Raw genomic sequence first — 1,153,433 nt, 5'->3', positions numbered from 1 at the left:
TGCCAGAATGCTCTGTTTAGGGTGATCTGGATCTTCCTCACGTGAGTCAAAGACATAATTTGCAAGTTCCTTAATTCTATCTACTGAGAGATTTCTCCAGTCTGGACATTGTTTCAGAAAGTATCTGCGTATTTCTGGCAGTGAATTATAAACAAATGTGTTGAGGATGATACAGGAATCTCTTAAATCTACTGGATCCAATCTGGTGTACTGTCTAGCGGCCTCACAAAGTCTATCATAAAATCTGTTTGGTCTTTCATTAGCCTCCTGAGGTAGGCTTAAAAATTTCTGCCAGTTTTCCGGTTTTCTAGAGCAAGATTCCATTCCCTTCAGAAGTGTTTCTCTAGCATCTTTTAATCTTTGGAAATCCCTATCATCATTATAATTCCACTCTGGATCCTTTAGAGGCCATTCCACATCGGCCTTACCTTTCGCAACAAGGGCATTTCCTGCTGAGATAATATCTGTAATCTCAGTTGGGGACAGTAAAGTTTCCAAAAGGCAAGTAACATCAGCCCAACTGGGTTGATATGCATTAAATATAGTCCTTAACTGTGAAATTACAGTGTTTGGATTTTTCTCAAAACTAGGGATGATTGATTTCCATGCGCTCAAGTCACTTGGTCTAAAGGGGCTATATTTTCTGACTTGAATTGGCACTCCCTTCTTACTATGTTCTATAGCTTCCTGCAGAGGGAGTAGTTTCTGCTGATCTGATTCTGAACTTGGATCATCTCTAGTAGAAACAGCCATTTTGAGGTCTCTCTCCATATGTGAGAGTTTCCCCCACATCATAACAATGATAATAACAAAAACAATGATAATAACAAAAACAAAAAAAAAACAACAAAAAAAAATAAAATCCTTAGTCGTATGAACTATGGATGTGGTATTAAAAGGTATTTCAATTGCAGGCATAAAATTTCTACTTATATTAAACGTATTTTCCCAAAGATTCTCACGTATACTATTATACAAAAAACTTTTTGCTGCCTGAATGAGGAAAAAACCAATAATGTTATGAAGGACCATTGAGTAAACTATTCCTCTAAGTCGGGATGTTATGCTGTCCCAATACATTCCGATGAGAAAAATCAAAGGGATGGTAGAATATTCGAGCATCTTGCCCTTTAAACTGGGCTGGCTTTTCTGTTTAAAGCAAGACTTTTAGAGGCTTAAAGTCTTTAAGGGAGATTAGACAAAGGGAAAGTCCGCGGGGGGGGGGGGGGGGGGGTATTTGGAAAATCCACCGAATTAGCCGGCTTATGGCCAAACTAGGGAGGGTGGGAGGGTCCTTAAGGTCCCTTCGGGGTCGCCAAACTGTGAGATTTAAAATTGGATATTAGATCATAAATCTCCCCTACTTAACCCTTCCCTTAATTCATCTCCCAGACTAGTAAATGGAAGAAGCTTCTGGTTTTCTAGATAGAGCCTTTATTGTATATAAGGTGTTGTTGATTAGAAGGATAGGAAAACAGAAATACAGTACAAATCGTCTTAAATCTAGGCTGTCTATATTCCTTATAAAAAACTCACCAAACCGATTTAGGCCACCTTTGGAGTGAGTCAGACCGTCTGTGCCGCGCCGCCCGGAGTCCCGCCAAGCCGGCAAAAAAGGCTACTCCCGTTCTCTCCACCCCGGAAGTCAAAAAAACCCGGCAGGCAGTCTGACATGCGCAGCAGGCGCACTGTACCTGGCAGGCAGTCTGACATGCGCAGCAGGCGGACTGTACCCGGCAGGCAGTCTGACATGCGCAGCAGGCAGACTGTTCATCTCCTCCCCAAAAGGGTGGTCCTTGAAAAACTGGCGTCTTTCACTTATCCTAACCGACTGTTAAAAACTTTCATATTTTACCACAGTGGGCATAATCTAGGCACTTTTCTTATAAATTCTGTAACACCTTTCCCACTTCTAAAGGCATCGTTGGGTAATTTAGTGTTTTATAGTTGTGTAGATGTTAAATTCACAAAGCAAAACTAATTAGACTCTCTGCAACGCTACATATGTTTTTACATATATATGCTTACATATGAGTATTGTTGTTGTTCAGTAATGTCCAACTCTTCATGATCCCATGGACCGTTATCTATGACGTTTTCTTGGGAAAGATACTGGAATGGTTTGCAATTTCCTTCTCCACTGGATTAAAGCAGAGATTAAGTGTCTTACTCCAAGTCATATGACTAGTAAGTGTATGAGGCCAGATTTGAATTAGGGTCTTCTTGATTCCAGGCCCAGTGTTCTACCCATTGAGCCAGCTAGCTTCCTCCAGTATAGCTACAGCTATAACTATATCTCTGTGCATGTGTGAATTTATCTATGTTTCTTTTTCTTTCTGTCTCTGGCTATATAGGTATTTTTATACATGTGTATATATACACAAACACATACACATACATATACATATATGTCTATCTGTCCATCTGTCTGTCTCTATCTCTGTCTCTATATGTATTTGTATGTGTGTATATCTGTCTTTCTGTCCATTTGTCTATCTGTCCATCTGTCTGTCTTTTTATATAACCCTTTGAGATAAATAGAACCATTCTTGGATTTCAAGAAGGAGGAGGAGGAGAAGGAGGAGAAGGAGGAGGAGAAGGAGGAGAAGGAGGAGGAGAAGAAGGAGAAGAAGGAGGAGGAGGAGAAGAAGAAGAAGGAGAAGAAGAAGAAGAAGAAGAAGAAGAAGAAGAAGAAGAAGAAGAAGAAGAAGAAGAATTCTGATCTGTGACAATTATCTGAGTGGCACTCAATTATTCCACAACATTCAGCATGCCAACAAACATTTACTAAATATCCACCATGTGCAAGTCTAGTATGTAGACATACTAGCTATGTGACCCTGGGCAAGTCACTTAACCCTAATTGCCTCACTAAAAAAAAAAAAAAAAAGGGAGCAGATAGGTGGCACAATGGGTAGAGTTCCAGGTCTGCAGTCAGGATTATTCATTTCACACACACACACACACACACACACACACACACACACACACACACGTGCAATGTATTGGGGATACAAAGAGAAAGAATGCCACCATGTTTACACGTAAGACTTTCACTATAATGGTCCAGAGTTCTATGATTCATTTCTTTCTTTCTTTCTTTTTTGCAGGGAAATGAGGGCTAAGAGACTTGCCCAAGGTCATGAACAGCTAGTATCAAGTGTCTGATCTGGATTTGAATTCAGGTCCTCCTGAATCCAGGGCCAGTGCTTTATCCACTGCACCACCTAGCTGCCCCTATGATTCATTTTTTGGGAAATCACAGGGGAGTCACAGAACCTTTCTGATTTCCAGGTTTTTGATATGTAAAATAAGGGTGTTGTACTTGAGTTACCTTCTAACTACTTTTTTTTTTCCCCTGTCTGTGTAGTTGTAGACATATTATTGAATGCCTTGAATGGTGCTGCCTGTAGAAGCTGTAGAAATGGAAGAAATCTTAGACAATCTCTAGTCCAACCTCTTACATTTTTAGCATTTGTAGTCATTTATTTTTTGTTTTGTTTTGTTTTGTTTTTGCAGGGCAATGGGGTTTAAGTGACTTGCCCAGGGTCACACAGCTAGTAAGTGTCTGAGGCTGGGTTTGAACTCAGGTCCTCCTGAATCCAAGGCTAGTGCCTTATCCATTGCGCCACCTATCTGCCCCTGTAGTCATTTTTATAGGTAATGGGGAGTCACTGAAAAGTTTTTAGGAAGATCTGTTACATGGTGAGTCCCATACCTTTGAAAGATGACTGATGGCTTTTTGAAGAATGTACTAGAGGAGGGAGGGACTGGAGATGTGGATACCACATAAGGACAGAACTGAGGAATTGAAAGAGACCCCATAAGCTATGTACTGAATCCAACCTCCATCTCAGCAATGAGCCCTTCTAACATTCACAGAAGATGGTCATCCAATGTTTATGTAAAGAATCCTAAGGAAAAGCATCCCACTATCTCACCAGGCAGTCCATCCCAGTTTGGAACTAAAATGAATAATTCTTATCATAGGGAAGTGTTTTCCTTACATTGAACTTGTCTTTCATTAGTTTCCATTTATTGCTGCTACATTTGTCTTCTGGATTCAAGGAGACAAGTATAGTCTCCCTCTGACATGATGTATCCCTTGAAATATTTGAAGAGTGTGAAATCTCTTATCCAAATAGATCTTTCAAGGGATCATCCACTGGCAAGTTCCCCAGTCTTCTCACCACCTCTCACCCAGTAGTAATAACTTTTATCTAGCAGTTTATTTCTAGACCTTTTTGCAGTGTTCCTGAACCATTTCACATATAATTCTCCTTGATTTTAGGATTCTATTTCTGGAGCTTGAAAGAAGCCAGACCTTTCATTTTACAGGTGATGGAATTGAAATCCAGGGAGGTTAAGTGACCTGTCCAAGGTCAGGGATGTAGGTTTTTACTTTCCTGGTCCTCTTTTGGAGTCACTAAAGCTTATATTTATCCTTCGAAAAAATCAGTGCCCCAAATTAAGCATATTACCTTGAATAGAGTATAACTGGGGCAAAGAATAAAACTATTAGTAATTCTGTTGTTCTGGACACTTCACCCTGGTATAGCATTCTTTCTTTGGCTACAGAAAACAAGTAAACAAAAATCTGTTGTCTCATGTTGAACCTAAAGGTCACTAAACCCTCAAAACCTGTTGCACAGGAATTGTTTTCTTGCCTGTGACCTTAATTTTTTTGTACCCAAGTTAGGAAGATGTACAAAAGTCCAGGCAGAAATAAGGAGGATCTTGACTATTATTGTATAGTGTCAGTGGGAATAGGGGAGGAAAGAGGTGACAGAAATACAATGAACAAGAATTGGTAACTTATTGGATATAGGAGAAGAGGGAGAGAAAAGTCAAATGGTGTGTGTGTGTGTGCGTGTGTGTGTGCGCGTGTGCGTGTGCGTGTGCATGTGCATGCATGAAAGGGACAGAGATGGAGATAGAGAGACAGAGGTAGAGATGTTTTGGATGGATGACTGGAAAATTATCTTATTCCTTGAACTTTTGTTAGATATTAATTAGAGTTTTACCCCTTGTTATCAGGGCCAACTCTAAGCAAATCTGTGAAACAAGAAAACACATCTTTTGTCTTTCCTAGCTTTTGGTATATTATCCTTCTCCCTATTCCACACCCTAAACACACTCATATAACTTGCTCCTCAACCCTACTTCACATTCGCTGTCAGCTAGCTGTCACTTAATCCCTGAAAAATTCTAGTTGATTATGGCTTAAGGCATTTCCCCTTCTAGGAATATTCTTGTATTTTAATAAGACCCAAATAAATGAGTCTCTAATGGTGAAACTTCAAGTACCAGAACAGCTGGTGTGGATGATATTTTAGACATGAAGAAGTTACTAACCAAACACTCCATTCTACTCAAGGATGATGCCTGCCTTCTTTGCCTATCCGTAAGACCATCTTTGTATATAAGCTAACAGATTCAATAATAGATTTAAAACCTACTTGAGATCTCCTGAGCCACAAGCAGTGACTATAATTTTTAGTATAAATTTTCTCTCAAATTAACAATTTTCTTTTGTGTTTCTTTCCCCCTTTTGATTCTTGATCCTTCCTTGTTTTACCTTTCATTCATCCTTTTCTGCATTTTCCTTTCACTCTCTCCCTTTGTCTTGAATTTTTTATCTCTTTCCTAACATTTTGATTATTCTGGGAATCCTTGGTTTCTACCATGAACCAGGAATATCATGTTGCCTAACCCACAAGCAACTTAGTAATGTGGTACACAGAATGGAACTCTGGACTTGCAGTCAGGAAAATCTGAATTTAAATCCAACCTCAGACACCTACAACCAGTGTGATCTGAGGTAGGCTGCGTAATCTGTCTCTGCCTTAATTTCCTCATCTGAAAAATGGGGATAATAATATCTCTCAGGGTTGTTATGAGGATCAAAAGAGAATACTTGTATTGCTTTGGAAACCTTAAAGCACTCTATAAGTGGTTGCTATTATTATTGTTATTAATGGGTAGAAACACAATACATTAGTTAAGGTGAAAATTTAATGTTTTCTAATATTTTCTTTCCATTGCCCTTCTCTCTTTTCCTTTGTATCAAATAATAAAAAGCAGACAATGTTTTCTTCCCCTGCCCCATTTTTGGTGTTTTTTTTTTTCATTTGATAAAGATTGAGGTTTTGAGGCAGTATTGTATAAGGGAGGGAAAAATCCCAGATACACATACACACACACACACACACACACACACACACACACACACACACACACATATATATATAAACAGAGAATCTAGCTTCTCATCCTGGCTCTGGTGATTAAGAACTATATTACTTTGGTTATCTTACTTAAATGTTCTGAATTTCTATTTGCTCATCAGTATAAGTAGTGTGTTGGATTAGATTACCTTTAAAGTTCTTTCCAGTTCTATATCCATGACCCCATGTTGATGAAGATTGATGATATGATTAAAAGAAAGCATTTGCATGATAGAAGTAGTTAGAATAATCTTGGTGCATCTAAGAATCATAGACTTATGCTCTATGACACATCTTGCTTCCATTTCACTCTCACTAGTCCTACAGCTACCATTCTCATTCAGGCCTCCATCATTCCTCAAGTGGACTATTGTAATAATGTTCTCTTCGCTTTCCCCATCTCAGGTTTCTCCCTGACTCGAGTCCATTCTTCGAACAGCTGTCAAAGTGATTTTCTTAAAATGTAGGTCTGAATATGCCACCTTCCAACTTAGTAAAGCCCAGTGTCTCTCTATGACTTCTAGGATTCCATATAAATACATTTCTTTGGCATATAAGCAAAGCTTCTTAAATTTTGCATTGCAACTTCATATGGGGTCACATAACTGAATGTGGGGGTTGCATAAACTTTGGCAGTATATGTTTGATTTGTATCCCTATTTAACATGCTCATATACCCAGGGTTGTGTAAAATTTCTTGGGCAAAAAGGGGTTGCAAGTGGAAAAAGTTTAAGAAGCCCTGATCAAAAGCACTTGACGTGGCTCTATCATACTTTATCAATGAAAACGCACATTACTCCTCTACCTTACTAGGTTTCTTGCTATTCCTCAAAAATGCTAGTCCATCTTCCATCTTCATGTCTTTGCCCTGGCTCCATACCTGGATTGTTTTCTATCCTCACATCTGTTTTTGAATACTTAGTTTCATTCAAAACTATGATCAAGTGAGACCTTTTGCACCAGATCTTTTCTGGTGTCCTCCCCCCACCATTGTTTCATTGTTTTTCCCCCTACAAAGTTATTGCATATGTGTTTTGGATGTGTTGATGTGTTCTCTCTCTCTCTCTCTCTCTCTCTCTCTCTCTCTCTCTCTCTCTCACTCCCCTCCTCCTCCTCCTCCTCCTCCTCCTCCTCCTCCTCCTCCTCCTCCTCCTCCTCCTCCTCCTTTCTCCCTACTATCTATGAAATTAGTTCATGGACCCCAGGTTAAAAATCTCTAATCTAAATTCTCTTTCAGTTCCAATATTCTAGAATTTTTATGATGTTATATTACATGTGTCAAGTGCTACATGAAGATTGTCACCATTTGTAAAACATCTGCCCATCCTCCCAATATTCAGTCTGTGAAAAGTAACAACAAAATATTGCCCAAGGATATTTGCAGAGATGGATGCCAAATACTAGGAAAAATACTATACAGAATTAGATACTTCTTTTTCTCTTGTGCAATTCCATTGAAGCATTACCCTTAATAGTCCTGTATATTTATATATTTATTTAGCATCTCTATTGAATATAGCAGAGCATGTTGTTATTGTTGTTGTTGTTGGGTAGGGTGGTGGGAGACAGAGCAGAGTGAAGGCTAGTTTCCTTTTGTTGGATTACTCTGAAAGGTAATGAATAGGGTACCTTGTACTATTATTCCCCCACATTCATTTTATTTTTTCTTAGTCCCTCTATTTGGCAGTTGAGTGGGCTGTTCTTGTATAAGATTTACAGGAAATGTTGCTTCCTCAGCTAAAGAAATATTTAGACAGTGGCAGAGACAGACGTGTTGTACCCCTCCACCCACTATAGACCTTCTGGTTTGTTCTTGTCTTTCATGTTAGAGATAAGGCAGGAAGAATTTCTTGGGTTTTTTATTCTCATTTTCTTTTCTTTTTTTAAATAATAGGAACCAGTATGACCCCTATTCTGCTCCTGTCTTTCTGGATATTTGTTTTTCCCTTTACTAATTTAGGTTTGCTTAAAATCTGATACCTAATCTTTTTTTTCCCCAATCAGCAGGGACTTTTAATTTTAGCTTATGATATAGTGGTCTATAAGGGATGATAGCAAAAGGACAGCTCATAGATAATACTACCTAACCAGAGAGTTGGAAAGGGGCGTGCATGCATGCGTGTGTGCATGTGTGTGTATGTGCGTAAAGCATAGCAGGAAATAAAGAACTAGAAACAGATGAGATCACTGATAGAGAAGAGAAAGAATAAAATAGAAGACAGAACCAAAATCTGTCCCTTCCTCTTTACTCTCACTGATATCAACCTTATTCAGGACCGCATTACCTCTTACTTGGCCTATCCTCATGGCTTCCTACCTGCTTTCTATGACTCCATTTTCTTTCTTCCCCAAACCCTCATCCTACAACTACCAAAATAATCTTTCAAATTCAATCAATCAGCAAGCTGTATGTATGTCAGGCATTGTGGTAGGTACTAGTGATACAAGTACAAAGAATAACACACTATTCATAAAGAGGTTACATTCTAAAGGACAAGACAAGAACATATATAAATATTTTGTTGTGGTGCTTCAGTCATTTTAGTCATGTCTGCCTCTTTGTGATCCATTTGGGGTTTTCCTGGCAAAGATACTGGAGTGGTTTGACTTTTCCTTCTCCAGCTCATTTTATAGGTGAGAAAACTGAGGCAAACAGGGCTAAGTAACCTGCCCAGGTTCATACAGTTAGTAAGTATCTCGAACTCAGGAAGATAAGTATTCCTGATTCCAGGCCCAGCACTCTATCCACTTTGCCACCTATCTGCACATATATGTGTAAGTATGTATGTATGCATGCACGTACATATGTGTATGAATGTATATATGTACGTATGTGTATGCATTATTATTATTAAAGATATACAAATACATATATAAAAGTATGCAGCATAGACAAAGAAGGAATAAATACAAATATATGCAAAATACTCAAAATTTTTCTCACTAGATTGGCCATGCCCCTCACCTGCTCAAAACCTTCAGTGCTCATTACACTTTTTTCCCCACCAGGGTGGGGTGGGAAGTGAGGATGAAGAATACTCCTTGCATTTACATAGAAAATTCTCCACAATCTGACTTTGTCTTTTTTCCCCATTACTCCCTTTAATGCCTTCTGCATTCCCACCAATCTAGAATGCTGTTCCCTAATCTTGTATTAAATTCCTCTGCCTCCATGCTTAGAATGCACCCCTTCTAGCTGTTGAAATATTTCTCCTCCTTGAAGGCCTAGCTCAGAACTCACTTCATCTATGAAACCTTTCCTGAAACACATAGTTATAGGGATCTCTTCCCCAAGCTAGCTGTCATAGAGCATTAGGTTGGATTTCTCCTTTGCCCTTAATATATAAAAACATATTCTACTTGCTCATGTACCTATAGTATTCCTCCTTTTAGACTGTGAACCCATTTTAGCAACTCCTAGAATATTGTTTTCTATTCATTAGATGGTTAATAGTTGTTTTTTTTAAAAATAAGCTCATTGTATGTATTCCTCCTGGCCATGACTTCCTTTTTATAATAATAATGGTAATGATACTTTTAATAATAACATATTAATTATCAATTATATATTATTATCAATTATGAATTATATATTGTCTATTATGAGCCAAGGATATACTTAAACACATTATAAATACTTTTTTTTTTTTAGTGAGGCAGTTGGGGTTAAGTGACTTGCCCAAGGTCACACAACTAGTAAGGGTTAAGTGTCTGAGGCTGGATTTGAACTCAGGTACTCCTGACTCCAGGGCCAGTGCTCTATCCACTGTGCCATCTAGCTTCCCCAATATTTTATTATTTGATCCTAACAATTACCCTTGGAAATTGTTACTATTATTGTCCTCATTTTACAGTTGAGGAAACTGAGGCAAGAGCCAGTTAAGTGACTTGTCCAAGGTAATATAGCTGGGAAGTGTCTGAAGCTGGATTTGAACTCAGATCTTTCTGACTGCAGGTCTAGTGCTCTATCCACTGTACAAACTAGCTCCCTCCTCTTTCCTCTTTGTCTGCATCTGCCTCTTTCTTTAAACGCAATAGGGCTATAGTTTCCTATCATATTTTCTAGTTCTTGGATTCAATCTGATTGTTGGGAATAAATTGATTCATTCTGCTGAGAGGCTGAATATTTAGCTACATATTTAGAACACAATTCTGCATTTGGACTGGCCATCTCTAGAGGCTCTGGTTGTGCATGCTGTTGGGCTGTGTATGGTTAATGTGATTTCTTTTCTTGAAAGGCAAAAATTAGATCAGAGCTTCCTCATTTCCCTGAGTTTAGGAGTAATACATGCCAGGATTAATAGGTATCAATTTTTCAGAAATATTAAAATGTGTTCACCATTGTCAGAACAATAAATCATTTATCTTCTCTGTTATTTTTACTGTACAATAGCCAAGCAATTACTGACCCTAAGCACAAAATTAAGCCTTTGAAATAATATTGGTTGATATTAAATATTACATTCTTCATCTGAAACTATCACTCTTTTCTTTGCCAGTCAATTTGTGTATGATGAAGGATCTCAGCAATCCAGTGCTAAATGTGTTGGTGCTGTGTGTCCTAAAGCCCAATTTACTGTTAGAAAGGTATCAAGAAAAATCCATATGCTTAACTCCTCTCTCCCCCACCCATACTTCCCTCCCAGTATTCATTTTTTAAAGGAGGAGCATTTTTTATTCTTTTTTTCTTTTTTAGTATTTTATTTTTCCCAAAATTACATGTAAAATCAATTTCTACCATTCATTTTTAAAACTTTGAGTTCCAAATGATCTCCCTCCCCCCTCCTTTGAGAAGGCAAGCAATTCAGTATAGGTTATACATGTGTAGTCATGCAAAACATATTTCCATATTAGTCATGTTGTGAAAAAAACAGACAAAAGAAACCCCAAGAAAAATAAAATTAAAAAATTATGCTTCAATCTGTATTCAGACATCATCAGTTCTTTCTCTGGGAATGGATAGTATTTTCTGTCATAAGTCCTTCAGAGTTGTCTTGGATTATTGTATTGCTAATAGCCAAGTCATTCACAGCTGATCATCTTACAATGTTGTTGTTACTTTGTACACAATACATTTCACTTTGTATCAGCTCATGTAAGTCTTTCCAGGTTTTTCTGAGAGCATCCTGCTCGTCATTTCTCATAACACAATAGTATTCCATCAAAATCACATATCACAAATTGTTCAGCCATTCTCCAACTGATAGGTATCCCCTCAATTTCCAATTCTTTGCCACCAAAAAGAGCTGCTATAAATATTCTTGTATATATAGGTCCTTTTCCCTTTTGTTTGTTATATCTTTTTGGATACAGGCCTAGTAGCGGTATTGCTAAGGTTCCTTCCCAGTTTTCTAATAGATGGGGCAGCTAGATGACATAGTAGATAGAGTGCCAGGCCTGAAGTTAGAAACTCATCTTCCTGATTTCAAAACCTGCCTCAGACTAGCAGTGTCAATTAACCCTGTTTGCCTCAGTTCCTTATCTGTAAAATAAGATGGAGAAGGAAATAACAAACCACTCCAGGATCTTTGCCAAGAAAACCCCAAATAGAGTCATGAAGAGTTGGACATGACTGAAACATGACTGAACATTCTCTGATTCTGTACCTCTTATATAATGAACTATACAGTTAAAAATAACTACAATATACCCTTCTTGATATCCCAGGGTAGGACTTACTGCAGTCATTCTAGAATATTATTCTCTACCTTCATAACACTTGGCCCTTATCAATGAGTTGAATTATGATTAGTACCACAAATGTATTTCTTTATGCCTAAGCCAAAGTGTGTAAAGCACACCTTCAATTAGTAACTGAGGTAGGAAGGTAACCTATTGAATGGCTAAAGATAGTGATAGAGACCAATGACACTTGTAGCAGATGAGAAATTGCTGCTGGAATAAGTGTGTGTATGTTGGTGGAGGGGGAGTGTGGAGAACTTCACTGCTACTAATTCTTGCTAATTTGGTTTTTCTAGATGCTGAAAGATTGAAAATACTATTTGTGGCCTCTATCAAGGATCCTTAACCTTTAGGCTATTGACATTTTTTCCTGTATTTAGATAACTATATTACAATATAATTGGTTTACTTTTTAATCCCTATGTATTTTTATTTTGTGCATTTAAAAGCATTATCCTAAGAAGAAGTCTACTGGATTCATAAGATTACCTATGACAAAAAAAGTCAAGGCTTTCTCCTATAAATTCAATGCCTTCTAAATTTTGTGCCCTAAAGCAAAGTACCAGCTGCCTTCCCCTAGATTCCTGAGGATCTTACCCCAATTTCATATTAGAATATGAAAATTTTCATTTACTCTTTTTCTTCTCAGAGTAAACAACCAAAGTGAGGTATGTTCTCTGTCTAATTGGAGTATGGAAGATAGGAAGAGTAGATAAATCAAGTTAAACCAAAAATCTATGTTGTTTGTGTCTCATTTCCCTGTTGAGGAATTAAAAATTCTTTCACTGGCTCATGTACAGTGCTGTGATAGAGTCAGCTGTAGCATGTCTAATTTGGGTGGTTTTACCTCTTAGTAATATTTGCATAGGATTTAATGAAACCTGTGGCAATTTGATTCAGTTAAGACAGTCAAAAATACCCATGGAATCCATGCTGCTAGCCATGCACAAAGCTTGGCACATAGTTGTTGTTCAATAGATAGTTGTTGATTGATCCTTTTGGACTTCTAGACAGAGCCTTAGGAAGCCCAGTCTATTCAGCTGTCAGAAGCTAAAATCAGAGCAACAGAATTTCAAGGAGGACTCCTTTCTTCTCCTTGGATGTTGAGGAAGTTGTATAATGCCAGAAGAGAAACTGAAACATCAATGCTTCTTTAATCTATATCTGAGAGATGTGCCTTTGCCTAGGGCTATGCTGATTGACCTTCTGGGTAATTTCAAACTCCTAGCTCAAAATCGGAATTAGAATCTTCAAGAAAATGTACGGCTTCCTTGCGAAGAAGACATTCAATACAGTTCAACAAGTGACTGCTGCATGCCCAGCATGATGCTAAGGGGTGTGAGAGAGAGGAATAAAAGATGGGATCACTGCTATTCTTTTCCTTATGATCTGTTTGGGAAGACAACATGTGCACATGTTTTTAAGGCAAAAGGCAAGGAGCAAGTATGAAAGTGGCATGTGTTAAACTGGGGTTGGACTAAATATACTCTGAGCTTCCTTCCATCTCTAAATTTCTATCTAGAAATAATCACATAGTAGAATTATGTGAGTGACTTTACCCAGTCTCTGGTGATTAGAAACTGGTCAGTGATATAGGAAGAAGAAAGGCACTGATGCTCTAAGAAAATTTCTTTGCTCAGTGGGTCCATGATCTCATTGACATGGGTACTCCCTCTAACAACAGAATGTCAAACCATCCTTGCCTTTTCTTCTCTTCTGATTTGTGCCCATGTCATCCCTTAAGTCCCATATAGAAGTACTAGGTGAGATCTTCCTCTGGGTCTTTTAACATCCCATAGCTATTATTGTACCACTCCATCTCTAAGGCCTTCTCCCTCTCCCTACATCACCAGCCCACCTCTTTTTTCCAGTATTACATTTCTTTTATGATATATTATATGCCACTTCTTGTGAACTAGTCATTGTTAGTAATAATTTGTAGTCTAATTACACCCACTATTCCTCTTTTCATTGTTCTTTGGGTCACCAATAATTTTGGTCCTAGAGTAATTACAGTATGAATGTGTGTATATATTTGTGTGGGTTTATGTATATGTAATAAGCTGGTAATTTTGGAAAGAGCTACATAATTTCCCCTCATATAATCTACCACTTTCTTTCTATTCAATTTCAAACCAAATTCATTATTCATCAAAAGAACATACTCAAAATATATGACTTGATGGTCAAACTTAGTGGGCCCTTCTTCCAACAACATATCATAATGTAGACAATAGGTATTTTTGCTTCCTCCCCGCCCCCCTATATTGTTAAGCCAATTGCTCTTAGTTTAAAAGGCCAATTTCAGGGGCTAGAGTGATCTACCTCTCTTGTTTATTACTCCAAAAAAAGTAACAATAAATGTTCTTTATATTGATGGTTATGTGCTGGGTGTCAGCACTGTGACTCTAAAAAATGAAAGCAGAGACTAATACAAAACTTTTGCATCCATGTAGAGTTTATTGAAAGCTATAGTATGGTTAGCCAGGCCCCTCAGTGACTGAGAAGGCCACAGGAATGTAACTGCTACTGATGTTCTCCCACTCCTGTGATGGTTCACACATCTCTACCACAATGATGAGCTCCCACTTCTGCAGAATTTAGGAAATTGTGACTCTTTGGTGGCAGAATGATTGGAGACCAAGTTTAATTAGACACAAAGCTTCACTTCTGATGTAGTTTATTAAGAAAGAGCTGTATTTGATCTGTCCTTTATGGTTGTGTGTGGAGCATTGATTAGACAGAAGGACAGCCAGGTGACAGTTTTACTGAAAGTGTGATTGGTCTTTTGGGTTATTTTGGCCTTGATACTTATTCAACATACTCAGTAGCCTTAGACACAGGTGAATGGTATCTGGATGGGAAACCTATACTAGAAATTTTCTCATAACTAACCTAAGCGTAATTGTGAAAAGATCATTTCTACTTTGGGGCACAGTAAGGCTTCTCACAAAATTATAATGGCTGGGAAGGAGCACCATCAAACTTTTGATAAGCAAAATAAGATATACATGCCTGTCTGAAAGTCTATTGGTATCCATCTCTTGGTTGAGCTGAGTTATGTCACTTCCAATGGGAGAGCTCCTTCGTTCTGTATTGTCTTTTCTCTTACGAATGCCATCTCTGATTTCTTTGTTGTTATGATTTGGATAAATGAGCTTCTTTCCTCTTTTTCCTATATGTGTTCATTGTGGCATTGGTATTATTTGGGGAAGAGGTCAAGCTTTAGATATAGAGGTTGTGGTCCCCTCTACCCTGGGAATGACAAGGAGATTAGAAGTTAGCTCCAACTCAATCATATCCCCTAGACTAAGAATATTTAAGGGAGCAGATAAATATAATTTTAGCTTGGTACCCTCTTTCTCTGAGGAGAGCAGAATGGCTTTGGCTCTCAATCTCCTGCTTCCCTTCCTGGCTGGAAAAGTCTCCTTTGGAGAAGGGTGGGGAGAGAAGAGGTGAGAAATGTCAGTTCAGCCTCCCTCAAGCGACACACAATTACACCATCTTTGCTGCACTTGGAGCCTCATTATGCAGGCAGGGCCCACTCTCACTTATCCCTATACTTATGTTATGACATACTTCAAAGAAAGTATGTAGACAGAAAAAGTTATAATATATTGATTTAGGAAATGAATGTCTCAAAATAAGATTACAATGGTAATTTAAATATACAATAAGAGATAAATGGATTCATGCACAAACAGGGGCTTGGTCCATCACTTAGCCTTCCTTCTACAGGAAGAAATTAACATGTTAGTGGCATCTCTGATCTCTGATCAGTGGTGTGAGGTAGCAGTCTCATAAGGCCAAGAAAAAAGCCACCTGTGACACTAATCTCTTTAGTCAATGATGTCTTTGAGAATGTTCTGTAGTATTCTGGAACTTGATACAGTCAATTAGTAATTTTTAGGGAATTCCTCATCCATTTTAACCCTGTTTGTGGCATCCTCTATGACACTGGTAGGCTCCTTCAACAGCACACATCATCCAGTTTTATATTTCATTTGATTTTTTTGAAACTCTGTCTCTCTATGTCACCCAGGCTAGAGGTACAGAAGTGACTCAAGGAACTGATTTTACTACTGACCAAAACAGAAGCTTTGGTTCACCCCACCTGAGGCAGCATGGTATTTGCCCATTCTAAGGAGGGAACTCCCCATCCAGGTGCCAGACAGTACATATACTAAATAAGCTTACTCCTTTCCCAACTCAGAATTCCTGAGTTTTAGCAAAGCACCAAACTTAGCACCCCTTTAGCTGGGATCACAGGTTATACCACCCTCCTCCCCGCACCTCTCAATTGATATTGAGGAAAGACTTTTTGAAAATCTCTTAGGTGTTTGCCATATCTAGTTCCTTTTGGTTCTCATAACCTCACTTAACCTCTGCTGCCTCATTTTCCTCAACTATAAAAAAAATCTTTTATAATAATAGCAACAATAATATTAATAATAATAGTAACTGCCTTCCAAGTTGTTGTGAAGATCAAATGAGATTATTTTCATAAAGCGCTTAGTGTGGTGTCTGATCCATGCACTCAATAAACTATTACTTCCTTCCTTCTTGTTTCATTTATAACAAGAAGGTTAATATTAATAAGCTCCATTTCCTCCAATAGTAGCAAACATTTATTGGACAAATATCTCACATGTGGTGTGTCAACAGGCAAATTAATGTCTGTAGATGTGTAAAAGGGAGCAGATAGTGGGCAGCTAGGTGGTGCAGTGGATAGAGCACCGGCCCTGGATTCAAGAGTACCTGAGTTCAAATCCAGCCTCAGACACTTAACACTTACTAGCTGTGTGACCCTGGGCAAGTCACTTAACCCCAATTGCCTCACAAAAAAAAAGGGGGGAGCAGATAGGTAGCACAATGGGTAGAGTTCCAGGCCTGCAGTCAGGAATATTCATTTCCGGGGCTGTTAGGTAGCACAGTGGATAGGGCACCTGCCCTGGAGTCAGGAGGACCTGAGTTCAAATCCGACCTCAGACACTTGACACTTACTAGCTGTGTGACCCTCGGCAGGTCATTTAACTCCAATTACCTTACACACACACACACACACACACACACACACACACACACACACACACACACACAAAGGAATATTCATCTCCATGAGTTCAAAGGTGGTGTCAAACACTTATTAGCTATGTGACGCTAGGGAAGTTACTTAACCCTGTTTGCCTCAGTTTCCTCATCTATAAAATGAGCTGGAGAAGGAAATGGTAAACCACTCCAGTATTTTTGCCAAGAAAACCCCAAATGGGGTCACAAAGAACCAGACATGACTGAAACAACAGAACAAAAAAAAATAAAGACTGTGATTTTCCATTTTGCCCCTATGAATTCAGAGATACAAAGGAGCTCTGTAAAGCTTAAGGTCATTTTGAATTTTCATGGCTTATCATGGCCAAACAATTCATCAACTTGTGTTGTGAACCTCTCTGTTGTTTAGTCAAGTTGGTCCTTCCTCAGACATCAGAACCAGCCTCTCACTAGGACCATAGTCAAGGCCTTTTTAGCCAGATAGAACCTATCAGAACTTGTCATCCACTGGAATAATTTTCAAGATGCCAGAGTTCATCTCTACATGATTCTATGAAACATTAGAATATGACTTATGAGGGTTCTATGCTCTGAAATCTTATATTAATTAATCTAATCAGACCTTAAACAACTACCCACTCCCATTATCTCTTAGTGTACTTTCCTCCCCCCGCCCCACCATTCACCACCCACATAATTGCCCCACTATCTAAGATTTCCCTTTTGTGACATTTGTGCCTGTTCAAGGTTAACCTTATTTCTTTTAATGTGATAATCACCTGTTAAGCTGCAAATGTATAGGTGCAATGTGTTATTGGTTGGGAACACCACTTAGGGAAGAATTAAATTGGTTAAAGAATATATCTTCCTATGTGCTTAAATATCAAGGTCAAACCCAGGCCCCTACTATTCAAAGTCAGCTTCCTCAGAAATTATTTTTGATACAAATGTGAGCACATGAGAAAACAGCAACAAAGCACAACATTTTAGTCTGTTTGCCTTTAGATAGTAGTCATTTTCAGGAAAGTTAATGACTTTCTGGATGCTTCATTACCATCCAATTTGCAGACTACAGAGAACCCCTACCAGATGGACTCCAAGCAGATCCAACACAGTTGTTAAATCTACGGGGTACCTGACTCAGTACTGGTAATATCTGGGTTCCAGTTCTACCTCTTAGCACTCACTTCCTTACAAAGCTGTATGACCAGAAGCAAGTTATTTATGCCTCAATTTCCTCATCTATAAAATGGGGAGAGAAATCCCTGTGGTGTATATTTCACAGGGTTGCTCTAGGGCTTAAATGAAATAATGTATGTGCAGTGCTTTGCCTACCCTAACGTATTAAATAAATGTTAGCTATTATTATAGTCTTCATGGCCTGAAGTTCAATTTGAAGACTGACATATTCCAGCATTTGTGAATTTCCATTTTCTCTCTAAGATCACACATTGTTTTGCTTAGCTTTAAATACAGCTTTGTTTTAGCATGGCTGAGAGCTCCCAAGTGGCTGCCTAACACCTTCATCTCCTTGCCTGATAGACAGTTGCTAGTCACTTAGAAAATTGTTTAATATTTCTTCTGTGTTCCCAGGAGAGCTGGTGGCCCTCCCAGTCCCCATTCATCAGTCCCTCTCTGCTTCCTCCCTGGAAATTGGTGTGTCCTTTGTATGTCTAAATCCAATGCCTTTTCCTTCTCCATTTGACAAAAGGAATCAGCATTTAATAAGATCCAGTGAAATATCGGTGCTAATCCTGCTGCCCTCAGGGGAGTGGTGTGAGGATTCTTGAAGCTCTTTTATCAGCTCAAAACTGTATTTCTCTAACTAGAACCCTCCTCATATCATAAATACTTGTCACACAGGTGTCTTCAGCTGACAAGATAATGCCTTATCAATCATAAATTTCTCAAGTTATGCAGAAGCCCATTTCCATTCTGTTTGTTTTGTCATTCTTGGATGGTACAAAAGAGAAGTTGGAGGCATCGGAGAAGAGCACAAAGTCACTATCTCCCACCCCCTTTCATTTGAAAAGTCAAATGACACATTTTTCCCTCACTGCAAGCAACAGATTGTCATTCATGCAAAAGCAGTTTTTACTAATTAGACCATCATTTTGTTCTAGGGTGTTGGTAAGAAAAAAAAATGACATGAACGTTGTCTTTTGGCAAACTCAAGTTGCAAATTGTTTAGCGAATTTCATATTTCTGGAATGACTAAAATCCTAAGGTTATTAGCCTGGGTTGCCAATTATGTCAGGGACATCTCAAAATTTGATTAAGAATATGAGGGCAAACATTATTAGTATATATAAGAAAATTCTACAAGGCCTTTGAAATCTATTCAGTCCTCAAGCAATTGGAAAGGTGCACACCCACCTACTGTGAGCTACCTCGTAATCAAAGCACATCCTCTGGAAGATGACAGGTTGACTTGACCCAGGCTGGATTTGAAGCTGAGGTCCCAGATACTACAGAGATAAATTTGAGATCACTAAGTAATCCCCACTGGCACATCTCCTCTGCTTAGACGCTGCCATTTTTTTAATATAAGTACTTGGATTGCATTTTTTTAAAAAGTGTTCCTCAATAAATAAGGTGAATGTGACACTTCTCATACATTTACAAGACCTGTGAGTCATTCCTACCTCATTTAATTGAAAGAGGAACTGAGATGATTTGAGACTAGTAATGTGCATTTTCTCTGTCTGAACCCCACGCCTGGAATATTGTTCCTCCTTTGCTCTGACTATTGACCACTCTGGTTTCCTTTAAGTCCCAACTAAAATCTCACATTGTACAGGAAGCTTTCCCCAACCCTTGTTAATTCCAGTGACTTCCTCTTTTAATTATTTCTTGTTGAAGCTGTATATAGTTTGCTTTACATATATTTTTTTGTATGTTGTCTTTGTCATTAGATTGTAAGCTACTGGAGGGCAGGAACTGTCTTTTTCCTCTTTTTGTATCCATAGTGCTTAGCACAGTGCTTAGAATACAGTAGGTACTTAATAAATATTGATGATATTGTTGTTATATAATCCAGTTCAATCAGATTCATCAATTAAGTACTTTGTGCAAATCACTGTGCTAAATATTGTTGTGGTTTGTCTGTCATTCTCAAAGAGGACCGACATCAGAGAAGTGATGTCATGACTTGCAGAGAATTGGATTTTGGTGAAGAAGGGCTGTGCAAAGTCACCAGCCTCACTCTCTCCTCTGGAGCGATCTGAGTCTAGTGGCAAGATATGCATTCAGGATGATTGGAGATGGCCCTGGCTAAATAGCAGGGATATGTGTATATATATATATATATATATATATATATATATATATATATATATATATATATATATATATATTTAAGTAAGATAGTCCCTGCTTTCAAGGAGCAAACATTCTCATGGGCTGGAGACAATGGAAAAGTCTCATGGTCCTCAGGGTACAGAGGAAATACAGATGGTAATGCTTCTTCTATAATGTTATTTCCACTGATAAAAATATATTAGTTTCTTATGTCAAACAATTTGACAGTGCCAAGCACTTTGGTGTCAAGAACTTTCTTTTTTGGGTCTTCTGTAGCTGTGAATGAAGCACCCACATAAGCAAACATCAAGCCATTTATCTGTGGGAGTTGTTTTCCAGGATGACAGCAGTGAAAACTGGGCTCAAAACAGAGTCTGTAGTGATGGATGTGCCTCCATGCCCAAGGCTCTCAGGCTCACCTCCCCATCAGTGGCACTGGGACAGAAGTTGCTATTGGTAATGAAGAAGTGAGACCCTTGTCCATAGTAATCTCTCCTTTCCATAATATCTAAAGGGCCTGGTCTGGAAGCAGGACTAGTGGATTGGAGGATACTGCTATTCCAAAGGCTCAGTGGTTTAGTTTCCTGGGATACCTCCATTAGGATTTCAAGCGAAGTGGCTTTTGAAATGTTGTTAGTGGTTTGACTTACCTGGCACATGCCACCTCCTACCTTTCCCTCGGGGTGTGTTTGTTTCTCACAGAGGCTGGCTTACCTGCCAAACAGGTGGCAGTTGATTGGCAGTTAGTGAGAAAGATATCCCTTTGTTGATAGTTATTTCCCCAAGTGATAGCAGAGGTTGGGCCAGAAGTAAAATCAGTTGTCTAGAAAGCACTATTATTCTCAAGGCTCTTGGTTTTAGGGTCCTAGGGTTATCTCCTTTGGGTTTCACAGTAGGCATAGGTCAAAGTAGTGGTGATTTGACTTACCCAATATATACCACATCTTTTCTATATCACACAGTGTCTTCTGTTTTAGGATTTAAACTGGTGAAGATAATATCAGTACACATTCCAAGAATAGCATATGGTTTATATCTGGTGTTCCTAGTTTTATTTTTTTCTCCATATACTCTTTTAGCAATCTGGTAAAGCCTATAAACCTTTTCTTGGAAGAATGATCTTGTAACGATTGAAATGACACCACCTGCTGGAGACTTACTGTAGAAGAGTTCTGCCCATGAAGTGAAGGTCTTTGAGGGCAAGACCAGAAGTCTTTTCTTTGGCGTCAGGAAGTGACGCGGGCTAGTGGGAGGAGGAAGGAAGAGACTGGCGGTTGCTCTCGCTCTCTTTCCTGAGAACACTGGTGGAGAGGGGAGCTAGAAATGTGCTCTCCCTTTAATAGATAGGAATCTAGGCCTTTTCTTCTCTCTTTACCAAACTCTTATTCTACTTAATAAATGCTTAAAAGTCTAACTCTTGCTAAAGCTTATAATTTATTGGCGACCACTCATTAGATATTTTAGACAGTTTAGCTAGAATTTTAGCCCTTAACAATCTTAAATATATAACATAAAATACAGGGGCAGTTAGTTGGCACAGTGGATAAAGCACAGGCCCTGGATTCAGAAGGGCCTGAGTTCAAATCCAGCCTCAGACACTTGACACTTACTAGCTGTGTGACCTTGGGCAAGTCACTTAACCCTCATTGCCCCACCAAAAATGAAACAAAAAAACATAAAATACAGAAGATTACAAAGGAAACCAATTATGTTGAAATAAAGTAGTATTTTTTTCTCATCCAAGGTGATGAACCCATGAAATCTATACTTAGACTCCTTGGAGGTTTCATAAACTCCAACTTTAGAATTCTTGGTAAATATGAATATATGGAGGTAAGGCAATGCATGGCAGAAGTGGGGAATGCTTAGTAATCAAGATTGGCTAGATTTTAGAATATATGAAGGAAAGGTATATGAAAATAGACTGAGAGGTAGGGAGGAGGATCTTCAATGTGATACTTAGGAGTTTGTAATTTATTGTATATGCCATAAGAAGCTACTCATGGTTTTTGAGGAGAATGAGATGATTGCGTCACTGTCTATCCTTCCTGCTGCCTCTTCAGTGATTCTTCCCTGTGCCCCACTTATACCAGACCTTTATTCTGCTCAACACCTGACAACAGGCAATGGTGTAGAACCCAAACAAAAATGGGTGCAACTAAAATAATCTTACAAAAAGAATCTGTAGCTTCACATTCACTTATATCTGTTTTATTTTATTTGTACTAATTTTGTTATATATTTTACAGTTACATATTTCATCTGGTTGCCCCTAAGTCAGGAGTCTTGCCAAACACTAGTTGCCCTTAAAGCTACATGTTTGATGAGGCAGCTAGGTGGCACAGTGGATAAAGCACTGGCTCTGTATTCAGGAGGACTTGAGTTCAAATCCAGCTTCAGACACTTGACATTTACTAGCTGTGTAACCCTGGGCAAGTCACTTAACCCTCATTGCCCCACAAAAAAAGCGCTACATGTTTGATGCCTGTGGGTATTGAAATCTCAGGAAAAGGGAGAGGGTAGTTAAATCTCATGCACTTTTTCAAGACCTCAGCAAGTTGCTAGTACCTAATGATTTCTCCCTAAATCTCCCTAAAATATAGGCACTCTTGCATGAGAAAACCTTAGAATGTCCTCCATAAACTTGGAGGTATCAGAAATAATATAAATGGGTAGTCCTCTTTTTGTCTCAAGTAAAGAGCCAGAATCTTAAATTGTGCTGAAAGCAAGAAGAATGCTATTAGGTCACATGACCAACAAAATGACCAAACAGTTCTTTTGCTGGACATATTTTACTCTTTAGGTCTCAAAAAATGGAATTATTCCCTAGATGTAGAACAATGACAGTTGAATCCACAGAACAAAAAGCAAGATCTCCAACAAAATCTTCATTTTGTTGGAGATAATTTAATACCAGCACCATCCCTAATTGTTAAATTAGTTAGCCTGCAACATCTACCCCTGACTACTAGCTTCCATGATCCTGTCAGGGACACAGGCTGAGTCATAGACTGGGGACTGTTTTAGAATTCCTCTATTGCTGATAATTTGTGATGGCCCACATAGACCCCCAACAACCCTCCACCAAATCCGTGGGTGAACAACAAAGCAATGGTAATTTCTATGCTCTCCTGGCAAGAAACTGGGGGATTCAGGTGAAGAGGAAAGTCAGTAGATGGGACTGATTTAGTCTAGGGGATTGAATGTGGATTCTCAACCAACAGGATAGGAAGTTCCCCTTGAAGAGAACTCCAATGGGAGAAGACTTGTGTCCCTTCCTTGGTAACCTCATGATGGGTTTAATCTGGATATTGTTGAAGAATTGAAAGGCGAACTTCTCTTAGAGAGTATTGTGCCTCTATGCCTAGAATCCTAGCCCGGGAAAAGGGATGTGTGAGCCTCTACAGGGAGCTAATACTCAGAAGCCTGGAAAGGGGATATGGACACAGAAGGGAATTAACATAGTTTCCATGAAGCAGAATGATGATGATGAAGTTAGGTTGTAGAATCAGACTGTATGATTTGGGCTACAAAGTAATTTATCCCATATAGCACTGCTTTTATCCCAAATTACTTCCCTCATTAATGGGAGCTTCAAAGAGTGAGGCACAGCAGAAGGAAGGGATGATCAGGCAAGATATATAAAAGTAATAAGAGAAATTGGGAAACAGAGAGTATAAACATGGTGCTTCATAAGCGTTAACCCCATGAGGGACACAAAGAGATTAAAAAATCAGAGAACAAAAATTCAGTATAGATTGGAAGGGAAAAAGTATTAATCAAGAGATCATAGCAAAGAAAACTTCTTAGAAAAAATACAGTAAGAAAAATTTAACAAACATAAGAAATTACAGGAGGAGATTCTGAACCAAATAAATGAGTGGAAAAGTAACTGACAAAAGGAAAAAAAAAATAGATGACCCACTAAATAAATAAATGTAATAAAAAGAAATTAACGAGTTTACTAAAACTGCAAAAAGGGAAAGAGTGGGCAAACAGTACTGGGAGGAGGTATCAGAAAAGAGATTTTGTGTAACAGTTACATCAAAGTGTCAAAAATGTCATTTAAACAAAATTAATTACACACAAGGGTGGCTAGGTGGCACAGTGGATAGATTGCTGGGCCTGGAGTCAGAAAGACTCATTTTCCTGAGTTCAAATCTTGCCTCAGACACTTACTAGCTGTGTGACTCTGGGAAAGTCACTTTACTCTTTTCCCCTAAGTTTCATGATCTATAAAATGAGCTAGAGAAGGAAATGGCAAACCGCTCCATTATCTTTGCCAAGAAAACACCAAATGGGGTCACAAAGAATCATTCCATGACTAAACAACAAAAAATTCATAGACAAAATATTGATTTAAAGGAGGAATGAAATAAGAAAAAAAACACTAAAGAACATATGGAAGAAAATATAAATCTAAATTTTAATTGTGAGCAAACTAACCAATTAAGACAAGAGATTAATGCAGGACTAAAAAAGAAACAAAGCATGACAATTTGTTGCTTATAAGAAACATGTCTAAAAAAGCAAAGATAAACATCATCAAAATGAGTCTTTAACAAAATTTACGATGCAATAGATGGACCCCAAAGAGCATGGGTTGTAGTCATTCTATCTTCAAAGTGAAAATAAAAATTCACATTTTTTGATGTTTTTATGCTTTAATACATAACCAATCTTCATAAGCTACAATGCAAGGTAATAAATACGTATATTTTTCTCTTCTCATTCAGTCATTTCCAGAGATCTACCAAATATTAAATTTATAAAATTCATGATTAGTCCTTAAATTGCATCTTATTTATCTTTTGTTTAGATTTAACTAGATTTGAGAAGGATATATTGAGATCCCCAATGAATATAGTTTTACTGTCTATTTCTTCTTATAAACAGAATAACTTTAAATATTTAATGCTTAACCATTTGGAGAAAATATTTTAAATATTGATATAAATTCATTGTTAATGGTGCTTTGAAAGATAATGTAAACATAAATTCTTATTTATTAGTTTTAATCAAGTTTACATTTATTGTTGCCTTGTTTAAGATCATGATTGCTACCCTTGACTTTTTAAATTCACAACAAGCATAAGTGATTTTGCTTCAGCTCCTTATTTTAATTCTGTGTGAATCTTTCTGCCATGTGTAATTCTTGTAAAAAACACACATTGTTAGAGTCTGCTTTGTTCCATGCTATTACCAGCATATTTTTTTTTATGGGTGAGTTAATCCCATTCACAGTTTTAATTGCTAATAGTATATTTGGCTCCATTTGATCCTTTTTCCTCTCTTTCCCTCTACCCCTACTCTTACTACTCTTTACAAAGAATGTGTTAAGAGAGAAGTGTGCTTAACACTACCAATCTATATTTGATATAAAATGTGTTTTTTTTTTTCCATTTGCTCTTCTTTTCACCTCATGTAGGCCTGCACCACAGATTCTTCCCCTTACTTTCCTTTCCACCTTTCAAAGATGAAATGTGTTCCCTCTATGGTTAGTACTCCCTTTCCCTCCTCTATAATATCTCCTCATGACATCCCACATACCAATTTCCTTTTTTTTGTTGTTTTTTTTTAGTCTGATGTATTTCTTCATCAAACTCCTCATGTTTGGGTGTATTTGTGTATAATTCAGATGAAAGTGAAGTTCATGGATAGATCACTTCCCCATCTCTTCCTCTGTGTTTTAAGTCTTCTTTTCCATCCACCCTGCTAAGAGTTAAACCCCTTCTCTTTGCTTTATTCCCTAAATTATTCCTTTTTCTTTCATTTTTTCTCTTAAGATTATCAAGATAGAATGAATTGCTCCCAGTATTTCCTTCTTATTTCCTCTCTCAACACTTTTTATTAGAATACAATCATTTCGTCATTGTATTTCTTTGTTTTTCAGTCATTTCATCTTGTCTGACTCTTCATGACCCCATTTAGAGTTTTCTTGGCAAAAACACTGGCGTGGTTTGCCATTTCCTATTCCAGCTCATTTTACAGATGAGAAAAACTGAGGCAAACAGGGTTAAGTGTCGCACAGATAGTAAGTGTCTGAGATCAGATTTGTACTCATGGAGATGAGTCTTTCTGAATTCAGGCCCTGCACTTTATCTACTGAATCACCTAGCTATTCTTCATCATTGTATAGTTGCTCAAATGTATCAACATTTGTATGTTTCTCTTGACTCTACTGTGGCCTTTAAAAGTATCTACTCAGTTCTGGTCTCTTCACCAAGAATATTTGAAAACACTATTTCTTTCATGAAAGGCTCAATTTCCCCTCTAATACTCAGTTTTGCCAAGTAAGTTATTGATGGTGATAAGCTTTTACCTTTCACCCTCTAGAATATTGTATTCCATGCTCTCTCTTTTCAACTTACTGGATAGTTGTTAGACTTTGTATAATCCTGATGGTAGTTTCTTGGTGCTTGAACTCTTTCTTTATGGATGCTTGAAGTGTTTTGTTTTGTTTTTCTTAGCCCTTCCTGGGAGATTTAATGTCAGGGTTTCTTTCAGGGAGTAACCATTGAATTACTTTACTTTATCTGATCATTCTAATGCATAGTATTGTTCACATTTTAAAAAATATTGTGTAGAATTTTTTTATGGTTGAGATTTTTCTGGTAGCATAATGATTCCTCTGTTATATTATATTATCTCCTTTTGTCAGTTTTCCAGGTCAGTTATCTTTTGGTTTATGTTTCATGTTATTTTTCAATCCTTTTATTTTTTCTAAATATTTCAAGTCATCTCATCAAGTCATTGATTTCTATCTGGTTCAATCTAATCTTGAGGGAGACTGTTACTTGACTAAGATTTCCCTTTTCTTGTACTAATCAGTTTGTGTTTGTTTTTAATCCTATTATTTTCTTGAAATCCTTCATGTTTTTTCTCATTCTTTCCTCTAGAATTCACATTTAAATTGTCTAATCATTAAAAAAAAAACAATAGCTCCATTTCTTCCTAAATTCCCCCAGAGCTTTGAGCAAATTCTTATTCCCATTTTTGGTTGTAAATGAGGTAGGGTTTTTTTCTTTTGAGTTTGCCTTGAGTGTGTCCCTGGCTTCTTCATATTTCTGATTCATTGATGTTTTATTATATTAATTAGCTTTTCCAGTCTTCCTGCATTGGGAATTTCTGTTAGGACCAGTCTCTGTATACTTGTAGAGAGAATGGTGAAGTCTTTTTTTTATTACTAATTTATATTACTTAGTGTTTTGGTAAAGGAATTTTTTTCTTTTCCAAGTGCCTCGGGAGTATCTAGGCAGATCTCCATTCCAGGATAGTGTTTATAGAACCAGGATGGGGCATATGTCGTACCTAGGTTGATTTATTAGTGGTGGCCAGGACTGGAGCTAGTCTATGTTGTTCATGACTCCATGTCCCTCTCTCTATCCACCATGCTACCAATTGTCTATATTTACAGGGTGGCCCAAAAGTCACAAAGGAGTTTCAATATTTAGCAACTCCTTTATTTTTTTTAAATTTATAATACCATAGCATCATATACAGTATTTATAAGAAATGAATTTATATTATGTGTGAAAAATCAAATCTCATAAATGGTGAAAAATAAAGAAAAAAATTTTCAAAAAGTTATTAAAGCATCATGACTTTTGGCCCACCCTATATAAACACATATAATTTATATATACATACATTTATAGTATGCCTATAAGAAAAAAAGTAGTTAAATTATATGAAACAACAGTTTTTAAAAGACTTGTAAGATTTTTTAAAATTATATGAAGGAAATGTTCTGAATTACAAAGAGAGAGTGAGAGAGAGAGATGGAAAGAGAGAGACGGAGAAAGAGAAGGAAGGAGAGTGTGTGAGAAAAAAGACTGATTAGAACAGGAGGAGGGAAGGAGAGAGAAAAGGAGAGCAAGAGTGAGAGCAAGAGCAAGAGTGAGAGCAAGAGCGAGAGCGAGAGTGAGAGCAAGAGAGAGAGAGAGAGAGAGATGACAGCAACTATGGGGTTTGACCTGACATTCAACAAATTATCAAAAAACGAAAGACCAAAATTGTCAATATTGTAGGGTTTGTGGAAAGACAGGGCCTTTAGTGGATTTTTGGAGGAGCTCTGTATTGGTCTAAATGTTGTGGAAAGCAATATGGAATTAGTTAAGAAAGTGACTGAGATTCTGCTATTTAAAGAATTCAACAATATAAGAATGACCCATGCATGCACAGCAAAATATTTATAGCAGAATTTTTCAGAATTGGAAACAAAGTAGATGCCAATTGATTAGGGAATGAATAAGCAAGCCCTAGGACAGGAATGTAATAGAATATTACCATTAAGAAATAATGAATAGGGGCAGCTAGGTGGCACAGTGGATAGAGCACTGGCCCTGGAGTCAGCAGTACCTGAGTTCAAATCCGGCCTCAGACACTTAACACACACTTACTAGCTGTGTGACCCTGGGCAAGTCACTTAACCCCAATTGCCTCACTAAAAAAACAAACAAACAAACAAACCAAGAAATAATGAATAAGGGGCAGCTAGATGGTGCAGTGGATAGAGCACCGGCCCTAGATTCAGGAGGACCTGAGTTCAAATCCGGCCTCAGACACTTAACACTTACTAGCTGTGTGACCCTGGGCAAGTCACTTAACCCCAACTGCCCCGCAAAAAAAAAAAAAGAAAGAAAGAATGAATACAAGGAGATGAATATGAACAATTGAAATATAACATAAGCAAAACCAGAAAGGCCTCAAAACATAGTGATTACAGTAGTGCAAATAGGAATATTGATTGGTAATATATTACCATGTTTATTTTGGCACCAAAAAACTTTAGAAAGAATCTCCTGCTTCTTATTTTATAGACCTAGGGGACTAGGCATGTGGAACATTATAACTAATATATGACTTTTTTATATATTGGTTAGTTTTCTTGACTATTTTTCCTACTTTTGTTATTCTTTGTTGTAAGCAATGAGCTTCTTAGAGGATGACACAATGGAAAATGCTGATAACATATGAACAAAAAGATAAAACACAGTATTATTTTAATTTTTAAAAAGTGAATGGCCTGGACAAATACGGTCAGGTCGAAAGCATCTTGATTGTTATAGGATGTTAACATAAGAAGTTAGGTTTAATAATAATACCAAATGATACCAATTTAAATTCAGTGCTTCCACTCCTGAATTGTTTATTTCTTGTTTAGAAATCCATAGGAATAAAATAAAAGCCACATCCATTGATTTGTGTTTTCACAGAATTTATGAAATAATTGATAGGTTGTCATTTTGAGTTGACTGGCTTCTTTGCAAATTCCCTCTATTAAATCTACTGTCATATATGATTTGCTTGCATTCTCAAAATGCCTCACACTTGTTTGATGACCTTAAAGTCAAGAAAGATTGGCTTCTAGTGATGACATAGCCAAGAAATATGACCTTTATCACTTAACATTGGGAATATTTCTACATCTTTTTAGCTGGAAGTAGAGATTCTGGATTAACATTGGCTACAGATAGAATTCTTTTGATTAGTAGAATCAATCATGAGGGATCTTCAAGGATTTCAAACAATCTGCCGCTTCTTTTGGTTTTGCATATAAATAACCAGCTTGAAAGCATGCCTTTGAGAGTACAGTGAAGAGAAGTAACAAGAAATAGCTTACTTTTGTTTACTTTGCTGTTCTTTTAAGTTATGAAAACCCTGGATACCGTTTTGAAAGCTGCCCCTATTAATGATGGCTAGCTAACCTCTTCATAGAAACAGAACTTTTAGAGGAAGCCCAGGAAGAAATTAGTAGCAGTATTAATTACACAGAACTGACTAATTAAATATATATACATATATGTGATGTATGTATACATATATGTGTTTATGTGTCTATATATTTCTATATATACATATTGTGTACACGCGCATATTTGTTTATGTGTGTATATACATATATACATATATGTATATATGTGTGTGTCTGTGTATACAGAGAGAGAGAGAGAGAATGATTTGTCCACAGCTGCATTAAAAACAGGGTTTTTGACAACTGACTTTAGAAGTTGGCAGAATAGGTGTGATCATTCCCCGTCTGTTTTGCTGAAGTCTGAAATTCCACAAATAAAAATTCATTCCTTTCCTAAATAATCCCAGGAAGAGGTAAGAGAAAAAGCCACAATTTCAAATGTAGAATCCATGAATTTATCAGTATTATTTCTTTGATTATTTTGAGGGAGAAAAAGAGGTGGGAAGGGAGAAGCAACTACTACTTTGAGTAGAGGGATGTAGTAGTTCCATGAATTCATAATGTAGGGAGTCAGGTTCCAAAGAGTGTAGATTCTCAGAATTTGAGGGAAAGCTTATAAAATTTCACATTATGAAACTAAAGTTAATGAGAATTTCGTTAAGTAAATGGGAATAGCCACATGGATAAAGCTTCTCAGACAATATCCTTCCCTAAGACATAGTTTGCAAACTACATATGTAGTAACACTAAGGTGTCTGCCAACTCTCAACAAGAAGTCTAAATATCCCCTTAAATATGATCAGGAACACATCAATCTAAAATATAACAGGATATAAACTAATTTTTTTCCATGTCAGTATGAAATCTTAGAGGTGAAATCAACTCAAGATCATCTAGACCTCCACCCTAAACTTGGAGTGGAGAAGACTGAGGCACCAAGATATTAAATGGTTTCCTCATGATCACACAGTTAATAAGTGATAAAATCATAAATTAATTTCAAAGCTCCTGAGTCCAATACAAGTGCTATTTTGTCCTTCAAATAATCTTTATATTATATAGTTCTGAGTCTCCTAACCACCCTGGTTGTCCTGCTCTTAATGCATGACAGTCTCCTTCTTGAAATATAGTGCCTAGAAAAGAACACAGTAACTTAAATATGGTCTGACCAGAGAAGGGTTTACTGTGGATCTAGATCCTTCGTTTTTAGTGGCATTTTACATCTATTAATTCATTTTAAAATTACATTAGCATTTCTTGCTGATCATATTATACTTTTGATTCATATTGAATTTTTGATCCACTAAAACCCTAAGTTCATTTTTAACACATATTGTTTGTTATTTACCCATATTTCCCACCATCCTCTGTTTGTACACTCAATCTTTCAAACTGGAGTATAGACCTATGCAATTATCCTTATTTGATTTTGTATTATTATATTTTATTCACCATTTTGACCTGTCAGGATTCTTTTGGGTCCCATTCAACCACTCTATCCATAGTAACATCACCCCAACTTTGTGTTATTTATTCATTTATAAGCATTTATAAGTCTATATCATCTCTCTATATATAATGTTGAACAGAACATGATTAAGAATAGATCCCTGTTATACACAGCTAGTTGGCATTGATCCATTAAATATCACTTCCCCTATCCCCCCGCAGGGCAATGAGGGTTAAGTGACTTGCCCAGGGTCACACAGCTAGTAAATGTCAAGTGTCTGAGTCCAGATTTGAACTCAGGTCCTCCTGAATCCAGGGCCAGTGCTCTATCCACTGAGCCACCTAGCTGCCCCTAAATATCACTTCTTGAGACAATTAATTCACTGAGTTCAGAACCCATGCAATGCCCTCTCATCCAGCTCATGTGTCTTCATCTCACCCATAAGAATATCATATGATACAGATATGTCTATAGTATTCCACTGATCTACCAGTCCAGTAACTGTATTTCTTTTTTTTTTTTTTTTGGAGAGGCATTTGGGGTTAAGTGACTTGCCCAGGGTCACACTTCTAGTAAGTATCAAGTGTCTGAGGTCACATTTGAACTCAGGTTCTCCTGAATCCAAGGCCGGTACTTTATCCACTGCACCACCTAGCTGCCCCCAGTAACTGTATTTCAAAAAGGATTATGCTATCATGACACTTTTCTTGTTTGCTGCTCTAGGGGAACAGGTTCCCTGAGAAGTAAATAGAATCCCTGACCAATTGGCATGTATCTCTTTGTAGATAAGTATAACAGGTAGAGTGTAGTCAAATGGAAGAAATCAATATATAGAACAACAATATTATAAAGATGGGTTTGAAAGACTTAAGCACTCAATTTCAGAGGACCAATTAGAGATAGCAAGGTAGTGCACTGGAAAGAGCTTTGGGTCATTAAGATCTGAGTTCGAATCTGTCTCAGATACTTAATAGTTGTGTGATCCTGGGCAAATTATTTCACTTCTGTTTCCTCAGTTTCCTCAGATGTAAAAAGGAATTGGGTAATAATATCACCTAACTTGCAGGTTTGTTTTAAGTCTCATATGAGATAATATTTGCAAAAAAAAGGGTGCCTGGCATATTAGGTATTATGTAAAATGCTTATTTTCTATCATGAGGGAAATTGGTGGTGGGGGTCCCTAGGTATTCCTCTTTAAAGAATTACACCCTCTGGCACACAAATCCAATTAGAATAAAATAATCTTTTATATGGGTGCTAGAGAAAGGAGACCTTGAGAGAAGTCTTGAGGGGAGATAGTTCCAGAGACATGGTTCTCTGAGATACCGATATCCTTAAGCAGGAGAAAGGCAAAAACTTTTATAGATGGAAGATGGGGTGATCACCACCTGACAATGGAAAGTTCCCTTTGTGGGTGGGGGAAGACTTAGTGAGGAGGTAGTCCTGACGGCTGGAGTTATCAGTCCCCTTGGCACCACTCAGAAAGCAGCCATGCCTAATGGCTTTATCTTTCTTGCTTCTCAAGGTGTGTCTATCGTTCAGTTTAGCTGGCCAGTTTTAAACTTTAATCCTAACTGCATAGCATTTCCTTTTCCTTTCCCTTCCCAATAAGGGATCTTGTTTTGTACTTTCGAACAGAGAGATACAAAGAACTCAGGATGCAGAATTTTTTTGGATGTGAGAAATACAGGGATTTGTTTTGGATGTCTATGCACATATAAGCTTTTTTTCTGACTGTAGATTTTTGTTAATTAAAAAAAATAATTGAATGGTTTAAAAAAAAAAAGATAGATACATCAGGATATCAGAGCTTGATGCCATGGTTTCTATTGAGATCATCTTAGTTTCATCATTTAAAAAAATTACAGACCAGATGGTTCAGTAGAAAGACATTGGATTTGGAGTGAATAAATCTACATTTGAATAACAGTGACTTCATTTACTAGCAGTCTGATCTTAGACACATTATACATCTTTTCTGGACCTCAGCTTTCTCACCTGTTGAATGGGAGAGAGGGTTGGGCTATGTGACCCCTTTGGTCCCATCTATTTCTCAGGCTATGAGTCTATAATCCTATGTAATTGATTCCTTTACTCAGCAAAGCAAACTCTTTATTTTAATTGGATTTCCCAAATATGCTTATTTTCTTCTGGGAAAAGAATGTGCTGACAAGCCTAGTACAAGTGTCCCAATCCACTGGGCTGTGATGTTTCTTAGTGTAAATTAATAAAATCACATGCTAGTTAATAGTACATCTCCTGTGAGTTTGGCTAGTGTGAATTAGTAACCTTCTTGCCCTTGAGTGAAATGATAAGACCAAGTTTCTAAGTCCCCAGTGCTTAGGGCCAAATGTTTGGTCTAGAGTAATCCCCAGGGGGCAGCTAGATGGCGCAGTGGATAGAGCACCGGCCCTGGAGTCAGTGGTACCTGAGTTCGGATCCGGCCTCAGACACTTCACACTTACTAGCTGTGTGACCCTGGGCAAGTCACTTGACCCCCATTGCCTCACTAAAAAAAAAAAATTAATAATAGAGTAATCCCCAGAAATTTGGGGGGCTTCCCTTCCTCTGTCTCCCTGGGGATTCACATGCAGAGTCAAAGGGCATTGAACAGTATAGACATAGAAATAGGAATGTAGCTGGTAAGTTGTTCTTCAGTTATGTCCAACTCTTCATTACCCCCTTTGGGGTTTTCTTGGCAAAGATCCTAGAGTGGTTTTTCATTTTCTTCTCCACAAATAAGGAAACTGAGGCAACCAGAGTAAAGTGACTTGGACAGAGTCACACAGCTAGTAAATGTCTGAGGCTAGTTTGAATTTAGAAAGATGAGTCTTCCTGACTCCAGCCCCAGCACTTTATTCACTTTGCCACTTAGCTGCCTCAATAGTAAGTATAGTCTCCTTGTACAAAGTGCAAAGTAAGTATAAAGTCTGTTTCAGCCTTTTATACTGTTCAACCCATACCAGATCTGACCTGCACCCTCAGGGCTATATAGTAAGAGAAGACAACCTGAGGAAAATCCACCAACCCTTTATTCATAACAGTGTCAAACAGCATCCCCAGGCCTGCAATTCTGAAAGAACCACATATTAACAAAACCCTGAATTCTTCAGGCCACCAGTTTTGATAATTAGAGCAAAATACCCTTTCCCTTACCTCCTTCACTTGCCTTTTTCTTTCATAAACCTGAATTTCATCTTGCTCCTTTCCTTCTGATTATTCTCTGACTTTTGGACAATCTTATTCTTTCCTTCTTTTAGAGGAGTTTGAGTTTTGCTCCCTCCTTCTTTCCTCTTCATTTCCACATGGTCACCTCCTCAACTTTACTAGAAATTTCTACTCAAACTATATTCTATGGACTGCATAAAAAGACATGAATGCTGTTAATATAGACACCCATGAGGCTTAGCCTAAATCACCCTTTGGCCCTCCTTTCTCCCATCTTAACTACATGGCTACTGGCAGGGAGATGGTGATTCAAGGAGTCTTTAAATTAAGGGTTTCTACCCTTTTTTTTTCATATGATGCATCCCTTCAGCAGTCTGATGAAGCCATGAGATCGATTCTCCAAACAATTCTTTTTTTTTTCTTTTTTCTTGGTAAAGCAATTGGGGTTAAGTGACTTGCCCAGGGCCATACAGCTGGTAAGTGTTAAGTGTCTGAGGTCGGATTGGAACTCAGGTCCTCCTGAATCCAGGGCCAGTGCGGTGCTCTATCCACTGTGCCACCTAGCTGCCCCAAAACAATTCTTTTTAGTGCATTAAATAAAATAAAAGAATTGCAAAAGCAAACCATTTTAGTGAAAAACATTTTTTTTTTTTTACAAAAAAATTCACTAGGTTAAGAACCCCTGCTCTGAATTCTTTCTTCACCTGCTCCTCAATCTGGCCAGGTGGCCATGTTTGTGAGTTGTCGAAATATGATATTTCACATTGAAGTCATTTGTATACAAAAGACTGAATGCAGACTAATGTCGGTAGCAGAGAACAATTAGCAAATTAATGAATTGTGCCAAATTTTATGATCCTCTTCACAAAGGTAATTGTTGATTTAAGAAATGTATTTTGCCTTAATGTTAGTACATTTGTAAAAGAAAATGTCTTTGCAGCTATTTTGCTGGCAAGCTAGAACTTCAAAAGTGAATTAGCATTTCACAACAGGGAAGAGAGTTCAGTCAACCTTTCCTTTACTAGAACAGTAATGAAGTCATAAAGCTTTCCTTAAACAAGCAGTTACCAGTGGGAGGTGAAGTGTTAACTTAAGCTCGACTAAGGAATTTATCAATCTTTCTTTCCCAGTGCAGATACTAGTCTTAAAGCAGGGCTTCTTAAATTGGTGTCTCTAAGTTTCATTTAAAAAAAGATTTCAATCATGGTATTTCAATATAATTGGTTTCCTTTACAATCCTATGCATTTTAAATTATTATTCTGAGGCAGAATGCATAGGCTTCAGAAGAATACCAAAGGGGACCCTATCACACAAAATTAAGAATCTTGATCATAAAGTCTTTTTTTTAGGGGGGTGGGGCAATGAGGGTTAAGTGACTTGTCCAGGGTCACACAGCTAGTAAGTGGTCAAGTGTCTGAGGCTGGATCTGAACTCAGGTCCTTCTGAATCCGGTGCCAGTACTTTATTCACTTCACCACCTAGCTGCCCCCATCAACAAACATACATACCAGTTTTTTTTGTTTGTTTGATTGCTTATTTTCGATTATTCCTGTGATTTTATTAGTGAAGTACATTCCTATCATGTAAATCTCCTTTACCAAGGCAAATCTATACCTCGTCTGTAACTGTGTTCCAAGAGTGTTTTCTCAGGGACACTAAGAGGTTAAAATACTTGCCCAGGGTCACACAGCCAGCATTTATCTGAGGAAGGACAAGAACCTAGGTCTTCCTCTGAGGCTGGGAATTATCCACTATGTCACTCTGCTTCTTAGAAAGTTAAGCACTTCAAATGTTCATTTGTGCTAATCATTTGCATTCAAAACTGTTTTTTTTTCTTTTTAACATTAGATTAGATTTCTGGGCTGGAAAGTCAGTGGCTTGTCCCTTTTTGACCAGGACACTGATGAGCCCCATGAATTTAAATTTATGGATTCCCTTGTTACTGATATGCCACCTGGCTCCTTTGAATTATTGCAGTCACCAAATGAATTTTATAGTCCATTGGGGGCTGTCCATGCTTGTTAAGGTGATATTTCTATCGCTGGCGTAGCATGGAATCTCATCTCCTTCCTGGTGATCATTTTCCCCAATCAGCTGACTCTTATTTTCTTCTTGAAAGAGCCTCTAAACTATGTGGCTTGTATTTCTTATCAGCCCAGCCAAAATATGTCATTTGAATAAAAATTTCCATAACTGTATGTTATCCTTCTGGGGATAATGTGCATTGTAGATAACACATCTCTAAAGACATGATAAAGCCATGGGATCCCATGATGTATGACTTGCACCTTCTTACTCTACTCTCCTGATCTTGTGGGCTATACTGCCTGGGTGAACTTGAGGCTGTCTGGGTGAACTTGAGGTTTCCCCTTCACTTCCCTTGGTTCTAGTGGCATTTTCAAGAAAACTCTGCTTGGTTTTTTCTCTTCCTCTATTGTCCAGCCTGACATAAAAGTCTACCTGCCGCATGTGTGTGTCAAGGGTCAGGGAGGGAAGACCATGGATTTCCTAAGCATTCTTCCAAACCCTAGCCCAATTATTTTTTAAGAGCCTCTAGATAATTTGTCATCAGAACAAATAACAGAGCTTAAAATATTTCCTTAGGAGTCTCTAACATTCACCTCAGTTTAGCTCAGCCTCCCTGTCTTCTCCCCAAGCTAAAAATCTGCTCCCCCACCCCAAACTGGGCAAATATTGCGTACCTTCTCAGCAATCTCCTTATTATCCTCTTTGTAGGCAGAGAATTGGAATGGGGTTATTTAAAGGGCAGTAATCAAAGAGGATAAAGAAAAAAAAAAGACTGAATTTACTACCCTCCCTTCCAATTTAAAAAAATCTTGCTTGTCATTTTCTTCAAACCCACTGCTTCTCTTGCTATTTGATCTCCATTTCTGGGACTCAAACAATGCTGTTTTTGGTGCAGCAAGGAGGAAAGACCTATGCTAATTATCTACTATCTCCCTGCTATTAGCACAAATAATCATAACTTAATATAGTTTTTTTTAAAAAGTACATGTATACATTCAAATCAAGCAAAATATGGGAAGGACTTTTAGTGAAAGGCAGCCTGGTTCTTTGCTATAAACCTAAATGATCCACAACCTTGACTTTCCTGGATTCTTGGCATGCATCAAGGGATCAAAAATTGTAAACTGAAAGGGACCTTCAAGGTCCTCCAGTACAGAAGTATCAAACACAAGGCCAATGCCAACATGGAGCCCATGACATGCCATAGTACAGCATGAACCATATTGAAATGTAATTGGGAGGAATTTAACAAAATTTTGAAAAATAGATAATATTAACATATAGTTTTCTAAGTTATTATTAACCAGCAGGGGTTCTTATATACAGTTTAGTGTCCCCTGTTTCTATTTGAGTTTGACACCACTGATCCAATACAGCCTTCTTTTATATATGAAGGAATTTGTGGTGGTGATTCTGGGGCTTGGGGTACACCCCAAGATGTTAAGTGATTTGCCACGAGCTGCATAGGTAGTAAATATCAGAGCAGAAATTTGAAAGCAGAACCTCTGATCACAAATCCAACACAGTGTCCACTGCAAAAATACTTCTATTTTTCTTCTATGTAGAATGCCCATTGATTTACCAAATAGAGTAGTATAATAATGGTGCTAGATCTGTGCCAAGATAATCAAGGTACTATGTTTACTCCCATCAAGAAAAACTGAGGGGGACAGCTAGGTGGCGCAGTGGATAGAGCAACGGCCCTGGATTCAGGAGGACCTGAGTTCAAATGTGGCCTCAGACACTTAACACTTTCTAGCTGTGTGACCCTGGGCAAGTCACTTAACCCCAATTGCCTCACAAAAAAAAAAAAAGGAGAAACTGAGGCTCTCTAATCTTATTGGAAATAAGAAAATAATACTCCAATGGTCCTGCACTGCAGAACATGATCCTAATTATTACTTTTGGTTGGTAGCAATCCTTTGGGATTAGAAACAGCTCTGTATGTGTTAGGAAGATGTGATGGGAACTGAGGCCACTAGGGGAAAAGAGCCAAATGGTCTCTAATGTCCCTTTCAGCTCTTAAGCTGTGATCCTATGATCAAATATGACTTCCCTTTGCTCCTTTGCTTAGACCAACCAGGGACATTTGGAAGTCTGTCTATTAAGGAGGCCAGAGGGTTCAGAGAGGTTGGCAACTCCCTAATGAAAAATTCTATCCTCTTTCTCTCCATTCTATCTTTCTCAATTGACCTACTGGCTTTTCCCTTGTGATCACCAGCCCAAGGGGCTTCCTCTTCCTAATATGTTGTATCTTTTGGGGCAGCTAGGTGGTGCAGTGGATAAAGCACTGACCCTGAAGTTGGGAGGACCAAAGCTCAAATCTCACCTCAGACACTTAGCAGCTGTGTGACCCTGGGCAAGTCACTTAACCCCAAGTGTCTTAAACATCTGGGGCCATGTCTAGTCATCCTGATAATATAGCTTGTCACAGCCCTTCCTGACTTAAAAAAAGAAAATCCAGTTCAATGCAAGTCATGACAACTAACAAGGTCCTCTTCAAGAGTGAAGGACAAACAACAACATCTTGGATCTGTTAGCAGCATCAATCAACTTCCACGAGGGTTCTTTTCTCTTCCAGTACCTCATATGTTACTCTCTTTCCTGTTGACCCTAGATGTCAAGAAATAGCAGACTTCCCGACCATTTTCCCAGTGACCACTGAAATCACACGGTTACATTAATGAATGTCTCTATTAAGGATTTGGAGTCCTTCAGTGTTTCCTAAGAAAGTGAATCTATGTGACACCACTTAGTGTCACGATCCCTCTAGGCATTCTACCACTATGCCCTGAGGAAGAATCCAAGTTCAATGATGCTCCTTTGGTCCAGAGTGAGTTCTTTATATTGCTCAATGGTACCTACCCTCCTAAGACTGCCAGTAGATTGTGTTCTAAATTCAGATGAGAATTGCTGTGTTATAATCAATAGAGCACTAGAGACCTGGGTTAGAATTTTATTTTAGAGACTTACTAGTTGTGTGATCTCAGGCAAGTCGTTTGACCTCTCTGAGCATCAACTTTCTAAGCTATAAAATGGAGAAAATAATAGCACCAGGAAGGTGCCATTAAGGGTTGTTGCAAAGATCAAATGTGATAATGTAAGCCAAGTACTTTGCAAATCTTAATGCACTGTATAAATTCAAGGACCCAGCAATAATTCTAGTCATATGTATAAACCTCCAAAAGGCAGGAGAGAAACTGAGAGGACAAGAGTCTGAGCCTTGAATTATCCTAGAAAAAGCCTAGAAATAGCCCTGAGTATATTATACTTAAACATAAATACATAGTTTACCAAATCAAATCAGTAAACATTTCTTAAATTCCTACTATGTACCAGGCTCTATGCTAAGTGCCAGGGATACAAAAGGAGGTAAAAGACAGTCCCTGCCTTCAAGAATCTTACAATCTAATGTTGGAGACAGCATGCCAATAAATAACTATAAAACAAGGTATATATAGGTTATTTCAAGCTTTGATAGCTTAAAATTGCACAGAAACTTTGGGAACGCCCTACCTATAAACTTATTTTAAAAAAGAAGCCAGGTCTTACATGTACAATGAAAAGAATAGTAGCAAAATTTGATTTTTAATCTTCTATTGTACTCAGACAATGGTGGTGAAGATTATTTCTGTCTCATGGGGATTACAAAGCACTTTCCATGCATTAACTCATTTGTTCCTCACAATAATCTTCCCTGGCAAGTTATTATCTCCATTTTACAAATGAGGAAACTGAGGCTGGGAGATATTAAGTAGTTTATGCAGGAGCACACAATTAGTAATTTCTTGAGGCAGAATTTGAAACCAAGTTTCTCTTGAATCCAAATCTAGAATATATCCCATGCTAGGAGGTGAAAGGTGCAGTGGGTAGAGTTCCAGCCCTGGAGTTCAAATCTGGCCTCAGATGCTTACTAGCTGTGTGACCCTGGACAAGTCACTTAACCCTGTTTGTCTTAGTGCATCATCCATAAAATGAGGTGAAGAAGAAATGGCAAAACCACCTTAGTATCTTTGCCAAGAAAACCCCAAATGGGGATGAAGAATCAGACAAGACTGAAAAACAACTGAACAATGACAGCAAGTAGTCATTCACTTATTAAAGTAACTTCCTGTCACTTAAAGTTTCGTTTAAACATCCAGACTTCCATGGGGCTTGACAACTTCGCGAATTTCAATTTGTCTTTCATTTCTCCTGTTAAGTTCAGTTAAGAAACCTGTTCACATTTCCCACCTTTCTCTGAGACCTCCATGAAATATTAAAATGATCTCCTTTGTGGAGAATCTGTCCAAAGATGTGGACAAAGATGGGAAAGGAATGTGAGCCACAGGAGTGGAGGGAGATCCCTCACGATGTCATAACCCATACCTGTTATCCACCTTCCTCTCCTAAACTGTGTCTAGAGCTTCATAGCATAGGTGAGCAAAGAGGGGACCCAACAGTCCATGGCTACATCAAGGCAGGTTCAGGAAAAGCATAGTGTCTTCAAAAGAGAGAAAAGCTCTGGGGAGTCACACAAGCTGTGGATCCCCCTGCAGAAGTGTGATGCACATTGATGGAAGTGGGGGCAGCATTGGAGCCAACGTCAGACTCTAAACAAGGCAGTAACCCAGAAGCCAGGCTATGTCAGGAACCGGGGGAGACAGTAGAAAGCAGCCATTCAGGGCTGCCACAGAGCTTCCAAGTAAGAAAATCAAGCACAAAAATCAAAATGGATGCTCCCAACAATGTCCACTAAGGGATTGCTTGGCAGATATAACCCTTCCTCCTGAAGGGTTCTTCAGCCTATGGTAACAAGGAGCAGTCCTCTGCCTGTCTCGTTCTGATGCATTCCCACTATGTCCCCTTCCATGCTAATGCTATACAGAGCAGTCTCTGGGCACTAGGACTCTCAATTTCCAATTCTCTTAAGAACAAGAGAATGTGAAGAGAGAAAAAGAATTATGGAAAGGAAAGAAATAGGGAAGTCACAGACCATCTGTCACTGGCAAAGCAATGTAGAGGCATATAGGGATTAGGGAATTTTTCTCAGCTTCCTTCTCAGAGCACCATGGGCCATGGATGTAGGTTTTTAGTCTCAGAGAACAGCTGAAAGTCCTTGGCTTGGTTTAGGAAAAAAATTACCCCAGAGAGAATTTCCAGTCATTGTGGAGGCTAAGTGACTAGTTGTTGGGAATATTTAAAGGAAATTCAAGCCTAAGGACAGGGGTTTGTATTTGATGCAGTTGGGAGGACTTGCAACCTGGATGAGGGTGGGGCTAGCTCACCCAATGAATTGGAGACTTATCATGAATCTTATAAAAAAAAAAGAGAGAGAGATTTGTTAGGAGAGAGGAATATACCAGCTGGGGGACAGAATCACTAAGGAAAACTGTCCATACTGAGTGAGAGGAGACCTGGTCTTTCGTATGTTTACAAAACAAAGAAAGGGGGGGAAATTACCAAGCAAGAAGAAATACAAAAACTGGGAAGGGGAAGATAACTGGGAGGTGATCTTTGAACAATGGGGGTCTCAGTAGAATATGCAGAATCCATCCATATCTTGCATATCATCTTGCAGACCTTGATATTGCTTATCAGCTTGCTGGGGTCCAGTTTGGCAACACCCATTCCTTGAGGTGGGGGCAAAGCTGCTTTTCCCTTGGGAAAGTTTAAGGATTCCTTGGGGGATCTTTAGGTTTCTTGGGGTGTCATGGGGGAAATGTAACTCATAGGATTTAATAATAACTAATAGTTATAAAGCCATTTAAGTTTTACAAAGAGCTTTATGTCTATCTCATGTGAGCCTCACAAGCAATCTGGCCATGTGCTGCTATTATTATACCCATTTTCCAGATGAGGAAACTGAGAGCGGCTAATAGAAATTAAAGGGGTCACCTTCTAGCTTATACCCTTAGTATGGGTATTATGTCTGTCACTGGGAGACAGGATTTGAGTTTGACTCTGGATGATTCCTAGCTCAGCACTGTGTTCACCATGCCCCCAGTCTTCCAAGATCAAATTCAAAGTGATAAGAGGCTGTAGATAGCATCTGGCCCAACCTCCTCATTTTATAGATGAGGAAAGTGATTAATTTAATCATCATTGCCCATGTCTTCTTACTGCAAATTCAGTGTTCTTTTCATACTTCTTAAAGTATCTTATTTCCTCCTGGCTTGATAAGTATTTTCTTAGGGTAAAAATGTTAAGATTAATCCATTCATTATGTAAAGATATTGGTACTAATTCTTTGACTTTATAACACTTAACCCTGAACCACTGATTGCAGGAGACTAACAAGTTGCACTGGGAAAACTGGATAGATCCCTGGGCCTGGAGTCTGGAAGACCTGAGTTCAAGTCTAGCCTCTGATACTTTAAGGAGTTGCATGTGACTCTGGAGCAGTCTTTGGTTACCCCATAAAACCCCGTCCTGGGTTCCCATCTTTGGTTATTCCTAGCTTCTTGCTTTGCTATACCATGAGCTATAGTTCCTCTGCCCTGATTAAAGACCTTATTTTCTCCTATATTGATTGTTTCCTTAATTTACAGGTTAACAGACCCTGAGTGAGTCACTTAACCCTGTTTACCTCAGTTCCCTCATCTGTAAAAATCGGCTAGAGAAGGAAATGGCAAACCACTCCAGTATCTTTGCCAAGAAAATCCCAAATGGTGTCATGAAGAGTCAGATATGACTGAAAAACAATAACAACTAGTTGCATGAGAGATAAGTCTGGAGAAAATAGCAAGTGGCATTCATTGCTCAGTGTTGTCACTGAATTGCTTTCCCAGTGGAGCCATGTTATTATTCACTACATATTAGCATTTTACTTGGTGCTATACTTAATGAAAATAAATACATTCATATGCTTGCTGAGGGGGCTTATAGTTTAAAGAGAAGGCCTGTCCGTACTGGGGATACAGCTGTTTGGGAGAAATCATAAAGCCCCGGTCCAGAGCAGCTTGTCAGCATTAAAGATCATAAGCAGAAATTTCTAGGGTTTTACTATTTGGCCTTCTGGCCAATTCACTTGCAAGCAATTACATTCTACTTCACTGAATTCCCCCTACCACTTCATTTGAATATAGCTTTCTTCTTTAGTCCCATGTGGGGGGAGAGTTAAACATCTGCTATAGTTTACCTAACCTTTTGAGTGTATTGGGGCTGGGGTGGTGGAGGTGGTGAACTGATCCCTAGCCATTCTCCACTTACCTCATCAGAGCTTTCTATGTGCAACTTCAGTAATTAATGCTTGGAAAGGTGCTATGAAGTACTTGTCTGAAAGTCAGGAGAGAAATATGCAATTTTTGCTATTTTGTTCCCATGAATCATTTAGCTTTGCCATGGAGCAGCAGGGAGATTCAGGGAGAATTCCACCTTGGCTCACTGGATAAAATCATTGTCTTAACTGAAAAAAATAAGGACTTCAGTATCATTTTAGTTCTGACTTTCCCTTTTTTGGAAATAGCTAGGTGACACAGTACATAGAGAACCTGGCCTGAAGTCAGGAAGCTTCTTCCTGCATTCAAATCCAGCCTCAGATACTTACTAGCTGTGTGACCCTGGGCAAGTCACTTAACCTTGTTTGCATCAGTTTTCTCATCTGTAAAACAATCTAAAGAAGGAAATGACAAATTACTTCAGCATCTTTGCCAAGAAAACCCCAAATACTATCATGAAGAGTGAAACACAATTGAAAACAACAAAATATCTTGTTTTTGTTTTTTAAATATTTTAATTTAAAGTTTTGAGTTCCAAATTCTATCTCTCTCTTCCTTCCCTCCCCTCCCTCTTCCCTGAGGCAGTAAGCAATCAGATACAGATTATACATGTACTATTATGTAAAACATTTCCATATTAGTCATTAACAAAATCTCTTTCTGATATGCCTCATAATGGTATGGAGTTGATGCTGAGTTCTTCCCAGCTTGTGGAGCACACATTTTTGTCAGAATTGACCAAGATAAGAAGGCTTTGACTATAAGTGCAGAGAAGGACTTTGTGTTTCTTGTCATCCAAGCAGCAACTTATCAAATTAGAGCTGATCATTATCAGAAGGGTGGACAATAGGAGATAATTTTTCTTTCAGTTTTTCAGCTACTCAAGGAAACTATCAACTAAAGTGTGATAAGTTAGGAACTGCCTTGGGGGCTCAGCCACACTTGATGAAATCATGGACCCTTGAAATATTGAAGTTAGATACAAATGGGAGAGAGAAAACTCAGCTTAATTAACTTTTTCCAAAAATATCATACCTTATAACCATTCTGAGTTTCCATTCCTCCAACCTATGCATCCATTCTTTCTCATATTTTTATCCTCAAGTCATGCTACTGTTTACCATATTGTCTCACCTCATTTACTTAAAAGATATAATATTTTCCACCTTTTTTCAATCTTGACACATCAGTTTATGACTAGCACAATCATTTACACACTTTAAAAAATCTATCAATCAGTTTGTAAAATATCAAAATCCCAAAGCATTTGACAGAAGGGCCTAAGAACTGGCTGAGGATTTTGAGAGAAAGCAAATCCAAGTGCATTTTCTTCCACGTTCAGCAATACTAGGACATAACCAACACAATATCATTATCACTAACACCAATAATATAAAAATAATCACAAATGATCATTTCTTGCTAGAAGGACAGTGCCTGAGCATCAGATAGGTGATATTTGTCCTGCTAGTTATAATTTGCCTCCGTTTCTGAGGCATGGACCATTATATATTGTGATTTCTTGTGGTTTCTAAGGGGTCTCGCAACTATTAAATTCTCATTCTGGGTTGAGTGACAGGACTATAGGAGCTTCTATGGACTAACTCCAAAATCAAAATTCTTATAAAAGTTTCTTGAGTTTGTAAAAATAAATTGGGCCCTAAGACGTATCAAGTACCATTGTAGAGTTATGCAAGAGCCAGCTGGTATCATGATCTGGTTGTTAAATTTTTATTATTCTGAATTATTACAAATATTATTTCATTATTCTGAAATAATATTATTCATTATTGTGAATATGTATACCTTGAAAATCAAGAGATGCTGTAAATCAGAGCTTGTTTTATTGTTTTGCTGATTATCTGGAATTAAGAAAATGGTGAAGAATATGTTAGTAATACAGATTAAATGTGTTTCATACGCGTGCATTAATTAAGGAGTTCTCATCTTCTAGGCACTGCACTAAGCACCGGGGATATAGAGAAAAACCAAAAAAGTCACTGTCCGCATATAGTCTACATTCCGATGAAGGAAACAACAAGTACATATGGAGGTATATCCAATAGATACAGAGTAGAAGGAAATTAACCTTAAAAAAAGAAGCCACTTGGCAGCTAATGAGATAAGAAAGAGTTTGAGTTGAATCTTGGATTATGTTGGAGGTCAGGAGGGAGGACATTTTCTTCATGGAGGATAGTCAGTGCAAAGGCACAGAGATCTAGATAGAACATCATGTGTAAATTATGACAAGGAGAGCAATATAGGCTTCCCCTGGAAACATCAGAATGTACATCCTTACTTATTCTTGTCTATGGCAAGTTGCTCCTTTTACCAGCAGTGCAGAGCTAACAAGGCATGGGGCATAATACATGATCCCATAGACCATAGCTTCTTATTAACCTGTTTTGGGTGTCATGGACTCCTTTGACAGTCTGTTGAAGACTATATATCCTTTTTCAGAATGTTCTTAAAAGCATAAAGCAAAATATAACGAGTTTTGGAAAAAAATTCTATTGAAATAAAGATGTATTTTTTTATCCATTCAATTTTATGAATCCTTGGGAATCCATGGACCCCAGTTTAAAAATTCCTATCGTATATAGTCCAGAATATTTTCTCCTTTCTTGGTCACTACTTCTTCCCAGGGATATAAATATTATGAACCTTTTGGTTCAGCCTCACCCCTTCACTGCCCTCTGTTCTCAGTATTCCTTCCTTCCTTTCCTTCCTTTCTTTCTTCTTTTCTTCTTTTCTTCCTTTCTTCCATCCTTTGAGAAGAACAAACTCTTGGAATTTCTACAAAATATATAAATCAATCCTTACTTTCCTTAGGGATATATATATATATATATATATATATATATATATATATATATATATATATATATATACATATATACATATATATAACAACTACATAGATAAAGAATTTCCCCATGACTGTGCTTCTCTCTTCCACTCCTGGCATGGAAAGTGTTCCAAGTTGTTAGAGAGTTCTTCCTGTCATGGGGCGCAGAGCACCCCAGAATTTCTCTGGGGCACACCGAGGAATCTTCTCCTTGAGAAACTAAACCAGAGGACAGATAACACCTAGAGGAACCAAATCGGACTGAGCTAGCTTGGGATTCCTACCCTTCATTCTGGTCTCCCTTACCCTGGGGAGATAAGTTTGGGTGTGGCTGCAACCTTTGTGTCCTGAAGAGGGATCCGTAGCCACCCCTCACCCAATTCCTCTAGTCACTACCAGTGGGGGATGGTCCTCCACTCCTCACCCAATTCCCCCAGCTACCACCAGTGGGGGATGGTCCTCTCTCACTAAAGGAACTTTTCACGGGCAGATGGGCCACCCCCATCAGTCCCCTATAAAAGTACTTTCCAGTCTCCTGTTCGAGGAGATTTGGTACCTCTGAGCCATGTGCTTTATGCCAAATCTCCCCATGAAAAGTCCAAGGATTTCTTTCATGGTTTCCCTCCCCCCCACCCTTCCCTTCCCTTACTCCTAAATAAACTATCACCTTGTTCTAACTAAGTTTTGTGTGCAAGAGGGTATAATTCTTTAAAGAGGAATTCCTAAGAACCCCAACTCCCACCAACCCGTACCCCATTTCCCCCTTATCATCCCCCTCCTCCAGACTTGCATAATCTACATATTTTAGTATCAGGAAAGCATAAGTTCTCTTGATTATGGCTCTAAGTCTTACTGCTCTTGGTGCTCTTTGTTTCCAGCCTCAACCCTGGCCTGAAGTTCCCTGTCATATGGATCGCTCTTCCCTGTTCAGTGTTCCATCCCTCTTCTAGTTACACAATTTCTCATTTTCTCTTCTCATATGTCATACAGTTCAGTATCACCTGGTGTTCACTTCCTCCTGTCAAGGGTTGAATATCACGTTGCTAAAATGCTCCTACCCTTATTCAGCAAAGGGTTACATTCCTCTGGGAAATGCTTTAGGTGTAATCACCACATTTCTAGGTCTTTTGTTAGACTTATGATCTCACCTGTATTACATCCAAAGGGCCTCGGTCAGCTAGGTACAGACATCTCTGAAGACCAGTGACATTATTTTCTCAATGGTCTCTAGGCCTGGCTTCTAGGGCAAGTAGAGTGACTACATTCCATTTATCTCTAACTCAGGATGTAAGTAGGGTAACCCTCAAATGGTCAGAATCTCCTTCTAAACCCTTTGAACTTCAGAATAAATTCACACCCTTTTTCATTCATTTGTCCAACTCTTGTCATACATCTTTCTCCTCTTCCAATCTCTCCCTTCCCCAACTATGTTACTAAGTCATGAAAATAACAATCTAAAAGAAACCTCAGTTACATACTAGAGACACAAAGGACTGTGAGAAACAGGTGCAGACCACCTTCTCAAAATAAGTTCTTTCAGAGGCAGCTTTGGCATGACAAAAGCCTTTATTGCATTCTCATGAGAATGGGGCACCCACAGTAAAGCCAGTCAATGAGGATCAATGCTGAGAGGGCTCAGCCCATATTCATCCTCAGCCAGTCCCTAACCTAAGCTAGGCACTATAGGTAGCTAGCCTCAGGTTCACAATCTTCCCAGAAGAGTTCTAACTTAATCCTCTGTGATATGTTACCCCTCCCATATACACACACCTTCATGCAACCCATGATAGAAAATGGGGTGGAGATTTTAGGCCTGGGAGGAGAAGTTAATATTCATAAGTCTATTAAGCAAACTTAGTAGTGTCTAGGGTTGAAATTTTACCTACTTTTACTAGATCACCTGTGAGAATTAGCTCAAACTGGTTTCCATCTCTAGCCCTGAAAAACTTACTTTTCTCTTTCTTGAGTTGGCACAATTCACTAGTTAATATTGTCCTGCTGTTTCCAGTATGGGCATGCTTTCCTTGAGAAGATTCCACCATGTATCAAACTATTACTGTTTCTCATGGGTGAAGAGACAAAGCTGATGAACACTGCTAAACACAGGGGGTTTTGTTTTGTTTTGTTTTGTTTTGTGTTGTTTTGTGGTTGGTTTTTTTTTTTTTGTGGGGCAATGGGGGTTAAGTGACTTGCCCAGGGTCACACAGCTAGTAAGTGTCAAGTGTTTGAGGCCAGATTTGAACTCAGGTCCTCCTGAATCCAGGGCTGGTGCTTTATCCACTGCACCACCTAGCCACCCCTTAAACACAGTTTTATTCCATATTCCTGTTCCATTTTATTTGATAATCAGAGTCCTGAGAGGAGGGAGGTTAAATCATACTAACCAAACCCACAAGAATCAAGCTACTGCCTTCTTCAACCCTTGCTACTAATTTGTCTTTTTCTTCTTAAACATTTAGAACATTTAACATCTCTACAAGATAATTTAGCACTTACCCGTCCACTATTAGTAAATGTATATGGACATATATATATATACACACACATATATATGTGTGTGTGTGTATGTGTATATATATATATATATATATATATATATATATATACATCCATATATTTATGTATGTTTATGTGTGTGTATTTGAACTTTATAATTGTCCTGGGAAGTAGTCAAGGTATGTATAAATTATCCTCTTCATCTAGATAAGGAGACTGAGGTTGAAAAAATTTGTCCAGATTCTCCTAAGTATGTGGTAGAACAGAGATATTGCCTTTTTTTGTTTTTGCAGGGCAATGGGGGTTAAGCGACTTGCCCAGGGCCACATAGCCAGCAAGTGTCAAGTGTCTGAGGCCAGAGAGATATTGCTTTTTGAGAGGCAGCATAGTACCATGGCTAATGTATAGATCTTGACAACAAGGAGATTTGGGTTCAAAACTCTGCTCAGTCATCCACTAACTTGTCAAGTCACTTAACTTCTTTGAGGCTAAGTTTCATCATCTTTATAATGAGGAAGTTGAACTTTCTGTCCTGTAAGGTCTTTTCTAGCTCTATGTCTATGATTCTTTTTTTTTTTTTTTTTGGCGGGGCAATGAGGGTTAAGTGACTTCCCCAGGGTCATATAGCCAGTAAGTGTCAAGTGTCTGAGACTGCATTTGAACTCAGGTCCTCCTGAATCCATGGCTGATGCTTTATCTACTGCATCACCTAGCTGTCCCTATGTCTGTTTCTTGTCCAATATTTTAATCAAGTTAATTATATCCTTCCTCATTAAACAAAAATCCATGTTGTTTTGTTGGTCAGTTGTGTCCAACTTTTCATGACCCCATGGACCATATCATACTAATGCTGTCCATGGGGTTTTCTTGGCACAGATACTGAACTGATTTGCCATTTCCTTCTCCAGTAGCTTAAGCCAAGCTACTAAGTTTTTGAGGTTGCATTTGAACTCTTGTCTTCCTAACTCCAGGCTCTATCTACTTTATCACTTAGTTTCCTTCATGTAGCTGGCATAATTTTGAATTCTTAGCAAGTTCTGATTTAGAGAAGAATGCTAACATTGTAGTACATCATGCCTCTGCACCAGCATGGCCCTCTTGCTACCCCATAGCATAGAAATGACCCTTGTTCTCAAAAACCTAAATTGGAATATAAACTCTGGTAGGTCCTACCAAGATAGAAGGGTTTCTAGACAGTCAAAATATATTGAAACCTTTGGTAATTCTTCACCTATCTGATACATTTTCACAGGAACATATATTCTTCAATTTATGGGTGTTAACATTCACCAAAATCTATACATGAAATCATGTTTTTGCTTTGATATGTGTATAATATATGCATATCTTTAAGATTCATTTTAATGGGAAAAAATATGGCCCCAAGACATAATAAAATCATTTTTGAAGAATGCAGAGAGACTGTTTAAATCACATGTATAAAGAAAAAATGATGTTTTTTTTCTGATAAAAGAATAATAGTGATCTAAATAACTTCCAAAAATAACACACTAGCAATACGAGGTTAAGATAATAATCCTGAACACATAATGAAATATGCTGAAGAAAAGAGAAATGGATATGCTACAGAAACCTCCACAATCCCATGTGGTACACCAAGGGTTCAGTATTGGTCCCCCAGGAAATGCAGTCAGTGGACAGCAAGCTGTGGCTCTCATTCTTGACCTCTCATTGGACTAGTTGTCTTCTGAGGTGCTCCAATGTTGAGATTCTAAGATTCTGTGTCCACATTTATTCCTTTTTATTTGGAGGGATTTTCTGTTATTTTTGTTTTTTAAACTTTTAATTTTTTTTTTGCTTTAAAGATGAATTTATTTCCATTTCTTATTAAGTACATTTCCCCCCCTCATATGTGTTTCCCTCCCTAACAGGCACTTCTCACTTTGTTTCGTCTTCTTTTTACAAAATCAGCTTTTATTAATTTCAAAGTAAAAAGCATTTATTAAATACCTGGCCTATTTCTAGCTTTTGAAAGATCTATGGAACACAGAAGGAAGGAAGACAGGGAGATAGGTTTAGAGATACAGAGACAGAGACAAAAACAAGGGGAGACAGAGAGACAGTCAGAGAGAGACACACAGAGATTAGAGAGGATTATAAAAATGCTGTATTATAATAAAATCAAATGTCAGTTGAGGCATTAAATAAGATACAAACTAAACACAATTAATGATGCATTAAATCTTTTTGGTTACCAAGACATCAACTCAAAATGATACTACTACTACTTACAATACTTCAATACACCAAGAATCTGTGATTTCACCATTGTGGCTATCCCTTCCATCAACTTAGATTACAACCCTGCTATGATTTAATATAAGGTCTGTGCCACATATTTAAGTTGCCACGGACAAATGAAAAAGTATGATATTATGATGGAATTTTGCTGTAATGTCTTTAAGATATTATACTTAAGTGACTTTAGTTGGGGTAGTCTTATTCTGGTTATGCCCTATGATAATTTACATTTTACCATGAAATAGTACATGTATGGGACATTCCAAAGTCTTAGTATGGGTTAAAGCTTTAATAACTTAAAATCACAGGATTTCCTGTATCATCTCATTTCATAGTATCATAGTAGGAGAGTTCAAAAAGGAAAATCAGGAATCATGTTGTCCAATTTTTCATTTTAATCTTCCCAGCAACTCTGAGGGATAGGCAGAAGAAATGCTGCTGGCTTTTGTAGATGAGGAAAATAAGGCTCAAGAAAGTGAGGCTTACTAAGGCTCACATGGTTCATAAGCAGCAGGTTTTTGCTTTCTAGCTGATGATATACTACATGTTCTGGTAATATCCATGTAGCTTCTTAAACTGTTAACACATTAGGGTTAGTGACTAGAAGCAGATTCTGTGCCATTTAGGTTGGGACAGTTTTTTTTGTTTGTCTCTGTTTTTAAAGTGAGAATTATTCTGCTGAAGAGAACTCATGAAAGCTGATTTATATGGTCTGTCATAAGCACTCAAGGAAATTAGTACACCTCTACTATGAAATCTGATCTCAATTGGGATATTTAATCTCACTGAGTTTGACTTGAGTTCTAGTGTGGCATGGTGTATAGAAAGCTGAAGTTGTCTGACAGTCCTGGGTTCAAATCTCACTTCTGATACTTACTACAGACAAGGTCACAGGCCAATCACTTAGTCTCTCTGAACCTTAATTTCCACATATTGTGTCATGGGATGATAAGATCTCTAGTAGTCATGACAGTCAAATGATATCCTGTATGTGAATTACTTAGCAAGCTTTAAAACATATCACTATCTGCTATTGTTGCTGCTGTGCTATTTTTGGAAAAAAAATAATGCTATATATTTTTTAAAATTTACATCATTGAAAGATTAAACTTATTTTATTTTAGACACTCTTCCTCTTTATTTTTCTTGGCTTCAGTTCCCTAATCTATAAAATGAAAGGGTTGACTGGGGTTATCTATGAGGCCCCTTGTAATTCTGACATTCTATGGTTTTAGGACCAAGCCCCCATCATTCTTTTAGTAGCATGCATGGCAGAGATTCTTAGGTAATTGTTGCTCTCTAAGAAATGCTTTTAGATGATTATGGTGCTTAGGGCAGATTTTCATTTTACTTAAAGTGAAAAAATAGTTGCTCTGTTTCTATTTATTATGTTATGAGACCCCATTCCCCATTTCTAGATCACTACTTCCATCTCTATGTTCCTTAATTATTCTGGAAGATTGGGAGGGGAGGGGAGAATGTTTTGGCTTCTCTCTTCTCTTTTCCCTCTCTGCAGTCCTCATTAAGTCTTCCTTTTATTTATTTTTTTTATCTCTGTGTCTTCCCTCCTACTCTGTCACCAAAAAAAAAAAAATCCTTTTAATATGTTAAAAAAAATCTTTGAAAATGATACCGTCTCTGTCACTTCTCTCTCTCTTTTTAAATTATAAACTAAAATAAAAATTGGCGTATTGATAAAAGCCTCCGAGGCTGCTGCCTGCTGCTTCCTGGTGATTAGGTGTGAGAAGGTGGCCTTTCTCAGTTCCGATAGAAAATATGCAAATGATGATATTTAAACCAAAATGACAGCTTAGTAGAGGAGGAGCAGGAGGTGCATTTGTTTTCTCCCTCCCTCATTGACTCTTTTTTGTATAGCTGTCCAGGGAACAGCTCAGACCTCCTTGGACAAAGAATTGAAGATTAAAGAGAGGATCATGCACAACCACACGCTAATATTCCTACTTGGGAAGAACATATTCTTGGCCTCAGTTCAAGAATTATAAAATTTTCCATTCTTGTATCAAATGCCAGCATTCCATTTTCAGACTAATTTTACTTGTCCAGTGTTCTCTATTCCCTATAGACTTCTTCAGTGGAAAAAATGAAATTTATAATAGATAGGTCCATATCTGATATTCCTAAGTGGAAACAAGAGTAGGCTTCTGAATCCTGATCTTTCCTAAGCATTTAAGTAGCCACTTTGTATTTTAATCTATTTACCTTAATAAGAGATGCAAAGAAGTACATTGATAGGGTATGTGGAATTGATGATTTGATATGCATATGAACTCTGTACAATTTAAAAGGGAAAGGGAATTGAAAATGAATAGAATGTTTGTAAGTTTTGGGGTCCATATATCAGTGATCTGAGATTCCAACTGGTGTGCGATGTCTACCAATGCAAATCTACGTTTTTGTTGGTATAAGAGCTCTACCAATAAAGTTTCTAGCCTATCTAAACTGAACTCCTTGAAATAATGGATGGTTTTGTTCTTTTTATGTGTATCCCCAATACCAAGTACATGGTAGGCGTTTAATAAGAGATTATTTGATTGATTAATTAGTTGAGAAGTCTTACACTTTTCTGAGGCTCAAAGATCTTAAAGTGGCTTAATGATCCCATGACTTATGTCTGGATTTTAATCCAGCTCTTTCTGATTCTGAATCCTCTATCTACTATGTCACACTGGTTTGGGGTACTTGTGTTAACAGTAGCTAGCATTAGGGGACAGCTAGGTGGTACAGTAGATAAAGCACCAGCCCTGGATTCAGGAGGACCTGAGTTCAAATCTAGCCTCAGATACTTGACACTTACTAGCTGTGTGACCCTGGGCAAGTTACTCAACCCCCATGGACTCACAAAAAAAAAAAAGCTAGCATTTATATAGCATTTTAATATTTACAAAATACCATTTCATGCCAATGCCATGAAAAAGAGTACCATTTCATAGGCCCAAGAATCAGAGAGGATACACAACTGGCAAAATATCAGACCTGAGATGAAAGCCTAGGGCTTTTGATTTTCAGGCCAGTAAGGGCTCTTTATACTGTAACCTGCTGCTAATGAAAATGGTGTGGAGATTATGATGGTGGTGGTTGTTATGGTGATGGTAATGATGGTGATGGTGATGATGATGATGGTGGTAGTGGTGGTTGTTATGGTGATGGTAATGATGGTGATGGTGATAGTGGTGGTGGTGATGATGGTGATAGTGGTGGTGGTGGTTGTTATGGTGATGGTAATGATGGTGATGGTGATGATGGTGATAGTGGTGGTGGTGGTTGTTATGGTGATGGTAATGATGGTGATGGTGATAGTGGTGGTGGTGATGATGGTGATAGTGGTGGTGGTGGTTGTTATGGTGATGGTAATGATGGTGATGGTGATAGTGGTGGTGGTGATGATGGTGATGGTGATAGTGGTGGTGATGATGGTGATGGTGATAGTGATAGTGATGATGGTGATAGTGGTGATGGTGATGATGGTGATGGTGATGATGATGGTAACTGTCTCAAGGTCACATAAGAGATAAGATTCAAGCCCACGTCTTCTGACATGAAACCCAGTGCTCTTTCTGCTCTATTTTATCCATGTGTGTATTGGAGTATTCTAGAAAGAATGTTCATAAGTACGTATTCAGGCTGAAATTAGAACTAAGAGTAATAATGGGGTGAATATTTTTCCAATGATAACAGTGAACATTAGCTGAATTAATAGGACTATTCTCTCCCACAATTTCTTTTATAGACCTTAAGAATACACCTGGTATATTTGATCACGTTATTTAAAAGTCTGGAATTATAATTTCATTGGAGTAAGGAACTGTTCCAAGAAAACTCCTTGTAAGGATGCCATCAGCACCTGCTCTGTGACTTATACTCTTGAAAGTTTTCTGTGGCACTGACAGGTTGAGTGACTTGTCCAGAGGTACACAGCCAGTATTTGTCAGAATTGGACTTGCACCATGACTCCAAGGCCAGGCATACCTCATCATCTCCAATATTTTGGTCCTTAATTTGAACTAAATAGAACTCGAAGGGATTTTTTTTAGCCTTTAGTATGCAAGCATTACAACTGAAAGGCTCTAAAGAAATTGGGCAGCCGTTGCTCAGTATTGCAATGAAGGAGAAGAATGAACCCCAACAGGAAACCTCTGAGAACGTGATCTGAGACCACATTTTTCAAGCTCCTGGAAGGAGATCAATTAAACATTAAAATATTTGATTAAAACATAACAAAAAGAGAGAAAAAGAAGGCCGTGTGTTTTAAGTCTCAGGATCTGGTGTGTGTTCCCCCTGGCATATGGTGTGCCAGCCGTTGTCCTCTCTGTACCAGTGCAACACTGTCACTTCTGAGAAAGTTGAAAGGGCCACATGCGCCTTTCATTTCTTGTGGTGGTGTTATTAAACAGTGTCTGTGGAAACGGACCTTTGGGATCCTCTTCTCAAAAAAGATTTGTGACTTAAAATGGATATAGGGGGAAGGGGGTAGTGGTCTGATAGTGCATTTCAAAATCTTTGAAGGTGGTTATGATAGATATGTGCATGAAGAAAGGGCCCTCCTTATAACGTTTTAGCCACAGAACTAGAAAACCTGGGAAAAGGAGGGTATGAATAGTTCACAGTTGCCTATTGAGCTCTCTTGTTTCTCCCCTAGATAGAGCAGATCTCTTGATTTTTTTTTTCTGCCAAAAAGAATTCATCCTACTGGAAATCTAAATTCCTTAAATGAGAAAGAGGAGGGGAGGAAGAGGCTTGAGCATCTTTCTTTCTCTCTGCCCTCATTATTATTGAAGATATCATCCTTTTGAGATATGGGTAACATGAGACAAGAGCCCAGTAATACTGTGTCTACATGCTTCTTTTACTTCTATATCTGCCCATGTTGAGATGGGGAGAGAGAGATAGAGGATCTATGAACTTGGGGTATGAAGCACTGGATTTGCTGAGGCAGTTGAAATGGGTGGAAGCTTTAGTGTTACATGACAATTTCTATTTGCTGTATAGTATGGAAAGATGACTTGGAATAAGGTTCATCACAAAAACTATTGGGTGCATTTCTGAGTCCTATTCTAAAAGAGATAGCTATATTTATCATCCTAGGGACAAGTGGAATTCTAGTAAGATGTCAGAATGAAAGTCAATAAAAGAATACAGTGACTCAAATGTACCACTCCAAAACCCATCACACAATCTCTTAAAAAAAAAATTTTATTGATTTTAAAATTTTATATCACTTAAATTTCCCCCATATCACTTCCCTTCTCCACTGCCAGAAAGTCATCTCACATAGCAAAGCTTGTTTTAAAGAAGAGAAAATAAATAATAAAACTGATTAGTACATTGAATAAATTTGACATTGTATGCAATATCTCACATCTGTTTACCCCCAAATCCACCTAAGTATGGGTAGAAGTGTCTTCTAATTTCTCTTCTTTGGAACAAAGCTTGTTCTTTTGCATTTTAGAAAATCTATTTTTTATTGTTTTGAGGTGGTTATTCTTCCCCTTATTTTATTGTATTTATTGTTCATATTTTTTGTTGGCTCTACTTACTTTGCATCATTTCATGTAAATCTTTACATGCTTCTTTGTCTTCATCGGATTTGTCATTTCTTCCAGCACTGTCCTACAATCTCTTAAATACACATAAATGCACACACACAACCTAAATGATTGGAAATGGAAAGCATAAATAAATAAATAAATGTGATCATAAGGGGAAATATGATACATGACATTTATGCCAGTGTTTCCCTGCTTCATGTTTCACTTGTCTTAGCTACAGCAGCTAAATGCCTAACAAAAATTATAGCTTTTCCTCCAAACCAACCTTGAAAATATCTACTAGCCTACAAGACTTTTGCAATTTGCCTTCCTTCCAGAATGTTCAGGTAGTGAAATTTAAAAGAAAATCAGCTTTTTTGGGGGAAATGTATTTTAAATATTATATTCTAAATTCATTAACTCAGCTTTTTTTGGGGGGGGCAGCAAGGAGGGTTAAGTGACTTGCCCAGGGTCACACAGCCAGTAGGTGTCAAGTGTCTGAGGCCGAATTTGAACTCAAGTCCTCCTGAATCCAGGGCCGGTGCATTATCTACTGTGCCACCTAGTTGTCCAGATGTGATTTAAAAAAAAAAAAAAGATTTGATCAGGTAAAGAAATTTTGGAAGTTTTAGATAGGGAAATGGAATATATGTGCTTGATGGCAAGATTGAAGTGATGACCAACCATATATGGTGCTAAGATAAAGTGGAGAGTAGGTTATCAGATGTGGAAAGATCTATCTGGAGACCCTGGGCAAATCACTTAAACCTGCTTGCTTCAGTTTCTTCATTTGTAAAATGAGCCAGAGAGGGAAATAGCAAACCACTTTAGTATCTTTGCCAAGAAAACCCTGAATGGAGGGTCATGAAGAGTCAAACACAACTAAAAATGAATAAACAATAACCATAAGAAGTTAGGGTATTTGAAGAAACATCAACAAGTGGTCATTCAATCCCTTCTGGAAGACTTCAAGTGAACAATCCTCTATCTTTGCCCAAATGTCATATTAGTGCTGCAAAGCATTAGGATGTTTCATTAGCTATCTCAGCTATCATCATTAGTAGCTGTGATAGCCTGTAAGTGCCATTCATTATAGTTCATTGATCCTTATCTAGGTCACCAGATCCTCAAAGGGAAGAGAAACTTAACTTGCTCTAAGTAGACCTATCTTGTCTGAATGATAGAAACCATTTCACACTGCTAAACAGCAAAAGATGGTAATGAGCCAATCCTGATATACACTTGCATGAGCATATGCAGTCACATATTGATGTCCATGGAGGCTTCCAGGCTCTCTTGCAATTAAATGAAGATACAGTCAATTATTGTGGCATGTCCTCAAGTCCTGTCTTCTGGCATGAAACTCATCTACCTGCAGACTCTTGAGTTCTTTTCCTTCTCATTTATATTTTTACTGTCTTTTCTATACCCCAGATGTGATGCCTCATTTTTATTAAAGTATATTAGAAATAGGATGCTTTAACTTAATTAAAACTGAGAAAGTAGAAAAAATGAAGATGAGAATATACTCCAAACTCACTCAGGTATTCTATTATTAAATTTTTTTCCTCCCAAGAATGTCAGATGTCAGATTAAAAAAAAAAACATCAACTAAACTGTTTGTCATCGGAGCTATAGGTGAAATTGCTTTCTTCCCACTAGAGATCATTAGGGAGCTCAGTCGGGTCGTGACAGATCTATGCTATACTATGCTACCCTGGGCCACTCGCTGATAAGCCAACCTGGATTGAGGAAGAAGCTTCTCCTCTTTGTCTTTTGTGTGTGTGTGTGTGTGAGGCAATTGAGGTTAAGTGACTTGCCTAGGGTCACACAGCTAATAAGTGTTAGGTGTCTGAGGTCAGATTTGAACTCAGGTCTTCCTGACTGCAGGGCCGGTGCTCTATCCACTGCACCACCTAGCTCCCCCTCTCCCCTTTGTCTTTAAGTTCTTTCCCAATGTCTATCACTTTCTACGTTTTCAGAAAAGATTAAAAAACAAGTCTGGTTTATTGAGTGGTGTATTCCTGAAAGGGTCATAGCCCTGGGCAGGAGATAAACCTACCACACATCTGGTCTCTGCTTCCTCATCATCTCCCCTATGGGTTATGAGTTGGTTGGAAGCTAGGAAACAGGAACCGCTACTTACCCTTGATAGACCATAATCAGGAAGCAAAGGAAATTAAGAATTTTGTCATGTACAGACCCTAGGCAAGAGCCCCGTCACACCAAGTCCTTATTTAGTTATGTCATAACTGGTGGTTCTAGTTTGTTTGTTTGTTTGTTTGTTTGTTTTGCAGGGCAATGGGGGTTAAGTGATTTGCCCAGGGTCACACAGCTAGTAAGTGTCAAGTGTCTGAGGCCGGATTTGAACTCAGGTACTCCTGAATCCAGGGCCTGTGCTTTATCCACTGTGCCACCTAGCTGCCCCCCCCCTTTTTTTTTTTGCAGGGTTCTAGTTTGTTTTTAGAGGAGGCTACTTGGCTGCTTAAAGAAGTCCTACATTTGTGAAACATTAGGGATGGAAGAGAATTGAGAGAATTTTATCTAGGGGTACTTGCTATTTTTAGCATGATGGATGCCTCTGGAAATCTGGTGAAGCTGATATACCCATTCTCAGAATAAGGTATTTAAATGCATAAAGTGAATTACATAGAATTAGGAAGGAAACCAATTACATAGAAATATAGTAATTGAAGTAGTAAAAAAAAAAATCGGAGACCTATGGTTAAAAACTCCTTGATTGTCCAATCTCCTTATTTTACAAATGAGGAAGCTGAGGACCAGGGAAAAGAAATGACTTACCCAATGTCACAAAGGCATTTAAGGTCAAACCAGGGTTGCTTTTTTAACCAAATGCTCCTAATTTGGACTTCAGCATTCTGCATCCCTGGATCACACTCATAGTCCTGAAGGCTATATCATACATACCATTATCAAATAGACCACTAACTGGACTGGACTGTGAGTGGTAAGAAGTCCTATGAGAATTAAGTCCAAATTCTTACCCACCCACCCACACCAACTATTTTTTTCCTTTATTTTTTAAAAATTGTATTTTATTTAAATTTTTTAAATTATATTTAAAGATTTTTTTTGAGTTCCAAATTTTTCTCCCAGCCTTGCTTCCCTCCCCTCTCCCAATGCCAGAAAACAATCTGGTATAGATTATACATTGCAGTCATGTTAAACATATTTCCAATTAGTCATGTTGTAAGAGAAGAAACAGAACAAAAGGGGAAAATGCAAGAATAAACAAGAGCAAGAAAAAAAAAGCAACAACAAAAGTGAAAATAGCATGCTTCAATCTGCATTCAGACTCCATAATTCTTTTTCTGAATTTGGAGAACATTTTCCATCCTTAAGTCTTTTGGCATTGACTTGGATCATTTTATTTCTGAGAAGAATTAAGTCTATCACAGTTGATCATCACACAATGTTTTTGATACTGTGTACAATGTTCTCTTGGTTCTGCTCATTTCACTCAGCATCAATTCATGTAAATCTTTCCACACACCAACTCTTTAAAAAAAGAACTGGAAAGAAACAAAGAAAGTAAAGGAGAAGGATAAATATTTGGGACCTGATAGAAATTAAATGGTAAGAAAGTCCTGAAAAAGATTTGAGATATCATTCCTGACCCTTCTACTTTCTTGACACTTTCTTCTCCATGTACTTGAAAGAACTGTGACTTTTCCACCAAAGAAGCCATGTCTTTTGGTCATCTTGAGCTGGAAGCTAACAATAGGGAAGGAAAGCTTTTAATGTGATAAAAGAACATGACCTTTTATCATACTCAAACTTAGGAAGAGTGAGAGAATTACCAATTATAAAGCTGGAAAACTGAGGCAGAGCTATCTAATTTTTCTGTTATCAGCAGGTTCCACTTGAGAAACCAGGTCTAGTGTCTTGTATATGATACCATCCACATTATAAAATACTCTACTATCTGTGTCCATATCTTCCTGCACATCATCCAGCAGGATTACATCCAATGTGATCAAATCCTTCCACTTGTTCTATTGACACTTCATGAACATCAGTGGAAAATAGAGGCTTTACATTGGTTGTCCAATCATAATTAGGCAAATATAGATGAAACTTCCAACACAGGAAATTCCTTGCCCAGTGGCCAAAGATCAGTAATAAATAAAATAAGAAATTATTTAATTAGAACAGAATCCAAAGTAAATACATAGGAAAAATAAAGCAGTAGAATAATGTTCAGTACTTTCCATTCCTACCGATATAAAAAGGGTTTAACTTAATGTAGACTCCTTTGTTGACAGGATGAAGATCACTCATGGTTCTTTGTAAGAAGGGGCTGTTATAGATTGATTCTTTCTCAGGATTCCATCACCTGACAACCAGGAGTGTTTTTCTACCTTTTGGTTCCACCTTTCAAAGGTCCTTTTGCATGTTCCTGTAAAGCCTTTTGACATGTGGCTCCATGTAGCCTTCCCAGCTTCCTGTCCCCTCCACTTTTATGCCAACATTATGTGAAGCTCTCTTCTGCTTCTGCAGATGTTATTTTTGGCTTCTCCAACTCTCTTATTAAGGTGATATTTTGGAGTTATCATGTGCTTTTGGGACATCTTCTGAGGTTGGTAGTGCAGAAGAATGTTGTCTCTTTTTTGGTAACTGCTGGGTGGCAAGAAACTTTTTTTTTAAAGGATTTTTTTAGCTCTTTTATTAGTCAGACCCTTGTCACACTACCCAGTTCACAAAAGGGCTCACACAGGCATCTCTCAAGACTTTTATATTAATATCTCCCACCCTCCTCCTCAACCTCAGAGAGTAGAAAGTCCCTCAGCTCTTATTCCTTTCTGGATTAGGGTAAGTCATTTCAACTACTGTGATATCTCTGGCAGCTAGATACATGGTCCATGTAAATTCCTTGGAAGTTTCAATATGCCTGTTGACTTGTCTGAGGAGGGGAAAGAGGAGACGAGCTGGTCACCTATGTCCTGCATTCTTGCTGTCAAAGTTCCAAGTCTCCTTTACATCTATTTCTTAGAGTTATGGAATTTGAACGGTTTTTATGTTTAGTGTTTTTATGCCACAGTAAGAATTTTTATTCTTTTCCTATATATTACCATTTAGAGTATGGGTTCTCCTAGGCTTCTTTTGGTTAAGTATTCTCTTTTTTTCTCCAACATATCTTCTGGCTTTTTGCTCTCCAGGACTTCCAGGCTCCAACAGGATCTTTGCCCTTTATCTCTCCTTCTGTCCTCCCCAGGGAGTACAATCAGTGGGTTACGACCTTTCATGTTAACTTTGCAGGAGCTAATTTCCTGAGCTACTCTAGCTTTGTTTGGCACAGGCTCATTGGGACTTCTGGCCCAGGCACCCCAAAAGATTCATTAGAATCCTTGGAACAATGCATTTCTCTTCTTATGTGAGTACTTGTCAAATACAATGGGTAGGATTCTATGTTGGAGATATAATTCCTAATGGAAAGACATTATTTGTTAGTAGTAATACTAACTCATGATTGTATTAAACCTTACCGCTTATAATTTAACTTAATAAGCATTTATGTTCCAGGGACTATGCTATTATAGGAGTTACAAAACCAAAAATGAAACAATTCATTCCTTCAAGGATCTTATATTCTATTAAAAGAAACAACATAAACACAAGGAAATAGAAAACATAGACAAAGTCATTTCTGTGGGTGTCAATAATAGAAAAGACTAATACTTGGGGGGATCAGGAAGTGTTTTAGGTAGGAATTAGAACTTTATTTTTATTTATTTGTTTGTTTTGGTGAGGAAGTTGGGATTAAGTGACTTGCCCAGGGTCACACAGCTAGTAAGTGTCAAGTGTCTGAGGCTGGATTTGAACTCAGGTCCTCCTGACTCTGGGGCTGGTGTTCTAACCACTGCGCCACCTGGCTGCCCCAGGAGTTAGAACTTTAGCTTATCCTTGGACTGATCCGGGGATTCCAAGAGATGGAAGTAAGGAGGGAGGACATTGTAGGCAAAGAAAAACTATTTCCTCATAACAACCCTGATTTTGCATGTTTACTTTTAAGTTAAAATGTCACCAAAGTAAATGAATTTTTGTCATGTGTATTCAATAACTAGATAGCTATGTTTTCAAAGAAAAATCTCTTGGGATGTAATTTATTAGATTCCATCTGCATGTCTTCTTATAGTCAATTGTTCAAACATGTTGAGGTTTTCAGGCCTAGCTCTGGTAGGGAATTTGGGGATCAGTTTGGTTTTTTTTTTTTAATAATGATTCTTGTAGGGAGTTAGAATAATAATGGCCAACATTTATGTAGTGTTTTTGCAAAACACTACATATATCACCTCATTTGAGTCTCTCAACACCCCTTCGAGGAAAGTGCCCCATTTTAGAGATGAGGAAACTAAGACTGAGAAAGTTACTTGCTGCTGTTCACATAGCTAGTAAGTGGTGGGCTTCAGGACAAAGTCTGTCCACATGCTAAATCCAACTGTCTTTTTCACTGTAACATGTTATGATGTCAGGGTACTCTTGGCAGAAAGGAAGCAGGTTTGGCAATGCTTTTTGTGTTTTTAGAATCCTGTCTTTATGGACACCCTTTCTAAAAACTAGCTCAAAACCAATACGATTAGACATTGACTTCCCGAAGGATTTGTTTACTTCTTAATATTGTTGCCATGTATCTCCTCCCATCAAAAAATCAATCAGTCATTCAATCAATCCTTCTTTTCCTTATCTGTCAAGTCTGACCATGCAAGGCCTTGAGTATATTATGAGATCACATAAGCACAGTGAAAACAAATCCTAATTCCATGGAGAGAATTTATATAGGAAATCATAGACACTTCTGTGTGACTCACTAGGAATTGAAACCAAACTTATAGATTCCTCATGTCACCCTCCTTGTCCTTCCCTGATGCTATTCTTCTGAGATGTTTGTGAGAAGGCCATGGTACAATGTCAAACTGGTTTTGTCAAGTATGGAAAACTCTATTAGCCATTAAGCAAGGCAAAACTCACTCCGGCCACATGTATATTAGCCTGTAGAAACTTCATAATATATTAGGCATCAACAAAAATGTGTTTATATAGTCATCTTGGAAATTGTCAGACAATATATCATTTGATAGCTGTCACATAAAGTAAAGCATTAAGAAGAATGCTTATGGAGATTTTTATGTTGTTCTAGAAATTCAATCCCAAGAAATCATTTTTCAAAATGGGGCCCTCTTTCTACCTTACTACAATAGATATTGTGCAAAATAACATTTGGGTTGGTTTATGGAATACTTGAACTATAGGCTGATGACCCAGCTGACATAATAAAGTATGTTACTTATCTTTTCAGTTAACATGCTTTCTGATGGTAGGCATAATAGCAAATAATTGATGCCAACTGTGAGAATAAAATTGGATATTAGATCATAAATCTCCCCTACTTAACTTTTCCCTAATTTATCTCCCAGACTAGTAAATGGAAGAAGCTTCTGGTTTTCTAGATAGAGCCTTTATTGTATGGTAGTCACAAGGTGATGTTGATTAGAAGGATAGGAAAATAGAAATACAATACAAATCGTCTTAAGTCTAGGCTTAGTCTATATTCCTTATAAAAACTCACCAAACCGAAAAGGCCAACTTTGGAGAGAGAGAGAGACCGTCTGTGCCGCGCCGTCAGGAGTCCCGCCAAGCAGGCAAAAAGGCCTACTCCCGTTCTCTCCACCCCGGAAGTCAAAAACCCCGGCAGGCAGTCTGACATGCGCAGCAGGCGGACTGTTCATCTCCTCCCCAAAAGGGTGGTCCTTGAAAAATTGGCGTCTTTCAGTTATCCTAACCAACTGTTAAAAACTTTCATATTTTACCACACTACCAAGTAATTACACATATTTGCAAGTACTGAAAAGAGCATAGAATTTGGAGTCAGAAAGAAGATGGTTTGAATCCCACAAATGAAATTTACTAGTCATTTAACTCTCGTATCTCTCATCTGTTAGTTAAGTCATATGTCGAATGAGGATAATAACTGAGAGGCTATATGATATAGTACAGTCCTGGGCTTGGAGTTAAGAAGATCTGGGTTCAAATCCTTCCCCTGACATTTACTAGCTCTCTGGTCCTTGGCAAGCCACTTAACTGCTCTGAAACTCAGTTCCTTCATCTGTAAAATGAGGGAGTTTGGGTAAATGACTTCTGAGGTCTGTTTCCAAGTTAAACCAATAGAATTTGCCTGCCATGATTGTTATAAGGATCAATTGATGAACATTTATTAAGCACCTAATATGTACCAGGGACTCTGCTAAGTACAGGGGATACAAAAAGAGATGAAGGACAGTCCCTTCCCTCAAGAGGCTTATAATCTAATGAGACAATTTGTGTAAAACAATGCAAAACTTAAAGTACTATATCAATGTAGACTATAGATATTATTCTCTTTATGATCTTTGTTGCATGATTCAACCTTGAGACATTCCAGTGGGATGCAAAGAGGAATCCATGTCCTAGTATGTTCAAATTCTTAGTCCCTTGTCCTCATTACAAAATGTCTCTCTCACGCTATCCTTTCCCACTAATTCAACCATGTTCTGACACAAATTAGGAGCCTGGCGAAGTACAGTGTTGTGATGATCCCTCTGGAAATATATGTTTGAAATTTAGTTTGGTTTCATCTTTTACCCAGTAAAACAAGGCTAAGAACCATGAAATAACACTTTCTCCCCCTCTCTCTTCTTTAGCTCCTAAAGGTAAATTTAGTTAAATCACTTTATTTTTTTTCTCAGCTCTCATTTTCTTTTTATTATTTCCTAATTAGATTTCTAGAATAGGTGCTTATAGGGGTGGAGTTATGTTGAGGGGAAAAGGTCCACTCTCATTTCTTTTCCAGTTATCTTCTCCTATTGCATATGGGCTTTTGATTTACTAGGGTGGGAGCGCGCGCACACACACACACACACACACACACACATACACACATTCCTTGCATGAAATTAAAACCAGTTAGTTTAAAGAAGACATGAGTATAATGCAGAAAACAATCTGATCCCCCCTCAAAAGCAGCCATGGAAAATGAAAATTAAAAAGATATCAAGCAGGAAGCTGGCACCTTGACAGTGTACTGACATGGAGCAGTTAGAGACATCACACTAACAGTTTGGATTTCAACGTTGTTGTTAAATAAATAGTCTATCTTACTGCAAGCAACTGGAGACCACTCTAACAGTCTCCAGTGTGGGCTGATTTCCTGTGTCAGTCTCCAGCATACGTCCCTGTCCCAGTTGAAGGAAGATGAAATGAAAGGTCAGTAGATCTCACTCAGCCAAGCCCCACATTTAGGAAGGGAATAAAACAGTGAGTGGTATGTCTGGTTGCAATTTGTAGCAGTCAGTTGAGGCAAGTAGTATTGGCCATATTACTATTTACCAACCTTTCTAATATATTCTTCCCCCTCCCACCATTCACCATAACTAAAGTGGTTGTTATGAAGAAATTGCTTTGTAAACCTTATAGCTTTCTACGAATGTTAGTTTTTATTGTTACTAAGTCCAGATTTATTTTTTAAATTGGTAATATACAAGGTGTCCTGAAGCTCTTTTAATCTATTTAAGCTTAAAATTGCATTAAGACTTTTGGGATAGTGTATATGTATCCATCTAAAGAAGTTTTATTGGGACATTTTAAAAGCACTGTAGTGATTTATGGAATTACTTCATCTTCCCTCTCCACCTCCATATTGAACTATCATTTATTTTTTTTAAAAAAAGGGGGGGGGGATTAAGCAAAAGCAAAAAAAAAAGCTTGAGTTTGACTATCAGTGTACCATTCTCTTCTATTACTTCATTGCCTCTCTCCCAGAGACATGCTTCATCATCCGTTCTCTAAATGAATGATGGTTTTTCATTTCTTCAAAATTCAGCTTATTTTTATTATGATATTCACTGTTCTTTTGGTTCTTCATATTGGATTCTGCATCTGTTCATTTGAGTCTTCCCAAATTTCACTGACTTATTCCTATTGGCATTTTTGATATTGCATCCCATTCCACAATATCCCATTATTTGATGTCATATTTTTTAAAAATCTCCATAATATTTGTGAGATAATTGCTGGACATGTAGTCATATAATTATAGAATTTAGAACTAGAAAGGAATTTAATGATTAACCCCCTTAATTTTACATTCCAGGAAATCAGTGGGATTCAAGGCCAGGCATTATTATCCCATATCTTTTGACTCTTTCAGTTGAGGGTATTAGAGAATTCACTGTTTAGAAGAAAAGGAAGAGAATTTGGATTTAGGTTCTGGAATGTAATTAATATTCAGTTTATATCTTCACAGTGGGGAACCTTGGCTAAAATGACAAGCAGGTGTGCAGGACAGCTCCATATTCAGGCAGAGTTCTAGCTAGGTCCCCACCTTTATTTGTATTTCATCTGTGCATATACTGTGATTTGTATACATGATATGTGGTAGAAGAGAAAATCATTTACCTGATCCTTATTTGTTGTTTATTTGTTCATTTATCTGCCTCTCTATTTATCTGTCTGTCTGTATATTTGTTTTGCTATAGGGTTCATTCTTTGTGCTCAAATGGAGACAGATTGTTTCTGAAAGGATTCTAGGAATCTAAAAAATAATCAATAAGTCAAGGATAGCAGTTTGGTTAAAACAAAAATAAAAATACTCCAATAATTCTACCTCAAAACCAAAAAGGGGAAAAAAATAAAAAGTATGTGTAAATAAATGACAGTTGGTATGGGCTAGGTATGTACTGGATAGTGCAACTGGAGGCACACTCATCCACACTTGGTGCAATGTTCTGCTTTGTGTGAACTATAAAGATGTAGGCTATCGGTTAATTAATTAATTAACCAACTAAAGGAGGTAGTATATATTTTGGCACTACACTTAGGTCAATAGTGGTTAGGTCAGAGGGTGTTAAGTGCCTAAGTGAGAGCTATTCTAAATGCTACTCTAGCTATCACTCACAGGATGCTGTTTATCTGAAAGTTTTCGGATATGGAAACCCCTCCAAATGCCCTGAGCTCTCCTAGCCTCATGAGAAGTCACAGTCAGGGGCAGCTAGGTGGCACAGTGGATAGAGCACCGGCCCTGGAGTCAGGAGTACCTGAGTTCAAATCCGGCCTCAGACACATAACACTTACTAGCTGTGTGACCCTGGGCAAGTCACTTAACCCCAATTGCCTCACTAAAAAAAAAAAAAAAAAAAAGAAGTCATAGTCAGAGGGCTTTATGTAGATTGAGGAGGATGACCCAGATTATGCTAAAAAAAAAACACACACACAATAAAACCAGAAAATCTGTTATCCTTGATCTAAACACCCACCCCCCTTTTGAGAGTTTTTTTTTTCAATTTTACAAGATCTATGTTTTATAACCTTTCACAGATACTCCATACCCTAGCAATAGACATTTTATTATGCAAACATTTCAGGACTCAGATTCCTTATCTATAAAATAAACAAGTTGGACTAAATTATTTCCAATGTCCATTCTAGCTGTAAAAATCATAGGAAGTCATAGGATTACATTTGTATGTGACCTTAGAGATGGTTTACTCCAACTGTCATTGAGTCTACCCCTGGTTTAAGAATTCTGCCACTGAAACTGATTTCATGAGTTTAGGGAACTCCCTAGTGTTGATGATTTAGCAAACAAATCCTAAGAGATTAGTAACTTTCCCAGGGGCTTTGAACCTATATCTTCCTGGAACCAAACCTAAAACTCTCTCAACTATACTAAGTTGCATCTCTGAATACACAGCATCTTTTAAAACTCCACAGCCCAGTAGCATTGTGAGAGCCAAATTCCATATTTAAATGGATGAAATGTACCAATTAGCTTATAATTTTCAGATGTGAACATGATTTGCATTGCATGGAAAGTAATGTACGTGTTTGAAAATTATAGGTTAATGGGTACACTTGTCCAATTTGAATATATGCTTTAGATTTCAGTGTGCTTTAGAATTGCACACTAAAAGAGTACATCATACATTCAGTAATGGTTTTATCAGACCATGTCAAAAATTTGGGTAAATTGATATTAATGCCATATATACCCACACATTCCTCAACAAGTAAATATCTTTGTTATTCTGTGTATGTAACAGAAAGTCTACATATATTATTTGAAATAATGGTATAAATCAGAATTTACACAAATTTATGTAGTGTTACTATATAAATAGTAAATTTACTATACAATAGTAAATTTATATAGTGCTTGCTACATATGCAAATGAAACACAAATGCCATTGGAAACCAGGAGCAGTTGCCTAGTGATGAAAGCAGAAGACTAGCAGTCATAAGCCATGGATTTGATTCTTAACCACTATTACAAACTTAATCTGGAAATAAAGTCCCTTAACCTTTGTGGTTTTCTTTTATCCTATTTGTAAGGTGACAAGTGGTAATGTCACTGGAGTCTGAAAAAGTCTCTGCTTCAGCCTATGACTGGAATTTTCTTCTGCACTGTGTTCTTGTCTTCGGAACCCAGGAAAGACATGGGAAGTGCTTCATTGATCACCCCAAGCAGAGCTAACTTACCATGGCATGATTGTTAAATGGGGAGTGGAGTAGCTTCATTCATATCCCCCTCTCTCAGGGCCTTACTCTTCTAACCATTTTGGTTTCTAGAATTTGACCTGAACTATAGGCTCAGCAGCTGGTCACTCTTTCAGCCTGATCACCTTTGACATAGGGAAAAGAGTGTGAAGGAAGCTTCCTTGATGAAGACATTAAGAAGCAGCTTCCCGGGGGCAGCTAGGTGGCACAGTAGATAGAGCACAGGCCCTGCATTCAGGAGGACCTGAGTTCAAATCCAGCCTCAGACACTTAACAATTACTAGCTGTGTTACCCTAGGCAAGTCAGCAAAAAAAGAAAAAAAGGGCTGCTAGGTGGCATAGTGGATAAAGCACCAGCCCTGGATTCAGGAGGACCTGAGTTCAAATCCTGACTCAGACACTTGACACTTACTAGCTGTGTGACTCTGGGCAAGTCAGTTCACCCCCATTACCCTGAAAACAAACAAACAAATAAACAAAAACAAAAAACAAAGAAGCAGCTTCCTTACATGGGTGGCTAGAGTCTATTTATTTATTTATTTATTTTGCCCAGGGTCACACAGCTAGTAAGTGTCAAGTGTCTGAGGCAGGATTTGAACTCAGGTTCTATTCACTTCAGGGCTGGTGCTTTATCCACTGCACCACCTAGCTGCCCCAGGGAGCTGGAGTTTGAAGATAATATTGCCATCAATTGATGGTGGTACCCAGTCAAAAGACATTTGGGTGTATCTGTGGAAACCAGGAAAATAGCTCAGATTAACTATTCCTGCTAACCCAGAATACCCTTTTAAAACTACAGCTTGTGAATGAACCATACTATTTCTTTTGTTTTTAGTGCTGTTGTTTTTTCTATTTTGAGGTTTTTCATCATTGCTCTGATTCTTCTCTTATAACATGACTAATGCAGAAATAGGATTAATGTTATTATGTGTATATATGTGTATATATATATATATATAGATCTATATCTATATCTATATCTATATATAGATATAGATATATAAACGATATCAGATTACCTGCTGTCTAGGGGAGGGGAGAGGGATGAGAGGGAGGGAGAAAAATCTGAAACTGGAAAGCCTGTATAAACAAAAGTTGAGAACTATCTTTACATGTAACGGGAAAAAAATAAAATACTTTATTAATTTAAAAAAACTACAGCTTGTTCTTTTAAATTTTGCCTCAGGAAATTAATTTAACCTACATGCTTAATATTTAATATTTATTTGGATCCCTCAAAGAAGGAAAAATAAAATAAGGTTCAAATGAGATAGGGTCAAAAATCAACCAGGATAGGGGCAGCTAGGTGGCATAGTGGATAAAGCACTGGCCCTGAAGTCAGGAGGACCTGAGTTCAAGTCCGACCTCAGACACTTGACACTTACTAGCTGTGTGACCCTGGGCAAGTCACTTAACCCTCATTGCCCTGCAAAACAAAACAAAATCAACCAGGATAGTTCTGTACCATGGTTAGAATTACCACATAGCTATTGATGAGACATGAATCTAGAAAAGTCTCATAATGATTGTGATCTGATCATGTCCAGTTAGTCCTGAGCTGATAGCTATGAGTAGAGATGTTATTTACCATCAGCACACAGCATATAAAGTGAAATGATTTTTCCCTTCTTGTTCTTCTTGTTGTTCTTGTGATGATTTATTTAGGAAGTCAGCGACCAGACAGTTATTAATTAATAGCTATATTCCAGACACTGTGCTAAGCACTGGGGATAGGAAGAAAGGAGGAATAAGTGTCTGTCTTGAAGAAGCTAACATTCTACTGGGGGAGACAATAGGCAGGCCACTCTGTACAGGCTGGCTAAATTGGAGGTAATCTCAGAGGGAAGGAAGGAAACACACATTTATTAAGTGCCTAATATGTGAAAGGTGGGGCATCTAGGTAGTACAGTGAATAGAACACTAGACTTGAAATTGTTATGGGGAAAATAGTGGGGGTTTGGGGTAGGGGTTCTTAGGAATTCCTCTTTAAAGAATTACACCCTCTTGCACACAAATCCAATTAGAATAAAATAATAATTTATTTAGGTTCTAGGGAAATCCTTGGATTTCTTTTCATGGGGAGAAGGCACGGCACAGAGCTTGGCTCTCTGAGATACCTTTCTCCTAGAGCAGAAGACAGGCAGATACTTTTATAGAGGACAGATGGTGTTCCAACGAGGTGATCATCTGACTGTGGAAAGTTCCCTTATTGGGGGAGTACCATCCCTCACTGGTGGTAGCTGGAAGAAGTTGGGTGAGGGGCGGCTCCGGATTTCTCAAGCCATCTCTCTCCCCCTCACACCACAAAGGCAGCAGCCACACCTGATCCTGTCTCCCCAAGGGGTGGGGGAGACTGGTTAGGTGCGTCTGTCCTTTGGTTTAGTTTCTCAGGGAGAAAGTTCTTTTGATTTACCCCAGAAAATTTCTGGGGTACAGGCCCATAACAAAATAAAAAAGATTTACCTGAGTTCAAATCTGGCCTCAAACACTTATTAGCTGTGTGACCCTGGGCAAGTTTAGTTTCTTCTTCTGTAAAGTAAGCTGGAGAAGGAAATGGCAAAACACTGCAGTATTTTTGCCAAGAAAATCCCAAATGGGGTAATGAATAGTCAGACATGACTGAACAACAACAAATTATATGAAAAGTATTGTGCTAAGTATAAATATTATCTCATTTGATAAAGACTTTATCAGTAAAAGAGGCCTGGAAAGGCTTCTTGCACAGGTAGGATTTTAGCTGAGTCTTGAAGGAATAGATATATTAAAAGTGAGATGTGAGGAAGAGAGAAGAGTAAAAGGTGATAATAATGAGGTTTCAAACATAAGAGACTGGGTGCCGCAGACAGAAATTTTAAACTCAGAAGGAGGATGAAATTGAGTGAAAAATATTCAGCTCAGTTTTTGGCATATTAAACCTGAAGTGCTATTTGGGTTCTGTAGGCAATTGGAAATGTGAGTCTGGTTCTTAGAAGGACTAAGAGTAAGATATAGACTTGGAAGTCATCTACATAGAGGGGGTTGTTGGGGCTGTGATGGAAAGAAAGGGCCCAGGAGAGCATCTACATTAAGGGGCTGGGAAGAAAATAAAGAAACAGCAGTGAAGTAATGATTAGCGCAATAGGAAGAGAATTAATTGGAATTTATTCTAACTCCTCTGCCTAGCATTTAAGGCCCTTAACAACCAGGTTCCTCACTATCTTTCTAAGCTTATTTTAAATTATGCTCCCTTAATGCACTCTACTCTCTAGCCAAACTAGATAAGTCTCTGCTCCACCCCAACAACAACCACAACAATAACAACAACATATGCTCAATACTATCTCCTCTCCATAGGAGAGCTCAAGCTGTTCCCTAAGCCTAGAGTATTCTCTCTCTCACTCAGCCTATTTAATTCTTACCTATCTTTTACAGCCCAACTCAAATGATATCTCCTCTAAGAAATACATCCATTTGATAAAAGCTTCCTTCTAGGGGCAGCTAGGTAGTTCAGTGGATAGAGCACTGGCCCTGAATTCAGGAGGACCTGAGTTCAAATCTGGCCTCAGATATTTAACACTTACTAGCTGTGTGACCCTGGGCAAGTCATTTAACCCCAACTGCCTCACCAAAAAAAAAAAAGCTTCCTTCTACATCTTGCAATATATTTTGTTTTGTAGTAACTTAAAGACATTTATTATTTTTATTCTATTATTATTATTATCTGTATTTGTATCTTATTCCTTGCTAAACTAGAAATTCCAAGGGGTTAGGAACGATTTCTTTTCTAAACTTTAATTTCTCTCAGTACCTGGCAACACTGTCAACTCCCAGCTATTTCTTTCTTTCTTTCTTTCTTTCTTTCTTTCTTTCTTTCTTTCTTTCTTTCTTTCTTTCTTTCTTTCTTTCTTTCTTTCTTTTTTCTTTTGGGCAATGAGGGTTAAGTGACTTGCCCAGGGTCACACAGTTAGTAAGTGTCAAGTGTCTGAGTTCAGATTTGAACTCAGGTCCTCCTAAATCCAGGGCCTGTGTTTTATCCACTCCAGTTATTTTTTTTTCTTTTTTTCTTTAGTGAGGCAATTGGGGTTAAGTGACTTGCCCAGGGTCACACAGCTAGTAAGTGTTAAGTGTCTGAGGCCGGATTTGAACTCAGGGACTCCTGACTCCAGGGCCAATGCTCTATCCACTGAGCCACCTAGCCGCTCCCAGTTATTTCTTAATAAATGTTTGTTGAAAGAATGAAGAGGGGAAGAAAGGAAGAGACAAACAAAGCAATAAGGAAGGTAGGAAGGAAAGAGTGAAAGAAGGAAAGAAAGAATGAAAGGGAAAGAATTATCACATGGAAGAGGCAAGATGTTGACCAATTTCCATGACCACTCAGTATGGCACCCCATTCATCAAAACTTCCCTTTTCAGTTTCCCCTTCTGTCAAGGCCTTGCTCTTGATTAGTTAATGTAATAAACTTACAGGCTCAAAAATTTTTTTATTGGCTTCCAAATAAATTTTATACTCCTTAGTCTGGCCTTCTATACTCAACAAAATGGATCCACCCTATCTTTGCTGCCTTAACTTACATAATATCCTTAATTCACTTTATCCCCCAGCCACACAAGATCATTCCCAGTTAGTCAACTCTATACCTCCCATATCTGTCAGAAAATATCTTCTCTCTTCAGAATTCTTATAACACTTTGTAGTCCTCATGTTAACCTTCGATCTTTTATATCCTACTTTATTAGCATATTGCTGTATATGTAAACCAGATAAAGGTAGATTTCTCTTTCTTATTTTTTTATCTATTCTACAATCTAGCATAATGCTTCATATGGAATAAGTGCTTGATTTATGTATGTTGAATATTTAATGCTAATGCCATTCCCTGAATCCTAATAGGTTAATGTGTTTGCTATCCTAAGTCATACATTCAAATATTAAAGGCTTTCTATACCCTCATGCAAACTATTGTCTCTCATTGTAAGAATTTCAGGTCTTGTGACAGGCTCTTGACAGAAATGCTTTTTGCCAACACCCAACTTAAGTTATACTGCATAGACATCTTCTAATCACTATTAACTACTAGAACCAAACTGTGCTGACTGATGACGATAGCTTGCTGGAACAGCTCTTGGTCTAGCACTTTGGGGAAGAGACTATCTGGTGAGTGGGATTCTTAATAAATTCAATCATTCTCATCTGGCAGCAAGATTGGGATGACAGTTTGGAGGGCTTGTACTGCAGTCCTATTACAAAAAGTACCGTGCTGTCTTGTTAAATAAAATAGTAGGTACTAATTTGCATATAATCTGCATAAGATTTAAAGGGAATTCAGTTCATGTGAAAATGTACAGAAATCAACTTTCCTCCTTTTTCCTTCATCCCCACACCCAGCCTTATCCTATATGATATTTGCTTATCGTCACTGAAAAAAATATATAGTTTGATTTTCTGTTCCAAGGTATTTTGTTACCTTAAAACAAACAAACCAACATCAACAACAACAAAAAACTTTTGTCACTGTCCTATAGCAGTTTCTAAGAGAAACTGCCTAAATCTGGTATAAATCAATAACCTCAGAGTTTTCTCCTTTCTGGAAATGCAGCGGTACCACATCCTTTCAAGGTAGGATATAATACAGAGCAGGAACACACTAGACAAATGACTCAGGACAAAGATGAGATATTCTAGTTGAAAGCTATGGAAGCAAAAGACCCACGATTGTGTGACAAACATCAGAGAAAAGGAATTCTTTCAGAAGGAACCACTGCACTCTGATAGAGAGCAGGGATTTCAGATTGAGTCAAGTCAATGATGGCATACAGTATAAAGAGAAAAGCTTTCTCTACAGAAGAACTGGAGACTCAGACAAGAAAACTTGACTTGGATGTTTTCTAGTCCAGGTTGATAGTTTACTGTTGAGGAAGGTACCATCTTTGATAGCAGAATACATCCAGTGAGCAATTTGTAAATGCTTATTGATAGATTGATTAAAGATGTATTTCTCATCCTTTCTTTCATCAATGTTGTTACTCCTGTCCCAGATCATTCCTTCTTCATACAAATCTGTCTATATATCTGTATCTGCATTTATATTGTCTCTCTGTGTATATTCCTATGCATACATATCTAAAGCTAAAGCTAGAAATAGATATAAACACAGATATTGATATAAATATGTTATAAATCCTTCTGGATCCATCAGTGCTATCATGTCCCTTTTGAGATCTCCACGATGCTACCCTCTTGGGGTCAGTCTCACAAACTTGGAGAGTAGGTGCCCTTTATTTCCCCAGCAATAGGATCCCTGCCCTATTCTTCTATGAAGAAAAATGCCTTTGCATAACTGAAAAAACACCCTTTGCCCATATTCTCATATCCTTTTACCTCTTCCTCTTTTTTTCACTCATCCCTAGCACAGTTCAGAAAGAACCTTTCCTAGCTTTTCCTACCCTGATACTGCTTCAACAACAGTCCAGCCATAATCCAAATTAAAAGTACTGACTGAGAAATGGAAAATACTCATAACAAAGATTCAGGCAAATTCATCATTAACTTAGTGGGCCTGTTTTTAATGCTTATCTAAATAGAAATGTTCCTGCAAGTCCCAAACCAGAAGAGAAGCAAACACCTCCATTCTGTTTTTCTCATCATCCTCTCCTCTTGCCCCCCTTCAACCTTTCTGCTTTCCTCTTTATTTTCAATTCTGTGTCAAATATCTTTCTGTGCATTACCCTCTCATCTCCAAAGCCCTGCCTCTCTTTGGACCTTTGGTTTTAGACACACAAACACATATATATGCAATTAAATGCAGGCTTTGACTTTTCGCCTGGGAAACTGGAGGGATAAGGTGAGCTAAGCTTTTAATTACAAGTACCCATTCTGGGAGGCAGGGAATTTGAGCTGCAGGCAAACCACTGCTGCTCTGCTTAATCCCATCTTTCAGGGAAGCAAAATAAAAAAAAAAATCCATCTATGAAAAGGTTGACTTAATATATTGGACATTATTCTTTTTTAGATTTTCTGAATAGGTGGTGTTTTTAAAACCATGTGAAATTATTATCGTTTGTTATTAAGGTGACATCCTAATGTGTCTATAGTCCTTTGATCCCTTTTACTTTATTCCATTATTGTTCTAGCTCTTTTGTCAAAAGTTGTCTCTTGATAAACTGGGATGTTAACATTATGCACTTTTGTAACCCCTTTCATCCAGAATCTCAAATCACTTTGCAAATAGTAATTATTGTAATTGAATGTCATGGGTAAATTGTTTAGTATAGTTAAGCAGTTTCACTCCCAATTTACAGATTGAAGTCTAGAATACAGAGAACCTAGCTAGATTTGAGAGATTCAACCACCTTTTGGTGGAGCAACTGGATATGGCATCTGTCAACCCTATCTCCTAGGCATTCTTTCAATGTATTTGTTAGATAATAATCCATCTCTGAATTATAATCCAAGTGAGGAGATACTGTCACAAGACTATCACTGAGGATTCAAACACAGAACATTCTTGAAAGAAGCACTGAAATATCATTTCCAGCTTTTTCAATCAACCAAACATTGAGCTAGCATTTATTGATCCCCTGCTATCTTCCAGGGGCTATGTTAGGTGCAAGGATTTAAAGATAAAAAAGAAACAGTTCCTGCCTTCAAGAAGTCCCATTCATTTTATCTGAGGAAATAGCATATTTAAGTTTATACATGCTGTGTAACTATATGAAATATGTATTCAAAATAAATACAAGGTAATTGCGAGCAGGAAAACTAGTAGCTAAGGGCAGGGCTTTGCTGGAGATAGCTCTGACTGACTCAAAAGTTAACTCTTAAATTTTTACTCTGAACATTTTTACCTCAGAATAGGAGATCACTACAAATTAGAACTTAATTTGGTATTTTCTTAATTGTCTAGATGTGAAAAAAAGTTAATAATGCAGATTAAATTTAAAAGTATGTGTATGTACATACATTCTACCCACCAGTAGATTGTTAAAAATTTACCAGCACACCCCTGGATGGTATGGGAGGAGCATCAAGAAAGCTTTCATGTGGAAGGTGGCACCTGAACTGTGCTTTCAAAGAAATTAGGCGTTCAGATAGTTGGAGGTGAGGGGACTACATATCAAGCACAGAGCAGAAGATATAGAGTGTTATAGGTAATGAAGTCCCCTTCTTCTGTTTGTGTAGAGTGATTAAGGAAGAATAATGTGAAATAAACCTGAAAATGTTAGGCTAAAACCAGGTGAGGAAGGGCTAGATATGCCAAAGAGAGTGTATGTTTGATCCTGGAGATAATGGGAATGCAATGGAGTTTATTGGAGAGTGGAAACTGACATACACCTATAATTTATGAATGTTACTTTGGTAGTGTAAGGGCCAAATTTAGTATGGGAAGAGTTAATTGGGCGGCTCACCTTAGTATTGCGGTAAGAAAGGAAATTAACAGTCTCTTTCAAAAAAATAACAAAACAGGTTTATTAATAGGAAAAAGTTCAAAACACAAGTGAGGTTAATAGAGCTAGGGACAATGAGAAAGAATCTAAATCTCTGGGGTAAAAAAGGCCCCAGACCCCCCCCCCCCGAAACTGCCTCCAGCCCAGCTAGCTCCAAAGAGCTATCTTTGCCTCAAAAATACAAACTCACCACCACCCGAAATCTGTAGCTCTAAGGAGAATTAGCTTGCAGTCTCTTCTGTTTTGGTCAGAAGGTCAAACACCAACAGCTCCGCTAACTGTCTCTACTTTCCTTCCCTGTTCTCAAAGTAAAAAACTCTCCTCTCCCTCCAACTGCCTCTAACTGTCTCCCCCATAGGAAGGGGTAGTTCTTAGTCATACTGAGTCTCCAACTGCCTCAGCACACCCACATGGGCTGTCCCCATTATAATCTGGCCAGGCCCATGTAGGTGTGGGGGAGCTATTAGGGAAGGCTTAGTTACTTAATTTGATACTTTGATTCAATAAATGTTCCTTGTGGTCAGAGTTCCTCTTGTTTGTTCAATTATCTCTCAAAGTACACATCCATCTTCTCTTAGGCTTTTAAGCTTACATTTTTTTCAGTCTGACCATAATGAAGCAAAGATAGGGTTATGAAACCCCCAAATCACAATTAATTCCTTACATTAGCCATATGGAAGATGGATTACATGGGGAGGGGAAGACAATCATGCAAAGAGATCATTTAGAAGTCAAGGGATATTAAGGTCAAAACAAGGATGGTAGTCAAATGAATGAACAGAAGGATTTAGATGCAAGAGATATTGTGCAAGTTATATATATAAAATATCATGTTATATAACATAAAATAACAATATATTTTATATAACATTATACATTATTATGATAATATAATATCTCTCTCACACACATATACATACATATACACATACACATACATATATGTGGGTATATATTACATATATTTTATATACACACATTTATATGCATATACATTTATGTCCATATATATGGAAATATAAATATAGATAGAATATATATATGTATATATATATGACTTGGAAACTGGATGTCTGACGTGAGAGAAAAGAAAAGCTCAATGATGCCCGAGGTTGTGAATCTGGAAGGACGGTGGTACCCTCAATAGAAATCAGGGTATCATACATTAAAATGTGTATTCACTTCATTACTAAACTACAAATAAAGAATATAAGCACCAGAATGCCTACGTGATTTACCCATGGTCATACTAGTAGTTGGTAGCAAACTCTCTATCTCTCTCTTTTTCTTTCTCTCATCTATCTATGAATGAACAAAGCATTTATTTAGTGCTTAATATGTACAGCCCCTGCTGTCAAGGTGTTCACATTCTAATGAGGGAGACAATACCAATAGAAAGATTCAACTGCAACACAGATGTCAAGGTCCCATGGTGTGTAAGCATCAGCAGTACAGCTGCTTTTTTTTTTTTTTGGCAGGGCAATGAGGGTTAAGTGACTTGCCCAGGGTCACATAGCTAGTAAGTGTCAAGTGCCTGAGGTCAGATTTGAACTCAGGTACTCCTGAATCCAGGGCTGGTGCTTTATCCACTGCACCACCTAGCTGCCTTCTTTAATGTTGTTCCCCCTGATGATATAGCATTGGTTTCCCATGTTGAAGCATTTGGCAGGGCTAAGGACTCTGATGACCATAACCTTTTCTGAGCCTTTAGTCACTGTGGCTTTAGAACCTTAGAAGTAGTTGCCAGGCTACATCTGCACAGGCGTTGATTCCCAGGATGAGGGCACTGGGGTGGAAGTGGGGCTATTACTAAGTTAGGTCCAGGGCTGTGGAGTGTTTGCATCAGGGTCAGAATTGAGTTGGGGGTTAAGGTGATGGTGGTTTGACCTGACAGACATGAAACCTCCTATCTTTCCTTCAGGTGCTATGCTGCTTCAACTAGATTGGCTTTCCTGTCCTTTGCGGGGCAGTTGGGAAGCAGTTTGTGGGGATGGTGACCCCTTCTCCACAGGAGTGCCTTCTTCAACTGATGGTTATGAAGCAAGGGCTTAAGGCAGGTCTGCGGGTTTGGGAAGTGTTATCCTTTCCGGGCTCTAGGTGACAAAGTCAAGGTCAAAAGTTTTTCAGGGACATTGACATCTCTGATGTAACAGGCAGGGAAAGGTCAAGATTGTCTGGCTATGAAGTCATGGGTATATGAGTCCCAAGTAGTTCAGAGAAAAGGCCAATGAATATTGGGTCCAAGGCAGAGAGAGAGCTTGACACAAAAGAAGTAAAGACCAGAATGCCAGAATCCATTTTTTAAATGGACTAACACTAAATAGTAAGAATTATTCCCAATTTCAGAACAAGAGATGAGGTTCAGGTGGAACAGAGACTTTGGTGTGTGGATACCTCTTGAAACTGTTTTTGCATCAAGACCTCAACCAGGAATGTAGAGGAACTATCCATCATCTTTTGTGACTATTCATTAATCCTCTACCATGTGAACTCTCTTCTCACAAGACCCATTCACCTCCCCTCTCTAGTCACAGTGGCTGAAGGTGCCCTAGAGAACAAACCAAGCTATTTAATTTATGGGGCTAGAATAACCTGTATGTATAGGAAAGTAACTATAGAGAAAGAGGCCTTTTACCACAAGTAATAGGTGGCCTGAGTCTCTCCTGGACTTTAAGATTCTAGGTAAACTAACATGACATTAAGAAATATCAAGTCCTTTTTGTTTCCAGGTAGATATTTAGAGGCTGACAGTAAGCATATGCAGTGTGGTCTCTTGCCTAGAGTCAGGGGAAATTAAAAGGCTCACTTTGGCCTGAATGAATTTTTATCAGAACTGCAAAGCCTTCCCAGCAAAATGAGCAAGTGTGTTGCTTCATTTCCTCCTGGGCTAAGTTTCACAGAGAATTTGACCCATTGTGTCTTAACCTAGGGGAAATTCATTTCTTGGCTCCCATATGAATCAGGTGCATTTATTACATGAATCTTTCAGAAGTGTTGGATTGTATATGGAAGAAGGAAAGGGAGCTGGTAAATGAATGGGACGATAATAGGTTAATAAAAAGCTTCAATCAGTAGCAATGTATTACAGGCATCTTCATTCTTGACACACAATTTCTTTAATTTGCTTCCCACTTGTGGCCAGGTGATTGTTAGTAACTTTGTTTAGAGGCATCTTTATGTGTAAAACCTTTCACAAAACTGACCCACAGATTATAACTAGCACCTAATTTTTGCAGCCTACTGAAGTTAATTTCATTAAATTTCTCTTTCTCATTCTCCCCTCTTCCCTCCACTATTATAGAGTGAACAGTTATTAGTTTGAATCATTCTAAATGTAACAGTGTTTATGCGTGGTGAGAGTGGGGAGGAATGTAAGAATATCTGCTTGGAAGTTGGTATGATGCCAGCCCAGGATCTGGATTCAAAAAGTTCCCATAAGCACTCTGTTCTCTTTTCCATATCCTTCACCCTGGGGAGACTTATAGGGACTCTTGGGTCTTAGATCTATGATCAGGTCATACATCTGTGGGATCAAGCTACAGTTGTTCAGTAAGGTAAATCAGGCTGACCTATAAGACCTAAGGACCAAGAACAGAAAAAAGGTTTTAGCTATATCCAGAGATCATTACTTTAAGAAAAAAAATCTACCACTAATTGTGATTAATATTCATGAATAACTTCTTAAATATAGAAGAGGCTACAGAGAAGGAGAATGAGCAGCCCTTAAATTCTTTTTATTGTTGATGTTGTCATTTTAAAACATTTATAAAGTCTGTAATGAAATAGATTTTCTCTCAAGAGGCACATTTTTCTGAGTTGGAGATAAAGAGTATTTCAGATTTGTTTCGGAAGCAAAAAAAAAATCTATCTACATCCGATACATTTGTTGAATTATAAATGATAATAAAAAGGAAAGTCTAAACATTCCTATTTCTAAGTACTAATCATGTCTGACCTTAGCTTTAAAAAAAAGCAACCAAGGGAAAAAAAATCCCTCCTCATAATTCCATCGCTTATGCTTACACATATATCATCTCAAAGAGCATTACAGAAGCCAAAGCATTTGGGGTTAGAATTATAGTTGAGATTAGCAAGATCCTATTCCAAGAATATCTTTAATGGTGATCACTTGTCACTTGTCATTACCCATAAATCCTATTGGTCTTTTTTCCTCAGTTTCAGCTTGGGCTTAACTTACACTTGAAACATCACTCTTTATCTCCATCCTCTCCTCTTCTAGACCATGGGAGTCAGTTTATTCATCTGACTGGCTGCCAATTTACCTTAATTTTGCTGTTAACAACACCATCCAATTTCCCTGTTTATTCCTCTTAGCTTGAGTCATGAAAGGAAGTTTTCATTTATTTATCAGTGACTGAAAATACACATGTGTTGAGAAGTATGTTGAAAACATTGATAAGTTCTAATAAGTGATTCAAGGCAGCTCACACTGGGTAGCATTAATCTGGGGCCTTTGGGGGAAACAAAAAACAGTTTTCTTGGAATTGGGAGAGTTGGGTTCAAGTTCAGACTCTGCCACTTATTTGTTGTATTTTTTGTTGTTGTTCAGTCTTTTCAGTCATGTCTGACTCTTCATGACCCCATTTGGTGTTTTCTTGGCAGAGATACTTAGAGTGGTTTTCCATTTCCTTCTCCAGCTTATTTTACAGATAAGGAAACTGAGGCAAATGAGTTTAAGGTATTTGCCATGGGTCATACAGCTAGTAAGTGTCAGAGGCCAGATTTGAACTCAGGAAAATGAGTCTTTTTGACTCCAAGCATGGTACTCTATGCTGGTTGGTTGGTTGGTTGGTTGGTTGGTTGGTTGTGGTCTTTCATTCTCGAAGAGGGACCAAAATAACATCACTCTGTTAGAGTCAAGTAACAGTGTGTCTGACTGTGGCTGAGCAGACCAATATAAGCTTGGAATGCTCTACCACAGGTCAGGCACAAATAATCCATGTGAACAGTTGGGCTGGATTCTTTAAATTTGTGCATCTCACATTTCTCTTGAGCTACTTAAATTCTACTTTGCTCCTAGAGCATAGCACCTTCTCTGATGAGAGAACACCATACTGGCTGGTCCTGTGTCAGTTTCTTCCATGCCATGCAATCAGTTCCAAAGTTCTTGAGAGATCTTGAGAGTGTCCTTATATCACTTTTATGACCACAATGTGAGCTCTTGCCCTGAGTATATTGTCCATAAAATAGTCTTTTAGGTATTTACATTTGGCGTTCGAACCATGTGGCCAGCCCATTGGAGTTGTGCTCTCTGCAGTAGAGTTTGAATGCTTGGCAGTTTAGTTCTAGACAAGACATCAGTGTTTGGGACCTTATGCTTCCAGGATGTCTTCACAATCTTCCTAAGGTGGGGCAGTGAGGTGGTGCAGTGGATAAAGCACCGGCCTTGGATTCAGGAGGACCTGAGTTCAAATCCGGCCTCAGACACTTGACACTAGGTGTGTGACCCTGGGGAAGTCACTTAACCCCCATTGCCCCCCCACAAAAAAATAATAATAATCTTCCTAAGGCAATTCAAATGGAAGTGATTCTGTTTCTTGGCATGGCACTATCCAGGTACTCTATGCACTATATCACTAAGCTGCCCATAGTTTGTTGTATGGCCTTAATTAAATCACTTTACCTCTTGGGCTTCAGTTTCTTCATATTCAAAAAGAAGAGCTGGACTTGAAGTACGGGAAAACCAATGGATTTGAAGTCAGAGCACCTGGAATCAAATCCAGGCTCTTTAAAAATCCTATATGACTGACTATGTTGCCTTGAATAAAACAGTATAATTTCTCATTTACTCTGCATCAGACTGAAATAAGCAAAGTCTATTTGAAGGTATATTGTTTATAAATACTTGGCAGATTCTATTTTTTCTTTTTGTATTAAAATTCAAAATATGGATATATATGAAACAAAAAAAATGAAGATAGTTTTTCTCCCACAAAATATTCTGTATGACCTTGAGTAAATCATAGATTAATAAAACTAGCAATAGCTAGCATTTATATAGCACTTTAGGGTTTACAAAGTACTTTACATAATGGCACCTTGTTTGATCATCACAAAAAATCTTAGAAGATAAGTAAGTGCTACTATTATCTCCAATTTACAGATGAGAAAACTGAGGCAGACAGGTTAAATGACTTTCCTAGGGTCACAAAGCTAGTAAGTGTCTGAGACAGAGTTTTAGCCACCTAATGCTCTATCCACTATGCCAGCTAATTGTCACTTATTATCTCTGAACTTCAGTTTCATAATTTATATAATGAAGGAATTTGACTGGGTGACCAGTTAAAGTTCCTTTTAGCCCCAAATCTATGATCTAATGATGACTAAATTTCATTTTAGCTCCAGCATTTCGGATTCTCTGTATTACAGGGATAAAATGTAGTTGGCATAATAGGATGTCTTATGATGGTGCAATAGAAAAAATGTACAAATAAAGGTTTTTTTGTTTGTTTTTTGTTTTGTTTTGTTTTTTGGTGAGACAATTGGGGTTAAGTGTCTTGCCCAGGGTCACAAAGCTAGTAAGTGTCAAGTGTTTGAGGTCGGATTTGAACTCAGGTCCTCCTGAATCCAGGGCTGGTTCTTTATCCACTGTGCCACCTAGCTGCCCCCTACAAATAAAGTTTTGAAAAGATCTCCACTTCTAGCTGTGTGACCAAATCACTTAACCCTCATTGCCCCACCAAAACAAACAAACAAACAAAAAAACTCAACAACAACAACAACAAACCCTCCATTTCAAATATATAAGTATTTGGGAATCAAACTCTGTTAAGAATGATGATAGTACATTTTTTCTAGATATACTAATATTTTATTTTATTATTTTTTATGAGACAATAGAGATTTGGAAATGATCTGAGCTGGTATAGGATAGAGGAAAGCCTTGTTTTCAGAGAAACTGAGGTTTTCCATTTTGAGTCTCCAAAGTTCAGATGCTTTAATGTGGGTCATGATGCTTCTTGGAGCAGCTATTTTAGGAATCTATAAAAGTTGAAGCAGCTCAGAGGTATTGACCCCAGTCATTGAGAGCCCAGGAGAGGAAAGATGAATCTACCTATGCTGCTAAATTCCATTTTGGTTAGATATGAGGATGATAGGTTTAAGGAAGAAGCCTGGGGGTGGACCTAGGCATGAAGAGGAAAATTAATAAATATACAAATAAACCACACTTCCTATGTGGCTAGAATAGCTGGTATTTATACAGCATTTTGAAGGGTTACAAAGTGCTTTACATACATTTTCTCATTTGATCTTCAATCAATAAAGTCCTATGAGAGATCACTGTGGTTTAAATTGGGAAGTAGAGCTCTAATAGTTCTAAGGGCCTGAATAATCTCCATACCTGCTACTTGCTCATTTTGTATATATTATGGAATGTAAATTCCTTGAGAACAGGAATTTTTTTTTCTTTGTATCTAACACTAGCTGGGAGAATACCTAGAATATAATAAGGCAATAAGTCAACAGATATTTATTTAGCACCTACCCTGTACCAGACATTCTGCTGTACTCTGGGGATACAAAGAAAGTCAAAATACAATCCCTGCCTTTAAAGAACTCACAATTTAATGAAATAGATGCATAGTCTTTCTTGATTGGGGCAGTAAGGTGGCCCAGTGGTTAGAGTGTTAGGCTGTCAAATGAACTGGAGAAGGAAATGGCAAACCACTCCAGTATCTTTGTCAAGAAAACCTCATGTGTTGGTGTGCTATGATCCATGGGGTCATGAAGAGTCAGACATGACCAAACAACTGAAGAAATTCCTGAATCCCAGCAGACTCTCAATCCAATACGTCATGCCATGCTGGTTCTCCTGATTAACCACACTGCATTTTAAATACTCTTAATTTAATGGGCGGACTTAATACGCAATTATTTATAAAGCAGGATTCCCATGAGGGCTGAGTATATTTTCTAATAAAATACACATGGTTCATTTTAACATAAAATTAATGAGTATTTATTGAACTAACCATATTAACACATGACTCAGACATCTATGGAGTCAAAAACACTCCTTCATCATCCCCCAAGCCTCATTAGGAAACAATTCACTGGTCAGTGGTGATTATCAACTCACTTTCAAACAAAATGACAAATCTATAGTAGCTTTGAGTAGGCGTTTAGTTCAAGTTCAGTCATTTTTCACTCCTGTCTGACTTTTCTTGATCCAATTTGGGGTTTTCTTTGCAAAGATACTGGAGTTATTTGCCATTTCCTTCTCCAGCTAATTACAGATGAGGACACTGAGGCAAACAGGGTTAAGAATTCACTCAAAAGTCAAACAGCTAGTAAGTGTATGAGGCTGGATTTGAACTCAGGTCTCCTTGACTCCAGGCCTGGCGCTCTATCCAGTCTGCCACCAAAACTAGCCTATGACTATGGCTTCAACTGCCTTCCTCAGCATACTTTAACAAAGCTTGATATGGCCTCTTCATCAGCCCTCACTTTCTCTCCTGCTTCCTTCATTCCAGTTTCCTCCTTCTAGGTTCAATACTTTATCTTTTGGGGCCTGCACAACATATTTTGGAGTGTAATTAATGTAGTGAGTGACAATCTCCATTTCACAGCTCAGTACTCCTAGGCATTTCTAGTTTCTTTTCTCCAATTTCTTTTGTAAACACTAAGCTTGACCCTTAGCAAATATTACCAGTACACCACCCAGGGTTTTTTGGATGCCATAGCGTGTTTGAATGGATTTCCTTGGATTCTTGAATAGATTAAATACAAGGACCTGAATAGTTTACCCCATATCACTTACCATGCATCCTCTTTCCTCTTCCAAGTCCCTCTTAAAAACTAATTTCTTCTGTACTCCAAAAACATTGCAAGCAGGGCCACGGGATCACATGGACTCCAGTAGTAATTAGTTTACTTTCGAAGTTGTTGTTGTTGTTGTTTTTCCCCAAAGAAGGATAAAAACAAAATGATGTTTCACTCAGGTGAATTAGCCTCTTTCTCAGCTGGAGTATTTTATATTTGTACTGCCAGTCATCTTTGTTTTTAGGGTTTTGAAGTCCTTCCTGTCTTTACATATTCTGCCCAATGCTAAGTATATATAAAGAATTCACTAGACACTGACACTCACTTCCTTCCTTGTATTTACCGGCCAGCCGCTGGAAGGTAACAAGAGGATGTGTGGAGAAGTGGAAAAATTTTGTCTTTTTCCCTTTTTTGTGAGAAAAAAAAAATCAGCATTTGTTTCCTTTCCTTCTTAATTCAATTTGACTCAATTAGATATGAATGTATGATGCTTAATTACAATAACTATTCTTTATATAGTGCTTTAAAATATTTTCATTGTGTAAGGGCTAAAATTCTAGCTATACTGTCTAAAATATCTAATGAATGGTCGCCAATAAATTATAAGCTTTAACTTTTAAGCATTTATTAAGGAGAATAAGAATTTGGTAAAGAGAGAGAGAGGCCTAGATTCATCTATCTATCAAAGGGAGAGAGCATTCCTAGCTCCGCTCTCCACCAGAGTCCACACAAAAGAAAGTGAGTCAGAGCACCAGCCTCCCCCTTCTTCCTCCCACAAGCAAACGTCACTTCCTGACACCAAAGAAAAGATGCATGGTCCTGCCCTCAGAGGCCCTCTCCTCATGTTGGAGCTTTCCTACAGTAAGTCTCCAGCAGGTGGCATCATTCCAATCTTTACAATTGTTATTGTCCAGCCATTTTTGAGTCATGTTTGACTGTTCCATGACCCCATTTGGGGTTTCCCTGGCAAAGATACTGGAATGGTTTGCATTTCCTTCACCTGCTCATTTTACAGATGAGGAAACTGAGGCAAACAGGATTAGGTGACTTGCCTAAGGTCACACAACTAGTAAGTGTCTGAGGCAGGATTTGAACACAGGAAGATGATTTTTTACAATTTTATTTTAAGTTTAAGGAATAAAACAAGCATTTCTGTAACAGCACAACAAAAAGATGATTTCACATGAAACTGCAAATCTACTATGTACAACTTGCTGTTCCTTTAAAATATATGACAAAATTTTATGTAAATTTATTTTTTTTTCTTTTTCCCCTCCCCTCCCCACAAATGGCTACCATTAGACACAAATATACATATATACATACACACACACACACACACACACACACACACACATATATATACACTAGTGTAAAATTATTCTATATATACTTGTATTTAGCAGTTCTTTCTCTGACTCCAGACCCAGCATTCTATCCACTGTGCCACCTAACTACATTAATAAACATAACCTGAATATTATTTTTATTTTAAAGATGAGGGAAAAGAGACAGGCAGAGGTAAAATGACTTGGCCAGGGTCACACAACTTGTGTGTCAGGAAAGATTTGAACTCAGGGCTTCCTGACTCCAGGACCAGCTCTCTACTCACTGTACCACCCAGCTGCCTTTTAAATATATAATTTGCTGATGAGGGCACAGAATCAATGGGGGCAGAGAAAACTAAGGTCGAGAAAAGTTAAGGGACTTGCCTAAGGTGACATTGGTAGTGCCAGAGATGGGATATATGTCTAGGAATTTTGATTCCAGAACTTCATCTCTTTCTCTTGTTCCTTGTTTACTCTTTTTTTTTTAATTTTAATTTTATTTTTCTTCATAGTCCTCTACTGTCAGGCACCAACCTACTTTCTTTTTTTCTTTTCTTTTCTCTTCTTTTCTTTTCTTTTCTTTTCTTTTCTTTTTTCTTTTTTCTTTTTTCTTTTTTTTTTTTTGGTGAGGCAATTGGGGTTAAGTGACTTGCCCAGGGTCACACAGCTAGTAAGTGTAAAGTGTCTGAGGCCGGATTTGAACTCAGGTCCTCCTGACTCCAGGCCACTGTGCCACCTAGCTGCCCCACCAACCTACTTTCTAAACTTTATTTTCCAATGTATTCTACTCACTGCCCCCAAATCAACTAATAAAGCAACATTTATTAAGTATCTACTAGGTGCCAGACACTGTGCTGAGCACTGGGGGTACCAAAAAAGTGAATAGACAGTCCTTGACCTCAAGGAGCTTCCAGTTTAACATACACACTGGTCCTTTCTAGTCTCCCAGTTTTTGTTTGTTTGTTTAATGGCATTCATTCTTTGGACTTATTTCCAAATATATCATACTACCAACTCTTCTGTGAGCTTTTCCCTAAATAGCCAGTAAATAATGAATCATTATTGATTCTTTATTCTTCTTAATGTCTCTCCAATTCTTGCATTCCTTTCCATTCCCATTTCTACCATTTGAATCCATAATTTAAATTTCATTATGATTATAACAGTTTCCTAATCACTACTTCTGGCTCTAATCTCCTCCTTCCAATTTAAACTAAACACCATTTCAAATTACCCTTCCCCAAATCGGGCTTCATGGAATTGAAAGCAAATCTAAACTCTGTTCTTTCATGTGTTTGTAAAACTTGTAATCCTTGGGTCAAAATGGCAAAAGATCTTGGTTGGCAGTAGTATGAAAATAAGCAAGTATATTATTAGAATCGAGCAAATTTTTAAATATTTGAGTGTGAAAATCTACTTTTTGGATTATAGAGGTACATTTTTATTTTGATGTTGATTTCTTTTTATCACATATTCCTGGACTACTTCTTATGCATACATGTTCACACTCAGGTTTACAAAATGATTTTAATCTCAGAGCAATCAAAATATACTTCAGAAATTACTAGTGATCTTTATTTTGTCTGGCAGTCCATTCTGAAAATCATCTCTTCAACCACATCTTATTTTCCCATGAGAACAGTGTTCTGTTTGAGGTTTGCATTTCTGGCCAAGGACTTTGCATCAAATAGACACATTTCAAGCCATTATGAAGAACAGGTGACCTTGAACAAGTAATTTTTCCTCAGTGGCCTTGGGTGCCTCATTTCTACACTGAAGAGGTCAGTTTGGATGAGGGGTTCTTAACTTCTGGGGGTGTTATAGACTGCTTTTTTTGTATCATGGACTGCTTTGGCAGTCTGCTAAGGACTTTGGAAATCTTCTCATACTAATAGTAAAAACAAAATAAAACAAAATAAAATATATAGGATTTTTAATAAAGGAAAAAATTGTATTGAAGTCATTATTAATTTTTTTTAAATCAAAAAAAGTTCGCTCACCCCAGGTTGAGATTTCCTGGTAGATGAATTCTGAGAGCCCTTTAGGTTCCAAAATCTGTGATCATATTATCTCAAGGTGAATTAATCCAAACTTCTTAGTCTGACATTCACAGCCTTCCACATTCTGGGCCTTAGCTCTAATCTAATCTAACCTCACCTCTCTGATTAACTATACTGTATGCATTTTGTCTACACAATAATTTGGTTTTTTTTTTTCCTTCCCCCTCCCCAGTTGGTCTATGAGTTTCATTGAGGCCAAGTACTGTGTTTGATTTTGTTTGGGGATATGTGGTCTGGCACATAGTAAATAAGTGCTTAGTAAATGCCTGTTGACTGACCACTATTCCATATGAAATCTTTACTCCAGCCAAATTGAACCATTCATAGTTCTCTGCACACAAAACACTCATTTCTTCTGTTCTCATTGTCTCTTCCTGTAATGTCCCTCACTTCCTTTCCACTTCTGTAAGTTCTGTCTTTTTTTGACATCTCAAGGTCCTCAAGTCCTTGGTTAGCATCCCAGCTCTTGATGATGATTCCCTTTGGGGAACTCATATCGGGTCTGCTCCATTCACCCAGTACAGCAAGCTATGCTATCTCTCATTGTCCTTTGTTCTATTAAGCATATAACTCAACTTCCCTACTAAGTTAGAAATCCCAGGAAGGCAGGGACCATCATTTTACTCTTTGTATCTTCAGTATTGTTTCTTTAAGTTACTTGTGCTTAGGGGGTAATAAAAGCATTTATTGGGTAGCCACAGACTACACACTGAGGACTTTGGAAAAAGTGAGACAATATAATTCCTTCTCCTTTTCTTTTTCTCTTCCCATCTGACCACTCTTTCTTCCTACTTATTTTCCCTTTTTTCATGTTTATAATTATAATATTATAACTAGATGAGGTATTAGAGATATTCTAATCTAACGCCCCCTCATTTTATTGATGGGATGAAGCAAATTGCCCTGACTCACACTGTCAATCAGTTTCAAAGCTGAGACATGAGCTGGGTTCAGTGTTCTTTCTCCTATACTTGCCTAGCAGCTGGACATATGGTCCATTTAGCCTGGGCCGGTTCAATTCCACTTGGCCCCTATGCCAGTTACATAGTAGCCAGGATTATGACCTCTATGGTCATTACAATATTCTCCAACTTCATAGATACAGTTGCTTCACCTTACATCATCCAATAGCAAGATGGGAGGCTCTTCTGAGTTTCAAAAAACACATGGGTAATATTTCCTTAGTTTTAAGGAGGGGAAGTAAACCACAGAAATAGTCTTCTATCCGTATTCCCAGAAAGCTCTGTTTTCCAGCCAGACCTAGCAGGAAGGTTGTCTTTTGGAAGTTTACACCTCTCTATCCCCAGCCTCCAAAGAAATAGCAAGGTATGGTGATTGATAGGGCAAGAAATAAAACAAGCAAGAATGGCAAAAAAATAAAATAGAGGGGTAAAGGAACACTGGATTTGGAATTGAACAACAAAGGTTCAAATTGAAAAACAGGGGTTTCAGTTAGTTGCTTATCTGTGTGACTTTGGGCAAATCACTTCAATCTTTGTAGTCCTCAGTTTCCTCAAATGTAAAGTGTGGTTGCTGGGCTAAATGACATTTCAGTACCTTCAATCTATAACTTTATTCTTAGGATAATAACATGGAATCTTTAAGCTTTATTAATAGATTTATGAAAATATATATGCAATTTGGGCTATTAAAATAGTATGACAATGATCCAACACAATGCCAAAAGACTCATGGTGGAAAATGCTCTATACATTCAGGAAAAGAACTATAGAGTCTGAATACAGATTGAAGCATACTATTTTCATTTTTGTTGTTGCTTTGTTATTGTTGTTGTTTATTCTTTCTTGCATTTTTTTCTTTTTGTTCTGATTCTTCTCTTACAACGTGAACAATGTGGAAATCTATTTAACATTATCATAATGTATAATCTATATCACATTGTTTACTGACTTTGGAAGGGGGAAGGGAAGGGAGAGTGGGAGAATAATTTGAAACTCAAAAAAATCTTGCATATAATTGGAAAATTTTATTTTAAAAATTAAAAAAATATATTTTTCTTTGCGATCCAGAGCTCTCCCCCAGATTAGAATGCAGCATTCCTGGAGTTTTGGAAATAGAATCCACAGCCATAGTGATAGAAGTAAGAAAAATCACATTATCCCCACTGGAGCATGCCAATTCAAAGGCTGATTCACATTCCAAACCAAGTTGTTTTGCCTTTCTTAGCTGGTTTTTGAATCTGTTTCCAAGTAATAATCTTCAGACAACTGCTCGCCCACATACCTGTAGTTAGGGCATTGTGAGACAGCTTCCCTTTTATTCCTCGTTAAATGCAAAAATTACTTTAATGCAGCACTGAAGTTAAAAAAAAAAGTGCAGGCATGCTACAAGGTAGAAATTTCACAGTTAATGGTTATGCACTAGCAAAAGCTCTAGCACACTGTGTACCCTGTGTCTGTCACAGTGCACATCTAACATAAATAAGATAAACTACTTTTACTTAATTTATAGTGATCCAGGATAAAGAAAACATACCCAAATCCTGGCCTAGTTCTCCCTTCCTCCTTCCACCTTTCCCACTCCTGTAGGTTTCTTGGGATAGGGCCTAATCAGTCTTTGCTCCCTAGGTAGTACGATCACACTGAGAATAGGAAAGAGAGAGAGAATTAGTCTATAAATGGGTGGCAGAAATGAATCTAATCCTCCCCTTGTAGTCATATGACTATCCATTGATACTGAAACTTAACACTCATTCAACTGAGAGACAGCATCATCTAGTAGACTGAGTGCTAGACAAGAAGATACAGGTTCAAATCCCATCACAGTTATTTACTAGATATGTGACTCTTCCTCTCAGCCTACGTACTCATTTGTAAAATAAAGCAGTTAGAATTGATTGCTTCTAGCTCTACTTGTATAATCCTATAATTAGAATGCAAAGGGACTTCAGAATTCATCTACTCCAGTCCTCTCCTCTTATGCAAGGAGGAACTAAGGATGAGAATGTTGAATGAAATGGTTTACCCAAGATCTCATGAGGAATAAGGTATCTGTATTTCTGAAAATGGGCAGCTAAGTGTCACAGTGGATAGAGCACATGGTCTTGGAGTCACAAAGACTTACTTTCATGAGTTCAAATCCAGCCTCAGACACTTACCAGCTGTGTGATCCTAGGCAAGTCACTTATCCCTGTTTGCCTCAGTTTCCTCATCTGTAAAATGAACTGGAGAATGAAATGGCAAACCACTGCAGTATTTTTGCCAAGAAAACCTGAGATGGGGTCATGAAGAATCATATATGACTGAAAAAAAAGTTTCTTATAGTATCATTATATATATAGAAAATATTTACTGAAAACCCTGGATGTTTAAATAGTTCTATGTCTGTTGGAGTTCTGGCCTATAAAAATGGATGGAGCCAATATATGATGATATCTGAGTACAATAACAGAACTAGAAGGAAAGACCTTCCCTGAGGAAAAGAATGTATGATCTGAATCAAGATGTAGGAAAAAAATCCAAAACTGTGCAGGGTAAATCTAGGAATGTCTAACTGGAGCACCAAATTCAGATGGATGAGGCCAGAAATGTAGTTCATGGAAATAGTTCCCAAATTGGGAAGTCAGCATGGACTATGTCTGGGTGAAAGCACTACAGAGGGAAACAAAATGGCAAACCACTCCAGCATCTTTGCCAAGACAACCCAAATGGGGTCACAAAGGGTTAGACACAACTGAAAATGATGGAACAAAGGGGAAAGGTAGGCCTCATTAAGTGATAGATTATTATTGAGCAATTTCCTCACCCAAGACAGAATTTTTGTTTGTTTTTATAGCAGTGGTATAATCTCTTTTCTTCAGAGTATCATTATTTTTGTGGAACTGTACAATAAAAGTATGTAGTAGGAAAAAGCTTACAATGTACATAGGGGCATAAAACAAATATGCCAAAAAGTTAAGTAAAAATACAAGGCAGTCTAACATTAAATGATATGTGAATGATGCAACAAATATTATAAAAATTGGGAGAAAACAAACTGTGGATTGCTATGCTTAGGAAAACTTCGTGGAAAGAATGAAGGGAAAGGGAAGAGAGGGGAATACGTTACAGAAAGGTGTATTGGAATGAAGAAAAGGAGAGACATGAGCAAGATATGTGGTCAAGGAGGATAAACAGATATGTATGCCTTCTTTATCCTTACTTTCAACCCCACATTTCAGATTTCTTTTATGTTTTGATTTTTCCTAGTAGAGTAGAAGCCTATTAAGGGCAGAGACTGTCTTTCTTTTTGCTTGTATTCCCAGAACTAACCACAATACCTGGCATATAACTGTTAATAAATAAATGCTTTATTTCCCTTTCAGTATTAAGCTCATTTTTCCTTTGGAGAAACAGTGAGAGGTATGTTGGACAAATACATCACTATGGGCCTTGAAGGGCTAGTGAACTTATATTTTATATAGTAATGAGGAGGGGGCCTTTGAAGATTTTTGAGCAGGGGAAGTGAGATGATGAAAACTATTTTAGGGAGATTAAACAGGATATGGGTTGCTGAATAGCTTGGAGGAAGTAGAGTTGGAGGAAGCAGGTTTATTAGGATGATAATGCAATAATAAATATGTGAAAAATAAGGGAACAAATTAGGGTTAGTGTTAGTGAAAATGGAAAAAAAAAAGGAGACATTCAAGAGATATTATAAAAGGGAGAATGGGAGAGAGCATAACATTGTAGAAAGAGCAAGAGGAAGGAAAACTGAGTTTTATACCTGGCTCTTCTATTAATGATGTCTCTGAGGGTCAAAGAGGTGACTTCCTCAAACTATTGATGACATTAGGACATTGGACTAGATAATTCAGTGTTCTATTCTACCCCTGGTATTTAATAATCTATGGTTATAGCTTCAATATAGGTGATAAAGAATAGGAAGGCATGAAAGCTATCCAGAAGTTTCAAGTCTGAGAGACCAAGAGAATGGTTTTTTTCGTTTTAAACATACTGATTTTGCATCATTAAAAGTCCAGCTAGATGGGGCAGTGGTTAAAGCACCGGCCCTGAATTCAGGAGTACCTGAGTTCAAATCCGGCCTCAGACACTTGACACTTACTAGCTGTGTGACCCTGGGCAAGTCACTTAACCCCCATTGCCTGCAAAAAAAAAAAAAAAAAAAAAAGTCCATCAGGGGCAGCTAGGTGGCGCAGTGGATAAAGCACTGGCCCTGGAGTCAGGAGTACCTGGGTTGGAATCCGGCCTCAGACACTTAACACTTACTAGCTGTGTGACCCTGGGCAAGTCACTTGACCCCAATTGCCTCACTAAAAAAAAAAAAAAGTCCATCAAAATATAAATAGGCCCATTTAGCAGATTCACATGTAGGATAAGAGTTTGAGATAAAGGCCTTGTCATAACATAGGGATTTAGGAGTCAGATACAGAAGACCATAATTAAAACTATAATAGAGTATGCCTTCTTTGAGGAAATGACTATAGAGAAAGAAAGAGTGCTAAATCTGTGTCAGGCTGCCACACAGATCGTTGTTGCTGTTTATCCTTCTTTCATAAAAAAGACCATAAAATAAAGTGATGTCTTGACTTGCAGATAATCATATTTAAGTGAGGGAGGGCTGTGTAAAGTCACCAACCTCACTCTTTCCTCTAGAGCCATATGGGTCCAGTGGCAAGATACACATCAGGATGAGCAGAGATAGCCCTGATTATTTAAGGCAAGTGGGGTTAAGTGACTTGCCCAGGGCCAAAAAGCTAGTGTCTAAGATTAGATTTGAACTCAGATCCTCCCAACTTCAGGGCCAGTGTAGCTACCCACCACACGAATAGGGAGAAGGAAGAAGAGAAATCAAAAGGGGGCAATTGGGTATGTAGAGAACCAGGAAGATGATAAGGTCATGGTGCCTGAAACCTAAAAGGAACTTAATAAATGCTAGTTTTAGTAGAGTAGGGAATGAGGAAAGTTGAATAATGTCAAATACCACAAGAGGTCAAGATGAGTGAAAACTGAAAAATATAATTGGATTTGAAACATTTTCATAGAAGTGGTTGTTGCTCTACTTTGGCATTGATAATAAAGGCTGGATTTCTAGTGATCCTTGCCCCTGCTCTAGGATGAGGCTGAGTCATAAAGGCAGATGACACAGGTTAGAGTCAGCAATTCTGTGTGAACAACATTCTATGTGATCTCTTCCCATGGGCCAAACTTAACAACCCTATAAACTCACTTTCTCCACTAAGCTTTCTCAAAGTTGCTCTGACTTGTGACAAGACAATTGGATTGAATAATTTAGTGGTGACTGTTGTTCTTTTAGAAGGCAGGTTTTCCAAAGGAATCAACATTGTTATTTCTGGTTTGAGATAATTTTTTAAATGTTTTAAGTGGTACAATTATCTATCATATTAAGTCAGCTCTTATTATGCATTCTTTTTTTTTGCACAAGGGTATACTCTCTTTATAAGGCAGGTTTTTGATTTGTACAGTTAGCTGCAGATATGATTTCTTTGCAGTGATTTCTGTATATTCAAGGTAGGGGTTCTTAACCTCTTTGCATCATATAGGTCTTTGGCATTCTAGTGAAGACTATGGATCCCTTCTCAGAATATCTTCAAATACATAAGATAAAGTAAAATGGATTAAAAAACAAAATATATTTAAATAGTTGTCAAAATATTGAAAAAAATAAGTTCATGGACCTCAGGTTAAAAATCCCTGATATTATCAGTTGTATTAAAATAAATAGAAGACACAAAGTTTCTTTAATGAGTTAATAGTCTGATTGGGAAACAAGAGGAAATGAACAGCATACAAATAAAGATCAACAAAGGAACAAGATAGAAAAATGAAATATTACAAAGTGATAACTATAAGAATCATAGAATTTTTAGAGGGGAGTAGGGTCAGTCTGAAAAGGCTCTATGGAAGTAAGACATTAGTAGTACGAAGGTAGCAGAGAAGTGAGTAATTTAGGGAAGAAAACAAAGAAACCATAGAAGATAGAAAAACAACATTTTTGATTATGCAAAGAGCTAAATAACCTATACATGAGAGAAAATTCACTATAAACAGAACTGCATGGCTAGAGAAAAGGTCATAAGCTATGGTGGACAAGAGGTGAAGGTAGTTAGGTAAGAGAAGGGCAGATGGTTGAAGGCTTTAAAGCCTATGATCAGATTTTTTACTTAATTCAAATAATAATTAGGAACCACTATATGTGCTTCTGACAGAGAGTGTGGCAGGGTCAGAATAATCAGATGACACTGTCTGGCCAAAGCGCAGATTGAGACAATTACTACAATAATTAAAGATAAGCAAGGAAAAAAATGTTCTGTCTGAAATGATGCTTTAAAAAGCAAATACATCCAAACACATTCCATTATTAGAGATCTTTCTTTCTTAGCAGTAGTTATAATTAAAACAGTCAGATCTTGAATGTATAATAATATTGTTGTCCAGAATTTTACAATGTTGCTTCATTTTCATAAATCAACAGCAGAGGTGGCTTCTATAATTTGGGTTCTGTGAACTCTAATGAAGTGATGCCTGAGAGTCTAAGAAATGTCTCAGAAGGTGTTGTCAAGTATGTTATTGACCTTGTCGTAGAATTATTATAACCAAATGCTTCCATATTCCCATGTTCAAGACCTTGGAGAGCTCACAATACTGCATGCTACACAGTATTTCCCCAGGGCTGGACTCAAACCAGGGAAACACAGAAGAAATACACAGGAAAAAGGCCCCTAGAAACACATTATTCTACTGAAGCCTCTATATTCAGCCTTTCCTCCTTTCTCCCCTTCCCTCCCCTCCCTTCCTTTCCACCCTTCTTTTCTACTCTCCTCTTCTTTCTGTCTATCCTTCTCTGTCTCTTTCTGTTGGCATCTGGCTGGCTCTGTCTTTGCCTCTCTTTCTGTATCTCTGTTTCTATCCCTCTCTTTCTCTATATCTCTCACTGTCTGTCTCTCTCTACACTGTCTCTGCTTCTGTCCCTGTCTCTTTGTCTCTGTCTCCCTCTGTTTCTCTGTGTCTCTCTGTCTCTCCCTTTCTTCTCACTCTTCTATCTCTCTCACTCTCTCACCTTTTCTTTCTCTCCACTCTTCCTCTCTTTTCCTTTCCATGTCCCCTCCTTTCTCTTTTCCTCCCTTAACCTATCCTTTCTTCTGTCTCTTCCTGTTCTCTCTTTCTTTCTCTTCCTCTCTCTCTTCCTCTCCTCTCCCCCTTCTCCCTAATCAAACCTCTGCTTCCCTTTCTTCTCTCTCCTCTCCTGTTTGTTCTCTGTCTCTATCTCTCTGTGTCTCTGTGTCTGTCTCTGTCCGTCTGTCTCTCTCTCTCTCTCTCTCTCTGTTGTACCTGCTCCATTCTTCACCCTCTTTACCCTCCATGGTAGACAACCATTTCTGTAAAAAGTAATGGAATACTAGAACATCAGTCCAGATATTTGGGCTCACCCTACTTTTTCCTAGTGTCCACAAGCAGCCTCAAAATTTAAAAAAACCGTCTACAATTTTGACTGGGACTTTTGCCAACATCTATAGTTAACTGGCCCTCAAAGTGCAACTGCTCCTCCTTCCTTGACTGTGGTAACATTTTGGATCAATTTTGCAAATGACCTCAGTGTCCATGTGGAGACAAAGTAATGATAGTCTTGCAACTTGAAGCTATGTTTTCAAGGTGCAATCATTTCAAAACGAGAACTTCAAGTATACACATCTTGTAAAATCAACAATTATTTAGAAAGATTTTTGGCATTATCAATTTAAAGTACTGCTGTCCTAATGTATTTTCCATGCTTTCAGTTAAAAATTAAATCACATAAGTTAAAAGTGTCATAATCATGTTAGGTTATTTAATTTGACAAGCTGCATTGTCATAGAATTGATACAAACTAATCAATGGCTAATCAGTTTGAACAGCAATCATTACTGAAAGTATTTATGAGAACTTAATTACTGCACAGTGGTGTCATGGAAAGTTGAGAGAACTATTAAAAATACTAAAATGTGTCAAAAGGCAATGTTAGAAAGCTCAGTGGACTATGAACCTATTAAGCTTTTAGATTTAAAGTATTTTTACTTAGACATATCATCAAATCCTAGTGATAACTTGCAAAATATGTTAATTAGTATTATTGTACTTCCAAACAAAGAAAATCACATTCTTGGCTTGTTTGAATATTTTATGTAGCTTGCATACAACACAGGGGTCACAAATTTCCTAGTCTTGCTGCTAAAGAATCTTGATGTCAGTGATAGGGGATGTTGACAATTTAGGAGACTCTAGTTCTATTTAGTAATTAAATGAATGAATGGGCCTATTTCTTCATCTATCATATGATGAGATTGGTCTAGATGATCCTGAAGATCCTTTCCTCTTCTGTGATTCTTTATATAAGAAGAGTAGATAGATTCTTACACATGGCCCTCCACATCTGTCTTCTTGGAGTGCCATAATGTCTTAAATCCTCACCATAAGACATAGGTTAAGAAATTGTGTCTCTAAGAGGCTCCAATAAAAAACAAATTTGTCAACTGCTAAGGACACCCATTAACACATTAGCAACAATAATATTTTAGTCCAGTTTCCTTTATGGAAGCTAGTTGTCTCATAAAAAAGGACTTGAGGTGAGTTTTCATGCAGAGGAGAGTGTCAGAAGGGTCTGTAGTAAAATCTGTTGCTGGGAATAAGTGAGACAGTGGAGGATCTTGGGATAGGGAAGAATATTTATTTATTTTGCTATAGGAGAGGTATGTGTGTGGGGTATAGGTATCATGGAGATAGTATGGTACAGTATGACTGGCACTAGATTTGAAATCAAAAGACTTGGGTTTGATTCTCAGAGCTCTGTCCCTTACCAGTTGTGTGACTAGTCAGATTTACTTTACCACTCAGAAACTTCAGTCTTCTCCTCTATACAATGGGAATAATTATACTTCCCCCTACAAAATCCAATCAAAAGCAAGTACTTTATAAACTCTTTAAATGCTATGTGAGTGGGAGAAATCATTATGCTTATTTGTTGTTGCTAAGTTGTTTAAATGAAATCAGACTCTTCATAACCCCATTTGAGGTTTTCTCGGCAAAGGTATTAGAGTAGTTTTTCATTTTCTTCTCCAGTTCATTTTATAGATAAGAAAACTGAAGCAAAGAGGGTTAAATGACTTGCCCAGGGTCACACAGCTAATAAGCGTCTGAGGTCATATTTGCACTCAGGTTTTCTTGACTCCAGGCCCAGAACTCTAACCATTGGGCAACCTGTCCCTATTATGCTTGTAAGAACTTTTAAATTTTAAATAAAGTTTTGTCTCAATTCAGCCCTCTTAAAACCCCAGTTATGCATGCACCAGTATACAAATTCATAGCCTCCAGAATATAGAAGATTGCTAACACATATTATATATAATATTCTTTAGCTCTGTTTCCTGTCAGGGTCAGAAAATAAATGATTTGAAAGTCCCCCTTAGATTCCTTCATGACAGTAAATGCTCAAACTCTCTTTGTTGCTTCTATTGTTGTTTTACTTGGCTTCATCTCTGTCATTGATTCTAGCATCGGTTTGGCACAAGGAATTCTACTGCCAGCAGTCAAGGCCCTTCTTCTCCTTAGTTGAAATTGAGGTAAAAAAAAATAGGGAACAGCCCATTCCTCTAAGCAATGTGTGTGTGTGTGTGTGTGAGAGAGAGAGAGAGAAAGAGAGAGAGAGAGCGAGAGAGCGAGAGAGCGAGAGAGCGAGAGCGAGAGCGAGAGAGCGAGAGAGCGAGAGAGAGAGAGAGAGAGAGAGAGAGATATTCTGCAGCTTATTGGCAAGTACACCAGTGTCTTTAGGGCTTTTTACTTTGCATTTGCTGCATTCTTTTTTATCATTGATGAAAGGTGAGATTTGTATATTTTTTCCCCATTCTTCCCTAATCAGTGTGTAGGAAAAAGGAGGAGAGGGATGATGTGCTGGAATGCTGATCTCAAATACAGGAATTCAAGAAATTAAGGGAAGGAAATAGCATAAGGAAGAGAGATTAGTGAATGAGACATTTACTAAATCAAAATTGAGTGTGGCAAGCATACCGAGAGAGGGCAAAAGAAGAAAAAAACACACAAAGCCAGAGCATCTGCTACAAGGAAGGAGGGTGAGTACTCCAGTAGGGGAGAAAGAAATGAAATTCACAGAGATGTCCATTAGTCCCCAAGCTATATCAGGAAAGCTGCAGGAGGAGGGTATTTTTGCCTGCATGTTTATACTGACCTTGCATTCACTCTGTCACTTCCACATCCATTCTGTTCCCCTAAAGAAAAAAGTAATCTCCCCATTGGGGTGATTGATGTGACAATTGCACCCCAAACACACAGCTCCTATTTGCAAAGTCAGATTCCCTGAGGGCCCTCAAAATGCAGGTGGGTTGGTAGGTGAAGGCTCTCAGTTGAAGTCAAACACTCTCTGCCTAAGGAAAAAAAAAATTGAAATTTCAACTAATCCTTTGAGAAGAGATGAAGGAGTTTGTATTTGTGTGATCACATCACCTGTAATTTTCACGACCCCAGAGTATGCCATCTAAGACCTTCTCAAGAATTAGACTTAAAGAGATTCAGTCATGAAGACCTGCATATGAGAAAATCCCACCAACGACTTTGCAAAAATAAGGGAGAAACAGTTAGCTAGTGTGATCACACTAGTCTGGCAGCGTGAAGGATCTTGATTTTTATTGCTGTTAGCCAAGCAGAGGAGTAGTGACATGAAAACAAAACTTATAAAAGAAATTGGACACTGTCTAACCCTTCAGGCTAATGCATATAAGAGTGTCTATTATTACTGTAAGAATATGTGAATAGATAGACAAGGAGAAAAGGAAATGTATTTCCCTAAGTGCAGAGAAAATGAGCTCTAGAAAACAGAGGGGATTAATTGATACTACAGTTTCTATACAGGGAAAGAGAAACGGAGAGCTGAACTAATTATTTAGGTAATTGATGTTGTTGATCAAAAACTCCTTATTTGGTGGGCTGAATTATCAAGATTAACTCTTCACATAAGTCAGTCCCCCCCCCCCAAAAAAAAGAGATGTTCACCAACATTTTCTTCACTTTTCCTGTATAGATGTTGACCAAAAATATACACCTAACAAAACAGGATTCTCAAAATGGAGAGAAGCTTCCCTTCTACCAAAAATAAAGGAAGATGACCTTAAAAGTCTAGGCTTTAGGGATCAATATTTACAGAGAAGAGCTATTGCTATTTCTTGGACAGCCAGTGGAACATGAAATCTATACCAGTTCATTAAAAACCTAGACTTCTCGAGGCCCATCTGTAATAATGACAAGCAGTGATCAATTTTTATTGCAGGATATACCTATATGCATGTATATGCATACTCGTGTATGTAGTATGCTGTGGAGATATCTGAATGATTTCAATAGCTCTTCTACTCTCTCAAGATTTCCAGAAGATTCATGGCATCTTTCAAACTATTTTGTTGAAATGGGTGAATAGCTGAATAGAAGAGACACAGTTACTAGATTTATAGAATGATGGAGCAGGAAGGAATCACAGATTTATATACTTCAGAGAATGAGTCTATCTCATTTTATAGATAAGGAAACAGAGGCACACGAATAAAGTCATTTACCTCAGGTCACATGGTTCTACCAGCTCATCTTGGCCCACTTCCTCATTATATAGCTAAGGTGAAATGAAATAATTATCCATAGAGAACCGGCCCTGGATTCAGGAGGACCTGAGTTCAAATCCGTCCTCAGACCCTTGACACTTACTAGCTGTGTGACCCTGGGTAAGTCACTTAACCCCAACTGCCTTACTAAAAAAAACAATAAAAAACCCAGAAATAACTATTCAACTTCATTGGGGTATGAAGTGTCAGTGCCCAAATTCAAACACAGGGCTTCTGATTCTGTTTCCTAGAGCTCTTTCCATTACACTATGTTTGTGTTACAGGAATCAAACTGTAACGAGTGAGATATGAAGCCATCCCTCCTGAGGAATAGTGCAACCTCAACATAGAGCCTTAGGTTACCAGCTATCTATCCCCTTTTGGCTAAAATGCCTTGCTCTTATGTTGTGGCCTGATCGAGTTTGCCCATCCCAGTGATGGGCAAATGTGATGCCCAGATGTACTAAGCATAAGTCATAATGCTATACAACAATGGTATCCAGAGAGGATACAGCTAGCAGAGGTTGCCTTCTGGGAAGACTCTGAGGCTCCCAATTACTATAAATCAAGAGAGAAGTCAGTCAGGCTTGAAGTAAGGGCCTTGCATTCAAAATCAGCAAAGAGAGAAAAGTTTGATGAACAGATGAAGTTTCTTGACTTGTCAGAACTGTTGAAAACTGTTACTGTCAAATGTAGCACATCCCTTCTTTCCCCTTTAGTTATTGATGGGATACACTAGCAAATCTGCTTTTCTTTCTCTTGCTGAAAGAAAACCCAGCTTCTCAGTGCCATCCTGTCACTTTAAGCCAGAGTTTAAAAGCGGATTTTTTGACTCATGGAATCTGGAGAAACCCTCACTCAACTTCTGCTCAGTCAGACTCAACCCAGGACCATAAGTGGCTTCTTAGTAAAGAGACGGGAAGTGTGTCCTACTGGAGTCACTGTCCTCGACCTTAATGGGAGATTGTAAGTACCATATCCTCTTTAATTGAACTCCAGCTTGTTTCACACGTAGAAGTCAAGATTGTCACAAGGGAATTACAGCAAAAGGTATTGCCCTTCACGGCTTTGGAAGCAAATGGTATAGAAAGTATGAAACCCATTACTCATGGAGATTGTCCAGGGCTCCTTGAGAGAGAGAGAGAGAGAGAGAGAGAGAGAGAGAGAGAGAGAGAGAGAGAGAGAGTGTGTGTGTCAGGAGGCCAGGGTCCTTGAGCAGGCTGAAATTAGGCCCTTATTTCCATGATTCATTGGCAGTCTACCCCAGCAGCACTGGTTCTGTGAATCTGTTTCAGCTGTAGTGACATTCAGAAACAGTGCGGATTTCACATGTTCCCCCCAACCCCCCCTCCCTTGTGAATGAAGATCATATGTTGCTACTGACCCTTCCTGTCGATTGAGTTATTTTAGCTCCAGTCACTTTATTGTTGATTCAGATTATTACTTTATAGTCATGAAGTATTTATCCAGCACCACCATGTGTTTAGAACTTCTGTACTAGGTGCTAAGCACAGATCAATCTGAAAATGCACGTTGGGATTCACTTAAGGGTTATGGAAATCTTCGGGAAAATTACAAGGACTGAACTAGAGCATCAAATAGTGTGTTGTGGCAAAAAAAAAAAAATAGCTGTATGAAAAAGGCAAGCCTCCCTCAATTTCCTTGGTTCTTTCTAGACTTTAAGAGTAAGACTTCTTCTTCTTCTTCTTCTTCTTCTTCTTCTTCTTCTTCTTCTTCTTCTTCTTCTTCTTCATCTTCTTCTTCTTCTTCTTTTTTTTTTGTGAGGCAATGGAGGTTAAGTGACTTGCCCAGAGTCACACAGCTAGTTAAGTGTCAAGTGTCTGAGACTGAATTTGAACTCAGGTCCTCCTGAATCCAGGCTTGGTGCTTTATCCACTGCACCACCTAGCTGCCCCCTAAGAGTAAGGCTTTTAATGAGCTCATTGTTTTGTTGATTGTGCTTCTCTAACCATCCAGTATTACCAATAACTCTTATCACACTGGATCTGTGATCACCTCCCTGTGGCCCTCCCTAGTGATTGGTGAGGTCCTGGTCTTGTATTAGCATTTCATGAATTACTCAGGCAGTGCTCAGTTCACTCCCATCCCTAATCTTGTCTCTCCACAGTTCTCCACATTCTTGCCAGAAACCTTGCCTCTGCCAGGCTATTCTCCTCACTCCCATCTTTCCAACTACGATTTCTGTGCTGTCTTCCACATTAGAAGTATGCTCCTTGAGAGTAGGAACCATTACATGTGCTTGTATTTTTTTTTTTTAGTATTTTAAGTATTTATTTATTTTTAACATTCTTTTATTTTTTAATTTTGAGTTCCAAATTCTTTGCCTTCCTCTCATTTCTTCCCTTACCCACTGAGAAGGCAAGCAATATGACATTATTATTACATGGAAATCATGCAAAACCTATTTCCATATTAGCCATATTTCCAAAAAAGCAAGGAAAGTAAAGTGAGAGAATTATACTTCAATTTACACTCGAAATTTATCAGTTTTCTCTCTGGTGGTAGATAGTACCTTTCATCATGGTTTTTTTGAATTTTCTTGGATCACTTCATCAGGGTCACCAAGTCTTTCATAGATGATCATCATTGAAACATCACTGCTGCTGTGCACAATGATTTCCCAGTTTCTCTCATTTCATTTTGCATCAGTTCATATACACACAGCCATGTTTTTCTGAAACCACTTCCCTCATCATTTCTTATCACACAGTAGTTTTTGATCACATATTTCACAACTTGCTCAGCCATTTTCCAATTGATGAACATCCCCTCAGTTTTCAATTCTTTGCCTCAGCAAAAAAGCAGCTATAAATATTTGTGTCCGCAAAGGCCCTTCTTTTCCTTTTTCTTTGATCTCTTTGGAATACAGACCTGGTATTGGTATTATTGGATCAAAGGGTATGCACAGTTTTATAGCCCTTTGGGCATAGTTACAAATTGCTCTCCAGAATGGTTGGACCATTTCACTTACTCCACCAACAATTCATTAGTGTACCTATTTTTCATCGTCCCTTCCAGTATTTTCATTTCTGATAGGTGTGAGGTGGTACTTCAAAGTTGTTTTAGTTTGTATTTTTCTCATTAATCGTGATTTAAATCATTTTTTCATATTACTTTATATAGAGAAATATAGATCTATCTATCATATCAGTCTGTCTATCTATCTCATCAATATGGGTATTCCCTGAAAAAATACAAATCACAGACAACTATTCATATTCTTCAATCCTTGTCTATTTCCTCCCATATATTCATACTGGGGATCTTTCTTATATTGATATTTCATTGAGTTTCAAATTGCTCCAAAAGTTTCTCAGAATTTGGGCAATTATCTGACCTTTTATAGATGTACACCCTTGATTGCTTACCACCTCAGGGGTGGGGAGGGGAGGGAGAGAGGGAAGGAGGATTAGAATTTGGAACTCAAAACTTTAAATAAAAATGTTTATTAAAAACTTAGTGAAAAAGACTAAACTTAAAAAAAGGAATGTGACCTACTTGAAAATAGAGACTAATTCTTTGTCTTTGTAACCCTAGTGACTAGTACATAGTAGGTGCTTAATGTTTGTTGATTCATTGTAAAAAACAAACAACAACAAAAAACAAACAAAAACCCAAATGTACACACTTCTGAAGGTGATGTGCAATGTACCCTAATTACTATCCTAGAAGGTCTGATGTGCTGACTGCCCAGAGTTGAATGAATAGAATAAGCATTTATTAAGTACCTACTATGTTCTGTGAACTGTTTTAAGCAGTTAAAATATTACTTTATTTGATACTCAAAACAACTTTAGGAGGTATTGTTATCCCAAATTTATGGTTGAGGAAACTGAGACAGGTGGTATTTTAGTGACTTGCCCAAGTTCCCTCCCACAGCTAGTAAAATTATCTAAGGCCACATTTGAAGTCAGATCTTCTTGATTCTAGGTCTAGCACTCTATCCACTGCACAATCTTTGCTTCTAGGTTAGTTCAAATCCTTGCTCTGCTTCTGAGTTTCTTTTATTCCCTGTGTTACCTCAAACACATAATTTATTCTATTTAGGCCTCAGTTCTTCACCTGTAAAACAAAGGGATTGAACTAGATGATCACTAAGGTTGCTTCCAGTTCTAAATCAATAAGCCTATGATCATTGAGGATTCAAGTTAAGCATTTCTTTTTATTTTTCCTTTTTCTTTTTTTGGAGGGCATGGGATGGTGAAGTGTGCACAGGCAGTTAATTGCATTTTTTTTTTTTTGCATTGAGTGATTATTCACTTGTTTACTATTACTGCCAGCCTCAGCACAGCACAAAGCATCTCTTCCCCCCCCCCTCCCTTTTCATTTTGTTTCTTTGCCTGAATGATGGACTTGGTTGGAAAATGGATGGAGGCGACTCCAAATACACTGGATTATTTATCTTTTCATTTAGTAATTACTGCATTGCAGCAAACAGAGGTGGCTCTGAGTGAATGTTGACATCTAATTTTCAGGTTCTGTGTTGCTCTGATAAAGGTAGATCTCTCTGGTTTTCATCCACAAACTTTCGCTGAGGTAATTATGTTCAGCACAGTGCGCTATTGAACAGGGTTTAACACTGCCATGTCACAGTGAGTCCAGAAAGGGGACCATGCTTCTAGTTTAGTTGAAGGGCCAAAAGATGATGTCATTTAATAGGCACACAAAGGCAATAAATTGCATTCTTGAAATCTCTCTCTATTGGTAAATTATGTCCCCTTTGCTTCTCCTAGGCCTTTCAAAAACCATAAATATCCAGAAAGAAAAGTCTCCCCCAACTTTTCAGTGCCTGCATGTGCTATACTGTGTCTGTGGGAAAAATATTGTCTTCTGCGTAGACTGTGCTATGAAGATGTTCTAGTTATGGTAAGGAGGCTTCTAATAGAGTGCTAAGATTTGATGACTAAAGGCTCAACTAGGACAAGAGTGGTCATTAAGCCGATTGACCTGAAGTGCCTGGCTGAACAATAGACAAGGACCTTCGGACCTTGACTTCATGAGCAGCTTGTGGTTGTTGTGATTTAATCATTTCAGTCATGTCTGACTCTTCATGACATCATTTTGGGTTTTCCTGGCTGGAGCAATTTGCCATTTCCTTCTCCAGCTCATTTTACAGATGAGGAAACTGAGACAAACATGGTTAAGTGACTTCCTCAGGGTCACACAGCCAGTAAATGTCTGAGGTCAGATTTGAGCTCAGAAGGGGAAATCTTCCTAACTCCAGCCCAGCACTGTGCCACTTCATCGCCTCTCATGAGGGAGGGAAGTTAAAAATTCACTGGGCAAAATGATTAAAGTGATAGTGTAGAAAAGTTACCTAGAGTCAGTGCTGATGCTTGGGGGACCACTAAACCTTGCTGACTGGCTCATGGGATGATAGTTTGGAAGAGATATTAGAGACCATTTATTCAAACTCCCTCACTTTATAGATAAAGAAGCCGAGGCCCAGAAAGGTTACATGATTTGGTCAGTCACACAGGTAGTAAGAGGAATCCTCTGACTCTGAATCCCTTGCTTTTTTTTTTAAACTATACCATAGGTTTTCTTTCTCTGATAACAAATTCTCAACACTCAGGATCCCTCCTGCCAAACTCTCCTTAAACCATTTATGTCTTTCTTGTTCTTTGGAGATCCTTCAATTCCGTATTTATCCCAAGATGCCCCTAGAGGTGCCTGGGGTGATGTTCCCCCACCAATTTCCAGGACTTATCAATCAACCTGGCAACAAGATGATACTTATTGAAATTAGCACAGCCACTCCTCCAATGATAGGCATACTGTCCATCAACAGGCCTTATATTCTATCCTTTTCAGCTTGGTAAGATATGTCAAAATTTCTGCTCCAGCGCTATAGTTTTCAAGAAGCTAGGCTCACCTCCACACCTAAGTTAGTAGTGAGACTTCCATCAAATTAGGTCCTTATTTTATTGTGGTTCACCCCTGTGATTTAATTGGTGAAGGAAACTCTTAGTGAGAAAATCAGTCAATCAAAAAATAACAATAATCAGTAACTTAACAAGCATTTATTAGGCACCTGCTACGGGCCAGACACTATGCTAGCTTCTGGTAATATAAAGGCAAAAGCAAGACATTCCTTATTCTCTGGGTGTTTGATCTTCAGAAGAAAAGGCATGTATATAAAATATATACAAAACATATATGCCATAACAATTGGGGGGGGGTGAGAGAGAGAGAGAGAGAGAAAGCACTAACAGCACTTTCTTTATGGTGTGTTATTTCTCTGCCCATAGCGATTCCAATCCCCCTTAATAAATAGTATTAATGAATTATGTCCAAAATATTAATCAGTTTTAAAAATGTTCCTTTATGTTTCTCGCATATTAAATTAAATTAAAATGCATACTAGGTGTCAAGTGCTATGCTCAGGGGCTTCATAATCTAGAAAACTTAAATAAGACACAGTCATGGAAGTAACTTTTAGTCTCACAGGGAGATAGATGACCCTTACAACATAATACTAACATACACCTCAATACATAATTAGCTCCCCAGAAAGGTTCAGCAGCAGGTGCTAAGACCAGGGGTTCATTAAAATGTGGGACTATTCTTGGGAAGCGTTCAGAGATTTCTCAATGTAAACCATGTTCTTTGAGCGCCATCAGGGATTTGGTGTATTCAGACCTGGAAGAGAACTTGCAAGTTTCCTGGTCCATTCCTTTGCCTTGAGGCAAGATCTCAATGAAACTGAACCCAAAGATAAGAATCTCATATCTTTAAGAACTATTGGAGTAAAAGGGAACAAAAAAAAAAAAAGCAGTGCAGGTGATCATTATACTCCTTCCTGTGCAAAATGTGTGCATTGAAACGTTTTTCTGAATATATGTGTGCATTAATAGGAGCATTATAAGATCAGAGATTGTGTGCTAGAAGGGATATTACAGATGCCCTTGTTATGCACCATCATCTTACAGATGACCCAGATGAGGCTCAGAGAGGTTATATGACTTGCCCAGGTCACACAGATAGGCAGTAGCAGAGCTGGGATGTGAACCCTGACTACACACCCAATTTTTAATGATATTTCCTTGCCTTGTCACTATCCCATCCAAGCACCTCCATTCAGTTTATCTTCCCCTCCTTCATGCTGACCTTCTTCATCTGTATTGACTTTTCTTTCCCCTTGCCTGCTTTTATCCTTCTCTGTTGTTTCTTTACCCTCCCTCTTCCTCTTTCAACATTTTCATCTCTACATTGTCTTTCATTAAGAGCCCATAGATGTGGTCTGTTTTCTGGGGTCTGTTGAGTTAGTTTTCTTGCTCCTTCAGGATCTAGAACCTTGCCACCCCCACTTCCCCTGGGCCCCAGAGATTTCCTTCCACTCTCTAGTGGAAAAAAACAAATGCTAAAAAGGATGACATTTTTTGAACCAGATCTGTTATGTTGTTAGCACAGGAATCTCTCATTGACCAGTGCAGACACAAACCTGTCTTAGGAGGCAGCTAGATGGCACAATGGATAAAGTGCCAAGGCTAAAGTCAAGAAGACTCATCTGTTTGAGTTCAAATCTGGCCTCAGACACTTAAAATTTGTGTGACTCTGGACAAGTCACTGAACCCTGTTTGCCTCAGTTTCCTTGTCTATAAAATGATCTGAAGAATTTAAGGGCAAACCATTCCAATATCTCTGACAAGAAAACCCCAAATGTGGTAATGTAGTATCAGACACAACTAATTGACTAAACAACAATTGTTTTAATTTTTCCTGTGCTGAGTGTAGCAATTTTGTACTGATAAGACCTCAAACTATTTATTGGACATATAAAAACACAGGGATAAAAAGATACCCCTTCCCTCTTTCTACCAATGCTCTGATATGTCATTCAGCACTAGTCCAGTCAGGGTGGATTTAATTGGTTGGTTCATTTTTGACAACTAGATTGATGCCAATTAACACTTCAGCTAGCCAATGACAGAGGATTCAGAAACTACAATTTGTTTTCCTTCTTTCTTTCTTCTCTATCAATTCAGTAGAAGGAGAAAGTCGAAGGTAGTCATTTAAACATATGCAGTGACTGACGCCATTCAAGTCATACTTGAACAATAGGAGACATTAACAAACCTTCACAGTGTTTCTTAGTGTCTTTCTTGATCATTCATAAGAAATATATTAGAGAGTAAGGGAATTAGAGTTGGGCTTTTGTCATCCTCCAATATCCCCATGTGTTTATCTTCCAAATTGGGCTTGAATTTTTCATCATCTAGATTCTTGGGATACAAAGACAAAAGCAAAATGTTTGTTTTCCCTGACCTGATTACAATTGAGCTAGGGGAGACAGCGTGCATCTACATTAGTACATACACTATAGATTCAAAGTGATTTGGCAAATGTATTCCAAGTGTGCCCTTGGTACTTATTGGGTGTCATGACATCCCATTTTCCAAAATAGTTCATATTCTGCATTATCTAATTAGGTTGTTTTTTTTTTTAAAAGACTTCTTATTAAGATTCTTATTACTTCTGTGACATCACCTAATATTCTGTCACCTATTGGATAATGATGTTTGGCCTATGGCTCCATAGTTTCAACAGCCAGAGTTCCCACAGGCATAGAAAACTAAAAGAGATTTTAGCACCATTTTTCCATTTAATTATGCATTGGATGGCATATCACGTATGGCCACAATGTCATTTGAATGTGACGTTGGGAAAATATCCATTTGAGAATGCTTGGAAGCTTGGCTTTTTATGTGAATTAGCTGCCGAGTTGGTGTTGGCTTGTTGATTTTGGATCTAAGACAAGCTGATAGACTGGGCTAGGGGTGGTAACTGAAGACAGTCAGTGGCCTAGAATAATAGATTCTCCCTTTAGCCTTGGTACGTTTTGCTCCTTTGCTCAGTTCATCGAATGGCTTCTTGCAAAATAGATTAAATGTTTCAGCAAGTGATGAATTGCGGTTGTTGGTGGGCCGTTCAGTTGCATTTTTTCAGTGATTGCTGATTGGTAGGGGATGTTATATGACAAATGCCAAGCCATAGACAAGTTTTGGATCAATCGATGGAGGCCCATGTGTTTCCTCTGACTTCTGTGTTTATGGTCTCTGACTTGAAGAAGTGAATAGTACTCAGGCCATCTATTAGTTTTCATACAGGACGGAATGGCTTTGGCTACAGCATCCATGTTAAAGCCTTTTTTTTTTTTTTTACTGTTTTTTGGGCCTGGACAGAAAAGAGTCTAATTTAAAAACATTACCATCAACTTTGCATTTTTTATGCTAATGAAGGGGAGCAGTGGTACATGGATAATCCAAAACATTGGATAATCAAAATATCATTTACATTTGGCTCTGTGCTACATCATATCAATTTGGCAGCAGCAAGCTTGCCTCTTTAATTATGTTTAGCTGAGGCTGGTATTAAGATGAATTTTCATTCCTTGAGCACAAACCAAATTATGGAGCTTTGTAGAATACTCAGAGGCATATCTAGGTAGCTAGGGGAGTTAGGTCAGGGTTTAAAAAAATAACAAGAATAATAGGAGTAGAAGTAATAGCTAGTAGAAGTAGCTAGGGAGAACAGTGGTAACTCATTGGGCCTGGAGTTAGAAAAGTCTGAGTTCAAATTTGGACTCAGATACTTAATAAGCTGTGTCACCCTGGGCAACTCAATTACCTTCTGTCTGCCTCAGTTTCTTAAGTGTCCTGTTATATGGGCATAATAAAAGAACTTACTGTGCAGGGTGGTTGTGAAGATCAAATGTGATAATATTTTTAAAGTGTTTATCACAGTTCCTGGCACATCATAGGCTCTGTTGTTGTTATTCAGTCATTTCAGTTGTGTCAGACTCTTGGTGATCCCATTTGGGGTTTTCTTGGCAGAGATACCAGAATGGTTTGCCATTTCCTTCTTCAGCTCATTTTACAGATGAGGAAACTGAGGTCAACAGGGGTAAGTGATTTGCCAAGGGTGACACAGCTAGTAAATATCTGAGGTTGAATTTGAACTCAGGAAGATGAGTCTTCCTGACTCCATGCCTTGCACTCTATTCACTGTACCACCTACCTGAACTGATAGGTTCTATATAAACGCTTATTCTCTTTCCTTCTCCTGATCCATACTAGATAGAGAACTTCAATAAATATCTTAAAAACTCATTTGACGTGGAAAGAGTTATGGATTTGGAGCCTGAGGACCTTCATTTGAATTCTAGTTCTGCTACTAGTTCTAGTATTATGTCTAGTATCTATATCTAATTCTAGTTCTGCTGCATGTCCTTGCTTAAGTTGCAGTCCTTTCCAGGGCCTGAGTTTCCAAATTTGTAAGAGGGAAATGGATTAGCAGCCACATCTGTTGGAAAAGGTTTTAAAGTTCAAGTCAGAGAATTTAAGTTTAATTTCACTATTTTTTTTTGGTTTTGATTTTTTTTTTTTTGGCGGGGCAATGAGGGTTAAGTGACTTACCCAGGGTCACACAGCTAATAAGTGTCAAGTGTCTGAGTTCAGATTTGAACTCGGGTCCTCTTGAATTCAGGGCTGGTGCTTTATCCACTGCGCCACCTAACTGCCCCTGATTTTACTTTTTTTAAACTTACTAAATGTTTGTGTCACAGTTTCTGTGAGTCTCAGTTTCCTTATCTGTAAAATAGGAGTAGTGTGAATTAGATTATTTAATCTGTGTGCCAACCAGCTCTAGAGCCCTCATACATCAGAATGGACATAAGAATGGACTTGTTTCTGGTTTAGCCAATCATTTGTGGAATACCCTTTGTCCTTCTAGAGGAATCACAACATAGATTCAGAAGCCAAACCTGTGCTAAATTCCATCCACAGAGCATTTGTTGAGTGGAGCAGAAGGTTTTTCATTCCCTCCATTTTTTTTTTTTTTTGCGGGGCAGTGGGGGTTAAGTGACTTGCCCAGGGTCACACAGCTAGTAAGTGTCAAGTGTCTGAGGCCGGATTTGAACTCAGGTACTCCTGAATCCAGGGCCGGTGCTTTATCTACTGTGCCACCTAGCCGCCCCCCCCTCCATTTTCTTTTAATGTTAGTTTCATTCTAATGGAACCATTTTTAGTAAACAGCAAGATGCCTCATTAACAGGTATGCAACTGCAAAAACCATCCATACAATGGGGCAGCTAGGTGGCGCAGTGGATAGTGCACTGGTCCTGGATTCAAGAGGATCTGAGTTCAAATCTGGCCTCAGACACTTAACTCTTACTAGCTGTGTGACCCTGGGCAAGTCACTTAACCCCAATTACCTCACAAAAATAAACAAACAACAAAAACAAAACAAAACAAAACAAAAAAATCATCCATACAAGAAAGGAACGCTACCGCTGTGGCTAAACCCAAATGTGAGGGAGAGTCATGGTGGTATCACCATTATTAATACATAGTTGACAAGCTCTAACAGTGTGTACATGTATAGCCCTACCACCTAGACCTAGCCTTCTGTTACCACAGTCAGGGAGGGAGTCAAGGCAGCTGTATCATGAGGACATCAAGGGAGTCAACAATGAGCTCAATGAGGGCCCCAACTTCTCTTCAATTCAGAGGCTACCTGTGAGCAATATAAAAAAGAGAAGAGCTAGAGCCACGGGCTCCTGTGGTAGTCCTGCCTATTATGCCACAGTCTAAGAACTGTGTGTGTTGGAAAGAGTAAAACCAAGAAAGTCCATCAAAGCCTCTTTGTGCCAAAACAATACAGTTTGGGCCAGGGGCAAGGAGCTTCCTGTTGGTCCTGCGTGGTTTACCCGTATGTTCTTTTGCATGGTTTCTGTCTTTGGGACATTTATTTGTATCAGACTGTGCCAAAAATTGCCTGAATTGAGAGGGCATGGTTTAATGAAAAGGAAAGACATTTTGAAGTCAGAAAATCATCAGTTTAAAGCTAGACAAGACCACTAAGATCACTAAATGTAACCTCCTTATTTTGCAGGTTGGGAAAGTGAAGCACAGAAAGGTTAAGTGATTTGCCCAGGGTCACACAGCTAGGTGCTATGAAGTAGGATTCAAATCCACATCCTCTGACTCTGAATCTAGGACTATTTACAGTTCACCACACCACCTTGAGATTTTGGTTATAATCAGAGTGCTATCATTTAAAAGGTATTTTTCTTTGGGAAAAGTCACTTTATAGTTCTCAACCTCAGTTTCCTTATATATAAAATGGGAGAGTAGAAATAGATAAGCTTTCATGTCCCTTCTAGCCCTAATGCCAAATGACTATGAATAATTAGCCCTTGGTTATAGGGAAAACCAAAGTCCTGGGTAATGATAAACCTGTGTCACAAGGTCAAAGATGGCTGTGTCTTTGACGCTCCGAAAGTAGCCTGGTACAGAAGAAAGACCACGGGTTCTAAAGTTAGAGGGCTTGGATTTAAATCCCACCTCTGAGTCTTACTCTCCAAATGACCTCGAGAAAGTCAATTCACCTCTGTAGGCCTTGTTTTTTCATTTGTAAAATTAGGGTGTTGGACTAGAGGCCCTGATCTAAATTCCCCTCCAGTTCTGGGTCCAATAATGTGTGATTTCATGAATACTTCCTTCTCTATTTGCTCAGGTATTCTTGTGTCTGATCTCAAGGGTCCATTTCAGTAAGACGTCATGGGAACAAGGGCAGCTAGATGGCACAGTGGATATAGAGCACTGGCCCTGGAGTCAGGAGGACCTGAGTTCAAATCCGGCCTCAGACACTTAACACTTACTAGCTTTGTGACCCTGGGCAAGTCACTTAACCCTAATTGCCTCACTAAAAAAAAAAAAAAAGAAGAAGAAGAAGTCATGGGAACCAAAACAGCTTTCTCCTTTCAAATGGCAACCATAGGAGGACAGGTCCAGAGTTCTGTAGATCAAGAATGAAGCAAAGTAAAATAAGAGCAAAAGGTTTACTCTAAAGATAACTTCTTATTCACGGGTATACACTAGTTTTCCACTTATCACATCTAGACAGCTTTTTCATGATCCTCAAGGAAGGTGCATCTAAGTCATAAGGTAGCCCCCGAGATGGCCTTGCTATTTACAGCTCTTGAATGGTAACTAGAGCAAGATGGTCCCAATGGAGAGATTTCTTGCTGACTAAGCAATACCAGGAAAAAATAAAAGGGAAGAGCTACTCTTTCTTAGGTAAAATGCTGCATTTGGGTCAGTGGTAAAAGCTGCCTTCTTGCTGTTTCCTACCCAGGTCTAGCCCTAAGTAAAACAAAGTTTGCTTGAGGTTCAGCTTTCTTTATATATATATATATATATATATATATATATATATATATATATATATATATATATATATATATATATTGCCCTTCCTATACCCTCATTCAGTGCTTGAAAGTCCCTCTTACTGGCATTTCCTAGCAGTGTGAAAATTATTTGTAATGGGGGATCAAAGGTGAATGACACACAGGTTTTCCTCTTTTGGAGCTTATTCCATCCAAAAGGAATGATTGTGTATCAGTGAAATTTTAAGGGCTGTGACTCCTTGGTTGGTGGAGGAGGATAATTTTGGATACAGAGACTTTCCTTAAATCACACCGTGCAGGTGACTGCTTATTCTAAGTATTAAAAGAAGTGTAGTTCTTAACTATCATGCTGATTAACCTGAGACTTTTAAACACATAACTATAGGATGGAGTTTCCTTTTTCAGTTGTTTAGAGTAAGCGGTATCTGAATTCTAATGTCATTACAGACCAACCTTTATAATAAATTTGGTTTCAGACACTTACTAGCTGTGTGACCCTGGGCAAATCACTTAATCCTATTTGCCTCAGTTTCCTCATCTGTAAAATAAGCTGGAAAAGGAAATGGCAAACTACACCAATATATTTGCCAAGAAAACCCCAAATAGGGTCACAGAGTTGGTTGGACAGGACTGAAAATGACTGAAAAAACAAGAAGCAGCCCTCAACTCAGAAACATGTATGAGGCATAAATATAGTTCATGAGACACTGAAGGGAAAAGAGAGAATCCATATAAACAACCATTGCTCCCTAGCTACCTTTCCAAATAGGTCTTATATTTAAAAAGTACAAAGAACATCCATTAAAGGGAGGCATTCAGATGATCCTCACAAGCTTCAGACAGAGTCAAAACTAGGCATTTTGGTGCTCAGCAGCATACATCATTTTCAAATCAGCTTTTTGCTTTCCCCTCTATAGTTATCTTTCACTTGCTCAGTGTACATCTTGTAGGCACCTGCTCATATGCATGGTGTCTTTTCTATTTTAATGTAAGCTCTTTGAAGGCAGGGAGTGTTTTTGCTTATTTTTATATTGTCAATATTTAGTAAAATGTCTGTCATATGGAAATTGTGGTTTTTTTAAATGCTTGCTTATTGATTGAAATACAGTTAGAAAGGAGAGAAGAAAACTTAGGTCATGGTCCTATCGGGGAAAAGATGCTAGGAAATCAGCCCCCTATAGATGAAGATACTGAGACACTGCCTGAGGAGTGAGGATGGAAAGAGGGAATGAGGTTGAGTCTAAGCAGAGGATGGAGTTCTCCCAAGTTTCATCTTAGGTTGAGAGGGGAGCAATTGTTCCATTTGGATGCTTCCAACCTTAATTATTCTTGCTAATTAGGTACAATGTTCAGTTGATTCTACCTCATTAAAGGAGTGTAAGTGCTCTTAGCACCCTCTTTGAGTTGATGTCCTGGGATAAAGCCCCAGTTGTCTCACCCTCATTATAGTTCTGATTATAGCTGTACCTTCCATGAATACCAAAAGTTTACCTGGGTCTTTCATTACAAAATCAGTCTTGCCTCTGAACTTGGATGTCTCTGGAGGAGAGGGTGAGGGTGATGACATTGCAACTCCACCTCACATATATCCAACTCAAATGCAAGTCATTACCCTCTTGATGTCATTGGTCCCAACAACAACAACAGTTCCTCCCAAAGGCATCAAGACCTGAGCTAATCTTCTTTCAATGGCAACTGCCTTTCCCTCTTACATCTCCTTAGATGTTCTAGCTAGTTGCCCCTCTGGACATTTGACTGGTCACTAAATTAATCTTCTTTCAATAGCAACTACCTTTCCCTCTTACATCTTAGATGTTCTAGCTAGTTGCCCCTCTGGACATTTGACTGGTCACTAAATTACTTACCAAATAATTGTACCTGCTCTTCTCCATTCCCTGCCTCAGCTGGTTCCCATAGTTATAATGATAATCCACTCTCTGTTTCAAATGAAGGCTAGGTACTTGGATAGAAGAAAGTGGATTCTAGGGGACCTGCTGATTTCTCCTTGATACTTCATTTGGTTTTAAATGATTGCAAAAAACAGGCTCCGATATTTGGATAAGATGTTATAACCATTTGTAGATAGGCTCTTTCTAAATGTACCATCCATGTGGTACATTCTATTGTTGAATTTTAAGCAAGCTTTTATTTTACTGAAGTCTGAGCACTCTCTCTTTTTTATAAACCAGGGAATGCCAAGTTCAGATGTCACTGGGCCTTAGAAGATGACTTTGTTTCTACTTTCTGCACAGAGGCCCACGTACATTCAAACTGCTTGATTAATATGTATATTTAACACTCTCTCTATATATGTATGTGTATATGTATATATGTACATACACACACATATATACATATACACACATACACACATATACATATATGTATTTTTATATATTTGTATACACATATTGTGTATGTATGTATGTATTCTTTCATTATGGCAATGGTTCTTATCAGGTCCCAGTTGCTAGAAAATGACATCAAGCACAGCCTTTCCTGCCATAGGTTCTGGGAAATTTTAGTAAGCTGAAGAGATAGCATCACATAGTAGAAAATATGCAGGCTCTGGAGAGAGAGGATCTAGGTTCCAGTCTTACCTTTCCTTTGATAACTTGAGTGAGTCATTTAACACCTTTGCACCTAAGTTTCCTCACACATAAAATGAATGGGTTTACAAAATGTCCCCTAAGGTCTCCTTCGGCTCTAAATCTTCAACTTCATGATGGTGTTATACAATTATACATTGTATTTATACAAGTCATCTCCCTCAATACTCTCCCCACCCACTGTGAAATAGTTTAATTACCAACCACAATCATAAGGAAGGGCAGATGGAGAGAGAAAATGAAAAAATATGGATGTTATTTTCAGCCCAAGTTCTAAATGAGATGGAGAGTCAATGGTGTGATTCATGCTGCTCCAATGAGCAGGAGCATCACAGAAAATTCTCATGCCAGAAGCTGTCATGCTATTGGATAGATAAAAATAATGACACCCAGATACCCAGAAAGTAGAATGACAACTTCAAGGATGGACAGCAGAGGTTCGTAGCAAAGGGTCTTCGGCCTCCGATTCTTCTCATTGGCAAAGCTTTCACACAGAGCATTAAGCATACAATTAAAAATGATCAAGCAGAAATAAAAAAAAATTAATAAAAAAATGATCAAGCAGGATATTGCTTCACCCTCCATTATCCAAGACATGGAATATATATATTTTTCATTACTTTTTCTGCATCTTGCATCCTTGGTAAAGAGAACACCTTATGTAGCCATGTGAACATCCTAAAAACATGACTTAACTGGAATGAAATTGAATGTTAGTAAATATAAACACACACACAATAGAATATCTTGCATGGAGGTGGGGTTTGTTCAGGAAACAGAGATTTGAATTTATGTCCTCTCCTGCCATGGGGAGGAGTGGCACCAATACTCAAATACTCTAAAAGATCTGTGATCTCATCAATGTGGTTATTCCCTGATTATTCTGTGATTATTCACAAAGCAAATGTGTGTCTTCCCTCAGAGGCAGTGTGGTATAATGGAGAGTCAGGAAGACCTGAGTTTGAATACTGCCTCGGACACCTATTAACTGTGTAACTCTCAGTAAGTCAGTTAACTTTTCTGGTTATCAAAGGGGTTTACCCAATGTTCTGGGACCTTTCTTTTTTGTGACCTCCTGATTTGACATCATAGCTTCATGACATATACTTATGAAGCTTATTGGTTGTACATAAGTTATCCTTCACTCTTACTAAGAAAAAAGACCATAGGGATATACATCCATCCATACATATGTATGTATGTCTGTGTGTATAAAGCCATGAGTCTGTGTATAGCCTTTTTTCCTAAACCATCACCTTCATTTTATGGCTATAACCCATTTAATTTTCCACTGTCATCAGCATAGTACAATGAACACTCAATATTTCCTTATGAACCAGATGTACCTATATGCAATGGACAGCCAGGCTTGTCATATCCCCATTCTTCTCATTACTTTCTCTAATTGGGAAGAACTGAGTTTCTTGGAACCCACACCGTCAAAACTGTTTTTCTGATGTGTCTGTAACTATAGTGATCTGCAAGCAGTGGGAGCCAGATCAGCGAGGTACTGACTTGTGCTCGAGACTAAGTTTACCAACAGTAGCTAATTAGTGGTTGTATTTGGATGAATTATAACTGATGGAAACACTGCAAATTAGAAGCTGTGACTCCTATACCAAAAGTTGATCTTTGTTGCATTCATAAACACAGGAAGCATCAGCCTTGTGTTCCTTCTAGTTATGTGTGGAGAGCAAAATGTATCTCAAGATGATAAGAACTTAAAAGCTCAGCATCATAAGACTTACTTTCTTTGAAGGTCTAAAGAAATAAGACTTTAGAGATGAGGCAGGAATGAATTCAGTTATATTTGCTTTGTAATAGGTTTTTAGAGCTTTTTATGCGTACAAAACATTTTAAGTATATTCTTATCTGCTCTTCAACAGAACCCTATGAGGTAGAGAAAGTAGATTATTATCCCCATTTTACAGATGAAGGCATTGAGGTTCAGAGATGTAAAGTCATTTTCCAAGATAGCATAGATATGTATAGACAGAATTAAAAACCAGGTCAACTGACTCAAAGTCCCATTCCCTGTTCACTTTCCCAAGGTCCCACAGTTAGACATGGTTTAAGACAGTTTCTAATTCTCAAAATCACATTTCCTAGAGGGCAGCTAGGTGGCAAAGTGGATAAAGCACCATACCTGGATTCAGGAGGACAGGAGTTCAAATCTGGCCTCAGCCACTTGAACACTAGCTGTGTGATCCTGGGCAAGTCACTTAACCCTCATTGCCCCACAAAATAAATAAATAAATAAATAAATAAATAAATAAATAAATAAATAAATAAATAAATAAATAAAAATTAAAAATCACATTTCCTTTCTCTGCTTTTTTATTCAACCTAATAAAGACACATGCTGCATGTTATGCTGCCTTTACTTGATTATTTGATAGTTTCAACAATATGAACAGGCAAAAGTAACATTGCATGCACAGTTGGGATGAAGGATGTGTCCCATAAAGATTATGCTTTAGATTGAACCACAAGACATGGGCTCCAAGAAACATATCACATGTATAAGTAAGGCTCACCTATACAGAAAAATAAACTGTAAATATGATTAGATAGTGGAACATATGTAGAGTTGTGCTCTGAATGAATGAAAATAATTTGTTGTGTTTACTATGTGCAAATCATGGGGCCAAGTGTTGTGGATGTTAACAGAAATGCAAAACAATTAGTGCTTTCAAGAAGCTCATCTTCTTATAGCAGAAGATAATGCGTATGGAATCTTCATTCTTAGAGATACATTTTTAAATAGTATAGAGGATTTTCTGTTTTTAATATTTGTAATCACCGGACTGGAGATTGGACTAATCAACTGTTCATAACTATAATTTATGCAAGTTCAAGGATTTATTTTATTTTTTTTTTTTGGTGAAGCAATTGGGGTTAAGTGACTTGCCCAGGATCACACAGCTTGTAAGTGTTAAGTGTCTGAGGTCGGACTTGAACTCAGGTCCTTCTGAATCCAGGACCGGTGCTTTATCCACTGCGCCACCTAGCTGACCCTCAAGGATTTATTAATAATTGAATTAAAATTAATTAATTTTTTTTACAAAAAAATTAGTATTATCAATGGTCACATCTATATCAACATTCAATTTTTTTTCTAGTAGAATCCTAGAATGGTAGTCCAACCCCCAAATTTTATAAAGGAAAAAAAATTCATTGAAGAGAAGCCACTTGTCTAAATGTATGCAACTAATTAGTTACTAAATCTGGGACTATCATCCAGGGTCCCTGACTCCCAACGGAATGCTTCCAGTGTCTCATTGCTTCTGTTCTTGGCACCCAAATGAAAGCTAATAGGTCTGTTACCAAATGAGTGATGTGTGTATGTGTGTTCATTGATCAAATATATTACTACAGGATGTACAGAAGGCATAATGCTTGTCATAATCCTCCCAGGGTTGGCTAGCATTATTAGCTGATCATTGTCAGAACAGCAGAATCAAAAATCACACTGAGTCAAAGTTGGAAGAGACCCTGTAAGAGTAATGGCTGGCTCCCTCATTATACGTATGTGAAAATTGAAGCCAAGAGAAGCAAAGTTGTATTTGCTAGATTGCACAGGTAGCTGAGTAGCAACATTTTAGATTATAGTAGGGTTTTATTTTCCATATAATTGATACAGCAGAAGAGAAGAGGAATGCATTTTGTGGCTTCAGAGGAAGAGCTTCATCAGGAGACCTGACAGTAGCAGTGCACAAGTAAGGATGGCTGCCCAGAAAAATTCTCAAAGCCTACATGTGGGTAGCATGGCTGGTCATGTAAGAGCTGTCCAACCCATTCCCCATCACCAGCAAAATGAAGCAGGTTCTATAGTACGTACATCCATTAGTATCCCACTTAGTCCAGACCATTGCCTTCCATGACTTAAGGAGTCTGAAAGCTGATGTTAGACTCTGTTCCCACTCCTCTAGGAAACTCTTTCAGCTCAACAGGCTCCAAACATCATCAAAAATCCTTGAGACAGTCCTCTGGGAGCTGCTGTATACCAAAGACTGTACTCTCTAAGCACACAAGTGGTTTGACGCGAAAACAACCAGAGCTACTTGTGCAGTCAGTGCAGACTAAAGCCAGATAACAAGCCCGAAGAATGCCGAGGTTAGAGACTGGCCTGCTTCTGCAACCACTTCTACCACATTCCCAATTTTCATAGGAAAAAAACTGATGTGAAAACTCTATTGTCCTGCAGAGCACCCTCCAGCGCAGTACAAATGACAGAATGATTAACAAATAAGCAGAAAAAAATGAAATGGATAAGGCCTGTATGTCTGTTTCCACAGTTTTATAAACTGAAACAAAGCACGCAATCATCAAGCTACACTGATCTAGTTTAAGAAGGATGTGGGCTCCAGGAAATGCATTACTGTTTCATACGAAGGGTAAAAGTATAGTGATTGTGTCTAAGTATTTATGTGGCTATGTCACCTAGGCCTGTTGTACCCATCACATCTGCTCTATTGAAAAACTTCATCTGTGCTACTAATAATTCATATCCTTGAGATACAGTATGGAATAATGAAAAGATTAATGATCTGGACTCAGGAGATACAGGTTCAAATCCAACCATTGCCACTCACTGTCTAAATGACCTTGAAAGGGATAGTTAACCCCTCTCAGCCTCACTTTCCCCATCTGAAAAAACAGGTATTTGGACTAGGTGACCAACAAAGTTGTTTCTAGTTCTAAGTGATTCATTGGATAGTTCAAATCTTATCTCAGGCATTTCCTAGCTATGTGACCTTGGGCGAGCCAATTAACCTCTCTTTGCCTCAGTTTCTTCATCTGTAAACTGGGTAGTAAGGATCAGATAAGTTAACAGATGCAAAGGCTCCCTGCTACCCTTCCAGTCTTCTTACTTTATTCATCTTCACACACTCTGTGATCCAGTCCCAATGGCATTATTTCTGTTCCTTGCAAAAGACATTCTATCTCCTGACTCCATCCTGACATTTTAAAAAACTGGTCCCTGTGCTTGAAATTCCCTCTACTCTGTTGATTTTCCTCCATATCTTCCTTGTACATTCTCAATTTCATTTTGTCCTCCCCCCTCCATTATATTGTGAGCTCCTGGCCAACAGGGAGCACACAGAAAGGATGATGTCTTTTGCCTTTGTTTCTATTCCTTGCTCTTATCACAAGTATGGCACATAGTAGGCTCTTGATGATTGCTTGTTGACTTGTTGACTAACATGATACTGACTTGTCAGGCAAAAACACCTGTGTTGAATTAACAAATCCTTCAGAGGCATTAAATTCAGTGTAAATAACCTACTTAATGCAGTTGGAAAGCAATAGAGAGCCTCAACAAATTGGATGAAATGAAGTGATGTTACACAAGAAGTGAATTGGGATTGCTTGATGGAACAGTCATACACTGTGGAGCTTGGATTAGAAAAAAACAAGCCAGGTAAGATTTAGCATTCTAGTATATGGCCACACTAGTGGTAGACAAATACAGAGAAATGTGCCTGAGAGGAAATTGCTTAGGGGATGTGTGGGAAGGAAACTCTATTCCCTCCTTTCCTCACTCCTCACAGTAGATGAGTATATAAACTTGAAAATAAGAAAATATTGGGTTTCCTATTCACCTCTTAGCAATGCTTCAGGAAGACCATAGGCTGATGGTAGTGTCCATACTGGAGACAGAAAATAAACTAGAAACACTGAGGGAAGAGAGCTTCAGGACTCAGGAAGGCAGCAGATAGATACACCATGAGCAAGAGGAGACTCATGGGGACTCCACAAAAGGAGAAAGACTTCTAGCAAGGAGGAGTTGTGAATTCTCTAAGTTTGAGCCCATGTTCTCTTGGACTCTTTCTAGATATGTAATGGAGTGTGTCCTAGACTTTTGAGGGAAAAGTTGTATACCAATTCTTGTTACTGTGCACATCATTGGAGTAAATACCCCAACTCAAAGCTTCTTCTATTAAATGAGGGCTAGCTAATTCCCAAAGACTTTGCTGGTTCTGAAATACTGTGATTTGTATATTTTTTCAGTGGTGTCTAAGAAGAATTTCTTTGCAGAGTTTAGCTTGGGGGCCTGGAATTAAAACTAACATCAAACCTATCTATCCTATGCCCACCTCCATACCCAGCCCTGGCTCTAGGAACAACCACTTATGTATAGATATCATGAGCTACGTGGGGACCCTGCATTAATAAATCTAAAGAAAAGCTGTAGAAAGGGGGATAAAAATGGAGAGAAAGGAAGAGTGTCTTTGGACACAGAGATAACTATCAATGGTTATTTGTCAGCCATCTGACAAAAGGCACAGGAGAGAGGCTAGAGTGAAATCATAGATCAGAGGTTAAAAACTTCTCCATTTCTGCTTTCCTTTGACACGGAACAACTTTGCTTACATTAAGCCAGTGTTTTCTTCCTTAATAGACATGTTGGTAAACTTATCTGTGGACCAGGGTCCATGTAACTCTTTGGCTTTTTAACATGGTCCATTGAGGGAGTTCATCCCTGATACTTTCTAGTTCTTAACCTCAGAGGGTTGGGTGGATTTAACTAAGTGCATTCCCTGCCGATATTTCTTTCACATACATAATGCAAGATACAAGCTCCCTATTTTAACCAGGTAATTCAGAATCCCAACGCATATATTGCGTGTGAGAATCCAGCTCTTGCCTTCTGCTTTTTTTTTTTTTTAACCCGCTGTGGTTTTAACACACAAATCAAATGCTTTAAATTGGGAACAGCCTCCAGTGCATTTGCCTTCCACGTGAATGGCCCCTGGGTAATTTATTGATTGGCTACAGCTGGGCCCTGAGAAAGACTGTTGTGGCTATCCTAGTTGCTATATTAATAAGCTCACATCGTAGGAGGGCAGTCTGTGGTGTTCAGTGCCACAGAATGAATACAATCAGAATACTCGCTAGTTTAAGGGGAAAATGATAGGTCATCTTTAGCCATTTCTGGGGCTGTCAAATAATAGCTAACATTTTTACAGTGCCTGCTATATTTCAGGCACCATGCTAAGAACTTTACATTTAATCCTCACAACAAGCCTGGGAGGTAGGTGCTACCATTATCCCCATTTTACAGATGAGGAAACTGAGGCAAACAGAGGTTAACTGATTCCCCCAGAGTCATATCACTTGCAAGTGTTTGAGTCCAGATTTGATCTCAGTCTTTCTCACTCCACGCCTGGCAATGCTCTATCTACCTCACTGCTCATATCTTTAGTTCTGCAGGCTAAGGAGGTCTATGAGAATGTTCACATATACTAAACATACACAAAAAAGAATAGAGGGTTGGGGGGATGATTTTAATAATCAATAAGTATTTATTGAATGCTTACTGTGTGTTAAGGCATGGCTTTAACAATGTTATTTTGAAGGGCCAAAGCATTTTCAACATTCAATATAGCCAGAGGGTCAATGAACAGTTTATAAATCAGACAATACATTACATAAAGTAGATTTCATGCTTTAGGGCATAACCTGATTAGCTGTAGGAGTCAGTAAAGATTTGTGTAGCTTCTTCTTTGCTTCACATTGGTTAGACTTGAACCTGCTGGGTACAACCTGTGACTCTTGCCAGTACATTGATTCCATGGGTCGAACTGGACTCGGAAGATTTCTGAGCCACAAGGCTGTTCCCGTGAGGCAACAAGCCCAGAGTGCCAGGTTCTCAGCCCCGGACCTCAACCCACAGGAGACTCAAAGCACTTGGGGAAAGAAAGAGCCCCACATGCTTTTAGTTTAGCGGAATAACTCCAGGGATTTGGAGCAGTCTTTAAAAGGGTCCTGTTCAGCCCTTGCTTCCTTAGTACATCACCAGGATTCATCTCAAATGAGGCCTGCAAACAAGCAACCCAAATGGAGAATGAACTCCCTATAGCACATGAGCTGGAATAACATTCTTAGGCTTAACTAACAAAGAATATGCAGAGAAATAAGATACTTCAGATGACAAAGCCCTAATCTTTGGCTCATAAACTGATAGATTTAGATCTAGAAACAACTTCAGGTGCCATTTATCCCAAACCTGGTATTTTATACATGAAGAAAGTGAAGCCCAGAGAAGTTTAAAAAAAAAACTTGCCCAAAGTCAAAGAGGTGACAGATGGAAGACTCCACCAACCTACATTAGAAAATGTTTCCTCGTCTCACAATGAAATCATAGATCCAGTCCCTATCTCTACACTCACAATATTTCAGGAGTGGCAATTGTGAAATGAGTGAAATTTGTTTTCCCATGCTCTTCTGACTCTTTTTGAAATGTCATTTTTAATTCTGTTTTCTGCCCCCTTTTCATGTTCTAATACTGGTCCATGAGTGCCCACATGGTTCCACTATAATGTTCTCTACTAAGCAGTGCTCCAAGTTCTAGACTTTCCTGCCTCTTCCACTAAACCATTTTCCTCTTTCCCACAAAGCCCTGAACTCTATTTAATCTGCTATGCATCTTTCACTTCAATGTGTTAAAGAGTACTGATAGGCTAAATCTGATACTCCTAACATATATCTCTCATTAGCATTTTTCTTTTCCAGAGCAACTCTGTAGTTATGGTGCCTTAACCAAAATAATGGTTTTTTAGATTGGGAGCCTGAGGGCCAGTGGCAGACCAGTCTGACTTTTCACATCCTTCAAAATCTACCATTAGGCCATTGTCTTCTATATCTGCTAGCTCTTATCTGAAATCAAAAGCCAATGTTGGTACCGTTTAGGGATTGCAAATGACTTTAAAGTCAGCATGGAATTAGAAAACTGTTTAAAATGTTGCATGAAACAAGAGGATAGGGTAAGTAACTGAGGGAAATGAATCATCTTTGAAGTAAAATACCAGGTGAAATGACATCCTATCTGCTATCCAGAAGGGTATCCCTTCCTGTTAGGCAGACCCACTTCACGATTTCCAGTGTTTTAGTTAATTTCCTTTCCCTTGATGATCATTTGGAGGCTTTGGGGGTTGGGGTTCTTAAGTGTCTTTTATGGGCATTTGGCAAGTGGAAATAAGTCTATTTCTTCTGTCAGAAAATGTGAATACAAAGGTTCAGAGACTAAGGCATTTAAAGCTGCCTACATCTCCTCCCCAAATCAGAGAATGGAACAATCAGCACTTCCTCTTAATTCTGCAAGAGACCTATAACTTAAGACTTTGAACAAAGAAGGAAAGGAGGCATGGGGAAGCCCCCCCCCCCAATATTACAAAGCTATAAAGAACTGATTTTCAGTAGACCTGGAGGGAAGGAAAAGTTGACCAACATAGGACACCTAGCTACACTGACCCTCGAGCAGCCAGAAATTGACCTCTCACTTCTAGGTGCTAGAAGTGTAAATGTTAGAAAGAAAGGATAGGAGCTTGAAGAATTGGGTGGGTGTAGGTGTGCTAATATATTCCCCCAAAGGGAAATGAGACATTCTGGAATTGCCTTGAAAGTGCTATTTTTTAGTGGGAGTGGTTTCCCTTTAAGGGCTGTTGAAACAAGAAAAAAATAGAGAGAGATGATAGTGACATTCCAAAGCACTGTGATTCCCAGGGGTCTGTCAGTCATTATATTCCATGCCCATTCTATCCCAGCTGAATAAATTGGCCCCAGGGTATAGTATTTGACATAGAGAGGCTCAGTCTCAGAATACTTCTCTCAACCCAATTTTCCTTCAAATTGGTCTGGCTATTAAGCTAGAAGACAGAAAATATAACCTTAGTAAGGCAGATGCATTCATAGGGACACCTGCCATTCAAAATGACTGCACTTCCACAGGGAAGTGTATATGTCAAAGAGCAAGAAATGCCACTGTACATGAAGGAGGAACATCTCAAATATCAGATTTCAGGAATTGCCGGCAAGTGAGCACAGGGACTTTGCTAGGGGTGGGTTTGTTTGAGCAAATGGAGAACTTTCCCACCCACTGACTTTAAAAGTTTTCATTGCACTCCGAGAGAGTCATTTTTCAATACTCTTGCTATGCTAACTAAATTATTTATTAAAGCAGGCTTACTACAAAATCCCCTTAAAATGCCATAAAATATAAATATCATAAAATATTTCACACCTTTTGGAATGGTAAATCTTTACATCAACTTGACTGGTTTTCAGCTAATGGATGTACTTGGGCAGCTGCAACTCTTCAGTCTCATTTTGCTTGTGAGTTTGCAGGACTTCGGTTACCCAAGGATTTGTGCACATTGAAGAGCCCAAAAGTCCCCAAATGAAGGGGAGGAGACTGAACCCAAATGCCCAAAGTCTATGAAATCCTGACTGAAATGTTTCCTTGGAAGATTAGTAGGGTTGCTCCTTGGCATCCTCTTCTGCCCTGTGAACCTCACAGAGCATTCACATTTGACAATAAATAACAGTCTCAGTAATAACAAACACAACTTGAGAGATACCTCAGAATGATTGATAGAGAGATAGCTCCTCAGAGCCTGGAAGACATGGGTGCAGGCCCTCCCACTGGCACGTATGAACCATGTGACCCCATGTGATTTACTTAACTTTTCAATATTTTAAATCTCTAAAAAGTTGCTGAAAAAGGGCAGTCCTGCATTGGTAGATGGAATTTCCTCATCTAGGAACTCACTCCCCACAGCAATGAAATCATTCCTTCAGTTCTTATTCCTTTCCTAATAATATATTGGATTTCTATAATACTTTGAAAAGTAATGAAGTTATTTAGGTATGTGGGATTGTATCAAGAAAGATAGGTTGGGGGGGGGAGGCGGTGGCTAGGTGGCACAGTGGATAGAGCACTGGCCCTGGAGTCAGGAGTACCTGAGTTCAAATCCGGCCTCAGACACTTAACACTTACTAGCTATGTGACCCTGGGCAAGTCACTTAACCCCAATTGCCTCACTAAAAAAAAAAAAACAAACCAAAAAAAAACCAGAAAGATGGGTCGGGAGCAGCTAGGTGGCGCAGTGAATAAAGCACTGGCCCTGGATTCAGGAGGACCTGAGTTCAAATCCAGCCTCAGACACTTGACACTTACTAGCTGTGTGACCTTGGGCAACTCACTTAACCCTCATTGCCCTGCCGCCCCCCCCCCAAAAGAAAGATAGGTTAGCTGAGTTGTTTCAGTTCAATTAAAAAAAAAAAAACAACTTTATAACAATTGGAGCTATCGCTGATTACTTACCCTCTCAGGAAAAGGAAAGGAGAGGGATAAAATGTGGAACTCAAAACTTTTTTTTTAAAGTTCAAAAATAAAATGTTAAATAAGAAAAAATAGATGTAATTGGGAAATGTTTATTAAAAGTATAGATCTGTAAACAAATGCTGAAAACTATCTCTATATGTAACTGGAAAATAATAAAATACTTTTATTTTTTTAAAAGTATAGATCTGCCTCTCTATATAAAACATCTATACAATATACACATGTATATACACAGAATACACATACATGCATGCATAGATTTATATACATACATGTGTGTGTGTACATACATGTGCATGTGTGTGTGTGTGTACACACACAATTGGAGCTATCCAAAAATTGAATGGGTTGTCTTGCAAGGCACTGAGCTCTCAATCACTGGAGGTCTTAAAGCAGATATGGCCTAAGTAACTCCAGTTGTAGAAGGAATTCTTGTATCAGGGAGAGCCTGGAAGGGAAGATATTTGCTATCCTCTCCACCACTCAATTCCATTATTCTGTGTTACCAAATGTCCTTGAAGCCTATGGGATTTTTCTTTAAGAATCTCCTGGGATTGTATGCAATGATATCCACTGAGAACTCTGGAAATATTTGTTGAAATTAATTCAGTCAAACCAAGAAACACTGATTAAGCACCTCTGATATGGCAGATATTGTGCTAGGGATATAAAAACAAAAATCAAATGACCTTCTCTCGAATATATACAACATCAAACTAAAATTATTGAATTTCTTTGAACTCAGGGTAGATATTTACTAAAGTACAGCAGAGTGTAACCCTCTTAAGGGCAGGTACAATGTTACTTTGTCTTTGTATCTACAATTTCTTCAACAGAATAGGAGCCTTAATAAATGATTGTTGATTGAATAATTGACCCTCTTTTTTTTCCTGAATCTGCCATTTTTTCTTATTCTGCATCTCTCTATGCCCTACTTCAACTGTCTTCTTGTCACCAAATTTCTGCCCTCCTCTTTAACTTGCCATGCCCCCTCCCCACTTCCCTACCACCTCTTTTTTTTTTTTCCTGAATGTATTTCTATGGCACCTGTATCCATGGTACCCAGGTGTTCAATGTAGCTGTTACTTGGTGGGCTTTGCTGAGCATTCATCAGTGTTTCCATCAAAGGACCAATTAACTCCCTGCCGCCCCTCACCAACCTGTAGCATAGACCCATGCTGTTCCTGGTTAGTTTAAGGCAGCAGGGAGCTAATTGTTCCATTCCTCAGTATGGTATAAACTCCCTTTTATGATGTTCACAGGTACACACCCTACTTTAAAAAGAACCTATTTTTACTAACTTCTTGGCTGATTACCACCCTGCCTGTAATCTATCCTTATGGTAGGAAAGGTGCTGTCAAGGCAGCTCTAGGCAAAATGGGATAATACTGTATTTCCTGACACCTTTCAGTGTGAGTTTAGGCTTCCTTAAGCTATGGAGACAGCCTGCATCATTATTTCTATGGAGAAAGATGTCGCTGTGTGGCTGAGTTTGTGTTCACTAATATACAAATTTGGGAGACCATCATTTTCTCTTTACTAAGTGATGCATTTTCAAGAGATGAATGCAGCAAAGGGAGTCATGCAACAAATTCAACACTAGTGGGGTTCATAATTTGGACTTGACCCGATTGAACTCTTCCTTCTTTCATTCATAGAATCCTTGCTCTAGAATTAGAAGGGACCTGAGAGGCTATCTAGGATTAAAGATAAGGCAACTGAAGGGGCAGCTAGATGGCGCAGTGCATAGAGCACCGGCCCTGGATTCAGGAGGACCTGAGTTCAAATCTGGCCTCAGACACTTAACACTTACTAGCTGTGTGACCCTGGGCAAATCACTTAACCCCAATTGCCTTACTAAAAAAAAAAAAGATAAGGCAACTGAGGTCCAAGGAGACTAAGGTACTTAACTATATCCACAGGTAGTATGCATTAGAGGCAGGATTTGAATTCAGGTCACCTAACTCCAAAGCCAGTGCTTTCCCCACTATACCATGATGCTAACGGCAATGTTTTACAAAACATTGCATTGACATTAAACGTGTAAATTTTATCTCTCAATCAATGAGTATTTATTAAGTACCTACTGTCACATATGAAAACAAGTGACCCCCAAACTCACAAAAGTTATGTAATTGCTGTTAACTCTAAGAATACTAAAGAATTCACACAGGTCATCATAACCACAGTTAACTCTAAGAAACAAAATTTTAAAAAACAGCATCAGCAGCAGTCATAAGCAAAAAGGGAAACTAGACATGTGCTGGGGTCTCCTCTAAGAGAAGGCCTGCTTTAGTGAACCCAAATCTTAATATATACAGCAACAGCTGCGTAGTGAGCTGTAGCCCTGACAATGAGGGGTAGAAGCAACAGTTTGATTCCTAGCAGGGCTTTATCACTATAGTGAACATGGGTACTACAGGTGCTCGTCCAAGCTCAGTGACCACCTGGTGCTGATGTGAAACAATTCTGGAGTTTTGCTGTGGCAGAGTTCATCCAGGGAGTGAGTACAAATGATTGTTGTTAGGCCAAGCTCAGGGCACAGCTTGCTTGCTGAGCCATAACTCTGGAACACAGTGTATTTCCTAATTTATGATTACTAAGAGAGGTGTAAAAAGAGAAAACTGGTCTTGGCATAGGGATCATGACACTACTATGTTCCAGGCACTATGCTAGGCACCAGAAACATATGATGTTTGAATAAAACCATCACTACTTGTAATACACATACAGTCCAACAGGGAGACAACAGGCACAAATAAAATATGCACAGCATAAATATAAATTTGAAAATATATATATATGAGAGAGATGCATCCCTCTCCCTTTCCTTCTCCCTCTCCTTTACCCTGCGAAAAAGTCAAATACAAAAATAAAAAGTGCTATGGGCAGGTGGGCACTAGCAGACTAGCAGTTGGAGCTCAAGAAAGGCTTCGTGCAGAAGGTGGTCTCTGATCATAATCTTAAAGGAAGAAAACTATTTTATGAGATAGAGGTACAGAGGTAGCACATTTTAGGCATCAGGGCCAACTAGGGCAAAAGCATGGATGAAGGCACAGAAGATGGGGATGTTGAGATTGCAGAACATAGAAGGCCAAGAGGGTCAGATAGCAGAGTGTGGGAAAGGGAGTAATGTCCAGTGAAGCTGAAATGACAGGTTGAGACCAGGTTGCACAGGAATTTAAAAGCTAGGCAGAGGAGTTGATATTTTATTCTAAAGGTAATAGAAAGCCACTGGAATTGGTTGAGTTCTAGAAGAGTCAGATGATTACATCTACTCTTAAGAAAAATTACTTTGGCAGCAACATAGAGCATGGACAGGAGTAATGAGCAACTTGTGGCTGAGAGACCAATTAGCATGCTTTTGCTATGATAGAGGCAAGAGGTGATGAAACCCTGAACTAAGGTGGTAACTGTGTGAATAAAGAAAATGTTTCAGATGAGAGAAATATTGTGAAAGTAGAAAAGGCAAGACTTTGCAACTGATTGGAAATCTGGGTTGCCAGAGAGCAAGGAATCAGGGATAATATTAAAATTATGTACCTAAAAGTGTGTTGGTGCTTTCCCACAGAAATAGGGACATTTGGAGGAGGAGAAAGTTTAAGCAGAAAGAGGAGTTCAGTTTTTGTTTTTGTTTTTTTGTAGGGCAATGGGGGTTAAGTGACTTGCCCAGGGTCACACAGCTAGTAAGTGTCAAGTGTCTGAGGCCGCATTTGAACTCAGGTACTCCTGAATCCAGGGCCAGTGCTTTAACCATTGTGCCATCTAGCTGCCCCAGGAGTTCAGTTTTTGATATAAGTTTTGGATGTGCCCAGAACTTAGTAGCTCTAATGAACTCCCTATATACATTGTGAAAGAGTATTAGAAATATTTAAAAGAATTGTGAATATTTCATGAAAAATGTGCATATTGTTTTACACCTCCATTCCATCAACCCTGCACCAAGATTTCAGAAGCATGCTTTGTAATCAGTCTTCTGGAGTTATAAGTGACCATTGAATTGATTGATGTTCTCCTTCAAAATTGGTTTCCATAACAATATTGTGACCATTGTAGTCAGTCAGTTAGGCTGAATACTAGAAATAAGTTCTTGATCATTGAGAGTTTAAAATCTAACGGGAGAAGATGATACACACAAGGAAGCTGAAAAACAGTTTGGGTGGAGGAGGAAAAGGTACCTGACATGGTGGAGTTCAATCTGAGTGGTGTATATTATGAGAAATAAAGAGATGGTTTGCCTGGGATCCTTCTTGAAATGGAAATTTTGAGAGGAATTCTTTACTCCAAACTCCAACCCTCCAATTAAATTTGCAGAGAGTACTGATAATGTACCAAAGATGCACCAAAGATGATACAGTCTTGCAAGATGATGAGTTTCCTGGTGATGAAATTTCTCTGGGACATGATCATTATGGAGCCCAGTTCAAAGAGTGAAAGTTATTATGAGGGTATAAGTATTGCAAAAGGTTCTTCTCTTTCTACTCACTGTACTTTTTATGACTAGTCCTTTCAAGTTTCCCTGAATCTATTCCTTCCCTCATTTCTTACAGAGTAATAATACTGAATTATATTTATCATATACAATAATTTATTCAGTAATTCCTCAAATGATGAGTCAATTAATTTCTGTTTTTCTTCCATAAAAAGGTGTTTCACTGTCATTGATGTTGAAAACAGATCATTGTAGAAATATTTGCAGATCTTTTCAATTTTATATACATTTGTTTTTCCCCTAGTTTCATTTTCAAATGCTTTGGGGAAGCTGATATGGTTAAGATAGATCTCATGTCTAGCTCTTGATAGCTAAAAATTCTCCTTAATGACATTTTGTAAGGTGAAACTTCTACTCTTAATCATTCTCTTCTTTATTTTAAAACAACCAGTACAACTAGTGTTGTCTTTGCATGTTAGATTTCTCCTTTGGGAAGAAATTCAAGTGTTGTTTTTTGGATTCTCTCCAACTCCTTTTTGTGGTCACAGTTTTGCATCCATTAAAACTCCTCTAAGAAATGGTAATAGACTCTATCTTTGTTAGTTTCCTATTTTGGGGACTTGGCATTTTACTTAAAATGGGGTACTTTAGAGAAAGTATGAAGGTCACAAAGTCACTATAGCTGAGCAGAAAATATATCATTGAATTCTCAGGAAAGGGAAATAGCAATGCAAATAGAAAAGGAAGTACCAACAAATGATGAAATGCTAAAGGTCCATAGTTAGTCATGAGTAAGTCATAGAAAACAACAGTTTTCTATGAAAACAACACCAATTAGAGAGAAAATTAGTCAAAATTACAAAATCTTCTTGTTACTTTGCTAACAGAATTACAGTATGTTAAAACAGGAAAGGATGTTAGAGATTAGTTAGACCATTTCATTTTACATATGAGGAAACTGAGGCCTGGAGAACTTGCCCAAGGTTACATAACTAGTTAGTGTCAGAGGTAGATGAAGAACCTGGGACTCTAAATCGATCTCCATTTGCTTCTACCATTATACTGTGCCAAAGGCCAAATAACTTGAAAGAAACAATCATTAAAGTGTGAAATTGGAGATCTGGAACAGGCCAAGAAACTGATCCAGAATTATTAGTGTATTTAGCAGTACGTTCATCTTTTGTTGTTCATCTCTGTTCATCATTTCAGAATGGGGAACATATATGCTATTCAAAAAAAAATACTACCATCAAACAGAAGTATAGATCCATCATTTCCCCCCACCACTGTTTGCAAACTTTAGCCATTATATCAAAATGAATTTGCATGTTTCAGAGAGCAATGTCTTGATTACACATAACAGAAGAAAATGCTTTTGGGAAAGTGACTCAGCATTGTAATAAAAATTGATGATTGACTGTCCTATTTCCAATCAAATGAAACACAAGAATTACAGCATTTCTGAGTTGTTTACGAGAAGAACACTGGACTCAATTTTATAGCCATTATTCCTCAAGATTTTCAGTGAAAAGATCAACCCCCGAATTCGGGTGCATTCTTCTTGGGAAGCCAGGAATTCTGACTTCCATGTGAGACTGGATATGTGCCAGCAGCTCCAACTAGTGTATATAGAAAAGTTGTTCATGCAGGAGCTCTTAATGATTTTTCTTAGCTTTGAGTCCCCTAACAAGATTCTTACAAGGTTGAATTATTGCTACTGCTCTGGAAAGAGACAAGACTTCAGAACCTCCCATCTCTGACTTTCCAATGCTGGTAATGTCAGTCCAAAGATAGGGAGTTTTTACTTTCAAAGGTTCTTAGCTGTTTGCTTGTTCATAGCACCTCTCAGTGGTAGGAAGATCAAACATTCAGACAGATTATGTATTCATACAAGGTCACAGGTAAGCCAGAGGCAGAGGTAAGATTATAATGGAGTGCCCCAGAATCAGGCTGTTCATTGAATTTCAGGCCTTCTTAAGGATTGTATGTTTCATTCAAATTCCCAAATGGTGAAGCCAGATTGTGCACATACCCAGAGGAACAAGAGCTATTTGCTGCCTGCATATTCCTTTATTAAAGTGCTTCTTTGTGGATACATTCATTCTTAAACTCTTTTTCTCCCTTCTTCTCTCTCTTTCTTTGCCTGCCTCCTCCACCCCCATCCCTTTCTTTATTATAAGGGACCAACAAAACAAAGTTTCTATCATAAAAAGGATGGCCTGTGCCCCTCACACATACACCCACTCATCCACATACTCCCTTGGTTTGACAGCAAAATCAATTAATCATTACCAGTCTCCTCCTGGCACCAGCACAGAAGGCCTTTCACTTGCCAGAAGACAAAGAAAAAAAAAAGTACATAAAGGAGAAAAACAAAACAAAACACTTGGGTGGAATTATAGTTCATTTGCATTCACCCCTCCCACTCTCCCTGCACACATTGGAGAGGGAGAGGGAGGAGTTGAGTTTCCCAATTAGATTTTCCCCTTAGCAAGAGAGGGCAAAACCTTCTTTAAAAGGTAAAAATGTGATTCTTATATAATATGGTGACTGTCCTAAATAAATTCCAGGCACTTTAAACATACACATATTAATTGTTCTTCAGTGTCTTAATAAAGGGGCCAAATATGATTATATACAATGACCATACCAAGGGCTAAGCAGGGACATGGGGGATTCTTTGCTTTTATCAGGACCCTGGCAGGCAACCTTGTTCTCTAGATTCTTGGTCTAGTTATAATTATTTTCTCTGCAATAGGGAACTCACATTGATTACCAAAGATAAGGGCGTGATTCTATCACTTAAGGCCTAACAACTCCTCTGTGAGTTCACATATCAAGGCCCCCTAGTAGAAAGCTAGAGCATTTATTAAGTGCTTGCTATGTACCAAGCTCTGTATTAAGCACTAAGAATAAAAACACAAGCGAAAAAATAGCAGGTCCTATCCACAAATTACACTCTAATGGGGAAATATAGCACATAAAGTGGGCAAAGTTAAGGAGAAAGGGAAAAGAGACTTGGCTGGGAGCAAGACTTCAGGGGAGGGTGTAAGGAGTTCTGGACAAGGAAAAATGAAATCAGAAGTCAAGTGAATATAGCCTCAGAGAGTCCTGAAATGGAAGTCCAGGCTACTGAATCACCAATAAGAAGAGAGAACCAAAGGTTGGAAGCACCTCCAGGATGAAAAGGGTCCTAGTGGGGAACCAAAGTAATCAAAAGAAGTCCAAAGTAAACCTGGGAATTTCTAAGAATTATTACTAGGAGCTGTTTAAAGTTCATCTCAGCCCCAGGGAGTCTCCCTCAATCTGAAGAAGCCTGGAGAAAGATCCTAGTTTTAACTTGGTCTGAAGGATTCCTAGACATTGGGGATGAGACAGGACTTTGAGTTTATTCAAAAGAACACTCAAAAGTCCAGAGCCAACAGTTCTATCCCAAACTAGCCAGGGCAACATGAATTAATTATGCTTCATCCAGGTCTTCATGACTATAATATCCATTATTTTTTTTGCCTCATGACAAATGGAATGCCTTCTGTGTTGTTACTGGAGGGATACCGGTAATGATTAATAGAACTTTCCAGGGCTACCCCAAATCCAAGGAAAACCATGAGGCCAAATGAATCCCACTGCCATCTTGGAGAGATCTAATCCCCTTCAGGGCTAGTGTAGAGGTTTCAGCACGAGATTTTCCTTCATTACTACATTACCACCTAGATGTGACATCTCAGTAGGACATGGGAAAGTATATCTTTTGGTTATTCTATACCCCTAATTTTTTATGGCAGTGTTCTAGCATCTTGGAATGCACAACATTTGGAATAAATCCTTTCTTTCCTCTTGAAGTTGATTTCACAGCAAATTCATTTTGCAGGATTTGGGTGATGAAATTAACCCCTTGTTGCCCCTTCCTCTATTCTACTGTAGTGGAAGGAAAATTTTACTGGGGTCAGGAGATGACACAGTACTAAAGTATTTCTAAAAACTTTTATGACTCTAGGATAGGCCTTCTCAATGCTTCCCCAATGTCAATATTATTGGGGAAGAAAGCCTTGAGTTCTTTCTTCTTCTTAGTCCTAAAATGAGTATATAGAATAGTATACACAGAGATTACTGTTGTGTACTGTTGTGATCTACTTTTTTAACAAGTTTTGCTCTTATATTTTTTTTCAAGTGAGTTGTCTCTGATTAAAAAGATGGAAGAAAAGAGATTGATGAAGAAACATCAAAAGCCTATTTAGAGGATGTTATGTACTTATCATCAATGTTAAGTGGGATACTCAAAGTTTTTCTTAATAAATAGAAGTTTTAGAATGAAAACCAGAAAACAATGCTCATATCTCAAATGAACTCTCTAGAGACTCAAGGAACACAGTTCTTTGAAAGCCAGAACATATAACTTACTGATATAAGTGGAGTGTAAGTGTAAATGGACACTTTTATGTTTAATTTATTTGAATCCAGAAAAAGTCAACTGACTTTTAATATTTTATCAATTTCCTCCTACTGCTGAGTATCAAAAGTTGAAGGTGTGGAATTGTGGGAAGAACGCTAGCTTGAGTGCTAGATGACCTGAGTTTTTATTCCAACTTGGACACCATCATGGCAGAATGACTTTAGACAAGTTACTTCCCCTCCCCAGGACTCAGTTTCTGCACCTTTTATAAATGGTGACATTGGATTAACTCATCTCTAAATTCCCCTCCAATTCTGATTTTATGATCTACTTAAAATGTGCAGTTAATAGTCAAAATTGAAAATATTTCACATGTCCATATTTAAATGGACATCTGGTCCCTTTCAGAAAGGATTGGCCAAGAGATGACTAAGTTGATATTATTACTTTTTAAAATTTTATATGTATTCATGCATTTCAGCCAGAAATGTGTAATGGAAAATATCCTTTTCTATAGTACATTCATTTTGATGTTTAGTTCCTTTAGATCATGAAAACTTATTATGTGGCCATATTTTTAGTGACAAGGTCATTTTGTCCTTAATCCCAAATAAGAATGCCCAGAGGCCAGCTTTCTACTGGTTACACACACTCAAGTCCTTGGAGTTGTGGTTGATTCTTTCCTTTATTCTTTTCTCCATAAATTCTGTCCATCTCAGTCATGTCTAAACTGATTTATAAATGTTTCCACAATCAGGCTGTTCTTTTGTATTTCCATTTTATCACTTTTATTCTAGGATCCTATTGCCTCAACCTGAATTACTAATGAAGGTCCCTACCTATATCTCATGCACACTGCTATTAGGTTGATTTATTAGAAATATTGCTTTGAGCAAATTATTTTTCTTCTTAAAAATATCCAGTGGCCATCCATTCCATCCAGGGTAAAATTCAGACTCCATAGCCTGCCATACATCAGTTTCCTCAGTCTGACCTCAAATTACCTTTTTCAGTGACATCATTATTCCCAAACATGAATCTTGAAACCTACTTAGACTTGTCCCCTCACTGTTCTCCACATATACTATATCCACTCATAGCTGGCTCTTTGCTGAGGCAATGCTCTGCATCTTGTCTGAAATTCCTTTTCCTTTCTACTCACCCACTCAAGTTTATCTTATGTGGCCTTCAAGGTCTTTTATTCCAGTAAAATCCCCTCTAACTTACCAGTGTACAATTGTCTCTCCCTTGGAATCGCTAAACTGCTTAATATGCATTCCACTCATTTTGAGACTTAATCGTATTTTTTCTAGTAGTTTATAAATATGTGTTTTGTCTCCCTAACTAGATCTCATACCTCATTAAGGTTAGAGGCCATGCATTTTGTTTCTCTTATATCACCAGTGAGAGGCAGTGTGCTGTATTGAACATAGAGCTTTCCTTGGATTCAGGAAAGCCTCAGTTCAAATTCTACTTCTAACATATGTTAACTGGCTGACCATGGTACAAAGCACTTACACTCTCAGAGAAACTCTCTTTTTTTTTTTGGTGGGGCAATGGGGGTTAAGTGACTTGCCCAGGGTCACACAGCTAGTACGTGTCAAGTGTCTGAGGCTAGACTTGAACTCAGGTACTCTTGAATCCAAGGCCGGTGCTTTATCCACTGTGCCACCTAGCTGCCCCGAAACTCTCTTAAAGTATTAATTACAAACAAATGGCCAGTCTGCATCAGTAAAAGGAACTTCCCAACTCAGAGTTCTTCCCACTGATGAAATTACAGCTATCTAACCCTATCTCAACCAAAAGAAAAAAAAAAGGTCATCTATGTATAATTAGGTTCTCTGTTAATACTTCTTGAAGGAATAAATGAGTAGGAAGTCATGGTTGCTGCTTAATGCTTAGCTTTCCCTATTTCCTTTGGAATTTCCTATTATATACTTAAAATGGCAAAGGATTGAAGAAGAAATTAATTAAAATGAAAATTTTATACTTTTTAATGCATGCAGTTCCTTTGTTTACTTATTTGTCTTCACCCAAGTCCCAAGAGAAGAGGTTAGCCATTCTCCACCTCCACTCCTTCTGCTTTAGCTTGGTTTTTCAGCTGTATCATTTTCATCTTAGGGCACTGCCATTGATTGTAACAGGAATGCCACATTCACTGTGTATACTTTAGAGCTTGCACATGGAGAATATGAATCCAGAAACTTTCTTTAGAGGCAACCAAATTATATGTTTCTAAATCTATCAAATAAGACTCAGGATTTCCATGAAATGCTACAGAAATGATTGTACTAGTAGATGTTGCAGTACTATATTTATTCCAATATTTTACCCACTCACATATTATCCTACCGCCCCATTTTGGGGAAAAAAAATTCTCATATAATTAATTCCTCCCTCATACATGTATTTTTCCCCCTCTTTTACTTTAAAAAAGAAAAATACACAACTAGTAGAAATCTCTCTAAGCAAAACATACTTTGTTTTTCCATGCCCTAGGTGAGTGGATGGAGTGGGGGAGGATTAAGAAAAGAGCAGGTAGCTATTTTACATACTGATTATGGTAGGGGGAAGAACAGCCAGCACTTCATCACATCTATTTGTCCCTCACTCCTTGACTTAATCTATCATGTCTCTGGGGTGGAGTATGGTATACCTCCAAATCTTTGGGGAGGTTCTAGCTCTCTAAATTGGACATTAGAATTGCCTGGTTCTTCTTACCCCTAATTTAAAGTCCCAAACTTAAAACCTGGGATACCCTTAATGAGAACATTGTTTTTGTATCCTGTGCCAATCATTTTTTTCTCTCTGTATTTCTCTGACTTACATAGACTCCCTAAGGTACATTTTAGGAGGACAAGGGTTTAGATCATGGAACTGGGGTGTCAGGACATTTGAGGACATCTTGTTTAACCTCATCATTTTGTAGATGAAGATACAAAATCCAGGTAAAGTAAGGGATGTACCACCAGTTAATGACCAGACCTCAAACAAATGGGTACGTTTCCTAGTTTGATGGTCAACATAAGGGTACCTGGTTCCTAAAGGAAAAAAGCTAGGAAATGAGTTTCCAATTAACTTCATGAGTTTATGACTCATTTTGTTTTAGCAGTCAGGTGAGAAACTTATAGTCCTAGAGCTTGCTGAAATTCAAGAAATCTTTCTACCTTTATTAAGATTATCTCAAATTTTAGAGTGAAGATAATAGTACATAGTACTTATATACTTTAAAAGTACCATACCAACTTATCTTGGTTTTTGGGTTTTTTTGTTTTTCTTTTTTCTGGGGCAATGAGGGTTAACTGACTTGCCCAGGGTCACACAGCTAGTAAGTGTCAAGTGTCTGAGGCTGGATTTGAACTCACATACTCCTGAATCCAGGGCCGGTGCTTTATCCACTGTCCCACCTAGCTGCCACCCAATTTATCTTGTTTGATCCTCACAAGAACACTTTAAAGTAGGTCATGGCATTTTTATTTCATTTTACTGATGGGGAAACTTGGGTGAGTGAAACTAAATTATTTGCCCAGGATTAGCCAGCTGCCAAGTACCTAAGGCAGGATTCATATTTAGGACTTCCTGACTCTAAACTCAGTTTATTTACCCACTGTTCCAGATAGCAGGGAGAAGCTATCTCAGTAAATATGGAATATAGTACACATAACTTTCTTGATAATATAACTGTAAAAGGTAATATGTGAAATAAATATAAAAGGTAAATGGTGAAAACAATTTATGTAGTACAAAACAAAAGGTTGTATTATTAAAGCATGGATGATGTTTTATAAAAGTTGGACTCTGAAATTAAGGAGAGCTTTTGGATGTTAGTTTGACTGGATGATAAGTTTAGGAAACAGTTGTGGGAGATCTGAGAACGTTTGTGTCATGGAAGGAACCAATGCAAAAGGAAAGATTTAAAATGAGAGACAGAAGAAAGAATAATCAAAGGAGCAAAATATAAGAGGGGAGGAGGAAGAGAAAGAAATGGGACCAAGGACTAACGACCAGACTATCTCATTGTCTGAGTTTGAAACTATAAATGAGAGAATAAGGCTCAAACTGGATGTTATTTGAAGAGTGGAATTGAGTAGAAAAGTGACCTCATTCTGGATAGATTTGATTTTTAAATGAATATTGAGGCAAGGTCATTAGCCAAGGGGCAGGGGGTAGGGAGGTTTGAGAGGTAGTGGTATAGGTGGTTTGAAGACTGTAGAAAAACTGCTGTGGGGAATGGAATAACAAGTCAGTGAGAGAAGAATAAGATTATCACACAGCAAAAAAGGCCCAAACAAAATTACATAATACAAATGTGGAGCAGCCCATTGTCATCACATTTCTGTGGCATCCTCCTTGAACATTTCTTAGATGGAGTGGGAGTACAGCATGTAAATGCTAAGAGTTGCCCAGGATTTGTGTGATTGTTAAAAGGACAAGGGAATAAGGGAATAAACGATGGAGTATGATGCAATTTGAAATGTTTAACAATAGTTGACTAAATTGAACTATTGAAGGGGAAGAATGAGACCATAGAAGGGATGATAGTGAAATAAAATGGTGGTCAGGAGGACTGTCTGGAGGCTAGAGGTTAGGAAGAAGGACAGGTTTAGGAAGAGTGAGATACACAGAGAGAAGGAAAGGAGCTTTTCTTCTGTCTCTCTTTCTCTGTGTGTCTTTCTAACTGCAGAGTATTTTAAAATTATGATATTGCTTACAACTGTAGTCTTCAGCAGAATTTCTTATTTTTAAAATGAGAACATTTGGCATATATAATATTATATATATAATTATATATAATATTATATAAACTATTTTCTATCTGTAATATTATATTCACAAATTTCTATATATGTAAATATCTTTCTATAATATCATATATTATTTCTTTATATAATATTATATAAACATAATTGTTTATATAAATAAATTTCTGCATATAATATATACATGATATAGATATATACATATAATATAAAAATTCTACATAATATTACATATAAATTTATATATGCATATAAATAAAATATTATGTGTAAATAAAATATAAAATGCTGGTAAAATATTATATAGAAAAATTTATTTATGTTTGATATTTTATATTTATATATATATATATATATATATATATATTTTACCTCTGATTCCCACCTCAACATCTCTCTCCATTTTTCCCCTTGACATTTTCAACATGATGTGCTGTTATTCTAAATATAAATGTTTTCTTAGTGATCCCCTGATGTTGACCACAGCTTGCTCATATTGCATCTCCTGAGTGCTTCATAGACATCACATCATTGTCAGACATTTGCTTTGTTTGATTCTATCTGTTTGTTTGTTTTCTGGTAAGCATAATAGGTAATAATGTGGGATCTCAATTCTGACAAGCGATTTTATATTCCTTAAAGGCAAAATTAATTAATAATATTTTTAAAAATCCAACCTTATACTAACCTATGCTCTTTTCCTTTGTCTTCTGTCTTTTTCACCACACACTGTGCTCTATTGAGTTGTGTCTTTGATTAGAGTACATGAACCAGAGAAGAATGGGCTCTTGCTGAAGAGAAGAAAATTTCTTTGATAACTCTTAGCTTGTTTGCTCACCTACCTGAAAGTGGCTCAAAGAAACTCAGTATTAAAAGCTGAGATGAAGTTTTTCTCCTGTACTTCCAAGGAGTTCAAGGACTAGTAGGTTAGAGAATATCCTACTTTCTAATTAGTTTCCTGAAGACTACTTAGTCTGTGATTATGGGAAAAGCAGGTCATGACATAGTTAGTTAGAATTCATTGAGAGAAGTAAGTACAGGATGACAATGATTCATAGTTTTCTATATCGTGTTGTATTCTTAAAATGCCTTTGATAGATTCTGAGGCATATGGAAACCCACATGAATCATGCCATATTCTCCACCAATTTGGAAAGCTATGTTAAGATGATGAGTGCTGATTCAGCTCAGCATCCATGTTGAAGACTGATTCCTTGTGCATGGTAAAATCTTATTGTCACTGCTCATTATAGATGGCGTTTTACTAGTTACAATAAGCCCCAGAACATTGAAGAGCATCCTAAAAAGCATGTGTAACAAGTCAAATGAGTTTGGCCTCACCATCCCCATAGGCAGGCTAAATGAATAAGGAATATCATACTCTGGTATGATACATATTCGGTTGAAAGACACATAGTGCTTGCTTAGTAGAGTACATATATGGAACAGATAGTACTGATGAACAATAAGCTATAGGTAATATTGAGTAGGATGGAGAGGGACTGGAATCAGGAAATTTAAAAGCTTTAGTGACCCCAAATTTCTCCTAGAAAAAATCCAAAGTTTTAATATGAAAATTTAATATTTACTATATTGCAACATAGCAGTAAGATGAAATACAATGGTTCCTAAAACATTTAATGTGGGTATGTTAAAATCTCTATAACTGGTTGAATATTCAGGCCCTTGAGGTCACAGATTCATTTGAGTATTCGAGTATTTACTCAGTGTTGTTGTGAAAAGAATGCATTCAGAGAGACTAAAATGAGGCTAAGATGACTAAGAGATCTATATAAATTTTGTTTGTTCTTTTTCAGTCATGTGCAGTCATGCCTGACTTTTCATGACATCATTTGGGGTTTCTTTGGTAGAAATACCAGAATGGTTTGTCATTTCCTTCTCCAATTTATTTTATAGATGAGGAAACTGAGGCAAACAGGGTTAAATGACTTGCCCAGGGTCACACAGCTAGTAACTGTCTAAAACCTGATTTGAACTTGAGAAGATGAGTCTTTGTGACCTCAAGCCTGTCACTCTGTGAACTGTGCCACGTAGCTGCCCATAGATTCTGTATATCATCTCAATTAAGATTCTCACCAACCCAGAGATGTACATTACCAAGGTTTGTCCATTTTACAGATAAGAAAACTGATGTTTAAAGTAATTAACATCTCATATGAGGTTCATACCAACCCAGAGAGGAACATCCAATAGGTATTATTACCATTTTATAAAGGTAGTGAATGCCTGTTGCAGGATAAAAACCAAGGTCTTCCTGACTCCAAGTTCAGTACATTAACCATGAGGTTGTTCTTAAAGAAAATGCCCAAAGGTCACTTGCTGTAAATGTAAGCAAAAATTGCAGTGCCCTTTTTCTACTTCTTAACATACATAAATGGTTAGTTGAAAAGAATGACATACACTGCATTGACCATCATTGTTTTATTCATTCTGGACAGACTCCAACATAGAGAATACCCAGGGTATGAGTAATGAAGTAATGATTCACAGAGTCCTAAGGCAAGAGGCACTCTGAGAGGTCATTTACCTTATCTTTTTGTGTCTCTGGTAGAAATCTACTGAAACTTTCTTGGGGAAAAGGCAAAAGCCCCTTTTATTTGGTAGGTGTTGGACATTTGAGAGTTCTATTTGTTTTCCCAGAGGAACAGGAAGACTGAAATTTAACAAATCTCACTAAACCTGGCAATATTATCTATGAACTTTAGGGGCTTTTCTCCTGATGTTGCTTTCAAAAATGTAGAGGAAACATTGTATGGTTAAAAGAGTATTGGACTCAGGAAGACCTAGTTCCAAAAAACATTTCTGAAACCTCTAGATGTGTAACCCTGGCTACCTCAAATACCTGCCTAGGATTTATCTACTAAGCTCTAGATGGTTTACACTATGACAATTAAAAGTATGAGAAAGATAGTTTCTGGGTAATTTAATAATTTTTATTAATAAGACTGAGAGGTTATTCATAAAAGGATTGCCAGTGGCCATCTCAGATCAAAAACCAAAATGGCTAGCTGGCACAGTGGATAAAGCACAGGCCCTGGATTCAGGAGGACCTGAGTTCAAATCCAACCTCAGAAACTTGACACTTACTAGCTGTGTGACCCTAGGCAAGTCACTTAACCCTCACTGCCCCACTTTAAAAAAAAAAGACATGAGAGAAAAAATGTAGACCCCACCCAAGATGATCCAAGCCACAAAACTTTCCACCTGTGTGTGATATAGTGCAAGCAAGTTAGTTCAAATCTTATCAGTAAAGTCCTTCAGAAAAAACCTGAAGAACTTAGGGGGGGGAGGGGGAGTACTGAACCCTTCCCAAGATATTGATTATTAATAATTATTTCTCACAACAGCTAATTTGAGGAAATTCCCTACATTCACTCTATAGATGTTGTTTCTAAAAATAATTGATTTTAAGAAGCAGCTTGGTATAGTTCAAGAAAAGGCCCCAGGACTGGGAGTCACAAGACCTGGAATACAACTAAGTTGACATTCAATCTTGGAAAACTCTTTTTTTAATGTTTCTGGGCCTCAGTTTCCTCAGCTGTAGAATGAGAGTGTTGAAGCATATGATTTCTAAGATCCTTTCCAGCTCCAATGTTCTATGAGTACCTAATAGTTGGATTCCAAACACCCAGAATGAAGGAATCCATGAACATCCTCTTCTTTAATAAATCCACCCATTGTAAGCTTGGGCTGGGGTGGGGGTTGGGGGGAGCCAGGGTCACAAGCCATAATGTGATTCTAAAGATTTTCACACTCCTTCGGTATCTCCCAAGGAGACTCTAGGTAGTGAAGTCCCTGTCCTTGCATGGAAGAAGAGCCCATTTGTCTGTCTCGAAAGAGAATAGGGTAGGTGTTTGGGGTGTTTCTAAAAAAATGTATTTTCTGGTTAGAAGGGAGAGAGAGAAAGAAAGAGGAAATGAGATAACCCCCAAGAAAGTCAAACTATCTATTTATTTAGTTATGTGTTTTGGGTTGCATTTTGCATTAATCGCTGCCACACATGGGAGCCCTGCAATTTATTATTGGTGATAAGTGTGGACAGTAGCTATTATTTTTTCTCCCTGTTCTAAAATGTGGCATAGTGGGACACTTAGATTTATGGAACATGCATTATTCAAAACTCCAGGCCTGGCTAGGATGGCTCAGCAGGAATAGTTCTAGCTATTTGCAGAACCTTTCCTCTCCTCCTGTGTCACACACTTATCCAAAAATACTGGAGAATTTTACTGTGTCACATCTCCAAAAACAGAGGAGGGAGTATTCATATAGGAAAACCCATCAGTACAGTAGTCTTTCACAGAGGGGAGTGACCAGAAGCCCCAATTTAACCTGACACTTGAGGGCTCCTAGTAAAAGTGAGCTGTGTCTTGTGGGAAGTAATTAGGGAGAGATGATATTTTAATGCTACAACAAACTGTATAATAAAAGCTGACATTTATGAAGTGCTTCATAGTTTACAAAGCATTTTATGTACATTAGCTTATTTAATCCTCACAAAAATCCCTGGAGAAAGAGAGTACATGTGTTATTCTTCCTTTTTATGGATGAAGAAACAAATAGCCCACAAAGGTGAATGACTTATTCAAGGTAACATAGCTATCATTCATTGAAGCAAGAACTCAAATTCAGATTTTCTGATTCCAAATCCAGTGATTTTCTTTCTGCTCTACTCTGCTACCGTATTTTTTTAAGGTTACAAATAAGCAAGCTAGGTGACACAGTGAATAGACTGCCTGGAGTCAGGAAGACCTGAGTTCAAATCCTCTCTCAGACAATTAATAGCTATCTGACCCTGGGCAAGTCACTTAACCCTGTTTGCCTCAGCTTCCCCACCTACAAATGAGCTAGAGAAAGAAGTGGCAAACCACTCCAGTATCTTTGCCAAGAAAACTCCTAAAAGAGATCTCGAAGAGTCAAATGCTACTGAAAAAATGAGTAAACAATAAGAGAGAAAGGGAATAAACATTAGTGCCTATTATGTGTCAGGCACTATGATAAATACTTTAAAATATGATGTCACTTCATTGTCAACACTCTGGGAGGTAAATGCTGTTTTTTTCTGCATTTTACAGGAGATGAAATTGGGGCAGAGGTTAAGTGACTTACTCAGGAGCACAACCAATAAATATCTAAGTTGGGATCTGAAGTCGGGTCTTCCTGGTTCTAGGTTCAGTGCTCCATCCACTATACCATAGTTGGTATCTATCTCATAACCATATAACTTGGTCCCTTCCTTTTTGAAACATGAGAATATTCTAGTCTCTATGAATTAATCAGTGAGGCACCTTTCCTCCCTTTCCCTCCAATATATCTAGGTTTTAATATATGGCCAAGAGATTAAAAGTACTGAAAAAATGATTAAGGATTTGAAAAAATATTGCTAGGAAATTTGCTAGGGAATGGAGATGTACAAATATAAATATATCCATACGGATAGAAATTAGTCCTATGATTTCATTAGTACAGGAAACTCTTGGAAATTCTTTTTACCAATACAGTTATTCATTTTATCTCCAACTTATAATCTTATTTGCCTGTAGTAGTGGTTCTCAAACTTTGGTCTCAGGACAGCTTAACGTTCTTATTATTGAGAATCTGGTCAAACCCGTAAAAATTATCAAAATTTTTTACTATATTAGAAATTAAAATATTTTATTCCTTTTTAAATAGTAACAACAAATTATAAGAAAATATTAATAACATATTTTACCAAAAAATCTATTTGAAAACCAAAAAAATGGGGAGGAGTGGCATTACTTTACATATTTTTTTCAAATTTCCCTTCTGCTTGACTTAATTGAAGACAATTGCATTGTTATATCTTCCTCTGTATTCAATTTATAAGTGTATGTTGTTCTGTGTAATGTATATGAAGAAAATCTGGCCTAAAACAGACACATATTTGGAAAGGGGAGGTGTATTTTCATAGGTTTGGGGACCAATTTTTAATTGGGGAGTGCTAGCTAAGAGGCTCACTGCAATATTGGGGCAAGGAAGGAGACCGGCAGCCTCCCTCAAAACAGAACAAGATTTATTTTAACAAAAACGAACTTAAAAAAAAAAACACAAACAGGATCAGTAGGATCAAGGGAAAGGAAATAAAATGGGGAAAGGGAAATTATAATACCTGAAAAAATACCACCGCCCAGGAATCAGCTGAAAATATGCAGCAGAACCCCTGTCACTTTCCAGCTTCCACCTAGAATGCCCAATTCTCCTCCCCCAAACCTAGAAACACCCCACACAGCCCCAGCCAATGGGATGGCTGCTCTGACAGTCACATGACTGCCCTCACTAGGCTTCCAATCATTATAATTTTGCCAGGCCCATGTAGGTGTCAGCAAGTGGTGATGACATGAGGTGCCAGAGCCCTGGCAATGGCTACAACCAGTGGGTGGAGCACCATGCGGTTTGCAGAGCCCCAGACCAGTGCGCTCTGAGGCATAAAAACCTCAAATAACAATTCTTTACATAGGTAAATAATGTTTTAGTATTCTTATAAAAGTAGTTTTGACTTCACAGATAGACTTGAAATGGTGTTTGGGATACCAAGAGGTCTATGGACTTCACTTTGAAAATCACTAGCCAAGAACACAGTCTTTTAATGACTCCCCAGGATCACACAGTCATGGATGGGTAGGTACCTGTCTTCCTAGGTGCAAGACCTGCTCTTGTTTTTCCTCTTAAGGTAAAAAATAAAAATAATAACATGTCATTCAAAGAGTATGTGAAGTTTTAAATGTATTTATATATTATTAATATATAATATTATAACATAACATATATTATATTATAATAATGTAATACATATATATTATTAGTCAATGATCAAGTCATTTATATGTTACAGGAGCTGTGCTAGACAAGAGGCAAGCCAGTAAGATAAATACTTTACATGTTATTGCCACATTTTACAGACAAAGAAACTACGAATCAGGCAAATTAAGTGGCTTATCTGTGGGCATTCAACTAAGAAGTGGCAGACAAATACAGTTCCCTTCTGGTGTCAAATTTAGCATTGCTTCTTCTATGCCATAAAAAAAAACTGACAATTTATGAACATCAGTTTCAAAATTTAAAAAAAAAGAACAAAAGATATAGATGTGAACTGAGCATGAGCTAGGATTGCTAACAAACACCTTGGGTGAGAATTCCCATTGGCTCTTGATTTGTTTGTTTGTTTGTTTGTTTGTTTTGCGGGGCAATGGGGGTTAAATGACTTGCCCAGGGTCACACAGCTGGTAAGTGTCAAGTGTCTGAGACCATATTTGAACTCAGGTACTCCTGAATCCAGGGCTGGTGCTTTATCCACTGTGCCACCTAGCCACCCCAGGCTCTTGGTTTAAGAAGAAGAGGAAGGGTCAGAGGGAATGCACCTTCAAAGTGTGCCCATATACTCACCTCATACTCAATGCCTATCTATGATAATAGCTACTGTGCAATATATGCATAATTCATGAATAATTTAGTGACCAACACTTGATAGCTATGGGCTAAAGCATCATTTAAAGAGATGTGGATGGTGAGAAATAGGAGAAATGAACCTGCAAGTTGTTGTGTACTAATAAGAGAAGCCTAAAATCAAACAGTGATGAGCTGGAATTTCTGGCATTGGATGAAGACTATAATTGGCATTTCTGTAACATGGTGAGATAAGAAGAATCAATAGGACAATGTAATCCCCAGCTATAGCTGATACTGAAAAGACAGATAACAGAGGAAGGTGGCTGGTGTCCAGGGTGTAAGACAGCTGCTCCATTGCTGTGATTCGAGGCCCAACAATGACTTCTTCACCTTTAGGAAAGTCACTTTCCTACCTTTACTTTTCTCACGTATGTAAGCCTGGAAATTCGTCAAGGGCAGCCAATGAGATTTTACCACAAATCATGCTCCTTAGATCCCAGTAGACTAGTTTTTTTTTTCCTTTTTTCCTTTCCTTTCCCTTCTTTTCCCTTTCCCTTTCCCTTCTCTTCCCTTCCCTTTTGCTTCCCTTCCCTTCCCTTTCCTGATGATCCCAGTAGCCATACCCTAAGTCTATTTGTTCCTATTGCTGCTACTGCTGCTGAAATATTTAGCACCTTATGTCTCATGGAGTTGAAATGATAGGTTCATTCATTTATTCAATATTCATTTAACAAACATTTCTTAAGTATTGACTTTTTTTTGTAGAACACATGAGACACTGGGTTAGTTGTTTTTGTTTTTGGTTGTTTTTTTTAAGTCAGAAAATATGAAGTGAGCAATTGTCTAATGAACTGGAAATTTAAGTTTATGTTTTATGATTTGATTCATGTAATTCCTGGATTCTGGGCTTAACCTGGGAATTAATGGATTTCAGATTGAGATGGACCTCAGCCCAGACCCATCTCAGATCAGAGCTTAACTTCGAAATTGTAAAGAAACACTATATTACCATGTACATAGTGCTATGCTTCTGCCAGTGCTACAAAAATGAAAAGAGAGTCCCCACTCTCAAGGATTCTATTAGAGAAGATCTGTTCCTTCAAAGAATGTTTGTTCCATAAGGGTTAATCTAGAGCAGGGCTTCTCAAATCATTTCCATTCATGACCCCTTTTCACCTGAGAAATTTTTATGTCACCTTAGTTATATAGGTATCTCAGAGAGGTATATATAACCTTTTACCATTGCCAATTATTTACAACCCCCACATTCAGTTACCCAACCCCATATGGGGTGGTGAACCACAGTTTGAGAAGCTAGGACCTAGAGCCTTGAAATAAGGGCTGGGTTAGGAATCACACAGTTCTGGGAAGCTAATATACAAGGAGGAGATGACATTCATTCTCTCTCCACACGTCTCTCATCTCTTCTCATTTTCCCAGGGGGCATAAGACTAACAATTCATTATAACAATATCATATAACATAATAATGTAACATAATATAATATAATTGTCTTGGTAATATTGTCATGGATAATATCTAGTGATGTTAACTGGTAGGATTAAGAATGTGCTACCCAGTGAGATGTAAAATGGTATTCAAGGAGACTCCTTTAAGAGTTACCTTCTGAAACAGAGATTTCTGCAAATAGCATCACTTTGCAGAGGTGATGTTTACTATCATTGGGCTGTAAGCAAAAAGCCTTTAATATATAAGAACTTTTCTGTTCTTTTTTACTGGTTGATTTGTAAACGCCCCCCCCCCCTCACACACACACATACACATTTTTTTGAAGTGAGGATCAACTAGGGATGGAACAATTAAATGAGACCAGGGACTAATAGAAGATATCTTTGTGTGTGTGTGTGTGTGTGTGTGTGTGTGTGTGTGTGTGTGCATGTGCACACATAGTAAGAAGAGTCACCTTTTAGTACAGGGTAATACATATGTAATGGTGGATTGGAAAAAAAGCATGTGTGATTTTGAGTTAGATTTCCTGGGTTTGTGCCCTGTTTCTCTTACTTGCTACACATAGGACCTTAAAAAGTCATTTAACTTCACTTGTCATTAATTTATATGTTTTGTAAATTAAGCAATTGGTTAGCTAGTGTCTTTTGTACCTCTAAGTCATCAACCTTGCACACATACTGAAAAAGCAAGCCACTTTTGCTTTGACACTCAAATGACTTAGAGTTAACTTAAGCATGTTTTCCTTCAAGAAGCTAAATATCAGTGGCTTGCTAGTATTTCTCTTGAAGGAAATTTAAGAAAGTGAAATTTGGGGAAATATACAAAATACTTACTGTAGAATAGAAGTCTAGAAGAAATTCTGAAAAATCCTTCCAATGGGTGAGTTGTCAGTATGTGTGTGTGCAGGCACATGTGTGCAAATCAATCCATATAAGCTTGCTTTTGACAGGAGCAGTTATTCCTCTAACCTGAACTTACATTATGCAAATGACGTACTTTATCATGCATTTGTTTTCTGCTTCTTGGTCATGAATATGGATGCCATTTACTTTTGTAATAAAAATATAGTAATTTACACCTGAAATCAATTACAGCCCTAAAGTAGGTTCTGCACAGGTCTTTTAAAAACAACTCTGGCATTGTCATATCCCCAGTTTCCGTGCTGAGTAATAGGATTGACAAGGCATTGCTCCATTGAATCATACAAATTTCTTCCTGCCTCCCACAGGCCTCCCTACCAGGTCCCCATCCAAGTTTTGACTTTATTAAACCTTATTTCGATTGTAAATTATACACGAAGGACCTTCACTCTTCTTAAATACAAAACCATGACAAAATGTAAACATTTTCCGTCATTGGAAATGTCAAACAGCAGCTAGGGTAGCCATCTGCCAGGATGATGGGGGTTGGAAGAGAGTGGTGTTTCATGCACCATTTAAGTGTTGCATTAGATGAGCACTGAGGTAGCTTCCAAATCCAATTCTATGAAATGCCACATGGGACGAAGCTAATGACCAACCTAATACTCTCTCCTAAGTGAAGGTATCAGGGAACAGTTTGTGGATGAGCTTGCTAACGATTGTGCAATTCTAAAGTGAGAAAGGACTTCAGAAGTCCTCTAGTCCAGATAGATAAAAAAGAATCCCTTCCCCCGCATATTTGAGAGATGGCTACCTGGCTTCCATCAGAAGATTTCCAGTGAAAGAGACTTCAGTACTTTCTTTTTTTTTTTTTTTTTTTTGCGGGGCAATGGGGGTTAAGTGACTTGCCCAGGGTCACACAGCTAGTAAGTGTCAAGTGTCTGAGGCCGGATTTGAACTCAGGTACTCCTGAATCCAGGGCCAGTGCTTTATCCACTGCGCCACCTAGCCACCCCTGACTTCAGTACTTTCTAAGGTATCCTATCCCACTTTTATTCAGCTCTAATTATTAGAACCTTCCACCTCCCTTAAATTATTTCCAAATCTACTTAGCAAATCCTTCCCTATTGTTCCTACATCTGGCTTCAGGGGCCAAACAGAACAATTCTAATTCTTCTTCTCTTCTGTAGGACGGCCCTTTAACTACTTAAGTCAGCACTGCATCCCTCCTAATGCACTTTAGACTAAATATGCCTTATTTGAAAGCCTCCATTGGTGAGAAAGTAGTTGCCTCCAAAATTCCTTCAATTGATTTCTATATCGAATGGCCTCCAGTCTCTAGTGATGTCAAACTTAAAATATTAGGAATCAGAAACATAATTCAAGAAATATCTATCTGTATACATATTCATACACATATATCTATTACAACTATACATGTACATATATACACAGTATTATATATATGCATATACACACACATATATATAAATATATATGTACATATATAGGATTAGTATTTGAAAAACTAACTCACAAACACTATAGAGGGGCATCTAGGTGGCACAGTGGATAAAGCACCAGCCCTGGATTCAGGAGGACCTGGGTTCAAATACGACCTCAGACACTTGACACTTCCTAGTTGTGTGACCCTGGGCAAGTCACTTAACCCTCATTGCCCCGCAAAACAAAACAAAAAAACAACACTATAGGTTAAAATCACTGTTTAAATTTTTTCCCCAAATATGTGAATAGAAGTATCCTAAATCATTTTAATCTTCTCTTCTAGTGAAACACCTCTAGTTCTTTCCTTATATGGCATGTATTTCAATCTCATGATCATTTTGGTCTTTCTTCTCTCTAAGTTTGCCCATGTCCTTCCTAAAATATGGACCCCAGATTTGAAAACAATTCTCTGAGTGTGGTGTGACCAAGGCAGAGTATAGTGGAACTACCATTTCCCTGCCTTTCACTCCCATCTGGAGTCAGACAGAGGGTCTTGGTATAAATCATGCCTTTTATATTTATTACATATAAGAACTTGGGCAAGTAACTTACTTCCTAAAAACCCCAGCTTCCTCATCTATAAAAGGAAGACATGGGACTATAGGAAATCTAAGGTTCATTTCGAGCCTAAATCTATGAAACTTTTTTTATGTCACCATGTTGTCTTTTTCTTTCTATAGCACATGAAAAGCATTAGGTTTCTTTGGCTCCTGTGTCTCAGCATTGACGTATTGAGTTTGTACTATATGTATTAAGACCACCAGATAATTTTTAAAACAAAATTGTCTAACCATGGCTCCTCCATCCTTGTTAAAATAATGTTTTGAACCGAGGTGTAGAACTTGGCATTTATTAGTCCAAAGTGCCATCTTACTTGATTTGACACAGTATTATCAGTTGAAATCTCTTTGGAGCCTCAAATTTTCATTGAATGTATTAGTTCTTCCTCTTAGCAGATTCATGTTATATCATATTTAATAATTCTATCAACTGTGGCTTTATTCAAATCCATGTTAAAAGTATGGAAAAGCTGATTCTCAAGAGCCCTCACTCTAGTTTGTTTCTGTTGTTCAGTCATTCTCTTATATGGAATAAGAGATGTTTTTCATGGTGTCTATTTTCTCTCCCTCCCTCCCAATATGGCATGTATGTTGCAGCTAATGTCCAAATGAGGCATAAAAAATAAATTCCAAGATTCAGTCTAGACAGCCCATCAAAACCATGGTGCTTCATCATAGAGTAGTATAGTCTTTGGCTATTTAAAAATCAATGGCATTAGTGAATAGTGGTTTTTACCACTCTCTAAAAGAAAATCAGGGTTGTACACCATACTATTCTCCAGTCTGGAGCTGTTTTGTGGTTGTTCAGTCGTGTCACACTCTTAGGGACCATTTGGGGTTTTCTTGGCAAAGATACTGGAGTGGTTTGCCATTTCCTTCTCCAACTCATTTTACAGATGAGGAAACTGAGGCAAACAAGGTTAAATGATTTGCTCAGGGTCACACAGCTAGTAAATGTTTTAGGCCAGATTTGACCTCAGGAAAATGAGTCATCTTGATCCAGGCACAGCACTCTATGCACTGGTCACTTAGATGCCCTCAATCTAGTTTACATTAACTCATTAATAACTTCTCAGAGATCATCATAGTCTTAGGGCTGGAAGAGATCATTAAAGATGATCCAATCTAACCTCTTTTCATTTTCTATCCTAGGACCTGATCGGCTTCAGAAATGTGAAATCTAAATATAAGATGAACACTTTTACATCCATAAGAATATCTATTATATTCCTTTGTTTTCTGCTTTAAAAAAACATTCCCTTACAAAGCACTCCTCCATGTCCTTCCTCCATATTTCCATGACTGTTAGTATTTATTTGTTTTATTTGAATAGCTTTTGGTGTCTTGTTTGAGGCTTTTAAAAATACAGATAAATTATACCCTTCTCTCCACATACCTATTTAGCACCTCAAAAAAGGGAAAAAAACCCCAAACCTGTAGTCAATTAGCAAGGCATGATTTTCTTTTTAATAAAAACATATTGGCTTTCCTTCAACAGGTTATATTTATGTTCAGTGATTTTATACTATATTCTAGAGTCCACATACATATGTGTATACACACAACACACACACACACACACACACACACACACACACACACAAACCTAATATTTAACCTTGTTTTCTATTTGATTTGGAATGACAATAAGAGATGTGGACAGTAAAATTAGTAGGCAAAAGAGGAAATAAGAGGGTAATTCTTCCTGTGATTTTTATCTGGGAAATGCAATGAATTGAATGAAAATGCATTTATTAAGTGCTTAAGATGTGCAAAACAATGCCAAGTTCCTTCCAGGAAATTAGAGGAGAGGAGATAATACCTGTAGCACACAGGAGTTCAGGGAAGAGTGTTTTCCTTAGGGGAATTATAGGAAAGATGAGTAGAACCCACCCACAGGAGTAGACTGACAGATTCTTTCCAGGAATAGCAGCAGAGATGATATGAGTTCCGGAACACTCATACACACATAAGCATAAGTTTTATGTGCATGTACATATATATATATATAGATAGATAGATAGATATGCGTAGATGCTTGCATATATATGCACGTATGTGTGTATACATACATACACATAGAGAATTGAGTCATTTCTGTCATGTCTGACTCTTCTTTATTCCATTTGGTGTTTTCTTGGCAGAGATGCTGGAGTGATTTGCCAGTTCCTAAGGCAAACAGGGTTTAAGTGACTTGTCCAGGGTCACACAGCTAGCAAGAGTCTGAGGCTGGATTTGAACTCAGGTCGACAAGTCTTCCTAATATGCATACATATTAAGATATGTACATACATATATACATACATGCATGTATGGTTGTGTATATGCATGTATGTGTATACACACATATATATACATACACACACACATATATATATGATGTGTATGTGTATGTGCATAAAATAAATGATTGAGGTTGCTACCAATCAAGACAAGACCTCAGGGAAAGAACTCTAGGGATGAAAGGGTCTATTCTTCAAGGGTTTAATTTCTAGTCTGAGCACACAACTTGGAGGAAATAACCAGGGAGTTAAGTACCTCTAGATATAGTAGGTGAATGAGAACCCAGTGATCAGGAGTGCTTTTTCAGAGAATGGGGCCTTGGATTTCTGTACCCAGATTACTATCTATTTGATATGAATTCACCTAGAGAATTTTCTATTTCCTGAGCCCCTGTGTGACCCAGCTATGAAACAACGATTATCTGCTATTCATTATTCATTAAGCTTTTATTAGAGGCTTACTAGTTGTAAGGCATTGTGTCAGATTCTGAGGATATAAAGACAAATGTGAAACAGTTTCTGTCCTCCAGTAGCTTACATTCTAACAAAGAAGACAACATGTAAATATATAAGTATATGTATAATAAATACAAGATGAATGGGAAGTAGTTTGGGAGAGAAGACACTAGTAGCTGTGACATTTCATGTAGAAGGTTATATTTGAACTCATTCCTGAAAGAAATGAGGAATTCTGAGATGCAGAGGTGAGGAGGGAATATGCTCCAGGCATACAACTATAAGGTTTGGCAAATGAAGAGTTTAAAACATGTCAAACATATGAAAGGCACTTGAGGAAATAGAGTACTATGATGTCTGTTTTCTTTTTGGTTTTTCCTTCTGTTTGGGGGAAAATTATGGACTTAATAACTTTGAGGGGATATGTGGTATAGAGGAAAGAACATTGGTTTTGGAAGCAGAGGACATGGATTCAGATTCTGCCTCTGCTTATTTCATGTCAGGCAATTCACTTAATGTCTCTGGGACTCACTTTCCTCATCTATAAAGTGGTGGTGGGGAGGATTAGATGGTCTCTAAAGTTACTTAAAACTCTAAATCTATGTTACTTTGATTTCCTTTGACTTTCATCTAACTCCTGAGTTGCCAATGATTTATTTTATCGTTGTCTAGCTAACATTTCTCCATCTCATCCAGAACAAGAACCTGAAAAATTCAGCCAGATTCTTTACTTAAAACCTACCTAGCTAAATAAAATCTACAGCATTCCTACAAGCTACCAGTATGATAACTGTCAAAAAGGAAATGAGGTTATTCTGGTATGACTTTTTCTTGATGAGACAGCACTTGTCTCTTTGGGATTCCTATTTTATTTTCTCCGGGCATCTCTTTGATCATCCATTTTTAGAATTTGTCAGGAATTTTAGACAAATAAGCTGAAGATCCAGTTTCTCCCTTTTTAAAAAAATGGAAACACCATTTCCTCTTTTCCAACTCTGCCACATGTGTCCTCCTTTCTATAATCTTTCCAAGTTCCCTGAAGGTAGCTCAGTAATCTCATCTACTTGCTCTTTCAGCACCTAGTCCTGGTTACTTGAACTCATTTTGTATATCTAAGTATTCTCTTTATACCTCAGTACTTCCCTTGAGTTTTAACTCCTGACTGGCTGTATTTGTTCTATTACTAAAAGTCCAATGGCTATTCTTTATAGCAGAAAAAAGGAGGATAAAAATCATGCGATTTTATCTTTTCTGCTATAATTTGCTATTATTCCATTCCCCCAAGTAGTATTCCATCTTTTCCTTGACCATCCCATTTCCCCCTGGATGGATTAAAAACTAAAATGACAAAAAAACACCTTCATTCTTTACTGGTCCTTAGTTCATTTTGCATTTTACCTATTCTGACACTATTCTTATAAGGTGGAGGCTAACTTTTTAAATTAGTCTCCTATTACCTGCCCTTCTTTCTATACTGTTTGCATGTATTTTTAAACATCTAAATTGGTTAATGAATTCCCTATGCAACCACATTGTTCTTTTCAGACAGCTCTGCCTTTTCTTCATCATTAGAATTTTGCCACTAGAATAGGATTTCTTGATATTTATGTGTGTTAAGGACTTCTTGGTCAGTATATGAACAATTTCTTGGGATATTTCAATTCATAAAGTAAAAATGTAAAAGATTTAAAAGGAAATCCATTAAATAGGAATCTAATAAAATATTTTTAAAACCAAATTTGTGTTGTTGTAATACATGTGCTTTTTTATTAATTTGTTAAATATAAAGATATGTTTAAAATATAGAGAAGTTAAAGAAAAGTTTACTTTTTAAAGACACCAGTGTAAAGGTGGTTTTTATTTAACTTGAATAAGAACTATAAATCATGGATTCGTCTTTGACAAGGTAATATCTACATTATGTTGGACATAAAATTTTTATCAGTTACAAGAAGAAATGAAAATATCTCTGATTTTTTTTTGGTGACCAAGTCACAGGTATTGCTAATACCATATATTTATATAAGGAAAAGGTAGATTTCAGTTAGTTATTAGTGAAAATGAAGGTTTAAAAAAATCTGTCCATTTTTGTGGAACACCTAAAGTCTATCAATGGCCCCCATATTAAGAATTTCTGTTCTGCAAAGTATACTATTTTCACTTTATTTGTTGTTATATTTTTCTTTCTTGTTGTTTTCCCTTTTGTTCTGATGCTTCTTTTACAACATGACTAATTGGGAAATATATACAACATGATTGTGTGTATATGTATATATATAATGTATATGTGGTTCCTTGCCATCTTGGAGAGGAGGGAGGGAAGAAAGGGAAGGAGAAAAAATTTGGATCTCAAAATCTTACAAAAATGAATGTTGAAAACAACCTTTACATGTAATTGGAAAATAAAATACTACCAAGAAAAAAAAATAAAAACTGCTCTATCTCTCTCTCTCTCAAAAAAAAAGAATTTCTGATCTAGAATTTCATTCTTAAGAGCTTCCCATTTTGCCTACATTGATTTCCCTTGTAGAATTGTAGGCCAAGAAATTTTACTTAGTTTTAGATACTGAAATATGTTCTCCCAAACCCTAGGTGCAGAGTCAGACTGTGTTTAGCTTTCTTCTCCTCTATCAGAAATTCTAAGACTGAGTGGTTGCTTCTTCCCAAAGTCTCCATGATTTCTACATCAGTAACCACTTCCTCACAATAGCAGATCCCTTTGTTTGTTCCTCTGCTTTTTGAAGGATGAAATTAGCATTGAGGTAAGCCAAGAAATTATTAGCTGCTCTGCTTTTGGCAGAGAGTTCCAACAGTTGTTTAGATAATTGAAGTCCCCAATCACTACTGTATCACGCCTCCTGTTCCAGGCTTATGAACTGTTTTTGAGACTCTGTATTTATTTATTCCTCTCTAGGTGGGTCTGTAGTATACTCCAAAGACAATATTACTTGTATTTCTTTCCCCATTGATCTTCAGCCAGACTCTCTCTATCATGTGAGCAGTTAGGTGTTATAATGGATAGGGTACTGGATATGGAGTTAGAAAGACCTGAGTATGAATGAAGTCTCGCATTCTTTTTTGTTGTTTTGTGTGTGTGTGTGTGTGTGTGTGTGTGTGTGTGTGTGTGTGTGTGTGTGTGTGTGAGTGAATTGGGGTTAAATGACTTGCCCAGGGTCGTCACACAGCTAGTAAGTGTCAAAGGTCCGAGGTCAGATTTGAACTCAGGTTCTCCTGAATCCAGGGCCAGTGCTCTATCCACTGCGCCACCTAGCTGCCCCAGTCTCACATTCTTAATTGACCTTAGGGAAAGCATTTTATCTCTATCTGACATTGTTCCCTCATCTGTAAAATGGGCATAATATTGGCACCTGAGTTACAGGATTTTATGAGGGTAAAAGGAAAAAATGTGTAGTATTCATTACATGCCTTAAAGCTCTACATAAATTCTAAGTGTTGTTACACTTCCCACATCTAGCTCCTCAATTTTCTCACATGAAAATATATTCTTAATATATATTGCTACTCTTTCCTTCTTTTTACTTGTTCTATTGTTTTTAAATATGGCATACCTTGACAAAGTCCTGTTCCAGTGCTGGGTCCCGGTCTGCCAAGTTTCAGTGTATTCTATGAGGTCAAAACTCCTAATTGGCACACTGAGATGAGGGAATGTTGAAGTCATAATCATTGATCTTTCTTTTGTGTAGCAGAAGGAAAGTTTTTTGGTTTGATTTGGGGATTTATTTTGTTTTGCTTTTACCATTACTTTAGTTCTCACAGTAGAACATTATAAAAGACTAGTTGTTGAAGAGAATCTACTTTGGAATGTGTGTGAGATCAGCATCAATATGTTTTTGCCCCTTAGTAGGAAAATGTTAGAGACTAAAGGAATAGGGGATAGAATCAGGTTAATTGAAATGAAGTAGTATTTTTATTGATATTCTAGTAGGCCCTTTGGGGCTTTAAAATCATGGAGGGCCTAACTCATGTATTCCCATACTTTCTTTAATAAGCATTTATACACAGCTAGATCCCGATTAGTATGAATAATGAATCCCATGCAATGGCCTCAATATATTTGAATTAACACTATTCAAAGTTATAATTATGTAAAATGTGGCAATTGATTTCAACCCAATGGAAATATGCAGTAAAATCTGAATAATGCTGCCGGTTCACAGAACTCATTTCCCAAGCTACTTTAAGGTTTGTGAAGTGCTTAATAAAAATGATCTTATTTGATCTTACAATAACCTTGGACTGTAGAGACTATTATTATCATCATTTTTTAAGATAAGGTCACTGAGGCAAACAGAGGTTAATTGACTTTCCCAGGGTCACACAATTAGTAAATATCTGAGGCCTATTTTGAACCCAGATCTTCCTGACTTCAGGTTCACCACTTTATCCACTGTTGCACCTAGCATGAATGTAACTATGTCTTTTCCTGTTGCAAAACAGTGAAGTCAATCTAATATTTTCTATTCTTTAGTCAAATATTCTCATAATGAAGCAAGGCGGGCTGCTATCCCGTATATACAGTTGTAACATGATGATGAGCCATTTTTGTTTTCTAGTCAATCCTATGATATGTGTGTGTGTATATACATACATACACATATGTGTACATATATACACACAATGTGTGTAAGTGTGTGTATATATATATATATGAATACTATGTATCAGACACTGTACCAAGTGCTTTACAATTATTATCTCATGTATGTAGATTATTATCATCCCCATTTTACAGATGAGAAAACTGAAGCAAATCAGGTTTAAGTGACTTGACCCTGGTCATTCAGCTAGTAAGTGTCTAAGAATGTGTATGTGCATGTCTAAGTATGCATGTATATATATGTGTTACCCACTGAATGCCTGTGACACATTCTGAGAAAGAATGTTTAAGGGCATTCTAAAAATATTTGAAAAGTTTGAGGATCAGTGGGAACCTATAAAGCTCTAGTTCCACCCTTTATCTTATAAAGACTCTTATAAGAATATTCTGATCCACTTGGATTCATTTGCTCTTTGTTTTACTTGGCCTGGTCAACACAAACTCAACTGCTTCCAATACAGAAAGCATCGGAACTATTGGGAAACTATCAGTGACTTAGAATATCAGGACAGAGCTAACCTTTAACACTAGGGTAAACAGCAAAATTGTTGAACTAAGTAAAGTTGGAAAATATACATTTTGAATGAATTCAAACCTGTTTCAGATACTCAATTGCTTGAATACTTGACTGATCCCAATCAGCCTGTCCATTCAGTCCTTTTAAATTTGGATACTACTGAATTGTTTACTCATATCTTTCAAACTTGGCTGCCTCCTGTCTCTGGCCTCTGCCTACTCGGCCTACCTGACTTTTATAGTCCTCTGCTTTCTTCTAGCTTTTGAAAGCTAAAATAATCATAAGAATCCCTCTATTTCCTGTCCTTCCTCTCCCTTTGTAGGACTTAGGACCAGTCATGGGCTAGGTTCTATCACTGGCCTATCCTAAGGTAAAAACCAATAAGAACAGTACACTTCCCATGGGTATCTTGGGTCAGGGTTGTATTATATAGATGGATAGAAGGGATTGTCTATGTTTGAGCAGGACAAGAAAAGAAAGTTGGCCCATTTGACCTTGTAGTGAGAGATCTTACCTTGAAAGTATCCCAAGGCTGCCTGAATAACGAGGGTTGTCAGAAGGGAGACTGATAAAGACTAAATGTCTGACACTGACAACAATAACATTTCATCATTGGTAAAAATGTTCCACAAGGGGCCTGATAATATGCCCAGGGATCATGCATGACTTACTCACATAATGGCAGCTGGTCCCATTCAGAAGAGCTTCTGTAGACAAAAGAATATGGGCTGGTAAAGCATTTCCACTCCATCAGGAAAGACATCTTTGTCCAGCAGAGGGGTGTGTGTAAAAAACATAACTTGGAATCTTTCTTTTTCTGTTTAAGAGTAGAGGAATAAACAGTTTCAGTCAGAATTTAAGAATCATCTTTAGTTTTATGTGATACCTGTATAGGAAAAGTGGCAATTCTTCTACATGTTGAACATTAAAATGATTTTTTTCAAATAGGAAGCCAGAAGAATAGGAAAAAAGGGGCCATTTGGAGTTATAGTCATAGAAATGTAAGAGATGCATGAGCCTTCTCATTATTGAATCAAGATCTCTCAGAGAAACCCTCTACCTCCAGCTATTGAATGCATTCTTGTTTCTCTGAGACTCAGAGTAACTTGCACAATATAATTCTAATTATTCAGGGGATGATAGGAGTCAGAAAGGTGAAGAGAAGGGGTATGAGCATTGCTTCTGAGGCACAAGAAGATTCAGCAAAAATCAGTAACCATGGTGAGAAGGGAAAGGAAATATTTGTACTCTAAAACCATTAAGGGTTGAATGGATTTCACTTTTTCTAACTTGGCTAGGGGTAAAGAATCAGAACCTTATAGTCTTCATACCTGCCTAAGGGGACTTTTTGTTTGATGTCCAAGTGGGCCTTTGGAACCTATGTTGACTAGGTTAGAGGCATGTTGGCCAGAATGTCTGATTCTTAAAAATAATAATTTTTTTAAAAGAGTTGTAATGATTTCCTGAGAAAGTCACAATGGAAAGTGTATGGAAGCAGCAGAAAAATCAGGTATATCAGAATGAATCTACAAAAGGAGACCAGGAAACTCTGAGGTTGGATAGAGAGACAGAGACAGACAGAAAGAGGGATGGACTGCAGAGAGAGAGAGAGAGAGAGAGAGAGAGAGAGAGAGAGAGAGAGAGAGAGATGGACCGACAGAGACATAGAATGACACACAGGGAAAAAAGGAGAGGGAGAGAGAGATTGGTAAGTCAGAGAATCCTAGTTCCCCATCTCTAAAGATCAAAGAATGTCAATGAGGCATAGGGTCATATAGATGAGCAAATCTGGATTTTTCTTTTCATTCATACAGTAAATTATGTGGACTATAAAGATGTGAGGGAAAAGGGTTGACCCTCTAGAAACTTTAAGTTCTTTTTTTTGCTTTGTGTGCTCATCTGATTGCTATGTTATTTGACCCCCTCAAATTTCTTTCCCCACATATCCTCCTCCCATTGTGGTGGTGTCAGAAACAAAGTAGTACTATAGGTCATAAATGACTCTGTAGTTCTCTGAAGGAAAGTGGATTCTACCAGTTGGTATAATTTTTGTGAGTAGGAATCTTTTGTTTATTCTTTGGTATATTTGTTCTATGTTTCAAGTCTTGGATGTCTGATATTTGAATGGCACCAAAGGAACCTATGGGTAAACCAAAAAATGAGTCAAATCCATATGTTCCCAAAGAGACTTCTAGATATGGGCAAGCTTGAATCATTCCAATTGTTATATGTGAAAAATTTGCCAAGATTGAGCAAAGTAGATAGAAGCATGTGAGGGTATTATCAGTAGACAAAAATCTTGGAGGGTCCACTGATTCTGGGTTACTGCAATTTAGAGCTATAAGTGACTTAGTCCCATATTGTCTTTTAGAAGGTGAACAGAGAACACAATTTAACATTAATCATACTAAAATGTATATAGTACAGACTCAGGAACTCTAGGAACACAATTACAAAACACTTTTCAAACAAATACAGATGTAAACAATTAGAAAAACACTAATTTTTTATGGGTAGGCCAAGTCAATATAATAGAAATGACAATATTATCTAAATTAATTAGTGCCATACCAATGGAACTACCAAAATTATTTTATAGAGCTCTAATAAATGATAACAATATTCTTCTAGAAGAACAAAAGATTGAGAATATCAAAAGGATCACTGAAAAAATATGAAGGAAAGAGGCCAGTAATACCATATTTTAAACTATATTAAAAATGATAATCATGAAAACAATCTTGTACTTGCTAAGAAATAGAGTAGTGGATAAGTGGAATATATTAGGTACATAATAAATAATAATAAATGACTATAGTAATTTAGTGTTTGTACCCCCCAAAGATCCAAGTTTTGGGGACAAGAATTCATCATTTGACACAAATTACTGGAAAACTGAAAAAGCACTTTGGCAGAAACAAAGACTAGATTAATATCTCATACCATATACCAAGATAAGGTCAAAATGCATATGTGATTTAGATATAAAGGTGATACCGTAAGCAATTTAGAGTAGCATAAAATAATTTACCTGTCGGATCTATTTATTTATGACCAAACAAGACATAGAGAGGATCATGGGAAGTAAAATGGATAATTTTAATTACATTAAATTAAAAAGGTTTTACACAAACAAAACTAGTGCTGCCTACATTAGAAAGAAAGCAGTAACTGGGGAAAATTTTTATACCAAGTTTCTCTGATAAATGCCTTATTTCTCAAACTGAATCAAATGGATAAAACTATATGTCATCCCCTAATTGATAAGGGGTTGAAGGATATATATGTGTGTGTGTGTGTGTGTGTGTGTGTGTGTGTGTGTATACACACACAGAGGCAGTTTTCAGAATAAGAAATCAAAACTATCTATAGTCATATGAATAAATGTTTTGATTAAAGCAATGCAAATTAAAGCAACTCTAAGATACCATTTCATATCTATCAGTTTGGATAACATGACAGAAGAGGAAAATGATAAATGTAGGTGGAGATGTGGAAAAATTGAGTCACTAATACACCATTGGTGGCATTGTTAACTAGTCTGACTATTCTGGAGAACAATTTGGAACTATACCTAAAGGGTTATAAAACTGTGCATACCCTTTGACCCAGCGCTACCAGTGCTATGTCTATAAGGCAAAGACATCAAAGCAAAAGAAAAGGATGTAAATACACAAAAATATTTATAGCACCTGCTTTTGTGTTTTCAAAGAATTGGAGTTTTAGGAGATGCCTATCAAAATAGGCAATGGCTGGATAAATTATGGCATATGATTGTGAGGGAATACTATTGTGCTATAAGAAATGATGAGCAAGATGATTTCAGAAAAACCTGGAAAGACTTATATGAAGGATACAAAGTGAAGTGAGCGGAATTAGGAGAATATTGTACACAATAACCTTTTGTAGAATCAACTGTGAGTGACAGCTAGTTTAATCAATACAGTGACGAAAATGGTGTCTAAGTGTAGATTGAAGCACATTTTTTTACATTTTTATTTTTTTGCAACATGACTATATAGAAATATGTTTCACATTTCAAATGTAAAATTGATACCACATTGCTTTCCTTTTCAAAGGGTGGGGAAAAGTGGAAAGGAGGGAGAGAATTTGGAACTCAAATTTAGAAAAAAAAAAGAATGTCAAAAATAAATAATACATTTAAAATTTTTCAAAGTAATAAACATTTTTATTTATAGTTTGGGGTTCCAATTTTATCCTTCCTCTCCTCTCTACCCCGTCCCCGAGGCAGTAAGCAATCAGATATAGGTTATACATGTACAATTATGTAAAACAGTATTATCTTACTCATTGTATAAGAAAACTTGAATAAAAGAAAAAATGAAAGAATATGAAAAATAGCCTGCTTCAGTCTGTGTTCCATCAATATCAGTTCTTTCTTTGGCGGTGGATAATATGTTTTGTCAATAGTCCTTTGGGGTTGTCTTGGATCATTGTATTGTTGAGAATAGTTAAGTCATTCACAGTTCTTCATCAAACAATATTGCTGTCCCTGTGCACAATGTTCTCTTGGTTCTTCTCTCTTCAATAAATACATTTAAAAACAAAGTTCTTTATGCTTTACAAATTCTTTGTGTATATTATTTCATTTCCTCTACACTATAATACTATGAAGTAATATCATTATCGACATTTTACAGATGAGGAGATTGAGTCCAGGAGCTGTTAAGTGATTTGCCCAGTGTCACAGGGCTAGAAAGTGTCTTAGTGATTTGAACCCAAATTTTTCTCATATAAAGTTTAGGATTCTATCTGCTTTGTCATATAAGTGAAACAATTTGCTTATGGTCACAAAGCTCCTAGCATCCGTGCAGAAACTAAAAGTCAGGTGCTCTATTTCCAAGTCGATTGGACTAGTTACCATATCATTCTCTATCATTTTTGGTCTTGATTATATCCAGCAAGGACATCCTTAAATCTCAGCCAAGGAAAAAAATCTAGTCTTTTGTAACTGAGTATACTTACTAGTATGATGATAGGAACAAATGGATTTTTTGCACTGGCCTCTCCCCTAGGGAAGAGACTTTAATTTGAACCCTGTATAAAAGTCACCAGGGAAATAAGTAGGTGGTTTCATTCAGTTGCTCAATATACTATGTACAGCTTAAGCACTAGCACCAAAAAAAAAAAAAAAAAGCACAAAAAGCAACCTTGACCTGAAAATGATGTTAAAGATGTTAGTCCTGACTGCAATGCATTGATAAAACTTTTAGAGCCCCAGGAACAGCCTAAAGTGAAATTCAATAAAATCTTGAAAACTCCATGCAAAGCTGCCTAGGATTTAGAGGTTTTGGGATTGCCTCACTTTGCCTTAAATAATATGCTATATATTTTTCTGGCCTTTCCAAAGTATCTTTTACTTGTTCTTTTACTACTATTAATTTATTCCTTCAGTAACCCTTCGATATTCTTGTAGGCAAAGCACTATTCTAGGTACTAAGTAAGATAGAGATATAATTTTTGTGCCTGCCTTCCTTCTTTCCCTCCCTCTCTTTAGTTCCTTCCTTCCCTCCTTCCTTCCTTCCTCTCTCCCTTCATCTCTCCTTTTGTCTCTCTCCCCCTTTCTCTCCGTCTCCCTTTCTCTCTCTCCCCTTCTATCTCTTTCTTCCTTTTATTTTCATTTCTTTTTTCTTTTCCTTTTTTCTTAATGGACCTATGATTTCATCAATGTAAAGAACTTCTAGTAAGAAAGTGTTTTTTTGTTGTTGCTGTTGTTTCTTTTATTTGTTTTTAACCAGTTTAGATAAGCACCTTCTCTGCAACTTTAACTCTAAGAGAGGTTTAATGATGCTCAGGATTTCACAGTATATGTTGGAGGTAGGACTTGAATCGAGCACTTCCTGACTCCTATTTTATATCCACTTAGCAATAATACCTCTCTTATAAATATAATTAAGTTATGGGCCCTTGCCCTCATAGACCTTAATATCTAGCAAGGAGGATATGACACACATACAGCTATCCTATTCTATTTTGTTTTGTTCTTTGTTTAGTTAAATTCAATTCAATCCTGTGATGTTCAACAACTGATTAATGTGTATCTTTATATGAGAGGTACAAAGTATTGTTCCAACTTAGGAGGAAATATAATTTCTGACAAGAAGATAAGGAAACACTTCATAGAGTATATGGCATTTCAACATGGCATGTAAAGGAAGGGTAGAATTTCAAAAGATGGATCTAAAGCTCATGAAGGCATTTCAATAAGAGAATGGCATGGGCAAAGGCACAGAGGTGAGACCAAAGGGAATTCATGATATTAAAGAGATTAGAATGGACTATGGAATCAGGGGAAACGTATGTGGTTTTGGCTTCTAAAAATATAGAAACAGAGGTCACTAGATATGTCTGGAGAGAGAAGCAGGGAAAGAGAGAGGGAAAGGGAAATGGAGAGAGAGAGATGGAGGGAGGGAGGGTGGAAGGAAGAGAAAAAGCTGGAGAGAGGGAAAAGTTCAAGGCAAAAGAGGTACCTTTTGTTTTTGAATTCCTATACACACAGATGGTAATTCAAACCACGACAGTGTATGAATCCCAACAGAGTGACTACAGACCTGAAAGTGTAGGACTGAACTATGGTCAATATGTAGGATTGATTAATTATGGGTTTAATGGAGCTTAGAGAACCAGACTGGGAAAGACTTATCACAAAGGCCCTTAGGTAGCCTGAGTTAAGAAACTTCTAGGAATCCTTGTTATAAGGTATTTATGGTTTTTAATTTTTATTTATTTTCACCCAGAAATCCATTAATACATCCAATATGTAAAAACTATTTTACCAAACAACAAAAAAAATTAAAGAAAACTATTTTACTTTTACTATAATTTTTTCCTATATTATCTTTAATAGTCACAAACATTTTATATTTCAGTGTTTGACTAATCCTTTTTTATTTGGATCTGGGACATGAAACAGAACTGTCTGCAAAGAAATGAAAATGAGACTCACAGAGGGCATATATGGTGGATTGTAGTATGGCTGCAATATAAAATTGTATTTAGAGCTAATATTGAGGATCACTATTTCAACCCACTCATTTTATAGATGAGTAAGCTAAGGGCTGGATGGAATAAAAATGACTTGCTCAAGTTTATTTAGTAGTAACAGGATTTGAAGTCAAGTCCTTTAACTGTAACTTTAACACTCTGTTCTGTAGCACTTTTGCTGAATAATTTTTAAACATCTCCAAAGAGGAGGAGATGAAAGAAAGTATCCTTATTTGCTTTAAAAATCTATTACTACTAATATACCTATTTACTCTAGGAAGTATCTTGATTTATCCTTAACAGGGCAAGGGTGGTACAGTGAGAGTCCCCCTTCAACTATCCAGGTGAAATGTATCTACCCAGAGCAGAATAATATTTGTCTTGACAGTGTCAATGATTTGCTTGAGGTCCCTTAACCTTGCCATTATGGACATAGATCTAGTCTAGGATTCTCCTCTCATTTGTCTTCCAATATGGTTTTAGTCAAATACTTTTGCAAAACAACAATCAATCAACCTAGCGTGACTTCAGTTAAGCACCATATCCTGCACTGACTGATTAGTAAATATTATTTGAGAAGAATAGGTGATGAAAGTTTTTGTTGATGCCTTTCCTTTGAAGAAAAGGCTAGTTGACCACCTATTAGTCAGACTACATGAAGTTTGAAGTCACCTACCTCTTTGATTAGGTGATTCTGTGACACATGGGCAGAAGGGCACTCACTACATAAATACTTACCAGACCTGCTACATGTGCTGACAAGGTTTAGATAATTGATGTTGTTCAGTCATGTTCGACTCTTCAGTAACCCCATTTGGGGTTTCCTTGGCAAAATTACTGGAGTGGTTTGCCATTTCCTTTGCCAGCTCATTTTACAGATAAGGACACTGAGATAAACAGGGTTAAGTGACTTGCCCAAAGTCAAATAGCTAGTAGTATCTGAGGTCAAATTTGAACTCAAGTCTTCCTGACTCCATGTCCTGTGCTCTACCCAATGCACCACTTTAATGACAATGGTGGGGATTGGGGAAAATATTTTTCCCTACATTTCATTTTGCATTTTAAAAATTTTACAATAAAAATGACAATGGAAGATACAAGAATAAATGGTGCCTTATTACCCCTTACTAGGTCTTATCATGATGCATTGATGTATACAGTCAAATCAGTCAAATACATTTTATCACATAGCTGTATTCTGCATATATATATATATATGCATTATATGTATATATATATATGTATATATATATATATAATGATAGCTGTTGCTTTTTTCAATTTGGATTTTTTCATTTGGATCTTTCCAAATTTCTGTATATTCTTATTTGTTATGTTTTATCATTCAGTACTCAATTACATTGACATACCACAGTTTCTTAAGCCATACTCCAGCTGTTTGGCATTTAGACTTTTTTCCAGCTTTTTCCTTTTTCTTTTTTTTCTTCTGTTACATATAAAAACTATTAACATGTTTGTTCAGATTGTTTTCTTTTCTTTTCTTTTAATTTCTTCCTTGGGTTATATTCCCAATAGTTGAATTATTGGGTTAAAGGGGATAAATGTTTTTCTGATTCTTGGTATCTATTGCTTATAAGATTGCTTTCCAGAAAGACTGTACCAATTTGCATTGCCAACAGCAACATATGAATGTACCTTTTCCAATGCTCCAACAATTATTTTATTTATTTTTTGCCAAACTTGTGACTGTGATATATTTTATAGCTATTTTAATTTGCATTCCTTTCTTTAATTATTAGTGAGTTTAAAGGGATTTTTAAAGAAATCTTTGCCTACTCTTTGCGTTTCCTCTTTTGTAAAATGTTTGTCCTTGCTTCTCCATTTGAAATTCATATTAGTTTTCTATAAATTCTGGATGAGAAGATTTTATTTGCCATATTCATAGAAAATTTTCCATAATCGGCTGTTTTTCTTTTTACTTTGATTTCTTTATTTTTTTTTTTGCTGCACACATAATAAAATAATAATGCATCATCTATTCCCTAATCATTTCTTTCTTTGCTTCATTTAGAATTTATCTCTCTTCTGCCCCCACCCCCTCCAATATATGGACTAAATATACTATTCCATTTACTTTTTTTTTAATTAGCTCACTGATCCAATTTGAATTTGTTGTGGTATATAGTATGATCTATGAATTAAAATTAATATTTTCTCCAAAATTATTATCTAGTTTGCCCAACATTTATTAAATGGTGATTTCTTCCATTGTTTAACATCAATGTGGTTATACTATAGTATTGTATATGTGCAGGCATGAGTATTTGAACCTATTTCTAGTATTTCTATTAGGTTCTATTTTTTTGCTCAGTACCAAACAGTTTTGATAACTGTCATCTCATAATGTTTTTTAAAGGCCAGATAGACATTGAAGAAGGGTTGTAAATTACTAGATGAACTCTTAGTTTCCCTATAACTATAAGCATCTACTATTCCACTCTTCTAGTAGGATAAAATTATTGTGAACATAACTTAGTTCTAACTATTGTTAAAACAGTAAATATTTCAGCTTTGCAATACTCCCTCTCAACGTGAGGCCAGGGATCACAAAAACTAAAACTAGGAAGTATGTAGTATAGTTCATATTCCATTATAACAGTAAAAATACAATATAATCCTCTGTGCTATGTCATAAGGCTGAAAGACAGTAAGATCATAGCTTTATACTTGGAAGGGACATTAGGGATCATGTAGACTAACTTTCATTTTCAGAAGAGAAAGCTTAGGCCCAGGGACTTTAAGTGATTTTCCAAGGCCCCATGGGAAATAAGTAGGAGAATTATGATGGGAGCCTAGGTCCTCTGACTCCAAATCCACTTGTCTTTCCACTGAACCATTCCAACCCAATGACATATCTCTTTCCAACACCATTAAATATCATATCATTTCTTTAAGTTTGTACTAAAGTCATGAGTTGAGGATGACTACATAATCATCATGGTGAATAGAAACCTAGTGGTACCCTCAAAAGAAATAAAGAAGTTAAGAGGGGGAGGGTTGGAGAAGAAGAAAAGATAATTGGGTCTTCACTAATTATTGATTTCAAACTTGCTTTCTCCCTAAGTTCTTCTTTTTCCTAGACTAATACTTGTTCCTCTCTGTCAAGCTTAGATTCCTTCTCTCCTTTCTCCTAATATTGGCATGGATACCTGTTAGAAAAGAGCTTATGAGGGGATGACATGTTTTCCATCTATTCTTCATTTTCCATCTTTATCCAAAGAATTTATAGTAAGCCTATAGCCACTCATCATCTCTGGGCACCTAGGGTTCAGAAATAGTCATTTTACCATTTGCAAAGGAATTTGATGACTCCAGTCAACTGGATTTTGTAGTCCACATCTCATTCACTGTAAAAAAAATTAATTATTAATAACTATAACAAACCTGGAAAAATTATAACTGGACTTATGAAAAATTATGATTATATGAAAAATTATAAATTTAGAAAAATTATAATTGGGCCGTAAGTCCCTTCGTGGTCGCCATTCAAATGTAGAAATATTTTTAAATGACTAGGGCTAATTTGGGGGGCTAAAGCTGACTGGAGGACTAATCTGGGGACTTATGACTATTGGGCTATCTGACTTCGTTTAATTTAATGTGGGCCGTTTATAAAGTTCCACCACACTGCTCCCAAACTGATAGACTAAAGATTAAGAAGCCTCTTAACCAAATAATCAAAGCAGAGTTTATTTATGAGATACTATTTAAAATTAGGAATACAGGGAAATAAAGTGTACAACCTGACTGCTTTCCTGTGGTCTCTTTCCACTGCATCTCTTGTGTCTTGTCTCTCTTTCGCACCTGCTGCTCTTTGAACGTTTTTAATACAATAAGGGCCTTAGTTGCCTCCAGCCTCAGGGCACGTTCCACTTTCCCTGGTTTGTATTAAGGCCTGTAACCTTGTCAGACCCGGCTCTCCTTTTCTGAACCGAACTCTCCTCCGTCCTTGTCCGGGGTCCCCTCTAGTCAGCTTCTCTCCTAGTCCGTCCCCCTCCTTTTTTTATTCCATCTCCTTCCTTCCTCTAGTCAGCCTTTTCTAGTCCGCCCCCTGCCCCTTCTCTAACTCCCAGCTCTATATATACCTTTTCTTCTCTCCACTCAAATCTCGGGGCTTCCTTCACCCCCACAGACCAAGCTAATCCGCCAGCCAGGGCTGCGGCTGGTTTTTTTTGGGGGGGGATGCACTCCCCAGCTTTCACGTGCTTCAGCACAGGCTATCCAGATCCGCTCAGGTCAGAGGGAGCTGGGGGCTTTTTTTTCCCCCCCAGCTGTCTGACCTGGCGTCTTGTATAGCCCACGGGGCTTTTTTGCTCAGCTGAAGCTGAGGAGGAGGGGCCTAAGGCTTTCTAATCTCAGCCTAAAGGTAGGGTCCCCAAATAAAAATAAATTTCCACGTCACCATCTTTGAATAAACATTAACTGTGCCTCTGAAAATACTGAGATGTATGACCCTGGACAAATCACTTAATTTTTCTGGGCATCAGCTTTCTCACTTGTTGTTGTTGGTGGTGGTGGTCCTTTGTTCTGGAAGGGGGTGATGTCATGACTAGCAGTGAATTGGATTTAATTGAGGGAGGGCTTTGCAAGTCACCAGTCTCACATTCTTCTCCAGAGCCATCAGGGTTCAGTGACAAAATATGGATCAGGAAGATTAGAGATGGCCCCAATGCAGTGGGAGACCTTGGCCTTTTTAAGCTCAGGTCTTTCCCAGGTTTGTTTGCCGGAAGAAACACCCTTTCAGTGATTAAGGCTAGGTAAGAACTGAGGTGAAGAACAGCCTCCTTTACATAGTCAAAACAAACAAATTAATAAATAAATGGAGGTGGAGAGAGGAAGGATCTTGGACAAGTTGGCCTTTGAATTCCTTTCCAGCTCTAGCTCTATGAGCCTACAACCTCATAAATACAGTGGGAAAAGCCCTTAGAAATTACTTGATCTGAGGCAGCTAGGTAGTGCAGGGTTAGAGCACTAGCCCTGGAATTGGGAAGATATGAGTTCAAATCCAGGCTCAGATACTTACTCCCTACGTGATCTTGGGCAAGTCACTTAATCCCAATTGCCTCCAAGAAGAAAAAGAAAAAAAGAAATTACTTGATCTAAGCTAACTAACTGAAGTTATCGAGGCCTAAATAATATGTTTCTTAATTCTCTTGTATATCTAGCACTTTGCACAGTGCCTAGCACACAGTAGGTGATTTTAAAATACCTTTTGAAAGGGGATGACTCTCTGGGATGGAGGAAGGAGATAAATATAGGGGGAATCTAAATGATGTGAGAACAAAGAATAGCAATGAAATCTATAAAGATAAATGCTTGTTGGATGAATGAATGAAGTAATTTCTTAGTGTTAAAAAGAAAGCTAGCTGCGCAGGCAAAACTAGAAGAACATAGATCTCCTGATTCCCAGTTCACTTCTTTCACTACTTGATAATATTAGTTTTGTGGAGTTTGGGGGCAGATAAATGCGATGTTTTGTTTAATCAAATAGTTAAATCGTGTCTATAAAGAGTCCTTCCTAAATAAGGCCGTTAACTCTAGGCAAGGATAGGCCACTACAAGTAGAGGATATGTGATTTAGACTGGGGTGATTTGATCACGTCTGGTTTTTTTTTTTCCTTTAAGGTTTAAAAGCTCAGCAGATTTTCATCCATTAATATACCAGCCAAGGAAGATTTTTTAAAAAAGGATGTGACTTTCAGGTTTTTCATGCTCTGTAAGACAATGGGAGATTTCTAGGGCTTCTTTCTTAGAGTTTTACAGGATTAATTCATGTGTATGTGTCTGTTACATGCATGATAACTTCTTGCCATGTAAGAGAGCTTTGCAACATTTTTAAAAATTGATTTTTTTATTTTACTTTTGCTTAGTAGTTAGTCCAGCTGCTTTCAGATGCAAAGTCCCTCCTCTTCCCCATTTAATTCCTGGCTGGAACAGATTCCTCACAAATGAGGCTAATCCTGCCTTTGCTGTTTACTCACTTGGTTCCCTTCCTGTGCTCAGTACTATACATGGCCAGCTTTGTTGCCGTTAGGTTCTCTGCTAGAATGCACTTGTTCATTAGCTGTTTCATTACAGTTATGGTTGACACGGCTGCATTCACTCTAAGCCTCTAGAATATATTTAGTGTCCTGTAACTTTGTTTACCAGTTTGCCTTTTAGGCTGGAAACTCTCCTGTTTGTTCTCTGCTCAGAGATGCAGTCTTTACTTTTGTTTTCTCAGGAGAGAGAAGAAAACTTGAAAGGATGTGCTGACACATTGATGAGTCAGCCCTGGCATTTATGTAGCTTGCAGGTTTTGTCACATGTCTAATGAGCACAGACATCTCAGCCAAGGTGAGTGAGCTGCCCCAGAAAATGCAAGCAATTGTCCTGTTGGCAGTACACGTGACGCTTTGATACTAGAGAAAGTCAGTGCCCTTAACCCTTCTCATATGTCTTCTTTCTTCTTCTGCAATCTCTTTTTTAATGAAAATTTTAGAAACATAAACACCAATGCTATAATAATAAATTATAAATAATAATGTTTAGAATCTCTATAATGCTTTTAGGTTTTCAGAATGCTTTACGTTCATCATCTCATTTGAGTCTTAGCACTAGCCTGGAAGGTAGGTGCTATTATCATTTCTATTGTATAAATGACAAGGCTGAGGCTCAAAGAGATTTAGTGTCTTCCCTGAAGTCATATAGCTAATAAGTGTCGGAGTTAGGATTCAAACCCTGGTCTTCCTAACTACAAAGCTAGCAATTGATCTACTACCATGCTGTCTGTTTATACAGAAAGTTAAGAGTTATCAAATAGGTGGATGAATTGGATGTTTATAGTCAGAAATAGGATAGGGACTGGAACTGTAATTTCAGTGGTACAGGAAGCTTAGGGGTAAATAAGCCCTTTTCTGATGCAGGTTGTCCTGTTCTTTGCATCTTATTGTCTTAGAGGGTTTCCTAGAGCATAGCTTCCTAAACTGTGGGTCACGTAACTGAATGTGGGGGGGGGTCACAAAAAATTTGACAATAGTAAAAGGTTTTATATATATATATGTATACATACATGCATACATATACACACATACACACACATATACCTATATACCTGGCATCACATAAAAATTTCTTGGGCAAAAAAGGGGTATTGAGTGGAAAAAGTTTAAGAAGCCCTAGCATAGAGTACTAAGACTTGTCCAGGGACTCAAAAGCAGTACTTGTCAGTGGCAGGAATAAAATCAGAATTGTCTTGGCTTCAAGGTTACTATACCATGCTATCAGCTCTAAGTAACTACCTTCAAATAACCAGCTTATGCCATATTTGGATGATTATTTTAACAGTCTTGTTAGGTGATTCAGACCACTCCCATGTCTTATCTGGGATTAGGTTTTGCTTTTTGGTTATTTCCTTTGATTATGGCAAGAAAAAAAAAAAGAAGAAGAGGAGAGAAAAGAATCTTATTGTTGCCTACTTAATTGTATACATGAGCTAAATTTTTTGCAAGCTTTACATTGAGAAAGAGGAAGTGGTCATCAGTAGGTTGGATAATCTCTCTCTCTCTCTCTCTCTCTCTCTCTCTCTCTCTCTCTCTCTCTCTTTCTCTCTTCCCTACCAACCCCCCCAAGCATGCATATAAACATGAATAGTCTTCTATTGTCAGTAGACATATGTGGGAATTGTGCCTTATAGTCATGCTGGTTCTTTGTTTATACAATATAAACATTACACATAATTTTTAGGGGCTAATTGTTAATGGATAAGCAAGTGCCTCTTCATTTCTCATAGTAGAAGTAAAATGACTCAAAATCTCAAACAAAAATACACTAAAAGAAAATTCAGAACTCAGGGAGAGGTAGAGAACAATTATTAAGCACCTACTCTGTATGTATAAAATATTTTATACCTTTTGATTATTTTTGCACTTGAAGACTAACTCAGGCTAGTTAATCTTGCAAATTAATTACCAGGAGACAGAGAGGGAATGTTCTCCTTTCCCTCCCTGTGCAAAAGGCCCAAGTCCTGAAGTGGTAGCAATGAATCAAAGGAAAGCCTTTAACTATCACACCCCTTAAATCATTGTTTTTCTAGGTACTTAGACTTGAATGATTTGGAGAAATATTAAAAATTTCCACTTCCAACTTTCTACAAAGCCATACCTTGTTTCTTTGTACTATATAAGCCTGGAAAGCAGATAAGAATAGGTTAATATTTTTAAAATAATTGTGGAGAATATGAAATAAATGGGTATGATACTTATCTTTCAACCTAGATAGTAAAAACTATTTCTATAGATCTATAAAGATAAAGAATGTTCTAGCTGAGTAACAATGCATTTCATGCAGGATTCATAGAAATGAGAGCTAGAAAATACTTTCAAGATCCTCAAATCAAAATGCCTCGTTTTACAGATGAAGAAAATGAAACCTGAAATCATTTACCTACATATACGCTATGCTAAAGCATAGACTAGAACCCTAGTCTCTTAACTCCCAGTTTAGTGGGGTTTTTTTTTAAGTACACCACTTGACTGAGTTAAATATTCAGCATTATGGAAAGTATCCACTATTCCCTACCTAGAGAGCAGAACAACCTCATTGATAATCAAGGGCCTTCAGTCTTTCTGACTTTCAATGTCTTCCACAGCATCAAACTGATATTTCAAAGAGATTAAGAACTGAAGGGACTGAACATATGATATCCATTTAAAGCCAAGACTTCAGATTTAATGAAGGCTATATCAGAATGAGATATGATTCAGATATCAAATTACATTTGTTTAGTCCAACACAGCTTAATAAATCACAGCCACATTTAATAAATATTTATCTTGTTTTAATCACCATTTAATGCTTTTCAGTGGTCTGCTCTCCCTTAATGGCTCACTCCAATATTTATTAAATGTGATTTCCATTTCTAAAATAATCAATAAATCTTTATTTATATATTTATTTATTTAGTAATCCAGGCAGCTCTTGCCTGCCTTAGTGAGATTTAATTAAGATTAAGGTTAATCTCTAATTCTGATATATACATTGCCACACGCTCAGTATTAAATTATTTCTTGGTAAACTCATTTGGTAGCAGATCCCAACATGGCACTGCTAAGTAGCAAATGTGGCATTTATTTTAATGGGTTAGGAAAGAGTTCTTAGAAACTAGGTGAAATAACAGTAGGGTCTGTCTCCTACTTAGCAGCCATTGTTATGGACAATAGCACAGAGTGGGCATTTGGAAGAAGGAAGCAGATCATTAAAATGTGTTTTAAACTCTAGATAATTTGACAGACATCTCAATTAGTTAAAGATAAATGAAAATAACAACAACCTTCATGGAATGACATTTTCTTGGATGCTATGATCCAGAATAATGCATCTAATGGTTACTTTGCAGAATAATATGGACAAAAGAGTCATATTACCCCTTGAGTCTCCAATTTGAAATCAGTCCCCCATGTTTTAAATCCAGTTGTAATAAGGATAAATCTTATTAGAGAAGGGCACCATAATCCAGTGGAAAACCTGATGGACTGGAGGAGCCAGGTTTTGGTTTCATGAGATAATAGGATCATAGATTTAGAGCCAAAAGAGAGATTGACATCATCAAGTACAACCTTCTGATTTTACAGAAGAAGAAATTAAGTCCTTGAAAGGTAAACTGACTTGCCTGAGGAAACACAGTAAATTAGGCTTCTAGTTCTCGTTCTAATATTTGCTATTGGTGTTACCTTGGACAAACTGCTTAACTTTAATCTCAGTTTCCTCATTTAGAAAAATGGGCATGACATTACATGTCCTACCTGTTTTGTGAAGTTGTTGAAAGAACAAAATTGTATATATATACACACATATGTATATATAGTTTATGTCTATATATACATATATTCATCAGTTTACAAAATGTTTTCACATGTATGTGTATATATATGTATATACATATATACATGTGAGAACATTTGGTAAACTGAGTTATGATGAAATTTAAGTCTTAGTATGATCATATATGTGTATATGTATGTGTGTGTATATATATATATATATATACATACACACACACACACACACATATATATATGTATATATATATATATATATCACTTTAAGTTTTACAAAGTGCTTTACAACCTAATTTCTCTGAATTTATTTTCACAACAAATTTGGGAGGTAGGTGCTATTATTATTTCCATTTTATAGATGATGAAACTGAAGAGAAGTGACTTGCCAAGGGTTACAAAGCAAAGAAGAATCTAGGGCAGAATTTGAACTTTGATCTTTTTCCAAGGCCACCATTTCATCCACTGAGTCACTTAGTTGCCTGTTAGGTATTTAGGAATTGTTAGAAGTCCAAGACCTGATAGTTATATAGTATCATAAGACTGAAAGCCATAAGGTACCTTAGAGATTAGTTAGTATAGAACTCCTTCTACTCCTTCTCTCCACAGCACCCCCCCCCCCCCCCCCCCCCCGCCCAGATTAGGAATTTGAGACCCAGAGTCAAAGTAATTTGCACAAGAATACATAGACAATAAATAGCAGAGCCAGAATGTCTATTTAGATCTTCTGAATTGAAATGCAATGCTCTTTCTACTCCATGACAAAACTAAGAAGTGAAGACAGCCTGATGTGGCACAATGTATTTGCACTGGACAAAGGGACCAGATACTGCTCATTGTTGAATTTCTCATTTTACATAGCACATTGTCTTCTTACCTAAAAAGTACTCACTGAATGAATGAATGTGGATCAGATGGCTGGCTCCCTTCTCTGGACTCTTTTCTCATTGTGGGCTCACTTTCCCCAAAGCTGAACACAGTTTGAAGAGGGGATGATTATTTTAACTACTCCAAAGTTTTAAGAGTAACCTTGGAGGTATGATATATTCCTACCACTTGAGCTCCCAAGTTTCTCCTGGCATACTTTCTATTCCCATTCTAAATACTCATCTATATTTAAATAAATACTAAAATGACTGATTATATTATTTACTTAATTTGGAATTATAACTTATTGTGAGAGTCGTGTAGTGGATGGAGGAGTTTCCTCAAAGTAAGAAAGACTTCATATGCTGTTCTAATACATACTGACTGTATGACCCTGGAGAAGTCATTTATTTCTTAAGCATCCCCATACAGGGATTGGAAAGATAGTACTGACCAGCTTTGGTAGAAGTATTTCTCTCATCTATGAATTAAACATTGGCAATGAGTGTGGGAGATAGATTCTGGAACCTCTTCTAAGTAGCTTTAAAATAATGAAAAGGTTGTCAGTCCAGGATGATTTAGGTGTAATTCTGCCTGAAGGAAAAAGGAAGGACTAAATTAACATCTTCCAAGGTCTCAAACACTATATGATTCTATTATTGTGTTTCCTTGTGTGGGAAAATGACCCTTCTCTTGCTGTCAGTGGGAATTGCCTGTTATTACTGTTTGTATAAAGTATTTTTCCCCCTTTGGTGAACTGTTATTCTAGGAAGGATGACTCTTTAAGGGTCAGGTTGGGAGCATTGAATCTAATAGATGAGTTATCACAAAGTACCCAAGGAAGATTTTTTTAGGGGGGTAGGGGGGAGGATAGTGTCCCAGACCTTGGATCCTATGATTTCAGCATTGTAGGGAACTCACAGTGTATTCTCCCTCCCCTTCCCACCCCCATCTCTCCCTCTCTCTCTGATTCTCTACACTGATGAAGAGCTACAAGAGGATTTTAACTTAAAGGTAAACTACCTCCTTACCGCAGGAGAGAAAATCATTTCCATATGGAAATGAGTCTTGGGGCAAAGCAGATCCAGCTGAAGGATATGAAACACTGGACTTGGAGTTAGGAAGACCTGAGTTCAAATCCACCCTCTAACACTTACTAGCTGTGTGACCCTAGCCAAACCACCTATCCTCTATTTGTCTCAGTTTCCTCATCTGTAAAATGGAGATGATAATAGTACCTAACTTCTAGGGTTGTTGTGAAAATAAATGATATAATAATTTAAAGTTCTCAGCGCAACACCTGGCACATGGTAAACACTATGTAAATGTTAACTATTACATTGGCACAAGACATTGAATAGGTCCAAAAGGAGCATATGTTATAAGGCAAACAGACTAAGTTCATGGTGGAAGACACTTGTGCCTTTTTGTCTATATTAATATGCCTCAGGACCAGGCTAGCTATAGGGTATCTTAAATAAATGGTGAGAGTTTCAAATGATTTGTCCATAATCACATAGCATGTATGTGTTAGAGGCAGGACTTTAATGTAGATTTTCCTGACTCCCAGTCAGCTCTTCCTCCTATATGTCACCATACCTCTCTAGAGAGGAGAGGTGAACTAATTACCTGTGCAATGGTGTCTACACACACACACACACACACACACACACACACACACACACACAGATATATATATAATATATAAATATATATGCATATATGTATACACACATTTATGTGTATATGTATGCATTATATGTCTCTCTCCATATATATGAATATATACACATATATACATGCATATGCACATATACACATTTAATTTCACTAGTATTAGTATCTCTCCACTAGGAAAGTCTTTCTGTCATTTAAGATCAGCACCTACTCTGCAATTTAGAGTTTTCTGCAGACATTCAGAAGTTCAATGAGTTTATCAAGGTCATAAATGACAACATGTCTCAGAGATGGTACTTGAACCCAGATCTTCCTCACTCCTAGGCTCACTTTTTTTATTGTTTTGGGGGCAATGAGAGTTAAGTGACTTGCCCAAGGTCACACAGCTACTAAGTGTCAAGTGTCTGAGGTCAAATTTGAACTCAGGTCCTCCTGAATCCAGGGCTAATGCTTTATCCACTGTGCCACCTAGCTGCCCCTTAGTCTCACTTTCTCACCATTATAACATGTTGCCTCACAATATATAAAATAAAACAAAAAAACAAAACAAAACAAAACAAAAACCCTGACATTTACAAAGTACTTCATGGTTTTACAAAACCATGTTCCTTCACAAAGTTCAATACCTGTTTTCTATCTCAGCCCTACAAATAAGAGTAAGAGGTAAAGCCTATATAAGAAATAAAAACTTATTGAGAGATTTAGTGTAGGTTGGGGGACTTTTAATTAGGAAGAGAAGGTGAATCTTTGGTCTTTGGAAATAATGTTCATGGAGAAGGAAGATTAAAAAAACAAACAAATAAATAAACTCCTAACAAATGGCTTTACTGTCACCAAGATGTATAGCCACTGGGAGGAAGATGGACTGGATGTTAAAACTAAAAATGGAGAGATGATGCTTACTAAGCAGATAGAGAATTTGTTTCAAGTACACCAGCTAAGACCAAGAGGAATGGTCCGTGAGTAATAGAAAACTTTAAGGAGTTAGAGCTATAGAAACCTCTTGAGAAGAAGAGAGAGATGACTGCAAGGTCAATGCAGGTTGGCTGGAAACCAGTGGAAGAACACATGGAGGCCTCATAAAAAAGGGTATTTTCTTATTCAGAAAACTAGTGAGGTGGGTATTAGATATTAAAAATCTATTTTAATCTGTTCAGGTGTTCCATGAGTGAAAGGAAAATAAATAGAAGACAATTAGAAGATAACAGAAGGCCCATGGAATCAATGGATTTTTTTTTTTTAAGTAGGGGAAGAGGGGAATAAGAAAAGAAAAAAAAGCAGGGGGATGGAGAAAAACTTAGGGAACACACACTTGTAGCTGTAATTGGGAAGCAAATTATAGAAAGCATGAGAAGATAGAAGCTTTACCAATCTAAATCTATTCCTATGAACTTGAGTTATCATTTAACCCAAACAAGATTGAAGTCAACTACCTTGGATAGAAGAGGATTCTGGAGAGTTAAAACAAACAAACAAAAAAGAAACCAACTAGATCTCTATATTTAAATGGAAAACCAGCATTGGCTTCTAATTTAGGAAATTTCCCTTTAAAAATTATGTTTCCTTGTACTTACTAGCATAAGAATTCTTAGGAAACTTCCAGGAGAGGTTATATGTTTATTTTAAAAGCTGTGGTTGTTGTTTTTGTCATGTGTTCTGACCGAGGACCATGACATTGGGGTGATGTCATGACTTTCAGAGAATAAGATTCAAATGAGGGAAAGCTATGCAAAGTCACCAACTTCACTCTCTCCTCTAGAGCCATCTGGGTATAGTGACATGATGTATATCAGGATGACTGGAGATGGCCCTGAATGTTTAAGGTAATTGGGGTTACATGACTTGTCCAGGGTCACACAGCTATTAAATATCTGAGGTGAGATTTAAACTCGGGTCTTCCCAACTTCAGGGCCAGTGCTCTATACACCATTCCTCCTAGCTGCCCCCTATTGTAAAGGCAATGGGTCAGGGACAACTTGAAAATAGGAATCCTATTTTGCAGGAAGGAATGGGGAGAGGAAGATAGGACTAAAAAAAGGGAAGAGGCAACGTTAAGGAATGGAGACTTTCAAGACAACCTTGGACTAGAAGGCAGAAAATTGAGAGTCTTCTTCTTCCAGACTGATATTTTTCTGGTGGTAAATTAGGCCATTTTTGTCTCAATTCTCACCTAGCCGTTAGACATTGTATGGGTGTTGCCTAAGACAAACTGAGGCCTGGGAACGATCTTAATTTAGAAAGGCCAAGGTCTTTTAGTGCATCCTGGAGCATTTCCAGTCATCTTGACTTGTCTTGCCACTGAACTTTGATGACTCTTGAGTGAGGTTGATGACTTTGTGCACATAAACCTCACATAAATCCAATGCACTAGCAAGTGAAAACATCACCTTCATGAAGTCGTGAACAACCATAACAATAACAACATAGTGGGGGGGCAGGGGGAGTGGAGGCAGCCTAAATGTAAAGAATGAAGAACTATGGCATCAAAATATCTACCCACATTTACTTCAGATACAGCAAGAGTCTTCCTCATGTTTTGTTTATTGCTATTTTGTCTGCTTTTGTTTAAATTCTTATCAGTGTTTCTGGGTGACTGCATGTTCATTAAAGAAATGTACAATATAGGAAAGGAGGGGAAAAACAGCTGAAATTACACATTAGACCAAACCAAGTTAAACAAATAGATCTTGTTTAACGTCAGGAACATCAACCCACTATCTCTTTATTGTCGTAGGAGGGGAGGATAAGCAAGTTCGGTGGAAGATTGCCTGCTTCTTGGTCTTTTAAGTCTGAATCTAGAAACAATTAGTTCCAGTTTGTTTTATCTTTGGGAGAGTTATAGAAACAAAGAGTTTCACTTAGGTACCCAAGTCCCAAACTAGATAGGTGCTATAGATTAAATACTTGAGATTTCAGACGGAAATAGACTAGGCAGTCAGTATTGATCAGTGATATGTCTCATGTAGCATAGTTTTGTTTTGTTTTGTTTTGAGACGAAATACATTACAAGATTCCAGTCTTGATTTCATGTAAGTATGGTTATTCTAAATAAAGTCTTTGTCTTCTTATCTAACCTGTGGCAATAAGCAAACCTGCTGAGAATTTAAATCCTGTCCTCCCCATTCTAGTTTCATTCCACATCCCCATTGCTACTACTTCCTTCCCTATCAAAATGACCTTGTGAGTAAATATGTTGAACCTATTCACATGTTTATGTTTGCCTTCCTAGGGCAGAACATAAGCTTCTTTAGGGCAGGGACTGTTTACTTTTTTTTCTTGTACACCTAGCACCTTAACAGAGTGTCCAGCACACAGTAAATAATTCATATTTGCTAATGGACTGATTCAATCCATCCTAAAGGCTGTGTTAATAGTACAAAAGCAAAATATAGTAAACTCTTACTACTACTGGCTCTAATGTTTAGCTCTTCTCTCATTTGCTGTTGAGTTCATATTAAGAAGACTCTTTCTTCAGGTCCTGATGAAGACTTGATCCAGACCCTTCCTGCCCAGCCCTGAAGGATTCTTCCAAACCACAGCCATATTAGTTCTCTCATTCAATGCAGTCCTTGGGACCCATATTGAATACATAAAAAGGATATACTGTACTTTATTTTTAGGCAATTACAATAAAATACTGGTCCTTTTCTACTTTTCTCAATTTGATGTCTCAGGGATCTTGCTGGCACTGAAGTAAAGATTAGTTTGAAAGTCTTTTCAGGGCATGGAAGCCTAAAAAAAAGGTATACTAAATTATGTTTGTCCCATCACATACAAGAAACAAGTGACATGACATACAGGATCATGATTCTTTCAGTGGTTCCCAGTCACCTGCATAAGTCATAAGTTTCCTCATTGAAAAGATTTACTAATAATGGTAACTACCTCCCAGGGATTTTGTGACTATAGAATAAAATAATAATTAAAGCTCTTTCTAAACTTCAGAGAGTTATATAAATGATAGTTATTATTCTTAAATATTTGTTATTTTTATTTTTTGATCCAAAGCACTTGATACAGTATTTTCCTTGCAAATAGGTGGTGAATAAGTGTTAGATTGGATTGGAGTGATAGATACTGACAGACATGTGACCTGATCCACCTTTACCTTTTTACTTATTAAATGTGCATTATAAGTACTAATTGTGCATAATAGGTTTAGTCTTAGGGGTGATGGATTTGTATTCCTCACTATGTTTTAACTGAGATTTATTTCATTTACTCCTAGAATTTCACTCACTGACATTTCCAAGTTTACTACACCCATGACCAAAAACTCTAAGATCATTGACTATCCATATATCTAAAGCTAAACAGGTAAGACATTCACAGCAGAGGAAAAACCAATGGAATGGGATGATTATTTCAGGGTATTTCCTAATTGTTTGGTTTAACAATTTTGTAACTTTTTCTCCTCAATTTCTAAGAAAGGCCTGCCTTCTCATTTAAATATTTGAAATCTAATTTGTGTTCCTAAGATGATAGGGTGTCAACTTACATGTTGAACATTTAATGTTATGTGAGAAATTACAAAGGAATGAAGCCTTAAGAATAAGCATAGCATTGTTTATACAAGGATGGCCTTGAAGTCAGGAAGACTCCTGCTTCTGTTGCATACTGGCTGTGTGACTATGGACAAATCACTTAACTTTTTTGTCCTCCAAGACAATTGGTGACCAACTACTTAGTCATCTGTGTAGGTAATGGAAATTTCGACACTGGGAGTTCCTCACATAAATAAAGTGATAAGCCTAGACAAAAACAACAAGATGGCATCGTTTTTACATCAAGGGGTTATGATTTTTGGAGTAGAGCATTAAATGCTCATTCATTCATTCATTGTTTCATCCTTATTAGAACCATATTTGAACTTCTGTGTAAGCCTCTGCAAAACTCCCTTAATAAAAATTTGTCCTCTTCATCTCCCTACATTTTTCCACCTCATATTCAGCATCAGATCACCCATGTACTTTTTTAAGATGAGCTGCCTTAACACAACATTGTTATTAACATTACTGGAAATGATGAATATGCTAGTCTGACAATTCTCTTTCTAAAGGGGGAAAGTCTTGTTTTAATTAGTTAATAAAAACCAAACTCCAGAGACCGATAGAGACTGAAATAATAACGCAAATATTTCAGTAAAATCTCTGCTTTAAAGCAGGATAAGTTGACTGTATACCACCAAAGTTGATTCAACATAGAATCATAGCAGCTAAAGATATAGGAAATTGAGGACCATTGATATAATCAGCATAAGATTAACTAGGCCGGTAAATGTAGTTCTAGTGTTTGTTGGGGGTGCTTCCCTGGCTGGGAGATAACTTTCTTTTTGTCCTCCCATTCTCAACTGAAATCCTATGTTATTCTTTCTTTCTCCTACCCAAATTTGTCCCAAGCATAGTTTTGGTGTGTTCTACTGAGGATTCCAACTTTCCTAAAATTTTATGCTCAACCCAGTTTCAGAGCAGGATGACTAGATAATATTCCTGGCAGTATAAAAAGTAAACTTCCCAAATCAATCATAACATAAGCAGATAATCAATTCTACTGACAATATCAGACATTCTTTCATTTTTAGCATAACAAAAGAGCTAAAAAAAGGCAACCTCCCCTTCCCTCATTTTCAGCATGATGAGGAATTAATTAAGCTCACTCAGACACATATCTCTTGAAAAATGAATTTGTGGCTTCATAGCTGATCCCAAATTGGACACCTCAAGTGACACATGATCTTGAAGGTATATTCTGACTTCAAAGGGAGAAAACTATTTAATGAATCCTGATACCATCTTCTTCACAAACTTGAAAGTTCTGCTGCTGCTGGTTTCAGACCTAAGAATTAAGGAAAGCACAATAAAATACAATGCATGGAAGTCAGTAATGTCATAACTTAAAGTATATGTGTTTTAGGTATGTACATTTCCATATCCTCAAGGGGTGTTTCAAAGCTGACCCTCTATCATGCTGAGGGGCAAATGGCCTCAGCTTCTTTCTTATCAATCAACCAAGATGATCAAAGGTGGAATATTTTCTGTGATCAAAGTCAGAAAACCTGATCTCTGCTTGCCTCTTTTATCACCATATTCATTCCTACTAAAACATGCACATGTGCCATGGACTTTCCTCAATAACTTTAAATTAGATACTCTATATTGAACTTTCTTGTTTGTAAAATAAGAATAATTATGAGCCTCATCAATCTATCAGGATTGCTGTTAACAACAAGAACAACCATTTATACAGTACTTTAAGGTACTTGGCAAATATCTTATTTTCATCCTAACAAGCCTATTATTATAATGCTATTATTGCTATAACAATGCATTTATCCAATATATAAATATTCGATAAATATGCATTAATTATAATGATATGAAAAACCCTGTTAGATTTATGAGGAGGGAAAGTGAACAAAAACTAGTATACATACATGCATGTATATATGTATCCACACATACATATGCAAAGAACATATACTCTTGTAAAGAAACTTGTAAGAACATATAGGACTGTAATATAAATTGGAATAAGTTTACAAATAAAAAGAAAGTACAATGAGAGTTATGATGAGGTATTGATTTCCAGAGATCAGAGAAATATTGTTAACATAATAGCATGAATTGTATCTTGAAGGATGATATGTATTTTAACAGATGGAAATATGATGGGGAGATTTAAAGAATATTATCAATAAAGACAAGGAAGTGGAAAGAGAAGCTAAACTTGGAGAATCGTGTGCTATAGCAAAGAAGATTTTAAAAGGAGCAGTACAGGGGTGGCTAGGTGGCGCAGTGGATAAAGCACCAGCCCTGGATTCAGGAGTACCTGAGTTCAAATCCGGTCTCAGACACTTGACACTTACTAGCTGTGTGACCCTGGGCAAGTCACTTAACCCCCATTGCCCCGCCAAAAAAAAAAAAAAAAGGAGCAGTACAATATGATTCTGAAGAGATTAATTGGAGTTAAAATGCAGAGAGCCTTGAATGCCAGGATTGGATTTTATTAATAATAGCTAGCATCTGCTCTTAACATTTTCTTTTTAGAGGAATGTTTTAAATTATTCTTTTTTATTGAAAATCTATCTTTTTATTGATGATTAGACTTAGGTTTCTAAAGTATATCATTTTTTCAGGGTACACATCTTGAGATATTTAAGAATATATTATTTGGGGTAGCTAAGTGGAGCAGTGGATAAAGCACTGGCCCTGTATTCAGGAGGACCTGAGTTCAAATCCAGCCTCAGACACTTGACACTTACTAGCTGTGTGACCCTGGGAAAGTCACTTAACCCTCATTGCCCTGAAAAAAAAAATACCTTCTGTATTTTCTGATGAGTCAATATAGTCTTGCATTATTTCAACTTAATTTCCTTTGCATTTGAGCATCCTTCTCTGGTTACTTGCAGAATTATATAGTTTTAAATAAAATTGTTAAGTTTATTGAATTATTTTCTTTGAGTCTGAAAGATAAAATCTTTTTGTTCTGGAAGTGATCTTTGAATTCTTTCCATTTGTTCTTCATTATCTAGATTCAGAAATTCTAGGCAGATTTCTTGTGTTATTTCTTGCTTTGTGATGTTCATTTTTTTTTTTGACTTGTAATTTTTTCCAGGACTTATTTTCTTTAAGTTATATCCTTGCATCCTGTGTCAATGTGTTTTTGGTTTATAAAGATCATGTGTTCTTTTGACATTCGTTACTATTTGCCTCTCTTCTGAAATTACCCTTTATTTCAGTATATTCTAGGTCCCTATATTGTTCATTCTCTCTCTCTCTCTCTCTCTCTCTCTCTCTCTCTCTCTCTCTCTCTCTCTCTCTCACTTTAAAGTCACCACTATGGATTTAATTTTGGTTTTGTATTCTACTAATGATTTCTCCTGTGTAGGCCATATATTCTGCCATTTGTTTCCTTCTAGTTTCTTCTTTCAAGATTTCTGTTTTTCCTCTTAAAACATATAGGAACATCTTGCTGTGATTCCATGCTATTTTGGAAATCCACAGAGTTCTCTACTTTATCAAGTATTAGTTCTATTTCTTTTGTCTTAAATATTTTTTTCAAGAGGTTTATAATCATTTTATATGTCTTGGTAGCCACCTTCCCATATTTTAAAATATCTTTGCTGTTTAATTATCTTCCTCTACTCTTGGTTTTTAAGTGAGTATTATCCCCCCCGCCCTGAGATATTTGATTTTTTCTATTCTTTTTAAAAAATTTATATTCACTTATTACTCTCTTTCTGGCTCTTTCCCCTTTGATGAAATTTTATTTCTGGAGGTTAGTATGGAAACTGTTTCAGTCTCATCCCACTTGAGGAATCATCCAGGCTCAGACTGGAACCAGGTGGGACCCAGGCCCTTTTCCTTCAAGTCTTGTGCAGCCTCATTTGCTGGCACCCTGCCCTATTTTCCTCAGTTGTTCACTTTCTTCACTGATCAGGGCCAGTCTGAGCTGAGTGTGGTCCCCACTCCCCTATAAATTTCCTTCATCTACAAGTGGATTGGCTGATTTGAGGTCCTTTGCTGGTTGCAGAATGATAGGGCAAAGATTGGATCAAGATATGCCCTCAGAGACTGCAGGGGTCTCAAGGAAATAACTGAGTAGCTGCAAGAGCACAAACCCATGTGAATCTGATTTTGTGACAGAATAAGGGTCCTACTTGCAGTGTTGAGTGTGTTAGGGTAATATTAAATCATGAGTAGGTTACTTGGTTAAGCTTCTTGCTGTCTTAGCTTTTCAAGATAGCTGTGAACATTCTACTTCTGGAACATAATTCTTCTTTTGTGAAGCCTTTGAGGACTAGACAAAATGGTTAGTTTTCCATTTGTTGGTCTCGTGACCAGAAAATGTTGATCACTGCATTGATCTTCAAAATTATTTGTCTTTACAATACTCCTAGTAATTGTATGAAGTTTTTGTTTTGTTTTTTTATTGAGGCAATTGGGGTTACGTGACTTGCCCAGGGTTACACAGCTAGTAAGTGTTAAGTGTCTGAGGCTGGATTTGAACTCAAGTACTCCTGACTCCACGGCTGGTGCTCTATCCACTGTGCCATCTAGCTGCCCCTGAAGTTTTTTTCCTTATTCTGTTCACTTTATTGTTTATCAGTTCATACGTGATTTCCCAGGTTGTTTTGAAACTATCTTGTTCATCATTTCTTCAAGCACAGTAAGATTCCATTATATTCATATAACATAGTTTATTCTCCCGTTATTTAATGAATGTGTATCCTTTCAGATTATTTATAAATTGTCAGTATTTTGAAGTGAAAAATAAAAATTGTCCCTAACAAATCAGTGATCATGGTACATTGGAAGGCATTTGCTTTTCCTAACCAACTGTGATTATTTAATGCACAGTATGTAGGGCATAGGATGATAGTAGTTGTTTGAGTATCAATTTAAATAAGTGATGACAAAGATTTTAGCAATAGATGGCCCTGGAAGGTTTTTGAGCATAGGAGTGCCATGGAAGAGAACTGTACTTTTGAAAGATTGTTCTGGTAACATTATGAAGTATGGCTTGATGAATGTTATATAAACTGGCACCATAAAGGCTAGTTATTGTATAGTCCAGGCATGAAATAATAAAGATCTGAAAAAGAGTTGGTGCTGTGGAAATAGAAAGAAGGGCACAGGATGTTACCTGGTTACAATTTTACCTGCTGAAAGTAGAATTTTTATAGGTATTGTGCTGGGAGAGGGAGAAAAATAATTTGTGTTAAGGACCCAAGAGGTTGAATGATAGATATCTATGTGTAGCTTTAATAATAAGGACATTTTAAATAGGAATTAAAAAAAAATTTTTTGAGCATTTCTATTGAGAGTCATGAAGATATATTTCCATGAGATGCTACTGAAAATAATTTTTGGTGTGTTTTTTACTGATTATAAAAATAATTTACAGTTATTGTTAAGTTGAAAAGAAAAGATATTCAGGATTTAAAAAATATTTTCCTACAAAATCTCTATCATTTATAAATTGTCAGTATTTTGGAAGTGAAAAATTGGCACTGTCCCTAACAAATCAGTGATGATGAAGCATTGGAAGACATTTGTTTTCCCTAACCAACTGTGATTATTTAATGCATAGTATGTAGTGCATATTATGATAGTGGTTGTTCGACTATCAATTTAAATAAGTGATGATTGAAACTATATAGGTCTGTGTTTGTTACAGAAGTGTTAGACCTCATTAAGTATGTTCTGAATCAGTTCATGATTGTTTGACATATATTAGCTCTTCAGTAAATGTGCTGTTCTGGGTCTATGGTTTTTCTCTACTCATCACTGACTTTCCAGACTACATACCAATATGAGTGGCCTCTTTTTACCTTACAACTCCTTGCCTAATCTTCTCAAATACCACCACTTAATTCACAATAATTTGTAACTCATTCTCTGCTAACAGTTTGTAGGTTTGAATTACAGAGGACTTAGAATAATGGGTTTTGCCATGAAAGAATTATCTGAGTATCTCAAAGTCCCATCTTCCTAACTCTCTCTTCTCTCTTCTCTCTCCTCTCTCTTTTCTCTTCTCTCTCCTCCCCTCTCCTCTCTCTCTCTCTCTCTCTCTCTCTCTCTCTCTCTCTCTCTCTCTCTCTCTCTCTCTCTCTCCTTCTCTCCTTCTCTCCTTTGTTTGTCCTCTTGATTCCCTGCTCTTTTTTATCAGATAATTATGGGCTTGGAAGACTTCTTGATTTTTCAATGGATTGTGTGGGAGTGTATATAGAGTGAGGAAGACCTTGCCTCAGATACTTACTATCTGAGTGACCCTTGCCAATTCTTTTAACTTCTCTGTTTCATGGATTCCTCGCCTGAAATATGAGGAGATTAGACTTGATGGGTTCTCAAGTCACTCCTGGCACTAAATCTGACCTTTCAAGAAATCATTCTAATTCGAATTCTTCTTTTGTAATGCTACAATTACCTTGTGAAACATAGAGAAATGGCCCATGTGAGAAGTCATTTTTGTTATGGTCATGCTCCTCCTCTTCTTCCTCATCATCATCCTTAGCTGTTGTGATTGAAGTTCTTCTCTTCTGGATCCCAAACTTATTCAAGCCCCATTGAATCTGTTCTTTACAGACTCTCAGACTGAATGCTTGTGACCCCTGTCATAAATGGCTTCTAGGAGCACACTGAAACTATCATCTAACCCATACCAAAGTCAAGGGAAAATGATAATAATGGTTTCTTATTTAAGTCTAAATAAAACTGGAAATTTTCTATTATCAAATTCTTTCTAGGAAATGAAGAGAAAACCCAATACAAATGCTTCCCCTACACCTGACATAAACCATGTAAAGCAACCTCTAAAATACAGATCTCTAATCATTACCTCTTGTCAAAGATCAACTTGGCTGGACAGTTGTGATCCTTTTTATTTTCTCAACATAATTTTGCCTGTGCAAAATTCAGTGATATAAATAAAGATACTCAAAGTCTGGTGGTCATCTTTTCCCCTTGAAGAATGTTTTCTAATCCTATTTTCAGGGAAGGAAACCCATGCCATCCTCTTTGGCCTTGGGCTGTGCTGAACATCTACTCTACAGTCCTCTTGATCTCCTTGTCTTGGTCTCCTGAATGAAGAAAACATTTCTTTGCTTGACCCCCAAAATTTCTTCCTTTTGCTTTAGACCAGAGGTTCTTTACCTATATCTTTGCATGTTGTGGATCCCTTTAGCTATCTAGTGAAGCCTATGGACCACTTATCAGAATGTTTTTAAATGCATAAAATAAAATGCATAAGATTGCAAAGAAAAACAATTATATTGAAATAGTTATAAAAATATTAAACACAGTTTATGGACCTCAGAATAAGTATCCTCACTTTAGAATATCATTGCAGGCATCATCTTTACCTCTGTCCTAGAGATCTCTATAACTCTGGGCAATGGAAGACCCAAGTTTATTCCTGACACATTTCTCTCTATTGTATGTCTTTTCTGAAGCATATTCATTGGCATTCTGTTAAGGTTGGCTTTATCAGGTTCTCTGAGCCTCTGTACCTATTGTTATAATCTAGGTCCTAGTCACTGGCTGGCTGGCCGCTATGTGATCTCACCCTGGGAGGCAGAGTATGTATCATTGTTCCCTCTCTGCCAGGCATCAACTTCTTCTCTCACAGTTTCAGTGCTTGCTGATCTTCTTTTAGGTGACCCACTTCATCCTCTGTGGGAGGACTCCAGCTCTCAGTTCATTTGAAGAGCAAATGATGACAGGTAGCTAAGCCCAATGAATGATCAAGGTTTTTCTGACTCAGGTTACCAGGTCCTCACCACTTCTGAGGTTCTCTCTGATGACTTATCACTCCAGTGTCCTTAGGGGAATGATAGCCAAAATCCCATCACTGTAGATTTACACAATCAAAATTGCTTTACTAATAGCAAATAGAATTTTTACAAAGGGGAAAAAAGGAGCATTTTAGGGGAGGCAGCATGACCTAGTGGAAAGAGTGTTGGACTGGGGGTAAGAGTCCTGGTTCTAGGCTATGCTCAGACATTAAGCAGAGATGTGAATTTAGGTAAACGCTCAGTACCTTACTTCCTTAGATGACTACTAAAATTCTCATTGGCTCTAAAAGAAAGGAATGAAGTTCTATAAAAGATTTCATTATGAAGAGACATACTATAACAAAAAGAGCACCAGACTTAAGAGGTAGAAGACCTGGGTTTGGCGATTTGCTACCTATGTAACCTTGTATACATTCTTCATTTCTTTGAGCCTGAGTTTCATAATCTGCAAAAAAAATATTTGTATGCCATACCTCAAAGGGTCATCGTGAGACTCAAATGAGAAATGTGTAGAAAGCATGTTGAGCACAACATACATTTGATTAAATTCCCCAAAATTCTCAAAACATTCATTTTAATTAAATTGTGTTTTCCCTGGTATATTTATTGGGAAGTGTAAGGGATCTCAGAAGCCATCTTTATCAGCTCTTCATTTTTTAGATTAAAAATGAAAGCCCAGGGAGACTGAGTGTCAATCTACCTGTGTGGCCTTAGGCAAAACATTTAACTTCTATGAACTCGACTCCAAAACTAAGTAGTGATTTAACTGCTTGGACCAATGAGGTCATAATGCTGGGGTGTATGGGGATGGGAAGGGTGGTTTAAAGTTGGAAATTGCTCTCCTATTCTTATGTTCCTTATTGTGACAAAATTCTGTGCTATTTCATTCATAGCACATTTCTTTAAAACATAGACATTTAATTGACTATCCCATAATTTGGGGTATAATCTACTCTTTTACCTTTTCTTCTAAAGGGCTTTATTCTTATTTCAACCTCATCTTAATGTTATATTTACATTTCATGTATATATGCAAAAGTCATATGTCGGGGCAGCTAGGTGGCGCAGTGGATAGAGCACTGGCCCTGGAGTCAGGAGGACCTGAGTTCAAATCCGGCATCAGACACATATCACTTACTGGCTGTGTGACCCTGGGAAAGTCACTTAACCCCAATTGCCTCACCAAGAAAAAAAAAAGTCATATGTCAAGGAGATATTTTATGTACATCAAATCAAAATGGGCAGGGCATCTAATCTATTTTAGTTTTAGAAGGTGGATCACCCTAAAGTCAAAGGGTGCAGTGGGTACCACCCATTATACAATGGACACAAACATCCCTAATTCAACTTGGGATCTGCTTCTCTAAGACATCTGCTTTTCAACCACAGCCACATGAATCCAATATGTTTATTTATCCTAGTGAAAGCAGACACCAGGTGTCTTCCTCTCTCCTTTAACTCTAAGGAAACACCAGGTTGCAGTGTTTCAGAATATGAGTCATATCTTGACATCTGTATTTTGATGATTTGATTCAATTTCAATCTTTATGTAGAGGGATTCTTTCTTCATGCTTCTTCCATATTCCCTTTCAATATGGACAAAAATATCAGGAGTGGTATTTAGCATTTAAAAATATTGTGTGCTGGTTTCTATTAATGCTATTTAAGTTGCATAGTTTTCAGTTTCGCCTTCCCTATTGTCACCTTCCAGTAAACCATTGTTAATTAGCATCTTTTTGTCCAGAACTCAATGAGGTGTAGCTCTCCAATTTGACATGATTTGAGGATTGATAGGGCTCTTACCTTTTTTTGTGTGTGAGGCAATTAGGGTTAAGTGACTTGCCTAGGGTCACACACCTAGTAAGTGTTATGTGTCTGAGGCTGGATTTGAACTCAGGTCCTCCTGAATCCAGGGCCAGTGCTCTATCCACTGTACCACCTAGCTGCCCCAGGGCTCTTACTTTTAAAATTATCCCTCCACATTGACTGCTCCCTAGGAATCTCCTTAGGTATCTACTGTGCTTTGTCTTGTCTTCTAAAAGTGATTGGCTAAACCCAGTCAAATGAGTTTTCTTCTTCAGAACTGAGGAAATGTAGTACAATAGAGTATTAGATTTAGAGTCAGAGGAAGTAGTTCAATCTTGACTCTGTTATTTGCTACTTGTGTGACTTTCAGCAAAACACTTCTATGAAGACCAGTTTCTCATCTATAAAAGAAGGGAATTAGACCTTTATATCTATGATGTCAACAAAATGACTAAAAACAATCAATAGATCATATAATATTATGCCTACATGGGACTTGAAACAAAAATTTGATCATGTAAATCCCCAATTTATTTTGTTTTTCTTTTTATTTTCTTGTTTCCTATAAAATGCTGCAGCAAGAACCAAGGGCTTTGAAACCAAGAGGAACTGATTTGAGGTTTTGGGTATTTTGGGTTTTGTGGGTTTTGTGGGGTAATGAGGATTAAGTGACTTGCCCAGGGTCACACAGCTATTAAGTGTCAAGTGTCTGATGTGAGATTTAAACTCAGGTCCTCCTGAATCCAGGGCTAGTGCTTTATCCACTGTACCACCTAGCTGCCCCCAAGAGGAACTGATTTTGAATCCCAACTCTGATGCCTATTACCTATGCCAGCTTGGGCATAATGATTCTGTTTCTCAGTTCCCTCACCTTACAAATGAGTGGGTTCTTGATCTTTAAGGCATTGTCTAGCTTTAAATCTTATGATCTTAAACCTAGGCTTTGAGGCCCTCCATGGTCTGGCCCAAGCTACCCAGATTCTGACACATGCCCTGTATATCAGAAAACACAGACTATTTGGAATTATCTGGACAAACCTGAAAATTTACCAACATTTCCTTCTGTCAAAATAGTACTTAACTTTCTAAATCCCCCTTTACAATCTCCATTCCAAGCAGAATGACCTATTCCCTTTTCTGCTTTTCTCTGTATATGCTATCTCTTGCCTTTGGCTTTTGCACAGAATGCCCCTTCCCCCTTCCCTTTTGCCTGGAATGCCCTCCTTCCTCACCTCCACCTTAGAGAATCCCCAGCTTCCATCAGACTGCATTCCAGTGACCACCACCTCCTATTTTGGGCCTCCCACATCCCCATTGTCATTAGTTCTTTTAAAATTAATGCTTGTTCCTTTTGGAATTTACCTGCATTAACTTTATATATACTTCTTTTTCACTTATCTGTGCATATATTATAATCCCCAGTAGATTGTACATTCCTTGAGGACAGAGATTGTTTCTAATTTGTCTGCCTTGCACATATTAGGTGCTTAATATAGATTTGTAGATTTGAATTAAGATGAAGACAAAAAAAAAACACCTTCTTCATAAAATTCTCACTAATTCACCAACTAGATCTGATTTCTCTTATCTTTGAACCCCCGCAGAAAGTTGTGCATATTGTTCTTATAGCACATTCATTTAGAAAAGACCTCATGGCATAAGACCTTTAAAAAGCAAAAAAGAGAAGAAATGAGGAATCTGAACTCAGATTAAACCATACTATTTTCACTTTTTTGTTTGTTTTTTTCTTTATTTCTTGAGGTTTTCCCTTTTGTTCCAATTCTTTTTTCACAACATGACTAATGTGGAAATATGTTTAACATGATTGTACATATATAACATCAGATTCATTGCTATCTTGTGAAGGGGGAACAGAAGGGAGGAGGGGAGAAAAATTTGGAATTCAAAATCTTATAAAAATGAATGTTGAAAACTATCTTTACATATAAGTGGGGAAAAAATGAAATACTATTAAGAGTAAAAAAAAAAAAACCCAAACAAATAAAGAAGCTCTATCTACTATTCTCACAAGAAGGAACAGGAATGACTCAAGAAAAATTTGTGGTTTTTGAGTCCTGGCTTCCTCTATCAGGGGGAAGTTTATGATTTTCCAACAGATGTAAATTTTCACTTCTATCATGAGCTGTGAAACATTCTCCAATTCTATGGTGCAAGCACCTTTCTAAATAAAAGATTGGATCTGCCTTGGAATATGTAGATATGGTTGAATGAATGAATAAGCATGAGAGAAATTATTATTAAATAACTAGGGGCAGCTAGATGGCGCAGTGGTTAAAAGCACCGGCCCTGGACTCAGGAGTACCTGAGTTCAAATCTGGCCTCAGACACTTGACATTTACTAGCTGTGTGACCGTGGGCAAGTCACTTAACCCCCATTGCCTAAAAAAAAAAAAAAAAAAAAAGACAAAAAAAAATAACTAATTGCTAATATTAGGGAGACACAGGATTTATCCCTTTCTGAAACCTTATTCTCTATTAGGCCAAGCCAGCATCTGAAAGACAATGCTGATAATGAAATTGGATTAACTTTCTCCTCCATCTTTTTCTGATCCCATCCAGGTAGAGAATCCCATTGTGTTCTATTCAAGTTTGGGTAGGGACAAATTCTTTGATTAGATTGCCTAATGCTAGGTGTGATTTAGAAGTAAATGACATGATCAAAGTCAAGTCCCCTAGTCCCTCATCTCCTTACTTGTTAACCAATCAGAATCAATTACCACCTTCAGGAACACCCACTCTTCTGAGGGCATATGTGTTGAGTGCTTTCCATGAAGGGTCTTTGGCATTTGAGAGTGCCACTGACCCCTTTTATTAATTATATGCTAGGATAATTAATAAAATGACAAATTACCCAGAAATTATAAATCTCAATTTTTTATGCAAGCATTTATTAAACACATTGTTTTCCAAATATTGTGCTAAACACTGAGGATACCAATGAAGAAGCAATGCAATGTCTCCTTCCAATTTGCTGACATTCTAACTCGTAGATACAACACAAGTAGGAGGCTACAAGGTTGAAAACTTCTAGAAAGGTCCTTAGGATTCAAAAGTAGAAATGATGGAAAGGCCTAGGGGTCTTTAGGGTACAGCTACAGGAAAAATGGCAAAATCAGATGGTTCAGAGAACACTGGAAAAGCAAAATTTTCATGAAATAGACCGAATACACAGGTTGTACCAAATACACTGGTTGTATTTACCCCATATCTGGACTGCATACTATATAGTGGTTATAGATAACACAATTTGGTATGTTGAGGTTACAAAGAGATTACATATTACAGATACTCCTTCAATGGACTTTTCCTTGCTACTTACATCCATTATTCCTGGGGCTGGGGGCGGGGAGGAGGTCATAGAAAGCCATCAGGGTAAAGTAGAAAGAAGACTGACTCCAGCATTGAACACAATGCCTGGACCATAGTAGGAGCTTAACACATGTTTGTCGATGAGTCAGAGGCCCTGCCATTGTATGGTAGCTCTGTCAATTGCTACTTTTGTTTCCTGTGGTAAGTTTTATCTCGCTAAACTTCAATTTTCTCATTCCTAAAAGGAGGAACTGGAGTAAATGACCTCTCACATCCTTTGTACCTCTAAATCTATGATTCTGTGATCAGAAAGTATGTGAAGTTCATTGATTGATACTTTTTTTCATTATTCTACAAGCAGATGAAATTCAAAAGAACAAGGATCTATGAAAAAGAGTACATTGCAGGTTATTTCCAGTGACTCACAAATAGCAAGTATACAAGTTTTGGGGATAGTTATCCCTTTTCTCTGCTAGAATCTTTCAAGGAATAGTCATTTACATTCTTCCTGTTTCCAAACTGACAACATTTCATTTAGGAGTCTGAGTGGTGTTGGTTGTAGGAGGGGGTTGATATTTCTTAATGTAATTTTAAATAACAGACCCAATTTAGTTCAGCACTAGCAAAGTATTCAATTAAAATTACATTATTAAAATAAAAATTAATGTTCTGTTCCTGAACTGCTTGGCTGAATGCACCAATTAAAAGTTTTCTTATCTTTTTGCCTCCCCCCACACACTCTTTTTAGAGAGCAAAGATATATACACAAAACACATACACACACACACACACATATACACACACAGAACATTATGACTCATGAATCAAGTCTGAAAATGCCTATTTTCTCCTGAGATATTGCATATTCTCGATTATCCAAGATAATGGGACATAAGGATATTAGGGATGAATACAAGTCACTGGTGATCCCAATATTTCACTGTAATCCATACATTTAACCCTCATATCCACTATGTTTCTTTCTGGATTGGACCTTAACCTTCTCCCATTTTCCCTGCTAGAAAACAAAGATATATCAAAAAGACGAGGGGTATCAGGAAAAAGGGGAGATGAGGAGCTTAGATAATAAATGTACGAGGAAATACTGAGGAGCTAGAATGTAAAATGTTGTTACCACTAATATCCTTTCCTATATTTAGCCAATTTCAGATACCTCTGTGAGAGGGCAAGAGGGGATAGAAAGGCAGAGGGAGAAATAGACATGGCAGGTGCTTCCCAGTTATCAGGAAGTGGCTTTCATCACATCAGGGGTCACAAAAGAGCAACCACCTGCTAAGAAATGCTGTCTAGAGGGAGGCAATGAAGTTATTATGAAAACAATTAGAAAGATGTCCTGGGAAAGGAGGCTAAAAAGAGAAACAAGTCTTTATAGATGGAGCATATGTTATTCAAAAACCAACATCCAGATAAGCTACCTCACTCATATAATCTTTTTCAATGTGTAGATTTATTCTGGATGGCTGATTCAACTAAGTCCAAAACTGGAGAAGGGCACAATAATTCTATTTCTTCTCATGAAAAAGTTCAGGAAATTGATTCATGAGCATTCAAAAGAATTCATATGGCATAATTGTTTGGAACTGAAGCTTAAACTAGGCATCATTACCTTCACTCATATTAATATATTTGACATTTATTTTTTATGGGTGTGTGCATATACATAATCTTATTTGTTATGACAAATGGAAAGGTAGTTCAAGGATAATTATTTCTGTTTTACATGTAAAGAAACTGAGGTAAAGAGAAGTTGAAAGACTTTCCCAAAAATTGCAGAGCTAATAATAAGTTAGAGTTAGGACTCAAACCAAGTTATTTTAAATTGAATCTGAATAATCTCTTCATTATAATATAATAATATATTGTATATTATAATATAATATTATATAATATAATTTCTAAGTTATTATTAGGGTTAAAGAAGTGATGGAGAAAATGTAATGATGCAGATGAACCTTAAAAGTATGTCTTTCATAACAGAGAGCTGGTTGTTAAACATTTACATGTTGGTCTCTGGATGACAGGTTAATTTTAAGTTAAAGGCCTTGAACTTCTCTTTTCATTTTGTTCATCAACCCACTCTATTATTCTCTGTATTCTAGTGAGCAGGAGTCACTCTCCCTATGGTCATTCTGATACCAATGTTTATTACAATCCTACTTGACCCCTCCTTTCATTTCCCATGTTGTTCTTGTGAAGTTCCTTCCACTAGAATTTCCTTTTTATTCTCTCATTCTTAGTTTTTATCAACATGACGTTTATCATCATTACTGTAGGTATGCCCAAGTGGCCAACAAAACTTTTTAGGCAAACTCTCCAACATCAAAAATTAATACATTCTTAAAGCTGATTAAGAAGTATCTAGGGGGGCAGCTAGATGGTGCAGTGGTTAAAGCACCGGCCCTGGGTTCAGGAGTACCTGAGTTCAAATCCGGCCTCAGACACTTAACACTTACTAGCTGTGTGACCCTGGGCATGTCACTTAACCCCCTATTGCCTGAAAAAAAAAAAAGAAGCATCTAAAAGACTCAGTGGATGAAGTGCTGGGCCTGGAGTCAGGAAGACCTGAGTTCAAATTCAGCCTCAGGCACTTACTAGCTGTGTGATCCTGGGCAAGTCACTTCACCCCGTTTGCCTCAGTTTCCTCATCTGTAAAACGAGCTAGACAAGGAAATGGCAAACTACTCCAGTAACTCTGCTAAAAAAAACCCATATGGGGGTCACAAAGAGTCAGATTTGACTAAATGGCTGAATGACAACCAAAACAAAGCTGATTAGTCAATGTAGTCGATGCTCACTTGTCTATGTTATTTATTTTTATTGTAGTACTTATAAATAAATACATATGTTTATGTTATACATATATATAACATGCATGTACATGGATTTGTAAATATATAGGTATATAGAAATATATGTTGTGTGTATATGTATAAAGTATGTACATATACACATATAACATATATTTTTATAAACATGAATATATGTCTGTAATATGTGCATGCATGTGTACACGCACATGCACACACACACACACACAGCCTGAGGTGCTAAGCAGAGGACCATATTGTCCAGAGTAATGTAGTCAGTATGTGTTAGAGGTAGGACTGGAATCCAGCTCTTTCTGAATGTTTGGCCACTTCTCCATTCACTCTATCAAGATTATATACATGCGTATTTGTACATATAAGTACATATGTACCATTCATGTATAAATGTGGATAAAGATATGTATAACATTTGTTTCAAAAGCCTCTTCAGCAGAAGATTATCATCACTCTTATTATAGTTTAAAGAACCTAATGTAATATTATGGAAATGTCCATTTTTAACTGGAAGTTTGGAGAGACTATTCAGTTAATACTAACTGTTTATAGGGGGAAAGTTTCTCTCTATTTTATTAAATAATACATAATAAATTGGGATGGGGCTAAAAGCTAAGTGATTAATGAGAACAAAGTTGCAATTTTATGAAATATCCAAATATATTCCTGGTTTACTGTAGAACCTAGGATGCTATGAATAAAAGTGGTAATGAATCAAATAACAGGCTGAAGGGTGATCAAATTAGGCTCATCAACTTCTCCTATTACACACACACACACACACACACACACACACACCATTCTCATACACACTCCTTTCCCAGGAGGTCACTCAATTATTCAATTCAAAATTTATCCAATTACTTTAAGGCACTTAACATCACCCGATAAAGTAGTAAACTCCTATGATAATCAACCCCCTACACACACAAAAAAATGAAGTCACATTTTAATAAATTTGGGTTTTCTTGGACTAAATATTATATAGAAGAAAGTTCTCAAAATATACTTAAGCTTTCCTACCAAGTTTCCACTCTAGGAGTAGTCAAATCTAGATATGAGGAGCTGACATGGATTCAATCTGATACTTCCAATTGGATGGGACTGAAGGCCTTGTTCCCAAGGGAGTATACACCTGGAAGGTGGATAATTTTGAAAGGGAGAAATTCAATTTGTTGATTAGAAACAGAGTTTGGTTGCCTGGGCTGTTAGGAGTTGAGCTAAAGAATTAAAAAAAAAAAGTGGAGTGTCTATACCAATAACAGAATTGAAGAGATGAATGCAGGAGATATAATCTGGTATTATGATTGAGATTTCCCCTCTGAGATAACTAAGAAGATTTGAGTTGTTCTCAGAATTGAAAAAAAAATCTAGAACTCAGTTCTTAGGGGGTGTGTGCAGATAAGTGAGCCCTGCTCCACATCATTTGGTCCTCTAAGAGGTACATCTGGGCTACTTCCTGGTAGTGATGACACTTACTTTCCAAAGAATCATACATTTTTAAGCAATGGTACACACCTGGCTGATGCAAATGCTAAGATATTTCTGGAAAGAGGTGTCTCTTCAAATTGCTTATGGAGAGATGGCACCACATTGGCATTTTCTTGTCTCTTTAGTGAAGAAATGATGTTGTCATATGGAATAGTATAGGGTGAGATTATGAGCATAGAATGACTGATTTTCATTTTTTTATTTCTGGTTCTGTCACTAGTTAGTTTTGTGAGTTTGTGCCATTGACGACTTTCTCAGCATCTGTAACATGAGAGGAGGGGTTGGAGGAGATAACCTCTAACAGTCCTTTCCAAATCTAAAATTCTCTTTCTTCATATTTTATTTTGTCCTAGTAACAGAGAATTCTAAAATGACCTCCTTACTGGTGAATAGACCAATCAGAGTGAAAGAGGATTTATGTAAGGGAGTAGTGTGAGATCACTTGAAAGGTGGGTAGCTTTAAATACCAGCTTAAGGAAAAATAGATTTTACACAGTAGGCTTTGGAGAGGCAAAGAATGTTTTTTAAATAAAGGAATACATCAGCAAATTAGTGTTTTGGGAAGAGTAACCTGACAACTGAATGTAAAATGGCTTAGATTAGGGTGAGACTAGAATTAGGGAGAATGGTTAGGAAACTATATTGCATGTACTGAATGCATGAGGTATCAGGATAGGAAGAAGGGTAAGTAGAAACAGAAAGGCCGGTAGGAATATAAAGGGAATGTAACTGTGAGAAATTGCTCGAGGAGATCAATATGATTTAAAATCACTTTTTTTTTTTAAAGAATTGAAAGAGGCCTTAGAGAAACAGGAAGTAGAAATGTTAGCAAGTACTTGAAAGTGGGAGGCTGAAGTGTTGTAGAGATCAAAGCTACAGATATGTAATAGGGAGCCATCTTCATAGGGGTCGGTGACAGTCAAAGCTATAGAAGGGGATCAGCATCTATGGAAGTGACAAATAGGACTCTATGCCTCTTTATGACCATGATAACATCTGCCATACACAAGTAAACACAGGTCTCCACCTGCATCAAAATGTTGGAAGAGACACGAAAATTTATTATTGCTTCTAAGATTATATCTTACTATCTTTTAAAGAAGTTAATATGTTGCTCCTTAATAGAAGAGGAACATAAAAGGGGTCTAGAAGATATTTCATCTATTAACACAAGTAATGGCCCCAGACAAGTCTCAGAACCACAACACCGTCCCTAATGAAGAAGCTCGCAGAGGACCTGGAGGCCTGGTAGAGGGAGTAGTTTCCCATAAAAAAGATGGGAGTGTATAAGAATGGGATTTGTCTTTTCTCAGCACAACTTCTTTGCAGATTTGGGGCTCCACAGGTGTGGAAAGTTGCCTAAAATGTCAGGCTTTTTCAATGTGTTGATTATTTCTGATTTTCTTTCTCTTCTTTTGCTTTTAAAAATTCTTTATTCTGTAGGATGGCTTTCTGAGAGGAGGGAGAGCAAGGTCATTGGAAGGAATCTAAATGATGTAAAACCCAAAATCATCCAGAAAATTTTGTTTTTTAAAACATTCAATAAAAATATTTATAAAAAAGCAATATCACAATGAATTTGTTACTATTGTTATTAAGAAAAAGAAAATTTTACTTATAAAACTGCATGATGAGGACATTCATCATTCGTGATATCAGTAAATATTTTGTAAAAATGGACCTTGATGTCCAAAATCTTCACATATAATATTATGTGAATGCTTAAAGGTTACTTACTTCAGTAATCAGCTTGTTCACTCTTCAAGTAATGGTATTATGTTATGGTATCAAGATAGCAAAATTTATGATATCAAATTATTATCTATGTATGATAGGAAAAGATGGCCTTATATTCTGTCTTTCACAGTATAAACAGATAAGTAAAATTTGTGAGAACTCTGGATATAGAGCAAGGTTTCAGAGGATGAAGTGACCTTTGTTAGGATGTACATGCCAAAGCAGAATAAGAATTAGATGAGATTGAAAACCAACCAATTCAGGGCAGCTAGGTGGTGCAGTGGATAAAGCACCGGACCTGAGTTCAAATCTGACCTCAAACACTTGATACTTACTAGCTGTATGACCCTGGGCAAGTCATTTAACCCTCATTGCCCTACCAAAAAAAAAAGAAAAGGAAAAGAAAAGAAAACAGACCAATTCATTGAAAATCATTGGAGCTAATGATAAACCAAGGATTGAATAAGGAAGCATCAGAAATTATTTGGTATTAGAGGAGTCATCATTATATTCCTAGGTATTTAATTTCTTGGAAGTCAACTTCAAATAATATTGATGCTTTTGTTTTAATGAATTTATTCTCTAGAAGAAAGTATAAGGATAAAAGATTGAAGTAACCAGAGAATCAATTTTTTTTTATGATGTTGGAAATGCTTAAAAAAGATAATCATGGGGGCAGCTAGGTGGCACAGTGGATAGAGCACCGGCCCTGGAGTCAGGAGTACCTGAGTTCAAATCCGGCCTCAGACACTTAACACTTACTAGCTGTGTGACCCTGGGCAAGTCACTTAACCCCAATTGCCTCACTAAAAAAACAAACAAACAAACAAAAAAAAGATAATCATGGGCATTATTCCAACCAAAATAAGCTATCAAGAAAATATCAGAAACTGTTAGTCTAGAGGACTACTTCCTCACCTGTATAAGATTTTTATGACAACAGCATGTGTGTGTATATATATAAATATATGTATGTATTGTGTATATACATATCATATATATGTGTGTGTGTCATACATTTGATGGAAAGGTAAAAATAATGCAAGATTCTAGCATCCCCTCCAAAAATGTAGTTCCTATGAAAACTATAACATCACATTAGATTCCCTGATATAGCAACTGGCATAGTTGTATTTGATGACCCTTTGATGATTAATATTAAGCAAGGAATAAAACAGGATAATGTATGCTTGCTAAAGGTATTTGCCAATCACATGAGAGATTACCTGTGCAAGATTCAATTGGAAGAGGGATTATCTATAAATTGTGAGGTCCTATAGGTATTTCTATTTGTTGATGACATTGTTATGGTTATGTCAAGTCTCAGAACATTGCAGAACCTCCTAAAAGTAAACCATAACCCCTATTTCCACATGGGTAAAAGAGTGGATGGAGAGTAATGCAAACTACATTTAGGTGGAAAGCCAATAGAGGTCATCTATTAGTATCTAACACTTGGACGGTCAATACTAATGGAAAAAAGAGAAAAAAAACTAGAACCAGAATTGAATGAGGAAAGAGATATCAGACTTGATTACAGTTTGGAAAGTGTATATTTCTTTTGATGACCCCAAATTTCTTCCTGAAACAGAGGTCCTACTTCTTTTCCCCAAGCCATTTATTAATCTTCTGCTGATGCTAAATGGAGATGAATCATAGAATGCCACATTTTTTGAAGAAACTGGGTCAACCAAAGGGGAACTAAGAGATGTATGGAAGGTGTGAAAAGACTTCAGCACATTGCTTATGAAAAATTATTCACCCAGAGTGCCATAAATGCCATTAAACAGACCTCTAAATAGAAGAGGTCAGCCAGTCATGTAATGACCATGCATAACCAATAGCAGATGCCCTACGTAATATTAAGAGATCTACTTTAAGGCAATCAGTATGTTGGATGGACCCTTTGTAAAGAATCTATTGGAGAGGGGACAGCTAGGTGACACAGTGGATAAAGCACCAACCCTGTATTCAGGAGGACCTGAATTAAAAACCAGCCTCAGACTCTTGACACTTATTAGCTTTGTGACCCTGGGCAAATCACTTAACCTTCATTGCCCCTCCCCCCAAAAAGGAATCTATTGGAGAACATGTATAATATTTCTACAAAATGAGAAACCACAGGCAGACCATGATTTATACTATTGAAAGGACTCCCACATTGATGAGATCATAGATGTATCAAAGTACTTTCTTTAACAATATTTGATTGGATCATGTATTGATTCATTGCAATGCCTGTTACCCACACTACTAGTGTCTACTCATTGAACTTATGCTACCTTTCTAAGCATAGTCTACCTCTTGTTAACTAATAAAATCATAACCATAGGTTTTTCACAATTACTGTTAACTGTTTCCCTCCATCCTATTCCCTCCCCATGATATTTACTCTATTTTCTATCTTCTTTCACTCTATTCTTCCTCAAAAGTATTTTGCTTCTGACTGCCCCCTCCCCCACTCTGCCCTCCCTTCTTTCACCCCTCCCTCATCCCCTTCCCCTCCTACTTTCCTGCAGGGTTAGATAGATTACTCCACCCAATTGAGTGTGTATGTTGTTCCCTCCTTCAGCCAGCTCTGATGAGAGTAAGGTCTTTGAGCCAATTCTAATGAATGTAAGGCTCATTCACTGCCCCACTCCTTCCTCATCTCTTCCCCTACTCCATAAGCCCCTTTCTTGCTTCTTTCATGTGAGATTTCACCCCATTCTACCTCTCCCCTTCCCCCTCCCCCGGTGCAATCTTCTCCCCCTTCAATTTTACTCTAAAGATGTCATTATGGGGCAGCTGGGTGACATAGTGTGCATAGTACCCACCCTGGACCCAGGAAGACCGCAGCCCAAATTTGGTCTCAGACACAAGACACTCACTAACTCTGTGACCCCAGGCATGCCACCCAGCCCTGTTACCCCCCACAAAAAAAAAGATAAACAAAAAATAAATGATAAGCATAAGGTTTTTTTTCTTTTTCTTTTTAATGTATAGGGTATTTTATTTTTTCCGTTACATGTAAAGATAGTTCTCATCTTTTGTTTATACAAGCTTTACAATTTCAGATTTTTTCTCCCTCCCTCCCCTCCCTCCCCCCTCCCCTAGACAGCAGGTAATCTGATATAGGTTATGTCTATATATCTCTATACATAGACATATAGATATAGATATATACACACACATATATATACACATAATAACATTAATCCTATTTCTGCATTAATCCTGTTACAAGAGAAAGAATCAGAGCAGTGATGCAAAACCTCAAAATAGAAAAAAAAAACAACAGCACCCAAAACAAAAGAAATAATATGGTTCAATCAGCATCTATACTCCACAGTTCTTTCTTTCTTTTTTTTTTTTCTTGGATTTGGAGATCGTCTTCTATCATGAGTTCCCTGGAACTCTTCTGTACCATTGCCTTGGTGAGAAGAATATAGTCCATCACAGTAGGTCAACACTCAATGTTGATGATACTGTGTACAATATTCTTCTAGTTCTGCTCATCTCACTCATCATCAGCCCACGCAAGACCCTCCAGGTTTCTCTGAACTCTTCCTGCTCATCATTTCTTATAGCACAATAGTATTCCATTGTATTCATATACCACAACTTGTCCAGCCATTCCCCAATTGATGGGCACCCCCTCAACTTCCAGTTCCTTGCTACCACGTAAAGAGCAGCTATAAATATTTTTGTACATGTGGGTCCCTTTCCCCCTTCCATGATTTCTTTGGGCAAAAGACCTAAAAGTGGAATTGCTGGGTCAAAGGGTATGCACAGATAAGCATAAGTTTTTAAGGAGCTATTCATCTTAGGCATTTGCTTTCCAAATGAGTTTTATTTCAATTACTGTAGGGTTAGAACAAAAACAATTCACATTGATGACAATAGGTGCCAACTATTTTGTTTAAGTCCCTCAGTTATTTGATGTTTTGATTATATTTGAGCTACAATGTAGCTTTAAGGACTGATACTTGCTATAAGAGTCTCAAAATGGTTTTACAACAGGTATATTTGACAATAGAAATAGTGACATTCTTACCTTTTAGTCACAAGAAATAGGGGTAATAATACTGGAAAAATGCTTAAGGGATAGTAGACCAGTAACTCCACAGGAGAACATTAATGGAATGGGGGCACATAGCATCCATATATTAGGACTTCATGGATAAATAACAAAAGATATATGGAATTTTAATGGGGGAGAGCATCATGGAAACATGAGAGGAATGTGAGGAATATTAGTGCTGGGGACATAGAAAGAAAGGCTAGAATTGTAATTTTAATGCATTTCATTTGTTCAATAAATAATGAAAAGACTAGAGAACTGTTTATAATTACAGAATAGTAAATTAAAAGCACCTTTCTTAAAGATGGTACAGTGTGTCTGTGTTTCTCCCAAGTGGGAAAAGGGGCTGTTTAAAATTTAAAATGCTGTACTTGGGCCCTGCCTATCGAATACAGATGATCTCTTTAATAGTCATTGAAAACTTTCCACTAGAGAAAAAAGAGGTAGGAAATAAGGATAAATTCAGAATTGATAAGGAAGAGAGATGAATTCAAGAAGGTAAGTACAGTATAAAGGAAGGAATATAGTTAAAATAGAACTAGAGTCCTTAGATATTTTGTTTGCCTAATGTTAAGCTCAACTATATTGTTAATAGCTTCATGAAAAGTTTCTATTAGGCAAGCACATTGTTTTTTAATCAAATTGTGTGCAGAAAAAAGAGAGAACCAGTGAGAGAGGTGGGGGGAGGGAGGAGGAAAGAGAGCAAGAAGAGAGGAGGGCAGAGCAGAGGAGACTGAGATTTTAGGAAAAAAATTTAACTAGGTGCCAGAAAAAATATTTCTATTGTATTCTATCCCATTCTATCCTATCTTATTCTATTCTGTTCTATAACATATGTCACAGCAGAACACTTTTATTCCTAAAATGAATGAAACAAGACAAAACCATTGTTATTTTTTTGTTGTTGTTGATTTATTTTGTTTTTGTGGTAGGAGTATTGCTACATGTGATAAAGATTTTTTGAGCTTCTTTCTGACATCTAGTTAAATTTTCTGCCTGCAATTGTTGTTCAAAATATATTACTCCAAAATAAAAGAGATCATAAGATCTTTCTAATTGTCACTTGTATTGCAGGGCAGTTTGTTAAAGTTGCTGGTTGCTAGGGGCAACCTAGCTGTTTTGAGAAGTAATACTTTATTTTAAGATTCTGGTTTCACCTCACAAAACTGTTAATAAAAAATGATACCCATTTGAAGTAGGGTGGCATTCTCCATTTTCAAAATACCTTAGGAAATGATTCACATTTTTTAGGGAAAAGGGACTCGTGAGTTTAATGCTGTTGGTGTGAGGATCCAGTTATATACCTTAGCTTTGCTCTTGTTTTTGTTGGGTTGGTGAGAAGGTTGAGGCATGAAATGAGATATAATTGATAATAACAGCCTTAGTGAGAAGAGGTCTAAATTATACCCGAGCTGATAATCTCTCATTTTGTTTGTATAATAACTAAGAATCACAGAATTTTTAACCTAGGATTAATCTAGAGATATTCATGCCAACTGCCCTCATTTTATAAATGAAAGAATCAGGGTGAAAATAAGTAAAGTGATCCTCTGAATGACACAGAACTAAGAGTAGAGCCAGGATAAGGACTCCAAATACAGGGAAATACTGCTATACCTTATTTTAATAGTATCTTTAATGTTTTAACTTCAATCAAATTGTGATTGCATTGACATGAATATCTGTTGATTGGTATAGAATCTATACAGTAGAGCAGAAATGTCAGATATCCATAAACTACAATCCACATGTAGTCCACAATACTCCCAAGAATGGCCTGAACCAAATTAAAATGTAATAGGGAGATATTTAACAAAATACACAAAATACAATATACCATAGATGATATTACATTTTAAAGCTAAGTCAATATTTGGCCTGAGGGGATCTTTATGTAGTATTTAATGGCTCTTCTTTCTATTTGAATTTGACACTGCTGCTTTAGGAAATCACCTATCCCTACCTTGTTCTGTATGACTTTCATGTATGTTCTCCCCAAATTTTTCCATGGGGAAAACTTTTCCATAGGGAGAACTCTTGACATTGTGTGGGTACCAGTGGAACAGGTGATCCTTTAGCCATTCTACTTCTTCTCCATTTATGAATGTCTTTGATTACAATCTTTTATGCCATTTCTTTCTTGTAATTCTTCACTAATGTCATGTTGCCACCTAAATATGCCATTGTGCACTTCCCTATTGCCCTTTGGGTGATCTGTAACTTGAACTCCTCAGAAACTGTGATATACCATGACTCACAATCATATAGCATCACCACAAGAATATTGATGTTAGAAATACCTTTGTCTTGGAATGAAACTTGTAGTCATTAAAAGCATTGTATAATTTCCTAATAGCAATCTAGCTCATTTTCTTACTTTTGTTCAGTTCTTGGCCCAGTTTTTTCTCCATCTCTGGTGTCTGAGACATGGGTATATACTGAATGGCTTTATGGGTGATCCATCCAACTTCAGACAGCATGCTGATCTCATTTTTGCCATGCCTAGTGTCTAATTCTGGCAATTTGGATTACATAAAGAAAATACCTCCTCCTACCCAATTTATAACTTCTATGTTTTGAGTTGTGCATAAATCTTAGGAGAAGGGATTTAATCTATGACTTAACTGGTATCATAAACTCTCAGGTCTAGGGAGGAAACTGTCTACTAATGCAAGGTAAGGAGGTGGTGGTGGTAGAGGATGGGGGAAACCACTTCCTCTATAATTTATAGTGTTTAAGGATTCTTAACTTATTGCCAATGGATCCCAAAGGTGTCATTGTATAGGTTTGAGGGGTTGGGGCAGCACATGTGAACTTGGAAAGAAAAAAAATCACATCTTGACTTACTCTAACCTCTAAATTATATATGTGTGTGTGTGTGTATAAATTATGAATGTAGGAAAAAACAATAGTAGCATTAGCAGTACCTGTGACTTTGTCACTATCAGAAATCATAGATATTTTCATATCACATTATAGTTGATAACTCAAATACCCTTTCCACTCATCACTGTTTCAGAATTATTGTAGTTATACTTACTGCTGAATGTTTCAGTTTATCACAATTTTTTAAATACCTTGATAACCACATTTTAATATAACTGGTTTTCTTTGACATAGTACATATTTTATTTCCTGTACTTAAAATTATTAGTCTGGGAATGGTTACACACACACATTAAGGGCCCCTGTGTTAGAGTAGAGGTATCAATCATGTACCCATAGGCTACAAGGACATGTGCCACCTAAACCAGCTTAAAATGTAATTGGAAAATATTTAACAAAATATATAAAAAATAGAATGGGGCATAGAAAATATTGTGTGATTTTTAAGTCAGTATGTGCTTTTGGGGATCTTTATGTATGGTTTAGTTTCCCCTGTTTCTATTTGAGTTTGGCAGAGCTGGCTTAGAACACTGAGACATTCGGTGATTTGCCCAGGCTTATCTAGAATGTATGTTTTAGAGATGGGAATTAAACTCATCTCCTCAAGTCTGTCTCTCCATCCCCTACACTGAGCTGCATCTCAATTTGGCGGAGAGGAAATATTGTTATAAAAGTTATATCTGCAAAAGTAAATATATGTAAAATATGTATTTATATATAAATATGCACATATTTATATATAGTAAAAAATAACATGCCAAGATAGCATAAGGGACACAAAGAAGCCAGGAAACAAACATGGGGTGAAGATTAACAGTAAGAAAAAGGAGTCAGAGCCAATAAATTAAATGAGAATGGTACTTTTTAAAGAAACAGTTGTACTGAAAGAAGATTGAGGGTTGATTCAGAAGGAGAGATATTGATAGAGGGAGAAGGATGCTGAAGAAAAGGGGAAGAATGTTGAAACAGAAGCTCCTTTGGGGTGACTGTTTTATTTTTCTTTCTCAGATATGGTATCTGACACATAGTAGGTGCTTAATAAATGTGTATTAATTAATTGATTGAAGAAAACAATGAAAGATCAAGCAAGAAGAAGAATTAAGAACACTCAGAGCTTAAGAAAAATTAGTTTATTTAATAATATTAGAGAAGGGCACTATAGGAAATGAACTGTGGAGAAATATTTGGTATGGGATAGTAGTATAATGAAAATCAGAGAACAACATGAAGAAGGATGGGCTCTGAGAAAGTTTTATAGGTAAAGGTGACAAGACGATGAAACTTTGAAAGTCCAACAAAATATGAGAGGTGAAAAGAGATATTTTGAAGAACCTTTCTTATCTTACTGAATTTCTTTTCTTCCCCCTTCTCCTTATTGTAATTTTTGTTGTTTTCTACCAGTTCAGAATGTTTAAGCAATTTGGTAGGCAAAAAAGACATTGCCAACAAAGACAAGTTGTGTGTTATGTTTCTCTGCAGACCTCATAAAAGAGCAATTTACTCTTGCATGTTCTCTAAATGTTTACAAGAGAGAGAGTTTTATGGGCATAAAGATTTTATACTCCCTTCCCACCTCCACCCCACCAGACCTTAACTAGTTCACCTTTTCTTTTCTTTTTTTCCTTTTTCAGACCTAGCAGAGAAAAGACTATCAAAGATTAGGTGTTGGCACTGGAATGTTGGGCTCTGGTTTGGTTTCTAATTTCAAAATTAACATAAAAATAGAAAAGTCATTTAAAAGGCTATGGAATATTGGGGAACCCTAGGTCAGACCCAGCCTTTCTTGCTTCATTTTGAAGATGAAGGATTCTCATAAATTCCTTAGCTTATAGGACAGAATGGGAAGATCACAATTAAGAAACAAAATGAAAAACTGTCACAGAAAATAATTTGCTAAAGAAATTAGTCCTGCTTTTTCTTAGGTGGGCTAGTCACTTGGAAAGTTCACAGCTCATTAGTGAGGAATCTAAGAACTGAAGATTTCTTACCTTGGAGGTCATCTATTCTATCCCACACCTCTCATTTACTACATGAAAGTATCCTGAAGCTAGAGAGAGGATGTGAAGTTCCTAAAGCCACAAAAAGATGTTCTGAGGCCAACTCTGTTTGTGAGAAGAGAATAAAGATATAAGGGCTGATTAAATACTACAATGTTAGAACTAAGAGGCAACCTCATATCATTAAAAGAAGGATAGCCTTGGAGTTAGGAAGACCCATGTTCACATACTAACTATGTAAATATGGGTAATTCTCTTAACATCTCAATGTCCCTGACACCTAAGACAATACATTATAGATTAACTGCCAATGTCCATCTGAGAAATTTCCATGCCAAGGAGTTTCCTATAAAAGTGAAATTATAACCCTGGGTCAAAGAAAAAAAAAACTAGAAATAGAAATGATATCAGAGACCACATAGTTCAACCCACTTTTTTGATACTCAAGGAAACTAGAACACAGAGGGATGAAGTGACTTAGAATAAGTTACGTAAATTTCAAAGCCTAGTCAAATTTTGTTATGACTCAATCAATCCATGAACAAGCATTTAAGAATGTCCAATGTATCTGACACTGTGCTAAATGCTAGGGATAATAAAGTGAAAAAATGCCTTTCCTCAGGGAGCTTACATTCTAATAGGGGTAGGCAACAGGTATAAATAAAAAGTACAAAACATAGTCAAAATAAATACAGGGTAGTTGGGGAGCAAGGACCTTAGTTGATTCTAGTAAGCTGAGTTTCAAAGGAAACCAGTGATTCCAGGAAGCAGAATTGAGAATGATGGCATTCTAGACATGGGGGCCAGCCAAAACAAAGGCCCAGAGATAGCAGAGATGAGAAGTGACATGGTGTGTATGTGTGTTTGTATTATAGTTATAAATTCAGAAATACCACATTGGTTACTTTAATATCTACTGCCTCTCCTAAATAACAAGAGACTTCTTGAATTTATATGGTATTTCTTTTTCAGAGTTCAGGAAGTTTTGAAAAAAAGAAACCACATCATTTCTAGAAGAGAAGGAAGGATTATCATCTTTACCCTATCAATATTCCAAAATAGAAATAAATGATAATTATTTCAGAAAGCATATTTCTATAGACTAATATAAATTCCACCTGTCCAATACTGGGCCAGTGGCTGGTCAAGTGAAAAAAATACATTTTTTTAAAGAATAGTTACTAGGAAGAAAATCTATAGTTCCTTAAGTCATGTCAACAGCGCTAGCCTTCTTAAGTCATCCTTTAGCTTCAGGACATCAGCTCATCACCAATTGGCTTATCTGCCTCCTGGAGTTGATAGAGCACTACAGAATGGTACCCAAGAGAGGACACAGCCATTTCTTTTAATGTTTCACTTTGTCTCCTCACCCCAGCAAGCCTCATTCTCATTGAATGGCTAACTTAGTTTGGATGTAGGGACGGTTAGAGTCCATCTGTAAAAGTGAGAATGAGTCCAAGAATCAGAGTGCTTGTCTCCTCTGTTCCCTCCATTCCCCTCAAAGTTTCCCTTTTATCCTCCATACCATCAATATGGCAACTGTTATGCTGCATCACTATCCTCAACTCTGTTCCTCTGCCTTCTCTAACCTAAAAATAAATAAATCCTCAAGGTTCCTTAAAGAGAGTGGTAAGGAGTCTAGAAATAAAATATGATGAAATATTGAAGAAACTTGGTATATTTAACCTGAAGAAGTGAAGACATGACAGTTGTCATCACTTATTGAAAAGAATGATTGGATCTCAGAGTCAGAAGGTCTTCAGGAATCTTATAATTGAATCTACATCTGAACATGTTTTCCTGAAGATTCAAGTTAAATCAAGTCAATAGGCATCTGTGCCAGACACTAGGCTAAGCTCTGGGGACATAAAACAACCACAGTCCCTGCTCTCAAGGAGCTCGGAGATGACATGTAACAAACTAGATATGTAGGTAGATAGCTCTATACATAATATGGAGATGAAATTAGTGGGGATGCATTAGCATTAAGGGGGACTGAGAAAGGCTTTTTGCAGAAGATCAGATTTTCACCAGGACTTGAGATTTATTCTTCTTGGTCCTAGATGCCTGAACAAGAAGCAATGGCTGGAAATTGCAGAGACAGGTTTTGTCTTAGTATAAGGATGGAGAACAACTTCCTCAGTTTTAGAGCAATCAAAAAATAGGATGGGATGCTTTGGAAGTAGTGAGTTTCTCCCACACCATCAGAGAAACTAAACAGCTACTTATTTGGGAATATCGAAGAAGAAATATTCATACCAGTACAGGTTGGACTGTATTCTGAAGTCCCTTCCTGCCATGGCAATTCAGAGAAAGGGGATGATTTACAAGTGCCCTCTGCTAGCTGAGAAGCTGTAATCAGCCTCCTATTTCCCATGCTAACCTCTTCAAATATGGATCGTTCCTTCCTTGTCTTGTTTTCAATGTGGATACTCAGGCAGTGGTAGAAGATGAGAGAAACACATCTCCTCATCCTGCAGATAATTGCCAAAAGACAGCTCAGTCTGGGAGCCCCACCTGTTAATGAGCTGCCAATTATTTATATGCTTATAAATCACCTTTTAAGCACTAATAAGCACAAGCAGTAATAAGCCCTGGCCTGCTGTTACCATAGTAACAGACGAGTCCCAAAGGGGACAAGGGACTACTAACATATGGAACTCTGGTCTGAGATTCCAGTTACCACTAGAATGCCTATTCCTTTCCTAAGTATCCAACTATTATAGACTGCCACAACATAGAATTACTTGGGGCAGAGGGTAGTGAACAGGCATAGGGCATGACAAGAAACCTGCCTTTCTCATCTTTGGGCAGAATGTCTAAAGAGAATAGAATTATGCCCCACTTGAGGCCAGCCGTGGGAACAAACTGCTTGCCCTTCCTATGTGGTCTGCCTAAGCCACCTGCTGTTAGATATGTTAGTTCCAGAAAACTAGCTAGAAGGCTGGACTCAGCCAATCTGTGGAAGTTTTACTAAAACATTCAGTTTAGTCTTACTAATAAATAAGAATATTAGCAACTTGTTGCATGCTCAGGAATTTTCAGTGAGAGGTAAAGAACAGATTCAGATTTGTGGAGAAGGGAAAAAGAATATATATATATATTTTTTTTTTCTTCCAGCTGACTGGAGCCATTTTCTTTCCACTTTAAAAAGAAAAGTGAAAAAAGGCAACCACCCATGACCTAAATGGACTGTGACATTTTTAAAAAGGAGGAAAAAATGCATTCACTGCCTTCACTGGTTCCCCAAACATGTATGGAAGTTCACAACAAATCACAGTGTATATGAGATTCATGAGTTTAAGACAGGAAGTTAATGGTCACACAGACTTCCTTTCTTCCTTCCTTGCATCCTTCCTTCCTTTATTCATTCCTTTCTTCCTTCCTTCTCACCTCCCTTCTCCCTTTCCTTCCTTCCTCTCTCCCTTTCCTTTCTTTTGCTTGCTTCCTTCCTTCCTCCCTTTCATTCTCCCTTCATTCCTCTCCTTCCTTTCCTTCTTTCCCTTCTTCCTTGTACTACCTTCTATTCCTCTTCTCTTTTGCTTCTGGAAGAGAATTATGAAATACTGACCATAGATTATGTAGAGGTGGGATATGAATTATCTACTTCTAAGTTCAGGCAAGGCACTGCTGCTCTGAGTTAAGTGATTCAGACAGTAAGTGGGGAGGGGTGAGACATTCTCTGATGTGTATAAAAAGTGATTTCTTGCGATTCTTAGAAGTAGGCAGTGCCCCCAATGAGATGGACATAAAATAAGAAGCTCATGAAAGAGGAGATGAAGGACTTACAGAGGATGTAAAAGAAGTACAAGTTGGGTCATTGAATTGAAAGTTAGAATGACTATCTAAGAGGAAAGAATAATTAATCTTGTGGGCTGCTGAAACAAAGTATAGGAGGAACCTACCACCCCCTTTCTGGTTCCAGTAGGTGAATGCTAAGGGCAAGGAGGTGAAGGAGTAATTTGTAAGTATATGCATGACTGATTTAATAAGGTAGTAAGTCATTTGAAATGTCAAAGGATAGACTATAGTCATATGTGATAGAGAATTTTATTTTCTTTGGTTCTTTTTATTCAATAAGAACCTGTGTTAGGAATCACGAGACTTAGGTACAAGTCCCCGCTCTTTGTGAAGTGGTTGAGCAAAGCTGGTGAAATCACTTAATTTTGTTCTGCCTCAGTTTTCACATTTATAAAATGAGAATAAGGGAGACAGCGAGGGTATACTGAGACAACGAATATGAAAGGGCTCTGATAGGTGAAAAACAAACAAGTATAGTCCTGATAAAATTTGTGGAGAGACAGTTCAGTATAGCAGATAAAAAGCCAGATTTCTCCCCTCTGACAGTAAAATAATGCTTACAAAATGTATTAAAAGGATTTCATATAACATGCACACACATGTTCACACACACACACATACACAAAACTCCCTCTCAAAAACAAACACAATTGGAAGGTTTAGAGAGAGAGACTGATAAAGCCAGACTACAGCCTGAACAAGAAAAACAGTGAAAATACCTGAATAGCAAAATCAGGGGAAATGAGAATATGGTAGTAGTGTATTAATAGTGAACCAAAGAAATTTCTTTCAAATAGAAAAGGCAACCTGTCCCTGACTGCAAGGGCTATTGAAACAATGCTTGCTGAGACTGTAGCCCAAAAGAACTTCTAATGAAGATGGGGAATGCTGGTTAGGGGGATCCAGAAGTTTGAGTGCTGAATTCACCTCATCTCATGATGTAGTGACCAAGCCATTGGTGATGATCTTGTCAGCATGTAGCTCAGCTGGCTTCGTATCACACACCAAGTATAACCTTAGTAAGCTCAAAGTCACTTCTGACACATAATAGAGCATGATACATACCCAAGGAGTGATATCCACATATTATCCAACAAAGCCTTTGTTTCTTTTTTTTTTTTTTTTTAGTGAGGCAATTGGGGTTAAGTGACTTGCCCAGGGTCACACAGCTAGTAAGTGTTAAGTGTCTGATGCCAGATTTGAACTCAGGTACTCCTGAATCCAGGGCCAGTGCTCTATCCACTGTGACATCTAGCTGCCCCAAAGCCTTTGTTTCTAATGAACCACTTGCTTTCTGAGAGAAAGGCAGCACACAACACACAAAGAGAGAAATATGGCATTACGTGGTGGTCCTTGCCTATTATACCTGCTACCAGGGAGCCTGAGGGTGGTTGGTTGCTTGAGTTTGGGAGTCCTAAGGATAGTATAGTTTAAATTAATCAGTGTCTAAATTAAGTCAAGTCCCAATATGGGGAGCTCCTGGGATTTGGGGGTGGGTCACCAGGATTTGTAAGGAGGGATAAACTGGCCCAGGTTAAAAACATAGATCGGGGGGCAGCTAGGTGGTGCAGTGGATAAAGCACCGGCCCTGGATTCAGGAGTACCTGAGTTCAAATCCGGCCTCAAACACTTGACACTTACCAGCTGTGTGACCCTGGGCAAGTCACTTAACCCCCACTGCCCCGCAAAAAAACAAAACAAACAAACAAAAAAAACCCAAAAAAAACATAGCAGGTCAAAACTCTTGTGCCAATCAGTAGTAGGATTTGGGCTGTGAGTGACCTCTGTACTTTAAATCTGGGTGAGATAGAAAGACCTAGTTGAAATAAAGAGAGGAAGAAGGAAGGAAGGCAAGGAGGGAGGGAGAGAGAGAGGGAGGAAGGAAGGAAGCAAGCAAGCAAGCTGCATTACTCTGCCTAACATTTAGATGGAAGGAGGAAAGACAAACTCCAGGGCTCCAGTGAGACTCTAGCCATCTAGGAATTTTGTTTAATCCCTTTTGCCTGACATCAAAATGCCATCCCTGTGGAAAAATCTTGAAGATAGTGGTACAGGCCCAGCAAGGAAAAGCTGGCTAGAAATCCAAAAAAGTTCATTTGCTGACCCTAGGCCCAAATGGGATTTAGGGTTAGGATTAAACTGCTTTCTCAAAGAAGTCATCAGTTATGCTGAATGAGATGAGCAGAACCAGGAGAACATCATACACAGTATCAATAATATTGTGTGTTGATCAACTGTGATAGACTTGACTCTTCTCAGCAATACAATGGTCCAAGATAGTTCCAAAGGACTCATGATGGAAAATGCTCTCCAAATCCAGAAGAAAAAAGAGCTATAGAATCTAGATGCAGATTCAACCATACTATTTTTTTGTTTTTTTTTTAAGGTTTTTCCCTTTTGCTCTAATTCTTCTTTCACAGCATGACTAATGCAGAAATATGTTTAATGTGATTGTACATATATAACCTATATCAGATTGCTTGCTGTATTGCAGAGGGAGGGGAGGGAGGGAGAAAAATTTGAAAGTAGAAATCTTATAGAAACAAATGTTGGAAATTATCTCTACATGTAACTAGAAAATAATAAAATACTTTTATGATTAAAAAAGAAGTCATCAGTTACCCCTTAAAAATGTTAGCAATGTGAGAGTAACTATGCATGCTGAATAGGGCTTCTATAAAGGAGCTTGAACCATGTTTTCCAGTGTCTTACAGTGGTGACTTTTCTTTTGCCTCCTTTGAAAAGGAATGTTATTGTTTATGTGTTCAGAACCAATGAAAAAAGAATATTTTCACCTTTGCTTCTGAACTGAAAATTCAATTTCCAAGTCTGAGTTTTCCTCCTGGACTGTGCATGCCCTATTCAGAGGGAAGTAGGGCTGGATGAACAAGTGGAGAGATGCACAGTTGGGTGGGAAAACACATTTGTTGGATATTCTTTGTAATACCTTTCAGACTCTAAGTATTGTAGGTAGAATAATGTACTTGTGAAATTTGAAAAGAATAGTCCATATTCATTAATATAAAGACTAAGAAATGGCATAAGTGTATGTTTTTTTCTACACTTGAGTTAAAACATTAAATAATCTATGTGGGTTTTTAAAGTACAATTGCAGAAATGTTTTAATTCTCTATAATTTTTTTTTCTGTGCTGAGATTCTGACCTCTGGAAATTCACAGTAATAACAGGTATAAGTTAAAAATCTGGCTGAAGTCTCACTCAGTTGTAGCTAAAATGAGCTTAGAAAGATTCAGTATAAGTGATGGCCAGTGTTTGAGGAGAACAAAGGAGAAAGGGAGTATAAAAGGAGGATGGACAATCTTCCAACGTTCTTTTTCTCCCCCTCTACTTATAATTTATAAAGCATCTTCAAACACCCCTCTACTTCCTTCCCTCTGTCCCCAACCTCCCCACCTCAAAAAAACCAAAACCAAACAAACAAAAAACCCCAAAAAACAAACTAGCCTGTCCTTTTCTTCCTTTTTTTGCTTCCTCTTTTGATCACTTATCTCAAAGTCTGAGTCAGTGGGAAGGGGAGGGAATAAGCATTTATATATTGCCTCCTCTGTGCTAGGCACTATGCTAAGCATTTTACAAATACTATCTCATTTAAATTTCATAACAATCCTATGGGCAGCTAGGTGATGCAGTGGATAGAGCACCAGCCCTGGATTCAGGAGTACCTGAGTTCAAATCCGGCCTCAGACACTTAACGCTTACTGGCTGTGTGACCCTGGGCAAGTCACCTAACCCTAATTGCCTCACTTAAAAAAAAATTCAACATAACAACCCTATGAGGGAGGTCCTCTCAATATATCCCCTTTTTATTGTTCAGGAAATTGAGGCCCAAAAGAGGTTAAGTGACTTGTCCAGTGTCATTCAGCTAGTAAGTGTTTGAATCCATGTATCCCTGGCTCCAAACCCAGCATTATATTCACTTCACCTGCCTATATGGGGGAGTGGGACTTTTTGGGACACCCAAGTCCCAGGATGTCCTCCCCACTACCTAGATAAGCTTTCTTCTTCTTTTTCTTTTTTTTTCTTTTCTTTTCTTTTCGTGGGGCAATGAGGGTTAAATGACTTACCCAGGGTCACACAGCTAATAAGTGTCAAGTGTCTGAGGGAGGATTTTAACTCAGGTCCTCCTGAATTCAGGGCCAGTGCTTTATCCACTGCACCACCTAGCTGCCTCCTAGCATCTGAACTCTTGATTCCAAGTCCATGTTTGTCTTGACATCTCTAGTGAATAGTAGTAAGCATTTAATAAATGTTGATTGATTATTGATTGATATGTGTAGTGTATTTATACATTGATCTGGACACATACACACAGTAAAGGAAGTAGCCTGGTACATGGAAGAGCACTGGATTTTGACTCAGAAGAACTGTGTTCTAATCGTGTCTCTGCTACTCACTACCTGTGACCTCAGCATCTCATCTATAAAATGGAGGAGTTGGACTAGGTGGCCTCTGAGCTACCTATTCATATCCTTTCCACATCCTTTCTATGGGGAAATTAGGTGGTGCAGTGGATAGAGCACAGAGCCTGGAGTCAGGAAGATCTAAGTTCAAATCCAGTCTCAGACACTTATTACCTCTCTAACCCTGGGTAAGTCAGTTAAACCTGTTTGCCTCAGTTTCCTCATCTGTAAAATGAACTGAAGTAGGGATTGCCAAACCACTCCAGTATCATTGCCAAGAAAACTCCAAATGGAGTTGCAAAGAGTTGGATATGACTAATTGACTAAACAACAACTTCTTCTGTGACCATATTATGTGATTATTAGCAATTAGACTGGCTACCATAAGACAAACGCACACAAATCTCTCTTCTTATTTTATATTCATACCTCATAAATAGTTTTGTTCATTTGTTTCATGTACAAGGAAAGGTTAGCTATTTTCTTCTGGCATTTTTATCTTCAGAGATTCATGGTTTTAAAAATTAACTTTACAAAACAATTCTGCTTAGGCCCTAGGACAGACTCTAATGTTTTCCAGAAAAAAAAGTTTGTTTCAAGCCTTATGGGCATTTGTTAAATTTTATAACTACTTTAATCATATCTGTTGATTTCTTTAGGGTTTCTCCAAAGTCTCCCCAGTTTACTTAACTTTTAAGTCTTCCAAGCATACACAAAATGTTCTGGTTAAGTGTGTTTGGATTTCCTTAAGTTTCATCAATTCTGTATTTCTTCTTATATATTTCATTATTTTATCTGCCTTTCAATTAGACTGGAAATCTGGATTTTTTTCCCACTATCCATGACCCACTGAAGTTAAATATCAACTAATTGACGCTTACATGTTATTAAAAAGCAACTTCACTCTACTTCAGAATCTAAGCATTTTTGAGTAAAACACCGTTTTTATCTTGAAGCCTACTAAAAAGATTGTGTACCTACAACTGAAGAACTGATGGAAAAATTAACAATAAACATAATAAATATTAATAAGCAAAAGTATTACGATTTAATATTGCAAACCATTCATTTAGATGGGCCAACATTTGGGGGGAAAGAAAAAGAAAACAAAAAGAAAGGAGAAAGAGACCAAGACCAAGAGATAACAAATACTAAGCAAAAGGAAAACATAACAATTTTATATTATAATGAAGAATAAAGGGAAACAAGCAATTTTCTTAAGCACTATGTGCCAAAAGGCAGCTAGGTGGTACAGTGGATAGAGCACTGGACTTGAAATCAGGAAGACCTTCGTTCAAATCCAGCCTTAGATACTTACTAGCTTTGTGACCCTGGACAATTCATTTAACCGTTTTCCTTAGTTTCCTCATCTGTAAAATGACTTGGCGAAGGAAATGGCAAACAAATCCAGTATCTTTGCCAAGGAAAGCCAAAATGGGGTCACAAAGCATCAGACATGACTGAAAAATCACTGAAGTCTATGTGCTAGGCATTGTGCTAAATACTTGGGAATATTACCTCATTGAATCTTCATAACAGTTCTGGGAAGTAGATACTTCTCTGATCCCCATATTACAACTGAGCAAACTGAAGCAAACAGGGATTAAATGATTACCCATAATCAAAAGCATTTACCCATAATCACAAAGCTAGTAAGCATAGAAGTCCTCATAGGACCGGAGGTCTTTCTCACTTAAGGCCCAGTGTTCTGTCTACAATGCTTATTATATATTGTTGCCCTATATATAAGATAACTATTCTGACCAGTTATGTTAGATGGGTATGAGAAGAAGAAGATAAATTGAGGATAAAAGAGAAAAAGGAAATAAAAAGAACAAAAAAGAGAGAGAAAACTATGGGCAAGGGACTGAGAAAAAGTAAGAAAAAACAGACAGAGAGAAGACTACAATGAGAAATGACATAGGCATACTCTTTTTATATGTTATCTATTCATCTTAGTTTCTTTTTCCTTTTTTTTTTCTCCTTTTCTTTTAGTCCCCCACACCTCAGGCCCTTCTAAACGAACTGTTTAAGATATAGATTTGCAATTGTTGTCGTTTAGTCAGTTAGTTGTTTCTGACTCTTTGTGACCCCATTTGTTTTTGTTTTTGATTTTTTGCAGGGCAATGAGGGTTAAGTGATTGCCCAGGGTCACACAGCTAGTGTCAAATGTATGAGGTGGATTTGAACTCAGATCCTCCTGAATCCAGGGCCAGTGCTTTATCCACAGCGCTCCTATTTGGGGTTTTCTCAGCAAAGATACTGCAGTGCTTTGCAATTTCCCTCTCCAGCTCATTTTACAGATAAGGAAGGGAGGGGAAGGGAATTAAGTAACTTGTCAAAGGTCACATAGCTATTAAGTGTCAGAGGCTAGATTTAAATTCAGGTTTTCTCGACTCCAGGCCCAGCACTCTTATCTACTGTGCCAAATAGCTGCACCCAGAATTGCAATATTTTAAAATTTCCATTAATTACATTTATTTTTATTTTTTTCCATCAATTCTTCAATTGCAGTTACTTTACAATTCAGTTGCATTTGTTTTAGTTTGCTTAAAGGTAAAAAACAGTGTCCTACTCATGAATATTTAGATTCTGAATTGGATAATTGGACAAATAGAGAAAAGGTATATAATGGCCCTGATTTAAACCATCTCTTCCCTATACACAGGTCAATATTTTGGGATGCATAACACGGGATCTACCTGGTTCTACTCTCTGCCACCCAAAAGGCATCTTCAAGGATTAATTCATAGGGAAATTACACAAAAAATAAAATCATCTTTTCTTGCCCTAACCCAGGTTTTCTTTCATGTATGTATGCTATATTTTTTGATCTCTCAAATGCATGATTTTTAAATGTAGTAAAAACTATGCCAATCTAGCAATTTAACAATAATAATTCAACTAATATTTCTGATATATCCTATCTAAAAATAAAAACGCAGAAAAATAGCCAGACCAGTAAAACATATGTAAACTTGCTTTGAAACGAGGAGGAAAAGTGAAGAGTGAAAATGGATTTGTCTGAGACGGCTTTAGCCAAGTATCAACTATATACACTTGGGGAGATAGAAGGTAGAGAAGGGAGTGATAATGGAGAATTCTCTGAAATTTGACCCAAGTAGGCTTCAGAAATACATGAAAAATGATGGGCATTTTTCAAAATCAGATTTGATTATAGAAGGGTAAAGAGCTACTTGTGGTTTTGAGAAATCACAGGGTCACTGTAAAGTAAAGTTAGATTGATGGATGGGAGTGGGTTGGAAAGACTGAAAGGAAAAGGAGAAGAGCTATTATTTAGCTTCTCTTCTGTAATATTAAATGCTTTCTAGGTTCTCCTGGGTGGTATGGTACTCTCCTAGTAAGTATAGCCCTTAGTTGACCTAACTCCTTGAAAACATGGCTTTTACAGTACTTTTCTCAATGAAATTGAACTAGGGACTGGATCCCCTGTTGGGGGTTCCCTGCCCCTATTTTAACCATGACATTATTGCTGACTAATATTTACCTTTCCATTACTGAATTGCCTAAGGTCCTTTCTCAAGGTCTTATTGAGGAAAGAAACTGGAGACAGAGACAGAGAGGTACACGGAGAGAAACAAAGACAGAGAAGAGTAAGACACAGAGAGAGAGAGAGAGAGAGAGAGAGAGAGAGAGAGAGAGAGAGAGAGGTATCCTTGTCTTTCTCCAAGTATATGAGGTACATGAATTTCCCCCCACCCCACACTACTGGTGGTGGTGGTGGTAGTAACAGTTGAAAATGTCTGTAGCTTTTAATCTTTGCAAGGTGCTTCAAATACACTATCTTACTTGACCACAAAAGCACTGTTTTAAGAAAAGTACTTGTACAAGTATCATTAATTATTTCTATTTTGTAGCTGTGGAAACAAAATGCAGAAAGGTTAAATTATTTACCCATGGTTCCATGGTTCTTTTTTTTTTTTTTTGGTGAGGCAATTGTGGTTAAGTGACTTGCCCAGGGTCACACAGCTAGTAACTGTTAAGTGTCTGAGGCCAGATTTGAACTCAGGTACTCCTGACTCCAGGGTCAGTGCTCTATCCACTGTGCCACCTAGCTGCCCCTGTTCCATGGTTCTTTGAAGTAGGTTTTGAACCAAGGTCTTCTTTACTCATCATCTGTTTGAAGACTTCTAGAGAGATGTAATTAACTAACCTCTTTGGGCTTTTGCATCATTGTACTTAACTTTCTGATCTTGGTAAAGTCATTTAATCTCTTTGAGCCTCAGTTTCCTCATTTGAAAATGAAGAAGTTGAACTACATTATTTCTGAGGTTAAGAATCAGAAGGATTCTTGTTGATTACTAAGTCCAAACCCATCAATTAGTGAAATCATTTTGAGAATACAATGAAATCTCTTTGTACTGGTAAAGAATATATATTTTTTTTTACAATTCATGATGCCCGAAGAAAAGGCTAGTTAGCTCTAAACTACTTCCATTGACTGATTTAAGGGAAAGTAAAAAAAAAAGAAAGAAAAGCATTAATAGAAACATTTTTAATATTTTAGGCTTGCTGTTCTGATCTGGAGTGAGGAATATAAGAATCTTGAGATTTAAAGTTGGACCTCTTCCTTAAAAATTAAGGACATTTGCTTTAAAATTAAAGATAAGAGAACTCAGTGCCTTCTGCCAGGATGCTGACACATAGTACATTATAACAAATACATTCTCTCTGACGCTGCCTAGGCAAGTGCAGATGATAAAGAATCAAGGCTGGTACACAGCTCCCACTCTGAACATTTCTAGGTGACAGTGAGAATTGAATAGCTGGAAATAGAGTAGGACTATACCAAATCCTTGGTTCCTATCTGAATATCTTTGGGATTTGCATTTGTCAAATATGAAAACTAGCTCAGGGAGGAAGAGCAATACCCGAGATATCCACAGTCACATCACCCTTTCTTCTGTAACCTTTCTTCCAAGTTTTAGATCTCAGTTTCAACCTCTTGTTTTCTGGCTCCCACAACTGCCTCCGTCCCTTCCTCCCCAATCAAAGCTGTGACTCACTGGGTCACATTGTAAGCAAACTTACAATGTAAACTCTGTACATTATGTTTACTGACTTCCAGTTGAGCCTACATTTGACAAGCCTCTCTTATTGTTTTTCAACATCATTTGGTGTCTTGCAGTCAGAGATATGTTTGTTTATTTTCAACAGTAAATATGGAGAATAATGGCATAATATTTAATAAATTCTTGTTGACTGACTGATAGGTATAATAATGTATTTTATATGGTGGATTAAAAAGGTTTTTCCCCCTTTTTACAATAGCCCAGTGGGATAGGGAATATACTATTATTCCCATTAGAAAAATTAGGAAATTGAGATTCAGGGAGGTCAGGTCAAGTCAACAAGCTTTAATAAGTGTCTATTATGTGGCAAACAGTGTGCTAAATGTTGAGGTTCAAAAGGAGGGTAAAACCAAAAACAGTCCTTATTTCTCAAGGAAACCACAGTCTAAAGGGGGAGACAGCATGCAAACACCTAAGTACAAGTAATATTTATATAGGAAAAAAATGGAGATAATCACTTGAGGGAAGTGACTAGCATTAAGGTGGGAAGTGCCTTTTGCTGAAGGTGGGATTTTAGGTGACACTTGAAAAAAGGAAGGGGAGCTAGGAGGTAAGTTAAGCAACAACTGCAATGTAGGCTCTGGACATTATGACCTGAGTTTCATTGACTGATTTCCTAACAAACCTAAACTAAAAAGCTTCTCTTACTTCTTGGTTACTAATGAAATTTGCAATTTATTGATCAGGTGTGTGTGTGTGTGTGTGTGTGTGTGTGTGTGTGTGTGTGTGTGTGTGTGTGTTTCCCTTCCCCTTTAGATTGTAAGATCCTTTAGGGCAAAGATTGTCTTTTTCTCTTGAATGTATTCCCAGATCTTAGAACAGTGCCTGGCAGGCACTTTCTAGATGTCTATTGAACTGAATTGGATTGGATAAAATGACTTTTCCTGGGACTTTGAGCATCCAACTTAAATCTCAGGGACAGCACACAGATACTCAAAGCTGTACTTGCCATAGGTGAGTAGATACCAGTGCCATAATCTCACAAATTTTATTTGGGATTGGGCATGATTGTATAAATTGGATTGCTATCCAAGAATTACAGTGTGAGAGTAGTAGCAGCAGTTCCACGTTTTACCCATAGCAATCTCCCAGTTTACTTAGTAGTGTTTCTGACAGTACTTCAGACAAGATGGTTAGTCACCTTGAAGTCATCTTTGGAAACCAAAGGGGAGAGGGTTGCTGTTGTTTAGGCATTTTAGTCATGTCCAACTCTTGGTAATCCCATTTGGGGGTTTCTTGGAAAAGATACTGGAGTGATTTGCCATTTCCTTATCCAGCTCATTTTATATATGGGGAAACTGAGGCAAACAGGGTGAAGTGACTTGCCCAGGGTCACACAGCTAATAAGTGTCTGAGGTTGGATTTGAATTTAGGACTTTCTAACTTCCTGACAAGGCAAGCACTCTATCCATTGTGCCACCTTGCTAACCTGGGGAGGGGGTAGTACCTGATTTTACAAATGTCAGGAGTTGCATTCTTCACTCTGAGCTCTTCAACTTGATGCCTGGCTTTAAACTCATAGGCTAGGCAGCATACACCTGTATACACAGGATCTGGACATAGATACTAAAAGAGACCCAGAAGTGGATTTTATGAAGCCAGGTTGTAAAAATCTAAAGCACAGAGTTATTAGCCTCCTAATTCGATGAAATGAAACACTGATAAAGAAGGAGGGGTGAGTGACATGGAGGAGGAATATACCCCAAGTTGCCATAGGAACCTCTGCCTGATCAGAATGATGCTGTTATAGGAAAATTATACAGATTCTTTTTCCTCTACTTCTTTTGACATTGCGTATTTCCCTCTTTCATTTTTAGTCTCTATCTACTATGTCCTCCCCTATTACTTCTAAACATATTCATGTTTCCCCATCCTTTAAAAAAAAAGAAACACCCTTGACCCTTCTGTCCCCTCAAACTGTAATTTTCTCTCTCTCTCTCTCTCTCTCTCTCTCTCTCTCTCTCTCTCTCTCTCTCTCTCTCTGTCTCTCTGTCTCTGTCTCTTTCTCCTACCTTTCAATTTGATACTCCTAGATTCTACTACCCTCACTACCAACCTCACAACCCTTTAATTCTTTGCTTCTTGTCATCTGGTTCCTATACCAAAACTGTTCTCATAAACAAACTTCAAATGTCAAGTGTGAAACTCAAATAGAAATGGCAGCCTCTAGACTGTATGGAAGGATCCCTCTGGGAGTGTATTGATTCGGAAAAACCACACTTTAATATTATCTATGTATAACTGTATTATAATTATCTCCATCTTAAAGGTTACCAATGATCTCTTAATTGCTAAGTCAATGGACCTTTTTTGAATCATTATTTTCCCTGAGCCTTTTTGTAGCTTTTGGTGCTGATGACATTCTCTTCCTGGATAGAAATGCAATGAGTGAGTGAATTGGTGCCTAATTCCAAAGACCTTGCTTTCTAATTGGGGAGGCAACAAGTACAGTTATAATTATATACAGAATAAGTGCAAAGGATGTAAATTTAACTAGTTAAATATAAAATAGATTGAGATGGAGGGCATTAGCAGGATGAATAATCGGAAAGTGCTTCAGATAGGAGATGCTTGGGTAGTATATTGAAGGAAAAGTGATGTTATGAGGCAGCAGTAAGGAGGGAGTGCAGTCTAGGCAGCAAAGCCATAGTGATAGAAGATGGAATATCATATCATATGTGAAAAACAGAGAAAAGGTACATTTAGCTTTAAGTCTATTTGAAATGTTTCTTAAATTTTGGCAGTCATACTGGACTCCTTTCTTTAACATCTAGATCTAGTCAGTTTCCAAAGCCCATAGCAACAACTAGCAAGGGCTCTGACCTCTGGTTGGGGTAGGTTGCATGCTCACTCTCCATAGCAACTGCTGACCATATGGCCAACCTCACAGTGCCCTGAATCACTGCATGAGCCCTATGGGTCATGACCTACAGAGTGCTATCACTGTGGTCCTTCTCTCTCTGGGTCTGCCTTTTCCCCTGCCTCTCTATGAACTCTCTAAGGAGGTTGGTCCATTTTCTTTCTGAATGACTGCCCCCTAAAACACACTGTCCTCTGCACAGCCAACCCTCTCACCTGCTTTTGTCCCAAATTTGCAAACAAAACAGTATGACTAGCAAATCATACACGTTTTCTGTAATCCTGTTTTCTTCATTCTCCAAACCACTGGTACCTGGCTTCCTGAACACTGCAACAGTCTCTGAGCTAAACTTCATAACAATTCAATCTATGCTACATACAGCTGCCTAACTAATCACCCACAACGACTCCCCATTGCCTAGCATATCAAGTCTAATCTGCTCTGCTGAACCTTCTAGGGAGTCTATGATTTGACTCCACTTCCTCTATCCTGCTTCACTTCTCACTGTTCCTGAGCTAAACTGCTTCATGATTCAGGCTCCTCCATGGGCCTTACCATCAGTACAGTTATCCCTTACACATCACGATTTTCCCCATCGCGGTTTTGCTATGTTGCTGGTAGGCATAAGAAATTAAATGGCAATTTTGGGGGACTTTTTCAGAAGCCCCAGACAACATACAGAGGCCAGCAGATGATATAGAAAAAGTTTAGCAACGCAGAAATGCATAAAATATATGTATAGTACTGTGTAATATACCCTATGACCAAAAACTTATCACTAGTTTTACAATAATGTATGTAAACATCTTATAAAAGAAAAAAAATCGGAATTCTTCTCTGGTATGAAGGGAGGGCTAAAACATTTTATGCAGATTTTCTAACTCACAGGGTGGGGTGGGGCACTGTGTTCCTAACCCCCACAATTTGGAAGGGATTAACTAGTCTCTTACATTCCCCCATGCTAATTCCTGATTCTTTGCTCCTGTTTACCCCCACTTAGCTGGATATTACCCACCCCCTTGTCCATCCATGCAAATCAAACCCTTTAAAACACAACTGAAAACCTTCCCTCCTCAATAATAGCTCCATGTTTATTGCAGCTCCTACTAATTGCTCCCTTCTCTGAATTCCTATCAAGCTTATAAACCGTTCCACAGTTTAGTACTTAATTGGGTGTTGTCTTTTGTCATTAGCCAATTGTTTCATGTATGTCAATGCTATTTCACTAACAAAGAGCCAGGCCATGAATTATATTCCCTTTCCAGCTCCACCCCGCATCTGTGACAGCAGCAGCAGCCTCAGAGCACAGAGTAGGTGCGCAGTAAACACATGTTGATTCATTAACAGAACAATTGTCTTTGCTCAAACAACAAAATAACACAAGTCTGTAGGATAGAGAGAGCACACAGAGAGGTTGATTGTTTCATATTCGTGTTCAAGTGACTTTGATGAACGCTGACCTATTTTCCTAAGGCCACACTGGCCACTATGTATCTTGGGGGAGGAAGCAGTTTTACCTCAGTTACTGTGCATGTAAAAAATGAATAGCAGGGGTGGCTAGGTGGCGCAGTGGATAAAGCACTGGCCCTGGATTCAGGAGTTCCTGAGTTCAAATCTGGCCTCAGACACTTGACACTTATTGGCTGTGTGACCCTGGGCAAGTCACTTAACCCCCATTGCCCCACAAAAAAAAAAAAATGTTCTTGGGGCAGCTAGGTGGCGCAGTGGATAGAGCACTGGCCCTGGAGTCAGGAGTACCTGAGTTCAAATCCAGCCTCAGACACTTAACACTTACTAGCTGTGTGACCCTGGGCAAGTCACTTAACCCCAACTGCCTCACTAAAAAAAAAAAAAAAAAATGAATAGCAGCACTTACCTCTCTTATGAGGAGTAAATAAAAATGGCTAGGAAGCATTTTGCATTACATGAAATACTGGATCACATTACTAATTGCTTATCCCAATACTCTGTCATTGTCCCCATTTGTTCACTTATCTCCCTGGTTTTTGATGATGAAATAATCTCCATCTGCCAGTCTCATTCCCTTTGAAGCTACACCTTCCAGTTCTTCCCCAAATCTAGTCCTTATTTTCCTATGTCTTCTCATATACCAGCTACCTCCCAAGGAGCAGAGATAACTGAGATTAAGGTCATTGTCTTCCTTTCCCATCTTCCATAGTCCACTTAAACAAGCCATGAACTCTGTCCAGGTCCTCAGTACACCAAGAAAACCACTGAAAATTGTGGGAAATGACAGTGTTGTGAGGTATAAGGAATGATTAATTGATGTCACAGATTCAGGGATCAAATCCTGATTCAGCTAGCTACTTACTACTTATCTGACTTTGAACAAGAAGTTTCTTCCTTTCTCTGGGCTTCAGTTTATAAAATAAGGCAGCCAGAGGAGGTGAATTATATGGTTTCTTCTAGCCTTAACACTTTTGATCTGTGACATAATAGCTATTGATTAAATGCTTTCTATAGTCAGTCAATACCTGGACAAGACAAAAAACCCCAAACAATGGGACAATAATGAAATAGTTGTCATCACACCCTTGAACTGGAGGCTTTTGTCACTTAATAGATCAGTTACTGTTGATCACTTGATCGACTGAATTGATGAGAACTTCTTTGGGTGAATTGATTTGACTATCTTGATGAAATTGTAAACGTACAACTAGTTTTAAAGAAAAAGGTGTTTCTACCTTCCAGGTGGAAGTCAACATGTCGGCTCCATTTGCACTGCACTGTGTCATTATTCAGGGGTCACTAGGTGGTACCATAATGCATAGAACACCAAACCTGGAGTTATGGAGACTCATCTTCCTGAGTTCAAATCCAGCCTCAGACACTTACTAGCGTGTGACTCTGGGCATGTCACTTAACCCTGCTTGCCTCAGTTTCCTGTAAAATGAGCTGCAGAAGGAAATGGGAAACCACTCTAGTATCCTTACCAAGAAAACCCCAAATAGGGTCACAGAAAGTGGGGCACAACTGAAAATAAATGAACAACATGTTATTATTCATGTGTTGAGTATTCTGATAATACTTACTAAGTATGCTATAAGTACTATCATTATTAATGGCACAATTATCTTCCTGTCAGGTTTCCTCTTGAGTATCTCCTGTCATGGGGAAGCTGGTACCACCCAAGATGTCACATTCCATTTTTTTTGACATCTCTAATCACTTGAGAGTTGTTTACCATTGAGCTGAATTTCACCATTCTAAAACTTCCACCATTGCTGGTTGTTTTCCTTGTTTTACCTTCTGGGGTCAAGCAAAGTCACTCTTCTCCCTCTTTCAAATACTTAAAACCAGCTGTCATGTATACTCTAGGCTAAGCATCTCCAGTTCCTTCTTTTGAGTCTTCTATTGAATGGCTTTGAGTAACCTCATTGCCTTCGTCGTCCTCTTTGGATTTGTTTTTGCTTGTAGGTTTCTCAGTCTCTGTGTCTGCCTCAACCACTGCCCCCCCACACACACACCTCACATATCCAATCCATTTGCCAAATCTCATCATTTCTATTTTAACAGAATCTGTCATATACATCCTCTTCTTGCTAATCACACAGACACAACCCTAATTTGGCTCCTCATCTCTCCTCCTCTCCTCTCTCAAATATCTCATATATCTTCTCACTCCACCCCATCCTCTGTTCAGCTGCCAAGGTGGCTTTTCTAAAGCCTATGCCTACCCATGTCACATCTTCCTCCTCATCTCCCCTCCACCCCATGACCTTGACTAGCTCTATATTACCTCTAGGATCAAATATATATTTTTCTATTAGGCATTTCAAGTTGGTCATAACCTCGACTGTCCCAACATTCCTACTTTACAATCCAGCTACGGATTTATAGTACCATGAACTCCATCTCTCATCCCTGAGTCTTTCTATTGCCTATTCCTCATGCCTGCAATGCTCTGACCCCTCACATCCACCTCTTCATTTTTCTGGTTTCCTTCAAGACTACTCATATCCTACCTTCTTCCAGTTATAGGTAACTCTAGCTTCTAGTGACATTCCCCTTTTATAACATCCAGCCCTCCCATGGTTTGCTGGTAAATGTTTGACAACTACATCTGTGAAAATGTGCATAAAACACTTTAAAATTTAATCTGCATTATTATTTTTCCCATCACTTTCTTAAGTCTAGACAATAAGCAAAACAAACCACAGTTTGCCAATTTCCAGGGATAAATGCTCACACTGAAAATTTAACAGTTGGCACTTGTGAGATAGTTGGAACTAGCTCCATCTCACCCCTGCTTATGTATACTCTCTATATATTTGATAAATACCTATTTATTTACACATTGTCTCCCTACTAGAATATATATCCCTTGAGGGTAGGGACTAATGTTTGTTTTCCTTTTCTTGTTGTTGTTTGTTTTCTTTGGAGGGACTTCTTTTGTTTATCCTGCATCTATTAGAGTACCTGACACATACTAAGTAATTAATAAATGCTTGTTGACTGACTGACTGTTTGTTTTGTTTTGTTTTTTTTTACTCTTGTGATATTAAATGGAAATACCAAGGATGTCTCAGTCTGCTTCCAGTAGGGGGAGACAAATCCAGACTAAAATTATTTTGGAAGGAAAGAATTTGTTGTTTGCTAGGTTTTGTCTTTTTTCTTTTTTAGCAATCAGAATAAGATTTATATTAATGGTAAGTTTGAATTCTCTTGCTTAAATTCCTGTTAAATGTTATAGACACATATATGAACTTGTGATTTCCCTGGTGTAAGGAACTGCCAAATGAGGAAACTTCTTCCACCAATTTAGGTTGGTACCTTCTCCGTAATGTATAATTTTGCACTTGAGTCTTGAGAACACCAAGCCCATAAGTAACTTACCCAGGGTCACAGAGCCAATATTTGTCCAAGTAGTGACTTGACTGTAAGTCTTCTTGACTTCAAGGTCAACTCTCTATCTACTACCCAAGACTTCCTCCCTCCCTCAAATTCTTATTAAAGTTTATAAACACACACACACATATGCTAATGTGTATGTATAGGCTAGTAAGTTACATGCATATGTGATTATGTCTGTACTTTGATCATCCATTCCCTGATTGATGGGCACTCATTTTATTTCAAGTTCTTTGCTATAACAAAATGTGTTGCAATAAAAAAAAAATATTTGTATTCCTGGATCTTCTCCCTCTGTCTTGGTTCTCTTTCAGGTATAAGTCTAGTACTGTTACTCTTGGGTCAAAGGGTATGTACAGTGTAATGACTTTTGCAGTTTAATTCCAAATTATTTTCCTGAATAGTTGGTTGGTTTCCCTCTTGCATCAAGAGTCCTTTAATATGCTTATCAGCCATAGTCTTTTCAATAAGTGTTCTTTTTCTTTTTTCTTTTTATCTGATGCATCATCCACTTTATTTTAAAGTAGAGGATACTGAAGAGAAGAAAAAGTATGTCATTTTCTGAAGGTTGGTAGATAGCAAAATAGTAGAGTTGGGATTCAAACTCATGATTTGGAGAGGGCTGAGAAGTGGCATGGTGGTTTAGTAACTAACTGGTCAGATAAGATGAAAGTTCACCTATCAGAGTCCAAGGTGACAGTCTAATTTTTAATGATAGATACGGGAAATTCAGAATGCAGGTAGCATGGTTTCTAGTTGGCCAAGAAGTACCGTAGACTATGTAACTAACAATAGTATAGCTACTGTTGTTTGGTGATGTCTCATCTAATAACATACTGAATTCTTGAGTTTCTTAACTCAGGTTAACTTGACACATTTTTTTTCAGATTTACTTACCTTTCAGATTTTCAAATTTTCTGATTTATTTGCCAGTCTTATTTACCAAGCTAGTCAAAATAGTGCCTTATTGCTGCTCTACCTCCCACTGTTCCAAGTCATACATCATACTTTATCCGGAACTCTCAGGTTTTTCATTTGCTGTTCCTCCTTCTAGATTACGCCTTTGCCTTTCTCCTAGCTCCATAGCAATCCTATCAACAGAAAGATCTCCTCCTAAGCCTAACTTTTCCACGAGCTTTTTATTTCTGGAATACTGAAAACTATCATTATTTCCTCTGCATCTCTACAGCATTTTATGTGTACCACTTACTTGGCACTCATCACATTCTGCCTTGTATTAGAGTTACTTGGCATCTTATTTCCCCTACTAAACAGTTTAGTGGGCATACCGTCATTTGTCATTCATCTTTGTATTCTCCCCTCCACAAAACTTACTAAGTGCTAAAATATGCATGGATGGATGGATGGATGGATGGATAGATAGATGGATGAATGGAGGGCTTACGTACCTATAAGCATTCCTACTCCGGGCTTTCATTTGTGACCCATCCACTTCTGGCTATAAAGAGCTGACCACTTAAGAACTAGTACACTAGGGCATGGCTTTTTGGTACTATACCTGCCTTATAGCCAACATTATTTTCTTGACTCCTCATTGACATATCACTAGAATAATTGAAGTCCATGCTTCCATTAGGACTTTGCTTGAAAGGGATTTCTTGATACTTTTTCTTTCTGTCTCCAGAACACACCATAGTGTTTTCCACATAGTAGGTCCTTACTAGATGGTTGTTGGCTTGGATTGGATTAGCAGTTCAGTCTCTCCATAGGGCTCTCTCTCTCTTTGTAAAAGTGATAATTAATCTGGTAGATTAATGCATGACAATGTGCTGATGGGGCAAGATTTAAGAACCTCCCACCCTAAAAAAAAAAAAAGTAAAACCATATAGCAAAACTACACTGCCTTCATTATCTAATCCAGAAAAATGACTCTGATGATGGGAATTACAGGCCAGGTGGGAGGGGAATGAGCAATTTAAATCAGTAGAGAAGATATTTTTAGGCTAACTGGGCCTTTCAGTGCCCTTCAGATTGAAGGATGACCTACCTCTAGGACCCATCCACTTGTGATGTCTGCCTGCAGCTCTCTCCATGCAGTGTTCCTTAGAGAGAGCATATTGCTGACACTTTATATGACTTGCACCCTTGATATATTTAACTAGGCATTACATTTAGATTTCACAGGATAGTCATTGCTTGCTAAGTAAATACTGATATGTAAGGAAATATTTAGTGAGGTTTAGCAATTATATAGCAGATGCTCATCTTATTATGTAGTTCTTAATCTTCCACAAATGTTTTCTTACTGTACTGGCATTTAATTAACATATAATAACTTCTATTAAGGATAAACAAAGTACATACTTGAGAAGATATGGAGATTGAGGCATTGTTTGATCCTGATTAGTTAAAATGATAGGAGAGTCGACTTGAACGTTCTGTCAGTTTTTACCATTTCAGTGTTAGCTTTCTTCAGTGAAATGAATTCATCCATCCAAAATCATTTATCAGATGCTTACTGTGTGCCAGCCATTCTCCTAGGGACTGGGGATACAGAGACAAAAAGAAAACAGTCCCTGATCTTTAGGAGCTTACAGTCTATAGAAAGGATAATGTATACATGTGTACATGTATACATGTATGATGTATGTAGTTATACATATGTACTTATAGGCATATATTATGTATATAATAAAAATACAAGGTTTTTGTTTTGGAGGAAGGTACTAGCAGTGAGGGGAATCAGGGAAGGCCTCTTGTAAGAGGCAATGTTTTAACTAGGCCTTGAAAGAAAACAGAGACTGTCAGGCACCAAGGTGAAGGACATTGCCCACAATGCATAAGTGATAGCCTTTGCAGAGTCATAGGGAAGGGAGATTAACGCCAATGTGCGAAGACCAACAAGGTCAGCCTGGCTTGGCCAAAGAATGCTGGGGCAAGGTGAGCGTGTATAAGAAAGCTGGAAAGGTAGGTTGAAGTAATTTAAAATGCTATACTTGGTGGAAAAGATCAGCTTACTCCATAAAGGAGCCCTGCAAGCTTGCTGGATTCCTTAATATTGTCAACTATATCCCACAACATGAGTGGATTCAGCCCTCTTAATGCCTGTTTGTACTCCAGGACAGAAATCTTTTCATATGTGGTATCCATCTTTAAGTAAGGGGAGGAATATTCCTACCCTACCAGCACTCATCCTCTACTTTCCTCACATTATCCTTGACCATAGTGATCTAAAGTTCCTACCAATGTGCAATCCGAGAACCTAAAATGTGCAAAGCACTGTGTTAGGCACTTGAACACAAAGACAAACAATTTCCACTATCAGTAAGCTTAAATTCTTCTGGCTGCATGTAAGAGATGAATAGATCAGTATATGCCAAATAACTTGAAAAAATAGGAAGCAATACCTTCTGCCACAGGGATCCTTAGCCCTCTGCCCCATTTTTCTTTTTCTTTTTCTTTTTTTTTTTGTATAATGGACTCCTTTATCAGCCTCATGAGAGAACTATGAAACCCTTTCTAGAATAATGCTTTACAATGCATAAAATCCATAAAATTACAAAAGAAACCATTTACATTGAAATATAGTTATTTTCTTTGAAGTTCTTGAACCCCAAATAAGAAACATTATTCTGGGGGAATCAAGAAAGATAAGAGTTAACACATGAGCTGAGCCTTGAATGAAGTTAGGTGGAGTAAGGAGGAGGTACATTCTGGGTATGGGAGATAGACATGCAAAGGTACAGAATTGGAGATGGGATGCAGCCTTTAGAGACATTAAAGCAGGGAAATCTGGCTGCAACATAGCATGTGTGAAGGGGAATGGCATGAAATAAACCTGGAAAGAAAAGCCAGATCTAGGTTATGATCAGCAAGAAAATGATGAGGTTACCAAGTCCTATCCCTGATCCATCTCTTTGCAGAACAAAGCTTTGTTCATCTCCTTTCTAAATGTTGTGACTCTATTCCTTCTCATATGAAGATCCTTGAATTTAACACCATACCTGGCACATAGTAGATGTTTAATAAATGTTTATTGACTGTCAGACTTTAACAAATGTGGCAGCAGCACCAGTAGTCACCGATAATAGCTAGTACTCAATTGAGAGAGTGGAGTAAAGGAAAGATGGATTATTTCAGATAATAATAATTGGTGCTTACTCTGTGCCAGGTACTCTGCTAAATGCTTTAAAATTATTATCTCATTTGATCCTCACAATACCCTAGGAACTAGATGCTATTACTATCATCCCCATTTTAAAGATAAGGAAACTGAGGCAGACAGAGGTTAAGTTACTTGCCCAGAGTTCACACAGCTAGTAAATGTCTTAGGATAGATTTGAAGTCAAGTCTTCCAGAATTCAGGCCTAGCCCTATATCACCTAGCTGCCACCTAAATGACCCCTCTGTGGCCCTAGACTCTGTTTTGGCAAGGGAGAGAAAATGAGAAAAAGGAAAAGTTCTTTAGGTGTGCAGTCTGTGTACAAAGAGGTTTCCATGATTGTTCATGAGAATGATGTGCATGCTTATGTGTAGCTGGTTAGATTTCAATGCATCTGTGTCTACAAAGGTATCCCATGTGTATATGGGAGGTTAGAGGATCAAAGTGGAATTTCACAATCTCTAAGACTTTCCTAAAAAAGGAAAATGGTGGGGCAGCTAGGTGGCACAGTGGATAAAGCACCAGCCCTGGATTCAGGAGCACCTGAGTTCAAATCAGATTTCAGACACTAAACACTTACTAGCTGTGTGACCTTGGGCAAGTCACTTAACCCTCATTGCCCCACAAACAAGCAAACAAACGAATAAATAAATAAAAAAGGAAAATGGGATAAATTCAAACTTTGTGAACTGAAGGAGGTTATGTCAGAAAGAAATCTGAGTTAGGAGGAAAAGAGCAGTGTTAAAACAAGGAACCCCAAATGCTTCAAAGTAATAGGAAAACCAAAATCCTTATTCTGCCTAGAATACTTTCAAATATTGCAAGCTTTATAGCAAATGCTGACACTATTTACCCAACCTGATTGATCTTGACAAGTTCTCAGGTATATATGAATGAAGTTGGTCTATTAAAAGGAACCTGATTCAGGAGGAGACACTGAGAAGCAACATTGAGAGAGTGCCATGCTCATGAGTATAAACTGTGATCTCTGACTATTGCTAATATATGATGAAATCATCTTAAGTGTCATAGTAGGAATTCTAAAGAGACATATTAACAATTTAGTGTTTCCAGTTCATATGGGGATGCTCATTCCACTTATGAAAGAGATGTGCAGGAATGGTGTTATTGCGATTAAGACTTTGTAGCTATAGAAATGCAGAAGTGTGAAATTTATAAAATTGAAGACATGTTTAGCATAAAATGCAAATACCGCTGCAGAGTTGGTTGGGCATTCCAGGCCACAGCTGGATTTCATTTGAACCTATTACCTTACAAAGCTAAACAGAAGAATAGATCTTTCATGCTTCTTGGGGTGCTTAAACATTTTCCCATATCTTGAGGCAGCATTGGTCCCTGGAGGGTGCCAGAGTCTTCTAAAGCCTCTCTGACAAAGGCAGTGAGTGATTCTAAAGGAGTATTTTAGATCATCTTGCTTGGGTTATGATGGCTGCTTCAACTGGCTAACAGGCGTGTTTGCCTCACAAATAACCCCAAAGTGTGTTCATTTGCTGCCAGCTATCTAGGAAGAATGTGTATGGGTTTTCACAGCAAAATAGCCTTTTAAAATTTCAATAAATTATTGGTATGTTCTTTTTTCTTATATTTGCAAGGAGAGAAGTATGATGACGAGGGGGGCAGAGACTAGATGGATTTGGAGAAAGGGCAAAAAAAGAAATGGGAAGCAAGAGGAGAAGTTGGAGGGAAAGCAACCTGAGGATAAAAGTGATAGAGGGTCCATTGGATATGTTGGAAGGTGCCCTGGGAGGTGTAGCTGAGTAGCTTACCTAAAAAGAGGCTTAATCAATTATGTACAGTTAAATCTGCCATGGAAAAAAAAAACACCTTCATGTCTTAGCACTGCGATAGTCTCTTTTTTTGTTTATTTCTCTCACTCATGTGCAAACAGGACAGCCATTGTTGGCTTCAAGGCAATAGCCTGAACTTGGTCATAACTGGTCAGGGCTTGTTGATACTAATATAATAAATCCTTATTAATTTAGACTTATTGGAAGGAAGGCCAATATGAATTAAAGGAAAATCTCAATTATAGAGATAGCAGCTTGGTGCTGCAGATAGTGAACTGGATTGAATGTCAATGGATCTAAGGTCAAATTTTAATGACCCTTCCATTTACTATGAATGTGGTCTTGGACAGCAAGTCACCAAACCCCCTGTGGACTTCAGTTTCCTGATAAATGTAGAACAGGGGCCTTGGACTAGATGACCTCTGAATTCTTTTCCTACTCTAAAACCAATACTTACCATAGAGCTTGGCACATATTATCGTTGAGTGTTTTTTCAGTCATGTCCAAATGTTTATGACCGCATTTAGGGGTTTCTTGATGGAGATACTTGACATAGATTTCTTTGTCATTTCCTTCCCCAGATCATTTTACAGATGAGGAAACTTAGGCAAACAGGGTTAAGTGACCTATCTGGGATCACGCAGATAATAAGTGTCTGAGGCCAAATTTGAACTCGGATCTTCCTCACTTCAGGCTCAGTGCTGTATCCACTGCACCACCTCACTGCTCTATTTAATGAATGTTTGTTAACTGACTGACTTAAATTGTATAAAAATGTCATTACTTTTAAGTAAACTCAGTGATACAAATTAGTTTAACAAAAATGTTGTCACATAGAGGATCTTTTTTGCTTCTTGCCTACACACACACACACACACACACACACACACACACACACACACACACACACACGAGTCCCAAAGTCTTGGTGCATTTTTAAGAACTGGATTAAGACTTTTAGGACATTTTGCCTATTAGCCCTGTATTGTCCTAATTTATCAGGTGGTTAAACATTGTTTTCATGTGCAAATATATAGATATATACAGAAATAATACCTATAATATATCAATATGCCTCTTCTATATTTATATATGTAGATATTCATATATATAGTCTGTCTATTTCATCTATTGATATATGTGTGTGTGTCTATTTTTCTATCAATCTATTTATTTACTTGATGTATGTTTGGTTTTTGTTCCTACTGAGCTGGTTTTAAGACCTGAGTTCAAATCCTGAATCTGATTTATACTGACTCTATTTGATCATGGGCAAATTTTTTAGCTTGAGCCTCAGTTTCTTTCTTTTTTTTGAAGGTTAGTGAGGGTTAAGTGCCTTGCCCAAGATCACACAGCTAGTAAGTGTCAAGTATCTAAGGCTGGATTTGAACTTGGGTCCTCCTGAATCCAGGGCCAGTGCTTTATCCATTGTGCCACCTGGCTGTCCCCCCTCAATTTCTTCATCAATTAAATAAATATAATAACACTTATACCCCCTACCTAACAGGATTATCGTAGAGATCACCAAAGATAATAATATATATAAAACATATTGGAATGAAAATATATTATGCCCCAAGGATGTAAATATTATTATTTATATATTATTTCATTTATATACCACTTCAAGATTTGCCAAGTTCATTGCATACAATTATCTTATTGGACTTTGACCACGGTCCCCATGAGAGCAGTCTTATCTCCAGTGTAATGAGGATAAAAAGAAATAAAGAAAAAAAGGGTTAGAGTTTCTTAAATTTGTCCATTATAACATAGCTAATGAATCATAGGTAGGACTTAAAGCTACCTGTCTTCCTCCTTGACATCTAGGTGACATAATGGATAGGACACTGGGCCTGGAGTCAGAAGGACCAGAGTTCAAATCCAGCCTCAGAAACTTACTAGCTGTGTGACCCTGGGCAAGTCACTTAACCCTGTTTGCCTCAGTTTCCTCATCTGTAAAATGAACCAGAGAAGGAAATGGCAAACTAGTCCAATATCTCTGCCAAAAAAACCCCAAAAAAACAAACACCAAATGGAACCAGGGAATATCAGATATGACTGAAATAACTCAACAACTTCCTTCTGTACTCTATCCCTTCTCCTATTATATAAATTTGGGCTACAATCTTGTTGACGTTATTCTAAGTGAGCTAGACTTTCCTCATCTCTAAAATAGTGATAAGAAAACTTCTCTACTTCATCATGCTGTTGGAAGGATAAAATGAGATTATGAATGAGAAAGCACTTTGCAGTTGTAAAGTACTATGCACATGGAAATTATGACTATATGTTATTACTTATAATAATCATTTACAGAGTAAATTATTATTTTTCATATATAGTCCAAAGGTAAACTTTAGTCCTTACTCAATTAGCACAAATTCCAAATTGGTGGAGTTTAAATTAATGAGATTTTATTTTAGTAAAAAGCCAAAATGTATTTGCATTTATGAAGGTGTCCTTCAGCATAAGCTTCTTTGTAGCAATACACCAGATGTGCTCTGGATAGTTTGAGCTTATTAGTGTAAAACTTTCTCTTGATTATCCCTGCACCTGTCCATATAGAAGTCCTCTGTCGCCTTACTCTTATTGATTAAAATAAAAATAAACACACATGCATATAGATAGATAGATACATAGATAGATAGATTTAATTCAGAATCTATCTATCTATAGGCTAGATAGATAGATAAAGTCATAAGCATCAATACCTTTAATGGCTCTAGTCCCCTGCCTAGGAGACCTTAGTCACTGCTGTGTGGAGGCAAAGACTCCTATGTCATAAATGGTTTAGTGAAGAGTGTATTTGGTGTCATCAGTCCTGGGCTTAAATCCTGAGTCTGCCACTTACTTGGGCAAGTCACTTAGCTTAGTATTACTTGGGTAAGTTATGACTACTATGCTTAGCACAATGTAGTGGAAAGCGTAGATTTGGAAACAGAAGACTTGAGTTCAAATCCCCACTATTATTTATTCCTAGTTCTCTTGCCTTGGGCAAGTCACTTAATCTGGCTGGGGTTTGTTTTCCTTATCTGTAATAAAATGAAGTGCTAAAACCAGATGACTTTTTCTAATAAGTATAAATCTCTGACCTGTGATACTCATGAGTTGATTTCCTTGAAGCCCTCTGTGTGATCGATCCTGTTCCTCTCGGGAAAGAACCTTTGCTCCATCCCATTCAAATGCTCAAATAGTTTGGGTTATTGTAGCTTCTCCCATTACCACCCTTACTATTAGAACCACAAACTATAGAACTCCACCTCAAGCATTATCTTCCATCCTCCCTCTGGTGACTCCCCGTTCCCCCAAAAGGCTGAGTCCATTAGGATTAGGGAAGTGGACCCTGCATATAGCTTCTTGTTACTGGGAATATAGATTTGCTGATAAATCCTTGGCATCCTCAATTAGGACTTGGGGTTTGTTTTTCCTATGGAAAACAGTGTTCTTAAGGATCCTTAAATTATGAAATAGGACTAGGGACTTTTGGCTGTATTATGTGTCAAATAGTTTTTTCTGGACTGGCATGGAAACTGAAATACTACTTAGAATATTGTTTCTATGAAAAAATGCAAACTCTAAAGCCGTAAATATAGAAACAGATGAGTAAATAAGAAGGAAGGAGGGCAGGAAAGAAGGGAGGAAAGGAGGAAGGCAAGAAGGAAGGAAGGGAGGGAGGGAGGGAGAGAAGAAGGAACAAAGGGAGGAAGGGAGAAAGGAAGAACTTTTGGAACAAAACTTGGTAGACTGGGGACTGATTGTATGGGGGGATTTCAATTGAACTCTTCACAATTTTCTCTGCTCAAGGAAAGCAAAAGGTTTTGCCTCTTTTCATATGCAATCTGTAGGAGCATATCACCTATTATACTGGTTAAATTAGGTCTGTGGCATTCAGCATAGTAGTTATTGGAAGATCCTTGGGGACAAGGCCCGTGTCAGTAAGATAAGCAACTGCTCAACGTCTGTGTTCTCTGGAGACTTGGGCATGGCTCTCTAAACTCATTTCACTTTTTGTGAAAATCCTGAGCTAACACATCCCTATCATCTGGTCCAGCACCAACAGTAATGGAGGTGACTCAGTTTGTTGCCCTTAGGACAGGTAGTGCAGAAGAAGAGGAGGAGGATGCAAATCTCATTTCCATCAATTTAGGGACTCATCATTTGTAGGCTGATTGGGAGGCTGTAAATGGCATTACTGTGAAGTTCAGCATATCTCTTAGATATATACATTAGAGAAAAAGGTAGGAGTACATGGAACAGCTTGGATAGTAAAAAAGATGTCTTGCTTTAAAAAAAAAAATCCCCAATATTATCACTTCCTGAATGGTAGTTGAGTATTTCCTGGAGAGTTAAGCTGATGGTAAAGATCAGGGATCAGCTGCTAGGGCTGGCATTTGGAGAAGACAAACCAAGCATTCAGACCACAGACCCCTCAATACCATCATTGTCTCACATCCATCTTTCAGAAGCCCAGAGAGAGTGGGGAGAAAAGAAAGGAAGAAGAGAAAATAAACCTTTTTATCTTGGGAAGGAAAGTGTAGGAGAAAGAGAGCAAGATGTGAATTTGAAAGGACAGTGGCCAAGAATGTTACTCTCTAAATGAGCTTTGGCTTTTGATTTGGGCCATTGCTACCAAGTTACTTTGCCAGGTTCCTTCCTTTTTGCAGCCATTTCTGCTTCACTTTTCTCTTTTGAACTTCCTCCTTATCATCATTTCTATCCCTAGACAGTTACTGGTTATTTCATATTTTCCCCTTCCCTATCTTGCATCTCTACTACCTCCATTCTTCAATGTCTTTGCCTTTCTCTCTTCCAGTCTTTCCTCTTTCCCTTTTCTCCCTTCTTTTCCCTTTCTCCTCTTCTCAGCATCACATCCCTTTCCCTTACTCCCTTTTTCTTAACTCTACCTCTAAGCTCCATTCCCTCTTCTTAAGGAAAGCAGCCAGGCCTCAGATGGAGCTGTTGTCGTGACAACCTAAAGGAGCATCAGGCTTTCATCAAGGCTCGCTGCTGCTGAAGGGGGCAGTTGTGCAAAGCAAGGGGCCAGCCAGAGGGAGGAGGGGATGAAGTGGAGGGGTTGTTGAAAAACAGCACATTGGATGGGGGAGGGGGCAGAGAGGGAGAGGAGTGGGGAGAGAGGGAGGGAGGGAGAAAGAAGAGGGGGAGGGAGGGAGAGAGAGAGAGAGAGAGAGAGAGAGAGAGAGAGAGAGAGAGAGAGAGAGAGAGAGAGAGAGAGAGCGCGAGCGCTGCTGCTGCTGCTGCTGTTGCTGCTGCTGCTGATTTTTTTTTTACACTCACAGTGTAGAGCTTGGTGCTTGCTGGCCTCCCTCCGCCTAAGAAAAGTGGGTTATGAAAGGAGCTCCTCTCAGAGACTGTATAGCCCTTCACTGGAATAGGAGCATTCAGCAACAGAAAGAAAAAGGAAAAGACAAACAGCAGCAACAACAAACCGATATCTTCTCTTTTTAAGCTTTTCCTTCACCTTTGCAAGTGGGGTTTATTTTTGCAATACGCTTTTTTAAAAAAAGAAATTGTATTTTTGTTCATTTGACTTTTTTTGGTTGTTTGTTTGCTCTGGTTTTATGAGGGGCTCGTTAAGACTTAGCGGGGAAAGAAGAGAGGTGCAAGAGAGAGGAGGGGAGAGAAGAAAAGTGGAAAGGATTAGAAGCTGGAAAAGCCCAGTCTGCTTTCACTCCTCGCTGGCTGTTGATGAACGCTGTGTATTTGTAAATTGCTCTTCCTGTCCGACCTGCACACCCCGAGAGTGCCCATCTCCCTATATATACCCTGAAAGTCAGCGCGGCCACCATGGTCGGAAGAGTTCATCCCGATCGGAAACAGTTGCCGCTGGTCCTACTGAGATTGCTCTGCCTTCTCCCCACAGGACTGCCTGTTCGCGGCGTGGATTTTACCCGAGGCACTGACAACATCACCGTGAGGCAGGGGGACACGGCCATCCTCAGGTAGGGCATTCTGGCAACTTTTCCCAGTTTTTGATATCTATATGCATATGTACCAAGGTATGTGTGTCTGTGTCCCCTTGAACTATAGCTGCTGATGCTGTAAGGATTAGGGCTCTGTGTATATTTTTCTCTTTTCCTGATTCTATGATATTGAGCCATAAATTGAAAGGAGCTTCTGGTCCCATTTAAAGCTTCTACACTGGTGGTTAAATGCTCTGATCCACTTCTCTTACCAAGAAATGCCAACTTTATGATATGGCAATAAATAAATAAATGAATAAATAAAATAGATTTTTAAAACAATTCACCTGTTTCTTGGTTTCTGAAGTCCTCCTGGTGAGGTCCCTTATTTTAAACACTGGTGTACGGTAAACAGACTTATTGAATTATGGCTCTCCCATACACTTCCAATGGTTCACTATGTTGGACTCTGCACTCACTCATTAAAAAGAGATGGTTGTAAATATGGACCTGAGTGTTTTGCTTTCTCACTAGTTAAAGTTGTCAGGAAGCTATTTGTGCCTATCCTGCAAACTCGGAATTTCCTTATGGGCACTGAGGGAACTAAGAAAGTGGAAAAACTTTATTTAGAATTTCATTAAAAATCAACCTGATAAGTAAGGTGAAATAAAATAACTTTCCAAATACCTAGTTACTATAAGTGAAATGTAGGAGTACTGAGCCAAAAGGACTAAAGGAGAAATAATTATGGTTAGTAATCCTTGATCTAAAAGGCTTATTTTTATGAACCTCTACCATACTCTGAAAGGATAATTGGTGGGTTGATATTTGTAGGCGAGAACTATAAGTCCTTGGTGAATTTGACCCCTCTGAGGGGACAGAGAGAGCTGGCTCTCCAGGTGGTATTATGTGCCAATTCACTTTTTAGATAATTTCCTAGTTCCCTTTCCAATCTCCACTTCCTCTTTACCCAACCCCCCCACGGACACCACCCATACACATATATCCCTTTCCTTTGGTATGATTCTCCCAGAATTTCTGTCAGATGCTAACAACTAAACCTTTCCTATGGGATCCTTTAAAATCTCATTTTATCCCAATAAAATGTTCCTGTGTCTATCTGTCTATCTGTCTAATATTGCCTGTTGTGGCAATAAAGAACTATATAGAATTGAAAATAAACCTCTAATCTGTGTGCAAGAAGCTGATAGTGCATAAACCCTGGGGCATCAGGGAGCAGTTCCATAGCAGAGCTGCCGACAGCAGCAAAGTTTTCATTCCTTTCCTTAGAAATAAATTTGGTTGGCTGTCACAGAGGGTCCTGCTTTGGGATCTCTACTCTTGTTATAGAGGAAAGTGTGTGTGTGTGTGTGTGTGTGTGTGTGTGTGTGTGTGTGTGTGTGAGAGAGAGAGAGAGAGAGAGAGAGAGAGAGAGAGAGAGAGAGAAAGAGACACAGAGACAGAGAGAGACAGAGACACAGAGACAGAGAGACAGAGACAGAGGCAGACAGAGACAGAGACAGAGAGGGACAGAGAGAGGAACAGAGGGGAGAAAGGGAGAGACAGAGAGAGGGAGAAGGAAAAGAGAAAGGGAGAGAGAAAGGGGGTGAGAGGGAGGGAGGGAGGGAGGGAGGGAGGGGGAGAGAGAGAGAGAGAGAGAGAGAGAGAGAGAGAGAGAGAGAGAGAGAGAGAGATTGATTTTCCAAGTTGGTAGAAACTAAAGAGAATGAGGACATAAATTATGCCTTCTTCCTTTTCTTGTGTACCATAGTTGTGATCCTCAAAGATCCTTCCTTTCAAACAGATTCACTCTCCCACCTCTCTGGATTTGTTAGCTGGCATGTAAGGTTTATCCACATAGAGTAACAGGATTTACAGAGTGATTCATCTGCTTGCAGAGGGGTTTAGACATGACATGGGAAATGCTTTCCAACAACTCACAAGAGTCCTTCTTCAGCTATTTGCTGAAGTCCCCTCTTCATTAAATTATTAACCCTTCATTGTGTAACCTTTTGTTATAAGCATGTGCACTGGAAATTCTACTTTTCAATGAGTAAGTGCCAATTTGTTATTCAGAAGTTTGAACATAGTAGGGGAAAAGGGATCATTCTGGACTTATAGGTACCTAAGATACAGATGAAATTGGCATTATTTATCTATCATACAACTGCACATTTCAAAAGAATCAACTGAAAGTGTGAGAGGATTGTACAGCTAGTATGAGTAGAAATATAGCCATATATTTTTCTATGGTATATGTGGAAGTGTTTGTCCCTGTTAGTGGAAACTCAGGCTTCTGCATGCATGAACAAGTGTATGTCTGTGGACAGATTCAATGGGGGGGGATTTATCAATATGTGGTAGAGGAGATGTGTGTAAGGTTTTATTTTCTGTATGAGCAAGAATATGAGTTGGAGAACAGAGCAGATATAAGGATTGATGATAGATGGACAGACATGTGATAAATTAGAAAGTGATAGATAGATGATGGATGGATGGATGGATAACAGATAGAAGGTACCTGTATGTATAAGTAAATATGTGTAGGCGAGGAGGCTACAACTAATTGTCAGGGTATTTGGGGACATCCTAATAGAACTTCTGAATAAGGGATCAAGTACCTGTGAGAGACTTGTGTGTTCTCTTCATTTATTCTCCCAGACCTCACCCAAGGTACCTCAATGTTTAGTTGTGTTTGCGTTGGGCAAAACTATATTTTGACTTGGTGAAGCTCTATCAGAAGTAACAGTGCATAGTGTTTTCTTTGCTGGCCTTCTTCATGGTTTCTAAATTAATCTAGTGAGCTTTGTGGTTTAGTTCCCTGGCAAAGAATGGCTCTCTTGCCCTCTGTTTAAGACTAACAGCCTGAGAAGGACACACTTTCACTTCCTCTGTGAAATTTTACTGTTAGCTTAAGCTTTCAGGGTACCAGAGGAAGGAGAAACTGATTCATCAGAAGCCATGGCTGCTGATTGGTTCTAGGTGAATGAAAGGAGGTAAAAAAATGAAATCCATCTTAAGACTTTATGACCCTATATATTCTTAGCTAAGGGAAAGAGATGGATGATGGGAACTTTTTTTTCATTCTTGTGATCCAATGGCAGGTCTCTGACTGTCCCTCAAACTTTCAATTTTACCTCCTTATTTCTTTACACAAGTTTCCCTCCCACCCCTTTGGAGAATTACTCATCAGTGCAGAATAAGTATGACCTTGAGTATAAATGTGTATCTCAATAAGCTTGCTTAGCTCTTTTCTGGTTCTTGGCTGTATATATAATCTTTTTTGTCCAAACGATGAGGAAATTGTGGAGTCATTACTAAAAAGAATGAAGGGAGGGGGCAGCTAGGTGGTGCAGTAGATAGAGTGCTGGACCTGGAGTCAGGAGTACCTGAGTTCAAATCTGACCTCAGACACTTGACACTTACTAGTTGTGTGACCCTGGGCAAGTCACTTACCCCTCATTGCCCTGCAAAAAAAAAGAATGAAGGGAGACAGGTGGCATCTACATCCCCTGATGTATAAGGTACCAACTTCAGCAAGGTTTTCCCCTCAAGAACTTCATGAGGAATTAAAGGAAATCCCAGACCCATCTTTTGTCCCAAGAACAAAAAAATTATGTGCCTCCTCTCAAACACACACACACACACACACACACACACACACACACACACACACGCATGCACATGTGCACGCTTGTGTTGCACGTGTGTGTCTCCTCTAAAGGAATTAATCTATTAACCATTGCTAATACCATTTACTAAGGGAGAAGTTTATAAGAAGTGGTCCAGGTTCTAACATTGTTTTCTTTAAACTATACCCCTTGTCTCCTTTAATGCCATCCATATATACTCAACTTTTTTTTTTCTTGCAGTAGGTGCCAAGTCAACAGGTACATGAAAATAGGTCTGTTCTAACATGAGCTTTAAAAAAGGAATAATTACAAATCCCTGCTGAAAGTATAATTATCAGAAGCAGCATCTTCATGGAGAATGATGAATAACACATTGACATCAAATACATGATTCTATGCATAGTATATAAGCATAGCCTTGTTAAAAATGCAAATTCATTGGCATTAATGCACGTCCAATAATACACACACATATTGAATATGCAGTATAAGTAGTTGTATGACAAAAACAAAAACAAAAACAGTATATTCACAAAATAGTTTACGTTCCACATTCTCTAAATTAGTCACTAAAGGGTATTTTTTCTCACAGAAAAATTCCCTTTTGTGTTATTATATATTATCAACATATTATTATATATAGATTCTTATCACATTGTTATTCATATTACTAGATTTTCATTACTGAATGTAAGAATGGTATTATTTTCCCCCAAAGATTATTCACAGGAGTATAAGTAAGCTACTTCATTTGGAACCTAGAAATACAAATTGTTGAACTTATTAGGCTTTTTAAAAAAAGATTTTTAACTATTATATTGTATGATCAACCAATTCCTTTTTACATTTACTTTCCTTATTAATATTTTACTAAAGTAATTGAAGAGTTAGAGAAGAACAATTCATTTATTTGAGAGTAAAATGTAAAGATTTCATGCAGATTTAAAAAAAAATACATCATTTCCTTTCTTTAAGACATCTGGAACTCCTACATGCACTAAATATGTGTCAGACTAAAGGAAACATGCAGACAAATTGACTAAACAATATGTGATTTTTCTAACACATATAATTATATTCTTTGAAAACAAAGTTTCTATATTAATACCAAAGGCATGGTTTGTCTAAAGGGTAAATTTGTGCAACTTGGAAGTTCCATAACAAAACATTATTGTCCAACCCTCACTCCCTATAAAGTAGTCACACAACTAGCTGGATCTGTGATCTAGGACAAGCCATTTTCCCACTCTAAGGTAACATTTTTTCATCTGCATTATGGTTTGAAGAAAATAATCTAAAAGGAAGGACCTTTCCTATGCTACATCAATGATGCTATGGTATTGGAGGTTAATGAGAATTTTCAGTAAAGTTGTATGTATGAATGTTATATATTATATATATATGCAAACATATATTCAATTTGAATATCATTAGACTGAAATTAGGCAAAATAAATTTTGTAAATGTTATGAAATTCTTGGGAAAATTCTGAAATAAAATGTTAAATTATATTTTGATAGCTCACTAAAGTTATAACAGAATATATGATTAATGTGAAGTGAATAAACTAGTTTCAGCATCATTTAAACTAGAAGTATAGTATGATTTATGCTTAAATGGCATCTTTATGGAATTTTAGCAACTTAAAACAATTCTATTTCATTTATCAATAAGTATTATCATTCTCGGCATAAGTTAAATTGTCCTAGGTCATTGGGCTCTTCAAGTCTATCACCAGTATGACCTAGGATAAGTTATTTAACAATCTCATGAATGACAAATCATATATAGATAAATAAAGATAGATATAGATATAGATGTGTGTATGCAAATATATGTGTGTATGTATGTAACATACATGTGATTTCATTTTTGTAAAGAACTCCCTGAGAGAAAATTTTGTCTATCAATGCTGATGAGCAATGGCTTTGTAACATAGAAAGTCACCTGGGGCCTTGAAAGATTGACTTATCTAGTATCACACAGTCAAGATTATATATCAGAGGCAAGATTCAGATCCAGGCTTTCTGATTCTGAGGACACGTGTCTAGCCACTACATCACACACTTACATATGTACATTTATTTCTGTTTTCTTCACCAAAAAGTATTATCTTCACATTGGGAAATATAGAACAGAAATGGCCAAATAGATAAATAAGAAGGTGATAGGAATATCTGATAATAATTACATACATTTGCATGTATATAAATATATGTGTGGATATAGGTATATCCATATATATATGTGTGTGTGTGTATACATATATGTATGAACACAGTCCACATTATATAATAATGCATGTACATTATATATCTATACACATGCATATTTGCATGTGTATATACACATATATATGAATGCATACATATATATGTGTATAAATTTATATATTTCTATATATAAGATTTGACCCTCATACAAACACTGTGAGCTAGGCACTTTTGCTGCCCTTATTTTGCAGATGAGAAAATTGAGGCTGAAGGAACATCACCGACTATCTCAGGCTTATACACCCAGTAAATACCTAGGATAACATGTGAATTCAGGTCACTGTGACCAAACCTGCCACTCTATCCACTGTACCATCTAAATCCAATAATTTCACTGTACTCAATGAGTTCAAGTCACCAGACTCAGATAAATTTGTGGATGTTATTCTTAAGCTGTTTGTTCTCAGTGATCAGGAATGTGGAGAATAATAGATTTATCACATGGCTGGAGATAAGCAATTTTCTGTTTTATTAAATAAGAAAGTAGATTAGATACTATAGATAGGATTCTGAGTTTGACTTCAGTTCCTTCAGCAAAGTAACAGAACCTATCACTTCCCATTCTAGAAATTCATGAGCATTTAGAATGTGACCTAGTGATTAGCAAGCATTGGCAAGGGGGCATCAAGAATAATTCATCGAGGGGGCAACTAGGTGTCGAAGCGGATAAAGCGCTGGTCCTGGATTCAGGAGGACCCAATTTCAATTCTGGCCTCAGACACTTGACACTTACTAGCTGTGTGACCCTGGGCAAGTCACTTAATCTTCATTGCCTCCCAGCCCCCGCCCCCCCCGAAAAAAAAAAGAATAAGTCATAGAATCATAGATCGAGCTCTCAGAAGGACCTACAAGGCCATCTAGATGAAATCCCTGAATGAAGGATCAGGGAGATTAAGTGATTTATCCAAAGTAATCTAAGTAGTGAGGATCAGAGAGAAGAGTTGTCCTAGATCCTCTGACTCTACTGCCCTTTATTACAGAGATTTTGGCAGGCTAACCAGATATATAAGAGGCAGTTAGGTGGTGCAGTGGACAGAATGCTTAGCCTGGAGTCAGGAAGACAGACTCATGTTCCTGAGTCCTAATCTGGCCTCAGGTATTTACTAGCTGTGTAATCCTGGGAAAGGCACTTAGCCCTGTCTGCCTCAATTTCCTCATCTGTAACATACGCTGGAGAAGGAAGTGAAAATTGACAACTACTCCAGTATCTTTGCCAAGAAACCCCCAAATAGGATAAGGATGAGTCAGATATGAATGAAATGACTGAACAATAAAAATTAGACATAGGTCAGGGTAAGGTTGTAAATGGCATTCTGCAGAAAGAACTAAAGCAAGTCTTTTCACTAGAAAAAATCTTTTTTTTTATCCTTGTGCTTAAGATGGAGAGATATGAGCTAGATTGATTCAGAAATAGTTCAATAAGCAGATGCAAAGTGAGGTATTATGTTGATATCCTGGAATGATGTGCCACAGGGCTCTCTTTCTGGTCATAGTCTCTTCAACATTTTTATCAATAACTTAGATGAAAGCATATATATTAAGTTTAGTGTCTTTTTTGATGCCCCAAAGCAGTGAAAAAATGCTGAGATGATTATATGACAGAGCCCAGATCTGGGAAAAAGCCTTGACAGGTTGGAATGATGAGTCAAGATGAAATTTAATAAGTAGATTTTACAAATCTACTGCAAGAACATATATTTCTGGGTTCAACACCTTTTAAACCCATTGGTTTCTTTCCTCCCCATCGTCATATTTATAACAAACATATATGATTACTACTGTGTTTTTTTTGTTGTTTAGTCATTCTCAGTCGTGTCCAACTCTGTAAGCCCATTTGAGATTTTCTTGACAAAGATCCCAGGGGCGGCTAGGTGGCGCAGTGGATAAAGCACCGGCCCTGGAGTCAGGAGTACCTGAGTTCAAATCCGGCCTCAGACACTTAACACTTACTAGCTGTGTGACCCTGGGCAAGTCACTTAACCCCAATTGCCTCACTAAAAAAAAAAATATACCTAAGACAAAGATCCCAGAGATGTTTGCCATTTCCTTCTCTGGCTCATTTTACAGATGAGGAAACTGAGGCAAACAGAGTGAAATGCCTTACCTAGGATCACATAGCTAGTAAGTGTCTGAGACCAGATCTGAACTCTGGAAGATGAGTCTTCCTGACTCCAGGCTCAGAACTCTATCCATTGCACCACCCAGCTGCTCAACTACTGTCTTTTACTCCCCAAAATATACACACAAATATGTATTTTACATATATATATATATATATGTTTCTATAAATTAGTATATGCATGTACACCAACTATTCCCAGTCTATTTTCTAGCTATGACCATTTATTGCTAAGATGTCAATATGAACTGGGCATAATTTTTTGTTTTGCTATGGGTCATTGGCTATAGAACTGCTCTCAGAGTTTAGTTCTCTGCTTATGTTGTCTCTTCCTTAAACACGGACATTAATATCAAGTTCTGTAGTCATGATTTGAAGAGGTTTTAGTTAAAACACAATGAAATTTATTTATGTCATTATCCAAGGGAGCAAAAGGGAACATATTAGCTGTCAGAAATTTTGCTATATGATAACTCTTATTCAGTTGAAATGCAAACACAGAAAAACCTTCAGTATTGGATAGATAGAGGCAGACTTCATTTTATGTAGTTCTTTTCTCACCTACATGAATATTCATTTATTTATTCATTCATTCCTTCATTTAGATGAGAGCATAGATCCACCAAAACACCAGAATCAATCATATTGTACCCTTCCCTTTCCATCTCTTTCCAATCAGAAAACAGGTTCATTCCAACAAATTTCAGCTTCTTTGTTAACAATTCGTGTGTGTATTAGAAAAATATCATTTTAGAACAATATCATTTTTAATGTTGATGAAATGATATTGTATTTCTTTTTTATTTTTAAACTTGGATGTTAATTTTGGGTGAACTACTCTGTCTAGTATTGAGATTAGTATGCTAATTTTGACATAATATTTATGTAGTGCTTACTACATGGCAGGCACTGTATTAAGCACTTGACAATTATTGTCTTATTTGGTTTTCACCACAATCCTGAGAGGTAGGTGCTGTTATTCTCCCTATTTGACAGATTAGGAAACTGAGGCGAACAGAAGTTAAGTAACTTGCCCAGGGTCACACAGCTAGTAAGTGTAGATGGTACTCAGTCATAAGCTATGATGATATTTCTATTTCTATGCATCATGATTTCCCAATTATTCCCTGGAATCCTGCTGTTTTGTAGGAGTAGTTAATGTTTACTAGGAAAATTTCTAGTGGGGTGGCCCAAGAGTCTCTTCTGGACCCTGTGATGCTTAAAATTCTTTTCAGATTTGAATGAAAAGCATATTAATTACATTTGCAGATGAAACACAGTTAGAAGCATAGGAATATACATAGCAGAAGCTTTATCAAATGAAAGGAAAAAGTGGACATAGCATCCAACACGGGGAAAGTAATAAACCCACTCGGCAGAAGAAAGAACAAAATACACTCATGTTTTACTATTGGGAAGAGAAGACTTAGAGGGACCTGATTGCTGTCTTTAAGTATCTTATGTATTTTTATGTTTAAAATATTAGACTTTTCTGGTTAGCCCCAGAGGACTTGACTACCAATAGCTGGACATTTCAAATAGGTCACTTTCAGCTCTATAGAAGGACAAATTAACTAACAATTAAAATTTGACAAAAGTATAATTAAAAGACAGTGAGTTTCCTCTCACTGGACTAGCTGGATTCTGAGGTTCCTTCTAACTCTGAGGTTCAGTGATTCAGTGTGAGGCCAGTAGACCTTCAGTTTGAAAACTGCTAGACTGGTGAGACTTTCCCATCTAAGGTACCGTGAAGAGGAGAAGTAGACCCCTTGGGCTTATGCAGAAAAAAAACACAACTTGGCTATATGCATGTGGGCCAAAGCCAGCTTAGCAATAGAAAAAAAGGCAAGATGGATTTGCAAGAAGGGGTCCCTGGAGTGAATAGGCAAATGGACGTGATGTGGTGCCAGTGGCTAAGCAAAGGAAGACAGTTGTGGTAGAGGCTAGGAAAGTGGAAGGAATCCATCTATCAGTCAATCAACAAGTAATTTTTAAGAGTTTACTTTGTGCCAGTCATTGTACTATGTGTTATGGATATTAAGAAATGAAAAAATCATGGCCCCTTCCCTCAAGAAGCTTACATTTTTAATGGTGCAGAAAATGTACACACCCATAAGAAGTATGTAACCAGATGTATATGGTATCAGTTGAAGTTAAACTCAGATGGAAGGCATAATAAGGGAGAGAGAAGGAGAGGAAGAGTATGGAAAGACCTGTAGAAGTTGAGTTTTGAGCTAATTTCAAAGGTAGGCAGCTAAGCTATCAATTTTGGGAAAAGGAGAAGGGGAATATACTATTCATTCCCCCTGTCCTGAGGAGGCACTGTCAAAGAGATTTAGGTTAAGATTCTCTGTAAAGGATGAAGGAGTAATCAGGCTAGAGAGGAAATTCTCCATGTAGAATTTGAAAAGGGACACATAGAATACCAAAGGTAGCTTGAGTCAGCCAGTGAGTATAACCACAACTACAACCATTACCACCCCCAAAAACCCAACTCATGAATGTCTGCGAAAACAACATTTGCAAAAAAAAAAAAAAAAAAAAAAAGCATTTTACTGTCCCGTGAGGCAAATAGTTTAACTATGAATATCCACATTTTTCAAGTGAGGAAATAAAGTCTATGAAAGGTTCTGTTATTTTCCCAGAGTCCCACAGCTGGCAAAATGTCTTAGGTATGATTTAAAGAGCAAGTGTAAAGACAATGGAGAAATCTATCAACTCAAAGAACCAGTTGTGACATTCTTGGTTAAATGTTGTGAAGAAACAATTAGCCAAAGTGTTCAAGACACAGTCAAATCTTGTACCTCTTTGTGGTCTTTGGAGTCTTGTTCATAATATTGGCTTGGGGGGGCAGCTAGGTGGCATAGTAGGTAAAGCACTGGCTTTGGATTCAGGAGGACCTGAGTTCAAATCCAGCCTCAGACACTTGACACTTACTAGCTGTGTGACCCTGGGCAAGTCACTTGAAGTCAAATGGGGCATCTCCCTCCTATGACCTTTGAGGAACTGGCCAAGGATACTGCAACCCCTGCTGTTGCTATGACTGAGGAAATGATTCTGGCCACCTATGTTGCTATATGCTATTCAGTCCTCTACAACTTATTGAATAGCAGGGATCACAGATGGTATAGTTTGTTGGCTGTAGTGGCATGCACAGACCCCCTGTGCCCCATCGCAGTGTTGTAATAAACCCGCAGGGCTTGGAGCTGCCCTATGAGAGGAAACATATGTTTTTCCTTGGCGTAACAGCAGCCCTTGGCAGAGACAAAATCAGTGTGTTTGCCACCTCTTGCCACACACCAAAGACATCCCGTAACAGAGACTTGAAGGTGTTTTTTTTTTCTAAAAAGATAAGAATTTCAGATTGCTTTAAGAAAGTGGTAGGTGTTTGTTAGAGGGAGACAAGGGTGATGGGGATCAAGGGATCAGAGGACAGGATTTGTATGTGTGTGTAGAGGCAGAGAAAAATCATAATGAAACAAGAGAAGAGATGGATGTTTCTTCTCCCTCTAGTGGGAATTATATAGTTCAATCAGTTAATAAATAAATATTTATTAAGTTTCTATTAAACTTAAACTTCTGGAGCTATTCTAGGTGCTAGAGATAGAAAAAAAATGAAATTATCCATTTTCAAATAGTTTACATTCTGATAGAAGAGATAACAGGGAAATAAATAAAAATATTGAAAGTATATGCAACATATATAAACACATATATAAAATAAATGAGGTGGAAACTAATTAAGTATTTACTGTGCGTCAGGCACTGTGTTAAGTTCTGGGGATATAAGAACAAATGAACAAAAGTCTCTACCTTCAGGGAGCTTATATTCTAATAAGAAAATGCAATATATAGAAGAGAATAGTAACCAGGGAGGAGTATTTTGGTAGTGGGTTCTTTTTTTGAATGCCATACTCAGAGATAATGAAAAGAAGGGCAAAGGAAGATACAGACCCAACCTAATGGAATCAAGAAGTCAGGGAAGCAATTATATGACATCAACAAATATGTATTAATAAAAACAAATATTCGAAAGTATTCTTATTATATGCCTGCATTGTGCCTGCCACATCATTAGTACGTGGGGACTTTGACTAATCCTAGTTTTTGATTTGTTGGAAGAGCAAACTTAGGAAGTATAGAAGCACCCCAAACCAAGGTCCATTCATTCTTCTACGTTCCTTCCTTCCTTCCTTCTCTGTAGAAGACCTGGGTTCCAATCCAATGTCAAACAGTTATTACCTTTGTGACTCTGGGTAGTCAGACAACAGTCAATCAGTAAGCATATGTTAAAAACTTTGTACCAGGAACTATGATAAATGCTGGGGATACAAGAAAAAGTAAATTCCTTGCTCCAAAAAACCCATGGTGTAATGGGGGGGCGGGGAGGGATATATGAAAACAACTATGTACAAACAAGCTATAGGCAAGATAAATTGTAGATAATCAGCAGAGGGAATTCAATAGCATTGAAAGGGATTAGAAAAGGCTTCTTGTAGAATGTGATATTTTATTTGGGACTTGAATGCCAGGAGATGGAGATGAGGAGGGAGATCATTTCAGGCTTGGAGAAAGCCAGCAGAAATGTTAGAATTGGAACATAGAGTCATTTGATATTTGGGGGCCTAACTTCTTCATCCGTAAAATGAGAAGGTTGGACTAGATGGCCTCTAAGGTATATTTCAGCTCTAAATCTATAATCCCATCACTCCCATCCCTTACCTGGGAGGACATGAATGCAAATCAAATTCCAAGAATGTGGGTTAGTCCTAGGTATATAATTTCTCAAGCTAAGTTTACAAATTAACCCTAATAACAACTTAAAAGCATAATAATACTATGGAGATATTCAGAACATTAAATTTTTCAAAAAATATTAAAAATATTCCCTCATCTACATTCATTCATCTGTTCAATAAACATGTTTTAAACACCAACTGTGTACATCCTCAATAGAGTCTTAGAACAACTCTGTGAGGTAAGGAGGATATAACCTTAATCTTATTCCTAGGGGCAGCTAGGTAGTGCAGTGGATAAAGCAGCAGCTCTGGATTCAGGAGGGCCTGAGTTCAAATTTGACCTCAGACACTTGACATTTACCAGCTGTGGGACCCTGGGCAAGTCACTTAACCCTCATTGCCCTGCAAAAAAAAATCTTACTCCTAGCACAATGTTTTGGTCACCCCATCTGTTTTTGTTTTGTTTTGTTTTAATTGACGAAGGATAAGGAAGCTCCTTGTGCAACGTTGTCTTCAGAGTAGAATTTAAACTTATGCCTACTGTCTCCCACCCAACCTTGTTAAGTTGCTTGTTAGAAAAATAAAAATAAAAATGATATAAGCTGAAGACTATATAAGAAATTTAAATCAGGCATTTACATGCAGGAAAAAAGGAGTTAGAGAAACCCATTGCTTTATGGGTCCTTGAGTCTATATTTTTAAACAACATACCTCACTCAAACACAGTGTAGGTCATGGTTCTTGAGAACCTAAGCCATGACCCACAGCAGCCTCACTGAATCACTAATTTAATTAATTTCAATTCTGTTCTCTTCTTGACTACCAGAGAAGACACTTCATTTGACCAAGTCCTTGTAATAAGTAGAATGAGCTTATCACAAAGTTGACAAGCAGTCTAAATCCCACTAGACAACAAGTGATCTAGAACCCTAGGCTGAGGAGCACAAGACCTGGGTTTTAAACTGAATAATAGCGCTGTTGTAACCTTAGGCATTTAACATCACTTTCTAGATATATGAGGAGACAGTTCTTAATTCTCCTTTAATGGAACAGTAATAACATGGAATGTTGGTGAGATGCATAGGCATACCACTGGCAGCTAGGGGGAACAGTGGACAGAGTGCCAGGCCTGGAGTGGATAAAACCCAAGTTCAAATTTGTCCTCAGACACTTACTAGCTGTGTGATCCTGGGCAAAATCATTTAATCTTTGCTTGTCTCAGGTTCCTCATCTGCAAAATGGGGATCATTATAGCACCTACCTCCCAGGGTTGTTGTGAGGCTCAAATAAGATGATAATTGTAGAGTGTTTAGCATAGTACCTGGCACCTAGTAAGAGTTATGTAAATGTTAGCCATTTTTATTATGTATATACATATATACATATACATATATGTGGCTATATGTGTATATATATCTATATAAATGAAAGTACAGATACAAACATCCATGTGTGTACGCTTATGAGTGCACAGATACAGGTGAAAATAGAGAAGCTTCATAGCATTGTGGAAGGAGATTAAGACTGTAGTAATGAGGCAAGAAGACTTAGTTCTTATTCCTAGTTTTCCAGCAGTTTGCTATGTTTTCTTGGGCAATTCCTTTACCACTTTGGTGCTGAGTTCCCTCATATGCAAAATAAGAGATTTGGACCAGATAATCCCTGAGGTCCCTTCTATCTCTAACATGCTGTGATTCTATGAATGCTGTTCAGATACTTCAGAGGAAAGATATGAATCCAGGGTGTTATTTTTATAAAGATGATGTGATTAAATGAAAGAGGAAATCCTCATTTCTTATAGTTGTCATAATCCCAGAAGGGCAAAACAGATTTTCAGCTAAATGTTACAATATTTGCTACAAGGATGAGACAAAACTCAAATGTCTAGTTTTCCTGAAAATAAGGGTTTGTGATCATACAGAAACAACCATGTGCTATAAATAATTTGTGTCATAAGCTTATTTCATCCATATTGCATTAATATATTTGTGCAGTAGGGCTTGTTTTTCATCCTTTCTTTCTTCCTCTTGGTGCCTGTGAATGAATTTCTGTACATGGATTTGTGGAATCACATGCATGATATGAAACATGCACAGCTACTTCATGTATATGTGCATATGTGTGTACAAAATCTAAAGCATATAATGTTCATTGTGCAATTAATGGCAGTTGAGGAGGTCAATGCAAAAAAAATCTAGATTATTAAGTAAGTAAAGAGAGACAAATTTTGAGAAGCACCACAAAATGCCTTTCTTTATTTTGATTAGTGTCCCAGTGACGATTATACACTAAACTATTCAATACTAAGGAAGTATTGAATATAAAGGGTCCTTTACTTTTAATTGCCCATTATGATACTTGAAATAGCTAGAGTAAAGTGGTGTAGAATAATTTGCAAGGGAGTTTAGGTTTTAGCACTTTTTTGCATTTTATAAAGCTTTGCTTTCTACATCATTATTGAAAACTAAGAGATGTTTGAGGCAATTAAGGTTTTTAACTTTTTTGATGAAAATTATTCAGTAGACTAGTCAAACCATTTGCTTTATGTTGGTGATATGTTTCAGTCTAGATGGGCAGGAGATTGGACAAGATAACTTCTTTCTCTCCTTGTAACTCTGATACATGTTTCTCATTTCTACTCCTAAAAGTCAAGTTCATCAGTTGCTCTACCACTTGTCACTCCCTTTCTCTGCCTCTCCACAGCCTTTAATATTCTTGGTTATATTCTCCTCACCACAATTGACTATAATCTTTTATTGGTCACTTTCACATCTTTCTGATTATTTTTAAAGCAAAGATTCTTAATCTGGGGGGTCTTTAAACTTGTGGAGTTTCTCCCCCCTTAACAATCCACTAAGGAAAGACTCCTATCAAGAAGCCCCAGTATTTGCAACTCAATTTATTCCTTCCATCACACAATTGGAGAAACAATTGTTTTTCTTAACCTGCAGTTTACAAAGGCAAAGCCAGACATCTCTTTGAAAAGAATGCTGCCCCAGTTTTACACTTAATGGGCACTTATGTGATCACAGTCAAGCCAGATTATGAAGAACAAGCAAAGGAACTGCTAGAATTAATGGAAAACTATATATTTTCAACAAGGGTTTCCAATGTAATCCTATGAATTTTATTTTATTCTTTTAATAACATTATCCTAAGAATATGTCCACAGGATTCATCAGACTGCCAAGGGAACTATAACAGAAACAAGGTAGAACACATGCTTTAGAGGCAATTCCAATAGTAACTGAACCAGTACTCAGTAGCAGGACCTTGGTTATTCTGCTTATACCCCTACCCTCCTTCTGTATCATAATATAGTGTTAGATCATAGTCCAAAGTTCCAATTTGATCTGATCCTTCTGTCCTTTCTACATGGCATCATTAGGGTGTGAATATAGAACAAAAAAAAGTTATCATTACAATAGCAATCACCTCATACAGAAGCTTATATTTACTTCTTAGCACCTTCACCCATCCCTCCTGGTTCAGCCCTCTGGGGCCAATCTTTCCTCCACCTTTCAAATACTTCATATAGCATTTATGTCAAATAGCAATCTTCTCTTTTCCAGAATAAATATTCTCAATTCCTAGAAACATTCCTACACTCAAGACCCTTTACCAACTTCATTGCCATATTTTGGATACTCTCCTAGACTATGAATTTCAACCTTAAATTGTAGTACTCAGAACTGAGCATGTTTATCTGGATGTTGTCTGTCCTTTTTTATATGCTTACATATACTTTTGGTTTTTCAGGAAAACTACATGTTTGAGGGTTTTTTCCTTGTTCTTATGAAAAATATTATAACATGGAAAAACTGTTTAGTACTTCTTGGATTATGAAAATTATAAGGAACATGGATTTATTTCTTTCATTTAGTAGCATCATTTCAATAATAATAACATCAAGGTTCTCACGTCCTTATTCCTAGAAACTGTAATTCATGAAACAGAGCAAGATCATTTTGCCAATTTTTTGGTTGCCATAGCACACTGATGACTCAAAATGAACTTAAGAATACACCAAAACCACCCTGTACTTGAGAAGATGATTATTTGAACCCAATTGTAAGACTTTACATTTATCCTATTGAATCTTCTCTTCTTAGACTCTCAGTTCTTTAGTCTGTCAGTATTTTTTTTGGTTCATAACTCTATCATACTATTTGACTATTTCTTCTACTTTTTCTTATCTGCAAATATCATGAACGTGCCTTTATCCAAGTCATCAATAAAAATGTAAAGCAGTTCAGGGCCTATGCCTCCCTCATTCCCCTGGAGAGCTTTCAACAAGTGGTCATTGAATCATTAACTTAATGATTTCTCTGAATATAGAATATTCTTTAATTCAGATATTCTTTATCTGTTTTATTTCATATACTCCTTTTGGCTGTATGGTAAAGCTTATGGACTAATTCTCAGGATAATATTTTTAAATATATAAAACAAAATATACAGTATTACTCAGCAAATAAAATTATATTAAAATACTGCTATCTAAATATTATTAACGGTTCATAAAGCCTAGATTAAGAACCACTGATTATTCTATGCATTTTCCACAAGAATAATATTGGTTACATTATCAAATGTTTTGCTGATATCTAGGTAAATCATATCTAAAGTATTCCCTTTATTTATTGGACTTATTAACCTGACAAAAGAGAAGAAACTTGGTGTAACATGACTTGTTCTTTATGAACCCAAACTGGCTTTTTGTAATCAATAATGTGGGTGGATTTTTCTTAGATATTTACTATCTCCTTCATGATTCATTCTATAATTTCTCCAAGAATAAAATTCAAGCTTATAGGCTTTTAATTTGAAAATTGTCTCCTCTTCTTGCTTCTCTTCCTTCTCTTCCTCCTTATCCTTTCTCCTTCTTTTCCTCTTTTCAAGGAACTTATATTTTAATGGGAGAAACCACAATTACATATAAGTATGTAAAAATAAACATAAAGAAAATAAATACAAAGTAGTTAAATGGTAGGTAGTTTAGGAGAGAGGTGACTAGCAGTTAGGAGATCATAAAAAGCTTGGTGTAGAAAGTGATGCTTGAGATGTACCTTGGAGGAAGAGCTGATTTCTGTGGTGTGGTGAAAAGAGAATGAAGTTCAGACACCAGGAACAGACAGTACAAAGCCATGGAAACAGAGGATAGAGAGTTATAGGTGAGAAACAGAAAACCCAGTTTGATTTAATTGCAGAGTGCAGAAAGGTGAGTGCTTTCATTCATATAATGAATCTCAGGAGGTAGTTTGAGACCAGGCTCTGAAGGACTTTGCAAGCTAAATAGAAGGGGTGTGTGTGTGTGTGTGTGTGTGTGTGTGTGTGTGTGTGTGTGTGTGTGTGTACATATATATTTTCCATATAAGTAATAGGGAGCTACTAGAGTTTACTGAATGATCAGATCTGCTATTAAGGAAAGCAAATTTGGCAGCAGTGTAGATAATAGGCAAGAGTGGGGAGAGATTTGAAGCAGAGACACCAATTAAGACGCTGTTGTAATAATCCAGGCAAGAGGTGCTGGGGGCCTGAACTGAGATGTTGGCTGTGTGAATAGAATGTTGGACAGCTATGGAAGATGTAGAGATAACAGTTGATTCAATATTTGGGCTGAATGAAAATCAGGAGTCAATAATAATACCAAGGTCATGAACCTGGGATACTGGAACAATGGTTCTACTTTCATCCAAAATAAGGAAGTTTGGAAAAGGGGTGAGTTTTTTTTTTTTTTGGTTTGTCTTTTTTTGGTTTTTTTGCAGGGCAATAAGGGTTAAGTGACTTGCCCAGGGTCACACAGCTAGTAAGTATCAAGTGGCTGAAGCCAAATTTGAACTCAGGTCCTCCTGAATCCAGGGCTGGTGCTTTATCCACTGTGCCATCTAGCTTCCCCAAAGGGGTGAGTTTTGTGGGGAAGAGAGTGAGTTCTACTTTGTGTTGAGTTGTAGGTATCTTCAGTGCATTTGAAATGTCTATAGGCATTTGGAAGTGTGAGAAGATAAAGATGGAGAATGAAGCTAGATATGAATCATCTTCAAGATGATAATTAAACCAAGGAAAGCTAATGAGATAACTAATGGAGAAACAGAAAAAGAACCAGGACCAAACTTTGAAGAATATAAAAAGTTACAGTCCTGATATAGATGATGAGCAGGCAAAAGAGACTGAGGGGTAAATAGACAAGAGTAGAACCCAAAGAGAGTACTTAGAGAGGAGAATGGTCACTAATGTCAAATGAAGCAAATGGGTGAAGGATGAAGGACAAAGACAGGAAAAGCATCAGATTTGACAGTTGAAAATATCATTGGTAACTTTGGAGTTAGCTAGTCAGTTGAGTGATTACATCAGAATCCAAATTAAAAAGGGTTTAGGAGTAAGAAGAAAGTAAATAGAGGCAACGAGTATCAGAATCTCTCTAATAATTTGACAAAAAAAGGAAAGAGATAGAATAATGTAAATTTTAAAAGGGAAAAAAGATATAAAAGCATGATTTGAGGGGATGGAAGGGTCTAGCAAAGACTACAGCTTTCCTTCATGTAGCTCAAGACTTTTCCCTCAAACTAATGGTAAAAATGCATCACCACCACCATTACCCCACTCCACTGCTATCATTTTTCCTCAATTCATTCCTGGCAAGAGTAAACTTACACAGCTTAGAATATGAAGATTTTGATTTTCCTTCATGTACTTGTTGTCTGTGTCAGTGATGTCTATAAAACAAGGGAAGGATGCTATCTATTTAAACCTCTATTACCCAGGGTTTTAGCACAGTTCCATAAGCAGGTGGGTACCTAATTAATACTATTTAATGATAATGATACAGATTAAAATCAATGTCTTCCTCCTTTTTTTTTCCTGTACAACCGTTTGCTATCACAACTACCAATTTAATTCACAGACTGAAGTCAAAAGATAGTTTGCTTTCATAAATTCCCATTAGACATCTGATCTACGGTCCTGAGGACTGAGTTTGTGGGAACAAGGGCATTAGGGGTAGGAAGGAATGAAAGAAAGTTTTATTTTTTCTTGTTACCCTTCCTGGCAATTGTGTTTCCATATTTCTTTTATGTTCATCTTCCCTCCTCCACTTCTCTTTCCTTTCCTGTTTTATTTTTTTCTCCCTCTCTCTCTCCCATCTGGGCTTTGCTTTTCAACACCCACCAGTTTACACAAGAAGCAGAATTGAGGCAGGGTACTCAGATTTCCTGCTTTCTATTTCTAACAATGCAAACAAACCCCTCCAATACCAAATCTGAAATCTGAAATCTGTTGGCAAGCAGCTTCCATGGCATTGAATTGGAAAAAGCTTTTCCCCCACCTCCCACTACCCCCTCTTTTACCACCCCCAAAATCTCTTTATTTTTCTCTTTTTTCTTTTTGTGTTTCCCTAGATCTCTGGTTCTCTCTTTTTGTGGAAATGCTTTCATTTGTTTGCAAAGTACAACTGCTGAAATTTATAGACTGTACCTCTCAGGGTGTAAACCCGGACTCTCTCTGTTATTAAGCTGACAGGCATTTAGCCAATTACCCCATCGTAGCCTCAGCTGTATTTATGGTGAAAGAAACACAGTTTCAAAGCATTTTCTGTGTTAGTCAAGTGACGTATCTGTTGTATAATGTGGCATTTTTTTGTAGTATGTTTGAAGTAACTTGGGAAGTTTAAAAGGAAAAGAAAAGAAACCCAGGGTTTTGAAATGAGGAGAAAAAAAAACAGGAAGAGATAGAAATGGGTGGGACAGAGCTTCAATGACAAAGCTCTGGGTCATCTGTTAGTAAAACGTAAAAATAATCCCAAGAGGGCTACATTTAAATGAACCCAGAGAAAGTACATCTATACATAACAACATAATTGTGGGATTTATTAAGATGTAATGACACATGAACTCTTGCCACTGTCCAACAAAATATTTACCATGTCCCTGTGGATGCCCAGGAAGATGAAACCTTGGTCTCATTCTGCTTTAGCCACAAGGATAAAGGTTCTTCTCATATAAAGATTCTTGATATGTGGAACAAATTGTGCTAGGCCCAGGAATCTAAACCAAAGTCATTCCTGTTCTATACAACCCTGAAAAGGCTAGGGCAAGTTTGGGTGGATGGAGGAGGGGAATAATAGGGCTTTGGGTTCACTTATTCACATGATTTTTTTTAGCTGAAAGAGACACCAAGACCATTTAGTAATGGAATCATAGAGTTAGATTTGGAAGAGACTTTAGAAGCCATTGAATCCTGTCCCCTCAGGAACTTGGGAGTTAGGCAAGTTAAGTGACTTGCCCAGGACCACAAATGTAATCAGCAGCTGAGATAGGAATTGCACTTCTGGTTCCAAAGCCAGGGGTCTTTTTTTGAAGCATCTGGAGCTACAGTACTAATTGATCTCTGCCCTGAGGTGCTTCTGAAGAAGCAGCCTTACTCCAGGATGTCAGGGGATCCAGTCAGTTTCAAAGACTCTAGTTCCAAAGGAGATGATAGAAAGGTATGATAGAAAGGTATGCGGGATGGGAAGGGGAGGATATATTTTATTTTATGAGAATGAGTTCTAGAGAATCCATGAGGACCAGGTCATCTCTGATCCTAGGAACTTAAAATAAAATTGGCTATTTTCTGAAGCTCCAAATGCATTGAATTCCATTCAATGAAACTGGAATCATAGCATGAAAAAGACCCTTGTCCGTGTGACTTGAATTTCTGTATGGTGGGTGGGTGGGTGGGCAGAAGTGCAAATGGACCCCAACCCATCTGTGGAGCATACTTAGGGCTGTGTCATTACAAGTTCCTTATACTAGCTTCTTCTATTAGAAACAGAGCTGGTACTGTGCCAAACCCAAGAGTTTTAGTGGCAAATGGAATACTTCAAGGTTTATAGTAAATAACTCTTCAGTTTAAGGCATTAACCTCATTGTCAATTACCAGTGAGAGTTCTTGTTCTGTGTGATCATTAGAATAACTACTACATGGGTTGTGCTAGGTATGGAAGGATGTATAAATGCTCCTTGAAATCAGAAATGTTTGATTTCTCTCTGGGGGAGACCACTCCTACAGATTGAAAATTTAAGTAACAATACAAGACAGTATATGAATATGTATCAGAGGTGTGGTTAAGATAGCAAGTGCAAGAGAAGTTTAGAATATATATATATGGACACATATATATGAAATATTAGAATAATAATTTATGTATATGAAGCACGTTTGATTTTGGAAATCAACAAGTATGCATTATCTCATTTGAACCTTAGAAGGGCTCTGTGTGGAAGTCACGGTGGTATTATTCTTTAAATTATAAAAGATATGGAAACTTAGGTTGAGGAGTTGTTCCTCGCCCAATGTCACATAGCTACTGAGTGAGTATCTGGGACAGAATTCACATGCAGATTTTACTTTGTCTGTTGTTGTATGCATCAAAAATCACTCTGTGTTGTTGTTGGTATTGTCAATGGAAAGAGAGTATCAAGTCTGGAGTCAAAAATCCTTGGTTCAAATTCTGCTTTTGATACTACCTGTGTAACCTTGGAGTCACTTAACCCCCCTATGCCTCAGTATCCTCATTTGCAAAATGAGGTGATTAAACTAGCAGCTTACCTATGAGGTCTCTTCCATCTCTAAATCTTTTGTTGCTCAGTCATGCCTGACTCTTTTTGACCCCATTTAGGGTTTTCTTGGCAAAGATATTAGAATGGTTTGCCATTTCCTTCTCCAGCTCATTTTACAGATGAGGAAATTGAGACAACCAGGGTTAAGTGAATTGCCCAGGGTCACACAGCTAGTAAGTGACTGAAGCCAGAACTGAACTCAAGTCTTCCTGATTTCAAGCCCAGTTTTCATCCACTGTGCCACCTAGCTGTTCATCTCTAAATCCATGATCCAGTGACAGGGTTATTTTATTTTCAGTGCTTAGCACAGTGCCTTGTTGCACCTAGTAAGTGCTTAATCAATGCTTGTTGATGGAGAGATAAGTTGATTGGTTTGGAGAAAGTTTCCTGGAAATGAGATGGGCCACAAATGATGGGTAGAATGTACCCATAACTACAGAATGGGTAGACAAAGGAGAGGAAGTTAGAAAGGAAAACATACTTGGTTCCAGCATGAGCAAAGAGAGGCAGGAATGAACAAAACATTTCTATAGTACTCCTCTGGTTAGAGTAAAGGGCTAATGATTCAGCTGCCCAGTTGAAGGATGCTTCTCTAGTTCAATCAGAACTCCTATTCCTACCTTACTTCTCAACAAACTTATTGAGGTTAACTTTAACAAATATGTCTTTGTAGATGGAAAGATGAGGACATTTCACCTATGGAGAAGAACATGTACAAAATCAAAGAGGCCACAATTAGTATACATTGTGCTGGGCACAGGGAGGCTAATTGTATGACTGAAACTGCGATTGCATATTCAATCAATCAAAGAACAAGCATTTATTAAAAAAAATTACTATGTATGAAGCACTCACTATGTTAAGTACTACACATGCAGAGTAAAAGCAAACAAGAAAAACAATCCTTGCCTTCAAAGGTCTTACATTATCATGAAGAGAGACAACATATACATAAGAACATACCAAAGCACAGTGCAGATGATAGCAGCAGTCAGGGGGAAGGGCAGGGGAGGGTGGAAGCAAAGCCCTACTAGGGGCTTGAACTGAGTCTAAATAGAAGCTAGAGATTACAAGAAGCAGAGTCAGAGAGCATCCTAGGTATGAATATCAAGTGGTGGAAAGGAACTCATATGGGGGGTGGAGAGTGATTTTCAGAAAACAGTATGTTGACTGGTATGGCATACAATGTATAGAGGAGAGTAGAATGGAAGAAGATTGGGAAAACAGTAGAATTTGAAGGAGTAGAATTTGAAGAAGATTGGAAAAATTGGTCAGCTTGTGAAGATCCTCAAATGTCAAAAAGGACATATTTTTAACATCCTTTTCTTTCTAGGTGAAATGCCTTCCATATTTCGCTCTTCTCCTCCTTGGTTCCAGATCCATCACTCATCACCATATTAAATATCATTCTATTTTCCAAGGTTCTTTTATACCTCTTGCCAGTCCACAGTCTAACCCTACATTCTGTATTTTTTAACGCTAATTTGTTCTTTTCAGTATATTTTAAGCTTCAGTATGTTTTAATTCCTAGTTTCATGTTATTCACAAATTTTATTTGCATGCCATAACTGATGATGATGAAATTTAAGTGCTTTAAGGTTTGCAGAGGATGGGTTAGATGTTAACTCATTTCATTTTTATAACAATGTTGTAAGGTAGGTACTGTTATTCTTGGCATTTTATATATGGGGAAACTGAGACAGAAGTTAAGTGACTTGTCCAGGGTCATACAGCTAGTCAGTATCTGATGTAGGATTTGAACTTGGTCTTCCTGCCTTCATGCCCTGCATTTTATCCATTTTATCCATTGCAGTGCTGTATCTGCCTCACGATAAAAATATTGAACAGAGGCTATCCAAGAAAAATCCCTGGGGCACTCCAGTAGGGATTTCCCTCCAGGTAGAAAATATTCCTGTCATCCAGTCATTCACCATATTCCACATGCATTGAATCCCACTAGCATCCAGGCCATATCTCTCCAAGTTTTTCGCGAAGACATTGGGAGAGACCAATAAATGCTTTATTGCAATCTGATATGCTTGGTCTGCCACATTTCCCTGATTTACTGCATATGCCGTGTGTTACAGTGGAACGTAAATAGGCTTTTAATCAATCAATCAACAAAGAAGTATTTATTTAGCAGCTACTATGTGCCAGGTATTGTGCTAGATTCTGAGGATATAAGTACAAAGAATGAAACAATCCCTACTTACATTTAACTTATATTCCAATTGGAGAGACAAGTACATATAAACATATATACCACATATATATATATATATATGCAGTGAAGAAATTAAAATATATACAAAGTAGTTCAAAGCAAAGTAATTTGTGAGAAGAGACCCTAATACTTGGGCTGATCAGAACCTGTTTTCTAGTTCTGGCTCTCACTCTTAATGGTCTGCATGTCCCATGGAAAGCCATTTCACCTCTTGGAAACATTTTCCTGATCTGTAAAATGTGGGGGTTGACTAGGTGACCTGTGAAGTCCCTTCCACCCTCTCTAGTTATGATTTTTGTCTCCAAAAAAGGCATATGGTCTTAATGGAGCTGTTCTGACTTTTAGAGATTACATCTTCCTTTTCTTTTGTGTAATTTAGCTTTTTTTAGTTGTGTCTGATTCTTTCTGACCCCATTTGGATTTTTCTTGGCAAAGTACTAGAATAGCTGATCGTTTCCTCCTCCAGCTAATTTTACAAATGAGGAAACTGAGGCAAACAGGATTAAGTGACTTACCCAGGGTCACACAGGTAGTAAGTATCTAAGACCTAGATTTGAACTCAGATCTTCCTGACTCCATGCTGGGTATGCCATCCACTGCACCACTTAGCTGTCCTCTTCCTTTTCTAGGGCTTACAAACTGTCTCTTTAATAATCTGTAAAAGAATTTTACAGGAATCAACAATAAAGCCATCAGCCTCTAATTTAAGATATTGATCTTCTTTTTGAAATCATAAACATTTTCTTATCCCCAGACTAATGGTATGTCTTTTGATCAACTCCAGTCCTAAATGATCACTTAACAATGGTTCAGCAAGTATAGCCACAGATTATTTTCAGTAGTCTAGAATGTAATTTATTCAGGTCATTATACATGAAAATCAGGAGATCATATGTAATGATTCCTTTATCTTCCTCACAGTTTCCAATACAGTCTTGGACATATGTAGCTAATTAATAAATATTTTATATGGAGTATAATCCTCCATGCTATCCATCTCATTGAAGGTATCAGAATAAAGACAAAGAAGAGGGGGGAGCCTGCACCAAAATTAAGAAGAGAGTAGACAAGAGTGGGTTGGTAAAATCCTAGGCCAGTGAAATTGTTGAAGCTACCTGATTTCTTTGCAACTACATTTAGAAGATGGTTCAGGTTATAATTTATCCAATGAAAACTTTGTGACTCAGGCATACTTAGGTCAGAGTGCACAGACTGTTCCAATGATCAGCCAATTTGGCCTTGGAAAATTCTTCTCTCTTGTCATTCATTAGGGAATTTTCTTTCACAGAGATAATATTTCCAGAAGTAATGAATATATCCTCTCCTATCAATAAAGCTGTGATTTACAGTATTTAATCTAGTTGAAAGGCAAGAGAAATGAAAGTGCGCATACAGGAAAAATGATTGCATAATAAAAATGGCATATACCCCAAATTCTTCCTAATATGTATAGTGTTAACCTGGCACATAGCTTTATTTGCTGCACATAGCAGCCATCAATCAGGGTAATGGAGAGGTAGAGGCTTCCCTAGTCTCTTGCTCAGTGTCTGAGTGTCTAACCCACTAGGATACATGATTTTTACAGGACAAATAGCATGAAAATCATGGCATAATTCCTTCCTTTTTGGCTCATTTAGTGGCATGGCTCCACTTTCCTGGTCCTACCTTGCCCAGATCTATTATATCCCATCTGTGCCTTGTACCTAACCCCGCGTTCTGCTTTTTTACACAACATTCAAGCCAAATTTATTGGGGAAAGATTGTTAATTTTGTTCCCATTTCTCTTGGGTTCCAAGGAACCAACGCCTCATCATCATTATGTGTTTTCTCTTCTTTCTTGCTACTGAGAAGTGAAGCTTTTCTATAGCTTCCTTAGTGATGTTCTGACTGTAGATAACCTAATAACAGGTGTACCCTGCACAGATATATAGTCCTATTTACATGCACTGGGAAAGCTTGTACTACTAAGAATTATAAGATCATAGCATCACAGAGTTGGAAAGGATTTTAGGCATCACCTAATACATTCCTCTACCCTGTACATATTAATCCCCTCTACAATATACACCACCAAATTCTTCCTTATGCGTATATGTATTCATCTGTAATCTATCTTTGCTTCTGCACCCAGAGCTCCATCATGAGGCATTAGACAATAGTATTCCCTCTTTCCCAAGTGCTACACTTCACCAGCATCCAATGCATCTGTACTCTCCCTGAAGACTTTTCAAATAACTGCTTATCACACACAGAATTCCTCAGATAATAGCACTGGAGAGATAGCATGGTGTAGTAAATAGAGGAGGCTCAGAGTGAGGAAGATCTAGGTTCCCATACCACCAGTGATGTTATTGTGTCACTTGGTCATAATTCACAAGCCACTAAGGTCTCTAAGCCTGTTTCCTCACCTGTAAAATTGGGATAATCATACCTGTTGTACCGATCTCAAAGAGCATTTTGAAGTACAAACAATATAACTTATGTGAAAGAATCGGCCAACTTTTAACTATTATGTAATTGCTAGTTATTATTAAATCTTAAAGCTCCCTGTTTTAGACAATCAGCCAAAGACAACTTGGTGACAAGAGTTGACCTCATTTGAAGAAAAGAAAGGGTCCGTTACCAAAGCTATTTGTTAAGGAGAGAAAATAGATATATTTAAAATGATTGGATCACATCTCAAGGCAGTCACCTGTTTTAAATACCTAGTTCTTTTTATCTAGGTTGTTTTTGGAACAGGAAATTGAGCCTATTTATTTGATATTGTCTGTATTAATCAGATTTTACTTTAAAAAACCATGGATGTATCAGTGTTTTTCTTCTTAAAAGGAAAATGACAGAAAATGTAAATGACAAATGTTGGAGAGGGTGTGGAAAAATTGGTCCACTAATGTCATGTTGGTGGAATTGTGAACTAGTATAACCATTCAGGAGAATAATTCAAGACTACACCCAAAGTGCTATAAAAATCATGTGTACCTTTTGGCCCAGCAATACCACTACTAGGTTGTAACCCAAAGAGATTAAAAAAGGGGAGGAAGATCTCTTTGTAGAAAATATCTATAACAGCTCTTTTTCATGGTGGCAAAGAATTGGAAGTAGAGATGATACCCATCAATTAGGGAATGGCTAAACAAGTTATGGTATATGATCCTGACAGAATACTGTTATGCTGTAAGAAATGACAAGTAGAATGGTTTCAGAAAAACCTAAGCAGGCTTATATAAACTCATGCAAAGTGAAGTGAGCAGAACCAGGAGAACGTTGTACATGGTAATAGCAATCTTGTCAGGATGATCAACTGTAAAAGACTTAGACTCTCTGATCAAGGCAATGATCTAAGACAATTCCAGAGGACCCATGATGAAAAATAGTATTCACTCCAAAGAAGGAAATGATGAATTCTCAATGCAGATTGAAGTGTACTTCTTTTTACTATCTTTATTTCTATTGTTTTATTTTTGTTTGTGTTTTCTTTTGTAACATGGCTAATATGGAAATGTATTGCATGACCTCCCATGTATAATTGTAATCTAACTGCTTACCTTCTCAAGGAGAGTAAGAGGTAGGAAGGAGGGAGAAATTTGGAACTAGAACGTTTTTAAAAAAAATTATTAAAATTTTGACATGTAATTGTAAATTATTTAATGAAATAAAAATATTTTTAAATGACTATAAGCAATAATAGAAACTTTTGTCATGAATCCCCTCCACTCCCAATGAATCCATTATATTTTACTCAGGCAAATGATATTCCTCATAGGACACATTCTTCATTGACTTCAACAAACATGTACTAATGACCACCTTCTGTGTACTAGGGGAATAAACAAATAGAATGAGAAATAGGCCTCAAAGAATGTAAAATCTAGTAGGGGAGCAAGCTACATGCACAATTAACTATAATGATCTTATATCACCTATAATGCAATTTTGAATGTAATAACTGCATGAGAGATAAAATAGAAAGGGGATGAAAGATACATAATACAGAGTTCACTTTTAGCCAGACAGAACAGAGAAGACTTCAAGTTGCTGATTGCCCTTAACTTGGCCCTCAAAGAAAGTGGAGTAGGTGATTGCCAGGTAGAGAGAAGCATCTGCACAGGTGCAAGGGAAAATGAGATCAGGAAGCAGCTGGCAGTCCAGTTTGGCTACAGAGCATGTAGGGAGTTGACCAACACCTTTGGTTCACTGACTCAATATACATGCTTACTGAAAGATCTGGCTGGATGACATGAAGTGGAGTATAAAGTAAGGCTGAAGAGGCAGAATGGAGAAAGATTAGGGAAAACACTGCAAGTCAGACCCAGGATTTTGTATAGCATCATGCCAGATATGGGGAGCTACTGAATGTCTCTTATAGCAGAGAAATTATATCATCAGCCCTATGCATCAAACAGATGATTTTAGTAATGAAAAGTTTTGGGAAATTGGATTTGGATTTTGGAAAATGAGAACTTTGCTATGAAAGATGGATTAGCGAGGACAAAGACTGGAAACAAAGAAATTGCTTAGGAGACTTTTACAACAAATGATCCAAGTGATAGATCTAATAGATGACTAAACCAGTGGTATGGCAGTAATAGAGCAAAGGGAGAGACATATGTGAGAAAGAGTGCTGAGGAAGAGTTGACAGGAATTTGCACCTTATGGGACGTGAGAAGGTCATTGAAAGAGAAGAGTTAAAAATGATGTTGAGGCTTCAAATTTGGTGACTGAAAAGATGGTGGGATCAATACAACTAAGAAAGCTGAGAGAAATGGTAGACTTTGGGAGGAAGAAAATGGATTCCATTTTGGACATTGTTTGAGATACTATGGAAATATTTACATGAAGATACCCAGCAGCCGGAATACAGTGATAGATCAAGATGGGGATATAGATCTTAGAGTTATTTGCAAAGAAGTCATGATTGAAGAAAGGGGATGAGATCTCCAAATCCAGAAAAAAAAAGAACTGTGTAGTATGGATGCTGGCTGAACCATACTATTTCTTTTGTTTTTGGTGCTGTTGTTTTTCTATTTTGAGGTTTTTCCTCATTACTCTGATTCTTCTCTTATAACACTAATATAGAAATATGTTTAATGTTATTATATATATGTATACATATATATACATATATGCATACATATATATATATATATATATCCTATATCAGAATACCTGCTATCTAGGGGGAGGGGAGGGAGGGAGAAAAATCTGAAATTTGAAAGCTTGTATAAACAAATGTTGAGAACTATATTTACATGTAACTGGAAAAAAATAAAATACTTTTATCAGAAAAAAAAACTGATTGAATTGGGTGAGAGTGACTGACTGCAACTGGCTTACTTCCAGTTAACTAGATTGTAAGTACATCTGGCTGGTACTTAAGAGGGTACTTAAGAAGGTATTGTTCTCAGAAGCTAAAAACTTTGAACTTTACATTGAGACCACCTTCGGGTCCAGTGAACCAATGAATCTGAATGACACTAGCCAATCAGCTTGAAGAACCTCCCATTTCTGGGAGGGCAACATGAAGGAGAAAGTGGATGCTGGTGAGAGATTTCTTCCTCTTTTGGTGCGAGAGATCGCCTTGGTGGCAGAGGACTTCAGAAGTGGGAGGTTTAGGAAGGCTAGGATTGACAGGTTATAAGAAATCTGTTCTAAATCTTTTTCTTTTACTATCTTTTAATAAACCCTTAAAAAAACCTTAAAAAAAAAAGAAAGGTGGTGAGATTATTAAGAGAGAAATCACATAGAAAGGGGAGAAGATAACTGAAGACAGAATTCTGAATGATTCTCGACCTAAGGGATAGGACGAAGAAGAATCTATATGAAGAAAACTGAGGAGCAGTTGTCAAACATGTGAGAGTTAAATGAAACATAATAGATCAACATCACAGAAACCAAGGGAGAAGAGTATCAAGGATGGAGGTTGGAAATGTCATAAAATTAGAATTATTGCTCTGGATGAAAGAAGATAAATTTTTGAAAAATGCTTCTGGTAATTAGGAGGTCTGTGTTGACCTTAAAAAGGGCAGTTTTAATAGAGTGAGGAAACCCAGAGTCCAAGGAGTTGAGAATTATATGTATGATGAGAATCATGGCACTATGTATAGATTCCTTTTTTTTTTAGAAGCTTGTTAGTAAAAGGAAAGAGGCAGATGGAAACCTATCTTTTGAGGGCTGGATCAAGGGAAAGGGGTTTTTTTTGTTTGTTTTGTTTTAACTGCAATAATTAGGACTCAAGTTTCCATGGTAGTAGGGAGAAACCAGAACTGATCTCTGTTTCCTTTCTATCCTCTCTCCAGTTTTGGACCAACCTTCCTCATTATATACTTTCCCTCCCTCCATTTCTATTTCCTGACTTAGAAAAGAGGATAAGAAGAATGAAAAAAACAGGCAAAAGAAGACAAGTAGGACTCGGGATTGAGGTGGCACAGTGGATAGAGTACCAGGCCTGGAGTCAGGAATACTCATCTTTTTGAGCTCAAATCTGACCTCAGACACTTACTAGCTGTGTGACCTTGGGCAGGTCACTTAACCTTATTTGCCTCAGTTTCCTCATATATCAAATGAACTGGAGAAAGAACTGGCAAACCATTCTAGTATCTTTGCCACAAAAGTCACCAGTGGGGTCATGAAGAGTTGGGCACAACGAAAACAGCAGGGCTGAGTGTTGCACTATAGTTATATTTTGGATTGATAGTCTAAATTCAGTAAGAGGAAATTAAAGCTCTTCCTCAAAGAACTGGAAGCCATTATCCCTTGAATGACCTCAAAGGCTGACTATGATTTAATATTTATTCAACACCAACAATATACAGAAACTTCAAATAGATAAACAGAAGTTAAACTAACACTCTGGGATATTGGAAACACCTCAAACATACTGTTCAATCAGTCCTCACAAAAAAAACCCAAAAAACAAAAACCAAACCAAACAAACAAACAAAAGCTGAATTTGGAAAAGGAAGACAAACACATTATCCCATCTTATAGATGGGAAAACTAAGTTTAGAACTGAGTTGACTTTTGCAAGGTCCTTGAGTAAATTTCTTACAAAGACCTGAAAAGAACTCATCTTCCTAAATAGTTCGGATCTTACTCCTAAGCCCATCCCTGCTTTAGATGACAAATTAGTCTGTCTCTCTCTTCCTCTTATCATCAGTTTCTACCACCCATGCTTTGTCCCATTTATTTGTCTTTTTCCCTTCCCCCTTTTTCTCCTGTTCCTGTTACTTTTCCTTTTTTTTTTTTTTTTTTTTGTTTTCATTTCCCTTTTTCCCTTTTATCTTGTCTCCTCATTCCCCTTGGACCACTCTGTGGCCAATTCTCTCCCTACTCTTTCAGTTCCTATTACATTTGAACTCCTTCTCCTGGAAAAAGTCACAGCATAGAAGGAAGGCAGCAGCAGCCAGCATTCAGTGAGTGCCTTTCTTCTAGGCCTCAGCAGCGTAGCCCAGTGCAGGCTCTCACCTCTCCTCAATGAGGAGACCAACAGCTTCTGTGCTGAATCACTGCTTTGTATTCAGTCAGGGGCTGTGGAGTATTCCCAGTGTATTTATTTTCTGTTCCTGAGCTGAATGCCTGGTGTTTCTTTGTCCTGATGCCTTCTGTGAAGGAGGTTGGGAGGTGGGGGGAGGAGGGAAATGAGAGGAGGAGGAGGAGGGGCCAGCGCTCCAATAAAGCTTTCTCTTATTCCCAGGAGTGGGCGCCTTAAAGTTGCTTCACTCAGATTTCCCCTCTCGGCTGCCCTCACTCTTAATTGGATCTAGGCCCCAGAGAGGACAAGTTTGTTAATGGGGTGTTTAAGGAAAGAGAGAGGTGTCAGTTGTATGTGGGCTGTTGGAGCAACTTGGCTTGCCTGGAAATACAGGACTTAGAAATTGAAGTTAGAAAGGGAAGCTGTTTTCCTTTTCTTGAAGATATCCCCATCCCTCCTAGCATATTCTTTGGTGGTGGTGGTGGTGGTGGGGAGGAGGGCCAAAGAACCTTTTCTTAAGTAGCTCTTGAATCTGGATGTTGGTATCTTGATATATATGCAATGATCATATTTTACATTTGATATAGAATATAAAAGATGATTATTTGATTATATATGGTAGTTATCTATCATATATGGCAACTATATATAATAATCACCTGAAAATAATCCCATTTAGAAGATATTTTGATTTGGAAGTAGGGGGACATCTCATCAGATAGCATCATCATCATCAATTCCTCTAGTCCAGGCGATAATGGTGAGCTTCCCTATAAAATCAAGAAGTCTCACTAAGATCTGATGGGTGGTCAGTCAATGAGAACAAGTGCCTAATGTTTGTGGAATACTAATCCTGGTGGTATAGAATAAGCAATAAAGGAAGTAGGTGAGATGGGGTTCAGCTCGCAGGAAGCTGTCAATACATTTCAAAATACTTAGTATATACACACACATATATAAATTCACATAAATACATACTTACTGGGTAGTATGAAAGATATGGTCAGCTAAGTGGTATAGTACATAAAATGCCAGGCCTGAAGTCAGGAAGTCTCGTCTTTCTGAGTTCAAATCTGCCTTCAGACACATACTAGCTTTGTGACTTTGGGCCTTCACCCTGTTTGCCTCAGTTTCCTCATCTGTAAATGAGCTGGAGAAGGAAATAGCAAACCACTCCAATATCTTTGCCAAGAAAACCCCAAATAGGGTCACAAAGAATCAGACATGATTAAAATGACTGAACAACAACAATAATATAGAAGATATGTTTTAGGAAAAAAAATGTAGAAGGCAGAGTTGTTGCCCTTAAAGCACTTTAAGTCAGAAGAAACTTAAATTCAAATTCTGGACTTTGCACTTAGAAATTCTGTAACCCCAGGCTGGTTAAGAAACTTCCATGAACTCCTATTTGATTATCCATAAAATAGAATGGATATTTGTTCTTTATATTTCATCTAAATATAAATAATTATTATTCAAATATTCTAATGGATCAATCAATCCTGGTTTTCCTTGCAATGCATCCATGCCAACATATCCTGTATAAATGCTTGTACCATCTTCCCATACATTTGCTCCTTGGTGTTTACCCTGTTTTCAAGGGGTTTTCCCTTTCCTCAATTTCTCTTGACATTTGAAGGATACCAATGCAGCTCATGGTCCATCATGATTATTTCTTGCTTTTGCCATGTTGCCAGCCTGTCTTTTTCTTTTTCTTTTTCTTTCTTTTTTTTTTTTTGAGATTTTATTCTCTGCTGACATCTTTTACACAGATTCTCCTGCATAATTCCTCATTTGTAATGCTTTGCAGCATGTGCACAGCCACCATGAGCTTTTCTGTTACCCTTTGGGTTACCCTCAACTTCATGTCTTCTGAGACTATAGTAGTGCTCCATCACTTGCAGCCATATTTAGTATCACTGGAAGAATATTAGTATTTTTTTTCAAATGAGACTTTGTTTTAAAAAGAGGCTTGGGGTCATTAAAAGAATTTTGCAGTTCTCCCCAGGTAACCCAGACTAGTTTCCTCTTCTTTTTTTTAAAAATAGAGTCTAGTTGAGAAGCTTATATAAAAAGATAGCTAAAAATTCAAGTGTAAAAATATATTTCATTTCATTGAAAGGCAAGACATAAAAAAGACTATTTGTTAATTTGGTTTTTCCCCAGGCCTATTTATTCCATAAACATGGGCTATTCTGTGGTGTGGAAACCCCCCGTACCAATTTATAGTCTTTGAGAATTGGAGAGGAAGGGAAAAGTACTGAGGGGCTAAGTGACTTTACTATGGTCATACTGGTAGTATGAGTCAGAAGCTGAACCTTAACACAGGATATGCAGGTAGAGGGAGGCATGTGTAGGTTTTGATTAGCAGCATCAAAGAAAATGATGTCATCAAGGAGAACTCAGAACCATTTTAGGAATTTGAATCTTATTTAGCCTATAAGGAGTAATTGATGGCTTTTTAGCAAGGGAGTAACATGACCAAACTTTACTAGGAATGTATGTTAGGGTTAGGGTTAGGGTTAGGTCCAAATCCCACCTCAGATACTAACAAGCAAAATACAAAAAAAAAATCCTGTAATCTTTTCTGTGTTTTAAAAATAAGCTTATTGTTTACTTCTGACCTTTATTTTTTAAAAAATTGAGTTCCAAATTTTCTCCTTCTCTTCTGCTACTCCATAGAGAAGGCAAGAAATGGGATATCAATTATACATGTGAAATTATATGAAACATATTTATTTCCACATTATCTGTGTTTCAAAAAATAGCATAGAAATAAAATGAAAAAATATTCTTTGATCTGCACTCAAATTCCATCAGTTCTCTCTCTGGAGGTGGATAACATTTTTCATTATATGTACTTCCGAATTGTCTTGGATCATTATCTTGGTCAGTAAAAATAAGTCATTCACAACTGATCATCATATAGTATTGCTGTTCCTGTGTACAATGTTCTCCTTGATTAGCTCACTTCACTTTGCATCAGTTCCAGGTTTTCCTGAAACCATCCTGCTTCTTAGTTCTTAGAACACAATCGTTTTTCATCACAATCATTTCTCAACTTGTTCCACCTTCTCCAATTGATGGGCATCCCTTCAATTTCCAATTCTTTGCCACCACAAAAAGATCTTCTATAAATATTTTTGTACATGTAGGACATTTTCTTGTTCTTTTCTGATCCCTTTGGGAAACAAAACTAATTGTGTTATTGCTAGGTAAAATGGTATGCACACTTTGATAGCCCTTTGGAAATAAGTTTCAAATTGTTCTTCAGATTGGTTAGACCAATTCACAACTCTACCAACAGTGCATTAAAATCCAAGTTTTTCCATATTCCTCCAACATTTATCATTTTCCTTTTCTGTCATATTAGCCAGTCTGATAGGTGTGAGGTGGTACCTACGTGTTGTTTTCATTTGTATTTCTCTAATCAATAGTGATTTAGAACATTTTTCCGTAAGATTATAGATAGCTTAGATATTTTTTCTTCTGAAAATCGCCTATTGATATCCTTTGACCATTTATCAACTAGAGAATTTCTTGTATTTTTATTTCAGTTCACTATATATTTGAGAAGTGAGTCCTTTATCAGAGACACTTGCTATAAAATTATTTTCCCAAGTTTCCTGATTTCCTCCTTATCTTAGCCACATTGGTTTTGTTTGTGCAAAAATTTTTAATTTAATATCATCAAAAATATCCATTCTACTTGCTTTGATCCTCTTTATCTCTAACTGACATCTCTTCTATGTATTTGGATAATTGTGAGGTGCTGATGGTGTGTAGATTTGGGTGGAGAAAAATAATATGCAGATTTTACCAGAGAGGAGGGAGAAAAGTTAGGTCATTTACAATTATCTGAAAGCAACTGAGTAATCAACAAGAGAACCTGAAATTTACTGAATATCCCAGCATCTGTCCATCTGTATGTCCATCAAGCATGTCCATCTGTAAAACTGACCTATTAATGTAGCATTTAACTTGCAGGACTTGTGTGAGGACCAAATAAGGTGACATATTTAAAAGCCCTTTGCAAACCTTACAGTAGTATATAAGTTTTGATTATTATTATTGCTGTTATTCGTATTATTGTTACTCTCGACTCAACTTGCTATCTTCTATGGCAAGCTCTTTTTCTTTAAAATAAGTCAAATAATTTAAAATGAAATGAAGTTAGAATGACTTCCTGAATGTATAGTTAGATAATGTTTAAAAACACATTAGAAAAATCTCTGATTATGCTGATTTAATTACAATCCCTAAAACAGTTTCATCTCTCATTTTCAGTGTGTCTAATCCAAGAAGTCTCTGAAAGCTAATGAACTGTTAGTGATGGACAGCTAATGACGTACTCTTTCTAAAGCAAATCATAGTCTAACTTTCATTGAACCTCAGAACCAAGAATACCACAAATTCAAAATGATAAGGTAGTTATATGGCAAAAAGATGGTGAGAGGAAGGCTAGATCCCTTCTAACCAAGGTGATTCAGAAAGATTTCATAGAGAAGAAGTTCACATGTCAGCTAAATTTTAAAGCATGAGTAGGAATCCTCTAGATATCACAGTGAGAAGGTGGCATTTCAGTCAGAAAGAACAAATTGCATGAACAGAGGTTGAAACAAACTGGTTTTGTTGGTGAATAGTGTTAAATAACAGCAGAAAGGTAGATTAGTTCCAGTATTGAAAGGTCTTAAAGGTTAATATTGGATGTACCAGCTTTTCAACATTTATGGGATGATAATGGATACGAGTTTGAAGGCATAGATGGATTCTAATATGTGTGATTGGAGGGAATACCCATATTGATAAGAATGCATATTCATTTCAGTATGAGCTAAGGAATCTATATTTTATTCTATATAAAATGGGGGTATTTTTTAAGTAAAAGGACATGATCAAAGCAGTGTTATAGAAAGATTAATCATAACACTGCATCTACTGTAGTTTGGGTTACAAGAGTCAAGATATGATGAGATAATGAGAACATGAAACCTTGTAAGTAGAAAGGAGAACTTAGGTGCAAGAGACATGATAAAGAGAGATCTGACAATACTTGGTGAGTGATCCAATAGAATAGCAGAGTGGTACAGAAGAGCTTTGGATTAAGAATCAAAAGACCTTCATTCTAGTTACAATTCTGTCATTTACTAGCTATGTGATACTTAACAAATCATTTTACCTTTCTCAACCCATTAATTTCCTTATTGTCAAAAAAGTAATAGTAATTATAATTACATAAAAGATGGAGAAAGGAAGATAAAAATGCCTTCTCTGCCTACCTCATAGGTCAGTTTCAAGAATTCGACTACTAGGAAATCTTAAATTTGGTAGGAGTAAAATGTATCTGTAATATCATTTGTGTCAATGATATACACTATAACCCTTTCTAGCTAGCATAGTATCTAGCATTTAATAGGCATTTAAAAATGCTTGTTGACTGATTGATCTTTTGACTGAATCTTGGGTACCATGCTTTTCCATGCCTTATAAATCTACCAGAGGAAGTGAGTATAATATATTTGAGGCCTTCTTTGCCTTCTCATGAGATTGCATGAGTACTGTTGGAGCACATGAATTATTCTTTATACTGCTTCTTATTTGTCAGATATTTTAGCTTGCTTATGACCAGCATGTGCTTCTCTATTATCTGTTGAGTGGTCCTCAATTTCAGTTCTTCACACTGTAGTATCCCTTGACTTGCTGCTATGACCACATTACTGGAAAGCTTTTGGTGTCAGCACCAAGATATACCTTGGATTCAATAAGCCTGCAGTAAAAGTACTGTGTGATTTCCTATAGCTAAAGTTGACACTGATTGTCCTGTTCAGTTCTGGACCTAGTTCACTGTCCATTTATAATTTATCCTCAAAATATATGCATTGATGGATGAACTCTAGAGTTTTGACATCCAACTATATGTCAGTCAAACCTGTGGTCTTCAAAATGGAGGCCATGACATGTGGAACAAATCATAGTATGACTCTAAGGACTGTATCATCAACCAAACAGAGAGCAGGAGGAAGAGTTTAATACCATTTTTCTTATAGCCAGTCAGAGGGCTCTTCTTCAACACAATTACACCTCTTCTTCACTCCATTATTCCCCAACACACTTCAACTCCACGCCTTCCCACTAATTCTCAAGCTCTAAACCCTGGCCTTTCTGTCTGAGTTGTGAACCTCTTAGGGCACATATAACTTTACATGTATACATACACACATGCATGCATATATGTATATACACATATAATGAAAGCACATGTTCATATCTATTTTTATCTATTTGTCATCTATGTTTAGTGGTAGGATATGTCACCAAAAAGTTTAGAGGCTATTGATCGCAGCATGTGTTCTTCATCCACTTGGTTTGACTAGTATGAATCATGAGACCAAAGTCTTTTGAGAGACTTTATATACAATTTAGGAGGCTTAGTAATGTTCCAGCGCTCCATGCAGTCAGCATAAATGGCATCTGTAACAGAAACATCTGCCAGACTTCACCATCCATTGGGAATCCCTCTTCAATTTAGATTCTGTTCTGAACAACCTCCTTGACAGTAGTGAGCAAACCAAAAAAAAAAAAAAAAAAAGATACCATTTGATACGAATACTTAAAGTGCAGTTTACCAAGTGGATCTCTGTTATACCTTTCAAGCAATCTTGCATATTTTTGCATATGAGAGACATTTTTTTTTGAGGAGAGATTTTAAGGTGATGTCTTGCTCTACCAAATCAACCCTTTTTTATACTCAACAAACAATAAACTCAGTGGGACCTTGTATTATCCATATGTAAGGGCTAAAATTCTAGCCATAATGTCTAAAATATCTAATAAGTGGTCGCCAATAAATTATAAGCTTTAGCGAGAGTTAGGCTTTTAAGCATTTATTAAGGAGAATAAGAATTTGGTAAAGAGAGAGAGAAAGGCCTAGATTCCTATATATTAAAGGGAGAGAGCATTCATAGAGTCCACACAAGAGAGAGTGAGCCAGCGCGCCGGCCTCCCCCTTCTTCCTCCTACAAGCCAACGTCACACCAAAGAAAGCTACATGGTCCTGCCCTCAGAGGCCCTCTCCTCATGGCGGAGCTTTTCTACAGTAAGTCTCCAGCAGGTGGCATCATTCCAATGTTACACATAATTTCAATCAGTTTTTTGATTGTAAAGATCGAGTCTCCTATAGCGTATCATTTCTCAAAGCCTGCTTATTCCCTTCTCATACTTCAGTTGAGGATATCCAGAATGCATAGGCAGAAAATAATAACAAAAATGTTGTTTCAATGGGAAAGTAGGTATAAGGGTCAATAGTTGTTAATGTTCTTTGAGTTGCCTTTTTAAAAATAATACAATACTTTCCCCCTTTACCAATGGTATATTCCCCTATTTCAGAAAATGTAATAAATAATCCTTGTACTGCCTCAAAAGTTTATGTTGCTCTATTAAGGATCCCCTCTGTGAATTCTTGCTCTAGTCCATCTGCTTTTTTTCTGTATTTTTTCCCTTTAGAGACATATCCCTTGGATATATAATATATCCAAGACTGTGATGGTAAAGTCTAGATATGATGGTAGAGTTTAGATGTGATGGTTTTACCATCCTTGATAATGAAAAGTATTTGTTAAAAATATTGATGAATCTTTTTTCATTTAAAAAAATTTGTTTGTGGCCCTACATCATGGTTTGTCTTTAAATGTCTATGGTATGACTTTGCTTAATTGAGTCTTTTACCTAGCTTTTTAAAACTCCTTTTTCCCTCTACTGCTTTCTTTTTATCTTTGAAGGTGGAAATTTTTATAATCTTCTACCATCTTTCTCCATAAAATTTTACCAATGACTTTATATTTCAAATTGGTGTTCCCATTGGCTGTCATTTCTGTCTACTTGACAATGAGATCAAGTATGTATTTTCTGAGGAGGTTTCTAGGCTATCATTGATTTATACCAGTTAAACTTCTTTAGAAAGCTCTTAAAATCACATAATTAGGACATAGATGTAAATACAGATATAGACAACCTATTGAAAACAAGATATTTGATGTTAACATATGGGATTCAATTATGAGAGAGGAAATAAAAGATAAATACAAGGTGTGAGGACTGGCAAACCAGAAGATTGGTGATGCCTTTTGAGAACCCAGGAATAAGAGTCAATATTATGAAATAATGAAAAGGAAAAGAACATAATGAATTTTGTTTTAGATGTAGGATCTTCAGAGCAAGCATTTTTAATGATAAAGGAATGAATCATGTTGAAATATAATAATCAAAATATATATTTTCTTGAATGATGCAGCCTAACTTAAGAACAACTGCCTAGAATGAGATAGTTGGCCTCTAAGGTCCTTGTCAATAAAAGGCTTGTGGTTCTATGGTAAAATTTAGGGAATGTTAACATATCCAAGTGGAAATATCCAGCTGGCAGTTGAAGATACATGAATGGTTCTCATACTCTCAAGGAAATGAAAAATCACTTTGGAGCTGGAATGGACTTTGGAAACCATCTAATCCAATGCCCTCATTTTACAGATAAACTAACTGAGTTGTAATGAGATGAAGTGAATTTCATTAAAGGCCACAGACATGGAATATTGACTCCAGCCCTGATCTAATGCTTTTTTTCCAAGACATCATATTGCTTTCTTGAGTAGAGCAAACAAAGATGGACAAGTAAATTTCTTATTCATTAGACTTAAATAGATGAAAGACACAAAATTTAAAAAATCACAGAAACACAGACTGGCCTTCAATTAATTTTACCTCTGTGGAGTTATAAAAAAAAATGTTAAGTATTCAGGGAGATGAAAAAGATAAAAAGTGGAGAATATATTTTTCCAAAGTAAATATTGTAATATGGGGCTATTTTTGGTATACCTTTTGCTTATCCCAGTACCTGGCACACAGATGATTGTTGATGTTGATTGTCTACAAGGGTGGTATAATTAATTTTTCCTGTCTTCATTGGAGGGGCAGCTCAGAGAAGGTAGAAATGCCAATCATAACATACCTTCTCCCCACCCCTTTTTGAGTACAGCCCTGTACTATAGGGAACTCCTGGTGAGGAAATTCTCTCTACCACTGTCTTTAAGACTTATGACTATAATGACTGTGCATGCAATTTTATCATTTGCAGGTGCTGGTTTACATTTTTACTGAATATCGAAAGAGCACTGGGATTCATTAGGTAGTGGTGGTCTTGAACAGTGATTCTCATAGGAAGAAAGTAATTTTCATCTAAGGAAAACATAAAAAGGGATACGAAAGGACTATGCTGTCCTCCTGTCTTCATTTTTCATAATTAAGATTGGCAGGTGAAACAGAGTCTCTCATTCCACCACCCTCTTAAAGGAGCAGGCAACCAATAGTAGCAAATGTCCCTTGTTAAAACCATTTAGGATGGGAGTCAAAGCTTGTCTCTCTCTTGCTTTCTCATCCCCGTGTCCTATTTCCGGATTGTGTTTTCTTGTCAGCATTTTCTCTGGTGGATCGATTCCTCCTCAGCTAGTCCCAGTGATTTTTAAGCAAAGAGAGAAACTTACTCTTTGCAGGTGAGAGATAATCAAATTGAATATTACACAGCCCCTGAAGTGCAGGCAGCTGATAACAAGAGCCAAACTCAATATCCTGACAGATGTTGTCTTGGATTGATTAATCTCTCCCCTTACTGTGGTGGAGCTATCCCCAGCATGGGCAGCAAAGATTCTTGGCACAATACCAAAAGGGTTTCCGTGTAATGCTGGGGTTGGCCCACAGGAGCAACACTCTGTCAAGTTCTCAAGAGAATCTGCTATTTTTAAGAAGAATATAATATAATACCAGAAGGCCTTTCTCTGTTCTGAAACTGGGTGTAGTAGGATGCCAGGTTCTGGGTACTTTGTGGTCTCCTGGATGAAAATGTCTTTTCTTCTGGTTTTCATTTGATGAAAAGAAGCTAATATGTACTATGATAAAACAAAAATAAACTCCTAAAAGTCTCTTTTGAGTTTTGATGATCAGTGACATGTAAGTTTGGGTGGAGAAAAAAGAAAAGATAAATGTTGCTACCAGATAAGATTTTAGAGAGAAGAAAGAAGAAGAAAAAAAGGATGTATAAGAATATCCAACACAATCAAGTAAGCAATAAAGAATCATTCATTAAGCATCAACTATGTACCAAGTGCAGTGATCAGGATTTTAGCTGGTTCAAGACTGAAAAGGGAAAAATAAGTCCTTTGATGTGGATCTACTTTCAGCAATGTTGTGGGGGCACTGGAGAAAAAGATCTTAATCAGTAACTGAAGAGCAAATACCCAGAAACTTGCCTTGCATTCCCAAGGTCCCATGGCATGTGTAGGTTTTTAAATCTAGAAGTAAAAACCCATTTGAATTATAGCCTTGCTTCTCACAGTTTATGGATGACTTTTATAGTACCACTGCATAGAAATACTGGAAAGTCTTTGTTTTGTTGCTTTGAAGAAAATCTTTGAATTGGGGAGAAATATTTATTTCTGAGTTTTACTGTGTCTTCTTGTCCTGGCCTGTGACCTTTTATCTTTCCTCCCTTTTCTGCTCCCATTTTGTTAGGTTCCTTATTCTATCCTTTCTCTGAAGTCCAAGTTCCATGAGACCCTCATTTACATTCTGTCCAACTCCCTATGTTAATTCTGCATCGGACCGCATTATAATGCAGTATGAAATGTAAAGTACTATTATTATTTATTATGAGGTTTTGAGCCTGCAGTTTACCTGCTGGAAGGTTCAAATGCCTCCATCCTGATAGTGTGCAGTAATCAAGTGTACACATACACCTCTCTCTTAAACAAAAATGAACCAAGGCGTTTTGGGTAATACATCTTGCTTCAACTCCAAAAGCAAACAACCACTCAGAAGAATTATATTATACAAGATGAAACCCTGTACACTTTCTGTGGCCCACTGACTTTTTTTTTTTTGGTGAGGCAATTGGGGTTAAGTGACTTACCCAGGGTCACACAGCTAGTAAGTGTCAAGTGTCTGAGGCCAGATTTGAACTCAGGTACTCCTGAATCCAGGGCCGGTGCTTTACCACTGCGCCATCTTGCTGCCCCTGGCCCACTGACTTTCAATGACTTGCACTCCAGGATTAGAACAGGTTCAGCAACTTACTTCCTAGATTTGGTTTAGTTTGAGCTAGATACAATCAGGGTTAATCCTCAGAAAATTTGAGAAATAGTTGAAATTTGTATTCAGTCTTCTCCATTCTTGCTATAGCTTTTCCCTTCCTTGCAGTATACCCCACTCGCATCTACCTCTTCCACCATATTCATGCTGTCCCATCTCTCTGGTTAAGCAAAAAATTGGCCTTAAAGTGTTAGGGACTTAATGTTTTCCTCTTCCAGAAATAGTCACATTTTCAAGAAAAGGATTCAGTGTGGAAAATGGGCTGAAGTAGGGAGGGTCTCTAGGCCATAGCAATAATCTAGGCTAGAGAGATGAAGTCACTTGCTCAGGCTGACACAATGAGCTCACAGCAGACTCCTTGAACTAGAAGCTATATTGGCCTGTTTCATCATCCAGTGTTCTTTCTTTTCCACTGTCTGCTGTGATTGACACTTTCTGATTGTGCCTATGGCTAGGTACATTCCAGAACTGGCTTTGGATTTCAACAATTTTCTTCAAGTCATGTTTTAAATACTTCAATAAAACTGCTGGGTTGGCCTATTAGAACTAATGGATTGCCATCAGGTACAGAGAATCTTGTCATATAACAAGATATTGTGGGAGATAGATATATGTGTTTGTGATTATCATTATCATCATGATCATCTAATAGACATTCTCTCTTCTCTGTGTGTCTATCTTTATGAATATATACACATATATGCAAATTATATGCACATATGCATACACAGAGCATGTGCACATATACATATGCATACATATAAAACATATGTGTTTGAGCTGTGAATTTATCATTTAGAGAAACTTTTACATTGAAACTCCAGCAAGGAACAGCTCAACTTGGCAACTCATCTGTAACTTACAGTGCTGGAGTGATGCCCGGGGCACTGAGACCAGAAAATGATTTGTAATTGGACACACAATAAATACACGTCAGATGTAGGCCTTGAGCCTAGGTCTTTGTGACTTCAAGGCTAGCCATCTGAACTATGCCCTGTTGCCTCCATGCTCAGTAAATGTGTACTGAAAATGACAGTAGCAACTACTAATGGCTAAGAGGTAAATGAACTGGAAGGGTTCTTGAGTTAAGAACTGGGGTGGGGGGGAGGGTGGGCAACTGGGTGGCTCAGTGGATAGAGTACTGGCTCTGGAGTCAGGAGTACCTGAGTTCAAATCCAGCCTCAGACACTTGACACATACTAGCTATGTGACCCTGGGCAAGTCACTTAACCCTCATTGCCCTGCCAAAAAAAAAAAAAAACAAACAAGGGATAGGTATCTATCTTATCCTGTGATACAGGAAAGGGGAGAGGCAGTATGGATAGCCCAGGACAGAAAGAGCAGAGGATGTTTCAGGGAAAAATGGAAGTACATCTGACTTTTTCTACTATCAAATCTTATACCAGCCCAATTCTCACTATGCTTGTTTCTAACCAGTGGTAACAGTCCCCAGATGAGCCATAAAATTCAACCTCCAAAAAATATAAATCCCAGCAAATGTAAGTTCGTGTGATAGTTCTGCAGTGTACAACAGGCAGGTTAAAATGAAGGAAGTGCTCTTAAAAGAGAATAATGTACTTCACTTCAATTGCAAACTTCAATCCAACCCCTTTCACTACCTCCCACCTCACCCAACCTTCTTCACACCCCTAGATTTGATTTAATGCTACAGAAATGCATACAGTACAGAAGAGCCAACAGAACTGATTTACAAAAGCAATATCTCTCCACCCCTATGCTTCATTTTGAGATTAGCATGTGAATGCCTTCAGCCTTCTCTGAAACAGGCTGATCTTGGCCGCCATTTTGCTATGGCTGGCTCTGCCTTGCCTCCCTTCCTTTTGACCTCTGTAGGTCCTTCTCCTTTATCAAGAAGCAACTTTGAGTATCTAAGGGAGTGAATGCTACAGTGTCCATGCCTAGAATTCTGCTCAAGAACTGCGGATGAATGTCCCTCTGGGCACTTTGTAGTAACTGTTTCTAATTGTTTGGGAGAAAGCAGAGAGGGATATCTTGAGCATGGCGAGACAGTTGAACCTATGCGATATTTTGAGAGAGCCTATATCATCTCATAAAGGAAACATGTAGAGAGAGGCTCCTAGAGGGTTGCCTGCTCATACATACCAGAATCTGTCATTTAGGTCTATTCTGAATTCCACATTCTCTTATTGTACCATATATTACATCATCTGCCTGCTTTTGCATTTTCTTTTTTGCCTTTACTTGTTCTTTTCATTTTTTCCCCATTTCCTTTTATTATTCTCCCTATTTATTGATTTATATAGTGTCTTTGGCAAGCATCTAGGTGATTTTTCAGAATTACAAACCATACCCTCCTGTATTCCTGGGAAGAACTTAACAAATATTATAGAGAAAGCAGAAATAACACTTTCTTTTATATGTGATTCCTCCCTACCCACCCCCACTTCTGACTCTCTAAAAGTAAGCTGAGGGTGGAAAGTTTTCATGGATCAATTTGAGGCCTTCCTGTAAGATTGTTGAATTTACAATAAAGGAATATTCCTTAAAGCAATGCTTTTGTTGGTGGCACAGTAAAGAGTTTAGGAAGAACTTTGTCACTGTGCAGAAGCTCACTCTAAGAAGTTAGCTACTTCTCAAAATAAATGTCCCAGCAATAGTAATAATATAAGTTACATGTTTGGGGGTATAAAGTGCATTTTTAATCGATTCATAAAATATGACTTCTGTTACCACAAACTAATTCTTTCCAAAATTTACTTTGTCTTCACTTCCAATTCACTTGTACTCACTCTTTTTCATAAATGTCACGGCTATTCTTAGTCTTAATGTATGTTTCCATGCTTATATAAGTGTCTGCTAATAGTTCCTTTGCCCCCTCCCCCACAAAAAGGAGGTTTAGAGATCTGCCTCAGGGCTTTACAGGAAAGAATGGGGATTCCTAATTCTAACTCAGTTTTTAAATGCATGGGATAAGTCACTTAACTGGCCTTCTTTGTAACCATTCCTGGGACCCATAAATGTCCAACACTGGCATGGGTAATATTTTGAAGCTGAAATCCAAGGCTACTGTGGTTGGAGAGGAAGTGGGTGGGTGAGGTGAGTGCTTGTGCCTGTCACAATTACATAAAGAATAGTTTCAAGTCATGCCCAAACTATGCCCACACTGCCTCCTAGCGGCAGGAATAGATGAAGAAGAGCTACAAAAGGTGGGAATAGAATCAAGAAATTGATAGAAATCTGGGTAGGGCAATAAGAAGCTTGGGCATGGGCAGAGAATGATCATACTCATGTTTGTCAGTCCCTGAGAAAATGTACTACTCAGTAGGGTCAAATTACCTCTGGAGTTAGGAAAAAAGTAATATTTTTTCCTTCAATATTAGCTCCAGGAAAGAGAATTTCTATTTCATGTCCAACACCAAACTCAATAGTTACTTTTCAAATTCACTCTTACGTCCATTCTTACATGCTGGGCATTCTTTGTCATTTTCTCAGAAACACTTTAATTTCCCCTAATTTTCTCTAAAGCCTAGAATTCTATGTGTAATCAATGAAGTCAAATAATAACATCAATAGCTATCTTATTTTGTACTGTTTTGTTCCTTTCTTGATTCCCCTCCCCCATCTTTCTTTTTCTTAAAACATAATTCTTATTCTGAGAAAGCTGTCTTTTGCAAGAGAAGCTAAAAAACAAGAACATGGCCTTGAGGCGGCATCGCCTTTGGACTCAGTACCCTTGGTATAACGTAGCCATGAGTTTCAGAGTACTTTTTTCCCCAAGAAATTTATACTGAAAATGAATTTATTTTTGGCACAGCCCCAACATATCTTCCTTGGCATAGTAGTAGTCTGGCACCTCTTGCCATCCTTTTGATTTCTGACTTGCTCTATACTCCATTGGTTCCTTGCCCATAGATCAGAGCCTCAAAAGTTTTGTGCCACACAAAATGTGGACCCTGAGAAAATGATAAAGTAGGCAAAGTTGATCTCCCTTACCTCTATTCCTTCTAGTTACTATTAACCCAGTAAATCACCTGAGTTGCACTATAATACAGACACTGCCCTCTGTGGTCAATATCCTTATAATATCTCCTGGATCCCCAAGACCCACACTGAGGTATTCTATTCATGCCCCTTCTGCCATGTCAATGCTTTGTGTTGCTTCTTGGCCACCCAAGAAGCTGTCATTCTATCCACTGCTTGACCTAGATTTAGCTCTTCAGAACCAGGGTTTGCATGCCTTAGCTAATCTGTGGTAATAGTAGAAGTCTAGAAGAAATCCTGAACATCTTCCCTACCCTTCTTGGAAATAGTGCACTCATTATCTAGACCTTCCTATACTCTATTGGCCACAAGTCTTGGCATAGTGCTTTGTATATTGCTTTGTTTTGTCTTGGCCAGTGATTTCATTGGTGTAGGGAATCCACTCTTCTAACACACATCAGCAAATGCTCTGCAACTTAGAGGTGTAGAGAGTTGCCTACAGCACTACTTGCCCAGGATCATAGAACTTACCTTTGTACACCAGAGGCAAGGAGTTGAACTAAGATCTTCCTGACCAGCTCTCTATTCCTTGTTGCCTTGTAAATAAAAATAATAACAACAGTTAGCATTTATGTAGGGCTTACTATATGCCAGAGATTGTGCTAGTGTTTTATAAATATCATCTCATTTGGTTCTACTAAGTATTCTTTGATATTTAATAGACATTTAATAAAATGTATGATATTTAAGTGAATTGAATTTTATTTACTTGGCTTTAGGTTGTATGGAGGGGACTGCGAAGCAGTGACAAAGCATTCAATTGGAGGAAATCTGAGGGCCAGTGGACCTTTTTGCCCTCACACCTCTCCTCTGTCTTCTTTGCCAAAATTCTTTAAAAAGTTGCTGACGCCCAGTCTTTTTTCTCTTACCACTTTCTCTATTCAGTGGTTCCATCCCATAGTCTTGATCACCCCCTACCCAGTTCTAATATAATTTCAGCTTTTATCTCTTGATTATCCCTTTGTAGTAGATACTGACTTCTTCCTTGCCTTCAGAAATATAATACCCCTCTATGCTAATAACTTCTTGGACTTTATTTCCTGTCCTTACCAATCTTCTGACTTGTTGATATGCATTTCCAATTTTCTACAAGACATCTTTACAAGGATGACTCACCAGGATCTCAAATTCAAAAGGTCTAAAGCAAAGTTTATTATTATCCTTTCCCCTAAAATTTCTCTTCCATTTGACTTCACTACTTCTGTCATTGACTTAACTATTAAACCTACCTCCAGGGTTCAAAACTTTAGGGTTCTCCCTTAACTCCAATTTCTAATCAACTACAAGATGTTATCATAGAATGAGAGATTGAGAGCCAGAAAGGACCTAAAGGATATTTAATCCAATCTTCACATTTTATAAATGAGAAACTGAGGCCCAGAATTTAGAAGAGTTGTCTAAAACCCTTCAGGAGAAAAAGAGCAATTGTTTCATTGTTGTTGTTTTTCATTAATTCAGTCCTGACTCTATGTGATCCCATAGATTTTGTCCATGGGGTTTTCTTGGCAAAGATACTAGAGTGTTTTGCCATTTCCTTCTCTAGGGTATCCCATTTTACAGATGAGGAATTGAGGCAAATCGAAGTTAAGTGACTTGCCCAGTCTCACAGCTAGTAAGTGTCTGAGTCCAGATTTGAATTCAAGCCTGGTGCTCTACCCACTGTACCACCTAGCTTTCCCTCCATAGCGATTACTAAAGTTCAAATCCAGATTTTTTCATTTGACCTCAGCAATATCTTTCATATCTCCTGACTATCATTCTAGTACTGTCTCTCATTAACACTTGCATGTATCATTGTACCACCTCACCCCCAAAAGGTCTTCCTCTGTTTCCTCCATATCATTTTAAAATCTCTTTTCACATCATCATTATTATTATTTTGAAGGGCAATGAGAGTTAAGTGACTTGCCCAGGGTCACACATCTAGTAAGTGTCAAGTGCCTGAGGTTGGATTTGAACTCAGGTCCTCCTGACTCCAAGGCTGGTGCTTTCTTTATCCACTGTACTACCTAGCTGCCCCCAGAGCATAATTTCTTATGACTCAATCTGGCTACACCAATCCTTAGCTAAAAAACTTTCTCTGTATTATCTATCTGCTCAAGTTCAAACTCCTTTGACTGGCACTCATTCCCTTCTTCCCTTCTCTAATCGGTTTTTATCTTCCCTTTCTAGTTTGATGTTTTATTGTTTTCCTCTGTGTACTTGGAGAGGCAGGGTCATAGGGGGAGAAAATAAAAAAGTGTTAGAATCAGACGACCTGGGCTTGAATCCCAACTTTGATACTTATTACCTGTGTGACCTTAGGTAAGTTTCTTAACTACTCTAGACTTATTGGCTTCTAATGACCCTTTCCCTGCCCTCCCCCCTTAATTTATGGTCCTTGTGCTATATTCTAGTGCAAGATTTAAAAATTGGATATAAGAGCATTAAACTCCCTTTTAACCTTTCCCTTATATATCTCCCAGACCAGTAAGAGAAAGAAGCCTCTGAGCTTTAGTTAGAGATGTATTACTTAGCTTTTATTGTTTGGGAATTAATTAGCCAACAAACAAGGTGATGCTGATTAGTGAAATAGGAAAGTAGAAATACAAATAAATAGTCTTAGATCTAAGCTTAGTCTATATTCCTTATAAAACTCACCAAATCCCAAGGCCACCTCTGAGGCTGAGAACCATGTCAAGCACGTGCTGTTACCGAGGACCAGGGCCAATCACCAGAGCACGCCGTCAAACCTGAGTCAGCGTGTGTGTGCAGAGCGAGAGAGGGAGAGAGTGAGAAAAAGAGAGACCACTTCCGGTCTCTCCTTGCTTTTAAGCTTGCACCCCGGAAGTAGAGCGCTCGGTCACTATCCATGGTTTTTTCCTTGGCAAAAACACTGAGAGGTTTGCCATTTCTTTCTCCAGTGGATTATGGCAAGTAGAGGTTAAGTGATTTGCCCAGGGTCACAAAGCTAGTACGTGTCAGAGTCTGGATTTGAACTCAGATCTTCTTCAATCCAGCCTTAGGACTCTATCTACTGAGCCACTTAGCTGCCTCCACATCTCCATTGCTTTACTATTATAGGGGCCAAATTAATATGGGGAGAGTTAATTGGGTGGCTTGCTGTAATTTTGGGGTTCAGAAAATCATGAGGGTCCTCTAGGTCCAAAGCTTCCTCCCCTTCCGAAATGCCTTTTTGGTTATTTCTCCCAGGCCAGTAAGAAAGGAGATTAACAGCCTCTTTTCCACAAACAAATCAGGTTTTATTAATGGGAATAAAATACACAGCAAAGGTGAAATTAATAAAGTCAATGACAAGGGAATAGGGAAAGAGGAAAATGGATAATCTCCCTGACTATAGTAAAGACTGTCTCAAAACCCAAACTTGCCTCCAGCTCAGCAAATTCAAAGAGCTGGATGTTTTTATTAACTCGCCGCCAGGGGTCCCTAATTTCTTCAGGAGTCAGTTGTGCACCCAGTCTCCAGTCAGCTCTGAAAGTTCCTCCAAGGCAAGAGAGATACCACTTCCTGTTGGGGGTCCCTTTTTCTACTTTTTTCTCCCTCCCCCAAAGGGGAGGTCCTTCAAGTTGCGTGGCTGAGACTGATCTTCTGTTGATTATGCAGTCCACAGTCTCTGAGGACACTCCTTCTCAGGGTTGGCCAAGTTTAAACTAGGTTTAACAGGGCTGGCCAGGTGTGGCTAAAAATCTAATCATCTTAAGTGGGTACTTAGTAGTTTCTCATTCACACCCAATTCAAACACTACTAAATCAATCAGGTCGGACCCATGGGTGTCTGCCAAATTCCATTATTTTACCACACTATATTGTGGCATAGTGGAAAGGAAGGTTGGAGTCAGGAGAGTGCTGGATTCAAATCCCACCTCACCACATTAGCTGTGTACCCATGGGCAGGTCAGTTAACCTATCTAAGCCTCAGTTCCCTCTTTTGAAAAAGAGAGACAATAATATACGTATTATTTACATCACATGGTTATTGAGAGGAGCAAATGAGATAATGTTTTCATAAAACTTAAAGCATTATATACATTTTAGTTGTTATTATTAACATTAATCCTGGAATATCTTCCTTCCCTAGCCTTCTTCATGAATTGAGGCATTGAAGGGCACCTCATGAATAAACCCTTCCCTTATCCCTTCAATTAGTAACAGTTCTTGGTCCTCACTTAACATTGTTGTGTAACTTCCTAATGCATTCACTATGTTACATTGTCTTTTATGATTACATTCTTTCTGCCTGACCCCAAAAGGCAGAACTAAGAAAAATGTTATAGATATTGCAGAGAGGTATATTTCAGCTCTAATGAAAAAAAAAATTTCTGATCATTAGAGTTGTTCAAAATAGGAATGTGCCACCTTAGGAGATAGTAAGTTCCTTCTAGCGGGGTGTTTTCATACAAAGTCTGGACAGACACTAAAAGCAGATATTTTTAAGAGGATTCTTGGTCAGGTGTTATTTATTGTTCAGTCATCTCCAGCTCTTTGTGACCCCATTTAGGGTTTTCTTGGAAGAGATACTGGAATGGTTTGCCATTTCCTTTTCCAGCATATTTGACAGATAAAAAAACTGAGGCAAACATAATTAAGTGACCAGCCCAAGGTCGCACAGCTAATGCATGTCCTGGGCTAGATTTGAACTCAAAGGTTAAGACTTACTAAGGTCACATAGATCAAAGGTAGGCTATAAACCAAGGTCCTCTGTTTCAGAGCCTATACACTTTGAAACAGAGACCCAAATGAGAACAAAGCAAGTTTGTGTTGGGATCAGAGAACAAGCTAATATGATAATCCCTGAATGATTTGAAGAAACAGAAATGTCCTTTTGGAACTAATTTGGAGTTGGACAATGAGAAGCCAAGGATAGTAATGCAAGCATGTTCAAAGAGCTTGCTTTCAAATCCTCAGCTAATGCCTTCTGGTTTGTGGTGTCTTTCAAGCGAAATTAGAATCACAATCATAATATATCTCAATGCCTTAGAGGTAAAACCACTTTCTAATGAGCTCTTTCTGATACTTAAGTGACTTCAGTGCTAGTGGATTGCTTTCAAACCCAACAGGTTTTCTGCAACCATTATGCACTTAGACAATGAGGCTTCACTGCATTAAGAGAAGAAAGAGTGTTGGTGTCTATGTAGTGTTGTTTTAAGTGACACAGAGGCAGTGTGTCCTTAGAATTCTGTATCTGGAGTCAGGAAGACCTGGGTTCCATTCCTGCCTGTGACCTGAACTAGCTATGGGATGACCATTGGCAAGTCAATTAACCTTAGAGGCTCTAAGACTTCTGTATTCAAACATAGGCTTGTTACCTAGTAGAGAGTGGAAGGAAATCCCACACATACTATATGTGAAAGGCACATAGAAACAATGAAAAAAAAGGGGAACAAGTCTGTAAGGTTATGGAAATATCCTTTGATATGAGAGAGAGAGAGAGAGAGAGAGAGAGAGAGAGAGAGAGAGAGAGAGAGAGAGAGAGAGAGAACTCAGCTAGCACAAATGAGATTCCTCTTTCTTCCATTAAAGAACCTCTCTTGAATGAGTGACTACAGGGCAAATGAGATTCTACTTCCTTCCAATAAAGGATCCTTCTTGAATAAGTGGCCCCAGGGAGAATCTGGAAACATGCTTTTTCCTTCTCTACCACAGTAAGAGACTGGGTATATGGTAACTACAGATTGTCAGAGAGTTGGGGATCTGAAAGATTGCTGAATGTCCCTTCCTTCATATAGTAGTTAGCATAGCTCTGTAAATAAGCTCCTCTCTCCCTCCATTCAGTCCCTCCAAAGCATTTCACAGCTCCTTAATTAGACATATGTCCTCTATTTATTACCATTTAAAAGGGCAAGTGGTTAATGTCCCACTGTTGAAAATTCCTAGTAATTAATTATTAACTCAATAGGCCTAGCTACTTCTCTACCTACCTCATCGTTAGTTGTATCTCTCTCTATTTATACATTAATATAGAGTAATTAGAAGATGGCAGGGAGAAGTACCTCAGAGCCAGCTAGTGTCATCTGCATTACAATGGATCTATTGCTGCTTCTTCCAGTCATCTTTTTCTGGGCATCCACAGGGAAGAATAGAGGAGGCTGATTCCATCAAGAACTGGCCACCCCTCTGAACTCCACCCCCCACTTGCTAGGTCACGGAGGCAATTTCCAATCAGTCTGAGACCCCGGATTTAGAGGAAAAAAATGCAAGAGCTTGCTACTGCCTTTATCTCTAATAGGGAGGTGTGATGAAGGGAAACTACAGATCCCAGCATGCAATGCAGCTTGGTTGCTCTGATCAAAAGAAAACTTTACATAGGGAGGTGTTTAATCTCCCTGGGATGCAACTCAGCAATGAAAATGAGGACAGCCAGAGGTCACTTTGAAGAGTTGCTCTGCCAGAGTTGGCCTGCTAGCTACACTTTGCCCACCCCTGACTTATATCACGCTTCAAGGAGGGAAAGGGAAAATGCTTAACAAACAGCTGGTGGTTAAGCTTTTACAATGCCTCATAACAATGTAGATGATAGCATAATACTTTGTACTTAAAAGCATCCCTCATCCAAAGAAGTCTAAGAGCTTTACACCCAATAACTCATTATAGCTTCCAACATCCCTGTGAGGTAACTAGCAGGCAAATATTATCTCTCCTGTTCAGATGGAGAAACTGATCACAAGAAGGGTGAACTGCTTTTGCCAGAATTACAGGATGACTCACTTACAGTCCTGGGAATAGAACTTCTGTTTTCTCTCCATAACCCTATCCTCTTTCTGCTGGACCACAAATTTAAAAGCACAAATGCATTTCAGAACCAGTTATTTTTCCCAGCTGAAATTGGCATTGGCCAACTGGATTGCTAGACTTTTTTGTAATAACAACAGCAACAGATGTCTTGTCTCTGTCTAGTTGTATAGGGCCTCTAAATATACTGCCTTTAATCATAAAGTTGGCAGTAATCTTTAGTATAGGTTGAAATTACAAGTAAGAAAATTCAGTTTTGTATTTCTTTCCTAATACTACAAAAAAAGTGTTTTTTAAAAAACAAATTAGCTTATATGTGGATTGTTTACTAGTCAGATATAGATTGAATTTTAAGCAAGTATGTACTGTGCATTATAGATTTTCTTTATATTTATGTCATTAATTTTGTAGGTTCATCAGAAACTTAAATGATGGTATTGTTTTACTTGCTAAAGTAGAGACCGGAGAAAGTCATTTCAGGTGAAACATCTCTAAATCAACAGAGTTTTCATGAGTGCATGGAATATAGTTTTGCTACCCAAACTAACACTAAAATTATTTTTAGGTAAAATACCAATCTCATGCATTTATGATACATATGTACACACATATATATACATACATATTTCCTTTAACTTACTTTTTTTCTTCTTTTTTTCTATTTTTGTGAGGCAGTTGGGGTTAAGTGACTTGCCCAGGGTCACACAGCTAGTAAGCGTTAAGTGTCTGAGGCTGGATATGAACTCAGGTCCTCCTGACTCCAGGGCCGGTGCTCTATCCACTGCACCACCTAGCTGCCCCCATATTTCCTTTAGCAAGAGGCATATCAAAATCAGCAGGTTTAGTTTTCATTGTTAAAATTTTTAAAAAGTAAGTACCTACTGGGTTTGAGGCACTATCCAGTAACCAAGATATAAAAATGAAAAAAAAAATATATATAGAGAGAGAGAGTCCCTCCCTGACTTCAAGGAGTTTTACAATCTATTTAGTTGTGCTGTTTAATAATTTTAATTATAAAAGTAAAAATAAAAACAATTTAAATGACTTATTCAATCAAATCAACAAGAAAAAATTTGAAATTTTAGAACATGATAGTTTTGAGGAAGGAGAACAAGATTTTGAATCAGAATACCTAAGGTCAAGTTTAGCCTTCACTGCTTACTAATTGTCCTTTGACCAGTCACTAAACTTCTTTGGGCCTTCATTTCCAAATCTAAAAATTGCAGGGTTAGACTAGCTAACTTCTGAGTTCCCTCCTAACTCTGAATTTGTCATCCCAATTAACATAATAACATACAAAGTGGAACTACCATCTTATTTAATGATGGCATATATTTTATAATTAAACATATCTTAAATTGAATTTGTATTTAAATATTTTATTTAAAAATGATGAAGATAAATACATCTTCCTTTTTAAAATATTCGATTTTTATCCATTTAACTATGCATCCATTCTTCATAAGTGACTATGAATTTTGACTGTGAATGGACAAAATAACTCATCACTAAGTGGCCAGTTAGGAACCTCTCTGAAGTTATCGAGGTTGATCTTTGAAGGAAAGTCCATTTAAGACCAACATTAAAACATTTCTAGTTTGACAGGACCTGAAAGATCTTTCATTCTTTTTTTAAATTTTTTTTTTTTAGGCAGGTCAGTGAGGGTTAAGTGGCTTGCCCAAGGTCACACAGCTAGTGTCAAGTGTCTAAGGCTGCATTTGAACTCAGGTCCTCCTGAATCCAGGGCCAGTGCTTTATCCACTGCACCACCTAGCTGCCCCCAGATCTTTCATTTTTCAGAACAACCTTCAAGAACTGAGAGTCAACTACATTCCATATTTGAAGTATAGTTATCCCTTCCAGATCATGAAAATTAGGGGGTACAGTGCCCCCATGACCTGGAAAATCCATGTAAGGTTTTTCAGTCCTCCCTTTGTTTCAGAGAAGTCTGAATTATTATGGTATTAAAAGATAAAATATGTGGATATCATACAAGTACACACACATAATGCATTTCTGAGTTTCTAAACTTTTTCCGTGTCATCTGCTGACCTTTGTGTGTCATCTACAACTACTACAAGATTCCCATTTAATTCTTTATGCTAAGCTATGATGTATTGAAACTGTGATGCGAAAAGTTGTGATGTGGAAGAGATAAACTGTATCTTTAAAACTACTTAAGGTGGGGTGGAAGCAAGGAAGTAGAGGGGAGTTAGAATGTATTAATAACATTAGAGGATATGTTGAAATCATGGTAGCTCTTTAGTGGCCTGAAATCTAACTCAATTGCTTGGACTTGATGCTTTGTGAAGACTACAATGTAAGGGATTTCCTCCTTGCCCCAAATTTTAATCATATCCATCAGGACTAGATTTAGGAGCAACAGGTTATATTAGGGTAATATGTTTAGATCTGTAAGGGACTTTAGGGATTGTCTTATGTTATCAGTTATAAAATTGACAGGGACTTCAGAGACCATCTATTTAAGTCCATACCTGGACAACATCTCTACAACATACTTGACAAGACACCATCCAACTTTTAAATAAAGACCTCCAGTGATATGGAACCTGATGTGCTCAGAGACAGTTTATTCCTCTATTTTTGTACTATTCTTCAGGGAGCTTTTTTTGCTCTAGGTTAACTGCCCTCTAGAGTCACAGTAAGTAAAATCTCTTCTCTTTAGAAGCCTTTTGAATACATAAAATCTGCTATTATTTCCCACACACACACATTGAATCTTCTCTAAGGTAAGTGGGCACCCACAATTTGTACAACTGATCTTCAACTTTTATGAATTTAGGCCTCTCTTGCTACTTCTCCCATCTATAATACTCTTCAATTCATCAATGTCCCTGATAAAATGTGCCACTCAGAAAGTCCACCCTCCTGATTTGACATTTGGGAAGAATGGGCCCCAGAGAGGTAAAGTGATATTCATTGGCTTCTGGATTGTGTCATTATGGTTTATTTGCAGATTCTAGTTTCAAAAGTCATCTTCTTATGTGACAAGGTAAATTGTCATGCAAACCATGCACCAGAGACATAAAAAAGAGACCAAAAATGCAATAAAAACTAAATGTTCGGGGCAGCTAGGTGGCGCAGTGGATAGAGCACCAGCCCTGGAGTCAGGAGTACCTGAGTTCAAATGCGGCCTCAGACACTTAACACTTACTAGCTGTGTGACCCTGGGCAAGTCACTTAACCCCAATTGCCTCACAAAAAAACCCCCCAAAAACAAAAAAACACCCCAAACCCCTAAATGTTCCTGAAAGGAGCCAATTGGAAAAGGTTTGTACTTACTCCCAGTTGCCAGAAATCTACCTGGGGTCAGCCCTGAGGCTTGTTTATTTCCCTGGGTAGGTGGAACCATGGCCTTGGACCCAAGGAGGAGATACAGGCCAAAGGCTGAAAAACAGAATCAAAGTGGGCAAAGTATGTAATTCAGGAAGATTGTTTAATGTTCTTCTTGGTCTTGCTCAACAGCCACAGGCAGAGTTCTAGTCTTCTTAGTTCTCTCTCCTCTCTTGACTACATTTTAAAACAATATTTCCTTTTTTTGTTGTGACCATAATAATGATTAATAAACACAAACATCTCAGCGGACAAAAAAGACCGAGAAAAAGGCTAAACGGCTTGTATAACAAACTTAACTTCTGTTATGTAAGTGTTATTTTAGAACAAATCAATCTCTCTCCCTCTCCCTCTCCCCTCTCCCCTCTCCCCTCTCCCCTCTCCCCTCTTCCCCCCTTCCCCCCTCCCTCTCCCTCTCCCTCTCCTTTCCCCTCCCCCTCCCCACTTCTCTCTCCCCCTACCTCTCTTTCTCCATATGTGTGTGTGTGTCTTAAAATTGTAAATGCTATATATAATTTAACAGGGTAGTAACAAAAACTATTCTATTTATATCCCCTTCTGCACTTGCACTTTTTTGTTTCCTCCTGTGCATTTTTCTGCCAGACCGTGTCCTGATGTTAATTCAGTTTTTTTGCTGTAAATTTGACTGGCTACATTTGCATATCTCAGCCTTCCAGAATCTGCTTTGCCAACCCTCAGTTATGTGTGTGGGAATCTAGGGTCTGGGCAGGCATCTCTCTACTGTATCATCATAGCTTGTTTATTTTCAAGAAATATATTGTTCTAGATCAGGAGTTCTTAACCTTTGTCATGGATCCTGTTTGACAGAGTATTAAAGCCTAAGGACCCCTTCTCAGAATAATGTTTTTGAATGTATAAAATGAAAGATGGAGAATTAGAAAAGAAACCCTCTATTTTAAAAAAGTGTTTTTAATTTTTTTTCATGGACCCCAGATTAAGAATTCTCCTGTAACAATATAAACCTATAGTATGTGGCCTGGGGAATTCCCTACTTTACTTCCTGACTCCCAAGACAAAAAGACACTTCTCTACCTGGCCTCCTGTCCAATGTCCCCATCTGTTTTCCAGCCTGATGCCTTTCTCATTTTCAGTTGATCTATATTTTCTGGCCTCTGAAAATTCATTCTCATTTTCTTACTTCTGCTTGTCCTCTTTATTCTTGGCTGGTATCCAGGAAGCAAATTTTGCTAGTTGGATTTTCTTAAGTTTTGTTCTTTGTGATGAAATTTTGTCTTCCAGCTATTTCCATCATCCAGTTTGTGCCCTGGACCCCTAGGTCTCTCTTAGCCTGATTCCCCCTGTTATTCTTTCTAGGCCAGACTCCTCTCCTGAATCTCCCTATAGAAGGCAATAAAATGCCTTGTTTTCTACTCACTGTCAGAAATCATCTGGCTGATACCACCAAAGATACCAGAATCAATGACTTCACTCTCTCCCCATTCCTAGTTCCAACCTATTCCACACCTCAAGGTGAAACATCATGATGTAGGCTTGGGCCTCAACACCTTGATACTAGATCCCATAGAATAAACATATTCACAATAATTATAAATAAATGTACAATGATCTATACCAACATCAACATAGTTTCACTATCCTTTTTCACAAACATCCAACAATAATCATATAGCTCATATCATCTCAAAATACTACACAGCTTCCAATGAGCTATTCCTTTATGAATTTTAAAAAATCTAAATTTAAGACATTTGTCATCTTGTTCTTTCCTTTCAATTGAATAATAAAATAAAGGTGGAAGACTTGTTACCCTTGAAAGTTGAGTTGAAGATTCAGCAATCAGCAAATAGTTTATAATTTTGGTGAAGTTTTTTTCTTAGATGTCCAACATCTAGTGTTCCCAAAGATCTGGAACTTAACTTTTCAGGGTCAGAAGAAGATGAATGTCTGAGGTCTTTTTTTTATATATATACTTCATATTTCTTTTAATGTCACAGCACATCTCTGGACCTAATGGCAAAGCTATTTATGCTTTGCTCTGGAAAGACTTTTAGGCTTTCTATAGATACCTGCTTTCCATAGATATTTGAGGCGTACCTAGATGGAAAAAGAGATACATAAATAATATGCTGAGATAGACAAGTGGATGGAAGATGAATAGACTGAGAGAACTATGAATGGATGATGAATTGATAAGAATGTACTGTGTGTCCCCTTTACAGACAGATATGCTTGGTTTTTTTTATCAATCATTGTGAGCAATTTGAAATTAAAATGAAAAATATTCAATTAGTGAAGGCAGAAAGTTAAATTTTCCACAGACTCTCACAGCAGATGCCTGGGGATCCAAAGACAGGTGGCTCAAGCAATTACTAAAAAGAGCCATCACTTTCTTGCCTTTCTAATTTTCCAATTCCCCCTTTTCTTTTCATAATTTCTTTTCTCTCTTTATGCACCATTTATACAATCTAGCTTTCGTTCCCCTTTTGTATTTCACTTTTCTCTCCTTGCCTTCCCCATCTATTTCTCATTCCATTTTCCCCTTCTTCCTTTGAGGCATCATGGTACTGCCTATGCAGCATTCAATTTAGCATCAAGTCTTGGGTTTTAATCTTCCGTCAGCCCTGAGCAAGTCACTTAAGGCCTCTATATGTTAGTTTCCTCTTCTGTAAAATAGGAGGGGATTAGACTCAATTACTTTCCAGTTATTAAGAGCTAGTGCCATCTAGCTCTAAATATGTGATTTTTAAAAAACATTTAGAAAACATCCTTAGTTCCTAAGAGAAGTCTTTATTTTAGGCCTTCTCCATAAGGGGAGTGAAGAAAAGAATGAGAAGGGAAAGGAGAAGAGAATAATATATGTGCTATTTAGAATTTTGGTGAGTTTTTTTTTTCCTTCAGAGAATTACTTTGCTGAAATGTCTTCTGTTCCAATTCCTATCTGAATGGCAGACTAAGAAAAATATGGAAGCAATTGAATGGGAAAGAATCAGGTGCCTTACAGAACTGTAGGTTTGGGATTCCAAGAAAAAAAAGAGAGGGAATGCAGTGAGAAAGTTTGAAAATGGAAAAATAAGGAAGCAAAGTAAAGGCCAACCCTATGAGGCATTATCATGAGAAATCAATAGCAGATGGCTTAATAATAATAATAATAAATAAGTTACTAAAAAAAACCTTTCCACATAACATTCCTGCAAGGTAGGTGATATAAGTATTTATTTCATAAGTGAGGAAAATGAGGATCAGGTCTTGGATAAGGTCAAATAGGTAATAAACGTGAGTGTCGGGTTCTGAATTAAAATCTTTTGACTTCATCTGCTATAAAAGGCATAGCATCCTTTTTTTGAAAAAGAAATCTCACATCATGTTAATGTTGTTCATTTATTGTATTTATTGTTTTCAGTCTCACAACTTTGAGCCTCCCTTACAGGATGACTTTCAAAGTATAGGAGAGACTGGGGATTAGTTGGCTGTTTGAGGTTTTTGTATGATTTATTCATTTTTGGTGCCCTTAGCCTGTACTATTGCTCTCATGAAATCCCCTAGATTTATGGGAACCCCAAAGAAACACTGTATTTAAAGGCTGAAAGTAATCTGGAGGACATGTTGTTCGTTGGCCTTTTATTTCTTGGCAGTTATCCACTTCCAGATTTTAGCCAGAGCTGAAGCAAAAAGAGAGAGGTGCCAACTGAGTTCCCATGAGAAAATGATGCAGTTTGGATCCCCAACTAATTGGAGATAGGAAAAGATCAGAAACCTAATAGAGAAAGCTGTTATTGGAGAGACTTCCGGAATGTTCTCCAGGTCCAAAAAATTAATGTAGGCCTCTGTTCCTTTCCTAATTACTTCCTTCTAGCTCTATCTATTTTCATCCTAAAATTTAGTAGTGGAATGACCATTGATCAAGAACTCATTTATTATATAAAACTCAAATAAATAAATAAATAAAAATACACACATACATAGATACATACATATTTACACGCACATGTATGCATGTATGCATGTATAGCTTTACAAAGCACACATCATCACAATAACCCTGTAAGACACGTAATGACAGTAGTATCTTCCCCCTTTTTCAGATAAGTAAACTGAGGCACATGAATCAGTAAGTCAATACCCATTTATTTCAGTTCTAGGTATGGTTAACCTCTCTTGGGCCTCAGTTTCCTAATCTGTAAAATAAAGGGTTTGACCATGATAAAGGTATCCTTCTGTTAATTCCTGGCTCTGATACTTCTTAGCTATATACCTTTTGGCAAGACTTAACCTTGCTCAGTCCTAGTTTCATCATATAGAACATGAGGATTATAGTGCTACCTTAAGCCCCCTACCTAGGCTAGCTTCAAGGAGAGGTTTTTGTAAAGTTTAACGCTCTCTATGTACATGTGAGCTCTTATGATTATCAGCACAGAAGCTTAAAGGTCCCTTCAGCTCTAAAACCCTGATTTTCCCCTCTTTCTAGCTCTTGGTTAGGGCTCCAGTGAAATACAAAAATAATGTGCTCATTTGCATATAATTTTACATGTAGTTTATTTGTTATTCATTTAATGTCAAGATGCACAACCCCCACCCCCAGCGCTTTATCATTTTTTTGGCTTGTCTCTCTCACTGTCACGCCTATTACCATCAGTCTGTCTGTCATGGAGCACATTTGGAAGAGAGGCAAACTTGCAACACAGGCAGAGAAAGCAGCCCCTCTCTGTCTATCTTCCAGCTGCTGTCTACCGCCTACAATCCTTATCAGGGGGAGAAGTAATTGGTTCATATTCTCCATGCAAATGATTGAGTCGCTTGCTCTCTGGCTAGAATGTGACCATCCACACCCCCCCCACAATAGCTGAATACTTGACGTCCCTCAAATTCTCTTGCCTTTTTATCACCCCTGTGCATTTGTAAGCATTGTCAGCTCCATCAGATAACATTTCCCCTCTTCCAGTCTTTAAAGCCCACCCCCAATTGCCCCCAAAACAAAAGAAAAACTCCAACAAAACTCCAAATACTCTCTCAGATAGTGACCTAAAAGAAGTCATTTAACATATCTAGGCCTCAGTTTCCTCAAAATGATGAGATTGGACTACCTGGCCTCTTATGCCCCATACACTTCTAAATTTAGGATTCTATGATATTTTAAATTAAATTTTAGTCATTTCTATATATACTTCTTTTCCCTACATGGTTGTGAACTCCTAGTGGACAGGACTTGTGTTTTTATCTTTGTATCTCCAGAAAATTGCACATGGTCAACAATGAATATATTTCTCTTGGATTGAATTGGATGCTGAAATATGCCTGGTCTATCCTTGACTTACACCTCACAGCCTGGCAGCTTTGGTCTTTATCTTCACTTTGTCTCCTATAAACAGGTGTTTCCCTACCTTGAGCACATGGCTTCTTATCCACTCCTTTCTGCTGCACTTTTCCTGCCTCCTGTAAGCTAATATATGGTTTTCTGGCTATCCACACGACCGCTGCATCCTGGCTTGGTCTTATTTCTGGTTCCTATTTTCCCTAAAACATTGCTTTTCCCTTTTTATCACTATTCCCCATTCAATTCATATATCCTTCTGCACCTGTCTCTTCTCACTTCTTGCTTAGTGTAACCATTAGTGTGTCTAAAACCCATAGTTAAGTTATGATGTACCTGTTTCTGTCAGAGAGAGGGACACTCAGATCCACATGTAATTTGGTGAAGAGAGGCCTTTTTTCTTTATTTCTCTCTCTCTCTCTCTCTTTTTTTTTTTTTTTTGGTCGCAGGTGTGAAAGGCTTTCTAGAGGCACATCACTGGGAGAGGAAGAATAACAGATCTTTCCCTTGAGACTCCTGGTGCATAGTAATTGGCATATACTGGAGGGAGATCAGCATATTCCCCTCCCAAGGATAATGTGATTAGGACTTGCTAGGGAGTCAGAAGAAAACATCAGCTACTTGCTGTTTTTCTGGTCAAAATGTTCCTCCTTTAGCTGATGGATATCAGGTAGCCCTTAATGAGTGATGAAGAGTAGCTGAGCCTTCTTCTTTATCAGGTATTCCAGCAGGGCACTGTGGTGCTAAAGGTGGCATGCTTTTATATTCCGGAGTCAGCATGATGTGGTAGAAGCCCACTGCCCTGTGGAGTCAAAAATTCGAGGTTCAAACCCTTACTCTTCCTAGCAGGGGGATTCTAGGCAACTCACTTGATCTTTTTGAGCTTCAGTGTCCTGGTTTGTAGGGTGGAGATAATAAATAACACTTGAGACACCTACTCCACAGGTTTGTTGTAAGCAAAGCAATTTGTTAAGTGTAAAAGTACTATATAAATGTAAACTGTTCTTATCCATATTACCAGAATATCTATAAGAGGGGATGGAAAGGAATATTCTATAATATTCAATGCAAAGAAAAACCCAGATTTCCACCCTTATTTCTTTTTTTTCACTTTCCTTATATTTTCTTTACACAACCATCAACAAGCATAAACATTTCAATATACAGAAGTCAGAAAAAAGATTTCATATGAAACTGTGAACTTCTATTATGCTCAGTTATGTGTATATAAGCATAATCATAACCAAAACTGTCTTTTTGTCTCCTAAATTTCCTTCTGCTGTCTTCTGTGGACATTTTTTTAGCATTTCATTAATGTTCTCTTTATTTCATTCTTTGCATCACCATCGACAGCATGCCCCATACAATTCTACCCTTTTCTCATAGAAACCTTCCCTTATGAATAAGTATAGTTTTAAAAAGCCACACATTGGCTGTGTCAAACAATGCACATATCAGACTGCAATTGTATTTCATCACCCCTATATCAATAGGCAGGAAGCATGTTTCATCATCACTTTTTAAAAGTCAAGATTGATTGTTATAATAATTCAGGTTCTAAGTTTTTCAAAGTTTTTTTTCATTAATATAGTCATTATATAAATTTCTTTCTGGTTCTGCTGACTCTGTTTCTATCAGTTCATACAAGTCTTCCTTGGTTTCTCTAAGTCTATCCTTTTCATGATTATATACTGTATAATAATATTTGACTCCATTCATATACCATAATTTGATCAATTGTCCCCAAATTGTTGGGAAGATACTTTTATACCAATTTTTTGTTACAAGTGCCACTCCATATAGTTTTGGATGGATATGACAACCTCCACCTCTTCCTAACATTTATTTCTTTTGAAGAGACCACCATATTTCTTATCACTCAGATTCTCCTTTGGAGTAATTTTCCTCCTGTGAGAATATTATTATCAGGGGCCCCTGATAATAATATTCTCACACTGTCTCATGCTCACTCAGCAGGGGGCCCCTCCATCACACTCCTCTTTCTCATTCTCATCTCTACATTCACCAGGTTAATTGGTATAGATTCTACCCCACTGCAAATTTGCCATCTGTCTCCTCTCAATGTAAATGGCCATCACACTGGCCCAGGCTCTCATCACCTCTGGAACAGACAATAGCCAAGTTGACCTCCTTAAGCCCTGTCTCTTTCCTTTCAAGTCTATTTTCCATTGGACTACCAATTTAATATTTCTCAGTCAGAAAGCTGTTTATGTCATTCTCCAGCTCAAGAAACTACAGTGACTCCCTATTACTTATAGAATAAAATATAAATTTCTCTATTTCTCATTCAAAGCTTTTCAGTATCTGGCTCAAGCCTACTTTTCTATTGCATTTCATTGTCATTCACATTCCATATTTCAGCCAAACTGGACTACTTCTCTTTCATAAACATGACACACTCCATCTTATGTCTCTAGGTTTTTTCAAGAGCTTCTAGCCCATGCCTTATACTCCATTCTTATAGATTCCTATAGAAGCCCTAGTTTGCTTTCAGGGCTCAAGTAATTTCACCTCTTGTAATAAAACTGTCTTGATAATGCCTTCTCAGAAATGACTGTATTCTCTATCTCTCTGATATATGTGTGCACATATGTGGATATGTATTAAATATGCATATATCTTTACATATCCTTATGTCTATATATCTCATGTTCTATATGGATATATGAATATATATGTGCATACATATATGTGTGTGGGTGTTTGTGCATTTGTATATTTCTTTACATATTTACTTACCTGTTACTTCTTCCAATAAATAGTAAGCTTCTTTGGGGCAAGAATTTTTCTTTTGACTTTGTACCTCTAGGACATAGCATATATTAGACATTTAATTGATTATTGAATTAATTGGATGAAGGTCACTAAAATCATTAATATTTATATTTTCATTTGATTATTGCTGGGCCTGTGATTTCATTAGTATAGGAAACTCCAAGTATGATAATTCCTTCATCCATTGAGATGATTGACTAAGCTGTAAGATATAATCTTGCCTGGGGCACTAACAAGTTAAATGACTTTCCCCGGGGTCACACAGTTAGTAGGACTTGACCTTAGGCCTTCTTGACTCCAATATTAACCCTCTAACCCATAAATCATGGGATATACACACACACACATACATACATACATATATGTATAGATATTTAATAAATATATAGCACATAACTTATTCACACACATATGTTCAGCTAAAGCCTTTAAAAATCCCCACCAAAATCTCAAGGGTGAAACATACCATCATTGATATTTTTCCAATTGTTAATTAAGTCTTTGGGAAAAAATATTATTTTTCCATAGACTGTTTTGCTTGTGAATCATTCTAAACCAGCCAAATTTTAAAATTTCACATTTTTATATTTCATGTGACTGGTCAACTCCGAGGAATATCTTATACATCGATGTGGAGAAAAATGATTCAAAATGATGAAAGTATATGCATTCTTAACCCATATGTTTTCTTATGCCCATGAAAACATTTAAATTAGGTTCTTAGATGTTTTGTGTTAAAATGGAGTTCAGTGACTTAATAAATCCAAGCACTTAAATTATTAGAACTTTGACTTGAACTTTATGGAACCATAATTTTATTGGTCTACATATTCTCCCCATGATATGGATGGAAACTCTTTTCTGGATTTCCTTATTTCTCATACTGTATGACTATGGTCCTTGTTTTCCCATAAGTTCTACTTTGAGGATCTACCAAGAGACTTGCAACTTTTTCTCTTCTTCTGTCTGTGTGTTTTTGTGTGATGGAACTTTTTGACTATTTGAAAAAGCCTAGGGGCAGCTAGGTGGCGCAGTGGATAAAGTACCCACCCTGGATTCAGGAGGGCCTGAGTTCAAATTTGGCCTCAGACACTTGATACTTACTACCTGTGTGACTCTGGGCAAGTCACTTAACCCTCATTGCCCTGCAAAAAAAAAAAAAAGAAGGAGGAGGAGGAGGAAGAGAAGGAGGAAGAGGAGAAGCCTAAAAAGACATCATATTGAAAAGACTTCATGTCACTATAATGTTTTTAAATGCATAAAATAAAATATATATGATTACAAAGGAAACTAATTTTATTAAAATGTACTTATCAACACATTTAAAAATTTTTATAGATCCAGTGTTAAAACCACCCTATCCTCTCTGCAAACATAAGTATTGACCTCTTACTTTGCAATGAAACACAAATAACAAATGCTTTGCAGGTCACTGGAAAATTGCCCTTGACCTGCATACTTAAAGAAAATAAAATCTTTCAGTTCTCTGCCATTCTTGTTGGTAACCCTTTGTCTAACACTTAAGACAAATTGATATGGGCAAATTGCCTCCTCCCATCACCTGAGAGGTTTTATTTATAATGGGCTTTCCACCTTTTCTGGGTATATGACCTACTTTGTTTGTCTGCCTTTGATCCATAAATAGTTGATCTGCTGAAGCCCTCATGCAAGAATAGCTTTTTCAGTTGTTTTTAAGCTCTTAAGTGGAAATTTTACTCTAAGACACTTCTCACCTATGTGCAGAGAAATCTGACTTTTGGTAGCTTGCAACTCTCCTCTTGCTTCTTCAATGCCTCATCAGGCCTCTACCACTTAGCATGGTTCCTGGCTCATAGTAGGCACTTATGTGTTTATTGATGGATTCTTGACTGATTTGTTAACTGAATAGATAAGGAAAAGCCAAAAATAGCACAAAGGCTATGAATGAATGTAAATGATTGGGTAACACAGCCAGAAATAGGAGCAGGTTTTGAGGCAAACATGATGAATTTGGTTGTAGACATAGGGTGTATGTGTGTGCATGTATGTATACATGTGTGTGCATGCATTTATGTGGGTATATACACATATGTGTATATGCATATATGTGTGTTCATATATGTATACAGAAGCATTTGAAGATACAAAATTTTTTTAAAACAGTCTTGGATTTTTTTAGTTCATAAATAGGAAATGATGGTTTACCAATTAATAAAGATGTTGATTATGTTTACAATTCTGTCACCAGGCAGCATGACGTGCTCTTTTAAACTGAGATTGCCTTTATCACAATCATTAATGCCAGGCTGTAATGTTGAATGTTTTTGAATTTCATAAGTATGGGAAAATTGCACATATCTTTCATTTCCTAACCAAACCCACCCTCAGTCAGCATTTTCATAGACTGACAGCTCTCAGCAAGGTACAAGGTCTTACCTAAGCTCAGAAGTGATTATCTCTCATAATAGAACTATGAACAGCACCATAATGAATGGATTTTCTAATAACCTTTCCCTGTTTACAGACATTAGCCCAGATTTGGTCTTTAGCCCTTACATGCAGAATCACATTTAAAATATATAATTATCTATTTAAAATAGTATCAGATCAGCTGTTTCTTCAGTATATTTAGGCTATGACTCACTGAGCATTTTCTACAATGGGAAAATGAAATGTACTATTGAAAAATGACAGTGGAAGAATTTTCTATTTTGGGTTTTTGCTACTGGGTGGAGAGGGGAAAGAGAGGAGATTCCAGAGTGACAGTAGAGTCTTTTCCTAATCCATTCTTGCTACTCTTATGAAGAAGATAGGAAATATTTCATATAGCATGCTAATATAAATATTTGTCCAAGTCCCTTAACTCACTCCAGTATTTCGATTATGGTAGAATCCTTGCTTCATAGCTATCAGTGATTTGAAGGCTTTGGTTACTTTTCAGGGATATCATGATTGATGTGGCTGGTATGAGTCAGTAGACTGATTCCATTTAGCAGTGGAAAACACTGACCACAATGAAGCAAGAAGGGAGTTTTATGATTACATATTTATATTAGAAGTTAAGGAAGACAATCCAGGGCCCATCATACTTCTAGTGCCACATTCTTTTAGGAAGGTTCCATTCATACAGAGGCCTGTGTTTTACACTGTCTTGGCTTAATACCTGTCAAAGAACCTGTTCACTGACTTTGGCCGATACGTCCAGCACTGGTAGAGATGCCCCACTTTTTGTTTTAACCTATTTCACAATCATCTAATGTAATAGGAGGTTATAATCCTTTTAAAATATTTTTCATATTTTAATTTGTATTGTATTTAGAGAATGCAGAGTCACTTCATATCAGGAGATTTGGTTAGGAACACATCTACATACATGTATGAGTTTAGATAATGAGTTATATGTTCTATGTGCTGATTATATACATGTATACAACTGACATGTATTTATATACATGTTCATAGGTAAGTTCTGTAGAGTAATAAATATATATACATCTAAGTTCTGTATGTCTATATATACATATTTAGGATAAATGTGTACACATCATAGATATGTAATTATAAATATCAATTAACAAAAATACACGAGTTGGTCAGTTTTAAAATATTCTGCTACAAATGTTAATCCCTAGTAATCATTATCATATGTCCCTTTAACTTGTATAAAGTATTTGTTTCACAAAGAAATTATAATTCAAGGTTTATTAATCTGAGGTCTATGAACTTGTTTTTAAAATCATTTTGTTAACTACATTTCAATATAATTGGGTTTTTTGGTCATCCTATATATTTTACGTGATGAATTTTAAAACATTTTTTTCTTAGAAAACAATAGATTTGGGGGCAGCTAGGTGGTGCAGTGGATTAGAGCACCAGCCCTGGGATCAGGAGGACCTGAGTTTAAATTCGGCCTCAGACACTTGACACTTACTAGCTGTGTGACCCTGGGCAAGTCACTTAACCCTCATTGCTCCTCCCCACACCCCAAAAATGAGAAAACAATAGATTTCATCAGACTGCTAAGGAGATCCATGATACAAAAAAGAGGGTTTAGAACCCCGGCTATAGGTAGGCCCATTAAGTCCTATAGCTCCACCTCAGGTGACATTCCCCAATGTGGTCCAGAGGAGAAAGCACTCTCTGGGTAGTCAGAAGCCCTACATTCAAATCCCAACAGGGGTGCTTACTACCTGTGTGACCTTGGGCAAAAAACTCAACTGTTCTGTACCTCATTATCCTCCTGATTTCTATGGTCCCTTTCTGTTCTAAATATATGATCTTGTGATCTTATAGAATCACTGAAAATGGACGTGAAAGAGGATTACTAGGAAAAAAATAGCAGCTAGGAAAAAAGCAACATAGGCAAGGTATAGAAGAGTGTCTAGAAATGGTGCTGAGTTGACCAGTACAGGTCCAGGCAGATAAGGCTACCTAACTATAAAGTTGTTTAATTACAAGGCCAGATGCTGTCACATCTGTTGTGATTGCCCAAGACTGATCTGAGGTAAAGAGGCCATCTGGTCAGAAGATTGCATCCCCAACCGTGCAAGCTAAGGACAAGGGAGTCTAGCCTTCTAGTCTTCTTCTGCAGTAGACGAGAAAGATAGGACTCCATGGAAGTTAGCAGTCCTTTGGTGGGTCTGAAGACAAGATGAATTATTCAGAAGACCCTAATCTTTTGAGAAATAGTTATATAAACACACCTACAATATATCTATATATCTATATATCTATATCTATATCTATATCTATATCTATATCTTTTGTTTTAACCAGTTACAGTGTCTGTCTCCTTCCCCCCCACCTCGTGTTCGTTCTCTCTCTCTCTCTCTCTCTCTCTCTCTATATATATATATATATATATATGTGTGTGTGTGTGTGTGTGTGTGTGTGTGTGTGTGTATAATATTCTTCCTTTCCCTTAACACACACACACCAAGGTCAATGCAGAGGTCTGTACAATACCCCATATAGGAAGCCACTTGTCAAATCTCTCCTCTCCTTCTTCCACTGTGAGCCCAGTTTTCTGACTTTAAGGTCACAGACTGGGCACATGTGAGGCTGCAGAAATACACAGAGAAATATCAGAGTTGGCAAGGCATGTAGGCTGTTGGCTGCAGGTCAGTAATTCTTTCGCAAACCAAGCATAAACCCAGGGAGGTGGGAGAGTGAGGGTTTTCTTTCCTCTGTGACTCCACAGAGCATGCCATTGTAGCCTGCTGAGCCAGAAAGAATAGCTCTTATAATCAGCCCATCCTCTTCATCTTTATTGCCAACCCCCTTAGGCCTTAACCATCTCTCACCTGGAGTCCTTGCCAGATTGTCTGCTTCTACAACTAACACTCACTAGGCAGTTCTCCCCATCACTATCGGAATTACTTTTTCTTTGTCGCCTTAATGAATTGACTTTACAACCATTTTCCTTAAACCCCTGGGGTAGGTTCCCATTGAACCCAAGTACAAGATCTTTACCATATGTTTCGAAGTTCTGGTCCAGGATACCTAAGAATACCCAATCTGTCCTGTCAGGTCCTAAAGCTTTTTCACCCATTTCAGGCACAATTATCCTAAACTTTCTATATCCATTTTTTTTTTTCCTTCTGGGCCTTTTCCGGAGCTATATCATGTGATCAGAATGGCTCTCCCTCACTCCTGATACCCTTCCTTTTTCTCCTTCCCTCCATTCACTAAGCTATTTCCTTTTCTTCATTCAAATTTTTGTAACCTTAACCTTCAGATCCCTTGCTCTTCAATAATCATATGACCCTGGGCAAATCACTTATCTTTTCAGTGCTCTGGGAAGCTATAAGTTGCAGAGATGGTACCATTCTACATTGGTAGAAGTTTTCTTATCAGGGAGTTCCCTATATAAGTGAAATCACAGATCTAGTTCTCTGGGCCTCCACTATAAATCTTTTCCAGATTCCATGAAAGACATAAACATTTATGGTTACTGAGTGTGGAAGTCCCATAGTTACTCTAAAAGTAACCCTTTACATAAGCAAATACTTTGATAGGTTCATAATATTGTTCTGCATATTCCTTCCATTTATTAGACCATTTCAGATATTCTCACCAAGCATTTATCACAGTGCATTTCATTAGTAGTGCTTCTTAATAATTTTTTCTATTCATTGATTGATCATTTATACATTCTACATAATTCTTGCCTGTACTTTCCTACAAATTGCCCACTGAGTATCTACCCAGGCTGTAGGAAATGTTCCTCTTGTTCTTTAGGATCGCAGGGGTGCAAATATACCACTTGGACTGCATTAAGTCTCCTCTTGTTGCTTCATGCCTCACCTTCATCTCCTAAAGTTCTATTATAATATGCTATACCATTTCTCATGTACAGGTCATCATTCACAGAATACTGTTACCCATCATGGAAATTTATAGTCCTTTGATAAATTTTAAATTTTATTTTTTCTAAGAGCATATTGTTTGGTAGTACAAATATTTTTTCCTATATTTAAATCTTCTATTAATTGATCCAGTTGCATATCTGTTATCATTTTATTAAATTCAAAGAGAAAATAAGAGAGGCCTTAAGCATGGTGGGTATTGGGTTCCTTGTCTGTGGTAAATTGATGGGAGGGCAGGGTCTCACACAGAAGGGGGATATAGGAATAATTTGAGATTGGAATTATTGGAGGGAATTCCTAACTGCCAAGATAAGAGATCCTTTTGAGTACATTTGTTTAGGCCAAGCTTAATGTAAGACAATCCAGTGATTACAGTTGAGGATTCAAATGTAATGAAACATTGATGGATAATAATAAAATTCAGTAAAATAAATTTACTCACAATAAGATCAAAAGGATTTAATTTGCTAAAAGCATATGCCATTTCCCTCCACCTCCATATTTATAGGGCAGCAATGCTGGGTCAGGATGAAATTCACAGGGCAATGGGAATTTGGCCAAAACTCAAGAACACCAGCATCTCACAGTCGGACTTTTAATGCTTCTTATCCCCTATATCAACCAAATTTTGAGCATGGCCTCCTTACCTCCTTCAAAAGTATACACTCCTTCCCACTCCCATTCACCAAAAGAGAGATGTCATCTCCGCCACACTCTTCAAAGAATTTACAGACAGATGATAATACACAATGCACACATACAAAATGGCATGAGAAAAATTATAAGAAATATGTCTAACTCAAAAATAGAAGACTGGACAGTGGGGAAACTGAGTCACTGAGAGGCTGAGATTATAAAATTAACCAATTGTTATACCAGGGCTAGAACCCAATTATTGCGACTCCTATCTGGCATACTAGAATTCTCTTCTCTTTTTCACTACACAGATAATTCGTCATTCATTCATTCATAGGATATTTATTAAATGCCTCTCTTCTGTAGGGGCCACATGGCTCAGTGGACAGAGAGGCGACTTCAGAGCCAAGAAAAACTGGGTTCAGATCTTATCTTTGCCACATACTGGCTGTCTGACCCTGGACACCTTAGTGTTCCAAGGAGCTATAAGGTGCTAACTTTCATGATTAAAGGGAAGTTTTGTTTTGTTTTGTTTTGTTTTTTCAATCTGGAAATTCCCTAAAGGATTATTTTTAACCTTTAGGAGTTTACTTTCTACTTAGGGAGGCAAGAAATGAATTCCATCTGATAAGTGGACAGATGAGTGCTATTGATGTGAAATAACTGTTTTCTTCCTGCCATCAAACTTCGTGAAATAATATCTTGCTGATTTAGAAATGGTATGCTTGACTGGCAACCATGGAGTGGCCTTGAAGCTAAGAAAACCTAGATTAAAAGTCCTGCCTTTGGCACATATTGACTTTGGCACCCTAGGTAAGTTAGTTAACCTCTCAGTATTTGCTATAGTCTAGAACTACAAGTTATGGAGAAGGTGCCTACCTACAGTGGTAGAGGACGTTCCTTCATCAGGACAATTCTCTGTACCAATGAAATCAAAGATCTAGTTCCTATCTTTTTTGATTAAGGGGTATATGAGCAAGTACTTTTTTGTTTGTTTTTTTGTTTTTGTTTTTTTTGGGTGAGGCAATTGGGGTTAAGTGACTTGCCTGGGGTCACACAGCTAGTAAGTGTCAGGTGTCTGAGGCCGGATTTGAACTCAGGTCCTCCTGAATCCAGGGCTGGTGCTCTATCCACTGCACCACCTAGCTGTCCCCCAAGTACTTTTTAAAAAAAGTTTGTTTTTAGAAATATAGTCATTTGGCAGCCTGGAAAGGAAGGTGATCAATCTTTCCTCATACTCACGTGCATATGTAAAGAATCATATGAATCATATGTTAATTAACCAACCTCATAAGCAGAAAACTCCACAGTGTACAAAGTCAAAATGCAATATATCCACATATGTGTGTATATAATGTTGCATGTACTTGTTTGTTTGTTTGTTCATTTGTTCATTCATTTGTTTATTCACATGCATTCATCTTTTTATTTACCATGCTTGCTCATTCATCCATTCATTCATCCATCCATGTCTGTCGTCTGTTCTTCCATTCATTCAATTATTCATTCATTTATTAATTCACTCATTCACCTATTTATTTATTTAGCTGTTTGCTCATTTATTTATTTATTTGTGTGTGTTCATATGTAATGTTGGTTGTCCTTTGTACTAAGAAGACCATGACATTGGCTGATGTCATGACTTGCAGTGAATTGTATTTAGTGAAGAGGGCTGTGCAAGGTCATCAACTTTACTCTCTCCTCCAGAGCCATCTGGGTCCAGTGTCGAGATATATATCAAGACGACTGGAGATGGCCCCGGATGTTTAAGGCAATTGGGGTTAAGTGACTTGATCAAGGTCACACATCTAGTAAGTGTTTGAGGTCAAATTTGAACTCAGGTCCTCCCATCTTCAGGGCCAGTGCTCTATCCACTGTGCTACCTACCTGCCCCTATGCATATGTAATCTTATATATGAAGTATGTGTAGATGTATGTAAAATTATGTTTATATGTATACACACACACATTATGACTATATGCACAAGTACATATGTGTGTGTGCATTCATACACACACACACACACACACACACACACATACTTCTATGAAGTGGCCTCACTTGCCTTCTGTTTCTCTAGTCATACCTCAGCTATCTAAACAGGCCCTATAGTCTGTGCCTTTCTCTGGCGATAATATGGAATACCACCCTTTCACCAAAGAGATCTCTGTGTGCTGGAAGTGCCGAGTGATACCTTTCTCCAGGACTTAAGATCTCCAGAATGGCTTTTGGGGTTTATGTAATTTCTATCTGCACTCATACAGCTGGACTTCATTTCATTATATTTGCATTTAATAATAAACTACTTTTCCTTAAGTTTAAGTTGTAAATGATCAAAAAGCTATCAAAATCTTCCCTACTTCCCCACATCCCTGCTATATATGCTTTGAAGTCAACCCGAATGCCAATGTGCTGATTCCAGGGCAGGTCAAGAAAGTGTGCCATCTACACTGGGGCGGGAAATTCTCTGCCATATTTCTTTTCATTTTTGATCTAATGTAAACCCTGGAAACGTCTCTGTGGGCTTTGTGGTAGATTCATCTTTAATTATTAAAACAGAACAGATCATTCATGCCCCTTTGAAGTTCTTATTTATTTTGTGACAGTGAAATTAATATACAAGCCACTACATGTGTAGCAAGGTAGATAGTATGACAAATAAAGAGAGAAGCAAAGAAATGAAGGACTAAGAAAAGAACAAAGGGGGTAAAAAGGACAATAGCAGAGAAACTTGGAAAACATGGAAATAGAGAAAGATTTGTCCACTTTGATAGAATTTCTGCTGTCTTTTTTTCTCCAATATTGAGTGAGAGGCAATTGGGATATTCTTGCTGGGTCGTTGTCAATAGATTTATGTGCAACTGTGCTCACTGGCAGTGGGCTTTGAGAATCTAATGATCAAGGAAAGATTGAGGAATGAGGAAGAAAGCTTTTAGATATTAAAAGCTACTGAGCGATGCTCTCATCTGCTGAAGAATTTGGAAGGCAAAGGCATACACTGATTCAGTAAGTTAAGGAAGTTGGGAAAAGTGGGTACAGGAGAACAATGACGATCAGAGGGAAAAATTTGTCGCTCAATATCAAATATCAAAGATCTCAGTGTGTGGTTTTCATTTCTTTCTAAAATTGTCCAGTTCGGGTAATTAGAAAGTGAACATAATGAGGGGGCTGGGCTGAGTCATGCTTTAATGAGTCAAAATTACAGCAAGCTGGCATCCATTAAGTGGAAGCACTTGTTGGGGGGGGGGGGGGTGGCATAAAAGATATTTTTTTTTTCAGGGGAGGATATTACCAAAGAGTCTTCTGGTTCAGCGTGCATTGACAAAACTGTTCATGGTACTAAGACTGGAATCCCCAAGGGAGCTTTAGGAAAGAATTGTGGCACATTTAATGGAATGGATGAATGTTAGTATGAATACTTCTGTTGCTAAATATGTACATAAACAAATATGCATTTATGTAAATATGTATTATCAGTTATTGGTTATCTGCTATTTTGTTTCCCTCTTGCTGCCTGAATTTTCTGTTTGCAACAAAATGACCATGAAACAGACTGGTTTATAAGTAGGCCTTAATTTAAAGACACTGTGGATTTCTCTACTCATAAGATATTGTGAGTTGTGAGTAGGTCATTCCTACTGCATGAAGACCTTCCATTATTTGCATGTTTAGACGATGATTGTTGGGTCAACATTATTCTACTCAAGCAGAGACATAAATATGAAAACTAAATCAAAATATGTGAGGTCCATGTGTCCAAAAATCCCTATGTGACTTAGTGGATAAGGTCTCCAGGAACAAGTTGTAAAGATTTCAGTAGACACCTCACCTGGCTAAAACAAGGCTCAAATTCTCTAAGAAACCCTGTCAAAGTGAGGCCACCAGTGATGGCCAAAAGGCCCCTTTTCCACAGCATTAGAATTTCAATATCAGCTAGCCAACAGTTCCCCTAGTGTCCCCCACCCCTCCATCATGGATAAGCAACATTCCCAAATCTTTATCTGCACAGCATTCCAGACTCCCACTCCTTCCTTCAATGTTGAATCATGGTTGACGCAGATCGTACCTATAAGAATGCATCTACCTTCTCTAGGTTTTGGCCTCCCCAGTTCCACTCTGGGATCTGTTTGTCCTTTCTGACTGTCATTCTTGGTGTACTTCCCCCCAAATAAAGCAAGTTTGCTTTACTTTTTTCTTGCTGACTCTTTCTTGTTACACTCTGTACTTCCTCAGAGTGCAATGTGGAGTCTGAAATCTCATCTCAAACTTTTTTAAGTCATGTAACAACTTTACCTGGCTGTATAGGACTTATTGGATCACAAAATCTTTGCATTCAAAAGCACCACAGAAGTCATCTAGTTTAATCTCATAGCACAAATGGAATACTGTCCCCAGAATTTCCCTCTTATAATCATCTAGCTTCCATTTATATTAAATTGTTTTTCCTAAGATTTTTTTAAAAATAAGCCACAGCTTTCAATATTCACTGAGCCATGCAAATTAAGAGACATATTGTTTTCATCAGTCTGGGTGAATGTACTCCTTTCATCAATGCTGATCAGAAGTCCGTGACTTATTAATTGTTTCATGGATTGCTGTGGAGAAAAAAAAACAAAATTTATTGCTTGGTGGCCAACCTTCTAGTGATGTCCTTATAATTCAAATTAAAATGTTCTCTCTAGGGTTACTGATGATCTCTTAATTGCCAAATCCAGTGGCCTTTTCTCAGACTTCATCCTTGACTTCTCTATAACATTTGACACTTTTGACTACCCCCTCTTCATAGAATAATAGATTTAGTGCTAGACATGACCTTTAATGCCAGTGAGATCCCTCCCTTATTTTACAGCTAAGGAACCTATTGGTGAATAAGGTTAAATGACTTGCCCAAGGCCACACAGGTAGTAAGTTTCCCTGGTAGGATTTGAACCCTGGTCTTACTGACTCCAAGTCCAGTACTCTATCTACTTGGCCACTTAGTTATAATCCTACATTTTTTTCTTCCCTGTGTTTTGTACCACTGCTTTATCCTGCTTCTCCTCCTACTTACCTAGCCATTCCTTGAGCACCTTCTCTGAATCATCATTCATTACCTAACCCCCCCCCCAATCTGTGAGTTTTCCACAGGACTTTGTCCTGGTTTGTCTTTTCTTTCTACACTAACTATTCCAGGGATCTCAGCAGCCCTAATGGGTTCAACAATTATATCTATCTAGATGACTCTTAAATCTAGACATGTAGTCCTATTAACTCTCTTGAGCTTCAGTTCCCATTATTATAACTGAATATTGGCATGTTTCCTCATGGATGTTCCAAAGGCACCTTTAACATGTCCAAAATGGAATTCAGTTTTCCTTCAAAAGTCTGCCCTCATCCTGTGTTCCCTGTTTCTATTGGAGGCACATCTATGCTTTCAGACACCTTGTTTCTCCAACTTGGAGTCATCTTCAACTCTTCCCTTTCCCTCACCCACAGTATGTAATAAGTTATGACAAACCTTGCCTATTTTGCCTCCATGCACTGTTAGTTCAAGTTGTTTTTCCACAGACTGTCCCCCATATATAGAATGCATCCCCTCCTTAGCTCTGCCTTGTAAAATCTCTAGTTTCCTCCCAGAATCTGTTCATGTCACCTCCTACACAAGACCTTTCATAATCCTCTCTCTCTCTCTCTTTCTCCCCCCCTCCCCCCCACCCCCAGGATAATCTTGTTTTCACGTTCTCCGGGGAAATTACTTTGCATTTAATTTATGCTGCTTTTTATGTTTACTTATCTAAATATAGTTTGCCCATCTTTACCTCCTGTGATTGAATGTAAACTCCCTGAGAGAAGGTACTATTTAATTCTGCCTTTGTATTCACAGTGCCTAGAACTGTGGAGTATATTGAAATGTTTGTTGAATGAATAACTTTATCACTCTGAACTTAACTGCAGGGGTTCTAAGATCACCAAGAGTACAGTCAAAGTCTTTGAAGATTGGTAGGACCTTTCAGAATCTGTTTGCTCTGACTTAGTCCCTTAAGGAACCAGGGTTACCACCATGTCATGTTGATGTTATAAAGTCAGGTTAAAGGGGAAATTTTTTGTTTGATCCTGATTAATGAGGCAAAATTCAGGAAAAATATAATTAAAAGGAATCTGTTAAAATATGTCATGGTAGGAACATGCTGATGGGCTGATCACTAGAGATCAGCAAAGGATTCATGATGCAACCAGCTTTTAATGATAACTCTCATAATGAGATAAAGACAATTCAGATAGGTCCACATCAGCAAAATGAGATAGGCCATTGCATCTCAGCTCCTTCCCAGGTGCCCCATCATAAGGAAATCAGATTATAGATAAGGGGAATGGATTTCTATATGCTGGCTACCAGGTAGGGGATGACCTGCTCCATGCTGAATAGCAGGTAAGACAAAAGCTGCAGACTGGACAATGCCTCCCCCAACAGAGCCTCCCTGAAAACTGATTGACAAGCAGGACTGGGAACGATGGGCTCACTGTATCAGCATAACTTCAATAATAGGACTTCAGCAGAGAAGCCATGTAGGGTACCAGTCTGTAATATATGATCGCAGAATTGCACTTTGGGTAAGAGCTGTGTGTGGGTAGCAATGTTTGTTCCTTGATAGAGAACAAATAGCACCTGGAGCAAGTGGGAGAAAACACACCTTAGCCCCCAGTACCATCATCCTATAGGCAAGGGACCTTGATATACTATAGTGTTAAAGCCTGAAGAGTACAAGAAACTCACCAGGATGTGGAGGCTTAAGGAGCGATGAGGCAAACCATCTGGTTGCTTAATATTTTAACTAATTCTCATGAGCTATGTGAGTTCCTGCTCTATGCCTTGATAACTAAGTTATATCTTCTGTTGAATTAATATGGGTACTTCACCTAAAAATGTGGCATGCTCTCATTTTGGCACCCTGGTGCAAAGTCTCAGACACCATACCTTAGTTACAGATCTACTTTGGGTAAAATTTTACATATCTACTTAATAGAACTATAATCGTGTCTCACTTTGTTTCTTTTGAGAGCTTCATAGACAAATTTAATGTGGAAAAAAAAAGAATTTCACTAATTAGCACTTCCCCATCCCTACTGAGAGATCACTTCTTCTAGTTAAGAAATTAGTGAATGGTTATAATACATTATAATACTATAATGCTAATATCATTCACTATACCTAAAGTGCCCGCCATCACCCTTTCTCTGAAACCTTGCCTGATAACCACAGCCTAAAGTCTTCTGTTCCTCCTTGGAACAATCACAAAACTTTGTTCCTTTTTTAAACACATGCTATTTTTCAATGTTTACATCTCACTTATCACCTTCTTAAAATATAAAATCCTTTCAAACAGGCTTTATATTATTGTTGTCGTATCTCCCTCAGGACCTATCAGAGTATAATTAACACCATAGGCATTAAGTGAATATTTGTTAAATTTGAATTTTAGTGTGCAGACACAAATTGACCAAGAATTTTCTCTAAGTTATTTCCTTTGAGTTGCTGTTTGGCATTTTTTTCTATGGTAGACCTTCTCACCCAGTCTCCATGTCCTGCAGTTTCAAGACAGGTGGTCAAGGTTAGAGGTCAGGTATCTGACTATGGGAGAAGTAGAAATGAAAAATAAACATGGTAGCCAATCAGTGTTTTGGGTGGAACAGAAGGGACACAGATTGGAATAATGGACTAAGTTAGAATTTGGCAAGGAGACAGACCCACTCTGGAGGGAGAATATGGAGGATGAAGTGAAACCTAGGAGAGGCATGGGTGGTCAGGGGATACATTGCTACAACTCATCTGAAAGTCATTTCATCTGAGCTCTGAGTATTTCAAAATCAAGCCTTTTTCCTAACCAATCCCCCGTGGAAAATGTCTTCTCTACTTTTTGTAACATCCTGTGCTCCTACAAATTCACCCTCGAAAATCCTTCCCACAGCTGGAAGTTGGCTGGCTTTTGGAATAGACACTGGAGAGCCTATGTTTGCATTTTTCCCCCTCTATGCCATCTGTTCACAGAATGGATTACAGTTGCCTCCAGTTAAAAAGCAGATTGTCTTGGCCCAGAGTTGGGAATAGCAGCCTCAGCACCCTGCCTCACTGCCTGAAACCCCTTCTAAATTCCCAAGATAGGCTTTTAACACCTGCAATTAGAACCCAAGGCTCTTGGCTGATTCTTGCTATTGACTGACTGATTGATTGATTGATTGATTTATGACTTAGTTCTGCTAAACATTACTACTCATGATCTGTATACATTCCTGCTCTATGCCATGGCCAGTCTGCACCCTCCTTCATATATTCTATTAAGCATATTTTTTTGGTGTGTGTGTGTGGGGTGTTTCTTTTTTTAAGATGCCTGATGTCAGACTTGATTTACCTTCAAATGACTGTTTGTACTTGGAGCTTTCAAAATCATGGCCCCAACATTCATCAGGGCTGGTTGGAGGAGCCAGTGTTGTCATTGCCAAATCACTTTGGCAACTTCTTCAAAGGGACATTTTGTGTTTCAGTCCCTCTGCTGTATGCACATATTGCAGGCTGAGGTTGGGGAGGTGCAAGGACAGAGGAAGAGTGGAGCTGAAAAATTAAAATCCTTCTTGGATTCATGGGCTAATGCTCTGGATGAGAAGGAAAGAGAAGGTGTAGTATGCGTGATATCTGTCTTCTGTTCTCCAGAGCCTACCATGGGCAGCTGGGAAAAGAAATCACAGAGCTCCATAGCCCTTATTTTCATTTTAAAGAGATTTACAAAAGTAGAAAAAAAGCTCTTTTATGTCCAGCCAATTGCAGTGTAATGTGCCTGAGGGTGATAAAGGACTGATATTGGTTTAAGTTGCTTCTGAACAGTACAACAGCAAGAGTAGTTGAAAAGCAAAAGCCAAACAACAGGACATCCACAAACTCTCCCACCACCCTTCAGGACAGATACAATGGCCATAAAGCTATGTAGGGACCCATTATCTAGGCATGTTTTTAATGCATAAAATATTTACCCCATTTACCTCAGGTTTCCTGAAGATATCCTAATTTCCAAATCCAATAACTACTTTTCTTGGCCCTTCCTTCCTTCCTCCCTCCCTCCCTCCCTCACTCCCTTCCTCCCTCCTTCCTTTCCCTCCCTCCCCATCTCATTTTCTTTTCCTTGACTTCTCTGAATCATTTGACCTTGATAATTTTTTTTTTTTTTTAGTGAGGCAATAGGGGTTAAGTGACTTGCCCAGGGTCACACAGTTAGTAAGTGTTAAGTGTCTGAGGCCGGGTTTGAACTCAGGTACTCCTGACTCCAGGGCCCGTGCTCTATCCACTGCGCCATCTAGCTGCCCCTGATAATTTTTTTTTCTTGAAACTCATTTCTTGACTTCTATGAACTATGCTCTAGTCTTCCCTATAGCACTACAATTACTTCTTTGTTTCCTTTGTTGGCATTTCTTCTTCGTCTTTATGGTCCCCAAATAAAGGCATCCCTCAAAATTTAATCCTCAGCCCTCTACTCCCCTTTTTACTCCTTATTTGTTAACTGAATTCTCACAGCTTCAATGATCATATCCCATCAGGTTGACTCCCAGTGTCCATTTCTCTCCATGACGGCTCACTCAAACTCTAGTTCTATATTCCTTAATTACCTATTAGCTACTTTGCTTGTATATCCTATTAATGAGGTAAAATCATCATGTGTCAAGCAACATTATCCTTCTTCCTCGAAAAACAAAACAAACAAAAAGAAACACCTCTCCTACTCTTCTTTGACTTCCCCATTTATGTCAATGGTATTTGTTATTATTTACTAAACTATTTAGACCTTGAAGTCATATTTGATGCTTTCTCTCTTGCCCTTAATATCCAATATAACCAAATCATGCTGGTTCTTCTAAATGTCCCCTATATCTGTTCCCTTATTCCTATTCTCATTGCCATCATCCTAGTTCTAACTCATATAACCATTCATGTAAACTGTAATAAATTTCCTCTTTGGTCTCTCTGCCATATGTCTTCCCTTTTCAATCTATGTGTATGCCACCACCAATTTAATGAATATTACTTTCATCATGACTCTTTCTGGCTCAAAAACTTCAGTGACCCCTTATTATCTAAAGGAAAAAGTCCAAAACCTTTAAGCCTGACATGCAAGATCCACCATGATTGGATGCTGTCCTTCCTTGAGCCTTAGTTTTGTGTAGTGACTCCCTGTGATAGATCTAAACTAGAGCACTTGCTATCCCTGGTACATACTCCATTTAATCCCAGTTCCTATGCCTCTAAATTCTCATAGAACCTTTATCATTTGTGACATTTATTACTTTCTATCCTGTATTATGGTTCTTGGCGTACATGCTGTATCCCTTGTACTAGATCATAAACTATTTGAGGTAAGGGACTGCTCTTATTCAGCCTTAGAGCACTTCTCATCCCTCTGCCCCCACCATGTTCCTAAAGCCCCAGAGCTTTATGTTGTTTTAAGTGTTAAGGAAATATTAGGTGAGTAAGTTAATGGATACAACTTTATCATTTACCGATTATTTTTCATATCAACATTCATTCATTAATTTAGTGTTTATTACTATACCCCAATTTTGTCTTTTTAATCAATCAAATATTTGGGGTTTAAGTATGTATATATAGCCAGGTCTGTGGTTTTGCATGATATACTGTTTTAAGGGATGGAGACAAAAGTATTTCCTTACTTTCCATTGGCTCCAATTCCCCTGTCTCTGGCTTTTGTTTGAACTTGGATCCATCTAGTTTCCACCCCTTTTGCTGTTATCAAACCAAAGGGCTCCTTAATGAAATAGAAGAAATAAGAAATCCAGAGTCAGCAACCAGCCCAGTACAGGTAAGAATGGATGACTAGAGGCTGAGGGTAGTCATCTTGGCAATGTTCCTAAATGAAACAGTGCCATTGAACATCAGAGGTCTAGGATGTTTATGAATGGGAGAGAGAGAGAGAGAGAGAGAGAGAGAGGGAGAGGGGGAGGGGGAGGGGGAGGGAGAGGGGGAGGGAGAGGGGGAGGGAGAGGGGGAGGGAGAGGGGGAGGGAGAGGGAGAGAGAGAGGGAGAGAGAGAGAGAGAGAGAGAGAGAGAGAGAGAGAGAGAGAGAGAGAGAGAGAGAGAGAGAGAAATCGAGAACTCCTATATTCTAGGCTACTTCAGGTTAGCTGGAGGGAAAACCAAAGATTTGTGGATAATATGAAGATGAATCAGTTATATTCCATGCCTTCAATGATTGTGAAATCTAGTAGAGGAGATAAAACCTTCACACAAATAATAATACAAAGTGATGTATGTTAAGTGTCATAAAAGTAGAACAAAGTTAAAGAATAGAAACATTATGATCCCTTCTGGCTATGGGGATAAACAAAGACTTTATAGGGAAGATGGTGTTTGAACTTTATCTTTAGAAGGGCAGTACTTTATTTTTGAAAAAAAAATCTTTTGTTTTTATAACACTTCTTTTTCCAAATGCAATATATCTCACCTCCTCCCTAGTACCCAGAGCACCATCCCTTGTCTGAAAGAATAAATAAGAATAAAAAATACATCAACAAAATTAATGAACCTATACACTAAATCTGACAGCATGCAAAAGGCCCCCACCTCTATGAGAAAAGTAGGGAGGCCCGTTCTCTCATCTCTGCTTTGGGGACAACTTCAGTCATGATAATTACACAGCTTTCATTTTGTGTTGGTTTTTATAGTTATTCTGTCATCACTCTCATTTTTCATTCTTCTTTACATTTAAATGGTTGTAATCCTTGTATATATCGTTTTCTTATTTTTGTTTACTTACCCTTGCAGCCTTTTTGTCTTCCCATGCTTCTCTAAATTCTTCGCATGCATCATATCTTGAACCAAAATAATTCTTTTTATTTATGTACGACAATTTGTTTCAACTGCATTCCAGTCAAACTGGAAGGACTTGGATACCAGTCTAAAGACTTAGGATTTTATCATGTAGGCAGTGGGGAACCTTGAGGGGTTTTGAGCAGGAGAATAACATGATCAGAGCTATTCTTTTGAAATATGGTAGCTGTGTGAAAGGTGGATTGGATTGGAGGAAGGCTGGAGCCAAGGAATATATTGTAAACCTTTTTAGATTGATTAGAAGTTACAGGGGACAGCTAGTTGGTGCAGTGGATAAAACAAAGGCCTTGGATTCAGGAGGACCTGAGTTCAAATTTGGCTTCAGACACTTGACACTTACTAGCTGTGTGACCCTGGGCAAGTCACTTAACCCTCATTGCCCCACTAAATAAATAGATAGATAGATGAATGAATGAACAAATAAACAAATAAATAAATGAATAAACAAATAAATGAAAAATTAGAGATTACATCCTTACACTTATTTATGTTCCTTACAACGGCTATTATAATGTCTTACCAGCATAGTGGCTACACTTGATAAGCACTAAATAAAAAGTTAGCAGTTCATTTTGTTAAAGAAGACCAACCTGAGTTCCTAACAATACCATTCTCGGCACATGCATTTTTCCCTCTCTCTATAAAACACTATCTATAACTATCCCAAAGGCATTCATGATCTTTAATATTGACTTCTTTTAATACACAAAATAATGACAAAATTATGAAATTCATTGTATAGGCCTTAAATATGTCATGTGTGTATGTGTTTGTGTGTGTGAAGAGGGACAGAAACAAAGATAAACAGAAAGAGACAGAGAGTAATACCAGAGAAAAGAGAATGCATAAACCTCAGAAGAGAGTCATATCATTAGAGGCAGCTAGGTGCCTTAGTGGATAGAGCCTGGAGTCATGAAAACATGAATTCAAATGTGACCTCAGACCCTTACTAGCTGTATGACTGTGGGAAGTCATTTACCCCTGTTTGCTTTAATCCATGAGAGAAGGAAATGACAAACCACTCCAAGTATTTTTGCCAAGAAAATGGACAGTACTGGTGTGCTATGTAGCTTTGTGACCCTGAGAAGGTCATTTAACCCTGTTTGCCTCAGTTTTCTCATCTGTATAAATGAACCGGAGAAAGAAATACAAACCACTCTGGTATCTTTGCTAAGAAGGCTCAAAAATAGGGTCATTAAGAATCAGACAAGGAGGAGGGGTGGGGGGAGAAGGGAAGATGGAATTAAGTGGAGAAGAAAAAGGTGAGAAAGGACAAAGCCCAGGGAGAAGGGGAAGGGGGGGAGGGGGCGGGCTCGAATACTGATCCCCAGAAAGGGGCCCAGAGGGGAAGGAGGCAGGGGGCTCCCCAGGACCAAGGGCTATCACGGGAGGAGGGAGTCTAAGAGCAGGGAAGGAGCTGGCAGGGAGAGGAGAGAGGAGGCGAGGGACCCTCTCCCAGAGCAGAGCAAGGAAGGGTTCGGGGAAAGGAAGGCGAGTAGGGGTCAGGAACCCCGGCTGGGGAGCCGGGGGCGGGGCAGGGGCGAGTGACCTCCCCGTGGGAGCCCCAGGGTGGGGGGCAGGGGGCAGGTCTCTTACCGGTAGCTAAAAAAAAAAAGAAAGAGTCAGACACAACTGAAGTGACTGAACAACAATGGACAGGTGGTAATGGGCAAAAAAGGTGGTGGGGAAGGGAAGGGGCACAAAAACTCCTCTGAAGTCACCTTTCCTCTCCTTTAGATTTTTTAGACTGTCTGCATTTATAGAGAACGATGTACCATCTGTTATCTGTACTGAGAATAATCCAACTGATTTGTTATCTGCCCACTATACTCAGTCTTCTCTGAACCTAAACACACACATATATGCAATATATATGTAAATGTGTGTATATATACACATATACATATATGTATTTAAACATATACATATATTATACACACATGCATTTGTGTGCATATATAAATATAAATAATTAATATGTAATGGTTCCAAAATGATAAAGCTACTGGGAGGAAAATATTTCGGCATCACTGGCTTGAGGTGGGTAAGAAAGGAAGTTGTTTAGTAATGAAATAAGAATACTTTAGAACAGAGGAGAGAGTGAGAGGGAAGCTGACAGCTTCCTTCAAAGGTGAGATACCAGACAGCTGCTCCCTAGGATGGGACAGAGGGGGCTTTGAAGCTCCCACTGGCTCTTTCCCTTTGCTAAATCATTCTTCAGTGTCATAGTAACAGGAATAAGACTGCAGGTTTCTGTGCGTGGGCCTGCAGAGATTGGCCTGACGATATCCAGGCTCGATTAATGAGTTTCTTCCTGAACAAGGAAAATGGATTTGTGCTTGTTTAATTCAACAAAATCACTGCACACTGCTTGCTCTGGGTTTAGCAGGTTTAGATCTTAGCTGAAGCAGGAACCACTAGTTAGAGTGTACCTATTAGGCACCGATACACTAATGAGCCAGCAATGGCATGTAATCAATGTGTGAAAAATGGGTAATTCTCACTAATGCCCTGCTAATGTTCTCATAATGATCTGTCAAAGTACTACAGCTAATTATTGTCATGGTAATTTGGCACAAGTTCACTAGGATAATACTGGCATTGGTGAACAAGTACATGCATTGTCACTTTTGTAGCCCACATCCCAAAATACAAAGCAGGTTTTCTTCCCTTTTTTGTCCATTTCTCCTTGTTTTCTTTTATTTTTCTTCCTTCCTTCCTTCTTTCCTTCCTTCCTTCCTTTCCTCCCCTCCCTATCTTTCTCTTCCTTTCTCTTTCTCTCTCTTCCTTCCTCCCTTCTTTCCTTCCTTCCTTCTTTTCTTTATCTTATGCTTTAATTCTTGCTTTTCCTCTATTTTATTCCTTTTCTTCTTTCTCTTTTTTCCATCATAGGAAGATGTGATATTTGGGGGCGGGGGTACCCTGCATTATGGGTCAAGAGATCTGATCTCCTGTCTGAGCCCCTCCTCTAACTAAACATCTGACAATCTTGGACAAACAATTTCACCTATTGGGGCTTTAGGTCCCTGATATCATACCGAAGGTCTTTTCTAGCTCTTAATGTTTGAGACTATACACTTTTTCATTCATAATCTTTCTGCTCCAGGGTTTTGGAACTATAGCACCATTTTGTGTAAAATCTTATTTTTCACCATGGCAACCCATTGTGGTGTCATAGAAATACAGCTGCCAAGGTCACAGGTGCCAAGTGGTAGCTTATAGTACAGAATCCCAAGTTCACATGCTTATAGTGATGCAGAGGAGGCAAAAGAAAGAAACGACTTTCTTTTAGAAGACAAGGGGTTTGCAGTTTTGTTTGGTTCATTTTCTTGCTCATGGGATTTTGATAGTCTAGAACACTGCTTCAACTTTTACCATATCTCATTTGAGGGATGCTGTGGGGTATTGGAGAAAAAAACCAAAAAAACCAGAACAAAACAAAAATGGTCAGTTCAGAAAATTTGAAGTCTGGGCCTGACTCTGCCACTAAGGACCAGAAGGACTCCATCAAATGAGAAGGATTAGATGAGAATATGTCAAAATCTCCCCCTCCAGTTCCAACATTATTAACTTTTTAGATGACTCTCTACTCTTAGGGAAGAGCTTCTTATTTGAATATTACAAAATAATGAATAATTATAAAAATGTGGCAGATTAATATAGCACCACATTTCCAAAGAAGCTCAAGAAAGAGCTTTAGACCTTGTTTCATGTCTTTGCTGGTTTGATGACCTGTGTGACCTTGAGCAAATTCATTGAAACTCTCCAGAACTCAGTTTCATCATCTGTAAAATGAGGGAGATTGGGTGTTGGGTTAGATCACCTTGGAAATTTCTTCCAGCTCTGAATCTATGATCCCATGTTCCAAACATTTTTATTCTCAAAACTTTAAACTTTATACATATAAACTATACATTTCCTAGCTTTCTTTGGAGCAATTTTTCCATTAGATTGCTTTTCTTTCTTTCTTTTTTTTTTTTTTTTACATTCCCCTTCCCCTTCCTCACCCCTCTACCCCTCCCCAACAACTGCCACATAACATATTGCGGGTAGTTTTTAGTCTTTTTTTTTTTTTTGCGGGGCAATGGGGGTTAAGTGACTTGCCCAGGGTCACACAGCTAGTAAGTGTTAAGTGTCTGAGGCCAGATTTGAACTCAGGTACTCCTGAATCCAGGGCCAGCGCTTTAACCACTGCGCTATCTAGCTGCCCCCTAGTTTTTAGTCATTTTTAAGTCACCTTGAGAGAGAGGAAGAGAGTAAGCCTTTTTCTCCTTTACACAGACACAGGAAAAGGAGAGACAAACTGTAGTGCTACCAAACAATAGTTCATACTGCAGGCTTGGCCTCATTTAAACACTCATATTACATAGAACTGTGGCTACAATTAATCAATCACCTAGCATTTATTAAGCACTTACAATGTGTCAGGCTATACTAGGTGCTTGGGATATAAATTCTAAGAATCAAACAATAAAAATTCTCACCAGGAGTTTATGTTGTATCAGAAGAGACAGCAGGTATAAATATATGCCTATATGAATATATGCTTACATGTCATTGTGTATACAGAATAAATATAAAGAAAATAAATGCCAAAAAATGTCAGGTGAGCTCTAGCAGTTGAGGGTGGGGATGATTCTTGTATAAAATGGCACTTGAGTTGGGTCTCAAAACAAGGGAAGAATTACATCCAGCAAAGGTGAGGAGGAAGTGAATTCTAGGCATAGGGAGACAGGTAGTGAAAAGGCATGAAGGTGGGAAATGGAATGGAATGTTATGGATGAAAAATAAACAGAAGGGCAATTTTCATAATATAATATGTGGAGACCATAACACATAATTAGACTAAAAGATAAAGTTAGTTTGTAAAGGAATTCAAAAACTTTACAGAGTTTATATTTTATTTATAATAAAAATATATTTATTAATTTATAAAATAGAAGAGTGAAATGATAAGACAGACCCATGTTTAAATAAAATCACTTTTGAATGTTGTGGAGGATAAAATGGAATAGGGGTAGACTTGAGGAAGGGAGGTCAATTAGAAGGCTCTTACACTGATCTAAATGTCATGTGGTAAGACTCCAAATTAAGGGAATGGCTGTATGAATAGAGATAAGAGGCCTAATGTAAAATTTGTTGAGAAGGTATAAACACCAGCGTTTTTTGTTTGTTTTTAAGTAACTTGTCCAGGGTCACACAGTAAGTGTCAAGTGCCTGAAGTTGGATTTGAACTCAAGTCCTTCTGAATCCAGGGCTGGTGCTTTGTCTACTTCCCCACCAACTTTTGCTAACTACTTGGGATGAGGGAGAGTGCAGAGTAGCAGAAAAATATCAAGATTAGCCACCACCGGCTGTGGATTCAGGATGACCTGAATTCAAATATGGCCTTAGACACTTGATACTTACTAGCTGTGTGACCTTGGGCAAGTCACTTAACCCTCTTTGTCCTGCCCTCCCCCCACCAAAATTGTAATGTTTATAGGAAACTGAGGCAGCAAGGTGGTGCAGTGGCTAAAGCAACGACTCTGGATTCAGGAGGACCTGATTTCAAATCCAGCCTCAGACACTTGACACTAAATAGCTATGTGACCCAGGGCAAGTCACTTAACCCTCATTGCCCTTAAAATAAAAAGATGACCTACTAGCCTGAGAGCCCAGAAGAATGGAGTGCCTTTGAAAGGAATAGCAAAGTTCAGGAAGGGAGGGCTTTGGGGGAGGGGGGAATTTGGAGAATATTAAAAAGTTCTATTCTGAATACATTAAATTTGAGATACCATCAGGAAATTCCATTTGAAATATCCAGTAGGCCATTGGTGCCATAGGACTAAAATCATAGGAAAAAGTTGGAGATGGATATGTAGATGTAAGTCATCATCATAAAGGTGATGATTACAGCCATGGTAGTTGCTGAGGTCACCAAGAGAAGGGAGAAGTCCCAAGAAAAAACTTATGGGAACATTTCCATTTTAAAAAAGGAATGATGCAGATGATGAGCTAGTAAAGGGGGACTAAGTAAGTTAAGAGGAGAACCAGAGAAAATGAGTATAGATCAGGAACAGGTGGTCAATATGTCAAATGCATCAGATAGATCAAGAAGGATTAGCACTGTGAAAAGACCATCCAATTTTTGAATCAAAAGATAATCTGTTACACTGGAAAGAACAGTTTTAGCTAAGTGATGAAGTCAGAAGCCAGATTGCAAAGAGTTGAGGAGTAAGTGAGAGGAAGTATAGGGAGTGAATATAACACCTTTTCCAAGGAATTTGGCTAAAAAAGCAGGGAGAGATATAGGATGATAGTTTGAGGGGATGGGAAGCCAGATTGCAAAGAGCTGAGGAGGGAGTATGATAAGAGAAGTGGAGGAAATGCATATAATGAATCCAAAAGCTCAGCACTAGATTTTTTGGGCTTCATGGAAAGTGATGCGTTGCCAGAAATTCAGTACGTAACATATAAAAATAACAACAATCACAATGAAAAAAAATGAAACAAAACAAAAATAATGGTTTATTTTTGAGGCACAGAGGCAAGATTCCTTATCCTAGCAATACAAAATCCAGAGAAATCAGGATTCTGGGGTCTTAAATCCATTGAGAATCCTTCATATTAAGGCAGAGGCTTACATGTGTTGATCTAGGTTTATATATCAGATCTACTCTGGAAAAGTTAAATCGAAAGTGAAGTTATACAGCATCGTATTTTGCCATATATTATACAGTTTGGGTTGTATTTACATGGAATCCTTTTTGTTTGTTTTCTGTAATAAAAGTGCATTTAAACTACTTGCATTTACTCTTCAGAGCATTTTGATTATGTTAATAGATAAATTGCACATATGCAAGAAGATATTCTGTACTTTAACCTGTGATATTTCATCTGTGTCATTATACTTATCAGTATTACAAATTGCCCACCATTCCACATCTTTTGATGCTGTGTCATCACAGGTTGGAGGAAGGAAGGAAGGAAGGAAGGAAGGAAGGAAGGAAAGAAAGAAGGAAGGAAGGCAGACAGGCAGGAAGGAAGAAGGGAGGAGGCAGAGAAAGAGGAGGAGAACTAATATACATAGTATTTTAATATTTGCTAAGTACTTTTCATGTGTTATCTCATTTTATCTTCACAAAAACCTTTTGAAATAGGTACTATTATCATACTCTTTTTATTATTGAGGAAACTAAGGCTGACATATTAAGCGATTTGCCCAAGGTCACATAACTAATAAGTATCCCAGGCTGCATTTGAACTTGTCTTCCCAACTCCTGACCTACTTGGTGGTCATTATTATTATCATTATTATCATTGTTCCATACAGTATATAATTTCAAGGTTTACTCAGTATTTTCCTCATAAGTTTACTGTTAGGTAGCATAAGTATTATCATTCTTCTTGTTTTTATTATAAAACTAATATTTATATATCACTTACTGTGTGCCAGGCACTGTGCTTAAATGCTTTACAATTATTATGTCATTTGCTTCTTAACAATCCTGGGAGGTAGGTGTGATTATTACATCCAGGCTTATTTTAAAGATGAGGAAACTGAGGCTTGGGGACATTGTTTGTCTATAATCAAGCAGTTAATAAGGAGCAATAACTATATTCAATCTCAACTCTTCCAAATATAAATTCTGTGCTCTTTATATTACATAGCACTTAGAAAAAGAGAAAGCTTAGCACAGCATGTGGCAGATGATGAACTCTTAATCAGTGCTTGACTTAACATGATATGTAAGGCATTATTATTATTGAAGGCCAGCTTGGTATAAGGAATGGAATAGCCATGTTGGAATCTGGATGATCTGGTTTCAAGTGTCCGATACATATAGTCTGTGTGACCCTGGGAAGGTCTCTTAAACTCTTAGCTGCCACTAAGCATCTCTCTAAGACCTTCAATTGCAAAGAAGTCACCATCTGCTTTTGTAGTAACAGATTCCTCACCAGGAGTTCCTAATACTGATGAAAATCACAGGTCTGGACCAAGAGTTGAGCTTTGAAGGAAGTATAAGATTTGAATTGATGGAGTGGAAGAGGAGGGTCATATTAGATAGGGGAAATATTTCATATGAAGTCATGAAAGTGGGAATGAGCATGTGTGTGGTAAAGCAGATGGACCTACCCTGTTGGACTGGGTGATTTGTCTTAAGGCTAATTAATAGAGGATCTTGAAAGACAGGGCTGAGGAATTTGGATCAGAGCCATTAGCAAAGCAGTAAGGTGATGACAATGATGTTTTAGAAAGATTAATCTGGAATTAAGTGACGGCTTAGATAAATATTTATAGGTGCTAATTGACCCCAAAGGGGTGTTTTTGAAATATATTCTAGGCTAAAACTTCTTTCAAGTTTTATTCAGACACCAGCAAAAAGTGCTACCTGAAAATATAAAATATGAATTGAGTCATTGCCATAAATAATAAATTGTGGAATCTACTAACTGAATATTTTCAGAAGGATGTTGAGGTTGACAAGAATCTGAAGAGGGGCAGTACAGAAATGGTGTTTCTGTGTATGAATTCTGAGTATCCCCAATTGCATGGAGGTGGATCATGACTTTCTAGAATATTTGGGTGATTGCAAGGAGGAAAAGTCTTATCACTGGAACTTCTCCTCCCCAACAACCAAAAAATATTTAGAGAATGGGATCAGATTTCAGACTCTAAATTGTCTTGTAATGATGATACTTATTATCATAAAAACCTATTTGTCCCTTATCACACTTCTAATCCACATGGATCTTAAAATACTATATACATTTGGTGCTTAAAATCCAGCCACCCAGAAGCAAATTTGGCCATCCTAGTCAGTTTTACCAAAGGGCATGACTGTTTAACTGTTGATTTCCAGGGGGATTGATAAGAAAGACCCAACAACTTAATTACAAAAGACAAACCCGCACTAACAGGTTGTATTGAAGGTGGGGGTAAATCTACCCATTTACAAGCAGTGCCTCCTAAGATTTCTTTAAGTTGGAAATGGATGTCTACACTTCCCCTTAGGCAAAGAAAATAGAGGTAGGATGAAAATGTTTATTTCAAAGTAAAATTGTAATAAAAATTAAGTCAGTTGATATGCTAGGTCCTTCTAGAGTTTATCAGAGATATAGATAATTAGGAAGTTAGTAATCATGTCACAAAACTATTATGATCAGCATTATTTTAACCAAAATGAGTTTTTGTAGTTTTTCTTTTTGTTCTGTATCTGTAAATAAATGTTATCATTGGTTCTATTTCCTCATAACTTGCACAATGCCTGTCCTAAAGTCTCAAGATACTGAATTTCAGTTAATTCTGCTATTTAGTACCTATGTGATTTGAACACTCAAGTCTTAGTTTCTTCATCTATAAAATGGGGAGTTGGACCAGTCAGGCTAGAGAACAGTCATTCTCTAGGGGCAGCTAGGTGGGACATTGGATAGAGTGCCATGCCTGGAGTCAGGAAGACTCATCTCTGAGTTCAAGTCTGGCCTCAGACACTCGCTAACTCTGGGACCCTGGGCAAGTCACTTAACCCTGTTTGCCTCAGTTTCCTCATCTAAAATGAACTACAGAAGGAAATAGCAAACCATTCTCCTATCTTTGCCAAGAAAACCCTAGATAGGGTCATAAAGAATAAGACAAGGCTGAAAATGACTAAACAAAAACAACAAAAGGTCTCTTTCAGTTCTATATCTATGATCTTGTCGAAATAAAGACAAAGATCCTAATTCAACCTTTGAAGGTCTTTGCTTTTATCACAGGGGTTAAGCTATCTGTGCTCTCTCATGCCTCCCTTTTTTTCTTGCCTTTCTGTTCTCCTAAGGAGCCATACTCTTTAATAATCACACAGAAACGCAGTTGGAGCAGTCTTTTCCACCATCTTTGCCCCTGCTTTGGCCTTGGCATTTTTTTTCACCTCATTATCCCTTTTTGTAATTAAAAAAAAAACAACTCATAAGAATTTGTTCTGATGACATGCGATGCAAACATTTGAATAAAAGAGAAAGTTATGTCTGTATAAAATTTTATATCTCCACCTCCCCTTGCTGGTATTTCTTTGTAATGTTTTCCATTCTCACAATTACCCAGCAGAATGAAAGCTCTTTGAGGGTAGGCACTCTTTCACTTTTGTCTTTTAATCACCAGAATACAGTACAGTGCCTTACATATAGTATGCACCCAATAGTTGTTTGCTTAATTGGATTATGAGATTGAGTCATAACATATAATTACTTCAATTTAGCCAATAATTATTAAGTATTTCCTGTGAGCAAGGTGTAGTCCTAGGTGTTGAGGATTCAAAGATAATGATGACTTACATATGATCATAAAACTTTAGATTGCAAATAAAAAACCAAAACCCTACTAAACTGTAATAACAATAATTATCTAAATTTGGTTTCAAGGTTTTGATTGTGAGATCCATTATCATGATCAAAAAGTATTTAACTGTCTTTTCTTGATGCTATTATGAAAGTGAATAGTTAAACCTAGGAATTGTTCAATATTAAAATAAAGTTTTTGTATCTGTCTGTCTCCTACAAACAGATCAGAGAAATAATCTTTAATCCCTCCTAGAAACTTAATAAAAAGATCAAAGACATTAGTATATCTTATAATATCTCCTACCAAAACCAGATCAGAGACTTCTAAGGGTTTTTAAGGTTTCTTTGCCCATGGGTTACAGGGTATTGTCAGTTACAGATCAACCCAAAAGCAAATACTATAACAAGAATGGATGTAACAGAGGCATCATGATAAGGTTACAGGATTCCAAAAAAGGGTTTGGCAAGGATGAGGACTCCCAGATGTCACCATAAAACAGGGATTTACTATCCTGAGGGAAAAGAAGTCACTAAGTAGGGTCTTTTATCTGCTAGCTATCCAGGTTCTGTTTGGAGTTCAGTTGAAGGACATTTTGCTCCTATTAACCCAGGGTTTCCTAAAAAATACTTTTGGATAATAAGGCAGCTCCATTCAATCCAGATAGTCTATACATTCATATTCACAGAATGAATAATTTGCTTCCATGAACTACAGCACAGATTATGCCTCTGAGAACTGTACATTTAGTATGATCTTTGGGTAGTGCTAACTTTAGTCCTGGGGTCATACATATAATTCTAGGTAAATCATAGTTTCTCCACCTGAAAAAATGATAAAACAAAACAAAATTAAACCCAACTATAAACAGAGCACTTTAAAATTTCAAAAGTGTTTTCCTCACAATGGCTCTTTGAGGTAGACAATGAAGCATTAGTATCTCCATTGTGCATGTGAATAAACTGAGACTCACTAAAGAGAAGCTATTTCTCTCCAGGCATACATACAGCTACTCAGTATGAGAGCCACAACTCAAATCCAAATCATAGTCAGATGACTATGATATAGTATGTGTCCTTAAAAACATGATAGATGTATACTCAGTCTTTGGTTCCTTTGCTTATTCTGAATAATAAATAATTGCAAGATCAGATCTTTGTATTTATTCAAAACTATACAAATGCAAAGTAATGCTATTTGAACCATCATGAAGTGAACTATTCCTAAAAAAGGCTTTTTATGTTGTTGATCATACAGGCCAGGATATGATAACATTTTGATATTCTCCAAAGAGTGCCCCCAAACTCCCTATGTGTTTTCAATTGACAAAGCCTTGGTAAGCTGCCAATTATTTGGACATATCCTTCAAATTGATTGGGCCCCAGAGATCAATTGAGTCCAGCACCACACCAGCTGCTCTGTTCTGACAACTAAAAGATCATGGGTGTTAGGCTCAATTTAGCTATTCCCTGCCCCTTGATATTCAGCCCAGAAATATTCTGCCAACTTTTCATGATGTACCTAATTGATTCTGTGCTTTCATTGGTAACTTTGTCTTTTGCATCCTTTGTATGTGTAATTTGATGACCTTACAACTGGGTAGATTCAAGTTGCTTGGTCTAAATCTAGTCCCCCATCTTCTTGTCTCTGTGTCACTACATTGAGAGGCAGCTTAGAGTCATGGATAGAACACTGGACATGGAGTCAGGAAGACCTGAGTTTAAATTCTACTTCAGACACATACCAGCTGAGAAGCCTTTGTAAAATGACACAATCTTGTTGTGCCTTGGTTTCCTTATTCATACAATGAAGGGGTAGGACTCAATAGGTTATAAGCTTCCTTGAAATTTTAAATCTATGATCCTGTTATACCTATAAACTCACAAACAAATGATAAAAATGCCTATTGTTGTCTTTGAGATGTGTCTAATTCAACAGAAAGGGAAAACCATATGAACTTTGACCAGTCAACATCCAGGAAAGCAAAAGTGGAAGAAATAGAAGAGATGCTATGCTAGGTTCTTAATCAGGGACTATGTGGGAAAAGCCCAGGAGTATGTAGACAATTATTAAGGATCCATCCTTAAAACACTTGTTGTGGGGAAAATGGGATGGGGGGTTTGGGATAGGAGTTAGGAGTTTGGGATAGGGGTAGGGGTTTGGGTTCCTTAGGAATTCCTCTTTAAAGAATTACACCCTCTTGCACACAAAAGCAATTAGAATAAGATAGTAGTTTATTCAGGGGAAAGGGAACGGAAGGGAAACCATGAAAGAAATCCTTGGACTTTTCATGGGGAGAAAGGCATGGCACAGAGAGTGGCTTTGAGATACCAATCTCCTTGAGCAGGAGACAGGCAGGAACTTTTATAGAGGACTGATGGGGGTGACCATCTGACTGTGGAAAGTTCCCTTAGTTAGGGAGGACTATCCCCCACTGGTGGTGGCTGGGGGAATTGGCTTAGGGGTGGCTGCAGATCTCTCCTCAGGACGCAAAGGCAGCAGCCACACCCAAATTTATCTCCCCAGAGTTGAGGGAGACTAGAATAAAGTATGGAGGTCTGGAAGCTAGCTCAGTTTGATCTGGTTCCACTTATCTCTTTAGGTATGTGTGTCCTTTGGATTGGTTTCTTAAGGAGAAGGTTCTTTGATGTGCCCCAGAGAACTTCTGGGGTGTTATGGGCCCATAACACAGTAAAGGAGAAGGAACCAGTCATTAAGGAAAAAAAAAAGATGGAATCAGGTGTGCTTTGTAAACTTTTGTTGATTAAATGGGTTTTCTATCATTTGAGTGTGATTTTGGAAGACCCTAGTTTCCTCTTCTTAAAAGCACTGTAAGTGTGGAACAAATACCATTATTCATCTATGACTCAGCTATCCATCTATCCTAAAGAAGGAAGAAGAACTAACAGGTGAAGTGGCATATTACTTTTTTTGTCCCTGATCACTGTCCTGTCACCCCAACATGGAACAGACCCATGAAATTCCATGATTTCATTCTCTTGAGCAAAAATACATTTAATACCTACTGTATACAAAAGTAACATATAGAGTACCAGGAGCTGAGTCAGGAAGATTGAGATTTAAGCCGACCTTTATAACATACTGATTGACCCTAGTGTCATGAGGAAATAGGTAGTAAGAGTTCCTTAGGTATTCCTCTTTAAAGAAAATCCAATTAGAATAAAAGTCTTTTATTTAGGTGCTAGAGAAGGGGACCAAGAGGGAAGTCAAAGACTGCCTCAAGGGGAGGTGGTTCAGAAACATGATTCTCTAGGATACCTATCTCTTCAACCAGAAGGGAGGCCAAAGCCTTTATGGAGGACAGATGGTGGGGAGATGGATGGGGGTGACCACCGGACTATGGAAAGTTCCCTTTGGGGGTGAGGAAAGCTTGAATGGGGTGGTGGTGCTGATTTCTGGAGTTATCTTTGTCCCTTAGAGGCCATCAGGCAGCAGCCACACTTAATGGGCTTATCTGTTTTACTTCTCAAGGTGTGTCCATCCTTTAGCTAGTAGGCAAGTTTAAACTTAATTCTTGATATGTCTAAACCCCATATCACTCGGCAAAACACTTAACTTGAAGGACTCTAAGCACTTCTGTGGCTATAATTTGTGGAGAAGTATTTGCCAGAAATTGATAAAGGGAGTTTTCCTCATGTAGGAGTTTCCTATATTAATATATCACATTTCTGGTAAAAAAAAAATAGAAGTTGCCATGCTTGGTTCTGGGGATAGAAAGATGAGAAATATTGAAATGCTTCAAGATCATAATCCAAACAGGGAGATTAGTTGTAGACAAATAATAATAAGTAAAAAGGGAAAGGTCAAATGTGTTAATGAGAGATTTGGGGAAGAAGGGGAGATTTCATGAAGAAAATGGCACCAGATTTCGGTATTGAATATATTGTAAAAAAGTAGATAAGAGGGTAAAGGGAGTCTATTTCAGACATAGGGGTTTTGGTCAATAAGGGGGACAGGGTTGGTTAGGGAGGAAGCATAATGACAAATTCAGTGGAATTGAAAAGATCAGGGAATGGTGAATAGTCTAGGTTGAAATAAAAAGTAGATGTGGAGGGGAGTAGTATGAGATGAGGTCATGACATGACATGACATGAGATAACATGAGATGACAGAAAAAAAACTTTAAGTTGGAAGTCTGATGGTTTGATTGTCAAATCAGAAGAACTAAGTCTTTTTTTCAGCTGACTCTTTTGTTGACAAAGGGCAAGGCACTTAACCTATTTGTCTTTTAGTTCATCACCAGTTAAATTTCACATCTCATAACAATAATCCATGTCAGTATTAATAAAACTCTTGGAAGTAAGGTAATAAGTGTCAAGAGGCATTAGACCTAAGCAATACCTATATATATATATATATATTGTTCTTCAACATCTTTCATGGAAATTTAATGTCTGTGTGCAAAAGCTAAGCCTTCTATTTAATATAATCAGTTTCCCTTTACACAACAGCTTAATATGTACTTTAGTGAGGATGACAGGAAGGGCTCTTCATATTCATCTACAGAAAAGAGAGGTTTTTGAGTCCAAGGAGATGCTGGCCATAGATTCACATGATCATAAATTGATTGCAGATTAGAAAACAGAATCCCACAATATGTTACTTACAAGAAACACATTGTAACAGAGAAACACACACAGAGTTAAAATAAGGAGCTGAAACAAATCCTATTATGTTTCAGTTGAAGTAAAAACTAAAAAGGCAGGAGTAGCAATCATGATCTCAGACAAAGAAAAAGCAAAAATGGACCTAATTAAAAGGAATCAGGAGGGAAACTACAACTTTCTGAAATCACCATAGACAATGAAGTAAAAATATCAGTAGTAAAAAATAAATGTACCAAACGACATAGCATCTAAATTAAAGAAAAAGTTAAATGAATTGTACAAGGAAGCAGAGAGTAAAACTCTAATAGAACAGGATTTCAACTTTCCACTCTCAAAGCTTAATAAATCTAACTATAAAATAAATAAGAAGTCAAGGGGTGAATAGAATCTTAGAAAAATTAGACATGAAAGGCCTCAAGAAAAATGAATGGGAGTAGAAAAGAGTATCCCTTTTCCTCAGCTGTAAATGGCACATTCACAAAAATTCACCATGTATTAAGGAATAAAAACCTCTTAACTAAATGTAGAAAAATAGAAATATTAAATGCACCCTTTTCAGACCACAATGAAACAAAAATTATATTTAATAAAGGTCTGTGGAAACATATATTAAAACCTAATTGGAAACTAAATAATCAAATCTTAAAGAATAAGTGAGCCAAAGAACAAATCATAGAAACAACTGATAATTTCATTAAAGAGAGACAGCAATTAAACAACATTCTAAAATTTGTGGGGTATAACCAAAGCAATATCTAGGGGAAATTTTCTATTTCTAAATGTGTACATCAGTAAAATAGAGAAAGAGCAGTTCAATGAATTGCTCAGACAAATTAAAAAAAAAATTAAAATCCCCAATTAAATACCAAAGTAGAAATCCTGCAAATCAAAGGGGGAGATTAATAAAATGGGAAGGAAAAAAAAACTATTAAACTAATAAATAAAACTAGGAGCTTATTTTATGGAAAAAAACAATAAAACAAATAAACTATTGGTTAATTTGATTAGGAAAAAAGAAAGAAAACCAAATTACTAATATCAAAAATGAAAAGGGTCAATGCACCACCAATGAAGATGAAATTAAAGCAATTATTAGGAGTTATTTTGCTCAATTATATGCCAGATCAACAGAAAAGAAAATAGACTACTTAAATACCTCTATATTAGAAAATAAATTGAACAAACCATAATTGAGCTCTTTAAGAAAAAAAAAATCCCCAGGACTATATGAATGCACAAATAAGTTCTACCAAATATTTAAAGAACAATTAATCCCAATACAATATAAACTATTTGAAAAAATAGGTAAAGAATCCTACCAAATTCCTTTTATGGTTTGATACCTAAAACAGGGAGAGCAAAAAACAGAGAAAAAAAACTGTAGACCAATTTTTTTAAAGAATGTAAAGACAAAAATATTAAATAAAATACCAACAGAGAGATTATAGCAATATATGCCAAAGGTCATATACTATGACCGTGTAGGGGTATATACAAGGAATGTCAGGCTGGTTCAATATTGGGAAAACTATCAGCATAACTGACCACATCAATAATAATGACCAAATCATATGATTATTTCAATAGATGCAGACAAAGTCTTGGACGAAATACAACACCCATTCTTATTAATTGTTAAGGGCTAAAATTCTAGCTAGTCTGTCTAAAATATCTAATGAGTGGTCACCAATAAATTATAAACTTTAGCAAGAGTTAGGCTTTTAAGCATTTATTAAGGAAAACAAGAATTTGGTAAAGAGAGAAAGGCCTAGATTCCTATCTATTAAAGGGAGAGCACATTTCTAGCTCCGCTCTCCACCAGAGTCCAAAGGAAAGAGAGTGAGACCGAGCCCCAGTCTCTTACTTCCTCCTCCCACTGTCACTTCCTGACACCAAAGAAAAGACTCCTGGTCTTGCCCTCAAAGACCTTTGCTTCTTGGGTGGAACTCTTCTACAGTAAGTCTCCAGCAGGTGGCGTCATTCCAATCATTACATAATAAAACTAGAAAGCATAGAAATCAATGAAATATCTTTATAAAATGATAAATAGCATCTATCTAAAAACATCAATTAGCATTATCTATAATGGGGATAAACCTAAAATCTTCAGGATTGAAGGAAAGGTGTCCATTATCACCAGTATTATTCAGTATTGTATTAGAAATGCTAGCTAAAGCAATAAGACAAGAAAAAGAAATTTAAGGAATAAAAATAGGCAACAAAGAAACAACACTATTATTCTTTGCAGATAGTATACTTAGAGAACCCTAGAAAATCAACTAAAAAACTAGTTGAAACAATGAACAATTTCACCAGATTTGCAAGATACAAAATAAACCCACAGAAATCATTAGCATTTCTTTACACTACCAACAAAACCCAGAAGAAATTTTAAAAAGAGAGAGAAATTTCATTTAAAATAACTTCAGACAATAAAAATACTCGGGAGTTTACCTGCTTATCTGAACTTAATTGAAAAACACTTCTCCTACAAATATAGATCTAAAGAGCTTGAAAAATAGTATTTGCTCATGGGTTGGCTGAGTCAGTATAATAAAAATGACAATTCTACCTATGTTAATTTACTTGTTCAGTGTCATACCGATAAAACTATCATTTTTTAAAACAGAGCTAGAAAAATATTGTAACAAAATTCATCAGAAAGAACAAAAGGTCAAAAATATCAATAGAATCAATGAAAAGAATGCGCAAGGCAAGGAGGCCTAACAGTTCCAGATTTCAAACTATATTACAAAGTGGTAATTATAAAAACAATCTGATACTAGATGAAAAAAGAATGTTGGATCAGTGGAATATATTAGGTACACTATATACACAGTAGTGAAAGACCATAGTCATTTCATATTTATTAATCCAAAGGTCCAAGCTTTGGGGCTAAAAACTCACTTTTTGACAAAATAAACAAAAGAAAACAATGAAAAAAAAACCACCCCTGCAGTAGATAATACATCAGCCCTGGATTCAAGAGGACATGAGTTCAAATTCGGCCTCAGACACTTGATGCGTACTAGCTGTGTGACCCTGCACAAGTCACTTAACCTTCATTGCCTTGCTCCGCGCCCACCCCCCCCCCAAAAAAAAAACTGCTGTGAAAACTTGAAAGCAGTTTGGCAGAAATGAAGCATAGACCAGCGTTTCACATCATAAACAAAACTTCAAAGTACTTGTCTTCTCATGGAGGGGTGAGAGCTGGGAGAGTAGAAGATAATTTGGAGCTATTAAAAAAATTGCTAAAAATTATTTTACATGTACTTGGAAAATATTCAAGGAAATTAAAAGAAAAGAAACATACACATACGTGTGTATATATACATACATATATGTGTGTGTATACATATATACACACACATATATGTAAATTATATATATAATTAAATATATAGTAAATCCAGCTTCCTTATTGGATACTTTTCCCCCCATGCTCTAAGAATCCAGTATAGATGAAACTTTATTCTCAATGAGACACTAATGATAGAGAAGCATACTCTTCTATAAATGGACAAATGCAAAACCAAACTGAGGTCATCTTGGAAAAAACTAAAGATTCCATTTGTCCCTTCCCCTGGGATTTGAAATCTCATATGGTATTACTCCCAGGATTTAAAAAAGACCAGCTATAGAAAGGTGACTCTCAACCTTTTCTCTAGTAATCTATATTTATTTATTTTTAATTACACCCAGGTCAAAATGTCAATTGTAGGTCTAAAATGTTTGGCTTGGGGCAGCTAGGTAGCGCAATGGATAGAGCACTGGCCTTGGAGTCAGGAGGACCTGAGTTCAAATCCAGCCTCAGACACTTGACACTTACTAGCTGTGTGACCCTGGGCAAGTCACTTAACCCTAATTGCCTCACCAAAAAAAACCCCAAAAAACAAAATAAAATGTTTGACTTGATGTTGACCATAAAACTGAACTACATTAACCTGTTTGAATTGTGTGAACCACATTCCAGCTGCTCTGAGGCCTTCCTATATTGTCTACTGAATGGAAGTATGGCATATTGAAAAGAAGATTCGCACTTGAAGTTAGGAAACCTTGTTTGGAATACCAGATCTAATACTAACCAGGTGAAGGTTCAGGCAGTTCTTTAATCTCTCTAAGGCTCAGTTTATCATCTGTAAAATGGGAATTCCAATACTTATGCCTATATGGGGTTGTTTTGAGGAAAGAACTTTGAAAACCTTCAAGTATTATATAAATATGAGTTATTGTTATTTAAAATCTGGCTTCTATGAAATGGAAAAGTACCCCAGTGAGATAAAAAATCCTAGTTTATTAGGTGTGAAGCTATGCTGTTAGTTCCATATCATAAAATATCCTATCCCAAGCTGGGAATAAGAAGTTTTTTTGAGTAAAAAAGAACTACAACCTTAGCTTTTTGTGTTGGATCCTTTTTCTGTGTTTCCCCAAAAAAACATAGAATTGATGTTACAAAAACAATGAAAATTTTTTTAAGCTATTAAGAGAATATAAAGTACATCTTCACAGGAAGTGGCAAAAGATGAATTCTGTCAGTCTGATTTGCCACTATGCCTCTTTATGGTTCTTTAATTAGCACAAATCCAGAAGTATTGGTCTCAGTTGCTTATATGACGGTCTGAATGTGGCAATTGGTCATGAATTGTCTTTCCAGCAATATTCATTCATGGATAGCAATGACTATCAAATGCAATGGGCATTAGAAATACCCATAGATATGTTTATTATAGCACATGAATTATAACATGATAAATAAGGAAGGTAAAACAAGGTATAGCATGATGCATAGCTAAACTTTTCAGGAAAGATTTCATTAAGTTCATAAATATACTTAGGGCCTCATAACCTAAATGTCTACTAAGTACATATAGTTAAATGGGGTCAAGGTATGCTAAAGATTAAAATAGCAATGACACAAACAGGCTTTATTCTAATGAATAAAAAAAGATTTATCTACATAGGGAAACCATTGACCAAGTTAAGTTTTTTTTAATGAATTCACATAAGATGGAAATGATAACAGATAATTTAGAATGAATATAAAAGAGTGGCATAGTCTTGTAGAGAAATACAGATAGATAGATAGATAGATAGATAGATAGATAGATAGATAGATAGATAGACAGACAGACAGACAGACAGACAGACAGACAGACAGATAGATAGATAGATAGAATGGAAAATCCCAAAGTAAGCTGAGGCTACTCATGAATATTAAGCACAATAAAATGTCTATTTTTATTAGATTGAGAGTAAAAGGAAGATCAAACAAGGGATAGGATCACTGCTTGGGATGAAAATGAAAGATGAGACAGAGAGCAAGCCTAAATAATTTTCCAACATTTCTGGTTTCTCTACTCAAGGGAATCATCTGTAGATTAGGAAGTATGGAACCAATGTCAAAATTGTTTACAAAACTGAAAACTGGGATAAGTGAGGAAATCTTTTTTTTTTTTTTTTTTGGTGAGGCAATTGGGGTTAAGTGACTTGCCCAGGGTCATACAACTAGTTAGTGTTAAGTGTCTGAGGCCGGATTTGAACTCAGGTCTTCCTGAATCCAGGGCCAGTGCTCTATCCACTGCACCACCTAGCTGCCCTGAGGAAATCATTTTTTTAAGGTACCTAATCATTGTACTTAGTGTACGTTAATCTAGGCTTGAATGAACTTCATGGAATGGTACTGAAAGAAATTAGAGATGTTAATGCTGACCTGTTAGTAATCTTTGTCATAGAAGAAAAGAGGTTCTTCTGAATGGAAGTTGTAAAAACGTTCCAATTTTCAAAAGGGTGAATGTTGATTATTCTTCATACTATAGGACAGTGAACTTGACTTCATTTTTTTTTTTTTTGCAAAATTCTTGAAATCATCATTAAAAGAAGACTCTCTTTCATGTATTATCTATGGGTTTGTAGTGAGTTCATAAAATATGTCATTTTAGATTAATCCAATTTCCTCTTCTTCCTTTTTAAAAATGTGGCAGGGGCAGCTAGGTGGCTAAGTGGATAAAGCATCGGCCCTGGATTCAGGAGTACCTGAGTTCAAATCTGGCCTCAGACACTTGACACTTACTAGCTGTGTGACCCTGGGCAAGTCACTTAACCCCCATAGCCCTGCCAAAAAAACAAAAACAAAAATACAACAAAAAAAATGTGGCAGAAATATTTCAATGTATCTAGATTTCAGCAAGACACTTGACATTCCTTAATGCTTATTTGGAGAAGATGGGAGGAGTGAAGGATGGCTTATTTTTCAGTTAGGTGTTTGTGGAATTGGTCAAGTGACATTTAGAGTGGTGATGTGTCTGTGTGTTGCAGAGGTCTCTAGTGAAGTGCCCTTGAGATCTATATCTGGCTCCATTTTATTCAATATTTCCCGAAAACTCTTGGATGAAGGCATAGATAGTGTGGTAATCAAATCTGTAGATACCATGAATCTGGAAAATATACCTAAAACATTGGATGACATATTCTGGATCAAAAAAAAATCTCGACAGACTGGTCTAGTGGTCCAAATCTAATTGAATTAAGTTTAAAAAGGAATTAAGTCCTACACTTGAGTTTAAAAAGCAATACCTGTACAAGTAAAGGAAAAGGTAAATGGGAATAGTTACCTGGGTTCAAATCCAGCCTCAGCCACTACTGACTTCATGGCTACTGACTTCTCAGAGTTTCATCTATAAAATGTGCTTGGCACTTAAGAAATGTTTATTGATTGATTGACTCAATAACTTTCTAAGTTCCTTCCAACTCTAAATCTATCATACTAAAACAACAGTTTACAGGAAAATATTGTGGGTGTTAGTACATCGTAGGCTCAATATGATACAATATAGAATATGCATGTTCCCCAAAGTAAATATAATATTAAAACTGAGTTAATAGGAGCATAGCTTCCATAATAACAAAGGTTATACTCCTGCTATATTCTGCCCATCCCAGATGATGCATTGGGAATTTGAGTCAGTTCTGCACAACATCTTTCAGGGAAAACATTGACATGTTTAGAAAAGGGACTAGGATAGTCCTAGTGGACTAAAAACCATGGGGTTTTGAACTTTGATTAAATGAATGAGAACATTTATTTTGGAGAATAGAAATCTTAGGAGGAGCAAGATGATTATCTTCAAGTGCTCAAAGGGTTGTCATATGGAAGAGAGACTCAATTTGTTTTGTTTGGTACCTATAGAAAGAACTAAGACCAGTTGTTGGAAATCAGAAAGGTAGATTTTGGCCAGATAAAACTCCCTAATAATTTGGATTGTTTAAAAAATGGAAGGGACACCTAGGTGGTACAGTAGATAAAGCACAAGCCCTGGATTCAGGAGGACATGAGTTCAAATCAGACCTCAGATACTTGACACTAACTGTCACTTAACCCTCATTGCCCCACAAAAAATCTATTTAAAAAAAAAACATAAAAAATGGAGTAAGCTGCATTGGGAGATTTATGAGAAAGACTCCATTTCTTGGCGGGGTGGGAGGTGTCCTTCAAATGGAGACAGAATGATCATTTTTCACAGCTGATGTAGAGAACTTGCTTGTTTAGATAGGGATCAATTTCTTTTGAACTTTTTTTCCTCCAAAATTTGATATCCTATGATTTTCTAATAATGTCAGTTTTCTGGTTCAAAGATGACATTCTCTGCAGACTCCTGGGGACAAGGCTCCAGAGGAAAAGTGAAAGTACTCTTTTGTGTCTTTGGTTACTATTGGACTAAGAATTAAGTGACAAATATTATAGGCAGCTATTATTTTCACCTATAGTTACCTAAAACACCCTCTCTTCTGCTATTCACATCTGTGTGATACAGTATGTTTTAATAGATGAACATATTCAGTGATTACAAATAGTCACAGGTCCTCATCCCTGTTCAGTGGGGTGGGAGTCAGGGAAAAAATGACTTGTGGGAAAAAGGAAGACAGAAAAAAAAAGAATAATTGAATAATTATTCCCGTCATACAATTGAATCAGTCTGTGTATACATGTGTTGGGATCTTGGAGTAGGGAATAGTGAAGGAAAAAGAAAGGGAAAAAGAAAGAGAATGAAAGGAAAGGGAAATGAAACAATTTGAGGGATTAAAATAGAGAATGAATAAGAGATGGAAGGAATAATGGAAAATAAATGGACAGACTTGGCAATAGTCGGTGATAATTAATAAACTTTTTTTTCATTTTCATCAACTAAATTTTATGAGAGCTGATTTCTTATAGTCTAGTCTTGTTCACACAGTTTAAAAAGTAAAATGGTCCTTTATGTCGGGCTGTCTTGTTTGTTTGTTTGTTTGTTGTTGTTGTTGTTGTTTTGCAGGGCAGTGAGGGTTAAGTGACTTTCCCAGGGTCACACAGCTAGGAAGTGTCAAGTGTCTGAGGCCAAATTTGAACTCCTGAATCCAGGGCCGGTGCTTTATCCACTGTGCCTCCTAACTGCCCCCTAGATTGTTTTAATTAAACAACTACTTTGCTATGTGCTCTACCTATTGAATAGAACATTTAAATAATCAAAAGCACAAAATAAGATGTGATTTTTTAAGAAAGAAATTCATCATTGGTGAGATAATGTTGTAGGGAAAAGCACTTGGGTTCAAGTTTTAGTATTAAAAGAATGACCTAAGGTTTTTACCATCAGTCTGTACTTGAAAACAAGAAACCTGTGTTTGAATTCTAGATCTAACACTTAATAGATGTGTGAACATGGGCAAGTACCTTTTATCTTAAGTTCAGTTTCTCATCTATAAGTTAAGGATAGCTAGTAAGTGTCTGAGGTCAAAGATGAATCTTCCTGATTCCAAGCCCTGTGCTCTATCCACTGTGCCACAAAGCTGCCCTCCTGGCATATAATAATAAGTACTATATTGTGGTGTCACTAGAACATCCTGCAGTCCAAAATGTGATGTGACTCATGGGGTCTGAAGAGCATACTATAGACAGACAAAGTCAAAAGCTTTGGACCTAAAGATGGTATTATCAAGACATACCATCTTCACTTTGCTCCCTCTGTCTCCCTTCTTCCCTTACTAAAACTGCAAGCACTCCTTCCTTCTGCCTTCCTTTGTCTTAAATGACTAGCTTAGGTGGAGGTTAGAAACAAACCTAAGGAATGATTTGCTCCAAGTTCTCTATACTGCTGTGGATAGCCTTGCATGAAGCCACATGTGAAAATACATGGTTGTTTAAAATTAAGCCGTGGTGAACAGATGTGACTAGCTCTAGGTGCACAGGAAATGCTTATATGAATAGAGAATTCACCTGGCCTCATTTCTCATCCATTCTCAGCTTTACCCTAAAGAAAAGTATATGATTCTCAGAAAGAGATTCTTTCTGAAAAGAGCCAGACTTTTTCCTTCAAGGAATTCTGTCCCTACCTAGTTTCCAAGGAAGAAAAAAAGTTAAGGTCTAATATACTGTGGTTTATTGTTCAATGTGACATAAGTCAGGTCCCTAACACAAGCTGCTTGAGAGTCTGGAATGCACATTGTTTTACTATGTTGTGGGTAACTAGGACTGTGGGTGGAATCAGGTGGAAATCCCAAATCAACTAAAAGAAAAAAATAAGGCAACTAGGTCAGGAAACACTTAAACAGAGCCAACCTTAGTGACTGAGCTGGACAGAAGAAAAACTCAAAAAACCTTTCTTCTCAGCTACTGTTGAGAAGACTTTAAATCTTGATTGTGTTCTGACATGTTTCAGAATTATGTTATTCCTGTTACTTGCGTTCTCTCCAATACTTAGAATTCATTTATTCATTTGTTGTTGCTGAGTTATTTCAGACTCTTCATGACTCTATTTGGGATTTTCTTATCAAAGAGACTGAAGTTGTTTACTATTTCTTTCTCAAGGTCATTTTACAGATGAGGAAACTGAGGCAAACAGGATTAAGTGACTTAAGTAGGGTTACACAGCTATTAAGTGCCTGATGTTAGATTTGAACTCAAGAAAATTAATCTTCTCAGCATTTCCAGGCCCAGCACTCTATATACTAAGTCACCTTGCTGCCTCAATTTATCCTTTATTGAATGGCTCTGCTAAGGACTAAGGGAGAGCCAATTGAATTCCACAAACATCAGTCCTTTCTATGTTCAGGAAACCATGTTAAGCATTGCAAATATTGAGGAGATAAAAAGGGAGATAGAAACATCAATGTAAAACATGGTTTATAATCTAGCTTGAGTCATGTGATTACATAAGGACCCTTTTTTAAAAAAGATAAACTAGGAGATAAAAGTCTCAAATGTGAAATTTTAGAGAGAACATTTTGCTTTTTCCTTCACTGTGTGAAAATATTACATGCAGTTGCCATTTCTATGGTATCCCCTTTTCTGAGTCTTTTGTACATTATATGACTATAAGAGCTAGATAGAGATTGTAAACACAGGCTACTATTATGTCGTGGAGAATAATTAACAAATACATTAATTCAAGTACCATTTGCCCCACAATTTATCCTGTTATTATACCTTAAAAATATATGTGCTGTTTTTATACTAAATATTCTGTTTTATTAAAGCCAAAGTAGTTATTCAAGAAATGATACTGTTTGAATTATAAACACTTTGCACTTTATAATAGTTGACTGAATTCAATACAGTCAACCTTTTCTTACATTAATATGTTACATTCAAGGCATAGTCATATTTAAAATAAAAGTGTTTATCATTCATAATAAGAAAAGCATAAATAGCATTTTAATTAGTATATTTACTAATTGTTTTTCATCCCTCCTGCTTCAGGCATTAGCCTTTTTCATCTTTAGTTTTAGTAATATACCTAATGAGTTTTATTGGGTTGTTTATTTTACATCTTACAAGTCAAGTTGTATATTGACATTTACAATACTAATAGCCTTCGTTTCAAATGCATTAACATTTGGCTTGCTTTTCAATGTCTCTAATGACTTTTCTACATCTGGGCAATATCAATCTGGCCATTTATAAATAGATGTGCATCTACCAATGTAAGCATGCCTATAGGGTATGAAGAGTGCCAGGTGTACCCAGTAGACACACCTGTGTACCAATAGGAACATATCCTCATTTGGACTGAAATGTGAACATGCACACTATCACTACATCATGCTGGATATATAGATGATGGCATAGTTCAGGGCTTCACTAGAAGTTAAAATAGGGAGAGATCCATAGAAAGGGTAGGTATAAGCAGTAGGAACTAGTGAAGAAAAGGGGTTATTCCAAGGAACTCTTTGGAAGCCAAGAACAAGACTGAGCAGCTGGGTCCAACATCAGGACTAAGCAAAGTAAAAAGAAGTAATGAATCAAAAGCTATGAAAATTGATAGAAGTTGGGACATAGGCAGAAGCAGGTGATCATAGCAGAACAGGTTAAAAGTCAGAGGACAAGATGGTGTCTTGGGGGGCAGCTAGGTGGCGTAGTGGATAGAGCACTGGCCCTGGAGTCAGGAGGACCTGAGTTCAAATCTGGCCTCAGACATTTAACACTGTGTGATCCTGGGCAAGTCACTTAACCCCAATTGCCTCCAAAAAAAAAATGGTACCTTGGATCATGTCACAAACCATAAAAACTTGAAGTTGAAGTGTCATTGTGTCCATGCTAGGGGCCTCACTGGACAGCAGCTGTTGGGTACTAGAGAGAAAGGATTCTTAGATATGAGGCAATTCCTGACTGGCACAAAGATCTTCTTCAGTATTTACTGTTGCACCAGATGTTCAGTACATGGGTTTCTAGAATATATCTAGTCCAGGGACTGGAGGTTCAGGCTCAGGTAGCACCTTCTAACATCTGGCAGATCCTGACATGGGCCACTTGTAGTGCAGTCACTAACCAATCACAGCTGGTAGGTTCTGGCCGGAACTAAATTCTGAAATCTGGCAAATATCCTTGTTGTGGGAGAAGAGGCAAATCAGCAAATTGTGATTATGTTTAACTTTTTATTCCCATAGTATGTAATTGATAAATAATGTTTAAGTATGGATTAGGGCAATTAACATGTGAAACTGGCACCCTGGAAGGAGTGGGGGTAGTGAGTGACCTTTACTATCATCAGAATTGACTTAAAGAGGGAATAACATACACACTAAAGTGGGTATAGTAATATATTTTTGCCCTGAGGGAAAGAGGGAGGGAAGGAGATAGGGGTGGGGGAGAATAGGGGAAGGAGGGAAGGGCAGATTGGGGGAGGGAGCAGTAAAAAGAAAAACATTTTTGAAGAAGATGAAAATGTTCTGCATAACTACACATGTATGACATATTGAATTGCTAGATTTCATAGGAAGGGTTGAGGAGGGAGGGAGGAATAAAAATTTAGAACACAGAATTAGCTCAAAGACCTTCATCAGAGTCGACTCAAGGAGGGAATAACATATACACCCAATTGGGTGGAGTAGTCTATTTAACCCTACAGGAAAGTAGGTGGGGAAGAGGATTAGGAGGGAAGGGTGAAAGAAGGGAGGGCAGAGCAGGGGAAGGGGCAAAACACTTTTGAGGAGGAATAGGGTAAAAGAAGATAGAAAGTAGAGTAAATATCATGGGAAGGGAATAGAATGGTGGGAAATAGTTATGATTGAATATAATGGCAAAACGTATGGTACCTACTTTGATGGGCTATTGTGAAGAAAATTCTTTGTCAAGTTTAAGGTACTATATAAAAGTTATGATGAACAGGATGCTATCAGAAAAACCTGGAAAGACCTACGTGAACTGAAGCTGAGTGAAATGTACTGTATACAAAATAATAGCAATAGTGTAATATGATCTGCTGGGAAGCACGTAGTTATTTTCAGCAAGGCAATGATCCAATATATAACTCTGAAGGACTTATGAAAATCACAATTCATCTACAGGGAAAGAACTGATAGTATCTGAAAACAGATTGAAACACCTTTTTTTTTTTTTAACAATTCCTTAATCTGAAGTTTTGTTGTTATCTGTTTTCTCTCACAACCTAGCTAACATGGAGATGTTTTCCATGACTCCTCATGTATAACTTATATTGAATTGCTTGAGTTCTTGGGGGTGGGGGGTGGGAAGGGAGGGAGGAAGAGAAGTTGGGGGACAAAGTTTTTAAAAAATGATATTAAGAAAAAAAGAAACTGGCACCCTGTGAAATGCAAGAGACTTTATGGTCTAAGAGCTTAGGAAAACTGAGAAGATGTGTCTGCAAAGCACTTCCAGGCACCCTGTTTATTTGGGCCTGCTGTGGGCTGGAATTTGGGGTCAGATTGATTGTGAGTCATCCCAAAAGAATTACAAGACTCAGTGACTCAGTTTCCCAAGTTTGATTGCAATGCTGTGAGTGATCACAGGGAGAGAACCAGAAAAGTGCAAAGGTATCTCTCAAATAAGGAAAGAAAAGACAGTTATATTTATAGTATGGATAAATTGATTATCAGTCTCATTATAATAATCTTCACCTTGGGGAGGTACAGGGGAGGGCCTGTCCTACTCATTATAATATTCTCCACCTTGGGGAGGTACAGGGGAGGGCTTAGCCTAATTTGTAATTCCTGGAGTCCTAAACCAACCCCCTGAGGCAGATACGTTTTTTCAGTGGACTTGTGTTTTGGGTGTTTACATGTCATAAGGTCAATCTGGGGACAAATTTGGCCTTTTCTGTGCATGTCTCTTTCTGATTCCCATGGCTAGTTTCAAAGCAAAATCATTTTTCTTTAGAATTTCTAGAGGTTGTCATTTTGTCTAAGGTCATCATGGTCTCTCTCCCTCTGTTCCCATTATGGGCACTGATTTCTGTGGGTAAGAGAACCTAGCATAAGTTATCCATTAACTGGGGTCTAACTCCCTTTTAGAGCTAATATCTGAATTAGAGCTTCAGTCTTAGGTTTTTCTATGAACTCCTTTACCTCCTACATCAGGCTCACTCCCCATCTCCTATCTTCTTGCCCTAGTTCAGTGACTTCCATGTCTAGAAGACTCTCTCTTCCTCTTTGCCTTTTAGAATTGCTAAGTAAAGCTTAAGTGCCTTCTCTAACAAGCAGACTTTTTCCCCCTTTCTTCCTCCGTTGGTTATTACTACCCCAGCCCTGTGAAATCCTATTTAATTTGCCTTAGAATGTGAGCCTCTTGAGGTCAGCTACTTGGAGCAGTAGAAAGAGAGTTCAAATTTTGACAATTACTAGCTGCTTACCCCAGCAGGTCACCGAACCCCTTTCTGAGTCATTTTACTCATTTTTACTCATCTGTAAAATGAGGATAATAATAGCCCCTACCTCCCAGGGTTGTTGTTGGATCAAATAAGAGAATAATTTTAAAGTGCCATATGAATGCTAGTATTTCTTTATATCCTTGTGCTTTGTATACTGCTTAGCATATACTAAGTTTTAATGATTATTTCTCTCATATTGATAACCAAATAATACTGAGGAAACCCAGCTCTTTTTTTTTCCTTTCTATTTCCTCATTCAAAGTCCAGCATCTCAAGTGCATTTCTGACTCTGCCAAAAGAATTCACCCCACCCAAACAATTTTATCTAGGTGGAATTCTTATCCCTCCATTGTTCATTAACTGGGATTGGAAGCATTTCAGGGTATCCCTTGGTGTCTTTGGTTACTGAGAGAAACCACTGACCATCAATTTATTGATTGATAGCTGGCCTAGTTAATAAATTGATTATTAATTACCCAGAAATTCTTTCTAGGTATTTTCATTAGTTACACTTCTATAAAATAGAATATGTGCTATATCTATATAAGTATTTGATATTTTGCCGTACATAGTCATCAGTGTATGTGCCACATGTGGTACTTCACTATATGAAACTGAATGGGAAAGAGAATTAATGATGTAATGGAGCCATTATCACCTCCAAAAAATTCCTATTTCTTTCAATCCTGATTCACCCACTGTGAATGCTATCTTTCCCTTTGTCATTGGGTCTGGTGGGAGAGATGTATTCTATTCTGATTTTAATTTACTTTAAAAGATATACATCTGTTCAGCCTCTGGTATAAGGGGTAAAGAGCATATCTCAGATACAGGACTTAAGTTCAAATCCTGCCTCTGACATGTATTGTCACTGTGACACTAGCAAATTAACCTTTCAGGGCCACTAGCCAACTCTTGAAAGTTTATATATTATAGAGCAATTGGTAGGAGTTTTGTCACATGGAGGGATTCCTTACATAAGTGAAATCTTATGGTCCAAACATAGTGAATCAATCCTAAAGGGGGCATTTGACAGTGAGTCAGAAGACCTGGGTTCTATCCTTTGACAGGAAGTCACTGTGTGGCCTTGGCCAAGTCTTTGCATCTTTTGATCTTATCACTTGTCAAAATGTGGGAAGGGTTGAACTAGATTTTTTTCAAAGATGTTTCCTAGATATTTCCTTCCATTTCTAAGTTTCTGATTATAATAGCTATCATTTATATAGTACTTTAAGGTTTGCAAAGCAATTTACAAATATTATCTCATTTTTAAATTCACATAATAACCCTGGGAAGTAGATATTATTATTCATCCCATTTAGTAGATGTGGAAACTGAGGAAAACAGAGGCTCAGTGACTTGTCCAGGGTCATATAGGTAATATCTGAGGTTGGATTTGAATTCGGACTTCCTGATTCCAGGTTTAAAACTGTATCAATTATCCCACATAATTACTTTCATGAGTCACAGTGGGAAAGATAAAATATTAATCGTCTGCCTTGCCTAGAGGGAACTCTCCAATGACCCAACACATAAAACGATTAAACCAAAGCACAAAAGTATTATAAGCAGAAATATGATCAAGTTCAGAAAATGAATATAATCAATAGAACACACAAGAACTCATGGCTCCTATATGATAGATTTAGAGATAAAAGAAACTTTAGGAGTTATCTAGTTTAATGCATTCATTTTGCAGATGAGGACCAGGGAACTTAAGTGACTTGCCCAAGGTTATCCAAATACTATGTAGCAGAGCCAAGATTTGAACTCAAGTCCCCTAATTCAAAGGTGGTATAGTGGAAAGAGTGCCAGAGCTGAAGTCAGGAAGGCATATCTTCATGAGTTTAAATCTGACCTTGTAGGCACTCACTAGCTATGTTACCCAGGCTACATCACTTAACCCAGTTTGCCTCAGTTTCCTTACCTGTAAAATGAGTAGGAGAAGGAAATGGCAAACCACTTCAGTATCTCTGCCAAGAAAACCCCCAAATTGTTCATGCTAATGTCATGGGGCGCAGAGCACCCCAGAATTTCTCTGGGGCACACCGAAATGGGGTATGGGTTGGGGTTGGGGTTCTTGGGAATTCCTCTTTAAAGAATTACACCCTCTTGCACACAAAACATAGTTAGAACAAGGTGATAGTTTATTTAGGAGCAAGGGAAGGGAAGGGTGGGGGGAGGGAAACCATGAAAGAAATCCTTAGACTTTTCATGGGGAGATTTGGCATAAAGCACATGGCTCAGAGGTACCAAATCTCCTCGAACAGGAGACCGGAAGGTACTTTTATAGAGGACTGATGGGGGTGGACCATCTGCCCGTGAAAAGTTCCTTTAGTGAGAGAGGACCATCCCCCACTGGTGGTAGCTGGGGGAATTGGGTGAGCAGTGGAGGACCATCCCCCACTGGTAGTGACTAAAGGAATTGGGTGAGGGGTGGCTACGGATCCCTCTTCAGAACACAAAGGCCGAAGCCACACCCAAACTTATCTCTCCAGAGTAAGGGAGACCAGAATGAAGGGTAGGAATCCGAAGCTAGCTTAGTCTGGTTTGGTTCAGCTTATCTCTCTAGGCGTTATCTGTTCTCTGGTTTAGTTTCTCAAGGAGAAGATTCCTCGGTGTGCCCCAGAGAAATTCTGGGGTGCTCTGCGCCCCATGACACTAAGTTGGACACAACTGAAGACTACTCAACAACAACCCCTAAGTTGTTCTTTCTACCAATTCTTCACAAGCTGGCTACCCACACTCCTAACACATGGTACTATCAAGTTTAGGTTCCTCTTGAGTTGCCTGATGGTGGGTAATTTTTTTTTTCCATAAATCCTTCAAACAAGATACCATCTCATGTACTAGAGGTCCAACTGCTGATAACTCCTATTAACCATCCAGAATACAACTCAGAATATAAAGGTAAATAGGGATGGCTTCTGAGTGATAACTGTTTGTCATAAAGTTCATGCTTACTCATTAGCAAACTGGGAACCACCCTCAGGCTCTTACCCAGACCATTTTGTGTTAAATAAGGCAACAAATTAGAACCAGTAATATGCTGTTTAGAAGTAACAATTGACAGCAGCGGAAGAGATGGGAATAAAAAACAATCTCAACAGTCTGGAGCCATTTAATGTTGGGCAGAGAGCCCCAGCATTCTTCAGTTGACCTCAGCAGAGTACAATCATTGATGTTCATAAGAAAATGCTAAAATATGTCAATTACTCTCTGTTTAAGAAAGCAGAAAAGTATGAAATACAATTTAGAAAGATCCCCATCAAAGATGATTAAAATGAAAGCAAATTTGGGCACTTTAAAGGGCACGCTTTTTTTATTTGGAAAATTCACTCATGTGGAGGAGTTTGCTCCCTGAAGAGGCTAGATAAATGAGGCATCCAGGAATGTTTGCATTAGTCCCCAAATTTCCTAGCTGAGCACACATTGTAAAGATAATGCAGATAATAGCCTCCCATTATCCTCGGGGCTAGCTCAAGGCAAAATCATGAAGTAGATGGAGTTTGCTTCCCTTCCTTCTGTTGGAGTCAATCAACAATCATTTATGTGCTTACTACCTGCCAAGCACAGCAAAGTGCTAAGGATTCCAGGAAGAGCAAAAACTGTCCCTGGCCTCAAGGTGTTTGTATTGCATTCTAATGGGAGGACATGTTTTTTTCCTTTAAAAAAACAAACAAACAAACAAACAAACCCAAACACTTCATATCCATACCCTGTCTCATGGTCTGAATCTTGCCCAAATTTCTCCCACTCAAAGTATGCCAATCTTTTGTCCTATTATCTGGGTAATTTGGCTCTGATACCTAGTCTGATAAACTACTACCACATGCTAATAAGCCTAATGGGTGCTAAAGAATTAATGGGTTATCTTCCACAGACATTTAAACATTTGGAGAAAATTGATATGGGATGATGGATATTTCAGACACCTTGGTAACTCAATAATAACCAGTTAGATTGGGGGCATTTGAATCATGCCATGCAGGTAGAGCTGTCTCCTATGCCCAGGGAAAGAGGGGGAGCTGATTAACCTTTTACCCACTTACAAAGCTTATAATGCTGATGTATTATACCTTTTTAAAAAAGGAAACTAAAATCCCCATAACACCTTCATTCTGTTACCTGGGAAAGGGGAGTAGGTCCACACTCCTAATAGTGACAATTAAATGAAGGTCAAAGCCTTTAAGTACTTGTTATATGTCAGGCACTATGCTAAACAGTTGGGACCAAAAACTTACAAAAGAGACAAGGAGAGTCCCAGCCCTCAGGAAGCTTGTATTCTGCAAAGGGAGACAACCTGAATATAAATAGGAATATAAAAGATGCTTGGTAAGATTGTTGAGTTTTTGTTGTTCAGTTATTTTCAGTTTGTGCCTAATTCAACAAAACACCATTTGGGGTTTTCTTGGCAGAGATACTGGAGTGGCTTGCCATTTCCTTGTCCAGCTAATTTTTACAGATGGGGAACTGAGGCAAACAGGGTAAAGTGACTTGGCCAGGGTCACACAGCTGCCAATGTGACAAGTGTCAGAGGCTAGATTTGAAATCAGGAAGATGAGTCTTCCTGACTTCAGGCCAGGCATTCTATCCACTGTACCACCTAGCTTCCCTACCTGGTAAGATAGAAGGAAATATTATCTGGGTAGATTGAGAAAAGCTCTTGCTGGGAGTAGCAATTTGAGTTGAATATTGAAGAAAACCAGAGATTCTAAGGGGCAGAGGAGAGGAGGAAGAGAATTCCAAGTATGGATGACAGCCACTGCAAAGACATGGCTGGGATATAAAACTGGAGCATCATCTGATGTCTAGGACCAGCCAATATACATGGTGGTTAAGTGAACTAGAACATTGACACCAGTCAACTGGGTTGGGCTCCAAAAAGGAGTACATTAACTTCCCCAGGGACTGGTGTATGCTTTCAGGTAACCCCACATATGGTTTAAGTGTCTGGTCCTGTGTGATGGGTCACAGAGGGAGGAGCAGGTCAGTACCTTGGAGAGAGTTATAAGAAGTGCCTTTGTCAGCATTCTTATTTTTGCAGCCCTTGAGTTCTTTGAAAGATGAATTGCATTTACTAAAGTTATGTTTGAGTCTAAATAGCAGGTTTGAAGGGAATACTGGTGGAGAGCGATTGGCTTTGCAGGAGTCCAAATAAACAGAAAACAGCTTCTGCTGGTATGCTTTTATTCATTTAATTAGTTTATCACTGCCATTCAGTCTGTAGTTTCTAATGCAATGCTCTTCTAATCATTTGAAAGAGTCAGTTTATTCCAGGCTGATGAACACTGACTATATGCAGTTGTGAAGGAATATAATTACAACTTCATATCAGGGCTAAGGTTGGGAAATATGGATGGCATAAGGGATGCGGAATGTGAAAGGCCTAAGTCATTGACTCTGAAAACTTCTTCAGGCTCCTGCCCCAAATTCCCAGGTCCTGTCCTTTGAGTAATTTCTCAATGTCAGGCAATAAAGGTAATAGAATGGAAAGCAGGATAGATTTGGAGATGGGGAGATGGGTTAATATTATAACTCTTCAGATTACTTAGGCCACTTATCCTCTGTGGGCTTCAGTTTCCTATAAAATGAGGGATTGGACTAGGCAATTTCTAAGGTCACTTTATCATCTAAGTCCAAGATTCCATGATCTAGTTCATTGGCCCAAGATACAAACTATATGAATGTTGACAAATTGAACAGTAGGTACAAAGTCCCATTTAAAAGACATCTTATTGGGGCAGCTAGATGGCGCAGTGGATAGAGCACCGGCCCTGGAGTCAGGAGTACCTGGGTTCAAATCCGGCCTCAGACACTTGACACTCACTAGCTGTGTGACCCTGGGCAAGTCACTTAACCCCAATTGCCTCACTAAAAAAAAAAAAAATAATAATAATAATAAAAGACATCTTATTGAGATGCTTAGATTTGGGTACTTCAGTCCACAACAATTCTTGGTCAATGGTCTCCTTTCTGCTTTCTCAAGAAGTTTCCTTTTTTTCAACCAGAGCTGGATTTTCTTGACCTAGGAAGCTAAGCAATATTCAACTCATATTCCCAGCCCTTCAACCATAAAAACTTAATTTTTTCCTTCCCCACTCCTTGCCCCCCCCATACTCTATTTATTTTGTTTATGGAAAGTAACATGGCATTAGTATTTAAAGAGTCAATCTCAGAGTTAGGAAGACTTGGGTTCAAGTCCTGATTTTAAACATACTGGTTCTCTGATCCTAGGCAAGTCAAGTAAGTGTTGGGTGCCCTGGCATCAAAAGATAACTCTAAGATTCCAAATTGCAGAGAAGGTTGTAATCTGTATTGCTTGAGAAAGTTCCTTTTTTAGGGATGGTCAGGCTCCAGTGAAATCATAGGTCTGGATAAAATTTAAAAATCAGATAAACTTATATTTATATGTATTATCTCTTCCAATTGAATGTAAACTCATTGAGGGCAGGGAATCTTTCCTTTTTGTATTTGTTTCTCCTGCGCCTAGCACAGTGTTGGGTATAGAGGAGATACTTGATAAAGAACTAATTGATCTCTTTCTTTCTTCTTGTACTGTTAAAGAACTCCCGAGTTGATATTAATAATAATAGCAACTATTTATATAGAACTTTAAGATTTATAAGACACTTTTTACATGTATTACCTCAATTGATGTTCACAACAAATTTGGGAGATAGATACTGTTATTCCCATTTGACAGATGAGGAAACTGAGACAGAGAGACATTTAATAACTTACCCTGTGTTACATATTTACTATGTGTCTAAGGTAGGATTTGAACATGGGTCTTCCTGATTCCAGGTCCTGTGTTCTATACATTGTTCCACTTATGTAAAATCCTTTAGAGTAAGGACTGTCTTGATAGAACCAAGCATAATGCCTTACACATAGTAGACTCTCATTAAATGATGAATGAGTGAATATTTGAAAAACACACATACTCAAGAAAAACTGAACATAAGGCAATCTGGCATTTACAGGAACATATAGAAAGGTATTTCTTTGTTATTCATTAACACTTAGTAATTTAGCACACACATGCAAACATGCATGCATTTATATGTGAGGTAGACATTAGTAATAGCATCCTTTCTGACACCTTTAATAAGGAACAACTTGCTACATTTCTTCTTAGTAATTCTGACTGAAGAGATCACTGGGAAGAACATTTGTAACATTACTAGTGTTATTGTAACTGATGTTTTTGTTGTTCTTATTAGCTAATATAACTTTGATGATCATAGTCCTTATTTGAAGGATTTGAAAAAAATAATCCTGCTAGCTTTCCCAAAGAAAAGTGATTTCTGTAAACCCAAATCTAGGTACCATTTACTGATACCAGGAAGTTAGATACCCCTCTGGTCCATTATCACTAGCAGGGAGTTAAATGCCCCCGTTCCGAAGTTTAAGATTCAGATCCTACTTGCTTCATCCCTCTCTGGTTTTCTTACTGGATTTTAAGCTCCTAAAAAAGAGGGGTTGACCAGTCTCCTTCATCTTTATATCCTCAGCAAGTTCTACCACAGCATTTACACATAATCAACTCTCAATAATCATTCCATGAAATTGAATTGCCAAAAGCTTAGATAATGCCCATGAGGTGAGAAATAGCCCCCATTCTCCAAAGACTATTCATATCCTGGCTATTCTCAGAGACCAGATTAACACTGAAACCCTTAGAATCTAGAAAGAGTTGATTCAAGAGGGACCACTAACCAAAATATTCCTCATCTATGCAGAGGAAGGTTTTGTTTGCTTTTTTAGAGTTTGCAACTCTAAACTCCAGAAGAATTAATGCAATGCCCAGGAGTTAATAGCAGTGTTATTGACTTTTCATATCAGTTATGTCTTGATACTGAAATGGTTTCTGTAGAACAGGAACGAGGACTTACTAATCATAGTTTTATGGCCACATATCTTTAATTAACTGTCAAGGAGAAGGGCAGAGAGCAGGAAAACATGGCAATATAATGGGCAATACTGGCCAATGACCCCAATTTTTCACAAGATAGTCAACCACACATCTGTATGTTATATCTACTATTTAGTCAAAGAGCAGAGGAACCGGTGTCAGGATGCAATCATACCATGTGCCTCTTGAGTATGGTGACATTGTGATGCTGGCATTAGGACTCCAGGATAATTTTCCTGCTATGATATTAGAAGCCTTGTACACTACTATTGTCAAGTTTATTCTGACTGTGACAAACAATAAATGAAAGGCTAAGAAAAGAGTCTGCTCAAATAAAGAAATTCTTTATTAAAAATAATAGATTATAAATAGAGCATCTGAAAGGATTTGTTCAGATGTAGAACTGTCAACATCTTATGAGTAAGCTTGATCCAAAACTTTTATTTTCCTCTCTCTCCTCCTACATATATGCTGCCAAGTCTACTAGATGGAAATATTGAATAAGTGATGGACAGCTACAGTTTGCAACTCATCTATTTTTCCCCATCACTCTCTTCATTAAAGCTCTCTTGTCTGTCCTCCTATCCTTCCTCAGTTCCACTCAATTCTAATTCCTAAGACTACATGCAAGAAAAAGTCCTTTAAATATAGTCAATCAATGCTCTCATCCATCAATGGTTCTGTGATCTCATTCATGCAGAGAGTCCCTCTAAAAATACAGATGTGAGTAAATCAACCCCTTTATCCAGTAGAATACTAGCTCTTTGCAGAGAAGGGCAATGCTGCTTTACCTCACTATGCTAAATATCCACCTCAATAGCTGGCATTTCATAGGCACTTAATAAATGTGTGTTGAATTCAGTTGAAGTCTTCCTATAGAAATTTGGTATTCAGATGTGGTTAGACTCGGTGAGGAACTGTTTTCTGTTTCTAGATCCTCCAGATGCCAGATGTCGGCATTTTTAGTTCTCTTTTCATTCATTCAGGTACCCTTTTGTACTTCCTCTGCTACCTGCTACTTCAGTCTTCAAATTAAATCTGTGGGTTATTTCCTCAATAGAAATCTCTCTCAACCAAAGAAACCAAACATGTCTGTCTGTGTATATTAAAGAAAAAGAGAGAGAGACAGTGAAAGGAAGAGTGAGAGGTAAGGCTGCCTTGTTATAAGTAATCAAATCTTTCAACACCCCTAAGTGACACTTCTCTACCCACACATACTGTAAATTTACTGCCTTGTGGTATTAAACTCGAGTTAAAGTAATTTACGTGTAACTTCGAAGAGATGAAATGTTTGTTTTCTGAGGCAATTATTTACAACTGACTGGCCCACCAACTGTGAAAACTATTTCCCAACTTGGGAGTGAGGATAAGAAGGAGGGGTAGGAAAAGAAAAGGGAAAAGGAAGGACCACATAGGGAAAAAAAACCCCACGAAACAAAACAACAACAACAACCCAGTGCTAGTTTGATGCTCATAGTAAGGCATATTTCTTGGATGATAAAAAGAGAGGACCTTATTATAATGAATTAAATTCAAGTGAACTAAATATATTCATTAAATATCTCTGCTTCTTTCCATTCACTGAATACTTTTCTCACGCATTTTTATTTTTTTGTGGGGCCATGGGGGTCACACAGCTAGTATGTGTCAAGTGTCTGAGGCTGGATTTGAACTCAGGTACTCCTGAATCCAGGGCTAGTGCTTTATCCACTGTGCCACCTAGCTGCCCCCCACTGAATACTTTTCATTCTACATGTTTTTGGATAATGTTCTGTTCTATTGTAAACTGAACTTATAATCCAGTGCTTTTTGTGCACTTTCCACTCTTGTGAATATGATGTCTCTGTATTATCTTTGGCATGGAACACCTATCAGAGAGGAGGGTTTAGGCTTAACTGCCATAGTCAGACATGCAATCTTAGGATGAATCTGGGACACAGGTTAACAAAGACTTACTCCCCCAATAATGTGATTCCCCACTTTGAATCTGAAATGACATAAATGCTGCAGACTCCCAAGAGACAGATCAAAAGATATGGACACCTCCCATGTTCTTAGCTACCTCTTCAAGAGAATGAAAAAATCCTCTATAGTGCGGGGAGAGGGGAGGAGAGATGGAGAGAAGTTGAGAGAGGAGAGACAGACAGACAAACAGGAAGCTAGGCACTCCAGGCCACATACTCACTGCACCCTTGGATATTACCTGACTAGCATTTCATCGTTTTTCTGAAATAGTAACCATATATTAGCTAGTTTGAATTTATCAGCAATGAGATCCTTGCTTCTTCCTTTTTTTTACGGGTGTTTCTCAGGGGCTATTCACTGCAGCTGCCACCTTGTCAACCCCATATCTAAGCAGTCTCTTATGCTCACAGATCATAAATAACTAATTCTGCTTTACTTGGTGGCAACAAAGGCAAATAAATAAGTAAATTCACCTGAAACTTCATGATTATCTTAATGAGATAATGGAACTTTTTGGTGTGATAGAATTTAACTCTTGACCAGGTCAGGGCTCTGAATTCTATTCTTGTCCTCCATTGATGATTTTTTGACCTTGAGGAAATAACTTTACTTTTCTGGACCCAGGTTTCTTCAGAATGAAAGATTTGAACAATTTGGCTTCTAAGGCCCTTTCTAGATCTAAAATTCTTATTAAGGGCAGCTCAGTAGACTCACAGATATTTTGATAGGTGATTTGCACTAATTATTTTTTTATTAATTCTAAAAGTACAAGTGAAGAAATCATGTTTACCAAGGAAACAGAGGTATACATGCAACCCAGACAGCCTATGTTTTGCAGGGATGGGGTTAGTAGTGAATCTGAAAGGACTGAAATTGGACATCTTCTCTAGCATACACTGGGTTCTGCATGGTATTGTATTGTGGAGCTAATACTGGGCAGTATGGGCAGACTTCTGCAGCAACACAGTCTGAGCACAAGGGACCATGAAAGAACAGAAGAGTGAAAGAGGTCAATTACTGGTTGAGTAGATACCCAAGTCGAAGAAAATGGACAGAGGCAAAGAGGCATGGCCCAAAACCCAGTGATTGTATTAAGCAATGGGAAATCATTGGGATCCAAAAGAATAGAAAAGTATCCAGATTCTGAGGCCAAAGTGATGGTCAGCAGAGCCTGAACACCAGGAAGCACAAAGGAATGGGGTTTGACTTATGAATTATGCATTCATAAAATTTCATTATTTCATGGAAATTATGAATTTGTTTCATTTTTAATGAGCTAAGTGTACACAGGTTCTTTTTAGCTGGGTTAAAAGGGGACTGGTCCTACCTGTTTTGTTATACAAGATGAACTGTAACTGTGGATAGGTCACCTGAGCTGCCCCCTTTTTCTGAACAGGAGTCAGTTTTATCAGGATAATAGGCACTCTTTAAATCTTTAACTCATTGAACACTGTTTAGGTGCAGATAAATGAGGCCTTTCAATACTAGAATCATGTACATGTGTGAGTGTGTATATGTATATACTTTCACATTGACATGAAAATAACCACTTATTTGTGTGACCCGAGTGAGTCATTTTAAATCAAATAGTAGGGCTTGAATGTAATTGAACATATCTCTACATCTTTTTATTCTTCTCTTTTTCTTTGGTTTGCATAGGATTCTGTGTAAAAATTTATTTGCTATATAACCAGATGGTTACCTGGGCTTAGCTTAGTGACATGTAGAAGGACCCATGGATAGCTGGGGGAATAGATTTCATTGGCATATATGGTCAAGTTTAAGGCATATTTTATAGATGTTATAAAATTTTTTTCAGGTCTAATGATTCTTAAAATCTATTTGCAAGGCTGCATACAAATATTCTTCATTTATCTATCTATCTATTATTCATTAATTAATTTATTCATTTATTTATATTTTTTATTTAGTCTTACGGTTCTTTGACTAGTAATCAATTATTCTGCTCTGGGTTGACCTTACCTTGTCCCTGCAAGATATAGACAATTTGGTGAATTCTAGATCATTTTCTTTCTCTCTGTTTCCAATTTCTTTCTTTTTTATTTACAACATTATGCATTCCCTTTGGATATTTCCTTCCAATCACTGTGGAATTGGAAGGAGGAAGACAATTTATGTGGTCTGATAGGCTTGTTCTTGTGGCTGAGCCATGTGATGTCAACTAAAAAGTAATGCATTCACCATCCCCATGGTATTAATGGAACCTGACTTTTTAATGCTTGTCTGATATGATCACTATGCTATGAAACCAATCCCTGTATTCCTTGAAGTTTTCTCTTTTACAGAAATTTCAGCTTAAACATATTATAGTGAGTATATTTATAATTATATTTTTGCTTCTTTTGCTCTCATGAATGCCATATTTTCCCACATTAGGCTTATCCATAACAAAGCAGTAATATGTTTTGGCAATTGTCCAGTGGAATTTGATCAACTTGGGCACTTGACCCATAAAATTGAAGTTTCAAAATCTCCTTTGCATCTGTACAATATACACTTGTCCTGACCACAATTGTTAAAACCAAAAATCAACTTTGCAACCTGAATTTCTAGATTCATTAACTATATTGATCACAGTGATATGGAAGATTAATAACTCTCTTCTTTATTGTGTACCTTGTTAACAATATGAGCAACTTTTTGTTGTAGATAAAGAAATTAGTATGACTTTATCAATAGAGTATCAATGCTCAGCCATTGTAAATTGTGATGATTTATATTGGGATTCAGAATATCATAAGTGCCATTATTAGAGTGGACTGCCACTATAAATTAAATAACAAGTTTTATTAAGCACATACAATATTCTACAGACTATGTCAGGCAATATGGATAAAAATACAATGAATGATGAAGCTGATAAATAATGGGTGTTTTGTTGTTCAGTCATTTTTAGTCATGTCTGTCTCTCCATGACCCCATTTTGGGTTTTTCTTGACAAAGATACTGGAGTGGTTTGCCATTTCCTTCTCTAGCTCATTTCGCATATGAGGAAACGGAGGCAAACAGGGTTAAGTTATTTGCCCAGGGGTCACACAGCTGATCTGAGGCCAGATTTGAACTCTGGAAGATATGTCTTCTTGATTCCCAGCCCAGTGTTCTATCCACCAATCTAATCAGTGAGTGCAGATAACTAAGGACATAATTTATGTGTGTGTAATATATATATGTGTGTGTGTATATATATATATATATATATATAAAATAAAATAATAAATACAAAGTAGTTAAATATGAGCTATTTAAGAAGAGAGGGCACTAGTAGTTGATGGGATCATGAATGGTTTCATGTAGAAGGTGGTACTTGAATTGAGTCTTGAAGGAAATTGTCTGAGGCAGAAAAGAAGGAAGAATACATTCCAGATATGGGAATAATGTCCAGTTGGCTAGAAATATAGTTTGGGCTCAGGTTGAGTCAGACTTTAAAAATGAAATAGAAGAGTTTATTTTATCTTAAAGGAAAGAGGAAGTCATTGGAGTTGGTGGATTAGGGAAGTTATGGCAATAAGAACTGGGCTTCAAGAGAGTAACTTTGACAGGGCTATGTAAGAAGGAATAGTGAGAGATTTGAGTCAAGGAGGCTGATTCAGAGGCTGTTGCAATAATCAAAGCAAGAGGTGATAAGATCTTGACTGAGTGTTGGCTGTGTGAGTAAAGAGAAGGGGTTAGACTCAAAAACGTTGTAGACAGAGACAGGATTTGATACCTGATTAGATAGGGAGAGTGAGGAGTTGAGGCTAATGTCAAGCTTACAAAACTCAGATTGAAAGAATGGTGTTGTGTCTGACAGAAATAAGGAAGGTTAGAAGATTGTTGAGTTTTAGGGGAAAGATATAATGAGTTGTGTTTTGGATATTGAAGTTTGAGATGCATCTTGGGATGTCCAGTTTGAAATGTTTGATAGAAAACCGGTGGCATAGGATTGATGCTCACAGGAGAGAGAATGGTGCCAGACATGTTCATCAGCATAGAGATGAAAATTAAATTGATGGAAGCTGCTTAAATCACCCTGGGAGAGATTTTAGAGGGGGAGAAGAGTAGAGGGGCTAAGGTAAAACACTCAAATTTAGATGAATAATCTGTTGATCCCAACAAAGGTGACTGAGGAGAAGCTAGACAGGTAGGAGAAGAGTCAGAAGAGAGGAGACTGATAAAAGCCTAGAAAGGAGATAGTGTCTAGGAAGAGAGAGTGGTCAGTAATGTAGTAGAAATGTAAAGAAGGATCAAGAATAAAAAAGGAACATCAGATTTGGCAATTAAAAGATAGCCAGTAACTTTAAAGAAAGCAATTCAGTGGCCCAGTGAAGTTGGAAGCCAGATTTCTGGGGTTTTGAGAAGCAAGTGAAAAGAGTACTGCCTATTGCCAACTGTGATGTCTATCATGTCAACACAAACTCACAATGCAACTTTTGGTATTGTGCTCAGTTCACTGATATTTATTTTTTGGAGTCTTCTGATCTGAGCCACAATTACAGACCTGCCTTCTTTACTTCTTTTATGATAAATAGCAATGATGTTGTGGGATTATAAATTGTCTTCCTATTTCCAGACAACTTCTTCATGCACTCAGTCAATGGCAGAGGAAGGGTCATCTTTGTTCTCATGTTACCGAGGGCTTTCAGGGTCACACATCTATCGTCCTTGTAACTTAGCAGTTCTTTGGTGAGCTATATTTTATTTCATTTGCTACATGGCAGATTTCTGAGTAGTTTAAAATCCCTCTGTGCAAAATGGCATTTGAAACAAAACATCTGAAGTTCAGGCCCAGCAATGACCCATTCTTCCTTCCTGAGTTTCCTGGAAATTTCAGATAGATATTGAACCTGACTCTCGGTTTGTAAACTGTGCATTCCATTGCTCACTTTGTTCTCAAATTGTAACCCTTTGGTACTGTAATTTCTTAAAACACAAGATAACTTGTCATTCTTTTCCATTCTGGCTTGATTTGCACTTTTAAAAAAATATTTTTTTCCCCAATTGCACGTAAAAATATTTTTTAACATTTGTTGTGGTTTTAAACGTTTTGAGCTCCAAATTTTATGTCTCTCCTTTCCTTTGCCCCTCCCTGAGATGGTAAACAATCTGCTATAGGTTATAACATGCATCCTTTCTAGTTTGATTTACACTTTTAAAGATACTGTCGATAATGACATATCATGACACTGATGTCACTATATCTGACTCATCCTTATGTTTCTTCCTTACTTCTCATAGACCTTATCCTTCCTATTTGTAAAGGCTAAACCCTAGTCTCTAAAAAAGGCAGAAGTTGTGGGCGCAAGCATAAACATAGAATATTGTGAGCTAAATGATGAGACCACGTAACTTGAGGGGCACAGAGAAAGACCAATTAAAATACTTTTCCAAAAGGCCTGTCAGAAGTTCATGAAATTCCATAATGAGGGTCTCTCTCTCTCTCTCCTTTGAGTTAGATTTTTCCCTTTTCATGAACAGATCTCTGGGATATATTAACATCAAGCTGTTATCACTTCCAAAATTTTACTGGGGATTTGTTTATCAAATACTTTCCAACTAAAGTTAGCTTGAAAACAGTTCTTGAGATCATTAAGAACTTGAGTAGCACCAATTACCTCCTAGAAGGGAAGTCCGAGGTAAGAAGAGCACAGAAAATTGAGAAGAAAACACTACAGACATACTTTGTTTCAAGTCATCTCTCACTGAAGATAGCTCTCTTTTGGGCTAAGAGGGAATGGCCACTACCTTAAATTGACAATGTCAAGGGAAGTAAAATATCTCAACCCCTAATCATAAACTGCCACAGTCCTATTTTTCCCTTCCAAGGTAATGTTTTTTTGATATTTGATTATTATGACTATTATTTTACATTTATATAGCCCTTTCCTCTAAGGAAATTTGCACCTTTCAAATGTTTGCTGAGTGGTACCATGTCCCCACTTGTCATTGCTTATCCAGGAGATACATATTTAGCTCCTTTAATCTTTTCTCATAAATAAATCACTCCATTTCTGTAATCATTTTTGTGGCTCTTCTCTGAACCCAGTCCAATTTCTGTACACCTTTTGGGGATCAAGAGATCTGACATTGCTCACTTGAGCCTCACTGGACTCTTAGAGGGAGGGGTTTTTCCCTCCATCCTTTACCTCTGCTATGATATAATGGATATTTATATGCAACCTAAAATAGCATCAGCCTCTTTGCCTGCCATATCACACTGCAAACTGATATATAATTTGTTCTCCATTATCATTTCCAGGTCTCCTTAAGCATTACTTCTCTCCGGGTTCCTTTTGTCCATTGAATTGTTTTTTTCTCTGGATGTATTAGTTTTCATTTTTCCAAGGTGAAACTCATTTTGTTATTTTCTACTACTCCCTCTAACCTCTCTGAGTCCATTTGTATGATATCTTAGGAACTTCAGTGTTGCCTGATCCAAGGCTTAAGTTTTCGCCTGCAAGTTTTGTTAATGAATTATTTCTTCTCTCCTTTTCCTGAAGATTATTAGTATGATGAAAATAACCCCTCTTCTTTGTCACTAAGAAAGGTATTAAATTGATACCAGAGATGATAAGACCCCCAACAAGGGAAACTAGTATTCCAATATTATTTTTGTACATATAGTTCAGCTCAAATTCTGTTAATGATAATGTTGTCTTTATTAGCAGCCCCCATTATTAGAATTCATTTCATTCGTGAATGAAAATTTTAAAATTTTTCTGCTTTCTTTTGCTTCATTTTGTGAATATTCTGTATTTGTATTTAAGAATGAAGCTGCATGACATCTCTTTGTAGGACAGATCAAGAAGACCCAGGTTCAAGTCTTTTCTCTAACACATGCTGACTATATGACCATGGACAAGTCATAGAATCTCTCAATGTCTCCTCTTTAATCTCTCAAAGATGAATCTCTTAAGGGATACTCTTTAAAACTATGATTTACATATGAGTTGCCTATCTCCAATAGTGTCAGTAATTTCCACAACAGAAAATTGCCATATTGATGACATTGCATGTCTGGGAGGAGAGACAGACAGACAGAGACACAGAGACAGACACAGAGATACAGAAAAACAGAGAGATACAGAGAGACACACAGAGACAGAGAGAGACACGCAGAAAGAGATATACACACAGACACAGAGAGAGAGGAAGTGGAGGTACAGGCAGACACACATAGAGACAGAATAAAGACAAACCAAAGATAGGCAGAGACACAAAGTGATTATAGTAAAATGTAATTCTTTCATTTGTTCAAATATTCAGCAAACATTTATTGAAGGGGGAGGTACAGGAAGATAATGCCAGATTGAAAGAATGGTGTTAGGTCTGACAGAAATAAGAAAGGTTAGAAGATTGGAGTCTAAAAAGAAGATTAGATGGATAGATGGATGGGTATGGGAATGTGGAGGTGGATGTGGATGTAGGCACACACATATAAGCCTAATCTGGGGTAGAATATAAAGATTCACTAAGAGTGATAAAAAACATCTGATTTCAAAAGCAGAATATGTTACTTGTGGTTAGATATATTAGGGAAGAATTCAAGAAAGAATGGGCATTTGATCTGAGACTTGAAAGATGAAACTGGGTAGTTGGCTGTGGTGGGGAGCCAGGTCAGAGGAAAGGAAAAATGTATTCTAAGTAGAGAGAAGACTTCAGAAAGGTCTGTGAGGTATGTCTATCAGGTGAGGATTTGGATTCAGGAGAGACATTTGGGATCAAATTCCAGCTCCAATACTTACTAGCTGCTTGATCTTGGGTAAATCATGTATGAACCTCAGTTTCTTCATCTGTAAAATTGGGATAATCTCAGGGTTGTTTTAAATGAAACCACATCGAGTATTTTAAATTGCTAAATAAACATGAATTATCTTTTTAAAAAAAGTAGCTTCATAAGACAATAGATTTAGAGCTGCAAGAGTCCTTAGAAGCCATTGAATATAGTATTGTCATTTTCAGATAAGCTAGATGACTTACCTAGGTCACACAGATAGGAAGTATCTATGGCAGGATATGAACCAATATCTTCCTGACTTCAAATCCAGGGCTCTGTGGTTCTAGCTCTTTCTTGTGTAAGTAGGCAGAAATCATCTAGAACTAATGGTGGAAACTATAGGGAGGTAGATTTCAGCACCATAAAGGGAAAATTTGCATAAAATCAGCCCTCCCCAATAATGGAATATCTTGTCATGTAAAATAGTGAGCTTCCTGTCATTAGAAGTGTTCATTCAGAAGATAATTATCTATCAAGAATTATATAAAGGAGACACCTGCTTCAAATGAGAGTTTGGACCAAATAAACTATATTACCTTCTAACTAATAAACTTCCAAAGACAACTCCAGAGTTGGGGACAGAAGATTGTTAAATTTTCAATATGAGGATTTACATGTCCAAAATCAGGGCTTGATTTATTGTTTTTTATGAATTAGCCTTGATAGCTGTCTTTGTAACACCAATGAGGTAAGAATGGTTTTTATGCTTTTAAATACAGTCTTGGGGGCAGCTAGGTGGTGCAGTGGATAAAGCACTGACCCTGAATTCAGGAGGACCTGAGTTCAAATCCGACCTCAGATATTTAAATTTCCTAGCTGTGTGACCCTGGGCAAATCACTTAGCCCTCATTGATTGCCCTGCAAACCCCCCCCCCCCAAAAAAAAAACAAAAAATACAGTCTTTTAAATAGAGTGAACTCACTTAGCAAAATAAAATTTGATTTTTATCTTGCTAAGAAAAACCCCTGTTCCATCCAACCATCAAATTATTAAATCAAGTCCTGATTTCTGGTGTCTGCTGATTTTTGAGGTATAAATGTTCACACTAAAGATTTAACAATCTGCATTTGTCCAAGCTGGTTCCAGTACATGCCTGGAAATAATTTCAAGAGTGGTCTTCCCATCTTCTGAATGTTAGTTTGCCAGTGTTTCACTTAAAATTTTGCTAGAGTATAGAATATTGAACACAATACACCAGGTATTTTCACACAAGTTTAATGTGAAATGTATCCTTACCTTGATCAAGGCACTGAGCTTCAGTTAATATGTGCTTTGGTTTTATTTAGTTTTTTTTTTAATTAAAGCAGTTCATATTAAATTTATAGTTAATTAAACTTCTTAAATCTAACCTAACTGCTATTAAGCCAGGTCTCCCCAAACCTATACTTTGATCATAGCACTAGGAACAATGGGTAGAAATAGTGGAGATGTAGATTTCATCACCTGGGCAGCTAGGATAGAGTTCCAGTCCTGAAATCATTCAACTTCCTGAGTTCAGTTCTGGCCTCATTCATTTAGTAGCTATGTGAGCTTGAGCAAGTCATTTGAACCTGTTTGCCTTAGTTCTTCATTTGTAAAATGAGCTAGAGAGGGGCAGCTAGGTGGCATAGTGGATAGAGCACTGTCTCTGGATTTAGGAGAACCTGAGTTCAAATGCAGCCTCAGACACTTAACACTTACTAGCTGTGTGACCCTGGGCGAGTCACTTAACCCCAATTACCTCACCAAAAAAAAATTTTTTTTAAAAAATGAGCTAGAGAAGGAAATTGCAAACCACTCCAATATCTTTGCCAAAACAAACAAACAAACAAACAAAAACCCAGCTGGGGTCATGAAGAGTTGGACGTGCCTGAAAAGAACTGAACAACAACAAAAATTTCATCTATACATTTCAAGATATGTGTAATGAGCTGCCTCTGAAGGCTGTAGGTTCATTGTATCACACTGCCTAAGTGCCTTGCAGTGCTAAGCCTTGTAGCAAGTGCTGGACATCTTTAAGAAATTGAAAGTAAGTTCCTTGTGGGACTTTGATTTTTGTCTTTGTATCCAAGTACCTAGCCCAGTCCTAGCCCTGGTGTTTGAAGGGCACTTAACCTGCTCCTTGTCTGTTTGATTGCTTGATTATTATTTTTTTCCCATATCTCTTCTGGAGCAGGCATAATAATAGAGTGTGCTTCCTCTTGAAAGGGTTACCTGACCATCATCACACAACCCCTAGTGTGTTATCTGCAAGAGTGACTTCTTTTTTATATCAACTAACTTGATTAGGCTATAGAAGCTCTCCTTAGCTAGAGCCAGCCTTATCACAATGAAAATCTCTTCTAAGAGTCTTCTCAGCCTCCTTTTACATAGTTTCCTCCAGTGAATGTTGGATTGGGGGTAGCCCGTAATCCCAGCTGGGATTGTAGATAAAATCCATCAGCCTTCTCTCTGGGCAGGCAGAAGCATATACAATGACAAGAGTCCCCACAATGGGAAAATGGGCCGAGCTTGGATTGAAGAGATAAGTGGGAGGCTTGTCTCTTGGATCTTTCTGGATACAGGAGTTTGACACACTTGCATTTTTATAAGAAGACATGAGGAGAGACTTAACTCTCATCTTCACTTTTTAAGAAAGCAAGATTACAAGGTGTGTGTATGTTTGGGTGGGGCTGGGGGGAGAGCCAAAGGGATAGAGAGGATTTGGAAGGGAGGTTTCTCACTAGACTCTCACCAGTTTTGAAGAAAACAACACACCCAAAAGATGTATATAGGGACAAATCAATCAGTAAATTGGCCTGAAGGCCAGAGGAATAGCAAAGGCCTTGAATTTTCTTCATCTCTACTTGCATTAGTGTGGAATGTACTCCAAATTTCCCCAACAAAAATGAAATTCTTTAGAGAAACAAGGATGGGGAAAATTAAAGTGATAAATTCAGCATGATTCTGCTTATGTATTGGAGAGAATAGGAAAGTATTTTCTCTATCTGGCTTTATCTTATCTCTAGTGATCTCATACTGAATGTATATATGCTTTTTTTCCTAGAAGAGAAGTCAGGAATCCTTACACCAGCCTATTGAATTTTCATTATGACAACTCTAAGATCCCTGGGGTATGCTGGCAAATACTTAACAATCACTTCTGAAAAAAAAAAAACAAGTATAAACTGGACACACCTTTAAATTTAATCTGTATTACTAGCATTTTCTATATTACTTTCTTAAGTTTATATAATCAAAAAACCAATGAAATCTAGACCTGATTTCCAAGGTGTAAATTCTCACACTGAAAATTTAACAATGGACTCTTGCAAATAAAGCTGTCTCCAACACACCTCTGCTAAGACTATAAGAGGTAGTTTGAATGCTCTTAGAACCGGTCTCAACATTGGAAGGACACTCTCAGAAGACTCTACTCTACCCTGTACCTGATAGGACTCCAGAGCCATAACTGGCAATTTTGGTACTTGAAATAAGCAGTACAAAACTAATGCTCAAGTCAATTATGCACACTTTTCATTTATAGTTGTCCTTTGACACTCCTGGGACTTAGGGGCATAGGACCCCAGTGAATGTGAAAAACCATGAAGAAGTATAGGCCCCACCCCAAACCTTTATTTTTTAATAATTCTGATTATATTTAACGTAAAAAACAAATAAAACAACACGCTGAACCCATAAAAATGTTGCAGTTTCTACAAAGAGATTAGTATTTTGCAAACTATGCAGAGTCTTAGCAGCCACCTTGTAGCTGCAGCAATTGCTTCACAGATTTCCTCCTCCTAGAAAAAATACAAGATAAAATGATCACTGAGGGAGAAAATCACGTGACTGAGTCTGGATGGTAGAGAGATGAATGATTTTCTGTAGGAGAGTATATATATAGAGCCCCTAGTGCTTTAGTGCACTGAAACTTAACAAAATTTAACTGTTGGTAATAAATTTATGTATGTATACTTATTGTAGTTATTAATAAAATAGATTAATAACATATAATATTTATGCATTGATGGCTTACTATTTTTTTTTTTTAGTTTTCCCCACATATGCCTTCATCTGCTTTTTTCCATAGTACTCTGCAAATCTCCCCCAATTCCCATTTAATTATCTATGGCCAACCTATGAATACCCAAAACCTTGATTGTGAAACCTGAGAATGTTGAGAGATGACTGTATAACCAGAATGTATCTATATACATATATACACATGCATATATAATGTTGATTGATGCATGTACATGTATGTATCCAGACCTATGATCTTAGCGGGAGGAAGAGTTCCCTATTGATGGAATTCTCTTTACCAATGCAAATTGACACTTACATTGTAAATTTTTAGTCTTAGAGAGTTCCTGGGCATTGAGATATTAAGTGCTTTTCCTAAAATCACATAGTCAATATATTTCAGAGGCAAAACCTAAATCCATGTCACCCTGACTGTAATAGCTGCTCTTAATCCATAACTATATGCACATAGTAATTAAGAAAAAAATTTGAACCACTATAGTTTCTTCACTGTTCCTGAAGCAGTGTGTGTGTGTATGTGTGTATTAAATTTTTATGTCTTTTAAATTAGGGCAGATATATCAGGGCAATGGAACTTAGAGATTTTGAAACTTTTGAGGCCACTTCCCATGCTAAGGTCTTGTGGCTTTATGAATATTCTAACCAATTATTATTATTCCACTAGTTATTCAACTCCCTTCCCCAACAGTGCCCCTGGATTCTTCCGTGAGAAACAGAAGCAAAAGGATGTGTGCCTGCTGGTCCTCAACATTTTGGTTCTCTGTATCGAAACTCTGGAAACTAGTTGCAGCACAATAGGGGCAGAGATATCTCAGAGTGTTCACAATAAACAGGCTGCAAATACTCTAATGGATTTGTGGGTATTTCTTCCAAATATGTGATCTCAATATTTTTTGCCTGCTTATTCTGTGTAACTCTTACCCATGTCATCAAATATGGTTGTCACAATTGTGAGAGCAAAAACACTTCATTATAGATATAGGGACTATCTTTCAGTATAGGTCAGCTAGAGCACTGGTCCTAGAATCAGGAAGGCACATCTTCCTGTGTTCAAATTTGGCCTCAGACAAGCACTAGCTTTGTGACCCTGGGTAAGTCACTTAACTTTGTTTGCCTCAGTTTCCTCACCTATAAAATGAGCTAGAGAAGTAAATGATAAACCAGTGCAGTATCTTTGCCAAGAATATCCCAAATGGGGTTATGAAGTTTTGGCATGAATAAATAACAACAGATCTTTCAGTATGCAAATCAGGAGTTGCCTGCTTGATTTGAATCTTGATAAAAGCTATAAGTATATATAGCTCTGCTAAATTCTCACAGGGATAGCATAAAACCAGTGTGGGTATGCCAAGGACATGGCCAAAATACTTATCTATCATCTATCTATCTAATCACTTATTGTTCTGTTTGTTCATTTATTTATCTATTTTTTGTTTGTTTATTCATTCTGTCTACCTATTTGTTTGTTTATCCATCCATTCATCCATCCATCCCTTCATTTATTGGCAAGGCAATAAGGGTTAAGTGACTTGCCCAGAGTCACACAGCTAGTAAGTATCAAGTGTCTGAGGTCAAATTTGAATTCAGGTCCTCCTGAATCCAGGGCCGGTGCTTTATGCACTACGCCACCTAGCTGCCCCCATGGCTAAAATATTTAATGCCACATTCCACAGTATCAGTAACAACTCCTAACAGAAATAGGAATTAACTCTTGTTATTGTGCACTGACTGCTGACTCTATAAAGATCTTGTGAATTGATGGTTCATTTGACTAAATTTCTTAGAAAGGCCATTGAGGAGGAACAAAAGAAAACAGAATTCACATTTACAAAAGAATGTCACTTGAAGTGATTCCACAATTACAGAATGAGGCTAATTGTGTTTAGGTCCAACTATCTCTGAAAGATAATGAAAACCAAGGGAAATTTCAGGTTCCATGTGTAGTCTTTTGTACTAACAACAACTGTACTCTACTCAAACAATGAGATCAGTAATAGTATTGTTATCATTGGAAATAACTTTCAATACCTGCGATTAAAAATATTGGTATCATCAGTATTATTGATTGATTGTAGCTGACATTCATGAAGTGGTTTGTGGTTTATAAAATGCCTTAGAATCATTCTCTTGATCCTTTGAAATTTCTTAAGGGTAGGTTGAGTAAATGCTATTAACCCTGTTTCATGGATAAGATAGTTGAAGTTTGGGGAAGTGAATTGACTTTGCCAAGATTATGTAAGTGACAAAGCCAGCACTCAAAGGTTTCATGCCATATTGAAATGAGGTAAACATTGCATATAGTACCCAATTCAATTATATATTAAATATTCTATTAAACTCAAATAATCTATTAAAAAGCAAGATTTTTTTTTTCTTTTTTGGTAAAAAATTCTCTGTATAAAATGAGAAAAGAAGGTACAGGATATATTTGACCATACTTCAATAAAATCTCATCAAACTTCCTCAACATATCTCCATTTTTGATAGAGTTGTCTATACTACCAGGCAGCCCATAGTCTTCATTTTCCAAGTATGCTGGTCAAGATTTTTCTTGCATGTGCTTCGCCCTTCCAAAAACAACACATATCTTACAAAGTGAATGTTATATTATCAAAAGTCAAAAATGATTAAGTCAATAACTGAAATAACTGGGTTTTTAAGGGCTTAGTATCCTGTGGTACTACCTTTTCCTACAGAAAAATGAGACAGACTACTGGATAAATCAAGCCAGAAGGACCCAGCCTCCATTCCTGATACCTGAAGACTAGATAACTGTGGGAAAATCACTTCTCTGAGTGTCACTATGGTACTCTCTTAAAAAGTTTCAGTTGGGGGCAGCTAGGTGACAGTGGATAAAGCACAGGCCCTGGATTCAGGAGGACCTGAGTTCAAATCCAGCCTCAGACACTTGACACTTACTAGCTATGTGACCATAGGCAAATCACTTAATCCTCATTGCCCGCCCCCACCCAACAAAGAGAGAGAGAGAGAGAGAGAGAGAGAGAGAGAGAGAGAGAGAGAGAGAGAGAGAGAGAGAGAAAGTTTCAGTTGCCCATCTCCCTCCCATGGTGGAGGGAATTTCTTCAACTAGAACTTCCTATAATGAGGAAATCACTAGTCCAAACCAATAACACATTTACATAGTCTAAAGAGGTAGAGAGGAGTGAGTACACTGAATTGGAGATTAGCAAACATAGGCTTGAGTTCTGATTCTGCTACTTAATCCCCACGTGAATTTGGATCTTATGTCCCTGCCCTAGGTTGTAATTTCTTTAGTTGTATAATGAAATTTTGGGAATAGATTATCCCTTCAACACCTTTGACCCCAAGATTTATAACACCCCCTTGGGGTCTTAATGTATAGCTATGTGTGCTTTTGTTTTTTCTTTTGCTGTATTAGTTGTGCTAATAACCCTATTAAGTCTCAACTATCCCCATTAAATTATAACCATTTTTACATACTTTAAACTCCTTATTCCTTCCTGTTCAGTCTACTTATTGTTCACATACAGATCTCATTTTACATGACAATTTTCATAATTAACAAATGTACACACATATTAGAAAGTCAGGGTGTTGCACAAATGCCAAAAAAGATTACCTATGTTGTTAATCTCCACTGCAGGTTGATTTTGTATGTTAGGACGGTAATAACATTTATAATGAAAAGCATGTACTACTTTTTGTAAGGCTCATTTACTAAAAATATGTCTACATCTTTCTTTCTCAGTTTTAAGCCTGTTTACTTCAGTCCCTGGAAAATGCTGAGTCAGATCCTCCTTCATTTCTGTTTTCCTTCAAGGAAGACTTTCAGAGGCTCAGCACCCAGTGCCTTGTCATCTCAGTATAGGGTGAGGAAAATTGGTAAAGGAGAATAAACCTGTCTATTTATTTTCTCTCATGGCCCTTGTGGCAATTGGAGGGCGGGAATGGAAAAAATCACTTACTGGGCAGAGTGGATTACTAGTGCCTTTCCTCCATTTATTATTTCCAATTTATCCTGTTTATAGCTTTCCTATACCTAGGTTTTTTAGGGTTTTTTTTTTTCATTTTTTTGTATGTTGTTTCCCCCATTGGATTTAATTTTTTCATGTTGTCTCTGATGGGTGTCTTAAGGTCAGGGACAATCTTTTGCTTTTCTTACTATAGTCAGTGCTTAGTTAAGTGTCTGGCACATAGTAGACACTTAATAAATGTTTATTGACTGACATCTTTTCCAGTCTTGAGAATACCACATCTTCTGAGTTTGTACACTTTAAACAAGAATAATTAATTGCTATGCTGACCTCCTAAAAAGGAAAATCCTTCCATTAAGTCCCTTTCATTGACTAAACCTTTCCCACCAAAGATAGTTAAGCTTTGAGTTGAGAAATGAGCAATATGATCTTGCATTATAGGTATTTGTGTATGTGTATGTTTTTGTGCATTCATCTCTTCTACTGGAATATAATCTCCTTGAAGGCAGGAACAATGTCTTAAATTCTTTGTATGAATAGTACAGTGCCTTGACTATGCATCATTAAATAATTTTAATTTTATTAAAGCATAATGAGTCAAAGCAACCCATTATTATTATATCCAAGGTCATCCAAAACTGTTAAGTAAGTAAAATTTGTCTGTTTTTTCTCTCACCTTCCCTCCTTGTTCTCCTCTCCTATCTTGTCTGTCCATACCTATTCTCTCAAATAATGCTTCTTAAGGACTGTTTTTCAGTTTCATTTCCAGTACTGATCTCTCCTCCAATGCCAGTCTTATCTCCTCTACCAACCTTACCCATAATGGAAGATGTAATAGCATAATAGGGGTTTACATTTCATCTGGGTGCAACAGAGGGGACTGACTGATAATTCTACTAAAACTTAGAATCCAGGAAGACAGCTAGATTCTGCATCTTTACTCTTTCAGTAACTACTCTTGTCAAAGCTGGTACTTAATGAACATTTGGTGGATTGAAGTAACTCTTTTGGTTAAGAAGAGCCATTTGGACACATCCCTTTGCCTATTTTCTCTCCTAGGTTCCCTGAGGAAGCCACAGGCTGAGTTACCTATAGCCTGAAATCCTGTTCCTCGCAGCATGAAATCTGTGACTCCCTACCCACTCTTTTCTCAGAAAGGATGTGTGTGGAAATCCTCATTCAGTTAGGAGTAAGAGGAAATAGGAATGCATACTCCCAAAATACAAGGGGCTTGAGATCCTCTAGACATTTCAAGATTCAACAGCTGGTATCATTTCTTTCATCCTTACTCTATAATACCTTAACATGAGCATAGTAAGGAGAAATTAACCACTCCAGAAAAAAAGGCAACAAATTTCTCTAACTTTATCCCTCCTAGTTCAAGGAAGAGAAATAATTCAATTCAATTCAATAGCTTTCCTGGGCACTGAACATTCAAAAAGGAAAAAGATACAGTCTCACCTTCATGGAGCTTAAAATCAATTTGGGGGTCAGACTTGGTTGCACTGTCGGTTAGTTTTGCTAAACTGCTTTTTCATTCTTTATATATGTATATCTTCCTTAGAAAGAATGGCTTGGTGGGAAGGGGAGAGGGAGATTTTCAGAAATGACAGTGTTATCAAAACCAAAGATATCAATGATCATTTTAAAATAAATTTTAAAATCAAATGGATGATGCATTCAGGAACGATGCCAAAGGCAAAGGAACAGTTCAGATATAGTCACTGATTCAGTGGAAAAAGCATTGGACTCAGAGTTAGAAGATTAGAATTTAATATGTGACTCTGCCACAACCAAAGTCAACGTGATTAACATCATTTCACCTCTGAGAAACAGTTTTTTCATCTGTAAATGAGAGATTGGACTAGATGACTTGTAAATCTCCATCCTGATCTATTTGATTATTATTATAATTATGATGATGATTACCAATTATATCTGACATGTATATATTATTTTAAGGTTTATAAAATACTTCACATATATGGCAATAATAACATCTAGCATTTATTTAATATTGTAATGTTTGCAAAGCACATGCCAAATATTATATCTCTTTATCTTCTCAACTAGACTGGAAAGTAGGTGCTATTATTTTCCCCATTTTACAAGTAGGGAAACTGAGGCAAACAGGGTTACATGACTTGCCTAGAGAAATAGTTAATCAGTGTCTGAGACAGGCTTTGAATTTAGGTCTACCTGACTCTAAGTCTTGCTATTTTTTTAATAAAGAGAAATTATATATACATATATATACATATATATATAATTTCTCTTTATTAAAAAAATTGTAGATCTAGAAGAGATCCTGTGAAAGGGAAACATCAACTGGAAGAGCATGGAAGTTAAAAGAGTAAGGTGAGGGGTGAAGAGAAGGTGGAGTTAATAGTTGTTGTTAGTAGTGCCCAACTCTTTGTGACCCCATTTGAAGTTTGCTTGACAAAGATACTGGAGTAGTTTTGCCATTTCCTTCTCCAGATCATTTTTTCAAATGATGAAACAGGCAAACAGGGTTAAGTGACTCACCCAGGGTCACACATCTAGAAAGTAAGTTTAGGTCTTCCTCATTCTAGGCTGGGCATTCTATCCACTGAGCCACCTATTTGCCCCCTGATAGTAGGGAGGTGATATTAGGGAGTTTGTTAAGTCCCTTACTTTAGATGTTGTTGCTATAATCTAAAATGCTACCTTTCCTTGGAAAGGAAATAACACTGTTGGAAATCACATCTTGATTTATCAAGATATGAGTGACTTCCAAGTCCTTCTAGTGATACCAGTTGTAACTGTGGGTTCTTCTCTTGACATTTACTATCATTGAATAAAGGAAGAAGGTGAAGTTGTGGATAAAAATGTAGCAGAAGGTGGGATTTAGTGGTTTAGGTAGGACAGGAGAGAAGAGGTTTCTTCTTCAGGAGAATGAAGGTAGTGTGGAGACCTAATCAACTGATGACAGATCTTTTGAAAAGACAGCTGTGAAATATAGATTAAAGAGATTGCTAGGCAATGAGATGACACCATTCTCCCTCACTTAGAATCTTGGACTATATCAGCATCTGTGTTTCTTGCACTGTGAACTTGAAAGAGCAACAAATGGGATATGAGAGGCTGAAAGGTCTGATCTAACAGGACAAGCTAAAAATAAAACCAGAGCCTTTATAGGCTATGAAGAAGAAGAAGAGGCAGTTAAGAAGGGATTTAATTGACTGTAAAATCCTAAATGGTATAGATAATGCCAAGGCACGTTACTGTTCTCAGGCCAGCTCAGAGAAGACAAGCTACTGAAAATAGAAATAAATTCAGCTCAGCTCATTGGAAAATGCTTATTCACTCAGGGGACTACAGGCACCCAGCATGACTAGTAGGAAGAAGAAGGATGCAAAGAAACGAATAGAAGGGCATCCAAGGGAAACAGAAGCCTTGTTTGTTGTGTCTCAGGTTTCTGAGAGCTCAGAATGAATAGACTAAGACTTAGTATTAATGAAAAGAACTGGAAGCTTTATTGACTACATCCTATTGGGATGGATGTCTACATAGATCTGGCTAAATACTCTCAAGCTGTCTTAAATTACTGCACCCAAGGTATCAAAGAAAACCTGGAATGGATTCTGTATGGTATTTTTTTATAATACATTCCTTTAAGGATCATAGCTAGTAATTCATTTGTCTAAGGGACATGAAAGTGTATTTTAACATGGGAATGGTAACTCAATAATTACTTCCAAAGCTTCTTTATAGCTAGCTTATTGAGAGAGGTAGAGTACCTATGAAGTTAGAATTCTTAGCAGCACTTTTGAGCAGCAGATATGTATATGTATATATGTGTGTATATATAAACATATATACATTTATATAAATACATATACACACATGTATGTCAAGTTTAAAATTTATTTAGAGTAGCATTTTTTGTTTAATTTAAAGAATAAATGTCATTCAGATATGTTTCTCCAAATTCCAGTAAACCAGGTCTTTCTAGAACCTTTTAATTATTGTTATTAATTTTCATTAGAGGTTGGAGATTAAAAACCACAAATAACATTACACTGTGTGGGTATTTCTAAAAGGTTAGTCATTGGCCTTCTGACATTGTTATTTATCTCTTTCTGTGTATGCTCCATCTCCTTAATTACATTACAAGTTCTTTGATAAAATGACTATATTCTCTACTTCTTTAAAATTCCATTGCTTAAGATCTACCTTGAACATGGTAGGTACTCAATAAATGTTTGATAGTGGTGTGAAGTAGACAGGGAAAGAAAAGAATAATGCAGTTTGCCACAACATTTTATAGTCAGTGATATTCAGAGAATTGAAGCATTTCAAGGATGTAAGAGATACTGAGAGGTCATCAAGTTTTGTTCTGCCTGCAGGCAGAATTAGACTTATACCATATCTGATAGAAGAATGGGCTGTCCTATTCTTAAATATTTTCATAGGGAAACATTTTACAGTCTCATATATTAGATATGTCCAGTGCCTAATAGCCCTTTGTGACAAAACCTCCCTTTCCAAAAATCCTGTGGGGAAAGAGAAGCATTCTGATACAGTAGAGAGAGAGCTCTGTATCTTAAATGACATGGTATTGAATCATAACTCTACTTCTTAAGACCTGTGGGACTTTTGCCAAGTCCCCTTATCTATCAGGATCCCCGTTTCCCTATATGTAAAATGAAGAAATTGGACATTTTTATCTCAAAATAATATTGGTCTAAATTAGGAGTTTGTTATTTCTGAACACAAACAGATAAAGTGAAATATATTTAGATTATATATGTGATATTATTTTATTTTAACACCAAAGGAGAAGAAAAGGCCTTGTAGAGTAGTGAGAGTGAAACTAGAACCCCGGTTGATTATAAATTTAGTGCTTTTTCCCTCCTCATTATACATTCTGCTTAGAAACTTTCCCTCTGTGTTTCCTATGAACTGAGATATATACCATTGCCCAATACACCTAGGAGGAAAGGGGTATTCATTCATGAATTATACTCTAGAACTCATAGTTGAGAATATAAGGTATAACATTTTTGGACACGGCCAATGTACGAATGTGTTTTGCTTGATTATACATATTTTTACAAGAATTTATTATTTTTTCAATTTCTGGATAAGTAGGAGGGAGATGGAGTGAGAGATGAGGTAGCCAAAAAAAAAAAAAAAAAGGAAAGAAAAGAAGAGAAAGAAGGGGGGCAGGGTGCAGCTAGGTGGCGCAGTGAATAGAGCACTGGTCCTGGAGTCAGGAGTACCTGAGTTCAAATCCGGCCTCAGACACTTAACACTTACTAGCTGTGTGACCCTGGGCAAGTCACTTAACCCCAATTGCCTCACTTAAAAAAAAAAAGATAGAGAGAAGGAAGGAAGGTTAAAAAAATGGAGAGAGAAAGAAAAGAAAGATAAGTCATTGAAGTATTTTTAAATACACAGAAGAAATAAGAAAGAATCCAACAAGTAGGACAGCTATGAATGCTACTTTAGGTTTATTTTATTAGATTTCAAAATAAAAACAAGTTGTACATAATTATTCAGAATTTCATGCATAATGTTCTTCTGCTGCTTTATGTATTTAGAAATGCTCATTTTATTTGATCTTTGTCAAGTTCCAAAAAAATTCCAAATATACAAATTAATTGTAATCTAGAAAAAGTACAAATTCAAGAAGGAGATAGTCTGACAAAAGAAAAATCAAACACAGAGTAAGGAACAGAAAGAGAGGAGTCTGTAAGGGGACTGGATTATATTTAGTTGTTGTTGTTCAGTCCTTTCAGTTGTGTTCAACTCTTTGTGGCCCTATTTTTTTTTCTTTGACAAAGATCCCAGAGATGTTTGCCATTTCCTCCTCCAGCTCATTTTACATATGAGAAAACTGAGGCAAACAGGAGTAAGTGAATTGACTAGTAAGTGTCTGAAGCCAGATTTGAATTCAAGAAGATGGAGTCTTCCTGAGCACTCTAGCCACTGTGCCACCTAACTGCTAATCTACAAAGCAAGGTTTGTGTAGTAGTAAAAGCTTGAATTTGGAGTCAAGAGACCTGTATTCTAGCCTGAAGTCTGACCCTTATTAGTTATGTGACCTTGAGAACGATTCACCCTGTCTATGCCTCAATTTTCTCAAATGAAAAATGATATCATTATTGTGCCAGTCTCAGATAACAGTAGTTCCACAACTTTGGTCACAGGGATGTTGGTGAGAATCCAAGTAATGTATGCAAAGCACTTTCAAAATGCTATTTAAATGTTAACTATCATTATTAGAGGATCTTAATGTCACATTAAGGCTAAACTGAAGGAGCCTGACTTAATATAGAGCACAATAGAGATCCATTATAGGAATTAATTGAAGAAGGGAATGATATGTTTGAAATACCAAGCTGTCAGGAAACTGCAATTAAGTGACCATGGCAATGGTTAACTTAGGCCAATAATCATTATACTTTTCCCACACTCAGATCTGACTACATCACCTTACCACTGTAAAACTGCCCCTGCTTCCTGCTTTATTCGATCCAACATTCTTAACCTTGACATTCAAAGCCTTCCATATATGGCTTTGCTGGAGGTTCCTATACTTATCTGCTAAAACTCTCCACTGCCAAATGTGTGCTCCAGCCAATTTGAATAACACACTATCGTGCAAACATATCCCACGGTTTCCTCACTCCTTGTCTTGCTCATGTCATTTCCTATACATTCTCAGCTTGCTCAAATGCCACATTCCTCTATGAAATCTTCCTTGCATTCCCAGCTGTGAGTGATCTCCACATACCCAGGATTCTCATAGCACTTTATAACAATCTTGTATGCTTTTTTGGGTGGGTGGGGGCAGGGGAGATGTCCAGATTTGTGATTAGAGAGACACAGGAAATTTCTATAGTGTAAAAATTCCCTTGTGGTGGGGCTTGACAACTCTTCTGCAATTTATGATCTTAGACAGAATTGCCAGTAGTACAGAGGGATTAAATGATTTGTCCCAGGGTCACACAGCTAGTATATGTCAAAAATAAAATTTGAACCTAGGTCTTGGTGATTCTACAATCAATACTCAATATACTACTCCACACCACCTTTCATGCTAAGCATGCATTTACTTATATTATCATTCCTTGCACATATATTTTATCTGCTCTATGAGATTGTAACTTCTTTGAAGACAAGTCTAGATGATGGTACATGAGTAGTCTATAGATCACAAAATGCTCATTGATGATTCCATGAAATACCTAGGCCTTGTATTTCTTTCTCCTTCAATATTTAGCCTTGTGTCTTATATTCAGAAGGCATTCAATAAATAGAGTTGTAGTTGAATTATTGAGAGGGAGAATCTACATAACTATGCTTGCCACTGTAACAATTGGAATGACACCACCTGCTGGAGACTTACTGTAGGAAAGCTCCAACATGAGGAGAGTGCCTCTGAGGGCAGGACCAGGCATCAGGAAGTGATGTTGGCTTGTGGGAGGAGGAAGGGAGAGGCACGTGTGCTGGCTTGCTCTCTTTCCTGAGGACTCTGGTGGAGAAGGTAGCTAGGAATGCTCTCTCCCTTTAGTAGATAGATGAATCTAGGCCTTTCTCTCTCTCTTTACCAAATTCTTATTCTCCTTAATAAATGCTTAAAAGTCTAACTCTTGCTAAAGCTTATAATTTATTGGCGACCACTCATTAGATATTTTAGACAGTATAGCTAGAATTTTAGTCCTCACACCACAATATACCTGAAACTGTCTTATGAATATGGCCATGGTACCTATTTGCTACACAAATTATTAAGCCCCAAATGGTATCATTGCCGTCAAGGGATAATGGAGCAGAACTAATACCAATTAAAAAAAATGTTTATTGGGTCTCTTTGCTTTAAGAAATATTGCTATGTGGGCCAGCTAGGTGGCGCAGTGGATAAAGCACTGATCCTGGATTCAGGAGGACCTGAGTTCAAATCCAGCCTCAGATACTTGACACTAGCTGTGTGACCTTGGGCAAGTAAAAAAAAAAAAAGAACAGAAATATTGCTATGTCTTCAAGGATATTCTCAGATACATAGACACATCAAGGTGAGAATTTGTCTAGTTTATAGATTCTGGTAAGGGGGTGAAGTTTAAAGCTATTTTTACCCCTTCAAATGAAGTTTATAGGTTGTAGCTAACTGACTCCTGGTTTTGAGTTCAACAAATTGCATTTATGCATCATTTTGTTTGATATGAATTTTTAGCAAATTTCAGAGGAAGACATATAGTAGGTATAGATATAGGAGAAGGGGTACTGTTTGGAGTCATGTGAACTGAATTTGAATATCAGCTCTGCAACTTTGTGCTTTTTACCAAATCACTTAATCTCTCAGTTCCTACTTTTCTTCATCTGTAAACGAGGATGATGACTTCTCTAATTCAAAATTTAATAAAAGGCAGACTTCTCCACCAAGATTAAAATATTGGAAAGTTTATCAAACATCCACAGATAAAAGGCATTACAATGCCCAGCACACAGTAGGCACTTGACAAATGTTTGTTGGATTTATTTCACATTCCAATATGAATAGTGGCTCTGCATAGCATAAAACACTCATATTCAAGAAGCATGAAGATAGAAATGGTGTTTGCTTGTGGCTAATGGACTAAGAATCCATTTACCAATAAAAGTAAAAGCCTCTTAATCTAGAGAACACGAACACATCTTCTTGAGAAAACTATCAGGGAGTACCTGAATGAACCGATATTAAGGAGGGAGCATTTCTTTCCATCTTACAACCCAGTGAAACGAGGATAGGCACTTTATTAATACAATACAATAAAATTTATTTTTATATGAGATCATAAAGTTACTACACCAGAAGTGACCCACCATTCCTCGACTCTCAAAAGGGCCAGAGCAGTGTATGCTCCCAAAGAAGATATAAAATCCCTCATATGTATCTAATTATCCCCAAGTATACCACAGGGGGAAGTATTTCCCTGACCCTATCTGGTGATCAGTTTATGTCCTGCAACATATGAATTGATGGCTTTTGTGATACAGTTGTGCTTCAGTAGACAGTATAACTCCAGAACCTATAAAGGCCAACTCTTTCCTTGGGCATACATTGCACATGTGAAATTTCCATTATCTTTCTCAGAGTTCTTCTTTCTCAGGAAATTCTTTCACTTATCAATGGTACAATATGATGTTCTTAAGAATGTTTTATTTTGGGAAAAAAAAGGCTTCCTGAACACCCCTTTTACTATGGATACCATTTTCAGAGAGCAGGCTCAGGGAGCAGTTTGGGGAAGTTCTTCTTTGAGGGATAATGAAGAGCATCATTATCCCAGAAGACCTAAACTAGTAGTGCCCAACTAATGCTAAGAAGAGGTAAGAATAAATATCTTCTCTAGCCCTACTGGGGCACTATTGCTCTTCACATTTTATAAGCTGTTGGTGTTCTCCTAGCTTAAAAGAACCAGAACCACCAACAGAACATAGACAAGAAATAGTGAAGATGAGTGTTCATTCGCGTGTACAAATGAAGGTGACTATTCTGATTAAAGGGATTCAGTTTTTGTATTCTGGGTTGGGGTTGTTAGATTTTTGACCTAATGACTATTCCTAAACAATTAGGCAATTAAACAGTGGCCGAATTTTTTCAAGGATCCTTTATACTCTACACTTTGTTCTCTTCTATTCCTTAATCTCTAAAGTCTTTTGGGATTTAACAGATGATGACAATAATAATAATCTAAAATTAATATATCCCATACTATATTCCAGGCACTATGTAATTATTATCTCATTTGATCTTCCCAACAACCCTGGGAAATAGGCACCATTATTATCCCCATTTTACAGATGAGGAAACTGAGGCAAAAAGATTTCAGTGACTTGATGGTCATTCAACTAATAAGCATCTGAGGTTGGGGGCACTGAGACTTTAGAAAGAATAAGTCACTCAATCAAGGTCATGCTGTAACTTTTAAAGCCAGGATTTGAACTCATGATTTCTGACTCCAAATCTAGCGTGTGTGCACACATACATACATACAATATATAGACTTCTATTGGGAGAGAATAAGGTGAGTTAGAGGGTAGCAATAGAGTTGCATTTAAAAAAGAACACCAATATAAGATTTTTAATAATAAAGGAGAAGCAAAATGCTTTCAAAAAGATACAAACAAATGTAAATATACATTACCTTGTACAATTTAATAGATTGTAAGAAAAGTAAACTGTGCAAGACAGAAGTTTACAATTTAGTATGCTGTTCTCCTTATTGTTCTTTACTGAAATATTTTTGTTTGTTAATTACTATTAGGCTAATAATTAACACTAAAATAGAGAAGGAAAACTATGATAATGTTTAGGAGGTTACGAGGTACTTATCTATCTCAGAGTGTATGCTAGGTGAGGACACTGCTCAGTTTGCTACAGTAACTCATAGAGGCAGCAGAGAAGATCCTTCAGGTATTCTAGATGAAGGGTTTTCTAGACAAACTCATTTGTAAATGATGAAGAAAAGCAATGGTAATCATCCTTAAACATTTTAGGAAGATCTGAAAAGATTGAAGTGATGTGGAAGGAATAAAATATGAGGGAAGTGGAGTAAAGAGAGAATGAATCTTACGGATGGACAATATTTAACCTGTGTCTAAATGCTTAGCAGTAGGGTGGGACCAGATTTCTGTCCATACCTTTAGGGTTGAACAATCATCTGTAATAGTTAGAGGGCAATGTTAGGAAGCAGTTAACTTGGAGGTTGAATCCTGCTTCCATTACTTAGGAGTCATGGGAGCATGGACTAGTCATTTAACATCTCAAAGCCTCAGTTTCCTTATCTGTTAAATGAAGCTAATAATGCCTGCACTGCCTACTTGAGAGAGTTATTGTGAAAAAGGTTCTTTGCAAGTCCTAAAGCACTATATGATGATTGTGAATTATTATTATCTTTATTGTTTTTGGTTAGAATTTATTTGGGGGGGGAGATAAGGAAACTCAGAAAGTAATCTCATTTGTCTAATTAAAAGAACACCTTTTATGAAGCTCATAGTCTTAAGAGAGTTGCCAGATGTTACCGAGAAGGAAAGTGACTTGGACAAAGTCATACAGACTGTATGTGTCAGAGTCAGATATTGGAATAGGGCTTTACTGATTCTGAGGGTAGCAATCAACTATCACTTTCTGTATCAGTATTACCTCTTCCTCTTATCTATTATCATTTATATTATTATTATTATTATCACTTTTCCTTTTAATATAGTAAAAGAAATCAGAGCAATCTATACTTTAGGATCCCTGCCAATTTCAGAGCAGATACAACCTTATGAAGGTAGAAAAGGAGGAAAGATAGTTGAGAATAGCTGCTCATCCCAATTAATAGCATTAATTTTTGTTATTTTTTTCCAAGTGCTTTGATGTGGGAAGTGCATCATTGGGGGGCTTCCTTCTGTCTTTCCTTCCTTCTTTCCTTCCTTCCTTCCTTCCTTCCTTCCTTCCTTCCTTCCTTCCTTCCTTCCTTCCTTCCTTCCTTCCTTCCTTCCTTCCTTCCTTCCTTCCTTCCTTCCTTCCTTCCTTCCTTCCTTCCTTCCTTCCTTCCTTTCTTTCTTTCTTTCTTTCTTTCTTTCTTTCTTTCTTTCTTTCTTTCTTTCTTTCGAGGGAATTGGGGTTAAGTGACTTGCCCAGGGTCACAAAGCTAGTAAGTGTTAAGTGTCTGAGGCTGGATTTGAACTCAGGTCTTCCGGAATCCAGGGCCAGTGCTCTATCCACTGTGCCACCTAGCTGCCCCGGCGGGGGGGGGGCTTTCTTTCTAAAGTTACCCAAAGGTAGGTTTCTAATATCACTTAGGGAAACAAAGGGGTGGGGGGAGACACCCTTCTAACATTATATTTTGTTTTGCTGAAATCTGTAAATGTTTGGAAAGTTTTCCAGATTTAAAGGAGGGAAAATGTATCCATTGCAAACTGTAGAAACAGAAAAACAAAACATTGTTTGGCTTTTCCATCTTCCCTGAGGAACAGCTGCTGATTTTGCTCTAATTTTAGCTGCTATTGCTCTGAGCTAAACTTTCCATTTTTATTAAAAAAAAAAAAGGCGGGGGAAAGTATGAGTCTGGAGGATTACAAGCTCCTGTGCTTTTGATTTTTAATAAAAAGCGAGCATTTACCTCTGAACAGTAGCAGCAAGAAAGGGAATTAAACCTGAGGCTAGCAAGCTGACCTTTCCAGGGGTGCAGATCCAGAGGGAGATGAGGGAGAATTTAACAAACATTACTTTTCTCTCCCATGCACGCGCATGTGTGCGCACACACACACACACACACACACACACATTAAAAAAAAAAAAAAGAAAGCCTGGTGTTTTATTTTTTGTTTTAAAGTGGAAAGGGTAAATTATTTTTCTTTTAAAATCATTATTCATTCATTCCTGTTTGTACTGCCTAGAGGTGATGCAGTTCTCCCTAAGTGGCATGTTAGATTGCTTGATTCGATTTCCATATGTAATCTGGAAGGGTGAGACTGAGGATTCAAGGTAACTTGTCAAAAGAGAAATACTGTAACTGGCTCTTTACAAGACCAAACTGACTGGGGAATCTGGGAGAATGTTGGCTCAGAGAAATAGTCTTTGGCCAATGACTCCTCAGCAGCTGAAGCTGATTTAGTATCAGATAATAAGGAAAACTCTCTTTTTCAGATTTATTTTCTTTTTCTAGTTAAAATGAGAAAAGGAACCATAGTCTCTGGTGGGTGAAGGGGCCTGATCTAACCAGCCTATATCTTTTTTTTTTTTTGGGGGGGGGGTGAGGCAATTGGGGTTAAGTGACTTGCCCAGGGTCACACGGCTAGTAAGTGTTAAGTGTCTGAGGCTGGATTTGAACTCAGGTCCTCCTGAATCCAGGGCCGGTGCTCTATCCACTGTGCCACCTAGCTGCCCCCATAAGCAGCCTATATCAGACTGATTTACATAATTTTCCCCTACTAGTAATAGGTGACATTTATATAGTGCTTTATAGAGAGTGTAGAGTGGTGGGTAGAGAGCTGGCCTCTGCCTCTTACACATATTGGCCTCATGAACCTCAGAGACTATTTAACCTTAAGATAACCCAGGAAATTTTCTAAGATTGTAAGAGATAAAGCAACTATATATTAGTAGAGGCAGTTTTAATCACAGACCTAGTCTTTATATCATATGTATGAAATAATATATAAGCTTAAAGAAATATATATATATTTCTATACAGATATGTCTAAGTATACACTGACAGCAATATTTATTTATATATGTATATACTCATAGAATGCTTTAGAGCTAAATAGTAATCTATATATATGTATATCCATAGTTTTTATGTACATATATAAATTTGTATACACATGTAGATACATATATGGTTTTTTGGGGTTTTTTTGCAGGGCAATGGGGTTTAAGTGACTTGCCCAGGGTCACACAGCTAGTAAGTGTCTGAGGCTGGGTTTGAACTCAGGTCCTCCTGAATCCAAGGCTAGTGCCTTATCCATTGCGCCACCTAGCTGCCCCTGATACATATATAGTTTTAAGGAATATATAGCAATTGGTAGCAAAACAAACATAAATATATGTATGTGTGTATATACATACATATATACATATACATATATACACATATATACATGTACATATATATATCTTCCTACATATTGTCTCAAATTATCTTTATAACCTCAGGAAGTAGGCAATATATGAAATATCAATTTCATTTTATAGATGAAGAACAGAGGCTCATAAATGTGAAGTGACTTGACCATCTGCTAAGTGGTCATATAGAGATTAGAACCTAGACTGCCTAATAGCAAATTTAGTGGTTTTTATTAAACATCATAACTATATGTATTAAATATATAGCAGATGTAAATATGCACATATGAATATATTAATGTATATTATCAATGCTGATTTTTCATCACTTTGACTTCCCAGTCACCCCAACCTTTTCCTGTGACAGAACCTTCCCTTGTATCAAACAGCAATAGTAACAACAATAGCTAATATCTAAATAGGATTTTAAGATTTGTCAAGAACTTTACATAGTATAGGTCATAGATTTAGAGCTGGAACTGATATTAGATGCCAATTAGCCCAAATCCCTCATTTTACAGATGAGAAAACTAAAGCTCAGACTGATAAATTAATCAATGTGGACCACAGACTCCAAATAAAATGGTTCCCTAAATTGAGCAAAATAATAATAATAATAATATCAAAATGTGCATCATAGACAATCTAAGCCTTATAAGACTAGGAAGAAGAATTGGAGAAGGAGTAATTTCCCTTAAGACTGGAAAGATAGATAAGAACAAGGTTGTGAAAACCTTTACAAGCTCAACAGAAGGGCTTCTATTTGATTCTGGAGTTGATAGAGTTGAGGAGTGACGTGGTCATGTCTGTTACTTAGGATGATCATTTCAGTAGCAGTATTTAGGGTGAACTGAGATAGGGAGAAATTTGAGAAAGGGAGCTCAAATAGAGGAGGCCATTGTCATATTCCAGGCAAGAGATCATGAGGGCCTGAATTGAAGTGATAGCTGTGTGAGTGCAGAATAGGGGTTGGATGCAAGAGGTGTTCTGGAGGTAAGAATGGCAAAATTTGGCAACTGATTGGAAAAATGAAATGAAAGAGAGAGGAATTAAGAATAATAACAAGGACTTGAATCTGAAAGATTGGAAGAATGGTTATTTGGCAGAAATAAGGAAATATGGTAAAAGGATAGATTTGGAAGGAAAGATAGTGAATTCTATTTTGGGTTTGATTCCTTTGAGTTGTCTCCAGGCCATCTGGTTTGAAATGTCCAATAGATAATTGGTGATTGGGAATTGAAACTCAGGGGAGAAAATGGAGTTGTATATATAGATTGGAAGGAGGTGGTGGGCACTGGAACAGTGATGATAATAAAACCCATGAGAGCTAATCAGGTCACAGAGAGTGTATGTAGGGAAAGAGTGGAGGGTCTAGGATACTTTGTGTAACATCCATATTTAGAGTAACAGAAAGGGAAGGTAGGAGGAGAACAAAGAAAGAATAGTGTCAGGAAAGCCTAAAGAAGAAAAAATATCCAGAGGAGAGAGGGGTCAAGGGTTGGTGTGGAGAGAACTCGAGTTTATTAGTTAGAAAACACCAACAATTAGGTCCTAGGAAGAGAATTCAGAATTAATTCAGAAGTTAGAGGAAGACTAAGTAAGGTAGTAGGAAAGTGAATCAGAAGAGTACAGATGTCACAGAATGTAAAAGTGTTAAAGGAAGGAATGATCAACTACCATAGAGCAGTTGTTGTTTGTCTTTTGTTCTCAAAGAGGATCATGACATTGGGGTGGCGTCATGACTTGTAATGAATTGGATTTAAGTGGGGCAGTGCTATGAAAAGCCACCAGCCTCAATCTCTCCTCCAGAGCCATCTGGGTCCAGTGGCAAGATAGATCAGGACAACTGGAGATGGCTCAAGATGTTTAAGGCAATGGGGTTAAGTGACTTACCCAGGTTCATACAGCTAGTAAGTTTCTGAGGTCAAATTTGAACTCGGGTCCTCCCAACTTCAGGGCCAGTTCTTTATCTAATGTGCCACCTAGCGACCCCCACAGAGAAATAAAAGGGAGAATAAAGATAAGAACTGAAAAAAGTTGTTAGAATTGTCTAGAAGTAGGTCATTTGTAACCTTTGAGAGAAGAGTTTGAAGAGAGGGGTCCTGACCTAAGCCAAATGGTAGGCTGTATACAAAGTGTTTGGGGAGGTTTACCAAAAATCTGACAAGATTAGCTGACAACAGACAAAAAAGACTTGGCAGCTATATAGGATAAATGAGTCAGGAAGAAGTTTCTTTAAAGATGGGAAGACCTGAGCACCAACCATATTTGTTTTCTCATCTATATAAAAGATGATAATCATATCTTATAAATTATGAGCTATGTAGCTCACCTATATCAGTAGGAGAGTTGTAAGATGATATATTGCATATGTCAAGTGTTTTGAGTGTCTTGGACAAAATGTACTTACATTAATTAAATGTTGGGGCTTAAAAATTCATTCGCCAGGAAGAACTGCACATTTAGAGATTAAATGATTTACCCAGAGATTTGAAAGAGACAGAGTATCTAACAAGAATACATATCACTGTCCTGGTATGGGGACAATAGACTTTTAAGCAAGTCTCTCTGCATGTGTACAATGGGTCTTCTATGACACATCTGGCATTCCAGATGTGAAGTCCTGAAAAAAAAGACTTCACGAAGGAGGTAGTACTTGAACTGGGTTTTAGTGGAGTGGTGGAATATTGCCAGTCAGAGATGGGACAAAAGGATATGTTGGGTAAAAGAAATGGTGTGGACTAAGAAATGGAGGTGAGAAATCACAAGGTATGTTGAGGAAATGTGCCAAGAAATTCATTTTGATGACAACCCATGGCAAGTTTAGGGGAACAATGAGAGTAAGCTGAGTGGGTAGGGTGGTATATATAATTAGAATTCTATCAAGTTTAAGTTGCTGAATAACTTTGATATTTTTGTCAATATTTCATGATATTCTTTTTATTTATTTATTTATTTATTTATTTTTAGTGAGGCAATTGGGGTTAAGTGACTTGTCCAGGGTCACACAGCTAGTAAGTGTTAAGTGTCTGAGGCCGAATTTGAACTTAGGTACTCCTGACTCCAGGGCCGGTTCTCTATCCACTGCGCCACCTAGCTGCCCCCATGATATTCTTTTCATCAGTGATCCCATGATGCGACAGAATCCATGGATTCTAAAGTCCTTTTTCTTTCCACAGAAAAACTTTGCTTTGGGGGTATTGTGGGAGAAGCTATTTTTTTTTTTTTGGTAAAGAAGAGGAAGGATATACAGCTTCATCCTTTTTCGATGGAAAGTTTCAAGAAGATGAGTTCAGTTCCATATAAGTTTTGACAGTTCTAAAAACAGCAGTGCTAATGGTCAAACTCAGCCTGGGCAAATCTAAGCTCAGAGGGTGTGCAGACACAGAAGTGGGAGCTTTCAAACACTGAGGGCCCCTGGAAGGGCTTTAACTGTCTTGACTATTTAAGCAAGTAACCATTTTCTGCCAGGGCTAGTTTCTATAGATAGCAATTTTTAAAGTGAATTCATTTCACCAAGTGTGAATTCTGCTGAACATGATGATATTTGGTTCAGCAGTAGAGTTCACTGGACAGTCAGGCAGAACGCCTGGGTTTTAGTTTCAGTTCTGCTAATAAATGTCTATGTAATCCTAGATGGTTCAGTATATTTCTCTGTGACTCAGTTTCCTCTTTTAGATGGTGAACTTATTAATCTATTTTCCAGGTTTGACATGAAATGATTCTTTTCTTTTTTTTTGTTTGGGGAGGAGGTTTCTAGTTCTAGCTTTTCTGTTACCTAGCCACGTGACTTTGGCACATCAGTTATACTCTCTATGACTCATTTTCCTCATCTGTAAAACTAGAAAGTTTTGGGAAGTAACATGATGCATTATAAAAAAACCCCAAAAACTCTGGGTTTGTAAAGCATGAGGTTCAATACCAAATCTTCTCACTTATTAACTTTGTGATTTTGTGCCATTTATACCTTCTTGAACCTCATTTCTTTTTTTCTTTTTTTTTTTTGTGGGGCAATGAGGGTTAAGTGAATTTGCCCAGGGTCATACAACTAGTAAGTGTCAAGTGTCTGAGGCCAGTTAACCACTGTGCCACCTAGCTGCCCCCGAACCTCATTTCTTTATCTTACAAAAATAAGAATTAAACAATGTGATCTCTAAGTTTCTTTCTCATGCTATGATATGTAGAATCATAGAGATTAAATTTGTCATTATTTTTGAAAAAAAAGATAAAAGAATCCATATAAACCATAGATTGCACGTTGAGATAGGATTAGAACCACTTTAGATAAAATATAAGCATATGCCTTCAAAATCAATATGATTCTCACTTTGTCCTCTGCTTATTTTTCCATTGTTTTCAGTTGTTTCAGTCACATGAAACCTGTTTGGGATTCTATTGGTAGACATAGTGAAGGAACTTGTGATTTCCTTCTCCAGCTCATTTTACAGATGAGGAACTGAGGCAGATAGGATTAACTGATTTGCCCTCTGCTTATTAGAGTCCCCAATTATTTAAGAGGTCAGACATTCAGCAATCACACAACCATTTGGAAAAAGCAGTGATTCTGAAAGTTGAAGGCTGTAGCCTAATAAAATAATTGTTACAAAGCCCAAGTACTTTACCATGAGGGAGAAGGATAAAGCTTACCCCCACCCTTTCCAGTCACAAAACCTGACTTAATTTTACATTATTTTTACATTTACATTATTTTACATTATTACATGTTTTCCCAACCTTCCCACAATGCTTCAGTTCAAAACAAGAAAACCAGAAGGTGAACAGCAAAGATCCAGGTAGTTTTTGTAATTGTTTTGTCGATTATTCATGTCTGATTCTTCCTGACTCCATTTGGGGTTTTCTTAGCAAAGACAGTAGAATGGTTGTCTATCTGCAAACTGGATCCCCAATATGAGCCATAATACGATGACATGAAAGTGAGAGAAGATAGGGCATCTATAGATCTCACTTTCATGTCTTTGTATTATGGCTCATATTAGGGATCCAGTTTGCAGATAGACACCCTGTGTCCAATATAGAAAAGTATCTGGAATTCACTCAAAATCAAATTCACTATCAACAAACTCAGAAAAAGAACTATTAGTTTTGTAGATATGCAATGGTCTTTGCTCATTTGAGATGTAATGAACAAAATACTGAAGCCCATTATGATGTATTTAGTGAAACATTTGGTATTTGCAAGTTTATTTTTCATGCACCTCTAAAATGAAGGAGTAAGACTAGAAGGTCTCTAAGTTCTCTCCAGCTCTACATAGAGTGAATTTGAAAAAGAGAGCAGAACCAATTATTACTTAGATTTATTTGTTGTACATATCTGATGTCAGTAAATTATGCTAATGAGGCAGGAGGGTGCATTAGGGAAAAGAAAAACCTGTTAATTTGGCCTTTGTAGGACTTATTTTGGAATTCCAGGTCTGTTATTTGATTTAGTTTTTTAAAAAATGACTTTTTTCATCCTCCCGCAGGTAAAATTTTTTTTTAATTCAGCAAGTTATTTTTTTTAGCTTCCTGAGTGTTTTAAAAAATGTTTTCAATTACATGGAAAACCAATTTTAACATACATTCCTTTAATAATTTTTGAGTTCCAAATTGCCTTCCTCCCTCCTTTTCCTCCTCCTTCCTTGAGAAGGCAAGCACCGTGATATGGATTATACATGTGCAGTCATGTAAAACCTACTTCCATATTAGCCATGTTGCAAAAGAGAACACGGATCCAAAATTAAACTAAACAAAACAAGAAAATTAAAGAAAGTAAAAAAGTATGCTTTTATCTACATTCAGACTGTATCAATTATTTCTCTGGAGGTGGATGGCATTTTTCACTATAAGTCCATTGGAATTGTCTTGTATCATTGTACTACTAAGATGATCTGTCATTCACAGTTGATCATCATATGATATTTCTGTTACTGTGTGCAATGTTCTCCTGGTTCTGCTCATTTCACTTTGCAACAGTTCATATAAGTCTTTCCAAGTTTTTCTGAAACCATCCTGCTTATCATTTCTTTCTTTTTCTTTTTCTTTTTTTTGGGGGAGCAGGGCAATGGGGGGATTAAGTGACTTGCCCAGGGTTACACAGCTAGTGAGTGTCAAGTGTCTGAGGTCGGATTTGAACTCAGGTCCTCCTGAATCCAGGGCCAGTGCTTTATCCACTGCACCACCTAGCTGCCCCTCATCATTTCTTATAGTGCAATAGTATCCCATCACAATCATATACCACAACTTGTTTAGCCATTCCCCAATTGATGGGCATCCCCTCAATATTCAATTCTTTGCTGCCACAAAATATTTTGTACATATAGGATGTTATCCTTTTTTTTTTAAAATCTCATTAGTATATAGACCTTAGAGTGATATTTCTGCGTTTAAGGGCATGCATGGTTTTATAGCCCTTTGGGTATAGTTTCAAATTGCTCTCCAAAATGATTAGGTCAGTTCACAACACCAACAGTTCATTAGTGTCTCAATTTTTCCACATCCCCTCTAATATTTGTCATTTTCCTATTCCGTCACATTAGCTAATATGATAGATGTGAGGTGGTGTGTCAGAGTTGTTTTAATTTGCATTACTCTAATCAAAAGTGATTTAGAGCATTTTTTCATATGACTATAAATAATTTTGATTTTCTTCTAAAACTTGCCTGTTCATATCCTTTGACCATTTATCAGTCGGGTAATGAGTCATTTTGTTATAAATTTGACTCATTTCTCAATGTATGTGAGAAAGGAGGCCTTTATCAGAGAAATGCTGCAAATTTTCCCCTAATTTCCAGCTTTCCTTCTAATCTTGGTCACATTGGTTTTGTTTGTGAAAAGAAAATTAATGTAATGCAATTATTCCTTTTACATCCCATAATGCTTTTGATCTCTTGTGTAGTTATGAAATTATTTTCAATGGTAAGCAGGGATAAATCAGTAATAGGTTAAAGTTCAATGGTGTGATACTTGTGCATTAGAGATTTAATTTGGTTTGAAGTTTAATTCAGTTGTTTTTAGTTTTTTTTCTTTTTTAAATAAAATTATTTTATTTTTTCCAGTTATGTTCTTAATCTTTTTTTTAAAATCTGAAACTTTGGTTTCATATGCAAAGGAAACTCACCTATATAATGATCCAGTTTTTAAAAAAGAAGTGATATTAACCTGACATGATTTTTTTCTTGATGAATCTCTACTAACTTAACATATTTTCATCATACATAAATAGAATATTTCTAATAATTGAAAAAATGAAGCTTTCTCATATAAAACCTGTTAGAAAAAGGTGTACATTTCACCTGTATATTCACCACCTATTCTGTGGGACAGTGAAAAGAACACAGGGGAACTGGGTTCACATTCTGCCTCTTGGGATTGCTACATGTGTGACATTGGGCAAGCCACTGAATCTGACTAAATTTAGTCTCCTTATCTATAAAATTATAAGGGTTGGGATAAGCAGATAGCGTCTGTGGCTTCTTCCAGCTCTAATCTCTGATCCTATTACCCTATAACAATAAGAAAAGTGTGAGCACATAGTCCTGTGCTCAGAAAAAAGATGTGTGAGTCAATGCCCCTTGGCACATAGACACCAGTGTTTCCACAAACTTGAGTGAGAATATATCTGTGAAATTACATTGTGAATACAGAAGGTTGCTATTTTAGAGTTAAAAGGGACATTCTAGATTTTTTTTGTTGTTGTTGCTGACTGAGATGTCTTTGTGAGCTCCTTTGTGGAGTCCTTTAGGCATTGTGTGGCATCTATTATGGATCCTGAGGATAGGGAAAGGATGGTGATTCAGTAACTAAAATTGGCTTATAGAAGGAGCACGGGGGCCATAGTGTACCTTACTGAGTAAAGGGTATGTCACTGAATAAGAATCTGGGGACTGGAAAGTGGGCAAAGGAAAGGTTAATAGAAAGGAAAACCATCATTCATGTTTGTGCCACCAGGGAAGAGAGTGGGTTAAACGGGATTTAAGATTCTGAACTAGAGATACCTAATAATAACATGAAGATGCAAATCTGACTATATGAGAGGTCCCCAGGAATCTAGGTAGACAAAGGTATATGTAAGAGTTTTTAGAGCTGCCTGGTTCTATCTATTGAACATATATTCAGGAAGAACTTGAATTCTCCTTTGTCTTTAGAAGAGAGAGACAGAGACACATGGAGAGAGACACACAGAGACAGAGACAGAAACAAAGAGGCAGTGGCAGAGACACAGAGAGACAAACACAGAGACAGAGAGAAACAAAGAGAGAGACAAAGAGAGAAACAGAGATAGAGAGGAGAAAGAGGTCCACTAGAGAGGGACACAAAAACAGAAAAATAAAGAGAGAAGGTGAAAAATGGAGGAGGAATGGGAGAGGGAGTAAGAGGGGATAAAGAACAGAGGAGAGGAGAAGAGAAAAAGGGAGAAGAAAAGGATACAGAAACAGAAATGAAGAAAAAGAGAGGAAGAGAAGGGGAAGAGAGTGAGAGGAGAGAGAGAAGTAGTTGGAGAGAGAGAGAAAAGAGAGAGACAGAGACAGTTACAGAGGCAGATAATGAAAGAGAAAAGAAAAAGAGGAGGGCATTTTTAAGCATTTCCTATGTTCCAGACACCTTGCTCAGCAATGGAGGTACAAATTAAAGACATAACACCCTCTGGCATGAAGGAGTTTCCATTCTGACAGAGGGAGGTCATTCCTATGGAGGTGTTAAAAAGTGTAAGGGAAGGGCACCAGTTGGGCCCTGGTGAGGAGTCTGCAAGAAGTAGTAGAGAAAAGGGCTCAGTGTCCTGGTCCCCGACAAGATGGAAACTTCCATCAGTGAGAGTGGTAGAGGTGGGAGGAGAGCTAGGGGAGAGATTCCAAGTTTCTGATGGGGTGGAGATGGTTAGAAAATGAGGCTATGGCAAAGAAGACCTTTATTGGACAGTTGGTGCATTTGCTCTTTTCTGCATAAGATTTTCTAAAACTCATTTTGGCTTAAATTTATGAATGGGGAGAATTGGGAAGGGTGAGTGAATTATAGATTGAGTCGCCTCATGAATGGCAGAGCTATTCGAATAATGGAAGGACTTAGGGAGGGCTTAAGACCAGGCAGAACTTTATAACAGTAAAAGGGGAACAGATCCAAAGAACTTTCTCTCTTAGGACGAGGGCAGTTAGCATTTCTGCTCCATGGTAAAGTTTGGACCTGGTGGTAAAGGCATCCCGGAGCATGGTTTTGTTTTTGTTTTTGTTTTTTTAATTTTTGGAGGGGAATGAGGGTTAAGTTGCTTGCCCAGGGTCACACAGCTAGTAAGTGTCAAGACTCTGAGGCTGGATTTGAACTCAGGTCCTCCCGAATTCAGGGCTGATGCTTTATCCACTGCACCACTTAGCTGCCCCCTGGAGCATGTTTTGACAGTGTCACCCATCCCTCTCATTTTGAAGAGAAGGGGAAAAGGCTGTATGACTTTGCTAAGAACATAGCCAGTTAGTTACAGGTAGACAGAGAACTAGAATTTAGTTTTTCTGAATCCTAACCTAGACTTTTTCCCATTACAAAGTGCTTCCTTCTTCCACTACACATCCAAATGGTATTGGTGATGGTACTTGAGAAATATACTTCCATGCATTACCTCAGATCTAGAGATTCAGAAGGTTTGGGTTTAAATGTATTGATTGATTCATTTTGGTCTTGTTTTCTATTCTACCACTGACTCACTAACAAGCAGAACCCAGAGGAATCCAGGATCAATTTAAGCCACCTTGATCTATTGGTCATGACCCTAACCCTCCTCCATAGGGCTCCTAGACTAAATTAGGTTTTGCTGTAGCACATAGTGTCTGATTCCAATCTGGGACCAACTTCCATGGGGCAGAAGCTCTCATCCCCTCACCAGGGGAGTGGGGAAATGCAGGCAATCACATACTGCATTAAAAAGGGCAGACCTAGGTAAGAACTAAGGCAGCTGGCACACTAATGACTGATGATGGCATGAGACCTCTATATCAGTGCAGGGCCTGATGTGACTGCCCTGGCGGCACATACCCAAAGACGCTCCACACTGCTAATGTGAGTTACACATGTAATTATCCAGGCAGCAGGCTAAAATATCTCCTCAGACAGCAAAGTTTCATCAGCAGAAGGTCTCATTTTGGTTCATGTGACTCAAGCAGAGCACTGCACAGCATTATGGAGCAGAGGTGATTAATTGAAGGACAAGTTAGAAAGTCATGCAGGAATACTTTATGCTCACAGACCTGGTCTCCACAGCCAAAAGAAAGTAAAAGATTGGGGCATGGATCTAGGTCACTCAGGGAACAATACCAGCTTGGGTGTTGAGCGATTGACAAGGAACTATAGATTCCCTATTATATGCTGCTAGTCTGGGCACTAAAAATAGGACTGGTGTCATAAATGAAAATTAAAGATATATATACACACATGTGTGTATATGTCTGTTATTCACATGTATGCTCAGACACAGACGCACATTTATATACATATATATGCATGTGTGTGTATGTGTACATATACAGTACACACATGCATACACATATACACACATGTTCTTTGGGATAGAGAAAGAAAGGCTATATTATAGGATTATAGAAATAGATTCACAGCTGAAATGGAATCTAGAAGTGATCAAGGCCAATCTCCGTATTTTACAGATGAAAAAAATGATGTGATTTGGCCAGGATGATGAATTTAGTAAATGCCTGAGGCAGAATTTGAACCCAGGTCTTCCTGATTCCAAGTTCAGTGTTCTGTACTTTATCAATAATGTGGAAAAGTGTTTCCACTAAAACACACACACACACACACACACACACACACGCACACACACACGCACACACACACGCACACACATATACATACTCAAATCAATATTTTTAAAAGTTAAATGAAAACAAACCCTTGGGTCAGAGTGAGATCCTGGGCAAGTTACTTAACTCTCATTGCCCCACAAATAAAAGAAAGAAAGAAAGAAAAGAAAACTACCCTTTGCATATTGTTCTTGAGAAAAAGCAAATTGAGACCACTCTCTTAAGTGTAGTATGAGCTTTTTTTTAACCTTAATGACTACTAACATGGTTTAAATATGTCTGTGGAAATCAATATTTTATGACAAGGGCAAGAGAAAAAAAAATGAGGGAGAAAAAAGAAAAAAAAATCCTGATGCTGAATCAGAAAAGATGTTATGTGGTGAGTAGTGGTTGGGTTTCACTAGCCATGCCCTCATGCTCCACTCAATGGTTTCCATCCCCAAATCACCTAACCCTAATCTAGACTATTAACATAACAAGCTGAGGAAAAGGACTTTTACCTTCTAAGGAGATTCCAGGAGAGCTCAGGGATCAGAATTTGCCCAACATCATAGCTAGTTAATGGCAGAATCAAAGTAAGAATCATTATATAATATATTCAGATTGAATCCTGAGCCCCACTTTAATATTCCTTCTGTCTTACCTCTCCCCTCTTTTTATGAAAGGATGTCAGTATATTTCCCTCAGTTATGATTGTTGCTCCTTGGAGCTACTGAATCTCTTTTCCCTCCAGCCTGGCTCTGTTCACTTTTCCCAGATCAGCTTAAAGGTCCACCATTTTGGACAATTTTTTTTTTTTGAGTAGAGCTTGAGGACATAAAGCAACAGGATTCAGTAGTGTGTAAATATTTTAGAATCACTGGCTTAGACCACCTCTTCTAGCTTATTGATGAGAATGTGAAATGGGACTGGATCCAAAGCATTATTGAAGCCTAGGGAGATTGCCTCCATTGCTTCCCCTCTTTTCTGCATGACATATCACTCTAACATAAGAAAATTAAATTGATCTGGCATCATTTACTCATCACAGAATCATGCTGGTTACGCTATGCTCTTCTAGAAGATTGCAAGTGCATGGTTTACCAATTTGGTCTGGTTCTCTTTCTAGTTTTGAAATTATGCATTTGAGCTTTTAATTACCATAGGTTTCTTTCCCCTATTTTTCATCAAATTTTTATCCCCTTCACAGTATTCACACCCTTATTCTACCTCTGAAATAGCATTCCTCAGTTTCTTAAGTACCTTAGGCAGGGTTCATGCTATCAAGTGTGGTTGGTTTGAATAGAACCAGCATCGGTAAGAGTTCTTCAGTTGGTTTACTTCTTATTACTAATTCAACTTATTTTCCTTCTGCTCCTATTTCCTCTGTTCTGTAACCTTGTTTTAAAGTTAAACCATTTCATGAAGTAAAGAGTTATAATGAAAAATATACACATACACTTCCATTATAATGGTTTGGTTTTTTTAACCTCTAAAACCTTAGTTGAGTAACTTCACCTATGTGATCTTTATTGTCCTTGTCTGAAAAATGGGAGATTATCAACTCACAACAACAACAACAACAACAACAATAAAAGGCGGCAGCAGCAGTTCTTAGTCAAGGGAGACCAAGAGCCTTGTCCAAGGTTCTGAGAGTAATAAGCGGTGTAGTCAAGTCTTATACCTAGACTTTCTAACTCCATGCCCTGTGCTATATATTACAGATAATTGTGGTTGGGGTGATTTCTGGCACCCTTTCCATCTCTAGCCTGCCATGACTGATTGGTTTTTGTTTGACTCTCCTCTTTCTCCTTTCCTTCCAAGGGAACAAAGGACAGGGCAGCATTGCATGTATTGGGGGATGCCTCTATTAGTTGAAAAGCAACTCAGTTTAACTAGATACAGTTCCCTAGGAAAGGATGAGGTTGTAGTTCGGAAATAAGCAATATGTTGTATGTGACAAGAAAGATTTAAGAATTTGGACTAATCCTAGATGTCTGGACTAAGTACATGAACTACATTGAACTGGTGAAGGTGTCTAAAACTCAGAGTATGCACAAGAGAAAATATTGTTAAATTTTCAGTATAAGAATTTATACCTTGGAAATCAGCAAATTCTACAAATCAGAGTTTGATTTATTATTCTGTTGATTATCTAGACTTAAGAAAGTGATGGAGGAAATATTAATAATGCAGATTAAACGGAAAAGTATGTCATGGATACATTTTACCCCCAGAGAGCCAATTTTTAAATATTTGCCATGACACTACTGCCTAAGCCTCAGTCAGTTTGTCAGTACTGGGGAGAATCTGAATACTTTCTACCCAAAATTGAGTGAGAAGTGGTGAGATTCACCTTATTTGGCCTTTGAGGAAAAGAATGAGCTCTTTCCAGGAGCTGGGCTGCCTATGGAAGCAGCAGAGTCTAGTAGCTAGAAGCTAAACACCAACCAACAGAAACTCATTGTCACTGCTGGGAACTGATACTACTGAAATTCTATGACCTCAAATGTCCTTGATTATAAAAAAGGAGAAGAAGTGCCTTGAGAAGATAAAGATATTTTACATGATTTACAGTCTGACCTCAAGATGCTCTTGACAGTGTGTCTGAAGGAAAAGAAGGAGCAGTTGTTCCCAGGCAGCCTGAGCCCTTACCTTATCAGAAGGGTTAAAATAAATATTACTTCCCTGCTGTGTCTTTGCCTGCATTTCTCTGACTGATAAAAGGGGAGATCTGTGTTGTTGGACGGAGAGTTATGGGGAAGCAAATCCAAAAAGATGGGACAAACTTTTCTCTCTCCTAGTAGACAGGGAGGTTTAAAAAAAAAAGTAAATACCCATTGAGTTGAATGGAATTGGTTAGGCAGAAAGAATACTGACTTTGAAATTAAAGGACCTTGATTGAAATTCTTCCTCTGATGATGTCTATGCAGCTTTGAGCAAGTCACTCACCCTCCCTTGGCTTCAGTTTCCCCCTTTGTAAAATGAGAGATTTAGACTAGATAGCCCCAGAGGCTCTTTCCAGCATCTATGATCCTATAAATTTAATTTCTTGTGATGCAAATAGAAAAACTTTGTTAGTAATAGATGATATAAGAACCCATTAAATCTAAATGCTATTTTCAGCTCCAACTTGATCTGCTGTCATTACTGGAAAATGACTCAGTTAGACCCAGATACTCTTTGGGTTCCCTTTAAAATCTGAGCAAAATATTATACATGAAGTAAAGATGATAGTGAGTTTTTAACATTAATGATAATTGATGATTTCAAAGCAGAGCAGACACGCTTGTTCAAGTGTTCCATATTGATATGAAGACTTCCCCCCTCCCAATTATGTTTAACGTCACTAGCACCACTCTTGCCATTTTGAACCTCTCCAATTATTTTCCTCTAATAGTCCAATGGATAGACTGTCCTTAATCATGTCAAGAAATTATATAGGCTACTGTAAAGTTTGAAAATGGCTCCGATTAAATCTGAAATCCCGCATGGGTAAAGCTTGTCTGAGTTATTATCAAGGGAAATATTAAGTTTTGAGAAAGGTTGCAATGGAAAGAGAAGAAAAATTTTGAGATATAAAGGTCATGAAGAAAATCCTTGCATTTGTCCCCATTCTTCCTTGAGGGCTTAGTAGCACAGTCCTGAGAGGAAATATGGCCTCATAGAAAGAGTGCTATACTTGCTATCAGGAACACTTGTGTTCACGTTCCACCTTGACACTTTCTAGCTGAGTCATAATGAGTAAGTCAGTCTGCCTCTGAGCCTCAGTTTCCTTTTCTTTAAAATGGGGATAAACGTATAAATATTGCCCACCTCAAAATTATTCTGTGTAACAGATGAGATAATTCTGAAAAGTGCTTTACAAACTATAAAGTGTTCAATGTGGTTGTTTTATTACTTTCTGAGGACTATGTCATCTCTACCTTTTATCAACTTCTTATCCACATAATTCTTCCTCCCATTCAGGAATGCCTAAAATTAGAGAAGAGAATATTCAGGCAGTAACACCATATTTTTCTTTAGGATCATAGAATTAGAGATGGAAGAGACCTTGGAATTCAACTAATTCAAATACCTCATGTTGTAGATGGGGTAACAGAGGATGGCCATGTGAATTACCTAAAGTCACACAGGTCATGGTCATCACCATCACCATCATCATAATCATCACCACTGTCATTGCCATTATCATTGCCACCATCTCCATTATCATCGCCATCACCCTTGTTATCATCATCATCATCACGAGCATTTACGTAGCACTTTAAAGTTTCCAAAGTGCTTTACAGCTATTATCTCATTTTATCTTCACAATATCCTGGTAGGTAGGTGCTAAGGTTATCCCCATTTTACAGATAAGGAAACTGAGGCAGACAGAGGTTAAGTGATTTGCCTGAGTTCACACAACTAGCTAATGTCTGTGGCTGGATTAAGAGTCAGGTCTTCCTCACTCCTGGTCCAAAAATAACAAGAGCTGAGCTGAAAGCTCAGATAGGTCCTCTGACTTCAAATCCTTATCATAGGAAAACTATATTTAAAGGTGGAAGGGACCTTAAAGGTTACTTAGTCCACCCCCCTCATTTCACACATGGAGGAGCTGAGATATATTGAAGTGAAGTAATTTGTCCAAGGCCACACAAGCAGAGCCTAAGTTCCTTATTTTATTTTCTGCACAGTCAAACGGAAGCACACTTAAGAGAAGGCAGAGATATTGTAGGTATATCACTAATAGTTGCCACCTGAGAGGTCTCCTGTATACTTTTAGTCATAGCCCTTTTTCAAATTTGAGTTCAGTATCAACACATTACTGTGGAATTATTTCCCTGTGTTGATTTCTCTTTTGCTTTAGGGTACATGAGGGTAACTGTCCTTGTGCTAGCCAATTCCCTTATTGCCTAGGAGAAGCAAATTTGTGTAATTTAAAAATATATACATATTTTGAGATGGAATTCTGTTCTTGGTCTCATGTGAAGGAGAACAGTAGAGTTGTTCCCTTGCTGATATAACTTTGAGATTGGGCCAGTTTATAAAGGCTGAGGGTTTATATTGAAAACAACAAATTATTGGTTATCTACTTGTGGATTTTGCCTGGATTAAATTTTTTGCTCCCCATACCTTGAATGTTTTAATTAAAATATTCCAAAAGGTTTTACATTTGTTTTAATATTAAACTTTAAAATAGGGGGCAGCTAGGTGGCATAGTGGATAAAGCACTGGCCCTGAATTCAGGAGGACCTGAGTTCGAATTTGACCTCAGACACTTACTAGCTGTGTGTCCCTGGGCAAGTCACTTAACCCTTATTGCCTTGCAAAAAAAAAAAAAGTAAAGTAAAACTTTAAAATATATAGTTTGAAAAATATATCTTCTGGGGCAAAGAAAAGGCGTGTACTAGATAATGAGTTCAGAGCAAAGTAGTAATTGTGGTGCATTAGAAAGACAAACATCAGTTTTCTGCTGTTCCGAATTATTGGTGCTTTTGTCCCCCTTCCCCTTTAATAGGGATAAGTGAGGACTCAAGTATCACTATTGTGCCTTCAGCCCAGCTTAGTAGAGAAGAATCCAGAAACCTTGGACAAAAGTTAATGTTTTTTCTCCCTCATTTTTTTTTTCCTTTTTCCCCACCACAGGACTTGATTTGGCTGATACTTCACTTACTATCCTTTCTTTTTCTTAGACTGGTTTGTACCCATTTTAAGGGAGACACGTAGACATGCTGAGAGAATACATACTCTTTCCTACATTTCACAAAGGTTCATTTTCCACTCTTGCTTTAGACTGACAATGAGCTGTAGTTCAAAGACTGCCCTGCAGGGAATCTCATCTACCCTATAATTTAAAGGGCTTCAGATGCCTCATGGGAAACTTGGTAAAACATTCTATTTAGAGACATGCCTGCTGATATGACATATATTTTTATAGTTATACCTCTTTATTGCTGGGACATAAAACCTGTTTTCACACGAAATATTCCTGCTTTCAGAAAATAGAACTAGAGAAATGCAGACAACAGTGATCTTATTATCATGTATTATGGTTTTGTTTTATAGTTTTTTTTTTCTTTCAGACCATCTCTCTTCCCTGTGGCTATGGAGTTCTGGACAGCAGATTCTTCTAGCCAATTCCTTCTGCTAAGCAGTAGGACTCCTCTCTGTTTAGAGGCAAACATAGCTATCATAGCAGGTCACTACTAAGGCTCCCCTTGATTATTTCCTTGTATTAAGCTCAATAAATGCAAGAAAAGCAGTAGAAGTAGCATAATCAGTCAGTTCACTTTGTATAAACACCTTCAATTGTCCTTGTGATCAGTAATACCAATCATTCCTCCAAAAATCTAGTCTGAAGGTTGTGGGGTACTAAAACATTATTTTTTCTCTATTTAATCAGCAAGACTCCTAAATTTTGCCCTACTGTCTTATTTTTTCTCTAGAAACTTAATTTCTCATAGTATTAATTGCTGTTTATAAACTCAAATTACTTGAATGTTCAAGGTCTCAGTTTCCTAATCTGTAAAATGAATGGCTATAGTCCTTTGAAGACTGCTTGAGTTGTGGATTTGGATTTTATTCATGTTCTTCCTGCCCCTATTTGGGCACATACATCCCAGATTACACAGGAATTCAGAGATTAACAAATTTTTAAATGTTATAATTAGCAGGCACACTGTCAAATTTGTACTATCTTTTTTTCTGATATAGGTTAGCTCATTTATTTTCCTCTGAGGGGTTTAAACATCTTGATGGGGAGATAGTTAATAATGAGTGTGGTCTTTGGAAGGGATCTGGGTGTAGCATCCACCAATCTGAAGTGGGATGAGGGGTTCTGATCTTTTCAAGCCTCTTGGGATATATTCCTCACTACCTTGCTTTGCATCATGTAGCTCTCACATGAAGATAGTCTTTTTTTTTGTTTTTAATTTTTGCAGGCAGTGAGGGTTAAGTGATTTGCCACACAGCTAGTAAATGTTAGGTGTCTGAGGCTGGATTTGAACTCAGGTGCACCAACTAGCTGCCCCACATGAAGATAGTCTTGCACTAAGCTTGAGCAGCACATAGGAAATAAAGATATTGGCCTCCACTGACAATCCAGGAGGCTTGCACAGTGGCTGACATGATTCATTATGGCCTTGTTCCTGTTGGTGGGAACAGTCCATCCAAGGGCTGGGCTATTTGTGGCCCAGGTACCCATTGTTCCTTCTCTTTGTGGTTATATCATTAAAAAGGAATTGTAAAAAGGTAAATTTTAAATGACCAAATTTAGCTTTTAGATTAATTCATTCTCTAATATATTAGAAAAGCATAATATTCTATTAGATTTTTGCATATATAATATGACCCATTTGCAGATAATGGGCATGTCATATCTTCCAGTCCTGTGGGCTGGCAACATAGGACTATGCTCTTTTCAAAGAAGAAGGAGAGCTCTAATAAAATACCATCCATTTCCCCTATTTAATTTCACCCTGAAAGTGTCATTACTTTGGTAATATTTTATTGAAATAAATATCTGTAAATAAAACAATAATATTTTAGCCTTTGTTAGTTTGTCTCTCCTTTGTTAGAAAGATAGCACAATGAGGAGAGGGTATTTTATCAAGCTAAGAGAGGGGAATATGAGGATAGGAGTCCTTTTAAGCAATATTGTTTTGTTTTGTTTTTGTTGTTGTTATTGTTTTTGTTTGTATGTTTTTTAATTTTAAATGGCAAAAGGCAGAAGAGTGTGCCAGGACATACTTTTTCAGTTTAATTTGCATTGTTAACATTTTCTCCATTATTCTTTTTACATCTAGACAATCAACAACAACAACAAACCCCCCTAAAACGTAAAGCTCTGATTTCTAGTATTTGCTGATTTTAGAGGGATAAATACTCACACTGAAAATATAACAATAAATTCTTTTTTAAATTAATTTTTTATTTTTCCCAATTACATGTAAAACAATTTTCAATATTCATTGTTTTTTTAAGTTGTGAATTACAAATTATATTCCTCCCTCCCACCTTTCCCTCTTCTCTGAGATGGTAAGCAATGTGATATGGGTCCCATAAAAATATTTCTATATTGGTCAGTATGGTTTTTGTTCTTTGGGTTTTTTTAAATCTTTTTGGGGTGGGCAATGAGGGTTAAGTGACTTGCCCAGGGTCAAACAGCTAGTAAGTGCCAAGTCTCCGAGGCCAGATTTAAACTTTAGGTCCTCCTGAATCCAGGGCCAATGCTTTATCCACTGCGCTACCTAGCTACCCTTCCATATTAGTCATTTTGTGCAAAAAGACTTGGAAAGAAAGAGAAGGAAAGAAGGAAAATAGAAAGAGAAAAACAATATGCTTCAGTTTGTATTCAGACAACATCAATCTTTCTCTGGAGGTGGATAGCATTTTTTTTATCATGAGTCCTTTGGCATAACCTTAGGTCATTGTGTGGCTAAAAAAAAGATGTCATTCACACTTCTTCATTATACAGTATTGTGGTTGTTGTGTACAATATTCTCCTGGTTCTGCTCATTTCACTTTGTATCAGTTCATGTATGTATTTCCAGATTTGTTTTTCTGAAATAATCTTGTTTGTCATTTCTTATATCACATTAATATTCCATTACAATCATATACTACAACTGGAGGTGTATAGTATGTGTTATCATTAGTCCTTTGGTATTGTCTTGGATCATTGTATTGATGAGATTTGTTAAGTCATTCACAGTTGCTCATAGAACACTAATGCTGTCATTCTGCATTGTACTCTGTTCACTGTGTTTCTGCTAACTTCACTATTCATCAGTTCATAGAAGTCTTTCCAGTTTTTTCAGATATCATCTTGCTTATCATTTCCCACAGCACGAAAGTGTTCCACCACAGTCACACATACCACAGCTTTTTCAGTCATTCCCCAGCTGATGGGCATTCCCATGATCTCCAGTTCTTAGCTACCATAAAGAGTTGCCTCAAATATTTTTGTACATTTTTTTCCTTTGATCTTTTTCACAATTAATATTAACTGTTTCCCTCCATCCTATTCCCCATGATATTTACTCTATTATCTATTTTTTTTCACCCTATCCCTCCTCAAAAGGGATTTGCTTCTTACTGCCCCCTCCCCCACTCTGCCCTCCCTTCTTTCACCCCTCCCTCCTTATCCCCTTCCCCTCCTACTTTCCTGCAGGGTTAGATAGATTACTCCACCCAATTGAGTATGTCTGTTAATCGCTCCTTGAGCCAACTCTGATGAGATTAATGTCATTGAGCCAATTATGATGAGTGTGAGGTTCATTCACTGCTCTGCTCCTCCCCCATCTCTCCCCCTAATCCATAAACCCTCTCCTATTTCTTTGATGTGGGATTTCGCTACATTCTACCTCACCCCTTCCCCCTCCCCCTGTGCAGTCCTCTCACCCCTCAATTTAAAGATGTCATCCTTGGGCAGCTAGGTGACACAGTGGACAAATCACCCACTCTGGACCCAGGAGCAACCAAGTCCAAATCAGACCTCAGTCACAAGATACTCACCCACTGCTCATCCCAAGGCATGTCACCCAACTCTGACCACCCTGCAACAACAACAGCAACAAAAGATAACCAAAAAATAAATGCTTTACAGATACCGCTTCATAATTAATTCTTACCTGTGCCCTCTGTTTAAATTTATTTCTATCATCTGCCCTAATACTGAGAAATTTCTTGAGTCAGATGTATCATCTTTCCATATAGGAATCTAAGCAGTTTAACCTTTTAACATCCCTCTTAATTTCTTTTTTTCCTGATTACCTTTTTATGCTTCTTTGGGTCTTGTATTTGAAAGTCAAATTTTCCATTCAATTCATGTCTTTTCATCAGAAATACCTGAAATTCCTCTTTTTCATTGAAGTCCCATTTTCCCCCCTGAAAGATTATACATAGTTTTGCTGGGTAGGGGATTTTTGGTTGTAATCCCAATTCCTTTGCCCTCTGGAATATCATATTCCATGCCCTCCAATCCTTTAATGTAGAAGTTGCTAGATCTTGTGCTATCCTGACTGTGGCTCCACAGTCTTTGAATTGTTTCTTTCTGGCTGCTTGCAATGTTTTCTCCTTCACCTGGGAGCTCTGGAATTTGGCTATGATATTCCTGGGAGTTTTCATTTTGGGATCTCTTTCAGGAGCTGATTGGTGAATTCTTTCAATTTCTATTTTACCTTCTGCTTCTAGAATATCAGGGCAATTTTATGTGACAATTTCCTGGAAGATAATGTCTAAGTTCTTTCTTTGATCATGGTTTTCCAGTAGTCCAATAATTTTCAAATGATCTCTCCTAGATATATTTTCCAGGTCAGCTATTTTTTCAAGGAGATATTTCACATTGCCCTCTATTTTTTTTTATTCATTTGGATTTGCTTTATTGTGTCTTGATTTCTCATAAAGTCATTTGCTTCTATTTGCTCAATCCTAATTTTTAAGCAATGATTTGCTTCAGAGAGCTTTTGTACCCCCTTTTCCATTTGACCAATTTGGCTTTTCAAACTGTTGACTTTTTTTCATGACCCTCCTTAATCATGCTCATTTCTCTTTCCATTTTCCCTCTACCTCTCTTACTTTTCCCTCTACCTCTTTTACTTTATCTTCAAAGTCCTTTTTGAGTGCTTCTATTGCTTGAGACCAATTCATATTTTTCTTGGAAGCTTTGGATGTAGGAGTCCTGACATTGCTATCCTCTTCTAAGGATGTACCTCGATCTTCTTTGGCACTAAAGAAACTATGGTCCTCATCTTTCTCTATCTGCACATCTTGGCAGTCTTTTACTTGACTTTTAACTCCTTCTTAAAGTGGGGCACTACTTCTAGGATGTACTTTTCCAAGCTTTAGGGAGTGTAAGGTGGTGTTTAAGGAGGGGCAGTTTCTTTACTCACCTGGTCTGTTCTATGGTCCATAGATAGCCCTAGGCCAACTTGCTAATTAACCAGGCAGCAAAACTTTGCATGCTGTAGTTATAAGCTCTTATGAGTCTGTTCCCCTCCCCAACCTGGGACACCACCACTCAGGCCTACTTCCTTGTTCCCAGCAGGGGTAAAACAACCCAAGCTTCATCTAAGCACCAGCAGAGAACCCTCTAATCTCCCCCTCGGCCAAGTGCTCAGCCCTCTTACCAGACTATGAGCTTGGTTCCAGATGAAACTAGTGCTACAGATAATTCAGAGGCTCCATGGGTCTCTTTCTGTGGTGAGGCCTGCCTGGGACTAGATCTGTGTCAGTGTGAGCTCATTGTTGGGCTCCACTCTGGCCCCATCATAGCAGCCCCTTCCTGCTGACCTTCTAAGCCATCTTTGATTTTGTTTTTGTGTTTGTTTTTTGTTTGTTTTGTTTTGGTTTGGGTTTTTTGTGAGGCAATGGGGGTTAAGTGACTTGTCCAGGGTCACATAGCTAGTAAGTGTCAAGTGTCTGAGGCCAGATTTGAACTCAGGTCTTCCTGAATCCAGGGCCGGTGCTTTATCCACTGCACCACCTAGCTGCCCCCCTTCTAAGCCATCTTTGGCTGGAAAATAATCTTAGCCTGTTCTTTTGTGGGTTCTGATGCTCCAGGAATTGTCCTAGGGCATTATTTGGAGGTTCTTGGAGTGATCGTGTCATGAGTTCCCGAGAGCTTACTGTCTTTCCTCCACCATCTTGGCTACCATATTGAGTTTCGATTAATATGGTAATTTACTACAATGTATTGTGTACCTAGTCTATTCCACTGATCCACCACTCTTATCCAGTACCAGATTGTTGTTTTTTTTATAATTACCACTTTATAATACAGTTAGAGATCTGGTATATCAAGGCAATCTTCCTTCATATTTTTTAAAATTGATTCCCTTGGTATTCTTGACCTTTTGTTCTTTTATATAAATTTCTTATTATTTTGTCTAGCTCTATAAAATATTTTGATAGTTTGATTGATATGGCACTGAATAAGTAAATTAATTTAGATAGAACTGCCATTTTTATTATATTGGTTCAGCCTACCCATGAGCAATTAATATTTTTCTGATTGTTTAGATCTGACTTTATTTGCGTGATAAGTTTTGTAATTGTGTCCATATAGTTCCTGGATTTGTCCTGGCCTGTAGATTTAATAATTGATTTGTACAGAGCTAGTACAAGCTGACTCAAGCAAACCCCATAATGGTACAAAGTAAACGAAGGTTACCATGCATAACTGTGGGTCAGGTTGGTAAATGAGTGTGATTTGATGGCATTGACTAAGAGGAATCATTTCATCATCCATTGCTGCCCAGGGAATGCCAGATTCAGTTATCCCATTTGAAGTCCCCCAAACATAACAAGTTAGCTTTCCCTAGATTTGGGCTAGGCTGTTGTCAACATTTTCAGGTATATTTCCCTTAGGGATTTATGTCCTATTAGATGGAATAGGCATCTAGGTGGCTTAGAGCATAGTCAGAAAGAACTCAGTTCAGATCTTATATTAGACACTTCCTAGCTGTATGACCCTGGGCAAGTCACTTAATCTCTCTTGGCTTGAGTTTCTTCATCTCTAAATTGAGGATAATAAGAACACCTCTCCCACAGGGTTATTATGAAGATCAAATGAGATAAAGTATAAAAATGGCTTTACACAGCTTAAAATGCCATGTAAATGTTAGTTGTTATCAAATAAAGGATGCTGAAAGGACATTTTATCAAGAAATATCTCCACTATACTCCTGCAATAGGACTTGAGATGGATTTAGTTTCACACATTTGGTTAAGGAATTGAAGATTCTCATTGCAATGGAAATAGCCCATATGGGAGGGGTAATACTGTACATGCTCATCACTTAGGCCCAGATTAGGTAGAATCACATTGTATTATTAGCTAGAATCCATGAAGTTCCTAGTAAAATAGACTCTAGCTTCTTAAACTATGGATCACAACCCCATATAGGGTCATTTAACTGAACGTGGAGTTTGTGAAAAATTTGGCAACAGTAAAAGGTTATGGATACCTAATTTATATAATTATATACTCCATATTATGTAAAAATTTCTTGGATGAAAAGGGGTTGTGAGTGGAAAAAGTTTAAGAAGCCCTGGAATAGAGTGCAGGACAGGTAAAGGAGTGATACTTCTAGAAAAAGGAAAGCCTATTTAGAGCAGAGAATATTGTCTTCAGAGGGCTGTCTGGGGAATCAGAGATCCATTGGCAGCCCATGAAGGAAATAAAAATATTTAAAAATAACAATAATAATAATAATAATAATAACAGGACAACTCATGTACATGGTACTATTCTAGACATGGCAAAAAGTTGTAGAAAATTGCCAACAAGAAAAACATCATTGAAAGAGAAACTGTACTAAATGGAAAACAAAATTTATTCACTTAATATCCAACAAGTCACTGCACATTTGTTAAATGTCTATTATAGGCCAGATTCTGTGATAAGCAATAGAAATACAAAGAAAGTACAACAAAACCAAACCAAAACCAAAATACAATTCCTAATTGAGGATCCAGCAGTCCAGTAGGGGAGATAGCATGCAGATATCTATGTATTAACAAAATATAAACAGGATGAATTAGAGGTAATCTCAGAGGACAATCCCAAGGAACCAGGTAAGGTTTCTTGAACACACTGTAACTTTAGGTGAGACTAAAAGGAAACCGGGAGGGTGAGATGAGGAAGAAGAAAATTCTACCAAGTTGGGATAACCCATGAAATTGTATAGAATTGAAAGATTGGATTTCTTCTGCCAAGAGCAGCAAGGAGGCCAGTGTCACTGCATCATAGGATATATGGAGGGGAGTAAGGTTTAAGACTGAAAAAGAAAAGAGGGAACCAGGTTTGAAAGGTTTTAAAACCTAACAGTTTTTTGACCAACACTGACATGCCTAGTTGCAGATGTGTATTTTCTGGAAGTGTGATGTAATATGTAGACTGATACGATTTATGATTTCATTGATTAAAACTACAATTTTATTTAAAATTAATTCACAATCCTCAATGCAATTGTTCCAGAAAATATTAACCCACTGCACCTATGTAGCAAGTAATTATGATGTTTATTGCCCAGAAATAGGAAGGAAAGCCTGAGGATTGTGAAGGAGGCCTTTGGAATTTTGGATCCATGGACCATGGTCACAGTAAGGCAGAAAACACACTTTCTAAGCTTATTTGCATAGTCTTACCCAGTAGAACTGCTCTGGGTGGTGGACAGATGGATGAATTTTCATTTGTCCACACAGCTGCAGTCAGCCATTCCTTCTTAGGAGGAATTTTCATTTTGGGGGAGGAAAAGACTACCAGCTCAGATCCAAATTGGCAGTTCTATTATGATGGATCTGTGTCAAGGGAACATAAACGTACCATCATGAAATATCTTGCTCTCTATCTGTCTTTATATCTGTTCTACAAAATCACTGATTTTACACTTTGACTATAGTATATCTATCCTTCTTATCTTGATGCCCTAATTCTAGGGCTTGACAGGTTGCTTTTTAGCATAGATACTAGAAAAGTGAAGAATATCCATGTCCCTAATGACTCATCTACTACAGTGCACAGAGAGTGGGCCATTATTGGAAATAACCTATGCTGCCTTCAGGGTGAGTAATGCTATAGTTTCATTTAAGGAAGCTTGGGTCAGCTTCCTCAAGAAACCATCGTGGAGAACTGCTTTTCTAATTATATCCCATTTTTTCCCAAGCAATCTCTTTCAAGGACAACCTGTAAAAAGGCCATTGAGAAATAATGCTATCATCTTCTTGAGTCTTCTTCCTTGTCACATTTCACTCGAGTCTTAGACACAAGCTTAAGGGGAAAAAGTGATTCAATGATCTTCAAATCAGGGAATTCAGAGTTAGGAAGGAACCTCGTGTTCTACTAATTTTACCCATGTCTGAACAAGGATCACATCTTCAAAAGCCCTGACAAGTTATACTTTTTTTTTAATGTCTTTTTTTTTTTGGTGGGGCAATGAGGGTTAAGTGACTTGCCTAAGGTCACACAGCTAGTAAGTGTCAAGTGTCTGAGGCTGGATTTGAACTCAGGTCCTCCTGTATCCAGGGCCAGGACTTTATCCACTGCACCACCTAGCTGCCCCCAGTGACAAGTTATACTTAAAGAGCTCAAGAGAAGGAAGAACTTGCTACAGTTACCAAGAGAGTCCATTTTACTTTTGAATAGTTTCAATTTAAAAAAAAAAATGTTTTTCCCCTATATATCAAGACTCATTTTTGGAAGTTCTATGCTTAGTTTTTATTTTTTAATTTATTTAAAAAAATTTTTTAAATTAATAAAGTATTTTATTTTTTCCCCGTTACATGTAAAGATTGTTCTCAACTTTTGTTTATACAGGCTTTCCAATTTCAGATTTTTCTCCCTCCCCTCTCCTCTAGACAGCAGGTAATCTGATATAGGTTTTATATATATATATATATATATATATGCATAATAACATTAATCATATTTCTGCATTAGTCATGTTATAAGAGAAAAATCAGAGCAATGATGAAAGTCCTCAAAATAGAAAAAACATCAGCACCAAAAACAAAAGAAATAGTATGGTTCATTCAGCATCTATACTCCATAGTTCTTTTTTTTTTTTTCATCGATTTGGAGATCCTCTTCTATCATGAGTCCCCTGGAACTCTTCTGTACCATTGCATTGGTGAGAAGAATCTAGTCCCTCACAGTAGATCAACACTCAATGTTGATGATACTGTGTACAATGTTCTTCTGGTTCTGCTCATCTCGCTCATCATCAGCCCATGCAAGACCCTCCAGGTTTCTCTGAACTCTTCCTGCTCATCGTTTCTTACAGCACAATAGTATTCCATTGTATTCATATACCACAACTTTCAAGACTAATTTTTTTTTTTTTTAGTGAGGCAATTGGGGTTAAGTGACTTGCCCAGGGTCACACAGCTAGTAAGTGTGTGTTAAGTGTCTGAGGCCAGATTTGAACTCAGGTACTCCTGACTCCAGGGCCAGTGCTTTATCCACTGTGCCACCTAGCTGCTCCTCAAGACTAATTTTTGACAGCTTGGTCCTAGTTTTATCCATTCCAACCAAGCAGAATAAGCTAATCCCCTTTCCAAGTGCCCAGTCCTCAAGAAAGTGATCATGTTCTTCCTAAGTCTTCTCTTCTATAGACTAAATGTCCCCAGTTCCTTGATCCAACTCTCAGGTACCATGAACTTACATCTTTTTGATTCCTAGCTTAGCTTATCAATGTCCTTTCCAGAATGTGACACCCACAAGGGAACACATAGATAGACAGCAGGTCTATAACCTCATTATCTCTTTTTTTTGTTTTTTTGCAGGGCAATGGGGGTTAAGTGACTTGCCCAGGGTCATACTGCTAGTAAGTGTCTGAGGCTGGGTTTGAACTCAGGTCCTCCTGAGTCCAAGGCTAGTGCCTTATCCACTGCGCCACCTAGCTGCCCCCACCTCATTATCTCTTAATGTTATTACTTATCTCTTAAACAGGGCTATGTTAAAATTGTAGACAGTAAGTGGCATAGGAGCTAGAGCCCTGGGCTTGGAGTCAGGAAGACTCAACTACCTGAGTTCAAATCAGGCCTCAGATACTTACTAGCTGTGTGACCCTGGGCAAGTCACTTAACCTTCTTTGCCTTTGTTCTTTATCTGTAAAATAAGCTGGAGAAGGAAATGGCAAACCACTTCAGTATTTTTGCTAAGAAAACCCCAAATAGGGTCACGAAGAGTTGGACACGACTGAAAATGACTGATCAAAAAGAATTACATATTTTGCCTTCTGTATCAAACTGTTGAATTCTATAGATGTCAATGACTCCTCTTCCCCCAAATCTTTTTTTTTTCAGAAGAGATCTCATGAAGTTGATTTTTGAGCCTAAGTGTGTCATATTTATCTTTTGTTTTGTTTTGTTTTTGTTTTTGTGTTTGCAGGGCAATGAGGGTTAAGTGACTTGCCCAGGGTCACACAGCTAGTAAGTGTCAAGTGTCTAAGGCCGGATTTGAACTCAGGTACTCCTGAATCCAGGGCCGGTGCTTTATCCACTGTACCACCTAGCAGTCTCCATATTTATCTTTATTGAATTTAAATCAGTCTGATTCCATTGCTGATTATTTTATCTACCTCTCCCAGATTTCAATCTAGAAATCTGATAAACATGCCACATATGCCTTCATCAAAATCATTGTTAGAAAGATTGAGCAGCACTTAATCATAGGATCCTAGATCTGAAGCAGGATGGGACCTTGGAGACCATTTAGCGGAACCCCTTCATATTGTGATGAGGAAATTGAGGCCCAGGGAGGTTAAGCGACTAGACAGTTAGACAGATGAAACAGACAATGTATCAAGTAACAAGCATTTATTAATCACCTGCTGTTTGCCAGGAACCCTACTAGGTTCTGCAGATATACATATACAAAGAATAAAGAGCTTGCATTATATTGGAGGAGAAAACAAATACATTTATTGGTATATACAACAAAAATATGAAGTGATTTTTTTTTTTCATTACAACTTAGTAAAGTTTACACCATAGTTTGGGAATGAGGATACGAGCATTTAGGGGAATCAGAACAGGCTTCTTGCAGAGATGGTTCTTGACTTCATTGTAAATGAAGAGAAGGGAGGCTTAGGAGATGTAAGACATGTGGGATAGCCAATGCCAAAGCACAGAGATGGATGATGGAGTGTTATGGAGTGTACAACACAGAAAGAAGTCCAGTTTGGTTGAATTGTAGAGGTTAGGAGAGAAGTCATGTGTAATGAGACAGGAAGCAAGATCTGCATTGGTTGATCCTTATTGGTCACCAGATTCTTCTCATACTGTTAGCAGGGAACATAATGGACTTGGACTTTGATGACATACTAGCAGCCAAAAAAAGAGAAATATTTAAACCAGGGTAAGACCAGCTCTGAATTCTATTATAATAGAAATTGTAGGGGGAAAAATCATAGAATCTTACTGTTAGTAGAGACTTCAGAGTTTTTCTCTTCTATTGCCTGCCTAGATCATAAGTTCCTTTCTTCAACATCCTTGAAAATTGGTCATTCAGTCTCTACTTGAGCTTTTCCATTTATAGGAAACCTACTAGCTCAAGAGGGAGTTCATTCTATTTTCACAAAGTTTTAAGGTAAGAAACATTATAGTCCTTTTCCTAGCACATGAACTTTTCCCTTACTTGGATTTATTTCATGGAATTTTAGAGTAGAAAAGGAACTCAGAGCTCCAGACACACAATTCTTTTATATTATAAATGAAACAGAAGCCCACAGAGGTTAAATAATTTAAGAAGCAAAGGAAAGAAGAAAGGAAAGAAAGAAGCATTAAGTACCTACTATGTGCCAGGCTTCACAAATAGATCTTTTGATCCTCACAACAACCCTAGGAGTTCAGTGCTGTTATTATCCTCATATTTCCTCCTTTCACAGTTGAGGAAAAGGAGGCAAACAAAGGTTAAGTGACTTGTACTAAGTGGTTCAGTAGCTAGACTGTCAGAATTGGCATTAGGAAGTCCTGGATTCAAATGCAGCCTTAAACATTCAGCTGTGTGACCGTGAGCAAGTCATTTCAACTCTATTTGGCTCAGTTTCCTCATCTGTAAAATGGAGGTAATAATACCTAAATCCCAGGGTTACTGTAAGAATCAAATGAGATAATGTTTTAAAGTGCTTAGAATAGCACCTGGTCAATAATAAGTGCTTTATAAATGTTAGTTGCTTCTCCTTCTCCTCTTCTTCCTCCTCCTCCTCCTTCTTCTAATATTCTTCTAATATTATCAATAGTTATTATTATTCCCTTGGGTCATACAGCTAGCATTTTCTGAGGCTAGATATAAACTCAAGTCTTCCTGACTGCAGGCCAACACTCTATCTACTGTACCACCTAGCTGCCTGTAATGAGGCTGGTTAGAGGCAGAACTTGGAACATATTCCATCTCATTTGTCCTGTAATCAATTGTTCTTTCTTGTACTGCCACACAACCTTCCTCTAAAAGAAATAATTTGAAAATTAGTTCTCTGGTTACCTCAAAGTGTTACTTCATCACCCCTTTCATTGGTTATAGTATGGCTCAATATCTCATAATCCTTTCCAGAATCCTTAGGACTGGAAGAAAAGCATGATCTCCTTTTTAGAGATGACAGATCAGTCACAAAAAGGTTAAGTGACTCTTTCCATGGTACAAATGAAGTCATTAGGAGAGCAGGAAGTAAATTGCAAGACAATTGAATCTTCATCCATTATAATATCCATGGGAACCCTGCCTTGCATTGTTATCTGGCTGTTTTGGGGTTCAAGCATTTGCTAATCCCTGCCTTTGCTCCAAGCTTTGATAGCTGGGAACACTTTGACTGAGCCATCCTGGACACTCTGAGATCCAAGGAGGCCAGTGACTGAGTGCTTCTGCACAGGCAGCCTGCTTTCCTCTAACTCTGTGCTAAATGAATGGGATCAAAATGTGCCTTGGACACAAGAGTCTAAATAATGGGCTTGCGTTTTTGCACGGGGCTCAGGAATATTTACTGAGCCCAACAGCTTCATTTTCCTTGGCCCCTGCTGCATTAATGGCTGCCTTCAGAGAGGGAAGGAGGGAGGGAGGCAGGTGAAGAATGGCTTTGAGGGACTCAGGCGACTCAGTTAACGGATGGCCTTATTAGAGACACTTTCCCTAGGCCTAAGTGAAGCCTTTTTGTCTGAGTCTGCAAGAAGTGGGTCATTTTCCTGGGCTGTCAGCCCCAGTGCTTGCTTCACTGGTGACTGCATTTACAGTGAGTTGTTGGTTTGCTTGTTGAGTTTTTGGTTTTATGACGCACTAGACAACCATTAAGTATTCTGTTTCTCCCCAGGGGATGATGTGGCATCCCATATGCCATATAGGGTATCTCTTTTTCATGAGATACCCCAAAGCTCGGGGTACATATGTTGTTTGGGAGATTGGTGACTTGTTCTCTCCCCTGTGTCCTACAGTAGAAAAAGTCTGGCCTCTATAGTCAGAGGACCTGGGTTCAAATTCTACCTGTAACACTTATTACCTGTATGACCTTGGAATGTAATTTAACATTGTTGGGATTCAGTTGTTTCATCTGCAAAATGAGGGGGTTGAAATAGATGGCCCCCAAGAGTTCTTGGAGCTTGAATTATTTTCTTATTATCCCTTTTCTAATTCCATTCTGACTCTATAGGACCTTAAAAAAAGACAAGTTGCATTTGTTCTATCACAATCCCCAAATGCTAATGTGGAAGCAGGAATCAGAGATAGATAGATATATATAATTTGCCTTTGTAGATTAAGAATTTGTGCATTCTCATGTAAACTATACTTTATGAACTCTCCCCATCCTCATTGTAAAGACAGGGAATTACATTTATTAAGTTAACAAATTAACATACAGCATAGAATATGCAAAACTAATTTTATAGATAGAAAATGATTTGGGGGGGGGCATTATCTCCTAACTGTAGATTAGAAACCGCATTTGCACAGGGTGGGAGAAATTGTTTAAAATATATTTTATGGTGGTAGCTAGGTGGCCCTCTGGATAAAGCACCAACCTTGGATTCAGGAGAACCTGAGTTCAAATCCAGCTTCAGACATTTGACACAAGCTGTATGACCCTGGGCAAGTCACAACTCTCATTAACCCACAAAACAAAAAACAAAAATAAAAAATAAAATAAAATACATTTTACTATGTCAAACAATGATGCCTCAAATCTGCTGTTTACTCCACCCCTTCAATTCTGGGCATTATCTATGAAAGAGAGCAGTGGTCCCAAGCTCCCAGATCCATCACTTCTTTGTATATGCATCTCACAGAGATGTGTTCCAAAGTGTTTCAGGCAGCAACAGCCACACAGAACTGTGAATCAGTGGTGTTCTGCTCCAAATGGGCACACACCTACTTTGGGCAGAATATCAGTGAGGAGGCAGAAGGAGGGATTTATTCCCTCCTGCCATTGTTCTGCAGGATGGTGGATTTTTTTGTGGAAGGAGACGTTGGTTTGTTTAATTACATGGAGCCAAAAGAAGAGAATAAGGCAGAATATTCTTTCAGCTTCCAAGAGATAGAAAGTCAGTTGTTGCATTGTATTTGGGATATCCACATCAGCAACAAATGCACGATAGATAGATAGATATCTAGTTTGATGATAATGAAAAATAGAACATATGTTGAGGAATTGTATCACAAGGTGCCTTTCAGGGGATTATTTGGCTCCCAGAGACGCTACACAGAAAGAAGGTAAAGAAGAAAGAGGCAATAATCAGGAAATCTATTGTAACTATGGACTTGTTGGATTTGATAGGTCAGGAGAAAAGGTGGCATTCCTGGACTGAGGAGGTAATTGGAGAAAATTAACAATATTTTGCATTCACTATGCATTTCTCTAATGTAATTCAAAACACCTTATTAATATCAGCCTATCAATCTGGCCATTTACTTCAGAGGGAACTAGAATTCGTGCCTATTTTACATAGAGACACTGACGGATAGAGGAACATGGGAACTTCCTGAAAGCCACAAAATATTGTACTAATATGCTTCATAATAGACATCAGGATTACCGATTCAATGACCAAATCTCTTAAGTATGTTTTGAAATTATAGTAAATCCTTTAAGGTTTAACATGTTTTTGTAGCTTCTGAATTTTATGAATCAAGACACATAGGACAGATCATTGGATGTCGATTCCATCTTCAACTGTGTAACAAGTCATTTGTCCCAACATGGCTGTCATGACCATTGGTAAGATAATAAACTTAAATAAAGAAACAAGTGGTCACCCAGCATCTGTTTGAAAATTAGGTAGAGCAGTAGATAGGGAGTTGGGCCTGGGATCAGGAAGATTCAAGTTGAAATCCAGCCTCTGATACTTAGTAGCTGTGTGACCGTGGACAAGTCTCATAATGTCTGTTTGCTCAGGTTTCTTAATTGCAAAATGGGGAAAGCAGCACCTATTTCACACGGTTGTTGTGAAGAATAAATGAGATAATATTTGTAAAGCTCTTAGAACAATGCCCAGAACATAGTAGGTGCATAATAAATGCATATTCCCTTCCTTTTAACGCAGTAGAAACTTAAAAATTGTTCATTAATTGCTGCTTTGGGCAATACCTTCGAACCCAAGTTAGCTCTGAGTACTTTTGGACCCCTGCCTCGTATCTCAGATCATGTGACTGGTCATTTAAGTCTTTTATTTTTATTATTATTACACAAAGCCATCACATGTCACAATCGATTCTCCTTATCTGGTAAATTTCTAATGTTTCCTACAACCTGGATTTTCTTCGGTCTTCTTTGCTTTCTCACTGCAAAAGGCCCCACAGGACTTAGCTAAGAAGACATTCTTTTTCATATTTAGCTGCTCCTGGTTTTGAAAGTGGTTAGTTAAGCCAGCCTCCTAAGACAGGCCAGTATGTATGAAATAAATGGACTGTAGCTTGGCTATCTATTCTCTTCAGCCATCCTAGAGATCAGTACAGATTGCCACACTATTGATTTGGCTGCAACAATTGGCATTGATCATAGAGACAGCCAGATTAGTTGAGTTCAGCTGCCACATATAGAAAGAACTCTATTCAAGTACAAAGGATATTCGTTCTTTATTCTGCACCAAACCTTAACATTCAGTGCTAACTGCAGTCCTAATTGTCCTCAGAAGCACATCCAAAGAACATGTACCACCTGTGTGAAATATGTACTTATCCCCTTACTAATTTTTGCTTTGAATTTGGAAGTCTACTCTACTTATATTTATAACCTCATTAAGACTTCTTTGAACATTGCAACAGTAATATTCACTGGATCTGTCTTTCACTTAGAATAGATTCAAAATTCCTCTAGAATTTAGAGCTGGAAGGAATCTTAGAAATCACTTAGTCCAGCACCCCCACTTTATAGATGAGGAAAGTGAGGCACTTTAGAGGCAACTAGGTGGCCCAGTGGGTAAAGAGCCAGGCCTGAAGTTAGGAAGGCTCATCTTCCTGAATTCAAATTTTGCCTCAGACTCTTTCTAGTTGTGTGACCCTGGGAAAGTCTCTTCACCCTGTTTGCCTCAATTTCCTCATGTGTAAAGTGAACTGGAGAAGGAAATGACAAACCACTCTAGTATCTTTGCCAAGAAAACCAAAATGTGATCATTACGAGTTGGACGTGACTGGGGCAGCTAGGTGGCACAGTGGATAAAGCACCGGCCCTGGATTCAGGAGTACCTGAGTTCAAATCTGGCCTCAGACACTTAACACTTATTAGCTGTGTGACCCTGGGCAAGTCACTTAACCCTCATTGCCCCACAAAAACAAACAAACAAAAAAACCAACAAAGAGTTGGATGTGACTGAAATGACTGAACAACAAAATGAAGCACAAAGAAATTAACTAGCACAAGAAAACCCACCTAGTGAATGCTATGTCAGGGACTCATACCCAGACCCTCTATTTCTGAGTCCAAAGTTCTTTCCACTATACCATGCTTACTCTAGTAATTTAGGAAATGAACTACCCAGAACAGTTCCTTTGTGACAGTAAGGCCCATTGTATTGATACCAATGGCATCTTTTACTCATCATTGGAGTGAAGAATCATCTTACCAGTTTTATTCAGTCTATTTTTTTTTTTTAGTTTGAGCTATACTCACAGATGCAACAAAAGTCTGGAGTCATATTTTCAGCCTTTCAGAAACAATCTTCTATCTCTGGCAATGACAACTAACATGATAAATTCCTGAGGCAGTGATCCAGGAATCCTTTGGTGTTGATAACTATGCTTTATAAGCACATTTATTTCTGAAATACCTCTTCTGTAGAGTCAGCACACATGGTGTGGTGGAGAGGATAAGCCTCATGAAGACAACAGAAGCCATATATTCTGCCATATATTTTCACAGATGATATAGAACTAAAAATGATCACTGAATCATATGGAGTTGTTCTCCCAATGTAAGCTGGTTGACCAATATAAGAACTGCATTAAGAAAATCAAAAAAATGTACAGTAGAAAGTACCAAGATAATTATGCCCATATGGAAAAAGAGATAATGAATGAATGAGTAAAGCATTTATTAAGTGCTTACTATGTTCAAAGCACTATGCAAAGTGCTGAGGATACAAACAGAAAAGCAAGACATCCTCTTAAGAATTTCACATGCATTTTAATGAGGGAAACAACTCATATGGAAAGATTCAACTAAAAGCTGAAAAAGTTCCACGGTCCTTATAGTTCAGAAGAAAAGAAGTTGGTAATTCCTCTCCTTTAATTTAATTTCCACTGATAACATCAAATCTGTTTCTGATGCCAAATCATTTGACAGAGCCAGGGTCTTTGGTGACAAGAATTTTAATATAATTTAATGTATTAGTAAGCCTTGGTGGTTCCACCTGACTAATTTCCTTTATAGAAGTAAAGTGGTAAAAGGAAATGATAACGTCATTGTTGTTTGGTCATTTTCCAATCATCTCTGAATTTTTTGTGATCCCATTTGGGATTTTCTTTAAAAGATACTGGCATGGGGACACCTAGGTGGCGCAGTGGATAAAGCGCCGGCCCTGGATTCAGGAGGACCTAAGTTCAAATCCAGGCTCAGACACTTGACACTTACTAGCTATGTGACCTTGGGCAAGTCATTTAACCCTCATTGCCCTGAACCAAAAAAAAAAAAAAAAAAAGATACTGGCATGGTTTGCTATTTCCTTCTCCAGCTCATTTTATAGATGAGGAAACTGAGGCAAACAGGATTAAGTTGACTTGCCCAGGGTCACATAATTAGTAATTGTCTGAGGACAAATTTGAACTCAGGAAAATGAATCTTCCTGACGCCAGGCCTACAGCTCTATCCACTATGCCACCTAGCTGCCAAATTATAATGTAAAACACTTCTATTCCAATAAACAGTATTAAAAAACAACAACAAAAAAAGGCACAGTCTCTGCCTTCAAATAACTTGAAGTTATCTAAAGGAGATTTGCAACAAAGACAAATAATTATCACACCGTAAAATGTGATAAGGGGCTAAAGAAAGGTCAAGACAAAATGCTCTAGGAAAATTTTAGGAGAGAAATCACTTTTAACTGGGAAGATTAGCTCTGAGCCTGGCCTGGGTATACAATGGTAGACTTCAAAATGGATTCCTTTCCCCCAAAATACTTTTAACAGAAATCCTCATGTTTTCTTCTTTCCTGGTCTTCCCTCCAGTAGTTCAATAAACAACTATAATATAGACATATACCATAAAAGACTTTCTCAGTCACAACATTTTTTAAATAACTCCCTTAACAAACCCATAGTAATGTAACATCCATAACCCTTTTGGGTATCTCCTTTCTCTTTATCTGGGACAATTCACTGATTTATCATGGGTAATGAGAGGAAAGTATGGCCAATAGGAAACAGAGTTTGGGGTAACCACATCACCATCTAGGATAAAGAGAAGGGAGAAGAAAAATGGAAAGCAAATAGAACTGGACATTTGGGAAAGAAAGATATAGGGGCAGCTAGGTGGCACAGTGGATAGAGCACCAGCCCTGGAGTCAGGAGGACCTGAGTTCAAATCCGGCCTCAGACACTTAACACTTACTAGCTGTGTGACCCTGGGTAAGTCACTTAACCCCAATTGCCTCACCAAAAAAAAAAGAAAAAAGAAAGATGGAAGGTGTGAGAAAGAGAATCTTTCTTCTCTTCTCACCTATCCCTTTCTCTTATTCTTCAGATTTTTAGCTTCTAGGGTTTAAAGTTTGATTATTGAAGTATAAATGCTTTATTTCTAACATTGTTGCTACATAGCTTATATAATCTTTTTTTTTTTGCTTGATTTTTTCTAGTGTATTTAAATACATTATTATTGTTTTGCCGATTTTGATTTTGTTTTTCTATAAGGTCAGGGAGAAGAAGCTGTTTCATTTTTGTATTTATATGACCAATACTTCCCACACTTCCTGGGCCATAGTAGCCAATTAACAAATGATTATGGATTGATTCTTTGATTGAACCAATGAATGATATTAGAAAAGATATGCAACATAGAATATTCTGATGTACCCTAGTGTTAGAAGAAAAACCAGGGCTCTCTGTGGTTCCTGTCTTCCAGTATCTCACCAGTAGATTTCAGTAAGGCTTTGGAAAATGTAAGCTGCAAGAGGTTTGAGCTTCAGAAAGATCCTGCCCCACATGGGGCAATTTTATTCCTCCTCTCCAACCCCTCCTTGTTCCATTTACCTATGAGTCTTATTTGTTCAGAAGGTCAGAGTGAATTAAATGGAGATGTAAGGGCAATGGGGGAAATGAGTCAGCCTTTAGTACCCCACATCAATGGCGATGAACAAAACGTACAAATTGGCCTTCAATTCATAACATTCATAGCATTGATTAATATTTCAATTTAAATGGCAAGTTAAGCTTGTAACTTTGTAGGTTACTTTTAATACCCTGAAGCACAATGGAAAACTGATTGCTATAATGCAGAATTCTTTATGAATAGTGGCAGCTATGGTAACCAATACAAAATACCATTCTTTATTGTAAGAGCCTGTTATCTTTTTTAAACCTGAGATTTATGTTCTTCCCCCAAGTTTTTATTCATTTTATATTAAAAATCATTTTCCTGACAAAAATAAGGCTACTTGTTACATTGATTATTAAAGAACTCTGAAGTGCCCAAATGTTTTAGTTTTGTGATTACAGCAAGATTCATGAAGCAACATCTGCAGTGACAATTTCCTATTAGCCAACTATGTGAATTCCAATAGTCATATTTTGCTGAGCCTAACATAAAGGGTCCTTCCTCTCTCCTTCCTTCCTTCCCATTATTCCTTCCTTAATTCTTCTCTCTCTTCCTCTTCCACTTCTTCCCTTCTCCCCTCTCTCCCCCCACCTTTTTCCTTTCCTTCTTTCCTATATCCCTTCTTCCTTCCCCTACCCCCCCCATTCACACACATACACACACACACACACACACACACACACACACACACACACACTTAGGAGCAAGCACAATTAAAAGAGGCCCAGGCAAAAAGGAAGAAAGACACTATCAAATTAACTTTATAGGACAAAATCTGTAGATGGGGGAGAATTTGGACATTGGACTAGTCCTTGTTGTGGGAAGAAAGACACCCCAGGCATGCCATTTTGGTTGGGAGCAGAGTAGGTCTGGGTAAGGCAAAAACTAACCTGAGGTACTACCACAACAGGGTAGGGTATAACTGAAGAAAGAATTACATCTGGTAGATTCCTATTTTCATTCATTCACTTATTTATTTGTTTATACTAATGACTCTACTGCTCTGTTGGTTTCAGTGGAGCAGGAATTGACTTCCTTTTGTTATTCCTCCTTGTCTAAGTCCTCCTTTGTGTTAAAAAAAAATCAGGGCGGGGGCAGCTAGATGGCGCAGTGGTTAAAGCACTGGCCCTGGGTTCAGGAGTACCTGAGTTCAAATCCGCCCTCAGACACTTGACACTTACTAGCTGTGTGACCCTGGGCAAGTCACTTAACCGTCATTGCCCCACTTAAAAAAAAAAAAATCAGGGCAAAGGAAAAAAGAAATAATTTTCTACACCACATACCTTTTTTATATGAATCAATGTACTTGATAGGTCTTTCACAATTACTATTCACATTTTGACCCTTTATACCCCTCTTTATTTGAATATGTCAGGTATCTTCCATACCTGGACTGAAGAAGCTTAAGGTGAAGGAAATTATAGGTAAAGAGCTTCTATAGGCATTTGTTTTCAGGGCAATTGGGGTTAAGTGACTTGCCCAGGGTCAAACAGCCAGTAAGTGTTAAGTGTCTTAAGCCGGATTTGAACTCGGGTACTCCTGAATCCAGGGCGGGTGCTTTATCCACTGCGCCACCTAGCTGCCCCTATAGGCATTTTTAAAAATATTTAAAAGAGCTGTTAATGATCATAGTTCTCAATGTGGGAGCAAGGCCAATTAAATTATAATATAGAGGAATATTGGAATGAAAAGTAGCTCCTACCTCATCTCATTGGTCACCTAGGTAGGCTGTATAGTACAATGAAAAAAGTACCTACTTTGGAGTCATGGCATATGGGTTCAGGTCCAACCTCTGACATTCACTGTCTATGTGGCCCTGGGAAAGTCACCTATTTTTATTTGTTCTCATCTTCTTATCTGTTAAATGAGGGTGTTGAAGTAGATGGCTCTGATCTCTGTCCCTGTGCTACATAGATGAACCTAAAAGGTTATTATCTCACTGCTAATAAGGACTGTGTATATGTGAGCATGTTTTAAAGATTATCATTTAGCTTGCAGTGACTATCTATTAACAATAGTACCTTAGTATAATAATGATAGTAATTTAATATTTAATGATAGTGGTTTAATTTGGGGGGCAGCTAGGTGGTGCAGTGGACAGAGTTCCAGGCTTGGCATCAGAAAGACATATTCCTGAATTCAAATTCAGCCTCAGACACTTACTTAGTTGTGTGAACCTAGGTGAGTCTTGTAACCCTGTTTTTCTCAAATCTCCTCATCTGTAGAATGAGCTGGAGAAGGAAATAGCAAACCACTCAAGTGTCTTTGCCAATAAAACCCCAAATGGGGTCATGAAGAGTCAGACATGACTGCAAAACAACTGAACAACAATTTAATATTACATTAAAATGCAGTTATCACAAATGCTAATAATAGTGAGTTTCAATCGCCTCTTTGAGTTTAAAAGGTGTGACATATCACATGTTTCTCCCATGCTTACAGCTTTGATCCTGTATTCCCATCACTGAAGGTGTATATTAGAACAGGTGAAGGAATAGTATACTTCTGGCCATGCATCCCTAGTTTGATTATCTCTATTCTCCACGCTCCCCCCCTCCCCCATGCAATGATATGGGATAGCTATCAGACAGCTGCATTCTATTTCCTTATGAGTACTGGAATAAACTAGCCTGATTCCTAACTAGGTTCTGTCAGCTTAACTCTATTCAATTGACCTCAACTCAGTTTAGTAAACCGAGGGTTATTTGATATGAAATCAGAGCTCTTTGGTTTCAGAAACTTTGACTTTCTTATTTCTTCAATTCTATGAGGCAGCATTAACCCAAGGTAGGCAATATTTTCTAATGCCTTCTCATCCAGCATCTATCTGCCCATTGATTTATTTATCTAGGTTCTAGGTTGAGTTTCTATCCTACATTTTGAGGCTCAAAATGCCTGCTTTCATGTAAATATAGTTTGGGAATATTTAAGGACTCTAGATTAAGCCCTAAAATTTCGTGTCTCACTACAGTCTCAAAGCTCCTCAAAATGTACTTCTCCTAAGCCTTTCAGATAGAGATTCATAAGTACCAATTCAGAGTAAAGGGAGAACACTTTCAACATCACTGCACCATTTCTTGGTAGTCTTAGAACCGGAATAATAGATCTTCAAGCTGAAAGAGACCAGAAGAGATGAAATGATCTTAGCTTCTGCTTTCAGATAAGGCATTATCGTGTCTTTTTGAAAGATCATTGAATCACAAACTCTAAAATATAGTTAGAGGCAAAATGGACATTAGAAATTATCTAGTCAAGCCACCTTATTTTTTAATGAGAAAACTGAGAACCATGTTCTAGTTAAATAATTTGCCCAGGGTCACAGGATTAATCAATGGCAGAGCTACAATAAGATGGGAAGTCTAATGTCTGCTATTGTCTGACTTTTTCTCCTTGCCTTCTGAAGTTCAGACAATAATACCATAATTTCATTTTGCAAAGACCTGATGTTGGGTGAAACTTTTTTTTAAAATCAGATACACTTAATTTCAGAGGAACAATATTACAAATGTTGGACTGTCCAAGTATTTAGGATTAGTTATAATCTGTTAATAAAGATAGTGGGTGATGACATGAATTGACCACTCTTATGTGGGGTATGGCTGCATTTTCTTGATATACTTAGAATTTTGTGTCATATGCTCTCAATTTAAGAAAGTAAAGTTGCCATTATCTTCTTTTCATTCTTACACTCTGTGTTTGCATGGTGAGCCCCAGGATTAAAGATGGGCTAGTTTGATTCAGTAACTATTAATATCTTGGGAAGATTAGGAGCTTTGTCAGTGTGATATTATTTCCTCCTTGCATTTAATTATAAAGACACCTTCCATCTAAATCTCAGAAATGAAATAAATAAAGAAGAGAGAGGGAGATTATCAAAGATAAAGTTTAAATTAACTTGCTGCTCCATAGGTCAAGAAAATTCTTTCTCCTGTTAAGTCTTTCGTATTTGGACTATTACATGCATGGATACTGTTCCCAGAAAGATCATAGATATCAAAAGGTAAACTAATTATGTCTCTTCTGCTCTTGCTACTATTCCCCCCAAAAGGCATTTTTAACATATTGTAGATTTGTGACCTTAATAGATTAGAAAAGTGAAAGGTTGTATGGTAGTGAAAAAAAAAAAGAAGGGGAGAAAGGAAGAGAGGGAGAGGAGATGGAAGCAAAAAAGACCAAATAGTTGTTGGCTTGGCAGAATGCTTTATAATAATGGGAGTATTGCCAGTTACATTCATGCCTAAGTCAAGGACTTTCGTTTCCCAAGAAGGACTGGGGATTAATGCAGCTTCTGAAGTCTGGTCTGCAAGTGGACGTGTATTTCACAACTGGGGTCTATTGCCAATCGTTGAAATGTCTTGAAGTCTAAAGGCTGTAGAGGTTGTGCAAAGCTTTTGGGATGCTGAAGTGGCAAAGGTGTGGCTTTTAAAACAGCAAGGAAAAGAATAAATAGCTTTTGGAAAAAATCAAGTAACATTAGACAGCAAGCATTCCTTATTCTTATACGCAATGTAGAATAGAAATGGACTACACATATGAATCCAAATCATGCTAGATTGAATATTTCAAGCATCAAATCATAGATTGTTAGAGTTGAAAGAGTGTTTGGAGGGGAGAAAAGCAGCTGAACTTGATCAAAGACATACAGCAAAATTCTGTGCTTGTGGGCATTAAAATTTTAAAGAAACCCAGGAATTGGTTTTCAATATTTCTTAGTAAGGGAGCTAAGTAATTTGCGAAAAATTCCAGATAAATCAAAGATTTAATAATATTATAAAATAAGATAATATTTTTTGTGAAATGCTTCACAAATTTTACAGGGATTTATAAAAGGTAGTCATTGCCATTTTTGCTGCTGCAGCTGCTGGTTCTTTTGTTGTTGGTGTTAAATGTCCAAGGAGACATTGGTAGCTAAAGAGCCATGTGCCTATTTTGTCATTCTCCTAAAATCTTCATGAAAACATATTATCCATGGATTGTGGGCACCAATTCAATTTAATAAGCATTTAACACCTTACTATGTATAAACCACTAAGCTAGACATTACAGATATAAAGAATAGAAAGTACCTACCTGCCCTCAAGGACTTCAGATTCTAGAGGAGAAACAATGTCCACTGATAACTTTAGGGTAATTTAAGTAAGGAGATAGCACTCCTGATTTCTGGGGAGTAGTAGTAGCAAAGGATTTCCTAGAGAATTGACCCTTGAGGAAAGAAAAAGAATCTGTGAAGCAGAGAAGAGGAAAGAGTGCCTTCAAAGCATGGGAGATGGATTATACAAATAATAAAGGGTGGGAGATAGAATTTTTGATTTCAAGAGTACCGAAATGGGAAATATAAGGCTGGGAACATATTGATTGGAGCTAGGTTGTGATGGACTTTAAATGCCAGGCTGAGGAATTTGTATATATATATATTTTTTGTGGAACCAATAGGGCTCCACTAAAAGTTTTTTGAAAGGGATAGTGACGTGGTAAGATTTGAGTATTAGGAAGATTGTGTTGTTAAGTGGTCTACATCACTATAATATCATTCTAATTGATCTCCCTTCCTCCAGTCCATGTTTCCTTTAATCTATCCTTTAAACAGCTTCCAAAATAATGTTCCAAATTCTTAGGGAAGAAAAATCAGACAATGATATATCATTTATCTAATTAGAAACAGAAATGGCTCCCCATTGCATAGAGGATAAAGTATCAACCCTTTATTCTAGCATGTAAGACCTTCTATAATCTCATTTCTACTGGTCTTTCCAGCCTTATTCTACAGTTTTGTCCTTCATATTTCTGATTTTCTAGCCAAAATTGGGCTCTTATCCTTCCCCAAGATAGGAATGCAATCCATTCTGATATAAGCCTGCTTAATTCCTTCTTGTCCATAAGGGTCACCTCTATAAAGCTTCCTTAACCCTCCAACTCCTCAAAATTGTTCTCTTCTTCCTCACATATTCCTAGAGTACTTCATGGACTCTCTATTTGACTCTTGTCATGTTGGACTTTGAAATACACACATATGCATATGTGTATACATATGTGTGTACATGGATAGATATATGTGCATATATATACATACATAGGGGAATATGATGTGCATACAAATATGTGTGTATATACAACATGCACATAAATGTGTGTGTGCATGTATTTCTCTACCAACTACTTGATGGAAGGGATTATGACATCATTTTCAGTATTATATGCCCACCTCCCCACCCCCAACTCAATGCCCATAGGGATCATTTAATAAAGATTTGTTTAATTAAACTGAATATGAAGTGGAACATCCAGGTAGATATATACAGCAGGTGGTCATAGTTTTGAACAGAGCCCAAGGGAGATTTGGAAGTCGCCTTGCTTTCAAGTGATAATTGAAAGCCAAGGAGGGTATGAAATTACCCAAAGAAAGAGTCCAGAGGGAGAAGAGGTTTGAGTTAATCCTTCCTTGCCATTGGTGACCTGATGATGGGGTGACAATCAAAACCAATTGTAGTGGGTCTTTTGGATGTAGTCACTGAACTAATGTTTCCTTTAGAATGAACCACTGAGGAGCTATCAAATAGTAATGACTTAGTCCCATTATTGCTGATTCACTTTGACTTCAGACCAATTAACCAGAAGCTGGGGCAGCAGAAAATATACAGGGACCAGAAGAGAAAGGAAGAGCCACTTACCATTTAGTGAACACATTTCTAGCAGCTTACCCTGTATGATCAGGCCATTGATCTTACTTATGAATTGGTACTGCATAGTCTCTCCTTTGCTATGATTACTTTGCCCACCACATTTTTTTTAAACAAACAGAAAATTGGGATGCTTCATCATGTTTCATCATCTGTCTTTCTGCATTGTAACTATCATTGTTCCCCGAGGTTTTTTTTTTCTTCCCCCCCTATTCCCCTCACTATAAATTCCACTTCTGGGCCCAGAATGTTTCTTCACATTTGGTCGATGTGAGTACATTCTGCTTTTTTTTTTCAGATTATAATATGTTCTTCACCTTCCAGTTCAAGTCCTGCCCAATCTTTCTGCAGTCTATCTTTCCAGACTTAGTTCACATTGCTCCCCTTCATGAATTCCATGTTTCTGCCGAAATAGCCTCCTTGCCATTCTCTAAGCCTTCCATTTCCAGGCCTTTGCATATATTATCTCCCAAGCCTAGAATGTGCTCTATTTTTACCTATGCCTCTCAGAATCTTTCAAGGCCCAGCTCAGGCCAGCCCTTCTTATAAAAGGCTCTTCCAATTGTACCTGGTTATTAAAATTCTCTCCTTTTCAAATTATATGGGATTTGTTTATTTGGTTTGAATATTGTATAGTGGCTGGACTTAGGATTTCATGGGTATAGGACATTCCCAGAGAAGGAATTCTACTAATCTAGGTCAATACTTTTTCTGCAACCTGGAGTCCTAGAAACTTGCCTAGAGCTCTGAGAATTTAGGTCACTTGCATAGGGTCACACAGCCAATATGTGTCAGAGGCAGAATCTGAACTCAGGTCTTCCTGTCTTTGAAGCTGGTTTTCTATCTACTATACCAAAGCTTCTTTTTTTTTTTTTTTTTTTAGTGAGGCAATTGGGGTTAAGTGACTTGCCCAGGGTCACACAGCTAGTAAGTGTCAAGTGTCTGAGGCCGGATTTGAACTCAGGTACTCCTGAATCCAGGGCCGGTGCTTTAACCACTGCGCCATCTAGCTGCCCCTATACCAAAGCTTCTTAAACTTTGGATTATGTAACCGAATGTGGGGGTTACCAAAAAATTGACAACAGTAAAAGGCTATGTACGCTTTCTTCATAAACCTTTATACCCCGAGTCACAAAGAAAAAATTTCATGGGTGAAAAAGAGTTGTGAGTGGAAACGGTTTAAAAAGGCCTGCACTATGTCAGGGTACCTTCATCCTTCCTTCTCTCTTTACCTATGGCTGCTGAGCAATTAATAAATATTTGTTCAATTGAACACGATTGAATTCTAGTCTGTTTATTATTCCTTATGCACGATAGAATCTACATTCCAGTAACTAGCTATCCCCCAGACCTGGAATGCATAGTCTCTTGAACTCTTTCTCATAGAAACCCTTATTTCTGTCCAGACTGCTCAGATGCTACCTTTTGCCTGTAGCCTTTCCAGATTATCATAGTTTTGTCTCCCACCAAATTTTACCTTTTAATTTTATATATGGATAAGAACTGTACTTGTATTTTCACTGGAATGGGTGTGCCCTGGTAAGGAATCTCCTTCGGTCACAGCAAGTCAGAACCTTCTCTATTGCCTTAGAGATTTGCCTAGATCACTGAGAATTTAAGTGACTTGCCAAGAATCATACCATCAATAAGCGTTCAGAGGTGATGAATTGAGTTGAGGCTATCTCGTTAGCCACTCTAACACATTGCCTGTCTTCAGTGGGCAATTCTAGGAGAACACAACTGAGTGGTTACTAGATACATCATTGGACATGGAGTCAGGATGATATGAGTTTCAATCCTGCCTCTTACTCTTTTTGGGGGGGGCAATGAGGGTTAAGTGACTTGTCCAGGGTCACACAGCTAGTGTCAAGTGTCTGAGGCTGGATTTCAACTCAGGTCCTCCTGTCTCCAGGGCCAGTGCTTTATCCACTGCGCCACCTAGTTGCCCCCTCAATTCTGCCTCTTACTCTTGATTGTGTGACTACCAGGCTAGAATTCACTGAGCTATAAAATTTGAATAATAATAGCACCTATTTCCAACAATTGTGAGGATAAAATAAGATCATATACAGAAACTTTAAGGCATTTAATGAATGGTTGTTGACTTTTGTAATCTTCAGAATATGTAAAATAAAAGAATAAAAGCAAGATATCTACTTGTCCCAGGACTATTTCTAACTGAATGTCATCAAACAAGATGATAACAGTGATTAATAATAATAATTATAATAATAAGCTAGCATTTATATACATTAAGGCTTACAAAATACTTTACAAATATTATCTCATTTTATCCTCACAATAAGCTGGGAGACAGGTTCTGTCATTATCCCCCTTTTTCCAGATGAAAAAACTAAGGTAGATGGAATTAATATAACTTGCCCAAGGCCATATATAGTAAGTGTCTGAGGCTGGATTTGAACTCAAGTGTCTTGACTCCAGGACCAACATTCTATCCATTGCTGCTTAAGTTGAAAACTCCTTTTTTAAAATCTTAGTTTCCCTAGTGCCTAAGATTATGTATTGCATATAACAAATGCTTGTTCAAATGTTTTAACTTAATTTTATTGAATTGTATGAGCAAAATGGATTTTGTGATATTAAAATCTGAAAGATTTGGTTTGTTTCGAAAAAAATCAGTCCATGCATATTTATTGAATTTGCCAAATTAATTTAAACACCCAGACATTGTCTATATTTTCATGTTTCCTCTTCAGTTAAAGGTGCATGATCACACATCTTCTGAATTTGGGGGAAAAACTAATATTGGAAAATACAAATTTAAATCTGCTTCTTAAAATCTAAAGAAAGAAAAAAAAGAAGGGCCATAACCTCAATTAATCTGTTTCATTCACCATTTTATCTGGTCCCTTTAGCTTCAGTTCCCAGCTATATTCCACTTTACCTCTATGACCTTGGGTGATACACCTCTCATTTCCTCATATAGAAAATGAGAAAATTGGGCTACATGACCTACAAGGTTCCTCTTGAATCTATGTTCCAATAATCAAATAGCCCCAAGGAAGGGAAAATAAAAAATGGGAGGCATATTGTTGTCTTTATTTTCAACAAGCCTCATTTAAACTCACAGGGGTGGTGAAAGGTCACTAAGATGCACATCTTTCCCCAAACTTTCCTATGTCCCCAAATGCCCCAAGCATGTATTCTTCTCTTTCCTGCAGTTTCCCTTTAGAGTGGTGTGGTAGACAGGAGCGAGAGATAAAATGTTGTGGAAAATAATGAAAAAAAATCATAGGTAGGCAGTAAGCATGATGCAGGGGTTGAAAGATTAAAATTTAAAGTTGCCCAAGGAATCATCTTAATCTTACAATCTGGAAATCAGAATCTCAGTTGCAAAACACCTCAAAGTCATGTAATCTAAGTCTAAACCCATGCATACATTTGCTCTACAATATCTCTTGAAACCTAGACTCTGCTTGAATACTTCCAGTGATAGGGAGGTCAGTACCTAATAAAGCAGCCCATTCCCTTTATGTTAATTTTAGGGCAGATTTCTCTTATAATGATTGAGATAAAATGCCCTCTGAACCTTTAGTTTCTAGGCACTAGTCTTAGTTTTCCCCTCTGAAGACAAGGAGAATAATTCTAATTCTTCTTCCAAATGACAGTCCCACTTGGTGCTTTTCCTTCCTCCCCCTCTCAAACCCCTCTTTCCATTTAAGCCACCTTGATAATCCTATGAACACTTTTTATAGGACTGAAGATTTACAATATACCTAATAAAAAAAGCCAAACAGAACACAGGTAAAAAAAATTGTTCTTCAAAATATCCTTCTCCCTCTCTTGCACCTCTAAAGGGCTTGTAACCCTGACCATTTCCCCCAAAGGTCACAGATATTAGACGTGGAGAAGAAACTCCCAGTTTCCTGAATTTAAGCCAGCTGGAATTACACAAGCATGGAGGTTTCCACAGCTCTTTGAGACAGGAGGAAATTAGGTACAGGCCAATTATGCCATGCTTTAGAGGTCACCATGAGAAATCCCCAAAGAGAGTAGGCAGCAAAATCTATATTAAGGAAGTCCTGGTACAGAAAAATGATGCGGCTGGAGGGTGGGGCATGGGGGCTTCCTTATAGGGAGCAAAGGAAAACAGCCAAATTAGCATCTGATTTTTGTTTTCTCCCAAAATAGCTTGAGTTAGGTCTGTCAGCTTCCCCTTCCCATATAAATAGATTCTTTGCCTTCAGAGGCCGCAGGCTCCTGGCTCTGCCTGGGCTGGCTACTTCTGGCTGTCTTCATCTTTTGTAGTGATATTTTAAGGTTTATTCTTTGTCTTTGGAAAACATTAAGGCCATTAAGCTGCAGTGAATGATGGAGCCAGATCTCTTCGCAAAGGAGAATAAACACTTCAGTGTGACCTGGACGCTTTCACCTCACTAAGGCACATGGGAGCTCTGCAGTTTCTGTGCTGCACAGCCTGATTAATATTCCCTCAACCCATCGCTTGACAGTGGGATTTGTGTGTATTGTAAATTAAGACTTGCCACTTGGGAGTGCATCTTATCATATTACAGGGTCATCTTCTGAGTGCTTTAGGTGAAGAAATCATACAGGGGTGCTAAGTAAGCCTGACCCCCGCAAAGCAAACAAAACCAAGACCTGTACTCTTATCTGCTTAAAATATATTTCCCACTCTGTGTATATACAGTAAGAGCATGTGAGCTTATAGGAGGGTAGTAAAAGTTAAGTTCATTTTTGTAGATGAGCTAAAATCTTGGTGAGACTTAGAACTCCCTGCCCTTGTTTCCATCACTCCACTACTATCGATGTAAAAGGGAAACGGGAATGTTCAGGACTGAAGGAAACTGTGTGTGTTTTTTATCAGTTTCATGGCTTACATGGCCAGAGGATCTATCACCTACTAGTCAGCCTTCTGGAGATAAGTCCCTCCATATTAAAGTACACTGAACCTATGGTGGCCAACACCATCTGTCACCACCCTTGCATGACATCTTTCCATCTGGTTGAAAACTGCCAAAGCACGTATCTAACAGGCATAACCTCCTGAGGGTCAGTGCCATACCACAAATAAGGAAATGTGTTTGCATGTCTTTATACATGAGTATGTATTTACACATATGTAAGGTTTCTCCAAAACAAATATTCGTTTACCTTCTACCTCAAAAGTTACTTCCTCATTTATTTCTTTATTTGTTTCTTTATTTTTTTAGTGAGGCAATTGGGGTTAAGTGACTTGCCCAGGGTCACACAGCTAGTAAGTGTTAAGTGTCTGAGGCCGGATTTGAACTCAGGTACTCTTGATTCCAGGGCCAGTGCTCTATCCACTGTGCCACCTAGCTGTCCCTACTTCCTCATTTCTAAGGGTATAGAGACTGTTCCTGCAAACTCACTTTGGAACTCCTGAAGGAGAAAACTCCTTTCTACCACTGTAGGTTGGTACTTTTTTTTTGCAACCTATCTTAGAGAATGACCTAAAGTACTGAGAAATTAAGTGATTTGCCCATGGTCATACATGCAGTAAATGTCAGAGCTAGGATTTGAATTCAGATTCTCTAACTGCAAATCAAGATCAAGACCAAAACTATATAACATAGAAAGTTTATATATCAAGGTGGGAAATTCAGAATAGGGATTTAAGATTCTTCAGTACCTCATACAGTTATCCCTTCCTCATTGCAACTTTCCCCATTGCGGTTTTGATCTATTGCAGGTCAGCATAAGAAATTAAATGAGAATTTTTTTTTTGGAGTTTTGCAGAAGCTGCAGACAACACGTGAAAAGCAGCCGATGACACAGAAAAAAAGTTTAGAAACTCAAAATACATAAAATATAGGTATAGTATTGTATAATATCAACATATTTTGCCTTTTAATACTATAATAATTCAGATTTCTCTGGTACAAAGGGAGGACCAACATTTTTTATGTGGATTTTCCATATCTCAGGGCTACCACACCACGTATTCCCATGATGTGAAAGGGATAACTGTACTAATATTTACCTTCATTCTCATTCTTTAGACTGATAAATGGTTAACAAGTTGAAATTTCCCCAGACCAAATTCCAATTTTTTGCATGGTAAGAATGATTTATGTGGCTTTCCTTCCAAATAGGGCTAAAGCCACTAGTACTTTTGAAAAATGTGTTGCCAATTCCTCTTCTAATCAAGGTAAATGAGCCATAGCTAGATTGATGGAAAGACAGACCAAAAAAATAAAAATAAAAGAGGTTAGAATCAGAAAAGTGATTAAAATCAAGGAGGCCTTATCCGAGGACATGAGCCTATAACAAAGCAACATTGAATGAGGCCTGAATTATGGGGAAAGGCATGCTTTTCCATCATTTTTAATGGAATATTATTAAAGAAGAAACTGGAGTGGTGAACCCTTCCGCTCTTCTTTGTAATTTATTTATTTCTGCAGAAGGCAGCCCTATTAACCCTACCAGATAATGTATTCATTTAGTGGCATTCGTGGCAAGGTTGTTTCTTAAAAATTTTATGGGATAAATTTAGTTGAAAATTTGCACATATTTACACAGTAGGTCTCCTTTTCAAGGTCTTTGGCTTCTGAGAGAAATTTATTCCCAAGGTAGGATGTCTGCCAGGCCTGTGTTGTATCTCCTTGTGCATCTGCAACATATCCAGACCCACTAGGACACCAAGACATCTCTGTCTTAAGGGGCAAAGAGAGTTCTGTCTGTTATGTCATTTGGACTTGTGCTGTTTAGTGCCTTAGGAGGGGTGGGGGTATGCTCACCAACTCCTCTGGAGCTGCAAAAGACTTCTGCTTAGAAAGAATGGGAATACTAAGAACTCTAAAACCTTGAGGGAATTTTTGGTTATGACTTATTGAATTTCAAAAAAGTCCAAAGGATTTTTTGGTGTTCCATTACCCAGTAAACCATAAACCAATAATCAATGGATCAAGGGCTTCTCTTCCAAAGACCTTGATCTTGATATTTCTCTCTAAAATTTAGCCTCCAAACTGATTTCTTAAACAAAGAATGGTAATAACTAATAATAGCTGAAGTTTATCTAGTGCTTTAAGGTTACCAAAGCATTTAAAATATTACCTTAATTAATCCTCACAAAAGATACTATTGTTATACTTATTATAAAAACGAGGAAACTAAAGCTACATGAAGGCTAAATGAGTTGTCCAGAGTCACCCATCTGGTAAATGTTTGAAACAGAATTGGAATTCCTTACTTCTTGACTGCAAATTCAATATTCTACCCATTATGCCATCTACCTGCATCTAGGTAATTTGCCTTATTCTTTAAAACAGATTGTGGATTTCTTGAGGTTCCCAAGAATTAAAGTCAGAGTAGATTGGAGGAGGTAGCATTAAACTTGGTGTAAAAACAAAATAAAACAAAACCCTAGGTTTGAGTCCTGTCCCAGAATCTATTAGTTGAGTTCTTAAAATCAAATCGCTTGGGGGCAGCTAGGTGGTGCAGTGGATAGAGCACTGGAGTCAGGAGGACCTGAGTTCAAATTTGGCCTCAAAAACTTAACACTTACTAACTGTGTGACCCTAGGCAAGTCACTTAACCCCAATTGCTTCACCAAAAAAATAAATTAAAAAAAATCAAATCACTCAATCTCTCTGGGTCTCAGTTTCCTAATATGAAAAATGAGAATATATGTAAACTGGTGGAAGTCTCTAGTGCAATTTTAAAATACATTGTTGATATTTCTGTTCTTTCTACATTTTTTAAAAGCATGCATGCTTATAAGAGGCAGCTAGGTGGTACAGTATATGATAGAGCATTAGACTTAGAATCAGAAAGACCTGAATTCAAGACTGGCCTTGGACATTTATTTATTAGCTACAGGGACCTGGGCAAGCCCCTTAACCTCTGTTTGCTTGATTTTCCTTCACCATAAAATGGGGATAATAATAACACCTACCTTGCAGGGTTGCTATGGGAGGATTAATTGAGATCATGTTTGTAAAATGCTTCACAGTGACTGGCACATAAATACATTATTCATTCCTTTCTCCCCCTTTCCCCTCCTAATAAGACTTCCAGATTTACTTTACAGCAAGCCTTTGTTAAGCCTTTACCATTTCCAAGATACTGGGTTAGACACTGGATGAATGCAGACATCAAGGATGGAAATTGTAGAGCTTTATGCCACATGGTTTCACAAAAACAGGACGGATGAAATGTACCAAAGCAAGATATTGTCTGAACTATGGAATGAGTCCTTATACCTCACTGAGCCTCAGTTTCACCATCTGTAAAATGTAGATAATATTGCTAGATCTATTTCTGAACTATGGAATGAGTCCTTACACCTCACTGAGCCTCAGTTTCACCATCTGTAAAATGTAGATAATATTGCTAGATCTATTTATACCTCTATACCTCTTGAGAGAAAAAAGTGCTTTCTGTCCCTGTGAGTGCTATATAAGCAGTAATTCTTGTTGTAGCAAAGGTCTAGGAACAAAGGGGATGCCCATTAGTAAAGGAATGGCTAAAAAAAGTGTTGGTACATGACAGTAATAGAATATTGCTGTGTTGTAAGAACAGACAATTACTTTACAATAACAGAAAAGCATGGAAAGATTTATTTGAACTGAAGCAAAATAAAATAAGCAGGGCCAGAAAAATAAGATACAATGTGACTAAAGAAATGGGAAGAACAACTACCACAAAGTAATTGATATGAAATATTCTGAAATTCGGCAGGTAGGTGGTGCAGGGGATAGAATGCTAGGCCTGGAATCAGGAAAAAGAGTCTTCCTGAGTTCAAATCTGGCCTCAGACACTTACTAGCTATGTGACTCTGGGCAGGTCACCTATTTGCCTCAGTTTCCTTATCTGTAAAATGAGCTGGAGAAGTAAATGGCAAACCATTCTAATATCTTTGCCAAATGGTATCATGAAGAACTGGACACAACTGAAAAGGATTGACCAACAACAAAATTCTGAAATTGTAAGTAAGTTTGGCTCCAAATAGAAAGTGAGAGAAGAAATCTCCTCCTGTTCCTTTACAGAGTTTGAAGTCCACAGGTGTGGAATACTGAATAGAAGTTCAAATTCTTTCTTGATGTTGTTGGTCTGTTATAATGTTGTCTGAGCATCTCTGAGCCCAAGCCAGTGATCAGAGTAGAGACTTTGAGAGAGGAGGGACCAATAAGGTTTTTGAATTGAATTGTTTTTTTCTCTTTCTCTCTCTCTTTAAAAAAATTCTTATAAGGTATTGCTCTCTGTTAGCAGCAGGGGAGGGATTCAGGAGAAAATCTAGGCTATTTTTTTAAAAGATATCAATAAAATCTATTAAAATAAAATGCTATAGGAAAATGAGTAAGGATCACAGATGCAATATGAGTCAGTAGTGTGACATGACAGTGAAGAAAGATAGTGTGATTTTTCAACTACATTAACAATTCTGCATCCAGAATGAGGGAGGTGCTAATATTTCTCTTCTTTGCCTTGGTCAGGCCACATCTAGTATATTGTGTTCAGCTCAGAGAGAATATTTCCAAAATGAGCCCTTCACATGTGCAATTTAAATGCCATCTTTCCCCAAAAGGCATCTCTCATCTTCCATCTGAGTTAGAGCTCCTAAGGATGCTTCTGAGGAACTTTCCAGACTACTTTATTGTGTATATTTCTAATGTGTTTAACATATGATCTACATTATTTACATATCTGTTTTTCTCTTATCTACCTATCATTTTATAAATTCCATGAGGGTAGGGACCCTGTTTTATCTAAACTTTACACCCTCAACACTTAGAACAGTGTTCTGAATAGAGCTTGTGTTTAACAAAAGTTTGTTGAATATATACTAACTATATGAGCGTAGGTTGACTGAGAGACATCCTAAGGAGGACCAGTACTATTATGAAGAACCTAAAGACCATGCCGAATGAGGATGCATTTGAAGGCATAAGGGATGTTTAGTCACAAAAAGAGTTTAGGGAGGGAGGAATAGCATAGCTCTCTTGAGTTATTTGAAATGGTACTGTGTAGGAAAAGGGGTTAGATTTGATTGACCTCAGAGGCAAAGATGGCAGAGGAAAGGCCAGTAAACTCTCAGAAGTCATGACACGATCGCTCCAAAAAACTTCCAAATAATGCCATGGGACAATTCCTGGAGCAGAAGAACCCAAAAAAGAACGGGCTGAGATCATTTTCCAGCCAAAGATGGCTTAAAAGGTCGGCAGGAGGGGGCCACTGTGCTGGGGTGGGAGTCACGCTGACCTCAGAGGGCAGAACGAGGAGTGATTGTTAGAAGATGCAAAGAGATGAAGTTTTAGCTTGATGTAAGAAAAACATGACAATAAGAACTGTCCCAAAACATGATAGCTTACATAGTAGGTAATTTCTCCATCAATGGGCTGGGGGTGGAGGGTGTCCTTAAACAGAGGCTAGAAGAAAACTTGTCAAGAATGTTTTAGAGAGCATTCATGTTCAGGTGCCAATTAGTCTAGATCAGTGAACTCCAAATGTTTTTGATGGCACACTTATGTCATTTTAAAAATTGAGTATGTACCTTTAATACACATATATTTACTTATTTATAAATTATATATAGATGCCATGACATTGTCATATACATTATGCAATTTTCAGAAAAATTAGGAATAAACATCAATGATATAAAGATGAAATAGTCCTGAAGTCAATAGTGAGCCACTGGCATTTACTAAATAGGGGAGGTGATAAGATCAGACATGCTGAGGAAAATCACTGGGTCAGTATGTGAAGGATGGGTTGGAAGAGGGAGATACTTGAAGAAGAGAGACAAAATTGGAAGCTATTGCAAGAGTCCAGGTAAGAGATGATAAGGCCTTGTACCAAGCTGGTGATTGTCTAAGTGGAGAGGAGATAGATATGAGAAATACTGTGGAAGCAAAAATGACAAGATTTGGCAACTGATTGGATACCTAGGGTGAGAGAATGTGAGGTGCTAGTAATGACACCAAGATTGTGAAACTAGATGGCTGGAAGGATTATGATATCCTGAATTGAAATAGGGAATTTTGGGAAGGGGCATTGGGTTTGGAGAAAAAGCATATGAGTTGGGATTCAAACCCATGTCTTCCCAATTCCAGGTGCAGTGCTTTATCCACCATACTGGACTGCTTCACTTAGAACTCTGGTGTTCATTTTCATTCTCTCTCTCTCTTTCTCATATATAGATATAGATATAGATATAGATATAGATATAGATATAGATATAGATATAGATATAGATATAGATATAGATATAGATATAGATACATATAGATATAGATACATATATAGATATAGATATTACCTATCTCCCATTTTAAGAGAAATACTTTGTAAATTATAAGTATTATATTGATCAGAGCTATTATCATTATTCTTACTTAGAATATACAGATACATATTTTATCACTTTCATTCAGTTTGCTTTAATACCAGTTTTCTTTCTATACCTCTGCTTTCTGTACTTACTCTAAACCAGAGCCCAGAGAATAATGAAGTATTTATTCCTCCTGGTCTTCTGGTCACATGGGCTGCAAACTCCTTTCTGATTCTCCAGGTTTTATCCTCAAGTTCAGGCCAAATTCCATTCCAGGTCACTCTGTGATATCCTGAACAACAATGATTCCTTCATCTCCCACTCCCAGAAATTCCCCTGAACAAGTCTTTTTTTCTTTCCTGGGCACACAGCCCAGAGTCAGCTTCTTTTAATTGTCTTTTGCTCTCAAACCTTTTTCAGTTGATTTGTCTCTGGTCAGCTAATGCACTGTTTTTATTTTCACCATGTCTCTCTTCTCCAGTCTCTATGAAACTGACTTGGTTTTGGATCTACAGATTCTCTCAAAGACACCTAGTAATTCTTCATATATCTCCCCCTCCCCATTCTGTAATGTTATATATCTCTCATTCATATGAAAGAATACCTTAGAGCTCTGTCTGTTTCCCTAAAGTCTATAAATACCACCTCCCCCTTATATCATTAGCATGCTCAAAACCAACATTTACATTTAGGATTGCTCCTTTATCAGGCAGCAGACAAGAGAATATTTAGTTACTGGTGTTTTGTGGAAGCGAATGTTCCTATATGAGACAGGGTCATTAATTTCCTAGGATTCCTCTTGGCCATCCTGTAATAGGAAGCTAAGTCTGATTATATAGCCTCTTTCCTCTCGACATTGGTTTCATAAGATTCAGTGCTAAAAAGATATCACATGATCCTAGCTTTTTTTCTTGAAGAGACATTGGAGGGCATTTATTCTAATCACTCATACACAGGTTAAATGGAGCCCCCAAAGAGGTTAAATGACTTTTCTACATAGAAAGTAACAAGGAGAGTATTCAAATCAATGTTCTCTGACTCCACCTCTAGCCTTATTTTCAACAGATCTTGTGTCTATTCCAACTCATTTTATGCAAAGCACAACTGATGCCTATTCGAGGTGAAACAACTTGCTCGAGGTCCCAAAATTGGCAGATCCAGGAGTAAAACTTAGGACTTCAAAGATATCTACTCAGTAACTTATCTAGGCACTATTATGAGTGGATAATTGAAGATAATGAAACTAAGGACCATGACTATCTGTTGGCTAGACTTTGAACCTGTTGTGAAGAGACAGCGTGATGCATTGAAAATAATGTTTTATAAAAAAGATTCAGCAGGTCTGGCTTTCCTACTTACTATCCATGTAGCCTTGGACAAGTCACTTCACCTCTAGGCCTGTTATCATTTTTGGTAGAGGGTTGAATTAGAAAGCCCTTCAGTTCCCTTTAAGGTCTGTTTGTAGATTAATCTGATTATATTCTGAAACTCAGTGAGACATCCTGTTTCCTGATTCACTAAACACATGGGTGATGTCTACCCCATCAATATGAAAACTTTCCGCAGTGGAATAGGTAGATGAGAACAATTTTTTCCAATGGCCATGGAGATGGCTGAGGCAGGTGCTGTGGAGTGCTTAGAGCTCGATCAGGCATCAAAAATACCAAGGTCATCCACTACATCCTGGGCCATTGCTAGTTGTCTTGACTTTTATCCTGCTACAGGACTTCAATGACTCTGGAAGAGAGCGTGAAGCTGAGCACTTTGTGCAACTCTGCTTTGCTTGGATCTAATTCATGCCTGAGTCAAGATATCACTCATGATGTCATTGGTCCTCTTTAAAAATGAAGGATGAACAACGATAACAAATTTGAATCCACACCCAACCTTCAAAGACTTCAAATTCCTACTACCCACCTGCAAATTTAATCCCTCTTCCTTTATCCTTGTAGGCAGGGTGGGAGTACCAGATAGCTGTAAAGTTGCTAATGAAAAAACTCACCATAGAAATTATTTCTGCTGTGACATACATTGAGCTCGATGACTAATTTTTCTTGGGGAAAAGGGACACCATAGATTGAGAGATCCATGCATATAATTAAAAAATATCTAAATAGGATCCAAGTAAGACACTCATTTAATGCAAATGAATGGTAATCCTCTAAAGAAAGGTGGGCTATCTAATCATAAGATCATAGATTTAAATATAGAAGGAACCTAGGAGGCCATCAACCCCATTTCTCTTATTTTTACAGGTGAAGAAAGTGAGAAACAGATAAACTGGGTACTTTGCCCATGGGTTACACATCTAGCAAATGTCTGTGGTACGATTTGAACCCAGGATGGCCACAGTCCAAGCCCAGCATATGACATGCTGTATAGCATACTGTCTACCTCTGGTGAAAATGCAAAGACACTTTAGCTTTCAAAGAGAAAAGGAAGTATAAAAGCAGGTGTTGATTTTTATTTATTTTTTTATTTTTTTAAAGAAAAGAGAAGAGAGAGAAGCATGCCCCAAATGTTCCATCATGCTGCAGCCTTAGAGGAAATGAACTTTACTTTTTAGGTCAATGAACCAGATGCATGCAAATGAACTGTTAACAAATTATGCTGATTTCCAGGACCCTCTGGAGCCTAAAGAAGAGCTGACACTTTCTAGAAAATGTAAAACAAACAAAACACATTTTTAAAAGCTATTTAGTTGCTGTGTTGGTAAGACCTTTACCTTAAAAAAAATTATTGGTCATTCCTTTTGCTCAGGACTTGAAGTAAAAAAAGATGCAGATGATGAGCAAAACCCCCACGAGAAAACACAACAATAGAAAAATTTGGAACAAGAAATGACTGAAATTTACTGTACTTGAAAAATAGGAACACCACTCTAGTCATCTTTCCTGTCTTTATTGTCTACTTTTCCTTCACTCCCTTTCTGTACCTCAACAATAGCAATGTTTTCCATTCACTTTCCCTACTCTTCCACCACTTTTGTAGCCATAGGAAATCAAAAGCATTTAAGGACAGAATGGCTGAGCTGCCCTGGGACCTTCTTGGCCAGAAGCCAAATAAATGTCTGAGGGAGGGTTGAAGAAGAAGGCAGCTCTTTTCTATTAGACAGAGAAACCATAATACTGCCAGACGACATTAGAACCGAGACCTACAGCTGTTTTTAGCAACTAAATCCCATAGAATGGGGTCAGTCATTCAGTCAACAGGTATTTGTTAAGCACTTGATATGTGCCAGGCACTGTGCTAACAGCTGGAGCTATCTGTACTATACCAAATGTTTCATTAAAGCAGATTATATATGCATATAGATATATATACATTTATATTCTTATATCTTCTGTTATATGTGCAGCATACCACACATACATATACACATGTATATAGGCACATGCACGTGCATTTGTGTATATGTATATATATATGTATGCATGGATATGTAATATATTGTTTGATGGTGTGATGTTAAAAGGAATACTGGATTTGGAGTCAGGAGAATATGTCACATATTGTACTCATGAGCAAGTTGTATAACTGCTAAGCTACAGTTTTATAATTTTTTTTTAATTTTTTTTTTTTTTTTAGTGAGGCAATTGGGGTTAAGTGACTTTCCCAGGGTCACACAGCTAGTAAGTGTTAAGTGTCTGAGGCCGGATTTGAACTCAGGTACTCCTGACTCCAGGGCTAGCGCTCTATCCACTGCGCCACCTAGCTGCCCCAGTTTTATCATTTTTTGAAATGGAGATAATATTTATACTACTTTATAGCTATATATGTATATATATGTAAATATGTGTATATATACATATATTCACAGAATCAAATTAAATAGTATTTAAAGTACATTTAAAAGCTCAAAACACCCCATAAAGCTTAACCTTATATATTTCAAATATAAAGCTCTATATATTTATGTATATATGCATATGGGTAGCTAGGTGGAGCAAGAGATAGAGAACTTGGGCCTGGAGTCAGGAAGACTCATCTTCCTAAGTTCAAAAAGGATTCCAGTGATATTTAGAAATGTATTCTATTTCTGCCCAACATTGATATGATAGATGACCAGGAAATTGCTTCTATGAATTTATTTGATAGACCTCACCCCAAATTATCTTCCTCAAGATTAGCATGATACCTACTTTGAAAGCTAGGTAGCCAGGTGGTTCAATGGATAAAGTGCTGGATCTGGACTCAGGATGACTCATCTTTGTGAGTTCAAATCTGCCCTTATACACTTAGTAGTCATGTGACCCTGGGTAAGTCACTTAAGGCTATTTGTCTCTGTTTCCTCATCTGTAAAATGAGCTGGAGAAGGAAATGGCAAATCACTCCTGTGCCTTTTTTTTTTTTCCAGAGGCATATTCTGGAGATTACTGAATTGAAGGCAAACCTGAATTGTAGCAAAGGACTAGATCACAATGTCCTTTGCTTAGGGAAGCAGCTTCATTCCAGTATTGTCTCGTGTGCTGCTAAGACCCACATTCCAGACAGTGTACTTTCAGCTTGAGAGACTGGAGACACACAAAGATACAGACTAAAGAGCATGAAAAATGTAACCCCCATTCCTGGGATCCCGAAAACCATTTAATAATAGCTCGAGGAGGTGATATCACTAACCTCCTATTTCACAAGCAGTTGCTCATGAGGAAAGAACAAGTCAAGAAAAAAAGGTGTTAAAATGACTGATGTCAGTAAAATGATTGTTAAAGAAGAGCTTAGTTGTCAGTGGGTAAAAGTGCAGCAATTTTCAGCAGTGAAACCACTTACTATGGGATATTTCTAGGGTCAGATTACCCTAGAGAGCAGTAGGGCTTAGTCCTGGTGGCATATTGGCTAGCTTGTATATTTTTCAGAAGAGTTGGGGGGAAGTGAGCCTTTATATTATCCCTAGATCCATCCCCTATCTCTAAGAAAATAACTTGAAATGTGTAGAACTCTAGAAAAATCCTACCCCAGTTGCCCTTTTTAGAGCATCAAAGGTATTTTTCCCAGCTGGCTAGATAGAGATGGAGTGCCCATTTCCTATATTTTGGTCACGTTAAGAAACTAAGATGCAATACCTAAGGAGTAATTTTATTCTCCACAAGGCAGAGCAAATTAAAACCAAAAGAACAGGCAGAAGTGTTTATATTACTCCCTTTTCCAAAACAATGGAGACCTCTGTTATTAGCAGGAGCAGTAGGTTAATTAAGAAATCGATTGATGTTAAAAAGGGATGTCTTCGATTGAGATCAGCCCTACTTGAGATGTGACTAGTAAATGTGATAACAGATATTTGTGTGCCAGCACCAAAATATATGGTAGATTCTATGAGGAAAATATCTTTATTCTACTGGGAATTTCAAGTTTAATACTTGGGTGGGGGAGAGAATATGTTTGACATTTTTGCAGGTGTTTTCAGGTTGATTCATATTTCTCTAAATATGTCCAATTAATGATTTTGGAAATAGTAAAAGAGATAGCTCAATGGGCTTTTCATCGTGGTCAAGAGAGCCATAAGAAGCATTAATGTTGAGGCCCCTCCCCATGTCTTAGATCTGGACACTGTAAACATGGGAGGAGCTTTAATATTTGAACTTGTTAGTGCTGTAACTGCAATTTTTGCATCAAGTAATGGCTATTTGTCATTGATGATATAGGAAATGCAATGAACAGAGGCTGGTCATGGAGCTAGCAATACCTGGATTCAAGCCCTGACTCTGATATGTATTGGTTCTGTTACCCTGAGCTAGTCACTTAAACTCTTGATCCCCTAAGCAACCATCTATGTCTCTAAATTGGAGAGGTGAGAATCTGCTTTAGAAGTTTCTTTACCTGGGAGTTTCCTTGAAATAATAAATCTAGTGCCCTTTCCCTATCTACCATTTGCTGTGCATACTATGCGGAAGCTGGGAAGTGGCCTAAATAGGTAGTTTTGAAAAATATATTCAGGAGTTTCAGAAAGAATACAACTCTTTCTTCTTGATCCCTAGCCCTTGAACCTGTCAGCCTTCTTCTTCTTGAATAATTCTGTACAGTAATGTCTTCCATGCACCCCTCTGCCTTTCCTTTTGCAAAATTGCTCCCAAATCTCTACCAATAGGGATGTCCCTAACTATGGGCATGCTATAACTCCAGCAACTTGGGCCTTTTCCTTCCTTCCTTCCTTCCTTCCTTCCTTCCTTCCTTCCTTCCTTCCTTCCTTCCTTCCTTCCTTCCTTCCTTCCTTCCTTCCTTCCTTCCTTCCTGCCTTCCTGCCTTCCTGCCTTCCTGCCTTCCTGCCTTCCTGCCTTCCTGCCTTCCTTCCTGCCTTCCTTCCTGCCTTCCTTCCTTCCTATCTCTATCACATTATTATTTAATTCATATAAATAATAATTATATATATAAATATCTATTTCCCATGTGTTATATGATATATATATATATATAATATTATTTCATTAAATTAGATGAGAGAGGAGAAATAATGAGAATAAGAATGAAGGAGCAGTCTAGTGTAATGTATCCCAGACACATACTGGAGATATGAGCCTGAGTAAGTTGCTTGAACTCTCAGTATTCTAGTCAACTTTCTAATATATAATACACACACAAAATCTATTATTCATGTATGCATGTGTATGTGTATATGTACACACATACACATATGTATGTATAAATGCATACATGCATACACACACACATACACTCACAATACACATTGTAGGGGAAGGTGCAGGCCTGTATTGATGGAGGAAATTCCCTCACCTGTTAATTATCTATGAGTCTAGTTCTTATCCTATATGTACACACACATAAACAGAAACATATATATGGGAGAAGAACCTCTGTTGTTTTTGTTTGTTCTTCATTCTTGAAGAGGAGGTGACTCAGGAGGTGATGTCATGACTTGCAGCGAATTGGATTTAAGTGAGCAAGGGCTGTGGAAAGTCACCAACCTCACTCTCTCCTCCAGAGCTATCTGGGTCTAGTGGCAAGATATATATCAGGATGACTGGAGATGGCCTCAGATGTTTAAGGCAATTGAGGTTAATTAACTTGCCCAGGGTCACACAGCTAGTAAGTGTCTGACATAAGATTTGAACTCAGTTCCTCCTAGCTTCACAGCTAGTGCTGTATATCACCTAGGTGCCCTGAAACCCTGTCAGTTGCCCCAAATTGTAGATGAGTGACTTCCTCCAGAGTAACTTTTTCCTCTTGCACATCATCAAACTAAATCCTGAAAATCTTGGTCCTGCTCTTCAGAGATTCCTTTAATGCCCCACTCTTGGGAAATTATCTAGTTAGCTCCAAGAAAGTAGAACTCAATGCCTCAACTTTTACCAGCTGATCAGATATTGTCTATCAGTCTCTTCTTAAGCTATCTACAAATTTGTCAGTGTGCACAACAACTAGAAATGTTAATAAACTGTAACAACCCACCACTCTGGGGGAGGGGGAAGCTAATGGAAATGCCAATCCTGCTCATCTTGGTTGACCTGCCAAGTTGTTGGTCCTGGGTTAGAAACCCACTAAGATTCTGATTGAGAAATATACACATGTATGTGTACAATACAAACATGCATGTTCACAATATATCCATATATGATACACATATAAACACCTATATGTACATGCATGTGTGTATGCGTGTGTGTGTGTGTGTGTGTGTGTGCATGTGCATATCAGTTTGCCAGTAACCTCAGATGTTTGGAAAATTAAATAGAAGTTTTCAGTTTCCAGGACTGTCAACCAGGTTAGCTCATATGGCTTTTGCTTTCATGGTAGGAGAACTTTAAAATTCCATTTTGACAATAAAACAATGTCTAGATGAGAGTCAGGCATGATTGTGTTTGAAAGATGCAGCAGATCATTTGTGAGTTTGAGCTTCTTGGCTGTGGGGAGCCCATTTGATAGAATGTCCAATTAATGACTAACAGCATTAACTAACCAATGCAGAACTGGCCATAAATTATGGGAAATGGGTAGAATCAATCCTGTGCTCTCTGAGAACAGAGGGCACTGAGAAGTGGGTCAGTGAAGTTAATATGTCATGGTATATTCAAGAGGCAGTCAGGATAGAATTCAAAGATCATTAACTGAGGGAACTCTGGGGAAACAAGTCTCTAGAAGTGTTTTCCATTTTAGATGAGATTTTTTTGTATTATGTAACAGAATTCCAAAATTCAATACTGATAATATATATTCAGTAGTCAGCAGTATACTTGTAACTATGTTATTGAAAACAATTGTATTTCTCCAATAATTACAAGCAAGAAAACAAAATAACAAAGCATTTTTCCCTTTAGGCAGAAACTTAATTCTTAAAATAAAAAAAAAAATAGTGTGAAAAATTTACACCACCTGCCAAGAGATTTGAGACAAGTACAAGCAAAATTTGTACAGTGTATTCTCATAGAAATACACTAAATTACTCTTGGGCTCTTATAAGTTAAATCACTTGATGTTCTTTGTTCTGTTTCCAGTAAGAGGAAGCAGAACTAAAGAAGAGATTATGTTGTGAAATACAATTGTCACTTACATCTAAATTCCAGGATGGGACAAGCATGGGACTTGCCAAGTATAGTGAAGTTTCTCCTTAGAGGCACAGCTAACAATTTGGGTGCCATTGGCAAATACCACAAAACTAGCCCTCAGATAAAGCTTAAAAGTTTGAGTGTTGGAGAGGCAGTGGTGGGAAGATGGGCTTTGGATGTCAGGATATCACGCTATGGGCTGAGGAACCTGAGTACTCTTTCCTGTAGTATGAAAGACAGGCACTTTAGGGATGCTTTGAGGTTGCTGCTGGGGGAGGGAAGAGAGTGGGGTCAGGCCAGAGAGCAATTCACCTGGGGTTTGACTGCCTAGAGAAAGAAGTGAACCATCTGGTAGCTTCCTAGTTTAACTAATAATTGTGGCTAACTAGGCGCTTGGCTCAGTTGTTTACACCTACTGAAGGAATGTAAGTGTTCTCAGCACTTGGCAGCTTTTAGCACCTTGGGACAAGTCTCCAGATGCTCCATCCTAGGTATACTTCTGTCCTTCATGAGTTCAATACACTGTTTCTGAAAGATCCAATGGAATTGAAGCCTTTTAGTGAGAGGTAGATCATGCTGCTTCAGTAGTCCTGGTCTGAGCTCCCAGCCCACTCTACTCTGGTAGGCAAATCATGTTTGCTGCCAGCAGAACATCATTTGACCTGTTAATTCATTGAAGGATGATAGTGATGTCTACATTGGTTGAGGAAGAGAGACAGACTCTCGTACCCACTTTCGGTATTTGGCCCTTTGCACTGGACACTCACTCCCATGCTCCCTATAATACATGATTTAATGTATTTTTAAGGCCCCAGAAAGTGGTGGAAGCAATCACTCCTGTGACTCCTGTCCAAGGGCTTGTTTTAGTGTCACCCAGAACAAAACTGAATCTTTGTTAAAGCTTTCCTTCCACAAAAGGGAAGTAGGCTGCCTGACAGTCCTGGAGATTAAAGTCTTCCATTTAGCATCCCATGACACCAGAGGCTGGAGAAGGAGGATTGCTTGGCCACACTTCAACTGTCATCCAGAAGGACCTAAGACCTTCCATTTTCTATCATAATTTGGGGCTTTTACTTTGCTATACCTTAAGATCTAAGCAACCAAGTAGCCATCTCAAAGAAGGGGACCCTATAGTGCAGTATAAAGAGGGAGCTATATGTACAGCTAAGAGATTTGAATTCAAATCCTACTTTTATCACTTACTGCCTCTATGACTGTGGGCCAGTAACATGGTCTCCAGGCCTCAGTTTACTCCAGTTTGAAATGAGGGGTTACTCTGGGTGACCTTTAAGATCTTTTCCAGGCTCTAAATATATGACTCTTTTTTTTTTTTTTTTTTTTTTTTGCTAAGGCAATCAGGGTTAAGTGACTTGCCCAGGGTCACACAGTAATTGTTAAATGTCTGAGGTCAAATTTGAACTCAGGTCCTCCTGAATCCAGGGCTGGTTCTCTATCCACTGTGCCACCTAGCTGCCCCTAAATATATGATTCTTATCAGCACTGGGCTACTGATATTTGTTCTTGTTCTGTTTGGGCAAGTTGAATATTTGTTTGCTGGCAGAGTCTCCTTCCTTCATCCCTTTGTCTTTTTGTTGTATTGTTTCAGTCGTGTCCAACTCTGTGACCCCATTTGTGATTTTCTTGGCAGAGATCCTAGAATGGTTTGCCATTTCCCTCTCTAGCTCATTTTACAGATGGGGAAACTGAGGTGAACAGGGTTGTTGCTTACCCAGGGTCACACAGCCAGGAAGTTCTGAGGCTGGATTTGAACTCACAAAGATGAGTCTTCCTGACTCCAGGTCCATAACTCTATCCAGTGCACCACCCTGCAATAATAATTTTCATTCCCTAATAACTTGGATGAGTTTAGATCAGCAACCTAGAGAAGAAAAAAAAAGTCATAAACTGACCTACTAATTCCCAGAGGTTTCTGCTATTTCTGCTCTTGCTTTTTGATAAAGTACGTTTGCCTATTTTCCCCAATTGAACTCAAATCTGTTTGGTTGCTTTGCAGATGAGTGTGATGTCACAAATTGGGAATAATAACTTCAGGTGGAGAATAAGCAGTCAGAACCAGCTAATAGTTTCATTTAAATCGCCTTCATAATAAAGAGCAGGAAGAGGAAACCTAGACAATATACAATCCAGAAGCAGAATTATTTTCAAATGGAATAATTCTCAGAGTTCCACATGGTGACAATAGCTCTTAAATCACATGAAAAGGGGAGGGGGGAGCTTATTTAGGCTTCTGCTATGTCTGACTCCTCTGCTCTCCAGAGCTGGAATTGTTCTGATGATCTATCTGCACATACAGGGCTTGTCCTGCTGGGCCTAAATTGCAAATAAGGGAAATGTTCAGTATCCTCAAAGGACTTTACCTTTGATAATGCTTTCTTTCTTGAATAGACTTCACTTTTTTAAGGGATTATTTCTCTCTGTGCCTCTCTGCTTAGTGGAAAATATCATCAGCATGATAGCTCAGATTGATTAAATATTATTATTTGTGGCATAATGGAAAGAGTGGAATCAAGTGACAGTACTGTTCTCCTCTCTCCCCAGATGTCCGAGTATATGTTTTATAATCCATAATATCTGAACTTCAGTTAGTTTTCTGTTAGCTTAAAGGATTTGCAGTGGAAGAAATGGAATTGAAAGTCTTACAATCTTTTTGACTTTAGCTAAGTCACTTTCCCTCTCTCTGTTTCATTTATTTTTCTATATAATGAAATGATTTTACTAGGTGACTTCAAAGTTTCCTCCTAACTCAAAATCCATAAACCTTGTGAAACCTTTACAAGTTAAACATAGGAAAGAACTGATAAATAGAAATATACACAGAATATTTTTACATATCTGTTTGCATTTGTGTCTAAAGTTAGATGTCTCTGGGTGGGGGGTAAGAAAGAAAAAGAAAAGGAAAAAAATACGTAATAATTTTATATAGTTGAAAGGAATAGCAAGTGGTATGTAGATTTGCAGCTTTATGTACAATCACCTTTTCATTGTACTATGTATAGAAATGCTTGTTTTATTACATAAATTAAATGAATGAATGAACAAATAAATAAATAAATGGATGGATGGATGGATGGATGAATAAAAAATAGATAAATAAATAGGCAAGTTTAACTTATGGCCTCATACATGATAAAAACTTGAGTTTAGTTCATGCTTACGCAATGGACTTTAAAATCAAGTATTGTGGTTTTCCCAGATGACTACAGCATCTTTGTTCCAACAAACACCCAGTCAGAAAGTAAGGAGTCTTCTGAATAACTCCAGAGGGCTGAAATAGGGGGAAGGAGTAGATGTTATAAGGAAGTAGATTTTGGCTCAATTTTTGGAAGGAAAAACTTTCTCAAATGTTAGGGCTGGTAGAAAATATAATGGATAGCAAGTCTCTCATCTTTGAAAGTATTCAAACAGAAGCTGGGATGCCATCTCCTGTGAATGTTGTAGAGCAGATTCATTCATGGGGCATCTTAATACTCCATCAGGTACCTTCCGATGTTGAAATAAAAGAAAATATTTAAGAAAAATTCAAAAGGCATATTTGACTTCTAAGTATCTGTACCTTCTGGTGTATCCTGGTTGAGAGCTTAGTAACTATGGGCTAGGAAGCTTTCCTTAGGAGATTGGAGAAGAAAAAAGTTCTTCATAATTGGATAAGAACCTTGGAAGTGAAGATAAAGGAAATTCAGCTACTGAATGAAAATTATGGCTTAGCCCTTTCTGCTATGGAAAGAGGAGTGGCTATGATGGTTAGTATTGACTGGTTTACCTTGGCAATTAGTACATTAATTTCCCATATGTAGATTCTACTACAAATTGATCATAGATTTTGAGTTGGGAAGGACCTGAGAGATTATTTAGTCAAACTACTTCATTTTATAGACGTGGTACAGAGAAGGAAAATTACTTCCCCAACAAAGGATGATTATGACTGAAAAAAGACCATCAGATTTGGCAATTAAGAGATCATCAGTATTTGTAGTGAGAACAGTTTAAATTGAGTGATGAGTTCGGAAGCTATAGGACTTTGGGATGAGAGAATTAAAAGCAATGAATGTAACCACTGTTTAAAAATTTTTCTGAGAAAGGGATGATAGATATAGGATAATAAATGAAGGGGGTGGGCAGTTGGGTCTAGTGGAGGTTTTTGTTGCTATTTTTAAAATGGTAGGGAAATGTGGGCATATTTGAAGGCAGCAGAGAAGAAACCAGTTGATTGGAAGAGGTTGAAGATTCAAGAGGAAGTGAGAATGATTGAGAATGTAATCTGCTAGGGAAGACAAGTATATATTAAAAAAAATGAGGTTGAACTGGCATAAAGTGAAAACTGCTGTTGAGTTCTTGTGCCTGAATTATTTCTATGTGCTATTGCAATATGCCCCTCTGCTCAAAAATACTGATTGTTATTATGGGCTGTTGGTAAATCATTAATATTTCAGTTTCTTATTTATCATCCACAAAATTCTGTTTACATAGAAGGAAACTGAAGTTCAGAGAGCTTTAATGACCTCCCCAAGGTCACCCAAGTAGTAAGCATTCACAGTATCCACAGTCTCTCCCCAAGTTCTTCCATCAAATTAATTCAATTGCATTTGTCTTAAAATTCAATTTGATGACAACTTTGTGTCGTGTGTGCATGTGTGCATGTGTGTGTGCGCGCGCATATGTGTGATCCACACTGTAAGAATTAGGAGCTAGTTATTGTTCTGTGTATATGCATTAGTATATTTTACTTTAACTATGGATATTACATCCTGGCATTCAGATGCTGAGGACATGATTGTCTAATCAGTTGTAAATTCCTTGAAGGCAGGAATTGTATGTTGCCTCTTTTTGTATCCCCAACACTAAGCACAACACTCAGCACATAACTGGCATTTAATGGATTCTCAGTCTTTAACCTCAAAGTTTTGAGAAATGTGTGAGACTACTTTAATCATTAATAAATCATGGACCTTTCGATCATGAGGTTTTTTTACATAATAGTATTTTTTTTTCTAATTCCATGTAAAGATAGTTTTCAACATTCATTTTTTAAAGTAATAAACATTTTTATTTATAGTTTGGGGTTCCAGTTTTTATCCCTTCTTCTCTCCCTCCCCCTTCCCCTCCCTGAAGCAGCAAGTAGATATGTTATATATGTATGATTATGTAAAAATTACCATATTAGTCACTTTGTACAATGAAACTTGACTAAAATTTTAAAAAATGAAAGAAACTGAAAAATAGCATGCTTCAGTCTGTTCCATCAATATCAGTTCTTTCTTTGGAGGTGGGTAGTATGTTTCAGTAGTCCTTTGGGATTGTCTTGATGTTGTATTGTTGAGAATAGTCAAGTCATTTACAGTTGGCCATCAAACAATATTGCTGTCTCTGTGTACAATGTTCTCCTGGTTCTGCTCACTTCACTATACATCAGTTCATCCATGCCTTTCTAGGTCTTTCTGAAGTCATGCTGCTTGTCATTTCTTACAGCACAATAATATTCCATCTCCATCATATACCACGGTTTGTTTAGCCATTCCCTAATTCATGGGTATTCCTTTGATTTCCAGTTCTTAGCCACCACAAAAAGAACTATAAATATTTTAGTATAAATAGATCTTTTTTCTCTTTTGGGGGATGTCTTTGGGGATCTAAACCTAGTAGTTGTATTGCTGCATCAAAGGGTATGCACATTTCTATAGCCCTTTGGGCATAGTTTCAAATTGCTCTCCAGAATGCTTGGATCTTTTCACAACTCCAACAAGAGTGGATTAACATCCCAGCTCTCCCACATTCCCTCCAGCATCCAATATTTTCCATTTTTGTTATATTTGCCCCTCTGATAGGTGTGAGGTGATACCCCAGAGTTGTTTTAATTTGTGTTTTTCTGATAAATACGGCATTCATTTTTGTAAGTTTCTGAGTGTCGAATTTTTCTCTCTTCCTCTCTCTCCCCTCTCTAAGACAGGAAGCAATCTTATATAGATTATAGAGTACAGTGATGTTAAACATATATCGACATTAGTCATGTTGTGAAAGAAAATAAGAATAAAAGGGAAAAACCAAGAGAATGAAAAAAAAAACAAAAAATGAGTGAAAATACCATGCTTTGATCTGTATTCAGACTAGTTATTTCTTTCTCTAGATATGGATGACATTTTCCATTGAGTCTTTTGTAATTGTCTTGGATTGGTCTATTGGTGAGAAGAGCTAAATCATCCATAGTCGATCATCACACAATGTTGCTGTTACTGTATATAATGTTCTCCTGGTTTTGCTCACTTCACTCAGCATCAGTTCATGTAAGTCTTTCCAGGTTTTTCTGAAATCTACCTGCTCATCATTTCTTATAACACAATAGTATTTCATTACATTCATATAACACAACTTGTTCAGCAATCCCCCATTTGATGGGTATACCCTCAATTTCCAATTCTTTGTCACCACAAAAAGAGCTGCTATAAATATTTTTGTACATGGGAGTCCTTTTCCCTTTTTAAATAATATCTTTGGGATAAAAGCCTAGTAATGACTTTTTTTCAAGAATATTGCATCATGGAATGCCAGCTTATGAAGAAACTTCAGATGATACAGTCCAAGCTCTACATTTCAAAACTGGGAACAGTGAGATTCAGCAAGAAAAATAGTCACTTGACCAGAGGCACATAGCTAGAGTGTCATCATTTGCCCTAGGGTACATAGTTTCCTTTAAGTTAGATAAAGAAGGAGTAGCCTGGAAATAGGCTGATAAAGTCAGGCCTTTTGATCCTATTACATGACACCTAATTATTCTGACTCCCACTGTTAAATTTTTAGGAGTTCTTAACCTTTTAGGGGCCATGGGTTTAAATCCAATAAAAATTAGATAGATGATAGATAGATAGATAGATAGATGGAGTGTATATAATATTACAAAGCAAGGCAAACATATTGAAATGTCTTTGCTAGAATATATATATATATATATATATATAAAATCTTTTACTTTTTAAAAATTTCATGGGACCCAAATTAAGAACCCTTGTGCTAGAGTTTTTCCTCCACTCAATTAAAAATAAAAAAGATAACCCTTCCTTGACACACACACACACACACACACACACACACACACACACACACACACACTTTTTCAGGATCATGAGTTCCATATGGTTAACACTGAAGCTAGAAAATCACTCTTTCTTTTGTTTTTCTCAAATTTACTTCTTTCAAGCATTAAGGGCTGACCTGTAGTTATACTGCTAACTAGTACTAGCTAGTCTACAATCCTATCTTATTCATATTTTTCATGATTTAATAGATCCTACCAAAGAGCATGGAAAAAGAACACTTTGTTGGAACAATATATTATTTGCACTTTTATACAAAGAAATACTCCTTTTGTATCTAATCTTTTAAACCAAGTCTTTATATAATGCCAACATTCTTGGTCCTTCCCCCAATCCAGTGATGTGCTTTCTCTTCCTGAAGATTTTATTTTTTAGAATATCCATTTAGTTCACATCCCCTCATACACATATTTTCATAACCTGTTTCAAAAGATATATATATATATATACACACACACACATGTATATAGGGGGTATACACATGTATATGCATGTATGTATATAGGGGGTATACACATGTATATGCATGTATGTGTATAGGGGGTATACACATGTATATGCATGTATGTGTATAGGGGGTATACACATGTATATGCATATATGTGTATAGGGGGTATACACATGTATATGTATGTATGTATATAGGGGGTATACACATGTATATGCATGTATGTATATAGGGGGTATATACATGTATGCACACAGATTTACAAAACCTGGAAATTAGACCAGGTAATCTCTAAGGCCCCTTCCAGCTTCAAATCTTATACTCCTATGAAATCTTTAATATCAATCCGGCATAATCTTTCCTCCTTTCAATAAACTTTGCTTAATTGTTTAGTGATTCCAGCACTTTGTCATTTATGGAAAGATAACTTACTTACCCATAGTTCTTATAGGTCCCTCTGGCCCCTTTTTGATGCTTATTCTGCAAAAGAGCATTTTTCTATGTTTAAGGATGCATTTTTGTAAACAATTGTACTCTAGTACCCTTGAAAGCTTTCAAAAATCTCAGATCCTGGTGATTTATCAATATTCCATAAAAGGTCTATAGAAGGTCATTCAAAGTCAGAACTAAAATCTCATACCTATTTGAATTTGTTTGTTTATTTTCAGTACATGCAATAGTTATTAAAGTATGGGCCAGTAGTGCATTAGTAGAGCTGGAAGTGACTTTAGAGATCATCCACTCTAACCCTTTAGTCTTACAGATGAAGAAACTCTGGCACAGAAAGGTTAACTGATTAGCAGAAATAAAGAATACTAGGTTTGGATATGAAATAGATTTCTGTTATGATCCAAAATACCTGCCTTATTTTGTAGATTAAAAAATGAAAGTGGAGAGGTTGTGATGTGCAGAAGGGCACGCGGATCTAAACAATAGAACTAGATTTTGAATCAGGGCCCCTCTATGCTCTCCAAACCCAGTGTTCTTTTCAGAACACCAGTCACTTTGCTGATGGATTTTTTTTTTTTAACAGGACCATAACAGATTTCACTTTTGAATGAAAATTACTGTAATGTGTAAACATGTTTCATGTACATTTTTTGTGACATCACTTAGTGATGAGGCAAATTAAAATCCTTCTGTAGTTTCATTTACAAGATAACAAACTGTTTAAAAGTCAATAAATAATCCTAAGCATAGGTGCTTGGGGCATTTATCTTTATCAGTAAAGTGTTGTTCAGACAAATGTTGAATTTTTCAATCTGTTTTTGACATTTGTTACTGTGTGATCGTGTGTGTGTGTGTGTGTGTGTGTGTGTGTGTGTGTGTGTGTTCCTAGACCCTCTTCTTATTCTCCCTCTATAATATTTCACTTGGTGATTTCAGGAGCTCCTAAGGACTTAATCTCTGTGCTAATGATTCTCTAATCTATTTATCCTGCTCATATCTCTCTGTTGACCCCTCTAGTCTCACATTTCCAAATGCCTTTCACACAGATCTTGAATTCAAATCTTGAATTGAATTGGATTTCCAGTACACATTTAAACTCAATATATCCAAAATAGAACTCATTATCTTTCCCCTAAACCCTCCCCTTCTTCCAAAACTTCTAATTACTGTTGAGGTATCATTACCCTCCCAGTCCATCAGGCTCACAATGTAGGTGTAGTCCTAGATTTCCCATTATCTCTCACCTCCAATATCCAATCTGTTACTAAGACCTTTTGAGTTCACCTTTGCAACATTTTTTAAATGTTGTGCCTCTTCCTCAATTCTGGTATAGGCTCTCACCACCTCACATCTTGACTATTGCAATAGACTTCTGGTGGTTCTACCTACTTCAGTCTCTCCCCACTCCAATCCATACTCCAAAGAGCTTTTACTATAGGACAGATTGAACTATGTCAACTGCACCCCTTCTTCCCCCCTCCCAACTCCCCTCCTCCACTCCCTATCCCAAACCTCAGAGATTTCCCAACACCTCCAGGATCAAGTGCAAAAATCCTCTTTGGGGCACTGACGTTTTGAGTCCTTCATAAACTATACTCTTCTTCCCTTTTCAGCGTCCTTACACCTTATTCTCTGCTGTGTATTCTTCAACGACATTGGCCTCTTGGCTGTTTCATGAACAAAACACTCCATCTCTCAGCTCTGGGAATTTCTTCTGGTTGTCTACCATGTCCACTATGCTCTCCCCTTTCATTTCTTCCTACTGAGGGGGCAGCTAGGTGGCGCAATGGATAAGGCACTAGCCTTGGATTCAGGAGGACCTGAGTTCAAACCCAGCCTCAGACACTTACTAGCTGTGTGACCCTAGGCAAGTCACTTAAACCCCATTGCCCTGCAAAACAAAAACAAACAAAAAAAAAGTGTTGTATTTTGGGGCAGCTAGATGGTGCAGTGGTTAAAGTGCTGGCCCTGGATTCAGGAGTACCTGAGTTCAAATCCGGCCTCAGACACTTGACACTTACTAGCTGTGTGACCCTGGGCAAGTCACTTAACCCCCATTGCCCCACAAAAAAAAAAAAAGATCATTTCTTCCTACTGATTTTTCTAGTTTTCTTCAAGTCCTAATTGAAATCTCTTTTTCTATCGGAAGTCTTCCCCATCCTTTATTCATTCTTTTTTTTTTTTTTTGTGAGGCAGTTGGGGTTAAGTGACTTGCCCAGGGTCACACAGCTAGTAAGTTTTAAGTGTATGAGGCAGGATTTGAACTCAGGTACTCCTGACTCCAGGGCCAGTGCTCTATCCACTGTGCCACCTAGCTGCCCCTCCTTTATTCATTTTAATGCCTTCTCTTTGTTTATTATTTCCTAATTCTCCTACATATAGCTTATTTGTACATATATGTTTACCTATTTCTCCCATGAGACTTTGAGCAAATTTGAGGGCAGGGACCGTCTTTTGACTCTTTTTCTATCCTTAGCACTTAGCACAGTGCCTGGTATATAGTAGAAACATAATAAATGCTTATTGACTAACTGAAAACGCATGGTCTTGACAAAGGTATGAAGAATTATGTAGCTTCAGGAGGGAATAACAGAAAATAGCATTAATTTTCAGCAGTTAAGAATGGCCCAAATACTTGATACACTGAAATGTGTGTTTGTATGTACTAACTGATATTTTCACTTTTCAACTAGTCCTTTTAGTGTTGTATAAACACCCCAATGTAGGAATCAATTCAACACTTTTTTTCATAACCTCTTTTTTTTGCTAGTTTAGACAAAAGCCTGGTACTTTGCTGGATCAATTCTATTCATGCCTTTTCTTGAACATTATTTCTAGAAAACTAAAGATCAACATTCCTCATCAGGGGAAAGCATCTCACACCCAATAATGTATTATACTTTGGGAACATTTTTCTTGGGTGGGCTGAAGCTTTGTTTCATGTTTTTAATCATAGAAAGCCAACATGAAAGGCAAAAGAAGTAATACAATAGCTTCATGTTTCAGTCAGATAGTAGTTAATAGATGACAAAGCACCATCTTGATAAATACAGTATAACTTTTATTTTTATAGTGCTCAACGGTCTCTGTCACTTTGTTATTCGAAAATGTATTTATATGGGGCTTTGTTGCCTAAGTCCCAGTAATAGGAACAGCAAGATACAAAATCTGGATGTATAAACAACACAATGCAATAACACTTTATATTTTAAGTCATATTTCATTATGAACTACATCTCTTCTGAACTATAGCCGATGAGCTCTATATGAAACCTGAGAAAGAAGTTCAAAAGCAGAAGGAAGAGAGAAAAAGTAATTTTTGAAAACAAGATTTTTAAAGTGAAGGAATTAGGGAGAGGAAAGCTCAATGAGGCTGTTTAATGCTTTGGGAGGAAAGCTTAGTGGTGAGTAAGAAGAAGGGACTGGTAAATGAAGGGAATAAATCAGGAAGGAAGAATGAGTGCTGAATTGTTCAAAAGGCACAGGAGACATGGGCTTTGGGAAAACCAAGGTAAAGGGAAGTACTTAATCAGTTTACTTCAGTTCCTCCTTGATTAAACTAAAGACATTTCCTTTGTGTATCTTAGGAGTATCTAAGAGAGAACCCAGAAACTAGGACTAGCATTTTCTTCTTTTACCTCTACACCTGATCTTGGCCCAACATCCCATGGGTTTGTGTCATAGGATCATAGAGATCTGAAAGAGATCTTTGAGGCTTTGATTCCAAAACCTTCTCATTTTATAAATGAGGAGACTGAGGCAAAGAGACTCCACGACTAGTGACTAAATAGTCATGTAATTAGTCTCACAGCTAGTAAGTATCTGATTAGGACTTGAACCTAGACCTGCCTGGCTCCAAATTCAGTACCCTCACCATTAAATCATTATGACTCTTTTGGAGAAACCATCAAATGACAACAGATCATCTCTGAGGTCAGAATGAGAAGGAAGATTCCCTTAACATCCCCAAGAACCTTAAAGAATAAGAGAAAAATGTCAGAGAAGCATAGAAAGGAATATCCAATTAACCTGTCCCCCAAGAGATCTTTCTGATGATTTTAAAATATAAATTATTATTTATAACAAATAAAATAACAAGAATCTTATTTTTATGTCAAAATATTACTATACATATATTTTCATTTAAAAACCATAGTTATTTGTCTTCATCATTATAATCAATAAATGTTTTTGGATCATCAAATGGATTTATTTTGCCACTGCTTTGGTGGATGTATGCTATAATCAGTATAAGTTATATATGCTAGAAGTTCATAGCATCTAAAATGGTTGTTTTACAAGTGTTCATTTGTAAGTGCTACATCCCAGTATTTAGAATTTGAAGGGGCTTTCAAGGTCATCTTGCCATAGGACCATGGGAATTTGCAATCTGAAGGGAATTTGTTGTTTAGTAATTTTTCAGTCATATGTGACTCTTCACAACCCCATTTAAGTGACTTGTAACTAGTAACTGTCTGAGGCCAGATTTGAACTAAGGAAGAATAGTTTTCTTGCCTCCAGCCCTGCATTGCACCACCTAGTGATCACCTAATCCAAACCACCTCATTATGTGAAGAAACTGGAGTCCAAATAGGTTGTCAATCATTCAATGAACGTTTGTTAGCCTACTGTATACCATATATTGTACTAAGTGCTAGTGATACAGAGAGGCTAAAGCAAGTCCTCAATTTTAAGGAGTGCAGTCTAACAGGGGACAGCACACAAATAACTAAAGGTAATCAAGATATATTCAGGAGAAATTGGAGATAATCAAAAGAGGGAAAGCACTAGCATTAAAAGAAGTTGGGGTTTTAGCTGGGGCTTGAAACGGAGAGCGGGAGACTTCTTGGCTTTGGGAGGACAGCCAGTGGAAATGCTTGGTGGTGGAAGATGGGCTATTATGTGTGAGAAATAGCAAGGAAACCAGTGTCACTGGGTTAAGTGAGCAGTCCAAAGTCACACAGGCAGTAAGTATCAAATCTGACTTAGCACACATTTCCCATAGAAACAAAATTATTCATAGTAGTGGGTTTTCCAGTCAAGTCCTTCAAAGTGTTATTTAACCAGTCTTTAGTGTACATCTGTGATAAAAGATGTAGAAAGGTAAAGTAGTACAAAATAATAATGGGTAATGAAAAAGCATAATGAAAATGATTGTTAAGCCTTGGTCCAGATCGTTGAAAACCTAAAAGGAGAGAGATGACACAGGTCTTGATGCACATGGCCGGAAACTACAATGAGATAAGGGCATTTAAAAAAAAATGAGGGTGGCAGGGGCAGCTAGGTGGCACAGTGGATAAAGCACCAGCCCTGGATTCAGGAGGACCCGAGTTGAAATCCAGAGTCAGACACTTGACATTTACTAGTTGTGTAACCCTGGGCAAGTCACTTAACCCTCATTGTCCCACCCCCAAAAAATTAAAAATAAAAGAAATGTAATTAATTTTTTAAAATGAGGGTGACTGATTTTTTATTTCTCTTACACTATTTTACAATCCTAAAGAGGCTTTCTACCAAAAGACAGTACCTTCACCCTCAAGATGAAAGCAAGTACCTATAAATAGTCTCTACTACAAGCATTAAAAAAAAAATTCTCTCCAATTTAACTTCTCTTGCAGGGAGCTTAAAGTATTCCTCATATGACTTTTTTTTTTTCTCATAGAAGCCTCCCAAGTTAAGAAGAGGGTAGGTGATCCCTACTTTGCAGATGAAGGAAGAAACGAAGTCAGTAAGAAGTTATATTAGTAAAATTGCTCTCTTCCCAAGTCAAGCAAGAGAAAGAAGCTATGCCCTTGCCTCTATCTGTAGACATTTTTATGCCAGCCCCTTTCTGTTAGACAAGGAAGGTGCAGGTTGGAGATAAGATTGATAAGGCCAGCATTTTGCTCCTGTTACACAGCACGTATGAGATCATACTTGATATACTGATAAGCTTTCCTGTCCTGTTTGTCTCTTTCTGAAATTATTAAGTGCTTTGCTGACCTTTAGGGAAACAGTGAGCAATTCTAAGTAGTGAGCAAACAAGGAATGAAAGCACTTAGCAGCACCAGGAGGACTCAGAAGCCAAGGGAACTTATTAACATATCATGAAGCCTCAGCAAGTCATTTACATTTTGGTCTGGTTCTAACAGCCTACTTATGGCCAAGTATTGCTTCTATTAAAGAGGAAGAAATTCAGGAGGGAGAAAAGGAATAGCTCCTAAGAAATTTAAAATGAAACCTCTCGCTCAGCAATTGTTTTCCTGTTATTGAACTTTTCCTTGCAGATTCATGGTATTATCTAGAAGATGGCTTAGCAGCATTGTTACATCCTTATAAATGTGTAATCAATGCATGGGGGAAATGCCTTCAAAGTGCATATTTCATTCCATGGAGTGGCAAAGAAATGGATTGGCTTATGACCTTACACTGAGAGGTGGAAGGATCATGGAGTCAGAGATCTAGAACTCAAAGAAATTTCAGAAGTCAGTCCCTTCATTTTATAGATGAGAAAATCTTGCCCCAGAGAAATTAAGTCAACAAGTATTTATTAAGCACTTAGAAGCCAAGGAAATCCTTGTGAACAGGATTAAAGGAAAGATTCAAACCCAAATCCTAAGGTTGTCTACTTAGTCCAACTTCACCACATTTTTTTTTTTTACTAACAGGACGAGAGAGGTTAAATAATGCCCCAAATCACACGGGCTACAAGTGACAGAGATGGGATTTGAAACCAAGTCCACTGTGACAAAGTGGTTAGAGTGCTGGACCTGGAGTCAGGATAACTCATCTTCCTGAGTTCAGATCCAACCCTAGACACTTACTTGCTGTGTGAACCTGGGCAAGTCACTTAACCCTGTTTGAGTCAGTTTCTTCATCTGTAAAATGACTTGAAGAAGGAAATGTAAAACCATTCCAGTATCTTTGCCAAGAAAACCCCAAACGGGGTCATGAAGTGTTGGACTGGACTGAATAACAACAAACCACTGACTCCAAATTGAGTTTCAATATAACCTTTGGCTTCAAAGCACAGCCACATAATTCCCAAACTCTTATGTGTTTCTGCATCAAAAAGCACACACTAGAAACAAGGGAAGTTAAAGCTGATTCAGTAAGAAAGAAGAAAACGGTAGGTATGTAATGGATATCAGAGGTCATCAAATCTAACTCCTTTGCTTTATTTATGAGGAAATTGAGATCCATGGGATGAAATGAATTTCCCCAGGTCACATAGCAACTTAGTATTAGAGCCAGGTAAATAACCCAGGTCTGATTCTCAAGCCTAGATCCGTTCACAACACCTAGAATACATTCCAATCCCAACCAAAGGGAGATAAGGTGACACACTCTGGGAGGAAGTGGCTTAACAGACTCCTTTCTCCTGTCATTCATTGAAAGACAAGTTGGAGTGAAAATTGTCACTTGATTTGGAGGGATCTTTGTTCTCTTAAAGAGTGAGGCATATGTACTTGGTTATTGCACTATGATCAACAAAATGCAGTGCAATCTCTGCCCAAGGTAAAAAAACCTGATGATTTTAAAGGATATCATTTTCAAGGGTTTATGATTCAATGAATGGCCTCTAACATCACACTATCATGTATTTAGAGCTAGAAGGGTGATTGGAGGTCATCCTGTCCAACCCCTTCTCATTTAATATGAGATAAATGAGATTCAAAACATTGAGCAACTTGCCCACATTCACAGAAGCAGAGGGTTCAGGATTTGAACCCAGGCCTGCTGTCTCTAAATGCATCTCTCTTTGCAGAGCTCTACTCTCTACTGTTGCTTAACCTTTCCAGCTTGGTAGCACTCATCAGAGTTTATGTTCTGGTGATGTAGCCTTCAAGGACCCAGGATCACTACTGGAGGGATTGCAATCTGTGTCACTAGGAAGAACATGTCTATCAGTGAAATCTTGGTGGGTTTTTTTTTTTAAGTAATGAGTCACCGATTGATGGATGGTAAGGAAGGGGTTCTATCACATTCACCTACTTTCCTTGAAGTTCTTCTTTCACTTCCTACTCGAACCTTTGCTGGAGTCTGTCTTCACAACCTGCCATTACAAATAAATCATCATGCACTATTTGTAAATGTGGATTTTAAAATATAAATTCCACACCTGGCATAAGTTGGAAGACAAAATAACTAGAGGAAACTCGTGGCATATGTTTCTCATTATGACGATTGATAAAAGCATAGAATTCTATATTTGGAGGTGGTAGGAACTATACAGGTCATTTTATAGATGAGGAAAATGAGGTATAGAGAGGTCTAGTGACTTGATCAAGATCACATTAGGTAGTCCTGAGCAACAGAGCCAGAATTTAAACTCAGGTCTTCTGACTTCAAATCTATCACTTAAATTTCCATGAGAATAAATCTCACCTTTTGGAAATAGAATGAACTCTTTCAGGATGCAAGATTGCTGTTTAGCAAATTCCCTATTCTGGTTTTCCCCTATTCACTGCCTTAACAAAAGTGTGCTTTTCTATGATAAAATCTAACAGGCAGGCATCTGAAATGACAAATCAGATCAATCAGAGGGCAAGCATTCACTTTACAAAATAATTCTTCACTTTGAAGAAGGACTCACAATTATGGGTTTCTTTTCATAGTGATCTCCTGGAGGAATGCATTTGAAATATGATCCAATTTACCTTACCCCAAAATATGATTTCTGTGCAACTTTTCAGTAGCATGTTTATCAAGGGATTCAAACCTTATATTGAATAAATCACTGAATTTGGAGTCAGAAAGATACTTCCTAGCCTCTATGGCCCTGGCCATGCCAATTAACTTTTGTGAGCCTCAGTTTCCTTCTCTGTAATCTTACAGGGTCATGGATATTTATTAGATAAGGAAATTTAAAGGAAACTTTAAAACATGGTATACTATTGTAATAATGATTATTTGAAGTAGTAATTTTTATATGCCCTATTTATATATTCTCCCAAGTCCTGCCCTGATGTGGCATAAAGGTAATCCTGGTTTCTCAAAGGCAAATCCATTAATGCTCAAGCTCTCTTAGGTCCTCCTAAGCTGGGAAGATTTTGAATGCATAGTCCTGAGACAGAGAGCCTAAGTATGGCTTAAGTGCATAGGGCCTCATTATCATACAGTTTCCCACCAGGTAATGAATTGTTTTGGGCTCAGTAACTCATGAAGGCCATCTGTCTACTAAGGCTTTAGAGGCATTGCAATCTGCCTTTTTCGTGGAGTCCTCATATCGATGAACATGGATTTTTAAAAAAATTATTAAAGTAGCATTCACTAAAAAGGACCTATTATTTACTAGAAAGGGACCTTGGTGTGGGCACAGGTTTTCCCCATCTCTCCTCTGATCATTTCTCTGATATCTTCAATTCACTTCTCTGTCCTTCCTCTCTTTAACTTCCTAGAACATTCTCTGCATTGTATAGCAACTTTATTTCTTCCCTTTCCAGGGAGAAAGCATTGTGTAGTTGAATGAGTATTAAATGTGAAGTCAAAAGTCCTAGGTTCATACCTTCCCCTTTGTGACAACCTTTGTGACTGTGATCAAATCACTTCTATTCACCTAGTCTCAGTTTCCTTACCTGTAAAATGGCTTCAAACGTCTCTTCCGTCTCTTAATTCATAATCCTTTAAGATTGCAGACCCATGGTCACTTCCTATATCCTGCAATTCTTTCTTTCTTTTTTTTTTTTTTGTGGGGCAATGGGGGTTAAGTGACTTGCCCAGGGTCACACAGCTAGTAAGTGTCAAGTGTCTGAGGCCGCATTTGAACTCAGGTACTCCTGAAACCAGGGCCGGTGCTTTATCTACTGCGCCACCTAGCCGCCCCCAGCCCTGCAATTCTTTTTAATGAAAACAGATAAGGAAGCCTTTTTACATTCCTCCCCATGACTCATTTAGATTCTTGCTGCCTTATTTTTTTTCTTTATACACATCGTTTCCTTTACTATCCCATGTTACCTCCAGTTAACTTAAGAACTGCATGTTAGAATACTTGGAGGATACTTCTCTTTGTGACTAACCTCAAATTCACTTTCTCCTGTTTTCATTTCAGCTTAGTCAGCCTTCCTTCCCTAAACTGCTTCCATCACTAGCAAAATTACCAGTGCAATTTCCCTTTTCTTCTTGCTGGTATTAGTAGTCCTGATGTTGCTTTAGAAATATCCCCTAGGAATTTGACTTTCAATTAGTCCCCTTAAAAAAAAAAAAAGCAGTTTCCCTCCTCTCCAAGCCCTCCTGGAGTGTATTTCAAATGTAGAACAAGAAAGAGACCTAGGCTCCGTTCATGGCCATGTAACCTTTGACCTAGCAGAATCTCAGTTTCCTCATCTGCAAAATCAGAATGAAAATACCTTCATTTCCTATATCCACACCTCATGTGGGTATTATGAGTCTGTAAGGGGATAAGGTATATGAAAATTCTTTGCAAAGAATGCAGTACTATACAAATGGAAAGAATCATGATTAGCATTTCTTCAGCAGGCGTTTTTAACCTGGGGTCTGTGAACTTTTTTATGAAAATGTGATAATTATATTTCAATACAATCATTTTCCTTTGTTATCCTATGCATTTTAAAACATTATTCTAAGGAGGGCCACACAGGCTTCACTAGACTACCAAAGGGGTCCAAGACACCAAAATGTTTAAGAACACATGTTGTAGAGCAGTATAAAATCTTAACTTCCTCCATACAGGATCTCAGAGGGAAGCTTTTCCAGAATTTCTCATATCTTCCCTTCACAATTCATATCTCTAGGTGTATGGGCTCTGCAAAACAGACATGGACCTGTACAATCCATATTGAACTTTAGAAAAATTAGTTAATATCTGCGTTATTTATCAATAAATTATTAAAATTTCATAGAGGTGGGATCTATTTTTTTAGAATTATTTTTCATCCCTCTGCGGCTCCCAAAGAGACTACGCTTGGTTTTGTTGTTGTTGTTTTTGATGTTTGTTTTGTTTTGTTTTGTTTTATTTATAGCTCTGATCATTGGGCTTTTAACCACTTCCTCTCCTGCATTGTACCATGATAGTTTGTATTTCTCAAATTGACAGTCTCTATTGCCTATGGAATTCCTTGTAGAATTTTAGAACTTGAAAAGATCCTAGAGATTATTTGTTAAAACCTCTTTTTCCCCCCCCAGAAACTGAGGTCCAGAGATGTTAAGGGAATTTACCCAACTCAGAGAATATTTGCTTTTTGTTGTTGACAACGAATGAGATATGAGAGTGTGGATGGGGATGAAAAGGGTAGAGTTTTGCCCTAAGCGTTTTCTACAGTGACACTCACTATTTCCTTCAAGGAATGGAAAAGGCAAGGAGCACATACAAAAGTCACAGCTGAAAGATTTTCTGTAAGCTTCCAACATATGTTCAACATTAAAACTCCTTCAGCAGGGCTGGTGTGCTCACAGTTATCCTGGGGCCAGCAGTTAAAGCACCCCCGTGCTGCCAGGAAAACATTATCCAGGCCCTAATTGAGAGTGACTTAGCTAATGTTTCATTTCCTAATTAGTTCTTGTCAGGTGCTGGAAGGCCAAGGATACCGCTGGTGGCATGAGGCCCATGTCTGGTATCACTGAAGTCATTCTGACAGACCAAAGAGCTGGACTGATCACTAAACTTGATCTAGTAGGCAATAAGATCTGGGTAGTGCTCAAAGTACTTGCTTTCCCCAACTACCCAGATTCCCAATAACTCACCTGGGTTTCCATGGGACAGTAAAATGGTAACTGGAGGGGAGTTGGTTGCTCTAGGACAAAGGTTCTTAAACTTGTGTGTGTGTTGGGGGCAGAGGGAACCACTTTTGGCAGTCCAGTACAGGTTATGGATCACTGTTCACAATATTATTTTTAAATGAATAAGATAAAATACTTACTATTGAAAGACAACAAATTTATATTGAGATACAATTACCAAAATATGTATTTTTGAAGTTTTTTTTAAAAAAAGGTTAAGAACCCCTTGCCTAGGAAAACTGACCTCTTCCCATAATTATCCATAGATATAAACTAAAAAAGCCATTAACTCTATATATGTAGAGAGATGAGAGAGATGAGAGACAGAGACAGAAACAGAGAGACAGACACAAAGAGACAGAGAGACAGAGACAGATACATGCAGAGGGAGAGATAAGAGAGAGAGAGAGAGAAAGAGAGAAGGAGAGGGAGAGAGAAGGAGAGGGAAAGGGAGAAAATGAGAGGGAGAGGGAGAGGGAGCGATCATTCTACTCACTGCTGGTTACTTTTTTTACCCACCCTATCATTTGCTGTCATCACCAGACTAAAAGAATATAGGCTAAATCCCATTACATCTATTATCATTACAATGAAAACTTATGTCTGAGCCCCAGGTGATGGCCTACTTATTGAAATAATTTTAGATGAGAGACTGGAGACAGAAGGCGACCCCTGCTTTAAGAAAATCTGTTCTACAAAACTCTGAACTGACTATGCAGGCAAATTAGTGGGTGATTATTTGCATTATCACAAAATTCTTCATTTTGAAAAAAAATAACACAAGGTTCCTTTAAATAATGATCTCCTTTTGGAATTTAAAGTAAATTGATTTACCAAAAACAAAACAAAACAAAACAACAACAAACCTTTTCTTTTCTTTCTTTTTTTTTTTTTTGCAGGGCAATGGGGGTTAAGTGACTTGCCCAGGGTCACACAGCTAGTAAGTGTCAAGTATCTGAGGCTGGATTTGAACTCAGGTCCTCCTGAATCCAGGGACAGTGCTTTATTCACTGCACCACCTAGCTGCCCCCAACAACAAACCTCTTCAAGAACAAATCCATTTCTTAAAGCAAAGGACCCCTGTACTTTTTAAAAAATGGATAATTCATTCACATTTCTCAAGGACATTGAATTTCTGTCTTCTTTTGAGATATGTACTTAGTTTCCTAAAATCAAAAATTTCCATGAAAAGCTAAAAAAGGGGGTAAAAATAGTCTAAAATATTCCATATTTATAGTGTTTAACATGTGCAAGGCACTTTAATCTATATTTATAGAATTACAGAATTTCATTTTAAGAAAGGACCTCAGAGTTCATCTAATTCTACTTGCATCAGAACAGAAATCCTTTCTTCAGCATACCAGACTAGGATTCATTTAGCTTTTGCTTTAAGACCTCAAGTGAAAAAGAACATATCACCTTCCAAGGCAGTCACATCAGTTTTGCACAGTTTTAATGGTTAGGAGAAGTGTCCTTACTTTAAGGTTAACCTCTTTGCAGCTTCTACCCATTATTCCTACTTCTGCCCTCTGGGAGAAACAAAATAAACTGAAGCACTTTTCTACATGAGATCCTGTTAAATACTTCAGGACAACTATGGGAGCCAATTCCCTGTCCCAAAAGTAGATTTTTCTACAAGCTAACCATCCCCAGTTCTCTCAACCAATCTTTGTATGACATGAATTCAAAACTTTTTACCACCATGGCTACCCTTTTGTGGGTACTCTCAAGCTTATCTACATTCTTCCTAAAACAAGGTGCCCAGAACTAAATCTAGTACTTTAGAGTGTTATACCAAAGCAGAGTACCAAAAATACTCTCAATACATATTAGACACAAGTTTCTCTGTGAAAGTTGAAAGCTTCCAGGTATGTGTGCATGTGTGTATATGTGTATGTGTTTAAGGTAGAGGCTATCATATCACATTGTAGATTTTAGTTGAATTTTAAGAATTCTCATTTCTTTTTCAATGTACTGATCCCTGGCCAAAACTTTATCATCTTATATTGAAGAATTTGATTTTTCTAAATCAAGAGTAAAATTTTATATTTATTCATATATTTTATTAGATTCTACCTAATGTTCTAGCCTGTCAAGATCTTTTTTTGTATCCTTGTCTCAGACACCCTGTCTTTTGATAAGTAAGTTATAGATACTTTTATCTAAGTTACTGATAAAACAAAGCACTAAATTCCACAGAGCCAACAATCTATCCCTGCTGACATCAAACAATTAACAATGGCTTTGGGATACAGCCTGTCAACCAGTTCTGAATCCACCTAACATCATCTAATTCACATCTGTTCAGCTTGTCCCAACAATAACATGGGGGACGTGAAATATTTTCCTAAAATCTAAGCAAAGCATGTCTAAATTATTGTCCTGATCTATAACCACATTGAAAAAGGAAATTAGGTTAGTATGACATGACCTTCATGCAACCATACTGTACCTTTGTGACCATTGATACCTTTTCAAAATGTCCATGAACCATCCCTTTAATCATACCTTCTAGAATTTTGTGATGAATTAAAGTTAAGCTCACTCGCTTATAATTTTCAGGCTTTATTCTCTTCCCTTTTTTTGAAAATTGGGACATTTGCTTTTTTCCCATCCTATGTTATCTCTACCATTCTCCGTGATCTTTCAGAGATCACGGAGAATGGCCTAGAATATGAATCTGACAGTTCTTTCTGCATCCTTGGATGTAGTTCATCTAGTCCAGAGGATATGAACTCATCTGTTTTGACTCCCTATTAGTCAATTTTGTTCCATCTTTTTCAGGCTTTTTTTTTTCTTGGCAGATAAAATGGAAGCAAAGTAAAAGCTGAACACCCTAAAATTACAAATAACTAAAAAAAATATCAATGAAAATACAGGACAAGCAGGCTGAAGGAAGCTACCAACAATGACATAAATGCAAGAATTGATATAAAAGCTTTGTAAAGGTATCTATTATGGGGCAGCTAGGTGGCACAGTGGATAAAGCACCAGCCCTGGATTCAGGAGGACCTGAATTCAAATCTGGCCTCAGACACTTGACTCATACTAGCTATGTGACCCTGGGCAAGTCACTTAACCATCATTGCCCCCCCCTCCAAAAAAAAGATATGTTTTACTAGAAAAGGACATTATATCACCCCAGCTTCCCAACAGACTTGTACAAATGAGGAACTTGGAATTCAGAAAAGTTAAATGACTTAACCAAGGTGACATATCAGTAGTAGAACCTGGAGTTAATATTATATGTTTTCCTCTATCAGTGCTTAGTATTTTCATTCTTAATGGACACAGATTTTTTTTAACTTTACTTCTTGAATAATGATGATGGTGGTGGTGGTAGTGATTATAATAATTTAATGATAGCTGATATAACATTTCAATTTTTGTCAATCACTTTCTCCACAGTATCCTCCTTGATGCTCATAAAAACCTTGTAAAGCAAGTGCTATTATTGTCCTCATTGTATAGATGGGAAAACTGAGAATTAGAGAAGTCACATGACTTACTCAGGACCACACTGTTAATAAGGATCTAAGATGGGATTTCTACCTAGGTCTTCTTGCCTCCAAGTGCAGTATCCACCAAGGGAATGTGCTCATTTGTATAATTTCTATAGTCAGTGAACACTCTAGTGTTAATTGCAGGGCCATAATGGTATTATGCAGAATTATATTATGCAGAATGGAATGTGGCCAGGATGCAGAATGGTGCCATCAGATCTTTAATGGCACCAAATGGAAAGCAAATTGATTAGTAGCCATAAATGAGAGTCACGTCAGCAGCTAGAACTACTCTCACTTATAATCTTTTTTTTTTTCTTTTTCAGGTCATTGAGGGTTAAGTGACTTGCCCAGGGTCACATGGCTAGTAAGTGCCAAGTGTCTGAGGCCGGATTTGAACTCAGGTCCTCCTGAATCTAGGGCCGGTGCTTTATCCACTGTGACATCTAGCTGCCCCCACTTGTAATCTTAATAACAGGATAACGTTACCAGGAAAAGACAGTTCTGTCCACATAAGTATGAGCCCAGGAGATGAGCATCTACTTGCTACCCTGAAATAGCCATCCCTTACCACAGTTGGTGTGGAAACTAACTATGATCCTCAAAACTCAATTCATCGTAAGACAGAATCAATGATTTTGGTTTTCTAGAACAGACAGGGAAACATGTTTCTCTTCTCTCTATAGATATGTGGAGGGTTCTTGAAGCAGAGTGTTGCATATGCTATTGGACATATCCACTATAGTTGCTATTTCCATTTAATTAATTTTGTTGCTGTTTACTGTTGCTACTGCTGCTGTTAAAACCAGGTTTCAGTGCTTAGGATGGGGTTAGGTGGGAGGCAGGAGATAGCCAGACATGCCTGTCATGAAAGAACAAATGGCATCAATAAAACATCGAAGGCAAACACAAACAACGATAAAGGAGTGAAGGTCAGAAAAGTTATTGCATATATCATAGCAGTTTTACATATGTTTTTGACATAGGAGGTAGCTTAGGGAAGGGAGATAAAGGAGGTATACCCTAGCACTGACTGTGGACTGTCTTAGTCTGGCTCCCTATTATAACCTATAGTATCTAGGATTACTTAGAATATCTTATGAGGGCAAGTTCCCAGAATAGAAGAGAAAAGACTTTTAAAACCAGAAAATGGGAGGCATATAGGTGGCACATTGGATAAAACACCATCCCTGGATTCAGGAGGACTTGAATTAAAATCTGGCCTTAGACACTTGACACTTATTAGCTGTGTGACCCTGGGCAAGTCATTTAACTCTCATTATACCACAAAAACAAACAAACAAAACCAGAAAATGTCCAGGGTCATGGTCATTACCTAGCTATCTTTATGGTTGTTTAGTAATTTCAGTCATATCCAACAATTTGTGACCCCATTGGGGGGGGGTGTTCCTTGACAAAGATGCTGGAGTGGTTTGCTATTTCCTTCTCCAGCTTATTTCACAGATAAGGAAAATGAGGTAAATAGGGTTAAGTGACTTGCCCAGGGTCACACAGCTAGTAAGTGTCTGAGGCCAAATTTGAACTCAGTTCTTCCTGACTCCATGCCTGGCACTCTACCTACTGTATCACTCATCTGCCCCTTGCCTAGATTTAGGGTCCTACTTAATATTTTCAGAATAAAAACCATGTTGCTCTACTGGTTCTACTGGTAGACCATATATTACAGTGGGGAAAGTGCTAGATTTGTAACCAGGAGAAAATTCTGCTTGAATCCTAATTCTCGTGATTATAAACTGTCTAAATATAGGCAAGTCACTCACCCTCTTAGTCTCAGTTTTCTCATCTGTGAAATAGGGAAAATAATGGTAGTACATACCTTGCAGGGTAATTATGAATATGTAATGAGATAATGTGTGGAAAACATTATATGAATATCAAATATTACTATGATTATTGCTCAAATCTCAAAAAATGTTGATTTCTTTCTCAGAATTCATAGATCTGCCTAACCTCCCACCATTCTTGTTTCTCATTAAACAAGTAAAAAATGTTAATTTTTGAAATGTGGGATGAAAAGGGTGGATTAAAACTAGAGCTGGACTTAATAAAAAGAAAGGAAAAAGGGATATTAAAATAATCTATGTTTCTTAAGTTAACGAAAGGAAACTGGGCCCTTTACCTACCTGGACAAGTACTAGTACATCAAGGAGACATTATAGGATTGGTCTCTGATTGGACATTGGTTTGTTAATGTGTTTGATAAAATGAAATTGCTTACCTTACTCTTTGCCGAGAGGGTGGAAAGAAAAAAAGAATGGAAATTAAAACAGGCATCATCCAAATCTGCTTGTCAGATTATAGCAAGGAAGCTTTATACATATATATGCACATGATAAATAATAAATATACACATCTATGTATACACATGTAGACACATGAGAATATGTGTCAGACATATATGTGCACAGATATATACATATAGGTATATGTATTTTGATTTAGCAAATTAGGGAACAGGGATACATAGCAAGAATTAGCTTCTTATGAATTGTTGTCAATTCTTTTTTTGCCAAAAGTAGCCCCCTGTGAACCAGGGGTAGGGTATCCAACTCACAGAAGAGTGTTTAACTCCTTCCACCCACCTCCAAAGTATCATATAGTGAAGTATTCAAAAGGAAGGGATTGTTGTAAATCGGGGTCCCTAATGAATAGATGAGACTCTACCCTCTCCTGAAACCTAATTATTAAACCACAGATGGATAATTAGAAGTGTATTCAGAGAACATCTAGTCAAAACTTTTTATTACAGATGAGGAAAAGAGACTTGTCCAAAGACGCATACTGTGCCCCTAATATGTTTAGGATATTGTGCATAAAAGGAAATATGAGTCAGTGGCTTCACTAGATTATTCATTCATTCATTAACTCATCAATCATGTATTAAATGCCTACTATATGCCAAGAACTATACTGGACCATTGGGATATAAAGGGGGAAAAAAAGCAAAATAGTCCTTCAAGCAACATACATGTACTAAAGGGAAACAACATTTTCCATAGACAAGCAAATACAAAATATATTCAAAGTCAAAGGGAGGGGGAAGGGCCCTTATAACTTGGATATTCAAGACAGGCCTCATGTAGGAGGCAACTCTTGAGCTGACCCTTGAAGGAAGCCAGAGATTCTCAATAGTGTAAGTGAAAGATAATGTATTCCAAACCCAGGAAACAATCCTGCAGTCATGGAGATAGGAGATGGAATGTTAGATAGAGGGGATAGCCTGTAAGCCATTTTGGTGGGATTGTAGAGTGTATGAAAGGGAATAATGCAAAGACAGGCTAATGCTGGAAGGTGAAAGAGTTTACATACCAATGAGAGAAGTTTGTATTTTAACCTGGGGTCAATTGGGAGCCACAGGAAGAGTAACAAGTGAATTAGGTTTTAGGAACGTGAATTTCAAAAGAACAGACTGACAAAAGAGGAAAGCAAAGGACTGAGGACCAATTTGGATATTACTGTGATAATTCAGCTTAGAGATGAGGGCTTTGCCAGGGTGGTGGCCCTTAAAGGGAGCGAATGGGACATATGTGTGTGAGAGAGAACCAATAAGATACACAGTCACTTGGACACTTGGGGTGAGGGAGGGAAAAATGGCTGGAATAGTCCTGATTTTACAAATACAAATGACTAGAAGTTTAGTGGCACTCTCAGTGGAAATACAAAAATTAGAAAGAAGGGCATGTTTGAGAAGAAAGGTAATGAGGTCTGTATTGGACAGTTTGAGTTTGATGCCCATAGGATATATCACTGGAATGGTACAAGAGTTAAATAACCATTCTCCTTTAATTCTTAAAACTGATTTTGGGGGATAAATGGATGGTTTCTTCCCTTGATCCAATATTGGTGTCTAAGTCACTCCCACTGTAGCTGTACTTTCCATTCCTCTTTCATTTTTGGAGCATTCAATCTATACCCTCTTACAATTATACTAAAATCATTATACATTTGGTATTTTCTGATTCCCTGCCTTTACTACCTATCTTTCTTTTTCTCTTCTGCCCAATCCCTCCTGACCTCTTCCACTTTCTTTGTATGAGATGCCAATCTTCTTAGTCTGTCTTTGGGGGCACATAGACTAACATACTGAGAGCTGGGCAGATGGAGCACACACAAGTGTAGATCAATATTTCATTCCCAATACACTCCTATTCCCCCTATAGTCCTATGAAAAAAATAATAATGAAAGTGTCCCATTTATTGAACATCAGCAGCCACATGTTCTCTACTCCCTATTATTTCCTGTAAATCACCCACTTGAATTTCTCTGTCTTTTGGTCTCTGCTCAGGTGTTTTTCCCTCAATACTGATCCAGTTGCTTGACCTTTCTGCCCTCTCTTAAAGTTCTTGGCTCAAGCACAGCATAATAAATTCCCATCTCATCATCATTGACTGTCAACATAGAAGCCCACAGCCAGGTGAAGGAGGGGAAAAAAAAGAACCCATGTCTCTTTACTAAAGCCTGCTGGATCTCTAATATCTCATTAGCATACCACACACAGGCATTCAGCTCTTAATTAGTTACGTGGTGTGATAATTAAGTAGTATTTCTCTACAGTTTCCCTCTTGTGTGGAAAGGAGGGAAAAAGGAGGCTGGCTAGGGAGGGAAAGGGGTGTTGGAGTTTATTTCAAAGTTCTAAGTAATTGTGACCCTGGAGAGAAACAACCAACCAATTCTCAAGGGGGTGAAGGAGAATTTATCATATTTCTCCCCTGCATTTCAAAATTCTCCTTATCCTCATCTGCATAAATCTGACTTCCCCCTAAAATGTTTCTACCAGGGAAATCTCAAATGAGCTAAAGAAAAATTTCTCTTGTTATTCTATTTCCTCTTTTCCTATAGTGGCAAAACCTATAGATCCAAAACAGTCTAGGGGAGAAGCAAGAAGAGACAAGTCCATTTTGTTCTAATTACCTGGAAACTCATTTTCCCTTTGCTCCTTAAAGAACTAGCAAGTTTTCCTCCAGGGATGGTTGGTAGGTCATATGTTATACTCTTCTTCCTCTTGTCACACAGCTATCCACTCCCATAGGTATACACATTTAGAAGAAATTAAAAAGTCCAATGAGGTCGCCATCATTCGAAATTCAAGTGTTTCATGAAGGGACATACCAAAATAATGAAATCTATGTGGCAGTTTTACAGTCAGCACTGTAGGGAAAAAGGCACGATCTTTCTCTCCTGTCCATGTAATGGTATTAGTTCGAGGGATAGAGTCTGCATCTCGTGAGTCCCTTCACCTTGGGACATTGCCCAGATGAAGGAGGGTATCTCTACCCTTCTTAGCCAGAATTTCCCTGAGAAGTAGTAGAAGGATGTGTTATCATCAAGCTGGTCAAAATATTAGCACAAATAAAAAACAAGGTCTTTCTCTGGCAGCATGTCGGCTTTGGGGTTTCTTATAATGGGGAAACAGATGGCCAGGCTATGAGTCCTCTATATATGAATCTGAAGAGTTATTGCATCCAGGAAGAGACAGATGCAAGTTGGTTATGATATAAAGTACAAAATTCAGTTTCACACAGTCTCTTAATCTCTTGAAAATAGTATCCATCTAAAGAGGTACCCACCCAACCACCAAAACACAACAAAAACTAATGCCAATATGTACCATATCATTTTCTGGGTGAACCTTCCTCAAGACTGTCAAAGATGATGACCCCAATACTGTGACCAGCATGCTTTTGTAATGCCAATACTGAATTTTTGGAAAATGTGTACAAAAAACAAAGGTATCTTGAAATAGCAAGCTATTCTCAGACTGACCTTCTCAAACCAAAGCTAAATACAGAGCAAAGAAGACAAGAGAGAGAAAGAGACAGAGATAGAGGCAGACAAAGAAGGAGAAGGATAGTCAGAGAATAAATTAACAAAAACTTTCAATTACAATAAGGAAAACCATTTGAACAATTAAGATTTTTTTTTCATTATTGGCATATGTGACCAAGAAACTATTATGGATTAAAAATGAAAATGGGGGGCAGCTAGGTGGCAAAGTGGATAGAGCACCAGCCCTGGAGTCAGGAGTACCTGAGTTCAGATCTGGCCTCAGACACTTAACGCTTACTAGCTATGTGACCCTGGGCAAGTCACTTAATCCCAATTGCCTCACTAAAAAAAAAAAAAAATGAAAATGGGATAATGATATTAATTTCTTATTTTTCCATATTGTCTTCCATTCCTTATCCCCTCTAAAGGAACAGGGGGTGGGGGGAAAGGGGTGGAGAGGGAGAAGGAGAGGAAGAGAGAGGCAAGGTCTCCAATCCCAAGAGTTTAAGGACATTATGCCACATCACTCCCTTCCTGTCCAATTCTTGGTGAGTATGTGAGTATGGTCCCAATAGCTATAAACTTCTAGCAACTCTCCTACTTCCACTTAATTCCTATTTGGTTCCACAATAGCAGTATACTCCCATTACATGGGTGTTAATGTAGTATATCCTCTGCCCACAGCTTTGATTGCAGCCAGAGCTGGAGGAATTATTCTTAGTCCAAGCAGAAACCCAGACTAAGATCATATGTGAGAAAAACTGGTTTAAAAGTTTGTTCCACTCCACAGTCAGAGACAATGTACAGCTAGTGCTTTACCAAGACAAAGCGGGAAGGAGAGAATAGATTGTATTTTGTTTTCAGTTTTCCCAGTTTCCTACCTTGATATGCTGAGCTGACAGTGTGGCATACTTGAACATATATGGGCTCTGGAGTCAGAAGACTGAATTCAAATCTCAAACTGCTTTTTCCTAGTCCTCTGACTTCAGGAAAGTCATTCAAACTCTCTGGTTTTTAGTTTGCTCATCTGTAAAACGAGAGGATTAGACTAGATGACCAATAATGTCACTGCCAGTTCATTATCATCACTATCACCACCACCACCATCATCATCTATTTAGAATTTATTAAGTATCTACTATACATCAGACACAGTGCTAAGTACTTTACGAATGTTATCTTATTTGATCTTCACAACAACCCTGTGTTGTCAGTGCTCTTATTATCCTCATTTTACTGGTGAGGCAAACAGAGGTTAACATGGGATTAAACAGAGGCAAACAAAGTCACATAGCAAGGAAATGTCTGAGGCTGGATTGAACTCAGAGCTTCCTAACTCTAAACCTCCCTCTCTATTCACTCTGCCACCTAACTCTGAATCTATGAGTCAAATAGGATAAGGGTTATATAAGATAAAATGATGACATTTTACTTAAATATAACTGTGTTTCATTTATTTAAGATCATAGGTTTAGTGCTGAAGGGGACCTTAGAAGTCATCTAAGATATAATCTACAGAATAATAACCAGAGTACAAACATACAATCTTCTTTCATAGATTTACCAATAAGTTCTACACTAAATCTCCAGAGCCCTGTTTTTCCATCTGATTCAGTATATACCATTCAGAATGAACCACAAATGTCCTCAGCTAATCCTTCCCCTACTCCTGGATTACTGAGTACTTTTCCAAGTCCTATGCCAATATCAGGCTTCTAAATTAGTGAGCAGTAGAAGATTCACTACCATTTGATTAAAGGCCTCATCACTGTCCTGCCCATATTTCTACCTTTGTACGTGATCTTTTCTAAAAGAAGAGATGCATTTATGAAGTAAGTAGAATCACAGACTATTGGAACTGGAAAACACATTGGATATGATCTTGTCCAACACTTTCATTTTATAGAAGAATTATCAGGGGAAAATTTGGATCACTACATGGACATATATGTATGTCTATATGTACATATGTGCCTATATTTATCTATATGTAAATATAGATGCATTTACTTGTATATATGATCTTCTTCCAGTATGTCTTCTTTAATATTCTTCACTTTTTACAAAATGGTATGAAGAAAGGTAGAACCACAGTTTACTTTGATCTTTTCTTTTCCCTGCCTTCAAGCATTTGAAGTTTTGTCATATGAAAGAGAGGTTATACTTGTTCTACCTGGGACCCAAAGGCAAAGCTAGACACCCTGTGCTGAAAGTTGTCAAAGGCAAATATAGAATCAATAAAAAAGAAAAACTTACTAAAAAGGAGAGCTAGTCACTTATAATCACAACGATGGCAGTAATGCAAACTGCTTTTTGCAGCTTATCTGTCTCCATAGTTATTGTGTTCCCCCTTGGTAGAGGTTATCCAATGAAAGTTGAATGAAGATGTCATAGAAAGGATTATTTTCTAAAATAAAATTTTGTTCACATATTTTCTTTTTATAAATCAACTCAATTTACCAATTCATCCTTCTGCCAGAGGGCAAACCCTTATAACATACTTTTTGTTGTTGTTGTTGTTGAGGCAACTGGGGGGTTAAGTGACTTGCCCAAGGTCACACAGCTACTAAGTGTCAAGTGTCTGAGGTCGGATTTGAACTCAGGTCCTCCTGACTCCAGGGCCTGTGCTCTATCCACTACGTCACCTAGTTGTCCCCCAGTTGTCCCCCCCCCCACATACTTTTTTTAAAAGGGAAAAACAGTTTAATAAAACTGACCAACATATTTTTTAAATCTGTGCCATACCCATAGGACCCTAACTCTGCAAAGAATCCAAGAGATGCCTTCTCATCTCTTGTAGATAGAGTACTGGGCTTGGAGTCAGGAAGACCACAGTCCAAATACTACCTGGGAAACTTACTAGCTGTGTGATGTTGGGCAAGTCATTAGACCTCACTCAACCACAGATTCCTTAACTGTAAAATGGAAGGGTCACTGTGATTGGTCTCTAAGGTACCTTCCAGTTCTAAATATAAAATCCTATGTGTCCATGAATGTTAGTTAATATGCTTCTGCAGCATTCAGTTCCTATTGTTCTGTTGCTGTTGTTCTTTGCATTTATATTTTTGCATATAATTTTCCCTAATTCTTTCTATTTCGGTTGCATTAAGTCATGTCTTCCCATGCTTCTCTTTATTTTTCATATTTATGATTTCTATCACCATAGCAATATTCATGTAGACAACTTGTTTCATCATTTCCCAAATGATGGGCATCTCTTTTGTTTCCAGTTCATTGTTGCTACAAAAGCTGCTGTTGTTCAGTAATGTCTGATTCTCTGTGACCCTATTTGGGGTTTTCTTGGCAAAGATACTGGAGAGGTTTGCAATTTCTTTCTCCAGCTCATTTTACATATGAGGAAACCGAGGCAAACAGAGCTAAGTGACTTGCCCAGAGCCACACAGCTAGTAAGTGTCTGAAGTCATGTTTGAAATCAGGAAGATGAATCATTCTGACTCCAGGCCCAGCATTGTACCCACCATGCCACCTAGCTGCTACAAAAAATTATGCTATAAACAGTTTGGTGTATAGGTAAATTTTATCATTTGCATCCTCAGTATACATTCCTAGCAATGGCATTTTATTCGTGTAATTCTAATTTTTTTTAGAATGGTTGTATGAATTTATAATTCCACCAATAATGCATGTGTGCCTGATTATCTAGATGTGCAGTGAAAATTTGTTTTCTTTTTTAATTTTGATTTCTCTAATTCTTTGTGATTTGAAGCATTATTTCACATGACGGTTTACAGTTTACACTGTCTTTTTTTTTTTGCAAACAATTTGTTCATATCTTTTAACCATTTATCTATTGGGAAAAGTATTTTAGTTTTACATTTCTGTTCATTGACTATGTATCTTGACTATCAGAACCTTATCAGATATTTAGTAAAAATGTTTTCCAAGTCAGCTGTTCTCATTCTTATCCTATTTACAGTACTGTAATATCATTCATACAAGAGATAATCACTTCATGTGATCAAAGTCATCTATTTAATCTTTTGTAACCACCTTTATCCTTGTTTGCTTAAAAAGTTACCCCCTGGCCATACTTGTTTAAAATATCTAATCTGGTTCTCTTCTTCTTTTTAAAATGGTTTGATCTTGATGTACAGGTTATGTATTAAAACAGATTTTTTTTTCCTGAAAAGAATTTGAAATATCTTTCAGTCATCTGGAAAGATTTAAGTGGGGGAAAGGGGTCTTTGGATATATTGTTATACTTTATCATGCCTTAAAAGCATAACACATGTGGAATTTTGACGCTACCTGCCCAGAAAACCAGCACTATCTCCCTTTGTCATTCATTCAGAAGTCATAACATTCCAGGTTATGGAAAGATTTGAATTCCCACTAGTCAACTTAGTGACAGCTCTTATTCTTACTACTTCATAGCATGACCTTGGCCTTTCAGTATTGATGTTTCATACTTCCCTCCTACTAGGGCCTCACCACTGACAGGAATTATTGGCAACTACAGTTCTTTTATTTAATATCTAGCATAGTGGTTTTCACCTGATAGATACATAAGGTAATATGTTTATGAATGAATAACTATGACTGACACCCGTGGTAGAAACAAACTTTGACAGGTCTGAGTTGAACATTTTAGTTTCTGAGAATGAATGAGGTTTTGCAAAGTACCTCTTGTCACAAAAAAGTCCCAGAGTCAGACAGAGAAAAACCAAGTCTCCAAGCCAAAGAAAATAGGTTCATTGAGAGAAAATACCTGTCTCACAATAAAGCCGGTCTCAGGTCTAGGACCAAAAGACCTCAAGCAGCAAGTCCCAAGGGGTTTTATACACAAACAAGGCTTAAGAGTATTTATATACTACTATTTTTAGGTATACTATTCCCTTTGCACCCATACAACATAATCAAAGTAGTGCATATCTGCAAGAAAAACCACTAACACAATCAAAGTAGTTCACATCTGAAAGAAGAAGCCACAAACGGGTGCTGAAATAACTAGTGTAAAAAGTTGATGGAGTCAGTGGAATCTAACAACTTCGAGTAGATGGCTTTTCTTCAAAACCCCTGATTGGTCCATCCTAGCTCAGGAGTTACTATTCTTTGGTACCTGACCTTTAAGTTGATTGGTAGATGACTAACCATAGTGGATTTAGCTGATAGTTTCAGTAAAATGATTGCAGAACCATTTCAGTGTGGTTTCAGAACCATTTTACAATGTAGTATGTATATAGCCCTACCAACATCTATCTTACTTACTCCATTATTATTGACTTAAGCTACTAAAAAATACCTAAATATGGCACAATTTTTAGTCAATATAATGATTATTAGCATAGTTAAGTCATTTATATCTAAGGGGTAGGAAAAATCTTATACTGTTGAGATATTAAGTCCACTAAATAAGATTTGCATATATGGGGCTGTGTATACACTATGTGTGTTGGCATATAGATGAGTTAACAATACTTTGTTGTGGAAAAGATCAAAACAAGAGAAGAGATGGTCTGAACGTTACATAGGTCACATACAACTTATCCACTGATCCTTTCATTTATATTTTGAGAGTGCTTCTCTCCATCTGTTGTTTGCCCCTCAGTTGTCTCTCAGTCTCTCTTCATCTGTCTCTGTCTCTCTCTTTTTCTCTTTGTCTTTCTGTTTGTCTGTCCCTCTGGTTAGACCTTTTCATTTGGACAAGTGGACCAAGGGAACCATATCTGTCAGGAATGTGCACTATCTCCCATATCACTATTTTCAGGGAACTTGTGGTTTTCTGAGGCTTACTTGAATGACCACATATTCAGGATAGTTCTGAACAGGGAACTGAAATAATTTCCCAGGCAGGCCCTTGTTCCCAAAACAGGAAACAGTGCTGACAGGGCTGGCAGAAAGATGGAAAAGGGCAGACCCATGGATGAACTTGAGCAGAATGAACCTGGCCACATGCAGATTTTGAGGCTATAAGAGAGTTTGAGATAATGTGGATAAGAGCCACGATGGAACAGAGATGGCAGTTCTCTAAAGGGCAGGATGATGTGCTGACAATTCGATGGAATATCCAGACAGTTAAATCATTTAGAGATATTGGCTTCAAAAATAGAAGGATGGCTTCACAGAAAATGGAAACTATACCCCGTCTTCTGTTTGCCATCCCAGTGAAGCTAAGCACTGAAGCCAGCATCCTCCTTTATGTTTTGTATGCCCCAGTATCAGACAGCAGTTGATAATTATAAATGAAAGGAAAGATGAGCAAGAATTGTTAAAGAGCTTTTGTGCTTGCAAATAAAATTAAGGAAGAAATAAAAATATCTAGTTTCCCCAAGTGACAACTATAAAACTTTATGCATAGTAACCATCTACTGATCACGGTGTTGGAGTGGTAAAAACACAAGGAATCATTTGTAACCCTGTGTTGCAAAGTGTAATGTGGTAAAAAATAGAATGAGTTATAATTGCAACATACTATAGTGGATAGAATGTCAGAAAGTGTTGGTTCAAATCCTTCCTCAAGGACTAACTAACCATGTGACCATGAGGAAATTACTTAATTTTTCTGAGTATCAGTTTTTTCATCTACAAAATGAGAGTCATATTACCTGCTGTGGAGATCTAACAATATTCTTGTGAGTCTCAAATGAAGTGGTGAATTTAAAGTACTTTGTAAAATTTTAAGTGCCATATGAATGTCACTTATCACTATTATTAGCATTATTATTGCCTTGAATGAAATATAAATTAAAAGGCTAAAAATTTGTGTCAGAAAAGTTAGGAGTTCACAGACCTTTGCATTAGTCTCAATTTTCTTCAAATTCTTAATCAGTTTTGCATCCTTAAGTGAGACGATGGGCTTGGAGGCAAGAAAAACTAGGTTAACGTCCTTGCTGGTTCACTTATTGGCTGTGTTTCCCTAGACCAGTCACTCAATTTCTTCTGTCTCAGTTTCCTCATCTGTAAAATGTCAGGGTTGGACTCAATTAATTTCAGCTGTGAATATACAACCCTGTAATAATTTCTACCCAACTTTATGTTTTTCTGACAAATGAAAATACACCCAAAGAAGAGTGTAAACCTTGTCAAGAGGAAGGCCATCAAGTTCGATCAAAGAACATAACTAGTTGGGGGCAGTTAGGTGACACCATAGATAAAGCACCAGTCCTGGATTCAGGAGGACCTGAGTTTGAATCTGGTCTCAGACACTTGATACTTACTAGCTGTGTGACCCTGGACAAGTCACTTAACCCTCATTGCCCCACCAAAAAAAAAAAAAGAAATGTAGCTGGCCTAGATGACTTCTAGAACTCCTTCCCATGCTCAATTCCATAATAATTCCCCAGCCCCAAAACATAAATTTCTCTCTCTCTCTAAAAAATAAAAAAAAAGTTTGGGTTTTGTAAAGCGTCATGGGTCTTTGTTTGGCTTTGGGCTGTAGGTTTGTTTAATTGTTTAATATTTCTTGGCCCCTTCCATTTCCCCAGATAGGTGTAGGGAAGATAGAAAATTAAGGATTGTGTCTAGTAGTTAAGGAAGGACTCTTCCAACCCCCAGTATCCCAATTAAAATGAAGAATCAATCAATCCCCATTTATTACATATGTGCTATGTACCAGGAACTGTGCTAGGTGCTAGAGGTACAAAGACAAAAACAAACCATAGAACAGTTCTTTTTTTTTTTTGAGGGGCAATTGGGGTTAAGTGACTTGCCCAGGGTCACACAGCTAGTAAGTGTTAAGTGTCTGAGGCCGGATTTGAACTCAGGTACTCCTGAATCCAGGGCCGGTGCTCTATCCACTGCGCCATCTAGCTGCCCCCATAGAACAGTTCTTACAAAGAACTTATATTCCTTCAGGGGAGACAACATGTGTATATATAAATATAGAGGAAAATGAATACAAAAGAAAAAGTAGTTAAATGGAAAATTGTTAAGGATAGAGGCTACTAGCATTTGGGGGAATCAGGAAAGGATTCATATAGAAGAAGTTATTTAAGATGGTTCTTGAAGGTAGTGAGCTATTCTGGGAAGTAGAAGGAGTGTATCCCAGGCAGAGCATCCATTCAGTACAAAGACATGGGGAGAGGAAATGGAACACCACAAGTGAGGAACAGGTAGAAGGACAATTTGGTCAGAATGTAAAAAGGGAAAAGAGAGTAATTAATGATGAGGTTAGAAAGACAGGTTGAGACAAGTTTGTGAAGGACTTTAAATTGCCAAGTAAAGTTTGACCTTTAGTCTCGAGGTCATTAGGAGCCACTGGAGTTTGCTGAATTAGCAGAGAGATATAGTCAGACCTGAGCTTGAGAAAAATGACTTTTGCAAATGTGTGATGGTTGAATTGCAGTGATGAGCGACTTGAGGCCAGGAGCTATATCAGTAGTTAGATACTGGGTGAAAAAGATAACGATGCATAAAAGGAGCATCACCTCATTGATCTATTGTCATTCTAAGTCCAAGAAAGGCAGGCAATTCAGCAATTAATCAAGCATTTATTAAACCCTCCCATGTGTTTGGCACTGTGTAGATCCCTTGGGATCCAGAGCAAAAAGAATCAGCCCCTGTCCTAAAGGAGCTTATATTCTACTGGAGGGATTTATATTTTACTAGCAAAAGAAAAAAAAAATGTGCTGGAATTCTCATTTCTCTGGACTTTGAAGAACAGCAGAATAAGACAAGAATAATCCTAGTTTGGACACAGACAGGATTTAGGAAGTCTTCATATTTAGAGGGCCTGGAGAATCATGTTAGGATTAAGGACTAATTTTAGGGAACTTTTAGCTAAATAATAGGTGTCTGATAAATTATCATTGATTCATTGCTAGAGTCATTGATAAAATAGATTAGTAAGCTTTGAAAATATTTTTATTGCAGCTGTGATGTTTTATTTTAGTTAATTATCATATTGCTTATGAAATTAGAATTTTTCTCCTTTAAATTATTATAGTGTTTCATATCCAAAATGGATAAAGAGGTAGAATACTGAGAGTTGCGTCCTCCATGGTAGTGGTCTTTGAGAAATAGCATGGTAGGGGACAGTTAGGTGGCAAAGTGGATAAAGCACAGGCCCTGGATTCAGGAGGACCTGAATTCAGATCTGGCCTCAGACACTTGACACTAGCTGTGTGGCCTTGGGCAAGTCACTTAACCCTCATTGCCCTGTAAAAAAAAAAAAAAAGGAAAAAAGAAATAGCATGGTAGATTGGCTGGAACAGAGTATAGAATCTGGAAAACCTGAATTAAAATCTGACCTCAGAAATTTAATAGTTATGTGACCCTGGCCAAGTCACTTAACTCCTGTCTGCCTCAGTTTCTTCATCTATAAAATGAGGATAGTAATAGCACCTGAAGTATGATGGTAAAGAACAAATGACAATCTACATGTAAAAAGCTCAGGATGGTGAGACACCCTCTTCCCAGAAAGTGGCCTAGCTGAGAATTTTAAAGGAATGGATTCATCTTTTCAGGAGGAACCTGAATTCTAAAGAGAGGAAATTGTATTTTCCTCATATTCCTTGCCTCATTATATCACATACACCCCCAGAGTCATTCTTGTTAAAAAAAAAAATCTCCTAAAATCAAACACAAATAACATGTCTGGAATCTGCCCAAAAGGGATTAACAGGGTCTCTTTTACAAAAATATTCAATGTAAAAAAATAGATCAGGTATATGATAGCTATTTATTTCTTCCTTCACAAAAGGAATAATTTAAAAATCAAAAGATTCATAAGTGCACACTGACAAAGACTTACTTAAAACATTTTTTTTAATCCTATTATGTTCTCCTGGGAGGTAAATACTTAAAATATGAAAGACTTTGTGGGAATGTTGAAGAGATATTTCATTTTCTCCTTTGTCCTGTACTGTAATTTACAAGTCCATATCTCCTGGCGAGCTATGTGCTAGCTTGAGTTTTCTTTGTCCATTCATATGTAATAGCCTACTGGTGGTCATCTTTTCCTGCAAGATATTGTTATGCAGATCATCTTTTCTTGGACAACAAGAAGTTCTTGCCCTCTCAAACTTGTAAGTGCCATTCAGGCTATCAGTATCCACATTAGCATTTTTGTTCAGTTACCCATTCTCAGAGAAAGAAACATAAAGCAGAAAAGGCAACCAGAATCTTGAGGTCTTATCTCTTTTGTCCAGGCTAATATACATTTTCTTGGGCTGCTGAGTGGTATAACAGAGCTCTGGGGCTAGAATTAGAAAAACTCATTTTCCTGAGTTCAAATCTGGCCTCAGATACTTGCTAGCTTGTGTAACCCTGGGAAAGTCACTTAACCCTGTTTGCCTCAGTTTCCTCATCTGTAAAATGAAGTTGGAGAAGGAAATGGCAAACTGATCTAATACCTTTGCCAAGAAAACCACAATTGAGGTCACAAAGCGTTGTACACAACTGAATAACAGCAAATATACATGCTCACAGCTATGTGTATGCTGTTGCTATTGCTGCCAAGTGTATGAAGGGAGAAGAATCTTCTCTGCCCATTGCCTGAAATATGAGGAAAAACTTGAAAAGACCTTAGATGTATAAAAAAGGAGAATGAAAGAAAACTGTCATTCCTCTTAAAGTCTATGGAGGGGGCCAGTCTCCTTGCTTAGCAGCCAATCCTCACTGCTAAAGACCTCCGTAATGACAAAGACCAACCAGGAGGTTCTAGTTACCTTTGTGTTTTACTAAGGGACCTGACCCCTGAAAGGGTCACTGCTCTCCTCCAGCATTGTGTCGTAGATCAAGGTTGCTCTGTTGTTTAGTTCCCTTACATGTGAAAAGTGCTTTCTAAACCTTAAAATTCTATATAAATTTGAGTTGTTATTGCCTTCCTTGTTGGTGTTGTCATCCTTATTGTCAACATCGTTGTCACTGTCTTTGTTGTCATCATCACCATCATCATAACAATTCTGAAAGAATCCCTGGTCCTAGAATGCAAAGTCTGAATCTCAAACAGAATGGATCATGCCAGCAAGAAAGAAGATTTGGGAATGTGTGTTATTGTTTAGTTGATTTTCAGTCACGTCCCACTCTTCATGACCCCTTTTGGGGTTTTCTTGACTTAGATATTGGAGTGGTTTGCCATTTCCTTCTCTAGCTCATTTTATAGATGAAGAAACTGAGGCAAACAGAGTTAAATGACTTGATCAGAGTCGCACTGCTACTATGAAACTGGATCTGAACTCAGGTCTTCTCTACTCCTGGCTCATCACTCTATCCACTGTACCACCTAGCTGCCCAGTGTATATGGGGCTAGATTCTTTTCAGTGACTTAGTTTGAAAGGATTGTTTCACTACTCTGGAGACTCTTGGAAGCTAATGTTAATGTACAACTTCATGGAAGAAGCCTATTAAATTCACCTTGAGATGACCTTTATTTTCCCTATAATGATAATATCAGACATCTGTAGAGTACTGTAATTTATTCAAGAGACTTTACACAGACTATCTCATTTGAGCCTCATAGGAAATCCGTCACATGGATGCTAGAGGTATTATCTCCATTATATATAGATGAAAAAAACTAAGGTTCACAGAAAATAAGTAACTCATCTAATGAGGGAGAGAAAGAAGGTGAGAGAGAGAGAGAGAGAGAGAGAGAGAGAGAGAGAGAGAGAGAGAGAGAGAGAGGGGTAGAGACAGACATGCTAATGCAGAAATACAACACACATCAGAGTGGGAGATAAGAGAGAGGAAAGGTACCTATGAGAAATGGAGGGCAATTCAGCAGGTAAGGAGAAGGAAGTTGGAGTCTACAGGGAGAAGAGGCCAGAATGAGACATGACTGTGGTCCTTCCTAAGTTACTAGTCCAAGTAAAGGAATCACTAATTAGGAGAGGATAGGTAAAAGAGTATTGTGACAACTTGAAAAGAGATAGCACATATATCCTTAAAAAAAAAAGACACGTATAACCTATATCAAATTGCTTAGCGTCTCAGGGAAGGGATAGGGAAGGGAAGAAGGGATAAAATTTGGAATTCAAAAAACCTGCAAATGTTAAAAATGGTTTTTACATGTAATTGGGGGAAAATAAAATATTTTTAAAAGACCAAAAATAAAGAAAGATGGGTGAAATCATGTAGTCTTGACCCATCCACATTCTATAACTCAGAAAAATAAACCAAAATCAAACAAATAAAATGTATTTAAACTCTGAAATTGTTGAATCAAATAAAGTACCTATCTCCAAAGAACTATAAGGAATTAGCCCATGGGCTACTGATATGGTGACTGAAGGATCAAGATTGCTACGTCTGGGATGTGTTTCCTTTTCTATCAGTACCTTGGACTCCAACCAACCTTGGCCTTTGGCAATTTCTTCTTCCAAAGTAAGAACCTTCTTCTGCCTATCACAGCATTTGTCAATCCAAAACTCTATCACTATTACTAGCATGCTTAGAATATATACATAATTAAATATTGTTATTCTTCAATCATTTCAGTCCCGCACAACTCTTTGTGCCCCATTTGGAGTCTTCTTGCCAAAGATGATAGAGTAGTTTGCCCTTTCCTTCTCCAGCATATTTTTACATATGAGGAAATAGAAGCAAACAGGGTTAAGTGACTTGCTCAGGGTCACACAGTTAGGAAACGTCTGAAATCAGATTGGAACCCAGGTCTTCCTGACTCTAGGTCCAGTGCTCTGTCCACTGAGCCACTAGCTGCCTGTGATAACTAAATGAAGACCTTTCATTTAGAGAGCAGTTTTCAACAAAACAATCAGGTACTCTTGTCTCTGACCCAAAGATTTTTCTGAGTGAATAATGAAGGACTTGACTGTGTGTGTATGTGTGTGTGTGTGTGTGTGCCTATAAGCATGTGTATAGTTACCTAGACCCAGGCTTCTTAAACTTTTTCCACTCACGACCCTTTTTGCCTGAGAAAGTTTTATGTGACCCCAGGTATATAACTATATAAAATATGATGCAAATCAAACCTTTACTGCCAATTTTTTGGACTCCCACATTCAGTTCCACTATCCCATAGGGGGTTGCGACCCATAGTTTAAGAAGGTTTGGCCTAGAAGAATGACTTTAGCATTTCAACATCTGTGATGATATTGGAAAGCTGATTATATCTGGCTTAAAAAAATCAGTTGATCCAAAAACTGAAGAATAGTTCTTTGAAATATTTCGACATAATTGTGGAGCCTAGCTTTATAGCCATCCCCAAACCTGGGAAAATGCTATTTTGGTGATGCTCACCACAGTCTACCTTTGCATGTGCACATGAATCCCACCCCTGGATTTAGAGGGAATCCATACAACTTGATTGTTTTTATATGTGCTAATGCTTCAGGCTTACATAGATTAAACCCATTGGTGATTGGAAAATGTAATCACCCTACAGCTTTCAAAGATGTCACACATTTACCTGTTCTTTGAAAGGCACAAGAAATGCATGAATGCAACAGTATTTTTTTTAACCTGATCTGATTGATTTCATCATATTCTTAAATGTTTGTAACAAAAGACCATTTGAAAAACACAGGTCTGGGAGCAGCTAAGTGGCACAATGGTTAAAGCACTGGGTTAAGGCCCCTAGGATTCAGGAGGACCTGAGTTCAAATCAGGCTGCAGACACTTGACACTTACTAGATGTGTGACCCTGGGCAAGTCACTTAACCCTCATTGCCCCACAAAAAAAGAAGGATGAGGAGGAGGAAGAGAAGGAAGAGAAGGAGGAAAAGAAAAACACAGGCCTTCCTGGAGAAAGCAAAGCTGTTCTATTTCTGAACAATTGTATAGCCAGCCCTCAAGAAGTAGAAGTAAAATATGGTAATATTTTTACCATCTTTTTGACTTCCATTCTTGAGTTCATTTATTCTTTTAGGGTCTTATCCTAGTATTTGAAATGTTAGTGAAAAATAGATTTCCATCATCCAGGCATAATACAATACAGGTTTTGTCTAATTTAACTGACACATGGTGAGAACCTACTAAGTAAACAATAATGTACTAGACATGGAGGGGAGAGGGAAATAAAAAGATAAATAAACTGTCAGTTTCTACCCTCAAAATTTTTATAGTCTAAGGGGAATTAGACATATATGGAAAGTGAATGAAAGACAGAAATGAACTATTATGAAATTTTGTAACAGTTATGATTACTTTCCTTGAGGAAGCTTGCAAGGAAGAGGTAGCATTTGATTTAAAATTTGAAAAAGGGAAAGGATTCACTTGAAGAAAATATGGGAGGAAAATATTCCAGACATAGAAAAGCAAGGCCAATAACTTTAACCTAGGCAGGATAATTGCCCATGGGTGGAAAATTTGTCCTGGAGTTGCATATTTAAAGGGAAACTAAAAGGATTGGCATTCATCTAAGCATGGTGGTAATAGTGATAGAGTTTTGGGTTGACCAATGCTGTGACAGGCAGCAAGAGGTTCTTACTTTGGAAGAAGAAACTGCCAAAGGCTAAGGTTGGTTGGAGTCTAAGGTCAAACACGAGGTACTGATAGAAAAGGAGACACATCCCAGAAATAACAATCTTGTTCCTTCAGTCACCATGTTAGTGGCCCATGGACTAATTATCCTTGTAGTTCCTTGGAGATAGGTAACAACTCTAAAAAAAAAAAGAAATTATTAGGAAATAGCCCCACTGCCTTGGCCCAAGACCCACCAAAGGAAGGAGAAATGGACAGTAGGTAGACGATGCCAGACAGCCAAAATCTGGCACCAGGAAAACAGGTGGATGTTGCAAAGAGACAAATTAAGGCTTGATATCAAGGGGAAATAAAAGAAAGGAAAAAAAAGAAAAAAATCCTAATGATTAAAATTGTCCTCAGGCAGGATGCCAGGCTTCAAGAAATGGCAGATTCCCTCTCCATATAAGTCTTTAGGCAGAAGCTGGTCTCCCACTTTTTCAGGTGAGTCACAGAAGACATTTCTTAGGTGGATGAGTTGGATTTGATCATTGCTGAGATCCCTTCTAACTCTCAGATAATGTGATTCTGCGAAAAGCCCTAGATGAAAGAAATCAGAGTCAACTACAAAGCTTAACACAATGTCAGGTACATAATAATCATTTAATAAATGCTAGCTGAAAGGATACAAACAGGTAGTTTTCCAACAAAGAAATCAAAGCTATTTATAGTCATATGAAAAAATGTTCTAAATTACTATTGATCAGAGAAATGCAAATTAAAACAATTCTGAGGTACCACCTCATATCTATCAGGGTGGCAATTATAACAAAAGGAAAATGTTGGATGTTGGGGGGGGGGATGTGGGAAAACTGAAATCTTAATCCACTGTTGGAGTTGTGAACTGATCCAACCATTCTAGAGAGGAATTTGGAACTATTCCCAAAGGGCTATAAAACTGTGCATACCCATTGATCCAGCAATACCACTGTTAAGTTTAAATCCCAAAGACATCCTAAAAAATAGAAAAAGATCTATTTGTACAAAAGTATTTAAAGCAGCTCTTTTTGTTGAGGCTAAGAATTGGAAATCAAAGGAATGTGCATCAATTGGGCAATAGCCAAACAAACTGTGGTATATGATTTTATTGGAACATTATTGTGCTCTAAGAAATGACAAGCAGGATGATTTCAGAAAGTCCTGGAAATATTTATATGAACTGATTTATAGTAAAGTGAGCAGAACCAGGAGAATGTTGTGCACAGTGATAACAATATTGTTTGATGAAGAACTGTGAATAACAACTATTCTCAGCAATACAATGAGCCAAGACAATCCCAAAGGACTAATGATGAAAGCATATTATCCACCACCAAAGAAAGAATTGATATTGATTGAACACAGACTGAAACATGATATTTTCACTTTATTTCTTTCATTTTTTCTTTTATTCTAGATTTCTTATACAAAATGATTAATATGGTAATATTTTATATAATTACATTTGTGTAACCTATATCTGATTGCTTATTGCCTCCAGGACAGAGGGAGAAAGGAGGGATAGAATTTAAAACTCAAAACTTTAAATAAAAATGTTTATTAACAAATAAAAACAGGGGCATCTAGATGGCGCAGTGGATAGAGCACCAGCCCTGGAGTCAGGAGTACCTGAGTTCAAATTCGGCCTCAGACACTTAACACTTACTAGCTGTGTGACCCTGGGAAAGTCACTTAACCCCAATTGCCTCACTAAAAAACAAACAAACAAAAAAAAACAAATAAAAACTCTAACTGAAAAAAAAAAGCTGGTTAACTTTATATGATAACATAGATAGGGTTAGCAGTTCACTAAACCATACTACCATGACCACTCTTCACTTTATAAAATGCCTTTTCATTACAAGGGTAAGGACATTGTATACCAACAATGCTTGAACTACATCTCTCTAACAAAACCTTTCAGCTCTTTTTTCTACTTCATTTCAATATCAACAATTTTACCTTAAAAAATGAAAGATTACTTGACACTTACCATGGGCAAATCACATCACTTAACTCCCTTTGCCCCATAAAAAAAAGATTAAAAAAATACTATTAGGCCACATCTTGCCCATTCTGTTCCCAGATAGCATTTCTTCAGTGTTTTTTTCTAATCTTACTTGGAAATTTAAATTCTTGTGTCCCCCACCCAGTCTCTCTGTCTCTTCCTCTTTCCTCCCTCTCCCCACTACCTCTCTCTCTCTTCCTCCCTCCCTCCCTCCCTCCTCCTAATTTGGAAACTTCTACTTACAGGTCAAGAGAATCTAAAGCTTTGCAGATGATCTTCCTGCCACATGAGCCCTTATCTTTGAGAAAATTGAAGCAAATCTAATCTATTCTCTCTCCTTTCCTTTCCTCTCCTCTCCTCTCCTCTCCTCTCCTCTCCTCTCCTCCTTGATTTGTATTTCTGACATGTCTGCTGTAACAATTTGTAAATTATATCCCCATCCCAAAAGGCTAGCTAGGGAGGCATGGAATAGGCTGTTTGGCTAGAATAGACAACTGAATATAGCGTTAGGGGAAGGAAGGGGTTGAATCTATCTGATAATTAATAAAGAATAATCTCTACGAAGTAAAATCAATGGATGCTTAATAGTAACAGTGATAATAATAATGGTAATAAGAAGGATGTATTGTTACAAAATGAATTTCCTGACTCCCCCAGTAGGCAGATTACATGCACCATCTGCAAATAAGAGGTGCTGTCTCAAAGGTTTCCCATTATTACACTCAGGTGACACATTGAGTCATAAAGATGAGGGTCATACCCCCAAAGGGTTGTTTGTGGTGTGGCCACTTCCCCTCTGTCCTGGTTCCCCCCCCCCCTTTTTTTTTTGTGCTGGTGCTTCCCTGTTTATCCCATCTAATGCAATAAAATGCGTAATTAATTTCTAAACGCTTCCGTTGAGCGGTGCAATTTGTCAAGTCGAGTTGTTAATAGAATTAAGCTTTTTATCAGCGATTAGCAAAAGAAGGTAAAAAAAATTAATTACGGAATTGTATGCCTCCCTGGTTCAAAGCCAGGTTTTGGATTAAATGTTCGATAAAGGTTTCCTGACACGTTATAAAACATTTAGCAAAAGCTGCTTTCCCCCTTCTGGGTTTCAAATCAGTCCCTGGGCAAAAACATACCAGGAAGTGCTATTGTCTACATATATTCACAGGGGGAGGGGGGGGAGAAAGAGAGGGAAGGAAGGAGGAAGGGAGGGAGAAAGAGAGAGAAGGAGAGGGAAGGAGAAAGAGAGGGAGAGGGAGGGAGGGAGGGAGGGAGGGAGAGGGGGGGAAGGGAGGGAAAGAAAAGAAATAGAGGAGAGGAGAGAGAGGGAGAAGGAAGGGAAGGAGACAGAACGAGAGAGAGAGAGAGAGAGAGAGAGAGAGAGAGAGAGAGAGAGAGAGAGAGAGAGAGAGAGAGAGATGCTCTGGCAGATATCTGATATACTCTGAACCTTTCTCTTCTCTGCTCACTTGATCCTTCCATCCCTTCTAACTATAGCTCTTCTGTCCTTTGTAGCTAAACTAAACTCCCTGAAAAGGCCTTCTATAATAGGTACCTCTCTACCTTGTCTCCTCTCACTCTCTTCTTAACCTCCTATAACCTGGCTTCCAACTCTGATTCCAGTCTTTTCAACTACATCTGCTCTCCACAAAGTCACCAGTGATCTCTTAGTTGCCCAATCCAATGGCCTTTTCTCAACTCTCATACTCTTCAGCCTCCCTTCAGCCTTTCACAGTACTGATCACTCTTTCTTGATGCTCTCTTCTCTCTAGGTTTTCAGAATAGGGCTTTCTCTTGGTTCCCCTTTCACCTCTCTGATCACTCCATTTCAGTCTTCTTTGCTTGATTCTCACCCAGATGACATCCTTTGACTGTAGATATCACACAGGGTCTGTCCTTGGCCCTCTTTTCTCCTCCCTCTGTGTTGCTTCACTCAATGACCTCATCAGCTTCCGTGGATTTAATTACCATCTCTGTGCTGATGATTCACAAATATGCCTATCTCTAGATGTATGCCATTCTCTTTTTCTCTTTTTTGCATCTTTTTTTGCTACTCTTCCACTTATTTCCCAATAATTGCTGAGATGTCATTGCAGCTTTCTAATCCTTTCTTTGCAAACAAATGATTACCATGCATTCAATGACATTTCATTCAAATACACGAAATTATTCATAAGCTTTCCATGAACATTTTCCATGAACATGATCAATTATTGTAGAATGGTGAAGAAGAGAGGAATTTTGCCATTTTATTATGGAAAAAGTACTGAACTAGCAGCCAGGAGGCCTGGGTTGAAATTCTGGCTCCTCCACTTACTATCTATGTCAACTTGATTAAGTTATTTAGCTTTTTTCAGCCTGGTTTCCTCATTTATAAAAATGAGTTGATGATAGTTGTGCCATGTACCGCCTGGGTAGTTATGAAGAAAATTCCCAGTAAAGTTTGCAGTGATAAGTAAATGTCCGCTAACATAAGTATTAAAGAACAACATGGACTAGAAATAAGAGGCAGGGGACTTGGGTTTGAATCTATGATTTCTCATCTGTGAAATGAGCAATTTGGACTAGCTAATCTCAGAGGTCTCTTACAGCTCTTAACCTGTGGTTCTGGGACCCTGGTGAGATCTGTGAATAGGTTAGAAGATCAGGAAATGAATGGAATGGAAATTGAAAAAGAAAAAAGAAAGGAAAAGAAATGAATGATAACAATTCAGGTCCGTGGGCAGATAGGGGTGTTTTTTCTTTTCTTTTTTTCTCTCCTCTCCCTCCCCTGGTCCCACTCTCCATGGTGAGATTGCCTTAATTCCTGGGATATATAATAGCAAAGTCAAGTTCATAGACCTCTTAGAATGGTGGTGGATGCTGTCTCCTCCAAAGCTATTGTGATGACGACACTAAGAAGGAATTTTACTATACCCATGAAAACTGAACTGCTTTCATTCAGGGAGGGTTGCAGATGGTTTACGCTAAACAAAACAAATCTCAGAGAGATCTGATGAAGCTATCCAGTGAATGCCATTGATGGGTTGCAAACTGCATAGTTTTTTGCAATGTTCAGTTTCCTTGAAGTAGAAACTTGCATTGTCATTAATATGACTTAAATTTAGATGAGACCTCAGAGACTGACTGGTTCAATGACTGATGGAATTAGGAATCTCTTCACATCCTACAAGGTGATCGTACTCTAACTAGAGGGAGCTCACTCTAATTCCTATTCCAGTGATGGACAGTAGCAATTGTGAAGAGGTTCTTCCTTATGGCATCTAGTTCACCCACCTTCCAACTTGCACAAATTGCTCTCAGGGTTATCCTTTAGAGTCAAGGAGGAGTTTAGAAGACCTACACTCAAATCTTTCCATGGACATTCACTGTGTGATAATTTGAACTATACCAAAGTGAACTATGTTACTTCAGGAGGAAATGTTCTCCTATCTCACTGGAAGTCTTCAACAAAAGGCTGGATGATAATTTAATACATGGGTTATTGAGAGGATTCTTATTTAGATATGCATTGAACTAGACAGTCCCATAGGCCCCTTCCAACACTGACATTTTGTGATTCTATGAAATGTTCACTGAGAATTCATTTTGTTTACAGAGGAGGAATATATCAATATAACCATTTTGGATGTTCTATTCTTATCATCAATTAATTTTAAATTCATAAATTTTATTTTGACACGGGAGACCTAGTGCCCTCAAATTCCCAACCCCTCAAAGTACCCAAATGGGGTCACAAAGAGTTAGACGTGATAGAAAACAACTGCACAACAAGGGGCAGTTAGGTAGCACAGTGAATATAGGTACTGAGGACCTGAGTTCAAATCCAGCCTCAGATACTTTAAGGGGCTAAAATTCTAGCTAGTCTGTCTAAAATATCTAATGAGTGGTCACCAATAAATTATAAGCTTTAGCAAGAGTTAGACTTTTAAGCATTTATTAAAGAAAATAGGAATTTGGTGAAGAGAAAGAGAAAGGCCTAGATTCATCTATCTATTAAAGGGAGAGAGCATTCCTAGCTCCACTCTCCACCAGAGTCCCCATGAAAAAGTGAGAGTCAGAGTGCCAGCCTCCCCCTTCTTCCTCCTACAAGTAAACGTCACTTCCTGATGCCAAAGGAAAGACCCATGGTCTTGCCCTCAGAGACCTTCTCCTCATGGTGGAGCTGTTCTACAGTAAGTCTCCAGCAGGTTGTGTCATTCCAATCGTTACAATACTTAACTAGCTGTGTGCCCCTGGGCAAGTTAATTACCCTATTTGCCTCAGTTTCCTCATCTGTAAAATGAGCTGGAGAAGGAAATGGCAAATCATTCCAGTATCTCTACCAAGAAAATCTCAAATTGGGGTCAGAAAGAGCTGGGTGTGACTGAAATGACTGAATAACAATGACACACAAATCATGAATAAATTTGAAATGAATAAATTTTGTTTTGACTGAGCAGAACAATTCCCACAAATTTCCAATCCCCCAAAGTATGTTTCTTAAAAATACTTAAATGAAACTACCTAATAGATGGAATATAAAAGATAGTAGATGTCAATTTCTGCTTTTCTAGTTTATGTTCTATTTTTAAAAAGGACAGATTTGTGCTTTAGTTTTCATAATCTGATACCAACATAATCCATTTAGTCAACCTGAATTTGTTGCCTCCATGTGTGGTCTTCATTTGCATTGTTGCAGTCATTCTGTATATCATTCTCCTTCCTATTTTAGGCATCATTTCCATAGAAGTCTTCCCGTGTTTCTCTGAACTTTTCATATCCTTATACAGCTTAGCATTTTTCTATTCCATTCCATATATTTCTCTTTCTTTCTTTCTTTCTTTCTTTCTTTCTTTCTTTCTTTCTTTCTTTCTTTCTTTCCTTTTTGCAGGGCAATGAGGGTTAAGTGACTTGCCCAGGGTCACATAGTAAGTGTCAAGTGTCTGAGGCTGGATTTGAACTCAGGTCCTCCTGAATCTAGGGCAGGTGCTTTATCTACTGTGCCACCTGGGTGCCTGCTCATTCTATATATTTCAATTAGTTCAGCCATTTCACAATTGTTGAGCATATAGTTTACTTCTAACATTTTTTGTCATTAAAAATATTGCTGCTCTGAATATTTTTATACATATGGGTCAGAGGTTATCGACAATTTTGTAGGTTTTCTTGCTTAATTCTAATATGTTTTCCAGAATGATTGTACCAATTCTCTGTTATTGTTATTATCATCATTATATTGTGTGGCCTTGGGTACACACTTCCTTTCTCTGGGCCTTGGGGATTTTTTCTAGCTATAAAATGGAAATGATTTTCTATGCTGCCTATCTCCCAAGATTATTGTGAGGATCAGACAAGATAATGGATGCTGAAATGTTTGTAAAGTTAAAAGTGCTATACAATGTGAGTGGAGATTATTCTTTTACAACCCTAGGAAGGAGCATTTTTTTTTCTTCTGGACCAAGAGTTCTTAACTTATGGTCTTTGGATAGATTTTAAAGAGTTCGTGAACTTAGATGGGAACAATATACATTTTTATTTTACTAACCTCTATCAGAAATATAGTGTTTCCTTCCTATATAAATGTAGTCAACAAAACAATATGCTGAGAAGTGGTCTAAGGGTTTCACTAGGTTGCCAAAAGGGTCCAGGACATAAAACAAGGTTAATGATCCCTACCGTAGAGTTTATTTTTCCAACCAACACCCTCTAGTTATAAATGTTGAACATATAGATTCTCATGACAAGGCTTTCATTAGGCCCAGGATCAAGGAGATATCTTTCTCAGGTTAGTCAGGAAGTCAAAAGCTATTTTTTAAGTGAATACTATGTTCCAAGCACTGTGTTAACCTCTAGGGTTCAAAGAAAGGCCCTTGAGATGCTTAGAGTCTAATGGAGACTCACAGTGCTTAATTCTTAGACCTTTTTCTGTATTGTCCATTGATAATATTTCCATATTATCATTCAAATGGGGAGAAGTATAAAAGAACCATAACTATTTGAACATATGGGTTAAAGTTATTTTCTGAGTATCAAGATGGGGTACAAGATGAGCCCTTGGTCTCTAGGGATAGAAGCTCCAAGTAACCCTTTTCTAGACCCAACTATGTCCTGAGCCCAAAAGAGGTTTTCCCAGGAACAAAGGTGTTTATCAAAGGACAGTCTATTGCTCACTATATCTTCATTTTCCCACAAAATACATCATATGATTTTTAGTATTATAAATTTAGATCTGGAAGGGATTTCAGAAGCCATCTAGTCTTATCTTCCTCATTGTGTAGAAGAAGGACTGATCCCTGGGCACCTTTATGAAAGCATGCCACTTTTTAAATAGTTGAAGAAACTGGGTTTATCTATTTTGGAGAAGAGAAAATTCAGAAGAGACATCTGTCTTTAACTACCTGAAGGTCTGTTGTATGGAGAAAGGTAATCTTGCACAGAAGGTACTTAATAAATTTTGAGAATTAAATTGTTGAAGGTTTCAGTGAATAGAGTGGTAGACTTACAGTCTGAAAAATCCAAATTCAAACTCTGCCTCATACTCTTACTAGCTGTGACCTTGAGCAGGTCATTTAATCTCTCAATCTCAATTTGCTCATCTGTAAAGTGGCTATAGGGCACCTAATTGGTACAATGGACAGGGTTCAAGGACCTGAGTCAAGAAGATTCATCTTCCTGAGTTCAAATATAGCCTCAGACACTCACTAATGTGTGACCCTGGGCAAGTCACTTAACCCTGTTTGTCTCAGTTTCTGTTCTGTAAAATGAGCCAGAGAAGGAAATGGCAAATCACTATGGTATCTTTGCCTAGAAAACCCCAAAAAGGGTCACAAAGAGTTGGACATGACTGAAAAATGACTCAACCACAACGATAACAATTCAAAAGTTAATTCAAATGCCATTTCCTCTAGTCAGTAACAATTTTCTCACCTTGGATCTTACATTATGGCATAGTCATACTTTTCTGGTATTATTTTGTGTTCATAGTTCTTTGTCACCATATCACCTTGATAGACTCTAAGATCCATGAGAGCAGGGATCATGTCTTATTGAATCTTTCTACCTTCCTGAATACCTAGCAGAGTGATCTTCAAACAGTAGGTGCTTAATACATTTTAGTTTGTTTTTTAATCATTTCATCCAGGGCTCAATGTGTACTTTAGAAAACCAGATCAACTTGAAATTATCTTTCAAATGCCTTTACATTTATAGATCCTCATCTCCATACATGACTCTAGAATTCACTTAAGTAAGGAGACATTTTCATATACCCATGTGAGAGTTGGGAAGAAGTCCACCCATAGGCATTTTATAAACTATGAGGACACATTTTCTGAAAAGGATGTTATTAGCTGTTTGGAGTGTCAGTATTCCCTTGTAACTGGTGGCATTGTGCTGGTGAAATGCTCTGTGTGAGATACATAGGCTAATTTAAAAATTCATTAGTTACTCCAATCCTAAATTCTCTTCACCAAGCTTCTATCTCCTGCCTCCATAATTTTCCTAAGGCACAGGTCTAACTGCATCAAAAAACAAAACATGCAGACAAACAAAAACTGCCTCTCAGTGCCTCTTACTCATTTGCTTGTAGAATAAAATAGAAATGTCTTAGCCTGAGATTTTAGGCTCTCTACAACCCTTCCTTTTTGTCAAGTTATGTCTCCTTACCTTGTTCTTGTTTAGTCATTTAGATATGTTGACAATTTGTGAACCCATTTGGTTTTTTCTCGGCAAAGACACTAGAGTAATTTTCATTTGTGTTTGATTCTTCATGACTCCATTTGGGGCTTTCTTGGCAAAGATCCTGGGCTGGTCTGCCATTTCCTTCTCCAGTTTATTTTACAGATGAGGAAACTGAGGCAAACAGAGTGAAGGGTCACACAGCTAGTAGGTGTCTGAGGCCAGTTTGAATTCAGGTCTTCCTGACCCCAAGTCTCACATTCTATCCACTGTACTATCTCACTGCCCTGTCTCCTTACTATTTTCCATAATTCCATTAATGCAGAATTCTAACCAAGTTACATTACTTCTCTGAACCAGCATCTACCACCTCTATGCTTTTATGAAAATTATCCCCCATGTACTTCACCCCAGCACCACACCAAATCCTTGTCTTTCTACAAGGCTCAGTGCCACTTTCAAGAAAATTTACCTGAATCTTTCAGTTGCAGGGCTCCCCTGAATTTTCCTCATACTCTATTTGTTTATATGTTGTAATACCCATTACTACCTTCTGAGAATATAAACTACTTGAAGGCAGGGATTGTTTTGTCTTTGTCTTCACATCTCTTGTATTTACTGCCTAACACAGTACAATTTTACAAATTAAATTAAATCAAGAAACTTTTATTTAAAAATGGAAATAAATCAACACACTTTTACTTAGGTCTTTTATGAAGGTTAGGTTACCATATTAGGCCCTGGTTAATCATAAGATGCAATCCTTTTCAACAAGGAGCTTTCAATTTCATTGAGAAGGCAAGGAACATGATTAACAATAGAAGCCAAGAAAGTATATATGTGTTAAGTATCCTAAACAATAAGTGTTTCCAAAACATCCAAACTTTTAATTAATAAATGAGCTGCTAGGAAAAGAAAGAGAAAACTAGAAAGAGAGAAATGGAGAAAGAGGAAAGGAAAGGAGGAAGGGAGGGAGGGAAGGAGCAAAGAAGGAAGGAAGGAAAAGAGGGAGGAAGGGAGGTAAAGAGGGTAAAAGGGAGAGAATGAAGGAGATTGGAAGAAAAGGAGGTAGTGTTAAAGGGAAAGAAGAATTAAAGGAAGAGAGGGAGGGGAAAGAAATATATAAGAAGTAGGCATTTGGGGGACTTTGAATGAAGGCAAGCAATAAAAAGAGTGCGGTTTTAAACTAGGTGGTATGTGAAAGTAAAATCCATTCTATAGAAGTTTTATGATATTTGAAAATCAGAACTAGGTCATACAGGTCAACACCATACTCCAGGGAAGGTCATCCTATACAAATTAAGATGAGCATCACCATGAAATCCTCATGCTTCTACATCAGGCAAGTTCCTTCAGGTTTACTGTAATTGTTCTCAGTTCTTAAACTTCAGATTTTGTTGGATTGAGGTTTGTTTGTTTGTGGTTTTTGTTTTTCTCCTCTTCATACTCTAAAACCTGTGAGTTCACTGAGGCATGGCCATCGCTGATGGCAAATGTAAAAGAACAAATGAGAAATTTCCATCCCTGAGAAAGGAACCTCAGCTAAATCAACCCCAATGTGGACTTGCTGGAGTTCAGTCTCAGCCACATGACACCTTCAATTTGTAGTCTTAAATAGGTCACCATGTGTTCCTTGACATGCTCTCTATTTTGATCCCCAAAACAAAATTTTGAAGTTAGTAAGTCAACAAGCATTTATTCAGCACTCATTGTGTACCAGGCACTGTGCAAAGCTCTGAGGATATAAACCAAGGGAAAAAAATATATATCCCTATTCTTAAGGAGCTCACAATTTAATGAGGAGGTGTGGCAAGGACAAGTAAACAACTATATACAAATGAGATTAGGACAATATAATTTGGAGATGAAAGAGGGAAGAATAGGGAATTAGGGCTTCACTTTACTGATGATAGAACTGAAGTTCCAAGGAACAAAATGATCAAGGTCACATATTTAGTAGGTGAAAGAGCCTGAATTTTGACTGCAAGTCCAACCTCCACTTTCTTTTTTCTTTCTTTCTTTTTTTTTTGGGGGGGGGGTTGTTTTGTTTTGTGGGGCAATGAGGGTTAAGTTACTTGCCCACGGTCACACAGCGTGTAAGTGTCAGAGACCAGATTTGAACTCAGGCCCTCCTGAATCCAGGGCTGGTGCTTTATCCACTGCACCACCTAGCTGCCTCCCAACCTCCACTTTTTGTATGCCCACCATGAATGATGCTCTCAGTGGAGAGCAATTGAGATAGTATTATTCAGGTTTGTTATACTTATGATTATTAGGTATCCTTTTTATCCCTCTGTTGTTTCCTTGTGCTGTAAATTTTCATCTACAAAGATATGTGAAAGATAAAAGAAAAATAATAGTAATAAAAGTATGCCACTTTTCCCACATGCATGAAGTGTATCAGAAAAAAAAAAAAGTTTTTCCCCAGGGGAGTTTAGCCAGAGTTTATTGCTACAATGGAAACCCTTCATTTGGGGAGTGGATGCCACTAATAGAAATACTGCCTTTCATTTCCTGTATTTCCATGGGTGGTGACACCTGATTACCGCAAACCACTGTATATAGCTGTGTGGTTTCTACAGATGGCCAGGGGTTTTTTATTTCTGTATTTATTCAAGTTGTAAAATATATAAATTTTCTGGGCATCTTTGTAATCCTAACATATTATGAGCCCTATTCTCCTCTCTCTATAAGAAGCTAGAGTAAGCATGTAAAAATACTTGAAGATTCTCTAGAGAGCAGAGCACTCATGACCTAATTGTCGTCATCCATAAAGTGGGGACTATATTGATACCCACTGTATAATATATGTTAAGGAAAATTTTAACCATGTTTGTCTTCATTACAGTCTTGCAAAACTTTGTGAGGGCTCGCTGAGTTAAAGAAGCATTGGGAGGGGCAGCTGGATGGCGCAGTGGATAGAGCACCGGCCTTGGATTCAGGAGTACCTGAGTTCAAATCCGGCCTCAGACACTTAATACTTACTAGCTGTGTGACCCTGGGCAAGTCACTTAACCCCCATTGCCTTACTAAAAAAAAAAAAAAAAGAAGCATTGGGAGACACAAGTTGATAGAGTAATTGTTCTTAGACCAAAAGAGACCTTTTTCACTTGCCACAAAGATTTCTGTTCTCTACTTAGGGTCATAGCCACAACAATCCTATGGATTAAGGGGTTGTTAAGGAGGGGGTGACAAAGAGAGACAGTGACTATGAAACAGACATAGACAGAGAAAGATGGCAACAGATAAAGACATAGAGACATAGGGTGGAGGGGAAGGGAAAAGGGGAAAAGAGGAAGGTAGAGGGGAGCAGAGGGGAGAAAATGAGAAGCCACTAGGTCATTGGATGTTCATTAAGATCCTCCTTTCATTAGCTTAGACCCCTAGTATTCTGTTTGTGGGATGTGTCTTTCAGTTAGTCTGGAATCAAATTGGCAGTGGTCATGATGAATCTTGATGCCAGTAAAGAATTAATTCACCTCAAAAACTCTACCTCATATTTTGCCAACTATCATTCTACTACATACTCTCAACCCAAGGAATCCAAGTAAACAGATAGGACCTTAAAGCCCTATTGGTTTTTGTTGTTTGTTTGTTTTGGGGGTTTCTTTTTGGTGAGCCAATTGGGGTTAAGTGACTTATCCAGGGTCACACAGCTAGTAAGTGTCAAGTGTTGGAGAGCAGATTTGAACTCAGGTCCTCCTGAATCCAGGGCGGTGCTCTATCCACTGTACCACCCAGCTGCCCCATCCCTATTGTTTTAACAACAATTAGGCCCTAGGGGGAAACAGTAGTAAGAAGTTCATAGAATGGAGGAGAGCATCTTTCTGGTAGGCAATAATAATAGTGGATATTCATATGGTACTTTAAAGTTTGCAAGACATTTTACATCCATTAGTTCACTTGGACCTCACATACATAAGAGAAGTATTACCATCATGAAGCATGGTGTGGTAGAAAGAATACTGAATTTAGAGTCATGAGACCTGGATTCAAATTTTGTCTCTAAGGGCAGCTTGGTGGAACGATGGTTAGAGCACCAGTCTTGGAGTCAGGAAGACCTGAGTTCAAATTCAGCCTCAGACATTTACTAGCTTTTTTGCCTTGGGCAAGTCACTTAATCCTGATTCCCTCCCCTCCCCCCCCACCCCCCAAAATAAATTCTGGCTCTACCATTTACTACCTTTTTGACCTTGGGAAATTCATTTAATCTTTCAACCTAAATTTCCTCTTCTCTAAAATGAGGATTCTGGGAACAAATGATCTTCAAGATTCCTTCTAGGTCAAAATCTCTGGATCCTCTTTTAAAAATGAGGACATCTGGGTTTAGAAGTGTGATTAATTTTCCCAGGGTCACACAGCTTAAAAGTCACTAAGATAGAATTTAATCCCAGGTCTTCTTGGTGCCAATTCTAGACTCTACCTCTTATTCTCCCCTGATGCACCAAGGAATGACTCAGACAAATAACCCGTCCCTTGTTCCTGTACTGTGGGATTCATAGGACCCAAGAGCTCAAGGGGACTTCACAAATCATTCAGTCCATTTTCTTCACTTTGTACACAAAGAACTTGAGGCCTAGAGAGGAGGAGAAGGGACTTGCTTAGATTTCTACAGATAGAATACTGTGGATTCAAAGTCAGGTCTTCTGATATGAAATCAAATTCTCCTTTCATGTTGTTCCCAATGGAGTTGTCCCATAGTAGGCTGGGGTGCCCTTTCGCCTGATGATTTCCATTTCAACCCCTCTGGGAGCAAGTGGGAATGGACAATGAAGACTTTCTATGAGTGGCAGCCTGCCTCTGCCAAACACTTGGCCTCTTTAAAAAGTATACAATAATGGTGACCCACATATTAGGTCCTTTGTGTTTGCGTACTGAGTGTGTTTTTGTGTTTATACGGCAGTGGATTGGCTGTGTGTGCACAAGGCCTCCCTGTGTTCCAGTGTGTTTAAGAACAATGAATGTTAATGTGCTTTCTAGCCAGCAGCAAGAGGAGCAGAGAGGTGCCTAACAAGAGCTGACACATGGAGAAATACTGGCTTTTTGTCTCTGTTGTATGTTAAACAATTCATGAGGTTTGGGGTTGAGTGAGACATTTAATAAACATTGGCCGCTTGGGCTGCCTACAGCTGGTCATTTGTCACTATTGGTCAAATGCATGAGAAGTAGAATGAGGTTTTCAGCTTTTAGAGCTTAGGGTTTATCAAATGGATGGTGTTTCCTCTCTGTTTATATTCAAAGGTTAAAAAAGTATATATGTATATGTTTTAAATGATTAATTATGGAATTTCTTCAGATTCAAGAAGATACCTATACACCAAAAGATGTTGGGGAGAAAGGACAGGTCCTTTCAGATTTAACTCTAATGCTTTTTGTGAGCATATATATGAGCTATTCCATACTTTAGAAGCTGTGAAATGAGTCTGTGGTCTGGGGCCTATAATACAGAAACTACCAATTTAATTTGTGCTCAAGGTCAGAAGCATCATCTGAGTGTTGATCATTCAACTCCATGGAAACCAAATGTATTCTCTGATTGTTACAACTGCTTTCTGCAGAGGAGAATGAAGCTTTGTAAGGATGAGGGAAATTGATGTTCACAGAAGTCAGTCATATAGCTTAACAAATAAGGAACTGTCTGAGTGCTCAATAGACAGTCAATACACCTGGTGGTTCTCTATGGAAGTTGAGTGCAGAGATTCAATATAAGGTCCTTGAGGAAAGAGACAGTTTCATTTGTTTTCTTTGTATCCAATCCAGTTAAGTGCCTACTATGTGTCAGTAACTGTGCTTAACACCAGTGATTTTTGTTTTTCTTCAGTCATTTCAGTCATGTCTGATTCTTTGTGACCTCATTTGGGGTTCTCTTGGCAAAGATACTGGAGTGGTTTTGCCATTTCCTTCTTGAGCACATTTTACAGAGGAGGAACTTAAGCTAATATGGTTAAGTGATTTGCCCAGGGTCACATAGCTAGTAAGTGTATGAGGCCAGATTTGAACTCTGGAAGATTACTATTCCAGAGTTCAAGCCCAGCACTCTATCCACTGGGCACTGGGGATACAATTAATAAAATGAAAGACAATTCTTGTGTTCAATTAGCTTACAATCTAATGGGGCAGGGGAGGGGGGGATACACAAAAGGATTCAGAAAAGGTGCAGGGGGAAGTGTGGAGACAAAGGGGTATCCAGGGCAGGGGTACCTTGTTCTATGGGGTTGAAACATGGAAGGGTAGCAGATGAAGAGTGGAGAGAGTTGAAATGTCCAGCTTCTGCCTTCTATAAAGGAAGGCATTGGGAGGAGTTTGGACTCCACCCTACAGTCCTTCAATCAGAGGAGAGAGGAGGCTGAGGAAGGAAGTGTCAGTCTAGGCTTAATTTGGCAGTATGGTGATGAGATTAGAAGTGATGAGCTTAAGCAATCATCAAAACTATTTGGTACTGGCTAAGAAATAGGGAGGAAGATCAATGGAATAGGTTAGGCACACAAAACAAAGCAGTAAATGCATATAGCAATCTCCTGTTTTATAAACCCAAAGACTCTAGGCTCCAGTATAAGAACTCATTATTTGACAAAAACTGGGGGGAAAACTGGAAAATACTATGTCAGAAACTAGGCATAGACCAACATCTTTCACCATACACCACAGAAAAATTTAAATGGGTACAAGATCTAGACATAAAGGGTGATACCATAAGCAAATTAGAAAAAAAAGGAATACTTTACTTGTCATATCTATGAAGAAAGGAAGAAATTTATGACCAAAGATGAGATAAAGAACATTATGAAATACAGAGTGGATCATTTTGACTGCATTAAATTAAAAAGTTTTTGTACAAACAGAACAAATGTAAACAAGATTAGAAGGAAAGCAGAAAGCTGGGAAACAATTTTTACAGTGTTTCTGATAAAGGCCTCACATCTAAAATATATAGAGAATTGAATCAAATATACAAGAATACAAGTCATTCCTCAATTGAGAAATGGTCAAAGGATATGAACAGGCAATTTTCAGATGATTAAATTAAAACTATCTACAGCCATATAAAAACATATTCTCAGTCACTACTGATTAGGGAAATGCAAATTAAAACTACTCTGAGGTACCACCTTCAAACCTATCAGATTGGCTAATATGGCAAAAAAGGAAAATGATAAATGTTGGAGAAGATGTGGGAAAATTGGAACACTAATGCACTGTTGGTGGAGCTGTGAACTGATATAACCATTCTGGAGAATGCCCAAAAGGCTTTAAAACTGTGCATACCTTTTAATCCAGAAATACCAGTACTAGGTCTATATCCCAAAGAGTTTATAAAAAAAGAGAAAAGGATCCACATGTATAAAATTATTCATACCTGCTTTTTTGTGGTAACAAAGAATTGGACATTAAGAGGATATCCATCAATTGGGGAATGGCTAAACAAGTTGTAGTATATGAATGTAATGGTATACTGTTGTGCTGTAAGAAATGGTAAGCAGATAGATTTCAGAAAAACGTGAAAAGACTTACATGAATTGATACTGGGTGAGATGAACAGAACCAAGAGAACATTGTAATCAGTATCAATAAGATTGTGCAATGATCAACTGTGATAGACAACTCTTCTCAGCAATACAGTGATCCAAGACAATGCCAAAAGACTTATGGTAGAAGATGCTCTCCACACTCAGAAAAAATAACTATGGAGTCTGAATGTAGACTGAAGCATACTATTTTCACTTTTGTTGTTGCTTTTTTGTTATTGTTCTTGTTTATTCTTTTTTGCATTTTTTTCTTTTGTTCTGATTAATATGGAAATTTGTTCAACATGATAGCAATGTATAACCTATAACAAATTGCTTGCTGGCCTCTGGAGTGAGGAGGGAAGGGAGGGTGGAAGAAAAATTTGGAACTCAAAAAATATCTTTACATGTAATTGAGAAAAATTAAAAATAAAAATTTAAATTAAAAAAATTATCATAGGAGGTATATCTTGTTCTTTGAAGTTGAAACCAGGCAGGACAGCACATGCAGAGAGAAGTGAGAAGCTAAGAGTCCAGTTTCTGCCTACTATAAAGGAAGGCATTGCTATACCCACCACTTAACACAGTACCTTGTATACAATGGGTACTTGAAGAATGCTTATTGATTGATGAATTGGTAGTTTCTGAAGCTAGAGGAATACCAGCTACTCAGCTCTGAACAGTCATGAGCTTTAGAAAAATCGGAGAAACTGTATCTATTTTGTCAGAATGGCATTGCTGAAGAAAGGACTTGGGGCTTTAAAGTCCAAGCATTTTGGTTCAAATATCATAGCTGATGCTTACCACCCCACCTGGTTGATTTGGAGAAATTTCGTTTCCTTGATGCCCAGGTTCCTCCACTGTAAAGTGAGGGTTCCAGACTAAACTCTGGGTTCTCTTCCAATTTAAGATCTATAATCCTATGATTCTAAATACGTCACTGAAATTTACATTTCTTCTCTTTTTCCCTTCACTTTCTTCTCTTTTTCCTATTGTATCACTTTTGGCAATCAAGGGAAGGGGAGTGAGAATAATCCATTGCATTTCTATAGAACATTACGATTTGCCAAGTGCTTTTCTCACAAGAATCCTGAGAGCTTGGTAGTGAGAATGATGTTATTTTATTAAGGAGGAAAACAGGGCTAAGAGGGATTGGATGCACTACATAAACTTACTTAGCACAGGGTGGAACCAGGAATCATCATTACTTCAAATTCTGTGATCTTTGCAATACCACCCACACTGACTTTGCCAATTTTCCCTTGCTCTCCACCTTCACCTATTAATGGCAACCCTGTTCCTAGAGGCAGAATTTTTGTGGGCAAAAAGGGGAGAAGAGAAAGTGGTATAAGTGCTGCAACATTTTAAATAGATGAATCCTTGTCAAAAGTATCATAGAATATAGAGTGAATCAGAACACTCTCTCTGAAACTCTGGCATTTTGAGCTCTTTAGAAAAAGTCTAGGAGGAGCAGTGGATAGAATGTTCAAATCCTATCTCAGTCCCTTATTAGCTGTGTGACCATAATCAAGTGACGTATCTTCTCTTGATCTCTCAGTCTTCATCTATAAAATGGAGATAAGAGAACCTACCTCTCAGGGGTGTTACTCAAAGGAGTTGATACATGTAAAGGGTTTTGTAAACTTTAAAACTCTGTATAAATGTTAGCTATATTTTTATCATCCCCTTCTCTTTCTCATTTTTACATTGTAACTGAAAGGACTCCCTCCCCAAAATGGCCCCCAACAGTTAGTTGGAGGAGGATGTAATATAGGATAGTATATTGATCCATTCTTATTTACTGAATTCACCAACTGTCTGCAAGATGGAGGATCTGAATGGAAAAGTTAAATGGCTTTTATAGCACCTGTCCAAAGAGAAAAGCCTTGAGTTTTGAGTAACATAAGTATTTATTTGGGTTGGGACACATCCCTTAGGGAACTTAGCCAGGGAATAGTATTTCAATGAGGACACTTTAGGCTGGCTAAGCTTTTCAGTCCTTTGGGGAATGTCCCGGGTATCACTCTCAGAGATACTTTTCAACTAAGAGCTTTCCTTAGTTGATTCTAAGGGCTTTCAGATAAACCTTCTTGCTATCAGGTTACATTTCTTCCAATGTCAGGTAGGTAATTTAAGCCAGGGATGAGATACATGCCTTTAGAAAGATAGGTAGGAGAACTCAGAGAACAGTAGCCCTAGTATAGAGAGGAAAGCAGATGTAATATATTATAAATGTTGACTAGCAAGGGACAAAATATAACCTTTATCCCACAACTACAAAATACACGCATAAATATTTGGAGACCTATTCTGAACTAATTATGATGAATAGATTGCTGTCATATTTGGGATGATCTGAATAGAGAATTGCCAAAAGAGGGATAGTTGACTGACAGTCTTCATTTGATCATTTGGGTCGAGTGCTTCTTACTGATATGTAGTGATACAGCCAGGTTTTTTTATTGTGGTTTTCTTATTTGGTTTTTATTTTCATTAGTCTGGGCCTCATTGCAAAAGGTACTCCCATGGTGAAGAGCCTCTCCACTCATCTGTAATTCATGTGTAATATATTTTATTTAAATATTTCAATAATATTTTATTTTTCCAATTGCATGTAAAGACAAATTTTGACATTCATTTTAAAAAAATTCTGAGTTCCAAATTTCTCTCCTTTCCTCCCTGCTTCCCTCTCCCTAAAACAGTCAGCAGTAGTTTATATTCAATCATGTAAAACATATTTTCATATAAGTTATGTTGTAAAAGAAGATGAAACAGACCAAAAGGAGACACACACACATACACATGCACACATAAATAAATAAAGTGAAAATAATATGCTTCAATCTGCATTCACACTCCATCAATTCTTTCTCTAGAAGTGGACATTTTCCATCATGAGTCCTTTGGAGTTATTGTAACGATTGGAATGATGCCACCTGCTGGAGACTTACTGTAGAAGAGTTCTGCCCATGAAGTGAAGGTCTTTGAGGGCAAGACCAGGAGTCTTTTCTTTGGCATCAGGAAGTGACGCCAGCTAGTGGGAGGAGGAAGGAAGAGACTGGCGCTCAGTCTCGGGCTCTTTCCTTTGGACTCTGGTGGAGAGCGGAGCTAGAAATGTGCTCTCCCTTTAATAGATAGGAATCTAGGCCTTTCTCTCTCTTTACCAAAATTCTTATTCTCCTTAATAAATGCTTAAAAGTCTAACTCTTGCTAAAGCTTATAATTTATTGGCGACCACTCATTAGATATTTTAGACAGTTTAGCTAGAATTTTAGCCCTTAACATTATCTTGGATAATTGTATTGCTGAGAAGAGCTAAGCCATTGGTAATTGATCATCATACACTGTTGCAGTTAATATGCACAATACTTTCCTGGTTTTGCTCATTTCACTTTGCATTGGTTTGTGTAGATCTTTCCAAGTTTTTCTGAAATCTGCCTGCTCATCATTTTTTTGTTTGTTTGTTTGATTTTTTGTTGTTGTTGTCGTTTTTTTAGTGAGGCAATTGGGGTTAAGTGTCTTGCCCAGGGTCACACAGCTAGTAAGTGTTAAGTGTCTGAGGCTGGATTTGAACTCAGGTACTCCTGACTCTAGGGCCGGTGCTCTATCCACTGCACTACCTAGCTGCCCCCATGCTTATCATTTTTTTTTTTTTTTTGGCAGGGCAATGGGGCTTAAGTGACTTGCCCAAGGTCACACAGCTAGTAAGTGTCAAGTGTCTGAGGCCGGATTTGAACTCAGGAACTCCTGAATCCAGGGCCGGTGCTTTATCCACTGCGCCACCTAGCCGCCCCAATGCTTATCATTTTTAAAAGCATGATAGCATTCCATGTAATATAGGGGTTTTTTGGTTGTTGTTGTTGTTGTTGTTTTTTTTGGTTTTTGGTTTTGTTTTTGTGGGGGTTTTTTTGGCAGGGCAATGAGGGTGAAGTGACTTGCCCAGGTTCACACAGCTAGTAAGTGTCAAGTGTCTGAGGCTGGATTTGAACTCAGGTCCTCCTGAATCCAGGGTCGGTGCTTTATCCATAATATAGTTTGAAGAGTTGTCTAGGGTATTGCTGTTCAGTTGTTTCAGTCATGTTTGATCCTTCATGACCCCATTTGGGTTTTTCTTGGCAAAGATACTGGAGTGGTTTGCCATTTTCTTCTCCAGTGGATCAAATTTATCAGGCACTCAGAGATAAAATAACTTGCCCAAGGTCACACAGCTAGGAAGTATCTGAGGATGAATTTGAACTTAGATGTTCCTGACTCCAAGTCCATTGCTATCCACTGAGCCACCAACTGCCTTGGTTATCTAGGTTAGTGGGAGGTTAACTGATTTGCCTGTTAGTCAGTACTGTTTGTTTCAGAGTCAAAATTTGAACACAGGTCTTCCCAACTTCAAATCCAAAAAAACCCCTGTCTTTGTTATTTATTGGGAAAGTGAGGTCCTTTCAACAAGATCCCTTAGAAGGAATTCTCATTTGACCATATACTAGATGCCTTTCATGGCCCTTTCAACTCTAAGATTGAGTGCTTCAGTAGGGATTCCATACCAAACCACCCCTAACTATTTGAAACATTTTTTTTTTTTGCTGCCACTTGATCCCTTACTTGATGGCTCCACCTACAACATATAATTTTTAAAAATCAATATAGAAATTGAGAGGTAGGAGGGCAATTAATAAAAAATCTCACATTTATAAATTACTTTAAGGCTTGGAAAGTGTTTTACTTATATTATGTAATATTAATGATGCTATCATTTAGTCGTCACTAACAAACTTGGGAGGTAGTACGTATTTTATCCCCAAGTGACAAAGGGGGAAATTAAGGCTTAGACAGGTTAAATAACTTGCCTCAGTTTACAAAGCTAGTAAATATATAAAGCAAGATAGGAACTCAGGTCTTCATGAGTCCACTTTCAGAACTCTAGGTCCTATACCACTTAGTTGCTCATATTAAGGATTGTCTAATCCATTGATTCTTGTTTCTTTTTGTGTGTGTCACAATGCACTTTTGGCAGTCTGGTGAAGCCAGACTTTTCATCAAAATGACATTAAAAAAAACTTAATGAAATGATAAATTTCCATTAAAGATTAGTGCAAATAAAGGTATTTTTTTTCTTCATCCATGTTCACAGACTTCCCAAAATCAATCTGGGGGTTGCAGAAACCAGATTAAGAACCCTTGAGTTACTGCACATTCTTTTGTTTTTCCCCAGAAGAAAGTAGTGAGGTGAAGAGATGCTGAATTCCCAGGAATTTACTAGTGCTAGTAAATGCCAGAATTAGTACTAAAATCCTGGGTTCCTAATTTCCTTGAATAACACTCAATAATATTCAAAGTTCTTAAAATTTCCATCTAGTCTTAAAGGTATCTTCCTTCTTTCTATTTGTATCATTTCTCCTAAAGTAGCCAAACTCATTCACAATTTCATCTACCCAGCCTCACAAGCCCTGGACTTCCACTTGTTTATCTTATGCCACTTATTTTAGACTGGTTTATCATCACTCCTCAGCGCAAATGTTAGAATAACTATCTGCATCTCTAAATCTCAGATCTGTGACCTCAGTTCTTCATAAAACTTAACTGAAAGTGCTTTTTTTTGGTTACTTTTTTTTCCTACGGTAGCACACCAGACCTTCATATAAGACTTTGTTCATCTTTCTGCTTCTTATTGGATTGGTAACACCATTAAGCATAATATCATAGGGTTTCATCACAATCACATATCTATTCAGTGACCAATCTCAAAGCTGTGGTCACACAAGAATTGGGATAGAGAGAGCAGGAAAGAAAAGATATGGGCTGTGTCCATTTCAAAGTGTACTGAAGTCAACTACCCAACCAGGTGGCCTGAAAGGTATAGAGACAATCTGTCTTTCTGTCATTTGGCTGCTTTTGGAATATCTAGGGCTGCCTACCTATTCATCTATCCAAGTGTTCATTTAATGCTTCCCTTTCCCCCTCCCTGCCATATGCAGCACTTTGGATGTGACATAGAGGCACTGTAACCCCTCCTTCTTCCTGCCCTGAGGTGGCCATGGAGCTCAGAGAGTGATGTGCGGGAAGGTTGTTTATTACCATGCCGAAAAATAGAAGGATGGCAGCTCTACAGGAGCAGATGGCATTGTACGCTTGGCATAATTTTCTCAGACAAACTAGACCCATGAATACTGGCATTCACTTTAGTCATTCACATCAAAACATAACAGAATCAAAATAAGGTATTTTTTTTCTTCCTGTAAGGTAAAGAGTATCTGATTTGTATTCATTTAAAAGCTGTGGGTTCTGTTGAGGAAAGCTCATTGAGATTTCTAACTTGTAGAATAAAGGCATTCCTCAGGATTCAAAATAGAAGCAACCCTGAAATGTGTAAAGTGAAACTCCATATATTAAATCCCATATCCTCATTGATTTCTGTTATAAAAATAGATATGTGTTCTCACAAAAATGGCATCAAGATATAATAAAGTCACATAAGAATATAGAGAGGATGAAAGATGGAGAAATAACAATAACAACTGATGTCTCTCACTTTATAGCTTGGAAAGTACATACCTTTTCTTCTTTGGGCCTCAAAACAACCCCATGAGACAGGTTTTACAGGCATTATTATCCCCATTTTAAAGATAACAACAACATTAACAGTGATAACAATGGCTAATTCATACATAGTGCTTTAAATATTGCCAAAAAAATTACATCTATTATCTCATTTGAACCTTGAAACAAAACTGTGAGATAGGTTATATTATTATCCCCATTTCCCAGAAAGAAAAACCTGGGGTAATTTGACTTACAGTGATTTGCCCAAGGTCACAATTCTAATTTGTCACATGAAGGATTTGAATCTACATCTTCCTGCCTCTGAGTACAATTTTTTTTTAAATGTAAGGATTTTAATATTGGTGAGAACATTTGAGAGACCCAAGGCGAGTTTTTACCAAACAGAGACATTAACCTATCTCAGAAAAGTAAGTTTAGGTCAAATAACTATGGAAGAAATTTTGGGGAGGGATGATTGGGAAAGATCGCATTCCCTAGTTTTACCTAATTTTCACAGAACTACACAATTCACTCTTCCTCTCCCTCCATCCTCTGTGTCAATTACTTTTCCATTTTTTTCCTTCTTTCCTTTGGGCAATGAAGATTACAATTTGACCTCAAGATGATGGTTGCTCCTTCCTCTATGTTACTTCTCCCTCATTATCAACCACCAGATTTATAGTTTAGAGAATCAAAATTTTATAAATGTGAGTTTTCAAATAATTTATAATAGATTAATTCTCTGCTTTAGAAACATGCAAAATCAATCTATTTTCTTGTCTATTGAATCTATACTAAATGCAATATACCACTTCTTACACACAGTTCAGGACAACAACAGTAATAGCTGGTGTATACACAGCTTTAAAGTTCAAAAATGTTTTATGCATATTATCTAATTTGAAGAACAATCATGTGAAGTAGCTGCTATCATTATTATTGAATGAATGAAAAAAAAGCATTTATACTTATGTGCAAAGTACAATGTTAAGACCTAGGGATAGAAACAGAAAAGTCAAGATAGCTCCTGCTCTCAAGGAGCTTACATTCTAGTAGGAAACCATACAGATATGAGGTTTCAGTTGCAAGTCAAGTGGAAAGACTTTGGGTAAAGGAGAAAAGTAGATAACAAAGCATCATCTTTAGTGTTATTTCCATTGATAAAACCATATATCTTTTTGGTATTGCATCATTTTTATCATTGAACCATTATTATCCTCATTTTCCAGATGAGCAAAGTGAGGATCAGAAGGGAAATACCCAAAGCCACAGGGGTAGCAAGTAGCAGAGCCAGGATAGAGACCCAGGTCTTCTTAAGTCATTGTCCCACTCTCAAGTACCCAAAGATGCCTCAGAAACAAGATAGAGTCTACACCACCTACAAAAACCCATCTTTCCCTGTAAATGAACCCTTCTTTTTCTTCAATTTCCTGTGGATACAGAGAGAATTTCATAAAAAAGAAATGGATGAGCATGCCATGTGTTTTGGGGTAGCAAATTCTATTTTTGAGTTAAAAAAATAAAACCAAACTAAAAAACTATTTTTTGAATTAAAATTACGCTTTAATATTTTAGTATTTGAGAACAGAGACATCTCAAACTTTACAGCTTTGTGTTCTCTTTCAGAGGTATGATCTCTATCCAGAGCCAGGGATTACCAATTTGCTGACTATATGGAAAGTCAAATATGAGAAATATAATAACCTGCTCCTCACTGTTAAAATGGTACAGTGTATAGCAAGAACCAGAGAATATTTCTGTACAAGGGACCTTTATATTTTAACCTTTTTTGAAATCAGATTCAATAACCTTTTGAGGCTTTTCTCACTGTGTGTTGGGCAGAAGTGGAAGGGCTAGAAATCTTACTTAGAACCACCTCAATAGATTCTCTCTCTCTCTCTCTCTCTCTCTCTCTCTCTCTCTCTCTCTCTCTCTCTCTCTCTCTCTCTCTCTCTCTCTCTCTCTCTCTCTCCCTTCCTCCCTCCCTCCCTCCCTCCCTCCCTCCCTCTCACACACACACACACACACACACACACACTCTCTCTCTCTCTCTCTCTCTCTCTCTCACTCTTTTTCATTCTAGCTTTTTTAGGTTGAAAATGTATGGGTGGTGAGGATAACCCAATAAGTAGAAGCATGTTTATGAATGTTGGGGGTCAGGGTGGGTGGAAACAAAACCTTGGAAGAAAAAGAAAAAGGATAAATTTATTTGGAAATCAATGATAGTCATGAGGCAGGGGAGGTGTGTATGGGGGGAAGGGTGAATCTATAAAAAAGAGAAAAGAGTGGGAGGGCAGGTGTCCTGAAAGGCAGGAGGAGAAAGAGATGAGGCTGACACAAAACATGGACATACTGACTGGTTCTCCACCCCCTCACCCCAAGCAGGCAGGCCTGCAGAGTCTAAATCCAGAAAGCTTTTTAATTTCAACTCAGACACCAGCCTTCTCCTTCCTCCCTCCCCCCCAACCTGCTAATGCTTTTCTAATAATTACCATTTTTTGAAACTATTTTGGCTGTTAAAAATGTTTTTTTTAATAAGCTGATTAAAAGAGGCTGCTTATTAGCATAAGCTCCTTGCCGTTCAGCCCTCTTCCTAATTAAAAGCACTCATCTGTGGAGACCTCGATTTTCCCCTTCCCTCTGGGCTGGGTTTTTGGATATTTTTCCTTGGCAATTTGTTTTATTTTACTTTTCCTTTGGTAGTTTTCTCTGCATTCCCTCCAAAGTCGAAGGTATTGGCCACAGTAGAGCAAGAGCTGGAAGGTGAGGTTCAGAATGGATGTAGAGGGAAAAGGGGGAGTGGAAAAAATATATTTATGTATATGTATATATGTGTGTGTATACAAAATTTATCAAAACATACATCTACACATGCATGCATGTATAATACATGTGTGTGCATACATGTATGTGTACACATATATACACACAAGTATATAATACATATATACATGCATGTATATCTCCATGAGCATTGGATGCTCCTTCAAGGTCAATCTCAATTCATGGTAGTTTGTAACCAAGTTTTCATTCTGAGAATAAGCAGGTGTTGGATGTTGCTGTTGCCATATGGTCGTGATGCTGGTGGTTGTTATAGACTCATCTATAGTCCATGATACTCAAGTTTCTTTCTGAAGACGTGATAATAGATTATATTTCCATACATATATGTGCTGTCTATTCCATTAGGATATAAATTCCTTGCAAGTAGAGACTTGTCTTACTTCTTTATTTGGGTCCCTGGTATTTTGCACATTATTGTTATTGTTGAATTGTTTCAGTCATATTTGATTCTTCATGACCCCATCTGGGGTTTTCTTAGTAAAGATCCTGGAGTAGTTTGCCATTTCCTCCTACAGCTCATTTTGCAGATGAAGACACTGAGGCCATCAGGGTTAATTGGCTTGTGCGGGGTCACACAAGCATATGAGGCTGGATTTGAACTCAGGTCTTCCTGACTCTGGGCCTGGAACTCTATCTACTTTGCCACCTAGCTGCCCCCTATTTTGCATATAGTGAGCTCTTAATAAATGCTTTTTTATTTCTTCCTTCCTTCCTGAGTAATTCCTAAACTCTTCCCATCCCCCCATCTTACTTTGCTGAAATGGCTAGTTGGGATGAAAGTGAAGTCTATGTTCATAAGAGGGTTTTCTCACATATAGGTAAGTTGCCTAGTGGGGTATCAGCAGACCTGGGTTCAAGAGTTGGCTCGGAGGCAAACTATATGTGCATGGTCAATTGATTTAACCTTTTTGAGTCCTAGTTTCCATGTCTTCATAATGTGACTAAAAATCTCAATACTACATACCTCAGAGGATTATTGTGAGAGTCAAGTGAAATAATCAGTCATCTTTTAATTTAACTGCTCATCTGATCTGATGGATCAAATTATTGGTTATCACTGAAACTGCTAGAAAATGAACAAAGGATTCTATTTTTTTCAAAAACGGCTAATTTACAAGCTATATGTTTACACAGTCTAAGAAAGAGAAAGTCCTTCAATACAAAGAGGGCAGACTTGCCTATAATAATATAATTGAATAGGCCCTGAGTTCAAGTTCCAGCTCAGCCTTTTACTAGTTTGGGGATTTTCAGTCTACTCTTTAACCTCTCTAGACTTAGATTTCTTCTTCTAAAATATGGAAAGGATGATACTTGTTCAACATACCCACAGAATTGATGCAGAGAAAGTACTTTTTAAAAAAAAAACCCTGGGGGCAGCTAGGTGGCACAGTGGATAAAGCACCGGCCCTGGATTCAGGAGTACCTGAATTCAAATCTGGCCTCAGACACTTGACATTTATTAGCTATGTGACCCTGGGCAAGTCACTTAACCCCCATTGCCCCGCAAAAACAACAACAACAACAACAACAAAACAAAAAAAAAAACCTAAAATACTACGAATATGTTAGGTTTGACCAAAAGTACTAAAAACAGGAAACAATAACTAAGGGTGAATTCTTCTAGGTCTAGAGGAAAAACAAAACATAAGAAAGGGAATAAAACCTTGTCCTTGTGGGAAAAAAACAGAAGAGAAAACAATCACTAGAACAGCATGGAAAGGGCTGCAAGGAAGATAGTTTCAATCTGAAACTGAAGTAAGATAGACCTAAAATCTAGCAAGAAAAGATAGAGTGTTCCCTAGGGCTTGGGTGAAAAATGAGCTGTTCTACACAGGGGTGAAATAGAAAGACATCTGTCTAAGTCTGATTATTGTGTTAACCTCATTTCCTTTTAGGGGGATAGGGTTACAAGAATGGTAGATTAGAGAAATGCTTTAGACATAGAGGACTTTGAATTTAGCAAGACATTTGGAAGTCTCTTGGGAGACTGTTGTGGATAAGATGGAGAAATGTGGACTGGGGAATAAATAGTGTAGTTAGATGTATCCATAGCTGTTTAAGCACTCATATCCAAATAATGCTGATTAATGGATCAATATCAATAGAGAAGAAGCTTCCTAGAGAGAAGCCACTAGGCAGTGGCCTAGCTAACACACACACACACACACACATACACATGCACGCATGCACACACAATTATCAGTTATCCAGTTTTCAAATGTCACAAAACTGGGAGGGATAGTTAATACATCATATAAGAGGATCAAGATAGATTCAAAAATATCCCGAGAGGGACTGAAAAAAATGTACTGAAACCAGTAAGATGAAATTTAATAGAGAAAATGTAAAATCCTGAACTTAGGTTCAAAAAGTCAATTACAGAACTATAAGATAAGGAAGACCTATCTTAGCAGTAGTTCATATGAAAGAGAATTGGAAATTCACTCAATATTTATATGTTAAGTACTTGTCACATGCAAAACATTTGAAAATAATCAGAAATTTAGAGTGCATAAGGACATTAGACGTATCATAGAATCCAACCATCCTCCTATTCTATAGATGAGGAAAGCCAGATTCAGAGTTAGTGACTTTCTTTTAGTCAGGCAAGAGCAAGTAGGAAACACAGAATTCAGTCTGACTTCAGATTTATCACTCTTTCCACTATGCCCTAGAATCTCAGGTAGAACCAAAATGAAATGCATCCGGAAAAATAGCCAGGATTATCAAGGGGCATACTTAAAAATGAAAAGCTGATAAAAGTAGTTTATGATCTTGAACATTAAAGTACATTAAAAAATAGTTATTACCAAAACTATGTGTTACTGGGGAAAAACATAGAAATATCAGTGGATTACAATAGTAGAACAAATATCCCAGAAAACGTGCATAGAATATTAGTGTTGGATAAATCTACAGAAAATTAAAACTGAGGCAAGTTTTACATTTTACAAATGTAAAAAATTTTGTACAATTTGTGCAAATGTACTTGGGGACATTGGTTATCAATATAGCAAGAAATAGATTTAGATCTACATCTTTTTTGGGGGGGTGAGGGGGGTGCAGTGAGGGTTAAGTGACTTGCCCAGGGTCACACAGCTAGTAAGTGTCAAATGTCTGAGGCCCCATTTGAACTCAGGTCTTCTTGAGTCCAGGGCCAGTGCTTTCTTTACCCACTGCACCACCTAGCTGCCCCCTAGACCCACATCTTTAACACAGTGGATACCAAGTGAGGAAGAGGTAAATGCACAACAAAAGAATGATTTTAAAAGTTTGAAGAAAATTACTTAAAATATTTCAACTGAAGGTAGGGAAACATTCACCCACTACCACCCCCAATAATTATTAGGGATAAGATACGTAATAATAATAGCTAGCTCTTATGTAACACTGAGGTTTGCAAAGCAATTTACAAACATTGTTTCATTTTATCCTTACAACAACCCTGAGTAGGTGCTATTCATATTTCCATTTTCTAAATCAAGAAACTGAGGCAGACAGAAGTCAAGTTTCTTCCCCAAGGTCCCACAGTTAGTAAGTATCTGAGAACAGATTTCATTTCTTTCTGACTACAAGTCCATTGTTCTATTTTCAATGTGATCAAGCAGTCTGATTACATGAGTATTTTTAATTTAAATATACATTTATATATAAATTTAAAAATAAAGAATATACTGAGAGTTACTATTTGTGGCAAATATGACAGATACAAACAATAGAAATATATAAGGAAACAAACATTTTTAAAAGAAGTAATTATTTAACAAATGTACTTAGGAATAATGATTAGTTCGATTGTGCAAGTATTATCTTTTCTCTTTTTTCAGAGGAAATTGAAGTTCAGAGCAGTCAAATAGGGACTGCCATTTCACAAAGAATACAAATAGAACTATTTCAAAAGGAGGTTTTCCTGCTTCCAGCCTCTCCCTCCCTTCTCTAATACATCCTTCACACAGCTGTCAAATTGATATTTCTGAAGTAAATGACTGACCATGTCATTCAGAGCTCCAGAAGATTCTGAGTCTCCTTATGGTCTCCAAAATTAAATACCAATTACTCTGTTAAGCATTTAAAGCCCTTTACAATCTGTAGCCAGCACATATTTCCAGAGTTATCTTCCGCCCAAACTGGTTTACTGATTTCTTCTATAAACAAAGTTCTGCCTTCTACCTCTGTGCCTTTTTACAAACTTGTCCCCAAGATATGAGTCCTTTCCTTCCCTTCTTCTCCCTATTCTCTGCCCTCCCTGCTTCAAAAGTATTATTTCATATTTACTTATCCATATACAATTTGTATTTGCCCAGTGGAATATAAGTTCCTTGAAGACAGGGGGCATTTTATTTTTGTCTTTCTATCCCCAGTGATTATATCATAGTAGGTACTTAATAAATGCTTATTAAATTCAATTGAAGAAACACAAAATGTTACAAAATGACTGATATGGTAAAGTTTTATGTAATCTTATATATATATATAACCCATATCTTATTGTTTATTGCCTCAAGGAGGAGAGAGGGGAGGGAGGGAAGAAGAGATAAAATTGGAACACAAAACTATAAATAAAAATGTTTATTAATAAAAAAAGAAAACCCCTAGCATATGGAGTAGACCTCTTGGAAACATATGGAAGAACATAAATAAGAGTCACCCAAGGGTCATTATGGATGAGTTACAATCTGCAGTGTTTAAATGAATACCTAGATTATTTTTAGATGACTGATCTTTTAAAGTGTATTTTACACTTACTAATCTGGGTACATGTTGCATCCCTCAAATAGAATACAAGCTTCTTGTTGGTAGGGAGTATTTCATATTTTTTCTTTATATTCTCAGTGCCCAGCATAGTGCCTCACACAGAGCAGGTGCTTAATAAACTGAATTAATAGCAAATGACAATCAAAATAGATTATGGGGAGCTTGTTCAAGGGGACCTGTAAATAAACTGCTAGATAATTTTTAAAAAAGAAACACAAATTGTTAATGATCATCCAAAAAAATATTCAACCCTACTAATAATCAGATACAAATTAAAAAAAAAATCAGTTACCACCCCACACCTAACAGGCCAAAATAATTTAACTAATCCTATTGACCCCAAATAATGCTACTGTTCAAACTATACATGTTAGAAATAGTTTGAGAAATAGCTTGTTTAATGATCTTTAGTCAATATGCATTTATTAAGCATGATTTCTGTACCAGGCACTGTTCTAATCACTGGGAATACAAAGAAGGGCAAAAGATATAGGATTATTTGTAATTGAAAAAATTTTTTTAAATCCCAAAATGGAACCAACATAAATGGTCAACAATTGGGTAATGGCTAAATAAAGTGTGACACTTTAGCGTAAGGGAATACTATAATGCAATTCAAATCAAGAAGTATGAGGGATATAACAAAACCTGAAAAGACCTTTATGAAATAATAAAAATGGAAAAAAGCATATCCTGAAGACTAGAGTACTCCTTCAATACAACATTATAGGAGGAAAAGTGAATGAGAATGAATGGACAAAGAATGATGGAGACTTACAAGGAATGACTGAAAAGTTATGTGAGTTTGTGATTTGTAATTAATTGTATTGGTGTCCAATATATAGTTTATAAATAGAGCAATTCAAAAGAAATAGCACTTCATAGTTACAAAACACTTTACATATCTTATCTCACTTTATATCCACAATAACACTGTGGAATAGGTAGTGTAAGAATTATTATACCCTTTTCAAACATGAGGAGAAACCCATAAACCTGAAACTATGAAACTGATAAACAAAACTCAGAGCAGCTTAAAAAAATCTAATAAAATCAGTGAATTATTGGCCAATCTGATCAAAACCAGAAAGAGGAAAATTAAAAATGAGGACAATGAGCTTCAAATTGCTCAAAGCTCGTATTACTATAGTTCTCTGTGGTTTACAAAATAGTTTACTAACAGCAGCCCTCTGAGATACTTATTGCAAACATTATTATCCCTTTTTATAGAAAAGGACATGAAAACTCAGAGAGGGGGTGATGTAGGGCAAGGTTATATATACACTTATATGAAGTGGCAGGATGTAGGCTTAATCTGGATTTTAGAATTACTTCCCTCTACACACTCCAGCCATACTGGTCTTCTCACCATTTTTTTAAGCAACCAATACTGGATCTCCTGTCTCTATGCTTTTGTACTGACTGTGTTGCCCCCCTCCTGTGCCTGGGATATACCCCTTTCTCATTTCTTTTCAGCTGAAATTCCACTTTCTAACTAAACCCTAGCCTAGAACCCTCCATCTGCTATTACCTCCCCAACCAAGAGTAACTTTGTTTTGCAGGTAGATGATGATGATGATGATGATGATGATAGATAGATAGATAGATGATAGATAGATAGATAGATAGATAGATAGATAGATAGATAGATAGATAGATAGATAGATAGATAGATAGATGATATAAATAAATGTACATTGTCTATCATGTTAAAATATACTCTCCTTGAGGGCAGGAACTCTTTTGTTCTCAGCTTTTTATTTCCAGAGCCACACACAGTACCTGTCCCTTATAGATACTTACAAAATGATATAGGGGTTGGTGTGGGGGAGTGGAGACAGTGTAGGCTTTGGAGTCAGGAAGACATGAGTTTGAATCCTGCCTCAGGAACTCCTGAACTGTGTTATACTACGCAAGTCATTTAACCTCTCTATGCCTGTTTTTATAGGGCTAGCTAAGCAGCATGTTGGATAAAGTACTGAACTTAGAATCAAGATGACTCATCTTCCTGAGTTCAAATTTGTCCTCAGACACTTACTAGCTGTGTGACTCTGGACAAGTCACTTAACCCTTTTGCCTTGGTTTTCTCATCTGTAAAATGAGCTGGAGAAGGAAATGACAAACTATTCCAATATATTTGCCAAGAAAACCACAAATGGGTTCAGGAAGAGTCAGACACAATTGAAAAACAATTGAACAACGTCAACAAAAAGGAGTACAGTTATAGCACATATTTCACAGGGTTTTTGTGATGATCAATTGAGTTAACATATAAAGTACTTTGCAAACCTTAAAGCACTCTATAGATGCCACCTATTATTCTTGTTATTGTTTTTATTATTATTAAGAAATGTCTGGGGCAGCTAGGTGGCGCAGTGGATAAAGCACCAGCCCTGGATTCAGGAGTACCTGAGTTCAAATCCCACCTCAGACACTTTACACTTACTAGTTGTGTGACCCTGGGCAAATCACTTAACCCCCATGGCCCCACCCAAAAAAAAAAAAAGGAAAGAAAAGAAATGTTTGTTGCTTCATCTATTGATTCAAATAATTAAGACCTTAGTGATATTTATAGAAGTATGTCCAGATCATTTGGGGGATAATGAATTCCTTTATGCATTTTTCAAAATACATCTAGAATAGACACCACATTTTAAAAGACATAAAGAAAAAGTCGAACTTATCTAAGGAAGACACTTAGAATATTGACAGTCCTGGAAACTATATAATATGAGGGGAAGTTGGGGGTAATTGAAAATAATAAACTAGAAATAAGATTAAAGGATACATTATGCACTTCAACCCAACACATCAAAAATGTTTAAAGGGCTGACATATGGAAGAGGTTATAGCATTATTACAAAGCAGAATAAGGGAATAAAGGTCAATGAATGGAACCTACATATTTATGATGTGAAACAATTTGATCTGTCCCAAAATAGAACAAATGATTCTTGTAAAAAGAGAGTTTTCCAACATTTCTGGTATTCAAAAAGGGGCTAGGTGACCATTAGACATCTCCTCTACTCTTTGGTGCTAATAACAGGAAATACCAGCAGTTAAGTACTACATTTAAAAAAAGGTACAAATACATTTTTCAGACATCTTAAATCCAGCTAATTTTATGTCCTGTTGATTCAGCTTCTTTTGCCATTAGTTTGTCTATATATAGAAATGGGCTAAAATTCATATTTTCTTTTTGATCATTAAAAATCAAAACAAATCAATTGTGGCTTAGGATAAGATTCCCTGATTTATTTAAAGATTGAATTTACTTCATTTCTAAAATTTATAACCTACCTAACGTATAATCAAGAATTTGCCACCAGGGTAGGCATGACGATTTGTAGAAGTCTGTCGTGTTCAAATAATCTTTTATTTTTTTCTGGATATATTCCAGATGGTGATGAAATCATAGTGTCTTTGAATCCCAACTTCAAATTATGTCTTAAGATTAACAGAAATATGTATTAGTCTCTGCGTATAACTATGAAATCAGCAATATCAGAAAATGATTTTTTTTTAAGGCCTTTCAGGAAATCCAAAATCCTGGGTTATCAGGTGATAGGAAACCAGAACTTATCCGAAGCAGTCTTCCTTTTACTGTCTGTAAGGCTGAACCTCATGGATTGTGGTTTATTCTTTGTCCCTATCAAAAGGAGTCAACGTACAAAAACCACTGGTCTTAGGTGTAGGTGAAAGGTTCTCTTGTCCCTTAATACCTTTGTCACTAAATAGTATGTTTGCTGGAATTCCCACAGTGTTCATTTATTCATGGAACATGGGAAGCCCCCTTAAAGAACAGATGAAGGATAGTATATTAAGGTGTTATTATGCATTAATGTTTTAAGTCAAATAAGTTGTTGGGTTTTTTTAGATTAACCAGCCAGGCACCTAACCGGTCCTGGAAGTATGAGGTACAAAGTTTTGAAAGAAGGGTTCCAGCAAGTCATAGATCATGGGATATCAGTTGGAAGTGCAGACCCTAGGAGGGTGGCAACATTAGAGCCCCTGGCCAGTCAGAGAGCAACATTAAAGGTCTGATCCCCGGGGAAAAGGAATACCACTGTGAAAAGGAAATAAAGTAAGGAAATAGGCACATGAAGACCAGCTGTGCTTCCTTCACCATTTTGTCTGTGATGATTTTGGATGAGTTTCCCTGCTAACTTCAATTGCCAAAAATCAATATGTATACATGGGTCAATACACACTGGCTCAGCTTTCCAGGTATAGTCTATCTACTTCTTGCTGGGCCAGTCTAGACTAAGCTAAGGATCCACCTCTTGGGATCCAATGAGCCAGGAAATGGATATACTATGGTTATTTGTACCAAATGAAGATTAAGATGGTAACATGACTGGCCTGTTGTGTTGTGGCTTATATACATAGTGGAGGATCATGGCCAGGACCTCATACCTCAGGACCCTTATGGAACTAGACTACTTTTTATATTCCATATTCAGATTACTTGTCTTCTAGATAAAGTGAAAAGCTGTTTGAGATTCACTTTATTCTAAAGTTTAGATGACCATAAAGAGCCCAACACTATTAAGCCCAATATAGTGGAAGGAGTACTTGACTGGGAATCAGAGGAAGGAAAGAAGGTAGGAAATGAGTACTTACTAAGTACTTACTATCTGTAAAGCATTTTAAAAAATTGTCTCATTTGATTCTTGGAACAATCCTGGCAGGGAGGTGCTACTATTATCCACATTTTCCAGTTGAGTGAACTAAAACAAACAGATTAAGTGATTTCTCTAGGGTCACACAGCTAGTAAACGTCTGAGGTCAGATTTGAATTCATTTCTTCCTAATTCGAGACTCTATCTCCTGTTCCACTTAGCTACCTGTGTGTCTGTGACTGAGAGTGGAGTGTGTGGGGAAATAGAAAGGTTGGAGGGAATGGTGTAGAGCTGGCTGGGAGGGGGCATGAAGATTTGGGTCCAGGTAAAGTAAAGTGAAAGAGTACCTTTAAGAGCCTGGAATCCTCAGGGCAGAGTGTGAGGTTTCTGGTGGGGCTGGGAAGGATTATGATGGTAGATAGAGGTCAAATGATTTGCCTAGGGTCTCCCAAAGCTAAGTGACTGAGGTTGGATTTGAACTCAGTTCTTACTAACTCCAAACTCAGTTACTTAGAAATCCACTATGCAACACAGTTGCCTTAAGAAGACCCAAATTATAGTTAGGGCTTTACCAGGAAGTAGTATATGGCTCTAGAGAGATTGTGCTTCTTTTGTAAAATGGGAGGACTGAATTAGATGATCTATAATGACCCTTTGGAAACTAATATTACATGAGACTGTAAGTTTAAAAACATTCTCTTCACAATATTATCAAGGCACAGGGAGGGATGTATGTATGCATACATGCTTCTGTGTATATATGTACATATATACACATGGTTCAACTAAATTATTACAGAACATTACTTTATAATAATGATATGTGGGCAAGGAAAACACACATGCATATAAAATATCTTATTTTTTCAAGCTCAGAAGTTGAATTTAGAATATTAGTGCTATAAAAAAGAGAAATTAGTGATAAAACTTACAAGTGAAAATTAATAATGAATGTAGATTCCCACCCACCCCCAGCCATGATGCTGTATTTGTTTTCTTGGCTTATCTTATAAAATTCGAGTTTTTTGTTTCTTTTGTTCATTTGTTTATTTATACATTATGGCAGAGGTGGGGTTTGACCGATATTAGGAGCTCCCAATATAGAACTTCTTTTACTTATACACCTTAGTGCCATCTCTGAAATTTGTAATCTGACTTTTCTGATCAATGAGAAGGTAAGGGACTTACCTAGGGTCATACATCTATAGTTAGCAGAAATGGAACTTGAACCTAGATCTTTCTAATAAGATCATCTCTCTAGCCACCAGACCTCAATATTTCAGATATAAGGGAAGGTAGAGAATGGAAATTTCAGTTTCATAGTAGGTTAAGTCTAGCTTGGCCACCATCGACACTAAATGGCTATGTGACTTTAAGCAAATCACTTCATGTCTCTGAAACTCAGTTGCCTCATCTATAAAATGAAAAGATTAGGAGATGTGCAAGATCATAGAATCTTAGAGTCAGAATCTCAGAATTGGAGAGGACCTCAGAGGCTCTCTAGTAAAATTCATTCTTGAATAGTCACCCCCTCTGTAACAGTCACAAAGGGCCATCCAACTTCCATTCGACTTCCATTTGAAGACTTCCAATGATTGGAAATACCACCTCATAACCTATTTCACTTTTTAACAACTATAATAGTTAGGAATATTTTCCTTATACCAAGTCAAAATCATCTTTCCAATTTCTATACTCTGCTCCTATTCTTGTTCTCTGGGCCTATGGAAAAGAAAAATAATTCTTCTTTTTCATAATAGCCTCTTAAATATTTGAAAATACCTACTTCTTTCCCTCTCTAGAATCCTTGTATTCAGGTCAAACATCCCCAGTGACTTCAAGCAATTCTGGATTATCTCAAATTTTTTGGTGTTCTTCCAAAAATATGACCCCTAGGACTGAAAATAATCATTCAAATAGACTTTAACAAGGCACTAGGCCTGTCACCACCTTCATTCTGGGCATTATGATTCTAGTATTGTGGTCTAAAATGCAACAAGCTGTTTTTGATTGCTTTATCATACCATTGTTTGATTTTTAACAAGCATGCAGAAAAATTCCTCAGGTTTTGTCATTGTCACATTTTAAAAAAATCACTGCTGGGGGCAGCTAGGTGGCTCAGTGAATAGAACACCAGCCCTGGATTCAGGAGGACCTGAGTTCAAATCTGGCCTCAGACACTTAACACTTACTAGCTGTGTGACCCTGGGCAAGTCACTTAACCCCAATTGCCCAGCAAAAGAGAAAAAAAAAGAAAAAGAAAATCACTGCTAGTAAATTTTTTTTTTTTTTAGTGAGGCAATTGGGGTTAAGTGATTGCTCAGGGTCACACAGCTAGTAAGTGTTAAGTGTCTGAGACCAGATTTGAACTCAGGTACTCCTGACTCCAGGGCCGGTGCTCTATCCACTGTGCCACCTAGCTGCCCCTAAAATTGATTTTTTATTTGTTTTTTTGTTTGTTTGTTTTGTTTTGTTTTGTTTTGTTTTTTTGGCAGGGCAATGGGGATTAAGTGACTTGCCCAGGGTCACACAGCTAGTAAGTGTCAAGTGTCTGAGGCCAGATTTGAACTCAGGTACTCCTGAATCCAGGGCCGGTGCTTATCCACTGCGCCACCTAGCCGCCCCTAAAATTGATTTTTTAAACCCAAGTAGAGTAGTTTACATTTATCCCTATTAAATAAGATTTTATTATATTTTGTTTATTGTTACAACCTGTCAAGAATATTTTGGATCCTCATTCTGTCACTGGATAAACTCGCTCTCTCTCTCTCTCTCCAGGCTCCATTCTATGTGTTTTTCCAAGATTCTGAACAACAACAACAGCAAAAAAAAAAAAAAAAATGAAGCGAACAAGGTGAAGGGAAGAGCCCTATGGTTTCTCACTATGAACCTCCCTTCATGTTGACATCATATAAATAATCTCCTCTCTTTGAATCAGTCATTGAGGCAATGTTGAATCTACCTAACTAAATTATCATGTAGTCCATACCTGTCAATTCAGTTCAGTTCAATTCAATTTAATTCAGTAAACTCATATTAAGCACTGATAATGCAAAGTAGCATGCTAGGCACTGAAGTTATAAAAAACAAAACTAAAAAGAAAAAAAAAACAGTTCTTGCTTAGAGGGAGTTAGTTTACCTTTTATGTGAGATATATAGTAAAAAAGATGGAGGGGCAGCTAGGTGGCACAGTGGATAGAGCACCGGCCCTGGAGTCAGGGATTACCTGAGTTCAAATCCGGCCTCAGACACTTAACACTTACTAGTTGTGTGACCCTGGGCAAGTCACTTAACCCCAATTGCCTCACTAAAAAAAAAAGAAAAAAAAAATAGATGGAAAACCAGATAATTTGATGAGAAAGTAAATACAACTGAGTGGAATCAAGAAATGCTTGTCCAAGGAAGTAGCGGATGAGCTGAGCCTATGAGGGAGCAAAGGGTTCTAAGAGATGGAGTTTGGGAGGGAGGGTGTTCCAGGCACTTTCTATCTTGTACTGGAGAATATCATGAGAAGGTTTGACAAATGCCAATGCTATATCTAAGGAACTGTTTTGATCTGTTAGTATAGAGTCTCACTTAAAGAGATCAATAAGCACTTATTAAGTGCTGATAATGTGCCAATCACTATTCTAGGTACTAGAAATTCAAAGGAAAAAAAATACCGTCGGACCTCATTGAGCTTACAATTTACTTTATTTAGCCTGCCATAACTTATTCATGAGGAATCCATGATGATAAGAGGAAATTGCTTATTCCTTTACCTAATGTTCATAAACCATCCCCTTAAAAATATATCCTAGTAAGTCTCTTCTAGGTTTCTATATTTATGATATTTTAGGGGATAGGCAGCTAGGTGATGCAGTGGATAGAACATTACATGTGGGTGAAGACTTGAGGTCACATCCTACCTCAGACACCTAATCTGTGTGTGTGTGACTTATCTAGAAAAATGGATATGATAATAACACCTACCTCTCAGGATTGTTATGAGTCTTAAGATGAGATGATATTTGCAAAGCACTTAGAAAACCTCAAAGCATTATATAAATACATATTTAATTATGGAGGAAGTAAATGAAATATGCCATAGAACTATAGGGGAATCCAGAACATTGAAAAAAATAATTAAATCTCTATGTGATGGAGAATCAAAATTCCATACTTCAGTTTTATTGTCTTTCTACCTATCTCTGTCTTCATTGTTCTTTCCTTTGTAAGGGGTCATCTCTTCATGAGCTTGTGTATTCTGAAAGGGTTCTCTGCATAGGTTGGGTTGAATATATGAGTAACCCACTGCATCAATCAGGGCAGGTATTCAAATGGATCACAATTATGCAGGAATATTAAAAAGGTCAGAAAAAATGTTTTTGAAATTACATCTATTTTTCGCACCTGTTTTTACTCCCACAACCATTTTTCAAAAATGTCAGGCAGGATCAAGACTATGATGAGATGACCCTGGAAGCCTCATTGGAAGAAGGAAAGCAGAAACAATTGTGTTGATGAGCCGCTACATCTAGGCAGGAGACACTTTCTCATGTCTATCACCTGGTAGTAGAAAAGATAGAAATACCAAAGTGGCTGTCATGAATAAGCAGGGCACTGACAAGGCCCTGGCTGGTAAGATGGCCATAGCTGACATTACCTGCCTCTTTACCTTCTGGCCACAATTCAGAATCTGAGGCCTCTTGATCTCAGTGGATTCCTTCATGTTTGCTTTTGGCTTCTACTACTTCCTAGAGACAGCATAGTATGGTGGAAAGAGCACCGGTTGTAAAGTCAGGAGGTGCTGAATTCAAAAGCTGCCTCTGTCACTGACTACTGGTGTGACTTTTGGTAAACATTTTCATGGATTTTGGCTGGAATTTCCTCATCTGTCCAATGAAGAGATTAAATGAGATCACCTCTTAAGTCACTCCCACCCTTTTCTTCAAATTTAATCCTTTTAGCATTTGTTCATACCATAAATTTTTTTCTCTTTGCACGCCTTTTTATTATTTCCCCTCTTTCTTTATATTTACATCCCAAGAAAAGTTGGAATTTAAAATTAATTTTTAAAATGAATGAACAGGATTCTCCTACCAATGAAGTTGGGCACCAAATCTCTATACTGTTTTTTTCAATGGAAAAACAAAATGAAATTTTGTATGAGTGAAGTAGCTTCCTACCACCACCATTGGCAATACCACATATAAACATGCACGCTCATGTAAAGTGTACAAGGACAATCTGAGCCCCTAGAAATTCTCCAAAGAGCTAATGGAGGCTCTTAAAGTTTCACTATTAGTCCTGCATACATTTCTCAGAGAAAAATCTAGAAATGTTTAAACCAGTGGCTCTACATAAGATGTCTTCTATCATTGAGAAGTTTTCTAACTGGATCAATCAATAAGTCCAAAAATTCAAGTGGACAATCTGGAAATCAGTCCATGGGGGAAGGGGGAGCATCCTCCCTTGTTATTCTATTTTTTTCCCCTGGAACTAGAAAGGAATAATTAAGCAAAAAGATAGTGACAAGAATCCCAAATGAGTAAACTCCCTTTATCAATACAAGTAGCTTCTCTGCAACTTAAAGACATAAGAGAGTTATCTGGAACATTAAGACATTAAGTGACTTGTTCAGGGTCACACAGCTGGAATGTATCAGAATCAGAATTTGAGCCCAGATCTTTTCATGGATGATGTGAGCTCTCCAGCAACTAAGCCATGCTTTCTCGAGGCAAAGTATATTGTAATTAACAAGGTATTTCAGCCACCTGAGTTACTGTGTGGAATTTGGAGAAATATTGCAATAGAATATAAACTTCTGAAGGGCAGGGACTGTTTCCTTCCTTCCTTCCTTCCTTCCTTCCTTCCTTCCTTCCTTCCTTCCTTCCTTCCTTCCTTCCTTCCTTCCTTCCTTCCTTCCTTCCTTCCTTCCTTCCTTCCTTCCTTCCTTCCTTTCTTCCTTTCTTTCTTCCTTTCTTGTCTCTGTACTTCTTAAGACCATTCCTGAATCACAGCAGTCACTTCATACATCACTGATTGAACTGACTCACTGAATTCCACATGTCAATAATTTTCCTTAGCCTAGTCATTTACTTGGATTCCATACTGGAATCTTCTTGGTACTACCTCTTCATTAAATCACACTGGTCAGTTCCTTTGTTCATCAGGAGATCTGTGTTCATTATTTATTAATAAAAAAATGCTTTAAGTCTCATAGATTTCAGCTGTGTCTTTAGAGGTCATCTAGTCTCCTTTTCAGTGTAGTCATCCTTTTACAGTCTCAAAAACTGAGGCCCAGAGAGGTCATGTGGTTTGACCTGGGCAATAAGTGGCAAAGCAGGGATTTTTGCTCCCAGTTCAGCATTCATTCCAGTGCAGCATGTTGCTTGTGGTGGTATGCACTTTCTTATGTGAGTTTAAAGATATTCTGAAAGCTCTTTCCATTTCTAATAGCCTCTAAATGTTCCTACAATTTAATCATTCATGTTAACACCTGATAATATGCTGACATACATAACAGAGAGAGAAAAAACGTTCTAAGAATTCCCCAAGCTTTCTAATTATTTTCTAGCATTGTTAAGGGTAATTTCCCATTGGTAAGGGATTTAGAGTCATCTAGGAAGTTTATCAGATGCTCAGAAATCTACCTGAAAAATTTCAAATAATTGAACCCCATTTAACCTTGTAGCTATGCTTTTTGTGTATTTAAGACCATTGCTTTTCTGAGACTTAGGAATTTTGTTGCCTCAGGCAGATATAGAGAATTGTTTATTCACACAAGTCTGCCTTTCAGACTGAGATAACTTGAGCTACCATGGGTTCTCCTCACTTGGAAGGTATAAGGGGTACATGGGAAATCTAAAGTGAAAGGAAAAAAAAAAGTGCTACAAGTGAGCTTAGTAAATTCTTTGGTTTTTTTGAAGTGTTTTCCAAAGTTCTTTCTTCCCATTAGGCCTTCAATATCTAATTTGACTGACTGAGTTATAAATGTTCACTAAGGCTTTTAACAGTTAGCAAATGCTGATGGTCTCACTAAGTGAATGATATCAAAGTATTTTACGCTTACAACAGATCTGATTTTCCAATCTGTACTTGTGAGATAAGTTGAAAAACAAATGAACTATCTGGCTTCCTTCCAAGAGTCTCACAGGAAAACTTGCTTAGCTGATAGGATTGGATGATGGGACTTTCAAGCACCCTCCTTCTGCTTAAAAAAAATGGAGGTGGTAATGTTCTGGAGCTTTGAGGATTCCTGAGATCCCTGGGAAGGCTCCAGAATTTCTAGTGCTCAACCAAAAATTTCCCATCTTGTCTTCTTGCCTCAAACAAAACATATCCACATGCTGCTTGAATGCATGGTTCTCTGAATTCACATTCTGTATGACCCAAGGTCACACTCAGCTCTAAAAGATCAAATATTTGATAGCTCCATTAATCTCCAAAGCTTCCATCTCTGCCTGGAAATGCGACAAGTTGCAAATTCCCTCTTAGTCACCAGGTAAGCCCTTTTTTATTGCACCTGGCCCTTATGACATACATACAAAGCTATGGGAAAAGTAGAGGAGGCAGATCAGTGTCTTAAGGCCTGACATAGAACTGAGTTTGGCGGCTGTCACATTATATGAAATTCAAAATATTGCTACAGGTGCTTCATACATCTGCACAATCTGTGGCCAAAGGGGACATCAGACAGCACTATATGATTCCCCAAATGGTTTACCTGCTGCCATTTTTACTTTTGCACTCCTTTGACCAGGATGTTTAAAGACTTTGAGACATATATTGTTGTTGTTGTTGTTATTATTATTATTATTTCTCCTGTTGATTGCTTCTTGCTTTATGTAGGCTTCCTCCGACCTAGCTTTCTCAGCCTACTCCAGGTCATATGGATTCCTGACCTTTCCGAAGTCCTATTGCATTTAGAGTCATGAATATACCATGCAACATTGAATTAAACTCTACCTTTTTCATGCCATTTCATTTTGTCTCTCTGGTTAGATTCTAATTGTTTTGATCAAGTATTATGTTTATATCCTCCAAAGTGGAAGCTGTGGCCTCTTTGGGAGACATAGAATGATTCCAAAGTTTATACTAGTAAACAATCCAAGTATGATGAGGCAAATCTCTTATTCTCTATGTGGTAGCCAATTGGCATATTTGTCTCTGACTACACCTACTCTTCATCCATTACAGCTCAACAGTTTTACTTTATTCTTTCCCAAACAGTGCAAGCTCCCATATTCCTTCACTTCTGTCTTGAGGATCAACTACACAGGATAGCTTCAGGAAACCCACAATATTATCTGCATAGGTACCATTAGCAAAATCTTCCCCCTATCCACCCAAACATGTCCCTATTCCCCGATGTGTAGATCATCTCCTGGCTGAGGGTGCATGCTCAGAAACATTTTTTTGATTGATAGAAGTGTCTATTCCAAAAAAGTTTTTAGATCATTTCCTAAAAGAGTGCCTTGTATAATACTAATAATAACACTCAATAAATACTTGTCGATTAGTTGTTTCCTGTTCCCTAGGTAAGCTAGCATAGGTTGCCAATTTGGTAGTAGCAGAGCTCTAATCCAGGAATAAGGGGAAAAAAGCATTAAGGTTCTAAAAACAAGCCAACAATAACAAAATCATACTCATAGAGCTACTAAATTAGGGGTCAGCTAACACCCTGGATGATAGTGAGAAACTAAAGAAAGATTTTCACTGTCTAGAACACTGAAACAAATCTAATAAAATGAAATTTATTAGAAATAAACATAAAGTCTTTCGTTTGTATTCAAGACATTTCACTTCATTACCAAAAGTTAGGGGAGGTATTGTTAGCTACTAGATTGTCTGAAAATGATCCAGGGGTTGTAGTTGACTGCAAGCTCAATAGGAGTCGACATTAGTAACCCCAAAAACTAATGTGATACTTGGTTCCTTTGGAAGAGCCTTACTTCTGTGAATCAGGAGGTTATGATAGCATTGCACCCTGCAATAGTCATACATCATGTAAGGTGTCTTGCTTAATTCTGCACAATATATTTCAAGGAAGACATTGATAAGCTGGAGTGCAGGGCTTCTTGGTACAATATGGAAAAGGGCAGCATTTGAAGTCAAAGGACCTGAGTTTGAATTCTGGGCATGTTGCCTCATTGTCTAGGCCTTAATTTCTTTATCTATAAAATGAATGGGAAGGAGGGGAGAAGACAGTCAAAGAAGCACTGTAGCCCTGTTAATGTAGAAAAATGGGTGGGTTGGCCAGATGACCTCTAAGTTTCTTTCCAAAACAAAATCTATTCTCCTCCAGTGTTAAGCAAGCGTTGAGGAACTAGGCATGTTCAAACTGGAACAGAGAAAGTTCAGGGAGGAAATGACAGCTGTCCTCAAGCTCTTGGAAAACTGTCTAGCAGCATCAGATATTCTTTTTTTTTTTTTTCCCAACTTGGCCTCAGAGGGGAAAACTAGGAATAATGGATAGAGGCAAATTTGGGTATTATACTAAGACAAGTTGTTTTTTTTTTCTTTTAACATTTGAAAATATCTGAAAATGGAATGGGCTGACCCTATAAAGTACTCCCTGGAACCCTGGAGGTGGTGCCTTACCCTTCCCAGGAGATTTTCTAATAAAGACTAGTTCTTTTTTTTTTTTTTTTTTTTTTTTTAGGCAGGGCAGTGAGGGTTAAGTGACTTGCCCAGGGTCACACAGCTAGTAAGTGTCAAGTGTCTGAGGCTGGATTTGAACTCAGGTCCTCCTGAATCCAAGGTCAGTCCTTTATCCACTGCATCACCTAGCTGCCCCAATAAAGACTATTTCTTATTTGGCTATGCACCGGACAACAGGTCCACTGAGGTCCATTCTGACTCTGAAATCCTATGATTCTGTGAAAAATAGTTTTACCTTCCTAGGATCTCATTGGAGAGAGGGAAGGAATCTGGATAATTTTGCTCATGCTAGGACTGCTCTAATCACCATAGTTTGTCAGGGTTTTGCCCCCTTTTAAAGAAACAGACCTTTTCCTTGCATCAAGTATACAAAACATCCAGCCATCAGATCTAATTAATAATAATATAAAAGCCAATTTCACAGCCCATTACTCTGAACAGCCTGGTACAGGAGAAAGGGGGTGGACTTGAACAAACATGGGCGTTTATGTTTGTGGACCTCATGGTGACCCACTGCCAAAGCAGTGGAAAGTAAAACTTGTTGTGTTCTTTTGCTAGCCAATAGCTTTTGGCTCCATTAACCCTAAACCCAGAACATGCACACAAAAAGAGAAGGGAGAATCTTTAAAAAGCCAACCTACTCAATTTTCTTTATTAACAGGACTACAATGCTTCTTTGGCTCTCTTCTCCCCTCCTTCCCACTCATGACTTACCCACCCTCCCTATCCCTTTTCCTTTCCGTTTCGTTTAACTGAAGGCAATTCATCTCATTTTAATTAATTTTTACTTGCAGCATTATCACCCTGAGTATAAAGGCAAAAAGTTGTTTTTTTTTTTAATTACAAAGCTAACGGCATTAATTACCAGTACAGTAAACGCATCAGCGAACGAAAGCCAAGTGGTGTTCTGAGGCCCTGAGACAGTTATGGTGAACAACCCAACAGCTGGAAAAAAAGGTGCAGTCACAAAGGAGAAACCTTTCTATGGTAACAATACACAGGCTGTCTTCACACCATTCAAGTCACTGTTTAATTGAAGGTGACATGGTCTGTGAGCTGGGGGCAGTAGTGCAGTTACAGGAAAAAGGGTTTATTTCAGAGATGGTTATTCCCTCTGGACTTCTCTGTACATCTAATATTGAATGAGACTTAAGTCTCAAGCAAATACAGGAGAAAAAAAATAAATAAATGGCAAAAGCAACATAACAGCCTCTGAGGATGAATGCAAACACACCATTTCTTATACCCAAGGGCTGTTTAGGTCTTTGTTCCATCCCTAGAAGCAAACCCATGATTATTATAGCTAATATCCAAAATCTAGATAACATTTTATTGGAGATAATGTAAGTAATCTCTTTGCCCACCCTTTCTCTCCTGTCCTAGCCTCTCCTCTCTTCTTTTCTCCTGTCCTTTCCTCTCTTCTCCTCTCTTCTTTTTTTCCTCTCCTCCCCTCTCTCCTTCCCTCCCTCCTCATCCCTCCTCTCTTCCTCTATATCTTTGTCTCTCTCTGTATGTCTCTTATATATGCACACACGCGCACACATCCTAGAGCCTTCATGTTTCACATGCCTTTCAGTCTTTCTGTATAGATTTTGAATGTACTATTCACTTCCATTTGTCTCCCCCATTAGAGGTAGCATGGTATAGTGAAGACTGAGTTGTCCTTGTGTCAGAAATACCTGTTTTAAGGCCTTCCTACCTCTTACACATACTGGTCCTATGACCTGGGCAGGCCTTGTAACTTCTCAGTTCTCTAAACTACTCTCTTTAAGACCCTAAATTTCAAAGGCATTGATCTATCTTAGTGTAGAGAATTTTCCCATGAGGGAATTCTCTAAACTAGAGATCCCCCGCTACCACCACCTCAGCCTCCATCTGACAAACTCTAGGGGCTTCCTGCTAGCTAGAGTATCAAATATAAAGTCTTCGTTTGTTTTTCAAGCCCTTCATAAGCTGTCCTTTTACTACCTTTCCAGTCTTTTTATACCTTCCTACCTTTCACATACCCGGACTTCTTTGCTGCTCCTTCCACAAGGCCTGGAATTCTCTCCTGCCTAGTATCCATCTCCCATGTTCCTTAGCTTTGCTGGCTTCCTTCAAGTCTACCTTCTGCCAGAGGGCCTTCCCATTGCCCTCTAATGCTAGAGCCTTACCTTGGAGAGCAACTCCAATTTATCTTGTATATATCCTAAACTTAGGTGTTAGCCTGTTGCTCCCTTTTAGAATGTGAATACCTTCAGTACAGGAACATTCTTTTGAATCCCCAGCACTCTGCCATGTGGATGGCACATTGTAGAAACACTCCCCTCCCCCAAAAAGGGGGCAAGTTTGTCAGAAAGAGTTAGACAGGACTGAATGACTAGAAAAAAAATTGCAAAGAAAAACAAACAAAACTCCCTAATAATTTGAGCTATTGAAAAGGTAAATGGGCTGTCTCAAGAGGTAGTTGAGATATATATCTTCGTTATTAAAAGGTCTTCAAACAAAGCCTGGATCAACTCTTTTTACAATCTTTACCTGACAAACTATAGGTGAAATTTTTGTTGAAGTACAGGATGGAACAGCATTCCTCCGAGGTCCCTTCAAACTCTGATTTTCTGTGACTCTGCACTTTCAGTCATAAATATATAAGGTCAGGCGCCTGTTGCTTCGGGAGGTTAAAGCCTTTGTAGGCAAAGCTAAAGAAAGCTGGTATAACCCCCTCAGAAAGTGCTTAGTTCTGCACTCCAGGTCTTTCTCTAGAGGGCTATAGATGGCAAAGCAGACCCTTTCCTGATATCATGAATTTCAATTTTCTAACTTTCTCCCTAAATCTTTTTCTAACAAACTTCCTCATTGAACAAAAAATCCCCCTTCCTGAAGTTTCATGATATATTCCGACCTATGGGTATGGTTCCCCATGTGAGGATGTCAAATTTAATTAGGCTCTGTTCTCTTTTACTTAATAACTCAACCAGGCTTAGGAGTTAACTTTTGTTTTTTTAAACCAGGCTGCAGAGTTGGCCAATATAAAGGAGCAGTTATTTAGCTTTTCCAATCATGGTTTCTTTAAATCACACACAGGATCGAATAATCGTAAAATGAGACAATATTTGTAGAATACTTTTCACTTTTAATGAGGCATTTCATAGGAGAATCCCTAGGAATTTTATTGTAATACTTTATTTTCTCTTACAGCATGTCAAGGTAATAGGTGTACAATATCATAATCATATGTTTAAGACTCAATTCCTCTAAACAAGGTTTATAGGACTTATTCTTTTGGGGGGAGGGGCTTGAGAGTTAAGTGACTTGTCCAGGGTCACACAGCTAGGCCTTATTCTTAAATTCCTCCTTGCGCCTCTCCTAATGGCTTTAAATCAGACTGGATGATTTTTATCTGAATCTGATAGGGAAAAAGTGCCTAAAATTAAAGACCCACATATTATATGAAAAATGGAAAAGCATAAATCATCAATTTTCATCTGGAAAACATCCTTTAACATTGAATTTTTTCAGTAATCTGTCCACTGGCTATATTTTTTGTTAGTTTTATTGGTATCTTTTATTTTTACTACCCTAGTCATTTCCTATTGCAAACATCTTCCCCCTCCTTCTATAGATACTTGAATTTTTCACAAAGATAGTTAAGCCAAAATAATCAACACAGTAGTGACCACATCTGGCAGCATCTGTACAATTTTGACACTTAGAGTCTCCCATCTCCCTACTGAGAGGAAAGAGGTGTGTTTTGTCATCAATCCTCAGGAACCAACATTGTCATTATTTTTGTTTACCTTCTTATAGTCATTGTATTTCTTATTTGCCTGGCTTTACTTTTCTTCAGTCTATATCAGTTAAGTCAAGTCTTTTCCTGCATCTCTAAATTTCTCATATGTATCATTTATTTCAGCACTAAATATCCCCTTAAATTCATATGCCATAATTTGTCCATCTGTCTCTAATTAAAAGACATTTCACTTTCTTTTTAAAGATATTTTTATTGATTAATTCTGTCTTAACACATAGAGAACTGAGTTAAATTTGTTAACAAGAGAGCCATTCCCCAATTGATAGATGATCAAAATGAAGTTCTCAGATAAAATAATCAAAGCCACCTATAGCCATATGAAAACAATGCTCTAACTCACTATTGATTGGAGAGATTCAGGTGAAAACAATTCTGGGTACTACCTCATACCTACTGGATTAGATAATAGGACAGCATAGGAAAATGACAAATGTGGAGGATGTGGGAGAAATCAGACATTAATACACTCTTGGTAAAGTTGTAAACTGATTCAAACATTCTGTAGAGCAGTTTGGAACTATGGCCAAATGACAATAAACCATGCATACTCTTTGACCTAACAATACCACTTCTAGGTTGGTATCCTAAAAGAGATTTTTTTAAAAAGTTGAATTTGGGGGCAGCTAGGTGGCACAGTGGATAAAGCACAGGCCCTGGATTCAGGAGTACCTGAGTTCAAATCCGGCCTCAGACACTCGACACTTACTAGCTGTGTGACCCTGGGCAAGTCACTTAACCCTCATTGTCCCACCAAAAAAAAAAAAAAGTTGAATTTGAAATTGGGGTGATGCCCATCAGTTGGGAAATGGCTGAACAAATTGTGGGATGAGATTAGGATGGAACACTATTATGCTGTAAGAGATGATGAGCAGGATGCTATCAGAAGGACTACAGAGAAAGAACTGATGGTATCTGAATACAGATTGAAGTATAATTTTTTATTAGTTCCTTTTTCTAAAGTTTTTTTTTATCTGTTTTCTTTCACAACCTGACTAATGTGGAAATGCTTTACATGACTGCATATGTATAACTTATATTGAATTGCTTGAGTTCTATAGGGGGGTGGGGAAGGAGGGAGGAGGAGAATTTGGAACACAAAGTTTTAAAAATCAGTGTGAAAATTTGTTTTTACATGTAACTTGGGGGAAATTCTAAACAAACAAATAAATTCTGTTTTTACATAGCATTGTTTCCTTCCTCATGCCCTCTCCCAGAGAGCCATCATAATGAAAAGTAGTATTTTAAAGGGAAAATTAAAACAGGAATAAGGGGAAAAACAACCAGCAAAATTGACCAATACATTAAAAAATGAAAATATATTCAATGTTTCACACCTGTGGACCTCACAGCTGTGCAAAGGAGTGAGGAGAGATGTCTTCCAAGAATTCTTCTATGGGGCCATACTTTATAATTTTGAAACATCCACTGTTTTTTTATTATTGTTCTCTCCATTTACATTGTAATAATTTTCTTAGCTCTGCCTCATTATCCCTCCTCTCTCTTAAATCTTCAATCTCTACCACTCTACTGGCTCCATCTGGAAAGAAGGCCTTTGAACTTGCAAGAAATAAATAAACAAAAACCTGTCATTGATTGTTCCTTGTCCTCAGGGTATCATTCTAAATTTCTCCTCCATTTATCAGCCAAATTCCTTGAAAAAACTAGCTGTACTCACTGTCTCCTCTTCCTCTTGTCTCACTCCTTAACCCACTCCAATCTGGCTTCTTCTGTAATATCTCAACTGGAGCTCGGCTCTCTCCAAAACTATAGATGATCTCTTAATTTCCAGATCTGATAAACTCTTAGCCTTAATCCTCCTTGATTTAACTGCTGCATTGTGTTCTCTTGATGATCTTCTCCTCTTTGAATTTTAGTGATCCTCCTTCTACCTGTTGGTTCACTCCTTTTCAGTCTAATATGCCAACACATTTTCCATATTATGCCTCCTAACTATGGATATTGCCCAATACTCTCTCCTAGGCACTCTCTTCCCCCTTTATTTTCTTAGTAAATTTAATAGTTCCTGTGGTTTTAAATTATCATATCTATGAAGATGACCCTAAGATCTATACATCCAGTCACAAAATCTCCCCTGAGCTAAAACTCAACCTGTCTAAATTTGAACTCATTATTTTTGCCACCAAACTTGCCCCTTTCCCAAACTTTCCTATTACTGTCATAGGGTCTGCCATCCTTCCTCTCCTCCAAGTTCACAACTTCAGCATTATCCTCAGTTTCTCAATATGCCTCATTTTGCATATTCAGTCAGTTGCCAGATCTTTGAGTTTTATCTGTACACCATCTCTCCCACCCAATCCCTTTTTTACTACTCACACATCTACATGCTTAATACAGGTCTTCCTTACCTCTCATAAAATGTATTATAATAGTCTCCCAATTTGTCTTGATGCATAAAGTATTTCCCTCTACTCCATCATACACATTACTACCAAAGAGGTGTTCCTTAAGTGTACATGTGACCATCAACTAGGATAGCTCTCTATTGCTTCTCGGATAAAACACAAAATCTTCCCTTTGACTTTTAAAGACTTACAACCTTACTCCAATCTTTCCAGACTCATTGAGCATATGCCTTTTTCTGTACTCTGGAATCCAGATAATTTGGCTTTCTCTCTGTTCCTCACATATGACATTCCATTTTCCATCACCATGCTTTTGGATTGGCCGTCCCGCCTGCCTGGAATGAACTGGTCTTCTTTACCTCTACCACAGAGCTTCCCTCTCTTCCTTTAAGATGCAGCTCAAGCACCAAGTTCTGCATGAAACCTCTCTTAATCTCCCAAACTACTAGTGCCCTTCTTCCCAAACTACCTTATATTTAACTACTTTGTATATTGTTCCTTTATAGTTTTATAGTATATATGTACTTGCTGCTTTTCCCATTAGAATGTAAGCTATAACCAAGTAGAGATGATTTTATTCCTTATATTACATTCCCCAAACTTAATAGGTTTGGGGAATACAACACCTGAAGATGGAGTGATCCATGTTGTAGAATTCATTATGGGGGAAGCTAGATGGCGCAGTGGATAGAGTGCCGGCCCTGGAGTCAGGAGTACCTGAGTTCAAATCCGGCCTCAGACACTTAACACTTAATAGCTGTGTGACCCTGGGCAAGTCACTTAATCCCAATTGCCTCACTAAAAAAAAAAAAAAGAAAGAAAGAAAAAAAATTCATTATGATCAAAATGGTGTTGTAGGAAGGAAATAAGCAATTATGAAGTGCTTACTGTGTGCCAGGTACTGTGCTAAGTGCTTTACAAAGATTATCTCATTAGAGGCTCACAACAACCGTGAGAACTTGGTTTTCTTGTCATGCCCATCTTAGAGTTGAGGAAACTAAGGGCAGAAAGAGGTTCTGTAATTTGCCTAGAGTCATATATCTAGTAGGTGTCTGAGGTAAGATTTGAACTCAGATCTTCTTGACTTAGTACCCTTTCCACTGCACCACCAACCACCTCACAAGGTCCTTATGAAAAAGATTTCCACTTCTCACAGTTGCTAATCTCCTTGTGTGGGGCCCAAGGCAGGTATGTATTATGTAAAACAGTAAATAATAAAGACAATTATAGCAAAAACAAATAACTTTTTTCTGTTGTATGTAAGTAGGCTGCCCCAAATTATAAACAAGGAATCACCTAGGTGAAATGGAGGAAAGAATGCATTCAAAGAAATATATGAGCAAGAAAAGAAGATGGTCTGGTCACCTGGGGTGACCAAGGGATGGCTGATGAAACCCATGTCCTTCTTCTGTGCCTTTGTAATCCTAGGAGAGAGCAGCAAGGTCCCCCCAACATGTGGAGTGTTGAATTTGAGGGAGGACATTGACATGTATAACACAGAAGGGAAGTATTGTAGACTTCATCCTTAGAGAGAATACTCACATGAAGGAGATCAAAGGTCCATTTCAGACCTAGAGATCTAACATTTATAGAGTCCCTTTAATGTTTGGCAACTGCTTTGCATACATTATCTCATTTGATCTGATCCTGAAAAATGGATCCTGACACAGTAAGGCTACTTATAAGGAAACCAGTAATCTGGGTTGTCATGGCTGAACAATAATATATAGGGTGGGGTGATTGAAGTCTTTGAGCAAATCCTACTAAGGGACTCCTACACCAAATATTAGGGGAAGGGTGGCTGGCTCTAAAGACTCTATTGTGGGCTGGAGGGAGGGGTTTCCCAAGGTATCAGCTACCTGGAACTCCTCTTCCTCACTCAGAGCCCTTTGGGAGGCCTCTATTTTCAGTCCCAGCGCTGTGAGCTCTGCCAGCTCTGCTAATCTTCACTGATGACAGAAACTTAATTTGTACCCTTGTGACTCCTGACCTTTCAACTTGCTTTCCCAAAGGCTAGAGACCTACTCTAGGAAAAAGGCAATTAAGTCCTAGAAACTGACATCAAAAGATATGGGAGAAGAAGGAAAGCAAGTAGTTTGGACTTAGATATAGTACTTATTTGAATAATCATCACTAACATTCGTATGGCCTTGTCTAATTCAATCACTGCTACAACTCTCTAAATAACTGCTATTATTATCACTCCTATTTTACACAAAGTGAAACTGAGTCTAAGAGGCATTAAGTGCCTTGTCCAGGTCTAAACAGTGTGTGAGGTATGATTTGAACTCAGGACTTCCTTATTTCAGCTACATGGCACTCTACTGTATTCACATGTCTCACACTTGAAACCAGGGAGTTTTGAATATCCAGTTTGCCTGAGAAATAGTTGCGACCCTTGGAAGTTGACACAGTTCATTGAGGACTAAGGTCCAGAGCTGGGTCTTTCACAGCACCCTCTTACTCTTGGATAGTAACTCACATGGCTTTAAAGAAGTCCATGATTCTATAATTTGGTCATGCTGCAATATTATTGCCATGGGTCATATAGCAATGTGGCATTGCTGAGACTCCAAGAAAAATTCCCCTTCCCAGACAGTTTCTGGGGCTATCTCATTAATAGCTAGCTTCTGAATAACACTTTAAGAACAGTTGAAGATCTATGAACAGTGGCCAAGCAATTTTTCCCCTAAAGGATGGGAGAGTAGAAGGAAGGGCAGGGACAGGGATGTATGAAAGGGGTGGATGCCCATCATACCTCACTGCCACTAGGATGCAATTAGCTTGTATGGAAGGGCAAAAGGCGGGTGGGGGATGGGATCTCAGAACAATTAAAGCAAGTGATGTTTTCAAGTATAACTCCAGGCATTGTTGAATTAGGAACTCCCAATCAGTCTCCCAAATGACATATACAAAGCAATTTGACAGTTTGGGGCTTTTTACAATTTGCAGAATATAGTATTGAAAATAGCCTTTGTTTTAAAAATAAACTTAGAGATTTGAAACAAAAGGGAACTAGTTTTTAAATGATAACATTCTAAACTATTAGAATTTAGAGATTTAATTAGAATTTCAAAGGGCAATGATATCAGGAGATACTTGTTTGACCTATTATAGTTAATATAAAGAGAAGGGAAGGATTTTAAATGAAATATAGCTCTAAGTAACCTATCCATCTTTGAAATCCTCTAAGGTCATCTCTGTCACTATTTCCCTGTCTTTCTTTCCATTTTCCCCTGTTTCGCCCTCCTTTTCATCCTTTACTTTTTAACTCATTCTGACTCTCTTTTGGTCTTTCTCTCCATTTCCCTCTTGTAATTTCTTCCCCGTCCTTTGTCTTTCCACTGCTTGCTACTCCCAGATATAAAATGCTATGATTCTGTTAGCTATGTGACCTTGGGAAAGTCACATAAACTCTCAGGCCTGAAATAACTCATTTGTAAAATAGAGATAATGATAATTCATTTCTTTGAAGGCAGGGAATTACTGTGGACCAGAAAATCTCTCAAAGTCCATTCCATCTCAAAGAGCTATGGTCCTATGTGTCTTTTGTTTATCTTTAATCAGTTCCTTCTCCTCATTGTCTCCCACTATGCCATACTCTCTTTTTCTCTCTTTACCTTCATATGTTTGTCTCAGAAACTACAGGTGAATATGTTAGTACATAGAGATGGGACAGAAGGGGAAAGAAGAGAATTGAAAGTAGTTATATTGCTTTAAAAGACATTGAGAGCCACCAATGAGAAATTAGCTTTTTCATGCAAGACATGATAATGATAGCTGAGAACTGTCCACTGCTGAAGCTTTGGGGGGGGGGGGGGAGGGGTATAACAAAGCATGACAAAAAATAGTAGGTTCAATGCATTTGTTGAGCCAGTTGTTCCAAAAGCTAGCAGCCTGACTGTTTAGCTCTCGTTGGCAAAATTTGAATGATCAAATGAAAGCACTTAGCACAGTGCTTGCTTGGCACTATATAAAGTAGGCACTATATAAACTATTATTATTTTTAATCTGACACACAGTTATCTTCTAGCTATTTGGAATTAGGAGATTGGGGAATGACTCCCCTCTCCTCAATCTGATTTTAGGAAAAATTGGACTCCTAAAGTCATGTGAGCATTCTGAGGAAGTAACTTTCTCATTTTCAAAGGCCAAATTTCCTTGATTACAATCTATTTGTGCCTTATAAAATTGGTGGTTGAAGGAATTGACCTAACTCAGATCTAGCATAGAATTTAGAATGTTGAATGGACGCTATTATCTCCACTCCTCCAGAGGACAAAGCAAAAAGACCTATACGCATAAACAAACACAAACAAGGTAGTTGTAAGGAAATCTTTCTAAACTATTGAGTAGTTGTACGTGTTTTCTCTAGATGCACACATTTACAAATGCTGTTTTTATTATTATTCACTACTATGTTCATGGATTAGTTTATAGAAAGATGACTCTAGGGGCAACTAGGTGGCGCAGTGGATAGAGCACTGGCCCTGGAGTCAGGAGTACCTGAGTTCAAATCTGACCTCAGACACTTAACACTTACTAGCTGTGTGACCCTGGGCAAGTCACTTAACCCCAATTGCCTCACCAAAAAAAATTTTTTTTAATTTCAAAAAAAGAAAAAAAAAAGAAAGATGACTCTAGAGCAAGAAATAACTGGATTCAAGTCCCACTTTTGAAATATTCTATATAACTCTGGGAAAGTGGCTTAAACCTTCAGTTCTCCAAGCCTCTCTCTAAGGCCATATATATTTTATACAGGGTACTGACCTGTATGAGTAGAGGGAATTACTCATTTGGTAATTCCCTGTAACAAAAAAAAAATAATCACAGGTCCACTACCATCCCTATCCCTAGACATGTTTTAAGGATATAATGTATAAGTACAGAACTAGCTGGCTGACTGTGCAGGTAGGCCACTTCACTTTTCTGACCCTTAATTTCCTCATTTGAATTAAGATTTATATTTTATTGGCTTATTGGTCCTCAACCTTTGTTGTGTCATGGACACCTTTGGAAGTCTGGTATAACCTACGAACCTCCTTCTCAGAATAAAGCTTTTAAATGCATAAAATAAAATGTCTCCTATTAAAGAGGAAAACAATTTTGTTGAAATGTAGTGATATGTGGATATGTACATAAATATGGATAGATAGATATGTACATACACCTATACACACACTTCATTGTATGTGTATTTTAAGGCACGGATTCCTGGTTAAGAAACATTCTATTAAATGATCCTAGGGTCACAATCAGCTCTATTGTTCTATGATTCTGTCTTCAAATGAAAAGGAAAGAGATGTTATAGTGTGCATGTAGCAGAAGAAAGAAAAGCTCCCCTCCTGCCTCCTCCTACATTCCATTTCCTCTTCCAGCTAGTGAAGATATCCAGCGTGGCTTGATATCAAATGTCTCTGTCCCTGAACTAAAGAATATTTTATCCTATATCAAGCAGATTCTATTTGGGTACTTTTCATTTTCTGATCAGAGCCAGCCTTTCCCAGAATGTATTTAAAATTCTTTCCCTCGAACTTTTCTTTTATTAGGTGGTTTGATATCCTATTTAACTAAGATAAGAGTTATTCTTCTGCTTAGGCCCTGAAATTTCCCAAAGTCTCTCTCTCCCTCTTTCTAAAGTTGAAGCTTTAATACCTGTGCTTTCTCCTGTTTGTAACTTGTAACTCATTCAATCTTTCCCCTAGACCTGCTCAATCTATCTCTCTGGCTGGCTTTCTCAGCAGAATGGAAAGGCTTTCAGTTCTCTTTCCCTTGGTCATTTAATTTAGCTCTTGGGGCTAAGACTTGTCTGCATGTAACTCTCATGGATAAGAACCACAGGTTTCTCCCCCATTTCTTTTTTTTAAATCTTCCCAGCAACCTCCTAAGCACCCACAGAATAGGGCACCTTCTTCTTCCATTATTCTCTCTGACATCACATACATGGGGTGGCAATCAGTCAAGGGTTGATCTTGACCCAGGCCCCTCCTCCACAGGATAGACTGCCTGGCTTTCTCAGCTACTGAAAATAGCTGATCGTCTTCCAGGAGGGACTTGATCAAAGTTTGACAAATTGCCATTTATTTTGCTTCTACTGGAAGGTGATCACATCTAAGAGAAAATTTCTTTCTGGTCCTCCTTGCCCTCCCTTCATCACACTGTCTTTCTCAGCCAGAAGAATGAGACAGACAGTTCACTCTATTATGTCACCAGAAACGGTGCCTATAAATCTTCCTGAGCCCCACATATCCATCAGTGTCACAACACCCTCGCCCAGGGAAGCTATGTTTGGTCTCAGATTTTACTCACGTGCATGAGGAACATGTATACGCAACTTGGACAGAGTCAGGCATTCTGTCCTGGCTGATGAGCAACTTTCTAAGATCAAATAGAGACTTCTCTGTTCAGGTTTAAATTCCTTCACAACCTACTTCCAACCTACCTCTTCCTGCCTCATCATGTATTACTCTACTTCTAAGTATATTACTATATACATATGTTACTTTTACTTATATTACTCCACAATTTAATGAAATTGTCCTTGTTTTTCTTTACCCGAGGGATTCTGTCTTCCATTTCTGTGCTTTTGTACAACCTTTTGTCTCATGCCTAGAAGGTACCCCTATACCTATGGGAATTGTGAGTTTCCTTCAAAGCTTAAATCAAGTGCAACCACTTATTAAAGCTTTTCCTGATCTCCCTAGCTACTATGACCTCTTCCACCTCAAAATTTATACATGCATTAAATATGTATTGTTCAGTTGTTTCATTTGTGTCTGACTTTTCATGACCCCTTTTGAGGTTTTCTTGGCAAAGGCATGGAGTGGTTTGCCATTTCCTTCTCCAGCTCATTTTGTATATGAGGAAACTGAGACAAACAGAATTGAGTGATTTGCTTGGGGTCACACAGCTAGTAAGTATCTTAGGCCAGATTTGAACTCAGGTCTTCCTGACTCTGGGCTGGTATACTCTATACTGTGCCACTTAGCTTCCCATATACATTTATACATGTGTGTATATGTATGCGTGTATGTATGTATATGTATGGGTATATAATATACATTTGCACATGTACCTTAGGCATATATAACATACATCTTTGTATGTACATATATATTTATATATACACAAACATTTTTGTGCATAGAGGAGTATAGACATGTTTACATATATGTTGACTCTCCCAAAAGAATATAAGTCCTATGAGAGTACGGCAGGAATTGTTTCATTTTTAGTTTCAAATGCTTTACACATGGTAGGTACTTTATAAATTCTTATTGATTAATTAGTTGATTGCTATATACCTGAGTCTGGTTTATTTATTATGGAGCAAAATACCATTAAGTATCCTTCCTATACCCATGTTGATTGATATTTCAGTGGAAAGATTACTGGCTGAAGATTCAGAGGAACTAGATTCAAATCCTGATTCCTGCTTGTGCGACTGTGGGCATTTTACTTATATCTCCTGAACCTCAGTTTATTCACTTATAAAATGAAGGGGATTGGACTAGATAGCTTTTGAAATCCCTTTCACATGTAAGTCTAAGGTCATAGCTCTGAAAGAAAACTCAATAACTCTTACAGAATATGTGGCTTATTAAAGAACATCTCTGTTATCACACACCCTCGTACCCTTATTGCAATGAATCACAAGAAAATTTCTGTATTTCTGTCACCATCCAGGATAAAATGGCATGGTGTCACCAGAATGGTCCTTTCATTCTCAACAAGTTATTCCCTGTCAGCCTAAAGTGGCTCAAAGCTCTCTAGCTTCATCCTTAAGCATGCTGATCTTTCTCCACAGTAACTTTCCTCCATAGTGAGTCATTTAATCAACCCATACTTAGCCAATCACTAAGGTTGCATAAAACAACTTTAATAGATTTTGAGGAACCATGGGGTATAGACCATACATGGGTTGGCAAATTGGAGGAGAGTCGTAGAATATAGCTTTGCCCAGCTTAACAGATAAATCTGGATTTCCTTCACTGTTCCACTCTGCTTCCTTCCCAAACCAGCTAGGCAGGCTCTTTCAGCCACTGTTTCACGAAGGAAAACAAAAGAAAGAAACATTTTTTTTTTTTTACCTTTTTTTGCCCTTCAAATAAAACCTGGTTCAAGTGAGAAAACTGCCTCAGGGAGACCCTCAAAAGTACAGGTTGATTTCTGTAGTGTCCCTCTGCTATTTACTCTCTGTGTAATCTTGGGGGATTTATTTGACCTCTCAGGTCCTCAGTTTCCCCAATTTAATTGAAGGGATTGTAGTAGATGGCATGTGAGGTGCCTTTTAGCTCTACATCCATGATTTGATGATCATTCCTCTTCCTCACACCTAGAAACTTTGTGAACTAGTTGAATATTCAATTCAAGTAAATTTCCCTAAAGTTCTCTAACATCTTTCTTAATTAACTCAATACTTCTCTTTGTTACCTTGCCATTCTTTTCTTTGCCATTTTAGCTTTGTCTTTGGTCACTGTAGATATTTCACATTTCCCTGTGCCAACCCTCTTGCTTAATCCAATTATATTTCCTGTAATCATCTTTATTCCTCTCCTATCTGAGTCTGTAAATCTCAAGTCCATAACTTATTTGCATTATGCATCCTCATTTACATTAAACATATGGAAGTTGAGAGGAAGTACTCATACCATATTTGCCATTAGCTGGACCCCAGTGTATAAGAAAACAGGTCAACATGGCCATAATGACCAGAAAAGAAGTCATTGTTGTATTTCTTAACTTTGAAGAAGGCTGCCCTACTCTGAAAAGTTCTCGCCAACCATCCTGTCTTCCAACATTCTTAATCTAGCAATAAAGTTTATACCAATCTATAAAGGTCACATATACTGTTATTCCACACTGCAACTCCCTTTTGTGGTTTCAATATATCATGAGTTGGCATGAAGATTTAAATAGGTATTTGGGGGGAGTTTTATGGAAGTCATAATGACATGTGAGGAACAGCAGGTGACACAGAACCTATGACCAAAAACTGAACCCAAATTTTACAATAAGGTACTGTAAACACCCCATAAATAAAGAAGGAATTCAGACTTCTTTTCTGGTCCAAATGAAGGGCTAAAAATTTTAATTGCATTTTCCAGATCATCCCTAACCCCCTCAATTTGGAAGAGATAACTGTAGAATCAATCTCCAAACTTTTATAAGTCAGAGAGAGGTGTCCAAGTGTCAATCACTTAAATTGTTCATTTGACTCAGAAACAGGCTTACAACAGACTTTCTCCTATAGTGTGGTAGTGCTAAAATCTGGGGGAGTATAAAAGTATAGCTACAGGACAGACAAAGACTACATGGGAGATACATACTATTCATTTTTTAAATTGTCTTTTCCGATGGGTCAGCCAACAGGGATCACAGACATGGACATAAACAGGAAAAGAATACCAAGATAACCCTGACATCTGCAGCCATGCAACTCTCTTTCATATTCTTTCTCTCCCCACTTGGCAAATACAGAGGTCTGTTGGCTAATTTTAAATAGGAATAAATATTAACATTGAACATAACCTTGGGACAGAGAGAAATACCAGAGATATCATCTGATCAAGCATCCCCACTTCTTCCATTTCCTTCATATCCACAAGAACAAGATTTGTTGACTGCCATTTTGTGCTAACACTGAAAGAGCTGGAGTGCATTATAAAGATGTGTAACTTGCAAAAATACAAAAGAACTAATTACTAAGATGAAAAGCAAACTGATTAAGTTAATGCAAACTAGGATATAAATGACTGATAGATGACTTGATGTTATTTCCTCCAAGAATATTTGCAATTTAAAAGAGGAACTCGTCAATCAAAAGAAATGACTCATTAATGGTGGGATTTTAGTGGAAATGGTTTTGCACAAAGTGGCCTTATAGGTATTTTTCAAAATATATCCAGTATGTGAATGTGATCCCACCCAAAAGTAAGACCAGCTTTGGTTTACTATCTGCAGACATACATCAGTGTGTATGAGGATATTTGGTAGTCTTTCATAAATACAGTGGTTTTATAGAGTTTTCAATTCAATTTAATATAAAGAATATGGAGTTCAAGAAACAAAGATGAAATCAGACATAATTCAATCTTCATGGAGTTTACAAACTACTAGGTGAGATAAAATGTGAACACACACCACTGTAATGCAAACTGAAGTGTAATTGCATATGGAAGATTGGAGGAGGGAGCAATATTTTGAGGTGGAGGAATCAGGGAAGGTTTCATAGAAATGAAAATTGATTTTAGGGCTTGGAAAGAGGAAATAATTTCAACTGGCAGACAAAATGTAAGAAATAAGACTGTGCTTCTGACTTGGTAGACTTCTCCCTAACCCAAGATTATGCTCAACATTAGCATTTGTTGATGTTGAAAACTAGCCCCCAAAAACTCTGTTTTTGCCAAGTGGGGAGAGAAACAGAACCCAGTAGAACTTGAGTGCTATTATTCACTATGACTATTTTCTTGGCTTGGAACATCCCTCAGTGCTTGGGGCCTTTCTACCCTGGGCCATCCCTCCATCATGCTGGTTCCCTTGACTCGTTGGTGAGTTCATTCATGGCTCTTTAGTTTTGGAGATAAGCCCAACCTGGTCGTGCTCCATTCCTCTCCTAGCTGTGTGCTTCTAAATCTCTGGATTTGGCCACCATACTTCCACAAGGATACTTTTCCCCTCCTTCATTTTTCAGTTCCCTTTATATGTATAGTCTTTGCCCATCAGAATGTAAGTTCCTTGAGAGCAGGAACTTCCTTTTTGTTTGCATTTGTATTCAGCAGGGCTTAGCACAGTGTCTGAAAAAAGTAAGTGCTTAATATATGCATGTTCCCTATAGGTTGCAGGATTAGAGTATATTCCTATCTATTCTAAACAAAGCAAAAATTAAAGTATATTAATCAGTTAATACATGAACATATTTTGCATATAGTAATGGCTTTTTATTCTAGCTTATTGATATTATATATGAAAAGTATTTATGTACAGAGATACAAAATGGTAATGGCATGAAGAGGAAGCATGGTATAAAGTGTGAGAATTGGAATGACACCCCCCTGCTGGGAGGGATATAGTGAGCTCTGGCTTGAAAAGAAACCATGTGACTTTAGTGTCCAGAAGTGACTTTTTCTGGGGTTTCAAAGGTTAGAAAATGATGTTTGCTTGTGGGTCCTGTCAATCAGAGCTACCAACCAATTAGCTGGGAGCTGTGTGTGTATGGACAGCCCTGTTTCCGGTTTCACAGGAGGCTTTGGGGAGAAGCCGAAGAGGGAACAGCCCTTTGGGTTCCTGACCTCAGCAAAGCAGGTCGGATGCTGGAGTCTCTTAGATAGTTAGATGAAGTTTGCTTTTTACCTCTCTCTCCTTACCAACTTCTGATGCACTTTAATAAATACTTAAAAGTCTAAGCTCTTGCTAAAGCTTCTAATTTAAGGCAACCAGTGGTTAGATTTTAGACATTCTAGCTAGAATTTTAGGCCCTTACAAAAGGAAAGTATGCTGGATCTAGACTTAGGAGACTTGTGTTCAAATCCCACCCCTGACACTTAGAAACAGCCTGAATTCAGGAATATCTGAATTCAAATCCAACCTCACATACTTAATTGCTATCAAATCACTTAACTGAGAAAATCTGCTTCAGTTTCCACAAATGGGGATCATAATAACACTTATGACCCTGGGTTATTATAAGTATTAAATAAGATAACATTCATAAAGTACTTAGCACAGTGCCTGGCATATAATAGGTGCTAATAATTTTTTTTTCTTTTCTTATTAGCTATGTGACCATGAGAAGGATTCATGACTTCTCTGAAACTCAGTTTCCTCCTCCTTGAATAGGGATTATAATACAAATGAGGTATTCAAAGTGCTTTATAAAACTTAGTAATTTTTAAAATGTCAGATATTATATCCCCACATTGATTCAAGCCTATATACTTGAAACTAGAATTGGCCTTATGAAAGGGAGGAATTGATCCTTACAAGATACCCAACCAAAAACATGTCCATTCAAATCCCATATTCCTTATGATGATCACATTTTTCTTTTAAAATGAAAATATCCTTGAAAGAGTTAATATATTAATTCGTGTATACATTCATGACTCCTTAATGTAAATTAATAATCAGATTGCTTTTATTGGGATAGTCAAATGAGATCCATTGCTGCTGAGGGTTTATTAGTTTTTTGGAATAGGGTAGAAAAGTAAACTTGGCCTTTCATCAGTGATCAAGGAGGTAGGCATTGTCTTCTTCCTGGGAGTAAAGAAAAAGGCTCAAAGGGGAGAAAAAAGAACGAAAAGGGAAATGGGAAAGTTCTTGTCATGCTCTTTTTTTTCTTTGCTTGTCCAATTTATTTGCTTCCTTCAAGGCTCTTGGCTTGATATACTTTGTGAAAGTCCATTCAAATCTATTCAAAATTCAAACTTCATTAAAAGCTGTAATGAGGACACTTTTTTGGTTCTCTAAACATTAATTCTGCTTATCCTTCATGAACCATTCTTAAAACAGGAAGCACTGGAAAGATCTTCTTAAAGTTTGATCTCAGGAGTTTGTTTTTTTTTTTAACCAACTTTGTGTTTATAAGACATTTAGGTAAGAATTCAAGCTCTTGGCTGCTTAGCTGAACTCACAACTTTCTGGTACTAATCTCTACCTACCATCAATACAAAAGGTTACCTTGCTCCAGTTAAAGAAACAAAAGGGATTTCTGAAATTATAATAATGTATTCTTAGGAATTTTGTATAGTTGTTATGATTAAAGTCCAAATTCTGTCTAATGCCAGTATTTTACAGCCACTATTTGACATAGAGTCCTGGATAATGTTTGGGGAGAATAAATAGAAATTTGCATTATTATAATAACTAAATCATGCCATCAAAACCAAAAGATTCTAGGTAAGCATAAACTAGCAAATAGGTTATGTTACAAAATTTAGCTTTAAAAGTAATTTGTTTGGAAGTTGAAATTCACTATGCTATAGAAATTATGGTTGGGTTACTAGATTAGCCCACAAAAAAGACTATTTTACCCATAATGTGGACATAGTGAAGTCTTTCTATAGTCTATGTACAAACTGTTATCTCATTTCCATCCATGATCATGGTATTTTGTTGTTTTCAAAGGTAGAGTGATGAGAGAGAGAGAGAGAGAGAATATTTGAAAAAAAATGTTTTGAAGGAAGTCAAGGAACACACCATAACTGGCAGCAAAAAGAGGTTTTATTTTCATATGGAAAGGGGCCTAATTGATGCAGAATGGAAAAACAGACAAACCCTCAGACCTCTTGATTCGAAGTCTGTTGAGATAGTAAGGTAAGAAATGAGTCAAGGTAGGAGAGAATGGTGACAAATCCTAGAATTAGAGAAGGTTAGACCTGGAAAAGACTTTAAGGATTATCTGATCCAATCACATATTTATGTTGAGGAAACAGGCCTGGGGGAAATGGGTAGTTTGCTCAAGATCATACAGTAAGTCAGTGACAAAGCCAAAAATATGCTTTGTCCAGTTTCCTAGTTCACTTCCCAATGTTTCTTCATTTGTATGACTGCATATCCCACAGCTATCACACTCAGCCAATGAGATGGCCCAGAGCAGGGTCCCTTCTCTTCTTTTTTATTCCTATTCACAGAGTTCTTATCATTAAAAATATTCTATTTGAAGTGGAAATAGACTTGCAGACAACAATGATCTGGGTTTTGCTTCTAACTCTAGCTGTGTGGTGATGGGAAAAAAGTGTTACCATAAGACCCTTGGTTTCATCTGTAAAATGGCAATCCTCTATGAGTTTAGGATTCAGCATCTTATCCTCTTACTATGAATCAGTTCTCACACTAACATCTCACTATAATATATATCTGGCTTGCTCTTACTCTATCAGTGAAGCCTTTTTCCTTTTTTTTTTTTAATTTTATTATGCTGTCTATTATGTGGTTTCACACACCTAACTCTCTGGGTTGTTATCAGGATCAAAAGGATAATGTATGTAAAGCCCCTAGCTTAACCTTAAAGTGCTATATAAATATCAGCTGAGACCAAAATAGAACTAATCGTGCCTGGTGCAGAATCAGTGGTGCTGGGATTGGGGGGTGGGATGCAGGCAGGCTGTAGACTCAATCTGACAAGCAGGTGTGGTCACAGTGGCAAGTGGCTAGAGAATCCCTAGAGAGTTAACCTCAGTGGTTCAGTTGAATAGGCCTTAGAGTTGGTGTTCTGTAGTCATGGACAAAAGGGGTGACCACAATGGTGTGGTGAAGCACCACCATGTCAGTACATTTTATGGTCCAGACAAATTGACCTTCTTTGGGTTCCTTATAGATAACATTCAATGTCCCCTCTCTCTATAAACTGTGGCTGTCACTATTGCCATGAATGTATACCCATTTCAAATTTGATTCTTAGAATCTACATTTCCTTCAACATTTTGATCAAGGGAGAGGTTTTACATTAAACTTCTTCTGATTCCCCTACACCCCAAAATTTTATCTTGTATTCATTTTGAACATATTATTTATGTCTTTGTTTTCTTCTCAGATAGCATGCAAGCTTCTCAAGGGCAGGGACAGCTTCCTTTTCATCTTTGTGCCTCCAACACCTAGGAAAGTGGATAGCTCATTGTTGAAACATTAAATGCTTGTAGACTGATTGATTTTTTTAAGTCCTGTTTCTGACATAGACCGGCTTTGTGACCCTGGGCAAATTAATTAACCTCCTTGGTATTCTAAGCAACTTTCTCTTCATAAATAAAATGACAAGATATAGCATTTATTCAGAACCTGACAAAGGGATACTTTCTTCAATAAAAATTGAGCCAAATTAATGATAAATAACAAGAATTTCAGTGATGGCAGGAAAGAGCATTGTGAATTCGTCACCATGTGGAGTAGTAAGCACTAAATGTTAGAGATTAGTCTGGAAAGATCTCCTGGTTCAAGATTCTTCTTATATAGATGAAGAAACAGAAAGTCTGGGAAGGTTAAGGGCCCAGGGCCTCTCAAAGATAAGATTAGAATCTAGATCTCCAAACTCCTGGGTCATCACTCATCCCTATTCCACAGCTGCCTCAGTAAGTTATCTGGAATGGTTTCCTTAACTATTGAGCTTGATTTGGACTTTAGATAAGTGCTCCTAAATCCCTCCCCTCATTCCTTGGTTCCAGTTAGGTGAATATCAATCCTGAGATTCCTAAAAGTGTGATGGGCAAGAATCCACAGTGGGCCTTCCTCATCCAAATCAGTCTACAAGCTTAGTCTGAATAAGAGATCAGTCTTACAAAGATGTTCCCACTCTTTTCTGCTTGACAATGGATGCAGTCCCCAAATCCTAATTCCCTCTTTTCCAGGCTCTTATTCATTAGCTTATATTATGAATTTTTCCACTTCTATTTTGTGGTCCAAGTACAGCTTCTGTAGCTCTCAAATAGTACTTTTTAGCTACCCACAAACCCCATCTTGCCCTAGAGTTGGTCTCTTGACATGGTCCTTCAACTTCTTATTCTTTAACTGAGTCCTAGGTCTGCATCTCTGTCCCGTTTAGCTGTATTCTTTTGCTCATCATTCCTCTTGTCTTCAGAAAATAATATGCAAATGATAGGGAGAAATGGAAAGAAATTTAATTAAAATGTATGTGTTTCTTTCTCTACAAGTGCTTAAGGGGAGAATGGTAAATTGTTAAGAAAGGAGAGCACTTTGAGTAAGGTTAAAGAGCTGAAAACTGATTATATGGTACTAAAAATAATAGGAGAATGGGGTGAGAAGCAGCATATTTAGGTATGAAAGGAGAACTGGTTCTTGGAGGCCCTTGCTAAGGAGGGCATTTTTTCATTAGCATTACTGCCAGAAGGTTGGCCTAGTGACAGAGTCCCAGCCTTGAAGTCAAGAAAACTTGAACTCAAGGCCTGCCTCTGATATATGTTATATGACCCTGGACAAGTCACTTAACCTCTCAGTGCTTTAGGTGATTCTCTAAGGCTATATATTGCAGAGTAGTTGCCAATTTGCACTAGTAAAGGGGATTTCCTCACTCAGAACCCAACAATAATGAAATCACAGATTTGGCTTCTCCCCCACTATTTATTCATAGTAGGAAATTCTTTCCTTCCTTCCTTCATCCAAAGCTGGTCCAAGAAATTCTACCACTCCACCAAAAAAAAAAGAAAAGAAATTTCCCTCACTTTGGGGGCAGCTGGGTGGCACAGTGGATAAAGCACTGGCCCTGGATTCAGGAAGACCTGAGTTCAAATCCAGCCTCAGACACTTGACACTTACTAGCTGTGTGACCCTGGGCAAGTCACTTAACCCTCATTGCCCCACCAAAAAAAAAAAAAAGAAAGAAAGAAAGAAAGAAAAGAAAAAAGAAAAGAAAAGAAACTGTACCACTCAATCCAGACTCCTTTACTTTACATCCTTTAATAAACTTCCTTATCTTCCTGGATCTCCTTAGCCCTTGAGGCTCCTTAGTTCTCTAAGTTCAGAGATCTGTTATACCTGAAATTTAAGATCTTGCCTCCTTCCGTCTGCTATTGCCATCAGCTCTGGGTGCCCTCTCCCATCACTTCATCATCAAACATTTTGAATAGGATGAATAGGTCACTCCCCCAAACCCATAGCAAATAATTCTGTCCCCAAAATTAAAAGTATCCAAAATGGGGCGGCTAGGTGGCTCAGTGGATAAAGCACCGGCCCTGGATTTGGGAGTACCTGAGTTCAAATCCGGCCTCAGACACTTGACACTTACTAGCTGTGTGACCCTGGGCAAGGCACTTAACCCCCATTGCCCCGCAAAAAAAAAAAAAAAAAAAGTATCCAAAATGACATTTTAAACTTCTGCCTCCCAGGTTAGATGGAAAATGAAAGCTACAATAGAGTATGCAGGTGAGAGGATAGCCAAAAGAAACTGCTTTCCTTAATGCCTTCAAATACATAGTCTTTGTCACCTGAAAGAGGCTTCATTGTTGATTACCAAACAGGTGATATTTGAACCAGACATGAGGGATAGTAGACTGTTACCAGGTAGACTTAGGAAGAGAAGAGTATGAACAAATTTATGGAGGTGCTGAATGCGTAGAGAGAGAAAAAAAAGTTATTCCTTGCACAATTTGGCTACAACATAGTACATATGGAGGTAAGTAAGATGAGATAAGACTGGGCAGGTGGAGGCAAGAGCCTTGATGGCTAGATTCAGGAGCTCAGAATTGATTGGGTTGTCAACAGAAGGCCATTCAAAGATTGTGATAGGGGCAGCTAGGTGGCTCAGTGGATAAAGAACCGGCCCTGGAGTTGGGAGGACCTGAGTTCAAATCCAACCTCAGACATATGACACTTACTAGCTGTGTGACCCTGGGCAAGTCACTTAACCCTCATTGCCCTGCCCCCCCCCAAATGTAGTCAAAGATTGTGATAGAAGAGAGAATGATCAAATCTGTGCAAAGGAATTCTGTGATTTCCATATAGGGGACTTCCTAGTTAGGAAACTCCCTTCACTAATGCCAATCTGCATCTTCTTTGCGACTTAAAATCTTAAAGAGTCTCTTAGAGCATTGGCAGGTTAAGTGACTAGCCCAGGGGAACAAAGATAGCACGGGTCATAAGTAAGAATAAGCTGGCATCAGAGTGAAATAGGGAGTGGAGGGAGGAGAGACGAGAAGCAGGTGGGGGGCATTATAATGCTATGACAGTAGTTGAGATGAGAGGTTGTAGTTGGGAGGTTGCAGTGGGATTAGAAAGGAGATGGGAAGGGTTAAGGGATGATTTCTGTTCCTCAGAGTATTCTCACTCTGATGAAGAACATCAATATGAAAATGCTGAGGCTAGAGCCACAGTTTTTGTGTTTCCCATAATATTCCTCATCAGATAAGAGCAATTAAGATCTATTTTACTTCACAGGTAGAATTTTGATCTTTTGCTCCATTTTCTTTTCCATCCTGGACTGATGACATCATTGACCTATATTTTCTCTCCTCTAAATGTGGCCCATAATTCTGTCTGTGCTAAGTCCTAATAGGTCAAAAACAGGCCTCGCTATTCCAGGAAGATGAGGCTAAAAGGGAAAGGCACTGTGTATAAACTACCTTATCTTAAGCCCCTCAGAGTCCAAAGATACTGGTGCCTGTAGATCTTGGAGTCTTCTTAATTATTCAATAATGTCTTTATATCTCCAACGACAGAGATAGTATCATGGTACCTTCTGTGTCCTTATATTTAACTAATGAAAAAAAATTCTGTCCTATCACAATTGTGAACCAATTTAGGATATGACACATTTTCATTCCCAATTTAGTATCCAAGGAAATAGAAACCCTTTCTAAATTTTAGGGAATGTGAATCTTATTTTTCCCCCTTCAGTGATTTAAAACTATCCATTTCTCTCCCTGCACTCCCCTCACTCATCTGTGAACTTGATGATGGGTAAGGTTCTAGAAACCCTTCAGTTCTGATCTCAAATTCTTTCCACACCATTGCTCTAGTGAGTGTGTATTAATTCAGTGTGTATAGTGTATATAGGTCAGGTGTGCACCTGTATCACAATAGAGAGGAGGGGATAGGGGGAGGGGAAATCTCTTAAGTCCTCATTTAAATTACTATTGGACAGCTGCTCTGCTTCAGGAAGGTCTAGAAATCTATTTGGAAAACTTGATTATGTTCATCCCAGTGTCATATTGCAGAACAAAGAAGCTTGGGCAGTCAAAATGGGCTTGGGATGAAGAGTGTGGCTTATTGAAGTGTGGTTTATCTCAGCTCTGAAGCTATGTATTCCATAGTGCCAAACATCTTTGCATATTAATGAATTAATATCCAGGGTGGCTTATTTCACTCCTATTCTAATGAATAGAAGAGGCAGAATTGTGAACTTCTTGAGGATAGGGATTGGTTTTTACCTTTTTCTGTATCTACAATTTTTAGTACAGTAGCTAGTATACAGAAAGCACTTTAAAATGCTTATTGACTACTCTGCATATTATTAGATGGATGGATAAATAAATGATTTTCTGACAAATCTTATCATGTCATATAGTCTTTGAATATGGGCTCAGCAATGGATCGTGTATCTGTGGCTTAAGGACTATCCTAATGAAATGCAGACACGGTCACCACCAGGACATTGGCCACAAGATGATTATTTTATTTTATTTTATTTTATTTTTTTGCAACAGCAATTCATAAGCCATGGAATGGTTGTGTTTTCCATTAGTGAAGGGAGTATCCATACTGATGACATCTTGTATCTTTCAAGGGCCTCCAAAAGAAGCACGTCTTCCTGACTTTTCCATTTCAGTGTTGCTCTGCTTTTCATATCTAATCATTGACCAAATCCTGCCAATTCTTCATATTCAATAACTTTTTGATTTGCCCCTTCTTCTTCTTCACCTCCTGCCTAGGATTACCATGACACACTTCTAACTCATCCCCATTGCAATCCATCCTACACACAGCTGCTAGAATAATTTCCCTTAAATGCTATTTTTATCCCATGACTCCCATGCACAAGAACTTATAGCAGTTCCCTCTTGTGCAGCACTTCAAAGCTGAAGTCCTCAGCTCAATATTCAAGGCATTCCAGGATCTGGCCCCTTCTACTCCTCCATTGTCACCTCCTTGGTGCAGATCCAGTACCTTAGTCAAGTTGGTCTGCTTATCAAGTTCTTAATACAATTTGTACACCCTCTCTCTCTGTGTCTTTGCCCATATCTTTCTCTGCATGTGAAATGTTCCCTTCCCTTCTTGATCGTCTACTTCTATAAACTCTCTCCAGGCCCAATCCTTTCAACACTTATTCATAATCCATTGCTTTGTATGACATCTACTTCTTTTAAATGGGGTCAGCTAGGTTGGGAAATAGATAGAGCACTGTCCCTGAAGTTTGGAGGACCTGAGTTTAAATCTCACCTCAGAGACTTTCTATCTGTGTGACCCTGGGCAAGTCACTTAACCCTAATTGCCTTAAACATCTGGGGCCATCTCCAGTTGCCCTGATGGATTTCTTTCCACTAGACCCAGGTGGCTCTGGAGGAGAGAGGGAGGTTGTTGACCTTACACAGACCCTCCCTCACTTAAATCCAATTCAGTGCAAGTCATGACATCACCTCCCAATGTCATGGTCCTCTTCCAGAACGAAGGACAAACGACAACTTCTTTTAAATACCCAATATTCTAGTATAGTGATATGGGTAAATTCAAATGTGATTTCATGTGAGTAATTCCCAATATGGGAACTCTCATCTCTTAGGCAGATCAAAAGACCTTGAGAGTTTGCTGAGACACATCCTATATGTCTGTGCATAGTTTTTTGTGTGTTCTCTTACTCATACTGTAAGTTGATTGAGGACTGTCTTTTGGGCCTAATATAATGTCTGGCACATAGTAGGTGTTTTGTAATTTATTAATGCTCTTTGACTTGTCTTGACTTGCCTTGTGGAGACCCATATGTCTAGTGGATGTCAGAGGAGAGTTTCAAACACAGGCCTCATTGACTCAAAGCCCAACAGTAGATCCACTAAGATGGTGCAGTGGACAGAACACTGTGCTTGATTCAGGAAGACTCATCTTTTTGGGTTCCAATCTTGCCTCAGACACTTACTAGTTGTGTGACCCTGGGCAAGCTCCTTCACCCTGCTTGCCTCAGTTTCTTCATCTGTACAATGAGCTGGAGAAGGAAATGGCAACCCACTCCAGTATTTTTGCCAAGAAGGCCCCAAATGTGGTCATAAAAAATTGGACAGGACTGAAAATAACTCAACAACAACAATAAAAGATATACCAAAAGTGGTTACATATGTACCTTCAACAACACATACTAAGTTCTTAATTAGTGTTTATTGAATTACTGACTAAAAGATTGAATAATGGATCAAGACAGTTGTTCTTGGAGGGCATAGTTAAGTCTCTTTCCTTCTATCTCTCCTGATGTTGCTGGAAACGTTTGGGTCTAACATGATAAGATTTAACATTTCTCCCTTTCTCGTTATTCTCATCACTGTGCTTCTGCTCATTGGATAACTCTGCTGGGTTTCTGCCCTGCTGAGTCTTTCATAGATATTTTTTAAAGTTACCTGTTTATCTTCGTATCCTTTAGATCTCAGTAAGTTGGAGACTGGCCCTATACCACAAGAAGCAGAAAAAACTTAGATTAAAAAATAGATAAGCAAAAAAAATTCTGGAGTAGAATCTGTTTCAATGCAGCATGCTTATTTTGAAAATATTGCTCAAATTTTGTCACAAAGAAATCTACAGAAAATTAGCTCTGTTCCAATGAGAGTTTACTAATTACAAATTTATTTTTAATTACATAGTTTATTTATTATTAAATATTTCTCATTTACATATATAATTTTCAAATTTTTAAAAATTTTGAGTTCCAAATTCTCTCCCTCCTACCCCTTCCCTACCCATTGAAGAGGATATATTAATTATACATGTGATGTCACGCAAAACAGATTTCCACATTAACCATGTTGCAAAAGAAAACACACTCAAAGATAAATAAAGTTTAAAAAATGTGCATAAATACACATATTTTTAAGTTTCCTTAGGTTTGAATTGAATTTCCATCTCTCCCTCTGCCTTCCATTATTAAACTGTACTGTGAAACACAGTGACATCCAGTGCCTCAACCCCTCAGTTATCTCCCAGACCATCACCCCTGCACTATCTACTCTTTCTGATCCCTTGATGAGTCATTTCAACTCCCAACTGTCTTCTTCTTCTTGAGTCCCTGGCCCCTTTTTTCAGCTTGCTGATTCTACCTTGCCAAGTCCCAGCCTTTGCCCCTATACGCGTGCTGCTGAATAAAGGGAGAGAAAAACATCATCAACCATTCTTACTGGGTCCAGTACAAATTTATGTTACACTCAACTGTTCCCTCTCTGCCACTAGGTAATTCTTCTATAATTCTCTTGTTATTTTTTTAATCCTTTCAGTCGTTTGTTTCTTCATTAACCCATATAAGATTTTCTTGTTAAAGATACCAGAGGGGTTTGCCATTTCCTTCTCCAGCTTATTTTATAGATGAGGAACCTGAAGCAAACAAGGTTAAGTGACTTGCCCAGGGTCACACAGCAAAGTGAGTAACTGAGGCCAGGTTTGAGCTCATGAAAATGAGTCTTCCTGATTCCAAGCCCAGGACTCAACTCACTATCCCACTCTCCACAGTGCTTTTTCTATGTCTTTACATCCCTCTTTAAACCTCCCATGGCTCCCACTCCCACTACCCTCTCAGCTAAGAACCATACCTCATATTTTACAGGAAGAAAACCAAAAACTTGTTTTGAGGCCATTTGTCATGAGCTCCCTCTTCTCTCATTCTTCCTCATATCACTCAAATGCCTTCTCCCATTATCTCCTCCTTCATCCCTGTCTCAAAAGAAGAAGTGGCCTTACTCCTTAGCTTGGCCAAGCCCTCTTCTTGCACAAGTGATCCCATTCTATCACATTTCCTTCAACAAATTTTCTCCTCTGGTACTCTATTATTTTTCTTCCATCTCTCTCTGTCTATTGGCTCTTCCCCTACCACCTACAAACATACCCATATCTCCATCATCCTCCAAAACCCCCAAAACAAAATCACCCATCACTTGATCCTTTCATCCCTGCTAACTATTGTCATATATCTCTTCTGCTTTTTGTGGCCAGACTCCTTGAAAAGGACACCTACAGTAGGTGCCTCCACTTTCTCTCCTCTCACTCACTCATTTAAAATCTGACTTCCACTGAGTCTGCTCTCTCCAACATCACCAAAGATCTCTTAAGTGTCCAAATCCAATGACTTTTTACCTGTCTTGAGTCTCCTTGACCTCTCTGCAGCCTTTGACACTACTGATCATTCTCCTTTGTGTTCTCCTCTCTGTAGATTTTCGAGGCACTACTCTCTCCTAGTTCTCCTAAGTATCAAACCACTACTTCTCAGTTTTCTGTGCTGAAAACTCATTCAGGTCTTCCCCTCAAATTGTGTTCCATAGGAATCTATCCTAGACCCTCTTCTCTTCTCCCTCTCTACTACTTTTTTTTTTTTAATTTTGGTGATGCAATTGGGGTTAAGTGACTTGCCCAGGGTCACATAGCTAGTAAGTGTTAAGTGTCTGAGGCCGGATTTGAACTCAGGTACTCCTGACTCCAGGGCTGGTGCTCTATCCACTGCACCACCTAGCTGCCCCCTCTCTACTACTTCTTTTGGTCTCTTCATCACCTATGGATCCATTTATCATCTCTATCTTGATGATTCTCAAATCTACCTCTCTGCTAACCTCCAATCTCACATCTCCAAATAGCTTTCAGACAGAAGGAAATCTCAATCTTAATATATCAAACAGAACTCATTACCTTTCTCCCAAAGCCTTTTCCCCTCCTAATTTCCATATTATTGTTGAGGGCAGAATTTTGATCTCAGTCCTTCAGACTCATGACCTAAATATCATACTCACCCCTTGCTATTTCTCACCTCCCATATCTAATCAGCTGCCAAGGATTGTCTATTTCACCCTTCTATCCTGTGATATTGCTACTACCTGAGTCCATTCCCTCATTACCTCATGCTTTTGGATGACTGCAGTAGTTTGCTATCGGGTCTCCATTCCTTAAGTCTCTCTCCATTCCAATCTATCCTCCATTCTGCCTCCAAGTGGCTTTCCCAAAAGCACAGGTCAGATTGTATAAACTTACTACTTGATACACTCCACTGACTTCTTATCACACCCAGGAAAAATGCAAAATCATGTTTGCCATTCAAAGTCCTATCCTCCCCACACCCCTCACTTTTTCAGTCTTCTCACACCTTAATCCCAGCAATGTACTCTTTAATCTCCTGACATTTGTGGAACAGCCATCTTGCTGTTCCACAAACAAGAAATTCCATGTCTCAGTTATAGGCATTTTCTCTAGCTTTCTCTCATGTCTGGAATACTGTCCCTCCTCATCTTCACCTATTTGTTTCCATGGCTTCCTTCAAGTCCTAATTAAAATCTCATCTTCTACAGGAAGCCTTTTCCAATACTTCTTAATTCTAATACCTTCCCTCCTATAATTGTTTCCTATGTATCCTATATATAGCTTGTTTGTATATATTTGTTTGCTTACCATCTCCTCCATTAAATTCCTTGAGGGTAGGAACTATGTTTTGCCTCTTTTTCTATTTCCAGCACTTCGTACTGTGGTACATAGTACCCTTAATAAATATTTATTCATTGACTGATGATTATTATTTATACCAAATTGAACCCTTTTTTATGATAGAGAAAAACAGTTAAAGAAAACCAGCTTACACAACTACTACATCTGATACTATATACAACCATTAATACCCATAGTCCCCCACCTCTCTACCAAAAGGTGGGAAGCTGATTTTATCATCTGTCCTCTGGGACTAAGCTAGGTCACTTTGTGCAACCTGAGTCTGGATGCCTTTTAGTGTTGTTGTTTATTGTTTATGTTATCTTCATTCAAAAAAATTCAAACACATAAGCATTTAAGTAAGCACCCATTGCTGAGTACAAAAATGAACTGGTTCTTGCCTTTGAGGATGCTGCATTTTCCTAGGAAAGAACAATGCATACATAAATAAATATATACAAAGCAAATGCAAAGTACATGGGAAACATAAATTGTTTTTCAGAAAGAAATGATCATTTCTTGATGCTGTTCTAATAAATAAATAAACATGGTGAAAAAGTAAATTTATCTTTTTTAAATAAATCAAGCAGTCAATTTTCTGTACAGGTGTGCTACTCTTCCTTCTTTCTCTCTCACCACTCCAACTAAAAGGGAAAACAATTAGGACCTTAGTTTATATTGAGTCTAGAACTTTTCTCAGACAATTTCTAATATCCTTGCATCTCCATATCCTATGATTCTTGGAAGCCTACTCAGATCATTCTTTTTTTTTAAAAGAATCATAATGAGGCAGCTAGGTGGTACAGTGGATAGAGCACTGGCCCTGGAGTCAGGAGGACCTGAGTTCAAATTTGACCTCAGACTCTTAACACTTACTGGCTGTGCGACCCTGGGCAAGTCACTTAACCCCAATTGCCTCACAAAAAAGAAAGAAAGAAAGAAAAGAATCATAATAAAATTTTGTTGATACTTATGTTTCTTATATCATCATATTTATCCAAAATATTCTTCCTGCTCCTCCTCCCAGAATGTCACCCCTTGTAAAAAATATTATTTTTGAAAGAGGGGAAAAATAAAATGAGAAAGTCTGAAAATGTGTCCAATATGTAACACCTGTGAACCTCTCACCTCCATAGAAGGGTGTGTTGGGTATGTCTTCTCATGCTCTTCAATCAAGTCCTCCTTGATCCTTATAACTTTATTAGATTTACTTTTAAATTTTTGCTTTATAGCTGTTCTTTCCATTTGTATATTCACTGTGTATATTGTTTTCTTGGTTTAGTTTACTTCATTCTGCCTCAGTTCATATAGATATTTTGATGCTTCTCTGTATTCATCACATACATCATTTCTGACAGAACAGTAACATTCTATTAAATTATTTTGCCACAATTTGTGTAGCCATTCCCCAGTCAATGGCCATCTACTTTGTTTCCAATTCTTAACTAAAGCAAAAAGTGCCACTATAAATACTTTGGTATGTATGGGGACTTTCTTTTTATTGATAGGTTCCTTAAGTTTTACATCTAATAATGGAATCTCTCTGAGCATTCTTAATATATAATTCCTTTTTGGTATTTAAACAGAAATTAGTCAAGTGGTCATTACATGCTTGAATCAACATTGATAGGTTTTATCTATCAAGTTCTGAAGGATCTTTGGAACTTTAATTTTTCTCTAGAAACAGCAACAGGAAGAGAAACACAAGCAAAGAACATTGCACTATATAATATGTAAATGTGAAGACTGTTTTAGTTTATGTATGTTTAAATCTATAAACCTATGGTTTAAATGGTTTTAAACCATTTGTTTAAATGTAAATAGCAACTCTGCTAAAGGAATTCAGTGAAGTAATTTATTTACTGACAAGTTGCTAAATGTTAGATACTATGCTGGGGTTTGGGAGGGAAGATATAAAGGTGAAAAACATACTAGGGGTGATAAGAACAAAATCTATTATTCGAGGCAGAATAATTAAGTGTATTGAGAAAGAAATGTAAAGTAGTTTGGGGATTCAAAGGAATAAAGGATTGTATCTAAGTGGAGGAGCTATGTCTTGAAGTAAAAAAGGGGAAGAATTGTGACTAGAATAGAAGGGGAGAAAAACATTGTGAGCAGAGGCAACAAAATGTACTATTTCTAGGACCATGACAATTTTGCTAAACCACAAAGTATAGAGGTATGTTTTTGCCAGAGCATGGAAGATCTTAAATGTAAAAGCAAGGAATTTAAATTTTTGTAGGCAATGGGAAGCCTTGGTTGGAGTTTGAGCCTGCGAATGACAGACAGGATCAGAGCTCTGTTGAGAAGATCAATTTTCCAGTGACTCATAGGATGGTGAAGTGGGTAGAGCACCTGGCCCAGAGTGAGAAAGACCTGAATTTAAATTATACCTCAGTCACTTAGCTGTATGACCCTTGACAAGTCACTTAAAGCTTTTGCTTCAGTTTTCTCATCTATAAAATGAGTTGAAGAAGAAAATGGCATACCACTCTAGTATCTTTGCCAAGAAAACCCCAAATGGAGTCAAAATGTTTTGGACAGCACTGAAATGACTAAATAACAACATAGGACAGATGCAGATGATTCTGTCATATGGGAGAAGACTAGTTAAGAAACTACTGTATTAATCTAAGATAGAAATGGGTGGCCAGTTAAGAAACTCCTGTATTGATGTAAATAAAGATAGTGATTGTATGAAGAACTAGGGAGCAGTAAGAATGATACAGTAAGATACTTAGTCTTCTCGCTGGGGATAGATGCAGGAGACATTAGAAAGAAGTAATTTTGACTGAGACTTTCTGGCCATTGGCTAATAGAGGAAATAGTTGTGCTCAAGGCAAGGTTAACTTGCATTGGTTTGTTGATCAATTGTGGCTGGCTTTTTTACACTCCTCTTTATTATATCTTTCAAATTGCCTTTCCTTTTTATTATGGGCTCTATCCATGAAATCATACCATATGACCTTCAGTATCCTGGAGAATTACTCAGGAAGATGGTATTTCTTTTTTCCCCCTAACCAATTCATACTAGGCCTGAATTTAGGGTATCTTTCCTAACGTGTTATCTTAAATGCTCTCCTAATTTATTTGATATCGTTGCACACATGACTCATTATTTTCTAGAAGTACCAGCCTGTGAACTGACTTGTGGCTATTGAACAAACTGTGTCATGATGAAAGATGGAACTAGCCCCAAACCAACAGGCTTTTGCTACAGATGCAAACCTACCAGACAGCACGCTTGCTCCTACTTCCTGCAAAAGATGCTTACTTCCCAAGCCATAACCACCTCCTTCACTATCCCACTCTTTCCCCACTATTCTAGTCCATCCCTAAACATTTATCTGGACTAAGGACATTTTCTAACTGAAATCCCCGTGGATCAGATTTTTTGTGGGGTGAGGGTGATGGTGGTGGCTAAAAGCACCCTCAGAGGAGGGCACTTACTGGGTATATCTGCCACTCACACACTTTCCTCTGGGAACAATAATGAACTCATCACTATTCTTTCTCAGGTCCTAGCTTTCTCTCCACGTATTTCCACGGTGCCCTCTGGATGTTTCTTGTGGTAGATTGGAAAGATCACTGGTTCTAATATCAGAAAACCTGAGTTCTAATATTGCCTCTGCCATTTATAGTAATTCATTTTACTCTTCTGTACAATAAAGAGGTCAAGCCTCTTAGGTTCATTCCAGATCTAACTCTGTGACTCAGTGATTGCACACTTCTCCACTGAAAGCTAGCTTTCTTTTATTGACAGGTATGGACATACCTTAGATTCCCCTGCTCTCCCCAACCCCCCACCCCCAACCAGTGCCCAACTCATGTTGCTGGAATTCCCTGTTGTGTTTCTACATTCAATCCCAACATTGCTGGCTTCTTTCTACCACACTAAGTCACTATCTCAATCAGCATTTCAAGCATTCAACTGCATCCTCAGAGTTCCTTTTCAAATTCACACAAGGAATCCCAAATCAGGAACTTGGCACAGGCCTTAACCTGTGAAACCAGTGCTTCCAGGACATAGAGATTTTCTTCGGTCTCTAATCCTTTCTCACATTTTTACTATCAGAAAACAGATATGGAAACTCCAGAGCAGATTAAACAATAACTGACTTGAGCTTCTACCCAAAGGGTAAACTCTAAACTAAGTTCCTTTTAGAATTTATCACTAGGAGTCAAATGATATAACTTCAAATATAGCATCTTCTTTGAATTACCAATCAGGAAAACCTAAGTGTTCTGATGCTCACATGCCTTCAGTAGGTGAAATGTTGCTATATGTGCATGCTGATAGTATACAAATGTTAACTCTGGCATTGGAATACTTGACCCTGCATCCTTCTGAGCATCTCTTGTTATAATTTTAATGTGCCTCATGCCCCCACTGAAGAGAAATGCTGGTAATGTCAGTAGCTGGCTTCTTTTGCTCTCTCAAAAAGAGAACTTAATTCCCCTGCAAGTACTCAGATTGAGAAGACATTAAACATAGAAAAGGTTCTATTTACACAGCAAAAAGAGAGAAAGGCCTTATAGCTGACCCTGCAGGCAAGCAAGATAACTCTCTCCTATTCCTGGAAGGAGTCAAGAAATCCTCTGCCCTGGTGGCTCCTTGTCTTCCAGAATTTAGACCCTGTGACTCATTGTAGCAGGGAAAGGCAAGACCTCAAAGTTTGGTTTTCCATCTTACAACTCTGTTTCTCAGGTTGATGATTACTTTCAGGAAGATTAGGAAAAGGAGATGAACAATAAAACATTTCTCTAGTAATGCAAATTTTAGAAGGAGCTTCACTTCCTTTACAACTGCCCTGACAAGTAGCTGGCACAGATGACATTTAAAGATGAACAAACCGGAGACCCAAAGATGTTGAGAGATTTGTCCAGGATTGCAGAGAGCTAGTGAGTAGCAGAGTTTAGATGCATACCTGCCTCTTCTGATCCTGTGTCTTGTGCATTTTCTCCTATTCACGTTGCCTTCTCTGTCCCTTGTAATCCTCTTCCATCCACGATTGAGTTGCTCTTTAGGTAGTTGGCATTTCAATATTGACAAGCTGGTGGGCTAAGTAATTGTCCACTCCCTTCAAATTCCCACTGCATAGCAATCTCCCTCCCTCTCTCTCTCTCTCTCTCTCTCTCTCTCTCTCTCTCTCTCTCTCTCTCTCTCTCTCTTTGTCTCTCTGGCTCTCTGTCTCTGTCTCTGTCTCTGCCTGTCTCTGCCTGTCTCTGTCTGTCTGTCTGTCTGTCTCTCTCTCTCTCTCTCTGTCTCTCTCATAAGTAGGGCCGCTTGATTCAACAGACCCTTTTAAGTTTAAAAAGAAGTTCTCTTTGGGACTTTTAAGGGGTCTGGGGTCAAGAGCGAACAGTCTCCTTTTAGCTGCACTAATTGGTATAACCTCAATTTTTCCAGGGTCTTTAGGAAGGAATGGCGATTAAAAGTCTGGGCACTATCTTGGTGCCAGTGCCAATGCCATGCAAATGCGAAGCAAACAAATCTGGAGGCGGAGGCAAGCAGGAGGGGTTAGGGGAGAAAAATGGAGCAAATGAGACAGCAAACCTACCCATCGGAAGACTGCTCCCTTCCCTGTTTTGGTTTCCCAGCTGCAGAGGGTTGGCTGAGTGTACACTTGGTTTGTTAATCTTCTTTTTGCATCCCTGTTTTTTGTGAGTGTGCGGGGCTGTGTCAGAGCTCCATATTATGCAAATTGGACTTAAGCAATTAACGCAATGATGTTTCCCTTGAAGAGCTTGACAAGGTACTGGTAGCTTGGATTGCATTTTGCCAACAGGAGTTTAAAGGCATATTTACCTACAAATAGATGAAGGGAAAGAAACAGAGAAACTCCATAGCACCAAGCACCACCTGAGCCATCCTGCTGATGCCTCTTCTCCTTTCCTCTGCTTCATAATAGGGGGACAAAGGGTCACTCTGCAGGCTCCGGGGATGGTAATTTTAGAACAAATAAAAAGAAACACTTCACAGGGCTGTAGCTTCAACCTGTTGAATTCACAGCTGCAGAAGGCCACCGAGTCAAATGTTCTGGCAGGATTTTAAAAGGGGCTGGTTGATTTTATGACCAAGAACATCTGCAGCCACAGGGGCTACATAAGGGGGGATCTTGTCTCCAGCATAAGGGCATGAGCTGATTGCCTCTGTAGCAAAAGAGGAGGAAACACAGGAATGAGGGTGCCTTCCCCCTTATCCAAATAATGAACTGTCCAGTGAGGAGAATGACTCACCTTCATCCGAAGCTTGCAGCATGATTAGGAGACCAAATGTGATAGGTTTGTGATTGAGTCTGGTCTGGTAAATTCCATGATTTGGGGCTTATAGGGTCAAGACTCAGATGGTACATTTGGCTAAAACACTTTCTTTCACACCTGAGAGGGAAAAATAACATTAAAACACCCTGACTACTTCTTAGGGTTTCTTTCTCCTAGAAGTGCCACAGAGATTTCCCTGGAAGAACTTCATTTCAATAGGAAGAAAAAAAAAGCAGCTTCTATCTACCTGGGGGGTCACTTTCACACCCTGATGTTGACGTTAGTATGACTAAATGCCCAAACAGACATCAATCATTCAATAACGTTTCTCGTGGTTCTGCCCTTTCAATCAAACAAAGAATCAATATGCATTTATTAGGCACATACGGTGTGCCAGACACTGTGCTAAGTGCTGGGGGAAACAAAGCCCAAAGTCAGTCCCTGCCCTCAAGGTTCTTACAATCTAATGGAGGAGACAACATGCAAACACACACAGATACCCATACATACATATCCATATATGTATAATATGTGTATGCACATATACATATGCATACACATATGCATATACACATATGAGTGTGTGTGTGTGTGTGTGTGTGTGTGTGTATAAATTAAGGAATAATTAGCAGAGGAAAGACTCTGAAATTAAGAGGGATTGATAAAGGCTTCCTGTAAAGGGTGGGATTTTAGTTGACATTTAAGAGAGCCTGGGAAGTCAGTAGGCAGAGATGAGGAGGGAGAGTCTTCCAGGTATGGGGGACAGTCTGAGAAAATATCTGGAGCCAAGAGATGGAGTGTTTTGTTTGTGGAACAGTAGGGAGGCCAGTATGGATAAGTACAAGGCTGTGGGGATTAAGTAGGAGGGAGATTAATTATGAAGGGCTTTGAATGCCAAACAAGTTTTTTTGTTGTAGGTTTTTAAATTTGTGATCCTGGAAGCAATAGGAAGGCACTGAAATTTATTGGGTAGGAAAGTGACCTGGTCAAACCTGTACTTTAGGAGCACCACTTTGGTGCCTGATGGAGAGCCCACCAACGGGCTACTGCAGTAGAACAGAGTAGAGGTGATGAGAGCCCCACGCTAGAGTGGTTGCACTGTGGAAGGAGAGAAGGGGGAAATATATATAAGAGATGTTTCAAAGGCTTTGGCAACAATTTGGGTTTAGGAGAGGAGAGACAGTAAGAAGTCAAGGATAACTCCCACTCTGTAAGCCGGAGGGGCTAGGAGGACGGTGTTGCACTTTATGGTTATAGGGAAGGTAAGAGGCAGGGAGGTTTTAGAGGGAAAGATAATATGTCTTGTTTCAGACATATTTAGCTTTAACATGTTTGCTGGACATCCAATGTGAGATCTTCAAATCACAGTTGGAGATGAGAGTGTTAACTTGGAAATTAATGAAACAATCAGTATAGGAGAAATAAGGTCTTTAATCAGGGCAGAGGAGTTATAACTCAGAGTATCACAAAGCAAGAATGGTAGGAATACCCCAAGATAGGCACTGAGGACAGGGTTTATATGGGGTAACAGAAGAAAGGGAACAAGGAGACTGCCCTTGAGTTAAGTATAGAGGCTACTTAACTCTAAATAGAAGCTACTTAATGTAAATGGACCCTTTTATTATTTTTTTCCACATAAATATTTTATTATTTTCCAGTTACGTGTAGAGATAGTTTTCAACATTTGTTTTTTGTAAGATTTCTTGTTTCAAATTTTTCTCCGTCCCTCCCTCCCCAAGACAGCAAGTAATCTGATATAGGTTATATATGTACAATCACATTAAACATATTTCTGCATTAGTCATGTAATGAGAGAAGAATCAGAGCAAAAAGGAAAAACCTCAAAAAACAAAAACAATAGAAATAGTATGGTTCGATTTGCATCCAGATTCAACATTTTTGTTTTGTTTTTTCTGGATTTGGAGAGCATTTTCCATCATGAGTCCTTTGGAACTATCTTGACCTTAAATGGACCCTTTTACACAATAACCTAAAGTCCGGGGAGTAAGGTGGGGAATCTTTGGGAGAGGATAGTTTGTTTGGGAGAGATCCATAAAACAATTAGGAGTCTGGAATTGACAAAGATTAGTTAGCCCCCAGGCAATTCATTGGCCTGGGAATCAGAGTAGAAAGGGATCAGTCAGTTCTCAGTAAATTGTCTGGTCAGCAGAGAAGTGGAGGAGAGATAGGTAGATTTGAGAATCATCAGCCATAGAGTGTGTGATCTTGAGCAAATCATGGTTTATGAGCCTCAGTTTCTTGATCTGTAAAATGAGAGGGCTGAACTAGATGAGCCTTGATATGCAGCTCTTAATCCAGGTTTAATAACAGCTAGCATTCAGTGCCTACTTTATGCCAGGCCTGTGCTAAGCACTTTACAAAGATTATCTCATTTGATCCTCACCGTGACCCTGTGAGGTAGGTACTGTTATTATTCCCATTTTACAAAGCAAGGAACTGAGGCAAACAAAAGCAAGGGACTTGCCCAAGATATCACAGACTGGATTTCCTGACCTCATGCCCAATGCTCCTCTGTTCCTATATCCCTAAGATTATTTTGGCAGTGGTGTGAAGAATGGATCAGCAGAAGAGATTCTATTCATTGGGAAACCAATTAGAAGATTCCCTCCTCACATTAGTGCTATAGAAAAATGGTATTTTGGAAAATGTTATGAACTTTTTTTTGCGGGACATAATTCAAAAGTTCTTCAAACTTATCAAAAAGATTCTCTATCAAATTTACATTTGTCATAAAGAACTATATAATTTCTTCCCATCTTTAATCCTCATTTTTTAAAAAAACAGATGAAATATCTTCTTCACACATAATTCAATGCCCTTAAGGATCTTATGGTCTAATGGGGAAGGACAATTTAGAACAAGAAACTGGAAAGGGAGGAGAGACAGAATTAAAACCAGGCAGAGCTAGTCATGAAAAGTAGGGTGAACTGGTAGGCTTTTCAAAGAATTTAGTATTCTATCCTCCAGCTCTCTAATCAGAAGGGAGAGGAGGCTGAGGGTGGTGGGAAGATATCTGGATTATCCAAGGCTAAATTAGCAGTATAATGATGAGATTAGAAATGCTCGGTTTATCCTGGGAGGGGCATCTATTTCCAAGGAGTTGAAACCAAGAAGAGCTGCAGATAGAGAGAGGAGTGAGCTAAAAATCTAATTTCTGCCCTGTCAAATAAATATGATATTTGTAATCATGGAGAAAATGATATAGTCCATGACAGAGTACTACAGACCTAAGTTTGGGTTATAGCAGAGTGAGTGGAAGAGGGGCAGATGGGAGTATAATACTGTGAATGTGGAATCCCAGGACTGGATGGATTTAGGAGCTGGGAGTTAGAACCCAGTCAAAGAAGAATTTAGGACTTGAGGCCATTGTGATTGAGAAGATGGTAATAACATCAATAGAAATAGGGAAGCTGGGTAGAGGGGCAGCTTTGGGGTGGGTGATGAGAATTTCACTTTTTAAATATGTTGAGCATGAGGTGCTGGCTGAACATCTAAGCAGTGATATTATATATAGTAAGCATTTGGAAATGTAGGACCAGTGCTCAGAGGAGAAAATAGGGCAAGCATCCAGCAGTCCAGAGGGTGAGGAAGTGGGGAAAGGGAGTTTGGAATCAATGCCATAGCAGCCATGAGCTCTGTTGAAAGCAAAAGCAAGCCTACTACCCCCTCCTATGAACTGACACAAAGAGATAGTCAATGATGGATCCTTTTGACTTTCTTCCAGCCAGAAGCACGGTCCCTAATCAGCACTCCCTCTCCTCAGGCCTGTAGGCTCTGACACACACAGTGCCAATTCAATCACTGTTTGGGGCCAGGATTTCAGTGGAATTGCAGTTATGAGTTAACCCCACACAGTTGCACAATACCAGCTGGGACTGTTGCAAGCAACAAAGTTGTCACATAGAACTGGGGCAAGCCAGGTTAACTTTATCCCTAGCTGTAGACCCTTTGAGTAAGAGAAGAATAGTTTTTAAGACTGAGGGAGAGGGTCATGAAACCCAAGGGGACTTCTTTGATTATTGCTTTTTAAACTTCTTGCTAATGGTTTTTATTTGTTTTTTGGTGGTTTTAAAAAGAAAATTCTCTGTATTGCTTTTAAGCTATCTAATATCTTCTACTAGGGGAATATGATTTTAAGGGGGGGGGGAGATATTTTTTGTTTGAACCAGTAGTCTGCTAGAGTCAGCTCAAACTGGCTCTTGAGAGCCAGTTGTTAAATTTTCTACTTAAGTATTGACACCTTGGAAATTGGCTTTGTGGTTGTTCAGTCATTTCTGACTCCTTGTGACCCTATTTGGGGTTTTCTTGGCAAGATACTGGGGTGTTTTGCCATTCCTTTTCCATCTCATTTTACAGATGAGGGACTGAGGCAAAGAGGGTGAAGTGACTTGCCCAGTGGCACACAGCTAGTAAGTCTGAGTCCTGATTTGAACTCTGGAAGATGGGTCTTCCTGACTTCAGGGCCAGCACTCTATCTACTGCACCACCTAGCTGACCCTACCAGCTAAAACTGGCAAACTGCTACAACTCATTATTTTGTTAATTGCCAAGACTTAAGAAAGTGATGGAGAGAAATATTAATAATACAGATGAAATTTAAAAGTGTTCCATGCATATTTTTCTCCCAGAGAACTAAACATTCACCAGCACACCACTAGTTTGAACCCTCACATTCCAAGTAATTATTGGTACCAGATGCTAGACAGCTTCTCTATCCCTCTTGGTCCTACCTACAATCAGGGTTGAAGTAAATGAGTTGTGTAATTCATAAACTAAGGACTTTAGACAGAGTTGGGAATGATCAGCTAGACAGCCTTGGTGAATACTTATGGTCAATAGTTCTCATGATAATGACTCAGATATTGCTTTGTGAAATTTCTTTTATCATTTTATTTCAAGTTAATTCAATTCAGTACCTGTTTTCAAAGCCCATATTTATGGATAAGACACTGGGGCTACAAAGAAAAAAACAAAACAAAATGAATATTCTCTCCCTTCAAGAAACTTACTTTTTACAGGGGAACCCAAGGAGTTGGACACAAGCAAAACAAGTGAACAAAAAGCTGTTTGTAGATGTGGAATGGGGATGAGGAGAAAATGGGAACACTGTGGCAGGATGAATGTGTGTGTGCATGCATGGATGTGTTTCTTTAGTGTTATTGTGTCTTAGAAAGTTTTGCAGAAAGGTGATTGGAAGTAGGGGTGGGGCAAAGTATGAAAGACATTGTAGGCCTTTTAGAAAAGAAAAAAAAATGTAAAACACGAAATGAAGTGTTTGGGATTAGAGGGGCTTGAATAATTAGCTCCCTAGAAAAGTTATTTAAAACAGAACAGATGAGAATGTTTGGGGGCACATAGCCATGGAAGGTTGGACTCAGGCTCTGTGCCCAGTACTATGAGAGGCCGGCTGAGGCAGTTTATGTGGGGACAGTCCAGGGGATGCTGCTAAATTGGATCTGCAAAGAAAGCCCGTTGCCATGTAAAACTGAAGGATTTAGCAGAAGCCCAGATTAGAGAAGACCCTGTACCTCTGGTGAACAAAGGGGCTGGAAAAAACAAGGACAACGCTAACTTGGCCTTGGATTTGGCTTGGAAAGTAACTGTGGATTAGCAAAGAATGACTGGCCCAAGGGATTGCCTGGCAGGTGAAACAGGGAGGGTTTGGAAGGGTAATGTTTCAAGTCAGCTCAAAGTAACTGAGTGACAAGAAAATGTGTAGCTATAATTTACCTGCTCTACTGCTTCTGTATATCATTTTTACCTGAAGATTCTCCCACTTTGATAATTTGGTGCATCAGCTCTCCTGAGCTAGAGCAGATTTTTCTACAATGCTCTAGCTCAAAACTCATCCTGTGTGAATTTCATCTCTGTCTTTTCTAATGTCTTCCACAGAGGGTCCATCCAGTGGGCTGGGACTATGTATTAATTCCGTTCCAGATTCCCCCATAGTGGAGCCAAAAATAATAATTGCTGGTATATTTTAAGATGGTTGACTACATTTTCTGTGCAAGTTGATGGGGGGGGGGAGGGAGCACTGCTAAAGGGCATGGATGTACAATGGGGACAATGCCCAGAAAGTAATAGCGGAGGCTGTACATGACAGAGGTGTGTGGTCTTTGGAGAAGAGATCCTCCAGATGAATTTCAGGGTATAAGAGTGAAAAATTATCTAAAGCATGTATCAAGCTACACTTGGTGGGGAAATGTTCCTTGTGAGAATTGGCCCAAAGGCCCCGTTCCATCACTGCTACAGTTAAAATCCAATTATGTTATCTAACAGGGCAGGGAGGTTATTTAGTCCTCTCTTTTTATCATGGATTGGATTTCAGATCAGCTACTTTATACTTTGGAAAGCACAGAGAGCCTAGCCCTCTGGGAGTGATACACAGGTTGTAACTTTCACTGCTAAGGGGAATGATAGCAGAGATAAGATTTTAGTCCCTGGGGATATGGCAGAAGAGGGGAAGCCCAGGTCAGGCACTCTAGTGAGAGCCCTGGGTACAATAAAAGAAGAGGGAAAGATCCATAAGGTTGGGAGGACAAACCTAAAATGATGATGTGTCTGGGAAAGGGAAGGAGGAAAGGAAGGAAGGAAGGAAAGAAAGTAGAGGGAGGTAGGAAGGAAGGGAAGGAAAGAAGGAAAGAAAGGAGAGGGAGGGAGGAAGGAAAGGAAGGAAGGAAGGAAGGAAGGAAGGAAGGAAGGAAGGAAGGAAGGAAGGAAGGAAGGAAGGAAGGAAGGAAGGAAGGAAGGAAGGAAGGAAGGAAGGAAGGAAGGAAGGAAGGAAGGAAGGAAGGAAGGAAGGAAGGAAGGAAATTCACTAATATGAGGGAATGAATTTCTGCAAACAGGACATAGAAATGCTGATGGGACGGCTGCCATAAGGCAAGGTTGCAGAAGGCATACTTCACCCACTTCATACTTTTGGCTAAAACAGTTTCTGGCTAGGAAGTTTGGCTACTCGTGATATAGCAGATTTCTGGAAGGGAACAAACAAGCCCACAGAATTGTTTTCCCACTCTTTCCTTCTTCCATACACTTTCCAATAGAAAACTGTGAAGTGCTATGCTGGCAACAATGGGCTAAAGTAGAAAGGGAGCAAAAAACAAGCGGGACCAGATGGCCTAGGGGAATGTACAATGAAGACATAACTGCCTGAGAATTTCACCAACAGGGGTCTCATGAAGTATGCTTACCTCCATTTAATAATGGTTCAAATGAATAGGTTCTGTCATCTCCTAAGGCAGTAGCTTTAATAATGGCTGCCTATTTTAGTCTAGTTCATGTTCTGAGTTATTGAGACAGAGCCTAACTAACACTCACTGGCTCCAACTCTAGTGTCTAACAGTAGTATGCACAACTCTCTAGCAGACAACATACATGTGTCAGCCATCTCCTTGCCACCATGAGTCTTGAGATTCGTTCTGCTTTTAAGAGATGCAGCAGCATAGGATCTGCTCCCAGGCAATCAGCTCTACCTAATAAGGTATAGAAGGAGTGACATTAGATTTAATTTTGAGGCAAATAAAGGAATCTGGAATCTTTTACAAATGTTCTAACATTTGCAAAGTCCAGTGATGTTAACAGAGTAAGTTAGGTTAAGCAGAGCCTCCCACTTTTGAGTACCCCAGGCTAAATAAATAGGCTAAATAAAGAAGAATTCAAGTGTTAATAGAAATTCCTTTGATGTCACTCATCAACCACTCTTCCTGTCTGCTTCTTTTCCCTTCTCTTTTGGAGAGAAAGTATCTATTTTAACCCAGATAGCTAGGTAGCAAATCATATAGAGTGCTAGGCCTGGAGTCAGAAAGACTGATCTTGATTTCAGATTTGGTCTCAGACACTAGCTTTGTGACCCTAGGCAAGTCACTTAACCCTGTTTGCCTCAGTTTCCCCATCTGTAAAATGAACTGGAGAAGGAATTAGCAAACCTCTCCAGTATCTATGCCAAGAAAACCCCAAATGTGGCCATGAAGAGGAGTTAGACATGACTGAAAACCAAGAGCAAACAAAAAAGCACAAAAACCAAAACCTAATTTAACCAAACAATGGACATTTATTAAGTACCTACTATGTACTAGACTCCATAATATGATATTTATTTATATTTACTAAGTGCTTGGGTCCCCAAATTATCTCCATATAAATTTTATTGACATTAGATATTGAGTTGATTGAGGGACACTGCTAAAGGATGGCAGGAAGAAATCTAGCAAATGAGGTGATAGCTAGTATGAGAAAAATGAACTTCACCTCTCCATGCTGTTGGCTTGACTGTCATCACTGAATTCTTCCAAAGATTATTTGACTGGTCAGTCCTATAATCCACAGTCACTTTGTTCTTTTCTCTAGGAATCTACCTTTCTTTTAAAAGCTTCCTTCCTTACTTCTTTTAGAAAGCAGTTTCATCTGCCACTTGAAAAACACCACCCACAGGGTTTTTTTTGAGGCCGCCTTTGCTGATTTTAAGATCCCAGCTTTACTTGAGAACTCCTTTATCAATTTTTCCCCTTGTTATGGGGTCTTGCTGGGAAGTTCTCTTCCTCGAGGCTTTTGGGCCAGAAGACAATTCACTTACATGAACTTTAATGATTCAATTGTAGCAGAAACAGAAACCAAAACAAAACAACCACAGTGAACATACATGTTGAGAAAATTCAGCAGAATTATACACATTTACCCCGTATATATATGCTATCCATTTGCATATTCATCACAACGGAGAAATTACATTTAAACAGAAGTATGGATGCAAATGTTATAAGGGTAAAAAACAAACTTAAAAAAAGGTTTTTTGATTGTAGTGAGACTTAGAATGTTTTTCCCATTCTTCCTTTCCCATTCATTAAATGGAGAGATTAAAGGTTGTCCACCTGAGGGAAAAACATACCTCAGACTTACTGGAAATATAACCTCTACTTTAGGGAAAACTCATAAGGAAAGAAACAGAGGTTACTGATAGGCTTGGATCACTTGAATGGTTATACCATAGCTTTCAGAACATGGACCCTCATACATAGAACCTTGGAAAAGCTTTGCCAAGTTCAAAGCACTCTGGATCAGCACTCACTCAAAATTAGAGCTTCTGATCATCCATCAGTGTGTTTCTTTTTATCACTCACCCAAAGGACATACTTTTTCAGCACAAAACCAAAACATAATAAATAACAAATAGATAATAGGTAAATAACAGATAACAAATAAACCAACAAGAAAAGATTTTCCTACCCCCCCTCCCACCATCCACAGATGGGGTACAGTTTCTTACAGGTTGCCACTCTTGAGTTGGGGAAGGCACACAGACACATAGGAATATACATAGAGAACACATGTGTATAACAGAGACCATATGAGGCCAGGAAATATCAATAAAGGAGCAAATACCATCAACTAGAGTGGCCAGGAATATGTAGGGTACATATAAAAGGTCATGAGGAGCAGCACTATCAGTGTCCCCTGATGCTGTCACACCACATTGCTGGGTATCCCTTCTCTACTGTTAGAATAATCTCTTCTGGATCCCTCCACTTGGCTGATGGTCAATGAGCTGTTCTTGGGTAGTCTGCTAGTCATCAGCCATCCAACCTCTTCAGAGCCAGCTGTTTCTCACTCTAGTACCATTCGTGGGAATGCAATGTCTAGAAATCCTCTCTCTGACAAGTAGAGCCATAGCTCTTTTATTGTATAAGCTATGTGCTGCAAAATCTGGCCAAGAAGGGGAGGACAAAAAAGCTAGCAAAATGCCCAAGACTAAGATGAACAGTATTCCTTTACTTCTTGTTTCCATGATTTTTTTTTTTGTAGGTGCAGACAACTTTCTGTTTTATGAGTAAAAAATTCCTTTTCACTTCGCTTTTGTTCCTGATTGGGTTACAGTGTCCTCAAATCCTATTTCAGAGACTCTGCACAAAACACACACACACACACACACACACACACACACACACACACACACACACACACACACACACTCCCCACTGGAATTGTAAGTTGTTTGGATGCAGGGATGAGGTTAAGCCTTATGCCTAAGAGGCTCTTTGATTGGCATACAAATGAAATTAGTGGGTTAAATAAGTGAAGAAATTAGTGGTTCTTCTTCCACAGTCTTGCCCTGATTAGGCATATCTGGCAACAATAAAACCTTAAGGGTTCTTTTTTGTTCACCTTGTTGTTTGGTCCTGTCCGACTCTTAGTGACCCCATTTGGGGTTTTCTTGGTAAAGATACTGGAGTGGTTTGCCATTTCCTTCTCCAGCTCATTTTGCACATGAGGAAACTGAGGCCGATAGAGTAAATGACAGCTACTAAGTGTCTGACACCAGTTTTGAACTGGGGAAATGAGTCATCCTAATTTCAGGCCCACCACTTCACCCCCTAGCTGCTCAGCACTGTTAACCTTAGCTTAGCTAAGTTACAGAGCTGTTCTCTCTTTCACTTCACTTATCAGGTATTTAAGACAACTTATTGTGGGAGCAAATCAGTTGTTTCAAAAACTCTTGGATAGAGAATGAATGTTCTTTGGAGCAGAGACACACTTATTTGATGTCAGAGGATGAAAAGACATTAGAATGTGTGGTCACTATAAACCTGAATTTAATGTTTGTGATGGGGACTTTGTAGAAATGAGAAAATAAGGATAAATTGGGTACTATTAGATAAATTGTATTGTAGTAAAAGACTGAATAGTGGTGGTAACTAACATAGGCTCAATAATGAGAGATACCCTGGATGGCACTATATCATTAGGACTGGGCTACACTTTAGGGAAAATTGTATTTTCTGCCACAGGAGGAGACACAATTATTTTTTTTTCTTCTTGTGATAGTAAAGGCATAATCCAATTACAGAGGAATTTTGCCTTGTTTGAAAGGTTTTTGTCATTGCTTTTATCTTGCATGGCCAAAAGATACTTATGCTGGGGAGAGAGGGGAGAGAGAGTGAGAGAGAGAGAGAAACAGAGACAGAGAGACAGAGAGAGACAGAGAGACAGAGAGACAGAGAGAGTGAGAGATACAGAGAGAGTGAGAGATACAGAGAGAGACAGAGACAGAGTAGAAACCTTTGCTGGGAAACAACAGGGCACCTGAAGAGCTTTGGCAGAATGAGAAGGCAATGCCTGGTTCTGAATACCTAGAGCAATGGGGAACTGACATAGAAGCAAGAAACAATAGTGAGTAATGGTTTGTTGGCCCCTGTTGGAAGCAGTGGGAACTACAAAAACGTGTCAATCACTGTAGCTATGAAAGAGGACAAACAGGAGGCAGACAGTAAAAAGAGCCACACTCAAAGCTCTCTGCTTGGAACTATGGTCACAGTGAAAACCTCATATTCAGAACTGTATGTGATCCCCCCTCCAGGGGTTTTCTTTGCTCTTGGGGAGGGATAGTTACTCATTTACAGATCTCTGGGTTGTTGTTTTTTTCTTTTGAAATATTATGAATTGCACACTAGCTATTGAGGACTAACAGTCTTTATACATACACACATGCCCAAATGTATATACACACATACACATACTATATATATATATATAACTATATATTAACATACACCTATGCATATATATAATCATACATACTCGTGAGAATGACATGTGTGTGAATACACATGTGTGCAAATACACATGTGCACATGTGTATGCACACACACACATAGAGTCCTTAGGAGTCCCTTATTCAATTCAGATCAATTCAACAAACGTTACATGGCTAGGTGGCACAGTGGATAAAGCACTGGCCCTTTCTCCTCTTCTCTCTCTCTCTCTCTCTCTCTCTCTCTCTCTCTCTCTCACCCTCTCCCTCTTCCTCTCCCTTTCTCTCCCTCCCTCCCCCTCTCTCTCTCCCTCTCCCTCTCCAGCACAGGTATCTTTTGGCCATGCAAGGTAAAAGTTTGGAGGGCCTAAGTTAAAAATCTCAACTCAGACACTTACTAGCTATGTGACTGAGCAAGTCACTTAATCCCAATTGCCTTAAACATCTGGAACCATCTCCAATCATCCTGATGTACATCTTGCCACCGGCCCCAGATGGCTCTGGAGGAAAGAGTGAGGTTAGTGACCTTGCACAGCCCTCCCTTGATTAGATCCAGTACAGTGCAAGTCATGACATTACCTCTTGATGACATGGTCCTCTTTGAGAATGAAGGACAAAAACAACAAACAACCTGGCTGCTACTAAAATTCTGGGTACTGTACTTAGAGGGGTTTGGAGAGGGGGGTGATTAGGGTGACAAAGTCGGATACAAAGCAGACCCTGGCCTCAAGGAACTTGCATTCAATCAGACCATAGCGTTACCTTTTGCTATTTTGTCACATCTCCTATGAAAATTTTTTTGCTTCTAAAAGCTGTTTGGTTGTCATTGCTGGTCTGTATCAGCCCCATATATTTATGTGCCTGACTTGAATTCTGAAGATTGATTTAGTTGTGCCTGAGGGGGCCACTCACATATTCCTTCTAACTCTCCTTCCATTCTTCTCTTTGGAGTTTGGTGTGTAAATCCCTCAGAGAATGTGGAAAGGGGGATGCTTCATTCTCTGCTTTTGTCCTCTCCACTATCCACATCCTTGTGGTCCTCCCTACTGATTTTTAGGCTTCTTCAAAATCCTACTCCTCAGTCTGTCTGTTTGGTATTTAGCAGATTGATATATCCCACTTAGGGTGGAAAGCTCTTTCTCCACATTCCCCACCCCACTCCATTCCCCCTTCCCTGAAGTGTTTATTTTTCTGATTCCTTTCTTTCCTATAGCAGATCCTGGACCTCAACCTCTTTGCTTTAATGAACTGGCAGGCTTCTGAAAGGGCAGTTCTGAACGTGACTTGAATGACAGCTACAAAGCATGCACAGCTCTCAGTCTAAAACTCAGCATGGAAATGACTGGCTCTCTTAAGGGAATAGCTACTTACCACTGAAACAGAGGATATGTGTTGCAACTGGTACTAGCAGAGATTAGAAGAGTATGATCCTGGTAATAGTGTGGCTTGGATCTCAATTCCCAAGGGGTCTGCTACTAATGTTTATGTTTTTGTCTGTATATGTATATATGTGTGTGTATGTTTTGACTGTTTATATGTATTTGGATGTATACACACAAGTATATATGCATTACATGCAAATATATATATATAATCTATATAATACATGCATCGCTATATGAATATAGATAGATACAGATATATTCCTTTCATTTTTCTTGGTATTCCATATTATCAAGGGGGAATGGAAAATGTTGAGTGCCCATTTTGGCATCATCTATTGATTACATTTTCTGGACTTGGGGTACATAATTATATAACACATTGAGGTGATTTATGACAAAATAGGATGTAGAGGTAGAGATGGGCATCAGGTTGCACTTTTTTGTGGTATCTCAAATATTTCTGGACTCTAAATTTAATAATGGATGATAAATATAATAATAATTACCATATTGCATTTATATAGTGCTTTAATGGTTGAAAAGTATTTACACATATTATCTTGTTTGACAAGAGCCCTCTGAAGTAGGTACCATTATTATTTTGATCTTCCAAATGAGGAAACTAAGCCTGAAAAGGGATAAGTGATTTTCTTAGGGTCACTCAAAGTATATGGGACAGAGTTTGAATTCAGGGCTTCCTGACTCCAGGTTTCCTTCTCTACCCACTGTGCCACCAAGCTGCCTAAAAAATGGCATTGAGAATGTTGCCCATGACCACATTATAAGTTAAATGATTCTCTAGTGGCCTAAAGGATTAATGCTTCTCGGGGCAGCTAGATGGCGCAGTGGTTAAAGCACTGGCCCTGAATTCAGGAGTACCTGAGTTCAAATGCGGCCTCAGACACTTGACACTTACTAGCTGTGTGACCCTGGGCAAGTCACTTAACCCCCATTGCCTGCAAAAAAAAAAAAAAAAAAAAAAAACCAAAAACAAAAGGATTAATGCTTCTCCAAAGAATTTATAGCATTATCGACTTAGATGTGGTAACAGTTTAAGAAGCCATTGAATCCAACGTCTTCATTTTGTAGATGAGGAACTGAGGTCTAGGGAAATTAAGTGACTTGTCTAGGATCACAGAGCTAGGAAATATCTGAGGCAGAGTTTGAATCCAGAGTCCTTCTGACTCCAGTTCTAGTGTCCTAGCCTCTATTCCATTCTGCCTCACGTACTTTTTTTTCCTTTCTGAGACTTTTTGGTTCTTGGTGATGTTGACCTGCCAGGTATGCCCAATAATTCCGGAGGAGGAGGAGAAGGGGAGATGAGTCTAGTGGCAGATTCTGATACAAATACCACTTGGTGATATGGGAAACTAATCATTTCCTGTGGATTCACTCCTTCACAATGCATCTATACAAATGATACTTGGCAGTCAGCATTTCAATTTCAAGGCCATCTGATTAAGTTATACTTGAGCCACCTCCAGTGCTAGAGCAATCCAATATCGTTTGCCAACTCCAAAAAATTGGGGTGGTATTGGATTTAAAACTTGTTCTCTACTATCTGGCTAAGCTTGGAGTACTAGAATCTCCAAGCTATTGGGCATCTTTGAAACAATGAAGTTAAACTTTTCTAATTTTCTCGTAGGACAATAATTAGAAATCAGGGACTATTGTTGTTCTTTCTTGTTCAGTTATTTCCAACTCTTTGTGATCCCATGGACCACAGCACACCAAGCCCTTCTGTCCTCCACTATCTCTCAAAGTCTGTCCTAGTTCATGTTTGTTGTTTCCATGACACTATCTATCCATCTCATCCTCTGCCATGCCATCAGGGTCTTTGGCTCACGTCCCATCAGAATGAAAAGAATTAGATTAAGGGGGAATAGGGAGAGACCATGTTTATGATCATATGTTTGTATTAGTATAAATAATCAATTCATTTTATTGTATAATTGTCCCCACTTTCCAATTACTTCCTTGATATTCTTTCTATAAGTCTTCCCAATCCTTTCCTTCTTCCCAAGGCTATTTTTTTTTTTTGGCTCTTGAGACACTTGCAGGCAGGGTGAGTATGGATAGGAAGCAGGATTGAGGATAGAACAGAGAGATTCAGAGAGAGGGGGAAAAATAAAATAGAAAAAAAAAAAGGAAGCTAAATGATTTTTATTGAGGACTCAAGTGGATTGAAGGAGGCCAAAGAGCATAGGAAGTTTCAAAGGGGTTGTGATCATGGTGATCCATGGATGCTGTGTGGAAAGATAGGAATCAGATTCATTTGTAGAGAATAAGAAGAACTCAAGCATTGAAGGATGTCTTGAAGTCTGTTCATGCTTGAAATGGGTAGTAGGAATTGAAACAGGTTTAGGCTTTTAGAGGTTTTGAGAAGTTTAGAGGCTTGTAAGAAGTTTGGAACATCAAAGGAATTCCAGAGATGAAAAAGGAATTTGGAACCATTTGTGGACCAAAGGGGATTACATTCATGGATGAGTCAGGAAGTGTTTAGACGTATACAATCAACCAATCTGTAAGTCTATTAAGCGCTTACTATATGCCAAGCACTGTAGTGGTCCTCCAGATAGCAATACAATGAATGAAGCAATCTTCACAAACCAAGATGTTTTAGAGTAGTGATGGTAAAGGGTAAAATATGAGGACTGAGATTCTTTTAAGGAGTGGCAATATATGTAAGGAAGGAGGCCATGTAAGAAAAAGATTCACCTCCTTCCTCATTATTTTCAGTGGTTCAGTATTTGCTGCAATGATTCCAGGCTTGTTCTTGACTTTGTAAAAGCCCAACTCCCAGCCCTCCTGCCCCAGATGGTCTCTCTTCAATGGACCTCACTGAAAATTCAACAACCAGTTATGAAAAGAGTGTTCTATCAGGCAGCAGATGAGTCTGTTTTGTCATCTGAATACGGTCCATGTTGACCTCTCTCTCCCACAGCATGACAATGGTATAAATTATGTAACCGACCTGCAGCATTCTTTCTAAATTGAGCCTTTAGAAGAGAGAGCCTTTGCTCCATTTTCTTCCTATTTTCTGGTCATTCCTATGTCATCTTTGGCAATTCCATCAAATCACGGGAAAGGCAGTATGGTATGTATGGTGGAAAGGAGGATTTGGATTTGGAGTGACAGGAGGTGGGTTCATAGCTTACCTCTGTCGCTTACTACCTCTGTAATGCTAGATATAACATTGAATTTCTCTGGGCCTCAGATTCCTCATTTGTAAAACAAAAGGGTTTGACTAGATGACTTTTCAAGTCTTTTTCAACTCTAAGTCTGTGATTCTACCTCTTACTAGGATGGCAGGTCTCTGCTGCGTGTAGAAGCAGCAGGGAACACTGGAAGGAAAACTCGCACTAGAGTCAGAGGACATGAATTCAAATCCTGGCTCTGAAGTTTGTTTCCTCTATGCCCTTAGCAAATCATTTAACTCATCTGCCCTTCAGTTCCCTCATCTGAAAAAGAGCATTAAAAACCAAATGGCCTCTGAGTTCCCTTTATATTCTAGAACTATGGTTGTACACAGTCCTGATGGTGGCTGAGATTGGATGGGGACTGCCAGTCTAGGTGTAGGAAGGTTCCCATTAGTGCTTACAGGTTCAAAGCTCCCTGAGGTTAATTTAGTGTTTAAGCTCATCCTTCCTTTTTAAAGCTACTCTTCTGCCCGTGATAATTTTGCATTCTCCCTTCTTTAAAGCCTCTTGCTCCACCCCTCATGAGTCCCTTTCTCCCCACCCCGCCCCTCTCTCTCTCACACACACACACACACACCCAACTTTCATCACATCACACTGTTATGAAAAATGTAAAGCCAGTGCAGTAAGAAAGTGAATGACTGTTCTCTCCATTCCCATTAAAATGCAGGTACGCACTGTTTGTTTATCTCCCTCTGGGAACAAGCTGGGAAAAGTGTTAGTGTTGGGGAAAATAATATAAGAAGAAAAAAAAACCTTAAGTGTTGACTCCACATTTTCCGGGGCCTGATAAGTCCTTCCGAGTGCAGTACTCCATCACTTTTCTCAGCGGGATATAATTACTCATAACTTGAAGGTTTTATCTCTGGGCTTTCTCTAATAAAAGGGAAGGGGGAGAAGAAGGTAAATCTGCCATTCACTGGAAGTGTAGATGTTTAATTAAGTATCACATTTAATTGTTTCTGTTTCATGTGTGACAATTGCTGACATTCCAAAAATGGGGCAGTTTCTGGTGGACTTATAAGCAGAGCTTTGTTCCCTTCTCAGAGGGCATTTTTTCTGTTGTTGTTGGTTTTTTTCTTATTCACTGAAATGGAAGCTTACCCTGTGGTTAAAAAAAAAAAAAATCACACCATTCCAGAGTTGAAAGGTAGTATGGTGTCATAGAGAGAGAGCCAATCACAGAACCAGGAAAAACTAGGTTTGCCACACCTCTGAAATAAACTAGTTGTATGATCCTTGGGAAATCACAGCCTCTCAGGGTTCTGAGATGGACTTGCTAAGACTAGAAGTTATGGAAAATTATATTTTGATAAAGGGAGTTATGTCATTCAGGGAGTTCCTCATGCCATTGAAGACAACAGTCCATTTCTTCCCCTAATACCCAGGAAAAGAATCAACGTGCTCCTAGTTAAGGACCTCCCATGAGAAAGATCCCTCTATTTTCAAGGCAACTGATTCCATTGATGAATAGCTTTAATCATTAGAAACTTTTTGTTTTCATATATTGCATCTAAATAAGCTTCTTTATAACTTCTATCAATTGTACCTAATCCTCTGAGGCCAGAAAATAAGTCTAATCTATTTTAAATATGATAGCTAGCTATCAAATACTTAAGGCAGCTTCTATGTATAAAGATAAGCTATGTATACTCATTTTCATCAAGTGGGTCTTATATCACAGGGATTCAATACCCTTCAACATCCTGGCTGTCCTATCATGGATGATATCCAGCTTATTCGTGCCCTTTCTCTCTAAACTGTGACATACAGATCTGAATACAAAACTCTAGATGTGGTCAAGGCAAGCTAGAGTCTATGGAGATTGCCATTTCTTTATTCCTGAAAACTCTGACTTTCTTAATAAAATCCAAGATCACCTTAGGTTTTTTTTTGTTTGTTTGGTTGGTTTTTGTTTTTTACCTTTTTTTTAAAATCACATAATGCTTGCCATTCCTTTGTATTTCTTCTGTAGAATATGATCAGTTTGTATTCCCTGTTCACTTTTGTGCTTTCATCTAGCTCATCTTTGTCCTCCATTTCTTTTGAACTTCTTAGCATTTGGTTTTAGGATTTTTACATGCCTCTTTAGGTTTCCCTAGGGCAGGAGAAAGAAAGGGCACCCTGAATCTCCATATTTTCATAAAACAGGAAGTCATAATTCCCTCCTATGAAAATGAAATACTTAGGTGAATAATAGTTTTGTTTACAAAAATACTGAAGTCAGAGCAGGCTCAGGGGGAAAGATAATAAGCTTGGTTCAGAACTTAATGAATTTGAGCAGCTTGTGGGACACAGCAAGGCAACCCAGTGGAATGGTGAGTTGTACAGTGAGATAAGTGGTGGATTGAAAATCAGAGGATTTGGGTTCAAATCTCACCTTTGCCACTAAACATCCATCTAACCTTCAGCAAGTCACAGTCTCTGCAGGCCTCAATTTATTCATTTGTATAAGTAGGAGGTTGAACTAGATAACCTCTAATACCCCTTCCAACTTTAAATCAATTACATAATTCTCTGATCCACATGGATGTGTCACATAAGAAGTTGGAGATGATGACCTATAAGGTCCCACCTGGACACAGAGATTTGGCAAATAATCTTTGTAGTTAAAGCTCTGGGGATAAATTAAATTGCCAAAGGAAAAAGTAGAGATATAAAATAAATACTTGACTTGAAAAGGGCAGACATCAAAGTTTAAACCTTTGGGAAAACATTACAACTTATGAAGTGAAGACCAGAATGAGGAAGCCAGTCAAGGAGACAGAGGATGCATGGTTAGAAAGACAGGGCTTGAACCTAGAGCATAGGCAATATCTGAAACCAAGGGAAGAGATAAGTGATTGAATGATTCAATCACCCATAGTGATTGAATGCTGGACAACACTGTCAGCAGCTTGGGCAAAGTATGCTCAGAAGACAGAGATAGTAATTCCCCCATGTTTGATCAAGTTGTGATCAAGTACTCTCAGCACAGGAGAAAGAGGTAGTATCAGATATGGAGATTGGGAATGAAAGCTAGATATAGATATAAAATGATTATATTGGGGTAGATATCAGACTGCTTACCCCAGGATCTTTGAACTTGATTTTAAAAATATTTTGATAACTATATTTCAGTAAAATTGGTTTCCTTCATAACACCTAGGTATTGTATTTTGTGTATTTAAAAGCGTTTTTCTCACATATAATCCACAGATCTTACTAGACTTCCAAAGGGGTCCATAACCCTGGTTCTAGATATCTCTAGCTCTATTGCTTTGTCAATTTAAGGCATTCTTACACTCTTACTGATGATCACAAGACCAGTCACTTTGACCTTGAAAAGTCAGCATTACTTGAAACAACTTCATAATATGTCATTTACCAAACCGATTGGGTGAGGGAAGGGGAGATATATATGTTCTCAGCAGTCATGGTTTTCCTTTCCAGAATCTTCTTAAAATATGTCTGAGTTATAGTTGCCTATAAAATTTAGATCTAGGGTTAGTAATATCTGTGAGTCTTAGGAAGATGGAAGATTCCCATGAGGGGACCCATTTGTATCTGTCTCTTTATGGATCTAAAGGGCTAACTAAAGGATGATCTGGTCTAGCCAGAGCAGAAGTCATGATTTAATGACATCTTATTCAAGGCTCTGCTGATTTAGTGCTGAGAGTATCCATTTGATGGCCTTCTTCCTCTTATAGCATAGTAAATATTGTATTGGGAAAATGAAGCAGTAATAGATAGGAATGTATAAAAATTATGTATGTACTTTTGTTTGTATGTATATCTATCATTGAATGGGAGTGTGTAGACTGAGATAGTTGGTTTCAATGTCATGATAAAGGGTCATACCTTACTATCTGTCTATATTGTAAGTATGGAAGAATAGTGTTACCTATAAGTGGAAAAAGAAGGTGTTGTCAAAAATAAGTAGAAAATGGAACTTTTACATTCTACTAAGCCCTTGGTGCCTTGAAGAATGCCCTATTGACATTTCCATGCAACTGAAAGATCACAGTAAGTGAGGGAGGAAGGGAAGAGACAGGGAGAGGGAGAAAGAGAATCAGAGAGAGGAGAAGGAGGGAGGCAGGGATGCAGGTGGGGATAGGAAAGAAAGAAAGGAAGGAGGGAAGAAAAGAAAATAGAAAGGAAGAATTAGAGATAGTTGGAATTTTTTTTTTTCTGACTGATATACTAACCAGTTTGAGGTGGGAGTAACATAGGCGTCAAGGCCAGCAAGGGAAATATTTCAGCATCACCCTAGGGGAGAGAATATATAGTGACTTGCACATAGTTGACATGTAATAAATGATGATTAAATGTACATGGAAGAAGGATTGACCTCTGACATCACACTATATATAACAAAGACATCAACACTAGGGAACTGAAAGAAAACAGAATTGGGGACCTATTACTGCTTTATTTTCTTTTTATCAAAACTTTTTCCAATCAAAAGAGCACCCCCATTTCCTTTGCTGTTCAGAGGATTACCCTAGCACATTTTAGAAACATCTCCTGGGAAAGGGTATGTCTGATCAGTGTAACTGTAGTTCCAGCTGTGGACTCAGTGAATTTCCACTTAAATTCCAGGGAAGTAAAGGACATTTTTGTATACTATAGTCCTATGATCTGGATACTTTACTTTACCCCAGGATTAAGACCTTTAATTTCTGCCAAATTAAGAGACTGAATTGGGTGGAATATTGGACTTGGAGTTTTGAAGACCTGAGTTCAAATCCCGCTTTAGTCACCTTCAAGCTGTTGTGACCCTTTGCAAATCACTAAACTTTCCTCAGAAACAACTTCCTTATCTTTAAAATAGGGATAATTTGGGCTGTGATAAAGTATGTAAAGCAATTTTCAAACCACAGAAAGAGCCACATAAATACTAGCTGGGTTTTTTTTAAGTAAACTCTTATGATGAGAAGGCATAAGAGCCATGAATGAGGAATTAAGAAAGACTGAGGTTGTAGCAGAGTTCTGCTTCTTACTTGCTCTATGGCCATGACTCTCTATGCCTCTCTGAGCTTTTGTAACCTCATTTATAAAGTTTATGTGTTGGAGGGGAAGTGAGTGGAGGAGGAAGGCTGGCCTAAATTACCTCTAAGGCCCCTTCTACTTGTAGCACTTCTGAATATGAAGTAATCTGGAGCTCAGGCTATGACTTTAATTGGGTAGATTTGACTAGATAAATCAGTCTCTGATTAATCCCCCTCACTCAGCATACCCTAGAAGCTTTTCTTCTAGCTTCGCATTTTCCCTAAATAGAAACTGAACACACCACACCCCCATTCTCCCTCCAAACAGAGATCACACAAAGACACAATCACTCCGATGCAAGAACATTTCTACAGATAGATGGAGTTTGTCTTGCAAATGGGATAAGGTTGGAGGGATATGATGATGGGGGAAAAGCTAGAGGTGGGTGAGATTTAAAGAAGAGGTTACTTCGGAAACATCAAAAGGATTTTATACATCATCCTTGCCCTTTCATAAAGACTTCATCTGGCAGCCAGATTGCCTTAATGTGCTGCCTAAAAAGGTCCACCCTAGCCTGACATACACAGAGACACACTCCCAAGCTCAGGCGTCCCTCTTTGATGCTGTCACATGTCCTTCATTTCCCATATTTCATTCATTCTTTGCCTTTAAGCTACAAAGATAAAAGCAACTGGCATTAAAAAAAAAGTTGCCTTTTTTTTTTAAAGGGGCAGACATTTCATGAAGCCATCTACAGCCTTTGATTTCCTCCTAGAACAAGATCATTACTCTTCTTTAAAGGAAAAAGTCAGGGTGGGGTGGGGGAGGTTTTTCTTTTAAATTTTGTGCTCTACATCTTCCCCTTCTTCCTATCCCAGTTCTTTTTCAGTTAAAAGAAAAGAAACCAGCTATAGGGCAGATCAGAGTCAGATGAATTCCTCTCATAACTCTCCTGATGTCAGTGTAGCGTGTTACATAGAATTGTTGTCCAGTAAATGTTAAAAAAATGACCACAGATAATGGGAAGTATTGTCTTTTATATTCTGTGTTTCAGAACACATTGCATAAAACCATTGACTTTCAAACTGATCAACATTGTGGAAGTAGAATAACCAATGAGGTTTGGTATATCCAATGTTCCAGAATCTATAAGGATCAAGACAGGAAATCGACTTGATTGTATGCAGAGAATGACATAAGGAGTAATAGTGTGAAAATCTTACTATGAAAGGGAATACTACAGAATCCCTGTGGGTGGAAATTCCTTGCTTAAATAATAAAAATGTGGCAATAGGGATATACTTAACTCTAAACTACTTGAACAAGATAATGAGACTGAGCTGAAAACATTAAGAGATATGGGGAAGTGGTAAAAGTAGGCCAGGTTGTAATAAGGAGAGATAGCAGTTATCTAAAAATACGCTGGCAGGATACCCTCCTAGGACGTAAGGTGCAGGTAAGGTTTGTGAATAGGATAAATGATTGCTTTACAGAATGGGCAATATACTAGAACCCATAAGCATGTGAGAAATGTGCTGGACTAGAGTGCTGAGCAGTGTCTGGCTCGTGGAGTTTCTGTGGAGAAAGTCACTGCATAGCCATGATTCCAATACAATTTAGAGCCAGTAGGGAAGCTTAGAGATTGCTTGGTCCTATAACATCACTTTTTTTTTTCATTTTATCAGACCTTTATTTTTTTTTAAATGATATGTAAAGATAATTTTCAACATTCACTTTTGTGAGATTTTGAGTTCCAAATTTCTTTCCAAGCCTCCCTTCCCTCCCCACCTCTGATGACAGCTAGCAATCTGATATAGGTTATACATTACAATCATATTAAACATATTAGTCATGTTGTAAAAGAAGAGTCAGAACAAAAGGGGGAAAAATCACAAGAAAGAAGAAACAACAATAACAACAACAACAACAACAACAACAACAACAAAACCAACAAAAGTGAAAATAGTATGTTTCAATCTGCCTTCAGACTCCATAGTTCTTTTTTCTGTGTGTGGAGAATATTTTCCTTCATGAGTCCTTTAGAATTATCATGGATCATTGTATTGCTGAGAAGAGCTAAGTTTATCATGGCTGATCATCACACAATATTCTTGATACTGTCTACAATCTTCTGCTGGTTCTGTTCTTTTCCATACTCTTACTTTTTAAATGAGGAAACTGAGTTACGGGTAACTTGTGATTTTCCCAAGATTGAATAGGTAGTAAACAGGAAAATGAGGACTCAAAGGCAGCTTCCCCAAATTCATTTTAAAACACCCTGATCAGCAAATAAAACCAAAAGAGTTCACCCCATGGTTGTTCACTTTCAGAAAAGGAACAAAGGAACCTGTGTCACATTGTGGGTATTAGGGGGAAAATGAAGCAAAAAGTTAAATAATCCACAGGAAACCTGGAGAGTCATTAAAGAACAGCCCATCGGAAAGCCAAGATAAATGTGTGCCAGGGATCAAAATGAAAGAACTACTAAGAGGAAAAATGAAAACAGAACTAAAACCTGTAAGGCCAACTGGCAAAATAGAAAAACTTAACTATTGCAGGGGAAAGTCATCTTTCAAAGGAAATTGAATTATAAACTTAAATGAGAGGAATAGGGGAAGTTCACATGGTATAGCAAGACAGGTGCAAGCTAGAAATTAGGATGACCATAAAAGAATTGGCAGAGTGCTTGGCAAGGTGCCCTAAAGCCTTCTGAATTTCTTTAAATTCTTCAGATAAGGGGCAGCTAGGTGGTGCAGTGGATAAAGCACAGGCCCTGAATTCAAGAGGACCTCAGTTCAAATCTGGCCTCAGACACTTGATACTTACTAGCTGTATGACCCTGGGCAAGTCACTTAATCCTCATTGCCCTATAAAAAAATATTCAGATAATCAAATTCCTATTATTTGTTCTCATGTCTTCATATCAATTTTCTGAATGCCTACTGTGTATCTGACACTGTGGTGCATGTCAAATTTCAGAAAGAAACCATGAGACCAACTGGGAATCACTGTACAAAAGGTATGTTTGGAGACCAAGGTTAGCCACAATTGAGAGACTAAATGTACTCTTTTCTTCCTTCCTTATTGAGAAATATGTTTGGGAGATTCTCACTGTCAAATTGTTTTCTGAGACAGACAATTCAGAAATGTAAAATCAGATGTTATTAAATATCCAGGTTGTTTCTTTTCAGAACAGGGTAAATTGGTGAGAACAATATTTAAGAATCAGCTCACTAGACACCTAAATAAATATTACCTCATGGGAAAAAAAGGTAACCAGATATCTGTAAGGGGAAAAAAACCCAACATATCTCCTTAATATAATGGAGTTTTTGCTTTTATTTTATTTTATTTTTTTGTTTGGGGGCAGGGGGACAAGGGAAAACAAGAAAGCATAACTTTTAAAAAAGTCTTTCACCAGTATTAAAATTATTGTTGTTCAATTGTTTCAGTCATGTCTAACTCTTTGTGACCCCATTTCAGATTTTCTTAGAAGAGATACTGGAGTGATTTGCCATTTCCTTCTCTAGCTCATTTTACAGATGAGGAAACTGAAGACAATAGGGTTAAGTGACTTACCTAGGGTCATACAGCTAGCAGGTGTCTGAGGCTCGATTTAAATTCAGGAGGATGATCCTTCTTGACTCCCAGCCCTGCTGGGACTTCTAGCCACTGAACCACAAAGGCAACTAGATTTCTATAAGAGAAAAGTATATTGCATTAATATACTAGATTTTTAAGGGAACTGTAGAAACAAGGGAAAACCAGTAAGTGTAACCAAGTTAGACTTTTAAAGAAATTTTTAACCAGTATTAATCTAGAGACTATTAAATACATAGAGTCAACATTGGGTAGGAGAAAAAACTTAGTCTAGATAAGGAGCTTGTCTAAAAACAGGAAATAAAGTTTAGGGATCAATAGGAACTTCTCTTGATGAAGAAAAATAAGTGGTGGAATATGCCATCTGCAATGGCTTCATAAATAATGTGAAAGAGGAAGTTCCCAGAAGGATCTCCATTTACAAATAACACCAGACTTTTCTGGGTGGTAAAATGCAAAACAAACCTTATTGGTATAAAACTATAAGATCTCAGGAAGCCTTGTAAGTAGACAGGAAAAAAAAATGGCACATGAGCTTCAGTGTTGGAAAGGGTATAATAGTATCCTTAGGGAAAAATAATCCAAGGTTATCTCATACAGTACAGGAATGGGATATGGAATTCATACACTGCTGCCCAGGTCAGTAAAGATAACATTATGTTCAACATGCTCAAGAACAGATTTGGAAACAAACAAAATACATCCTAGACATTAAAAAACCATGAAACAACTGAACCTGGAATCATGTCTGCCATGAAGGTCTAATCAGTGTAGCGCAAGAAAGATATTGCAGAGTTGAACAAGTTCAGAGGGCAATAACTAAAATTACCAAAGGGATAAAGGCTGACAGGTTAGCAAGATGAGGATGAGAGAAAATGTGAGAAAAAATAATCTAAAAACCCATGAAATGTTTCAGGATGAACATGAGTTGATGAATCCCAGTATGTTAGAACTAGGAGACTAGCTTTGGGGTTTTGAAAAGGTAAATTTTGGACAAACAAAACTAAGCCCTAATTTACATACATGAAATATATTACTGTTTGTGGCATAGAATAATAGTATAAATAGCTTCAAACTAGTTCCTGAAGATAAATGGTACAGAGGATAGAGCAGGGGACTTAAGGTCAAGAAGAGCAGAGTTCAAATCCTGCCATAGATGCATTATTATTTATTTATTATTATTATTGTTATTGGCATTATTGTTTTGAAGACAATTGGGGTTAAATGACTTACCTAGGGTCACACAGTTAGTAAATGTCTGAGGCTGGATTTAAACTTAGGTCTTCCAGAATGGGTGCTCTATCTACTGTGCCATCTAGCTGCCCCTCATGTGTACTTAATGATTATGTGACCCTGGGTAAGTCATTGAACCTCTTCATGCCTCGGCTTCCTCCTCTCTGTAATGGGTATAATAATAGTACCTACCTTATAAATTGTGGTGGTCAAACAAATTAGCATATGGAAAATGTTTTGCAGATCTTAAAGTACTATATAAATGATGGATATTCTTATTCTTATTAAATTTTGGTTCTTAACCTTTTTTGTGTCATGCATCCTTTGGCATTCTGGTGAAGCCTATGAATTCCTTCTTAGGATAATGCTTTTAAGTACATAAAATGAGATTCCCAAGGAAAACAATTATAATAAATAATTGTCAAAAATTATTTTAAAGTCACAGACTCCAAATTAAGAACCTCTGATTTAAACATATAGATGATCGATTCACAATGCATTATTAGTGAAATGTAAAATGTTTGGAGGTACATCATGACATTATGATTTGAAGTTGATAAATATACTCTCCCAGAGCATACTAGTTGTCAGCACTTTCCTAAAAAAAATATTGGATTGGATATAACCCAGAGGAAATCTGACTCAGTGTGACATTTCTTATGTCTTTATTAGCATCTAAATCCACATATGTATTAAGTAAATGTTACAAATGTCAGGACATCAGGTCATGGAGATCCAAAACATTGTTTGATGATGGTGGCTTGATAATATTGGCTATCTAAATAGAATGAGTCAACTTTCTGTACCTCTTGTACTTTTACTACCTGCCTTAGTATCCTCCTAATCCCCTTAGATGTGCTCTAATGTAAAGAAGAAGCTTCAAGCTTTGGGCTTCTGCAATACATGCAGTGTTGCCAGTACTTTAAGAGATGAAATATACAAACCTATTTTAACCCATTGTGTTAATGGGGCATTTTGTTAATGGCATTATACATAGGTACATGTACACGGGCAAGCATTTGTGTTTCAGGAGTGTCTTATTTCTAAAATATTAAGGATCCTCTCTGTAGAAGAATTCTTTCCCAGCTTAAATTTTACTCTGCTCATTCTACCTTTATCTTCTTACTGTTTTGTTTACATATAATAGCTGGGAAACCTCCAATATACAAACACTTGATTTACTAATGATCTGTGCATGTGAGATCTCTTAATTTTCTATTTTTATCTCCAGAACTTAGCACAGTGCTTTGCACACAGAAGGCACTCAATAAATGCTTCATTCATCCATGCAGAGAAAAATGAATAGGGTGGCTCTATGTTTTGAGCCCAACTCTTACTACTAGAGAGATCCATCTATTTATTTATATTCATTCATTCATTCATTCATTTTTTTTTTTGCTTACTTCAAAATACCTAGGGAGTTACCAATCTAGACATGTTCTTCCTTTTGTTGTTATTCAGTCATTTCTAACTCATAGTGACCCCATTTCAGGTTTTCTTAATAAAAGATACTGGAGTGGTTTGCCATTTCCTTCTCCAACTCCTTTTATGAATGAGGAAACTGAGGCAAACAGGGTTAAGTAACTTGCCCAGGGTCACACAGCTAGTAAGTGTCTGAGGCTGCATTTGAACTCATAAAGTATTTATGGCTTTAAGCCCACGGTGACACCTATCTGCCCACCTGCTTTCTTTTGCAATCATTGTTCCCAAGGAATAAATAAACAAACAAACAAATAGATAAATGAATGAATGAATGAATAAATATATGTATTTATATGTATACATATGTATGTATATGCATGTGTGTGTGCGTGTATTTGAAGATCCTGTCATTGTTACTAAGGAGAGGAAATATGTTTCTAGCATCCCAAGTTAGAAATACTTTCCACTATTTTCAGTACAAACCAATATTATATGTGATGACTAAACATAACTTGAACTAATGCTATTATTACTATCATTTCAAATATATTTTGGATGACTAGGTTTTTGTTGGTTGGACTGAGAACCTAATCAACACGTATTACTCTGTTTTCAACAACTTGTTGCAACAGTTTTTTTTTTTAAAACATGACTTATTTTTTATAAAATATTTATAAAATTCCCAATGAAAGTGTCTCTGCATGTTCTCTTGATCTGTCATAGAGTTTGTATGTCCTTCTTCATCTTGGCCTACTTATGCTTTGTGTAAGTGAACATCTTTATGTTTGGCTATCAAAGTTCATAGTATGACCATAATGACTGTTATTAATGAAATTTTATTGAACATTTGCATAATATCTGGTACTATGAACTGAGACTGAGTAAAAGGATTGGTACATATCAGTATAGATTTTGACCCAAAAATATCCTGTCTGTGGCTAAAGCTATATTGTACCAAAATGCACTTAAGAATTATTCAATTGATTTAAAGGCTTTTGACCTAGCGATTATCCTAATTATGATCACCTACTAGCCTTTGTGCCATCTAATTATCTAATTTCTTTCTTTTTTTTTTTTTTTTTGCAGGGCAATGGGGGTAAAGTGACTTGCCCAGGGTCACACAGCTAGTAAGTGTCAAGTGTCTGAGATCAGATTTGAACTCAGGTACTCCTGAATCCAGGGCCGGTGCTTTATCCACTGCGCCACCTAGCTGCCCCTGCCATCTAAGTTCTTAAAAAAAAAATTAAACTATATTTATAAAGAATTTTCATGTAAGAAAATACTTAGCAATTTTCATTGGCCCACTGGTTAGGGTGTGTTAGTGAGCAGACTAAGGAAGTTAGGGGAAGTAAAATTCAACCTGTTTTTTTTTGTTTGTTTGTTTTAGCTTCTTAACAACACTAGTAAAGTCTAGAGATGAAGTCTGTTTAAAATCCTGAAAAATCTTAGGGTTTTGGTGGGTTTTGTGAACCAGTGGTACTTTAGAACTAGTAGAAGCAAGATTGGAAAGTTTTACATACATGACAGATCAAAGGTTAAAAAACACTTATTCTTGGGGGAGGGAGGGATGTGGAACACTATTTAAATTATCTTGAGAGTCAGGTTGATTTTTCATCATTACCGGACTAAGGCCAGGTTAAAACCCTATGATTTCTCTTCTGCCACAGCTGAAAGTCATCTTGAAGGGTGCATTTCATGGGTTTTTACCCTCCCAGGGCTCTTCCATGTGCTACAGCTGTCGCCTTAGTCAGTAATAGAACGTTAATTAGGTTAGGGTGACCTCTAAGAGGACAGCATTTAAGAGCAAAACTATCAGGCAAAGCATCTTGGGTCAGAAGCTCGCAAATTAGACTGAACATTTTGAATTTTCTTTAGAACTTGAACACTTTAGAAACCTGACCTTGCCCTAGTTCAACAAGTTTACTTCTTTCCATATTATTGGAATATCCAATATATATGAGATGCATCCAATCCAAATTCTTCTTGGGTTTCTAAGAAGCAGTGTGTTGTTCTTCAGAATTTTCACTGAAAAGGTTAGTGAAACCAGAAATGGAATCTTCTTGATGCAGATAATGTTTGGAGCAATGAAGTATGTTCCTTCAAACAATTATATGTATTTTCTTTTCACACTCCCCCTACTCCAACTCATTATCAAATCCTAGCCTCAAAGGCTCCCTTCTGAATTGAAGAATTCTGATATGCATCAGGGAACTTTCATTTATTTGTTTTTTTGCTCTTACCCACATTCTACTTTAAAACTTCAATTTACGGCCTTACTTCCAACAGTGACCACCATGTCCACTTATAGGGACTCAGACTGACCAGGCTTCAAAATATAGAAAAGGTTTTTATTTATCGAATTAGGACTCAAACCAAACCCATTGAAAACCAAGAGAATCCCTTGTCCTTCATAGTGGGCCTCCCCTTTCCACTAGGGAGGCATATAGTTCCTACTGTGACTTCCCAGTACTACTTGAGTGGGGCCTTTATCAAGAGGAAGGATTCAGGGTTAATCATTTTTACTTGGCTACTACGTTGCCTCCCTCACCATATCACTCCCCCCCTCCCATTACTCTGGTCTCCAACTGTATCATCTCCAACTTCTAAACCACTTGTTCTTTAGCTGCAGTCTATGAATTTAAAGATGTATGTGTGTACACACACACAAACACATAGATGATATACATATATATATGTATATATATATATTAAATTATATTTCAGCACACATGGTTTCCTTTATCATCCTGTATATTTTATTTTATTTTATTTATTTAAGACCATTATTCTGAGAAGGGAAGCCATTGACTTCACCAGATTGTCAAAGGGTCCATTACAGAGAAAGTTTAAGAAGGCCCATTCCATAAATATTGGCTCTTTTGTCACCTATCCCAGGCATTCTGTGCTACATTGGTAGCAGTTACTCGTATTCATAGTACTACCTCATTCATGACCTTGCTTGTCCCCTGTTGCCTGATTTTTTCATCCTTTTCAGGACCACTGCTCTGGGTTCCCTCCTTTTGGGAGATAATGAATGAATGAATGAATGAATGAATGAATGAATGAATGAATGAATGAATGGAAGAAAGAAAGAAATTAGAAAGGGGTGGGGTCACCTCCTTGCTGGAGAAGTACTCCCACCCAAGAAGAGCATCTACAGTTGGAAGGGTCTTTTATAGTTCCCCCTAAAACTATCTGCCAATTACAGTGTGTATGCCCACTGAGAGCTGTTCATGATATAGGCTGAGCATCCAAAGTACCTTACAGTGTGTTTAAACATGTAAAGCTAAGAAGCTAAAGGAGGGTTTAACTTTACATGAAGCTACTTTAGTGAGGTGTCTGTCAAGGTTTCTATAGTTTCTGTGTACTGGAGTCACTGCAGGGAGGAGACCAGGCAGCCAAGAAGCCTTAATCTGTGAGTCTTCTTTGTCACCTGCTTTGAAAATACCCTTAGGAGAAGCTTAAAGTGAGAGACTTTCTCAGAGGTCATTCTGTAGGAATCAGGTGGGGGTTACTGTCAAGAGGCATTTTTTATTAACTAGTAAAAGCTGGAAAGTTGGCTTCTTTGCAGAGGTGTTAAGATGCAGGGCCCTTCCATGAAATGTAAAGAGATTAAAAATGGGTTTCATAAAATCTCAAGGACTGAGGCAAGCTACAGGAGAGAGGGGAGGGGAAGCAGGTGAAACTAAGGCCAGACAGTGCTTTGGTCATCTTACATCCAGGGGCCTCATCCAAAGGAAAAAAAAAAAAAGATACAAAATCCCTTCTGAAGAATACTGCCTTAATTCTATCCCCAGATAGGAGCCATTTTGAAGGTTAGTCCAGAGCACACTGAGTTCTGCTACAGGAAAAATGGGTTCAGCTCATCTCTGACTGGAAAGTGCGAAGGGAGCTGTTTTCATTCTTTTTTTTTTTTTGGTGAGGTGACTGGTGACTTTAATTCAGGGAAGATGGCTGCCTCTTTGCTTGTGTGTGGTCAACTTTTCTTGCCCCGCCCCTCCCCAATATACAAATATGTATATAAAAAATCCCTCGCCCTGGAATTCCTTTTACTAGCACCACTTAAAAGTTCATGACATTGAGAAGCAGGTCTATGTTTTACTCATCCTATTCTTTCTTATTATCCTAGAGTGACAGTCCCATGCCAATTCTTTACTTCACGCCTCTTTTCAAGGCTGCTTCAGAACAGAACACATACACTGAGAATTTGTATTCTGTGGACCACTTCCCAATGTTAGGTGCTTAGCCTATGTAAAGGAACATCTCTTTGATGGACAAACACACTGTAGCTGATAGCTTTAGAGAAGAGACTGCATTATAGTTGTTTTTTCCCCAACTAGAGCATGAATAAATGTACATTACTATTTTAATAATTAGAAATCATTTGGTATAATGGATAGTGGATGCCATATTTGTCCAAACCATAACTGGGAAACGTTAGATCTGAGAAGGCATCTAGTCAAATTCATTCACTTTATAGAGGAAGAAATGGAGGCCTGTGAAGGTCATACATCACAAGAATAGTGAGTATCAATGACAATGTTAGAAATATGCTCTTCATTTTAAAGAAGGAATGGACGTTGTAGAAGGAATACAACTTGCTAAAGTTCATATAGCTAGGGAATGATGAGGCCACTTAATATTTAAAATTTTTTTCTTTTAAATTTTTAAAAATTTTATTTGCATTTATAATTTGTCCCTCTGACTGCCCCTCTTGAACAACATCAAATAAAAAAGTCTCATCATCCAACAGCCAGGTGAGGCACTGGATGCAGTGCTGAGCCTGGAGTCAGGAAGACCTGAGTTTAAATCCAGCCCCAGCAGACACTCACTGGTTGTGTGACCCTGGGCAAGTCACTTAACCTGGTTGCCTCATTTTCCTCACCTGTAATATGGGGATAAGAATAGCACCTACCTCCCAGAGTTGATGTGAAGATCAAATGAGTAATAATTATAAGGCACTTAGCACAGTGCCTGTCACATAAGTGCTATATAAATTATTATTATAAATATTCATAGTCCGGTAATTTTTTTTTCTATTTTAACCATGTCCCCAAATGTCTACTTCTCTCTACATTTTAGATTAATTACCTCTTTGGAAGAAAGTGAGTGGCATATGTCACCTCCAGTCTTTTGGAATCGTGGCTCAGCACTGCATTTAGGAGGGTTCTCAAGTCTTTGAATCCAGATGTTCTGGCTACCATATCAACCCCTATCTTCTACTGGATGACCATACTGGCTAAAATGACATAATTATCTTTTCTCTACCAATATCCCATTGCCACATTCAATCCTAGTTCTTTCCCTCATGACCCCAATTTCCACCTGTTAAGTTTTTAATTATAGGAAGGATAACATATAATTCTTAAAATTGTGCAAAGTACTTTTATGTATTTTCTCATTTGAACCTTACAGTAGCCCTGTGAGATAAGTTCTAAAGGTATTTTCATCCCCAACTAATGTATGAGTAGAGAGAGTGAAGTGATTTTCCCATGATAACATAGCTAGTATTAGAGGAGAGTATGAACTTTTGGGGTCTTCATGACCCCAAATCCAGGATTTTCCCCACTATATCATACTATACCTCTCTTTGTATCCACCATACTATACTGTCTTTCATGACATAATCACCTGTCATTGTAGGTTCCCAGGAAAGCATTTAAGCCTTTTGCCTATACAGTGTTTCATTGATTGGTTGACTTTCCCTCTGAGCCTTTACTATGGCAGGATTAAATGGAATTAAATCCCATCTTTGTACATCACTCAGAAATGATGATGAAGGCTGTTTGCTACCTTTGGAACAAACATATCAGTGCTGCTGGCTAAATTCCAGTTTGGTGTGTAAAACTCATACTCCCTAGATCTGTTGAAGAAGAGAACGATCTACTGATGACTCCACATAGCCAACCCCCTCACTTTTCTGTATTTTATGGGGCCAAGAGAATAGTTTTGTTTGAATATTCTGAAACCTCTAATATGTTCTGGTGTTTCTATCATTTTAATTCATTTCACTTCTATGTACATTCATTAAGTTCCTCATGCATCAGGCATTATGTTAAACACTGGGGAAACAAACAAAGTAGTCTGGCCTCAGGGAGTTTACATGCTACTAGAAATACACAGCATGTTCATAGATATACATAAAAGCAAAATGCATTTGATGGAGGGGTAGAAGAAACAACTTAAAGGACTATTAAAGATACTTTGAAAGACATTTTGTTTGAGCTAAAGCATGAAGGGAAACCTTGACTCTGAGAAATGCAGTTGAGAAGGGAGACCATTCAAGGCCTGGCGTGCAGCTTATGTAAAGGCCAAAAAGCTGCAGAGGGATGTCAAGTATGGGGCAAAGCAAATAGGCCTGTTCAGCTAGAGCACACCATGTTTGTGAAGGGGAGCCTCACTCCAGGCCTTGATACCATTCATCTGCCTGACTATTCTTCTACCATACAAAGAAACAATTTTATAAATAGAGGAGGGAGAAGATAAGGTTTGCCTTTAACTATTAGGTTTTTTTTTTTTCCCACATCTCTCTGTTGGAATTTTCATCAAATTCACTCTAATAACAGTAAATCCAATGAAAGTTGCTACAAAGTTCTCTCTGCTTTGTGCAGAACAACAGACATAGTCTTTCGATGGTTATTTCATTTTATGAAGCCAGATGGGAAGAGAAGAAGGCAGAGTGGGTGCTGTATTCATTTGAATAGAGGAAGCATTGCCAAAGGCATTCATAGAAAGTGGGCTGGTGCTGCACACTTTCCATCCTTTTAGATGAAATAGAAGAATGACAATGACAGTCCTAAATCACTGTTGCTTTAGTCTTCATAGGATATATGATACACTGGCAGTGGACATTAAAGGCAGTCATCCGGAGGATAGTATTTTAAACTAATACTAATGAGAAAAATAAGATAAGCAAATTAATCAAAATTTAAAATTTATATCTAGGAGAGGAGCTAAGACTTAGGATTCTTTACCAATCAATTGGATACTCAGAACATCAAGGCTAATTCTTACCTGTGTGTGTGTGTGTGTGTGTGTGTGTGTGTGTGTGTGTGTGTGTGTGTGTGTGTGTAAAACTGGGAGTAGGAAGGATGTTCTTATAAAACTTCTACTATGGCTGAAAGAAAGTGTGGCTGAGGTATACTGGTGAGAAGGCAGGAAGAGCTAGTTAGAGGGAGAATTATTGTGAGTACTTGGTGTGTTTTATGAATTGTTTTTGGAGTCCTGTGAGTTTGTGGCATTGTGAACATTTTCCAGGGGGTGAAATAAAGACCAGGACTGAAGTGTCCTCAAAAGATAGCCATTTCTCACTGACTACTGGAAAATGGAAGGATTAGGAAAGAAAAAAAATTTCAGATGAAAGAAAACCTGTTCATTATGGAATGAGCATTCCAGAGGTCACCGTAAAAGTGGTTAGGGGATCTAAAGTATGATATGGGGGTTGGGAATATGGAATTCAGGTGAATGGGTATAAAGAGATGAGGAATAGGATTTTTGCATTGGTAGCTAAGGATTCAGAATCAATGGAATGAGGAGGATATGAGTAGGTAGGAGAATACTATGCATTGAAGAAAGAATCCAGGCAGGCATATGGGTTGTTGGAAAGAGGTCAATTGAGAAAGGCAGATGATTAGAGTATGGAAAACCCTCCTTCCAGTTACCACCTTTTGGCCTAAGGTAATATTGTAATCTGGGAATCCTTAGCACATGACCCCCACCCACCCAAGGAAAGAGTAGTTGGATATTTGGCCCTAAGGTGTCTGATCAGGAAGTAGGGAGATGACAATGTGAGGCGGCTTCTATGAAGTCCCTAGGGGTGAGGATGGAAGCAATTGGCAACTCTGGTTCTGGGGATGGGCCCTGGAACACTGCTAAAAGTCCTGGGGCTAAGAGGGAAGCCAGGAGGTGGCTGGAAGTCTAGGAAAGAGAGAAAGAAGCAGGACTGAATCTTCCTCATTCCTGCCTCTCCAGTGCATCCCAAGAACAGAATAGTTTCCCTGGTTTGTTGAGCCATTGAACTTGTAAGCCTACAAATACCCTCAGATCATCCAGGACCTGAATGTCTGGTTTTTGTGATGAAAAAAAAAAACTACCCACTATATAAATATAAGCTGTCATTATTAGGCGTGCTTAGAATAGAAAGGAATTAGTTAAGAGAAAGGTCTTAGAAGAGCTAAGGCATGTAGTGGTAAGAATAAGAACATTTGAGTCTGTCTGTGTATGTGTGAGGGAGAGGGGGGTGGAGGGAGGGAGGGAGAGGAGAGGAGAGAGAGAGAGAGAGAGAGAGAGAGAGAGAGAGAGAGATCTGGTGTGAAGTGATAGCATATATAGTGACAGGAAGTATGGTATGTGCAGGGAGCAGTAATCAATGGCTAGACTCTAGCACACAAAGCATAGTAGGGGGAGTCGAAAGATGGATACAGAGTTTGGGAACTAAGGAAGTTGGAGCACAGACAAAGACAAATTTAAATGCAAATCTCAGAAATTTCAATTCTTGCCCAATGTTTCCCTAATTAATATGTCCATGGAAAATTTGGAGTGACTCAAAATATTTTGAAAATAGGGATTCTGTAAGAGTTAGGGGTATAGAAATGTACTGGAATAAAAGAGCAGTCAGGGCACATTTGGTGCAAAATAGAGGAAATAAACAATTTTCATACAGAAAAATGAATCATATGAAATATTGAATATATTTATTAAATCACAGATGAAGAGCTGGAAGGGACCTCAGAGGTCATTTGCTTCAAATCCTTCATTTTGCATATGATGAAACTGAGGTCCACTGAGGAGGTTAAATGGCACACCAAGAGTCATGCAGATAAAAAGCATCAGAGGCAAGATTTGAGCCCACATCCTCTAACTTCAGAGTTACTGCTCTTTCCAGTGTACCACAATTTCATATTTAATGTTTCAGAGGAAAAAATATTGCTAGTATCTATGTTTTCCCATGAAACCTCTATTACCGTTTTGTGGAACACCACAGTGCCACAGAACACAGTTTGAGAAATGCTGTGATAACCAATAGGGAACTATTTTGGGTTCTTGAGCACTGAAATGTGATAATGAAAACAATGTTTCATAAAATCATAGAATATTTGAGCACAAAAAACCCTTAGAAATAACCAAGCCCAATCTCTGCATTTTACAAATAAAGAAATTGAGGCTCAGATAGCAAGGGTCACTTAGCTCAGGTTAAATGGTTCAAAGTCTGGAACCCAAATTAAGATTTAGTGGTTTCTAGGATGGTAAGAACAGAAAGTAACAGTAGGCAAAGTAGTTGAATAGCAGGTTATTGTAATTATCCCATCATGAAATGATCCACATCTATGCAAATGAGGAGAATGAGGACAATAAAAGTAATTTGTGCAGGAAAACTTATAAGCATATGCAATGGAGAATGTACTGGTTTTGAAGGGAGAGAATCTAGGTTTTAATCCTTTCTATAAGGTTAACTAGTGGGGGCAGCTGGGTGGCACAATGGATAAAGCACTGGCCCTGGATTCAGGAGGATCTGAGTTCAAATGTGACCTCAGACACTTGACACTTACTAGCTGTGTGACTCTGAGGAAGTCACTTAACTTCCATTGCACAGGGGAAAAAAAAAAGTTTAACTAGTCATGTGACCTTGAACAATGACTTTGTTTCTCTGGACCATAGTTTCCTCATCTGTAAGAGGAGATGTTTTACTGGATAATAACTAAATTAAGGAAAGGCCACTGATTCTGGAGTCAGAGGACCTGGATTAAAATCCAACTTTTGATCCTTACTCCCTGTGTGATCTTGTGCCAGTCAATTAAACTCGCTGGGCTTCATCTAAAAATGAGAGGTTTGGATGTTCTCTGAGGTCTATCATGGTTCTAAATCTCATATTGTACATCTTGATGAGTAATACTATAGAAAACAATATTTTGATTACTCTTTGGGAAAGTTGATCACATTGACTTTACAGAAAAATGTCTAAGTCCTGTTCCTAGGGCAAGGACTTTGCCACCCATCCTATTTTTCTATCTGACTTGAGAGTGAGAACTTCTATATGTATTATCTCCCATATTAGAATGTAAGTTTTTTTAGAGCAGGGACTGTCTTACTTTTCTCTCTTTATTCCAATGCCTTGCAGGTAGTCAACTCTCAATAAATGTTTCATTAATTGGTTGATTGATTGATTCAAAGAAACAACAAGATAAACTGGGTCACGATTGTGGTCTTTGTTATCCTAAATTTCTTCACAAAAGCAATAAAAGTAGATAATAATGATCGTGGATTAGTGTGTTGTTAGTCAGTGTTATGTTAAATAGCTCTACCTTAAAGGGGTTGGATGTTGAAGGAAAATGGAACAATTTGGAAATATGTTTAAAGCGATTGTACATATATAACCTATATCAGATTGCTTTCTGTCTTGGGGAAAGGGGAAGGAAGGGGGAAAGGAGAAAAATTTAGAACTCAAAATCTTATAAAAACAAATGTTGAAAACTATCTTTACATGGAGCTGGGAAAAATAAAATACTATTAAGACTGGAAAAAAAAAGAAATTGGAGCAATTCCTATGAATCTAGGTTTGGGGGCATTTAAGCATCAGTTTGGATGAAAGACAAAATTGTAAGATGTTGTTATCAGTGGTAATAGTGGAATTGTGTTGGAAAATTTATCAGGTCTAATTGCTATCATGGCTCATGCTGCAGCCATGAGCAATAAGAAATATTTTTTTTCTGAAACATCATCCTTTTAATATTCACACATTTAGAGAGACAGAGACAGAGAAGGAGGGAGGGAGGGAGGAAGGGAATGAGAAAGAGAGAGAGAGAGAGAGAGAGAGAGAGAGAGAGAGAGAGAGAGAGAGAGAGAGAGAGAGAGAGAGAGAGAGAGAGAGATTGAGCAAGCTGTTGACAGGTAAACAGCCTTTGGGAGTACATGGGAATGCTTTGATTTTACCTGTGACAATGCACAGAGCTGGCATTTTCTGTTTCAAAAAAGTTTTGAGTCTGGAAATTAAACTGTCAGAGTTGAAAAGTATGTGAATGGGAGGTCCAAAAGCTGTTTAATCAAAGTGCTAGATTCTTCCTCAAAAGGAAGAAGAGATGAATTGTCCAATAACAATAGAATCCTGTGAAATGATAACTGCACAATAAGGAGGGAGAGAGGGCAAAAAGGAGAGAAGATAGTTACATAGATTCAAGGAAAACAGAAAATTTATTTCCAGACTATTAAATATCCATAAGAGGAGAAACTTTTTTTCCCCCTCTCTTTTCCTTTTTCCTCTCATGAGCTCAGGCTTAACATTATAACACTATCTCTTATTAGATGCCAGTGTGTGTATGTATGTGCATACACATGGGTATTTATAAGCAAATTCAACACAACACATCTCAAAGTAACTTTTTTTTTTTTTGGCGGGGGGGCAATGAGGGTTAAGTGACTTGCCCAGGGTCACACAGCTAGTGTCAAGTGTCTGAGGCTGGATTTGAACTCAGGTACTCCTGGGTCCAAGGCCAGTGCTTTATCCACTGCGCCACCTAGCTGTCCCTCAAAGTAACTTCTACTCCCATAGCCTTGTGTTAGTCATTGCTTCAGGCTCCTACCTTAAATGACCTTACAGCCTAGTGGTGGATATAAAGAAAGCAGTTAAATAGTGTGTTTGATAGAGTTCTGCACTTGGAGTCAGGAAGACTTGGGTTCAAATGCCACCTCACTAGCTGCCCTCATGAAGCTTACAATCTAGTTGAAAAAGGAGGACATACATATGAAATACTCTTGAAAGAGGTCACTTAACCTACTTGTGTCTCAGTTTCTTCATCTATAAAATGAAGAGATTAGACTTGATGATCTCCAAGGTCCCTTCTAGCTCTAAGTATATGAATCTATGACTAACAGAGATGTGAAACAAAGTGTTGTTCATGGTTTGAGGGAGAAGGACATAAGCAATGGGAAGGAGAGGTATGTCTAGTTTCTAGGGAAGGCTTCCTCAAGGAAGGGGCATTGGAGTAGGGCTTTCAAGAATAAGTGCATACTCAGCAGGTGAAGAGGTTCATGTATAAACATATGTGTGTGATGTGATATGCATATACATATGTATATAGATATGTCACATACATAGACACATTCTTAATTTCTAGCTCTAATATTTTTATTTAAGAGCCATCATTTAGCCCTTTTCCTTTATTTAGCCCTTTAGCCAAAATTCTAGTGTGTAAAGGGGACTCTTGTTGAGAGACTAAAAATCTTTACAGTAAGTATTAGCTAAATCTACATTTTTGTGTGTGTGTGTCTTTAAGGACAAGTATTTTCATCTTCTAGTGGGAGAAAGAAAGGTGAAGTAAGTGATCAAAGAGGATGGTAGCTTGCTAATAGTGTCTACCTATAACTTTTAAGTCCTGAGTTACTGGTTTGCATTTAAACATAGACTTCCACAAAAGAGGATTCACTGGTGATCATTTGAATATTCATGAGAATTGCTGATTTGATTCCCATTTTTCATATGCTGGAGTTCAGACCACCTAAAACTCGATTATAGTTGACAACAATGGATTCTTTAGTCGATAGCTTGAGTGGATCATAAATATGGCTACACGGTGTTGTCCCCAAACTATGAGTACACAGGGTTGCAAGAGATACAATGGAAGGAACCCACCTGGAGGTCTCTTCTATAGTAATCTCTGGTTAAAAATTCTGATATTGTCTCCTTTGATCAGTACAATATTCACTAAAGGCATAAGGGGATTTAAATAAATTAGTTGAAAGATTTCTTCTAATATGGTAGATAGTATTCATGATGATGAGCAAGAACTATAACTAGCATGGGGAATGAGTCAAATGGGGCTTTTTCTGAGGACAACCAAACTACTTCCTTCCTTCCTGAGGTAAACACTATCTTTGACTTCGCTTGAGATATTTTAGAAGCCTTTAGTACAGTCACACTAGGTTATCATACCTAAGGTCCTAGTACTGTGACACTCCTCTGCTAAGGCTCACCTTCACCCTAACCGGGGGCAAGGACTGTACTTTCTGGAAGACAAATCATCCCCTCCTGACTAACCTATCCGCTGTTACTGGATCTCTCTGCCAGAATGCTCCAGGTGTTGTCATATATAGTTATGGGTTTGATGATTACCTTCCCTTTTTTTAGAAGCTCATTTTAAAAACTGTTGTGTTTAACATCTTTTCCTTTCTTCTCTCATCCTCTCTTTTCTATTTGAATAGAATATATAACACGTCAATGTATGAATTAAAATAAGATAGATTGAAGAGAGAGAGTGCTAAGAACTCAGAAGAATACAGAAAAGTAGCAAGTGACTGAACCAAGATTCAAACTGTAAAGAATTAATTATTATTTGAGGTTTTTATGCCTCAGTGTCCAATGGCCTGGGGCTCTGCAAACCGCACGGTGCTGCACCCACAGGTTGTAGCCATTGCCATGGCGCTGGCACCTCATGTCATCACCACTCGCTGCCGCCTACATGGGCCTGGCAAAATTATAATGATCAGAAACCTAGTGAGGGCAGTCATGTGACTGTCAGAGCGACCATCCCATTGGCTGGGGCTGTGTGGGGTTTTTCTGGGATTGGGGGAGGAGAATTGGGCATTCTAACTGGACACTGGAAAGACAGGAGTTCTGCTGCATATTCTCAGCTGATTCCTGGGCGGTGGTATCTTTTGAGGTTGTATAATTTCCCTTTCCCCCTTTTATTTCCTTTCCCTTGATCCTACTGATCCTGTTTGTGGTTTTTTTTTTTTTTTAAGTTTGTTCTTGTTAAAATAAATCCTGTTCTGTTTTGAGGGAGGCTGCCGGTCTCCTTCCTTGCCCCAATATTGCGGCAAACCGCTTAGCTAGCACTCCCCAATGAAAAATTGGTCCCCACAAAACTCAGGTTTCCCATCTCCAAATCCAGTTCTTTGTCCACTCCACCAGGCCTTGGTTCCTTCCATTACTTTTAAGATAATAGGATTTAGACCTGAAAGAGACCTTGGTATCCTCTAGGCCAACATTCTCATTTTAGATAGAAGAAAACAATGAGAAGCCAAGAGAGGAAAAGTGACTTGCACAGACTGGGGTTTGAGCCCAAATCTTCTCTAAAGAAGTTCAACTCCAGTGATCTTTTTACAAGGCTGGTGTGCCTGCCATGAAAGAGGGCCAATTCCAATCTATTCAGTTTGCCATACACAATGTTCTTGGTGGATATAAGCTGTTTCTTTTCTTAGGATTATTGAGCAAAATTTGATTGGTTACTCAAAGCCTCTGAAGCAAGGCATTTGGCCAGCTAGCAACAGCACAGGGGAGAGTCTAATAAAGAACCCCCTTTTTTTGGTTCTTTTTCATAATTTTAAATTGATATCTTTTGTTTTTACGTCACCTTCATTTCCCAATAGATCTCACCCCCTTCAGCCAAACAGAGATCCATCTAAGGGGCACTTTTCAATATGACTTTTTATAAATGATTTTTTAAAAACCACAAGCTTTTATTCTCTAGAGTACGTTGATATTTATTGTGTTGTAAAAGTTACCGGCTAAAGTATAGGCTCTCAGCTTCTCCTGGAGGGTAAGACATAGGGGGTACAATTTTCCCAATTCAAGGGAGCACCATTTTCAGACCTTAAGGTCCTCAAATGCTTTATCCTCTGTTTCTTGTTATCTGCCAGATAAAATTGCTAATGGTCCTGCAATGGGAAACTATTTAACAAATGAATTCAAAGATTTCTTTTGAGGGTATTCATTCAGAATAATTCCAGATCATCACTAAAAGTTCACTTCATTGTGGTGGTAGTAAAGTTCTGTTTAAACTTATGTGTAATTAGGTTTCTTTTCTAGTCCCCAGCTTTCTTATTTTCTGCCTTAAGTTGAAGCAATATTATCAATACTCTGGGAAGAACTATTCACACATAATCCGGATGTTTTGCTTTGATCCTTGTTGTGATTCTTTGAGAGGTCAGAAATTTGGGGGTTGATGCAAGAAAGCACATTTCTCTTGATCTTCTTGGCTCCAGAGGCATCAATAAACTATAATTTTCAAAACCTTGAAAAATGGAGGTTTAGATCTGGAAGTAACCTTAGGTGTTTGTTATCTTATCTTTTGAGATTCACTCCTTACTGCTGAAAGTTTTAAGTTTTGAGTTTTGCTTAAGGGAGAATTGCCCCTTTTGCCTCACTCCCAACTTTTATCAATCAGTTTGCATACCATATAGAATGTGGATGCAGCAATATTTCCTCACTTAAGAAAGGCTTGTCTATGAGGAAATGGGTCAACCTGTAATAGTGCTGATAGATGGAGCTGAAACATGGGATAAAGCAGAATAGTAACCTTGGGGAGTGAGAGTACCAAGGAGAATTCCACTAGATGACCTTTGGGGTCATGGTTAGACATTAAAAAATAAGAAGAGCTAATAAGGAAACAAATGCATGGACATTGTGGGCTACTAGAGTGTCTGAGAGTTTAGAGTTGAGCAGGGAAGAGGTTGAGACTATTTAATTTAAAGTATGCTAAGAGGGGCAGCTAGGTGGTGCAGTGGATAAAGCACTGGCCCTAGATTCAGGAGGACCTGAGTTCAAATTCAACCTCAGACACTTGACACTAGCTGTGTGACCCTGGGCAAGTCACTTAAACCTCATTGCTCTGCAAAAACAAAAACAAATTAAAAAATTATCATACTTCATAAAAGAGTAATGAAGAATAAAGTATGTTAAGAATAGGGATGGAGGGTGTTTCAACGGGTCTCTTTGAGAAACTAGGCCAATGACAACATGTGTGTATTAATGCAGCCAAATGACTTTTCTAAGGTCACATAGCTAGTGTCAGAGGCTACATTACACGCTACCTCCTCTGACTCCAAAGCCCATACTGCTTCCATTCTACCACACTGCCTCTTCATTGGTTTGTTTATTGTTCCACCTGCTACTGGGAGTCAGTTTGTGTCTCTTGGTTTATTGCTCCTTCAGGGTTGGGTCATCCTCCTATTCATGTTCATATCCCAGGCATCAACTTGCACCTTACCTTGCAGATAGTAGGTGATCCATAAGTGTATCTTGAAGTAACTTGAATATTCAATGCAGGATTAGTCAATAAATACTGGGATCACAAAGGGTTGGTTCAATGCTATTGTGCTAACAACCTTGTTGTTGTCATCTTTCAGTAAAGTCTGACTTTTCCTGACCCATGTGGGGTTTTATGGTAAAAATACTGGAGTGGTTTGCCATTTCCTTTTCCAGGTTATTTGACAATTGAGTAAACTGAGGCAAACAGGATTGAGTGACTTGCTCAGGGTCACACAGCTAGTAAGTAGCTGAGGCCAGATTTGAACTCAGGAAGATGAGTCTTTCTGACTCCAGGCCCAGCACTTTGTCCACTGTAGCCCTCCATTATTTTGGTTAAACCATCTGATGGGTTGTGTTTGACCCATTCAAGCCACTACTTATTTGAATATTGATTCTTAAAATCCCAAATTTGACTCATTTAATTACATACATGTGTATACTTATATTTGTAGAGGGTTTTCAAAACATGGACTGAAATATATGTATCCCAAAGCTTTATCACCGCATGAGAATTTAATAGGGAAACTGATTAAGAATTGAAAAGGAATATAATGCAATGATGATTAGTTCTTATACATGTTGTATTAAGCCCATCCCTTATCAGTGTCTGAGAGTATTTACAATGCGACTGTCATTCCTCACCATTAGTGTTTACAGTCTGTAACAGTCAAGAGAAAAACAAGCTTCACACATATTCACACACATTTATTTTAAAATACGTTGAATATAAGGCATTAAAAATAGATGAGTCCAGATTCACTAGTCTTGGTGACAGTAATCAACAGCATCAGTAGGGGAAAAAGTAAATTAGATTTTTTTAAACCTTTTCAGCTGTAATCATCAGCAGTGCTTCTAGCAGTCCACAGAGCAGGGTGGGTTTTAAAAGATAGAGGTTTTTATTTGGAAAATGTGACTTTGGAGCAAAGGACTGAAGTTATAAAAAGAAATCTAATTTTTAAGAGTGCCTTCATACTGTGCAGAGGTGGCTCCCTGACAGTTGCACCGTGTATGTAATGGAGATTATTCTGTTGGCATTTCAGATTTCATGAAGCCTCAAGGTAGGGTGGAAAGAGCATTGGGCTGGAAGTCAAGAAATCTGGGTGACAGATTTAGCTGCACTACCAGCTATGGAATCAGGGCAAATAATTTCATTTCTCTAAGCCTCAGTTTCTTTGCCTGAAAAATCATGGGTTTAGATTGGGTAATCTCTAAGGTTATTTTCAGCATTGACATTTTATGATTTGAGGCATACTAAAAAGCCAGTCAAGGATAACTAATGGACAACAGGTGAGAAATAGCACACAGTGAGACTGAATTGATCTAGAGCCGGAGAGGAAAGCACCTTGAATCTCACCTCGGACACTTATTAGCTTTTTCAGCTAAAGCTAGGTTGCATAGCCTTGAAGTCAGGAAGACCTGAGTTCAAATCCTGAATCAGACACATACTAGCTGTTTGGCCTTGGGCAATTCACTTAACCTCTATGGTCTCAGTTTTCTCAGCTGTAAAATGGGGATAATAATAGCACCTACTTCCCAGGGTTGCTGCGAGAATCAAATATTTGTAAAGTGATTAGCAGAAAGCCTGGCACATAGTAAGTGCTTAATAAATGCTTATTCCTTCCACTTCTTCCACCTTTGACCTGTTTGATTAGCCGAACAAATCACTTTTTGTGCCTTAGTTTCCTCATCTGTAAGATGACAATAATTTGGGCACAGAGACTAGACTTTAATTGCATTGGTGTAGGGAGCTATCAGGTGAGAAAATTCTTACCAATGCAGATCCCACATATTTTCAGTCATTTGTATACTTGTAGAGTTGTCTAGAGCATGGGAAAGTTAAGTGATTTGTGTGACCCTGGGCAAGTCATTTAGCTCTGTTTGCCTCAATTTCCTCATCTGTAAAAAGAGCAGGAGAAAACAAACCCCAAATGGGTTCATGAAGTCAAATGTGACTGAACCAACTGAACAACAACAAATACTAATCCAATATGCATCAGAAGCAGGACTTTAACCTAGGTCTTTCTGGCTACAGTTCCAGTTCTCCATCCACTACATTATGTTGGGTATAATTAGATAAATTTATGTATGTATTGATGGATGGATGGATGGATGGATAGATGGATGAATAGCTAGACAGATGGTAGGTAGATGGGTGAATCGATGGATGGATATTAATTTGTCAGCCTTTTACTCTGTGCCAGGTATTGAGGTAAGTGTTGAAAATACAAATACAAAAGCAAACAAGAGAGTCACTAACCTCAAAGAGCTTACATTCTAATAGGGGAATGCAACACATAAAGGGGAGCTAGGAGAAAGGAAGGGTAGCAAGTCTTCTGTTGAGGAGGTGATAACTGGACGTGAGTCAGGACTAGAATGTATTGCACCAAATGAGCTTATATGTGTATATGGGATCAGACTTTGTAAAAACTCAAATTGGTTATAGCCACTATTGGTATAATCTTAAGGACATTTAAGGGAGGCTCTCTGCATTTGGTTGGACATTATTTGTCTGATTTATTGGGAGGGTTATACAGGAAAGGCAAGCATCAGGGCTTTGCAGTCAGCATCATTGTTGGGTATACCCCCATCCATGAGAGAAATGGTATCATTTGATTCTCAGAACGATCTTTTGAGATAGGTGTCATTAGTATTCCCAGCTTACAAATGAAGAAATTGAAAATGAGAGAAGAGATTATGGCTTGCCCAAGGTCACAGAGCAAGTAAAGTTCTGAGGTAGAATGTGAATATGTGTTCCTGAATCTAAGATCAGCCATCTATCTAGCAAACTTCGTCTCTTGCACTTAGCCTCATCGTGGGGTGACTTGCTTATTTTAACCTATGTTATAGTCAAAAGGAACTGAGGGGGAAAAAGAGTGAAATAGGTGGTTTGTGTTTGTTGCTCCCTGTCCTTGCCCCAAGTGTCATTTCTTTGCCTGTTCCAAGATATATGTTTTGCTATGGACAAATCTATTCCAATCCTGACATTCTTGGGCTCAAAAACCTCTGAGGTTCTCACTGCCTACTGAATAAACTCCTTGGCCTAGCATTCATAGCAATTCCCTTCTGTGAATTTTACATTGCAGACACACTGTATTGGTTTCTTGTCCCAAAGTATACCGTGTGTTTTCCCACATATAACTTTGCTCATTTGTTTTCTTATGCCTAGAACGTCCTTCCTTCCCATCTCATCCACAAGATTTATAAACTTTTTAGCATAGTTCCAGGCACATAGTAGGTGATTAATAAATGCTTATTTCCCCCTTTTCATCTTTGGCTACTTCATTCCTAATTATGTTTTAAAGCTCATTACAGATTCTACCTCCTTCATGAAGTCTTCCCCCATCTCCCAGTCAGCATGACCTTTTGCATTGTGCCTCATGCTGCTTTGTTTTTACATTTGTCTAATATACTTATTATGTATTCTTGTGTATTATAACATTCTCTGTCTTATTCCCCTTTTATACTGTAAGCTTCATAAACTCAGGGTCTGTTTTTCTTTTCTTTTTCTTTCTTTTTAAAATATTAAATCATTATTTTACATTCCAAATTATCTCCCTCCCTCTTGCTCCTCCCCCACGCATTGAGAAGACAAGCAATCAGGTATACGTTATACATGTGAAGCCATGCAAAATATATTTCCGTTTTAGCCATGTTGCAAAAATAAAATGAAATAAAAAGCAAGAAAAATAAGGTAAAAAAATTGCTTCAGTCTGCTCTCAGAGTTGATCGGTTCTTTCTCTGGAGGTTAACATTTTTCATCACAGGTCCTTTGGAATGGTCATGGATTGTTGTATTGACTGGAGTGACTAAATCTTTCACATTTTATTATCATTACAATATTGCTGCTATGTTGTACAGTGTTGTCTTGGTTCTGCTCACTTCACCTTGTATCTGCTCATATAAGCCTTCCCAGGATTTTATGAAACCATCCCCCTCCTCATTTCTTGTAGCATAATAGTATTTCTTCACAATCATATAGCATAATTTCCCAGCCAATTCCCAATCGATGGGCATTCCTTCAATTTCTAATTCTCTGACACCACCAGAAAAAGTTGCTAAAATATTTTTGTATAAATGTCTTATTTTCCTTTTCTTTGACCTCTTTGGGGTATGAACATATTGGTGTTATTGCTGGGTCAAAGAGTAAACACAGATTTATAGTCTTTTGGTCATAGTTCCAAATTTTTCTCCAGAGGGGTTGAACCAGTTCACAACTCCACTAATATATAGCACATTAGTGTCTCTTTTTTCCCCCCACATCCCTTCCAGCATTTATCATTTTCCTTTTCTGTCATGTTAGCCAATCTAATAGGTGTGAGGTGGTACCTCAAAGCTGTCTTAATTTGCATTTCTCTAATCAATAGTGATTTAGAGCATTTTCTAGAGCATCGGTTAAAATTACAGGGAATGCTTAGCCTGGAAGAGAGAAGATTTAAGTGATCATGATAATTATCTTCAAGTATTTATTTGAAGGGCTGCCATGTCCAAAATGGATTAGATTTATTCTGCTAGATGAGGAGGAGCATAACAGCAATAATAATATTTTTCTAACAATCAAAGGTGCCTAAAAGTTAAATGGACTGGCTCAGAATTAGTCATTTCCTATTCACTGAAGAGAATTACTTGTCAGGGATAAAATGAAAGGAATTACTTCTTGGCATTGGGTTGGACTAAATGGAAAGATTCCAGGGACCTCTTAAAACTCTGAGATTCTTTGTAACATAGGAAGCAGTATATGAAATGTCACACAGGTGAGACTGTGAAGGGCACCTACATGAAAAGGAGTGTATAATGTGGCCACCTGGAGTATTCAGGAAAATTGTCCAAAAAAGCTGAAAAGTCAGGGTGCTTCCAGATTGTCGAGGGCCTTGAATGCCAGGTTTTTACCTGGATTTTACCTGTTTTTGAATGAATGAACACATATAATTCTCTTTATTTTTGCACTCACAAACTGTTGTTAGAACTGTTGTTTCCCTTTACATATTCCTGTATTCACACTGAGATAAGGAGATAAACTGTGTATCCTTACCAAAACTCAACAGGAAATTGAGAGAAGGATATGTAAAGTGAGGTTATCCCTTAAAAAATGAGATACCTGTTCCTAGGTATATGGGATCAGACTTGTCAGGCTTTTTTTTTTTTCTAATTTTGCTTTCCTTTACTATGACCTCTTTCCCCTCACCTCTAAGTCTTTATCCTCATTTATCCACCATCCGTTATTTCACCTAAATCTGAGTAATGCTTTATATATTCCCTTTTCTCTCATTTCTTCCACCTCTGGTACCCACATGCTTATGCCTTCTTCCTTTACATATTTATCTCTGCCCATTTTGTATAAATAGATTGGATTAGAATGACATCTAAGGCCTCTTCTAATCCTATATTCCACAAGCCTTTGCTATTCAATGCATTCCTCTATTTAATTTACTTTAGGTCAAGACAGTTAGAAAACTATTTCCTCAAATAGGTGTGGGGAACCTTCTTTTTAACTGTATAAAGTCTAGGATGGCCAGGTTGTTCAAAGCTCCAATGTAGACCTCCCCACTCCCTAGTTCCCTTTTCTTTCTTTCTTTTTTTTTTTTTTGGTTTTTTGCAGGCAATGAGGGTTAAGTGACTTGCCCAGGGTCACACAGCTAGTAAGTGTCAAGTGTCTGAGGCCGGATTTGAACTCAGGTACTCCTGAATTCAGGGCCGGTGCTTTAACCACTGCGCCATCTAGCTGCCCCCCCTAGTTCCCTTTTCCATTTGGTTAACAATGGTGGGTGAAGCAGCATGGGCTTTGTGGATGCTGCTCACAAAAAACAAAAACAAGCAAACAGAAAACTACCAGGCACCCTTGTTTTTGACTTCTTTTAAATAACAAGAACCCATTTGGACCATCTCTAATGTAAAGGAAAAGTTCTGTTCTTTGCAGTTATCCTTCTGTGTTTAGTTGATAGCTGTTTTCTTATAAACAAATGGCATGTGCCTATCTTTAGCTGAGCCTCAGATTAATCCAGTATAAATCCACCTACCTAATTGTACTTTGCTATTTTCTCTTTCCTTATCCTTCAATTGCTCCACTGGGTGGGGGGTCTGGAGGGCAAACACATTCATTATGTTACCAGCAAACAAGATATGAATCGCACTGCAGGAGACAAAATTAAATTTACAGCTTCCCCTTGTACATGTCATAAACTATTGATTTGAAACAAGAGGGGAAAGCAGCAGTGGATGGAGTACAGCTTCAATCTTGGGCTGGTTCCCACGTGCTTTGGACTGGGTGGAGGTCAGCAATGACCTTAGCACAGCTAGGTGGGGAGTATTTGGAAATGACCCCTACCTACAGCCCACCAAGAAAAAGATACAACAGAATGGATTTCAACTCAGTGTGTATTTTGGATACAGAAAATGGCAAAATGGACCTGGGGCCACCTACAACACACTTAAAGCCGTGAATTGAATTGTAGTGATCACTTGGTAATCACTATTTTTTTTCCCATTATGGAGGGGCCCCATCTCTTTCCCTTTCCTTTGCATCTACCTACTTATATATTTGTTGACCCTCCCTTTTGAATATAAGTTCATTGAGGACAGGGACTGCTTTTGCTTGTCTTCTTATCCCCAGCTATTATCATATAAGAGCTTAATAAATATTTCTTGACTGATCTCCTTTCTAATATACCTCTTTCCTCAAGTTACCTCATACTTCTCTTGGGAGTGGGCAATGGAGATGGAATCAGAAATTGGGAGAAAATATCAAAACTGAGGAGAATACAAAGCCTTCTTCCTAAGTCAGTAAATTCCATTATTTATGCCTATAGCCACAACTTAGCCTTATTTTACCAAGGTAAGTACTATAAAATGTGGTATTGAATCAAGTTTTTAAGGCAAATTCATTTGAAGTAGATTTCAGGATACTTCTGAGAGAGACCTTGGACCTCAAGACACAAGTCCCCATTGGGTCCAGACTTTAGGTCATTTTGAGGCCCTTGTTGTCAAGGCCATTCTGTGAGCAGGACACAGGGAGGAAGTTAGCCAGGGAGGAATTCACCTGAGGTATGGGTTATAGAAGAAAGCCAATGCAAGTAGTAGTTTGCCCTTTTAAGTGATTATTTTGTTAATTAGGTCCTAAGTTCAATTGTTTCTACATACTGAAGGAAAAACAAATGCTATTGGAAGCCTCTAAAATTGAATTCACCTCTTAGTTTCAACTCTGTGACTGTCTCTCTGAATGGACAGTAATGGTTGCTACATAGTAATTAGCTGTGTATGATGTTGGATACTAGATCCTTATTTGCTAATGCTATGAGGCCATAAGTAAAGTTGCCCTTGGTTCTATTACATAAGTAAAGAATGTATGTTCACCAAGATCCTGTGGTACCCATGACTCCAGCCCTCTTGATTTGGCTGATACTTTAATGGGTAATAGTACAAAAAATGTGAATTTGTAGAAGTAGGAAGACTTATAAGGAGACTATTTATTTATTTATTTATTTATTTAGTGAGGCAATTGGGGTTAAGTGACTTGCCCATGGTCACACAGCTAGTAACTGTTAAGTGTCTGAGGTCGGATTTGAACTCAGGTACTCCTGATTCCAGGGCTGGTGCTCTATCCACTGCGCCATCTAGCTGCCCCAGGAGACTATTACAATAGCTTAGGAAGGAAGCAATAAGGACCTATGCTAGGACAATTGTAGTGGGAATAGAGAAGAGATGAAAAATACAAAAGCAATTAACAGAATACAAAGCAGAGACTTTGCAATAGTAGTAACATAGTAAATATTTACTAAGTGACTATGGTGTGCAGAGTTTGAAGAAGAATATAAGTACTGGGGGGAAATAGGACATATGATACAGCCCCTGTCCTCAATGAGTTTACAGCCTAAGAACTAACTGATTTAACATGAGGTGAGAGACATGGAAAAGCAACAGTACTGTATGTAAGAGATTAAATAAATGGTAGAGCCACTGACAGAAATAAGGAAATTTTTATCAGAAACAGGTTTCAGAGAAAAAACAATAAACTTCTTTTAGTACATACTGAATTTGAGGTGGGGTACCTATAGGCTATTGAAAATATTCCTCTGGCATTTGGGAAAGAGATAAAGACTGGAGATAATAGATGTTGCATTAAGATCATAGTAAAAGACATGAGATATTGCCAAGGGAGAACATAGTGGTGAGAGGCCAAGGAAAGAACCTTGAGAAATATCTACCTCAAGAGTAGAGGAGAATGAGGGTCCAAAAAATGTTCTCTTACTACTTGTTTGCCCTTGGCCAAGTCACTCTTTCTCTTGGAGCCTCAGTGCCCTTATCTGTAAAATAGTGAGGGTAGATTATATGATCATTAAGGTCCTTTTCTGCTCTGAAGATATAAACATGCAATGACTTGCCCAAACTCACACAATGACTCATTATGGAAGTGAGACTAAAACTAGGCTTTACTCATTTCAAGTGTAATGTTCTTTCTACTACCAGAGTAGGAGAGTAGAATAGTCTTGATCTCTGGAACAGAAAAAGTAAGTACACTTAGTACATCATACCTCCATGCCCTTGTCCCCTGTTTATAGTCAGCACTGGGGAATAAAAATGCTTACGCTATGAGAATTCTTATTATCTTAGTAACTGCTAGATGATTTACACATATGGATTGTGCTGAATGGTCCCCATCCTGGACTATTTTCTTATGCATATGAGGTCACATATTCCTCAACATTTATCTGGTGCAATACAGAACAAGTACACAGGCTTGTTCTTGATATGTGATAGCCTACAACAGAAACTTGTCTCATATACTTACATCAATTGACCAAACAACTCTTCATCCTTCATCCTGGCATTGAAGATCTGTGGCAGTCTGAACCCAACTTACCTTTCCAGTTTTATCTAGTCACCCCTACTGCACTCTATGTTCTAAGCTAAACTGGGTCACTTTCTGACCTCATTTTGAAAAATGGTCTGTGTTTTTCCCTTTCCAGATCTTTGCACGTACCATTCCCAACAAAATGTTCATTCCCTTCTGCATTCCAATCTCTGCTTGTTCTTATATAACTTTCAAGGTCAAACTTCCATTCTACCTTCTCTAAGAAAACTTTGTTAATTCTTATCCCTACTTTGGCTTGCAGTGATCTTCCCTTCTTCAGAATTCCCATAGTACCATTTTTATATTTCTCTTATACATTTTTCATGCTCACATGTGTATTACATTTACTCATGTCTTTTCATAGCCTCCTGCTTTTTTTATACCAGGGATCGTGTTGTATTGATCTCACTGTCTCGCACAATGTTTTTAGTCATGTAGTGTCAGTCTTTGCACATAGTAGGTGCTTAATAAAAATTTGAATGACTGATTTTTTTGCGTGTTTTAGTTTGACCTTATTAGTTTTTACTCTGTTTTTAATTTCTCTGGGTTATAAAGTTATAAAGGAGTGGTTCTGTCTTTCCTCTCTTGATGGTCTTGAAGTAAGTACTTTGAGGAAGGTATCTAAACCTTTCAAAACCTTATTCTTTCATGATTAGCATGAAGTATATTATGCCCCTTATGCAAATAGAATGGACAGTCCTTGATGGCAGAGACTGCTTTTTTTTTAGCTTGTGATTCCATTGCCTAGCACAGTGCCTTGAACAAAGTAGGTAGGTAGTTCATACATTTTTGTTGTGATGAATTGGACTTTGTAGAAAAGATAGTCTTTATTCTCCTTTACCAAACATAGGAACATCAAAACACAGACTGGCCTCTGGCCCTGAAGCCTCCCTGGGCTCTCTTGATGAGCATTCACCTTATTCTGTCTCCAGAACCAGGCCTAATGTTGTTCCCAAACATTTCCAAACCCTACTCTGTGTTTCCACTCTTTCCCTCCTCTCCCCTTTCCAGATCCTCTTTATGTGTTGTCCCCCCTCCCCAAGAATGTAAGCTCCTTGCAGAGATTCTATTTATTTTATTTCTGTCTCTAGCTCTTAGAACTAGTAAGCACTTAAGTTTTTCATCCTTCATTTATTCATCTTATTTATTCATCCACAGTCGGAGAGTGGGTTCCTATATGAAACAAATCCTGGGGGAAATTGAGTAAAGGGTTTCAAATGCTCAGCCAGAAAAAAGCTACAAATTATATATGCATAAATACACATATACATATATGTATATGTATATTTTTTCAGTTATAGGAAATTGTCTGAAATCAACAAAACTACTTACAGTAATGCTTTATTTTATTTACTTACTACTTCCCTGAAGGTAATTGAGTATCTACTATGTGCAGAGCACTGAACTAGACACCATGGGCAATACAAAGTTGAGTAATTTATGGTCCCTATCCCCAAGAAATCTAGGAAAGGGATGTCATAGGTAGTTAATAATAATTTATAAATATGCAAGTGGAGAGAGCTGCTGCACATGTTACATGTGTTGGGAGCACTTGTCTAAATTATTTTTCCCAACTGTCAGGATTCCTGCAAGGAACCTACCTTTCTATGTACCTTGCTGTGATGGATAATGTAAACTGATCCAATCAGCCCCACCTAAAGTCAATCCTAACTACCTCTGTTCTCCACAGTTTTCTTTCCCTGTGGTGCAGGATTATAGGTTTGCTATTCTCTGCCTGGGAACTCTTCGAATGAGACCTCAAGTGAGCTGGAATTTTCACCAGCGTCCTAAATCACCATTATTAACTCCAAAGAGCACATCCTGTAAGGGGGAATTACAGCAGCATATGGCCGGCACTCTGCACTTCATATGGTATCCATCACATTACAGAGCTTGGCCACATGTTCCCGAGGCGACCAGGGAAGAGCTTGGCTCAGCACTGGCAGTGAAGGCCCTTCTAATCTGTTTTACAGCAAACAGTTTTGCAATAGCTGTGTGCACCGTGGACATAGCTGATGTTTGGGCTCTGTCCTGACGAGCCTGCAGCAAATAAACATGGGATACAGCAGAAATTTGCTGAAATCAATTGAGGAGGATCATGAGCAGAAGGGAGGAGGTAGTAATGGGCAAAGTGTTACTAGTGATAAATGAAGAAGAAAGAAAAAGAAGTGGAATAGGAAAAAAAAATCAGCATTCGACTTATAATTTTTATATTGCCAAACTGAGCCCATTTTTTTTCATTATTCAGGATTTCTTTTTGGTATCTTCATAGTAAACAATAATAGCATTTACCATAAGATTGTATATTTAGAGAGAGGAGGGACTTCAGAGGTTTATCTAGTCCAATGCCCCATTTTACAGACAAGAAAAGTGAGGTTCAGATTGGTCAAAGACTTGCCTAAAGTCACAGAGCAAGAAAGTTTTAAGGGCAGTATTTCAGCCAAGTCTCCCTGCCTCCAGCATTTTTTCCATTAAACTATCCTGCTTTCTTAATCAAAAGAGAAAACATACGTGTAAGGTACTTTACAAACCTTAAAGCTTTATATAAATGCAAGCTATTTTTATAGTATAAGAAAATCTTAACTAATTTTAATGATTATGGATTTTTTTGGTCATCAATTGATCTTGTCATCCTTGTCATTCTCCAGTTATTTTCATTGTAGTCATTGTTGCTATTATTTTGAGCATGTACCAGTAGATGTCTCAACCTATCCACAGACAGGCTCATATCTTCCATAGGAAGATACGATCAGTCCCAAACAATAAGCCATGTGGGACAAGCAGTCTCATCCTTTAAATTCATCAGGTTGATCAAGAAATTCCCCTCATCTCCCACAATACTTGCACTACCTACCACAGAAAAGGTGCCTTGAAAACACTGTTTTGTAGACTACAAAGGAATACTCATAGGTGTGCATGTGACTTATAAGGTCCATGGCCAGTGCTGGCCTTTAGTATTCTAAACCTCACTTCCCAATGTTAAACATTACTGGAGATGCAAAAAGAATAGGAGACTGATCTGAACAGTCCTGGAGCCCAGGGCAACCTTTAGAAGATAATATCTTTAAAAATAAACCAAATAAAATTCTTTTTTTCCTTCCTTCCTTCTCTCCCTCCCTCCCTCTCTCTCCCCTCTCTTTCTCTATGCTTTCAATATAATTCAGTTACTTCATTTATTTATTTTTTATTTTTATTTTTTTGCGGGGCAATGAGGGTTAAGTGACTTGCCCAGGGTCACACAGCTAGTAAGTGTCAAGTGTTTGAGGTCAGATTTGAACTCAGGTCCTCCTCAATCCAGGGCCGGGGCTCTATCCACTGCACCACCTAGCTGCCCCACTTCATTTATAAGCATGGTTATAATCAGTTGGGAAAATAACTTTTTAAAATGTTGTATTTTATGAACGTGAAAAAAATATCCTTCAATTTGCACTCATAGTTCACTAGTTCTCTTTCTGGAGATGGATAGCATTTGTCATCATGAGTCTTTTGGAATAGTTACAGATAATTTATCAGCATAGCTGAGTCTTTCACAGTTAATCATCATCATAACATTGCTGTTACTGGGTACAGTGATCTCTTGGTTCTGCTCACTTTACTCTGTATCAATTCATATAGGTCTTCTCAGTTGTCTTTTTTTTTTTCTGAAACCATTCCCCTTGTCATTTTTTATAGTGTGATAGTGTTTCGTCCCAATCATAGACCACGAATTGTTCACCCATTTCCAAGTCGATGGGCTTATGCTCTATTTCCAATTTTTTGCTACCACAAGAGCTGCCATAAATATTTTTGAACATGTAGGACCTTTAACTTTTTCTTAGATTTCTTTGGGATACAGACCTAGTAATGGTATTTTTAGGTCAAAGGGTATATGCACAATTTTATATTCCTTTGGGTTTAGTTCCAAATTTTTCTTCAGAATGTTTGGACCAATTCACAATTGTACCAAGAGTGTATTAGTGGGAAAGTAGGGACAGTAGTTTTGTTAACTAATCTGAGAGGTGCAAAGTGGTACCTGAGTTTTAATTTGCATTTCTCTAATCCATAGTGATTTAGATCATTTTTTCATATGACTAAAGATTATATATGTGTATATATATAATAGGCACAATCGTATATTCCCATTTATAGCATATAAAAAGTCTTTAAGCTGGTTTTCTTCTGATTTTCCTCTTTCTCCCAAGAGGGGAGCATAGATCCAAATTCCCAGCCATTTGGGTGAATCTAGGTAACAAGCCTGGTTAGCTAAGCTTTTGTGGTAGAGAGTTAGCAAAGTAGAGAGCTTCTAGCATAAATTGGCTTGGATTCAAATCTTGTCTTTGACACATAATATCAATGTGATATTGAGGAAATGATTAAACCTCCTTGGGTTGTTACTCATCTGCAAAATGAGGGTCTTGGATTAGCTAGCTTCTGAGGTCCCTTCCAGCAATATATCTGATTCTGGAATTTTCTTATTTCATTCCAGTTGAGCTTTAGCAACAATACTAGCCTTTGCTCCATCCCCACCCCAATTTCCTTAGGTGCTCCTATTAAGTAAGTGCTTGAAGAGGCAAGCTAGGAGACACAGTGGATAGAACACTGACCTTGGAGTCAAGAGGACATGAGTTCAAATCCAGCCACAGACACTTGACACTTATTAGCTGTGTGACCTTGGGTAAGTCATTTAACCCCATTTGCCTCAAAGATCCAGGCCATCTCCAGTCCTTCTTAAGTATATATTGCCACTAGACCCAGATGGCTCTGGAGGAGAAAATGAGCCTGGTGACTTTGCACAGTTCTCCCTCACTTAAATCTAGTTCACTGCAAATCATGACATCACCTCCCAACATCATGGTCCTCTTCCAAAATGAAGGACAAACATTGGCCCTTTCCCCCACAATATTAAATTACCCTGGCAGTTCACAATGCATTGTTGATATTGTTGTTGAAAGGAACTTGAGAAACAAAAAAATGTTGGGAAACACTGATCCAGATTTCCAGATACCCACAGTAGTAAAGTTTTCCCATAATCTATTTTTTTAAAATCTTATTTGCATTTTTTAATGTGGCTTCCATTTCTGAATATTCCTTTTTTCCTTCACTACCACCACCATCTGTCTCTGACTCAAAATCTATCCCTGGTGACAAAAAGAAAAACAGACAAGGGAGGGGGAAAAAAAAAAAAAAACAGTTCAGAAAATCTACCACCACATCAACTACAGCAGGCAGTATGTGTGATATTCTACACTATTGGTTTCAATATTGTATGCAATAGCCCCTTACCTTTCTAAAGAAGGGAGGAAGGTTTGCTTTCTCATTTATATGTATTGTGAACCCCCAGTATAATTTAGTATACAGGGTGCCCCTAAAGTGTTACTCTGGTTTTAAGCTATTAAACCTTACTTTCTTACTCACAGTCTTCATTGGAGTTATTTACTGTTTAAGGCACCATTAATCAAACTTGGATCACTTTCATTCTACTGTAACTATAGACACAGAAATTAAGAAAAACCCTCATTTAATAATGACAATAGCTAGCATTTCTTTTGTTATTTGTTATTTAAAAAATTTTTTTCTGAACTTTATTTCCTCTTTTTTTTTTTTTTAAATCCTTGGTATAAGGTATTGACCTGTGGTATGGGAAAGGAAGGAAGGAAAGTATATATTGGAAATGAGGGTGGCATAAAAACATAAAGATGTGTGTATATTTTAAAAAACAAATAGAAAGAGGCATGTTCAGCTGGAGATGTGAGAAATAGTTCATGGTGCTAAGTCAAGTGAGGCATTTTTCCATTTAGCTGGGCTTACAACTTCTCTTTAGAGTCATGAGGAAAGCTGCAGGGAACTTTCTGGGGTCTTATCTAGCACCAGAACTACCTGCCACAACAGTGTAGTTAGTTTGCAAACAACTGGCCAATTCAATTCCTGAAGGGACAGAGTCATCTTTTCCTAGGAAAAAGCAGAGACTCTACCCAGTGCGGCCTCACTGACAGCTATTATAATGCCCCTGCCAGCTCCTAGATATCGAGCTCCTCTGGTTTCAGTATATTAGGACTAAGTCATTAGCTAAATTGCCTAGCTCTGACAGGAGAACTCCCATCACACCTATCCAGATGCCTGGAGTATGTCTGTGGATGACAGAAGAGACCTTCAGCTTCTGTGGATACTCAGGCAGCGACCTTCAGAAGCACATGCAGACCCTTAAGAGAGGCAAGAGGGAATTAATTGGCTCTTCAGAGGAGCCACTGAGCAAAGGCACCATAAACGTTTTAGGGACCATCTTTAAAGAACTGATGTTGTTATTGTTCTTCATTCTGTGAAGGTGAGCAAGCCAGGGGAAGAGAATGCAGACAGGAGGTCAATGGCAAGAGACCTGGTTTCTGGGCCCAACTGCCACCCAATTGCTCATGACCTTGGGCAAGTGACTTTAGCTCTCAGGGTCTCAGTTTCCTAACAGTAAAATGAGGGATTTGAATTAGATGGGTTAAGGGCATATAATGGTGCTTTTAGGTGTTCTAAGTTATATGAGATCAAAGGTTAGGCCATGGAAGTCAGCTATGAAGGGGAGGGGACAGTTGTTTATAAAGCTATATGGATGAAGTCCAGGTTTATAGTACCCGTTGAGGAGGGGTTGGAAACCCAAGCTAGGTACCTTCATAATAGCTAAAATTTACCTAATATGATTTATATAAATTATTATATAATATATTTACATATAATATTATATATACATATATATATATAAAACACTAAGTTTTGGAAAATGCTTTGCATTCATTATTTCATTTCATCATCACAACAAACCTGTGGATTAGATGCTATTCTTACCCTCATTTTTTTTTTTTTTACATAGAAGTCAAATGAGGCTTTAAAAGGACAAGGAACTTGTATAGTCATATATCTTTTAAGTATCTGAAGCTAGATTCAAATTCAGGTTTTTCTGATTCCAAGACCAAGGCTCTAGACATTTTCCCATATTTATTTTCTCTCAAAGGGTTGGGTAGGAAGACTGGAGTTAAAAATTTCTCAGATAGATACTTATTAGTTGTCCAGAATGGGGCAAGTCACTTTACATCTCTCAGAGGGCTTTGGGCAAGATGGCATTAAGACCCTTCCACCTCTAAATCGATGATCCAATCAAAGGAACTAGGCACTATGATGTTAGAATTAAGAGAGAGAGAGTTAAGGTCAGTGGTTCCCAATTTTTTTTGTTCCTCACGTCCCTTTCAACAACAAACAACAATGTATTGTGACCTTCCAGGGTAATTTAATGTACAGGATGTCACAGTATAGTTTTAAGCTTCTAAAGCTCACTGTCTTAGTCACAATAATCTTTAGAATTAATTACTGGTTGAGACCCCAGCAAAGAATTTTTTAGCACAAACCCCTTGGATTATTGTTGCAAACTCGCAAGGGATTCCAGAACCACCAATCTAGGCAATAGATATAGATCACTCCATAGTAAGAGTAAAGCTTGATAATAGGCAAATGGTCTTTTTGAGCAGGTAGGTATATCTTTTCCACCACTGCTGTCACCACCACCATCACCATCACCATCCCATTTTCAAAAATAGTCTCAGCATGTGGGAAGACAAGCTAAAGCAAATAAGTTCTTCTGGGTTAGAGTCAAGACTGAGTGCTTAGAGAAGTCAATTTATGGTTAGCTTTTGTAACAATCGCACCATCAATTACTCTTTTCAAAATAATAATAAACTTTTTATTTAAAGTTTTGAGTTCCAAATTTTATCCATCCTTCCTTCCCCTGAGGCAGTAAGCAATCAAATATAGGTTATACATGTGTAATGATGTTAAAGATTGCCATATTAGTCATTTTGTACAAGAAAACTCAAAAGAAAAAATAAAAGAAAGTGAAAATAGCATGCTTTTTAATCTGTGTACAATCAATACCAGTTCTTTCTCTGAAGGTGGATAGTATGCTTCATCCTTAGTCGTTTGGAATTGTCTTGGATCATTGTATTGCTGAGAGTAGCTAAGTCATTCCCAGTTTTTCATTAAACAATATCACTGTCACTGTGCACAATGTCCTGCTGTTTCTGCTCACTTCCATATACATCAGTTCACATAAGTCTTTCCAGGCCTTTCATCAGTCACTCTTATTAAAGGACAGGGGTTAGATTGTAACCCTACACAGGATACTGGATACTGAAAAGATATTAGAAAGCATTATGTATTGTCCTAATCTCATATACAAGGTTTTCCAAAAGTCTTAGTATAGTTTTAAGCTTTTCAAAGCTTTGATAGCTTAAAATTGCACTAAGACTTTTGGTACACTTTGGTAATCTATCAATGTAATGATGGGACAAGGTGTAGTCTTCATACCTCAAGAAAGAAATAATGGTTTCAGAGGTCAACTAAGATGATCTAGTAGTAGAATTGGGATGAGGAATGAGTTCTAGGGAGAAGAAAACAGATGAAAATGCAAAACAATGGTTGAGAAGGGTTTTTCACGTACATCTATCATATTCATATTCATCTATTATAGCATGGATAGGATGAAAAAAGATAAACATGGACTTATTTGCTAGACTAGGGATGCTCCCTTTGAAATTTGAATAAGTTATAGTTAGGACAAACAATAAATTATACTGCTTCACACATAGATAATATACTTGTTCCAATCATGGTCCCCTGGAAAGGAATATCAATGTCAAATTAGGGTTTTTATAACTTTATGAATGTAAATATGAGTGGCAGAGCAATAAGTGTGTGTGTCTGTATGTATGTAAAAAGAAATGTGGATCTACCTAACTCTTATGGTTAATATCAGAGAGGATGATACCCACCAGAAGCACACTTCTTGGAGCTACTGTTGGCAACAAAATACTGGGGTGCAATGACTGTGAGTCTGATTCCAGAATTTCAGCTAGGATAAATATTGATCTTAAATTATTGAAGTTCACTGCTCTGGCTTACCAGCTGCATAATTCTCTATTCCTAAATTCATTAGAAATATAGTAAAATCCCTCTAATTCCAAAAGAGTGATCATTTAACTTTGGGTCAGGCTAAATCTGATCTTTGCACTATAGATGGGAAAAAATGAAGAGGAATTTTTCATTTGAGTCAATAGTAGGCACAAAGCTACAGGATTCATGGTTAGCCTACTTACAAAACAAACTTTTCAAGGACTTTAGAAAACCATTTTAGTCTCATCAATTTGCATATAGACAATATACAAATAGGTGATTTTTTTTGAGGGAGGGCAGAGTAATGAGGGTTAAGTGACTTGCGCAGGGTCACACAGCTAATAAGTGTCAAGTGTCTGAGGTCAGATTTGAACTCAGGTCCTCCTGAATCCAGGGCCGATGCTTTATTCACTGTGCCACCGAGTTGCCCTCAATAAGTGATTCTTTAAAAATTCTTCTTCTCCTGTTAGAAAATAAACTACATGAAGGCAAAGGCAGGTTCTTTTTTTACATCTGTAGCCCTAATGCAATGTGCCTATTACATAAGCAGTTCTGAATGAAAGCTTGTTCAATTTATTGATTATTCTTGAAGCTTTCATGTTGATTGATTGATTATCCTTGTTGCTTTCTCCAAGATTAAACTCTGGGATCACCTCTTATAATAAATATTTCCCATTGCTTAATTTAGTGTTCTCTCTCTTCTCCAATTGTCCCATTTATACCTATTTGTTATTTAATGTTGTATTGTTCACACACACACATACACAAGCATGAACAATAACTTCCTTAAAGGCAGGGATTGTCTTTATAGTCCCACACCAGGTATGGTGACTTTCACATACTGGGTACTTGATACACATTTGGATCCATTCCTTAAGGCAAATCTAATTGCAACTCTGCCCAGTAATCTTTTCGCTTCTTTGTGGAACTACATTTCTTTTTCAAATCCCAGAGTGTCAACATATTAAAGCAGTAAGAACACTGGATTTGGAGTGTTCCCCACCAGTGCTCTGCCATTGCCTACTTTTATGACATTTGGCCAAGTCTTTTCTCTAGGCTTCAGTTTCCCCAGATGTAGAATGGACTTGAACTAAATCAATAAGAAGTCTCCTCTAGCTCAAAATGAATTTACAATCAAACATCCTCCCTCTTCTCTGCAATCCAATCATCAATTAGTAAGGGCTTCCTGAACCTACATAATATCTGTCCTTCTATTTTCACAATTGTTCCACAACTATCTGTCTTTATCAAATTAAAAACTATTTGCCTCCACTTTTCTGGCATATTACTATATATATATATATATGTATATATAGTATATACTGTATATATACTATATACAGTAATTACTATACTATATATACTACACTATTATGTAGTATAGTATATATAGTATAGTAATTTAGAGAGAGAGAGAGAGAGAGAGAGAAATATGCCAGAAAAGTGGAGGCAGATATATATACATACATACATATACACATATACATTTATACATACACACACACACACTATATATATATATGTATATATATATATATATATATATATATATATATATATATATATATATAAATATGCCAGAAAAGTGGAGGCACAGTGGATAGAGCACTGGCCCTGGAGTCAGGAGGAGCTGAGTTCAAATGTGGCCTCAGACACTTAACACTTACTAGCTGTGTGTTCCTGGGTAAGTCACTTAACCCCAGTTGCCTCATCTATCTATCTATCTATCTATCTATCTATCTATCTATCTATCTATCTATCTATCTAGAGACTGACTTTATTTGTGCTTCCATTCTCACATCTCTATGTCCTATTATGACATTATGACATCTATGGTTTTTAACAATGATAATCTAGCATTTTTCTTCACATTCAATATTCTACAAGTTTCCATCTTTACAGTCTTTCATCTATTCTTGCCTAGAAGCAGTGTCTTTTAGTTAAATACCCTTGCCTGCTCTTCTCAATTGTCCAGTAGAGCAGGTGTTTGGTTATCCATTATAGCTTGACCATTAGCCCAATGATATTGAAATTAACAAGTATCAGGGTTAGGCCAAACAAATGAGATGTTTGTAAAGAACCTAGTACAATGCTCGTCATATAGTAAGTATTTAATAAATGCTTGTTCTTTTTTTCTTTCCTCCCTTCCCAAACAGTGGTTTATGGGTATAATAGGAAAAAAAAGTTGGTCACTTATGAATTGGGAATTACTATATTCATATTATAAGGAAATCCTATTTTAATAATTTAATACACCCTATGCCTTTAGGTGTCAGTTAAAAGTGTTGACTGAGTGTATATTCCTTCTTCAGATTTCAAGAATAAATGGATTTGCTGGTAAATATTTAACAACTATCCTTTTTGGGGGAAAATGTACTCACAACATACTTAAGTTTAATCTGTCTAGTGACAATCAACAAAATAAATAAACTCCTTATTTGTAGCATTTGCCAATTTCAAGGTGTAAATGCTTGCATTGAAAATTTATCAAGTAGCTGGTTGGAGCTGACTCCAGCACACCCATGAATAAAAGTATATATTTCAATCACTTTTAAAGAATTCACACATATTCATTTACTCTTGGGCACTGATGGCCTTAATGAAGGTACATTACCTTATTTAGAAAAATAATTGCCATAAGATCTGCTATTTATTCGCCTTCAGTCACAACCTTTTGCCAGTTTCTCATTAAGCTGATAAAGTCAGTGGCTTCTAATTAAAGTATTTTAGAATTCTCCTCCCATCCTAGGGACCATATAGCTTGAGAAATATTTTATGCAGAGCTTAAGTCAATATTCTAAGGATTTAATAATACCTGGTTTGGGGATAGAGAGAGTATAGTCTACCTTTCTGCTACCAAAGTCAGTAAATGTCTAAGAAATTATTCCAGTCATTCAGGGAACCAAGTTTGACTGATACTGTATATTCAAGAGCCCCTTCAAAAGAAGTGCATCACCACCACAACAAAGTCACATTTCCCCAACATTTCACCATATAACAGTACATATTCAGATGAATGCAACATTGAATGCTGTCTGTAATAGCAACAGCTGGCAGCTCTCAGATAACTCTGCAGTGCCTGGCCCCCAGAGATCAGAAAATAGGCAGCAACTAAGTAGAATTTTTACAGACCTGAAGTTTTCTGAATACTCATTGAAAAAAGAGCAAAAAAAAAAAGTACATTAGACCTTTCTGACAAATGCCCAAAGGTTCCATCTCTCAAACGATTTTGCAGCACAACAAAAAACAGGTAGAGAAAGGGATTATCTTCATCCTTGAATTTCTAACATGGTCAAAGGGTTTGGAAAAATTGTCCTGGTGAGAAAACTAAGTTTAATAGTTGGGAACAAATGCTTTTTTCATCCCAGGCCAGGCTCTGTGGATTTGTTTTAAAGCAAAGAAGGCTGTGAATACAGGTTCTTCTCCTCCAGCAGGATCCTACCCTCTATAGTTATTCTAGCTTCTTTCTTTTCACACACACACTCCCTGCACACCACCCCAGGTCCCAACCTACACATAACCTACTCTCTAGCAAAGAAGTTTACTCCTAGCGATTGTTTCTCACAAACCTGCCCACAAACCACTCTCTCTGGAAAAGTAAATTGGGACCAGAGCTGCTAACTTTCCTCTTAATTGGTGACTGGTGAAAGACTGAATTGAGTTCAAACTACAGCTCATTAAAGGCTGAATAGATGATCTCAGGCGATCTGTTGCTGCTGTTGCTATGCCCTGGAATAACAGTGGGTCTACTATTGTAGCTGGTCTTTACATGGCCTGTGTCATTTTCTTTATTGACTTCTCTGCAGTTGCAGACAGCAAAGAGTAGATGCTGTGTGACCAAAATCAGGTCTTTGTGCAAATTTACAGGCGTGCTTTTGAGTCATACTGAGAATTGTTGTCCAATGCCAGTTCATCATTTATCTTGTGTCTGCTATAGAAGCATTGGTATTTACTCGTCAAAATTTAAATGGTTCTTTCTAGTAAGCTTCATTTTTCCCAGTTTCAAAGGGTGATCATTTCAGCAAGAGACAGACAGGAAGATTTGAGTTCAAGATATTCCTCTGACAGTTCTAGTTCTGTGACCATAGGCCCCAGGCAATTGTCTAAGATTATATGTTTTAGATCATTAGGAGAGGAAGTTTCTGACTGGGGACTGTCTATACCAATGACATCACAGGTCTAGTCTAAAAAATAGTTATTTATATGTAGAATATTTTTTTACATTGTCAATTTCCATGAGGAGAAGTTATTCTACTCATATCCATTGTCAGAATCTTCTAGGTACCATAAAGGTCTTCGAATCATTTGTGTCCCACACAGATTTTAAAACAATGTCTTGCATAAATCAGTGGCATTAGAATGTAAGCATTAGAACTCAGAGGCACCTTAGAGATCACCTCTCCCTTTGACAGGTATTTGTCTCAAACAGTCACATGTAACTGTAATTAGATGGCATGACCATACTATAGGGAGACAGTAGTTTTTCTTTTTGTTGTTGTTTTTAAATTTGTGGCTATTTTGGGGGGGGTTGTAAATTGTATTTCATTGCTTTGCAAACACATAATGTAGGCTATTGAAAACATGGAAGTACAAACCAAGGGAATTGCATATCTTTGCTTAGAGTATTGACAAGATCAATTTACTAGCTGGACTTGCTATGGAGGGAACTTAGGGATCCTGAAAGAAAGGGAGAGAGTATGTCTTTGGACCCCACTCCACCTCCCTTACATTTTCTACCAGTAGATTCATTCCTGAGGGTAAAAAGAAAGAATGAATGACTTGGGGATGGGAATGAGGGTTGAAAGGGCAGTATTTAAGGCAGTTTTGTCAAACTCAAATAGAAATGGGTGGCACTAAACTCTATTTAAGAATTTGCATAGGTGCATACTGACAGAAAACCAAATGTTAACATTATCTATGTTTGTTGTATTTTTATTTATTTTGTAAAATGGGAATGTTGTATGTCACATTCTATCATGTTCGATACCTCTGGTCCAAGATATGCTCTTTGAACAATTAAGAGGACAGAGTATTTGAATGGTCCAGGGAAAAGCACACAGAAAAAATAACTGTAGGATGGATTCTGGAAAGACAGTGACCCAAAAGATTATAGATAACAACAAGAAACTGGACAGACTAGAGTGTCCTTTAAGGGAAGAGACATTGTTGTTGAGGAGTCAACAAGTCAAATCGGGGAGAAGAAAACATACTGGTTCTTCTTTATTGTTTGTTCAGTGTGTCAGTTGTTCTTCGGTTGTGTCCAACTCTTAGTGATCCCATTTGATGTTCTTTTGGCAGAGATACTGAAGTGGTTTGCCATTTCCTTCAATAGCTCATTTTATGAATGAGGAAACTGAGGGAAATCTAGTTAGTGACTTGCCCAGGGTCACACAGCTACTGAGTGTCTAAGGCACTTAACTCAACTCGGGAAGTTGAGTCTTCTTGACTCCAGGTCCAGCATTCTATCTGCTGTGCCACCTAGCTGGAGTCAGAAAGAGCAGTTTAAATCCAGCATCTGCCACTTTAGCTCTATGACCCTGGGCAAGTCACTTAACCTCTGTTTCCTCAGTTGTAAAATGAGGATAATAATAGCACCTCCTCCTCAAGGCTGTTGTGAAGATCAAATGAGATGATATTTGTAAAAAGCACTTGGCGCAGTGCCTAGGACATAGTAGGTTCTATATAAATGTTTATTCACTTTTCTTTCTTCTTTCCCCATCTCTAGTCCCTGTGTTTGACCTTTTGATTATATTCCTCTTTGACCCTGAAAATTTGAAAAATAAAAGAGGGATCCAGGCATATAATCATAATCATCATATTAAAAATGATCATTACATTGCCATTTGTAAGAATTCTTTATCCAAGAAACTAAAAGTACTACTAGAAATACCAACTCCACACAGTATCCTTTCTATTTATACTAGCTCCTGAAAAACTTCCTACAAAGATTGCAATTTAAAAAAAAATTTCAAATGGTGATGTGAATGCCCATGAAATGGGCATTATAGTGTACAAAGAATGAAGATAGGCACTGCCTTTATTCTTTGTACAATCCCATATCAATCAATAAAACAATAATAGCTTACATTTACATGACGTTTTCAGGTTTATAAAGCACCTTCCCTACATTCTCTCATTTAATCCTGCAATATTCACTGAAGAGTTTCTATGTCCCCAGCACCACTTGTCACTCTGTATTTCACAGAAACACATCTTCTATTTAAAGGGACCATCTTTGGCCATGGAAAAAATTGTCTTGATTTAAGTCATATCAATTTGTCAGGCTTTCTAAGAACAAATTCATGTCATGAAGATGTTATCCCTGATTATGTTATCAAATTAGCAAACTGTCATCTTTCAAAACACAGAAGAGGATCTTGCAGAGAATAACAACAACAACAACAATAATCATAATAGCAACTAGCATTTAAATAGTGCTTTAAGGTTTGCAAAGTACCTTATTCAATCCTTACAGGAGCTCAGGGAGGTAGGTGTTATCATTAGCTTCATTTTGCAGATGAGGAAACTGAGGCAGACAAAGGTTACATGACTTACTAAGATAATATAGTTACTATCAAAGTACTCAGAACTTCCTGGTTCCAAGTGCAGTGCTTTATCTACTATGTTACGTACTTTACTGAACATAGGTGGAAAATAAGGTTTGTTCTGAGAAGATAGGAAGATCAAGGGAACTGGGCACTGGGTAAGGGGTGAAAAGACTATTTAGCAGAGTAGTCTGCCTTAAGGGGCTTATAATTTGTTGAGAGCCAAAACTACACATATGAAACAATATTAAATAATACAAGGCACTGTTCAATTAAATGCTGAATGGTATTGTCCAGATACAGAAGTGTTGAGAAACTAGAAACAGCTTAGCTGAGAATTCGGGTAATCAGTCCTATACCTTTATCACTTTACTGCTTTTGATGTCCACTCATGGATTTGGGGAGAAGGGACTAAAGACTGAAGTAGTAGTAGCAGAATCAGAAAAGGAAGTCAGAGAAGACTGAATAGAGAAAGGTTGAGAGAATGGAGGAGAGAAAGAACAGTAGATGAAGGACTGAGGAAGGTAGCAGTTTTAAGTATTATACTTTTCCACATGCATCCAGTGAATGAATGAAAAAAACATTTATTAAGCACTTATTGTGTACCAGGAACAGTACTCTAGAGACACTGTTGTTGTTGTTGTTGTTTGTTCTTCATTCTGGAAGAGGACTATGACATCAGGGAGGTGATGTCATGATTTACAGTGAAATGGATTTAAGTGAGGCAGGGCTGTGCAAAGTCACCAGGCTCACTCTCTCCTTCCAAGCCATTTAGGTCCTAATATACATTAGGATGACTGGAGATGACCCCTTTCATTCATTGTATTGGTATCTGAAGGACCTAGCACTGTGTTTTGTATATAGTAGGTAATTAATAGACTTACAGATTTATTGATTATATATACCTAAACTCTTTCTGACTCATCCATGAATCGGATCCCCTTTGGTCCACAAATGCTTCCAAATCCCTTGTTCATCTCTGGAATTCCTTTGATATTCTAAATTTCTTAGAAGTTTCTAAATTTCTCTAAACCTCTATAGGCCTAAACCTGTTTCAATTTGTACCCAGTCAAGCATGAACAGACCCCAGGACATCCTTCAGCCCATGAGTTCTTCCTGTTCCCTAAACAGAATCTGATTCCTATCTTTCCACACAGCATCCATGGATCGCCATGATCACAACCCCTTTTAAACTTCCTATGCTCTTCAGCTTCCTTGAATCTTCAATAAGAGGGACTGTTTAGGTCTGTCAGCTCCTTCACTTAAATGGGTAAACTAGACCGGGCTACCTGACATACTCCATTTAGCTTCCCTTTCTTTTCTTTTCTTTTCTTTTCTTTTCTTTTCTTTTCTTTTCTTTTCTTTTCTTTTCTTTTCTTTTCTTTTCTTTTCTTTTCTTTTCTTTTCTTTTCTTTTCTTTTCTTTTCTTTTCTTTTCTTTTCTTTTCTTTTCTTTTCTTTTCCTTTCCCACTCTCTGTATCTCTATGTTCTATCCTCAATCCTGGCTCCCATCATTCCTTCCCCTGCCCCCAAGGTTCTCAGCAGCCAAAAAGAATAACTTTGGAAAGGATGATTAGTCAAAGGACTGGGAAGATTTATAGAAAGAATAATAAGAAAGTCATTTGAAAGTGGGAACAATGCAGATATGAAAGCAAGATAGTTTTTGTCCTCAAGTAGTTTACATTCTAACAGACAGAACCAAGACTAACAGGGGGGCTGTGGCTAGGGAAGGGTGTTTTGGTTTGGAAGGTCAGAGGATTAATGAGCAGAGCCAAAGGACAATTGATTGACATAACCTATCCTGAAGTAATACAGTATTGATTTGATCATGGCTCTAGAGGTGGAGAGTGGCACATGTATGGTGGTAAGGCAGATAGCAATAAACTGGCCAGGGTGGAATGTGAATCATGGCTGGAGCTGAGCAAATAGAGTCAGTCATGTGATAAAGGCACTCACTAAGTGAACCTTTAAAAAACAAGCAAATAAGACTTTCCCCTTAAAATAGAGGTGATGAGAAGGAGGATAAGAGGTGTGGCAGGAAGGTGAAAAGAGATGGGGTAGGAGGGGAGAGACTAGCAAGATGAGCTCCATCTATATTCTACCATTATATAAAGCAAGCCCTGCCTGTGGCAGAGTTTCCATTCACCTGAAAGATAAAGCCACATTGCATTATCATTTGCCACAGGCAGGATGGAATCTCATGGAAGGTAAATCTTTAGCCATGCTCTGGCATTTTCGACTTCTGAGTGTCTGGATAGAATCCAACTTGGTTCCTATTGACATCAGGGATAGGGCTGCTTTGAGTCTTAAATCTTGAAAAGTTTACGCAGTTGTAACTGATTCATCTTCACTCAGTCACTTGCAGCAGCCAGAGAGTCTTGCCTCCCAGCAGCACTCATTTCCAGAGGGACTGCTTAGGTCTGTCTGCTCCTTCACTTACATGGGTAAACTAGACTGGGCTCCCTGACAGACCCCAAGTGATTTCTACACACTGCCATCGCCTCTCAGAAGTGTCAGAAAATTATCTCCTGCCATGCTCTGTGCTTTAGCCCAGGATTTGAGAAAGGGCAACATAGAAATATTATTCTTTCCCTCCTCCTCCTCCTCCTCCTCCTCCTCCTCCTCCTCCTTCTCTTCCTCCTCCCTCTCCTCCTCCTCCTTTCTTCTCCTCTTCCTCCTTCTCCTCCTGATCCTCATTCTCATCCTCATCCTCATCATTGCCTTTATGTAGAGATTAATGCTTTGAAAAGCACTTTTATTTGTTATCTCCCTTAATCCTCACAATACTCCCAAAAAGTAGGAAGGAGAAATTTAACAGTGCTCTAGTCATTTAGTACTCTTACCTTCATAATGCTTCCTAGAAATGATTTCCCTTGCCCCATTTTGCTAAATACATGTGTTTTTGTTTTTTCATTGTAATTATCTGTTTACTCTTCTTTTTTCTTCTTTGAAAGGGAGGGACCAACTGCAGCAATCATAATGACCTGCACAGAGTAATCAATTGAGGTCTTTAGACTTGGAATGGACCTTATGTATCCCCTAGTGCAGTCCTTTACTTAATAAGTGAGGAACACAATGCTCCAAGAACTTACATGACTTCCCCAGTTACCACAGTTTGTTAGGAGAGGTTCAATTTCAACCAAAGTTATCTGATTCTAAATCTGGGGTCCTTTGTGTCCCCAGAGTTTCCCACAATGCCTGGCACATAGTAAGTAGTTAATAAATGCTTTGTTGGTGAATTTCCTTTATGCTATGTAGCAAATGTCTGTTGAACTGAACTGAACTAAATTCAAAGTACAACTACACAACTCTCAAATACCCTTTCTGGATTTCCTTCTCACTGTCCCCCTTGCTTCTCTGGCTGACAATCCTTTCTTCTCACTGTGCCCAAAGCCAAGAAAGGAATAGGATATGGTCGAAGTTTATAGATGAGTAAACTTAAGCCTAGAGAGGTTGTGTCTTTCCTAATGTCACTGAGGTGTAAATTCCCAATTTAGATAATTGACCTAGTATTTCAAATTCATCTCACTATACTTTGAGATCACTGGGGATCTCTTAATGACCCAGTCCAATGGCCTTTCTTTCAGCTATCATAGCTGTTAATTACCTCCTCTTTTTCAATAACAGAGCTTTTGCTGGTTTCTGTAACACCATTTCTCTTGGTTATTCTCCACTCCATCTTTTTCCTGCTTATGCTGCCTCCTTTTATCCATAGGTGTCAACATAGTATGGTAAAAAATAGATAAATGATAAATAGACAATAGATGATGATGATAGATAGATGGATGGATGAGAGAGAGAGAGAAAGAGATAGGAAGGAAGGAAGGAAAGAAGGAAGGAACAGAACATTCTAGTCCCAGAGGCAGGAGAGCCCTGGGTTTGAATCCTAGTTTTGTATCCCTGAGTAAATTCATGAAATTCTTTGAGCTTCAGTATCTTCATCTATAAAATTAAGATAATAATGATTGTATTAGGAAAAAAACACTTTGTAAATATTAAAGCTTCATATGCATATAAAATTTTAATAATTATAACTATCCCTCAGACTTTTATTTAATAAGTATTTATTAAGCACCAGCTATGTACTTCTCTTTTTCTTGGCACTCTCATCCACTTCTATGGGTTCAGTTACCTCCTTTATGAATTTGATTTATATCTGGTTCCCATTTCTCCCCTTAGTTCCAGTCATGTATATCTGGTTTCCTGTTGGAAATCTCCCCTGGAGTTGTTGCTGACAGTTTAAACTGGGCAGATCCACAACTCATCTCCCTACTCAAACCAATTTCTTCCTCCCATCTTCCCTATTTCTCTTAATTGCACCACCATTCCCTCAGTTATTCAAGCTCAAAACCTCCAAGTCCCCATTTGATTCCTTTCTGATTCCTCTTCCTGATAATATATATCCAGGCAATTGCCAAATTCTGTCAACTCTATCTTCATGAAATCTCTCCTATCTTTCCTCACATCTCTAAATCACACTGCTACTACCCTACACTCTCTTATTTTCTCCTTCCTGGACTATTTTAAACATCACATAACTGGTCTCCCTGCCTCCAATCTCTCTCCCCTCTCTCATACATCCTTCACATACCTGTCAAAATAATCTTCATAATGCACAGGTATCAACCTGTCATTTTACTGGCTCAAAAACCTTCGGTCTACTGAATCTGAACTCATTAGCCTAGCTTTTAAGCCTCTCCTCAATCTGGCTTCAACCTACTCTTCAATCTTTATTTCCTACTATTCCTCTTCAATTACTTTATTTTCTAGCCAGACTGGATTACTGGCTATTACCCCACTCTCTCAACTTGCCTCTTTACAGAGATGTGAACAGTTCTCCATTTCCAGAATGCACTTCATCCTTATCTCTACCTTTAGAGATCTATCTCTTCCTTCAAGGGCCAATTCAAATGATACCTATTCCCACAAGGTATTCTATTATTATTTCCTTCTCTCCTCCAGCTGAAAGGTGTCTCTCCTTCTATAATTTTCTTACAACACCTTATCTAGATTTCTTTTTCTCCTTTTCCCCAGTCTATCTCCCATCATGCTTATTTGAGCATGTGTCTTATTTCCTCTATTAGATTATAAGTTTCTTGAGGGGAGAAACTATCCTTTTTTTTTTCTATTTTATATCACCCTACTTCCTATTAGAGTACCTAGAACATAGAGACTAGATCTGTGAATTAATTGCCATAATGAACTCTTGGATATAGAACCACTCTCTAACAATGTGGGTCATCATCTTCTCTTGAACTTAGAGTCTTAGAAAGTTTCCTAGATCACACTGAGAGGTTAAATAACTTGCCTGGGGCCATACAGCCAATATGTATCACAAACAGGACCTTGCTTAGAGCAAGTTTTTAAAAATGGTTTAATTGAATTGAATTGTGAGGTATTTAATTACCTTCTGACTAAAGATGGTAATAGGGGCAGCTAGGTGGCACAGTGGATAGAGCACCGGCCCTGGAGTCAGGAGCACCTGAGTTCAAATCCCGGCTCAGACACTTAACACTTATCAGCTGTGTGGCCCTGGGCAAGTCACTTAACCCCAATTGCCTCACTAAAAAAAAAGAAAAAGAAGAAGATGGTAATAGATTTTAGTAGGGGAGAAGAATGCAAAGGGGAGGCAAAATCTTTGATTTGTTTTTCCCTGCCCTGATCTCATTTCAAGGTCTGATTTATTTACATTGGAGTTTCTCTGCAAGGGAGTATGTTCTATTCTTCATGCATTTCAGTCATTTCCAACAATTTTTTAACCCAATTTGGAGTTTTCTTGGCAAAGATACTGAAGTGGCTTGCCATTTCCTTCTCAAGTTAATTTTACGGATGAGGAAACTGAGGCAAACAGGGTTAATTGACTTATTCAAGGTCACACAACTAAGTTAATTGTCTGAGGCTAGATTTGAACTCACAAAGATGAGTCTTCCTGACTTCAGGTCTTGCACTCTATTCATTGTGCCACCTAACAGTCCTAGTATTCTCTATTTAGACTACAAATCTTGGAAGGAAAAGTACTTCTGAATGACCAGCTTCATATAAGAGTAAATAGAAGGGGGGGCAGCTAGGTGGTGCAGTGGATAAAGCACCGGCCCTGGATTCAGGAGGACCTGAGTTCAAATCCGGCCTCAGACACTTGACACTTACTAGCTGTGTGACCCTGGGCAAGTCACTTAATCCTCATTGCCTTGCAAAAAAAAAGAGTAAATATATGGAAACATCTCTTCGGAAAGAGATATTTTTGTTTTTGTTTTTTTAAATGCAGAAGTTCTACATTCAAGCAAATGTTCTGTGACAAATGTTTCTGGCTCTTTTCTTTGACCTTAACACTATTACTCCCTATAATTTCCTACCAAAGGCCAATCTAATGTTAGTCCAGCCTCTAGAGACCAGAGTGAGTCACCTGAGCCTCCATTATGCTCAGCTACCTATGTAGATTTACCTACACTACCTATGTAGACTACCTACCATTATGTTCTACTCCTGGGATTAATTTGAGAGGTTGGGTCTACTCTTATCCAAGATATCTGAACAATTCAACCTCTATAGTAATCTTGGCTCAAATTGAGTTCTTGTGGGACCACCTAGGATTTTAAAAGATTTCGTAGAGCTTTCCTCCACCTGGCTTTCTCCTTTTACTCAGCATGAAACAGTGCTGACTTTGGATTTAGGGGACCTGAGTTCAGATCCCAGCTCTGCTTTGCATTATTGCCGCTATGGTCTTAGGCAAGTCATTTAATCTCTTAGGGATTCATCTCCATGTTTTTAAAATAAGAGGCTGTAGTCAAAAACCTTTAAGGTCTCTGCTTGCTCCAAATCAATGACCCTGTGAAAACAACAAATCGGTTAGATTCCCCAGGAGTGTAAGAGACCCTAGCAGTTAATTCTTCCTTTGTGCTAAAATTTTAAAGGTCACAGGGAGAAAGTGTCTGGGGAATTCATAAAGCCAATCATCAAGATAAGATTGCCCAGAAAACATCTCTATTTTGGTCCTGTGGCTTATACAATTATATATATGTGTGTGTGAGTGTGTGTGTGTGTGTGTGTGTGTGTGTGTGTATGTGTATATATGTATGTATGTATGCATTCTACTTTTTTTTTAAGAGAGAGGATCTTGAAACTATGGCCCATGGTCCTGCCATTTCTTTCTGGTAGATGGGCATAATTGGATTTCACTTGGACTATGTTATACACATTGCCCCAGTGTTTGAGTTTTCTATCCTTAAGAATCCCTGGAGATGCTGTGTCACTCTAACACCTTAGCAGCCGGCAGTTATGCTCCTTTTGGTATCTATGCAGTAATAATAATACATGATAAAGCTCAAATATGCAGTCCCATACAAAACATATTTTCAACGTCTCTGTGAAGTAGGCAGTGTGGTATTATCTCATTTTAAGATGAGGAAACTGAGGCTCAGAGAAGTTATATAACGACAAAAGTCACACAGCCAATAAGTATTAGAGCTGGGACTCCAATCCAGCCCTACCGAATCACCTGGGACAGCTAGGTGGCAGAGTGGATAGAGCACTGGTCCTGAAGTTAGGAGGACCTGAGTTCAAATTTTACCTCAAACACTTAATAGCTGTGTGACCCTGGGCAAGTCACTTAATCCCAATTGCCTTAAACATCTGGGCCATCTATAGTCATCTTGATCTGTGTCTTGCCACTAGACCCAGATGGCTCTGGAGGAAAGGGTGAGGGTGGTGACCTTGCACAGCCCTCCCTCACTGAAATCCAATTCACTGCAAGTCATGACATCACCTCCCGATACCATGGTCCACTTCAAGAATGAAGGACCAACAATAGTAACAACAACAACTGAGTCCAAATATGTTTTACCCACTATGTCACACTGCTTATCTGGTATGAGTGATCTCTCCTGAGGAGTATAAACCCCTACCATTCATCCTATGCTAGGCTTGGTAAAGCTCATACATCCTATATGAACATAGTCACTACTTTAAATTCCACTCAACTCAACAAATTATGAACTAGTTCAGTAAATAGATCCCAAGGACTCATTTTAGCACTGTTAAGAAATATGCAGTCCTTACCAAGATCTGCCCTCTATGCAAAAGGCTCAGTTTTTGCTTTGCTATGAAGTGATTCATCCACGTGACCTCACAATCACAACCTGTGGTATTCTGTTGCCTTCCGGTGACAAAAATTAATTCTATTTTTGCTGCTCTCCCCCTGAACCATGCCAGAAAATGACAGTGTTTTTCCTGCTTCTCCCAAGGTTTCAAAGCATCTGTAAAAATGAGGTTATTATTTGTCACTCTCCACTGATAGTCCCTTGATTCTGGACCACTGGATCATAAAATTAACCCTTGACTGCTGTTCCTTAAGTGCCCAGACTCATTACAGATTTACACAGTAGTAATTAGGGGAAGTTTCTATTTGTCGTTGTATTTACCATTTTAAAGTAATCATAGGCAATGTGCATTCACATGTCACTTAAAAGTGACCTCCAGCTACAGTAAAAATCCTAGGTCCTCCAGATATGCAACACGAATTAATTTTAGAAACACTGTCACCTGGTGGCACATTTGAGATATAGCAATTACCTTCCTATGAAATTTATTCAAAATTCATAGCTAAGAGAAAAATGAGTCAACCTCCAAGAAACCAAGCCTTGCTCCTTATTACAGCATGTGAAATGAAGAGAAGGGGTGGAGGGGAGCAGTAAATAATAGCTAGACATACTCTTCCCTGCACAGCATGTGGGAAGACTCTTGAAACGATGCCCATTCCTCATTCTTAAATTTCTGAGGCAGTCTTAGGCATCAGTCATCCTTCTTATCTCGCTTCTCCCCCTCCCTCTGAAGTTCCTACCCTTCCCCCTCTTGCCTAACTTGCTGGGACCTTAGAATCCTGAAAATGTTTTGGATTTCTGTTTAGCAGTCTTTTGGAGAGTTTTCTACACGGTCTTATGACATAAGACAGAAGCCCACTGCAGTGTAACCACGTGATGAAGATGAGTCTGATGATGGAGATAAATTAGATTTATGTGTTTTATGGTTTATAAGGTACTTTCATCTATCTCTCTCACTCCTGGGAGACAGTACCATGCAGGCAAATGGGATAGTGGAAGGAGAACCCAATTGGAATCAGGAGACCTGGGTTCAAATTCTGGCTTTGTCATTTACTTATTGTTTGACCTTAGCTAAATCATACCACCTCCTTTTGCCTTTAAACTAGATTATCTCCTCCAGTCCTTTCTAATTCTAAAATCCTAGTTCCAGATTTCCTATGACAATGGCCATGATAGTACCGTTGACAAGCAATAGAAAGAATTTGGATATTGAAGATCTTATTTCAAAGGCCAGGCCTGACACTCATAAGACCTTGGTGAATTACTTAATCCCTCTCTCTGTTTCCTCATCTTGAAATTAAGGGTTGGACTAGGTCATTTCAGATCTAACCTATGAATTAAAATTATATAAAAATCATGGGATTGGGTAGTCAGAGCTTAATTGAAGCTCTATCTGTTGTTTCCTATGTGACCTTGGAGAAGTCACTAAATCAAACCTCCTGGGTCTTACTGTCCTTATCTGTAAAATGAAAAGGGTTGGACTAGATTAAATCTAACTTCCCTAAGTGTCAGGTCTGGAATCAGGAAGACTCATCTTGCTGAATTCAAACCTGGCATCAGACCCTGGGCAAGTCACTAAACCCTGTTTGCTTCTGTTTCCTCATCTGTAATATGAGCTGGAGAAGGAATATCTTTGCCCAAAAAACCCAATACAAAACAAAATCTAAATGGGGTCACAGAGTCAGACATGACTGAAAGAACTGAACTACAAAAGTTCTAACTCAAAAAAGTCTATGACCCTATTTGTACAGATAACCTTGGTGTAGTCTTACTTTATAATGTTGTTCCTATCTAGGCACCAAAGGTGAGAGATAGCCAACAGTGAGCTTGGTCTGCAGGAACATGGTCCCCTCTCTATCCTGGAATGAGGCAGATCTAGTTGTGCTTGTCAGAGATCAGAATAGGGTGCTTTTACCCTGAATTTTCCCAATGCAGTGTGTCTGCAGAGACAGTGTAGATGAATGCAGTAAGCATTACATATCTAGAAATAGCTCACATATGCGTGCTCCATTATTGATTAGAGCATGACTTCATGGTGGAAAAGAACTGACTTAAAAAAAAGTGACCTAAAAACTAAATCAACACATCACCAAATGAAGTGCATATGTGGCTATTAGTTAACCTGAGCTACGTGGGGACCACAATGTAGAATTCCTATTGAAAGGTTGAGTTTAGGGCCTAAAGTATGGAGCCAAGCTGTCTATACTGGTGAGCTTGATGAAATTAGAAATTAATCATGTCACTATTTTTTTTTGGCAGGGCAATGAGGGTTAAGTGACTTGTTCACAGTCACACAGCTGGTAAGTGTCAAGTGTCTGAGGCCAAATTTGAGCTCAGGTCCTCCTGAATCCAGGGCTGGTGCTTTATCCACTATGCCACCTAGCTGCCCCCCACTGTGCTATTTTTAACATCATTACTGTACATCTCAAACCAGCTAATTGTGTCAGTCAAAGAGGTCATCATTTTGGCCACCTTCAGTAATTTTGTCAAAAATCTTCAAACAAACAAAAAATAGTTAACTCACTGGTAGTGTTGTATAAAGCAGGAATAAATATTATTAAGTACTTTCTTCACCCCAGGGAGTTAATGTTTATTGATGTTTCAGACCACCCACATGTAATCTTACACTAAAACCCTGGAAAGAGCTTCTTAGAAGCAGATTTCTGATCCCAGCAAGCTTTGAGCCTCGAGGCACTGGATTTGCCACTCTCTAGGAAATCATTGCTCGAGTCTTCTTACAGGATCAAAATGTTAAAAATCTCCCTGTTTCAGGAATTGTGTACTTCTCTTCCAAGGTCCATTTGTTACTGGTGTGCTGTTTGCTTACAGTAACCTGAGCTTTTAACCTCTGTCTTAACCACTGATACTTATTTGTTTTTTGAATCCAGTCTACCCTCTTGACTTGTTCCCATTAATCATGTCTAGCCTTTACCTGAGCCCTTCCAGTCTTATCTTACAATCCACTTCCATATTGCCTGTTGTCCAGTGGGAAGCACTATGTATGTGTGTGTATATGTGTATGTGTATTTAATATTTTTATTCAAAGTTTTGAGTTCCAAATTCTATCCCTCCCATCCTTCTTCCCCTTTACCCTCCCTGAGATAGTTAGCAATCATATATAGGTTATACATGTGCAATAGGTAAAATATTTCCATATTAGTCATTTGCTCAATAATTTTTTAATTGACAGATATATGTATGTTTACGGCTTTCATTGTCATCCAGGCGGTCCTTTAAGGTCCTCTTTCTCTATTGGCAAAAGTAGAAATGAACGAGCTTCCATTCAACAACCACATGGGCTCAAATTCAGAATATTAAAGAGACAGGGAATTAGGTTTGGATGAGAATGTCAGTTTGTGTGGGAATCTCAGCTTTGCCATTTTTTCAGGTCTCTCACCTTGGTAGTATTATTTAATTTCTCTGGACCTCAGTTTTCTTAACTAAAAGTGAGAGTCTGGACTCAATGATGCCCAAGGTCTCTTCCAGCTCCAACCTTCTGCAATTCTCTAATCCATGAGCAGCTCACCTTATGCAGGTCAAGAATGAATGATCTAAGAAGCATTTGAGGGAATCCAGATTTCATCTTCTAAAACCATTACCCCAGCACATTTCCCTGGCACTGCATTAAATTAAATTAAAATAAGAAACAAGGACCAATCGATTCTTCTGTAAATTAGTCTGAGCATTTTAGCATATCCCTTTATGACTCATCCCTACTTACCATGGCATCTGCTGAGACATCTAGACTGTGTCCCATAGATTCAGATGGCTGAGTATTGCCAGGCTCTCATTGTGTTAGTGTGGCCTCTCTCAGCGGAGCTATTATTCACTAAAGAGAATTTGATCTCTCTGTTTTTGAGTCTAATTGCATTATTTTTTTTCAAGATATTGCTGAAAGGGGTACTTGAGAATATTTAATTTGTTATTTTAGAAGATGGCAAGAAAAAAAATCATTTCGATTGCAAAGGCTATTTCCAAATGATATCTGAAAAATCACCTCTGAATTCTAATCTTTCTGGCATCAAAGGCATCAGTCACTGAGTAACAGAATCTTAGAGATAACTCAGACCACAGTGAGCCTCTAGTTCACGGTTCTTAACCTGGATTGCACAAACCTCCCAAGATATCTGTGGATAGATTTTAAGTCCAGGAATTTGAATGGGAGAAATACATCTTTATTTTTACTAACCTCTAACTGAAATTGAGCATTTCCTTCAATTATGAATTTTCAAAAATAATTCTGAAAAGAATTTCATAGGCTTCACCAGACTTGAAAAAGAATCTATGACCCAGAAAAGGTTAAGAATCCCAATCTGGTCCGAGAGGCTTCTAAACAAGAAACTGATCTAGCATGTCCCCAAGAAGGGGGTAATTAACCTCTGCTTGATAATTTAGAAGGAAATGATAACATCCTAAAGTAAACTGTTCCACTTTTGGGCAGCTCTGACTGTTATATAATGTCAAAATCTTTCTCTCTGAAACTTCTACCTTTTATTTCCAATTTTGTACTCTGGGTACCTGGGTGAAACAGGTATTTCCTTTAAGAAAAACTATACCCAATGTGTATCATTATATTTAAAGTTCAAAAACCCCTTAGAAATCATCCTGCTCAGCCTCATTTCCTAGAGACACTGAAGTTCAATTACTTCTCCGATGTAAGAAATGTAATTATGATAATCACTCATATATGTATAGTGTTCTAAGACTTACACAGGGATTTCTTAGCAACTCTGACAGATAGTACCAATATTATTTCCATTTTGCAGCTGAGGAAACAGTTTCTGAGAGGTCTAGCATTTTTCCCATGGTTACACAGCTAGCAAATGACTGTGGCAGGATTTGAACCAAGGTTTCCTCTCTCCAAGTCCAGTGAACTTTCTTCTTTTTTTTTTTTTTTTAGTGAGGCAATTGGGATTAAGTGACTTGCCCAGGGTCACACAGCTAGTAAGTGTTAAGTGTCTGAGGTCGGATTTGAACTCAGGTACTCCTGACTCCAGGGCCGGTACTCTATCCACTGCGCCACCTAGCTGCCCCTCCAGTGAACTTTCAATTACCCAGCATCTTCTCTTTGATATTATATAGAGGAATCATATTTTTTTGAACCAAATCTTTGGACTCTAAATCCAGGTATCTTTCCATTTGCCATGGTACCTTTTACTATTCATTAGTTTTATCTATCTATTTATTTGACTAAGGAACCTATTATTTAAAAGAGCTTCACTCATCTCCTCCCCAGAGTGTTGGTTTGCTTTAACTTACTTCTACATAAAATGGTTCTGTTTGGGTTCCAACATAAGCAGAATATATTAAAGAATTGGAACAGTACTAGGAGAATGTTGGTCTAGATTTGGCAATATTATTTCAGAATCATGGTCTACTTTCCACCATTTTGAGGGGGTAAACAGCCTCTGTGTATTATTTTATTAAGTAGGTAATGAAGAAAAGTGACTTCTTGGCTTTGATCAGTTCTCTCTAGCTTGTACTGAACAGGATGTTTAATTGTGTGGTCCAGGGCAAGTTTCTTAAAGTCTTAATGGTCATAGGACTCTCTCTGAGACTCTAGGTTGTAAAACAGTTGCCCATCTAGCCTGGTGGAGGGAATTTCCATACCTCGGTTTCCCCAAACCAGTTAAATTGCAGTCCAGGGCATACCTACAGAGTTCTGCCAATAGTGATGTGCTTTTTTAAAAAAAAGTAATATGTTTCAATATAGGAAGCATTTATTTGAAACATTAAAATGTCTTGGAATTAGCTTCACTTCATTTTAATTAATAACATTTTCAGAATGAGAATGCCCTAAATAAATCCACTGTGTTGTGATTGATTGAGTGCTTTTGACATCAGGGTTCCAATCACTTTCTTCCCTGCATTTTAAAGATCACTTAAATTCTAGAGACATATGTTTAAAAGACAGACTTTTACTCACATGCCTTGGGGGTGGGGAGATGTTGTTTGCCTGACTTGTAGCTTTTTCTGCTGGTCTTCATCTGTTCTGTGGAGGAATAAATAAAAGAAAGGAAAAATAATACAGAAATGCATAAAGCCTGACACACAGAGAGCTGAAAAAAAAAATAATGGAGTAAAAGCACTATTATAGGGAGAGAAGCTGTACAAAACCAGGGCTTAAGTGGGGAAATAATGTCTGAACCTGTGATTTCGTTCAAATAGGGAACTTCTAAGTTTAGAAAATAGGATAGCTTTGTGGCTCAGTAGATGGAACGCTAGTCTTAGAATCTGGAAGACCTGAATTTGAATCCGACCTTACTAGCTGTGTGACCCTGGACAAGTCACTTAACTCTGTTTGCGTCAGTTTCCTCATCTAAATGAGGAAATGGCAAACCACTCCAGTATCTTTTCCAAGAAAACCCCAAAAGGGGTCGTGGAAAGTCAGAAATGACTGAAAATAACTAAACAACCACCAAATTGAGAAACTCCTATCACCAGAATAGGTCAATACTTTCTCTTTTACTTATGTTCTTAGGGTTGCCTAGACTACTAAGAGGTTAAAGGACTTAGCTAGGATCACACAGTTAGTATGTGTCAGAGGTGGAGCAGACTTTCTTTCTATTATGCCCTTTACCTCTACAGGTGACTGGGAAAGTGAAGAGTGAGCTAAAATTTAAGGGTGGAGTTTTTTGTTGTTGTTTTTTTTTATAGAAGTTAGAAGATTTTAAAGAAGTTTAAAAAACTGAAAGTAGGAGTAGACATATTTGAAGAGGAGAACCCCCAATTAGTAATATTCCAAATGTAAGAGGAAATAGAATAGATTTATTTGATGCTTTAATTTACTCACATGGCTCAATCTTAGCTATATGGCCCCAATTGGCTGAATGTTTGGTCTACTAATTGTACATGAAGAGACCACTGTGGGGGCAGGGGAGGGGGTGCGCGCGTGCCTGCCTGTACCTGTGCTTAGAATCCTTTGTTGTCTAGATAGGGCCTATCCATTCTACACAGGCATAGGCAATAGGCATGGGTCTGATTGAATGACCACCCCCACTGGTTTGTTCTAGGCATACTCAATCCCTACCCACAAGCTAAGGGCCCTCGAAGGATCACAAGATTTTTGATAAATCAGATGTGTGTCTGAGAGAGAAGGGAGGTTTTTAAACAATTTATTCCATCTCCATATCTCTAAATGAGGGTTCTACCACTTTGTAGCACCGCAAATCAATAACCAAATTCAACAGCAAACTTTTCCAAAAGCATTACTCATTAAGCTTTAGTGCTACTTAAGACAAGGACCTTGCTTGTGTGAGGCCATCAAGCACTGATATTGACTCTCTAGGACATTTTTAAGGCTATTTATATCACAATAAAGCCGCTTTATTAGCCTCATCAATCAGAGGAGGGTGAATTTCACCCTGGAATCAGTTCTGCCCGAACTTCTGGTACAAGGAAGGGTGAAAAATTATGGGGTGCATTATCTTCCATCTCATTTGAAACCACTTAATTGAAACAATGGAGCAGTGTAGTTTATTGCTTATAATATAAATGAAGGAGGCATCACTAATGTAATAATGAAAGTGTGGTCTTCTCATTGCCCCTACCCCCATTCTCTTTGGCGAGGGGTTGATGGCTACCTGGGATGATGATGCCTGCCCTTTAAATCTAGAGCTAACATTGATGCAGTTAAATGTACTAATGTGCTATGAGCATATTCCACAAGCACTCGAGACAGGACTGCTACTAATAACAACAGCTAGTATAACAGTTGACAAAGTGCTTTACATATTTTGTCTCATTTGATCTTCACAACAACTCTGGAAGGTTGGTACTAGGATTATGCCAATTTTTACAGATGAGGAAACTGAGGCTAAGAGATTAAGTGATGCCAGCCTGACACAGCTAATATTTGAGGACAGATTGGAATTCATAACTTCCTGCTTTCAAGTTCAATATTCTGTTGTACTGAACCATCTGGCTGCTATTCTTCTTGGTCTGGACAGGTTTTGAAATTTGGGATTTGATTTTCTGATACTCTAGCTTTAGCCAAGTCATGCCTCCTTTGATGGAGTCAAACTGTGACTTTGATGCTGAATTTTATTTTCTGATCCCTCATACACAAAGTCACACAGAGACTTGGAGGTATATATGGACAATGAGGTTCACCTCCCCATCTTAAAGATGAGGAAACTGAGGCACAGAGAAATTAAGTGACTTGCCCAAGCTCAGATAGTTAATAAATAAGAAAGCCTCAATTGGAATTCAGTTCCTCTGACTTAAGAGTCATTGTTCTTTCTATCTCATCATGTTGCTTCCAGTTGGACATCTGGGAGATGGCTAGGTGAAAAAGAAAAAAAACACATGATGCCTCCTTCCCAACATTCTGGGAAAGAACTACATTTTTTTTAATAGAACCATTGATTTCTCAAAATAGGAATTGGTTTCATGCTAAGGAATGTTCAGTTAATCTTTTAATTCAAAATATTGGTCTCTCCTTTGTTTGTGGATGTGCCACCCTAAAATAAATTTGTATGTGTTTACACTATCCATGTGCTTCTATCTAAATACAGCCCCAATCTCCCTTAGTTTCCCTAGCCTTCTTAGTTCCCTCCAAATCCCTACTTACCTTTTTTCCCTAATTCACCTACTCATGAGCGTGAGTTGAGAGAAAAGAGATGGAATAAGGATGGAATTGAAAAAAAGTGAATGAGGGCTAGAGAAGGAAGAGGAGGGGAGTGGAGGGAAGGGAAGGAGGAATGGGAGAGGAAGAGGGAGGGAGGGAAGGAGGGGGAGAGAGAGAGAGAGAGAGAGAGAGAGAGAGAGAGAGAGAGAGAGAGAGAGAGAGAGAGAGAGAGAGAGAAAGTCCTTACCCTTCAAATTCCTATGCTGTGTTTTAACATTATGAAGATTTTTTTTACAGCTTATCCTATTCTGTCCATTTAAATCAATACAATTTCAAATTACTGTGTCATTTCTGAGCAGGTTCCCACTTTTTTTCCCCTTTCCTTTCCTTTCCTTTCCTTTCCTTTCCTTTCCTTTCCTTTCCTTTCCTTTCCTTTCCTTTCCTTTCCTTTCCTTTCCTTTCCTTTCCTTTCCTTTCCTTTCCTTTCCTTTCCTTTCCTTTCCTTTCCTTTCCTTTCCTTTCCTTTCCTTTCCTTTCCTTTCCTTTCCTTTCCTTTCCTTTCCTTTCCTTTCCTTTCCTTTCCTTTCCTTTCCTTTCCTTTCCTTTCCTTTTTTCTTTTTTTGGTGGGGCAGTTGGGGTTAAGTGACTGGCCCAGGGTCACACAGCTAGTAAGTGTCAAGTGTCTGAGGCCGGATTTAAACTAAGGTACTCCTGAGTCCAGGGCTGGTGCTTTATCCACTGTACCACCTAGCTGCCCCCCCCCCCACTTCTTTTTCTGAAAGAACATGCTCTCTGGATTCCTGGAGAGTATTCAGGAAGCAGCAAAGGATTAAATATGTAGTAAAACCTTTAGGCAAAGCAACATGGGACAATTTGAGAATACTTACCTTTTGCATATGTGTCCTAAGGCTAACAAAAATTGTGCCACAGCTTTAATGAGTAATTGGTGGGTCAGTGTGTTTGTTTTAATAAGTTCAAGAGAAGTAAGACCACTAAATAATGGTAGATATTTAAGGGATGTAGAAGTTATATGAGAGAAGAGAAAGTATGAGATATTGAGACGGGAAAGAGTCAGAGACAGAGGGAGAGAGAGAAGAAGGTGGAGGAGGAGGAAGAAGAAAGAAGAGAGGAGAAGGAAAGGAGAGGGAGAAGAGAGGAAAAGAGGAGGAGAACAAAGGGAGAAAAGAGGCAAAGAGAGGAGAGGAGGGAAGGGGAGGAGAAAGGAAGGGAGAGGAGGAGAGAGGAGAAGAGAGGAGAGGAAAGACAATTGCCTATGATGCTTTTCTTAAACCTGTGGGTATTTTTAATGGGATTGTTGGATCATAGACCTTAGTCTAATCTAGGAAGAGTTCTCAGAGACCATATAGCCTTCTTTTTATAGATGAGGAAACAGAGACCCAGAGAGTATAAGTGACTTAACCAAGATTTCAAGGGTAACAAGTGGTAAGATTGAGATTTGAACCAAGGTCCTTTGAGACAGAGGTCCAGCATCCTTGTCGGAGACCTTTTTTTTTTTTTTAACAAAGCAGTTTGCATGCATTATCTCTTTTGACCCTCACAACAGCCCTCTGAAATAATAGATCAAAAGTGTCCTTATCACCATTTTACAGATAAGAAAAGTAAGAGCCAGAAAGATCAAGTCTCTTCCCCAAGATCATGCATCTAATAAATGGTGGGTTGAGGACATTCCTGACTAAGTCCAAAGCTCTTGAAATTTGTCAGAGAAAGGTGTGTACTGGGTGGTTATAGTCTTTATTTTCCCTATGTCCTTACAGTCCTTGTTTCAGAGAAGAAAAGATGAACATGTGCAGCTTATTACAAACAATCCATCAGGTAGAGAACAGAAAAGGTGAAGGCAACATGACCTTTTGCATTAGCTCCAGCCAGATACTTATTACAGAGTGGCTCTGGCTGAATGAGGTTTATCACAGATATCGACTGCCCTGTAGGGAAGGATATATGTTGCTGGGTTAGAGTTGCTTGTCTTCCAGGGCCCTGAGGGGCATTCAGTCAGATGTGCTTGACCCACTCTCATCATGGATAGCTCTATCAGCACCTTGCTACTGTAATACTAAGGTTTAGGGGATTAGGAAGAAGTCTCCACCTACTTACCAGACATAGTATAAAAATAATAAGACTTTGGGAGTGTATTTACATCCTTAAGAAACTGATAACTACAACTGGCTAGAAAAGATGGGGTAAAGGTAGATTCATAAAATTTTAGGCAAATGTGAAGGTGGAAAGAAAACCATCTTAGCTTTCAAAGAAGTATTCTCCTTTTTACTGTTCTATTTTCATCATCAACAGGAGAGATAGATATGTAAATGCATGCCCCTGAAGTAAGGAACCATTTCAAACAGTATTTACAATGCATTGTATATAGTAGGTGCTTAATAAATGCTTGTTGCATTACTTGTTGAATTAAACTACTAGTCAAGTCATTAAGCATTTGTTAAGTACTTTGTGCCAGGTATTGTTCTAAGCACTAAAGATACAAAGCCTCTGTTCTTATCTTTAAAACTGAATATTTTGTTCTGTATTTTATATCTATCATTTTTCCTACTTCTTGTAGTCAGCATATCAGGGAACCACTTTATAGGACACTCAAGTCAATACCTGGTGCTCGTTCAGTCATTTGACAATGTTAAGGGCTAAATTTCTAGCTATACTGTCTAAAATATCTAATGAGTGGTCGCCAATAAATTATAAGCTTTAGCAAGAGTTAGGCTTTTAAGCATTTATTAAGGAGAATAAGAATTTGGTAAAGAGAGAGAGAAAGGCCTACATTCATCTATCTATTAAAGGGAGAGCACATTTCTAGCTCCCTTCTCCACTGGAGTCCTCAGGAAAGAGAGCGAGTCAGAGTGCCAGGTTCCTCTCTTCTTCCTCCCACAAGCAAACATCACTTTGTGACACCAAAGAAAAGATGCATGGTCTTGCCCTCAGAAACCTTCCCTTCATAGCGGAGCTTTTTTACAGTAAGTCTCCAGTAGGTGGCGTCATTCCAATCGTTACAACAAACATCTGGTAAGTCCACCCTATATTCGGAGCACCTTTCTGGGCACTGGGGTAGATACAAAGATTAATTATAATGCAGTCCCTCCCTTCACAGAGTCTATAATCTGATAAAAGAATGCAGGTCTCAAAACTATAAATAAGATAAATGAACAAGAGTGGTACAAGCAAAGTCCTATGTAAGGATGAAGTCTAAAAGAAAAAGTAGCAATCCTGATTGAAAGAGTGAAATAAGAATATGGTCAATTCTACAAACCCACAAAAGTGTCAGGGGAAAATGTAATGGATGAGGTTGGGGAAAACAAGAAGTGTTTAGGGGTAGAGGAGAATGAGGTACCCATGAGGGGAAGGGTCATGAGAGAAGGGAGATGAGATGTGAGTAGGGAGGGGAATATGGGAAGGGAAGAAAGATTCTGGTGTGCAATGTAAGGAAGAGGCGAGGAGAATAATGAGAGGTGGTGCTGTGAGGACATTAAGATGGGTATGGGAGGAGGGGATGACAGTCTCTTGGGGACAGGAACAGTCATAAGTTGGTTCTGAGAGGATTGTGAGTGATCCTGGGAGATATGGAGTGAGGAATATTATAAAGAAGTAGGGGTAGAGTGAATGGCAAAAACAGAGAATCTGCTTTTGAATCACACTCTCATGATGTACTAACTATGTATTAAGTAAGGAACTCTTCCAGTTGAGAATTTTCCTATCACACTGTGATCTAGGGTTTAAAGGGTAGTTTGGCACCTGTCACCCTGACTGCTAATTCTGTTCCAGGACCCTTGCATGGAATATGTTTGAATTTCATCAACTGCAACAGCCCAGCCATATACTCATAATACCTGTCTTTACCCATACTGCCTCTGACCAAGTTGCTGCTTTCTATAAGGATTATGGTTTATTATTACCCATTAGGGTGACCAAGAGGGACAAGCTCCCAGGCACTTAGGGATACCAGGCCGAATGGTAGAGAACACAAAAAGACAGTAAAAGACACAAACGAGAAAGGTAGACCTTGTAGCCAAAGTCAGCCAGTTGTGACGCAGGTTTGAGACAGAGTGACTGAGGTTACAAAGGCCTATGATAGTTTGAATTCCTTAAAAATATTCCATCTTTCAACCCACAAACTCATTCTGGGCAAAGCATGCTGTAGTATGTACCTCTAACCCCGTAGTTCTAGGGTACATTATGTAAGAATCCTTCTCTGCCTTGTTTTGTGATTGGTGTGTAGAATATTTAGATTGAAAGATGTCAACATTCAGGGAGATAGGATCACCTTCTAGAAAGGCGCATGCTTGAATAGAAAGCCATGTAGTATACCTCTCAGGAATTTATCTTGTTACCAGCTGACCTCCATAATCAGATAGGGACATCTCCAAGATCTTCAGAGAAGACAGGAGGCAATTCCTTAGAGACATGAAAGTGTTTCCATGTGCATAGTTGTATGACGGCCACTGAAAGTCTGCTTTATCTCATGAATACACTCTGTGGCAGCCTGGTTATTTGGAAAAGGCTGTGGCTTCTGTGACAACATTTGAAAGAGTGATCTTTCTACTGGGCTCTTATTAGAGGTTAGGAGGGCACTGTGGTGAGACAAGATAGAATGCAACCTTTCATCTTAATGAATTGTGATTCTATGCCCCACGCTTTGGACAGGGATACTTTCCTGTGGCTAAAAACTACTCTAGCAGGGACTTGCTTACTTCTGGGGAAAAGGTATGTTATTTGCTTTAGGTCAGAAGTTGGCTGTTTATTATCACAGGATATTCTCTGAACAAATATTTCTCTAGTATGTCTCCCTCTCGCCTCTCTACGGAGCTTAACAAGTGCAAGGCAATGTGACCATTACATTTATTATGAGATAGCTTACCTGGAGCCAGACAAGTTGGTGTTTAGAGAATAAACCTCATCGTTTCTTATTGTCTTTCAGGCTTAGTCCACTAAGCCATACTTGACCAACTACCATATTAGCCTGAATAAAGGCCATACTTCTTCAAAGCTCAGATATGCATGGCTTTCACTCAACCTGAGGATATATGGGCAATAATCAGTGTTGTTTAACAAAGTATACAACACATACACACACACACACACACACACTCAGAGGGAGGGAGGGGGGAGGGAGGGGGACAGAGAGAGAGAGAGAGATTCCCAAAATCTTAATGGCATTTTAATCTTTAATAGATTGATAAGCTTTTAAAGCTTAAAACAGCATTAAACTTTTTGGGACATTCTATCTCTCTCTCTCTGTATAGACACATACGTGTTTTATATATGTATATCCATATAGATAGATATTCATATCCATATTCCTATCATCTATATCTCATTTATATTCTATGATTTTTCTATATCATCTATCTATTCGTTTTTATATGATTATCATCTATTATCTATATATCTATTCTGTTGATAGTTGCTGTTGCGTCATTCAGTCATGACCCCATAGACACTATTCTTCATGGGGTTTTCTTGGCAAAGATACTGGAGTGGTTTGCTATTTCCTTCTCCAATGGATATCTATTCTATCATTTATGGATCTGTCAGATCTATCGGATCTATCTATCTATCATCTATAATAGAGTAGTACTTACAGAACCTACCTGATCTAAGTAAAGATGACTTCTACTTCTGATGCAAACTGGTCAAGTCATTTGACATCTCACTTCCTCTGACAACTCTCTAAGGCTGTATAAGCTGCAGAACTTTTGTTGATATGCACAAAAAATCATAAGTCAAATATATGTGTGTGTATAATGTATATGTATATATATGTATATGTGTTGTACATATGCATGCACACACGTGCATGTGGCACAGGATCTACAATGTCTTTGTGTTTAATAAGATTTTGGGGGGAACAACACATACACATGAATATAGTGTATGTGTGTACGTCTGTACATAGATGAAATATGGTACACAATGTTATATCATATGATATACCCTTTCAGAAAGCATTCACTTTAAGACTACAACCTTTATCCCAGGAATAGCTTATGTTTAGAATTTAGAGTCCATTTTAAGACTACAAAGGATATTAGTCAAAGATGAATACTGCTATTTGTCAAATATCAAAGCCTCCCAAATTTGTGTGATGCTAAAGTTTTCAAAAGAGTTGGAGAAATACAGTCAATTACTTCTACGTACTCACATTGCAAGCCATACATGCAATCCCATTGTCCTTTTGTTGTTGTTTTCAGTAGATGGAGCATTTATTTCTGACAAGTGCCCAGAAATGCTGTCACCTTTGCAGATAGATTTTGAGGTGATTTAAGTGACATATGAATGGCATTGAGTAATAATATTGGTTGCATGTTGCTGTTGTCTAAATAATCCTTTCTTTTTCTTGGCAAAGGTCATTTGAGTGTCAGCATTTTAATGCTTACTTTTCTACTTGTTGAGTTTCCTTGATCAGGCTTGACACGGGAAAATAACGGAAGGCCCTAGCAAGAAGGAAATTTGGCTCTTGGCTTTGAACTTTATCACCTGTTGATGAAAGAAGGGGAGATATATCTCATATTATAAAATGTTTATATTATGTTATGACCCATTATCCATCCAGGGCATAATACTCTGGGGGTTAATAATCCACATAATGGGAAGTTTAAGATAAAATGATTTTTAAAGTCCTTTCAAGTTCTTTTTTGTTTTCTATAATCTGTTGTTTTGTGACTACCTTTTGAGACATTGAAGCTGTCTCTAATCTTCCCCATATTTTTGGAGGAAGGGGCCATGCAGTCAGACCCTGCATTCTGTGTATCCTATCAGTTCAGGATATCACACAATTAATTGGACTTTCACAAGAGATATCAATTGTGCCACAATTTGTGGTATCTAGGTAGCACACTCAAGTCACTAAGAGATTTGTCTGTTAGGTGCTTTCTTTGGTCAGTGGAGACAACCAGATGAATCAGGGAATTCTGACCATATAACCACCTCCAACATTTTTATCTTGATGTATTTCTATCTCTATTTTAGCAATGACTGACAGAGATGAGGTACTAAATAAATGCTTGTTGATTGATTAATCGATTGATCATCTTTGGGAGCTTTATTCCTCTAGTTTATTTAAGTCATGAAAATGGGGAAGAGACTGAGAGCACTGGCTGGTGACATAGCATTGGGTACATAGTATGTGTACTATCAGACACCCTAGAATTCAAGGGGGAATATATTATCAGAGATGGTAAGAGACTCTGCTTAAATGTTAAAAGCGAAACCCAGAAAATTTATTTTAGAGAGAAATCACCAAGCCAAAAATTTCTTCAATGACTATTGTTAAAAAAAAATACAGAAGCCTAAGTTGGGAACTTTGTACTTACTAAAACATCAGTATGATAAAATAAAAGAAATAAAACCTGTCCTCAAATTCGGTTTGTGTCTTTGATAGAAATCCACACACAAACACATACACACACATAATGCACATGTATGCAGGCACAGAAAAACATTTGCCTTGTCAGCTTTTCATCCATTTTAGAAGCAAAGAGTGACTTAATTGTGGCTTTTAGGGGAAGCATATATAAAAGGAACTGCCTTTCTCAACTTTATTTTAAAATGCTAGTATTTCTGTACCTGTTAAAGTTGCACATCTATCTCCTGCAATTGATTTGAGGCTTTAATAAAAAATGTGTTTCAGATACTTTAAAATTAAACATCTGTGCCTTTTCCTGAAGTGTCTTTTCATTTACTTTTTTTTCTCTCCAACTCACTCTCTGAAAAGGACTTGAGGCAGAGATACTAGTCAATAGATAAGGGCCTCTCCATGCTGTCAGTATTTGAGAAGGAAGAGAACATTGACTGAATCCAATGTTCTACAAAGATTTGAACCTGACTGGTCTAATTATTTTGATCAATATGGAATACCACATGATCCATCTGTCTGTGGTTTTCCTACTCAGTAAGGTAAATAGTCAAAATGATCAGCTTTGCTATGCTGTATTTTGATTTATTGGTTCCATGGAGATGTCAGGTCTAGTGACCCCATAGAGGTATTTAGCTTGGTGTTCAAAAATCATTCTGATCACAGAATCTCACAGTTAGAAAGGACCATAATGGTTACGTGATATGCCTGATGAATGAATAAGAATCTTTTCTATCTAGCTGATAAGTGGTCCTCCAGCTTGCAGTCCAAAATAAAATGGGAAAACCATTCATTTTAAATCTATGATTTTATGATCTTTTGACTTCTAGAAGCTGCCTGATGAATATGTGTCTAATTTAAGAAGCTTTTCCTCATCTCAGTCAAAATGTGTCTCTCTTTACCTTTTACCAGTTGTTACTCATTCTTGGCAGTAGGGTCACGCTGGCAAAGTCTTATTCCCTTTATATGTGATTGCATTTGAAACACTGTGTAGCCTTAACACCCCCAGTTTCTTCATTGCATTCTCATATTGTATGACCCTGAGACCATGGAAATGAACATAGTACTTCAAATGTGGCCTGACCAGTGTGGAAAACAATGGAACCTAGTCCTGAACACCATTATTGCTAATGTGGCCTTAAGCCCACTCAGGTTTTTTGACTGCCATATCATTCTTTTGACCCACACAAAGCTTTCAGTCCACTTAAACCTCAAAACCATTTCATTCATGGTCTGCTTAGTCCGTGCCCTGTTTTACTTGTGAAATTGACTTTTTGAACTCAAATGTAAAAGTTTATTTTTACCTTCTTAAATTTCATCTTATTACTTTCAGTCTAACATTCTGGCCTATGTATATATTCTTGGCTTATTATATCATCCCACATCTTGGCATGAGACACTTTCGTTCCTTCAGCTTCTTCTTGTGGCTCATCTTTATATGGCATGGTCTCCAGCCCTCCAATCATTCTGGTCATTTTCCTCTGTGTGATTTCTGATTTGTCAATACTCTTCCTAAAATGTGACATTGAACAACATATTCTATATGTGGTCTCAAGGGGCCAGAGTATCTTCCTTATCATGGAGACTATATCTCAATTAATGTTGCTTGAAAAATGTTAACTCTTGTCAACTAATATTAAGAGAGCAGCAGATGAGACAGCTAGGGAGCACAGTGTATAAAGCCCTGGGACTGGAATCAGGAAGAACTGAGTTCAAAAATGGCCTTACACACTTGCTAGTTATGTGACCCTAGGTAAGTCATTCAACCTCTATCTGCCTCAGTTTCATCAAGTATAAAACAGGGATAATATTAGAATCTACCTCACAGGGTTAGCATGAGGATCAAGTGAGAAAATATTTATAAAACATTCAGCACAGTGTCTTATAAACAGCAGATACTTAATAAATGTTTGTTTCCTTCCTTCATGCTTCCAGTACACTAAAATGCCATGTCTACATTTGTTTCTTCCATGCTATACTTGTATGGTATTTTATCTTTTTTTCTGTTTGTTAGTTTGTGGAAATGAATATAGATATTTAAACTTATTCGTGTCAAATTCTTTCTTATTGAATGTGACTCATCTTTTTGTATTCTAATCAACCAACCAACCAACTTTTATTAAATACCAGGCATTATGTTAGGCATTGAGTATATAAATTTAAAAGAATAAAATAAATTCTTATACTAGGTATGAAGACATATATATATAAGTATCTCTAGAATAAATATAAAGAGAATAAATACAAATTAACCATCAGGTATTGTGGTAGGGAAGACAATAGCATCTTGAAAAAAGCAAATGGATTCTATAAGGTTGAAGGGAGGAAAGTTCATTCCAGGGAATTGCCAATGTGAAGTCATGGCGATAGAAGATGGGAGATGGAGTGTTGGCAATGTGGTTCAGAGAAAAGGCCAGTTTAGCTGGATTGGGGAATAGAGAAGAAACCATAATATATGATGAAGCTAGAAACATAGTTTGAGGCCAGGAAGGACTTTAAAAGGTAAACAGAAGAGTTTCTGTTATTTTGGATGAAAGTCACTAGCTTAGACTGAGTAGGGGAGTGAAAAAATCATATCCATTTTAAAGAGAAATAATAGTAAGTAATGGAGTTGGAAGCCAGTTGTCAAAGGATTGAATAATGGTTAAGAGGAGAAGTTAATATAGCAATTGTACAGAGCTTTCTCTAGAAGTTTAACTGATTAAAGGATGATAAATATAGGGTGACAGTTTGAGAGGATGAATGGCAGGATATAGTTTTCTTTAAAGGTTGGGAGACTGGGGCATGTTTGGAGGTAGTAAAGGAAGGAGCCAGTACATAGGGAGAGAATAAAGATGATTTTGAGGCGGAAATCTGCTAGAGAATACAGGTGATGAAATAAAGGGTTTACATAAAAGACTTGTCCTTGGCAAAGATAAAGGACTTTTAATTGTAGAGACTGGAAGAAGGAAGTAGGAATACTGTCGTAAGGTTTTGAGATGGAGAAAAGGAAGCTCAAATTGAAAGGCCTAGATTTTCTCAGTAAAGAAAAAGGTTTGAAGTGATTCCAAATCACTGTGCCTCAATTTCCTCATCTGTAAAACGAGATGGTTGGACTAGATGAACTACAGTTACTCTTCCAGTTCTAAATGTATTATCCTATGGTCCTATGTGTTAGCTATCATGTCTCAATCACTAAAATTTATTAAAAATGCAGTTTGCAAGGCACCGCCCTAACTTCTTTATTCAAATCATTGACAAAAAAATATTGAAAGAACATTGTGGGGGCGGCTAGGTGGTGCAGTGGATAGAGCACCGGCCCTGGAGTCAGGAGTACCTGAGTTCAAATCCGGCCTCAGACACTTAATACTTACTAGCTGTGTGACCGTGGGCAAGTCACTTAACCCCAATTGCCTCACTAAAAAAAAAAAAAAATTAAAAAAAAAAAAAAGAAAGAACATTGTGAAGGACAAATCCCTGGAACCCTTCACTAAACACATGCTTCTATGTTGATATTACGCCATTAATGACAATGGTTTGATTGAATTCTACTAGTTCAAAATTTAACTAGTTGGACCTACCATCTTGTTCATGAAATTATCATAAACTTTTAAGGACCTTGCTAAGTCCAGGTATACTATCTCTACACCATTTCCCTGATCTACCAATCTAGTAATCTTATAAAAAAAGTTAAAATGTGTGTAGACTGCCATAACTTGTTTTTGATGAAATCTTACTGTCTCTTAGTAATACTTGCTTCCCTTTTCTAAAAGCTCATTGACCATCACTTAAAAATAACTTCTGCGGTTTATCAGAAATAACAGTCAAGTTCACCAGCCCATAATATGTGAATTTCCAATTTTTCCTTGTTTTGAAAATCTGGGCACTATTTGCCTAAGGATCACTCATGCAGGATCACTTTGGTTTTTCCATTTTTTTCTCCAATAAATAGTAGTAGTTCTACAATCCAATTCACTATTGTATTAAATACCCTGAGGTGCAGGTTGTCTAATCATATGACTTGGACTCATTGAGGGAAGTTATATGATTTTTTCCTCTCTCTCCATTTAGCTTGGGTTTCAATTCCTCAGTAATCATTGAACATGGGCAAGTCACTGAAGTTCTGAGAGCCTCAATTTCCTTGTCAGTAAAATAATACCCATCATGTCTACCTCAAAGGGTTGTTGTGAAGCTCAAATGAGATAATGAATCTCATGTATTATGTAGATTTTTAAAAGACTACATAAAAACCAATTATCATTTGTTTGTATCTTCATAATTTTATTCTTGAGTGATTACCATTTCCCTTGGGTTGACTTTCCCTGTTAGATTTAAAAGCATGGAATCCTGACTATCCTCTCTATGAAACCCTTGAAATATCCTTTCCCATAGTCCAATGTGCATGGCTACCTCAAGCTTTCTTCTCCATCTTCAGTATAAACTCTAAGATTAACTGGTTACTTTCTCAGTTTTCTTTGTTGTTTCAAAAATTGGTCCTTTGGAAGTATGAGATTGTTACTAATGCACCTTCTCTGCTTTTTACAGAAATAGAACTCCAGCATATGTAGTGATTTAACTAATAAAGAGCTATGTGCTTACCTTACTTTGTCTTTAGCTAATAGTCCAAATGTTAGAGTACTTGAGAAGTATCAGAACAAATCATTCAGTGTTTAAATGAGCATTCTGAGTGCTTTAAATCAAGTGAGCTCTAAACCAATACTTCTCATCTTAACTAAATTCAGAGAACAGCTTAGATGCTACCAGCAAATGAGTGTTAGAGGAAAGATTTAGAAAGAGATAAAATTCATGAACAAATGGCCTTGTTCTTTTAGGTAAGGGAAGTATCTTATTCACCCTCACATTTCCCACAGCATCTAGCATAGTGTCTGGCACATTGTATGTGTTCAATAGATAACTGATGAATGAATGAATGAAATAAAATGAATGTGCTGCTCTCCCCAGGTGGTAGTATATCAGCTTCTTGACCCTTTTTTTACCCAATGTCAATGGGAAATAACATACAGTTTGGTCTCCTCAAGGGCAGTTTTTCTCAAAAGGTATGCTGCCACATACTTGGATACTGCAATTTTAGCAGGTCTGCTGCAAAACTCCTCTAAACACCAGCAGCATTCCATATTTCCCAGCCCTCAGACCAGCTGTAATTTGTTTCCTCCTCTTCCCATTTTGGCATGGGAAAAGTCATATGGACAACTCTATCTGTGCCTTTCAAGTCCTGGGGAAGTAAAGCAAAGGGTAAGAGGGTGGGGTGGGAAAGTAGAATAAGAGGTAGAAGAATTCAAAGATTAGGTAATAGCTTTCCGGCCCAACTGTCCAAGAATTCTTATTTGTATATATTTTTTTTCTTTTACCATACTTCAGTTCCTGATGACAACAAAAAACTGTGCTGTAATTAAAAGAAGTTTGTTTAAGATCCATTGCTATTTGGATACATGGATTTTTTTCCCCAAGCTCCAGGTTTAAATATATGCATTTACCAATGTCCCAACTAAGCTTTTGTTTTTTTTCCCCTTTCAGGGCAATGAGGGTTAAGTGACTTGCCCAGGGTCACACAGCTAGGAAGTCTCAAGTGTCTGAGGCCAGATTTGAACTCAGGCCCTCCTGAATCCAGAGTCAGTGCTTTATCCACTGTGCCACCTAGCTGCCCCCCAACTAAGCTTGAAAGTTAAAAATTTCACATAAAAGAAGGATCAGAAGGATTTGGGTTGGGTGTACATAGAACAAAACAGCTGGGTAAAAATTTTAGAAGTAGTTCAAAGTCCAAATATTCTTTCTTCCATGTAGGAATCATCCCGTTTTCATTATGATTATTGGTATATTATAGATATGGTCATTTCCCCCAAGCTGGAAGAGGACTAAAACTCTGGTCTCCATTATAGCATAATTCATCAAAAGTTCAAAGGCATTTAAAGTAATCTCCGGTATCAAAAAGGAAAATCCAAATCTTTCATCTACTCCAAGAAAAATACTTGCAGGCAATGTAGCCTGATAAACAGTATGCCAGACTTGAAGCAAGGAAAAACTTGATTCAAGTTCTTTCTCTAACACTTATTAGGATTGTAGCCATAGGGAATTCCATTAACCACTTTGAGCCTCAATTTCCTTAGCTGTAAAATGAAGATACTAATCCCTCTAATATCTACCAGCAAATGTTCTTGTTTGACTCAAAATGGACTATACATGTAAAGCACTTTACAAAATTTTAAGCACTATATATCAAGTGATATTGTATGTGTAGGCATGCATACATGTATAAATAAATGGATACCTAATTGGAATGAGTATGAGTAAATAGTGACTTGGAGCTCCATTCTCATGTCCTCTCCATCCAGGGACAACATTCTTTGCATTTACAGGAAGATCATCAATTGAGAAAGTACGATGAGATCAGGCACCACCAACAGCAGGCTCCTAGTCCCCAACCCCTACTGTCTTTTCTTTTTAAACTACTAATTATAAATCAACTCAGAGTTTTCATGTTGCCAGGAGAAACACCATCAAATGCATCCTGCCAAATCTTGCTCTTCTTCTCTTTATTTATTTATTGCACTGCCCCAATTTAAAAAGCATATTGTGGGTCCTGGGATGAAGGTGAGTTCAGAACAAAGCTCCTAGGAGCTCCCAGTCCTGCTCCCTCCATCTTTTTTATTGTTCTTGCCTCCAAAGTAGAACAGTGGGTAAATGTGGCAAAGCAGTGGGAAGCTATTCCTGTTGAGCAGAGAGAAGGAAAATTGAGAGGAGGGAGGGACAGAAAACAGTGAAAGAATAAAGGAATTTTGTTGGGGGGGGAACACAGATACAAGAAGGGAGTGAAAGAAATCAAAGGACAGGTTGCCATCAGATGACAACTAGAAAAAAAGAAAAGACAGATAATAAGGAATAAAAATAGGTGCTGTGGAAAGAAAGATGGACATGATTGAAAATAAGGGGAGAGTGGGAGGAAAATTATTAACTAATGAGGAAAGAGGAGGAAGAGAGACTGAGAACCAAAGCAAAATGGAGAATACAATTAAAATTTCTGAAAGCTGGTCTGTAGTGATTGTTGATGGAAGGAAAGAATAGACTCAGAACAGTTGAATTCTTTTTCCTCTGAAAGCTTCATTAAATGATCATATTTCAGGGCTAGCTTTAGATATGGAAATGAGTATCTCTCAGTACTTCTCCCCTTAACAGAAGCCCTGATCTGATTTCAAGGGAAAGAGAAACAACAGGGAGCTACCATTCCTTATAAACATGAATGCATCAAGCCAGCAACAGAGGTCAGTGGATAATGAGTGACCAAAACTGCTACAGGGAAAGAGCATCTATATAACCTGTATCCCAGAAAAATAACGCAGAATTCTTCTTGGCATTGACCTTTACTACTGTTCACGGCCAATTTTTTTTTTAAGATGCTGGTTGTTTTATGGCACAAAACAATAATAAGGGTGGAGGTTTCACACGATAAAACCAACAATAAAACACAGCTGGTTCAAAGAATTTTTAAAATTTCCACCCCCACATTTCTTTTTCTATTTGCTAGAAACTTCAAGTGCTTGAGTTCACATATATTCTTTTTCAGTAGACACTTGGGTAGATAAGTTTCATTACCCTTAGCTTGCTTATCCCTCCCTTTAAGTATTATTAAAAGTGCTGATACTTTTGCTATGTTCCCTATCCATATCCATATTTCCAAATAGTTATTAGCAGGTAGTATATTCTATGCTATAGCTGTTTCTTTTGTAGGAAATGGTGAATGTTAAGGTTAGTTGTTAAAATTATTGTTTTTTATGATATTTTAGCATTTGGTAAAATTGGTGTTTAAAGCATTTGAAATTTGTTCTAGAATGGGCCAGCATCAGGAGGTTTAGATATAGGATCATCCCAGACCTAATAACCTACAAGGTGGATAGACAGAATTCCAAAGTATTCATGATGAAAAATACTATCCATATCCAGAGAAAGAACTGAATGTAGATTGATGTGTATTGCTTTTCACTTTATTTTTTTTTCTTTTGGTCTGTTTCTCCTTTGACAATATGACTAATATGGAAATATGCTTTACATGATTGCACATATATGACCTTGTAATGATTGGAATGATGCCACCTACTGGAGACTTGCTGTGGGAAAGCTCCGCCATGAGGAAAATGCCTCAGAGGGTAAGGCCATGTGGCTTTTCCTTGGTGTCAGGAAGTGACGTTTGCTCATGGGTGCTGTCTATCAAGGCTACCAGCCAATCAACTTGAGGAGCCTCCTATTTTCTGGGAGGAGACAGGAAGGAGGAAAGAGGGCTTGCGCGGGGAGCGCTCGCTCTTTTGGGTTCCTGACTTGATGGTGGTGGTGGCGGCAGTGGACTTCACAGGAAATTTGAGGAAAGATAGGAATGCCAGGCTGTTGGAATTCTGTTCTCAATCTTTTTCTTTCTATTTTTCAATAACCCTTAAAAACCTAAACTCATTTTATCAGTGATTTTAGTCAGTTTCCCCCAAAACTGGGGGAACAGATTAGAATCCATATTTAGAATCTTAAATTACACAACCTATATCAAATTACTCATCACTTTAGGGAGGAAGGGAGAAAATTTGGCCCTCAATTTAAAAAAAATGAATGTTAAAGATTATCTTTACATGTAATTGGGAAAAATAAAACACTATCCAAAATAAAAGACATGGAGTCAGCAAAGAACCTGGGACCAATACTACAAAAGACATCTAGATGAAACAGTGTGAAACATATATTCAAATAATTTTTTAGAAAATTAATGTGTATAGTGGTCAGAAAGGAGAGATGTAGGGATACAGACACTGTTGTGAGATAGATCCCCATGGAGACAGATCAAGGAGGAGCTTCCTTGGCTATACCTATTAGAGTTGAGAAATTGGGACATATTTGTGCTAAATTCCACCTTTAACTAATTATTCTTCTTGACTCCGTGATTAACTTAGTTGTTTTTTCCTCCTGAATGAGTACAGGTGCTTTTAGAAGTTTCTAAATTTTGTTGTCCTGGGGTACGCCTTTGTTGCTTTATCCTAGCTATGACTCTAGCTGTCCTTCAAGGGCCACTGTAAGGATTTTGATACCATTCAGGGAGGGTGAACTTAGAGACTTCAAATTAGAAGAAAACTCTGTGACCATCTAGGGTAATCTAAACCCAAGATACCATTTTATTACATTATTGAAAAGCTATATCCTAAGTCATAAAAGTATCTATCCTGCAAAGTGTTAATGAGCCAACATGTCCACTAAAGGGGAATGAATCTCATGCTTTCTGGCCTTGCATCATTTAAAAATTGTCAGGAAAATAATGATAGGGACCGTGTGTATTAATTTTTCTTCAGTAAGACAGATACTTTCTCCTATAAACATACCCATGTCACCATAAATCAAATGGTTTATGCTATTTCCTAAGTTTATAGAATAGCTTTCTTTTTCTAATTCAGGATGATAGGAATTCTGCAAAGAGAAAAGTTAAATCTACCAAGATATGAATTTCTTTCAAGGCACCAAGATATATCCTGATTTTTCTTCCTGGCTTTATCAACAAAGGATATGTTAAGCATTGCCCATTGTGCATGTTGGAATAATCCACCATCATCATCATAATAACCTCTCTTGGAATATAGAATATCCCATGATCAGGGATCAGGGCAAAAACAGGTAATATTGAACATAAAATGACATGTGCTCCCTGCAGTTCATGCATTACTCTTCCCTTTCCAAATTGTTTTTCGCTTTCAGGATACATCCTTCTTCCACACAATATGTACTTGACTTTTGACAGATTTTGTTTTTTGTTTTTTGTTTTTAGAAAAAGGAAAACCATGACTTCATAAAAGATTAGTCATTGCTCTGTGTGTGTGTGTGTGTGTATGTATTTTTCTCCAGACTCATCTTCATTCATGTTGAATTTGTTATTTTGAGAATCTCTACTCCTGGCACAACCCATCCTTTTAGAAAGAACACAAAACTAAAATAATAAAGTAAGTTTTCATTTAGGCTTATGTCTTAAGCATACTCAATATTAGAATTGTGTGTCTCATCTACTGTTGAAACAAAGAAAACGTCTTTTGACTGTGATTATTTACAAATGGACAGAAGAGATCTGATAATTGGAAATTAGTTCTTGTTCCTTACATTATTGAAAACTTCAATGGGATCAGAATCAGGAGACTGGATTTTATTTAATTTTTTAATCATAAAAGTATTTTATTTTCCAGTTACATGTAAGGATAGTTTTCAACATTTGTTTTTATAGGATTTTTAGTTCCAAGTTTTTCTCCCTCCCTCCTTCCTTTCCCCCCTCCCCAAGACAGAAAGCTATCTGACATAGTTATATATGTACCATCACATTAAATATATTTCTGCATTAGGCATATTGTGAAAGAAGAATCAGAATACAAGGGGGAAAACCTCAAAAAAGAAAAAAAAAAACAACAACCAAAAAGTAGAAACAGTATGGTTCAATCTGCATTCAGAATCCACAGTTCTTTTTTCTGGGTGTGGAGAACATTTTCTATCATGAGTCCTTTGAAATTATCTTGGATCATTGCACTGCTAAGAAGAGCCAAGTCTATCACGATTGATCATTACATAATGTTGCTGTTACTGTGTACAATGTTCTCCTGGTTCTGCTCACTTCACTCAGCATCAGTCCACTTGTCTTTGCAGGTTTTTCTGAAATCTGCCTGCTCATCATTTCTTAAAGCAAAATAGTATCCCATTATATTCATATACCACAACTTGTTTAGCCATTACCCAATTTATGGGCATTCCCCCCAATTTCTAATTCTTTGCTACCACAAAGAGAGCTGCTATAAATATTTTTGTACACATGGGTCCTTTTTCCTTTTCTGTGATCTCTTTGGGATACAGATCTAGTAGTGGTGTTACAGGGTCAAAGGGTATGCATAGTCCCATAGCCCTTTGGGCATAGTTCCAAATTGCTCTCCAGAATGGTTGGATCAGTTCACAACTCCACCAACAATGCTTTACTGTTCCAATTTTTTCACAGGTTCTCCAACATTAATTGTTTTCCCTTTTTTCCATATTAGCCAATCTGATAGGTATGAAATGGCACCTAAGAGTTGTTTTAATTTGCATTTCTCTAATTAATAGTGATTTAGAGCATTTTTTTAATATGGTAATAGATAGCTTTGATTTCTTCATCTGAAAACTGCCTGTTCATATCCTTTAACCATTTTTCAATTGGAGAATGACTTACATTCTTATAAATTTAATTTAATTCCCTATGTAATTTAGATATGAGGCCTTTATCAGAAATACTGGCTGTAAAAATTGTTTCCCAGCTTTCTGTTTCCCTTGTAACTTTGGCTGCATTGCTTCTGTTTGTACAAAAACTTTTTAAATTTAATGTAAGCAAAATCATCCATTTTGCATTTCATAATATTCTCTGTCTCTTGTTTGGTATAAATTGTCCTAATCTCCATAGATCTAAGAGAGAAACTATTCCTTCCTCTCCTCATTTGCCTATGGTATCACCCTTTATATCTAAATCATGTACCCATTTTGACCTTATTTTGGTATATGGTATAAGATGTTGGTCTATGCCTAGTTTCTGCCATACTCTCTTCCAGTTTTCCCAACAGGTTTTGTCAAATACTGAGTTCCTATCTCAGAAGCTGAAGTCTTTAGGTTTATCAAACAGTAGATTACTATAGTCATTTACTACTGTGAGAAGACTGACTTTTAAATACTGATTCTTGCATGCAAATAGCTGGGTGGCTATGGGAAAGCCACTTAAATAATAGGAACTCCTGCCTTCCTTATTTGTGAAATGAATTTGAACATACTTATGCTACCTATCTGCCTGGGTTGTGAGAAAAGTATCTTTGAAGTTTTTAAGAGCTATAGAAATATAAATACTATTTTTTTTTTGCATTTACTATGCCACTATTAAGGTAGAATTCTGTTTAATTAGCGATGTATGCAACTAAATAACAAGTTGGGTCCATGGCTCTAGGTAGTCAAGAACCCTGATCATTGGTTTCTACATAGTTAATATACAATTTGCAGGAAGTAAAAAAAAAAAAAAATGGAAAAACAAGATTATTGGGAGATACCTGCTGAAACATCTGATTTTTTATTGGTGGATGGTATCAGGAGACACTGAGATGAGAAAGAGAGAGGGGTAGTTTTGTGACATTCTTTAAGTCTGATGACAGTTTGGAGGGAGAATAATCTTATTTCTCCTCCAAAATCTGGTGACTTCCAAGAAGTTGAAACTTAACTTCACAAAGTTTTGGATAAGGGCAAAATGAAGTCCCTAATACTGTTTTAATGTAACATTCCCCACTTTGATCCTAGGGTTCTCAACCCCTGGGATCATTGATCTAAATGTCTCATCTATTAGGGATTTCTGGACAGAATGATAGTCTACCTTAAGGGTCATTGAAGAGGGGTGGGGAAAGGTACAAAGAGTACAAGCAAAGTCATAATCTTATATCCCCTAAGGAGACAAACCTTGTTAAACAGATTAGGAATTCTTTAAAAGGTGGGAAAAAAATGCTATTGTAAAATTTTGGAGGAAAGAATCAAACTTTATGTAGTTTCAAAGAGATGCTGTAGGGATGAACCAAGCTGCTTGTTCCTCTTAATCAGGACTCTGAGGGCAGCTCCTTTTCATTCATCCACTGGCTCTCGGGTTTGTATTATGTTAACCCTCTTAACTCTGCTTCTGACTTGAGTCTAGATTATGTGTGTATGTGTGCTTCTATGTGTGTGTATTCCTATAAATCAAATATCTTGGCTTATTATCTGACATACTGTGCATTCCCTTCACTTTTTACTGTCAATCAATAGACTCTACACAAAGTAGAGTCCTTTAGAAACCAATTTAATTTAATTAAACTAAAAAGAAAGCAGACTATAAAAGCATCACTTGTAAATAGATGTACACACCTTTGGATCTCAGGTCCAGTTCTGTAAATTGGTAAAACTCCTGTTGGGCTGATACTTATACTACTACACACATACCAACTAGAGACTGCCCATCTGAATTCTTGGTCAAGGGATTATAGAAATCAGTATCTGATCATAAATAGCTAGGCCCCCATAAAACTGGATCTTTTTTTTAAAAAAATAATTACTATTTTTATTTAAAGTTTTGAGTTACAAATTCTGTACCTCCTTCCCTCCCTCCTCTCCCCCTTCCCTGAGACAATAAGCAATCAGATATAAGTCATACATGTGCAATTATGTAAAACATTACCACATTAGTCATTTTATATTAGAAAACACTTGAATAAAAGAAAAAATGAAAGAGAGTAAAAAGTAGAATGTTTCAGTCTGTGTTCAATAAATATCACTTCTTTCTTTGGAGGTGGATAGTATGCATCATCATTAGTCTTTTAGGACTGTCTTGGGTCACTATATTGCTGAGAATAGTTAAGTCATTCACTGTTCTTCATCAAACAATATTGCTGTCACTGTGCACAGTATTCTCCTGGTTCTGCTCACTTCACTATACATCAGTCCATATAAGTCTGTTTTTCCAGGCCTTGCTGAAATCATGCTACTTGTCATTTCTTATAGCACAATAATATTCCATCAAAATTATATATCACAGCTTGTTTAGCCATTCCCCAATTGATGGGCATTCCTTTGATTTCCAGTCCCTAGCCACCACAAAAAGAGCTGTTATAAATATTTTTGTACAAATAGGTCTTTTTCTCTTTAATAAAAATGGTTCTTAACATATATAGTTGCTTTTTAGCCTTAAACAATTGAGACAATATTAGAATGATATGGATTAAAGAAAATACCACAATATTCTCACTATCGAAATCAATACTAAGCCAATATTTGTTTAAGAATATGAGGATTTTTAATCCTTTTGGTCCAAACTATATCTGACATAGAAATTTCCAAGAGGTGAAATAGCAAAGCAGCAGTTCTCAAATTGTTTGCCTTCAATATTCACTTAAAAATACTAGCTGGAAAAGGGGGCAGCTAGGTGGCAGAGTGGATAAAGCACCAGCCCTGGATTCAGGAGGACCTGAGTTCAAATCCAGGCTTAGGGTGAAATCCCACATGAAAGAAACTGGAAAGGGCTTATGGAGTGGGGGAAGAAATGGGGGAGGAGCAGGATAGTAAATGAACTTTACACTTATCAGAATAGGTTCAAAGACCTTAATCTCATCAGAGTTGGTTCAAGGAGGGATTAACACACATAGCCAATTGGGTGGAGTAATCTATTTAATCTGGGCAGTAAATGAGTCTAACACTCATCAGAATTGGTTCAAATACCTTAATCTCATCAGAATTGGCTCAAGGAGGGAATAACATACACACTCAATTGGGTGGAGCAAACTATCTAACTCAGCAGGAAAATAGGAGGAGAAGAGGATAAAGAGAGAGGGGCAAAAGAAGGGAGGACAGATTGGGGGAGGAAACAGACAGAAGCAAACCCCTTTTGAAGAGGGCTAGGGTGAAAGAAGATAGATAATAGAGTAAATATCATGGAAAAGAAAATAGGATGGAGGTAAACAGTTAATAGTAATCATGAAAAAGAGAAAAGGGGGAAATTGTACAAAAAATATTTATAGCAACTCTTTCTGGTGGCTAAGAATTGGGAATCAAGGGAATCATTTGAGGAATGACTGAAGAACCTGTAGTGGTACATGATTGTAGTGGAATGGTATTGTGCTATAGGAAATGACAAACAGGATGTTCCCAGAAAAACCTGGAAAGCCTCATAGGAACTGATGTATAGTGAAGTGAGCAGAACTGGGAGGACACTGTGCAGTGACAGCAGTATTGTTCGATGAGCAATTATGAATGACTTAACTACTCTAAGCAATACAATGATCCAAGACAACCCCAAGGGACTAATGATGAAGCATACTATCTACTCCCATAGAAAGAACTGATAAAAAGAGCACTTGTGGATTGTACATATATAGCCTATATCAGATATTGGTTTCTGTCTTGTGGAGGGGGGAGGAAAGGAGGGAGGGAGAAAAATTTGGAACTCGAAATCTTATGAAAATGAATGTTGAAAACTACCCTTACATGTAGCTGAAAAAAATTAAATAAATATTTGTTGTAGCAGCAGCAGCAGCAGCAGCAGCAATAGTAGTAGTTAGTAGTAACTAACATTTGTATAGTGCTTACTATGTGCCATGTACTATGTCAAGTACTTTATTATCTTATTTGAGTTTTGCAAAAACCCTGCGAGGTAGGTACTAATATTCTCCTTATTTTAAACATGAGGAAACTGAGGCAAACAGCAAAACTGAGGCAAAAGTTTGGAAAGAGAGGCTTGAGAAGTGCTTTAAGTAACAAATAAAAACATTCATATGTTATCCTACATTAAAAAAAAAAAAGATTCGGCCTCAGACACTTGACATTTACTAGCTGTGTGACCCTGGACAAGTCACTTAACCCTCATTGCCCCACAACAACAACAACAACAAAATACTATTTAGGGCTCCGAAGAGCTTTTGTTTTAATGGATTTAATGGATTGATAGTTACCGTATTGTCTCATTATTTCTGAACTGGATACTTTCCTGGATTTCATCATCTTCAGAACCTCATCATTTGAAGATGAACTCAAAACAGAAAATCTTGCTTCCTCAGCATCCCCAATTCCTCTTCCTCCCTCTGATTGGGCATAGTCCCTTATGTGGGAATAGGTTATGTTTACTTCACTGCTGTACATTAAAGAGAAGGGCTGCAGAAAAGAAAATTTAATTAGGGAAGTAAATAGCTGGCTAAGAGATGGAATCTGTGAATAAGATTTGGACCTCTAATAAGATATATTTTATAGCCTCAAGTGTAGGGGAGACAGATTCCTGGCCAGAAATGGAGTATGGCAAAGATTGATCAGAATGTATCTGCCAGGTTTCTTGCAAATCTCATCAAATAGACCTTGAACTAAAAAGGATGGGGAAAGAAGACTGGTTATATCCCCCAAGTTTAATAGTATAGAGTAGCTATGGAGAAGAAAGAAGAACAACTGATACGCTCCATATTTCCCAGGAGACAAAATCAAGCAAAAGTAACAGTAGCAAAACTGATTCCAGAAATATCTATACATAAAGGCCCAAAGTTTAAGCAACAAACAAGAGAAACTCAAATGTCTTCATGCAATTAGGTGAATTTGAACTCATTTATAACATTGATATTTGATAGGATGAACCCATGACCAAACAATGGTTCAAGATAGATATGCCTTATGCAAAGGGAACAAAGATGGATAAAAATATCGAACTTTGTATATTGAGGAGATAGAAATCCAGGAACCAAAGGGAGGAAGCATGAGATAGCACATATGGATGAAGTTTAATGAAAGTAAAAAGAAGAGTGATTTTGTCATTGGAGTAAACTAGAACCCTATGGACAGAAAAAATAAATAGATCAGGAATTTATGAAAATAGGTCACAAGCCTGGCATAGCCAATCAAGATAGTAGTGAGAGAGGACTTCAGCTATCCAGACACCTGTTGGAGCTCCCTGTCTGCCAGAAGCAAAGTGGCTGATAACTTTTTAACTGGCCTTGGTGATAATTTCATCCTATAAAAGGCAAAGGAACAGACAAGGAGAAAATATATTCTGGATCAGAGCCTCATTAAAAGAAAAGTCATTGCAAAGTTGTAATTGATGAGATCCATTTGTAAATCCATTTGGTCCTGGATTTTTTTAGGGAGCTCATTGATGGCTTGTTCAATTTCTTTTTCTAAGATAAGGTTATTTTAATTTTTATTGACTCTTCTATTAAGCTGGGTGGTTTTTTTGTAAATGTTTTTAGAAATAATTTTGGGGGGAAATATTCACTTAGATTATCAGTTTTATTAGCATGTAATTGTGCAAAATAACTCCTAATAATTGCTTTTGAATCATTTTCTTTGGGGACACATGCACTTTTTTCATTTTTTGATACTAGTAATTTGGTTTTATTTTTCTTTTATTAAATCAAATTAACCAATGATTTATCATCTTTGTTTATTTTATTTTCATAAAACCATCTTCTAATTTTGTTAGTTTTTTTCTTTCAATTTTATCAATCTCTCCTTTGAACCAATATAGATATGAATGAGGGTCAATCATTGTATGATCTCCCCACCATTTCCCCCTCCACTGTAAAAGCTCTTCTTTTCACTCTTTTATGTGAGATAATTTTCCTCATCCTTTGTCTCCCTTTACCCTTCTCCTAGGACATCCCTTTTTCTCATTTATCCATTTTTTTTTTACATCATTCCAACATACCTGACTCACTCCAGCACCTTCTTTTTATGTAGAATCCTTTTAACTGCCATAGTTGTGATAAAGTTCTTATTAGTTACTTGTATCATCTTCCCATATATAAAAGTAAATGATTTGACCTTATTGAGTCTCTTATGCTTTTTCTTTCATGTTTACCTTTTGATACTTCTCTTGAATCTTGTATTTGAAAGTAAAATTTTCTATTCAGCTCTGGTCTATTCATCAGAAAGGCTTTAAAGTCTTCAGTTTCATTTAAATATCCATTTCCCCTCAAAGAATTATACTCAGTTTTGCTGGGTAGGTTATTTTTTGCTATAATCTCAAGTCTTTTGCTTTCTAGAATATCATATTCCAAGTCCTCCACTCCCTTAACATGGTGGCTACTAAATCTTAAGTAATTCTGACTGTGGCTTCACAGTATTTGAATAGTTTCTTTCTAGCTATTTGAAGTATTTCCTCTGTCACTTGTGAGCTCTGAAATTTGACTGTAACATTCCTGGGAAGTTTCATTTGGGTATCTATTTGATCAGGTGATTGGTGAATTTTTTCTTTAATTTCCTTTCATCCTCTGGATCTGTTATGGGGCAGCTTTCCTTGATAAATGTATTGAAATATTATGTCTAGATTCTTCCTTTGATTATGGTTTTAAAATAATACAATAATTCTTATATTATCTCTCCTTGATCTGTTTTCCAGATCAGTTTTTCTGATGAGATATTTCATTTTTTCTAATTCTTTTGACTTTATTTTTATTGTTTCTTGATATCTGGTAGTCATTAGCTACTATTTGCCCAATTCTAATTTTTAAGAAATTATTTTCTTCAGTGAGCTTTTGGCCAATTCTATTTTTAAGGTGTTATTTTCTTCACTATTATTTATGTTTTTTAAACCAAATTCTTAGTTGTTTCTTTGTAATGTTCTTGCTTTGTTCTCATTTATTTACCCATTTTTCTTCTACCACTCTTATTTAATTTTGAAAATAAGTTTTTAGCTTTTCCAGAGATTCTTTTTTGGTTTATGTCCAATTAACATTTTTCTTTGAGACTTTTCCTGTAGCTTCTATCTTCTGTTTGTATTTTTATCTTCCCTGTTACCATAGTAGATTTTTATGGTCAGGTCCTTTTGTTATTATTATTCTTAACCCAGAGTTTAGAGTTTATGATTTGTTTTATTTTTAATATATTTTGATAGCTACATTTCAATATGATAGCCCTCCTTTGTAATCCCATCTCTCCTATTTTCCTCAACTAAAAATATTATTCTGAGATGGAGTTCATAGTCTCCACCAAACCCTGCTCTAAAATAATGAATTTAAGCAATTTAGCTCAAATGAACTACATCTTTGGAGATTAAAAGAACTGGCTGGTATTATTTTGGAACCCTTCTCAGTAATATTTTTATTTATTTATTTTTTCGGGGTAATGGGGATTAAGTGACTTGCCCAGGGTCACAGAGCTAGTAAGTATCAAGTGTCTGAGGCCAGATTTGAACTCAAGTACTCCTGAATCTAGGGCCAGTCCTTTATCCACTGCGCCACCTAGCTGACCCTCTCAGTAATATTTTAAAGATCATGGAACTTGGAAGAGATACCCAAAGACTGGAGACAGACAAATGTCCTGATTTTTTTTTAAGGAAATATAACAGGTGCTGCAATTTATAGGCCAGTGAGTTTGATTTTGACTCCTTGAAAACATGTATAATATAATGATTAAAGACATAGTTGACAAACATTGAGAAAGAGAAGCAGTGTTTATGAAGAGCTAACAAGAACAGGTCATGCCAAACTAACCTTATTTTCTTTTAAACACTCCTACTAAAAGCATAGTTATGGATGCTTACCTAGATTTTAACCAAATGTTAATATAGCATCCTATTGTATTCTTATGGAGAAGATGGAGAGATATGGACTACTAACATCTCAATCCCTTGTAGTATGGCTTGTGAAATCACCACTTAATTGAAACTTCACTCTCCAAGTTAATCCAGAAAGTCCCTATGTTTACTCCAGTAGTCTTTTCTCAGTTTCCATTCTACCTGATTTCTCTCAAGCTTTAGTTGTTGTCTATCCTATACTCTTGAATGTGCTCTCCTCTCTTGGCTTCTATAATGTTACAATCTCCTGGTTCTATTTCTACCAATCTGAATGTTTCTTCTTAGTTTCCTTTGCTACATCATCTTTCTCTTCCCCAATAAATACAGCTTTTACAAAAACTATTTTGGCTCTGTTCTTTTGCTACATTCTCCCTTGGTCTTCTTCTCATTAGCTTTCATGAATTCAGTTATCATCTTTATGCAGATGGCTACCAAATCTATCTATCTATCTATCTATCTATCTATCTATCTATCTATCTATCTATCTATCTATCTATCTATCTATCTATCTCTCTATCTGTCTATCTTTCTATCTATCTCTCTATCTGTCTATCTATCTACTTGTTGGATATTTCTACCTAGATGGTCCATAGAAATTTGAAATTCTGCAAGTCCAAAACAGAATGAATATTTTACCCCAAATACATCTATCTGCCAAAATCCCTATTTCTGTTGAAGTCACCACCATCCTCCCAGTTACCCCATTTATAATGTTAAAATCACCCTTGCCTTGTCCCTCTTCCTCATAGCTATCATCAATAAGTTACCAATTCTTGGTTCTACCTCTACAAGATAATTCACATTTATCTCTTTCTCTTCACATACATGATAAGCACTTATCACTTCTTAAGTAAACCTTTGTATATAAAAGACTCTTCATAATTGATGTCCCTGATTCTGACCTTTTCTCTCTTTAATCTATTTTAAAACTTCTTGTTTTATATTCATAGAACATGGATTAGACCATGTCATTTCACAATAAAAAATCTTTAATTATTATCTGTTTCCTGTAGGATAAACACAATATGCTCAAACTGGTACTTAAAGTCTTCAACAAATTCGGTCTCATCTAGGTTTATATTATTTGTGTTACTTCCCTTGATGTATTATCTCTTCCCTTTTATACTCAACTTTCCATCTTCCTTCTCTATTCCTTTGAACAAATGGTCCCCATATATGAATTATATTTCCTTCTCCTTGAAGCCTTAACTTCTTTTAAAGCTCAGCTAAGTTGTCATGAGGGTACTCTTACATGAGTTTTCTCCTAATTTCCCTCTCACTACTACCCAGCTATTGTTATATACCTTTTCTTTATTTGTCTGATGTCTCATTAGATAAAGCTCTAGGCCTGGAGTAAAAAATACCTGAATTCAAATCTAGTCTCAGATATTTACTAACTGGGTGATCTTGGTAATTACTTAACCTCTGTTTACCTCAGCTTTATCAACTGTAAAATGTGTGTAGTAATAGCACCTATCCACTAAGGTTGCTGTCAGGATGAAATAATAATTTGTAAAACTGTCTGGCACATGGTAGATGCTACATAAATGCTTATTTAAAAAAAAAAGCAAACAACCTCATCTGTATATGTGTTTATCACCACAATAGAATGTTAGGTTTTTGAAAGCAAAGGATTTTTTTTATATCTCTGAAGTCTAGTAAGTAGTAGGTACCAACAGATGCTTGTTATTGAATAGGATTCCCTCTTTGCTCTCTCTTCTTATCTTCCTTTTCAGATTGTTTTCTTCCTTTTTCTTCTTTCCTCTTCTCTTTTTCCTTCTCCACCTTTTCGTTCCTCCTCCCTACTTCACAATCTCTGTTCTCACATAGTCTTTCTCCATTTCTTACCAGCCCTCCCAAATTAAATTTGTGGTTCCCCAATCATGACTGCTAATCACGTGACATATTTCTAGCAGGAAAAAGAAAACCTATAAATATTGATGTTGAATTAAACATAATAAATGTTGACTTGAAATGGAATAAGCCACTAGAGTCTTCAAAAAGTTCCCCAAAGTCCCCTTCTCAATCTCCACAAAATTCTTTTCTGTCTCACTTTGGTGAAATAGCTTGGGAAATTAAAAAAAACAACACACATTGTTTCTCTTGAGAAATATTTTCTGAGTTCTAAATAAACCAGTTAAGCATGAACTTCTGGTGACTAAAATATACATTACCTACCTACACAGTAGAAATGAGGCATGGAGAAAATAAAGAGAAACTTCTGATACTTTGACAATCATCTCATATATCCTAGCCATAAAATGAATGGTATAACTCTTACCTTCACATAGCTTTTATTGTTTAATCTTTCTCTTACAAAGTCCTCTGTGGACATTGGCCCTATCTAAATTGAGATAACTTCTACTGTACTCTTTGAATTAATTTCCAATTTTAACTTTCCCAAGTAGTTCACAAATATTTCTTGACCCATCATGGAGTTTTTTATAGTTTTGGGAACAAGATGACTTTGAAGTTTCCCTTATACCACCATCACTATTTTTCTTCTTTCATTTTCTATTCATGTTTCCCATGTCCCTGCTTTCTCTTTCAAAGTTGCCCTTTGCATTTCTAATCTGTTCCTTTATCTAATTCTCCAGGAGTTGCTCTGTGTGACTTGATGTTTTTCTCTCTATCTTCTGTCTCTCGTATTTATTCTCTCTTATTGATGTATTGTTGTCTCTCTCCATCTACCTGAATGTCTTTTTTTTTTTTTTAAATCTGGTTTCAAGGATTCCCTGTGCAGGGATCTGCTGATATTTGGGGGATTATTTCAGGATCACCTTTGAGAGCCATATAATTACTAGTCATGCATTTTATACTCAGGTTTCTGTACTGTGGGAGGCAGAAATGCATTTTCAATACAGAGTTCTAAGAGTATAGCACATGATGGCTTTTTTGGGTCACACTTGATGAAAGTGTGAAAAACTGTCAGGATCAGTCATTGGTAAACTCAAAAGGTCATAACTTATTAGAAGCTGAAATGGTAGCCTGGGTATAAGGGAAGAGATATATTTATATGGCGGAATGAGTTTGGGCACAAATCATCATTTGGGCTATGTTTTACTAAGGGAGTGAAGAAAGCGGTCAGTTTTATATGGCATCAATTCAGGCCACACTTGTTTCTACGTTTATGGTCTAGCAGCTTTGTTCCCAGTACCTCAGAATGTCCAGAAAGCCCTGGATCTGACTTCCTTTCCTAGGGGCCATCTCTAAGTGTCCTAAACCTATCCCTATAAAAGAGGCTACATAAATGAAATAGGATGTTTGTACAAAATCCTCTATTATCATAATGTTAATAATAAATAATATTCATAAAATATCAAATAGTATTTATGCTTTCTAGCACTTAGGGTAGCCCATTTCATTTGATTATAAGGTCATATCTGAAATGATCCACAGTAAATCATTTAGTCCAACCAACCCCCTTATCTTACCAATGAGAAAACTGAGACAAAAGATCCACTGATTTATCCAAGGCCACACAGGAAGTAGCTGCATTGGTATTCATATTCAGAGTCTCTCATGCTCAAGCCTTCTCTTATAGAAATTCTATAGAGTAGGGAGTCAAAGAAGAGGATTACTCCCACCTACCCACCCCCATATATGCATTCATATAATTAATAGAGTACTCTAAAATGATGGTACAGGGTTCCATGTAATTTCCTAAGGAACAGCATTATGAGCATGAAAGTAGCCAAATGATAGTATGGGGTGGGGGAAGGACTTAATTAAGGCATCAAAAAATAATATTGGTTGGGGGTGGTTTCATGTGAGCTATGACAATAGTATTATCACCATTTTGCAAATGCAGTAAAAAATGGTCAAGGCCCTGTCCCTTGCCCAACGTCACACAGCTAATATGTGGCAAAATGGATTTAAACTTAGCCTTTCCCACTCTTAAATCCAGTGCTCTTTCATGTTGCCACACTGTTATACTCATATCTTTATTAAAAGGCAGCAGATGGTGCCACTAGGCCTTGTGTGAACCTGGACAAATCATTTAACTTCTCCCTGCTTCAGTTTTCTCAGATATGAAATAACAGCACTTACCTCACAGTGTTATTGGGAGACTCAAATGAGGTAACATCTGTAAAAAGCACTTTGCAATTGCCTAGCACATTGTAGATACTGTATAAATGCCTATTCCTTCCCTTATTTCCTGTGGCACTACTATTTAAACAGGCCACTGTGTTCCTTTAACTGACTGCACTGTGCTCTTAACTTTTGACAGAATTGCTGGACATTCTTCTCTCCAGACTGTTAGCTGTTTCCTCCACTCACTCCCCATTATGGTGGAATCCTAGTCCTTCATAAATGATGGATACATGCCATCTTCATCTAGGACTAACCAGTATAGGCTTTAGAGTCCTTGTCTTAATTTAGGAATACTTTCTGCCCTTACTCACAAATTTCTTGCTCTATCTCTTGTTTTCCTGGCCCTGATCTCTGTAGGTGTTTCTTATTATCTGCTGTTCAATGATGAGTCCACATTGCTTACAAACTAGGTCTAAATCTTCTCCCCTTAGAGCATCCAGATTATCTTCTGAAATGATGCTCTCTGCTTTTGAGTTAGGCATGGAGTCTGATGTCTACTGAGGGAAAAACAAGTCTCTTCAAATGCTCAGTGCTATTGTCTTTCACATACTGAGGAGGATCTGTTGTGTTACTCCTACCATCCAAATCCTTCTGTTCTCTCTCCTGTCTTTGGAGTTTAAAAATGAAAACAGGTGACTTTTCATTTATCACTGACTTACTGCTAGAATCCTCTGGATTTTGTTCCAGCATCCATTATGGTAAACACATCAGGCATGCATAAGCATTGAACCTAATTTAGCTGTGCACAAACAAGTGGTCAGCATAATCCTTTGTTGTGGGAGTGCTAAATACTGAAGTTATATTATGAAAACATGAGAAAAGAAATATCCATTCTTTCTTTCTCCTTCCTTCCTTCCTTCCTTCCTTCCTTCCTTCCTTCCTTCCTTCCTTCCTTCCTTCCTTCCTTCCTTCCTTCCTTCCTTCCTTCCTTCCTTCCTTCCTTCCTTCCTTCCTTCCTTTCTTCCTTTTTCCCTTTCTTTCTTTCTTTCTTTCTTTGCTTCCATATTCCCTCCTCTCATTCTCCCTCTCTCCTTCTTCCTCTCCCTCTCCCTCTTCCTCTCAGCAAAGCTATGGAATAATATAATTAATGAATTAGCCACAATCATTACTAAAGACAGAACAATGAAAAGGAAAGTAGAAGACATAATAATATCAGAGATTCATAAATATAAGGAACTTCATAGGTCATCTAGTCTATCCCCTCATTTTTGCCTAAGGTCATGAGAAATATTATTTGAACCATACTTTTGAAATTCCAAATCCAACACTCTTTATTCTGTATATAGTTGTCTAGGAAACATCCATAGAATTTCATCACCCTCTGGTATGCTACTGAGGCACAGATAACTTTATTTCTCATCCTCCTGAATCTCTAAAATATGATCTAACTACTATCTCCAGTATCTGTGCATCTATGTTTTTCTCTTTTGTCATATATATATATTTATATACATACATATATATATAAGTCATTTGATCATTCTAATGATAATGATGAAAGCTAGTTGAAAAAGTATTGGTTTAATAATAAGGGGATCAGAAAGACAAAAATGAAGTATACTCTCAATGAGCTTAGAGTGAGATTGGAATAGAAATAGCATATACATAGATCAATAAGCACAAAAGATTTATAAAATAATGATAAGGTAATTTCTGCTGTGGGGTACCTAATTATTCAACTAATTAGAAAAGGCCTCTTGTAGGTGATAGAACATGAGTTGAGTTTTGAAGTGAAGTAGGGAAGAGGATTGATAGAGCATTCTAGCTCATAGGAGAATGTTCTTCCTCAGGTTTTATAATTAGTTCCTGTTCTTATTATAATTTGTAACACATTATGATAGGTACTCCTTTTCATTCTTGTTCATTCTGGGCCATACATCCTCATCTATGCATTTACTCTCAAGCTGAGCTTGTCTGACAGGCTCCAGCCCTACAAGTGTCCTCATCTTGCACCTTCTTCTTGAGGGTGCCCAAGCTAGTGATGTCAAGCAGTATATATTATCTTGAAGGGCTACCTGTCATTACTGTTGTCCATTGGAGCGCAACTGGTACCATCCAATAAACCTGGTCTTTCCTAAACACTACTACCTACTACCTGTTAGGAGAGACCCATCCACCTAGGGAGCTGAGCCATCCCCTAAAGTGGCTGTGAACATGCTAAGTGAAGACTTTGAGAAAGTATGAATGTGTTCAGCTAAGAGTATTTCTGGTCTGTAATAATTGCTTATTAGCTTTCTTCATCTGGCAGTAAGATGGATTGCTGTAATTATGAGGCTTCACTGAGAACATCTAACATGTATATTACACAAACAGCACCTCACAATAGAGAGGCTAGGATGGAGATGTTTGGCACTATTAGTGTAAATAGCTAGCATTTATTTTGTATTTTAAAGTTTGCAAAGTGCATTGCATATGTTATCTCATTGGATTCTCACAACAAAAGCTAAGTGCTATTTTGGGGGGAGTGTGGCAATGAGGGTTAAGTGACTTGCCCAGGGTCACACAGCTAGTAAGTATCAAGTGCCTGAGGCTGGATTTGAACTCAGGTCCTCCTGAATCCAGGGCCGGTGTTTTATCCACTGCATCACCTAGCTGCCCCCACTAAGTGCTATTATTAACTCCATTTTACAGATGAAGAAAATGAGGCAGAGAGGTTCAGTGACTCCTCCAATCAAAAAGTGAGTAAAGTGCCTGAGGCAGGATTTGGCCTTAGCTCTTCCTTATTTCAAAGTCCAACATGATATTCATTCTTTCACCTAGCTGCCTCTTACCCCATACGATCAATTATCTCTTCCCATCTTCAGATAGAATTATGAAAATACAGCTATGAGAGATGACAAAGAACACCATTGTTTTGAATGCACATTATTTTCTGTAACATTTGTGCCCTATACAACCCATAACATAATAGAAAGGGTTAAGCCCTAATGAAAGATTGTTTGCTTTTGCTAGTCTTCTTTGTAAAGTAGTAATTGATTCTCTTTCCTGATGAACTAAATAAAGCAAGCTGAGCAGGAGAAGACAAAACAAAACAACCTGGTGAATTTTGCTTTGTGATTTGTGTTAGTATTTGTGTCAACAATGCCTCCAGCAAATTGGTACCAAACAGCATTAGCTTCCCAGAATCACATTTTACAAGACAATGGAGAATTTTCCTTTACTTGTTTGTTGCTTTGTTTTGCATCAAAGGCTTGTCTTTTTTTAAATCTTGTTTTCATTTCTCTTTTGCCATTTTGTTCCTGCTAAGAACCCAATGGAGATAAGAAATAGGGAACAAAAATAGGGAAAGGTGCTGAAATTTAACTTAGTGACCACTGTATCCAGTGGGAAAGCATGGGCTCCATGTGTGGAGGCCCCTGTGATCATCAAAGGAATCACACTGTTTACTTTGAAAAGCTCTCTGCTTGATTCAAAATATGTAATTCTCTTCCCTTGTATTGCCATTCATAGCTTCAGGAAATAAGATCTTTGAGGTGTTAGATGGGTGGGATTATGTTAGAAGCACTCATGTAGAAGGCATCTCCTTCATTTTCAGTGGATTTTATTCTTCATCCACTTCTTTTGTGATACCCAGGTTTTACATAGCCCTGATTTATTTATTCAGAGCAGGGCAATTGTGGATTCTGCCCTATAGTAAGTAATTAATATACAGCAAAAATGAAATTTTAATTTGACTCACTGCATGGCACTATTCTTTCTCCCTCAAACCTATAGAAAGGTTCCATTCTGACAGATTAACTAGTTAAACACTGCCTAGCAAAATGACATATAAAAGAGGTCATTGTGAATTAAATTATTAAATTCATTTTAGCAAGCATTTTTTAAAGAAATATTAGGTATAAACTTGTTTTTTTAGTCCTTCATTCTTTTTTTTGGGGGGGGGTGGCAATGAGGGTTAAGTGACTTCCCCAGGGTCACAGAACTAGTAAGTGTCAAGTTTCCGAGGCTGGATTTGAACTCAGGCCCTCCTGAATCCAGGGCCAGTACTTTATCAATTGAAGCTACCTAGCTGCCCCCTTAGTCCTTAATTCTTGAAGAGAACCAATGACATCATGAAAGGGATATCTTGACTTTCAAGTGAATTGGATTTAAATAAGGAGGGCTCTTCAAAGTCACTAACCTCATTCTCTCCTCCAGAGCCATCTTGGTCCAGTGGTAAGACATAGATCAAGATGACTAGAGATGGCCCCAGATGAAGAGAGAGACCATGACCTTTTTAAGCTAAGGTCTTTCCCAGGTCTCAGTTTGAGGTAACACCCATTCAGTGATAAAGGCTAGGTAAAAAATGAGGCAAAAAATGGACTCCTTTTGGGAAGGGAAGACCCTCAGTATCCCAACTCAAGCCTCGGTTGGTCATTGTTTGGATTTTGTTGGCTCAGAATGAGCCTGATTCTGTTCTGGCTGGAAACTCTGAGGTATGTCACTCTACTAGTGGGATGGGGTACAAAGACAAAAAAACTCAAATAGTCCCTGTCTTCAAGAAATTAGCATTCTGTTTTGAATAGAAAGATTACACTCAAGAAAGGGAAGAACTTCTAAATAACTGTCCAGCTCTATCAGGGATCCTGAAGCTGAGGAAGCAGTATGATAACAATAACAATAATAGCAATAACACCTCTTATTTATATTGCCCTCTTCAGCATCTGAGAGGAAAAACAATGCATTATCAATTATTTTCTTAGAGAAGCTTTGGTATTTTGCAACATAAATTATATGTGTCCAAAAGACAAGATTTTTTTTTTTCACTTGAGGTTTTTACTGAATATGCTAAAACCTTGGGAGAAGGACTCTTTATTTCTGTCCTGCCTCCACCATAGAACAGGTGGAGATTGGAGGAAAGAGGTGAAAACGCTGCTATCAGGAGGCCAAAGGGAGGGCATTCTGGCAGGGAGGCTAGTCAGCTTAGTTTTCATAGAAGGCACGTACCTGGGCATTACCTCAAGATATAATATTTAAAATGTTTCTCCATACCATCTCCCCATATTTTAGGAGAAGTATCATTAAGTCTCATTTTATACACTTGGAAACTAAATTTTGAAATGGAGATATTATGCCTGGCAATTCCCAGAGAGAGAATTGGTGTTGGACTGGACTCCAATAAATAAAGCACAGGTCCTTTGAAAGAAGTCGTTAATGAAGGGATGAAGCAGACTACCTGTGTCTGAAAAACCAGTAACCCCTGCTGGTACAACTGGTGTGAATCTGATGGACTGTCCCGGCTTCCAAAGGCTAGTGGGGGGAGAGGACCCCATTCTATGTCCCTTCATCTGCACACCTCCTTGTCATCTTCCCCAGATTTTCACTAGCTCACACTGTTATGTCGAAGGAAAAATAATTGCTAACTTGACTGTGCAGTGGGTGGAAGAAAAATGGAAAACATTTTTGCGAGACCAAATTAATCTAACCATGTCCATCTCAGCAGAGATGAGCAGGGAGCTTGTTAGGATCCAGCACCACACTCCCTGTAGACTCATAGGCACTAGAGCATATTGCTGAGGGCATTTAATCCTCAGGGTGACACCTGAGCTATGGAATTGAAAACGTGAAGTCAGATCCTTAAGCATGAGGCTCTGGAGCAGTGGCCCCAACTATGATTTTATCAAGGACCATGTTCAGGTGTGTGAGACAAGAGGGGCACTGACTAGTTTGTCTTAAACTGTGTATGAGCACACAAACAGGACCAAATACTGTCAGGGAAGTTTTCTGTTATGTTCTTTCTACATCTGAAATTGTGCAAACTCTATTGTTTTCCCCTTTCTGTCTGTCTCTGTCTATTTTTATGAGTCTCTGTCTCTCTGTATGTCTTTTTTTTTTAATGTATGAGGTATTTTATTTTTTCCGTTACATGTAAAGATAGTTCTCATCTTTTGTTTATACATGCTTTACAATTTCAGATTTTTCTCCCTCCCTCCCCTCCCTCCCCCCTCCCCTAGACAGCAGGTAATCTGATATAGGTTATATCTATATATCTTTATACATATACATATATATATACACACACATATGTATATACACATAATAACATTAATCCTATTTTTGCATTAATCCTGTTACAAGAGAAAGAATCAGAGCAGTGATGCAAAACCTCAAAATAGAAAAAAAAAACAGCACCCAAAACAAAAGAAATAATATGGTTCAATCAGCATCTATACACAGTTCTTTCTTTCTTTTTTTTTCTTGGATTTGGAGATCCTCTTCTATCATGAGTTCCCTGGAACTCTTCTGTACCATTGCATTGGTGAGAAGAATATAGTCCATCACAGTAGGTCAACACTCAATGTTGATGATACTGTGTACAATGTTCTTCTGGTTCTGCTCATCTCACTCATCATCAGCTCACGTAAGACCCTCCAGGTTTCTCTGAACTCTTCCTGCTCATCATTTCTTACAGCACAATAGTATTCCATTGTATTCATATACCACAACTTGTCCAGCCATTCCCCAATTGATGGGCACCCCCTCAACTTCCAATTCCTTGCTACCATGTAAAGAGCAGCTATAAATATTTTTGTACATGTGGGTCCCTTTCCCCCTTCCATGATTTCTTTGGGCAAAAGACCTAAAAGTGGAATTGCTGGGTCAAAGGGTATGCACAGCTTTATTGCCCTTTGGGCATAATTCCAAATTGCTCTCCAGAATGGTTGGATCAGCTCACAGCTCCACCAACAATGCATTAGTGTTCCAATTTTCCCACAGCCTCTCCAACATTTATTATCTTCCTTTTTTGTCATTTTAGCCAATCTGATAGGTGTCAGGTGGTACCTCAGAGTTGTTTTAATTTGCATCTCTCTAATCATTAGAGATTTAGAGCATTTTTTCATATGGGAATAGATAGCTTTGGTTTCTTCATCAGAAAACTGCCTGTTCATATCCTTTTACCATTTCTCAATTGGGGAATGACTTGGATTCTTATAATCTGTATGTCCCTTAAAGACTGGGTCTCCATATATTATCTGCCAGGCTGAAAGAGTAGCCCAGTGCAATCAGAACAGGAGCTCTGATATGTTCTGTTTCTGAACTGTCAGTTGGACATTTCTTGGATGACCTCAGCAACTAGGCAGCACGGTGGATAGAGTACTGGGCATGGAGTCAGGAAGACCTGAGTTCAAATCTGGCCTCACAGATTTACTAGCTGTGTGACCCTGGGCAAGTAATTTAACCCTGTTTGCCTCAGTTTCCTCATCTGTCAAATGAGCTGGGGAATGAAAAGGTAAACCACTCCAGCATGTTTGCCAAGAAAACCCAAAATGGGATCACAAAGAGTTGGACACAACAGAACAACAAAGGCAATCTGGCAGCCTCCTCTTCCCCTAGAGGATCAACAAATTGATGCCAACATTAGTGTAAATATCTGTATGCCAGAACCCATTGTAGTTTGGAACTCCTGAGCTCAAAATATCTATCAGTCTTAGCCTCACCAGTAGCTAGGGTGATACGTATATGCCAGCCTGCCCAGCTCGCTTGCTCTCTCATGCCAGCTCTCTGTCTCTGTCTCCTCTCTCTCTTTCCTTTCTCTTGCCCTCTCGTCCTCTCTCCCTCCCTCCCTCCATACACAGATATACATGCATATATATATACACACACATATACACATATATATGTACATACATATATATTTATGTGTGTATGTGTGGGTATAAATGTATGTGTGTGTATACACACACACACACACACACTTTTAAATGTTCCCTTTTATTCACAACTTATGTTGACCCTCATCTCCCCCACATAAGTATTGTATGGTAAAGAAGAAGGTAGATGGAAATGAAGCAGTAATTGTGTAGACATGATTTCTGGATTGCAAGAAAAACTGCTGGTAAACATCTACCTCATCTCCTTGCTTCATGTACTTTTGAGCAGAATGATACTTCCACAGACACAATCTAAGCCAGAAGATCCTGGAGCCAGATCCTAAAATTGCAAAGTTAGAGCTGGAAGGTATCTTTAAATGTCACCTGCTCAGACTCCCTCCTTTTGCAAACAAAAAAATGGAGATGGAGATGTAGAAAAGTTAAATGAGTTGGCTATGGTCCCAGAGAACCTTGCTTCTCTGATTCCAATCCAGAGTTCTCCACTGTCCTCTGAGACCTAGGCAATAGAAAATATCTATTAGGATCCAATCTACAATGAAGAGGCACAAAAAGAAGGGGTTTGTATTTCCTGCTCTTAACATGAGTGACTATACATCTGACAAAGTGTTGCCTTGGGTAGTCAAAAAGCAATTGAATCTCTCTTCACATATCTCCACTTTCCAAGGGAGATATAGATAGATAGGTAGATAGATAGATATAGGTAGATAGATAGGTAGGTAGGTAGGTAGATTATATAGAGAGATATATTTAATTTAAAGATATATTTAAATACATTAAATATATTTAAATTTAAATATTATTTCATATATACATTTATACATAAATGTTATATACTTAAATATAATGTAAAGATATATCTAATTTATTTTAAAAATAGTAAGATGAACCCAATGTTACTATAAATATGAGATTGTCTTTGAAATAATATGGCTGATTTTAGAGGATAACCAGTTCCAATCAGACTCTAGCATTGGCTTTTTTTTTTTTAAGTGGGGCAGTGAGGATTAAATGACTTGCCCAGGGTCACACAGCTAGTAAGTGTCAAGTTTCTGAGGCTGGATTTGAGCTCAGGTCCTCCTAAATCCAGGGCCAGTGCTCTATCCACTGTGTCACCTAGCTGCCCCAGCATTGGCTTTTACAGATGCTACTTTAAATCATCATTTCCCTGAGACTGTGAATGAAAGCTGCTTCTCTGAATTTTTCCAATATTAGGATTCTTCATTTGGATGTAGATAGTTCCTTCACTGTTTAGGAGCCATTTTGATTTTAGGATTCTGTTGACTGTAGCTATTGAGATTAGATTGAATATATCTTCAGGAATCCTGTTATCATCAGGACTATACATCATCATTTCTATACTTAAAGCAAAATTTTTCTGCCCTTTCTTCTTCATGATGGTAACTATCAGGAGGTATCCTTTAGCATGAATAGTACAAAGTACCAGATTTTGTTCATAAATATGTGCAAAGAAAGAGAGAATAAACTAAAGAGACTGACCATGGTGATTCTCTTTACTACTAAAGGGAAGTAATATGAATATAGATTGAGATTCTAGTTTAGTAATTTTGCCATTTTAAAATGTCACCAAATATTAAAAATATGGATGAAGCATATCCAATAATATGTAAACCAACTATCATCATGAAGAGAAGTCAGGGTATTGGTAGCCGAGTTTTCCAGTTGAAGGGACATCAGAAGAAACCGAAAAACAGAATTCATGAAAAATGGCCAGGAATCAAAAAACAAATGTATCCACGGGTCAAATGAAGATGTCAAGTTGAGATAATTCTTGGACCAATTCAATGGTTCTTCTTCGCGTTAAAGATCCCTTCTTGGGGATTTAAATGTGTTTAAATACATAATATAAAATACTTAGGTATAAAAAGGAAACCAATTATACTGAAATATAGTTATCAATTTTTTTTTTAAAGACAAGGTCATGGTCTGCCAAGTTAAGACCTCCTGGCTTGTTACTTGCCTCCTGCCTTATAGCCAGAACCCCAGATTTTGCCCCTCTATCCTCTTCTTGGATCTTTATGATTTCAATGATGATTTTGTTTCATAAATCACTTTCTTCTCTTTTAGCTTGGTGACTTATCTATCTGATTCTTAACATCTGTTTTCTACCTGTTCAGGGAATTCCCAGAAGTAAAAAATCTTTTCTCCATTCCCACATAACTTCAAATCAAGAAGGCTTTGTTCAGCACCATAGACCCAACTCAGTCATAATCCTTGATAGTTCTGAACCCCAGTCCTACCTAGATGCCTGTGGGTAGAGGGGAGGTAGCATCGGAAGATAAAATGACAAATAAAATAGTGTAAATGTCTCAAAATATTTTTTCTTAATCTACACCCTGATCTAAGCATTGTCCCAATCTTTGTTTTATGTATCTGTTCACTTAATAAATGTATATTGAACATATTCCTTAGTGGTCCAAAGGATGTCTTCAAATCATAGTCTCAGAATCTAAAGGTGTCCAGAGAGGTGGGTGAGTTGAAGAAAATGGCACCCAGTTGAGCGAAGGGCTTGGTAGACATGACGGTACCGTTAAGATTAGGGTTTTGGGGGTTTTTTTTTAGCTTTGTCCAACAACGTTTCCTAAACTACTGAGCACAACTGTTTTCTTAATGCAGACCAGTGGAGGAAGTTCAGGATCAATCAGCCAAACAACCATCTATTAAGCACCTACATATGCTAGGCATTGGGGAAGAAACAGAAAAAAAATACAACATCTCCTGCCTTCAGAGAACTTCCATTCCATCAGCAGAGATAGCAAGTGTAGATATGAGTATATACAAAAATATATAATAGACAGACATTCATTAAAATAAGTAGATTTTTAGAAGTAAAAGACAAGGACATTTGTTTTAGTTTTTCCCTCAAAGACAGCAACCGATTCTTTTCCCAGTCCTCTCTTCCTCCAAGGAATTTACCCACCCTTCCTCCAGCATTTGGCTTGAGGTGTAAGCACGGTTCCCTAGCAGGCCGAATTCATTAGAATAACTCCCAAAGAGGCCTTTGATTTTGTCATACTCCTAAGGCAGAGGTGTATTGCTGATCTCTCTCTCTGTCATTGATGGTACTGATTTTGAAAACCTGTTGCTAATTTCCATCCAATAAAGCTTGCAAACAACAGCTTTTAGAATACTGTTTGCTAAAAGAGACAGTCTTGGTGAAAAGAACTGGGATAGAGGAGAGTGGGTGAGACAGAGAAATAGAGGAAGCACATGGACAATTAAAATAACCACAACCCATGGATGAATGAGGGATTTCTTAGGTAAAAGCCACCTTGAAAGGGAGATAGGCTGCAGAAAGAAAAGGAGGAAAAATTGAGGAGGCGGGGATAGGGGAGGCAGGGTGAAGACTGGGGGATGGGAAGCAAGCAAGAAAGTCAAAAAAATCTGTGTGATTATAATTCTCCAAGTGAGGAATGTCCTGGTGATTTATAGCCAGTCACCAGTGATCTATCGGCTTCCTGTCAGCTGGAGGAGGGGATGGTACTGTTCCCTTCAGCTAAGATGGATCTGTTTGATAATATCTCTTCCCATGTGGGGCAAGGGAGCCCCCTGATTTACATTTTCCCCACTGAGTACATTTTTTAAAAATATGTTCTGGTCTTTCTTTTTACATTTCTATATTCTACATAGAAGAGAAAAGTAAATTCATAAATGATGGATTTTAAAATGTCCTCAGACCCCTTTTTGATGCTGTGTTAGGAGAGACCAACAGACACTCTAAAGGATATTTTTGTTTGTTTTTGGCAAGACTTAAGCTGTTTGTATAGGGCTGGTGGATAGAGAGTAGACTTCAGTGATGGAAAGACCGAGATTCAAGGTTTGCCACTTCCCTATGCTGCTTATGTGTGACCAGGGGCAAGTCATATCTCCTCTCAATAGCCTGAACAATTCTATTAACCTGAAAGTTTGAGATAGGGATGGAGGCTGGACCTGTGATTTCAGCAGTGGAGGGAACTATGAGTAATAGCAACTCTCTCTACCAATGCAGGTATGCAAACATCCTCTCTGTGATTTATATTCTTAGAGAATTGCCTAGAGTGCTGAGAGTATGAGTTGTTTGCCTATAGTCACACAGCCAGTATGTGTCAGAGGCAGGAACTGACCCCACTCTGTCCACTATGCTGTGTTGCCTCTCAAAATGAAGTTGTTTTTCGGTCGTTCCAGTCATGTCTGACTCTTCTTGACCCCATCTGGTGTCTTCTTGGCCGAGATCCTGGAGTGGTTTTCCATTTCCTTCCCTTGCAGATGAAATCCCAAATCTGAATCCCCCCAGAAATAAAATTTTATGGGGTTGGAAGAGACCTTAAAGATGATCACTCAATTCTCCCATCTTCAATTTACAAGTGAAGAATCTGGACCCTCAGTTAAATTAAGCAATCAACCATCCAGGTAACAAATGACAGACCTGGGATTCAAATCCAAATCATCTGACTTGTCATTGAGCACCCCTTCTATGGTATGATGTTTCAGATGACAAAATTCCTTCCTCCCTTGATTTCATGGAATCATGAGATGTTATAATTACAATGACATTCACAGTGTGTTGTATCCGGTATGACTATAAAATGAAGAAACCAATCTTTAACATGTTGCTGTGGATGGAACACAGGAGTTGGATCCACAAAGATATGGATTCATTTATTCCTTAGATTCCAGCTATGTGACCTTAGACAAATCATTTACTCATATTTTCTTCATCTGCAAAATGAGAGAGATGGATCCAGTGGCCCCTAAATCAATGATTTTCCTTGATTTATTCCATACACAGTATTCCATAGCTTGGGATGGCCATATGGAATCCTTTCCTTATAATTCTTAGCTATATCTATTATATGAATTAATTCCTTCCTAACAGTATTGTAAAAGAGCTGAATCACCCCCCCGCCCCCCCCCACCCTTCACTTTAATTCTATGTATAAAGTAGTTAGGCATAGAAGACCTGGAAGATAGAGGCCACATGTTTTTGTTTTCTTTTTTTTGTATGATTTGGGGGCTTCAGAAACTGCTCAAAAGTTAAAGAAGTCCATCATTATTGAGTTGGGTTTTTATTCAGCAAGCTAATCTAAGCCAAGACTAAAGATGTTAACAACTCCCTCAAATCGGATAAATTGGAAACTATTGGATTAGAAAGAAACCACATTTTAGAACTTTGGTTATTCTAGGGAATGATTCAATGCCCCAAAATTCACAATAGGAATATTAGCATGAATGCTGCTGCCCATCTGTCCTGATATCATGCTGCTTGGGGAGATAATGAAGTCATTCCTAAGATGGCTGGGATTCCTAACAAAACCCCACACCAGCTTCTTCCAGACATTTAGCACTTTTCCTGGAATTGATTCTGAGGCCAAATGGTATGAAGATAAAAATCAATTCTCTTTTTTTCTCAGTCTTCATCTCAATCTCTCCGGTCAACAGCAGACTACAAAAATCTTAACTTTCCTTACATCCTTAAATCTATACTTCTTCTGTCCTCCGAATCCATGAATGGGTAAGGAGGACATAAAATAGATGTTATAGCAATCAATTATACTTCCTACCACTCATAGCTGCTCAGCAAGAAGTCTTGTTATGCCTAGTAAAGCTGATTTCATGGCAAAATGACTAGACTTGGACTGAAAAGACTAGGGTTCAAATCTTGCTTCTACCAAGATTTGTGTTTTAATAGGTAACTAATTTGTCTTCTCCTCACTTCAGCTTCATCCTCTGTGAAATATTGGGCTTAGATAAGAAAATATTTTTCCTGTTCTAAAGTTCTATGATTCTTTATACCACAAAATCCCTTTGTACATTTAAGATCATTTTGTTTCTATGGACAGCTCTTGATAACTTAAACAATAATGGAGGGAGATAAAATTACCTGAAAGGACAGATTATCCAGAAGCAACTTATGTTTGATTTTGGGCATGTTTTTATTTAAATTTGCAGTAGTACATAATGCTAATTATGTAATATGGTCATTTGCAGAGTAGCTGCTGACCAATGGTGAGAGAATTCTCACACTTCTGACAGCCCTATACTAATGAAATGAGAGGTCTAAACTATCATTCACCTCATCCTATATCCAAATTTGTGAATTTATATTTCAAAGAAAGTACCCAATCACAAACTAGAGAGGTCTGACTCTAGAAGAGTCAGATCTTGTGCCATCTTTCCCATTCTGACCCCATGAACAGTAACTCTAATTTTCTTACTGTGATTAGATAGCATCATGCCTCAGTCCAGTACATAATATCACACATGTGCTCAGAATTGTCACCTTCCATAAAATTGGAAAAGCAATCAAGTAATACAGTATTTTCTTCTAGGAGTCAACCTTCTTTACTTTCTAATGGGCTAGGGGAAACAAAAACTTTTTTTTTAAACATTCACAGAGGCTGATAATACCAATAAACCTCAAAAGCTAGATTTATCAGGATGTATCAGTTGGCTTTACAGCTAGGCCTGGTTTTTTCTTTATAAAGAAAAAAAGAATAACGTTAAATGAGTTCTCCAGTGATAAAGTCACAAACCCAGGCAATATTTCATAATGGGGTACACTACATACAATGAAGGCAGTAAATGTACTTACATAATGACTAAGTGGTGACTGATTTTTTTTTCTTTTCATAGAAATGGAATTTCTCTGGTGACAGTTAGCAGAGCTATGATTTGGAATTATTTTACTCTGATCAAGTTCATTTGGAGGAAGGGTGATGCAGAGAGCAGTCTGTTACTATGCAAGTACAGTAATATTGAGCAGAAGAGTAATCTATCCACCAGAGAGTCTGACCTAAGTTATCATAGCATGGTTGAGAACCCCTGTCGCAAAACCTAGAAGGAATTGGGGTATGCGTGTGTGTGCATGTGTGTGTGTGTGTGTGCGCGTGCACGCACATGGGTACACACATCTAGGGATCAATGATCATGAATTTATAACTGGAAGCTATTGTAGAGGCCATGATGTCTAACCCTTTCATCTTATAAAGGAGGAAACTGAGGCACAGAGAGGCTCTATGACTTGATCACAAAGCTAGTTAAATTTCTGAGGTTCTTGATTCCAGGTCTACTGTCCCAATCCAATCAGTACACCACAGGGAAATAGAATTAGTGGAGGAGGCAGGCTCTGGGAGAGCAATGTCATGGCTGTAGTTATGGTAATATGAAACCAAGCAAAAGAGTGGGAATGATCTGGTGAACTAGTGAAAGACTAAGCAGTGTGGGAACAGCGGAGAAGTGTTCTAGAGAGGGAGGATACGCGCTATGCCAGAGTACTGCAACAAATTCCTGGCTACCTTCCCCACCTCCAACCCCCCCATTAAGATTCTGATTGCCTACATGTTGGGAATCATATCCTTCATAGAAGCCATCACTCCAACCAGTTGACCTTTGATACCGATATTGAAAGTAAAAACTGAAAATCCAAGAAGTAGCTCATTTTAAATAAAACAAACCAAGAAAAAAAGAAAAAGAAAAGAAAAACATATACCCATGCTCCCGAGGGAGAAATGGAGTAAGACTTCATGATGATTTAGTACAAAGAGTATTGAATTGATACAAATGGAATTTTGATAAATAATTTGGATTTGTTATAAATAATCAGCTGGTATATATTTAGCTGACAGTAAGTGCCTTATTAAGTCTAAAGAGAAATGTGTAGTTGCACTTGTAATTGTATACACATTAAACATTAACTGAGACTTAATAGCTAATTGTTGTATTATCAGTTTCATCATGGTTAAACTGTCACAGAATATGCTTTTTTCAGAATTGTTGGGTATAGAATGAATTTACATTTATTTTTTCTATATCCAATTATATTAATCCTTTCTGAAGCACATTTCATGGTCCTGTGTAGTGTGAATAATATAGCTGATGTATGTGTTTGTACCAGTATGCATAATATACTTTGATGTAAAGTATTTGCAGAGATTCAATGCTTGAATTTTTTATGGGTATGCATTGATTTTTTTTTCTGACAGTTTTATGGACTCAGGTACCCAAGTAGAGTAGATCAAAACTCTTCCATTTACCTTCTCAGTTTTTAAAAAAATTTTATTTCATTTCATTTTTTGTTTCTGAACATTACAGGGCTATAGTTGGGTGGGTAGTCCACCTAACAGATAACAGTTTATAAATTATATAGTCCTTTATACTTTCCCCTGCTGACAATCAGGCACAGAATTTTAAGGTGTGTGTATATTCCATTAGATAAAATCATTCACTTCCTGGGTGACTTTTTTATGATAGCTGACAGGCATCATTTTATTACTCTACTAGCTTTCATTAACCCCATGCTACATCACTCTCTTTAACTACATTCACTGTAGTTGTGATCAGGCTTTGTATAATCATATATACACAGATATATGAATGTAATGCCAAAATATTCATTCATTCATTCAACAAATATTTATGCAAGGTAGTATATTGGTGCTGTGGGAGAAACAAAGACAAATCAAATATGGTGCTTGATGACAGTAGCTTATATTCCAGTACATATTTGTAAATAAATGTATACATGTACACAAATGAATATAAGAAACAACCATTTGGCGGGTAACATAAGAGAGGGAATGTGGTGCAGGACATAAAGGGCTGCATCTGAGAGTCTAGATCTAAATCTTTTCTCTTCCACTTATCTGGTGTGATCCTGGAAAAGTAACTTAACTTCTAGGTACCTTTTTTCTTCTTATCTATAAAATGATTATGCTAAATTAAAAGACCATTGCATTCTCATTTATCTCTGTTCCTATGAAAATACTATGGGTGTTAGAGGAGGGAATGAGTCATCTTCTAGCTAAGGAACTCTGGAAGTTGTATTTGAACAGTACTGAATAAGATTTCATCAAGGAGAAATAAGGTAAAGAAAACTGGGTAAAGATGACACGATTCAATTCAATTGAATAAGCATTTATTAAGTTAAGTAATTATGTGCAATGTGCTAAGCATGGAGGATACAAAGACAAAAAAGAATAGGTCCCTGTCTTCAAAGAGTTTATATTCTGTTGAGGAGAAACAATGGTTATTTAGCTTAGTAAATACAACTTATTTGGAAAGCAAATGCAAAGTAATTTTAGTGGGTTGTGGGAATAGGAGAACACTAAAAACTTGGGGGATTAGGAAAGAACTATAGTTGGTATGTGAACTGAGACCCTAGGGTGAACTGGGAATTTCAAGAGAAAAAAAGGTGAAAAGGGATGAGATTCCAGGAAGAGGGAACACAAACTCAAGGAATGGAATGTTGAGTATGAATAAGAGCAAGTTGGCCAGTTTGGTTGGAACTTAAAATGAGTCAAGAAATATTGGGAAAATAGCCTTATCAGGTGGGTTGGAATGAGATTGTAAAGGGTTTTAATTGCCCCCAAAGAGGAATTTATCTTTTATCCAAGAGACGATAATGACCCACTGAAAATTCTTGAGTAGGGGAGTGACATGATCAGACCTGATTTTTAGTAATATCAATTTTGCTATTGTGTGGAGATTAGAGTGGCCATGAGAGAGACTGGATACAAGCCAATCAAATAAAACGCTATGGTATTAATACAAGTGAGAGTTAATGAGGAGCTGAAACAGACAATGACCACGTGAGTGGAGAGAAGAGGACTGATTTGGAGAGATCATTGGAATCTTATAGACAATTGAGAGGTCTTAGCAACTGATTAAGTTGAGTGTGTGTGTGTGTGGAGGGGGGAGGTCCAGGCTGTGTTTAGGTCTAGAACATTCATGACTGGTATCCTTGACAGAAACGTGGAATCTAAGAATAACAACTATCATAGTGATTTAATTTTCCAAAGTGTTTTGTATGCATTATTACATTTGAATGTCAGAGCCCTATGAGGTGGTGTTTACTGTCATCCCATTTTACAAATGAGGAAACCAAGGCTGAGAGAGAAGTTAAATAATTTGCCAGGGTCACAAGTCAGTCATTGTCTGAGGTAGTATTTAAAGTCATTACCCTTAATGATGCTGCCACCTTCTTGTCTACGAAAGGAGTAGCTTTTGTGGTAAAGATCATAAATTCTGTTAATACTATGGAATATGTAGCAGAAAATGTCTAATAGGCAGCTGGTGATTTGTGATCAAAGCTCAGAAGAGAGATTAGGGTTAGACATAAACATCACAAAATATCTGAATGAAGATAATTGAACCTGTTGGAGTTAAAGAAGGCAACCTGTGCCCTCCTTCTCATCACTACAAACTTTTTAGATAATAATCGAAATGTGCATCAAAATCAGTGTTGATGTGTAAGACTTGCAGGAAAAAATGAGCGGAACTGAGAAAACATTGGATGCTATAACAGCAATATTTTTGGAAGATTAACTGTAAACTACAAGTTATTCTGAGTGTTATAAATACTCAAATCAGCTACAAAGGACTTATGAAGGAAGTTGTTCTTCACCTCCAGAGAAAGAACTGATAAATAAAAGTATGCATAGTATGATTTTATACATACACACATGTGTAGGTATATATATATATACACACACATACAATAGAGATGGATAGATATGCATATCTCTATATAAATGTATGTAAAATGGTGACCTTCTGTAATGTGGGGTGGAAAGGAAGGGAAACCGTTTGGAACTTAAAATATAACAAAAAAATTGTTTTTTAAAAGGGAAAAAAAATCTCATTCTTGATAAAAGTCTGAAAAGCACCCAGGCAGGCTTCTATAACAATATACTATAGAGGGCCACATCTTTATATCTACACAATTGACTAACTGGTACAAGGATATTATTTGTTCACTATAAAACTAATATGATGATTGATGGAGTCCTAATCTGGTATCTGCAATGTCAGTGACATAGAAGAATTTGTTATGAAAATCTTTAAAGATCATTTCTGATTTTTATTTTTAATGTCATCCCTAACTTTAGTTGAGTCAATTCGTTTCAATTCAATAAACATTTATTAAGTACCTACTATGTGCTATGGGGATACAAAAAGAGGCAAGAGACAGTCCTTGCCTTCAAGGAACTTACAATCTAACCAGGTAAATAGCATCCTAACAAATATATACAAAGCAAGCTATGTCAAATATAAATAGGAAATAATTTCTGAATGGAAGATACTTGGATTAAGAAGGACTATAGAAGGATTCCTATAGACAATGGGATTATAATCGGAATTTAAAGGAAGCCCAGTAGTCCACTAGTCAGAGCAGAGGAAGGAGCTTTCCAAGCATGGAAGACAGCCAGAGAAAATGCCCAGAGCTGGGGGATGGAGTGGCTTGTTTGTGGAATAGCAAGGAATCAGCAGTCAGGCTTCCTATAAATTTTGTCTTTTCCTTTTACTGGCAATGAGGGCAGTTCAAATTATAATCTTTTGCCATCCTTCTCCATGAGATTTTACAAGCAAGCTAATATTGTGAACTGGTGTTAACCAGGCTTCATATCTCTCTACTTCGTAAGTTGATCAAGTGCTTGATGACTAAAGCAATTTCTGGACGTTTAAAAAAATCTCTTTTTTGTTGTTGTTGTTTTAATTTATTTATGTAGGTTAAACTTCCTTAGGAAATTGTAATAATGGGTGTTAAGATCTGTTCTTTTATCCATTTCAAAGTTTTTGACAGCAATAGCTATCAAAAAAAAAGTCAATTTAAATAGTTCAGGTTGGAGTTGCTTCAATTGAACACCATTAACTTCTCATTTTCATTCATTATTGATTTTGATTTGCTCTAAGTTGGTTGTCTAAGTGTGTATAGACAGACATGGCTCCCATGTAGGCAACTAGTCATTTCTTGTATGTTAAAATACAATAAATCTCATTTTTATGTCGTTTGATTTACAACATTTTCAGTAATTTCTGAATTTCTTCTTAAAGTATAAAGTATACTCCACTCCTTGATATCCCTTTTTTTCTTACTACTGAGCCATATTTTCTGATGTATATTTTCATCATGTTTTCTTATGTCCACCTTTAAATTGGACACTGAATATTAAACTGAAGCATATGTGTGTATGAGAGGCACATGGAGAGACAGAAATAGAAAAAGAGGGAAAGAAAGAGGCAGGGAGAGAGGGGGATAAGTGGAAAGAGAGGGAGGGAGGGAGAGAAATAGAGAGAGCATCTCTAAGTCAGGAAGATTGTTTTGCCCCTGACACATACTATCTGTACAACCTTAAGCAAGTCACTTAATATCTTAGAGATCTAAGCTCTCTAAGCTTTAAAACTCCTAAGACTTTAAATTTTGGAGAAGTTGCTGACCTCTATTGCAAAAGGCATTTCCTTACTCTGTACTACTAAAAATCACAGGCCCAGCCCACATCCCATATATATGTATACACATATATGACCCTCCCTTATGTAAAGGGCCACAGCAACTCAAGGTCCTCATGCAGAAGCAGGGAGGAAAGATATCAGTCGGTAAACAGATCAGGTACATATATATATGCATGTATGTGTACACATAAATATATACACATACGTGTACAGATACCTTTAATTAATTTATCAAGTTCCTTATATTATTTCTTATTTTTAATGTGTGTTTATGCCATATGTTTATGTTTATATTTGTATATATGAGAGAAAGAGAGGAGAGGGGAGGGGGGAGGAGAAGAGAAGAGAAAATGAAAGGATCATAGGTTAAAAACTAGTAGAGACCTTTGCAGTCTTCTGGTCCAAACCTACGTTCTTCAGATCAGTAAACAAGGAAAATAAAACCCAGAGAGTTTAAGTGACTTGCCCAAGGTCACAGTCAGTGACAGAGGAAAGATGCAAAGCTACATCCTATGACTCCAAAGCATATTCTTTTTTTTTCCACCACATAGGTTTTCAGTTATCACATATGTTTTAAAATATTATTAAGAAATCAGATGATAAATATAATTTTAACTCAACAAATTTCATAATGATACAATGGAAAAATACAATAATTATTAAGCACCCACTGTTTTCAGAACACTTTTCTAAATTCTGGGGAAAATTCAAAATTTAGATCAACAAGATAAGATAGTACTTGTCTTCAAGGAATTTGCATACATTTAAATGATATTAGACTGTATTATTGAAAAATCAATAAATAGTAGTAGGTTATGCTTATAGGGATGGTTCAGGAGAATAAATGATGTCAGCTTTAAGACATTTTTAAAGAGGAACATTTTAGTCCTTCTTGACAGCAAAAACCATGGAAAATCAACATTTAACAGCTTCATTAATGATCTAGAAGAGGCAAGCAAACAGCCCATTAATTAAGTTCACAGATAATTCTAAATTGAGAAGTGCTATAAATGCTAGTGAGGACAGAGACATGATGCTACAGAGCTTGGGAACTGGCAAAATGAAATTCAACATGGAAAGAGGCAGCCAACACATCCAAAAATACTTCTTCATGTTTATCTTACAGGTTTCTACAAGTAACTCAAAATATTTCAAATATATTACATTATCAATCTCTATAATACTTCTGAAATAGAAGGATGCATGTAATTATCTATTTGAGAAACTGAGGTATTGAATAATACATTGTCCCAATTGTATCTGACATATGAGAAAGAGAAGGGACATTAAATTTTGGCTCATTGAACGTAATCCTTTTTCTAAATAACAAAGGGAAAAAGATACCAACTAAAGTTGAAGAAGAGAGGAAATTTTATGCAACATAGATGAGACATTTTGATATAAACTATCTGTTCTGTCATTCGTGTGAGCAAAGGCAGCTAGCCTAAGTAAGACTATGCTGGATGGTGTGTGGGTGTTAGAATGATAGAAAAAAAATCCTTTTCACACACACACGTGCATGTATATATATATATATATATACATACATACATACATACACGTGTGTGTGTATATATACACACATGTGTATATGTGTGTATGTATATTTATATATCAGTTTATATTTATCTCTCTCTTTCTCTCTCTCTGTCTCTCTGGGGCAATGAGTGTTAAGTAACTTGCCCAGTGTCACACAGCTAGTAAGTGTCAAATGTCTGAGGCCATATTTGAACTCAGGTCCTCCTGAATCCGGGACCAATACTGCCCCCACATTAGCTTATATTTAGAGAACTTTTTATGGTTGTCATTTTTCAGTTGTCATACTCTTTGCCCCCAAAGCCATTTGGGGCTTTCTTGGAAAAGATACTAGACTGGTTTGTCATTTCCTTCTCTTGCTCATTTTCTAGATAAGGAAACTGAGGCAAACAGGGTTAAGTGTCTCCCCCAGGGTCACACAGTTAGTAAGTGTCTGAGGTCATATTTAAACTCACAAAGATGAGTGTTCCTGACTCTAGGACCAGCACTCTATCTACTATCTATGCACCAGCCAGTTCCCCCACTTTATGCTTATGGAACACTCTAACTCTGAATAATAGAGAATGTCTATGTCATTATTTCCATTTTACAGATGGGGAAATTGAGGCTCAGAGAGAATGCTTTGATTAAGATCATAAAACTAGCAATAAATTGGATGAGAATGGAAACATCTACAATATCTCTGAGAAAGAGGGATGCATATCATTATCAGTTTGGTTGCTTGGGAAACTGAGGCACAGAATAATATATTGAACATATGTAAATCAGAGATCTAGAGTTGGAAGGGACCTCAGAGACTATCTAGCTTAAACTTCTCATTTTACAAATGAGAAATCTGAGACCCAGAAATGTTCTCTTACCTTGGCCAGGATATTTAGTAGCAATGCTGGAATTCAGACCCACATTGGTTGATTCCAAATCCACTATCCTTTCCATTTCTTTAATCTCCTTCTCCAAGTTCTATCTTTCAGCTCCTACTCTGTAGCTCTTCTGCTACCCTTTCATTCTCACTCATAGGTAGAGTAGCTTCATGCTTGACTATTTTGACCTGCAAAAACCCCAAGTCTTTGAGTAGAAATAAGATGTAACCAGAGAACACAGTGTTACTAGCCTTCTGCCACAGAAGTCTGACCTTTGCTCATCCTCTGCTTCCCCTAGATGTTGCCCAGCTGGCAGCACTGCATGAAGTATGTATAGGAAACAATTTCTGTGACATTTTCCTTCCTGGTCAGGGAAACACCTAACCAAAGGGAGGCAGAGAGAAGCTTATCTGCCTTATTTCACAGCACTTAAAAGGGAGCATCATTGGTCCATGCTTCAAGAAACAAAGGAGAGAACTAAGTTCTTTTTTTTCCCCAGGGCAATGAGGATTAAGTGACTTGCCCAGGGTCACACAGCTAGTAAGTGTCAAGTGTCCGAGGCTGGATTTGAACTCAGGTCCTCCTGAATTCAGGGCCAGTGCTTTATCCACTGTACCACCAGCTGCCCCCACTAAGTTCTTTATGAAATTGTTCACTTTTATTGTTGTTAGTTCATGCTCTTCACTCTTTCCCATTTTTTTTTTTTGAGACAGGGACTGTTGGGATTTTAACTTGGGCAATCATGCAGATTATCCACCTCTGTTTTCATTGCCTTCTTTGGCATGTGCAGACTGAAATGGCGGTTGATTTTTTTTTGTTTACTTGTTTATGGAAAAAGCTAAATCACTCTAATGTGGCTAGAAGGGATGCCACTCCATCCTCTGGCTACCCAACACCTGCTGCTTTCAGCAGTTGGAACCAAAACTTTGGCAAGAGATTGGTGATTGTTCTCTCCCTTTTCTTGACGGGATAAATACCCTTCTCTGATCTCCTGGGTCTGGTCTGAGTGCTTATACACTTCTCACTTCTAGGCATGTGCATTGTCAGATGAAGATCAGAGGAGGATTGAAAAATGCAATTACATAGGTGGGGCTTTTAGTTAACTATAGTTGAAATATGGCTGTGTGGAAGACTAAGGCCGAGTCAAAAGAACAAAATATTAACGTGTTATTCACCAAGCTAGATGGAGTGCTGTAGAAAGGCATCTTGGCACAATGGAGAGAAGGGCTAACTGGATTCAAGAAAACCTGTATCCCACCAGTACTCCAACAACAGCACTGAGTGACCTTAGGTGAACTTAAATGAGTGAATTAAAAAACTCATTAAAATTGGAGTCAGGGGGCAGCTAGGTGGTGCAGCGGATAAAGCAGCAGCCCTGGATTCAGGAGGACCTGAGTTCAAATTTGGCCTCAGACACTTGACACTAGCTGTGTGATGCTGGGAAAGTCACTTAACCTTCATTGCCCTGTCCAAAAAATGGAGTCAGTAAGACCTGAGTTCATATCCAGCCTCAGACACTTACTAGATTTGTGACTTTAGGGAAATCACTTAATCTCTGCATCAGTTTTCTCAACTGTAAATTGGGAGAATTAATAGCACCTACCTCTCAGGGTTGTTTAAGTATAAAATTACATAATATTTGTAAAGTGATTAGCACATTGCTTGGCACATAGTAGGAGTTTTAGAAGTGCTAGCTATTATTGTTATCACCACCACCATAACTACTACTACTAGCACTACCACCACATCTACTATCACTACTACCACTACTACCTCTACCAATACTATTATTGCTACTACTACTACTACTACTACTACTAATAATGATAATAATACCATTACTACCACCACCACCACCATCACCAACACCAACAACAAAACTACTACCACTACTACTATGACTCATCGATGAGTTATTGATCTCCCTTGGTGGAGGAGTTGACATCTGTGAATACCCCTCAGATGCAATCACATTAATTTGTTTTTTTCATGGACTTCTTTGTCTGGTGAAGACTATAGATTCCTTTTCAAAATGTTCTCAAATGAAACACATCAAATTATAAAGGAAACCAATTATATGGGAATAAAATTATCAAAACAAAAAAAACAAATCCCAGGACCTGATGAAATATATCTAAGGATTTAGTACTTGGTGGACCCCAGGTTATGAACTCCTGCATTAGAAGGATCAAAATTAAGTGAACTCTTTACATTTATAGAATTATTCAGCAGCTAGGTGGCCAGTCATATCATTACCACAACCACCTCCATTACTCAAAAAAAAAAAAATGATGCCCTTAATGCTTGCTAACAGCAAGTAATTTTTAAATGAATGCCTATTGTGTACAATATATTTCACATTATCTCTAGGAATTCTAAGGTAAATAAAACACAGGTCTTACCCTCAAGGACCTTACTGTCTAATAGGAAGAATATAACTAGGAGCTATGCTCAATAAGGAAAATTAGATAAGTACAAAGAAGAAATTCAAGAAAAATACTCTGAAGAATTCAAAGGGAAGGAGGGTGATTAACTTTCATGCCCTTCTCCTAGAAAGGAAAAAGAAAATACATATGATCCTAAACCCTGTTTTTTCAGATCCTGTAATACAGAAAAAAGTATACAGGGTGAGGAGATTTCAGTCTTGGCTATGCCACTTATAAGCTGGGAATTGTTGGCTAAGTCACTTAACCTTTGAGTCTCCTCTTCCAAACCAAATGTATATTAGGAGATAATAATACCTCCCTTGCCTACCTCCCTCACAGGTTGGTGACAATCAGATGAAATAATTTAAAGTATCTAAAATATTTTTTTTTAATTAAGGGGGAATAAGTATTTATTAAGTACCTACTGTGTACCAGGAACTGTGCAAATATGATATCAGTAGATCCTTACAACAATTTGAATAGATAGGTGGTGTTATGACTGCCACTTTACAGTTGAAGAAACTGAGGCAAGCAGAGTTAAATAACTTGTCCAGAGTCACACAGCTAAAAAGTATCTGAGACTTTATTTGAACTGAGACCTAGAACTCAATCAACTGTGCCACTTAGTTGCCAAATAATTCTATGAATGTGATAGGTTCACTTAATTTTGATCCATCTAATGCAAGAATTCATAACCTGAGGTCTACCAACCACTACTGTAACGATTGGAATGACGCCACCTGCTGGATACTTACTGTAGAAGAGTTCTGCCCATGAAGCGAAGGTCTTTGAGGGCAAGACCAGGAGTCTTTTCTTTGGCGGGAGGAAGTGACGCGGACTAGTGGGAGGAGGAAGGAAGAGACTGGCGCTGACTCTGGGGCTCTTTCCTGAGGACGCTGGTGGAGAAGGGAGCTAGAAATGTGCTCTCCCTTTAATAGATAGGAATCTAGGCCTTTCTCTCTCTCTTTACCAAATTCTTATTCTCCTTAATAAATGCTTAAAAGTCTAACTCTTGCTAAAGCTTGTAATTGATTGGCGACCACTCATTAGATATTTTAGACAGTTTAGCTAGAATTTTAACCCTTAACACTAAGAAGTCCTTAGATATAGTTCAGAAGGTCCTAGGATTTATTTTATAATACTTTGATGACTTTATTTCATATAATTGGTTCCCTTTATAATTCTATGTGTTTTATTCACTTAAAAACATTTTGAGAAGGGGTCCATAGGCTTTACAAGATGACCAGAGAAGTCCATGAAACCAAAAATATTTAAGAATTCCAATGAAAAGGCAGGGAATTTTAAAAAATTATGGATGATTTCTGTCTTTATAGCACAATCTTTACTAGATACACCTCTCACCCCAGAATTGTATTCTTCTTTGAAATGAAGAAAAACAGCAAAGCAAAAACATTGTATATAATTTTCTGCTTTCATAATCCTAAGCCTCTATGCCAAAAGGAGGAAAGTGTGTTTCATTATCTAGTCTGGAAGACTTTTAAAAGAGGAAATAATAGGGCACTTCTTGGGAATCCATGTGAAAGAGATGTAATGAAGTCATGAGATGTTTCTTCCTTTTCTTAACTTTCTTCTGCCTGGTCCTGTTGAGGTCTGTCATTTACCACTAGTGGAAAGAATGAAACTAGATCAAGCTATGGATTAAGTCCTAATGTTGTCATTCTCTTCTGACAGGTGTTATGTAGAAGACAAAAGCTCCAAGGTGGCCTGGTTAAACCGATCTGGTATCATTTTTGCTGGACATGACAAGTGGTCACTGGACCCCCGTGTTGAGCTGGAGAAACGGACTGCTCTGGAATACAGTCTCCGCATCCAGAAAGTTGATGTCTACGATGAGGGTTCCTACACATGTTCAGTGCAGACACAGCACCAGCCTAAGACCTCCCAGGTTTACTTGATCGTCCAAGGTAAGCTGGGAAGGACTGGGGAGGGAGGAGCGGGGGGAGGGGAAAGAGAATCAAAAAAACTACTGTGGATATAAAGCCTTTGTTTCTGTCCATCTCAGACCACTATCCACATACATATTCTCACTTTAGCTTCTAAGGTTTTTTGGTTTCCTTTTAATTATAATAGCAGAAGGGTATTTAAATAAGTGGATTGGACAGAATCCCTATATGACCTATACAGGTATCTTAAAGTTTGACAGCTAAATGATACAGCACATATATGCTTGTACTTGGAGTCAAAACCATCTGAGTTCATATTTTGCCCTAGACACGTTAGCATTGCGCCCTGAGATGAATCAGTAAACCTCTGTGCCTCAGTTTCCTCATCAGTAAATGGGGATAATAATAGCATCTATCTTGCAGGGTTGTTGTGAGTATCAGAGAGAGAGAGAGAGAGAGAGAGAGAGAGAGAGAGAGAGAGAGAGAGAAAGGAGAGACAGAAAAAACTCTTTACTGTACAACTATAATACTACTAATAAATAATATTTACATAATGTTTAAGGTTTGCAAAGCACTTTAGACAGATAATTGCAATTTCCAATGCAATTTTATTTCCATTATCCAAAAGGTATAAAGAGTATACTTAAACAAGTGATAGATCTATCAGTCTGTCTTTTTAAAGTGACTTACAAACCTTAAGCAATATATAAACATTAATTGTTAATAGTATCACAGCTGCCGTATGAGGGCCTCTGTTTTGACCATCATCCCCTTTGTCTCCCTGTAAGAGAAGGGATAACTGAGAACATCTACTGGACTGCTGCTTTATGCCACAAAGTTGCTTTTCTGTTAAGTCATTAGAGGAAAGCTTTGTGACCCCAAGCAATATGACCTGCACTGTGATCCACATACTCTCTCCTGCTGCCTTATCACTCAGATAGCAAGAGATATGGATGCTTTCCTGGGTCTCAGATGGTGTGGTTATCTTTGGTCCTCCACCTGGGGAAAAACAAACAAACAAACAAGGATAGCAACAAAATAGAAACAAAAACAGGAAAGGGCAGTGTCTGTGGTATGCTTTCTCTAAAATGGAGGCATTTTGAGAACAAAACCTCTGTGGCCTTCCTGTTGAAAAGATACTGTTCAGGCTCTGAGCAGGTTAATTTCTGTTGTTAACTGCATCCCAGCAAGATAAAATGTTGGTCATTGATTGCAATGACACAGATCTATAAAGGTACTGGTAGTAGGCTACTTATGAAGTATGGTATCCAGGGGACAACTGATTCTATATTGTAGAAGATGGAGATCCTTAATGCAGTTCAATCACTTTCCACCTGTACCCCCAGCCCCAACAATCACCCCATGGGGTCCCTTTTCCCTGTAACTGAAGGTCGAGAACACATCTGACCAGCTGCAGAATTTTACTGCAAGTGAAACCAAGCCACAGACTCTTTCAATCCATCTATCAGGAAAGATCTAAGTATCAACAAATATTAAAACTGTGTTCATGTATTCTTGATTTACAATTTTATGTAAATTTTATGCAAATTAGCCATGGCCCCGGGGCCCTTGTCAAAATACCAAGGCAGTCAGTGGTGTGTCAAAGTTTGAACGCAGCTTCTGTTAATGTGTTATGGAATTGATTATTGCAGGGTTTAAATTATTGCTCTCCCAACTCCTCTGATTAATAGATTGAAACTGGAATAAAATACATTAGAGACTTTCGGGTGCAGGGGTAGTTGAGTCATGTGACCTCTATCTTGGTCCATTGGCAGTGGCTGACACCTTCATTTTATCACCTATAGGTAGAAGGTGTATCTGCTGACTTACAAAATCCTTCTTATAAATGGGGAGGGGGGAGGGGGGGCACAGTGGGGAGGAGTCCTGACTATCCCATTTTTCAGATTATGACCTGACCTTAGGTATAAGCCTCTTAACTTTCCTCAGTCTGTTTCTTCACCTGTAGAATGGGAATGACAGTAAACTGTCTTCCAGAGAATGAGATGATATAGATAACCTAAAATGTGACTCTACAGCATGATATAGATGTGAGCTATTATGATTATGGCTTGGTTGTTTGGGAACACTGTCATCGAAACCTTTTTTTTTTTTTTTAAGGCAATGGGGGTTAAGTGACTTGCCCAGGGTCACACAGCTAGTAAGTGTCAAGTGTCTGAGGCTGGATTTGAACTCAGGTCCTTCTGAATCCAGAGCCGGTGCTTTAACCACTGCGCCATCTAGCTGCCCCTGAAACATTTTAAAAAATGTTTTCCCCTGGTCTGTGTCTTTGGCTTAAAGAGAAGCCAAGTCAAGTCAACAAGTATTTATTAATTAAGCATGTGTTATTTGCCAGGCCCTACACTAAGCAATGGGGAGACAAAGAAAAGCAAAAATCAGCCAGCTCCTTTTCCTAGTCTAATGGAGACAAAATGTAAACAATTATACACAAGATAAAGACAGGATAAATTGGAGATAATCAACTGAGGGAAGGTAGTAGGATTAAGAAGGATGCAGAAAAGCTTTTTGTAGAAGATAAGATTTTTTTTTTTTTGGTGAGGCAATTGGGGTCAAGTGACTTGCCCAGGGTCACACAGCTAGCAAGGCCGGATATGAACTCAGGTACTCCTGACTCCAGGGCCAGTGTTCTATCCACTGTGCCACCTAGTTGCCCCAGAAGATAAAATTTTTATTGGGATGTGAAGGATTCTAAGGAAGCCAGGTGAGGAATGAAGAAGGGGGATCTTGTATTTATTTTTTTTATGTGCTACATTATTCAGTAGAATATACATTCTGTGAAAGCAAGGGCTGTTTCCCTTTTCTTTGTATCCCTAGTACCTAGAACAGTGTTTTGCTCATATTAGATATTTAATGAATTTTTTGAAGTAAAGAATGAAACATGAACCTTATATAGAGAATCAATTTCTGCCCTTAAATATTGCCAGTAGGACAAGGACATGAATACTAATTTAGGGTCTGGATCTTGGCTTCCTCCCCTTCCTCAAACTCAAAAAAAAAGTCAAGTTAAGTCAAATCAAGAGGGATTTATTAGTCAGCAACTATGTGTTGGTCACTGTGATGAGCACTGGATAAGACATCCTAAAGTTCCATCATGCTGCAACCCTCTTTATTTAACTTCAAAGGTCTAACTGGAGGTTAACCAATTCAAACTAATTCAACAAGCATTTATTAAGCACTTTCTATGTGTATTATACAGGACTAGGGTCCACAAATACAAAAACACAACTGATTCTACTGAGGGATCAGCTCTCATTTACTTGCCAAACAATTTTAGGGCTCTTACAGACCTTAATGTTGTTGGAAGCCTCCCAGAGAAACCAACACAGGATATTATGTATGGATTATTTTCTTCAACTGGATGGAATTGGACATTCTTAAATGTTTGTGTTGTGTTCCTTTCAGTCTGCCAAAACTGCAAAATCTTTGAGTTAGAAAGAATCTTGGTCAGCAGTAATTTCATCCACTCTCTACCTGGACAGGAATTGTTCCACAGTATTTTCAACAGATGGTCATGTGGTCTCTTATGTGGTAACTGATTACCTTTTGAGGCCATCCATTCCATTCTGACCAACTTTCATTGTAAGGAATTTGTCTCTTCTGTTAACCCTTCTTTCCCTATAATTTCTACCATTTGCTCTTAGGTCACCCATTAGAATAGAGTTTCTTGAGGATAGAGACTGGTTTTGTTTTTGTTTTGGTTTAGTTTTGGTTTTTGTAGCTTAGCACATTCCCTACTTCATAATAATTGCTTAATGAACACTTTTAGTTTGATTGGTTGACTTGGTGCTAGAAGGGAAGCTTAGAAACCAAATAGTCAGTCCCTCACTACAGTAGAGGAAAATGAGGCCCACAAAGGCCCTAAAGCCAAGAATCACCTCTTAGGCCCCGATTTAATTTGAAGAAACAACTTTTCCTTTGAATTTAATAGCTAGTAGGTTTCTGTGGTGAACTTAAATTCTTATTGCCAAACTTCTAGATTTCTTTACCCTTTCATTTATCGTTTAATAGAGATGGGGGAAGAATTTTAGGCACTAAGACCATCCTTAGGGTCGTGTAAAGATAGGAGAAAATTATTCAAGGTAATATCCTCCTACTTCACATATTTACTCAGGTAAAATGAGATCCAAATTTCTTTTGAGCATCAGGGACAGCAATTATGCAGAGGGGGTTGTGGGAAAATCATGAAACTTTTCCCCTTAGGGTTAATGTGTGGCAGAGGTAGTAGTGTCTCTTTGCTTTAGTAATGAGGAGGGAGATAGCCTCATGGATGATTATATAAAGGAATCTTGAGACTTCCCTGGCATCAGCTGGGGAAGGTCTTCCCTTTGCCCTCTTTGCCTTTCCTGAGATACCACTCAGAAGCCAGGCTGTAGCTGTGCTTCATTAACCATCTTATGAGAACAACTCTGCCTTAATAGTCTTGTCAGCAAGCCCTCTGTATACCGAGCCCTCAATGATTCCTTTAGAGTCAAGTCAAGCAAGATTGCTAAGTATTTATTATGTGCTTAGGTACTGTACATGCCATCTATAGATCTGCTAATTTCTAGTGAAACTCCTCAGGTTTCTCTACCTCTCAACTGTAAATCTAAAACCTGTAGTTACTGTTCAAAGTCTATCTCTGGCTCCAGCCTCATTTCTGAATTTTTAAGAATCCAGCCCTATGGTTTTACCACTCAGATGATCATTGATCCTTCTCTCCAACAAAATTTCAATAAACCATTCTCTTCATCCCTTTCTTTCCATTATAAAAAGTGGATATAAGAAAAGGTGGCAGTAGCATGGTGTCATAATTGGATAGAATGCAAGCCTCAGATAAAGAAAAACCTGGGTCCAGGTCCTCACTCTAATACATACTGACTGTGATCCTGCTTGAGTCTCTTAAGCTCTCAATGTTCTAGGAAGCTCTTAGGATATGACAGGGGGCAGCAAGGTGGGCCCTGGAGTTAAGAGAACCTGAGTTCAAATCCAGCCTCAAATACTTATTAGCTGTGTGACCCTGGGCAAATCATTTAATGCTGTTTTCTTCCATTTCCTCATCTGTAAAGTGACCTGGAGAAGGAAATGGCAAACCACTCTAGTATTTTTGCCAAGAAACGCCCAAATTGTGTCACAAAGAGTCAGACACAACTAATTGACTAAACAAGGACTAAACAAGGGAATTTTCTTACCCTGGAGCTTCTTATATCAATGAACTCCCAGGTCTAGTTCCTGTTCTTACTGTATAACAAAGGATATACACAAAGAGGATTTTCCAGCATAAACAAGAAGCTGATTTCTCCATAGAGTGAAAGTTATTTGTGATCCAAGTCCCTATCGAAGCACTTTTGTAGGAATATAGATTGGATTTTATCAGTCATCTGATCCAGCCCCCTTATTTTAAAAATGAAAGATTTAGTGTCCTGAGAGATACCTACACATGCCTAACATCATATGGGTATTCAGTGAAAGAACAAGAATTAAACACTTGATTTCCTGACTCCAAATCTGATGCTTTTTATAGGAGACAACACTGTCAGGCACGTAGTGGTCTCCTAGTTTGGGTACCAGCTCTCTCCCTTTCTGGTTGGCATTTCAGTGGTCTCATTTGGTTCCTAATATCAGTAGTTTGGTCTGGCTGATGTTCCTTTAGTTACTGTCCTTTGGACATGGAGAATCAAAGATTTTTAGAACTAGTAGAAAAAACCAGGATTGTGGAATCACATATTTAGTGCAGGGAGCTTCATTTTACTTATGAGGCACTTGAGGCCCAGAGATGTTAAACCATTGGCCCAAAGTCATATACCTCAGTGGATGTGCCAGGTTTTGGACTTCTCACTCCAAATTCAACTATCTTCCCATTGTTCCATAAAGTCATTTTCTCAAACCCCTTAATTTGATATATGAAGAGGCAGAGACCCCTAGACATTCTGTGACTTCTTCTAGGTGACAGATTGAGTTAGTGCCAGAGTGGGGTGGGATCTTCATCCTATTTCTATAGATTCTGCGTCCAGTGCTTTCTAGAAAGTGCCATGTTTTGGCGATGCAGTAGATAGAGCACTGGGCCTAGAATCAGGAAGACCTGAGATCAGATTTGCTCTCAGACATGTACTGGCTGTGTGACCTCTTTTTCACCTCCATTTACTCAACTGCAAAATGGGGATAACAAAAGCACCTCCTTTGAAGGGTTGTTGTGAGTATCAAATGAAATAATATTTGTGAAAAGGACTTAGCACAGTATTTGGCACATCGATCCTTTCCCTGTGAATCAGTCTTCTTGCTAAGACCTAGAGTGCTTTCAGAGACCTTTTAGAGAAAAGTTGCTTCACAGCAGATTGCTCAGAAACCCTCGAGGCTGCCTTAGGTTAAGTCTACATAATATCACATAGTATCACACTTCTGGGTCCCCCCAGACCTGTGTTTCCCAAGAGAATTTTACTTAAGAACACTCTGGGGATCATGAGATTTCTAGAAGCCACAAAGGTTAATCCAGGAGGCAAGAAAGTAAAGAATATGGTGACAATGATGGGAATCAGAGAGCTTTTGGAGCAAACAAATTAAATTAAGGCAATTTTCACAGTGAAAAGAAAAACACCTTTATGTAATGAACATTTTTTGATAGACAATTTCACATATGCTGTTTTAGAGGGTGGTGGTGGTTCAAGAGCCAGTCTTGGCGTCTGGAAGACCTGGGTTCAGGTCCTGTGTTTGACCCATATTGGGTTTGACCCTATGCAAGTCAATTAATCTTTCAGTAATCTAGGCTGCTCCCTAAGACTATAAGCCCCAGAGCCGACATCAGTCTGCATTGAGAGACAGTTTTCTTACTGGAAGTTCCCAGTAGCAATTAAATTGCAGATCACAGGCCTAGTTCCAAAAAAAAAAAAAAAAAAAGGAAAAAGTATTGCTGACATTGGAAGTTTCTCATGGTTCCCTTTTTCACATTGATTGGAACAGTTTGGGTAAAATCCCTAGAGTTTTTCTCAATTAGTCAGTAATTGAGACTGTACAAAGATCTACTAACAAACCCTCTTTTGGCTCAACATTTCTTGTACCTTCTAAAGTTGACCTCACAAGGTATTACTGTGTTAAGCCGACTTATTCTTCCCAGAAGGAGAGTAAAAGATTTTTTTTTTCAAAGCGGTAGAGTCGAAGAGACCCCAGATTCCATGAGGAAACTGAGGGAGAAACAAGTTAACTGACTTGCCTAAGCCATACAGAGAAGTAAGCTGTTATTTGAACCTAAGTGTTTTTCATATATCCCAACATAACTATTCAGGAGAGTCAGAAATAACCAAAATTTAATCCTCACATATTTTCCCTTAAGATATACAGAAAGTGGGGGAGGGTATAGGATGTATATATGTATCTATATACACACATAAATATATATGTTGTGCACATATGAGTTATTTAGGTCTTATTTATAAGTAATTATATTTAAACAAATTTTTCATATATATAATTTATATAAATCAATATGTATATGTTATTTATAAAACAGTTATTTACCTGTATATTAAAAAAACTGCCTGTTTATTTAAAAAAAAGAAGAGGAAAGGATTTAAAATATTAACTTATATGTACTAGAATATATCTAGGCATATCCAAATGTGTAATAATGTAGAAAATATATATTATATATGTCATATATGTCAATATGTATATATTATATTGAAGTTTGATATATTATAAAATTTAATTATATATCACAAATAAAATCTTTAAAAGATATACAGAGAATACATGTAAATGCATCCCTAGAAATGGCAAATATGTGAATAAATTCTAACAAACAAATTTGGGCTATAGGAGACACTTGAATGGACCACAGAAAATCCATGATAAGAAGGAGCATATTAGAGTGGAGAAGACTTCTGGATTGGAAGTTAGAGCAGAAGCCTTGGTTCTAACAATCCCTGAGTGATCTTGGGAATGTCATGACCTCTGTGGGCCTTAGTTTCCTCATCTGTAAAATAAGGGAGTTGGACTAGATGACTATAGTCATAAAGAAATGAGTTCAAATCCAGCGCCAGATTTGTTTTTGTTTTTTGTTTTTGTTTTGTTTTGTTTTTAATTTATCTGTGTGAGTCTGGGCAAGCTATTTAAGTTCTAGTTGCCACATTTTCCTCATTCCTCAAAGTATCTACCTCCCATGGTTGTTGTGAGGATAAAATGGAATAATATTTGCGGTATATTTTGCAAATGTTAATCAAGTAAATGTCAGAGATGATGATGATGATGATGATGATGATGATGACGATGACAATGGTTATGTAAGAAGAGTAGTATGAGAGAGAGGATAGACAAGTTTAATAATGGTGGTCATAAGAGCTAAGTGCTATCTTGGCTACTAACCGACTTGTGATTTTGGTCAAATCATGTACATTCTCTGGGTGTCAGCCTCTTCAGCTGTAAAATAGATGAGGTGGTCTCTAAGGTCTTTTTTTCAGACCTGGCATTCAATAATTCTGAAAGAGATACTTCGAGGCATCTCCCTTATTATTAACCTTGTGAAAGAATTGACATTGATTAGATCTCACATATGATCCACTCAGCGACCCAGGCTCCAGTTTCCTCTTTCCATGGTGCTAGTTTCTCAGAACAGTAAAAGAACTTATCTATGAAAGGTTGACCCCTGGGGGAGATGGGAAGAATTGTGCAGGGAATGGGAGCAGATGAGGAGGGGAGGTACATGAACCATTTCTTACCAGCCCGTCTGCCTAGTAATTAACCATGTCAGTATTGATAAACACCTCCATTATTTTTCCTTTGAGTCACATCAAGCTCTGTTATAAGGATTTTCATTGCCTTATTTTTAAAAGATCTGTACTATTATACTTCACAGAGTACTCCTTAGTTAGATCTAAGTAGATCAGGCTTTTAAATATGTTAGCAGAAGAATTTCTTGGTGACACTAGAACAAAAGTATCTATTTGAAACAAATTTTTCATCATGTGAATGTCTGACAGTATTAAGATTCCCCTCTTTGGGGAAAACAAAAACAAAAACAACTTTTTCCATTCTTTTTTTTTTTTCCGGGCCAAAAGGGGTTAAGTGACTTGCCCAGGGTCACACAGCTAGTAAGTATCAAGTGTCTGAGGTTAGATTTGAACTCGAGCTCTTCTGAATCCAGGGCCAGTGCTCTATCCACTGCACCACCTAGCTTCCCCTGAACTTTTTCCATTCTTAATAATTTCTTAACTATTCTTATTAATTCAGTAAATGTACAATTAGAATTTAAATATCTGAAGAGGAAAAATAGCTTTTTAAAAGTTCATGGAATATTTTAAGTATCTAAAATAAAATATACTGAAACAAAAAAATTCCCATCCACCTGCTTGCCCACAAAAGGTTATGTGTGTTGCTATAGAAAAATCACACATACATACAGTATATTTGTTATGTCAATAAGCAAGGATTATATAATCTTCACCATAACCCTGATAACAGTGTACTTATTTCACCAAATTGGTGATCAATAATTTTATTCTTGTGGGTATTCCTTCTACCTGTCCAGTCATACCTCTTTTATACCTTAGTTTTCGTTTTCATGACTTACTGTGGCTGGAAAATACCCTACCCTGAGACAAATCTGTTGATGAGACACTCCAAGTCAGGTTAGACCCTATACACACACAATTACATAGACATAAACAGTGGATAGAGCGTTGGGCTTGGAATCAGGAAGACTCATTTTCTTGAATTCAAATCAGTTCTCAGACATTTCTAGCTATGTGACTCTGGCAAGTCCCTTAACCCTGTTTGCCTCAGTTTTCTCATCTGTCAAAGGAGCTGGAGAAGAAAATAGCAAACCACTCCAGTGTCTTTGCAAAGAAAATCCCAAAAGGACTCATGAAGAGTCAGAAATGACTAATAAGACTAAACAACAAAGTGACCAACTGGTGATTGGTGAGCTTTGATTTTAAACTGGGTTAGGTCAGAATCTGACTGACCCCACCTTGCTACTCTGTATACATATATGCATACATATGTATACATACATACATATATGTGTGTGCTCATGTACACATAGATATGTATAAATATATGTGTATATATATATGAGACAGAGAGAAGCTTGTCAAAAACACTTATTAATTGTTCACAAAAGAAACTGATAAGATAATATTTTACAGTGTCTTCATATAGGATGATAATGGCAATTTAAACTTGAGATAGAAGGAATATTTTTTAATCCCACTTACCACGTTATGTTGCCATTAATCACATTTGTTTACTTCATACACCTGGCCCTTAATTATTGGTCTATGAAACCAGAGAAGTCAGTTTTTACTTTGTGTTTGGCTAGTTTTATATGCAACCAAAATTCAGAATTTAGTTAGCATTGCTTCAGGGTTTTATAATGTGTATCTGTGTGGGTGTGGGTGTGGGTGTGTCTTACTTTCTCTCTGGCTCTACCTTCTCTGTCACAATCTCTGTCTCTCTTTATCTCTTAGTTTTGTGTTTCTGTCTCTGTCTCTCTCGGTGTTTGTGTGTTTATCTCTCTTTCTCAGAAACCTTTATGTATGCTTTAGATACAACATAGCTTAAAAAAAAATAGGACCTTATCTTAAAGGGGCAATACTACTCCCATAGTTCATTGAGCATAGAGGAAATGGTGATCAGTCACCTATCAGGGCCTTTGCTGTTTAATTATCTTCATTAAGTCAATATAATGAAAACAAAAGAGAGAAGGTCTTCTCCCAAGGGCAAATTTCCTAATTTCTTCTTTTAAAACCTACATTCTTACATTAAATCCCCACATGGAAAAAAAAAAGTCTGTATTTTTTTTAAGATATTGAATCTGAGCTATTGAGATGATTTTTGTCTAATTTAAATCCAGATTGAAAGCCAAATTTCCTGTCTCCTGTTGATCTTAAAATACCCACATAAATTTTAAATTTTAATGAATTTACATATCTGTTCCATTTACTACTCTAGGGCAAAATGTTATTAACCATAAATTTCCTTAATGAAGAAAAAGCCAGAATTTACCATCATGTTCTAAATTCTGAATTTGTGAGCAATCATTTTTTAAAGTATCCTGTTAGAATTGTTTGATACTACAGGTCACATTCTAACACAATGAACTACAAAGAGTGGTCCATCTTATTTTATTATGCTATGATTAGATCATAAAATTATAGATTTACAGTTAGAAAGGGAGCAAAGGAAGGTGGCCTAGCCATACTAGATCTAAAACTCTATTGTAAAGCAGCAATCATCAAAATTAGCTAGTACTAGCTAAGACATAGAGTGGTAGATCCGTGGAATAGGTTAGGTACACAAGAAAAAGGAGCAAATGACTATAGAAATCTACTGTTTGATAAACCCAAAGACTCTAGCTTCTGGGATAAGAACTCACTATTTGACAAAAACTGCTGGGAAAAATGAAAAATAGTATGGCAGAAACTAGGCATAGAGCAATAGCTCATACCTTGTACCAAGATAAGGTCTAAATGGGTACATGATTTAAATATAAAAGTTGATGCCATAAACAAAGTAGGAAAACAAGGAATAGTTTGCCCCTCAGATCTATGGAGGAAGGAAGAATTTATGGCCAAAGGAGAAATAGAGAACATCATGAAATGCAAAATGAATCATTTTGATCACATTAAATTAAGAAGTTTTTGAACAAACAAAACCAAGGCAACCAAGATTAGAAGGAAAGCAGATATCTGAGAAACAATTTTTATAGCCAGTGTTTCTGATAAAGGCCTCATTTTTCAAATATGTAGAGAACAGATTAAAATTTATAGGAATACAAGTCATTCCCCAATTGATAAATGGTCAAAGGATATGAATAGCCAGTTTTCATATGAAGAAATTAAAGCTATCCATAATTATATGAAAATGCTCTAAATCACTATTGATTAGACAAATGTAAATCAAAACAACTCTGAGGTACTGCCTCATACCTATAAGATTGACTAATATGACAGGAAAGGAAAATGATAAATGGAGAAGGCGTGGGAAAATTAGAATACTAATGCATTGTTGGTAGAGTTGTGAACTGATCTGACCTTTTTGGAGAACAATTTGGAACTATGCCCCAAAGTCTACAAAACTGTGCATACCCTTTGACCTAACAATACCCCTACTAGGTCTGCATCCCAAAGAAATCATAAAAAAGGGAAAAGGACCCATATGTACAAAAATATTTATAGCAGCTCTTTTTATGGGAGCAAAGAATTGGAAATTATGGGGATGTTTATCAATTGGGGAATGGCTGAACCAGATGTCATATATTAATGTCGTGAAATACTATTGTGCTATAAGAAATTATGAGTAGGTGGATTTCAGAAAAACCTGGAAAGATGTACATGAACTGATGCTGAGTGAAGTGAGCAGGACCAGGAGTACATTGGACATAATAATAGCCACATTGTGCAATGATCAACTATGATTGACTTAGCTCTTCCCAGCAATGCAATGATCCAAGACAGTTTCAAAAGACTCAGGTTAGAAAATGTTTTCCACATTCAGGAAAGGAGCTATGAAACCCAAATGCAGATTGAAACATACAATTTTCACTTTTTAAAAATTTTTTGTGGTTTTCCCCTTTTGTTCTGATTCTTCTTTCACAACATGACTAATGTGGAAATATGTTTAACATGATTGTACTGTATAACCTCTATCACATTGCTTACTGTCTTATGGAGGGGAAAAGGAAGGGAGGGAGGGAGGAAAATTTGTAACTCAAAATCTTACAAAAATAAATATTGAAAACTTTATTTACATATAATTGGACAAAATACTGTTAAGATGGGAAAAAAGAAAAAGAAAATCATAAAGTCTAAAACAAGGGATGTACTAATACCTCTGGTGCTCTGTTCTAGAACATGATGTTTTTGGTTTTGTTTTCTAAGTGCAATGTTTAGGGCATTAATAAAATAGGGGTACATCAAGAAGAGGCTTACCAGGGAGGTGAGGAAACTGAAAACCATATAGTAAGAGGATGGGGTAAACGATAGAATGGATCAAGTTCAGAACATGGAGCTTAGTACAGTGCCTGCACATAGTAGGCACTTAATAAATGTTTATTGACTGGCAAATCACAGACAGTGACCATATAATCTTGGGCAAGTCACTTAATTGCTCTAGGCCTAAGTTTCCTCATTTATAAAATGGTAGGGGGGCTTTAACAGCTTTAGATTTATGATCCTTTGGTGTATGATCCTATTTTCTGGTGAACTGTTGGATATTTATTCTGGAGATGAGGAAACAGTGAGAATATAATAGTTGTCCTTAGGTATTCGAAAGTCTGTCACATAGAAAAGAGTTTAGATTTGTTCTGCCTGGTCTAACAGAGCTAAATTAGGAGCTATGGGTAGGTTTGATTTCTGCTCAGTTTCAAGGTAAAAAAACAAAACAAAACAAAACAAAAACCTTTCAAAGAGTTAAAGCTTCCCCAAATGTGGAATGGACTTTTCCATTGATGCCAAAACCTTCTCCTTATTGGAGTTTTTCTAGAAAAGGATAGATGGCCATTTATCAGAAGTGTTGTAGCGTCCATTCCTTTTTGGGTTAGATTTGTTGACCTTTGAGCTCTTTCCCACCTCTGAGACCCTCAGATAGAGTGATTTTTGTCAGCGTCTTGTATCAAGAAAGTGCACTGGGTTGTAGAAAGATATTTTGAACATGTTTCAAAACACTTGCCTTATGGAGATTCAATTAATAATTCAAAGTACAGGAAGGAACTTGGAGTGGTAATATGATTTTGCTTTCACCTTTCAATCCTCTAGGGATGGAACAACCATAGCCAATTCACATTCCCAGGCATTCTCCATGCATCTACAGCTGTGACTCATCTCCTAATTATTAGTGAATAAGAATCCACCATGAATCACAAACTTGCAATCCTTAGGTGCTTCTTGTGTTTATGACCCTTGAGAAGTTTTGAATATCAGGGCATCTTTAGTATGTGACAATGCCCACGCTCAGCAATTGCTTCTCTATTCTCTGCTTCTCCTCGGGTGACTAGAAGGGGTTATTTAAATTATCTGGGGCTGCTTCTTTTTGTTTGTTTGTTTTAATTGTTTCACTCTTAGAATCCACTGCTGAGCAGTTTACTGAACATACACGAGGAGGTTCCTATCTCAGGTATTTAAATAGTGAAAAGACATGACAAATAATAACTCCTTGTTATCTCTGGCATCTATTCCTTATACTACCACTATTTTTATTGCAGAAGCTTTCAAAGAGATATTCCTGACTTTTCTACCTTTAATTAATTTCTTTGGTTTTTTGTGGGGCAATGAGTCAGGTTAAGTGAATTGCCCAGGGTCACACAGCTAGTAAGTGTCAAGTGTCTGTGGCCAATTTTTTTTTTGGGGGGGTGGGCAATGAGGGTTAAGTGACTTGTCCAGGGTCACACAGCTAGTGTCAAGTGTCTGAGGCTGGCTTTGAACTCAGGTCCTCCTGAATTCAGGGCGGATACTTTATCTACTGTACCACCTAGCTGCCCCTTTCTTCAATCACTTTTGCATAATGCTTCCAGGTCCATTTTCCTCGTGGATAGATAAGACCACATGATTCCTTTCCTCAAACATGCTCAGTAGCTTCCTAATGTCTACTGAATAAAGGTCAGACTCTTAAGCTGGAAATTCAAGGTCCTCTATAATATAATGCCAGGCAGCATCCCCACCTTCCTCTCATACTACTCCCCTCAACTTGTCATTTATTCCCTGGTAAACTAAATTATTGGATGTTCCCTGCACATACCTGGAACCTTCTCATCTCTGCGGCTTTGTTCTTCCTATTCCTTCTGTCTAGAATTACAACTTCTTCCCATCTTACCTGCTAGATACTTATTCATTATTTAAATCCCAACTTGAATTTCTGCTGTTCTTCGAAGAATCTAATTACTTTTCCCTGCCTAGAATCTTACAACACACTTGGTTTGGCACCTTTCATAAGTTTTCTATTATATCTACATGTTTCTAACCACTGCAAGACTATTCACTTCATGAGAAGATGTTTTTTCTAAACTTTATTATCTTCCTCAGAACCTAGTGTTGTTCTTGTTCTGCAGTGGGTGTTTAATATTAGCTTGGGAGCTCCTTGGCCCGAAACTGTTTTTTCATTTCTTTCTTTCTATCCCTAGTGCTTAGCACATTGCCTTGCACATAGTAGGCACTTGATAAATGTTTATTCGCTATAGATTTTTGTTGAAATTGAATCTCGTGGTGTTAAATTAAAGACTTTTCTCACTTTATAACTTCAAATATCTATTTAATATTTAAATGAAAACAAAGGCAAGGGGCCTCAGCAATACAGGTTGTGATTTTTAAATCATTTTAAGTGACCTTAATGCCAGGATGATCTAAGTGACAAGTACATTGAGTTTGCTGAACACAATGAGGTTTAGGGCAGATGTTTGAATATTGACAGAATGACTGCTTGGTGTGGCAGTCCCAGCTTAGGAGGTGCCCCAGACTAGAATAGCAGCTACCTTTGCTGCTCTGAATCAAAATGAGACTCGACTTTATAGTGTGGTACGGAGATACTAGTGAAGAGCCCTATGATATTCTAGGAAGCAAATTATACAAGATTTAGCCGTATAATCAATCACTGTCGTTACCCTTCTTCTCCCCTTCTTTCTGTTCCAGTTTCTCATTTTCTTCTTTCATTCCACCCCCCCTTATAATTCCAATAGGAACTGTTGCTTTGATAAGTTGTTTCAATTATACCCCAAAAGCATACCAAGCAGGAAAAAGGGAATTTCCTCCACAGGAAGTGTCTTCAATCCCTCTCTTCTTGAAATCTGATTAATCCAAAGCATGTCTGTGTTGGGGAGGAAAACTTACTATTACAGGTATTTTTAAAAGCTGTGTGGTTTTGCTACATCAGGTAACATGGCACGAAAAAGGTAGTTCTGGATTTGGAGCCAATTGATATATTTTCATTGTGAGCATTTACATAAATTAACAAGCACTACAAATTGGGCTTGATTTATTGTTCTATTCATTGTCCAGCCTTAAATGGTCGTGGAATGCTAATAATTCAGATTGAACTTTAAAATGTGTTTTGCTTTTCAGAGAGCTGCTTGTTAAACATTTATCAGCAGACTCCCGCTTGGGTTCAAATCCTGTCTCTGCTACTTAATACCTGTGTGAACTTAGGCTAGTCCTTTACCTCATTAGGTCTCAGTTTCCTTATCTGTAAATGAAGTTATTGGATTAGATGAAATCCAAGGTCCCTTCCAATTATGAATCAGTTACTCCACAATGCAACAACATTATGAAATATGCCTGCCTACCTGATTCCTGGTTTCAATGAGAAATATTCCTCAGTTCAACTTTTAATATTACTCTCCCTCTGGATTTTAGTGTGAGGGTTTTTTAGGCATGGAATTCCTTATTCTTGGAAAACTAGAATGCCTAGCCCTAAACTTTGGTTTTTGGATACTTTCTTCCCATTCCTTAACCTCCAAGTGGTTGTAAATTATTCCAGAACACTCCCTCCTTCCATCTTTTGCCCCACTATCCTTTCTTTCTGTCCTTCCTGTCTCCCTTTTTGCTATTTTCTGAAACAAAGTGAACAGGGTACTACAAGGAAGCAATCAGGATTGATAGGAGGTGGGGATTTTTTCTTATTTAAAAAATATCTTATTCTGAACTTAAGAAATAAAACAAGCATTTTCATAACATAGTACAATAGAAAAAAAGATTATTATATATGAAAATGAAAGTTTATTATGTGCAATTTTAAAAGACAGTAAAGGTTTAAAAGACAACAAAACAAAAAGCACCTTCCATACATCCAGGACCATTAGAGACCGTTTTTTCCAAATAACCTTTTTTTTTTCTTTCATATTCTACAAAGTTACTACACTAATCTTTTGTCCCAGGTGTACATTCCTCTTAATTAGAGGTTGCTTTGATGTACATTGCTCATTTAGCCCTGATTTTATTCAATTAGAGGTTGTATGACTTTGAAGAGAGAGTCCTGCCTCTGATAAGTACTGGTTTAATGACCCTGGACCAGTCAACTAACCTCTCAATAGCTTACACAACTCTTTAGTTTAAGAGAACATGTGGATTCCACATGGATAGAGGGAATTTCCTATAGCTGTACAATCACTTTTCTTTCTTTTCTTCCATTTCAATTTTTCACTATCTTTTCCCATTCCTCCATCTTGACTTTGTACACTCTTTTAAAAGTCTTCCCGTTGCACCATCCTCTACCTCCCCACCACCACCACCCACTCATCCAGTGGAACAGTCTCAGTGCTATACAGGGGAACAAAGACATTTCTCTTATAGAAAAGGTAAAGGTCAGTATGTTCCCCTTGGGGCCTATCTTAGCAAGGTTACATTTTTTGACTATGAGAGTTTGCTCCATCCCTATACTGACATCGTTGCTTCATGTGGCCAGGTTTTTGACACAGAATATACTTTGGTGCAGCTGAATTTTTAACACAAACTCTAGAACCAAAGACTTCTTTCTGGGAGAAAATGCCAACTTTCCCTTCACAAATGGCCTGAAGAAAATGTAGCTGTCTTTGGAATAACAGGCCTTCCAATCCTTGACTCTGAAGTGAGCTACTCCCCAGCAAAAATAGAAGATACGAAACATAAAACAAACAACAGTAAGAAAAATAAGAAAAACATATTTTTTCTTTCCATCAGGTTCATTCTGATTTCGCTTAACTCTCTACATTTCCTAGATTCTGTGGTCAAATATTTCCAAAAGGTTGGTACTCTAATCCTAGAATTCTTGGCTTTCATGGTCTTTAACCATCATAAGCTTGGCAATTCCCAACCCTGGATAACCCTTTCACTATGTACTTTCTCTTTTCTCAAGATACTAAGCACTGCTAGATAAAGTCATGAAAAAGTCATTGCTAATTAATTGCCAAGGGGACCTCACTGATGCTCAATAAACCCTTTACTCATTCTTTTCTTAACTCCATAATGCATTTCCCAAGGAAGATATTCCCAACATTTTCCATACTCTTCAGGCCTTGCCCTTCACTACAATCTTGACACTCTTAGCAGATATCACCCTTTACTGAAAAGATTAAAACCAATTTAAAATTATTTCAATTTCTTCCTTTCCAACTCAATCTTTCTCTGTATTTTTGTCCATCTTTCCCTCAACTTTCCATCCATTCTTTTTTCTTTCCATTAGGCTGCAGTGGACCTCTAGGAATTCACCTTTCTCTCCTCCCCACTTCTAGAACATTCCGACAATCTTTAAGACTCAGCACCGAAGAGACCTTTTCCAAGAACCTTGCACTGATCAGCTCAGTTAGGAGTGATCTCTCCTTCCTTTAACTTCTAAGGCACTTTGTTTATACCTCTATTATCATGTAATACTTTGTAATATTAGTTATTTTGTGCATGTCTTATCTTCTGTATTAGATGCTAAGTTAAGCATCCCAAGGATAGGAATTAAACCTTGTTCATTTTTACATCAACCAAAATAACCACAAAGCATAGGGCTTAGTTGCTCTTGCTGTTCTACATAATCTGTGATTTTATTGGTATAGGGATTATACAAATAAGAAAACTCTTGCATTTGCAGAGACATTTCACATATAGTAAGAATAATTGCTCATGAGTGATCTAAGGTTTACAGTAGGCCTTAAGGTTCCTTTTGAAACAACACTGTGAGGTAGGTAAAGGTATTATACCCATTTTATAGATGAGACACGTGAGGCCCAGGCTAGTGAAGTGCTTGCCCAAGGTCACAAAACTAGCAAACATCAAAGTTGGAAATTGAATTCAGGTCTCTTGACTCTGGTTCCCCAATACCACAATGCTTCAATCAGCATTCAGTAAATGTGTTTATTGAATGAAGGAATGGAGAAATAGCTTCCATTTTTATCCCTATTGATCAACAAAGAATCAAATATTTTACATTTGATAGTCAGCAAACATTTATTAAGTGTGTACTATGTGCCAGATATTGTGCTATGTTCTGGGATTAAAAATAAGAAAAACAATTCCTGCCCTCAAGGAGTTTACAGTCTAATTGTACATCAAGTGCCTTCATCTTGCCTCCCTCTCCTTGTGTGTTGTCATGGGCAAGTTTTTCAGTGTAACTGGGCTTTGTTTTCTTCATGTCTAAAATTTTATTCATGAAACTCATTGACTTATTCCTCAAGGGTGTGATATGTATTATTTAAAGAATGTTCATAAAATATCCTAAACTTAGAAAAGACTTTTGTTCTCTGTGCTGGGCATCTGCCAGTATGAGAGCATGTCTTATCTGAAGGAAAACTAATTATTTCCCCACTAAGTCTCCAGTCAGATGAGCTGCATCAGAGCTAAATGTGAGTGAAAATGAGAGCAGGCCAGATTGTCCTGGGGTGGGGAAATGGGGGTGGGGGGGAGGTTGGCTAGGCAGGGGGGTGTTTCTAGGTGCTGATTGGTTGCTGAGGAGATCATGATTTATGATACATTTAAAAATATGTTTCTGGATGGAATGGCTTATAGAGGGGAAAACACGGCTTATTCTTTAATATCCTGAAGCATCTGAAAACCTATGCAACTTTCATTGATTTGTTCTGTACTGGATAATACTGCTGTTTAAAATCGATCACATATTTACTTCCCTCAGAATGCCTATATGGCTGTAAACCATTTTCCTTCTGAAGAGTGGTACATTCCCTCCCCCTCCCTTGAATCCATGATTTTTTTACAGACTTTGGGTGTTAACACATATCTCTTGAATCACCCTTCATTCCCTTAAACCATTTACCCTCCCACCATTAACCCTCAGGGAAAAAATCACTCTCTGGGACCTTAACGTTTTGAGGGTGTATGTCATGGACCCCTTTCGCAGCCCAGTGAAGTCTATGGACTGTTTCATCAAATATTATTTTTAATGTGCTTAAATTACATAGGTTACAAAGGAAAACAATTATATTAAAATACAGTTATCAAAATTTTTTTTTAAAGTTCATGGACCTGAGGTTAAGAATTCCTGCTATAATGTCTTCAACTTACTGGTCCAGGGAAAGCACACAACTCAAAATTAGCATTCCATACAAAATGTTACAAAGTGCTGAACATTTCCTGCTACCCACTTTCCCAAAATAAACTTTTCCAACAGTCTTTTTAACTATCTCAGTGCTCTTGCTTTGGGTGTTTTGGTTGTGGTAATATTTTTGGTAGGGAAATATTTTTGGGGAGAGAGGCAGAATAGGGGGCTTGTATGTCAAGATTTTTTCTCTTTAATATTGAGGATTTTCTGTGACCACAGATAAGCCACAGAAAGATATCCCTACCAGAATCTCAGAGCCAATTAAAGAGCGGCTCATTTCATTGACCTGAAAAAATTATTCCTTAACTGAATTGAGGGAGAAAAAAAGCTGTTCAAGAATGCAGGCTGGCCAAACTGCCCATGATTGATGGGGCAGCAGCAACCAAGGGGTATTTGCCAATACACTAATGCCAAGTCCTGGGACTGCTTTGCTGCCTGTGACAGCTGGTCTTCTCTATTGGAAGGCTGTTTCTGTATATGTCTGTGATTTGCATATTTATATTTTTCGGCTGCTGTGTAAGGTTTGCGTTTCACAGCGGTGTGCGTTAGTTGTACAGCATGGCTGCCTGCGCGCTTCTGGGCACAGGATGGTTGAATTGGTTGGGATAAAATTAGAATTTTAACTATTTCTTAGGGCTTTGTTATTGTTAACAAATTTGTAAATTGTCATTTTTCTTTCCCTTTCACATCTGCAAAATTATTTACTTTGTACCATTCTAGGCAAACCTTGTACCTGTCCTCTAAAAACCTATAGTCAAAGTCAGTGAATAAGGACACAAAAGATATTACAGAAAATATTACATGAATATATTAAGCTTAGGCAAAAGAGAAAGTATATTTATCGGAATGGTGTGTCAAGAGGGAATACTAGGATTTGCATGTTAAAGAGAATATGCCTTTTTTCCCCATTAATTTGAGGAAGATTTTAAATGAGAGGTTCTTAAACTGGGGCCCACATAAAGAGTTGGTAGATGGATTTCAAGGGGGCCATAAAATTAAATGCAGGGAAAATATTTTTTTCAATATAATTGGTTTCCTTTGTCATCCTATGTATTTTTTTTAACACACTTTAAAACATTCTGAAAAGAGGTTCATGTGGGTGTGGTTGGGCCTATCTCTAACTCCTGATACTGAGTAGATTGAAGTTGGTATATTGCTTGAGTTTGGAGTTCTGAGCTGTAGTAAGGCTAATGCTGTTGAGTGACTGTTCTAAGTCTGATACCAGTGTGGTGAGGTACTGGTGTCAGGGGCCCATCAGCCTATCTAAGGAAGCATGGATTTGTCCACATCATAAACAGAGAATGTCAGAGTTCCCATGCTAATCAGCAGTGGTATCAGGTCTGTGAATGACTGCTTCACTTCCAGCCTGAGTGAAATAGGCAGACCTCGTTTCAAAAAATAAAAATAAAAAAAAATATATATCACATATATAACATATATGATATATATGATATAGATATAGATAGATAGATAGATAGATAGATAGATAGATAGATAGATAGATAGATAGATAGATAGATATGAAGGATTTTAGGCTTTACTAGCCTTCCAAAGGAGTCCACACCCTAAAAAGGTTAAAAATTTCTGTTTTAGAACATAAACATTTCATAGTGAATCATGCAGAAAATCTGTTCAGAGAAGCACCATGCCTTTACAATGATGCCAAATGGTAGGTGATCTTGATAGTGGTCTTACATGCATTTGGCTTCGAGAGATCTCTGAAGGTTGTAGGATTTCAGAAGCTAATTTACTAATAGGAGGAAAATATTTATTAAGTTGGAATAGGGAAAAGTTTCTATACAAAGTAACATGTAGGAGATGACTCAGAGGCAAAAATAGGATGAATAGATAAAATATATGTTAGATAAATTAGAGGAATAGAGAAGGATGAAAGACATGGAGGATAAAACAGAACTGTGACCTCTGGTGAGGGGCTTTAGCTAGAAGGTAAGGAGCTCAGCCCTCATCCATATAATGTGAAATCCACATAAGGACAAAGTAAAGAGTTGGTATGGTCAAAATTATGGGCAGGAAAGAAATAGTATATAATTACAAAGATAACTGTTGAAGTTAAAGTACCAGGAGCAGACTATCTTATAAGGAGGCAGCTTCTTCACATAGGAGCTAATAAGGCTATATTATGTTAATGAAGTAAAAAGGATAGGTTCACAGGCTACTAAATAAGAGAACTTGGTAGAAGATGCTATGTATGGAAAGAAGGGTAATGGCAAGATGAAATTAGGTTATTACTTATAGAATGGGTTGTGGATATCTTGATATTGCCTATTGGAAGAGGGACCAATGAAGGGTTACAGAGGAAAGATTAGTGGTTTTGTTTTTCTTCCCCCACCTTCATATTTAATTGGAATAAACAACGAGAAATACAGTTGGAGATGGATTATAAATGCAGAATTTATTATCATCATCCCTATGAGGTTCATATTGTTGGGTATTGTATTATTCATTTCATTTAAGAATCAGTTACTGGGGAGGCAGAACCAAGATGGTGGAGCATAGGCAGCAATTCATCTGAACTCTCCCAACATTCCTTTCCAAACAACTTTAAAATAACTCTTCATATTAAATTTTGGAGTGGCAGAACCAGTAAAAGGTCAGAGAGGAACATTCTTCAAATATAAGACAACTTATGAGGTAGACATGACAGGTCTGTGATACCATGGTGGGCCTTGGTCCTGAGTTCACATGGCAGCAACACCAGTAGTGGGCCACGGAGTTGGCTGTACTGGTAGCAACAGCAACAGTTTCAGAAGGACTCCAACCAGAGATGGTAAGATCATCGGAGAACTGGTCTGAAAGAGATGATAGGCTTCCCTTTGCTGACACAGGGTGTAGTTGCCACTGATTGCCAACTCTATTGCCCATACAAAATTCTGGATCACATTTCTAGGGCAGAGAGAAGTGTTTATGATCAGTCACAAGGGAACTGGTCACAGTTCCAAGAGCCCTGCTTGGGAAAAGACTTGAGAATAAAGTAAAATAGCAGTAACCATACCTCTCCCCAGATAACACCACCATGGAAGCATCAAAAACTCCCAGAACCAGATCTGAAAGTAGCAGCACAAAAAAACAAACAAACAAAACAAAACCAAAACCAAAAACAGAACAAAACAAAACAAAACCAAAAAAACCCTAAGCTTGGGACAGTGCTTCCTGGTGTCCAGGTGAGCAGAGCCCAATTTCAACATAAAATTCATAGTCAAGAAATAGGCTGAGAAAATGAATAAACAACAACAACGAAAGAACTTGACTGTAAAAAAGCTAATACAGCAGCAGGGAAAAGCAAGACATAAACTCAGAACAAGACAATTATGTGAAAATGACTATAAATAAAGTCTCAAAGAAAAATGTGCATTGAATCCAAGTCCAACAAGAATTCTTGGGAGACTTAAAGTAAAGAGTGGTAAAAGAAAAATTAAAACAACAACAACAACAACAAATGAGAGTAATGCAAGAAAATCATAAAAAGAGAATAAACAGTTTGGTAAAAGATAAAGAAAAAACACTGAAGAAAAAATAAAACCCTAAAAAATTGGCCTAATGGTAAAAGAGGAATGAAAATTCACTGAAGGAAAAAAAAAACTCTTTAAAAAGCAGTATGGTCTATATGAAAAAGGAGGTACAAAAAAATCACTGAAGAAAGTCATTCCTTAAAAACTGGAATTGGGCAAGAAGAAGTTAATGCCATCTTGAGATATCAAGAAACAATAAAACAAAGTTAAAATAATGAAAACAAAATAGAAAAAAATGTGAAATATCTCATTAGAAAAACAACTGACCTGGAAATTAGATCTGGGAGAGGTATTGGACTATCTAGAAACTATGATAAAAAAATATCCTAGACACAATCTTTCAAGAAATCACAAAGCAACTGTCCCAATATCTTAAATCCAGAGGGTAAAATACAAATGGAAAAAAAAAATCACTGATCACCTCCTAAAAGAGTTCCCAAAATGAAAACTACCATGAATATTAAAGCCAAATGCCAGAGTTCTCAGATCAAGGAGAAAATACTATAAACAGACAGAAAGAAAAAAAAATTAAATATCATGGAGACACAGTTAAGATCACACATAATGTAGCAATTTCCATGTTAAAAGGAGCAAAGGGTTTCGAATATGATGTTATAAAGGCAAAGGAGCTAGATTAACAACAAAAAATAACCTACCTGGCAAAACTGAGTATAATCTTTTGGGTTAAAAAAAATGGACATTTTAATGAAATAGAAGACTTTCAAACATTTTTGATGTAAAGATCAGAGCTGAATAGAAAATTTGACATTCAAAAACAAGACTCAAGAAAAGCATAAAAAGGTTAGATATGAAAGAGAAATCATAAGAGACTCAATGAAGTTAAACTGCTTATATTCATATATGGGGAGATGATACATGTAACTTCTAAGAACTTAATCATTAATCATTAGTAAGGCAGTTAGAAGTAGTCTACATAGTCAGAGGCCATGAATGTGTGTTGATTGTGTTGGGATGATCTACAAAAAATGAAGGGGTAAGAAAAAGGCACTGAGAAAAGGGAGAAGGGAAAGACAGAATGGGGAAATTTTCTCACATAGAAGAGGAATGAAAGGAAGAGGTAGTACAGCGGAGGGGAAGATAGAGGTGGGGGGGTAATGCTGAAACCTCAATCTTATCAGAATTGGTTCAAAGAGAAAAGAACACAAACACTCAATAAGGTATAGAAATCTTACTCAATAGGCCAATAGGAGGCAAAGGAGATGAGATATTTGGGGGGATGAGAAAAGGGAGGGCAGATTAAGTGAGACAGTGGTCAGAAGGAAAACAGACTTTTGAGGAGGGACAGGAGAGAGAGAGAGAGAGAGAGAGAGAGAGAGAGAGAGAGAGAGAGAGAGAGAGAGAGAGAGAAACAGAAGAAAATGGGATGAAGGGAAATACAATTAGTAATCATAACCATGAATGTGAATGAGATGAGCTCACTCATAAAATGGTAGCAGATAGCAGAATGTATTAGAAACCAGAATCCAACAATATGTTGTTCACAAGAGACAGACTTGAAACAGCAACACACACACAGAGTTAAAGTAAAGGGCTGAAGCACAGTCTATTACATTTCAGCTGAAGTAAAAAAAAAAAAAAGGTAGGAGTCAGCAAGGTGGCATAGTAGATAGAGTGCTAAGTTGGAAGTCAGGAAGACTCATCTTCATGAGTTCAAATCTGGCTTTGAACACTTACTAGCCGTGAGACCCCAGGCAAGTCACTTAACCCTATTTGTTTCAATTTCCTCATCTATAAAATGAGCTGGAGAAGGAAATGGGAAACTACTCCAGCATCTCTGCCAAGAAAATACCAAATGGGGTCATGAAGAGTTTTATACAACTGAAAAATAAGTAAACAAGAACAAGTGATCATGATCTCAAACAAAGAAAAAACAAAATTATATCTAATTAAAAGAGATAATCAGGGAAACTACATTTTCCTGAAGGGTACCCTAGACAATGAAGTAACATCAAAACTTTTTTTTTTTCAGGTCAATGAGGGTTAAGTAACTTGCCCAGGGTCACACAGGGTCAAGTGCCTGAAGCTGGATTTGAACTCAGATCCTCCTGAATCCAGAGCCCATGCTTTATCCACTGTACCACCTAGCTGCCCACCCCCAACAAAACCTTTTACAACAATTTTCTCTGATAATGGCCTTATTTCTCAAATATATAAGGAATTAAGTCAGATTTAATTTTTTTAAAAAGCTATTCCCAGGGCAGCTAGGTGGCACAGTGGATAGAGCACTGGCCCTGGATTCAGGAGGACTTGAGTTCAAATCCAACCTCAGACACTTAACACTTACTAGCTGTGTGACCCTGGGCAAGTCACTTAACCCCAATTGCCTCACCAAAAAAAAAAAAAAGGCTATTCTCCAATTGATAAATTATCTATATCCCAGATAGGCAATTTTCAGAAGAAGAAATAGAAGCTATCTATAGTCATATGAACAAAATGCTCAATTTTAATTAGAGGAATGCAAATTGTTTTTTGTTTTTGGTTGACAATGATGATTAAGTGAATTGCCCAAGGTCACTCAAGTGTCTGTATCTGAGGCCAGATTTAAACTGACATCCTCCTGACTCCAGGGCCAGTGCTCTATCCACTGTGCCATCTAGTTGCCCCAAGAAATGCAAATTAAAAAAGCTCTGAGATACCACCTATCAGAAATGACAAATTCTACAGGGGATAAAGGAAAATATATAGATATAAACTTTTGGTGGAATTGTGAACTGGTCCAACCATTCTGGAGAACATTTTTGGAAGTGATCCAAAGGGATATCAACAGGTACATATCCTTTGACCCAGAAATACCACTTATGGGTTTTGTGTCCCAAATATATCAAAGAAAAGTGAACAGGACCTATTTGTCCAAAAATATTTATGGCAGCTCATTTTGTATTGGCAAATAATTATAAATCAAGGGATGCCCATCAGTTTGGAAATGGCTGAAGAAGTTGTGACATATGATACTGGTGGAGTACTATTGTATTATAAGAAATGACTGGGGGAATGGTTTCAGGGGAAAAAAAACAACACATGACAAGACTGCTATGAATTGATATAAAGTGAAGTGAGAAGAACCAGATCAGTGTACACAGTAAAAGCAATGTTGAAATGATCAACTGTGAAAGACCTGGCTACTCTAATCAGTACAATGATCCAAGATAATTCTAAAGGCCTCATGATGAAAAAATCCTATCTACTTTGAGAGAACTGATAAACTCTGAGTTCAAATTGAAGTATAATTCCTTCCTTCCTTCCTTCCTTCCTTCCTTCCTTCCTTCCTTCCTTCCTTCCTTCCTTCCTTCCTTCCTTCCTTCCTTCCTTCCTTCCTTCCTTCCTTCCTTCTTTCCTTTCTTCCTTCCTTCCCTCTTCCCTCCGTTCCTTCTTTATGGCTAATGTGGAAATGTTTTACATAATTTCACATGTTAAAAAAAGAATCAATGACTGAAATATAGATTGGTTGAGCTACTTAATGAAAGTCATAATCAATGACCAAATCTTGGGCACTGTACTAAAAAACTGTGAATACAATAGAAAAGAAAAAATCTCTGCCCTCAAGAAGCTTATGTTCTATTCATGGTTACAATATGAAAATAAATAAGTGTATGCCAAATAAATTCAATATAAAGGGTTTTTTTGGGGGGAGGGGAAAGGGTTGGGGGGACAGAGTTTTTGTTTTTTTGATAATTGGAAGAAGTAGACATGATGAGGGTCTCCATTCCAGGCAGGAGGGGCGTCCAGTGGAAAGGTATAGAGATGGGATATGAAATGTCAAGTGCAAGAAATAGCAAGAAAACCATTTTTACATAAGGTTGAGAAGGTAGGTGGAGTGTCAAGTTGTTAAGGACTTTAAAAGCTTAACAAGGATGTCTTTATTTGATCCTGGAGAGAAGAGGAAGCTCTGGAATTTTACTAATTAGAGAGACCTTCAATTTAGGAGTGGGTTAGTATAAGAATAATACCTAATAATTTTTTTTCACTTTCCATGTAGCGTTTAGTTCAGAGATAGACAATCTACCTAATGATTGGCAATATTCATTCATTCATTCATTCATTCTTTCAATAAGCATTTGCAAAGCACTTTTTCTGGGTCAGACTTTAGAGATTCACCAAAATACCTACTACATGTATTCATTTATTTTTATATTTTATTCTGTTGACTTGACCTTTGTTTTTATCAATATAGGGAAAGCTCCCTTTTGTGGAAACACTCTTCTCTGGTAAAGAACAACAAATAGTGTACAATTTTTTTCAATCTGTATAGTACTGGGAGGTTAAAGGACTTACCCACATTCATATAGCTCTTATGTATCAGAGGTGGGATTTCAACTTAGGTCTTTCTAACTCCAAGAATGGCTTTTAGGGGGCAGCTAGGTGGTGCAGTGGATAAAGCACTGGCCCTGGATTCAGGAGGATCTGAGTTCAAATTTGACCTCAGACACTTGACACTAACAAGCTGTGTGACTCTGGGCAAGTCACTTAACCCTCATTGCCCCACAAAAACAAAACAAAACAAAAAGAACAATAACAAAAAAAAGGCTTTTCATCTACCACACAATATGGCACTATACTGTCTCTTTTTATGGAAAATATCCTGAAAAATTTAGATTCTCAATTCAGTTCCTTTGAGAAACATAGAAGAGGAGAGCATCCTGTGAAGTGTTTATGCTAGATTTTCCAAGCAAACTGCTAGACCACTGCCTGGATCACCTCTTACATGTTGTGGATGGAACTTGCTTTGGGGACAATGACATTTCTCATAAAGAATGGAATATAAGTATTTTGAACAAATTTCAGCCTGCTATAAGGGGCGTTTTGATAGTGACCCACCAAACCTTTTTTTCAAACTTTTCAATTGTCCTGAACTATATAAAAAGCTGATTACCTCTGTAGTATGTTACTAAAGGTAAGGGGGAAAAAGATGAAAGCTTTATTTTTTTTTTTGCCATGTTCCCCATTGAAACAAGATGCCTATTCATATTTTCTCCCACATTTATCTGGTATAGTTACCAAGGAGACCTCAATTGCCTATGATATCATGGAGGAGGAGGTCAATTTTGCAGAAATAATTAATAGCTACTTGTTGCAATAAACTGCTCATTTTCATTGAGGGGCCCACTTCAACTCAAACCCCAGAGTACATAGGATACCACATCACCGATTTAATAGTCTGCCTCTGACTTTACTTCAAAGGACAAAATAAAGTAAGTCAGCAGGTCCAAATAAATTTTAGAATTAAAAAGCATAGTGGCACAGAAGGGAAGACATTCCATAGGGTTGTAAGAAAGTTCTGCCTTCCAAGGAACACAGAAGACCTATGCTCCATTGAGTGTCTTTCCTTCAGAATAGCTGCATATAAATCAAATCTAATTTTTTCCATCAACACAAATTATAATCTTAGAAGTCATTTTCCAAATTGATTTTCATTTAGTGATACTCCCCTTCAATCGCCTCTGTCCCTAGTCTCTTTGTCAGGTAAGTTAATAACTCCCCATAAAAACATTTGAAAACTCCATTTTTAAAAAGAAAGATAGGTAAAATCTTTTGCATCTTGAAGGTTTTTTTTTCAGTAATGTATGCCACTTTTTGAATCATACATTTAGAATTGAAAATGATATTCCCAATACTTTAGTCTTGCCTCTTCATTTATAAAATACATGATTAATACCCAAATTCTTTCTTTCAGTTATGCCACATTGCCTCTGTCTTATTTATTCCCTCTTATAAGGTTAGATTTTAATGTAATGTATTGGATTTTTCAAAATCAGGAAACACATGTTTCCCCTATAGGAAAGATGAGCCAAGTTATTTGCAATATGAAAGGTTCAGATGAGTGTAATTAGAGCACACCCTATTAAAAATAATATGCTATGTTATTTAAAGAAATGTTGACTTAGCTTGGATTTCACTTTCTTTGACTCTCCTGGGTATGCCAATAGTTGAACTGCAAAAAAGCAAAAGTCTTACTCTACTTAGTATTTGAGGAGAATGGATTTAATTTGGACTATAACCCTACAAAAAAGGTTTGTGGATATCTTATTACCAGTAAATTTTGGAGGAAAGATGTTCAAAAATTAGATTGTTTGCTTAAGTGATTGTGATGATGACGATAAAAACAGCTTTGGCTTGTGTGACAAAGTATTGGAAGTTCTTTATATGCATATTCTCACTTGATATTCATAAAAGCCATATATATATATATATATATATATATATATATATATATACACACACACACATAAGGTAGGTACTACAAGTGCTGTCCTCAGATATACATCTACAACTCTAATCCTTAACTTATAGTTTTAAAGAGTCAATTGCATAGGACACATAGTGATTAAGGAACTTTCCCATGATCACAGAGACAGAGGTCTTCCTGACTCTCTAAACCATTCATCTATCCATTGTGTCACCTTGTTTTTCATGCAACACTATAAGAAGAGAGGAAATGGAAATTAATACTGTTGCACCCAAGGATTCAACATGAGATTATAATGAAATTGGAGAAGCAAGGCATTTGATCTCAGGGTACTTTACAAGTCTATATACAATTTGTTTAAATGGCACTGCTATTCCTTAAAACATTTTTAGGAAATTCCTCTTTTGGAATTGATGTCCACACCTTTAAAGGTTACAGATTATAGGGCAAATCATTTCACAGTTTCTAAAAATGTTCTCACTTGTGTAAAGTCCATTATTCTGTTTCCCATTAAATGAAGGCTAGAAGTTCAGAGATCAACATTTTAGGAATAATGTAAGAATAGTCTTACTACTTAAAAATTGCCCATCAGTTTTGAATTAAGTATTACATAACTTGATCACCTACCCTATTCACCAGACTTGACTTCAGGTAACATTGCTGAGTCAGAAGCTTGTTTATACCCTCAATGTTAAAATATTTGTTATCATCAATATTCTAAAACATGTGCCATAGACTATAAAGGCAATTCCAAGAGAGAGAGAGGGAAGGAGGAGGGGAAGGAAAGAGGGAGGGAAGGAAGGGAGAGCATCCCCAAAATATTCTAAGCAGTGATAGTAACGTTAGAAAAAAGACATGACTTGACAAGGTGATTACTTCCTGAGATATCTACATCCTAGAGGTATTAGGCATATGTATAAAAGTTGCTATAGAGTAGACTGATATGAAGTTTCTATAATCTCTATCTGATTTGCCTGAAATGCATTACTTTCTATACCATTGAAGGAAAAACATCCATTTAAATGTATATTGGGTTTGTTTGCTTAGTAACACATGGAACCATGCCCTACCGGACATGTTACCTTATTGTATGTTATATCAAGAGAGACAGAAAGACAGAGAGGAGGAGGAGGTGGAGGAAGAGGAGGAAGGAGGAGGAGGAGGAGAAGAAATAGAAAGAGGGGAAGGGAGGAAGATCTTAGGATGAAGGAAATAGAGGACAAGATGGGGAGAGACACATAAAGAAAAGGAGAGAAGCTGAAAGAGACATACAAAAAGGCTCACTTCAGTCATAAAATTGTAAAGCTGGAAGGCACAGTAGAAATTACCTAATTACAGAACATAGAACACCATAACTGGAAAAAAAGCTCTGAGATCATGTAGTCTAAATAAGATTCCCCTCTCCAATATCCCCAGCAAACTATCATGCAGCTTCAGCTTGGTGGGAATCTACCATTTCCAAAGGCAACCCATTCCATGTTTGAATAGATACATTTGTTAGGCAGCTCATTACTTGCCCACACCTTTATACCAAACCTTAATCTGCTTCTTTGTGATCTCTGCCATTTCCTATTACTTTATGTCCTTTAGATCTAAACAGAAGTAAAATTCCATTTTGGAGTTAGAACTTTAAAGGATCTTAGAGGTTATTGACCCTAACCCCTCATTTTATTGCTGAAGTCACTGAAGTAGAGAGGGATTAAGTAACTTGCTACTATGTGTCTCAGGAGAATCAGAACCCAGTACTTTCTGACTTCAAATCTCTAACTTTATTACTATACCATATTACATAAAAGCAAACTAAGAATGAGATGGGAAACCATTTGACCAAAGTCACATAGTGGTAGAGTTGAGAATAGAAACCTGGGGTCCTGGATCTCTTCTATCCTTCCTTCACACACACACACACACACACACACACACACACACACACACACACACACAAGATAACTATAGGAAAAGCATTATCATGCATATACATATGCCATTTGTGTTCCATAATTAAGAATCAATCAGATATTTAACTCCATTCTGCTAATATAAGTCAGTTATGGGATATAAGTATTTCAAGGAAAAGCTGATTCTGGATATGTGGAGATGTACTTTCAACTTCCTGGGCTGGGTATAAAAACAATGGAAAATGTGTCATCCTGGTGTGTGTGTGTGGGGGGGAGCTTTCTCACCTAAGCAGCACAATTCTAAACCAACATGTGCAGGAGACAGTTTTGAAGCAACTGTCAGGAGGGTTGATTCCTGCACGACACTCATTCACTAGGGAGGGAAATGTTGATGTATTTGATAGGGACTGTCAGTTAAGAAAATCTTAGCTTCAGAGAAAGCGTCCAGCCTTCTGAAAAAAATACTACCTTTGTTGATGAGATCTCGCCCAGCAACAGAATGATCCCCATGTCCCCAGTTCCCTCCCTTATAGAAGAATCCCTTCTCTAGAAAGGACTCAGGGAACCTACCATAGTTGAATGTTTTCTTCTAATATCATAATGATAACAAGAAACTGAGTATGTCAAAGCTGGTTTGTGTTAATCAGCAGTAGAATTAGGTCCATGAGTAGCTTCCTGATGCACGTCCAGTGGGGGCAACATGGACACAGTGTCAATTATTTTTTTTTAAATGTGTATGTGTGTGTGTGTGTGGGATAGTAGTTGTTCTTTCCTTATATATTTCATGGTTGTTGAGTATAAATGAAATCATATTCCTGAAAATAGTAAGAACTCCTAGGAAGAATGGATCTATAAACACTTATTATATTATTATGGAACCTCATGACAAAAATGGTGGAGAGGAAATTGTACTAAAATTGAAGTCATGGGCCCTGTGTTCAAATCCTAATTCTGCTCATTCCCTTCTGTGTGGCCAAGTCACTCAACCTCTACGGACCTCAGTTTGCTCAACTATAAAATGAGAAAGATAAACCAAATTACGTCTAAGCCACCTTCTGGGTTTATATGAGAATATGAGCTCTAAGAACCCCTTCTAGTTCTGAGCCTATAGTATTGGCATTCATTTTGTTATAATGTTTCTTACACTACATTGCTGTGTTGCCCAGTACACAATACTTAGCCCAGTACCTTGTGCACAGTAGGCACTCAATGAATTCTTGTTCAATGAATAAACAAATGAAGAATTCTTTAGTCACAAAGAAAAGCACTGTAAGAGAAACTAAAGACATACATAAAGAAGCATTCTTAGGAATATAGAATCCTTGTCACCACATATGCCTTCCTTATTCAACTCATTTTTCTTCTCTCTAGGGTAGCACATCTATTTATTAATAAGCCTGATTCCCAAGCTGCAAATAAAACTCATTTTGTTATTTGCAATTTCATCATGCATATGCTTTCACATCAGGAAGAAGAACCCCAATTCCTAGTCATTCCAGATGAATGCTCTTGAGTTAAGACAACAATATATCATTCATCATCAATATATCAATATATCATAATGTCTTTATCATCATAACAAAGTGGCTCGCATGCTTGCCTAGTTGACAAGAAGTAGAGATATCTCAAGCTGGATGACAATATAATTACATATATTTTGGACTGGTTGAATGACTAGACCCAAAGAGCCATTAGTGGCTGGTTGTCAACTTAGAGGAATAGCACTAGTGATCTATCTTTGCTTCTGGATTTTGAATTATTTTACCTCTGACTGGACAAAGGCACAGATGGTACATTGATGAAACAGTTATGGAAGGAAGTCCTCTCAGGGGGCAGTACACTTAGTCCAATGATGCTACCATTGTCAAAATATTTTTGGGAACTGCTCTTTTAGAATTTTCTTTAAAGTCTGTGGGACATGGAGCATTCTGAGTATACTAGTGGCAAATCTTTGCTGATTGAAAGGGGAACTGTATTTCTTAAGAAAATAAAATTTATTTAAGCCCATTGTGGGAAACTAGAATGATGCTGAATCTAATGAAATGAAATTAAATAGGAATAATGGAAGACCTACTCTTGGGTTCAATTATCAATATCACATATATAGTATAAACAAAGTGGGATTAGATGACAGTACATTAAAGAAAAAAATAAAACTGAAGTTTTTACTGGATAGCAAATATCTGTACACAGTTCAACCTTAAAAACAAACACATCAAAAATTAATGTTGCGGGGCAGCTAGGTGGTGCAGTGGATAAAGCACCGGCCCTGGATTCAGGAGTTCCTGAGTTCAAATCCGGCCTCAGACACTTGACACTTACTAGCTGTGTGACCCTGGGCAAGTCACTTAACCCCGTTGCCCCGTTTAAAAAAAAAATTAATGTTGCCTTTGTTGCATTAGGAGAGGTCTTCTATACTGGTCAGGATCTGGAGTATCTTTGTATTTAGTTTTGGGCACCACATTTTAAGAAGTACATTGATAATCTGGAGTCAAGTCAAGTTAACAAGTATTTATTAAGCTTACTATGTGTCAGGCCTGGTGTTAAGCAAATGCATGTAAAATTTTTTTTGTTTTGTTTTGTTTTTTTAATGTATGAGGTATTTTATTTTTTCCGTTACATGTAAAGATAGTTCTCAACTTTTGTTTATACATGCTAAAAATATGGAACGCTTCATGAATTTGCGTGTCATCCTTGTGCAGGGGCCATGCTAATCTTCTCTGTATCGTTCCAATTTTAGTATATGTGCTGCCGAAGCGAGCACAGCATGTAAAATTTTTTAAAAAACAAGCATGGGGTAGCTAGGTGGCGCAGTGGATAGAGCACTGGCCCTGGATTCAGAAGGACCTGAGTTCAAATCTGGCCTCAGACACTTAACACTTACTAGCTCTGTGACCCTGGGCAAGTCACTTAACTCTCATTGTGCCCCCCCCCCAAAAAAACCCCAAGCATCTCTGTTCTCAAAAATCTTACATTCTAATGGGGAAAGGAAACACCTAGAAGGAAGCTGAAAAAAGATGTGGGGCAGGGGTAGAGGGGACATTCCAGAATGACAAGTTTTCTACGATTGGAATACTCTTTTAGGATGAAAAGGCTGCTGGATGGTGATGGAGAAAGGAGTCCAAAGAGACAGGAGGGAAGCCAAGAGAAGAATGAAGGAATGAATATTGCTAGCCTAATTAATCTGCTAAAATGGAGGTTCCAGTTTGACCTGACCTGTTAGAACTGACTTGTGCAGGGGAGCAGCTATCTTCCAGAGTCAGAAGGCTACTGAGTTATGGTAGAGAAAATAGTCTGCAAAGTCAGGGATGGAGGACAGAAAGCAATGAAGGTGACTGATCTGGGTACTTTCCTTATTTTGATGTATGTTATGAGGAAAGAAACCAGAATTATGAAGAAGTTGGAGGTGATGCAAAATGTTGATCCCATAAGGAAACTGGGGATGTTCATCCCAAAGAATAAAGGACTTTTGAGGAATATAGCATCTTCTCAAATATTTAAAGAACTGTCACATTGAAGAGGGTTTAGCCTTGTCCTTTTTGACTTTAGAGTGCAACTAAGCACAAAGCGCAATCAGTGGACATTCTGGGAAATGTAGACTGGGTTCTGTATAAGCAAATGCTTTCTCTGCCCACAAAAGAATGGGTCTGCCTTGGGAATCAGGGATTCCTCATTCTTGGGCATTTTTAAGCAGAGGCTGAATAATTATTCATCAATAATATTGTAAAGGGGATTTTTTTTCAGGTACAAGTTGGTCTAGTTGACTTCAGAGGTGCTTTCCGACTGTTATCAGCATCACAATTATTCAAAACAATTACTGTTTGTCCATAAATTTATACTTCTTTCTCCTATGAGCTTATGTTCTAAGATAATGAACATGTGGAACAATGCCTCAAATATAAAGAAAGATAGGGACAAGATTTATAATTTCATCATTGACATTGAAAACTCCCATGTATGGGAATCTCTTCTTCCAATTCAGGTTACCTTCTCTGAGACTTTAGTTTTTCAGAGTCACCTTGAGCAACAAAGAACTTAATTGACTTTTTCAAGGTCATCCGGCTAGTAAGTGTCAGAGGCAAGGACTTGAACCCAGAACTTCCTGGACATAAAGCCAGTTCTCTATCCACTACCACATCACTATGGAGCACATACAGACAATAACATTGAAAGAGAAAGTCAATTTAAATGTAGAGAAGACAGAGATCACATGAAACAGGAGTAAGGGCAAGCAAATGTATAATTGAGCTGTAAGTAATGAAGTATCATTCTGTACAACTGAGCTGTAAGTAATGAAGTTTCATTTTGCACTGGTCAGATTGCATCTTTGCATCTGGAGTGTTATGTTCATTTGTGTGTGTGTACACACATGCAAACATACACACTCACACAATGATAGCTCTAAGAAAGCTTCACATACTCAGAAGCAAACACCAAAGTGAATTCTTCCTTGCTTAGACCCAAGCTACAATCCCCTTTAGATCAAATATCAGAGACAACATAAGAAGGCTAAGTGGTCTTGTCATTTTTATTGTTCAGTTATTTCAGTAGTGTCAGATTCTTCGTGACCCCATTTAGGGTTTTCTTGGCAAAGGTACTAGAATGGTTTGCCATTTCCTTCTCCAGCTCATTTTACAGATGAGAAACCTTGGTAAATATGCTTAGAAGTGACTTGCCCAGGATCACACAGCTAGTAAGTGCCTGAGGCCAAATTAGTCTTCCTGACTTCAGGCCCAGCACTCTATTCACTCAGCCACCTAAATACCCTAGTCTTGCTATACAAATGTATGGTTTTTTCCTTTTACCCACCTGGGAAAGAGAATATTAAGCCTATTATGTTATATATTCTTATAATGAAATAAACATATTTATAATTTTCTCATTATTAAATTTGGCAGAATGTATCAGTACTGCTCTCTCTCTTATACCCCTGCTTTCCCTTGGTCTGGTCCCATTTTCTATAGTTGTTCCCCTCTCATAATAATAGCTTACTTTTATATAGTGCTGTGTTAGGTGATACATGAATTATTAGCATCTTTTATCTTATTTGCTTCTCCCAAGAACCCTAATGGGGTAGGGAACTGCTCCCAGTACTCTCTCCCCACCCCTCCATATAAAGAAACTGACATTCATAGAAGTGAAGTGACTTGCCCAAAGACATGTGGTTAGTTTAGTGGCTAAGGAGCAGAACTTAGACTCAAAGTCCTGCTCTTCTGCTCTGTTCTTCCTAGCATACCAAGTTCTAGGCCCCTTTGGATCCTTCTTTCCCTGTGTTCTTAGATTCCCTTGCTTGATCCTCTCACATTCCCATTGTTGCTGTTTATCACTATCATTTACCTTTCTTGAACCAATAATACTTCATTGAATGCAGTCATTTCCTTTCAGAGAGTTTAGGAATTCACACATTTCTACCCACCTTTTAGTTTGAATGGGGGCCAGGCCAGAGTAGGGAAAGGGGCCAAAGGAGAAAGAATACATGGCTGGCTTTCATTTGCTGCTTTCCTATCTCAGCTTTAAAATGGATTAGGAGGAAGATGCTGAACATTTAGGCTAAAAGAGAGAAGAGAGAAAGAGAAACACTCGAGGAAATCTTTTCCGTCTTCCCAGGCCCCCATAGTGGCTGATTATTGGCAGCACTTTCTGCCTGGAGGCATCGCTATGTAACATAAATCACAGAATGGCTGTGCTCAGCCAGGAACTGGGGGATTGAGAGAAAACTCAGAGCTGCTGCAGCCAGCCAACCATGCTTTCCACAGGAGAGCAGCACGCCCTGCTGGATCATGGATGGCTCCTGAATACCCTGCCTCATGTGTTACTCTGTCTGGTGTGTTCATGCTAGCACCCAGTATACCATGTCAAAAGGGCATTTCCACAAAAAGAGGCTAGGTCTTTTTTAGCACCTCTTATTGAAGTACAGTCAATTCAGCTACCTCTGTTCTAACTGCCAGAGCCAGCTAACCCAATTAAAAGGCCTCATGTATGTTTGTTAGGCTACCTGTGTCTACAAGACCTGTAGGTTATCACAGCTGAGGTTTGAACAAGGTCTCCTGTGCTCTGGAGGTGCCAGTTCTGCCAGGCAAATCTAATAGGATCAGACCCTCAGTTGGACCAGCAGAAGCCATGCTGTACTTTATTTTGTCCTAGATTAAAATAATAATAGTTCACATATGGCTGATGCTTTACCATTTTTGAAGCATTTGACATGCATTATCTCATGTAATCCTCACTTGGTGTGGGACGAGCTGAGGGAATAAAGAGGATAATTCAGAAAAAAAAAATTGAACACAATAATTATTCCAGCCTCCTCATTCCTAGGAGCTAGATTTCTCTTCCCATATTCTTGTCTCATTATTGGGCAAAACTGAGATGCAAAGACAAGGAAGGAAGGAATCTTTTGTTATTTATGTTCTTTCATTTGACCTCTTCTGAAATGCAATTGGTTCTTTAACACCTACTTCAAAGGCTTGCTCTGAGTATTACCTGAGATAATATTCACTAAAAACAAACAAAACAAAAACAATAAAGAAATATAACACAGTGCCTAGCACATAGTAGGTGTTATATAAATGCTTATTCCCTCCCTCCATCCCTCTCCTCTCTAGAGCTGGACCAAGCAAAAAATTCTTACTTCCAACGCTTAAGTCTCTCCCCAACGGTGCCAAATCTGTCTCCCATAAAGGGCTTTTCTCATTATTTATCTTACCTTCCAAAAAATGGGATGAAATCTCAGGTTGGAAGTTAAATTGGCTAGAAGTAAAAATAACTATCATTCTGAATGCCGTCATTAGTGTCAGAAGAGGAAAGATACAATATTTTGAAATTAATATACTACCTTGAAAAAAGTAAGAAGAAAAAAATATGCTACTTTGCTTTGAAATTCATTCATTCATTCATTCATTTATTTTTCTCTATTTTTCTGTCTAATCAAATAGATGATAAGCCCTCTGGAAGATAAAGATTTTTGTCTTGTCCTTTTTTTTTTTTTTTTTGGTATCCCAAACAACTTGTAGTTTCCTGCACTAAGTAGGTGCTCCATAAATTTTTGTTGTTAATAATGGTAGTGATACAATGAATTTTTTTTATCATTTTATAAAAGCTATAATTTCAAATTAGTCCATCTACTAAATTGCCATTTGGGCTAGATACTTTTCAATATTTTCTGTACATTTGAGAAACTGAAGACTTATCTTCAGCACTCATCTCTTAGGTATACAAAAGCTCCTGGTAAATTTTAATCCTACTAGTTTTCTCATTTTTTTCAATTTCCATTTTATATCATCATAATGGACTTTGTCCTCATACAACTTCAATTCCTGTACTTCTCTGGATTTGATTATCTAACCAATGAACTCTGACACCTAAATTCTATCTTTCTTTTTCTTTTCCTTTTAAAAATGAAAACTTTGGGGCAGCTAGGTGGCACCGTGGATAAAGCACTAGCCTTGGATTCAGGAGGACTTGAGTTCAAATCCAGCCTCAGACACTTGACACTTACTAGCTGTGGGCAAGTCACTTAACCCTCATTGCCCTGCCCCCCCCAAGATCAAATTGAATAATTTACTTCAAGTATATGAGGAATTTGAATGCTTCTGGGATTTTATCATTTCATATGTGAAGGAAGGGATTCCTCCGATCTGCTTATATGATTTGATATTTGATGTTATAATTCTGGAGCATACCAAAAGTCATATACAGAGTAATGTTGTTTAGTAATTATTTCTTATTAGACCATGCTAGTACTTCTAATAATCTAAGTCATCACCAAAAAAAGCAGTATTTTCATCATCACCACCACCACCCACCAACATTATGCCTATTAACTTCTTTTATGTACCTACTATACTCAAAATCTAAGATAATTTTCACTCTCCATTCATACACTTGATCTGTAAAAGTTCTATCTTTGTTCTCCTAGAGAACCTCAGACAAGGTAAGATGTCTAAAAATGAACTTTGTTTTCTCCTCCATTACTCAGTTTAAATGGGAATGTGATTTTGGATTACCCTATTTCCTCTCCTACCACCACCAACCCCCACAAAAGATGTCACCCTATTCCAAAATATATTCATTTAAATTCATTTTTTTCTTCTCTTCTCCAATGTATGTTTTGTTTGGTCATTCCTCAATCTTTTGAGGGTTTCATGCAAAAATATGTACTTTCTGTTCTCTAGTTGACCCACAAATTATGTGAGAGCTCTGTGAGATATCTTAGCCTTATCTCTTTTCTGAAGGATATAAACATTGACTGTTTTGAATAATTTGCTTCTTTTTTATTTAAGTGGATTTCCTTTTGAGTTTTTTATTATTATTAGCATCATCATCATCATTTGGCGGGGCAATGAAGGTTAAGTAACTTGCTCAGGGTCACACAGCTAGTAAGTGTCGTGTCTGAGGCCTGATTTGAACTCAGGTCCTCCTGAATCCAGGGCTGCTGCTCTATCCACTACGCCACCTACCTGTCCCAAGATTATATATTATATCAGATGATCTGTATTCATTATATTGTGAACTCCTTGAGTACAAGGACTGTTATTGCAGTTCTTTGTATGTCCATTGCTAGGTACAGTTTCTGGCAAATAATAAGTGCTTAGTAAATATTTGTATGCTTGTTCACATTTGAGTTCTGCAGAAACAATTAAAAATTCTCTCCTCTCATTAAAATTCATCTATTTTTAAATGAATGGTTCAGCTTAAATGTACAGGGTATGCTATTTTTCATTAAAAAATTAGCACCCTTTTTTGAACGTAGTTCAGCCTTTTTTCATAATTTCTCATGATTAAGGAATAGTATTAGAGATTTAGATCGTTTTCTTTAGTATGTGAGTGGAATTTCCCTGCCTGTTTACAAGATTTGTTGTTTGATGCTGTAATTTTAGATCTTGGTCACAATATTTCTGAATGATTTGTTGCTAAGGCTTTTCTTTGGTAGTGATCCATGGGTTTTATCAAATTATACTTTAAGCATTGTTATTTTTTTATTTTTTTAATTTTTTAGGGAGGAGTATTATTCTATATTGACTGTTATTTAGGCTCTTTGTATTATAATTTTTGGGGGGAGATCAATAATTGTCAGTTTGTTTTACAGAATTCCATTTCCAAGGTCACTTGCTTGAGTTATAGATATCTCTTGTGCTATTCAAACCTTATTTTCTTTGAATTTTATTCTCTTTATTTTTGAGATATTTAACATTTTGTTATTCCCACTTACATGTAAAAATAATTTTAATATTCATTTTAAAACATTAAGTTTCAAAATCACATTCTCTCCTCATCCTCTTCCTTGAAAAGACAAGAAATTTGATATAGGTTATACATGTGTAGTCATTCAAAACATATTTCCATATTAGTCATGTTGTGAAAGAAAACACTGTCCCCTCCCCCCCAAAAAAAAACCCAAAACAAGAAAAATAAGGAAATTTTTAAAAGTATGCTTCCACCTTTATTCAGATTCTACCATTCTTTCCATGGAGGTAGATAGCATTTTTTCATAAGTCCTTTGGAATTATCTTGGAACATTGTATTGTTGAGAAGATCAAAGCCATTCACAATTGATCATTGTACAATATTGCTGTTACTGTGTACAATGTTCTCCCAGTTCTGCTCATTTCACTTTGTATCCATTCATGTAAGTCTTTACAGGTTTTCTTGAGAGCATCCTGCTCATTATTTCTTATTGAATTTTGTTCTGACACCCTTTCTTCCATCTCTGCATTTTTTTTTAGTTGAAAATATACCAACCTCTTTCAGAGACTCCATTCATTTAGAGAAAATCCCTTTCATCTCTTCTAATCTTTACTTTTTCGCATTTTATTTTTTAATTCAAATTTAAGAGATCTCATTCCCATCCCTATTTCTTTAGAATTTTATTTTATATTTTTAAACCATATCACCTGTTCTTATAATGGTAACATAAAGCATTTTTTGGTTATTTGAAGTATTATCCCTCTGCATCACTTTCTTTTACTTCATACTATGTATCCCTTGTTTTGGTTCTCTTTTTGCTTGTTTATTCATTGTTTTTAGTCTATGCTAGTTTCCTTTATTCATGTATGTATGTGTTATTTTCTTTATGATTAATTTATTTCTCCCCTTTGTTTTTAGTTGTCATTCTCTTCCTTCGATCTGTGCATTTCTTGCAGTTTTGAGATGGTAAAGGAGAACCAGGCTAAACCCCTCTCACTCAGTCATTATTGTTGAAAAACCTGATAATTATTTGTTTACATGTATATTATTCTCTGATAGATTGCAAGCTACTTAAGAGCAGGAGGTTTTGAAATGTCAACTAAATTCAAGAAACAGAATCTTTAATAGTAGTGATAATAGAACAACAACCAGTAAGTTTCAGTTCTCACTTCAAATGTGCAATCCTAGTTAGAAAAATCCTCTTGTGACATATAAACAAAGCAGATGTGCTCTATAAGTGATTCAGAAAAGAAGGGTATGAAATTAATTCTATCATTTTTCTCATGAATCATTCTCCTAACCAACCGTACCTTATAAGAATGAAAAAATCTAACAGCAGTATAGGTCCCAGGATAAGCTGGAACCAGGAATCCTGGCCTGTAGTTAGTTCCAAAGAGCCCTATTATTCTCCATTAGGCTATCTAAGAGCCAAAGGCATTGCCAAATACAATCTTTCTCACTTTTCTCTAGTTCTTGTGATATAGAGCTGTGGCTTCAAGAGGGAGGGAAAAAAACAAGCAAACAAATGAACCTCAGCTTTACTCTGACTTATGGAGAAAACTTGACACTCTCTCTCTCTCTCTTTTTTTTTTAATCAGTCAAAATAACTTTATTACACCAAGGTTATTAGGGAAGATTATTAAACTAGATATATTCATGGGGGAAATAGTGTATTTCTTAACATTCTCATAACAGTGGTGACTAATCCTGGTAATTCTCCCTTTGTAACATTAATAATACAGTCTTGTGGGGCAGCTAGGTGGCGCAGTGGATAAAGCACTAGCCTTGGATTCAGGAGGACCTGAGTTCAAATCCGGCCTCAGACACTTGACACTTACTAGCTGTGTGACCCTGGGCAAGTCACTTCACTCCAATTGCCTCCCCCTCCCCCCAAAAAAATACAGTCTTGCCTTCTCTAGGATTATTCACACTTCACCATTTGTGGTGACTTGATTAAAAATAAAATAGTCCCCTCCAAAGGGACCCAGGGAGGTATCTTTTTCTGATTAAGGTGGAGTACTATGAGGTACTTTTCTTTTTCTTTTATTTATTTATTTTGCAACAAACATTTTATTTTTTCCAATTATGTACATGTAAGGGTCGTTTTCAACATTCATTTTCATAAACTTTAGAGTTCCAAATTTTTCTCCCTCCCTCCCTTTCCTCCCCCTTCCACAAAACAGCAACCAGGTTATATATGTACAGTCCACAAATGCTCTTTTTATCAGTTCTTTCTAAGGGGATAGATAGTATGTTTCATCACTAGAGAGATGACTCCACTCAATTGAGTGTTATTCCCTCCTTGAGCCAATTCTGATGAGATTGAGGTCTTTGAGCCAATTCTGGTGAGTGTTAGGTTTATTTACTGCCCAGATTAAATAGATTACTCTGCTCAACTGGGTGTGTGTGTTAATCCCTCCTTGAGTTTAAGGTCTTTGAGCCTTTTCTGATGAATGTAAAATTCATTTACTGCCCTGTTGCCCCCCCCCATCTCTTCCCCTACTCCATAAGCCTTTTCCTGTTTCTTTCATGAAGGATTTCACTTCTGCCCTTCCCCCTCCTCCAGTGCATTCCCCTCACCCCTCAGTTTTACCCTAAAGATGTCATCATGGGGCAGCTAGGTGACACAATGGACAAAGCATCCACCCTGGAACCAGGGGGATCCCAGGCAATTTTCTCTCCTGGACCTATTTTCCAGGTCAGTAGTTTTTCCAAGAAAATATTTCACATTGCCCTCTATTTTTTTATTCATTTGGATTTTCTTTATTGTGTCTTGGTTTCTCATAAAGTCACTAGCTTGCATTTGTTCAATCCTAATTTTTTTTTTTTTTTTTTTTTTTTTGCAGAGCAATGGGGGTTAAGTAACTTGCTCAGGGTCACACAGCTAGTAAGTGTCATGTCTGAGGCCTGATTTGAACTCAGGTCCTCCTGAATCCAGGGCTGCTGCTCTATCCACTGCACCATCTAGCTGCCCCTCAATCCTAATTCTTAGGCAATTATTTTCATCAGAGAGCTTTTGAACCTCCTGTTCCATTTGGCCAATTTGGCTTTTCAAGCTGTTGAGTTTTTTCTTGTGTCTTTCCTGTATCACCCTCATTTCTCTTTCCAATTTTTCCTCTACCTCTCTAACTTTATCTTCAAAGTCCTTTTTGAGTGTTTCTATGGCCTGAGACCAATTAATATTTTTCTTGGAAGATTTAGATATAGGGGCCCTGACTTGACATCTTCCTCTGAGGGTGCACCTCAATCTTCCTTGTCACTGAAGAAACTTTCTGTGGTCCTCACCTTTTTCTGTCTGTTCATCTTGCTTTTCTTTTACTTGACTTTTAGCTCCTTAAAGTGAGGAACTGTTTCCAGGCTGCAGTATCCCAAGCTTCAGAAGTCCCAGGTAGTATGATTTAAGGAGGATCAGGTTCTTCACTCACCTGACCTGTTTTCTGCTCTGTAGATGACCCCAGAACAAATTGCCAATCGACCAGCTTTGTGTGTTGTGGTTGTCAGCTCCGACGAGCCTGTGCCCCTCCCCCACCTGGGCCACTGCTACTCGAGCCTACCTCCTGGTTCCCAGCAGGGGTGAAAAACCCAAGTTCTGCCTTAGCACCAGCATAGACCCCTGTAGTCTCCCCCCTGCCAAGGGCTCAGCCCTCTCACCAGACTGTGAGCTTAGTTCCAGACAACAGCTGATTCAGAGGCTCTAGGGATCTGCTTCTCTGCTGAGGCCTTCCTGGGACTGGATCTGTGTCAGGGTGACTGTGGGGTTGGGCTCTACTCCTGTCTCAGCACAGCAGCTCCCTCCTTCTGACCTTCCAAGCCATTCTTGGTTAGAAGATGATTTCAGCACATTCTTCTGTGGGTTTTGCTGCTCCAGGCATTGTCCTATGGCATTATTTCAATGTTTTTTGGAGTGATCGTGTCATGAGTTCTCAAGTTCACTTGACACTCTAACTCTCAACCTCTCAAAACTTCATACTCAACTCAATTCATTCTGTAACCAAATATTATGAGGTTGACCAAAAGTGTAGCAATAGTAATAAGGACAATATTCTACATTTTTTATAGCACTTCATACTTTCCTAAAGCACTTTTACTATAGATGGGATGGATATTAGCTTTCCTATTATGACCCCAAGAAATCCCATTCAGTGAGGAATGAAGAAAGTCCCAGAGCTAACTGCCACCTAGAAAAACATTTTATGAATCAAGATAATGAAAAGCAGGAAAGTTAATCAACTTTGTCAGGGTATCAAGGCTTATCAGTGACGAAAAGGAAACAAGATTCTAGATTGCCCAACTGTTTGTCCAGTATTGCTCCATGACACCATATGTGTACATTCAGTACACACAAACATATATTAATAAAACATAGATATTTCCTATTAAAAATTAATTAAAACATCAAATTTAAAGTTCCTAGAATAACAAAAATCTCAGAAGGAGAAAGGGCTTCAGGAATAGTGTAGTTGAAAAAAGTGAAATCTGGACTTGGCTTCTTGGCAGGGTAGGAGTGTGGTAATGGGAACTGTCCAAGGATGGAAGCCTTAAGGGGTGGTTGTTTTCCTTTTCCTTGGAGATCTTCAAGCAGAAACTGGATCCCCAATTTTAGGGGATGAGATAGTGAGAATTCCTTGTGGGTATGGTTTGGGCTGATGTCCCTTCCAATTTTCAAAATCTGTGATTCTAGTTAGAAAATAGAACAGCCTAGAGAAATGGAGAGAAAACTAATAAACACTGCTTAAACACCCAAACTTTAAGATAGGCTTTTAATACAGAGTTCTTTGGAAATTCAGGGCATTGTTTCAAATGTTGTGAATTCAGACAGTGGGGGTAGTCTGACACATTTTTCCTTCTGGATCTCAGGTACATCCAGAAATTGGGCTGGGGGGGGCGGGAATAGACTAGTGCCAGGAAAAATAATTATAGGCCTATTACTATCATGTTACCAATCCAGCATATTGGACAGAGTGCTGATTTGGGGACCAGAGACACCTGGGTTCAAGGCCTACCTCTGATATATATTACATTGTTACCCTGTGCAAAATTCCCAATCTCTTGGTGCCCCCAGGCAACTCTCTAAGATCGTAAATTGTAGAACAGTCACGACCTGGATTGGTAGAATGCATTTCTTCACCAGGATATCTAATAACAATAACAACTACAATAATGATACTAATAATAGCTAGCATGTATGTAGCACTTTAAGGACTTACAAATCACTTTCCATATGTTTCCTCATTTAATCTTCACGACAACCATGGGATAAAATGCTAATATTATCTTCTTTGTGTTGTTGAGTTGTTTTAAGTCATGCCCAACTCTTCCAGTCCTCATTTGGGGTTTTCTTGGCAAAGATCCTGCAGTAGTTTGCCATTTCCTTCTCCAACTCATTTTACAGATGAGGAAACTGAGACAAACAGGGTTAAATGACTTATCTAGGGTCACACATCTAATAAGTGGCTTGGGCCAGATGTGAATTCAAGTCTTCTCTTCTGACTCTAGGACCATCCCTCTATTCTATGATCAGCCTCACCTACCTGTCTATATAGAATCTCATTTGATCTAGGTTTTGTGCAGAAGCCTTGAAAAAGTAGTAAGAATTTTAATTGTGGTAGAAAAGTGGACTTGATGACATTCATTATTGAGTGAAGGTAACTGGACAGAACAGAGAGTCCTCGTTTTCATCTCTTCCATTTTTCCATCTCACCTCATGGCCAGTGTAAGTGGGAATTAGAGATGACTTTTCCCTTGAGTTGTTTTGGTGGTCATTGCATACTATATCCAGCTTTGTTTCCTTTAATGAATCTGAGCCTTACTTGTGAACTGGTTGATTCTCTACCTTGGGTGGAGACACAAGAGTGCATGTACAATCAGATCTCATTCAGCTAACCAATGAGATGTGAAATAGGTTCCGGAGTGCATGATCACCTGGGACGACATCACACTGACTTGTTTGCCATGATAATATATTACTGCTCCCTCCATGAAAGAAATCTCCTGTGTAATTGAGCTGTGATGCCTGGGAACTAGTAGCTGGCAAGTGAGTAATTCCTACTTAATGGGGGTTAAACGTTGGAAGTCTCATTCAGAATGGCTTGCCCTTCTGTTTCCCTAGCTCCCTTTAACTTTGTTCAACTTCATGCTTCCCTACTACATCCTCGTCCTATCACAATCTTTTTAGGGCATTCAGCAGGCAGAGACTTCTTGCCTTTTTGACCTTGAAAGCATGAAATCCTTTTTAATAAATTGTGAGAAGCAGAGGTGGCTTGTCTGTGTTTGTTTTCAGATGCCTTTTAAATTTAATGACCACGGCTCAATCAGTTGCTTCCCATCACCCCTCCACAACTGGCACTATCACATTGCTTCTCTTTCCTCTCTGCCTCTTTTCTTCCTTCTCTGAATTTGTTGTTTGGACCTTTTCTTTTTACTTCTTGCATTGGCTTCATCTCTTTTTTTCTACTTCTTCTAATGACTTACTCTAGGTTAAAAAGAAAAAAAGAAAAGAAAGAAACTATTTCAACCCAGCCCAAAGCCTTCCAGTTGTTTGGCCTCATGTGGCAAGGGCTGTGTGCAATGAAACAACTAATACATCTGAACCACTCACTGTGTTGACCATAGTTCAATACTGGGTAGTCCAAGATAGATCGCTGCTCTCTGCCAGGGTGGTAGTTACCATAGCTTCCTTCACGTCTTTCTGACATCCGTTATTGCCTTTTCTGTAACTCTCATGCTCTTCTGTTTTCCATCATAACCATTCACATTTCAACCTTATCTTTGTATCTTTGTATCTCACTTAAATAGAATGAAAGATAAACACAGCACAAAATATTTTGAAGCAGTTGGTGGTGGTGTGACAGCTGTTCAACTTGTTCTCCCCCAGGGAGAGGAAAATTGGATCCTCCCCCCCCCACATACTGCTACCATTTTAGTGATCAACACCTGTCTGTGCCTCCCAGATGGAAGCCCTTACATGAGTGGGGTCCTTCATCAAGGTTTGGGGACATCTAAATTGGAAGTGACATCCCTGTCTACTCTGGAAGCTAATCAAAGCTGGACAATAAGCCATCACTAAAACAAAAAAACAAAAAAGAAAAAGAAAGAAAGAAAAAAGGGCATCTTTTTACCTAATAAATGCTTAGTAACAACTGACAAGTCTAGAGAAACAAAAGACAGGGATGATATCAATTCAATGATTAAGCCCTTATTAGTTGACAACTGTTTAACAGTATCATAGTAAGTGCTGGGGATATACAAATGAAAACAAAATTAAATAGTCACTGTATTCAAAGAGCTTACATTCTACTAGGGGAGACCAACATGGATATAGATCAATAAATGTAAAATATATACAAAATACAAAGCAATCTCTTTAGGGAGAAGAGGGTGGGGAAGTAAGGGCATTAGGATGAGCTCATCCTAAGAAAGGCCTCTTTTAGAGGTTGATATTTGAGCTGAGCTTTGATTGTAGCTGTGGATTCCACTAGGTGTAGATAATCAGGGAGGCATTCTAGTAAGGCAGAGAGCCTAGGGTAATACATGGAGATGGGGCATAGGGTATTAGGTACTAAATAAAACAAGGAGGCCAGTAGACAGCAAAGTGGAGTGCATGAATGTGGGTAGCAGGAGATTCATAATAAGTTAAGAAAGGTAAAATAAAAAGTTTTTTTGTTAATTAGGTCTGTCCAACTCTTTGAGACTCCATTTGGAGTTTTCTTGACAAAGATACTGGAGTGATTTGCCGTTTCCTTTTCCAGTTTATTTTATAGATGAAGAAACTGAGACAAAGGTCACACAGCTAGTAAGTGTCTACAAGGCCAGATTGGAACTCATGAACATGAGTCTTCCTTATTCCAAACCTAGTACTCTATCCACTACACTGCCTACTTGCTCAAATTCAAAATATATTGTGTAATGATTGCTGAGGGTGGATGGCTATCTGGAAAAATGTGGAATACTGAGATAACTGGTTTCCAGAGGGTAGAAAAACTACCCTCTATGTTTTATGCACTTTATACCAAACAATTGCATGAAGCAATCTTGTAAAGGATGTTATTTCCCTCATTCATAAGGCCCTTTGTTTACATGTCACTTGTAACCTAGAGGACAGTAATCTTAATGCCCTCTTATTTGGCCTATGTACAAGTGAGTAAAGCATGACACTCACCTTGCTACTGTTGCCCAGGCCTTGATGATTCCAAGGCTTTAAGTGGGCCAGCTCACTAACTAATTTTTATTTTATTTCCTTCTATTATCCTATTTCTGTACCTCTGGAAGGGGAAAATTAGACTCTAAAATCCCTTACTCCCTTAGCCATCGGAATCCTGCTTGAGGCAGACAAAGAATGATATTTCATTATATCATCATTTTAATTACTTCTGCTACTTTTATTATTTAATACTTACATCGAACTCTAGAGTTTTGGGAACAGTGGTTGTAGTAGAAATTTGGACTCCAGGATGTCCAGCAATTCATCCTAGTGTTGTACAATTTATCTTTCCCAGGATGTTATTGATCATTCTGCTGATATAAATGAAAACTTGAAACTTGTGGCTTATGGGAGAGAACACATCTCATAGGATCTCATACTTGGGACTTTCTTCCTTAAAAATGTAATTTAAAATAAATAACTGGGAAATATGCCCTTTGTTTGACATGAAAAAAAAGTAGGCTTCAAACCTTTTTATTCTCCCATTAAAATGCTGACTGGGAAGCAATACTTAGTGGAAAAAATGTGCATAAGTTATTGTGTAGTGGCTGATGCCTAACACTAGAATTTCACCACAGATCCTGATTCATTCCTCTATTAAACAATATAGATAGATAGAGAGATAGAAAGATAGAGATATATATAGAGAGATATATAGAGAGATATAGATAGATAGATAGATAGATAGATAGATAGATAGATAGATAGATAGATAGATAGATGCTAGATAGATAGATAGATAAGACTTTGTGACTTGATAACTACTACATTAGGGAATTAGTAATTGTAATTTTATCCCCCAATTTTTAGTCTCTAAAAGAAGAGTGAAATTCAGAAAGAGACTATCATGGTCTCCTAGGTCTTTCTCTGTTGTTGTTGTGTTGTTGTTTTTTTCCTTAGAGAAATGTTCCTCTTAGAGGTAGAAAAAGAAGGACTGCTTCCTTTTGCTTCAGTGGAAGACAGAGATACAATTTAGCTTTTCCTTGCAAAGCTTCTTGTATCTTCATCAAGTTTCATTTCTCATGATTCATGTGTGATGGAAAAACAATATGAAAATATTTTTGATATGGGAAATAAAGGTAAGACAGTCTCTTCATAAAGATGCTCCACAATTTGCTTGAAGGTCTCAACGTATCTGTCTGCCAATCCTTTCTAGTCTACATAGGTGGGATGTAGAAAAATATTACTTTAATAAAGGTAGACTAACTATGCTGTATACGTGGAGCCCCGGTCTTATCTTGTTACTTGGTCTTAAACAAAGTAAATTGTATTAAATAATGATGTTGTTCAAGAAGAAAAATCTTACATTTGTGAGCTCTTCAGATATCTTAGTGTCAGTAGCATCATGAGTCATAGATCTAAAATTGGAAAGAATCTCAGAAGTCACCTATTCCAAACCTTCCCATTTATAGATGATAAAAAGGAACCCCCCCCCAAAAAAAATAACCTGCCCAGGATCACGCAGTAAGCATTAGAGGCAGAATTTGAACCCACTTCCCAAAGGAAAACAAGAGTTACTGTGATAAAGACTCAATTGAACACAAGGAAACTTATTAAGGTATTACTGTGCGAAGACACTGTGCTAGGTGCTATGGGATACAAGATGAAAAATGTCACAGACCTTGTCCTCAGGCAGTTTGCAGCCTCATAGGAGGGATACATGAAGCATATGTAGTATGCCCCTGTTTCCTGTTGAATTACTATTATCAATAAACCATGTGCTGACTAGGTCACTGAATTCAATGACATTTCTCTATATTCTCAAACTCAATATTTTCTAAGTATACCCTAGCTCTAAAAGTAAAGCATAAACTTATTTTTACATTCATGCATTGAGAAAGTAACTATCTGTTCCTGAAGGAATGCCTCAGGTTTGTCTGATGGTGTTCATTTCCTATTGAATGGGAGGAGGGAGAGGAATGGAAGGTTCTCATTCTATTGCAAACCTGAACATGGCTGGAGTAAGATATTAGCTAATGCTGGACCAGTTTACATGACCCTTTGTGAATTAGACAATGCACCCTTCTCTCAAATGTGTAACATTTGCTGAAATGGGCATTGAAACTTCAACTTCATTTAGAAGCTCACAGCAATGGGAAGAATCTGCATAAGAGAGAGTGAGAGATGATGCTAACGTTCACCTTTGATGCATGTATCTCCCATGGCCCTGTTGGAAGCATCCTTGTTCTAGGCTTGGGAGTTCAGAGTGTACTTATTATGAGGATGAAAGCATGAGGAGATCAGATTTTTATGCTGTAATATCCATAGTCACCCAGCCCACATGGCTTTCCATTCAGAGATGTGCCAACATAAGGGATACCAGGAGGTTGGCAATTTCTATATGTTGTCATTACTCCGTCTGCTCCAATGTCCCAAACCAGGGCCTTTGAGCTCTGCACCTCCATCTAATCTGTACTTCCCTATCTAACGACATACACTAATGTGTGCTAACAGATGTCTGAGGGAAAATTAGCCGTGGTGTCCAAATCAATTAGATGAGAGTTGGTATGCAGGAACAATTGCTCAATAGGCTGAAGAGGCTGTTTTTTTTCCTTCTTTTCTTTCTTCTAAGGTAAAATGTTGTAGGTCCAGGGTGAGCCTGCTTGTTTGCTATTTCCAACTTCTAGGCAATTGACCTATATGCTTAATGAATTCTGATCTGGCCACCAGATGGAGAGGGCTCCAACAGGGGTAGGATCCTGACAATAGAGGCTAAAGAGGTTTATATTAGAGCGTGGCACAGAAGAGAGATCTCTTTGATGTTGTTGTTTATGTTGTTATTAGAAAGAGAGAGACAGACACTCATTTTATTTTAAGCTCTTGGCCATATTGGTCTCTGGACTTCTTTTGGGTGGAGGGGAAGGGTGTTATAACTAAGTTTTTTTAAACCTAAGCTCCTCAAGATCAAAGACTATATTTCTTTTTTATTAATGTATTCAGCACTTATCATAGTACCTGGTATGGAGCAGGTGCTAAATAAATATTTTTCCCCTCACCTCTCCCTCCTTTCCTTTCTTTGCTTCCTTCCTTCATTTTTCCTTCCTTTTTTTCTTTTTTCATTCCTTCCTTCCTATTTATTTAAAGTCAGATAGTTGTATAGAAGCAGTCAGTTTCCTAGAGTAATATCTGAAGAGATGATTTTCAGTCCCCTTCATTGTGGGGAGAGATTACACTACCTCTCTAATCCTCTAGTGCAGGTGCCAAGTAGTCAATCTCACCATCATTTCTCTCCCATCCATGTCCTTCAGTAGGCTAGAATACAAGCCATCATCTTAAGGGAAGCTTTTCTCTCCTTTAAAAAAAAAAAAGGGATGCCCCTGGATACGAAGTATTTCAAATTAAGCTCAAGGCATAGAATCCTAGGATTAACATGCAATATGTTCTCTCCCTTCTGTACCTTACTGCCAGCTATTAGTATTGAAAAAATATAGCTGCCAGCATTCACTACCTAGGGAAGCTGCAACTGGAAAAAACAACTGATCAACTGAAAAGATCAATCATACTCTCCCAAAGATTTCACCTACAAGATTTTACTAGCACAACACCTAGCATAATCTCATTGAATGTCTTCCTTTACTAGGCAAGAGAGAGGGATGGTAGAAGCCTTATTCGTTTGCAATTCTCATACTTGAATATATAAGGGACCCCCAATTTGTGGAGGATGCCTGCTTTTTTCACTCTTTTGGGGGCTACTTTTTGGCACACCAGACAGAAATCACTCTACTTTCCTGGGACCCTGAATCATTTCTGTCCTGGGAAGAGTTTGTATATTTCCCCAATTCATGATCATCAGGACTATACATACTACTTTAAATTGTTGTACCTCCTATGCCAGCACATTTTTTAAAGAATGCTTATTTATTTGGGTGAAATTCACTCTAGTACCTAGGAATTCATTTAAGGAAATACATTGGCTCTTTTAAAATTCTGACTCTGCACTTTCCCATCTTTATAACTTTGGGCTAGTCATTTAACTTTTCTGGGCCACAGACCCTCTATTGTGAAAACTGCCTAATTCCTTCCTGCCCTAAATCCTATGTTCCCTAAAACAGAGAACCCCATTTCCATCCTCAAAGGAAGACTGAAGGTTACCTCCCAAAGAAGCAGCAAGTAGAAAAGAGATTTGTTATTTGTTTGTTTTATTTTTTTTTCTTAAGGAAGTTAAAGACTTTTCCTTTTTTATATGTCTGATTTTGGACATTTAGTCCAAACTCCTCTCTGTTGAAAGGTCCTTTAGGACAAAGAATTGTTGGTCTTTATGCTCTTGGTAGTCCACAGTTCTACTGTTTGCTTATTTATTTATTCAACTTTTTAAAATTCACCCTTTTATGACCCACTTCAGGCAGGCATTTTTGCAAAGTTATCTTTTTTTTTTTTTAAGAACTACTGACTTCTGCCCTGAATGACCATTCCAAATTGACACCCTATGCCCTTTTTTCCATTTTCCAAATGTAATCACCTTTGTGAGGTTTCACAGTTTTGTAGGGTACCTTCTTCTGATGGAGGATATCACAAAGAAAAACCGAAGCATCCAAAAACTTCCCAAGTTCCTCAATTTTATCTCCTCTATCACCAATTTTTCTCATTACCAACCTGTGCTGATATCTGGGTCCCATTTACCATGGCTTGGTAGACTAATCATCTATCTAGGCATTTAGCTAACTTCATAATAACAGAGAACAGGGAATCTGCTTTGTTTTCTCCTCCTTTGATTATGGTGGTCCTCGTTGTTTATTAAGCACAGTTCTATGTCTAGTGTAGGCCTTTAGATAGAACCCATGAATAGGGATTTGCTAGGTACCCCACCCTAGCCTATCCCCTTTCTGTACATATAGCAGTTCCCCATGAACACACAAACATCACACTCGACTCTGTCAGATCAGCTTCATGGCTACATTTATCAAAATTATCCCAGAGTCCCTTGCAGAGGCGAATATTAATAGGGTTCATTTAAAACCAAGAGTGTTACTAATGCTTTTTTCTATGTGCTAAATGGGAGGAAACAAGAATTACACAAACAAAAAAAGCAGGGTTGTTAGAATAGTTAATAAGGCGAGGTGAAATCTTTGGGCAAGGGGAAATAACGCTGAGTTTTCAGAAATACTGATACATCAATTTACATATTATTATTCCCATTGCCTGCAGTCTGAAAAGCAAAAGCAGCTTAGCTCCCAGCACACCTCGTGCCAGTAGGTAATCGACCCTGAGCTTTTCCCCTGAAGATTCTGTCTGTCCATCCATCTACATCTTTCTAAGTTGCTAACAGAGTAATGAAACTGAGAATAAAGATAGCTCTGTCTCAAGTTGGTCAGTATGTTAGAAGGAAAGCAAAATGAATTGGTGAAAGAGATAAGAAATTCCATTGGCCCCTGAGCGGGAAATTGAAAAGAGTGTTAAGAGGGAATGTGAAATTCTCTTTCCCATGCCTCCTTCCTGCTATATGAGACTATAGGCTCATAGATTCATAGCTTTATGAAAAGTCTTGGTTGGTTCAAAAGAGAACTAATGTAGTGGTGCCTCAGGTGTTGTTTTATTCCATAAGGATGCCACAATACAGTGTTGTATCAACATCCAGCAGCTGTTTTTGTCTTCTAGAGGAATAACATCTGGATTCAGTAGGTAGTGCTATCTTGCTTCCCTCAAGAGAACCCCAAGTAACTTGTTAGTTGCCTTAAGTGTTGAGTTGACTTTTATTTAGAGTTGGTATTATACAGTCAAAACATATCCATTTCTCTTTCTGCCTGGAAGAGGGTAGCTACGGTCTAAACGTCTGTCACTGAATAATGGAAAGAACATAAGCTTTGAAGCCAGAGGGTCTAGGACTAAATCCCAACTCTGTTGCTTTACTTCCTCAGGCAAATTGTTTCACCCTGTTGGTCCTCAGGATCTTCATATGTAAGAATGAGCGGGGTTGGATCAGATGATCTCTAAGGTCTAGCACAAAGTTATAATCCTAGCATATGCCTCTAAGCGCATTTAATACAACATACTGTTTGCTTTTGGTGGAAAAAAGAGCAAGAGAATAGTCATCTGAAATTTAACCAGAATAGGTGAAACAATTCTATATTTCTCTCTGGTCTCTTTAAGCTTCTGGCTTGTTTATTTCTCTGTTTCTGTCTTTATGTCTGTCTCTGTCTCTGTCTCTCTCAGTATTTGTGTATCTCTCTGAATGTATGTATAGACCTCTCTGTGTCCTCACCACCACCACCCCTTAATTGGTGATCTAGATACATAACAAAGATGGCCATCAGCCCATTTTTGAAGAGGAATATACATACACACACACACACACACACACACACATATATATATACATATACATATATACACATATATACAGTAACAAGTTAGAAAAAATGAAAAATAAAAAAAGACAAGAATTCTGATCAGCTTAATGATTAATCATAATTTCAGAGCACCAATTATAATTTTAAAATGTTACCTACCTCCTGACAGAGGAGTGATGGATCCAGTATACATAATGAAACATGCCTTTTTAGATATGGCCAATGTGGGAATTTGTTTTGCTTGATGGTGTGAAATTGTTGGAAGCGTGTTATTTTTCTTTCCTATTTTCTTTTTCCTCCTGGTGGGGGAGGAGAGGTAGTTGAGAAAATAAATGTTTGTTAATTGAAAAAATAATTTTAAAAAGACATTCAGTGTGGGGGTGGCTAGGTGGCGCAGTGGATAAAGCACCGGCCCTGGATTCAGGAGTTCCTGAGTTCAAATCTGGCCTTAGACACTTACTGCCTGTGTGACCCTGGGCAAGTCACTTAACCCCCATTGCCCTGCAAAAAAAAAAAAAAAAAAAAAAAAGACATTCAGTGTCTTATAGTGGAAAGCTAGGTGGTCCAATGAATTGAGTCTGATCCAGAAGCCCTGAAATTGGACCCTGCCTAGGACTCTTACTAGTTTATATGCCTTGGTTCTATGGTAGCAGTGTTTTATCCTATGGAAATACAAAATTTCAAATTCAACCTTCTGAGACTATAAGCTGCAAAGAGGAAGCTGACCTGGACAGTAGCCATACTTCTAATTTCAAGTAGAATTAATATTTCATTTTCATCCAAGTCCACAAACCAACAAATCAAGGCCATACCCTATATGGCATATGTTGACCCTCACAATAGGTAAAATTCATTCATGTGGTCCTTGCAGTTATTTGTTGAAAGCTTGTGGGTTTTTCATCCCAGTTTATACTAAATCAAACTGAAGTAGTTAGCTCATGGAGTTGTACCTTCAGGGACCATGGCAAGTTTGGTAGTGGCAAAGAAATCTATAAAGTCTTTTTTGCTTTAGTCTAAGAAACTCATTCTAAGAAACTCTCTGCTTCCTTTTCTAGGGTGAAAAGATCAGTTCCCTTCTAATAAGTGGGGAAAAATCCAGTTCTATTAAGTTTATTTCTCACAACAGGGTCAGGTAGGTGGGACGTTACCTAAGAGAGATATAATCCAGACTGGGCAATCCATTTGCCACCTCAATGGACTTTGAATGTGAACTATATTCTCAACTGACTGAATCTGGAGACCTTCCATTTATATACAATGACATAAGATTTTAAGACTGGGATTGTTTCACTTATCTATTCAACCCTACCTGATGGCACATTTGACAAATATGTTGTTCACTGTTAAGCAAAGTCGCCATTCAGAAATCACTGGTTTGTTATATGGTCCTTTTCTGATTGTCACCCAAACTAAAATTGGCTCCTGTCCTGGTTCATTGGCTGACAAGTTTTAAAAACCATCTTACTGATATTGCAACAGATACTTTTTTTTCCTTTCCCACAATGAGGGTATTGGGTCTTCCAAACAAAGTTGCATATAATTAATATTATTGTTATTTTTTCCTTCTCTTTTCTTCATAGAGACAATTGTGCATAGTGTAGTGAGAGGCAGTCTTGAAGCCAAGAAGACAGGGATGCAAGTTCTACCTTTCACATACTGGCCAAGAGCAATTCCCTTAACCTCCCAGTACTCTAGGCCAGAAGTATTAAACCTCCTGCTCCTGAACGTTGCCTCAACCAAATTAAAATGTAATTAGGAAATGGTTAACAATATAAATCAAAATACAATAAAACATATATAACATTACATTTTAAAGCTATGCCAATATGCAGCCTTCAGGGATCCTTTTGTATGGATTAGTGGCCATTTCTATTTGAGTTTGACATTACTGCTCTAGGCAACTCTCAAACTATAACTTGCATGATTTAATTCAGTATTGGTAGAGGGGGTTTCCTCACATGAGAGAGAATTCCCTATATCAATGAAATCAGAGATCCAAGCACCATCCATTTCCTATCCCTTCTCATAATAGGAACATAAATTTAGAGATGAAATTGACCTTCAAGGTTATACACTCTAACCCTTTTCATTTTATGGATTAGGAAATGGAGGTCCAGAGAACTGATTTCACTTATCCAAGGCCCCAGTAAATGGAAGATCCAGATTTTCAATCTAGTTCCTTAAATTTGAATGTAGATCCTACTGTCTTCATCTTCATTTTCATCATCTTCATCTACAAAAGCATTTATTGTGTTATTTATAGCCAGCACAATGTGTGCTATTTGGAGAGCTTCAAAATCTTGGTGGGGAGGGTGGGGTGATAGAAGGAGATAAGGGGGACTACCACCAACAAAAAACAATTCCATTCACCTCACACGTTTAGTGATCACCTACCATGAACCAAAAAAATTAAATTAAATTAAAATTGCGACAGACAATGGAAACAAAGACAAAAATGAAATGGCCTTGTCCTTAAGTAACTCACATTCTACTAGGTTGGGGGTGGGAATGCAACATTTCTATCAGTTAGAAAATATGGAATAATATCAAGAGAGAATGAGTATAAGGTCTTTTAACTATCAATCTGTGGCAAATCCATGGACAATGAAATAAAGAAGGAACTGAAGTGGTGGATCTGGTTTCATACCCTAGTTAAAAAAAAATAAATTGGAGCTGTTGTCTAGCCTCCTCTCGGTCTCTAAATCCTATGTTCCAATAAAAATATTGGATATATAAGTAAATTAATTTGGGGTTTACTTTGTATAGATGAAAAGGGCAAGTAGATTTTTTAAAGTAAAGGTGTAACTATAATTCATTATGCCCATATTAGTATCCATGAGCACAGGGAAAGTAATTATTCTACTTCATTTATAAGAGGAAATTAAAGTCAGACTTCCATAGATGGATGACCACATCCCGTTTCTCTTAAGTTTAGGACTTCTTAACCTTTTTGGTATCACTCCTGACCCTCCAGACATTTTTGCTTCCTTTCCAGAAACCTTCTCAACCTGTAGACACCTTTATCTTGCAGCCCTCTCCTCTGAGTCTTGAGTTCCTGCCATGGGCACTCTGGATTGTTGTCATCTTCCCTCATTAAAATATAAGTAACTTGTAGGTAGAACTTGCCCTTTTTCTTGTCTTTGTATTATCCACACTTGACACAGTGCCTGACAGGCTCAGAATCAGAGACAAAGTCAATAAGCATTGATTAAATGCTTACAATGGGTCAGATAGTGTGCTGAGTGCTGGGGATACCAAAAAAAAAAAAAAAAGCATAAGAAAGACACTCCTTATTCTCAGGGAGCTCACGATCTAATGGGTGTAAGACAAATACAGAAAAATAAGCTGAAAAGCAAGGCAGGTAGATGAGGGGAAAATGATTTGGCCCAAGACAGAGGAGAATTTTCTTCTTTCTTTCTCTCTCTCTCTCTCTCTCTCTCTCTCTCTCTCTCTCTCTCTCCTTCCCTTTCTCTACCTCCCCTCCCTCCTTTCCTTCCCTCCTTCCTTCCTTCTTTCTATTTGTTTTGAGGCAATTGAGGTTAAGTGACTTGCCCAGGGTCACACAGTTAATAGGTGTCTGAGGCTGGATTTCAAATCAGGTCCTCCTGACTCCAGGGGTGAGTATTCTATCCACTGTGCCACCTAGTTGCCCCTGGAAAAGTTTTCTAAGGAGGTAAAATTTTCAGAGTTGGTTTCCTCTTGTAGAATGATGAGTTTCTGGAGATTATGAAGTCCTAGAAAACAGTCCTGTGGGAAATGATGAGAGCCTTACTTAACTGGTGGAGGATCAGAGAAGAGTGCTCTGATTTCCACCCTCCTCCCTCTTCAAATAGAGGGAAGGAGGGGCCAAAGGTAAAGGAGGTGTTGAGTAGGTGTGAAGGAAGTAAGAGTAAAAGAAATGCTCTTTCCGTCTATCTGTATGTCTCTCTATCTCTCTCTAACAGAAGTTTTTGGTGGGCTGGTAAAACCTATGTAAATATTCAGAAGTATATTTTAAGTGCATAAAATGAAATACATAGGATTCCAAAGGAAGCCAATTATAATGAAATTATATACATATACACACATATATAATATTTATATACATATATGTGTCTGTATATATACACATACACATACACACAAATACAAGGGCAGCTAGGTGACACAGTGGATATAGTGGCAGGCCTGAAGTCAGAAAGATTCATCTTCCTGAGTTCAAATATCACCTCAGACACTTATTAGCTGTGTTACTTTGGACATGTCATTTAATCCTGTTTGCCTCAGATTCATCATCTATAAAATGAGTTGGAGAAGGATACAACAAACCACTCTAGTATCTTTGCCATGATAGTACCAAATAGGGTCATAAAGAGTCAGATGCCACTGAAAACAACTCAACAACATTATATATATATATATGTATATGTGTGTATATACACACATACACATACAATATATATATATATAACCTGTAAAATGCAATTATATACACATGCATATACAAATTCAACCTATACATACATGTCACACATGTATATATTCATGAAACTATATATATGAACATGCATATATACACATAAACCACATGCATGCATATACACAGTACAATACATATATATCACATGCAACTATATATAAACATATACACATATGTACACACATATATACATGTGTGTGTATGTGTGTATAAAAGTTCCTGGACCCCAGGCCACAAAGCCTTGCTTTGGTCTGATAGTAAGGCACTGCACACCAACCTGTCCATTCTAAATTCTCTGACTCTGACCTTAATCTATCAAGTCCCACTTTGGCAGTCTAAGGAAGAGCTTTGAATTCCTTTTTCTCTGTAGAAATGCCAGAGGCTTGTCGGAGCTGCTGTGTTTGGTCTGGTACTTCTCCTCCCCTCAGCCTGTGTTTACCCAGGTGTAACAAAATCATCTCTATAAATACATGCCCATTCTCTTTGGGTTTCCCATTCCACAGCAATAGCTCAAAATGAGATGTATGTACTCCTCTCTAGGTCTCTCTCATTTTTAAGTGCCAAGCTCTAAGAGCCGAAAAGGGGACTGGGACATTTTCTGGAAGTAGGGCAAAGGATAGCTGTCATCAGCAGCTCAGGGACTGAGACTGAGGCAGGGCTCAGGGAAGACTTTGAATGGGGCACCTTCCAGAAACAAGCTGGCCATTGACAATTAAATTGTCTACTTGCCTCTGGTGAGCAAACACACCTGCCACACGTGTTGCTACCAGTTTGCTGTTTCTACTTTTATCTCCCTCACTCAGCAGGCTCCCAATTCTCAAAGGTGTTCCTGTGCCTCTTTTTGTGATGCCCAAATCAGCAGGGCCCCTCGATAGAAGCTTCTGTCAGTGGCATTTTATTCCCACCCCTTCTCCCATCCATTCAGGTGAAATAAATTGAGACAATAATATTCATAAGAGAAGTAGAATCCTGAGGAGTCACAGCTTGGCTTCCAATCCCTAAAGCTCCCTGGAAATTAGCCAGCTTTTCTGGATGACATACAGTATTGCCTCCTTTCTTACCCGGGCCCTGCTGGCATGGTGGATAGTGCTATACATTGGCAACAGTTTACTTGGGACTGAAATGTTGCTTTCACAATCCTCATCTCAGTTAGCAGTTAATAGCTTGGGGGACTGTGTGGGGGCAGGCAGAGGAGGGGTGATAAAAAAGGAATTCCTTTGGGAGGATAGAAATTTCGCAGCCAAGGTCTCAGCCCCTAAATATCCTTTTCATATGCAGAAATATTTGCCAATGACATGAATAATCATCAGGTGAAAATTTATAATTACCTAAGCAGGAGGGAGAAACACCATCTTTTCCACAAAGGGATCCTGAATGACAAATGCCAATTCACCTATTTTAAAATATCCAATTTAAACATTCTTAAAGAGATTAAATTACTTCCAAACAGACTATTAAGTTTTCACACTAACTTACATTTCTTTGCTTCTGGGAAAGATACTGCCAGGGACAGCATCAGATCTCATTCCTTGTACCTGCAGTTCTAGGAAGGTCCACTTTGGCATCTGGGTAAGTTTAATGGAGAGAGTTATTTAAATACCAGCAGGAAATAAAGACCTTCAAACTTCATGGGAAGACTTTTATTTTCTCCCTCATGAAAACCTCAAGGAAATGTTATGCAGAATAAATTAGTTTAAGGTTGCCTAAAGGTTGTTATTTTAATTGCACAAAAGCTAAATGTTGCAGTAGTGGTCTCTCAACCTATCATAATTCTGCCTTTTGCATGTTATACACTACTACAGAATCTCTCAGTGTTTGTGTAACAGGAAATGGAAAAGCAGGAAAGGCATTCACCTAGTGATTCAATACAAAACTGACATTCTTCTGTCTCTCCTCTGACCTATAAAATAAATCGCCTTTCAGTAGAATTGGAAAAGCCCAGAGTTGTTGCTAGTCCCTACACCTGCACACATCTCAGAGAGGAAGATGGCTTCGATTCCTCTCAGGTCAGGGCACTACTAATAATGATAATACTAGATAGAACGTAAAATCCCTGAGGACAAGCACCAATTCATTTTTGCTTTTTTGTCTCCAGTGTTTGATACCGTAGCTAGCACATAGTAATGTTTAATAAATGCTTAGTGATTGATTGATTTTATATTTGTGCTATATTTTGTATAATATATTCATTAATAATACTTTATATGTTACATTTATACATTATATATTATATGTAATATATTATTTGTACTATATTTTATATAATATATTTATTAATAATACTTTATATGTTACATTTATATATAATATATTTATATGTAATATATTATTGATAAATATATATTTAAATATTATGCTTCACAAATGGCTCTCAAAACAACAACTATGTGAGAGGTAGGAAGTGAAAGTATTATCATCCCTATTTTGTGACTAAGGACATTGAACCTCCCAGAAGTTCATTTACCCACAATTAGTTAGTGGTATAAGCAAGTCTCAAATCCAGGTCTTGTTACTCCAGATCTGCTGCACCTGTCATAATACCATATAGTTTCTAGTTTGATAGAAAGGAAAAAAAATGAGCTCAAATACAGTAGAAGTTGAGGATGCTAAAAATTCCTAGAAAACTTTGGTTCAGCCTATTCTAGATTATGTTCCTTTAGGGCAAGGTCTGTTTTATTTTAGTCTCTGTGTTGCCAGACACGTAGTAGGCACTTAATGTATGCTTATTGATTGATTGATTGGATAACACAGAGATGCAGAATATTACCCAGCAAAGTAACAAAACAAAAATGAAAAAAGGTCGATTGGAATCAGGTGTGTTTGTAGAAACTGAAGTTTCTTGGCCCTATTCCAGTGACTAATTTTAGCATCAAAGAAACCCCAGAAAAGGGGGAGGGGACTGGAGCTATAACCCTGACTTTTACATTAATGACTAGAATGCTTCTTTCCATTAATGAGTAGATCAGGATAAAATACATAAAGAAATGGAGCCAAGTACCCAACAGGATTTCTTGCTTGTTTACATATGTTATGAAACTAATAATAATGGGGTATTCTATTCCATATTGTGTGGGGGTGGAGTTTGGGTGTCAGTGTGCTTGAGTCACAGGAAAACAGACAGACAGAAGGATAGAGAGACTGAGAGGGAGAGGGAGAGAATAAACAAACAAAAAAGTAACAGTCTTTGTTCCTCTGAAGCTTAAATTCTAACAGGAGAACAAAATGCAATAAAAATATATTGGAATTAAATACAAAACAGTAAATATGGTAAGGAGGGTCTCTAATAGCTAGAAAATCAAGAACGTCCTGTAGGCCTCGAATTGGTCTTAAAATAAGGTGAGTATTTTAAGAAGGGTGAGAAGTTCATCCTGAAGGAGAGACAGCTTGTACCAAGGTACAAGGATGAGAGATGGCATGTCATATGTGAGTGAATAAGTAGACCAGTTTCAATGAGACAAAAAGTATATGGGAAGGGGAATAAGAAAACAGGAGAGGTAATTTGGGAAGAGAGGGGCCTTAAAATAGACATGTTCTTGAATGCCACCAACATAGATTCTTGAACCTTTCTCTGAAGAATTCTGAGCAGTTAAATGTATCTCACAATTAGGAAGCTTGTATGTGAGTAATTATTTTAAATAGAATTTGGTTGGTTTTACACTTTTAAATCCTTTGGATAACATTTAAAAATATTTCATTCTATCTTTACTATTTACTCCCTTCTTATAGTCACAGTCAGTTATTCAATTTCCCTCCAAGGCATCATTTTAAGCAAGCTGTGCTTTTAATTTTTACCCATAAATCAGTCCCTGTAGTCCCATAATTGCTTCGGATTCTCTACTCTGAATTCTTTGTGTTTGGTGAACTGACCCAGTCACGTTTAGGAATTTCAAGGGACTGAGGTATAGCCACATCCTCCTTTGGCGAGCCTCTCTACTCCCAACTTGGTAGTTATCACTATAGTTATTTCTATCTGTATGTCTCATCTTCCCTTTTTTGAGGAAGAGGAAAAGAAATGGCCAAGTATAACATTTGTATGGGAGACAAGTGAGAAACCATTTCAACTGTAACATAGGGTGTGTTCAGGGGAACAGAATTAAATGCAATCAAGAAAAGTGGAATTTGCTTAGTTATGGAGGGCTATTAATTCCAGGCAAAATATTTGCCCTTTATTCAGTAGGCAACAGGGTCTTGAAGGGATTTGAGCAGAGGAGTGACCTAAGAAAATTTCTGCATAACTAAAAGAATATTGGTGGCAATGTGAAGATTGAATTGAAGAGGAGAGGAAATGGGAGAGAAAGGGCAAGAAGAAATGGTTTGAAAATTTATTCTAATAGTGGAGTCAAGTGGTCACGATTGCTTGTGCTCGGGTATTAAAAGTGATAACCAGAAAAGATTGTTGTGAGATTTCTTCCCAGTAAGAACGCATGTTTAGAATTTTTCTTTTAATTTTAATTTTATGAGGGAGGTCAAAATATGTACCAAAATAATGTAACATCCTTACATCAGCCCTAGATAAAAGGAATGTTACACAGTGGATTGAGTGCTGGGCCTGGAGTCAAGAAGAATCATCTTCATAAGTTCACATCTGGCCTCAGACACATACTAACTGTGTGACCCTGGACAAGTCACTTAACCCTGTTTGCCCTCAGTTCCTCATCTGAAAATGAGGTGAAGAAGGAAATGGCAAACTACTCCAGTAACTTGGCTAAGGAAATCTCAAATAGGGTCACGGAGAGTTGGGTATGACTGAAATGACTGAACAACAACAACAAAAATTCCTTTCTCCCTTTGTAGATATAAATTTTGAGGAATGAAGTAGTTAAGGGACATCACTGAAGTTACATTGTGTTAGATGCCATTAGAATCTAGATCTGTTGAAACATAATTAGTAAACTAGCTTTGTTTCTTGTGAAATCTAGTTTACCTATTTAGGTTAAATCTTATTTTATTTACTATCCATCAGCACAGTGATAGCTTTTTCCCCCTCTAAAGTATACTGAAGTTCTCCCAGATTACTTTAAACAATTCATTGTTAGAAATACAACATTCACCCTTAGAGATTTTTTTCTTGGAATCAATGTTTTTGTTTTTTTAAATTTGCAGGGAGAGTATGTTACATTAAAGCAATTTTTATAATGGTGATGCTTTCAAAAATGTTGTACCTAGAAAAATTATCAAAATTAGGAAAACTAAGAAAATACTCAATTCATGGAACCCAAGTTAGAAACATTGTTCTCTCTCTCTTATACAATATTCATCTGGAGACTATTTTTAAGGAATGGGCATTGATGTTAGTAAGACGCTGAAATTCACATTTCTTATCTTTAATATATGACACAGCCCTCTTGAAGTCTTCTGATGCATGTTACCATTTTACAAGTGGAAAAACCAAGATTCAAAGGATAACAAGAAAGCCTGAGAGAAAACCAAAATACAGCTCTCTGCTGCTGCTGTTTACATCTGTTACCTTGGGCGAGTTATTTATCATAGATCATAGATTGCAAGCTGGAAAGGGCTCTCAGAGGTCATGTAATATAACTGCTTTCTATTATACAGGGAGAAACTGAGGCTCAGATACATCACACTGTTAGCAAGTTCTGTAGCCAGGATCTGAACAAAGATTCTTTGATTCTAAGTCCTTTCCAGACACTTTCCACACCACCTCCTTTCTGTCCTCATCTGCAAAAGGAGAGGGTTGAACTAGAAGTATGTTTTATGAACTCATGCCTTCTGCATTTTGAGTCAGTTGTATTATTTACTGGCAGCCATATTGGACTGCAAGGAAACTTGGTTATAATACCTGAAATAGCAAAGTAAATATATTTAGTACAACAGTACCTTAAGCAGTTTCTTGAAATACCAGGTACTGTTTCATTATCTCCATAGCTGTGAATGGGGGTGGTGATTCCTAGGGAGAGAACTGCCATTTTGCTAATACAGATAATCCTCCTTTTAAATGCTAGTGCTGTAGTTTATACAAAGTCCTTGCCTTCACAGTGTGTGTCTTACATCCTTCAGGAAATAGGCGTTTTAAAGTTTAAAACTTTGCTTAATATGAATGTGACAGATGTCAAGGGTCTAAAATAAGGCACTCCCAGTTTATTAATACAAGAGGTTTATAATCATAGCCAGCATGACAGATCCTGTAAGTAGGGCACTGTAGTTTCAGGGCGGTTGGCAAGGCAAAATATAGAACCCGGTAGGAGACCCACAATGATATTTGGTAAGCTTGGAGAGAAATATTGTGGTCAGTAATTGGTGGCAGTCAACCCTAAGCCCTCAGTCATTGAGGCAAGTTGTTATGAAATGAATATTGTGTATTGTATCTGGAGATCTGATTTTGAGTCACAGTTATGCCAGTTCATCTCATTTATCCAGCGAGCCAGACATTTACTTATTCAATGATCCATTCAACAAGCATTTATTATCCACCAACTACATACCAATCAAATTCATGCACAAGTCAAGATATTACTCTTGTATTGTCATTGGTCCTCTTCAAGAATGAAGGATGCACAACAACAACAATCAAATAGGTGCTGGTAATACAAAGACAAAAATAAGACCGTTCTTGCCCTCAGGGAGCTTACATTACAATTACTGATTTTGTCACCCTAATTAAACTCTTTTGTTTATTTTTTCTTATTTTTAAAGTGAGGATGATAATATTTACATTAATTACATGTAAAGATGAAGATAGGGAGTTGTGAAGGTCAAATGAGATTTTGTATAAAGAGCTTTGTAAATTTGTTTAGTATAGTGCTATATAAATTTGAGCTATCATTCTTTTAATCTGGGAGGGTTATAGCTTGGCTTCTGATATCAAGGGAATTGTCCTTTAAAAATTATGCTGAATGGGCAGCATGAATGCAGAAAGAAAATATAAGATTTGAAGTCAGAATTTTGTTTCAACCTTCAGCTCTGCCACAATTACCTCTATTTACTGTAGCAAAGTTATTTTGTAAAATGAAGATAAGATTACTTGCTGTATTGTGTGATTATGAGGGAAACACCTTGCAAAACATGTTAATGCAAATTTGGGGTAATGTTATGAAATACATAAAAGGAATGTTTTAAGAGAATAGGTCCTTCCATCATAAATGATAAGGGCTCAGGAAAGCTCCTCCACTCTCTTGTTCCCTGCATTCAAGTAGGACTACTCAATATACAGATGCCTAACTCTTCTATTCTTAATCATCTCCAAGGACATCATTAACAATGAATCTAGGTGACCTTGGGGGAGCATTTAGCTTCTATAACAGAGTAATTCAGCAATGATGAAAGCAGATGGGCAGTAGGACTAGGTCTCTGATGCCCTGACAGAGCCCCACAAACAACTAGGACAAGACAGTGCAGGAACAGAAGGCAAGCTTGGAAGCTAAAGGCAAAATACTCATGTATTGATAATGTAGATTGAGATGAGCAGGAGATATTTAAGATTTAGAGGGATCTGGAATAAAAGAGTTTTGTTGTTGTTTTCTGTATTGGAGGAACTAATAACTCTTTTATCAGTAGGAAATCCTTCCACTGATGCCATGAACAACTTGTCTGTAACTTACACTCTTAGTTTCTTTAACTTCTGGTCTCAAAGTTGTGGTTGTTTGTCCTTTGTTTTTGAAGAGGACCAATGACATCAGGAGGATGCTGTCTTGATTTGTGTATGAATTGGATTTAAGTGAAAAAGAATTGCACAGAATCATCAGTCTTACACTCTTGTCCTGAGTCATGGAAGTCCAATGGTGGGACAAAATTCAAGACAACTGGTGATGGCTCAGGATGCAGTGGATGACCTTGGCATCTTTAATGCCTGACCAAGCTCTAACAAATTGTTCTCATCCACTCATTCCACCAGAGAAAGTCTTCACATGCTTGGGGTAAACATCCCCCTAACTCACTGACAGGTTTGAGATCCGTCAGTTACCCTCAGACTGGTTTAGCCTGTCTGATAATTTTTTTAACTGGGTGTGGCTGCTGTGCATGCTACAGCTTCTTGGAGCCATAGTTGGGTGAATAAGGTGGATGAGCAGTCCTGAAAAAATCCTTGCAAGTACTCACAATAGAGGAGCTACTCCTCCTGAATACCCCATACACCCCACAAATGTCTGTCAAAGGCAAACCTTGAACCCAGAATTTTCTAACTCTAGCACTGACCCTCTCTGTGCACTATGCCGTCCTTCCTTTAATAATTCACCCAGAATTTCCAGTCAGCATGATCCCACCTTCTCTTACCCTCCTCTTTCCCTGAATAAACTGTTATAAACTTCATTTCTGGTATCAATTGAGATTTCCAGCATTCTTCTTATTCCCAGTAGTCCCACAAAACTGAGGGTGGTTTTGAGTTTAATTCAACTCAGCAAATATTTATTAAGCATCTACCAAGAGCAGTGCAAGGCCCTGGGCTATATACCAGAGATTCTGACAGAAACAAAGTGGTCTCTGCCTTCCAGGAACAAAGAATTGTGTTCTGGGCCTGGAGTCAGTAAGAACCAAGTTCTAAATTATCCTTATATACTTACTAGCTGTATGACCCTGGGCAAATCACATTATTTTTGGAGTCAGAGGGCTTGAGTTCATATTCTACTCTGATACTGCCTATGTGACCTTCAGCAAATTATATAACTTCCCAGAGCCCTAGTTTTCTTATCTGCAAAATGGCAGGATTAGAAAATATGACCTTTGATATCCTATGTAGTCCTAGGAGAAAACAACGTCATGGGGTAAAATTTGGCAAAGAGGAAAGGTCACCTTATTCTTCTGTGGGTTTTAGATGAGTAGTTGGGAGGCTTGTAGAGGACAGCCTTTATATTTTCAATAAAGTAGGGAAAATGTGAGGTCATTTTCTAAGAGTGAGGGTGTAATCATAATGAATGTCAAGTCTAATGAATATTGAAGATTTGGGGATGGATCGAGGGGGAAACGGGATGGAATCAATACACTATAAATAAATTAATTGAATATAGCAGTCAAAGTCCATTTGACTCTGTGTGTGTGTGTCTCTGTGTGTGTGTGTTTTGAATGGAATGGGATCTCTGGTTTTATTTATATAGAGAAGTGCCACTGTGATCACTTACTCCACTGATATAGATTATCAATTGATCTATAATTTAAAGCTTTAATGACTTCCCTAGAGCACTGAGAGGTTAAGTGCGTTTTCCAGAGTTTTCAGCTAGTATGTGTCAGATACAGGTCTTGAACTTGGTTCTTCCCAGTTATAAGGCTGGGTTTTTATCTGCTACACTGTGCTGAGTTAGATCCACTCAGAATGGTTTTCTGATTTTCCCCAACAATGTTTGGCCACTCCTATAGGAGCGCAGAAGGCAGATGGCTTGATTGGAAGATAGCAGGATTCTAATGGGAAAAGGAACAGTTTAGCATTTGATTGAGTGAGAAAGGGCTGGAGATTTTCTGTAATGGTGCTAAATTTGAGGGAAAAAATTAATGACCATTCCATTTATCAGATATTCCCATAGTATTTCTTGTGTACTCATGTGAGTCTTCTGAGATCCAGGCAATGTCATCAAACCATGAGCATAGCAGATTCCTGTTTGGTTGCTAATTTTTCTTTTTTTTTTTTCTGCAGTGTTTAAGACACTTTTAAAAACATTTATAATGATTTACTCTACTTTGTAATTAGACTTACTGATTAGAATCTTGCTCACTTACATTGCTGTTTTCCTTTAAATGGATAGCGCCAGCTGGCTTATGGCTGAAACCTGATCTGACTTTCAAAGCTGTCAGAGGAACCAATACCAGGAGAATCCAAGTGTGGGGATTCATTAGAATTTGGGCACTTGAAGGAGGAAAATGTTTCCTCATCTCTTTAGGGTTCCTGGTAAACTTTTTAAAAAAATTATAAATTGGTTAAATCTGCTGTGGAAGGATATTCTTTGAATCAGGTGCACGTGATTTCTCCTGCCTTAGGGATACATTTAGTTTCCACAAAAACGGAAAGGATGCTAAAGCCACTTCATCTCTAATATATGCTGCCATTGGAAACATGGCAAAGTCATATTCTAGAATTCTGAAGGTGTTGAATTTGGGGGTATCTGAAAGCCTAGAGGAGGAGTGATATGCCAATATTATTGATGGGAGAAGGAAGACAGGATGCACCATGATGTTAAAGAAAAGTAATTATGGCTATGCCTCAGAGGTAGTGAATTTCCCCTTATGGAGATCTTCAGGCAAAGGCCCTACATCTTCGGAGATAATTAGGGCTAGAAGAATTATCCATCTATCCAAGTTGTTATTCATGTGAGGTCTCTGAGGTCCCTTCCAACTCTGAATGTCTTTGAATCTGTTTAACAGAAAGGGTGCTAGATTTTGAATTGACTGGCCTGGTTTGGAAACCAGCATCCAACAGTTCCTAATTTGTGGTTGCATGCAAGTCACTTACCCTCTATGAGCCTCAGCTTCTCTTCTCATTCCTATAAAATGGGAATAATAATAGCATTGACCTCATAGGAGTGTTAGAAAGATCAAAGGATAAAATGTGTATATATCAATGTTAGATATTAATAAGCTAAAGGCTAAGGCAGTACATTGATAACCTGTGGTTCCAAGTCCTAGTAATCTGTGTGGCATCATTATCCATCATTTAGTGTCTCTTCATTTTAGTTCTACACCTGTGAAATACTGGAAGAAAATAACACTTAGATTCTCCTGGGGTATTTGCAGCCCTGAAAACAATTCCATGCTTATGGTAAGTGGCCATAAATTCAGATAATTGACAGATGTCAGATAAGTGACATCATGCAAAATTCACTTGTTTCTATTGTATCCTCTGTTAAGGGTTAAAATTCTAGCTAGTCTGTCTAAAATATCTCTGTTAAGGGTTAAAATTCTAGCTAGTCTGTCTAAAATATCTAATGAGTGGTCGCCAATAAATTATAAGCTTTAGCAAGAGTTAGACTTTTAAGCATTTATTAAGGAGAATAAGAATTTGGTAAAGAGAGAGAGAAAGGCCTAGATTCCTATCTATTAAAGGGAGAGCACATTTCTAGCTCCCTTCTCCGCCAGCGTCCTCAGGAAAGAGCCCCAGAGTCAGCGCCAGTCTCTTCCTTCCTCCTCCCACTAGTCTGCATCACTTCCTCCCGCCAAAGAAAAGACTCCTGGTCTTGCCCTCAAAGACCTTCGCTTCATGGGCAGAACTCTTCTACAGTAAGTATCCAGCAGGTGGCGTTATTCCAATCGTTACACCTCAATGAAGAAGAGAGTATTTTTGAAGCTTTATGGACTAGAAATTTTCAAATACATTTGAAAGAAAGACCTCCTCTAATGTCTCACTATGGATTCCTTGGAATTAATACTGGGTTCTCAAGTGTCATGCCAGGACTAGAAATCCCTCTAGCAGGCTTTACTAAACTGAAATGACTAAGTAGGTAAGAGTAAGAAGAGCCCAGTGTTGGGTAAGGAGTAGAGTGAATAGAAGTTTACTGTCTGTCTACTGCTCAGGGTCTAGCATAGCTAAGTTTAGAGAGGTTCATCACTGAAAGGTTGGCAATGAGATGAATTCTTTTGACTACAAGCAACAGATGAAGAGGAGTTTTCATCTGAGTTGGTAACATGAGTCTACAGAAGGATGAAATTAGAGATTCTTTTTTTTGGGGGGGGGCAGGGCAATGAGGGTTAAGTGACATGCCCAGGGTCACACAGCTAATAAGTGTCAACGGTCTGAGGTTGGATTTGAACTCAGGTCCTCCTGAATCCAGGGCCAATGCTTTATCCACTGCGCCACCTAGCTGCCCCCAAAATTAGAGATTCTTGAAACACAAAATAAGAACCTTATGGAATAGTGTATTATAAGGTCAAGTTTAGTGCATGCTAAATCCTGCATGGTGTGCAGTCATATATATTTTTTTATCTTAACTCTTTGTAGTCAAGGACAAAGCCCAGCCAGCATAATGCTAATGATATCTTATGAACGCTATCTTTGTGAAAATGCTCAGAAACTGACTTTTGGAATGGAAAGAAACAGAGAAATAAATACAGGATAACAGGGAACATATAGGTAATGGCGGTTCCACCCCCTATTGCTACCTGCTGATCCCTGCTTTTCATGAGACTGATTGCCAGCCTCCCTTCCGTGTTTACATTGCAGGTTAACTGAAGCAGTGCCTGTGTATCAGGTCATTTCAGCAATGATCCTTAAAGATAAACACATAGCACAAATTGTTTTCAAAGGTCAGAGTTGAATGCAGCAAAAGTAAGCATAATTAATATTACTAAACAAGGAACTGTGGTGGCTAATGACCATGGTCTTCAGGAAGGATTGATCCAATTTCCATTCATTTCAACTCATTTCCACAAGTCTTATGCTAGCTATCAGGGACATGAAGATCAATCCACAAGGAATCTCCATTCTGCTGGAGGGTAAGCCTCATGGATTTAGGTCAGTGGAAAACATATAAAACCAATAAAAAAGCTATTTTGGGAATAAAGGCGAGTGCTAACAACTGCAGGGAAGAGAGAAGACATTGAGTAGGACATAGCATTGGGCTTTGTCTCAGTGGCTTCCAGGAAGCTGAGATGAGCAGAGATTGCCAAGCACGAGGGACAGTTTGGGTAGATAGACACACAGAGTAGGTAGTTATTGAAAACAGTAAGTAAGCCTCACAAAGGAGCTTAAATGTTAAATAGAGGCATTTGTATTTTATTCTAGAGTTACCAAAGATTCCTGAGAAATGGAGTGACATGATCAGATCTGTAGGAATATCAATTAGGAATATCAATTTAGCAGCTTTATGAAGGATGGGTTTTAAAGGGAAGAGACAAATCTGGAAGATCAATTAAGAGGACATCATAATAGTTCATTCAACAAACATTTATTAATCACTTACCATGATTTGATAGCATTGCCTGAAGCTCAGCAGACTCACATGAGTACATAGGAAATATTGTGGGGATTTCTGATAAATGGGATGATCTTTTTTTTTTTTTCAAATTTCAAATCACCACAGAAAATCTCCATCCCTTTCTCATTCAATCAAATGCTGAACTGTTCCTTTTCCCATTAGAACCCTGCTATCTTCCAATCAAGCCATCTGCCTTCTGCACTCCTGTAGGAGTGGCCAAACATTGTTGGGGGAAATCGGAAAACAATTCTGACTAGATCTAACTCAGCATGGTGTAGGGGATAGAAGGCCAGCCATAGAATGCATCAGGCACTTCGCCAGCTGCTTGGGATATGAAGGGGAAAATGAAGTTGTCTCTGTCTTTAAAGCTCTTACCTCCTACTAGAGAAAAACAATCTGTATGCGCAAAACTAAATACAAAAATAGAAACAAACTTATTTTAGTGGTGGATTAGTAACTGGGGGGATCAGAATTGGCTTCCTGGAGAAGCATGAATTGGGCTTTGAAACAAAGTTGGCATTTTATGAGGTAGAGGTGAGAGGAGGAAATGTATCTCAGGCCTCGAAGGCTACCTGTTCATAGTCCTGAAGGAGAGTTTGAGAAGTTATACCCAGAAACACCTGGGATAGAGTGCATAAAGGGGAGTCAGCCCTAGAGAGGTCGGTTGGCGTCAGATTGGGAAAGGCTTGGAAAATGAAAGAGCTGAATTTGGACTTTATCTTTGAGGGAAGAAGGAACCTCTGAAGATCCTTGATCAAGGATGTGACACAAGCAGGCATGTGCTTTAGGAATATCACTTTGGATAGAACAGAGACCAAATTGGTCAAGAGTCTCAATTCAGAAGCTATTGCAGTTGTCCAAGTGAGAGGTGATAGGGACCTAAACCAGAGTCATGTGAATGGAGAGGAGAAGACATATGCAAAATATGGGGTTTGACAATTGATTGAGCGTAGGTAGGGGGTGATGTAGAGTAAAAAGTTAATGATTTCTTCTGAATGTTACAAACCTGGGTACCTGGAAAGATCCATAAATATAGAGCTTGAAGCAATTTCAGAGGCCATCTGCTATATCGTCAGCTTATTACAGATAATCAAACTGAAGCATAGACACTTTATTTTGTTTATTTTGTTTTTGTTTTTTAGTATAGATACTTTAAATGACATACGTAATAGAACTAAGAATCTAGCCCAGAGCTGTCACTCTTTCCTGTGTCAGGCTGCCTCATAGTGATATCCTTTCCAATCCAACTCAATCCCATCAAATAAACATTGATTAAGTGTCAACTATGTGCCAGACACTGTGCTAAGTGCTAGGGATACAATTAATAAGAAGAAAGGCCCAGGGTCAGCTAGGTGGCGCAGTGGATAGAGCTCCAGCCCTGGAGTCAGGAGGACCTGAGTTCAAATGCGACCTCAGACACTTAACACTTACTAGCTGTGTGACCCTGGGCAAGTCACTTAACCTCAATTGCCTCACCAAAAAATTAAAAAAAGAAAAAAAGAAAGGCCCTAGGGGCAGCTAGGTGGCACAGTGGATAGAGCGCTGGCCCTGGATTCAGGAGGACCTGAGTTCAAATCTGGCCTCAGACACTTGACACTCACTAGCTATGTGACCCTGGGCAAGTCACTTAACCCCAATTGCCTCACTAAAAGAAAGAAAGAAAGAAAGAAAGAAAGAAAGAAAGAAAGAAAGAAAGAAAGAAAGAAAGAAAGAAAGAAAGAAAGAAAGAAAGAAAGAAAGAAAGAAAAGAAAAGCCCTGACTTCAAGGAGATTAAAATCTAAGGAGGGGAGCAACACAAAAGGGAGTCAGGAAAGCAAATTAAGGGGACTAGGAAGGGACAGAGGATACTCAGAATGGGGGCATCTTGTTCAGTGAAGTTGAAACTAGGTAGAGCAGCAGATGCAAAGTGGAATGAACTGAGAGTCCAGGAAAGCATGGGGAGAAGTTTGGTACTTCACTTTCCAGCCCTCCAAGAAAGGTGGTGTCGAGGCTTGAATTAGGACCTTGGTGGTGAGTTTAGAATTATGAGAACTTATGCTAGGAGGGGCATCTTGTTCTATGGAGTTGAAACCAGGCAGAGAAATCAATCCTTGACAAAAATAGAAAAGTTTTTTTAAAAACTGGGTTTGGGTGAGGAGAAGAGACTCATATCTAAAAGGAAGCTTACAGATGGTCTTGTTTAACCCCTTTGTTTTATTGCTGGTAAACTGAGGCCAAATCAGAGAAATTAAGTGGCCCATTAAAAGTTGCCTAACTGGTTTTGTAATAGTTAAAATAGTTCTTTGTGACAACCCAATTTTGAGAAACAGTGTGGAAGATTATAGAATCCTAGATTTTAAAGTTGGCAGGCACCTCAACCTTAGAGGCCATCTGGTTCAACTGCTTCATTATTATTCATTATGAAGAAGTTAAGTGACTTACCTAAGGTTATAGAGATAGTAGAGGTCATAGATGAGGTAGAAACCTATGTCCTATGACCGCATGATGCCTTTTGGATATAGTTGAACTTAAGAGTCTTTAGAGGCAAAGCCAGTTACTTTGCCCAATCACCAGGCAAAGTCAGAAGAAAATAGGAAAAAAAATGGGAAGGAGGTGGGAGGGAGAAAGGAGAAAGAGAGGGAAAAGAAAGAGAGAAGCAGAGGGAGATCTGTAAAGATTGATTATATCCTTCCTCCATCTGACTCAGAAGGGATGTCATAGGCTGCAGAACAACAGAGCTCCAGGAGAAGGCCAAGAGTTCTGTCTCAATCCATCTGCAGCAGATAGAAAAGAGAGGAAGGATAGTCCCTGCCATGGACAAGGGAGCTATCCTCTCATGGGCTTTCAGGAACTTCTGGGTGGACAGAATGACATCTCGCCACTAGTACTAGACCTAAGAGGAGCTGGGTAGTTAGTGTTTGACCATTTGACTGGCACTCTCTCACTTCTGACTTTCAAATTTATTGCTTTCCATCCTGCAGCAGTGAGGTGGAAAAGGATCATCAGAAGTGGCTGGTGCCTCTGGGGGTGCCTCTCACTTGCTCCTCCTTTCAATATGCATGGTACACAGTGACTGACAGCATGGTGGGATGGACAGAGATAGCTCCATTCTGACTGTATCATCCTTGACTTCTCAAGTGCTCTACGTCACTCTGACTGTAAAGGCAGGGAAAGTGCTAGCCTGCCCTGGTAGAGGCAGTTTCCTCATCTGGGACTTCCCTCTGCAAATGGAATCACAAGGTTTAATTCTGTCATTTGTGATGCGCACAGAAAGCTAGCTCTCAGGTCATTTGCCTCTGCCACTACTGGCCACCGCTGGTAGACATAATCTCATGAGAAACCCTCCCCAGCCTCTCACCTCCACTTATACTTCCTTCCCTGAAGGGTAAAACACAGCGTCCTTTGCTCAATTCACTCAGACCAGCTGTCCCATAGTCCCTCTTCCAGGAGCAGCTCCTGCTCCTTATTCTGATACTCTGCACCCTATCCTATCCAGGATGCACACAGTTGTTCCCTATCTCTGAATTCAGAGCTCCATTCCTAGTTAAAATTGGCGTTTGAGGGAAGGGTCAGTGGACACATCATGTTGTATGAGTGCAAGAATTGTGAGACAGATACAAACAAGGTCATGGAGGGTCACAGGCTGCCTCAGAAATCATTCACAGTGCTCAGACCTCGCAGCATGTTATTGAGAGACAGCTTTTTGCAAGAATTGATCGACTTTTCCTGAACACGGGTGTTGTGCATGTATATGTGTGTGAGATGGGGAGCGGGGTGGGAGAGAATTTGACAGCCAGTGTTTGTTTCCTTAGGACACAAGGGCTTAAATAAAACAGCTCAGCTGGGTGCAGAGACAGAAGAATGGAAAACTTTGACATTTTCTCTATAACATGCCTCAGGCCCTGTAAACTGGTGGGACCCAAGGTCCCTCCTTGTCTGATTTCACACCTTAGCTCAGGATTAATGAGAGGCACACCCCTGCAGGATTCATTTATGGAAACACTGGTGCAACATTGACTCCCCCCTAGAGTTTTAAGGAGAGGAAGGAAAAGGGAAATAATTCTCTTTGGTTATAATTTGAGAAGAGGAGAAGTGAGGCAATTGTTACCTTCTTAAGGCTTCTCAGTGTTTTATATATGAATATCATTAATATTCATATCTAAATTGCAAGTAGCATATTTCAAAAAGAGGAGAAATGAATTGCCTTTGGAACTACATAACTCATAGCAAAAGTATAGGAAACTATAGTTTCCCAAGTTTTTGTATTCTTCAGTGACTCACTTTCCATGGTTTGCAAGAAACTATTTCACCTTCCTAATCTTTTTTTTTTTTAAGGTGATGGATTTTATTAGTTTTCTGAACCAAATTTATGATACTTTCGTTGGTTTGGGTAATTCCCGGTTAAGAAGGAAACTCCCTCCCTTGATGCAGATTGGAAACTTCTTGGTTACATATACTATTAGAGAAAATTGTCTGGAGACAGCAAGGAGTTAAATACCTTTCCTGCCAGTGTGTGACAGAGGTGAAACTTTATCCTAGGTCTTCCTCACTCAGAAGCTAGCTTTCTGTATACTAACCATCATGCACCTCTGTTTCTGATCATTCTTTGGTATTACGGTAATCCCTTTCCTATATCACTATTCTAAGTTTCTGGTCCTGATGGGTTGATTTTGACATTTATGGATTACTATTTTATTTTGTTTGTTTCCTTTCTCCTCCTTTCATGTGGCAGATTCTTCTGTGCCTCTTTACAAAGAATAGGCAGAGATAGCTTGAATTCTAAAATTTCAGAAGCTGGTCACGCCATCTCCATTAAGACTGTAAACTCCTTGAGGTCAGGCAATTGTGACTGTTTTATTTTTGCTCTTTTATCCCCACCTTGTGCCTGACATAATGCCTTATACTTTTTTGGGGGGTAGAGAGTAGGTTGGGGTTTCCAAACAAGTATGAGTGCAAACATCTCATTGGGGATTTCTATTATAGAAATTTCCTCTACCTGTGTAGAAAAGTAACTCATTTTTAAGTTATAGTCCTAGTCAGTTGCCTAGGGGAAGGGAGAGGTTAAATTACTTGTCCACATTACAGGGCTAATATTCAGTATATAAGAGTCAGGATTTAAACCAGCATCTTTCTCGACTCCAGTGCCAGCCCTCCATTTACTATGCCATGCTGCCTCTCCCCTTGTATGTAGTAGGCCTTAACAAATATTTTTTGATATGCAATTGAGCTTTCTGGAATCCTTTCTGTCTTCTACTTATGCTCCTCTCTGCAGTAATGGCTGCATTTTCTATCATGCTGTACGGTTTTTGAAATATGGTAATTGACATCAGACTCATCCAAATCTGACCCAGACATCAGTTTCAATGTAAATGGTAGGAATTGTTCCACATTCTATGTAACTGTGGTTTGGGGTAATCCCTGCTATCTCTCAAGCCAAGGGAATGATTTAGGAGAGCTGCTATGTCAATCCTATTTCTACTAAATATCCCCTCTTCTTTGTTCTTGAACTAGGACAGGAAAAGCCTTATTATTCTCATTGTGTTCTATTCCATGGGTGGCTGGATTTACACCAGTTTACTTCTCTTAGTATCCATTCCCTTCCTGATTTCTCTCTTCCCTAGATACAAAGAGGGCTTTTTTTCAGGAAGATAACTAGGAAATAGAATTTTAGTAAGCAGTGTGAGCCTCAAGTCAGCAATATGGGGTTTTCTTCCACCCTTTTTGGCTTTATCTCTCTGGGTTTCTTGCTGGCCACATGCAAAATGGGAGTACCAGTAAAACACTTAGAAAATGTGCATTTATGTTAAGTATTTTATGTTAAATATTTTTCTTTTTGTTCCATTGATGACCTGCTGAGTAGCAGAGTCAAAAAAGAAAAAAAAATGTTGCTGCCTAAACTGCCTTTATGCATTTTAAATAAGCAAGAATGTATTCTCTAGATGATTTTATATTCTCTTCTTTGCTCTCTCACCCCCATCTTCTTTCCTTGTAGAGGATATTCTTATACAGGTAGAAGTTGGAACAGATGACCTTTGAGTCGTCTTCCTACTCTGAGGTCTATATGAATTAAAGATTCTCCTATTCTGCAAAGATCCTTGAGATCACAGTCTATTTTATTTTTCTATTTAAAATGTCAGTATCTGGAATATAGTAGGTGTTTAATAAATGCTCACTGAATTATTCTCTAATATTCTAAGTTAGACATCCTTAACCTGGGTTCTACGATCTTGTTAAAATGCATTTCAATGTTCTTTTCCTTTGTAATCCTATTTATTTTAAACATTTAAAAGCATTATTCTTGGAAGAACTCCATGGAACACACACAAAAGTTAAGAACCCCTGTCCTGAGTGAGGTAGTTTACTCTATCCTTCAAAAAACATTTCTGGTTTTGATACAAGGGCTAAGCCATTCATGGTTTTCACCTCATGGCAAAGCTCCTAACCCATGGGTTATACTGAATGTCTTCATCTCTTTGGGAAGATCAGCATTGAAATCATCTTGAAGAATAATGCAGAAAAAGAACAATTTTAAATATCTGTGGGATGTCTTTACAGCTTTTAAGGATATATTATGATTTAGAGGTAAGCCAAGCAGTCTTATAAAATGTGGCCCTCCTGGGATGAGAAATGGGTCTCTTAAATTGGCAAGGTAAGTTGGATTTTCATCTGTGCCCAGGGAATTTTTGCCAGCCAACTTCCTTTCACATTGAAAGCTCTTTTAATAACCATTGGGAAATGTGTTTATTTCCTTCCCTTTTTGTTAAATGATGTGTTCAACTATCTCTCCTCTCTATCCCCCACCCTCAACACACCCCCAGGCTTTGGAATTTAACCAATCCCTACCTGCCATCTACTCAGGGTAACTTGATATTTCTGAGCCTCCTACTTCAGGGCACCACATTCCTGCCAAATGGTGACACCATCTGTTGTTGGTGTGGGCAGCAACAAATGCTTAATTCTTTAAGAATCAATAATCAGAAGGAGAACTTGCTTGTGCAAAGGGTAGACAAAATTTTTCTTCCATCTGTTAAATTAGCATCCGGATATTTTTCCAAAGTGATGATAACTCACATTTATATAGTACTTTAAAGTTTACAATGTGTTCTCTTCAATGTGACTCTGTGAAATAAATTGTATGAGTATTATTATTCCCAGCTTACAGATAAGCAGACTGAGACTTAGGGAAGGCAGCTGACTTGCCCATGGATACCCAGTAAATATATGGTGAAGTGGATAGAGTATTGAACTTGGAGTCCAGTAGACTTAAGTTTAAGCTCTATCTCAGAAACTTAGTAGCATGTGATCCAAGGAAGTCACTTAATCTCTATTGGACTCAGTTTCCTCATCTGTAAAAATGTAGATAAAAGTAACAACCACCTCTCAGGGTTATTGTAAGACTCCAGTAAGAATACATATGTAGGGGGCAGCTAGGTGGCGCAGTAGATAGCGCACCAGCCCTGAATTCAGGAGGACCTGAGTTCAAATTCGGCCTTAGACACTTGACACTTACTAGCTGTGTGACCCTGGGCAAGTCACTTAACCCACATTGCCCCACCAAAAAAAAAAAAGAAGAATACATATGTAAAGAGTATAAGTATTTTGTGAATCTTAAAGTGCTGTATAAATGCTGTTTTTGTTATTATTAATAATTATTATTGATGATTATTATCAGAACTAGGATTTGAATACAGGACTTTTGCCTTTAAATTCGGTGGGTTTTTTTTCCTACCATGGTGTGCTATGTCAAGATTAGATGGGGAATCTATTATTAAATTAAAGGGAATAAGTCATTTTTGAGTTCTTTTCCTACCTTTGCCACTGACTTGCTGAGTAGTCTACCCAAATGTGGGCATTATCAGCATGATTCGTTTTGCTCTTATTTAACAAAGGTATACACAGGAGAAACCACTGGGTGGGCATTGCACAGGGTTTGTTGAATACTGCCAGGATGTGGCTCAAGCCATAATAGTGGAATGGGAGACCCCTGAAGTTATCATGAATGTTCAGGTTAGAACCAGGCTATTGACTTCCCCTGGGAGACCAAATCACACTCCAGCTTTTTAAAGTAATTATGAAGATTTCAAGGTTATGAAGAAATTAGTTGATTCTTTTCTGGCCTGAGAGTTATCTAGAGGAACAAGGAAATTATTAGACATTTCTAATGTGTTTTTTTTTCCATTTCCAATGCAATCTATTCCCAAAAGCATTAAGTATTTTGTTTGCTATGTGCAAAGCACTGTGTTGGGCACTAAGGGGAAAGAAAGAAAGAAAAAGAGAGAAAGAAAGAAAGAGAGAGAGAGAGAGAGAGAAAGGAAGGAAGGAAGGAAGAAAAAGAGAAAGGGAAAGAAAAATAAAGAGAAGAAAGGCAGGAAGGAAGGAAAGCAGGGAAGAAGGCAGGAAGCAAAGAAGGAAAAGGAAAAAGAAAATCAAGGAGCCCTCAGGTAACTTACATTTATGTACATAGGTAAATATGTAGATAATTAGCAGGAATGGGAGAGAATGTGAACAGCTCAGGGCACCATTAATGGTTTTGTACCATGTAGCAATTTGTGATATAGTTTCAAACTTTTTTTTTTTTAATTTTTGTAGAATGTTTGAAGTAATTCAGGCTTTGCAAAAAAAAAAAAAAGAGGTAGTAAGCATGGAAACTGAGTTTGAAGGTGGCCAGGAATTCTAAGAGCCTCAGGTAAATAACACATACATTCCAGGCATGGGGTACAAACTGTGCAAAGGCCCTCAGTAGGGAAATTAAATGTCTAGTTTCAGCAACAGCAAGTAGGTCAGTTTGATTGGAACCAGGAAATGAGAGAATAATGTAAAAAAATTCTGGCAAAGTAGGCTAAAGCCAGTTTTTTAAGGGTTTTAAATTCTAAGCTCAACAATTTGTATTTTATTTTCAAGACGATAGAGAGCCACTTTTCTAAAGGTAATAGGGAAGTAGTTTTTATAAGACCTGGTTAGTGTCACTGTTTCTTGTTGTGTGACCCTATAATTTGAACTCCTTGAGGGTTGAAACTGTTTTTGCTTTTTTTTTTAATCCTCAGAGTTTAGAATGTTGTGCTTAATAAGTGCTTACTGAATCACTGACTTGAAAATTATTGAATTGATCTCAGGAATCAAATTGGAATGAACATCATAAGGGTTTAATAAATGTTTATGACTAAGAGGACCATAGAATAAACTTCATAAACTGCAACTTGGAGAATCACAGATTTCAAAGTCCCCTCATTTTATAATGAAGGAAATTGAGGCCCAGAAAGGTGAAGTGAATTGTCCAGTCATACATCGATTTAGGGGCAGAATTGGGACTTAGTCCATCATACATATCCTGACTCCTATCTCTGGGATCTTTCCACCATACCCACTGACTGTGGTGTAAAAGTAATGGTCATCAAGGCCCCAAACTCCCCTCTGTCCCTCTGCCACACCTTTGGTTCTTACTTGGGGCTCTAGGGGGAATTATCTTGCAGAGGAAAGCAACTCGGGTTAAAGGCTACCATTCTTATAACCTTAGGGAATTTAATTATTAAGATTAGAATTTAAAATAAGGTTGTGGAAGGAGAAAGATTCTGAACTGATTAAAAAGTTCCTATCTTCCTCTATATTCCCCTCACCTCCACAATACCTCAAGAGCCAACTGGGTTATTTTAAGAACTCACTGCTCACTTTGTTTCTCCCTTCTGCACTTGTTCTGATTAAAATTAAATCAGAGTCCTCACTTCTTTGCCTAAAACTAAATGGCCAAGGCAAGATGGCCTCCAGTTCTCACTTTATCTCATTTTCCTCCCAATCTTGGATGTTGGCGGGGCGGGAAGTTTCTGTGCCTTACTTATAATCGTCACCTACTCCCACCAGAATTCAGTCTTCTTTTCTCTGATGTTCAAGTGAGTAAATTCTGGATTCAGCCAGGGAAGGACACAAGGGCAGGAGAAATATATTACTCTAGTTCTTCCCTATCTCCCCTACTCTGTACCAGAAATAACAGGGAGAAAGGGAAAACTCTCTAAGCCAGTTCGGCGGGAGCCAGGACAGAATGCTATGCTTCTTTGTACACAGTATCATCAACATTGAGTGTTGACCTACTGTGATGGACTATATTCTTCTCACCAATGCAATGGTACAGAAGAGTTCCAGGGAACTCATGATAGAAGAGGATCTCCAAATCCAAGAAAAAAAAAGAAAGAAAGAACTGTGGAGTATAGATGCTGATTGAACCATATTATTTCTTTTGTTTTGGGTGCTGTTGTTTTTTTTTTTCTTTCTATTTTGAGGTTTTGCATCACTGCTCTGATTCTTTCTCTTGTAACAGGATTAATGCAGAAATAGGATTAATGTTATTATGTGTATATATATGTGTGTGTGTGTATATATGTATATCTATATGTATATGTATAGAGATATATAGATATAACCTATATCAGATTACCTGCTGTCTAGGGGAGGGGAGAGGGAGGGGTGGGAGGGAGAAAAATCTGAAATTGTAAAGCATGTATAAACAAAAATTGAGAACTATCTTTACATGTAATGGAAAAAATAAAATACCTCATACATAAAAATAAAAAAAAAAAAAGAATGCTATGCTTCTGCTAATCTCAGAGACTTTTGGACACCTGAGAGTCTAGTGTGCCTATTAGAAAATTTGACATTGATCAGAAGACCTGATTGGGTATTTTCTTTGGGTCTATACTTTCTTATTAGTGAAAATGTGGTTAAAATTGGATCAGATGATGTCCAAGGTCATGCCCAAATTTAATTGTTTATAATCCTTTCCCTTACTTGGAGATTCTTTCAATTTACCTAACCCAGAAGCAATCACTTCCCTTACTCCATACTCTCAACTGTGGCTAAAGTTTGGACCAATTCTCTAAGGTCTGTTTTATTCTAAATATGACTTCCTGTAGCATTCATGGAGCTTCCAGAACCATGTCAGAATAAGTAGGTATGACTTAGGATTGCTTAGGACAGCCAGTATCCATAAATGCATCAACACTGACTGTAAAGGGTCCCTTTGGTCTATATAATAGAGATAGCCTCAGTTACTTACTAGCTGTATGCCTCTGGACAAGTCATTTAACACCAGATTGCCTCAGTTTTCTCATCTGTAAAATGGGGATAATAATAACACCTACCTCCCAGGGTTGTTGACCATCTTACGCATTTTAGAAGGAGTTTAAGTAAGTAACATTGCCTCTCTGTCTTAGTTTCCTCATCTCTAGCCTGCTGATGCTCACTTGCAACTATAAAGCCTATGCTTCTATAACTGAGCTAGGTCATGGTCAATATCATAGAAGCAAGGAAGTCTTGGGAATGTGAAAAGATAATTTTATATATGTACTTATTTAGTCTTTGCTCCATTATCTATATATGTCATTGTTATTTATTACATGTAATATGTATTTTCCTGGAGGTCAAAGATGATTTTATTTTTGTCTTTGTATTCCTAGCTCCTAATTCAGTGCTTTATAGATTAAGTAGGTGCTTAATACAGGGTTTTTTTAAATTGAAGTGAATTATTAATAGACCATAATGACATCTAACTCAGTGTCTTGTACATATAGGTGCTAATAATGACCTACAATATGCTCTCAGTTAGAACCCATAATCTTTATGAAACTTCAGGTTATCTTCAGGTTTTCTTTCTCTTTCCCAAGCTATCGTCACTCTGAAAATGCCTTTTCTCTGTGAAAGACCCCTTCCAAAATGCCCGTTTTAGATTGTAATATGACTAGATGGACTGTGGTTTTCACATGAAAAAAAAAAAGGCAGTGAAGACTAATGCAGATATTTGAGTGAGGAGAAGAGGCCCAAATATATTATGTGGTCCATTCTAGTACTCTGTGAGCAACCTGGCTATAAATACTAACCCATGAAGTCCCTGCATTTTAAGAGATGAGTATATAAAAAAGGGAAAGCCTTAGAAAACTATTTATTTAATTTTTTAATCAAGGAAAAGTTAACGCAATTTAATTCTTTATTTGACACCCAGAATTTTAACTTACAATGTCTGTTTACCTCAGGTGTTGGGTTTCAGTATTGACTTGTGTTTCAGTGGATGTATGATGTTTTCAATGTTGGTATTTCTTCAGGTGATACAGCCAGTAACCCATCCACACTTTATCATTGGTTACAAATAGTGCCTATTTACTCCTACAAAGACTTCACTGAAGTTCTCAAATATTGGAGGCCTTCCCCTAGGTCCTTTGGCATTTAATATGTACTTCTGAGATCTTCAAGCTGTCATTACTTTATCCCTTGAGCTCCATACATGACTAGCCCATCTTCTTTTCTCACAACATATTCCCTGGATGATAACTTGTGCTATTTCTTAATTAAAAGTATCATGGATAAACTAATATGCTACTGTCTACTTAAGCCAAATGCATCTCTCCTGATGTTGACCACAATTTTGATTCTTTTGGGATTGTGGTGTTCTGTGATTTGCAGCCATATGGTTTCACTAGAAAACTATTGGTTAAAAAGATGGGTGTTGGGGACGGCTAGGTGGCACAGTGGATAAAGCACCGGCCCTGGATTCGGGAGGACCTGAGTTTAAATCCAACCTCAGACAGTTGACACTTACTAGCTGTGTGACCCTGGGCAAGTCACTTAACCCCCATTGCCCCACCAAAAAAAAAAAAAGATGGGTGTTCATGTCAAAGAATGGTTTGTAATTATTGAAACCACTGCACCATTTCCCAACTACAACCTGCCCTGTTTTCTGCCTTCTACTTGGCTCTAATCACATCTCCAGCATCCACTCCTGTGAGCACAGGATTAATGGACTGACTTGAGAGGTTGATCATTCAACTACATGTCATAGTCTGGGAAACAGGAATGCTTGATTCATAATTTTTTTTTCCTAAGTGGGTTGTTAGGCAAATCTCCACTGAATAATTATGGATCTCCTTGAAGAAATCCTAGTTTTCTGAGATTTGATAGAATCAACACAATATCATCTAGAATCAGAAACATTTAGAAAAAAATGTCTTTTAGAGGCATTTGCTCAGCACTATGGCATTTTTTAGAAAGCAAAGTCTAAAATAATTTCTTTCTACATGTTGACTAAAGGGCTTGAAATATCAGCTACTATATCCCCATAGGCAGATACCTCAATAAATGCCTTCTGAATGATTTATTATTATTATAATCTTAATGGTTAATTATTCATGATCATAGTAATTACCTACAATCCTTTGGCAGTAAGAGGATCTGCAAGCAAATAAGTAGAGTATTATCAGACATAGAAATAGAGTAGAACTTTTGTTTTTAATAGAAAAGCAGCATGGTGTGTTGGAGAGGGCCCTGGATTTTTAATTTAAGTACCTGACCATGTCACCTTAGGAAAGTCACTCAACTTCTTTTGACTTCATTCATGTCATCTATAAAATAAAGGAATTAGACTAGATGATCTCTGGTCTCTCCTTATTTTAATCCAATAATCCAACACTGTTATTGCTGTGGGGTGAGACAATTATATTTATAGGCTCATTTGATTGTGTCAATATTTTATTATTATTATTTAGGCAGCTAGGTGATACAGTGGATAGAGCACTGGACATTGAGTCAGGAAGACCTGAGTTCAAATGAGGCATCAGAGGGGGCAGCTAGATGGCGCAGTGGTTAAAGCACCAGCCCTGGATTCAGGAGGACCTGAGTTCAAATCGGGCCTCAGACACTTAACACTTACTAGCTGTGTGACCCTGGGCAAGTCACTTAATCCTCATTGCCCCGCAAAAAAAAACAAAAACAAAAACAAATGAGGCATCAGACTCTTATTAGATATGGGACCCTGGACAAATCAATTAACTTTTATCTGGCTCAGTTTCCTCATTTGTAAAACGGGGGTAATAACAGCATCCACCTGCTAGAGCTGATATAAGGATCAAATATGATATTTGTAAAAAACTTTGAAACCTTAAAATGCAATAGAAATGTTATTATTGTTGTTGCTGTTGCTATCTGCTGTGGTTTGAGAGAATGGTTTAACTTGTGCATGGCATGAAGGAAACACTGTAATTGTCTTAAAACTTTTGTGCTATTGCGTTATATGCTATAATGATATATTATCTTAGAGTTTTGATCATATCACACCTGAAGGCAACCAAAATTATCACTTAATTCAATAAGAATCGACTGCTTATATTAATTTCAGACTACTGGATAATCCTGAAAGGAAAATGAATGAGTAAAAAACAAAGAAATTTTGATGCTGAATACATGGAATAGAACACATAGGTTAAAGAAGTATTGAATACCAATTCATGGATCATAAAATCATGTATTAAAGCTAGAAAGGACAATAGAAAATATGTCATCCAGCCCCCTCATTTTGCAGATGAAGAACTGAAGCCAAAGACCTAGTGACTTGTCCAGAGTCACACAGGTAATAAGTAACTGAGGCAGAATTTGAACCCAGATCTTACTGACTGCAAATCTAGTAATCTATCAACTCTGACATCAGAGATAAATAATAAGTTATTAGACAAATGTCAGGGACATTAAGGATCTTTAATTATAATTATGTACTTTAGAATAGGTTCTTATAATAATTTTCTAATTATTTTGATTATAAATATGAATCACAAAATTTAAAAATTGCTACTTTTTTATTCAGAGAATCATAGACATCTTGTTTGAAAAAATTGTAAAGGTCTTCTTGAATAGACCCATTCTCTACTCACAATTTAAGTATCTCTTCTATAGCACTCCCAAGAGTGGTCATCTAGCCTTTGTGTGAATAATTATGATAATGGGAGAATTTAGGATATAACTCATTCCATTATTGTATACATTAAGTTGATAGCAAGTTATTTCATAACTTAGCCTCGTTTGTCCCTTCCAGGTGCCATTACTGCCTTTTATAGCAACACAGAACAAAAATATTCCCATTTCTGTAAAATACCCATTCACATGGATGTTTTTCCTTAGTTTGCAGATTAAGTATGCCCAGGAACTTCAACTAGATGACAAAATTTAGAGTCTTCACCAGTTTGGTCACTTTTTCCTGTATGCTCTCCAGTTTGACAACTATATCTTGATTAAATAGACCAGTTTCTCAATGTAAAATGAATTAGAAGGGTAGCTAGGTGGCGCAGTGGATAAAGCACTGGCCCTGGATTCAGGAGGACCTGAGTTCAAATCTAGCCTCAAACAGTTGATACTTACTAGCTGTGTGACACTGGACAAGTCACTTAACCCTCATTGCCCTGTAAATAAACAAATGAACAAACGAACAAATGAATGAATAAATAAATAAAATTAATTAGAACAAAGGAAAAAGTTTCAGTATTTGTCTTTATAAAATATATTATCATTACAAAAATCTTTAATGTTTTGAGATTTTTCCACCATTTTACTAATGTGACTCACATTTCTTTAACAGTTTAGACTTAGGCATGTAATTTATTTGGGTATTATTATGGTAAAGGATTATTAGATAGACATGTCATATCCCACCATCTTTAAGGTTAAAATTAACCTTGCTTTTAACTTTTGAGAACATTGGGGTCAAGAAAAAAGAGAGAAAATGAGCTAGAAATATAGACCCTTCAAAGCCTTTTTACAAATATTCTAAATGAATACATTGTACCATATAATGTATAATTAGAGATTATACTCCTAATTCATTATATTTTAAAATATAATATACCAATATATGAAATTACTATAATCACTGTGCTCTTTAAAAATTAAAAAATATTTAATCAAAAAGTAGAAAATCCATTTTTAATGGTTACTCTTTGATTAAAAAAATAAAGTCATGTTGAACATTCATGGCAGATACCCCAATACTATATCATCAATTATAATATATGCACAAGAAGCAATCTAAAAGATATCCAAGAAAATATCTGATTGAAAACGACTTAGGGGGCAGCTTGATGGCGCAGTGGATAGAGCACCGGCCCTGCAGTCAGGAGTACCTGAGTTCAAATCCGGCCTCAGACACTTAACACTTACTAGCTGTGTGCCCCTGGGCAAGTCACTTAACCCCAATTGCTTCACTAAAAAAAAAAAAAAAGAAAAGAAAATGACTTAGGCCCAGGATAAACTGAGTTTAAGTGATAGTGGATGAACAACTTGTATGTTACACTTTTGTCACTTGAATTTTAAAATACCTAGAAAGCCTTGAGCATTTTGGGTGTGTCTTTTGTGGAGAATTTATGGGAGAATATACATAAGAAACTCACAGGATAAAAAGGCATAGATGGATTATACCCACATACATATCATGATAGATTCATTGAAATATTGAGTTAAAGTTACACTCATTTAAAAAATATTTAGAACTCAGGTTTATAATAGTAATATAAGTAGTCACAGTTGTAGTACTTGTAGTAATCATAGCAGTAGTACTTATAGTAGTCATAGTAATAGTAGTCAGTACTCTTGAGTTGTAGTAGTAGTAGTAACATTTACATAGGGCTTTAGTGTTTGCAAAGTACTTTGACATACATCTCATTTTATCTTCACACACCCTAGGAAGTAGGTGGTTTTATTATCTCCATTTTATAGATAAGGATCCTGAGGCAGACAATGACAGTTAAGTGACTTGTCAGGATCACATAGCTGGTAATTTCTGAGTCTGGCTTTGAAATTAGGTCTTCCAGACTCCAAGCCCACTGTTCTATTCACTGACCTGCCCACACTCCTCCTTTCAGGTTCATGGAAACTAAAATTATAATTTCATAAATTTAGAGCTGGAAAGGACCAAAAAGATCAGTCGTGTAGTTAAACCCTTTATTAATGGTGATGCCAAAGAGAAGAATGGAATTAACCACTTGATTATATTTATGAGTATATAGACCTCCTTGCCCTAGCTTTAAACAAACAATACCTTTTTGCTGTTTAGTCATTTTCAGTCATATCTGATTCTTCATGACCCTGTCTGTTTTTGTTTTTTGGCAAAGATAGTGAAGTGGTTAGCTATTTTCCATCCAGCAATTTTTACAGATGAGGAAACTGAGGAATATAGGGTGACTTCCCCAGGGTGACACAGCTAGGAAGTTTCTGAGGCCAGATTCGAACTTAGGAAGATGAGACTTCCTCACTGCAGGCCTGGCATTTTATCCACTTCACCATCTAGCTGCCCAAAATAACAATAACTAATGAGGTCAGTTTTGCTAATTAGCAGCCACTATAAATGGCACCTTGAATGAGATATAAGTAAACAGTGCCAATTGCTGGAGGTGAGGACTATCTTCCTCCGTTTTGTATGGGATTTCTTAGTTTCTCTTCTATTAGTGTATGCAATGGTCTTACAGGGCTTGGATTCTTTTACCAAAAGAGAAAATGGCCTTAAAGATAAATCTCAATACTTGACAAAGCAGCTCAACTCTACCTAAGTGATAAAGAGAGTTGATATCCTACCTCAATTCCTTAAATTCCCAATATGTGACCCTTTGTCACAAGATGAGATCAAGGTATTAAGTAAAATGGGAGATAAATGAGATTAGAAATAGTCATCTCTTGGTCAGTCCAAAATAATAATTTTATTTCACAGAATCATTGAATTACCAATTTGAGAGTTGCAACAGTCCTCAGTGGACTTTCAACAAACCAGCAAGCATTTATTGAGTGCCTACTATGTGCCAAAGGCAGCTAGATAATGTAATGGATAGAGCATTGGGCTTGGAATCAGGAAGTCTCATGCTCATGAGTTCAAATCTGGCCTCAGACACTACTAGCTCTGTGACCCTAGGCAAGTCACTTAACCTTGTTTGCCTCAGCTCCTAGTTTGTAAAATGAGCAGGAAAAGAAAATGGCAAACCACTCCAGTTTCCCAAACAGGGTCACGAAGAATCAGACTGAAACAACTCAACAACAACAACACACTGTGCTAAACTCTGAGGACAAAAAAAAGAAGGGCAAAAGACAGTCCCTGGTCTCCAGGAACTTGGTTAGGTAGGACACCATAAAGTAAACAATGTACAAACAAGACAGACACACAGGGTAAATTGGAGATAATCACTAAAGGGGAGGCACTAGCATTAAGGAGAATTAGAAAGGGCAGGAGTCAGCTGTTCTAACCCATATACCAAGGGAAAATCCACTATATCATACCTAACAAGTAGAGCCCTGCCTCTGCATGAAGAACTTCAGGGAAGAACCTACAGGACAATTAGACACCTCATTCTACTTTTGGACAGCTCTAATTATTAGGGGATTTTCCCAGACTTTGAATCTAGCTCTCTGAAAAATGGGTTCTCTTCCCCTTCTCCCCCATGACTGGTTCTCACTATTGTATAAATCAATACTGTACATGATCTTCTGAAACATTCTTCCTACAATTTTTCAAATTATTTTATAAGGTAAAGTTGCGTTGCTATTGGCTTCCATATTTCTCTTCTTGGCAAGGAGATCAACTGTTTGCTAAGGTAATTTCTTGAGGCTTTTGGTTGTCTTCTTGTTGAATGAATGAATGGATGAATGAATTCATGAATGAGATGTAGTATCATCTATTGAATAAAGAACTGACTAGTATCAGGAGACTTGTTTCCTCAGTTTTATCATTACATAGTTGTGCAACCCTGAACAATTTGCTTAATCTCTTCATTTCCATTTCCATATTATGAAATAGCCTGGGGGCAGCTAGGTGGCACACTGGATAAAGCATGGGCCCTGGATTCAGGAGGACCTGAATTCAAATCCAGCCTCAAACACTTGACACTTACTAATTGTGTGACCCTGAGCAAATCACTTAACCCCCATTGGCTTTCCAGAAAACAAAAACAAAAACAAGCATATTATGAAATAGCTTTGATCATGTTTGCCTCTCAGAAATGATGTAAAGATAAAAATACAATATATGTGAAAGTTTTTTGAAAATGTTAATGTCTTAATGCTGTTAATTTGGCTATAGGTTGAAAAAAAACGACCTTTAGAGTCACTTACAACTATCTCTTTTACAGACATAGATAATTCTGTTTTGGAAATTTTAATTTGTGTTCATTAAAAGCAATGTATAAATAATTGTTTCTTCCTTGATAACAGTTAGCATTTATGTAACTTTTTATAATTTACAAAGTACTTTACATATGTTTTTCATTTGCTGGCACAGAGCACTAAGTCTGTAATCAGCAGTACCTGAGTTCAAATCCTGTTGCATACACTCCCTATCTGTCTAACCCTGGACAATTCATTTAACTTCTCTTTGCTTCAGTTTCCTCATCTGTAAAAGGGAATAATAATAGTAGCTTTCTCAGGTTTGTTGTAAAGATAAAATGAGATAATATTTGTAAACATGACTTGGAAACCTTAAAGCTATGTATATATAGATATATATTAACTATTGTTACTATTCCTTAAATTTCTTTGTTTCCATGTAATCTACAGCTCAAAGATGACTGAATCTCCCACATGTACTGTGTTGATTAGAGGTCTCTATATCTTTCCTGTGGAAGAAATTGTTGCTAAATAGTGCCACCTTTCAGTTCTGTAACTTGATTTTGAAATACACCCTCATCCTCAAAGACTTCTGATTCCTTCTGTGTGTGGGAAGTCTTCTAACTAAGCAAATAATAATTATCTATGGCTTCAAGTTCTAGAGAGTTTCCTGAGGTTCAGAGAGGTTAAGTGAATTTCCCATGGTCACACAGCTAGTGTCAGAAGTAGGTCTTTCACAGAGGCCTTTCTAAATCTAATCCCAGCATTCAATTCAAAGTACCACACAATCTTAATATCTATGAACCTTACTATATAGTCTTTTTTTTTTTTGGTGGGGCAAAGAGGGTTAAGTGACTTGCCCAGGGTCACACAGCTAGTAAGTGTCAAGTGTCAGGCTGGATTTGAACTCAGATCCTTCTGAATCCAGGGCTGGTGCTTTATTCACTGTGCCACCTAGTTGTCCCCACTATCCAGTCTTAATATCTGGTCTTAATATCTTAAGATCTATTATGAAAGGCATCATAGATATTAAGGTTAAAACAGCTATCCTCTTCTTCCCCTGCCTTTGATGGAACCTTCACCCATGGGCCAATGCTATATTCCAATGGGTATTTGCAGAGATAGAATGACTTTTCAGTCTGCTTTCTCTGTTAAGCAAAGCAGAGGATTTTTTTCCCTGTATAGTACTATACAAGGCTTCTAATGTTCAGAAAGAATGAGAAAACTTTTCAGATTCTACTCTATTGAATTCCTATATTCTGTTGTCATTCTCTATACGTTTGTGTATACATGCATATATACACATGTGCATGCATTTATACATATATTTATACATATACGTGTGTATATGTATAGGCATGTGGTATGTATATAGACATATGTATGGCTATGGACACCCATATGTGGATGTGTGTATATCAAGGAATATATGTGTGTGTGTGTGTGTGTGTGTGTATCTATATCTAAATCCATAAATATATAATTAAAAGTAACCAGGTGACAGTAGAGAGGGATAGAAAATAATACTAGGCATTAGATGTGATGTTTATACTATATGATTTTCTTTTCTTTGTCAACGTATAGAAGAAAGGTAGGCTTATGGTTCCATTTTCTTCTAGGTAGTATAAATCTAGGTATAAATCAATAATAAGAAATTGGGTTCTTCAGCTGTGTAAAGTCACTTATTTTCCATTATCCTACACAGAACACATCCTTATTAGAAGAGAGCGGGGAACTATCCATTACACGGTTCCATGTTAGTCAGATAGATACTAGTAATAACTATAGTGGGAAATGGACAGACTACCATTACTGCTTTGGGATTTGGCAAGCTGATGAAAGCAAACTTCTTAAAAGCCACAGGCTCAGACCCCTAAGGTAGTTCTTTCTCCAACAATGCACATTATTCAGCTGTGATAAACTCTTAACCCAAACTGGCCAGTTCCAGCTGGATGGATAAATACGATCATAGAATGGCAGATTTAGAAATAACCTCAAAGATCACATTGTCCAGTAGTCCATTATTACATATGACGAGGCCCTAGGACATGAAGTGACTTGTCCAAGATGCCTACATGAAGGTAGATAAGGTCAGGGCCAAGAGCAGTTTACCTTTAAATCAAATGCCTGTTTATTAAGTGTTTATTCTATGTAGGTCACTGCAGTAAGTACTCAGGGAGATACAAGACACAATGCAAGTGCTGGAAAAAATGTAGAAGTGAACTGCAGTAAGGCATACATACATATACATTCACATATATATATAATATGTGTGTGTATGTGTGTATACTTAACATTAATACATTATCATTGAACAAGAAAGATATACATAAAATGAAATATCAAGTCTGAGGAGGTCAAGGTTTATTACTGACTAGGAAAACCAGCGAAGGTATTTATGGGGTTCAGAGTGCTTTGCGGGGTCTTAAAAGAATAGGTAGGTGTTCAAGAGGCAGAAGCAGTTTGTGGAAAGTAGGAATAGGGAATGACATCAACAAAACATGAGTGAGAAAGCAAAGAAGACAGAAAGCAGTCTAAAGTGTTTCAAGAATAAGTTATACATACAACAGTAATATGAGATAATTATGGAAAAGTAGCATGATGCCAGATTATGTATTCCAGACCAAATCATTTGAATGTAACTTAGTAAGCAATAGGGAGCCACTGAAGAATTTTTAGCATAAGATCAGAGACATATAATAAAGACTGTCCTCTCTATGATACAGATGATAAAATGGGGAGAGAGAGGAAGGGATGAGCATTTATTGAGCACCTGCAGTATTCCACGCACTGGATTAAGCATTTTACAAATATTTTATCCTCATGACTCTGCAAGGTAGGCACTATTGTTATTTTACAGTTGATAAAACTAAAGCAGAGTGACTTGCACAGTGTCACAAAGCTAGTACATTTTTGAGGCTGGATTTGAACTCATTTGTCTGACACCAGGATCAGTGCTCTATCTGCTGAGCCACCTAAGTCATGGGAATAACAGAGGTGGGAAGATGATGAGTCAAAACCCTATCTCCTGGCTCACAGGCCATCATTATTTGTGTTGTTCAGTTGTTTTCAGTCATGTCCAATTCTTCATGACCCTCATTTGGGGTTTTCTTGGTAAAGATACTGGAGTGATTTGTGATTTCCTTCTCCAGCTCATTTTACAGATGAGGAAATTGAGGCAAATTGAGTTAAAAGACTCACCTAAGGTCACCCAGCTGTTGTGTCTGAGGCCAGATTTGAACTCAAGATGATTCTTCCTGATTCCACGCTCAGCACTCTGTCCACTACGCCATCTAGTTGCTCCGTCATTCTTTGGTGCCGCACCACAAACCATTTCAAGTATTCTTAGTGTCCTTCTCTGAAGTGAACATAAGCCATTTACTTTTGTGTTCACAGTTCCACCAAAGATCTCCAACATCTCCTCAGATGTCACTGTGAATGAGGGAAGCAACGTGACCCTGGTCTGCATGGCAAATGGTCGTCCTGAGCCAGTCATCACCTGGAGGCACCTCACACCGACTGGTAAGTACCTTGCTGGTCTCTGAGAAAGAGGATTTCAAACCTTGAATTTAGAGTACTGACAAGACACTCATCATCTGCATGGCATCATTTTAGGCAAATGCTAATTGAATTAGATCCAGGTGATGTCCACATTCAAAGAATGTGCCCTGTGGATGACTGGCTTCATCTCTAGTGCCGCTCTGTATTCATATCTCATAAGTAGTCTTCTCAGGGTGCCTGGAAGAATTTGCAATATGATTAAGTAATGGGAGCCTGAAATAACCAGCTCACTAGTCTACAATTTGGATTTCAAATCATGGCCAATAATTCAGGGAGAGAATTATGTTAAAAATAAGATTAAATATATAGCCATGTAATTTTCTCTCAGAGAGTAATCAACGGATATCCCCAGGCAATATTTAAAGTTTTCTTTTCATATAAACTAGGCAAAGTCCAGTGGCAGAATCACATCAAAACAACTAACACTTTGGAACTTCAATTCTTGTGAATACAACAGTCATCTCCCCATATTTCCCATACTAATTTGAAGACACCCCCCCCCAAAAAAAATGAAACATACTTCTAGTTCATTTGGTCTTCATGTTCATCTAGCTTTGGTCAATAATTTTTTTTTTTTTTTTTAGTGAGGCAATTGGGGTTAAGTGACTTGCCCAGGGTCACACAGCTAGTTAAGTATTAAGTGTCTGAGACCAGATTTGAACTCAGGTACTCCTGACTCCAGGGCCGGTGCTCCATCCACTGCGCCATCTAGCTGCCCCTCCAATAATTTTTTTTTTTTATGTTGTGAGTAAATTTAACCTATCACCAAAACAACAAAACCACATTCTTCAAGCTTAGTAGTCCTTTATTGTTATCTCTACAGCATTCCAAATGGCATGAAGAAACCTGGTCATCTTGTTCTCTTATTTTTATGCACTTAGTGCAAATATAGAATGTGTCTCACTCAGTGGGTACCCAAGCAAATTGGTCTGACTTTCGCACAGCCCACAAGTGGGGCTGAAGCATGGATTGAGCTGGGTTGAGTCCTGTAAAGTCACATGAATAAGGGGTAAAGGAGACTGTTGGATAGCGTAAAAGAGGAAAAGTTAACTCATTTAAAGCCCAGGAACTGTGGCATTTAAATAATTTTGGAATGGAGAAGCACAACACAAAAAAAACCAAAACTTATTAAAGCTTATCATTTAGTGGTCACATGGGCAGAAAGAGCACAGTGTCAGACACATAGGCACTTAATGCTTGCTAACTGACTGAGAAGTTGTATTGTGTGTAGGTATATGATAAGACATACAAGTGACACCAACACTTCCTGGTCTGTATCCTCCAGCAAATACACCTCTTTTCCCTGTCTCTTTCTTGCTACATTCACTGTAGACCCTTTGTTTAATGCTCCTAAGTATCCTCTCTTCCTGTTACTTCTCTGTCCAGTATGGACAAGTAACCTCACATTAGATCACCATAGACTATCTGGTCTATCATTGAGTCTTCAGTGCTCCAGATTTCCCCTGGAGATGAGAATGGTTATGACATTTGGGTTTTCTCCAGCGTTTTTCTAGGAGGTCAGATCTTGACTGGCTAACCCTAACAAACTGTGACACTGACTTTGAACACTGTAGTCGACTTTAAAAAAATCTTAAGATACATCATGGCTGAATGATTAAATGCTAGGTGAGGTCTACTCTAGATTAGGTCAGATCTCTCTCTCTCTCTCTCTCTCACACACACACACACACACACACACACACACGCTTCAGTATAGCCATACTTTTCAAAGATGACCCAGGGATTCACTCCACAATTAGTCAAGAGTGCAGGGGATGTCTCACATCCAAGATCTATAGATTGATACACATTCTAAGATCCATCAGTACTCTACTAGCCTATTTGTTCCTGTGTTATACTCACAGATCCTGTATTAAAATATTCCAGGATGCCAGGGAAATAACTGAATATAGATAATAATTGAGTTACATACTACGCTAAGAAATGCCAAATCAGCTACCAGCTGTATTTGCCTATTTAAAGGTAGAACTTATTCACTGTCGTGTTGTTTTTTAATGACAATAAGTATTAACTCCCCTAGTCTATGCCTTTGACTTTTTTACATCTGATTCACATAAGCACCTTATCATATTCTCTCATGTCCCACCCCTGAGCTCTTATTCCCAGTGAGAGAAGAGAGGGTTTGCCTAGGTGATAAAATAATGAACATGGGATAGGGGGTTTTGTTGCTTTCAAAAGTTGGGAGGACAGAAATATTCCTTTCACCTTTTTCTGCTCATAAAGGGAAGCCTTATTTGGAAACAGCCACAGAAGATGCTTTACTGTCTTATATGACAGAATAGCTGCTTGCAATTCGGGGTAGCATGAGCAAGAAATCCAGCCAGCTTTGTTCAATTATTAATTGCTCCTTCAACACTACAGAGTGTGACTGTCGTGCAGAGGAAGTGTACCTGTAATTAGCTCGACCCCACAGGGACATCAAGCCTTGAAAGGAGAAAGCTTCCTTGCAGGGTTTGTGGATACCTGATTGCCTGTCATTTGGCAACACTGAGGCAGAAAGAAAATAAGGTGTATGGTATATACCTTATGAGAAGAGGAATATTTATTTTCCTCCTTCTTTGGTTTCTTATGTGTGGGTTGAGTATTTTGAAAGAGGAGTTTTTTTTTTTTAATTTAACTATATTACAACTCATTTTAAGGGACAAAAAAAGCTTGTAGGATGGTATGAAATAGTTTTGAAAACATGCAAAAATCAGAAATTTTATCTGAAATGGGTGGAGTGGAATAGTAGACAAAATAGAGTACTACTCAGAGGACATTTTTCTTGTCTCACTGGTTCTTTCATTTCTCTTTCCATTGTAACCATTCTATAGAGTGAAAATGGCATATCATGTATGCGGGTGTGAAAATATAACCCATTCCTCCCATAATTAAGTTAGGCTTTCATAATCCTGTGAGTCTCAAGGGGAAATCGTATTATAACTTATATTTCCTTTTGAGCATTTGATCTCCCTCCTGTGAGCAATCCGGATCTGTCTTCATCAGACTTTTGTTTCTAAATCTTTCTACTCACATCTAAGTGGAAGTCCATCTCTCATGTGAGCATCACATTCTGTCAGAATTACTCAGGATTTTGCTGAAAAGTCTTTTCTAGGCAGTTCATTTCTGCTAAGGTTATTAATCCAAGTAAGCCAATGAAATTTCTCCTTTTTCCTCCTCTATTGCTTGCTTGTTCATTCTATGTAACCATGTAGTATAGTCTGCAGTTTGCAACAAGGTCACAGTATTTCAATGTATGCTCCAAAATGGAAACGATATAGCAAAGACTTCCAGGATTTTTGGAAATTTTCTAAATCCTATAAGGAAATGCATTATAATTTGATGGGTCTTGGAGGGGAAGAAGAAACTACTGAAAACTAGGTAATAGAGATTTACTGTTTCAGGTATAATCTTCTTTTTACATTTTACTTTGCATATGGAAATGCTCTATTTACTTGTTTGTTCAGTTCAGAATGAAAAAAAAAAGTTGAGAAACTACTTTGAGGGCTTAGGAGGGACCCTTGATTCCCAGAGGTGGGATTGATTCTTTTTTCCCCCATGAGGGGGTGGGGTGGAGGGCATCATACCTATCCTCTAAATTTCTGGGGATTAGGCACTTCTAAAGTATTGGGAATCTACTAACTCCACTAAAATCAACTGACTCTTTCCATCTTTTTCAGAGTTTAAAGAATGTACCCGTTGCTGCTGTAGACTCATGGGATGGGCCTTATTTGTATTTGTAAAACAGATCTAGCTATAGCATCTCTAGTTCTTCTGGAATTGACAGTGAAATTTCTAGTCTTGAAGATTTGTGACAAGTAAATAAAGAAACAAGCTTAGTTTAATTTTAAGATTTGAATCTTCTATAATTCAGTATATTATGGTTCCTACAATAACCACAGTTTTATCCTCTGGCACACATGAGGGAAGAATACAGTGTGAATGTGCAGTTGGTATGGAAAATAAGTACTCTAAGATTTGTGTTTCAGGAGGTACTAGCTCTAAGGTTGTTTGAATGAAAATTTTGAGAATATGGTTTGATTTGAAGATATCTGGGTTGTAGACAAGGTATCAAGGCACAGAGAAGTGTCAATTAAAAGTGTTGAGTTCAACAACTCAGTTCCAAGGTACATTACATAAACACCTATTACACATATGTTACAATGTTAAGTTGTGAAGAATAATAGTTCAAACTTACTCCAAATGTTATTTTCATTTAAGCTTTATATTTCTTTTTATAGAATTTTTGTTTTGCTTTTCTAAAAATTAGGAAAAAATGAAAGATAAAATAAAACAAAATGTAATTGAGATACTGATAGGTCTATGATTTCATTGGTATAGGGATCTCCCATGTGAGAAATGAAATTCTTTCAGCCTAGATTGGCAGTTTCTCTACAATAGTAATCTTCAAAAGTGCCCAGAACAAGGATAAGTGACCTAATGAAAGTCACATAGTCCATGTATGTCAGCAGCAAGTCTTGAACCTAGCTCTTCATAGCTTTTCAGTCATCTCTCTGACCACTATGTCATGCAGCCTTAGACACTTAGGTCATGTGTCTCAGATATATAGAATACATACTTTTTTTCCTAACAAAATAATACCTTACCAAAATAAAAGTTCAGTAAAGATTGATATTCATCTCTGTTCTACAAAAAAGGTGACATTGCATTAAGAGCTTGGGGACAAATCATCACATTAGCCCACAATGTGAAACTATTCTTCATTTCTGATTTTGAAAATCTCTTTTTTAACTCATCCACATTTTTTCCATAGCTGTAGGGTAGCTAATTGCAACGTCTACTTTTTTCCCCAAAATGTAGACATTTTGTGAGTTATTTGTGTGTAAAAGCATCTTAAGTTTATTTTAAGATTAGAAGTATATTTTTACCCAATTCATATGATTCCAGAATGGCCTAATCAAGTCATCACAGACTTTGCTTCAGGAAACTTCCCATTGAAGCAAATGTACTTTAGACAGAATGAGTCCTTGCAGAACTGAAAGATATTGTGGATATGCATTTTGGAGTCTCATGTATAAGCCAAAAGATCCTGTCTGGCACATGTCAAAGGGACTGAAATCGGTCACACTTCTCCTCAGAATACTTTCTATTCTATGGAGATACTAATACAATGTTTGCAAAGAGTGCTTGAATTGTTGAAATGAATTTGGGATGAATGTCCTATATACTTCCAAACTTGTTTTTTTTTTTTTTTTTGCAAAACTTCTAGAGTACTGAAAACAAACTAGACATGTTATAGTAGTGCTAAGCAGGTATACTTCTGAGGCCTACTATTGTAACTAGGAAAGATGGGGAATAGCTGAACCAGCAAAGACCAAACCAAACAAAGCAAAAAAGAAAAACATTGGGGATTTCAAAGAGTAGAAATGAGGACTGTGGGTCAGAAGTGCTAGATCTAGTCAGAAGTGCTTGATCAAGAATAAAAAAATAACATTTATATGGAGCTTTAAAAGTTGCAAAGATGTGAGTTTGACAAAAACAGTGATGTGAGTGTTATCAGTATTATTGCTTCCATTTTATAAATGAGGAAAATAGGAATTGGAAAAGTTAAGTGACTGCTTGGTCACGCAGCTATTAAGTATCAGAAGCAGAATTTGAATTTAGGTATTCCTGACTATATATCTAGTAATTATTCCACTATGCCATATTACCTTTCTGACTAAAAATATACAGGTCAAAGTGAAAAGCGAAGAGTCAAATTTCAATCCTTTGTTCTTGTGCAGTTGGATCTGACTCTTCATGACCCCAGTTGTTGTTTTTCTTAGTAAAGATACTGGAGTGGTTTCCATTTCCTTCTCCAGCTCACTTCACAGATGAGGAAACTGAGACAAACAGGGTTAATTGACTTGCCCACGATCACATATAGTCTGACTCCAGGACTGGTACTCTATCCACTATACCACATAGCTATTCTACATGCTAAATCCTGTTTTAAGGGTACAAGTCTGGTGCAAGGACCTAGTCCTGATATTCTCCACTCTTAAAATTCTCTTGATTGAGGGGAACAGTCTTTAGAATTGACCTCAAGGGCAAGAGTAATGATTTATTAATTTCTTCCCATTGCTGGGTCCAAATGTGTCACTTAAATGATAGAAGAGAAGAGAAAAACTGAGCCATCAATCAGTCAATGTTCTTGGATGATTCTTTAAAAAAAAATAGGACAATCCAATCTTGGATTCAGAGAGACATCTGCAGATATCAAATTGAAACTCTGCTGACAACATGATGCCAACTTTGTTTTTCCTTTCTGGTCACAGCTTTCTTCATAGGATGTTCTACAAATTTGTTTTACCAAATTATGGCACCACTGAGAGTGCCAGATAGGATAAAAATTTTCTGGCATTCTCAGTGGTAAGACACTTAGCAGCAATAGAGTATATAGTCACTCATTTATCGATGACTAACTGTGTAGGTAGTCTAGCTCATTAGAAATCTAGATTGAAAGGAAAACAATACAAGAGGAAAAAAAAGAAATAAAGAAAAAGATGGCCATTAAAGTTGGAAAAACTGGCAGACAAAGGTAAGATAAAAACCAACAATGCAAAAATTGAAGGCTAATTCATTTTGAAAGTAAGAGGAATCTACCCTAATAGAAGATAGAAACAGGGCTAACTTTAAACCTGACAAGCCTAAGAACCACTGCACCAAAAAGCTGAGAGAACACAATGGAGTTAATCCAGTGCCCTCCAATTTGAGAATTCAGAGAAAATGTACAGAACAACACAAATGATTACAGTTTGTGAAATGGCCTAAAGGATCCATTTCTATTTAAGTTATAGACAAGACTCTCTTGTACTTTATTTAAAGGGAGAAAATAAAGGAATTGTCTCTATTTCCTATTCCAACTCCTGATTGCCAGCATGTGTGCATGCCCGTTCGCACGCACACACACACATGCTAAAGAGAAAGAGGAGAGAAAATGGTAGGGGAAAGTAGCACTAAAGTATACTTCTGAGAATTGTGAGATACATTTAGACTACTTAAATATATGTGTATATATATATGCCTATATGCACATATGTGTATATCTATGTATGTGTGTATATATATATATGTGTGTGTGTGTGTGTGTGTGTGTGTGTGTGTGTGTGTGTGTGCATGTAGAAGGAGAAACAGTAAGAGTATCACTATTTTTTTCTGTTTCCACTAAATCAAGGACAAGAGAAAATAAGCTTAAAGAATGAATAGGAAGTACTTCAATCAGCTTTTCACAGAAATATGTTCACAGAGACAAAGGAGTTAGCAGTGCCTAACATATGAGAAACAGTTAAGGGAAATGGAGATATTTAGCCTTGAGAAGAAGAGACAAGGGGGAAGTAATAGCTGACTTCAAATACTTGAGGGGCTGTCATGTGGAAGGATTAGGTTTATTCTGCTTGGGTTCAGAGAGCAGAACTAGTCCACTGAGGGGAAACTGAAAGGAAACAGATTTTGGTTCAATATAAAAAAATATTTTCCCCTAATAATTAAAGTAATCTGAAAATAACCACAATTTACATGTATATAAGCCTTTCTGAAATAAGAAATAAAACTGTTACTGTACCCATTTTAAGTCTGAGAAAAGTGAGATGTCTTGACCAGAGTCACAGAGTGGTAAAACCAGTAGTACTTCAAGTCAAGGCTTTTGATTCTAAGTCTAGTATGTTTTCCAGGACATCATACTACTTCTCCACAGATGGTGTAAGCTATCTCACAAGAGAGTGTGTTCCCCATCTTGGAAGGTTCTTTTACAATGTTTGGATGATCAGGTGCTGGTTATGTCATTGAAAGGATACACTGATCAGAGTAGAAGGCATCTGGAGTCCTTTCCAATTCTTTGAGACCATGGCTTTTACTAATAACCCTTCAAAGTCACTTTAAAGGTTACATTAATTATAAATTATTATTGTTGTTGCCATCATCATCATTGTCGTCATTGTTGTCTATCAGGTATGAACAAGTTAAGTGACTTGTCCAAGGACAAGGACTATTCCAGATTAGAATCTTGACTTGAATCAAGAATCGAGACAATTTAGACTCAGATCTTCTGACTTTTACTGGAACTCAACTACTGAACTCTAGTTAATATAAGGTATCCAGACATCCCTACCTGGATATTCCACAAGCAATTTTCAAAATAGTATTTCCAGAATATATATCAAGCTGATTGCCATACCAAGCTCTCTGTTCTCACTGTAAAATGAACCTTTTTTCAATTCACATAGAATATTGCAGTATCTTCCTATAGGTTTTTTTTTTTACATTTTATCTCTTTCTACCTCCAGTGTTTCAAATCACTTCCAAATTATTTTTCCTTAGCTATACATAAGATCATTGAACAAATTCTTCAATAAACATTTAGCACCTGCAGTATATAAGGCACTGAGCATGTAAATACAAAAATTAAATAATCTCTGCCTTTAAAAAACTTATATTTCTGAGTGGGGGAAGGAGACACATAACATCTATTCAGATAAGTATTTGAGGAAGGAGATAATGCTAATGACTATGGGAATCAGAAAAGACTTTACTTAACAGTTGGAACATGAGTTGGTTACAGATTCAGAGATATGGCTATGGGAAGGGAAGGCATTCCATGTATGGAGGGGGAGTGTGGTTTAAGTGAATGTGTGGAGCCAGAAGATAAATGTTAAGTTTGGGGGGAAAAAGTGCTAGTTTTACATACTTGCTGGAACATGGAAGATATAAAGGGAAGTAAAGTAAAATTAAGCTGAAAATGTAGTTTGGAGTCAGATTGTAAGGGGCCTTAAATGTCAGGCTGAGGAACTTCTATTTTATCCTAGAAGTAGTAGAGCTCTATTGAAAGTGCTTGAGCAGTGGGCAGCTAGGTGGTGTAGTGGATAAAGCACTGACCCTGGATTCAGGAGGACCTGAGTTCAAATCTGACCTCAGACACTTGACACTAGTTGTGTGACCTTGGGCAAGTCACTTAACCCTCATTGCCTGTCAAAAAAAATGCTTGAGCACAGGTTCAGGTTGATCAGTCTGTGCCTTAAAAGCCCCAAGGAGAATGGATGGAAAGGAGAGAGGCCAAAAACAAGGAGATTATTATCATAATGTGGGCCTGCCTTGCCTAGAGCTTGAACAAGGTTAGTAATGTTTAAAGGGTAAGTGGATTCTTGGTGGTGGTGGTGGTGGTAGTCCTTCTTTCTCAAAGAAGACCATGGCATTTGGTAATGCCATGACTTGTAGTGAACTAGATTTAAGTGAGGCAGGGCTGTGCAAAGTCACCAGCCTCACTCTCTCCTCCAAAGTCATCTGGGTCCAGTGGTAAGATATATATCAGAACAACTGGGGATGCCACTGGATGTTTAAGGCATTTAAGGTTAAGTGACTTGCCCAGGGTCACATAGCTAGTAAGTGTTTGAAATCAGATTTTAATTTAGGTCCTCCCAACTTCAGGGCCTGTGCTCTATCCACTGCATCATGTAGTGGATAGAGGTGAGAGAGAGAGAGAGAGAGAGAGAGAGAGAGAGAGAGAGAGAGAGAGAGAGATTGAGATTGAGATTGAGATTAGAATAGCTTGAAATGATTGGCCCTGAATGAAGAGGGATAGAGTAAAATCAGGAATGAGCCTGGACTTATGACTTTTGGTGACCAGGTAGATAATGGTGCTCTCTGAAAGCTTGAAGGAAGAGAAGATAAGGAATAAAGATATAAATCTTATTTTGGCTGAATTTCAGATGACAGTAGGATATTCAGGGAAAGGTGCCCAACAAAATAGGCATTTGGAGATAAGAAACCTTACATAAGGAGAAGCATTAAAGCTGGTTATGGAGAGTTGTTAGTCAATTGGATTTATAACATGCATGTGATTATGTATATATATATGATTCATTTATATTTTATTCAATACACACATACACATATGTGTGTGTATGATTGAATCTATAGGAACTGATAAGATTACCAAGGGAGAGTGCATAAAGAAAGGAGAAGGACAGTGTATAAAGAGAAGAATCTTAGGGTTGATTTTTGGTAGTAAGGGCATGAATAAAACAAGGGGGAAAGGGATTCACGTTGGAGGAAAGTTGAGCTGATTCACTACAAGGTCAGGAGTATGAAGGAGCAAAGCAAGGCTATAATAACTACATTTGATTTGGAGAAGGAGGTATAAAGAAACTGAACGTCTTGGTGAAGATAAAGAATAGGTTTAGGAAGATGGAGGTGAAGAGAGAGAGGGAAGGGGAGAGAAAGAGACAATAGGATGAAAGATTATAACCATAGGGGGGATTTCAGAATTTTAGGTTATTAAGGTAAAGATAGAAGAGTTTGAGATGATGGTGAGGCCTAAGATAGGGCTACCTTTTTGATCATGTGACTGCCCTGCTCAAAACCTTACTATAGTTCTCTATTTCTTGCCAAGTGAAATTCAGACATCAATCTGGCATTCAAGGCCTTCCAAAATCTGTAGCTGCCCTCTTCCCAGCTTAATTTTATGCAGGGTTCCACATACTCTATATTCCAGCCAAAATTTTACTCCAACCAAAAATACCTTTGCTTATTTTTACTCTTCTTACTCAATGCTCCTCACCTACCTATCCAGCCTGCCAAATTCATAACCAACATTTGGATAATGTTGAAACCCAACTAAAATACCAACTGCTCCATGTACACTTCCCCAGGTGGTAAATAACCTTTCTCCCTCAAACTTCATATCACACTTTCGACTTTCTTCTCACTTTGTAGTTTTTTGTATTAACAACTACTTATGCTGGTGCCATACCTTTCTATGAGATTGTTTTCCACATGAGGGCTGGAATGGTTACTTATCCAAATGTTGTATCTCTCCCAGAACCTAACTCCAGGACTCTGCTCATTATAAGAATTTAATAATAATTGAATTAAAATATTTAATAATTAATGGAGTTATTGAATAATAATTGAATTGAATTTTAATTGAATTGAAGAAAGATTCAAATTCAAATTCCTTTTTCTAATACTGACTAGCTGTTGACTTCCAGGAAAGTCACAATAGATATATGCTTGGATGGATCGTTGAATGATTGGATGGTTGGATGGATGTGTATGTATATGTATATATTTATATATGTATGTGTGTATATGTAATGTTATATACACACAATACACTTGTATATATTTATCAGTGGCACCCTAGCAGCTAAATAATAGTGTTTCCCTTGCTGTAAAGATTTTGAAGTACTGATAAAATCACAGAGCCTTCAAATATCTGAGAGTACGACTAGTACTTTGATTTTTGTCAAAATTCTAATGAATTAAAAATTAATTTAAAATGTGATTTATTGGAATTCTGACAAAAGGGATAATAGCTGTAATGATATTTTCAAAACCTCTGCAATTCCTACTGGATCCTTTTTCCTCTTCTACATTCCATTAAGGGTTTTTAGGTTGATCCAGTCTAATACATTGATTTTACAAATAAGAAAAGTGAAACCTTGAGAGATTACATGATTTGTTCAAGTTCACATAGCTAGGAAATTCATGAACTATAATTGGAATCCAGCTTCTCCGAGGCCAAGTGCTTTTCATATTGTTCCACATTCACTTCAATAACTAGCAATGTATCTCTATATCTCTTCTCACCTCTGCCTCTTAGAATCCATGGCATTCCTCAAAACTCAGTTCAAATATTTCCTCCCAAAAGAGGCCTTTCTTGGTCCTTGCAGTAACTATTGGCTTCTGCCCTAAAGTTATCTTGTAACTACTCTGCAAGTATCTATATATTCTCTCCTCCTGTAGAATGTTTGGGGGGCTGTTTTCACTGTTCCTTTGTGTTTTTCTTTGCATGATTCCTAACATAAGATGAGCTTTAAAATATGTGTTGATTGTTCCAGTAACTGACTTAAATGTCAAACCATGGAATTTTCTTTCATGGAATTTACAGCTGGAAAGGTCCTTAGAGATCTAGTTCCACCCTCTCATTTTACAGATGCAGAAATTAAGACCTAGAACAGTTAAGTGACTGGCCCAAGGTCATCTAGCAGACCTAGAAGTCACATGTCTTTAGGAAATGGAAATGGGGGTGGGGGTGGGACAAATACTTATTAAGTTACTACTATGTGCCAGGTACTACGATAAGCATTTTTCAAATAGTATCTGATTTGTTAATGAATACAGTATTCTCAAGAAACAAATTTTTGCATTTTTTAAAAAATGTTCCCTTCCTTTGTCCTCTCCTTTTATTTTGTGATCCAAATCAGATATTCTTCTCATGTCAGTCAAAAATTTAAAAGCCCAGGAGTCATCTGTATAAAGCCCCTTTCTCTCCTACCATGTGATTGTTAAATTGGGGCTGTAGCTGCCGCTGACTGCAGTGTTAAGGCCTAGGGAAAGGAAAGGAAAAGAAAAGAGAAAAAAAAAAGACCTGTATTAATAATTCAGTTTGCAAATATCAATGCAAATCAGATCTAATTCTTCAAGGTATTCTAGTAATAAAAACTGAAATGTCAATCTTTGAATGACATCATTCCTTTTCTATGCATGGTCACTGAGGCTCTCTGCTGCTTTGGGCAGTAGCAAGACAGCCCTTGACTGGGGAATGAGAGGTTTAGAGGATATGTGAAGAGGGAATAGCTCTCCTGCCTCACAAAGTACCTGTCTTCAGAGAGAACCAAGAGTTGTTTGTGAACCCTCCCAGCCCCACTTCCTCCCTCCAAAAGCAAAAATCCCCAATAATAATTATATTAACATCAGCTACTGTGGGGGTAAGTATTGCAGATGGCAATATTTATTTTGCGTTTTCTCTTGGTTAGCATTTTTTCTTTTTTTTTTTAAAGTCTATTTCAGAGATCTTAAGTAGAGTCAGGAATACCTGCCTCTGATGCATACTTACCTGCATAGTTCTCTTATAGGCAGCTAGGTGGCACAATGGATAGAGTGCTGGGCACGGAGTCAGGAAGACTCATCTTTCTAAGTGATTTGTTCTCAGACACTTAACTAGCTGAGTGACCCTGAGAAGTCACTTAATTCTGTTGGCCTCAGTTTCTTCATCTGTAAAATGAGCTTGAGAAGGAAATGGCAAAGTACTCTAGTATCTCTGTCAAGAAAACCCCAAATGGGGTCATGAAGAGTGGGATGTAACTTTAATGACTAAACAATAATAGAGGTCTCAACTTCTTAGAGCCCCCAGAAAACTAAGACTATAAGCTATAGCTGAATCACAGATCTTTACTTGTAGACGGATTGTAAGCAGTTTTTTGTACCATTGAAATTATAAGAAGCTCTAGAAATGGGCTTCTAGATTACCATATGTAACCTCCTTCTTAAGCTCCCTAGAAGCATCATATTCTTAGTGACACTGGAATTCAGAGCACTATATTTTCACTCAATGCCACAAGGAAGGATCATAGATGATTAATTTTCATTTTTGGAGTTTTCTTTGTATCTTTTACCTAATAATGATGCATGAATATTCAGTTAAAGAAACCCTTCCCCCACCCCCAGCCCTGAGATATTCTATTGTCTCTATTACTGGTTTCCTGAATCTTTTATTTTCCTCTCTTCTTGTAAATGCCATGGACCATAACCCATAGGTGGATCTCTCATAGTATTTCATTAGGAGTATCTGTATCCTACTGTAAAATGCCCTTATAAATCAGAACATGGAGCTATATCTACCAGAAATTGAACAATATCTAGATACACGGCCTATTCCTGCCCAATGCTGATGTTTTTTGTCTTGCAGTCACTGGACTTCAATGACTCTGGAAGAGAGTGAGGCTAACCACTTTGTGCAACTCTACCTCACTTAAGTCTAAATCATGTGCAAATCAAGGCATCACTCCATGATGCCATTGGTGCTCTTCAAAAATGAAGGATTAACTATAACACAGCCCAATAGAATCTAAACTGCGTTACAGCCCAGGATTTTTTTCATATAGTTATAAGAGCTAAGCTTTAGATCTGGAAGGAACCTTGAAGGTCATGTTGTGTAAACTCCTGATTTTATAGACAAGGAAAATCAAGATCAAAGAGTTTAACTTACTTTGTCCAGGGTCATTTAGGTATGAGGTGGCAAAGCTAGGATTCAGCCTTGTTTCTCTCACTCTCGATCCAATAACTTTATCATTATTCAACACTGTCCTCCAGTGTGACACATGTTGCAGCAAATCAATTTTTTTTTCCTTTATATCCCCATCACCTGGAATAGGTTCTTACACATTGTAGATGCTTAATAAATGGGGGTTTTTTGAATGATAAATGTTGAATGAATTATATTAGCTATAATAGGAGTTCAATACTTTGGTGATTCACCTGTGATAGCAGTCCATAGGCAATTTCTAATATCCCTAGTTCTTTTAATATTATTTACTGTTTCTTCAGTCACTTTTCCATGCTCAGAATCTTATATCCAACTTTGACTCTTCACTTTCCCTCACCTTCTATATTCAGTCACTTTCTAAGTGATACCAATGATATTGATTTGCCTATCAATATGATGCATACATTATCTCACTCAATTATCCTTTTAAAAAATGATTTTTAACTATTCTTTTTTTAATCATTCCCATTGCCATCACATTGGTTCACAAATCAGTTGCTTCAGTTCTAGGCCGCAGAGATAGATCCGCTTTCATCAGATTATCGAGATTACCTTATCATTTCCAGGTTTTTTTCTTATCTCCAGTATCTTTCTCCCTTCCAGTTTATTACAGACATCATAGTCATAATAGTCTTCTTAGAATACACTGCTGAAATACCATTAATGGATTCCTATCACCTATCCAATTAATTTCAGACACTTTAGGCTGATAGAGTATGTTGCTAAGTCATCTTTGCAGCTGTATTTCACACTTTTGCCCCTCCAGGTAAGCTAAAATCTGTCCAAGCTGAACTTTTTATCTTTACTTGAACTTGCCCCTTAGCTCCTTGCCTCCATACCTTTTTTATTCATGTGATTCCTTTGCCTTGAATTCCTTCTTCCTCTCCATACCACTTGGCATCCTATCCATCCTTAAAGATATCTCTTCTAGGAAATCTTTCAAACTCCGAATTGAAAATGCTTTCTTCATTGGACCTGTCATAGTACCTTGCACCTCTCTTACCTATTTAACATGCTTGGTATAGTGAATAGAATTATGGATGTGGACGCAGAAAGACCTGAGTAGGAATTCTGACTTTGGAACTTACAAATTATGAGAGTTATGAGTACTAGGTAAGTCAATTTACTTGTTTGAGCCTCATTTTCCTCATCTATAAAATAATACCTATATTACTTGTCCCATAGGCCTGTTATGAGTCTACAATGAGAAAATCCTGTAAAACACTTAGCAAATCTTAAAGCACTATATAAATGCTTACTGTTATTACACTGCATTTTATATTTAGCTCCTTAATGTCCAGATCTTATTTCTATTGTGTATTTCTTAATTTGCACATTAATTAGGATTTGAATGAGTCTTTTAAAAATGAATAAATGAACCCCAGTAATACTTCCCTTTGGGTTATCTCCTATTTTGTGCCAAAGCCTGGTTGAAATCACACTTCATTTTATGTGGGTGAGAATTATTTTCATTCCGTACACATAATAGCCCCTGTTAACTAATTCTTGAGGGAGAAAATAATTCTCTAAATAATTGTCTATAAGTTCTTTGCAGCAGGCTGAATCAACTGCTCATTGTCACAGAAGACTGGAGAGATTTTTAGGGGGGTAGCATGGGATGTTTCAAAGCCCTTGAAAATGAACATAAATCTCATCTGATCCCAGGCACCATCGCAGCTGCCAAAAGTACAATTCAGACCCAGAGGGGGAAATCTGGCACCAGATGCAGTTACTACAGTAATTGGTACATGGACTTACCTCATTATGGTCTGATTCCAAACTTAGGAACTATGTGTATAGAAACCAAATCTGGTATCCTCCAACTCAAAGTCTTGGGCAGGACCAGGAGAAGTCTGAGAAAATCATGTTGCCTGTAATTTTCCTGGGTAAACTGTTCTGGGACCAAATTAGTTGTTAAAATTGCAGAGAATTTTCCTATAGTAAGAATCCTTTCTAGTATCCTCTCCCCCTAGAAATCCAGTAAGGATCTATGAGATCTCTTTCTCCAGTACCTCCCACCTTGTAGAATCATGAACTTACTTGCAAAGGTACCTAGAACTGGTTCAATCCCTCTTGGGTCATCTGGACTTGGAGATGGCCCACCCCACTCTACCCTGCCAAATCACCATACTGAGAACTCCCAAACATTGGATCTGCCTTTGACATTAGAAAGGAGATAGGAAGACAAAGTGGGATACATCTAGATAACAAATCTGTGGGGATGGTAAATAAGGAAAACAGGGAGAGCAGAGGGGTTTTCCCTCATTATTTATACTCCCTAAATGCTTTTCTAACCCAAACCTATAACTGATAAATTGTTTCATTTTCTGAAATATGTATTTCCTGACTTGGAGTCAGAAGGATGTTGGTGTGTGTCTACATTTGTGTGTGTTTGCTTGTGAATGGAGAGTACTCTACCAAATATACCCGCAGGTTACAAAAGCTCTAGCATTCGTTTTACGGATAAGGAAACTGAACACCAGAAAAGTGAAGTGATTTTTCCACGGGTTATGTTTCTATAGCTAATTAGTAGCAGAGATACTATAGGACTAGATTTCAAATTTGCAAACTCCTAGTTTAGTTATCTTTCTACTATAGATCTTATGAACCTCAGAGTCTACACTTTGGAATTTCAGCTTTCCAAATTTACCAATACACCTATAATTGTGCCATAATTCAACTGTCTCATTGGGTTCAGTGAAATTATGTGAGACCCATCCTCAACTCAATCATAGAAAATTACTCTGGGGGGCAGCTAGATGGCGCAGTGGTTAAAGCACCAGCCCTGGATTCAGGAGTACCTGAGTTCAAATCCAGCCTCAGACATTTGACACTTACTAGCTGTGTGAACCTGGGCAAGTCACTTAACCCCCATTGCCTGCAAAAAAAAAAAAAAATTACTCTGTATTATATGTGTATATGTCATTTCCCTCTCCCCACCCCAAACTCCTAGAGCATAAACTCCTTAATGTTACTTACTGGTTTAATTTGATCTTTGTAGCCAGTGCTGTGGCTGGCATATGCTAGGTATTTAATAAATGCTTACTCTTGATTGATACAAACAGGTAAAAACTACTATAGTCCACTTATTATAGTTCTGATATATACAATGCATTGTGTAGGCCTTAGGGAAAATACAAAATAAGTCACCCCTAAAATAGATTTAAGTTCATGAGGCAAAAGATTCAGCCTTGAGGGATTTGTAGGTTCATCTTTTTGCCCAGGCCATTAAACTACATCTTGTTTCTGGGCAAGGAAAGGAGGGAAGGGTGATATGACCTAATGGAAAAATCACAGATACTTGATAGGAAAATGCCATATGGGAAGCTTTGAGTATTTTACTTTATATAGTATTAAGAAGACATCTAGGTATCCCATACTAGAGAAAATAACCTGTTCTCATGAGAGCTATTGCAATAGTCTAAGACAGAGGGAAACAGATTTCATGGAGGACAACTGATTCCCTAGTCCAAAATCTCTAGGTTAGTACAGAATGTAGTTTAGAAGGAAGCACAGTTGAGCAGTACAGTTTTGAAAGTAACAGTTTGAATATATTACATGCTTTTTATAAACAGTGTGGAAGAAAGATTTGTGGTTTCTTCTATAGCCATCTTTTTTGTGCTCTCATTTGTATATGGAGCTGCTAATGTTTTTCATGGTGATAACTGTTTGTTGAGGTCAGAATGTTTAAAAAGCTTTGAGATTAGTAACATTTTTTTTTGTTTCTATGTTGTTATTTATGCTATTTCTAAATCTTTTTAGAAAAATAGATATGCACATTTGTAGAAGCACTAATCCTTATGTGCTCGTGTTCATGAAAGAAGAACCAAGAAGTGGTTCCAAGGAGGTTGGATAAGTACTTCTGCATCTTTTTTTTTTCCCCACACTTAGTTCAGGAGCTCCAGAGAGCCTTATTTGATGTCTTCACCACATCAAGCATGACAAAATGACTGATATTTTTACCTTCAAGAGTTGCTTCTAATAGAGCTGTTTCTGTTCAAACCACCTATGGTTTTTGCAAACAGGGCTTTCAAACTTAGGAAACACCATGTAATCTCCCAACTTTAAAACCAAAAGAGGGGCAGCTAGGTGGCGCAGTGGATAAAGCACCGGCCCTGGATTCAGGAGGACCTGAGTTCAAATTCGACCTCAGACACTTGACACTTACTAGCTGTGTGACCCTGGGCAAGTCACTTAACCCCAATTGCCTCACCAAAAAAACCAAACAAACAAACAAAAAAAAACCCCAAAAAACAAAAGAAATGGCCAATAAAAGCATTGTCCATTAACCAACATGGGTGCTGTTAGACACATGCTTTTTAAGAAGGGAGGAGGAGGGGGTAACCCAGGGAAGAAAGGAGGGGTTTGCTTAGTCACTCAGAAATCAAAGTAGTTGAAAATGAGGATTTTGATTGTTTTCTGAATTGATTCTTTCTTTCCACAAACTTATCATTCCCACCACCCCATGGCTACCATTTCCCTTCAAGTCTTCATGCCAGCCACCCCCTTCTTTTTCTGGGTGTGCTGTGATGTTTTTTCCAAGTATTGTTTCCTGCCCCTCCAGTGCTGTTCAAAAGGATATAGTCCCTCGTGATACAAGAGGGAAGACAGCCAAATCTGAACATTTAAAAGGCTCGTCAGATGACATCAGAAGTCTCTGCCCCCACATTTCTTCTCTCCAAACTCCCTTTGTTTTCCCCCTAAAGCTTGGCATCAGGAGAATATTCTTTTTCCTGGCCTCCCTCCCTCTGCACCCTAGTTGTGAGTCCTTCTAACTTTTATCCTGAAGCCTCGGGAAAAAGTTCAAGAATAGATCTTCCCTATTCAACAGAAGTGGGGAAAGAAGTGCCAAAAAGCTCCAGATTGGGTGATACATATGTGCCAGCTTTGCTCTTTTCCATTCCTTTTTTTGCCCAGGTGCTACCCAAGAGTCTGCCAGAGAGTTTTAAAGGATCTTTACAAGTTGTACCTATGACCTCACAGCTTTATATATTGCCTCATTGAGCTCCGGGGAATTCTATTGTCTTTCACTTCTGCTCGGACATTCTAACAGAAGCCACATTATGGGGCCTGGTGCTGGGATGGGAGGAGCTTTCCTGACTTGTCAAGAAGACCCAGTGTCCAAATGTCCTAAGCCAAACAACAGAGTCAGGAGATAAAGAAGAACCACATTCAAACAATGAATGAGCAGTATCTCCTAGATTAGAAATAAATGGCCAACAACAAAAGTGACCTTTCCATAGTATCAAAAGCTATTTTTTTTTGGTGAGGCAATTGGGGTTAAGTGACTTGCACAGGGTCATACAGCTAGTAAGTGCCAAGTGTCTGAGGCCAGATCCGAACTCAGGGCCTCCTGAATCCACTGTGCCACCTAGCTGCCCCCAAAACCATTTTTCACAGAAGCATAAACATGTATTGAAACTTAAGAATATCAGAAGAAAAAAAATATGGACACAGCTATAGTAGATAGAATTATCTAGTGCATGGGGCACCATGGTATGCTGAGGAATAAAGGAGTCATTCTTTTTGATATATGCAGTTGACCAATTTCCCAAAATTTTGAATTCTATAAAAGTTACATAAGGATAAAGCTATTCTGAAAACAACTATCTTTTGTAATGGTACAGAAAGAATTTCTATATCTCCAAGTGCTTTGGAGTCATCATTGTAAATATTAGTTATTTTTATATTTTTGAAGTAGAGTGGAAGTTCCTTAAAGAAAAATAATGTTATATTTTTGTCATTGAATTTCCCTCCCTTCCTCCCTGGGCAGCTAGGTGGCACAGTGGACAGAGTTTTAGGCCTGGAGTCAGGAAGACCCCTCTTCTGTAATTCAAATCTGGTCATAAACACTACCTGTATGACCCTGGGCAAGTCACTTAATCCTTTTTGCCTCAGTTTTCTCATCTGTAAAATGAGCTGGAGAAGGGAATGGCAAATCACTCCACTATCTTTGCCAAGAAAACCCCAGATGGGGTCATGAAGAGTCGGACATGACTAAAAAATAACTATACCACCCAGTCCCAACCCCCTTCTTTCCCCACCCCACCAGTGACAGTGTCTAGAATGTAGCAGAGACTAAAGAAACACTTGCTGATTAGAATACGATGGAAGTGCTTATTAATAGTAGCTATTTTCAGTTAATAGAATACCAAAATGTAAAATACATAATGATTATATGATGTTGCCATAATTGTGTAATGCATAAAAATTGAAATGTACTGTTCTAAGTATCTGCTAGTTAAGTTTCATACAGAGAAGAAATGAGAAATTACAGGCAACATTATTGAGTTAAGTTCTTTTAATACTGATACGATAATGACCACATTTCCATGGCCTCTGCTAAAAGAAATCAAAGACCTTTGCATTTCAAAATTGGAGACAGCCATAGAGGTCATCTGATACAACCTCTCATTTTAGAAGGGAGTAAACCGAAGCCCAGGGTGGAAAAAGAGACCTAAGGCTGCAGAATTAGTGAGTAGTAGGACTAGAATTCATGTTTTCTGATTGCTGATCCATATTTGGATACAGGGATTCTTTTGTTTTTCTTTGTCAAGAAGATAGACAGGGGCAGCTAGGTGGTACAGTGGATAGAGCACCCGCCCTGGAGTCAGGAGTACCTGAGTTCAAATCCGGCCTCAGACACTTAACACTTACTTGCTGTGTGACCCTGGGCAAGTCACTTAACCCCAATTGCCTCACTTAAAAAAAAAAAAGAAGAAGAAGACAGACAACACTTGGATCACACTCAGTTGTAATTGCTACGACATTTACAGTTAGTTGGAAGAGGATGGGCTCTGGAGTCAGTTTTGACCCAGGTTCAAATACCACCTCTCCCATATCCTAGCTCACTTCCCTGGGAACTAGCATCCTTATCTATAAAATAAGGAAATTCTAGTAGAGGTCTTGATTCCAGATGTGTGATCCTATGACTGCCTTAATAATATTAGACTGGAAACTCCTTGAGAGCAAGGAGGTTATCTTAGCACTCTTTGCATCCCTTGTGTTACCTAATACTCTAACTTGCCCTTTGTCTAGACACCAAATAAGTATTTGTGGGAGACTGGAAAGACACCAGATCAGTGAATTCTTTTGTATAGGGAACTCCCAGGAGGGGAAATTCTCTCTATCAATGCAGGCCTTGAACATCTATCCTGCAACTAATACTCTTAGCGCTAAGAGATTAAGTGCTTTGCCCAGGGTCCCACAGCCAGTGTGCCAGAGACTGGTAGCACCTGTTGGATAAATTAATTTTGAAAAGGCCTGATAGTTTCTCTGTGCCATGTTCACAACCTTTCTCTGAAACACACACACACACACACACACACACACACACACACACCTCTTCATCAGGGTCTACTTTGCACTGGACTAGTTATTGTGTTCCTGATAGGAGTCTGGTAATGGCAGATGACAGCAGGGTTGCAGCAGAAGCTATGGGTTTCAGGGAGCAGGCTCCTCCAGCGAAGAAGAGACTTACATACAACCCTGAAAAAAGTCATTCGATGCTATGTTTCTCCCATGATGCCTGTGGCTATCTCAAAGCCTCCTTCCTTCCCTCACTACCCACTGTGTTCCTGCGGTGGTTGGCACATATGCTCTACCCCTGCCTTCTAGCACAAATGAAAACTGGGAGAATACATTGGAGAAAGCAACTCATGAAATCAATCCCAAGCTTCAGAAATCACTCGATAAAACATGGCCCCCTGAGAAAGAGAAAGGATAGAGATCAGTCTCTTGTTGAATGAGATGGGATGTAAGGTCGTTCATTGGCCTTATACTTTTTTCCCTCCTCTTTCGTTAGATCACCCCCAATTTACCCTCTCTAATTTGCAAGATGATAGTGCCACCATTTCAGGAAAAGTACAGGGTATTAGCTCTGCAGGAGCTGTCAAATCGGACAGTAGCTACTTAGCGCTTTAGGTTTCCAGGGGAGCAGAGATTAATAAATGGTCCCTACCACTGGGGAATGGAAAGGGATGTGGTGTGAGATTGTTGGTGGAGAGGGAATAGAGGAAGGTACAGCACAGGAGGGTATCTGGTTTTCTATAATTTGTCCAGACATGGAGGAAAAAGATCTCTTGCTAAAGTTATAAATCTCAGGGCTGGTGATTTGGATGGTACCTGTCAGTAATGTTCATGCAGACCACCCCTGGGGAGCTGGGGACTGATCTAGAGCTCTCCCCATCATCCCTTCATCTAGACATCATTTTTCAAGGGATTTGTTTGGCATTTTTCAATGTTAACACTAGGAACAGGGAAAAGACATCAGAACTGGGAGTAGCAGCAGCAACAGCACTGCTTGGTAATTGGTTTTTAAATACATTGCTGTAAATTGATGCTATGGGTCTTTCATTCATTTTTCCCTGGAGAAATTTCAATCTTGTCGAAGGGTGACTTTCTCTCTTTAGATGGGTATTAAGTGATGGCCTGGCAACTTCTGAGTCCCTCAATAAGAACTCTAGCAGTGAAAAAAAAATGCCTAGGAGTCAAGAGACCTAGGTTCTTGTCACAGATTTCTTAATGTGTAAACTTGTGCAAGTTATTTCATATATCTGGGTATCAGTTTGCTCATCTATAAAATGAGGAGATACAACTAGATAACATCTAAACTTGAAATTCTATGAATAAAAAAAAGGAATGCACTGAGTAGCAACTGGTTTTCTATGTACCTATTAATGGATTTTGCTAAGAGTTACCCCTCCCTTGTGGGAAAAGAATAAACCATAAACTTCCTTAGTCCAGCTATAGATGGGGATGGAGGGGAAGGAGGGGGTGTCTCTTGAAATCAGAGATCAACTCTAGCATCCTAATAAACAGATGATTCTGAGATAGTTGGTGTTACCCGTTGGATCATAGTTCTGGACTTAGAAAAAAAACTGGGATATCATCTAATCCATCCCTGTTATTTTATAATTGAAGAAACAGAGGATAGAAAGTGTGACATCACTTGTCAGGCTCCCACAAGTAGCAGTACTACTAGGATTGGGCTGTAGTGCTACTAGGATTTAGATACAGATCTTTTTGCTTCACACTCTACAACTCATTATTCTCATAATTCTGGAGCCTCAGGTCACCACCATGATGGCTAGTAAGATAAAAGATAGTGAGAATGGAAGCAGAGGAAGAATGTGGGATTCTAATAAATCCAGTGACGAGTGAAAAACAAATTGTGGCCAAGTTAAGTTTAGATTTATTTAAGTTAAATATTGAGTACTCCCAATGTTCCCTCTTTGGAATTTTTAACACTTCTTTAACCTAACCACTGTTAAAAATGAGATCCTTCCACTACCTCCATCATCATAAATGATTCTATAGGCAAAGAAGAAAACAGCTTTAATCTTAATGAGTTCTCAGGCTTATTCAACCAATTAAAAAGTCTTCTAAATTGATCATTTAGTTCCCTTTAACTCTCTCAGCTAAAGCAAAATGTTTTGGTGTAGGGACTTAAACAGAAAGGAAAGTTAGTTAAATATACAAAAGCATAATTAAAAATCCAAAGGCGATGAATCTTGGGCCTCTAAATCAAAAGAGCAACTTGTTAGTGGAACAGAATTATTATCACCATTCATTGAGCACCTAATATGTCAAAATAACCAAACTAGCCATTGACAGCTGCCCAACTAGACTAAACTTCAGAGAGGAATGGTGAAAATAGCCCTTATTTTTCTCTATTTGCTCTAGGCATGAGCAAGATCTGTTGAATAAAGACAAAGGGAGTTATAGATAAGGCAAGTCTATTGATCTTGAGTGATTTCAATTATCTAACTATTGACAGGGATAATGGTGGAATCCTTAAGAGAAAAGGCCCTGAGGGTAGGACAAATGTCTTTATTACAAAGTATTTTTCCTGAGCAAAACAAGTCTAAATCTCTCTCTGATAAATCCTTATAAATGCTAAATTATGTCTTCTCACTTTCAATCTAGTTTCTAGGCAGAGATTTCCATTTCCTTTATCATGCCTTTGTAGAGCATGATCTCTGGTCTCATCACCCACCAGTTTGTCCGACTCTGTACAGTTCCCAGGTTGTCAAAAATGGGAAATCTACAATTAAATGAGTTTTTATTTTACTCTACATGTGGTCTGATCAGAGCAGAGTGAAGCCTTCTATGCCTTTCTTAAGGAAAGTTAACAATACATTGGCTTTTTTCTGTTTGAAAGGATCGTGAACTGCATTAGTGAAGGAAGAACCCATGTCAATGATACTATGGATTTTGGAGATTAAATATAATAAACTTATGTGTTTAGGGTCCTGAGGGATCTTAGAAGCCATAGAATCCAACCATCTCATTTCACAGATGATAAAACTGAAGCAAAAAGAGTTAATGATTTCCCAAGGGGAAAAAAACAACAAATCAGTGAGCCAGAATTTGAACCTCTTGTTTACTAAATCTGAGTGCCATGGCCTATCCAAAACACCATACTTCCTCTCAATTCAATTAAAAAATATTTATTAAGCGCCAAATATGTGCAAGATACTGTAGTAGGTACTAGTGACAGAAGAACAAGAAATGAAACAGTCCTTGGCTGCTTCCTTTTCATTGGAGAGGTACACCATGTACACAAGGACATAAAAGTGTGTATAAATTAATATAAAGAGGGATAAAAAAAAATATTTTAAAAGAGGGATAAAGAGGGGGCAACTAGGTGGTGCAGTAGATAAAGCATTGGCCTTGGCTTCAGGAGGACCTGAGTTCAAATGTGGCCTCAGACATTTGACACTTACTAGCTGTGTGACCCTGGGCAAGTCATTTAACCCTCATTGCCCTGTCTAAAAAAATGTAATTGTGAGATATTTAACAAAATAAATAAAAATATAATAAGATATAGATATCACATTTAAAAGAAAAAAGAGGGATAAAGAGCTAATAACTGGAGGGGGATCAGAAAAACCTTATAGAAAATGTGGAAGCTGAGCTGCCCTTTTGAAGGAAGGTATCCTAAGAGATGGAGGTGAGGGAACAAAACTCAGCCAGGGGGAATCACTAGCGAGAGGGTGGGAGAAGGAGCGAGTTGGAATGTTGTGTACAGTAAATAATAACTAGAGAGGAAGAAAAGAAAGAGTATTTAATGTTGGGAAACAAACTACAGGATTATAAGGTATATCAAATGACTTGTTGGCTCAGTCTCCACTACTTGTGCAGCTAGGTGATAGAATGGAGAGAATGCTGGACCTGTAATCAGGAAGACCTGCCTTTGACTCCCAGGAAATATATAATCCTGGCAAATCAATTGGTCTCTTTAAGTTTCAGTTTCCTCATTTGTAAAATGTAGAAAATGATAGTACCTGCCTCAGAGCATATTGGTGTAGTGCAAATTATGGCTTCTGTCCTTCATTTCCAGTTCCATAAAACCAAAATATACAGAGTAACAAAAGAAAACATTCTGCATTTTCTAGGTGCAAGGCTCAAAAGAATTGCCTGCCTGGGAAAGAATGTTGTTTTTTTGTGTTTTTTTTTTTGTTGTTGTTTTCTTGTTTGTTTTGTTTTAGTGAGGCAATTGGGGTTAAGTGACTTACCTAGGGTCACACAGCTAGTTAAGTGTTAAGTGTCTGAGGCCGGATTTGAACTCAGGTACTCCTGACTCCAGGGCCAGTGCTCTATCCACTGCACCATCTAGCTGCCCCAAAAGAATGTTGTTAATCTGTATAATCTGAAAGTATGCCTGTCCCTTGAAGATCCCATTGTAAACTATCAGGAGACTACAATAGTCAAATTACTAGAAATTCTGACAATTCAGGAAATTTGCTAGAAACAAGGGACAGATGTATATTAAAAGATTAGTAAGCAAATGCCATTCAAATAATCAGCTAAATGTTAATAAGTTTATCTGAACCCATGAAATGTATCTGGAAATCTTGAGAAATAGATTTTTTGGATTTTTTTGTTATTTCCTCCTTTTAGCTACACCACAGATCAGACAATCTGACTGCTGGAAATATAGAATATGGAAACCCAAAAATGGGGAGTGGGAGGGGATTTATTCCAACATTTTTGAACCTGCCAAGAATGTTGATTGGATTTTATAGTGGATATGAGTTCAGGTTAGTTCATGTCATATATCCAGACTGTCATTGGGGGAAAATTGAGCGGGTTTGTGTGCATGTTTTTCTTTTATAAAAGAAGCCTGCATTTATTTATTACATTTTCACAAGGATCTCAGGGCATTACAGGCACTTATGTTATTAATCTTAACAGCTCTGGGAAGTAGGTAGGGTACATATAAGGCTTTTCCCCATTCCCAGAGGAAGAAAAAAATAAAGGCAACAAAGTGAAGCAACCTACCCAAGTTCAGATAATAAATGAGTTTTGGAACTAGACTTCAGTCGACTATGCTAGATTTAAGCACAGTAAAGAGAAGCATTTATCCCAGCCCATGCAAAATCCCTACCATATGCACACCAACATAATCGGCATCCTGTTAGATCTTCAGTGTTCTCCATAGCTCTGACATCAGGCAATTACTTCCTATGGGCCTAATGTTTGCTGGTCAGTCTTGTCTCTCCATCATGACATATGTATGTATGTATGTGTATGTGCATGTGCATGTATATATATGTACATATGACAGAATATACACAAATATAGGTTATTCAATGTGGAATATGCTATGTAAATAAAAAAGATTTTCTTAATGGTATTTAGAGAACAAGGAAGAAAAGTGATTTCTAACTTGGAAGATAAGAGAGAAGATATGGAGGTTTGATTGTGTAGTTAGTGACAGATAAATAGCATTTCAACCAATGGGAATGAAAAGGGAAGTATACCATACATGGGGAACAGGAAGAACAAAGCATGGATATAGAAAAACATGGACTACGTTCATAGGATAATAAATAGACCAGTTGAGAAACAGCATAGAGTATATGAAGGGGATTTTTTTTTTAACTTTCTTCTGAAATTCAGATAATGCCCTTATCTGCCTCACAGTTCCAGCCAATTCTAGTCCACCTTCTCCTATAACCATCTTTGCAACATATTATCCTCCAAACTTCCAAGATCTGTGATTTCATTAGCATGGAGACGCCTTCCACTGTCACAGGACATACATAATCTGTCCACGGTTTAGTGGGTAAGCAAGTAAGCTGTCATGTGTGAAAAACATAGCACCCTCTAAACATATTCAGACAGATTCTTGGATAATATATAAGAAGTGTCAATGGATCCATTTGGAAAGCCTTTCCAATTTGGTATAGAACCTGTCAGAGCTGGTGGCTCCACTGGCATAGACTTCCAGAGTCCAGGGTCCACAGCTGAAAATTATCCTTAGCTCATTTAAATTCCAGTAGATAGACACCTACATGGCACAATGGATAGAACAGTGGATGGACTTGATGTCGAGAAGACCTGAGTTCAAATCCTGCCTCAAACACTTACTAGCTATGTGATTCCGGACGAGTCACTTAAGTTCACTCAGTTTTACTTTCCCCATCTATAAAATACAGCTAAAAATAGTGCCTCCCTTAAAGGGTCTTTATGAGCATCAGATGAGATAACATGTAAAATATTTTGCAAACCTTAAAGCATATGTAGATGCTGTCATTAGTAGTACTGTTTTATGTCATAGCAAAATGTTATATGTTGAGCTTACTTTTGACAAATATAGTGAAATTTATAGGTTATTTCATGAGTTAACAAGCATTTATACTAATTACTTACTATGTACCAGGCATTATGCTAAGTGTAGATTAAAAAGAAAGGCGGGGCAGCTAGGTGGTGCAGTGGATAGAGCACTGCACTGGCCCTGGATTCAGGAGGACCTTAGTTCAAATCCAGCCTCAGACACTTAACACTTACTTGCTGTGTGATCCTGGGCAAGTCCCTTAACCCCAGTTGCCTCACCCCAAAAAAAAAAAAAAAGGAAAGAAAGAAAGAAAGGCAAAAAATTCCCTGTCTTTAAGGAGCTTGCATTCCAAGGGGGGGAGGGAGCAACATGGAAATAAATAGGTGCAGAACAAGATGAATGGTAACCTTAGAGTTAGTTTTAGAGGGGATTACAAAAGACTTCCTGTACTATATATGTGTATATTTGTGCATGCATGCATATATGTGTATGTATGCATAATAGTGGCTATCTCTAGGGGAGGGGGGAGGGGAAAATTTACATGATAACTTTCAATATATTTAAATGGATAGCAAGTTGTACATAATAAATTTACAGTTTCATGTGCTATCTTTTTATTATGTTATCGAAATGCTTGTTTTATCCCATAAATTAAAAATAAAACAATTTTTAAAAAGAAAAGGACTCCTGAAGAAGGTAATATCTGAGTGGAATTTTGAACATAATCAGGGATTCAAAAAGGTAAAAGAGAGCCTTCCAGGCGTGGAGGACTTTGCAAAGTCAGAGTTGGGAGATCGAATGTGACAATCAGCAAACTGGGCTATAGAGATGGAACATAGAATGTTTGGAGGGCAGTGATATGTGAGAAGACTAGGAAAGTAGGAAGAGGCCAAGTTGGGAAGACTGTTAAATGACAAACAAGATTTTATATCAAAGTCAACAGTCTCTGCAGTCAATCCATAGACTGCATTCATCCTTCACCTTGCCACCATTACTATTCTATTTTATAATATATCCTGTACTTATTTAGCTTTGAACTTTTATCCCCCTAGGAGAATTTAATGTCCTTTAGGACAGGCATGGTCCGACTTTTGTATTTGTATTCTCAGTGCTTAGCACAGTGAGTGGCACATAATAGATGATTAATAAATGCTCATTGATTGATTATTCCTTTAACATAGGTCTATAGGACTTAGAGCTCAAAGTTGCCTTAGATATTTAGTCCAAAACCTTCATTTTAAAGATGAGGAAAATGAAGACCATGGAAGTAAAGGAGTTTCCTAAAGTTACCCAGGAAAGTAGCAAAGCCAAGGTTTATATCTGAGGCCTTTAACTTCCAAGTCAGTGTTTCTTCTCCTCCCCTCAACTATAGCAAGCTGTCTCAGTGTCAGCACCAGTTGATGTATATGTGGCAAGAATGACATCTACATCTCTCTAAAATAAAAATGGCAATATATGAAAAGAAAAGCATGAGTAGGAGGAGGAAGGTCGTTACACATGACCTGGCTTACTCTGGAGCTTGGTATATCTCTTAATTGCTGTTGTCATTGCTTGCAACATTGGCCATGCCAGCATATTTGCTCACCTACAGTGATTTCCTATGCTACCAAATCCTTCATACTGTTCTGTTTGTGCTATTTAAAGAATTACATTCATTCTTTCCTATCATATTAAGTAGTCCCTTAATTTAATGGAAAAAGGGTTTTTTGGTTTTTTTTTTTAAAGGAAACAAGCAGATTCTCAGGGAGAATATGGCATAGAGAGACATGAAAGCTACATTTTTCCAACTTAATAAAGCATCATCAAATATTAAGGTGTATTCATTTAACAAGCATTTCTGAGTGTCAACGTCAGGTATTAAGATAAATGAAACTGGGGCAGCTAGGTAGTGCAGTGGAGAAAGCACCGGCCCTGGATTCAAGAGGACCTGAGTTCAAATTTGACCTCAGACACTTAACACTTACTAGCTGTGTGACCCTGGGCAAGTCACTTAACCCTAATTGACCCACAAAAAAACCCAAAAACAATAAAAAGCAAAAAGATAAATGAAACCTACCTCTTCATCTCAAGGAGCTTATATTCTAATAGGAGAGTTAAACATATAGTCACAACAATAATAGTTCATACTTTAAGATTCATAATAAATTTTCGACCAGCATTCCCATGAAGTAGGGAAGGTAAGTGTTATTTTTTTCGATTTTGCATATGAAGAAACTGAGGCTAAATGATTTGTCCATAATTATTAAGCTAATGAAGAGTTGAGATTTGAACCCAGGTCTCCTGATTCTAAGTCAATTGCTTATTCCATTTTACTACCCTCTGCACTCTAATGCAAGATAGACTGTGATATCAGCTAATTTGATATACACATATTCAAATAATTCAAAAACACATATTAAAGTCCTAGAATCAGAAAATGTTAGAACTCAAATGCATCTGAGAATTAATCTTATCCAAACCCCTCTTTTACAGATTAGAAAACTGAGATGGAATTTGGGGAGTGAAATAATGTATTTACAGTTTATGGAGGGTCAGATTTTGAACACAAGAATTCGAATGTGCAATACCATGCTCTCCATCAGTGGTGTTAAACTCAAATAGAAGTGAGGGTCATTAAATCTTACATAAGAATCCCAGAAGGCCACATATTAACTTAAACATGTAATATTATTTATGTTTTATTAAATTTTTGTTTATTAAAAATAAATTTAATTGAAATCCCCCCCAAAAAAGATAGACTGTGATAAGTACCATAGGAAATTGGGCTAGGGGAGTCATCGTTAAGAGTTTAAATGATGTGAGGCCTTTATTTAGAGCTTTTTTGTTCAGTTGTGTCTGACTTCTCATGACCCCATTTGGGGTTTTCTTGGCATGGTTTACCATTTCCTTCTCTAGCTCATTTTACAGATGAGGGAATGAGGCAAACTCAGATAAGTTGCTTGCCCTGTTCACACAGCTAGTAAGTGTCCGAGGTCAGATTTGAAATCCAGAAGATGAGCATTAAGAACTTAGCATAGGGCAGCTGGGTGGTGCGGTGGATAAAGCACCAGCCCTGGATTCAGGAGGACCTGAGTTCAATCCAGCCTCAGACACTTTACACTAGCTGTGTGACCCTGGGCAAGTCACAACCCTCATTGCCCAGAAGAAAAAAAAAAAAGGAAGAAGAAGAAGAAGAAAAAGAAGAAGAAGAAGAAGAAGAAGAAGAAGAAGAAGAAGAAGAAGAAAAAAAGGAACAGCAGAGTGCTAAGGCAAAACTAGGAAAGTGGTGGTGTTATTAGCCATATTATTATAGGGGAATCAGGTAGAAAAATATATTTGGGAAGAAAAAGCAGATTTGAGTGGAAATATTAGGTTTGGGATGTAAATACTGAATTTAGTTTCATATACATTGAATTTGAAATACTAATAGAACATCTATTAGTTTTCACCTCTCCCACTGTAAGGGAAGGCAGAGAGAGAGGTGAAAACTAGTAGATGTCCTATTAGTATTTATCCTCACCTTGACCTCCAATCCTTTAACTTCTCAATTCTCTCCCAAGCTGTCTCCCTTGCATTTGCCACTCTCTCCTCTTTTCCCCATCTTGACCACTTGGAGATCCAGTTCAACTCTATAAGGAATTCCTCTCTTGAATCCTCAACCTCAATATTGCTGATTATACCTAGCCAAGCCTCAGCCTTGAATCTCTCTCACCATTGTCACTTTTGTGCCTAGACACATGCTGCTAAGAAAAGGTGGAGAAAAATCATGCAACTGTTCCCACAGGGTCCACTATAAATTCATGTGATTCAAATGGGCTGTCCTTGCTACAAGGCAACCTACTATACCTCCTTAATCAACTCACCATCCCACTTTCCACAGTGGCTCTTACAAACCTTTTCATCTCTCCTCAAACCTCTCCTGGCTCTCTCTGACCCCATTCTCTCAGCTGAGAACTTTGTCTCATATTTTACAGGGGGAAAAATTGAAGTCATCCACCATAAGCTTACCTCTTCCTCATCTCCCATCTCTTAGATGCCTTGGGCCACTTTCTCCTTCTTCACCCCTGTCTCACATGGTGAAATGGCCTTACTCCCTCTACTTATTCAAGAGATTCCCTTCCTTCCCATCTCCTCCAACAGATTGCCCTCTTTGTCTTCCCCATGCTTTAAATTATTTTCAGTCTCTCCCTCTGCACTGGCTTATTTCCTACTACCTAAAACATGTCTCCCCCATCCTAAAAACCAAACAAAAAAAACCTCTCACTTGATGCTCCCATCCCTGCTATCATCCTATTTTCTTCTGCCTTTTGTAGCTGAACTCCTTGAAAAGGCACTGTACAATAGGTGCCTCCACTTTCTCTCCTCTCACTTCTTAGCCCCTTACAAACTGACTTCCAACTTTATTGTTCCACCAAAATTGCTCTCTACAAAGTTACAAATAATGTCCTAGATGTCAAATCCAATGGCCTTTTCTCAATCCTCACTCTCCTCGTTCTCTCCGAAGTCTTTGACACTGTTGATCACTCTCTTCTACTTGATACTCCTCTCTAGATTATTGGGACTCCACTCTCTCCTGGTTTTCTTCCTATATATCTGACATCTTCTTCTCTGTCTCTTTGCCAGATCCTCCTCCAGACCATGTCCTCTAAACAAAGGTGTCCCTTGGGGTTCTGTCCTGGGCCTCTTATCTTCTCCCTATTACTTTACTTGGTGATCTCATCAGCACTCATGGATTTAATTACTATCTATGCTAATGATTCTCAAATCAACCTTCCCTGCCCCAATCTCTCCCCTGAACCCTAGTCTTGCATTGACAACTACCTTTCTTGAACTGGATTTCCAGTAGTCATCTTATTCCCAATATAAACAGAAGAGAACTTATTATCTCCCCCCGCCCCAAAAAAAAATCCTGCCTCCTCCTACTTTCCCTATTACTGTAGAAGGCAACATCACCCTCACGGTCTCTCCATCTCACAACCTAGATCATCCTTACTATCTCTTACCTCCCATATCCAAGCTATTACCAGGTCTATTTCACCTTTTGCAACATCTCCTGAATACACCTTCTGTCCTCTAACTCTGCCATCACTGTAGTGCAGTCGTTTATCACCTCATGCCTGGACTACTGCAGGAGCCTGCTGGTGGGTCGGCCTGGGTCATGTCTTCCCCACTCCAATCCCTTCTCCTTTCAGCAATTAAAGTGATTTTCCTATGCCTCTCCTGCCCATACTCAACTCTTCTGTCTTCCTGTTGCCTCCAGGAGCAAATACAAAATGATCTATTTGACATTCAAAGCCCTTTATAACCTAATCCACTCCTCCCTTTCCAGTCTTCTTATATATCACTCCCTAAGACATACTCTTCATCCAGTGACACTGGTCTCCTGTTTGTTCCATAAACAAGACATTCCATCTCTCAATTCTGAGCATTGTTTTTTTCTGGCTCCTCATGCCTGGAATAGTCTCCTTCCTTTGCTCCACCTACTGACATCCCTGGCTTCCTTTAAGTCCTAACTGAAATTCCACCTTTTACAGGAAGCCTTCCCTAACCGCTCTGAATTCTAGCACTTTCTCTCTTTTAACTATTTCCTATTTATCTTGTATATAGCTTATTTTGTATATATTTGCCTGTTTTTGCCTCTGTTAGATTGAAAGCTCCTTGAGGTCAGGAACTGTTTTTTATCCCTCTTCATATCCCCAGTGCATAGCACAGTCCCTGGCACATAGTAGGTGCTTACCAATTATTTTTATAAATTGAATTGAAGATAGATATGGACATAGTTATGCATATGAATGTGAAACTTAAGTGAGAAGGTAGGACTGTAGATATATGTATATGTGTGTGTATATATATAATTGTTGAAACTATGGGAACGAAAGAGAATAAAGAGATACAATAAAAGAAAGCTAAGGACAGAGTCTTGAGGAATGTATATAATTTTTTTACTAATATTAAACATTGTTATTTATAGGTTTTATTTATAGTTTTATTTATTGTTTTCCCTCTCTCCCCTCCCCCTTCTCTAAGGCGGTGAGCATTCAGATGTGGTTTAATAATGCATATCATTTAAGGGGAAGCTAGGTGGCACAGTGGATAGAGCACCGGCCCTGGATTCAGGAGTACCTGAGTTCAAATCCGGCCTCAGACACTTAACACTTAGTAGCTGTGTGACACTCAGCAACTTAACCCCAATTGCCTCACTTAAAAAAAATAATAATGCATATAATTTAGAGGGCAGAATAAGAGACAGAGAAAGATGTCAGAGAGACATAACTCTTCCTATTCAAAGTCTCTTTCCTTCACAATCAAGTGCCAATCTCATTTTCTGGACTTATTTAATATTATTCTCTCTTCACACATTCTTTGTTCAATTTAAATGAAACCATTTCCTACTTCCTTTTGAACAGTTTGGCGCTCTGGGTTGGAATGCTCCTCTTCACTTCTACTTCTACTTCTTTTCCCTAGCTGCATTCAAGGCTCAATTCAAGTGTCACTTCCTATAAAGACCTTCATGCTCCCCCAAGTCATTATTATTTCCCTCTCACCTCCCAAAATATTCTTTATATTTATTCTCTCTGTGTGTATACTGTCACAATTAGTTTTTGCTGACACAATAGTCACCAGAATATTCTATGCTTAAAAAAATATTTGAGGATAGTTATCTTCAAGTATCTAAAGTATTGTCATCTGTAAGGGAGATTAGATTTTTTTCTCTATGTGCACATTGTTTATATATTGTGATGTTTAAAAAGTTTAAGGGCCATAATTTCTGGGTAATTTAATCATTTTATTAATAATGCCAATATTTTTAATAAAAGGTCAGTGACACTCTGCAATGCCAAAGACAACCATACCAGGCAGGCTTATATGCACTTAGAAAAGTGGATGTTCCAGAGGGTGCTAATCAACTGTAATTGATTAAGAAGTAATGAGAGAATGAATATTTCAATGAGGGACTGGACCTATTTTAACAAACTTTGATTATGTCATTTACTTCTAAGTTACCCCCAGCCTTGAGCAATCAATTTAAAGAACTTATCCCTCACCCAAGCCTGAGCAGAAGGGAGTTTCAGCTTAGATTAGAGGTCTCATCTAGTTAGATGGAGTAGCAGTACCCAGAATGAGGGGAATATTAATCCCATCTCCCATCAGCCCTATTCTTGAGAGATAGGACAAGGAAATAGGATAGGAGAAAAAAATCTTGGATCTCTCCATTTTGATAATGGAATATAAATATGAAAGAGAAATAATCATTTCTCTCAATGTGTACATGTTGCTTACTGCTAAGAGACCATCAACTCCTCAAAATTAGGGAATTTACATTTTGGGCTTTGCATTACCCAGCCTAACATAAAGCTTGATACAGGTTAGATGCTTAGTACATTCTCATTGAATTGAATGAAATTAGAAAGATGGGAGGTGAGAGGGAGAAGCCAAAGGAAGAGTGCCAAAAAGTGGGGGGGGGTAGTAATAACTGATGTTGTACAGTGTCAAGGAAGATTAGAACTGAGAAAAGAAATGTTACCTTGTGTAATTAATAGGTAACTAGTTGGCCAACTTTAAAAAAATAGTTTAGAGAGATCTGAGAGGAATCGTGGTGTAACAGAATGAATACTAAATTTAATGACAGAGAACTTTGGGTTCCAGTTGCAACTCTGTCGCTTACTACTTATGTGAACAGGAGAAAATGACTCATCTTCTTTGAGGCTCAGTTTCCTCATTTATAATGTCTGATTTCCCTCCCAGTTTAAATCTATTGGTAGGTGTTAGAAAGTGAATGTGTGGTAAACTGAGGCAAAGAGAATAGGCAGGTCTTTTGATAAATTTGGCAGTGAAAGGAAAGTGAGAGATTTCTTGAGAATTCTTTAATAATGATGACAAGGACCATAAAAGGTTATATGGATTTGAGCTATTGTTGTAAGAATCAACCATATTTTTCTATCACTGGCTTTTGGCCTTAGCAAGAATTTCTGAAATCCATCTCATATTAGTTTTTGATGCTGTAACACTCACCTGTAAAGCAAGATATTCTTTCTTTTATCTGAGCATCTGATGATAGTTATCTTCAAGATTTTGAAGGATTGTATTATAGAAGGAAAGTTAGATTTGTTCTGACCTATAGCAAAAAACTAAGAGTAATGGATAGGAGTCACAAACTAGTTTAGGTTCTATTAGGGAAAATTTCCTAATGACTAGAACTCTTCAGAGGTGGCTCCTTTGGGAGGAAGTGGGTTCTCTTTTATTTGAGGTCTTTAAACAAAGGCAAAATAACCACTTGTTGAATATAATGAAAAAGAGATTCTTGTATAGATGCGAGTTGGGTTATATGTTTTCTGTTAAGCCTTCCAGTCCTAAGATTCTATAATTGATGATCTCAGAGTATGCAACAAACATTTTACAAAGTGCCTTCAGAATAAGAACATTTTATTTTGATATAATGTAGTCATAGAAAGACTAAATGATTTAATGAATTTTAGGAAGATTGAAAAAACAAACATGCTCATTTACTTTTCCATCCAACATAATAAAGCTTATTAAAACACTTTCTCTTTCTAACACCACATGTATCATTGCAAAGTGGTGGGTCAATTTAAAATGAAGGAAATGATAGACAAAATAAAACTAAGGAGGTGTGTGTGTGTGTGTGTGTGTGTGTGTGTGCTTCTAGATCACAAAACTAGATAGTGTCAGAGTTCACTTTGGAATCTCTAGACCAGGAACCCGATGTTATGCTTAAGTGATGTGAATTAAACCATCCTTAGCCTAGTGGAAACCATTTGGTGTAATTTGGCTGAAAGTATGTATCAGTTATATTCTGAATGGGCTAGGTTTATGGGTAGAGGTAAAGTCTGATATGAGAAAACCTTTCCAACATGTTGACCTTGTATAGGAGCTGGGGCATCTTCTGCTAAGTCACAGAATTTGTTTAAAAGAAATGAACCTCATACCAAAGGTTTTGCAACTTGTGCTAATCAGAAGCTGCCTGTCAAGTTGAAGTAGCATCAAGTGGCTCAGAACAAGGGCTCTTGGGCGTTAAATTGTTCATACCAAATACCAAACCTATTATCATGATTGGCTGTTATAGCCCTCTAAACGGCAAAAGTGATTAAATTGGTCATTATGAAACCCTAAAGATGCATAATTATGACAAATAAGGCTCAAGTGCTGGGAGATTTTCATCTCACTGGCTGGATTACATTTCAAGGAGGAATCAGGGAAGGAGGGTTGTTGTTGTTTTTTTCCCAAATACACTAACTGTTGTGTTAAAGTACCTAAGGACCCAAATTTCCTAGATCTTTATAAGCTGTCATTCTCCATCAGAGAAAGTAGTTATGTCCTATTGAAATCAATCCTGGAGAACACTCACCTTTATATTTTAGTCCTGATCCTAATCCAAAACAATATGGCCAAACACAGCCCAACCAACATGTACTGAAAGTATACAGATATACACTTAATTATTTGAAAGTTGTATTCTCTCTCTCTCTCTCTCTCTCTCTCTCTCTCTCTCTCTCTCTCTCTCACACACACACACACACACACACACACACTCACTCACTCTCTCTCTCTCTCACACACACACACACACACATTCACTCACTCACTCACGCACTCACACACGCATACACACACATCCGATGTAAGATCCTTAAAGACAGGGAGTGTTTTCTTTGTCATCTCCATTGCTGAACACAGAACCTTGTTTATAATGGGTGCTTAGTAAATTTAAAAATAGAGAATGGAGGGGGCAGTTAGATGGCACAGTGGATAAAGCACTGGCCCTGGATTCAGGAGAAACTGAGATCAAATGTAGCCCCAGATACTTGACACTTACTAGCTGTGTGACCCTGGGCAAGTCACTTAACCCTCATTTCCCCCCCAAAAAAATAATAATAGAGAATGGACCCATGAGTTTATCTGTATATGGAATTCATAGGTATAGACTCCCCTCTACTAAACAAGTCAACACCTTCTCTGTAATTTATAGTCTTAGGAGAGTTAGCATGCAGTACTGAGAGTTAAAATGATTTACCCATGGTCACATAGCCAAAATGCATCAGAGGTTAAACTTTAACTCAGATCTTCCTGTCTTCCAGACTGGCTCTCCTTCCTCTATGCTATGCTGCCTCTTTATAATTGAGGAAAGGAGATCACATTAACAAGAGATCAGGAAAGACTTGCCATAGGTTGTGGCTGCTGAACTGAGCCATGAAAGAAGCTTTGTAGTCCATTTATTTCTATTTCTGTTTAGTAGCTATCAAGCTAGAGAATTAGTTGTCTCATCCTTATTGTGTTTCCTAGCATTGCCTTGAGAATTCCTAGCTAATTGGAGTCCTGTTTTTTATTTTACATATTGACTTATACACAAGAGCACTTGATACTGTATACACAGTTAGTTACTCTGAAAGTATCCATGCAATCTCACTTATTGCTCCCCCATTTCCCAATAAATATGATAGCCTGTGATGATTATTCATAACAGAGTAGATAGATGCAGTTCTACCTAGGCTAATTGCCATTGCCAATGGAACAAAGCAGGACTATAAAAAAGAGCCAATTTTTTTAATCACTCTTATGAAATCGTGCCCATGCATACAAGAAAAGACCTGGAATCTGGTGGTAAAATGTCATTCTAGTTCTTAAGGAAATTCTTCAAATCCAGCAGAATAAAGTAGATCTTGAGGAAACCTCTGGACCTCCATTTCCTCTTGAAATGGATATGTGATATAGTAAAACAGATGTTCCTGGTCTGCTTTGCAAAGTCAGCACAGTAATAGTAGTTAGTTATAAACATTCAGTATTAGAAAAAAATCTGTACCTGTACAACAATCAAAGGTTTACTTAAAGAATATGGAGCTGTCATAAATACAATAAAATAAAGTGGCAGCATGGTGTGCCATGCTTGTTGTCAGAAAAACCTGAGTTCTAAATTCACTTAACCTCTGAGTTCTTTAGGGCAGTTATCAAAGACTGTAAGCTACAGATCAGTTGTTAATTCCTTTGGTGGAAGGAGTTTCCATACTGGGAATTACAGTACTAATGATGACAAGTCAAAGATACACACACACACACACACACACACACACTCACACACTCACATATACACCTCCAAAAAACAAGACAAAACAACAACAAAAAAGGAAAACAAACAAACATATGCCCCCTGGGAAAGGCACTTAATCTCTATATTCCTCAAAGAACTCCCTAGGATTAATTTCCTCAGTTACAGACTAGTAGTGATGTACTTTTGTAAAGGAAATTCCCTTACCAGAAGTTCCCTCCTTCTAATGAAATTGAATACTCTTTGAATTATCCTTCTCAAGCAACATGGTATTCATTGATGCACTGACTGAAAAGGTAGAGAGAATTAAAAAAAAAAAAAAGACTGACATGCCTTTGAAAAGATGGCAGCCTGAAGGAAAACTAATGTGTTTTAAATGAGGAAAGATGCTAGACTAAAGCAGATCTATAGTTTTCTAAGTAGCCAAAAACTTAAAGAGGATAGAATTTATCCCTGTGCATGTAAATTATTATGAACTACCATATTTGTCCCATTGAAACTGAGAGATTATTGGGGATATAGGTAGTACTTAAATCTCCACTTATTTATGCTGTGCCTAGAATGCAAAATATTCACTTTGGCTCCTCCTCACATCTCCTTCTTCTTTTCCCCCCTTCTCCCTCCTTTCTTTCCTCTGATTCTCTTTCACTGTCTTCATTTCTATTTACCACTTGACTTGAACTGTACTGCCATCCTCCAAACAACTCATTTAGTGTGAAAATTGAATGCCCTTTAAGAAATGAATCACCAGTATTTGATATCACTTATGTGCCATTCATTTATAGCAATTCCATGGTTTTATTGGAGAAAAAGTAAGAACAGGAAAAGCTGACAGATTTTTAATTTTATCTAGTACACTTTTAAACCCTAATAATAGCAACTTAGGCTAGAGTGTGAAGAGAAGGGCTATATACTAAGGCAAACAAGGCAGTCTGCTCCACCCCCTTAAAATGATTTTCATAATAGAAGTCATTGTACCCAGTGAAAAGTATCTTCCAATTAATTTAGTGCCATTCGCTGATCATCTAAGATCATCCCTTAGGGTAACAGGAAAGGGTACTTAGAATGAACAAATGAATGAATGAATGAATGAATATACCACTGGCTTAATATGTACCAAACAACTCTACTAAGCAATAAAGATACAAAGAAAAAAGTGAGGCAGTCCCTCACTTAAAGTAGCTAATATTCTAACAAGAAGGGCAACACACAATAGTGATTCAATAGTGATCAAGGAGAATGTTTTGGTGAAGGAAGTCACAATCGCTGGGATGGTGATTTAGATGACAGTGGATTTGACTGACAGTTTTTCCAGTACCAATGCCAATATGTGTTTTACTGTTCAAAAGCTGGAAAGAAGAGAAAGGGGCTGGGGAGAGGAGTATAGGATGAGGAAGGAAGATGGAGGGCAAAATGTCTTGGGCAGAATGTGAAGGATAAATGAGGCCAACTAACTATAGGGGAGCATGAGATATGCTTGCTAACTAAAGCAAAAAGGGACCCAAGTCAACTATTCCAAACTAAAAAGCTTAAGTCCCCCAGGGCATGGCCTCTGGATGTCTGATGGTTCAAGATAGATGGTAAGGTCCAGTGGTCTAGGGCTAATGGTGAGATGACCAGTGGGTATTTATTTGGAGCACCAGGAAATAGTGTTTCCCCCAAATGATTTCCAAGACTGAGTTTCCCATGTCCTATAGTGCCCCATCCTGAAGATCATCCCAGTGGCCTGCTGTGTAAATCTCAGCCTACTAGTGGAGATAGGAGAACAGGACAGAAAGGAGATTAGTGCTCAAGCATTATTTGGGCCTGGGACAAATATGTAACAAAAGTCCCAGAGGAGGATCTAAAGAATCACAGCTTTGGACCCATCATGTCCCAAATATTCTATTCAGTTAGTCCAAACTTGCCTCTCATACATTATCTTGAGAACCATAAAAGGAAAACGTAAGTCTTAATTAGAATCATGCAATGATAAAATGTTAAGGATAGAATCCTTGTATACATTACCAGAAACATTGTGTGATGATCAATTATGAATGATTCAGCTCTTCTCAGTAACACAACAATCCAAAGACAGATATAAAGGACTCAAAGGAAAATGCTATCCACATCCTGATTAAAAAACTGATGAACTCTGAACGTAGATTCAAGCATGATTTTTTCACTTACTTTATTCTTTTTTGTGTTTTTTTTTCTTTTGACCTGTTTCTTCTTTCTCAATTCTGGCTAATATGGAAATATGTTTTGCATGATACCACATGTATAACCTATATCAAATTGCCTACCATTTTAGGAAGAGGGAGGCAGAAAAATTTAAAACCCAAAATCTTGTAAAAATGAATGCTAGAAACTGTCTTGACATGTAATTGGGGGGGGGAATAAAATACTAATTAAAAAATGTTCAAGGTAGAAAGGACTTTAATGATCGCCTAGGCCATAGGTTTCAAACATGCTGTCTTCCATACTCACAGGAGAGAGATTAAAATGCAACTGAGGAGTGTTTAGCAAAATAAAAAATACAGTTGAACATAAGTAATGTAAAATTTGATTTTCTAAATCATTATGATGCCTTCAGGGAACCTTACATACTTTTTTTGTTTGTTTTTTGGTGAGGCAATTGGGGTTAAGTTACTTGCCCAGGGTCACACAGCTAGTAAGTGTCAAGTGTCTGAGGCCAGATGTGAACTCAGGTCCTCCTGAATCCAGGGCCGGTACTCTATCCACTGCACCACCTAGCTGCCCCAGAACCTTATATACTTTTTAGTAGCCCTCATCTCTTTTGGAGTTTGACATCAACGAGGTCAGTAAACCTCATTTTACAGATGACAACAGTGAGAGAGGCCAAGTGACTACTGAGTAAAAGAGCTAGAATGAGGACCTAGGCCGACTGACTATTTCCACATTTGTTTTTTGCTGTCATAGCCACCACCACAGTGAGATCCTGAACACCTCTTACTTGAGCTACTGCAGTAGTCTCCTAATTGGCCTCCCTGCCTCATCTATCTCCTTTCAAATCTATCTTCCACAGAATTGCCAAAGCCCTATAACTAGAGCACAAATCTAACCCCTACTCAGTGAATATAGATGTCTCCCTTATGCCTCTAAATCAAACACAAACACTTCTGTTTGACATTTAAAGTCCTTTACAACCTGATTCCAACCATATTTTATGTGACTTCTCTCCATGCACTCTTCAGTTCAGCCAAAATGACTTTGTGTCTCTTCACACATGGCATCCCATCGCCATGCTTTTGCAGGACTCTCCTCCATGCCTAGGATATACTCCCCATTCACCTTTGCCTCTTAGGATCCCTTATTTCCTTCAGTGTTTAGGTCAAACAACACTTCTCACATCAGACTTTTTATGATCCTTATTCTGTACACAGCTGCTAATGTCTCCCTTCTTCCATAATCTCACCCCCAATGGCTTTTTTTGTATGTACTTTTTTGTTCAGATTAATTGTCCCCTTATAGAATGTCCCTTAGGGGCAGAAACAATTTTATTTCTGTTTGTTTTATCCCCTTTCCCAGGATAATGCCTGGCGTGTAGCCCTGCTTAATAAATGCATGGTGATTGATTGATGAATAGATGTAGAGATGGATCTCTAGTCTCATATCTCCAACTGCCTATTGGATATCTCAATATGGATGTCAAGTAGACATCATATGCTCAATGTGGCCCAAACTGAACTCTTTTATATTTACCCCCTAAACCCACCTCTATTCTTAACTTCCCTATTATGGAGAGTACCACCGTCCTTGATTCCTCATTCTCTCTGACTCCCTCACCCTCCATATCCATTCAGTGTCAAGCCCAGTCATTTTTCCTATAAAACATCTGTCCTATAGGCCCCCTTTGCTCTTCAGACACTGACACCACCCTGGTGCAGGCTCTTATAACCCCGCAACTGAACTGCTTCAGTAGTCTCCCCGATATGACTGTCCACACTCCAATCCATCCTCCACTCAGCTGCCAAAGTGATTTTCCTAAAATATAGCTCTAACCATGTCAAATCCCTATGCAATAAATTTCAGTGCTACCTATTGCCTTCAGGATCAAATATAAAATAAAATCCTTTATTTGGCTTTTAAAGCCCCCCATAACCTGATCCCTTCTAATCTTTCCAGTTTTTTTTTTATGCTGTATTTACACCCAACTGCATACTCTACCAGCCAGTGACACAGACCCTTGCTGTTTCATCACCCGACTGAACATTTTTACTAGTTTCCCCACCACCACCACCACCACCTCAGACTGCAAGGAAGAATACTCAGACCTCCAGAATGCAATAATGTCTCCCTGTTCAGAAAGCTGTTGGCTCTAGGAACATGGATGTGTGCTATCAACCTAAAACATCTTTCCATAAATATCTTCAAGAATGACTTACAGTTTAGTCAAATATCAGATCCCTAAGGCCCGGAAATTATAGTTTTCATATATCTATATGCCACACCCCAGATAGGTTAGCTATTTAAGGATGTGAACATCCTTACTTATAGGCTGTGGGCCATAGGAACAACGAAGCTGAGCTGAGGGAGGTCTTAATTTGAATCAATCATAACGAAACTGGAATAATGGAAAGAGGCTTAGTCACTTGGGTTTCAGTGGACCTGTGTTCAAATCTCAGCTTGCTGCTTATGACTTCTGCAACCCTGAGCAAGTCACTTAACCTCACTGGGCCTCAGTTTCATCATCTGTAAAGTGAGGAAATTGGATTAGGTAACCTCTGAGTTTTCTTTCAGCTCTAGCTTTATGATCCTATGAGCTCTCCAGGGAGTGGATATAATTGGGAAAACTCAGGGTAGATGAAGAAAATTGTGAGGAGATCAAAAATTGAGATCAAGAAAAGGTGAAGTTCTAGAGGAATTTTATTTTTCTTATTCTTCAATTCTTCTAATAAAAATGTAGATATTCATCTCTTTAATGAAATATTTGTATCACAATTTGTTGGTTTATGCAACTGTGTAATCTATTCCATACTTTGTGTTTTTAAATTAATCATTTCTAGGCTCTAAATCACCTTCAATTTTCAATATATTTAACCTTCCTCTTCCTAGATTCCCTTATAACAAAGAAAAAAATAGTAAAAGAAAAAAAGTTCAGCAAAACTAACCAACACATAGAAAAAGTTTCATCTTACATTCACCGTTCCACCACATGTTTTGGATGGCCAAGCCAGGACATTATAATTTCACATGATTCAATTTCAATTGTTTTGTTTTTCTTTCCAATTATGTCATTGTAATTATTGTGTATATTGTTTTCCTGGTTCTGCTTACTTCACTTTGAATCTGTTCATAATTCCATGTTCTCTTTTTGTGTCCTAGGACATCTCTTATAGTTGGGGAAATTGGGGGATTATTTCCTCACATCACTTTTTTTTTACTCATATCACCTTTTTTTTTTTTGTGTGGGGCAATGGGGGTTAAGTGACTTGCCCAGGGTCATACAGCTAGTACGTGTCAAGATTTCTGAGGCCAGATTTGAACTCAGGTCCTCCTGAATCCAGGGCCGGTGCTTTATCCACTGTGCCACCTAGCTTCCCCCTCTCATATCACTTTTAAAGAGGAGCTCAAGTGACATCTTTGGCAACTATCCATACTTTGCCTAGATTGTATTTTTTTAAATTCCTTCATGGGATATGATTGGGTAAGACAGAGAAAGGAGATAACAATGTTGCCACAGGAGGAGGCAAATGCAAGTAGAGAAAAAGTGACAGGTAGATAAACAGAAAAGAAGAAAGCTATTAAAAATAAAAATCTCAGGTGCCTACTAAAAAAAAAACAACTTGACTGAAACAGTGAGGGAGATAAAAGGAAAACAGGAGAAAAGTAGCAAGGAAGAAAACAATCGACACAGCTGATAATTGGAGAGGAAGGCAGAAACAGAATGAATAGAGCAAGAAAAGGGAAGAAACTCTGAGTTAGAATAAGTGTAGGAGGAAGGTTAAGAATCTGTGAAACAGACTATCACCTGCCATGAAACTAGGCACGGGAGTATAGACAGTAGAGATTTGAAACTTCAAGGCATTCAAAGATTTCATATCTCAGTCAATTCACTTGCTCCATCAACAGCATATAGCCAGTGGGCATTTGGGGAATGCTGTTTTACTTTCATAAGAAGAAAAAAAAAGAACAGAATCTTTAATAAAGAACCTCTGTCTTGTAAGGCAGTCTATAGAAGATGCAGTAAAGGGCTGGCTGGAAATGCAACAGGCAGCACTGAAATTTAGAAGCATCAACTAGCTACCAAAACAAAAATTAGAGCCTTTTGTTAATATATCCCAGAGATCAGCAATAGACAGTCATTAAATTTGCTGCCAATTGCTTCTATTCTCCCAGCTCTCTCTATAGATGGTTTTATCTTATGTCAGCACAGTGCCCCACCCCCACCCCCACTAAGAGGCATGCTCCCATGCAGGCAAAAAGGCTTTGCTTTCCCCTGGTACCCTGGTATCATTAATAACCAGCAATGAGATCCTTAAGATTTCTCAGCTTTGTTCCCCCTCTATGAACAACACAAATTGGGAGGGGTATTTTTCATGCTATAGCTCCTCTGACTACTACTGATAAAAACAAATAAAAATTAGCAACTTTGTCTCAGATTTGCCCTTCCATTCTACAGAAATGGTTTTCTGACTTGGGTACCAATATACAGTGCTTCCTTCCTAAGTTATTTTGTTTGTTTGTTGTTCCAAAGCCAGATGTCATATGAAAGATCAGAGAAAAGTATTTTAGTTGTAGGTTTGCTTAGGGGATGGGAGGAATATTGGTTCTTAGTTGGAATTCTGATGTAAGGATTTGGGTTTCAATTAAATAATGCTTTCAGAAAACCTGTCTGCCAGAGAACACGGGACAATATTGACTAAGGCACAAAACAATTCAGCCAGTGATTTTCATGCTTCTGAGGAACTAGCCAATCAGAATTTGTGACATATAGAAGGCAGCCAATCAATATTCATTTCATGTGAATAATAACCAACTGGTGTCAGGGAATAGATGAAAGGTAGTATTCAGGTATATAATATAGTTATAAGATTCTATATCAGAGTGTGATTCCATAAAGCTACAGGGTGAAATAGTTGGAAAATACATTTTATGGCTTCAGAGACGATTCCTTTTTCTGTAAGATTATAGCTTCCACCAAAGGTAACCAATTCCCCAGACCAAAACTGCTTTATTTAAAATGTTGCACCTGTTGCTTCCTATTTATTGAAAGAGAGATAATTGCTCAGTTTTTTTCAGATGTTAGATGCCTGGGCTTCTCTCTGCTTTACTGATAAATTACTAGGATGGTCCTGACCACTCACAAAATTGCATTCTGCTTCAGTAAAAGCTATATATTGGATTGGAGGTCAGCTTGGGAGAAACTGGCTGAAAGAGAATGGACAGTAGTAGGAAGAGTGGAAATCAGTCTGGAATACTGATACTATTACTCAGAACTGAAAACCACTGTCAGAAGTGCTTCTGAAAGCTCCAGTTATCTCTGATGAAACAACAGTTCACCCCTCTGTTTCTTTTTTCTGCAGCTAACATTGTAAGTAACAAAAAGTATTAAGTCTCAAAGAAAGAAAAGTGACCTTTAAAATTTCTGAAGGGAAAAGGGCAGTTCATGCAACAGAGAACAGCAAGAGATACCTGGCCTTAGGAGGTGCATGAGATGCCTCAGATTAGGGGATAAAAGGGGAATGCAGCTGGGAACTCGAGCCTTGTCCTTTCTGAAGTCATAAGGACCAAGGTCCCCTTTAAGATGGAAAATAGTATGGGTGAACCTCAAAAGACTTGGTTCAGATAAAAATCCAAAGGTCTCAATGCTTATTCAAGGTATCTAAAGCTTCCAAACTAGGTCAGCTATCTTACAATATTTCAATACTTTGCTTTCTGGCCCCACTGTCACCAGTGTAGAATGAATAACCACAAAAATTTTTTCCCCTGACATCTCAAATTCGAAAAATAGTTTAACCATCTTTTAAAAAACCAACTTTCAACTCTAAAAGTATCATAAGTATTCTTTCTTTATTAAGGTGGTAATTTGAGTAATTAGGAGTAAGCCTAACCCAAAGTTATTAATCATAATTTTAATATGGAAGTGCTGAAAATGTAGACAATTTCTACTTTCAAAAGATATCCACATGTGCTTAAGAGGTATATTTTATGGGGACTAAAGGTTGCTTTTTTTCTTTCAAGTGTTGCTCCGAAATCATGTAAATTTCAACAAGATATTACAGACCATCTTATGATAATGAAATTGCATGGTTGATAATGATGATGATGACAAGACAACAATGATAATTATTTGAAATTGGATGCTCCTAAAGTGAGGTGTCCACTCATATTGGCTTTAAAGTTTTGTTCTGCTCCACTTCCAACCTGGGCTACTTTATCCCTTCTTAGGCAGCATGGTTCCTTTGTCCCTAACCTCTAGTTCACATAGAATTATCAGCTTGCTTCTAAAATTACTGCAAATACCCACTGGCTTAGTTTACTGAATCTCAGAACTCCTGAGCTCAAGTAATCCACCAGCTTCACCTTCCCCAGTAACAGGAATTATAGGTGTACAAAAACATGCTTAGGTTTATGATTATTTTTTAAGAGTAATAATAATAATATTAAACTAACATTTGTTACATTTATTTAAACTTTAGATGAGAGACTTGGAATTGTTAAAGTCATCTACAACCAAAGTCCTGATGCACTGATAGTAGCTAGTTTTATTATATCTTAAATGACCTCATTTCAACCTTACAACAACCTTCCAAGGGAGGTCTTACCAGCATTCCTACAGATAAGGAAACATCAGAAAGCTAAGTGACTTTACCATGGTCGCATAGCTAGGGCCAGGGGCAAGATTTCAACCCAAGTCTTTTTTTTCCAATTCTAGTATTCTCTCCACTATCCCATGCTGCCTGTCAGAGTTTGGGGACAAAGGGGCTGGGAGGTGAGGGAGGAAAAAAAAAGAAGAGAAAAGATGGGAGGGAGGCCCAGTTAAAGGAAAAGCCTATTTGCCTTTATAGAGAGTTAGCAAACATTTATTGAATGCCTGCTGTGTATGGGACTTTGTAGTAGTGTGATGGGTGTCTGCATATGGAATTAGAAGATGCAATCCCCAATCTTAGAGAATAACACAATTGTCTTAGAACAGGAAAGCATGGCTGTGGAATGGTGATTATTATTTAGAGAATCATAGAGCCCAAATGTACTTTGAGAGTTCCCAGCAGACAGAGCGATATCTCAACTACCATACCAGATGGCTGTTTATTCTTTTTTTGAACATATTCTAGGATGGATATTCCAAATATTATTATGTTTGTTAATGATAAAATATTACATCTGTACAAAGCTTTTGAGGTTTTCAAAGTTATTTCATATTCATAACTACTTTGATGCAAGAATACATTTACATATGGGTAAAATAATCAATAGAATACTTTTCTGTGTTGGACAATAAGGTGGTACACTGGAACTGGAGTCAGAAAGACCTGGGTTTAAATCCAGCCCCATACACTTACTGTGTGATACTGGACAAGTCACAACTTCTGTTATCTGTAGAATAGTGATAATAGCATGTACTTCCCAGGGTTGTGTTGTTGTAAGAATCAAATGAGTTCATACATTTAGAATGCCTAACACAGTGGCTGGCACATAGTAGGTGGGCATTATATATAAATGTTAACTGCTACTCCTACTCTTCCTCCTCCTCCTCCTAACTACGAACTACTGCTACTAGTTGTTCTTCCCTATCAATTATAGAAGTAAAATATCACTATTGGTATACATAATCTATTTGTGTATTGATATATGTTTTATGCTAATTATTTCTCCTCCAAAGTTTTGGCTTTCCTAAACTTCTTTTTCTATAGAGAGATTATTTCTTAGTACTAATTTTTAGATATAGGTATAACTCTTCAGTAATTATGGTTTTCCCATTAAGTCCTAAAGTTCCAATTAGAACTCTTGGTTTACAGAACTTGTTCTTCCTCAGTTGTCCTCAGCCTATCTATGCACTGTTAAAACATACTTATGTTTAGCATGTAGACATATTTTCTGAACTAATAGCCATATTTTAGACTATATTGCCTTTCTAGGCTTTTTTTACCAATTAGTATTCTAAACTTGATTATATTACTTTCTTAATGTTAGTTTTCTTAATCTCTCAGGAGACTTATAGAATAGATTTTAATATCTACGGAGAAAAGGGGAAACTACAAAGAACTCCTTCTCAAATGAAATGAACTCTTTCATAGGGGGAAACTGTATAGCACAGGAAGAAAGGAAAATCCATTTCCCAGAGATAAATGTTTCCCAAACCTATATCAGAACTAATATCTAAACTGTTAACTTCTGTTATTCTAAATGGAAAAAAAAATCCAGCAAGTTTAAAACTTTATGACATCCATTTTTTAAAATTAAATTTTATTTATTTTATTCTGACATCTTAATAAAAGCCAGGGACTTGGTTCAGTTCTAAAAACCCTAAGGGGATAGAAACTGGCCTCATGTTCTAAGTTCCCAGTTGCTATCATGAGCTAACTAGAAAGCATCTCAAACATTATTAGTGTTCAATAAACATTAAGCAACACTAATGAGGCAGGCAAGACTTGAAGACAATAGTGGTTTCAAAGCTTTACTTGCTTTATATCAATCCTTACATGAGAAATAAAAGAGCTAGTTTAAAATCAAAGCAAGATACCACAAACTTCTAGAGGGATATGAAAACAAAAGAGAAATTATTTTTCTTCAGGGCTTTTGAAGTCAAGCTAAATGCTTTAATAGACATCTTATCTTGAAATCTTAACAATAGCTCAACTTGCCACAAATGGGTTGTAAACTTTATTGTCCTAGTAAGTGTTATAATCAGCATTAGAAAATCATCTGTTTCTTAGTCCCCTTTGGGCAGTATGGAATCATGGAGGAACTAAAAAATTGCACAGACATTGCTCATTAAAAGCAAATTTGATGTGCAGAATTTTGAACTTACCCAATGAATAAAGCAGGAAACATTCAATTTACTTACACTGAATCTTCAGTGAAAGACTTTTTTGACCAGAGTACAAGTGTCAGATTTCAGGACCTACTAATAAATGGTGACACTGCAAATTGTGTCCCTTAGACATTAAAAAAAAAACTGAATAAAAGAGGAAAGTTATGACATGTGAATGGGTAGTTACAGGACCTTTAGGCAGAGATGATATTCCTATATCCTCAAGGGGGAAAAAGAATGCTCAGCCAGAAACAGAAATGACAGAGTCCAGAAACTATGGCTAAATGCTTGAAAGTACTACTTACTATCAGAATCACTGGAAATAATGGAAACCATTGGAATATTTATTTGGGGGATCTTTTAAAAGATAATTATTTTATGTATGACAGACTATATAGTTGGAGGAGGAGGAGGAGGGAGAAGAAGAAGAAGAATACTAGTAGTACTAGTAGTAGTAATGGAGGAAGAGGAGGAAGAATAATATGATGATGATGGATGATGATGGTGATATAGGGCTAACTTTAGAATCTGGCAGACCTGGGATCATCTGTATAACCATGGATAGGTCACCTAATCACTAAATTCTTCCCTCAAACAACTCTCAAGACTATATATAATAAAAGAGTTGTTGGACTACTTTGGTAGACAGAATTTACACATCTGTATTTCTTTTCCGATACTGACAAAATTAACAGGTCAAAAAAACAAAATAGATGATATTGCCAATAATTCCTAGAGATAGAAAACTAACTTTAGAATGGGTCACTGCAGATAATTCTGAATAAGATACTACCTACTTTTATGTAAGTAGAGTAAGTACATTTCCTATGAGCTGTGAAATAAGAAGTGCTGAGAGGATACCCTTGCCCAAAATTATCCACATTGTCCCACTTTGTCATAGAGCCTGAAATTATAGGTCAATTACCTTGGATTTTACAATTTACCTGTCTAAAATGCAAATACTAGCTGAAGGAGAAATGTGTGGGTGTTAATATTACTAGCACCACTCAAACCTATATCAGAATTAATCACCAAAATAGTTATTGTCTATAGATAAAAAAGTAGAAAAAATCCAACAAGCTTAAAACTGAATGTATAATTTAATAAGAGTCACTAAACCCCAGTTTTTAACATTCTTGCTTTAGAGGTTTTAATCTTGATTAAAAAAAAATTAGATGACAGGCACTTCCTGGAATACCTCTACATCCAATTAACCACCCTACCCATTGTCAAAGTTAAGCAAAGCTAATCTACAAAGTGACTGTCTGATAGGGATTTTGTCTGACCTCATATGTAATATGGCGATGACTTTATCAAAACTATACTTTTTGAGATGTGTGGTGGTGTCAGTGGCTAAGAGGGGGGATGTTGAAGGGATAATTATTGGAATATAGAAGAAAGAACTGTTTTAAAGGATTATTAAGGTATATGTTTACTCTGTCAAAGCCAAAAAAAATTCTAACTCACAATTTTGCCCACGCTTTGACATTGACATGAGGAAAGACTTTTGGATTCAGATCTGGTTCTTTAAAAAAAATTAAACACAGTGACTTTTTTGTTCCCTTTTTTCTGTTGTTCCAAATTTTCTCCCTTGTTCTCCCCCTTCCCTGACCCACTAAGAAAAAGCACACAAACAAAACCCATTGCAAATATGTATAGTCCTGCAAAGTAAATTTGCATTACCATGTTTTAAAGAAAGAAAAAAATGCTTCAGTCTATACTCTGAGTCCATCAGTTTTCTCCCCAAAGGTGGACAGCACACTTCATCATGGAACCTTGGGATTATGTTTGGTCATTTTGTTGACCAAAGTTACTAAGTCTTTCTGAATTGATTCTCTTTACAAAATTGCTGGTATGGGGCAGCTAGGTGGTGAAATGGATAAAGCACTGGCCCTGGATTCAGGAGGACCTGAGTTCAAATCCAGCATCAGACACTTGACACTAGCTGTGTGACCCTGGGCAAGTCACTTAACCCCAACTGCCCCCCCCCCAAATTGCTGGTACTATGTAGATTTTTCTCCTTGTTCTGTTTACTTCATTTTGCGTCAGTTCATATTGTTCTTCCCAGGTTTTTCTGACTAATCCCTTCAATATTCCTTACAGCACAGTAGTATTTTATCACATTGGTAAACTATGATTTGTTCAGCCATTCTCCAATTGATGGGCATCTTCTCATATTCCAATTCTTTACCCCCACAAAAAGAACTGGTTTAATTTTTTTAAACCTGTGATTTCTTTTCCACGTTCTTTGATCTCTTTAGGGGTATAGACCTACAAGGAGGATTGTTGGATCAAACAGTATGAACAGTTTAATAGTTTGTTTGTTTTGGGGAGGGCATAGTTCCAAATTGATTTCCAGAATGGTTGTTTGGCAATGAATTCTTCCCTTGTCCATACTTCTAACAGGTAGTTTCTTCCATGTATGCTTGTATCACCCTTCATGTTTAAATCATGTTCTCATTTGGAGTTTATTTTGGAACATAGCATGAAATATCAGTCTATGCCTAATTTATACCAGTCAGATTTCCAGTTTTCCAAACAATTTTTGTTAAATAGTGAGTTTTTAACACAATAACTGGGATTCTTAGGTTTATCAAACATTAGTTTATTGTGCTTATTATTCACTTCTGTGTATTATGTACCTAATCTGTTCCACAGAATCAATCTCTATTTCTTATCTAGTACCAAATTGTTTTGATGATTATAGATTTGTATTATAGTGTGAGATCTAGTACTGTTAGGTCAACTTCCTTCCCACTTTTAAAAAATCCTTTGATATTCTTTAACTTTTTTTCCTCCAGATGAATTTTGTTATTATTTTTCTAGTTATACAAAGTCATTTTGGGGTAGTATGATTGGCATGGCACTGAATAGGCAAATTAATTTAGGTTGTATTGTCAGTTTTATTATATTAGCTCAGCCTAGCCATAAGCAAATAATAATTCTCCTTTTATTTAGATGTTTTCATTTTTATGAAGTGTTTTTTAATTATGTTCATATAATTTCTTTGTGTGCTTGGCAGGTAAGCTCTCAAATAGTTTATACTGTTTCCTAAGTATTTTATATACTCATGCTTTATATTGGTCTCTCAGTTGTCACTCTGTTGTCTTTTTCTGCTGCAATGATTCCATGCAATCCTCCTGTATTTCTGTTTTTTTTAGGGTGTTTGTGAAACAAATTATTTCTTTAGTTCTTGTTTTCCTTTTTAAAAATGTTTCAAATACTCCTTTATTATTTAATGCCCATCCTTTTTCTTGTATAATTAAGCTCAGATTTACATGGCAGGTCAGTCTGGGTTGCACAGTGAGCTGCACTCAGAACATGTTTTATTACCTCCTGTGTTTTCTAGTATGTTTAGAATAGTCTTATATAATTTGAATTTCCTTTTTACTTGAAGTTTTTTGTTCTGCTCATTTGCAAAACTTGTTGTTTTTCTGAATTGAATTGTTTAATCTATCCTCTTTATATCTTGATTTTTATACCCTTGGATTTATTTCTGGAGGCAATCTATAAATTCTTTCAAAGGGGATTTTATTTTCTATGTTCAGAAGTTCCACACTCTATCACTATTTCCTTCATCATGGTATTAAGACGTTTTTTGTCTTGTCATGTTCTTTTGGGAGACCTTGTCTTCGAGATCACTATTTTTTTTGTTTTTTTTTTTAGTGAGGCAATTGGGGTTAAGTGACTTGCCCAGGGTCACACAGCTAGTAAGTATTTAAGTGTCTAAGGCTGGATTTGAACTCAGGTACTCCTGACTCCAGGGCTGGTGCTCTATCCCCTGCGCCACCTAACTGCCCCAAGATCACTATGTTTTTCTTATATAATGAGTATATTTTCTTTCTTTTTTTTTTTTTAAAGTGAGGCAATTGGGGTTAAGTGACTTGCCCAGGGTCACACAGCTAGTAAGTGTTAAGTGTCTGAGGCTGGATTTGAACTCAGGTACTCCTGACTCCAGGGCCAGTGCTCTATCCACTGCGCCACCTAGCCGCCCCAAGCATATTTTCTTTTAACCTTGTTTTTGGCTTTTCTTTTTCTTTATTGACCTTTCCTTCTATATATATTCACATTATCAATCCATTGTTCTCTCTTTTGTTTCTTTAGTGACGCTTGCTTTTGCAGATGCCATTTTTTTCTATTCTGCCCATTATGTTTGCTCTGCAGGACATATATCCTCACATAATTTTAATTTCTCTTTTGACTTACTAAGGAACAGTGTGTTGTGGTTATACATTCTCCTCAAATTCCAAAGCATCTTCCATGTGATCAAGGGTTCAATCATTTTCCTTTGGTTTGCAATATTTATTTAACTTGTTTGTTAGATCTGGTAGCCATATTTCCTTCTGTTGTTATTGTTTTTACTATTGATTTATCTATTTATGTTCCATGTCTTTCAGTTTTCTTCTTCTTGAAATCTTTGGCAATTTCTCTTCTCTGCCCCTACTTATTCCTGCCCCTAACCATCTCCTGCCCCTCCACCCCCCATTCAAACTTATTTTTTTTCCTACTTCTTACTTTTTGACTCCTTCCTCTTTTACTGCAGTTTCCTTAGGAGTGGAATCTCAAAACATCTCAATCTCCTTCCATACTGAACAATTCATGATCCACTAGCCTCTGCCTCTGCCTCTGCCACAGTTGACTTTTGGGTGGTCATAGGTGTCCCCCGCTGGATACTGTATTTTTGGGCTTTGTAGAATACTGCATAATACCACTATCACTAGCACCACACACAACACACTGTGTAATATCCTGGTGTCTTGTCCCTCCAGCTTTTTACTTAGTTCTTTGGCCTAGCACCAGGACTTCCACAGTTTTGTAGAGCTAGTAATTTAGGATTATCTGCTCAGGCACTAGTTCTTCTGGTATTGTGGGATTGGTGAAAAAGTTATGGCTCTGCTGGTGCTAAAGACTTGCCTGCCTTGGTACTAGCAGTTCAGAGTTTTGCACTGTGGCTCTTTGCAAGACTTTGCTCCTGAAGGTCTGCTTTTTTCAGCCGAGACAAATTTCACAGTATGGAGCCAGGGTCTCCATAACTCTGGAAAGAGGGAAGGGGAACCAGAATGTGTGTGTTCATGTGTGTGTGTTGGGTGGGGAGGGTATTTTGTTGTAAGCCTGTGTCATGTTTGAGTCCACTAGTACAACCTCACTGACAGTAGCATGGGAGGTGGTAAAAGGGTGCTGAATGAACTCAGCAGCATCACTGAGCATCAGTTCATAGGGTTTTGCTTTTTATTTTTTAACTTCTTTTGGACTCCTAAACCATGGAGACAGCTGATATTGCTTTATATTTAGTTCATAATTTCAATTTTAAAAAGGATTGGGAGGTCATAGGGATTAGAGAAAATGTCTAATCCTCCATTTTGTTGCTCACATCACCTGGAAGTCTGTCAGGAGTTATATTCAATAGAATTTCTCTTTCTATCTCTTCCTGCTAGGCTTTGTTGTAAATTGCAGAAATGAAGATGATTTGCATGAATGTATTTTATATCTTGCAACTTTGCTGAGGTAGTTAATTATTTCAAATAGTATTTTTTGTTGTTAACTCTCCAGGGTTCTCTATGTATACCATCATATTATCTACAGAAAGTGATACTTTTGTTTCCTCATTACCTAAGCTTATTCTTTCCATTTTTTGGTCTTATTGCTATAGCTATTAGTATTTCTAATACAATATTAAATAGTAATAGCAATAATTAACACATTTGCTTTATACTTGATCTGTTTGGAAAGGCTTTGATCATATTCCCACTATAGATAATGCTTGCTCTAGGCTTTAGTTAGATTCTACTTATAATTTTAAGGAAATTTCCATATATTCCTCTGCTTAAAAAAATAATAATTGGTTCTATATTTTATCCAAAACATTTTTTCCTGCATCTATTAAATGATCATATGATTTTGGATTTTTTTGTTATTCATGTGTTCAATTATGCTTATAGTTTTTCCAATATTGAATCAACCTTTCATTCTTAGTATAAATTCAGCCTGACCAGCCTGGTCTTTGAGACATATTTCTGAAATTTCCCTGCTAGTATTTTATATTAAAATTTTGCATCAGGGGCAGCTAGGTAGTGCAGTGAATAAAACATTGGCCCTGGATTCAGGAGGACCTGAGTTGAAATACAGCCTAAGACACTTGACATTTACTAGCTGTGTGACCCTGGACAAGTCACTTAACCCCCACTGCCCCACCAAAAAAAAATTGCATCAACATTTATTACAGAAATAGGTCTATAGTTTTCTTTTGCTGTTTTGGCTTTCCCTGATTTATATATCAAGACTACATTTGGTCATAGATGGAATTTTGTGGGACTATTTTTTTTTCATTCAGTTTATGTAGTATAAGGATTAATTGTTCTTTACATGTTTGGTAGAAACACTTGTAAATCCTTATGATTCTGTCTTTTTCCCCCTTTGGGGAAAAGTTATGACTTTTTCAATTTATTTTTCAAATTTATTTAAATTATTCTATTTTCTGATCTGGGTAGTTTATATTTTGTAAATATTCATACATCTCATTTAGATTGCTAGGTTTATTGCCACCCTTGACTTAAAAAAAAAAAATTAGCTGAAGCACAATAGACTCTGTTCTAGCCTCTTACTTTAACACAGAGTTATTTTAACTCTGTATAACTTTTTATTTTTGTATTTCATTTTATTTCCAGTCTATTTCTTATAAACAACATCTTGTTAGATTCTGATTTCTAATCCATTCTATCTTCTCTCTTTTTATGGGTGAATTCATCCCATTCACATTTATACTTTAGATAGCTAACTGTATATTTCTCTCTGTCCTATTCCCTCAAACTTAATCTTCTCTTTTTTTATCTTATCCCCTCATCAAGAGTCTGTTTTACTTTTGTCCAATGACTCCCTTACTCTATTCCCCCTTGCCCCATCTTCATTCTTTTTTCTCTTAATCCCTTTCGCTCCTACCTCCTTGTTGGGTAAGACTGTATATGAATCAGTTCAGATAAGAGTGACATGCAGATGTTGCTTTTTTATCACCACTGTCATCTCCATTATATAAATTGTTCCTTGTGCTCCACATTTATGTGGAATGAAATCCCCCAGTGTTCTTCTTTCCTTCCCTCTCCCAGTGCATGTCTGATCTTCACTATTACATTCTTTCTTTGAGATCATCCTAAGTTGATAGAATCACTCCCAAGCCTTCAGTCTAAATAGAGTCTCTCTAAGCCAATTGGCAATGATAAAATTCTGAGGGGTTATATGTATTCTCTCCATATATAAGAATGTAAATAGTTTAACTTTATTTAGTCCTTTATGAATTCTCACTCATATTTACCTTTTTATACTTCTCTTGAGTTCTGTGCTTAAGTGCCACATTTTCTATTCAGTGCTGGACTTTTCATCAGCAAAATTCTTTTTTCATTGAATACCCATCTGCTCCTTCTTGAAAAAGATGTCTGTGCTCTTTTTTCCCCATGAGTTTCAGGGAATTCAATGATTCTTAGATTATCTATCCTCAATCTATTTTCTAGATCAGTTGTTTTTCCTTTGAAATATTTCACTTGTTCTATTTTTTTTCAAAGTTTTGACTTTATCTCTTAATGTTTCATGGAATCATTAGGTTCTATTTGGCTGATTCTAATTTTTAAAAAGTTATATTTTTATCAATACTACACTTTTTCCATCATGTTGGTTTATATTCTCATTTTTCTACCTTTTTCCTCTACTGCTTTTTTTTGTTGTTTGGTGATTTTTTGTTTTTGTTTTTTGTTTTTTGCTTCTTTTTTTAAATGCTTCTAAGAATTCTTATTGAACCTATGTCCAATCCATATTTTTCTTTGAGGCTTTACTTGCAAATGTTTTAAAATCATTGGCTTCTTTGATTTTTTAACTTCCCTGTCACTATAATTGCTCTTTATGGTCAAGTTTGTTGTTGCTTGTTTTGTTTCCTTATTCTTTCAGCCTTCTTCTTGACTTGAGACTTTATATTAGTGTTGTATTCTACTTATCTTGGGGTCTATGGGGGGGGGCGGTATCTGGCCTGAGTTTCTGTCTTTTTATATAGCTCTGTGGTTTTCACAGCTCAGTCTAGGGATCTGCAATTTTCTAGTGCTTCCAAAATGGTATGATCCAGGGAAAGGTATATTTACTGCTCTCCTGATCAGAGCTCTGAAATTCCTGACCCAGACTTGAATCTATTGATTCATGTAGAATTAATTTTCAGTAGACTGGGGCAGCTAGGTGGCACAGTGGATAAAGCATCAGCCCTGGATTCAGGAGTACCTGAGTTCAAATCCGGCCTCAGACTCTTGACACTTACTAGCTGTGTGACCCTGGGCAAGTCACTTAACCCCCATTGCCCCACTTAAAAAAAAAAAGAAAAAAAAGTTTCAGTAGACTACTGATAGACCAAGTCAGCCCACTAAATTGTTCAGGGCACCTGACCTGCTGACTCTCTGTGGTCTTGGTTTCCTTGTCTGATTATTCCACTGCAGGCTTATGTACAGGGCTCAATGTAAGAACTGATTCCCTACTCCACTCAGAGATCAGAGCTGGCTCAGAGCTACCCCGCTAAGGTTTTGGAACGTGCTCTTTGCTCCATCCAGATCTTGGGTCTATCTTACTTGTCACCATTCTACTCCACCCTGGAACTGTGACTCAACTGGATGATGGGTGACATAACTTCCAGAAAGTACCTCTTCTTTCTTCCAACACTGATTCAAAGGTCCCCTGGGATCACTTTCTACCTTAGCACATCCTATTCCAGTATTTATTCTCAGCCCTTTTACTATCCCTGGACCCTATAATACTCTCCACTATAATACTACACTCTTGGCCAGCCCTTTCCCCAATGACTACAGCTGCCCTGGGCTAGAATAATGACTAGTGGTGACTTTTTCTTGACTTTCTCCTATTAGAATTTGGTTTGGAGCATTTTCTAGGTTGGTGTGGAGGAAGTATGCTGGGTGAGGTGGGCAAAAATGCTGACTCTCACTCTGATATTTTGAGTCTCCCCTCAATATTTAGATCAAATATAAGGATATACAGTTCATTACAGTATTGTAATATACTTTGTTATGACATTTTCAAACATATTTACTATTTAATCCAAATAAATATTATTCTTGGTGTATCTGTTGAATACAGGGACATCACCTCATTTCAAACAGAAATATAAACCTCTCCAAGTAAATCATTGTAAAAAGTTAGTTTACTAATTTTGCCTTCAATGAAATTTGTCATTTCCATCTCTTTCAATTCAAAATACTTTTTTAATTTAGATAAGAAGAGAGCTAGAATTTAGAAAATCAGGGCTGTGATCAGAATTTGTAAATTGACCAAAGGGAAAGAAGGTAGGGTTAGAGGATGGTGGTAAGGAAGGGTTATAAATATCAAAAACCTAGAATCTCAAAATCTCAGGGTTCAGAGGGACCTTGGAAGTCCTCCAGTATAACCCCTCCCTAAATTAGAATCTCTTTTGCAACAACTCAACAATTAGTTGTTTGACTTCTGCTCGAAGATATCTACTTGTTAAAAGTATCCATCCATCTCAATCCATTTTTAATGGAATTTTATAATCCATTTTGATGGCTTGATAATTTGGGAGAAAACATCATATGAGATAATTTTCTGAAGGGAAAGAAACAATGTAGAAAGGTAAATGAAATATAAGAAATACTTATTCATGTGTATACTGAATATAATTTTTGTAACTCTTTTGGCTCTTTCTCTGGCTTCCAGTCTAATCTACACTTCATGTACAACATCCCCACATTCACTTTATGATAGTTTTGTGTTTTGTGTTGCTTGGTTAATCATTTTCATTTGCCTTTCTGCTTTAAAAGAGTTACTACAAGTCTTTGTCATTAAAGAAAAAATCCAGATAACTATAGTGCATATTACCTTCCTTTAGAAGCATAAAATGGTAAGTTTCATTGCTTTGCTGATTTCCTAATACTCCCCAATGACTCTTATGTAATGATTTTATTTTTCAACCAATTGATGACATTATTCCAGCGTTTTATTGAGGGTTAAGGGAATGTTTTAGGCTTGTGAGTGATTCCCAGATGTTTCCAGCCCAGGGCGTTGTTGAAAGTTATAGTATGCTAAGGCTGAGATTAGAATAGGAAGTAACATTGGAAACATTGTGTGTATGTGTTTGTGTGTGTCCCTCTGATTTTACCAATAAAGAAACTGAGAGACAGAAATATTTCAGTGGCTTTCCCAAAGTCCTAAAGTAGAACTATGATTCAATTTCAAATCCGTTGGCACATAGTAGGTACTTAATAAATATTTTGTTTCCTTAGTTCAATGAATAATTTCAGTTCAATTAAATCCTTACTATGTTCCAGGCACTGAACTAAGTGCTGGAGATACAAAAGTTCACTACTTAGTCTATTCTGGACTATTCATAATAAGAGGGACAGTAATTTAGAGACTTACCTATGGCCAGTGGGTAACTCCAAGATACATCATTGGCCTGAGCCCACTCCGGAGATGTCCCTTTGTCCATCTATAATATCTGTTTTCTCTAGGGGGTAGGAGGTGAAGCAGATGATTATTGCAGTATCTCCTCCTGTATCTTCAGTAAAATTATAACCATTGTTCTATCTTCCTCTCTGATGTCATTTTCCTTTCCATTAGCCCCACCATGTGCAGTGAAGTATATCTAATACTAAAAAGCAAAATGGAAGTCTTATTGAAGTGCTTTTCCCCATTGATGGAGATGACTTTTTTTCTGTGTCCCCTCCATACAGCTCAGTTTTTAAAATAAATTTAAGTATTAAATGTAGCGACTGGGATTTGGAAAATTATACAAATTATGTCTATGGCAATATACAAGTCATGGAATCAGGTATTTGAAAGGGTCACCTCAACTAACCCTTCTGCTAACCAGAAACATCAAAGCCCTCCTTGTCCAAAAGCTAGGTAGCCTATTTTTAAAGATATCTGCAAGTACAAAGTGTTATGTTCCCAACTTAACAATCTGATTTTCACACCCCATAGAAATATCTGCATATATCTGTGATATATACATTCAGATGCACAGCTAAAATATTCAGATATACATAATAAGTCAAACCAGGAACTTTGTTTTGACCTAAAAGTGCCTCATTAGTGCAGATGTCTAAGACAGACAGCTACAAACTCTTTAAGGGCTGAGGGCATCAAAGGGCACCCATATTCATAGGCTAACAAATGGATTATGCAATCACTATGAACATGTAAATATTATCCTGACAAACTGATTGGTACGAACACGCTGCCAGGCCTTTGTATTACTACTGCTATAATTATTGCCATAACCATGAGACCTTCAGACTCTCTGGTTGAAAGGCTTGCAGAGGAAAGACAATCTTTCCCGGGGTTTGTTCTGTGTACTTGAAATTCTTTTTTAACGGTTGATACTTATTTATCCAACTCATTTAAAAAGATGAAACACCTCTTCTAAGGTAAAGAAGGAAGCTGTGGAGGGGGGAGAGAAGGGATGAAAGAGAAATAATAGATGCCTTGGTTTGGGCCTCTTCCTTTGTTCCTTCCCTCTCTTTCTGTCTCCCCATTTCCCCTGTTTCCATTCCACTCCAAGTTTCCATTCATCCTCCTTCAATTTTTCAGTCTGTCTAGCTTCTTTTCTCTTATTTTTTCTCTTTTCTAATCCTTCAGCTTCTCTGTTTAATTTTCAATCATTCTTTTATTCAATCTCTCCCTTTGCTTCTATTACTCTTGGAAAATGCATTTCAGGGTATATTGTTTCCAAGAAGCTTTGACACCCCCTCTGCATCTCTGTAACCAAGGGAATAAAAAAAAAAGTAAACACTTAGGTGGAGGACTACAGTAGACCTGGATTCCAGGTCCTTCTTAAAACAGAAAAGAACAATTACTGGTTTCTATTTAGGTTGTAAGTTGATGAAATAAACATTCACCACTTACAGAGCAGTAAATGAATTTTTATGTTATAGCAGTGACAAATAAGTGGACAGATCAAATCCAGGATATGTTAACTTCTGTGTCCTCAGAGATTGCTTTGAATACCTGGTTCAAACAAACCAATAGGCATTTGCCCTATTCACTTTCTGTCCTATGGACTGTCATTACTTCCTTCAACCAATACATTTCAATTTTCTTTACCCAGCCATTTACTTATTTTATGATCCTAAGCAAGTCACTTAGCTTCTCTGCATCTCAGTTTACCGATCTGTAAAAATGAAGGGGCTAGATTAGATGATCTTTAAGGTCCATTCCAAATCTAAGTTTCTCATACTCTGGGACCCCTTGTAGACAATGGGATGTTCCAGATGTGGCCATTAGCGGATTATGTGCTTATAAAAACGTTGAAAAGCTTCTTGGGGAATATTCATAATTATCTGAAAAAAGCCTGATTATTGAAGGAAGGAAGGAAGGAAAGCAAGTAAAGAATGACTTATCTTAACTGTGATTAACCATTGAGGTGGTACATCAATTTCTATGTAATACAACCTTAAGTTCAGTATCTGTCTAAGATGAACATACACATACACACACACACTGAGTACAGATGATTTACTGGGCCCATATTTGATGAGGAAGAAAAGAGCAGGCTGAGAATCATATGCTTTTAATGACCACTAGCTTCTCCCTGAAATAAAAGCCTATCTTTTTAGCATACTTTTTCTGTTGATAATATATGCCTAGAGGTCATAGAACACCATAGGCTCTAAGGCCACCGAAAGGGCAGTGGAGAGGTATATAACAGGCATGTGCAGGTTACAAAATATTACTAGGTAAAAACTTTGCAGGAGAGACAGTATAAAGGATCTCATCAGACAGATATTTGACCAAGGGAAGGATGAGGAGGGAGTTGAAGCTGAGGGAAAAAGATGTGTTAGTCATATAGCAAGTGCTCCATTAGTATCCATTCAGTGTTAAGAAATGGTAATAAGTCACGGGGTAGATAGACTCCCTGTGGAGTGTTTATGGGAAGACATGGACAAGAGCCACATGGGATATGAAAGTATTAATGAGTTGTCATCTGCACTATTAGAAGGAATGTCCACAATACTGAGATTTTTGGCCCATCAAAGCATGCAGTCTACATTAGCTACATGGAATTAGTTTCTCTAGGTCTCTGAATCACCATGGCATGAGAAAACAATTTACCTAACCTATACTTTTTATAACCTTGGGCCTATGTCTTCCTAGAGTGCCTCAGTAGATTAGCTCATTATTCTCAAACTCTTATAATTTTTGAAAGGTCACCATCTCTATACAAAGATGGCACTGTTAGCCTACAGTGAGTATGGGATGAATTTCAAGTCAAGTTATGGCTTCTTATTATGACCTTTGGCTAGACTGACCCAGCTTCTCTTCAACCTTACACCAGAATTCAAAATGAATGTTCAAAGTTTACATACTAAGTATGAGTATAAAATAAGGTGATTCATTTAACAAAGATATTGTAGTTTACACACTCAAATGAATGATTTCCTTGAAATGCATAATTTTTGTTATTGTGGTCACATAGGGAAGCAGTGGGAAAAGTAAACTAAAGCATGCTTACAGAGCTAGGGTTTTATTTTGAAGGCTAGTCTGAAAAAGTATGGAAGGAGAAGAGGTTGAGATAGAAATTTGGCTAGGAGAGTTAATATTGAATGATTAACAAGGTACAAAGGCCAGGGTTGCAAAAAGATACAGAATTCCATAGACAGGTAAAGGTTTTCATCAAAACTTGCCTAGAGTGGGATTGCTACATTTCCTCAGGTTTCTATTTATTGAGGCTACTCTTTTAAGTACCAACTCACACAGGCTTGGCTTTCTTAGTGTCCTTGCTTACTTACAACATTTAAAGGCATACAATTAGGAAGCTGTGTGCTTATTCCAAAGAGTTTACCATTATGTAAAACATCTTCACAACACCCTTTTGGAATTATCTTGAATGTCAGTTTACAAGCTGCACAAAGGGGACAGGGGAGCTTCCTTATATAGTAATACCATGTAGGATTTGACCATAAATTATATTACTGAACTTAATCAATGACCTTATTCTTAAGGCTTGTATACGAATGAACTTTGACTAATGAATGATCAAATCATGAAGAATTGTGCTAAGGCTCTGAAGACAATAACAAAAGGGGAGCTCTAAAATTCTTTGAGTGAGACAGCATCATGGGAGAAGAGTATGCCTTTGCCAACTGAATACTTTGAAAGATATAGTGCTCTTTTGGACATAGAAGTTCTTTTCAAGTCCTATTACTGTGTAGCTATACAACTCAGAAGAGTGTAACAACTAAGCATGGTGAATCTGGGTCCCACCATGTTGTTATATTGACCATGGAGTAGAGGAAATAATAAGTAAGTTAAGAAAGCCCTACAAATACATGGCAGATCTCAGTCATCACACTCTGATCCTAATTCTCAGTAGTGATTTCGGTCCTAGCTGAGGCAATACTCATAATGTATTACAGATTTATTAAAAATCATTTTCTCAATGTTCTGGTAGTTTATGGATGATCCTCTAATTAGTGGAATTAGAAGATGGCATTACTTTTGATTAATTGGCAGATGTAGAGACTGGGTGTCCACTGAGATCTTTTCATATGCATAGAAAGTATACAAAGCATTGGACTAATATCCTAAGGGCTAGGGATTGTCCACCCACCCATGTGCATAGAATGCCTTGTGAAACCAATTAAATAACCACCACTCTAACCACATTGCCCCATGCCCACTGATTTTCCTTAGCTCTAGTTTCCAGTGAATGAATCCAAAATTACATAATAGACTAATTCACAGTTACATAACAGAATACTACAAAGTTACATAAGGGGAGGCCTGAAGAATAGGTCATGCCTTCAGCACTTGGCACTCTCTGCATGAATAACTCTTAGACCCAATGTTCATAGGTATTCAGTGATGTGTTTGGCTCCATGTTTCTATGTGTTTTGCAGGTCATTGCCTTTCTTGGGTATCTGGCAGAGTTTGGACACATAGAAGAGAGTTATTTTAGACAGTTGCAAAGTCTGATAGCCAAAGGCTATCTTCCAAGTTACCTGTCAAAATGTATGCTATTTTTCACCGGGTAGAACAGGAAAGTGTAGTTGGGAGAGATTTCATACAATGTTCTGAAAGACCTTCTCTGTATAAATGCACATATTTTGGGGATGATTATTTAAGAATAGAGGGTGGGAAGCAGTGGTGAAAACAGAAGCTTGTTTTGTTATTGCTGTGGTTTGTTTTGCTTTTTTTTTTTTTTTAAATTCTCAGGAACTCATCCAGATCCATAGTTCCTCTAATGATTTAGCAATCTGTGAGGGCCTGACCTACAGAGATGGAGTGGATGAGCAGACTGAGCTGCCTCACATGGTGATCTCATTGCCAGCTTGAAGAATTGGGGGTGGGGGAGGAGCCGTCTCCCATTTGGTTTCAAAGTTGTTTCTTATTGTGGTCCCATTTCCAGAGGCTAGGCAGAAGGAGGACAAGTGAGCTTTTTTGCTCCCCCCAATTCCAAGTTTCACTCACTGGGATGGAAGACAGAGCCAGCTTGTGAGCCTCGGGGTCCAATGCCTGTACCCTAGTGGGGACATAGCATATTTATGCTTCAGGCAGGCCTTGGCTGAATGTGAAACAGAAAGTGATGCTTTTATTATGCTTTTCTGGCTGTGAACTCCAAGGAAGTCAAAAGCTCGTGGCTGTCCAATAATGGGAGGAGATGTGTCTAGGGGAGATATAAAACTCAAAATGTGTTTAGGTTCAAGTTTATCCTGTTAATCTATGATGAAGGTTTTGTGAGGGAGGGTCCTACCCTGCTGTGCATTAGTACACCTGACCTCAACTACTAGTTCCTTTTGAGATGCTAGGTATTTGGAACCCAATGTGTTGTTGGAAATGACAATATGGGAAGACCCTATAAGACAGTTCCTATTGCTTAATGGCCTACATCTACTTTTCTCTACCACCACCTGCCTTTTCTCTGTCTCTCTCAAATAGCGTTTGCCTCTTGGTGATGCCAGCTAGCTCACCTCGTTAAGCTGCTGCATTGGAGACCTAGGGATTGATGGCAGGCAGGTTTAATGTGGCTCTCACAGAGCAGTGAAGTGCGGCGTGTGGGAGGCTGCTGGGGTGATATTACCGCAGGCTCAGGCAGAGGCAGTTGATTGAAGTTGCCATGAATTGACAGCTAATGGGGGAGCTTTCTTTGATAGCTCTTTCATTTCGGGTACAGCTGGATTAAAAAAAATCTCAACATGAAGGGAAGGTTTTCTTTTTAATGATTTCTTTTTCTTATGCCTTTTTATTAACAGATGCTTTCAGGGTTTTCCAGCAGCATTACAATAGCTGATGAAAATCTGCATTAACAGCTCTCTAACTCCTCCCTCTTTTGGTAGCATCCTTCTAATACATCAAGGTTTAAGATGGAGAATGGCAAGTAGAACCAGTCATGGGCTAGAAATAGGCTATACCCTACTATCTCTGAATGGTATGGGGGTGGGAAGGGGAGTAAAGATCAAGACTAGAGAGCTGTGAAATATTTCCCCTGCAAAAATAAAAATGTCAGTTCTGGACTGGCTGGAAAAATGCCCAGGATGTGCAGGCAGCAAGTGGTATCGATCATGTTTTGGCAAAAGGGAAGAAAAGGGCTGGAACAACAGGGGTATCTGGGAATCAAGACTTATAGTTACTGACTGGCAGCTAAGTGTGGGGGCCCTGAGCTAAAATAGCAAGGAATAGTGTATATGAAGTGTTATGGGTCATTGACTTAGAGAATGGGTGGATCCAGATAAGTGAAAAAAATTCTAAAATACTAAAAGAATACTTTTAGTGCCTGGGACAAGAAACATGAAAGGCATCCTCAGTCCAACTCAGTAAGACACATTCAGTTTGGGGGTAATTGGAGAGACTTCAGGGAGAGATTGAAGTTTAAAAAATAAGCACCCAATTCTGGGGGAATTATAGCTCAGCACTTCAAGTCCACTGTTGAGGAGGATGCCACCAGGGAAGAGCTCACGTGTAGGTATGTCAGGCAAAGGAAAAGCAGTATATCATTTCGTAGCTTAATATATTAACTAATTACTCTTACTAGATAGCTACTAAGCAGTATTGTTTCTGTGAAGCTGAAATACAAGCACCCTGGGGCAAAATTCCACTCTCCTAACTGAGTTCCTGCTCTGGGAAGACAAAGTCAAATTGGATCTGAGAGGGCACAGCTTGGTGGAGGAAAACTAGACTACTCTTGCCCCTTCCGGCAGTCGGCTGGCTCTTAAACTGATCTTATTCAAGGAGGGAAGTCGTATGAAGACCTAAATAAGGAAAGTGGTTAATGCTACACTTGATGAATCCTTTGCAGAGGAGCAGCCTTTACATCTGCCCCTCTGCAGAAACATATCCTGCCACAGAATATTATCTTCTCATCTTCTGTGCCATATGTTCAGGCAATCTGTGCTTCTCAGTCTGTATTAATATAGACTGAGTCAAAGACAGTGTTGTTTAGTGGACTAAGCAACAACCTGGAAGCTCATTCAGCGGGTGTGAGTTCTAATTCCATCTCTTACATTAGCTTGCTGAAGGTGACCCTCACAAAAGTTTTATTGACTCAGGTACCAGTCCTTCACTTCTCATATGGAGATCCTAATTTGAGAAAATTGCTAAATATGTATGTATATATGTATGTATGTATATGTATGTATGTATAGAGTAATTGTTCTTAGATGGATATTAATTATTAAGTAGCCTCTATGTACTAGGCACTGTGCTAAGTGCTCAAGGAAGAGGAAAGGAAGGGGAATAAACATTTATATAGCACCTCCTGTGTGCCAAGCACTGTTCTAAACATTATCTCATTTGATCATCACAACAACCCGGAAAGATAAGAGCCATTATTGCCTTCATTTTAGTCAAGGGAACAGACAAAGATTGATTGGCCTAAGGTCACAGAGTTAGTAAGTATTTGAGGTCAAATTTGAACTTAAGTCTTCCTGACTCCAGGCCCAATACTCTTATCGGCAGTACCATCTAGCTACCGCAGGATACAAACAGAAGACTGTGCTTTCAAATAGAGGAAAACAGTATATATGGAGGAACTAGATGAAGTGGAGAGGAAGACGAAGAAAAATTCTAGTCATGAGGGAGGTAGAACATGCCTGAGGCCCCTGTTGAAATAGTGATCCAGACAACTAAATCAATCACCAATTAATAGATCAAGGCCTCAGAGCAAAGTTTTCTCTAGGGTAGTAAGGCAGTATACATTGTACAACACATAGGGAGGAAAATCCTGTGATAGTGACTGGGAAGTCACTAAGATGAAGAAAAGACATGGTTCTGACTTTGAAGCAATAAATATCTGTAAATCAATCAAACTTGTCTTTAATAATGAAAATAATTAGAAAGATCTTTGTATTTCTGAGGACATATAAAAATAATCCATTAAGAAATCAATGAAGGACAAAAAATGGTACAATTATGCCCTGATTCATCATCTCATGGTATCATAAAATCTTAGAGTTGGAAGATATCTTTCAAGAAAGCTGTACTTAGGGCAGGGAAACCGGAGATTTTGCACAGGATACTGAAATTTAGAGGATACTTTTAACACTCCTACTGACAGAGACAAGTGAACTTCACAACTAGTTAGCAACAATCACATAGGAAGATGGTATCATTTGCTTCCTCTGAAGATGATGTATTCCATAGCACCTGCCCCCCCATTGACTTCTAGCCATTTTCTCTCAGTGTTCTGGGGTCTGCTTCTATTAGTCTGACTACTCCTCTTCCATTTCCTTCACTATCTCATCATCCATATTATACCCCAAAACTGAGGGTGTTCCCCAGATTCTAGCCTGGGCCCTCATTGCTAATTATACTCCCTTGGTAACTTCTTCATCTCCCATGAGTTCAACTGTCATCTCTATGCAGATGACTTCTAGATCTAAACATGCAGTTCCAATCTCTCCCCTGAGCTTCAGGCCCATATCAGCAACTGTCTATTGGACATTTCAAGCTCAATGATCTGGAAATATTTCAAATTTATTGTGTCCAAAACAACTCATTCTTTTCCCAACAAACCTACTCATCTTCCATATTTCCCAATTTTGGTGAAAGGCACCATCATACTATCAGTCTCTCAGGTTTCCAGCTTCCACATTATGCTCAACTCCTCACATTCACTTATCCCACATATCCAATCAGTCACCAGATCCCACTATTTGTACCATTATAACATCTCTTCCATCCCTTCTCTCTACTCTTCTTACTTAAGCTCCCACCTTACTTCAGGTCCTCATTACCTCTTCCCTAGATTATTTCAACAGTCTCTTAAATTAGTCTTCATGTCTCAAGTCTCTCTCTACTCCCTCATTCTACACTGTTACCAGATTAATTTTCCTTAAGCACAGATCTGAACATATCACTCCCCTACTTAATCAACTCTAGTGGCTCCCAACTGATTCTAGGCTGAAATATAAGCTTGTATGTTTAGCTTTTAAAGCCCTATTAAACCTGACTCTAACCTATCTTAACAGTGGGCATTACTCTCCTTCTTGTACTCTGTGATCTATCCAAACTGGCCTTTTCTGTATTTTTTCACAAGACCCTCCATCTCCCATCTCTGGGTCTTTTTTTTGATCATGTCCATGCCAGGAATGTATAGCCTCTTCATCTCTGTCTCATTAAATTCTTCTCTTCCTTCAAGATGCATCTTTAGAAACACAGTGTTTCCTGATTCCCATCCCTACCAAACTACCCTGTATTTAACTATTTGTTTGTATTTATTAACTTTATAATTATTCTGTATATCCTTATATACATATTTGTCATTCCTTTTAGAATATGAGCTCCTTGCAAATAAGACTTGCCTAATTCTTTGTATTTTTATCCCCAATGTGTAGACAGATGCCTGGCAATAGTAGGTGCTTAATATAGATGCTGGTTTATTAATTGATTTGATTATATTGAACCAAAATCTGACTGTCTTTAATCTTCACCCATTGACCCATTCAAGCTTTAAAGCTTTAAAGCATTCCTCATAGAAAACTGTAAAAAAACAGTAGAGAGCCACCAAATGAAATAAAAGATGTGATACTTTTAGTTTCAAGAATAAAAAACCCCTACTTCCTTTAATTGATACTACTATGGCATCTTTTCATAAATATGTGTCAGGGTCAAGGATGGATACTATTTTATTCATGACAGAACTGTGCTCAGCCTGCCATCCTCAAAGACCATAGATAGAAGGTTTCTTCTTCCTGATACTGCTTCATGGGGGAGTAGAGCAGCCTTCACCTCTGGGCTGATCTGGAGAGGAAGAAGAAAGGGGTAGGAGAACTAACTGGGTAGAGTGAGTTTACTGTATAATGGTGCCATGGGGTCCTCACCTTGGGCACATGTGGAACAGCTTTGATCTACAGAAAAGCACAATATTCCAGAACTTGATAATATATAGGACCTTGAAGGTTCTGTGGGAATTTCAAAGTAATATCTCCTGTAAGTAGGAATCAGAAGCATGGCAGAGCATCATCGGAGACATATCTTTTTTCTGTCCTTCTGTCTCCCTAACTAAGTTTGCTTACACCATAACTCCCATTTCATTCAAACCTATTTTTTTTCCTGGTTGTTTGCATCAAATAGTGTTGTTTTCATGTGATTCCTTGTTTTCTCTCTCTCTTCCTCCCTCCCTCTTTAACCATCTTTCTTTCTCTCTCTTTTTCTTCTTCTTCTTCTTCTTCTTCTTCTTCTTCTTCTTCTTCTTCTTCTTCTTCTTCTTCTCTCTCTCTCTCTCTCTCTCTCTATATATATATATATATATATGTATATGTATATATGTATGTATTTATGCAAGTTGTAAATTATTTCACGTTTATTACCTCATTGGGTTCTCACAACTCTGAGTCAAGGATGACTATGTGAGATTTACAGATGAGGATACTTGGAGAGTTGGGGCTCAAACTCTTCTAATTGTCTTTGTACTGTAACATGATGAGTTGTGAAAGGATAGTGACCCAGTATTTTGATTTGTTATAGGAGATGCACACAGGAATAATCAAGAGTTTTATATTGTGAGAAAAAACCTTGTAAATCTTAAAAGTCTCAATAAATGTATCATCATCATAATTGTTGTCATCATCGTCGTCATCATCATAATTATGCTGTTTCAAACCAAGTTTCGATGTGTGTGGAAGGAAAGTGTACTTGAAAACAAATCCCAATCAAGTGCTTCTCTTTGATTTCTCTTGGTCACCTTCACAGCCTCATTTTCTTACTTTCCCAATATTGGAACCCAAGGGACCAGGGCCTGAGCATTTCTACTAAAATTATAAGATGAAGTATTTGTGGAAGACAGGAATGGAAGGAAAACTAGTGAAAGAATGGCAGAAACAAGCATTAAACTGAAGGGAGGAGATTCATATTAAGTAAAATTCTTGTCTTTTGAATGATCTTTATAGCCTGGCATCAAGTATGGCTAGCATTTTGTAAATTCTCAATGCTTTTTAACCACCTAATTAAATCAAATTTTTCAAGACCTGACTTTGAAGAGGTCAAGAAGCTATTTCTGAACCAGGCTCAATTCCTCCATGTTTCACACTTAATGCCAAGGAATAACAGCATCACCTATCAGATTAATCAGTGGGATGTGTCTATAATTATCTTCTTGCCTACTTCCCCTGGAGCCAATAAACCTCTTTTTTCTTTAAGTTCACAAAGTTTGATCTCTTCTCCAGTCATTTCCCAATATATTCTATTCCACCAGTAGCTCAGTCCTAGTTTATGATAAAGCCAGCCTCAACAGGGTGTTTTCTCCTCACTCCAAAGCCCCTTTTATCTGCTATTTTACAAAGATTGATGGAGGGTGTTGCCTAAAAGTTGTGGCTTAAAAGTGCTTTCCTTCAGGTTCATATAGGTCTGTGGAAGAATGTAATAGGAAATAAAGGTACTTTAGGCACAACAAAGAAATTTCATTAAACAAAGTAAGTGATAAGGTCAATAAGAACCAAGCAAGATTTGCTCTGGATAATCCACCATTGAAAATGGTCTGTATTAACAAAATGCTTCATATCATATCTAAACTTTGTATCTACCTTAGTGCCTTATACAGCACCCTGCTCACAACAGAGGCTTAATGAACATCTGTTGAATTGAATCAAATAACCAAAGAGAGAACTGCTATTTAGTTAGAAGTAATAAATCTCTTAGCTCAGTTTTTATTTTTTTTAATTGAAATTTCAATAATAGGTGATCACTGAAGTTTAATTTTAAGGTAACATCAGTGTTAGGTTCTAGGATTGGGAACCTAACTAGGTGTCAAAACTTCCAAATATTCTTCCTTGGTTCTCAAACTCATCTTAACATGCTGTGGTACAAGAAATACTACATAAGGAGTGGGGAGACCATTTCAACTAAATTTATTATCTAAGCCTTTCTTGTCTCATTTGTATGATGTTGATTATACTTTATTTATTTGAAGGCTGTATTCTAGACCAGATAAGCCTTTGTTTTCTATTTTAAGAGCTAATAATAAATTGCTACTGCTTTCTCATCAACTCCGGCATTTCCCCTGTATTCTGAAAAATTCTTGTTCAGTTGCCCCAGAGGTGGCAAGTTCAAAACACAAACTTTTAGCTTCTTCCAGCAAGTTTTGGGTTAGAAGGGGGTCTATGGCCATGAGGTATTCCTTATCTCCCACCATGTCAAATTTCAGATTTGTTCTAGAGACTCTGTTACTCTGTGGCCACTCAAGTAAGAGTTTGTGATACAACCTTGGTATCTCTTCCAGTATTACAGTTTACTTAGAAAATTTCCAAGGAGTTTACATTGAACTGGATTCACTGAGATTTAACAAGGATTCCATGGGAAGGGTCCTCTTAGTCTCTCAGGCTGTCCTAAAGTTTTTGAGCTAAAGTTCTGTTGAATGTAAGCTCTTTAAGGAGAAAATCTGTCTCATAAACTTGTCTTTGCATGTCAGATATATAATATGGTGGCTTTCAAATTATGGGGTTGTTTTTTTCTGTCCCTGCTCAAAAGGCTACTTTGCTTCTGACCACTGCATCCTTATATACTTTCCTTCTCTTATCACCCCTTCCATGTTATCTTAGCCCTTTCCCCTACTATTTTCTTGTTGAACAAGATGAATTTCCATCCCTAACTGTCTGTGAATGTATAATTGTTCCTTCTTTGAATTAGTTCACCTGAAAATAAGGTTCAAGAATTGCCCACTCCACTCCACCCAATTTTACTCTCCATTGTAAAAAACCTCTTCTTGGCATTTCTCTTTGATGTGAGATGATTTTCCTCATTCTTCCTTTCCCTTCTCCTGTGTATTCTGTTCACCTCTAGGGGTAGTAGAAATGCCTGGCCCAGTCTTCTGATGTTTATGTCCTGCTCCTTTCAGAGTTATGTCCGGTGGGTACCTGTAAGTTTTCAGTGCTTTCAAGGTGGTATGACATGGGGAGGTTTCTGGTCACTGCATTCCTGGTCTGTGCCTTGGTCCCTATCCAGGTAGGGCTCCTACTCTCTTGTGATCACAACCACTCCTCCCCATTCTGGTTTTTTCATCAGGAAAGCTTGAAAATCCCCTATTTCATTGAATGCCCATCTTTTCCCCTGAAAGATAATGCTGGGTAGTTGATTCTTGGTTGAAATCCAAGCTCCTTTGCCTTCTAGAATATCATATTCCAAGCCCTCCAATCATTTAATGCTAAAGCTGCCAGGTCGTATGAAATCCTGACTATTGCTCCATGACATTGAAATTGTTTCTTTCTTGCTGCTAGCAGTATTTTCTCCTTCACCTGATAATTATGAAATTTGGCTTCAATATTTCTTGGGGTTTTCATTTTGGGATCTCTTTCAATGACTTATCTTCTGGTTCTAGGCTATCAGGGCAGTTCTCTTTGATAAGTTCCTGGAATTTGGTGTTTCAATTCTTTTTTTGATTATGGCTTTTGGGTAGTCTAATAATTCTTAAATTTATCTCTACTGGATCTATTTTCCAGGTCAGTTGTCTTTAAGATGAGATATTTCACATTTTCTTAATTTTTTTATTCTGTTTAACTGATTCCTGGTGTCTCATAAAGTCATTAGCTTCCTCTTGCCCAATTCTAATTTTTAAGGCATTGTTTTCTTCAGTAAGCTTTTACACCTCCTTTCCTACTTAGCCAATTGTACTTTTAAGGAATTGTTTTCTTCAATTTTGTTCTTCCTTTCCTAAGCTGTTGACTCTTTTTTCATAATTTTCTTGCATAACTTTCATTTTTCTCATTTCTTTTCCCATATTTTCTTCTACCTCTCTTATTTTATTTTTAAAATCCTTTTTTAGCTCTTTTAAGAAGGCTTTTTTGTCTTGAGACCAATTCATCTTCCCCTTTAAGGATGCACATATAGGCATTGTGACAGTGTTGTCTTCTTCTCAGTTTATGTTTTGGTCTTCCTTGTCACCATCGATGCTCTCTTTTTTTTTGTTTCTTACTCACATTTTAGCCTATTTTGTGACTTTTAAGTTTGAGCTCTGCTCCTAGGGTACTGTTTCAAGCTTCTTATGCTGGGGGATAGGGGCCTGATCACTGGCTCTCTGCTCTGAGGCCTCTGAGGCTCATGGATTCCTTACCTCTCTGGACTTACTCTCTGCCCTCAGGTGGCTTGGTGTAGTCATATCTGTCCTGTGGGTGGTGGTCTAGCTGGCAGTTTGCCCTTTCAGCCAGGGCTGGGGTGGGGGGTGTCTCACAGCTGGCCTGTTATACCACCGGCCTGCTGATCCAGGACCAAGGGGCCTGAGCTGCTGATTTCTGCTGTGGCCAAGAGCCTCCTGCTGACTTGCCCAGACACCCTCCCCACTGTACTGAGCTTCTCTGTGCTCCTTTTGCCCAAGTGAGAAAGACCTTTCCTGAAGTCTTCTAAATTATCTCAAAGTGAAAGATTGTTTCTCTCTGTCTTTTTGTAGGTTCTGTAGCTCCAGAATCCATTTAGAGGCTTGATTTAGTGTTGTGTCTGAGGGAAACTCAGGAGAGCTCAGGCAGCTTCCTGATGTCACTATGTTCATTCCTCCCCACTTTGGAACTGTGACCTTGAACTTGGTAATGAGTGATAGAGTTGCCATCTGTTACCCAATCCTGAGGCCAGAGATAGCACAGGTAACTCCCTGGAATGTCCTTCTGACCAGTTGCTCAGTCCCCTTATCAGGGGCACTGGATGCTGGGCACTCCTAGTGCCACTGCTGGTGATGCTGCTTTTGCTGCCATCATAGTCTCCAAGCACCAGAGTTTGTGCTGCTTCCACAGTCAGCCCCGATCAGGTGTCCACATACCTCTCTTCCTCTAAGCTACCCTGGACTGGAAAAATGACTCCGTATTTTGTTATACTGCTCAGAATTCTGTTTGATGTGCTTTTTAGAATAGATTGGATTGTGGGAGCTTGGAAAATATTCTTCCTTCACTCCACTTTATTTCCAATAATAAGAAGTCAAAAATTTTATTTTAATAACATCTTTTGTTTTTCTATCACTGTCACTCTCTGATATATTCTTCCCCTGCCCCTTCCCAGAGAACTATTCTATATAACAAAGAATTAAAAAAGAGGGGAAAAAAGTTTAGCCAAACTAATTATCCATCAACAAAGTCTATTTTATGGGCAGTGTCCTATACCCATTGTCCCCCTACATCTGCAAAGAAGACAGGAAGATATATTCACATAATTTTTCTCTGGATAGAAACTTAGTCGTAATTTCAAAGCATTCAGTTTTGATTCTGTTATTGTTTCCATTCACATTGTTGCTGGTGTTTTTTTATATTGTTTTCCTAGTTTGGGCTCTTTCACTTTGCCTTAGTTCATATGTGTGTCTCTGGATTCTTCATATTCATTGTTCTTAATATCAGAGTTATGTTTCATTACATTTTGTGAGGGCCAAAATTTGATATACTGAGCGTTCTTTGGGTGACTTGCGTTAATATTGGAGTCCCGGAAATATGAGGGACTTTTAGGGTTTATTCTCCCCTCTGAACTGCCCTTTTTAGATATTTCTCCCAGGCCAATAAGAAAGGAGCCTCTAAGCTTTAGTTCGCAAAAGGATCATATTTTATTACTTGGGAATTAATTAAACAACAAAGGTGAAACTAATAAAAATCAAAGATAAGGAAATAGGAAAATAGAAATACAGAGAAATGCTCTTAAGTCTAAACTTAGCTTAAGCTGATTCAAAGGAATTTAGGGTTTTCAGTAAGTAACTCACCAACCTGAACAGAGCCCGCCAGTCTAAGGTTGCCAGTGTGCCACCAGGACTTCAGTCACCAGCCAGAGAGAATGAACTTGAGTTCTGCAAATCACTCTAGGGTTGACGTTCTGGAAGTGCCTGGAGAGCTTCAGGGAGCATTCAATCTTTTCTCCCCTAAAAGGGGAAGTCCTTCAAAAGCTGCCTATACCACAAATAATTTTTACCACAATTTAAATCCCATAATTTCTTTGGTCACCAATAACAACAAATGTTTGTTGATTTATTTGTGGAATTCAAGAATTAATTCTTTCAGCCACTCATTCCCCCAGTGCTATATACAAACCCATAGTAGATTACCTTCAGTGATTACCCATCTGCAATGGGTCACTTTGTCTCACATGTCTAGAGCCCCAAAGTTATGCAAATCCATCCTGGTTATCAAAGATAAGAGCCAAGATTCTGGACAGTCATAGGGCTTTCAAATGACAAATATTGTTTGGGAAAACCTTTTCTAATAGTCTCATATGGCAAACTATTTTAACATTTAGGGGTGATATTGATGGATTGCTGAAATGTTTGTCAAGGGCTATTTTAAGGTATTAAATTGGCAGTCTACTTTTGTAGTGACAGTGAACAGTTTAATATAATCAGCAGGATAGAGCTAGAAGGCCTTTGCACATCCCTTATTCTAGTCCCCTTATTTTAACAGATGAAGAAATTGAAAGCAAGAAGGATAAAGCAACGTACCTAAGGTCATATCAAGTAGGAAAGAGGGATTTAACCCTGGACCCTGTGACTTCAAATGCTCTTTTGGTTTAATTATGAAATGTAATTTAAATTATAGGTGAATTGATCTTTTTTTTTAAGGATAACAGTGCACCCAACCAAAGAAATCTTCCTTGATAGAATAATACTGATATGGCCTTATTTTAGAGGAAACAAAATGCTTTGTAACCCTGTAATCTCTCACTAATATCAGGAGATAAATTGTTATTGAGAACAAGTTCAACTGTGACCAATTTGAGTCATAGCACCTTTGTTCCCTAAAGAGTCCCTGGCAAGAGAGTAGAGTCAGGAATCTATTATCACCATGAGCCTTAATCATCATTATATACTGAGGTAAAACTATCAAGAGTTGTTTAAATTTAAAGAGAGTTTCAGTGCCTACTATGTGCATGATACTATGCTAAACTTGGGGGGAGGTCCAGCCTCAAAGAAACACTGTGAATCTAGGAGGGGAAAATGGTCCTAGGTGTTATCTGGTCAAAGATGTCCCAAATTCCTTTCTGTACCATCTCCAATAAAAGGATTTCGACATCTGTTTGAAGATCTTCAATGAAAGGGAACCCACTATCTCCAGAGTGAATGTATTTCTTTTTTATACATATCTGTAAGGAAGTGTTGTGTGTTTTTTTTTCCTCACATGAAATTTTCTCTTCACCTTTCTCCCAGTATTCATCGTTCTGTCCTTTGGGACTAAGCAGAATGAATATAATCGTTATTCAATATGACAACCTACAGATATTTAAATTTAACTCATCTGTTCTCCCAAAGTCCTCACCAGTTCCTTTAGTGAATCTTCTTATGACCTCTAGTCTTATCAATGATCTGGTCACCGTCTCCAGATTTCATCTATGTCTTCTTAAAAAAAATGGTGAGCCCAGAATAGAACATTTTGTTCCATGTCTGGCCTGACCAGGGTAGAATGTAGTGGAACTATTATCTGTGCCTTTCTGGACATTGGCTTCTCTTAATGTGACATATGACTTAACCTCCTTTATCTATTAAGTCATAGTGTTGACTCACATCCAGTATACACTTTACTAACACCCTCAGATATTTTTCATAGTAATTATTGTTAAATAAGGCAGCTTGATATATTGGATAGACTACTAGACTTAAAGCCAGAAAGATCTGGGTATGAGTCTCAGTTTTTACATTTACTGGTTGAATGGCCCGGGGCATGTCACTTAATCCTTCAGTGATGTAGGAAACTCTCTAAAATGATAAGTTGCAGAAATGGTGCTGCCCTGCATGTCAGATTGTTTCTTATTGAGGCTCCCCTTTATCAATTAAATCAATTTCCTTGTTCCCATTCCTATTGTTGCCTTAGCCTTGTCTTCCCAGTTTGGTACTTCTGAAGTTGATTTTTGGAACCCAATTGTAGAACTTTACATTTGTGCCTGTTAGATTTTATCTTATTCAAGTTACCTCATCATTCTAATCTGTCAAGATCTCTTTGAATCCATATCCTGATACTCAACTTATTAACTCTCTCTCTAAGCTTCAGATAATCTCCAGATTTAACAAGCATGCCATCTATTACTTCATTCATAAAAATATAGAAAAACACAAGGCAAATGACAGCTCCTTGAGAACTCCACTAGAGGCCTCCCTCTATCTTGACATTTACCCATTCATTCATACCTACCCTTTGGGTCTGAATCTACCTAATTGCATATAAACATTTAGTCTATATCTCTACATATTGTCCATAAGAATAGAATGAGAGATTTCATCGAATGGTTTGATGAAGTCTAGGAATACTATGTCTATAGCAGTCTCCATTCTATTGGCATAATTACTTTGTCAATAATAACAACACCAAAGGCAATAAGGTTAGTGTGGCATAAGCTGTTCTTGTTGAAGTCACATTAATTTTTAATGATCAGTGGTCCCTTTCTAATGACTCACAAACTGTCCCTTTAGTAATATATTTTCTTAATGTGTACATGTTTATTGTCATTGTAAAAGCGGGATTTAAGTGAATGCATAGAAAGAGTGCAAAGGCATGAACCACAGATAGTGCATAAAAAGCAGTAGGGTGATTAGAACCAGTAGCTGAGAGAAAGGAGAGGTGTAAAAAAGCACTAGGATCTTATACATGTTGCTGAGTCCTCAGAAAGTAGGTTCTAATAGGCTGAGAAACCAATAGCCTTGTGAATAAATAAAATTCACTAGCTAGAGAGAACAAAAACTCAAGTTAATTAAGGATAAAATCTAGCAGAAGAGGACTAGTCACAAATGAAGAGGGAACTGAAAAGAATAATGGTCAATTCTTTGTTGGTTGCTTTTAGAATTAGCATTCATTCTTGACACCATTAGATCCTTGCAAATTTCCCCTGTAGTTTGTGATTGATTCTTACCTTCCTCCTATCCCCAAATGTGGTTCCTTGTATTCTGTAGCAAATCCTTAAAAATGAGAATATAAACAGCATCTGGTGCTATTGCCAAGGATCAGGGAAGGGAGAAGCCTTTTATCACAGGCTAAATTGAAATGAGATTATATTTGTAAAGCATTTAGCACAAATGCCTGATGCATAGTAGGTGCTATAGAAATACTGATTCTCTTTCCTTCCCCTCTAAGTCGGTTCTTGGGGAAGATGGCATAATAAAGACAGAGTAAAGGTCAACAAATGTTGACTTTGAGGTCAGAGGGCCAAGGTTGGACTCTCAGTGCTTTTTCAGCTAGTGGCTGAGTGGATAGGGCACTGCCTGGGCCTAGAGTCAGGAGGGCCTGAGTTCAAATTCATCCTCAGACACTCATTAGCTGTGTGCTGCTGGGCAATTCACTTAACCTCTGTTTGCCTTAATCTTCTGGAGAAGGAACTGGCAAATGACTCTAGTACCTTTGCCAAGAAAATCCCATGGACAATATGGATCCATTGAGTCTCAAAGAGTCTGACACGACTGAACAGCAATGTAAATTTTTTTTTTTTGCGGGGCAATTGGGGTTAAGTGACTTCCCCAGGGTCACACAGCCAGTAAGTGTCAAGTGTCTGAGGTTTGATTCGAACTCAGGTATTCCTGACTCCAGGGCGGGTGCTCCATCCACTGCGCCAACTAGCTGCCTCAGCAATGTAATTTTAATAAAGTCACTCTACTCTTTGAATTATCACATTCCTCCTCTCTACAATCAGATGTGAATTAGATGACCTCTGAGGTCCTTTCTAGCCCTACATCTATTATTCTTTGAAACCAGAGATCCTTTCCATTTCTAAACCAAGGTTTCTATATATCTATCCTTAAAATTCATTTCTAAATGTGTTTGTAACCCTAACCCTACATAATCAAGCAGACCAAATTTAATCCTTCTCCATCTCAATAGCCTTCAGAAACTTGGGGAGAGGAGGGAGGTGCCATTACATGCTCCAAAAGAGAGGGCAGGAAGAACAGGGAAAGAGAATAAACATTTATATTGTGCCTCCCATCTGTTCCAGACATTGTGCTAAGGGCCTTTAAAATATATATATATATATATATATATATATATATATATTTTAATTTTATTCTCAGAACAACCCTGAGAGTTAGGAACTATTTTAACCCCCATTTTACAGTTGAGAAAACAGAGGCAAAAAGAGGTTTAGCAACTTTCCCTGTATCACACAGCTTGTGAGTGCCCAAGACCAGATTTGAAGTCAGGTTTTTCTAATGCCAGGTCTGAGGCACTTTCCACTGTCCCACCAGCTGGACTTTTTCTTTTCCAAGCTAGACATTCCAATTCATAGAATCATAAATTTAGAACTGGATGGGATCTTAGAAGTCACTGAGGGGGCAGCTAGGTGGCGCAGTGGATAAAGCACCGGCCCTGGATTCAGGAGTACCTGAGTTCAAATCCGGCCTCAGACACTTGACACTTACCAGCTGAGTGACCCTAGGCAAGTCACTTAACCCCCGTTGCCCTGCAAAAAAAAAAAAAAAAACAAGAAGTCACTGAGTCCAAACCCCTCCTTTTATAGATGAGGATACTGAGACCTATAGACATAAAATCATTTGCCTTGGGTCAGCCAAGCACAGCTAGTAAGGGATCAAGGTAGGACTGGATCTCATCACCCTCCCACAACACTTCTGCCTATGAAGTCATCTCAGGAAGGACCCTTCATCATTCTGTTCACTCTCTTCCAGATGCTCTTCAGGGTATCAACATCTTCCCTAAAACACAGTGGCCATAAAAAAGCACATTACTGAGGGCAGCTAGGTGGCACAGTGGATAAAGCACTGGCCCTGGATTCAGGAGTACCTGAGTTCAAATCCGGCCTCAGACACTTGACACTTACTAGCTGTGTGACCCTGGGCAAGTCACTTAACCCTCATTGTCCAGCCAAAAAAAAAAGCACATTACTCCAGAAGGAGAGGAACCAGAGCAGAGTGCTACCAGGGTGTCATCTCCCCAGTACTGGATACAAATTTAATGCAGTCCAAGATTCCATTACCTTTCTTCCCTGTCCATATCACACTCTTACCTTGTATTGAGTTAACCCAACACTAGAATGCCAGGCTCATCTTTATTGGGAGAATAGCAGAGACTTTGCATTGTTATGGCTATCATAATTGTTTGAATTATCATTATTGCTGCTATTATTAAGTGTCAGTATATTTGGGAGGAAGGTAAGACATATAAACACAGAAACTGGTGAGATTGGAACTTTTAAAAATAATTTTATATTTAAGACTCCTTTGACAGAGATAGAGTAAGAATTCTACTATTCCTGCTTTGCTATTGTTCAGAAAGGTTATTTAGCAGACTGTACAGTACAAACCGACCTGAGCACCACAGTTTAGTTTTCCCTTATGGAAACTTTTTTCTTTTTCTTTTTAACAAGCAAGCCCTTCTTTTCTTCTGAAGGCTGACGGAATAATGGCTTTGGACAATATCAAATCATTGTCTGCACATTTACTGGGAGAGCTAGACTTTTATATGAAAGAGCAAATCATAATGGCCATGCACTTGAAGCAAGACAACATTAGTGACTGAACTCAAAAGATCAAGGGAGACTAAATTTGCTTGTAAGATGGCTTCATTTCCTTCTTTTTCTTCCCTTTGTCTCGCCTGTCCCCTTTTTCATACCATAGTCCTGTATTTCTTCAATAAACAATTAGCTGAGATATTGGATTATTTGTTTGTTTACCCATTTTAATATAGTTCTTTATAAAAGGCTAGAGATATTTTGCCTAAGCAGAAGATTTACTAGAAAAGAGGGAATACCTTTATAACACATACAGGGATAATGTGGTATGGTGGGATGCACATTGATTAGCAATCAGAAGACTGGGAGTCTTTTACTGGTTTAATAATTAACAGCTGTATGAACTTAGGTAATTCATTTATACTCTCTGCCTTGGTTTTCTCATCGTGCCTCCAACAAACTGACCTGCTTTCATTTCTCTATACATGAAATTGTTTCCCATCTTCATTCCTTTACACAGACTCTCCATTTGGCCTAGAATACTCCCCCTCCTCATTTCTACTTCATGAAATTCTTAGTTTCTTTTAAAGCATAGTTTTGGTGTCACCTGCTATAGGTGGTCTTTCATGACCCTAGCTGGCTCCTACCACAAATTCTTTGTGTTTGCTTTGTATACATTTTGAATTTACCCTTCTGTGTTCAAGTTGTTTCTTCTCAGTCCAATGTAAGCTCCTTGAGGGCAAGGCTTATTTTGTTTTGTCTGTCTAAGGATCTTCATTTGATCTGCTAGTGCACTGCTTGGAATATGATAAGTATTTAAGAAATGTTCATTGAATAGAATTGAATTAAAGATACAATACATATTCTCAACTTTAAAAAAATTATTTGAGATTAATGATAATTACTTAGGGTTTATATTTTCTTTTAAAAACTCTTTAGGGTTGGGGTCAGCAAGGTGGCACAGTAGATAAAGCACCGGCCCTAGATTCAGGACTTGACACTGGCTAGCTGTGTATTTCTGGGCAAATCACTTAAACCTCCTTGCCCCACAAAAAAAAAAAAAAGCCTCTTCAGGGTACTCATGCACTTTATTGTAAGATAGCAGCATAAATTTTGAGTTATGCTAAGAAAGAACTAAGGTATATCTTCCAGGTAAATCAAAGATAGGAGGGGAAAAGATTCCATCTACACCAAACAGGTTATGGCACCATATTTTTGTAAAAGAGAAAAAGTGAAAACAAAGTAGCTGTTCATGGACTAAAGAATAGATGAATAAATTGTGCCTCATGAATATAATGAAGTATTACTATGCAGTAAGAAATTATAAATGTGAAGAATACAGAGAAGTACTGGAGGATTTATAAGAAATGATGCAATGTGAAGTAGAACCAGAAAACCAGTATACACAATGACTACAACAATGTAAATGAGGGAGAAAAACAACAAACTGAAAATAATTTCTGGGAAATCATAAAGAACAATATCAGCACCAAAGTAGAGATATGAGAATGTATTTCCCTTTCTTTCCAGAAGCAAGGGACTTTGGGTGTGGAGCACTATTCTATAGGAATGCTCTCTGGGAGGGGAAAAGGGCAACATATAATGGGCATGTGTTACAAAAATTTAAAAGGTTTTAAAATGACGGAAATTAAAATGTAACATCATGGGGCAGCTAGGTGGCACAGTAGATAGAGCATCAGCCCTGGATTCAGGAGGACCTGAGTTCAAATGTGGCTTCAGACACTTTACACTGACTAGCTGTGTGACCCTGGGCAAATCACTTAACCCCAATTGCCTCACCAAAAAAAAAAAAAAAGTAACAGCATATTTAACTATTGAATGAACTATATGCTATTTTTAAAAAGATATTAAAACATCTGGATAGTTTTAACTTTCTTATTGACTAGACTTCTATCATTAATTGTTGATTAATCTAACAAGTATTCCCTGGGGCTTAAATTGCAAATTCCTCTTAGTCCTTCCCTAGATTGACTCTAATTGGAATCTTCTCTACTTTTTAAGTAGAGAAGGAATTTACTTCCTTGAATATGCTAATTAATTTTGGAACTCTAATGTCAGATTCTTCTAGAGTTTGAAGTTGAAAAGCCTTCCAATACTCATTCTTTCCTCCCATGGATGGCTACAATTGCAAACCACCCCCCAAAACATGGAGTCAAATATTACTCATAGTTTCTTCTCAATTTCCCGCAATCAAGAGTGGTTATAGTGAGTCAGCACCTTGCTACATCATTTCTTCCAACTTTCTCTTCATTCGTTAGATTTGTCATTTGCTGAAGATAAAATTGTTTTGATCATTTCTGTGAATTTTTGTAGTGCCTTGAGTAGCAGGAAACTGAAAGTGGTCTCTGATGCTCACTTCAGTCTTCATCCATCACTCAAATCCTTGACCTAGGAGTCAGAAAACCTGATATCTAGTTCCAGCTCTCCCGCTAACTCTCCACATGACCTTGGGGAAATTATTCAACTTATTTAGGCTTGTGTCTTTTTTTTTTTTTTTTGGCGGGGCCATGGGAGTTAAGTGACTTGCCCAGGGTCACACAGCTAGTAAGTGTCAAGTGTCTGAGGCTGGATTTGAACCCAGGTACTCCTGAATCCAGGGCTGGTGCTTTATCCACTGCTCCACCTAACTGCCCCCCAGGCTTGTGTCTTATCAATTAATCAAAAATCATGTATTAAGCAACTACTATGTACCAGTTACAAAAATGAAGCAATCTCTGTCTTCAGGAGTATGTATTCCAGTAGGGTACATGAATGAATGATGGGTGGAATGGATAGATGGATGGATGAATGAATGAAGAGAGTGAAAAAGCATTTATTAAGTGCTTGAAATATGCATAGCACTGTGCTAAGCCAAATGGAAAGATTCCCTTGTCTTTAGAGTGCAGTGGCAAAGCAGATGATAATATATAGTCTTAAGGTTTTTCCCCCTCTAATAAAATCATGCAATTTCTGATGTTAAACCAGTTGCCAGTACCAAGACCTTGGCCAGAATGAATCTCCCTGTGTCATTTCCCAGAGTGATGGTTATAGAGACTGACAAGAAGCTAGACTGGTGGTGTAGGGGATTCTGGTTCTCCCAGCATCCTTGAACTTACCTGCCCAATAGTGATAGCTGAACAGCAGTTGATTTTGGTGGTAGTGAGGAAGGTAGGCACTTCTCTACAGTGATTACTTCATTGATGACTGTGGACTATGAGCAGAAAGTGGACCTTGTGGTCTTGGGAACACTCTTATTACAAGGTTATTTTGGTCCAGGGTCCTCACTATCTCTATTGGGCTCTGGGGGAAAATAGTGGTCAAAGTGGTGGTGGTGTTTTCACTCGCCTGGCACATGCTGTGTCTTGTCTCTCCCTTAGGGTATCTTGCTGCTTTGATATGTGTGTACATATACATACATATATGGCTATATATGCTTATAAACTTGCATACTATAAATACATTGAAATACATTGTGTGTAGGTATGATCTCAAGAAAAGAAAAAAGGGGGAGTAACTGATAAAATACTTAAATGTACATATATAAGTATACATACATATATAGCACATGTGGGTAGCTGTTTCTCATACACTGCGTGTCTTTGACTGTCTATTTCCCATCTCCATGTACTGGCTGTTCTTCACATCTGGAATGTATTCCCTCTTCCTCCTCCTCCTTTGCAAAATCTAACTCACGCATTCCCTTTGCCTGATGTACTTCTGGATTCTACCAGCTGTAAATGCCCTAAATAATTACAATGCCATTGGGAGGTGTATAGATTCTAAAAGGATCAGGAAAGGTTTCAGAGAAAGTGGTGGTTAATGGGGGCAGCTAGGTGGTACAGTGGATAAAGTACCAGCCCTGGATTCAGGAGGACCTGAGTTCAAATATGACCTCAGACACTTGACACTTACTAGCTGTGTGTCCCTGGGCAAGTCACTTAACTCTCATTACCACCCCTAAAAAAGTGGTGCTTAAGATGTTGTGAGGAAAAGAAGGAATTTTGAGAAGTGGAGGTAGAGAGAAAGTTCATTTCAGGCATGAAGGACCACTAAGGTAAAGACTTTAAGACAAGAGATGAAGTATCATTCATGAGGGACAATAAAAATGTCAGTTGGACTGGACCACGGCACGTGTAAAAGGGAATATGGGTAGTATGTAGCATATATACTATATTTCATATATCTACACTATATGCTATACACAATATATACTACATACAATGCTATATGTGATATATAGCATATGTCATAACTAGTAAGACCTGAAAGTTTGTTTTGATCAGATGGTTTTTTTTTTAAATCCTTTTAAGCTCTTCGTGTACTTAAAGATAGCACTATATTTGGAGTAAGACCTGAAATTAGTTTCTACTACTTATGACCTTCGTAACCTTAGTCAAGACACTTCTCCCCTCTGGACCCTCAGTTTCCTCATCTGTAAAATGAGAGTAGAATATGTAATCTCTAAGTTGTTTTTTCAACTTAGTGTTATGATTCTATGAAGAAGAAAAAAACCAATTTAAGGTAGAAATGATACCACCACTGCAAGAATAGAAAAACCCTAAATCAAATGTTTCAGCTGCCATCTAGTGTTCCAACAACCAGACAGTCCTTTTTGGGAACAGAATTAAAATGAAAGGTCCTAAAAATATTATGAGAGAGTTGATTTTTCTCAGATTTCCAGCTTATTTTCCATGTTCCAGGTTTGAGTCAATTGTGAACATGTGACTTAGAAAGGTAAAGTCCCTGTTCTGTGGGTGTTCAATAAATGTTAACTCACTAGAACTGAATTGATACCCAAGTTCAAATCCAATTTAATACCAAAATAGTAAAAGTTTGGCTTGATCACAAAGTTACAACTGACAGGATTGACTCAGACAAGGATGGCAAGAGGTGATATTCAAGGAAGATGGCGGTAGGGAGTGGCAGAAGTCTGTAGGTTAGATTCTGGTTTCCATTACAGCACTGTTTGCTACAGAAATGTGTCATGACACCTTGCTTGTTTTTACAAATCTTCAAACATTTTGCTATTGTTTGAAAATTGTCATCTTGTGAAAATTCCTGTCTCACCTTCTCCCTCCCAGCCTCTCTTTTCCCCCTGCAAACTTCCAACCCTCAAAATATTTCTGTCTTGGTTAAAAAAAAAAAAGACAGCAAGTGAAATAGAAGCAACTAGATAACTCTACAAACAGCTAACTTTAAAGTAGCCTTTTTGAAATCATTTCCCAGGGGCAATGGAGAAGGGGATGAGGGGATAGTTTGATAGATAATACCAGCTAAGTCAATACCTAATGGATCTACAAGCTGTAAAAATCAACATCACTTGAAGTACAAGTAGGCTCTGATCATTACCCTGCTGAAGGACCATCCATCTAGGCATCATCTATGGTTGGACATCTTGCCTATGGTTTGTTTCAGTTGTCTATCACAAGTTCCTCTTTATAATATTCTCTCTCTCTCTCTCTCTCTCTCTCTCTCTCTCTCTCTCTCTCACACACACACACACACACACACACACACAGAAAGCATAGAACTCATTTCATAGCAACTCTCATCACTTCAGTTCATCTTCTTTGAGTATAGATAATTTTATCTCTCTTCCTAGTGATCAGAGTATCTGGCTACATTTCAGTAAGTTTTCTTCTCTTGCCTTTCTCTATTCTCCTCCTCCCCACCCCAACCTCCTCACTTTTTCTCATCCCTAGCTAAGATGCAGCCAAAGAAATTCCACATGTAGTCCAGTGCCTGGCAAAATTATTGAGAGGTGGAAGGATCTCAGAGGGAAACTGCATCAGTTAACATGTGAAACCAAAAGAAAACAACAGACTCAGGAACTCTGTAGGGCTTCATAAAAAATGTATGTTTCAATATTTTATTCATCAGTTTCCCCCTTTTTCTTTTCTTTTCCTGAGATCACACCTAAACTTTCTAATGCCTGTCATTCTCTTGCTTTTGGTACCTCAAGCTTCATTATGCATGCCCTGCCCTCATTTTTAATTGAATAATTCAGCTCTTAGCTCAAGAAAGAGCATTATTTTTTCCCTCCCAAATCCCAGCTACCCCCCATGTACTTTTATGGCTACAGAGAGACATTTCCTTAACAAGAGCAAGGAAGAGGAAAGCCATAAAATTATAAAATTTTTGAACTAGGAAAAACCTTAAGGGCTCAGGATCAAAAAACCTGGATTTAAATCCTAGCTCTGCTATTCACTAGCTGTCTACTTAGTAAGCTTGGGCACATCTCTTTGCCTCTTAGGGACTCAATTTCCTCAACAGTAAAATGAAGATAATAACCCTTAGCCATCTTGTAGGATCAAATGATATTATGTATGTAAATATACTCTGTAAACTATACATTATTATATGAAAAGAATCATTATTATCACTTAATCCAATCCCTCATTTTATAGATAAGGAAAGGGAGACTCCAGAGGAGTTAAATGAATTGCCAAAACTAGAATCTAAGACTCTTAAGTCTTAGTTCAATGTCCTTTCTCTTCTCTCACATTAAAATAATTCTTATATCTGATGTAAGCAGGCTAAGGAATAAGTGACTATAACAGACCTTGGTAACAGACCTACAGATCAGAGCATGAGTTCATCAAGTGCCGGAATCTGTCTCAGGGCAGTGACCCATTGCATGTCCATCGGAAGTTACAGTGGGGTACACAGAGAGTCTTCATTCTGTGGCATAGCATAGGACAAGGATGAAATATAAATTTCTGGAAGTCATACCTGAGAAATGCTTTATGCTGAATAAATTTAAGTATTTGAGTCACAAGGCCAAATATAAAAGCTACTTGTATAAGTTAAGAGACAATACATGAAAGAACTATGAGATGAATGTTGCTGATTCCTGGAAGAGATGGAGAATCAATGTTATAGAGAATATGCTAAGACAGGACTGCATGAAGAGGCACTCGCTTCATGGTATCTATCTATATACAACACAGCAAACACATTGATAATCCTAAACCACATATGTAGTCATGGAACCCCTTTCCTCAAAAATCTTCAGCAGCTCCCTATTGCTTCTAGAATATTAAACTTTCATTTAAGGCCCTCCTCAATCTGATTTCCTACTTACCATAAACATCTTATTTTATATCACTCTCTTGCAAGCAATCCTAGCTTTACACTAGCTGGATGACCCTGGACAAGTCACTTCACCCCCATATTTCTCAGTCTCGTCATCTGTAAAGTGAGCTGGAGAAGGAAATGGCAAACCACTCCAGTATCCTTGTCAAAAATAAAACAAACAAATGCAACAATGAAAAAATCAAATGATGTCATGAAGTTGGACACAACTAAAAAATGAACAAAATGTATACCTATGTGTTTATACATATATGATATAATATATGTATGTATAAGATTGTGTGTGAGTACATACACACACATACACACCAGTAAACTATAAGCTTCTTGACGGTAGGAATTAATTCATTTTTCTCTTTGTATCCTGGCACTTACCAGAGTGCATTGGACAAAGTAAGTACTTAATAAATGCTTGTTGAGTTGAAATCTATTGAATTACAGTACAGGATCTACTATAATCAATGGAAATGCCCCTCTATAAATTTTTGGTTGGATTATTTTTTAACAATGGCCTACAGAACTAAGGCAGTATTGATATCAGAGACACCTCCTGAGATGGGGGGCAAAGTGGGGGGGAGTGTATAAATATGTTAAGAAGAGAATAAAGAGAATGCTGGGGCATCTTGGATCACATGCTACAGAGCTCTGTTAGTCCAAGGGTCCATGTGTACCTGCAGACCTACCCTGTGACTTAAAGCACAAGAATCACTCTGACACTTCATTTTATCCTTTGCCTTTGTGAAACAATCACATTAGAGGAAAATGTGGTGCTGAGAAAGCAGTTCTCTCAGCTGGGGGTTAGCAAAGAAATCGTGCACGGCTCAGTGGTGACCTCTGTGACAAGCAAAGTGTTAGTTAGGGGCCTTGGGATTTGCAGGAGACTGTATCCACAGCCTTTATCAGAGGCTGCTGGGCATTTGGGAAAGAGGTAGGCTAATGAAGGGAAGGACCAAAGTGCTGGAGTCAGTGTTGTTGGTGATAATGACCTTCTTCCACATCTGGTAGGAAATCCCAGAATGGGGGTGAGAGGCAGGGTGCTGCTAGAGGCAATGCTGCAAGGAATATATTGGAGATAATCATAAGACTAGGGAGCTCATCAGTTGTAGTCCTCAGTAACCCTATAGCTTTGTCCAGCACTCAATACGGACCCTCAGCTGGTTTTAAGACATTATTCCTTAATACAGTATTGTGGTATTATGCCATTGTTCACTATTATTATCCACCATACATGAGGTAGGTTGAGTCTTTCCATAGCACTTTAAACTTTGTGAAGTATTTCCATACATTACCTCATTTGGTTCTAAAAACAATCCTGTGAAGTAAGATGCATTATTATCCTCATTTTATAGATGAGGAAACTGGGGTTGAGAGAGGTCAAGTGATTTACTTAGGGTCCCAGAAATAGAACACGTCTAAGGCAAATTTCAAACTCAGGTCTTCCTGACCCTAAGTCCAGCATTCTATCCATTAGGCCACCTAGCTGCTGGACTTGAAGTCAAGAAAGCATGGGTTCAAATGTCACTCCTGACATTTTCCAGCTACATGACCAAGGCTTCAGATGCTAGTTATATGAGCAACTAACTTATCTAACCCTCAGTTTCGTCATTTGTAAAATGGGAATGATATCTATATAATCTACTTTTCTGTTTTGTCATAAGGTTCAAATGAGGAAATGTATGTAAAGTGTCCTTGGAACTTTAAAATGATATAGAAAGGCCAGCTTTTGTTATTACATTAAGACTTAATAGTAAAACAAGTAAACAACAGATTCTATTAGTGCTGTGTTTGGTGCATCTAGACCTTCAATATATGTAATTAGAAAGGGTATTACCATCTTTACAAATAAGACCTAAAACATTTTCATCCTCCCATGGCAAAAGGCAGAGTTGCTAGATGTGGGCAGGCCATGTCTGACGCTTCCCTCAGTTATCAAAGAAGATCATCACATTGGTCACCAGAGAACTTTAATTTCATTCAGTGAGCATTTATTAAGCACCTACTATTTGTAAGGAAATGAAATAGGTGTTAGAGACATCATAATGAGTTTTGGACACTCCCTTCCTTCGATGGGCTTACAGACTGCTGGGGAAGAAAGGACATGCATATATAGACACATGTTGAGAGGAAGCATGGCTTAGTAGAGTTTGGGACTTGAAGGCAAGAAAAACAAGATTTAAATTCCATCTTTGACACCTACTAGCTATGATTGGCAAATAATAACTCCTAGAAGCCCTGGTTTCCAGATCTGTATAATAGAAATAATATATGTAATGCAGTTACTGAGATTTTCACATGAGATAATGTATATAAAGCTCTTTGTACAGTTCAAAGTATCAAATATGTTTTAGTTAATATTGTTGTTGTTATAGATTCAAGTATAGTACAAGAGAGGGTAATCAGGCCAAAGGAGAAATCCAAGTATAGTGTTTCAGGAAAATAAAAAGAAGAAAAGAACAAAATTTGGTGTGACCTTTTGCCCCGTGCAAAAGTGAAACTCCACATGAGCATCAAGAATCATGATTGGTAGAAATTTTGGAAACCTTGTCAATCTAATCCTCCCCCCCCCGCCCCCCCCACTTTTATTTTGATTGAAAGAAGAAAATAGTAGTGCTAATTTTTAGAAAGTCTATACTAATTGGCCTGTGATGCTACGGAAAGTTACTTGTTTTTCCATTGTAGAAGACTACTTTCTTCTTTTTTCTACCTCCTACACATTCCCACCCCTGTTGTTGCTCGAAAGATATTTAGCCTTTCTGCCTCTAGGCCTGCAGGACAGAGCAGCTGTGTTCTCTCATTCTAAATGCTCACTGATATTTCAACTGCATAGGTTTCATTCTGATAAGAAAGACTGGTAGGCTATAGGGGTAGTCACCAGCTGCTTTACTATACCTGAGGCCAACCTTTGGTAATATTGTAAAGAAGGCAGAGTTTGTTTTGTTTCCTGCATAATTTTCTTGACTTACTATGCCCTCACTGTTTTTATATGGGTTTCCTCATTCATAAACATATCAACTATTAGATAATTAAAGAATTGGAAGACATTGTAGAGGTTATGCATACAACTATCTACATTTAGAATCCAAAGTCTCTTCTTTTGAGATATGAGAATCAAACCCCAAAGAGTCTGAAGAAAATGTACAGGTCACCAAATCTGAGAGCTAAAGTCCCAAGAGGAAAGTTTAGGTCAGTAGGTAAAAACAGGGCAGCTAAGTGGTACCAGAACTGAAGTGAGGAAGACCTGAGTTCAAATCCAGTCTCAGATACTTACTAGCTGCGTGACACTTGGCAAGTCACTTAACACTGTTTGCCTCAGTTCCTCATCTGTAAAATGAGATGGAGAAGGAAATGGCAAACTGCTCTAGTATCTTTTTCAAGAAAACCCCAAGTAGAATCAGGAAAAGTAGGGCACAACTGAAATGATTAAATAACAACAACAAAGGTAAAAACAGGTATGGATAAGGATCAAACAGTAGTCTATGAAGCCAAAGGTGGGGAGGTCATCATAATCAACTAATGCTGCCAATTTGTTAAGGTCTACAGCGTAAGCAAACGATCCACCTCTTGTGTTCTTTAAAGGAGGTCAGCTGCCCCTTGTGAAAGCCATTTCTTCATCAAAAATTGCTTTGCCTACTGCCTTTTCTCCATGGCTGCTCCTTTCTCTGGTCTTATCCAAACACAGTGTTAACTAGACTATTCTGGAGTAAGTGAACTTTGAGTGTAGGTGTAAGTGATCTTTGTATTCAAGTTCAAATGATAATAAAATTTTTGGTAAGGAGAGATATTACTAACATCTCCTCATTTTTCAGTTAGCTTTTTACAGGTTCAAATACTTTTATTTATATACTTATATCATTATTTATACCCTTCAGTTCTGAGGCTGGGATATGACATTCTTTTTTGCTAATTCACCCCGTTTTCCTGGGAAAAATTATGATCTTGGTCCCCAACTTCTGGTCTCTAGTGAACATCCATTTGGACTATAAATTTAACCTTAGGAATCCATTCCAAATCTTTATCTCTGCATTCACCTATCTCACCTGGTGAGTTGGTAATTCCTGGCTTCCTGATTTGTCTCTAAATTTTTTCCTGGGTTTTTGGCACTGGTTATGTTCTGTAGCCTTTAAGTTAATATTAGAGCATCATAGATACAGAACTGGAAGGAACCCTAAGAAACCATCTTTTCCCAAACCCATGTTTAATTTATGAAGAAACTGGGGTTCCAGGGAAGTTGTGAATTCTGTAAGGTCACATAGAAAGTATCAGAGGCAGAATATGAACATAGCTTCTCTGTCTCTAGAACCAGGAAACTTTCAACCATACTAAGCTGCCTCCCACTCTCAATTCTGTCATTTGGATAGTCTTTGCCCAACTATCTTTATTTCCTTAATATAGACCTATCTTTGTTTTTCCTGAAATCAAATTTTATTTATTTATGTATTTGTGCATTGATTCATTCATTCATTTATTCACTGAAGAAGAAATGCAGGCTCCCATGGTCACACAGTCAATAGCAGGAAGTCTTGATTCATGGTAGGCTCCCTCTACATACATGCAAGATTCTTTATCTATCACACTTCAGTTCTTCAGGGCTCTGACTTCTCATCCATGGGTCATCACAACTGGATATAGTTCCTTTACAATATCCCGATTTAGAGATTTACAATATACTTTTGAAAGTTAAAGGAAGTTCCCATCTTTTCCAGAGATGCTTTTATTGTTTTGCCTTTAAGGTTTAACACATTTAAAATCCCAAACTCAAATGTAAGCACAGAAGCTTTAGTGACGCCTTTACACCTGCTCACCCCACCCCAAATTAAAGGCAACTCTATAATTCACAATCCTTTTGGGGAATAGTAAATTTTACATTATTTTCATCCCAGTGGTTAAACTATAAGTACCTTGAAACTATTTTCTTTTTCTTCTTTCTAGATAGTTTGGCATACAGATACAGATACAGTGCTTTATACACAGTGGGTACTCAATAAATACTCTTGGAATGACTGACTGATGGAAGAAATCAGGAAATGGGGGCAGGGGGCATGGAGGGAAAGAGATGATAACAGAAGGAAGTGATTTACAAAACCTTATCTGGAATTAGACTCTCCTTACCTGGAATAAAAAATTTATTTGGCCAACCTCATCCCATAGAAATAAAATAATATATAAATATGGCTGAGTGGAAAGGAGCAACCCCTGGGAAGGAGTTATTTCTTTCATTGGAAAATAAGAGGAAAGGCCCTTGTTGATGGGAAGCAGCCAGGCAGATAGAAGAAGTACACGGTTTCGGGAGAGGCTTATGAGAGGAAAAAAGGCTTAGAAAATGGTGAATTACAAAGGCACACATAGCACCTTCTGTGCACATCTGTTATTTCAGAGTGTGTGGTGAATATTTCAACAAGTCAGCTACCATACCCAGCCTTCCAGCAACCTGTTTCGCCCCAGTGCTCTCTATTCCCATCTTAATTCGACTGTCTCTTAGTGAATGCTCTTTTTCCTATCTTGGTGCATCATTCTCGCTCACATATCTACCTTCTTTTATTTGTTTCCTCTCTGCCTTCATCTCTGAGACTGTTTTTTTCCTAAAATATCTCACTTTAAATTAAAACTCATTCCACTTATTCATCATTTCTCTTTCTTGTTTTACACAAACTTGAATTTAACTGAAAATATTTATCCTTTTTTATTTTTTAAATTTCTTTTATCCTTGTTTAACTCTGTCCCTCTCTGTCTCTCACTATTTATCGAATTCCGACATTGCAGATCATATCCCATCCTTTCAACTCATCTTGTGTAACTTTTGCTCATTTTCTCCCACCAGTCTACTATAGGGTTTTCATCTAATGTCCTGGGGTTCCTTTCTTCTCCATCTCTTGATTAGACAAGAAATCCATGAGTAAAAACCAAAACCAAGAGAAAAAAAAGAAACCCCATAACAAACTGGCCCTTTAAAGTACACTGAAGAGTAGAGTATGACAGTTATCAGAGCCTTAGGCCAGTTGTGATGCAGTTATAGCCTTCACAGTTGCTCCATTCAGACTATCTTTGTAACACACCAAGCATTTATATTCCTAGCTAGCAAGTTAAGTAAAAGGTCACCAGTGACTTTCTCCCTGAGGGCTCAACAAGCTCAGGTGTATGAAAACAGAACTCCAAATGGATAAAGCAGGCATTTCATTTCTGTATTTTGGAGTCTAAAATTTCCTTTTTGCAGTCAAAACTCTTGACAGTCAGTAAGTAGCAAAGTGAAGGAAATGGGGTCTCGTGTGTTAAGCTTGCCTATACTAAAGAATCCTGAAGAGCATATGTTTGCCTCAGCCAGCCCCCCATGTGGACCACAGAAACCACTGTTTACCTATCTCTGTATCCTCTGATCAGATTAACTTATCCCAAACTGCTGGTTTATTACTTTAGAGCTCCCCAAATGTCTTCTGGCTAGGAGCACTGTGGAAACCAGACAGGAACTCATCCTTTTAGGATCTTGTCCCCATTCCAAAAATAAAGCCATCTTAGGCTTCCATTCTGTGAGGGGCCCAGCTGCAGAGAGCGGCATGTAGTTCATTATCACCCAGCCAAAGCCGCAGGAGGGGACGGTATAATTGAGCTAACTGTGGGGCTGATGTCAGCTACTCTCATCACAGCCGCACCCAGTGGGAGACTGATGTAGGAATCCTGAATGGGGAGAAAACAAAAAGGCCCTCAGACTTTGGCAGTCACTCCTGAAAGGTTATGGTAGTCAGAGAAAGCATTGCTTGACGGATTGAATCTGGGTTTGTTTTACTGAAGGAACCTATAATGTCATGCTGGATAACATCATTCATTTCTCAGGCTCTAGAGAAATCTTTCAGTATTTGATTTCACTCCAGCAGTTTTCTTTCAAATGGCCTTGTTGGACAATCCCTAACCTTTGCATTACTAAGAATAATGGGACCTTATCAGAAACATGTAATAAATAGATAGTCATAATCTCCCGCATGTCACAATTTACCAATAGTATAAAGCATTTAAATGGCTTTGGAAGAATAAATCATTCAATCCCCTCCCCACACACACACCCACCCACTAAGGGGTAGAGGGTCAAAGGGCACTTGACCCTGTCACCCAGCAACAAACTAGAAAGCTCAGCAGCTCAGGGTGAGGCTGCTCCTTCCCTGCTTGGAATGGTGCTGCCTTCTTCTCTGCAGCCTCCCTGAAAAGATTTGTACTTTTCTATGGCTGCGTCACTTTGGAATATGAGGTACTTTTAGGAAACAATAATATATAATTAAAATCTCACTGATGAACAGGGATAATTTTACATTCACAGAAGTTGCCAAGGCAGCAGTTTTTGTTCATTAGCATATTTGCAAGGTTAATGTACTGTACTTAATAAGGTAAATAAAGCTTATAATATTTCAGGCAAATTATATTTTTTTAAAAGGAAAAGAGGTTCAACTTAATATCTGTCTGGTCACTGTCAAATTAACCCATTATCTGCTGTTGGCTAGCTATTTAATAGCAATTTTCCCCCTCAAAACACACTTTATGATATGCAAAGAATTAAAGAAATTTGATGAAATCTGAATTACGCTATGAAAGAATGAGGAGACAAAGTGGTAAGAGGAGGCATATAAAAAGGTTTCTACAGATTGTGCAAAGGAAAGGAGTAATGATGAGAATTCTTAAGAATGGGATAAAACCATGGGAAATAGACTTTAGAAATAGCAGGAAATTGGAGGTTTAGTTATTGAAATGTTTGGGGAGTTGTCTCTTTATAGGGATTACAGCACCTGGAGGAGAATCATTTGCTTTCGGGCAAAGGCAGAGAGGAATATCTAAAACAAGGCTCCTTGGCCTGGAGTCTTGTGGACAGATTTCTGGGAGTCTATGAACTTAGATGGTGAAAAAGACATCTTTATTTCCACTTCTCTTTGGTTTCCATTATATGTACTTTATTTTATGCATTTAAAAGCATTCTGAGAAGGGATCTATAGGCTTCACTAGACTACCAAAGTTGTCTGTTTGTGATTCATAAAAAAGTCTAAAAACATCTAGTCTAAGGGATGACTGCTCCTGTGTAGAGCTGAGGAAGACTGCAGACCTTGTCATGGCTGGGAGGGGTGGAAAGTGGGGGTGGGGCGTAGGCGTTAAATAACTGAAAAGCCAGTGTACTCAAAGGTATAGGAGCTGAAGGGAAGGAGACTCAGAACCAGATACTGAACTTATTAATGAGGGAAAGTGATCTTGAGGTCCACTGATTACAATTCTAGATGGAATAGTGTGAACTTGTAAAGTAGGAAGGTGTTCTCTGAGTGATTCAGGCAGAGAAAAGGTGTGAAAGCATTAGTTTGAGAAAAGAGGTGTGCTAACTCCTCCTCTTAGCCCTAGAGTGTGTCAGGGGAATGAGAGGAAAAAACACCCAAACTTGAAAAGAATACAGAGAAATATAGTGTCTTCAGGAGAAAGTTAGATTTCAGTGAGTTCTAGATGAAGAAAGGAATGTGAAAGGAAGAAATATAAGTTAAAGGGGAAGTTTGTTTACCATAGAAAAAGGTTCCAAAGGATTCAAAAGAAAGAGAAAAGCTGAGGAGATATGGGACTGAGGTAATGATGATTAAGAGCTAGTTCATATCATTTCCACTACTTTATCCCCTTAGGGTTCCAAGTACCTGTCTAATTTCTGGCAGCATATGGAGAGAAGCAGAAAAGGAAGAGACAATTTGCTTGGTAGAAAGGCATGTTGGAAGGATCTTGGGGGTTGAGGAGTAAGCAAAGGAGAATTCCAATGACACTATGCCAGGGTGAGGAAAAAGGATGACACAACATGTGTTATGCCCTTAGGCCATGCCCCTATTAGGGCAAAGCCCTAACTATCCTATGCACATTTCAGCTTTGGTTCTAGGTCCAGAATGAAGGAAGTGAGTGAGATGAAGGTTTTACTGCTATAATGCATAAGCCGACATTCTAACAGAGACTCTGGATCAAGCCATCTTATTTAAATGGGAGATACTAATATCTCAACAAAGTGGAATAATAAAGTCAGTTAAGTGGCAGAACTGCAGGGTTAGGTGTAATACAGAAGGGTGGAGGCAAGTAACAGGGGATTTCAGAGAGGAATTAATCTTTTTTTTTTTTTAATCTCCTAGTTTAACCACTGATTTAATATATCATTTTCTTCTAAATGGCCTGACCCAAGAAGTATCTGAAAAAAAAATCCGGTAGTTAGATACTGTAAGCCCTGGGATGCAATCACAAACCTGCAAGCCCCAGGCAAGTTTCGGATAATCATTAGCAGAGAGCCCTTGTGTTCCTTATGGTTTTTTCTGGCTTGAGTTTTGAAGGAAGATTGGTTTCTCCGACTTTTTTAATAGCTTACACAAAAGCCACCTCATCCTTAGATAAGGGGAAACTGCCCATTTCTATGAAAAAGCATATCATAGCTCTTCTTTCAGAGAGGTAGGGCACTGAGAAAAGAGGAACAACTACCAAAACACACTCACACACACACACACACACACACACACACACACACACACACACACACACACACACACACACCCCCTGGCAGCAAACTCCTTGGCTAAGCCACTTCATCAGTCATCCCCTTCAGAGAGTATGTAATGATTTTCAAGTTTATAACTGAACCTTTTTTGGGGTAAGGGGAATACAGTTGGAGAGGGGAATCTATGATTTCTTTGCTATTAGGAATTCTCAGGAAGACTTCTCTCCATTGATGCAAGTCAGTGACTATCCAGAAGTTTAAAGTCTTAGGGCATTGCCCGGGGGCCCTCTGAGTTTCAGTGACTTGCCCAAGGCCACACAGCCAGAATGAGTCTCAGCTATGTCTTAAAACCAGATCTCCCTTCCTGACTGACTCTCAATACAATATGTCAATGGGGCAGCTAGGTGGCACAGTGGATAGAGTACTGGCCCTGAAGTCAGGAGGACCTGAGTTCAAATCCAACCTCAGACACTTAACACTTACTAGCTGTGTGACCCTGGTTAAGTCACTTAACCCCAATTGCCTCACCAAAAAAAAAAAAATCTAAAATCAATACAATATTCCAAGCCAAACTATATTTGCTATTATTCAAACACACTTTTCCTCTACTTCTTCTTCTGCTCCAGCCCTGCCTCCACCCCAAATAAAGATTTCTATGAAGGTAATTATTTTTAAAGGGATGAAAGAAGGTGAAAGAGATCGCAAGTAGACAACGTAAATATGTTGTTTAGTAGGTCTTGAAAGCAGCTATATAAATAGAAAAGCCTCCTCCCTAAGGCCCTGATTGGTGACTACCTGTTCTGAAAATTATTTTGGGAATGGCTCAGGCCATGTTCCACTTCACTGAGGACTTGACTTAGGGTTTCTAGTCTTCCTAAGTTCCTTAACGGTTGGGACTGTCTGGCTTGCTTATATTTGTATTCCCACCATTTAAGACAGTGCATCACATATAGTTAACATTTTTTCTTTATTTTTTCCAATAAAAGTATTTTATTATTTTCCAGTTACATGTAGAGAAAACATTTGTTTTTCTTAAATTAATAAAGTATTTTATTTTTTTTCCATTACATGTAAAGATAGTTCTCAACCTTTGTTTATACAAGCTTTACAATTTCAGATTTTTCTCCCTCCCTCCCCCGCCTCCCCTAGACAGCAGGTAATCTGATATAGGTTTTATATATATATATATATATATATATATATATATATATATATATATATATACACACACACATACACATATACATATATATGCATACATATATATATACACACATAATAACATTAATCCTATTTCTGCATTAGTCATGTTATAAGAGAAAAAAAATCAGAGCAATGATGGAAAACCTCAAAATAGAAAAAAAAACAACAGCATCAAAAACAAAAGAAATAGTATGGTTCATTTAGCATCTATACTCCACAGTTCTTTTTTTTTTTCCTGGATTTGGAGATCCTCTTCCATCACGAGTTCCCTGGAACTCTTCTGTGCCATTGCATTGGTGAGAAGAATATAGTCCATCACAGTAGATCAACACTCAATGTTGATGTTACTGTGTACAATGTTCTTCTAGTTCTGCTCATCTCACTCATCATCAGCCCACGCAAGACCCTCCAGGTTCCTCTGAACTCCTCCTGCTGATCGTTTCTTATAGCACAATAGTATTCCATTGTATTTATATACCACAACTTGTCCAGCCATTCCCCAGTCGATGGGCACCCCCTCAGCTTCCAATTCTTTGCCACCACGTAAAGAGCAGCTATAAATATTTTTGTACATGTGGGTCCCTTTCCCCCTTCCATGATCTCTTTGGGGAAAAAGACCCAAAAGTGGTATTGCTGGGTCAAAGGGTATGCACAGCTTTATCGCCCTTTGGGCATAATTCCAAATTGCTCTCCAGAATGGTTGGATCAGTTCACAGCTCCACCAACAATGGATTAGTGCTCCAATTTTCCCACAGCTTCTCCAACATTTATTATTTTCCTTTTTTGTCATTTTAACCAATCTGATAGGTGTCAGGTGGTACCTCAGAGTGAAAACATTTGTTTTTATAAGATTTCTAGTTTCAAATTTTTCTCCCTCTCTCCCCCCTCCACACATATAGTGAGTATTTAATAAATACTCCATCTCTTGATATACCTATGTGTATCCATATACACATATATCTATATATCTATAAGTGGTTGAAATAGTATCATCAGTGATCTTGGTCAGAGTTGTAATGGCCCAGCTGAAGAAGCATAGATTTAGGAGTCAGAGGGTCTAACTTGAATTCTTTCCTCTGATACATGTTGTGACCTTGAACTTGACCAAGTTGCTTAAGATCCCTTAGCTTTATTTTTTCATCGATAAAAATGACGGGCTTGTGTTAGCTGTCTCCTGAGGTCTCTTACAAGTCTAAAGCTGTGAGTTAGAAAATAAGGGACAGCAATTGATAGTCAAAAGAGGAGAACTGGATATGTACTCCAAACCAAGTTAAATGTCTGTGTATCCTGGCAGCATTGGCCCTCATACCCCGTTGCTTATACATCTGTTTACCTTTTCTTCTGGCTTCTCAGCCCCCTACTGGTTACAGATATTTTATCCTGATCCCCTATAGTTCAGATCCCTGCAGATTAAGCTAGTGGGCTTCAGAAAGATAAAACAGATGTGCAGTTTCTTTTGTAGTATAATTTTATAATAATTTTTTAGCCTTTCTCTTATCTACTTGCATCGACTGAATGATTGATTTTGGATTCATCACTTTAATATTCTTCATCTCAAATCTTGTTAGTTCAACTATAAATGATGAGCATGCTTGTTTTCTTCCTTAAAAGAGAGACTGGTAGTAAGGACAAACTAAAGAGTTTCTCTTTAGACATGAAGATTTTCATTGTTTCTGTGCCTGTACTCATATCTGAGCCAATGCTGGGCTCAATGTATTTCACCTCAGACACTTACTAGCAGGGTGACTCTGGGAAGTCACTTAACCTGATTGCCTTAAACATCCAGGGCCATCTCCAGTCATACTGATATATATCTAGCCACTGGACACAGATGGTTCAGGAGGGGAAAGTGAGGCTGGTGACCTTGCACAGTCTTCCCTCACTCAAATACAATTCAGTGAAAGTTAAGAAATCACCTCCTAGTGTCATGGTTCTCTTCAAGAACAAAGGACAAAACAACAACAAAAAAGCAACAGGGGACAGTATCCTAAAGGTTCAGTATAGCCAGTTACATTCTGAACAATGGTTGAATCTCCAAGAATAACATTAAGGATTCCAGGAATGAAGTTAAAAACATGAGAGGGACATTTCAATGATGTAGCTTGTTGAGAAAATGGATAAAATCTGTGTATTGTGAGTTTGATGAAAAATTTCCTCAGAAAAAGTAAGGTCAAAGAAACAGAGGTAAAGAGTTGTATAAATACAATAACAAAAACAATAGTAGTAACTAGGATCTTTATATTACTTTAAGTTTTGCAAAGTGGGGGGCAGCTAGGTGGTGCAGTGGATAGAGCACTGACCCTGAAGTCAGGAGGACCTGAGTTCAAATCTGGCCTCAGATACTTAACACTTACTAGCTATGTGACCCTGGGCAAGTCACTTATCCCCAATTGCCTCACCAAAAAAACAAAACAAAAACAAAAACAACAAGTTTTGCAAAGTGCTTTACAAATACTATCACTCAAAACAACCCTGGGAGGTAGGTGCTCTTATAATCCCCATTTTATGGAAGAGAAAACTGAGGCAGACAAGGGTTCAATGACTTGCCCATGGGCACACAACTTTAAGTGTCTCAGGTCAGATTTGAATTCAGATCTTCTTTATTCTAGGTCCAGTGATCTATAACACGTGGCCAAGGGGGAATGACAGAATAGGATACCACATCCTATATACTCCTCAACTTCCCATGGCCAAAAGAGAATTCTTTGCTCTCAAGGAAAGAGTTGTATCTCTTTTCTTTAGAGAATGTTTGAGCTAGGCTTTAGATTGCTTCTGTTGAAGCATATGTTATTAAAAACAAACAAACAAAAAACCAACATATCGGTAAACCCTTCACCTTTAGAACTGGCCAGTCTTTACCCAGGAGGCATTGCACTGATCACTGTGAGACTACCAGGAGCCTAATGAAGGCCCTTGTACTCTGTAAGCATACAGTGAATATTTGTCGACTTATTGACCACTGAAGGTCAAGGTTGTAGTACAATAGTATAGTTCTGTGAAGATAGGTGATTGGGGAAAATGTAAGAGATAGGACAACATTAAGTCCCTGGGCTTTTTAAAATGCTAAAAATCCATTTGAAGACCTTGAACTGGTTCTGACACTGCATGTTTTTCAAACTTCAAGATAAAAGGTTGATGATGAAGTACCACAAGTCAGGAGGAACATGAATCCAGAGGGGAAGCATTGGCTTCAAGCCACAGTAACTTCCAGATTGGGATATAAACTAGACTTTAAAATTACTTTGTCAGCATATCACCCTAGTAATAAACTAAAAATGTCTACAAGGCAGCTAAGAGTCCATCGGAGAGAGAGAGAAAGAGAGAGAGAGAGAGCCAGTTAATCCCTGTTTGTGCAACACTATCATCATTATCAACAAAATCTCTTGGTTTATTTTTTCCCCTCTGGCACTGGGGAAGGTACAAAGCAAATTGAACCAGTGTAGTCATTGCCTTTTAGGAGAGTGTAGCCTAAGAAAGAAGATACTGATGAGGACAGATACAAAAGACTTGGAGATACTTAAGCAAAAAATTATCACCTCCAGCCTCAACTCTGTTTGGCATTTAAGGCTCTTGGGCCTTTTGACCTTTCTGTTTTGTGTTGTTTTATTTTTCTCCCACATTTACCTCCCTTCCACATACTGGATAGTTCAGATGACAGCCCATTTGCTGTTTCTCAAATATAATGGTCCATCTCCATGCCTTTGTACTTACTGTCCCCCATACTTGGAGGTATGGACTGCTCTACCTACTCATCTCACTTTAAAAGAAGCCTTTTTCCTGTCCCTTCAGCTGACTAGAGCCTTTCCAAAGTTACTTTCCTTCTACTCTGTAAATACATTATATTTATATATTCATTTACATTATCTGCTGAATTAGCATGTAACCTCCTTCAGAGTAAGAACTGTTTATTTGTTTATTTTTGTTTTTTACTTCCTTTGTAGACCTAGCACTTAGGACAATGCCTGGCACAGAGTAGACACTTAATAGATGCTTCTCGACTAATAAGGAATAAAGAGGAAATCTTGAATTTTACTTTATTAGAAGAGGCTTTACAAAATGAGAGTAATGTGTAAATGTTTGTAATGTAAACAAAGAAGGTATCAACAAAACTTTTTTTTTTTTTTGGTGAGGCAATTGGGGTTAAGTGACTTGCCCAGGGTCACACAGCTAGTAAGTGTTAAGTGTCTGAGGTCAGATTTGAACTCAGGTCCTCCTGACTCCAGGGCCAGTACTCTATCCACTGCTCTACCTAGCTTTCCCCCCCCCCCTTTTTTAAGACTAACTCAGACAGCTGGAAAAAAAGGTCAATTGACTTCCATTTGGAAAGAGCCTTAGATTTGGATTCAGAATACCTGGTTCCAAATCCTTGCTCTAAAACCTCCTGTTGAGGAGAAATTGTACTGACTTGCCAAAGGGAGAAGAAAAGTGAGGAGTGGTACAATCTGACCCAGCTCGAGTTCCAAAGGGGCTAATAATGTACATGGAGGAGATGAGTTCTTGACTAGATCCTATGTTGTTATTTCTACAGAGCTTCTAATTATCTAGCACTTTAATTGAAATTGGAAGCAATTGTTAGCCTGGGTGATTGTATCAGGTCTTCTTCCCTATTTTTCCTTCATTTTAAATGATGATTAGATTTGAAGTTTTAGTGGGATGAGGGAGGGTAGGTATGTCTCAGGAGAACCAGGATGTAAATATATATGTATATTTTGTGCAGTTATAAGCAAGTAGCATAGCTATACACATATATGTATGTGACTGTCTGTGTACATGTGTATATTGGGGGAAAGAGAGACACAGAGAGAGAGGTGGGGGGAAGAAAACCTTGAATCTTTTGTTCATAGTTGTGCCTCACATTGGGAGAGCAGGATGTCATGAACTGCCTGGGAGAAAGCAAGGAACCATGTGCCCCATCCTCTGCTTGGGACCTGTGTTAATGGCAGGGTCCCCAAAGAACAAGTAGTTACCAGTGTTAAAATCCTATCATGCTACCTAAAGAAGTTTTCATACCATAGAATATGGTTGTCTTGAATTTATATATATTGTATTTTTTTCAGTTTGGACACAAAATTGAAGAGCCACAGACAGTAGCCTTATATCTGTGCATTTGCATTCTAATTCTTATGATACCTTTTCAAAATGAAATAAAAATGAATGATGTTTTGGTTGAAACCATTAAGAACTCTATAAATGAGGTGGCTGTTTTATCAATCAATCTATAAACATTTGTTTTGTTTAACTTAAAACTTTTTAAGTTTATTCTCTTTTGTTATGATGATTTATTTGGATTTATGATATTTTGACATATATTTTTATCATAAAACCACATTTTTATCACACTGTATACATTAGTTTTCCAAAGTCAAAGTCTGGCTTTTGATAGGTCATATGTTTTCTTTTTTCCTTTAAAAAACACATATATTTTTAGGGGAAGCTAGGTGGCGCAGTGGATAAAGCACCAGCCCTGGATTCAGGAAGACCTGAGTTCAAATTCGACCTCAGACACTTGACACTTACTAGCTGTGTGACCCTGGGCAAGTCATTTAACCCCGATTGCCTCCCCCAAAACCAAAAATATACATATTTTCTTAGTTTCAAATTTTCTCCTTCTCTTGACCCCCCAATTCACCGATTGAAAAGGCAAGAAATGAAATATCCATATTGCATATGAAGTCATGCAAAATTACTTTTGCATTAATCATGTTTCAAAAAACAAAGAAAGGAGGGGGAGTAAAGGGGAAAAATATGCTTCACTTTACACTCTGAGCCCACCAGTTCTCTATCTAGAGGTAGACAATATTTAACATGATGAGTCCTGTGAAGTTGTGATAGATGGTTGTATTGATCAGTTACCAAGTCTTTCAGAATTGATTATTTTTTACAATATTGCTAGTACCGTGTAGATTGTTCTCCTGCACGTAAAAGCTGTGTGACCCTGGGCAAGTCACTTAACCCTCATTTCCCTACCAAAAAAAAAAAAAAAAAAGATCATTCTCCTGGTTCTGTTTACTTAATTTTGAATCAGTTCATATAAGTCTTCCCAGGTCTTTCTGAAATAATTCCTTTTATAATTTCTTACAACATCATTGAAGTCCATCACATTCATATGCCACAACTCATTCAGTCATTTCCCAATTGATGACCATCCCCTCAATTTCTAATCCTTTTCTACCACAAAAAGAGCTGCTAAAAATATTTTTATACACATGGATCCTTTTCCTTTAATCTAGTAGCAGCACTTCTGGGTCAAAGGGTATGCACACTTTAATAGCTTTTGGGGTATAGTTCTAAATTACCTTTCAGAATATTTAGACTTGTTCATAGCTCTGTCAGCAGTTCATTAGTGTACCTATTTGCCCACATCCCCTCCAGCACTTGTCATTTTACTTTTCTATCATCTTGGCCAATATGATGGATATGAGCTGTTACCTCAGAATTGTATTTTACTTGCATTTCTCTAATTATTTTTCCCATATGACTATTGATATCTTTGTTTTCTACCTCTGAAGACTGCATGTTCAAGCTTTATGACCATTTATCAATTGGGGATGGTTCCTATTTTTATAAATTTAACTCAATTCTCTATATATTTGAGAAATAAGACCTTTTTCAAAGAAACTTCCTGCACATTTATTTTGTATTTCTCAAAAAAAACATTTATTAAGCTTCTCCTATTTGCCAGGAATGGTACTAGGCACTGGGGACATAAGGACAAGAATAAAACAAGTCTTACCCTCAATGAGCATACAGTCTATCAATGGAAACAACTTGTGAACAAATAAGTTACAAATACAAAATGAGGCAGTATAACACAGTAGACAAAGAACTGGCCTGTAAGCCCAAAAGATCTGGGCTCAGATCCTACCTCTGACACTTATAAGTTGTGTGTAGTGAGTCACTTAACCTCTCAGTCTTCTAGGCATCTATCTCTTTAACTATATATAACTATATGGATATATGCATACATGTATATGTATATTTAAATGTATATGTATATACCACTATAAACTGCATAGAAGATGCCTGCCTGCAGAAGAAGCTTTCTCACAAGCATTCTCTATACCAATTAAATCACAGGTCTAGTCTCTATTCCTATACAAAACAAATACAAGGTAAAGTTTGACATAGAAAGGCACTATAAAATGGGTGACTATGAAGAAGGCTCAATACACAAGGTAGCATTTGAAAGTAGTCTTAAAGGAAACAAGGGATTCTAAGGGGTGGGAAGGATATGCATTCCAGGTATGGAAAGAAGCCAAATGAAAAGATGCAGTGACTGGGAGGTGGAGTGCCATGCATGCCAAATAATAAAGCAGCCAGAATTCAATTACACACAATTGAACAAATGTTTATTAAGTGTCTGACAGTCATAGTTATAGAAAGAGGGAAGGACTGGGGCAACCCAGTAATTTTGCCATCATCCAAGAATGAGAGGTCTACAGCCTGGGACCTTCCTTGGCAAAAAGTTCTCACATCACCAGTCCTTTACATGTTACCCTTAGCAATAAACAGCACCAGTAAGTCAGATGACTGACTATCCCAAGGGGAATGGGATTAAGGCCCTGAGCCTTTCAGAATATTGAAAACTCATCTGAAGACCTTGAATTGGCTTTGCTATTATATCTCTTTCAAACCCCAAGATCAAAAAGCCTCAGAAATAGTGTTCTATAAACCCAAGGAATTATGGTGGTAATAATAAGTATAATAATGCTGCAGCTTCTTCTTTTCTTTCGCCTCCAACTTCTTTCTTGTTTTTTTTTTAAATAAAAGACCAGAATTTTAGCTTTGATATTGGTGGAAATAAGCATCAAATACATATAAGAAACTGAAAAAAATATAAATATCATCCCCCAAAAGAACTAGGCTATAAGTATCTATGAGACAAATTAGTACAATTAGAAAATGGGTCCCCTCTAATTCTTTGGCTACTGTCTCTTTACTTGATAGTTAAGGGGGGAGGGGTGGGAAACAAGATCTGGAGAGGTGAACTGACTTAGGATAATAGGATCAGAATATCAAAGATCTAGGGCTGAAGTCATCTAAAACTACCCTATCATTTTGTAGGTGCAGAAACTGAGAGGGGACTAGCCCCAAATCACACTGCTGTCAGAGCCAATGTTCATATTTTACAGTGTCAGACACTGTGCTAAGTGCTCCTAATATAAATACAAGCAGAAAGATAATCCCTGCTTTCAAGGAGCTTACCATGACTATAAAATCATTAATAATGGGGAAGGACAAGCACATACAAGGAAGCTGAAAATTGTGGCGGGTGGTGGGACAGGAGATGAAGGTATCCAGTGAGGTGGGCATGGTAGAGAAATCCTGGAGCAGGGAATGGAGAGGAATGAGCCATGGCTGTCCTTTTAAAATAGAGGTTGTGGGTAGAACCATCCAATCAGAGACTGTGCCTATAAGGAGTAGAGGGCATTTCTAATGTGTGAATCCTAGGACTGGAGGTAGACCTCAGGATGCAAAAGTCTCTTGTATCATAGAGGAAGTCCAGAGCGAAGCCCAGAGAAGCATAACACTTGGGCTTATTATTATTATTATTTGATGAATGCCACCCTAGGTAGTGTGTCATCTTTGAGTATGGAGGGAAAGAACAGCTGGTGTTTATATAACACTTTGTAGTTACAAGTTACTTTATATATGTCTGTGATATTGGTAGTGTATTATTACCACCAGTTTGCTGATAAGTAAACTGAGGCTCAAGGAGTTTATGATTTATTCAGGATGCATAACTAGTAAATGGTAGGACCAGAAATCAAACTGAAGTTTTCTGAAACCCTGTGCTCTTTTCCCTATACCTTTCAGATTCTCAGATTTCAGAGGGAAGGCAGGATAGATTCAGAAAAAGGTAAAGAAATAGATTCAGATTGTGTTATTAAGGCAGTGAGAAATGACAAGTTTAAAGCTAATGTAAAGCACAATTGACTGTAGCTCCTTTTAATTCTACTTAGGTATAGGGACTGATCAGGCAAAGAATATAGAAAGATAAAAATACCTCTGTTATGGAGCACCAAAGTAGTGTTTTCTCAGGAAATTAATTGTTGCTCCACTTGAGCTCAGACACCTTCCCTTTCTTCACTTGTTGCTAAAGGTCAAAATTTCATTTGTTGCCTACGAACTCCCCATGGATTCAGGGCTGAACTAGAGTTCTTTTACCTTTAAAGAGACAGCTGTGGTCATATGATGTAAGCCACTGCATGGTCACAAGCCCAAGCTGTCAGATCTGACTGCCCAGCCAGCATCTCTATGTCTTTGGGGATTGCAAGGCTTTGGATGGTCTAGAAATTGCAAAAGGTATCAGATGAAATGTTGGCTATTTCACAAATCATACTGTTAGTTCTGCACAGTTTGTCACATAAGTATCTGCAATCACATTTTCATAATTCTTTAAATGAATAGTGCTCTACTATTGTTTATAATACCACAACTGCCCAGCCAACTCCTCATGATTCATATCCAACTTATCTGGACTCTAATTGAGCATTTTGCTTTTATTTTTCCCTCTTCCCTTTTGCTGCCTATCTTTTGATAGCAATAATGTCTAAAGTTTCTATACTACTTTCTAATTTTTGAACATGTTTCTTACAACCACCATCATGTATCTTTGTTGGTAAAAAAGGATGTATGCAATACAGTAGGATTTGAATTATTCAGCTAAGCTGTTTCCATTATTTAAATTCACTGGATAATTGTTCAATGCCCCATGTTAGTTCATCTCTGTAGACATTGCATGAGAACTCAAGTAAAGCTTGCTCACCCTTTGAAATACATAATTAAATGTAGTAGAGTTAAACTGGAAAGGGTAAAATTAACCTTCCCTGGTTTCATACTGATCCCAGGGAGTGGGGGAGGGATGTACAGAAATAATCTTGGACCTGGTAGCATGGACTTCTGGGATTTATAATGAATGGTGTGTATTTCCTTCCCCATTTAGAAGGATGGAAAAGTTTGAATACCCAGTGATATTCATAACAAAAACCTAGAATCCTACTAAAGAAATCTTAAATATAATTTTCATTAGTATTATAAACATAAAGGAAAGATAGATAAATATACTATATGTATATTGATAAATATATAGACATCTATGTATATATATGGACCCTCTTAAAAGACTAGATAATATACATCCAGTTAATAGCCCCTTTTAAGAAAACAGCTGATCCACAGTTTTTATTTTTAGTGGGGGAGAGGTTGTTTGTTTTTGTTTTTTGAGCTATTGGTGGTAGTATATTGTTTGAGATGCCTATCAAATTACAAAAAAAAAAAGAGTAGTTTAAGGGATGTCACTAAAGAAATGAAAAATTGAGAAATAAGACAGGCTGGTCATGTAATGAGTACAAGGGCTAACCTTAGGACAGCCTACATGTTCTATTGTTTTCCTCAAATGTCCAGAGAGTATGAGGGAGGCTCCTAGTATGTTAAATGGATCCTCTATGAGAAATTGATTATAGAACATAGATAAGGGTCACACGGGATTTAATGGCTATGTTGTGATCAGCATCAATGACCAAGAATGACTCCAGTGGATGAGATCACAGATTCACTAGATGTATGCAATTTTAAAGTATTGGAGAGACCCTAAGGCCAATTAATAAACACATGACCCTTATTCATCTTCCAAAACAAATTTGTGTAAGGGTACCCATCTGCCAGGGCAGTTTATGTTTTGACCCTGACAGTGAAGTAAAGGATGAGGAAAGGAAGGAAGCTTACCACAATTAAATTAAGAAGCATATCCCCAGGGCAGCTAGGTGGGACAGTGGATAAAGTACTGGCCCTGGAGTCAGGAGTATCTCAGTTCAAATCTGGCCTCAGACACTTAACATTTACTAGCTGTGTGATCCTGGGCAAGTCACTTAACCCCAATTGCCTCACTAAAAAAAAAAAAAAGCATCTCCCCGCTTCTCCTGACCTTATTATGAAAAGGCTCTTTTATCTTCCTCCACTATCAGCTGTAATAGTTCCTTGTAGCTGAAGCAGCTAAGTGGCCCAGTGGATAGATACAGCCCTGGATCTGGAGTCACTAAATATTGAGTTCAGCCTGAGACACTTTACCCCTTGTGGGACCCTGGACAAATCATTTAATTACTTTCTGCTTCAGTTTCCTCAGTGGTTACTTCACAGGGTTGTTGTGACAATGAGTGAACATTTGTAAAGCGCTTTGCAAACATTAAAGGGCTGTATAAATGCTAGCTGTCCTTGTTGTTGTTATTGTTGCTGGTCTGGTGGCCTCTGGGCATCTGCTTCTTTCATTCATTCCCTTGTTCTTCTGAGCAGTTCCCTTAATCTCAAATACATTATATATATTTTTCTAATGTTGGCTAAATAAGGGGGAATCCAATGTAAATATACTTAATTATGGCTGGCTTCTCTTAAGGTGATCGAAAAGGAAAGTGGTTATCTTACTTTGCTAAGTCTGACATATAAATTGTGGCTGAGCTCTGTTGCAGAATAGATTACTTTCCCGGCACATAACTAGAATAGAGAACCCCAGAGCAAAACTCCCTGGGCTTGTGACATCATCAGTTCTTTTCTTTCTTTTGACATTGGCAAGAGCCTGCAGTCTGGATGGGAGCTCTAATTGCCTTCCATAAGGTACCAGCACCTGTTTCTAGGGTCTAGTGGTCAGATTAACAGACTGAAAGCCAAGAGTCCTTTTTGCTATTTCCAGTTCTGCCATGCTGTGTGACCTTGGGTACTGTGGTGCCTCCCTGAGTCTCAGTCCTCCCTCTCACCTTCTTTCTGCAGAATAGGAATACTGTACACCTACCACCTCCCTTCTCACAGAAACGCCCTAAGGGTTATTGAATTCCTGAGATGCTCAAATGACAGATGCTCAGAATATAAATAGAGCACTGTGAGTCTCACCCTAAGGGAAGCCACAATGAGGGAACTTCACTCCAGGAGGGCATTGTTGCTGCTCACCTAGATGAGGTGAATTAGTTCTCCCTGGGCATTCTCTCATGTGAGAGTAGCTCATCTATGGGGGCTCACCATAGGGTCAGACACTTTATCACCTTACACACACACACACACACACACACACACACACACACACACACACACACACAAAAACCCTCTTTCTGGATATATTTGCTACAGAAGACATAGCCATGTATACGATCTGCAGTTAGATAGCCCATAAATTTAATAATTCTCAAAGTCTTTCCATGTTACAGACTCAACAACAAGGGTTCAATTTATATTAACAGATAAATATTAAAAATTCTAGGTTGTGCTCTGGAGTGTCTGTGGGAATTTAATTGAACTGAGTGTAATGATGTTCCTAGATTTTTTTTAAAAAGCAGATTGTTTGTTTGGTTGGGTTTTTTTTCTTTTTAATTTAGTATTTGGATTTTAAAAAACAATGGTTTTTATTAGAATGGTCATTCTAGATTATGAAATGAATTCAGGAGGGGAAGGGACAGCATTGATTTTTAAAGAAGGCCATGTTCCTATACACTAAAGAATGCTTCCCCACATCTAATATTAGGAACTAATATTAGGACAGCTGTGAGCTCCCCATCTGTCTAAGTTTCTAGGAGAGATGGCTGATTCTCTTTTCCCCTGAGCAGGCTTGCTTCAGAGGCTTCTCATTATCTCTTACAGTCAGTCTAGGAGAGATCATACCCCAAGAGTATGTTCAGAAGCCAGTTGTTTAGAATTCAGAACAAATTTGCCCAGAGAAGCAATGTAATAGATTATAGGTTCATAAATTAAAAGCCAGAAGTTTGCCAGCCTAGTTCTCTAATTTCCTGATTCAAGACACTGAGGCCCATAGAGTTTTAACAATTGACTTGACTAAGGTCACACAACTAGTAGGTGATGGAGAAAGGATTTGATGACAAATAAATTTCCCAGATAGTTTATAAAAAGAATTTTTAAATTTACCTGACCTAAAACATGCCAAAAGGAAACATAATACATAGGATACATTTGAATCAAAAAACTAGTAATTCATGTCTTCCTTCTTATAAAGCACATCATGGGTAAATCACTTAATCTCTCAGGTCATAGAACATTACAAATAGTTGAAATCACAGGTCTATATGCGTGCACACTCACACACACACACACACACACACACACACACCTCCATGTAGGGTAGAACATCATTTCTACGAGAAGATGTATTAAACCTGAATCAATTGAAGATGATGAACTCTTTTGAGGCTAGAAGCAAGACACCCTTCTGGATCTCATTTTCCTCATTTTTAAAATGGAGACAAACCTAATCCTGTAGGACCTACCCCACAAGGCAGTTGTGTAAAAAAACCATTCTGTAAATTCAAAATGCTACAGAAGTAGATTCATATCATCATCACCACCAACACCACCAACACCACCACCACATCTCTAGATAAATTGCTTCCCTAGCATTCTGAAAAAAAAAAAAAAAAGAAAAAAAGGAACATACGGCAGTTAGTCACATAGGATAAATGGCATTGGGACAGGTATGAGAGGGGACAAAGGTCCCACAGTGACTCCTACCAGGTATATTTCCACGTGCATTGTCCACAGGTTAGGCGTTTGTGTGAGGCAGCATAAGGTCAGAGGTGCTAGGTTTGAGTCTAGGTTTTAGTGCATATGGGTTGTGTGTACATGCAGAACTGACTTAAATTCCATAAGTTTCAGTGTCCTTATCTGTAAAATGGTGATGTTACTACTTATACTATCTGCTTCACTGAGCTTTTGGTGAGAGAATGATTTGATTAACTGTAAAGTGAGATATCTTGTGAGATATCATCATCATCGTCATTATTTAAACCAGTGATTTTCTCAGTGGGGAAATGACTTATTGAGGAAATTACCTCTAGCCATGAAGAACTACAATTTATAGTCTAGGTTACCTCAGGCACTGGAAAGTTAAGTTACTTGCCAAAAGTCACAAAACCAGTATATGTCAGTGTTCAAATTTGAGTTCAATCTCTCCTGATTTTGAGGCCAATCTGTTATCCATTATGTTATCTTGATTCTTATTATTATCATTTTTATACAGGGTGTCCCAAAAGTCTCAGGGCAGATTTGAGCCTAAAACAGCTAGGACTTGGGACATCCTGTATTATGACACATAAAAAATTATGTTTCATAGTAATACATACATATATCTCTATCTCTATCTATCTATCAACCTAATTCATAGATTCTTCTTCTAACCATATTTTTACAGATAAATAGCAGGCTAAGAGATACAGTAGATAATAGGGCCACCCTCAGAGTCAGGTAGATCTCAGTTCATGTCCAGCCTCTGACAGATACTATGTGACCCTTGGGAAGTGTCTCAACCTCGCAGTGACTTCAGCAATTCCCTGACACTATAAGTGGAAATTTGCTTATTAAAAGTTAGCTATTACCATGGAATCACAGGTCAATACCATCTCCCCAAGCCTAATATTATTATAGTAATTTGATTCAAAGCAACTTAACAAACATTTATTAAATGCCTACAATATGCAAGGCATTGTGCTGGGCTCTACCTTTAAAAAGAGAAAAGAATTCTCTTTTAATAGAGTAAAAATTCTACCCAGGGATAAAACATATTATTATCTAAGGGAATGCACAAGTATTTGAAAAAACAAAATCCCTACCAACTAGAGAGACCAGAAAAGGTTTGGAGGTGGCCCTTGAGATGAGCCTTGAAAAAAGCTAATGTAATCTAAGAGGTGGAGGAACTTTTTTTTCACTTTAAAAAGGTATCACTGGGGCAGCTAGGTGGCGCAGTGGATAAAGCACTGGCCTTGGATTCAGGAGGACCTGAGTTCCAATCCAGCCTCAGACACTTGACACTTACTAGCTTTGTGACCCTGGGCAAGTCACTTAACCCTCATTGCCCTGCAAAAAAAAAAAATCACATTTTCATACTGAAATATATTGGGAAATAATGATATAAGCTAATGCCCATATTTATGCCTATAAGAAATTTGAATTAAGGAAGAAAATATGACATTCTGTAGGTCACACAAGTATACCCTTCATACAGGCCCAGAGAGATCAAGATACTTGCCAAATGTCACACAGCTGTTAAGTAGCAGAAATGAGACTCAAATTCAGGTCTTTTGATTCTAAAGCATCACATAAAGTGAAGTTGAAGAGTGAGGAGAGACAGTGCTGTGTTTCTCCCAGGCTTCAGATAGATAGCATTCATTCTCTTATTCAGTGGGAGAGGGGGAAGGATAGGAAAGATTCCAGCACTAGCTACAATTATGTGATTTGCCCATAGGTATCTTACTGCTAAAATTGTCAAGCAGAGCTAATGTGGATAATTTGCTCCTGTCTGCTTTCTACTGCTGACAAGTTAAATCCCCACAGATTACTATTGAAGTGTCTAAAGGCTTGGTCAGAGCAACTAACTATTAAGAGTTGCTAGTATTCGGATTAAAAAAACCTTGATTTTAGAGTCAGTGAACTTCATCTCAAGTCTGGGGTCTAGTAATTAATACCTGTGTGATTTGTTAAGTCATAAACTGAGGCTCAGAGAGTTTAAATGATTTATCCAGAGATGGAGGGCACATACCCAAGCCTTCTGGACTCCAAGTGTTCTCTCCATTATACTATGATGCTTAAAAAATTATTGTCAGATTGAAATAGCCTACAATGTTTCTTCCAATTCTAAAATTCTATGATGTTATGATTCAGTGAGTTTAGGGATGAGGGGAGATGGGAGGAGGTGGGAAGAGAATTGGAAATAGCTGTGAGGGTAATAGATAACCAAGAAACTAGTCAAAAGTAGCTTGTAATGTTTCTTCAAAGGAAGGTACTTGATATATAGTGAGTAGAGCTCAGGATGTGGAGTTTGGAAGACACCAGATTGTTATTTTGCCTCATTTATTTGACCCTGAAAAAAAAATCACCCAATAGCTATGGATGTCAGTTTCCTCATCTGTAAAATGAAGGAATTGAACTCAATGACTTTTAAGGTCCCTTTCAGGTATAAAATCAATGGCCACACAATCCATTTCTGTTTCCTACTTTCTACTTCCTGTGGTTTTGGTCCCATGAAGTGGCACTGGTCATCAGGAAAATCATCCTTTAGTTTAGAAACTGGGACTGTTTCCCTGGGAGAAATTGGCAGTGAACAAATATAGAACCCACAATGCCATTTTTAGAGAATTCCATTGTCAGCTGTAAGCACAATTTAAAATTGAACCAGATGTCATGTCCTGCTCTCAGGATGTTTGAGAATGTAGATGCTGATGACTGTGCAAATCCAATGTTTGGACTATGTATAGAGAGAAATATAAAATCATGCTAATCAACAGAGGTAAAACAGCATCCCATTTAGACTTCATGGTAATATATCAAACAGAATTTAGTGAATGTACTAGGATTGAGTCATTGAAGGCAGTCACTCAGTCAGTCAACACCATTTATTGAGGACTCAGAAAGTGCAGAAGACATGATATAAATATAGGCATCAGGCAAACATTCTCACAAGAATAATCATAGTCCAAATTAAACGGTATGCTTTCCTTTTCAACAAGCACTAGGAGAGCTAGTGATTTGTGCTAATTGTGAATGCTCTTCCCCAGATTTCCTCTTAGATATTCTCTCCAAGTATCATAACACAATGGGACAGTACATGCATGAGCATTCTGACTTTGCATCATTATTTCTTATGGCTCCATAGGTAGGCAGATCTCCCTGAAATTATTAAGGAAAATCTGACACAAATTAATTATCCCTCCTTCAATGGTAGCATTCACTGTGTACATAAAAAATGGTATTTTGGAAAGAATGCTCATGAAGTTCTCCAAGAGAACTTATGGAAAGGAAGACACAGTAGATCAACAATCCAGGAACATGCAATTTTATTTTATTTTTAATTTTAATTTTTCTCAATTACATGCAAAGATATTTTTTGAGTTCCAATTTTTTTCTCCTACCCTTCTTTCCCTCCCTCCAAAGGCCAGCAAGCAATTTGATATAGGTTACAATTACAATCATGTTAACCACATTTCCACATTAATCAGAACAAAAACGGGGAAAAAACACAAGAAAGAATGAAGAACAGTAACAGAAAAGTAACAATAAAAGTTAAAATAGCATGCTTCAGTCTGCATTCAAACTCCATAGTTCTTTTTCTGAATGTGGAGAGCATTTCCCACCATAAGTCTTTTGGCATTTTCTTGAATTATTGTAATGCTGAGAAGAGGTAAGTATCACAGTTGGCCATCATACAATGTTGTTGATACTGTATACAATGCTATCTTGGTTCTGCTCATTTCACTCAGTATCAATTCATATGTCTTTCCAGGTTTTTCTGAAAGACATCTGCTTATCATTTCTTATAACACAGTAGTATTCTATTATATTCATATACCACAACTTGTTTAGCCATCACCCAGTTGATAGGTGACCCCTCAATTTCCAATCATTTGCTACCACAAAAAGAGCAGCTATAAATTTTTTTTTTTTTGCGGGGCAATGGGGGTTAAGTGACTTGCCTAGGGTCACATAGCTGGTAAGTGTCAAGTATCTGAGGCCGGATTTGAACTCAGGTACTCCTGAATCCAGGGCCGGTGCTTTATCCACTGCACCATGTAGCCGCCCCCAATATTTTTATACATGTGGGTCTTTTCCCCTTTTCATGATCACTTTGGGATAAAGACCTAATAATGGTATTGCTAGGTCAAAGGGTATGCACATTTTAAAGCCTTTTGGGCATGTTTCCAAATTGTTCTCCAGAATGGTTGGATCATTTCACAACTCCACCAACAGTGCATTAGTGAGGAACATGCATTATTAAGTGCATGCTATCTTCAAAAAATAGTATTAGAGCTGGAAGTGCAAGGACAAAAGTAAAATAGTCACTGGATTCAGTTGTTGAGTCAATTTTCAGTTGTGTCTGACACTTTGAGACCCCATTTAGGGTTTTCTTGGCAAAGATACTGAAGTGTTTTGCCATTTCCTTCTTCAGCTCATTTTACAGATGAAGAAACTGAGGCAAACGGAGTTAAGTGACTAGTTCAGGGTCACACAGCTAGTAAGTATCTGAGGCCAGATTTGAACTTAGGTTTTCCTAACTCCAGGGCTGGTCCTCTATCCACTGATCCACCTAGCTGCCCCGGAAAAGGCTTCATGTAGTGGTTGAGGCAAGTTTTTAAGTAAATTAGGGAAATGAAGAGAAAGGAGTATATGCGGAACAGCCCATGCAAAGACACAGATTTGAGAGATGGAATATCCTAAGTAGGGACCAGTTTGGCTTTACCATGGGGTTCCTGAAGGGGGTGATGTATAATAAGACTGAAAAAGTGTGTAAAAGGCTTTAAATACCAAGAGGAGGACTGGGCATTTGATCCTAGCGGTACTAGGGAGCAGTAGAATGTATTAAGTGCCAAAGTGTCATGAACAGAACTCTACATTAGAAATACTTTGTCAACTGTTTGTAGGATGGACTGGAAAAGGAGGGGGTGGATTTCTTGCAATGGAAACTTATAAAGGAAGGGGACCTGGTGATGTTTTTGGAGATGGACAAGAATTTCATTACTAAAAGATAGCTCAAGGAGGCCAAGAGTTTCTCAGTGCCTCATTGAACTGTGCCCACTGAGGGTCAGGAATTGCTTCAATGAGAGTCAAAAGGAAGTGGGCATCCTGGGAAGTTTGCAACTTTGGACAAAAACCTGGTTGCCCTGCCCTAGTTACAGCTCTGATTCCATTCAACCAAGGAACCTCTATACCAATGGTTTCAATCTCAAATAAAAATGGGACCACTAAGCCATACATAAGGATCCCTATGAGCCACATATGGACTTAGTACACATATTATCGTGATCTATGTTCTATTGTATTTTTATATATTTTGTTAAATATTTCCCAATTACATTTTAATCTGGTTCAGGCCACACTCAGAAGCACTGTTGGCCACAGTACCTCAAGTTTGATACCTCTGTTCTAGAAGGAATCTACTGTGATGTTCATGGACCACCTGTTTCTTTTCAGAATCTGAGACAGCCTCAGGGGGCTTTGACACATCCAGAGCTTGAGTAGTATATGAAAAGTCCTTGCTGCCCAGGATGAGTAGTCGGTAAAATATTCCAAAATGATGTGCTCTCATTTATGCACTATTAACACCTTCCCTGTCAAAATGTCTTAATGACATCTTCCTCTCATGCACCAAATTTGCCCTCCCAGTTTTATTAACATAAGAGATTGGAGGTGGGAATGCCAGTGATTTTGCCAGAGGGCACTTCTGAATCTATTACAGCAGGCAGAGAGTGAACGCTCATCTTTCCATTTTAAAGAGAGCCCAGACACATTTAAAAGCATGTTCTATTTTTAACAAAACACTATATTAAACTGTCACATACTTTTCTTTCTATTTTCTTCTCCATGGCTGCTGATAGTGACCACAATATTTGTATGGGAATAAAAGCTGTCTCCTTTATATTCAGTCAACATCTCTACTTCCCACATATTGTTATTATTTTGCATTTCTATAGCATTTTATCTTCCAGAATGCTTTATAATCATGAGCTAGTTATTTTTCACAGCATCCATAGAAGGGATGAAAGTATAATTCATCACTGTCACCATCTTCATCTTCTCCTCTCCTTTCAGTTCCCCTATGCTTTTTTTTCCAAATGGGGAAACTAAGGCACTGAAAGGTTTAAATGACTTATTGAAAATCATATGGTGAATCAATTAGAGAAGCAAGTGGAGAGGGTAGCTTTCTGTCTGTCTTACCACCTAACTTTGATCATGTCCTAGGATTTAGAGCAGGAATGAGTGTGAGACATCAGCTATTTTAATATCCTCATTTTAGAGATAAGGACACTGAGTACCAGAGAGGTTAAGTCATATAATTATTATGAGAAGAGGCAAGATTCAAACTTAGGCTTCTGACTAGTGGAAAGCATTCTTTCCACTACCTGTATTCTTTTTTTTTTTTTGACTTTTTTTTTTTAATGTATGAGGTATTTTATTTTTTCCATTACATGTAAAGATAGTTCTCAACTTCTGCTTATACATGCTTTACAATTTCAGATTTTTCTCCCTCCCACCCCTCCCTCCCCCCTCCCCTAGACAGCAGGTAATCTGATATAGGTTATATCTATATATCTCTATACATATACATATATATATATATACACACACATATATATACACATAATAACATTAATCCTATTTCTGCATTAATCCTGTTACAAGAGAAAGAATCAGAGCAGTGATGCAAAACCTCAAAATAGAAAGAAAAAAAAAACCAACAGTACCCAAAACAAAAGAAATAATATGGTTCAATCAGCATCTATACTCCACAGTTCTTTCTTTCTTTTTTTTTCTTGGATTTGGAGATCCTCTTCTATCATGAGTTCCCTGGAACTCTTCTGTACCATTGCATTGGTGAGAAGAATATAGTCCATCACAGTAGGTCAACACTCAATGTTGATGATACTGTATACAATGTTCTTCTGGTTCTGCTCATCTCACTCATCATCAGCTCACGTAAGACCCTCCAGGTTTCTCTGAACTCTTCCTGCTCATCATTTCTTACAGCACAATAGTATTCCATTGTATTCATATACCACAACTTGTCCAGCCATTCCCCAATTGATGGGCACCCCCTCAACTTCCAATTCCTTGCTACCACATAAAGAGCAGCTATAAATATTTTTGTACATGTGGGGCCCTTTCCCCCTTCCATGATTTCTTTGGGCAAAAGACCTAAAAGTGGGATTGCTGGGTCAAAGAGTATGCACAGCTTTATCGCCCTTTGGGCATAATTCCAAATTGCTCTCCAGAATGGTTGGATCAGCTCACAGCTCCACCAACAATGCATTAGTGTTCCAATTTTCCCACAGCCTCTCCAACATTTATTATCTTCCTTTTTTGTCATTTTAGCCAATCTGATAGGTGTCAGTTCACTACCTGTATTCTTAAACTGTGCCTCTATTTCTCTATGATATTATATGTATGTATATATATATATACATACATATATGTGTGTATGTGTAGGTATGGTTTTACAAAGTTTACAAAGTTATATAAATACACATTTGTATTATGTGTGTATGGGCATCTAGGTGGTACCATAGTACACAAAGCACTCAGCCTGGAGTCAGGAAGACTCATCTTCCTGAGTTCAAATCTGGCCTCAGATATTTACTAGCTATGTGGCCCTGGGCAAGTCACTTAATCCCATTTGCTTCAGTTTCCTCGTCTGTAACATGAGCCGGAGAAGAAAATGGAAAACCACTCTAGTATCTCTTCCAAGAAAACCCCAAATGGGTTCATGAAGAGCTAGACATGACTCACCTCATACATCAGTTGCCTCTAGAGGTATCACTGATTTAAAAATCTTATTATTAGTATCCCCAGGTGGTGAAGTGAATAGAACATTGGACCTGGTGTCAGGAAGACCTGAGTCCAAACCTGTCCTTAGACACTTACTAGCTATGGGACCCTGGGCAAGTCACTTATGCACTCTTTCCCTCAGTTTCCTTATCTGTAAAATGAGAGTAATAATCACACCCATCTCTTTATGGTTGTTGTGAGGATCAAATAAGGTAATATTTATAAAGTACTTCACAAAACAAAATGCTAGCTCTTATTACTATTATTTTGTTGTCATTTTATTATTGTTGACCATCTGGTGATACACTATGAGTGTTATATAGTGAGAAGACCCAGACTCATAAAGTATTCAGACTCTAACACAACCACAGAATCTACATGATTTCCTTCAAGACACTTATCTTTAGGGAAGCTTTGTAGTACCATGGACAGAGCAATGAGTGCTTATAGAGAAACTAGGTTAAATCATTCCTTTGATACTTATTATGTACCCTTGGGCAAATCACTTAATCTACTTGGGCCTTAGTCTCCCCATCTGTAAGATGAGTGGCTTGGACTAAAAGACCCCTTGGCTTTTTTCCAGCTCTAGCTTTATGAACTGAGGGCCTCTCTAGGCCTTAGTTTCTTCATCTGAAAAGTGAGGGGGTTAAATATATGACCTCTAAGGAGGTCTCAGCACTGAATATATGATCCTTGAGTCATCAAGAAAAGGAACACTGTTCTGCATCTTTTAAGAAGCCAAGAAAGTTGGTGCAGTTTGAAAATACTTCCTTTTGGAGTGGTGAATATAAAATTTTTTCTCTTATGATGAATAAATCCACAGGAATCAAGAAAAATGAACTAGACAGAACAATCTGTTCTCCAAGGGTACTGGTTAGGTAAGATAGGATTTTATTGACTTTTGTATGAATTTTGAAAACAGCAGCACAAAGTTTCAGAAAGAGAATAGGTCTCAGAGCCTAGAGACCTGGGTTTGAGTCCTGATTTAGGATTATACATAGGATGATAGATTTAGACCTTGGAGACCATATAGCCCAACTCTTTTATATTCCAGAAGAATATCCTGCAGCCTGAAGAGGTTACCTGATTTGCTCAAGGTAACACAGCACAGGTCAGGATTTGAACCAAGGTCCTCTAATTCAAAATTCAGTGCTCTTTCACAGTCCCTGTACCTCCCTCCCCCTTTAATCTTTCTCATTTCTGTAACTATGGGAAATTCACTTAATCTCTGAGTCTCAATTTACCTTTTTGTAATACTACCTTTTTATATTATTGTGAAGATATGTTTTATATAGTTAAAGGTACTAAGAGGTAATGGTGGTACTCCATTAGAACTCTGGAGTCAAGACCTACCCTAATGTCTTACGTGGCCTTAGGTTCTAACAAGGAAAAAAAGACCATGTATGTCCTCACTGATTTCTGAAGCATTAATCTCTAAAAGAATTGAAACTAGGTGATATTTCATCTTTCTGCCTCTCCAGTTCCTTACTGCCTCTGTTTAGGAGGTGGGAAGGAACTTACTAACACTATGCCAGAGTTTGGTGTGGGTATGTCAAAGGGGATTCCCATGAGGCCCCAAGAAAGCAGCAAGAACTGCAAAGGCAGGAATCAGGTAAAAAAAGGCAGCTTTATTCAGTACATATTCATGAACAGAAATAGCATGGGCATACTACCTAGGTAGATAATCCTCAGGTGAAAAGTGTCATCAGAATTTTGACTATATGATGAGGGCTTCATGTAGGGGTTAAAATGGGTCCAAGTGGTCCCTTCTTTCCCCAACTCAGGCAAGAGAATTGGTCTTAGCTTGGCCAGTGCCTGACACAATATTAAATCCAATAAGGAAGAGATAGAGGAAGCACACACTGAGGTTAATTGCTAATTAGGCAAGCCTAATGGGTTAGGCTTGATACCTTATAGTGACCCTGACGGTGAAAGGACTAGGCTGTCATTACTGTGCTGCTACAAAGTACCCCAGAGCAACACTGCCACAGAAAATTAAAATTATCAGCTAAGGCCAACATAGGTTAAGATTTGCCTGAGAGGGGGACAAGAAGAGGCACAATTAAATTTCTTATACTTGACATAATGGCATTCCACAAAGATAAAATGTTGAAGAAAAATCTTTTTTTTCAAAAATGATTCTTACTACATCCCTTACCATACACACAGGTACTGCTTCCTTTTCCTGTCTTCCCCATGTATATAAACAAGTAGTCACATTAGAGGTTCTGTTGAAGGGTCACTATCAAATGCTAACATAATTGACTTGCTCGTTTCCCATCTTCAGCCACTGAGTAACCTACTTCATCTCTGGGCTCCTGCCCACTTTGCTTTCTATTGTGGGTACTGGTTCTGATATTACAGGATCTGGGTCCAAATGCCATCTTTGCTGCTTATTGCCTTTTATGACCTTGGTTAAGTCACTTGGTGTCTCTGGGTCTCAGTTTACTCATCTGTAAAATGAGAAGGATTAGATGAGATTTTCCCCCAGAACTCCTTTGGCTTTAACTCTAGGGTCCTATTCTTCAGGAGGGAAAGAACTATTTAAGCTATGTTACTATTTACAAGAAGACTTTACTACATGCTTCTCCTCCCCCTCAACCTGCTTCAAAAGATGAGTCAACCTATTCAGGACTATCACCTTTTGTTAGAGATTTGACCTCTGGGTCATTCCTCTGAACAAGCTGACCAACAGCCTAAAAATAGGAAGTCACTGATATCTGGAGGAGGTTCCTGCTAAACCTCTATGACTTCATAATTTGCAGTCAAAGATAAGGGTGGAAAGCTCTGGCCTATGAAACTAAGGAAAGCTAGAACAGGAAGAATAATCTTAAAAGGACAAAAGTTTATATTTATACCCAGTTACCCTGGTAATTATTATTGGAAAGGAAGCTTAAGAGCAGATAAAAGAGACCTTGAGCAAACAAGCTTCTCTCTCTATTTTTTTATATTTGCCTGAATTTAGGAAGGTTTATTAACCCTTAATTTGCCCTCCCTCCTTACCTCCTTCCTCTTTCTTACTCCCCTGCATTTGGTTCTCTTGAGAGTAATGAAAAGAAATCAAAGTGCTTTTGTGAGTTGTGACAGCCAAGTGCAAATAGATTGATTAAAAACACCGTGTTTCTTTTTAAAATTTAAATAGAGAAGAGATTTGTGGGTAATATGCATAATATGTGTTCAGTGGTAACAAGCTTGCTGGAAAGAGAGAGAGGGGAAATATGGAGGTGCTGCCACTGTTGTTCTGCTCTTAAACACAAGATTGATTTTAAATTTTTCCTGTGTCAGTTTCATTACAAGCAAATTAATCCTTCTTTCTGCAGCTTAAGACTTTTTTCTGGGCTTCTCACTGAAAAAAAATGTGTATTGTTGCTTTTCATTTCTTAGAAGCAGGGAATTCAATCAGAATGCATTAGCACACCTACCTTTGAAGGCTGAATATTTAAATGATGGGGGTTCTGCCTGATTGATTATATTCCTCTTTAACCTCATCAAGGTTTCTGTCTCCCCAAATTCGAATATAGGTTTAGGGAGCCCTGCTTTTAAGGCAGAGCTTGGAAATGAAAGGCAGTATTCTCTTCTGGCTGTACATCATTTCAGCAGGAGGAATGCAGTATCTTGTACATACTTGAGCTGGACACATGATTCATTTTCTATAATTTCACATCTGACTGTGGGGCTAGAAGCAAATATAAAGTGAAATGATAATGTGAACAACAATTAAGAAGCATTTGTTAAATTCCTACTGCATACAGGACACACAAAGAAACAAAAAAAAGGAAAGCCCCTACAATGAATAAGGTTATATTCTACTGGATACAATCTGTCCTACAAAAGGATGGATTTTAACACAGGCAATTGCAAAAGTTAAATACATCTTAAATGGTGTGCTTGGGGTAGGTGAGGGTAGATTGCACAAAAGAGCATAGCTCAGTGGAGAAGACATTGGATTCTGAGTCCAAAGGCCACAGTTTAAAACCTGACTCTGTTACTTAGTGCCTGTGTGACCTCAGGCAATTCACTGAACACTTTAGGCTTCAATTTCTTTATCTGTAAAATGGGGGAGTATAGCAGATGACCTCTACGGTCAATTCTTACTCTTAATTTAGAACAGACGTATATAATTCAACAAAAATTTGTTAATTAACAGTGCGTAGCATTGAGCTTGGGGTGGGGGAGACATGAAAAAAAAAAAAAAGAGGCAACTGAAATCCTTAGAGGTTAAGAGATTTGTCCGTGAGTATAGAGTGTCAGTGAATATGTCTTGATTCTCCTTGTAGTGTTCTTTTCCCTCTAGTGTTATGAATGTAACTAGTAATTCAACAAGCCACTAGCAAACTCTATTATCTTTACATAGCAAGATGATCCAACTACTGAATGAAAATGGTGAATTTGGAGTCACTGGACCTAATCTCAATCCTGCCATTTACTGCCTATATTATTTGTTCAAAGCCTTATTCAAGTTACTTACTCTATCTGAGCCTCAGATTTCATATCTGTAAAATGAAGAAATTAGACTAGATGACCTCAAAAGTCTTATATAATTCTAGGAGCAGCTAGGTGGCGCAGTGGATAGAGCACTGGCCCTGGAGTCAGGAGTACCTGAGTTCAAATCCAGCCTCAGACACTTGACACTTACTAGCTGTGTGACCCTGGGCAAGTCACTTAACCCCAATTGCCTCACTAAAAAAAAAAGTCTTATTTAATTCTAGATATATGATCCTATGATCCCAGAGTTATAGCCCCTAATTTGTCCAACAAAACACCCCACCTCACCCTACAGTAAAACAAATAGAAAAATATATTTCAATTTATAGGAATCCAAAAATCCACTAACACATTTAGAGAAATGTGATAAATTGAATTTCAACATTGATTATTTTATAAATATTGAATTATATCATCTGTGGGCATTATACCTAAATATTGTATCATAGAGATGATAATTGTTGTATTGTAAATTGCATCATAGATTACTAAATACATTCATAATTCTTCAATCTGACCATGCCTTTCTACCCTTCTATCCCTTGCTTCAGGGTAGCTAGGTGGCAAATTGGATAGCGTTTGGACCCAGAGTCACGAAGATTCTGCTTTATGAGTTTAAATCTGGCCTCATACACTTAATAGTTTTGTGATCTTGGGCAAGCCACTTAATTCTGTTTGCCTCAGTTTCCTCATCTATAAAATGAACTTGAGAAGGAAATTGCAAACCACTCTAATATCTTTGCCAAGAAAACTCCCATTGGGGTCACAAAGAGCAGGACACAATTGAAAATGACTAAACAACAAGTCCCTTGCTACCTGTTTCCTGTACCTAGAAACTTTTATAGTAGACAGAGCTCTGGATTTTAGGTCAGGAAGACCTGGTTTCAAATACAGTCTCAGATCTTTGTTAGCTATTTGAGCCTGGGCAAGTCATTTAACCTCTCCCGGCCTCAGTATTACAGTTTCTTTATCTCTAAAATTAGGGGATTGTACCTGATGACATCTCAGGTCCCTTGCAACTCTAAATCTAGTACACTGTGATACAATGACCGAGAAACAAAAGCTAAGCATCAGTGCCTAGAAACATGAATACTAAATAGTCAATGTCAATAAGCATTTAATAAGCACTAAATCTGTGCCAGGCACTGCGTTAAGTGATGGACTAAGTACTAGATGATAGCTTAAAAATGAAGCATACTGGGGGCATCCAAGTGGCACAGTGGATAAAGCACTGGCCTTGGATTCAGGAGGACCTGAATTCAAATCTGGTTTCAGACACTTGACACTTAATAGCTGTATGACCCTGGGCAAGTCACTTAACCCTCATTGCCCCACAAAAAAAAATACAAAAAAAAGAGAAAGAAAGATACTAAGATATAGGAGAATTCATTAAAATGTTGAAATATATTATATTTCTACATGTATATACATGTAGGTATAGTCAAATATTTACATATACATGTATAACATATATATATATATTTGTACATATATATATATATATGTTTTTTCCTACCCTTTGTCCCCTTTTCTTTGTCTCTCTTTTCCTTAATTTATTTTCTTCAAATTCTTTTCACCATTATTCAGAAACAATACTGGGCCCCTTGCAACCTAGTTGCAATAGTATGAGATGCTGATGTTGCACAGAACTCTAGAGCCTTTCTGTCTTAGGATTCCATGATTTCTATCTGAATTAGTATATAAAAGCTGGATCTGTACTTCTAATATTTTTAGACCTTCTTTCAAAATCTAATGCAACAATATTCCCAACCAAGCGATATGAATTAGGGCATGAAAGTAATTCTATTTAGCTTTGTACAACATATATTTTCTTAGGTTCAAATTGTTAGGCAATTGAAAAGGTTGGGGGCGGGGAGCTACTTGATTTAAAAAGCCAAGTGGTAAAAATAAAAGGTGGAGCTCAAGTATCTTGGACAGCATTATATTATCCTATAACATACATTGTTGTAAAAAGCTGCTTTGGGAGCCTTTTAGATGAAAGGGAGATAGAGGAGGCTACACTCTTCAATAGGCAAGAGAGAAGGACAATTCTAAGACTCTAGTAGAATTATTTAAAGGTCATAGTGAATAGCAGAGTGGTGCTAAAGAGGTCATTGTAAACTTCATTCTAGGAAGATGGAACCAAATGGAAGAGAAGCAAGTAGAAACTGCCAAAAGCCCCTGAACAGTTCTCTGAAGTTTCCAGATCAGGTTATTGTTGTTGTTTGTCCTTCAGTCTCAAAGAGGACCATGACACTGGGGTCATGTCAGGCCTTGCCCTGAATTGAATTTAAGTGAGGGAGGGCTCTCCAAGTCACCAGTCTCACTCTCTCCTCCAGAACCATCTGGGTCCAGTGGCAATAGATATCAGGGCAGTTAGAGATAGCCCCAGATGTTTAAGGCCCAGGATCACACAGCTAATAAGTCTCTGAAGTGAGATTTGAACTCAGATCCTCTCAACTTCAGGGCCAGTGCTCTATCCCCTGGGCCACCTAGCTGCCCCAGACTAGGCTAACTTTTCTTTTGAAACTAAGCATTCTTTAAAATAGACAAATTGTTCACACTAAGAGATGAGTTTGGAAACACCAAAGAAAACAGGTCAGAGTCCCTGTTGTCTTTTTAAATTTTTTCAAGTTTAATTTAATTTTGGGAGGTTGGGGCAATGAGGGTTAAGTGACTTGCCCAGGGTCACACAGCTAATGTCAAGTGTCTGAGGTTGTATTTGAACTCAGGTCCTCTTGAGTCCAGGGTCAGTGCTTTATCCACTGTGCCACCTAGGTGCTCTCCTATTGTCTTAATGGGTTGTGTTCCAAAATTTTATTTGGAACTCAGAATACCTTCCATTTAATTCAATAACTGACCAAATAAATATTTATTAAGCATCTTACATTCTTAGCATACCATAAATACAATATTTTTAAAAGGAAGGGATGGGGGAATGATCTCTACCTCCAAGGAACTTACAATAGAGTTGTTTCCTTGCCTGTACTATTGCAATTGGTCTCCCTGTATCCAGTAATCCCCCTCTTTAAATCATCCTCCACACAACTTCAAAATTGATATTCCTAAAGTAGAGGTTTGACCACGTTACCTCTACTCTCTCTAGAAACTCCAAAGACTACCCATTCCCTTCAAATAAAATATGAACTCTGGCAGAATTTAAAGTTCTTTATAAGCTGGCTCTACTCTATCTTTCTAGACTTCTTCTACATCAATCCCCTTCACACGCAAAACATTACAGTCAAACTGGTCTACTTTTTAATCCCAATACATTTTAGATTCCAATGGAAAGGGTAAAAATCATACATATAGGAATAAGCCAGATAGAAAGTTCCTTACCGTACAATAGTAAAGCAGGTATTAAGTACAAAAGTATACTTTTTTATGTTGAACCATTGCACAGTGTCATGGACTTTAGTGATGAAAACTTTCTTCTCTGGATCTTCAGTAGCTATGGCTTCTAGGTTCCCAGGTCACATCTTCACAAGAGTTTATTTCTTGGAAAATGACTATAGGGGCTAGTCTGGAAGCAGCATTAGTGGTCTGGGGTGGAGAGGACACACCATGGCTCTGGAATCAGAGTTATGGATAGTCTCCATCAAGGTACAAGAGGTTATATTAGTCAAGGGAATGGCCACTATTTGACTGACCTAGTCGATAGAGAGTAGGCCATGGAAGACCTAGATATCATGTCTTAGTGTCTTAGGCAACTATAGGCTACAAAGCAGTTACTAATATTCAGGGATCACAGGATCATAAATTTAGAGCTGGCAGGAACCTTAGAGGATATTTAACCTAACTCCTTTTTATTTTTCTTTTACAAATGAGAATGGGGAAATGAAGTACAGATAGGTTAAACAACGTTGGAGAGTTATCATTTAACTGAATTCATCTACACTGGTGACATGTCAGTTTCTATTTTTTTTTTTTGCTTTTTTATGGGGGGGGGTGTTGGGCAATGAGGGTTAAGTGACTTGCCCAAGGTCACATAGCTAGTAAGTGTCAAGTGTCTGAGACTGGATTTGAACTCAGGTACTCCTGAATCCAGGACCAGTGCTCTATCCACTGCACCACCTAGCTGCCCAGTTTCTATTTTTTTAAAAGCCCTAATGGGGGTCCTGGAACCCAGCAAATATTGCCTAACAACTATCCTCTGCCCCTTATTTAGAGGCTTTAAAGAGTTTACACCTTCTAAAATTGATTCCTTTCAGGCATATTCCTAACAAGAGCAACTGCTTACCATATACATTTTGCCATAGGAATCCATGTAGCTGATTTTCTTCTCCACTCCTCTTGTAATCAGAATGGTTTTTGCATTTATAGATATAGTATATAAGCATATCAGAACTGCTTAATTAAGAAAGGGTCTTTAGAGGCTCACTTCCCAATTGTGTTTAGCATTTCAACACAATTGATCCCTAATCATTTTTATTGAATTTTTTCTGTCAGGAAGAACTTCAAGAGAATTTGGGGACTTTGTATTTTAGCACTCACTTAGGCTATCCTTTTTATTTCCTTGCTTTATCTATATCTACTTTGATTGGTGGCCTAGTGCTCATTTAAATTACCTTGAAATGTGTTTACAGAGAGAATGATTGACCTAGCTTGATCCCTTTAAGATTCTGCATTTCAAATTCTGTTTGTCTATATAGTTAAAATGCTTGTGCTATTTCATTCTCAATTAATAAATGTATGTGGCTGCTTAGAAATAGAGCTTATTCTGTTTTCATATTTATTATCTCTAAATTGGAACTGAGAGAGTAGGATGGCCTTGATCTTTCAAGCTGCTTAGTAACCTTCATCCCAAAAATAGTTAGAGGCTCTGTAGAACAGATAGAGTTTGGATTAGGGTGCTGAACTTGGAGGCAAAGACCTGAATTCAAATTCTACCTCAGACACCAATTATGAAACTCCAGGCAGGTCAGTACCCTTTGTCTACCAGTAACTTTTTTTTTTTTTTTAGTGAGGCACTTGGGGTTAAGTGACTTGCCCAGGGTCACACAGCTAGTAAGTGTTAAGTGTCTGAGGCCAGATTTGAACTCAGGTACTCCTGACTCCAGGGCCAGTGCTCTATCCACTGCGCCACCTAGCTGCCCCCCCAGTAACCTAATTTTTAAAATGGAGAAAATACTAGCAATCATTCTATAAGTTTGTGGTGGGGATTAAATGAGGTATATAAAATGATTTGAAAACCTGTGTAAATATTAGCTTTTATTATTATTTAGTTTGAATATATTTGGGAAAATAGATAAGTTAAACTTGGATTACAAACCTGTCTTGTTATAAATTCAGTAAGGTTCGAGATACCAGTTAAATACCAGTCTAATACCAGTTAAAACAAAGCACACAAGACAAGAAAAGTGAAACAAGCCACCTCTATTGAAGGGATATACTTATCAAGAAGAGTGGTCTATAAGGAAAAAAATGTCAGCTCTTCTCTGAATCATGTGGAAATGAAAACACAAGCCTTGCCAGTGGATGAAGTGGAATAGATTTTTATAGATTTCTTATCTGGGTCAAGACTAGGCACTGGTGGCAGAAAGCAAGGAGGTTCCACCTGGAGTATAGGTAAAACTTCAAAACTGGTACTGACATGCTGGCAGGGTGAGAATAGTTAGCTAGTTGATATGCATACTCATTAGAGGTAAGAATGGTACTTTCCATTACTGCTGATAGGAAGTGACTTATTGGCTTCCCTGGAAGATTAGGGCGGGGAAGGGGGGTGGGTAGGGGCAGGACTTCTTTTTAAAGCAAAGCAAGGAGGAGGATGACTTCTTTATAAGACTCCAGACTCTAATCTCCAGTTATCAACAGCAAACTATACAGAAAATTTCAAATTTAATTTAAATCTTCAAATGCCAAAAGGCAGTTAGGTCTTTTCCATAGCATTGAAGGTGAGCCAATTGGCTTTGGTTGTATGGGGTATTTGTGATTCTAGAGACTATCAATGCAAAGTGACTATGGTCTTCAAAGATGGAGATCATGACCTAAAATATGGAGGATGTGACCTGCTCCCAGCTACAGAAACTATAATGGAGTTAAAGTGGCAAAATGTCCTTTATCACTCTACGTTTTGTTTTCTGTAGAAGCATCTCAGTGGTGATGCACATGACAACATTCATTGGCATACTTCACAGTTCATTTTCATTCACCACTACTACACTTTCATACTCTAAATAATGATCTGAGAATCCCCTTAACAGTTATCTGAACTTCAGAGATTTCCTTTACCTAAACCTCAACACTTCACATGCCTGAGATGCCAACCAAGATTTCTAGTTAATTATTGTTGAACTGCCAATTCATTAAAATGATAGGAAATGCCCTTAATCTTAGTTGGGCAGCCTTACCCATCATTACTTTTTCTTTGTGTATATATTTGTCTGCAGAAGACTAACAAAAGAAGATGATAAAATTTTTTTGGCAACAGAAACTCATGAAGATTGTGAAGTTGTTGGGTGAAGTATAAACTTTGTGAAGTGCAGTTGCATCAATTCCAATGATATCACAGATACTATCAAATATAAAGCATACACATGTGTTTATAAATATGTCTACTCTTAAGCCTTCCTGTTTATTTGTAGGAATATATGTAATATTTGTTTGGGAATGTTCAAATTATATTTAAGATAGTGCTTAAGATATTACTTCAGTACCATTGCCATATATAAATATTGCCCCTAAAAGTCACACATTTTTCCATTTTTCAAGGACCCATTTGCACCCAATTGGTGCAAATATTTCATGGAATACTACACATCACAACCACTCTATGCCTTATACTGCATGTAATCTACATGGATTTTTATGATTGAAAAAAATATTGATCTGGTTGTCAACTTTAAGCTTTTCCAAATTTACCTCGGCTGACCATCTGACAAATAGAGGACACTGTAAATCTAAGTGGGCAGTATCTGATTTCATCCTTTAGTATCTATATTACATAATATTCTAAATATTCAGATTCATGTCCATACTATGATAAAGTTCTGGAGTGAAACCTTGGTAGGGCTAGAAATTTAACTAAATTGCCTAGTAAATGGACATGGTTCGTAAAGCCCTCTCTGAATCTGGATTTCTCATACAATAATATTTGCTGGTGTATTTTACATATGGGTTGCTGATAGTGTAATAGAATGGACTGTTGTTGGAAACATGGAAATTGCTCCATTATTTTGTGTCTGCTAAGACAGTACTATACTGGCAAATTGAACTCAAAATAGGCATAGTGCATTTTACTTCCTTTACTTGCTAAGTGTCTAGATATGGCAAAACTATATAAAAATTCAATAAAGAAGGGAATTAAAAGGCAGATCTCTCACAAATTTCCCCTTATGCTCACACCCACTACTTCAATTTCAGTTATGGCCACTTAATATTAGAAACTTTACAAAATACTAAAAAGTTAAAGATTTTGGAAATATTTAAGAAAGTCCATGATTTAAAAAATTCTGAAAGGCCCATTCTTTTGCCCTATTTTAAGCATCATATGGTTCAGAGAAAACCTATTGTGATACCTAAAAACATACAAGTATCCCCCTATGTTAATTATTGTTAGTGCTGGCATGACATTTTATATTAGGACACTGTCATGGAAGAATGGTTTTAAAAATGATTAAAAGAGAGCATATTTAACCAAGGCAACATTTATTGCTGATCCCTGTTTACATAGGCAGAAATGAAACATCCAGCCATTTCAACAATACTGTTGACTTACTATCTAAAGGTGCTTTCCAATTCCCCAAATACTAAGTAGGGATCACACATTGTTAACCTGCAAATGACATTTTTTCCTTAGAGACTCCTGCTCCATTTCATCTTGGATCACAAGTGGAATGAGTTCAGTTGAGTTGTAGCCTTATTCTATTCAGCCAAACCATTGAACAGCTGTGTTTCTATCAAGTCTCCACTCACAAGGGGCTCAAGACTAGACTAGATTAGAGGTACTAAAGGTCATAAAGGAAAGATGCTGGAAGTATGGGAAATGTTTTTTGGAAGGGATCCAGGACTTAAATAGCAAGGCAGAAAAATCAGAAAGGGTCTAGATCAAGGAATGAAGGACAAAGCATGATCTTTCTAGTTCAATTACTTGCCTTTGTGGGTTTACTTTTTATAATTTCTTCCTTGGTAGTCTGTGTTACATAGTCCCTGAATATATTATGATGCGATTTCCATTACTTACAAATATATATTATATATATATATATATAATTTTCTTAACATTCCACTTAAACTTTTCCTTTACTCATTCCTTTTTATTTATACAAAAAAGAAAATTATGTGTTTGTTTGGGTTTTGGTAAAAATAAGTGAGGTACTATATAATACCTTCATCATGACAGGAAATCCTTTATTGCTAAAAAGTACTTTAGGCTATGTTATTCTCTGCTACAGCATGTGCCATAGACCATCAAAACTAACATTGACTACAGAATACAGAATACTATCTACAGGTCACTGAAAAGCATTTCTAAACTTAATATCATTGATTGGAACTTTTTTTACTTTTCACCAACTGTAAATGAGTACTGTCAAACACAAATAGAAATGGGGGCTACTAAACCATACATAAGGATGCCTGTAGGCCATATATTAATGCATTAATCATTTGATAACATCATGTATGTCCTCTTGTATTTTTATTTATATTGTTAAATATTTTCCAGTTATATTTTAATCTGGTTCAAGCTATACTTGGCAGTGTTGCAGGCCTCATTGGCATGCAAGCTGCATGTTTGGCACCTCTGCTATAGATACAGTCTGAGCTCCATTTTATCACCCCATCAATGTCTCTGATATCAGCACCAACATTTCTGCTTGGGGGTGAAGGGGGTGGTTTTCATCATAGAGGAGAAAAATACTGAAGATAGGAATCCTAAGATTCCCTCCAAAAAAATTAGTCCTTTTCAATAAGTAGGACCTGAAACTCCCCTGGTTGTGCACTAAATTTGCCCAGATGAGGGCCTGTTGTTAGATATATACATGAAGGGTTCTAGAGTAAATGGGAACATAGCCAATTTCGATGGAGGTAAGGAGTTCTCACAAAAAAACCAACACACCTTTAAGGTCTATAGGATCCTGCCCTTGTTCAGGCTGTAGAAGGAAGACATAGATTCTTAAGATAATAAATGGAAATATTTATTTGAGTTATTCGTCCAAGTAACTAGATCACTGGGAGCCCTCCATGATACTACTTAAGACCCTTTTTGTTTGCTTGAGATGACCTTTAATTCTTCCAGTTTAATAAAATATTCTGCCTTTCTACTTTCTGTATTTGTAATGTACCTTAATTCTGACCAGAAGCCACACTTCTGACTATGAGCCCTGTTCTGTCATTGTAGCCAACAAATTCCTATTTCATCTGGGTTAGCAATGCCCTGCTCAAAGCAAAGCTTAACTGATTCCTTTAGTTCTTAGGTGCCTAGGCATTTCATATATTTAGGTTCTTTTTAGTCTATTTTTTATACTTCTCAAACTCACATTCTTTAGAACTAAACTTTTTTTCTCTCTGATCAAGATATTAAAGTTTAGTTCCTCTACTCTTTTCTAAAAATACTTGTGGTGTCTTTTTATTTCCCCTTCCTCATCCCTCATCTGAAGAGACTTTGCTGGTATGCATTGGTAAGAGGGAGTTTCCTTCCAAGGAATTTTCCCAAACAATGAAATCATAGCTCTAAACCAAAATAATTGATTATATTTTATCCTGTCAGTATCTAGTACAAGTGCCCTGTACATGATAGGAGCTCAAAAAATATTAGTTAATTGAATTTTTCAGGATTAAAATACCATCTTTGAAAGAAAGAACTAGAGAGAGGGAGGGAGGGAAGAAGGAAGAAGGAAAGAAAGGAGGGAGAGAAGGAGGGAGGAAGGAAGGAAGGTTGGAAGGAAGTTAGGAAGGAAGGGAGGGAGGGAGGGAAGGAGGAAAGGAAGGAAGGAAGGGAAGGAGGAAGGAAGGGAGGGAGGGAGGGAGGGGAAAACATGTCATAATACATCTTCACATTTGATCTTTTAAAAAATAGCTTTTGGTTGTTTTACTTTGGGAGACATCATTCTTGTCATGTTTACTATGTATTCTTCTTTCATTGTTGCTAATATCCAGGCTTAACTGCCTACTGAATTTGTATTTTGGATTATTTTCTCCTGTTATGGATTAATGTGATTTCCAATCTGATCCTCATTTTAGCTGTTTCCAGCTCATATTTTTAACCTTCCTGGTATTATTGATATTATTTTCAGTTTTTCACTGGTATTTGCAACATCTCCCCCCGATTCAGTACCATCTGCAAATTCTCACTTGGTTACATTGCAGTGAACCTCGCTGTACCCCACCACACAATTCTCTAGCCTGCATTCCTAGTCAACCATGATAAACCTTGATTTGTTACCAAGCTGATGACATTTCCACTAGATTTTAATTTTAATTAAATTTACACTTTATATTTTATTTCATATTTATTCAAATTCAACTATATGACTTGCCCTGTGTTATCTTTAGCTCCTTGATTTGATTCTGCACCCCCTCCAAGCTTTCAAAATTGATGTCCACCATTTGTCCTTCTCTAGCTAATCCTGCTTATCTGTCAAATTGATGTTGAAAATTATTTTCCATGAACATCTGTTCTATTTAAAAAGTGCTTAAATCAGCCTCCAAGATCTCTCTCTTTACCTTTTATGAAGATTAGAACCAACACCCATTACTTCTCTCATTTTAAAAAGCATTCAAACGGCTGCTTCCCTTTTAGCGATTTTTCTAAAATAATCAATTCATTCACTCTGTCACCCAACTCTCAATATGACTGTGAGATGAATATAACCAGAGTCAATGATTTGTTAATGTCCAAGTTTTCCAATTATTCCATTCTCTGCCTTCTAAAGGGCTGTTTTCACAAGATCTTAATTATATCCTAATCATCCACACTAATTGTTTTCTTATTAAAGCCAGATTTAAAAAATTAGTTGGGTATCTCAGCCATTTGGAGTTATCATTAATGTCATGTCTCTCATTTATTATGGGGTCTATTTACCCTCTGGTTTCTCTATCCCCCTGGTACTTTGTAAAATCTTTCCTATTAACTTTAACCATTTATGTGAGCTGTAACTCATTGTGCTTTTCTATTTTCTTGATTTTACCATGGAAGTTACAATAGTCTGGTGGAATACTATGGTTCAATATATGCTTATTTATTACTATAACTGTGTTTGCAACGATCTAATTTGCTGTCTAATTTTCGACTTATAGCTCAGGTTTCCCTTCTGGTCCCCTCCAACATCCTAGTCTTAGTTCTAACTCTGAATATGATATCTATACAGAATATCTACAACAACAATAACAACAACAACAACAATAATAAGCCACAACATGGCTTAGCCTCATCATTTTTATTTCTAAGTCCTCTCCTGTACCTATTACCCAATCATTCTGCAACAGTCAGATTTCTCAACATCTGGATCCTAGTTACTGTTGCTCTTTGGTGCCTAGATCCATACTATTTTCCCATCCTTCCATATCTAAATATCTACCCTTTTAATCTTCCAAATTCTCTACCTAGACCCCTAGATCTATATATCTTTATCTGAGAGCTATACCTGGCCACCCAGAGCCACAAAACCCATCTGTTTTAGCTTATCAATGTTACTTTTCCTCTCAAAGACTGAATTCAACCTACCTTCTTGATTCATCATCTATCTTCCCCACTTTCTCCTATGAAGTCCTAAAATATGATCCCATTCTGTATTTTCAAAACCTGCTTCTTATCTGAGCTTCTGCAAATAATTAATTGTTATTTGAGGGTTTTATGCCTTGGCGAGCACTGGCCCCCGCACAGTGCTCCACTCACTGGTTGTAGCCATTGCCATGGCGCTGGCACCTTACATCATCACCACTGGCCTACACCTACATGGGCTTGGCAAAATTATAATGATTGGAAGTCTAGTGAGGGCAGTCATGTGACTGTCAGAGCGGCCATCCCATTGGCTGGGGCTGTGTGGGGTTTTTCTGGGATTGGGGGAGGACAATTGGGCATTCTAGCTGGACGCTGGAATGACAGGAGTTCTGCTGAGTATTCTCAGCTGATTCCTGGGTGGTGGTATCTTTTGAGGTTGTATAATTTCCCTTTCCCCATTTTATTTCCTTTCCCTTGATCCTACTGATCTTGTTTGTGTGTGGGGGTTTTTTTTTAAGTTCATTCTTGTTAAAATAAATCCTATTCTGTTTTGAGGGAGGCTGCCAGTCTCCTTCCTTGCCCCAATATTGCGGTGAGCCACTTAGCTAACACTCCCCAATTAAAAATTGGTCCCCACACTTCCTTGCCTACTCCAGACTCTTGCATATTGAATGCAATTTGCCAAGGTTTTTTCAGTGACCAAATCATACACACACCTGGTATATGCTGATATCCTTTCTGAATTCTTTTACCAATCTAGAAACCCAAACTCTTCCTGTTCTCAAAGGCCTGGCAAAACCCCATTTCTGGCTCTTCTTCTTGGATGATTTCATCTTTCTAAGTCCTGGCTCATCAAAAGGGTATACAATATTCATTGTATGGGCTCAAAAGACTTCTTGTTATGTTTTTAAAGTTTAACCACCTACTATTCCAGGTTCTCAAGCATCCTTTTAATTCTATCTCTTACTCATGGTCCTACACTCCCCCACTGATCCTTCTATTGTTTCTCATTCACCTTGCTGCTCTTTCTTATTCCCAATCCACCTGGTACCATCCTGGCTCTACTGATTACTAAATATGTAATCTTGGGAATATTACTTAACCTCTTTGACACTAAATTCCTTACATTAAAAATGGGAAGATTACTAGTTGTGTTAAGTACTCTATAGAGTTATAGTGATCTAGTGAGATGTCTATGACACTTTATTTATTTATTTATTTATTCATTCATTCATTCTTTTATTTATTTAGCTATCTATCTATTTATTTATTTATTTTGGCGAGGCAATTGGGGTTAAGTGACTTGCCTAGGGTCACATAGCCAGTAAGTCTTAAGTGTCTGAGGCCGGACTTGAACTCAGGTCCTCCTGACTCCAGAGCCGGTGCTCTATTCACCACGCCACCTAGCTGCCCCTATAATATATTTTGGTTTTTGTGGGGTTTTTTTAGTGAAGCAATTGGGGTTAAGTGACTTTCCCAGGGTCACATAGCTAGTAAGGGTCAAGTGTCTGAGGGCAGATTTGAACTCAGTTCCTCCCGAATCCAGGACTGGTGCTCTATCCACTGCGCCACCTAGCTACCCCCGACACTTTATTCATATCAAGTGTTATAGAAACATAAATTCTTTTAAGTGTTTGAACTCATGTATATAATTTTTATTAACTGCAATTCAGCTCTTTAATTGGACACTCATTTGGGCTGGTGTCCTACCTATTATAAGCACTTAGGACGAGCAGAGCACTATAGAAGTATGAGCTAGTATTATTATGAGAGACAATAGGACCCATGGCACAAAGTTCCATACAGGGAGATCAAATAGCTATGTACAGGTCCTAGTTCTTCTTACTAGCTGGGTAAATATTGACAAGTCATGTGATTTCTCTAGACTTCATTTTCTGTAAAAATAGAATAGTAATATTATATATCTCACAGGATTGTTTGGCATGGAGCCTGGACCTATAATTTCAGCGATAAACTCTAAGTTGTTATGTAGTAAGTATTTTAAGTTGTAAGTAGTTAAGTAGTAAGTATGTAAAGATTAAAGAAGACAATGTATGTTTATTGCAAAAAGTCTTTAAAACATATAAATGTTAACTCATGTCATTATCAAAGCAAAAAGTTCACTGTAATAGGATCAAATTCCAATCCTGGTCCACACCTACTCCTAAAACTTCTTGCTACTTCTTCTTCCTTCATCTAGAGATCTACTGTTTAATATCTCACCCACTCCCTTGGCAGAAGTAAAATATCAGAAAAGAAGACTATGTTTTGCTGGGGATCAAAAGGGGTAGAAGTCAGGCATACATCTTAAATTAAACATGTCCAAAACAAAATGCATTATCGTTGCCCCTGTACTCTCTCCCACCATTGCCTTCTATATTACTGTAGAGGGCAACATCATTTTCAGAGTCCCTCAGAGTTATCCTCATCTCCTCACTATCTCTGAACCCTATGTTTCCAATCTGTTGCCAAGGCTTGGTAAATTGACCTCTACAACATCTCTTGAATATATCCCCCTTCTCTCCTTTGATTCTGCCACCAGTCTACTGCAGACCCTCATCACTTCACACTTGGATTATTGCAATACCCTGCAATAAAGGTGGAGCTGCCTCTTTCCCCCATTCAAATCCATCCTCCATTCAGCAGGTTTCACTATGTCACTCCTCTACTCAATAAATTCCAGTGGTTCCCTATCACCTGTAGGATCAAATACAAAATATTCTGTTTGTCCTACAAAGCCCTTCATAACCTTTCTAGTGTTATACCTCACTCCCCACTATATATTCTTTGATCCAGTGACCCTGGCCTCCTGGCCGTTCAATGAACAAAACACCCCATCACTTGGCCCTAGGTATTTTCTCTGGCTGTTCCCTATGCCTGGAATTCTCTCCCTCCTCATCCTCACTTATGAGATTCCCTGGCTTCCTTTAAGCCTCAACTAAAACCAGTCTTTTATACAAAGCCTTTCCCAACCTCTCTTGTCTTCCCAACCTCAGTGTCTTCCCTTTGTTAATTATTTCCTATTTATTTGTGTATTTAGGTTGCTTTGCATATGTGTATTGGCTTGTAATCTCCCCCATTACATTTTAAGCTTCTTGAGAGCAGGGACTATCTTTTGCTTCTTTTATATCCCCAGTGCTTAGCACAGTGCCTTGTACATAGTAGGTGCTTAATAAATGTTTATTGATTGGTTGCTATATTTAACCTAGACTATAGTAGAGACAGAAGTGACAGGATAAATACAAACATTTTTTTATTAAGTCCTTACTATTTGCTAGGCACTGTGCTTTGTTGAATCTACAAGAAAACAAGAATCTCTTCTTTCAAGGAGCTTGAATGCTCACAGAGGAAGACAAAATAAAAAGGGGCTCTGGAAACGGGAAGGAGGAAGGGAAGAATACCTGATGGGACAGGGCAGCCTATGTGGATGCAAAGTTTGAGGTGAAGTGAGCAACTTGGCTGGGGCTTCTGATATTGCAGTTCTGCAAAGGAACTTACTAGTGAATGTGGAGCTATGGGGTCTGGGGTTAGGGAATAAGACAATTTGTGTGCAGAGAATTAGCTGGAACTAAAGGTGTAGTTGGAAGTAGAAAAATTAACAAGCCAATGAAAGTTGTCTATAAGCCATGACCCAGGCAATACATTGTCTAGGAATTAGGGAACATTGCTGCAAGCAAAATATCTTCAGTATATAATTCAGCTTTAATAAGGAGATATTGTGTTTTGTTGTTCAGACCTGTGATTTTATCAGTGTGGGGAATTCCTGATATGGAAACTTCTTACATCAAGAAAGATCAAAAACTCCTTTGGAACTTATAGTCTTAGAGAATTCCTGAAAGGCTAAAGGGATTTGACCTGCTAGAGTGTGTCAGAAGCAGGTCTTTAACACTGTTCTCTCTGAATACAAAGCCATCTTGTTACCCACTATGTCACTTTACCTCTTAGAAAAGACGCATTAGGGGGCAGCTAGGTGGTACAGTGGATAAAGCACTGGCCCTGGATTCAGGAAGACCTGACACTTGACACTAGCTGTGTGACCCTGGGCAAGTCACTTAGCCCTCATTGCCCCCCCCAAAAAAAAAGGGAAAAAAAAGAAAAGATGCATTAAAAGCATGACAATTTGATTATTTTAGCACAATAATCATTATAATACTTTTTTCCACTAAAGTCCTGCTGTGATTCCTAATCCCCATCATAGTAAAGTAACCTTGGATTCTCACACACTATGCCAGTAGAATGCAAGCTTTCATAGGACATATCAACAAGGAAACTCCCCCAAAACAGATTTGACAGTGAACTGTCACCTAAGGCCCAGCCTTCCTGAGTTTGGAGAGGCCAATCATCAAAGAGTTAATCACTAGATATTCACACACAAAACTTCAAAAAGACCAATTGGTTGCTTAAAGGTTCATGAGCAACATCAGTGTAGGGAGTTCTCCGACTGGGCTAGATCATTTTGATGGTCCCTCTCAAGCTTGAAATCCTATAATCCCTTGTGTCTTTATCGGGGTACCTTTGCAAGCCATATGTGGGTGGCAAGAGAATAAGTCAAAGAATAGAGCCATTATCAGAACCTAGAAATAATACTTACTGCAATAAAACATTATATGGATATCAGTTATTATTATTCACAGTAATAGCTAAGATTTATAAAGCACTTTAGGGTTTGCAAAATAGGTGATTCGCTACACAGCTAGTAATTGTCTGAGACAGGATGTGAACTCAGTTCTTCCTTAATACAAGTCCAATGCCTTATCCAGTATATCACCTAGCTTTCTCAAGAGGTGGTAGTAGTTGTAGTTGTATTGGTGGTGGTGGTGGTGGTACTGCTGCTACTGATGCTGCTAGTGGTGTTAGAGGTAGCTGTGATGGTGGTGGCTGTGGCAGTGATGATATTGGAGATAGAGGTGGTAGTGATGGTACTAGTGGTAGCTGTGGTAGTGGTGGAATTAGTGGGATTGGTTTTGGTGTTGGTGCTGTTGATGGTGATGGTAGGGTGGTGATGGTGGTAGTATTGGTACATTAAAAAGAAGGAAGATTGCAAAAGCAGCTGGAGTTGATAAAGCAAGGTGGAAGGAGGCAAAACTGGGTTTACAAAGTAAATGACAATTTCAAGTCATCTGACAGAATTCTAGAATTCAGAGTGTGTGTGTGTGGATGAATAAATAAAAAAACAACATAAGAGACCCATAAGCTTAGCAAGTAGCAATCAGAGATCGTAAAGTTCTTCTCAAACAAAAGTAAAGCTTTGAACAATAACAGGTTCTATAAGTAGTAGACATCGTCAATAATCAAAAGATAATCTTTACTTATGCTAGGTATGTAAAAGAAAAATGGAGAGCTTTTCCCCGTACATATGTATAAAAATACTATCATCAGCATGATCTTTGAATACCAAGGACAATAAGCTCTATAAAATAAGTCCTTGTGCAGATTTGTGCATTAATAATGTTGAATGCAGAAATGATAGAATCAAACTGTCAAAGGCATGCGAAAGCACCATTTACAGTATTTTAACAAAACAGAGTTCAATTGTACAGGCTTCAACATAACCACCATCTTTCATGACTTTCCATTCAATCTGATTTTCCAACTCATTGAAAATATTCTCCAGCTGCTACTGAGTGATTTTGCAAATTGCACTCATGATCCTGGCCTTAAAATCACCCAACAAATGTGCTTTTGAAGAGTAAACAGTAGTTTTAATGTTCCCTTCTATTCTTTGTTTCATCCCTAGAGAGTGAAATTGCAAGAGGAGAGTTTGTTATTAACTACCACCCAGAGTTCCTCACAAGATTATGGCTATTTATGGTCATTCTAGCTAAGTGCCTTATACTTCTTTTTCATAATAGTATTCCCATGTACCTTTGGACATTTTTATGAATGATACCTTCCAAAATTCCATGGAGAAATTTCACAGGTTGGTTTTTATTGTGTGTACTGAACATGGAATGTTTTGCTGCTTGTAACTACTTAGGACCACAGAAATCAAACCTGATTTGTATCACAATGTTTTTAAAATAAATTTTATTTTTTGCTCTTCTGGGCATTGATTGCTCCAGTAACCTCTATATAAGAAGAAAGATGGAGAATGGATTAGTGGAGTCAGGATCATTTTTTTTCTTTTACTTAGATCTGTAATTTAATCAGTCTAAGGAGCTCTCCCTGAGGAAATTCTTCTGCCAGTACAAATCAGCATCTTCCCTTCAACTTTAAATTTGAGAGAGTTGCCTAGGACCTTGAGAGGTTATGTGTTTTGCCCACAGTTCCCCAATAAATAGGTGTCAAAAGTCAAACATGAACCCAGATATTCCTGACTCTGAAGCCAGCTCTATGTCTACTATCTAGGATCATAGATTTGGAGTTCTAAGGGCCCTTAGTGAGTATCTAGTTAAATTCCTTCTTTTTACAGATAAGGAAACTGGGGCCCAGAAAGGTCATATGCACATTGTTAAGCTCTCTATTCATTAATTCAAAATATAATGGAGTGACATAGAGGACAGAAAACCTGGATTTAATTGTCTTTTTTGCACTAATTAACTTGGTGTCCTCAGTCATATCATTTTACTTCTTTGAATAACAGTTTCATTATCTGTAAAATTAGAATAATAATGCTTATAGTACTTACTATACAAGTCTTATAAGGAAAATATTTTGTGCAAGTTAAAGTGCAATAGGAATGTGAACTATTATTATTTTGATGGATCTGTGCTTCCATTGGTAAGTGTCCATCCATTACTACCAATACAAATTACACTTGTTAAATGTGTTTCCCATGACATGCATATCTTTTTAAAAATCTCCATAGACTATCCATCCTATTAATTAAAAGAGGACCTTTTAATTGATAACTTGGGGGCAGCAATGTAGCACCACACTATTCATCTATTGTCTCTCATTCTTACTACATTATATTCCCACCTCCTTTTCTAATCATATATATTCTCTATCATGGCTTTTACACCACTTCTCCCATATGTATAAATTTTGGTAATATGATTCAGCCTCCTAAAATCACCATCTGTCTTTCCATTGTCTTTTGGTATACTTGCAATTTTGAATTTTCCAGTTTCATCTAGCATCACCAGAATTTTTATGTTCATAGAGTTTTGTGATGCTGAACACTTTGGGATCATTTAAAATATTTGTAATAGTTTTATTGAGAGAAGTGGTGATTTCTTTCTTATATTAATAATAAATTGTTGAATTAGGACCAGAATTTTTTTCTGAAGCCTGTAGGTTGTTCTGGACTTTGAACTTAAGGATGTTGTTGTCAGATAAAATTGCCTGGGTTACATGCCATTCAATCTTCGATGGGAGACCCCAACCAACTAGAGAAATTTATAAAGAATTTACCCTAATCTGAATGAATTCTGACCCATTGTATTCTAGTCACCATCCAAGTCACCAGCCCCAGCCCCTCATTAAAATAGATCTGCCTCTCGTTATTAGGAATACCCACTCTTTCAATGGCATATAAGCATTGAATGGGTTCCATGAAGGGTCTTTGACATTTGAGAAGGTCACTGAACCCTTTTATTAATTATCTGCTAGCATGATTAATAAAATGATTCATTATCCAGAAACTATGCCTCTCAAACTTTTTATTCATCACATTATGAAATAGTCTGATCACTTATTCCTAGAAATATTTGCAGAACTTCACCATCCATAGGCAGTCTTTTTATCTGGATATCTGAATAGTCAAATTATTAAAAATAGTACCAACATTAATAAATATATGTTCAGTGATTCCCATTGCAAGGAACTGTATTACAAATTATGGTTTAAAGAAATAAACATGCTATCGCTATAGTGGACCTTGTTGTTTAGAGTGAAAGATTATGTTCAAACAAAATTTATTTACCAGCTATTTCTACAACTCAACATCCCATCTCCCATTTTCTTACATAGACTGCCTTCCATATTTATTGCACTCCTATCTTCTTAGAATTACTAGTTTTCTCAAGCTCATCTCAAATTATATCTTCTATGGAAAACATTCTCTGATTCTCACCCACCCTTTCCTAGTTGCTAATGTTCTCTCCTTCCTCGTTACCTTGTACTTATTGTGTGTGTGTTTGTGTGTGTGTGTGTGTGATTTGATCCTTAGAATGTGAGTTGAGATCAGAGCCTTTTTTTGTCTTGGTGCCCTAGTGCCTAATATAGTGTTTTGAACATGGTAGTTGATTTGAAGTTAAGACACATACAAAATGCCTCCAGCATAATGTGGAGTTTGAAAATGCAACAAGAAGTACCAAACATTATGGAGAAAGGGGAAAGAGAAAGAGGTAAAGGTTTATAGAAAAGATGCCATCTCAGGGGAGCAGGACTTTAAAGAGAGTTAAGCAATGGATATGCAGAGATCAAAGGAAAGGGCATTCCAGGAAGAGAAAAGAACAACTGGAGCAAAGGCACAAAGGTAAGAAAGAGGAGGGTGTGCTTGGGAAAGAGCAAGGAAGCCTGGCTAAATTGAAGCCTTTCTACTGCTGTATGAAAGATTTGGCAAGTGGTCTCCCTTACATTTCCAAAGAAATCATGAACACAATTTTCCCTTTTAAGAAAGCAATTTATTTCCATGTCTGGAGGTGGTAGTACCATTAGAACAAAATCATTGTTATTTATTTACAGATACAGTTGCAAATCACAAAATAAACAGCTTCATTTCATGGAAGGTGAAATGTTTGAGCATTGAGATGATGACATCTGGAGTAAAAAGATCTCTGTTTGGGGGGCAGCTAGGTGGAGCAGAGGCTAAAGCACTGGCCCTGGATTCAGGAGGACCTGAGTTCAAATGTGGCCTCAGATACTTGACACTTACTAGCTGTGTGACCCTGGGCAAGTCACTTAACCTTCATTGCCGTGAAAAAATTTTAAAAACAGATCTCTGTTTGAATTCCAGCTCACCCTTTATCACTTGGCAAGCCCATTAACCTCCCAAAGCCTCAGTTTCTTCATGTACATTTCTTAAACCTATGTTAAATGTCCTTCTTGTGTCCATCATGTACCTGCCTACCTTCTTTATCCATAATCCTGACCCTGTACATAAAGCAAGTTACTCATTTAGCTCATTTACAATTATGCAATGATATTATCCACATGATCCACTTCCCTTTGTTGGTCACGTTTAGTCCCCTTCCCATAAAATGGTCTAATTTAGGTACCTTTGTTGAAGTTCTCTGCATTAGACAAATAAATGCTTCCAAACCCAGTAGATAAGGTCACAACTCCCTTTTCGAATGTGTCTGAATAGAGGCAACCCTGTGAGGACAGTGGATTCTTTCTGGCAATCCATGGCATCCTAATGCCTTTTGAGAGTTATTTTACTTTCCCCCAGGGGGAAGATTTTACTCTCATCAGATATTGTATTCACTTTGGCTAATCACAGATTCAGACCAATTATTATTGCTTAGAAATGAGTTTTTTTAGGCAACCTGTAACAGTAAAGGAAATCAGAGAAGACAAAGTTCCTTTCTGCATACAAAATGTAAGACCTAGTATTGATTGTCCTTTTATCCTTTCGCTTTTTGAGTTCTTTTCCTTTAAAGTCCTGCCAAAGGTTTAAGATGGATTCCCTGGACCAAGACTTCTGCACTACAGCCTGACCCACTGTGGCTTCACCCAGGCACATTCTCCCTGTGACCTTCCTCAGCAGACCTTTTTGTCCATGCTAGTTTCACTGAACTGTGCGTCACAGTTCAGTCGCCCTCATGCAAGTTTGCAAGGGCCCAATTTTATTTTTCCTCCTCTATTAACTTCTAACTTCCCAGTGTGGTCAGGCAAATATAAACAGCTATACTTGTGCCGCATCTATAATCCCAAATTATTACTCCGGCAAGACTAGGCTATTTCTCCATCATCTGGAGAACAATTTTAATTAACTTCTTTTCTTTGTCTCGTCCCTCATTCCCTCCGCTATCCCCTCCCAAATTCACCCTTCCCATTTTGGAAGCTCTCCAGTAATAAAACCGAAGGAAGCAGACTGAGAAAGGTTAGGCAAATACAACATTATTACCGGAATAAGTAACATATTGCTCATTAAACATTTAAAATCAACAGTTGCTCGCTGTATCTGCCAATATTTTGAGAAATGTCAGTTTTACTGCTAGGTGCCACTTGGCTTGAGCTGCTTAATTCATGATTTGTGAACTGACATCCGGGATAACAAAACTGCATTTCAGTTAAGAGTTTTGCCGTCAACAGCAAAGCTCCAAATATCACAACGGAGAGCTTGGCGACTCTTTTCCTCCTCACTCCCCGGCTCCCCCTCCCCCATGCCTCTGCCTTCATTCCAGAAACAAATGGATGTGTTAAAACAGTGAAATGTGTTCATGGAAGATAAATAGTTTATCTTAAATTTACTGTTGCAGTGTCAAACTGAGTCTCAAATACATGTACATATTTTATTCACAGACATAACATTTCAAAATGAATATTTGTTGGGCTTTTTTCCCCCCTTTTCCAAACATTTATACATGAATATGAGGCTTAGGGGAAAGGAAAGAATTGATGTAACTCAGATCTTATCAGGGTTGTGCAATGATTTCATCAATGGTATGTGCTCAGAATTTAGGGATGGTGTGATAAAAGGTGTCACTTGCTGACTGGCAGCAGCAGAAAATCTCTGGATATTGACAAAGCCCTCCCCTTTCTCTTATTGTGTAGCTTCATTCAATTTCTTATTCATGAAAGTGTGAAATCCTGGGCCAAGTCCTAGGCATGTTCAGCCTACACTTCAACCACCATGCAACTTCTCTAGTGAGACTAGATGTTTTTAATGCAAAGGAAAAGGGTGGGTGCATTAACCTCAGTTATTCCAACTTTGTACCAATATCAGCAGAGCTGAGATTATTCTGTATCATATAGTGAAATCAATGAATGCTGGTCTTTATGTGCTAAATGTATAAACGAGAATTAGAAGTGGGCGTCTCTAAAGGAGATTGTGGTATAATGGAAATAACTGGTTTTTGATGACAGCTTTCTCATAATGGTAATGTTTTCACAGTATGAAAAACAATCTGGGTAGAAGGGAAGCAAGGGAAAAGTGATGGGGTGGCATTTTGTACCAAACCGATTAACATCAACAGTGAGCTATAATTTCATGATAAAGTGCACAATGATAAGGCATTTTGACTCAGATTACAATGGGCAACAACACCAGAAGAAGCTATCATACATATACATCTGCTCTGGACATTATTAACTAATACAGGATAAAGACAGGGCCTGGAAATATGATTTCATTGGTATAGGAGATTCACAGATTCTCCCAATGCACATCAACACATTCTCTGTAAACTGATAGTCTTAGAGAATTTCCCAGAATACTGAGAGGTTAGGTAATTTGCCAAGAAGGGCCCTCCCTGCAGCCAGTAGTATGAAAGGTAACACTAGACATATGTCTTCCTGAATCAAGTCCACTATGCCATATGGTCTCTCATTAATATAAGAGGAATAAAGGCTTTTGTGAATACATTATTCTAGATAGATTCTGATCAACAACAGTAAATAATAATAGATACTGCTACACTACAACAGTAACAGAAACCACTGCACCTGAGTGTGAATGATAATTATTCAGAGTGGTTCTGCCTTTATGGTACCTGAATTTTACCAACTGAATAAAACTGGAAGATCCAATAAAAATTATATAGTCCCTGTCCTCAAGGAGATTATATTCTAATAGATGGAGATAATATATATTAGGTGAGTAGTAGCTAAGGGGAGAGTTTTGCTGGGGTAGTCACAGAAATGATGAGGCATTAGGCAACTAATTAACAAGTCTTTTATAGAAGCAATGATAATATTGATTATTGTGGCCAGAACAAAAGGTGGAAACTGATTAGCAAATGGAAGAGGCAGGACTAATGGGAATCAGGTCAGGGATGTATGACTGGATGGAATGTGAAACAGAAATTTATCCCAAAGGCGATAACTAACCACTAAACTACTTTATGCAGGGGGAGGAAATGGTCAGATTGGGGCTTTAAGAATTAGGCAGTGCCAAAGGGGAATATTTCTTAAGGGCAAAGAACAAGAATCCCAAAACATGACTTTTAAATGGTCTTTTTTGAGATGTGCTAGTCCTTAATGAATCTCCCTGTTTATTTAGTTAGTCTAATTCAGGGGCCATTCAGGCAGACTCATTCTTTTCTTAAAGTAATAAACATTTTTATTTATAGTTTTGAGTTCCAATTTTTATCCCTCCTTCCCTCCCCCTTCCCCATCCCTGAGGTGATAGGCAATCAGATATAGGTTATACATGTACAATTATGTAAAACATTACCATATTAGCCATTTTGTACAAGCAAGCTTGAATAAAAGAAAGAAAATGAAAGAAAGTGAAAAATAGCATGCTTTAGTCTGTGTTCCATCAGTTCTTTCTTTGGAGGTGGATAGTATGCCTCATTAATTAGTCCTTTGGGATTGTCTTGGATCATTGTATGGTTGAGAATAGTTAAGTCATTCACAGTTCTTCATCAAACAATATTGCTATCTCTGTGTACAATGTTCTCTTGGTTCTGCTCACTTCACTATACATCAGTTCATACAAGTCTTTTCAGGCCTTTCTGAAATCATCCTGCTTGTCATTTCTTAGGCAGACTCATTCTAAGTAATTACCACTCATATCCAGTCTCAGTGTCCTGACTTACCATTGTTATCATTAGTCATTATCACCTATATTTTGGTATTCCCAGAACTTAACACAATGCCTGGCACGTAACGCCACATGCCACACTTAATAAAAAGATCTGAAAAATTCATTCATCCACTCATTGTCATGAAATGCTCTTCATAAACCTGACTCCAATCTATATTTTGTAGTCTCTTGAAATATTTCCCCCAACTGAACTCCTTACTGGTTCTTGTATGTTATGTTTGGTCTCTTCTTTTTATGCCTTTGCATAAGCTGTCATTAGGCCTATCCTTCCTCACTTCTATATCATGGGAAACCTAGCTCTTTCCCAAGACTCTGTTCAGTTATCTCCTTCTTTAAGAGGCCTTTTTGAATTGTTTTGTACTTACTCATCACTTATCTGTATACAGAAAAGAGCACATTTATCTGTATACTTACTCTATGATCCAGTGACACTGGGCTCCTTGCTCTTATTTGAAAAAGACCCTCCATCTCCCAATTCAGGATATTTTGATAGGTTGTCCCCATGCCAGAAATGTTCTCCTTCCATCTCTGCCATCTGGCTTCTCTCAGTTCCTTCAAATGCCACCTAAAATCTCACTTTCTACAGAAAACCTTTCTCGATCCCCTTTAAATCTAGTGTGTGTGAGTGTGTGTGTTGTGTTATTTTTATATAGTTGTTTTATGTTATCTTCCCATATATATACATATATATAGTTATATTTTAGATATATATTAAATGTATATTATGTAAATGTATGATTATAGATGTATATCATGTAGATATAGTGAGTATATCATTATGTATATATGTATACATGCGGTTCTATCATTATGTAGCTATATTAAATCATTATGTATGTATACATATTGTGTATATGCATGAATATGGCAGATATAAGAGCACAGAAGCATAAGAGCAAGTAATGCAGCTTTGGAATCAGAAACACCTGGGATCAGGTTCTGGTTGTGCTATTCTGGGCCAGTCACTTAACCCCTCAGTGTCTTAGGTACGTTTCGAAGACTTTAAGTGGTTTATTACCATTCTGCTTTGGTATAGGGCTTTTCCTCACCAGAAATCCCCTACACCTACAACGAAAATACAGATGTTGAGCAATAAAAATGTCTAGCTAAAACCTATTGCTTGTTTTCTCTATGAACAATAATTTGAATGGGTAAAACCAATCAATTAGTATTAGGAGTGTGGTTGATGGCCATGAAATTAGAGGGACATTGATCCTGTGACCTAGGATCTCATCAGTTACAAGTTCTAAACAACTTAATCTTGCTCCTTAGCAAGAAAAATATAATTGTCAATGTTGGAAAATTGGGACAGTGTGACTCTACAGCATCACTGAATCTAGATTCTAGCTCAGAGGCACCTCAGAGATCACCTAGTCTAATTACCTCATTTTACAGAGAAGGAAACTGAAGGAGCTCTTGGGCTTTTATGAATAAAGTGCATCGCTATTCTGCTGATAGGTAGTCTTTGGAGAATGCTTATATTTCTTTAACTGTTCAAAGGGAAGCAGGGAAACCCTACAGATACATCAGCAATCTGTCAAAGTATGTGAATTTATTATCTTTTTATCTTCTAGCCAATGAGCTAGATGTTATGAAGTATACAAAGAACCTTATAACATCTCTCTTATCTCCTTTCTTTTGTCTCCTCCCACCCCCAGCTCTCTCTGTCTCTCTGTCTTTCTCTCTCTCTCTCTCTCTCTCTCTCTCTCTCTCTCACACACACACACACACACACACACACACACACACACACGCACACGCACACGCACACGCACATACACACACACACCCATACCACAATAAGCTCAAAATGACCATGTGACTCTAATTAAAGATCACACCATTGTGTTAAAAGTCATACTATCAAAATTTTTCTACAGCTAGGTGGCACAGCACTGGACTTGGAGTCAGGAAAATCTGAGTTCAAATACTGCCTCTGATGTGTACTTGCTATATGACCCTGAGCAAGTCACTTAACCTCTATCTGTTTCAGTTTTCTCTTCTGTAAAAATGGGAATAATCGTACCTACTTACAAGGTTGTTGTATCAAATATTAGTAAAGTGCTTTGCAAACTTAAAAATGCTATATAAATGCAAGATATTATTTTATTTTTTATTTCCCAACTAGGGTTAGGGGGAGAATTCTTAAACAAGTCAGGGATAATTGAGATCATAAAAGATAAAATAAATTTAACTATAAAACTAAATAATTTTGCACAGATGACATCAAGATATATTTAGAAAAGAAATTATAAAGTGGAAAATATTTGCATCAAATATTGCTACTGTAGTATAATATCTAATGCATACAAGTTATTGATAGAGATATATATCACCAAGAGTCATTCCACAATATAAAAGTGGTCAAATATAATAACAATATTCAAAATAATTACAAATTGTAAATGTCTACATGCTTTTAGTGTGTTCTAAGTCAGTAACAATAACAAAAACAAATTCAAGCAAATTTGAATTTTCATATCACTTAATGGAAATAGGCAAAGATGATAAAATATTAGGATGTTTAATATGGGAAAGGTCATAGGAAGACATATATTGATCTACTAGATTTCAAATTGGAGTTATGCAATAAGAGTTACTAAACTATTCATATACTTTGATCCCCAAATCTCACTACTACCTATACCTTAAAGAAGTCAAAAGCGGAAACAAAGCCCAAATATATAGAAAAACAACAAAACAAAAGTAGGGTGATATTTCTGGGAGCAAAGACTCACTAGTCAACAGTATAAATTAAAAATCTAAAAAATAAAGTTGAATCATGATTAATTAAAAGTCAGTGGAGGTTGCAGAGAACAAATAACAAAACATGCCTCCTACTATAGATCAGATAGGTTGAGGGTAGGGCAAAATATTATAAACACTATCAGTCTGTTATTGGTTAGACTTGTTTAATTCTTTTTACTTGTCACAAGACAGTCTTCAGTTTTGAGTTGGTAGGAATGACAAATGGTTGTGATATAAAGACAAAAGGCATAAATAAAACATTTGAACAATATTAAACTTTAGAATTAGGGACAATGTAAATGGAAAGGACGAAATTGATTCTGGAGATATTGAAAAATTAGAATCAAGAGACTTGGAAATAATAGAAGGAAAGTACTAGAAATAAGAAGGATCTGGAAAGGAATCTTGCAGAAAGTAGGAATTTAGTCAAGACTTGAAGGAAGTCAGGGAAACCAAAAGGCAGAGATAAGGAGAGAGAGCATTCCATGCATGGTGGACAGTCAATGAAAATGTGCAAAATCAAGAGAGGGAGTATGTATTTTTTCAAGGAAATGCTAAGAGACCAGTGTTACTAAATGGGGGAGAAAGAGAAAGAGAGAGAGGGAGAGGGAGAGGGAGAGGTAATTGGAAGGAAAAGAATATAAGGCATGGAAAAGTAGAGAGAGGCCCAGTGAAGAAGAGCTTTGAATACTAGAGGATTTTATATTTGATGCTAGTCTTGATAGGAGCCACTGGACTTTATTGAGTAGGGAGTATTGGCATGGTCAAGCCTATTGTAAGCGGATCACTTTGACAGCTGAGTGGAGAATAGACTAGAGTGGAGGGTTGACTAGAGTGGAAAAAGACTTAAGGCAGTGCAATCAATGAGCACGCTATTGTGATAGTCCAGGTGTGAAGTGATGAGGGCCAGGACCAGGCTTTTGACAGCGTAGGAGGAGAAAAAGGAGCATATGGGAGAGATGTTACAAAAAGAAAAAATAGCAGTTGCTGGCAGCATATTATATATGACAGAGGAGAAAGAGTGAGGAGTCAAGGATATCGAGGTTGTGATCCTGGGGCACTGGGAGGATGGTCGTATGGTCAGCTGTAATAGAGAAGTTAGAAAGAAGGGAAGGTTTGGGAGGAAACATGAGTTCAGTTTTGGACCTAGTGAGTTTAAGGAGTCTGTGAAACATCCAGTTCAATATGTTAGAGATGGGAGATTAGAGGTCAGCAGGGATATTAGGGCTGGAAAAGTACATTTGGTCTTTATAGCATCACACTTTCTTTTCATGACCAGATGCATTTGTAGCTAAGTTTCCTTCTAGCTTTGATCCAGATGCTTCATTAGTACTAGAGCTACTTGTATTTGTCTTCCACTCTTCCCTAGTAGCATATTCGATACCACTGTACCTAATGGGCTCATCTTCCAGTGACATCTCTTTTATCATTTTAGTACTGTCGGTGGGGTTTTCTTGGCAAAGATATTGGAGTGGTTTGCCATCTTCTTCTCCACTGGATCACCTTTTGTCTTTGGCTTGAAGTTTAACATAACACACACACACACACACACACACACACACACACACACACACACACCCCATAGGCCTTGGCAACTTATCCTATGGAGGAAGAAGAAATGGAAGCAGTGTCCATATTCCTGGACTGAAAGATCATAGCAGATAGCAACTACAACCATGAAATTAAAAGATGTTTGCTCTTAGGAAGGAAAGCTATGGCAAATCTGCACAGCATACTAAAAAACAGAGAAATCACCTTGCTGACAAAGATCCACATAGTCAAAGCTATGGTTTTTCCAGTAGCAATGTATGTCTGTGAGAATTCAATTGTAAGGAAAGCTGAGTGATGCAGAATTGATGCTTTCAAATTGTGGTAGTAGAGAAGACTTTTGAGAGTCACTTAGACAGCAAGGAAATCAAATAGGTCAAAGAAACTAAAGAAATTAATTCAGGTTATTTATTCACTGGAAGGTAAAATACTAAAGCTTAAAAACTTTGACCACATACTGAGAAGATGGGACTCATTGGAAAAGACCCTGATTTGGGGGAAGATTGAAGGCAAAAGGAAAAGTGAATGGCAAAGGATGAGATAGATATTGTCGTGGAAACAATGAACATGAACTTAGACTTTGAAAGCTAGTGGAAGGTAGAAGAGCCTAGCATGCTATGGTCAATTGGAGTTAAGGAGAGTTGGACATGACTGAATGACTGAACACCAAAGTAGATTTCATAATCATCAATATAAACATGAGAACTGATGAGATTACCAAGTGGAATAGTAAGGAAAGAACAGGAAGTTCTTAGTGAATGGCCTCAACTTTTTCAATGAAATTTAAGACAAGGTTCTCAGGTTCGAAAGTGGGGATAGGTGAAGATATAAGAGGTCTGAACAGGAATAGATGAAAAAGTTTGTGAAAGTCACTGAGAGGAGTACACTAGTGAAGCAATGAAGATGATTGGAAAAGGTTTTCTTAACCCCAATGAGGACCCAGTCAGCATGGTTTCATTATATTCTCCAGCTTCATTAGGCAGAATGTGAGGCAATGGATGGTGGGAGTGATCTGGTGCTGAAGTTTAGAAGGATAAGTTCAGGTATAGGACAAGGGATTCAAGAGAAGAAGACAGGGTAGAGTTCAGCTGGTTTGCTAAGGAGTCAGGACAGGGAAGGGAAAAGAACCTAATCAATTCCAGTGTGATGGCATGGAAAAGAATTGAGGGGTAGAGGGACTGGAGGATGTGATGTTCTTTCAACCATGCAATGCTGAAAACAGAAGAAAAAAAGAAAGCAATTCTAGAGGAGCAATAAAATACCTTTTCAGAATCATATATATCCATAAAATCTTTATGTCACCTGAATGGCCTGGGAACTCTTTGGGTATCTCCCACTTCTCTGTTTCATTGCCCCTACTCAGAAAAATGGAGAACTCAGTGCCTGATATTTGTCATTACCAGCTCTCCCAGTAATCTCAAAGCTCAAAGCACATGGTTTACTTTTAAGTTAATAGACATAAATAGGGCTTTCATTTGAGCACATCCAAAATAACAGTACTCCCCAGAGAAAAACTTTCCCCCAAGAAACCTGTACATTCATGCAAACACTTTTCTCCATGAATACTATTGACTGGGCAGGCCTCCAATCAGAGTCTGTCCCTACATGCTTCCTCTGTGTATGCCATGTGACTTGCCTCCTGCACTTTCCTCCTCTGACCAGTAGCCAGTTGTGGTTGTTGTTGTTTGTCCTTCGTTCTTAAAGAGAACCACGACATCAGGATGATGCCATGACTTTCACTGAATTGGGTTTAAGTGAGGAAGGGCTATGTGAGGTCACCAACCTCACTCTCTCCTCCAGAGCAATCTGGGTCCAGTGGCAAGATACATATCAGGATGACTAGACATGGCCACAGATGTTTAGGGCAATTGGGGTTAAGTGACTTGCTTAGGGTCACACAGTAAGTGTCTGAGGCAAGATTTGAACTCAGTTCCTCCCAACTTCAGGGTCAGTGTTTTAACCACTATTCCACCTAGCTGTACCCCCACCTCAGCAGAAAATGTTCCTCTTCCCATTTCTACTGTCCTCCATAGCCCCTGCTTCTTTTTTTTTTGCTCCTGCTTCTTGATGTGCAGATTCTTCTCATCCTTAGTACTCTTCCCATTTCAGCTCACATAACCCATGTGGTTTCTAAGACTCAGCATCTCACTACCCTCAGTTCTGTTTGCTTCCAAAAGACAATATTTATCCACTTTCCCAGGGTACAATCCCTCCAACCTGACCAGGTAGGACTCAGAAAGCATTTTTCCCAGCTTTAAAAAATGCACATACTCAAATACTCTCTCTCTCTCTCTCTCTCTCTCTCTCTCTCTCTCTCTCTCTCTCTCTCTCTCTCTCTCTCTCACACACACACACACACACACACACACACACACAAGCACATGGACATGCAGATTCATGCATACAACACAATACCTCTGTTATTCTTGAGATGCAGCATGGTACAAAAGAAAGAGTATTGTCTTTTAGGTTAAAAAAAAACTGAGTTTAAATCTTGATGCTTTTGCTTTATACTTCTGTCACTTTGGACAAATCACCTAACCTCTCTTGGTGTCAGCTTCCTATCTCTAAAATTAAGGACTAGAGTGTTTCTAATGTTTTCATCCCTCAACCTATAATGTATGTGATTAGTGCCCATGGGGTCCAATTTAATACAATAAGGTATATTAAAAGAAGAAGGGCTATGAAAAACTCTCTTTCTTGCACCACTTTTGGTTATCTCTATCTTAAATTGATTCAGCCTAATGTGAATTCACTGTTGCCTGACTCCTCCCTGTGATCAGGCTGTATATTTGGTTCTCACCTCCAATACTTTCTGCTTAGTCTTGGAATTTGTGGGAGCACCTCTTTCCCATCCCTAATCATCCCTCAGCTATCTATGCCCTATTCCCATTCCCCAGGGAATTTAGACCAGGTTATTAAAAAGTACCCAGAACTGTTTCTTGAATAAAGTAGAAATGCCACCAATTCCTCTTGGTCCTGTTGCCTAATTAACAGGAAGAGAGATTTGTAGTTTTGGTTGTATTCATATTTTTAAAAGTAGAACAATTAAATATAACAGATTTTAGATAAGAATTTTGTTTACATTTGTTGCTGTATCTGTGTTTTCTCTGTCTCTTCTAATTCTAGTCACATTTTTTAAAATTCTTAAGTTATTCCATCTCTTGTTCTTATTATAGAATCTCAGAGTCATTTAGGCTAAAACTGAGCAGGAATCACCTGTCCACAATTCCTCAAAAGTTGTCATCTAGAGTCATTATTTAGATTTCTGTAGAAAGAGAGCTCCCTGTCTCCTAAAACATTCCTTTCCACTTTTGAAAATCACTAATTAGTTAGAAAGTCATACCTTATAGTGAGCCAACATTTGACCATTTCAATTTAATTCAAATCAACAAATATTTTGAAGTTCCTACTATGTGCATGTCTAAATGCTAGAGATGCAAAGACAAAAATGGATTGGTCACTGTCCTCACAGCATTCCCTGGGCTCTTCTAAGATTTTCACTCATTGTTTCAAAAACCACTCTCTGTCAGCCAGTCAACTTGCATTTATTAAAGACCTAAGTTCTAGGGATACAAAGAAAGGCAAAAAAGTCTCTACTCTCAAGTAACTTACAATCTAATTGGGGAATCATATGCATTATTTGCATATTGTTCAAACTATGTTCAAACTAGATATATACAGAATAATTGGAGATAACCAAACAGAAGGAAGGCACTAGCATTAAGTCTCTCTGGAATTGACTAAGAAGCCCAGGCTCTCCTTCATATTATAGCCCTTCAAATACTAATTTCATGTTCCTCAAATCTTCCCAATCCCATTAAGGTCAATTTAATTATCATTTATTAAATACTCACTATGTTTAAAATGTGAAGTTAGTACTGGTGATACAAAAACAAAAACATGTTTAAAGATAGTCCTTACCTTTAAGGTTTATAGCTTAATAGACAGGTGGGGATGGGAGAAGGGAGTTATAACATTTACACAAGATAAGTAGATTTAAAGTATATAAAAATAAATTAAAAGCAATTCCAGTGAGTGAGCTCCAAGGACAAGAAGAATCAGGAAGGGCCTTCTCTAGGAGGTGACACTTGAGCTGAGGCTTAAAGGGATTCCAACAGATGGAGGAAAAAAGGGACAAGAATCTAAGAATAGGGACAGCCTGGGGAAAGTCATAGAGGAAAAAACAATGTTACACACTTGGTACAACAAAAGGTCAATTTGACTGTTATGTAGAACAGTGTTGTCAAACTCAAATAGAAAGAGATTGCTGCTGGCCATATATTAACTTAGAAAACCACAAATTAACATTATCTGTGTTGTGTTGTATTTTCATCTATTTTGTTAAACATTTCCCAGTTTTATTTTAATCTAGTTCAAACTCAACTCAGGAGTTTTGAGGGCCACAAGTTTGATACTTCTGTAAACTGTGTCAAGAGAGATATCATGACTAGTACCAGACTACAAAGGGTTTTGAAAGCCTTAAACCATCGTGCACCTGAGTTCCAATCTCACTCCAAAGACTTATTAGCTGTGGGATAGTAAATGAGTCATTTTTCTCACAGCCTCAACTTCCTTATTTCTTAAATGGGGATAATAAAATCTACACCTAACAGATTTAGGAGGATCAAATGAGATCATAAAATCTTCCACTCTTCCTCTTTCTATACTACTTACTCCAAATTGCTCCTGAATCTTTTGTAGTTTCTACCAAAAGCAACTATTAAGTGCCTGTTATGTGGCAAGTACCATACTAAACATTGGAAATATAAAGTCAAGCCAACAAGCACTTATTAAGCACCTACTATTGTCAGGTATACAGCACTGGGAAACAAACAAAAAAAAATCCTCTGTCTTTTGACTTATGACCATGACTGGATGTTACAGTGGTAAATTAGTGGTCCAAGCCCTAAAGGAACCAAGTCAAGAGAGATAGGAAAGTCTCATCTACCCAAAGGGCATTTTGAAACTCCTGTTAGGAGACATGGTTTAATTATTAAAATTTCTTAAACTTTGGTGAGCAAAGAATAACACATACTTTAATTAAAACTGTTCACATATGTATAGTGCTTTAAGGTTTACAAAAACCTTAAGTAAAGCAAGACTTTACACATGAGGAAAATGAGAATGGCCTCCTTACTCTTACTCATATATATCGCTCCCTCTCCAATCTGTGCCTTTCTAAAGACTGTTCCATGTTAAATGACTGCTTCAGTGAATGACTTTGGGTGACTTGTTTATCCAGGAAGTATTGGGGTTGCCACTTCAGTCCAACTCTTGATTCTGAGTCTTCTCTTTCCCCTACATCACATTGGCTTTCACTTTAAAATAGATATCTAGGGGGCGGCTAAGTGGCACAGTGGATTAAGCTCCAGCCCTGGATTCAGGAGGACCTGAATTCAAAATTTGGCCTCAGACACTTGACACTTGCTAGCTGTGTGACCCTGAGAAAGTCACTTAACCCAAATTGCCCCAACAACCAAAAAAGAAAGGAAGTAAAATAAAATAAAAATAGATATCACTTATCCCTCCCCTCCTACTCCCTACCTCCTGACCAAATGATACATCACAAATTGACTCTTTTCCCATTCCATAAGACTTTCTTTGCCTTTTAATATAAATCCTTCCATATTTCATCCTTTCTATCCTCCCTCTTTCATAATTAGGAAAGGACTAAGCTAGCAGCTCAGTACAGGACCAGCAAAAACCAAGTCCTGAGCAGAACACAGAGGAAATGCATGAGTGCTGAAAGAATAACCATCAATTATTGGTACTTTTAGACAAATATCTTATCATCAGGTTTAACTGCTGCTGTATATGTCTTCAAGGGAAAACAGAACTCTCTCTTCCTCAGAATGCCTTATGCTACTGCATAGGAATGTTTCTTTGAGTCCAGCTGGCAAACATTTTGTTTCCTGAGGCAAGAGGATTGATGGTGTTTACCACACTTATTCTAGCTTGTGTTACTGCAGATGTTCTACTTATTCACATCAATGTTTAATTCTTTCTAGATTCTTGTTAGACTTCAGTAACAACCTGAGAATAGAATGTAACACTGGGGTCCCCCAATATAGGTATAAGGAGAAAGAAAGGTGAGCAATTCAATACCTTTCCAGCTAGCTAGCATGTTGGATAAAACAACAGACTGGAAGTCAGGAAGACCTGAGTTCAAATCCAGACACACACACACACACACACACACTTTTTAATCTGTGTGACCCTGGGCAAATCACTTAACCACTGTGCCTCAGTTTCCTTTTCTGAAAAATGGAGATACTAAGAACACTTACCTGCCAGGGTTGTTATGAACATAAAATCAGACAATAATTGTAAAATAACTTGCAAACCTTAAAGCACTATATAGATGGTATATATATATATATATATATATATATATATATGTATGTATAAAATCTTTTTTCATTGGAATTGCTTTGGATGGAGTTGCTGTTTCAATCAGTGCTCTCTGTCTGGCCTGTAAGGCAGCCTCCCTTAGTGCAACACTTTAAACAGCCTTTTCTGAGTATGCCTCTTTCCTGGGGACCCCTAAAATATCTGGATCCTTTTATAGGGTAAGTTGGATTTCCCAGGGCTGTGCCTTTCTAAAGACAAATGTCCTATGGGTCCCCAGAGCCACTAGGCTGTTTCTCTCTGTCCCAGTGCATAGACATACTGCTAGTCCTAAGCTTTGACCTGAGGCAGAGAGATATATAAAAGAATTAAAAGGAGAAAAGAACAGAATTCTCCAGAGAATCAAGGTTCTATCAATGTGACCAGCCAGGGCCACCAATCCCTAAGAGAATTCAGTGCCATTTCTACAAGGGTCCATCAATTTAGAGAACTACCAGGCAGCATAAAATGAGAAAGGGGTTTATTGGGAATTCTGGTTAATAATACTCTCAGAGGGGAAAACTTTTCAGCTCTTTGAAATATAATTTCTAGTTTCATAAATTGAAAGGGCTATGACTGATTTGTGCACAATTTTTTTTTCCCATTTTGTCGCTAGGTGTTTACGTGTGATTCTATATAATGGCTTTTCCCTGCTGAAGGGACCCAGAGAGCTGTGCACTGTGCAGGCCTGTGATCACTGCCTTTCTAGCGGGCAAGAGAAATGCCTGGGGCTTTTTCAGCTTTTTAGAGAGAAACAAGTGTAAGGTTGTTAGTCTGATTCTAACTCTGACTACAGTTCTCCTGGGAATGACTACATAGCAAGTGCTGCAATATCATTCCCTAGAAAGACTCAGGACTGAAACTGAAGTAGATGAGAATGAACCCCAGGGCCTGCAGCTTTCCTTAAAACCCAGCCAGTTTATCAAGACCAGAGGAAAATCACCAGGAGCATCCAATGAGTGAAAGCTCCTGTGGGTTACATTATGAGGACTTTCTAGAATGATCTATAACTGAGGTGGGGAGGACAATAATATGTTTATCATTACTACTGCAACTTTGTAAAAATAACATGAGTGGTTACACAGCAGTTGTTCTGAAAAAGATCTGAGGGTGTTAGTAGACTACAAGCTCATAATGACTGAGCAGTAATGAAAGTTAATGATGTCTTTGGCTGCATTAAGGGAGACTATGCCTCCTGGAACAGGGAAGTCATAGTTCCCCTGGAATTTTGCCCTCATCAGACCTTACCTGTAGTATCTTGTTTAATTCTAGCCATCATTATTTAAAGAAGACACAGATAAACTCAATAATGTCTAAAGGAGGGCACACTGGGTGTGTATGACCTTGAGTCCATGAGGTATGAGAATTATTGAAATAACTGACTCTGGAGAAAAGGATTGGGTAGGAGGAGGGGGGGAGGTTAAGAGTTCTTCAAATATTTGACAGACTGTCATGCAGAAGGATGTGGGGCAGCTAGGTAGGGCAATAGATAGGGTGACACATGAAGTCAGGAAGACCTTAGTTCAAATCCTGTCTTAAACACTTACTAGCTGTGTGACCCTGGGCAAGTCACTTAACCTTGTTTGCTTAAGTTTCCTTATCTGTAAAATGAGATGGCAAACCACTTCAGTATCTCTTCCAAGAAAACCCCAAATGGGGTCATGAAGAGTAGGATCTGACTGAAAAAACTGAACAATAGCAGTATGTGGAATATGGATTAGACTTGGATTTTTTGACCCTACAAGGTAGAGTCCAAGGTTCTGGTGGGAGCTAGAGGTTAAGGGTTAGAAATGATGATAATCACCAGAGTGAAGGAACTATAGTATGACTGAGAAGGAATGTGGAGACTTAGTTCTAGGCAAGGATGAGGCAAAGGCTCATCCATCAGAACAAAGGTTCATAGATGTTCAACCTGAGTGTTATACTTTGATCCATGTGAAACCTGAAGGATGGAGTTTCATGACAGTGACACATTTCTGAAGATCCATTAAAAAAAATACAGGGTGGAAATTATCTGCAGATTTCTTTGTTGTCTAGCCCAGGCCCAACACAGGAGGAAAAACTGCTTGAACAATATCAATAGGGGAAAAATTACCCTGAAGCTATATAATCTCTTTCTAATCTGGTGACAGAAATAGAAAAGTTCTCTGTATGTCACTGTGGTTGTCTGGGCTCTAATCCCACCCTTTCCTTAGAACAAAACCTGCTCTGAACAATGGGAGTTTGGAAAGAGGCGGCATGAAAATGTTCATGTAATAAATGGGATCCCCATTGGGAGTCTAAGGAATTATGAGAATGGGTCTTCTTGATTATCTACATGAACTCAAGAATGCTTAAAGTCAATCAAGTTATCAACCAGCAAGCATTTACTAAGTGCCTTTTTACTTACTAATATGCCAATACCTGTGCAAGGTACTGGGAATGTAATGAACAAAACACACACACACACACACACACACACACACACACACAATTCCAGCAGGACACTGGCCCATTTGTGGAGATTTGAGGTCAAGTTTTCTACCAATATTAATTTAAGTAATGTTTTTTGGAGGGGGACAGGAATGTTAGCTGAAAATTTTATTTTAAATGGACATATGATTTCATTGGTGTCTGTGGGGTGAGAAAAGAAGAAGCAGTGGAGAACTATTGGCATCTTCTAGTATTTGAGAAAGTTTGCCTGAGTCACTGAAAAGCTAAGGTGATTTGTCCAGGGTCACACTGTATGTGTAAGAAGCAAGATTTTAATTCAGATCTTTTCTAACTCAAGGCCGGTGCTCTGTCCATTGCAACATCCTAAAACAATGCATTCCCAAAAGGTTTTGTATTAAATTCAGGTTTTTTTCCTAGGGAAACAGAAATGCAAGTATATGAAAAGCGAAGAATGTAATTTAGATCAAGGACATTTGGTTCAATATAGAGAAGAAAGTTCAACAAACAGAAATAGCCAAAGATGGAAATGGTCTTTCATGATAGTGAATTCTTTTGTTACTGGATGACCTAAAGCAGGGAATAAACGGCCACCTGTAAGATTACATAGGGTAGGGCAGCTAGGTGGTGCAGTGATAGAGCACTGGCCCTGGAGTCAGGAGTACCTGAGTTCAAATCTGGCCTTAGACACTTAACACATACTAGCTGTGTGACCCTGGGCAAGTCACTAACCCCAATTGCCTCACTAAAAATTTGTTTAAAAAAAGATAACATAGGGGTCATTAGAGTTAGAGCTGAAAGAGTCCTCAGAGTTGATCTATCCCAGCCTCCTCGTTTATAGATGTGGAAACTGATGCCCAGAGAAGTGAAATAGCCAAATTCACACTGGTAGTGGGTGGCAGAGCCAAGATTCTAACCTAAACCTTATGATTCCAAATCTAGCATTGTTCTACTTCACCAAAAGTCTTACATGAAGTAAACGATTAGACTTGATGATCTTTAAAACCATTTTTCATTTCTTGTTGTTCCATCATTTTCAGTCTTGTCTGACACTTTGTGAGCCTGTTCGGGGTTTTCTTGGCAAAGACACTGAGTCGTTTATCATTTCCTTCTCCAGCTCATTTTTTAGATAAGGAAACTGAGGGAAACAGGGTTAAGTGATTTGCCCAAGGTCATACAGATAGTTAAGTGTGAAGCAGGATTTGAATTCAGGTCTTTCTACTCAAAGGCCCAGTGCTTTGTCCACTGTACCATCTAGCTGCCCTCATTAATTTCTAAGATTCTAATATCCTATGAAGCCAGATTTTTAAAAAATAGTATAGCTGGAAAAAAAAAAGGTTTTCTTTTTCTGCTCTTTTCTCTACTTCTTCCTCTCACTGCCTGAAAAACTATGGAAAGAGAGGAATAAACATTACCTTCAAACCTGCCATTTCTGAGATTTGATTGACAGTCTCTCAAAGTACACATCTTAAACTCTTTAATGATACATTAGTCTACATTATTTTGCAAATATTTTACATGCCAGCTGCTCAATTCAAAATTCATCTACTCACTTCTCTCAAGTGTCCCTGCATGCACTTTTTTAACCTTTTTTTGGGGGGAGAGGGGCAGGGGCAATGGGGGGTTTAAGTGACTTGCCCATGGTCACACAGCTAGTGTCAAGTGTCTGAGGCCGGATTTGAACTCAGGTCCTCCTGAATCCAGGGCTGGTGCTTTATCCACTGAGCCACCTAGCTGCCCTCCTGCATGCACTTTTTTTTTAATGAGATATTTTATTTTTCCGTTACATGTTAAAGATAGTTCTCAACTTTTGTTTAACATGCTTTACAATTTCAGATTTTTCTCCCTCCCTCCCCTCCTCCCCCCTCCCCTAGACAGCAGGTAATCTGATATAGGTTATATCTATATACTCTATACATATACATATAGATATACATATATACACACACACATATATATACACATAATAACATTGATCCTATTTCTGCATTAATCTGTTACAAGAGAAAGAATCAGAGCAGTGATGCAAAACCTCAAAATAGAAAAAAAAACAACAGCACCCAAAACAAAAGAAATAATATGGTTCAATCAGCATCTATACTCCACAGTTCTTTCTTTCTTTTTTTTTCTTGGATTTGGAGATCCTCTTCTATCATGAGTTCCCTGGAACTCTTCTGTACCATTGCATTGGTGAGAAGAATATAGTCCATCACAGTAGGTCAACACTCAATGTGATGATACTGTGTACAATGTTCTTCTGGTTCTGCTCATCTCACTCATCATCAGCTCACGTAAGACCCTCCAGGTTTCTCTGAACTCTTCCTGCTCATCATTTCTTACAGCACAATAGTATTCCATTGTATTCATATACCACAACTTGTCCAGCCATTCCCCAATTGATGGGCACCCCCTCAACTTCCAATTCCTTGCTACCACATAAAGAGCAGCTATAAATATTTTGTACATGTGGGGCCCTTTCCCCCTTCCATGATTTCTTGGGGCAAAAGACCTAAAAGTGGGATTGCTGGGTCAAAGAGTATGCACAGCTTTATTGCCCTTTGGGCATAATTCCAAATTGCTCTCCAGAATGTTGGATCAGCTCACAGCTCCACCAACAATGCATTAGTGTTCCAATTTTCCCACAGCCTCTCCAACATTTATTATCTTCCTTTTTTGTCATTTTAGCCAATCTGATAGGTGTCAGGTTGTACCTCAGAGTTGTTTAATTGGCATCTCTCTAATCATTAGAGATTTAGAGCATTTTTTCATATGGAATAGATAGCTTTGGTTTCTTCATCAGAAAACGGCCTGTTTCATATCCTTTGACCAGTTCTCAATTGGGGGAATGACTTGGATTCTTATAAATTTGATTTAATTCCCTATATATTTTAGAGATGAGGCCTTATCAGAAGCGCTGGCCTCAAAAATTGTTTCCCAGCTTTCTGCCTCCCTTCCAATTTTGATGCATTGCTTCTGTTTGTACAAAAATTTTTTAATTTAATATAATCAAAATCATCCACTTTGCATTTTATAATATACTCTATCTCATGTTTGGTCAAAAACTGTTCTCCTTTCCAAAGATCTGATAGGTACACTATTCCTTTCTCTCCTAATTTACCTATGGTATCACCTCTTATGTCTAAATCATGTATCCATTTTGACCTTATTTTAGTATAAGGTGTAAGATGTTGGTCTAAGCCTAATTTCTGCCATTACTATCTTCCAGTTTTCCCAGCAGTTTTGTCAAATACTGAGTTTCCTATCCCAGAAGCTGCAGTCTTTGGGTTTATCAAAACACTACATTACTAGTGTCATTTACTACTGCATTTCCTGAGCCTAGCCTATTCCATGATCTACCACTCTATTTTTTAGCCAGTACCAGATAGTTTTGATGACTGCCGCTTTATAGTAAAGCTCCAGGTTTGGTACCGCTAACCCACCTTCCTGTGAATTTTTTTTCATTATTTCCCTGGATATTCTTGATTTTTTGTTTTTCCAGATGAATTTTTGTATTATTTTTTCTAGCTGTATAAAATAATTTTTTAGGTAGCCTGATTGGTATGGCACTGAATAAGTAAATTAATTTAGGCAGTATTGTCATTTTTACTATATTAGCTCTGCCTATCCATGAGCAATTGATATCTTTCAATTATTTAGATCTGATTTGATTTTTGTGAGAGTGTTTGGTAGGTTGTGTTCATAGAGGTTCCTGGTTTGTCTTGGCAAGTAGACTCCCAAGTATTTTATATTACCTACCGTTACTTTAAATGGAATTTCTCTTTCTATCTCTTGCTGCTGGACTTTGTTGGTCATGTATAGAAATGCTGATGATTTATGTGGATTTATTTTATATCCTGCTACTTTGCTAAAGTTGTTAATTGTTTCAAGTAATTTTTGACTTGATTCTCGAGGATTCCTTAAGTATACCATCATATCATCTGCAAAGAGTGATAGTTTTGTTTCCTCCTTGCCTATTCTAATTCCTTAATTCCTTTCTCTTCTCTGATTGCTAAAGCTAACATTTCTAGGACAATATTAAATAATAGGGGTGATAATGGACATCCCTGTTTCACCCCTGATCTTATTGGGAAGGCCTCTAATTTATCTCCATTGCATATAATACTTGCCTGATGGCTTTAGGTAGATACTGTTTATTATTCTAAGGAAAGCTCCCCCTATTCCTAAACTCTCTAGTGTTTTTATTAGGAATGGTGCTGTACTTGTCCAAAGCTTTCTCTGCATCTCTTGAGATAATCATATGATTTTGGTTGGTTTTCTTATTGATGTGGTTGATTATGTTAATAGTTTTCCTAATGTTGAACCAGCCCTGCATTCCTGGTATAAATCCCACCTGGTCATAGTGTATTATCCTGGTGATCACTTGCTGTAATCTCCTTGCTAATATCTTATTTAAGATTTTAGCATCAATATTCATTAGGGAGATTGGTCTATAATTTTCTTTCTCTGTTTTTGCTTTGCTGGTTTTGGTATCACCACCATTTTGTGTCATAAACGAATTTGGTAGAACTCCTTCTTCCCCTATTTTTCCAATAATTTGTATAATATTGGAATTAATTGTTCTTTAATGTTTGGTAAAATTCACACCGTAAACCCATCTGGCCCTGGGGATTTTTTCTTAGGGAGTTCATTAATAGCTTGTTCAATTTCTTTTTCTAATATGGTTTATTTAAGGATTTTATTTCCTCTTCAGTTAACCTGGGCAGTTTGTATTTTTGTAAATATTTATCCATTTCATTTAGATTGTCAAATTTATTGGCATAACAGTTGGGCAAAATATTTCCTAATTATTGCTTTAATTTCCACTTCATGGTGGTAACATCACCCTTTTCATTTTTGATAGCTGGTAATTTGGGTTTTCTTCTTTCTTTTTTTAATCAAATTAACCAATATTTTATCTATTTTATTGGTTTTTTCATAAAACCAGCTCTTAGTTTTATTGATTAATTCTATAGTTTTTTTGCTTTCAATCTTATTGATTTCTCCTTTAATTTTCAGGATCTCTAATTAGTGTCTAATTGGGGATTTCTAATTTGTTCTTTTTCTAGCTTTTTAAGTTGCATGCACAATTCATTCAATCTCCTCTTTCTCTTCTTATTCATGTAAGCATTTAGAGCTATAAATTTTCCCCTAAGCACTGCTTTGGCTGCATCCCATAGATTTTGGTATGTTGTCTCATTATTGTCATTCTCTTGGATAAAGTTATTGATTGTTCTCTATGATTTCTTGTTTGGCCCATTCATTCTTAGAATGAAATTATTTAGTTTCCAATTGATTTTCATTCTACTTTCCCTGGCTCTTTCTTACATGTATATTTTATTGCATCATGATCGAGAAGGATGTATTTACTATTTCTGCCTTTCTACATTTGACTATGATGTTGTTTGTGCCCTAATTACTGGTCAATTTTTGAAAATGTGCCATGTACTGCTGAGAAAAGGTATATTCCTTCTATCCCCATTCAATTTTCTCCAGACAGCTAGCATGCTAACTCTTTCTAGTAATCTATTCATCTCTTTCACTTCTTTCTTATTTATTTTTTGGCTAGATTTATCTAATTCTGAGAGGGGAGAGATTCAGATCCCCCACTAGTATAGTATTACTATCTAATTCCTCTTGTAACTAATTTAACTTCTCCTCTAAGACCTTGGATGCTATACCACTTGGCGCATACATATTTAATATTGATATTACTTCATTATCTATAGTACCTTTAAGTAAGATGTAATTTCCTTCCTTATCTCTTTTAATGAGATCTATTTTGCCTGCACTTTGTCTGAGATAAGGATTGCTACCCCTGCCTTTTTTACTTTAGCTGAGGCATAATATATTCTGCTCCAGCCTTTTACCTTTACTCTGTGTGTATCTCTCTGCTTCAAATGTGTTTCTTGTAAACAGCATATTGTAGGGTTCTGGTTTTTAATCCACTCTGCAATTTCGCTTCCATTTTATAGCAGAGTTCATCCCATTCACATTTACAGTTATTATTACTGACTGTCTATTCCCCTCCTTTCTATTTACCCCCGTTTGTACTTTCCCCCCTTCTTTCACCCTATTCCTCCTCACCGACGTTTTACTTCTTACCCCTGCCTCCCCGATCTTGCCCTCCCTTTTTATCACCCCCTCTCTTTTCTTTACCCTTTTCTCCCTTGCTTTTGTCCTCCCTTCTATCAGTCCCCCCCTTTCCCTTCCCCTTTTGTTTCCCTAAAGAATGAGTTAAGTTTCTTTATCCCAATGAACGTATATGTTATTCCCTCTTTGAGTCAAATCTAATGAGAATAGGGTTGAAACCATGTTCCCCCCTCCTTTCTTTCCCTCTATTATAATAGGTTTTTTCCACCTCTTCATATGATATAATTCATCCCATTCCACCTCCCCTTTCCTCTCCTCCCCATAGACTCCCTTTTTATCCCCTTAATTCTTTTGTATCATCACATCAAAGACAATTTATATTTATACCCTCTATATAAAGTCCTTCTCTCTGCCCAATACATTTACAGTTCTTAAGAGTTATGAGTATTATCTTCCTGTGTAGGGATATAAACAGTTTAACCTAATAGGGTAACTTTTTTGTTCCCCCTCTGTTTACCTTTTTAAACTTCTCTTGAGTCGTGTATGTTGAGATCAAATTTCTATTCAGTTCTGGTCTTTTCACCAGGAAAGATTGAAAGTCCCCAATGTCATTAAATGTCCATCTTTTCCCCTGAAAGAAAATGCACATTTTTGCTGGGTAATAGATTCTTGGCTGCAATCCAATCTCCTTTGCCTTCCGGAATATCATATTCCAGCCTTGCGGTCCTTTAATGTTGAAGCTGCCAGGTCCTGAGCAATCCTGACTGTGGCTCCATGATATTTAAATTGCTTCTCTCTGGCTGCTTGGAGTATTTTCTCCTTCACCTGATAATTCTGGAATTTGGCTACAATATTCCTTGGAGTTTTCCTTTTGGGGTCTCTTCAGGAGGTGATCGGTGGATTCTTTCAATGATGATTTTATCCTCTGATTCTATGATATCAGGGCAGTTCTCCTTAATAATTTCCTGGAATATGGTATCTAGATTCTTTTTCTGGTCATGGCTTTCAGGCAGTCCAATGATTCTCAAATTGTCTCTCCTCAATCTGTTTTCCAGATCGGTTGTCTTTCCAATGAGGTATTTCACATTTTCTTCTATTTTTTCATTTTTTTTATTCTGCTTGACTGATTCTTGGTGTCTCATGGATTCCTTATCTTCCAACTGTCCCACTTTAATTTTTAAGGCATTGTTTTCTTCAGTGAGATTATGCACCTTTTTTTCCATTTGGCTAAGTGAATTTTTTAAGGTATTGTTTTCTTCAGTGAGATTATGCACCTTTTTTTCCATTTGGCTAAGTGAATTTTTTAAGGTATTGTTTTCTTCAGTGAGATTATGCAGCTTTTTTTCCATTTGGCCAAATGAATTTTTTAAGGCTTTGTTTTCTTCAGCGTCCTTTTCCAAGCTGCTGATTCTTTTTTCATAGTTTTTTTGTTTTGCTTTCATTTCTCTCCCCATTTTTTCTTCTACCTCTTGCAATTGATTTTTAAAATCCTTTTTGAGCTCTTCCAGGAAGGCTTTTTGTTCTTGCGACCAATTCACCTTCCTTGTGAGGCTTCAGATGTAGACAATTTGAGGCTATTGTCCTCATCTGAGTTTGTGTTGGCTTCTTCCCTATTGATACAGAAGCTCTCAATGGAGAGGGCCCTCTTTTTTTTGCTTCTTACTCATTATTTCAGCTTATTTATTATTCTTTAAGTTGAGGTCTGCTCTGGGGGCACCAGGGTCCCTGTTTGGGCTTCTTGTGCAGGTGTATAGGTGCTGTGTGACCGGGGCTTTTACTCTGAGGCCTTTATGGGTGTGGAGATCCCCCGCCCTGCACTTCCTGTCTGATGTGCTCGGCCAGCCAGGCGCCAGACCCCGGCGTCTGATCCTGCCGTTCGTGGCCCTCTCGGCCGGTGCAGGTAATTTTTCCACTGTCCTTCTTGGCCACCAGATTTTTGAACCAGGTTCCGGGAGCCTCAGTTGTTTGGCTGTGGACCCGCAGCTCCTGCTGACTTGCCCCGACCCCTTGGCGCTGGGTTGCTGCCCTGCGCTGGGCCTCCCTTTGCCCGAGGTCAGACCGACCTTTTCCTGAAGTCTTCTAAATTATCTCTGGCTGGAGGATTGTGTCTCTCTGTCTCTTTGCAGGGTTCTGTAGTTTCAGAATCCGTCCAGAGGCTTGATTTAATGTTCGTTTTGAGGAACAGAAGGAGAGCTCAGGCAGCTTTGCTGCTTCCTCTCCGCCATCTTGGCTCCGCCTCCTGCATGCACTTTTAAATAGGTTCCTAGCCCTTCACCCTAAACCCTCACTATCCCATAATCTTAAATTATTTTAAATAATCCCTAATAAGTAAAGAGGTCAGAGGCTCTAGGGAGCCAGGATCAGGTTTTCTACAATGTCAAGGGTCACCACCTTCATTGTGGTTATGTTACCTGAGACAGTATCAAAAGCTGATGGCATCTTGGCATTCCTTACACTGTGTTATTCCTTAGGATCTGACTGAGTGCTTATTTTTTTTTTTATGACTGGGTGCTTATGAAATGCCTATGTTCAAAATAGTGAAAAAGCAAATTAGACATCTTTCAAGTGGTATAGTGTCATTGCCAAAGTAAAAACGTCTGAGAATTCTGTGATTCCTCCCAAATTGTTGGTAAAACCACCATTTAGCCTCCATGTGGAAGTGCATCCACCTAGTAACTATAAACTTTGTATTAACATCAATAGCATGAAACAATGTGTGTGCCTGCTAAAATTAATGAAGATCCTTAGTTACTAAGTTCTTGCTTAACTGGAAAAAAATTCTTTGAAAATCAGAATTCCATGTCTTCAGCTGATTTGTCCTAATCACTCTTTCTTCTGGTCCCAGATGTTTAACAGTAGTTCATTTGGGTCATTGCTTGTTTGGCACCAGTTTCCTTTCAATTTAACTCTACTGAAATGCCCAAATACTGTAGAAAAAAATAATTCTACCAATCTACCTAATCACCAATTCTTGCAAAGACATTGAGGGTTATCTACTAGATACAGAGTCTATAAACATGACTCTGAAGCTTCTTAGATACATATACACTCTCTTCAATGTGTCAGAAATAGTCATTTTAATCTTTCAGGAGATCTGAGGTATCCTGCATATAGCCACCCATGAAGACACATGATCATCTATTTGCTCAGATCTAGAGTTTTATGTGATGAATAGGCACCTATTTCTTATCATGAGTGTTTTGTATAGGACCAAAATGACCTCCATAGGTCATTTGAAAAACTTATACCTAGCAGATAGTAAAGTTTTGGTTTCCAAATTTTATTGAGAGAAACACACACACACACACACACACACACACACACACACACACACAAACTTAAAGATAAATTTGAACAGAGCTCATATAAAGAAAGTAGAAAGGATAGATACAACCAGGTACCTAGGATGAACTGGTGACTGTAATCAGGCACTAAATTTAGCCCGAAACATAACTAATAATTTTTGCGAACTGAAGCAAGTAGGGATAGTTCACCTTTGATGCAGCAGCTTGTAGGGAAATGGGAGACCCTAGGACACTGAAATAATTTGACACTGCTGGAAAGAAGGATGGACTGTAGCAGGGAATGGGAGGGACCCTGGCCCAAACCCCAGGCCATTGCAGCCCATTGCATATCCTTCTAATCACTCATCCTAAAACAAAGTCCCAGTAGCTTCACCCTAGTTATAGCTTTGAATTTATCAGTTTTCTGGTAGCTAAGGCAAAAAGACAAATATACTGGACCTAAATAGTCATTTTCGGTAAAGGAAAAGCATACACATCCATCTATAGATTTATTTTGCCCCTGGAACTAAATTCATACAGAAGGCTATTGTGTGGGTCTTTATCTATAGGGCACTGAGTAACATAGCACATAATATCTGCAACTACACCTTTACTAGAGACCAAACAGAAACATTATTCGAGTAGACAGTTCTTGTATTGACCTTGTGTAAAAGAATAGAGCATAATGCTAAATCACAATTCATTTGAAGGCATTTTTATTGGAGGTAAGGGTGGGGAAGGACTGAGATTATATGGTATATGAGCGTTCTGCTTTTATACCTTAATATAAGAAAGACCCAAATGAATGAACAGCCCACATTTCCCATCAGACTGTCTCCTTTTAACTACCAATATCTTAAACAAGCCTTTGTAGTTTCTGCCACTGAAGACAGTTGATGAATGAATTGTCTAACAAGTACCTGTAATGAAGATACCCTATGCTGTTAGCTAAGTGAGAGCCATATGCTTTTCAGAACAGATGTGAGGGCGGCAGCACAGCTTTTGTGAAACTCTAAGAGCTGCATTTGTAATCTCACCCAAATATGGGGCCAAGCACTTCAGCTTAGGCACAAGAGCAGAGAACACCAATATTTTTGTCTCAAAATAACTTTAATCTACTCAAGCCCTTATAAAAATGAATCCTTGGTTAGACCTTAAAGTTCTGAGTCCAGGACTAAGACTTTAGATTTACATTTTATTGAGGGGGAGAATGGAGTTGATGCCCTAGCATTGGACCTGCTCATCATAAAGAAACCTTCATATGACCTGTGTGGAATACGGTTTAAATAATATTAATCATGTTATTCGTATCTACTTTTAGGCATATTTTTGAAAATTCTTGACATTCCCAGATTAGGAAATCTTTATCATAGTTAGCATTGTTAGAATTATCCCTGCTTGTTAACAGATACCCCTCCTATAATTTGATCTCTAGTTTTATCCTTTTCTTTTCTTGGAAACAATAAAGATCATAGATTGAAACCTTCCCTATGACTAGCCAGTAGGAAAGATGTTTCCATGGTGCTAAAGTCAATTAAATTAACTTTTTTTTTTAAACCAGAGCCTGCAATTTCATTAGTATTTTCACCCAGTTCCGGGTGAGAAACCTCCCTTAGCTAAGATGAATAAGCATTTTTTTAGGCAACTTCTTGTCTCTGAGAATCAGTGGATCTCTGAGATGTTTATGTGACTTCTAGGGGTCATTCCTCAAGTGAGATCATGGCTTGAACCCAGTCTTCCAACCACTTCTCTAAATCAGCTTTAGAGTGAATTCTTTCCCCCTCAGAATTTGTTACAGAAAAAAATAATACTTTGGTTCTCCATAGACAACATAATGCAAGAATAATAACCCATCAAAACTTAAAGACATTTTCAGTATTACTGGAATCATCTCCCTTGACCTCCAAGAATCACTGACCTACGTTCGACTAACTTCATACTCCACCTACTGCAGGAGGTCTCCTGCCTGAGAAGCCTCACCTCTACCATCTCCCCCTCTCCTCCTCCCTCCCACCCCCCCTACCCCCTACCCCCACCCCCCGCCAACAACTAATGCCTAAAGTTACTGGCATTTGTTATGTATGGTTCTGGTACAGTGAATACATCTCTGAGCCTGGAATAAGGAAGACCTAGATTTAAATTGGACCTCAGATACTTACTAGCAATGTGACCCTGGGCAAGTCACAACCCTGTTTGCCTCAGTTTCTTATCTATCAAATGAGCTAAAGAAAAAATGGCAAGCCACTCCAATATCTTTGCCAAGAAAAACCCAAATGGGGTCAAGAAGTGTCCGCTTACCTGAACAACAGCAACATATCTGAATACATGTATGTTGTTTTCTTTGAAGGCAGAACCATTTCACTTTTGTCTTTGTATCACCAGCACTTAGTACTGTGTTAGACACTTAGTAGGTGCTTGCTGATTAATTTGACTTCCATAACAAATACTTGTAATCTCCAAGCTATATCTCTAAGCTGCAGGCATTTCATCTGGCTGGCTATCTCCTATGCTTGGAATGTTCTCCTTCCTCATCTCTGCCTACTGGCCTCCAAGATTTCTTTTATATCCCATTTAAAATCCCAACTTCTACAGGAAGTCCTTCTTAACTCCTCTTAATTCTAGTGTATTCCCTCTATTAATTATATTGTATATAGCTATATTTGTTTTTGTCTTCCTCCATTATGTTGTAAGTTCATTGAGGGTAGAGATTCTTTGCCTCTTTTTGTATCCCCAACTAGCTTAGCAAAATGCCTGGCCTATAGTAGATATTTAATCAATATTGACTGATTGTTTGATTGATTGATTGATCAAAGTTATATGGAGTAAAACTTTTTTTTAAATATATATACTTAGAAAAGATTAAAACCCAGAGGGAAAATGAAGTACATAGTAGCATCCCTGTTGTCCTATATTCTAATTGAATTGCACCAAAGTTGTTCTCATGGAACCTAGAGAGTTTACATAATAAACTTGCCATGCTATCCACCTTTATTATGTTGTCTGCAGAGCATTAAACAGAAAAGAATAGTAGGAAGACGATTTTTACTCCTGATTGGGACCCATCCTAGAAATATTTCTATCTGAACTCCATCAAACTTAGATGAGAAAAATGAGATAATAATAATAATGATCATGAAGAAGAATTGTAAAGTCCTTTGAATCATTATGTCGTGTATGTATGTGATGTGGGATGGAATTAAGGTGTGTGTAATTTAAGATTCTAAATGTGGATTCTAATCTGTTCCCCCAGTTTTGGGGGAAAGTGACTAAAATCACTGGTAAAACGAGTTTAGGTTTTTAAGGGTTTGTTGAAAACTAGAAAGAAAAAGATTGAGAACAGAATTCCAACAGCCTGGCATTCCTATCTTTCCTCAAATTTCCTGTGAAGTCCTCTGCCGCCGCCACCACCACCATCAAGTCAGGAACCCAAAAGAGAGCTCTTCGCACAGGCTTTCTTTCCTCCTTCCTGTCTCCTCCCAGAAAATAGGAGGCTCCTCAAGTTGATCGGCTGGTAGCCTTGATAGACAGCACCCATGAGCAAACATCATTTCCTGACGCCAAGGAAAAGTCACATGGCCTTGCCCTCTGAGGCATTCTCCTCATGGCGGAGCTTTCCCATAGCAAGTCTCCAGTAGGTGGCATCATTCCAATCATTACAGGTGATCAAATTGATCGTGAGGCATCCCAACAAATTACAAGACTCAGTGACTCAATTTCCCAAGTTTTATCGCAATACTCTGAGTGACCACAGGGAGAAAACCCAAAGGAGAAAGGTGTCTCAAATAGGGGGAAGAAAAATAGTTATATTTATAGTGAGAAAAAGTAAGTTGTCTCCTCATTATCTTAATCTCCTCCTTGTGAGAGGTTCATGGGAGGTCTTACCCTTCATGGGGTCCTACCTGGACTTCCTGGGGTCCTAAGACAACCCACGAGGCAGGTACCTTTTTCCTTGGAGGTGTGTTTTTGGGGTTTACGCATCATAAGGTGAACCTAAGGACACATTTGGTCCTTTCAGCACATGTTCCTAAAAACATACCTCAACTTGCCAAGGTCAGGGTGTCTCTGTGCTTTTGATCTCTTTTTTCTTAGGCCAGGGTAAACATTTACCAGTTAGGGTCTCTGTGACCTGTCCTTATGCTTATGTTGTGGGGTGGTAAATAATGGAAACGGGACCTCCAGGTAACAATTAACAAGAAGCTAGGCCCTGGCTTATATTGATGAGGGCCCAAGTCTTAAGTTATCTATTAATCCCTTTCAGAACTGGGGTCTGCATGTTATCTATTAGCCCCTCTTGGAGCTCAGATCTAAATTAGAGCTCAGGTCTTAGTTTTGTCTGTTAACCCCTTCTTTACCTCCTCCATCATATAAACATATATATATGTTGTAAAATCTAATTTTATACCTCAAAAAAACCCTCTCAAAATCTCAATTTAAACTACAATCAATTTCAATTACAATCTCAAAAAACACCTTATAACAACCCTTTGAGGTATTTTTGATCCTCATTTCGGGAGGGGGGGGGGCGGGCAGTGAGGGTTAAGTGACTTGCCCAGGGTTACACAGCTAGTAAGTGTCTAGTGTCTGAGGTCACATTTGAACTCAGGTCCTCCTGAATCCAGGGCCAGCACTCTATCCACTGTGCCACCTAGCTGCCAATCCTCATTTTACAGACGAGGAAACTGAGGCTGAAAAACAGTGGGGTTAAGGTAGAAAGAATGCTAGATTTGTACTTAGGGGACTTAGATTTGAATGCTGGCTCTACCACTAACTTTTGTAAAATCAGGTAAATTGCTATACTTCTCTGAGTGTCAGTTTCTTCCTCTGTAAAATGAAGTTTGAACCAGAAGACTTATAAGGTCTCTTTGAGTTCTAGGTCTGGGGTACTCTTTTTTTTTTGTGGGGCAATGAGGGTTAAGTGACTTGCCCAAGGTCACACAGCTAGTGTTAAGTGTCTGAGGCCGGATTTGAACTCAGATCGTCCTGAATCCAGGGCTATTGCTTTATCCACTGTGCCACCTAGCTGCCCCCTCTGGGGTGCTCTTTTAAGTTACTTTTCCCCAAAGATACAGCTAGTAAGTGCCAGAAATCGGATCTGAGCCCAGGTCTCATTGATTCCAAATCTCCAAACACTATGCCACTGGCTAATACCATTTTGATAACTCTTATTGTAAGAAATATGTATTTTTAAACTTATTTATTTACATTCAAACACACTCTTTTTCACTCGCTCACATAACACACACACATTAATTCCTTCTTGAGGACAAATCTTATTTGTTCACAGTCAACTTTCTCAGATTATATAAAGTTGGAGGGGAGAGTGGAGAATACTAGCTACAGAACTGAGCTGTGAAGAAGAAATATTAACCACACCTTTTCTCTGTCACTAGACTGCTGAGCACTCTCATTTGTGGGACTTTGGAATACTTTTCTCCTTCATGCTTTCCCCTCCCAAACTCCCACATCTGACTTTCACATGCTTATACACACGGCCTTTTTTTTTTAACACAATATTTCCTTGTACACACATTTTGGTGTTCGTTCCCCACAGATGGAGACTAATTAATCAGTGTGTTTCACTTCCCTGGAAGACCCAGGCAAGAGTCAAGTGGTCAGTGCATTGGGGAAATTTATAAAAGTAATGCCTTTCCTCCCCTCCCCTCACACTCCCTAGTAGAAAGCTAACACAGTCAGCCATATGGGGTTCTAGCATTTCATTCTTCTAAGTTACTGTGGCTGCCTGCTTTTTGTTTTTATTTAGGAGGTTGGTGAAGAAGGGAAGAGGAGGGGAGAGAATCTTTGTGCTGGAGCCTTTTAAATGAAGTGACTTGTCAAGTCAGAGTCTGTGGCAGTAATCTGAAAGGCAGTAAATTCCCTAGCCCTCACTTGCACTGACAGCCTGTCACGCACTTGAAACATAAATAGCAGTGGAGACAAACTGCTGCTGTTTTCCCATTAAGCTTTGGCCCCCTGGCCTTTTAGAAGCTCATGTGCCTAGTCTGCCAGCATGTCTTGTTTCAGGGTCAGGAATGCTTGCCTTACCATTTGGGGAGGGCTGCCCATTGTTCTTCCATCCTACCTCGAAGTGTACTGGCAACAATGATCATAAAAGGTCCCCAATGAAATATTCCCTGGAATGATGATTCACAAGAATCTAGAATTCTTCCAATATGTGGAATTCTTTAATTCTGGTGAATGGCGGCCAAATGTGAGAAATGGGCTATACAGCCATCTTTTTATTTTTAATTTGCATTTTATACCATTAATGGATGGAGGTACAGGTGACCAGAGATAGCTGCAACTTTATTTTTCTCCCCATATTCTTTGTCTCTCGAGACGTAATCAACTATAGCCTGTTATAAAAATTAGCTCACATTAAGCCTAGGGGCAATATAATGTTCCCTTAGTTCCTTGTGGTTCCTTCTTCTATTGCTTCAGTGAACTTGTATTAAACAATGAATCAAGAACACAATCATAATTGATCAGAACCCTCAGGAAAAGTACTAATTTTTAAACAGAAGTTTGACTCTGCCTTTAACTTTATATTTCTCTTCTGCTTAGCCCTTGACCTATCTATCGATGGCTGCAAGAAAATGCAAGTTACTGGAATTATTTCGTTGGTGCAATGTATGTTCATAGATGTACAAGGAGATGAGAAGTTGAGAAAAGAGCAGACTTTTTTCTGGAAACTTCCCTTGAACCTTGAAGAACTACCTACAACTGGTGGTTTCTCTATGAGCCTTCTGCTTCAAGATACACGTAGGGACAATGGTGATGCTCAGTTTCTCCCTTCTTTGCCACTGTTCTGTCCTAGTTCTTATTCTCCTTTCATCTGTTGGCCTTATGCCATCAATTATTTCTGGATACATTCTTGAGGTCTGTACTCTTTTCCTCTCTGCTACAGGAACTTCAAGTCCTGAAGTGGTTCTGAACTAGATCACTATCTTATAGATGACCATGTTTCCTCATAACCAAGTTTCTTCAGCCAATCTGAAAAACTTTCTGTGCAACATCACTCTTGTTCAATCAAAGGTTTTAAAAGACATCAAGATCAATGGTTGATTCACTAGAAGTGTTTAGATCTTATTCATACTGAGTTCATCCCTCTGGGTGATTTATTACATTTTAGAAGTCCAGTCTCTCTTTTAATTATTGAGATAGAGACATATAGGGTGCCTTTCTTACACCTGCTTAGAGCTTTCAAGGAAAAACTGGTACCCTGTTTCCCATAAAGAATCTGGGCATTAAAATATGCTTCAAACTGAGTTTTGTTACTTATGTTGGGGTTTTTTTTTTTGTCTTTTGCAGGGCAATGAGGGTTAAGTGACTTGCCCAGGGTCACATAGCTAGTAAGTGTCTGAGACCGGATTTGAACTCAGGTCCTCCTGAATCTAGGGCCAATACTTTATCCACTGCGCTACCTAGTTGTCCCCAGTTCTATTACTTATGGCATCTCTTACGTGATAGGTTATCCATTTTGTTTTCAATGGAAAATTCCCAAATATCATCTTCTGCTTGAACCAACTCTATCCCACTTCCATTTTCCCCCTCTCATTGTTTGACGTCCACTGACTTCAAGCAAGAAAACATCTTATAACTATGCTAAAAGTAAGTAGTCAAGGGGCGGCTAGGTGGCGCAGTGGATAAAGCACCAGTCCTGGATTCAGGACTCCCTGAGTTCAAATCCGGCCTCAGACACTTGACACTTACTAGCTGTGTGACCCTGGGCAAGTCACTTAACCCCCATTGCCCTGCAAAAAAAAAAAAAAAGAGTAAGTAGTCCACACAACTCATTGTCCCATCATAGCAGTCAAGGAATGAGTAGGTAAGTACAAATAAGGTCAAGGTATCACACAAGAAACCATAATGGATGAGTGAAATGTTAGGTAGGGTTCTCCATTTTAGTTGCCTTCCAAAGACTTGCCTGGAAAACTCTGCTTCTTCTTTGGTTTAGTTGCCTCGCTGAGCTTATTTAACACATTTTTTTAAAAATGCCAATTGATTTCTGTGGCTTTCAAAAAAGGCAACTGCTGCTCTCTTTTCTTTTGATATTTAATCCTTCCTTATGGCAGGCATCACTAATAACGCCAGGGGATGCCCTACAGATTTGTGATAACACTGAAAGATCTGTTATTCCTAGTTCTTTGCATTGATTCCAATCTTGTCTTAAATTAGAGAGCTGCTTTCTGCCCCCAACCTCAACTACAATACACTCCAAAACTCATTTGATTTCATTTGGATTTTCATTCCAATTTTACTTATTTGATAATTGTTTATTCCATATAAGATATCAGTTCAGTCACCATGTATCTATAAAGTGCTAATTATGCACCAGGTATTCTGCCAAGTTCTGGGGATACAAAATAAGGCAAAAAATGTGATCTTTACTTAAAGCAACTCACAGTCTAATGGAGAATACAGTATCAAACAATTGCATGTAGAGAAGATATTGCAGAGTAAATGAAAGGGTAATCTCAGAGAAAAGGTACTTGCAATATGAGGGACCCAGAATTACCTACTGAAGGTAGCATGGGGTTGAATCATGAGAAAAGCTTTCACAAAATAGAGGAGAGAGGGAGATCTAACAAGAGGGAAAGCCAATGAAAGGGTATGGAATCCAGAAATGGAGTGTCACATTCAAGGAACAGGAAGGAAGTTACTGTCACTAGATCACTGAGTATATGGAAGCTAATCAAGTATAAGAAGATGGGAAAGAAAGGAAGAGGCCAGATTGTGAAGAGTTTTAAAAGACAAACAGGATCTGATATTTAATACTGTAGATAAGAGGGAGCCAATGGAATTTGAGTAGGGGTGGTAGTGAACAAAGGTAATTATTCTGTTACAGATTTGGGGGGGGGGATGGGGCAATGAGGGTTAAGTGACTTTCCCAGGATCACACAGCTAGTAAGTGTTGAGTGTCTGAGGTCAGATTTGAACTCAGTCCTCCTGAATTCAGGGCCAGTGCTTTATCCACGGCACCACTAGCTGCCCCAGAGGTATTATTTTGTAATGACCAATTGGCATTGTGTAGGCTTTACGGTTTACAAAGGACTTTCCTCATTACAATTGTATGGACTACATAGTACAAACATTATTCTATCATCCAAATAAAAAACTAAGTCTTGGAAAAGCTAAGTGACTTACTCATGGTCTTGTATTTCAGCAATGTCAGGAATTGAAACCTATGACCTCCTCAGTCCAAGTTCAGCAATATTACCATTACACCATGCTGCTTTACAATATGGAAATTTTTTGTTCATATTTACTCTTATCATAAGGTCATAAATTTAGAGCTAGAAGGTAACCTTGAAGATCATTAAGTCCAGCAGGAGTATGCTGATAAATGTTAACATGTCTCTCATAGAGAATTGTATGCAGACCACCTTTAAGTATATCTGTATTTTTAACATTTTTTTTCGACCCTTGCCTTAAGTCTAGCAAATCAACAAACAATCAGATCCTAATTTATAGCATTTTGGTGATTTCTGTGGTATGAATGCTCATATGGAAATGTAATAGTTAAATCTCAAAAGCACAAGCTGGTTCCATCACACTCTTGAGTCCTAACCATTCTTTTAGAGATGAGAAAACTGAAGTAAGAGAAGTTGAGTGACATGCCCAGAGTAACACGATGATAAATGACTGAGAAAGGATTTGAATCCAAGGCAGTGTCCTGTCCATTGCACTATGTTGTTTCTCAAAGATAGATTCATTCATTCATTCATCATTCATTCATTCCTTCTTTCATTCATATACTCAGCATCCATTTAGTAAGTACTTACTATTCATAATTCACGTGATATGTAAATTAATTACATGTGCGGTGCGTGTGGTGTGTGTGTGTGTGTGAGTTTATAGGGCATAATATGAGGTATTTGTTCTGTGACATTATGGAATACACTCCTCTATAAAGAACATCCTTTGGTGAACTAATCCAGTCAAGTGATTTTAATCATCCTGCATTTATAGATGTCAATCTTAACTTTTCCTAGCTCCATATCCCCAGGTCTTGGTCCCTCACAGAATATTTTTCAGTAGGATGTCACAGTAACAATTGAAATCACAAATTTAAAACTCTACCAACTGCTCTCATTGATTCCCATGACAAATAGATACTCCTTTCTAATTTTGCCTTTCTGTGGTCATCACAGACAACTTCTCCTTCCTTTCCTTGTCCTAGAGGCTCACAGTGTAAAATGATCATCAGAATCTCATTTGCATACACATATCCTCTATCGCATTCAGAGTCAGGGCAACCGAATATGGTGGATAAGTGAGGAAAACTTATGTTTCGATCCACCTCAGATACCACTGTGTGATATAGAAAAATCTACGTGAGTGTCAAGCAACTTTCTACAACTGAGTTATAAATATTGTGAGTCTGTGGAGCTTACTGACCCACGAAATCTTGGCATATCGATATGTTCATCTGCGTAGCTTTACAAATTTCCATAATGCCACCCGGATCCATCCTTTGTCTTTAGAACTGAAAGGGACACCAATCAATAATGAATCTTTGTTAAGCACCTACTTTGTATTAGGCACTGTGCTAAGTACTAGGGACATAAAAAGAAGCAAAAGAGAGTCCCTGCCTCAGAAGCTTATGATCCGAGGGCAGATAGGTGGTGCAGTGGATAAATCACTGGCCCTGGATTCAGGAGGACCTGAGTTCAAATTCGACCTCAGCCACTTGAATATTACTAGCTGTGTGACCCTGGGCAAGTCACTTAACCCTCATTGCCCTGGGAAAAAAAGAAGCAGTTTATGATCCAGTGGGGGATTATATAATCTATATGCAAACAAATATATACAAAGGATGCTATACAGGATAAATAAGAAATAATTAGCAGGGGGAAGGCATCCTCTTCTCTACAGTATAACTCTTCTAAAGCCTTTTCCCAGCTGTCTTCTACCATTTCATTAGCTTCTTTTATGCTTACTCTTAAACAGGAGGCCTGTGTTCAATACAAATTCAATGAAGTCTTACCCCAGGATGATTTACCCTCTCATTCTTCTCCCTCATCCTTTCTATCCCTCTGTGTCCTCCAGCTTCTTCAAATCCCAACTAAAAACTTAACTTATCCATGCTTCTTCCTTAGTTAATAATGCTTTGTTTCTCATTGTATTTATAATTTGTTGGTGCCTCAACATTTATATTTTTCAGGTTGGATCATAATTTGCTCTTACCAACTATGCTACTACTTCAGTATTTTCATTTGTAATCGTACTCTTTCAACAACCTTGATTGTGAATTAAGAGGATAAGAAATTTAGAACTGGAAATGAGCTTAGAGTCCAAAAAATCTAATATCCATTTACAGATGAGGAAACTGAGGCACAAAGAAGCTAATAATATTTACAAACTAATAGAATTTACATAATGTTTTATGGTTTACGAACTTTACAAATATTCTCTAAGTTATCCTTTCCCTGTGAGGTAGATACTATTGTTATCCTATTTTTCATAGGAGGAAAATAAGATAGATAGAAGTTAACTTGCCTTGGGGTAACACAGTTAATAAGTGTATGAGCTGGATTTGAACTGAGGTCTTCTTGATTCAAGGGCCAACAGTCTACCCATAGTGCTGCCTAATTTGCCAGTAAGTAAAACACAACTAGTAAGTGACTGAGGTCGGATTTGAATCCAGATCCTTCTAGATCCAAATCCAGTGTGCACTACCTACTAAAGTTCCAAATTCTTTTTTGTTTTGTTGGTTTTAGTTTTATATATAGTATAATATTTGCTCTTTTACCTCTCCTGTTTTACTCAATGTACTGAGTGCTTAACGTACATTTTTAATTGCTGGGATGACTGGTTTAATCAAATATCTCAAACATTGCCACTTTCTTATTACCCTGTAGTGATTGAACAGTAGCAACTGGTAGCTACTACTTAGGGTATATTTCAATCATGGTAGTTATTTATCTCATTTGCCACTCTTTAATTCTATGCTCAGATGCTAGAGCCCATCTGATTTCTGCAATAATGTTCAAGACCTTGACTCATCAGCCATGACAAGACTCTAATTTCTGAAGGCTTTTCCAGTGGCAGACTTCTCCCTGAACTACTGCTTTTTCAGGAGGTTGACTCTTCCATTGTTTCCTCCTGATCCGATTCTAATCCGATCATATCCAACAAGCATTTATTAAGGTACTGGGCATAGAGAAACAAAACAAATCAACAAACAAAAGATTATCCCCTTCTTTCAAGGAGCTCACATCTATTGGGTGGAAACATGCAAGGGACCATGAGGAATAGCCTATCCTGAAAATTTAACTTTTAGTTTAGAATTATGAAGGACAAACAGAACTCTAAGAAATCTGACCAAGTTGGGAGGAATGAATTGTGAAGGAAAATTAAATTTTAAAATGCCATGACCCTGAGGCAGAAAATCAAACAGAAATGAAGCCTACAGTCTCAAATTATAGCTACCAGCTGACTGTCTGTATGTAAAAATGAAAATGCAAACCATAATGAATTTGGTTTTTGTAGATGCCAGGAAAATAATGCCAGGTGTTCCTCATCACTTGTCTCATTCTCTTTCATGGAATCAGAGCCAGTTTTGAATCTTCCTACCATTGTGCTTGCCCTGGTTTTTTGGCTACTAACTAGAACCCCCTGGGTCTACAGAAGGCATGAAGCCAATTTACACCATCCACACCCTCTTGTGCTTTGCTGTTTAAACAATGATTATTTCCATGCTTTCATGAAGCGGTTTGCCCCTCTCCACCTACCCATATAGTACTAGCATGCCCCCCTCCCTCCTTCCCTCCCTCCCTCCTCATCCTTTCCCCACCCTGATGTTCACTCTCTAGCATAGAGAATTCTTCTTGGTTTAATGTCCTAACAAGGACTAATCCCATTAACTCCCCTCATTTTAACCCTTCCTTATTTTTCCACTTTACCCATTAGCCCATATCTCTTAAAATATTTCTTTAATTTCTCTCCCTAATTTTCCACTTTGATTGGTCCCAATTGGTCCACATTACCCTCTTAATCATATACCATTTACCACCCTTCACCCATCTCACTTGACTATAACAAGATTTTTCAACCATGGCATAGTATAACTGCAAGACACAAAAGGAACTCTGAATAAGGTTGTGAAGCTGAGAAAACAAACTTCAAAGGACTTGAGGGGAAGAGGTATCCCTGCTGGAAATACAAATAGTACACTATCACAACCTTCTTTGCTTTTATTTCTTTTTTGATTGTTGCTGGTGAATATATTGTACAATGTTGGGGAGGAGTGAAAAGAGGAGCCAGTGAACATGTCCTTAGGAAAAAATCAACAACATGAAAAGTGATGTAAGAACAGAAACTTGGCTTCAGCATTTGAAGTTACTACAGAAAACTTCAAATGGCATTATTGATTTGTAATCCTTTTTTCTACCATTTTTTAAAGGTAGAGTTTGATAGCTTGCTTCTGTTCATCTATCACTACTTTCCTCAACACATATTCATAAAAAAGCAAACCAGTGAAGTTTATGGGACTCCTTGAAAATGACTGTGTATGTGAATGTGCATAGATATGTATATATGCGTATTTAATATGTATTGGGTGGGAGGTGGGATGAATAAATATGTTAAAAAGGGATAACTATTCTAAAACTGGCTAATGTTTATACAACCATTTATCAGAGATCTCCTCTTAATAAGGGCCTGAAAACACAAGGAAAATTTTTCATTTCTCTGACTTTCCACACCCCACACCCTCCAACAATCTGGAAACTTCATTTTCTGACGTACTTTCTCTTCAAGGGTAGAGGCACCAATCCCCCTAACAAGCACACAGGGTAACAAGGCGGGAAGTATAAATATTGCGTATTTCCCAGGTTAAGGGAAACAAAGAGAATTTATATCAGAGCCCCTAGAAAATATAATTCTGCTATTAGCAAACCCACCTCCTGAGGCTCTGAGAACATCTCAAGCACTCAGAATCATAGTTCACTTGCTGTGGAGTGCCTCTGTGTTGCTACTGTAGCTTCTTAATGAATGTATTATCCTGTGTATTATAGCCTTGTATTCCCTTCCATGGTTCCTCGGGTCATCTGAACAGCATTGCTCTGCTCTAGCCCATTTAGTCCTGTGGCACCAGAGCTCTCCAGCTATTGTTCAGGGATCTGTCTGTTCTCCCATCCCTCATCCATAGTTCTTGGCCATTGATAGTCTAGCTGTACACTTAGAATCCTCTTTATCTTATTCTAGTCCAGTGCCCCAAAGGGACTCTGCTCTGGAGCTTCCTTCTGAACAGAATTCTACAAACCTTCTCCTCAGTTACACAGTCCCAGACATCATATGACTGCTGCACGTGAACTTCAGAACTTCTTCCTCTCTCCAATTCCCATAGCCTTCCTAAGTCAAGAGGTAGTAAGGAAGAGCTAGTTTAATCCCCAGACACTTCCAAGTGGTTGGGGGACAGGTAGAGTCAAATGGAAAAAGGCATTCACTAACATTTCCCATCCCCCCTCTATTTGTCTGGACAAGAATGTCCTTAATCCTTACTATACTTAGAAGGGAGTATCTGTCCCTATTTCATGAATGCTTTGCTTCTATGGAATTATCAATCCTGGTATTCCATTTGTAATAATTCCCTTTATTAGTGAAAAATTACTTTGTTGTTTTTGTTGGGAATCTTTGTTACCCCATTTGTGGTTTTCTTGACAAATGTAGCAGAGTAGTTTGCCATTCACTTTTCCAGTTCACTTTACAGGTAAGGAAACTGAGGCAAACAAGGTTAAGTGACTTGCCCAGGGTCACACATTAAATAAATATCTGAGGCCAGATTTGAACTAAGGAAGATGAATCTTCCTGACTCCAGGACCAGCATTCTATCCACTGTGCCACCTAGCTGCCCAAAAAATGACTTGCCTCTTTCAAAACAAACAAACAAAAAGTAGGAAAGTGTTTACTTTAAAAACCAGAAAATAACCAAACATCAGTCTCTTTTTACCAGTTCCATACCAGTGTCAGAAATATTAAAAAAAATGCAAAAAGCTATAATTCAGTTAAGTGGTGGGTGGTTTGTCTCTCAAAAGATGAAACTCCATGAGCATGTCCCAGGGAACTGTGAGTAATAAGGACACATTGTTAAAGATTAAAACACTGCATGTAAATGATATTCTGATCTCTTTCCCAGATGAGTATACTGCAGAAGAAACACAAGAAAATTTTTCTAAGCCAATGACTATGCATTTGTGAAAGGACAGTTACATGGTGCAATGGATAGTGCGCTGGGCTTTGAATCAAGAAGATTCATGTTCATGAGTTCAAACCTGGTCTCAGACACCTCCTAGCTGTGTGACCCTGGGCAAGTCATTTAACAATATTTGTCTCAGTTTCCTCACCTACAAAATGAGCTGGAGAAGAAAATGGCAAATCACTCCAGTATCTTTGCCAAGAGAACCCCAAATGGCATCACAGAGTCAAATATGACTGAAATGACTGAATAACAACAAGCATTTGTGGATATGGGTTCACACTGAATTTTAAGTTTCTCAGTTAGCTGATAAAGGAACATGTGTACTTGGATAGCACAAATTGGTAGATACCAGAGAGACATAGTCATTACTCTCAAAGCTGCACTGTGCCCTGGCAATCATAAGCTCCCAGCACCTGTAGTCATCTGGCATCCTCTTCCTTTGGGTTATTCTTGGCTGACTTGTTTCTACATAATAGCTAAATGAACAGGCTTCTTTATTCTCTATTCTTGGCCTGAAGGCCTTCCATCTGATCTATATGGAAATATTAAAAGAACTAAAATGTGCAGCTTAAGTAAATAGTAACTAAAAGGAAGATATGCTAATTATATGCAAAAATTTGAAAGGTACTTACACTAGGGAGGATGAGGAGTTATTTAGCCCAGTAGTGAGATATTAACACGAAAAATGAAATAACATTGAGAAGGGAAGATTTAAACTAAACATCAGTTTCCAAAATAAATAGAATTAAGAAGGTCTGCAAGGTAGTGGAAATAGGCTGAGTTGTGCAAAATGCAAAATATTGAACTTATATTTCTAGTAAACATCTTCAAGTGGGCAGAGACTAAAGGCTGAAGCTATAATTTTGTAACCAAGAACTAGGGGACAAGAGTAAGGACAGATTCATCCTAAAATGAAAAACAGCTAATAGAGCAGTAGAAAGAAGCTCAAACTCTTGTAAACTAGAGAAAATGCATTGAGTTTGGATAAAAGAAAGAGGCTAGACATGGTCATTGAATTGATGAGTTGAGAACTAATCATCAAAATAGGTTGTAAGAATGGAAGAGAAAGATTTGCAATAGGAAAACATATCAAATTCTTAAGGATCTATTCAGTGATGGGTCTAAATTCCTTCATCTGTAAAACGAGAGGGCTGGACCAGATAATCTTTGAGGTACTACATAGCTCTAAATCTATGATCCAATGAACCCCTAAATTATGCAGATAGTGGCCATCTATGACTTTATGCCTTATACCTATAGGCATCTAGAATTTGTGGTACCAACAGTGCTAGCTTTGGAGTCAGGAAAGACTTGAATTCAAATCCTGCTTCAGACACTCAATAGCTAGCTGTATAACCATGATCAAGTAACCTAACTTCTTTGGGTCTTAGTTCCCTAATCCATAAAATTGAGGTTGTACTCAATTGCCTTTAAGGTCTCCTCTGGCTGAAAATTTATTAATTTATAGACAGAGTATCATAGATTTCACGTTGGAAAACACCTGAATGTCTAATTAGTCCAACCCTCTCATTTTACAGATTGAGGAAACTGAGAAAAAGAGGCCAAACAAACATTGAGCAATGCATTTGGAGTTAAAGAATATAGGTTCAGGGAAGCTAGGTGGCACAGTGGATAAAGCACTGGCCCTGGGGTCAGGAGGACCTGAATTCAGGTCCGGCCTCAGACACTTAACACTTACTAGCTGTGTGACCCTGGGCAAGTCACTTAACCCCAATTGCCTCACAAAATAAATAAATAAATAAAAAAATAAAGAATATAGGCTCATAACTTACAATTACCACTTGGCTGCAGTTTCCTCATCTCTAAAACAAAGGGAAATATTGGTTAGGTAGACACTAAGTTCCCTTCCAATCTATGATCCTATAAAATATATACAAATTGAATACAAGGTAATTTGGGAGGGAATGAGAATAGGGATAAACAACTGCTTCATGAAGAAGGTAGTGTTTGAGCTGAATTTTAAAAGAAACAAGGAATTCTAAAAGGTGAGCATAAGTATGGCTGCATTCCAGGAATGGAATACAGATAACCAGTGCAAAGGCACAAAGTTGTGATTTGGAGTGATGTGTAAGGAACAACAGGAAGGCCAATAGGGCTGAACTGTAACTCTCAGGAAGGGTGGTCATGTAGAACCGTGTTGGAATGGTAGGTTAGAGACAGGTTGTAGAGGGCTTTAAATGATAAACAGAGGAGGCTCTGTTTGATCCTAGCGAAAATAAGAAAACTTTGAGGCTTAAATGTTAAGGGAATGACAAGATCAGAGCTAAAATTGGATAGAATCACTTTAGCATCTGCCGAAAGATAAATTAAAATGGAGGTAGACTTGAGTCAGGACCAATTAGAAAGCTATTGAAATAGTGCAGGCAGGAAATGATAAGGGTCTGAACTGGAATGTTATGCATATGAGTAAAGAGAACAGAACAGAACCAAAGAGAACATTGTGTGGAATTAGGACAATAATGTCTGGTAATTGATTTGATACAGGTGTGAGGGACAGTGAAGAATCAAAGACTGAAGTGGCAGATTCGGTGACTGTAAAGTTCATGGTGCCTTTGACAAAAATAGGGACATTCAGATGATGGGTAGCTTTAAGAAGAAAGATATGTTTCATTTTAGACATGTTGAGTTTGAGAAATTTGGGAAACATCTAGTTTGAAGTAGGTAATATGCAATCCCTGATATAGGACAGAAGCACAGGAAAGGGGCCGGGGGAGAGAGAGAAAGAACCTAGAGGTGGATATAGCAGCAGCTCTAGAGAAAGGAGGACCTGAATTCAAATCCAACATCAGACACTTACTAGCTGTTTGACCCTGTGCAAGTAACTTTTACTTCAATTGCCTACAACAACAAAATATATCCAAAAAAACACCCAAAACCCTAGGGTTAAATTTAGTTCTATGAGTCACTTTCATAATGAAGATAAGCCTACAGGAGTGAGTTAGGTCACCAAGTGAGAGGGCACAGAAAAATGAAGCAGGACAGAGCCTTGGGGAACACCCAGTTAGAGAGATGTGATATGAGTGTGAATGAGCCTAGAGTGGTCAGAGAGGTAAGAGAAGATCCTAGAGAGAACATTGTCAAAAAAAGAAAAACCAACAGAAGAGAAAATATCTAAGAGGAATGGGTGGTCAACAATGTCAAATGAGGCAAAGAGGTCAAGGAAGATGAGGACTGAGAAAATACCATTAAATTTGACAATAATAAATTAAATTGGAAACTTTGAAGAGAGCCATAAAAGTGGAATGGTGAGGTTGTAATCCAAATTACAAAGAATTAGGAAGAAAGTGAAAAGAGAATAAGTAAATGCAATGAATATAGATAGTTTTTGCTTTGTGAGAGTTTCCCTTTGAAAAAGAGAAGAAATATAGGATAGTGGCTTAAGAGAATGGTAGGGCCTAGTGAGAATTATTTAAGGATAGAGAAAATATGGGTGTCTTTATGGACAGCAGGGAAGGAACTGATTAAATCAGGAGAGGAAATGATTGTGGGGGCAATCTGCTAACGGTGGGAGGAAATGTGATAAAAGATTTATGAGAAGGATTGGTCTTGGTGAGAAGTATCACTTCATCAGATACTGGAATAAAGGAAGAGAGAATGGAGGGTGGTAATATAGAGAAGGGGAATTGAATAAGCTAAAGGGTCTCTATTCACTAAAGTAGGAAGGAAGGTCCTTAAATGAGTGGGAAGGTGGAGAAGATGGTGTGGAAGGCTCAGGGAGATGGTAGAGACAAAACTGATATTGAAGTCTATACCTCCAGATTCATGTCTTCTATCACTATCACGAGCTCAGGAAAATTAAGTCATTTGGTTACAGTGATATAAGTGTCAAAGGTGGAATTTGAACTCAGGTCGTCTTGAATCCATTTTCAACACTCAAATGATAATAATATGCTGCTTTTCACATTGAGAATGAAACCAATTGGAAAAACAAGGTGTCACTTAATTGAGATGTGTAATGTTTTGATTAAGGATTAGTTTTGTCTGCTCAATTAGCTTGAAATGCCCAAAACAAAAAGAAATTACAGTTCTTCAGATGGAAGTCATAAAATGCAGTACATTTACACCATATTAGTATTTCTACATCTTTTACAGGAACAATAACTTTGCAGGGCCCCACCATGCCTTTTGGGAAGTTAAAAAGGATATCCAGACCCAGACTGTAACCACAGAATCCTTGGTATTCTGTGTCTCTGAGTCGAGGTGTATCCTCTTCTTAAAGGGATATTTGTCTGCCTATCAACAAGTAGTCCAGTGCTCTAAGTAATTTAATATGTGAGAAGAAACTTCCGGCCCAACAGGGTCTGGGTCCTACTGATTTTGTCTAGTAGTGGGGAGGATTCATGTTGAGAATCTGTGTCATGGTCTAACCAGATAATATATTTTTAAAATGCTGGGGAGGGGAAAGCAGACAAAAAATATTGAGGAAGGTACACAATAGGAAAATCCACTTAATCCAAGTCATGCTGTTTCTCCGGGAGTAAATTGTATAGTAGAGGAAAGAATAACAAAGGTACAAAGTGTCAGTGAAAAAATCAACCAATTACTGAAGTCTCAGGAAGGTTGGAAAATACAACAGAGTTAGAATAAGGCTCAAGCAGCTAGTTTGTGCTTTCTCAAGGATTCCTGGGAACTATCTTATTTTCAAGCCTACTCACCCAAGTAGGGTTTATGTGCTTCAGCTAGTGCTGACACTGCCTTTGGGATGAGGTTGTTGAAATTGAGTCTGGTATCCATAGCTTAATTTGGAACTCAGGTCACAATAAGGCATTTTGCCCCAAATCACTGTGGATTGATGGGGGATGCCAAGGAATGTAATTAAATATAAATGTGAGACTTTAAGCATAGGGGAAGCACAATAGTGGAACATTTTAGGGGAGAACATGCAATTGAAGATTTTTCTAACATATTAATGGATACACGGTATTCCACCAGTCTGGGGGAGATTTTGACAAATGAAGAAATGGACAGTTAAGGATTGCAACTTAAGGTAAATCTTGGCTGGATAGGGTGGTGCATGCATGCCTATAATTCTTGCTCTGGTGAAAGACCAAGACTAGTGGTTCCCTTGAGTTGAAGAGTTCTGAGCTGGAGTAAGGTTAATGCCAATCATTATCTACATGAAGTCCAACATTAGTATAGTGAGCCCACTGGGATCAAAGGCAGCTGGAGATACAAGGTTGGATATTGGCAGAGAGTTTCAGGCAGTAGGTAGATTTGAGGAGCAGTATCCATCATGAGGTCATTAAATCCATGGGAGCGAATATATGGCCTACATATTGATTTGATTTTGCTTAACCATACATATTTGTTATAAGGGAGAGTGGGAGAGGTGAGTTAATGGATAACAAAATATGTAAAAAACTAGAACGTCAATGAAGCATTTTATTTTAAAATATTAGCTGTTATTTTTAATTTGTCAGGGATTTATTTTATTTACAGGTTTGCAGCTGTTTGGGGGGGCGGGGCAATGAGTGTTAAGTGACTTACCCAGGGTCACACAGCTAGTAAGTGTCAAGTGTCTGAGGTTAGATTTGAACTCAGGTCCTTCTGAATCCAGGGCTGGTGCTTTATCCACTGCACTACCTAGCTGCCCCCAATGGAGCATTTTTTAAGTCATAGAAGAAAGCAAAAAGAAATATAGGCAAGAACACAAATAGAACAAATTTGTTATTACCTTATTAAATTATAAATGTACATATATACAGATGCAGGGTCAGCTAGGTGGCACAGTGGATAGAATGCTGGCCCTGGAGTCAGGAGGACCTGAGTTCAAATGTGGCTTAAGGTACTTACTAGCTGTGTGACCTTACACAAGTCACTTAACCTTGTTTGCCTCACTTTCTTCATCTGTAAAATAAACTGGAGAAGGAAATGGCAAACTACTCCAGTATCTTTGACAAGAAAACCCTAAATGGTGTCGTAAAGAGTCAGACACAACTGAAAAAACTCAACAACAAATATACACATTCATATATATTCACAAATACATACATTCACATATACATACACACATCTACACATAAGTATACATGGATTCCCAAAATCTTCCTTCAATTTTTTTTTTTTTTTAGTGAGGCAATTGGGGTTAAGTGACTTGCCCAGGGTCACACAGCTAGTAAGTGTTAAGTGTCTGAGGCCAGATTTGAACTCAGGTACTCCTGACTCCAGGGCTGGTACTCTATCCACTGCGCCGCCTAGCTGCCCCTTTCCTTCAATCTTTAAAAATTTTTTCCTTCAATTTTAAGCTATTAGATATATTGATGTAGATATAGATATATTTTTTAAAATTAAATGTAATATAAGTTCACAGTTTTTATATATAATAATCTTTTTATATATTGAAATATTTCTATTTGTGCATTATTAACTTCACACTGCAAGATAATTTAGAATAAAGTCTACTTAAGAGGCAGTCTTGACAAAGGACTTTATGACAAAGAGAATTTATGGTCGTCTGTATTCCCTGACCTTGATCTATGGTGTACTACTCAAAAGGTTCTGTCTCTGCTGATTTTGAATGTCCGGGTTAATCTAGTTAATGGACTTGGCCTGCACACTAGGCACAGCATATGCTTCTTTGTTGGCTAACAATTATTTGTATGTGACCATGAGGGAATGTCCTAGAAAGGAAAACATCTTGCAATATATGAAAATAGCTACTGATTATTGGCATTCATTTTTTTTATGACCACAAGCAACCCTGTGTCTATATAATTTGGATCGTGTGGCAGGGTTAAGCTCTTTACCCCACTCTACCTTTCTTCTAACTCTCCAAAAAACTCTAGTTATAACTTTTCCCCACTTATTCTAGAATATCAGCCTTTTGGGGAAGTGAATCTTTCCTATCTGTCCTTCTATATGTTTTATATAGAGAGTTCCCTCCTGCCATCTCTCTTTCCTTTATCTTATCTCTTATCCCATTTCTAAGGTGCCCATTAATCAATCAGTTCCATGTTTTGAGAAGGGCAAGAATAGAGAGGAGACTCATTCCTTAGAGAAGATCGATGTGTCTAATTTCACAACTTTTAAGATTTCATATTTCTAGTTACCACTCATCACCAGATAAGCTGTGAGTAGCTCACCCCTTGGCACCCTTAATGTGTTGCAAAGTACCCACATCCCATTAATATCTTGTCCTTCAACTTGATCAGGGGTATGAAATGAATCTGGATGGTATTGCCATCCGTTGGGTCATCCAGGTTTTCGATCTTTGATACCAGCTTCTCCCTCACTATGCACATTTTTTCATGTTGTCAAGGTTATTAAATCTACCTCCTTCTCATGTCTTGCTTCTTCCCCCTTTTCCCCATGCATACAACCACCAGCTTAGCCCAGGCCTTCATTGCATCTTGCCTAGACTACTGCTATAGGCAATTGTTATAAAACTATAATTAGTGCTCCCTGCTCCTAGCCTTTCCCTTCCCCATTGCACATAATGGTCAAAATAATCTTTTTAAGGCAAAGGTCTAATCAGGTTACACCTCTGATCAACATTTTTCTGTGGCTCCCCCTCCTCAATGGAATCAAATACAAATTCATTTAAAGCCTGACATTCAAAGCCCTCCACAACCTCCTATCTGTCTACCTGTTCAAGTCAAGATGAGTTAAGTGAAGTCAACATTCATTTATTAAGGGGGCAGCTAGGTGGTGCAGTGGATTAAGCATCGGCCCTGGATTCAGGAGGACCTGAGTTTAAATCTGGCCTCAGACACTTGACACTTACTTGCTTTGTGACCCTGGGCAAGTCACTTAACCCTCATTGCCCCACAAAACAAAACAAAACAAAAAAACAACAACATTCATTTATTAAGTAACTGTTATGTGACAGGCACTGTGCTAAGTACTTTCCAGCTTTATGACATACTACTTTCCTTCTGAAACTCTACATTCCAAGTAAACTGGACTTCTAAATGTTCCTGAAGTCAATATATCACCTCCTAATGCTGTTCATTTAGCATTCCTGGAATCTGCTTCTTGGAATCTCTGTATTCCCTCAAGGACCAGCTCAGAGACTGCATCCATCCTGCCTTCTTCATTTGCCTGGTGGTTATTGTTCTCCCTCTCTCCTCCATGTTCTTTGTATCATGTTTATGTACATGTTATAACTTACATTCCCCCAATGAAGTGTAAACTCCTAGAAGACAGAGACATCTATTTTTAATTTTTATATCCCCAAAATCTACTAGCTCAGTACCTTTGAACATCATAATAGATATTTAATAAGAAATGTTTTTTTTTAATTGATTGGTGACATGGTTTAATATTGAGCAGTAGAGTTAGTGGCAGTTTCAAAAGTATGTCTTATCACCAGAACTTTATGGAAGCAATGTGAACAGAGTATACATGCAGTGGTATGAAAGAGGAAATATGGAGTATGGATTTAACTAGTACATATATTCACATGGGATTCAGTTAAATTCACTTCAATCAACAAATACCTTCTACCTGCTCTACACAAGACATCACACTAGGTGCCAGAGATACACAGACAAAAAGGGAAAAGTAGCTCCTCTCAATGAGCTTGAATTTTATTAGAATTTACTAGAAATTTGCTAGAATTGTTTCTTAGAGAGACAACATGAGCTTGATACCTCCCAAGAATGTGGTCTGGTTAACATAATTATATATGGGGTTTTTGCTTGTATAAATGTTATTCATTGATCTATCTGTTTTTTAGGAAGAGAATTTGAAGGAGAAGAAGAGTACCTGGAGATCCTTGGCATCACAAGGGAACAGTCAGGCAAATATGAGTGCAAAGCTGCCAATGAGGTTTCCTCAGCAGATGTCAAACAAGTCAAGGTCACTGTGAACTGTGAGTATGTTATATATGAATCACAGATGCAATTAACAGAGAGATTTGAAGAAGTAATTTCTAAAGGTTCCAGATAACAATAGCCAAGGGAATTTCATATTAAACAAATTCTATTTTGGTCAGAGCTGGACATTCAGATTTTCCAATGGTAAAATGTGGTCTTTAGCTCTGATAGAGTATCTCAGCCAAGATAATCACTAAGCGGTTTGTTGTTGTTGTTTGGTTGTTTGCTTTGGTTTTTGAGAGCCACAAATAAGGTTGAATGATTGGACCTTTGTCCCTGGGTGCCAAAATTTAAATTCAGCAACTAGATACAGCTAAGCTTAGCACCTAGTTAGCAAGAATAATTAGTAAAAATAGGAATTTACAAAATGGTTCATGAGCATCTCAATCTCAGGTGTCTTCTTCCCTCTCCCTCCAGACTCTTCAGAAGTGTGATATGTATGTGTGTATAAAATAAAATAAAATAAAATAAAATAAATATAATTACATATTGGCCTGCCATATTTTTTAATGGTTCAGCGTACAGATCAGATGGTTACGAACATGGACAGAACAAACCTGGAAACTAAGATTTCCCCAGTTTTTATGGTAGTCAGAGGCTATATCTCTCTCCAAAGGATAACATATAAGTGATTTTATTTTGATTATAACACATTTTTTCAATCAGTAACTAAGTATGTAGGGTTATAGATTTAAAATATGATACTGGGTTAGTGCTGAATGCCCAAATGACTATGAGATTTTGATGTAGTCTCTTAACTTTCTCTGTTTAGGTACCACTGTCATTTTCATCATAAAGGTTGTGGGTTGTTTGATAATTCAATATTAGTCATCATTTCATCAGAATGTCTAGAAATTGTGTTAGCAAGGTTCACTAATATGCATTTGTAGGAAAATAAATACATAAAAGCACTTTGAGCTTTTGTAATGACAAGTTTAGAAATTTTTTTTAAAATAAGTTTAGAAAATAAAAATGAGTGAAAGAGGAAGGGGAATAGAATCCTGTGATATGTCACCCAGGAAAGCATTTTTTAAAAATTCACCTACGCTGTACAAAAAGAAACATCTTTCTACTGAGATATCTCTATCACAAACTTTTACCTTGTGACAGGATAATCTAGCTGCCCAGGCCTGCCCTTTTGTACAGTCACTGAATTCCCATTCTGAAGTCTATGAAAGTAGATTTCTACTCTAGCTCGATTACTTTCTGCTTTGTTATAGTCACCATACAATTGCACTTATCTGGAGTTTGGGGAACAGCCCCTGAGGGAGGTTATGAAATCCCCTTCATGACAGATGCTTCAAAATAGAATTGGCACCTTTCTGTCTTATATGTCCAAGGAACTGATGTTCTAGGAAAGAGGATCTGTATTTGATGACACTTGAGGTACCGTAAATCTATACTTTTTTGTAGCACTCTTGACTCTTATGAAATATCATTATTATTCTCCAATAGAGAGAAGAAAGAGAAAAGAGAGAGAGAAGAGAGAGGGAAAAGAATAGGGAAAAGGAATGAGAGGAGTGGACAGACAGACTCTTTATAGTTTCAGAGACAAATTAAAATTTTCTATGCTAGAAAATGCTTTGGGACTTTTTCAGATGAAAGGCATTTTCTCTGAGTGTTTATATAAGTTCATAATTAGGTTAGTTCACTTCTTTTATGCACATATACGCTCACCAATATCATCTACCTCTTTCCTGACTTTTGGAGTTAAGACTTCATTTTCTATTAATTGACCTTCATCTTAATTAGATTGCATAGAGCCCAATCATGGAGTACACGGAAAATATTTATTCTTCCATTGTGTGAAACATCAAAGTAGCATGGATTGCAGATTGTTCCCAAGATCAAAGCTATCAGTCTAGGCCATATTATTAGTGCAATTAGCCTGACATTGCTCCTTCTTGACGGTCCCCAAAGTGTAGCCTTGAACAGCCAAATGATGGCCAATTTTCAAGGAAATAATTTTATGAAAATTGGAGCTTTTTTTGCTAGTGACAAGTGAATCACAAAAAAGTAGAAACAGAGCTACAAACGTCTATGAAATTCTTTTCACCTATCTGTCCATAAATCTCTTAAGAGAGGCCCAGAAGAGCTCGAGTATTTACTATCACAACTAAGAAATATTTCACAAGTATACTGTCCTATCTCAAAGCAACTTCTAAATTTGATTTCAATCCTGAACAAAATTTAGAAAGTACAATGAGACACGGATTCCCTTAAGAATCATCTTTTCCCTAATATATTACATTCTCAGGCTGGGTTTATGTGACACTATAGCAACTGGTTGAAAAGTTTTAACAAATCAACTCATCAATAAGTGTTTGCAGCTATACGACTCATCTTGACTGATTTGAATGGTTGTAGAATACAGATATGGATGCCAGGTTTGATTTTTAAGGAACCGGAGAACAATATAGAATTATGTTCTTGTGCAGAAGGCAAAGCATTAGAAGAAAGGCTTCAGCATGCAAACCAAGATAAAAATGACCAGAAATAGGGATGAACTCTGACCTATGTCTGGAGTTGAGGTGAACTGGTATTTCATACATAAAGTAGGAAGGGAAGAAGGTGGGGGCTCTGAAAATGGAGTTAAGGAACAGTTTTGAAGCACTTTCTGGGAAGGAGAACTCTATTGGAGGAACAGTTGCTTTTCTTCCAAGGAATGATCAAATGGACCCATGGGTACAGTGAAGTAGGAGATCATCCAAGAAGTGTTAAAGGAAGAAGAGAAAAGTAGTGATGGTTGGTGACACCAGACTGAGGGATGCTGAGGCAGTTATGTGCCAACTTAAAAACAATACTTTTCCCTAGGGGATGATGCTGATGGGATGATGATGATGATGATGGAGGATGGAGAAAGATGGGGATGGATGGAAGAGGATAGAGGATGGAAGGGGAGGAGGAGGAGGATGGCTAGCATTTATATAGCAGTTTGATTTTTGCAAAGTACTTTAGGTTATTATCTCATTTGATCCTCACAACAGCCCTGAGAGATCTGAACTCTTATCCACATTGTTGTTATGTTTTCCTTCAGATTTCTCAAGAATCCAGTGTCCTCAAAACTGTGTCTCCTTTACTATAGACACCATCTGTATATATTTGGTCTAGTCCAACCCTTTTCCTATATTGTTTTCTTCAATACCATTTTCAATTCTTCTGTAAACATATTCAGGACTACAGTGTAAAGAGTCCAAATATAGTGGCTCCACTCTCTTGGATGGTGAAAAAGGAGTTTGCTGTAAAATTTTCTGTAGATCTTTTCCATCTTCCGTCTCTTTATTGTTCTCTTTCTAGTTCTATTCTTAAGTTTCCACCAGATGACCATCCTTGATGGGGCTTTTCCTAAGCTTTCTTTGAATTGTTTTTCCTCACATTACTTCTTATTGGTTTATGAGGAAATACTGCTTAGAATCTTCTACCATCCTTCTCTGTAAGATTTTTTTGTAGCAGTGTTCCTCTTGACTGCCAGCTCTCTCCAAATGGCAAATAGAGTGTTTACTGTGGCCATTTTTAGGCTCTTTTGGTAACCTCATTTTGGGAGTTGATTTAAATTTCTTAAATTTTTTCGATGTAATTGTTATAATCAGTATCAATGACCTTTATTCATCCCATTGCTCATTTTTCAGTGTCAATAATTTTGTGTAATCAGTCAGGTTTGGCTTCTTTTAATTGTATGCAATGTCTTCATTTTCCTTTTAATCTTTCTTCTAGCTTTGTATTAATTTTAATATTTTCTCTAATAAGTCCATTATCTGACTATACAAATATAACTAATTCAAGAATGACTACCACATCAGTAATCACTTGTTTTCTCCCTGTCAAAATATAATCAGTTTCTTTTTTTTGGCAATGCTATTTAACACTTGCCATGCCTAGCACCTTTCTATTCTTTGGTGAAAAAAATTCAGGTATATATACACTGAGTTTCTTTGTAGTACACAAGTATTTTGACCTTCTAATTACTTACTCTTTCCAATATGTTTTCACTATCCTCACCTATGCCCTAATTTGCATTATAGTCACCAATAATCAAAGTTGATTTTGCTTTAGTTTAGAGGGTCTAATTGAGTCTGCACAGATGCTATTGTACATACTGCAATTATTTTCATCATGGTCTTTTTTGGGGGGGATATTTATCATAATATTGCCAAATATCCAATGAAATGTCTTTATGTAGGCATGATAAACAACAACTCCTTTATTTGACTTTTAGAGAATCTATGAGCCATCTTTTCATTTAGCTGCAACTTCCTTTTGTCTTCTGGTGATGCTTATAGATATAATACAGTTTCAAGATTGATAGTCATTGGTGCTTCAGGTAGCATGGACATTCATTGGTTATTGAATCTGATGGTCACATTTAGTATAACTAAGTTAATGTTGAAAGACAAACTAAGAGCTGTTTGATTCTTAAATTCCTTTGGCCATTTTTTTCACCACTCTCATCATCAGTGCAAAGGCAAAATGGGGACCACAAAGGATTGAGGGCCATTTTCTATTTGTCTTTGTTTCATGTGGTGCCATGGCCAAAAGATTTATCGTAAAAGTGCCAACCTAGTAATAATGAACCTTTTGTGTTTAGCCAGGTGCATGCTCAGAAAACAGACATAATCTTTTGCCAAGATAGTACTTGACACTCATAGACTTATTAAGTTTCTTTGAATAATATAGATCCTTGTTTGGGGAGAAGGTAGAGGAGGGGAAGAAGAAGAAAGATGAAAGAGAGGGGAAAAGGGGGAGAGAGAAGAAGAGATTAAGAGTTTTCCCCCTTTATTGTAAAAATAACCTTCCCCTACTGAAAAGTGACATGCTTCACTAGTGTTCTCTTAGTGCAAAAGGTAGACTAGAACACAATCTATGTGCAAGTCTTTTAAGATCTTCAGAGGAAAGGCACAGTAACATTCCTAGGTGCTGCATTATTTTTACAAAGATTATGATACATGAAACTTTATGGTGTGTTTTATGTTCATCTAAATAGCTTATACTTAGTAGGAGATTGCATTCAGACAAATAGCTATATACTCAGCTTTCCATCAATCAATACATTCCTAGGAACCAAGTAAAGTGAATTATCCATTACCAACTTGACATGTCACTTACAGAGAGACTTCATTCCATTCAGAAAGGAAGATGAACCTGCATTTTTTCTTCTATAGACTTAATTTGAAAGAGTCATTTAAGAACTCTCTCCTCACATATGATTAGTTTTGTAATGGGGAAGTTAAACTAGATTTTATTCTGCCTTCTGAACCTTTGATAGTGGCATCCTATCCATTCTAATTGAAGAATTCATCTTATTGGTCATAAGAAATAGAAATAACTCATTAAAATTTCAGGTACCAGATGGAGTTTAAGTGCATGAGAAGTGGAAATGTCCTCTGATAATAGTGAACTATTCCAAAAGTAACAAAAAAGAATAACAATGAACCTCCAACCACCATTTTATGAAAATTTCCTATTATAACTACATTTTAAGAAAGAAATTTTATTTTAACTGTATTACAATATGTATGCTTCACTATTTAATTACCTTTCCTGGCTTTACCTCTTCAGAATGCATTATAAGCCTATTTTAGAATGTGCATTCTAAAAGCTGAAAGGTGGCCTGAAAGAATGGATAGGAGACGTGTTTCAAATCCTGCTTCTGATACATACTGGCTTTGGAGCCTTGGGCAAGTTATTAGCACCCAAGCTCTCTAAGATTTGGTCATTGGAGAAGAGTGGCTTATCTGTATTAGTTGAAAAGCTTTCTTCATCAGGAGTTCCCTATACCAATGAAAACACAGATCTGTATAAGAAAACCTGCACTTTCATGGGTATACTGACAGGAAACACAGAAGGCCCAGTAATGCTATAGGGAAGCTAATCGTGGCAAGTTTAAAATTTTTGAGATTTACACAGTTCCACCACCATTTCCCCATAGCACCACTTCCCCCTCCCACTTCACTTAGATCATTGATGCACAGGCACAAATCAAAATGTGTTAGTTACATTCATTTTATAAATTGGGAGATTGTGCAAGGAAAGGAAATCTCAAGGCAATTCATTTGCAGGACTGGAGAGGCAACTTGAATTTCCAGTCAAATATTAAAGAACCAAGGTGTGAAATCATTAAGCATTGGCAACCAAAGTGCCAGGTTTATTGAGACCAGTAAAAAGTACCAGTGAGATACCAGAAGAAACAAAGACATAGCTAGATGCCTCAGGAAAGGAATTTAGGAATGACATTGGCTCTTTACTCTACGCAGCAACTCTTGGAGTCTTTAAAGAGCAATCAGCCAAAAGAATAGTAAGGTAGGTTGATCTCTCCAAAGAAACAGGAACTTTCTACCAAAGGTAGAGAGAGAAGTAGTTAATGAAGAATAATAAAGGGCCAGCTAGGTGGCACAATGGATAGAGCACTGGCCCTGGATTCAGGAGGACCTGAGTTCAAATGTGACCTCAGACACTTACTAGCTGTGTGACCCTGGGTAAGTCACTTAACCCTCATTGCCCTGAAAAAGAAAGAATAGTAAAAACGTAGAAGCTCTGGGGGAAATTTCTAGCACAGAACAAACATGCAAATCTATCTGAAAGTGATAATTTTTGAGTGTTGCTTGAGATAGAGATATATAAGCATTATAGCAAAGAGGAGAAAAATCATATTACAAATCAGTATCTGTGGTTGGGGGAGAGAGAGAAACAGATAGAGACACAGGGACAGAGAGAGAGGTTATGATGTCAACTCTAATACATTTCTTTTTTTTTTTTTTTAAGTGAGGCAATTGGGGTTAAGTGACTTGCCCAGGGTCACACAGCTAGTAAGTGTTAAGTGTCTGAGGCCGGATTTGAACTCAGGTACTCCTGACTCCAGGGCCGGTGCTCTATCCACTATGCCACCTAGCCGCCCCTCTAATACATCTCTTCATAGGCACTGAAAGTCAAGCTTCTTCTAACTTGCTCACTAGAGAGATAAATGCCAAAAGGTTATTGAATAGAGGAAACAAAAACAACATAGGGAGGAAGCTCTGGGTACCTTATTCCAAAGGTCTTCTTATTTCTGCTGGCTTAATTCCCTCTTGCTAAGGGCTCCTATAACCAGCTCTCCACATTTATATCACAATGTACAAAGTGTTTCCTCTACAAACAACTCTGTAGTCTGTGTACTGAAAATATTAACTCCATTTTTGGAACAGGGATACTGGGATAGAGATAAATTATCCAACCTGGTCAGGGTCACAGAGTTAGTTGGTGTCCAAGCAGAAAGAAACTCAGGTCTCTTGACTAATCAGGTCCAGCTCTCCGACCACCAACTAATGTCATTTCTGGGTTTGTAAACAAAGACGTGCCTGTAACCCAAACTCTATGCAAGATTTGAGTGTCAAAAGAAGGGATCCCTTGTTTAAAGCAAAGTTTTCAAAAAAGGAAGCCTAACCATGTTAATAATGGAAAGCTATCTGCTCAAGTGCAGAGGTTTGAACTCTGCTGTCCTCTTTTCTGAGCCTCGTTGTTCTGTGAGGAACTGAGTAAGAGTGGAATGCTTACTGTGATCCAAGGGAATATGGATGGATTTAGAATCAGAGGGCCAAATTCTGACTCTTCCCTGGTTATCTGTATGAGTTTGTAATTTGGCCTAAGACTTTATTTCCTCAACTGTAAAATAAGGGAATTGGACCAGATAAGCCCTAGGTATAAATCCAGGATCCTTTGTTCCAAATAGCTGGAAGGTAATGAGAAGTGAATTGATAATGACTACATTGTGAAGGACTTCTAAGCAGTCAGGTTCCTAAGACTAAGATCAGGTGATCAGAACAAATTTACCATACAGTCGAAGAACAAGTCATTTCAAAAAATCAGGGCAGAGCCATTAAAAACGGATGGGTTTTATACTGAGTGAATGAACATCTGTGGGTTTTTAAAGTGTACAGGAGCCCTAGAATGAGCCAGCACTTCTTCATCAATTGAACTAACTCTTACCTTGGGTATTCAATCATACATTCCTATATAGGCCTCCACAATATTGCTTTGTCCTTTGAAAAGTACTATAAAGGAGAAGAAGGAGATGACTGCTCAGTTCTTAGCCAGATACCAGGAACTCTCATAGACCATCTATTAAATCCCATAGGGAAGGTAATCTGACTCTGTGGAGTGACTTCCCACTTATATGATCCTTGGAGTACTCAAGTGTCCACAGGAATTAGATTTTTAAAGTTTTTTTTTAATATTTTCCCCCAATTTCCCCCCAAAATAAATTTTAACATTTTTTAGAAGTTTTGAGTTCCAAATTCTATCCCTCCCTCCATCCCCTCTCTGCTCCCTGAGATAGTAAGCAATTTAATGTAACTTATATATGTGTAATCATGTAAAACATCCAGGAATGAGATTTTTAGGTCAAAGGGGATGACTACTTTTAATTAGTATCTCCCCAGCATAATATAAATTCTTGAGGACAGAGTTTGGTAGTCATGTTTGCCTTCATATCTCTACTGCTTAGCACAGGGCACTGCTTAGAGTTGGCACTTAATAAATGCTTATCAAATTGAATTGCAATACTGCTCCCAACAAACTTAAATAACATAGACATAGGATAATATAATTTTAAAGCCAGAAAAGACCTTAGAGATGAAGCAGTTTATTCCCTCTCATTTTACAGTTGAGGAAACTGAGGCCTCGAGAGATTAAAGTGACCAATATAGCCAGTAAGTGAAAAGTCAAGACACTGGAAATCCAATACAATTTTCCTACTATGCCACATTATGCATACATAGGTATAAATTTATAATATATTAGGCAGGAATAAACCAAGTGGAATTATTCAAAACAATTTCAGAATAATTCATTTAGGCAGTGTTTTTATGGCATGTTCCATTTGTGGAGAAGATCCATTTTAAAATGGAATCCCAATTTGCACTTAGCTAGATTACCCCTTAATACTTTTAAAGCATTGGAGGTGGGGGCGGGGCAAGGCAATGAGGGTTAAGTGACTTGCCCAGGGTCACACAACTAGTTAAGTGTCAAATGTCTGAGGCCATATTTGAACTCAGGTCCCCCTGAATCCAGGGCTGGTGCTTTATCCACTGTGCCACCTAGCTGCCCTTAAGCATTTTTTTTTAAATCTGAAGCATATGTGTTTACATATGGTCAGAAGAGACCTGACTAAATGTGCTCGCAACCTAGACTTTCGATTAATAATTTAATGAAATTCATGTTAAGATAAACCTGAAGACAATTTTTTAAAAAGAGGTTGTAAAGTGACTTGGTGATTTTACCTTTCAAGAGCAATTTCTCTAGAGTTGACATCATGAGACTGGAGTCTCAAACTAGGAAATTTCTATATAGAAATGATTTCTTTATCCCTAAAACTAAAGGGACATTCCTGTGGAGAAATAATTGTTATCTCCTAAACTAAAGAGGAGATAAATATTTAATACCCATAAAATACCCTACTTTTCCAATTTCCCCAAACAGAATTTTGCTTTGTGAAGTATATAGAGATTAGGTGGGTCTCCTAAAAATGGGCACTTCTCACTGTAGAGACATTAAGCAGAATTTATCCTTCCATTAGAAACTGGTGTGTTTACACCTCAAAATGTCAAACACATATACTAATTAGGTTATTATAGTGTTCAAGGTAAGCAGAAAGACAATTTTAGCAAAAAAAAAAAATTCCAAACTTTTTGGGTGATGAATATAAATAGAGAGGAAGAGTTTAATAAAGAGCAGGTTACATATTGAATATAATATTCTTGTAAAAGGACGGGGGGGGGGGAGGAAGAGAAAAAGAAAGAGACAGAGAGAGAGAATGCCCTACCTCTGACAAAGACATATACTCACTGTGTGACTAAGACCATAAATCGTAGAGAGAGGACTAGTCTTAGTTCTTCCAATGAAATTACAGGTTCCATCTACATGCTTTATGCTATCTGTGTTGTTGTTGGAGGCAGCAAGGTGGCTCAGGATATAGAGTGCAAGACCAGAAGTCAGGAAGACTCATCTATCAGAGCTTAAATCCGGCCTCATCTGTGTGACCCTGGGCAAGACCCTTAACCCTGTTTTCCTCAGTTTCCTCATCTGTAAAATGAGCTGGAAAAGGAAATGGCAAACCACTCCAGTATCTTTATCAAGAAAACTTCAAATGGAGTCATGAAGACTCAGACATGGCTGAAAATGACTGAAGAACAACATGTGTGTGTATTATATATACACACATATCTAGGTATATAGTATAGTATTTAAATATGTATATATCCATATGTTTAGGTAACAACAACAGGTTGTATAAAAGAGAAACAAGCAAAATGGCACATTTGTTATTCTGCTATTCACATCTACACCAATACTGAGTTTTCTTTGAAGACCTAAAATGTAAAAAAAAAATGCCTCATGTTTGTTTTGTTTTGTTTTTATACTACAGATCCACCCACTATTACGGAGTCCAAGAGCAATGAAGCTACCACGGGGCGACAAGCTTCTCTTAAATGTGAGGCCTCTGCAGTGCCTGCACCTGACTTTGAGTGGTACAGAGATGATACCAGGTATTTATTCTGCCTACCATGATTCCTCCATGGCCAGGGCAAGTATTTCAAGAGACAGATTTTTTTTTTTTATGAAAAAATCAAAATTCGATCTGGATTTGAATACAATTTTAAAGATCTTGAGACTCAGTCTCAGGCCCTAATTAAATAAGCAACCAACCAACAAAACCCAAGAACGTGGCTGGGCGGTTGAATGGGCTATAGACTCCCTCCATATTTTCCCTTTTCTTATCACAGAAACCAAGCTAAATTAGAACTAGTCTCCATTGGCAGTAGACATCTCCTCTACTAATTAAAATTACATAAAAATGTAATGGAAATGATTCAAAGGGTAGTGAACTGAAACTGCTATCTTTCCCACTCTTTCCCAAGCCCCCACAAATGTGAATGAGAATGAGATACTCCATGTTATCCATTTTGTTGGTCTATTTACATTGTTTCTTATACTCTTAGGATAAACAGCGCTAATGGCCTTGAGATTAAGAGCATTGAGGGCCAGTCCCTCCTGATGGTGACCAACGTCACTGAGGAACACTATGGCAACTACACCTGTGTGGCTTGCCAACAAGCTGGGAGTCACAAATGCCAGCCTAATCCTTTTCAGTAAGTATATCACAGTTGAGTGGAATAATTACATTATAGATTTCTCGCTCAGCAAACTGGAACTCCATTCACTCATCATCTTTACAGAACAAACTCTAGGCAAAACAAGAACTAAGTGACTGGGAGGGTTCAGATTCATATGTAGTATTCATAATTAATCATGTAAGGAATATTTGTACATTACTGCGATAGCATCTCTCTTTCTCTGTGATTGGTTTTATTTTAGGATCTTAGTTTGGGATTCTTATTGTTTTAAATTCAGGTTGTTTGAAGCAGCAGGGATGGAACACATTTCTCTTTAGGTTGATGGTTACTTTTAAAAAATGAGATGTAAGAGGGTGAAGGATCGTGGCAGTTGAAAAATAACAGTTGGTGAAAGTGATTGAGAGAGAAACATTCAGCGAGAATTGGAATAAGGTGACTGAGAAAAGGAGATGTAGAATAATCAAAAGGTGTTTTCAGCATTGCACGGTAAAAGAGGAGGGATGAGGAATTAAACACTGGAATGTACCATTAGAAAAATCTTAAAGGAGGGAAAGTGGGGACATGTTTCTGTATTGGTACCTGTGAGAAATTATGTTCTCTGGATCCCTTCAGGGAATGTGAGTGAAGTGGTAGGGAGAGGATGCATTAACCCTTTGTGAAGAAGGTCAGAAATAGAAGTGATTTCAGAAATGTGATGCTCTCAGGGATGTCCTGCATCAGAATCTCTTTAATTGGTAGATTGTTACACCTTAGGTATGTGAATCCCTGAATAAGTGGAAGTGCTAAGGGGGATGCAAAAACACCTCTAGAGGAATCTATGCCACCAACAGAAGTGTAAGGGAGTAGAATCAAGAAATGGATCATAAAAATTAATATAGGACCATGAATAATATAAAATATACTTCAAATGGTTAAAAAAGATCGTTGATTTACCCTGCTGTACCTTAGAACAAAGCTTCTTAAACTGTGGGTTGGGACTACATATGGGGTTACATAACTGAATGTGGGGGTTGTGAAAAATTTGGCAACAGTAAAAGGTTATTATGTATACCAATTTTATATACCAATATACCCAGATTTCATAAAAATTCTTGGGTGAAAAAAGTTTAAGAAGCCCTGCCTTAGGAGATCATCGATCCCTATGATTTGCTTCAGTCAAAAGAACCCATCATTTGTGGCCAACTATCCAATAATGAGCCCCTCTAAACTCAGAACAACTGCCTCTCAGGAGATAGGCATGTTCCCTCACTATTGATGAGACCTGTTAGAATACTTATTTCACAGGCTTAATCCTTGAAAATCCGGGGTCATCTTCATGTCTTTATGAGGTATCAGAGGAAGATGCTTCTGGATGGCAATAGATTAAAAAGAAAGAAAGAACGAAAAGAAGCAAAAATAATACTCTAAGTCAAAGGATCAATAGAACAAATGGAATGCAATCAAATGACTGTTATCTTTATGTTGTTTAAATTACTGGGAGATCTCTGCACAGGTTCAATTCAGAATCACTGTGTCTCTGGGTATGTCAGTGGATATGTGTGAGGGTATAAGATGAATTGGTTATTGAGCATTTTTCCCCTTAAGCCAGACTTGAGTGAGCCCTCATAAAAAGAATTTTTTCTAAATTTTCAAATAATGGCCTTCTTCAAGTGTTCTATTAGAGCCAGTTTGAAACTGTTCAAGATCTAAATTCAGGTGTGTGTGTGTGTGTGTGTGTGTGTGTTAACCACACTAAATTTGGCCTTCAGTTTGTCATTCATAACTCTCATTGACTTCAGTCAGTGACAGTTTAATGTGACATGGGTACACAAATGCTTTGTCAACATGAAGTTTAAAATTCATGCCCTTCTTTACTTGTCTCCCAAGACTGAACATCATTGTTTCCTGCTATAGCTGCAAACATCAATAACCCCTAAGACACCAAAAGGTTATTTAAGAAATGTACATCCCTACTCTATTCCTGACATTAGTGAGTACTTAAATAGCAAAAGCAACATAAGCTATTGAACTTGGATTTTGAGGGGCAGAAGTGGTGGGGGAGGAAGATCCATCTGAATAAGAATGAAGGCGGAAAACCAGAGGGTTAGAGTGAAAGGGGAGATTGGGAGGACAGTTGAAGTTGATTGATGAAAGGAAACGGGTAATGATCAAATTATATCAATGGATCCTTTCACTTATATTCTACCTTGAAAAGACAATACTTGACAGCTATGTTCTGATGAGAAGGGCAAAAATGGGCTAGGAAATTTGAGAAACTGAAGAGAAGGGGAATTGGATGTGTTGACCCAAAGAGAATGGAGATACCACTAGCCTTCTAGTGATGAAGAAAATCCAATTCTACTACAAATTTTTTTTAGCAAAAGGAAGTTTTAACCTCATTCTTAAATCTTTCAAACAGACTCATCAAAGAACTAAAGAGGAACCAAGTAAGGCATAATACTCTAGAGCAATGATTCTTAGAATTTAACTCCATGGAAACCTTTCAGTTTAAATAAAACTTTGCCAGAACTCTGGTAGTAAAATCCTCTATTTTTAATGCCTATAAACAAACAAAAAGTCCATTAAAATACAATTTTGAGGTGTTTCAGGTCCTTGCAATACAATTTGACAAGCATTGCTCTGGAGTATTGGCTAGGAAGGCTACAGATGAGAAACTGGGCACATATTTTAAATAAACTAATTGTTCTTGGAGATTTGCAGAAAAGTAGATTCTAAATGATACTGTCAGTACTAAGTAGACACATAATAAATGCTTCCTGATTGATTGATCCAAATTAAACTTTAATAAAAGAGATCCACCCTTGCAATCAAACAAAGTGGCAAAAGTGAAAAGTGCAAGACTTGGAGTCAGCTAGAATTGAATTCAAATTCTGCCTCATATATCTAACAAGCTGTGTGACCCTGAGCAAATCACTTAACCTTGGGTCACTTAACCTGGCTCATCTGTGAGATGGGGATAATAGCACTTAATTCACAGTGATATCTTGAGGATCAACTGAGATAAACATATGTAAAACACTTTTTTAAACTTTAGAGTGCTATGTAAATGCCAGCTATATAATAAATATGTATTATTACTGTTATTAATCATTATTATTATTCAGCTGCTGGTGCACTTGATCTGCTTACAGTTTCAGAACTTATATTTAGCATGCTAAATTTGATTACCTACCTCATTAGAAAGTTATGAAGCTTGATACCCTTTGGGGAGTTAAATAGTCATATACCTGGTGGAAAAATGCTATTAAAATCTAAATAATAAACAGATTTCTGTTCTCAGTATCAGAGGCAAGGAAGAGGAAATAGGGGGTTGAAATATTTTAAAGCAAAGTCCTCAATTCCTCCTAAAACAAGAATATCTTGTGAATTCCCTTCCCTCTACAGTTTCAGAGGATACGCTGTTACTTCCTATAGAGGGATAGTAAAAAATCACCACTGAACCTTAGCATATTTACACCTGTACCAAAATATATAGTATCCACTTCACATATTCACATACACATGGAGTAGATTTGATTAAGAAAGGAAGGAAGGAAGCATATTCTTGCAGTGCCCTTAGATGCACTTGTGTTTTTCCTTATCATAACGCCTGATTTGCATCAGGCCAGGCAGCGAAACAGTACCTAGGAACCACATCCTCTCTGGTGAGTACTGACTGTGAGCACTGTGTGGGCAGTGGGGTACTCTGCTGACTAAGCCGGTCTGAGGAAAGAAGGCAGCTGGCAAAGCCTCTGCCAGACCCAGGCAGCAGCAGGTATAAGCTCCTGCTCAAATCCCTGGAAGAGTTTATGATTATTCATCATTTTGGGGAGTCAGTAGATTTTCTAACAGTGTCCCCCGTGACTTTGAATACAGTGTCAAATCAGGGTCACTTATTCTTTGTATGCCCCTATTTTCCCACATCTCCTTCAGACATTGAGAATAAAATAGGGAACAGTTTCAGAAATGGAAATGGTTTATTTAAAAAAAAAACTCTTACGAAAGTCATTTTTCCTCCCTAAGTCAAAAGACTGCCTCTTTTTTCTGTAGCTTTTCATGTTTTCTACATAATTCTCCTAGCCCAAACCTTCAGAAATATACAAAATCTGAAATGTTCTTCTTCAGCCTTAATGAAAATTGTCTCCCTTTCTCCCTCTTTCTTCCTTTTTCTTTCTCTTTTTCTTCCTTCCTTCCTTCCTTTTCCTATTTTTGTTTTGTGTATTACACCTCATCATAGTTTGAAAGGTTTTTCTTTTCCTTTTGTTTGGACAGGCAACTTTGTGTAGGGATATAGAGAGAGCTGGCTTCAAATCAAGGAAGACCTGTTTTCAAAAACCACCATTAAGTCTTTTTTTAATCAATAGTTTTTCAAGGTCATTATGATATTTCTCAAAAGAATTGTTGGTGGCAGAGGATTAAGTACTGCCACCACCACCCCCACAACTCAAACTTCAGGGAGTCCCAAAAGAATTTCTGTATTTCAAAATTTGCACTAGTTGAATTCCCAGTAACCTGATAACTTTTTGGTATTCCATTAAAAATATCTTGAACTTTAGACAATATCCAAATAGAATTTACAAGATGATATTGGTAGTAGCCAAAACAGATAATGTAATTTAAATCTGTTTTAATAGAAGCACAGCATCAAGAAGGAAGGAAATAATAGTCCCTTTGTATCCTGACCTTATCAGAACATAGCTAGTGAACTGTGACTAGGTCTAGGTGCCACATTTTGAACAGGACTCTGATAAGGAAAAATACATCCAGAGATGTGTGACTAGAGTAATAAGGGGACTGGAATCCATCCCCAAAAGTAGACCTATTGAAGAAAATGGAAGCATTTAATCAAATAACCAAACAATAAACATTTTTAAGGATATACCATGTGCCAACCACTGTATTTGGTGCTGGAAAATCTAATACAAAAATTCATACAGTCCCTTCCCTAAAAGAACTTACATGCTACTGGGGGAATACAAGAGGTACCCAGATAAATAAAATCAGCCACTCTGTCTGTCTCTGTGTCTGTCTCTGCCTTTCTCTCTCTCTCTCTCTCTCTCTCTCTCTCTCTCTCTCTCTCTCTCTCTCTCTCTCACACACACATACACACACACACACACACACACACACACACAAATCCCTGTTATATAGATGCATGGGACAAACAAACTTTGGGAAGAAAGAGGCTAGTCTGAAGACATAGTAGTTGAGCTGAGCCCTAAAGCCAGCATGGGGTTCCAAGAGGCAGAAATGAGGAGAGATAGAATTACAGACATGGGGTGATTTCCTGTACAAAGACATGGAAAGGAGAGGTGGAATATCATGTAAAAGGAGCAAGTGACCCTATTTGTCTGAAAAGTAGAATGTGAGCTGGGGTAGTAATGCATAATCAGCCTAGAAATATAGGTTCAAGGGAAATTGTAAAGGGTTTTAAATGGCAGACAGAGACATTTGTGTTTTATCTTAGAGCTAATGGAGCTAACTGAAGCATCTTGAAAAAAGGTGGAGGTATGGCAGAGTCTGAACTGTATTTCAGGAATATTAATTTAGAAGATAGAGAGACGCAATAGTCTGGACAAAAGGTGATGGTTGAGGTACAAATGGAGAAAGGAACAAATGTAAGAGAGAGTGAAGAGATAGACTAGGGAAGAGAAGATTTAGGAGAAATAGGATAGCTGTTATTAAGAATTTAAAGGGTTGCCATATGGTAAAGAGATTAGATTTAATTCTACTTGATCCTGAAAGGCCAATGGGTAGAATTTATAGAGAGGCAGATTTCATTTCAACATAAGAAAACATTTTCTAACAATTAGGGCTGTCAAAGAAAATAGAAGTGGCTTCCTCCTGAATCAAATATACTCCCCACAGTGGAGTGGAGATGACCACTTGTCGGGGATATTGTAGAGAGGATTTAAATTGAATAGGAGTTGGACCAAATGACTTCTGATGTCCCTTCCAACTCTAGATTTTGGATTTTCATTTAAGGTTGAGATTGGATCTCCAAGTATCTGGCTTCTTGGTCTATTGTTGAATTGTGCTGTCCCACAGTAGCATCAGACACCTTCAAAACCCGGAAGACAAGCTAATGTGATTAGTATCCCAAGAGAAACTGGGACTGAAAGTTTCTATGACTTGTTTTCCATGGAAAAGATACTGACTACATCTTATTTCATTTGACACTCTTAGAGTTGTCCATGAAACCAGAGATGTAATAATGACTACAGGTATAATGGGATAGAATGGGAAAATAATAATAGCAGTGGGGAGATAATGGAAGAGTGAGGCTAAAAATCTGGGCTGGAGAAGAGACTAGGGAGTGATCAGGCAGTAGGATAGAATTAAGAGAATAAAATAACTAATAAGGTGTTATAGGGAGAAAATGATGATTATAGGGTGGAGCTAAAGTGATAATAATAAGGTGAGAAGAAATTGAAAGGGTGATGAATAGAAGGTGGGAGGAATGAGTTAGCAATGTTATAAATGGCCATGGGAAAATGAGGGCAAGAGAGCATTTACCCAGCTGTGAACAGTGTGAGAAGAAAATATTAAGTCAAGCCATTTTAACAGCCTGAATAATAATAGTAATAATAAAAATAAAATAAGGCAGATGGAATAGAACATAGGACAGTGCTCTCCTACTGCTGCATAGATGCTATGAGAAGTCTACATATTTATTTTTTAGGCTGGAGATGTAATGCCAAATAACCAGTAGAAGTTTGAATTGTCTACTTGACACTTGGATAAGTAAGTCCCAATTGTTCATAGAACTATTATTGGCCGGCTGCATTGTAATGTACTTAAGGAAACTCATCATTTGAGGGTAAAACTTTCAGCTGAACCAAACTAAGCTTAGCACTGTCTCTGGTGCCCCAAATGTTATTAAAAGTTGTATCTCTCACAAAAAAGTTGCATCGCCAAGTTATTTTCCATAAACTTAGAAGATGACAAAATAGAAAATATGCACATACACATATACATGTATCTATATATGGTAAATATATATATATATATATATATATCAATATATCTATATCCAGCTATCTATATAGAGAAAGGGTAGAAAGAGAAAGGGGAGGAGCAAAGAGACAGACAGTAGACAATGTGTCATAACATCATAACAGATTAGTGGTTGATAGAGAATCAACCTGTTTTGGTAGAGGAAGTTTCATAATCTGAGAGGTCCCTTGAGCAGTGAAATCACAGGCCTAGTTTAGATATAGATAGAGATAGATAGCTATTTACAAGGTGTCCCCAGCACCATAGTTAGAAAGGGAAAGAGGGGTGCCTTGGATTCACTTGGCTGAGGGGAATAAAAATAGAAGACAGGAGGCTCAATTCAGCGAGTCTCCTTTCAGAGAGAACCTATAGGGAGATGTTACAATTCAACTTGGATTTTGAGGTAAGTTGAATAACCTATGAGAGGTAAGATGGGATATTGAACACAATGGGTTATTGAACAAACAAAAATACAGTGCCACTTTTTGTTTTTCATCCTCAGTGCCTAGAGTGATGATTCGTACATAGTAGATATTTGATAACACCTTCAGGAATTGAATTGAAATGAAGATGCTCCCTGTTCAAGTCTTTTAAAGTTGCATATAAGTCACACAAACTTAGTATTTAGCCATAAGATGAAGTTTCCATCTTTAACTTGACCAACATCAAACCTTCTAATAAGTTTGATTGGCTGTCAGAAACTTAGTTTTTGAGATGGGGAGGTAATATCTGTGTATCAGTTGGGAAATAATTTTTAAAAATGTGTTATATGTGTATGTACTTAAAGTAAGAGTATAGGTAAATAAAAATGCCTGTTTATCACAAATATGTGTAATGTAGACAAAGAAACACTTCTCTTTACTCCTAGCTTTAATGTGGAAGAGGCTATGGGAAAGAAAATATTTGTTCTTAAATATAATAGTTATGTGTCTTATGGAATGCGAAACATTCACAAAAGTTTCATGGACGATAATAGTTAGGACAGCCAGGTGGTGAAAATGAAGAAGTAAAAACATGTTGGTTAAGAAGCTTGGTGATGTAAAGCAATATGTGGAGAATTAAGTGTTTCATGCAGTAGATTGGGTGAAGAGGGTTGGAATGGGATTGTAGAGAAGGGTCAATTAAAGTTGGTATGAGGATTCAAGAGGAGGAACTATAGCCAACACAGTTCGATTGTCCAATGGTGAGACTAGAATTCGGAAATCAGTACAGTGGAAATTAGGGTTGTTGTGTCACGTGATCCATCAGGAGTACTTGAACAATTTTGGACTGAATCTCAAATGTCCTTTGTTGAGTAATATTACTTTTATATGGTATCTTCAGCTGGATGATAGTTTTCCTAAGAAAAGGTAGGCATCATTTAGTACTGCTACTTAATATAAAGTTATATTGTTTTGTTTTGTTTTGTCTTTCTCCCCTGCTTCAGAGATAATATTTGATTTTCACTGGATATCTCTCTTTGGTACTCTGCTATCAACAGGGGGCATACAACATGATTTGTCAATGGAATCACATCTTCCATTTCTGAAATCCTGTTAGGATTGAAAGTTGTGTGTTCTATACTTGCCTTCTAGCTAGAAATGAGAAATTCACTTGTATATATTTTTCTCCATGACACTTACTGTTTTTCCCCCTTCAGAGCGAGTTTTACCCACAATCCCCAACCCTAATCAAGGTCAGTATGGTTTCTATCACACTATGCTATTGCAGGGTCATTCTCCATCATCTTCATGTTTAAACCCAGGGAGGGGAAAACAATTCACAAAATTCACATTCAATAAGAATCACTCTTCTTCCTTACACCTCCAACTAGAACACCAATGATAGCTACCCCTTCAAAACTGATAGGCATGATATAGTTCAGTGACCCTGTTTAAAGTATTTCTACACTTTGCTGCTGCTGTCTGCCCTGCTGGTATTTGATCAGGAGTCAGGGTGACAGTGCCAAATACCCAGAAATAAAGCTGTTCAAAGACTTTTTACTTCTTAGCAATAGCAGCAGTTAACTACCCTAATCGCCCCTTTTTGTGTGAAAGTCAGCCTAGTTCTGCATCCCTGAGAGACAGGAACAGATAGATTAACTACCCCGACATTTGAGGACTCAGCCAATCTAAACCAAAATGTCTTGATAAAATTAGTGGAAAACCATTTTTTCACATATTGCCCAGTTACCATATTATCTGAATTAGATAATTCTAGGACATAGGCTCTGATTTGATCTTCTTGAAAATAATGGCAAAGAAACCAAGATGAACATTTTGTGTTCATTTTAATAAATCTCTGCACAGACAATCTAGTTAAATTATGCCACCTGTATCACATTTACATGCAAGCTACAGCCACAGCCCTATAACTTAAGGCTATTTAAAAGCAAATTGGCAAATAAAATTTAAGCAAAGATAAAAAAAAAAAAAGAAAAAGAAAAAGAAAGAAAAGGACAAAAATGAAACCAACCTACCATTAAAATTAAATCCCAGAAAGTGATTTGCAAATATTCCTCAAAGAGCTGAAAAAAAAGAAGGAAAGTAGGCCATGAGGGGCAGAGTGTGAAAAAATAAATCCAATTAAACATGATGATTGTATGAGCCATAAATGAAATATATTCAGACAGTGAATTAAAGATACAGTGCTGCTGTTTCTTGAGCTACAGAAGAATCATGCTTTAAGACTCACCAAAACTGAATGCCTATACCCATTTTTGCCCTAGTTTTAAAAATCACCAAGAATTTATTTTTCCTAAATATATGTATATACATCTTTAAATTCATTGCAAACATATATGTGTTTTACAAATTAGTTAAAGGATCCCTTACATTGACTACTTGCTAACTCAACAAAAGAGCATCAGTCAACCTTTAGGCAGGATCTAGCATATATATTCACATAATTTTTTAAAAAAAGGAATCCCTTCTACAGCAGAAATATTCCTAGGAATATATGCAAAGGCTGTCTTGCCCCAGACACCAAAAAATACTTCTTATTTCCATAATTTAAAAGACTATAAGTTATACTACCTCCAATGGTACAGATGGTAACCTTCATATGTCTTACTAGATAATTTTGTGAATTGCTGTAGCCAAAAAACAAAACAAAACAAAAAAACCTTAGCTTGTCTGGTCCAGAGATGATAAGCATAAAGTCATTATGAGACTTTTACTCAAGGGGGCAGCTAGGTGGCGCAGTGGATAAACCGCCAGTCCTGGAATCAGGAGTACCTGAGTTCAAATCCGATCTCAGACACTTAACACTTACTAGCTGTGTGACCCTGGGCAAGTCACTTAACCCTCATTGTCCCGCAAACAAACAGAAGAAGAAGAAGAAGAAGAAGAAGAAGAAGAAGAAGAAGAAGAAGAAGAAGAAGAAGAAGAAGAAGAAAAGAAGGAAGAAGAAAGAAGAAAAGAAGGAAGAAGAAGAAAAGACTTTTATTCAAAACCTTTCCAGTTCAGAGTAGAATCTGCCAGAGGTCCTGATTCTTTGAGGGGCCAGGATCACCTCCATATCACAATGAATCATCAGAGAAAAAGATTAGTTGAGGACACAACAAACATAAAAGCTACTTTAAAAAAATGTATTTCCTTTATTTATCACCAAGTTTAGTAATCATGAAAAATGTTCTATTTGGGATTCTTGAAAGACCATATTTATTATTAGTCTTTTTTTCTTGAGGCTATAGGAGAACATGGTACCATATTGCCTGCTACCATTTTGTAAACATCTTCAGGTGCAGCACGTGCACAGAAATATTTTATCATGGAGAATAACACTTCCAAAGAGGCAATTCTATTCAATCTATTCACCTCTATTCAAAGGTGAGCATTGCCCAATTTTCCTAGAACTCTATGCATATTTTGTGGATACAGTTTCCAGCCACTTTTGGTTGCCCAAACATTTTATCAAATCATGCCTTACACCATAGGAAAAATATCCAGAGGAATAATTCCCATACAATTCAGAAAGAGAAACAGATTAAATGAAATTGACTGGAGTGGGAAGAGAGCCCTTAGAATAGTGAGAACTTTTCAATCCCCCTACCCATCCCTAGTGTTGATTGGAGAATGGCCCTAGTTTGATCTTACATTATAGATAGATTTGTAGTTAGTTTTCTCTTAGTTCAAATAGCTTGTAGTAATCTAGTTTAACCTCTTACTAATGCTTTGGGTTGCTGGTGGTGGGAATTGAAAAACTATTCAATGAGATTTGAGGTAACTGGTGGGGATCACCTGAGACAGAGACACATCTTCTTCATACATGTCTTGTATTCCCAATTTTAAAATGGGCATGTTAGATGAAATAGCTGTCTTTATAATCTTTATACTCCCACTAGTCCAGTTAGCAGTCAACATCTGACATGCTCAAAAAGAACGATTAACGGTAAGATTCTGGCATCCCTCTTACTGTTCCAACCTTTATGGAGATTGTGTTAGTTTAGGGTACCTTGGGGTGATCTATTCATAGGTCTGCTTTGTACCCCCTGAATTTGAACCCTTGCTTTACTGACTTTAAATAATTATTGGTTACTTAATGACACTAAGTGCTTTGAACTCATGTATGGGGAAACACAATTCTTTAGACAATTTTCTCTTCTCATAGCCCGAAGACAGTTTTTGTTTTCTCCCTGCTTTTTCACTTTAATAAAAATATGCATTTAATTCCAATTTCTTTCTGTTAATATACCTCATGTGAAGCTTTCCCCTCCAACCCCACCCTGGATGGCTCATCAAGCATACTTGGTTTCAAACATCAGTGTCTCAGCAGGAACCTTGTCCTAAGCCCCTTTCAAGCTGTGATTAAACAAAAACAAGTCTCAATAACTCAGATGGATTTCCCTTGAGTTTCTCTCATCACATTGCTTGATTTTTCTGCAGTAGCAATAATAATATCAGTAGCTGGAATGACACCAAAGATCGGCTTGCATTTGCCATGGCCAGTCAAACTTTTAAAAATTTCCCTCATCCATCCCTTTCCTAAAACAGAAGACAGTATGCCCTCCCACCTAATTTTTTTCAACCTTTAGTTCATTGCTCGATATGTTTCTCTTAGGTGTTTTTTCATTAATTTTAATTTAGATTTATTTATTCTGAAATGAGCCCTGGATTGAATATATTTGCATAACCCTCTCCTGACTGCATCACTGCAGAGAACATGGTGAATTCTAAAAGGAGAAGAAAGAAGCTTAGGTGGATCTGAAAGGCTAAGAAAACATTCCTCATTTTTGTTAGACTTCATACCATTTCCTAAGACCTTCTTCCAAACACTTGCCTATATTAATACTGCCACTCTCAATCCCTTAGCTGTAAGTTTTCTTTAATACAGCTCTCGTGCTTGAAGGCAATGAGTTTATAAAATCTCCCATCCCTAGAAAGATTCTGTGCTCAAAATGTGGGTGTGGAACCTGCCTTAAAAAGCAAAAGCAATATGAAGGGCTGTGGGGATGGGGTGGTCAAAACCTACTACCATTGCTGTCTTTTTGAATACTTGTATGAAACAGCCTCTTGACTAAATGGGCAAAAATACTGTTCTCTTCTGTGCTCAGTTCACCCCTTCTACAGACATTTCTACTTTGAAAATCACTTTGGAATTTTGTCTAACAAATTTGCCTCCCATCTGATTATTATCCCAAGGGAACAGCCTTTCCATTCACTAACCCAGAATGGCAAGTGGGTTTGGGAAATGTTTGGTTTATCTTCTGGACTCAGGCTTTGCACTGGGTCTTTTCAGGAGCTGGTTACTATTCAGTCCCTGTTTTTCTGTTGATAAAACACATTGCACATGGCTGGGTTTGCATGATTAATACAGCTGTCTAAAGCTCTCTAAAAAAATCTCACAAACAAACCAAGCTTGCAGAAACTCTAAGTCAGCCTGGCATATTTCCCTTCTGAGTAGAGTCTGATGTACACATTGACAGACCCTGGCATCAGCAAAAGCCTGCGTCCCACAGACAGAGGAGGAAAGACACCTTCCTGCCCCCACCTGGTACTTGTGGGAATGGATTATCTGTGTCAGCTGCCACTGTGATGGAAAGGTAACAGGATAGAAAATGCCGCAAACATCCCATTCCATGCAGATGGCTGTATAGCTCCATTCGTTCCCTCTAGGACATCACCTGGAGTATTAATGACTAAGCCCTCCTGTTACTTATTACAACAGACATTTTACCTAGTCTAAACAAATGGCATGTCAACTTTCTCTCTCATTTGATAATCCTCACAAAAAAAAATCCCATTTTAATAACACACTGTACTTAGTAGTCATCCTCTGAACATACACATCCCCAACAGATACATGTATTTTTCAGTGCCTATATTCAAATATACAAAAGGAGCATGATGTAGTAGACAGGATTCTGAGCTTGGAGGACCTGAGTTCAAATCCCATCTCTAATGCTTACTATTCTGCGGTATCCTGTATAGACACTTCAGCTCTGGATGTCTCAGCCACATTGCTACTTCCTAATGATTTGAAATCAGAAGATGGACCTTGGTCATGTCCCAGCTCTGCCTCTGTAAATTATGCAAGTTACTTAACCTCATTGAAGTTCAGTTTCCTTCTTTACTTCATCCTCCAAATGAAGGACTATACCTCTAAGACCTCACCCTTTACAACTCTCAATCTATGATCTTCTGATCTATTCAGCCATGGGTGAGTTACTGTCTGATATGGTAGAGTGAATTCACAACACTGATTAAACATATATTTTCATGTATGCACATCTACTGGCATAGACACAAAAGCTTTCTTTGGTTAAACATTGCTTCAACTACCCATATAGCACTTATAAACCAAAGCTCACAGATTTGCCTGGACTTGTTTACTTGTCCATTTCTATTGGCCCCAGAAAATTGCTTGCATAATTTTTGGTCATTCAGTTTCTTTATCTTTTAAATGGGGACATAATCCATGCATACTTTCCCACTGGTGCTTTAAGCACACATAGACTAGAACACATGAAGGGCATTTGAATTCCAAGGGAAGAAAGGTTCTTGTGAAAGTAAGAGCAATTGGGCAGCTAGGTGGTGTAGTGGATAAAGCACCAGCCCTGGATTCAAGAGGACCTGAGTTCAAATCTGGACTCAGACCCTTGACACTTACTAGCTGTGTGACTCTAGGCAAGTCACTTAACCCCAATTGCCTCACCAAAAAAAAAAAAAAAAAGAAAAGAAAAAAGAAAAAAAAAAAGAAAGAGCAATAGAGCAGCTAGGTGGTATAGTGGATAAAGCACTGGCCCTGGGTTCAGAAGGACCTGAGTTCAAATCCAGCTTCAGACACTTGACACTAGCTATGTGACCCCGGGAAAGTCACTTAACCCTTATTGCCCCACAAAAAAAAAGAAAAAAAAAGAAAGTAAGAGCAATCATATTCAGATACACAATTGTCATTACTTGATTTTTTTTTTATTAAATCATTAATTTCTAGTAGGGTTTGGGCATTTTTACAGAATTACACGGGAACCAGATGCATGATCAATGCTCAATATTCATGGAGTGTTAGTGGCATTTCACTCTCTGAACACCTCATAATATAAGCTGCCATCTCCTTCCCACAAATAGAGCTTAATGAGGGTACATTGTTTCCATTAACCTTTCGTGTTCTCCAGAATGTACAGTAATAGGACAGGTATAAGGCCTAGAGAAAGGAATGCTATCGAGTTAAAATACACATAAAAAACTTAGTCTGGGTTTTTGTTACTGAAATTATATTAAAATGTTATAGAGCTACATATATATAATATGCATATGTGTATATATACACATATGTGTGTTTGTATGTATATATAACCATATATGTGTATACACATATCTATATCCATATTTTTATTTCTATCTATATGCACTCATTGGTAGACCTTGGCATCAGCAAAAACTTTCTTCCCAAAGTAGAGGAATGTTCTACCTGGCATTTCTTACAATGGGTTATTTGTGTCAGTTCCCACAATAATGAAAGCATACCAAAATTAAAGGGAGAAAAAAACTACAAAATATTTCTGGTAGATGAACACCAAAGAAGCTGCACTCATTCCCTATAGGAATCACCTACAATAAAAATGTTGGATGGCTTTTTAGATCTTTATTATGATGTTTCCTTAATAGGGATGATATACACAGATGTCTATGCACACACATATGAATGTATATGCATATATGTTTTTATATTGATGGATCTATATTTGTATTTATACAGAGATTTTAAATTCCATGTGCCTCAAAGTATTGTTTGATAAAATGACAACAGAGAAAGCTAAAAGAAACCTGGTGTGCTTGATGCCATCACTGTGATCTTGATCACTCTTTGAAAAACTAGCCCTAAAAGGATTATAGTTAACCCACCTTAATAAAGGAAAGATAGCTAATCCAAAATGACAGAAAATGTATAAAATATATAAACACACATATATGTATAAGGTATAAAAGATGCATTTATATACATAGCATGATTCATATATGCATTTATATATGTGTACAGATGTATAAATATATATATAAAAGGCACATTCCTGGGCAGCTAGGTGGCGCAATGGATTCAGGAGGAGCTGAGTTCAAATCCAGCCTCAGACAGTTAACACTTACTATCTGTGTGACCCTGGACAAGTCACTTAACCCTCATTGCCTCCTCCCCCCCCAAAAAAAAAGACACATTCCTACATTTCTCACAATACTTGGCACATAGATTCTTAAAGAATGCTTGTTGATTGATATATGCACATTTTATTTAAATATATCTAAAAAAGAGCTTTGCTAAACTGAAAGTTATCTTTTCAAATTAATATTACATATTATATATATGCACATATCACTTATTCTTTTGCAGCCTCTATTTGGTTGTCTATAAAATATGACTAATACTAGGACTTACCTCAGATTTTTTGTGAAGCTCAAATGAGATAATATATATAACACACTTTACAAACCTTCAAGTGTTACATAAATGTTAGCTATCACTAATACTCATATGATTATGCATAAATGGGTATTTCTATGTTCATGGACAATATATTTCCATATATATATATTTACATATGGCAGAAGAGTATAATAGACAGCTGGTTTTAGTATCAAGAACTATCTATGTTCAAGTCATGTCTCTGACATCAAATCATTTAACATCTTTTCAGTACCCAAAGAAAGTCACTAAGACTATAAGGTGCCCAACCATTGACTCTTTGCACAGGTAGAAGTTTCTCAGCCAGGACTTCCTTATTCAGATGACATCACAGGTCTTAATATACACAGGGCACCATGATGTTGTAACTGAAGTCTGAAACACCTGGGTACTCAAGTACTGCCTCAGACACTTGCTAGTTTTGTGACCCTGGGCAAGTCATTTAACCTCTGACTTTGTCTAAGAAATTCTCTAAAACTACAATTTGTAGAGCAATTTCCAATCTAAAAGATAGAGAACCGACAGATAAAAATTGCAGAAACACATTAGAAATATACACAAAACTATAGGTCTATTTGTACATAATTATATTTAAATTAATCATAGGATTTCCTATATTACTTTCCAAGAATCACTTGATAACTCAACAAAGAAGCTATAGTCATTCTTTAATCAAGGACCACCCATTATATTAATTAAAAGGAGAAAACCTTTTTGTAGAGAAACTTCCCATGGGAACATCTGTAAAATTATTTCTTGTCCTAACCACAAAAAAGTACTTTTTATTTAAAACATCTAAAGATCCAAAAAGACACCCCTTCCTCATTCCCTTCTTTTTCTGATTTCCTTTCTCTGTCTCTGTCTCTGTCTCTATCTCTGTCCCTCTTCTGTCCCCTGTCCCTCTCTGTCTCTCAGTTTGGTCTTGGCACTGTTACTTGAATGCTGTGGGACTTTGAGCAAGTTACAATCTTTGAATTTCATTTTTTTATTCTATATTTTTCTTAGAATGCATTCATAAAAGAGCGTTCCATTGAAAAACTCATCAGATAGGTACAGCAATGCCCAGCCCTACTGTGTAATGATCAAATAAAATAAGGAGAAACAATTTATAAAGTATAAAGGGCCATGCAAATGTAAAAAAGCATTGATAAAGTCAAATTTTAGTTTAAAAGTCTCACTTCGCTGTTCTAAATTACACAAAGTTGTCATTTTTTGTCACAGCAGAATAGGTGACAGTTTTTAGCAAAATTTTATAGCAAGATTAGTCCTGGTTAATCCACATGAGAATAATCAAGAATTCCCTGTAGTGAGCTTTCTTACCTCACTCCATCATTCCAGCTAATATATTTAAGAATTGTCAATGCAACTGTGTAAATTCTATAAAATATAAGTACAGTCACTTTTTGTATTTCAACCAGCATAGAGATCCTGCATTCAGTTTAGCCCTTGGGCAAAATTATGAAGTAGATGAAGTTTGTCTTTCCAGTCCTGTGCCCTTCTCTCCCCCCCTCTCCCTTTCCTTCCCTCTACCCTGAGGCCACCCAATGTCATCTTGTTCTTCATGTACAAATGACTGACAGCAGCTTTAAAGTATTACCTCTCCCAGGGGGTTGGGGTTTAAACAGGAATCAAAGCTTTAAAACTAAATGGATGAAGCTCTGACAGTGGAGGTTCAGGCATCCATCCACAGATGGGGAGGAAGATAATTTGGGGCCAGGGAGCTTGTCCCAGTGTTTCTGAAATCTCATTCTCCTCCTTCCTATGGTGGCCAATCTTTCTCGGTAACTACCCTGCTCTAGGTTGCAGCTTTACTATTTCAATTTCCAGTATTTGCAAGGATTTTAATGTGAATATCCATACAAAAACACATATATATATGTACCTCTGTATTATATTATATTTTATTGTTATTACATTAAAATTAAATATCCACTGAATTTTAATGCCATGTAAATAGTTCTGTGAGCTTTGAGGGGGAATAAAAAAAAGCTAACTTTCACAGAAACATTTACATTTGGGAATTAAGTTTCAGTAATTGACTGTCTCATCATTTTAATTAGCATGAATTAGATCAGCCTAAAAGGAAAGAAATTATATTTGAAGAAGCGAAGGATAGCATCCTTCTCAAAAAGGTGAGAGGACCAAGGCATTGAGGTAGACAGATAATGCTGCTCAGGTTTTTCAAACATATAAGCATACTCCACTGAGGAAGTTAGTATCAATGTGCTCTCTTTATCTAAAAATGACAGTCTGGCTCCATTCCCATTGGCATTACTGGACAGTTAGATGAGAAGGTCCCCTCTGCTCTTTCCAGAGTCATTGAGCCCTTGGAGAAAACTGGAAGATGCCCTTTTTTCGTCCAAAGACACAAAACAATCCTTCTAAGGGAAAAAAAATTCTCTCTCTTGAGTGACTAGTTTATGAGATTCCCAGAGAAACCCTAATGCCTCATAGCCACAGCAATAACTAGGGTAGGGAGACCAGGATTTTGCCAATGGATTATACAATTTATTTAGTACTGACAATGCTTGTTCTCCTTTAGTAAATAGAAACAACTGAGCTTAGTACCTAACTAACAAGAATGGTTAAAGGAGTAAGCCAGCAGATGGTATAGTTCCTTCCCTACAGATGCTTCATCTCTGGTGAGCTCCACTCTGGTGTAGCCCTACCTCCTTCACCCAGCTCTCCCTGCCAAGTGAATTTGATTTTAAGAGTTGATTTGAGGGTAGTTTTCATCCTATTTGCCCAGGTACATTGCGTGGTGTTTTACCAAACACACCAGAATGTTGGGTTATGACATGACTACAAGCTGAAGACCCCAAAATCTTTCAAATTAAGAATTGTTTAGGGTAAATACAAAAATAAGTCAATTCTCTTTTGGTCTTAAAATTTCTTTACTCCATGTTCCCTTTACTCACTCCCCATGAAATTATAGACTTAGAACAAAGTAGTGTGCAGTAGCCTAGGACATATTTAATGATACCTTAAAGATCAACCAGTCCAAATTCTTCATTTTACAAATTAGGAATTAGGATACTAAGTCCTTCAAAGGCCCCAAATCACACAGTTCCTAAGTGTCAAAACCAGGACTTGAACCCGGGTTTTCTTACTCAAAATTCCTAGCTCATTATATTTTGAAGTTCCTCCCAGTCCTTATTAAGATACCTTGCCCTTTCTAATCTCTGCTGTAAAACTGAGAGACTGGCTTATAGGATTGACTTCCTTGGCTCTAATAGAACAGCTGCTTGCTAGAAATTTACCACATAGGTTTCCATATCAAAAGCTTTGTCTTTGAAACAAAACCAGAAGAAAAGATTTTATGAACATGTCTTGCCTGTGGGGCTTCCTTGGCTAGAAACTAGACATTAGATATGAATGCTAAAACTAACACATCTGGAAGAAACACCCACTTTTAAAGGGGACAGAAATTAACCATAGTATCCATTTGTCTTAACACAGCCCCCGTAGCATTAGGATGTTCTTTTATCATCACAGGACATTTATAGTTATTAAGATAAGGAAGCACTTACAAAAAAAGGAAAAAAAGGAACATAGCAGTTCCACATTAGATCCTTCCCTTGTGCCTGCTGCGAGGAAACACACCTACAACATCAGAACACAGCAAGATATAATGAGCTTGGAATTCCAATTTAAGGTGTTCACATGTACCCAGGTGCATGGTGGGTATATGCAGACCACTCAGCAAGCATCCACTGAGAATTTCCTGTTTATACCCACCACACATCAGTAGGGGGGGAAATAACTTAAAAGTCTTTTACACTTCCTAATTGGACACAGGGGAAGCAAGCACCCCACATAGCTCACAGCACTGTTTGGCTTATCACCATCTTGATTGTAAAAGAAAGCATTTGCTGCATTTATATATGCACATGCATCTTTAACACAAAGGAGTGATGATATAATCTATCAATTGCTTTGCTAACTTCATGTTAATCATACAAAGCATTTTTTCTATTCACTCCCTATTCCTCACAGTGGGGTAGTCAGCTTTAGCTACCCACCTCTCAAATCCATAAGACCCAACACTGTAAAAGAACAGTCTTGCTACCAAATGAACAATGCTTGGAGCAATAAAGAAGGGTCATTCCTGGGGGCTAAGTGGTTTTTTGATCCTGTTTTTGCTTTCTATTGGGCTTTATCCCACAAAATTCACAGCATCTTGGTCAGTAGTTTTCCTATATGTTTGAAACATTTTTAGACATTGGCATAGGTATTCTTTCTGTGGAATTATGCATTTTGCATTAATTAGTAGTTTGGAGAATACAGTCAGAAGTCTACTCTAAGGGTAGTGTTCCCTTCTCTTTGTTCTCCTCATTAGGAGAATAGCATGGGCGATTTGTTTTGTAGTAGGAATGGAAGGAATGTTGGATGTGGGGTCAAGAGGAACTGACTTCAGATCCAGATTCTGTCAGGTAACCACAGGGCTACCCCTGTACCTCAGAGTAAGTCACCTAACTGTGATGCTCCACAACATGCTCATCTGTAAGATGAAGATGTTGTTCTAGATGGCCTCTAAGATTCTTTTTCCCCTAAAGTCCATGAATCTTTTACCTGGGAGTTCCAGGGCACAGGTAAGTTCATGCAATTGGTCTCTCTTCAAAGCTACATCACACACTCTTCACTTCACAAAGATTCAGTCTCCCTCCTCCTAATATACCTGCTCTCCAGATATAGATCAAGTCCTTGAGCAATCTCTGATTTATGTTAGATATACTCTCCACTTGCTCTCCTATTTGGCGCTTTTTTTCGGGGCAGTGGGGGTTAAGTGACTTGCGCAGGGTCACACAGCTAGTAAGTGTCAAGTGTCTGAGGCCGGATTTGAACTCAGGTACTCCTGAATCCAGGGCTGGTGCTTTATCCACTTGGCCACCTAGCTGCCCCCTATTTGGCTTTTGGAGTTCTTTAGTGTTCTGTTTTCCCTCCTCTAGTTTTTGATTATTAGGAACACAACAAAGAACCCTCATTTGGGGACATGAAACTTAAATTCTGAACCAAGCTACTCACCTTGGGGTCTCCTAGATTTTTGACAGTGGAAATTAATTTTTAAGCAGGTGAAATTGATTGTGTGCAATTTTATTTATAGTTTTTTTCAAAGACCACACAACGTTCCATTCATTTCCCCCCCCATATTAATCCTTTATTTAAATCTGTCTTCTTGAAAATCGTGTAATTTTGTAAGAATTAAAGGGGAAAAAAAAAAAGATGTTTTCATAGCTCCTTTTCAGTCTTGCCCAGAGCCAAACCAAGGCCTAGCAGGTCAGATTATACAGATATATCTCTCTTATGTAACGAATCAGGTAAACTATGTTGTTATCTGAGGAATGCTTAGAGCCAAACATTTATCCATCCATCCCTCCTTCTCTCACACACACTCAAGCACACACACACACACACATTCAGAACCTCAGGAATAAACATGCAGTCTTAGACCATGATCATATAGTGATTATTTTAGCAGTTGCAGGGACAATCAGGTTGAAAAGAAAATCATGACCAATATGGGGTCCATAATAAGTCAGTACTTGTAATAATAATAATTATATATATGTATATATATATGGATAAAATCCAAAGCAGGCCTACCTGTACTAAAACATCATGATGCAGAGGGAAGAACACTGAACCTGGAAGCAGAGACACTGAGTTCAAACTGTAGATCTGCCCCTTTTGCCCTGTGTCATCCTTGGAAAGTCCATTAAGTTTCTTAGACCTCAGTTTCCTAATGTATAAAAAGAGAGGTAGCCTCTGAGACTCCTCCCAGCTCCAGTTCTATGATTTTATGATCCTCTGAATGTCCATGTCACATTATACAAATCACTTCATCTTTCTGGGCCTCAGTTTCTGTATCTGTAAAATGAAGATTATGTAATATTTAAAGTTCCTTCCTAGCTCTAAATCTCTTATGCTGTGATTCTAAGGGCTATATACTATGGAAGGTATATTAGAGTGAAGTTCTAGTGGCTTTAAGCAATTTAAAAATCAATCCTTTTCCACACATGAATTCAACCCCGCTGAAGTTCTTGAGGTCTTTTGGACTTCTTTTCTTCCTGGGAATACTGCACATACTCCTTTTGTGATCATTTTCTGTTTCTACTCATGAAATATCCAAAACAAGAATTCAAGTGGCATGAATTAAATGCAGGCATTTATGATTTTGGATTTCAAAACTGAAGCCTGATAAATAAAGCAGATAAATAAATCTGAGATTCAAAACTCAATGCTAAGAAATGTAAGGATGAGCCTAGAACAAGAAAGGCTGAGGATCCCTATAGACACTTACCATAAGTTTCTATTTTAATTAATTTTGCAGTGAAAGGAAACAAAAACGCAAAATTCTTATGTAGGCCAACTCACAGATCGATGGACAGGTAGGCAGGCGAGTAGATGGTCAGATTGCTGTTATTGTTGTTCTGTCCTTGAGTTGCGTATGACTCTTTGTGACCTCAATGACAGTACTGTCCATGGGATTTTCTTGGCAAAAATACTGGAGTGGTTTGCTATTTCCTTCTCTGACTGATTAAGACAAACAGAAGTTAAGTGAGTTGCCCAGAGTCACACAGCTAGTAAGTGTCAGAGTATGGATTTGAATTCAGGTCTTCCTGACTCCATTCCCGGCATTTTATCCACTGAGCCACTTAGCTGCCTTCTAGGCAGAGTTTTGGTTTGTTTTTTTTGTTTTGTTTTTTTTAGTGAGGCAATTGGGGTTAAGTGACTTGCCCAGGGTCACACAGCTAGTAAGTGTTAAGTGTCTGAGGCCGGATTTGAACTCAGGTACTCTTGACTCCAGGGCCGGTGCTCTATCCACTGGGCCATCTAGCTGCCCCCTAGGAAGAGTTTTAAGTTACTTGCCTGTGGTCACAAAACTAGCAGATGTATGAAGCAGGCTTTGAACTCATGTCTTCCTGACTCCATGCCCAGCACTTTATCCACTGAGCCATCTCACTAGCTAGATATGAAGATAAATATAGATATGGGGTGTACCTTTAAATAAACAACTGATTTGATTTTAGACTAAACAACTAATCCACACTTCAATAAATGACTTCATTTGTCTTTAAGTTCAACAATGTAAAACCCTAGACAACTAAGATTTCAAGTACTAATGATCTAAACAACTGATTGTTTTCGTAATAGATGTGATTTTGTGGACAAGCGCAATGAAACCCCACGTAGGAGAATTCCCTCTTCATATGGGTTTCAACATTTGTATTACTTGATTCGCTAAACTTGAAAGTTAAACCTTTCAGACTGAATAAGCAAATTTTAGAATTTAGGGCAAATTATCTGTTATAGTGGATATCAAGAAATTCTTGGTATGTATTTAGAGTGTTCAGTGAAACAACCTTGCCTATAACAAGCTGCATTGTGTGACCAAGGACAGAGCATGGTGTCTAAAGCCAGATCATAAAATACTGCATTATGCTAAAACCAGTATTAAACCAATCATAGATTACTTCAATTAGTTAAACAGTTTAATCCATTTGATATGCATTTTATGACACTGCCATTTCATGGCATTAGCAGTGTTTGACTTAGCAGAAGTTACTTCCTTCACATCTCACTTAGTCTTTCACTGTGTTTACATGACCCCAGATCAATGAACAAAAAAGGGATCAGCCATGGAACCTGATAGTTTGTCTCATTCAGGAGTAATTATCCTTTTTTGTGCTATATGGATCCCTTGAGCAATTTGGTGAAATCTATAGATCCCTTCTCAGAATAATGTCTTCAACTGCACAAAATAAAATACATAGGTTTAAAGGAAACTATGGATTACAGGTTAAATGCTCCTGAAAGTGATTCCAAACTGTTTGTCTTTCTTATTTTTTTCACTTAATGGACTTTTTGATTATTTTTATCATGTTGTTGTTGAGTTGTGTGTGACTTCTCATGACCCAATGGACCACATGATGTCAGGCTCTTCTATGCTCCACTCTCTTGAAGTGTGTCCAAATTCGTGTTCATTGTTTCCATGATACTATCTATCCATCTCATCTTCTGCTGTCCCCTTTTCCTTCTGCCTTCAATCTTTCCCAACATTAGAGTCTTTTCTAATAATTCCTGTCTTTTTATAGCTTAATAAAAATATGGTCCCAGAAAACTTAAGTCCAGTTGGATGTCAGCTTCTTGAGAGGAGATACTTATTTTTGTTTTGTCTTTGTATACCTAGAACCAGATATTGCCTTGTACCTAGTAGGCACTTAATAAATGCGTGCTTCCTTTTCCCGTTGATCTTCAAAGCTGATCTTAGCCCAGCAGACCTATATTCCTTCTTGTTATTAACTTCATGATTCTTGTTGTTATCAACTTTACTATTACAAAGTTCTCTGCTTAGATAGAATCATTGAATTGGGTCCAGATCCAGAAGAGAACTCAGAGGCCCCCTAGTTCAATCCTTTCACTTTACAGATCTGAGGGAGATTCAGTTATTTCTCCAGGGCAAACAAGCAATAATCCACTGATTATTATTAGAAATTTGGACTTAAACCCTGGGCCTCCACAACCATTGTACCAAATTTCCTCTATAAAGGGAAATTCATTAGGCTGCTACAGTTTAAAGTTCTAGTGAATTCATAATACATTTGCAGGGCAGTCAACAATTCAGTTTGGCTGTAATATAGCAGGTACAGGGGAGAAGTAGGAGACAGAGCTGGAAAGATAGGTTGGGCTCAAATCCATCAATCAACACGAGACAGTGTGAATTTTAGATTAAGGAATGTGAATGATTAATTGATAGTGAGGTGCCACTAAAATTTTGTTTGTTTGGGGGTTTGGTTTTTCTTCAAGAAAAGGACTCCTTCGATCAGTTATGCTAAGAAAAGATTAATCCATTTTCATTGTTTCCAGTGCTTTGGAAGAGAAAGATTAGAGATGAGGATGCCAGTTGTGACATTATTGCAATAGTTCAAATGGAAGGTAATCAGCAAAAAATGGGGTAGTAGTGGGGATAGAAAGGAGGAGACAGATTTGAAAAGCATTTCGGGGGAGAATTGAGAGAAGTTGGAAAGGGGTTAGATATAAAAATCAAAAGAGAAGAAGGATGGGGCAGCTAGATGGTGCAGTGGATAGAGCACCAGCCCTGGAGTCAGGAGTACCTGAGTTCAAATCCGGCCTCAGACACTTAACACTTACTAGCTGTGTGACCCTGGGCAAGTCACTTAACCACCATTGCCTCACTTAAAAAAAAAAAAAAAGAGAAGAAGGATAATCAAAGGTGACTCTGAGGATGTGAGCATGGATGTCTGTGGTGAAAGTGCCAATCAATAGAAACAAGAAAGTCATGAAGAGGACTGTGGTTTAGGGGAATAGAAAATTATTTTAGAACAGGCTCAGTTTGTGATATTGGTAAGACATCTAGATAGAAACAGAGAATTGGACATATAGAAGTGGAACTAAGGAGAAAAGTTGGTTTCAGTACTGGACTTGAAGTCCAGAACTGCATTCATACCTTGCCCCATGGGCAGCTAGATGGCGCAGTGGATAGAGCACTGGCCCTGGATTCAGGAGGACCTGAGTTCAAATCCGGCCTCAGACACTTAACCCTTACTAGCTGTGTGACCCTGGGCAAGTCACTTAACCCCAATTGCCTCACCAAAAAAATTTTAAATTAAAAATTAAATTAAAATAAAACAAACCTTGCCCCAGTGATTTACTAGTTGTATAAACTGGGGCAAATCACTTAGCATAACATATCTTTTCCTCAGTTTCCCCATCTGTCAAAACAATGATAATAGCACCACCCTCGCAGGGTTCTTATAAAGATTAAATGAGATTTTTATACACACACACACACACACACATATATATATAGTGCTTTGAAAACCTTGAAGTGCTATATAAATGGTAGTTATTGTTATTGAAACCAGACATAAAGATTTGGGAGGGGGCAGCTAGGTGTTCAGTGGATAAAGCACTGGCCCTGGATTCAGGAGGACCTGAATTCAAATCTAGCTTCAGACACTTGACACTTACTAGCTGTATGACCCTGGGCAAGTCACTTAACCCTCATTGCCCTGCAAAAAAAGAAGAAGAAGAAGAAGAAGAAGAAGAAGAAGAAGAAGAAGAAGAAGAAGAAGGATAAAGTCTTCCTCTGAAACAAGAAAAAAACTTTATAGGTTTTGAGGTACTAACTCAACTAGAAATTGAAAGTAAGTTTGTGAAATTCAAGTAAACTCTTCACATCTCTGACTCTTGGTCAAACATCAAACTTCTAAAATTAGGTTCTCTTTGATTCCAAAATAGAGACAGCAATGGTTTTTGAAAGTAATGAAAAAAGGAGTATTTATGTTTAAGGATATTAAGAAGATATGTGTTTAGAGGATCTAACCCATTCATAAGATCTTGTATGTCAAAGTATGTTTCTAGGTTCTGATAGGTCTTCTCAGCTTTTCCTAGCCTTGTCTGTTATATTCTTTGAATACTTGGAACTGTCTCAGGAACAGTTCATAAAATGTCATTTTCCTATTTAGAGCTAATCCTATAAGAATTAAGCTTTAGCTCTTCTTATAGTTTGAGTACTTTTGGCTCCTGAGTTGACACAATATAAAGTCCATGGTCTCTGGAAAGATACAACACTGGAAGTATGCTTAGCATCAATGTAAATCAAAATGTACACGGAAGAAACCCAACAACTAGGATGAAAAAAGAAAATGCAAAACTTTCCCTTTTTCTTTGGCAAAAAAGGGGAAAAAATTAATAATGATACCAATAAGTAGAAACTACTAATCCCTAAAGCCTAAGTGCAGAAACCCGGTAGAGAAAAATGAATAATTTTCAAAATGTGACATTAAAAATGGAATTAATCATATCCTTCCCTCTTAATCCACCATGATAATAGATAATAAAGATTTCATCTTTGGAAGCCCTGGCAGAAAGAGTCAACAGCTTAGAAACATAACTTCCTACATGCCAACTGGTAGTGTGTGTTCAAATTTGATCCCATCATACCAGAGGGAGAAACAGAGTAACAAATACACATTTTCTATTTCTCAGTATGATTTCCTGTAATGTTTCTGTTGCCTACATTTTTTTTCTTTTCCCATCCTTGTTGGTTGACCCCCAGCTTGAAGGTAAACGCCCAATAATGTCTTGATCTCATAAGAGGACAAAAGAAAAAAACTTGGCCCTAGAAGTAGATTCTTGCTGTATTCCTTGAACAGAAGGATCTACCTACTTATAACGAGTCATTCTGGGTGACATTTTCAAAGCCTGATATTAGTTGTTTCAATGTCATTGGACTTAAATTTAATTTTTAGCTATTTTACATAAATTATTTGGGGAATCTGCTACTAATTCCCCCCCCATATCTGTTGTTATTGCCCCTTTGGGCTGGTCTGGTGTGTTTCGATATCTAAGCCATTTCAGTCTATTACATTATACTTATAAAATTTGGGGGCTGATATATGAACTCTGTGTAAATAGAGAAACACTTAGAGAATTAAATCTTGAAACCTCATATTGAGGAGGTAAAAATAAGTAGTAGTTGCTAGACTAAACAAAGTGGCAATGCTATATTAATTTTGAAGATGATAAATAATAATCAGAATCATCATAGCTAACATGTATTGGGCACCTACCATGTGCCAGGCATTGTACTAAGCACTTTACAAATATTATCTTATTTGATACAATGTCCTTGGTGGGGGGTAGGTGTTATTATTATCCCCATTTTACCAATTGGGAAACTGAGGCAAATAGATTAAATGATTTCTCCAGAGCCACACAAAAAGTATTTGTGTATGGATTTGAACTCAAGTCTTCCTGTGTCCAGGGCCTGTGCTATATCCACCTTGCCACCTAGCTGCTCTAAGATTAGAAAAAGTGCTGGTTGACAATGCTGTTATGCCTTCTATACCAAAAAAGATAGTTATTTCAATAACAGGGAAAAAAAGGTTTTCAAAATAATATGGTAAACATTTTATTTATGTAAAGATTAAACTTTGTTCACAAAGGAAGAAAAAAATCACTTCATGTCACATCAGGACAACTAGGCCTAGAAGCAGATGCAGACAACTCTGAAATAGAAAGGAAGATAGTTCTCTTCTTAAAGACACTGTTTGGCTTAACCAAGGACTGCGGAAAGTGGAAAAACATGGCATTTATGCCTTAGTAAGCACCTTAAAATTAAGTCAGTTAGCCAAATGACACAAATTCCAAAGCTCTAAAATTGGCTGGGAAAGTATTTCCATGAACATTTGAAGGGCAGTGGAAAAATCTCTGCTCCATGAAAATTGTTGGTCCTTTCATTTTCTTTGCCAGTTAGAAATCAAATGGAAAAGCAGCCAGTGTAGGTTTGAGCTCAGGTATAAAAAATGTCCTGGGGGGGGGGAAGTGTGATAAATGTTCCTAATCGGCAAGCTATTGGTAAAGCAGCTCTTACCAGGATATTGTTGTTATGTTATTTCAATCGTGTATGACTCTTCATGACCCCATTTGGGGTTTTCTTGGCAAAGTTAGTGGAAAGATTTGCCATTTCCTTCACCAGCTCACTTGACAGATGAGGAAACTGAGGCAAACAGGGTTAAGTGACTTACCCAGGGTCACACAGCTACTAGTAAGTGTCTGAGGCCATATTTGAACTCATGAATATGAGTCTTAATGATTCCAAGCCAGTGCTCTATACACTGAGCCATCTAGCTTCCTCTTACTAGGACAAAATACACTTTTTTTTTTTTTTTGGTGAGGCAATTGGGCTTAAGTGACTTGCCCAGGATCACACAGCTAGTAAATGTTAAGTGTCTGAGGCTGGATTTGAAATCAGGTACTCCTGAATCCAGGGCCCATGCACTATCCACTGTGCCACCTAGCTGTCCCAGAATACATTTTGAACAGACTTTCTTTTCTCTAGCATGTCACAGAAACCTCTTCATCCTGTAAGTTCATGTTATCTCAAGACTTTTCACTCCAGAAGTATATACTCTGTTCTGTGGCCTCTTCCTCTCATTAACTGGTTCATCTGAGAACCTCAATTTTAAGGAGGAAACCTGGACCAGTCATTTCTCTATTCCTCTCTAGGCTATACCCTTTCCTTTTGCCTTTCTCCACCACTCACCTGCAGAAGTACCCCTTTTCTTCTCCTCTTCTTTTCACCTTCCTTTTATGTGATGTCTTCCCCCATTAGAATATAAGATTCTCAAAGGCAAGGACTCCCTTTTGTCTTGTATTTGTAATCCCAGCACTTAGGTGACTGGAAAGTAGTAAGCACTTAATCAATGCTTATTGATCTGATACAAGTTAAAGAGACAAATCTCCGCTCTGGATATTGTGTACAATGCAGAAGGCAGAAGGCCTGAACATGTTTTTCATCTTTGTATCCAAGAAACTTAGGTACCATAAACCAAACTTTACACTGTTTCACAGTGGAAAGGGTGAAGGATTCAGCGTCATGTGATCTAGATTTAAGTCCCAACTCTGTTCTTTATTACCTGGATGTGCTTGGCTAGGGTACTTCACTTTTGTGGCTCAGTTTCTTCATCTGAAAAATTTAGTGGTTGTCTGAGATTACCTCTACTATCCTTTCTGGTTCTGTTCCTATGATTCTAAATAGCAAATCCAATTAAAGCTAACTGAAAGTATCAGAGGAATGACCTTTGAATAGAAGACACACAGGCTTAATTGTCTCAGAGCAATGTACTTTGATTCCTCATTGTTACCAATTGAACAAAGACCAAGCCTTGGAACAGAAGGTGGAGTTCCCTATGTTGATAGTATCTTAGGTGTATTGAAAGGATTGTCTCTTCTCCTCTGTCCTGAAATCTCTGTTTATCAGTCCTTTTAAATGAAGTCATGGAAAATGCAGAAAAGGGGAATAGCATATTTACCCTATTTCACAAATTTCCTTAGGACAGACCCTGAAGGCCAACCCCTGAATGGAATCAACATGTGCATTCTTCAAAGCCCACTGTCTCCTCAGCAAAATTCCTTTGCCCTACTGGAATTTGTATTGTCCTTTGTAGCATGGCCTTTTAAAAGCCATGAACTTAAAATGTGGTACAATGGAAAAACAGCAGTTCAAAAGTCAGAGGAACTGGATTTAAATCATGCTTTTGATGATTATAACCTGTGTGACCTTGGACAAAATACATCATTTACCTGTACCTCAGTTTCCTGATCTGTAAAATGAAGAAGTTGGATTAGAAGGTCATAGAGCCCCCTTTTTCATCTTAGATCTGTTATCTTTTAAGGATAAACTGTAAGGTGAGTGGGATCTAAGTAACCTGTGAAGATGGTCCGGAAAGACAAGGACCTAGGGTATATGTAGTAAGATTATCAAGTAATATAACATTTATTTGGGGGACGGTAATAATTTTCCTGATCAAAGAAATTGACATTCAGCAAATCTTCTCTGTGACCTTTCACTAGGATTTCTTAGAGAATTCTCTACTTCAGTATAACTCTCTGGGCAAGGCTGACCTGGTAGCTTAACCTTAACTCCACAAAAACTATTATTCCTTGTCCAGGAATAAAGGGAGGATTTTCTTTCCTTGTTAAGAATTAAAAGGCTTCCTTTGTCTGTCCTGATAAGAACAGCACTTTCTGCTGGTCCCAAGGAAATTTTTGTTTTGTTTTGTTGTGGGTTTATCCTCCTTTTCTGACAGTGGTTGACCTAATGTCATGCTCCTGTCTTTGTCTCTATCGCCACCTTGTGGAAGAACGTAATTAATTTGCTTGGGGCCTAGTGAAGATATTTCTCAGTTTTACCACAAGATGGAAGCACAGAACCAATCTTTGACAAAAGTTAGGCAGTGACTAAATGAACGTTTATTTTGGACAAATAAGAATATTCTATTCAGAAGAGAAAGATAGGATATTATGATAATGTGATCAGTACTATGAAATAAACATTTCATCTTCTTCAAGGGAAAATTAAAGTCCCAAATCTTCTGATAATGAGCATTTCTAGAAATAAGTTAAGAATCAAAACACCACAATTTACTCCAGGAAATCCAACATTAGGATTACCTAACTTGTTCTTAATGGGCTCAAAGTAAATGTCTTCACTTACAAAGTAAGGTGGAGAATTCAAGTTTATCTAGGGAATCAACAGAAAATCTAGTGTTCCCTCAATTACAATATTTGCATATTTGGAAGCAAATACTGGAGTTTTGGTCTTTGTTATTCAGGCAAAGAAACATTGGGTACACACTAAAAGGGATTCTTATTTAGGTAAACATTAGCCTAGTTGGCCTCTAAGAGTCCTTCACAGTCTTAAGACCCAGTGATATTGTGACCCTGATTTTCATCTCCATTTCTAGGAAAGGAACTAACTACTTTAGAAGAAAACTATGTCTTATTATATTTAATCATGCATTGGCAATGCTGTTGCTGATGTCTGTATTGATAGCAAATGAATCCTGATATATTTTCTCCTGAAAGAAATATTACTCAGCTCCATTACCAGTCAGCTATCTCTGTATTAGAATCAACTCTGCTCTGTCAATTAGTTGCTATAAGGGATTCACACTTTCTTTTATTTATTCTGAATTGCCACAGCCTGTTCTTCAAAATTATTTCTCCCCAATAATTTAATTAAAAGCAGTCTTCTCAAGAATGGAATTTGTCCGTATATTCTCTGTAACTGAATCCTACCATGTTCTTGTTCTGGCTGGCTTTAGTTGGTGGTTGAAAGTCCTTTTGATATTCATTTCTGGCAATCACTATTTTAGAGAACCAAAATAATATGAGATACATAATTATGTGTAGAGAAGATATAGCCCCTTTTATAAGGTAAGGTTGTACAGTGGACATAAATCGGCTTTGGGGTCAGGGACCTTGGGTTTTAATCCTGCTTTTCCCATTGACCATTGTAACCTAGAGCAAACCACTTCACTTTGTGGGCTTCAGATTTTTCCTCTAAAAATGTTTAGCTGAACTGTTGTCATTCGATCATTTTTCAATCATTTTGACCCTTCATGACTCCATTTGGGGTTTTCTTGGCAAAGATACTAGAGTGGTTTGCCATTTCCTTCTCCAGCTGATTTTAGAGAGGAGGAAACTGAGAAAAAAAGGGTTGTGACTTATTTAAGATCACACAACTAGTAAGTGTCTGAGGCCAGATTTGAACTCAGGAAAAGAAGTCTTTTTTACTCTAGCCCCAGCACTCTATCTACTATACCACCTACCTACCCCTTGGCTAGGGTACACTTCATTAGTCTGGATTCCTTTTCATATACACACTAGTAGGTATATAAAGACTAGTGGGGGGGGGTACGTGTGGGTTCCTGTGCACACATGTATGTATATATTTTTCCTTCATGTTACTTCACTACTGGTACTCCAGTACAGTGTTGCCTACATAATTGCTTTATCTTCTATGTTTATATGATTTAAAATTTCATTTTAAAATGTGAAGTATCCTAGGCATGGGGTCTCAACAATGCCCATTTTATTATTCTATTCAATGAGAATATTGCTCTCATATTCTCATAGAGAAAGGGAATGTGATAAAAATACATAGAGAACTGGCCTCAGCATCACAAAGAACTGGGTTCACATATTTTCTCCAACATATATAGGTTGGGTGACCTTGAGCAAGTCATTTAATTTTTTTAATGTCTCATGCAAATCAGATTAGAAATAGCAGAGATCAAGTCTGAATAAGCACCACAAATTCTTACACCAATGAAATCATAGGTCCAGTCAGAACAAAAACAAAGACAATTCTCACTAGGGAAATTTGATCCATATTAACAAGCAAAAGTAAAAAATAAATAAGTATTCAATGAGGCTATGATTCGTGTTATATGCCCAGAAAATTCATTGATTGGAATTATACCTCATTGTGATATCTAACAATGATGTAATGGCAAATAGAGATGACCAAGATTCCAGCAGAATGACATAGACTCTGTCACAAAAGGAAATGGCTAGAATGAGGGATCATAGTGTCCACACAATTTCATAGGAAATCAGGCTTCCTTAATACAGATGTTTATCTCACTAAACCACTGGTCATAGACTCATAAGATTTAAAAGTAGAAGTCATCTGAAAGAGGATCCATTTGAACACCATTTTTTTTTTCATTTTCAAAAGACTGGCACAAAAATAAATTTTATTCTGTTGTTTTTTTCATAATTGTCCTTTTAATGATGACTGAGGCCCAAATCGCTGATGTGACTTTGTTGGGGGTATTTGTTTCTTCCTTTCTGCATTGTGAAACTCAAATTCTGACTTATGCCTTGAATATGACACCTCAAAGAAATCATTCCAGGTCATCATATGTGAACATATTAACTACCCTAAATGCAAATAAGGTAAAAATGCCCCATACATTTAAGGGCAGAAGGGTGGTACAGTGGATGGATTGCCAGGCCTGGAGTCAGGAAGACTCATCTTCCCAAGTTCAAATCTAGCCCTTAGACACTAATTAGCTGTGTGACCCTGGGCAATTTACTAACCTGTTTGTCCCAGTTTCTTCATCTGTAAAATAAGCAGGAGAAGGAAAAGGCAAACCACTACTTATCTTTTCCAAGAAAATCCCAAATAAGGCCATGAAGAGTCAACAGCAATGACAAAAATGGTGGAATGGAAAAACCACTGGACCCAGAATTAGGAGATTTTGTATATAGTTCTGATTGATCACAAACTAGATGAGTGACATTGAGAAAATCATGTAACTTCTCCTTGGGTATGTCCTGCTTCATAAAATGAGGGTCAGGCTAATGGATAGAATGATAAACTCAGTCAGAGAGACTTGAGTTTGAATCCTTCCTCAGACGCTTGTTAGCTGTGTGACCCTGGACAAGTGGTTTAACTACTCTGTGTCTATTTCCTCAGTGATATAGAGTCAAACTAAAAGGTTCAGATATCATCAGTGTCTACTCATATACATTTATCAAGTTCCACTAATGAGTGTTACTTCATTATTAACAAAGAATCTTATAGTCTCTGAAAGAAATAGATATGGAATAGACTTCCAGGTAATGTAGTCTGATCCCTGCTGTAGTACAAGAGTAGTCATGCTGTCTAATCCAATTCTTCCAAATGATTATCTATCCTGGTGTCTCCCAATATGTGGCTTAGAACTCAGCCAAGCTGTGTTTATGTTAAGACCTGTGTGCAGAAACTGTCTGATTTGCATTTGGCAGAAAGGACCCAGTCGAGTTAGAGAAAAGCTCATTTCCTGGCTTAAGACAATGAAGCTAATTAAAAAGTGTTCTTGTTGAATTCAACAACAGTTAAACCAGTGAAACAGTTTATTTTAAATTTGAAAATAAAAAAAGACCCTTTTATTGAAAAGTGAAGATGTTTTTAAGTTCAACCCTACCTGTTCATTCCCCAATTTGAGAAGGTTTTAACTGAAATTTTTAAAAAGAGTCAGTTTCTACACATAGGCTTTAACATAAATCAGTTTGTTATTCCCTGAGCTACATTTTTGAAAACATGGACTAGATATGAGCCACTGGTTGACTTGTAAATTGGTTAGATTCTTCAAATGGACTTTTAGTATGTATGGAATAGTGGCTACTACTGAAAGTTTAACCACTACAGTTTTTAAATAGTTTTTGATTTTACTCTGTCCAATTAACATAGATCACAACCCCTTCATGACTTACTTAAGAGTTTTTCATGAACTGCTATGACCAAAATTTCCATCTCTTTATTGCCAACCAAAAAGTTACTGAGACTATGACAAGCTTGACCAGTCCTTAAAGGATAGATATAGAATCTACCATTGGGCCCATTCTTGAAGTCTGAACAATTCAGCTGCTTGCACTCTACTGATAGAGTGGGTGAATGTGTTGATCTCAAAGAGGCATGAGTAGGATTTCAGTAGAGAGTTCACTGTATTATAAAATGGAAAAATAATATGCCTGGCCCTCTGTGTTAGGGGCACAGTATTTCACATGGGTCTAGCATGACTATAAGGGAAGAGAATAAACATTTATTAAAACCTGGGCACAATACTAAGCACTTTGCAAATAACTCATTTTATCTTCACAACAATCCTGTGAGAGTGAAGTGCTGTTTTCATCCTCCTGTAAGAAAAGTAAAGTAAAGAAGGTTAAATGACTTGTCAGGGTCACACAGCTAGTAAGTATCTGAGGAGATTTCAACTCAGGTCTTCCTGACTCTAGGTACACCACTTTATCCACAATGCCACATAGCTGCCTTTATACAACAATAATAAATAACATATACTTTGTTCAAACTGTCTCTGGGCTGAACATTCTATAAGAATCGTGTAATTACCCAAGATCCATAATCACATTTCATGCAGCAAAATTATTAGGACATGCCTTCCTATGTACATACAGTTTACATATGTGAACAGTGCATGACTCCTCAATTTAAGGAAATTATCCTTACATCTGATGATAAGTAAATATCCCAAAATAATTTCCTCTGGCTTCCTGCTCATATTAGTTTTCTGAAGTTTAAATTAAGTTATTCAATAAAGTTAAGATGATTAAAACACTGCTAATCAAAGAATGGGCATAGGAACGGTTAGCTGTCTACCCTTTAGTCTCTAAAAGTGACCTCCTATAAATGCTTATGCTGGAAAATTGTGTGTGTGTGTGTGTGTGTGTGTGTGTGTGTGTGTGTGTGTGTGTGTGTGTGTGTAGCTGAGCAGAAGGGGTGGGGAGGAAAGGAGCATTTGAGATTTAGGAATGGTGAACATGGTCTCTGGGGTCCCATTCCCCTCTATAACATGTCAGAGAATAATGTACTTATAGTAACTTCTTAAGTTCTGATCACATGCAACAGCAATACCATGTGTTCTTACCCCACTGATAGTTGAGAAAGCATGTTTGGCACATTTTCATTTCCCCTTTGTTTCTGATCTTTTGTCAACCCTGGAGTATTTTTGATTCTTCCATGATCTTTTTTTCATGTGTAGTTGAATCTCTTGGCCTTGGTGATAATAAAGACAAGTCCTTAACTCCCCACAAAAAGGAAAACCTCTTCTTACATCCCCAGACTCCACCTTATACCTAAAGAATCATACTCAAAAAATCTTCGAGGTGGAATGAACCTCATAGGAATTTAGTCCAATGCATATCTGCCACACCAATCCAAATTTAAGTTGTGCTAGAATGTCTGAAACTTTGGTCTGTCAAACAAACCCATATTCAAATACAACTGAGTTTTTAATTTACATTTTCTTTTCCTTTCCTTTAAAAAATAATTTTGTTTTAATCAGAAAAGTTGTACCTTTTTACCACCCCCCCAATCAAAAACACAAGAAAAGCAAAACCCATTCCCAACATGTGTAGTTAATCAAAACAAATGTCCACATTGCCTATGTCCAAAAATTAAAGTCTTGATTAACATTCTTCATACCTCACCTCTTTGTTAGGCGGTGGTTAGCATGTTTCCTCCATAGTCCTCTGGAATCCTGGTTGGTTATTATGCTGATAAAAGTGCAGTACAATACTATTCAATCACATTTAAATACCACAACCTATTCATCCATTTTCTAATTTATGGGTGCCCTTTCAGATTTCTATTCTTTGACACACCCCCCAAAGAGATATTGATTTTTTTTACATCCTTAGAATTTTTGTATGTTTTTGCTTAGGACTAATCTAAAACACATACACAAACACCCATTGTATTTCCTATATCTGGAGAGATGGGTTTCTTTTTTTTTCCTTTTTTTTTTTTTTTTTAGGGAACAAGGATAGGCCAGTGGTCCTACTGGCATATTTCACGTCCACATGCATTTTTTAAAAATTATGTTAAATTGCTTATGATTTATGGTTTACCTTTGAACAAGCTGAAGTCACAGGCACTGATAAATAGTTCATGTCCTATGCCATCCATGAGTACAAATTTTATATTCACATGTATTTGAAAGGGGATTCTTCAATTTCATAGCATGTGTTCCAACAAATCAGAATCTCATTGCCTATCCCTTTCTTTGCACTGCTAGAGACTACCAAGCTAGATTATCTCTTCTTATCTAAACTCTCTTTTTGCTTTGGAGAGTACCAAACTTGTGTCCTAACTAATCTTCATTGATAAAGAATTTGCTTTTGTTTTGTTTTGTTTCTTGTTGTATTAAATGTTTCTTTTTTTAGAAATAGGCACCACCGTGCACTTCAAGCAAAAAGGTATGGCATCTTCTTCCGATAACTCTTCTTTGTTTTTATATTAAACTTATGATTATACAAGTGTGCTCTGAAAATACTAGGTGATTTCATTTCAATACTCCCACCCCAGATATTAGCAAAGCGATGATGGATTTTCTTCCATTTTTTTTCATGTCATATATATCTTTTGTTCATGGGAATTCTATGGTTCAATTAATGAGCTTTGCTAAAATATGTAAATGGATGGTCATTGAATGTTTACTCCAGCAATACAGATCACATACCAACTATGACTGCCCTTTGTTTTGTCTCCTGATTTCTTTTTTCTTTTTTTTTTTTTTTTGTGGGGCAATGGGGGTTAAGTGACTTGCCCAGGGTCACACAGCTAGTAAGTGTCAAGTGTCTGAGGCCGGATTTGAACTCAGGTATTCCTGACTCCAGGGCCGGTGCTTTACCACTGCGCCACCTAGCCACCCCCTTGTCTCCTGATTTAAAAAAAAATCTGCAACACTGATAAATCTGCTTTGCCCTCATCCCTCGTCCCTTCCCTGAACATCCTTTGGTTCATGTCAAACTCATATATAACCACACAATTGGAGACCCTCAAAGTTCAGGACATGTACCATCCCCACAAGAGAATGGGAAAAGGTTTTAGGATACCTTTTATAGACATTGAAAGAAATATATGTATACATATGTATACACACACACACACACACACATATATATATATATATATATATATATATATATATATATATAAGGTTGAATAGAATAAGGAGAATCTCTTTAAATGAGTTATGTGAGCTACTTAGAGCCCCTAGGCCAAGATCATCATGAAGAAATTCATGTTCATTGTCAAGGGCAATAGTCCCCCATCAGTGGTCCAGGACCTGTGGCTTGTGCATCTTTAGACAAAGGGCAATGGGCAGAATGAATGAAGTATTTCCTAAGTGCAAAGTACAGGAAACTGAGTCATCGGTTTTTTCAAATATTGTAAGCCCTCACTGTGGCTATGGTATGGTAGCTTATTAGGAAAGGCTAGGGGGAGAGAACTAGAACCAGGGTCATCCAAGTTGAAAAGAATTGAGCTCCAATAATAGAAGAAGGGGAGGGAGCAAAATGTAAGGGGCATGGGAGTGGGAATCTAGGGTCCTAAGTTCGAATCATAGCTCTGCTGCATGAACTTGGGTAAGACCTTTTAGCTGTCCCTGGGACTTTTTCCTTAATTGTAAAATGAAGGAATTGGACTAGAAGATATCTAAGGTCCCTTGTTGTTTTAATTTGTGCTGGGGTCTAAATCATTTCCATGATTTTGTTATGACTCCAATTCTCTCACTCTTTAAATTGGTATAAGATCTGGTCACTTGAGAATTTGGTGAGGTCGGAATTATATGGCATAAGCAATGTGTTGGAGAACTTCAGGATAAATATAAGCTTAAAAATTATAAAATGACACATCTAACTGACATTTATCATCTTCAAGTTGATCAGAGCAATAGCCTTAAATTTCTCACACTTAGCTGATGCTTTAATGATGAACAGGGATATAATGGTAACCATCTTGCTGTGAATGTGTGTTTAATTTTATAAGAAACTCGCCATACATCCAACAGTGGTTACAGGTCAAAAGCAAATTTAATTTAAGCCTGTGAAGGAAGCTCAGATGGGCCCCTCCTGCTCTCTGCTACCATCTAACCATCAGAATTACTTGATGGATCCTCAAAGAAGGCTGCATTGGTTGATAAGAGCCAGCAGGTGGTGCCAAAGTCAAGGTTATCACACTCTTCTTTTACTATGGATTCCAGGGATAGTGTAATGGGCTATTATTAACAATGGAAACCAAAATACAAGAACAGGCAAGAGGAAACAAAAAAGAGGAAAAGATGCTCAGGGAGCTGGGACGGTTTTCTTATATTACTCAACAGGTGTTACCTGGTACAACATTTAGGGTTTTATCTGGTTTTGTTTTTATTCCCTTGACCACATTATTATTATTATTATTATTATTGTTGTTGTTGTTATTATTATTATTATTATCATTATTATTATTATTATTATTTAGTGAGCCAATTGGGGTTAAGTGACTTGCTGGTCACACACAGCTAGTAAGTGTTAAGTGCCTGAGGCCGGATTTGAACCTAGGTACTCCTGACTCCAGGGCCAGTGCTCTATCTGCTACACCACCTAGCTGCCCCCACTTGACCACCTTTTAAAGGGATTATGTCTTTAAGAAGCTGGCCTTACTCTGCTTCCTAGATTTACTGGTCTACTTAAAGGAATCAAACAATTTTTCAGCATGAACCTGTGATCTTTGAGAAAATTTAAGAGAAAGGAATGGCCAAGGAGCCATTTAGAGTCATCACACTTAGGAATTTAGGAATTAGACACTAATACATAAATATGGAAGCATCAAGAGATCTTCCTCTCTACCTTTCCAGCTGTTGACTCTATCTTGACTTTTCTTTATATATATATTTTTTTTTAGTGAGGCAATTGGGGTTAAGTGACTTGCCCAGAGTCACACAGCTAGTAAGTGTTAAGTGTCTGAGGCCGGATTTGAACTCAGGTACTCCTGACTCCAGGGCCAGTGTTCTATCTACTGCGCCACCTAGCTGCCCCTTTCTTTGTATTTTTAACAGTGAGATCTTGAAAAATAAGTCAGTGAATTCAAGATAAAACAAACTAATACTAGTTGATTTCTTGTCTTTTCCTTTCTTTTCTTTTTTATATTATTCCTAATATTGTTATTTTCATTTAGAGATGTAGTTATAGCAAGAAAGTAAAATCAGAAGTAAAAAAAATACTTTTATACACAGGGACAATTGCAAAACAGAAAAATAATACTCATAAACCAAATAAGGGAGAATTTCTTTTTTATTAAAAGATGTGCATTTATAATATATAATATTTTTAAATCCCTTGTTTTTTCTCCCTCTGGGTGGTATACCCTAAGTACTTTGCCTTACTAAAGTAGGGCCTTGTCTAACCATAATGTTCTATACCATAATGTAGAAGTAAAGGATCTATGCACATTCAGGATCCTATACAATATGTCTTAGTCTCTTAAAGAGATTTATTAGTTTCATCACTGTAGATACTATCCCACTACACCCCCATTGCCAAGAGATTTGTACTAGCTTTCTGTTAGCCACAAATTTACTTTCATAAGCAACAGTAGGATTAACCAACCAATATGATAAAACAGTTTCATTAAAAAAAATCTAAGAAAAAGATTCATGCCTCATCTGTTTACATTCCTTATACTATGCCATTTCTCACCATGATGCTGACCTCCACTGATAGAACAGTAGAATCCCCAATTTGGCAGGCCATCAAAACTCATCTAGTCCAGACCTTATTTCAATACTTTAAGGACCCGTAATTTTGTCAATGTAGGTAATCTCTCTGCTGACACAGTTCACAACCTCAATTTAGCTTAGAAGATATATTTTGAAAGCCTTAGAGATCAAGGCAAAAAAATATCATTGACCCTGTGGCCCACTTGGTAAATGACATTTTTGAACTGAGCTAAGCTGGACCTTAAATAACAAACATATAATTCACCATGGGGTCCATAATGGAAGATGTCTCAGCTTTACAGAGTCAGGCAGAAGTTGTAACATTCTGGCATATAATTCAGGAACCCAGGGTCATTTTAACACAATTAGGAGGTATTTCATATCTGACCAGAAATCCCTTCTTCTATGCTATAAACAACAAATGCTCATCTAGGCTCCATTTGGAGATCTTTAGTGATGGGGAACTCACTATTTTACCAAATAGCCCATTCCATATTTATACAGCTCAGATTGTTAGAATTTTCTCCTATATATCTACCTCTCAAGAACTTTAGCCTCTTTTTTTGTTTAGTTCTTCCCCAGGAAGATAAAATAAAAGTAATCTCTTCTATAATATAAAATAGATTATAGTAAAATATAATACATAAACTCATTTCTAATATAAAAGCTATTAGACTTTTCACAAATTTGAAAATAATCACCCATTTTTCTCATGTCTAGACTAAACATTTCCCCATTTTCACAAGGCATGCTACTTTGCCTATTTATCATCTTGTCATTTATCTATGCATACTTCAGTTTGTTTCTATCATTCCTTAAATGTAGGGTCCAGAAATAAATACACTACTCCTTGTTTTCCTTGTCATATCAAATTTGAAGTAAAATGTTAAGCTTGCATTCCACAAAACCCCTAATCCTTTTTCACATGATCTAGTAAACCAATGAGCACTTCTCCCTTCCATCCACTATTTATATGATTGATTGGTTTGTGCCCAAGTGTAGGACTTTACATCTATCCTCAGTAAATGCCATCATATACACACCTCGGAGGAGTGGCATAGAACCCCCTGTGGGCACATGACCTCTTTTTCCATCAGTAGAAGTAAGTGGAATACCTACTACACATGCGTATGGCATGGTCATCATAGTAGATTCTACCCAAGAAACTAAGCTGACATCTTTTTAGATATAGATACTTTTTATCTAACACATTAGATTTCTCTCCCAACTTTGGGTTATTTTGAAATTTAATAAGCATAAGACCTCTTTCTTCAAGCTACTGATAAAAATATTGAAACTGTACAAGGGCAAAGAAAAAGCCCTTGGGTCCTCTGTTACAGACCTCCCTCTATCTTGATCAATTTCAGTCCTTTAATCCTACTTTGACATCTGATTATTCAGTCATTTCCAAATCCATATAATTATTTAATTATCCATCCTTTATCTTCCTCTTCTTTCCCACAAGGATAATATGAAAAATTTTGTGAAATGTCTTAAAAGAATCCAAGTATAAGGTTTCTCCATTATTTTTCTGATCTACCAAATTAATAATCTTGTCCAAAAAAAAATGAGATAATAGTCTGACATGATCTGGATTCTTCTTATTGTCCCTATCCACCTTTTTTAATTCTCATAAACCAATCCTTTAGTGACATGTATTAGAGTTTTTAATTTTCAAATACAGACAAGTTGACCAGCCTCTAATGTGAAGAACATTCCTTATTTCTTAAAAAATCAGGAAATTTGTCTATCTTTTATCTTATCCATGGCACTTGTCCAACTCTCTCTGATTATCTCTGCTCATATTGATAGGTACTTATTAAAGACAGCAAGGTTACCTCATACCACACCTTCAATTTAAACCTTCCCCATTGACTATTTCTGTTTTCTTCTTTTCAGTATAAAGATGATTCTTTGGAAGAGAAAATAGAGCTGGATAATTGCCTTCTCTGTCAGCCAGTGTTATTTTCTTGTCTGTCTTGAGCAAGGGTCCCATCCCTTTGAAAATTTTGTTCCTCCAACATAGATTTTAAAAAGCTTTTTTTGTTGTTGTTCTAAGCATGCATCACCAGCCTCAACTCATTCAGAACTTTTTTCTAATTCTCTTCTTATAGTACTGTGTCATATTTAGTTGCTTTGCCTTTCTTTCATCTTTTGTGTATATCTTTTTAAAATCTTCATGCAAAATTATATTTCATTTCAAATATATTTTAAACACACGTCATGATCAGTGACTCATAAAATTGACTTGTTGGTGTTGATTAGCTATCCCTGTAGTCATCCTCTATCATTTCTTTTCAAATATCAGAGTTCTAAAGCCTTGGAACGGGACTGTGTGTACCTAAGTATCTTTGATTCCTACTCTTGTTTTCATAAATATCTATTCAGTTCTTACTTCCCATCAATCAGTAGAAAGTGTACTAGACTAAAAGCCAGAAGGCAAGATTCTAGTTTCAACAAGAACTAAAAAATAACCCTAGGAAAAATCCTTTAACCTATAATTAAGGAGTCCCTGAATTTGGGAGCCTATAATTTAATGAAGAGATCATCCAATTCCACCACTTGACTTTACAGATGAATATTACCTAGTAATGTTAAGTGACTTAATCTTGTTAGTAGCAGAACCAATACTTGAAGCCCTCTCTCCCCACCCCCGTCCCAATGGCACATTGCTTATTTCAATATTCTCCATGCCTCTGCTAATTTCTAAAATGAGGTTAGACTTGATGATCACAGAATTTCAAAATTAGAAGAGATCTCAGGAGTTTTTTCATCCAACCCATAGCTAAATAGGATAATTTTTAATGCACATTAAGTCCTTGTTCAAAGATCACTGACAAGGAGGACTACTCTATCTGAGAAGGCATGCAGCCCATACAACTTTTGGATAACTCAAATTAGTAGAAAATGTTTCATTACGCTACAGTGAAAATGATCTCTTTTCAACTTCTATCCATTTTTTTTTTTTAGTTCTGTCCCATGGAACCAAGCAAAACAAAAATCTAACCCCCTTTCCATATGACAACCCACAAATACTTGACAATAAGCTATCATGTCTTCTCTGAATCTTCTCTTCTCCAGGCTTAACATGGCCATTTCCTTCAAGTGATACTCCTATGACATGAAGCTGCTTCTTCACCATCATTGTTTCTTTCCTCTAAATGCCATTCTTTGTCTCTGAGATTGCTCCCAAATTCACTGTTAGCTATTTCTCAACACCGCACATTAGTGCATTAATATTATAGTTAAAGGTTCAAACTCCAGTTAGTATTTCTACTTGAAAAGAATATTTTGCAAGTTGGTAAATTATCTTTCAATTTACCTTACCATTCTTGAGGATAATTAATCTAAGACTTTCTGCCTTGATTAGACCTGTTCATCCATGAAAATATTTGCAAAGGATGGTTATTTGTCCTGAACTATAATGAAGAATCATAAAGTTCATCCCTATTTGTGGATAGACCCACTTATAGAAGAAAACCATCTTTCCTTAAATTATTTGCCTTTGAAATAGTATAAACCAAAATACAAATAATGAATGGACAACTTATTCTTCCCTATTGAAGTATTATACATACTCACACATATACATATTTACAAATAGAGAGGGAGAGAGAGATCACATGTAGATACAAATATATACCTCTGTGATGTTTCTCCATATAATACCAGTACAGCATTATATTCTGTGAACTCAATTGACCCCCAATAATATTTCAGGAAGAAATGAGGACCATACAAATACACTACTCAGTCCTGAGTTTGTATTAATAAATGCTAATTGTTGTTTAAACATCGGTTATAGAACATGTACATCCTGAACACATGCTCAATTTTATATGTAATTTTAAAATGTATATTGAACTTTTGAATTTGCTAAGTGCTAAGCTACTGTCTCCCAGGTATAGGACAAGCACTCATTAGAAAATTAATAATAGTAATTTAATCTAAAGGCTATTAGTAACTGATTTTATATTTAGTTTTAAACAACAAAACCAATTAAACATTCACAACTCCTTACAGATTCCCTCCTATTCTCTAGGCATTCAACTTTGTATATATATATATATATATATATATATATATATATATATATATATATATATATATATATATATATTTTGACTTTTGCACAACCATAGTAAGTGTGGAAAGTACCATTTTTCTGATTCTACTTTCTTTGCTTCACAGTATTTCATATAATTCCACATCTTTAGATTTTTCATACTTCTCACTTGTAATGGTATAGTATTCAATTATATTGATATGACCTAATTTATTTAGGTACTGTTGAATATTTTGCTTGTTACTAGTTCTTTTCCTTCCTTTCTTCCTTCCTTCTACAGAATATCTTAAAATGAATATTATGAGCAGATGAGGATACAAAAACAAAATGAAAAATTGTACATACTGTCAAGGAATTATATTTTATTTGAACTTGAAATTATAAATAAAAATATAAATAAAACTGTAATTAGTATTTTTAAACATGTATATTTCTTTTCTTTATAAGAACCCTCGGGGTATATTCTCAATAATGGTCAAAGGACTTAATTATTTTTATGAAGGCCAATTTATCTTCACAAAAAATCTAACAATGTCTAAATTTCTCAGCAATGTGTGAGTGTATTTCCTTTTTAAAATATTTACAATGACTACCAACTATATAGGAATATAGAATTCCACCTGTGAATTTCACATTTGCCATAGGGAAGAGTTCTGGGAGTAGATAGAAGCCTGGAGAACAGTTATTATTGACAACTTCTTTCCCTTTCACCATTTTGTCTATATGTCCTCTCTAATTTCCAGCTCCATTATTTTATAAACAAGGCAAATAGTGAAGCCAAATGAGAATCTCCAGTATTTTCTGTAAGGGTCCTTTTTTCAGCTTTATATCTATGATTTTAATAACTCCTTTAGAGGTAATATTGTCTCTTCCACTTACTACCTATGTGGTCTTGCATAAAATCATTTAACCCCTGTCTCAGTTTCCTCATCTGTTACATGAAGGAGTCAAACAAGATGATGCATTAATACCCCCTCTTGTTCTAAATTCAATGACCCCATATCAATAAAATATAGCATGTTGTAATGAAGAGAGCCCTGAAGAGACAAGAAACCCGGTTTTCTCTCTATCCTTTTCACCAATGAGCCTTATGACTAGAGGCAAATAACCTCTTTCAGACTAATTTCCCTGTTCTGCAAAAAGAAGATTGAACAGATGATCTCAAAGATCTACTATTCAAGTGAATGATAGAAATAGAAGAAATCTTCAAGATATCTTGTCTAGTTCATTCATTTTATAGATGATTAAAAAATGAGACCCAGAGGAATTTAGTGATCTACCAAGGGTTACCACTTTAGTTTCATATGAATGGTACGTTAAAACCTTTCTTCTATTCACTCTATTTATAAAATTCCTTAGTGCAGCATTCAAACAAAGTAGTTTTTTTTAAATCCATAAGGATTTGAAATGAAGTCTTAACACGGGAAATTTACAACTGGGATAACCCATCCAGGGTAATAAAGTGTTAACTATATAGTTGAAGAATCTGTTTTAAATTTCCATAACTGTATATATTCATATACTGCCATACTTCTCTTTTTTGAAATTGATATTTTCCTGAAAACTTATGTATAAGCAAAGGTTGGCATAAAAACAATATTTTAGCATGAGAGTTTACTATGTAAAGAAATGGAATGCAATTGTTAATCTTTTTCTAAAAGGATGATCATAGATCTAGCTGAAGAAGGGGACACCTGTGTTTTCTCATTTTCTTATTCACCACATGAAAAAAAAAATAACAAGGAAGCATCCCTTAACATGATTGTAAATTCCTTTTCATTTATAGAGCACTTCTCTTTGCCAACCTCTCTAGCGTGTGTGCATACTCATTTGCTTCCATCCACATATTGAGTGTCCTTACATTATACATACAAGCACTCATAACCTCAGAAATGGCAGTTGACTTATACACTTTCTCTCAAGTCTCCCATCAATTTAGGGACCTACATCCCCAGTAATACCACTTTTTCCTTTGAGGACCTATTCTTAAGTGTACAGATACCATAGATTCCAAAGCAAATTCAAGCCTGAGTGGTGGGCAATAAGAAAATCTCTAGATTTAAGTTGGCCATTAAATCAATCTAAAAGAATAGTGGAATAGAAGAACACCAGAGAAAGGTATTTAAGTTTACACCAAATATAACTTTATTATTTTTCTCCCATTCATCTTCTTTCCCCTTTCCAACAATCTGTTTCATGCCCTAGCCATCATATCCTCCAAAATATATAGATATAATATATAATAATACATTCTAAAATTTTCCCAATAATTCAAGTCAAGCTAATTAGGGTATAAAATAGTATACTATAGCATAACATAGTAAAGTACAGGACGGTGTAGTATAAGCTGCCTTCTTCCACCTTTTTGATTGTCAGGACAATATATGCCCATTACTGAGTCCTTTAACACCATTACCTTCTTTGTACTTATTCAAGGAGATAGATGATTGGAAGGAGGGGAAAGGGAAAGAGAGAGAGAGAAGAAAAACAGAAAGAGACAGAGACACACAGAGGTAGCATAAGGGCAAGAGCTCTGAAAAGGGAACTGAGATCTAGGTTCTTAGCTAAACTCAGAACTATATAACAACATTCAAGCTGCTTTACTTCATTCTATCTCATTTTCCCCATCTGTAAAATGAGACATACAGACTAGATTAATCTGTAAATCCTCTTCCTCCTCTAACATTCTATGTTTCTTTACCGTCCTTTTGACTTTTCTGGTATGCTACCATTTGAACATAAATGTCCCTTTGAAATAATTCTCACTCCTCATTAACAAATAAATAATTACTGTTCCTCTCTTGGGAAACAAAGGATTCACTGATTGGTTCCATGTTTTATTGATTGAAATGCTGTGATGAATTGGCCCTGGAGGAGCCCCTGTCTGGCTGTTGGTGGACACTTATCATTGTATAGAATCATAATGAGGACTGGCATCTAAAGTCCTGTAGCAATGCAGGATGTTTAAACAGGGTGATACGATACCATGTGGAATGTGAAGGTGACCACCAAGTTAGGGCATTATCTAGGGTCATCAGCATTCAAAAGGCAAAGAATGAGCCTCAGTGGATCATAAGTGCCTCCACATCCAGAACATTACAGGGGCATTGCAGCTATACCTTGACCCTTGGTTTCTGTTAGATGCCTTAGTGACATAAGGACGCTAGCTATTAGGCACTAGTGCCTACTGCAGCTTCTGAGTCTAATTCTAAAATGTATATGAAAGGTAGATTTAACAAAAGGAAATCTCTACTGGTCATAATATTTTCTTTCTTTTTTTCTTTTTCTTGCCCTGCAGGACCTGGGTCCGTGAGAGGAATAAATGGATCAATCAGCCTGGCCGTACCACTGTGGTTGCTGGCAGCATCCCTGTTCTGCCTACTCAGCAAATGTTAATAGGATAAAAATTTACCCACAAAAAACAACACACACACACACACACACACACACACACACACAAAATGCGTCATACAGGAGACAGAGAGAGAGAGAGAAAGAGAGAGAGAGCAAGGGGGGAGGACCGTTTCTTTTACAACTATGTGTGTTTAGAAGTGAAGGGGGAAAATATGACAACAAAGTATCTACAACGTTTTCAAAAGTCAAATTTGTTAAGAAAAAAAATGGAAAACAACTTGGTGGAAAAAATGCCACTGTGCATGTATGTGTGCTTGTGTGTGTGTGTGCGCGCACGCGTATGTATGTGTATGTATGAACAATTGGTTGCTGTGTAAAGACTATATCATGCTGAAGACATTCAGGTGTTCTTTAGATATGAAAGAGAGGAAAGGAAAAGGAAAGAAAAAGAAAAGGAATACTAAATAATTGTTTTCTCCCTTTTTTCTTCCTTTCTTCATCTTTTTCATCTGTGAAAAGTCAAGTCTTACCTTTGGTGTTTATATAATCTTTTTTTTTTCCAGTTGGTCATTTTGAACTGACTCAGCCAATTCAGACTATCAAAATAATCCATACTGGTGTCTTGTGAATAGCCTCTCATTGGCATGCCCCACCCTCTCTCTAACTTTATTTCCTTTTCCTAAACCATCCATTCTCTTTCTCCCCTATTCTGTAATCCTTCATATTATCCCCTTTACCTTCCTTATATTCCCCTTCCTTCCCTGCTGCCACCACCTTGAGCTCAAGTCATGCCGCTGATGCTAGGAAATGACATTTTAATTTTAATTTTCTTCACTTTGTGTGTGAGCGTGCTCAGGTCTCTCTCTCATATGGATGTATATGTGTGTGTGCTGCGTGTCTCTCTCTCTAAAGCATGCCAAGGGAATGGTCCATATGTACATAGACTCATCGTGCTGTGGATAATTGTCCTGCATTGTAATTGTGAAATGCGGTTTTGACATGTTGCTCAGAAAGATGGTGGGGAAGGTGGTAGATCCTTGTGTCTGAAGCTCCAGTGGCAGCCTAACTGGAGTTTGCCTTGAATTTCACTTGTTAAGATAGCATGGAAGAGCCCACCTCGCAACACCTTTCTCCACTCCACTCCTCCACCCCCATCCCAAATCTAACCAAAAGGCATTAGATTAGTGGCTGTCACATGACATCAGTGTACTCAAACAGGAAGAGAAGCTGGGTTCCCTCCAGGGGCAGGGCTCTAAGCTTCCTTTTATACCCATCATCAGAACCCAGAATATCACTGTTACTGAAAGTGCCTACTACTGATGGGATGAGAGATAGGGAAGAGTTCATCAGTAACAAAGGCTGAGCTACCTAGGAGGGGAAGAATTCTGACTTAGCTCTTGCTTCATAGGTCTGAGAAAACTCAAACTTTTAGTGACATTTTGCTGGATGTGCCCTGTCCTCCCTCTGTAGTGGGTATGGTGTGTACACAATATATGGAGAAGCAGGGAAGTCACCAAGTGCTAATTCATAACTGTAGAATTATGAGCCCTATGATCACCTGAACTTCCCTCCTTTTGCCCCTCCCTATTGGTCAAATAACATTATGGATCCCCCACCCAGCCACTCCTGACCAATTCCCTTGGATTAAACATGTGGATAATGGTTGTCTCGTGATTTGGATCAAATAAAGTGTGATCAAGTGGAGCATGAATCATTGGCAGCTGCAAAGGAATCAAGGAACTTGTAAATATTGAAGCCCCATGACCCATATTCCAAACAAATAGGTTGGAGCCCCTGTATGAAACATAGGACAGAAAGATGAAAAAAATTCCTTCCATATTCCTCTACAAAGTCTTTATCTGGTGACTGGTTTAATTTAACAATAAGAAAAATTAAATTGCCTAACTCCTCTTTGGTTTTTTGGGTTTTTGTTTTTGTTTTTTTGTTTTTTGGTGCTTTTGGCAACTCCATCAATTCATAGTAGCCTGAAGATTAATTTTTCACTGTGCTCCATGACATTGACTTACTAGCAATCTTGTCTGCTAGCTTGTGTTTTCTGTGATGGATGCTGTGGGGCATGATCTTCCTCAAAAGTCTAAAGATTTAATCTCATGTTTCCCATGTAAGACTGTGAAGGAAGACAAGTTGGGAAATTTCCCCTGGAATAGAAGACAAATAGAAATTTGGATTATTTTTCTTTAAAAAAAAGAGGTTGGGTGATCCAAATTATGCCCATAGGCAGATATGACAATAGTACCAATAAGGTTGTAATGATCAGGAAAGAATCAAGGCAAACAATGGTTCTTCAACCATAATTATCTGCAGAAAGCAAGTCAGTTAAATGTATTGGAAAAGCTTGAAATTGATAGAGTTCCTAAGTAGTTCAGGAGAACAGACTGGTGTTCTATAAATCAATTTTGATTGGATTAGAGTAGAACCAAATGTATTATCTCCAGTAGCAAGTAGAGGGAAAAAAATTTTTTTTAAAGAACTTTTCATCATTTTTGATTGAGGAACATCTCACATTGTAATCCATTACATACTAGAGAGAAAAGCCATGCTAGAAATTTCTCTTTTTGCTAGATTTTATAGATAGAAAACTTTTTAAAGTAGGCATTTCTTCTGGGTAGATGCAAAGAAATCTCTTCGAATTATAGCAGGTTATTTTCCAGTGTCTGCTCAGGCAAGCAATCATCACCATGACAAGCCCTTCATGAGCTTCCCCTCCTAAGTATTTCTTTTGGAGAAAGCAATTTGGTCAAAGAAAGAGAGACAACTAACTAGATGGCTCATCTCTTACATCCCAAATATTAGTGTTTGTTTAAGAGTCAAAACTTTTAAGTACTTTAAAAGCAAGAGAGTAAGAAAATAATGGATTAATTCCTTGCAAATAGATTAGAAATCAACAAATCTCGAGTTATGGGTGACTGGACTGAATTTCTCAACAAGAAGTTGTCACCCATAATTTGCTGAGTGTCAGGTCATGATGGTGAGGAAGGATCACGCGACTTGTTTCTTTTTACAGAGGAAAACAAAAATAAAAAACTCGGCTGCTAACTTCCTTCAGGGAATTGTTATTCACTGTGCTCAACTTTAGCCATTCATCATAAGGAATGTTTGGATATTTAGATCGGCAAATAGTGGGTTGGCTTTACTCTAGGTCTTGATAGTCCTGGAGAGTTTTTGGTCAATCTAACTAAGATGAGATGACATGATGCTCTATAGTTCACAATACAATACAATACAATATAATGCAATGCAATATAATGTAATACAATACATTGCAGTATAAGGCAACAAACCTTTTTTTTCTTCTTCATTTGGGTGAATTGCTAACTTAACACGCTTTTAAATTTTAGGTGCTCTTTCACTAGCCTTTTCCTGGAGCCTGCAGACTTTATTCCCTCAGCTCTGAAACACAGAATGGGAAACGGGGTACCAAATAGCCATCATTACAAATGCTCTTACCCCATTTCCTTTTACCTTGTGTCAATATACTTTGAAAAACTTACACTTTCATCACAAAAAAGGCATGGATGTGAGGCAGAAACAGAATATGACCATAGGCTAGAGGTGGTAGGTACTTGCTGATGTGATCTGTGTACAAGATAATTTATCAACTCACCTAAACTGACAAGAAACCTGGTTTAACCATAATCCTAGTTCCTGATTACCCTCGATCTATTGATAAATCAGGATTTTTGTTTTGTTCTTTCTACAAAGTGAATCAAGATTAGGTTAGAATATTTCTTGCTTAGGTGTTTAAAATCTTTGAGGAAAAAACTCTGAATACATTCATCAGAATTCACCCCACAATTGATACCCCCAGTAGAAGGAAGAAACTAAATTGCTATCTGTTCACTCACAGATGAACACCCCTCAACCTATCCCTGTCCAAGAGTCCTAGTCAATAATCCACTTAGAAGTTAGAATTGCCATTAGTAATAGATTAAGATAGCATGCCTCCAAATAGAATAACACACATATTCTCAGTGCCTGATACAGATCATAATGATAAACTTCTGTTTTCTGGAAGAATCTGCTCCCATAACTTTTCTTACTGATCTTGATTTTTCTTGTCCACATAGGAAGTATAAATTAGAAGAGTTTCATTCTCTCCCCTTCCCCAACAAAATCTTTTCCTGCTCTTTTGTTGCTTAAACATAGAAGCAGATTAGAGATTCAATAGGAGTATTGGGCCTGGAGAAGAGAATTTGAGGATTTGTCAGCAAAGTAGAGGAGGCAGGAAATAGGCATTGAGGAAAAAGGAATCTTAGCAAGGGGCCACTTACTATTTGGCTCATCACTTGGCTGTTTGTCACTTCAGGAATCAAGTCCATTAGCAAATGAAGCATGAAACAGTACATGGGAAAGAACCAACTGGATGGAAATAATATGCTGAAGGGGGTGAAATTCATCAATTAATCTGACTGGCTAAATATACTTAATGTCAGGAGAAGTGCCCTTTGTATACAAAATGAAACTCAACCATCCATAAACTAAGTCTTCACTCCCCAAAGATACTTCCTTTAACTTCTAGTTGACAAGAATAGCAATGATCTTGGCCTAGGGTGCTTGCTGAGGAATGAGAGTAATCCGAGGTTTTATAACTTCAGAGAGCATTGTCATTTCCTCCCTCCTAGTTACTTATCTTGCTGTTTTTCTCTTAGACCATTGTGATTGTTTCTTGTTATAACAGAGGCATGTGTTTGCCTATAAAGAGCTTTAAAAATTCCAAGGAAGAAAGGTGAGATTTCCTAAGTTATGACCAAAATCAGCTTATTGTCATAAATTCATGGCCACCATCATCTAACAAGCCAGGCAATCTCTTTCCTTGACATGGACTTCTTTACAAAGACTGACAATTATGAATATTCAAAGGGACTTCTTCCATTCCCCCCACCCCCTTGCTGTTTTCCCATTTCTTAGAGGCTGGAAAATAGAACCAGTGTCTCTTCCCCAAATAGGCTATTCTTTGCACAAATAAACTGGATTCATTATATGTAATTTCTTCTGGCACTGGAGCTACACCCATTTGCATGTTAATTAATTACTCTAAAGGTAGAAATTCCAGTTGCAGGCATCTTTCTAGTAGCAAGTCCGTTCAAGATTCTTGCATTTTGATCACTTTCACTGAAGCTAACCAGGACCTAATTCCCCTCTTCAGCTCCTATGGCTTTTCAGCTTGCATATAATGTTGATTCCCAGTGGGCCACCAATTTCAGAAGCATGTAGACATAATCAGGTGTTAAAATAACCACTTGTGACATTATAGGATTAGAGAATCTTAGGCTTGGATGATGTAAATCAATTTCCTTATATGCATTTCCATAGCAACCCAAATTCAGTTTAATATGACCTCTTATTGTCTTAGAGATTTCAAACAATTTTTAAAAGATCAAGGACATAAGGATATAATTTCCTCAGTTGCAAATTCTATATCATGGCATTATAATGTCAATGTGTACAAAATGAGGTATGTAGTTCTTTCTGTCTTATTGGTAGACCTGCAAACTGAACTCCAGTTTATATACAGATTGGGCATGCAAACGCTAGACATTGAAGATTAAGGGTGCATTTATTTTACCTAGTAATATACATAAATTCTTTCTTGGAAAGTCAACCAATGTTAACATTTACATTAACAGAAATGTTTATGTATGTAGTAGAAAAATTGTTTTAAACTCTTGATTTCCTTCTTCCACATTTACATACGGTATGCTGATTAATAAATTAGTCCCCAATCATGTGTAAATCAAAGTAAATCACTAGTTTATGTACATAAAGTAAACTATGTAAACTTCATTTTTTTTCTACCACACTCAGGTCCAGGTAAACCTGTAAGTCTACAAGGAACACCAGGGCTAAACAGGACCAGACCATTTGAAGTGGTCAAAGTTAAAACGGGAAAGACTAAATCTCTCAGAGGATTAAATTCCCTCTGTAGGAGAAAGCTTTGTTTTTTTCATACAGTGTTTAATCCCATTGATTTTTTTCAAAGAGGCCACCTAGATACTGTATAACCATCATAATGCTTAATTTACAAGTGCTGGAGCTACCTTTAGGAGGCAGAATAGTGTCATGGAAAGAGTACAGGCCCATGCTTTGCCACTAATTTGTATTATTATGACTTTAGCCATGTCACCTTCCCTCTCTGTGCCTCAGTCTTCTCATCTGCAAAATGAGTAGGTTAAACTAGGTGATTTCTAAGTATTCTTCTTTCTAGCCCTAATATTCTCTAAGCCCACACATACAGGCTAGAAATTGCAAAAACTTTCAGCTATTTCCATCATAACACCAGATAATATCAGAGCCTTTCTGGCTTCCCTTAGAAAGGAAGAAAGATTGAGGAAGAGCCTTACAGTTGTTTGTGCTGTATCTGCTTCCAAATTTCCTATTCGTACTGACCTTTTGCTTCAGTATCCTAGACCTTTTGGTTAAACGGACTCTTGGAAAGAGCTTACAACTTGATGAGTAAGAAAAATGTTGCTTCTATTTCCACCCAATCATTCAGAAAACCATAGGAATTATTCCAATAGGGGAAAAAGGAGAGACTGCTGTTCTTTCAAGTTTCTAAGAAATCATGGAGAGAAAGATTGATCCTTCAAATAAGAGATCTACCTTCTAGTTGCCAAAGGAGAAATGAAATAGAATCCTTGGGATTCCGTAATCTGTGGAACAAGCAATTTTCAATTGACTTAGTAGACCATTCCCACCATTCCATTCTCAAATTCTATTTCTGAATCCTTGTCCTGGATACCCTGTTTCATATTGGCTTTGACACCCTAGGATTACAGAAAGTACCTGATCTCTCTGCTTAAGTGCATAGAAATATTGACAACAACCTAGATCATTGGCACACAAAAAGCACATCAAAGGCAAGACCTGAAAAATAGGTTAGACTTATTAATAAGACTACTGTATAAAAGGAACGGTCAAATCTGTATGGTGATCCAGAGTTGTCCTGGTTCTAGCAGTAATTGTCAGTATAATCTTGACCAAATTATTTCACTTCCATGGGCTTCAATTTCCTTATCTGCAGAAGGAGGTAGTTAGATTGAATAATCTTGAAGGCTATAATATTTGTGATTGAATGATTATAAACTGGATGCTATTAATTTGGCTATTAATTTGAGAGAGTAGTATTTCCTTTTTTTGTCTGGGTCTTTCCAAATCCTTTAAAAGTATTGACAGATTTCCCCCAAAATAGTAGTGTTGAAGGCTAAAACTTCTAACAGAAATTTTCATATGATCATCTGGTTATATCTGGCCATATCATTTGATAGCATGCTAGGGATTTCACCTATCTGGAGTGTTTATCTAATGGCACTGAAATGTTTTGGCTATTGTATATTTTTTTAATGTATCCAATCTAGCTGTTACACTTGCTTTATTAACATAGCATAAAAGGAAAAGAGCCTAATCTGCTTTCCTCCATCCCATACCACCCCTCAAATAATAGCCTTATGGCTTCAGCATTCCAAGTATTTTAAGTAAGCAAGTTCTCAAATTAAAAAAGGAAGCAGCAAGTGTTGCTTTCTAATCTGAGGAAGTTCAAGTTCCCCATTAAAGATTCAGGAAATGTCTGATCCTAAAATTGATTAGATATCTTGTCAGAGAGGATAGTTATAAACAGCAGTACCAAACAGGTGCAGGTGATCCTGTATTATTAAAAAAACAAAACAAAACAAAACAAAAAAACAGGGAGAGAGCATTTATTAGAAATGCTCTTGTCCAACACTTTACCCTGAAAGGGTTTCCTATGGCTCAAACTTCCTACAACCTGTTCCAAGATATTAGGGACTCCAAGCCCTGAAAAACAAACAAGTGGCAGAAAAAATAGAAATATCCCTTTGTCCCACACTTCTAAACTATTTCGAGAAGTGTTTAGCAAGACTGCACAGATATTACTTCAAGGCTTCAGGTAAAGGATTAGGATGTCAAGAAAAAATCATTGAGTAGACTCTAGAATTAATGGTAGTGACAATGAGAGGGTGATATAATATTTTGGGGTGGGAGGGGGGAAGGTTCTAGAAATGGGCAAATGTGAAAAGTGAAGTTCTTTGGTTTTAAATAGAATGTTAAGGAAAGTACAAAGGGAGGATTGGCATATAGGGGTAGAGAGAAAGGTTTCTTAGTATTTTGGTCAAATCAAATATTTCATCTAATCCCTTGCCTGTGTCCTTTAGGGAGCTGAACATAATGTTACTATATCGACCCAAGGATTAATGTCCCACAGCATCTCAAGAGACCAAGCTTAGCCTTTCCCTAGCTTGTCTTCCTATGCATTGCCAGAAATAGCCAATGGAATCTTAGTCACCTATATGCTGAATAGTGGCTTGTATCTATATCTTTCTATATGTCAATATCACTTTATAGATATAGATAAGCCAAGTCCTTAGGACACTTATAAAGTTATTTTGTAAATGAGAGAACTACCAGTCCAACTGGGAATATTTTCCTTCTCTGTGATTATTTCAGATGTTCTTCCCATTCTGGTCATTTCTCTATCCTCAACCTTTGTCCATCTACAGACACAAGCAGAAATGTTCTAGTCTGCATCTAGAAAATGAAGGAAATACTTCCAATACTAGCTTCATAGCTCCTGATGTCCTGATTCCACCACCAATGAGTCTTTACCCTTCACCAGAGAATGTAAAAGGCTGAGTCTGGTGAATTGTTGCCAAGTTTCATTCCCTAAGTGTTTACTGGGGGGTTCCAACAGGGAGGAGATGATGTGGAGAATGGAGTGCTCAAATAAAGCCTCCTCTTCTCCCCCTCCCCTTTCCCATTGCTCTATGGAAGGGTTTACAAATCCTGCTATTGGTTAGAATTCTTATTAACAGTGTTATATACATATAAATATATATATAAATATATTCCTTTTTTTCAACCCTGTAGCCATGAACTGAACTTCCCTTGACAATACAAACACATGATCACTTTTTGGTTTGGGACTTTTATTGTTTGAAGTTTCTTCTTTTTTAAAAAATTAATTTGGTGGGTATTTTTTTCTCCCATATACTAGCTCTATGGAGAAAAACAAAAGCGCAATGTGTGTAAAAAAATAAAATCAAAACAAGCTTTTTTCTTTTTTCTTTTTCAATATATTTAAATTCTGTTTCTCTCTTCTGTTACTTTACACGTATGAATGCTCTGCTCTTCTGTGATCTTAAAACAAAATGAAATAAACGTGAAAAGGAGATGTGTCTTCATTGCCCTAAGTTGGTCTTATTGTGGTCTACTGGGTTATTTCTAGGTAAATGTGGTACATTACCTGAGAAACCAAGCCAATGGTAAAACAGAATTGTTGTGGACAAAACACATGACATGCTTGGGAAATTTCCTTAAGAGTTTCCCTGTTAATTTTCTCACAGTACTCATGTATACCAAAGAAAGGAAAGCTGAAGGGAAACTTAGAAAGCAGGCATTCTACTCTGCTAAGTGATGTTTCCATATGGTTGTGATGAGGTTTTCACCATCTTCAATAAGACTGGAGTCATGGAAAATGGAAACGAATTTCCACGTGATAGATTTCAGTTCAACATTTAGAAGTGCTTCCTGGTTATTAGAACTAGGACTCTGGGGAGCAGCTAAGTGGTGCAGTGGATAAAGCACCTGCCCTGGATTCAGGAAGACCTGAGTTCAAATTTGGTCTCAGACACTTGACACTTACTAGCTATGTGACCCTGGGCAAGTCACTTAACCCTCATTGCCCCGCAAAAAATAAAGAAAAAGAGAAAGAGAAAAAAGAACTGGGACTCTGGCAATATCATGGCAAATTCACAGAATCTTAAAGCTGGAAGGCACCTCATCAGCCATCTAGTCCAACTTATACACAAAAGGAATCTCCACAATTAGATGCACAACAAGCAGCCATGCAGAGTCGGCCTACAAACTGCCAAAGAGAGGGAATCTACCGGCTCTCTAGGCGGCTCATTCCACTTTGGGGCAGCTCTTATTGTCATAAAGCAGTTTTGTTTGTTTTCTTTCCTTGACATCCAGTCTAAATATGTGCACCCGTGGCTCCTGGTTCTATCCTTTAAGGTCAGTTTTTAGAGTGTCTTTTTTCTGGAGATTTTTCAGAAAATAGTATGTAGTTATTTCTATGGTATAGTTCAAAAGGTCTAGATATACTTATCTGTTGGCAAGGAATTCAATCACTTCTACTCAAGAAAGGCTTCCATTCACCTTCGCTGAGAAAAAAATATTAGTTAAAGCTATTTTCAAAAAAAAAAATCCATCTCTCAAGAACCTCTTTTAAGAGCAAAAGACTTGAAATAAAAGAAAATGTGACATAAGGGATTCCTGGGGAAATACAAGTCAGCACAACCTGATACAAATGTCAGCTACATGTTGACAAAGAAGGGTTTGAATTAGAGGAAATCAGAGCAATCAGTTGTGGCCTGGAAAACTAGCGTGTCTACTCTGGACCCTAGTGAAAGATTATAGAAATCCTTCACTGAACCTTCCCAAGTGATTGGAGTTTATCCTGTGGCTTCCAACTGTCTGTGTTTTATGACTCCTGACACAAATATGGCCAAAATAATAGAGAAAGATTCAGAGAATCCCAGAGTTAGGAGGTTCCTCAGAGTTTATCAAGTGTAACCCAGATATCTATAGGAATGTTCAGTATAACATGACCACCCAACATGTGGTCATTCGGCCTTTTCTCAGTGACCTCTAGTCATGAGGAATTTACCATTTTCCAAGGGTCAAAAGTTTTTATTTTTTTTTCTCTTAGATAAAACCTAAACTTACACCTTTCTCCCATTGTACTTAGATTCTCTGGAGCAAGCCAAAAAGGTCTAAACCTTTTTCCATATAATAATTGCCTTCCAAATGCTTGAAAACAAATATCAGCTTACTATCCACCCCATGTCATCTATTCTCTGGGCTAAGCATTCCTATGTTAAGGGCTAAAATTCTAGCTATTCTGTCTAAAATATCTAATGAGTGGTCGCCAATAAATTAGAAGCTTTAGCAAGAGTTAGACTTTTAAGCATTTATTAAGGAGAATAAGAATTTGGTAAAGAGAGAGAGAAAGGCCTAGATTCCTATCTATTAGAAGGAGAGCACATTTCTAGCTCCCTTCTCTTCCAGAGTCCGCAGGAAAGAGCGTGAGACCAAGCGCCAGTCTCTTCCTTCCTCCTCCCACTAGCCCGTGTCATTTCCTGACGCCAAAGAAAAGACTCCTGGTCTTGCCCTCAAAGACCTTCGCTTCATGGGCGGAACTCTTCTACAGTAAGTCTCCAGCAGGTGACATCATTCTAATCGTTACACCTAGTTTCTTCAGTGGGCCCTCAAAGAGCTTGATCTTAAGGCCTTTAAACATCATGGTTGCTTCCCACTATCTTCTCTCCCATTTTTCAGTTACCTTTCTGAAATGGGTTCAGAAGGACGGACACACAAGAATCTACATGTGGTCTGACCAGAACAGGTGACAGCGGGACTGTTACTTTCCTAAACCTATTATACACTATGCTTCATTTCTTTTTTTTTTAAGTATTTTATTATTTTCCAATTACATGTAAAGATAGTTTTCAACATTTGTTTCTATAAGATAGGGTCTCTATTTCTTTTTCTTTTTTCTTTTTTTTTTTTTTGCAGGGCAATGAGGGTTAAGTGATTTGCCCAGGGTCACGCAGCTAGTAAGTGTCATGTGTCTGAGGCTGGATATGAACTTAGGTCCTCCTGACTCTTGGGCCGGTGCTCTATCCACTGCACGACCTAGCTGCCCTTGTTTCCTTTCTTAAGAGATCAACTTTCTTGACTGATAAACCAAACTGGTGGGAGGCAGAGTTTGATAATAATTCATATTGATATTTGTGTCCCAGGTCTTTTATAGTATTCCATTTAGATAGTCATATAGTCATATCACACTATATTGCTGGCTACATAGCTAAACATCAAAGTAAAATTATTGAAAGGTGCTGCCAAAGACAATTGTTCTGACAACAGAAATTATTCTGTTCCTATACCTTAGAGTGGCTACATGATACATAAGAAGTTACATGGTATAGTATGCAAGCTCTGAAATTGGAGACAATGTGCTTTGGTTCAAATTTTTACTCATGTTTATTAACTTTGTAATCTTGAACTCATACCCTCCGAGTCATTTCCTTGTGTTCACTACTATCTCATAGGGTTATTGCACTATACAAATGAGCCTGATTAATTATTGTTATCTTCACCTAACACCTCAGGCAGTCAACAAACCAGCCTAGCATGCAAGACTTCCAGAGGAAGACATGAAAAACAGGAGAATATAAGCACAAGAGGGGCAGCTAGGTGGCGCAGTGTATCCACTGGCCCTGGATTCAGGAGGACCTGAATTCAAATCCGGCCCCAGACACTTAACACTTACTAGCTGTGTGACCCTGGGCAAGTCACTTAACCCCAATTGCCTCACCAAAAAACAACAACAACAACAACAACAATAATAATAATAATAATAATAAAAGCACAAGAGCATGAGGAAAATCACACAATGATATATTTTGAAGAAGTGGCAGTTGAACGCCACATGAGTGAGAAGAGGATGTATAGTTTCCGGAGTAGTTAATTTTTTCCTAGGCTATAAGAAAATTTCATGATATTCTCCGGATGCTAACTGGTCACATAGTTATCATTGGAAATTAATCCCTGTCTTCTGGATAGGAGTAGAATGGGAGTGAATAAAAAATATAATGGATGGTGAGATTGGAGTGTAAACCCAGTGTAAATGTCAGTTTTGGAATGATTTGTGGTGTGAATTAGAGAGAAAAAGTGGGGGCAGCTAGGTGGTGGATAAAGCACCAGTCCTGATTCAGGAGGACCTGGGTTCAAATCTGGCCTCAGACACTTGACATCTACTAGCTGTGGGACCCTGGGCAAGTCACTTAACCCTCATTGCCCGGCCCCACCCAAAAAAAATTAATTAAAAAAAGTACATAATGACATTCCATAGAGAGAAAAAGTAATTAATGCTTTAACTGTGCGCAAGCTAAAGGAATGTGAGTTGATACACATGAGTTGGGGTATGGATCCACAGGGTAATTTCAAGATTTGTTTCTTCTCTTCAATGAATAATCCCTTGAAAATTTAAGGTGTGCCCTAGGGCAAACCTCCATTAGGCCTTATTAAAATTAGGATTATTCATGGAATTGGGTGTCCCCATCCTGTTTTCTGACACTAAGATTGAATTCTTGCCAAATAGTTCTTACTAATCATAAGCGTGGACAGACATTATGTTTGGACCACATAGTTTCTAAGGCCCCAATATTCTCTACACAGGAAAAGAAATTATTTGGTGAGGCATTGAGAAGAAAGTATAGGGTATATAAGCAGACATATAAAATCTCCCCTCTACTAAAATGAAGAAACTATAAAAAGTGCAATTTGTTGCAAAGACTACTATAAATGTTAAGAGGATCTACTGACTCAATGAGAATTCCTCCTTTTTATCCATCCCACCAAAGTCCCATTAGTCAGATTCCATTTTGTCACACCTGTAATGATCAGACATTTTACAATGGACTCCATTACTTCCCTTTCTACATATTTGGTGTACCAAGCAGTCATCACTGGAAATATGAATGCAAATACAAATTTACATGTAAGTAATACAGAAAGTCAGGGAGTTACTCTGAAGTCAATTGATTTGCCCTAAAAGGTCCAACCCTAGTCTTCCAGAAAAGTCCATAAAATTCTAGGAGCTTAATGAAACAAGACATGAGACTGAAGGATTTAGATTGAGGATGCAGCTAACCTTGTGACAACATGTTCCATTTTTTTTTCCCTTTCGGGAAGCAGAGCTGATTCTATTAGCATCAGCTGAGGGTCATTAAGACAATTCAACCATTATTTACATAATCATCATCAAATGTTTACCCTGTCCACTGGATGAATGCCCAGTAAAGGCTTGGCTATTACTTGATCCATTTAAGATTATTTCAAAGGCCTTGGAAATTAGTTTAAATTAATTAATTAGCCAGATTCTATGAGTGAATAAGCTTTCTGGTCATAAGTTGTGGAGAAAATGATTACTTCAAGCATCAATATAATCGGTTGCCAAGTCTTGTTGATTCTGCCTCCATAATATCTATTGTCTCCTTCCTCTTTTCTTCATTCATTTAGCCCTTACCTAAAATGAGGCCTTTATGACCTCACACCTGGACCTGGATTATTTAAATAGCCACCCCCCCAAATAATCACCTTAACTTCAGTTTCTTCCCTTTCTAATCCATATGCCAGAGATTCCAAATATTCCTATTCTTTTTTTAAACATTATTTTTTTTATTTTTTCAGGGCAATGAGGGTTAAGTGACTTGCCTGGGGTCACACAGCTAGTAAGTGTCAAATGTCTGAGGCCAGATTTGAACTCAGGTCCTCCTGAATCCATCAAATATTCCTTTTCTAAAGTACAGTTGTAATCATGCCACTGCCACTCACTCTCTGCTTAAAAAGCTCCAGTGTCTCCTATTGCCTCTAGGATAAAAATTTAATTTGTATTTTTGTCATTTAAAGCCATTCATAACCTAGCTCCAGTTTGCATCATTGGAAGAAATAACTCCTTTGAAGAAAAGGCCAACCATCCCCACCAAATGTTAATCTACTTCCACACACATAGCAGGCTCATTAGCTGAAGTTAGTATAGCACCCTGAAAGTGAAGCAGGAGGCAGTATAATCAAGGCAGATCAAGCCACCGACACCACCTTGACCACCAACTCCCACTCCCAGTCCTTGGTGGGTATAGCTCAGGATCCTCAACCTAAGAGCCTTGGGAATATGTGTCACCCAAACAACCAGATCTGCTTCTACCCCACATCTCATAGCCATCAGAGAGCAAAAATAATTGTGGTGAAAGGGCCACATCCCTTATCATCAGCAGCAACAACTGTTGACCAAATGCCACCAATAGGCAGATGAGAGCAAGAACTGGGGAAGTGGCAGTATTCCACCATACCATCAATTCTGCTCCCAGCCCAATCTTCACAGCCATCATCCAGGGAAGCAGCTCCTTGGATAATTGACCAGGCATTCTATTGATATATATATATATATATATATATATATATATATAGCATTCTATTGATAGGGCAGAGAGATCAGCCTAGCTGAATTAACAGGGCATCCTGAGAGAGACAGAGAGCAGGATGTACCAGATAAGTCAAGTCACCACCATTGTGACCTTGTCCATCATCTCCCCTCCTGATGGAGAAAGCCCTAACCCTGAATTCAAAAGCCTTTGGAATAGTAAACTTCCAGCCCAAAGCCCTCATTCATCATTCTGGGAAACACTGCCTGTGGAGATGTAGACTGGCGACTGCTCCTGTAGGTGCTAGCTACATCCTCAAATACGAAAGGCTTGGAAAAGAATGTTGTCATCACCAAAGTTCTTGTCAAATGGTTCAACATCAGAATCTGATTTAATTTTATTAGTGTAAATGACATTAAAATAGAGTCAATAACATCTACTTTGCCACTTCACCCTAAGGACCATAGGAACTTTCCATCTGATTTTCATCTGAAATCTTCCATATATGTTAACTTCTTCCATTAGAAAGTGAACTCTTATAAAATGTATTCACCAATTGACAAATGACCAAAGTATGTGAATAGTCAATTTTCAGGAGAAATCAAAGTTATCAACATCCAGATGAAAAAATGTTTCAACTCACTAATAATTAAAGAAATGCAAATGAAAATAATTCTGAGGTACCAACTCACACTCATCAAATTAGCCAAGATGAAAAAAAAAGAAAATGGCAAATGCTGGAGGAGATGTGGAAAAATAGGTACAACAATGCCCTGTTGGTAGAGCTAGGAACTAATCCAACCATTCTGGAAAAGCAATTTGGACCCATACCCAAACAGCTATTAAACTGTGCATATCCTTTGACCCATAAGTATTGCTACTAGATCTATGCCCCAAAGAGATCAAAAAAGGAGGTAGAGGACCCTTACATACAAAAATATTTATAGTAGCTCTTTTGTGGTGGCAAAGAATTAGAACCTGAAGGAATGCTAATCAGTTGGAGAATGGCTGAACAAGCTATGGTATATGAATCTGATGGAATGCAACTGTGTTGTAAGAAATAATAGAGCGGGGGCAGCTAGGTGGCGAGGTGGATAAAGCACTGGCCCTGGATTCAGAAGGACCTTAGTACAAATCCGGCCTCAGACCCTTGATACTTACTGGCTGTGTGACCCTGGGCAAGTCACTGCCCTGCCAAATAATAATAATAATAATAATAATAACAATAATAATAATAAAGGGGGTGGTTTCAGAAATAGGTGGGGAAATCTGAATGAGCTAATGCAAAGTGAAGCAAACAGAACCAGGAGGAATATCTACACAGCAATGGCAATATTATAAAGATAATTGACTTTGGAAGACAGTGACTTTGATAAACACAATGACTTACAAGAGTTTCAAAGAACTAATGATAAAATATGGTATCCACCTTTATATAGAAAACTCATAGACTCAGAGTACAAATTAAAGCATTTTTCCCCCTTTTAAATTTTTTTTGGGGGTAAGGGAGAAACATGGCTAATGTAGAAATATGTTTGCATTGCCATATATATATATATATATATATATGTATGTATTAATGGATTTTTGTTGTTGTTTTTTCCCTCTTTTTACCTTCTTAATGGGTGGGGAAGGAAATAGGGGGAGGGTGAAATTTTGAAACTAAAAAAAAATTATCTGTGCTTAAAGAAATAATTTAAAAAAATAAAATGTTATAACAACAAGAAGTGTGGGAGCAGCTAGGTGTTGCAGTAGATAGAGCACCAGCCCTGGAGTCAGGATTACCTGAGTTCAAATCTAGTGTCAGACACTTAATACTTACTAGCTGTGTGACCCTGGGCAAGTCACTTAACCCCAATTGCCTCACCAAAAAACAAACAAACAAACAAATCCAAGAAGCATGAGTTCCTTGAGAACAGGGATGATCATTTTTTTCTATTTTGCATCTCCATTTCTTAGCACTGTATTTTGCATATAATATTTTTCACTCATTTATATATTTATACACATATAAGTATGTACCTATATATATATATGTAAACAGATCTACTTTTATATAAATAAGTTTCAGTGACTTACCCAGGTCACTAGGTAGCAAGGCAAATCAGTCAGGATTAGAACCCATCATGTTTGAGTGCATGTATACACACATACCTATATATTACACACACGTACACATATATACACACATACATATATATGGTCAACGGATATGAATAGACAGTTTTCAGAAGAAGAAATCAAAGCTATCAATAACTATATGAAAACTTTTCTAAGTCACTAATAATTAAAGAAATGCAAATGAAATAGCCCTGAAGTACCACCTCACACCCATTATTAGATTAGACAGAAAGGGAAAATGGCAAATGTATGTGTATGTACATATATAGAGTATATATAGGCAAGTACACGTGTATGTGTCTATTCCTGCCCTTAAGGAGTTTACACTTTAATGGGGAGGGGGTACAAACCTCTCTAAGAAATTTTATTTATATAAAAGTAAATCTGTTTACATATATGTATAGGTACATACCTATATATGTATAAATGACTTGCCCAGGGTCATCCAGTTAATAAGTGTCTGAGGCCAGATTTGAACTCACTAAAATGAGCCTTCCTGATTTCAGGCCTGACACTCTAACCACTATGCTGCCCACCTAGCTATCCACCTATTTATCTCACTGTGCTGCCCACCTAGCTGCCCCATCATTCCTATTCACAAAGATGCTCGATTAGCAAATCCAGGATCACTGAACAGATGGCTGAGAACTACTCTGACATAAATACTAGAGAGGCAGCATAGTGTTGGACTTAAAGTCAGGTGGGGCACAGCTAGGTGGTGCAGTGGATAAAGCACCGGACCTGGATTCAGGAAGACCTGAGTTCAAATTTGGTCTCAGACACTTGACACTTACTAGCTGTGTGACCCTGGGCAAGTCATTTAACCCTCATTGTCTTGTCAAAAAAAAAAAATAATGATAATAAATAAAATAAAATCTTACTTCACCCAAATTTTCTGAAACTGTTTCCTCATCCATAAAAAAAGACAACACAGTCATGAGGCTTTTTTAATAATCAAATGAGATAACGTATGTATGGCACAAGGATAAGCCTCTGTTTACTTGGTGGATACCCTGTGTAACATCTAAGATGCTACAGTTGCAACAACAACAGTCCACGCTGGCTTGTGGGCTACCTTCTTCTATAAATTTACCAAAAAAACCAGTATGTCATTTTCTTAACCAGCAGGGGCAGTGTAATACCTAATCTCCCTTCCTGGTGGTGCTATACATTAGCTATCAACCAGCTGGTTTTATTAATGGCTCTCTTATCCATATGCAGGGGATCCCCTCTGGGATTTAGCCAGGCTAAAATAAAAATAAAGGAAACAAACAAACAAACAAACCAAAACACTTCAGAAACCAAATTCTAAAGCCTAGCCTAGAGGTCGATAGTAAGTATTGCTAAAATATGAATATAAGAGAGATTTCTATGCCATCCCCTTCATCCCATAGCTCATTGTTGAGCTAGGAAAGTTATATTATGAGGACAAGCAACTTTTGGTGGTTACATTTCATTGAACAAAGAAAAGAGCGTGGGGGGGGGGAGGGGGGATAGATCTAGGCAGACTTGTCCAAAAATCGTGGAACATGCACTTCCCATACCCACAGGTCAATAAAAGTGCTTAAGAGGATTGGTATGGCTACTTTGGGTCCATATCAGGCAACTGAGTTGGAACAGGAAAGCAAAGGAAAAAGGCAAGAGGCATGCTAGGGGATTGGATCCCAGCCTTCTCATGTAACCATTAGAAGAATCATCAGGCTCTGAAGTTTGGAAGTTGTCCTGGCTCACCACGGTCTCCAGATCTACCTCTCCATTTATTGGTCCCTGATTGAGCGCTCTAGTTCCCCATGCAATCAGAGCTCTTCCACCATGAATCCCTGTTCAGTCCATAGCAGCAACAGCTGCAGCAGCAGCAAAAGCAACAAGAAGCCCCATCAGCCCATATGGCCCTTCTGCAAATTTTCAATTTCAAGGCAAAAAGCTATCACCTGGCAATGTCTCTATTCCCTGTGCCAAATGGAAAAGCTGACAAGAAATCTCTCCCACTTCCCTGGTTTGGGGTCTCTTTTTCATCTTCCCCCCCTTTGGGGGAATATCCTCTAGGTGAAGAAAAAGGGAAATCTTTAGAAACATTTTCATACTATTTGTCCATTTTAAAATAATCATTATCACCTTCCCAGGTCCCAGGGTAATAATAGGAATATTCATTCAAATAGATAAGAAAGTAATACATGTGCTTGTACCAATTGCATATAGAAAGTGCTTTGCAAACTTTAAAGTACTAAAAAATTGATTCATTATCATCATCATTACTGTCATTATTATCAAAGCATGGCAGAAGAATAAAATTAAAACAAGTTGCATGCATAAAAAGCCTCTGTATAAACATACTATCCTATTCATTCTTTTTTTTTTCTTTCTTTCTTTTTTTTGGTGAGGCAATTGGGGTTAAGTGACTTGCCTAGGGTCACACAGCTAGTAAGCATCAAGTGTCTGAGGCCAGATTGGAACTCAGGTCCTCCTGAATCCAGAGCCGGTGCTCTATCCACTGTGCCACCTACCTGCCCCATCCTATTCATTCTTTACCTTGCCCAAGCCAACCCCAAGGTACGTGACCTGTGATGTAAGCAGTAATGGGGAATACAGGGAGCAGGGGGTAGCATTTATCCACATTGTAGAATTTAGAGCTAAAAGGAAACCTGGAAGATGTCCAACCCAGCCATTTTACAGATGAGAAAACTGAAGCCTTAAGAGGTTAGAAGAATTGTCCAACATGACACACGTACTAAGTGAGATGGAGGCATTTTTGAACTCTGACTCCAAATCTAGGGCTCAATCACCTGTGAACCTCTCCCATGTGCTAAGCATATACTGGTTTCCCAGAGAAATCATTTATCCCGCTCACTCCCACTGTGACTTCATCTAACAAGGCAATGAGATCCCCAGCTCAGGGTATTAATTAAGGATGTAAGGAGAAATGCAAAACTCAAAGAAGTCCCTCTAACTGTTGGCTAATAAGGCTCACTAGCTAACACAAAAAGACAAAGATTATTTTTTGCTGTTCTTGCTCTTAAACAGACCCATCCCAGGATTTATTGTTGTTCAATCATTCAGTCATGTCCTACTGTTTATGACCCCATATGGAGTTTTCTTGGCAGAGAAACTGGAGTGATTTGCCATTTCCTTCTCCAGTGAATTAAGGCAAGCAGAGGTTAAGTGTCTTTCCCAGGGTCACATATCTAGTAAGGATCTGAGGCCAGATTTTAACTCAGGTCTTCCTGACTACAGGTCCAGTACACTATCCATTGAACCATCCAGCTGCCCCCTGTTAAGGATATCTGCACCTAAATCCTGCCATTTTAATTACCCAAATTATATTCCCTGGGAGTGAGAGATATTGGTTCTCATCTTAAGTACTTTGGAAGCCAAGAAAATTGACCCCAGAATAACTATTTGAAGTCTATCATGTAGTCTAACTGAATATCAAGATTTTTTAAAAAAGTGAATACCACAAAATTAGCAGGAGAGAAGTTTCTGTGGTCATTGTGAAGTGGGGCTTAGTGCATTATGTCAACAGTAGATTGTGTCAACAGTAGAAGGAGGTTATTCTTTCCTTTCTCCCACATACATTAACTCCACCCATAACCACTGTACCAATGGTCTTTTTCTCTTTAATTCACCACAAATAGACAATGAATGCATAATCTTCCCCAAGCCCCTTTAAAAATAAGAAGTAATAAAGCAGGGACCAAAAAAAAAATCCTAGTAGATACAGTCTCTGTTTTCATTAACATAGCAAATGGTTATTTTTAATGGTACATTTAACTAAAGCTAACTTAGCCATGGGAAGAGAATGTGGCCATTAAGATCAGCATCTGTTGAACAAACTGAGGCTCCACATTTGGCGATGCATGATTATAACACCAATAATATTACATGCTAACAGCAGACTCATTAGCATTAATTGCTGCATTTAGTCCCACGTAAAACCTCCTGTATCTATAACATTTGCTAAATATATTACACTTTTTAAAATAAACACACCCTAAATATCACTTGGGTAACAATGGAACCGATTTAAAATTGCTGACTGGGTGGGTGGGGACTGGGAAGTAGAAGGATACCCAGGAATTTCAAGTCTGCTATGACATAGTTATCAAAAGGATTCTTGTTCAGGCACAGTTTGGGACAGATGGCTTCTGACATCACTTTCAAACTCCAGGATTTAGTGTTTGTGTTTCTGGATAATGCTACAATACATGGAAATGATACTGGAAAGGCCATTCCAGTGAGGGGGTGGTAGGGAGAGATTTTCACACACACAGAGATGCTTCCCTACAATTATTTGGCTATAAATCTGGAAATAAAGCCTGGAACAATGTGAGCATTTAGAAATTAATCGATCCTTCCCTTTCTATATCTATACATATATGCACATGTGTATACATTAGAGAGAGATGTGACAGAGACAGAGCATGCCTATTATGTGTAAGGCACTGAGATAAGCAGAGAGGAAAGAAAGAAAAAAAATGAACCAGGTCGTGCCCTCAAGAAGCTTACATTCTACTGGGGCAGAGGAGATAATCATCATTTGTATGCAGATAAGTAAATACAAAATTTGGAGCTGAGAGAGATAGCACTAATGATGGAAGTAAAAAGTACCTTGAAGAAAGTTGGGAATCATAATCTCAGGAGTGAAGGGAGTCAGGAAATACATAGTTTTTACAAAAGCAGACAGGTAGACAGGCACAGAAAAGAAGGGATGGAGGGACAGAGGGAGGAAGGGAGGAAATAAAATTTTACTGAGCATTATTACTATGAAAAAATATTTTTAATTTAAAAAAATTAAATAAAATTAAATTTAAAAATAAAACATTATTACTATGTTCCAGGCATTGTGCTAAGAGCTGAGGATGCAAATATAAACAAAAAGAAAGTCCTTGCCTTCAAGGAGCATTCTAATGGCAAAAAATACGATAAATAAACCTGAAAAATGTGTTGGGGGCAGGGGTTGGGAGTGGGGTATTGGGATAATGGTATCCTAAATAGGGATGTGATTTTGAAGTCCAGACAGTCAGGCTCAGGTTGGGAGGAGAATATAAACAGGTCCATCTGGGCTCCTTCATAAAATGGATGCTCCAAGAGAAATTCACCAAGGGAAGAAGAGGGTGTAGGTGGGGAACAGGCCTTGGGAAAGAATATTTCATGCCACAGGGAGGATCAAATGTTTCAGGGTAAGGAGGTAGCAAGCACCAAGTGAAGTTCTAGGATGAAATTGCTTATATGTAAGCAGTGGAAGAAGTAAGTGTTTTCTTTGGTTAATCTTTCTATTTTCCTTGTAACGTCATTGTTTTATGTTGTTTTCTTAGCCCTGCTTACTTCACTTTTTATCCATTCATGCTGTCTTTCAACACTTCTTTGTATTCATCATTTCTTACATTCATGTACATCAGTTTGTTAGCCTCTCCTCACTCTACTGAACGCTGAAGTCTTCATAGGCTCAGTGAAGAGAGAAAAAAAAGGAGAAAAATACTTTAGCAACAATTGTCAAAATATTCTACATTCAACCATGTAATTCTCACTGGGAGACTAGGATCTTCTACATTGTTTTAAGGTGCAAAGTCACTTAAATGCACAGACCCAAAATACATTCCCGAGCAATGTGCTGTTATTGTTCAGTCATTTCAGTCCTGTCCAACTCTTCTTCATCCTATTTGGGCTTTTTTTGCCAAAGATACTGTAGTGCTTTACCATTTCTTTTTCCTGCTAATTTTTTTTTTAACAGATAACAAAACTAAGGTAAACAGGGTTAACTGATTTGCCCAGGTTCACACAACTAGTAAGTGTCTGAAGTCATTTGAACTAAAGTCTTCCTGACTCAAGACTTCCTTACTCCAGGCCCAGCACTGTGCCACCCCGCTGCCTTCCTAAGCAATATTCTCCCCAATTTCTTTGAGTGCATATGTTACATAAGCAACAAAAATAAAGACTGAACAAACAATTTATTATAGAAATCAAGTGAAATTTACAACAAAGTTAATCTACTCCATATTTGGTGATATATATATATATATATAGAGAGAGAGAGAAGTTTCTTTCCTTAGTGATTATGTATAAATTAGGATTATAATAACACTAATTATAAATTAGTATATGCATAAATTATAAACTAATTATAAATCAGTATCCATATAATATGAATTATTATTACTTTCATACAGTCAAGTAAGTTTTACAGTTTTTCTCTTCCCTTTGTTAGCTGTCCAACAGAGGCAATGCCAAGATGTGTCTCTACCTCTCTTCTCTTCCTTCTTCCCTTTCTGCCCCTCTCTTTTTCTCTGTACCTATCCCTATTCCTGTCTCTCTCTGTGTTACTGTCTATGTCTCTCTCTCAGTCTCTGTCCCTGTTTCTTGTATTCACATACATAAATAAACATACACAATTGCTCATTACAAAACAAAGTCTCTAAATCTGATTCCACAACAATTAAACTCTCCAGGATCCATCTTGCTTCTCACCATTTCAGGAGTGAAACTGAAAGAAATAGGAAATCAAGAGGGTCCTAAAAAGACACTGATGGGGCAGCTAGGTGGTACAGTGGATAGAGCACCAGCCCTGGAGTCAGGAGGACCTGAGTTCAAATCTGGCCTCAGACACTTAACCCCAATTGCCTCACCAAAAAAAAAAAAAAAAGACACTGACCTACCACCAAATCTTTAGAGGGACAGCCCATTATCACCTACACACACACACACACACACACACACACAAACACACAAATACACACGTATACACATTCAACTTTGTATTCCCTAAATCTGAAGCAGTGCAACTAGTTGCCTTTAAAGCATGTTGCACAAATTCAGGCATAACACCATCATATTATAAAATGTACACCCAAATACTTTTATCCCCCTTTTCAGAACTGCCTTATCTACCAAGCAGAAGGAGAAATGTTTGGCTTCCAAAATGAAATGTTATTTTGAAAAGCCTCAGGAAAACTTCTGGTACACTTCTTCCTGAAGTATCCCAGGAAAAGACCGTGGATACTCTAAGTCCTGTCACCCCATTAAGAGAATATCTTAGTGAACTAAAGGGCTTCTCACAGGTCTTGGTATCTCTACATCCTCCTTTCAGTCATTCAGGTTGTCAGCTATTCTTCAATATGCTAGAATAAATTATTTTCCTCAAACGCGTTCTTTTTTAGATTTTTTTCAGTCATTAAGCACTTTCCTCCCATCTACTCCTAATAGAAAAAGACAAAGAAAAAAAAACCCTTTGTCACAAATAAGCATAGACAATTAAAACAAATTACCCCTATTAGCCATGTCCAAAATCTTTATGTGGTATTCTGTACCCTAAGGTTCTATCAGGAGGTATGAGGCATGCTTCATTCTTAGTCCTCTGAAGTCATGGGTACTCCTATCTATAATCAGAGTTAAGTTTTTTAAAAACTGTTTCTGTTTTTAATGTTGTTGTTATTTGAGTTGTGTACTTGAATGATATAAAGAAACTGTGATATAATGGATAGAGACAGAATGACAGGGGTCCAAAGTCTACCTCTGCCACTTATCAATGTGGGGCCAGGGGAAAATTAACCTCTCTGAAACTCAGGAAGCTCTTTGAGAATCTATATAAACATTGCAATCTGCATCAGTGGCAGGAGTTCCCACACTGATGAAATAATAGGTCTTTGACAAGCATTTGTTGTGGTGACTAATTTGGAGCATTGTTACCTGTGTCCATATGCACTAATTTCTTCCTTGACAAAACTTTGCCTTGATAACACTGTATATATGCTTTCTATGACCTCCTCCAATCTTGAATAAGGGTAATATTCACCAAGTTGCCTGAAAAAAACAATTGAGTTATCCAGGAAAAAAAATCTCCTCTCACCCTACAAATACACACACACACACACACACACACACACACACCCCTATACAATGAGATGACAAGACTCATTGGAAAAGACGTATGCTGGGAAATATTGAAGGCAAAAGAAGAGGATGGCAGAGGATGAGATGGATAGATAGAACAATGAGCATGAACTTGAACAGACTTCACAGAAGGGCCTGGCATGCTATGGTCCATGGGGTCACAAAGAGTCAGACATGATTGAACAACTGAACAACGACAACAAGTTCAGGGCAGTCCCGTGAAAAAAGAAAAATCAAAACCCTTTTTCATTCTTTTGTCCTTTTGGAGAAAATTCAAGGGATTAGATCAGGAGTTAGGGATGAGATAAAAGCCAACTATGTGGTGTTTTTGAGGAGTCAGTGACAGCTCGTTTGCTGGAGTATTTACAGTACATTTAAAAAAAAAATCTGGATTCTAAGTTGATACTTGTCTATTTCCCAAAGGGACTAGGGACCATAAAGGTCAGCAGAGAAAAAACAGGAGAGAGGGAGCTGGGTCAGAATAACAAGAGCTAACGTAGCTGGTGGCAATAACTGAGACTGGAGTTAATAACCCAACAAGCACCAAGGATCTTGTCAGATGGAGGGAAATATACGGCAGAACAGTTTCTGCCGCTAATGATCTCAGTGATGAGGGAGACATGAGAAAATTAAAACAAGACAGAAAAATGGAAATTCATTTCCAGCAGCTGCCAAACAAAATAGGATGGCAGATACTGGATAACTGTATCGCAAAGCTCACAAGATTTGCTTCACCAGAATTTAACTTTGCCTCTCCCAGATGTCAAACCCCTCCTCTCTCTGAACTATTCTCCCATTTCTATCGCATTATTGCTCTCTCTATTTCTGGTGTCTATTTGCTGTCACACTCCCCTTCACAACCCTACTTTCTTCCTTCATCCCCTTTGTGATTTCTCTCTCTCTCTCTCTCTCTCTCTCTCTCTCTCTCTCTCTCTCTCACACACACACACACACACACACACACACACGTATGACTTTCATTCATTACTTATAAAGCTAGGAACCATCCTCCCTTTCTCCCAGCAGTTGAATGGAAGCTATAGAAACATCTTTTTTTTTTTTTAAATGTCTCCAAGTTATAGAAAGATGGTCATATGGAGGGTGACCTACCTACTGCTGTTGCTGCTTCTGGAATGGATGAAAGGGCCAGAGGGAAGGAGAAAGAGGTGCTGGCTGGGGATTGCCATGGTGAGAAGGATAAGACAAAAAAATCTCTAGACTATTTCCTAAAAGATTACTGGGGGAAAACTGTTCATTAGGCTTCACCCATCCCCATGGTGTCTGATTTTGCTGAACAAGGAGACTGTCTACATCTAGGCAGCCAGGGAAGGAGTGCTGAAAACAAGAATATGATGAGATTCAGAGCAGGTAGATCCAACTTTTGGTTATAACAGATGTATCTCTTGCAGAGACAAAGAAATGAATCACCCTCTCTATGACTAGGAAAGGAAAGCAAAGAGGTGAGACCGAGTTTATTCATGGGCTTTCAAAATGAAAAAGATCATCTAGCTCCCATCCCAAAGGGCTCACATTTATAGAGCCTATTAAAGTATACATAGCACTGTCTTCTGAAGAGCACTGGATTTAGACACAGAGGACCAGGGTTCAGATCCTAACTCTGATGATCATTGCCTAGAGCACTTGGATGAGTCATTGCCAAATGGAACAGTTTTCTCATGCATATCCTCAAGAGGTGGGCTTGATGACCTCCAAGGTCCTTTCCACCTCTAAATCTATAATCTTATGAAAACAGAAAGGTATGTAGTGTATCATTTTCCTCATCTTTCAAATGAAGAAACAGACTCACAGGGATCACATATTTTTCTTATGGTCATACAGCTAGTAAATGTCAGAAGTCCGAGTTGGATATAAACTTGGGCTTTTAATTCCAAACCCTTTGTGCTTTCTAGTGCTCATTCTGCTTATCCACATATTACACAGAAGAAGTGTATCCCACAGAAGGAAAGTGACTTGTCCAGTGTCACAGAGGAAGTGAGTGGCAGAGTCAGAATTTCAACACAGGTCTTCCTGTCTTTGCTCCCAGTTCCCATCTATCTTGTTCTCTACTCTTTGACCTTTGGAGAGTTATTGATTTAACAATTGATAATTATTTTAGGAAGAGGGGTACACACAGATGTGCAAGCAAAATCATTTTAGAAGCTCAAATCCCCCCCCCCCGTACACACAAAAAATTGCATTCCTTATCACCATATCCATGAATATAAACATGAGGAAGGTAGATGACACAGCACATAGGGTGCTGAACATCAAGTGAAAAAGATCTGAGCTCAGATCTTGCTTCTGATAACTTACTTAGCTGTGTGTTACCAGGCACTTATCCTGGCTCAGTTTCCTCATCTGTAAAGTGAGGCTAATCATGGTGCCTCCTTACAGGGTTGCCTTGAAGGTCAAATGAGATAACATATGTAAATTAATCGCTAGACCTTAAAGCCTTTTATAAACGTTCCCCATTAAATATTAGTGCCGGGAATCGTGAAAAGGCTAATGTTTGGCCACACACTCAGGCAGAGTGACACAAAGGAAAGGGCATCATGACCCAATATGGTACAGAAGTGCTGGCAACGACTGCCTGAGAGACCTAGGACAAAGGCCTTTCCTGCTTTCAACGTCAATTTCCTCAACTGTGAAAGGAAGAGGTGGGGCAAAATAGCCTCTGAGGCCTTTACAGCTGTAATGTATGGTCCTATGATCTAAGTCCCATCATATTGTGTTGGGAAGGGGAAAAGAAAAGGCTTACTTTGATGTCAAGGGTAAGCAGGTTCAAAATCCAAAGGTTGCTAAGGACAAGTGGCAAGGGAAGAAACAGGACAGCAGGTGGCGATCATGTCCCTGTTATTTTTCAGAAAAACCTCTAGGTTTTTATATTTCTGTACATACATAGATGTATGTGTGAATATGGCTATATAAATATAGACAGCTGTCATTCCCATGGCTTTTGAAAACATCCTGAGTCCTGTGTTTTAGGGAAATGTATTATTTTCCTCAAATTGACTAGATTTAGCACATCCATTATCATCAAACCAGGGCATTTGGGAATATTGCCACATTTGGTGATTCGAGGAGGGCCCCACCAGGTAGCAAGTACAATGTGAATTGGGCAACATGGAAGCGTTATTTTCAGAATATCAACAGACTGTGTATGTTCTCTTTGCTATTGAGACCCCTATTCTTATGATGAATAAGTCTTGGGGCACAGGAGTGGGTGATGGGGAGGAGGAAAGAGAATTACATGTCCTTCTCTCTACACTGAGCTGCCTTTATTAGGGAATTGTCAATAAGCACCAGCCAGTCAACTGTGACTGGGCAGACTACCACAAAAAAAGGGGAAAGAATGTCAAGTGTTCTGTGGACACAACTTTAAAAAGATAAGACATTTCAGATGGGCACAATGTTTTCATATACCCTTTAACTATTTTGGGGGGTCACAGGAGTGGATCATTTGTGCATCAAGTCGAGTTGCTTGGTTTAAATTACCTATGATTATCAGATCATTTTCTAAGTGTGTTCATACCATGTTTGGAACAGATCAGAAATGCTTCATCTTTTTCTAGTTAGGAGAACAAAGGATAATAAATATTTCACCATAGTTCTAAAATTATATAACTTAATGACTTTATGAATGGAAGAAATTACAACTAGAGAAAGGTACATAGAAAATGTCCTCATTCACGGCATTTTCACTGGGTAAGGGATGAAGGTTGTTGATTTGTGATATCACTGATATCCTCCCTTATGCTGAGATTTTTGGCTTATGCACAAATGTAAGAAGTAAGATTTGGAATGTTTATAGACAAAATTTTTATTTATCCTCCTATCTCTGTGAAATTATTTTTTTAAATCATGGCCTCTCTTTTCCTTTCAATTTGCAATAACCTATAGCTTCATTCTTTATTATAAATCTGAATAAAATTTTATTAGGCCAGAAATTAAGTTTTCTTGTTGATTGTAATTATTGTCATGTATACCTTATACACTTTTGTTTTAGATTAAAGGAGAGAAAACAATATTTCAACCCTGTATGTTTGCTACATATACATATATAATGTAACATATATGTGTATTTATGAATGTATATATATACATTCACACATATATATACATATATATATATATATATATATATATATATATAACTTAGAATTTGGCTCTTGGTAATTGTTTTTCTGTAAGTTGTCACTGACAGAAAAAATGTATTTTCCAATCCTGATTTAAAAGCTTAATAAGATATTTTGAAATTAGAACTAGGTCTCTGTATGTGAAAAACCTGTTAAAATGCCTCTTTGTCACAACAAGCCACCAAAAGACTGTATTTTGACTGAGAAACATTATGAAAAATACAATTACTTAAATATTTCATCAATATTTTCTGGCAAAGTGAATCAAATTATGTTTGTCATTCAGGCACAGGTGGGCCTTTAGCCTTAATGACACATCAGCATTCTGCCTCAGAGACCTTGACCTTACATATTGCAAATCAAAGATTAGCCCAACCAAATGTAATTCCTCATTCACAACAAATAATTTAGTGATCAGAAACTTTTTATTCATAATAAATGAGATAGAGGATATCTCAAAACTGGAAACAAAGAAAAGAATCCCCCTTCCTAGTTAATAATGATGCAAGGCAGTGGGGTCAATAAAATAGTGGATAAGCATGCTGGGCTGGAAGTCAGAAAGACCAATCAAATCCCACCTTCTGACTCTTACTTAACAACAGCAAATCACAACAAGCTGTGAGACTATGGATTTAGTTGCTCCACCTTTCAGAGCCTCAGGTAACTCACTGACTACAAATTACACATGAAATCACAGGTCCTTTGCAATGATAATGATAACATTTTAAAAAGAGACTGTGCAGTGCAATCAATGGACAGAAAGAATGCTGGCCTTAGAGCTAAGGAGACTTGGATTTAAATTTTGCTTCTGAAAAATATTCCTTGTATTACCCTGGGCAAGCCACCTAACCAACTACTTGGTGCTTTAGGAAACTTTTTTTAAGGTACTGACCTGCATTATTATAGGGAGTTCTTGATATAATGAAATCACAGGTTAAGTCCTCAATAGTTAAAAAATCTTAAAAAAAAATAGGGGGGCAGCTAGATGGTGCAGTGCATAGAGCACTGGCCCTGGAGTCAGGAGTACCTGAGTTCAAATCTGGCCTCAGACACTTACTAGCTATGTGACCCTGGGCAAGTCACTTAACCCCAATTGCCTCACTAAAAAAAAAAAAAAGGATTTACCATATGGCAAAATATTAGCTTCTCTACTGAAAAAGGAGGTTTTGCCATCTTCTTTCCCCCTGACCTTCTAATTCAGGAAGGAGATTTTTTCAGTAATTTATAGCATCTTTTCTGCCTTTACTTTTTTCAACAGGTGCATTTAATTATTCTCCTGAGGTTATAATCTATTAAATTCTAATTTATAATTTATGGGGTAAAGGGCCTAGTGTTTTGCAGATTTTTCCCTCCCAACTTTTTCCATTAAAAGCAGATAATTTGGAGCATACTTTGCATGAGTCTTTTTATAGATTTTTCTTTCACAGCAGAAAGCAGACCTAGCAGAAAGGTAGGAGAGTCCCAAGAGGCATGGGCTCCACCAGCAGGGAGTCACAGCCATTATGTAAAGGGCATGTAGCACCCAGAAGCAATCAGTACTCCTCTTTTAAACACAGAATATGTAAATGAGATTTTTTTTTTAAGGTTTTGGAAGAGTATGGGAGAAAAAGATGATGTAAGTAGAATTCCTTTAGGGTTGGCTTGAAATATGGTGAGCTTAGAGAGGAACCTGCCAGAATATTTTGAGGAGGGATTGACATTGCATTGTAGCTGTAAAGTGAGTCTGAGGACTAAAGCCTTGATCAGTCAATCAGCAAGTTGTAATTTTGTTATTTTTTTTGGAGGGGGGGGTTAAGTGCCAGGCATTTGTACTAGCATGGGGGATACCATTGTAAAAGAAAAATTTGTACTCTCAAAGAGCTTACATTCTAATGGGAGAGACAAGTATATGTAACATAATTATGAGTGAATAAATGCAAATGTAATCAAAGTAGTTAAATATAAGGTAGTATATAGGAGGTAGGGAGAGTGGGTGGGACTAGGAAAGATTTTAAGAAGTTTTTTATAGGAAGAGAAGGTAGAGGTAAGGAAGGAGTACATTGTAAATATTTTGGTCATTCGGTACAGAAAGCATGGAGGCTAAAAATGGAGTACCATGTGGGAGGAAGAGAGAGAAGGTCAGTTTGACCAGATTGCAGATTTGGAAAGGAAAATAATGTCTAATAGCATCGGAAAGATAGATAAAGATTACATTGTGTAGGGTTTTAAAAGCAAACAGAAAAAATATATTTGATGATTAATTTTTGTCATCTGATCATCAGGGTTGAATAGGGCATGGAAGAAGCACAAGGGGAGGAACTCACAGATTTCATGAAGTCAGGAAGTAAATATGGGAAGCACTCATGAGCAGGATGGCAATGTCCAATCCTGAAATAGATGTCCTTTTCTTTCAGAATGATTTTGTGTTTCCTGATAAGTAAAGGAGGCCCTCCGTCCAAAGGTATAGATTTTAGCCTGAAAAAGCTCAGTAGCCTCCAGGTAAATTCTGTTCCTTATCGATGTAGGAGGAAGGGATGATTGAATCATCCATCTTAAAGTTGTTCTAACTCTAGATAATCAGTCCAACATCCTTAGGGATTATATCTAGGTAGAAACCTTCCTGAGCTAGGCCACAGTACTTTATATAAGAAACTTAGTTCTTTGTCTGGAAGCCAGATCAGAACTGCAAGTAGAGCATAGTATATGTGCTGGGGAATAATCAGAAATAAATGTGAAAACAAATGTCAAATTCAGATTTCTAAGGGCTTCAAATGTCAAAAAGAAGAGTTTGTAGCTTCTTCCAGAGACAACATGGAGTCATTAAAGTCGCTTGTGCAGAAGAGTGACATGTTCAAAGCTGTGTTTTAGAAATAGCCATTTGGCAGGTATAGGGAATATAACAGAGGGGAGAGACTAGAGGCAGGCAAATCTCCTTAAGAAGCTATTGAATTTGTCCAGGTATGACAAATAACAGCTTCCTGAACCAGAATGGAGAAAAGGGGATGCATATTAGAGATGCTGTGAAGACAAGATTGGCAAAACATTCCTAATGATTAGAGGTAGGATGTGAAGAAGAGTGAAGAGCCAAGGAAGACTCTGAGGATACAAACCAGGAGTGATCACAAAGATGGTGTTGCCCTCAAACAGGAAGGTTCGGAAGAGAGGAAGGTTTTGGGGGAAAGGTAATGAGTTCTGTTTTGCACATGTTAAATTCAACATACCTACCGGATATCCAGGTGGAACTGAGTAGCCAGCAGTTCTTAATGTGGGACTGGAGTTTGAGGGAGATATAGGGGCTGGATATGTACTCTGGGAAGTCATCTGTACAGAGATAATAACTTAACCCAGGGGAACTGATGAAATCTCCTAGAGAGTGTGTAGAGGAAGAAAGGAAAGGGGTTTGGGACAGAGCCCTGATGTATATCCACATGTAGGAAATGGGACATGGATGATGATCCAGCAAAGTAGACTTGTAGGCCAAGAAAAAATGGTTGGATAGACAAGAGAAAAACCAGTAATGAAAAGCTTATTCAGACCTTGCAGTGTTCTAGATGCCATAATGGAGGCTGAGGATGCAGATATTAGACAGTTAGATGGCATAGCGGATAGAGTGTCAGATTTGGAGTCAAGAAGACTTGAGTTTGAATCCTGACTCAGACACTTAAGAGTTGTCTAATCCTGGGCAAGTCATTTACCTTCCCTCAGACCCAGTTTCCTCATCTGTAAAATGGAAATAATAATAGTAACTACTTCACAGGACTGTTGTGAATATTAAATAATACATTAAAGCACTTTGTGAAGCATAAAGATCCCTCTAAGTGCTATCTGTAATTATTATTTTACAAAGATGAAACAGTCCCTGCCCTCTAATTCTCATAGGATGAGTCCAATCAAGTAAATATTTATAAAGTACCAACTATGTGGCAAGCAATCTGCTAAGCCCTCTTGATACAAAGAAAGATAAAAAGAGTACCTTACTCATAAAGAGCTCAGAATCTAATACACGAGAAAATATTCAAACTATTTATAAATAGGAGATAATAGGACAAATAATAAGATAATAGTAGATAATGCAGGACAAATTGGAGATAATCTCAAAGGGAAGGAATTAGCATGGGGGGGGCTAGTAAAATCTTCTTGCAAAAGATGGAATTTTAGATGAGACTTGAAGGAAGTCAGAGAAACCAGGAGGTGGGGATAGAGAGGAGAATTTCAAGCCTTGAAAATGCATAGAGTCAGGACAAGGAATGTCTTGTGCAAGGAATAATAAAGAGACCTATGTTATTGCATCATAGAATATGTGCGGTCGAGTAGTTATAAGGTCGGAAAGGTAGGAAGGGGCTACGTTATGGAAGAGTTTTGAAAATTAAAGTGTTTGGGGAGTAGTGACTAGGAAAGGGAGATTCTATCCAGGGAGGCCTGGGGATTATGAATAGATCTATAGAACACTCAGCTATTACATGTGAAGTAGGAGGCTGAAGGACAAGATGCCTGCATAGACACTGATTCCTCGTGAATCACTGGATGATATGTGAAGCATGATCTAAGGCTGCCTCCCTATAGTGGGTCAAATGAATCTATATTCATTCAATCAGGAATCAAGACAGCTTAGCCCCAGGCAAATGTTCCAAAACAGAATAGATTAATGCTCCTAGGGAGAGGGGCAGATCAAATCCAAATAGTTGATCCAGAAGCACTGAAGGTGCTCAGTAGTAGGACAGATGGCAAGATGTCTTAGTCACACACAAAAACAAGGAAAAGAGCAATCAGGAGGTGAACATGACTGATAATGCTAACTTTATAAAGAGTTTTTTTTTTTTTTTAAGGGAATGAGAAAAGGCCAGTGGATTTGCTAAGTAATGAAACTTTGATAAGATTGATGAAATCAGTCAATCAAGAAAATGGGTTTAAAATTTAGATTTTTAGAGGTAAAATGAGTGGAAAGTGAGAAAGTAGAAGCAACAAGTGATAGCTTTTCAGAGAGTTTTGGCTATGAAAGGGAGGAAGGAAGATAAGTACTAAAGCTTCATGGGGGTTTATAATGTATGGTTTGGAATTAACACAAACCGACAGAAAATTCTGAATCTGTGTTAGTTTTTTGGTGTTTTTTTTTTGGGGGGTGGTGAGGAGGTACATGTTCATGGGTGCCCCAGGTGCTATAAAATGAAAACAACTAGATTGGGAAATGCACCGCCTTATTTTTTGTCAGAGCTTTAGCCCTCCTTCATAACACACTAGTTTCTAATGAGCTGTGACCCTTAAGATAACCCTAAACCGAATCAGCAGGAAAAAAAATGGTTGATTTAGTGGTTATAATGGATGTGACCAAAGTGGACTTCAGGGATATTTGGAAAGCACTTAGAGCTACTGAAAGTAAAAGCATGATTTTGTCCAACCTTAAGTGCATAAATGAAAAGCTGGGATGATAAGGGGATTTCCCACAAGGTTTTTCTAGAATAAAGGAACAATCAAGAAGGAAAAAAGTGGCAATTCCACAAACCTAAGCATTTGAACTGATGAATCTGCAAGTGAGTTTGAAAAGAAAGTACTGAAAGGAATGAGGGCTTAGAGAATAAGTGAAAGTTCCGTAAGGGAAGAAGTCTTCTTCCTGAGGCAGGCTCTGCTGAAGCAGGAAAGATGCCAACAACAGCTTCAAAACTGGCCCGGAAAGCAGACTGCAAACCTGGCAGGGTGAGGCAGGGTCTGAACATTTGGAGCAAACAATCCAGCATGTTTTCCTAACACACAAGATAAGAGAGAGGATGAAATTGTTCTGTGGCCCAAAACAGGGTCTATGAAAATAAGGAAAGAATGGAATACAAAATGAAATACAGTTTGAATCAATGAAGAGTAAGTCATCTGGGGAAAAAATATACAAAGCAAACACATTCAATGAACAGGAGGAAACCAAGCCACAATTATAATGAGAGAGACTAAAGAGGAGAGTGGGCAGCAAACGCAGTACGAGTTGGCGCTCAGCAATGGCTGGTGCTATTTCCAGCTACATTGCACCACAGGACTGCAACATCTTTTCTCCACAACACTGGTGGATATGCATCTGGGGAATTGTGCTCCATTGTCCTTCTCGGGACCAGGAAGATGTGTGTATGCTGGAGGAGTTCAGAAGGGGAAAAATCCACAAAAAAAAACCAAAAAAGATTAAAGTCACTTGAATTAAACTTAGTTTGGGTGATTAACAATTGGGTCAACGCAAACTTACAACCTCTAAGGAAGAGATGGTCTAAGGAAGGGCTTGTGGTAAAATGGAAAAGCCTGAGCATCTGGATTGTAATCCTAATGCTTTCTACCTGTGTGATCTCTTCTCCCCACCCCACCCCCTTCACAAGTGGCTCTACTTCCATGTCACTGTTTCCTCATGTGGAGAGAGAGACAGAGAGAGACAGAGAGACAGAGACAGAGAGACAGAGACAGAGACAGAGAGAAGCTGAATAAGATGGCCTCTTAAGTCCCTAGATCTTTGACTGTTTGGAGCAATGAGTTTTAAGTCAGAGAAAAGACGAGAGAAATGGCAACATTGAGACTAGAAACCTTAAAGAGAGTATTAAACCTCCCTTTTCACTCCTCTTATTGATCTAGTCAATTTGTTCCTTTGTAAACCTAGGTGAGTTTACAACTCCTCTCTCCCAGACCACAGGAAGAATATTCTTCTGCATTCCTGCCTTTGAACGAATGATGGTCTCTGGGTTCTGAAGTTCAAGAGTGCCTCTTCAGAGCTTAGTCCCTGAACAATGGCTGTGACGGTCTTTGAGGGGCCACTGAACTGAAGATTATGGCTAAATTCAGAAAACAAACAAACAAACAACAACAACAAAGATTCCTATAGTTTTGTTAGTGCAGTGGATTGGAGTGCTGTATTTAGAATCAAAAAGACTTGAGTTCAAATTTGCCATCAAATACCTTACTGGCTGTATTACTTTAACTGTCTCAGCCTCAATTTCATTGCCTATAAAATGAAAGGGCTGGACTTGATGTTTCTGCCAGCTCTAAATTCATGATGCTCTAAAAATTTTATTTACTTGAAGACATTTTCCAAATAATGACCCAATGTTATGTTTTCATGAGATCACTGAGAAATGTTGTGGGAGTTTTTGTTTTTGTTTTGCTTGTTTTATTTTTGTTGGTTTTTTTGTGGGGTGGGGGTTGTTTGTTTGTTTGTTTGTTTGTTTGTTTGTGGGATATACCATATGAGAATCATCAAGGGAAGAAATCCCACGTCAGAAATGAAGCAGATTCCTGTATTGCTACCTGCTTGTTGAACATCTTTCTCCAGGTGTCCCATTGACATCACATGTCAAAATAGAACTCACATCTTTCCCTTAAAACCCATCCCTCCTCCAAACTTTCCTATTTTTGTAAAGACATCTAATTACTCAGGTTCACAGCACTAGTGTTGCCATTGACTCTTCCCTTTTCTTAAGCCTCATATCTAATTAGATGACATGTCTTATTGGTTCTACCTCAATTATTTCTCTTTATCTATCCCCTTTTCTCTATTTATGTAGCCTCTCTCCTATTCAAGCCCTTGTTACTTGTCACCTGAATGATTGAAATAGCTTCCCAATTGGTCTCCCTGCTTCTAGGGTCCATCCTATCCAATCCACCTTCCATATAGCTGCCAAACAGATATGCCTGAAGCAGAAAATCTTTATTATCCCTAGGGTGAAATTACAAAACTGTCACCCTGTCATTTAAGGTCCTCCATAATAGGGTTCCCGTCTATTTGTTGTTGTTGGTTTTTTTGGGGGGTTTTTTGCAGGGCAATGGGGGTTAAGTGACTTTCCCAGGGTCACACAGCTGGTAAGTGTCAAGTGTCTGAGGCCGGATTTGAACTCAGGTACTCCTGAATCCAGGGCCAGTGCTTTATCCACTGCACCACCTAGCTGCTCCATTCCCGTCTATTTGTTCTCCTCTATGCATACTACATTTTAAGAAAACCAGTCCACTAGCTAGATCTGCTCATCTGAAGTGCCACCTCTTATGTAAGGCCTTCTCTGATACCCTCTATTGTTTTTTGTTTTTTTAGTGAGGCAGTTGGGGTTAAGTGACTTGCCCAGGGTCACACAGCTAGTAAGTGTTAAGTGTCTGAGATCGGATTTGAACTCAGGTACTCCTGACTCCAGAGCCAGTGCTCTATCCACTGCGCCATCTAGCTGCCCCTGATACCTTCTATTGTTAACATCTGATCCGTAAAATGAATTTGTATTTATTTTTATTTATTCCACATTTATTTTTCTGTGTCCACATTCTTTCTTCTCAGAAGAATGTAATGTCCTTGAAGTTGAGGGCAATTTTGATTTGATTTTTCTTTTATTCACCAGTACCTGGCAAAGTACCTATCAATAAATGCTTATTAGATTGAACTAAATAGAAAGAACAGTTTAAATGCCACAACTCTTAACCTAGGCCTTTCCCTCTTGATCCATGACCATCCCCCAACTGCGTGTTCTCTCTTCTCTCTAAATTCCCATGTATGTTAGTATGCATACATTATAACTACCAGTAAGACTCTAACGTTTTGACTCATGATGGAAAATGCTCTCCACATCCAAAATGTAGACTGAACCATACTGTTTCTACTTTTTTGCATTTTTTCTCTTTTTTTGAGGTTTTTCCCTTTTGTTTTGATTCTTCTTTCACAGCATGACTAATGCAGAAATATGTTTAAAGTGATTGTATGTATATAAACTATATCAGATTGCTTGCTCTCTTGGGGAGGGGGGAGGGAAGGGAGAAACATTTGGAACTAGAAATGTTATAAAAACAGATGTTGAAAACTATCTCTACATGTAACTGGAAAATAATAAAATACTTTTATGATTAAAAAAAAAAAGAATCTAGGGGGCAGCTAGGTGCCGCAGTGGATAAAGCACCGGCCCTGTATTCAGGAGGATCTGAATTCAAATCCAGACTCAGACACTTGACACTAGCTGTGTGACCCTGGGCAAGTTACTTAACCCTCATTGTTCTGCCCTCCCCAAATAAATAAATAAAAATAAACAAACCTCAAACCCATTATTTGGCACCCTTATCCTACCTCCTACGATACTGGTAGCAAGGCTGCAATTGCAAACCCAAAGACCTTACCAAAAAAACTCTTCTTATACCCCAGTATCCCCTCCCTCTTTCCAGATCCATAGAGACCCCCGGCTCCATGTTGCAGAAGTTTGTTTGGGCTATAACAGCTATCACAGCCACAGCCCTTCAGGACCAAATGCCTACTGGAGGCTTCAGCCTCATAGCAGCAATGCTGCAAAGCTCTGAATTGTTGGTGCCAGGTCAGAGAACTGGGAAACAGAAAGAGTGGTACAGGTCACAGGACAGGACATTGTGTGTGCGTTGGGGAATGGGGGGGGTGACTGTGTAGCACTCCACTAAGTCCAAGGGAAAGAGCACAGCCTCCCAATGGAGCCAGTTCTGTCCCTTGGGGTGGGGGTATCTAGGCTGGTGAACTGCATGGGAGGAGGCTGAGACACTTTGAGATCCAGTTCCTAAGGAAATCATCACATGGGGAGAAGGAATCAAAAAGTAACCAGGGGAAAATGGGGGGGGGGGGCGGAGACTGAAATTGTCAAACATTTTTCAGGAAGAAGAAAACTCAAAGACCTGGAACAGAAGTAGATAAATCAACAGGGAGAACATTAACAACCAAAGGAAATATGGCCTCCAGAGCTAGTGAATGAGTTCAGTCAGGCATCTATGAATAAATATTACCAAAGAAAAATGATCCAACACTGGGTGAGACAGCGGATCCTATGGAATGTGAGGAGAATATGGAGCCACAACATGCTGTTCCTGTTTGGCTCAAAAGAGAAATGAGAATTATGGGAGCAGAATGTATGAATTACATAGCAAAAATAATGGCCAGAATAGAAAACCTGCAATATTCAAGGAAAGGCAAGGAGTAAGGGCACCCACACCTGATGGTTCTTCCTACCTAGCCTGCCCAGAAGGACTCTGGGGCCCTTGGGGAGGAAAAGGAATTGAATTCCTCTGTCCAACATCTCTTTATTTTTTTTTTTCGAAAAAAGTATTTATTTTGAACAATTTTTTTTGGTGAGGCAATTGGGGTTAAGTGACTTGCCCGGGGTCACACAGCTAGTAAGTGTCAAGTGTCTGAGGCCAGATTTGAACTTAGGGTCTCTTGAATCCAGGGCTAGGGCTCTATCTACTATACCACCTAGCTGCCCCCTTGAACATTATTTTTTAAAAAACAAGTTGAGTTTTAATTCTCTCCTAACCTCCTGCCCCTCCCTCCACAGCATCCTTTTCTACTTAAATCTCTCCCTTACTTCAAGGCTCAGCTTGGTTGCTACCTACTCTATTAATAATCTTCTCTCTCTCTCTCTAGCTGAAAGTAAATTCTCCCTCCTCAAATTTCTCATAGCTTTACCTGTATCTCATTGATTCTTATTATATTCTACCTTATACCTTTACCATTTGTATTCATGGCATATAACTCCAACTATATACTCTTTGAGGATGTGTCCTTATCCATGCACCCTGCCCCACCCACTCCCCAGGACCTGACACTGTTTGCTGAACATAGTAGGTGCTAAATGGAGCTACACTGAAGGTCTCCAGAATTTCAAGGTCCTGAAACTAAAAAGAAAGTTGATATCACCGTCAAAATTAGAGACCTGGTAATATAGGGACTGATTTCAATTTCAATTTTCAATGTATTGGCCTGGGGAAGAATGGAGCCTGGGCAAGAAGATGTGGCTGAACATAGAAGTTTGAGAATCATCTCCATAAAGTGATAGTTGCAACCCTTGGAATGGACCAGATCACTAAGGTAGAAGGCATGGCAAGAGTTACCTACCTGTAAGCCAGGAAAGCTAATGAGGAAGAATCTCAAGTTGCTTTTAACTTACCTTTGAATTAAAAAAAAAAAGGTTGAAATAATCTTTCCAGGCCCGTCCAAAAGAATACAATGATAGCAACAGAATAGAATTGTGACACCTTAGCCCAAAGGTAGAATTTTCTTTCCCCCTCAAAAAAAATCTACAAAAAAAATGATATGGGGAGGAGATATGGAAATCTGATTGTATGATCTCATAGAACTGCCTTTTCTACTCTTGAGCTGAACTGTTGATTGTATAATTTTTCTATTGTAAGATGATTATCCATGGCAGGCTGATTCGGATGCCATTGTCTGTATGAAAATGAACCCCTAGAGTGCACTAATGGGATTTCATGCCATTAATACTGAACACAGCAGAAGGAGAAATAGCTTTTCTGATGCCCCAGCTTCTTGGTCTCAGAGCTCAATCAGAGAACAAGTGGCTGCAATGAGAAAGTGGTAACCAGAGGATTTGGACCTTTTCCAAGCCTTCTGATATGCCCATATAAAGTACAATAAATAGCCTCACCTACCTTGCCTTTTCTCTTTTCTGACTCAAAGATGCATCTGAAGGCTAAAAAGCTAGAGTCAACTTATCCACCTACCTCAGACGCTCCCATCACCATCCTCAATTCTTTTGCATTTACTAAGAACAGATAAATATTATTCAATGTGGTTTATGATCAGATACTTTTATAACAAGATACATTTAGCTTTATTGATATAGTCTACAAGTTTTTTTTTCAAAGTAAGTGTTTTTATTTTCTCCTGGTCTATACAAATCGCTTTCTCTTTAAGCAAAGAACTCTGACTATGTCACATGAGTATTATGAGGAAGGAAGAAAGGTGAAATAATCTATCCCTAAATTGTTTATACTTCTTTTGTCCACTCAGGTAAATTACTCTCAAACTCCACCCACCCAAACCAAACAACTAACAAAATGACCCTGGAAATGTGAGTAGAAAAGAAGTAGGAACTTTCTGTGAGTAATGTCTTCCTCCTTTTTTAATGGGCTGTAAGTATTTCTTTTTTCATCTTCTCACTTAAGTATTAGAAAAGGATTGTATAGAATTGTAATGTTGTAGTGGAAAGAGGGCCCAACTTGGAATCAGAATTTGGGTTTGAATCCAGCCTCTGATGCATATTAGCTGTTACTCTTTTTTACTACAGTGTTCTTATCTTTAAAATGGTAACAATGTGTCTGACCTTAGAGAATTGTTGTGGTGATTAATCATTCAATAAATATTTATTAAACACCTACTGTGTGTCAGGAACTAGACTAGGTGCTGTGGATGGAAAGACAAAAATAAAACCTTCCTTTCCGTCAAAGACTTATTGAGCAGGGGCAGCTAGGTGGTGCAGTGAATAAATAAATAAGTGTGACTTAACCCCCATTGCCCTGCAAAAACAAAACATCATCATAATAATAATAATAATAATAAAGACTTAACTGACCAAATGAAATAATCTATAGAAAATATATTGCAGGGGCAGCTAGGTGGCACAGTGAATAAAGGACCAGCCTTGGATTCAATAAGACTTGAGTTCAAATCCAGCCTCAGACACTTGACACTTACTAGCTGTGTGACCCTGGGCAAGTCACTTAACCCCCATTGCCCTGCAAAAAAAAAACCCATACCATATTGCAAACCTTAAAATCCTTATATAAATATGAGATATTTTTACTGAAAGGCCTCTTTCCTCTCCAGGTATTGAAGACTATATATTTTGTTTGTTTGTTTGTTTGTTTTTGTTTTTTACGGGGCAGTGGGGTTAAGTGACTTGCCCAGGGTCACACAGCTAGTAAGTGTCAAGTGTCTGAGGCCGGATTTGAACTCAGGAACTCCTGAATCCAGGGCTGGTGCTTTATCCACTGCGCCACCTAGCTGCCCCTTGAAGACTATATATTAAAAATTTATTTTGTTTTACATAATTTTTCTCCAATTATTTTAAAATGTCATTTAGACTTGAAAATTATTTTTAAAAAATCTGCAATGTATACCAAAGAAAAAAATCTAAAGGCTTTTAACATGAATCCAGATGTCAAAATAAACCAATGGACAAAGGTGATCCTTATACATGAGTTTTTCTCCATCAAACGAGACACATCAAATATCAAACTCTCTGAGTGAAAAATGAATTTGATTAATGACATCTTAAAATCAAAGCTCAGGAGGGAAAAATGAATTTAGTTTACTTAATGCCTATGCAATTCCCATTTAAATGCATACTTTCAGAACCATAAAATTGACAGCAGTAGATCTGGGAAACAATGTAACCAAAAACCCATTCATTACTAAAAAACAAACAAACAAACAAACAAAAACCAAGTCATATAGATAAAGAAAAATCAACACTTTCTCACCAAAGAGGGAGAAGAGGATTGAGAGACATTTTCAAGGCATATGATAAATAGAAGGAAAAAAAACTAAAGAAAAACCACATAGATGCTTTTGAAACAAGCAGACATAACTTCCTCAAGTAATAATAAAGTCTCACAAGTACCAAACTGGCTTATCTCTGAACAGAGACTAGGAAGTTGCTAGGATCCAAGAAAGAAGCAGAAAGCCCCAAAGTCTTCCATAGGCAACATCCCTTTGAGCTTAGCCACCAATACATCAGGAAAGAAGAACCAAAAAAATGGCTACCATGTTAATATGGAGATGGAGTTTTATGATGATGGCTTTTCAGGCCCAGATCATCACAACTGGAAATTACAAAAGGGTTATCCTTACAGAGACCAGAAATAGTGATCAGTGCAGATTATCAAAGGAATCAAGAGAAACTGAGTAAAATATCATTGTAGGATGCAAAGATTTACTACCTACCAAATACTTAGAAATAACCTGTCACAGGGGGCAGCTAGATGGCACAGTGGATAAAGCACCAGCCCTGGATTCAGGAGGGCCTGTGTTCAGGTCCAGACTCAGACACTTGACACTTACTAGCTGCATGACTTTGGGCAAGCCACTTAAACCTCATTCTCCCACCAAAAAAAAGAAAGAAAGAAATAGAGAAAAGAAAAGAAAAGAAAAAGAAAAAGAAAAAGCCTGTTAGTTAGAATTATACTCCAGAAAAAGTTCATTATCTTTCATTGAGTACAAAGGACAAAATCCCCATACTACAATGGCATTCCTCAAAATATCTTTGTAAACCAAACCAATACATTATACTGGAACTGGCACATTATCGCAGAATGAATTTGCAATCGTCCTGATATCGCACTGGTTCATAAAAATTTAAGAACAATAGTTTCTTTTTTGTTGTTTATTTTTATTTTTTGCAGGACAATGAAGGTTAGTTGACTTACCCAGGGTCACACAGCTAGTAAGTGTCAAGTGTCTGAGGCAAGATTTGAACTCAGGTCCTCCTGAATCCAGGGCTGGTGCTTTATCCACTGTGCCACAAAGCTGCCCCCTGAATAGTGTTTTAATAAATGTCAGCATACCAAATCCCCACAATCTCCAAGCTTTGTGGAATAAAAAAGCTTTCAAAGTACAGAAATCTAGCAGAAGAAATCATAATCACATGGGAATAGGGTCAAGTACATTTTATCCTCATCACCCTGTTTACTGCAAGATTTGTGCTGAGTACACTTTTAGTAAGCCTATAGGAGACCATCTTCCATCCTAATATTCAGCTCCAAAAACTTTATCCACCGGTGCAATTGTCCACACAACATTAACTATAAAAGAATAACATTGGAAGGAGTGATTTGTCTTGGGCCATTTCTATTAGAATTCCATTAAACATTATGAGAAGAGTAATTTGTCTATAATAATAACACATCTATATTCTGCTTTATAGTTATAAAAGCATTTCTAACAGTGTAATCAATTCAAATTGATCTGTATTTACTTCTATATGGATGTTTCCTCCAATTATTTGGAGCTGAGGATCATAACCTATCCATGCCTGTCTGTCCTGGGCATCTATATCCTCACATAAGTTTGCCAAAAGGAGTCAACCCAACATGCTCTGGGATTCCTCAGGTATCTCCTTAAAAGCCCCCATGCTCCCTAATCCCAGATCATTTAACTCTTTCATATCTGAAACTCTGGCCCTGAGTCTCCCTGGGATCCTACTTTCCTTATCAATGGCTTCCTTGGTCACCCATCACCCATTGGCCCATGCTCCAATATCACTTCAATCCACTATCTGGACTTTTCTTCCTCAGCTGCAGGTCCCAGCATCCTTTGTGGATTTAGAACCATATCCAAGTTGACTCTGTTATTGCTCCTGGAAAAGGTGTGCCAATCTGTTGCCTTTTGATCTTCTATCCCTATAAGTCTCTAAACCAAAAGATCCCTCCCTACCCACGAGTTATTTGTTGCCTTCTCCTAATAGAATCTAGGCTTCTTGAGGGCAGGGACTATCTTCCCTTACCCTCGGTTCTTCTCATAGTACTTGGCACACAGTCAGCCATTAATATATACTTCTTAATTAGTTGTTGCATTCATTCATTCTCATTGTCACCCCCAAGAATGCCAGTGGAGCCCACAGACTGTCCAAGAGCATCCTTTGTTACTAGCACAGGACCAACCCATCTTTTTGATGACATCTTTTACTTCAATTCTTTATCTTTCTTATTCCTTACTTGTCATGTATTCCTGCCTGATGACCCCCACCCCATGTGCCTCTTCCTTGTCTTCTGAGGGATTTTAATTTTCCAGTGATTTTTTTCATTACTCACAGCCCTATAGTACTGGTAGAATATTGGCATTACTAAGATAGACTTCATTTCAAGAAAAGTTTGGGGTCATTAAAGGACCTCTTCAATTTCCCTCTCTAATTCTGGTCTCAACTCATTATCCATTTAAATAAAATTTTATTGCAATGAAATAATTTTGCTATCTTAGCTAGATCCCAACAATAATTGTACCTGTATCATCTTTCTTGACTCTCCAGTTTGCTTGACTGAAAAGACAGGGTTGGGTTACATAGTAAAAGGAGAGAAATCTCCTTACTGGCAAGTCCTTGGATGGTATTGTCATCTTATGAGGGTCTCCAGCCATACTCCCTTCACTCAGAGCTCAATCCACTCTCTAAACTCCTCTACTTTCTCATCAGCAGCCTCACCCCACCCCCACCTCTGCATCCTTCCCAGCATCCCTTTATGGGTTGTCTTCCCCTACTACTAGAGCTTAGGGTCCTGGAAGGTAGTCACTTTTTTGCTTGTATTTGTGTCCCCAGCTCTTAGCACAGTACTTGGTATATAGCTTAAGCTCTTAATAAAGACTTTATCTCTAAAGGAGGCAACTCTCTTCCTGGCATTATTGGTATATGGAAAGATGAATATTCCAGCCAGGGAAAGTCTGGTATTTCCAACGTGGCAAAATGCTCAGCATGTCGGAATTTCTTTCCATTAGCAGAGGAAAGTTAGTGAGCAGGACAGGTTTGAACGGTAGGAGGTAAATCAGGTTTAGACTTTATATCAATATTACCACAGTTCCATATGAGTATATGATAACACTTTTACAAAGGGAGCATGATTTTCTCACTCAAGTAGTTACCCATAATTTTCCATTAAATTTTCAGGCAGAATGGGTAGCTCCTTATATGGTAACTCCTTATATTGACTCATTTAGATCCCAAGGCAAGGGCAAGGAGGGTTTTTCTAGATTTGGGGAAGAATAAAATATTTTACCTTTTCTTGTGACTCCAAAAATAATATTTAATATGAAATTCATGCACATTTCTGTAGTGGGCTATGTATGATCATTCAGAGCAATTTGACATTACAATTCACATTTGGAAACTTAACTGTATAAGTAATGTCTCTTATCTAGGCTTTGATGTGTCATTGAATGAATAGGCACTTGAGGTGGACTATCAGTATATTTTGTTTGGGTTTTTTGTGGGGCAATAAAGGTTAAGTGACTTGCCCAGGGTCACACAGCTAGTAAGTGTGACGTCTGTGGCCAGATTTAAATTTGGGTCCTTCTAAATCCAGGGCCTGTGCTTTATCCACTGAGCCACCTAGCTTCCCTCTATCAGTACATTTTGGACAAATATTGCACATAGACAATAAGTCAGGTCCAGAACATAGTGGAAGGAAGAGAGATGTCTAGATTGTATTTAGGAAATTGTATAGTCTTTTTTCGATAGCCCTCATCTTTTTCCTAAAAGATTTTGTTTTCCTAAAACAAAGTATTGATATTCAACTGGTTATCATTTGGCTAAAGGCAGCATAGATAGTGGATAGTGTTCAGCTTACATCCAAGAAAACTTGGGTTCATTTGCTGCCTTTAACATTTACTCTTTGTGTCGACCAAGGAAAGTCATTTAACTATGTACCTCAGTCAACTGACTAGGACTTTTTTAAAGTCATAGAAGAATTATTATTTGTATTAGAGGTAGGCTGGGTGGCTCTATGCATTGGACCTGGAGTCAGCAAGACCTGAGTTCAAATATCACCTTAGACATTTAATAGTATTACCTGAGACAAGTCACTTAACCTGTATTTGCGTCAGTTTCCTCAACTGTAAAAAGAGGATAATAATAGCACCTACTTTTCAAGGTTGTTGTAAGGATCATATAAGATATTTGTAAAGTGTTTAGTAGAATGCCTAGAATATAATACATTCTGAATGAATTATTATTCTCTTGTTTCCTTTGTTCTTCCCTACCTCTCAGGGTTATTTGTAAGGATAAAATGAGATAATATTTGTAAAGTGCTTTGCAAACCTCAGAGTGCTATATAAATGTTGAAGGAGGAGGAAGAGGAGGAAAAACCTGGGGTGCCTGGTGTAATGTGTTAGATAGAGATAGAGGCAGAGGCAGAGGCAGAGGCAGAGATAGAGATAGAGATGATAGAGATATGATATAGATATAGATAGATATATAGATATGGATGTAATACATTTTACTCCTGAAGGTGGCAATACTTGTATTGCTAGTTTTGTCTTGTGTTAAGTATTCTTGGGAACAAATGTCATTGCAGATAAGCTAATAACTAGTATACCGAAGGAAGAAAAAGCAATTATGTATGGAAAAGAATCCTCACACATAATTAAAATATTCACCCAATATTTAACCAAAATATTCACTAATTTTTACAAAAACACACCTAAAGTCTAAATCCATTTGCTAAATATCTTATATTCATTTAATAAACATTTGTTAAAGACTTAGGACGGCATTATATAATCATTCAATTATATAACCTAGAACTGCATTGCACTTCAGGTGTTATCAAATTCAATTATCTCATCTTTTAGATAAGTAAACTGAGACCTACAAAAGGAAATGACTTGCTGGTAGTAATGCAGGTATTAAGTGGCAGAGCTAGGATTCAAACTCAGATCCTTTGACTCCAAACCAGCACCCTTCCTAGAGGAATCATCATTGTCAAAACACCAACAAGCATTTTTGGCAAGGTTTGCAAACCACTTTAAAAATATCATTTCATAATTTTTATAATAATTTTACTAATTATTTCATTATTTTATCCTCAAAACAATCCTGAAAGGTAGGTACTATTACTACCCCCATTTACAGATGAGAAACTGAGGCAGTCAGAACTTAAGTGTCTTGCCCAGGGTCATATAACTAGTAAGTGTCTTGAGGCTGGATTTGAACTCAGATCTTCCTAACTCTAGGTCTGGTGCTCTATGCATTGCACCAGGAAGTTATTTTATATTTAATTTGTCTTGTGGACATGTTGCATCCTTCCCCATTATAACATAAGCTCCTTGAGGACAAATATTGTTTCGATTTTGTTGTATCTCTAAGACCTAGCATGATGTCAGATACATAGAAAAGGTTTAATTTTTGTTTGTTTAATTTGAATTTGTAAAGGGAACTTCTATTATCTGTCTATTTTAATAGTTTAAGCTGTCAAGGAAGAAGGTTCACTGGGCTTCTGTTGGATCTCACAATACCTCTTTACTGCACTAACATCCCTTATTTCTGTTTTCCCCTCCCCTGGAGAAAAGCCTGTATATTTATCGTGAGAACTACTCTGTACATCTGGATGGCAGACGGACAGAAACATGCTGACACATTCACTGACATGCCATACAACATGCTGGTAGAAGGATATGTGGGTGGGTTGTGAATACCTGGTAATTAGGATGATTCTGGGCACACTATAATGATTTCATAGATACTCGGAAAAAAATCTGTGAACACTTTCATAAACATTTGACTCTTGGGGAGTGTGTGTGGGTGGCCTGATGAATATTTTCATATTAAGCATAAATACATGTGTGGGCTCCCCTCCCCTGTATCTACCCCATCCCCTTGCTAGGAGAGAGAAGAATGATTAGGATTTTCTAAGGAAATACAGAGAAAGGAACCAGAATCTTTTATTCAAGAGAAGAAGAGTGAAATGGTTTCATTAATCTGTAACTTTTTTTTTGGTGGGGCAATGGGGGTTAAGTGACTTGCCCAGGGTCACACAGCTAATAAGTGTCAAGTGTCTGAGGCTGGATTTGAACTTAGGTACTCCTGAATCCAGGGCCAGTGCTTTATCCACTGCACCACCTAGCTGCCCCTGGTTTCATTAATCTGAATACTGTCATTCATTCAGTTTGAAGCAGCCTTCGGTAGGAAAGGGCACCTATCGGTTTGGTCTAGTTAGCCCTTCTGGTCACCCACTGGAAGGTGGTTTGTTCACATCTGGCTATATGCCATCTTGACTTTGCATGTTATAAAATAAAAGCTAATGTTGTAGAGTGGATGAAGAGGTGACCTCAGATCCAGGAAGACCTGAATTCAAGTTCCTCTTCTGGAACATATTGGCTAGGTATCCCTGCTCATGTCACCTAAACTTTTAGTGTGTTGGCCAAGTCTGTAAAACTACTCTGGCAGAAAAGGGACTGAGCATAATTGGAATAGTGGTAAAAGATTAGATTTTCTAGGGATAGATAGTAAAAGAAGCAGGGGGTTGTATTTGGGAGAGGGAGATAGTTCGAAATAATTGTCAATACTGTAAAGACTGTGATTCTGTGCAACGGTAAGTTGGGAGTGCCCACTGGAGCTTAAGTTACATACATGCCCATTTGTTTGGTTCAGTTTACTCTGCTAATGACCCATTTGATGACTGACCTATTTGTTAACACCTGTCTATACCTTCCACACCACCCCAACTCTACATTTCTCCATGATATACAATGAAAGGCAGTATGGGGAAGTGTATAGAAAGTTCCTGGGAAAGTGACTTAACTCTTTCAGTGTCCCAGACAACATTTTAACACTCTAAGTCATAGAGCTGTTGTTAATCTGCATCTGGTAGAAGGAATTTTCCCATCTGGGAGTACCTTATACCATTGAAATAATAGGTCCCAGATTTCACTCCAGTCTTTATTCACATATCACGGATGTCTCATCCAAACTTCACACAAGAGCCTTCTTTGCTAATGCAAAACGGTTATACATCATCATCCATCAGGACCACAGTGACTGAAGAGGGTACGAAGGCAGCTGAAATTAACTCAGAACACAAAGCATAAAGCAGAGGCAGCAAGGCAGAGGCAACACCCACCATATAGCTCAGCCCTTTATGTGTGAGCAAATTAGCAGGCAGGCCAATTGAACTAATAAATGTAAGAGAATGGACTGAATAAGAGATAAGGTACTGTACATGGTACAGGGTGGGGATGGTGGGATTTAAACCAGCAACACTGGGTTTGGAATTAAATTACACAAATTAGAATCCTGAATCTCCAATCTACTTTCATTTGCCCTTAGGTTTACCTCTTTAAGCACCTGGACGGTATTCTTTCTTTCTCTTCCTTACTCTATACTTTAAATAATGAAGACACAGATTTCCACAACTTTTTCTCAGGCATAAAAATGGGAAAAGTAGAAATAGGATAACTAATGGCCAAATACTGTATAATAGAAAGGTAAGAGCAATTCATAAATCCATTAAAAGTAGATCTTTTTTATATTTTCCTCCCCTGGATAATTCTGTTTACTTGTATCTCAGACTTTGGGGGGGGGGGGAAGGTAGAGTCTTTTCTTCCAACTGTCCTTATTGTACTACCTTAGTTAATAAGTATACTTCTTTTTAAATTACTTAAATGGATTGACTCAATGATAATCTGAGGGGACTAATTTTGTTAGGGGCTCAAGCCTTAGGCATTAGAGAATTACCCTTGACCCCTCAGAGGTACCCCTAGAAACCTGAAGGAGAAATGTAGCCAGCTCAGGATACCCAATTCGTTTGTAAGAATGGTAGTTGGAAAGAGGATCTTCAGAGCTCACATGGGCAACATTTAATTAAGAACTTCTATCTTTATCAAAATGGAACACGATAATATTTGCTGACATTCAAAACCTGTGAAATTCAAACATACTTCAGAAAAAGCAAACATATTTTCATCTAATTTGTGATCCTACAAGCCTATTTATTAGTGTTTTAATAAGGCTGAAAGCTCTAAGAATCTCAAGTATAATTTGTTTACAAATACAATTACAAATGTGTTAATTATTTGTTTATTTTTTAATTCTGCTGCAAATTGGCTCAAATTTGCTCCTTAGCTATGAGTCATATGCTTCCAAAATGTAATGTATAGATAAAGTAATTTCCATTAGCATAATGATTAATAGCCTATAGGCAATGGCATTTTTCAAAAAAAGATTCAATTCAACAAGCATTTATTAAGTACAAAGAAGTAAGTTAGAACTAGGTATAAAAAACAAAATGAAATGTTGTTCCTGCCTTCAAGGAACTTAAATTCCATGCCAAAAAAAATAAATCAGACAATTTTGGAGCACTTTGAAGTTTATAAAGTATTTTACAAATACAATCTTGAACAATGCAACAACCCAGTGATTCAGATAGCACAGGTCATCTTATCCAGTTTTGCAGATGAAACAACTAAGATGCAGTAAAAATAAGTGATAGACTCACATAAAAGGAGAAAGAAATAGCTTATATAGTGGAGGGGAGGATTGGGAAGGAGGGGGAGTGAGTGAACCTTACTCTCATCAGAATTGGCTCAAAGAGGGAATAACACACACTTAATTGGGTATGGAAATCTATTTTATCCTGCAGGAAAGTAGGAGGGGAAGGGGATAAGGTGGGGGAGATGGTAATAGAAGGGAGATCAGATTGGGGGAGGGGGTAGTCAGAAGCAAAACACTTTTGAGGAGGGACAAGATGAAAGGAGGTAGAGAATAGAATAAATGGCATAGGGAGGAAATAGGATGGAGAGAAACATTGCAATAGTAACTGCCAAAAAATTTTGAAGCAAGTTTGTCTGATAAAGGCCTCATTTCTAAAACATATAGAGAATGGAGTCAAATTTATTAAAAAAAGAACCATTCCCCAATTGATAAATGATCAAAAGATATGAACAGTTTTCAGGTGAAATAATAAAGCTATCTATAGTCATATAAAAATGCTCTAATTCACTATTGACTGGAAAAATGTAAGTCAAAACAATTCTGGGGTACTACTACCTAATACCTATTAGATTGGATAATAGGATAGCAGAGGAAAATGGCAAATATTGTAGGGGTTATGAGGAAAATGAGACATTAATGTACTGTTGGTGGAGTTGAAAACTGATTCAATCATTCTCTAGAGCAATTTGGAACAATGTCCAAAGGACTATAAAACCTCTGACCTAGCAATTTCACTACTATGTCTGTATCCAAAAAGAGATAAAAGAGGAAAAGGACCAAAATATACCAAAAATAATTATAGCAGTTCTTTTCTGGTGGCAAAGAATTGGAAATTAAGAGGATGCCCATCAATTGGGGAATGGCTGAACAAATTGTGGTATATTATTATGAGGGAATGCTATTGTGCTATAAGAAATGATGAGCAAGATGCTCTCAAAAAACCCTGGAAGGACATACATGAGCTGATATTAAGTGAAATGTACTGTGTATGAAGTAACAGCAATATTGTAAGACGATCAGCTGTGAATGACTTAGCTCTTCTCAGCAATACAGTGATCCAAGATGGCTCTAAAGGACTTATGATGAAAAATGCTATCCACCTCCAGAAAAAGAACTGGTAGTGTTTTTACACTTTATTTTTCTTGAGGTTTTTTTGTGTTTTCTTTCACAACATGACTAATATGGAAATGTTTTACATGACTACACACGTATAACCCATATTGAACTGCTTGCCTTCTCAAAGGGGGTGGGGTGGCAAGGGAGGAAGGGAGAGAATTTGGAACAAAAAATTTTTAAAACGGATGTTAAAAGTTGTTTTTACATGTAATTGGGGGAAAATAAAATAATAATTTTTTTAAAAAGATGAGCAATACATTTGCCCATGTTCATGGAAAGTTGGTGTATATAAGAGGCCAAATTTATATCCAAGTCTTCCTGATTTCAAGTTCAGCACTCCAGCCTTACAATTGACAGACAGTATGTGAAGACAGAATCACTCAAGAGGAAAAAAATAATGAAGGGGCTGTGGAAAATAAGGAGACCAATGCACTGTTGTTGGAGTTCTGAACTGATCCAACCATTCTGGAGAGCAATTTAGAACTGTGCCCAAAGGGCTATCAAATTAGATGTACCTTTTGATCCAGAAATACCACTACTAGGCCTGTACTCCCAAAGAAATAAAAGGAAAAGGACCTATATGTAAAAAAAATATTTATAGAAGATCTTTCTATGGTGGTAAAGAATTGGATATTCAGGAGATGCCCATCAATTGATGAAGGATTGAATGAGTTTTGGTATATGACTGTGATGGAATATTATTGTGCTATAAGAAATAACAGGGGGCAGCTAGGTGGTGCAGTAGATAAAGCACAGCCCCTGGATTCAGGAGGATCTGAGTTCAAATCCGGCATCAGACACTTGACACTTACTAACTGTTGTGGTAAAAATTATTTCTGGTATAGGCAGCTTTTGAAGGACATCTCCTTTTGGGGGAGAAAAGATTGAACACTCTCTGAAGGGAGGTTAGAGGGCACTTCCAGAACACTAGCTCTCGAGTCTCTTCCAGAACGCTAGCTTGCGCTCTCGGTATGGCAACTGCTAGCCTGGTGGCATATGCTGGTTCTCGGTCTGGCAGGCTGTTCAGGTGTTTGGTGAGTTAATGACAGAAAACCCTAAATTCCTTTGAACTAGCTTAATAGAAAATGGTCTGGGGACTGCATAGGCTAAGTTTAGAGTTAAGAATATCTATCTGTATTTCTATTTTCCTATTTCCTTATCTTTGTTTTTTATTAGTTTCACTTTTGTTTAATTAATTCCCAAGTAATGAAATCTGATCCTTTTGTGAACTAAAGCTTAGAGGCTCCTTTCTTATTGGCCTGGGAGAAATATCTAAAAAGGGCAGTTCAGTGGGGAGAGTTAAACCTAAAAGGTCCCTCATATTTCTGGGACCCCAATATTAAGGCGAGTCACCCAAATAATGCTCTGCATATCAAATTTTGGCCCTCACACTGTGTGACCCTGGGCAAGTCACTTAACCCCAACTGCCTCATAAAAAAGAAAGAAAGAAAGAAAGAAAGAAAGAAAGAAAGAAAGAAAGAAAGAAAGAAAGAAAGAAAGAACAGGATGCTTTCAGAAAAATCTGAGATTTACATGTACTGATACAAAGTAAAATAAGTAGAACCAGAAGAAAATTGTACACAGTAATGCCAATATTTTATAATGACAAACTGTGAATGACTTATCTATTCTCAGCAGTACAATGATGCAAGACAATTTTGAAGAATTTATGCTGAAAAATGCTGTTCACTTTTAGAGAAAGAACTTATGACAGATTGAAGCATACTATTTTTTTAAACTTTCTTGTTTGTGGGTTTTAATTTTCTTTCTTTCTTTTCTCTTGGACTATGTTTTCTTGTGCAACATGGCTAACATGGAAATATTTTACATGACTGCACATTTATAATATATATCAAATTGCTCACCTTCTGAAGAAGGAGGAAGAAAAGGGAAGAAGGAAGAGAATAGGGACCTCAAAAGTTTGAACAAATGAATGTTAAAAATGTTTATTTACATGTAATTGAGAAAATATGATAAAGATTAAATTTAGTACGGGAAAAATAAAAGCAGTTTTAAACTGAATTTAAGGTAATTAGAATTATATATCAACTTATAATCGGCTATGAGGAGGAAAAATTTAAGCAAAAAATTTAAATGAATAATATGCAAAAGAGAAACAACATAAAATATAGCATCAGATAAATTCATGACCAGAAAATAATTGTAGGCCAGTCATGTTGCACTGTTTGATAGCCCCTGTGCCCTATTAGTAAATATGTAAAGGACATGGACAGGGATGGTATCAAACCCTTCCCAAAGAGATCTTATTTCCTAATACTCTTTAGATGATAAATAATCTCATTAAATTTCATTGCTCCCATATCCTGGAACCGTACACTTATGAAGTCATGTTTTTTGTTTGTTTTCACAAATCACCATTAATAAGCCATCTCAAATTCTTATTGGAGTTATGATGTTTAAAATCTAAATGTGTGGTTGCCTTAAATTAGAAGCTTTAGCACTAGTCTCTGGACATTAAGCATTTATTAAAGCATGCTAGGTATTAGTAAAAAGGAAAACATGTGGAATTCAGAAAGTTAAGAAAAGGCCTATCTAGCCTAGAGTTCCAGCCTGGTCTGGTTCTTCTTCAAGTCCTCCACCACAAGCCTGCTTCAACCATGAACTGTTCAAGCAAACTGAGTGTGGAAACTTTTTATAGATCCAGAGCATGGGTGGTCCTTACACACTGCTTCAAGCTAATTGGTTAGCATCATCCAAATCCATTGGTTCACTGGACTTGAAGGTTGTCTCTAGTTGAGTTCAAACTCCTTAGCTTCTGAGAATAATACCTTCTTAAGGGCCAACCAGGTGTGGTTACAATCTAATTAACTTGAAGTAGGCTAATCAGCAAAGTCAATCATTCTCTCTTAATTGATCAGTTTAGATTAATCTCCAGGTGGGGCCTTTGAGTATCTGCCAAATCCCATTATTTTCTCACAGAGTAAAAGCAAAATAGTTTGTAATACATAACCCAAGGTTTATAAATGGAATACTTGGGTGGTCAGTTATTTGGGGCTTCATGTTGTGATACTATTGAAACATTTTATTGGTCAAGCCATTACATGTGGCATACATATCTTGTCAAATCTATGATGGTGTCTCTAAGATCAATAATATGATTAAGTAAAAAATAGGACATTTTTCAAAAAAACAAGAAAAGAATTCAGAATGTACAACTAATAAGTAATCTAACATTGTAGAAGACTCCAGTGACTGATTTTTGGGATAAGCAAAAAATGGAGAAGAGAATAATGTGTGGTCTTAGGATCAAAGGAATTGTTTCATTCATTGCATTGTTATCTCTAGTGCCTATTAATTGCTTCCTTTTTTGATTGATAACAAAGACAGGCTGTTGAGTTTCTGATGCAAAATGAGCTACTGGTTATATCATTAATCAGCTGATTTTTCTTTTTTCATTCATTAGAAATCTTGACTCACCACTTTTCCTCTGGTTTGAAGTAGAAATTATGCCAGTTCATCAGATATCGCTGGGAATAATGTGGACAACTTCTGAGTGCCTAGGGATAAAGAGAGGATCAAGAAAGGCAATTAAATGGCAAGGACTTTGCACCATTCTTTCTCCTTCCTCTCTTAGATTCAGTTTTTTTGCTGCTGCAGAATATTTAGATTCTACCATCCCCTTCCCTCCTCCCCTTTATGGTTTAATATCTATTAGGAGGTAGAGTCATCAGAAGTTGGAGCTTGATTTTACATTGATAAGTGATGTAGTGTAGGTTTTGTGCATGACTTGGTAAAACTTAGGAACTAAGGGTAGAGAGATTGGAAGAGTCAAAAGTCATTATCCAATTTCTTTTAAGTCCATGGGTCAACCCCATCCTTTTTTATCTGGAATCCCAGCTTGTTTTATATTATGCCCTCTACAATAGTATACATTTTAATCTGTATTGTTGATGGCAAGTGTTAGTGTACTTTACTCACCTTTATCACTAGAACCATAAATCTTTGAACTAGATGCTTATATAAAAGTTGTTCCTTAAGAGGAAATTGAGAGTTGCCCTTGGATCATTGGACTAAGTGAATTCTCTTGCATAACTAGTTGGATGTTTTTTTTGCTTCTCTTGCCTTCCACCCCTTGACATAGGGGAGATTTGTTTTAAAGTCTACAAGAAGAGTTAACTTAAAAACACATACATGCAAACACACAGAACCAACTGAGGTAAGAATTAAGAATATTGGTTCTCCAGAATTCCCAGTTAAGCTACGATGTCATTTCTCATCTTTACTTTTCTCATCTTAGTAGTGAAAGGAAAGGCCAACTCCTTATGTAACTGAGAACAGGGCTCTATTTTTACATGGCCATTGTAGAACTGCATTTTCAGCACATTGGAGGTATGTGAGCCAAATGGTTTTCAGATAAAATAAGAATTCATTTTTTGACCCTAATGTCTTGTTTCTTATCTACCTTAGGAAGCAAGTTACCTGGCTGATACAAGGCACTTTCATAATCCTTGACATCTATTTTCAACTTTTCATCTTTCATGCCCTGTGCCACTTCAAAGGCAGGTAAGCCAAGCAAGAAAGAATCAAGAATCAATAAAGATGGGAAAGATGATAAGAAATAACCTTGTGGCATGGAAACAGGTAACCAGAACTCAGGAAACTAGCTTGATATGACTTTGAAGAAGTCATTTAACCTTGCTGATCCATATTTGCTCATCTAGAAAAATGAGGACATTGGACTAGATGACCTCTAGTTTATTTTCTAGCCCTAATACTCTATGTTTCATATAAGAGACATCATTAGATGGGATAACATATTGGTCATTGGAATTGTAGTTAAGAAGTCCTAGGGTTAAAACCCATTTCTCTCATATTTATAACACATATATAATATATAGCATCATATAATATGAGAGAAATGGACTTTAACCCTAAGGACTTCTTGACTATAATTCCAATGACTAATCTAATGATGGTATATATATATATATATACACACACACACATATACATATATATGTATATGTATGTATATGTATGCACACACACACACACATATATATACATTTTATAGATATATGTGTGATACTGAACAAGTTAGTCAGTCAATAAGCATTTATTAAGCTTATATGTGCTAAGAGCTGGTGATACAAAGAAACCCAAAAATAGCCCCAACCCTTAAGGAACTCACAATTTAATGGAGAGTCACAACCTCGCTGTGCCTCAGTCTCCTCATCTGTAAAATGATCTCTAAGACCCCTTCCAGCTATAGCTCAATGATTATATGATCCTAAATAGGATCCTAAAGAGAAATGTTTTAATAATCAACAATCTACTTAATGAAGAAAGCAGAACAGCAAACTCAAACACCAAGATAAAACTCTAACACTTAGACAGATGGCTTAGGAACTAGGTGGCAAAGTAGATATAACACCAGGCCTAGAGTCAGGAAGACTTAAGTACACATTTCACTTCAGACAATTATTACTTGTGTAACCCTATGCAAGTTACTTAACCTTAATGGCACCTGATTCCCAGGGTTGCTGTGCAGATCAAATAAGATAATTGTACAGCACTTAGCACAGTGCCTGACACTTAGTAAAGACTATTTAATGTTAGATATAATAATACTTGTTATTGTTATTAACATTTCAGTGACCTTTGGTCTGTAGCCATGAAATGAAGACTGTTCTTTACCTGCCTTGAAGAGGCACACACACATACACACACACACACACACACAGATACACACAAACATGCCTAACACCTTCACCATGAACCAGGCTATTAGAAAACTGATAAGTATTTTCCAAAAGAAGATTTATTGATGGTGAGATCTGAGATTTGTCACACATACAATCTATAGTCCTAGATTCTAAAGTGTGTTGTCATTGAATCCAAAGACCATGTGGATGGAGATAAATGTCAAATGTGGATGAAAAACTGATTTTCTTAGCTCCAATTTAAACAGTAAATAGTCAATAAATATCCAGCAAGCACTTTATTCCAGGGATTGTGCTAAGCACTGGGGGATACAAATGAAAAAGAAAGATAATTCCTGCCCTCAATGAGTTTATAATCAAATGGGGGAAGACAACACAAAAAAAGAAAACTTTAAAGCACAGTGGAGGGAGAATTGGAGGGGAAGGTTCCTAGGTTGGGGCCATGATGGATAATAATAAAAATAATACTTATTATGTGCCAGGCACTGAACTAAGCATTTTTATATTATTAGCTCAGTTGATTTTCTTTAAAAACCTTGAGAGTTAGATGTTATTTTTCTCTCTACTTTGAAGATAAGGAAACTGAGGCAGATTTTAAGTGACTTGCCCAGGGTCACAGTAAGACTCAGTGTGTGAGGTCAGATTTGAACTCAGGTTTTCCTGACCCCAGGCCTAGTGCTCTATCCACTATGACACCTAACTTCCCTTCTTTGGGGAAGCCAAACAAGTCTAAAATAAGTGCAGCCATGTAGGGAAATGAGGAGACCTCTGAGGAGATGTCAGTCCTATTCCGTCTCTTTTCCTCAAGTTCATGGCTCTAGTCTCCAATAAGAGACAGAAGAAATTGATGAAATGTGAGTTGCAAGCCTCACTTGATCTTGTAAGATGAGATTTCCCAACGATGAGTTTACTGGGGGATCGTGGAGAACCAAAAGTGTCCAAAAGAAGGGCAGCCTGGGTAAGGAATGAGGAAGTGTCAGAAGAGATGTCGGTCCTCTTCTTTTTCCTTCCTTAAATGGAAAACATTCTCCATTAGATGAAGAATAGCACAAATTGGATGCTGCCAGGCCAGAGGCATGAGCCAACTCTTAGCTGGTGAAGACTAACAATAGATGCAAACCAAATCTCATCATACCATAACTATGATGACAGAGCATTAAAAGCTAGCTGTAACACCCCAGGAACTGGGTCCAAAATCAGGAAATGTGACATCATGTGGGATTTCCACCAAAAGGTGTAACAGCAGTGTCTTTGAACTGTGTTTTATTGAATTGTTTCCTTCAGTTGTCCTTGAATGCCTCATACTAATAAACCAAGCCTTGATTTGTATTGTTTATTATTTTTTTTTCTTTTTCTTTGGGAGCAATTGGAGTTAAGTGACTTGCACAGGGTCACACAACTAGTAAGTGTCAATTGTCTGAGGCTGGATTTGAACTCTAGTCCTCCTGAATCCAGGGCAGGTAGTCTTTCCACTGCACCACCTGGCTGCTCCATTTGCTTATTTTTAAGGCATAAATGCTCATTTCCCCCCCAAATTTACCAATTTCTTGCCTCTTAACTTGCACTGAGTCCAGCAAAACACTGCTGCATGGATTCCCTTGGCAATCTTGGGGTACTCTTCTCAAAATAATTTTTAAATGCATAACATAAAATAGAATTTTGAAATAAACTAATTATATTGAAATACAGTATCATAACATGTTTTAAATTAATGGACATCAGGGTTAAGAACCCTTTCTGTATAATCTACTTGGGGGTTGGGGGTGAGAACCACACCTACTTCTTGGCTTGTGTTTCAAAGACTCAGAAGAGAGAGAGGATGTCAGGGCCCCAAACTAGCTTATCCAGTGCCAGAGTTCAACTGGAAGAAACCCAACATGACTAACCTATAGCCACAAGAGCCATTCCTTCTGCTCTGACAAAAACAAGTGATGGGATGATGCTTTCAGTTCATTTGCCAATAACATCAGTGAGGTGACAGTTTTTCGGGAAAATCAGTGTTCAGGAACAAGCAAGGTAGTGTATCAATGGGGAAAGCCACTCTGTACCAACTAGTTGTGAGCCTGGCAAATCTGTTTGTTCACAAGATTTCTTAAGAGAAGAACAGAGGTCTTAACAAGACAATTCATCAAAATCCCTAATATTCACAGGGGAGTTAGTTAGTTGGACTCCCTAGTAAAGCAGAGAACAAAAGTGATAGATGGTCAGCTAAGCAGATTCTGAGAAGAAACTGCCTCCAGGGGAGATGGTCTGGCCTATACAGCATAACTCTGAAGGTGATGTTTCAGGTGAAGAAAGCAATGTGTATGCTAATGACTTAGCCTCAGGCTGCAGGGGTCCTTAGAAAAGAGTGAGAGGGGGATGGGTAAAGAAGGAGGGAAAGCTGTTTCTACTGAGGTAGCTTCCTTCCTGACTGATGTTTTGGCTCTGGGGGTATAGAGACAATCCATAATGCTTGAGAATCTTTTTTTAATGTATTTTTTATTTAGTATCTGTATTTTTATTTTGACAAACAGCGTATAAAATGGGCATTTCCATATGTTTAGTAGAACAGTGAAAGAGAAATGTATATGAAATGGTAGATCTTAATTAGATAGAATGCGACTTTTTTTAAAGTGTAAGTTTGACCTATAGCTTTCAAAGCTGACCTTTCTGTACTCTACTTAAAAAAAATATATATATATATATGTGTGTGTGTGTGTGTGTGTGTGTGTGTGTGTACATACACACACATACAAACACATAACTATCTTAGCCCTCTCCTATCTCACTGCTTAACTCCAAACCTCCCCAAGAAAAACAAAGTTTTTGAAACAAACGAGCACAGTCAAGGAAAAGAGAGTCCCAAATTGGCTCTCTCCAAAAATCCATGTCTTATTCTCTGTCTTGAGTCTCTTACCTCCCTGTTGAGAGGTAGTTAATGCTTGAGAATCTTGACAGGCATCTTGAGCCATCTAAGTACATGGGGACTAGGAATGCAGGCATATAGGTCTGAGGATACTGATGATCTGGGAGACCATCAACTAGCTTAGATATAAATGCAGTAAAGCCAGCCACAGGGCACAGAAAAGCTAGAATCTTCCATCTAGTTAGCGAATGACCAAACTAATTTAGGGTGTTTCAGGAGAAGCAGTTACACATGTCACCAGATGACAATGCTAACAATTCCTCATTGAAAGTATGCTTTGGATATTTAATTGTATATTTTGGTACATATTTTTTTTTGTGGGGCAATGAAGGCTAAGTGACTTGCCCAGGGTCACACAGCTAGTAAGTGTTAAGTGTCTGAGGTCAGATTTGAACTCAAGTCCTCCTGACTCCAGGGCCAGTGCTCTATCCACTGTGCCACCTAGCTGCCCTCTATTTTGGTACATATCGATGAATGTGCCAACTATTATGGCATGTGGCATGTCCTACATAGAATGAATTATCTAACATTTCTATAGTGCTTACTTTGCACCAGGTACTGTGCTTAGTGCTTTACTTTAAAATGTATTTTATTTTTAATTTATGGAATAAAATAAGCATTTCCATAATATAGCATAATAAAAAAGATGATTGCACATGAAGCTGAAAATATATTATGTACAATTTCCTATTCCTCTTAAATATATAATAAAGTTATCATGTAAATTTCTTTTTTCCTTTTTTTTCTTCCCTCTCTACCTCTGTCCTAGAGATGGGCACCATTAAACACAAAAGGGATGTGTGTGTATGTGTGTAAAATTAGTCTATACATTCATCTATTAATCAATTCTCTCCCTGGATACAGATAGCATCTTTTTCCACATGTCCTTCATAGTTAATTTGGGTATTTATAATAGTCAAAATGACTTATTTTCTCAGTCATTCTTTAAAACAACATTGGGGTTATTGTCTGCAATGTTCTCTTGGTTTTACTCATTTCACTCTTCATTATTTTATGCAAGTCTTTCCTTGTTTTTCCAAGATCATTGAGCTTATCATTTCTTGTAGCATAGTTGCATTCCATCACAATCATGTGTCACAACTTGTTCAGCCATTTCCTAATTGATGGGCATCCCTGTAATTTCTAATTCTTTATCACAATAAAGAGAATTGCTATAAACATTTTAGAACATATAGGTTCTTTTCCTTTTTCCCTAATCATCTTTGGAAAAAGACCCAATAGTGGTATTTATTGCTAGGTCAAAGGGCATAAGCAGTTTAATAACTCTTTGGATATAATTCCAGCTTACTTTCCAAAATGATTAGAGCAGTTCACAATTCTACCAACAATGAATTAGTGTCCCAATTTTTCCACATTCCCTCCAATATTTGTTACTTTCCCCTTCAATCATTGCAGCCAATTTGGTAGGTGTGAAATGATATCTCAAGGTAGTTTTAATTGGTAGTTTTTAAATCAACAATGATTTAGATCATTTTTTCATATGACTATAAATTGTTTTGGTTTTTTTCACTGGAAAGCTGCCTGTTCATATCATTTGACCATTTATAAATTGGAGCAAGATTCATGTTCTTATAGACTTTACAAAATTCTATGTTTGAGATATGAGACCTTTATCTGAGAAACTGTCTATAAGTTTTTCCCCAATTTTCTTCTCATCTTGGCTACATTTGTTTTATTTATACAAAACCTTTTAAATTTAATGTAATTGGAATTATCCATTTTATATCTGTTTCTATCTCTTATTTAAAAAGTCAGATAAATATATAATAAGTAATATAGAAGATGAGAAATATATTCCATATCATTCTAATTTTCTTGTAAATGGTGTAAGATATTGGTCTATGTCTAGTTTCTGCCATATGGCTTCCTAGCTTTCCTAACAAATTCTACCAAATAATTAATTCTTATCCCCAAATCTTAAGTCTTTACACTTGTCAAATACAAGGTTATTATGTTTGTTTCTATAAATTTCATGTCTACTCTATTCCACTGATTTAGCTTTCTACTTATTAGCCAGTGCCTTACAATTTTTACCTCATTTGATTCTCACAATGATTCTGGGAAGTCAGTGCTATTATTACCCCCATTTTCCATATAAGAAAACTAAGGCAGACAGAGGTTAAATTGCTTGCCTAGTGTCATACAGGGAGCTAGGTGGCAAAATAGAATGAGTTCTGGGCCTAGAGTCAGAAAGACTCATCTTCCTGAGTTCAAATCTGGTCTCAGACATTTATTAGCTGTGTGACCCTGGGCAAGTCACTTAATCCCGTTTGCCTCAGTTCCTCAACTGTAAAATGAGTTGGAGAAGGAAATGGCAAACCATTCCAATATCTTTACCTAAAACAACAACAACAAACCCAAAACCCAAATGGGTCATGGAGTGTCAGACATGAATGAAATGACTGAACAAAAAGGGCCACAGAGCTCAAAAGCTATTCCATTCACTGATCTACTTATCTGCTCTCATCCGACATGGAAATATTATTATGCAATGGAACTGTGATCTAAACTAGTGATGTTAGGATAATTTCTTAGAGACACCTTTTGCTATGGGGAGAAATATTATCAGTGGATTTGCTTCTGCCCCCCCCCCATTTTTGAGTAGATATTTAAAGACCAAGAAGTCTTCCACAGAAGAGATAGACAGAAGATGATTGCCACAATTCTGGTTGGACTAGGAGCTTTGGGACAGGAAGTGATCTGACTGGAGAAGTAAAAAAAAATCTGCATGCTATATTATCCACGGTTCAATTTTTATCATTCTTCAGTTGACTACTATTTTGGTATTCCTTGAGAGAGATGATGACTACATAGATGATAGAAACCAAGACTATGAACAAGACCAACCAAAAGCCATGGTCCCATGAAACTGAGACAACTAGAGGTCAACACAAATGAAAAAAAGTTTCTGATCTAGGAGCAGAGAAAGAGACCAGGATACCATGAGGAAAGGAGATGCAGAGTTGCTGAGACTATCAGTTTTTGTGCTGTGCCCTTGGCTGGTGAACTGGGTGAAACTGATTCCCCTCATCATTTTTCCCATCTTTTGTTTTTAGTTAATAATCTCGACATGATGAAAACGTGTCCCTTTTTGTTATTTCTGAGTTCTGTGTGTGAATGAGTTCTCCCTTGGTCATATCTGTTGGTTGAGAATCTAGAATCATCTAGGGCTAGGAGAAAGCTGGAGGCAAATTCCTTCAAACAAGACTATTTAGTCTAGTACCTTTTTTTAACTTTATTCTATGTATAACAAACTATACAATTAGAACACTGAATATCTGAATTGTTATTTGAATGGTAAGTAAAGTAAAAGGAGGAACTCAGACGGAGTAGGTACTCATGAGCTGACCTACAGATAACAGGTTTCATATGTTAATATTTTAAGCAATTTTCCATTGAATTCCCCAGATCAAGAGTTCTATCACACACAAAAGAAGTGCTTTGAAGATCACTCAGTCAATTTAATCCCATAATTTCATGTTTGAGGAAACTGAGGTCTAGAGAAATCAAGAGATTTAATGACCTACTGAAGAGGAGCTAGGGCTATCTCTCTGCTCTTCCAGCTCCCAGTTCAATACACTTTTCACTTTATCATGAGACCTCAGTTTTAATATAACCTCTTTAATGCAATCCCACTGAGTAAATACCCAGGACAATGATTTGGATCAAAGGTTCTTAACCTGGGGTCTGTGAACTTAAACTATATGTAAATAGATAGGTATTCAAATATAAATGGTTTCTTTTGTTTCCTATATATTTGATTTCATATATTTGAAAATAATATTTTGAGAAAGGTCAATGGGCTCCCCCAGGATGACACAAAAAAGGTTAAGAACCCCTGTCTTAAGTTAATTTTAGACCTGTCCATCATATGTTATTCCAAGCTGTTTAGTGTCCCTGGAGTCAGGAAACTATGAGTTCAAATTTGGTCTCAGACACTTGAGACTTACTGTGTGGCCCTGGGCAAGTCACTTAACCCTGATTGCCTCAAACATCCAGGGCCATCTCCAGTCATGCTGATGTATATCTTGCAAGCCACTGGACCCAGGTGGCTCTGGAGAAGAGAGTGAGATTAGTGACCTTGCACAGTCTTCTCTCACTTAAATACAATTCAGTGCAAGTCATGACATTACCTCCCAATGTCATGATCCTCTTTGAGAATGAAGGACAAACAACAACCATATTACAGCTATAATGGGAAATGGAGGGGAGAGATGACATAAAGAGTTGAGGACATGGAACAACATTTTACATATATTCAGGCTTAGTGCCTTCTGGTGGCCTCTAAGGAAAGGTATCACCCAGGAAAAACCAACAATTCTGGCCCAGTAGCTCAGGTACATTGGCACCCAGTGAACAATTCAGATATTATACTCCTTAGTGGATAATTAGTATCATGACAATCTGCCTTTCTTTTCTTTTCTTTTCTTTTTTTTTTTTTTGCAGAGCAATGAGGGTTAAATGACTTGCCCAGGGTCACACAGCTAGTGTCAAGTGTCTGAGGCCGGATTTGAACTCAGGTCCACCTGAATCTAGGGCTGGTGCTTTATCCACTGTGCCACCTAGCTTCCCTAACAATCTGCCTTTATGGCCAGGTCAAGTCAAGATGTCAACAAACATTTATTTAAATATGTCAGGCACTCTGCTAAGCTCTGGGGATACAAAGGAAAGCAAAAAACAAAAACAAAAACAAAAACCGACAACTATCCCTTCTCTCAAAGATCTCATAGCCTAATGGCAAGACAAATGAAAATAACTAAATACAAATTTAATACACACACACACATATGTATGCTACATTAGACATAATCTCAGAAGGAAGATATTAAGATAAAAGAAGGGGGGAAAATTTTTTGCAGATGGTGTGATTTAGGTGAGATTTGAGGGTAGCTATGGAAACCCAAAGGCAGAGGTAAAAAGGGAGAGAGAATTCCAGGAATGGGAATAGCCAGGGAAAATGGCACAGACTCTAGAGATGGAAAATCAAGTGTGATGCCAAGGTGGTAGTTGGGGAAAGTGTCTGAAGCTATGGTCTTTAGTTAGATGCCTACTTCAAATAATCCTTGAACATGGGGAAACTTTGAGGGGATCCACGTGGGATATCTCATATGGGATAAATGAGGATTTCATAAACAGGAATTTAGGGTTGCTGATCTGTATTGGCAAATTTGCTCTTTTCTTGAAAGTCCTTTGAACTCACAAAGACAAATGTCATAAATATTCTCAAAATGAGCAATCACATGACTGTTACATGTGAGAGCAAGAATTACCCTTTTGCAATTGTGTAAATCATGGTAGAAGCAGCTGATGGGACATAGCTGTGATCTGTTACATTATCACATGTAATCCGTGCTAAGTGGGGGTAGAAAAGAAGAAAGAGCATAATCAGGATTGGGAATAGAATGGTCCAGATGGAGAGGGTGGCCAAAAGAGGGCAGTGTTGCCCAGAGCTAAGGCCTTCCTCAATTAATTTTTTTTTTCTTTGATGTTCACCACCTTCCTTGAGTATTTGCACTTCCCTTGGGTAATTTCCCATCATTCTGGGGAACTACTGTAAGTTCAATCAGGGATGAGGGGTGGAGAAAAGTACAAGCTAAGCAAGAACACTTAGGATTTTTCCCCAGAATCGTTCAATCTCTAGTTTGTATTTTTTTCACCTCCTAACAACGAAAAGGGGTTGCATAGAGACTTACGCACTCCTCTCCCATCCCCAATGAGCTCTTTTCTTTCTACCCTTCCTTCCCCCACTTCTTTCCTTTCAGTCTTCCATGACTTCCTCTCTAATGGAAGAGGAGGAGGAGAGCATGAAAGCTCATGAATATTTCAGAGGCAAAAGCCAGGGGACTCCATTAAATCCCATATGCTTTCTGTAAATGGAGATACAGTTTGAAAAATGAGACACACCAGAAGTGCTGAGAAGATTTCAGCTGCCTAACAGGCAGGTATAAAGTAAAATGTCTTGTCTTTGCTCCTTCCATCTTTGCTATCACTCAGTTTGGGTGATACCTTGCAGACCTCTAACCTATCTGTACCTTTTTCTACAGGAACATGCATTCCATTACAAAGGCCTTGTTTCTCAGTCCACCATGAAGGAATGTATGTTATGCTGGAAAAACACCAGATTTAGATTCTTATGATTTGGTTTCAAGGCCTAGCTCTTCCACTTACTTACCTGTGTGATCTTGGGCAAGTCACTTAACTACTCTGAACCTCATTTTCCTCATCTGCAAAATGAGGAGGTTGAAATAGAAGACCTCTAAAGTCCCCTTCACCTTTAGATCTTTGATTCTATTCTTCCAGGTCTAACAACCATTTTTTTTCCTCCTTCCCACCTGCCATCCCATGACTACACTATCTCACAGGGTCAGTTGGGACATTAGCGCAAACCGTCTTTTCAAGTGGCAACCAGACAGTGTCTGAAAGACCCATATGTTGTAGCAGACACAGTTCTTCCCTCTAATGGACCTTTGGGAATAGGGCAAGGGGGCTTTTAAGGGATTTGATATGGAACTACAAGATAGAAAACCTTTATTAACTGTCTCTGTCCTGTCAAGGGCAGTTAAGTCAGTTAGGATGAAGTCAGCCAACAACAATATCTGACTCCTTGGAAAAACCACTATCCTTTCTCTCCTTCCTAACTTCTAGAAAATATAAAGATTATTCACAGACTGTAAATCAAGATGCAAATATCTCTGGACTTCTGACTTTTGTGATCATATGACCACTGGCTATTGTATTTGAAAGGGATTTCAGATATTATTGAGTCCAGCCCTCGCATTTTTCAAATAGATAAAATGAAACCTAGAAAGATTGATGGCCTAGCTCACACTGAGTAGAAAATGGTACATTCAGGATTCAACCTCCATGAATTGTTTCTATCTCTTGTACCATGCCCTCAAATAAAATCAATCTGGGCTACATTGTCACTGAAGCCAGTGATCCTAGAATCAACTGGAAAAACGCCCTTTAGTCTCATGCCAATGGGTCTATGATTACCAGGGTTTGGGAAATACATCACGTTGGGCACATCTCTACATGAATAGTTTTAATTACTAGGATGTGTGGGGTTTTTTTTTCCTTATAATAAGCTTAAGTCAGCGGCTTTGTAGCTTTCATCCCTAACTCCTACAGTAATTCTGTCTTCTGGGGCTAACTGAAACAAGTCTCTTCCACATACCAGCCTTACAAAACAATCACATTACATTCTGACTGTTCTTAACACCTCTTCTAGCCATAGCTGAGCATGCAGTTTATGGATGAGAAAAACATTTTCACCCCCCCCCCCCCGCCTCGAGAGCAATATTGAATTTGGTAGACCCTATTCTAATCCCTTCGGTGGAGTCAGTCTGGAAGGAAAAATCAATCAGTTCAAAGATGTCTACCTGGTCCAGCAGAGCAGGCATGGAGGGAAAGGCCAGGAGCATTAAGGGAAACTTAGACAAACTGCAAGTACAGAGAAACTTGGTCTTTCCTATGTGAAAAATGCCAGCTATTTCAATAAATTTAGTCAAATAACTGGTTAAGAGCTAAAAGAGATTTCAGAGGCCACCTAGTCCTACAGGCTTGTCATTTTACAGATGATAAAACGGAGGCCCAGTTAAATTAAATGACTTATCCAAGAACTCTCTGTAATAAGAATCAGATATATAAATTTTTAAAGTGGAGCCAGTATTCTTTTCCACTCTACAATGCTACCATTAAGCAAAATCAATCATACCAATAATTTCAGTGAGTAAAACAATAATTTCCAACATTATGCCATCTTTTTTTTTTTTTTTTTTAGTGAGGCAATTGGGGCTAAGTGACTTGCCCAGGGTCACACAGCTAGTAAGTGTTAAGTGTCTGAGGCCGGATTTGAACTCAGGTACTCCTGATTCCAGGGCCGGTGCACTATCCACTGCATCACCTAGCTGCCCCAACCTTATGCCATCTTAAAACAACAATACCCAAAGATCTATAATTTCATAGGTGTGATTACCATCTCCATCAACACAGATCATGAACTCTCTAACATACTAGAATGTCCCCATGGGTTACTGTAGCCAAAACAGTCAACACACTAAGGCCAACCCTGTAAAGAGGCCCTATAAGCATAGGCTGGTCCTTGCGTGATAGATATTGAGTGTCCCAGCTCTGGGTTTTTATCCAAAGCCTTTCCAGGTGGTGGAATCTGCCAAAATTTACACTCAACCCATGTAGTCTTAGAGGAAACTCCACAATTGTACAAGACTCCAGAGTAGCACTTTTACTGGAGGATTCTTACACAAACAGAACCCAAATAATCCAGTGGCCCAGTCATTTTCCTCATTCTTTTATCTCTGTACTCTGAAGTTCACTCTTAACTCTGCTGCTCATTAAATGTTCCTGATTCTCAAATCAGAGAATGTTCCCAATTCTCTAAATAAAGATTATTCTTAATTATCAGACCTCTACCACTCTTTCCTGGTTCCCTTTTCCCTCTTTTTGGGCAGCTAGGTGGCACAGTGGATAAAGTACTGGGCTTGGAATCAGGAAGACTCATTTTCATGAATTCAAACCCAGTCTTAGACACTTACTAGCTGTGTGACCCTGGGCAAGTCACTTAACTCTGTTTGCCTTAGTTCCTCATCTGCAGAATGAGCTGGAGAAGGAAATGGCAAACCACTTCACTATCTTTGCCAAGAAAACCCCAAATGGGGTCATGAAGAGTCAGGCACAACTGAAACAACTCAACAACAACAAGAAACTTCCTCTTTTAAAATCTAAATTTCTTAGCCTGACATTCAAGGCCTATCCTATAGCATAAATTTAGTTCCAATCTACTTTTAAAGCATCATCTCCCACCAATTCCTTTCCTCATCCATGTGTTTCAAGCAGCCTAGTTCCCTGAAAAGTCATCCTCTGATTCTCCATCTTTGTACAATGAATCTGATATGTTCTCCTCACCTCATATCTGCTCATTCATATCCTGCCCATCCTTCAAAACCCAGATCAAATGTCATCTCCCCCATGAAGTTTTCCATCATACTGGAGATTTCATTTCTATATTTACACTCTGTGTTTGCACCGCTTTTAAGTACTTATTACATAGTTTGTATTACAGTTATTTGTATGCATGTCTTATCTCCCCTACTAGATTTCTGATTTCTCAACAGCAGCAGCTGTGTCCTACTTATCCTTATATCTCCCTCAATGCCTAGCACGGGGGATTTCCTATAGCTAACAATGGAATGAAGGAACTTCTTAGTGCCACATTTCCCACCAAATCATCATCCCTAAAGTCAATGGCCTTGCTGTCCTCCCAGTCCCTCAGCTTCATTATTTGGTAACCATCTTTGCCTAATGTAGAAGGAACAACATTTAAAGGGTCCCCCACCCTGTTGACTGGGCTAGATTTTCCCTAAAATGCAAGGAAGCTGCCACCAAGATTTAATCAGCCCAGAGCCTAAGGCTTGCTCAAGTCTTGAGGTAACTTCTTAGTCACCTTAGGGCATAAAAGAATCAATTTTTTAGATAACTAGGTGGCATAGTGTATAAAGCACCAGGCTTAAAATCAAGAACACCTCAGTTCAAATCCTGTCTCAGACAGAGCTAGTCTCAGAGCTAGTCTCTGTGATCTTGGGCAGGTCACTTACTCTTCTCAGCCTCAGTTTCTCATCTGTAAAAGGGGGGATAATAATACCAACTTCACAGGGTTATGTGGATTCAATGAGATAATAAATGCAAAACTTTGCAAACTTTATAGTGATGCACATATATGTATGTGTGTATATATATACACATATATTGTTCAGTCACTTCAGTTCTGTCCAACTATTTGTGACCCCATATGGATTTTTTTTTTTGACAAAGATACTAGAATGGTTTGCAATTTTCTTCTCCAGCTCATTTTACAGTGAGGAAATTGAGGCAAATAGGGTTGAATGACTTGTTCATGCCCTTCTGACTCCAGGTCCAGTATTCCATCCATTGTACCACCTACAACTAGTTCACTATGAGGCAGCTGGGTGGCACAGTGGGTAAAATGCTGGACCAGGATTCAGGAACACCTGAGTTCAAATCCAGCCTCAGACACTTAGTAGCTGTGTGACCCAGGGAAAGTCACTGGCCTTGTTGGGAGATGCAGGCTCTAGTCTTGTCTCTGGTGCATACTAGGCATGTGACTCTGGGGAAGTCACTTAACCACTCAGAAATCATGATATAACTCTCTGTCTCTCTGTCTCTCTCTGTCTCTGTCTCTGTCTCTGTCTCTCTCTCTCTCACACACACACACACACACACACACACATACACACACATATACATATATACATCTATAAGCTATTTTTAAATTAAGATGGCAGCCCAGAAGAACTAAGTTCCTTTCAGATTTGGAGAATATTATACTGCCATTGGCCCTGTTCTGGTGAGCAGACTAGTTTCAATACAGAGACAAGGCAGAGATGCATCTGTCTGAACCACTGTGGTATTATCTGTGAGCATCCTTTCTATGATAAATCTCCTTTGGTTAGGTATCGGATGAGAGATAAGGAGATCCTTAATTCCAATCTCAAGCCTGAGTTACTAGCCCAGCCTAGATCAAGCCTGGCTCACCCCTCATCTCTCTCCTTCACAGCCCACATCTAATCCATCAGCATGTTCTGAGGATTCTCTTGCGGCTGTGTCTCCCTGGATCTCACCACTTTGGCAAAGTCTCCATTGTGACAGGAGTTAGTAGGAGAGAAGAGAATGCTAACTGCACGGAGAATGGGCCAGTCTATCTTGCTATCTGCTTACTTTACTGAAATAGACCTATTTTCTCCTCGTCAGCACTCCTGAAGTCAATATTGCTGGTGGAGGGCGAAGCTGTTTTTCTCACACATCTTCAGCAACTGCCAGCTAAGCTCAGGCTGGTGATGGTGTTGAAAGCCGGAAGAATAGAACTTGATTGTTTTTTAAGGTGTAAGGCTGAGGCTGGAATAATAGTAAAGCAAAGCCCACTTTAAAACAACCTTGCTTCAGCATTTTTGTGCAGATGTTTGCTTCTTTTAGTCCTTTAGGAAATTATTAGGGGAGGGGGCTTACTGTTGTGCCTTTGTTTTTGTTTTTAGGTCTCTATTTTGACTTGCTAAATGAGCTGATTTGATATGAGAATGACTGAAAATGAGTAAATATAGGATAATAATATACATTTCTCCATCCAGATTTATTCTTTCTCACTGACTTAACTACTCAACATTCTCATTTACAAATCAGGAAATGTTCTTCCTCCCTCTCTTTCCATTCCTACAGTGGTCATCAATGTAAACTGTGTCCATCAGCAGAAAAATACAGCTTTCCTTTCAGATTTATTTTCCATTAGTAGTAATGAAAATCTGACAATTAAAATTCACCTGGCAACTTAAAAGTACAGGAAACTGGGTGGAAGGAGGGAGACAGAGCTAGAGACCCAGAGAGATAGAATGAGAGATAGAGACACGGAGATCACAGATAGACACAGAATGACACAAAGAGACAAATACCCAGAAGGAGAGAATTCAGATTTTTTTTTTGCATTTCTTTGTTATTTGTTCATTAATATGTTTCCATCTCCCCATTCTATATCCCTTGTCCACGAAGATAATGGAAGCTCCTTGAGGACAGACACTGTTTACAATTCTGTATTTATATACCCAGTAACTGGTAGTGCTTGGCACTTAAGAAATCCTCGTTGGATTGAATATAACAGATGAACAACCTTTATTTTTATTAACAGGATGTCAAGAGAAGTCAAGAATAGTGCCTGGCACATTGAGTGGACTCCATGTAGTAGATTTATGGGAGGCCATGGATGGGTTGTAAACATTTTTGAAAGGGATACCCACATTGAGGAGAAGTGATTTGAAAAGATAGTAAGTAAATAATTAACTGTGCCAAGAATACTCAGTAGGCAGGACTCAAATGACACAGACATACCCAACGTAGTTGAACTCTAAGGTCCTCCACAGGTCTAAGAAAGATTCTCATTTTATAGATGAGGTAACTGAAACAAAGAGACAATCAGTAACTTTCTCAAGGTTACCTTTTCCACATGTTACAGCTATGTGACATAGAGGATAGAGGACCAACCTGGGACAGGAGGACTTATGTTCAAGCTGTTCCAAGCAAATCTCTAAGTTGTGGAGATGGTGCTGACCTATACTGAAGGAGTTTCCTCGCAAAAAGGTTACTATTTACTAGTGAAATAATGTTTCCAGTCCCTATCTTTATTTATTAGGTAACTGTTAATTGATTATAAATGAGTTTAACATTGACTATGCAAGATTGCTTTTTAGTTTGAAGAGGTTTTTAAGGGGGTTAAATTATGAATGACTTCAGTAGACTTTAGCAACTGAGAATAAAGGGAGCAGTATTGAGAACTCTCTATGAATTCAATTCAGTAAACACTAAATAGGGTCTCTTCTCTCAAGGGCATTACAATTTAGCAAGAAGAATGGGGAAAAAGTCAACTTTCTTCTCATTCATCTGAGCATGCTTTGTGGAAGAGGCGGAAATTCAGAAGCTTTCTGAATACCATGATGAAAGCTTGTTGGGGTGGAGTAGCAATTTCATAGCAGGCATGCTGTGCTTGGTAAGAAGACTAGCTAAGAAAATGGAACCATCAGACAAGGAAGACCATGGACATGTGTTCTGTGGTTGGCCTAAATCAGGCCAGCCTCCTGGAATTTTAGGTTTGGTATTGGAACAAAATGAGATACTTGTATGTCATTCAAC

The 1,153,433-nt window shown here is 37.7% G+C and overlaps 1 protein-coding gene and 1 non-coding gene across 2 annotated transcripts; one reads left to right on the top strand and one right to left on the bottom strand.

The window, feature by feature from the left end:
• Positions 1-246,980: 246,980 nt before the first annotated feature.
• LOC122746158 (limbic system associated membrane protein) lies at positions 246,981-1,089,354 on the top strand. The gene is given in 10 exon segments (XM_043991624.1): positions 246,981-247,727; positions 730,283-730,515; positions 825,361-825,486; positions 1,021,260-1,021,394; positions 1,031,795-1,031,915; positions 1,032,369-1,032,474; positions 1,032,476-1,032,518; positions 1,041,118-1,041,153; positions 1,069,401-1,069,433; positions 1,080,079-1,089,354. Coding segments are annotated over 10 exon segments (1,086 nt in total). The 5' UTR covers positions 246,981-247,572; the 3' UTR covers positions 1,080,177-1,089,354.
• LOC122752040 lies at positions 764,777-764,883 on the bottom strand. Its single transcript, XR_006355845.1, has one exon. It is a non-coding gene; the product is annotated as a U6 spliceosomal RNA (small nuclear RNA).
• Positions 1,089,355-1,153,433: the final 64,079 nt, after the last annotated feature.

This window comes from Dromiciops gliroides, chromosome 3, assembly GCF_019393635.1.
Source record: "Dromiciops gliroides isolate mDroGli1 chromosome 3, mDroGli1.pri, whole genome shotgun sequence".
Classification (NCBI taxonomy): domain Eukaryota; kingdom Metazoa; phylum Chordata; class Mammalia; order Microbiotheria; family Microbiotheriidae; genus Dromiciops; species Dromiciops gliroides.
This window is presented reverse-complemented; position numbering and strand designations above follow the sequence as displayed.